General features: G+C 41.4%; 9 protein-coding genes and 5 long non-coding RNA genes across 14 annotated transcripts; 6 read left to right on the plus strand and 8 right to left on the minus strand.

Moving 5' to 3' along the window:
* Positions 1-6992: 6992 nt before the first annotated feature.
* On the minus strand, positions 6993-7268 carry LOC124282567. Its single transcript, XR_006900190.1, has 2 exons — positions 7153-7268; positions 6993-7110 (listed from the first exon to the last, which is right to left on the minus strand). It is a non-coding gene; the product is annotated as an uncharacterized LOC124282567 (long non-coding RNA).
* A 38403-nt stretch (positions 7269-45671) lies between these two features.
* On the minus strand, positions 45672-47425 carry LOC124282624. The gene is made up of 2 exons (XM_046718654.1): positions 46304-47425; positions 45672-45680 (listed from the first exon to the last, which is right to left on the minus strand). Exons 1-2 carry the CDS (start codon positions 47423-47425, stop codon positions 45672-45674), a joined length of 1131 nt encoding a protein of 376 aa, XP_046574610.1.
* Positions 47426-63186: 15761 nt separating this feature from the next.
* Positions 63187-79752, plus strand: LOC124282568 (40S ribosomal protein SA-like). Its single transcript, XM_046718578.1, has 6 exons — positions 63187-63331; positions 67275-67440; positions 69048-69253; positions 69635-69793; positions 79081-79209; positions 79353-79752. Exons 2-6 carry the CDS (start codon positions 67308-67310, stop codon positions 79701-79703), a joined length of 978 nt encoding a protein of 325 aa, XP_046574534.1. The 5' UTR covers positions 63187-63331; positions 67275-67307; the 3' UTR covers positions 79704-79752.
* A 132744-nt stretch (positions 79753-212496) lies between these two features.
* LOC124282638 lies at positions 212497-213355 on the minus strand. The gene is made up of 2 exons (XR_006900207.1): positions 213252-213355; positions 212497-212651 (listed from the first exon to the last, which is right to left on the minus strand). It is a non-coding gene; the product is annotated as an uncharacterized LOC124282638 (long non-coding RNA).
* Positions 213356-230415: 17060 nt separating this feature from the next.
* LOC124282625 lies at positions 230416-232006 on the minus strand. Its single transcript, XM_046718656.1, has one exon. The coding sequence runs from the start codon at positions 232004-232006 to the stop codon at positions 230678-230680; it is 1329 nt and encodes a 442-aa protein (XP_046574612.1). The 3' UTR covers positions 230416-230677.
* Positions 232007-233427: 1421 nt separating this feature from the next.
* Positions 233428-234207, minus strand: LOC124282626 (tigger transposable element-derived protein 6-like). The gene has a single exon (XM_046718657.1). The coding sequence runs from the start codon at positions 234205-234207 to the stop codon at positions 233428-233430; it is 780 nt and encodes a 259-aa protein (XP_046574613.1).
* Positions 234208-286407: 52200 nt separating this feature from the next.
* Positions 286408-942188, plus strand: LOC124282570 (protein N-terminal asparagine amidohydrolase-like). The gene is made up of 11 exons (XM_046718580.1): positions 286408-286530; positions 383846-383947; positions 421070-421172; positions 481814-481879; positions 541561-541669; positions 628742-628815; positions 709718-709771; positions 797787-797840; positions 862731-862831; positions 895257-895370; positions 941686-942188. The coding sequence occupies exons 2-11, from the start codon at positions 383864-383866 to the stop codon at positions 941851-941853; spliced, it is 927 nt and encodes a 308-aa protein (XP_046574536.1). The 5' UTR covers positions 286408-286530; positions 383846-383863; the 3' UTR covers positions 941854-942188.
* Positions 289029-289834, minus strand: LOC124282571. Its single transcript, XM_046718581.1, has one exon. The coding sequence runs from the start codon at positions 289688-289690 to the stop codon at positions 289067-289069; it is 624 nt and encodes a 207-aa protein (XP_046574537.1). The 5' UTR covers positions 289691-289834; the 3' UTR covers positions 289029-289066.
* LOC124282573 lies at positions 297613-305958 on the plus strand. Its single transcript, XR_006900191.1, has 3 exons — positions 297613-298228; positions 299640-299642; positions 305947-305958. It is a non-coding gene; the product is annotated as an uncharacterized LOC124282573 (long non-coding RNA).
* LOC124282572 (myb/SANT-like DNA-binding domain-containing protein 3) lies at positions 324994-326490 on the minus strand. Its single transcript, XM_046718582.1, has 4 exons — positions 326443-326490; positions 325915-325980; positions 325562-325661; positions 324994-325333 (listed from the first exon to the last, which is right to left on the minus strand). The coding sequence occupies exons 1-4, from the start codon at positions 326487-326489 to the stop codon at positions 325292-325294; spliced, it is 255 nt and encodes an 84-aa protein (XP_046574538.1). The 5' UTR covers position 326490; the 3' UTR covers positions 324994-325291.
* LOC124282574 lies at positions 335003-335572 on the plus strand. Its single transcript, XR_006900192.1, has 3 exons — positions 335003-335107; positions 335154-335165; positions 335358-335572. It is a non-coding gene; the product is annotated as an uncharacterized LOC124282574 (long non-coding RNA).
* On the plus strand, positions 833583-835153 carry LOC124282569. Its single transcript, XM_046718579.1, has 3 exons — positions 833583-833730; positions 833895-834084; positions 834331-835153. The coding sequence occupies exons 1-3, from the start codon at positions 833602-833604 to the stop codon at positions 834954-834956; spliced, it is 945 nt and encodes a 314-aa protein (XP_046574535.1). The 5' UTR covers positions 833583-833601; the 3' UTR covers positions 834957-835153.
* On the minus strand, positions 856770-857566 carry LOC124282576. The gene is made up of 2 exons (XR_006900193.1): positions 857352-857566; positions 856770-856855 (listed from the first exon to the last, which is right to left on the minus strand). It is a non-coding gene; the product is annotated as an uncharacterized LOC124282576 (long non-coding RNA).
* A 19922-nt stretch (positions 942189-962110) lies between the features above and the next one.
* LOC124282577 (zinc finger protein 862-like) lies at positions 962111-969642 on the plus strand. The gene is made up of 2 exons (XM_046718583.1): positions 962111-962666; positions 967860-969642. Exons 1-2 carry the CDS (start codon positions 962291-962293, stop codon positions 968729-968731), a joined length of 1248 nt encoding a protein of 415 aa, XP_046574539.1. The 5' UTR covers positions 962111-962290; the 3' UTR covers positions 968732-969642.
* Positions 969643-984564: the final 14922 nt, after the last annotated feature.

The raw sequence follows: 984564 nt of genomic DNA on the forward strand, positions 1-984564 counted from the left end.
GCTGGCAACCGTGTAACCGGAAGTCGAATACTTCTCTGACAGCTCCTGATAGTGGGGTTTCAAATGCCATATTCAACGTTATTTAAAACTCTCAACATTACCATTGTAAGCAAAGAGCGAATCCTACGTAGTGAATAAAAGCAATAGCAGCCACACACGATGTGAGCGGCTTGAATCGTCAGCACAATAACTCGGTTGTCCCGTGAATCGCTACACGATTAAGAGGCTCTAAAGTTAACTCAATCATAAGATACATTGCCCTTTTTTCTTCTTTTTTTTTCTCTCTTTTTTCTTTTCTTTTTTTTTGAAACTGGCAGAAACATACAATACCAGGTGTGACGAGGAAAGTCAATGGCCCCGCTGAAAGTCGCACTTGTCTAGACTTACATGAATCGGCGGTCATCCAAAGAAAGCACAAAACACAATAATCCGAGAAAGGCTCAAAAACAGAATCACTCGCCTCTCCATGAATTTAACGGTGAAAGTTTTCATCCAGACCGATAGGTTGCCATTGTGACTCTATCGAGAGGCGGTACTGTAGAGTCACTTCGATCCCCCTCTCAAGTATGCGGGTCTGTACCTGGTGTGTATTACGTAGTTCTTTGCCTTTGGCGACGAATTTTCTTCTCAATTTTTTCAGTTTGACGGGTAGGTCTGTGCGGATGGATTTCTGGAGACTTCTGAGCACTCCGCCTTGTTTAAAGCTCGCGTTGTAGACCTCCTGTCTGTCTGTCATCCTTACAAACTTTACGATAACTGGGCCCGGTCCGGACGACGGCCATGATGGATCCGTACCCAGCCGGGGTAGTCTGTGAACATTCACAAATAACATGTCGTTTGCGTTGTTTATTCCTATGGCATTGAACAGGTCTCTGACAGACTCTTCTGGGTCTTCTGATGTCAGTATTCCGTAAATAAGCAGGTTTAACTTCCTACTGTATAGCTCCTGAGTCATGAATCTCTTCTCGACGCCGTCGCGAAAACTCGCTCCCTCGTCACGCACTCGCTGTATCGCCAATTTGTTCGTTTCAATTTGCACAGAATTGAATTCTACAGTTGTCAGAATTTCCTGAGTTTTGTTTTTTTATTTCTGTGAAGTCACTTTTCAGGTCGTTCAGCTGGCGTGTAATGTCTTCAGACTGGCTACGGAACGAGGCCGCGACGAACTGCTTGATTTCGGTAGCCATGTTGTCGGGTTGGCCGGCAGGGTAGACAAGATTTTCGCTGGCAGGTTCTTCAAAATTGTGCGTTCTATTTATGTTGCTGTCGACGTTCTGCTGTGTGTCATATGCCGTATCTTCTGTTTGCTTACTTCGGCTTCCCCCACGTCTTCTGTTTACTGACATTTTGTAGGTTTTTTCGCAGCTTGCCGAGAGCACGAAAAATCACCCGCCTCTCACCATGAGGCCTCAACCGGAAGTGGTTGGCCCATGGTTGTCAAACTGACGATGGGCCAACTTGGATATGCTCATCGGCTCCACAGTGGCCCATCATGTTGGTTCATTGTTGGGCCAACGAATGAAAATTCACACAAAACCTTGGCCCATAGTTGGCCCAACGTAGTGATTTTGTTGGCCTTATGTTGGCACCACCGTGTGACAACATTTAGCTCTTTCTTGACCTTTGTACTAAACTATGGCCCATACTTGGCCCAACCATGTGACTTAGTTGGCCTTATGTTGGCACAACTGTATTTCAACATTTAGCTCTTTCCTGACCTCTGCAATCAGAAACATATATAAACAACAAAACAAGTTAATATAGTGAATTATTTAATTCTTTTTTTTTCATTGTTATTTGAACATTATTGTATTTCTGGAAAATATTCTCGTCTTAGGTCTTTTGGCTGTCGCCGCTGACAGGTTTTTCGAACTTCTCCTGGAAAAAACAACCAAAAAAATTTCATGAAACTGTCAGATATCATAATTTTAGACATGAGATCTATCGTAAAAGGACATAGTATTTGACCTTATGTTTTATTTGAAACATACAACTTAATGATTGAAAACTTCTTGTTCATTGCACAGAGTGATGTTCGGATGTAGATTCTTACACTGTTATCAAACTAAAACCAAATGATGAGAAGTATATATGCGTAGTATGTTTTGACAATCAGCACATTGACATTAACAACAGCATGTAATTGAATAACAACTAGTACATTATTGGGAGAGGCCAGATCAGGACTAAGAACAACAAATGGAACTGGTGATGAAGCCAATAAACAAGGGGGGATTCAGTTGTAACAACAAGCTGATAGGGTGCTTTGATAGAGTCTATCGTTTGATTAGTTCTTCATTGGTCTGTCGTTTTCATGTGACTGCAAAATTTGGTTTTGTTGCAATTATTAGATTTTGTGTTAGTGAGCAATTCATTGGTCTCAAATGAAATCAAACGTACTATGAGTTGGTGGGTTACTGGTTGAGGCTTGTGAAGACATGTTGTAGGTGGTTCCGCTCATGTTCTAGGTCATTGCTGCTGGAGCAATGTTCTTAGCGTGCTTGATCAGGGTTGAGATGACGCCAAACTTAGTTTTAGGGGGCTGGTTTGACAAATTCGAAATCTTATCCACCAAGAATCAGGACTTCACAAAAAGAAAACTTTTGGAAGCCATCAAAATCAGCCGCCACAAACCTTTCATCAATAGAGACCAAGGATACTACATACCATTGGGATATGAAGAACTAATCAAACTATAGACTCTATCAAGGACATGCTTGTTAGATGAACAAATGCTGTAGTAGAATACATGATTTCAGATGATGACTGTAGTCGGATTAACTACTGGCAAAGTGGGAGTAAATCAAGAATGCTGATCAAACAAGCATTGGATCACTTAGCATATATAAATTAAAATATAAAACACATAAAATACAGAGAAGGCATAATCCACGAGTGGTAACGGGAGACTGTATAGACGGATTTTATCATCTAATTGGTTGTTGTCGGTGCAATAAAGCAATCTGATAAACTTGGTATCCAAATCGGATAACTATGCAAATTGCGTCAATCCACGAACTACTTTCACAAAACTCCATACATGCCATGCGAATTCCAAAACGTTAACATTTCATTGATAACGTCGTCACGAGTTTACATTGTTTGTAAACAAACATTGCTGCCCCCATTTTCAAAATTGGTGATTCTGTAAGAATTGATGACTGAGGTTCTGGAGTCGTTACTGCAGTAATTAACTTTGGAAAACATGAAACGGTGTACTTCGTTCACATTGAAGGTACGGATTATGAGGCACGACTGAAAAGCAATCATCTAAGAAAGGTACCAACCAAGGATTTCGATCTAACGATCACAATGCAGATGACGAATCGATTCCGTCAGGTATCAGAAACTGATATTGATGAGGTGATTACCCGCAAGGAAAATAGAAACACTGCCAGGAAATCCCTGCCAGGTTTTGTTGTTCCTTTCAGACAGAAAGATCTCATTTTAAGCATGAGTTTTGTTTGCACTGTATTAGCAACTAGTCACAACCATATGCCGCTGTCATGAACGACCTTCACCTTGGTGTACCGCTAAGTATTCTTATGCGAATGCTCGATTCTTTTCATATAAATTCATGTACGATTTGCTTCTTTTTTTAGAGTAATTTTAAGAATGACATTATATGATAAAGAGATTATTAACCTCGTGTGTTTCCGTATCATTAATATCATATATTAGGAATACAAATTGTATTATGCGAGCCCTTAGCGAGCATAATACATATTTTTTTATTCCTAATATATGATATTAATGATACGGAAACTCATGAGGTTAATAATCTCTATTTATTTGACCATGCTACAACATGCTACATTTTAGTTTATTCCCAAATTTGACAGTGAAATGTTTCTAAAATGCCACTCAAACAAGTTATCCGCCGTCTACATGGAGACATGGCAGCTCATACCATCAACTCCCTGTCTCGTCTTGAGAAGAACCACATCCTCTCAAAATCAAAATCAAAATCAAACTGACAGTATCGCACCCCCAGCCACCTTATGCCAGAGCAACAGTCAAAATCTACAAGAACCCCGTTAAAACTCGTCTACTAGTCTGTTCCCATGACACTGTGTTCTACAGTACTGTCCAGCAGCTTACCCAAGTACTCTCCCTGTTAGGTAAATCTGCCAACTGCTTCATCAACGATTCAACTGACTTCTGCTGCAAGATCCGTGACATCACCAACCCAGGTCCCATCATCAACTACGACGTTGTGGACCTATTCACCAATGTACCTTGGGAAGAAGCCCTTCGAGCACTACGCCACAGAATTGACAACCTTCAACAACCCCTCAACTCTAGTCTCTCTACCGACTCTATCATCAGTCGAACCTCCGCCTGCATCAACTTCACCTGGGGCGATGCTATCTATGAGCAAATCCACGGACTTCCTATGGGCTCCCCGCTATCCCCCATCCTAACAGAAATTTACATGACCGACCTGAAAGATAAGGCTCTAGAAACTGCACCCTTCAAACCTTCCTGCTGGTACCGCAAAGTGGATGACACCTTCGTCATCCTCCAACCTCAGCAAAATCCAATGCAGCTCCTCGCCCATCTCAACAACCAACATCCCCGCATCAAATTCACCATTGAAATAGAGCAGAACAACCAACTACCTTTCCTCGACGTCCTTGTATCTGGTACCTCCTGCAACCAACTCCAGACCTCTGTGTACAGAAAACCTACCCATACGGATCAATACATCCACTACAACTCCAACCATCCCCCTAAAGTCAAGACCGGCGTCATCTCTACATTGACCAGAAGGGCCAAAAACATCTGCTCAACAAATCTACAAGAAGAAATTGAACACCTAAGGAAAGTTTTTGTAGAACGTAACCACTACCCGCCTGAAATAGTCAACAGAACCATCGAAGCAACGCTGTCCATTCCTACCAAAAGATCTAAACCAGAATCAGCCCCCATCAAGATATCCATTCCCTAAATTGGTAAACTATCACATCAAATCAGCCGACTCCTGAAACAACAAGCAGGCATAGACACAACTTCCTCCATGCCAACGGAAGAAAACAACCCACCAACAACAACAACAACCAGAAATGAGTTATTTATAAAATATACTGTGATTGTGGACAAAGCTACATAGGTGAAACATCGCGACCCATGAACGCCCGAGTCAAAGAACATCGCACCTCCGTTACTAATTCCGACAGCAAATCAGCCATCTCTGACCACATCAAAGCAAACCCCAATCATCAAATAGAGTGGCCTGACATCACCATTCTCGCCAACATTAAACGCAAACTCACCGAAGCCATTCACATCAAACGCCATAAGCCGACCATCAACCGTGACCAAGGACACCTCATTCCCTCCGCTTATGATGTATTCCTCCACCAAGCCCGATCTATTGTATAAACATCTCACCTATTGTATAAACATCTCCTTCATTGTAACTACTCCTGTATTTGTACATCTCTGGCTTTCATTCACTACCCTTTGTGTACTCACTGGCTTCATCAGCTTACTGCTTAACCAATTATGGCAATTATATTGTTTTCTTTGTCAATTATGTTGTATATATATATACTGAATATAACAATGAGACATCTCATCCACTTCATGTATCACTCTTGCTTGACAACGGTACAAGAATCTGTATCGAAACGTCGCACTCACGAAATGAAGAAGTTGTTATCCATAAAAAATTGTACGTCTCAACTTCTAAAATGCCACTCAAACAAGTTATACAAAGTATGAACACGGGTGGTAGATAATCCGTAAGCTGGAAGAATACATTGTTATTGTATTTTATGTGAAGAGGTTATGGCAAGATGACCAAAAGGTGAAGAATTTACCATAGTTACAGTGCGAAAAGGCAGTACATTTGTCAATTTCATACAGGGTGTGTAGGTAATTTTTTAATCCAACAAACTACGGATGCGAGTCAGAACATCTCTTTGCATATATATAGTATTTTGTTGCGATGTTATAATCAAGGTTAATACATCATTTCGTTTTTCGTTATATCCAAAGATGATATGTTTTGCATCCAGAATTAATCTTGTGCCTGTATCTTGTTCAATCCAGGCTTTCAGTTGTTGCCACAAAATATGTGGATAATTGATTCGATTGTAACGTTACAAAATGTACAAGAAGCAGATTGTGTCAGTTTATAGTTAAATAAATCTTTGTTTGTTGCAATGATTCTTTGTACAATTTTATATTGAAGCCATCTGAATTGTGTATTACAAGTTGTTCTGAAAGGTACATAGTTAAAAACTTTCCAGAGGTGTTCTGATATATCTACGTTGATATCCCTTTCCCATTTAAGCTGGCTGTTTAGCTTTTCTTTTAATGTATGGCTCCTGAACAAGACAGAGTAGAAAATCTTGCATCCTTTACGTTCTTTGTAAAGAATATGTATATTATTAGGAATAAATGGCTCCTCTACTTTACAAAGAGTTAGTTTTTTCGAAAGTAAGTATGATTTGATAGGGTTGATGATACCCCTATATTCTAAAAAATGTGTCGTGATATTGCATAGGGAAATAAACTCCTCATAGGTAAGAAAATTACTATCTTTGTTCAGTAGATCATTAATGAATTTAATATTTCCCTTCAAGTAATGTTTATAAATAATTGGTTTTTGACCTATGGTGATATTGTCGTTTGCCCATATATATTGTTGTGAGGTATCATTATCAGTGTCATCATTTGTTTGTAAAGATTGCATATTTTCCCACGCTTCGTAAACATCTTTCCAAAAATATCCCTGATATTTGGGATAATAGTGTGTTTTAAATAGTTTGCTCCCATCTCTGTTGGATGAAGACTTTTTTGTTGGAATAGCAAAATGTCAGAATGTTTAACTAATGTTCTGTGCAGCCATGAGAGTTTTTGACCGTGTATTGTTTCAAGAATTAAAGGTACATTTAGCCCCCCATCTTTGTACGATTGAATAATTGTGTTTCGCTTGATCTTGTCAGGTTTTCCGTTCCAAACAAATTTAAAGCATCTTTTTCTGTAGACTTTGAATGATATCACTTCTTGGATTTGGCAACATGGTAAAAAGATGGTTTAGGGAAGGTAATATAAGGCTTTTAAGGACAGTAATTCTCTTCTTAACCACGTCGTCATTGTCTTATCAACTTGTTTTATTTTGTCTTTATAATTCCTTTCAACCATTTCAGCCTGGTTGTGTTGAAACTGAATTCCGAGTAAAGTAAAGGGTCTTTGGGACCAATCTAGTTTGAAGGTCTTACAGTATTGAATGCTTGAGTATTGCATAGAACCAATCCATATTATTTTAGTTATTTCTATGGTTTTTTTAAGGCCAGAAAATTCAGCATATTTATTAAGTATACCAAAGGTTGCTTGAAAGCATTTTTCCATTCCATCAAGAATAAGTGTTGTGTCGTCTGCAAATTGCGTTAATAAATATTCGATCTCAAGAACTTTAATACCCTTGACATTTTTATTTTCCTGAGTTGACGTCGAGCGAAATACGACCCCAATTCACCGTAACGGGTTCGAAATTACCAAGCCTCGTTACCTATCATGAGCTGTTCATTCATCTTGATCGGGTAAGCACGACCAATAATATTTAAGGTGAACGCCCTTTGACTCTGCTGAGAGCTTGGGCTGTGAAACACGAAAAGTGCAACGACAGTAGAACGGAATCGTTCCCGTTCTTACAGTACAAAAAGTTAAGGCAGGGCATGATCACAGAACTCCAAGTCTCCGTTTTAGATATAAAACATCAAGCAGTGAATATAGGCGCGACGCTGCACATCAGGAATGCAGCGCCTGATAAAATGTCCTACCATCGCGACCTCCGATCTTGGGGACATGCGAGGACTCAATGAACCTGGTGTCGAAGGCAAGTTATACGCCTTAGAATTAAGAAGCAACATTTACAGGTGAACAGAAGTGAGCGGTGGTGGTGGTGGAAACCTAGGAGATTTAGACGATGTCGAGACTAGAGGTCTCTTATAAACATGCAGTACAATCTCATCCGCAACAACAATCACAAATGGGTGATGGTTCCGGCTTTCGATGGTAATCTAGGCCATTTAGACAATGTCAAGACCAGAGGTCACTTGAAAAACACATTGTACCAGTTCATCCTTACCGATGATAACCAATGGACGTTGATCTCCCCCAAAATCGACTGGTTACTCAATAGCACCCTCGTTTTTCCCTATTTGTTTGCGGAGACAAAGGATCATTATTTAACGAAAGATTCGTTTATTCGAGATAAAGAATTACTACCATGAAGTTGCCATTGACAGCGGGGTACATTGAAATGTTACTCGCTTGTAAGCGGGGTACATTGAAAATAATAGAAGAGCGCTCAGCCAATCATAAAAAGGCATTTGTGTGTGAAGTAATATAAAAGCATATATATATACATTGCATTACTGATACTAAATTTGTGTTATATATATATAAGAAGAAGTTTCTGAAGTTTCTTCTGGAGAAGATCCGTGTCGTCTGATTATTTCAGAAACTTCTTCTTATATATGTACTACTGTACGCTCGGTATTCTTATCACTTTCTTTATATATATATATATATATTTATATATATATATATATATATATATTTGCCAAAAGATTTAACCAAAATATATATTTCTGCACAAAGTCTTTCGCCGTTCAACGGCTCTTCAAGTGTACAATGAAAGCTGAGTGTCGTCATAGGTGACACATAACGGTAATAGCTATGTCGTCATCATGCGTATGACGTTATTAAGCAGTTAGTGACAATAGCGGGAGTCATAGGTGACAGTAAGGTTTCGTTTGTGACGTCATCGTGTTTTTGATGTCATATTTAGAAACAATAGTGGTGGACGTGTATGCATTATGGTTTCAGTGCACACATACATACTGAGTTACATTGAAAAAGTGACAAAAATATACTTTTGAATTAAGCTTAGGTTTAAACAGCCTTATTAGTCCAGTCAAAATGTGACAAAACCTCCAAATAATTGGTACCGAAGTGATTTGAGTGTTTTCAACATGTTTAAGTAATAACTAATGAGTATTAAAAAGTCCTCCCTTGAAATATGATGCTGAGTCCTATTTTTGGGGGTTAAAAAGTTTTAAAATTGAACTCTTCAGTAAATATTTTTTAAAATGTCATACTTAGACACAAATATATATTTTTCAAAGAGTACACATGGGCACTATCAATGGAAGAATAAGAAAAGTTAAATAATGTTATCCGAAAAAAACAATTGAAATTTTCAGAGAATATGTTTTAAAATTTCATACTGAGACACAAATGTACTTTTTATGGATATTTTCAAAGATAGCATAAGGTACTACTAAAACATGGGTTACAAAAGTCAAATAGATGTATGCTAAATATTATTATGGGGTAAAAACGAAAAGTTAAAATTTTCAGAGAATAAATTTTATAATCTCAACCTGAGACCCAAGAGTACTTTTATATGCATATTTTCAAAGAGGACCTAAAGGGCGTCAGTTTCAGCATAGGAAGAGGGCCCTGGCCATCCACTGGAACCGGATCTTGCTGAGGTTGGAGGATGACGAAGGTGTCATCCACTTTGCGATACCAACATGTGGGTTTGAAGGGTGCAGTATCCAGTGCTTTATCTTCCAGGTCCGTCACTGGATACTGCACCCTTCAAACCCATATGTTGGTATCGCAAAGTGGATGACACCTTCGTCATCCTCCAACCTCAGCAAGATCCCACTCAGCTTCTCACCCATCTCAACAACCAACATCCCCGCATCAAGTTCACCATGGAAACCGAGCAGAACCAGCAACTACCTTTCCTTGACGTCCTTGTGTCCCGCACCTCCAGCAACCAACTCCAGACCACTGTATACAGAAAACCCACCCATACGGATCAGTATATTCACTACAACTCCAATCATCCACCTAAAGTTAAGACCGGCATCATCTCCACACTAACCAGAAGGGCCAAAAACATCTGCTCAACTAAACTACAAGATGAAATCGAACACCTCAAGAAAGTCTTTGTAGAACGCAACCACTTTCCATCCCAAATAGTCAACAGAACCATCGCTGCCACCCTGTCACCCCCTACCAAAAGACCCAAACAAGATTTAGCCCCCATCAAGATATCCATCCCCTACATTGGCAAACCGTCACATCAAATCAGCCGCCTCCTGAAAGATCAAGCTGGCATAGATACCACCTTCTCCGCGTCCTCCAACCTTAACAACATTCTCCATGCCAATGGAAGAAAACCCAACACCATAAAGAACAACAACCCAAAATGTGTCATCTACAAAATAAACTGTGATTGTGGGCAGAGCTACATAGGCGAAACTTTCCGACCCATCAACACCCGAGTGAAAGAACATCAGACCTCTGTTACCAATTCCGACAGCAAATCAGCCATTTTCGACCACATCAAAGCAAGCCCCAATCATCAAATAGAGTGGTCTGACATCACCATTCTCTCTAACAACCAAACAGACTTCACTAAACGCAAGCTCACCGAAGCCATCCACATCAAACGCCAAAAGCCCACCATCAACCGAGACCAAGGATACTTCATTCCATCCGCTTATGATGCACTCATCCACCAAGCCCAATCCACTGTATAAACTCACTGCTGTATAATCATGTCATTATCATTTGTACATCATTGGCTTCTACGCCTGTCCTTTGTCTACTCTCTGGCTTCATCAGCCTTCTGCCTAGCCAATTATGTTAATTATGTTGTTTTCTTTGTCACATTGTCACATCCAGTATATATACACTTTCCCCCTCTTCATGTCCCATTATGCTTGACAACGGTACAAGAATCTGTATCGAAACGTCGCACTCACGAATAAAAAGAAGTTGTTATCCATAAAGTTTGTTCTATATTATAAATATCTAGGTGTTGTTTTTACCACAAAATTGATATGGTCGAGGACATGTGAAACACTAAGTCTTCAAGCCAAAAAAGCCTCTTTCCCTATATTTAAAATGTTTAAAGATCTTCCACATATATCTTTGAAAGTTTCTTCAGCAATATTTGATAGTAAGATATCCCCAATATTATTGTACGGTAGTGAAATCTGGGGGAATTCATATCGTCCTCACATTGAGAAAACCCAATGTTTCTTTTTCAAACGTTTTCTGTGTGTTAATAAAAATGTTTCTTCCAATGCTGTACTTGGTGAAATTGGCAGGACCCAATTATGCGTTAAATATTACGGCAGATGTATCAAATATTGGTGCAGAATATTACATATGGACAATAATCGACATCCCAAATCATGTTATGAAATGTTAAAGTTGCAAGACGATAGTGGCAGCTGCAACTGGGTTACGCATGTGCGTCTACTTTTATTCCCAACTGGATTTTCTTACGTTTGGATTACACAGGAATGTGGGAATATAGAAACGTTTATAAGTGAATTTAGACAAAGATGTCAAGATATTGAAATTCAAAATTGGCAAAAATACATATTGGAACTTTGTCATAACAAGGACCTTATACGCATTTTATGCAAATTCCGCTGTTTAAGCCATAAGTTAAATGTTCAACAACAACGTTATGATAATAATATAGATTTCAATGTGTTGATATGTGACAAATGTGATTTTAATGTTACACAGGATGAATTTCTTTTTTTACTTGTGTGTCCATTCTATTCTGTACAAAGAAAACTGTACTTACCTAGTTATTACCATACGTTCCCATCAAGATTAAAATTTAAACAACTTCTTACAACAACAAATGCACATCTATTGAAGTCAATAGCATTATTTCTAAAGCGTAACTTGCCTGTATGAAAATGAACTAATTACATTGTTTTTGTCTGTCTATCCGCACAATACTGTTCTTATATGTTTGTACTCTTGGCCATGTGACCTCAAATACTGAATAAACTTCTTCTTCTTCTTCTTCTTCTTCTTCTTCTTCTTCTTCATAGAACTACTAAGACATGGACTGGAAAAGTCATAATTTGAATAAAACCATACATAGAAGACTTTTCAGAGCATATATTTTCTATTTTAAAGGGTAAAATAAACACAACTTCAGGAACACGCAATTTAGTTCCTCTTTTTGCCTCATCAAAGTTATGATTAATCTATCCTCTATCAATATGGAGAAGCTGTTATATCTCTAAAACTAACACATATTAGTAGTATAGGGAATGGGGAGAAAAAGACGTATAGGTACACCTTGATTAGAAGCTTCCATACGGGCTAATGCTGCTACCAGCCTAGTATAAAATGAGTGGTTGCACAAAACTTCAACAAGACCACTTTCGGCGGCTCCCAACGCAAGTGCACTCCCAATTAGAGCTATGTGAGTGCATGGATATAGAAACATGCCAGGAACCAAGCTATGGCGCAAAGCCTATGCCGAGATCCGATCTGGTCGTTTGTCCCTTTGGGAAGTGGAAGTACCACATATCGCAAGCCCGATACACGTGAATCCGAGGTGGTATAGACCCTGAGCCACAGACGACGACAACTCCCGACATGGCCGAAGTCTTCGAGGGTCTGCTGGAGAAGTGTCCCAACGTATTGCTTTCGAACTGAGAGAAACAAATCCTGGAGCAATCGGGGCACACCTTCTGCGAGCGCTACCAGATCCCTCACCAGTTTCTCGAACTCTATTTGCTGTGCTTTCGCCCACTAGTAGAAGCCAGCAAAATAATCGTTTTCGTCTACATCTACCCACCCCACCAATTTCAACCCTCGGCGGGCAAACTCCAAATCATTCTTGCCGACGAATACCTAAGGACAGGCACAACCGATGCCGTTCTATCAGAACTGCCTGCTCTCTTCGGACCTGACAACTCTACGTGCAAGTGCGGCGCAATTGACCACTGCGTCGACAGCAAGAAATGCATTCTCTGGGAAAAGAAAGCGATAGACTACACACCCCAAGAGCGACTCCCACTCAAGGTTCCAGAAGAAATCATGGTCGACAGCTGTTTCATGAATGTAGAGAACCTGTACGACAGAGCCTGCGCTTTTTGGAGCATACGGTACGCACTCCTTATCAGCAAATTGGTGGACCATTGTCCATGCAAGGAGAAAGAGTCTTGTATCTTCCGGCAGCTATCGGGGGAAGCAGAGGTACCACAGGGACGGGGCAATATTTGGCATACCCCATTGCTCAAGTATGGGGGGTCCAAGGATATGGAAGTGGCACCCCCTCCATGCAGCGAACACCGAAAAGCTGCGGACGTCCCAGAAGGAGTCTACACGTGCAAAAAGTTTGCCATAGCGAGATACGAAGGGAAGAACCGGCTGTTGCTGCTACTCGATTCACCGACTGGGGAAACGATTCCAGTCTACGGCTACAGTATACGAGAAACGATTCGGGTCGCTGGTGGAATAGAACGCCTACGGTTGGTGCGGGAACCGTTTCTGTGCAGGCTCGGTAAAATCTGCCGATCACCCATATCGAAAAAGAAAGACGATAGAGAAGTCGAGTTGCTGCTTCCAGACCTTGGGCGAGAATAGGTTCTATGGGTCCTTCCAAGCACCGCAGGGCTAGGGAGAGTACTACTCCTACTCCAACATGGACCAGGCTGCTGTGGAGGACCTTCCAGGCCCCCCAGGGCTAGGGAGAGTACTACTCCTACTCTGACATGGACCGGGGTGCTGTGGAGGACCTTCCAGGCACCGCAGGGCTAGGGAGAGTACTACTCCTACTCCAACATGGACCGGGGTTCTATGGGTCCTTCCAGGCCCAACAGCGCTAGGGAGAGTACTACTCCTACTCCAACATGGACCAGGGTTCTATGGATCCTTCCAAGCACCGCAGGGCTAGGGAGAGTACTACTCCTACTCTGACATGGACCTGGGTTCTATGGGTCCTTCCAGGCCCTGCAGGACTAGGGGAGTCCTACCCCTACTCCAACATGGACCGGGGTGCTGTGGAGGACCTTCCAGGCCCCCCAGGGCTAGGGAGAGTACTACTCCTACTCTGACATGGACCGGGATGCTGTGGAGGACATTCCAGGCCCTGCAGGGCTAGGGAGAGTACTACTCCTACTCCAACATTGACCGGGGTGTTGTGGGGGACATTCCAGGAACCGCAGGGCTAGGGAGAGTACTACTCCTACTCCAGCATGGACCGGGGTGCTGTGGGGGTCCTTCCAAGCACCGCAGGGCTAGGGAGAGTACTACTCCTACTCCAACATGGACTGGGGTGCTGTGGAGGACCTTCCAGGCACCCACAAGAAAAAAAATGGTGATTTCCAAAAATTTCCAATTTGGAAACATCGTATTTCCAAAAATTTCCAAAATTGGAAAGATGATGTTTCCAAGGCTTGGAAATTTTTGGAAATTTAGGAAGGATTTTACCACTACTTCTTTCAATTTCTCCTTTTCCCCAAGGATCCCCGGCCCATGAGTGTATGGCATTGTGTAATCATAGCTTTCGGCCGTGGGAGCCGTGCCAATTAACATTTATCAGAGGGGTACACAAAGCCCGCAGTCTAGATTACCAGTTGTCCGACTTCCATTTTTTGTGGAAGTCGCGGTAACTGAGTTGGTTAGGAGGCTGATTTTGTGTGCTGGCGATAGGGTGCCTGACTGAGGGTGTGAGTTCGTATCCCGGATGGTGCTCAACTCAAAAAGTACTAGAATTTACTAAGAAAGTGTAATCCCAAATATAACACATGTTCCATGAGTGTATAGACTGAACTATTTGACGAATCTTTTGATCTGTTAGAGTTCTTATTGTTGATAATGTATCTTGCATGTGACATATTTATTCATGAAAACTGCAGGAATACGCCATATATTCATATTATCCCTTTGTGCTTGATATCAATGCAACTGTGTTTCACGCGTGAAGTGATAATTTTTTTTAAAGTTGGGATATAGAGTAGGTGTTTACTATTCGCCGTCCTATGCAACCAACTAGGAACCAATTCTATATATTAGTTTAACTTCACTCATCTGCATTCTTCTTGTTCTATGTGTCAAAAAATTGATGTTGACTGTTCTATTTACCGCTAGTATGGCGAGCATTTTCAAAAGTCAGTTTCAAGTGTATGTTTTAGTTGTTATCCACAAACGCGCAAATATGTTTAATTTCAACTCTCCCACCCCAGCCCTTTCAATGTTCGTATGAATACAAATTCCATACACCTAAGCTATATGGACTATATGACAGTGACTGACTGAGTGTATTACATGCCATGAAAGTGAACCCGTGCCATGGCGTAATGGGGTATTCCCGTGAAGTAGGATTTTGTTATTACAGTATAATCTCGTTCATGTTGCGTCGGTGTTGTTATACGGGAATAAGAGACTGGGTGCTATGAAAATCTGAACTTGTTTTGAAATGTGATCGAATTTACTGAGTTTAGCTCACTGAGATTATAATGATACTGATTCATGTGTTCACTCAACGTCTACGGGGATGATACGGTCTACTTCTCGCGAGAGTTATTGATTAATCTACTAATATCTAACAAAGTGCTAGAGTTTTGGGTGACCTTCGTAGGGTCAGTAATAAGTTGAAATAGGTCATACATGATTTGAAAATTATGTATCTTATTATTACTTGGGGTGTTGGCATGGCAGATTTAAGAAGATTGCTAAAGGCCCTCCAAATGATAGTTGAGATATATTTCACATGATATGTTTCATCTTCTGATGATTAATTGTGGCAACACCAAATATATTATGTCATGAAAATGTCAAATTCAGTTTAGGCTTATTTCATTTCTTTACCCCTTCAACTTTTGTATCAACCTTGTGCCTGTTTAAACAATAACTGGCCTTTGTTCGAGATCACCAGGTCTTGGAGGTAATCACTCTATATATTTACAAGTCTACTTCATGGGAACTAATCGTAGTAGAATACATTCTCCAATTAACACCTGTCACAAGGGAGAGGCCATTTGAGTTTGTGCTCAATAACGGTGTTATGCAATGGGCGTATTCACGAAAATCTCATTAACTGGTCAATAGAAAATTGGTTGTGTTGTCCAAACATGTGCGGATTGAAGCAGATACTCAAATTAATTCCCTTTTTACTGAATCATAAGTCTATCTAGATTAATGTGATCATTTACAAGCAAAACGTTACAGAAAATTTTAATAAAACATTCATTTTAGATCAAGGTAATCAGCCCACAGGCTCACAGATATGATTCCAGAGACAAATATACATTTGAAAGATTCCAGTTTATACAAGAGATTAATTTCATAATAAGCCAACCAATGGAATTTATGTTAATATCCCAGTTACAGTTATTTTGAAGGGTCAAGTCTAGATGCTTGTGATTATCTATGTCTTGAATTATCACACCGCTCATTGTAAGGTCAGGTTGGATGCATTCTACTCAACTGTAAAATAGGTTTGTCGCTGTGGTGACAATTATATACGTTTGAAAATGTTAAAACCTGCAATGAGAACACGACGCCACGCCAATAGCAACTCCATGCTTGTTTGACAGGTATTCTTGTCGATGCATAGAGTAAGGGTTCCCATATTCATTATTGTATTATTATCGAGGTTAATGGTACGTTAGACATTTGGGTCAAGGTAAAAAGCGTTTGATGTTTTGACTACGGTGTTGTTTTAAGGGATTCTACAAGATGAAAAAACGTGTTCACTCAAGGAAAGAAATAAGACATGTATACCAGACTACCAGTATGAGATTGAATCCATGTTAGTGACTTCACACAGTCACTTTGATTTATAAATTAGTTCACTCAAGTTGTGAGGTATTCATTTTATTGCAGAAACTTGCTATAAGAACTTTGGAAATGACAGTTTTCACCATTATTTCCACAAATTCAGTTGTGCTAAATGCACAGTTAGATGAAGTTTCTTCCTACTTTTCGTGGTTGACGATATCTATGTGTAAACGGTTACCGGTATATGTTCATTCTGAACAAGAGGGAAGGAGAGAATGGATCTCATGGAGATGCAGTCAGAAAGACTGCAGAGCAACAGTCTCAACATTGAACGACATAATCTCTACAACGAAGCCAAGGAAAATCAAATCTCAAATAGATTGTAACAAAAATAACATTTTTTTTTTTTTAAATGTAAGTAGTGTTCCTAGCGTTATGTTAAAGGTCACATGCAACGTAAAACACAACTTTGCAGATTCTGATACCTTTCGGTATGGATTTACCGAAACAAATCATCAAAAATGCAAATTCAACTTATAAAGTTGAAAAATAATGCGATGACAAAAACGATAGGTTCGCGCAGCGAGTTGTCCGGTGAATACTCGGTGAAGGCTTTGGTGTGAGCTATTTTTTAAAATGTTTCGTTGATATTTCACAGGCGCGAGCTTTTTATGTTATGACAGTATATTACCAATTTAACTGTTTATATAATTTCATTTGTCTATTTCACCACGTTCTTCTTACCGAGTCACTTTCTCAGTTCGATACTTAAAAGCAATGTCATTATTTAGCGTTGACAGAATAGCTAACTGTGACACAGATATGTCGTTATCGCAGACAAGTGTCTGTTTTATTGACGCCTATGTGTCTGCCTGCCTTTCTGTAATGACAATGTTCAATACACAGCTTCGATCACTGACCACATGCAATTTGAACTTAACACCTATCAGGCTATACACCATTAACAAAACGTATTGATTAATGGCGTTCGGTCTCTGTCACATTATGTAATTACACAGACAGGCAGGTGTGATACTTGTACACATGACATGTTATGATGTCTGTTGATTGCAAAATGTTATACACAAAAAATGAGGATGTATTTACAAAATCCAACATCTCGGTATATACACACATAATGAACCGTGAGGGGCGTCTGCAAATGAACCAGCCGTTACACTTGAGTGCACACCCACTCGCTCTGACTGGGTTCGGTATCCCGGCTGCTTCGTTTCTTGGGAAGTAAACCCAAGTACAAAATATTGCACTTTTGATTTTGCGATTGTACGCTTATAATTTTGTTTATATGTTTTTTCATAATCAGCAATGTATATATTATCATGAATAAGTGATAATTGTATTTTAATTATGTTTGATTTTTTGGTTGCATGTGACCTTTAACAATATGATTTATCAAGAACGTTCAAAACAAATTTGCTTGTGTTAGTGCTATAAACTTCTTATAAGTTTGTATATATTATGTTTTATATATTTGTATCATTTATCATGTAGATAATAGAAAACACCCTTGCCAAAAATGAGCAATCAATCTATTGGCAGTTAACCCTTTGAAAGAAGGACATATTTAATTGTTTACAGCTGAAGGTCATTAATAAGATATGTTAAATATTATACAAGAGAATACATGTCATGTCGAAACTAAGACATCTTCTTCAGAAATACAATGTACAAGATTAGCAATCTTTTTAACAAATTTAATTTCTGAGTCACAGGTAACACAGGATTTCTGAATCACAGGTATCACAGATCGTTTCATTTAAACCATCACGTATCTGTCCCTCGGCAACACAAACATCACATCTTTCTTTCGGCACTCTCCGATTATCTTGATGAATTTACTTTTGATTCGTTGAATCGGCATGAACGACGAGGGACCATTGCCAATAAACATATGACGTATAATATTAAAAAAATGACATTTGATCCATTTGAATCTGTAAACTAAACAACCCCACTTTGCCATTGCTAGAAGGCTCTGAAAATTTACTTAGGTAAATAGGTACATACAGTTATAGCACACAGCAAATGCTTATATGTATTTCTTATGCAACAATGAAGTTCTGTCCGTTTTCTCAAAATAGTGTCGGCCCATAGGTTTACACATGCAATACAGCAATTAATACTCCCATGTTTTAACCCGTGTTAGGTGGTATAAACCTACACATGTTATTTGTCATCATTCACTTGATGGTCAGTTAATGAATTTAAAACAGGTAACACCACTTAGATAACCCGACAAAGGTTCCCATTTTGCATTTCTTGTGTCTGGAGTAAATACCCAATATAATATACATCGATCAAAGGATTAACGGATAACACGCTGATTGATTAATTACTTTTATCTTACACAGCGGATTTGTCAATAGGTATTGTTTATGTATGTAGATTAACTAATCAATACTGAATACACTCTGTCGTGTTTGTGTCTGCGTAAAACAACTTCCTTCTTTCGAAGGATTAACCGCCAAGACATTGATTGATTGCTCATTATTGGCTAACTAAATTACTTTTTTTTTTAAAGAATGGCGGACATTATGCAATTAGTGGCCAGGTGTGCTATCTTGGGTGACCAATGAGACTATATACCTATGTAAAATACCTGAAACGATATATCACTTTTCGTGAACATGTATTAGACTGTTAAAAGACACATCATTTGGAACAGCTGCAGGTGAATGGCATACGGCTCGTTTTTGTGGATATTGATGGATACATTCCTCGAACAAAGTAATAGCCTGACATCATTATAACTACCTGTTTTAGTTTTAATAATTGCATTTTGTTTTTATTCATTTGTCGCAGCATTCCACAGAATCCATGATTTCGTCGTGAAGTAATGAGACAGACAACATACACTAGGGCGTGTGTGCGAATTATGATTTACAATGTCTAGATATTCAAGTTATAAGTAAAGGCAGATCGCCTAATTTTTATTTAGTTTCAAAATGCACATAAGTATGATAATAAACTAATTAGGATTATAAGACCAAATAGAAAGACGCACGTTGACTAGTATCTACATACTGGTGAGTGGAATTAACCATGGGAATGTAGCAAGATATTTATTGCGCAGTATGTCACTTCGACCCCCACCTCGCTTCCGAGGAAGAAATCGTTATGTTATAAGTTGTGTCATGCCAAATCCTGTTGGCCATGATTCCAATACATATTTAACTACGAGTAGAAAGTAGTTTTGCTTTTCTAACTTGATGAAAACAAACCATAATCTCATTAATTCTTTAACAGACTTTAGCCCGTCATGTTACGATTATTAAAAATGGCAGCGCCCTGTCGCGAACATCCGCGAGTCTGACAATAAATGCTATTTAGGTTTGTTTTCACCGAGTTACAAAATCAAAACTACTTTCTACTGGTAGTACAATATGTATTTGATTGATGTCCAATAGGATTTTGCGTGACATATCTTACATCATAACAATTTCTCTCGAGGAAGCGAGGTGGGTGTCAATATAACACTACTTACAATATTATTGTCACTTCCACCACGACCTCGCTTCCGAGAAAGAAATCTTTATGCTTCAAGTTGTGTCATGGAAAATATTTTTGGTCATCAATCATATATATATTGTACTACAAGTAGTAAGTAGTTTGATTCTTTAACTTTCGCGAAGCGATCTGGACAAATTTAAGATATCGTTCCAAGCTTCCACAACGCTCGCTTCGCACTCACAAACATAACCCATTTACTAAATGATTTAGCACGAACTGCGGGGTCCGGTGGAAATTAGTGCATGGTGACACCATCACTCGACCCCCCAGGACGGCAACGCAACGATTGACAGCAACGCAACGATTCGTTTTGCTTTGAGTAAGTTTCGTTGTTCAGACCATCCTTTAATGTTGGAATAAGGGCGAAAAGTAAATATAAAACAACATGAGTGATTCTACCCTCTGTGTATTGTACTTACCATTGAATCAGAGCACCAATTCTTTATTGAATGTTCATTTTACTGTGATCTGAGAAACAGCCTTCTCCCACAATACTACATAAATAATCTATGTGAAACATTGACAAAAAGAGCGAAGTTTTTGAATATTGAGTATAAGATTAAATGAGACATTGTACACGTTAGCATACAGCTTAATATTATATATGGCGCTGGATTGTATTTTCATCTTTATAATTGTAAAATGGGTCGGTGGCCCTTGTACGAAATTAACTCTCACTGACTAGATATAAGCTTATGATGATACATATTTAAACTCAACGTGACAAATTCACTTTTCACCCACACCATTGAACACTTAAAATGTGTTCACTGCAATTTCGACTAGTCAAGTCGATAATCCTTTCGTTAACCCCTTAAACAATCATTACTAAAACAACACCAAACATCAAAGACTACCGCCACTCGCCTTAACGACCCCATGAAACACTCATGCCGCTCCATGCCACTATTGCAATTAGCCCATGCAGAACAATAATTTACCATCACCCACCAGTTATCTCCCCTTGCGGATATTTCCAAGATTGGAAATTTTTGGAAACATCTTTCCAAAATTGGAAAGTCTTGGAAACATCATCTTTCCAAAATTGGAAATGTCTTGGAAACATCATCTTTCCAAGACATTTCCAAGCTTGGAAAGATGGATTTTTTTTCCAGTGACCGCAGGGCTAGAGAGAGTACTACTCCTACTCTGACATGGACCGGGGTTCTATGGGTCCTTCCAGGCCCCGCAGGGCTAGGGGAGTCCTACTCCTACTCCAACATGGACCGGGGTGCTGTGGAGGACCTTCCAGGCCCCCCAGGGCTAGGGAGAGTACTACTCCTACTCTGACATGGACCGGGATGCTGTGGAGGACCTTCCAGGCCCTGTAGGGCTAGGGAGAGTACTACTCCTACTCTGACATCGACCGGGGTTCTATGGGTCCTTCCAGGCCCTGCAGGGCTAGGGGAGTCCTACTCCTACTCCAACATGGACCGGGGTGCTGTGGGGGACATTCCAGGAACCGCAGGGCTAGGCAGAGTACTACTCCTACTCTGACATGGACCGGGGTGCTGTGGAGGACCTTCCAGGCATCGCAGGGCTAGGGAGAGTACTACTCCTACTCCAACATGGACCGGTGTGCATACCTGGGTGGGGGGAAAAAACAACGCATTGTTCGTATAGGCTGCATTCCACACATCTCTACTCCATGTTGAAGGTATCCCCATGTTTGGTCTTGGGTGTTTCTACCTTCTCATCGGCCGGTTTGTGTAAGGGGTGCACGAATGGGGAAACTGGTCTGCTGTGCTTCCAGGTCTTGTCGAGGACCTTCCAGAGAAAAACAGCGACTAGTGAAATGTAGGCCCATCTTTGGATCGATTCCACCATCTGCCCTACCTTCTGTATATTGAAATGGGTCTCTTCTTGTTCCTCCTCCTCTATTTCCTCGCGGAGTTCTTCCTCGTTGTCGTCGTTGATGTCCAGCCTAGACAAGACGTCAACCAACATATTTGTCGTTTGCCTCGCACGAGTTTCAATGTTCCCCAGGCGGTTGTAGATGGTTGGCAACATACTATCGGGTATTGCTACTTTCGATCTATCTCGAGTCACCTTTTGTGGTAATAGTTCAGTGACCGGCAACGATACTTCTGGTGGTGGTACTTCTTCTTCGACATGCGGTGTTGGTATGGTTTCCTCGATCGGATCTCACCATATGTCGTAGAGTCTTGTGGATCCAATACCGAAGCGTTTTTTGACCTCGCTTGCTGGGAGCACCCTGCGAAGGGAGCGTATTTCTTGGATCTTAGCATTTGCTAAGCATTGTTAGAAGTTTACGAGGGTGGATTGGGGTTCCTGGGGAGGATTGGGATTCCTGGGGAGATTGGGATTCCTGGGAGAGGACTGGGATTCCTGGGACAGGATTGGGATTCCCATATAGACATATAGGAAGTATGGGTGTATATATGCCCAGGAAAAACCAACCATGCCACCAAGAAGAGATTTGTCTTCAGACAAGATCCAAGAAATACGCTCCCTTCAATTTTGAACTGAGAGAGAGATCAAGTTATGAACTTGAGCCCTGTGCTATTTTAAGATGTTGAAATGTGTATTTATTGTTTCCTTGTCCATGGTAGCATACTTGCAACGGCTATATTCAAAGCCAATAGGAGTTCAATTAAGAAACTAAGTGGAGCCTTTGCTGTCCAGGTATTTGTCCATGACACTAGGTTTAGGTTTACTAAAAGAAGAGTGCATTTATTGCTAAAGACTGAAATCCATATCAATATTTTTCTGCTGTAACCTCATGGAACCAACTGATGTACAGGGGACCAGATCATGCATGATGGAGCTTCATATGGGTGACAAATTCTCACAGTAAATCCATTATAGTGTCCAGTGTGAGATATTATCTGTCAAATACAACCAGCTGACTTCCACGTGAATATGAATCAGTGTAGATTACTTGATTCTGGTTAACCTAATATATGTGGCTTGTCGAAATGTGTATCGACATTGTACGTCTTTGTCTTGGCAAACAGTCACCTAATTGGCAAAAACGTCATCGGTATGCGTTAATCCATGTTCTCAGATTGATCTACACTATCTGCTGCAAATTGAATGAACTGACCCTCTGTACACCCATTTTCGGAAGCGCTGCACTTAGCTCCTTCTTCTGTAACTAGAGATTGTAATAATGAACAAGATATTAATTAACATATCGGTTGGCTTGAACTATAGTGATGGTGACCCTGAGCACCAAGGGCTTGACAGAGATACCCTTGGTCTCATAGTCTGTATATTTGAATTAATTTTGAGTATCATGCTTGGTGACAATGCTATTCCAAGCAAAACTTAACAGTAACAGAAGATATTCTGAGCAAAGGAAGTCCAATAATTTGAAGGGTTGTGTCCAGGCTAACTTGAATATTTGAGATGTGGTTGGGTGAGGTGATTTGATTCAACGGTGCTTATAATAGTTTTTCACTTAATGGTACTTCGAATTGTACATGATTCCATGACAGTTACCCCCAACGACATGTAATACCATGGGATATACAGTCATCCCTGTGTCAGTCAGAAATCATTTCTTTTCCTGAGCAAAATTTAAAGATGGTTGATAAACAAGCATGCACCACGTACTATTTAAGTATTTGAAATACTTAAAGTATTTGTAGATTAGTTATTTTAGTTTCAAAAATACCAATATTATTTTAAAAAATTCTATTAGTAAAAAGGACAATACTGGTTGTGCTTTCAAAACCTTTCTAGAGCTTTGATCAAGTAGCCCAGGACCCGTGAAGATCCAGTTTAGAATTGATCTTCAGTAACCCATGCTTGTCGTAAGAGGCGACAAATGGGACCCATAGGTTAGGCTCGCTGACGTGTCATCGTATTCCATTTGCGTAGATCGATGCTCATGCTGTTGATCACTGGATTGTCTGGTCCAGACTTGATTTTTTGCAGACCGCCGCCATAGCTGGAATATTGCTGAGTGCGGCGTAAAACTGTACTCACCAGCTACAAGGAGCCTAAATTAATGATTTTTCCAATTTGAAGAAAAAGATGTTTTTTCAGTAAAAATATGTGTTATATATTTCTAATTTATGTGAATCAGTTTCAAGTTTTTCATGAAGATTTCAGACCGTTTTTTAAATGTTGCTGAGATTTCAAATCAGATAAAAACAATACCAGTTATACTATAAATATTTGCAAGGGTTCACTCAATTCTGCTCACATAAGAGGGGCGGTGGGGTAGCCTAGTGGTTAAAATGTTCGCTCATCATGCCGAAGACCCGGTTCGATTCCCCACATGGGTACAATGTGTGAAGCCCATTTCTATTGTCCCCCGCCGTGATATTGCTGGAATGTTGCTAAAAGCAGCGTAAAAACATATTCACTCACTCTGCTCGTATAATAATATGTAGTTGCCAGTTACAGTTAAAAGAGAACAAACTTATCCTTCAATCACCTTTTGAATTAATAGCATAGAAAATATAAATGGTATCATATTTTCCTAATCTATCATTCTGGCATATGTTTCTTCTTTGTTAAATTTTGATACAGAATGTCCCATTTCCCACCAAGGTGCGTAGTCTTACACAACCGCAGTGCATATAGTTCTGTGGGCTAATTATGGGAGCAGAATCACCTCAGTCCTCCTCCTCATCTCTTTTAATTGTAGCCTTTAGCTGTCTTTTTAATCCTTTATCTATTTGGCTAACTATAGCCTCATCTAGTTAGAGTTTTACAAAAGATATCATATAACCTTTCCTTTCCATTCTGCTACTTCAATCTATTGTAAACAAAGGGAAGATAACTCTCATTTACTTGTTTAAAGTGTGCTAGAGTGTCCAAAATCCAAGGTCAAACCTCATGTCATAAAATTGTTTCAGTATTAATTTTCATTATTTGCTATTTTGTACACTTCCGTTGAATGTTTTGAAAGACTTTATACCATTATTTGGACTTATTTTCAGATGTACAAAAAGAATTGAAAAATACCATTTTTCATAGTTTTTGCCCCCAAAAAGCCACTTAGCATCAACATCCAAGGGAGGACTTTTTATATATTGTTTACATAACTATTGTATACAATATTAACACAAAACCATTTCTGTAGCAATTTTTGGGAGGTTCAGTGATTTTTTCCACAAATTTTACTGGACGATATGAACATTTGTTCTTTTTCCATCCGCAATTGTCACAAATGTTTTCTTTAACAGTTTATGAATGAATACGTATTAGGGAACTGACATATTTGCAACTTACTGTATCTTGTATCACAACATTGACCCAATGTATATGTATAAACATTATATAAAATATAAGTATTGGGACATTTTTCCGAAGTTTATTGGGTTTTTCCGAAGATTTATTGGGAGATTTATTACGTGATTAATTTCGTTTTGTTTAGTTCACGGTAATACTTTAGAGAACTGAGAGTTGTCTCCCTTGGTAAAACAGCGCGCCAAGACATATGGCGAATGTAACTTGGTTTTGAAGATTAAACGTTTAAGTTTAATGGACATTCACGTCATCTTTTTGACCAAGGACCAAACATACCACACAGGTTTAAGAATATTTTGATTTTTAAGTGGTTATAAGTGAAATATATTATTGATCTGAAAGTATATAAAGCATTCCACGACTGTGCTCTGTACATTGAGAAATGAATTAAAACTCTATCTCTGCTCCTTCATGGTGAACCCAATATTGAGGTGTAATCTGCAAGACCCAGTATTGCACCATTTTTAAGTATATAAATATATATATAGAGTTTTAATTCATTTCTCAATGTACATATATTTCTCATATATATATATATATATATATATATGTGTGTGTGTGTGTGTGCGTGTGTATCTATATATCTTGCCTCGCTCTTCTATTATTTCCAATGTACCCGCTTACAAGCGAGTAACATTCACGTAATCTTTTTGACCAAGGACCAAAAATAACATGGTCTCAGAACAAGCGAAGCCACACGCATTTGTTAGGACGGGGCGGCAACCCACCTTTTTGACAATATAAAGTGCCCTGCCCGCGCCGGGTGAATGGACTTTCACGTGGTGTGTGTGACAAATGACAGAAAGCGAGAATGGACATTCTCAAGCTTTCACGACGCTTCCGACGTGTTTGATGATTGAAAAAGTGATTATTGACATTACAAGTGACATAAACTCAGCCGATTCCTCATCTTGAGAGACGAGAATAGTGAATTTCAACTTTCTCTCGCTGTCGACATCGGATGTATGGTGAACCATATGGGACATAATTTGTAAATCATGGCAGAACTCACAGGTATTCCAATTCCGAGTTTAGACTTAAAATGCAGTAATTTACCAGAAGCATTTCGTAAATTTAAACAAACATGTCAATTTATTTTTGATGGACCATTGGCTGACAAAACAGAAGTTGTCAAAATTCAATATTTCATGCTATGGATTGGTGAAGAAGGTATGGATATTCGAGAAGGATGGAATCTTTCGGAGGAAGATAAAGAGTTAGATGTGCATTGGACTAAATTCGAAAGATATGTGAACCCCAAATGAAACTTCAGAGTAGCTAGATTTCAGCTGAGAGTTCTTAAACAAGAATCTTCAGAGACAGTGGATGCATTTATCACCAGGGCGAAAATCATTGCAGCCGCATGTACACAGACACATACGATCAGTTGCTTGACACTCTCATTGCAGAAGTGAATAATGAAAGCATTCAACGAAAACTAATTGCCAAAGATAACACTCTTACCTTAGATCAAGCCATATGACAATTGTACGAACGTACGAAGCAACAAGAACTCAAATGAACGACATCCGAGACACCAAAAGTGTTCACACAGTGACAAAGGACAGTGAACAAAAGGACAATAGACAGTTATACACACGTTACAAGAAAACTTCTTTCAAAGCGGCACAATGTTGGAATTGTGGACTAGATCATGGACGTGATGCTAAATGTCCAGCACAAGGCTCGATCTGTTCTTTCTGTACAAAACAGGATCACTGGGCCAGTATGTGCATTTCCAAGCAAAAGTTTAACACAGACAGTAACAAAACGAGGACGAAAGACAACAAACACAAGATCTCGGTCAAGAGGACGATCACATTTACGCAGAAGACAAGTTCAAACCAGAGACAATAAGAAGGTGCATGAACTGACAAACAATGACAATGGAGACACAAATGTGAATGACATGACAGACGATTTCAAGGATTTTGTGTTGGACACTATAGACATAGAACATGAGAAAGGTGATACAGATGAACGTGTTTGTGTCAGTATAATCATTGAATCAATCTACAATGATGGTCCTAGGGATCAAGCTTTTGCGAACGTTATCATTAAGTTCAATGACATCAGTCATACAGTCCGATGTAAAATTGACACTGGTGCTCAGTCAAATGTAATTCCTCTCAGAGTCTACAAGGAATCTGTGCCAGAGCAACACTCTAAATGTGACTATGAGAAGCATCTCAAACCGACAAACATAAAGCTGAAAGCTTATGGAGGTTACCCCATCAAACAGTTGGGAACATGTGACTGAACTGGAGCCATAGGGATAAGTCATCAAAGTGTGAATTCCATGTGACAGAAGCCAACGGAAATTCAATGCTTGGACTAAGAACATGCATCGACCTTGGGATTGTGAAACTGAACTGTGAACATTCTCATTGCAACACATGTCATAAAACTAGTGACATTTCAGAACTTCATACGACACAAGGTGCGATAAAAAATGCTCATCATTTGGTAGCAAGACAGGAGATCCAAGACAGGATATGTTAGATCAATTTGCAAAATGCTTTCAATGGGTTATTTCCAGGTGACTACCACATTGAGTTGCGAGCTGATGCAGAACCAGTTATTCATCCTCCACGGCGCGTCCCAGAATCACTCAAAATTCCCTTGAAGAAAGAACCGGAACGAATTGAGAAAGTAGACTGCCCTACCGACTGGGTTAACAGTCTAGTTTATGTCAAAAAACCTAATTGAGATCTCAGAATTTGCCTGGATGCACACGATCTAAACAAATGGATCAAGAGAGAACATCATTACACGAGGACTCTAGATGATTTTTACCCTCTCTATCCAAAACGAAAGTATTCAGTAAGCTTGACGTATATGTGTGTGTGTGTGTGTGTGTGTGTGTGTGTGTGTGTGTGTGTGTGTGTGTGTGTGTGTGTGTGTGTGTGTGTGTGTGTGTGTGTGTGTGTGTGTGTGTGTGTGTGTGTGTGTGTGTGTGTGTGTGTGTGTGTGTGTGTATCTTGCCTCACACATAAATGTCGTTTTGAGATTGGCTGAGCGCTCTTCTATTATTTTCAATGTACCCCACTTACAAGCGAGTAACATTTTCTATGTAACCCGCTGGGAATGCCGAACTCATTTGGTACTTCGTAGTAGTAATTCTTTATCTCGAATAACATTTGTATCACGTACGGAAATTACCGATATTTTGCGAATGTAAATTGATCGAAGGGAGATAACTCTAAATGTGTTTTTCTTGCCGTCTGGTACTCCATGCTATGATCCGATACCCGTACTTCAAGCAGTTAAAAAAACCATTGAGGTGTTCGGTAAGATAAATACGTTGTTCGTTGGTCCATCGGGGCACATGGGTTGATGTACTCTCTATATTTTGTATTTTCCCCTCGAAATTAAACAAACGATGCTTTTCTAAACTACAAATCACCGCACATCTGTCAGTTAAAGGTTTTTCGTCGCAAACGATCTTTTTCTACAATGAAGGTGGAGCAGGGCCACGCGTATGCTGGGTCTTTACATGTAGTAAGTTGTCGCAGCGCACATGAGTCGGGAACCAGACCGGAAGCTAAGCTGGTTCCCGGCTTCCTTTATGCGCGCCACCCTGCGCCAAAGATAGGAGCCGGTCAAGGCTGCCATGCAAAACGCACTGTCCGTTTATTTGACGTTACATCAGGATTGGTACATATCTCTGCTTTTGATCGTGTACCGATAAAAGCACTGTGCTATGATTTTTCTTATTTGGCATATTTCCGGAAAGTGTGAGCAAAGACAATACAGCCTGATATCTGAACGACATAAGTATAGTATGACCAGAAATTATTGAGATTTTTAGGAATATGTTTAATTGGATTTCTAGTATAAACAACCTTGACCAGCTATCAAGTGCTTGGTTTCATTCAAGAGAGACAACTCCGTTTATCCTTTTTCATTAGTTTGTGAAGATTTATCCCCCTTTGTTTACTTGCTAGCAGACGACATTTTCAGTGATCCTCAGTATGGATGATTTAGAGAAGAGGAAGTTGATTTTAGAGTATTATAACAAAGACATCAGATCAGTTAAAGTGATTTCAAGTAGAACCGGCATCCCTTTGTCCACTGTTTATCGTGTTTTGAAAAATATTGCAAATGGATATGGCACTGAGCACAAGGGAGGCGCAGGTAGGCCCAGAAAATTGACTGTCAGTGACAGGAGGCGGCTTGGTATTTTTGTTTCTAAAAATGGGTTGGCAGAAAAGTCGAGGAATTCCATCACTGATCATGAAACCTGAACAAAAGGAGCGAAGGTTGAACTGGTGCTTACAGCATAGAAATTTTAGCTGGGACAATGTGATTTTCTCAGATGAAAGTTCTGTGTGGCTGTTTCCTAATACACTGAAATTCTGGACCAAACAAACTGAAAATCCTTTGTATCAGCGCTCAAAGTACAGTCCGTGTGGGGTGGCATATCTGTGTTAGGGGCAACGCCCCTCTGTGTATTTGAAGGGAATATGAAAAGTGAGCGGTACACAGATATTCTCGAGGGACATTTACTTCCATCTGCTCACATGTTCTATGGAAATGTTTTGATTTTCCAGCAGGACAACGACCCAAAATATCGTTCAAAGCATTCACAGGCCTGGTTTCGGACCCAAAATATGACATTATTAGATTGGCCAAGCTATAGCCCTGACCTAAATCCAATAGAAAATGTTTGGGGACTTATGAAGGAAAGTGTCAATAAGAAAAATCTGACAAATATTGATGAAATGAAAGAAGAGGTGGTCCGATATTGGGACAGCATGGACCACGACTTTCTAACTTTTTTGATCAGTAGTATGCCCCCGCCGCATTGAAGCCTGCATTGCTGCCCATGGTGACTTGACAAAATACTAACTGTTCACCTGTCTTTGAATCTGGAGTTATGTTCTGCTAATATTCACATTTAATACGTGAGTAATGAGTGAACAAAAAAAAAAATCTTTAAATTCTCAATAATTTCTGGTTGTACTGTATTATATGAAATGGGTTTGTGTGCTTATGCATAACGTTATACGCTCAATCTTAAAAATGACTCGCAATAAATGTCGAATATGAATTTTGTTCTATGACGTCAAACCAAGACAAAGAGTCCATACACGTATAAAGATAAGGGGTCATAACTCCGATATGCTTAACACTAGAGGGACGGTGGGGTAGCCTAGTGGTTGAAGCGTTCGCTCGTCACGCCGAAGACCCGGGTTCGATTCCCCACATGGGTACAATGTGTGAAGCCCATTTCTGGTGTGTGAAGCGCATTTCTGGTGTCCCCCGCCATGAAATTGCTGGAATATTGCTAAAAGCGGCGTAAAACCATTTATTATTTATATATTTATCTTGCCGCACACATACCCGTGCAGTACCATTTTTCCGGGGGAACCATGTTTTCGGGGTATGTCTTTTTCCCGTAATTTCTCGCATACAGAGAGATGACAGCGCCACCTATAAACACCGTCTCCAGTGCAGAAGCTTCCTTGGCAACCGGGACACAAAATGTTTGAAATATCCAGCTTTTAACGTAAGTTGTGACCTCACCACACGTTCTTCTTACCGAGTCACTTTCTCAGTTCGATACTCAAAAGCAAGGTCATTATTTAGCGTTGACAGAATTTCTAAGCGTGATATAGATATGTCGTTGTCACAGACAAAACTCAATGTCTGTTTTATTGACACATATGTGTCTGCCTGCCTGTCTGCTAATGACAATATTCAATACACAACTTCAATCACTGACCACATGCAATTTGAACTTAACACCTATCAGGCTATACACCATAAACAAAACGCATTGATTTATGGCCCGAGTTCGGTCTCTATCGCATTATGTAATTACACAGACAGGCAGGTGTGATACTTGTATACATGACATGTTATGATGTCTGTTGATTGCAAAATGTTATTCACAAAAAATTAGCATGTATTTACAAAACCCAACATCTCACACACACAATGAGCCGTGGGGGCATCTGCAAATGAACCAGCCGTTACACTTGAGTGCACACCCACCCGCTCTGACTGGGTTCGGTATCCCGGCTGCTTCGTTTCTTGGGAAGTAAACCCAAGTACAAAATATTGCACTTTTGATTTGCGATTGTACGCTTATAATTTTGTTTATATGTTTTTTTCATAATCAGCAATGTAAATTATATGTCATGAATAAGTGATAATTGTGTTTTAATTACGTTTGATTTTTTGGTTGCATGTGACCTTTAAAATCACATGAAACTGATATGTCAGTCAATTACGTAATCATTTATAATTGATTATGTTATAACTTATCTTAATAACTTTCCACGATTACTTAAGAACGCAAGATTCTAAAAACATACCTTGTTTTCATTTCAAGTGAATCATAATTAAAATGACAGTTATGTTATACTTCTAAAATGTACCAGTGCACCTCCCCTACATGTAAAAAAAAATATGTTGTAACAAAAATTCAAAAGAAATAATGTTCTCATAGTTAAGAAATAAACTTTTATTTCACTCCGTCCAATATTCCAGAAAGTCACTATTCTTCTCACATAGTTTTCGTCTCTGGTCCACATGAGTAAGGTAATTCATCAGGGTCCCATCGCTTTATAGAAATTCTGAAATATTTAAGGCATGGTTTTATAGACACTAATTGACTTGTGCGCATGGGCGAGAATAGCAATGTTGATGTCATCATAAGCTGGGCCCCGTCTCGCATATCGAACGTTAGCGCGCGCAAAGGGAGTCGGGAACCAGCTTAATGTCATCAAGTCGCATGTCATCAACTCGCAAGTATAAGGAAAACAAGAAAGATAATGCGGCCAAGTCCAAGATGTGCCAACTGCCAGACGACGTCATGGATATGCATTGTGACGTCATCATAACGGCACCGACTGTTCACCAAATGGCGGATCGTTGCACAACTAATTACACCCTGAATAAATCGAACTTACTTTAAAAGAAGCTATCAGCGGCTGGGAGAAGACACAACGTGGTGGTGAACGTACAGATGCTGAAGCCCGTACGATTCTCTCTACAAACCAAAAAGTTGACAAAGCTGGTCTGATTCAATCTGAAACTTTGAGACTATAAGTTCTGGGAGCAGCACACGCTCAGCGTTCACAATTAACTTGTTCAGGACAACTTCAATTAATCAACGGTCCACAGTTAATGCTATTTGTGAAGGAAGACCTACAGTGTTTGAAATCGATCTTGGACAAAAATGTGTCTTTCATTGAAAATGTTAATGACTATGTGAAAAATGTGTGTTCTGACCTAAAAATCCTCCTTGATTGATCCCATTATTGTATCTGATGATTGTTCATACAAAGACGCAGGGGTCGTTGAATTAACATCAGATATTAGTGATCACAAGGGAACCTATGTCTATCTTTCAAACTATGTAAATGTCAACAGTGCATACAAGAAACAAGTTTGGTTGTATAACAACGGTAATTATGATGCTTTAAATAATCTGATTAGGGAAACTAATTCGGAGAGTATTTTTTCTAAAACTTCAAATGTTAACGACGCTTGTGTAATATTTACTTCTCTGCTTAAGGAATATATGGTTAGATCTATCCCAACCCAGACCATTACAGTCAGACCTAAAGACAAACCTTGGTTTGACAGTGAACTTCGGAGAGAAATTAGAAAAAGAGACCGTTTAAGGAAGAGAGCATTTCGAGCACTGAATACTTCTGATGTATCTAAATTCAAAAAGCAGAGGAATAAGAAAGTAAACAATCTTAAAAAATTAGCCAAGGAAATTTATATTCGAATTTAGGTAGTTTTTTATCTTCTCACTATACTCAATCAGCAGATTATTGGAAGGTTTTTAATTATTTGTTGAAAGGTTTTACTTCATCAGGACCCATTCCCCCTCTCGTAACTGATGATTCCGGAATACCTTCAACATTTACAGACATTGACAGAGCCCAAACGTTGAATAAATATTTTGTATCTGTTTCCAGTATCAATGATGAGGGCAAGACTTTGCCACCTTTTAGCCATCGCTGTCCTAACAGCATTACAAGCGTCAGTGTTACTGAAAAGGAAGTATCGGATATGATTAAGACTTTACCAGCAAACAAAGCTAGTGGACCTGATGGTATTAATATGAGAATGTTAAAACGAATTTGTACATCAATAGCTGAGCCTCTTTGTTTACTGTATAATATTTCTCTGAGTCAGTGTGTTTTTCCTTCAGCTTGGAAAACAGGCAATATTATCCCTATTTTCAAAAAAGGAGATAAATCCCTCCCTACTAATTACAGACCCATAAGTTTATTATCTATCCTCGGGAAAAAAATTGAAAAAATAATCTTAAAGCATTTACATAACCATTTCAATAAACATAGCATTTTAAGTAAATTTCAATCAGGTTTTACTACAAACCACTCTACCACATCTCAACTCATTTAAATCTATCACAATATATGTTCAGCTCTAGATACTCATCACCTTTATTGTATGATTTTTGGTGACATTTCAAAGGCATTTGACAGGGTGTGGCATAAAGGGCTATTGCTCAAATTAGAAAATGATGGTGTTCGTGGGCATTTACTTAGTTGGTTAACAAACTATTTATCTGATAGATGACAGAGTATTTCCGTCAAAGGTACATTATCAAAAGAATTAAATGTTACTGCAGGAGTTCCTCAAGGATCTGTCCTTGGTCCATTTTTGTTCTTTGTGTACATCAATGATTTACCTGAAACTCTAACAAATGTCACAAGACTGTTTGCCAACGACACTTCAATTGGTGTTGCAGGAAAAGATGTAAAAACCATAGAAGCTACTCTTAACTATGATTTAGCAAAATTGAATGAATGGGCTGACAAATGGTGAGTTAAGTTTAACCCGAACAAGATCAGATTCATGCTTTTTAAAAATGGAAATTGTCCACAAGTTCCTGACTTGATTTTCAATAATGAACATTTGGAACGTGTACATCAACATAAACACCTCTGTTTGGAATAATATTACATGTTGTCTAAAGGCTAGGTTGCACCTGAATTATTCTGCTATGGTTAGTTTTATTTGTGTGTCAGTATAAAGAGCTTGTCATTTTTATCATGTACATTGGTATTAAGGAATACCATGCAGACAGTCTTATTATGTTGTAACTGTTTTGGTTTTAGAGACTAATAGTGTATATTTAGTGTGGTCATGACTACAATTTGTTTGGTTTTCCCTGATGTAATCATAATATTTTGCAGAATTTTTTCTAGTCAGGAAATGTGCAGCAGTATTTTGCATTTTGTGTACTAGTTTGGAATAATATCTTTATTTGACCAGTAGTTAAGTTCTCTGACTGTAGATACATCGTAGTAGTGGCTTAAGTCGTTGACATTTGATACAATAGATGCTCCCTGGCTGTTGAAAGTTTACTGCGAGCGAGCGCATGAGTGACCCATGATGGTCAAAAGGAGTTTGTTGAGAGCAAGTATATATTGAAGTTTCAGAGATGGTCGAGATGCACTCTTCAGGTACAAATGTCACTCTTATAATATATCCATGTTTGTGGCGGTGTATTATACTATTTTCAGAGTATTTTTGCAATTATAGGAATGTTCAATTATTTGGTCACGTGCAAAACTGTATCCTATTTTCGTGGTAATGGTGCGCTCTGATACATTGTGTTTTGTAACTATATGGCAGATTTCTGTTATAATGTCAGGATTTTAGAGTCAGTTTGTAGTTTTAGAATCAATATTAAGTCAACATGCTCAGTGTTAATTCATGGAATTTACTATCTGTAGTTTTGCTAGACTTTTTCAAAGTTGCGTGAAACTTGGGAGCAGTCATTGCATGACAGTGTCATGTATTGTGAACTTATTGCTGTAGTTTCAATATAATGGGATATTCACAAATGTTGTTTCATGATAATAAGTGCTAAATATAAGCTGCTACATTGTATCATTCTGTTATTTCAGAACCTGGAAGTAAACATCCTTGTTAGAGGAATATCTCGACCAGTGTTTTATGGTTCTTTCTATATGATTCCTACCAATTTTCTGAAGAGTAAAGTACAGTGTTCAGCTTGGTAGCTAGAGAGAATCATGAGTTCACCATCACCTGATGATACTGGCACGGGTGATGATCTACATACCCAAGATATTGAAGGGAGAATCAAGTTGGTGAAGAATAAGAGAAAGAGTATTCGAGGAAAAATAACTAGAACTATCCATAGAGTGCAAGAAGCTATTGCTCAAGAGAATGTGAGTCGACGAAGACTGTTGAAAGAACTGGAGGAGTTACGTGACAGACTATACTAAGGCCTGTGAGATACATGCAGAACTCTATACCTATGTTGATGAAACTCAGGTTGCCAGGTTAGACCAGTGGGAGGCTGATTTAATAAATGACATCTACACCTTTGAGGAAGAGGCTGAAGATTACTTACTTTCACTTAGTGAAAATGGAGAGGAAGATCTATCACACAGTAAATCACAGAAACAGAAGACTACAAAGTCTAATCATGCTAATAAGTCTCATCATTCTACTCCATCGGGTTCAGGGAGCAATGCTGAACAGAATTCATCAGCTGATGGTCATTCTGGTGACACAGGGGCAAATCAACAGAATCTTACAGACACATCCACAGATTCACCGGATCAGTCACAATCTAACACCAGTGAGAAAGATGATATCCCATCAAGTTTGTCTAGTGGCAAAAGCTCACATACTGGACAACAGTCATCGGCAGTTGAGAAGCCAGGCCCTTTACAACAGAACCAGCCATTTGATACATGGATAGGAGGTCTAGTTGAGTTTACAGAGACAGAGTTGCCTTCAAATTTGAATAATATGTCTATTGCTGAGGCTCTATTTAAGTTGGAAGCCAGCAAAGACATTCCAGCTGTTACCTTAGGGAAGTTTGATGGAAACCCTCTGGAGTATGTGAACTTTATTGAGAAGTTCAAAATTCATATTCATAATAAACCTCATCTGTCAGATGATATGAGGATGATGCAGCTGAGAATGCATGTATCAGGTGATGCAGAGAGGGCTATATCTGGACTTGGTTCAAGTGGAACAATGTATGCCACAGCTTTGAAGATTCTACAAGATCAGTTTGGTCAGGCAAGCATTATTACACGTGCACATATTAACAAGCTGACAAAGGGGCCAAAGATTCCTGGAAATAATAGAGATGCCTTGCGTGACTTTTCACTTGACCTAATTAACTGCATTGCAACCCTCCAACGCCATAAATTACTATGCAGATGTGAATGCCAATGATAATCTACGGAAGATTGTGACCCGTCTGCCATCACACCTCATAGAGAAGTGGAAATTTATTGCTACAGATCTTAGAGAGAAGGGTGAAGTGCCTTCAGTGACTCATATTAGTGACTTTGTGAGAAAAAGGGTCAAAGTTGAGTTTGATCCTGATTTTGGTGACATTGAAAAGGGCAAGACAGATTGGAAACCAAATTTTCCAAACCCTAGGGATAGGAAAAGGGGTGTATATTCACAGCAGCAAATAAAGAGAACACCAAAGTGTTACATGTGTGAAGAGGAACACCGAGTTTCTGAGTGTCCCACATTTGTTGATTCATCTATATCAGAACGTGTGCAGAAGGTCAAAGATCTCAGACTATGTTTCAGTTGTCTGGTGAGAGGACACTTAGCTAGAGAGTGCAAGTCAAGGAAACAGTGTGCTACAAATGGCTGCAAAAGGACTCACCATAAACTGCTCCACATGGATCCACCAATAGCAAGCTCAGTCACGACACCTCTGGATTGTGATAGCATATTGCCAGTAGTGAGAGTAATGTTCAAAGCACAGAATGGCAGAACACGAGAAGGGAATGTCTTAGTGGATGGTGGTGCAGGGACCACAGTCATAAGAAAGGATTTTGCAAAGGCTCTTGGACTCCAAGGCAAACAAGAGAGACTTCATTTGTCATTAGTAGGATGTGAAAGGTTGGAAAATGTCAATAGCCGACGAGTAAAGTTTTGGGTTTCACCTCTAGAGAGTGGGGAAGAATTCCAGATAGATGCCTATGAGATTGACAAGACAGTCTTGAGTATGCAGCCCTTGGATAGGCCATGGTTACATTCATTTCCTCACTTGCAGGATATTGACTTCCCACACAAAGCTGGACCGATTGACCTGATATTGGGAGTACACTACAGTCACCTGCATGCGAAAGAAGAGGTACGCCAAGGACTGCCATTTGAACCAATTGGGAAGCCGGATCTAAACTAGGATGGTATGCGATGGGACCAGACAAAACACAACGTCTATCATCCATCTGTTCAGTTAACTTTATTGACAAAGTTAATCTTGAGAAGTTTTATGACTTTGAGACCCTTGGGATTCAGGCTCCCAATTGTGACTGCCCAACTGAAGTTATGTCAGCCGAAGATCGTAAGGCACTTGAATTGATGCAAGCATCTTGTGTCAAGCAGGGAGATAGATATGAGATTGGTCTTCCATGGAAAAGGGATCCATCATCATTGCCAAACAACTACTTTCTTGCCGAGAAGCCTCTGTTCTCTGGAACGCAGTCTCCAGAAAGACGACGCAGGCTTAAGATGTACAATGACGCCATTCATGAATATGAACAGAATGCCTGGGCTGAGAAAGTTGATATGAGTAAATCACATTGTGATCAGGGACCAGTGTATTATCTTCCTCATCACGGAGTCTACCGCCTGATAAACCAAGCACACCCCTTCGTGGTGGTGTTTGACCCAGCGTGTCAGTACCAAGGTGTGTCACTGAACTCCTACTTGTACAAAGGTCCAGGGCTGATAGGAAACCTACTTGGCGTTCTTCTTAGGTTTCGTGAAGAACCTGTTGCCATAGTTGGAGACATTTCCAAGATGTATTTACAGATAAAACTCAAAGATAGTGATACACATGTTCATAGATTCCTCTGGAGAGACATGGAAACAGCCACATGTCCTACTGTCTACAGACTTCTCCGAGTCACATTTGGTGACAAACCATCACCTGACATGGCGAGTTATGTTGTCCTCCTTATGGCAGATCAACATAAGGAAGATTATCCTGATGCATCAAATGTGTTGAAGAGAGACAGATACATGGATGACTTAATACATTCTTGTGAAACTTCTGATGAAGCTTTAAAGAGAATGCATGATCTTGACAGAATCCTAGCCACAGGACAGTTCCAGATAAAGGAATGGTATTGTTCACTGGAGGAGGTTCGCAAACAGCTTGCACTGGAGAAGCGAGGAAAGCTGAATGAAACAGATATTAGTCTTGATGGTGAGGAGGTCAAAACCTTAGGTTTAGGATGGAATCCTGTGATGGATACTATGAGCTTTGTTGTCAGAGATCTGAGCACAGAGAAGTATACCAAGAGGATAGTGCTGTCAAAGATGTCAATGTTATATGACCCCCTAGGTCTGGCAGCAGCAGTCACTATAAAAGCCAAGATGGCAATGCAAGATGTCTGGAGACACAAGTCCTTGGACTGGGATGACCCCCTACCTGACGAGATGTGTGAACTATGGCAAGGATTATTTGCAGAGATGAAAAGGCTTGAACATGTTGAATTTGTAAGATGCCTGAAGCCATGTGACTCTGTCGGTTCTTCCGAGCTACATGTGTTTGGTGATGCAAGTATGGGAGCCTATGGAGCGGCAGCATACCTATTGTGGCCAACTGTGAGAGGTACAGAAGTACAATTGGTGTTTGCCAAGGCGAGAGTGGCTCCACTGCATCAAACAACCATACCAAGGTTGGAACTTATGGCTGCCTTGGTTGCCACAAGGCTTGCCAAGACAATCTGTATTGAATTTAAAGAGAAGCCATCAGATGTAACATTGTGGACTGACTCTCGATTGTGCTCCACTGGATACACTCTGATTCAATATCATTCAAGGCCTTTGTAGGTGTTCAGATTATGGAGATTCAATCTGTTTGGGATGCAAGTCACTGGAAGTATGTGCCAACAGCCTTGAACCCAGCTGATGACTTGAGTCGTGGCATATCTGTCGAGGAGATAAATGGAAGATGGGTTCATGGTCCATCTTTCCTGAAACTGCCAACTGAGCAATGGCCTATACAACCAACAGATGAAGTAGTTGTGAAAGACAGTTCAGAGACGAGGAAATGTAAGCTTGTTGCTTCATGTATCCCAGTGTTACCAGTCATTGAAGCAGAGAATGTGTCGAGCTGGCAGCGTCTCTTGAGGGTTACAGCCTACTGTCTTCGATTCATCCAAAGACTTCGAGACAAAGTAAGAAAGATCTCACAGCAGACTGAGTGTGAAATATCTCTACAGTGTCATGAAGTAGCTGCAGCTGAATTGTTCTGGGTGAAATATGTACAAGCAGGGATGCTTCACTGGGAAACGGATTTCATTGACCTTGCTCCATTTGTTGCGAATGGTATCATCCGAGTGGGAGGCAGATTGCGGCATTCCCCTTTGCAGTATGATCAGATCCATCCTATATTGTTACCTGCAGGTCACCACATTTGCAGACTGATAATGCAAGATGTACATGTGAAAATGGGTCATGCAGGACCAGAGAGGACATTATGCGAATGTCGGAGAACATACTGGATTGTTCGAGGAAGGAGTCTGGCAAAGGCTGTAGTGAGAAATTGTGTTATTTGTCGAAAGCTTCGACAACCTGTTCATACAACCTTGATGTCAGACCTCCCCCCAGAAAGACTGATGCCATTTTCCCCTCCATTCACTGTTACGGGTGTTGATCTGTTTGGACCATTTTTGTTGAAATATGGAAGGAACAAGACAACAAAGGCTTGGGGCTCAATATTTGCATGTGCAAATGTGAGAACAATTCACTTAGAAATTGTTGATGGACTGTCAACACAAGCATTTCTCCAAGCTCTTCGGCGCTTTGCTGCAAATCATGGATGGCCACAGAAAATTATCTCTGATAATGGTACCTCATTTGTAGGGGCAGAGAGAGAACTCAGGGCATTGGTTGAGGAAGGGAAAAAGCAAATCCAGGATTTTGCAGTGCTTCATAGAGTCAAGTGGCAGTTTATAACTCCTTTAAGCCCACATCAAGGAGGACTGTATGAGAGTTTAATTAAACAAGTAAAGCAAGCCTTGAAAGTTGCCATTGGACATCAGGTACTTACCTGGAATGAAATGTCAACAGCATTTGCAGAAGTTAAATGTTTGATCAACAGCAGACCACTGGGTTATTCAAGGTGTGACCCAAATGACCTTCAACCTCTCACCCCAAATCATTTTCTTCTTGGAAGAGCTTCAGCTGAGGTCCCTCAGGGTCCATTTCAGGAAACTAGGAACCTTCATAAGAGATTTGAATATGTTCAAATGCTTGTTCAGCAAGTGTGGAAGCGTTTCCTGAGAGAATACCTACCGACATTAATGGGGAGAAGTAAGTGGCAAGTAAAAGGCCGACAGTTACAAGAAGGAGACATTGTGTTACTTGTTGACTATGGTGCACCCAGAGGTAAATGGGACCTTGCTCGAATTACTGATGTGTATCCGGTAAGGATGGAATCATCAGAAATGTCAAAGTTCGCACCAAGAATGGGGTATACAAGCGTTCTGTGCAGAGATGTTGTCTTATCTTGGAAGCATAAGACCAGTTTGTTATCATGCTCATTTTGTTGCCCCCCGAGGATTGTTTGGAATAATATTACATGTTGTCTAAAGGCTAGGTTGCACCTGAATTATTCTGCTATGGTTAGTTTTATTTGTGTGTCAGTATAAAGAGCTTGTCATTTTTATCATGTACATTGGTATTAAGGAATACCATGCAGACAGTCTTATTATGTTGTAACTGTTTTGGTTTTAGAGACTAATAGTGTATATTTAGTGTGGTCATGACTACAATTTGTTTGGTTTTCCCTGATGTAATCATAATATTTTGCAGAATTTTTTCTAGTCAGGAAATGTGCAGCAGTATTTTGCATTTTGTGTACTAGTTTGGAATAATATCTTTATTTGACCAGTAGTTAAGTTCTCTGACTGTAGATACATCGTAGTAGTGGCTTAAGTCGTTGACATTTGATACAATAGATGCTCCCTGGCTGTTGAAAGTTTACTGCGAAATGAAGCGCATGAGTGACCCGCGATGGTCAAAAAGGAGTTTGTTGAGAGCAAGTATATATTGAAGTTTCAGAGATGGTCGAGATGCACTCTTCAGGTACAAATGTCACCTTATAATATATCCATGTTTGTGGCGGTGTATTATACTATTTTCAGAGTATTTTTGCAATTATAGGAATGTTCAATTATTTGGTCACGTGCAAAACTGTATCCTATTTTCGTGGTAATGGTGCTTCTGATACATTGTGTTTTGTAACTATATGGCAGATTTCTGTTATAATGTCAGGATTTTAGAGTCAGTTTGTAGTTTTAGAATCAATATTAAGTCAACATGCTCAGTGTTAATTCATGGAATTTACTATCTGTAGTTTTGCTAGACTTTTCAAAGTTATGCGTGAAACTTGGGAGCAGTCATTGCATGACAGTGTCATGTATTGTGAACTTATTGCTGTAGTTTCAATATAATGGGATATTCACAAATGTTGTTTCATGATAATAAGTGCTAAATATAAGCTGCTACATTGTATCATTCTGTTATTTCAGAACCTGGAAGTAAACATCCTTGTTAGAGGAATATCTCGACCAGTGTTTTATGGTTCTTTCTATATGATTCCTACCAACCTCGGTGTCATCTTTTCAGATAATACAAAATGGTCTCATCATGTATCTGTTGTAATAGAAAAGGCTGCAAAAATTGTTTCCTCATTACGGACGCTAAAGTACGTATTACCTAGATATATCCTTTCTAGTATGTACGAAATGTATATTAGGCCTATTTTAGAATATGCATCTGAGGTCTGGGATAATTGCCCTAGCTATATTTATGATAAACTTGAAATGTTACAACTTGAAGCAGCAAGAATTGTAACGGATTGCCTAAATTCGCTTCAAGATATAGTTACAGTGATAAGATACAGTGAAACTGGTTGGTTACCATTGAAAGTTAGACGAACACAAAGGAAACTCTGTACATTCTACAAAATTGTTAATATGCAAGCTCCTGATTACCTGATAGATTTACTTCCACCTTTTACTGAAACCATTTCCGGATACAACTTGCGTAACAAATCAGATTTGGCTGTTCCTAAATGTCGCACCTCAATTCTCTAAAAGTCATTTATTTATGATTCTGCAAGTTTATTGAATGCTCCCTCCTCTACAACAAAATGTACAAATTCATTATCATCGTTTAAATCAAAGTTATCTGGAAATAATGACAAGGTTCCAAAATATTTTCTATTTGGTGAAAGAAAGACAAATATACTACACACGAAGTTAAGACATTCGTGTAGTTCATTACAAGCAGATCTGTTTCGTGTTAATCTATCAGAGAGTAGAGCTTGCAATTGTGGTGCTCCGGTGGAAGATGCTAACCATTTCTTCTTAAAATGTCCAAAATTTGTCAGTTGCCGTTTTGATCTGAAGAAAGACTTTGAACTATCAAAAGTTCAATTGGACATTGATACCATTCTTTCTTACCTGCTCTGCCAAACACTATCAATGAAAATATCTTTAGACATGTGCATAAATACATTGTACGAAGTAAGACAGCTTTTCTTTTTGTGTCCGTTAGGACGACCTTTAGCACTAGGTGTGCTAAAGGTGCTGTCAGGCCTCGATTTGGGGAATTAGCTATAGGGAGCAAGCCTTGAAACCTTGAAACAAGAAAGGAGGCAGAGCTGTGAGATCCAGGGTTTATTCAAGCAAGTGTCCTTGCATGACATTCAAAATACATCAATTCATACATAATAATGACATACAATAATAGAAATAGTAATCAATGATATCCTAATACAGTTTATATCTAAGTCCGGTAATATAAGCAATGTGTGGTACAACAGGGTATGTACGGTAACTGCTTACAGAAACATAATACAAATAATACAACATTTTCTTGAGTAACTACGGTACTGATAAATAACATAACCTGACGGATAAATTAATCATCAACAACAATTGCAAAGAACAAGTACTGAGTGGAGCGTCCAACAGTTTAATTACAGCATGTAGTGCCTATAGTTCATTAACTATTGTGCGGATTTATGACTATTACGTTATGTCGCGCCTAATGCGTTAACTACGGTACCGATTTATGACAATTACGGTATGTAGTGCCTATTGCGTTAACTACGGTAGGAATTTATGACTATTACGGTATGTTGCGCTTAGTGTATTGACTACGGTAGGAATTTACTATTATTACGGTATGTCGCGCTTAATGCATTAACTACGGTAACGATTTATGACTGGTGTAAGTAATTTCCGTTATCAACATACATGCCTTGAGCAAATACGGTAAACGGCGCGAAGTGCTCAGATTTGACATATACCATTTAACTCCGGTATTGACTGTACGCATTCTAACTGTAATGTTAACATTTATTTTCTCAATACAATAATTTCGGTAGATACGCTAAGTGGAACTAGAGAGTGATATAAATATGTGTAACTACGGGGACAGACGATATAGTTTTAGCTACAGTACTACTACTTTGTCCCATCCTGAATTATTTGGGTGACTACGGTAAATGTATTTCGACCATGATGTTGCTATTGGCAACGTGTAATTTCGACATATACGGAGTTAAGCCATGACCTAGAATATATGTAATGCTGTAGTGCTACATTTTGTGCTTTACAAAACAAGACAGTAACTTACTTAAATGAATATGTAATAATGTACTAGGACGGCGCTGTTGTCATTGGCTACGCGTATTTCTTAAATTACGGAGCTAAACAAATACGGAACGAAGACTGTAATTGCAAACTACACGGATTTGAATGTATATTTTCTGGTAATATGAAGAGAAGACAATACCATTTTCTACTGATTACGGTAATGTGATTCGCGTATAAACTGTTCTGTACGGTATACAACTGCACGCGGAACGGAACGTTTAATATATCATTATTCAAGTACTTATAGTGTTGGTGAAATATCAAAACACAAATGTTGGCTGTTATACCTATCATGTGAGCGCGTATCTGAGGTAAATCTACACGAATATCATTCGATCGGCGGACTATCAATAAAATACATACAACTTCGTCTTTGCTGGAAATGATTGTATAAACTCTCGGAACTGTTTTTGTGACTAAGCTACTAGAATCTAGGCTACTGAACGGGAATCTAATCTGCATATACAGATCTAACACGCAAATGAATAAAACAAGACAAGGACTGGGAATACACACATGTGTGTCGAAACATAGAAAAGAAATATTCGTTTGTACATGAAAAACATAAACTTGAGGAGCCCACGACGCAATGTGCATAAATAAATATCCCTGGATAGTGCCTAATAATTAATCGGTTATCTAGAACTAGCATTTGCAATGAAAAAGTGCTTCAGTGTTGTAGGAATGTTTCTAACCTAACTCTAACATTTTCTAGACGATAATTACAAAGAAATAACAAGTGAAACATAAACAATAATAAAGTTTAAGTGTTTCTTACCTTGAAACAAGAAAGGAGGCAGAGCTGTGAGATCCAGGGTTTATTCAAGCACGTGTGCCTGAGATGGAAGAACCCAGGATTTTATACCCCACAGCTCTACTCGTTTGTCATTATCAAGTTTCTATAAAGTTGAAGTTTCCATATGCGTTATCTACCCTATGCTGACAAGGTTTACTACACGAGGTAGGTGGTAAGAAGATGATTACCTAACAAGGTTTGATTTTCTTTATGGTGTAGCCACGGTCAGCTTGCGCCAGCTACTTAACAAAATATCTGTCAGCGCTTGACCATGGCATTTACGACAGGACAAAGAGGATGGCATGATGATAATCTCGATCTTGTTCAACAAAAGTTGATTTTCGATTACGACTTAGTTGGTGGTAGACATGCTCCTGCTGGGATGGGACTACTTATCTGTGCTTGACCAAGAGATGTACCAGAGAAGAAAGGCCGGAGCCGACACAGCTCGCTAGCTTCATCTTTGATTAATTAGTTTAAGGTTGGCGTGGACGCGTTTGCTAATTGCCTACTACTGCGCTTGACATGCGGGCCATAAACAAGACAGACTATGCACAGAGACTTGCACCTATACAGATTTCCTTCGTTAAGAATAATTTGTGAAAAATATAAAAATGTATGAAGAAATATATGCACTGTAATAATACCCCTATGCGTCGTGGAGCTTTTGTCCTCAAAAGCTTTTACAAAAACAGAAAAAGGGTTACAAATACAGTGGGTGTACAATGAGAATCAAAGAGGTGCGCATGATAGCGTTTGACAAACGTATACACAATGATCAAAACAAAAAAATAGGATGGACATAAGGTTGGCACGTTTAAAAACATTATGGTACAAGGATTGAAATACAATTATTTAACCTGAAATACAAATACACACTGCAGTAGAAGAAATCAGGTACAATTTAAAAAGATGGACAAGTCAAAAGGAACCTGAAAAAGGTGAAAAGATACATAGTATATAATTGAGACAGGTTGAATGATGAGGGAGTTTTTAGCGTTCCCTAACAACTTGCCCTTTAAAAGACCTTTAAAAGACCATGCCAGTTGGTTCCAAAAACTTGAAAATACCCATGGTGGACTAGTAAAATATATGCGGTAAACGGTTGCTGAAAGAGTTTGCGTAATTTGCGGGAAGTGAGATAGGAGACAGAGATTGATCTGGGGATGTTGAGTGAACGGTCGGTCAGTTTATTGGTGACATGGAAATCAGGCCAGTGGAGTGCGAGGGTGGGAAAGAAATATCCTGAGAGTTGAAGATTTTCTATTACAGAAGGAGGTTGGATGCGCCAGTAGGAAGGACACAGTGTGAGTGGAAAAAATGGAATAGTGACACAATCAGGACCAGTAGTGAGTCCTAGGAATAGACAGTTGTTGGGTCGAGAATATTGTGTGTAAAAGACAAAGATGAGAAGTGCTGTCAGGAGGACAGTCAGGATCCCTAACAGAATGGAGACATGGTAGTCAGTTAAAGTAGTGATTACAAGATCAGAAGGATTAATGGTAGTAGATGTGTAGGCATCGTAGTTAAAGTTTGGAAGTAAAGCAGATTTGACAGGAGCAGCGTGGGATATTAAAACAAGTGCTGCCGAGAGAGTGCGTAGTTTGAAGAACATCCAGATGACCAAACAGATAGAGAGGACCGATATACTGGTGCTGATGAGGACAATAATCGTATTTGTGTCGGGCCAGGAGCTAGGGACAGCAATCTGACCATCTAGGAGGGGTTCCGCTAGATTCTGGAAGATGGTCTGATCATTTTTGGCCCGCTCAGCAATTCGTCTGAGACTTAAATGGGTATTCTTATCTTGAGCAAGTATTTTGGAACTTTTGTGGGAGTAGATATGAAAATCCGGAATTTGAATTTGGATGGCCTTCTTGAAATTAGTGTCACCTGCAATGGTAGCAAGGGTTGAAGGATCAAAGAAATGCTGTAGGAGAGCAAGGTTCACAGGGTGCAAACGTGTCAGCTTTTCAGATGTGTTGTGACAGGTGCCAAAGGCTGCAGGATAATAGAGTGTTTCCGTGGAAAGCGTACAAGAACAGGGAGTGCCCAGAACACAGAAGGTACAGCCAGGTACCATACGACGATGACCTGGGCATGTTAGCGAGAGAAAGGGTATTTGGTAGACCAGGACATGGGAAGAATCAACGGCAATAAGTTGAGATGGTTGTGGCTGGGTTATGTATCTAAAATTGCACATGGATTTGATATCACTTCTTCTATCTTGGAAGAGAGCAATTTCACACGATGGATTGTTCGAAGCTTGAAGAGGAAAGCGAAAGGGACAGTGAAGAAGTGACCGACCTGTGCAAGATGATAACTGAGAAGTTTCAAGTGTAGCATAGTGCTGAGAATCAAATGAGATAGCAAAATATGATGGGAGATCCAGAAGCTGAGTAGAGTGAGAGGATGTTTGATTGACAGGTACAGGGAGTGAAAGAATTTTGTAGAGATGAAAAGGCTTGCTGATAGAGGAAATGGGGAATTTGATGGACACATAGATGTTTAGTTTGGTTCTAGCATATAAGAATTGGGCATGTGCATAATAGTCGAGGGTGTAGGCCTCAGCCCGCCATTTTCCCAATTCCAGTGCAGGCAACATGAGGTCTACACCCTCGACTGCCTCCACTCACCATTCTACCAACTCCAATGCAGGCAACACGAGGTCTACACCCTCGACTGCCTCCACTCAACATTCTACCAACTTCAATGCAGGCAACACGAGGTCTACACCCTCGACTGCCTCCGCCCGCCATTCTCCCAATTCCGCCTCAGGCAACAAGGGCTCTACACGCTCAAAGGCCCCCTCTCATCCACATGCTCATTCAAAACCAGGCAACATAAGGTCTACACCCTCGATAGCCTTATTGCACAAACATCAACAAGGTCGACAATTCATGTCTCGTCCCTCCAGTCAACTAGTGTCTACATGTTCAGACAAATCATCTCTTTCCTCTCAAGAGACCATTCTACAGCACACTCATCACGCCAAGTCCAAAACTACATCACATTCAAATACTGACAATCCACGACTTCATTCACACAATGTTTCTACAGAAGACACCTGCAGAGATGACGTGTCATCCTCTATATCTGTAGACTTTGTCTACAAATCAGGTCCAACCCCCCCCCTGGTCCAATGGTTTTCACTATAGGCACTGATCTAGACGATGAAGGCTTGGCAGAAAAACAACGTAAATCATCGGACCTCCGTCCAATCATTGACTACATTGAGAAAGGTGAAATTCCTTCCACCTATACAGATGCTCAAGTAAAGGGTCTTGCAGGCCTTTCTCAGGAGTATGACATTCGCGACGGTATTCTGTACCATTTCTATCATGCCAAGCATAGAGGTCAGAAAAACAACCATGGTCACACAGCTAGCTGTCCCCGTTTGCTGTCGCAAAGAGCTTCTTTTTTGCTTACCATGATTCCAAAGCTGGTGGTTGCCACTTTGGACGAGACGCCACACGTCAAACAATACTCACTAAGTATTATTGGCCAGGCCTATACCAGGATATTGAGAATTATATGAAGTCCTGTGATGACTGTCAACGCTCCAAAAGAAGGACAAATGCCAAGCCAGCACCAATGGTGCCTATGCCTATTGAGGACACATTCTCTCGTGTCCATGTTGACATCCTTGGTCCACTACCTGAGACTAAAGAAGGCTACAAATATGTTCTCCTTGCCGTTGATTCCTTCTCTCGCTGGACTGAAGGTTTCCCAATGCGCACCCAAGAAGCAACTGAGGTTGCATCAATCCTGTTAAATGAGGTGTTTTCACGATTTGGTGCTCCTCATACACTTCTTACTGACCGAGGTAGGCAGTTCACGTCCAAGTTGGTAAATGCCCTCTGTGAACTCTTGGATATCAAACACTATTACACTTCATCCTATCACCCCCAAACCAATGGCATGTGTGAGAGGAGGAATAGTGTAATAGAACAGGCTCTCCGAACATATGCTGACCCTGATCAAACCAACTGGGCCAAACTCATTCCATGTGTAATGATGGCCATGCGCAATGTACCCTGTCAATCAACTGGGTATTCGCCACACTACCTTCTGTTTGGGAAGGAAATGAATCTCCCTTTTGACACTACCTTGCCGCCCAAATCTACTCTTGGCAAGGATGCACAGGGTCATCTCCAAGACCTCTTGACAAACCTAAGTGTAGCTAAATCACTTGCAAAGGACAACATGTCTGCTGCACAGGACAAAAGCAAGGGTCTTCAGGATATCAGAGCCAAGGAACCTTCCTACTCTGTTGGCGATCAGGTTCTAATGACTGATCCCACAGTCAAAACCGGCCTTTCACCCAAACTATCAAAGAAATGGATAGGGCCTTACAGAATCATTCGCATTGGTCTAAACCACACATACAAACTCATGAATGCAAGCACAAACAAGGAACATAAATCATTCATACATGCCAACAGACTCAAGCCTTATACCCCTCCCACTCCTCGTATGCAAGTGTCACAACCCACCCAGCATCTGGCAACACCTACTCAGTCAACATCCTCTCAGCCTGACAATGCACATAGACAAGGCTCACAAACAGCTACTCCAACTCCGTCAACATCCTCACAGCCAGACAATCCTATCACAACACAGCACATGTCAAGCCAAGAACCAGATAATGAACCAGACAACACACACCCATCATCCTCCCAACAAGATGATCAACTGTATGCGGTAAAACGCATTCACAAAGCCAAAAAGCGATCAGGAGAAACCCATTACTTAATTGAAAGGGAAGGTTACCCACAGCGTACCTGGGAACCAGCCTCTAACCTTAGTCCTGAAATGATAAGTGATTACCACACTTACAGAACCCGATCGGGCCACAGACGAAAACGGAAGCACAAATATTTTGCAAAATCATAGATCATGATCTTCCATGGTATTCCTCCTGTAAACATGTCATCTTTGGTCAAGGTAGATGAGCTCTGACCAACCCTTACAGGTAATCATATTACCTTGTGTTTTATAAGTGCTACGCTGTGAAATGTTGCGGCCACAACTTTCCTGCATTATGGTCATCCCATCTGACTTGTCCCTTGGTTTCTTTTTGTCGTAGGTCCATCATGGGGAGCCACTATCCTATCGTTGCTGCTGCTATTTGTGAATCCTGCCCTGGCTGAAAAACCGACCCAGCGACTAAATTATGGGGTACTGTTTAAGCCATCAACCCCTGTCCATTTTGCAACCGAATATTGGCTTCACACATATGAGATTAGGCTACCATCTAACCCAACCACCCCTTCCTTGTCAACATGCCCCACTTCAAATGCTACATGCCTTCTCATCCAACAAATTCAAACACACCTTCTTTCCCTGCAAACCAAATGTATACCTTGACTCCTCGCTATCCATGGAAGATCACGTGAGCCACTGCTGCAAGGTCAGTCATTACCACCTGAGGAATATCAGTGCCATCAGACATTTGCTGACGAGAGACGCAGCTGCCTCCCTCGTGAGATCTCTGATATTCTCTCGATTAGACTATTGCAACAGTTTGCTCTATGGAATCACCAAACAACAAATCAAACGTCTGCAGCACATCCAAAACTATGCTGCCAGATTGGTCACTCGGACGAACATAAAGGCACACATCAAACCAGTGCTAAACTCGCTTCACTGGCTTCGCATTCCTGAGAGAATCATTTTCAAATTACTCTCACTAACTTACCAAGCTGTCCATGGTACTGGACCTGCCTATCTGAGTGATCTGACTGTCTCATACCTCCCTTCAAGAACTCTACGCTCTAGTCAACAACAGCTCCTTCGGGTGCCTGTCACCAAGCTTAAAACTTTCGGCTCCAGATCCTTTTCTGTCTCAGCCGCTACTCTGTGGAACTCTCTACCCGAATCACTGAAGTTGATTCCATCTCTTGAAACTTTTAAATCCAGTCTTAAATCCTACCTCTTCAAGCACTATACCTAAAAGATACATAACTGATACCACTGTGGAGAACTCAACTGCCTCTGTTTCCATCGTTTGAGGCAATGCGCTTTGAGCATACCTTCATGGCGTGGATATAGCGCAATATAAGTGCCATTATTATTATGTTTTACAGATTAAAGATAATATGCAGCAGAGAGGGTTTGGGTGATCCTGGCACAGTCAGGCTGGTAAGGCTCATCATCAGCTCAGGGCCCTTGCCCCCTCTACACGCAGCCCAGACAGCGAATGGGACTTCTCCCAGGAAACGCTGCCTAGTCGAACCCACCAAGAACTTTCCGGAGAATATGAAGGCTCCCCAACACTGCAGCCTTCTGCATTACCCAGAGTGTCAGAAGAGCTGTACTCCCGGTGGAGAACCCGGGCACTCTCCTGATCTGTGCCAAAAGATCAGGAGGTACCAAACCAAGGGCACCGAGAACAATGGGGAGCCTGACGACAGTGTACTTGGGATGCAAGCGAGACATTTCAAAGGCGAGGTCCGCATATTTATCATGCTTTTCCTTGATCTTGTCAATCACATTCCTGTCAAAAGGGACAGAAAATTCAATGATATATATAAATTCATTGGCTTTATCAAAAAGGACAAGATCAGGTTTGCTGGCAGGAATTCTTCTGAGGCTGTATATGGGCCTATTCCACAGAAGTTTGAAAGCATCATTTTCCATGACGCCCTGGACATGTTCAGGGTCGTACCATGGATCGACCTCGGGAGTCAAAGCCACGGCATGTCGGAGACGGTAGTAAAATATTGTCCCAATGCAGCTTCAGCGACTTGCCATTGATACGTGGATTTTCAGGCCATCCTGTCGCTCTCGCACACTCAAGTAGTGTGGTTTTAAGGTGGTTTGACCAAGATATTCTTGGTCGGGTTCTGTGCCTTCCCCTGGGGCAAGTCCCATCTCCAGTATGGTTGGTTTCACTACCGGAGGAAGGCTGACTGGGCTGCGGAAGTGAATCTAAACTTTCCTTTTGGCTGTCTGTAACCCAGTGAAAAACCAGCTTCGGGGGGGGTCAGCCCTAACTGGGTGATGCACGTTTGGTTCAGGGAATATAATTCCATTATTATTATTATTATTATCACACCTCAACACAACGCGTACACAGATCAAACAGTTGATTCCAGAATCAAAACTGAAATCTCCTTCCAGGTCCAAACGGGCACTTTTAAGCTTTGTTGGGGCCTTTTCTAAGACTCTGTTTGGCACCGCCACTACAGGCGATGTCAACATCCTTGCACAGCACATTAACACACTCACAAAACATGAAATGAATGTTATCAATACACTTCGACAGCACTCCCAACACCTCTCTTCTTTCATGCAACTCATTGACAAACGGTTCACAAATGCACTGCAAGGTATCAAAGCCAACCATGACACCATGCAATATGTTACACAAACCATTAACAGAAATACCAAATCTCTCCAAGCAACGTTTGTTTTACTTTCTACTATCCTAACTGAACAAATACGACATGCTTATGATATTGAGCATCAATTGGATCAACTAAAATCAGGCATTTTAGATTTAGTTCAAGGTCGTCTGTCACCACTTCTTCTTTCTCCTGAAGTCTTAAAACAAACAACCCATCATCTATTGCGTCTCCTATCTGAAAAGTACAGAGGATTCCACCTTCTACAAACTGATCCGTCTTTCTATTATGCACATGCCCAATTCTTATATGCTAGAACCAAACTAAACATCTATGTGTCCATCAAATTCCCCATTTCCTCTATCAGCAAGCCTTTTCATCTCTACAAAATTCTTTCACTCCCTGTACCTGTCAATCAAACATCCTCTCACTCTACTCAGCTTCTGGATCTCCCATCATATTTTGCTATCTCATTTGATTCTCAGCACTATGCTACACTTGAAACTTCTCAGTTATCATCTTGCACAGGTCGGTCACTTCTTCACTGTCCCTTTCGCTTTCCTCTTCAAGCTTCGAACAATCCATCGTGTGAAATTGCTCTCTTCAAGATAGAAGAAGTGATATCAAATCCATGTGCAATTTTAGATACATAACCCAGCCACAACCATCTCAACTTATTGCCGTTGATTCTTCCCATGTCCTGGTCTACCAAATACCCTTTCTCTCGCTAACATGCCCAGGTCATCGTCGTATGGTACCTGGCTGTACCTTCTGTGTTCTGGGCACTCCCTGTTCTTGTACGCTTTCCACGGAAACACTCTATTATTCTGCAGCCTTTGGCACCTGTCACAACACATCTGAAAAGCTGACACGTTTGCACCCTGTGAACCTTGCTCTCCTACAGCATTTCTTTGATCCTTCAACCCTTGCTACCATTGCAGGTGACACTAATTTCAAGAAGGCCATCCAAATTCAAATTCCGGATTTTCATATCTACTCCCACAAAAGTTCCAAAATACTTGCTCAAGATAAGAATACCCATTTAAGTCTCAGACGAATTGCTGAGCGGGCCAAAAATGATCAGACCATCTTCCAGAATCTAGCAGAACCCCTCCTAGATGGTCAGATTGCTGTCCCTAGCTCCTGGCCCGACACAAATACGATTATTGTCCTCATCAGCACCAGTATATCGGTCCTCTCTATCTGTTTGGTCATCTGGATGTTCTTCAAACTACGCACTCTCTCGGCAGCACTTGTTTTAATATCCCACGCTGCTCCTGTCAAATCTGCTTTACTTCCAAACTTTAACTACGATGCCTACACATCTACTACCATTAATCCTTCTGATCTTGTAATCACTACTTTAACTGACTACCATGTCTCCATTCTGTTAGGGATCCTGACTGTCCTCCTGACAGCACTTCTCATCTTTGTCTTTTACACACAATATTCTCGACCCAACAACTGTCTATTCCTAGGACTCACTACTGGTCCTGATTGTGTCACTATTCCATTTTTTCCACTCACACTGTGTCCTTCCTACTGGCGCATCCAACCTCCTTCTGTAATAGAAAATCTTCAACTCTCAGGATATTTCTTTTCCCACCCTCGCACTCCAGTGGCCTGATTTCCATGTCACCAATAAACTGACCGACCGTTCACTCAACATCCCAGATCAATCTCTGTCTCCTATCTCACTTCCCCGCAAATTACGCAAACTCTTTCAGCAACCGTTTACCGCATATATTTTACTAGTCCACCATGGGTATTTTCAAGTTTTTGGAACCAACTGGCATGGTCTTTTAAAGGTCTTTTAAAGGGCAAGTTGTTAGGGAACGCTAAAAACTCCCTCATCATTCAACCTGTCTCAATTATATACTATGTATCTTTTCACCTTTTTCAGGTTCCTTTTGACTTGTCCATCTTTTTAAATTGTACCTGATTTCTTCTACTGCAGTGTGTATTTGTATTTCAGGTTAAATAATTGTATTTCAATCCTTGTACCATAATGTTTTTAAACGTGCCAACCTTATGTCCATCCTATTTTTTTTGTTTTGATCATTGTGTATACGTTTGTCAAACGCTATCATGCGCACCTCTTTGATTCTCATTGTACACCCACTGTATTTGTAACCCTTTTTCTGTTTTTGTAAAAGCTTTTGAGGACAAAAGCTCAACGACGCATAGGGGTATTATTACAGTGCATATATTTCTTCATACATTTTTATATTTTTCACAAATTATTCTTAACGAAGGAAATCTGTATAGGTGCAAGTCTCTGTGCATAGTCTGTCTTGTTTATGGCCCGCATGTCAAGCGCAGTAGTAGGCAATTAGCAAACGCGTCCACGCCAACCTTAAACTAATTAATCAAAGATGAAGCTAGCGAGCTGTGTCGGCTCCGGCCTTTCTTCTCTGGTACATCTCTTGGTCAAGCACAGATAAGTAGTCCCATCCCAGCAGGAGCATGTCTACCACCAACTAAGTCGTAATCGAAAATCAACTTTTGTTGAACAAGATCGAGATTACCATCATGCCATCCTCTTTGTCCTGTCGTAAATGCCATGGTCAAGCGCTGACAGATATTTTGTTAAGTAGCTGGCGCAAGCTGACCGTGGCTACACCATAAAGAAAATCAAACCTTGTTAGGTAATCATCTTCTTACCACCTACCTCGTGTAGTAAACCTTGTCAGCATAGGGTAGATAACGCATATGGAAACTTCAACTTTATAGAAACTTGATAATGACAAACGAGTAGAGCTGTGGGGTATAAAATCCTGGGTTCTTCCATCTCAGGCACACGTGCTTGAATAAACCCTGGATCTCACAGCTCTGCCTCCTTTCTTGTTTCAAGGTAAGAAACACTTAAACTTTATTATTGTTTATGTTTCACTTGTTATTTCTTTGTAATTATCGTCTAGAAAATGTTAGAGTGCTTCCTACAACACTGAAGCACTTTTTCATTGCAAATGCTAGTTCTAGATAACCGATTAATTATTAGGCACTATCCAGGGATATTTATTTATGCACATTGCGTCGTGGGCTCCTCAAGTTTATGTTTTTCATGTACAAACGAATATTTCTTTTCTATGTTTCGACACACATGTGTGTATTCCCAGTCCTTGTCTTGTTTTATTCATTTGCGTGTTAGATCTGTATATGCAGATTAGATTCCCGTTCAGTAGCCTAGATTCTAGTAGCTTAGTCACAAAAACAGTTCCGAGAGTTTATACAATCATTTCCAGCAAAGACGAAGTTGTATGTATTTTATTGATAGTCCGCCGATCGAATGATATTCGTGTAGATTTACCTCAGATACGCGCTCATATGATAGGTATAACAGCCAACATTTGTGTTTTGATATTTCACCAACACTATAAGTATTTGAATAATGATATATTAAACGTTCCGTTCCGCGTGCAGTTGTATACCGTACAGAACAGTTTATACGCGAATCACATTACCGTAATCAGTAGAAAATGGTATTGTCTACTCTTCATATTACCAGAAAATATACATTCAAATCCGTGTAGTTTGCAATTACAGTCTTCGTTCCGTATTGGTTTAGCTCCGTAATTTAAGAAATTCGCGTAGCCAATAACAACAGCGCCGTCCTGGTACATTATTACATATTCATTAAACTAAGTTACTGTCTTGTTTTGTAAAGCACAAAAATGTAGCACTACAGCATTACATATATTCTAGGTCATGGCTTAACTCCGTATATGTCGAAATTACACGTTGCCAATAGCAACATCACCGTCGAAATACATTTAACGTAGTCACCCAAATAATTCAGGATGAGACAAAGTAGTACTGTAGCTAAAACTATATCGTCTGTGCCCGTAGTTACACATATTTATATCACTCTCTAGTTCCACTTACCGTATCTACCGAAATTATTGTATTGAGAAAATAAATGTTAAAGGTCACATGCAACCAAAAAATCAAACATAATTAAAACACAATTATCACTTCTTCATGACATATAATACGCATTGCTGATTATGAAAGAACAAATAAACTAAATTATAAGCGTATAATCGCAAATCAAAAGTGCAATATTTTGTACTTGGGTTTACCTCCCTCGAAACGAAGCAGCCGGGATACCGAACCCAGTCAGAGCGGGTGGGTGTGCACTCAAGTGTAACGGCTGGTTCATTAGCAGATGCCGGCTTCACGGCTCATTGTGTGTGTATATATAGAGATGTTGGGTTTTGTAAATACATGCTCATTTTTGTGTATAATATTTTGCAATCAACAGACATCATAACATGTCATGTGTTCAAGTATCACACGTGCCTGTCCGTGTAATTACATAATGTGACAGAGACCGAACTCGGGCCATAAATCAATGCGTTTTGTTTATGGTGTATAGCCTGATTGGTGTTAAGTTCAAATTGCATGTGGTAAGTGATCGCAGTTGTGTATTGAATATTGTCATTAGCAGACAGGCAGGCAGACACACAGGTGTCAATAAAACAAGACATTGAGTTTTGTCTGTGACAGCGACATATCTATATCACAGTTAGAAATTCTGTCAACGCTAAATAATGACATTGGTTTTAAGTATCGACCTGAAAAAGTGACTCGGTAAGAAGAACGTGTGGTGAAATAGACAAATGAAATTATATAAACAGTTTATTTACTGTCATAACATATAAAAAGCTCGCGCCTGTGAGATATCAACAAAACATTATGAAAATAGCTCACACCAAAGCCTTCACCGAGTATTCACCAGACAGCCCGCTTCCAAGTTACGCGAACCTATTTCACTGCGCACATGCTATGAGCGCAGCCCAGCTGGTGAAACCCGTATTCCCCAGAAAAGTCTGGGGAAAATTAGTGAAACGTTTGAACTCCGATTTCGCGTGTTTTTTTTCATCGCGTTATTTTTCAACTTTATAAGTTGAATTTGCATTTTTGACGCTTTGTTTCGGTAAGTCCATACCGAAAGGTATCAGAATCTGCAAAGTTGTGTTTTACGTTGCATGTGACCTTTAACATTACAGTTAGAATGCGTACAGTCAATACCGGAGTTAAATGGTATATTTCAAATCTGAGCACTTCGCGCCGTTTACCGTATTTGCTCAAGGCATGTATGTTGATAATGGAAATTACTTACACCAGTCATAAATCGTTACCGTAGTTAATGCATTAAGCGCGACATACCGTAATAATAGTAAATTCCTACCGTAGTCAATACACTAAGCGCAACATACCGTAATAGTCATAAATTCCTACCGTAGTTAACGCAATAGGCACTACATACCGTAATTGTCATAAATCGGTACCGTAGTTAACGCATTAGGCGCGACATAACGTAATAGTCATAAATCCGCACAATAGTTAATGAACTATAGGCACTACATGCTGTAATTAAACTGTTGGGCGCTCCACTCAGTACTTGTTCTTTGCAATTGTTGTTGATGATTAATTTATCCGTCAGGTTATGTTATTTATCAGTACCGTAGTTACTCAAGAAAATGTTGTATTATTTGTATTATGTTTCTGTAAGCAGTTACCGTACATACCCTGTTGTACCACACGTTGCTTATATTACCGGACTTAGATATAAACTGTATTAGGATATCATTGATTACTATTTCTATTATTGTATGTCATTATTATGTATGAATTGATGTATTTTGAATGTCATGCAAGGACACTTGCTTGAATAAACCCTGGATCTCACAGCTCTGCCTCCTTTCTTGTTTCAAGGTTTCAAGGCTTGCTCCCTATAGCTAATTCCCCAACTCGAGACCTGACAGCACCTTTAGCACACCTAGTGCTAAAGGTCGTCCTAACGGACACAAAAAGAAAAGCTGTCTTAATTGGTAAGCGCTTCAATTAATCAATAACATGTCTCAATATTATTATGTCCATCCATTACGTCCAATCATTATTGTTCATTATTGTTCATGTTTCTGATGGGAGCGGGCGGTAATAAGTTACATAACTTGTGCCCAATCCATTTCAACACTGAATAAAATATGTTCAAACAAACAATAGACATTAATTTGAATTAATTTTGATATTTGGATGTTGCGTGATAGGCAACTGCTGACACTGACTATGTTTCCGTTTGAATTAAAAAAAATATATATATATTATTCCTGAAATATTTTGCACTAATAACAGATAGTGTACTGTAGGCTTTCAGATTGAGTTTTTGAAAATTAAAACATCCTATAATGTGTGACAAATTTAAGAATATCCAAGTGCGATGGTAACAATATCAAAATTGTTCTTTAATGTAACAAGTTCTGCTATTTCGATCGACCTTAACCGAAATTCTAAGATGCCTAGCGGTTAGAACAATCGAAAAAAAATACATTATCAGACAATAAAGGTATAGTTTTTTGATGACGTAACAATTGAATGACGTTATCCCGTCACTGCGCCATTCTAGTGTCCCCCCTCGTAATCGAACCATTTTACATTACGTCACAATGTAAGCGACGTCACGATGCATGTCAGTTGTCATCGCCTCGTACGGCCTCCTACAGTAAACTACACCGTTGCATCCAGTTTCTTGGTTTGCTGTTGCTTCACGCAGCTAACATCACTGGTAGAAACATTACGTTTATGGTTTACGACGGTTAAAATGTGTCATTTCGACTCACAAGTTTTCAGCGACACCGTAACGTTCGTTATGTTTACATTCCCACAATGCAATTGTGGAATGTCGCTTGACTACTCAACTTCCTCTGGATGTACTGATCTAAACTTATGCTGGTAGTAGAAATGCAATGTTCATATTGCCCCATATGGTTTACGGTAATGACAGATGTAATTAAAATAATTCAGAGAAGATATTTAATCCGAACGTAAACCGTCATCAAACTGTTATCATTTGTTTTTTTTCTGGTAACGTTCGTCTTAACGTAGGGGGGCAGACACATCAATAGAACAGCGCGCCAGTTAGCCCTGTGCGAGGATTCTTAATTTAGGTCACCGACACCGTCGTTTGTTTTCTGCCTTAAATTAATCGTAATTATCTTTAGAAAGTATTAAATTTGGCATCTTAGAAAAGAAATACAGTTCGCCCTACCACCATGTATAGTGTAATAAAACACACTTTCGCCCTGAACTATTATAACGTTAAAGCACTCGGACGCAAGCGTCCTCGTGCTTTAACTATAATAGTTCAGGGCAAAAGTGTGTTTTGTTACACTATACATGGTGGTACATGGTGTATTTCTTAATCAGATCGCTGTCAGATTTGTTTACATTGTGTCACGGCTTTCTCGCCTGTCTCATTTCAGCTTTATGGTGTCCCAACTCAATGCCCAGTATTGACAAAAAACGTTAAGCAAAAACAATTTTGTAGTTACAAGAATTGCCCGTGTTTATAACACTTGCAAAGTCTTAAACTGCTATTTGATGTCACCTATTGGTAATGATTTTGCACATGTGCGAAAGTGTAAAGTCGTGAAAATTCTCACCCTCGAGCAGGCGTAGGTTTCGTGAGCGATGGTGCAGACATTTCACTGATCGTGAGGCCTATCGCACTCCTTGATCCGCCTCAAAACCTTTATCTTGACCGTAATGGTCGTGTTAAAGGTACACATCAAATCGCAGCAATATGTAATATATATAGGGAGTGTGAATGGCATAATACGAGGCACATCTTATCCGAGACATCGTTTGACTCCGGATTAAGTCTGACAAATCCACAAAGCGCGCCCGGCCTGCTGATTGGCCAAAATTGACTCATGCGCCAGTTTTGATTGACAGACTGGATCGGTCTATTAACATACTGTGAATAAGTATTTAACAACACATACTACCAGGGAGACTATATAAGGGGGAGTGGTCACTCCTCGGAAAGCCCCTTAGCGTATGCCTCGGCTCGTCACGTGACTGGTGTAGCCAATATGGCAGCAGCGTAGTTTTTAAGATTGAGCCCGGTTTATTTTCAACAGCTGATTACATACGCTGAGTGTTGTGACAACTGAAAACCTACATTTAGAAGATAAGTTACCTATTCTGTCACTTCATTTTAAGTCAAATAATTGTTATTAGTGTCAGTATTAATACAGTAGATTTGTAGTAAAGTTTCAAGTCGGCATGTTGTAGCTCACTGGCTTCAATTCTCAGTACACAGCGAAGAAAGACTAGATTCTATCGCTAAAAACTTCTTTCACATATTCGTTTAATTTTTAGAAGGGAAATATACCTTTAGTTGAAAGGTGTTTGCAAGTAATAGTGATAGTTTTATAACTAAAATTTTTTTGTTAGGGTGTATTTGAGGTGTGTGCAAAGGGTGTCCTCCCATTACGCTGACAGCCAGTGTGCAGACACCTTAAAACAACAACATTTACGGTTCAGTGAACAGATTATCTACTACCTGTTACCTACACATTATAATGGAATAGTCCAAATAAAAACACAGGAACAAACTGAAGCTATATTATTTATTTTGAAAGATGGATGAAAAGACAGTAATTTGAATTTTTATTGCTGCAATGTATAAACAGTTTATTTTCATAAACATTTCGGTTTAACCTTCTAGTCTAACGGGAGTCGGCATCATCATAAATATTGAAAACATTAGCATAGCTATTAGAAATTGCGACACTGTTGTATCATATAAATCAAATAAAGACAAGTGCGAAACTAAATATTACTCATATGGAATAAAGAAGTTATATGTTTTGCACACAATGTTAAGATATATGACGAGTGCACTTAATTACGATTTATTTAGAATAAATATTTAAGATATGACGCATCATGTGAATGTGGCCATGGACGTGAGAATGTTTTTCATTACTTCCTTGAATGTCCATTGTATCCTACTTTTAGAAAGTATTGTTAACATGATTGGTATTCATCGTATCTTACATGGCAATGCAGATGTCTCATTTACTGCAAATCAGAATGTTTTCAAATATGTACATATCTATATCTCTCCAACAAAACGTTTTCTGAGTTAACTTCTGTTGTACATGTGTTATTATTGAGGGGGGTCTTTTCTATCAATAAACACAATCAAACCTCTCAGTGACAAACCTGTTTTTATATTCGATAGTAATTGATAGTAAAATCAATTTTGAGAGGAGAAATCATTTATAATTTAATCACTACAAAGTTCTATTTACCCACAATCTAACTTCTCAGTAAGGACCCTGTGTCAGGCTCACCCGCTCTAGTCACTGGACAGTGGACTGTTCCATTATACCCGTAGGTGTTACCCTAATAACCCATCTAGTTCAGTGTCTGTCAATTGGGTGTCTGTCAAATGGGTGTCTGTCAATTGGGAGATAACCGTGCAAAGTATGACATATCGCCGATCTGCCATTGAAATACTACAGGGCGTTGTTTGAGTGTTTCTAGTTATTGTTCTAAAACATCTTTCACATACACCTTTGATGTTTATGAGGGGAATATACCATCAGGTGAAAGGTGTTTGCAAGTAATAGTGATAGTATTATAACTAAAAAAAAATTGTTCGGGTGTATTTGAGGTGTGTGAAAAATATGACATATCGCCCATCTGCCATTGAAATACTACAGGGCATTGTTTGAGTGTTTCTAGTTATTGTTCTAAAACATCTTTCACATACACCTTTAATGTTTATGAGGGGAATATACCATCAGGTGAAAGGTGTTTGCAAGTAATAGTGATAGTATTATAAAAAATTTTAAATTGTTTGGGTGTATTTGAGGTGTGTGAAAAATATGACATATCGCCGATCTGATCTGATACGCCATTGATGCTTGTGATGCTTGAGTGTTAGAGTTCTAAAACTTCTTTCTTCCTTGTTAATCTTAGTATATGACAAAACTGGAAAGGTGTTTACAACGCTTTGTGATAGTTCTAAACTTTCTGTTTTTGAGGGGTCTGTGACAGTGTCAGTTAACATTCTGTCAATGCCCATGCCATTCCACACATGCAATAAGATATCTGAATTAGTTACTAAAGAAAACAAATGACTCAAATTAGATTTTAAAAAAAAAGGATAGCTGATGTTAACACATGTTTTTTACCGATAGTTTTGCGTTGCGTGTATCATTTATTCTTTCTTTTCATATATGTATTTCTTTCTTTTGTTCTTTTTCTTTATTTCTTTCATTCATTCACATATAATTCTTGCTCTTAATTCATTCATTCATTGTTAAACGCAGCCGAAGTTGCGCTGGGAACGAACCAAGTCACTGTGTGCGTTGGAGCATGACGAGGCACACGTTAATTAGTACAAATGGTAAAGAAAGCAAGCGAGTGACCTATCCCTGTTGTAGAGCATCCCTGATACTACATAAACGAAAGATTACTTATTATTCGTATTTCCCTGTCATGCTTTTTCCACAACACTCCCATAACCATATCACATTTTCATAGTGCAACAAAATCAATACTTATGGAGTATATTTGTGGTTTTACTCCAACAAAATTCCCCCGGACAGATAATAAAAGAAATAATGGACATTTGTTATGCGCTATAATCCACACACTAGTACATGCTCAACGCGCATATAAACAATGTCTCATTGACAACCAGTGTTAAAATCGCACATGTAGGGGCTATATCATAAGGAAATATTGTTTATTTGTATGGTTTAATTTACATAATTATAAGTCACTAAATCTAGACGCAAATTCATTAAAAAAAATTCGTATTTCAATATTTTCATAAAACATGGGTAGGTATTTTTGTGGTTGCAATATTACATTCTTAGTTCATAAATCATTGGCTTGTCTTCATTGAACAAATCAACTCTAATTTAGGTTGAACCAGGGATAATCTACGTTTTATAGTCTCCCTGGTTGAACTATATACTTGTTCGCGTTCGTTCCAGACATACTAAGCACTGATGGCCGGGTTGGTGCAACGATCCGGGAACCAGTCTAACGTTTTAACGCGCGCAAAGGGAGCCAGAAACCAGTTGATCGTAGCTTTTGCACACGGTTCCCGGCTCCCTTTGCGCGCGCTAACATTCGCCAAAGCGATATGCGAGACGGGGCCCCCAGCTTATGCACTCTCCAACCCAGAGCGATCATTGCGCCGGAGCGTGTCTTTGTCGCTCATCGTCTCTTTTAACTTAAGACAAGACGGAACCCAGCTCACTGGGACCCCGTGAAACCATGTGAGACCCCAAATCCAACACGCGCTGACTTCCTTTTCACGTCGGACTCCATTTGGCATCACAGGCACAGTAAGTTGTCTGATGTAACTTTTTTCTGTTTTGCTATGGTTTTGTTGTAAGTGAAGAAAATGTAAGCTTATGATATAGAGATCGTTATGATAGTCAAAACTAGGAAATTATCGCTTCAATTTTCCAGCTGATAACCAAACATTTATAGAGCTTGGGAGCGAAGTATGTCGCTAGATCTAATGCCTCGTGGTAAAACCAAAATAGACATGAGAAGTCCAATATTCACTTATTTTGAGTTCGGCTGTCCGTCATTGCCTCGTACGAGCAACGAGGGCTGCGCCCGGTAAAGTGCATTGTAGCCCCTCGTACGTTTTCGACATCTTTTCAGTTTCGGAAAGGCCTCTTGGAGCTGAAATTTCTGAATGTATCAATGGATTACCAATATCTCGTGGTTGTTACCCCCTGGATGCCAGAGGACATTTATTTATGTCCCTCCTTTTCCAATGTTCACGTTGAAGTCGAATAAAATTCAAAATGTATCACACACACACATGCACTTCACTGAATTCTGCGTGAAATTTCCTGTTTCTTGATCATCCACTATCATGTTATACTGGGACTCTCTATTATCGCGGCACGCGAAAACACCGGGAAAGCAGACACACCACGCCCCGCATCGGCTGTTTACATATGCAAATTACATAAAATATATTCATCGCTCTTGAAAAAGTCATTTATTTCATTGGAATGTCATGTCTAATCGCAGAAATATTAAAGCATTCATCTTTTCAGTAAGTTCTGGAACATTTTGAAACTAGTATGACCCCTACTGCCATTACATCTAGCATGAATCAAAACTTATTTCGTCAAGAGTAGTCCTGCGACAACTATGAGGTCATTTGCATATTTTCCGTGCTAAAAATATAACAGGAAGTGACGTATTATGCAACTTCACTCTACACACGGCAGCAACTTGTATGGTACGTTTTAAGGCGGAATAACAATATTTTGTAACGTTATTGCTACCTTGTATCCAAATGAATAGAAGTTTCAGATGTTTGGGTTCCGGCTAGAATGCACTTTACGGGGCGCAGCCCTCGCTGCTCTCTTTACGATCCTTAGGGTTAGGGTATGTCTCCCTTTACAATCCTTAGGGTTAGGGTATGCCACCCTTTACGATCCTTAGGGTTAGGCACCCTTTACGATCCTTAGGGTTAGGGATAAGGGTTAGGGAACCCCAGCAACGCTAATTAATCTGAAAAAGTGCGCCCGGTAAAGTGCAGTACTCCCTGGGTTACAAACATGATGACATTACTAATGTGAATGAAATTCCTAAATATTTTTAATGATCAAACTATTTAGATTCGTAACTTGTCTTAGTAAACGTTTCACAGTGTCATCTGCTTGTACGGCGTGCCACAGTAAGAAGATACCAATACAGCGATAATAGAGAGTTGCTTCAATTTCCGTGTCAAACGAGACAATCGGAATTGCCGCAATGGTATTAAACGAGTTGCGATTATGTGTCACATTATTTGTGAAAGAAACGAAGATTATACATCAGTCAGCTGAAAATATAAATAAAATGCTAAATGTCAGTAGCTGTTCATAATCCCGATGACAACAACATTAACTACCGCGATAATAGAGGGTCCCATGATACTATTGTTAGGCAAAGAAAAAGTAGTGAAAATTACCTCTGAAAATTGCTACATCATACTTTTCGCCATTTTTACCATGATGTAACGTGTTTTCGGGGTCATAACGCAAAAGATGATCATGTAAATTATTGCATATCAGTAGATTTTTTGGTGAAATATGTTAAAAATAAAGATATGTACAGGTAAGTTATTCAGTCATGTGCACATTCATTCTTCTTGGCACGCCATGGCAGGGAAAATAAACATGATAAAACACGTAAAACACAACTTTGCAGATTGTGATACCTTTCCGTATGGACTTAATGGACAAAATCGGAGTTCAAACGATTCACTAATTTTCCCCCACGCTTTGGGGAAAAAGTGGTTTCAACAACTGGGCTGCGCTCATAGCACATGCGCAGTGAAATAGGTTCGCGCAGCTTGGAAGCGGGTTGTCCGGTGAATGCTTGGGTGTGAGCTATTGTTTTAATGTTTTGTTGATATATCACAGGCCAGGGTTCGACACTCATGCTTGCCCGTGGCAAGTACTAATTAATCAGGGCAAGTAAAATTGCTAAAAGGCTTGCCCGAGTGGCAAGTACATATTTTTTCAACTTCTAACCTCAATTCATTCATTAAAACTCTTCACTTGCTGTGTTTTGTTTGTCTAGTTCTTTCTATACCATAAGTAACATGGGGCAAGTAGTATCTGTGATGGGCAAGTAGTTTAACTTTTCTACTTGCCCTCTTGGCAAGTGGGAGAAATCAGTGTTTGTCAAACCCTGCAGGCGCGAGCTTTTTATGTTATGACAGTAGATTACCGATTTAACTGTTTATATAATTTCATTTGTCTATTTCACCACACATTCTTCTTACCGAGTCACTTTCTCAGTTTGATACTTAACCCATTCAACACCATAGGCCGGAAAACCGGCCAAAACGTCACGAGTCCCCAGAAACTGTAGGCCGGTAAACCGGCCAGGCAGTAGTAGCATCAAAATGAGCTGTAATTTTAGGAACCTAACTAACATATGATTCTTTCATGAAATCTATCACTTTTCACAATGTCTGAAAACACTTATTATCCCCCTCAACGTGTTTTGGGGGTGGGGCTGGGGGGTGGTATTAAAATGGACTCCATGCGTCCGTCCGTGCACATTTGTCTTTTCCGGAGCAGAACTCTAAAACCGTTCAATATTTCTTAACCAAACTTGGCACATAGATAGATCTGGTGGAGTACTGGTGCCTTTTGGTAGTTTTGGAATTCTGAATAAAATATTTTTGGCTATTCCGTGGCAACAAGTTTTGACTTAGCCTGAAATTGGTGGTAGTGCTCTTTTTCGGAGCAGAACTTTAAAAACCTTTCAGTACTCTCCTTCCACTTTTCTATATACACACCTAAATATTTGACATAATCATAACTCGTAGACATAATCATGAAGAGTATTTTGCCATTGCGGGGGATATTGATGACTTTGTCTTCTTGTTGTCCCCCGCAACGCGTTTTTCGGGGGTATTAAAATGGACTCCGTCCGTCCGTGCACATTTGTCTTTTCCGGAGCAGAACTCTAAAACCGTTCAATATTTCTTTACCAAACTTGGCACATAGATAGATCTGGTGGAGTACTGGTGCCTTTTGGTAGTTTTGGAATTCTGAATAAAACATTTTTGGCGTTTCCGTGGCAACAAGTTTTGACTTAGCCTGAAATTGGTGGTAGTACACTTTTCCGGAGCAGAACTCTAAAACCGTTCAATATTTTTTACCAAACTTGGCACATAGATTGGTCCGGTGGTGTACTGGTGCCTTTGGTAGTTTTGGAATTCTGAATAAAATATTTTTGGCTATTCCATGGCAACAAGTTTGACTTAGCCTGAAATGGGTGGTATGCTCTTTTCCGGAGCAGAACTTAAAAAACCTTTCAATACTCTCCTTCCACTTTTCTATATACACACCTAAATATTTGACATAATCATAACTCGTAGACATAATCATGAAGAGTATTTTGCCATTGCGGGGGATATTGATGACCTTGTCTCCTTGTTTAATTTTGTCACTTCTACAGATGTTTGAACTTAGTTGAATTTGGTTCTATTCATCCTGTAAAAATATTGTTCATACTAAAAAGTGTTTGAGAAAACGTGATCGATTACTTGGTCGTTTTGTCACCATGACAATCTTTGATTATTTCAATTAATCTAATACTTAGATACCTACTTCATAAGGGCTTCAGGATTTGTGCTGAAAATGTAATTTGAAGTAATATAGATGTACATAGGTTCTTTCTAAGTGGTTGGCTTTAATATTTTAGATTGCTGACTGCATATACAAGTGCTGCATGGTCATGGAACTCTTTTTCTCACAGGTTAGTCGCCGTAACTCTCTGACTGACTTCAAGATGTCCGGAGGATTTGACGCCCTAGCTTTGAAGGAAGAAGACATAACCAAATTCTTGGCATGTTCCACTCATCTTGGATCAACTAATGTGGACTTCCAGATGGAATCTTACGTATTCAAACGTAAACCAGATGGCAAGTGTTTTCATTGTAGTTTCGATCTTTACACACAATTAGTGAAAAATTCTAAATCTATTGGAAAAAGCATTTTAAAAAGTGCTGTTACCAGTTTTGGACAACAAAATATAAGAATGCCATATTCAGTTTTGGGTGCAAATATGGGTAGTAGTCAACATCTCTTATGATAATAGAAAATACTTGCATGAAAGTCATTCTTTTCACTTGTATACAGGAATTGACTTCCAAATGTAATTGCTTTTATGGAGCTAATAAGTATTAATGGTGTGCATGCAGATTAAGTTTGCAAATTTGTTTTGATTTGTATATCTCACCCCATGAACATGCAGTTTCTCCTCTCCTTCTTTGTCTTGTTTCCTGAACGAGCCCCGATATTATTTACAGAACTACCAAACAGTTACACCTTTCTGGATAAAAGTTCCTTTACTTGTCAGTCTAGTGGTTAACTTTTATATTTTGATCATTAGTTATTTTGAAATTTCTCATTGACAATTTCTTTATTCTCTTTATCTTCATTGAATTGAATGTATCCAATGGCAATTTACCAAAAGAAGGATATAAGTAACCAACCCATTTTGTACCAGACTGATGAATGTGTCATCTCCAAATGACTATTGTAGTGTTTTTACAGAAAGTATTTTATTATTGATGCTTACAAACTACATGTAATTACTACATATCCAGGTGAGATATAGTTTTGTGGCTCTGTTCAAACATTGAATATTTTGCGCCAACTTTACTTCAGATGTTACAGGTAGAATAGGTCTTCAGCAACCCATGTGCTTGCCATAAAAAGGCGACTATCTTGTCGTAAGAGGCGACTAACGGGATCGGGTGGTCAGTTTCGCTGACTTGGTTGACACATGTCATCGGTTCCCAATTGCGCAGATCGATGCTCATGCTGTTGATCACTGGATTGTCTGGTCCAGACTCGATTATTTACAGACCGCCGCCATATAGCTGGAATATTGCTGAGTGCGGCGTAAAACTAAACTCACTCACTCACTCAGATGTTACATCAAAATTCATCCAGTGAAGACGCAACATCTTATACTAATATTAGTTCATTACAGACGTGTGTATGCACACACAGAACTAACATCAGCAGCTGTTGCCCATATTACATAAATTCCTAGTAAAACCTGTGAAGGTGCGGATTAGAATTTGTCTTCAGCAACCTATGCTTGTTGTAATAGGTGACAAATGAGATTTGGTGTTCAGGCTTACTGATTTGGTTGATGAATGTCATTGTATCCGAGTTTCAAAGATCGATGCTCATATCAATTACTGGTTTGTCTGCTCAAGAATCGATTATTTACAGACAATTGGAATATGGCTGACAGCATTAAACAACAAACTTAGAACTTTGCTTTGACTTTGTATAAAGCGATCCTTCATTTGGGGCATCTTGAATGAAGTATTGCTGTATTTGAATAGTGGTTTAACAACCCACAAGGTAGAGTGTTATGTGACTGTTTCTCCAAAGAAAATATTAGGATCCAGATGATGCCATGTAATTTCTGATGTCAAAATCTTGATGCAAATGATGGTGTTCTGACTATTTCAAGTATTGTGATTTTCATAGACACATTTTGTTATTTTAGGAGTATATATCATCAACTTGAAGAAAACATGGGAGAAGATGCTTCTTGCTGCACGAGCTATTGCTGCAATAGAGAATCCAGCAGATGTGTGCGTAATTTCAGCTCGACCATATGGACAGAGAGCTGTCCTGAAATTTGCCTCTGCAACTGGTGCAACTCCAATTGCTGGTCGTTTCACTCCTGGAACCTTCACAAACCAAATCCAGGTAAAAAATTAGCCTTGCTTTCCATAGTGTTCAGCGTTAAAAAAAACAAAAACATGCTCACATTGGTCCAGGACCAAAGGCTGTGAAATTCTACTGATCCTTAATCTTTTTAGCTTGATCCCAAATATTAAATTGATATAGCTCGTACAGAACAGGTTGGTTTGAATTCCTATTTATCTTTCATTGTCTTATTTTATCCCTTGTGGCTCTCCTGACAATGTCAAGTGAGTGAGCTTACGTGCTTGCCTCTTTGTACATCATGTCAGTACCTCTTCTTTTTATCCCCTGCAACTCGTTTCTGATGACTCTTGTTTAAAATTGATTTAGTGAGTGATTGTCTTTCCATGAGTAATGATGTATTTTGGTATCTTTTTAATTCAGGCAGCATTCAGAGAACCACGTCTCCTGGTTGTAACAGATCCGCGTATAGATCATCAGCCAGTGACAGAAGCTTCCTATGTCAACATTCCTGTCATTGCCCTTTGCAATACAGACTCGCCACTGAGATATGTAGATATTGCTATTCCATGTAACAACAAGGTACGTAGATCAATTTTGAGCTTCAGGTTTTCAATTCATTTGACATTGTAAAGTTTCATAACATAACTTCACAGTGACAATGTTCCACATTATCTTTTGATTATACAGCAACTGCTGTAAATGGTGTTACATTTTGCTTTCAAAACGATTACATTCGAAATACTATGTTAATGAAGCAACAAGTTTTCATTTATTGATATTATATATCCTGTGATCTGTGTTCTCGCTCATGCACCTCACTTCATGTTTACTGTGTATAATTCTAATTAAACATTTTACTTACTGTTTTGAAGCTATACAAATGATACAAGTTCCTCATGAACCTGCATGTACTATATGAATTCATGACTATGTCACAATTTGAATCAATTGCAGTGATATGCCATACATTAAAAGGTTAATCAAATTTGTCAGTGGGCAATGACAACCAAGTACCAGGATGAAAAATAATAATTCATATGCTTTCTTCACTCAATCAAGGAATTGTGAACATGATAGACAAACAAGACAAGCACAATATCATGTAACTCTTGTTACCAAACCGTTGTTTCATAAAAAATGTGGGTGGGGTTGACTGGTCCAATCCCAAGAAGTCAATCAAATGACACAAGAAGCTGACTTTTTATTTGTCTGTTCAATGCCTTCAACATGAGCATTTTTACATACTTTATCGACAGTTTTCTGTAAACAAACTGTAATTCATCTTTGAATCTCAGCCACTGGTCCATGGTAACACATGTTATATTCGGGATCAGTCTAAATAAACTTAGTCTCAGTATTATTCGTTACACTGCTAAATCCTCGTAGAAGGTCGCGTCAGCTAACCTTTGAGCGACCTATGGCCATCAAACCAAACATGAGACAGACGGACGAATGGAATCAACCAATCGGACAGTCGCTGACACTGATCTCTAAACAAACGAAAATCCACATTAAAAAACCCAGATATTTGACCTGCAGTATATAAGCTAAGGGGTTTCTGATGACATTACTATTAGCTTATATTGCCGCAAGATGACATCTTGGAATATTGTCAAAACGCTATTTTCAACGACTTTTTACTCGCTTTCTTCCATGTGTAACACTCGGAAGCGATCGTGCGGAAAATAGCATTTGGAATCGTTCGAGTTTCGAGGTAAAGGTTCAGACGTGTGAATTGATTTGGTAAGCTGTGTTCTGTTTGGTCAATTAAAAAGGCTAGCTGACACGACCACCTACTGGGGTTTGTTAGACTCAGTAAAGCAGTATAACGAATACTGAGTGAGTGACTTTAGTTTAACGCTGCACTCAGCAATATTCCAGCTATATGGCAGCGGTCTGTAAATAATCGACTCGACCCAACAAAAGTATTGAAATTGGAACTTCACTCAGAATGTTTTATCACAAATTTAACATGTTGCATTTGACCACTTTCTAAATGGCACTGTCTATTCAAGACATTGACTTGTACATAAGTAACGTATGTCATATTCATGTCATATTCTTTGGAAAATATAAATGCCTTTTAGAAAGCATACACAACCTTCAGAAAATTGTATTTGTAAACATGTGAAAGTCTCTCAACCCATTCAACACTGGAGGCTGGTTAAGCAGCCAGACAGTAGTCACATCAAAATGATCTATAATTTTATCACCAAAATTGTCAAAGAGCAAAGTAACAATGTTTGAAGGAAATAATTAACTAAATTGAATAAACTAATGAATAAGATCAACAGTACTCGTGAAAGTTGTCAAATGTACATCTAAGTGACTATTTCCATCTTTTCGTGGGAGCAAGTAATGTAATTAAAACGACATTTCGGCTTTTGTCGCCTTGATTTTTACACTCAGACGTGAACATATGTACATGTCACATGTCATAATCTAGCGCGATACGTCGACTAAGTTCCATAATTTACATATAGGTGGCAATTTCTTGCTTAACCCATTCAACACCGCAGGCCGAATAATCGGCCACAACGTTATGAGTCCCCAGACACCGGAGGCCGATTAATCGGCCAGGCAGTAGTCACGTCAAAATGAGACGTAATTTTAGGAACCTACCTGACTTTTGATTCATATATCAAATCTATCACATTTCACAATGTCTGAAAACACTTATTAAATTTCAATTTATCATATATTATCAACAGAATTAAAATTATAAACTATTTTTCGCAATGATTCTCGGACACATGCTTCGGCAGCGGGTCCACAATAACATTGTCAAAGAGCAAAGTAACGATGTTTCGAGGAAATTATTAAATAAATTGAATAAACTAATGAATAAAATCAACAACAGCATTCATAAAAGTTGTCAAACGTACATATAAAATTACTATTTCCATCTTTTTGTGCGATCATGTAATGCAAGTCAAGTCACTGACAAGTGATATCTCGGCTCTCGCCGCCTCAATCTTCACGCTTGGACACGATGTTTAATGCGAAAATACATACATGAAGCAATTTTGTCACAGGTCATAACCTAGCACGATACGTCCAATAAGTTCCATAATTTACGTATATGTAGCGATTTCTTGCTTAATATGTTCAGAATAGCATTATTTTACCCAAAACTTTTGTCCAAATCTAAAAGTTTTCGATTACGAGGACGGTAGCCATTGCCGTAATATGATTGGCTGCCTTAGGTCACGTGTCTGATTTTGACCAATCACGACCCTTATAGCAGACTGTGGCGAGAAAGCGTCATTAGAAACCAATCTTTATCCAATAAAATCGCTTCTTACAACTGTGAAACTACTCTTGGCAAGGGTACAGTGATATTGATGATGTTCAGAGCTTTTCGAACGATGCCCGACATCAAACGATTTGCCGCGCATGTTATTCACACGAAGCTTCGAAAACGGAGGTATTTTCAGTTATGTCATTTTACCGAGCGGAAAGCCACAGATATCGGGAAATAGGCGACCATACATATTGTTTAAGAAATCTTTTTATAATAATTTTCTGATTACGTAAAAATGAAAATATAAAAGAAAAAGGCACTGGCATGTTATGAAATGTCACAAATGGAAAAAATCGCCATAGTTTTTGCTCCTTTCGTGGTTTATCTGGACGTTATAAATGTAAGCTTGCATTTTCATTCAAATATAAATTTATTTAAGTTGTAGTTGTATTATTTGAATAATATTATAAAAATAAACTTCATATTTATCAACAGTAGGATGAAATCTTTTAAATGGTGTATGGGATGTAGTAGCAATAATGTTTTACAAGCTTATAATTTCCTTCATAAACATAGGCTTCATCTATGACCTCAGAGTCTCTGGGAACTCGGTGTCATGGCAGTAAATGCCTCTGGTTGACTGGTGTTGAAAGAGTTAACATTCAAAATAGCATAATTTTACCCAAAAGTTTTTATCTAAAATTTTCGTTTTCAAGGACAATATCCATTGCCGTAATAGGATTGGCTGACTTAGGTCATGTGCATGATTTTAACCAAATCATGATCCTTATAGCAAACTTAAGCAAAAGAGCATTATTAGAAACTAACATTTATAACAAAAATTGCTTTTAAAACTGCAAATATATTCCTGGTACAGTTGCAGTGATATTATTGATGTTCAGAGCTTTTTGAACAATACCCGACATGAAACGAATCAACTTGTGTTATTCATACGGAGCTTTGAAAACTAAGTATTTCCCATTGTTGTCTCAGGTTACCAAGCAGAAAAACACGGACATCAGGAAATAGGCCACCATACATATTATTTAAGAAATCATTTTTAAATAATTTTCTGATTACATACAAATAGAAATATCAAAGAAAAAGGTAAGGAAATATTATGACATGTTACAAATTGTAAAAAATCGCAAATTTCGCTTCCTCCATGGTGTATCTGGACAATAATAATGGGTAAGCTTGCATTTTCATTTTAAAAAATACGTTATTTAAATTGTAGTTGTATTATTTGAATATTACGATGAAAATAACTTCCATATTTATCAACTGTTGGATTGATCATCATATCATGGTGGGCGAACTCTCTAAGGCGCCAGGCTAGTAATCCAGTGAGCTTGAGGTGCCAGGATAGAGCCCACCTGTGACTGGGTGTAAAAACCTTGGAATCAACTTTGCATGCAGACTCTTTCAGTGTTGTCACAACCCCTATAGTTTGGCATGAAATGCATGTGGACCCGTTTTTTTTTGTAAATATCTCTTCATCCAATGACCCCATCGATCTCAAACTGTGCAAGTGGATGTTTTGTCAGACAACCTCATCACATTGTAAATCACCGAGTTTATGCATTTGTATTAAAGAATCTGTCTATGTAACTGTCAACAAAATAAACAGCAGAACGCAGACGGCTTGCAGAGGGAGGGAGCCAATGACCTGTAACAGCGGCAGTGTTGGGTCATAAAGGGAAATGCACGTGCAGTTCATGATAGTTACCTGTGCACTGCACTTTGTTTTTCCCTTGATCATTAGATGTCAATCTCAAATGGCACATTGTATCATCAATCTAAACTCCCTGGTGATCATACAACTATTGCAGCTTCTAGGCGCACGAGTTAATGTAGCTTTTCCCATCCTTACAAAGTACCCATTCACAGCTGGGTGGACTAGGACACATAGTCACATTATTTGTCCAAGTTCTACTGCACGTTGCTGTACACGCAACTAGTTGTTTGCACGTAACTAGTTGTTTGCACGTATTCATGTGGCCACCATCTGGTCATACACCAACGAATTTGTGGGTTCTTTTAAGTGCACAGGGTTGTGTACTGTACACTATAGTTTGGCATGAAATGCATGTGGACCCGTTTTTTTTGTAAATATCTCTTCATCCAGTGATCCAATCGATCTCAAACTGTGCAAGTGGATGTTTTGTCAGACAACCTAATCACATTGCAAATCACCGAGTTTATGCATTTGTATTAAAGAATCTGTCTATGTAACTGTCAACAAAATAAACAGCAGAGGGAGGGAGCCAATGACCTGTAACAGCGGCAGTGTTTGGTAATAAATGTCAACGTTCGTCAATGTAGGTCAGCCTCACACGTGACAGGTATGAAGAGGTGTCACAGGTCGTGAATAGGGTAAGGTGGGTGCCAACTGTTAACCATCATACAGAGTTTGTTTCTCTGAGTTGTGGGTTGGCTGCGGCCCGAGCTCTGGCTCGGAGAACACGCCTCCTCCCAGGCAGCTTGATCCTGGCCTCGGCTCAGGTGATGGTGTGCCTTCAGCACCTTGTGGCGACCTAGCCTCGGGCTCAGGTTCGTCATAGCCGCCTGGCGCCGGCGATGCAGGTTTCACCCTGTCTTCGCCTGGTGCCCTGACTGGCGGTCGCCTCAGCGCGTACCAGCTCGGGGACACCTCGGCGCCTAGTGGTCAGTCGGGGTTGCCCGGGAAACCTGTATCGGCAGGTTCCTCTCGGCGCCCTGTTCTGGGTTCCACCGAGCTGCCGATCACCTCGACGCTCCTAGGTCTACCCGTGTACACCAGGGAAACCCTGCATTGCCAGGCTACTCCCTTGTGTCTCGGGACTGCAGATCGGACTAGCACCGACCTGGGCTTCGGCCCCAGTACGGAGCAGATCCCCGGCGTTGTTAGCTCAGGTCTCGGCCTGATGTCTATCGATGCCCTGGCCAAGAGGCCGTTGAGTGTGACGGAGCTACCTATCACCTCGACGCGCCGAGGTCTACCCTTGTACACCAGGGGAGCCCTGCATGGTCAGGCTACTCCCATGTGTTTCAGGATCGGGGTTCGAACTCGAACCGCCGACCCGAGCACTTACGTATATATATATACACACACATATGTGTATGTATATACATATATGTGTATGTATGGGTATTTATATAGCGCTATAGGCTATGTTTGACTATATGCTCAGTGCGCTTTTGGAGAGTACTTGGGGAAACCTGATTTATCAGGCTACCCCTACGTGTCTCGGGATCAGGGTTCGGTCTAGAACCGCTGAGCTTCGGCTTTGCGGATTCTCTGAACCCCGTGGGTAGCACCGACCCAGGCTTCGGCACTGGTAGGGCGCAGATTCCCGGCGCCGGTAGTTCAGGTCTCGGGCTGATGTCTATCGACGTCTTGACCAAGATTCTATCGAGTGTGCCGGGTGTGTCTGAGTGCTTGTTAAACCTTGATTTGTCAGGCTTCTCACATGTGCCCCGGTACCGGGGTTCAGGCTCGTACAGTGGACAAGTCTATTTGAGGTTCGGCTCATTTCGCTACTTTGACCTTACCACTGAGTAGGTTCGTCCCTGAGGCAAGTGCGAGATAGAATCGTGGCTGTTTTGCCTTGGGTGTTGTCCTCGTCGAATACCCGAACCGTTGGAGTTCGCCTCCCGGAGAGAAGCCTGCTTCCAGCAAGGCATACGGGACAAGGCCTCACATTCTGCCGTCAGTCTGCCGTTCTTTCCCCTTAACAGCTCAACGCTGTATGCTCCACTCGGCGCATCTCTCAGCTCTGCTGAGGGAGCTGGTGGAAAGGGGAGAGAGCGCCGGTGGTATTTTTTCGGCATCTGACGGAGGTCAACTCTCATCTGGCTAGGGACTGCATTGTAGCTGTACCAGCCAAATGGTGAGTGCGGTTATGGGCCTATGACGCCCGGGACTGTTTCGAGGAATGCGGAGGTCTGTCGAGCTTCTCATTAATTCCTCAGGTGCCCAGGCACCGGCGAACATTAAGTTGCCGACTGCTGGGGTTTACTGTATTCTGCCGCAATCCCCGGTCGGAGCGACACACTCCAGTGTCGGCTTCCCGGGCGACGGCGAAAATACTCCGTGCCGAGATCCAGTCTCTGCTGGGCAAGGCAACCAGCGTGGTGGTTTCCAATGGTCAGGAAAATGTGGGGTTTGACTCCATTTATTTCATCGTTGCCATTAAGAACGGAATGTTCCTTGTTCCATTGCACCCTGATTTCAAGATTTACCTTCGGTTCTTGTTTGACGGGACGCGCTACCAGTTCCTTGTGCTCCCCTTAGGCTACTTTACGGCGCCAAGGGTGTTCACCAAATTGAGGTTTATTACAGCTCAGATAGCCAGATCGCAGTGCCGGTGTTATCACCCGTACCTAGGCGACTGGCTCATCGTGGTTTTAGAATAACTATTGAGTCTGGGGACCTCACGATCAGTGTTGGTCAATCTTACAAAACTGGGCAGAATTGTCAACTTCACGCAGTCAGATGGACAGACGTCAGGCGTCTCTCCGAGGGTCTCTTTTCTCTCCAGTACTCCCTTTTCTCTCCAGTACTCCCTATTGAAAATAATGTTGTCAGAAACTATACTGGCCACATAAAGAAACTGCACACAGAAAATATAAAGATAGGCAGACGGTCTTTATGCATAAATAAAGGTGTGAACATAGCAAGTATTGGAGACAATCAAACGCTCATGCAGGTGTCAGGCGACGTGACGTCATTGATGGTGGCCTTTTTACTTGCAATGTGTTACTGCACGTTCAGCTGCACACAACATGTGAAACTCTGAAATTGCTGTCACTGTCGAAAGCTTGATCTTTGGTCATTCAAACGTTCACAAATTCACATGAGAAGTCACATGCACATCATGCCAAGATTAACATCTGCTCAACGTCATGAAGCCATTGGAATGGTTCGAGCAGGCATGAGCCAATAACAGGTGGCAGCACATTTCCAATGCCATCGTAACACGATATCTGCATTGGTCAGGCGTTAGGGAAACAGCAATGACGTGGCCGACCACCCACGTTCTGGGAGTCCCCGAGTAACGATGCCAAGACAGGACAGATGGATTCGGGTGACTCATATCAGACACAGGTTCCAGACGGCAGTGACCACGTCCCAAACCATTCCCCAGGCCTTCATTTGGAAAATTTGGTAGCCTATATGCGTCATCGATGCACTGCTGTGCTTCACGCGCATGATGGTCATACCCGTAACTGACTTTGTGACTTCGACGTGTGCCCCCCAACTAAATTTTGAACTTCTGACGTCATCGTTACGGATATTGTTCATGTTCTTTTGACATGTTGTTGAGGCCCGATACTTCAGCTTATAAAGTGTCTACATCATGTCGTCTTTTCTGTGTTGTATTCCAATTCTGAAGGAATTTTCTGTGTGCACAGTTTCTTTATGTGGCTAGTATATATATGATAGTTTCTTAAGTAAATTTTTAATAGTTGATATAAATTTTAGCAATTCAACACCCTATTGGGTCGTCATATCATTATTAACCGAGCGAATAAAAGTTGGATACCTTTCGTTGTTCAAACGTAACTTGCAAAGAACCGTGTTCCAAAAGTTAGGTTGATAGGCAACAGGGTTATTATTTAGGACTCTGTCAGTCCGTCCGTCCATGCAAATCCGTTTTTCCATAGAAGAACTTTAAAACCGTTCAGTGTTTCTTCACCAAACTTGTAACAAAGATAGGTATGGTGGTGAATGGGTGCCTTTTGGTAGTTTGGATTTCTGGATAAAGTATTATTTGCTTTTCCATGGCAGCAAGTTTTACTTAGACTGAAACGATACATACTGCAATATTTTTTTCTGAGAACCGGTATATTGGGTAAAGAACATGGTTCCACCCATTTTTTTCTGGGGAACTAGGGGGGTCATCATTTTTGTACGCATCTACTTTGTGGGGGGTCGGCAATTTTGAACATTAGAAAATGTTTTAAATTATGCTTAGAAATTATGGGGAGGGGGGGGGATTCTGTCACATTGTACATGCTTCTCCATACAAATCATCATCCACCCCTTTACCAAACACTTCATCAAAATCTGGAAGTTATCATACAATAGGACAGTATCCATAACTATAATATGATTGTCTGCCTTAAGTCACATGATTGATATTGACCAATCACAATCCTTATAGCAGACGGTGGTAAACTCAGCGTCATTGGAATTTTATCCAATAAAATAGCTTCTTACAACTGCGAAAATACTTCTGGCCAAGTTACGGTGATATTGATGTTACAGAGCTTTCGAACGAAACAAAGTCAAACGAATTTTCTCACGTGTTATTTTTAACTGAAACATTTATAAGCAAAATTAGCTGAACAAAATGATATCTTTTTGCTTGAAAATGTATTGTGAATTCTCACTTCAATTATTTTGTACAATATAAATGACCCAATGTTTTAAAAGATTGGGGCAGTCACTTCCTAATCAAACCCTGCCTGGCACTCCGCATTAAAGGGGATACAACACCGACTGGTTGGTCCTGTTATGTAGGGCATCAGTGTTTAACTGTGGCAAAGCATCTTGTTTGCTGGTATTGTAAACAAGTAGGAACAATTGACCTCACCTTTTTGTGTCTTTCTATTTTAACTCTTTTTTTTCTTCTAGGGAGCTCAGTCAATTGGTCTTATGTGGTGGTTAATGGCGCGTGAAGTACTTCGTTTACGAGGGACCATCAGCAGAGAGCACCAGTGGGATGTGATGGTGGATCTGTATTTTTACAGAGATCCTGAGGAGGTTTGTTCTTTCAAATTTGTGGGGGCTGAGGGAATTTGTTATCTTCTGATGACTCTTATCTAAGCATAGTTACATACCATTTAGTCACATTATACAACAAATTACCATGTGTGATTGAGTTCATTTTTTAATTTATATGTTAGGCTGAAAAGGAAGAACAAGCAGCCAGAGAACGTGACCAGGTAAAAGAGGAGGCTCCAGCACAAGAGCCTTGGACTGGAACCAGCGTTGCTGAGCAACCATTGCCAGCTGAAGTCAGTGATTGGGCTAGTGAGGCAATTAATGTCAATTCCGTGCCAATCCAATCATATGGAGGAGGCACTACATCAGATTGGTCAGCAACAGATGCCAATGACTGGTCAGCGCAAACTCCAGTAGGGGCTGCTGTACCTGCAGGCTCTGCAGTTCCAGCAGTTCCAGCAGTTCCAGCTGCAGCACAAACTCGTGCCCCTGGAGATGAGTGGGGTGGATCTGGAGCTGAAAACTGGAACTAATGTCCTGATAAGTAACAGGAAACATCAAAGAAATAAAATCTTGTCTTTAGGTTGTTTCTTTTTCTTATTCCTCCCAGCATAGTAATGCAGGGGGATATAGTCAACGCTTTCCGGAGCATATGTTAAAAAAAAAAAAGTTCAATATTTTTCATCAAATATTGGTATACATATATATGCTACAAACAAAAAGTTTGGGAACACCCTAAAATTTGATAGTTCATATAAGCTTAAACGTGGTGAGGTCATTTATACCCTCGGGTAAATGCAACTTTTTGTGTGCTTAATAAGCACTTTAAACGACATGTTGGAACATGCAGTGAAGCAACTGATTAAATATTCGTTGAGTTTGAAGTGAAACATTGTCAAAAACAGCGAAAAACAAAGTTGCTTAAACACACCAGCACCGTTTTTAATTCAAACGCCCAAACACAAAAGCCTAGTGCATGTGGAAGACCGACTTCGCATGAAGCTTGTGGCAACGTTTCCTTTACAAGAAGCTACAGACAGTATTGAAGCTTCACAACTTCTTCACCATGCGACCGCCTCCGTGGTGTAGTGGTAAGAGCGTACGTCGCTGGTTCGTTCCCCGACCACGTCATACCAAAAGACGTTAAAATATGGTACGTGTTGGTTCTTGCCTGGCTCTCGGCATTAATGGGTACAACAAGGACTGGTCGGCTCGGAGTCAGTATAATGTGTCTGAGTGGGGTATTCATGCTGAACTGCGTCGTGGTATTTCAGTGGGCTAGCACTATAGAACCAGCTTAAGTCTGGGCTAGTACAAGCAGCCGCACATACACACTCATGCACGTCGTCATATGAGCGAAATATTCTCGAGCACGACGTTAAACCCAATTTCACCTCACCTCACCTCACCTCTTCACCATGCCACAGTGCAGACCATTAAGCGCTGACGACAAGCAGGGCCATTGCATGGTTACAGGATGGTGAATCCTTAAGAAATGTTGCTTGGGTCTTCAGGTGTCTCCCTCTGTCATTCACAAACTGAGGGGGACAGCCTCCGTGGTATAGTGGTTAGAGCGTCCGCCCGGAGAGCAGAAGGTCGTATGTTCGATCCCCGACCGCGTCATACCAAAAGACGTTAAAATATGGTACTTGTTGGTCCCTGCCTGACGCTCAGCGTTAATGGGTACAACAAGGACTGGTCGGCTCGGAGTCAGTATGTGTCTGAGTGGGGTATTGATGCTTCACTGCGGCATGGCATCTGTGGGCTTGACCTATAAAACCAGCTTCAGTCTGGGCTAGTACAAGCAGCCCCATATACATATACACACGCATGCATGTTGTCATATGAGCGAAATATTCTCAAGCACTATGTTAAACCCAATTTCACCTGAGGGACAGATTCCAGGCCACTGGTAGAGTACAGGACAGACCTCGCTCTGGAAAACCCAGAAAAACATCAAGGGCAAATGACCGATATGTTGTGGTGCAAGCCCTTCGGAACCGATTCACAACTGCCAGTGTCCAGTTGCCACAAGCTGCATGGGAAGTCTGTCTTCCACATGCACTGTGCTGTTGTGTTTGGGCGTTTGAAGCAAACATGGTGCTGGTGCGTTTCAGACCCTTGTTTTTTGCTGTTTTTCACAATGTTTCATTTCACTCAAACTCAACTAATATTGAATCAGTTGCTTCACTGCATGTTCCAACATGTCATTTAAAGTACCCATTAAGCACACAAAAAGTTGCATACACCCTACAGTGTAAATGACCACACCACGTTTAAGTGTATATATGACTATATATTTTAGGGTGTTCCCATACTTTTTGTTTGTAGTATATATTAAACAGAACCTAATTTGGTGCCTTTTGCTATTTACACATTTTTGGCATTTCTATTTTTCTGGATTTCCATGGAAACAATTTTGAGTTAGCCTCAAAATTAGGGGTGGACTTCGTTTCAAGAGCCCAACTCGATAAACTCCTGGGCATTTTTTCAGACATTTGTCTGGCATCAGACGTTAATGTCACTTGGCAGGAACTGGCCATAAAAAATGCATATGCGCATAATAACATAATAATACACTTAGTAAATTTCGTAATTACAAAATCTCTATTACTTAAGTGTCATGATTCTTGTACTTGGTCTGTTATCACACAATATGCTGAAACAATTTTCGAATGAAGTTCCCTTCACTGTTGTCTATATAGAAGTTGAGGTACTGCTGGCATCTTGCACCTGAATTCTTAAGTCGAGCCAGGATATCTTTTTTGTGTGTGCACAAATGTCATTCTTGAAAGAAAGAACAAAGTTAATTCAAGTTAATATCCACCCTTTCCGTGTATCCCTTTCAGTGTTGGACACATTCTTGCAAAGTTTTTACTGTTTTGGTTCAAATAGGGTTTATATTACAATACTCCTAATAATATATTTACCCTAATGAGTAATCTGGATAAGTGTGTATAACGGGACAATTGGGGTTTTGTGCCTTCAGTCAGCAGGAAAGTTTGGTACAATATGTGAAGCCCATTTCTGGTGTCCCCCACCGTGATGTTACTGGAATGTTGCTAAAAGCTGCGTACAACCTAACTCAGTCAGTCAGACAGAATGGTATAGTGGTCAAAGGCGTGGCATGTGGCAAAGAGTAATGTCCACAGATTCATCCAGAAGTGTGTAACAAACAAAAAGACAAGGTGGTCATCCACGACAGTGTCCTGTTCCTATTTGGTTCCTGTTTTTTAACTCCACCACGACATTCATGTCTAGAAACACATACCAAATTTGGTTTCCCTATCTATAACCGTTTTTGAGAAAATCTGTCCCCGTTATCATCGGACGGAGCTCAAACCAATATCCCTCTCCAACTTTGTGGATAATAATACACGAAAGAATGGTAAAGCCAAGTTGGAAGTTAAAGCCCAAGCAAGTCAGTCAGAGGTGGGACCTTTGGATTGCACTCCTTTTCGAGACCAACGGAGATGTTGCACATGTACACGATTTGTAGTATTAAATAGGTTACACCAGATAATGGAATTGTAAATTAATCGTGATTTTAAAAAAGTTTGGAATGAGGGGAATGTCGTAAATGTGTGAAGTGGGCATATGATATACAGTCGAGCATGGGACAGAAAAAACCCGGATATCATCACATACCACTTTGAAAGATAACAAAACAAAAAGTAGAGTTCATGTTTTTTCATTTGTAAATACATTTTTATTCACGGGAATGTCAATCACACGATACAGCTCGTGTTACAGTGTCCATCTTGAATGATACCAAAGTTGGATTTATTCAACAAACGTAATTTAGAAACAACAGTCAAGTGATTGCACAAAACCCTCATTGGATTCTCAGTATGTTTTGATTCAAACCTATATGTATACTAGGCACATAAAGAAACTGCATACAAAAATTTGAAATATAAATTTATCAAACCTGTAAAGACACATAAGGATTTAAACTCCGATATTAGTGACATGTATCCAACATGCATGCACGTGCCACGTTCCGTGACGTCAGTGGGTTCTTCCTTGAGACCTGCAATACGTTGTTGCACGTGCATTCCGGGAAAGAGAAACGGAGCAAATGAATGCCACACAATACTGTCATTTTGGAAAGCTGAACCCCTGCCCTTGCGATCGTTCAAAAATTAAACGGCTATTGAAACGCATAGCATGCCAAGGCTCACGTCTGCACAACGTCATGAGGCCACTGGGATGGTCCGTGGGGGAATGTCTCAACGACATGTGGCTGCACATTTCCACTGCCACCGGAACACCATTTCTGCACTGGTGAGACGCTACCAGAACACAAATGACGTCATCGATCGGCCACGTTCTGGACATCCATGTGTTACAACGCCAAGACGGGACAGATGGATAAGGGTGACCCATCTGCGCCACAGGTTTCAGACTGCAGTGATGACTGCCCGAACCATCCCAGGACTTCGCCGTATCCACCCCAACACAGTTCGACAACGTTTACGTCATCACGGGATCAGACCACGGCGTCCCGCCATACAGCCTATCCTGATACGTCATCGACAAGCTCGCCGAATGTGGTGCCGAAATCATGTCCGCAGACCCTTGTTTTGGTGGAGAAATGTTTTTACAGATGAGTCCAGGTTTAACATTTCCCGTAGTGATGGACGTCAAAGTGCCTATAGACGCGTAGAACGTTATGCACAGGCCTGTGTCTTGGAGAGGAATCGCTTTGGTGGTGGTTCCGTGATGATTTGGGGTGGAATAACAGCACGCCAAAGAACTCCTTTAGTGGTTGTTCAGGGCAACTTAACTGGTGTGGGCTACAGGGATCAGATTCTTCGACCTGTGGCAATTCCTTTTCTGCAACGTCATGGCCCTGGGTTAACAATCCAACAGGACAATGCCCGCCCTCATACGGCAAGGGTTGCTATGGATTTCTTGCAACACCACAACGTTGACTTGCTGCCTTGGCCTGCAAATTCACCGCATCTCTCCCCGATAGAGCAGGTTTGGGACGAGATGGATCGACGTCAACGCCGTCTTCCTCATCCGCCAGATAACGTCCTTGAACTTGCAACAGATCTTGAGAGAATCTGGAGTGACATCACACAAGCCTTCCTTGCACGTTTGATAGGCTCTATGCGTCGTCGATGCACTGCTGTTCTCAATGCCGATGGGGGCGGTGGGGTAGCCTAGTGGTTAAAGCGTTGGCTCGTCCCGCCGAAGACCCGGGTTCGATTCCCCACATGGGCACAATGTGTTAAGCTCATTTCTGGTGTCCCCCGCCGTGATATTGCTGGAATATTGCTAAAAGCGGCGTAAAACTAAACTCAGTCAGTCAGTCAATGCCGATGGTGGACATACCTGTTATTGAGCTTGTGACATGGTCGTTTGACCCCTGTCCCGCTTGTGGACTCGTGACGTCATTGTGATTGACTTTTCAATTGAAATTCTCCCTACTTGTTATGGTCTCATGATCCCTCCATTAAAGTTTATATGTACCTTTGACATTGTTATCGTACTTATCAACTGGGATAATATTCTGACAATGCAGTTTCTTTATGTGGCTAGTATATAATGAATTTCCGTGATACAATTACAAATCCCAAGTGTCCTAATATATACTGGCATGAAATGTATTTTGTAAGAAAGTTGATTAGAGGTGTCTTATGATACCAAATACATGGCAATGTCATTATAACATACTCTGCAGTTAAGAAAGATGCGAGTGAGAGAAAAAAAGGAATTTCAAGCAAGAATAGCAACAAATCTGAGACTTTGACAGATGGAACCCTACTTCCATAATTGACGTCGTTGGTGTTAAGAGCAAGTTATTTTAATGGAAGTTCCAAGGTTTACTTTGGACTGCCTTGACCGGCGCAACAGTGGCATTGATATCATTCTCGTTTTCATGTCTTTAGCGTCAGACAATGAGCGTTTTTGAGGCAAACTAATGAGTGGGTTTACTAAAAGAAGTAGTTACCTAATATCATGGTGGGGGACAAGAGATGGACTTCACACATTGTAGCCATTTGGGGAAAGGAACCCGGGTCTTAGGCGCGACGAGCGAATGCCTTAAAGGAGAATCCGAACGAAAAAAAAACTTTTGACATATTGTAAAGGACATTCTTTCGTGATTAAAATTGAACAAAATGTTTGTAAAATAGCAATAAAAACACAAGAAAACGTACTCGTATTTCCGCCTTTTACGGAAACACCCACAGTTAATGAGCAGAGGGGTATCACGTGACATGACGTCATATGTGCCTGTTGCTGATGGCTGCCTGTTTTATTTTACCTCACAAGTGAACATTGTCCATGGATTCTGAAGCTGTAAAAGGTGTTCCTGATGTCATTTCTGAAATGGATGTTAGACCGTATCAATACGATCCGATTTTACATCTTGCAAGACAATCTTCCAGTGAAGATGAAGAAGAAGAATCAAGCGAAACGGAGGCATCGCTTGAGTTCAAAATAATTTTTAAAATATATATACTTACACGCATAAGAAACGCAAGTTTTTTTTATTCAAATAGGAAACAAACTCGGACCCTAAATTGATATAGGTTTTTGGCATATAGTGAAGTCTTATGGTGTTTTCAATCATTTTTGTTGCGTTTTGGAAGGCCCAAGCAAAAACACATCAATAGAAGGAATCACCAAAACGCACCATACCAATGAACATGTGGGTATCATGCACATACTTCTCGTGAAATCCAACATGCACGAATTGTCACCACCATTAGTGGGTATAAGACTGCACAAAAATTAGGTCTATTATTCCTTGTTCAACAATGCCACGCTTAACTCAAATTGAAAGAAACCAGGCTATCAGACGTTCGGAAGCTGGAGTGTCTGCCCAAAATGGTGCCTCTCATTTCGACGTTAACATAACCACTATTTACCGTCTCCAGCATCGATACATCGCCACAAAGACTACCCAGCAGGCACATCAACGTTGTTTCAACATTGAGAATAGGTTGATCCTCAACGTTGAAAATAGATTGAAAATAGGTTGTATATGAAAGTTCTTTTGACGTAGATATCCGACATGGAATCAACGTTGAAGTTTGACCGATTATCAACGTTGAGAATAGGTTGATCCTCAACGTTGAAAATAGATTGAAAATAGGTTGTATATGAAAGTTTTTTTGACGTAGATATCCGACGTGGAATCAATGTTGAAGTCTGACATATTATTAACGTTGAAAATGGGTTGTTCCGTGGTTGTGTCTGGGAGGTATTACGCTTTCTTGTAAATAGACTCGCACTTCATCTTTAAACTACAATAAAGTAGCACCAAACTCCTGCATCCAGCTAAAATGCCCAAAAAGCTACATGTAATAAACAGTGTTCAAACAGAAAATTGCAGTAAAAATATTTACCTGATAAAATACTTGGTTCAAATTCCACATTCAATATAATGTTCATTTAAGTTTTATGTCAGTTGGACGTATAATTCCAGTAAGAAGAAAAGAGTATTCCAAATTAAGAAAAACTATTTACTGTTGTATTGTTACCTTGAAAAGGTGAAAATTGTCCCGAGAAGACATTTTGTCTGAATTTCAGCTGTTAGACAGACCCCTGAATAAACACAATGCAATTACTTTCACCATGAAAGGGATCCAAGATGACCAGGAACTATACCTGAAGACAGCACATAAAACAAGTCACTTTTCATGAAATCTTTATGAACACACACGCACACAGAAAACGTGGTTTAATGCATAATGTAAAACATCACACATGACATAGTCTGTAGGTGATCTCTGTTGTGCTAATAACACAATATCATCTGCACATAGCATCAAAGTGACATTTACGCCACCAATTTCAATACCACAGTCCAGATTTTTCAACACAGTTACAACTCCAAAAACACAATTATCAGCTCCTCTTCGTTTTGCCACTCCCCTGCCTGGCGGTCAGGTGGATACTTCAGAAACGTTCCTAACTCTTTCTTGAAATTTGCTTCGGGATGCATTCCCATCTCATTCCCTTGAGATAGGACACATTCTGAAATTTTATATTTAAATACATGAATAAGTTATATGGAAGATATATTGTCTTAAATGATTCAAGTATTTGTTTAATCAATCACTTGAAAGGTTCATTTCACTGCTGTAACTTGGCATGTGAACATATGAACAGCATCAATACAAAATATGACGAAAAGTGTAAACAATTTATATTTTCAACCGAAGGAATGGAAGTTTTCTTAAACATTTTCAAAGAAAATCCTCAATTTGCAAGTTGATTATTTAATTAGACTATGAATTACCGATAGGATGAATTAGACGATGCTTTACTGTCATATATTATTTGCTATGGTCATGATGAAAATGCTGCACTTGGTAATTAACTTACCAGAGATGATTGAATACAACCTTGTATTCTTAAAAGAAAACTTGCCGTTTTGCCCATCAACATTCATTCTTGACATCAAATTGTTTGACATTGTCCTGCAAAACAATGGAAGATTGTTGTTATTCTGTCAGATTTAGTTTTCTTTAGAGATTCTCGAAATGATTATTTCAAATTAATAGGAGTTGAACTGATGTAGCAATTTTGCTAACAGGAGTCATAGATTGTAACAAAAGCCATTTTACATTAAATGATAAGAAAACAAAATGGGTGGTGGTTCACAGGTCAAAGAACAAGTCTATTGTGGGAGGTCTCCCAACACCATTTGTTCCCAAACACAAGGAAGTATGGATCATGGAGTTCTGAAAACAATAATGAGCTCTCATAAGTATGCAATATATTCTCTATTATCTACTCTCTCTCTTTTGTCATTTGTACTCTCATAAAACTCAGATAAATAACTTTTTTATAATTCATAAATGTTTACACTTAATCTCTTATAGGAACGCTTAGAAAATCTCTCATATAATGAATTATATGTGCGTATTATCTGCGACGTCATAACTATGCTTCTCTGAATCATGAACAATAAAATAATGAGATTAAACTCTACATTGCCAGAAATAATCTATCATACCCTGAATAATAAGACATTGAATAACATCTCTTACAACTCCAATCTACACTCAAAAGACTTAAATGTACTCGTAAACAAACATCGCTGGCACACGCAAATTCTTGGAAACAGTGCATCTCTGACTCTCAATTCCAAGAAATGGAAGTCCTACTCTATTTGACCAAAGGGGTGACAGGTGGCCAAAACATATTGAAATGTAGGTCATACACTGAAAATAACTCTGATTTAAAACACTACAAATATACACCTTCTCTCTAATATACTCGATAGATGATCTTAACAAGGGAACATGTACATAAAATGCTGATATCTAACAACACCTGTACTTTTAAATAATGGACTCTTCAAAATCTCAGTATGTTTCACTGCACACATATTAGATTGCAAATAATGAAAAACCTACCCTTTGACAATAATAAAAAACATCATATTCAAATTCTACAGCTGACCAAATACCTGAAGAGTGTGTTTCCCAGCAATAAACATCTCTATATATCTATAAATGTATGACTTCTGTCCTCTCGCGTGCTATCTTGCATCCAGCTGTTTACGGCGAAAAACAATATGGCGCCAAGCAAGGGAGTGTTCATTAAACTAAACATCTCCGGGAGAAATCATTGTCAATTTTTTCTCTTAAATGATCAACCTTAACCTATAAATGAAAATAAAGACCAACTTTTATCACCAAAAAAGACCAAACATTATCACAAATATTCAAAACAGGTGGTAATGAAAGAGCATTATCATCTTTCTCTTAAACTTTGTGGTGGATATACTGGAAACAAGTGAAATGTTAAAAACGTGTTACCTTAGCCTTGCTCCTTTTATGTGATCCACAAAATTGCTGCCACCCAGTCTTCGAAGATGAGATTTCTGCAAATTCCATTGACATAATCTTATTTCATAATTAAATGTTCCTTACATTAAAATTACTTCTTTTGTATGTAAGATTTTAACCTTTACGAGACATGAATTATCATATCCCTTCCAAACAAGTGTAAGAATGAAATTCTGTGGGTGCAGTTTTGTTAATTGTCCCATCAAAGAATCATTAGTGAAGTTACACTTTTTGTAAATAAATAAAAGTTCAAATAAATTATATACAATTTCATCCTTCAAAGACTTTCACAAGACATTTTAAATGTAACAGTTAACAAAATCCGAAAGGAAAATTGCTCAAGTGAAAATTTTCGTTGACAGGGTTCAGGGCGTGCTCAATGCATCATTTACTGATAGATCTATTCAAACGAACAAATGTTCATAATAATGGGATGCAATATAAAATGTTGATTAATTCTATCCGATTTTGTATAGCCGCCCTTAGGGATCGTTCATAATGTATGGCTTTTGGGTGATGTTGATTTTTATGTACAATGTGAATTACACACACACACCCACCCCCACCCACACCCTTAAGTGTATGAGTATGTACAGAATAAGAGACGGCCCACCCTGCATGTCATGTACATTATCTATGACGCCCTCTCCCTTCCCATAATTTCTAAACATAGTGCGTGTGTACAAAAATGCTGACCCCTTTAGCTCCCTGAACAAAATGGGTGACACCCCACCCCACCCTCCAACCCTTACAATCCTCACCCCCACCCGCAGCCATATATTTAATTATGAACGGTTCCTTATATTGATGTACTTCATTGATTATTTGAAAATGTATATTTGCAAAATTCAAATCAGGTGATGGGTACGAAAGGAAATCTTATTCGATTATATAATAAAATGCCAAATATATGCATGCAAATATATTGAAAAATAACAAAACAAGTTCATGGAAAACACGGGCTTCCACTAAATTTTGAGAAACATGTACTGTGACATACCGGTAACCTTGTGAGATAAAACATGAGCCCTAATTCGGAGTTTCTTGCTACTGCTAGATTTAAACGGCATTCCTACGTTTTCATTATACATGAAGGACTTACTTACCAAATAAACACCAGCATGCCGTAAAGATGGTGAAAATAGAACGATATTGAGTTGAACTTCGCCAAAGTGAACTGACAACGATCAGCTGCCTTTGCGCGCGCGATAATTGTGCGCATGTCCGGATATGGCCAAACGAGGCGATCGAAAGGTCAACATCTGGCTTGTGTTTGAAAGCAAATTGTCGGGAATTATACAATTTTCACAGTTTTGTGGGAAAATATCAAATGTAATGCAATTTGGATAACTGATGACTTTATACCTAAAACTGCGATTTACGTAATATTTCCGTCCGTTGATCGATGCACAATCAAAATAATATATAAGATTATATCTGTCACTAGCTCGATCTTGATCTTTTATGAAAATAATGTTCCGAAATGATAGTTGCTAAGTTGGATACCTATTACCAATATGAATTATGTATCAAATTTGCCAAGGAAACAATTAGTTGACAATTTGTTGGTTCCTTACGTTGAAACAACGTTGACAACTAAACGAATGTCGACTAACTTTCTTTGGTCGCATGATAAACGTTGAATCAACGTTTATGAAAGGTTGATCAACCAAACAACCAAAATTCAACGTTGATTCAACGTTGTGTGCCCGCTGGGTACAGATGATCTTCCTCGGCGCGTCCAAGGGTCACAAACCGTCGACAAGAGCGAAAACAAAACTTTTGACATATTGTAAAGGACATTCTTTCGTGATTAAAATTGAACAAAATGTTTGTAAAATAGCAATAAAAACACAAGAAAACGTACTCGTATTTCCGCCTTTTACGGAAACACCCACAGTTAATGAGCAGAGGGGTATCACGTGACATGACGTCATATGTGCCTGTTGCTGATGGCTGCCTGTTTTATTTTACCTCACAAGTGAACATTGTCCATGGATTCTGAAGCAGTAAAAGGTGTTCCTGATGTCATTTCTGAAATGGATGTTAGACCGTATCAATACGATCCGATTTTACATCTTGCAAGACAATCTTCCAGTGAAGATGAAGAAGAAGAATCAAGCGAAACGGAGGCATCGCTTGAGTTCAAAATAATTTTTAAAATATATATACTTACACGCATAAGAAACGCAAGTTTTTTTTATTCAAATAGGAAACAAACTCGGACCCTAAATTGATATAGGTTTTTGGCATATAGTGAAGTCTTATGGTGTTTTCAATCATTTTTGTTGCGTTTTGGAAGGCCCAAGCAAAAACACATCAATAGAAGGAATCACCAAAACGCACCATACCAATGAACATGTGGGTATCATGCACATACTTCTCGTGAAATCCAACATGCACGAATTGTCACCACCATTAGTGGGTATAAGACTGCACAAAAATTAGGTCTATTATTCCTTGTTCAACAATGCCACGCTTAACTCAAATTGAAAGAAACCAGGCTATCAGACGTTCGGAAGCTGGAGTGTCTGCCCAAAATGGTGCCTCTCTTTCGACGTAAACATAACCACTATTTACCGTCTCCAGCATCGATACATCGCCACAAAGACTACAGATGATCTTCCTCGGCGCGTCCAAGGGTCACAAACCGTCGACAAGATCGGCACATTACCCATAATCACCAGCGAGATCCGCACTTGTCAACCCCTTTACCTTTCGAAAACTTCATGATCTCATCAGTCTTAGTAGCCAATGAAATGTTTTCACTCAATTGTTTTGTCTATCTGACCCTGGTTAATATTGAAAATTACAAAAATATCTGCTTTATACTTGACTTGGGTTACTTTTGCGTGTGAGCATACCATATCATTTAACAAGAATACTATTTGACAGCAAAATGTGATACAGTTCCAACCAGCAAACCAACCCCTATAAGTATATGACCAGTCCCTAAGAATTATAATTTTTGCAATGTGATTGCAGTTCCTTTTGTGTCAAATGGGTATAACTGTAGGGTGTCTGGGATTTAAAAACACAATAATTATGCTTCAGACGGGGGGAAAATAGAAATTATCTGCTACAAAAATTACACTGGAGTTATTTTGTTGAAAACAATTTAGGATCCTAGTTCTCATGAATAACGTAGCAAGTCTCCACACAAAATCGAAGATTAAACGAGACTTACCTGTAAGTTGAAGGTTGATATAGATTATATGAAACTAATCACAAGTAGGAGGGATCACGTGAGATAGCGATAGCGAATCAGGAGTCAGACTTTAAAGTGTTTGAAACCATGTCCACAGTCAGGGCGGGTGAAACTGTCAAGTTTGGGAGGGCACGTGATCCCTCCTACTTGTGATTAGTTTCATATAATCTATACTGAGTCAAAAAAGAAACTTCACAAAATGTAATTTGAAAAATAATGAATAATTTTTCTCTGATGATACATCTATGTCCGAAATGGGATCCCTATCTTTCGACTCGAGAAAAACGTTAGCACAACCCACTCAAACCCATCCATTCGTCGTGCAAATGACGTTAGTGCCAAATCAGGTTTTGCACGTGCAGTCGATCACGTGATCTCCGCATCGAAGTTTTCTTCATATGCACGTGTTTGCATTGGCCTCAAGAATTGAAAAAACACTTTTAAACCACAGTTCTAAGGGTACTTGAAATGCCACGATTGTTGCAAGCGGGAAGATCAGTTATTGACGTCGCAAGAGCAATGGGATGCAGCCGTCGTACTGTGTATGACTTGCGAGGTCGTCTACAACAAACTGGCACCACTTCTGATCGCCCAAGGTCGGGTCGTCCACGTGTGACGTCACGAGCAGAAGACCGTCAAATCGTCCTACGTCACCTACGTGACAGATTTCTGCCGGCTACACGAACCAGGGCTGAGATGTTTAGTGGTCGACTGTCCTCACAGACCATTCGAAATCGGTTGCATGCTGCTAATCTCCATTCTCGACGTCCATATCGTGGGCCAATATTGACGCCGTTTCATCAACGTCAACGTCTGCTGTGGGCCCAACGTCACCTCCGATGGACCCAGAGAGACTAGAATCGAGTCGTCTTTACCCTCAGATTCGCGGACGGCAGGCATAGAGTCTGGAGACGACGTCGTGAACGGTATGCCCAGTGTTGTGTACAGGAAGTCGACAGATTCGGGGGCGGAAGTTGCATGGTGTGGGGTGCTCTCTGTGGGAACAACCGTTCCCGACTTCTGGTCATCCGTGGAAACCTCACAGCTGCTGCTTACCGCGACCAGGTGCTCACCCCTGAACTCGTTCCTTTCATGGCGGCTCATGGCCCAGGTCTACAGTTCCAGCATGGTAATACTCGGCCGCATACCGCGATGTTGACACGAAATTTCCTTCAAAACGCTGGAATCAACGTCATGGACTGGCCATCGAGGTCCCCTCACCTTAATCCAATAGAGCACGTTTGGGATGCACTTGGGAGAAGGCTTCGTGGTCTTAGGAACCAACCTCAGAATTTGCAGGAACTTAGCGCTGCCTTGCAAGAGCAATGGCGCAGAATCCCCACCCACGTGTTCACAAGCATCAGGCAGTCGATGAGGAGACGGTGTTTGGCAGTGGTGAATGCGCGGGGCGGCCATACACGATATTGAACTGAGACATTTCGCATTTTTATTCTTGTGACTTGACATTCTGTATACCCATGTTTTGGAACGGCGGTGTAGCCTAATGGAACTGATCATGGCACTGTCAGTGTATCGAGTACATCACACAGATCTCAGCAATGAAATAATAACAATTTAACCATCTTACCATCTCTTGTTCTTTTATAGTGCCCTGAAGAAAGAATGTGAAGTTTCTTTTTTGACTCAGTATATATCAACCTTCAACTTACAGGTAAGTCTCGTTTAATCTTCGATTATATTTCAACCAATCACGACGTAGGTCGTGATCACGTGAGATGTTCAAAGCACAGGGTTTCAAACAAATGACAGGGAGCTTAAGTAGAATCTAAGAGAATCTTTTATCATCAAACCTCTTGCAAGGTAACAAGTCCAGCATTGGTACACAAAGATAACAATGAGATCACGTGATGTGAGGTATAATACCAACTCAGTTGTTATTAAGTAAGGCTAATGCAAAATTATTGTCAGTCACTGGTTTGTCATAAAACTTAGAGAAAGTTGCAGAACTGCTCCAGCCAGCTGTTTTCAGTATAGTCTGGATCGGTACAGAGTGTCTCAAAGCTGCACTGGTAGACGCCATTCTGGTACTGTGTGGGGTGAAGACAGTCATGTCTACCCCACTCGACTGCAACACCTGCCTAATCCAGCGAGACATAGTGTCTTTACCGACAGCCTTAGTAGTATATACAATGGGGGTTCTGGACCACTTTCAACCAAAGCCTCTGCAAAGCCTTATTTCACAGATAAGGCTTTGGTCGGGCCCTTAGCTCTTGCTACCATTACCCCTACTATGAAAAAGTTTGGGACGATAGCGGGACCTCCTAGCCGCACCGGGGGCATGGCTGGGGTGTGTTGGTATCCAGGGATTGCACCATCCAATACTGGGCTGCGTCTAACGTGCCGCTATGACACTATGCCATGTTTACTTCGAAGAAACAGTTTAATGTGAATCGCCTATGATCTTCTTGGTGTTTGTAATAAAGGCTTGCCGGGCTTTTTTCACCCCTTGTTCTATGTACTTTTTTTTCTCGTCCTCGCTGATAGTAGACTTACGAAACTTGGACCGAATATCTTGTTTCATTTTGTTATATTTTGTGAGTTCAGAGAGGATTGAACTAAACTCCTCCTCTGAGATCTTACTGTCAGTGAGTGCCGTGGAAATACGCTCACTTACCGTGTTCAGCTTTGCTTCGGCCAGAACCCTGATCTCATCGTGTTTCAATGCCTTACGATGCAGTCTGCGTGATGCCAACTTAAGCGCCAACCCTAACACCCCTGTCACCCCAGCTGTTATTTCGATACCTAGTACTATAGGTGCAGCCACGATGGTAGCTAACAACCCAACACCTGCCGCTCCTAGCCCCATGCTGGTTGCCATAAGGGTAGTGTCAGCCCCGTCCACGATATTGAAAGCTCTGTGGTACTTTTTACATAGTGCTTTCCGCGTGTCGCGGTCTTGTTCTAGTTGACGTTTCACATCACATAACTGTCTCAAGCGGAACCCGTCTACGGTTTCCAGGGTCTTCGCTACTTCCTCTATGACTGGGTATAGCCCCATCCTATAATATATATTACAAAAGATATTTTAATTGGGTTTCATTTAGTAGTCGGTCAACGTACCTGAGGTTTATAAAACTGAGATTCTCGTATGTGTAGATAAGGGAAGGGTCAATAGGTAACTTTTGGTATATCTCAACACCAAAGCAGTATATTATTGGGGGTAGTAATCCCTGTTGGGAGCTTCCAAATCGTATAACGAATCTGCAACGTGTAAAACCACTTCCTACAGTTAAGTCACCCCAACGTATTGTTACACCGGGTAAAATCTGCAAGTTTGGGGATGGGTTAAATTCGTCCGAATCAAACTTACCCTTGTGAGCGACTTCTACGATGAGTGTGGAGCCTGGTTCCATAGCCCTAACCCCCTACTATGTTATGATGGTGGGTGGCTATTAACTGGGATTGCCTGGGTGAAATTAACAGGGTGTCCCTAGGTAAATATTCGGAGTTAGAAAGTATCACCTTTCCAGTTGGAATGAAAGACGTGATCAAGGTACCGTTGTTCTTAATTTCAGAGACATAACCATCTTTGTCTAATGAGATATAAGGTGAGGCGAGGGTTAAGTTGAGTAACCATTCAGGCTCTTTAAAATATGATAACGGCACCCGCCTATACACGTTGTCTTTCAAGTGTAGGAGGTATAAGTTGTCCTCACCAGGTTGATCAAATCCCTCCGTGTCCCCTAGGCCCTCGAGTGTGGGCTTGGGTAGATGATCGGTCATTGCTGCCCGCCTATACACATTGTCTTTTAAGTGTAGGACGTATGAGCCTTCCTCACCAGGCTGATCGAATCCCTCCGTGTCCCCTAAGTCATTAATCGTAGTGTTGGGGTGAAGCCAAGACATTGCTATAATACTATTACTATATAATTTCCAACTGGTTTTCTGATAATAGTTCAGGGGTGAACTTCACCCCCATGAAGTGTATGTTGTCAGGTAGGAAGATCTTGGTTAGTGATATCGTGTTTTCCACGATCACGGTGACACCCTGCAGACTGGTGTTGGAGCCGACACCCACCCGCACGTAAACATTGCAAACTTGATACTGGTGTCGTTTCACCCACCCGAGTTTGATCCCCTTCACGATCTCGACATCACCCCGCGATGGTTCCCCTAGGTAGACTTTGATGATCAGTGTTGAGTTTGCCGGTAGACTCTCCAGTATCCTGACCACGCCTTCGAATTCAGACACCAACTGCAATGTCACGTTTTGCATGTTCGGTTTACTCGATAGCATATGGGCTGCCATACTGGCGACTGGGCTGATGGCTACGCTACGTCTCTGAGTCGGGACGTAAGCCACGAGCAGGGTTCCGTTGTTAACGACTTTGTTTAGGTGGTTGTCTTTGTTATCCGTGAACACGTAGGGGGAGCCGAGCCTAATATTGAGAAACCAGTCGTCTTTATCGGGTAACAACACCCACTTGTCATCTTCGGTGAAGACAAGTGTATATGGCTTGTTTCGGGCGACGGTAGTGCTCTCAACATCGTCTAAGTCGAACAGTTTGCCCCCGAACGATGGGTATATTATCCAGTTATCATCACCGGTGTTGACAAGGGTGTACTTAGTGTTGACTGTTGCTCTTGTGGTATCTACTATATCACCTAGGGCTCCACCGAAGGGGACTTCAACGCGTTTGTAAATGTTGTTTTTCAGTTGCAAGGCGTACAATTTACCATCTACTCCGGGAGCGTCGAAACCGCGTGTGTCCCCAAGGTCGGAGATCCCGACATTGATGCATTTTTTCACCCCGGGACCTTGTGCGCTGGTCATTTTATGTGAAGCGTTAAGCTGAGGTATCCTATATTGACGGGATTATGATTTATATCTAACACTGATATTATCAGCTCAGGTATGTTTCCCTGAGTCAACCTCTTATACTGCCGCGGTGAAAACGACTCGGTTCTACCGTCGTTGTATTTCTCTGTTTTCACCGGTACGGCTCTCAGTATAGTGGAAGGGTGACCCCCCTTGAATGTTGTACGTTGTGCTCACCTGACCGAGATGAATGTACAGCTCTCGGTACGGTACTAGGTCGGGTAACTTCGTACCTGTGACGGTTGTTGTTGGTTTTATCTCGTCAGGCGTCATACCGAGTGTCCTCGCCAATGGCCGGCCAAGCCTCAAGGAGTTTCTTCCGTTGTTGATTAACACCACTGTGCCGTTTGAGTCGTTCATCTTGAGTTCGGCTCCCAGGGGTTTGAAGACCTCGTCGCTTAGCGAGCACACACTGTAGTAGCCGTCAGTTATCTGGCTGCGGGCTCCACTAACGAACAGCTTATTGTTGCTGGCGTTGATGTTGGTCCATTGCGGTAGGTAGGTGATATCGCAGAGTGCGACTTCGAGTTGACCGGACGTATTATCGATCGCGTGCGTCAGCTGAACGGCCTCGCCGCTCGTTATTCCTGGAAGTGTTATGTACATGTTAGAGTATATATGCTCATTATATAATAGTTTTAAAATGTATTCCCAAGGAGTGTCTTACTCCCCTGGAGTGTTTTACCCTAAACTGGACGTAGATTTCTTCCCCATGAAGATCGCGGTCGCTGATGGGGTGCATTTCGACTCCCAGCTTTTAGATGTGTTCAGCTTGTATAAGCTTTCGGTGACTAACGTCAAGGCAGTCCACGCTTGGTTCAACAACCCTATGCAGTTCTGGCAGAATCAACTCAACTTTGCCGTGTGGTGTGCTACAACGGGGTGTGGTGTGGCATTAACCAACACTCGGCGTGGACCGCTGAGTCAGTCTGTGTTCATGTTTCACGTGTACTACCAGGTCAGACGTATCCTCAAAGAGATCAGTGCCCCGCTCCCACAGGACAAAGCATGGGACGCAGTAAACAACCAGTACAATAGACGGGCCTACGAACGTATTTGCAATGAATTCGAACTAAACCCGAAGACGGATTGGCGTTTGCCCGGGGCCGAACCATGGGTTGGGTATTCCATATGATGGGGCGCGACCCGTGAAAGAAGTCAGTGATGATTTACTGAAACGAGATGTACTACGCCAGGACTTTGCTTTGTCAAGTAATGAATGGAGGGATGACCGTATGAACTTTAAAGGTGGTGTTGCTTTCACAGTCCAGAAAGTGGAGCAGTCAACCGCAGACGGTTGGAAAATGTTCATGCTGGACACGTCGAGAGGGTTCACTCGTGCCGGGGTAATCAGGTTAAACGACTCGATTAGAACGTACGTGTGGGCGCTGTTGGGTGCGCAGACGCAAACGCGTTCCAACATCCTGGGTAAGGGGACTGCTTACGACGCTCAGAAACAGTTCGTTGTCAACGTTGAGGATGCTATCAATGCTCCAGTTGATCTCCCGAGTGCCATCAAATGCTACCAAGACGTGTTGGAATATGCCAGGTCGAAAGTCGACTACGTGTTCGACGTGGGGTTGTACATGGCTCCGAGCGATATGCAACTGAGAGTAAAAAAAGTGGTGGGCTACAACAACGAAATAGTTATAGCCACGGCGGGCCAAAAGTTGGGCGTCAACCTCGATGTCAACATCCCCCACGTCCCACCACCCACGACCGGTGAAACGGGTATAGTGGCGCCACCCCCGGAACCCAGGGTTCAACATACACCCCCCTGTGGGGTCACCCACTGTGGGGTCACAGCACATCGATCGTAAAACAGCCCTGGTGGTTGGTGGGGTAGCTTTGGGACTTATTTGGTTAAAAATTTCTTAGCCGCTACGTACACCAAACCCACCATGGCGACAATGGCTGCCCACAGGTTTTGACTAAGCCACGTGGCAGTTTTAGCCAGAGCACCCAGCAGCCACGAGACGATGCTACCCAGGATGCCGGGCAGGGCTTCGGCAGCCTTACCAGCCAGTTTAGCCAGGGCTTCCCCGAGGGATTTCAGGTGTTTTTTAATCCAGTCTTTAACATCCCCACCACTTGGTGGTGTGCCACTGCCGCCGGCAGGCATGGTGGTACCCCCACTCAGTGACACCACCAGGGTTGATATGATGAAACCCAATGCAGTCAGAATGCTGACGATGGTGATCCCTTGCTCCCGGAACAGTATCCGAATCCTGTCAGCTAGCGTGGTGTCTTCATTTAGGACTCGATCGATGGTTTCCCGTACGCGACTGATCTGGGATCGGAGGGCTTCCCGGTTAGAGGAAGCGGATTCCAACCGAGTCCGTCTCTCGTCTTCCAAGTTTTTTATTCTCTCCTCGATACGCCGTTTCATATCACCATCCGCTTCGGTGAGTTTTATTTTCTCGCGAGCGATGTGCTCATCGATGTCATTAAGTTTCCCCATGTTGTTCACGAGTTCTCCGCGTACATGTTTCAAGGCTTCGTCTAGGCCTCGCAGTTCCCTCAGGGGAAATTCGAGACCCGGCAAGGGGTTGTCATGGTATGTGGTCAATAGTTTTTCGATACTGTCTGACGTTTCTTTAGCACGTTGGGGTTCATCGCCTTTGGGCCTGGCTGCTTGCAGATCTTGGACGGCCTTCGGGGAAGCTTTGGCCGCGCGCCGCCGTAATCTATGAAGCCTAGTTCATCACGGACCAGGGCGACTGGTGAGTGTTGACAAAGCATACGGCTTCCCGTCTTTTTTTATGATATCGACCCCCGGGTGAGCCTTCAATCGCAGCGTGCCCTTCTTATCGACGGTAAACTTGGCATAGTCCCTTCCCAACGGCTTGATGTTGTCTCTATTTTCAACTGCGTTGTAATAATCGTCGACAGCAGGCTGTACAAGTTCAGTACTTAAGGGGGTAGTGAATGTGGTGTCATCCTCGAATGCCTGGGCACTATCATCCCACATATCATCCATAGGTATGTACTCTGCCATTATTTAGTATTAAAATATATTTCATTTATATAACAATGTACGGTAGAAAACTAGATCCTTTCAGAAGATCAAGAGAGCCTCTAGGCGTCAGAGCCGTGCGCCAGTCGGTGACCATCACCAACAATCCCAGCAAGATAGACCAGAACCAAACTCTGCTGGTTAGATTTCCAAACCTTGGTGAGAATGACCTCATTGTACCAGGCACGGTTCGACTTGCGTTCAACCTCACGTTGACCTCCACCAACGACAAACGCGAGCTAGTGCAGAACGTAGGTCGAGCCATCATCAAGAAAACCACCATCAAGATCAGCGGTAACGAGGTGCTGAGCATCGACGACAGCGACGTGTTTCACTGCTACGGGGATCTCTGGAAAAGCGAGGGAGAACGTGTCAATGCCGTGTACCAGGGTATCAGCAAATCGACCAGGTCGCGCATTGGGTATGCCTTCACGGCAGACCAGTTATCTAAGATCACGGACGGTGAAAAGGCCATCGCCCAAGCGTACGGGAACAGGTTCTGCATGCCGCTCGACTTCGAGTTGCTCACGGGACACGCGCCGTTTTACCAGGCCGCGCTGGGTGATAGGCTTGAATACGAGCTAACGTTTAACGACTACAGCAAAGTAGTGCGTACGCCGAACGGCGATGAGGCCAGTTACGCCATAGACAACATCTCTCTGGAGTTCGACATGGTCACTAGCCCGGAGCTGGCCAGGCAGGTTCGAAGCCAGTACTCTGGGAAGATGGCCATCCTGTACGACCGCATACTGAGGCATAGATCAGTCGTGCGAGATAAGAGCGACACTGTGTGGAATATCAACCTGAACGTGCCGGCGCGATCGATGAAAGGTATCCTGGTCGTCCCAGTGGAGGATTACGAGCCGTTCCGGAGGGACAGCGAGAAGTTTTTCAACCCCGAGATTGAAAAGGTGGAAGTGACCATCGAGGGCGTGCCCAACCAGCTGTTCAGTCATGGTATGAGGGCATACCAGCAGTGGGATGAGATAAATAAGCTACCAGCCAAACAACACCACATAACCAAAGACCTGGACCTATCCTCCGTGAAGATCGGTGAGTACCTGACCACCAAGTACGCCCTATGGTTGGACATGCGATCCACGGATGACGATAAACTGCACGGTAGCGGTCGCCGCATAGATAACGGCAGCGAGGGGATAACTATCCAGATTACCAAGAAGGCTCAACCCACGGGCAAGTTGAAATTATATCTGTACGTGATTATGGACGCGCAACTTAATATAGACAATGGGAGATTCGTGCAAGCCATCTATTGATTTGCCCCGCGACCCACACTGTGCCATAGTGTGCGGGCAGACTGGTTGTGGGAAGACCGTTTTCGTGTTGGATATGTTGGAGGGTTACTACAAGGATGTGTTCGATCACATCGTTATTATGTGCCCTACTCTGAGCATGAATAAAACGTACACGGAAAGACCTTGGGTGATGACGGACCCGGACGTACACAAAGTCGACCCGGGAACACGTCTGCAGGACTGGTTGAAAGCTTACCATATGAAATTTAAAGGGGAGTCAACGTTGTTCATACTGGATGACTGCAGCGCTAATCGCGAGATAACAAAAAAGAGAGATATGCTATCGTACCTGGCCTTCTCTGGCCGGCATGCAAATCACAGCGTCTGGGTGCTAACGCAGAAGTTCAACTCGGTGTTGAAAGACCTCAGGGAGCAGACGCGATGGGTGACCTTATTTCACTGCAAGGACAGGGATTCGTTCGAGGAGTGTTTGAGAGAGAACGATGTGATGAGTAAATTAGAACGGGAACGTGTGAAGAAACAGCTCGCTGAAACTAAACATGCTAAGCTCGTGCTCAAGACCGATCAACCAGTAGCCTATAGGGTGTTTTAGCTCAGCAATGCTTAGCAATGCTTAGTAAATGCTTAGCAATGCTTAGTATAATGCTTAGCATTTAGTTATAGCTATGATATTTGAAGTGTGCGTCGTGTGCAACTTAACCTTCATTTCGCTGTGTTTTGCCTGCATCGGGTATTATATTGTTAAAACTAAAACTTACTTGTTACATTATAAGATGGAGTGTGAGGAATTGCTTGAACAATTGTTGGTACCCCAGTCACCCCAGGTGGATGATGATACGCGAGAGAAACTGGTGGCGTTGGCTGTTGGTGGCAAAGCCAAACATTACTTTGGGGAGTACACTCCCGATAAAATTCACAAAATGTCAGCCGAAGAAATCGATAAACTGTACGCTAGATACGAGGCTAGACTAGGTGCAGAAATGACAAAAACAATAGGATCGGCTATGACCCAGATATACACTAGTATTGCGTCATACTTCCTTCCCATTCCCCAGGAACGCCGATTGTGGGAAGACCTCGAGAACGACCCTTTTATCGAACACGCCTTGAGCTCTATTAGCTGCGAGCTGTACCACAAATATGGTATGTTGTTAGCCCCAGTGACGGCGGCGATTATCACGGCAAAGCATTGTCAATTTGAGAGGAAAAATAATAATAATAGTATAGATGGATGCTGCACAGGAGACACCACAACTGGAGGAAACCCCCACGTTGGGGAAACCCCAACTGGAGGCGACCCCTTCACAGGTGGCGGTGGAGACCCCAAAGTTGGGGGAAACAGTAACCAGGCAGAAGAATCCTAAGAGAGTAGCTGCCGGTAAAAAACGGTGGTGTAACCAACATAAAATTATCAGGGTGACTCACCCGGAGCGACTCTTGTTAGTTGTATGCGCAACTGCTGCCGTGGCTATCTCATGGTTATATACACGACACAGGAATCCCAGGGAGGGAGACCCACACAGTGAGGGAACCCCTCACAGGGAGGGAAACCCTCACCCACAATTAGAGGTCGACCCGCATATCATGTTATAATTTAATATTTTTATATCATATACATAATGTCTGAGGGGAAAACGTTCGTCAACGACGCATACCACGCCACAGTGGTCGCCAGTCTAGCCGTAGGGTACGCTCGGTTGACCAAAATGGTGCTTAAACAACCAACTATCAAGCTAGATTTCAACCTACAGGATATGGGTATGCTCATAATGAACCTTGGTATGGCGATGGCCACAAAAGACATCCTAGTAAAACAAGGGATAATACCTGAAAATATTATGAAGTAAATATAGGATGGCCACGATAGCTATGATGGTCGGTGGTGCGTTAGTGAATGCCCTGGCATTTTCCGGGAGTAATTTCCTCTTCTCGAAACTACGAGAGTCACACGCGGCTGAAATACAGGCAGAGAGGAAGCGGCATGATCTCGCTATTGAGAACTTACAAACAGCACAGGCTGAGTACGCTAAAAAACGCCTCCAGAGGATCGATTACATTAACGAACAACTCAGGCGTGAAAACCATGCCGTTCAAACATTCCACGATGTTGACGACGCAGCGAAAGAATACTACTTATTAACTGGTAAACAGTTGCAACCACTCAATAAACCCACACTCGCTCAGTACTACGCACCATCCAAGGGGCAAATGGACCGTGAACTGGTCTTCATAGCGCTGGGTATAGCAGCGACTGCATTGGTTGCGAAACAATTAGACTAAATACCCATATAAGTATGCTAAACATGAGACCTGCTCCATACCGATGCGAATACATACTTATGGGGAAGACCGAGGCCTGTGGTAGGAAATGCAGGACTCAGGGGTACTGTTGTTTCCACATGGGAAGCCCTAACTACGTGTGTTCTGTGTGCGGTATAGGGGTTAAAGGGCACTACTGTCTATGTAAAGCTCACGGGGCGAACGTAGTCAGACATCACCTCATCTACGAGAATAAAAAGGCCTACATAAAAGAACGTAGGCGACTTCTCAAGATAGCAGTGTAAGGCTGGTCCCTTTGCCAGTGTCCCAATTAGAGATTATACACACCTACGTATAGCTATGTTTGTGGAAATTGAGCCCAGGGAAGGTTGCCTGAGCAGCTGGCAGATGGATGTGGGGAAAAGTATAGATATCAGTGTCCTCAAACCCATGATTATTAGGGAACTATATAAGGGGTGCTCGTTTACAATCATTGTAAAAGTAGGGTTTGATGTGCCATGGGCTGGGCACACTTTGAATTACTTTGATGGTGGGCGAGTAGATGTGCATGGGGATATAGATATACTTGTTGACGACTCGTTGCAAGTAATACAAAACACCCTACTATGCTGCGCATATTCCGGGTGGGTTGAGGGAATAATCGATAAGGTGTATCTTGATTTTTTACCTTACGGTGGGCCAATTAGACATTGGTTCTCTTAGGTGTGTACGCAATTATGACCACTGTTGGTGAACTTAAGCGGGTCGCCAGGCAGAGAGGTGTGATCGGGTATTCTCGAATGCGGAAGCCAGCATTGTTGAGATTACTAGGTTTAGAAGCCCCTCCCACGGTAAAACAATTAAAAGCTCAAGCAAAACAGCTTGGATTCACGGGTTATTCAAACCTGGGGAGAGCCGGGTTAATGGCATTGTTATCACATGCCCCCGTAGCAAAACCTCCCACTGTAAAAGAACTGAAAGTTCAGGCACGTGATTTGGGGTTAGGGGGATATTCCTGAATGAGAAAGCCACAGCTTGTAGAACTGTTACGGCAGAATAGAGCTGTCGACCTACAGTTCGTACCCACTGAGCGCGCTGTAGGTAACTATTTGAAAGGCTGGCGCATGCATGTTGATAGGAACATAGACATTACAGATATCAAGCCTCTGATAGCTGATAAAATAAACCAGGAACTAAACAGTCTGGGAAGTATCAAATTTCAAATCACAGTGAAAATGTCGCTCGATAAGCAAGTGGGAGTGGGGGGAACCCCCACTGGGGTCACTGAGTACGTTCAGCCTTACTTCCGAGGTAAATAAGAGGTTGTCACGCATACAGAGACCATTGACGCATCAATCGATACCAGTTTTCAGCAGATACGGGAATACCTAGAACGCTACACACACTTGGGATCTGGGTGGACTGTAGATAAAATCGATAATGTCTATCTAGACATAGCTAACTACGTGCCGTTCAGAGGCGGGTCATACCTAGACTTGCCCCCCTACTATAGGAAAAAACATGCCATGGTCAATGTCAAGAATAGAGGAGACGATTGCCTGAGGGTAGCTATCAGGTCAGCCTTGTTTCCAGCTGACACTCATTCAGACAGGCTTTCTAGCTATCCCCAAGACGATGGGCTCAACTGGGATGGTATAGATGAACCCACCCCCATATCCCAGATCACTAAAATAGAAAAACAGAATAATCTAGCTATAAATGTCTTTGGGCACGAAGGTAACACAACAATAGTGCACAGAGTCAGTCCGTTGGGGGGGCCCCAAGGGGGGAAACCCCTTATCAATATATTCATGATCCAGCGAGGTGACAAGTACCACTACACATGGATAAAACACTTTAGCAGGCTGTTGTATGACCAATCGGCACACAGAGAAAAGACCCACTTCTGCGAACGGTGCCTACATGGCTTCACACGAGCTGATTTATTAGAATCCCACCGGGAGGATTGCCAAGGTGTGGGGCAGACGGCTATACGAGTCGACATGCCTAAGGAAGGTGACAATATCCTAAAATTCGGCAACCACAAGAACCAAATGTCTGTGCCTTATATCATATACGCCGACTTTGAAGCCTTGGTTAAACCTGTTGAGGCTGTTGGGGGTACCCCAACCACACTCAAAACACAGGAGCATGAAGCCTGTGGGTTTGGATACGTGGTCGTCCGATGTGATGGGGAAACGAAAGCTCCAGTAGTGTATAGGGGCCCCGACGCGGCTGAAAGGTTTCTAAAGTGTTTGCAGGAGGAAGAAAAAATTATTAGGAATGCACTGTATAGAGTCGCTCCAATGCGTATGACCCGAGCCGACAGGCTAGCTCACGCCTGTAGCACTAACTGTCACGTGTGTGACTCACCACTGAATGGTGATTCGGTGAGAGATCACTGCCACGTAACCGGTAAGTATAGAGGCGCCGCTCACAGCAGCGTGTAACCTCAAGCTTAGAATCATCCCTAAGACAATAAACATCCCCGTGGTCTTTCACAACTTGAGAGGGTACGACTCTCACTTAATCATGCAGGCCATCGCGAAAATCGATGGTAATATAACGTGCATCCCCAACAACATGGAGAGATACATCTCCTTCAGCTTAAACGGCCTTAGGTTCATAGATTCAGTACAATTTCTATTGTCTTCATTAGACAGTCTGGTCAAGGCCAACGATACCTTCCCTATCACCGACCGATACACAGACGCCGAGACTAGACCCCTGCTTATGAGGAAGGGTGTGTACCCCTATGAGTACATGGATAGTTGGCCCAAGTTCGCCGAGACCAGACTACCCCCCATCAGAGAATTTTACAGCAATCTGACCGACTCAGCAATATCCCAAGATGATTACTCACACGCTATTAATGTATGGAATAAACTGGGTTGTAAGAACCTGGGGGATTATCACGACCTGTACTTGAGGACAGATGTACTGCTGTTAGCCGACGTGTTTGAGACGTTTAGACGGACATGTTTCAAGCAGTATAAACTCGACCCCGCATGGTATTACACCAGCCCAGGTCTGTCGTGGGATGCCTTGCTTAAAAAGACCGGAGTTAAGTTGGAATTGCTTACAGATTATGACATGCACCTATTCATTGAGAAAGGCTTGCGAGGTGGGATCTCCATGGCAACCAAGCGATACACGAAAGCAAATAATCAATACGTTAAGGGCTACGACCCTAGCAAGCCAACCAATCACATTCTCTACCTCGACGCCAACAACCTGTATGGCTGGGCCATGAGCCAGTATCTACCCACAGGGGGGTTCGAATGGGCGTCACCCATTGATGTTATGAGCATCGCACCAGATTCGAATAAAGGTTATATCCTCGAGGTTGACTTGGAATACCCCAAGGCATTACACACATCACGTAACAGCTACCCCCTGGCCCCCGAACATATGAGGGTTAACCCAGACTGGATGTCTGAGTACCAACATAACTTGTTAGGTGGGCGGGTGGCAGACGTTGAAAAACTCGTGCCCAACTTAATGAATAAGACCAAGTACATCGTTCACTATCGCAACCTACAGCTGTACCTGTCGTTGGGTATGAGGCTGACCAAAATACACAGGGTGCTCATGTTCGACCAGAGCCCATGGATGGAACCCTACATCAGAATGAACACAGACCTTCGAAAGCTTGCCACCAGTGACTTGGAGAAAAACCTCTATAAGCTCATGAACAACTCGGTGTTCGGTAAGACTATGGAGAACCTGAGGAAACGCGTGACCGTGAAGCTGGTTCGGTCGAATGAGGAAGACAAGCTCAGGAGACTGATAGCCAGTCCGGCATTCAACCGTAGCAAGATATTCACCGATGACCTAGTTGCCCTACACATGAAGAAAAGCCACATAAAATTCAACCGGCCTGTTTACGTGGGGATGAGCATCCTCGATTTATCCAAACACCTGATGTACGACTTTCACTACAACGAGCTTAAGAAACAGTACAACGACAGGTGTGAAGTGCTGTACACTGACACGGATTCCCTGCTGATGGAGATTCGAACCGAGGACGTGTACGAGGACATGAAAAAACACCTCGATTTGTATGACACTAGCGACTACCCCAAGGCCCATACCATATACAGTACGGTAAATAAAAAGGTCCTGGGTAAGATGAAGGACGAGTGTGCCGGCACGCCCATAGCCAAGTACATAGGTTTGAGGCCTAAGATGTATTCCATACTGAAGGCCGACAATGGTGAGATCCGGAAGGCTAAGGGTGTTAAGAAGTATGTGGTTAAACAACACATCAAACACGCCAGATTCAAGGAAGCCCTATTCAAGACCCGTACCTTTAGGCATAAAATGAACACACTTAGAAGTGATGGGCATAAGATATACGGACTTACTATAAACAAGACGTCCCTGTCGCCGATGGACACTAAACGTTGGATAGCTATTGATGGGATAAACACGTACGCGTACGGGCATGAGAAAATTGAACCAAGAACATAGGTGTATGTAGGCGACATGTCACGGAACCAGAGAAAGTTTGAGGCTATTTACTATAGCCCACGTGGGTACTGGAAAGGAGCTAGCGCTGTACATAAGCTGGCTAAAATGGCGCGAGTGCCCCCGGAGGAGGCCAAAGCGTGGCTTGAAAAACAAGCCCTATGGCAGATCTATATACCTGCACCACGCTAACGTGCCTAGAAGGAGGTTCGGTATTAACATACCTAATAGCGTTCACCAGGCAGACCTACTGTTCCTACCCCACGACAATAGGTACAAGTATGCCTTAACTGTCGTGGATGTGGCCAGTCGTTACAAGGAAGCCGAACCCTTGACCACGAAAGATTCTGCCCAGGTAGCCAGAGGATTCGAACGCATATACAAACGCAGTCCGCTGACGTGGCCAACAGAGCTGCAAGTTGACCCCGGGCGGGAGTTCATGGGTGCCGTGTCACACCTGTTAGACAAACACGATACAAAGGTCAGGCGTGGCACGGCTGGAGCCCATCGCAGCCAAGCCATAGTTGAGAGATTCAATAGGACTTTGGCTGAGCGCTTATTCGGGCATCAGTATGCTAGGGAGATGGCCACCCCGGGAAAACGATCGACTGAATGGGTATCACGGCTCCCTAAGGTGGTGTCGGCAATCAACCATGAAGTCACCCGGGCTCACTGATAAGAAACCGGCAGACGCTATCAAACTAAAATCAATAGTGGCAGAGTCGGCTGCTCCATTGCGTGGGAAGGAGAAACAGATACCAGATAGGGCCCTAGTAAGGTATCTATACCAGCCGGGGGAACACGAGGGTGATAGCCGTAAGCGAGCCACCGATCCTATATGGTCAATCAAAACTTACAACATAGATAAAGTTGACATGAAAGCCGACGAGCCTAACTTGTACTACTTGAGGGATGGGCCAGGTAGAGGGTTTGTAAGAGCGGAATTATTGATCGTACCGTACGGCACAGTGTTACCTCCGGTCAACACGGCATAGCGGTGCCCCAGGATACCAACACACCCCAGCCATGCCCCCGGCGCGGCTAGGAGGTCCCGCTATCATCCCAAACTTTTTCATAGTAGGGGTAATGGTAGCAAGAGCTAAGGGCCCGACCAAAGCCTTATCTGTGAAATAAGGCTTTGCAGAGGCTTTGGTTGAAAGTGGTCCAGAACCCCCATTGTATATACTACTGCCTTGTATGGTCATGTATAGCTAATAAACAACTGATTGGCACCGTCGCGCAGGGGAGCGGTTTTAACGAGGTATTCCCAATACACAAGTTACTGTCCTGCGAATATGCTGGCAAAGTTAGCTCCGCCTGGTGAACGCCAGGTTTTGACTGCTTGAGAAGACTACCTACTCTTATTCTACAACTATCCGACAAACTAATATCTCTAATGTCTAGCAAGTGAACGGTCTGCAATCTTTGTCCTGTTAAGAGGGCTATCAAAGCAACTGTCTTGAGGGTGAGAACTTTTAAAGACAGTTCTTTCAGGGGCACCAGTGTTTTAAGGTAATTAAGGACCATGCTTGTATCCTAAGTCACAGTGTTTCTGGGAAGCGAGGGGCGAGCCTGGAAAACTCCTTTCATGAATCGGTTGATCAGTGGATGTGAACCGAGGGTTGCACTGTCTACAGTGATGAAGCTTGAGAGAGCCGATCTGGCTGTGTTTAGCGCACTGTATCTCAGGTTATGCAACTCGTACAGCTCGGTAAGGAAGTCCAACACTTCCGTCACAGATGGGCACAGCGTATCAATTTCCCTTTTATAAGAAAACTCAATCCATCTTTTGATGTATGTTGAGTACTGGTCAGTGGTGGATTTTCGCCAGGATTGTAGGATAACACTGGCAGCTCTGTCCGAAACTCCTCTCCGTGTGAGAGATTGCCTGATACAGGAAACACTGCAAGTTTCATTCTGCTGAGAGGGTGTCTTGTAGACTCGTTGTGAGGTAGGCGGAGAATCTGGGAGACAGGCGGAAGAACCACTGGTACTTGGGTGAGGAGTCGTGGGAACCATGGTTGCGTCGGCCACAATGGAGCAACAAGCAGCCCTTTGGCCTGGTCCTCCTCCACTTTCTGAACGACTGTCTTCAGAATGCTGAAAGGCGGAAAAGCACAGAAATACGTATTCCAAGGGATTGTGAATGCGTCAATGGCACATAAATCTGGATCTCGTTTCCAGGAAATGTATCTGGCCAGTCTATTGTTCAGTCTCGATGCAAACAAATCAATGTCAGGTTTACCCAACAATCTACATATTTCATGGAATACATGTTCAACTAAATACCACTCAGTATTGTCCTTCACCAGTCTCGATTCTCTGTCGGCAATCACATTGTCTTTACCGGGGATATCACATGCACTCAACCAAACATCGCGTTGTATACACCATATCCATATGTCTTTAGCAAGCCTGTCGAGTTGTGGTTTCTTGCCACCATGTTGCATATGCAACTGACAGCCGTGGTATTGTCCATCATAACTCTAATGTGACAGTTGCGTTCAGTTGAGCAGAAAGTGTGCAGTGCCAAGAAAGCGGCAAGTAGTTCAAGGTAATTAATGTGTTGAATCGTTTCGACACGTGACCATCGGCCGCCGGTAGACTGAGTTCCGCAGGTGCTACCCCAGCCAATATCGGACGCGTCAGAGGTGAGGGTGATTGACGGGGGCTGCACACTGATTGGTTTACTGGCAATTCACACGTTTGTAACCTACCACTGAAGGTCGGCTCTTTGATCTGCAGTGAGTTCAACAACGCTATCAAAGTTACCGTTTGCTACTCGCAGAGCTCGTGACTTGCTGTTGTCAAGGCGACGAAAGTTCAGTGGACCGTATTGAACTCCGGGAAAGCATGCTACTATATAGCCAATAACCTCCGCTAGATCTCTGATTGAGCACGCACGTTTATTGAGCAATGTTGTACAAGCCTGTTTCACTGACTTAGCTTTAGATGGAGCAGGGGAAACCGTGATGGATGATGAGTTTATCACAAATACAAGGAATGTTAATTCCTGGGTCGGCACGAGTACTGATTTCTCGGAGTGGAAAACAAAGCCAAGATCTGTGAATAACTCTGCAGTTTCAGACACAAACTCAGAACATTACGTTGACTGTCACCGACAATAAACGAGTCGTCGATGTATCCAACGTTAGTATGTCCACGTGATCTGAGATATGAGAACGGCACCCGTAATAACTTCGTAAAGTATCTTGGCGCACAACTTAGTCCATTGGGCATAACTGTAAAGTGATATAACTGACCTAACCAAAAGAATTTCAAATACTTCTGATGATCTCGGTGCACAGGGACCGTGTAATATATCTTTGAGATCTATTGAGGCCATAAAGCAGCCCTTACGCACTAACGACAAGGCGGATGTGAGACTTTCCATTCTGAAATGTACATAGTCGACGCTTTCGTTGAGATGTTTCAGATTCAGAATGACTCTGTAGGATCCGTTTTTCTTGAGTCTAATAAAGATAGTCGATATATATTCACCCTGTTCATGATGAGAAGGTATAATTACACCTTTCGCTAAGAGTTTCACTATTTCAGCGTCAATGATTGAATATTCCTGTTTCGAGAAACTTATTTCTTTAGGAATGTATGACTGGATGGGCAACGAAGCGAAGTCGATGTAGCAACCCGTCACGGTTTGCAAAATGAATGGATCAGATGACAGGCTTTGCCAATGACGGACATGGTAACGTAGTCTGCCGGCAATATAGACATTGTTAGGGATGTTCACCTCAGAAGGAGCACTTGCTAGTGTCGCCACCCCTCGGGCCTCCCGTCGGGTGACTTAATGTCTAACTGTTTAACCGACATCTCCTCATTCTTCACCTTGTGAATTTCACTTGTTATGTATAGCATGGGCACTGTTGCTCTGATGATAGGGTTCTGCAGTTTCTGAACTCTGAGGTCATTGGACCGTTCCTGTGATTTCAGTTTATCCCAAATTTCTGGATTGACTTTGCTAACTTTGATCAGGTCACAATTTTGAGGGGACTTGTAATCGGAAAGTTTCTCCTTCAGCTTTTCCTCAGGCATTCTCTGGAACATCATGTTGTTCATCGCCTCTGCCAGCTTCGGATGTATAGATGGGCCTGGAATGTCTGTGTTGTCGTAATCCCGCAGAAGGGTATCCAAAAAGATCACATGGCTCGCCAACTGAATCCAAGTCAGTGGATGCGGCCCTTGAGTCGGCATCATCAAAGAGTTCTTCCAAGGCCGCGTACTCACTGTTGTTAGACCGCTCGGCTCTCGGCCCCCATGGCCTCCTCCTCCTCCTCCTCCGCGTCGTACTGTGTGCGGGTAATGGTAGCACTGGCTTGGCTAGGTAAACACTTTGGTGTCAACCGAGCTGTCAAAGTAGCTCCAAGAGAGGAAATAGATTGACTCATTTCCGCCATGAGTTGATGTGTATCAGAGTTCTGCTGCATCAACTGTACCAAGGCCGAGTCCTGACCTCCCTCGGGAGGATTGTCCATGGCGGCAATGCTGGACCCCCCCAGGGTTCTCAGCGAGGATGTCACAATGTGAAGCGTAATGTCCAGTATATGCTGGTGCTCCCGTAAGGATAGGGTCCTGATGTTGCCCAAGACATCCCGCGACCTTGGTCACTCTGTTACAGTGTTCAATTCACAGCCTCTGGGAGAGTATTCTGCAGAATCCATGCCATCCGCCATCTTGGCTGACAACCAAGGGGGGTAGTGGTTGAGGCTCGCTGCAACCGCTGCTCTTCCAATATCCGTATTGTCGACCACTCAAACGGTAATTATACGCACTAAGAGTGGATGTTCAAGCTCAAACGGTAATTATACACACTTTGAGCGAAACTGGGCTCAGATCAAGTCACTGAATTGTCAGAGCTTAATCACCCGTGTCTTCTTCTTGGAAGGTTCGTTATCACAAATGACTCCTGATTCGCTATCACTATCTCACGTGATCACGACCTACGTCGTGATTGGCTGAATCATAATCCCAGCCTGGTCGAGCAGAGATCATATTCGCGACGCAGATAAGTTATTCCCCGAAAACTGGTGAATTATAAACTACTTGTCAGGACGATGCATGTTTCCCCAGTGTTTGGTTATGGAAATAGTTATGGTACTCAGCCATAGCCTTAGAATGGCATCTTGTCAGCCAATGTGAACACAGAACAACTTTCACGACACACACTACTGACAAATAGCGAGTCTGATGCCAACGTGCGTAATTGGACAAACTGGAAAACAATGAAAGCAACATGTACTTCATGATTTGCCGTTGTATTCGGCAATGTTTCGGGTAGTTTCGGGCAGCATTTAGGGCTCCAAACCGAAAAGAACGCCATAACGAAACATTTTCAAACTCATGTGAAATCTCTAACTGATTTTGATAATATATATCTCACGGGTACCAGTGGAACTGCCCCAGCTACAAAATGCCCCAGCAAATTTGGTCATTCATTCTAATTTGGTCAAATTTATTTAAAATGATTAAATATATGCCGTAAATGCATAGTTTTTGTCAACTTTGATATTATTTTCCTCATATAAAAGTTATTAAGAAGTAATATTTCTGATAAATGATCCATCAGTAAATTATGTATATACTTTAATATGAAGAACATAATATCAAAGTTGACAAAACTATGCATTTATCGCCTATATTTAATCTTTTTAAATAAATTGGGGCATTTTAACTACCCCCCTGGGGCAATTTGACCAAAACTCAGGGGCAATTTGACCAAATTTGCTTGGGCAATTTGCAGCGGGGGCAATTCGACTGGCAATCGTACTTGATTTGATTTATGTTAAAAATATCACTGACAGTAAGTTGTAACAGGGAATGGTGGTGTATAAATGAATCTCGTGGGTTATTATTCTTCCTTCTTCAGCCTAGCTTGGGATTTGTATGCCCCATGTGTGCTTGTCTCTTTCATATGCGTCAGACTCGGAATGATCGGAGCATTTCTCCTGCCTGAGTCTGTCTCTTTCCTTGGAAAACAGAAGAAATGGTGGTTTTAATTGTTCGATGATTCCGTGCATCCCCAGGCAACAGAATACACCATCGTACCATTTACAAAAACCTCAGAAATTACACGATTTGTACTACTGTAGCGCTTGGTCTTTGGCAATATGGCGGACTCCAGGCACATTTGACCACTCTCCTACCAAGAGTTCCATGCGGCAAGCCAGCATAGTATCTCTGCCAGAGGCCAGAAAAATGTGACGATTCGTCACATCTTGCACCGTCCATTCAATATAATTTACATATTTCTCAACTCTTTTATTTTTGACGAGTCTACACAACTAATTAAACATCTTTGATAGAATGGTTTCGTTTCATTGAGAAAATATCCTAAAACATGTAACACTATTTCGATTTGCGTAGCGATCCTTTGTTTACATAGGTTGTACAGCTCCACGTGCTGTCATCGAAGCTGATGGAGAGCAAACGATGCAGCCAGTTTGATATCTAAATATGTACTGTCATAGACCTTACTGTCGCAGTTGTGGAAGAATATATATGTAACAATGTAAAACATTATGAAGAGAGCGCCGAAAAGCTTTCGTGAGTCCAGTCTCTTCTTATTATGAATATGCGCGTTTGATTACAAACAAGAGAAAAGTCCGGTCACGTGATATGCAAATTAGCCTGTGGCAGTTATGTTATGCTAAGTCATCACTGCGTCGGAGTGTGCTTTGCGATGTTTTCCAAACCAAAATTAAGTCATCGCTGTGCCGGAGTGTGACATTTGACGTCACGAGCGGAAAGGTCACGTGGGTTCCAGCGAAATATGCATAATGGTGGAAACTGAGATTTACAGAAACTGTTTTCGCGATTAAAACATAATTATACATAATTTTTAATTGAAAATTTTGGAATATGTTTCTGATGACTTTATCTTTCACCCAGCAAATTATTGCAATTCACTCGTATTCTCCTTTAACTATTAAGCTACGCCACTGCCTTGACACAGTAATGGTGCGGGTTTGGATCACTGACCGGCAGAAGACCTTTGCATGTTATTCAGTGCTTCTGTTAGCCCTTTAGAATTGACATATATATTTTGGGTAAGTTTAAGCTAAAATTCTGTTGAATTAGGTACCCCCCATATTTTTTGTGAGTGGAACCAACAGACGTTCGTTCAGAATACATAACTGGTTGTGAGGTAATGCGTAGATGTGACATCACTAGCAGATGTGACGTCACCAGCGTCGCACATTGACGCCATCTTTTGAGGTGATTAATAAACTGACGCTGGAACTAAATCACGCTGTTGTCTGTTTTCAGGTATGTATTCAAACTCAACACAAGGCACATTTCCTCGTAAGCCCCTGTAGGTCATGTTTACACTTTTGTTTTGATGTATAAAATCACTAGGAACTGTGCATTTGTTTAGTTCTTTGAATCTGTCATTCGACAAAACTTTGTGACCCATTTGTAGTGCAAGTCGATTGTGATTTTGCTTGATGCTGTGAATATGTCAGTTACAACCATTCGCTTTTGCATTCTGTGACCTAGAAGTTCATTAAATGGATTAAACCTTGTGGGCAGACCAAAATATTATTATTGCTAGAGTAAATTGTAATTGCTGCGAACCGGAAGTAACATGGTCAGTGTCGTAAGGGTTATGCGCATACTGTTTGGGACAGATCGGAAATAAGGTCAAGGGCACTTTATTCCGGTAAGAAGGATGGAACATTACGAAAGTATTTAATTGCTTGAAACTGATGTTTAGATATTGAATGGTTAGATCATAATTTAGTCTGTAACAAATATGTTGAAACAGGGAAAAATATTTGTTGAATGCAAGTATTGGTAAATTATATTGGTTATTATATTGAGATTGTACTGTAAATATTGTGTATTCAACTGAAGTTAACTGTTGAGTTATGATAATTCAAGTTACTGTATTACTCTATTTAGAATATATAGTTTCATGCAGATTATATGTACATGTTGAAGTACCTGTGTAGCATATATAGTCATCCAATATGAGTTATTGTTACTCAGTAATTATGGAGTAAGAACAGAATTATACTTAACCATCAATGCAAAGGTTAATGCTGAGTTGTATGGTATGTGTAAATGATTTCCTCCTAGGTAAGTGAGATAACTGGGTGTGGGTTGTATACCTGTAGTTAATCTGTGGAATACCAGATCATTGAACTTAGGAAGATAACCCGGTATGGTGTACCTGCCTGTAAGTAATCAGTGAGCGTCAGGTATTGAACTAAGGGAAACAATCCACCTATTTCTGTTGTACTGTAAACTTGCTGTAATGTGCGTCGCACATTGACGCCATCTTATTGGGGTGATTAATAAATTGACGCTGGAACTAAATCACGCTGTTGTCTGTTTTCAGCCATTTTGATGGCAACAACCAACACCCTCTTCCAGGGGTGCAACACTACCGTGACAACATCGTGGAGGCACACATGGATTTTGTGTTTCAGGCTACAAGGCTTGTGACGGAGCATGTCCGACAACATAACCATACCCACCATACCAACCAAGGCCGGGGTGCCTATTCTCGAAAGTGTCCCAGCTAAGACGAATCCTTGCTAATTAAGACAGGAGTTATGACATCCTACCGTTAGGATAAGACCCATTCTGGAAACGATCCTATCACTGTCCTAACTTGAGCTACCGGGCCTATAGCAAGAATAGCGAGTTCTTTGGTAGGTGAGAAAAAAAAACTTCATTAAGTAGGGGATTCCCCTAAATATTACCCATGATTTATTGGATGAAAAACACATAAGGGCAACTGCAGTCTCGTTTGCAAGGCAAATGGAAAGACTAGAAATCAAAGAAAAACTCTTGGAAGCGGTGAAATTCAGCTTTTGATGGAAAGAGTTCCTTCCCTTATCAAGCTGGTTTTGACATGAAAGTGCAATTTTGTGAATAAAAAGTGAGTTGCGGGGGATACAGAAACGAGTTCCGTCCGTCCGTCACACTTTGTCCGACGCATATCTCCTAAGCTATTCGTGATAGCTTAACCAAACTTGGTACGCATGTCAACCATGATCCCTAGATGTGCCTTTTGGGGGTTAGACCCAGGTGAGAATTTTATTTTTTGCTGTTTCCATGGAAACATGACTTAGGCTGTGACTATGAGGATGTCATCTTGTCCGGAGCAGATCTCATAAACCATACATGCTAGCTTCATCAAACTTGGTACACATATCAAGCATGATCCCTTGATGTCCCTTTTGGGGGGTTAGACCCAGATATGACTTTTATTTTTCTCTCTGTAACGCCTGCTCAAGTTGATCCAGAGGCTTGGGCGAACATGGAGACCGCAAACACTACTTCCAATAATGTCCCAAGCATGTTGAATATGATCAGGTGACCTTGCAGGCCAATCCATGGACGGGCATTATCATCCATAAAAATGAAGTAAGGACCCGCTTGTTATACCAAAGGGATGGTTACAAGTGGTTTACTGGTAGGTTTTAACCGATCAGAGCGCATGTGTTAAGTGTGGAACACATGCATGCCACAGGTTTTGCATCATGTTCTGAGGGTAGTTATGTTCAGGTGATGTAATCAATGTTATCAGATAAATCAATTTGTTAGTCACTAAAGGTTATGTATTCTTTGAATATTTACCTTTCAGTAACATGTCGGCAAAAATCGTTATCGAGATTGATAAAGATGTTCCACTGAAAATACTTTTGCTTAATTATTTGTGAGGATTATATAAACTCAAAAACTCTTCTTAACTCGTCAAAACTGTGCGCTGTTGTAAATTCAAATGTAATGTAGGCGAGTTATTTTGCTTGACAACGTCAAAATTGGCAAACAAACAAGTACCACACCATGTTGATTTCCACTAAGATAGACTTAGGTAAAGTCAGAACCTATCCTAAAGTACTGTCGGAAATAGATTTTTTTTTCATTTATATCTACAATCCTGGGGCGGGGATAAGTCTTTGTCAAACTCTTCTACACTTGTCAGAGGTTACAGTGTTTACACAAAGTCCCTGATATTGATTACCAGTTGTCCGACTTCCATTTTAGTGGAAGCCGTGGTTGCTGAGTTGGTTAGATGGCTGATTTTGTCTGCTGGCGATTAGATACCTGACCCTGAAAGGAAGGGGAAGTGATTCAAACTCTGGCGGACATTATGGCTTTGATTATGGCTTGGATTGGTCTCGGTTTTTGGACAGCAAAGCAGATAGACTGTTATGATATACTTGACAATTTATTGAATGGAAGATGGGACATCAGATGTGAATAAAGGATTGACAAAGTGGATAGCTAACCGAAGGCACCATGTCTTGAACAAGTCTTGTAAAGGGTGAAAAATAATAAGAGCATCCAAATTGCACAAACCTTTGGCCTCTTCGGGTCAGTGATGCCTGTAATGAGGCCAGATTTTATAAGCAAACAGGAGACGATTCCCATTGTAGAAATGGACACTATTACCTTATCTCCCTCACTTGGGTAACTCCTTGAAAAATGTTAATTTTTACAAAGTTTATGTTTCGGACAGCAGTAGTCTTGTGCACGTTAGTAAAGCTGCTTGGGTTTTTTCTGTAATATGTCTTGACTACAATAAAACACAAGAGTTTCCATCAACGTTTTAATAATGGACACGGCACAATACACAAATCATCTGTTTTGACCTAAAATGATTGCAACAAGCATTGGTACTGGAGAGAGGATCAGGCAACATAGAGTGCATGTGATGATGTTTATTTGTAACCACGGAATATTCACAATCAATATCAAGTGTACCTTCCACTGTCGGTACAATTCCCTACCTCGCAGGTATCCCCTGCAGAGGAAACTCAAAATATTTAGTGCAAAACTACTCCAGTCACTGCATTATTATGAATGAAAGTCTAGCGTTGTCATCCATAAAAACAGGTATTGTAGCAACAGGATGATTATCAAAATGGGGAACAACTAGGCATGATAGACATATTTTGTCGTCTGGCCAGGGACCTTTAATAACGACAGATGTCAGTGTGATGTATAGTTTGGCATGAAATGCATGTGGACCCGTTTTGTTTGTAAATATCTCTTCATCCAATGATCCAATCGATCTCAAACTGTGCAAGTGGATGTTTTGTCAGACAACCTAATCACATTGTAAATCACCGAGTTTATGCATTTGTATTAAAGAATCTGTCTATGTAACTGTCAACAAAATAAACAGAACGCAGACTGTTTGCAGAGGGAGGGAGCCAATGACCTGTAACAGCGGCAGTGTTTGGTAATAAAGGTCAACGTTCGTCAATGTAGGTCAGCTATGCACGTGACAGGTATGAAGAGGTGTCACAGGTCGTGAATAGGGTAAGGTGGGTGCCAACTGTTAACCATCATACGGAGTTTGTTTCTGTGAGTTGTTCAACATTAACCACAAAACCCATTAGTGAGAATTATTCTGTAGGTTAAAATCTTTAAATTTGTAATGTTAATGTCATATTTTGTTTATGCAGTACCTAAGTGGAAATGCATTTAAAGAACACAGAAAGTATATTTACACTAAATCATTAATCGGACCACCTATGGTTAGAACTCAACAACTGTTAAAGCCCCGTTCCCTCGGACACAAGCACACACAATCATGCACACTCATTGAAGAAAAGATAGAATGAAGACAAAAGTGTTATGTTTTGATGTCGTTCACATTCCAAATTAAGCAATGCATTTCTAATAGCTTTAAGCATATAGATAGTTTATATTTATATTTTCATGATAATTTTATGTGAAATGAGTGTTTCATGTTACACTATAAGTCGTTGGAATTAGTCAGTGCTGTCATTGTTAAAAGAAGTTATATTTCTTTGAGCATATCTGGCTGGATACTAGTATTATCTGTAAATATAATAACAGAATTAAACTTCATCAAGTTCACTCCATTCTTCCACAGAGGAGTCATCAGTGTCCAGACGAATGACAACTGGATTAACTGTTTGCTCCTTCAAGCCATCTTTGAGCGAGTACTCTTTCTCCACCTTCTTGACATGTTCAAGACATGGATTCGAGCGTGCAATGTCAATGTCACATAGCAGTGTTGACAATGTGCTTGACATCATTCAACTTGAATGATTGATTTTGTCCGGGCCACTGTACTTTTAAGGTCTCTCCAGATAAGTTCGATTGGGTTGAGATCACAGTGGTACGGTGGTAATCTCAAGACCTCATGTCCGTGTTGGCGTAGCATGTTGTCAATGTTATATGTGGGTGGAGGTTTGTTAGGTTTAATCAAAGAGTACAACTGTGGTTTAGTGGCCTTAATTGAAAATTGTATATTGTTATTTGTTAGCCATTGCTGCATATCTGACTTCTTTGTATTGGAAGTTGGGCACCTATTGTTTGGATCTCCAACACTGTGATAGGGAGCATTGTCCATGACAACAAGACTTTTGTAAGGCAGAGCTGGCAACAATTGTTCCTCAACATTCTGTGTGAAAACCGTTGAGTTCATTTCTGTATGATAGTCCTTACCATCTGTGCTCTTTGACCGAAATACCAGATCACACCCGGGTAGGAATCCACGGTGGGAACCAGCATGAAGAACGATTAAACGTTCACCTTTGCCTGTTGGTACTTTTCTACCATCACTGGGATCAGTGGGTAGCCACTGTCTGGCAGCAGTATGGTTTCCATTGACCCAGGTCTCATCCAGATATATAGGTTCGAACCCATCCTCTCTTGCCTGCTTAATTTCTCTCAGATAGTTAGACCTTATTTTCACAATATCAGATCTCTCACACATTACAAGTTTCTGGTTTGCTACCTTCCTGTACTTGTATCCAAATTTGAGTAGTCGTTTGCATTGCATAAACCTAGAAACATTAATGTCGTGATCCTCTGCAAGGATGTGTTTTAACTTTCTTGTGGACAGGTGTTCATTTCTAGCAAATAGCCGGCGAATGACATCTCTGATGACCCTGATGTCAAAAGAATCTAACTTTGGATGCCTACCATTTTGTACAAGGATTTGTTTCTTGGTTGTTGCTTTATTTTTCACAATTTTTAGCACGATGTTCTTTTTCATGCCAAGAGCAAAAGTTGTACGTTTCATGTAATTCGACACCTTATAAATCGGTTTGCTATGTTTGCTCTCTTTTAAAAAAAAATTCAACACATTTCTAATTAAACGTTTAGCATCATCTGAATAAGCTTTCATGATGACAGCTAGAAGTAGTCAATGTGAATGATCCAAACGGTCTATCACTGTGCAGTGCACAGGTAACTATCATGAACTGCACGCGCATTTCCCTTTATGACCCAACACTGCCGCTGTTACAGGTCATTGGCTCCCTCCCTCTGCAAGCCGTCTGCGTTCTGCTGTTTATTTTGTTGACAGTTACATAGGCAGATTCTTTAATACAAATGCATAAACTCGGTGATTTGCAGTGTGATTAGGTTATCTGACAAAACATCCACTTGCACAGTTTGAGATCGATTGGATCATTGGATGAAGAGATATTTACAAAAAAACGTGTCCACATGCCTTTCATGCCAAACTATAGTTGTAATGACAGTATCATGAACCAGGTCGTCTTGACCTGGATAAGGCTGTCGGAGTGATCTCCCTTGATTGTATGCTGTTATCGCACACGTGAGCCTCGTCCATCACGTGGTGTCAGGAGAAATTAAGGATGGAAAGATTAAATCCACCTCTGGCATTGAATTTGCAAAGCAACCTAGCAGAGAACTGGAAACGTTTCAAACAGCAGCTTGACATTTACAGGGCAGCAAGTGGCCTTGGTGAGAAAGACGAGAAAATTCGAGCAAACACACGTGTTGCATGTGCTCGGACTGGAAACGCTGGACATTTACAATACTTTCATGTTGACTGAGGCGGACGATGCGACAAAGGTAGCAAAGATGTATGAGAAGTTTGAATGTAAATGTACTCCAAGAAAGAATGTTACATATGAAAGACATTTATTCAACACCAGAAACCAAGCGCTGGGTGAGAGTATTGACAATTATGTGACAGACCTATGGAATAAAGCCAAAACTTGTGAGTGTTGTACATTCCATGACTCACTTATCAGGGATCGCATTGTTTGTGGGATTGTCAGTGGCCACGTTAGAGGCAGACTGTTACTGGAAGCTGATTTAACACTAGCCAAAGCAATATACATTTGTAGGACTGCTGAAGAAATCAATACACAGCTGAATCAGAGAAGCCAGTGCATGTAGTATCACAGAGGAAAGGAACAAGTAAACAGAGTGATAAACATGAAAATGAATCTGGACAGAGGAAAACAGGCATTACAGGAAAACACATGAATATAACTGTATATTCTGTGGAAGATGCATGGGAAAGGCGAGTCCCCAGCCTATATGGGAAACTGTGGAAAGAAGAATAATTTTGACAAAGTATGCTGGACTAAAAATGAAGAGAGAAAGAAAAAGGTACACACGTTGGATAAGGAATGTGAGGAATCAGATCAAACAGATGAATCAGATGAAGGGACATTCCTTGTGTTCGGTGTAGGTGAACAGGATGCAGGAAATAAAAAAGAATAGATACTGAGAGTCCTAATCAATGACACACCAGTGAAGCTGAAACTGGATACAGGAGCTCAGGGTAATGTGATGTCCAAGGAGCTGTATATCATATTTTGGACATAAACTGGAAAGTATGGGTAAGGCCTTACTACTAGTGGAACATGACACTCACCTATATACTCAGAGGTTCATCATGGTGACCCAAGACGTGGTACCCATTTTAGGACTAGAAACATGTATGGAAATAATGCTGATCAAACCAATGTTCATGTTATCAACAGAAAAGGATGGGCCAAGTAGTACAGCAGACATAGAGGCCAAACATGAACAGGTATTCATGCGACACGCAATATTCCATTTGCTCTCAGGGACGGTCAAGACGGAACTACAGAGGATGGAAGATGCTGGTGTCATATCAAAAGTTGAGACTCCAACTAAGTGGGTCAATCCAGTAGTTGTGGAGAAGCCAAAGAAAACAATCAGAGTATGTCTGTACCCGCACAGTCTTAAGAAGGCTATTCTCAGGGAACACTATCCTCTAAAGACAGTGGAGGAAGTGGCAGCAACATTGAAGGGGGCAACTGTCTTCAGCAAATTAGATGCTGCATCAGGGTTCTACCAGATTGAATTAGATGGCTCACTGCATTTAATACACACTTTGGAAGATTCAAGTTTTAACGATTACCATTTGGCATATGCTGTGCACCAGAAATCTTTCAGAGAACTTCACCTAGATCTTTGAAGATATTGAAGGATGTGAGGTTATTGCAGATGACCTATTGATATGGGGAAGAGATATTGCAGAACATGATATGAGAATGGAGAAAGTTCTACAGAGATGTGGGAAAGTAAACTTGAGACTGAACAAGGAGAAATGTAAATTCAGACTTAATGAGGTCACATATGCAAGTCACAAGTTTGGATCTTAAGGACTGAAAACGTGTGAGGAGAAAGTGAAAGCAGTGTTGGAGATGCCATTACCAGAGAACAAGAAAGAACAAAGTTCATGGGAATGGTGAATTACCTTGGAAAATTCATCCCAAACATGTCATCCATGAATCAGCCGTTGAGGAAACTTCTAGAGAAAAACATTGTATGGGAATGGACTGATATGCAACAATCGTGTTTTGACACTGAAAGCTGCCATCACTGAAGCACCAGTACTGAAAGCAGCAACTAAGAGAACCATTACTGTAACATGAAGTTCCTCCGAGACCTTGGCAGAAACTAGGGTCAGACATATTTGAGTGAGTGAGTGAGTGAGTTTAGTTTTACGCTGCACACAGCAATATTCCAGCTATATGGCGGCGGTTCATAAATAATTGAGTCTGGACCAGACAATCCAGTGATCAACAGCATGAGCATCGATCTGCGCAATTGGGAACCGATGACATGTGTCAACCAAATCAGCGAGCCTGACCACCCGATCCTGTTAGTCGCCTCTTACGACAAGCATAGTCGCCTTTGGTGGCAAGCATGGGTTGCTGAAGACCAGACATATTTGAACTCAACCAGGAACATTACATTGTTTTGGTAGACTACTATTCAAAATTCTTTGAAGTGCAAAAAATTAGCAGATATGAAAAGTTCTACCACCATAATGGACCACAGTATGCAAACCGTGATTTCAAGAGGTTCACAAAAAACTATGGATTCGAACACAAGACCTCGTCGCTGCAGTAACGGGTTAGCAGACAGAACAGTGCAGACAGTGAAGACACTGTTCAAGAAAGCAAAACTGGAAGGAAGAGACACATATCTAGACTTGCTAGACCTTTGGAATACTCCGGTTGGTAATGTTGGCACACCAACACAACTATTAATGGGAAGACGAACGAAGACAACACTACCCATTAAGCCATCACTTCTGAACCCAGGGCTCAACCATAAGGGAATGAGAGATGAACTAGGACAGAGACAGACAGAACAAATGAAGTACTTTGACAGAGGTACAAAACTACTGTCAGAACTACAGGAAGGAGAGACAGTAAGACAGTGAGTCGTGGGAAATCTTTGGTGGGGATTGAGAAGAGGGACGTTGAAAGTAATGGTGGAGAGATCGGGGGGAGGAGGAGGGGTGTGGCTTGTGGGTGTGGTGGGTGAGTGACATGTACACAACTGATATATATAACAGACAATGAAACATATACTAATCAAACAAAGCGTACGAGTATATACAGTTTATGAATTATGGCAAGCGTCCGATGAGAGGGGGTAACACTTGCGTTTGGTTGAGCTTGGTCGGCCGGGGGAGGGAGGGGTGTGTGGGTGGACTGAGGTGTTCCAGGTGTCCCTTGTACAACCAGCTCCGATGAAGGACCAACGAAAAATGAATGCTACAGGGAGAGTACAGGTCATATATATCTGGTGTGTGTGGCTTCCACGCCTGTCCTTTGTCTACTCTCTGGCTTCATCAGCTTTCTGCCTAGCCAATTTATGTTAATTATGTTGTTTTCCTTGTTACATTGTTACATCCAGTATATATATACTTCCCCCTTCTTCATATTCGATTATGCTTGACAACGGTACAAGAATCTGTATCGAAACGTCGCACTCACGAAATGAAGAAGTTGTTATCCATCAAGTTTGTTCTATATTGTACTTCCCAACTCTAAAATGCCACTCAAAGAAGTCAAAAGTGTATCCTATTTTCGTGGTAATGGTGCGCTCTGATACATTGAGTTTTGTAACTATATGGCAGATTTTTGTTATAATGTCAGGATTTTTGAGTCAGTTTGTAGAATCAATATAAAGTCAACATGCTAAGTGTTAATTCATGGAATTTACTATCTGTAGTTTTGCTAGACGTTTTCGAAGTTTCGTGAAACTTGGGAGCAGTCATTGCATGACAGTGTCATGTATTGTGAACTTATTGCTGTAGTTTCATTATAATGGGATATTCACAAGTGTTGTTTCATGATAATAAGTGCTAAATACAAGTTGATACATTGTATCATTCTGTTATTTCAGAACCTGGAAGTAAACATCCTTGTTTGAGGAATATCTCGACCAGTGTTTTATGGTTCTTTCTATTTGATTCCTACCAATTTTCTGAAGAGTAAAGAACAGTGTTCAGCTTGGTAGCTAGAGAGAATCATGAGTTCACCATCACCTGATGATACTGGCACGGGTGATGATCTACATACACAAGATATTGAAGGGAGAATCAAGTTGGTGAAGAATAAGAGAAAGAGTATTCGAGGAAAAATAACTAGAACTGTCCATAGAGTGCAAGAAGCTATTGCTCAAGAGAATGTGAGTCGACGACGACTGTTGAAAGAACTGGAGGAGTTACGTACAGACTATACTAAGGCCTGTGAGATACATGCAGAACTTTATACTTATGTTGATGAAACTCAGGTTGCCAGGTTAGACCAGTGGGAGGCTCATTTAATAAATGAAATCTACACCTTTGAGGAAGAGGCTGAAGATTACGTACTGTCACTTAGTGAAAATGGAGAGGAAGAGCTATCACACAGTAAATCACAGAAACAGAAGACTACAAAGACTAATCATGCTAATCAGTTTCATCATTCTACTCCATCGGGTTCAGGGAGCAATGCTGAACAGAATTCATCAGCTGATGGTCATTCTGGTGACACAGGGGCAAATCAACAGAATTTTACAGACACATCCACAGATTCACCGGATCAGTCACAATCTAACACCAGTGAGAAAGATGATATCCCATCAAGTTTGCCTAATGGCAAAAGCTCACATACTGAACAACAGTCATCGGCAGTTGAGAAGCCAGGCCTTTTACAACAGAACCAGCCATTTGATACATGGATAGGAGGTCTAGTTGAGTTTACAGAGACAGAGTTGCCTTCAAATTTGAATAATATGTCTATTTAAGTTGGAAGCCAGCAAAGACATTCCAACTGTTACCTTAGGGAAGTTTGATGGAAACCCTCTGGAGTATGTGAACTTTATTGAGAAGTTCAAAATTCATATTCATAATAAACCTCATCTGTCAGATGATATGAGGATGATGCAGCTGAGAATGCATGTATCAGGTGATGCAGAGAGGACTATATCTGGACTTGGTTCAAGTGGAACAATGTATGCCACAGCCTTGAAGATTCTACAAGATCAGTTTGGTCAGGCAAGCATTATTGCACGTGCACATATTAACAAGCTGACAAAGGGGCCAAAGATTCCTGGAATTAACAGAGATGCCTTGCGTGACTTTTCACTTGACCTAATTAACTGCATTGCAACCCTCCAACGCATAAATTACCATGCAGATATGAATGCCAATGATAATCTACGGAAGATTGTGACCCGGCTGCCATCACACCTCATAGAGAAGTGGAAATTTATTGCTACAGATCTTAGAGAGAAGGGTGAAGTGCCTTCAGTGACTCATATTAGTGACTTTGTGAGAAAAAGGGTCAAAGTTGAGTTTGATCCTGATTTTGGTGACATTGAAAAGGGCAAGACAGATTGGAAACCAAATTTTCCAAACCCTAGGGATAGGAAAAGGGGTGTATATTCACAGCAGCAAATAAAGAGAGCACCAAAGTGTTACATGTGTGAAGAGGAACACCGAGTTTCTGAGTGTCCCACATTTGTTGATTCATCTGTATCAGAACGTGTGCAGAAGGTCAAGGATCAGTAGTGTACAACGTCTCCCTGGCGTCTTTTTCAAGATGGCGGCACATCCGGTCCCCATGGGCGCCGCCATCTTGGATAAAGATGGCGGCGCCCACGGTGACCGGATGTACCGCCATTAGGGGGAGATCACTCGGGTTCCGGTTCCGGTTCCGGCGCGTGCGTACGCATCGCGATGACGTCACGTCCGGTTCCGGTGGGTGCGCGCATGACGATGACGTCACCTCCGGGCCAAGATGGCGGACGCGTTTCAATATGGCGGCCCATCCGGTGGGATCGCGTGAGATCTCGCGGGATCTCGTGGATTCTCGCGGGATCTCGTGAGCGTAGACGCATTTCAAGATGGCGGAACGGACGAGCGGCGGACGGGAAGGAGAGGAAGGAAAAGGAGAGGGAGTGAGGGCAGGACGGTGAAGGAGTGAGGGCAGGACGGTGAAGGAGTGAGGCGTGGACGATGGCGTGCATGCGGTGACGATGATGTAGTCCTAAAGTGTGTTTATTGTGGTACCAGCCTCAAAGATACCTATATTTAGCGGTTGACGCATGGATGCAAGTGTGTAGTGAAACGAATACTGGGCTTTCATCCATGCCAATGTATGACCCAGCTGTGGTCCCTGTGAGTAAGGTTCACACCACAAAACGGTCCTTTTCAGGGCCACCCATCTCTCTCTAAAGAAGGGTACATTCAATGCAAACAACAATAATAACAACGATAGACTGGCATTTTTTTCAAACTTTTATTTCCCCCGCTAACAAGACCACTTTGACAAAAGAGGCAGGATTAGGGGCGTCCCTGATCTTTTGTTTACAAACGGTATGAAATGTAACATCATAATTGTAACATATCACAATATATTCACCTAATGATCTTAGCAACGTTGTGATTTCATTGTATCTACTATTAAATGGTTCAAGTGGCTGTAAAGTTTGCAACACAATGCCCAGTAACAGTACGTACTCACACATGTTGTTTTCATTCAATGGGCTTTCCTGTCCACCATACTCTTGATCCATTTGTTTTGGGGAATTGTTTGCACTCCTTCGTAACCCCGTGTCACGATCGTGACTATCACTAAGGCGATCCCGAGATTTAACTGTGAAGAGTGGGCATAAGACCATTCTTTTGAAAGTGACGGTCCCATGGCAAATGGCTACCGCTGTTGTGTTTACGTTAGACATTGCATAACTGTGACGTCATCGATGACTTCACAGCTCATGTGGAATTCCTAGAACTGCGTATTTTCCGAGAACTGCTCATTCTCATTTCTTTAACGTAGGAGCCCTGCACTGCCATTCTAGGCGATAGCATTAAAGTCATCTATGTTTTTCCAGTTTCATCTGTATACCATCCTGGGCACTGGATGTACGTCCTTTTGGCTGCCTCCACATAACTTAGTCACGTTTTCAAATAGGCTCGGTAGGGTAGGTTCCCATAGAGGGAGTCATTTCCAACTGATTGTGTCCCACAGGCACACACACCTCTCGTAAGAGGGAATGCATCATGTCGTTCACCGTGAACATGAGTGGCTCAATGTCATCATGAGTCGCATCCGTGCCATCTGTATTCTTGATTTAAGCCAGATGCGGAGCTAATACTGACTAAAATCTATGTAAGCACTGACAGGGTTAGCAATGTTAAATTGGAGGGGATCCGTGACGTAAGATAGCGCAGGTCTTCCTGTCTACGCCAATGGTACAACAGACTATCATGCCACATTTCAGTGTATCTATTGTGCTACATTATTGAAGGACACTCACACCAGGCGTTTGAGTGATTGGGTGAGTGAGTTTAGTTTTACACCACGCTCAGCAATATACCAGCTATATGGTGGCAGTCTGTAAATAATCGAGTCTGGACCAGACAATCCAGTGATCAACAGCATGAGCATCCATCTACACAACTGGGATACGATGGAATGTGTCAATCAATTCAGCGAGTCTGATCACCCGATCCCGTGAGTCGCCTCTTACGACAAGCATGGGTTGCTGAAGACTAATACTAACTCGGATCTTCATGGGAATCAGGCGTTTGGAAGCAAGTGCCTTGTGAAAACAAAGATGATCATCTATGCCTGTCAGTGTTTAACACACCTGTGGTCACTCCCACTGTGAGTCAATCTCACCCAGCGGTCCTTTTCAGGACCACGCATCTCTCAAAAGAATGTTGCGACCAATGCAAACAATAGGTCAATCGTTTTATATCATTCGACAAAAGATGCAGGAAGTAACACAGACATCGATGTAGGCATTCATAGGGTTAGCAATGTTAAATTGGAGGGGACCCACGACCGAACGGGGTGCCAGAGGACTGTAATGAATCCACTGACCTTCTTGGGCCAAAGTCATCACAGGAGAGACAGGAAAGAGATCCTATTGTGCCTTGGAACATTCGCAGGCATCCTGACGCATCATCTTAACAACTGATCTGCACAACAGGTCTGCACAACAGGTTTGCCCAACAGGTCTTGACCGTACGGTGTCTGGTGTTGAACTGAACCCCTCTTCCATCTGGACGGCCCTTTATGCTGCCTGATCAGGGACATCTCGACCCCAACAACTACAGGTGGTTGGTGGTTTACCGTGTACAAAGCACGTTGCTCTTCCCTTGCATTCTCCTTCTCCTTTGGCCACCAGTTGTCTGTAGTTGTCATTAATTTCTTCCTCAGGACAAAACAGGCACAAGTATTCACAAGGGACTTTGGCATGCTTCAGGTGTTCTCGCCAGGGTTGGTCTGTGGCTTCCCATCGATGAATTTTCAGGCCGCAACAATAACAGATCACACTATCACCTCGTCCATGATAGAAATAGCCAGCCATGGCCAAGTCATAAGGACACTGGGCCATCTGTATAGGCCATGTTCGAAACGACCTCGCACGTTGATAAAACTTGGCATACTCGGCGTGAGTAGGATTCTTCAAGCTGTATCCAGGTTGTGTCCACGAGGATGACAGAGGAGAAGGAATATCCTCTGAGGATGATGACAGAGGAGAAGAAGGAATATCCCCAGATGGTCTCCATGGGATATATCCACATACAACTTCTTGTGCCTGATCTTTTGAGACACCCATTCCGTATCGGGGACATTGAATGCACTCATGCTGATACGTCTGCACTGTCCGACGACTTGAAGCCAAATGACGCCTTCTCTCAAAACAATGCTTTATGTTTCTTGGTGAATCCCACTGCCTGTTTCCGTTTTCTTTCTGCGCTCGTGATCCTGGTGGGTGTTGTCACAAGGTGACGAGTAAGACTTGTTTCCCATGATGTTACGAACTGTTCCCCACACTTCGGTGTCCAGAACTGATATCTTGCACTAATCCCGGCAGCATCTTGACGCCTGCTTTGAGAGCTGATTTTCCCACCATCTTGAGGATGGAAAGTGCTGAACGTCCCATGTGGGTCTTGACCCAGCTTTGACATCCTGCTGCTGCCTGCCACAAGGCAAGCCACCCTCCATAGCCTGCAGGATGTTGAGGATCATAGCAGGTGTGGTGGAGCCATGCAGGAGACATAGATGACGACTCTCTGTTGTTGTTTCTCTTTGGACTTCTCATGTTGACACTGTCGTTGACATCTAAAAGTGAATCCACTGACGAACCCGGTTGAGAGGGGAGGAGGGGGTCTCTGCTGCTGTGGGTGTCGTTGTTGCCTTCTTCTTCTTCTTTTTGGGTTCGAGAGGAAGGTTGGATGGGGCTGGTGTCAAAAACAAGTCAGCTGGGGGGTGTTGACGCTTCACGGGGGTGTCAGGGGGCTGGGTGAATGACCCTTTGGTTTTCATCATCCAGGACCAACGTAGAGGGTTGCCAATCAGTTCATGGGGTACGTTGCTGGAAGCGAGATACTGACCCAGAATATTCCAACCCCGTGGAGGGTCTGATTTGGTACGTTGTCTAACAAGATCATTGATGAGATCCACCATGTGCGTCCCAGGCATGGGTTCCCCTTCCACCACGAATTGACCCGTCTCATTCCAACCCAAGTCAGGATGAGCACGAATACGGGCCATCAACTGCTTGGCCTTGGCTTGTAGCGTTTTGGGAACCGTTTGCACGACTTCATGCAGAATGGCTTTGACATCGGGTTCTGAAGCAAAGAACAAAAAACCATGAGCCACTGCTCTACCATGTGCTTCGCGGACTCATTCTTAGGAAGGCGACCTCTACGCCACTGGAACACGCGTGTGACTCAGTAAGTCAACCCTACTTACGGTGAGCTAGGGGAGTTCCATCCCTGGGTACCCCGTCCCTGGGTGTCTCGTTCCTGGTTCCAACCCTGGGAGTGCCAGTCCTGGGGGTTCCAGTTGCCTCTAAAGGTCGTGGTTTGACCGCTGCTTGGTCTTGAAACGCCAAGGTGTGTTGCAACAAGGTGTTATACTGCTGCTCTCTGTCCCTAAAAGGAACCGTGTCATCACGGACGAGGGTATCCATATCGTGAAGCGTGTGCACATGTTTCTGTTCCAACAGGTTGGACTTGAACAAATGCGGTTGACGTTGTTCTTCTTGCAGACTTTGCAAGAATCCATCTTGTGTACTTGTGATAAATGATTGGATAGTTTTGAAAGTTGTTTTGCAGTACAGCCAGGCACAGGGCAATCTTTCTTGACACGACCCATGTTTTGGCACCTCAGCGTTTCCAGCTCAACTGATAAAACAACTTAGAAGTGCACTTTTATAACCGAGGGGCACAGAGGGACACACGAGAGGACACTTGAGGGACACAGAGGGACACTCGAGAGACACTCGAGGGACTGTGGAGGGACACTTGAGGGACACATGAGGGACACTGTGAGGGGCACAACGAGACAATCGAGGGACACTTGAGGGCAACTAAGTGCACTTTTATAACCGAGGGACACTGGAGGGACACATGACGGACACTGTGAGGGACACAACGAGACAATTGAGGGACACTTGAGGGCAACTAAACCGTGTGGGGATTGAGGGACACTTGAGGGACACTCGAGGGACACTTGAGGGACACAGAGGGACACTCAAGGGACACTCGAGGGACACTCGAGGGACACTTGAGGGACACTCGAGGGACACAACGAGACAATCGAGGGACCCAGAGGGACACTTGAGACAGGCTCTATTTATATGTTTTCACTTGGGAATGTAAAGGGTGGTGAGCTAGCGAAAGAGATTGGACCGTACACGGTGCTCTTTGGCCATGGTAGGTTTCAAGTCCAGAAACAGATAGGAATAAGGAGTCAAAGTGGCATCCTCATAGGCTTCCCGAAGGAAGGCCATCTGTCCTGGAAAGATTTGTCTGGCCAAGTGATCCATTTGCGAGGCATCCCTCGGGTTTTTAAACAGCAGCATGTAGTGGGCATTTAAACTAATGGTGCGATGATGAGGCGATGAAGCAAAGAGGTTTTGTGTCAAGTACAACACGGACGTGTTGCGATGATGACTTTTCTTGGTAAACCATCGCAGGACCTCGGCCTCTTCCTCTTTGGTATTGTCGCCCAGCAAATCATCAATGATCAACCAATGGGGCGTAGGCAAACCCTCCTCTGCCTTACCCCCAGACCCTGCAGATAACTGAGTGTTGGCTTCTCCCATGGTTTGCACAAACGTCAGGGGTATCCCTAACCTCGAGGTAAGAACTTCCAAGTGCTCATGCATGGGTTGCCATTCACTGTACACCCATACGATGCCTTGAGGTGGAAGATCAAAGATCCCCGGTTGAAACACATGTTCCATGAAGGCTTTGACAAACGATGTTTTACCCGACCCTGTAGGGCCTGCAATCAACATGGTAAAGGGATGACGTAACGTGAGTGGGGTGACCATGGCCTCCACCAGGTCTGTCCCTGACAGTGTCCCTGACATAGTGCCTGACATACTGACACACGTCTTACCATCCTGCAGCTTGCACCGGAAATGACCTCAAGGATATAAGATCCCTGAAGATATAGATGACGCAACCCTTTGAAATGGAATTCACATTTTATTGAGGAACAAAAACAGGCTATGAATGAACAATGATGCATCAACACGACATTAACAGATCAACAGATCACCACCAGTTCAGGTGATCCTCAGGATTTTCAATGATTTTCATCGTTAAACATGGGGATGGTGTGAAGTCTCTGGTTCCTTTGGAACCATCACTGAAGCCATCACTGGATCTGTCTGCAGAGTCATCACTGGAGTCGTCTCTGAATCTGTCACAGGAGCCATCTCTAGAGTTCTCTGTGAAGCCGACTGCTCTGCTTCCGTGGTGACAGACATCGGGAGTAGATCATACAGGTGTTGAAGATCTGGAGTTAACTCTTCCTGGGATATCTCTTTGGGGCTAGCAGGACTGATCCCTTGACCCTTCTCGCTCTCTTCAACCCTAGCACGGCTGGCTTGTTGATAGTTCTCCCACAAGTCAGCAATCTCCAAATGTTTCTTGGGAGTCTGGGGTGCTTTGAGACTCTTAGGCTTTGGGGGTGCCTTCTTGGTGGATGTCTTGGGAGGTGACGTCTTCTTGGTGGGTGTCTTGGTGGGGGCCTCCTTCTTTGCCTTCTTCTTCTTTGAGGAAGTCTTGGGAGGAGTGGTCTTGGGAGGTATTCTTTTTCGAGGGACGGGCTTGGGCGTCAGGTCGGTGACCTCTGGATCGTTGGAGAACAAAGGTAGAGTGCAGGTGGCATATCGAAGATCATAGCTGGGTGGGTGAGGCCAGAGTTTCACCTTGAGTTTGTCCAGCAGCTTGTTGTACAGCACACCATGGTCATAGGCCATAGGACGTCCATTCCTCAACTTGAACACGATGTGGAACAGCTTGCTGAGGAAGGTCTCCCCTGCATTTTCCTTGGCATACGCATCGTTGATACCTATGAGTATCAAGCGAACAGAGTTGTTGGCGCTGTCGGAGAGGATCTCTAAGTGGTCTTGGTGATACGCCATCCAGTAATAGTCTTCCTCAGTCAACTCACAGAAGCGACCCATCATTCCATACAGTGTTTCTCTTTTCGGATGAATACCTGCCAGCTTGCGGATGATCGAGGGCAACTTTTGTTCCATCACACGCAGCCGGTCCTGGAGATCCATGTAGTTGGTCTTGTATAACTGGCTTTGAGCCATCATGTTGTTGTGGAGATGGGCCATGTCAGAAGCGAGGTCCTTTGCCTTGACGAAAGAAGTAGGGAGGTTGCCTGGAGATGCCATCTTCAACGACTGAGCTGATGCAACTGATGACCCGCTCGATGGATCCTGCGTTTTTATAGGCAACACCAGCAGTGCGAGCTATGACGTCACTTCAAATGACGTCATGATCGTGTTGTTTCTGCACAGCGTCTTGCACTGCTTCTCTGAACTGTTCTAAAAAGTGTCTCTCTTCTAGATAGGTGGCGAGCACAAAGAGCAGCGTTAACAGCATGATGACGAATAACGATGGGGCCAGAGTCTTTATATAGATACACAGGGTGACGTCACGTGGGTCGTGCATGGATGACGTCACTGAGTCTCGAGACCCAGCAATATCATGGCTTCTGTCTCTCCACATTCCTCCAAAGCTTTGCAGAAGAGGGAGTAAGCTTGGGGTCCACGCCGGGGAAGTATATCTAACAATTCTCTGACATGGTCAAAGGAGGTCCGAGGTTTTTCGACAATCTCTGCCTTCATGAAGATGGTCAGGACTTAAAACGCCATCAGTTTGTCGACCATGGCTTCGAGCTGCTTGATAGCGACAACAAGATTCTGGACACTGTCATTCCTCAAGCTTGGCCAAGAAACGTCTGTTAGTAGTCTATTTCCCTCTCTTAGGCACAATAATCACTCACAGCCTTCCCATCTACTCCGACTCGGAGCAAGTGCTTGATATATTCCTACGTGCAACCAAGCCGGTCACACTTTTTTTCGATCGCGCAATAAACCGTTACGAGAACTGTAGATACCAAAGAGGAAGAGGCCGAGGTCCTGCGATGGTTTACCAAGAAAAGTCATCATCGCAACACGTCCGTGTTGTACTTGACACAAAACCTCTTTGCTTCATCGCCTCATCATCGCACCATTAGTTTAAATGCCCACTTCATGGTGCTGTTTAAAAACCCGAGGGATGCCTCGCAAATGGATCACTTGGCCAGACAAATCTTTCCAGGACAGATGGCCTTCCTTCGGGAAGCCTATGAGGATGCCACTTTGACTCCTTATTCCTATCTGTTTCTGGACTTGAAACCTACCATGGCCAAAGAGCACCGTGTACGGTCCAGTCTCTATCGCTAGCTCACCACCCTTTACATTCCCAAGTGAAAACATAAATAGAGCCTGTCTCAAGTGTCCCTCTGGGTCCCTCGATTGTCTCGTTGTGTCCCTCAAGTGTCCCTCAAGTGTCCCTTGAGTGTCCCTCTGTGTCCCTCGAGTGCCCCTCGAGTGTCCCTTGAGTGTCCCTCTGTGTCCCTCAAGTGTCCCTCGAGTGTCCCTCAAGTGTCCCTCAATCCCCACACGGTTTAGTTGCCCTCAAGTGTCCCTCAATTGTCTCGTTGTGTCCCTCACAGTGTCCGTCATGTGTCCCTCCAGTGTCCCTCCAGTGTCCCTCGGTTATAAAAGTGCACTTAGTTGCCCTCAAGTGTCCCTCGATTGTCTCGTTGTGCCCCTCACAGTGTCCCTCATGTGTCCCTCAAGTGTCCCTCCACAGTCCCTCGAGTGTCTCTCGAGTGTCCCTCTGTGTCCCTCAAGTGTCCTCTCGTGTGTCCCTCTGTGCCCCTCGGTTATAAAAGTGCACTTCTAAGTTGTTTTATCAGTTGAGCTGGAAACGCTGAGGTGCCAAAACATGGGTCGTGTCAAGAAAGATTGCCCTGTGCCTGGCTGTACTGCAAAACAACTTTCAAAACTATCCAATCATTTATCACAAGTACACAAGATGGATTCTGATGGAAAGAAACCCTGGTTGAAAATGAAGAACAGAATGACTGAAGTCAAACCTACTCTTCCCAAGTCGGATCTATCACATCTTCCTCCTCCTCCTGACCCTGCTCCTTCGTCAGCGTTGAAGCATGCACGGAAGATGCTGATGGTCCCAGAAGAGGTATGGCAAAGTCTGCAAGAAGAACAACGTCAACCGCATTTGTTCAAGTCCAACCTGTTGGAACAGAAACATGTGCACACGCTTCACGATATGGATACCCTCGTCCGTGATGACACGGTTCCTTTTAGGGACAGAGAGCAGCAGTATAACACCTTGTTGCAACACACCTTGGCGTTTCAAGACCAAGCAGCGGTCAAACCACGACCTTTAGAGGCAACTGGAACCCCCAGGACTGGCACTCCCAGGGTTGGAACCAGGAACGAGACACCCAGGGACAGGGTACCCAGGGATGGAACTCCCCTAGCTCACCGTAAGTAGGGTTGACTTACTGAGTCACACGCGTGTTCCAGTGGCGTAGAGGTCGCCTTCCTAAGAATGAGTCCGCGAAGCACATGGTAGAGCAGTGGCTCATGGTTTTTTTTGTTCTTTGCTTCAGAACCCGATGTCAAAGCCATTCTGCATGAAGTCGTGCAAACGGTTCCCAAAACGCTACAAGCCAAGGCCAAGCAGTTGATGGCCCGTATTCGTGCTCATCCCGACTTGGGTTGGAATGAGACGGGTCAATTCGTGGTGGAAGGGGAACCCATGCCTGGGACGCACATGGTGGATCTCATCAATGATCTTGTTAGACAACGTACCAAATCAGACCATCCACGGGGTTGGAATATTCTGGGTCAGTATCTCGCTTCCAGCAACGTACCCCATGAACTGATTGGCAACCCTCTACGTTGGTCCTGGATGATGAAAACCAAAGGGTCATTCACCCAGCCCCCTGACACCCCCATGAAGCGTCAACACCCCCCAGCTGACTTGTTTTTGACACCAGCCCCATCCAACCTTTCTCTCGAACCCAAAAAGAAGAAGAAGAAGGCAACAACGACACCCACAACAGCAGAGACCCCCTCCTCCCCTCTCAACCGGGTTCGTCAGTGGATTCACTTTTAGATGTCAACGACAGTGTCAACATGAGAAGTCCAAAGAGAAACAACAACAGAGAGTCGTCATCTATGTCTCCTGCATGGCTCCACCACACCTGCTATGATCCTCAACAACCTGCAGGCTATGGAGGGTGGCTTGCCTTGTGGCAGGCAGCAGCAGGATGTCAAAGCTGTGTCAAGACCCACATGGGACGTTCAGCACTTTCCATCCTCAAGATGGTGGGAAAATCAGCTCTCAAAGCAGGCGTCAAGATGCTGCCGGGATTAGTGCAAGATATCAGTTCTGGACACCGAAGTGTGGGGAACAGTTCGTAACATCATGGGAAACAAGTCTTACTTGTCACCTTGTGACAACACCCACCAGGATCACGAGCGCAGAAAGAAAACGGAAACAGGCAGTGGGATTCACCAAGAAACATAAAGCATTGTTTTGAGAGAAGGCGTCATTTGGCTTCAAGTCGTCGGACAGTGCAGACGTATCAGCATGAGTGCATTCGATGTCCCCGATACGGAATGGGTGTCTCAAAAGATCAGGCACAAGAAGTTGTATGTGGATATATCCCCATGGAGACCATCTGGGGATATTCCTTCTTCTCCTCTGTCATCATCCTCAGAGGATATTCCTTCTCCTCTGTCATCCTCGTGGACACAACCTGGATACAGCTTGAAGAATCCTACTCACGCCGAGTATGCCAAGTTTTATCAACGTGCGAGGTCGTTTCGAACATGGCCTATACAGATGGCCCAGTGTCCTTATGACTTGGCCATGGCTGGCTATTTCTATCATGGACGAGGTGATAGTGTGATCTGTTATTGTTGCGGCCTGAAAATTCATCGATGGGAAGCCACAGACCAACCCTGGCGAGAACACCTGAAGCATGCCAAAGTCCCTTGTGAATACTTGTGCCTGTTTTGTCCTGAGGAAGAAATCAATGACAACTACAGACAACTGGTGGCCAAAGGAGAAGGAGAATGCAAGGGAAGAGCAACGTGCTTTGTACACGGTAAACCACCAACCACCTGTAGTTGTTGGGGTCGAGATGTCCCTGATCAGGCAGCATAAAGGGCCGTCCAGATGGAAGAGGGGTTCAGTTCAACACCAGACACCGTACGGTCAAGACCTGTTGTGCAAACCTGTTGTGCAGACCTGTTGTGCAGATCAGTTGTCAAGATGATGCGCCAGGATGCCTGCGAATGTTCCAAGGCACAATAGGATCTCTTTCCTGTCTCTCCTGTGATGACTTTGGCCCAAGAAGGTCAGTGGATTCATTACAGTCCTCTGGCACCCCGTTCGGTCGCGGGTCCCCTCCAATTTAACATTGCTAACCCTATGAATGCCTACATCGATGTCTGTGTTACTTCCTGCATCTTTTGTCGAATGATATAAAACGATTGACCTATTGTTTGCATTGGTCGCAACATTCTTTTGAGAGATGCATGGTCCTGAAAAGGACCGCTGGGTGAGATTGACTCACAGTGGGAGTGACAACAGGTGTGTTAAACACTGACAGGCATAGATGATCATCTTTGTTTTCACAAGGCACTTGCTTCCAAACGCCTGATTCCCATGAAGATCCGAGTTAGTATTAGTCTTCAGCAACCCATGCTTGTCGTAAGAGGCGACTCACGGGATCGGGTGATCAGACTCGCTGAATTGATTGACACATTCCATCGTATCCCAGTTGTGTAGATGGATGCTCATGCTGTTGATCACTGGATTGTCTGGTCCAGACTCGATTATTTACAGACTGCCACCATATAGCTGGTATATTGCTGAGCGTGGTGTAAAACTAAACTCACTCACCCAATCACTCAAACGCCTGGTGTGAGTGTCCTTCAATAATGTAGCACAATAGATACACTGAAATGTGGCATGATAGTCTGTTGTACCATTGGCGTAGACAGGAAGACCTGCGCTATCTTACGTCACGGATCCCCTCCAATTTAACATTGCTAACCCTGTCAGTGCTTACATAGATTTTAGTCAGTATTAGCTCCGCATCTGGCTTAAATCAAGAATACAGATGGCACGGATGCGACTCATGATGACATTGAGCCACTCATGTTCACGGTGAACGACATGATGCATTCCCTCTTACGAGAGGTGTGTGTGCCTGTGGGACACAATCAGTTGGAAATGACTCCCTCTATGGGAACCTACCCTACCGAGCCTATTTGAAAACGTGACTAAGTTATGTGGAGGCAGCCAAAAGGACGTACATCCAGTGCCCAGGATGGTATACAGATGAAACTGGAAAAACATAGATGACTTTAATGCTATCGCCCAAAATGGCAGCGCAGGGCTCCTACGTTAAAGAAATGAGAATGAGCAGTTCTCGGAAAATACGCAGTTCTAGGAATTCCACATGAGCTGTGAAGTCATCGATGACGTCACAGTTATGCAATGTCTAACGTAAACACAACAGCGGTAGCCATTTGCCATGGGACCGTCACTTTCAAAAGAATGGTCTTATGCCCACTCTTCACAGTTAAATCTCGGGATCGCCTTAGTGATAGTCACGATCGTGACACGGGGTTACGAAGGAGTGCAAACAATTCCCCAAAACAAATGGATCAAGAGTATGGTGGACAGGAAAGCCCATTGAATGAAAACAACATGTGTGAGTACGTACTGTTACTGGGCATTGTGTTGCAAACTTTACAGCCACTTGAACCATTTAATAGTAGATACAATGAAATCACAACGTTGCTAAGATCATTAGGTGAATATATTGTGATATGTTACAATTATGATGTTACATTTCATACCGTTTGTAAACAAAAGATCAGGGACGCCCCTAATCCTGCTTCTTTTGTCAAAGTGGTCTTGTTAGCGGGGGAAATAAAAGTTTGAAAAAAATGTGTTATCGTTGTTATTATTGTTGTTTGCATTGAATGTACCCTTCTTTTGAGAGAGATGGGTGGCCCTGAAAAGGACCGTTTTGTGGTGTGAACCTTACTCACAGGGACCACAGCTGGGTCATACATTGGCATGGATGAAAGCCCAGTATTCGTTTCACTACACACTTGCATCCATGCGTCAACCGCTAAATATAGGTATCTTTGAGGCTGGTACCACAATAAACACACTTTAGGACTACATCATCGTCACCGCATGCACGCCATCGTCCACGCCTCACTCCTTCACCGTCCTGCCCTCACTCCTTCACCGTCCTGCCCTCACTCCCTCTCCTTTTCCTTCCTCTCCTTCCCGTCCGCCGCTCGTCCGTTCCGCCATCTTGAAATGCGTCTACGCTCACGAGATCCCGCGAGAATCCACGAGATCCCGCGAGATCTCACGCGATCCCACCGGATGGGCCGCCATATTGAAACGCGTCCGCCATCTTGGCCCGGAGGTGACGTCATCGTCATGCGCGCACCCACCGGAACCGGACGTGACGTCATCGCGATGCGTACGCACACGCCGGAACCGGAACCGGAACCGGAACCCGAGTGATCTCCCCCTAATGGCGGTACATCCGGTCACCGTGGGCGCCGCCATCTTTATCCAAGATGGCGGCGCCCATGGGGACCGGATGTGCCGCCATCTTGAAAAAGACGCCAGGGAGACGTTGTACACTACTAGGATCTCAGACTATGTTTTAGTTGTCTGTTGAGAGGACACTTAGCTAGAGAGTGCAAGTCAAGGAAACAGTGTGCTACAAATGGCTGCAAAAGGACTCACCATAAACTGCTCCACATGGATCCACCAATAGCAAGCTCAGTCACGACACCTCTGGATTTTGATAGCATATTACCAGTAGTGAGAGTAATGTTCAAAACACAGAATGGCAGAACACGAGAAGGGAATGTCTTAGTGGATGGTGGTGCAGGGACCACAGTCATAAGAAAGGATTTTGCAAAGGCTCTTGGACTCCAAGGCAAACAAGAGAGACTTGTCATTAGTAGGATGTGAAAGGTTGGAAAATGTCAATAGCCGACGAGTAAAGTTTTGGGTATCACCTCTAGAGAGCGGGGAAGAATTCCAGATAGAAGCCTATGAGATTGACGAGACAGTCTTGAGTATGCAGCCCTTGGATAGGCCATGGTTACATTCATTTCCTCACTTGCAGGGTATTGACTTCCCACACAAAGCTGGACCGATTGACCTGATATTGGGAGTACACTACAGTCACCTGCATGCGGAAGAAGAGGTACGCCAAGGACTACCATTTGAACCAATTGGGAAGTGGACGAAACTAGGATGGTATGCGATGGGACCAGACAAAACACAACGTCTATCATCCATCTGTTCAGTTAACTTTGTTGAAAAAGTTAATCTTGAGAAGTTTTATGACTTTGAGACCCTTGGGATTCAGGCTCCCAATTGTGACTGCCCAACTGAAGTTATGTCAGGCGAAGATCGTAAGGCACTTGAATTGATGCAAGCATCTTGTGTCAAGCAGGGAGATAGATATGAGATTGGTCTTCCATGAAAAAGGGATCCATCATCATTGCCAAACAACTACTTTCTTGCCAAGAAGCGCCTCTGTTCTCTTGATGTACAATGACGCCATTCATGAATATGAACAGAATGACTGGGCTGAGAAAGTTGATATGAGTAAATCACATTGTGATCAGGGACCAGTGTATTATCTTCCTCATCACGGAGTCTACCTGCCTGATAAACCAAGCACACCCCTTCGTGTGGTGTTTGACCCAGCGTGTCAGTACCAAGGTGTGTCACTGAACTCCTACTTGTACAAAGGTCCAGGGTTGATAGGAAACCTACTTGGCGTTCTTCTTAGGTTTCGTGAAGAACCTGTTGCCATAGTTGGAGACATTTCCAAGATGTATTTACAGATAAAACTCTGGAGAGACATGGAAACAGCCACATGTCCTACTGTCTACAGACTTCTCCGAGTCACATTTGGTGACAAACCATCACCTGACATGGCGAGTTATGTTGTCCTCCTTATGGCAGATCAACATAAGGAAGATTATCCCGATGCATCAAATGTGTTAAAGAGAGACACATACATGGATGAATTAATACATTCTTGTGAAACTTCTGATGAAGCTTTAAAGAGAATGCATGATCTTGACAGAATCCTAGCCACAGGACAGTTCCAGATAAAGGAATGGTATTGTTCACTGGAGGAGGTTCGCAAACAGCTTGCACTGAAGAAGCGAGGAAAGCTGAATGAAACAGATATTAGTCATAATGGTGAGGAGGTCAAAACCTTAGGTTTAGGATGGAATCCTGTGATGGATACTATGAGCTTTGTTGTCAGAGATCTGAGCACAGAGAAGTATACCAAGAGGATAGTGCTGTCAAATATGTCAATGTTATATGACCCCCTAGGTCTGGCAACAGCAGTCACTATAAAAGCCAAGATGGCAATGCAAGATGTCTGGAGACACAAGTCCTTGGACTGGGATGACCCCCTACCTGACGAGATGTGTGAACTATGGCAAGGGTTATTTGCAGAGATGAAAAGGCTTGAACATGTTGAATTTGTAAGATGTCTGAAGCCATGTGACTCTGTCGGTTCTTCCGAGCTCCATGTGTTTGGTGATGCAAGTATGGGAGCCTATGGAGCGGCAGCATACCCATTGTGGCCAACTGTGAGAGGTACAGAAGTACAATTGGTGTTTGCCAAGGCAAGAGTGGCTCCACTGCATCAAACAACCATACCAAGGTTGGAACTTATGGCTGCCTTGGTTGCCACAAGGCTTGCCAAGACAATCTGTATTGAATTTAAAGAGAAGCCATCAGATGTAACATTGTGGACTGACTCTCGGATTGTGCTCCATTGGATACACTCTGATTCAATATCATTCAAGGTCTTTGTAGGTGTTCGTATTGCGGAGATGCAATCTGTTTGGGATGCAAGTCACTGGAAGTATGTGCCAACAGCCTTGAACCCAGCTGATGACTTGAGTCGTGGCATATCTGTCGAGGAGATAAATGGAAGATGGGTTCATGGTCCATCTTTCCTGAAACTGCCAACTGAGCAATGGCCTACACAACCAACAGATGAAGTAGTTGTGAAAGACAGTTCAGAGATGAGGAAATCTAAACTTGTTGCTTCATGTATCCCAGTGTTACCAGTCACTGAAGCAGAGAATGTGTCAAGCTGGCAGCGTCTTTTGAGGGTTACAGCCTACTGTCTTCGATTCATCCAAAGACTTCGAGACAAAGTAAGAAAGATCTCACAGCAGACTGAGTGTGAAATATCTCTGCAGTGTCATGAAGTAGCTGCAGCTGAATTGTTCTGGGTGAAATATGTACAAGCAGGGATGCTTGACTGGGAAACGGATTTCATTGACCTTGCTCCATTTGTTGCGAATGGTATCATCCGAGTGGGAGGCAGATTGCGGCATTCCCCTTTGCAGTATGATCAGATCCATCATATATTGTTACCTGCAGGTCACCACATTTGCAGACTGATAATGCAAGATGTACATGTGAAAATGGGTCATGCAGGACCAGAGAGGACATTATGCGAATGTCGGAGAACATACTGGATTGTTCGAGGATTGTTGTGTTATTTGTCGAAAGCTTCGAAGACCTGGTCATACAACCTTGATGTCAGACCTCCCCACCAGAAAGACTGATGCCATTTTCTCCTCCATTCACTGTAAGGGGTGTTGATCTGTTTGGACCGTTTTTGTTGAAATATGGAACGAACAAGACAACAAAGGCTTGGGGCTCAATATTTGCATGTGCAAATGTGAGAACAATTCACTTAGAAATTGTTGATGGACTGTCAACACAAGCATTTCTCCAAGCTCTTCGGCGCTTTGCTGCAAATCATGGATGGCCACAGAAAATTATCTCTGATAATGGTACCTCATTTGTAGGGGCAGAGAGAGAACTCAACAGCAGACCACTGGGTTATTCAAGGTGTGACCCAAATGACCTTCAACCTCTCACCCCAAATCATTTTCTTCTTGGAAGAGCTTCAGCTGAGGTCCCTCAGGGTCCATTTCAGGAAACTAGGAACCTTCATAAGAGATTTGAATATGTTCAAATGCTTGTTCAGCAAGTGTGGAAGCGTTTCCTGAGAGAATACCTACCGACATTAATGAGGAGAAGTAAGTGGCAAGTAAAAGGCCGACAGTTACAAGAAGGAGACATTGTGTTACTTGTTGACTATGGTGCACCCAGAGGTAAACGGGACCTTGCTCGAATTACTGATGTGTATCCGGGTAAGGATGGAATCATCAGAAATGTCAAAGTTCGCACCAAGAATGGGGAATACAAGCGATCTGTGGAGAGATGTTGTCTTATCTTGGAAGCATAAGACCAGTTTGTTATCATGCTCATTTTGTTGCCCCCCGAGGATTGTTTGGAATAAGATTACATGTTGTTTAAAGGCTTGGTTGCACCTGAATTATTCTGCTATGGTTAGTTTTCTTTGTGTGTCAGTATAAAGAGCTTGTCATTTTTATCATGTACATTGGTATTATGGAATACAATGCAGACAGTCTTATTATGTTGTAACTGTTTTGGTTTTAGAGACTAATAGTGTATGTTTAGTATGGTCATGACTACAATTTGTATGGTTTTCCCTGATGTAATCATAATATTATGCAGAATTGTTTCTAGTCAGGAAATGTGCAGCAGTATTTTGCATCTTGTGTACTAGTTTGGAATAATATCTTTATTGGACCAGTAGTTTAAGTTCTCTGACTGTAGATACATAGTAGTAGTGGCTTAAGTCCCTGACATTTGATACAATAGATGCTCCCTGGCTGTTGAGAGTTTACTGCGAGCGAGCGCATGAGTGGCCCACGATGATCAAAAGGAGTTTGTCGAGAGCAAGTATATATTGAATGTTGAAGTTTCAGAGACGGTCGAGATGCACTCTTCAGGTACAAATATCAGTCTTATAATATATCCATGTGTGTGGCGGTGTATTATACTATTTTCAGAGTATTTTTGCAATTACAGGAATGTTCAATTATTTGGTCACGTGCAAAAGTGTATCATATAGAACAAACTTTATGGATAACAACTTCTTTTATTTGTGAGTGCGACGTTTCGATACAGATTCGTGTACCGTTGTCAAGCATAATGAAACATGAAGAAGGGGGAAGTATATATATACTGGATGTAACAACGTAACAAAGAAAACAACATAATTAACATAAATTGGCTAGGCAGAAAGCTGATGAAGCCAGAGAGTATTTTTTGCAATTACAGGAATGTTCAATTATTTGGTCACGTGCAAAAGTGTATCCTATTTTCGTGGTAATGGTGCGCTCTGATACATTGAGTTTTGTAACTATATAGCAGATTTCTGTTATAATGTCAGGATTTTAGAGTCAGTTTGTAGTTTTAGAATCAATATAAAGTCAACATGCTAAGTGTTAATTCATGGAATTTACTATCTGTAGTTTTGCTAGACTTTTTCGAAGTTTCGTGAAACTTGGGAGCATGACAGTGTCAGGTATTGTGAACTTATTGCTGTAGTTTCATTATAATGGAATATTCACAAGTGTTGTTTCATGATAATAAGTACTAAATACAAGTTGATACATTGTATCATTCTGTTATTTCAGAACCTGGAAGTAAACATCCTTGTTAGAGGAATATCTCGACCAGTGTTTTATGGTTCTTTCTATATGATATCTACCACAGAGCGTAGAGTGTTGGTTCAGGAGGCTAGGATTGATTGTTGATTCGGAAAAATGAATTGATGAGATCATGAATAGAAATATTTATATCATCATCTGAAGGAAGAGAGTCTAAAACAAGTTTTCCTTCTCCTTGGAAGTCTGCAGAATCAAATCTTGAATAAAAAAAATATTCAACCCATCAGAGAAGGAGAAGTCATCATTGAATTCAATTTCTTGAGGCTTTTTCACAGATCCCATCATAGTTTTAGTCCACTCCATACACTGCGTATGTCATTCTCAGAAAATATGTTTTCTATTTTGGATTTGTATTCATCTTTACACTTTCTTGTCAAACGAACAATTTTCTATTGAATCTCCTTTACTTTAACGTTATCCCCTTCACGAAACTCCCTCTTCTTTGCATTTAACACTTAAATTGCATTGTTACCCAGGGAGTATTACTGGGATAGACTTATAATTGGTTTAGTATACAATGCTCTCCACATACAAATTTATGTAGTCAGTAACAACACCCGTCAACTCAATCAAATCAATGTAAGTATTTTCAAATACATCCCGGATTGTACAATCAAAACCTTCTATCAAAACCTTCTATAAGAAGGAACAACATAATCGCATTAGCGTTAACCGCTAAATTGTTTATAAACATGACCTTGGCACGCACGCAGCTGTAAACATTACGTCAACACATTACGTCAACACACTACGCGACAGATAACGGTGAGTTACCTCACTTCTGGCGTCACCACCGAACTCGCCTGTCGCGCATAGCTATTAACTGACCAGTTCAGTAGAGGAACAGTGCTTTCTATTTCTCCTATTGCCTCAGAACTATGCCCTGTTAGCGCTCTCGCTGTGTATCTCACGTCCAGACCATGCTCTACCACAGAGTCCATTATGATGGCTCTTTATTAACGCGCTATCAATATCAGGCGATTCTCAATAAGTCGTTATCGCATGTCGGTTATGACATGACCCATTATACCTCACATTGTTTCAGAATGAAAAATGCAGCATTATGGTAGATGGTCATCTCGCGCATACCAAGGCTATATTAGGTTCTAATAAAATACCCACAAATATACCTAATCTAGTTAATATTTACTAGTGTGACTTCTTTTAATTACATTGTTGTAGCTTTTTCTGCTGTCCGATCTATATGTTACAGATGTGGCCTGGGTAATGGGGAACATTCCTGGAGTTGCGCCCCCTTGCCCGCTTGGAGCGCTGCGGTAGTTACGGTCCAACAGCAGCTGTCACTCTGATACTGACATATAGGCCTGCCTATCGGCCAAGCCTAAACTTAAATCGACATTAAACTTACTTTTAACTCTGTGGTTCTTATATTCCGAATTACGGAATCTGGAAGTTGTCCCGACTGACGACTGTTGTCAAAGCGTGAAGAACTAGCGTTTCTGGACGAAAAATAATGCTGATAGAACAGTACTGTAGTTATTGTAATATTGCCGTTTCTCGGAATTTCTTATTGAGTAGTTGCTTTGTAAATTCGTCAAACCATTTACTCCCCATTATGTCACATTAAACAGAGCATTAATGGCGTCGTTATAGTTGTTCGAACATAGGATTAGTGTACACTGAAATTAGCGTTACACAAATAACGTTAGCACTGACCTGATTACGCGCACAACATAAGTGCTTCAGTTTTCGTTCACGTAAACAACCTATTCTCATAGCCTATAACGCTTTGGGGTGCAATGGAAAGAGGAAATGGTATGGCAACGGATCGTTTTCGAAAGGATTTGAAACATAAATCATTTTCATCGAATTAACGACTCGCTGACAGTGTGTTCAACAAAATATATTACACCCATTCACACGATAAATAAGCTCACAACTTCCGGTTTATAGTTTATACATACATATTTATGGACCGTTCATAATTAATGGGGTGGGTGTTGGTGATGATTTTTATGGAGAAGCATGTACAATGTGAATGACCTCCCTACAATTCATGTACAAAGTAAGTGACACCCCCTTTGCAGATGTCATATTCAAAATCAATTAAACCCATCCCCAACCCCATAATTTTAAGCATAATCTTTTTTATGTACAAAATTGCTTACCGCCCCTAGTACATGTGTACAAAATTGATGACCTCTACCTTTCCAGAACAAAATAGGTGATCCCCTTAAATTCATCATCACCTCACACCCCCAAAATATATTTAGGACATTATTCAATCCCCCAAAAGTACAGTAAATTGGCATATTGCTTGAACAATATATTTCTAAGTATCATTTGGGACCCCACCCCAATATGTACCATTTTTAAAGGCTGTCTCTTCTCAACACAAATAACCAGTATCTAAATGATAGATCACATTTTGAAAACACAAGAATATTATTTGAAATTGTGTTTCAGGTGTTGTCAAATAATGTAACTAAGCATGAGTGAATTACTGAAATATTATAAACACATTGAACCACTACTGGAGGTCTGAACTATCTGATACCAGAAGCAAGGGGGTATCGGGTTCATTGTCTTTTAAGGTGGGAGCCTTTTAAATTTCATTACAAATATTTTACATTTGTTATTCCAGCATGTGTGAAGGGTTTGCAAATTACACCAAGGCTCATAACAATTATAATGGACTCACAGTGTCAGTGAACACAGTGTGTATTTAAAATACTGAAACAAGGAATAATTTAGCTTTTGAATGGTAGTCTAAATGGTACAATTGAGATTCTACAATACTCACGATTATTCTCATGTGCCAATTATCATCTGACAAAAATCAACAAAGTCTTGGTTGTCATTTCAGTTTATATTGTTCAACATATTATATTCTGCATGTATGGACATTCATAAATATAGACACACATACAGTAAAAAATGATGGTCTCCTTTGAAGAACCTTGATTAACACTTACATCAGATGCATGTTGATGTTTTCCACACTGACAATCATACTGTCAATATTGCTGTACAGATAATTTAGGTGACATGCATATGCACCAAAAATGGAAGTACAACAGTGAAGTCTGAATATTTTGAGAGTCCTGTGTAAATGAAAATTGCTGCAGCACTAAGCATAATAGTTAGTACTGGAAGCACAGCATGTTTGTCTCTGTGTGGATATACAGTTACTTTCATATTTGGCCTGTGCCCAGTCTGGAGAGAAAATGTTTGGCTCAATATTCTTGCCATCAGTATCATCATGGGTGATTTTTTTCCTCCCCAGCGACCTCCCTGATGTTACTTTCAACATCACAAGTATCCACCAGCATTAAGTGGTTCAACTGATACAGTCCAGGGAAAGAATTGGTCATACAACATCTGTTTCTCTCTGTTGCCTCAGACGTGTTCATCCTGGAAAATTACTATCCAAACTGATACAGGGTAATATTATCTCATGACTGCCAGTTATGAGAAAATGTATCATTATCAGATTTAAGTTACTATTGTAGAGAAAGACATGTCACATAATGAACATATTCATTCCGATAGGTCAAAGGTGAAAAACATTATTCTTAACAAATGTTTCAACTATGGAGAAGCATAATTTAAACATACTGACATTTTTTCTTTCTCTGAGTGGCATTTAGAAGTTGGTGTGATGAACAACAAGGCGAGTTCTATGGATATACAACTTCTTTAATATAATATCAGCGACATTGTGGTGTAGCTACTAACACCGTTATCAAGCAAGTAACTCTCCTCGTTAATTTGTTTTCTGATACAAAGAAATGTGTTCAACAAATACACCAGACATTATTCAGACAAATTCATACCAAAAGTAAACAAACACTAACCTGTAGCATGTGTATTCTGGAATCCCCTGGGCCTCATCTTTGTAGACAACAGGCACCTGTAGGGAGATGTAATATGATGCATTAAAGGGAAACAGTCAATTGTGTATTAGCATTCTTAGTAAACTTTAATTCAACAATGAAGGGAGCAAAGGTGTTATTGTCAAACATAAGCAACTTTGCAAACATGTATATTGTGATGCTAACTTGCTTTTAAAAAGCAAGAAGCAAATGAAAGTTAACCCACAGGTTCACATGAAAATTTACTTGTGAAATGCCAGTTACCTTAAAACATTGAAAATAATAAATTGGGGTCTGTTCCAATTTACTTGCCTACTCTACCTGTCATCAGGAGATATAAGCATATGTGAAAATATCACATACCTTAGAATTTTAAGTAAATTACTCAATGTAACTCAGTGTCAAACTGACAACTGTATTTAAGATGCATGACCAGGTGTTGTATGAGAGAAGACAAGCAGGTAAAATCAACAGGCCATACCAAGTGATGAATGCTTTGCTAAGATATAATTGAAATATAGTTGAAAATAAATTCAATAGATTAACCTGAAAATAGAATGCAATAGCTGTGTTCAAGTACGGTGGAAAATTTTGAAACACTCAGTACAATGTTAACAATGAATAAAGCTACTAAATAATAAACTACTACAGAAACTGTTTTATCATGTTTATAGCTTCACTGGGGTGCCGATATCTGACGATAACATCAGTGGCATTCTACAGATGGTGACGCCTTGGGCTGCACCCTTTGTAAAGCGAAAAGATTGTGTACTGTACGTTTTGAGGATTACTACACTGAGAGGCCCCTAATGTTTCGCGTGAAAGGTTTTTCACAGCATGTGTCCCTCTTAAGCAACACATTCTTTCCCCCCTGAATCGATTCAAAACCCCTGCTCGTAATTTCGGTTGGCATGCACGTTAACTAAATTTGGCAAGGAGAATACCCAGCGGGCACACAACGTTGAATCAACGTTGAATCAACGTTGAATTTTGGTTGTTTGGTTGATCAACCTTTCATAAACGTTGATTCAACGTTTATCATGCGACCAAAGAGTGAGTGAGTGAGTGAGTTTAGTTTTACGCCGCACTCAGCAATATTCCAGCTATATGGCGGCGGTCTGTAAATAATCGAGTCTGGACCAGACAATCCAGTGATCAACAGCATGAGTATCGATCTGCGCAATTGGGAACCGATGACATGTGTCAACCAAGTCAGCGAAACTGACCACCCGATCCCGTTAGTCGCCTCTTACGACAAGATAGTCGCCTTTTTTACGGCAAGCACATGGGTTGCTGAAGACCTATTCTACCCCGGATCTTCACGGGTTGCGACCAAAGAAAGTTAGTCGACATTCGTTTAGTTGTCAACGTTGTTTCAACGTAAGGAACCAACAAATTGTCAACTAATTGTTTCCTTGGCAAATTTGATACATAATTCATATTGGTAATAGGTATCCAACTTAGCAACTATCATTTCGGAACATTATTTTCATAAAAGATCAAGATCGAGCTAGTGACAGATATAATCTTATATATTATTTTGATTGTGCATCGATCAACGGACGGAAATATTACGTAAATCGCAGTTTTAGGTATAAAGTCATCAGTTATCCAAATTGCATTACATTTGATATTTTCCCACAAAACTGTGAAAATTGTATAATTCCCGACAATTTGCTTTCAAACACAAGCCAGATGTTGACCTTTCGATCGCCTCGTTTGGCCATATCCGGACATGCGCACAATTATCGCGCGCGCAAAGGCAGCTGATCGTTGTCAGTTCACTTTGGCGAAGTTCAACTCAATATCGTTCTATTTTCACCATCTTTACGGCATGCTGGTGTTTATTTGGTAAGTAAGTCCTTCATGTATAATGAAAACGTAGGAATGCCGTTTAAATCTAGCAGTAGCAAGAAACTCCGAATTAGGGCTCATGTTTTATCTCACAAGGTTACCGGTATGTCACAGTACATGTTTCTCAAAATTTAGTGGAAGCCCGTGTTTTCCATGAACTTGTTTTGTTATTTTTCAATATATTTGCATGCATATATTTGGCATTTTATTATATAATCGAATAAGATTTCCTTTCGTACCCATCACCTGATTTGAATTTTGCAAATATACATTTTCAAATAATCAATGAAGTACATCAATATAAGGAACCGTTCATAATTAAATATATGGCTGCGGGTGGGGTGAGGATTGTAAGGGTTGGAGGGTGGGGTGGGGTGTCACCCATTTTGTTCAGGGGAGCTAAGGGGTCAGCATTTTTGTACACACGCACTATGTTTAGAAATTATGGGAAGGGGAGAGGGCGTCATAGATAATGTACATGACATGCAGGGTGGGCCGTCTCTTATTCTGTACATACTCATACACTTAAGGGTGGGGTGGGGGGTGGGGTGTGTGTGTGTAATTCACATTGTACATAAAAATCAACATCACCCAAAAGCCATACATTATGAACGATCCCTAAGGGCGGCTATACAAAATCGGATAGAATTAATCAACATTTTATATTGCATCCCATTATTATGAACATTTGTTCGTTTGAATAGATCTATCAGTAAATGATGCATTGAGCACGCCCTGAACCCTGTCAACGAAAATTTTCACTTGAGCAATTTTCCTTTCGGATTTTGTTAACTGTTACATTTAAAATGTCTTGTGAAAGTCTTTGAAGGATGAAATTGTATATAATTTATTTGAACTTTTATTTATTTACAAAAAGTGTAACTTCACTAATGATTCTTTGATGGGACAATTAACAAAACTGCACCCACAGAATTTCATTCTTACACTTGTTTGGAAGGGATATGATAATTCATGTCTCGTAAAGGTTAAAATCTTACATACAAAAGAAGTAATTTTAATGTAAGGAACATTTAATTATGAAATAAGATTATGTCAATGGAATTTGCAGATATCTCATCTTCGAAGACTGGGTGGCAGCAATTTTGTGGATCACATAAAAGGAGCAAGGCTAAGGTAACACGTTTTTAACATTTCACTTGTTTCCAGTATATCCACCACAAAGTTTAAGAGAAAGATGATAATGCTCTTTCATTACCACCTGTTTTGAATATTTGTGATAATGTTTGGTCTTTTTTGGTGATAAAAGTTGGTCTTTATTTTCATTTATAGGTTAAGGTTGATCATTTAAGAGAAAAAATTGACAATGATTTCTCCCGGAGATGTTTAGTTTAATGAACACTCCCTTGCTTGGCGCCATATTGTTTTTCGCCGTAAACAGCTGGATGCAAGATAGCACGCGAGAGGACAGAAGTCATACATTTATAGATATATAGAGATGTTTATTGCTGGGAAACACACTCTTCAGGTATTTGGTCAGCTGTAGAATTTGAATATGATGTTTTTTATTATTGTCAAAGGGTAGGTTTTTCATTATTTGCAATCTAATATGTGTGCAGTGAAACATACTGAGATTTTGAAGAGTCCATTATTTAAAGTACAGGTGTTGTTAGATATCAGCATTTTATGTACATGTTCCCTTGTTAAGATCATCTATCGAGTATATTAGAGAGAAGGTGTATATTTGTAGTGTTTTAAATCAGAGTTATTTTCAGTGTATGACCTACATTTCAATATGTTTTGGCCACCTGTCACCCCTTTGATCAAATAGAGTAGGACTTCCATTTCTTGGAATTGAGAGTCAGAGATGCACTGTTTCCAAGAATTTGCGTGTGCCAGCGATGTTTGTTTACGAGTACATTTAAGTCTTTTTGAGTGTAGATTGGAGTTGTAAGAGATGTTATTCAATGTCTTATTATTCAGGGTATGATAGATTATTTCTGGCAATGTAGAGTTTAATCTCATTATTTTATTGTTCATGATTCAGAGAAGCATAGTTATGACGTCGCAGATAATACGCACACATAATTCATTATATGAGAGATTTTCTAAGCGTTCCTATAAGAGATTAAGTGTAAACATTTATGAATTATAAAAAAGTTATTTATCTGAGTTTTATGAGAGTACAAATGACAAAGAGAGAGAGAGTAGATAATAGAGAATATATTGCATACTTATGAGAGCTCATTATTGTTTTCAGAACTCCATGATCCATACTTCCTTGTGTTTGGGAACAAATGGTGTTGGGAGACCTCCCACAATAGACTTGTTCTTTGACCTGTGAACCACCACCCATTTTGTTTTCTTATCATTTAATGTAAAATGGCTTTTGTTACAATCTATGACTCCTGTTAGCAAAATTGCTACATCAGTTCAACTCCTATTAATTTGAAATAATCATTTCCGAGAATCTCTAAAGAAAACTAAATCTGACAGAATAACAACAATCTTCCATTGTTTTGCAGGACAATGTCAAACAATTTGATGTCAAGAATGAATGTTGATGGGCAAAACGGCAAGTTTTCTTTTAAGAATACAAGGTTGTATTCAATCATCTCTGGTAAGTTAATTACCAAGTGCAGCATTTTCATCATGACCATAGCAAATAATATATGACAGTAAAGCATCGTCTAATTCATCCTATCGGTAATTCATAGTCTAATTAAATAATCAACTTGCAAATTGAGGATTTTCTTTGAAAATGTTTAAGAAAACTTCCATTCCTTCGGTTGAAAATATAAATTGTTTACACTTTTCGTCATATTTTGTATTGATGCTGTTCATATGTTCACATGCCAAGTTACAGCAGTGAAATGAACCTTTCAAGTGATTGATTAAACAAATACTTGAATCATTTAAGACAATATATCTTCCATATAACTTATTCATGTATTTAAATATAAAATTTCAGAATGTGTCCTATCTCAAGGGAATGAGATGGGAATGCATCCGAAGCAAATTTCAAGAAAGAGTTAGGAACGTTTCTGAAGTATCCACCTGACCGCCAGGCAGGGAGTGGCAAAACGAAGAGGAGCTGATAATTGTGTTTTTGGAGTTGTAACTGTGTTGAAAAATCTGGACTGTGGTATTGAAATTGGTGGCGTAAATGTCACTTTGATGCTATGTGCAGATGATATTGTGTTATTAGCACAACAGAGATCACCTACAGACTATGTCATGTGTGATGTTTTACATTATGCATTAAACCACGTTTTCTGTGTGCGTGTGTGTTCATAAAGATTTCATGAAAAGTGACTTGTTTTATGTGCTGTCTTCAGGTATAGTTCCTGGTCATCTTGGATCCCTTTCATGGTGAAAGTAATTGCATTGTGTTTATTCAGGGGTCTGTCTAACAGCTGAAATTCAGACAAAATGTCTTCTCGGGACAATTTTCACCTTTTCAAGGTAACAATACAACAGTAAATAGTTTTTCTTAATTTGGAATACTCTTTTCTTCTTACTGGAATTATACGTCCAACTGACATAAAACTTAAATGAACATTATATTGAATGTGGAATTTGAACCAAGTATTTTATCAGGTAAATATTTTTACTGCAATTTTCTGTTTGAACACTGTTTATTACAGGTAGCTTTTTGGGTATTTTAGCTGGATGCAGGAGTTTGGTGCTACTTTATTGTAGTTTAAAGATGAAGTGCGAGTCTATTTACAAGAAAGCGTAATACCTCCCAGACACAACCACGGAACAACCCATTTTCAACGTTAATAATATGTCAGACTTCAACATTGATTCCACGTCGGATATCTACGTCAAAAAAACTTTCATATACAACCTATTTTCAATCTATTTTCAACGTTGAGGATCAACCTATTCTCAACGTTGATAATCGGTCAAACTTCAACGTTGATTCCATGTCGGATATCTACGTCAAAAGAACTTTCATATACAACCTATTTTCAATCTATTTTCAACGTTGAGGATCAACCTATTCTCAACGTTGAAACAACGTTGATGTGCCTGCTGGGTAACAATAACAACGTTTTCTTCAAACTGTAAAAGATACAAAATACGTGGTACTTACCATAATTAGTTACAGTAACGAAATCGCTCGTTAAGAAGTGGAAATGGCACACAACACTGAGAGTGAGACCAGCGAGAGCTGACGGCTACCTCGTCATGCTTTTGTTTAATTCGTCGCTGCTTCGAATGCTAGTCAACCACCACTTCAGCAAGTTTTGACCTCTCTGACACGTCGAACCTCTATTGCACACAGCATCCAGAGGCACGGCAGCACGTTTCAGGCAACGTAATATTGCTGCGCATTTGAAATCGACCGTGCAACAAACTTTGAACGCCATCATTATGCGGGAAGTATACTTAGGACCGTAGTGATTGGCGCCATTTATTGGCGAAGCTGTAAAGGGAGATAACTGAGGAATGTTCCCCACTGGCGACAGCTACATGGCCAGAGCGAGGGGAAGCTTGGAGAAACATTTGCAACGCATTGGCACTACACTATGGCAAGTCCGAGGCGGGAGGCGATGGTGCCACTTCCGATCATCCCTTACAGTCTTTTGGCTTCTGCGGGTAACATCACTCCCAAATAGTTCGTGATTCATTTGGGTTCAAACAACATGTGCCAGACGTCCGCCAGGTGCCTGTACGACGACATCGTATATTCATACGATTTGCTGTATGCTAAGCTGCGTCTGCCGGACATAAGGTTGGTGTGGTCGTTCATGTTGCCACGTGTCGTGTGGCCGTCGGCTGTGAACATTTAAAAAACTTGAACTTTCTCACAAAAAGCTCAATCGGAGACTGGCTAACAGAATTGAAGAGCTACATGGGATCAGCGTCCGCCACGATCAGATTGATCCAGTCAAATGTAGTTCGGAATATTACTTGGCTGACGAGGTGCACCTGTCTCTCATTGCAGTGGGCTGTTTTGTGCACAATATTACCAATGCTTTAACTGCCAACAAACTCTAATAATGCTAAAATAATGGCAATAAGTCAGTACAGGCATTCCATAATTTTCTCGCTAATTTTGGGTTGTTTTACTTTCATGTAAAATACTTTAATTTCATTGGTCAATGACGGTTTAACAAGTTTCCATGGAAAAAATATTACCCGCTGCCACGGTAACCGCCAAGCTCTCCGCCCAGAAGCTGAAGCGCTAACAATCGTATGACGCATGCCGTGCCCGGAGTTCGAAAACCGTTCGATCAGCTGATTTGTGTTCACTTTGTACAGATTTATTTTACCGACTTTCACGGCTATACTTAAGCTATTTTATACATTGAATGGTTTGCACACACAGCTTAACCATAATTAACAATTTCTATAGCAGTTTTATGCTTGTCAGAATATGTTTCACTGATGTTTAAAATCCAGTCGAGAGGCAGACGCCATTTTGCTTGCATGTTGGTAGCGATCTTTAACATAAAATAAAATGATGTTTTGTACATTTAACATGGCGGTAAGATAAATACGTTGTATGCTTCTCCCTCGGGTAATACGGTCTGATGTACGCCTCTTTGTAGCAGTGTCATCCGAGCCGGTCGGCGAGTATTACCCTCTAAATTCTTAGGACTGGTCGGCTCGAAGTCAGTATAATGTGTCTGAGTGGGATATTCATGCTTCACTGCGGCATGGTATCTCAGTGGACTAGCACTATAAAACCATGAAGCTAGTACAAGCAGCCGCACATACACATACACACGCTTGCACGTCGTCATATGAGCGAAATATTCTCAAGCACGACGATAAACCCAGTTTCACCTCACCTCACCATCTAAGATTGGGGCGGTGGGCTAGCCCAGTGGTTAAAGCGTTCGCTCATCACGTCGAAGACCCGGGTTCGATTCCCCACATGGGCAGAATGTGTGAAGCCCATTTCTGGTGTCCCCCGCCGTGATATTGCTGGAATATTGCTAAAAGCGGCGTAAAACCATATTCACTCACTCACTAACTCATTCTAAGATTTAACATACAATATGTACTTATGCTATCATTTCCTTGGGAGTAGCGGGACCCAAATCCAATGACTGTGCTGGATATGAAACTCTGTTTTTATTTAATCGCTATTTCTTGCATGAAAATTTTATTTGAACCCTTTGATTTTTGCAAACCTACGATGACATTACCCCAAACTAATCCAACGTATCCCATTATTGATCTACAAAATGGCTGATTCTGTAAAAATTATTTCACAAAACTGCAGAAGCATTAACGATAAGAATAAACGTAGAGAATTGTTTACCTTCCTAAAACGAAAACGAGCACAGATATATTGTCTACAGGACGTACACCTCACTAAAGATATGGAACACAGTATTCGTGAAGAAGTCCATTCAAAAGTAACTCAAGGGGGGTAGCTATCTTGGGGTCAAAAGACTTTGACTTCCAAATCGAGAAAGAGCAAAGGGATCCTACTGGTAATAAACTGATAATAGAAATGAGGATAGAAGATTATACTTTAGCTATGATAACTGTATACGGACCCAAAAATGACAACCCAACATTTACTGAAGAACTTGATTCGGATGTAAAAACCCTAAAGAGTAATCATATCGTTCTTTGTGGTGACTGGAATATTATCCAAAATTATGCCCCAGATACTTATAACTATACAAATATAAACAATCCAAAAGCTAGCCAACAACTGCTAAAACTAAAGGATGAGATAGACCTAGTCGACCCTTGGCGAGATCAAAACCCCTTTACAAAACGTTTTACTTGGAGACAGCCAACACCTTTGCAGCAGGCAAGACTTGATTACTTTCTCGTTTCACACAATATGATCTCATCTGTAACAAAACCTGAAATTGAACCAAGTTATAGATCTGACCACTCTCTTATATCCATAACCTTTAAACTATCTGAACTACAGCGAGGAAAAGGGTTCTGGAAATGTAATAACTCTCTTTTAAAGGATCCAGATTATGTGCAGTAAGTTAAAATAATCATAAAGGAAACTATAGATCAATACACATGTGGTGATGATGTTAGCATAAACGACCAACTCTTTTATGAAATGATAACGTTGAGTATAAAAGGTAAAACAATCGAGTACTCTGCTAACAAGAAAAGAGAACGCGAAAAACAGGGGAAAGAAATACAAACTAAATTGGAGAATGCCAGTCAAGATTTAGACAAAACTGAAGATAAAAATGAGAAAGCTAATATTCTGACTTATATAAACCAGCTGGAAAAAGAGTCTGAAGATATTGTAAAACTAAGAACACAAGGAATTATTGTTAGGTCAAAGGCAGATTGGTTGGAACATGGGGAGAAACCAACAAAATACTTTCTTAGTTTAGAATCTAGGAACTATTTGAATAAGTCAATTAGTCGGCTAGAAGATAGTCACGGTAATATTCTTAGTGAGCAAGATGGAATCATGGAAGTAAATACATTCTATAGGAAATTATATTCAAACAAGACGTGTCCGACATAAGCTTAGATATATTACTTGATAAGTTTAACGTTCCTAAACTGTCACAAGATACTTCTCAGACATTAGAGGGCGAACTTGTCTATGATGAGGTACTAGCAGCTGTAAACCATCTTAAACATGGTAAAAGCCCGGGATCTGACGGATTTATTGCCGAATTATTTAAGTTTTTTTTAATGACATTGGAAAATACTTGATTAAATCTCTCAACTTTGCATACACAAACGGCCAACTATCAAAATCGCAATATCTCTTCTATCAATCTTTTATATAATTACCTCTATTGCCATTTCCCATAGAATTAAAAACGTACTAGAACTGCTTATAAACGAAGATCAGAAAGGATTTATGTCTGGCCGATACATCGGAGAGATAACTAAGCAGATATATGATATGATTCAACACACGGAAGACTATCAAATCCCTGGCCTATTACTCATGGTAGACTTCGAAAAAGCGTTCGACACAGTTGATTGGAATTATATTGAAAAAAACCAGTCCTTTTTCGGTTTTGGCGACTCAATAAAAAGATGGATAAATACGTTCTATAATGGAATAGAATCATGCATTCTAGTCAACGGTGTAGGATCAAAATTCTTTACCATATCCAGAGGATGTCGTCAGGGAGATCCATTATCTCCTTATATATTTCTTCTTTGTGTAGAAATTTTAGCAATACTTATTCGGAATAATAAAGACATAAAAGCTATTCAAATTGGAAACATGGAATATCTTCTTTCTCTGTATGCAGATGACACAACTTGTACACTCGATTGGTCTGAAAGATGCCTGTACGCAGTACTTCAAACTTTAACTTTGTTTGCTCGTTTCTCTGGCTTAAAAGTAATCACTGATAAAACAAAATTTATATGTTTAGGTTCAAAGAAAAGATCAAAATTGAAACTATGTCAAGAATGGAACCTAGATTGGAAACAAGAACCTTTTAAATGCTTGGTATTAAATTTTACTTGGATTTAAATGAAATAATCGACATGAATTATGAAAGCAAACTTAGACAATGTGAAACATTAATGGCAATATGGTCCGCGCGTAACTTAACTCCTATAGGTAAAAACACCATTCTTAAATAACTGATACTTCCAAAACTTACACAGGAAAAATAACTTAGTTTCCGTTCTGGCGGAAACCTAATGGATACTGGGTAATGTAGGTTTCCGCTAGGTTTCAGTATCCGGAAACAGACAATGCGAGTTTCCGCATAGTTTACAAAACTGAAACTAACAAATCTAGGTTTCCGTCAAGTTTCTACAACTGAAACTATCATTATGCGTTTCCATTTAGTTTCAGTTCGCTGAAACATTCATAGCAAAATGACTTAGTTTCCGCTATTGCGGAAACCTATTGGATACTGGGTAATGTAGGTTTCCGCTAGGTTTCTGTTGGTTTCAGCTTAGATGAAATGGCAAACTTAGCTTTCTGCTGTTCCATTGGGGGACTATAGTTACTTACTGTTACATTTGCAAGATAATTTCTATATACAGAATCCAGCTAGGGTCCATGCAGGAAGCAAAGGTACTGTACGTGCCGTAGTCCCTAGTATGTTGATCAACCTTCAGGTGCTGGCAATCTATAGCCCATTTTTATACTGTACCGTTAAAGTGTTTATGGTTACATGCCAGTTTTTAGTGTACATTTGTGTTATTTTACTGTCTTTCGAAGACAGGTAAGTATATAAGTTTGTTTTTATTTCATGTACACATTTACAAATTTAGACTTTCATAGTCACGATATGGCTGCCGGTGTGACTTTGTAACTCACTCACTACCATTCTGCATAACTTGTGAATGTACCATTTATTATATTTTACACGAAAAACAACAAACACAGTAACACAGTCACTGTTATGATTCATCTGTTTCATTATTTTGAATGTCTCACATTTCAACAGAACTCAACAATGTATGTATGTATGTGTGTGTGTGTGTGTGTGTGTGTGTGTGTGTGTGTGTGTGTGTGTGTGTGTGTGTGTGTGTGTGTGTGTGTGTGTGTGTGTATGTATGTATGTATGTATGTATGTCCACATCAAGAGGGAATCAGCATTGGGGAACAACTTCTGTATGAATATGCAAATACAAATATGTCAAAACCCTACAACATTTTATGCACATGATGAAATGAGGTCTACTAGTGCAGGCATAACATATTTGCTGTGGTATTTATTAAACAGATTTCAAATTAAAATTCAAATGTTTATTGTATGAAAGGTCATGGGCCCATATACATATACATGAAGTGTACATTTGAAGCTGCCTCAATGTATCTTAACATATACACACTAACAATCTCACATAGTAAAGACTTGGCAACTTGCTGACAATCATGAAGCTTCTGTTGCACTCATACTGAGCAGACAGCAATCCTCTGATCTGGTACATATGAAGCAGAGCCTGAGTTGAGACATTTGTTTTGCCACACAGAGAAAGGGGAAATATAACCAAGTTGATAACAACAAGGCTTGAACCAGTCCACAACCGCTAACAGATGATGTATGCTCTACTTAAGATCTGTGGGTGAATATGAAGAGTCCTGGTTGATGTCTGGCACAACATCGTTGCCATCCTCATCATCCCACACAGACTCTGCATCATCCTGCAAATGCAATACATACAATGCTTAGTAAAACTACAAAAACAGCCAAAGTAACACATGTATACATATTCAAAAACATGCACAGTGGTACATCTGATCACAATGAAATTATAAAATTTGAACGACTAATTTGTAGATGTAACCGAAAGATTTTTTTCACAATCACAAAGGAAAGATCCGTAGTATACATGTATATTGTATCTTCCATTGGACATGTCACTTATGTGATTGATTGGTACCAGAAAATAGTAGCCAACCCAGTATTCTGAAGCAAATTGTGGTAATATTTATTGCTGTTACTGTACTCATATTCAAGGTAACATCTACTACCAAATCGCCAATTGAAATCTAATCATAGGTAAAACGGTACATACATATTTTAAATAGATACGAATCATTTTTAAACACTGAATGTAACACCTGATTATATATGTGATCTTATTCAAATTGAAATGACCAACTCAACTGAGAAAAGTATACAATACCTAACATTTCCCATGAATGAAAAATCGTGGGTATTTCTTAGTTTTATCAACCCTCTAAGGAAACATTCCCAGCAATATAATAACATAAAATATTATTTTTTAATGTGACCTTTACTTTAATTTAAAAACTGTAAAATGTGTAACACAACTTATTCACTTTCAGTTACAGTTACATATCTTATATACAATAATTAAATATATTCATTATTGATATATGATTGATAGCAAAGGGACAGATCAAACTGAAATCGTTAAGTGAAACCTGTGAAGTGAAGTATCTTTGACGACTAACCTGATGAGAAACTGCCGTCCATTCCAGACGGATTCCTTGTTTCCTTGAAACAAACGACTAGCAGTGCGGACAGAAAACTGGGTCTTTTTCTTGGAACTGAAAAACATATCAACTTATGATTACACTGGAATCCACGCACTGTTACATTTTGTGTGATTATATTTTTCACAAAGATAAAGCAATTTATTATATGTATCTATTTAGTGTTTACTTGTTTTTGACTAAATGCTGATGAATAACAAATATTGTTTTAAGATTTCCTTTAATGAAATTAGGAGCATGGTATGGTGTAACTATAAATGATTACCAAGCCAAGCCTCTTGTCAATCTCCAACAAGTCAGTGGATCCACAATACGTATCTGTAAATCAAATAATTGAAACAATGATTCTTTTAGAAATGTTATACGTGACTTGTGTCAATGCATTGTAAAGCTAAGAGGTTTAATAATTGATTACACAAATTATTACACAAAGCTATGAGTGTAAAGTAATTGTTTTAATGGTTATAAAATGATAAAAAGATGAACTGGTATAATTGGATAAATACCGCCATATAGCTGGAATATTGATGAATGCGGCGTAATACTAAACTCACTCACTACTGCAAAATTAGATAAGTAAACTTATAATACATGGGAATAGTATACGTAGATCTAGGTGTAGAACTGAAAAGAACGAACATGATATAATCATGTCTAATACACTTGCATGTTTTGAGCTCAATAGGTAAATTACTTACATGCTGAAGTTTTACGTCCAGCAGAAATATTTTCGTATATTGCCTACTCCTGACAGGGTTTTGAAAAATCACCTATTTGCCACTAACACAAGTTCTCATAAGTAGGACTCATGAAGCTCGATCAGGACTTTTAAAGTAACGTGAATATGTTTTCAGATTTATTCACTGTTAATTATCTCTAGGCCTACATGTTGATGCTTGACACTGAGGAGGAGCAATTAGTGCCCATAATGAGATGAAAAGACCCTTAAGCCCATAACAGCCCACTGTTGTCACTTTGGGTACTCACATTCATTACTGCTCATTTCCACCTTTCACGGCCCCCTTTGATGTCGGCAATGTAAACAAATAAAACAATGGCGACCGGATCACGTCCACGCGAGACTACCTAAATCATTATAAAAACACACAGCTGACGTTTTATGTGTATAGTGTATGTTTATTTTGTTGTATAACGCGGAAAGATATTGTCAAACTGTAATGTTAGATTTAGATTAAAAAACAGCAACAAAGTGTTTTTCCCGTGAGTCTTTGCGAGACGCCATTTTCATAGCCGCCTCAGTTACCCTCAAAGCACTGGAAGAGAGAATTCGCTACCTGGAAAAGAAAGATGGAAATGGCTGCGATAAACTCGCAGTACCACGATCTTGTCAGGTAAGACCAATTTATTTTGTTGTCAAATAACGTTTTATGAATTATTTACTTTACGTACAGAAATCCGGATTGGTAAACAAGCTAATCTATCGAATTACAGCCACTGGCCATAGGTACTCGTCACTGTGCATTATTCGACTTACATGTTAATTTGGTGCAGCTAGAAATATGTCTTGAATTTATTTAATATCCGTTTGATATTGTTCATATTTTGCACATGGGTCATGAATCATCTCAGCTACAAAGACATAATTTCCGTTTTATTTTCAATTCAGTGCGTGTCATGGTTATGGCAATTTTTAACATGGCGGTCTATGGGGAAAGAATACGCAATGTTGTATATATGTTGCTCATGTAACTACAATGCGGAAAATTATGTATCTGTGACCAAGATGATTTACCAAATATGGAAAACTGAATTAATGAAAATTACACAGCTACACTTAAATAGCATGCAAGTCTATGAGAATTTTGCCGACTGACGTATATTTATGTCCCAGTTTTGCTCGAACTATTTTCAAAGGTTGGTGAGGTAAAATAAGTGTCTATCTAAAAATATACTACAATTTTGAAAAATATAGCAAATAGATTATATATTAATGGATTTGTTTTATTCATTTAGGCTGTTGTGAGGAAACGTGTCACGACTACTCCTGAAGGAAAAGATCACCCTCTCTTACTGAAGGTATGTGTTTATGGTACTACGAAACATAGACATAATTTCACTTTGAATATTTTATTATTATGCTTCCCTAGATACATTTTCACAAAATGAACCATACTAAAGTTACATTTGCAAATGGATTTGAATAACCGGTAACTTAATCATGATTTCAAATTGGACCAAATAAAGGTCACATGCACAACTTTGCAGATTCCGATACCTTCCGAAACAAATCGTCAAAATGCAAATTCAACTTATAAAGTTGAAAAATAACGCGATGAAAAAAACCGCGCGAAATCGGAGTTCAAACGTTTCATTAATTTTTCCCCGACTTTTCTGGGGAAAAGAGGTTTCAACAGCTGGGCTGCGCTCATAGCACGTGCGCAAGTAAATAGGTTCGCGCAGCTTGGAAGCGGGTTGTCCGGTGAATACTCCGTGAAGGCTTTGGTGTGAGCTATTTTTCTAATGTTTTGTTGATATCTCACAGGCGCGAGCTTTATATGTTATGATAGTAAATTAACTGTTGATATAATTTCATTTGTCTGTTTCACCACACGTTCTTTTTACCGAGACACTTTCTCAGTTCGATACTTAAAAGCAATGTCATTATTTAGCGTTGACAGAATTTCTAACTGTGATATAGATATGTCGTTGTCACAGACAAAACTCAATGTCTTGTTTTATTGACACCTGTGTGTCTGCCTGCCTGTCTGCTAATGACAATATTCAATACACAGCTGCTATCACTGACCACATGCAATTTGAACTTAACACCAATCAGGCTATACACCATAAACAAAGTGCATTGATTTATGGCCCGAGTTCGGTCTCTGTCACATTATGTAATTACACAGACAGGCAGGTGTGATACTGTGATTGCAAAATGTTATACACAAAAAATGATCATGTATTTACAAAACCCAACATCTCTATATATACACACACAATTAGCCGGGAGGGCATCTGCAAATGAACCAGCCGTTACACTTGAGTGCACACCCACCCGCTCTGACTGGGTTCGGTATCCCGGCTGCTTCGTTTCTTGGAAAGTAAACCGAAGTACACAATTTTGCACTTTTGATTTGCGATTGTACGCTTATAATTTTTGTTTATATGTTTTTTCATAACCAGCAATGTATATTATATGTCATGAATAAGTGATAATTGTGTTTTAATTATGATTGATTTTTTGGTCACACCTGTGTGAAATTGGAGTCAAAGTGACCCCTTTATTTTAAAATACCGTAATTACTCCAAGGTTATGTCACATGAGATAACTAAACTTCATTCATCAGGATGTTTGTGTCAGGCCGTTCACTTACTGATTGCATAACCTAAAGTGATAAATCTGTAGTTTGCTTGTTGGTATAAATGTCGCTGCAATTGTTTGGGGTTTTAAAACTCGAATGAATGAATGGGGAAATGCAAAGAAAAGTAACGTGTTATTGTTTATTTTTTTCAGCAAAGCCGATGATGAGTCTGGAGACTGTATAATGAATGACCAAGCATGGTCAGCAGGAACAAGTGAAGGTAATTTTGACCTATCTGTAGTGACTTTCATTATAAATAGTAAATAATTTCCAATTAAAAGTGTAGAGACAAGGTTTATGCATGTCAACTCTTTTATTATGTGAAAACATGTTTCAGAGTGAATGCTTACCCCTTCGTCAGGTGTAAGCATTCACTCTGAAACATTGTGTTTTCACATAAAGACGTTGACATCCGTAAACATTCATGTCTTGTATTATTCACTTCTAAATACACCTCAAAGACTTAATGGTATAAACATACAGTCACTACTGGGTGAATATACTTGTGCCTTCAACAATACGACTGACTGAGTTTGGTTTTACGCCGCTTTTAGCAATATTCCAGCAACATCACGGCGGGGGACACCAGAAATGGGCTCAACAATACGACCTGTAAGAGATTGAATATAGCAATTTGATGAAAATATATTACTAGTACCATTATTACTATATAGAAAATGCAATAAATCTTCAGATATATATATATAACGTATTACTACCTCTGGTCTCGGAAGCATGTAACTTCAGAGCAAATTTTGTATAGATTGTGTGTCCTCTTTAGAAAATAAGATATTTCATTCGGTCAATGAGTTGAGTTGAGTTGAGCTTTACGTCACTTCGGCATTTTTCCAAGCCATATAGTGACGAGAACAAGTTTGCATTAGTAAATATTGTAAGTACATACTCGGAATGAGTTTTGTTTCAAAGAAAAAGCAGAAAAAGTCATAGCATCAAATTTAAAGGCAGGCGGTTTGTTACATTTCATAGTTACAATTTATGGTTGTTACATTTCACAGTTACAATTTATGATACAGATCAACTTCCCTCAGGTAGTTCAGTATCAGATGGGCGCTCACGCGTGAGAACAGATCTTTTAGGTTTGTTGCATCATAATGTGAGTCCCTTGCAGGCGATAAGTCCACGCAGTCAAGCAGAATATGCTTGACGGTGATCACCTCATCGCAAGAGACACACATGGGGGGGTCCATCCCCATCCGTTTTCAGCAGATAGTCATGTGTAAATCGACTGTGGCCAATACGACATCGTCGTAGAATTACCTCATCGCGTCTTGACTGACAACCCAAGTAGGTATAACCGATTGTTGGCTTCAATTCATGGAGTTTGTTTCTTCCTACTTGAGTGTCCCACCTTTTTTGCATCAGGTCCCGAGTATAGCTTTTGATAGTGGGTTTGAAGTCACTGTATGGGATTAGCAGTGGAGATAGGGGCTTTTCGAGAGCTGCTTTTGCTGCAGCATCGGCCTTAGTGTTACCTGCTATGCCGACGTGACCCGGCAACCAGCAGAGGATGATGTCATATTGGCCAGTAGAAAGGTCGTTGTACAGTTCTAATATGTCCAGGATGATTGGGTGACTTGAAGTCACATTTAGAAGTGCTTGAAGGCAGGATAATGAATCTGTAAATACGATGAAGTTTTTGGACTGATTTTGCTGTTGAATGTAGGTCAAAGCTGAGAAGATAGCTTTGGCTTCAGCGGTGAAAATGGAACTGTTGTCGGGGATCCTAGAGGAGACAGTCTTGGCTCCAATGACTGTAGCGCTGGCAACTTGGCCATCGTCCTTGGATCCGTCTGTGAAAATGGATCTGTGAGTGTTATACTTAGAACGTAACTGGTTGTATTCCTGTTGGAACACCAAGGGATTAGTTTCAGACTTTTTGAGTTTGGTGAGGGTGAGATCGACCTGTGGTTTCACCATTTGCCATGGTGGTGAGGATAGAAGTCGGTATGGTGCAATGATGTCGAGATCAATTTTAGCTGCAGTTATGTGTGGTTTGATCCTGATTCCAAGTGGTGGAACCAGGCTTGGCAGTTTAGGAAATAAGTTTTCATAGAGCGGGTTGAAAACACAATGGTATGCTGGATTGGACTCATTTGAACGTAATTTAGTGATATACTGCAGTGAGAGTTTAATGCGGCGTTGTTCAAGGAAGGTTCATTGGCCTCTGCATATAGACTGTCTACCGGAGAGGTCCTAAAAGCTCCCAGGCAGAGCCTCAGTCCTTGGTGGTGGATAGAGTCTAATTTTTCTAAATTGCTTTTGCAGGCTCCACCGTAGACAATGGAGCCATAATCTAGTTTACTGCAAACTAATGATCTGTACAAGTGAAGGAGGGTGGTCTGATCCCCTCCCCACTCTGTATTTGAAACTACTTTTAGCAAGTCTAGAGCCTTCAAGCATTTGGTTTTCAAATATTTTATGTGTGGTAAGAATGTCAGGTGGCGGTCGAATATGAGTCCAAGGAATTTGGCCTCTTCTACTACCTTGATGGGAGTACCATCTAAAGTTAGGTCTGGATCCTTGTGTGGTTTGTATTTACGACAAAAGTGAATACAATTTGTTTTGGATTTTGAAAACTTAAAACCATTTTCATTGGCCCATTTTGGATTTTGTTAAGGCAGAGTTGTAGCTGCCTTTCTATTGCATGCATGTTCTTACCACGACATGAGATATTGAAGTCATCCACGAAAAGGGACCCATCAATGCAACTGTTCAGGACGTTAGTGAGGCTGTTAATTTTGATGCTAAAAGTGTGACAGACAGGATGCTGCCTTGGGGACGCCCTGATCTTGGTGGAAATAGTCAGACAGTGTGGAACCCACCCGAACTTGAAATTGTCTGTTATTTAAAACCGAGATATGAATTGAGGTAGTCTACCCCTCAATCCAAACTCGTGTAAATCTTTTAGGATACCATGTTTCCATGTTGTATCATATGCTTTTCTAAGTCGAAAAAGATAGATACTGCATGTTGTTTGTTGACAATGGAGTCTTTGATGAATGATTCCAGACGCACCAGATGGTCAATGGTACTTCGGTTTTTTCGGAAACCACATTGGAGGTCACTGAGGAGGTTATTGGTCTCCAGGTACCAGATTAATCGATTGTTGACCATGCGCTCCATGGTTTTGCAAACGCAGCTAGTTAGTGATATAGGACGGTAGTTTGAGGGATCAGGATGATCGCGACCGGGTTTTGGTATAGGGATGATAATGGCATTGTGCCATGAAGGGGGAAAGTGTCCGGATGTCCAGATGTCATCAAATATATTTAGGAGTGTTTCCAGGCCTGTGTCAGGGAGGTGTTTCAGAAGCTGATAATGGATTTCATCAGCTCCTGCCGCAGTATCGTGAGCTTGTCCTAGGGCAGTACGTAATTCATGGAGGGAAAACGTTTCGTTGTAATCCTCCCCATTATCAGAGTTAAAATTGACTGGTTTCTTTTCTTGTTGGGTTTGATATTTCTGGAACTGAGGGTTATAGTTTGATGAGGAGGAGTGGTTTACCAAAGTTTCGCCGAGTTTGTTTGCAATTTCAGATTTATTTGTTAGAAGGGAGTCACCATCTTTCAGGTGGTGAACTCCTGATTTTGACCCTTTGCCCTTGATCTTTTGAATCATGTTCCACACCTTGGACATGGGTGTGCGGGAGTTGATTTTGGACACATATTTCCTCCATGACCGGCGTTTAGTTTGTTTGAAGGTACGTTTTGCCCTGGCATTTGTCATTTTAACAGCATTCAGGTTATGCACTGTAGGATGTTGTCGGAAATATTTTTCCGCCTTCTTCCTATTTTTCTAAGCTTGTTTGCAGTTTGTATCAAACCATGGTTTGCGTATGTGCGGGTTTGCAGAGGACTTAGGAATACTTTTGTCTCCGATGGCATTTAGGACGTCTGAAAATAGTTCCATGGGGTCAGGAACATTCCTGAAGTTGTCCGGCTTAAGTTTTTCTGAACATAGGTTTTGGAATAAGGGCCAGTTGGCCTTAGTAAAAATTCCATCTTGTTGATGGTGGTTCATCCGTGGGGTTGATAGGAGTAAGAATTGTTGGGAAGTGGTCGCTTCCACAAAGGTCGTCATGGACCGACCATTCGAACTCATTTAAAAGATTAGAATCTGTAAGTGATAGATCGAGAGCAGAGTATGATCCGGTGGCAGGATGGAGGTAGGTGTTTGATCCATCGTTGAAGATGCATACATCATTATTGGAGAAACTCTTCAAGGATCTTTCCCTTACTATTTGTATCGTTACTCCCCATAGGGGTTATGGCCGTTGAAGTCGCCCATGATTATGCAGGGCTTTGGGAGTTGATCGTATAAGTTCTGAAGATCTGATAGGCGGACAGTTGAGGTGGGAGGGAGATAGAGGAACATAGTGTAAACCCTATGTTCAGAGTTATGCGAACAGCAACAGTTTGTAGGTTGGTGTTAAGTGGAACAGGGCTATGGAGGGTGCCCTGCCTCACCAGGATAGAAGTGCCTCCTGTAGCTTTTACACCGGGAGGAGAAAAGGAGTGATAGGAACTGTACCGACGGATGTCAAATTTATCGGTCCTTTTAGGTAGGTTTCTTGGAGACAAAACGCAGATGGTTTGAAGTCTTGAATCAATAACTGTAATTCATTATAATTATTCTTAAGTCCTCTGCAATTCCATTGGATAATGTTTTGTGGATTCATGGTGCTTCCACTGGTGACATGTCACGTGAACGTGAGAAAGCGTTTGATGAACTCCTATTGGTGTCTGGTGGAGATGGAGTTACCTCCATATCCAGAGGGCCAAAGGAGTTATGGACCTCGATGGGGACCTCTGAGGGAGAGGTGGCCTTTGGTTTTGTGTTTGGCGGTTGTTCGAGTTGCTTTAGTCTCTCTAGCCTCTTTTTTTCCCTTTTTCTGCGCGCAGTTTCTGTCTCTGGTTTTGGCATTTGTTCTGGCGTTTGTGATTCAGAAGTTTTGACTTTTGGCGTTGGAGATGGAGTGGCTGAGATAGGCTGAGTTGTATTGAGTTCAGTTGGCTGAGAAGACGTGACCCATGTCAGGTCGGTCTGACATGAGATGGTTGCAGTAGTGATGGTAGGACGGGAGACCGCAGCAGAGTAGGTGATGGTTGAAGGCGCTGCAGTTAGACTTGCAACCCTCTTCTTTGCTTCGTGAAAGGAGATATTTTCTTTGTGTTTAATCTTCAGTATCTCGGATTCGCGTTTCCATACTGGGTAGAACTTGGAAGAGGCCATATGGTTACCACCGCAGTTTGTGCACTTCACTTCCTTAGTACAGTCGTTGCCCTCATGCTTGTCACCACAGCGGTAACAGACAGCAGAGGAACGACAGGACTTGGATCCATGTCCAAACTTTTGGCAGTTGTAGCACCGGAGTGGATTGGGGACATACACCTCCACACCAATGCTACAATAACCAGCTCTAATCGAGTCAGGAATGTTTGCTCGCGCGAACGTGAAGAGATAGGTGTTCGTTGGTTGAACAACACCATCCTTTTTGAAGGTAAATCGTTTGACGGCTGTGACGGATTGCTGAGATAGTTCCTTGACAATTTGTTCTTCAGTCATGTCAGACAGGCATCGACCTCTGTCCCGTACAATGCCTCTACACGAATTAAGGGTTTTGTGTGCTGAGACAGCGACCTTGATATTTACAAATTCTTGTATTTTGAGAAGATTTAAAGATTGGTGTTTCCGGGTACATTCTATCAGGAGAGAGCCAGATCGGAGCTTTGTGACATTGGCAACCTCTCCGCAGATACCAGCGATACCTTTGGAGATTGCAAAGGGTTCAATTGCAAAGGTTGCTTGTCACAAGCCTCAATAATCAGGAAGCGTGGCCAGTAGTCAGGTCGGGGGGGCGTACTCTCGTCAGACGAGGAATTGTCGGTATCCATGTGTCGTCGTTTTGAACCGGGGTATTGGGAAGCCATGTCGTGGGTAATGTGGTTCGGCATCCCCTCTCCCCACCCACCGTGGAGTGTCAACAAGGACGGTCTTATATTGCAGCGGATCTCCAAGCTGCAAAGACCAGGGATAAGGGGATGTTATACTCCAGCGAATTTGACATGAAATGCTGTAGCTGCCTACCAGATTAAAGGTCAGGATGGTTCTGTCCATGACAATCAATTGGAGACGTACAGAGATCGGAGGTCAGCATCACCAGATTGGCCCATGAGCCACCGCCTTCTGTGCATGGGTCTGCGAGGCTAGTTTGTTTTGGTGGAATATTTGTTAACATTTTGAACATGGTCAAAAGTGTTATGTGATACCACGTTTTGTATAGACATTCCATGCACAGGGCAAGGCGTGACCAGCCGATTGGTAGAATCGGGCCTATTCTACCACCCGTCTAGGCAAAGTTAGGGTCGAAGTGGTGTGTTGGATTAGTGAACACTATTGCCGGTTCCGTCATCCTCAACCACCAGACTCCCTTCCTCTGCCGACACAGGGATGCAACCCACGGCAAACGGGTTGCCCAATTTGGTCGCCTCTTACGACCAGCAATGGGATGCTGTGGACCTATTCGACCCCGGGTCCACACGGGGGCGAAGAGCCATTAGCGTTACCCAGCACCCACCACGAGGAGGTTGCTCTTCAAGGGGTGCCATATTCGGTCAATGAAGTGTGATGAATTGCATAATTTGAGTTTTGAGAAAACTAGTTCAAAGTGTGATTGTTCAATTTAGTTCTTTTATTCAAACTTCCTTTTGGATTACTCATTTTTAATCATCCTTGGTATTGTCAGTTTCTTGTTGATTGATGTTTGTGTAATTTATCAAAATAACCTAGTAATTCGTTATTACCTGCCATTTTCAGAAACTTGCACAACGCCTAAACAGACTTGCATCTATCGATTGGCCAGATAGACGAAAGAAAAAGGTAGCGACAACACTCACCATAGACATGACATCACAAGTCGTGAATGACGAAGATGACGTCAATTATTTGCATTGCGTCCCCTTTGTCTGGGAGTCCAGCAAGCTTAGGGCATACACGACGACAGTTGGAAAGAATCGACACCTCCACTGCTCTCGTCAAGGCCAACATGAGGACGAAGATGAGGCATCCAACCAAAGTAACAGAGGGATCTCCGCCCAAACTATGCGGAAACTATGTCGGATTGTTGGTAACTGAAACTATGCTTAATCTGTGTCGGATTGTTGGTAACTGAAACTATGCGGAAACCTGATGGATTCAAAGTTAACTGAAACTCAACGGAAACTTCTTGGAGTGTGGTAACGGATACCTTGCGGAAACCTGTTGGAGTGTGGGTAACGGAAACCTTGCGGAAACCCTTAGAAAGTGGGTAATTGTAAGTTTCCGTTATTGCGGACACTCAATGTAAAAGAACGGAAACTCACTGGATTCTAGGTGGAAACTTAAGTTTCAGTCCACTTTCCACCAAGTTATTTTTGCTGTGTTAATCACCTGTTTTCTTCACTTCCAAAACCACATGACAGTGTTATTGACAAATTTCAAAGGAAATGTTTTAACTTCGTTTGGAGTAATAAACCTGACAAGATAAAATGGTCTCAAATCATTTGTGATAAAGCCGATGGGGGAATAAAATGCCCTAAAATAAGAGAGACTATATACTCTCAGAAAATAGCTATGTTACGACGCGCCTTTACTACGAAAGCTAAATGGAAACACTTGTTCTTTTTAAAAAACCCTTGTGTCAAAAACCATAGTGTGTATGAAATCATGAGTAAACAACGAAACGAACGTCTCCTTTCAAACATAAATAATCAGTTTTACAAAGGTCTAATACAAGGTTGGTGGTTGTTCATAGAGGGTTTGAACAACAGCACCTTAACTAATACTGATATTATGTCTCAATCAGTTTGGTTTAAAGATAACATACACGTGGGATAGAAAACGATTTTATAGAAAAGTTGTACAATAAAGGCGTAAGATACATAAACGACTGATGAAAAGGGACAATTTTACACCTATAAAGACTTTTGCAAGCTAAACTCCATCGTCATAAACTGCTTCGATTACTTGGGCATTATACAATCTATTAAACAATATTGTAGGAAACAAAATACAATAAAAATGAACAAAATTGCATATCCTCTACTACCGTTTCACATTGCTCATTTATTGAAAACTCAGAAGATTCATAATATTTCTACAAAACACTGATACAAAAGCATCAATGTAAAAACCAAAATTTCGCGAAATGGGAACATATTATCTCATTATATCAATGACAGAGAACGCACAAGCTATAATTTATTAGTGTTTCAATGCACACATTCTACCAAATTTCAATGGTTCCAATGTCAGATTTTGCACAATATCTTACCCACAAATTCTCGCCTTTATAAAATGGGATACGTTGAAAGTGATTTATGCAGCTATTGTTCTATAGAAAGGGAATCTGTATTCCATTTGTTCTGGGGATGCCATTATATACGCTCCATTTGGAATGATTTGAAAAATTGGCTGCTATCAGAAGCTCAGATAAATATAAATATACTAGCCACATAAAGAAACTGTGCACACAGAAAATGCCTTCATAACTGGAATACAACACAGAAAAGACGAAATGATGTAGACACTTTATAAGCTGAAGTATCGGACCACAAGAAAATGTCAAAAGAACATGAACAATATCCGTAACGATGACGTCAGAAGTTCAAAATCGAGTAGGGGGTCATACGACGAAGTCACAAAGTCAATAACGGGTATGAACACCGTGTGCGTGAAGCACAGCAGTGCATCGACGACGCATAGAGGCTACCAAATGAGCATTGAAGGCCTGGGGAATGGTCTGGGGCGTGGTCACTGCTGTCTGGAACCTGTGTCTGAGATTATTCACCCGAATCCATCTGTCCTGTCTTGGCGTCGTTACTCGGGGACGCCCAAAACGTGGGTGGTCGGCGACGTCATAACTGTTTCCATTACAACTGACCAATGCAGATATCGTGTTACGATGGCATTGGAAATGTGCTGCCACCTGTTGTTGGCTCATTCCTGCTCGAACCATTCCAATGGTTTCGTGACGTTGAGCAGATGTTAATTTTGGCATGTCATGATGATGTGCATGTGAATTCCCATGTGAATTTGTGAACGTTTGAATGACCAAAGATCAAGCTTTCGACAGTGACAGCAATTTCTGAGTTTCACATGTTGTGTGCAGCACAGGCTGCACGTGCAGAAACACATTGCAAGGCCATAGGCCACCATCAGTGACGTCATGTCGCCTGGCACCTGCATGAGCGTTTGATTGTCTCCAATACTTGCTATGTTCACACCTTTATTTATGTATAAAGACACTGTCTGTCTATCTTAATATTTTCTGTGTGCACAGTTTCTTTATGTGGCCAGTATATGATAGTCCCTATACTAATATATGATTCAGAAATATGGGGTTTTGAATGTCTATCGATAATAGAGAAAACTCCCTTAAAATTTCTAAAATATGCTTGTGGTCTTGGAAACTCAACTCCCAATGTCATGCTTTATGGGGAATTAGGAAGATATCCTCTATATATTAAGATATAAAAGAATAATATCATTCTGGCATAAACTAGCTACAAACACTTTTAAACCGAAATTATCGACCCTTTTATTCAATTTCATTATATCTTCTTCTCCAAACACTTTACCTAAATTGAAATGGTTTAAATTTGTCAAACAGATCTTAGCTGATTGAGGACTCTCAGAAATGTATGATTACCCGTTCCTATGTTCATCAGAATTTTTGGTTTCAAAAGTAGAAACAATACTCAAAGATCAATATTTACAACAATGGCGATGTGAACTAGCGTCTAGTTCGAAAGGAAAATTTTACCAAAATGTTAAAGACAATCTATGCTTTGAAAACTACCTCTTCCTTCCAAAATCTATACATAATCCAATTCTTAGATTTAAGTTATCAAATCACAATTTACCGATAGAAACAGGACGCTGGTACAACATTCTTAGAGAAAATAGACTCTGTAAACTTTGCGATTCTCCGTCTGTTGGGGACGAATTCCATTACCTTTTTAAATGCGAAGCTCTTCTCCAAGAGCGGATAATGTATAGTCCAAATTATTACTACGAATGGCCTAATCTGTTCAAACTTAAACGGCTATTTTCAATAAAGAAACCAAAACATTTGAAAACCTAGCTAAATTTTTAAATGCCTTGTCAAATGCCCTGAAATTGTAAACGAATTGTGATAATAATACTCTATCTAAGTATTCTATTATCCGCCATCTTGATTGTATATTTATGTTAAATTGTATATCATTATATTCTCATGTACCACCGTGGGTGGGTTTTTAGAGAATAAAATGTTCTGTTCTGTTCTGTTCTGCTAGATACATTGGGTAGGCCACGTGGTTGGCGCTAAATATGTTGGGTAGGCTCTGATTGGCGGAGACGTCCGTCATCAGTAGATGAACTTTGACCCATGTCAGAGGTCGTTCTAGAGCGCAATATGACCTGGCTCTCTGGATTCAGCGATTTTAGCTTTCGGTCATCCGAGCAACATCAGGTAATATCTCCTTACCAAGGTCCTGTTTCAGGATCATTCCCTCCCCGTTAAAGAGTGGAACGTTAGGTCTTATGTAGGGGGATGCAAGGTTCCTTATATTAGTGTTAGGCCGGGTTGGGGAAAAGTAGAAGTAGGAAACGGAGTAGGATTTAGCTTATAGATTCTGGGTAATGGTCAGTTAAAACGTGGTTGGTTTGGGTGGTTTTTAGAATAGGTTTAAAGGTTTCATGTAGCTGAATTGTTGATAAACAATGTGAGCGAGAGAACTGTGTCATTTATAAGTTGTTAAGGTTTTGTTTGTATTTTTCTACCTATTGTTTGTAATAAACTATTGTTATATTTCTTTTTGTCTCTGTTATTTAAGAAATACAGTTCGCTCTACCACCATGTATAGTGTAATAAAACACACTTTTGCCCTGAACTATTATAGTTAAAGCACGAGGACGCCTGCGCCTGCGTCCGAGTGCTTTAACGTTATAATAGTTCAGGGCGAAAGTGTGTTTTATTACACTATACATGGTGGTAGAGCGAACTGTATTTCTTTTCTAAGATGCCAAATTTAATACTTTCTAAAGATAATTACGATTAATTTAAGGCAGAAAACAAACGACGGTGTCGGTGACCTAAATTAAGAATCCTCGCACAGGGCTAACTGGCGCGCTGTTCTATTGATGTGTCTGCCCCCTACGTTAAGACGAACGTTACCAGAAAAAAACAAATGATAACAGTTTGATGACAGTTTACGTTCGGATTAAATATCTTCTCTGAATTATTTTAATTACATCTGTCATTAACGTAAACCATATGGGGCAATATGAACGTAACATTTCTACTACCAGCATAAGTTTAGATCAGTACATCCAGAGGAAGTTGAGTATTCAAGCGACATTCCACAATTACATTGTGGGAATGTAAACATTACGAACGTTACCGTGTCGCTGAAAACTTGTGAGTAGAAATGACACATTTTAACCGTCTTAAAACATAAACTTAATGTTTCCACCGGTGATGTTAGCTGCGTGAAGCAACAGCAAACCAAGAAACTGGATGCAACGGTGTAGTTTACTGTAGGAGGCCGTACGAGGCGATGACAACTGACATGCATCGTGACGTCGCTTACATTGTGACGTAATGTAAAATGGTTCGATTACGAGGGGGCACACTAGAATGGCGCAGTGACGGGATAACGTCATTCAATAATTACGTCATAAAAGCTATACCTTTATTGTCTGATAATGTTGTTTTTTTTCGATTGTTCTAACCGCTAGGCATCTTAGAATTCCCAATAGGCTTTATGCTCGATACTCGATAAAATGAAAGTACACAACGCAAAGTCCAAGAAAGGTTGATTTAACATCATGTTCCTACATACTTCTTAGCTTAACTCAGCTGTCACTGGGCGATAGTAGTTTAGTGAAAACCATGCCTATTATACACTAATGATAATTCTGAAACGTTGCCGATGAACCTTGAATCGGTTGGGATGTTTTCGACAATACACTTATATAATTACACGAACGCCAAAGAGTAGTATATACAATGATGGTATGGGACCTGGTCCCCACAAGGGCTCAATTTAAAAAATTGAGCCCTTGGGGAGGCCCCAATCCCGTACCATCATTGTATATACTACTACTGAGTTGCATGCAAAATGTGACGAAAATCGGTCAAATAGTTTCTGAAATATTGACTTTTAAGTGAGCCTGGGGTCGGTCTTCAAAAATCAAGCACTTTGATTCACACACACACACAATTATGACAATTATCATACAGTGGGCGATCGAAAAGGGACTGTGTCGCGAAGTACGATCATCAACTCCTCTCTGAAGAATGCTCTCGGCAGTCCGTCTTTCAAGTAGTACAAGTTCGGTTCGCTGTCTTTGATGTTGACCAGGTCTACGTTGTACGTTTTCATGGACCATATCGGGTCAGTGCCACGTTTTCTGCTGTCTCCCTCGTATTTTCCCGGCTGGTACAAGTACCTAACGCTGACCCGGTCCGGTAATTTTTTCTCCGTATTATCGTGACATGCTGCTGACGACGACGATTCGACAGATTTCATTTTGATGGCTTCGACGGGTCTCTTGCCCACGAGTCTGGTGACTTTGTTGTTGATGGCAGCCACCACTTGAGGTAAGCATTCGACCCATTCCGTGTTTCTGTTTCCGGGATCCATTAAATCCTGTGAGTATTGGTGTGGGAACAGGCGTTCGGCTAAGGTGCGATTGAATCTCTCGACTATGGCTTGGCTACGGTGAGCTCCTGCCACACCTCGTCTCACTTGGACTTTGTGCTTGGCCAGCAGCTGTGACACGCCTCCCATGAACTCGCGTCCGGGATCGACTTGCAATACGGTAGGCCATGTCAAGCGACTGCGTTTGTATATGCGTTCATAGGCTTTGGCAACTTTGTTCGAATCTTTCGTTGTCAACGGTTCGGCTTCCTTGTAGCGACTGGTGACGTCAAAGACGGTCAAGGCGTACTTGTATGTTTTGCGTCTCACCCTGTCATGAGGGAGAAACAGGAGGTCGGCTTGGTGGACGCGATTCGGCGTTGAAATGTCAAATTTTCTTCTCGGGATGTACCGAGGCGCCGGCAGGTAGACTTGCCAGATGGCTGGATTTTTAAACCAAGCTTTGGCAACGTCTTCCGAGACTCGAGCGGCTTTGGCGAGTTTTGGGATGGCATCCTCGCCTTTCCAGTACCCGCGCAGACTGGAATAAATTTTCTCCATTATGTATTGCCTGCGTGTTACTTATTTAATGTGTGCGTGTGTCCATATGCGTAACTGGTGGCTCCGTCACTGGGCGATGGTAGTTTAGTGAAAACCACGCCTATTATACACTAATGATAATTCTGAAACGCTGCCGATGAACCTTGAATCGGTTGAGATGTTTTCGACAATACACTTATATAATTACACGAACGCCAAAGAGTAGTATATACAATGATGGTACGGGGCCTGGTCCCCCCAAGGGCTCAATTTAAAAAATTGAGCCCTTGGGGAGGCCCCAATCCCGTACCATCATTGTATATACTACTACTGAGTGGCATGCAAAATGTGACGGTCAAATAGTTTCTGAAATATTGACTTTTAAGTGAGCCTGGGGTCAGTCTTGAAAAATCAAGCACTTTGATTCACACACACACACACACAATTATGACAATTATCAAACAGTGGGCTGTGTCACGAAGTACGATCATCAACTCCTCTCTGACGAATGCTCTCGGCAGTCCGTCTTTCAAGTAGTACACGCTCGGTTCGCCGTCTTTGATGTTGACCAGGTCTACCTTGTACGTTTTCATGGACCATATCGGATCAGTGCCGCGTTTTCTGCTGTCTCGTGTCCATGGGAGACAGCGACGTCTTGTTGATTCTCAGTCCGTATATCCTGCGTCCGTCGCTTCTCAGCATGTTCATCTGGTGTTTGAAAGTTTTATTCTTGAACAGGGCTTCCTTGAATCTAGCATGCTTGATGTGTTTTTTCACCACGTGTTTTTTCATGCCTTTCGCCTTTTGGATTTCGTAGTTGTCGGCTTTCTTGGGTCTCAAGCCGACGTACTCGGCGATGGGCGTGTCCGCACATTCGTCCTTCATGTTGCCGAGAACATTTTTGTTGACTTGGCTGTGCATAGGGTGATCTTTAGGGTAGTTGCTGGTGTCGTACGTGTCCGTGTACAGCACTTCGCACCTATCGCCGTACTGCTTTTTCAGCTCGTTGTAGTAGAAATCATGCATCAAGTGTTTAGATAAGTCGAGGATGCTCATCCCCACGTAAACGGGCCGGTGGAATTTGATGTGGTTTTTGTTCATGTGCAGCGCTGCCAAGTCAACGTTGAATATCTTGCTTCAGTTGAACGCCAGGCTGGCTATGAGTTTCCTGAGTTTTTCTTCCTCGCTGGATCAGACTAATTTCACGTTAACGCGTTTTCTCAAATTCTCCATCGTCTTGCCGAGCACCGAGTTGTTCATGAGTTTGTACAAGTTTTCCCCGAAATCGCTGGTGGCCAGCTTTCGCAAGTCCGTGTTCATTCGGATGTAAGGCTCCATCCACGGACTTTGATCGAACTCGAGCGCCCTGTGTATTTTCATGAGTTTCATTCCCAGTGTCGTCACATCTTGCACCGCCCATTCAATATAATCTACATATTTCTTAACTCTTATTTTTGACGAGTCAACACATCTAATTAAACATCTTTGATAGAATGGTTTAGTTTCACTCAGAAAATATCCTAAAACATGTAACAATATTTCGATTTGCGTAGCGATCCTTTGTTTACAAAGGTTGTACGGCTCCACGTGCTGTCATCGAAGCCCACGGAGAGCAAACGATGCAACCAGTTTGATATCTAAATATGTACTGTCATAAATGTTACTGTTGCAGTTTTGAAGAATATATATGTAACAATGTAAAACATTGTGAAGAGCGCGCCGAAAAGCTTGCCTTGTATTATGAATATGCGAGCTTGTTTACAAACAAGAGAAAAGTCCGGTCACGTGATATGCAAATTAGCCTGTGGCAGTGATGTTATGCTAAGTCATCACTGCGTCGGAATGTGCTTTGCGATGTTTTCCAAACCAAAATTACCAGATACAACACTGGAAACGTTTTGAAAACTGTACTTATTCACTTGTTCATGTCACTACTGAAGAGCGCAATCAAAGTTGTTGATTCAAACATCTGTGCAACATTATCTATGTGAATACAACGTATTTTAGCTGAAAGGAAAAGAAACTATTTAAGACGTGACCCGAATGAAAGAAATGAGTGCCAAACAAACTCACCCACAACTCCAGGCACACCACACCAAAACTCACGCAAATAGGATTCCAACAACGTACCAGTCACGATAAACAATGCTAACACTCAAACCCCCTATGTTTTGACAGATGAAGAAACTGGGGACTCCTTTATATCGCCGAAGATCCGGGGTAGAATAGGTCTTCAGCAACCCATGTGCTTGCCATAAAAGGCGACTATGCTTGTCGTAAGAGGCGACTAACGGGATCGGGTGGTCAGTTTCGCTGACTTGGTTGACACATGTCATCAGTTCCTAATTGCGTAGATCGATGCTCATGCTGTTGATCACTGGATTGTCTGGTCCAGACTCGATTATTTACAGACCGCCGCCATATAACTGCGATATTGCTGAGTGCGGCGTAAAACGAAACTCACTCACTCACACTTATATCGCCAACGGCCCAGGGATACATTACCGAATGTGTCATAAGTTTCTCCGACATTTACGACAGGGCAGATTACCCGTGCAAAACATGCGAAAGTCTGAAGGAAAGCGTGGGGACGATATCTCCTATAAAGATACCTTCCACTGCAAAGCGTGGTCCACGTGCAGATATGGGAGACGATGTGAATTTCAACGACAGATTTATTTGACAATGACGAGGAGCTGTCAGTTCTGAGCTGGAAGGTCAGCGGGTTAAAACACAAGCTGGACGATACTGAAGTAACAAATAATTTGTCTAAGTGTATCTTCAATGACAACAGAGGGACAAGTGAAATTCTATTTTCCTCACTGTAGTTGCTCTCTTTATTGGTTCTCTAGAGAGCACAATGAAAATTTGCAGTATGTATCTAAAAAAATTGCTGATCATTTTCTGTTCATGATGAGAGCATAAACATGTGATTCTTTCCGTCGAATGGCACAAGAGTTGTATTTAATGACAGCTAAATGTGAATCACAACTTGTCACCTACATGTAAGGGCATGTAATGCAGATCAAGAGTAAAACAATGTAATGTTTGGCACAGAGCTAATACAAATGTTAATAATAATACAGTAGATCTGTTTTATACCAAAAACCCCATAGCGCTACACAAAATTAAAATACACTGCAGTAGAGGTGCTATTCCTTCATTGTAATTCAATCTTTTGGAAGAGGTATGTCTTTAGGCAGCTTTTAAAAATTGTCAATCATTGGGGTTTCTTTATTCCCAAGGAAAGAGCGTTCCGGTCATAGTAAAAGTTTAGGGAGTAACTGTGGTCTAAGAGGGGTAACTCTGGTCTGAAGCTGTGTTTCAGCGAGCCGCTCGCGTGTCAAATACATGTTCGGGCTCCGTTTTTGGACAATTTCCAGCCCTCAAATATGCTTCAAACAACCGTAACTCTGAAACCAAGCGTGTGATTTCAATTAAACTTTGTAAATTCATTTTAGGCTATAGTGCCGAATAGGCCTATCAATTGCGCCAGTATAGCTCCAACGACAACGGAGGCACAAGTAATTTCTTCACTTGAGCGGCTATCTTCATCGGTTTTGTAAAGAGCACAATGAAAGTTAGCAGTATATATCTCAAAGGTTGCTGATTACTTTCTGTTCTATGGTGTATGTGAAAACTTTCACCGTTTGGTAGATATCGTTTTCATAATTGCTAGCGTTGAGAAAGCGCCAGTAAATAGCGCCAGTGAAATCTACCAACACCTCCAACTCGCTGGCTTTCCAATGCCGACAGAGCAAATCCACTTTGGGTATCAATTGTGGTTTGTCTATGGTTATAATTGACGTGTTTACAGGTGTTATGTGTACTCATAGTATATTTGCTTGCTCTGGAGTTCAGAAGTTCAGTTGCGACAGCGTGATAGTAACAGTGTAATGGATACTGACACTGGCTATAGAAATACCCTACTTGCTGTGGATTCACACGGTCAGTTGTGACATCATGAGACAAACAGTGTAATTGATATGGACATGGGCTATAGAAATACAGCACCCGATCGCCTCGTGTCAACATTTCAACTTTGCAACCGTTGAAATATGAGCTGAAATGGCGTTGAATCGTTGATCATGACTTCTCAGGCACCTCTATCAGCAGACAATGCGATAGAAGGTGGGCATTTTCGACAGTGACGTAATGTCATGACTATCTCAAACCATCGTTTCCCCCAGTAACAGTTTGTTGGTATTGGCGGTTGACTTTAACAACATTTCACTGACATATTAAAGTTGAGAAACACTAATAGTACTTACATTTAAGTAAGCTTTTATTAGGCATTTAAATTACTTTGTGGAAGGATACTTTGAACCAAAATTTCTCACTAGATTTGATACTAGTATTTTAATTTCTAGCACCTGAAGTATCTTTTGCTGATGAAATAGCTCAATCTTTCCATAGAAACAGAAGTAGTTGTTAGTAATGTTGTTAGTGTTAATTCAAGAAATCAATTAACCAATATCATTTGGACTGTAGTGTTACGGTAATGCTGACTGACTGAGTTTATTTTTACGCCGCTTTTCGCAATATTCCAGCAATATCACGGCAGGGGACACCAGAAATGGGCTTCACACATTGTGCCCATGTGGGGAATCGAACCCGGGTCTTCGGCGTGACGAGCCAACGCTTTAACCACTAGGCTACCCCACCGCCCGTTACGGTAATGAATTTCAGCTGGACCTGGCATGAGTATTTTACGTTGATTTTACACCAGTTGAACCACCAAAGTGGATGCAGTAAATGAATCTTACGTGCACTAACGTTCTATATCTAATTCGACTGGGTCCATTGTAATTTTTGTATTAGATCACTGGAAACGTTTGTTTATTTGTTTAAGATAGACTTACTCTTTAAGTACTATATTGTGAATCACAGCGAACTTTGCACCTTTTTTCAGCCAAGGCTACCAAATCTTCTGTTTTCTTGTCAATTTGATCTTTTTGAAGGGGATCTTCTGCCTTGAGATTCCTGTTTTACCCGAGACACCAAATGATATTTATAGATACAGATCCAGATCCAGGAATGCAATTCAATCTTTGCAATAAACTGATCTAATTAATCAGAACGTCCAGTACTTCCAGTTAAAATGTTTTCAGCCAGCACCATAAGCTTGTCAGAACTGGTGGGAATGTCATCAATTCAGTTAATAAAATAAATAATTAGCAATTGAACGTGCAACCATAATTCTTATTTTTCTTAATCAAGCCAACAACTGTTTCCAAAGCCATAACTGCCATTATCCAAACCATACCACACAATCCTTTGTATCTAACCCTCGGCCATAAGAATTCAAAGTTCCTTACTGAAGCATTTCTCATTACTGACAGTGATATGATCCCTATTAACTGTAGCCATTACTACTTTCAACATCTACATCACAGGTACAAATGGCTTGATTGAAATAAAGCCAAGGAGCCCGACATCGCTGCTCGAGGCAATATTTATTATTATTATTATGTTTTACAGATTAAAGATAATATGCAGTAGAGAGGGTTCGGGTGATCCTGGCACAGTCAGGCTGGTAAGGCTCATCATCAGCTCAGGGCCCTCGCCCCCTCTACACGCAGCCCAGACAGCGAATGGAACTTCTCCCAGGAAACGCTGCCTAGTCGAACCCACCAAGAACTTTCCGGAGAATATGAAAGCTCCCCAACACTGCAGCCTTCTGCATTACCCAGAGTGTCAGAAGGGCTGTGCTCCCGGTGGAGAACCCGGGCACTCTCCTAATCTGCGAGTTCAGGAGGTACCAAACCTAGGGCACCGAGAACAATAGGGAGCCTGACGACAGTGTACTTGGGATGCAAGCGAGACATTTCAAAGGCGAGGTCCGCATACTTAGTATGCTTTTCCTGAATCTTGCCAATCACATTTGTGTCAAAAGGGACAGAAAATTCAATGATATATATAAATTCAGTGGCCTTATCAAAAAGGACAAGATCAGGTTTGTTGGCTGGAATTCTCCTCAGGCTGTATATGGGCCTATTCCAGAGAAGTTTGAAAGCATCATTTTCCATGACGCCCTGGACATGTTCAGGGTCGTACCATGGATGGACCTCGGAGTCAAAGCCACAGGCATGTCGGAGACGGTAGTAAAAGCAACGAGCCATGCCATCATGTCGTTTAAGATATGCTGTTTGTGCCAAGGAAGGGCATCCACTGACAAGGTGTTGGGCAGTCTCTGTGAATTCATTGCAAAGCCGACATTTCATGTTAATATTCTCTTTAAGAATCACATTTAGGCGATTACGAGTGGGAAGTGACTGGTCCTGAGCAGCAAAAAGTAAGCCCTCAGTTTCACATTTAAGACCAGCCGACTTCATCCAGGCGAAGGAGTCGGTGGGATTGCTATTGTGTTCAACACACTGCATGTACACACGATGCAATGGCTTCTCAGAAAGCTTCTCCACAAAAGACCGACTCTGGGCAGACTTGGTGAAGGACTTCACCTGGTTTACTCCCATCGCTGTACCGTCCAGCAGTACATCGCCATCAGCAACCTCAACCTCAAATTTTGGATTCTGTCCAACAACCTTGGCACGCTTAAAATAGCTGTGGAATTCCTTGCTTTCATCATGAGTCTTCACATGCATCACCAGAGGATCATCCGATAAATAAATATGTACAAAAGTACACAATAAAATTCTATCATGAAGAACCTCCACATTAATCAAACCCCGACCTCCAGAATTGATTGGCATATATACACGGTTAAGAGAGGAACGAGGGTGGTGGGCTCTGTTATCAGACATGATCCTTCTGGTCAGGCGGTCAAGACTCTGGATGTCTTGTTTCATCCAATCAACTACTCCAAAGGAATAGGAGAGGACTGGCACAGCAAAAGTATTGGTGGCTTTGACCTTGTTTCGAGCATTTAGCTCTGAGCTCCAGATTTTCTTTAAACGAGATTTGTACTCGGCCCGAAGTTTGTCTTGAATCTGGGCATTCTGGAGCTTATCTCGAACTTGCATTCCAAGATAGGTGTAGGCCTGATCTTCCACAAGATGCTCAATAACTCCTCCCCCTTGTAACCTGACCGATCCATCATTAGTTACCTTGCCACGTTTCAAATGAAGAGTATTACATTTGTCGAGTCCAAATGTCATGCCAATATCATTCGAAAAGGACTCGACAAGGAGAACCTGCTCTTTCAAATTGGTATCTCCTTTGGCAAGGAGCTCGATATCATCCATGTAAAGGAGATGAGTAAGAGGTATTATTATGTTTTACAGATTAAAAATTGTATGCAGCAGAGAGGGTTCGGGTGATCCTGGCACAGTCAGGCTGGTAAGGCTCATCATCAGCTCAGGGCCCTTGCCCCCTCTACACGCAGCCCAGACAGCGAATGGGACTTCTCCTAGGAAACGCTGCCTAGTCGAACCCACCAAGAACTTTCCGGAGAATATGAAGGCTCCCCAACACTGCAGCCTTCTGCATTACCCAGAGTGTCAGAAGGGCTGTGCTCCCGGTGGAGAACCCGGGCACTCTCCTGATCTGCGCCAAGAGATCAGGAGGTACCAAACCAAGGGCACCGAGAACAATAGGGAGCCTGGCGACAGTGTACTTGGGATGCAAGCGAGACATTTCAAAGGCGAGGTCTGCATATTTATCATGCTTTTCCTTAATCTTGCCAATCACATTGGTGTCAAAAGGCACAGAAAATTCAATGATATAAATAAATTCATTGGCTTTATCAAAAAGGACAAGATCAGGTTTGTTAGCTGGAATTCTTCTGAGGCTGTATATGGGCCTATTCCACAGAAGTTTGAAAGCATCATTTTCCATGACGCCCTGGACATGTTCAGGGTCGTACCATGGATGGACCTCGAGTCAAAGCCACAGGCATGTCGGAGACGGTAGTAAAAGCAACGAGCCATGCCATCATGTCGTTTAAGATATGCTGTTTGTGCCAAGGAAGGGCATCCACTGACAAGGTGTTGGACAGTCTCTGTGAATTCATTGCAAAGTCGACATTTCATGTTAATATTCTCTTTAAGAATCACATTTAGGCGATTACGAGTGGGAAGTGACTGGTCCTGAGCAGCAAAAAGGAAGCCCTCAGTTTCACATTTAAGACCAGCCGACTTCATCCAGGCGAAGGAGTTGGTGGGATTGCTATTCTGTTCAACACACTGCATGTACACACGATGCAATGGCTTCTCAGAAAGCTTCTCCACAAAAGACCGACTCTGGGCAGACTTGGTGAAGGACTTCACCTGGTTTACTCCCATCGCTGTACCGTCCAGCAGTACATCGCCATCAGCAAAGTCAACCTCAAATTTCAGATTCTGTCCAACAACCTTGGCACGCTTAAAATAGCTGTGGAATTCCTTGCTTTCATCATGAGTCTTCACATGCATCACCAGAGGATCATCCAAAATATAAAAATGTGCAAAAGTACACAATAAAAGTCTGTCATGAAGAGCCTCCACATTAATCAAACCCCGACCTCCAGAATTGATTGGCATGTATAAACGGTTAAGAGAGGAACGAGGGTGGTGGGCTCTGTTATCAGACATGATCCTTCTGGTCAGGCGGTCAAGACTCTGGATGTCTTGTTTTGTCCAATCAACTACTCCAAAGGAATAGGAGAGGACTGGCACAGCAAAAGTATTGGTGGCTTTGACCTTGTTACGAGCATTTAGCTCTGAGCTCCAGATTTTCTTTAAACAAGATTTATACTCGGCCCGAAGTTTTTCTTGAATCTGGGCATTCTGGAGCTTGTCTCGAACTTGCATTCCAAGATAGGTGTAGGCCTGATCTTCCACAAGATGCTCAATAACTCCTCCCCCTTGTAACCTGACCGATCCATCATTAGTTACCTTGCCACGTTTCAAATGAAGAGTATTACATTTGTCAAGAGTCCAAATGTCATGCCAATATCATTCGAAAAGGACTCGACAAGGAGAACCTGCTCTTTCAAATTGGAATCTCCTTTGGCAAGGAGTTCGATGTCATCCATGTAAAGGAGATGAGTAAGAGGTGTTGGGGATCTGTGCTGAGGAGGTCCGGGATGGTAACCCTCCTCTTTATTGAGCAGAAAGCTCAAAGGATTTAGAGAAAGACAAAAAAGCAAAGGACTAAAGGAATCCCCCTGAAATATTCCCCTTCTGATTGGAATAGATTCCGAAGTCTGCACCTGCCCTTGCGAGTACATCTCAAGTTGAGTCGACCAGCAACTCATCAAAGACTTGAGTAAATCAAGTAGTCGCTCAGGGAGGTCAATACAATGAAGAGACTTCAGAATCCATTCGTGAGGGACAGAGTCGTATGCTTTTTTGTAGTCAATCCAGCACATGGAGAGGTTGCGGTGATAAGTTTTAGCCTCTTCCAAAATCATTTTCTGTACAAGAAGTTGATCCTTGCACCCCCAACATCCCTTCCTTGCTCCCTTCTGCTCTCTGTAAATTATATCATTGGAAGAGCAGTAAGATGGTGTTTGGACACTGGGGAACAGTTTCCAATACCGGTTTCGAATGCCATCAGGCCCTGGAGCTGTATTAGATTTGGACTTTTTTATAACACTTTTCAGGCAATCTGGTGAGATGTAACAGACAAACGACCTAGTTACCTTCTCATGCATTGCATGGTCATAATCACGGACCCATGGTGCCTCAAGGTTACAGTTGCCGGGTACAGACCACAACTGTTTCCAGAACCTTTCATTGGCATCCATGGGAGGCCGTTTGTCATGTTCACCATCACCTTTTGTTTTCAGTTGCCTGTAGAAGTGTTTTTCATTGGTTCTAAAAAGTTTATTTTGTTTGATAAATTTGTTTTTATTTTCCCATTTTTTCTTTCTTTCAGTCCAAACCTTTATTTTGGCCTTAAGGGAATCGACAATTTGGAGAAGTACCTTTTCTTTTGTTGTCTTGTATTGTATTTTTAATTTTCTCCAAATTGACTTTTGCCGTTTTGACATTGGACTCCCTGATGATCTTAACTTCAGGCACAGTTCTATCCAGGAAATGTATTTTTTTAGTTTCCGTTAGTTTTACTTGAAACCGGTTTTCTTTGGTGTATTGTTCTTAGTGTTAGATGTTTTTCTTTGGAAACTGTGTGAATTTCCTCCAAGGTTCGAGCGGCAGCATAGACACAACAATTAACTTCATGTAATGAACAGTCTGATGAAAGTTTCATAGAAATAATATCATTTAATAAATTGATTTCATTTTTTGGAAAAGATTCATTTGTTTGTTTAATTGGCCTCCGATTTTCTAAAGGTATGCCAGATATTTCATCATAAATAGAATGAAACAAAATATACACAGGGTTTTCGGAAAGATCTGCAACTGAAGAAGAGGAAGAGTGAGGGTCTGAAATTTCGGGGCCAATTAGCTCTTTGTCGGAAGAGTTTCCATCAGCAAGAGGAAAGAGGTTGACACGGACGTCCATTAGAAGTTTTGGGTCTGCTGCCACTTGAGCATTCTGTTCATGCAAAGGTTCCTGACGGGCACCAGTTGTGGGTTGAACTGGCTCACGGGGCAAGAGATTTTTAAGCCGCCGGAATTGGTCGCGGAGATTTTGCTCCGTCAGGTAAGCATACATGGGCATGGCATTGTCCCAATGCAGCTTCAGCGACTTGCCATTGATTCGTGGATTTTCAGGCCATCCTGTCGCTCTCGCACACTCAAGTAGTGTGGTTTTAAGGTGGTTTGACCAAGATATTCTTGATCGGGTTCTGTGCCTTCCCCTGGGGCAAGTCCCATCTCCAGTGTGGTTGGTTTCACTACCGGAGGAAGGCTGACTGGGCTGCGGAAGTGAATCTAAACTTTCCTTTTGGCTGTCTGTAACCCAGTGAAAAACCAGCTTCGGGGGGTCAGCCCTAACTGGGTGATGCACGTTTGGTTCAGGGAATATAATTCCCCTATCTAGGCCCACCACGGAGAGGCGTACATCATCAGGCCCAGGTATTATTATTATTATTATTATTATTATATTATTATTATATTATTATTATTATTATTATTATTTATTCTTCCGCCGTATTTTGTACCAGACCTACAAAGAGCACCGCTGGACAGAATCGCTTGAAAAAAAATCACCCAAATGCCCATCGAGGTGTAGATATTCCCCAGTAATATCCCAAGGCTGTAGGCCCAATAGCAAAGGGCAGATAATTCAAAATTAATTCAAACATTTCAATTTTTAATGCCAATATGTGCAAAACTAATGTTCCAATGTGTGCCAAAGTTCTTGAGAAGATGCGCAATCAAAATGCCTACAATTTCGCCATGACGGGTCAGGTCGCTAAAATGCACCGTTTGGCCGCTATTTTGGATTGAAGTTTTTGGTGGTGTCTTTCAGCAAAATCCTGACTGCTTTCCTCCCAAAATGTGCTGCACTGAAACTACAAGAGCCACGGCTTTCAAACTTTGCATACTTTGTGTCTATGCACCGTCCTACACAGGGGCATCGTCAAATGTGGCTATGTGTATATGAAGGCCGTCATATTGGACGCTACTTCTGGGCAAAAGTTGTCTTCAAAAACTTCCACGGGCTTCTTTGCCATTTTGTGCCAAACCAAACTTAGCACATACAACACTTGAAACGTTTTGAAAACTTTACTTATTCATTTATTTATGTCACTTCTGAAGTTTCTGATCAAAACATCTGTGCAACATTATCCTTCAAACGCGCTGTTTGTTATCGATTTCCCACAGACGCAGGCAAGTTGTAAATGTTTATTCACCGTGTCAGCATGGAGAGCACTGGTAAAATAATAGGTAAGTATGCAGTCACATGTTCATAACGAATACCCAAGGAATGTTGGATGTATACCAAGTGCATGCTGTATCTACATCTCAACATGTACATTTGGGATGCCTTGGCCACACTTTTCGCCAGAGACTACCGCTGCAAAGCGTGGTCCACGTGCAGATATGGGAGACGATGTCAATTTCAATTGACAATGACGAGAGCTGTCCAGCGTGAGCGGGTTAAACACAAGCTAAACGATACTGAAGTAACAAATTATTTGTCTTAGCAGTGACTAAGCACCCTATCTTTGGCTTATTGGAGATCTGGAATAATCGAAGACAATATCGAATCATTCTTCGCTGATCATACAGTTTATACGAATTATAGAGACTTTAACTACTCTAGGGGGCTTGGCTGTCTGTGCCCACTCCTCATTGATATGCGGCCAACGTGGTGTTATTGTCGATTACACAGATATAATCTTTCTAGTGTTTGACAAGAGGACATTTAATTCTCAACGTGACATCATACTTGGTTTTGTCTATATTCATTCTATGAATATATGCCTTGTGACCGATGATAGACTACATAAAGGAATTGAGTATTTAGAGAGAACACTATATTCTATGATATATGACCACCCTGATTGTGGCACAAGAGTTGTCTTTACTGACAGTTAAATGTGAATCACGTCTTGTCACCTACATGTAACGGCATTTAATGCAGACCAAGAGTATAACAAAGTAATGTTTAGCACAGAGCTAATACCAATGTTAATAATAATAAGTAGATATGTTATGTGCCAAAAAACCCATAGCGCTACACAAAATGAAAATACACTGCAGTAGAGGTGTTATATCTTCATTGTAATTCACTCTTTTGTAAGGGGTATGTCTTTAGGCAGCTTTTAAAGATTGTCAATGATTGAGCGTTCCGGGTCTTGGTAAAAGTTGTAGCTGTGGTCTAAGGGGGGTAACTCTGGTCTAGCTGAAGGAAGCGCCAGTAAAATATTTCAACAACCCCCACTCGCCGGCTTTGCAATGCCCGAAGAGTAATGCGCTTTTGCTAAAAATTCGGTCTTGTGCTGTTTGCATGGATTTTAAAACTTCATAGGTGACCTGTATCGAGCTGTTAGGTGTACTTCCAGTATAAATACTTGCTCTCGATTCACAACTTCAGTTTGCAACTGCCGGAGCGTAACAGTGTAATGGATACTGATACAAGCTACTGAAGGGTTCATTCTCAGGACGTGAACAACCTGAAATTTTGCATTCGGAGGACGTGGACAGACGGTGTACCTGATGATGATGGTTTGAGGTTTAACGTCGGGTTCTGGCTGTAGCCAAGGTCGCCGACGGGGTAGGTGGGAGATAAGATAATAATTAATAAGTTTATAATAAGGAATAAACCACCGTACCCAGAACAATGTAAATGCTGGGGCGTTAACCTAAGTGGAATTTGGAATAAAAAACGTTTAAAACAGATTAAAGGAAATAAAATAATAAAAAGCCGAGTTTATGAAGGAATGGAGAAATAAAAAGGAGTAATGATTGTTAATAGGTAAGAGATGGGATTAAATTAAACATAGATAGTGTAAAAGGGGGCCTAGGATGTGAGTGGGGGGTTGGGGGGAGAGTAAGTTATAAACACGTCTAGCATAGGGGGGCATAGAATGTAAATGCAGTTAAGCTGCATGAGTTAAATAGTGGGGCAATATAAAGAAGGAAAAAGGGGTGAAGTTGGGAGGGGGGAGGGGGGAGCGTAGAAGGCAGTGAGGCAGGGGCCGAAGCTGATAGGCGAGCGCTGGTAGTGAGCTGGCTGTACTGAGTGGCCTTGACCTTGGCAGTGAGGGCTTGCGACAGTTTGTTTACATTAGGGAGAGCGAGCGTGCCGTGTGCAGAGTATGGATAATTGACTTTGAGCGCCGGGTCTGAAAGTGTGGGCTTATTGGTTATATTTAGGACATAGAATGGATAACTGAGGGTTGAACGCCTGATCTGAATGTAACAGTAGGTTGGAGGTGAGAGAGGTAGATGTAATTTATATGAGAGGTTCTAAATCCTTTGTAGTAAGTTTGAGTTTTGTATGTAGGCCGCTAAGGCGTTGAAAATGATTGGGGTGTTAATGAAAATGTCATTCTTTCAGTCAAACGTAACAAGAGTTGTGTTTATAGACAGTTAAATATGAATCACGGCTTGTCAGCTAAATGTAACGGGATGTAATGCCGATTAAGAGTATAACAATGGGCAAGGATCTGGTGAAAAAAAAACAATGTCCTTGGTAATCTTTCATTGATATTAGATCACTGGAAATGTATATTTTGTTGTTAAAGAAAGACGTACATTTAAATTCACATAATGTGAATCACAGTGAGCCTTTCAAATTATTCAGTTCAGGCCACCAAATTTTCTGCTTCTCTGACTGTTTGAACAAAGGGTTCTTCTGTTTTGAGATTCATGATACCCAAGTGATATTGTTTAATCTAAGAAAATAGGTTTTGTGATGAGTTTATCGAAACTTAAAGACCTCCCAGTACTTGCAGTCGAAGAGCATTCGACTAGCAGTGATATGATTCATATTAACTAATACTATTACAACTTTCATCAGATATGTGACAGATGCAATAGGATAGATAGAACTAAAGCCAAGGAGCCCTTATCGCTGCTCGCAGCTATATTTTTGAATATAATATTTACTTTATATCTTTTCCAGTATAATTTCTTGTTTCACGAGAATGTCCTTGGTGGCCATCGCCATCCCTATGTCCATGACGAGCATGCCCATGTCCTGCACGTTGAAATCGAGTTTGATCGTAGGCTGTTTGAGAACCATTTTCGTTAAAGGTCACATGCAACGTAAAACACAACTTTGCAGATTCTGATACCTTTCGGTATGCACTTACCGAAACAAATCATCAAAAATGCAAATTCAACTTATAAAGTTGAACAATAACGCGATGAAAAAAACCGCGCGAAATCGGAGTTCAAACGTTTCACTAATTTTCCCCCGACTTTTCTGGGGAAAACTGGATTCAACAGCTGGGCTGCGCTCATTGCACGTGCGCAGTGAAATTGGTTTGCACAGCTTGGAAGCGGGTTGTCCGGTGAATACTCGGTGAAGGCTTTGGTGTGAGCTATTTTTCGAATGTTTTGTTGATATTTCACAGGCGCGAGCTTTTTATATGTTATGACAGTAAATAAACTGTTTATATAATTTCATTTGTCTATTTCACCACACGTTCTTCTTACCGAGTCACTTTCTCAGTTCGATACTTGAAAGCAATGTCATTATTTAGCGTTGACAGAATTTCTAACTGTGATATAGATATGTCGTTGTCACAGACAAAACTCAATGTCTTGTTTTATTGACAACTGTGTGTCTGCCTGCCTGTCTGCTAATTACAATATTCAATACACAGCTGCTATCACTGACCACATGCAATTTGAACTTAACACCAATCAGGCTATACACCATAAACAAAATGCATTGATTTATGGCCCGAGTTCGGTCTCTGTCACATTACGTAATTAGACAGACAGGCAGGTGTGATACTTGAACACATGACATGTTATGATGTCTGTTGATTGTAAAATGTTATACACAAAAAATGAGCATGTATTTACAAAACCCAACATATCTATATATACACACACAATGAGCCGGGAGGGCATCTGCAAATGAACCAGCCGTTACACTTGAGTGCACACCCACCCGCTCTGACTGGGTTCGGTATCCCGGCTGCTTCGTTTCTTGGGAAGTAAACCCAAGTACACAATATTGCACTTTTGATTTGCGATTGTACGCTTATATTTTTGTTTATATGTTTTTTCATAACCAGCAATGTATATTATATGTCATGAATAAGTGATAATTGTGTTTTAATTATGTTTGATTTTTTGGTTGCATGTGACCTTTAAGCGAGCATAACCTACGGTGAGACCACGGCGGCGTGATATGCATCGTTGACGAATGTTTTTCCTTCGGATGACATCGTGTGTATATATATATTTTTATAACATAACATGAGGATTTATTTCTAATTGCGTCGTCTGCTGTTGCGGTGGTTGTTGCTTGTTATTATTATATAGCAGCATAACGACGACAACGACCACCACGCTTAATCTCGTTGCTGCAACAATCCACGGAGTATTATTTTTTTTTTTGTGGTGCTTGGCTAAACCACCTTTTCTACCGGCGGCGACTTTTTTAGGATTCTTGGTGACTAGTCGTATCGGTGTCGCCGTCGTTGCTTCCTCCTCCATCGGCATTGTCGTTTCCTCCATGTTGTTGTATATTATTATCAGTATTATTTTTTTCATTTTAAATCGACAATGCTTTGCCGTGATGATCGCCGCGGTCACCAGAGCTAAAAACATGCCGTATCTGTGGTACAGCACGCAGCTGACGGCGCTCAAAGCGTGGTCGATGAACGGATCTTTCTCAAGATCTTCCCACAGGTAAAGTCGACGTTCCGGCGGAATGGGAAGGAAGTACGATGCTAAGCCGGTGTAGACTTGCGTTATGACAGACCCTATATGATTTTTGTCTTTTCGGCACCGAGTCTGGCTTCGTATCTCGTGTACAGCTTGTTGATTTCTTTGGCTGGCATTTTGTGAATCTTATCGGGAATGTGGTTAACCCCACCCAAGTATTGTTTGGCTTTGCCGCTGACCGCCAGCGCCTCCAGTTTCTCTCGCTTGTCGTTTTTATTATTATTATCATCATCCAACATTTGTTTGAGAAGTTCGTCGCACTCCATCTTATAATGTAACAAACGATTTTTAAGTCTAATAAAATAAAATGCGATGCACGCGAAACACAGCGAGATGAAAGTCAAGTTGCACACAACGAGTGTTTCAAACATTTGCTTAAGTTATGCTAGAAGTTTGCTGGAGTTTTTGCTAGAATTTTGCTAGCAGACTTTATACACCACGGCTTGGTCGGTTTTCAACAGGAGTTTGGCATGTTTCGTTTTGGCGAGCTGTTTCTTCAGTCGTTCTCGTTCTTGTTTGGTCGGGATCACGTCGTTTTCTCGCAAGCAGTCCTCGAATGAATGCCTGTCCTTGCAGTGAAACAGGGCGACCCATCGCGTCTGTTCCCATAAACCTTTCAGCACCGAGTTGAATTTCTGCGTCAGAACCCAAACGCTGTGCTTCGTGTGTCGACCCGAGAAAGCCAGGTACGACAGCGCGTCTCGTTTTTTAAACATTTCTTTGTTGGCGCTGCAGTCGTCCAGGATGAACAGCGTCAATACTCCTTTCAGCTTGTCGTGGTAAGATCGCAACCAGTCCTGCAGACGAGTTCCAGGATCGATTTTGTGCACGTCCGGGTCCGTCATCACCCACGGTCTCTCCGTGTACATCTTGTTCACCCGTAAAGTCTGGCAGAGAATGACGAACACGTCGCGATAGTATCCTTCCAACAAGTCCAGCACGAATGCTGTCTTGCCGCACCTCGTCTGACAGCACACGATGGCGCAGTGGGGATCGCGAGGCAAATCAATAAATGGCTTGCACGAATCCATAATCATGTACAAATATAATTTAATTTGCCGCCCGGATTTTGTGCTTTTTTGGTGATTTGGATGGTGATCCCCTCGCTGCCGTTGTCGATGCTACGTCTGCTGCCGTGTAGTCTGTCAACGTCCGTGGATCGCATGTCCAGCCACAGCGCGTAATGTTTATCCAGGTAGTCACCGAGCGTCACGTAGGGCAAACCCAGTACTTTGACGACGTCGTTGACTTCAGACGAGTGTCGCTTGATGGCCGGTAGTTTTCTTATCTCGTCCCACTGCTGGTAAGCTCGCATGCCTTGACTGAACAGCTGGTTGGGAATGCCCTCGAAGGTCACTTCCACTTTCGTGATCTCAGGATTCCAAGTGAGTTCGCTGTCTCTTCGAAACGGCTCGTATTCAGCCACAGGAATGATCAAGATGCCTTTCATCGATTTAGGCGGCACATTCAGGTTGATGTTCCACAACGTGTCGCTCTTGTCCTTGATGATCGTCTGGTGTCGCAGCACGCGGTCGTACAGGATGGACAGCTTTCCCGAGTACTGGTTGTGAATCTGCTGGGCCAGTTCCATGCTCATAACCATGTCGAACTCTAGCGAGATGTCGTCGATGACGTAGCTGGCCTCGGTGTCGTCCAGCGTGAATATAACTTTGCCGTAGTCGTTGAACATGAGTTCGTATTCCAGCCTGTCGCCCAGCGCAGCCTGGTAAAACGGCATCAAAGTCGAGCAGTATGCAAAACCGATTCCTGTACGCCTCGGCGGAGGCTTTCTCTCCTTTCGTTATATTTTTGAGCTGATCTGACGTGAAACCGTGCCCCACACGTAGGTCGTTCGATACATCTTTATTCCGTCTAATTCCTTGATACACCATGTCATCGCATTCGTTTGAGGTTCTCCAGAGGTCTGAGTAACAGTAAAACACGTCGCTGTCGTCGATGCTCAGCACCTCTTCCCGCTGATTTTGATGGTGGTTTTCTTGATGATGGCAAGACCCAGGTTGTTCACGATCGTGTGTATGTCATTCGTGGACTCCAACGTGATGTGAAAAGCCAGTCGAATCATGCCGGGGACGATGACGTCATTCGGATTGTTGGTGATGGTCACCGACTGACGCACGGCTTTGACACTGAGCGGCTCTCTCGATTTTCGGAGAGGATCTAACTTTCATCCGTAATGCGACATTGTTTATATTGAAACTATGTATATTTTTAGTTTAATATAAAATTTTAAAAATGGCTAACGATATTCCCATGGCTGATTTAGACGTACACCAGCTGAATGACGACGATGATGTAGCAGACACCTGGTTCATGGGGGACACCATTGGCAACGGGCTTTTAAAGCAGACCGTGGACGAATATAACGATGATTTAAAACGTGATAAAAATTACATCGAACCATCGGATCGCGACTATCCCAAGTTCAAAATCGAAGGGACGCTGCAATTGAAAGCTCATCCGGAGGTCGATCTCATAAACAAACACACGAGAAAACCGCTCGCCCTGTTGACGCTAGCCTGTCGCCATGGCGGTAGTCAGCTGATACGCGACGAACTAAACCTGCGAGATTACGGCGGCGCACGACCAAACAACTTCCATCGAAGGTCTTCCGAGATCTGCAAAATGTAAGGACCGAACTTGTTGGTGGTGCAGAAGTGCCCAAGCACCCAAAGAAGCGTCGGACGAAATCAAAAATATATTGGTCACGTACTCGAATGAACCCTTGCCCGGTTTCCAATTTCCTCTTAGGGAACTTCCGGGTCTAGACAAATCCTTGAAAAACGTGCGCGGAGAACTCGTGAACAACATGGGTAAACTGAACGAAATCAACAAGCACATTGCTCGCGAGAAAAGAAAACTCAAGATCGTCGAGGACGACGAAGCCACGAAAAACATCATCGAGAAAATATTACGCGACCTGGAAGATGCGAGACGGACCAGATTGGAAGATGCGAGACGGACCAGATTGGAAGCTGCTTCCTCCAACCGGGAAGCCCTCCAATCGCATATCAGCCGCGTGCGCGAAACCATCAACTGAGTCTTGAACGAGGACACCACGTTGGCGGACAGGATCCGAATTCTGTTCCGGGAACAAGGGATCACCATCGCCAGCTTTGGGCTTCATCGTATCGACCCTGGTTGTGTCGCTGATGGGCGGTGGTGGTACACCACCAAGCCCAACACCATCAAGCCCATCATCAGGCAATGTCAGAGACTGGATAAAAAAATGTTTGAAATCTCTCGTCGAAGCCCTGGCTAAACTGGCCCGCAAAGCTGCCGAAGCGCTGTCTGGCATCTTGGGTAGCATCGTTTCCTGGTTGTTAGGGTTCTTGTCGAAAACGGTTAAGTGGCTCGGTCAAAACCTGTGGTCTTCGTCGTCACCGTGGCGGGTCTGGTGTATGTTGCGGCTAAGGAATTTTTAACCAAATGAGGCACAGTCCGACCGCTCGGAGCCATGTACAGTCTCGGCCGAACACGTAGTCGACTTTCGACCAGGCTTATTCCAACGCGTTTTCATAGCGTTCGATGGCACTCGGTAGATCGACCGGTCTAGCAATGACATCCTCGACGTTAGCCATGAACTGTTTCTGCGCGTCGTAAGCCCTCCCTTTGCGTGTTTGCGTCTGAGCGCCCTGCACGGCCCACACGTACGTTCGAATCGAATCGTTCAATCTGATGACACCGGCACGAGTAAACCCATTCGAAGTGTCCAGCATGAACATTTTCCAATTGTCCGCGGGTCCCTGCTCAAGCCTCCAAACGTGGTAATCCTTGCTGTCTTCGAAAGCCATGTAATCATTGTTCCACTCGTTCGTCTTGACGTAATGATACGACTTGTAACCCCAATCTTTCACCAGCTGTTTGCTGGCTTCCGCGAGAGACATGTTGTGAACGATGGGAATGCCCAAAACGTGGTTCGGACTCGGCAAACGCCAATCGACCATCTTCGGATCTAGTTCGAATTCACCGCAAACGCGTTTGTACGCACGTCGATCGTGCGGATTGTTTACGGCATTCCACGCCTTGTCCTGTGGAATCGGGGCGCTGATTTCTTTCAGGATACGTCTGATCTGGTACACCCGGTACCAAACCCGGTCGTCGCACACCACACGGGGAATTTGAATTGATTCTGCCAGAACTGAATCAGTTTGTGGAACCAAACGTGTACCGTTTTAACATTCGTGACGGAAAACCCGTAATTTTGAAACGCGTCGATGAACCGAACTATGAAATGTAAACCATCCTTTGCATCGACCACAATACTCGGTTGCGTGAGATCGGTAGCACTTATATTATCACTTTTCGAATAAAACACTTCCGGTTTGTACATATTTGAATTGTTATATAGTATACATATCTACTTATTTTCAATATGTACTTGACGCATCCGGCTGCACGCGATCGATAACACGTCTGGTCAGCTCGAAGTCGCGCTCTGTGCGATATCACCTACTACCCGTGATGGACCAACATCAACAGCAAAAACAACAGGCTGTTCGCTAATAACACCCGCAACTAAATAACGGACGGATACTACAGCGTGTGCTTGCTCAAACGAAGAAATCTTCAAACCTGTGGGAGCCGAACTCAAAATGAATGACTCGAACGGTCTCGCAGGGTCATGTTAGCTAACAACGAAAAAACGACTTGAGACTCAGTCGGCCGTTGGCTAAAACGCTCGGGTTTAAGTCGAACAACATACTACCGGAAACAACCGTGACAGGCACGAAATTACCCGATCTCGTTCCGTATCGTGAACTGTGCATTCATCTCGATCAGCTGAGCATGACCGACAACGTTCAAGGCGAACGACCTTCCACACTGCTGAGAGCCCTGCTGGTGAAAACGGAAAAGTACAACGACGGAAGAACCAAATCGTTTTCGTTGCGGCATTACAAGAAATTAATTCGAGGCAACATCACGGAATTTAAAATATCGGTTTTAGACGTTAAACACGATTCAGTAAGTATAGGATATCTCAGCGTGACGCTGCACATACAACAATGACGGAGTCTCATGGTCCAGGAACACGGGTAAGAAAATGCGCCAACATAGCGATCTCCGACCTCGGGGACACGCACGGATTCGACGAACCCGGAGTCGAGGAAAACTGTACGCCTTGCAACTGAAAAACAGCATTTACAAACGCGTCGAACTGCCGCCCTCTACTGGTGGTGGTGGTGGCAACGACCTAGGCGATTTTGTCGATACCGAAGGAGCGGTCAACAACACTGACCTGATACGCAAAGACGAGGACGAATGGACGATAACCCCAGCCTTCCGCGGTAGGCTGTTCAGCCTGCCCGACGTCGAGACCCACCCGTCTCCAGAAACACGCAGTACACTCTCATATTTAATAACGACAGCAAATTGGTATTAGTGCCATCCCAAATCGACTGGAATCTCAACATCACGCTCGACTCTCCACACGTTTTCACGGACAACAAAGATCACTACCTGACGAAAGTTGTGAACAATGGAACGCTGCTCGTGGCTTACGTCCCTACACAAAGACGCAGCATGATTGTCAGCACGTTGAGGCAAAGAGTAGCCCACATGCTGTCGAGCAAACTCAGGACGCAAAACGTGGGATTGCAGATGGTGTCGGAATTTGACAGCTTGGTATCGGTCCTGGAAAATCTGCCGGCGAAATCCACGCTGTACATCCATGTCTACCTCGGCAAACCACCGTCGGCGCGTTACATCGTTGAAATCGTGAAAGGGATCAAACTCCGCTGGGCCAAACAACAACAATACAAAGTTTGCTCCATTTACGTGCGGGTGAACGTTAACGCCTACACACAAGTCTGCAGGGAGTCACCGTGACCGTGGAAGACACGATATCGCTCACCGAAATTTTCCTACTCAACAACATACATCTCATGGGTTTGAAGTCCGAGGAATTTTCCGATAACCAATTGAAAACTATTTCGTAATACATCATATATAAACGAGATGAACCATCATCATCCCAACGTAACGCTAGCCGATCTTGGAGACACGCGGGGATTTGACGAACCCCGGAGAGGAAAACGCCTTGTACGCCATGCACTTAAAAGACAACGTGTACAAATGAGGAGAAGTCATCATCGAATCTCAGTAAAACGCGATTATTAACCTGGTCCTGACCTACCCCTATCTCATCACGGTTGAGGATTGTACTGTCCTCGAACTAAAAAACGAAGGGGTTCTACTGGACAGTTTTATTCCGATCGAGGAAAATGGAATTTACACAACACCATTACCAGATCAAACGGCTAACATGCTAGTCACCCGTCCGGAATACGGAAATCAATGGATGTATTTAAAAAATATTCTCAAAGACCCAGACTCGTGGGGACGTACGATACAGTGTTCTACCCTTATTATTAAAGTTCTTCTTAGAGATGGCCCCGCACAAAAGATGCAACTTCTGGATGCGTTATAAATACGCTGGTATAAACGCCATGAAAATCAACACTGTCGTATTTACGTACAACCAGGAACAGTCCCCACCACAAACCTCGATAGAGTCAAGGTTATTCAGGATGGATACATCATTACATTCGAGGCCATTTTTTTCATCCGAACATTTTCATTTTATTAGCTTAAAGTATATTCACCGACGATTGACGTAGGAGCAATTGAATACTATTTTATAAAAAAAAGAGAGCATATATACAGAATGGGACTGTACCCGGTCGGGGATGAAGTGGCGAAACCACTGGAAACCATAGACGGGTTTCGTTTGCGACAGATATGCGTGATCAAACAACAACTAAAACAATTACGTGATTTGCGGTCGGCATTACAGAAAAAATATCACAGGGCCGTCAATTCCGTCGACGGTGTTGACAGCGCTCTTGTTTCAGTCGGCATGGGATTAGGCCTAGCAGGTGTCGGGTTATTATCCACCATCGTGGCCGCACCTGTGGTGCTAGGCATCGAAATAACAGCCGGAGTGACAGGGTTGATGGGATTGGCACTTAAGTACATGTCTCACAGACTGCAAGGTAAAGCATTGAAACACAACGAAATTAGAATTCTAGCTGAAGCGAAGTTAAACACGATAGAAGATCATATTTCCACCACGCTCACCGACTCTAAAATCTCTGAAGAAGAGTTTCGTTTGGTGCTATCAGAAATCGCAAAATATCACAGAATGAAACAAGAGATTCGGACCAATTCTCGTGAAAACGCCGTCATTTGCGAAGATTCATAGAACAAGGAAAGCAACAGGCCCGACAAGACTTCCTTACGAAAACCAAACAAATCATAGGAGATTCACAATAAACTGTTTCACAGACATAAACATAACGTAGCCAGCCAGACCGAGGCGACTTCCGGGAGGAATGCCGAGACCTGCGTTTTCATTCCGCTTCACACAGCTGTCGCCTCGCTAGTCAGCCGGTCATGGATCATAGCCGAGCCGAGACACACACACTTATACTCATCCACAGCTCTCGCTCAGAGCAAACTGAGACGGTAGCGAGGCGATGACTGCCGATACCTGCATTTCATTCAAATCGCTACAAGTACATCCTAACGAGATGGTAGCAAGGCAGCTCTGGTGAGGTGAAATTGGGTTTAACGTCGTGCTTGAGAATATTTCGCTCGTATGACGACGTGCATGCGTGTGTATGTGCGGCAGCTTGTACTAGCCCAGACTGAAGCTGGTTTTATAGTGCTAGGCCACTGAGATACCACGCCGCAGTTCAGCATGAATACCCCACTCAGACACATTATACTGACTCCGAGCCGACCAGTCCTTGTTGTACCCATTAATGCCGAGCGCCAGGCAGGGACCAACAAGTACCATATTTTAACGTCTTTTGGTATGACGCGGTCGGGGATCGAACCCGCGACCTTCCACTCTCCGGGCGGATAGCTGTGTTTCATTCAGATAAAAACACCACTCGCCTCGCTAAAATATAACAAGTACGACAATACGTTGGATTGTTAGCCTTTCGCCAGACCGACCCCATGCTCACTAAAAAGTGATTATTTCCTAAACTTTTCCACCGATTTTCGTGAAATTTTGCATGCATCTTGGCAGATGGTTACGCTATAGACAAACGACATTGGGAAAACTTTCGTTGACTTCATTAGATTAATAAAGACTTAATTACAACAAAAAGTTGAACATTTTACCTTTTTCCAACCAACCCCATGCTCACTTAAAAGTCAATATTTCAGAAACTATTAGACCGATTTTCGTCAAATTTTGCATGAAACTCAGTAGTATATACAATGATGGTACGGGATTAGGGCCTCCCTAAGGGCTCATTTTTTTAAATTGAGCCCTTGCGGGGAACCTGGCCCGTACCATCATTGTAAATACTTCTCAAAGTGCGCTTTCCGCCATTGGATAGTGTTTACAAAATCACGTTTCGCAAAGGCCGGTATTGAGACGCCTATTACATCACGTATATATTTCTTATTCAGCTGCGACAAATGCATCACTGAATTCCCTATACATTTTAGAATCAAATTACAACTGGTCTTTGTCACCCATACCAACTGTCTAGATAAAATGAAACGAAAGATATTGGGTGTGAAAACGAAGGCTGTGTTTATTTAACGTCGCACGCACAACTAAGGTATTTCCACGACAGGGTAGTACACTTATTAAGAAATGAGGGGAACAAAAAACAGAAATTTTGAAAGAGTGGTGTTACTACCCAAAAAGGAAAAAAAAAAGAGAGGGTGGGCTTCGTTTCCGGAGCATAACTCAAGAACTGTTCAATATTTTTCAACAAAACTTGGTAGATATATCAAACAGAACCTTAGGTGGTGCCTTTTGCTATTTGCAGATTTTTGGCATTTTTATTTTTCCCGGTTTCCATGGAAACGATTCGGACGTAGTCCCAAAAGGGAAAGGTGGGTTTTCTTAACTTCTTAATATCTTTCAGCAAAACATGGCAGATATGTGAGGCAGATCCCAAAGTAGTGCCTTTTGCTATTTGCAGATTTTTGTGATTTATTATTTTCTAGGTTTCCATGGAAACGATTCGGTCTTAGTCCCAAAAGGGTGTGGTGGACTTCGTTTCCGGAGCATAACTCAAGAACCGTTCAATATTTTTCAACAAAACTTGGTAGATATATCAAGGGAATGTTTCCAGGCTTTTGGTATTTGACCGTTTATCCAAGCTGTATTATAAAGTTTTAGTAGTTGGTTTATTAATGGTTTAGGGGCATTTTCTAACATGATATAGCTGGTATTGTCTTGACCTGGGGCTGTACCTTTTTATCCCCCCGGCATGTAATCCGGGGGGATATAGTCGACGCCTCGTCCGTCCGTCCGTCCGTAATCATTTTGTTTCCAGAGCATAACTCAAAAACCGTTCAATATTTTTCAACAAAACTTGGTAGATATATCAACAGAACCCTACGTGGTGCCTTTTGCTATTTACAGATTTTTGGCATTTTTATTTTCCCGGTTTCCATGGAAACGCTTCAGACTTAGTCCCAAAAGGGAGGGATGGGCTTCGTTTCCGGAGCACAACTCGAAAACTTCTTAATATATTTCAGCAAAACTTGGCAAATATATGAGACAGATCTTGAAGTGGTGCCTTTTGCTATTTACAGATTTTTGTCATTTATAGTTTTTTTGGTTTCCATGGAGACGATTCGGACTTAATCTCAAAAGGGAGGGGTAAGTTTTGTTTCCGGAGCACAACTGGAAAACTTCTTAAATATCTTTCAGCAAAACTTGGCAGATATGTGAGGCAGATGCCAAAGTGGTGCCTTTTGATATTTGGCAGATTTTTGGCATATTTAATTTTCCCGGTTTCCATGGAAACGATTAGGACTTAGTCCCAAAAGGGAGGGGTAGGCTTCGTTTCCGGTACACAACTCGCAAAGCGTTCAGTATCTTTCAACAGAACTTGGCAGATATATTAGGCAAATTTTGAAATGGTGCCTTTTGCTATTTACAGATTTTTGGCATTTATATTTCTCATGATTTCCAAGGAAACGATTTGGACTTAGTTTATAAAAAGTCAAGCTGGACTTTAAGTAACTGTCAGAGGATTTGTTCTTTCAAATATGGGGGGGGGGGAGGTATTTCATCTTCTGATGACTCTTATTTGTGGTTGATTACGTTGTAAAGTTCCACTGCAGTAAAAGGTTTATTGTAGGTCAGATGCGTTTGGGGGTTTTGTTAGTTGTAGGCTGCTGCTTTTTGAGATTTGTTTTGAAATTGTTGACTGTAATTTACAGTTCTGCTAACTGAAGCAAATTGGTTGGCGATTTTTTCAGCTTTGTCTGTTTCTATTGTTTATAGCTGGAATATGTTGTTTTCTATTTTTACCCCTCATTGAGTTTATTTTTTCCCAGACCTTTCTGGAATTTGTTTTGAAGCTTAGGTTACTGCAGAAATTGTGCCAGTCCTGGTCTCTGGCCTTTTGAATTATTTGTTTGACATTTTGTCTAGCTGCCTGTGCCAGAGGAATTTTAATTTTATTTTTGCGTGCTTGTTTTAGTAGTTTTTTTCTGTTGTTTCGAGCTTTATCTATTTCTTTGTTCCACCAGGGTACTGGAATGCTTTAGGTGTATTTACTTAAGAGGATGCTTTGGTCTGCAGCAGTAATTAACATGTCTATTATTTGCTGGTTTAATTTGTCTGCATCTTCAAGAAAGTTGGTTTGTTCAACTTGTGTGCAGAACATTTTGAATTTTTCCCATTTTGCTTTATTAAAATTATATTTGTTTCCTTATTTCTATGTTTGATGTGTGGATAATTGAATTTTCTTTAAGATTGCCATTTATATGTGTAAGAATTGGGAAATGGTCACTACCCCAGGAATCTGTACCGATATCCCATGAGCAGTCCTGGCCTAGTTGAGGGTTTATTAATGAGAGCTCAATTGCTTAGTATTAGCTTTTGGTTAAGCTGTGCCATGTGGCTTGACCCTGGTTTAAAATGACTAAATCATTGTTTTCTATCCATTTTTCTATTATAGTGCCTCTTTTACAGGTGGTGGCAACCTCTCCCCAAAGGCCACTGTGGGCATTGAAGTCTCCTGCTATATAGGTGCTGCTTGTAATGTGTTTGTTGAAAACATTTAAATGTTCAATGGTTGTGTTATGAATCTCAAGGCACTAGGCCCAATAACGCAAAAGTTTCAATTTCCAAAGCAATAATCTCCGCAACTACTGATCCAATGACTACCAAATTGCTCGAGCAAATGCGCAATCAAAATGTCTACTATTTCAACTGCAGCAACCATGTGGTTAAAATGCACCGTTTGGCCGCTGTTTGGGATTTAAATTTTTGGCGATGTTTTTCAGCAAATTCATCACTACTTTTCTCCCAAAATCTTCTCCTCTGAAACTATCAGAGCTACGGCTTTCAAACTTTGCATACTATGCCTCTATGTACCTTACTACAAAGTTTCCTCATTTAATGTAGCTAGGTCTCTTGGCGGCCGCCATATTGAATGCTGCTTCTGGGCAAAAGTTGTCTTCAAAAACTTTCAAACGCTTCTTTGCGATGTTTTTCAAACCAAAATTATCAGATACAACACTGGAAACGTTTTGAAAACTTTACTCATTTGTTTATGTCACTTCTGAAGAGCGCCATCAAAGTTGCTGATTCAAACATCTGTGCAACATTATCACCTTTTTTTAGCTGAAAGGGAAAAAAACCTATTTGAGACGTGCCCCAAATAAAAGAAAAGAGTGCCAAACAAGCTCACACACAACTCCAGGCACACCACGCCAAAAATCACGCAAACAGACTTACAACTTACCAGTCACGATAAATAATATTAACACTCAAAACCCCAAAGTTTGGAGAGGTTTTAAAAAATGGGGACTTCTTTATATCACCTACGGCCCAGGGATACATAACAAAAGGGTCAAAAGTTTCTCCGACATTTACTATACGGCAGATTACCCGTGCAAAACATGCGAGTCTGAAGGACAGCGCGAGGACGAATATGGCCGCTCCTTCAAAACACCCACTCGCGCTGTTTCTTATTGACTCCCCACAGACGCAGGCAAGTTTATTCACCGTGACAGCATAGATATAGTATGCAGTCACATGTTCATAACAAATACCCAAGGCATGTTGGATCTATACCAAGCGCATGCTGTATCTACATCTCAACATGTGTATATGGGATGCCTTGGCGCCACTTTGCCTGCTTAATTTTCCCCTCATGATATCTCCTATAAAGACACTACCACTGCAAAGCATGGTCAACGTGCAGATATGGGAGACGATGTGAATTTCAACGACAGATGTAATTGACAATGACGAGGAGCTGTCAAATTCTGAGCTGGAACGTCAGCGGGTTAAAACACAAGCTAGACGATACTGAAGTAACAAATTATTTGTCCAAGCACCCTATCTTTGGCTTACTGGAGATCTGGAATAATTGTTCGAAAGACAATATCGAATCATTCTTCCCTGATCATACAGTTTATACGAACTATAGAGACTTTAACTACAGAGGGGGCGTGGCTGTCTGTGTCCACTCCTCTTTGATAAGCGGGCAACGTGGTGTTATTGTCTATTACACAGATATGATCTGTATTGTGTTTGACAAGAGGACATTAATTCTCAACGTGATATCATACTTGGTTTTGTCTGTATCCATTCTATGAATACATGCCTTGTGACCGATAATAGACTACATAAAGTAATTGAGTATTTAGAGAGAACTCTATATGCTATGATATCTGACCACCCAGATTGTGACATTATTCTACCAGGTGACTATAACGCGAGCACTGGTACTATGAATGACTACATAATCGATGTAACACATATATTACAAGCTTAGAGGATATGGACTATGTTTCTGATTCATTTAACACTACTCGCAATTCCAGAGATGATTTGTAATGACTATGGAAGAGACTTGATTTATTTGTGTTGTACATTTGCAGTACATATAGTTAATGGACGATTCACAGGTGACGAACATGGGGCATATACATGTTTTAAGGAAAACGGCGCAAGCCTTGTTGACTATGCATTGTGTTCATATAACGTTTTCCATCGTATTACAGACTTTAAGGTCGACACCCGCTCTGAGTCTGACCATTTTCCTATCATAACTACTTTTAATGTTAGGCGTGTAAAGGTATCATTTGAGCATGATGAAGTGAATGTGAAATGTGATTATGATGTTCCTAACTTTGTCTGGAGAAAGGAAAGATGTGACGATTATATGCGTAATGTGTCTGAGTCTCTTACATCCCTTGATGTTGATATGTTCACTAGTATACTGCAGGAAAGTGTTGACTCTGCTGTGGAGGTGCACACTGGGGGTGATGCAGAATGGTGCTGTATCGTGTGGTCTATCGTCTCGTGGTAGCAGGTCTAGCGGTGGATCAGTGGCTAAGTGGTTTGATAAGGAGTGTAGGGATATGACGGCTGATAAGTTTAGTGTACTGGATGATTTTAGATTGACTGGGAATAAGGCTGTTCTACCGGGGTATTGCAAACTGAGGAATAGCTACAGATTGTTATGTCGGAGGAAGCGAGAAGTGTACGAGGAGTCAATTTTGGATATCTGATTTTTAAATGTGGTTTTGCCGACCTGTAACCGTAGAAACAGTAAATAGTCCTGACATTTTATTCTGCGTTTATTAGGCATATAAAATACTTTGTGGACGGATACTTTGAACCAAAATGTCTCTCCAGATTTAATATTTCTAGCACCTGACGTATATTTTTGCTTATGAAATTGCAAAATCTTGTTATTGAAACAGAAATAGTTGCTATTAATTCTGTTGGTCTTATTTTAAGAAATCACAACAAAAATCATTTGGGTTATAGTGCTATGGTAATGAACATTCAGCTGGAACTGGTATGAATATTTGAAGTCAAATTTACACCAGTTGAACCACCAAAGTGAATACAGTCAATGGCGTCTATCCAACTGGACTGGTTCGATGTTTGTGCTGGTGGAGTGGAATTTCCAAGATTCATCACAAGCTCGGCAACAATTTAAGTACGTCAACAAAATTCCAGGGTAATTTTTCCTACATGTTCTTGAAGTGAGATCACTGGAAACGTTTGATCTGGGTTTTTTGAGACAGACTTATGTTTTGATTAATATTATGTGAATCACAGTGTGAATGTTGCATCTTATTTAGCTAAGTTTACCAAATTGTCGGGTTTTGGGGTGGTTTTTTTGGACAGTTTGAACAGGTTGTTCTGTCTGGACATTCCTTTTTTCTCCGAGACACCAATTAATGATATTCTTAACTCCAGATCCAAGTATGGAAGATTTCTATAAACTGATCTAAACTTACCGGACGCTTAGTACTCTCAGTTCAAAAACTTTGAAATAGAAGCAAAACATTGTCACAACTGGCGGTGATGTCATTTATTCAGTTAAAACAAATAAATAATTTGCAACCTGAAACCAGTATGCTTATTCCGTTGAGGTTATATTAAAGTCAGCATCTGTTTCCGAAGCCACAAGTATCATTATCCAAACCATACCACACAATGCTTTGTATCTAACCCTCGATCATAAGAATTTACAGTTAATGAATGAAGTATTTATCATTACTCACAGTGACATGATCCATATTAACTGTAGCCATTAATATTTTCACAATTACGTGACAGATACAAATGGCTAGATTGTATTAAAGCCAAGGAGACCGATATCGCTGCTCATAGCTATATCTATTTATTATGTTCATAGTTTTATTATATGTTATATTTATTTTTATGTTTATGTTTTCTGTTTCTTTTGAATTGATATCGATTAGTTGGTAAACGATGCCTTGTTTAATTAAAGTGATGAGTCCGCCCTTTGGGAGTCCTTTGATGTTTGTGTTTTTCTCTTTTCTGATGATATTGTATTGTGGAAAATATATTGATTTTCTTGTTGATATTCTGTTTTTTTTGTAGAAGAATTATATCAGGTGAAATTACGTTTTTGTTAGCGGAGCTTTGAATTCGTTTTAACGGGCGTTTAGCCCGTTGCAGTTCCACTGTAATACACTTACCGACATGATAAAATATATAAATAAAAACATGAATGGAAGCAAACATTTAAAGTGATGATGTGTATGTATTTGATATACCATTTTCTCGTCTTCGGGAGTAATAACCTGGGGCCGTATTTATCAAACAACTAAGTTTTGACTTAAGAAAAAACTTAAGTTTCTTAAAACTGATTAACTTGGAATTCACAAACGGGCTAAGTCTGAAACTTAGCTAAGTCCGCCGACAAAACTAAGTCGATTTCGCCGAACGCGATCACGTGATCACTAGGGACTATCCCGGTTATTTTTAGCCTACCAGTAGAACTCTTTTTACTGAGAGACATAAAAACATCCTCGGGGGAAATTCCCGGACAGCGCAGACGATACACAAACAACATCGAATAGATACTATGGCGGATGAAATGAAGAGGCGGCCTAATTTCACAAAAGAGGAGTGTCTGCTGCTAGCGGCCAACAGAGTGGTGCTTGAGGGCAAGTTTGTGCCTGGCATCACCTCCGTGAAACGACAGGAGGCGTGGCAGGTACGTGTTCGAAGCTCCGCGATAGATCTAGTGGGTGTTCTGACGATGGATTCGTTTCACATTACCTGACTGATATAATCACACATTTACATACCCATGTCGTGGTCAATTGTTGTTTTGTTGGGTATTAATTCCCCTAGGACCTTCGGTACAAATTGCAAAACCACATACGTCATTTTACTGACATACAGAAATTACGGCAATATTAGGAAAGAATTAAATATTTGAAAATGAATACTGCAGTACACGTCTCGTTTTTCTTTATATTATTGTCTAAATAAGAGCACAAATGCACTTGATAACTAGTTCACGTGTAAAGTTTTTATGCACTGATTAAATATCTAAATGTAAATTGATGGGATTTTTCCCCATTTGATGTATTCTGTTTACATTGTAGATGATTACAGACACCCTAAATTCAAGCATCACCCACAAGAGGACCAGGGATGAGGTGGAAAAAAAAGGAAAAACTTGAAGAGTTCATCCAAGAAGACCTATTCCAAGTTCAGGCAGCAAATCATTGCCACTGGTTAACATGATTATGGTTACAGTATTATTATTAGTTATCAAAATATAAGTGTCATAAAAGGTTACATAAATGGTGTGATAAATGTCAGAAAGTGGAAAAAAGAGTTTCACTCACAATATTTCCAGACCTACATTGTAAGTTCTTGTATATACTGAATATTTTCTACCAACATAAACCTATAATTACACAATGCCATTAAGAAAGTGGTCAAAAGTAACATATGTTACACTTTCATAGTATTAAAGTGAAGTACAAATTCTAGTACTTCTGTTGGCTGGAATCCCATCCGGGACTTGAACCCATGCCCACAGAGTCAGGCACCTATCGCCAGCTGAGCGGGTTAGGCGGCTGACTTTGTGTGCTGGCGATTAGGTGCCTGACTCTGAGGGCATGGGTTCGATTCCCGGATACTCCAGCCAACAAAAGTACTAGAATCTGTACTTTACTAAGAAAGTGTAATGCCAAATATAACATGTTACAACATAAACCTACTCTATTCCAGTGTTTCATCGTAAAGTGAGTACTTACCTCCTGGGTTTGTGATATATTTCCACATAAGGCCAGACCAATTTTATTTCTGGTTTTACAGCTCTGCCTGTCGTATTTTTTTCAAGAATAAGAAAAGAAATAAAAATTAATTTTCCCGCTCAAAAACTAAAATCCTAATGTTTTATTGGCCAAATATATAAACTTTTGAGGACAAAAATCTGTGAAACAAGAAATAAGATTGGTCTGACCTAAGATAATCATATTTAAGCAATTAATCTACTCTTTTTCATTTACAGAAGGCGGACCACCTCCAACTCCGGTCAGTCCGGTCACAGATGCAGTTGTTGAGGTCATTGGGAGGGACAACTTAAGTCTTACGGGTATCTCAGACTCGTGTGATTCCACTGCCCTGCAACTGCTTGATGCCATCACTTCAAGAGAAAGGTACATGCCATATCCATTTTGATATTAATCCGTTTTATACAACACTAAAACCACTGCAATATTTTTTGTCAGGTTTCTCTAACAGCTGAGTCATTGATACCTTAGGCTAGGATTCATCTTGAACATCTGTGAAATGATGCAGCCGTAACATATACTTTTTTCAATAGTATGTCTGTGAGATGAGTTTTACTACTTTTGACTTGAGTCTTTCTCTAACTGATACATGATGAATCTAATATTCTATATTTATATTTTCCTAATATCTGAATCCTAATATATCCCTTGTAGTGGTTATAATTAATAATGAATTTTCATATGAAATATTATTCCATAACAGAAGGTTCAGCTATCTGAAAATACTGAACTTACTCAGGCCTCCACTGTTGTTAAGCAGACAACACTCGACATTTGTCACTTAGTACTTCATCAGTTCATCTTGCCCTGCATGAATTACATGAAGTCCTACAGTTTGGGGGAAATTATAATTTACATTCTTTCCCAATCTGCCTGTCAGGGTCACTTGGTTTGAAATGACTGACATGACTCTGTTTAAACATAAAACACAAGGCTCGGGATATGGAAATATTATGAACATGTATTTCATTCTCTTATGTATTTTACAAATCATGATTTTGTTGTAGCCCAATCATGGTCAGTGACGAGGTCCAGGACATGGTGAACGTTTACCACCTTCCAGAGAAGACAGCCTGTCAGTGCCAGCATCAGCCTTCTGTGGAGGCATTACAGAAAGAAAAACTGGAATTAGAGATTGAATGTTTGAAATTGAAAAGAGAGTATCATAAGAGAAGAATTAATAAACTAGAAGAATAGATTGTACAGGCACTAATGACAGTATAGGGTATATACATTGTAATTATTAGGGACCTTTCAAAATTTAAGTGTGTGTGTGTGTGTGTGTGTGTGTGTGTGTGTGTGTGTGTGTGTGTGTGTGTGTGTGGTTTTTTGATGGTTTTAAGGAGTGGTCACCCATTTTGTTCTTGGGAGGTAGGGGGGGGGTGTGTCAGTAACTGCTCACATGTACTAGGGGGGTCAGAAATTTTGTAAAAAGTGAATATTAATTAATTTATGTTAAAAGACGTGAGTGGGTAAATGACCTTGTGCATGACATGGTGGGGGGTGGCAAGTACTTTGTACTTCAATTTTAGGGGAGTCATTCACATTGTACATGCTTCTCCATGACAATCATCATTTCTTCCCCCCCTAGAGACATAAATTATGAACGGTCCCTTAGAGGTCTTGCATTTAGGAATATGAAATTAATAATCAATGCATTTCTATGACTTTCACGATAGACTTTGGAAATACGTACATTAAAAGAAGCTGATCGCAAATTGTTCCCTGTATCTGGCTCCTGATGCTGTAGGAGCAATGGCTGGCAGACCTTGCATCTGTGCCCTCAGCTCTTCAGGTTGACCGCTGCTCCCACTTGGAGCTGGCATTGGGGCATTCCTGTCCTTGCTGATATTGTGCAGCACTGCACAAGCAATTATTACCTAGGGAGATATTAAAAAAAACATAGTCAAGACACAACAAATGGTCAATAAATTTCTGTCAATTTAATTAAAAAGTAGGATGTAGAGGACTTATTGTATTTGACCAAGATATATTTAGTTTTGATACTCTATTTTAATTGATGTTCATTTCTCATCAAATAATAGCATAATGAAATGTCCCATGGAACTGATTTTAGTTGAATACCTAACCACTGGTATTCAGCAATTAATGTGGCCTTCATCTAAAAAAAAGTTATTTTGTCATAACCAATTTTTCTAGCATCATTATCTTTCCATGAATGCATTTCACATCTAATAATTTCTTGGTAAAATCCCTACCCTTACTAATCTGACACTAAGAGTATTTGATCCTGGCAATCTTTATGCTTTAATTTAGTAGCTATACAGAAAATGCCACGAATTCAGATATTTGAATATATATCTTTTTCATTTCACAAAACATTTCACGTACAATGTTCCTCTCTAAGGGTTCATAAACCTAGGATCACAGTATAAGTATACTCATATTTGATTGTCTAAACATCTTAAATATGATTCTTTTTAAATATGATTATTGAGATAACTAATTTTTATTACAGTTGAACTTTAGATTACAATAATTATCTGTCAATATTGAGTGAGGTGCTATTGACAGTAAGATCACATATATCTGACTTGTCCACCTTGTTTATGTTAGGACGGACTGAAAAAAGTGTAGACATTTTTACATTCTTGTTTGAGATTTGTTAATGTATTCATTAAATAAAAGTTATTGTTTATCTTATTAATTGTGTCGGTTTCTTTATCTACCTAATGCATATTAGGTCCTTAGGGTAGTATTGGGGGACATATATGTGTTAAAATTATGATTTAACTTCAACTTCAATGGAGTCCACAGAAAAACATTCTTATAATGCTATACCTTGCAAGCCTTCTTTGGGGAAAGTCGGATTTCTCCATGTAGTACATGAAACCGCCGCTTTAGTTGTCCAATACCTCTTTCCACACAGTTTCTGGGTTTTATACGTCATCTGAAAATTTGCAATAAATACAACTGGAATCACTAGATGATCATATAATATTTATGGGTGGCATGAAATCAAAATGGAGATATCATGATACACTTTACTTGCCCACACGTATTGTTTCATTGATAAGTCACCCAAGATGCATTTACAACAAAAGAAGTAGACATTACCCAGTGTAGGAAAGATAGCCCGTCCCAACGTCAAAATATCTAGTCCGTCCTCATGTCGGGTCAATTTTAGCAACCCAATGACATATATATAATGATTATAACCTTTTTGAATATTTACTGCCGAAGGTGTTTTATTTATATTTTGAGGACAGGCTAGATTTTGGCAGGACTGGTAAAAAATTTGACCTGCCAGTCCTGTGGACATGCTAGATTTTCTACATCTTTTCTACACTGCATTATGATTGTACGACATGTTGCCCGAATAATGCATTTAGCAAAGATATGGAAGTCTTCCATTTCTTTTTTATGTTGGAGATTGTATTTCACATAACCAAGGGAAATCACTCTATTGGTTAGTACTCGAAGCTGACTCGAAGAAATAGCAATTATACCTGTTGTAGTTTGTCTGTGATCCAGGAAGGGGACGCAAAAATGGTGTTAAAATCCACCTCCGACATGGGTAGCCGCTGTCGCCAAGCAGATGACAACTTACGGGTAACTGGTTCCCCTCAAACATCCGACATAACCTGCTTGTTGTCAAGATGCGGGAGTCATATGTTGAGCCAGGCCAACGTGCTACGATGTCGATGATCCGGTCATCGCTGTCAATCACTATCTGTGTATTAATACTGTGGTAGTGATGCCTGTTAATGAATTCATTCTCATTCACGGATGGGGCCTGAATTTGAACGTGAGTGCCATCAATGACACCTACTACACCGGGGAAGTTTGCAGTCTGATAAAATCGACGCTGGTGTCGTCTTATATCTTGGGCTTGCGTGGGAAAGGTGACAAATCTACGGACCATACGCTGACTTGTGAGTGATTGAGGCGTTTGTTCGATGACTCTTGAGATGGTGGGTTGGCTAGGTCCATGGTCAATGCCATTGCACATCCGAAATTTGCCAGTGGCAAGATAACGCAAAGTGACGAGCACTTCGGTAACGCAGGACACTGCACAACTCAGATGCGTTACGGGACTTAGATGGTGTTCTAATAAATCACAGATGTAAACAATACTGTTTCTGTCAAATCTGTACCTTTGTAACAGTTCATTATCATCTAATGTATGCAGAACTTCTCTTCTTTCATTAAATACTCTTGGAATACGTGTGACAGCCATTTTGTTTCATATGACTTAAGTCAAAAAGAGTTGATTTAAACCTACCAAGATGAGTCTTAATAGTTAAGTAAAAAAATGACAAAACTTAAGTCTAAGTCTGTTGATAAATATGACTTAAGTTTTACCACAAAACTTAAGTCGAAAAAACGTGAAAACTAAGTTTTTTAACTGACTTAAGTTTTTTTAATGACTCAAGTTGTTTGATAAATACGGCCCCTGGGGCCGTATTTATCAAACAACTAAGTTTTGACTTAAGAAAAAACTTAGTTTCTTAAAACTGACTTAGCCAAGTCAAAAACTTAAGTTGGTATTCACAAACGGGCTAAGTCTGAAACTTAGCTAAGTCCGCCGACAAAAACTAAGTCGATTTCGCCGAAAGCGATCACGTGATCACTAGGGACTATCCCGGTTATTTTTAGCCTACCAGTAGAACTCTTTTTACTGAGAGACATAAAAACATCCTCGGGGGAAATTCCCGGACAGCGCAGACGATACACAAACAACATCGAATAGATACTATGGCGGATGAAATGAAGAAGAGGCGGCCTAATTTCACAAAAGAGGAGTGTCTGCTGCTAGCGGAGCTAGTTGCGGCCAACAGAGTGGTGCTTGAGGGCAAGTTTGTGCCTGGCATCACCTCCGTGAAACGACAGGAGGCGTGGCAGGTACGTGTTCGAAGCTCCGCGATAGATCTAGTGGGTGTTCTGACGATGGATTCGTTTCACATTACCTGACTGATATAATCACACATTTACATACCCATGTCGTGGTCAATTGTTGTTTTGTTGGGTATTAATTCCCCTAGGACCTTCGGTACAAATTGCAAAACCACATACGTCATTTTACTGACATACAGAAATTACGGCAATATTAGGAAAGAATTAAATATTTGAAAATGAATACTGCAGTACACGTCTCGTTTTTCTTTATATTATTGTCTAAATAAGAGCACAAATGCACTTGATAACTAGTTCACGTGTAAAGTTTTTATGCACTGATTAAATATCTAAATGTAAATTGATGGGATTTTTCCCCATTTGATGTATTCTGTTTACATTGTAGATGATTACAGACACCCTAAATTCAAGCATCACCCACAAGAGGACCAGGGATGAGGTGGAAAAAAAAGGAAGAACTTGAAGAGTTCATCCAAGAAGACCTATTCCAAGTTCAGGCAGCAAACCATTGCCACTGGTTAACATGATTATGGTTACAGTATTATTATTAGTTATCAAAATATAAGTGTCATAAAAGGTTACATAAATGGTGTGATAAATGTCAGAAAGTGGAAAAAAGAGTTTCACTCACAATATTTCCAGACCTACATTGTAAGTTCTTGTATATACTGAATATTTTCTACCAACATAAACCTATAATTACACAATGCCATTAAGAAAGTGGTCAAAAGTAACATATGTTACACTTTCATAGTATTAAAGTGAAGTACAAATTCTAGTACTTCTGTTGGCTGGAATCCCATCCGGGACTTGAACCCATGCCCACAGAGTCAGGCACCTATCGCCAGCTGAGCGGGTTAGGCGGTTGACTTTGTGTGCTGGCGATTAGGTGCCTGACTCTGAGGGCATGGGTTCGATTCCCGGATACTCCAGCCAACAAAAGTACTAGAATCTGTACTTTACTAAGAAAGTGTAATGCCAAATATAACATGTTACAACATAAACCTACTCTATTCCAGTGTTTCATCGTAAAGTGAATACTTACCTCCTGGGTTTGTGATATATTTCCACATAAGGCCAGACCAATTTTATTTCTGGTTTTACAGCTCTGCCTGTCGTATTTTTTCAAGAATAAGAAAAGAAATAAAAATTAATTTTCCCCGCTCAAAAACTAAAATCCTAATGTTTTTATTGGCCAAATATATAAACTTTTGAGGACAAAAATCTGTGAAACAAGAAATAAGATTGGTCTGACCTAAGATAATCATATTTAAGCAATTAATCTACTTTTTTTTTCATTTACAGAAGGCGGACCACCTCCAACTCCGGTCAGTCCGGTCACAGATGCAGTTGTTGAGGTCATTGGGAGGGACAACTTAAGTCTTACGGGTATCTCAGACTCGTGTGATTCCACTGCCCTGCAACTGCTTGATGCCATCACTTCAAGAGAAAGGTACATGCCATATCCATTTTGATATTAATCCGTTTTATACAACACTAAAACCACTGCAATATTTTTTGTCAGGTTTCTCTAGCAGCTGAGTCATTGATACCTTAGGCTAGGATTCATCTTGAACATCTGTGAAATGATGCAGCCGTAACATATACTTTTTCAATAGTATGTCTGTGAGATGAGTTTTACTACTTTTGACTTGAGTCTTTCTCTAACTGATACATGATGAATCTAATATTCTATATTTATATTTTCCTAATATCTGAATCCTAATATATCCCTTGTAGTGGTTATAATTAATAATGAATTTTCATATGAAATATTATTCCATAACAGAAGGTTCAGCTATCTGAAAATACTGAACTTACTCAGGCCTCCACTGTTGTTAAGCAGACAACACTCGACATTTGTCACTTAGTACTTCATCAGTTCATCTTGCCCTGCATGAATTACATGAAGTCCTACAGTTTGGGGGAAATTATAATTTACATTCTTTCCCAATCTGCCTGTCAGGGTCACTTGGTTTGAAATGACTGACATGACTCTGTTTAAACATAAAACACAAGGCTCGGGATATGGAAATATTATGAACATGTATTTCATTCTCTTATGTATTTTACAAATCATGATTTTGTTGTAGCCCAATCATGGTCAGTGACGAGGTCCAGGACATGGTGAACGTTTACCACCTTCCAGAGAAGACAGCCTGTCAGTGCCAGCATCAGCCTTCTGTGGAGGCATTACAGAAAGAAATACTGGAATTAGAGATTGAATGTTTGAAATTGAAAAGAGAGTATCATAAGAGAAGAATTAATAAACTAGAAGAATAGATTGTACAGGCACTAATGACAGTATAGGGTATATACATTGTAATTATTAGGGACCTTTCAAAATTTAATGGTGTGTGTGTGTGTGTGTGTGTGTGTGTGTGTGTGTGTGTGTGTGTGTGTGTGTGTGTGTGTGTGTGTGTGTGTGTGTGTGTGTGTGTGTGTGTGTGTGTGTGTGGTGTGATGGTTTCAAGGAGTGGTCACCCATTTTGTTCTTGGGAGGTAGGGGGGTCAGTAACTGCTCACATGTACTAGGGGGGTCAGAAATTTTGTAAAAAGTGAATATTAATTAATTTATGTTAAAAGACGTGAGTGGGTAAATGACCTTGTGCATGACATGGTGGGGGGTGGCAAGTACTTTGTACTTCAATTTTAGGGGAGTCATTCACATTGTACATGCTTCTCCATGACAATCATCATTTCTTCCCCCCCCCTAGAGACATAAATTATGAACGGTCCCTTAGAGGTCTTGCATTTAGGAATATGAAATTAATAATCAATGCATTTCTATGACTTTCACGATAGACTTTGGAAATACGTACATTAAAAGAAGCTGATCGCAAATTGTTCCCTGTATCTGGCTCCTGATGCTGTAGGAGCAATGGCTGTCAGACCTTGCATCTGTGCCCTCAGCTGTTCAGGTTGACCGCTGCTCCCACTTGGAGCTGGCATTGGGGCATTCCTGTCCTTGCTGATATTGTGCAGCACTGCACAAGCAATTATTACCTAGGGAGATATTAAAAAAAACATAGTCAAGACACAACAAATGGTCAAAAAATTTCTGTCAATTTAATTAAAAAGTAGGATGTAGAGGACTTATTGTATTTGACCAAGATATATTTAGTTTTGATACTCTATTTTAATTGATGTTCATTTCTCATCAAATAATAGCATAATGAAATGTTAGTGAGAAAATCTCCCATGGAACTGATTTTAGTTGAATACCTAACCACTGGTATTCAGCAATTAATGTGGCCTTCATCTAAAAAAAAGTTATTTTGTCATAACCAATTTTTCTAGCATCATTATCTTTCCATGAATGCATTTCACATCTAATAATTTCTTGGTAAAATCCCTACCCTTACTAATCTGACACTAAGAGTATTTGATCCTGGCAATCTTTATGCTTTAATTTAGTAACTATACAGAAAATGCCACGAATTCAGATATTTGAATATATATCTTTTTCATTTCACAAAATATTTCACGTACAATGTTCCTCTCTAAGGGTTCATAAACCTAGGATCACAGTATAAGTATACTCATATTTGATTGTCTAAACATCTTAAATATGATTCTTTTTAAATATGATTATTGAGATAACTAATTTTTATTACAGTTGAACTTTAGATTACAATAATTATCTGTCAATATTGAGTGAGGTGCTATTGACAGTAAGATCACATATATCTGACTTGTCCACCTTGTTTATGTTAGGACGGACTGAAAAAAGTGTAGACATTTTTACATTCTTGTTTGAGATTTGTTAATGTATTCATTAAATAAAAGTTATTGTTTATCTTATTAATTGTGTCGGTTTCTTTATCTACCTAATGCATATTAGGTCCTTAGGGTAGTATTGGGGGACATATATGTGTTAAAATTATGATTTAACTTCAACTTCAATGGAGTCCACAGAAAAACATTCTTATAATGCTATACCTTGCAAGCCTTCTTTGGGGAAAGTCGGATTTCTCCATGTAGTACATGAAACCGCCGCTTTAGTTGTCCAATACCTCTTTCCACACAGTTTCTGGGTTTTTATACGTCATCTGAAAATTTGCAATAAATACAACTGGAATCACTAGATGATCATATAATATTTATGGGTGGCATGAAATCAAAATGGAGATATCATGATACACTTTACTTGCCCACACGTATTGTTTCATTGATAAGTCACCCAAGATGCATTTACAACAAAAGAAGTAGACATTATCCAGTGTAGGAAAGATAGCCCGTCCCAACGTCAAAATATCTAGTCCGTCCTCATGTCGGGTCAATTTTAGCAACCCAATGACATATATATAATGATTATAACCTTTTTGAATATTTACTGCCGAAGGTGTTTTATTTATATTTGGAGGACAGGCTAGATTTTGGCAGGACTGGTAAAAAATTTGACCTGCCAGTCCTGTGGACATGCTAGATTTTCTACATCTTTTCTACACTGCATTATGATTGTACGACATGTTGCCCGAATAATGCATTTAGCAAAGATATGGAAGTCTTCCATTTCTTTTTTATGTTGGAGATTGTATTTCACATAACCAAGGGAAATCACTCTATTGGTTAGTACTCGAAGCTGACTCGAAGAAATAGCAATTATACCTGTTGTAGTTTGTCTGTGATCCAGGAAGGGGACGCAAAAATGGTGTTAAAATCCACCTCCGACATGGGTAGCCGCTGTCGCCAAGCAGATGACAACTTACGGGTAACTGGTTCCCCTCAAACATCCGACATAACCCGCTTGTTGTCAAGATGCGGGAGTCATATGTTGAGCCAGGCCAACGTGCTACGATGTCGATGATCCGGTCGTCGCTGTCAATCACTATCTGTGTATTAATACTGTGGTAGTGATGCCTGTTAATGAATTCATTCTCATTCACGGATGGGGCCTGAATTTGAACGTGAGTGCCATCAATGACACCTACTACACCGGGGAAGTTTGCAGTCTGATAAAATCGACGCTGGTGTCGTCTTATATCTTGGGCTTGCGTGGGAAAGGTGACAAATCTACGGACCATACGCTGACTTGTGAGTGATTGAGGCGTTTGTTCGATGACTCTTGAGATGGTGGGTTGGCTAGGTCCATGGTCAACGCCATTGCACATCTGAAATTTGCCAGTGACAAGATAACGCAAAGTGACGAGCACTTCGGTAACGCAGGACACTGCACAACTCAGATGCGTTACGGGACTTAGATGGTGTTCTAATAAATCACAGATGTAAACAATACTGTTTCTGTCAAATCTGTACCTTTGTAACAGTTCATTATCATCTAATGTATGCAGAACTTCTCTTCTCTTCTCTTCTTTTGTTTTGTCGTAAAACTTAAGTCGAAAAAACGTGAAAACTAAGTTTTTTAACTGACTTAAGTTTTTTTAATGACTTAAGTTGTTTGATAAATACGGCCCCTGGTCTTTTAGTTCCTTGAAGGTTGGAGTGTGAGACAGTGATAGCTACTGCCTTCTTGAACTGTTTGAGTCTTTTGGTATATATTCTGAGTTTTTTGGCTAGTCTGAAGATTGTAAGGATATTTCCTTCCAAGGTTTGTAGATTTAGACAGGGGTGGAAGTGCCACTTCCGTAATGAATACAACCAAAGTATTGAAGTTGGGTTGGTTTTTAGAGCTGTCATCTATTGTTTGGTAAAGGTCTTTTGACTGATTATTATTATGTTTATTTTTTGTGTGAGTAGTTTAGTCGTCTTGCAGCTTTATATTTGTTTGTGTTTTCCACTTTTTTGTGGGTTTTATTTTGTTTTTCTTTGTAAGCGGTTGAAGCTGAGGTTTGAAATTTAACTGGTTGAGGTTTACCTTTATTTTGTGATTTCTTATGTTGTACCAGAGATTTCTCAAACTCAGAGAGAGGTTTGATGTTTTGTTTTTCCCTGGAATCATTTAGAGAAAGATCCATTTTGGATAGTATCTAGTTAGTGTTTGGAGTTGAGGAGTTTGGTCTTCCCGGTTTAGATCAATAGAGTGATTGTGTCTATCTTGTGTATGGGTTTTATGATAGTTGTTTGCCTGTTTAGTCTATTTGGTTGTCTTGGTTACATGCCTGTTGAGTTCAGCTGTGAGCTGTTGTTTATATCGACACATATTGGAAAGTGTGCTATGGCCTGTTATCCGGCAATGGATGCAGTAAAGACGAGTTTTACATTTATCAAATGTATGATTATTTCTGCCGCATTTAGTACAATGTTGGTTTTCTGTACAAGTTTTTTGAGTATGGTCATATTGGAGACACTTGGACCTTGTGTAGGGTTTTTTAGGTGAGATTCTACCTTGCGGTCAATGATGCCAGCAAATGGTATATTTGTTGGCAGATTAGTGCCTTCGAAGGTAGGAACTACATGGTTGGTTTTCCTTTTGACATGATTCTGTTGGCAGAAAGAATTTTGGTTTGTGGTTTGTTGTTGTTGGCTGTTTTGGACGAGAGAATCTAGTTGTTGTTGTGTTATTGTTGTGTCTAGTTGTATAACCGACAGGCAGACTTAACAGACAACTTAAGGCCTCATGGCCCAGAGTACATCACAATAGCGATAATACGGTGTGGTTGTACAGTGAGATCATTAAAATATTTGGGTTCTCTTTAAAAAAGATAGCAAATTTTTTTTATCAATGATAAGTCTCTGCATGCTAATAACTTACCGAATTTCATCCTTGTGCCTTAATAAATCTTCAGGTAAAATATCTGAAAGAATATGTGATTCAGCTTCTAAAACAGTTTTAATGGATTTATAGAAGGAAAGATAATGTGACTTGTTTAGTCTTGTATACCAGTCTTGAACATTCTATTGGAATCAGTTGTTCAGAGACAGTAAGTTTTATCAAGTTGAGTGCAACTCGCTGCTCACAGTAATTTTGGTATCAAGGAGCATAACTCTAATACGGAGGTTTCGTATTGCGTCCCTTTTGAAGTGTTCTCTTTAGAAAAGGCGAGAAAAGGTCGTTACGTAACCGGAAGCTGGGGCTGTTTCAAGGCCGTCGCTAATGGTAAACATGCAGTCTCATCATTGTTGTGTTCCGGGTTGTACCGCAACGACGCGAAAGCAGCAAAAACTTGACAAGTACCCATGGCTACAGGGGGTGACCTTTTTCTCCTTCCCGAATATGATCAGGGCATCAACTCATCGGAGAAGATGGGTTAAACTCGTACGACGAGAGCCAGCATGGGCACCGAACAAGTAACTCGGATATGTTCAAGACATTTTTTGCCAGGTGGTGACTGTCCGACGCTGCTTCCATACAAAAAGTTAAAAATGCCCTCCACTCTAAGGTAATGACCTCATGGTAGGAGGACGAAAAGCCAACTGTACTGCAGTATGAATATTTTTTTATTTCAAAACTTTTGTAAAAGTATTTGGTACTTCTTGTGAATATAAATCTACAAATTATGAATACTAGAATCTAATTATTTTACATGTTTGTTCTATTTTTGCAAATAAATTATAATCTGTTTCTAAAACACTGCACCTGAAAATTATCTATTATACTATTTTTTTAGATCTACTCAAAACTCATCACTTGACCTGGCCTTGGATGAGAAGAAACCCACCAAAGAGCTCGCAACTGTTATGCCTGATTTACACTCATTCTCAAATTTCGTGCACAATTCTAAATTGAAACTTTCAAAAAAATATTTTTCAAAATTAAGAGTTAAAAATGACATGCTTCTATCGTCGGTTATGGTATCTCATGAAAATTTTAATTTCAGCATTACGCCATTTAGCATCATTGTAATATTTTTGATGAAAGATTACATATCACAAACTCAATGTATTTTACGTTATGTCAACTGAAATTGAAAATAATAATAAAACAAACGTTCATGCAGCCGTTACCAATAAATAGTCAAAGCAATAATATTTCGCAGCAATATAAGTTTCATGTAGATTCGGACATCCATGGTAAAAGAACTTGAGAGTAAACTAAATTCCATTTTCTATTAAAGGTACTTTAAAATAGGTCAAGGTTTCTGTCCAAAATTCTTGAATTTCCTTAAAAGAAACCACCATCTTCATTAATTTGGGTGTTGTCAAATTGATCATTAACCTAATGAGTCTTCTGTTTTAGCTGTATTTCAATCATTCAAAGAGCATAGCCCCAAAATACAACAACCAGAATACATAACGTATTATACTAATTTTAATAACGTAACATACAACTGTGTATTGTGTCACAAAGTGTCCTTCTTTGGTCTGAAGTCATGACAAAATGTTTATAGCAACATTATGTTCCAATGACGTGTAGTCGAACTATTTGAAAACATGAATTCACAATGCTATAACGTAAAATACCAATGTCATAACGTAAGATACCACACGGTTCTCTGGCAGGAATAGAGAACAGTAGTTAAGATTGTAATGAAACGCAACTGGAAACAGTTCTTGGAACATCACCAAATACCATGGTATCAATTTTCGAGGTATTTCTGGTACAAAGTGTTGATTCTCTCGCGATCTTTGGGAGGGAAAATGAACATCCTTTTAGATTTCCCTGTTGGCTCCGGGTCTGATACTTTTTCCAGTACAAATTGCTTGTTCACCCAAATGGTTTCACTGTCCAAACTTCGTGGCCATTTGTAGTTACAGGTTTTTCCAGAGGCCTCCATGAAACAGATTTGATAATCCTGTTCGTCAATATCCAGAACTTTGCCAAAATATACTTTGTTGTCAAATTCATAAATGGCAGCAACAAAATCATCGATTGATATCTCACAGGGTGGATCTGGGACAACGTTTGCTTCTGACTTGGTAGGCAGAACTTCTTCATCAACCTGAACATTCTCTGGCTGTGGAGCGTTCTCCTCACTGTCATCTGGAGCCGGGTTTGTCACAAGAACCTTTCTCTGCCATGGACATGGCTGGACAGACAAGAACCCATCAGAGGCAAAACATCCATCACAGAAACAGGATGTTTCCTTTACCATGAGACAACCCTCTGCTTCATAAACTGTGTGAATTGTCATAGTTCCTTTAACTGGCTTCACACCCCACTGTTCAAGTCTCTTTTTATTGGAATCGCAGTCTTCTTTGCTGCTGAAGATGCACACGACAGAACGTGGTTGCCCAGTTGCCCATACATAGAAGTCGTGGGCACTTTGTATGTTGAATTTCCCTTGTTTCACGGCTGATCGGCCATTCCTTTTGTGGTACCTCAAAGGCCGTCGCAGGGCCCTTTACCGTGACCACACTCAAAATAATGCCACGAAGCCCGAACACCAAACACCTCAGGATGCTGTAGGACATAGTTGAAATCTGTCTTGTTTCTATATTGGCTTGATGGCGAGTCCGTCCAGTAATGAACATACGACAGAGATGGAACCAGTTCTTTAACTTCTAGAAGCAATGACTGCAGAATGGTGTATACGACAACAAAACTATGGGTCATAGTATCAGAGACGAAGATGAAGCATTTGTGATTGAGGACTCCATTGTTCTTGAAGTATACAACAGCTGGATGAAGTGTTACCATCGTGGCATTCCAGTAAGCAGACTGGATCTCGTCAAGACATTGACAGAGAAAATTCTCGGCGAAATCCATTTGGATGATGACATGAGAGTCCGGCAAATTGTCCTTCAAGAATCTAAGCTGAGCGTATTGTGTTTGGACACGAGCCACATGTTCACGGAAATGTGTGAACTGACTCAAAAAGTTGCTGATAAAATCATCTTTGGCCACTTCTTCATCCACAAGCTTCATCTTCGACTTGCCCCTGCTGTCTGTCACCTTCTTCCAGGTCTTATAGGTCACCTTATCAAGTTGAATCTGGGACAGTTGCGTCTCAATCTCTGTCTGAGTATGAGCCTTTATGAAAGCATCTGGGCTTGATGTGGAAACAACATTAAAGCTCTTGAGAGATTTCAACTTTAAGGCCATATTCTGATGTTTACTGCAAAGACAGGTGTTCCTTGCTGTAAATGACACTGGCAAAACGTGAGCAGGTCTCAGTTTGCAAAATGACGATAGCGACAGCTTCACATTCGGGAACTCATCCCTAAACTTTAGGAATAGATTGGCCAGATAATCATTTAAGACTTTTTTTTGAAGCTGTGATTTTCCGACCGAGTCATTTTTCCCGGGCATATAACGAGAGTTGTCATCTCTCTCATAGAACGCAACTAATCTTGCTGAAGAGCCAGTCGAGTCTTCCACTTTATCTTGCGCACATGCATGACATCTTTAGATGATGCCGTGAGTAATGTTCTCCTGTTTATTCCTGTTCTATTTGCAATGTAGTGGACTCCTCTGTACTTCTTGACAACCTTTCCAGAAACAATGTTGACCAGGCTTCTTACATGTTTCTTTGTGTTATGCTTCTTAGCCTCAGATAGTTCATGTTCCAAACAATTAGCCAAAAGTAAACGTCTTTCAACTGCCTTTCTAGATCTTGGCGTTGCAAATTTAAAGTTCTGTAGTTCTTTTTCGGTTTTCCGCTTTGGAGTCATAGTGTCAGAGTCTTCTGTTGTTGTCTCATTGGAAGTGGATTGCTGGCTAGATTCAGATGATTTTGATGTATGTTGTTTGTGTTTACGGAATAAACGTTCATAACGTTTGCTGACTCGTTTCATACCTCTCTGCAGTGTCAGGTTCTTACGTTTCAGACGAGCAATTCTTCTGTTAGCTCTGGAAACTGCATGTCTTATTCTTTTCCTGCTTTTCTTGCCCGATGATGTCATACACGGAAGTTGAACCAACATCGGTGCAGTAGAAGTAGTTGGTCATTCAGTTGTGCTGGATACCATGTTCTTCGTGTCTCCTGGAACTGACTCAATGCTTCTTGCAGGTACAGCTTCTCTCTCACCAAGTCTTCTCAACTTCACTGCTCTCCTGTGTTCCCTGACTTGTTCCCAAACCTTTCTACGACGCTTAGCTTTGTCGTTTCTGCTCAGATCTTCAGTTTTCTTGTAGTACTGCCTCACTCTGTTAGTTTCCCTTTGCAAATATGCGGCACCTTCTTTTCGTTTTTTGCGTTCTCGATATTGTCTCTGCCTTTCAGCTGCAGTTTTAGCCATATCTGAGATGCTGCAAATACAAATGATATATAAGTGAATTCGATTTTTATTATTACCGCATTAAAATGTGCATATTTACCAATATTTATAAACGCAAGAAGTATGTGTTGTATATTTTTGATTAAAATGTTTAATGTAGTTTTACATCAAGTTTACTTTTAAACTTAACCCACACATTTATACAAACACTTTTATGTCTATAAATTTACATGTTTAACTTTATACAAATTATATGTGTTTTGAAATATGTTTTGATGAACATTAAATTGTGTTTGATTTGTCTATTCATAGGGTATTAACTTCCAATTATATATCCTTTAGCCCTTGTATGATGTAATGTATTTTACGTTACAATCATTGTATTTTACGTTATGTATAAACACGTGATTTCTGAGTACAAATTAATGTCGTGTAATTAACATTTAGATTAAAATATGAAGTTGTATAATTAGTCTTCTGAGAAATCAAGAAATTCGCAACGAATTTATAAAGGTATTGTTTATGTGCGTTCAATAAACTTACCTTAGTGAGCAAACAGAAGTCCAACCATGCACACCGTGCTTTCACCGGAAGCTAAACCTCAAAGATGACGTCATAGTTTCTGCGTTTTACGTCATCAACGTTTGTGATGTCTAAGTCCGGGTTTGTGGTCCATTCCCTCACTTACATCTTTGTTACATATGACAAATATTGAAAAGACATTGTAATGCTAGGTAGGGAATTTGTTACTAAATGTAACCTTGATGTTTGTCATTAAGTACCTCTTGGTATTTACAGGAAACTTGTTTCTTTGAAAGATTGTAAACTGTTTACATAACAATTATCTCCATTTAAATAACTTAACAGTACATTTGTTTTGTTTGTCAAATCATCATCACTGATAAGTCTATATACAACAAATGTACAGTACATATTACCTGGAGTAAAAGTAATACATGTACATATTATTACTTTTTCATGTACATGTACTTGCTTTAGATATGGATGTAATAGTGATAGGTACTGAAATCCCAAGTTCTATTATGAATTTTAGCTGAACAAATGTACAGAAATAAATTTCAATTTACGTTCCATAATGTCTTATTTCTCAATTGACATACTATTATGTATGCCAGTAAGTATTACAGTTAATACGAGTCAGTATTTGGCGAGACTCTGAGTTTGTTATGTTTATTGACTTGTGGTGATATATTATATATCGATTGACACTGGGATGAGACTATCTGTATATGCATGTCTTACTAACCTTTTACACTTCTCACATACATTTCATATATCAATAATTTTCAGGACTACAGCTGCAGATCAATTTAAGACAACACTTTAGGGACAATGAATAATTCATAGAAAGAGGTTATTTTCTGAAAATCTTTTTTCCATTCCATTTGGTCCAAAAAAAATCCTATCAATATATATCAAATGCTTTCCAGTTTTTATGGTACCTTCAACATGGAGAACAAAATCACACCACTGCACATTTGCAACTGCCATTTGGCACTGTATTTGCTTGAACCAAGGTGAAGACCTATTCAGCTTTATCACTCCATTTTCATTTTTATACACATTGTAATTCTCAGAACAAATTTTTCCAATACTGCAATGTTTGTATTTGTAAGTACATTTAACTTCCAAAAGGCCCTTACCACAACATTTACAATGTACAACATCATCAGGGCTGGCATCAAGATGAGGCATATTTTCATTTACTAATAATCCTGGAACATAAACATTGTTTACATACAATTGACAGGCAAGGACTTCACGCTCTTTGCCATACAATGCTGGTGCTAATCTTGAAGATGCACAAGTACTACTAACAGCAGATTGACCTCTATACTCAGACATGACTTGCTTTACTATGTAATTGTTACTCTTTTTTTTACTGTAAATTAACACATTTGGAAAGACAGATGCAGTCAGTTGTCCACATCGATACTTAAACCAGTTTTCATTATCTGACTGACCCTGAGAAAGTGAATTAATTTCTTCACAATCACTGTTTGTCATGTTAAACTTAACATAATCAATGAAACTGGAAGGTGAAATTGTCAAAGTTTTATATTCAATACCAAATTCCAGCATTGTTTTTGGAAGTGAAATGCTGCCTTGACTATGCTCATTATCCAAGACTTAATTCATTTGACAATCTGTGTCCTTAACTAATTCATGCAATGCATTCTTATGGTGGCTCATTCGGGCCATCGCTTTATCGCCCTGAAAAAATCTAGGCGATAGTACAAAGGTGCAAACATCACCCCGTGACCACTAGCATTTAACTGTCCAATAACGGCAGCCAAAGTTCTGATTGAGACAGTTTTAGACATGTTAGATTTCAGTAAATCTTGGCACGCTTTCTGAATTTTCTTTCTCTTTTCTTGTGTTACATTTACTGTCATGTTTTCACTGTCAATTACAAACCCCAGGTAAGTAATGGATTTTTTGGGCTGTAACACAGATTTTTCAGGATGGACAGTAAACCCTAATTTGTCTAGGGTGTTAACTGTACATTTCACATTTTCCATGCAAAAGTCTTCCGTCTCCCCCACCAACAGGGAATCATCAATGTAAGCAGTGTTACCAAACCCCTGTTTCCTTAGGCTCGAAAATACCGGTTTCATAACTTTAGTGAACAGCCTAGGGGCAGATGCTAACCCATTTGGTAAACAGGTAAATTGATACAGCTCATTATTCCAGAAAAACGTAGAAATTTCCTGTCTTGAATATGTATTGGGACAGAGTAATACGCATCTTTCAAATCTACCGATGCAAAAAAACAGTCTCTCTGCACCAGATACAGCGCCGATTTGAAAGTGTCCATTTTGAAATGTGATGAGTCAACCTCTTCATTCAAGCTTTTTAAGTTCAAAATTATTCTCAGGGAATTGTCTTTTTTCTTCCTGCAGAAAATGTTAGATATATATTCCCCTGAAACATGGGAACATTTTTCTATCACACTTTTGTCGAACAAACAGGATATTTCTTTATCTACCTGTTCCCACTCATCATGAAGCCGAAAGGGGGTAGGTATGAGGACCTGGTATGGTTGATGCTTTAATTCTATTCTCGCTCCCTGAATGCATTTTAGTGTCCATGTGTCTGATGTAATATTCATCCAATTGTCATAGCACAAACCAACTTTACCTGCCATAAAATTCTGAGGTGTATTTCCAATACCCTCAAGTAGGCGGCTCACCTGAACAATTTCCATGTCACCGTATGGCTCTACTGTTTCCGATGGTCCCCTTTTTTCCATGGTGACCCTGTTGGTCGCTTGCCTAAAAAAGGTGCTTGGTTTTGCCGACTTGTTGATCCATATGTCCCTGCCTGACCTGACTGGCCTCTGCCTTTAGCAAATCCACCTCTCTTATATCCTTTGTACTGTGAATCATAAGGCCTGAATCTGCTTCCATCATGTCCATGGCCATAGCGAGCTCCGCGTGAAAAAGATGAGGCCGTAAAACCCCTGTTGGTTTTGTCAGAGCTGTGCAATTTGTTGCTTAATTCCTTGCTTTCTGTGATGTCCTTTATGTTCTTTGGGAGGTCATCCCCAAACAAGTTTGTTGTAGCCACAGTTTCCCCTGAACATAACCGTTTATAAGGCCCACGAAAGTCAGGCTTAAATGTCTCTCGTCTTGTGGTGTTGATGTCGCTGTGCAGGCCAACAAGCATCCTGACTGCGTCCTTGGTCTTACCCAGAAGTTCTTTGGCATTAAGTTCCTTCTTGTGAACGACAGACGACATCAGTGAATCCATCATCTGGACTACTGGAATAGTAGCCTTGTCAAGTAGACTTTGGATGCGTTGCAGGTTGATGTCTTTTGACCTGGTCATGGCTCTCGCCTCAAGCCAAATGACCGAATTTACGCGAGGTGCCATCAGGTAGTCAAGGTTTTTCGGGCGTTTGTATTTTTCCATAACTGGCTTAAGTTTATCCATATTCGGGCTTTTAGTCAGGCCGTCGTTGATGGACTTTGCTAAGTCACTGTTTATCTCAGGCCCAGTTGCGTCTTCTTCCCCGAAAAAGTCAACCATGTCTTCCATGAGACTATTGAAATCGTCTGTCTCATCATGGTTGTCCTTTTCCTTCCCTTGATCAAGACACCGGTGAATCAACTCGTCCATTTCGTCCTCATCGGATGCTTCACCCTCCTCTGTTTCATGGGCGCCGCCATGTTTGTGATGAATCGAGCCGTCACTCGCATATTCTCGGTCTTTGTCGGTATTCTCCGTACTGTTGCTTAATTTAGCCAACGCTGTGCCGATCTGTGCCATGGTGTGCGACTGAGCCGGCTGGCTAGCAAGTAGCGAGCGCAAGATGGCATCAATGGGGGGCTGTTTTTCCCCCTCGGGGTCAGGTCCTCTCACTGATGTTTTTTTCTTAACCCCCTCAGTTCCGCTCCGGAAACCTTCCGTTGGGTTGGACTTGCCTCCCGTGGAGGTAGTGTCCCGTGGGTTAGTGGTAACCTCCCTGAGATTTTCCACAAAGTCAAAAATATTGTCAGTGTCGGGTGCACGTTGGCCCTTGGCTCCTTGCCCCTCATTATGCGCCATTTTGGCAGACCACGACCCGTGGCCGTATCGGTCTCTGACAAAAGTGCTGGGTATTCTTCCCACGCACACACCTCGAGTCCGTACACAATTCCAGAAACAATCCTGGCACAAACAGTAAATGTCCAGCGGTACTAGAGCGACGAATGCTTCTTCTATCAGGCTGTGTAAATAAAACTTCTAGGAACTTTCATGAAGTTGTTGACTGATGAAGCAACTCACACGAACTGATGTTTCAGCGCATGCGCACATCTCACGGGATTCTGATAGTACGGAATAGGGAGGTGGAATTCAATATTAAAATGATGATAATATAGAAGAACGCTGCCGGGACTCAAAAATACGTAGGAATACACAGATTGTCGGAATAATTCAGATGTCAGATTATACAGAGACCACTGTATAGTAAATCAATCTCAGAGTTTTTGACAATTATCGTTGGCAATTTGGCGGGATGTAGGTTTTAAAGTGGAGTATAGATACGTTTTATATTCCTGAGTTAGGTCACCCGTGAAGGTCCGGGGTAGAATTGATCTTCAGTAACCCAATCTTGTCTTAAGAGGCGACTAACGGGATCGGGTGGTCAGACTCGCTGACTTGGGTGACACATGTCATCGGTTCCCAATTGCGCAGATCGATGCTCATGCTGTTGATCACTGGATTGTCTGGTCCAGACTCGATTATTTACAGACCGCCGCCATATAGCTGGAATAGTGCTGAGTGCGGCGTAAAACGAAACTCACTAAGTTAAGTAACAGTAGTATATCTAAATCTTTACAGTGCAGTTTGACAATTATTATCATGGCCATCAGCAAAGCCATGTGTTGTGGATGAGGTGCTGGATACTGCAGACTGACCATACATGTACTGTACACACGATACAAGGATGCCTGTAAGTGAGAATATATGTAGAATTCTGGTTTTCAACGGGACTCGACCCTCATACAACGCAAAGCAGGTGGACTGATGATCCCCTCTGAGATGCTATCTGTGCGTTGCTGTACTATCATGTAATTGTATATTTGACGCCGAATAAAGTGTTGTGGACCCGCTGAGGAACTTCTGTGTTTAAGGAGACAGATAGCCCAACAAAATAGCCCGGGATACAATATTACACATGTTTGGATTAAAGTATTTGATTTCAAAAGTAGGTCCAATTCATTTATTTTCATCAGATATGTGGAGGCAAGAGGATTAGGATTTCACTAGAAAGATACATGTACTGTCATCTTATATATCAGTTCAGACTGCACATACTGTAATTTGGAACGACCCCAAAATCACATTGGCACAAAACGCACGTTTGTTTTTACCAGTCGGCGCTATTTCACTCTCAGCAGCCATTATGACCCGGATGTTGAATGAGTCACTGTTTACATACAACTAGTTCCACACTAACATATGGATGTCTGGTGAACAATAATTTAAAACTTGAAATAGTCTTTGAGGGTTTTTTGTTGTTCATTTTTTTCTGAGGTCTTCAGCATTTTAGTTTTCAAAGTGTCAATGAAGTCGAGGTCATTCACATCAAACACGTCTAAGTGGTGTGTCACAAATGTCTGCAAAATGTTCAAAGATGTTTTGGCCTCAGATAGCTTGGGAACGACTGGCTCGGTTGTCTGGTCTTCTTCAGTGTTGATTTCTTCTTCGGCAGTAGGTCGGACAATCTCGATTATTTCATCTTCAGTCATGGCTTCCTCACATGGCAGATTTGCGTCATATTCTATGAATTCGCTGACAGGTACGGGTGCATCTGGGTAGAGCTTGTCAAGCGTTTCCTGTAAATCTCGGACGTCTTCAGTCGGTTCATTATCGGGCTCGATCTGGCTGTCAGTATGTGGCAGGATTTTTGTATGACGCCAGCAGTTGATGATTGTCAGCTGCTTCACATCTCTCCACGCTGATCGGATAAACAGTAGGGCTTGCTTGATATCAAGTGGTACTGGCGTGTCTGCGCTGGCGTTGTCAAGATGAAGTTTCATCTGTTGCTTCTTGTAGAGAAGTTTCAAGTTCTTTATTATTCCTGCATCTAGGGGCTGAGTGTGGGATGTTGTATTGGGAGGCAGATAGTGAAGCGTTACGTTGGTGAGATCTACGGAGGCATGGGAAGGGGCGTTGTCAATCAGCAATATCACTTGTCGTCGCTGTGTGCGCATGTGCCTATCAAACTTCACAAGCCAGTCTTTGAAGATCAGTGCTGTCATCCAAGCCTTCTTGTTTGCATACCAGTGACACACAGAATTAGGATCAAAAGTTCTACCAAAACATCTTGGCCTGTTAAATTTCCATATTACCAGTGGTTTAGGTTTGTCAGTGACTGATGCGTTCACCACAAGCATAACAGTAAGACGATCTTTTGCTTGTTTCTTGCCAGACACAGGACAAGTGCTCAGTGTGGTATTGGGTTCAATTTTGTAAAACAAGCCGGTTTCATCACAGTTGTAGACGTCACACGGATTGTATTCAGCCAGGATTTGCTGCAATTCTTCTCTACCTGCGTCTACAGAACTCTGTGGGGCTGAGGCTGATTCATCATGAATTTTGTGCGTCTTAATTCCATGTCGCTGCTTAAATCTGGTTCCCCATCCACTACTGTAGGCACAGTCAGTAACCCCCTAATTTCTCACCTAGAATCTTAGCCTGCTCTCTTAACAGTTCATCATTCACATTTATGGACCTACTTCTAACATCGGTAAACCATAAAAACAAGGCCTTTTCAAGATCCTCCTGCTGGGGTTTTCTAGCTCTTGAAGCATTTGAATCAGTCGTAGAGACGCTCAACCACTTAGCAGACTGCTTCAGGATGTCAGATACGGTCGATCGTCCCAATCTTCATATCAAACTTCTGCGCAGCAAAAGTGTATTTAGTTACAACACGTATACGCGCTGCAGATGTTAATAAGCTGTTTGTCATGGGCCTTAAAAGACGTACATCCCAAGACGGCATGGCAGTTTACCCAATTCTAGAAAAAGCTGAATAGTACACTTTATTTTAGAAAAGCAGGACCTTATCTCTTACATGTAAAGTTAAAATAACACTTTCTCGATTTGGTTGTAGCTCATACGATGGTTTTAAAGATAAGACAATGATAAATTTGTGCAATAACAAACTTTTACTTCGTGTTGTATATTGTGATTTTATTCAATCTTAATAGATTGAATAAAATCAGCTAAATGATATGCTAGTAATGACCATTTAAAGAAAACATTGAAAGTAAATAAGTCAAACATTTTTACATTTAGTGTAATTTTCAACACTTATGGATGGAACAATGATTCCATTCGCTGACGTTGTTCCATTGTGCTTTAATTAGTGGTGATATGACGCCGAAGTTGAACAGCTGCTATAAGAGATCTGGCACCCATGAAGGGCCACCTCCTCGTGGTGGGTGCTGGGTCACGCTAAGCGCCCTTCAAACACCCGTTGTGGACCCGGGGGGATATTAGGTCCACCAACCCGTTTGCCGTGGGTTGCGCCCCTGTGTCGGTGGAGGACGGGAGGCTGGTGGTTGAGGGCACTGGTTCCAGGAACAGTGTTCCTTTGCCCAACACACCACTTCGCCCCTTACTTCACCTAGACGGGTGGTTGAATGGGCCCTGTTCAACTAATCGGCTGGTCATGTCGAGCCCTGTGATTACTTTTTACATGTCCTTATTTAATATACTCAATTTTGAATAGTCTTCTGTTCATAAAGGTGTTTAACATACTTGCCTAGAGCATACACCCAGAAGGCGGTGGCTCATGGGCCAATCTGGTTGATCCTTTGGTTCCACTGGAGTATAACATTCCTGTATCCTTTTGGTGTTAGTTTGTTGGAATACCACTTACGTATGGCATCGCCCTTGTTGGCGCTCCGTGGAGGGCAGGGAGCAGGAATGCTGAACCACAATAAATACAACCATGGGTAAACTAAATCCAAAAAAAACCAAAGCGGCAATTATCAGAATCAGATTCAGAACTAGATTCTTCTGATGATGAAATTGTGAACAAGTTACTCTATTCCGAGAGGGATACTTGGCCACGTTTTCTTGTTATTGAAGCTAAGGGTGAACGTACCCTTACTTCATATTCACCATTTCTTTTGGAAAAAGGACTTCAGGGTAAAGCTGGAGATTTAAAACATGTGACAAAGCTCCGTTCAGGAGGACTTTTGGTTGAATGTGCCAGGAAGTCTCAAGCAATTAATCTCATGACTTCAACTAAACTGGCTGATATTCCAAGTACCTGCTCTGCTCACAAGACCCTAAATTTCTCAAAAGGTCTGATACGAGATAGAGACCGAAGTCTTGCCAATGAATCCATTGAAGATATTGTGTCTGAACTCAGATGTCAAGGTGTCATAGAGGCAAAACGTTTCACTTTTCGAAAAGATGACCGTGTGTTCCCATCGAACACATATCTATTAACTTTTGACACCCCGGTACTACCCAGTTCTCTAAAAGTCGGATGTTTTGCGATGCGAGTGGAACTTTTCATTCCACGACCAACACGTTGTTTTACTTGTCAGAAGTTTGGTCATGGGCAAAATTCTTGCAGGAATAAGCTCACTTGTTACAGATGTGGAGAATCAGATCATGACGGTAAGACATGCACTAACACAATCAAGTGTTTGCATTGTAATGGCAACCACATGGCTTCATCATAGGAATGCTCAGTGTGGAAGTATGAGGCCACTGTTCAAAAACTGAAATGTGAGAAAAGAGTCAGCTATGCTGAGGCCCGAAAACAAGCTCGTTTACTCACACCTGAAACCATCAATCATCCGTCGTATGCTTCTGTAGCCAAAAAAGTAACGGCATCAATTCCTTGCCAAACAGATCTGACTTGGGAAACATCAGAACACCCAAAAACATTATCTGAAGTGGTACCTAGTGCATTATATTCAGACAATAGCTCAAATCAACCATCAGGAAAACAAAGAGAAACATCATCATCGACTCAAACTGATTCAAAGATTAAACCAGCTAAATCTACCAAAGCGGACTCAAAAAAGCAACAAATTCAATCGGATCGTGTGCCAAAGGCACTGAAAGATGTTGTGCAACTCCATAACAGATATGGGTTGCTTGAGGATATGGATATGGAGGTATCCACCCGTGTGAGCACTACCGGCCATACAAATGGTCGCTCACCCAAAAAGAAAGGGAGGGCTTTGTCACCAGTTACTGGCCCTTAAATGACTAATACACCCTTAATTCAATGGAATTGCAGAGGATTACGGACTAACTTCAATGATTTACAGCTGTTAGTACAAGATTTTACACCGTCAGCAATATGTCTACAGGAGACATATTTAAAACTGACTGATGCTTTTGAACTACGCCATTTTAATGCCTATCACCATTTTTCCCCGCCAGGTGAGAGAGCAACTGGAGGTTCTCCCATCCTTGTTAAGCAGACTGTTATTCACAGCCCTGTTACTCTGAGAACTAATCTCCAAGCTGTTGCAGTGCGGCTTACGCTACACGTTTCTTTTACAATATGTTCTCTATATATACCACCCTCTTCAACTCTTCTACTGGCTGATCTTCAAGCTCTTTATGATGAACTTCCTAAACCCTGTATTATTATGGGGGATCTAAATGGCCACTCACCGCTCTGGGGTGGTTCAGCTACAAACACTAAAGGTAAATTGCTGGAGAATTTTCTTTCAAATAATGATTTATGCATTTGTAATGACAGTTCAAATACATATTTTCATCCTAGCACAGGAACATATTCGGCCCTTGATATGTCAATTACAGAGCCAAACCTATTAAACGAATTTGAATGGTCAGTTCACGATGACCTCTGTGGTAGTGACCATTTCCCAACACTACTAAAACCTGTAACCCCATCTGATGTTTCTCCATCATCAAGATGGAATTTCAAAAAGGCTGACTGGCATTTATATGAAGTGCTGTGTGTTGACAAGCTTAAACCTGAACTTTTTGTTAATATTCCTGATGCTGTAAAACGTTTTTCTGATGAAATGAATATCATTGCTGACGAGTGTATACCAAGGTCCTCTGCAATTCCACATATTCGAAAACCATGGTTTAACGATAATTGCAAACAGGCTAGAAAGGAACGGAAAAAGGCAGAGCATTATTTCCGCCGACACCCAATGGTTCATAATTTAAATAAATTTAAGATTTTAAATGCTAAAGCACGGCGTACTTTCAAACAAAGTAAACGCCAATCTTGGCAAAATTATGTATCAAACATTAATTCGCGTACGCCAATGTCTAAAGTCTGGAATATGATCCAAAAAATCAAAGGAAAGGGCTCAAAATCTAGCATTCACCATCTTAAAGATGGAAACCAATTGTTAACTAGTAAAACCGAAATTGCGAATAAACTTGGAGAAACTTTAGCACAACATTCTTCCTCATCAAATTATGACCCTCAATTCCAAACATACCAAAAACAGCAAGAAAAGAAAGCTATTAATTTCAATTCAGATAATGGGGAAGATTACAATGAGATATTTTCTATTCATGAGCTCTATACTGCTCTTGACCAGGCTCACGATACTGTTGATCATATACATTATCAACTCCTGAAGCATTTGCCAGAATCATGTCTAGAGACTCTCTTGCATATTTTTTATGACATCTGGACATCTGGGAAATTTCCTACTTCATGATGCTATCATTGTCCCAATCCCTAAACCTGGACGTGATCATACTGATCCTTCAAATTATCGGCCAATTTCACTTACTAGCTGCGTTTGTAAAACCATGGAACGCATGATCAATAATCGTCTTGTTTGGTACTTAGAAACCAACAATCTTCTAACTGATATACACTGTGGATTCCGTAAAAACCGTAGTACCATTGATCATTTAGTGCGTTTGGAATCTTTTGTTAAAAATGCCATAATTAATAAACAACACGCAGTGTCGGTTTTTTTCGATCTAGAAAAAGCATATGACACTACTTGGAAACATGGTATTTTAAAAGATCTACATGATTTTGGATTACGGGATCGTTTACCTCAATTTATAGCCAATTTTTTAAATGACAGGCAATTTCAAGTCCGCGTGGGCTCTACACTGTCCGATCATTACAATCAGGATCAGGGTGTCCCACAGGGCAGTATATTGTCCGTGACATTGTTTAGCATAAAGATTAATAGCTTATCAAAGGTTTTAAATGTTTCCATCGATGGATCATTATTTGTGGATGATTTTAACATTTCTTGCCGTGGCAAAAACATGCATACTATTGAACGGCAACTGCAGTTGTGTTTAAACAAAATAAGTAAATGGTGTCTTGAAAACGGCTTTAAATTTTCTAAGTCCAAAACTAATTGTATTCATTTCTGCCGTAAATACAAACCGCATAAAGATCCTGAACTATTTCTGAATGGCTCCCCTATCAAAGTTGTCAAGGAGGCCAAGTTCTTGGGTCTTATTTTCGATTCACATTTAACCTTCCTGCCACATATAAAATCCCTTAAAGCTAAATGCCTGAAGGCTCTCGATTTGTTAAAGGTTGTTTCTAATTCCAAATGGGGAGGGGATCAAACTACCCTCCTTCACTTATATAGATCCTTAGTACGATCCAAACTTGATTATGGCTCCATCGTATATGGAGGAGCCTGCGAAAGCAACCTAAAACTATTAGATTCTGTCCACCACCAAGGACTAAGACTTTGTCTTGGGTCCTTTAGAACCTCTCCTATTGATAGTCTATATGTTGAAGCAGATGAGCCTTCTCTTACACAACGTCGTATAAAATTATCTTTTCAATACATTACTAAACTATATTCTAGCGAATCTAGCCCTGCATTTAACTGTGTTTTCAATCCCATCTATGAGGATTTATACAACAAAAAACCTTCTCTTGTTCCGCCTCTTGGGCACAGAATTAAGCCCTTCATTTCTGCTGCCGGCATTGAGCTGGATAATACAGCTCCTTCCCGTCTTCTTTCTTCTCCTCCTTGGCAACTGGTGAGGCCTGAAGTTGACCTAACTCTGACAAAGTTTAAGAAATCTCAAACTAATGAATTACAGTATAAACAAGAATATAATCAGCTAAAAACTAAATATAATACATACAAATCTTTTATCCGCGGTGGGATATTCTTTCTATTGCGATGCCTCTTGTTCCGAGTATGTTCAAGTACAACACAAGTCCGTCTGTGGGTCCACAACAGGGTTTATTTCTTGCACCAGTTACAGCTCTGATCTCAGGTCTCGACCCCCCAGGCTTGCTGGCTCACAAGTATATATACACATACATACATTCCTGATTACATACATACATGATCCTTAAAAGGTTATACCCCTTGACCAGTAGTACCTCATCCGCGATCCTCCATGTTCCTACTGTAGTCGTCATCAGAGTTCTAAGAATACTCGTGTCCAACTCCCCTTTTTTGGACAATCGTCTATGGCCAGTGGTATATTCTGACCAGGTGAAAAGGTGTGTCCCCCCATCAGAGTGTTTGTCTGTGGGGGAGGCATCAGTGCTCTAAGAATACTTGCGTCTCTCACATCCCTTTTTGGACAGCCGTCTCTGGACAGTCTGTCTATTCTGGCCAGGTCAAAAGTGTATTCCCCCTCACCAGGGTGATTGCCTGAGGGGGGGGGAGGGTGTGAGGACTGTTACTGATAAGTGTTTCTTATAACATAGAACGGGCCTGTAAATATTGCCTATGATATACGGCCCCGCTATGCTTAAGGGCGCGACCTCGCGTCCTTAGTGAGATTGCAGATGAGGTACGATGGTTATGGTCATGATAAGTATACATAGGGGTGATATTAACGAATTATATATGTTGGATCGAAGACAGTCTACAATCGATCATGTGTGTGGACCACACTGTTATACATATCTGGCTATCTATACATATATGTTAAAACACATAATATACATCTATAAGGTGAAAAGGAAACAGTAGTAGTGGTGATATAACACATCAATATTATCGGTAGAATGATGGACAATATTTCGACGTCACGTCGGTTTACAATTGATAGTAAGATACACAATTACATAGATATAATTGATAACTAAATATTGGATCGTTGTACGATGGTACAAAGAACAATGTGTGCCCATCTTTACAAAATGATTAATAAACAAATCATAATAAATTGCTATAATGGGTACAATAATGGACAATATTTGACTTCACGTCACCTTTACAATCGTAAGTAAAGCACACATAGATATAAAGCAAAATATTAGGTACAATCGAACCAACTTTGCATAATGTTAGGTAAACAAAATCATAATCCTATACAATTGAGCATTTGACACTGTCGTAATTTGCCGTAGTCGTTATGATTGGAGCGAGGGGTACAAACGTTGGGAATATCTAGGTGGGGGGGGCCTACTTGGTTGGACTGATCTACTGCCCTGATCGAGTAATATACATTGGCGTGTAGTATGTACAGGTTAGTAATGTAATGGGACCGAAGTATTCGTTTTAATTTCCTGGCTACTAGTTTGGAGATCGTGAGGTGGGACGTGAGGGTAAGGCGCGTTTGTGTGACACGGTTAATGAGAGCCAAGTTGTTCTTTGGCCAAGTAATCGTCAGTTGGTCCGAGAACAACCGATGCTTATCATTGATGACGACCGCCGAGGGTGAAAAATCGTGGTCAGAAAGGGAGAGAACAAGAGGTGGCGCACAAATCTCGGCGATTGTTAGGTGGACAGATTCGGTACCGGTTGAAAAACTTATGTGGAGTGTGGACATCACGCTAGTTTTGAGTTTGTATATGTATAAACTCAAAACGAGAACGATTATGAACATAAGAATTAGGACAACTATTTCAAGTTTAAGATAAGATTGAATCTTATCAAGTATGGAGGGGGTGGGATTTGCCGTTGAACCAGGTGTGGAGGGGGTCCATACTAAAATCTCAGGAGTTGTGGATATGGTCATTGCAGTGATACCTCGGGCTAGTAGTTGTACCCGTAGTAGGCCAATTCTACGATGCATAGTAAATAGGAGAAATCCAAATAAAGCTAATATTCGAAGCCATTTGGTGTTGGGAAGTGTTGAACCCAATGTCGCGTGCGTGCATATTTTGTGCTATTAGTCTAATGTGGTCAGTTACTATTTTTAGGTCGCGTTCGGTGGCTAACCCAAAGGCTCCTTTGGCTAGTTGTCCTAGCCATGGTAATAAGCTACGTGTTTTTCTTGTCCTCGAAGTTAATTCTGGGGTATCAGGGATGAGGTCTGTGATTAACTTAATTGTTTTTACCAGGTCAGCGTTGGCGTGTGTGTGAATTGTATTTACAAAACTGAGTATTGTGCTAACATGAAAGCGTGTGTTTCTGCAGGTAGTGTTGAGATGGGACATACAGGCTGGTAATTCATATGACAGGTTTCTTAAGTAAGGCTGTGGTAGGGTTAAGGCAAATGTGTGTGTCCATGACTCGTCAAATGCCGTTAGTTTCCCTTTCTCTGAGAAGAGTACACCGTAGTGTAGGCGGTCATGGTCCCGGCCGTATGTTGTACTGATCACAACGACCAGCAGCAACCAGGAACATATTGGTATATCGGTCATCACCCTGTGTAAAGATAAAGGTCGCTTTGTAAATCTACTAGTATTCTCCGTAATATCATTACTAGCCAAATATTAGGATGACCCTTTCTCTTTGACAACTTTAAAACCTGGGGGTGAATCATGACACATTCGCACTTGTTACTGCTGCGTAAACCACTCTTTCTCAACAATTACATTACATAAATTCCCATGACGTCAATGTACCATATCCATCTTTACTTCACTTCATTGTATTTCTCCACGGGTTGGCTGGCCCTTCACAACTACCGGGACTTGGGGAGGGAGGATGATCGCTCTATCCCCCTCCCATGGGTATCGAGCACGCCTGTGCGTCTGTCCGTGATCAAGGGACAGACAGACGGTGGAATCCATCAGCCACCCTGTCGCATAGCGACATGACACCTGGTGTCCCTCCAGGGCCCCAGACAATGGCGTGATGGCTCTTTTGTCTGCGGGTCGTCCTGTACCTGTTTCTTCACAGTTGACACCTACTCTACTCAACTCTTTGTTATATTATACCTTCAATATAACACCTGGTGTCCCTCCAGGGCCCCAGACAATGGCGTGATGGCTCTTTTGTCTGTGGTTATCCTGTACCTGTTTGTACACAGTTGACACCAACACGAAACACAAACTACACAGCTCTTTCGTCCTGTCAATCATTCATACATGAATAAAATATATATATAATCTACAAAGGTGATGACCGATCTACTAAGAAAATGTGGTGTGGTTTCTGGTTTATATCTGTTTTCTCGTGTCGATGGGTGTCTGTAAATAACGGAGTCTGTACCTAATGTGCCATATCGTGAGTGTGTGATACTTACAGTATAGAATCACGCCTATATAATTGTTAGTTGGGCTGACATCGAAGTGGGGAGAGTCGATGCAAAAGCGTGTCTCTCCTGATTTCTTTTTAACTAACAGGACAGGGGCAGACCATGGGGAAAAGGAAGGCTCAATTATGTCATTGTCCAACATATTTCACCTTGTCTAACATGTCCTTGATGTGTGTGGCCATTGCTTGTCTATGTTTGGGATGAACTGGGTAAGGACGTTTACGAACAGGATGGCTATCTCCGGTGTCTATGGAATGAGAGAACATGTGCGTCCTCCCTAGTTCACTGATGTCTTTAGCGAAGCAGTCACGGTGTCTGCCAATGAATGATAACAAGGTGTGTTTCTGGTCGGTAGATAGGTCAGCTGAAGAAAGGTCAATGTCTAGTTCCAATGCTTGTTGAGTCCAGTCAGTAGTAGTTGAACTGTTAGTCGAAGAAACGTGATTGATTGTCTCTAACTGTTGATATGAGGCCTCTTTAAGTGGGCCCAAGTCAAAGTTTGGGTCAAGTGACTCAAACATAGCAACAGGTGTGTTTGCTGGCAAGGTAATTGTAGAGTTGGTAGGGTTTGAGTAATCTATAGGGAACCTGAGAGTCCATACATTTCACTACACAGTGGATGCCTATGACCTGATGAGTTTGGGTCAAATTACTGACTGGCTGTAATGTACCAGGGGAATCCGTGGGGGTGGTAATTGGCATGTCTAAAACCAAACATACTTCTGACCTTGGAGGAATATTAACATGTGTGGAGCATCTGCCTAGGAGGCTATCTGTCCGGGGACTAAGGAATGGCGCCTCGGCTAGGCCATTGTAAAGGCAAAGTTTGTTGTTTGAATAATCTACTGAAGCTTCATGCTGTTTCAAAAAGTCAAGGCCGAGTAAAACATCTTGCTGTAGGCCATCCACTACATAAAACTTGTGGAGGAGTTTCAGGTGGGCAATGTACAAAACCAAGTCAACTGACCCAGGCACACTAAGCATTTTTCCATCTGGCCCTGCTAATTGGATGTCATCACTCGACGCGAGGGGGAATCTGTCTGACTCTCCCAAAGTGTGGAAATGGGATAGACCGATACAGCTCGCACTCGCCCCAGTATCTACAAGGGCATTGGTACTGAGTGTCTGAGTGTAGTATAGGGAGACGATCATCGGCGTTTAGAGGTCTAAGTTTGTATACAGACATGGTATAAATATGAAAATGATACAAATAATTAACTGAGTAGGATGGAAAGCAAAATGGACACACAAAAATGCTCACCAAGATATATAGCGTTGGAAAGTTCAGTTGATAAGTCAGCTCTTGGTGATCGTGTCACAGTTCACAGAAACAGGCGTTGGTAGTTGCACTGTCGTAGGTAGTAGACAAACAAGTGGTGAAGCGTTGATCTTGATGCTGTGAGGGGGGGGATGGTGATAGCGGAAGGTCGGCACTTCTGGTGGCGAGTAAGGAACTCTGGTCTTGAGATCGCAGGAAGGCACAGTGAACTTGTCCCCGATGACTTGAAGGTTATCACACTGGTCTTGAGCGGCAACGGAGGGCACAAGAGTTCGTTACTGATGATAGGGATAATTTTAGTTCTGCTGAAACACTGTAGAAACATACGATGATGGCCTGATGAGGTCTCCTATGAGGTCGAGCGTTGATGGAAGTAGTGCCAGTTATTGTGAATTGAAAGTTTGACCTAGGGCGCACAGGTAGTAGTATGACTAGAATATAGTGCTCTTGGTTGAAGTTTATAAACAGTCGGCAGGAATTTGAGGTGCTGGTTGTGGACCCCAGACGAAATTAATGAAGTAATAGGCGAACTAACCTCAGTTCTTGTTGCTGCGAGGTACTCTGCTTGTTGCGGCGAGGTACTGGAATCTTTCTCCACCAATATATCCGCGGTGGGATATTCTTTCTATTGCGATGCCTCTTGTTCCGAGTATGTTCAAGTACAACACAAGTCCGTCTGTGGGTCCACAACAGGGTTTATTTCTTGCACCAGTTACAGCTCTGATCTCAGGTCTCGACCCCCCAGGCTTGCTGGCTCACAAGTATATATACACATACATACATTCCTGATTACATACATACATGATCCTTAAAAGGTTATACCCCTTGACCAGTAGTACCTCATCCGCGATCCTCCATGTTCCTACTGTAGTCGTCATCAGAGTTCTAAGAATACTCGTGTCCAACTCCCCTTTTTTGGACAATCGTCTATGGCCAGTGGTATATTCTGACCAGGTGAAAAGGTGTGTCCCCCCATCAGAGTGTTTGTCTGTGGGGGAGGCATCAGTGCTCTAAGAATACTTGCGTCTCTCACATCCCTTTTTGGACAGCCGTCTCTGGACAGTCTGTCTATTCTGGCCAGGTCAAAAGTGTATTCCCCCTCACCAGGGTGATTGCCTGAGGGGGGGGGGAGGGTGTGAGGACTGTTACTGATAAGTGTTTCTTATAACATAGAACGGGCCTGTAAATATTGCCTATGATACTTTGTTTACAGATGGGTCCAAGGACGTTGGCGCGGTTGCATGTGCCACTGTCATTGGATCCCGAACAATATCTTCTCGATTACCAAATAACAGCTCTATTTTCACAGCAGAAGCTAACGCCATCTTAACAGCACTTAAATATATTCATAAACACCGTAAATATGAGCAATACATCATCTTTTCCGATTCTCTTTCTTGTCTTCAGGCTATTAAAATTTTTCTTGCAAACATCCACTTTTATTAGAAATTATTGAATTGTATAATGAGCTTGCTACTGGCCAATGCGACATCGTCTTTTGTTGGTTACCCAGCCACGTTGGCATTTCTGGGAATACAATGGCTGATCTTGCTGCTAAGGCAGCACTCAACAAATCTGTGACACCACTTCTGATCCCATACTCTGATTACAAAGCTGCTATAAGATCTTATATCCGTGATCTGATGCAAAAGAAGTGGGACACCCAAGTAGGTATAAATAAATTACATGAAATAAAACCTTATATCGGTTACACTTACTTGGGTTGTCAGTCCAGATTTGAAGAGGTCATCATGCGACGATGTCGTATTGGCCATACAAGGTACACTCACAAATATTTGTTAAATGGTGAAGATCCTCCGTTTTGTATCCCTTGTGATGAGAGAGTCACAGTCAAGCATGTCCTGCTTGACTGTGTTGAATTCTCCATCATAAGGGATAAATATTTCAATGTTACAACTGTTAAGGATCTTTTTAATTCTGTTCATCTTCATTTAATTCTTGGTTTTTTAAAAGAAATTGATTTCATTAATGAATTTTGATTAATATGTTCTGTATATAGCTGTGTTTTAATGATTGGTAGTTTGATAAGTAACTTAGATTGTTAGTGGCTGTACTCTCAAGGGGGGTTGAAGTATCGTAAAAATATTGTCCCCCTGAGAGGGTACGTAAGTCCCAAAACTTCGAAAGTCAATTTAAACTTACCAGGATTTTTAAACGTAGCATTTTTGTCATTTTAATTGTAGCTAACTTTTCTTACAATCGCCAGCAGCTGAAGGGATGGTGTAAATCCAACTAGGGTCCATGCAGGTAGCCAAGGTACTGTAAGTCCCCATGGTCCCTAGTATGGTGATCGACCTTCAGTTGTTGGCGATCTATAGCCTGTTTTTATCTTGTATTGTCCTAATAGTGCTATTAGTTTTAACCTTCCACACTAGTTTTAAATCTAATTGTGATATTCTTGTTGTTTTACTGTCCTTCGTTGACAGGGTTTTATATATAATATGTCTGTATTACAAAGTTAGAACTAGTTTTAGTCACGATATGGCTGAAATATTGCCGATGTGACTTTAAATCTTAACTCACTCACTCACTCACTATAAGAGATCTAGTCTTAAATAATAATAACCACTCCACCTTTTGGTGCTTCGTCGATCATGTTTGTTCTCTCTGTATGTATTATTCGGTTGTTGCTGCATTTTGATGATTCAGACGATGAGTTCCACAATAGCACCATATTCATGATTCGCATGCATAGAAGATTACTATTGCATAAAATCCATTTGAATAAACGTGATTATTACGTGAAATCCCTAGAAAGTATTTGCTTTCTCACTTAAACTAATACGATACTAATTCAAATACTACATGGACGCAATCACACACACATAGACATACGCACATACCACACACGCACAAACTCATATAAAGATGAATAGATCGTTTTATCGCCATATCGCAGTATCGCTGTTTCGCCATGTCGCGTAACCATTTCGCATTATCGCAATTTCGCTTTATCGCAATATCGCTGTATCGTTATGTCGCACTGTCGCCTTGTCGCCTGTTTATATCGCATTATTGCCGTATCTCTATGTCGCAATATCGCCGTTTCGCCATTTCGTGTCGAGTTATCGCCATGTCGTGTCTTGCTTTCGCCATATCGTTTCTTGCTATCGCCATATCGTATCGTGTTATCGCTATTTCGTTTTTGGGCTGCATCGCAATATCGCTATATCGTGTCGCCATATCGCAATATCGTGTCGTACTATCGCTTTGTCGCAATATCGCCTAGATTTTTCAGGGCGATAAAGCGATGGCCCGAATGAACCACCATAGTATGAAGGCTCATCGGGCCATCGCTTTATAGCCCTGAAGAAATATTGCGATACAGCCTATCGAAACGGAGAGAAACTTCTAAATTAACATTATTTTACAAAATGGTAAACCATATGGTTCCTGACTATCTTTGTGATCTTGCTCCAGGGAATGTTTCTGATAACAGTAACTACAATCTTAGGAATAATGAAAATTATCAGACTATACGATGCAAATCTAATTATGCCAAATCGTTTTGCCTGATACAATTAAACTGTGGAATGACCTACCTACAAATGCTACAAACGCTTCCTCTGTTGGACAGTTTAAGAATTCAATCACACCACAAGTTAATACCAACACAATGTTCGATCTAAATTTTGGTAGTCGATTTTGTCAAATAATACACTGCCGCCTAAGATTGGGATGCAGTGACTTAAACAGTGATAAGTATAATTGTTTCATTTCTGATAATGCTTCTTGTTCCTGCTCACAAGATTATGAGGATGTATTCCACTATTTTTTCATGTGTCCTAAATATAATACCATTCGATACGAATCGTATTTCTATGTGAAAGGTTTCTCCCTGCGGGATGTGCTAAATGGCAATAACTCAGTATCTCATCAGACGAATATGGATTGTAAACCAAAAGTCACTGTGTTCTTTAATCTGATTGGTTGAAAAACGTGATCAAATGGTACTTGATTCCCGGAAATTCTCTGCGTATTAATACATACAAACATCGCTCACACCATTGTATTGTTACGTCGTCAGCTGTGATGACGTCATTAAAATCATATTGTGACGTAAAGTCCGAATGACGTCACAAATGAGCAGTTCTAGATGCTACCATGGGAGACAGCCGAAACGGCCGGCTGATGACATTTCACTGCTGTACCCGTACTCGATGTCAATGAGTGCAGACACCTTTTGGTTTACTTTTGTGTTTACAATGTCGATAAACATCATGTGTTGGCCAATTTCCGGGTGTTATTGAGTATTTGAAGTACGGGAATATTTCATTTCAAACCTCCGGCTGACGCCGTCGGTTCCAAATGAATTCCTGTGCTTCAAATACTCAATAACACCCGGAAATTCGCCAACACATGATGTTTGTCTCCTAAATATTCTACGGTCAGTCCATCAATTCATCATTACATCAAAACGTTTTGATTCATAAAGTTTTGTAGCTTCTCTTATTTTATATTTGTATCAACTGGCCACGAAACAAAACCAAGATAAATTGTTGATATCCATGATTGTTATTATTGAGGTAATTTGAAATAACCACTATAAATATGTACAACATTATACACAAATGTGAACCTTCACATGTATTATGGAGCGGCATTAATATAAGCCACTAAGGCTTGTTTGCCAATCCTTTACTTTCTTCTTGAATAGAATAAAATATGTTTAAACCACATAAATGAAATTGTTATGCAACCTCTCTGGTTAAATCACCAGTTTCGCAACACATATTTGATAATCAATAACTGGTTCAAACAATTGTTCATATTAAAGACATTTTCAATGACTAAGAGTTACTCCCATTTGCAGAACAAAATTTGATATTAAGGGCACAGTATTCCCCCAAAATGGAAAGAAGTCATTCAAACTGCTGGACACCCAAACATAATAAAGGTATCGATAAATTCCCCTTGGAATGATCTTATTAAACCTACTAAAGGATCTAGATCATTTTACGATAGTCTCATATCGAAATCCAATTTTCCAAACGTATGTAATAAATGGGAAAGTGAATTAAACGATCATATCGATTGGAAGACCATATTTGTGCAATATAGACTAACCATTAAAGACACAAAGCTTTTGGATTTTCAATACAAATGTATTCATAGAGTTTTTTATACAAAACGAGAGTAGTTTAAAATGAAACTAGTTGATAATGACATTTGTGATTTAAACATATTTTTATTCATGAAGATGAATTGGGATTAGTGAATAGGCATTACTGCTTATATTAACACCGCTCCCATGCAACATATAATACAACGTGAAAATGGAGGATTTGACGTCATCGATACTGACCATTGCATAAATAAAATATATTTAAAATATGTAAATATATATAGATTACATGAAATACAACTATTCTCTAAGTAGTCATAAGTTAGAGAGTTACAGTTGTGTGTGTCTCACAAGCCATTGTAGAAATATAAATCAATCATGAGAAGGTTGTTGAGTAAATTTAATTATTTTCCTGAGAAAATTTGAAGCGTTGTGTCTTGGTTATATAATCGTGGACGGATTCAACTATTTTCTGGTTTACACAGGGAGTAAGTTCTTTGTTTCCCTTAAGAATGGTATCCAGGTTATAACCGGTAGTGTAAAAATACATATTAAGTCTTATCGGAGTATAGTTACGGCAAGTAAGGAAATAGTGTAGGGCGTTTTCACTCTGATGTCCACAAGAACAACAAGGGCTGTCTATTAAATGTCTGTTATACTTATCGGCGTTTGGGTCGCTACATCAGAGCCTGAGGCGGCAGTGAACGATTTGGCAAAAACGAGTGCCATAATTAAGGTCAAAGTAAATCTTATTTTCAGTTTTTGTAATTAGGTTTTTAAATTCTGTGAGATTACATGACGCTTTGGAATTTGGTAGGGCATTCCATAAATTTATTGTGGCAGGAAAAAAGAACTTAGCATAAGAGGCAGTGCGACTATAAATTCCTTGTATTTCAGAGTTATTCCTCAAGCTGTAGTTTGTAGTTCCGGAGACGGAGTTTGGGATCAGGTCACAAAGATATTTTGGCAATTCGTTGTTGTACATCTTATAGAAAAAAGTTAACTTCTGGCAATACCTTCTATCTTGCAAGGACTGAGATTTGGTTTCATTATAAAGTTTGTTATGACTTGTGCCACGAACGGCACCACATATAGTTCTCAGAGCATCAAAATGTAAATTTTCTAATGTACGCGATTGCTCAGAAGTACAGTTATCCAAAATATGCGAACAATAGTCAAATATTGGCAAGATATAGGATTTATACATAATATCCAACGTTTTACGTGATAATCGGTATTTAAAACTCCTCAGACAATTGATCATAGGGCGAACTTTACGTACAATATCATTAGCGTGATCATTCCACGTACAATCGCTTTGGAGTGTTAATCCTAAATGTTTATGACTTTTGACTTCTTTTATGAGTGTTCCGTCCATGAATAGGTTCGGTTTTAGAGACGGTTTCGTTTTATGTGAGAACTGAGTAGTTTCGTTTTTATTTTGATGAAATGTAACCTGCCACTTACGGGCCCATTGTGAAATTCTACCTAGATCTTTGTTAAGACAGGTAGCAGCAACTGATGGATCGTATATAATAACATATAATGAGGTGTCATCCGCAAAGAGACGAATGTTACTGTCAACATCACATACAATATCATTGACATATGTACATCATGTGGCGTAAGTGAGAACATGTATCATGTATACATTGAATGCCCAACCATTAGATTGTTCTGGAAAGAATTCACCAATTTTGTTAATTGTGTCCTGAACAGAACATTCGTACTCTCAGCTCAAGATATACTATTTTGTGCTAATAGCGACCCCTTACTCAACCACATGATCATACTAGCCAAGCGCCACATTTTTGTCATGAATATCAAGGATGTGAAACCAAGTTTCACCACATATAAAGTATGGTGGCTTATTAGGGCCATCTCTTTCTCGCCTTAAAATTCGGAGGCGAGAAAGCGATAACGCGAGACGAGAAAGCGATAACACGAGACGAGAAAGCGATAGCACGAGACGAGAAAGCGATACCATCACGCGAGAAAGCGATACAGCGAGAAAGTGATATACCAAGGCGAGAAAGCGATAGAGCGAGAAAACGATATAGTGAGAAAGCGATAAAGTGAGAGAGCGATAGAGCGATAAAGCGATTTTTTACATAATTATGCCCTGTCTGCACATGACGTTTTGCCTGCGTATGATTTAATCCGACAGGAGGCTTTATTGTCATTTGGTTTAGTCGTATAGAAACAAAATGAACATGCTTTCAAATTCTGTGGCATTTTTGTAATTAATCCTTTAACTTGTCCAAACAATAATCTAACAATAACTCTAGAAACCGAGTGTGTTTTCGTTGAAATAAATGAGTGCTCTTAAAAAGTCTGAAAAAAAGGATAACAATCATTTAATTTATTGTTACATCATTAATTAGGCTTGGATTAATTCCTGGCTTACATTTCTTTATTGTCATTTCCCTTGTTAAATGCCACCATCGTTATCTCATTATTCATGCCGGGATTTAACAATCCCTGGCTTCCATTTATCTATCCACCCTACCAATTTAGCGTTAATTAAGTACTGGCTTCCCTTGTTATCTTATCACTGTTGTTTCAAATGTACGTCTTTGGCTTTTTGTTTCCTAGTTTCTAGTCTCTTTATTGACCCGATCAAGGATAAAAATATACTCCGTAACACCGTGTTCCAGCTCCACAAAACAGAAGTTGACATCCATAAATTCTCTTAAATACTTTTAGGTATTTTATGAGTCCTGTTTTATGAGGCCTGTTTTTCATGTGTGCCTATTTCACACATATATATTTCTACTATTATGTGAAAAAGGTATTGTTCTAAATGTATGTGCCGTATATTTCTGTCTGTCACCATATCCCAACTATCGACTTGTGACAGTGCCACAGTTCATCGACCGACGTGGTAGGTGTGTTTAACAAAAACGTAATAAAATTATTACTTGGGGAATAAAGCACTATATCGTAAAACACCTGTATATTGAAAATAATTAAGTTTAGATTGGGAGTTGAGAAGTTGGACGTAAGAGGGTTGGGAAGTTGATTGTGCATAAGTTCAACTAAGTAAGTAGTGCAAAGTATATTGTGACTTATTGTGCAGAACAGTTAAACTGTTGCTAATAAGCTAATAAGGAGTCTACTAAATAGATTAATAGGGGTTAAATGTTAAAAAGTAGGGCTGCGGAGGCAGGGTACGGTGTTTGTGTTTTGGTTGTGAAACGTGCGGTGTGTGGCCTTGACATTGTGAGTTAGTCTGGATAATCGAGTTTACACTGTAATGTGTGGCTGGATAGGGATGTTTTAAAGGGTTTATTCTGAATTTAAGGATGCCTTTTTTTTATGGTTGTTTTGATTTATTTTTTTCAGACCCAGCCTGGTAGTTATTGAGTAATTTGGTTTCTTCTAGTAACTACTAGGTAGTAGGTACTAGTCTTGCACCCATGGCTTTTTTTATATACATGTATATTGTAAGGAGTTTAGTTGGGGATAGAGAAGGACGGGAGCGACTCACTCCAGTGTGTACATGATAAATGTTGTGTAGATGTGTAGGAGGGTTTATTTGTCTGCATTCCAGTGAATGTCACCTATTGTTCTCATTCGATTTGAATCGTTTTGACATGAGTTGACCAAATTATAAACAAGATGATACAGGTAGATAGTTCCATATATTGAACGAGTTTCAACTCCTCCTCTGGAAACGAAAATGTTACGAAAGGTTAATTGGATACACCAATCAGCTTTTCAAAAGCTATGCGACCACGTCCAGCTGTAGCCTTTACTTTACTATATTCTCGATAGACCACCCATGGTGGTATAAGAGTACATATCACACACATCAATTACTACATACAGTCAAAATGGCGGCGGAGTCTAACAATATATTGTAGAAAATCAGTTGTTAGTATAACATGTCTATTATCTAACTTTTGTTAGAAGAAAACTTGGGGGAAAAGATGGGTTTTGATAGATATTTTGATGGCAGAATGGGTTTGAAATTGGCGGACCAAAACGTCGCTTACATTATAATAAAGAAGTTGTATATCCATATAACTTTCCCCGTTGTTCAGCACACCAACTTCTAAATGCCATCAAAAGAAGTTCACTATATATGGTTAGACCATTGTTTAACTGCGTACTATTTTCAGCTTTGATTAGACGAACGTTTGACTCCATCCTTTTATTTGCTTAGATTACACCATTGACTGTAGAATGGTTCTGTTACTACATTGAGGTACCAAGTTGCTTTACTGTCACGTGCGTCTCCTCTATCTTTGGGTAGGAGCGATTTAGGTTCATGTAGGTGAAGATCTTCAGTTAATGAATTTCATCGTCTTTATTAATTCAAAGAAACTACAGCTGTATTTTGATCACCCTGAAATACAATAAAGTGACATAAACATAAATGGTTAAGTTCCCATGCCTCATTTCTAATTCCTTCACCTATAACCAAACAGCGAGAACTGATAATTATTATAGAATTGTCTACATACGGCTCATTTATGGTGTCACATACTTTAAAACTCTCTGAATGTGATGTATATGTAATAAACTAAGCTGCAAAAGAAACGCAAGTTCCAATTTGTTTGAAATGTAAGTGCAACATTCCATTTAGTAGGAATTGAACTGATGGCGTACAATATGGCGTCACAAACCTATCAACAATGAACCTAGAACATGAACAGTGTTCTTAGGCGACATATACTGCAATTCACACACTCACTCAGTGATTTTATTTTAGGATGATGGTTTGGATGTGGTTGATTGTCTTAGTGCTGGCCACTCGTCACAATGCCTTATTTGTCATAGGTCCCTCCCTTTCATCTGGCACTTCCGACACATTTGTCACACAATATCATTATTCAAAGAAAACCATAGAAAAGAACCAGTCAGACTACAAAATTCGTTAACTTTTGGAAGCAGTACACATCAAGAAGATAGGATCCGCCCTCAACAGAGATGAAGGATACTACATTCCCAATGCCTACCATCACTTGATAAAGTAATCAATAATATTTCTTGTGTACATTATCTGTTTCAGTTCAACTATGTACACCAACCCCATCCATTGTATATACATCCATCTGGCTTCCTATCAGTTCTAATCCAGTCCTTGTATATCACCCTTCTGGCTTCCAATCAACATACTCAATCTCTTCTACAAGCGTTGTACACCAACCTCTTTTATTGTATAAACAACTCATTCCCTATTTTCTGTAATAACAACTATTGAATATATTCTCTCAATTTGTTACTCATGTATCACTTGCTTTACAACGACATTAGAATCTATGTCGAAACGTCGCCTCCACAGAATAAAAGAAGTTGTATATCTATAATAATTGTCATTATTCTTCATCAACTTAACTTCTAAAATGCCAATCAAAGAAATAATTCAATTGGTTGGTGTGATTAAGTATGTTAAGACAATTCGAATCCAGTCGTGTCATAAAATATGTAATTCCCTTAGTCACATCACAAAATATGGTGGCTCATTCGGGCCATCGCTTTATAGCCCTGAAAAATCTAGGCGATATTGCGACAAAGCGATAGCACGACACGATATTGCGATATGGCGACAAGATATTGCGATATTGCGATACAACCCAAAAACGAAATAGCGGTAACACGACACCATATGGCGATAGCAAGACACGACATTGCGATAACTCGACACGACATTGCGATAACACGACACGACATGGCGATAACACGACACGAAATGGCGAAACAGCGATATAGCGATACGGCGATATAAACAGGCGACACGGCGATAGTGCGACATAACGATATGACGATATAGCGATACTGCGATAAAGCGAAATTGCGATAATGCGAAATGGCGAAACAGCGTGATGCGATATGGCGATAAAGCGATATATTCATCTTTATATGAGTTTGTGTGTATGTGGTATGCACTTATGTGTATTTGTGTGATGCGTCCATGTTGTATTTGAATTAGTATCGTATTAGTTTAAGTGAGAAAGCAAAACACTTTCTAGGGATTTCACGTAATGATAATATTCGGTGTATGCAAATGGATTTTATGCAATAGTAATCTTCTATGCATGCCCATCATGAGTATGGTGCTATTGTGTAACTCATCGTCTGAATCATCAAAATGCAGCAACAACCGAATAATACATACAGAAAGAAACAAACATGATCGACGAAGCACCAAAAGGTGGAGTGGTTATTATTATTTAAGACTAGATCTCTTATAGCAACTTCGGCGTCATATCACCTCTAAATATAGCACACTGGAACAACGTAGGTGAATGGAATCACTGTTCCATCCATAAGTGTTGAAAATTACACTAAATGTAAAAATGTTTGACTTATTTACCGGTTTTCTTTTTTCATTACTAGAATATCATTTGGCTGATTATAAACTGACGAGCAAAAGAAAGTACACAGGTGTAATTGTTGTAGCAATCCCATATATGCGTTCTAACTAATAAAATTATTGAAAAACATTGATTGTATAGAACGCAACCGTCATGTTTCATTTGCCAAAATGCAACCAAAAACATTTGTACGTGTTTTGCACGAATTTTCGCAAAATTGTGATTATTGTCCCATGCACCAGCACTTTTCTGACAGAGAGTATAAAACCTGTTTGTCGTGAAGACTGAACCATCACTTGACAGAAATCTCACGAGGAAATGCCAAGATTGACGTCGGCGCAACGAGAACGGGCCAAATGAATGACACAAATAGGTGCCTTCAACAGCGATATTGCAAGGACATTGGGTTGCACAAGACAAACCATAATTCGGCTGTTTAGCCGTTTCAGTACGACAGGCCAGACACGTGATCGACCCAGAAGTGGACGTTCCAGAGTCACAACACCCCAAGAGGATCGCTATCTGCGGGTTATTCACCTACGCAACTGGATGTTGACGGTCATGTCATCAGCAGCCACATCATTGGGTCATCGCGTAAGCCGATTCACAGTGACAAGACGACTTCGTCCTGCTGGCATGTATGGGCCTACCGACCGTTGCATGGAATGGCCTTGACCTTCCAACATCGTATGAACCGTCTGCAGTGGTCATCACTACATCGCTGTTTATTGTTACAATATCATTTTGCTGATAAAACACGTGTATTGCAGTGTGCTTCAACATACATTTTCCATTTCATCAAAAGGTTTTGTTATTTTTATCTTATTGGAAGAAACACAACCTGTGTACTTTCTTTTGCACATCAGTTTATTCAATCTTAATACATACAACAAGAAGCAAAAGTTCGTTTTTGTACAAATTTATCATTGTCTTATCTTTAAAACCATCGTATGAGCTACAGCCAAATCGAGAAAGTGTTACTCTTACTTTGTAAAAGATAAGTTCTACTTTTTATAAATAAAGTGTACTATTCAGCTTTTTCTAGAATTGGGTAAACTGCCATGCCGTCTTGGGATGTACATGTCTTTTAAGGCCCATGACAAACAGCTTATTAACATCTGCAGCGCGTATACGTGTTGTAACTAAATACACTTTTGCTGCGCAGAAGTTTGATATGAAGATTGGACGATCGACCGTATCTGACATCCTGAAGCAGTCTGTAGCGCGTATACGTGTTGTAACTAAATATACACATGAGCGTTAATTAAGCACAACCTGAAACTAAGGGCAATTTTAAAACTTTTAGCTCAAACAGGCGATCATACTAGAATGCACATGTAAAGCACGTGCTTCACCCAATCTGTAAAATGCAGTGGGTCGCAGGTTCATGTGCTGCGAACGCGCCTAATACATTGGGGTATATATTTCAAAATTGCAGTATGTGCAGTCTGAACTGATATAAAAGATGACAGTACATGTATCTTTCTAGTAAAATCATAATCCTCTTGCCTCCACATATCTGATGAAAATAAATGAATTGGACCTACTTTTGAAATCAAATACTTTAATCCAATCATGTGTAACATTGTATCCCGGGCTGTTTAGTTGGGTTATCTGTCTCCTTAAACACAGAAGTTCCTCAGCGGGTCCACAACACTTTATTCGGCGTCAAATATACAATTACATGATAGTACAGCAACGCACAGATAGCATCTCAGAGGGGATCATCAGTCCACCTGTCTTGCCGTTTTATGAGGGTTGAAAACCAGAATTCTACATATATTCTCACTTTCAGGCATCTTTGTATCGTATGTACAGTACATGTATGGTCAGTCTGCAGTACCCAGTACCTCATCCACAATATTAAGCTTCCGTGGCCAACCGGCCATTTGCTGCTGGCCTGCACGTGGCTTTGCTTTTAACTACACTGTAAAGATTTAGATATACTACTTTTACTTAACTTAATGAGTGAGTTTTGTTTTACGCCGCACTCAGCACTATTCCAGCTATATGGTGGCGGTCTGTAAATAATCGAGTCTGGACCAGACAATCCAGTGATCAACAGCATGAGCATCGATCTGCGCAAATGGAAACCGATGACATGTGTCACCCAAGCCAGCGAGCCTGACCACCCGATCCCGTTAGTCGCCTCTGAAGACAAGATTGGGTTACTGAAGATCAATTCTATCCCGGACCTTCAGGGGTGACTTAACTCGGGAATGAACGAACGTATCTATACTCCACTTTAAAACCTACATCCCGCCAAATTGGCAACGATAATTGTCAAAAACTCTGAGATTGATTTACTATACAGTGGTCTTTGTATAATCCGACATCTGAATTATCCGACAATCTGTGTATTCCGACATATTTTTGGGTCCCGGCAGCGTTCTTCTATATTATCATCATTTTAATATTGAATTCTCTGACATCTGTACATTCCGAATTCCGACACCATTTTCTGGTCACAATGACACTATCACGTTGTACAATCCGACATCCTCTCCCCATATTAGACTAAAATTGCCAATCAACCTGTCAATGGCTACAATGGAGGACTTTTTCATGAAAATGTGAATATGATCGTTATATGTGGTGAAGCTTGGTTTCACACCCTTGATATTCATGACAAAAATGTGGCGCTTGGCTAGTATGATCATGTGGTTGAGCAAAGGGTCGCTATTAGCACAAAATAGTATATCTTGAGCTGAGAGTACGAATGTTTTGTGCAGGACACAATTAACTGGTGAATTCTTTCCAGAATAATCTAATGGTTGGACTTTCAAAATATACATGATCAATATTCTCACTTACGCCACATGATGTACATATGTCATTATCAACTAGTTTCATTTTAAACAACTCTCGCTTTGTATGAGTAACTCTATGAATAAACTTGTATTGAAAATCCAAAAGCTTTGTGTCTTTAATGGTTAGTCTATATTGCACAAATATGGTCTTCCAATCGATATGACCGTCTAATTCACTTTCCCATTTATCGGGCACCCATGAAGGGCCACCTCCTCGTGGTGGGTGCTGGGTCACGCTAAGCGCCCTTCAACCCCCCGTTGTGGACCCGGGGGGGGGGATATTTTGGTCCACCAACCCGTTTGCCGTGGGTTGCGCCCCTGTGTCAGTGGAGGACGGGAGGCTGGTGGTTGAGGGCACTGGTTCCAGGAACAGTGTTCCTTTGCCCAACACACCACTTCGTCCCTTACTTCACCTAGACGGGTGGTAGAACTGGCCCGGTTCTATCAATCGGCTGGTCACGCCAAGCCCTGTGCATGGTATGTATTTTGCACAAATTTGATTTTTCTGACATGTATCAATATTGGTCTTGGTTATTAATGATTGTTGACAACACAAAATTACTCATTTGTTAACTTGCCTAGAGTCCTATGCCAGAAGGCGGTGGCTCATGGGCCAATCCGGTAGGACACGTCTTTTCAAGATTTTCCTACTTGAGTATAGCCTCCTGGTATCCCTGGTGTCGTCTGTTGGAGACCCACAGACATAAGACACCGTCCTTGTTGACGCTCCATGGTGGGTGGGGAGCTAGGAGGGTGAACCACATATATTTCAACCATGGCTCCCCCACTAAAAAAACGCTCACACGAATCTGACGATTCGTTGTCTTCAGAGGATGAAGATCAAAGAACTATCACCAACACTGAAAATTGGCCTCGTTTTATTGTTATGTGTGCCCCTGATGGTGGTTCTATAAAGTTGAATCCCTTTGCCGTTGCAAAGGGCATCGAAGGTTTAGCCGGAGAAGTGAAGGAAATCAAGCGGTTACGATCTGGTTCCTTGTTAATCGAATGCAGGAAACAAGTCCAATCAAACATTCTGTTGAAAACCAAATCATTAGCTAATGTTCCTGTGGAGGTGTCCCCTCACAGGACATTGAATAGCAGCAAAGGCATCGTCCGTGACATTGGACGTTGCCTTTCAGACATGGACGAAATTGACATCGTGACTGAGTTGCACTCTCAAGGAGTAACTCAAGTGAAACGATTCACGGCTAGAAGGAATAATGAATCCTTCAAAACGAACACCTATCTCTTCACGTTTTGTCTGCCAGTTCCCCCACAATCATTGAAAGCAGGATATTGTAACCTTAGGGTGGATACTTATATCCCCAATCCATTAAGGTGTTATACCTGCCAGAAGTATGGCCATGGGTCCAAATCATGCCACAATCCAGCTGCATGCCAACGTTGTGCTGGAACATGCGAGGACAGCAATGTTTGTGATAAAACTCCTGTCCAGGCCTCGAAATCAATACATGTTTCATGTGCTTCAGTAGGTTGTCAAACCGATTATACATGGGCTAAGACTTCTGCTCCTACTTTGATAACTGCTGAAATTCAAGCGAGACCATCAAAGGTAACTTCCAGTGCTCAAACTACGCCTTCTCAAACCATTCAGTCAAAGACATCTTCTGCGAAAAATACATCTGCATCCCAGAAGCAACCATCAGACACAAATGTGAACTTAACTGTGAAAACTAAATCCAAACCAAACAATGAGAACAAACAGAATCACAGTAACAGAGCCCAGAAGGGGTCGAAAAACCAGGTCCAACTTTTTAACAAGTTCGGATCTCTCGAGGACATGGATGTGTCCGACCATAGTCATGGTAGGACACATAGCTTATCACCCTCAAGGAAGGTAAGGGGTAGATCTCCTGTTCATCCGCCGAAGAAGTAATGTCTTCACCTATAATCCAATGGAATTGTAGAGGACTCCGGAATAATTTTAATGATTTACAGCTATTAAATCAAGATTTTAAACCGTCAGCATTCTGTATCCAAGAAAGGTATCTGAAACAGACAGATAACTTTGACGTTCGTCAGTTCAGTGCATATCACTGTTTTTCTCCTCCGGGTGATAGAGCTTCTGGTGGATCATCAATCCTGGTGAGGAGCAATGTCATCCATAGCAGTGTTCCACTTAAAACAAATCTTCAAGTCGTTGCAGTTCGACTTACATTACAGGTTGCTTTTACTTTATGCTCTTTATATATTCCACCTTCATCGGCTGTCCAACTAACTGATCTGCAAACTCTGTATGATCAACTACCTAAACCCTGTTTAATCATGGGTGATTTAAATGGCCATAACCCGCTCTGGGGTGGCACTAATACAAACACCAAAGGTAAATTACTGGAGGATTTTATTTCAAATAACGATTTATGCATTTATAATGACGGTTCAATTACGTATCTTCATCCTGGAACAGGAACATATTCAGCTCTTGATTTGTCTATTACTGACTCCAGCCTACTGAGTGAGTTTGAATGGTCAGTCCACGACGACCTGTGTGGAAGTGACCACTTCCCAACAATCCTAACACCCGTGAATCCATCCGATGTTCCTCCATCATCAAGATGGAATTTTAAAAAGGCTAACTGGCCTTTATATGAAGCTCTCTGTGGTGACAAACTGAAACCTGAACTTTTTAATGACATTCCTGATGCCATAAAATGTTTTTCAGATGAACTAAATAACATAGCTGACGAGTGTATCCCAAAGTCCTCTTCAATTCCACACGTACGAAAACCATGGTTCACCAATGACTGCAAACAGGCTAGGAAGGCACGGAAGAAAGCCGAGCACTATTTCCGTCGCCATCCTATGGTCCACAATTTGGACAAATTTAAAATTTTAAACGCCAAAGCATGACGTACTTTCAAGCAAAGTAAACGTCAATCTTGGCAAAACTATATATCAAAAATTAATTCTCGCACACCTATATCAAAGGTGTGGAATATGATCCAGAAAATGAAGGGTAAGGGTTCTAAATCTAGCATCCACCATCTAAAAGATGGGAACATATTATTGACTAATAAATCAGATATTGCCGATAAACTTGGTGAGACGTTGGCCAAACATTCTTCCTCAGCAAATTATGTACCTGAATTCCAAAAATATCAAAAACAGCAAGAAAAGAAAGCTATTAATTTCAATTCAGATAATGGGGAAGACTACAATGAAACCTTTTCGATACATGAGCTTCATACTGCTCTTGATCAGGCTCACGATACTGCTTCTGGAGCTGATAACATACATTATCAACTCCTGAAGCACTTGCCAGAGTCATGTTTGGAGGCACTGTTACATATTTTTGACGACATTTGGACAACTGGAAATTTCCCTCCGTCGTGGCGTGATGCTATAATTGTGCCTATCCCTAAACCTGGACGTGATCATACGGATCCCTCAAATTATAGGCCGATTTCACTCACTAGCTGCGTTTGCAAGACCATGGAACGCATGATAAATAATCGACTTGTTTGGTACCTGGAAACTAATAACTTAATAACAGATATACAATGTGGTTTCCGTAAAAACAGAAGTACTATCGATCATTTAGTGCGTTTAGAATCTTTTGTGAAGAATGCCATAATTAATAAACAACATGCAGTGTCGATCTTTTTCGATTTAGAAAAAGCATACGACACGACATGGAAACATGGGATTTTAAAAGATTTACATGACTTTGGATTACGAGGCCGTTTGCCTCAATTTATATCTAACTTTTTAAATGACAGGCAATTTCAAGTCCGAGTGGGTTCAACCCTGTCTGACCATTACAATCAGGATCAGGGTGTCCCGCAAGGCAGTATTTTGTCTGTCACATTGTTTAGTATCAAGATAAACAGTTTATCAAAGGTTTTAAACGATTCAATTGATGGATCCCTTTTTGTGGATGATTTTAATATTTCTTGTCGCGGTAAAAATATGCATACTATTGAACGGCAACTGCAGCTGTGTTTAAACAAGATAGATAAATGGTGTCTCGAAAATGGCTTTAAATTTTCTAAATCCAAAACTAATTGTATACATTTCTGCCGTATATACAAACCGCATAAAGACCCGGAACTATCTCTAAATGGCACTTCTATCAAAGTTGTGAAGGAGGCCAAGTTCTTGGGTCTTATTTTTGATTCACACTTAACGTTTCTACCACATATTAAAGCACTTAGAACTAAATGCCTGAAGGCACTTGACTTGTTGAAAGTCGTTTCGAATTCTAAGTGGGGAGGGGATCAAGCTACCCTCCTACATCTATATCGATCACTGGTACGTTCCAAGCTTGATTATGGTTCCATCGTTTATGGTGGAGCCTGCAAGAGCAACCTAAAACTATTAGATTCTGTCCACCACCAAGGTCTCAGACTTTGTCTTGGCTCTTTTAGAACTTCGCCTGTTGACAGCCTCTGCGTAGAGGCTGATGAGCCATCTCTTGCACAACGCCTTATCAAATTATCATTACAATATATTACCAAACTGTTCTCAAACAAATCTAACCCTGCATATAACTGCGTCTTTAATCCCCTCTATGAGGATTTATACAACAAAAAGCCTTCTCTTGTTCCACCTCTTGGCCTCAGAATTAAACCATTTCTTTCTGCTGCCGGCATTGAACTGGATAATATATCTCCTTCACGTCTTCTTTCTTCTCCTCCTTGGCAACTGGTGAGGCCTGAAGTTGACCTAACTCTGACAAAGTTTAAGAAGTCTGAAACTAATGAATTACAGTATAAACAAGAATACAATCAATTAAAAATCAAATATAATACGTATAAATCCTTATTTACAGATGGGTCAAAGGATGATGGCGCTGTAGCTTGTGCCACTGTCATTGGGTCGAAAACAATATCATCTCGATTGCCTGATAACAGTTCTATTTTCACGGCGGAAGCTAACGCAATATTAACAGCTTTAAAATATATTAACTCACACCGTAAATATAAACAATATATAATCTTTTCTGACTCTCTTTCTTGCCTTCAGGCGATTAAAAATCTGTCTTGCAAACATCCACTTTTATTAGAAATTATTGAATTGTATAATGAGCTTGCTACTGGCCAATGCGACATCGTCTTTTGTTGGTTACCCAGCCACGTTGGCATTTCTGGGAACACGATGGCTGATATTGCTGCTAAGGCTGCTCTCAACAAATCTGTGACACCACTTCTTATTCCTTACTCTGATTACAAAGCTTGCATTAGAACTTACATCCGTGATCTGATGCAGAAGAAGTGGGACACCCAAGTAGGTATTAATAAACTACATGAAATAAAACCTTATATTGGTTACACTCACTTGGGTTGTCAGCCCAGATTTGAAGAGGTCATTATGCGACGATGTCGTATTGGCCATACAAGGTATACTCACAACTACTTGTTGAAAGGTGAAGATCCTCCGTTTTGTATCCCTTGTGATGAGAGAGTCACAGTCAAGCATCTCCTGCTTGACTGTGTCGAATTCTCCATCATAAGGGATAAATATTTTAATGTTAAAACTGTTAAGGATCTTTTTAACACTGTTCATGTTCATTTAATTCTTGGTTTTTTAAAAGAAATTGATTTGATCACTGATTTTTGATTAATATGCTCTGTAAGTAGAAGTATTTTAATGATTGGTAGTTTAGATTGTTAACTTAGATTGTTAGTGGCTGTGCCCTCAAAGGGGGTTGAAGTACCGTAAAATTATTGTCCTCCTGAGAGGGTACGTAAGTCCCAAAACATTTCAAGTAAATTTCAGTCTACCAGGTTTTTAATCGTAGTATTTTTGTCATTTTAATGTCTGGCTAAATCTCAGTATAAACGCCAATGGCTGAAGGGATGGTGTAAATCCAGCTAGGGTCCATGCAGGAAGCAAAAGTAATGTGAGTCCCCATGGGCCTTAGTATGGTGATCTACCTTCAGTTGTTGGCGATCTATAGCCCATTTTTACATTGTATTGTCTTCTTTCATTGGAGTATTTTAGCTTTGTATGCTAGTTTTATATTCATGTCTGTGATTGTCTAGTATTTTTACTGTCCTTCGTCGGCAGGTTTTTATAGTTTCTACATATATATTCTATTTCTTAATGTCGAATGTTCTCGTCACGATATGGCTGAAATATTGCCGATGTGACGTTAAATATTAACTCACTCACTCACTCCCATTTATCGCATACGTTTGGAAAATTGGATTTCGACATGAGACTATCGTAAACTGATCTAGATCCTTTAGTAGGTTTAATAAGATCATTCCAAGGGGAACTTATCGATACCTTTGTTATGTTTGGGTGTCCAGCAGTTAGAATGACTTCTTTCCATTTTGGGGGAATACTGATGATGACACGATTTAGGTCAAGTACTGTGCCCTTAATATCAAAAATGTCTTTAATATTAACAATTCCTTGTTTGAACCAGTTATTGATTATCAAATATGTGTTGCGAAACTGGTGGTAACCAGAGAGGTTGCATAACAATTTCGTTTATGTTGATATGATTCATTACATATCCCTTTATATATCTATGGCAGGCATCAAGTGCATCTTTATCTCACATACTTCCCGCTATCTTATTATCGAATCCTAAGAATGAATCAACTTACCCGCTTTTCTACATATCGCCATATCGCAAAGTCGCTGTATCGCCATATCGCGTCAACATATCGCAATATCGCGTTATCGCCATATCGCAATGTCGCGTCTTTTTATCGCCATTTCGTGTCGTCTTATCGCCATTTCGTGTCGTATTATCGCCATTTAATGTCGTGTTATCGCAATGTCGTGTCGCCATATCGCAATATCGTGTCGTACTATCACTTTGTCGCGATATTGCCTAGATTTCTTCAGGGCGATAAAGCGATGGCCCGAATGAGCCACCATAACAACATGAACGTTTCCGTTATTTCACGATATGACTATTGCGTAAGTGCAAATTGTATGCCGAAGGAAAGTCGACATTTGTATTAGGTATTGTCAAAACATACAACGCCATTCATGGGCAAGAACATTACTGAAAACCGTTTAATACTATCCAGAAATTACGAATGGCAACTGAGCTCCCGTTTGTAGTCGATGCTGCAGACAGCATTGAATTGTGGGTTGTATCGCTTTCTCGCTTTCTCGCTCTATCGCTTTCTTGCATTCTTGCTTTCTTGCGCAATGATATCTTTCTCGTCTCGTGCTATCGCTTTCTCGTCTCGTGTTATCACTTTCTCATCTCGAGTTATTTCTTTCTCGTCTCGTGTTATTGCTTTCTCGTCTCGTGATATCTCTTTCTTGTCTCATGTTATCGCTTCGTCTCGTGTTATCGCTTTCTCGTCTCATGATATCGCTTTCTCGGCCCTAATCAGCCACCATAATAAAGGGTTATTAAAAGTTGTATATGACATTGAGAAATATATTGCTAGAAACAATTTCAATATGGATTTATTTGAGAGAAAATGGATTATACTCCAAAATGTTCTGTGATTATGACAATGAAATAGTTCTACTCAAGTGTATCTGAGTTTGTTCCAGTTTTACATATTTATTTCCCAGTGAAATTAAAACAAAGTGGCATGCCACTCCTTATATTATATCATTACAAAACTATGTCCACGGATTGTTTCATACAAAGTGTATACAAGTGAAGTGAATAAAAAAATGTGAAAAAAAAATATGTGAGCTAATCGCATTCGTAAAACCGTCGATTCTACTGAAATAGCTCATCCAAAAGCACAATCAGAGATGACATATTCCAAACTGTTATACTTGTCCATGTTAAGATCATGAGAATTCTGTAATCTGTAAGAGGTCATCAGAATAGATTTGGGCTCTTACGGTGCCTGATCGATCTGCCTAATCATATGGGACATCGATCTCTGAAGTGTCTATTTTTAAGAATAGTGGTTGCTTATCAAGAAAGGAAAATATCATTATTTTCCGAAAAGTTGTAGAATATGTTTCTTCTTCTATCTATAAATAAGTAAGCAATATTGTATGATTGTATGAACCACTACTGGCGACCGCATCTGTCCCTGGTGTTGCCACCCCTAGCACGGATAACATCTGTCAGTCTCCTCCTCATACTGACAATCATGCATCAAGTCTAAGCATCGAAATCCTCTGCCATTCTTCATGGAGTGTATGCGCCAATCCTGCAGATTTTGTACAGGAGGACCTCCTGCTCTATTTTGGCGTCCAAGATAGTCTCTAAGGTGCTTGATGGGGTTCATATCGGGGCTCCTTGTGCGTCATAGTACATGTTTCGATGGCGTTGTTCTCTAAGTGGGCGATGATGGCTCGAGTCTAATCGGACGACGTACCCCTGACCAGCCATTTTCCTTTGCCGGCGCAATTCATCGGAATGGGGCATGTAATGGGATTGCGTCGAATCAACATCAAGGTCATTGGCAATCCTCGATCTTTCAGGTCTTGGACGATCCTTCAGTTCACTGGTGACCACGTGCTTCCTCACAAGTCAACTAACAACCGTTAATGTTCACTTTAGCACCAATGCTGACATGACATGGGGAGTCATCCATGCCAATAACTTAACATTTTCAGAAAGTCTCCGTCTTGCCGTGTCAAGAAAAGTTAATGCTTAGTACTGTCATCTTTTATATCAGTTATATGGTGGCTGATTAGGGCTATGGTGGCTGATTAGGGACATCGCTTTCTCGCCTTAAAATTTGGAGGCGAGAAAGCGATATCACGAGGCGATAACAGGAGACGAGAAAGGGATAACACAAGACGAGAAAGCGATAGCACGAGATGAGAAAGCGATAACGCGAGACGAGAAAGCGATAGTACGAGACAAGAAAGCGATATCATTGCGCAAGAAAGCGATAGAGCAAGAAAGCGAGAAAGCGATATTACCCACAATTCAGTCCTGTCTGCGCATGATCGACTACAAACGGGAGCTCAGTCGCCATTCGTAATTTCTGGATAGTATTAAATGGTTTTCAGTAATGTTCTTGCCCATGAATGGAGTTGTATGACTTGACGTTTAGAGAATATCTAATACAGATGAAGACTTTCCTTCGGCATGCAATTAGCACTTATGCCATAGTTATATCGTGAAATAACGGAAACGTCATTTTGTGATGTGACTAAGGGAATTACATATTTTATGATATGACTGGATTCGAATTGTCTTAACATACTTAATCACACCATTCAATTGAATTATTTCCTTCATGGGCATTTTTGAAGTTGAGTTGATGAGAATAATGACAATTATTATGGATGTACAACTTCTTTTATTCTGTGGAGGCGACGTTTCGGCATAGATTCTAATGTCGTTGTCAAGCAAGTGATACATGAGTAACAAATTGAGAGAATATATACAATAGTTGTTATTACAGTAGATAGGAAATGAGTTGTTTATACAATAAATTAGGTTGGTGTACAACGCTATAAGAGATTGAGTATGTTGATTGGAAGCCAGAAGGGTGATATACAAGGACTGAATATAACTTACACAACTGATAGGAAGCCAGGTGGATGTATATACTGACTGACTGAGTTTGGTTTTACGCCGCTTTTAGCAATATTCCAGCAACATCACGGCGGGGGACACCAGAAATGGGCTTCACACATTGTACCCATGAGGGGATTCGAACCCGGGTCTTCGGCGTGACGAGCCAACGCTTTAACCATTAGGCTAGCCCACCGCCCCGGATGTATATACAATGGATGGGGTTGATGTACATAGTTGAACTGAAACAGATAATGTACACAAGAAATATTATTGATTACTTTATCAAGTGATGGTAGGCATTGGGAATGTAGTATCCTTCATCTCTGTTGAGGGCGGATCCTATCTTCTTGATGTGTACTGCTTCCAAAAGTTAACGAATTTTGTAGTATGACAAATAAGGCATTGTGACGAGTATATTTTCATGGTGATTTCCACCATGAGTGGCCAGCACTAAGACAATCAACCACATCCAAACCATCATCCTATAATAAAATCACTGAGTGAGTGTGTGAATTGCAGTATATGTCGCCTAAGAGCACTATTCATGTTTTAGGTTCATTGTTGATGGTTTTGTGACGCCATATTGTACGCCATCAGTTCAATTTCTACTTAATGGAATGTTACATTTACATTTCAAACAAATTGGAACTTGCGTTTCTTTTGCAGCTTAGTTTATTACATATACATCTCATTCAGAGAGTTTTAAAGTATGTGACACTATAAATGAGCCGTATGTAGACAATTCTGTAATAATTATCAGTTCTCGCTGTTTGGTTATAGGTGAAGGAATTAGAAATGAGGCATGGGAACTTAACCATTTATGTTTATGTCACTTTATTGTATTTCAGGGTGATCAAAATACAGCTGTAGTTTCTTTGAATTAATAAAGACGATGAAATTCATTAACTGAAGATCTTCACCTACATGAACCTAAATCGCTCCTACCCAAAGATAGAGGAGACGCACGTGACAGTAAAGCAACTTGGTACCTCAATGTAGTAACAGAACCATTCTACAGTCAATGGTGTAATCTAAGCAAATAAAAGGATGGAGTCAAACGTTCGTCTAATCAAAGCTGAAAATAGTACGCAATTAAACGCTGGCCTAGCCATATATAGTGAACTTCTTTTGATGGCATTTAGAAGTTGGTGTGCTGAAAAACGGGGAAAGTTATATGGATATACAACTTCTTTATTATGATGTAAGCGACGTTTTGGTCCGTCAACTTCAAACCCGCTCTGCAATCAAAATATCTATCAAAACCCATCTTTTCCCCCAAGTTTTCTTCTAACAAAAGTTAGATAATAGACATGTTATACTAACAACTGATTTTCTACAATATATTGTTAGACTCCGCCGCCATTTTGACTGTATGTAATAATTGATGTGTGTGATATGTACTCTTATACCACCATTTGTGGTCTATCGAGAATAAAAGTAAAGTAAAGGCTACAGCTGGACGTGGTCGCATAGCTTTTGAAAAGCTGATTGGTGTATCCAATTAACCTTTCGTAACATTTTCGTTTCCAGAGGAGGAGTTGAAACTCATTCAATATATGGAACTATCTACCTGTATCACCTTGGTTATAATTTGGTCAACTCATGTCAAAACGTTTCAAATCGAATGAGAGCTATATGTGACATTCACTGGAATGCAGACAAATAAACCCTCCTACACATCTACACAACATTTATCATGTACACACTGGAGTGAGTCGCTCCCGTCCTTCTCTATCCCCAACTAAACTCCTTACAATATATATAAAAAAGCCATAGGTGCAAGACTAGTACCTACTACCTAGTAGTTACTAGAAGAAACCAAATTACTCAATAACTACCAGACTGGGTCTGAAATCAAAATATCAAAACACCCAACAAAAAAAGGCACCCCTAAATTCGGAATAAACCCTTTAAAACATCCCTATCCAGCCACACATTACAGTGTAAACTCGATTATCCAGACTAACTCACAATGTCAAGGCCACACACCGCACGTTTCACAACCAAAACATAAACACCGTACCCTGCCTCCGCAGCCCTACTGAAAAAGTCACAATATACTTTACACTACTTACTTAGTTAAACTTATACACAATCAACTTCCCAACCCTCTTACGTCCAACTTCTCAACTCCCAATCTAAACTAAATTATTTTCAATATACAGGTGTTTTACGATATAGTGCTTTATTCCCCAAGTAATAATTTTATTACGTTTTTGTTAAACACACCTACCACGTCGGTCGATGAACTGTGGCACTGTCTCAAGTCGATAGTTGGGATATGGTGACAGACAGAAATATACGGCACATACATTTAGAACAATACTTTTCTCACATAATAGTAGAAATATATATGTGTGAAATATGCACACATGAAAAGACCAGATGAAAGGCACAGGGTGTATAAAATTCCATCACTGATACAATAAAGCCCGACGGGGAGTTGGTTTAGTTGGTCTGTTGTTTAACACCGCACTAGGCAATATTACAGCTATATGGTGGCGGTCCGTAAATAATCGAGTCTGGACCAGACAATACAGTGATCAACATCATGAGCATCGATCTACGCAGTTGGGTTACGATGACATTGTCAACCAAGTCAGCGAGCCTGACCACCCGATCCCGTTAGACATCTTTTACGACAAGCATGAGTTGCTGAAGACCAATCTAACCCGAATCTTCGCGGGTGACATGGGGAGTAGGCAAATGTGAAGCTTAGCCCAATGGAAAACAGGGCTCATAAAACAGGACTCATAAAATACCTAAAAGAATTTAAGAGAATTTATGGATGTCAACTTCTGCTATTGTGGAACACGATGTTACGGAGTATATTTTTATCCTTCATCGGGTGAATGAAGAGACTAGAAACTAGGAAACAAAAAGCTAAAGACGTACATTTGAAACAACAGTGATAAGAGCACAAGGGAAGCCAATACTTAATTAGCGCTAAATTGGTCGGTCGGATGGACAAATGGATGCCAGGGATTGTTAATCCCGGCATGAATAATGAGATAACAATGGTGGCATTTAACAAGGGAAATGACAATAAAGAAATGTAAGCCAGGAATTAATCCAGTCTTAATTAGTGATGTAACAATAAATTAAATGATTGTTATCCTTTATACAGACTTTTTAAGAGCACTCATTTATTTCAACGAAAAAACAATTATTGGATTATTGTTTGGACAATTTCAAGTTAAAGGATTAATTACAAAAATGCCACAGAATTTGAAAGCATGTTCATTTTGTTTCTATACGACTAAACCAAATGACAATAAAGCCTCCTGTTGGATTAAATCATATGCAGGCAAGACATCATGTGCAACAGGGCAGAATTATGTAAAATATCGCTTTCTCGCTCTATCGCTTTCTTGCTTTATCGCTTTCTCGCTCTATTGCTTTCTCGCCTTGTTATATCACTTTCTCGCTTTCTCGTGCTATCGCTTTCTCATGCAATGATATTGCTTTCTCGTCTTGTGCTATTGCTTTCTCATCTCGCGTTATCGCTTTCTCGTCTCGTGCTATCACTTTCTTATCTCGTGTTATTGCTTTCTCGTCTCGTGTTATCGCTTTGTCGCCTCTGAATTTTAAGGCGAGAAAGCAATGGCCCTAATCAGCCGCCATACAGTTCAGACTGAACATACTGCTTTCTCTAGTCTATCGCTCTATCGCTTTATCGCTTGTTATATTGCTTTCTCGCTCTATCGCTTTCTCGCGCTATCGCTTTCTTGCGCAATGATGACCTGATAATAGGCACGCAGACAGTGAAACTTGGTGGCTGATTCCCTTGGGGTAAGGCGTTCAGGTGTAACAAAAGATTTAGCAGCCACAACCTTCTTTGCGAATACACTGTAACGCACTGCAGCCAGGGAACATGTTCTCTCTTCACCAAATAGGTTCACCATGGTTTGGCGACCGGTTTCCTCTATCTCTGCTTGTTTGACGTCTTTTGCAGTGAAAGTATCTGCAGATAGCTGGAGGACTTGATCACCTTTGACAAGTTTCTGGAACACTGATTTCTTCCCAATGCCATAAATCCGAGACATTGAATCACAGCCTGTGAATGAGTGCAGAAATAACAGTTGGGTGCACAGCTTATTGCCAAGCAGTTGTTTCATCCAGTTGAAGTTGTACACTTTTAGATTGACTTATGAAGAATTGTCTGATCTGAAATAGAGTGATTTCTCATCTGCCATACAGTAATGCAGCAGAAGAATCAATAAGTTAGTGTCCTCTCCGATCAGTGTGGTGGAATGGGTCTTTGCACTGTCTACTGCAGTCTTTGCGATGTCAACATCTGCATCTCCATGTGACTGAATGACATTACATCCAACTACCTTAAGTTTCTCACTTATCGAGGTGATTAGACCTTGTTTCTTTTTGTCTATGGATAAGAACTCTTTCTTCTTCCCTTCAAATTCAGTTTCATGTGTAAAGTTAACAGTCCGGAAGCTGTTTGTTTGTCCCCGCCGCTGGTGTGTGTTATCCTTTATTGATGGGCCAGTCCCATCCCCATCAAAAACAACAGTTGCCATCCCATAGTGCTTAGTTGAGAAATCTGCATATCCCTTGGCAATTTTTCCGTAAGTGTCACCGTTTTTCCACTTTAGCTTGTGTAGCAAGGACCCTTCATCTAGCACACACTTTTCAGTCTGTAGGATGATATCTGATGTGTGATCACATATTACTGTCTTTTTACAGTGATCATTGACAACTTCAGCTAGTTTAGGTTTGTCTGCCTTTCTCATAATCTTATTTTCTTCAAACAGCGATGGTGGGTATGGACTTAACTCATATTTCATGACTTCTTCAAATGCCAAATCTCCTGTTCTTGACACGACCAGGAATCGTTGAAAGAGCAAATTGGGATCCATTGTTCTGTCAGGAGCAACCTAGTCAGCAGTAGAATTTCCCGAGGTCTTGGCTTTCCTTTTGATGGAGAAAGAATAAACAGGCTGTCCAACCATTTTTCAATAAATACTTCATGAACATTTGTATCCACGTTTGCAACGATACCATTCATGGTATTTCTCAATGCAGGGTCTGAGGTGAAAGGAGAGCAAGAAGAGAGTTTGGAATGTATCTGCAACAGATCAGAAGCATCTCTCTCAATCCTGGCATCACTTGCTTCTTTATGTTGCTCACTTGTGGAGTATGTGAGTTCATTGAAGTCTTGCATGGCAATGTTCAGCTCGGAGGTAATGGGTGCTGACATTGTCCATAGTGCTCGCTGTTCTTCTGTCATCTTACTTCCATGGGTCAAGCATCCTGTGCATTTTATTGATCTCATTAGTGTTTGTTCAATGACTAGATCATTACTGAGGCCTGCCCAAAGCTGGTTTGTTCTTCGGATCACATGGAAACCATCTTGAAACTTCTTAAAAACTTCTGGGTTTTTGGTGTCCAGCTCAGCCATATCTTGACTATAGAGGTAATCCGATTTTAGGTAGTTGTAATGTCCTGCTGTAGCAAATATTGGCAGTGCATTAGCTATAGCACAGAGATGGTCATCCCAGGATCCAGTGCGATCAGCTTTGATCAGTTCTCCAGCCATGGCAAGCATCTTCTGATATCCTATCCACAACTGGCTTGTTTTGGAGTCTGCACTTAGTTCGGACTTCTTTTGTCGAGTTCATTGATGACTTGAATGAAGGACACTGATTGTCTGAGTTCTTCAACTTGTATGTCACCCTTTAACAAGGAGGAATATATTTTCTCAACTTCAAGGACATGGTTTGCAAGATCTGGGTTATCTTCCACTGCCGATTTCAAGATCATTTGGTGGAGACATTTGTCTACTAGAAGGTGCCCACGAAATGCCCTTTGAACAGTCTTGCCAGACATCATATGAACCACAGCATTTTCACCATACACTATTTCCAGAATGTTTATCAGACCTGACCCAGTCATCAGAGTGCCTATTGCTCCAAGTAGATTCATGAACATGTGGAAAGTACGAAGCCTAAGTATGATACTCTTCAAAGGGCTATTCCCTGTTGCAGCTCGGATGACCTCAAACGCTTTCCAATACAGGGGCTGGTCGAATGTTACCACTGGAAAGATACTGTGTCTGAAGGATAGGCTGGTCAGGTATTCCAACGTTGACAGAATGCATGACTTGTCACCTGGATACATATCAATCATGGGCAGATAGACTATAGAGGACACACTGGGATGTTTCTGTTTTTGATGAAGGATGTGCATCATCCCCTGCCAATTTGGAACTGTCTGCTTGAAACTGAAGGATAGTTCCCATAAAATGTCAACCATCCTGTCACAGGCCTGAAAACACGGCAGGTGTTTGAACTTAACCATGTGAAGAACATGGCTGGTGAATCTGTATTCTTTAATATAAATTTTTGACATTCTTGCACTGTTCAGTTCTGATGTTCTTTGTCTTGTTACCAGATGACATGATTTTCCACCTGGAGTCATTGCAGCTATCATGCCCATTCCATGAAAGGTACCTTTCCCATCAATGGTAATGGTGTTGTGATCAACATTGTAACAGGCAAACAATACTGATATGTCTGGCACATCCGGCTCTTCAAGCAGCATGTCGGGTGTGACACAACTTGCAGCATTTTTTTCAAAGCGTACTACTTCCCTGCATAATGAACTGTACCCCATGCAAGACAATGTTTCCACAGGGAATTTTGAGCGATAAAGGTGATGAACTTCTACCCCGAGGCCAATCTGGAGTGGTGCAATAACAGCCCTCGGTCTGACTGATTGTATTATGGCTTGGCCAATAGCAGCAATCTTTCTTGATTTGTTTTTTTCCAACAAACAGACAGTTGAGCAAGTTCTGTAGTGTATCTGGAAGGAATGACAGTGCAGAATTAAGTCCAAGTTCTTCCGACTTTGGATAGCAATCAGTAAATGTTGGTACATCTGTTTTAATGTCACTCTTGATCAATCTTGCAGCGGTCTCAATTATGGCATTCTTTTGTGTTTCCTTGTCACCTTCACGTTCTGCATTTTTGTAATATGCCTGGAGGACATTTGATGTTTTCTCCCTGAATGGGATAATGTCACTTAGTCCTTCTCTGTCAGCTATATAGATAGAGTCCTCATAGCGTTCCTTCAGTTTGTTCTTCAAATGGGAGTTGGTGTAGGGGAGAGAATTTTCACCCATCAGATATTTCCTCATTCTTTCCCGAAGGTATGTAATAGTCATCTGTTCCTCATCATTGTCCTCGAGATACAAACACATTTTGGCAAAAGCCTGCTCTTGATCACTGTCTTTAGGACGCCCAGGTGTTTTGGCTCTAGGGTCATCATGACATTTGACTGGTACATCACAGACATTACGGAAGTGTACTCTGCACTGATGATGACAGATGCAATCAGCTGCATGCAGATCTCTACCATAGTATTGAATGTGTCCTTTCACTGCAAGAGACAAATATCACTTTTTTTTCGCAACAATCTAGTATTGATTTAATCTAGTATTTGATGTTACCACAAAATATACAGTCGGAATTACTATTGAAAGTAACCTTTAAAACACGAGAACTTCGCTTCAAGGGGGGTTTTGGTGTCTCTTGTTTCTTTTCTGATTTTCAATATCATGCCGATTGCTATACTGTTTGCGACAGTGCAAGTGCACCTTGCATCCTGCTTCCACACTGATGTCATCACCTCTCTGAGCACTAGCAGCGTTGATACCATCAGCTCCCTTCTGAAGAATTTTCACAATGTCACGGCCATTGTCAAGTCTTTTCAAACATAACTGACACATGAATAAGTGTTCTCCAATTGTGGTCTGAAACAAATGATACAACAGAGGTACAATTCACACTGGCATTTATATAAAGAAAAGTTGATAATATTAATTGCCTGTAATACATTTTTATTCTTCTTCGATTTCAAAGTTTTTTGCTTATGTATTGGAATATCATAAGACAACATTAAACTTATATTTATTATAACAAAAAAATGTAGAGTACCTATTCATATTTCAATGCTTTTGAGATATATTTGTTTGACAAATCCAAATTAAATAGCAAGATCTTAAATTCATTCAATTGAATTTTATTACGCAAAGCCCTTAAATATTTTTGATGGTTTAAGCTGATGTATATTCTAACTCAACAAAATTCATATCTCAATAATTTATTACCATTTCTACAAAATTGGCATTATTAGCTGGAAGAAGACTTCATGTTAATATGCTGGGAAATGGGTTGTCTCCAATGTAAACAAGCAGTGGATAATACTCACCTAACAACTTGTTCTTCATCTGTATCGCTTGCAGTTGGCTGCTGTTTGATTCCATGTTACAGAAAAACGATTTTAACACCTTTTGCACAGTGGGATTTTGGAAGACTTTTTTTTCTGTTGATAACCATACCAAGAAGAAGTGAAAACCACTGAGAAACCTTTTGTTAGAATTTTTCATGGGTAGTGTGGTGTAATGCATATATTCCCCTGTCTATATCGCTTTCTCGTCTCGTGCTATCGCTTTCTCGTCTCGCGTTATCGCTTTCTTGTCTCGTGCTATCGCTTTCTCGTCTCGTGTTATCGCTTTCTCGTCTCGTGTTATCGCTTTCTCGTCTCGTGATATCGCTTTCTCGCCTCCGAATTTTAAGGCGAGAAAGCGATGTCCCTAATCAGCCACTATACAGTTCAGGCTGCACATACTGCATTTTTTAAAGGTCACATGCAACGTAAAACACAACTTTGCAGATTCTGATACCTTTCGGTATGGACTTACCGAAACAAACCATAAAAAATGCAAATTCAGTTTATAAAGTTGAAAAATAACGCGATGAAAACAAACGCGCGAAATCGTAGTTCAAACGATTCACTAACTTTCCCCCAGCGCTTGGGGGAATTGAAGTGGTTTCAACAGCTGGGCTGCGCTCATAGCACATGCCCAGTGAAATAGGTTCGCGCAGCTTGGAAGCGTGTTGTCCGGTGAATATTCTGTGAAGGCTTTGGTGCGAGCTATTTTTCTAATGTTTTGTTGATATTTCACAGGCGCGAGCTTTTTATATGTTATTGCAGTAGATTACCGATTTAACTGTTTATATAATTTCATTTGTCTATTTCACCACACGTTCTTCTTACCGAGTCACTTTCTCAGTTCGATACTTAAAAGCAATGTCATTATTTAGCGTTGACAGAATTTCTGACTGTGACATAGATATGTCGTTGTCACAGACAAAACTCAATGTCTGTTTTATTGGCAGCTATGTGTCTGCCTGCCCGTCTACTAATGACAATATTCAATACACAATTTCAATCACTGACCACATGCAATTAACACCTATCAGGCTATACACCAGAAACGAAACGCATTGATTTATGGCCCGAGTTCGGTCTCTCTCACATTATGTAATTACACAGACAGGCAGGTGTGATACTTGTACACATGACATGTTATGATGTCTGTTGATTGCAAAATGTTATACACAAAAAATGAGCATGTATTTACAAAACCCAACATCTCTAATATACACACACAATGAGCCGTGAGGGCGGCATCTGCAAATGAACCAGCCGTTACACTTGAGTGCACACCCACCCGCTCTGACTGGATTCGGTATCCCGGCTGCTTCGTTTCTTTGGGGAGTAATCCCAAGTACAAAATATTACACTTTTGATTTGCGATTGTACGCTTATAATTTTGTTTTTATGTTTTTTCATAAGCAGCAATGTATATTATATGTCATGAATAAGTGATAATTGTGTTTTTATTATGTTTGATTTTTTGGTTGCATGTGACCCCAATGTATTAGGCGCGTTCGCAGCACATGAACCTGCGACCCACTGCGTTTTATATATTGGGTGAAGCACGTGCTTTACATGTGCATTCTAGTATGATCGCCTGTTTGAACTAAAAGTTTTAAAATTGCCCTTAGTTTCAGGTGGTGCTTAATTAACGCTCATGTGTGTATACTTAGTTACAACGCGTATACGCGCTATAGATGTTAATAAGGCGTTTGTCATGGGCCTTAAAAGACATGTACATCCCAAAACGGCATGGCAGTTTACCCAATTTTAGAAAAAGTTGAATAGTACACTTTATTTTTAAAAAGCAGGACCTTATCTTTTACATGTAAAGTTAAAATAGCACTTTCTCTATTTGGTTGTAGCTCATACGATGGTTTTAAAGATAAGACAATGATAAATTTGTACAATAACAAACTTTTACTTCGTGTTGTATGTATTAAGATTGAATAAAATCAGCCAAATGATATGCCAGTAATGACCATCTGGATGCCACAGGGACATATATGTCCTTCCCCTTCAACCCTCAATTTCAAGTCCAATAAAAATCAAAATATCCCACGCACACAAATACAATTCACAGTTTCGAATTCTGCGGGAAATTTCCTGTTTCTTGATACCATCCACTATTATTTTAGACAAAGCTCAAGTGCTGAAAATGACCTTTCAAAATAGGCTTCATCGAAATTGTCGCCATTTTTAACACAGTACGAAATCGCAATTCACAGCGTTATTTGATGTATGTTTTGAAATGTGAAAATCGGATAATTACTGGGAGTATTGAATTTAAAAAATAACATATTAATGAACACTGATATCACTTTTACATGAAATCGCTAATGATAATTCTGAAACGTTGCCGATGAATCTAGAATCGGTTGGGATGTTTTCGAAAATACACTTACACGAACGCCATAGAGCGCTTTCCGCCATATTGGATAGTGTTTACAAAATCACGTTTCGCGAAGGCCGGTATTGAGACGCCACGTATCACGTATATTTCATATTTAGCTTCGAAAAATGCATCACTGAATTCCCCATACCTTTTAGAATCAAATTACAACTGGTCTTTGTCACCAATACTAACTGTCCAGATAAAATGAGACGAAACACATTGGGTGTGAAAACGAACGCTGTGCTCGAAAGACTGCGCTGGTTCGAAATGTAAACAAAGACAAATTCCGATTTTACACTGCGTAGCATTTTCTGAAATTTTCCAACATTCATCCGTCTATTCATTGCTTGCAATGGCTCAATACATTTGGAATATGCATGTAAAGAGTATCGTAGTAAGAAATAGGAAATTAGAAATAGATACAATGCAATGATTTGATAATTCATAAGAAATTGTCAACGTTTCCGTGCAGCGTGACGCGTGACGCGTGACGCAAATTCACGCAGAACGACAAGTGTAATTATCAGCATTTCTGGCTTCTTCTCTTACTTACGATGAAAACGATAAGAACATATAACAATACACAGATAGTCAGAATCATTCTGATTACTTACATGTCATATTTATGTACAAACGATCACTGAATCAATGGAAGGGTCCTCGCAAAATCCTGTGTATCCTTGTCAGCAAAGCCGCCATTTTGTAAGAAATAGGTCATCGGTAGTGATGGCATACGTCAACATTGTTGTACATATTAGGCAATTTCTTTGAGGTGAAGGTCGGTTGAACAAGAGTAAACACAATCGCCCAATCCTTCCGATTACACTGTCAGTATTATGATGTATATTTTGCGGATAGTTCAGATACTTTTTCATGAAACTGACCTCAGTATCTACATTTAGCCTTGTCCAATATCATATCAGGGATGCATATAGGGTTTACGGTGTTTTATTCTTTGAAAGTTTTTGATTGTTTGAATAATATTTACATAAGAAAATGACACATTTAGTGCAGTGCATTCTATTCTAAACCTTGACACAAGTGTTAAAAGATCGAACGTAGCCATAACTGCAATTACTTTAGTTCCTATGATGTACAATATTCAATGCATTTGTACTAATATTGCAGTTTGACATGAACAGGTTAATGAACGGCGATTTCATTAAACCTTATAAGTAAAACTGATAATTTTTAATGAAAATGATTTATGTATGTTATGAAATGTATATGCAAACACATTTAAAGGAATTGTCTTGTTCTTTACACATTTTTGTGTCGTTTTATAGAGAAAACAATGATGTATATTGATTGGCCAGGTGCGCGTTTGTCGGAAACGTTTTATGATTCACTATCATTGTTTTCGATAATATAATCAATTCATATTCGATTTAAAAATATTGTGATGACAGGATATCAAACTCTAACTATATTTATACGAAAATTGTTTTAAAATATATAAACCATGTCATGTCTTAATTTGGACATGTCTTACATCCATATTCTAATATATAGTACGTACTAGATCCATATATAAAAAGCTATCTTTTTTGCATCTTCCATTGCATACTTATGAAGAGAAATAGCAACATAATCATAAATAAATAAAATTCTTATCCTAAACAAAATATTCGGGTGTTGTGAAATGTTATTTTTCATTTACGTTGAATTGATTCCAAACAGGTGCGCGTGTTGCTCATGATAAGAAGATACACAGTCAAACTGTCTAATTGTTGATATATTCAGGACACTATTTAAATGGAAAAACCAGTCATTTTATGTTTTGTCTAAAGAGTGTTAATTCTGACAAAGGAGCCGAGACCTTTCACACAATTAATGGAAATTAGGTGAGATATATACTAATCAGCATACCAATGTCGTCTTTTTCCGACGTCGCAAAATGCACAAAACAAGCAATGACGTCAACTAAAATGTTGTAATATTTTCAGCAATTTCATTACATTTGAAGATATGGCTAGTACTCTGGTAATAACGATGCAAAATTAGTCAAAATACACCTACACAAACAGGAGAATATGGGAATCTAAGAACTAACTTATGTATCGGATAGGGCCATCCAAATCGTTATTACGTGCTTTCACATGTAGTAGGTTGTCATCTTTTCTTATAATTGTGAAACTACCAAAGCGTATCCGCTCTTATTGGGGAACTTTGAATTGGAATAGTTTGGTTCACCGGAAACAAAAAATAACGAAAATATAGCGTCCGTATCCACAACAAATACTCACTATGTGATCTGAGTTACATTGACCTAGTATTAAGCATTACGGAGTTATGCCCCCTTATCATTATACGGTTGACGTCGTTGAAGAAAATCCATTTTTGACATTTATTGCGAGTCATTTTTAATGTTGAGCGCATAATGTTATGCATAATCCCATAAATCCAATTCATATACAATTATGTCGTTCAGATATCAGGCTGTATTTTCTTCGCTCACACTTTCCGTAAAGATGCCAAAATAAAAAATTCGTAACACAGTGCTTTTATTGGTGCGCGATAAAAAGCGTAGAAATTTACTGTTTTTTAACGCATAACAAAAATTTGGACAACATTTAGAAAGGTCTATTTCTCGAACCGCCGAGGTAGTTGCACTTATATTTATACCAACGATTAGGAAATTTGATATTCTACATTTCTGTGTAATGTTATAGCCTTACGTAGATCCAGGACCACGCGAGCGCAATTCTCGCACAACGTTCACTTTTCAAAGCGTGTGAAAATGTGCCCCTGAAAAAAACTCGGCATCAAGGGGGTTAAGAAAACCGGTAAATAAGTCAAACATGTTTACATTAGTGTAATTTTCAACACTTATGGATGGAACAATGATTCCATTCGCCGACGTTGTTCCATTGTGCTTTAATTAGTGGTGATATGACGCCGAAGTTGAACAGCTCCCATAAGAGATCCAGTCTTAAATAATAATAACCACACTCCACCCTTTGGCGCTTCGTCGATCATGTTTGTTTGTTTCTGTATGTATTATTCGGTTGTTGCTGCATTTTGATGATTCAGACGATGAGTTACACAATAGCACCATATTCATGATGGGCATGCATAGAAGATTACTATTGCATAAAATCCATTTGCATACACCGAATATTATCATTACATGAAATCCCTAGAAAGTATTTGCTTTCTCACTAAAACTAATACGATACTAATTCAAATACTACATGGACGCATCACACACACATACACATAAGTACATACCACATACACACAAACTCATATAAAGATGAATATATCGCTTTATCGCTATATCGCAGTATTGCTGTTTCACCATGTCGCGTAACCATTTCGCATTATCGCAATTTCGCTTTATCGCTATATCGTAATATCGTATATGTCGCACTATCGCCGTATCGCCTGTTTAAATCGCATTGTAAACCAAAAGTCACTGTGTTCTTTAATCTGATTGGTTGAAAAACGTGATCAAATGGTATTTGATTCCCGGAAATTCGCTGCGTATTTAGGAGATAAACATCATGTGTTGGCCAATTTCCGGGTGTTATTGAGTATTTGAAGCACGGGAATATTCCATTTGGAACCGACGGCGTCAGCCGGAGGTTTCAAATGAATTATTCCCGTGCTTCAAATACTCAATAACACCCGGAAATTGGCCAACACATGATGTTTATCGACATTGTAAACACAAAAGTAAACCAAAAGGTCCACACACGTTTTTGTGTCTGCACTCATTGACATGGAGTACGGATACAGCAGTGCAATGTCATCAGCCGGCCGTTTCGGCTGTCTCCCATGGTAGCATCTAGAACTGCTCATTTGTGACGTCATTCGGACTTTACGTCACAATTTGATTTTAATGACGTCATCTCAGCTGACGACGTAACAATACAATGGTGTGAGCGATGTTTGTATGTATTAATACGCAGCGAATTTCCGGGAATCGAATACCATTTGATCACGTTTTTCAACCAATCAGATTAAAGAACACAGTGACTTTTGGTTTACAATTAGGAGATAAACACCGGAGCACCTTTAGAATACAGCACCACAACTTCTCGTGAGGACGATCCCTGCCGTAGGTCACGTGTCATTAAGACAAGCAACCAGTTTGGTGGGAACCCGTCGGACGCGAACCCGCGACCTTCGGATTGTTAGCCCGACAGCTAACCGACTGAGCTACGTCCACACTGTTGCATTATGTGCAAATTTGTCGAGTCATTCCTGTGACGTCACGGAAATGAACGAAAAGAGTCGAATAGGTCACGGACAATTACGAAGGTTACGGGTAGACTTGGTGTCTCGTGATTTTATTCTACGGACAATTGCCGAATGGATCCGATGCCATTTGGCACACTCGTCCCACACAAATTAACGTGTGGCGTGGAATGAGCCGATATGCCTCATAAACTGAAAAGGGTTGTTGACGTCAGGCGTCAGACGTAGATTTCACGGTGCATGCATGAATGACGCGCTTTTATATAAATCGGTGATTTTGTGACAGAAACGTGATGTAGGGAACACTGTAAGGATAATGTGGATCGCACTAAAGAACGAGGGAGACATGAGCATGTGTAGTGACGGCACGAGGGTGAGTTAGCCTTCGAATCATTACTTTACAAAATTTATGTTGCGTGTGAAAGAAGCTTGAGTGCAAATTCCAGGCCAATTTTCATTAGCCCAAAATTTCTACATAAACCCATTTCATAATGTACTTTCGACGTTTTTGGTTTCCCGTTTTTGTGTGAAAAAAAGTATTAAAATGCAAAAAGGAAAAACAACAAATGGTACTCACATTTTACACCGGACATGTACCTGCTATATTGGATTAGGTCCCTAACCCTAACCCTAAACCTAAACCCTCAGCCCAAACCCTAACCCCTTGAAATAATCCTAATAAATAGAATGCATTGACCGAATCACCGGACATGTACCTACTATATTGCATTAGGTCCCCAACCCCAACCCTAACCCTAACCCCTAAACCCTAAGCCCTAAACTTTAACCCTAGCCCTAACCCTAGTTCTAGCCCTAGCCCTAACCCCAATCCCTTGAATTAATCCTAATAAACAGAATGCATTGACCGAACCGGCACAAACACGACTGACATGTCTAGTGTAATGCATTATTACCGCTTCGAAAAATAAAATACTAATAAAACACTTTTCTATGTAATGGTGCAAATTACTGAATGACAAAAATATAAAGGTAAATTAAAAAAAATAAAAAATACACCTCAGCAGTCCGTAATACAAATAAATATGTGCGTATTAGTGAAAAAAGAAAAAATATTTCAAACTGGTGCTTGCAAAATATTGCGCATCCGCCGGTATACAACTACTGGAAACTCTCAACATCGTTGGGCTTATGCAATGACAAAGCTCGTAGAGATGAAACACCAGTGAGCGGAGCTTATACGCACTCGCTGAGCCAGACAACGGTGTTGCCATGGAAACTCTCAACATTGGGCATTGTTTCGAGAACGTGCTTTCGAACAAAATCATATTACATTACGTAAAAGGGTATTATGACGTATTTTTAAAGTTTGTGGTGCTGTATTCTAAAGGTAGGCCTAAACATCATGTGTTGGCCAATTTCCGGGTGTTATTGAGTATTTGAAGCACGGGAATTCATTTGGAACCGACGGCGTTAGCCGGAGGTTTCAAATGAATTATTCCCGTGCTTCAAATACTCAATAACACCCGGAAATTGGCCAACACATGATGTTTATCGACATTGTAAACACAAAAGTAAACCAAAAGGTCCACACACGTTTTTGTGTCTGCCCTCATTTGACATTGAGTACGGGTACAGCAGTGAAATGCCATCAGACGGCCGTTTCGGCTGTTTCCCATGGTAGCATCTGGAACTGCTCATTTGTGACGTCATTCGGACTTTACGTCACAATATGATTTTAATGACGTCATCACAGCTGACGACGTAACAATACAATGGTGTGAGCGATGTTTGCATGTATTAATACGCAGCGATTTTCCGGGAATCGAATACCATTTGATCACGTTTTTCAACCAATCAGATTAAAGAACACAGTGACTTTTGGTTTACAATAATACATACAAACATCGCTCACACCACTGTATTGTTACGTCGTCAGCTGTGATGACGTCATTAAAATCATATTGTGACGTAAAGTCCAGATGCTACCATGGGAGACAGCCGAAACGGCCGGCTGATGACATTTCACTGCTGTACCCGTACTCGATGTCAATGAGAGCAGACACAAAAAACGTGTGTGGACCTTTCGGTTTACTTCTGTGTTTACAATGTCGATAAACATCATGTGTTGGCGAATTTCCGGGTGTTATTGAGTATTTGAAGCACGGGAATTCATTTGGAACCGACATGATGCTTATCTCCTAATTATCGCCGTATCGCTATATCGCCATTTCGTGTCGTGTTATCGCCATATCGTGTCGTGTTATCGCTATTTCGTTTTTGGGCTGTATCGCAATATCGCTATATAGTGTCGCCATATCGCAATATCGTGTCGTACTATCGCTTTGTCGCGATATCGCCTAGATTTTTCAGGGCGATAAAGCGATGGCCCGAATGAGCCATAAGCTGGTCCCCAGCTCCCTTTGCGCGATATGCGAGACGGGGCCCAGCTTAGAATGAGCCACACCTCGCAGGCAATCCCCACAAAAAAAGAAATTCGTTTTACTTGTGAGACGCAAGTGTTTAAATTTTGCATAAATCTTTATATGACATCAAGCTCTATGCTGAGTAAAATCTTCACTAAAATCACCAAGCCGAACAAGATATGGCGTATAATCTAGTGCAGTTTCAAGTGAATGGGTTTTTTTATCCCAGTATAACACAGGGGTGTTAGGTGGTCTGTACGATGCACATAATGATAAACCCTTTTGTGGCAGGAAAGCCTAGGAATACATATTTTCATAGATGTATGACTCTAAATCTTCTCTTCGTTTAACGTACAATTATAAAATATATTCAATGATACATCTACCGTTTCTACAACAAGAATGAAAAAGGTCTAATTTCAAATAATGTGTGCTTACAGAATCATCAAGGTGTGTTTCAGTTGAACACAATAGCCTATATCGTTTTCAGAATTTTGATTAGACATTAGATCGATTCAGTTTGTATGGTAGACTTCTAATATGAAAGTGGGAAATATGGCTAGTTCTTGTATGGAAGCGGGTTCACTGAAATTGGACCAGGAATTTGTTCCACGTTTACCTTTTTTTAGCTGAGTTGTTACAATGCAAACCTAGCTATGCTCCACGCACTCATGATCAGTCATTTCCTTGCGGATTAGCCTATAGTGGTTATAGCGTTTGCTCGTTCCGGGTTCGATTCCCCACATGGGTACAATGTGTGAAGTCCATTTCTGGTGCCCCCTGCCGTGATATTGCTGGAATATTGCTAAAAGAGGGGGGACATCTACAGAGCTACAACTTGCTGGTCATATTGAACACTTCATGTAGCTGGCGTGAGACGAGAGCCGGCAGAAGCAGAGAATTGTCTCCCTTGAAAATTGCACTCGTCGATAAAGCTGACATTCTGTACACACACACGGTATCCGGAACGGACAAGTGCGGACGAGGGAAGACCATTAGACTACACTCGAAGCCGGCAAGGGTAAGAGTAAGACGTTTAGTCAGTGTGCTTTTTAACAGGGAAGCAACACTCCAACTATTTGTCGTCTATCCGGCGAGGTTTCCTTCATTGTCACCAGATACGTGATTAGAGTGAGAGGTAGACTAACAACTAGTCTCTGAAATGAATATATTTTACAGAAAAAAGGCTCACAGTGAAAAAAAAACCCAAAAGATAATAAAAGGAACCCTGAGAAGCGGTGGAAATCTTGACTTGCCACCTTTTCTAGACTTGCATGAGATTTCTTGGATATATTTGCTTCAGGGTCTGTATGACAGACTACGTGAGAGGCGCTAAAGTACATAGGCGCCTGACTCTGATATATCCTTGCGATATATAACTTCGATCACATAAGCAATAAGCTAACATTCGCGGAAAACTAACTGATAAATACCATTCACGGGTATCTTACCTTCATATAGGTTTATTCAAGGTTTCAATGTCCAAAATTGATAGTAATCCTTTGTTCGAATCTCGCATGGCGTGCCCGCCACTGTCGATATCAAAACAGTGTTGCTGGAAGTGATGTCACATAACTTCGATCATCTGATTGGCTGGGCTGCAGCCTTCGCGGATAGCAATGTATGGAAGGCTCTTGTCGTCAGAATTATCAATCACAACGTCCACAGTTATTTCAAGTTAATTAAAAATGTGAAATAACAAAGTTCACCTGATGAAGGGACCTGGAATGGTCTCGAAAACGTCGTGAGAAAATTAAAAAGAAGTTTAATCCATAAAAATATCTTGGACATCAATGTACAACTTCTAAATGCCACTGAAAGACGTGAAATAACAAGTTTTCCACCAGAACGGCAAATAAGTGATGAAAAGTCACAAAGTTACATACATGTTTGAACACTGAGAAAATAGTCACTCTTCGATCTCCTCGTGACAGGGGCACCAAATTCTGAGTGTCTCCGCACAGAACGAATGGGGGTACAGTTACCCAGTGTTGACACGCAGGGTGTGTACACTGTGCCCATGGAGTAAAAACAAGAGAGACACAATCTCGAAGTGCATCGGGTACAAATTTCTTGCATTTACAGCATAAGTCTGTCTCACTGATGTCATTGTCCAATGAACTATTGGAGTCATCATGATACACTCGTGAAGTCACACCCGAAGTGCTTGGCTTTGGAGAATTCGTGACATCAGTAGATTTCCAAACAGACTTCTTAGCACTGGTTTTATATTTGGAAATGCCGACCCTCTTCTTTGGTGCTGGCTTATCAGTTTTGTGGGAAATGATCTTTTCCAAAACGCTGTCTTCTGTAATCGCCTTCCCCCCCACGGCGCTCATTCTCTTCCCACAGAGGTTACTCCTGTCACATCTTCCTACGTAACCTCTGTTCTAATACGGCCATATTTCCCGGTTCTCGTAAAATCCCCTAGCGGCAAAAGATCGCAACACGAATTATCTCCCTTCTTTCTATCCAATCAGAACACCTGTTACATCGACTTAGATTCAACTTGACTAACACAAGCAAATGTGGGGCCACAAATATCCCCCATCTGCCGGGGACTTGTGTTGATGTTACACACAAGACGTTTAATGGCTAGCTTGTCCGTTGTCAATGAGGGCGATGGAGACGCCACTGATCCGCCATAACATGACTGAGTTCTGTCTAGAAGAAACGTTTACGCATCGCGCAGGGGAAGAAGTTTAGTTTTCTCGAAGCATACGGAAATTACCGAGGCCTTGCGAATGATCACTTTTGAAACAACGTCGCTGATTGCACAACTAAATCTGATTGTCTCCAATCACGAGTCTTGAACACTCACACCATGAACAGAGGACAGAACAGAGGTTACGTAGGAAGATATGACAGGAGTAACCTCTGTGGGAAGAGAATGCACGGCGCTCAGAACCTTTCTTTTTTTAGTTGGCACAGATTTCTTTGAGAGTACATTTTCTTTGTCTTTGAAGAATTCCTCTGCAGTTGTCTCATCTCGTGACCTAGATCCCTGCTTGTTGATTCCACTGACTTCATTGGGAGACATCCTAGAATCACTAACTGGCGACTTGAAAACAGTAGACGGCGCAAAGTTGATCGTAGCTGTCGCCGATTTGTCAAAGGGATATATACCACACTTCCTAAATGAAGACTGCAAATTTGCTGGTGCTAGTGCGAGATTATATGCTCTACAACCCAGTTCACACACAGAATGCTTGTCAACAGAGCTTGATGCATGGTCCCGCATATGTTTGTGGCGTAGATTGTTATAAATCTTGGCAAAGGGGCCGAAGAAGCAGCCAACATCCATAGGTTGTAATACATGGGATGTATGTGCCGGCAATACAAACAGGATTATGTGATTATCACGTGCCCAGTTGATCAGAGGAAGAGATACATATGACTTATGGCCATCATACAGTACAAGTAGTGGATAATCTGCAGATGCCGCGACAGCATGTTTCAAGAAATGATTCTGTAGGTACTGCTGGAAAATCTCGCTGTTTGACCAAACAGAATCACTAACAGTGCCGGTTGATCCAGGTGTACATCCTGTCATCAGTTCATCGCGCATCCGTTGCCCCTTGAAGACAAAGTATGGTGGAATGGATTGTCCAGAAAGCACTTCCGCAACCAATAACGGTTGTTGTACTTGATCGAGGGGATACAACTGCAACTGGTGTAGACTGGCTGGATGAAATGACTGATGGAGGAGAGTGGTTCTCGACAAGACCTTTCTCGTCAACATTGTAGATACAATGAGGGCTGTTCTTCAAGTTATATTTATTCATAATGTGTCCAAGCTCATCGAAGTAACGTGTTACAGTTTCTTCAGATGTTGCTTTTGCCCGCTGTAGTTCTAGTGAACGTGGTTTCTTCACACGTAGGTCAGGCCATCTCTTCATGAAACTGTAAAACCACTGAAGTGATAGGGGCTTGTCGTCATGTGACTTCTTTCCCAGATGAATGGCAAGATCTGTAGCTAGAGTGGTAACTTCAGCTCGAGTGTACCCATATCCAAAGTTGGCCATAGCATCAATATGTGACACCAATCCCTTTTCTTCTTCCATAGACAAAAGCTGGTCCCGTCCAACTGTACAACAGTCAATAGAAATCTTGCCACTTATTCGATCATGGAGTGTTGCAAAGGGAACGGAGAATGTACTGGCAGCTTTCCTGATAGCCATGCCATCCAAAACGGCAGTGTAGGCCTTATCAAGTGCTTCAGACAAATATTGCCTATATTGACCTCTATTACAGTTACTTAAATAACAAATATCACTTTAAGAAACATCTACCTTATGTAGACTGAGGGAATAAATTTTGAGACATGCCCTAAAATGTGTTTTTACATATGAAAATATCAAAAACTTAGAAAAATAAGGGGTAATGGAATGTTATTTGATACAAACATTAATTGCCTGTGTTATGTCATCAACATGCACGGTATCAACAGGTGAAATTGAAACCTGAGCACAAGCTCGGGTGAGGGGTCATCTCAATACATTTTATTCTTCATAATGTTGAATATGTGTACGTATAGTATACGTATTGGTTATGTAAGGGATCATGTGATATCCACATTTCGCACACCAACAACACCTATATATATATATATATATGTGTGTGTGTGTGTGTGTTTGTGTGTTATTGTGCATGAGAAAGAATCCCATCACTTGTGTTATTTTATCAATTGATTGTAGACATGTGCAACATTTTAATAAATGTTTTGCATGTCAACAGTATATTTAATTTCTTTGCAAAAATATGGATGTAATTCGGTCAGTTTAATCCAGTTGTGAACATTGGCCAAAGATTTAACGGTATAGCTTCTTTAGAACAGATATATTGTCAGCGATGAGATCTGGCTATGTCGAAGTAGAAACGGATGAGCAATGATAACTTTTTATCTTGCTGTTTGTTTGCTGAAGAGTCTCTGTATGAAAAAAATCAATTAATCAAAGTAAATTTATGATGGCCCAATGTGTATAAAACCAACTGTGTGAATGAGACTTAAATTTGATGCAAGTACAAATTTTATTCAGCTATTGGAATGAAGACCAGTAGAACACTTAATCCAAAATCTGACGAGTCTGAATCCGTGTCCTCATGCACTGGGATCACAACAGGTGTCACAACACTGATGTCCACTCCGTCACGTTAACGGTATTGGCGTTCAATGTCAAGGACGTGGTCCTCTGCCTTATGCCACACTTCAGGGGTTATCCTGCCAAACGATGCATGGATCAACTCCTTCACTTGCAAGAGCTTGAAGGTAGTGTTGTTCCTTGCAACGAACCCTTTACAGTTTGCCCAGATAAGTTCGATTGGGTTCAGTTCACAATGCCTCACAGGTGAACGTAACACAACGTGACCATGTTCAGCAGCCAGCACATCGGCCCTGTACTGAATGGGCTTCCTGTTCATGCAGATCTTCTGCATCAGCTGTATCTTTGTGTCTGCCGGTCTGTAGTGAACACCACACGATGTGAGGAAATCCTGCATCGTCTTCTTCAGGCTACACATCGTCGGTGTGATGCTACATGGTCCCCGCACATTATGGTAGCTGCCATTGTCCATCACTATGACAGTGGGTTGATAAAGATTGGGCAAAAGCTGATGTTCCATCCAATCCATGAAAACATCTACGTTCATCTCCTGATGGTAATCTCCACTTGATTTCTTTGCCTCAAAGACCAACTCACAACCATCGATCAAATCTGTGTCCCGTTTCCTGCATGAAGTACAATCATTCGGTTGCCCTTCCAAGATGGTACCACGGGGGACTCTCTGTTGGTCTGTGGGTAACCACATATAGTCCGTAGAATGGTTCTTGTTTACCCAAGTTTCATCCAGGTAAACTAGCTGGAAGCCAAGGGCACGGTGACCACCTCCGTGGTGTAGTGGTTAGAGCGTCCGCCCGGAGAGCAGAAGGTCGTGGGTTCGATCCCCGACCGCATCATACCAAAAGACGTTAAAATATGGTACTTGTTGGTCCCTGCCTGGCGCTCGGCATTAATGGGTACAACAAGGACTGGTCGGCTCGGAGTCAGTATAATGTGTCTGAGTGAGGTATTCATTCTTCACTGCGGTATGGTATCTCAGTGGGCTAGCACTATAAAACCAGCTTCAGTCTGGGCTAGTACAAGCTGTCGCACATACACATACACACACATGCACGTCGTCATATGAGCAAAATATTCTCCAGCACGACATAAAACCCAATTTCACCTCACCAAGGGCACGGTACTCTGCCACAGTTCTCAAGTAAGAGGATCTCATGGACACAATAGAGTACTTCTCCCTGAAGACAGCTCTGTCATCACCGCGGGCTTTGTACTTGAACCCCATCTCATGGAGGGCAATGATGAGTGTGGTTCTGGAGACGTTGATGCTGTCCTTAATTTCCTCTCAGATACTCCTACATGTAGGTGGAATCTTCTCATAAAGTTTGTAGACCGCTCGTCTAATCACTCCCTTGTCAAAGTTGTCAAGGATGGTTTTACGTCCCGGTTTTGCTTTTGAGACGGTCCCTGTCTTGTCTGATTTGTTTACAATATTGTAAACTTGTTGGTAAGACATACCAACAGCTCCACAAGTTCTGTAATAAACCCTTTCTAAACTAATGAAAGGTTTACCTCTGTCTTTCTCAAGCACAAAAAACTTATAAACCTTTGCAACAATCGACTGCAAATCGTTGGCCATAGTGAATGCTGTGATAAAGATATGCATGCATGATGGGAATAATTTATTAAGATTTAACATTTATATTAATGTTTCTTCAATGAAGAAATGATAATTAAGTCAAGTAACACAAACATTCAACATTTTATTTGTGTAAGAAAAACGTTAATTTATATTTTTGCACCACCTGTATTATTAGCATAAATTTAAAGACTATTTCAGATTTCTCATGTTAAACTGAAAGAATCTTGAGTTGTTCTTTTGGTACCATATTCTCTCCTGTAAACTGCCCTTTAAATGCATGGGAATGTTAAATCGATTGAAATAAAAATTAGGTACACTATAGGTGAGTTGATATGTTGACAACATAGTACATTTATCACCTTTATCAAAGTATTAAAGCTAAAAAGCATTTTTCTAGCATTTCCGATAGTACTTTAGCCCGAACAGCTTTGGAGGACCTCCCAGATAACCATGGCTGGCATGGGTTGTGGAAAGGGGCTGGGGACACAGTGTATGATCTCATACAGTGCAAACCGGATATAGTGCGTTGTACGTTTATGCTTTGGTTGATAGATACCAGTATTCTACTCGTATTTATAATATTTACAATGTATGTGTGAATTTTCATGTTCCAAAGTTGTTTAGTTATGATGTTATCAATGAGTTCACTTGCAACAATGCAGCATCACTGTACTGGATCTCGCCGAAACTGCTTGTTTCTCTGTATGGAATATAGCGCGTAACTGAATAACGTCCTGACTGAGAACTTACCTATTCAAAGGTGAGCTTTATTGACATGTTGGGACACATTCAACGTATGTATGTATTGTACTGGTATATCTTCAAAGTATGTTATCTCAAATTGCGAAGGAATACATGAAATTGCTTAAAGATTGGAAAAAAGTTATTTACTGCAATTTTACAGGATCTTAGTCATCTGTTCTTAGTTTGTTGTCTCAGACACATGTCAACAAACTCGATATTGGAATATTCCAACTTTGGTGAATATCATTATTACATTGTAACTATTGGTTTATATAATCAATGATATATTAATATTCATATCTTACTGGCCTTTAGGATGTCTTCGATGGCACAACTCAGCTGGTACATGCTGGTTTTGAGAGAACTTGTTACGAAAGCATATTTGGACTGTATCTAATCACCAGTTACAGCTTTCAGAAATATGTCATGTGCAAGAGTTTTTCTTGTTCGTCTGTTTCGGTAACCTGTTCTAATTCACAAATTTTCAAACTTTTAAATTCTTCAAAATACGAGTTTCCAAAATACGAGTTTCGTGTGATACTTAACATTCTTCCGATGAGAGTCGGATGCTCCTCAAACCCCCATAAATCAACATCCCCTAACTTTCCACCCGAACAGGTATTGATTTACTTTCCATTAACACACATTTTGTAAGTGTCAACTTGCTCTGGGTCAGTTTTAGCAATCATAATAATAATAATAATAATGTATTTATAAAGCACCTAATATCCACCACAGAGATGCTCAGTGGCGCTGTGACAATATTAGGGAGGGAAATAGTTCATATAACTTTACAGAAAGGCAGCAGTGAATAGATGGGTCTTTAGCAGTGATTTAAAAGTTTCTTTCGATGAAGTGTTCCTGATTTCCTTTGGAAGAGAGATCCACAGTTTAGGGCTGGCAAAGACAAAGGCTTGGTCAGACAATTGGTTTGGAGATCTGTGTTGGGTGAGGAGAGAGTCAGAGGAGGATCGGAGACTTCACTGACGTTCATACACGGAGACAAGATGTTTGAGATAGTCAGGAAAGTTATCGTTGTAGAGGCAGTCATGAGTCAGAATGAGGATTTTGAAGGTAATTCTTGCTGAGATGGGGAGCCAGTGTAGAGACTGTAGTACTGGGGTGATGTGGTCATGACGATGAGTGTGGGTGATACATCTGGCAGCAGAATTTTGGATTCTTTGTAGTTTCTGCAGTGATTAAGTAGAGAGGTTGGCATATAGTGAATTACAGTAGTCGAGTTTGGAAGTGACAAGACAGTGCATCAAAAGTTTACAAGTGTCAGTATCAAGGTAGTGGCAGACTTTGCTGATATTATGGATGTTGTAGTAGCAGGCTCTACTGATGGAGGTGATGTGTGCATCCATGGACATGTTGGAATTGAGGATGACACTAAGATTCCTGGCACTTTCTGATGGTAGGATGTCTGTGTCGCCAATACGAAGTGAAGGTGATGGCAAAGCAGTCTTCAACTTTATAAGCTGATGTTTGGAGCCAATGAGAAGGAACTCTGTCTTCTCCTCATTCAACATCAAATATTTGGAGGTCATCCACGATTTGATTTCATGAATGCAGAGTTCAAGTTTGTTGATACTGAGTGAAACATCGTCTGATTCAAAGGCAATGTAGAGTTGCCTATCATCCACATATATGTGGAAACCAATGAAATGCCTCCTGATAATGTCACCAATGGGGAGAATGTAGACTGTAAACAGAAGGGGGCCGAGAACTGATCCTAGGGGAACACCATACAACATTGGTGACTTGGATGATTGTACATTTCCGATTTTGACAGATTGTGTGCGGCCTCGCAAATATGAAGAGATCCACTTCAGCGCATTTCCTGTTATCCCAATGCGATGTTTAAGTCGATGCAGGAGTAAGGTATGATCTATGGTATCGAATGCGCTGGAAAGATCAAGGAGCACAAGCGCTGTCTCCTTTTTCTGGCCCATATTCAGAAGGATATCATTGTGGATTCGCACCAAAGCTGTCTCCGTACTATGAGATGTCTTGTAGGCCTACTGGAACGATTCTGCAAGGTGGTTTGTCTCAAGATGCGCCTTCAGTTTGCCAGCTACAACTTTCTCTAAACATTTAGATACAAATGTCAGGTTGGAGATTGGATGGAAATTTTTCAAATTGTTTTCATCAGTTCCAGGTTTCTTTAGAACTGTCCAGCATTTGCATAATGCAAGCAGGTACACGTTGGTTGTTTTCAAGAGGACCTTTCATTCTGTCCAGAACAGTCCTATCAGGAACTGCAAAGTATATTTTGGAATCATTAGGAACATACACACCACTAGGGACTTTTCCCTTTGTCACTGTGCCGGTGTTTTTCATGCCTGACATGAATTTCAAAAATTTCCCAATTTTAACCCAATTCTCCAAAAACATTTTGTAACCTCACTGTATCTCATCAGTACAGTGTTGTGGAGTGAATACCACTTCAGAAAACAGCATGAACGCAATATTGTCCAAGGGAAATGAATTTGAAGCAATCGTGTAAAGTTAAGAAACATCATCATGCCCAACGTCCTTTAAGTTATTTTAGACTAGTGGAAGCAATTCTGTCATTTCTTTCATAGAACATCCATCAAAACTCCCACATGCAGGAATAACAATTGTTGATGAGGTCCCAGTGCTAGGTTTGTGCGAGGAAAATGTTTCTGTATTCCTATCTAGTTCCTCTGTTAAATCATGGCTTGACAAGGCTTGCATCTGGCCAAACACACACCCCTTCATATCACAGTTAGACTTTTTCTAAGGAGACTGAATGCTTCATTTTAAATTTTTGGGTTTAAAGATAAGATTTTTGGGTTGTGTCGTCATTAGAATTTGTATTTTAATTCACAGGATGGGTGATTGATAATACAGTGGTCACTGATAATGTTGAAAGAATTTGTCCAAAAATCACAATAATAGCAAACTGAAGTGTTCATTTAGTCGTCCTGTGTTGAATTTAGCAGTACCTTAAGGACATTAAGCAAAATATATAATTTGGAACTTTAATTACTTTGAAATGATAACATGAACTAACTAGAAACCGTACAGTGATTTGTTTTGAAAGCACTATCTACCAACTGTATTAGCTGCTATCAACTTGTACGGTGATGATGCATAGGTGGGTTACGTTTAACTCTCGTGTAAAGAAACGAATACTCTATGTTAGGAATATTATACACCATTTGAAAGCTTATTTATCAAATATTTCAGATGTTGTCAAAATGTAGCAGGGTAAGGGGTGGTTCTGTTCAATGAAGATCAACGCCTGCTGGGGTGTGAGTTGTGACTTGTGCCACTACTTTATTTTTCAAACATATAGATTGTTTTGTTCCACCCTGTAACATAATAACAATAATCAATAAAACAGTCATATCACATCTGTACTAATATAGTAGATTACACATAAAAGTTACAATTACTGATAATAATCATATATACCTGTCACAATATATTCATTGTAATACAAATTACTTGAACTGCATCAAATCCAAGAAAGTAATAAACATAAGTAATAAACACATGCAGTTCACAAAAAGGTATTATATGGATTAATTGCAGCAGCAAAATAATACAATATCAAGGGAACACATAGGGAACACATATCTGTGGCAATGATATATACATGAAATATAAACACATTAAAAGGATAAAATACCTACCAAATATATGGTACTCAGGTGATATTACATTGTCCACCTTAGTGAAACAGCATGTCCATCTATAAGTGATATAACACACAATTAAGTATATTATGCTAACCTATTATTATATCATAATGAAACATATCACTCTTTAAAACAAACCTACTTAATAGACATATACATATACCTTACAGCACAACATTATGTGTACTGTGATATTCTTATAAATATATACAATGAACAATTGTTAAAATAATATGGTATCTCAAGTGGCACAGACATTACATGTACCATCAAGTAGACAACATGGCCAACAAAGATGACCGCTAAGCAGGCACACATGCTTGTGTCACCTGACTTCATAAAAGATTACAATTATTACTAATAAACTTATAATGAAAATGCTGATGCAGTAAACATAAAAATCAGGCCTATCAACACACAATATTTAATAATAATAAATATACACTTGTATAGCGCTTGTTTCCAGTATAATGAACTGCTCAAAAGCGCTTGTGAGCAATGAACTGTCCTGGGAATACACAGTCTAACAGTAGCAGACTTTAAACAAATGTGTTTTCAGTAGTGATTTGAATGATTCAAACTCAGGGGCACTTCTTATTTCAAGTGGGAGGGAGTTCCATAACTGGGGGGCTGAGATTTCGAAACTTCTCTCGCCAAGTGATGTACGAGCTGACGGAAGCTTCAAGAGACACTGGTTACAGGAACGTAGAGTTCTCTCAGGTTTATATTCTTGGATGAGTTCAGAAATGTATGCAGGAGCATCCCGGTCGATAGCACGGAATGTCAGAGTCAGCACTTTAAACTTGATTCTGTCCTCAACTTTGAGCCAGTGGAGATCTTTCAGGATTGGGGTAATGTGTACTGATCTTCTGGTTCTCTTGATCAGTCTTGGCGGCAGAATTCTGGACTTTCTGAAGTTTAAAGACAAGACGCTTTTGGCAGCCCGAGAAAGAAGGGAGTTGCAATAATCCAGATGGGAGATTACACAGGCTTGAACGAGCAAAGTTGTTGTTTTGTTGTTGATGAACTGCCGTATCTGACTGATGTTTCGGATATTCATGTAAGCTTTTTTGCAGACCCGGCTTACATGGCATTCAGCACTGAGTGTGGAGTCAAACATGACACCAAGATTTCTAGCCTCCTGGCTAGGTTCGATGACACAAGATGACAACTTAAGAATGGGAAGTGTTAACTTTGTTCTCATAGCTTTTGATGCAATCACAAGCATCTCAGTCTTTTCCTCATTCAGCTTTAAGAAATTCATGGTCATCCAAGTCTTGATGTCTTCTGTGCACTCTGCAATTCTGGAGAAAGCAGTATTGATTGAGGTTTTATCCTTCGGCTTGAATGATAGATACAGCTGTGTATCATCTGCATATAGATGAAAGCAAAAATTGTGTGCTCTGGCAATATCTCCAAGTGGAGAAGTGTACATCGTGAAAAGTATAGGACCCAGTACCGAACCTTGCGGAACACCATACTTGAGCTCTGTCATGTCAGAGCTATAACCATCCACATACACAGCCTGGTATCGGTTTGACAGATACGAATTAAGCCAGAGTAGCGCTTCTCCGGTAACTCCAAATCTATCCTCTAGAGTACGTACGCAGTAGTATTCCCTGATCGATAGTATCAAAGGCAGAGGAAAGATCAAGGAGTATGAGTACTGCTGCACCATCTTTGTCAACAGCCTGGAGAAGATCGCTCTGAACACCTAACGAGCAGTCTCAGTGCTATGCCCTTTTCTGTAAGCAGACTGTAGCACTTCCAGTTGACCGGTACTCTTCAGATGCTGGTTTAATTGTGAAGCAGCAACTCGTTCGAGTAACTTGGATGCAAACGACAGATTGGATACAGGTCTATAGTTTTTTAAAACCTCTGCATCCAGTTGTGGTTTTTTCAGCAAGGGTGACACAAAAGCTTTCTTAAAATCTGCAGGAACAGAAGATTCGAGAAAGGATTGATTTACAATGTGAGTCATCACAGGAACAACCTCATCCAAACAGTCCTTGAGGAGCCATGTCGGTAACGGGTCCAGGGAGCAAGATTTGTTTGGACATAGAGAGATAAGTCTCCTGGTTTCGCTTCTCATGAATCTGGGAAAATGAGGACAGTGAGTGATGATTATCAGGAACGCCACTGGTGGGGATCAAGGTAACAGGTCTCACAGTTATACTTTCCAGACTGGAACGAAGAATTTCAATCTTTTCCGCGGAAAATACTTGGAGAAAATATTCACCATTTCGAGTTTAGAGTCATAGTTTGGCAGAGGCTTTGAATGCTTCTTGAACAAAAGTCTGCCACACAGCCGATAAAGATCCTTTTGGCCATTAGACTTTTCAATTGCATCATTGTAAAAGGTTTTCTTTTCCTTGTATATAAGGGCATTGACAGCATTGCGCTGGGCAGAATGCATCTCTTTGAAGACTACCAGATCAGACGATCTCATCCGCCTTCTCCAACTGTCGCCGATACTGTTTTGCTGCCCGATTTTGTCATTGTACCAAGGTTCTTTTGAGTGAACTGTTACAATACGTTTGGATATCGGAGCAAGGTCATTAATGACTTTACGGACTTCACTATCATAACGACAGGCACATGCTTCAACACTAAGCTCAGAATACCCTTCAAGTGCTGTGGAAAGAGCTGACTTCAAAACAGGAAGACTGATACAATCCCATTTCCGAAATGATAGTTCTTGTCTTGGTCTTCTGGGTATAGAGAAGCTTGCTCTAGCGAGGATAGCAAAATGATCAGATTGAACTGACTGATCAACGCCAGTGATCTTTAAGTTGAGTTCTTCATCTCTAGTGATGATGAGATCTAGAGTATGTCCTCGGACATGTGTCGGAACAGAGACATGCTGAACGAGTCCATGTGAGGAAAGAATACACAAAAACTTTTCTGTATCTGAGAGATGAACATTGTCAACATGTATGTTGAAGTCACCTAATATCAGAAGTTTACCAGGGACACTGTTAAGGAATTCCAGAAAACAGGCAAACTCAGTAAGAAAGTCTTTTCCATCATGACACGTTCTACACTGTATTCTTAAAACACATTCATACCTTCACTTCACACATTTAATATTATAACCTAAGCAAGAATAATGTTTATGATATAACTATAGTTAACAAATATTACATCCTACATAATGTATTTATAATTAAGTTAACACACCTTAGACAGAGTGAAGTTGTAGACCAAAGAGAAGAAATCAGACATCTGTCAAAAATATCACGTTTGTCATATATAAGATGCTTCTCGTGCGGCTGTATGTGGTAGACTGACTAAAATGTGCTGATGTTAGTAAAGAAGAAATCATGCAACATAAAACTGACCAATCAGAGATCAAGGAAAAGCTTGCCCTCTGAGTTAAGAACAAAAGAACACCCTGCTCTCCCACAATAATACAATAGGAGCCCAGGAGTAGTAGAGGAAATGATTGTCCGGGACCAAGTCCAACAAAAGCCTCTACAAAGCCTTATTTCCCAAATAAGGCTTTGGTCGGACCCTTAGCTCTTGCTGTCATTACCCCTACTATGAAAAATTAGTAAAATGTCCCTGGCAGCCACAATTCCCCAAGGGAGAAATAGAAATGTATTGCGCTTCCTCCCAAGGGGAATTGTGTCTCTCACCGTGAGAGAACCTCACATCACACAAAGTTGCGACGGTGGGATACGAACCCCACATGTACAGCTTGCGCAGACTATACATAATGGGGTCGCACCACTCAACCGACTGAGCTACCGCGGACTTAGCTGAAGTAGGTCAGTTTAACGGGTCTATCCTGAGATCACGTGACACTATACCGTGTTGACAGGAGGTAACACTGTGCCATACGGTACGATCAATAATTCTTCTCTTACAAACCCTCTGCCTGGTCCATCCCTCAAGTAGTACAAGTTAGGCTCGTCGGCTTTCATGTCAATTTTATCTATGTTGTAAGTTTTGATTGACCATATAGGATCGGTGGCTCGCTTACGGCTATCACCCTCGTGTTCCCCAGGCTGGTATAGATACCTAACTAGGGCCCTATCTGGTATCTGTTTCTCCTCCCACGCAATGGAGCAGCCGACTCTGCAACTATTGATTTTAGTTTGATAGCGTCTGCCAGTTTCTTGCCGGTGAGACGGGTGACTTCATGGTTGATTGCCGACACCACCTTAGGTAACCTTGTGACCCATTCAGTCGATCGTTTTCCCGGGGCGGCCAACTCCCTCGCATACTGATGTCCGAATAAGCGCTCAGCCAAAGTCCTATTGAATCTCTCAACTATGGCTTGGCTGCGATGGGCTCCAGCCGTGCCACGCCTGACCTTTGTATCGTGTTTGGCTAGCAGTTGTGACACGGCACCCATGAACTCCCCGCCCGGGTCAACTTGCAGCTCTGTTGGCCACGCCAGCGGACTGCGTTTGTATATGCGTTCGAATCCTCTGGCTACCTGGACCGAATCTTTCGTGGTCAAGGGCTCGGCTTCCTTGTAGCGACTGGCTACATCCACTACGGTTAAGGCATACTTGTACCTCTTATCGTGGGGTAGGAACAGTAGGTCTGCCTGGTGAACGCTATTAGGTATGTTAATACCAAACTTCCTTCTAGGCACGAGCGTGGTGGCGACAAATAGATCTGCCACAGGGCTTGTTTTTCAAGCCACGCTTTGGCTTCCTCCGGGTACTTTCGCCATTTTAGCCAGCTTATCTACAGCGCTAGCTCCTTTCCAGTACCCACGCTGGCTATAGTAAATAGCCTCAAACTTTCTCTGGTTCCTTGACATGTCACCCGACAGGGGGCATTTATTTATACCTATGTTCTTGGTTCAATTTTCTCATGCCCGTGACGCTGCGTGCGTGTTTATCCCATCAATAGCTATCCAACGCTTAGTATCCATAGGCTTACAGGGACGCCTTGTTTATTGTCAGTCCGTATATCTTATGGCCATCACTTCTAAGTGTGTTCATTTTATGTCTAAAGGTACGGGTCTTGAACAGGGCTTCCTTGAATCTGGCGTGTTTGATGTGTTGTTTCACCACGTACTTCTTAACACCCTTAGCCTTCCGGATCTCACTATTGTCGGCTTTCAGTATGGAGTACATCTTAGGCCTCAACCCTATGTACTCAGCTATGGGCATGCCAGCACACTCGTCCTTCATCTTACCTAGGACCTTTTTATTTACCGTGCTGTGTATGGCATGGTCCTTGGGGTAGTCGCTGGTGTCGTACAAATCGAGGTGTTTTTTCATGTCCTCGTACACATCCTCGGTTCGAATCTCCATCAGCAGGGAATCCGTGTCAGTGTATAGCACTTCACACCTGTCGTTGTACTGTTTCTTAAGCTGGTTGTAGTAAAAGTCGTACATCAGGTGTTTGGATAAATCGAGGATGCTCATCCCCACGTAAACAGGCCGGTTGAATTTTATGTGGCTTTTCTTCATGTGTAGGGCAACTAGGTCATCGGTGAATATCTTGCTACGGTTAAATGCCGGACTGGCTATCAGTCTCCTGAGCTTGTCTTCCTCATTCGACCGAACCAGCTTCACGGTCACGCGTTTCCTCAGGTTCTCCATAGTCTTACCAAACACCGAAGTTGTTCATGAGCTTATAGAGATTTTTCTCAAAGTCACTGGTGGCAAGCTTTGGAGGTCTGTGTTCATTCTGATGTAGGGCTCCATCCATGGGCTCTGGTTGAACACGAGCACCCTGTGTATTTTGGTCAGCCTCATACCCAACGACAGGTACAGCTGTAGGTTACGATAGTGAACGATGTACTTGGTCTTATTCATTAAGTTAGGCACGAGTTTTTCAACGTCTGCCACCCGCCCCCCTAATAAGTTATGTTGGTACTCAGACATCCAGTCTGGGTTAACCCTCATACGTTCGGGGGCCAGGGGGTAGCTGTTGTGTGATGTGTGTAATACCTTGGGATACTCCAAGTCAACCTCGAGGATATAACCTTTGTTCGAATCCGGCGCGATGCTCATAACATCAACATGTGACGCCCATTCGAATCCCCCTGTGGGTAGATACTGGCTCATGGCCCAGCCGTACAGGTTGTTGGCGTCGAGGTAGAGAATGTGATTGGTTGGCTTGCTAGGGTCGTAGCCCTTCACGTATTGATTATTTGCTTTCACTGCATATCGTTTGGCTGCCATGGAGATCCCACCTCGCAAGCCTTTCTCAATGAATAGGTGCATGTCGTAATCTGTGAGCAATTCCAACTTAACTCCGGTCTTTTTTAACAATGCATCCCACGACAGACCTGGGCTGGTGTAATACCATGCGGGGTCGAGTTTATACTGCTTGAAACACGTCCGCCTAAACGTCTCAAACACGTCGGCTAACAACAGTACATCTGTCCTCAAGTACAGGTCGTGATAGTCACCCAGGTTCTTACAACCCAGTTTATTCCATACATTAATAGCGTGTGAGTAATCGTCTTGGGATATTTCCGAGTCGGTCAGATTGCTGTAAAATTCTCTGATGGGGGGTAGTCTGGTCTCGGTGAACTTAGGCCAACTATCCATGTACTCATAGGGATACACACCCTTCCTCATAAGCAGGGGTCTAGTCTCGGCGTCTGTGTATCGATCGGTAATAGGGAAGGTATCGTTGGCCTTGACCAGACTGTCTAATGAAGACAATAGAAATTGACACGAGTCAATGAACCTAAGACCGTTTAAGCTGAAGGAGATGTATCTCTCCATGTTGTTGGGAATGCACGTTATATTACCATCGATTTTCGCGATGGCCTGCATGATCAAATGAGAGTCGTACCCTCTCAAGTTGTGAAAGACAACGGGGATGTTTATTATCTTAGGGTTGATTCTAAGCTTGAGATTACACGTGCTGTGAGCGGCGCCTCTATACTTACCGGTTACGTGACAGTGATCTCTCACGGAATCGCCGTTAAGTGGTGAGTCGCACACGTGACAATCAGTGCTACAGGCGTGAGCTAACCGGTCGGCTTGGGTCATACGCATGGGAGCGACTCTATACAACGCGTTCCTAATAATTTTTTCTTCCTCCTGCAAACACTTAAGAAACCTTTCAGCCGCGTCGGGACCCCTGTACACTACCGGAGCTTTCGTTTCCCCGTCACAACGGACGACCACGTATCCAAACCCACAGGCTTCATGCTCCTGTGTTTTGAGTGTGGTTGGGGTACCCCCAACAACCCCGCCGGTAACAGGTTTGACCAAGGCTTCAAAGTCGGCGTATATGATATAAGGCACAGACATTTGGTTCTTGTGGTTGTCGAATTTTAGTATATTGTCACCTTCCTTGGGCATGTCGACGCGTATGGCCGTCTGCCCCACACCTTGGCAATCCTCCTGGTGGGCTTCTAATAAATCAGCTCGGCTGAAACCGTGTAGGCATCGCACACAAAAGTGTTTTTTCCCAACGTGTTTCGACTGGTGGTGCAACAACAACGGCTGAGATGTTTTATCCACGCAGTAGTGATACTTTTCACCTCGTTGGATCATGAATATATTGATAACTTGGTGGGGTTCCCCAAGGGCTGACCCTGTGTACTATTGTTGTGTTACCTTCGTGCCCAAAGACATTTATAGCTAGATTATTCTGTTTTTCTACTTTAGTGATCTGGGATATGGGGTTGGTTCATCTATACCATCCCAGTTGAGCCCATCATCTTGGGGATAGCTAGAAAGCCTGTCTGAATGAGTGTCAGCTGGAAACAAGGCTGACCTGATAGCTACCCTCAGGCAATCGCCTCCTCTATTCTTAACGCTTTACCATGGCCTGTTTTTTCCTATAGTAGGGGGCAAGTCTAGGTATGACCCACCTCTGAACGGCACGTAGTTAGCTATGTCTAGATAGACATTATCGATTTTATCTACAGCCCACCCGGACCCCAAGTGTGTGTAGCGTTCTAGGTATTGCCGTATCTGCTGAAAACTGGCATCGATCGATGCGTCTATGGTCTCTGTATGCGTGACAACCTCTTGCCTACCTCTGAAGTAAGGCTGAACGTACTCAGTGACCCCTCCCCCTACCTGCTTATCGAGCGACATTTTAACTGTGATCTGAAACTTGATACTTCCCAGATTGTGGCTTAATATCTGTAATGTCTATATTCCTATCAACATGCATGCGCCAACCTCTCAAATAGTTACCTACAGCGAGCTCAGTGGGTATGAACTGTAGGTCAATAGCTCTATTCTGCCGTAACAGTTCTACAAGCTGTGGTTTACTCATACGGGAATACCCACCTAACCCCAAATCACGAACTTCAGCTTTCAATTGATTTACAGTGGGAGGTTTTGATACGGGGGCATGTGATAACAATGCGTTTAACCCGGCTCTCCCCAGGTTTGAATAACCTGTGAACCCAAGCTGTTTTGCTTGAGCTTTTAATTGTTTTACTGTGAGAGGGGTTTCTAAACATAGTAATTTCAACAATGCTGGCTTTCGCATTCGAGAATACCCGATAACACCTCTCTGTCTAGCGATATTCTTAAGCTCGCGTATAGTAGTCATAATTGCGTACACACCTAAGAGAATTAATGTCTAATTGGACCACAGTAAAGGGAGGTAACTCATAAAAAATATAGTGAGGCTGTTTCAATCCAGTACTCGCACTGTTGGATATAATATTCCTTGAAGTTGTTTAGGTATTCCTGTATACTTGTAAAACAATTTATCTGATGTTGAGTCGTGATGTCCCCCTCACATGTGAAGGGACGAGTATACTTAACACCCTCTTTAATCCATACCACTTCCAATATTACCTGAAATCTGAAGCGTCCCCATAAGTTAAGTTTCTCTTTGAGTATGTTTTTAACCAGAGATTCGATCTCAGTTTCCACAAACATAGCTATACGTATGTGTGTATAATCTCTAATTGGGTTATAGTCAAAGGGACCAGCCTTACACTGCTATCTTGAGAAGCCGCCTACGTTCTTTTATGTAGGCCTTTTTGTTCTCGTAGATGAGGTGATGTCTGACTACGTTCGCTCCGTGAGCTTTACATAGACAGTAGTGCCCTTTAACCCCGATACCACACACAGAACACGTGTAGTTAGGGCTTCCCATGTGGAAACAACAGTACCCCTCTGTCCTACATCTCTTATCACAGGGTTCTTTCTTCCCCATAAGTATGTATTCGCATCGGTATGGAGCAGGTCTCATGTTTAGCATACTTATATGAGTACTTAGTCTAATTGTTTTGCAACCAACGCAGTCGCTGCTATACCCAGCGCTATGAAGACCAGTTCACGGTCCATTTGTCCCTTGGATGGTGTGTAGTACTGAGCGAGTGTGGGTTTATTGAGTGGTTCCAATCGTTTACCAGTTAATAGGTAGTATTCTCTCGCTGCGTCATCGACTTCGTGGAATGTTTGAACGGCATGGTTTTCACGCCTGAGTTGTTCGTTAGTGTAATCGATCCTCTGGAGGCGTTTTTTAGCGTACTCGGATTGTGCTGTCTGTAATTTTTCAATAGCGAGGTCGTGCCGCTTTCTCTCTACCTGTATTTCAGCCGCGTGTGACTCTCGTAGTTTCGAGAAGAGGAAATTACTCCCGGAAAATGCCAGGGCATTTACTAACGCACCACCGACCATCATGGCCATCCTATATTTATTTCATAATATCTTCAGGTATTATCCCTTGTTTTACTAGGATGTCTTTTGTAGCCATCGCCATACCAAGGTTCATTATTAGCATACCCATATCCTGCAGGTTGAAATCTAGCTTGATAGTCGGTTGTTTAAGCACCATTTTGGTCAACCGAGCGTACCCTACGGCTAGACTGGCGACCACGGTGGCGTGGTATGCATCGTTGACGAACGTTTTCCCCTCAGACATTATGTATATGATATAAAAATATATATTTTATTGCATGATATGCGGGTTGACCTTTAATTGTGGGGGTGTAGGGTTTCCCTCCCCGGAATCCTTGGGATTCCTGTGTCGTATATAACCACGAGATAGCCACGGCAGCAGTTGCGCATACAGCCAACAATAATCGAGACGGGTGGGTCACCTTGATAATTTTATGTTGGTTACACCACCGCTTTTACCGGCAGCTACTCTCTTAGGGATTCTTCTGCCTGGTGACTGTGGGAGGGTTCACCTCCTGGGGGTTCCTCCAGTTGTTGGGGTGGGGTCTGCTCTGGAGGGTTCACCTCCCTGGAGGTTTCCACCGTCTCCTCTGAAGGGGTCTGGGTCTGTGCAGCATCCATCTATACTATTATTATTATTTTTCCTCTCAAATTGACAATGCTTTGCCGTGATAATCGCCGCCGTCACCGGGGCTAATAACATACCGTATTTGTGGTACAGATCGCAGCTAATAGAGCTCAAAGCGTTTTCAATAAAAAGGTCTTTCTCGAGGTCTTCCCACAAGTAAAGTCGGCGCTCCGGGGGGATGGGAAGGAAGTATGACGCAATACCAGTGTATATCTGGGTCATAGCCGATCCTATTGTCTTTGTCATTTCTGCGCCTAGTCTACCCTCGTATCTAGCGTACAGTTTATCGATTTCTTCGGCTGACATTTTGTGAATTTTATCCGGAGTGTACTCCCCAAAGTAATGTTTGGCTTTGCCACCAACAGCCAACGCCACCAGTTTCTCTCGCTTATCATCGTCCACCTGTGGTGATTGGGGTATCAACAATTGTTCAAGCAATTCCTCACACTCCATCTTATAATGTGATAAGTAAGTTTTAGTTTTAACTATATAATATACGATATAAGCGAAACAGAGAGAAATAAAGGTTAAGTTGCACACGACGAACACTTCAAATGCCATAGCTATAACTAAATGCTAAGTATTTATACTAAGCATTGCTAAGCTTTGCTAAGCATTTGCTAAGCATTGCTAAGCATTGCTAAGCTAAAACACCCTATAGGCCACGGGTTGGTCGGTCTTGAGCACGAGCTTAGCGTGTTTAGTTTCAGCGAGCTGTTTCTTCACCCGTTCCCGTTCTAATTTACTCATCACATTGTTCTCTCTCAAACACTCCTCGAACGAATCCCTGTCCTTGCAGTGAAATAAGGCCACCCATCGCGTCTGCTCCCTGAGGTCTTTCAACACCGAGTTGAACTTCTGCGTTAGCACCCAGACGCTGTGATTTGCGTGCCGGCCAGAGAAGGCCAGGTACGATAGCATGTCTCTCTTTTTTGTTATCTCGCGATTAGCGCTGCAGTCGTCCAGTATGAACAGCATCGACTCCCCTTTAAATTTATCGTGAAGAGCTTTCAACCAGTCCTGCAGATGTGTTCCCGGGTCGACTTTGTGTACGTCCGGGTCCGTCATCACCCAAGGTCTTTCCGTGTACTTTTTATTCATGCTCAGAGTAGGACACATGATAACGATGTTGTCGAACACATCCCTGTAGTACCCCTCCAACATATCCAACACGAAAACGGTCTTCCCACAGCCAGTCTGCCCGCACACTATGGCGCAGTGTGGGTCGCGGGGTAAACCAATGCCGCCGGCAGGCAAATAAGTAGGCAACTGCCTACTAGATGATGGCTTGCCGCCATCAGTAGATGGCTTGCACGAATCTCCCATTGTCTATATTAAGTTGCGCGTCCATAATTACGTACAGATATAATTTCAACTTGCCAGCGGGTTGAGCCTTCTTGGTAATCTGGATAGTAATCCCCTCGCTGCCATTGTCTATACGGCGGCCGCTACCGTGTAGTTTATCGTCATCCGTGGATCGCATGTCCAACCACAGCGCGTACTTGTTGGTTAAGTATTCACCGATTTGCACGGATGATAGGTCCAGGTCTTTGGTTATGTATGGGAGTTTGCTCGGCAGCTTTTTTATCTCATCCAAATGCTGGTACGCCCTCATACCATGACTGAACAGCTGGTTGGGCACGCCCTCGATGGTCACTTCCACCTTTTCAATCTCGGGGTTGAAAAACTTCGCTGTCCCTCCGAACGGCTCGTAATCCTCCACGGGATGACCAGGATACCTTTCATCGATCGCTACCGCACGCTCAGGTTGATATTCCACACAGTGTCGCTCTTATCCCGCACGATGGATCTATGCCTCAGTATGCGATCGTACAGGATGGCCACATTCCCCGTACCGGCTTCAACCTGCCTGGCCAGCTCCGGGTTAGTGACCATGTCGAACTCCAGAGAGATGTTGTCTATGGTATAACTGGCCTCATCACCGTTCGGGCGACGCACTACTTTGCTGTAGTCGCAAACGTTAGCTCGTATTCAAGCCTATCACCCAGCTGCCTGGTAAAACGGCGCAGTGTTCCGTGAGCAACTCGAAGTCGAAGCGCACGCAGAACCGTTCCCCGACGCTTTGAGCGATGGCCTTTTCACCGTCCGTGATCTTAGATAACTGGTCTGCCGTGAAGGCATACCCAATCGCGCGACCTGGTCGATTTGCTGATGCCCTGATACACATCATTGACGCGTTCTCCCTCGCTTTTCCAGAGGTCCTTGTAGCAGTGAAAGACGCCGCTGTCGTCGATGCTCAACACCTCGCTTACCGGTGATCTTGATGGTGGTTTTCTTGATGATGGCTCGACCTACGTTCCGCACTAGCTCACGCTTTTCGTTGTCGGAGGTCAACGTGATGTTGAACGCCAGTCTAACAGTGCCTGGTACAATGAGGTCATTCGCGCTTCAGGTTTGGAAATCTAACCAGCAGCGTTTGATTCTGGTCTATCTTGCTGGGATTGTTGGTGATGGTCACCGACTGGCGCACTGCTTTGATGCCTAGAGGCTCTCTCGATCTTCTGAAAGGATCTAGTTTTCTACCGTACATTGTTATATAAATGAAATATATAAGTTTTAATACTAAATAATGGCTGAAGGCGGTCATGAAGAAATACCTATGGATGATATGTGGGATGATAGTGCCCTAACATTCGAGGATGATGAAACCTCATTCTCGAAAGGCGGCGAACTCGTGAAGCAGGCCGTCAACAGGTTTTACGATGGTTTAAAAGAGGATAAAAATTACGTAGAGCCGTGGGGGCGAGACTATACCAAGTTTTTTGTTGATAGCAAGGGCACGCTGCGATTGAGGGCTCGCCCGGAGATCGATCTCATGAATAAGCGCACGAGAGAACCGCTTGCCTTATCAACACTCGGCAGTCGTCATGGGGGTGACTTGATCCGCGATGAACTAGGTTTCATAGATTACGGGGGCTCACGGCCTAAAACCATTCCCCTTCAAGATCTGCAAGACATCAGGGGCGCCACATCGGATCAAGACATGACTGATAACATTGAAAAGCTATTGGCCACATACCATAACAAACCCTTACCCGGGTTCGAATTTACCGTTCGGGAACTACGGGGGCTGGACAAGGCCATGCAAACCATTCGCGGACATCTCGTGAACAACACGGCCAAACTGGACGCGATAGACGACCACATCACCCATGAAAAGGCCAAACTCGGTGAAACTGAGGACGAGTCTCTGAAAGCCACCATCGAGGAACGAATACGTAATTTGGAAGAGGAAAGGAAGACCCGGCTGGAAACGGCATCCTCCTTCCGAGACCAGCTTCGATCCCAGGTCAGCCGTGTGCGGGAAACCGTTGATCGAGTCCTCTACCAGGACACTACGTTAGCTGACAGGATTCGGATCCTGTTCCGGGAGCAAGGCATCACCATCGCCAGCATTCTGACTGCACTGGGCTTCATCATATCAACCCTGGTGGTGTCATTGAGTGGGGGTACCCCCACACCCCTGGCGTGGCGGCACACCACCAAGTGGTGGGGGTGTCAAAGAGTGGATAAAAAAACTAGGGGAAGCCCTGGCTAAACTGGCTGGTAAGGCCGCCGAAGCCCTGCCCGGCATCCTGGGTAGCATCGTCTCGTGGCTGCTGAGCCTGGCTAAAACTGCCACGTGGCTTAGTCAAAACCTGTGGGCAGCCATCGTCGCCGTGGCGGGTCTGGTGTACGTAGCGGCTAAGGAATTTTTAACCAAATAAGTCCCAAAGCTACCCCACCAACCACCATAGCTGTTTTACGATCGATGTGCTGCTGTGTGTGTGACCCCACAGGGGGTGTATGTTGAACCCTAGGCTCCGGGGGTGGCGCCACTATACCCGTTTCACCGGTCGTGGGTGGTGGGACGTGGGGGACGTTGACATCGAGGTTGACGCCAACTTTTGACCCGCCGTGGCTATGACTATTTCGTTGTTGTAGCCCACCACTTTTTACTCTCAGTTGCATATCGCCGAGCCATGTACAGTCCCACGTTGAACACGTGAGTCGACTTTCGACCTGGCGTATTCCAACACGCCTCTTGGTAGCGTTTGATGGCACTCGGGAGATCAACTGGAGCATTGATAGCATCCTCAACGTTGACAACAAACTGTTTCTGAGCGTCGTAAGCAGTCCCCTTACCGAGGATATTGGAACGCGTTTGCGTCTGCGCGCACCTAACAGCCCCACACGCGTGCGTTCGAATCGAGTCGTTCAACCTGATTACCCCGGCACGAGTGAACCCTCTCGACGTGTCCAGCATGAACTTTTTCCAGTCATCCGCTGCCCCCTGCTCGAACCTCCAGACTCTGTAATCCTTGCTGTCGTCGAATGCCATGTAACGGTCATCCCACTCGTTCGTTGTGAGGTGATGATACGACTTGTATCCCCATTCCTTCAACTTCTCGCTGGCTTCCACGAGGGGCATGTTATGAACGATGGGGATACCCAACCCGTGGTTCGGTCCCGGCAAACGCCAATCCGTCTTCGGGTCTAGTTCGAATTTGTTGCAAATACGTTCGTAGGCCCGTCTATCGTACTGGTTGTTTACTGCATTCCACGCCTTTTCCTGTGGGAGCGGGGCGCTGATCTCTTTGAGGATACGCCTGACCTGGTAGTACATGTGGAACGTGAACACAGACTGATTCAGCGGTCCACGCCGAGTGTCGGTCAATATCACACCACACCCCGTTGTAGCGCACCACACGGCGGAGTTGAGTTGATTCTGCCAGAACTGCATAGGGTTGTTGAACCAAGCGTGAACTACCTTAGCGTTAGTCACCGAAAATTTATACTTGTGGAACACATCTATGAACTGGGTGTTGAAATACAACCCATCAGCGACCACGATCTTCATGTGGGGTAAATCTACATTCAGTTTAGGGTAAAACACACCAGGGGAGTACATTTTAAAACTATTATATAATGAGTTTATATACTCTAACATGTACATAACACTTCCAGGAATAACGAGCGGCGAGGCCGTTCAACTAACACACGCGATCGATAACACGTCGGGTCAACTCGAAGTCGCGCTGTGCGATATCACCTACCTACCACGATGGACTAACATCAACGCTAGCAACAATAATCTGTTCGTAGGTGGCGCTCGCAACCAGATAATTGGCGGCTACTACAGCGTATGCTCTCTAAGCGACGAGGTCTTCAAACCCCTGGGAGCCGAACTCAAGATGAACGACTCAAACGGCACAGTGGTGTTAATCAATAATGGAAGAAACTCCTTGAGGCTGGGTCGACCATTGGCGAGGACACTCGGTATATCACCTGACGAGATAAAACCAACGACTACCGCCACAGGCACGAAGTTACCCGACCTAGTACCGCATCGAGCTGTGTATTCATCTCAGCCAGGTTAGCACAACGGACAACATTCAAGGGGGTCACCCTTCCACTATACTGAGAGCCGCACGCGGTGAAACGGAGAAATACAACGACGGTAGAACCGAGTCGTTTTCAACGCGGCAGTATAAGAGGTTAACCCAGGGCAACATCCCTGAGCTGATAATATCGGTGTTAGATATAAATCATAATCTCGTGAATATAGGATACCTTAGCATAACGCTGCACATAAAATGACCAGCGCACAAGGTCCTGGAATGAAGTTGAAAAATGCACCAATGTGGGGATCTCCGACCTCGGGACACACGCGATTCGACGACCCGGAGTAGATGGTAAATTGTACGCCTTGCAACTGAAAAACAGCATTTACAAACGCGTTGAAGTCCCCTCCAATGGTACTAGCAATCTAAGTGATATGGTAGATACCTCAGGAGCGGTCGTCAACACTAAGTACACCCTTGTCAACACCGGTGATGATAACTGGATGATATACCCATCGTTCGGAGGCAAACTGTTCGACTTAGACGATGTTGAGAGCAACGTGACGGCTGTCACCAAAAATAAGCCATATACGCTCGTCTTCACCGATGATGACAAGTGGGTGTTATTACCCGATAAAGCCGACTGGTTTCTCAACATTAGGCTCGGCTCCCCCTACGTGTTCACGGATATCAAAGACAACCACCTAAACAAAGTTGTAAACAACGGAATCCTGCTCGTGGCTTACGTCCCAACTCAGAGACGTAGCGTAGTCATCAGCCCACTCAACAGTATGGCAGCCCACATGCTATCGAGTAAAGCGGGTATGCAAAACGTGGTATTGCAGTTGGTGTCTGAATTCGAAGGCGTGGTCAGCATCCTGGAGAGTCTACCGGCGAACTCAACACTGGTCATCCAAGTCTACCTAGGGGAACCTTCGCAGGATGATGTCGAAATCGTGAAGGGGGTCAAACTGAGGTGGGGGAAACAACAACAGTATCACGTTTGCAACGTTTATGTGCGGGTGGGTGTCGACTCCAAAACCAGTCTGCAGGGTGTCATCGTGATCGTGGAAGACACTATATCACTAACCAAGATCTTCCTACCCGACAACATACACTTCATGGGGTTGAAGTGCACCCCTGAACTATTATCAGAAAACCAGTTGGAAATTATATCGTAATAGTATTATAGCAATGTCTTGGCTTCGTCCCAACACTACACTTAACGACTTAGGGGACACGGAGGGATTCGATCAGCCTGGTGAGGAAGACGCCTTGTACATCCTGCACTTGAAAGACAACGTGTATAGGCGGGTATCGTTATCAGATTTTAAAGAGCCTGAATGGTTAGTCAACTTAACCATCACCTCACCTTATATCTCCCTGAAACAAAATAATACTGCCGAGATCTCCGAGATTAAGAATAGCGGTACCGCACCCTCGTGTTTCATTCCGGACCGCGGATACAAGTATTGGACTAAACTCGTCTTTACCCGGTATGTTAGGGGCACTCCAAAAAAGGTAAGTTAAGGTATGAATGCAACGGGACCATAAAGGTTCCGGCTATGATACCAGGCTCCACACTCATCATAGAAGTCTATCCCTGGACCGCCTTAGTGGAAAACACAAACTTTTACCTGGGGTGACAGTACACTGGAGTTCTCAGTTCAATGATCGACGTTACCGTATCATCATACAAACGGACCCCTCAACGGGTTCTATAACCTCCTCAATAAACCCTCCTATGGGGTTCGTGTGGATGCAGAGTTACCTATTAAATTATCCACTATTTCCCTACCTGAGGATTTATACCTTATAAGCATCAAGTACATTGATCGGCTGTTAACTGAAACCCAATTAAAAATATTTTGTAATATATATTCTAGGATGGGGCTGTACCCAGGCATAGATGAAGTAGCTTAAGACCCTGGAAACCGTGAGACGGGTTCCGCTTTGAGACAGTTATGTGATGTAAAACGTCAACTAGAACAAGACCAGCGACAAGCGGAAAGCACTATATAAGAAGTACCATAGAGCTTTCAATGCCGTGGACGGTGTGTTGATACCACCCTTATGACAACCAGCATGGGGCTAGGGGTGGCAGGTGTTGGGTTGTTAGCTACCATCGTGGCAGCACCTATAGTGATGGGGCTCGAAATAACAGCTGGGGTGACAGGGGTGTTGGGGGTGGTGCTTAAGCTTGTATCCCGCAGACTACATCGTAAAGCATTGAAGCATGATGAGATCAGGGTTTCTAGCTGAAGCAAAGCTTAACACCATAAGCGATCTTATTTCTACCGCACTCACTGACAACAAAATCTCAGAGGAGGAGTTTCGTTTGATCCTCTCTGAACTCACAAAATATGACAAAATGAAACAAGAGATTCGATCCAAGTCTCGTAAGTCTGCTATGTTTGGGATGAGAAAAAAGTACATAGAACAAGGGTGAAAAAAGCCCAGCAAGCCTTCATTACGAACACCAAAGAGATCATAGGCGATTCACATTAAACTGTTTCATCGATGTCAACGTGACATAGCGGCACGTGGAGCTATACAACATAGATAAAATGAAAATAAAATCAGACGAACCTACCTTGTACTACTTGATGGGCCAGACAGAGGACTATTGATCCTGTCAACAGCACGTGATGCGTGGGTGTGTGTGATACAATACCCGTTAAACTGACCTACTTCAGCTAAGTCCGCGGTAGCTCAGTCGGTTGAGTGGTGCGACCCCATTATGTATAGTCTGCGCAAGCTGTACATGTGGGGTTCGTATCCCGCCGTCACAACTTCGTGTGATGTGAGGTTCTCTCACGGTGAGAGACACAATTCCCCTTGGGAGGAATCGCAATACATTTCTATTTCTCCCTTGGGGAATTGTGGCTGCCGGGGACATTTTACTAATTTTTCATGGTAGGGGTAATGGCAGCAAGAGCTAAGGGTCCGACCAAAGCCTTATTTGGGAAATAAGGCTTTGCAGAGGCTTTTGTTGGACTTGGTCCCGGACAATCATTTCCTCTACTACTCCAGGTCCAGCTTGGGGTAATCGAGCTGGAGACAAATACTGGAGACAAACCTAATCCAATAAAACTACCACAACCAAACTGTTTAAAGATGATGCCGTATTTACACAAATAAAATAAATAAAATGTAAAATATGACACTGCCACAAAAATATACCAAGAAACTGCGAAATTAAGGAATATTGTGGCTATATATACGATGTTTTCTTCGGAGCAAAATCTGCAATGCGCTTCGGATATTTGAAAGAATTTAGAGGGTCATTATTCAAATTAGCAGTGAATTATAGTGGATAGAAGTAAGAAGAAGTATTTCGCTCATTTTAGTACTTGAACTATACTCACAGTAATAAAAAAACAGACAAAATGAGCCTGTGACAACATTTCTATCAACCAAAGCAGCGTACAGCGCACTATATCCGGTTTGCACTGTGTGAGATCATACACTGTGGGGGAGGTGAGATCCCATTTGATTGGATGTTGCTTACAAATACCTTTCTCCTTGAAAATTCGTCTGCGCGTGTAAATGTGTAACTTCTTGCAAAAATGAAGTAGTAGTATTAGTAGTGGTGGTACAAATACAGGGGTACCCTAATGGTTTATTTTTTGGGTTAATTCTGTTCCCTCATGCCCCCAAAATTTTATTTTATTTAAAAATAAATAAATTATTTAATTTTTTTTAAATGTAGTCGTACTGGATAGTGATGACTTTATGGATTAGGTCTGTCAGCTAAGGAGTAGGTTGAGTACAGGGCGGTGCATTCTCTGGTCTTAAGGCTATAATCGACTAAAGTATCCATGAGACATTGTAACCGTTCGGTACCCAACAGACCTAAACTATCATACAGGGTCGTGCCCTAGACTTATCACTCGACATAGCGCTGAGTAAATATCGAGTCCATCGACGTCCACCCCGATGCGACTGAACAACCGTTTCTCGATCAATCTCCACATGATGATAAAAAGGGTTCGAATCTTTAATAAGGGGGTAATACCGTATCGCAGGGTACTACGAGCAATTCCTCTCACACAAATCCTCTACCTGTTTCGTCTTTCAAGTAATACAAATGGGGTTTATCTTCTTTGATATCCACCTGATCGATGTGGTATGTTTTCACAGATCATACGGGGTCCGTGGCATGACGTCAATCCCCTCCTTCAAGTTCACTGGGCTGGTACAAATACCTCACACTGATCCGACCCGATAGTTTTTTCTCGTTTTTTTTACCATTTGATGGTGGTGCGTCTGATTCAGCCATCACAGATTTCATTTTAATGGCATCAACAGGTTTTTTATCGATGAGTCGTGTCTCTTCGTCGTTGATCGCCGACACCACTGGTCATCCAATTTGTCTATCGTTTTTCGGGCATCACCATTTCTCGGGCGTACTGGTGTCCGAACATGCTTGGCTAAGGTGCGGTTAAATCTCTCGACGATGGCTTGGCTGCGATGGGCTCCCACCGTCCCGCTCCTCGCTACGACCTCGTGTTTAGATAACAGCTGTGACACAGAAGCCCATGTACTCGCATCCGGGATCGACTTGTAATTCGCTAGGCCACGTCAAAGGCTCTGTTTGTAAATACGTCCCAATGCCTTGGTCACTTGACTCCAATCTTTTGCGATAAGTGGCTCGGCCTCTTTATAGCGACTGGCAACGTCTACCATGGTCAGAGCATACTTGTACGTTTTGCGTCTCACCCTGCCATGTGGGAGAAACAGGAGGTCGGCTTGATGGACTCGATTGGGCGTCGAGACATCAAACTTTCTTCTCGGGGTTATATCGGGGAGCTGGCAAGTAGATTTGCCAGAGGGCTTGTTTCTCGAACCAAGCCTTAGCGGTATCCTCGGAGACCTTGGCGGCTTTGGCGAGCTTAGGGATAGCGCTCGCACCTTTCCAATATCCTCGTGGGCTGTAGTATATCTTCTGCATGGTTTATATATTTATATATGAAGGCGTCCAGGGTGTTCACTTTCACTAAACTGTCGAGCGACGATAGTAGAAACTGAACACTGTCGATGAATCTCAGACCGTCTAAGGAGAACAAGATGTATTTTTCCATGCTATTAGGGATGCACGTTAACTTGCCGTCGATCTTCAAGATTGCCTGCATGACAAGTTGGGCATCGTAACTGCGAAGATTATAAAACTCCAAGGGGATTTGTATCGTTTTGGGATTTATTCTAAGCTTTAAGTTACATGCATGGTGAGCGGCGCCTCAGTATTGACCCGTGACATGACAATGATCTCTCACGACATCACCGTTCGGGGGGATTGGTCACACACGTAGCAACTGTTAGCCTTCTTATGAGCTCTCCAGTCATCCTTCGTCATATGCAAGGGCACGATATTGGATAAGGTTGTCCGAATCGTTTTTTCCTCGCATTGTAGGCAAGTGAGAAATCGTTCAGCCGCATCTGGACCTCGATAAATCACGAGAGCGTTTGTTTGTCAGTCGTATCGGACAACCACGTACCCGAACTCACAAGCTTCGTGTTCCTGCATTTTGTACGTGAAACTTTGTTCAGTCGTGTTGGGCGTGTCGTGGTCGATATTTTTTATGAGGGCGGGTAGATGACATAGGGTACGGACATTTGATGTTTATGATTGATAAATTTTAGCGTGTTTTCATTCTCTTTAGGCATGTCGATTCTGATTGCGGTTTCTCCCACACCTCGACAGTCTTCTTCGTGCACCTCTATTAGTTCGGCGCGACTGTACCCGTGCAGACATCTCTCACAAAAATACTTTATTCGCTTTGTGAGAGGATTGGTCGTGCAACAGCCTGCTCAAACTTTTAATCCATGCATAGTGAAATTTATCATCTTTTTCGATTAGGAATGAATTGATCCTACGCATGGTTTTATCTATCACAGGGCTTATCTTGTGCACAATAACCCTATTCCCCCGAAAACGTTGATGGCTAAATTATTTTGTTTTTCTATCTTAGAGATTTAGGATGGGCAGTGGGTTCGTCTATATACCCTTAAAGTCGAGACCGTCTTCCTCATCCGTGGGATAGCTGGAAAGCCTATGTGGATTACCTTTGGGTTTAAATGAGGCAGCTTTCACCGTTACCCTCATACAACTATCGCCTTTATTTTCGGGGTTAACAAGGGCCTGTTTTTTCTTGAAATGCTCAGGCACAGGGAGGTACGATCCACCTGTGAATGGCATGTAGTTCGCTATATTCACATAGATGGTGTCGATACTACCCACCACCCATCCAGAGCCCATGTGGGTATATTTTTCTAACGATTCTTGTATTTTTGTAATGATGTATCGATGGTCGAAGGGATAGAGTCGGATTGGGTGATGACCTGCTGTTTGCCTCTGAAATAGGGCTCGACGTACTCGGTACTACCATCCGTCTGCTGATATTTGATACTTTTCAAATCGTCCAACTCCTCATCGATCTTGCTAGCGATCGGGGGTTTAACGTTGTTGACATCGATATTAGACTGGACGGTCATCCACCAGCCTCTCAGATACTTACCCATGGCATGCTTTGTGGGCACGAATCGCATTTCGACTGGCTCTGTGTCTTCCAGCAAGGTTAACAGTTGGGCTTTTACCATACGAGTCCGCGACTTTTTGCAAGAGCTTTGAGCTCTTTTATGGTGGGGGGCTTGACATATTTAATGCCCAGCAATGTCAACAATTCAGCTTTCCTGATATGAGAATAACCAATCACAGATTCACACCGCGCTCCTTAGCCAAGGCTTTCAGTTCTCTGACAGTAACCATGATTTGTTATATATCCACATGCAAAGTCAAATGTCTAATTGATTTGCTATATCCACATGCAAAGTCAAATGTCTAATTTATTTGCTATATCCACATGCAAAGTCAAATGTCTAATTGATTTGCTTTATCCATATGCAAAGTCAAATGTCTAATTGATTTGCTATATCCACATGCAAAGTCAAATGTCTAATTTATTTGCTATATCCACATGCAAAGTCAAATGTCTAATTGATTTGCTATATCCACATGCAAAGTCAAATGTCTAATTGATTTGCTATATCCACATGCAAAGTCAAATGTCTAATTGATTTGCTATATCCACATGCAAAGTCCAATGTCTACATTGATTTGCTATATCCACATGCACAAAAAATTTAATTTATGAATAGATATCGAGGAAGCAGTTCATTGTTAATCTTTTATGAGGTCTTTGTTCTTGTTAAGGAAGGCTTGAATGATTTGTTGTCTCCCTTGTTCTATGAAAAAAAAATTCTCCTCTTAGCTGATGTCAGTGGTTTTCCGAGTCTTGGTTTGAATCTCTTCTTTCATCTTGGAGACTTACGACATCACCAAACGAAACTCTTGTTAGGAGATCGGTGTCAAGATACGATCCTTGATCGTATTCAATTTTGATTCGGCCAGAATGCGAATGCTGTCGTGTTTTAATGCCTTCCTTTGCAATCGATGTGAAATATATTTAAGAGCTATTCCCACGAATCCCAAGGCCCCCACTGCACTTTCCATACCAAGCACGATCGGGGTGGCGATGATCGTGGACAATAAACCTATCCCAGCCACACCGAGCCCCATGCTGGCTGTCACGAGCACAGTGTCCTCACCTTCGATACCACTGACGGCTCGGTGGTACTTTTTGTGCAGTCCGATCCGTGTATCCCTTTCTTTTTCGAGATCTTGTTTGATCTCGCTGATTTGCTTCAAATGAAAACCGTCCATGGTTTCCATTGTTTGAGCGACTTCATCCATGGCCGGATACAATCCCATCTCGAGTATAATATAGGTTAGGAAATAAGCTTCAATTGGTCCTCCGACAATATTTCATGAATATACTTGAAGCTGATTAGGTACATATGCTCGGATAAATAAATGTAGTCAAGTGCAATGGTACACTCCTGAAGAATCATGATATCATCGAGGCTTGTAGAGGTGGCTTTTCCTGGTTGTATATAAATACGATAACATTTATATTGATTGTAACCCATCCAGAATTTTCAAATCTTCTGCAGGGGCATATCCAAGAAAGACTTCAATAATAAGTGTAGAACCTTGTATAATTTTGAGCCACGTAGCTGGGTTTTCAGTATTTGTTTTTAAACTTAACCATTAATATTTGTTTTCCGAACGGGTGACTAACATATTACCTGTTTGATCTGGTAATGCTGTTACGTACGTCATGTTTTCTAGAGTTATATAACTTTCTAGTAGAACCCCATTATTTTTTAGTTCGATGACATTACAATCATCATACATGACAAGATAGGGGTAGGTAAGGATAATATTGATTATCCAGTTCAATATAGGTTAGGAAATAAGCTTCAATTGGTCCTCCGACAATATTTCATGAATATACTTGAAGCTGATTAGGTACATATGCTCGGATAAATAAATGTAGTCAAGTGCAGTGGTACACTCCTGAAGAATCATGATATCATCGAGGCTTGTAGAGGTGGCTTTTCCTGGTTGTATATAAATACGACAACATTTATATTGATTGTAACCCATCCAGAATTTTCAAATCTTCTGCAGGGGCATATCCTAGAAAGACTTCAATAATAAGTGTAGAACCTTGTATAATTTTGTGCCACGTAGCTGGGTTTTCAGTATTTGTTTTTAAACTTAACCATTTATATTTGTTTTCCGAACGGGTGACTAACATATTACCTGTTTGATCTGGTAATGCTGTTACGTAGGTAAGGATAATATTGATTATCCAGTTCAATTGAGATTAGATTATCACTTCTTGTCGTTTGTATACATTGTTTTGTAAGTGCAAATACATATAAGGCGTTTTCTGTACCGGGTTGATCAAATCCTCGCGTGTCCCCGAGCACACACCGTGAGTGATTTATCCTAAAAGTGATCACGTAACCGCTACTGATCCCACGCAAATGAAGATTGTGGTGGATGCGGATGGTTCCCATTTTTGAGCTCGATTTATCAATGTACAGTCATCCCTCGCCATAACGCGGGTCTTGGGGTCCATGGATGACCCCACGCGTTATAGTAACTATTACATAACGCGGATCAAAGGCCAAGTAAAATCATATTTTCCATGGGCATAACAAAACTGCTATTTCGTGTATTGTGCCCTGTCGAAACTATATCGTATTGTTGGACGTGAAAAAAACAAACTTTGTAAATGAAAATAGATGTATGTACAGGAACCTTGCAATCAAACATCACTAGACTCCTGTAATGCTACCTGTTATTCAACTAAGCCGGAAATAGCATTCAGCTGTGCACAGATGTTTTGGTCCAATGTACCGGTGATTCAGTTAAAAATGATCCAATAACATAGCATCAAAGAATTTCTATTCCATTATCAGAATAATTTATATCTTAAGCAGTTATTTTTACAGAGATATCATATACGGCTATCGTATAAGTATAATGCATGTTTTCTGCGAACATATTAAACATAATAATTAACATAGGCTAAGCACTTTGGGTTACCTGGCTGGATACATTTTGCGTATGAGACATTTTGACAAGTCACTGCTGACTTCCCGCGGTACGTGCCACTTTGATTGTAAAAACTGGCGGTACGTGCCACTTTGATTGTAAAAACAAAATGTTGGCAATTAATTGTCAAATATGAATTCAATGAGTCCATGGATGACGAGGCTGTAATCCGTTTGTGATTGCTGAGAAAAATGTGAAATTGGTGCTATCGCGGTAGGCTCGAAAAACGGACCCTCACGAATGTGGTAAGCGGAACTTGTATGAAATGAGGTAATTCCATTTCACTCACGGTTTCTTCGTTGTTACTGTAAACAGTTTTAATGAATAAAAATGGGATTGAATTTAATTAAATAAAATGTGATGTTTCGCTGTTCGTCTGATTATTATTGAGAAAACCCTGCATGTTTTAAGCATCTGAAGAACCATGGATATGTATGATAAACACTGTTGATTGCAATCTGCACTGAATTTCACTAGTTTACAACGTGATTAACCAGAGCTCAACAGGGGATTTGTTGATGTGCTATTTTCGATGACGTGAAGATGTGTGATCGCTGGGCAACTTTTTTAATGGGAGCCACATATTACCCCGCGGTTTAACCGAATCCGCGGTATCGCAAAGAGCGTTATTGCGAGGGATGACTGTATTTAAAAAGTATAGGCTTTCGGTCTCAAGTGTTGAGGCAGTACACGCTTGTTTTTCAAACCTGATGCAATTCTGGCAAAATCAAGTCAATTTCGCTGTGTGGTGCGCAACAACGGGGTGCGGTGTGACCTTGAACGACACTCCTCGCGATCCGCTGAGTCAGTCAGTGTTCTCGTTTCACGTGTACTACTAGATCAGGCGCATCCTGAAAGAAATAAGCGTACCGATTCCACAGGACAAGGCGTGGGATGCATCGAACAATCCTACATACACAGATAGACTTCCCATAGAAGCATTACGAAGAGATATAGTGATAAACATTATAACTCACCATATGTTAAGTTCTGGTAATTTTTTCAGGGTATTCTCAAACCTCGTCCCTAAAAATATATACAGTGGACCAGTAACAGTGAAAGAGTTCAGTGATTATTTGCTTAAACGAGGTTATCTTTGACCAGAATTTGCTCTGTCGGGTAATGAATGGCGAGATGATCGTATGGATTTTACAGGCGACATTGCTTTCATCGTCAAAAATGTCGAGCAACCCCTCTACATTGAAGACGATTGGAAAGTATTTATGTTGGTTACGTCGAAAGGGTTTTCTCGTCCTGGTGTTGCCAGACTGAACGATTCCATTCGAACGTGCATATGGGCAATTCTCGGTGCGCAGGCGCAAACGCTTTCCAGTATCATCGGTAAGGGAACGGCTTACGGCGTGCAGAAACAATTTGTGGTGAACGTCGAAGATGCCATAGCATCTCCGGTGGATTTACCGACAACCATCAAGCGTTACCAATACATGTTGCAAGATGCCCGGTCTAAAGTCGACCACGATTTCGGTGTAGGGTTGTACATGGCTCCGAGCAACATGCAACTGAGGCTCCATAAAGTGGTGGGATACAATAACGAAATCGTCATAGCGACCAGCGATCAGACACTAGGCGTCAACCCCGATATCAATGTGAGTCGCGTCACACCACCCACGCTCGGTGGTCGAAAATCAGCAACACATCGATCGTAAAAAAGCGCTCGTGGTTGGTGGAATTGCTGTCGGATTGTGTGTTATTGGATAAAAACGTACAACATCTGGCCACGGCGATGACGAACGCCCACAAGCTTTGACTCAACCATGTGACTGTTTCCGATAAGAATCCTAACAACCTGGGTCTAGATTTTGCGCGTAATTACACCTTATTCAAGATGACAACCTACATTGGTCTTGGGTTTGATTGTGAAGATAATCTTAATGAAGTTTACAGAAAACCCCGGATTTTCCGCGACCGTTCGCGTAAGTTAGACAAGTTGGACGACGATGAACTGATCTCTCGTTATAGAATGCCTCGTCATGCTATCTTTAAATTAGTATCTCTTGTTGAGGCTGGTTTGGTTCGGAAGACCCAGCGTTCGGTGCCCCTCTCACCTGAAATACAGGTGATGGTTACCCTCTGCTTTCTTGCCAAAGGCAGTTTCCAGTCTGAGCTGGCAGATATGCACGGCATTGTGCAATCCAGCGTATCGATTGCGATTAGAAACACTATTGAACAACTTTGTAAAGTCCTTGATTTGATCAAGTTTCCCAAAGACTGGTCTTCGTTGAGACAAATAAAAGAGAAGTTTCACAGGAAATTCGCCTTTCCGAATGTGCTTGGCTGTATCGACGGGACTGTAGTGGCCATCAGACGTCCCCCTGCAAATGAAGAGGTCGCCTACGTGTGTCGGAAGGGCTATCACGCAATCAACATACAGGCCATCTGTGACCCTGACATGCGGTACGACTACATGTTTTCTCAATAAAATTCAATGAAAATCAAATGCAATGAAACGATACTTTTCCCAGCAGCTCATTGAAAATGTATTTGCTAAAAATACATGTCGATGTAAGCTAAGCACAAAGACTATTTGTCATACTCTGTTACCCTATGCCTAAAAAATAGTGTATAATATATAAAGGATCCATAACCCTCTGAATTTAAATCTGAGGGACCTCGTCACTTTTAATATTAAAAACAGTATCCTGTTAAAGATAATATTGAGCTTTAATCATTTAATAAAATTTAATGATTGGCGAGAAATCAGACGGACATGTGTTCATCTGTTTCAGAAGAGCCAGCTTCTCCTCCTCCACTGCCAGTCTCCTCCTCTCCACACTAAGCAGCTCACTCTGAGTGTCAAGAAGGGAAGCCAGCACCTCCAGCTTCTTCTCCTCAATGGAGATGATTTGTCCCTTTGGTGATACTGAAAAATGTATTATATATTGAGATAATATGATTATAAATTCTTCCATATTTTCTAAGTTATGGAAGAATGACATAAGTTAATTGACTTGATCAATTTGATGTGTCAAAACTTTCATTACATGATACTACATTATCAACTCTTATGTTATTCAATGATAATTAAAAGGTAATGAAACATTTTCCCAAATCTGTATTAATTCACTCACAAAATAAAGAATGTGGATCTATATTGACAATGTTTGAAAGCCTATGCAATTATTGAAAAATTATATTTACATGAACAATATTACTCGAATAACCTACCACTCATGGTGGAAGCTGTTTATGTGCCTTTGGTTTCTCAACTGGGGCAGAAACACAGAGAATTGATTTATATGTAACCATTTCATCCTTCATTTTGCTCTATGTTCACAATTAATGTATTCTATCATCCAAAAGTAGATTCCAAAGCAGATAGCAATGCCCTCTGATAGAGTCACACCTGCAAAAACAATAACGGAGATATTGTTAACATCTAATGTTGGTAATGTTAGTACTTAAGCAAAGTCATTTTCAAATCCCTTTTATATTGTAGATGTTGCATGTTATTTTTTTCATAGGACAGTTCCATTTCATTTATAAATGTTAAAAGTGGTTACAATAGATTTCTATCATATCTTTCTATGTTGAGTCTTATACTGTTTAAATTTCATATAATTATAACTTACTGCTATACTGAATTACTGCAACATGAACTTACTCTTCACTCTCCAGGCCTCCCTAACAGCCTTCGAGCTGGCAATTTGGAATAAGAGACGCCACCTAGTAAAGGGAAATAGAGACAAATAATTCAATAATAATTGTTAAATAAATATTATAACATAAATGAAGGGATCACTCTGATTTATATCAAGTCTCATTTGAAATTGTAACTTTGTTTTTGTGTGATATGTTTTGTAACTCTATATCAGACCAATAACTTTAATATAAGAAGTAAATAATTAATATGACATCATTAATGGTTCAACTGTTATTAATGGTTATTATTACCATTTCCTCCAGACTATTCAGCTCCAACACAGAAGCCTGCCCTCCTCCTGTCTTCACTCTCTCCCGCCTACAGTGAGCTGCCCGCTTCCTTGTCTGGCTTCTTTGTTAGAGCGAAATTTAATTTAATCAATTATTCTGAAGTGTCATATTCATAAGTGAAATTTATATGTTATTCAATAATTTATTTTTCCACATTGTAGTATGTGCACAAATCAAAATAACTGAAGCTTTGGCAATCAGTGATTCATCTGACATTTATGTACTTATTAAATTTAATAACAGTAGGCCTACACATTGATTAATCAAGTTCTTATTTCCATTGTCAATTCAATAAACATCATGTTTTCACTTACTTCATGTCAGTCCACTTTTTCTTTATTTCCACCCAGTCTCTCTTTACAGAGCTGTTGGCATTTATTCTAAATGAGAAACAGGACATATTGGTGAAAACTTAGCAGATTAGTAGCATCAACATAATTTCAATAACTACCCAAAAAATGTTACATGAAATACCACTTTTCCGAAAGAGCTACCTTTAAATAATTAATATATAGGAAAACCTTTATAAAATTATATTACTTTTATACTGTGTACGAGTTAAGGTAGGAAAGAAACTCAGCCATATATATACCCTACACTATTTCCTACGGTAAGTTGAAACCAATATCATGAATTTGTCAATATTGTTATTGCCAACTTATTGGGCAGTGTGTTTTACTCATCTATGATATTTTTTTTACTTGTATGTTTCCATCATTACATGTATAGTAACGTGATATTAATTAGCAGTATTTAACTTTATAACACATTACAAACTGTATCTTAATTTAAACCGGATAAATCTAATCATTATCACGGTCGCGGACAATAAAACAACTCACTTCTCGACCACCTCCTCCCAGCATTTTCGTTTGGTCTTTAGATTCATAGTGCTGCTAAAACTTCGAAACTCGAAAAGAGCACGCGCGTGAGACGACCGACCTCGAGACTAAAATCTCCATCTCGAGGAGGCCGTCCAGTTGGCTTTCCTGGCTCTTTTCACGCAGGTGTTTTCGGCCACTTCGGTACGTTTGGTGTCCATGTTGACGTCTGCTATATTTACATAGGGGAATTCAGTGACGTCATCGGGGATTCCCTGGATACGGTTTACGACAGCTGTCGTATCTAGCTTGACCTTACAACGGACTTACGAGCGTTTCGAAAATCTCTCTTATGGTCGCGCTAAGATTATCTTAACTGTTGACATAACTTCTTACGACCTGTCTTAGTTATGAGAGCTTCGAAAATCTAGGCCCAGGAGACGATACTGCCTAGGAAACCCGGAAGGGCTTCTGCGGCTTTCCCCGCCAGTTTCGCGAGGGCTTCCCCAGGGAAATTTTAAGTGTTGTTCGATCCATTCTTTAACACCTTTCTTGCCACTAGGCGGTGTGGGGCTAAGTGTGGGACTCAGAGTCGTACCACCAGTCAGAGAGACAACTAAAGTTGATATGATGAACCTGAGTGCGGTCAATAGGCTAGCAATGGTGATCCCTTGTTCTTTGAATAACGTTTTAAGCCTTTCGGCTAACGTGGTGTCTTCGTGGAGGACTTGTTCGATGGTTTTGCGAATGTGGCTGATTTGGGATCGAAGTGCTTCTCTGTTGTACGACGCCGTTTCTAATCAGGTCGATCTTTCGTCTTGCAATTGACGTAGCCTTTCCTCGATCCGACGTCGGCTGAGCTTGTCATCGTCATCATCCGCTTGTTCGAGTTTTGTTTTCTCGTAAGCGATACGATCGTCGAGTTCTTTCAGTTTGACCATGTTATACACGAGCGATCCACGAAGGGTTCACAAGGCCTTGACTAGCCCTTGCAGTTCCCGAATGGTAAATTCCAGCTCTGGTGTTTCTAATGGGGTATCGTTTAAGGTTGACAATATGTCGTCGTGCCCGTTGGAAGCTTCTTGAGCATGTTGCGGCACGCCACTCAAATCATCGTTTCGGTCAATCGCACTTGCCGTGGCACCCAGTTCGGTCCGCACTGTTTGTAAAACCTTGGCAGTCTTCGCGGAAATATTTTGTCCATAGCTGACTATATTTAATTTGTCGCGGATAAAGTGGGCACCGTGGAGACTGAACAAGGCGAGAGGTTTTCTCGTTCGAGAATTCATGAGATTGAGGTCCGGACCATCTTTCAGTCGCAGTATCCCTCTATCATCGATTTCGAATTTAGTCACGATAAAGAGGAGCAAGATTTTCCTTTCGCCCTATGGTATCATAAGGCCATCCACATTTTTATCCCCCTCAACGCGTTTTGCGGGGGGTATTAAAATGGACTCCGTCCGTCCGTGCGTCCGTCCGTCAGTCCGTCCGTCCGTGCACATTTGTCTTTTCCGGAGCAGAACTCTAAAACCGTTCAATATTTCTTCACCAAACTTGGCACATACATGGATCTGGTGGTGTACTGGTGCCTTTTGGTAGTTTTGGAATTCTGAATTAAATGTTTTTGGCGTTTCCATGGCAACAAGTTCGACTTTGACTGTAATTAGTGGTAGTGCTCTTTTCCGGAGCAGAACTCTGAAACCGTTCAATATTTCTTCACCAAACTTGGTACATGAATAGATCTGGTGGTGTACTGGTGCCTTTTGGTAGTTTTGGAATTCTGAATAAAATATTTTTGGCGTTTCCGTGGCAACAAGTTCGACTTAGACTGAAATTGGTGGTAGTGCTCTTTTCCGGAGCAGAACTCTAAAACCTTTCTATATTTCTTCACCAAACTTGGCACATAGATAGATCTGGTGGTGTACTGGTGCCTTTTGGTAGTTTGGGAATTCTGAATAAAATATTTTTGGCGTTTCCATGGCAACAAGTTTGACTTAGCCTGAAATTGTAGTAGTGCTCTTTTCCGGAGCAGAACTCTAAAACCGTTCAATGTTTCTTCACCAAACTTGGCACATAGATTGGTCTGGTGGTGTACTGGTGCCTTTTGGTAGTTTTGGAATTCTGAATAAAATATTTTTGGTGTTTCCATGGCAACAAGTTTGACTGAAATTGGTGATAGTGCTGCTTTCTGGAGCAGAACTTTAAAAACCTTTCAATACTCTCCTTCCACTTTTCTATATACACACCTAAATATTTCTATAAACACACCTAAATATTTGACATAATCATAACTCGTAGACATAATCATGAAGAGTATTTTGCCATTGCGGGGGATATTGATGACTTTGTCTTCTTGTTTTTTATGTTTCTCATCTCCAAACTGGTGCTGATGAGGGGCGGGCAGGCGAAAAAGAAAAAAAAAAAGAAAAGCAGTTTGCCATCTTCTTTTTAAGCTGGTGACAGAAAATGACCCTACTACAGTACCAAGACCATTAAAAGAGGCTTTTCTTATTGTGAGAATCCTTTTTTTTTTCAATTTTAGACAGTTCATATATTATTCATAAGATATAAGAAAACTATATGAAATTCTGAGAGAATGCATGTATTGACGCTCAATTAAATAAGTTATGATACAAACTTTTAATAGAGCCTCTTTAAATGTCACATTGGATCAGAATACAACAAAGTTAGTTCTTCAAAACTGGCACTTTGTTTATTTTTGGAGAGATGTATCGCATTTGTAATTGGAATATCATTTTTATATGGCGTAGGACATTATTTCAGGGGGAGGAGCCAAAATTGACAGGAATTGTACTTTGTCACTTGTTTGGAAAAGGGTGCACGATTCTGGGCCCCACCGTTGACTTGAGAGGTTCTCTCTCTATATTGAGAGAATGGCTCAGATGAACTTATAGCATTAGGAGTTGTTCAAGGAATCAAGTTCTTCCAGGAAATTCATGAATCAGTGTTGTGTGTAGACCAGGAAAACTAGGCAATATCTGAGGACCTTTGTGTGAGAATTCATTCCAAAATAAATGGACTTGAACAACACACCGGACTTATCTTTGACTATCCATCTTAGTTACATTATCCCCAGAACAAGAGTGGATAGACAGATTGCCTAGGGAGAAGGGTATAACACCCGGACACTCTCAGGTAACACTACCACCAACCTCAATGTAAAAAGAATCGGAGATACACCTCCAACCAATGGACCTGTATCCCCTGGAAGGCCTTTATCGCAAATCTGTAATTATTACACATCCCTGAAGAAATTCCGTGTAGAATGTAACCTTTCATTATAAATATGAATAGTGCGTTTTGATCAGCAGTTCCTCACACATTAGATTTTGTTTTCAAAGTCTGACTCTAATGCATACTTAATGTACCACCAATAATCCGAGTATGATCGATAAAAACCAAACGCAGTTGGTGCACTTTCCTAATCTGGGTGTGAACGACGTCATCATCCCAGGGACGTGGCGAAATCATGGCGAACAATAAAACATATGCGGGAATGAAATCCTGATCATCGACGACAGCGATGTGTTTTTCAGTTACACGGACCTCTGGAGAACTGCGAGCGAATGGGAAAACATGAAATACCATGTCCAGCAAATTGTGTGTCAACTCGGTTGTGCATGGGGTATGCTTTTGAACAAGCCGATCTCACCGCTATGCCGAGCGGGCATAAGGCTATAGCCAAGGCATTCGGGAACTGAATTTGCATTCCACTCGACTTCGAACTACTGGAGGGTCACGCGCTGGGTGATAGGCTGGAATACGAACTCACGTTTAACGATAATAGTAGTATAAACAATGATGGTACGGGAACAGGCCCCTCCCAAGGGCTCAATTTAAAAAATTGAGCCCTTGGGAAGGCCCTGATCCCGTACCATCATTGTCTATACTACTACTGAGTTGCATGCAAAATTTGACGAAAATCGGTCGAATAGTTTCTGAAATATTTGAAGCTGAAGTAGAATTTGTGATAAACTGTTTCTAGAAGTCTGGTGCGCTCAGCTTATAAAACGTTTTCAAGACATCCTTTGCATTTCTATAGACAGAGCCCAGTTTAGGAGGATGATGCAATCTCAGGATAGACCCATTAAACTGACACGCATCTAACAAGTCCCCGGTAGCGTGATCGGTTGAGGTGCTGACTTATGATGTGTAGTTTGAAAGCAATTTATCATGAATCTCCTCGGATAATAATTTGTTTGGTTTTCGTAAGGAAGGCTTGTCAGGCTTGTTGCTTCCCTTGTTCTATGAAATTTTTTTTCTCGTCTTCACAAATGACGGCGTTTTTTCGAGACTTGGTCCGAATCTCTTGTTTCATTCTGTGATATTTTGTGATTTCTGACAGCACCAAACGAAACTCTTCTTCGGAGATTTTTGAGTCGGTGAGCGCGGTGGAAATATGATCGTCTATCATGTTTAACTTCGCTTTGGCTAGAATTCTAATTTCGTTGTGTTTCAATGCTTTACGTTGCAGTCTGCGAGACACGTACCTAAGGTTCAATCCCATCAACCCTACCACTTCGGCTGTTATTTTGATGTCTAGCACCACGGGTGGGGCCACGATGGTGGATAATAACCCGATACCTGCTACGCCTAATCCCATGCTGACTGAAACCAGAACGCTGTCAACACCGTCGACAGAATTGACGGCCCTGTGATATTTTTTCTGTAATGCCGACCGCGTATGGCGTTCACGTTCAAGTTGTTGTTTGATCTCACATATCTGTCGCAAACGAAACCTGTCTAAGGTTTCCAGTGTTTTTAATACTTCATCCACGACTAGGTATAGTCCCATCTTGTGTGTGTGTGTATATATATATATTTTTTATAAAATAATATTTAATTGGTTTTCCGTTAATATCCGATCGATGTTTTTGAGGCTGATAAGGTTTAGATTATCGTACACGTAAATATTCGAGACATGAATCTTTTTTACTTTAAAGAACAAATAAACTTTGTTTTTTTTGTACTCTTTTAACTATTACATATGAAAGATTTGTGGTTAGACTTAAGCGGAACACCAAATTCATTCTTAAAAAACTTGTGGTTAATTAATACCGAGCGATTAAAAGTCGCCCAAAAGTCGCCTGCTTCACTCTCACCCGCCAACGAAACCACAGACAGGTTACGTAACTCTGTCGCCAGAGCACTGCAGTGATGTCATATGAGGAACGATTTTCAGTTAGTTGTATAGAAAGTGTGTAGCACGCTCATCATTTTGATGATTTCTCGACATCAACAACGACATGCCGAATCGTTGCTTTGTCGTCAATTGCTCCTAGGGGTCGGGCGATGGTGTCACCATGCACAGATTTCCACAGGACCCCGCAGTTCGTGCTAAATCGGTTATGTTTATGAGTGCGAAGCGAGCGTTGTGGAAGCCTGAAACGATATCTTACTTGTGTTCAGATCACTTCACGGAAGTTAAAGAATCAAAACTACTTACTAGTTGTAGTAAAATATGTATATGATTGATGACCATAAAGATTTTCCATGACACAACTTGTAACATAACGATTTCTTCTTCGGAAGCGAGGTTGTAGTCGAAGTAACATTAAAATTAAAACTACTTTCTACTCGTAGTTAAATATGTATTGGAATCATAACCAAAAGGATTTTGCATGACACAACTTATAACGATTTCTTCCACGGAAGCGAGGTGGGGGTCGAAGTCACAATACTGCGCGATAAATTTCTTGCTACATTCTCGTGGTTAACGTCCACTCACCAGTATGTAGATACTAGTCAATGTGCGTCTTTATATTTGGTCTTATAATCCTAATTAGTTTATTATCATACTTGTATGCATTTTGAAACTAAATAAAAAGCAGACGATCTGCTGATACGTATAGTGAATTTATAAAAGAACTGTAATATCTAGACATTTTATAGTTTTCCAATGTGAATCATAATTCGCACACACACCCTAGTGTATGTTGTCTGTCTCATTACACTTCACAGCGAAAACAATGATTCTGTTGAATGCTACGACAAATGAATAAAAACAAAATGCAAATATTAAAACTAAAACAGATTCAAGTTATAGGAACAATGTCAGGCTATTACCTTGTTCGATGAATGTATCCATCAATATCCACAAAAACGAGTGATATGCCATTCATCTGCAGCTGTTCCAAGTGATGTGTCTGTCTTTTAAGTTTAATATACGAAAAAGTGATAATCTTTTCAGGTATTTCACATTGGTGTATAGTCTCATTGGTCACCCAAGATAGCACACCTGGCAACTAATTGCATAATGTCCACCTTTCTTTAAAAACAGTAATTTAGTTAGCCAATAATGGGCAATCAATCAATGTATTGCCGGTTAATCCTTTGAAAGAAGGACGTTGTTTTTACGCAGACACCGACACGACAGAGTGTATTCAGTATAGATTAGTAAATCTAGCTACATACATAAATACTACCTTTTGACAAATCCGCTGTGTAAGATAAAAGTAATTAATCAATCAGCGTGTTATCGGTTAATCCTTTGATCGATGTTTATAATGTTGAATATTTACTCCAGACACAAGAAATGCCAAATGGGAACCTTTGTCGGGTAATCTAAGTGTGTTACCACAAATTATACCTGTTATAAATTCATTAGCTGACCATCAAGTGAATGATGACAAATAACATGTGTAGGGTTATACCACCTAACACAGGTTACAACAAGGGAGTATTAATTGCTGTATTGCATGTGAAAACTTATGGGCCGACACTGTTTTGAGAATACAAACAGATTTGTACGTGACATGATTAAATTTCAAGGTAAAAAAACACAGAAATAGGATCAATTTGGATCAGGCCTAACGACACCAAGCGATTTTGACAGAATCGTCTATGAAAACAAGTTGTAACTCGGAAACTAGGCAAAGCAGCAGACAAAATTAAAAGACAGTAGATTGTGAGAACATATAGCTTTCATTTTCCACAACAGTTGTCACGATTTCAGGTTTATACAAACCTGTAAACAAGATAATTTACCCCCTGAAATGTAGATGAATTCTGCATCGGCCCTCATATCTATTCCTCATATGACATCACAGAGACGCCCCCGCTCTCATTGGTTGAAATTTCGTTCGCGGGTGAGAATTGTGCACTGTTGTCAAAAAGGTCGTTTTAAGTTATTTAAAGACCGAAGTCAGTAGTTGTAATGACGGGGTTTCATTTATAGCGATGCCAGTTAGTGATTTATGTATTTGTACCCCCCTAGAGTATATGTGATCTTTAACACGCACTCCATTGAGGTTTATTAAGGGTGTCGATCCTGGTCTTATGACGATACGACACCGTTGGTGATCGTGTCTGTCTAACCAGTGTATTATCAACCCAGTCAAAAGTGTTCGTTCTGACCTCCCATGAGTGTCAGCGAGATAGACATCTACTACGAGCGTGGTGTGTGATTTGATAGTCAAATTTGAATTGAAAAAAATCCCGTTGGTAATCGGGTACGTCAAACCGTAAATATGAGGCCACATCGTTTGAAGCTAACATGTTGCCCGTGTGACCTGGTATTCTTAAAACTTGTACTCAAACTCTGGAGTGAAAATCGTGAGAAGGATCCCGTTGTTTGTAATTTTGGAGACGTAACCATTGTTTTTAAAAGATATGTGGGGTGAGGTGAGGGTCATGTCGATCAACCAGTCTGGCTGTTTGAAGTCTGCTAGTGACACCCGATCGTATATGTTGTCTTTAAAGTGCAGGACGTACAAGGTGTTTTCCACGCCGGGCAGATCAAATCCCCGCGTGTCTCCGAGATCGGCTAGCGTTACGCTGGGATGATGATGGTTCATCTCGTTTATATATGATGTATTACGAAATAGTTTTCAATTGGTTATCGGATAATTCATGGGACGTGCACTTCAAACCCATGAGATGTATGTTGTTGAGTAGGCAAATTTTGGTGAGCGATATTGTGTCTTCCACGGCCACGGTGACTCCCTGCAGACTGGTGTAGGCGTTAACGTTCACCCGCACGTAAACGGAGCAAACTTTGTATTGTTGTTATTTGGCCGAGCGGAGTTTGATCCCTTTCATGATTTCGATGACCTTACGCGCCGAGGTAGACTTGGATGTACAGCTTTGATTTTGCCAGTAGAGTTTCCAGGACCGATACCATGCTGTCAAATTCCGACACCATCTGCAATCCCACGTTTTTCATTCCGGGTTTGCGCAACAGCATGTGGGCTATTCTTTGCCTCAACGTGCTGACAATCACGCTGCGTCTTTGCGTAGGGACGTAAGCCACGAGCAGCATTCTGTTGTTCACGACTTTCGTCAGGTAGTGATCTTTGTTGTTCATGAAAACGTGTGGAGTCGATTCCAGTCGATGAGAGTGTACTGCGTGTTTCTGGAGACAGCCGTGGTCTCAACGTCATCCAGGTGGAACAGCCTGCCGCGGAAGGCTGTGGTAATCGCCCATTTGTCCTTATCGTTGCGTATCAGGTCGTACCGAGTGTTGTTGACCGCTCCTTCGGTATCAACGAAATTGCCTAGGTTGTTGCCACCGCCGTCAGTAAAGGGCGGCAGTTCGACGCGTTTGTAAATGCGCTTTTTCAGTTGCAATGCGTACAGTTTGCCCTCAATTCCGGGCTCGTCGAATCCGTGTGTGTCTCTGAGGTCGGAGAGCTCGATGGTATGACATTTTCCCGGTCGCATGGTCGTTCCCGGACCCGAAGCTTCGGTCATTGTCTTTTGCGTAGGTGCAGCGTCATGCTCAGGTATCCTATATTAACTGGATTATGTTTAATGTCTAAAACCAATTATTTTAATTCCGTGATGGTGCCTTGGCTTAATTTCTTGTACTGCCGCAGCGAAAACGATTCGGTTCTACCAACGTTGTACTTTTCCGTTTTCACCGGCACAGCTCTCAGCAGCGTCGAATGTCGTTCGCCTTGAACGTTGTCGGTCAGCTGATCGAGATGAATGTACAGTTCGCGGTACGGAACTAGTTCGGGTAATTTCATACCGGTCATGGTGGTTTTCGGTTGTATTACGTTGAACGTAAACCCGAGTGTTTTAGTCAACGGCTGGCTGAGTCTCAAAGTGTTTTCTCTGTTGTTGATCAGCACAACCGTGCCGTTTGAGACGTTCATTTTGAGTTCGGCTCCCACGGGTTTGAATATTTCATCGTTGAGCGAGCACACGCTGTAGAAGCCGTATGTTAATTGGTTGCGGTTGGTCCATTGCGGATAGTAGGTGATGTCGCAAAGCGTGACTTCGAGCTGACCTGACGTGTTATCGATGGCGTACAGCAGTTGAACGGGCTCGCTGCTCGTGATCCCGGAAGCGTTGCGTACATATTGAAAAAGTAGAGTTTAGCCAGGACTTCGCCGAGAGATTTCAAATGTTTTTATATCCAGTCTCTGACATTGCCTGATGATGGGCTTGGTGGTGTATCACCACCGCCCGTCAGCGACACGACCAGGGTCGATACAATGAAGCCCAAAGCTGTGAGAACGCTGGCGATGGTGATCTCTTGTTCCCGGAACAGAATTCGGATGCTGTCGGCAAACGTGGTGTCCTCGTTCAAGACTCAATCTATGGTTTCGCGCACGGGGCTGATTTGCGATTGGAGGGCTTCCCGGTTGGAGGAAGCGGCTTCCAATCTGGTCCGTCTCTCGTCTTCCAGGTCGCGCAATCTTTTCTCGATGTTTTTCGTGGCTTCGCCGTCAATGACGATCCTGAGTTTTCTTTTCTCGCGAGCGATGTGCTCGTCGATTTCGTTCAGTTTACCCATGTTGTTCACAAGTTCTCGCGTACGTTTTTCAAGGCTTCGTCTAGACCCCGAAGTTCCCTAAGAGGAAATTCGAAACCGGGGAAGGGTTCATTCGAGTACGTGACCAATATTTTTGTCGATTTCGTCCAACGCTTCTCTGGCGCACTGGGGCGCTTCTGCACCACCACCGAGTTCGGTCCTTATGTTTTGCAGATCTCGGACGACCTTCGATGGAAGTTGTTTTGGTCGTGCGCCCCCATAATCTCGCAGGTTTAGTTCATCGCGTATCAGTCGACTACCACCACGGCGACTGTGTTTGTTAATGAGATCGACCTCTGGATGAGCTTTCAATCGCAGCGTCCCTTCGTTGCCGATTTTGAACTTCGGATAGTCGCGACCCAATGGTTCGACGTAATTTTTATCGCGCTTTAAAGCATCATAATATTCGTCCACGGCCTGCTTTGAAAGCTCGTTGCCCACGGTGTCCCCCATGAACGAGGTGTCTGCTACATCCTCGTCGTCATTCAGCTGGTGTACATCTAAATCAGCCATGGGAATATCGCCAGCCATTTTTAATTTTTTTATATTAAATTAAAAATATACATAGTTTCAATATGAACAATGTCGCATTACATACACACAGACAGACAGACATACATACATACATACATACATACATACATACATACATACATACATACATACATACATACATACATACATACATACATACATACATACATACATACATACATATATCACGCGCACGCGCACGCACACACACACACACACACATTTGAATAGCGCCGATATCCACCTCAGCTCAGCTGCTCAAAGGCGCTTTGTTTTTCCCTCATTCACTGGATGTCAATCTCAACTGCACATCGTATTGTCAATCTCAACTTCCTGGGGAGCATACAACTCTTGCAGCCACTAGGCGCACCAAGTTATTGTGGCTTTCCCATCCTTACGAGGTACCCATTCACAGCTGGCTGTACTGGGACACATAGTCACAGTACTTTGTCCAAGTTTACTGCACGTTGCTGTACCCCCAACTGGGTGTTTGCACGTATTCATGTGGCCACCATCTGGTCATATACCAATGGATTCGTGGGTTCTTTTAAGTGCTCAGGGTTGTGTACTGTACACTAGGGGTTGTGACAACACTGAAGGAGTCTGCACACAAAGTTGACTCCAAGGTTTTTACACCCGGTCACAGGTGGGCTCGATCCCGTCACCTCAAGCTCGCTGGATCACTAGCCTGGCGCTTTAGCCAGTTCGCTCACCGCGAACACTGCTGGTTCGATTCCCCAACCTAGGCGCAAACGACGTCATCGTCCTCGGCATTTTCACGTCAGATCAGCTCGACAATATAACGAAAGGAGAAAAAGCCGTAGCCGAGTCATACGGGAATCGGTTTTGCATACCGCTCGACTGCAAGTTGTTCGACCAGGTCGCACTGGGCAACCGGCTGGAATACGAACTCACTTTCAATGACTACGGCAAAGTTATCTACACGCCGGACGGCACCAAAGCCAGCTACGCCTTCGACAACATCTCGCTTGAGTTCGACATGGTCACGAACATGGAACTGGCCCTGCAGTTTCGCCACCAGTACTCAGGAAAGCTGTCCATCCTGTACGACCGCGTGCTGCGACACCAGACGATCATCAAGGACAAGAGCGACTCGTTGTTGAACATAAACCTGAACGTGCCGGCTAGATCGATGAAAGATCATCTTGATCATTCCTGTGGCTGAATACAAGCCGTTTCGAAGAGACAGCGAACTCACTTGGAATCCCGAGATCACAAAAGTGGAAGTGACCGTCGAGGGCGTGCCCAACCAGCTGTTCAGTCAAGGCATGCAAGCTTACCAGCAGTGGGACGAGATAAAAAAAACTACGGGCCATCAAGCGACACTTGTCTGAAGTCAACGACGTCGTCAAAGACCTGGGTTTGCCCTATGTGACACTCCATAAATACCTGTTCAAGTATTACGCATTGTGGCTGGACATGCGATCCACGGACGATGACAGACTACACGGCAGCGGACGTTGCGAGGGGCAGTGAGGGGATCACCATCCAAATCACCAAGAAAGCTCAAAATCCAGGTGGTAAATTAACTCAGAAATTCAACTCGGTGCTGAAAGACTGACGGGAACAGATGCGATGGGTCGCCCTGTTTCACTGCAAGGACACGGATTCGTTCGAGGAGTGCTTGCGAGAAAATGACGTGATCCCGAACAAACAAGAACGAGAACGAGTGAAGAAACAGCTCGCCGAAACGAAACACGCCAAACTCCTGTTGAAAACCGACCAACCCGTGGAGTCTAAAGTCTGCTAGCTTAATCAAAATTCTAGCAAAATTCAAGCGAATGAATAATTTTGGTTGACGATGTACGAAATTCTGGTCGTGTGCAACTTGACTTTCATCTCGATGTGATTCGCGTACATCAGATTTGATTTTATTAGACTTAAACATTGCTTGACATATTATAAGATGGAGTATGATGAACTTCTCAAACCAATGTCGCTTGACGACAACGACAATAATAAAAACGACAAGCGGGAAAAACTGGTGGCGCTCGTGGTCGACGGCAAAGCCAAACAATATTTGGGTGGGAGCGACCACACTCCCGATTCAAATTCGCAAAATGTCGGCCGAAAAAATCAACAAGCTGTACGCGAGATACGAAGCCAGACTCGGCACCAAAATGACGAAAACCATAGGGTTGGCCATGACGCAGATCTACACCGGCATTGCCTCCTACTTCCTTCCCATTCCACCGGAACGTCGACTTTACCTGTGGGAAGATCTCGAGAAAGATCCGTTCATCGAACACGCTTTGAGCGCCGTCAGCTGTGTGCTGTACCACAGGTACGGCATGTTTTTAGCTCCGTTGACCGCGGCCATCATCACGGCAAAGCATTGCCAATTTAAAGAAGAAAATAACATAGTACAAGATGTCATCGGTGGAGGTTGCCCACGAGCAACGACAGACGACGGCGGCGGAGGAACAATAACAACAACAAGTGATTGATACATTAACCAGAAGAAAAAAGGATCCCCAAAAAGTAGCCACCGGTCGCAAAGGCCAGTTAGCTTAAAAGCGGAAAAAAAACTTGTCAATGGATTTCTTACGCCATAACGACGGCAGCATGCATCACCACCGTCATCACCGTATTGCTGTACAAATTCAACCCGAAGACATCACCACCACCACCACCGACCCGGGCACCGGTACCCGCCCCTCAATTAGAAGTAAACCCTCACATCATGTTATAAAAAAATCTCGTCAACCGATTGAAAAACGTTCGTCAACGACGCTTATCACGCCATCGTGGTCAGTGTACTGGCCATAGGCTACACTCGATTGAGCAAAATGATCACCAAACAACCAGCACCCAAACTCGATTTCAACCTGCAAGACATGGGCATGCTCGTGTTTCGATTTGGGACTGGCGACAGCCACCAAAGACATGCTCGCCAGTGGAGAACTGCAGGCCGCTCAAGCCGAGTACATAAAAAAACGCACACAGAGAATAGATTTCATTAACGACCAACTCGCGAGCGAAAACCACGCTGTGAGAATGTTCAAGAACGTCGACGACGCCATGCAAGAATACTACCTGCTCACTGGCAAACGACTCGAACCTCTCGGCAACGAACCCACCCGCTCGCAGTATTAGACACCTTCCCAGGAACAGAAAGACCAGGAACTGATCTTCGTGGCGCTGGACCTAGCCGCTACCATGTTGATCGCTAAACAATTAGACTAAAAAAATATTTATGTTTATACATAAAGATTGGTGGACGTGCGTTGTATAACTGCAAGTACGTGCTGCTCGGCAAAGCCGAAACCTGAGGCAGGAAATGCTTCGCTGACTATTGCGGCAACCTCATGATGTCCATACGAAAAGGTTTTGTGAATTACACGTGCGAAATGTTCGGCGTGGGCGTGAAATGCCATTATCGCCGTTGCAATATCTCATCTACTTGACGAAAAGAGACTACCTCAACGAACGCAACCGACTGCTCAGAATAAAAATTTAAAAAGTAAAGATTTTACGTGCGCTTCAATATTTTTCAAAAAAGCTTGTCAGAGATAAGGCTGACGTAGTTATCTCTCATTTAGCGAACAACCAATTAGAGATTTGACTTCGCACCTGACTATAGCGAATACCTATTAGAGATGTGACTTCGCATCAGAATATAGTGAAAATCAAACTTATTAGAGATTTGACTTTGCATATGGATATAGCAACAATGCTCATTGCTCGAGAACTGGAAAGGATCGCTAAAGAACGTGGAGTTATTTGTTACGACCGTTTGAAGAAACCTCAGCTGCTGAGATTGCTCAACATTGTCGATGAACAACAACGACCCACGGTGAAACAACTCAAGCTCCGAGCGAAGTAGCATGGGCTCAGAGGTTATTCACACATGAGGAAAGCTGAGCTCATTGAACTGTGGAGGAACACAAACCCGTTGAACTGCGGTTCGCGGACGAAGCACGCCATAGGTAAGTATCTGAGAGGATGGACATTGACAAGATCATGGACGTCGACGACATCAAACCCCTGATCGCTGACAAAGTCGGCAAGGAACTGAACGATCTGGGAAGCCTCAAATTTCAACTCACGGTGAGAATGTCGTTGGAAAAACAGCCGACGGACCGCACCACCGAGCACGTCCAGCCCTACTTCAGAGGCAAACAAGAAGCCGCGACTCAACCCGAGTCTGTCGACGCATCCATCGACACCTCGTTTGCAAAAATACGAGAATCCCTGGAACGCTTTACGAGCATAGGCTCGGGCTGGGTCTACCTGGACATAGCGAACTACGTGCCATTCAAAGGAGGGTCGTACCTGGACCTGCAACCGTACTACAAGAAAAAACAAGCCATGATCAACGTCAAAAACAAAGGTGACGACTGTTTACCGGTGGCGATCATAGCTTTCCAGCTATCCCTCTATCAAGGAATCCAGCCTCGACTTTACGGGGATAGACATGCCTACTCCCATCTCACAAATCGCTCGAGGGGAAAAACAAAACCATCTGGCTATTAACGTCTTCGGACACGAAGGAAACACAACTATTGTGCACAGGATAAGCCCCGTCCTAGATAAAACCATGCGAAGGACCAATTTATTTCTGATCGAAAAAAAGGACAAGTATCACTACGCAAAGATTAAAAGCTTCAGCAGACTGTTGTGCGATCAATCGAAGCACGCGATCGGTGTCTGCACGGCTACGCGTGAGCCGACAAGCTGGAATCGACATGCCCGACGAAAACGACAACGTCTTCATCAACCACAAGCATCAAATGTCCGTGCCTTACGTCATCTACGCCGACTTCGAAGCCCTCATAAAAAACCTCGATACCGTCGCTCCATCGTCCACGGACAAAAGTTTCACGCACACAATGCAAGAGCATGAAGCCTGTGGGTTCGGTTACGTGGTCGTTCGATACGATGGACAAACGAACACTCCCATGGTCTACCGAGGTCCCGACACGGCCGAAACATTTCTCATGTTCTTACAACACGAAGAGAAAAAATCAGGAAAGAGGTGTCAGATCCTGCTCTCATGCGCATGACGTCGAAGGATAAACTCACTCACAAGAAGGCTAAGAATTGCCACGTGTGCGACGAACCCCTGTGCGGGGATTCTGTGAGAGATCACTTCCACATCACCAGCAAGTACAGAGGTGCCGCTCACAACGCGTGCAACCTGAAGCTCAAAATCGACCCCAAAACCATCAAAATCCCTGTCATGTTTCACAACCTTCGCGGGTACGATTCTCCCTTGATCATGCAGGCCATCGCGAAGGTCAACGGCAACATAACGTGCATCCCCAACAACATGGAAAAATACATCTCGTTCTCGTTAGACGGTCTGAGATTTATCGATAGCGTTCAGTTCCTGCTAGCGTCTCTAGACAGTCTGGTGAAGGCCAACGAACCGGACGACTTCGACATCACCAATCAATACACCGACGCCGAGACTCGACCCCTGCTGCTGAGGAAGGGCATCTACCCCTATGAGTACATGGACGATTGGTCCAAGTTCGACGAGACGCGATTACCTCCCATCAACCAATTTTACAGCAACTTGACCGACTCGGCAATCAGCCTGGACGATTATGCGCACGCGTTTAACGTGTGGGACAAACTGGGCTGCAAGACTTTGTGCGACTACCACGACCTGTACTTGAAAACGGAAGTGCTGCTGCTGGCCGACGTGTTCGAGATATTCAGAAAAACAGTACGACCTGGACCCCGCGTGGTATTTTTCATCCCCCGGTCTCTCCTGGGACGCCTTGTTGAAAAAGACTGGAGTTAAATTGGAATTGTTAACGGATTACGGCATGCACTTGTTCGTGGAAAAAGGCTTGCGAGGCGGGATTTCCATGGCCTCCAAATGATACGCCAAAGCCAACAACGAGTACGTTCCCGGTCACGACCCCGGCAAACCGACCAAACACATACTCTATCTTGACGCCAACAACCTGTACGGCTGGGCCATGAGTCAGTATGTCCCCACCAGGGGATTTGAATGGGTCTCTTCACCCGAGATATTCGATGTGAATAGCATTGCGCCAGATTCGAACAAAGGCTACATGCTCGAAGTGGACTTGGACTATCCCGCAAAACTACACGGATCGCTAAACAGCTATCCGCTAGCTCCGGAACGATTGACGGTGAAACCGGACTGGATGTCCAAATATCAACGAAACTTACTGGGAGACAATAAGCCAGCTAACGTTGAAAAACTTGTGCCGAACTTGATGAACAAGTCAAAATACGTCGTTCACTATTGCAATCTGCAGCTGTACTTGTCGCTGGGAATGAAACTCACAAAAATACACAGGGGGCTCGAGTTCGATCAAATTCCGTGGATGGAGCCTTACATACGAATGAACACAGACTTGCGAAAGCTGGCCACCAGCGATTTCGAGAAAAACTTGTACAAACTCATGAACAACTCGGTGTTCGGCAAGACGATGGAGAATTTGAGAAAACGCGTTAACGTAAAGCCATAGTCGAGAGATTCAATCACACCTTAGCCAAACGCCTGTTCTCGCACCAGTACTCGCGGGATTTAATGGATCCCAAAAACAGAAACACGGAATGGGTCGTACGCTTACCTCAAGTGGTGGATGCCATCAACAACGAAGTCACCAGACTCGAGGGCAAGAGACCCGTCGAAGCCATCAAAATGAAATCTGTCGAATCATCGTCGTCAGCGGCACGTCGCAATAAAACAGAGAAAACATTACCGGACCGGGTCAGCGTTAGGTACTTGTACCACCCGGGAGAATACGAGGGAGACAGCAGAAAACGCGCCACCGATCCGATATGGTCCATGAAAACGTACAACGTAGACCTTGTCGACATCAAAGACGGAGAACCGAACTTCTACTACCTGAAAGACGGGCTGCCGAGAGCATTCGTCAGAGAGGAGTTGATGATCATACCTCACGACACAGATCCTTTTTGATCACCCACTGTATGATAATTGTCATCATTGTGTGTGTGTGTGTGAATCAAAGGCCTTGATTTTTTCCCCATGCTCACTTAAAAGTCAATATTTCAGAAACTATTTGACCGATTTTCGTAAGATTTTGCATGCAACTCAGTAGCAGTATATACAATGATGGTACAGGATCAGGGCCTTCCCAAGGGCTCAATTTTTAAAATTGAGCCCTTGGGAGGGGCCTTGTCCCTAACCATCATTGTCTATACTACTATTATAGCAAAATTATTTTTACAGAGAGCGGTGAGGGGGGCAGCTATACCATCGACAATATTTCGTTGGAGTTCGACAAGGTCACAAATCCAGAATTGGCTAGACAAATTCGCAACCAGTATTCGGGAACGTTAGCCATCTTGTACAATCATGTGCTGTATCATCAGAAGATCGTCGTGAATAAAAGCAATACGTTGTGGAATATCAATCTGGACATACCCGCTTGATCGATGAAGGGTATTTTGATCATTCTGGTGGAAGAATTTTCACTGTTTCAAAGAGTAAATGAAAAATATTGGAACCCCGAGATTATCAAAGTGGAAGTGTCCATCCAGTGCCCAATCAATTCTTTAGCCAAGGCATGAGAGCCTACCAACAATGGGACGAGATAAAAAAAATTACCGGGGATCAAGCACCAACCGGAAATCAACGGGATCGTCAAGGATCTCAGTCTCGCCTACGTGACGCTTGGACAATACCTAACGACCATGTACACGTTGTGGTTGGACATGCGATCCACGGACGATAATCAGCTTGTCTATACTACTATTATAACAAAATTATTTTTACAGAGAGCGGTGAGGGGGGCAGCTATACCATCGACAATATTTCGTTGGAATTCGACAAGGTCACAAATCCAGAATTGGCTAGACAAATTCACAACCAGTATTCAGGAACGTTAGCCATCTTGTACAATCATGTGCTGTATCATCAGAAGATCGTCGTGAATAAAAGCAATACGTTGTGGAATATCAATCTGAACGTACCTACTTGATCGATGAAGGGTATTTTGATCATTCCGGTGGAAGAATTTTCACTGTTTCAAAGAGTAAATGAAAAATATTGGAACCCTGAGATTATCAAAGTGGAAGTGACCATCCAGTGCCCAATCAATTCTCAGCCAAGGCATGAGAGCCTACCAACAGTGGGACAAGATAAAAAAATTACCGGGGATCAAGCACCAACCGGAAATCAACGCGATCATCAAGGATCTCAGTCTCGCCTACGTGACGCTAGGACAATACCTAAAGACCATGTACACGTTGTGGTTGGACATGCGATCCACGGACGATAATCAGCTTGTCTATACTACTATTATAGCAAAATTATTTTTACAGAGAGCGGTGAGGGGGGCAGCTATACCATCGACAATATTTCGTTGGAATTCGACAAGGTCACAAATCCAGAATTGGCTAGACAAATTCGCAACCAGTATTCGGGAACGTTAGCCATCTTGTACAATCATGTGCTGTATCATCAGAAGATTGTCGTGAATAAAAGCAATACGTTGTGGAATATCAATCTGAACGTACCCGCTTGATCGATGAAGGGTATTTTGATCAGTCTGGTGGAAGAATTTTCACTGTTTCAAAGAGTAAATGAAAAATATTGGAACCCCGAGATTATCAAAGTGGAAGTGACTATCCAGTGCCCAATCAATTCTTTAGCCAAGGCATGAGAGCCTACCAACAGTGGGACGAGATAAAAAAATTACCGGGGATCAAGCACCAACCGGAAATCAACGGGATCGTCAAGGATCTCAGTCTCGCCTACGTGACGCTAGGACAATACCTAACGACCATGTACACGTTGTGGTTGGACATGCGATCCACGGACGATAATCAGCTTCATGGTAGTGGGCGTCGCATCGATCACGCATCGATCACGATCCGAATCACCAAGAAGGGTCATACCACCGGTAAATTAAACCTATATTTGTGCGTGATTATGGATGCACAACTCTATGAAGATGGAAGATTCGTGCAAGCCATCTATTAAGAATTTTTCAATCAATATTGAGCTGCCACTGGAGCCACATTGCGCCATCATGTGTGGTGAGACGGGTTGCGGCAAGACCGTTTTTGTATTGGATATGCTGGAAGCTTATTATCGGGATGTGTTTGATCATATCGTGATTCTTTGCCCTACTATACGTGTCAATAAAACGTACACAGAGAGAGCGTGGGTGATGAACGACCCGGAGGTGTATAAAATCAACACAGGAGTATGTTAACAGAACTGGTTGCGAGCCTTTCACGAGAAGTTCGAGGGAGAATCGACGGTGTTTATCCTACACCATTGAAGCCGAAATAAAGAGATCACCAAAAAGAGAGATATGTTATCGTATTTAGTATTTTCGGGATGTCATATGAAAAATTTAACTTGGTCCTGAAAGACCTCAAGGAACAGACACGATGGGTGGCCTTATTTCACTGCAAGGATAGGGATTCGTTCGAGGAATGTTTAAGAGAAAACGACGTGATTCCCACCAAACCGTGCTGAAAACAGACCAACCCGTGGCTTATGCGGTGTGCTTGCTGTAAAAATCAAGCAAACTGCTAAGCAAAATCAAGCAAACTGCTAAGCAAAATCAAGCAAACTGATTAGCAAAATCAAACAAACTGCTTAGCAAATTGAAAGTATACCCTTTATATGGAAACCATGACGACGTTTGAAATTCTAGTTCTGTTTTACCTGACATTCATATCGTTCTGTTTGGGTTATGTTGGATTTTATTATATTAGATTTAAAAACCGATCGACTTATTATAAGATGGAGTTGGATGACCTGCTCAAACAAATGATATCCGAGGAGGAGGGTGAAGATGGATAAACGAGAAAGATTCGTGGCCCTCGCCGTGTGGGGGAAGGGGAAACAATACTTGGGTGAAAACTTCTCCACCAATAAAATTTATAAAATGTCCAATGGAGACATCGACAAACTGTACACGAGATAAGAAGCCCGATTCAGTTCTGAAATGACGAAACCCTAGGGTCGGCTATAATGCAATTCTACACCATTATAGCTTCGTCTCTGCTTCCCATTCCACCGGAACATTGACTTTATTTGTGCAAAGATCTCGACGCGAATCCGTTTATCGGTAACGCCTTGAACACCCTCAGTTGTGAGTTCTTAGCTCCCGTCACCATGGCGATCATTACGGGGAAGCATTGTCAATTTAAACATAAATGTCTGACTAATGATATACAAGATGACGGAGGCGAACATCGAAATGACGGATTCGACCTCGACATCTGCGGAGGAGGCCCCCCAAAGTGATTGATACCGTAACGAAGAAACCCAAGAATCTGAAAAACGTAACCGCCGGTAAAAAAGGGGGGTTAGCTAGGCATCATAAACCAATTAATAACCAACCATGGATTCTGTATGCTGTGGCAGCCACTTTCGAGCTGTATGGTTATATAATACCAAACAAAACGAAAAGACTACACCACCGCCAGCGGTGATGGTCAAACCATTGACAAAACAATTAGAGGTAAACCCACACGTTATGTTATAATCATGTCTACCGCCGACAGAAAAACATTTGTCAACGATGCGTATCATCCCGCTGTGGTCAGCGGTGTAGCCATAGGCTACGCGCGTTAAGTAAAATGCTCACGAAACAACAACTCCCAAACTCGATTTCAACGCGTACGACATGGACATGCTCGTCCTAGATTTGGGAATGGTCATGGCCACCAAAGATATGCTCATGAAACAAGGGATCATTCCGGAAAACATATTAAAGTAAGAGTCATCATATAAAATATAATTTTTAAAAATCCAATGCCACCGAAATGAAAGCGGAACGGAAACATCATGATTTAACCACCGAGAAATTACAAGCCGCACAAGCCTACTACGTGAAAAAATGCATGCAGAGAATAGATTTTGTCCACGACCAACTCCAACGAGAAGGTCGCGCCGTTCGAATGTTTAAGGACGTGGACGAAGCCATGCACGTGTGTTATCCCGTCACCAGAAAACGATTAGCACCCCTCAGTAACATGCCAACGATCTCACAGCATTACACACCCTCCAAGGGTCAGAAAGATCATGAGTTGACCTTCGTGGCATTAGGTTTTAGCAGCAACGGTGTTGATCATCAATCAATTAGACTAATGTATATCTAAGTGCAAATAGCAAAGATGAGACCCATATCATTGCAAATACGTGCTTCTGGGAAAAGCCGCGACTTGCGACAAGAAATGCAGGACTGAGTATTGTGGAATACACATGATGTCTATCAGAAAGGGTTTTGTGAACTACACGTCACTACAAAAATAAGTTGGTTTCCGGAACACTAAAACTGAGAAGAAACGACATGGAAACCACCATTTCCAGGTGGTTTCCATGTAGTTTCCTATAGTTTCATTGTGGTTTCCATGAAAACTGAAACTGAATTTTGCACCATTTCCAGCTGCTTTCCAGTGCGATTCATTACCCACTCCTCCAAGCCAGATCCAGCTGGTTTCCGTTTTTTCGTTTATTGTAGGTTTCAACCTGGTTTCCGTTTTTACGTTTATTGTAGGTTTCAACCTGGTTTCCATGTTTTCGTTTATTGTAGGTTTCAACCTGGTTTCCATGTTTCCGTTTATTGTAGGTTTCAACCTGGTTTCCATGTTTTAGTTTGTTGTAGGTTTCAACCTGTTTACATGTTTTAGTTTGTTGTAGGTTTCAACCTGGTTTACATGTTTTAGTTTGTTGTAGGTTTCAACCCAGTTTCCAAGTTATAACCTAGTTTCCATTAACACTGAAACTACATTTTGCACCAGTATCTGGATGGTATCCATGTCGGGACTTTACAAACTCGTCCATGGAGGCTCTTGCTGGTGCTTAGTTTATTGTCGTTTCCAACCAAGTTCCCAGCTTATAACCTGGTTTCCATGAAACTGAATCTGTTGTGCCGGCCCCTCACCCGCTTCTCCAGAAAAGAGGCTGTGTTTCATGCAACACACATACCAAATCAGGTATTTAATACAATTGCACAATGGTACAACCGTCAGGACGACAAATAACAGAATAAAACACAAAGTCATGATAGGTTTATTTACATTCAACAATTTGCTGATAAACAAATGATATTTGGAATGTTCACATTAATAAAACTGAATTTTCAAAATGCATAAATAATTAAAAGCAATAAGGAATTAAATAGCAGTGAGTATGGAATGTTTTCCTAAACTCATCAATGTAGATGAATCCATATCATTTGGTTTTCCAATTTGAGAAATGTTAACTCTTTCCCCAAGAGAGGAAGAACTTTTTGCTTCTTCTTCTCCGGCCAGTCAATCGTTGTCAGGACCTTCTTCCTGCAGCTTTCCAGCTTCTGAAAGTTAAAAAAAACAATAAACAATCAGTACAAACAAGCATTCGTCAACAATAACGCTAGGTGGAGAAAGGAAAACTGTCCAATGTTCCTTAAGCTTGAGGAAAAATAAACTGTAACCACTGTCCAATAAGCACGAAGTTCAATAAATCAAAACTGATCATTTGACCTGAAAAGTGATATAATTTCAATCGCAGAAGAACTTAGTGAAATTTGTAAGAGTAGAGAGACAAGCAAGAGAAGGACATATTTCCTTAGCTTGGGTTGGACATTTGATGAACGACAAAAAAAAGATTTTCTTTCACTAAATAACAATTGTGACTTATAGAAAACATTGACATTGAATTAATAAAATCTCTTAGGAATGCACACTCAATTCATACTATCATTGCCTTTTTTTCCGAGAAATTCTCAGGTGAAAGCTATAACTTATTTTCTGAATGTTACATACATTATGCTTTGATATTATATGTATAGAACTACGAATTATCCATTATTTTGAAAATAATGTGAAAATAAATTTTTGGGTTTAAAAAATAATGTGGGGTCATTCTGGCAGACAAGAAATTGAATGGGGTCATAGGCGGACCTCCATAACTAATATCTCATACTGCTATTGACAATGTGTTTGTTGCTACTATTTAGTGGGGTGTTGTTAATAAATTGTTAATTGATGTGTGCAAGGTGAAATATGTCCAGACCAAAACATAATGTACATTGGCGCTTTACTATGTACTATTTAAAACTCTTTCAGCTGCATATTTCTAATTATACATTGCACGTATTAAACAGTGTTTATTTTGAAAGTTCTTTGGAATATCAGTGTTCATTTTCAAGAAATTACATTAACTTGATTTTTTTTTCAAATAAGGTTTTCCTTAAATTTTAACCTGTGTAACATTAGAATTGAGAACGATTAGAATTTACTTACACGTCTGAATCTTTTGTTGTTCTTTGCGGACAAAGGCCTCTGCTTTCACACTTCTTTGTCTTCTAGGTGAACGAACCCTCTTGTTCGTCCAAAACCGCCAAACTGCTTCTGAAAGGAGATGTGTATAAGTGGAAAATATTTCCAGTTGGAAGTTACGAAATAGTGGTTGTGTAATTTTTATGTATTTTTCTGATTCATAGGATTTACATTATTTGGATAATTTTATGTACATCATTTACTGAAGGGTTTGGATTACACATACCTGTTGCAGGTCAAGACCAGTTAGTCTTCTTCAGTTTTTCCAACACTGCCCCAATGGAATGCTGGAAATGTAGAAATTAAGGGGAAAATCAGGAACTTTCTAAGTGATATTGTACTCTTGATAACAATAAGGCATGAAAATAGAAGAAAAAATATCAATTTGCAAGGTGTAGATATGCTAATATCAAAAGAAGCAAAATTAACAAGTTCATATAATTTTAGGTTGGCAATGTACATCAATGTATCCCCAACATATCCTATTAAACGTTCTATATATCCAACTTTCTTTACAAACTTCTTTTGTGGATCTGACAAAATCCACATATCTTCATTCAGAGTTAAATATCTTGACATTTCTAAGTGTAAAATTGTTTACATCAGATGATTAACTTAAATTACCTCATACATCAATAATCTATCCTATACTGACTTGAAAAACTTTTAAAAAACAGTTTCCAAAAATATTGTGTTGACAATTTATCCACTCAACAGCATTATAGTATCATGATAAATATCGTCTTAAAAGTTGGCTGAAAAATATTGTCGAATTTTTGGTCATAGGCTGTCTTGTAACTCTAATAACTAGACAAAGAATTTTGAAACTTCACTCTAACCATGCACCAAATCTGCTCAGAGAATTCCTATAAATGCAAAGTGACTCACTATCTCCCACTGTATTGTTTTCAGTGGTACAAATATCAAAAGCAATTTTCAGTAACAAACTTTAAAATAGAACTTCCAATCATTGGATTTCTTGCAATAATATTCGAATACTTCTAAATACGTTTGGAAGTTATCTTGAGTCGGGACGTTGCTGGATATATTTGTGGTTCATATTGTTCTTGCAAAGATAATATTTCATACATTACGATAATGAACCATTTAGTCGTATGTGACCTGATCCAAATCACAATCGAGTTCTTGAGTTGACTAAGTAAAGGAAGCCATATCTCTTGCCAACATTTCGACACGCAATTGCTTATCGAGTTCCATCAAGTCTAAAATTGTAATTTCATATTTATTGTCCTAGCTACTTATGTACATTAAACGTTACACATTACATGAGCTATTGCTTAATTCAAGAATATTACACTGTACCTGACATGGTCGTGGAATGTTCCTTTTCTCCCTCCGCGATCGACGACTGCTCCTGTCTTCAAGTTTTCACGTACCCGAGCCTCCAAAGCTTCTAGTGTAACTCGCATTGCCATTTTCTTGATTCAGATAACATGGACAAGCGAAGGAATAATTCATTGTGCTGGGTTCCTTGTTGTGTTAATAACGAGAGGCACTTTGGCCCACTTTCAAAACAACTTCTCATGAGATCAAGTGACAAAATGGCAGCAATTGTGTGTAGGGGCATTGTGGGTAATAACAAATACCTAATCCCTTTTCAATTGGCAGGTATGAAAACATTATCTGACCCAATTTGGTTGTGATTTCAAGACATAAAAGACGAAAATGACCACTTCAGTACATAAAACCATTGCTTTTATAAAATGTCACGAGTTCGCGCGTGCCCACGGATTACCGACTCATTACTTCTACAACAATTTAATTTTGATAACAGGTGCCCGTTAAGATGAGACAACCCCAAGGAAGCCGACACACAGACCGCGACACACAAATGACATGACACTGATTGTTTGTCAAGTACTTGAACTCACTGTCAAAGCTTATGCTAACTTTAAATACTTTTAATGGTAAACATTACTCACAACCTCTATTCATAGTACAATTCCCTTATATTCTAGTTATTGAGAAATCCGTAATGTATGTACCGGATTGACAATTGTTTGAATTACATTATACTAAACTTCCTAATTGCTTATACTCTTTCGCATTCTAAAGCAAACATAATTAATCTGATTTTTCCCTCAAATTTCACTTTTGGACGTTTAAGATTTTTCATTACTACAGTGAAAATTGTTACTCATCGTAGAATATCATCCATCTATTTAGATTTTCAAAATTCCCCATCATATAAAATGCCAGGATGGTCAACTTCATGCCAAATACTTGCAAATTTTAAGTTACTCAGTTCAAAACTGTGCACAGGAAACCAACATGAAACTACATATTCTGGTTTTATGTTGGTTTCCATTTAATGAAACTTCAGTTGCAAATTCCACGAATGGAAACCAACAAGAAACCTCTTACCTTAGTTTTTTGTTGGTTTCCATTTACAGAAATGCAAAAATCAAAGAATCCAAAATGGAATCTAGTTGGAAACTCAGTTACTCAGTTTCAATGAATGGAAACCAACTTGATTCCCAAATTACCTAGTATACGGATGGTTTCCAGGTTTCAGGAAACCAAGTCATTTTTGTAGTGCGTGTTTGGTATGCAGTATTGGAGCGAAATGTCATTATGGTTTGTGCAAAGCCCACGGAGCAGACGTGGTCCGAAACCAACTTATTTATGATAAGAAAAAAGATTATCTCAACGAACGTAACCGACTACTCAAAATATTTTATTTTTTTTAAATTCATTTTTTTGTAAAAGTTGTGTCAGCCAGCGTGATTCGAACTTGAATATACTCATTCTGAGTGCAGTGCTCTACTGACACAGCCAGCGTTCCTATATGAATGCAGTTACCAAGGTAAACAGTGTGACATACATCACTAGCAACCACATTCATGTAGGAACGCTTGTATTAGCTTCACTCACAGTTAGAGGTACTCCGGCATTCCTATATGAACGAGGTTGCTAGTGATGTACCTCACACTGTTTACCTTTGTAACCACGTTCATGTAGGAATGCTAGCTGTGTGGACGCTAACTTGCAAAAGTTTTCTCCGCTATCCTGACTCGAACTCAGGATTCTCAGTCCAGCACTCTACCATTGCACTGTCGGCCACTGCTGTGATTGACACGGTGAATTTAAACTATTTATAGCTAAGGACTGACTGACTGAGTTTAGTTTTACGCCGCTTTTAGCAATATTCCAGCAATATCACGGCGGGGGACACCAGAAATGGGCTTAACACATTGTGCCCATGTGGGGAATCGAACCCGGGTCTTCGGCGTGACGAGCCAACGCTTTAACCACTAGGCTACCCCACCGCCCCTTATAGCTAAGGAATGTCTAAGCTGGCGAGCTGATGAGCTAGGGGGCATGAGGGAACGAAATTAACCCCAAATAAAACCATTAGAGTACCCCTGTATTCGTACCCCCACTACTAATACTACTGAAGTACACTTCATATTCTCAAAACAGCAGCAATGCATATTTTCCCATCAAAATGCAAATAGGGAAGATCCAACAACTACGACTGTCACCCTTGTTATCTGGTTTAAAACCAGCAAGTGTGTATTTGTCAGCATTCACGTGTAATGCCCCTATTCCACACAGACCACGAATCCCACGAATCGCCACGAATTGGTAAATTTGAGAATTCGTGCAGATTCACAGAATTGTGCCAATTTTCTGGTTCAATTCGGGACGCTCTACGATACAGGTACGATAGAGGTGTGACTATTCACGGGATTCGGCTGGAATCGCATGAATATCGTCAAGAATTCATTATAATTACACAAATCTATTATGAATACTACCAGAAGGTTAGGAAACAGTTACGAATCAGTTAAGAATATGCCGAATGCATGATGATCAACATAGAGCAGCTGTAGTATTGGCCTTGGAACTGGAGTATCAACACCAACTGCTGATTGCTAGAGGAGACTACTTCGGAGGAGGAGGAGAGCACGCAGGTGGCGGTTAGACCATGCTGACACCAGGTAGAAGACTAGAATACGATCACTAAAACAGGCAGACCTAGGTTATGAAATGGTCGAAATTTAACCTGATATGAGGTTTCGAAACGTGTACTTCAAAACCTGGGTTTAGAAATGATCGGTGCAAAGAGGTCTACCCGATTCTGGAAGGAACCTACTTTACTGCAGAGAAAATCGGAGATAGGTTTATAAGAGCTATTCAACAGGATCAGCCCAGTCATCCAGAGGAGGGACACCCATATGAGACCAGCCCATGATGCTGGAATGAAGCTAGCCATGACCCTCAGATGCCTGGCTACAGGAGACCGGTATCATACCATCCACTATGACTTCTGATGTCGCTACAGCACAGTGGTATTGTGCAGGAAGTCTGTCAGGCCATCATACAGGAGCTGAAGGATGACATCATGCCACTGCCAAGGACCCAGGACTGGAAGGCCATTGCCCAGCTGTTCCAAGACCAGTGAAATGTTCCTCATGCCCTGGGGACCTTGGATGGCAAGCACATAGCCATCAGGAAACCACACAACTCAGGCAGTGTGTTGTTCAAGTACAAAGCCTTCTTCTCCGTGGTACTATTGGCCCTGGTGGATACAGACTGTAAGTTTATATGGATAGACACTGTTTTTTTGTTTTAAACATATTTTATTCAAGAATGAAATGCATTGGGCACAAGTTATCCAACTCCCATAGACACTGGTGAAGGTGAGAAGGTCACCAATCCGACGCACAGCTGTTTGGTGCTTCAGAACTGAAAGAGTGCATTGATGACAACACCATAAACTTCCCTGACAGCAATGCCCTGCCCAATGGTGACAGAGACACACCATACTACATCCTGGGGGACGATGCTTTTCCCATGAGGACTTCCCTCATGAAACCCTATGGCAGGAGGGGTCTGGACAATGACATGCTGGTGGCCAACTGCAGATTATCCAGGGGCAGACATGTGGAGGAAAATGGTTTCGGAATACGGACCAACAGATGGAGATGCTTCATATGCACCCTGGAACAAGACCTGATGTGGTGTGGTTACTGATGGAGACAGAAGTCATCCTCCACAACTTATTGAGGATCATGTTCCCTACCTTTTTAAATGCAGATGTGGACCGGGAGGATGAGGACCACAACAACATCCCTGTGCCTGGAGGGCAGACCAACAGGTGAGGAGATACTCCAGTTCCAGGCACCCAACAGAGACAATCGTGAGGGCAAAGTGATGAGGGCTTATGTTAAGGCCTGTTTTAACAGTGAAGCAGGTTCAGTTCCGTGGCAAGAAAGACAAGCAGCAGTGAATGTTAACTGAATGATAACTGTTGATATTTGATGTTAAAATGTTTTACTATTTATTTAATAGTGTTATTAATGCTCGTTAGCTTTATTAAAATGTTCCGTTTATTAAAACAAGAGGCCCAAGAGGGCTTGTATCGCTCTACTGACTACTGGCACAACAGCTATAGTCCATTTGGCTCAAAAGCGGACCGATGAATTGCAATCTAACTCGAAAACTAATAAACATATAACACTCAATGAAATGCTGATTATAATCAAAACATCAGACCAACTCTGAGATTTGTTGGCAGAATTTATGTCCTAAAATTAAAAAAGTTGTTTAACAAAATATCATTAAACTATTGACACAGTTCACTATTTGTTACGAGGGAGGAGTGCAGACAAAGGGACAGCCAGGTGTTAGGGAAGCACATGCACAAGTGCCGACAAAGTTATTGATTCATTATCCAGTGCTGTGCCGTCTCCATCCTTTCTCGCACACCTGGCTGTCCCTTTCTCTGCACTCCTCCCTCATAACAAATAGTGAACTGTGTCAATATTTTAATGATAGTTTGTTAAACAACTTTTTTATTTTTAGGACATAAATTCTGCAAAAACCTCACAGAGTTGGTCTGACGTTCTGATTATGATCAGTGTTTCATTGAGTATTTTATGTTTATTAGTTTTTGAGTTAGATTGCAATTCATCGGTCTGCTTTTGAGCCAAACGGACTATACATTGATCACTATGTTAGAATTTCTGCTTTATGCCATGAATGTGTTTTTTTTCAATCTTCACATTGCCCCAATCCATCTGTCAAAATTTCTGACCGAGTAGTGGTAAAGGAAACACAAACAGAAACAAACTTTGGACTTTTTTATCTTTTTTCAAGTTTTATTGGTATTATATAAAACTGAAAGACACAAATACTTATCTAAGTACATTCTTGCTGATACATGGATACGTGACACAATCGTCAGCAGATAATGATCTGGAGTATATACCCAATTTGCCGCCAATCGTAGCTGATTCGTGACAGATTCGTAGCCGATTCGTGGTCAAGCCACAAATTGACTAACCTACGAATCGATTACGATTCGGTTACAATGCCTAAGAATGCACTAAGAATTTGTTACGAATTAACTACGATTATTTTTATTCGGGAGTTCTTGGCCAAAATTTTGAACAGTTCAAAACTTTTGCCACGAACTCCCAATTGGTCAAGAATTGCAAGAACTGACTACGACTACATTACGAATTAGTTAAGAACTTCATGAAATGATTACGATTCAACTACGATTCTTCACATTTGTCAATTCATGGCGATTCATTGGATTCGTGGTCTGTGTGGAATAGGGGCATAAAGGATGCTCAGTGACTTTAAAGGGGTAGTTATACAGAGCGATTAACCATTCAGGCTAACACCCTAATTACGAATCCAAGCTGCAAGCTGGTCAGTCTCTGCTCCCTCAACCGTGACGGACACGGGGACTGGGATGCTGTACAGCTTGACAGAATTTCTTCAACCTAAACAGTGGGACATTAGGCAGGGTGTATGCCCATCAGGAAAAAATATCCCCGTGGTGGTGTAACGATTCTTTGATTGTATCGATGTTTGCATCATCAACTACGCATACAGAACACATTTAGGCAATATATTAGGATATTAATATCGAGAGGGTCCATGATACATTGATGTGTCGCCACAAGAGACGATAATATCCCAAGACTAATTTACAAAGAAATCTAAAAAATGTTTAGAAAGCTTAACAGATCGAATGTAAGCAACTGACATTGTCAATGAGGAAATAAGTATGTACAGAAAATCTTATATCTAACTCTCTTCCAGCTCAATGAGTTTGTGGCAGGAAAATAATATCTACTATCTAACTTAGTCAAACCTTGCTAGGAATACTTGTGCTTCCAGGGACCTCGGTTCCATCAGAAAGAGTCTTCTCCACCTCTGGGGACATTGTGACTGCACAAGCAGTGTACGAAATAGCCACTGGCCCACTAGCCCATGGCTAGTAAAAATCCTGCCGGGCCAGTAAATCTCCACAGTCACTGGCCTGACTGGCTAGTGAATTTTCATGGGTTCATTTTTTTTAAAAATCACTCTTTCCGACTTGTTAAGTTATAATACACATTTAAATCATGCAAGATTATAGTCTGATAAATGATGGTATTTTACCTTTCTGCTATTTTGCTTAGTTTCTACATTCTGATTTCGGGCTTGTGAATTATTTTGTGGGCTAGTAACTTTCAGGCATAGCTAGCCCGACTGGCTTGCAAAATTTGGAAACTATTTCTTACACTGTGCACAAGGAAGTTCCCAGAAAGCTGCTGTTGACAAACTTGACTTTTTGAAGAAAAGTCTTGAGATATATGACTCATAAATGTCATGGTGACTCTTAAATGTCATGTTGAAGTGTTGACTAAGTCAGTTCAATCAAAGTTCTTTTAGTTTACTTTGAGATAATGCTGAAAACATTGTGAACTTAATGAAAATGTTCAACTTAGTTTGACTTTGTTAAATTTTTCATATGAGAGTTAATTAGCTATCAAAGTTAAGTTTTAATTGATTTTTTTTTTATTTATCTGAACTTTTCAGCTGAATTCGAAGTGTGTTTTTATAATTTGACCAATCAAACAATGTCTTATTGTAAATATATATCAATTCACATCCAATACCCAAAGAAGTTTTGATTTTTTCCTATGATCTAATGTTGCTTGGCATGTCATAATGTTGCTTGCAGTTATGTCCATGTTTGAAGCAGAGTGTGCACACATGAGCCATTTCGCAAAATGCCTCCATACAAACTCCATAGTTATAGCTATTTTTACACACCACAGTTTGAGAGGGAATATGGTTGATGCCCGTCACGCAGCCACAAGTAACACCGTCCACCAGCATGTCAAAAAAAAAGTCTCGAGCTTGGTGTTCTTGCATCATCTGAGATAACACAAAACATTTTACTGGCGAGGTTACGACATGAAATCTGCCGCTACTGCTCTCAAGAGGGAGTCATTTCTCTTTGTTGGGACTCACCTTCTTGCAGTTGACCTGGGCATGATGACCGCGACACACCAAGCATACATGTCCAAACAGGCACTGGGCACGAGAACAGCCATTCTCTCCACTGAAATTGTTGCAGATCTCTTGTCCGCCATGGTGTACCATGGGACAACCCCGCACATCCCACATCCCTGTCTGAACATCTCCCTTGTCTGTCGGCTCCGGGGTGGCGACATGGGCAGCTGTCGGCGCTATGCAGCGTACTGGAACAAATGGTACACACCGGAGTTCACCTACCTGCTGTGATGGAGACATATAGGGGTAATTTTTAAACTTATCCTATCTCACGGTATGCACTTCTCTCTCTTGATTCGACACTGAGTGGAACGATGTAAACTTTTTTCCCTAGGCCTCTCTTATCCATCCGCCCAAGCACTCCATGCTACCCAAATTATAATACAGCTTCCTAGCTCTCATGCAAAGCATGCGGCATGCACCACTAGCTGCCCACGTGACTATCTCCGAATCATCATTCTCATTCTCTTTCTTGTTGCACACGAGTGTGGACGTATTTTGCTTTGCTCAAAGTTTTCAACTTAGTCTACAACATGGGGAAAGTTGACCAGCCAAAGAAGAGGAAAAAAATGCTCCCGGTGTAATAAAGTGTTCTCCGCGAGTGATCCACATGGGTATTGTGTTGACTGTATGGGACAGTGTAAATGGGACTCTCATTGCGATAAATGCAAGGTTCTTGCCTTCGAGGCATTTGGTGACTAAACTCAGGCTTGCGCTCGTCGTGTTGCTGACAGGGCTCGTTATGCCGCTTCACTTGACGGACCCAGTCCCTCCAAGTAAGGAAAGTTTAAGCGTCCTACTTTGTCTGCTCGGCGGTCACAGTCCCCTCACTCGAATGAAGAGGATTTCATGAGAGCGTCGTCAGATTCTTACTTATCGGAAGACATTCAGCATTTGTTGCGCTCTCAACATTCCAGCTGGAGTCCTTTGTCTTCGACCACATCCTGGGTAGTGGTTGTTGAGACTGCCACCACCCCTCAGGATACCTCTACACAGCGGGACCTTCGAACTACGCTCTCTGTCTCTCGTTCACCGGACCAGTTATCTCGGCAACCTGGCTTATCTGTTTCGGGACAATAATAAGCTGATCTCTACTCCTGAAGCCGTTCTTGCTCTCGTCATTCATCCAGTAGTGAGAAGAACGAGTCTACCTCGCCTCAACGCCTGTCAGTTGTTATTTCGCCATCTCCTTCCGATTCGGCGAAAAGAAGTATGTCTTGCGTCCAGCTACCTCGATCGTCTGCTCCACTCCATCTCGACTTTCGCCGGACTGTCCACATACCCCCAGAATTACACCGTCTCTCTAAGAAACAGCTTTCGCCGAACCGGTCTTCATCAGGCAAGTCTACACTTTGTCATTCTCCGGATTGATCGTCTTCTAAACAGACTTCACCTAATCGAACTTCGTCGAGTCACCGTTAGCCGAAATGGAAGACTTCACTGAAACGGCATGTAATGAACTGACTTTCGCCGATACGGCTTTCTTCCAAGCGGTATTCAACGGAACGCTCTTCTCTGGATCATCTGTGTACTTCCACGAACTCTGTTGGATCATACAGTCATGTCTCCTCAGCACGGACACGGCTTTCACCGAGTCGTTTGGACCAGGCTCCTATTATTCTTTGGATTTGTTCACCGGATAGACCTGGTTGGTCTACTTCACCGCCGAGATGCCACTCTTCGACCCGTTTGCATTCAACTAAGCAACGCCTCCATCTACTTCGTTGAGATCAGTTCTTCGATCGAAGTCACCTCCTCAGACTTCGTCTTCTCGTCAGCACGGGACTTCCTCTTCTACGCACTTGACCCGTCAACCTAGATCTCCTACACTATCGACTGCTGCCTATCGTTCAAGATCCAGGTATCATCATTCATGATACTTCCCCTCCTTGTTCCCGATCTCATTGGGTCTCCATATGTGCGTCTTCTTCCAGTTCGTCCCTCTCCAGACATCAATATGGTTCTACAGATAGGAGATCTACTCAACGGGGCTCCGATTATAGATGTCAGCATGCTATGACTTCTGACGGGGCTCCTGCCTCCTCACTTGACTCTAGTCTACTCGGATTGTACCAGATTCCTGGACTCCTGCGCAGGAAACTACTCCTCCCCCATATCTGGCTGCGATGTTGAGTGCTATTTACTACTGCTTGGAATCAGCAACAGTCTGCTCCCTCGACAGGGACCGAATGCGCATGCAACGAACTAGCATTCGTCAATGAACCATGGCTGCATCTACTTAATTGGCATTCAACCGAACCGAAATTCGCCAGACCGGCTTTCCTTGAACCGGAGATCGTTGAAGCAGCATTTATCAAATCAGCAGTCACTGAATCAACGTTTTTCGACTAACTAGCCGTCCCATGGTTCACCGAACTCATCCAAGTATCATCGTCGAACCGATTCGGCTGGCCGGTTCGCCGCGACATCGTCAAACTAATTCTTCTGCACAGAATGGCTCATCTTGTCCGAACCACATCGCCGAACTGATTCACTACAACATCCCCGTACTAGTTAACCAGATCGATCTGCTCATCTCCGAACTAGTTCGTCGGGCCAAACTGAATCGCCGCACCAGAGCCGGATCACAGTACCGTTTCAGATCTTACCTCGCCGAGCCAGATCGCTTAACCGATCCTGGTTATCGAACCGTGCCAGATTGCAGATCCAACAGCGTTCGTCGAACCATCAGTATTCACCGAACTGCCAGCATTGCCGAACCATGCCGACTTTAAGTTACAGCAATAATGTTGTTGTTTTTTTATAGTTTTTTATTTTGTTGCATTTTTCAATATTTTATACAAAACAAATAACAGTGAATATCCAGTACACATGATGAAAAATCAAATAGTTTTAGCAGAATAAATCATGGCATGACGACCAGAACGTGTAGAAAGCATTGATATTACAACTAATTATTGACCAACACTTTGTTAACATATAATATTCAAACAGTTTATGTTGAAAAACTTGAAAAGATGGCATAATGTTGTTAAACTTATTTCGAAAAATTAGTTCCTTGAAGAGAATTAAGATGATATTTATTGGATCATTGTTTTTATTTGGGTAACCAATATTTACATGTTTCTTTTCAATTTTGAGTTTTATTTGTGCTTTAGCATGTAGCCAGTTCTCAAGTTTTTTCCATATATGGTTTACCTTGCTGCAAGACCAGAATAAGTGGATAGTTGTTTCTATATCTTCGGAGCAAAAACTACAATTATTAGTGTCTTTATATCCTATCTTTTCTAAAAAAATGATTGTTGGCAAGATATGGTGTAAAAGTCTGTATTGGAACCATTGTATTCTAGTATCTTTCGTACATCTAAAGGGAATAGTATTGTAAAGTGGCCAATCATTAGATATAATGTCGTCGTATAAAATGTTAAGTTCCCATTTCGATGCATGTTGGTTTTTTAAACCTAGACCTGAAATTAGAGTTTTGTACAAGTATTAAGGCCCCTTTTACATTCTTACAGAGATGTTGCATATATCGGGTAGAACAGGGTTTGGTTTTATGTTGTATTGTTTTAAATCTGTATTGATATTTTGAAGATATTGTTTAACGGAGCAAATAAGACCATGATATTTCAGAAAATTTGTTTTTATGTCAAATTGTTTTAGAAACGCTTCAAATTGAAAGAAATTTCCATTATTATCAATCAAGTCATTAATCCAGCGAACCCCGTGTTCATACCATTCTTTGTAGTAAACCGTTTTACATTCTACCATAATATTTTTATTATACCATATACTTTCAGTAAGGATTTCATTATCACTATCTTTTTCAGAGTTTAATTCAAGTTGAGATGTAAAGTCCCACCACGCTGAAACGACATCTTTGTAGTAATTATTTCTTATGAAAGGAAGTATTTTATCTCTCAAATGGTGACACCTATACTCAAATATATTACCATAACCTATCTTCGGGAGATTCAAAATAAAAAGATTACACCATTTAGCAGAGTGTGAAAGAAAGCGTCTTAGCATGGACAATTTTTGCGATTGTATAATATCTTTTATGTTGGGCATATTAAATCCTCCATCTTTTTTATCACTAATTATCTGTTTTCTTTTTATCTTATCAGGTTTACTGTTCCAAATAAATCTGTAACATTTTCGTTGAAATGCGTTTATAACATCATCTCTTGGATTAGGAATAGAGCCAAAGAGGTGATTTAGTTTTGGAATGATTAGTGATTTTAGAACTACATTTCTACCGAGCGGAGTAAGGTTACGGGCGGACCAGATATACATTAATGTTTCACATGCTCTAAGTTTTTCTTTGTAATTCTCTTCAACTATATTGTCAGTATCTAGCGTAAATGATATACCAAGTAGGTTAAAGGACGTTTGGTCCCAGTTTAGATTCTTTTGAGGACAAAGTTTCATTCTCGAGTGCTTTTTTGATCCTATCAATATAAGCCTTGTTTTTTCGATATTAATTTTTAGTCCTGAGAATCTTGCAAAGATATCCAATACATTTAAAACTGCTAAAAGGCAATGTTCAGAGCCATGTAAGGTACAGGTTATGTCATCATCAAACTGATGAAGTAAATATTCTATATTACCAATATTTATACCTTTTATACTTTTATTATTTCTTATCAATACGGCAAGTATTTCTGCACATAGAATAAATATATATGGCGAGAGAGGGTCGCCTTGGCGACATCCTCTAGATATATTAAACATAGCGGAACCATATCCATTGACTAAAACATTTGATTCGATTCCTCCATACAAAGTTTTAAACCATTTTCTAATAGAAGTTCCAAAATTGAAAATTGACAACGTTTTATCTATAAATGCCCAATCCACAGTGTCAAATGCTTTTTCGAAATCTATAAGTAAAAGTAGACCAGGTATTTGATGCGTTTCTGTATATTCCATAAGGTCATATATCATTCTAGTAATTTCCCCAATATACCTACCAGACGTAAAACCTTTCTGGTCTTCATTGATCAGTATATTAAGAACTGTTTTTATCCGTCTGGAAATTGTGAGAGACGCAACTTTATAGAAAATTGATAACAAAGAAATTGGTCGCCAATTCTTTAAATATATTTTTGATTTATTGCTTTTTGGAATGCATGTGATGAGTCCCCTTTTAAGAGATATAGAAAGTTCTCCCTTTTTATAATATAAGTTCAACGATTTGATTAAATATTTGCCTAAATCAATCCAAAAGAATTTCAAGAACTCTGCTGTAAAACCATCTGGTCCTGGACTTTTATCATTTTTCAAACATTTTAAAGCCGAAAGTACTTCTTCATACTCCAATTCACCTTCTAGTGCTGATGATGTAGTTGCACTTAATTTGGTGATATCAAAGTGTCTGAGTAGATTGTCGAGATTAACATCGCTAATATCCTGTTTTCTATATAATTTGGAGTAGAAGTTTTTTACTTCATCTTCTATTTCATGTCGGCTGGATAAAACATCTCCTTTATGATTTTCTAAACGAGTAATTGACTTATTGAGGAAGTTTCGTGATTCCAATCCAAGAAAATATTTAGAAGGTTTTTCTCCTTGTTCAGACCATATCGCTTTAGATCTTATCATAATACCAGACGTTTTTATTGTATTTATTTCTTCCAACCTATGACTTAAAGTATCAAGTTCTTTCATTAATTCAGTTTTAATTTCATGATAGCTTGTTTGGTCCATTTTACCTGTAATTTCTTTTAACTGTTTCGTCACACTATTTTCCTATTTCTGTCTTTCTCTTTTCTTATATGATGAGTATTTAATTGTTTCTCCTCGTATCAATAGCAATAATGTTTCAAAGAACAACTGATCGTCAATAGTAAATTCATTTTCATTCGTATCTGTGTTTTCATATTGTGAACACGTTTCTGAGATTATACGTTTAACCATTGTGACATATTTTTGATCTCTCAAAAGGGAGTTATTAAATTTCCAAAATCCTTTTCCACAGTCTATTTCATTTAGAGTAAAGGTAATTGATATAGGAGAGTGATCCGATTTAAAACTAGCCTCTATTGACGTATCTGTTATGGAGTCAATCATGTTGTGAGAAACCAAGAAATAGTCAAGCCTAGCCTGTTTCAGTGGAGTTGGTTGCCGCCATGTATATCTTTTTTCATGAGGAAATCTTTCTCTCCATGGATCTACAAGATCAATTTCGTCTTTTAATTTAAGTATTCTCTCTCTTGACTTTGGATTATTATTATGTTTGTAGTTATATGTATCAATGGAATAATCTTGAACTATATTCCAGTCTCCACATACAATTACATGATCACTTTTCAGTGAATGTATCATTGTGTCAAGTTTATCGAGGAAGTTTGGACTGTCAACGTTTGGGCCATATAAATTGATTATAGTTAGTTTGTATTTATCTATTGTAATCTCTATGGCAACAGTGTTGCCTTCATTATCTTTCTTCACATTATCAATTTTATAGTCTAGTCGTTTTGAAAATAAAATGGCTACGCCTCTAGAATTACCTTTATGAGAACTAAAATAACAATTCTGACACCCCCAATCTTCTGTGACCTGTTTTTCCATGTCTTCAGTGAAATGTATATCCTGCAAACAATAGATTGAAGAACGTTTCTTTTTTTAAAATCTAAACATTTCCTTACGTTTAACTTTGTCATTTAAGCCTCTACAGTTTAACGATGTAACATTTATGGTATCCATTATAGTATGTTAAAATGGAACATAAAGTTGGCGATGCAGCAAAGTTTTACACTTTCCATAGAAACAATGTTATCTGACAGAACAAGTTTCATTTTGTTACTGGTAACGTCATGTTGAAATGTAATGAAGAGTAGAAAAATATGCAACAAGAAAATTTCAATAAAATAAAATGCCATATTCCTTTGGCTGAGTGGAAGTGTACTCGTGTCGGAGTACCCATGGATGACAACTTTAACGTCAATTGTATACTTAAAATGTGCTTAAATATGATACTTACATTTATATTGCATGAAGTTAATCCATATTAATCCATATACGAAAAAGCAACACAAAAAACAGTCACAAGCAGAGTCATCCCAACTGAACAGAAGACCGACCACGTGTTCATACCAGGCCGGTGAAATCTGCACGAGTCCATGTGTAGCAGATACCTGTAGTCCAACTATTTATATGTGTAAAAAAAATGAAACGTTTGAAACTCAAAATCAAGAAAAGTAACAATTACTTAGGTAAAAAATAAATAAAAAAATATCTTATCAACGCAAAACGCTCTATTTGGCGCGTAAATATTTTGGCGGGAAATCGTATATGATTATATATTAGAGTGTAAGTGGTTTATATCGTCAATAGAAGTTGTAGGAAAGAACATTTCTGTCAACTTTGTTTACATCATGACTTGGGAGTTCATATTAGATGACTGTCACTGTGAGATTTTCAAAGGTTAATCATATTTCTTCCAAGTTGACGTAGGTTTTGTTGGATCTCTCGTTTGCAAGATGACCTCTGTGCCTAACACCCTTACTCTGGTCCAGAGGTTTTGTGATTCCCGAATAGTAGTCGCCATGTCCCAAGGATTGCTTTCGTTGCTTCTTCATGAGAGCTGGTAGGTCGGTCTGAATACTAGAATTAGTACCTTTCAACAGCTTTCTGGCTCCATATACGGCTTCTCTGTCGGACATATGAATGAAAGTAGCAGTCATCGACGGTGGGGCAGAAGGCTTATTCTGGAGTTGATATTCAGATTTTGGTAACCTATGCACGATCTTAAAATACATAGTGTCGGCTCGGTCCTCACTGAACTTAAGCGATTTAGTGATGAACTTTCTCAAAGTTTTCTCAGCATCTTCCTGGGGTTCTTCCGGAATTCCATAAAACAAAAGATTACTTTTCCGGTCATGTATATCTTTTAGAGTCACTTGTTTCTCAAGAATCGACTTTTCTTTCTTGAGTTCAGCTATCTCGTTATGGAGAGAGTTCAAATCATCATCATGTTGTGAGACCACGTGCTCAACCCCACTAACTGTTTGTTTAATGTCAGAAATTTCACTTTTTAGGGAATCTATAGAAGCTTGAAGTTCTGTTTTGGAATTAGAAATTAGCGCAGCCAACCTTTTTATCTGAGTTTTGGACAATTTCTTCCATGTTCGCTGTAGCACGTGTTGCTCTCGCTGTGTCAGACATCCCCACGTGGCCTGTGTATTTCAATTGTTTTATCGCACGGTTTTGAAATTGAAAAGAAGTTTACCTTCAGTACTTTGCCTTCCAACTGTAAGGTTAGTTCATATACATTTGCCTGTTTTTCAGCAGTGTTTAGGCATAGTCATCTGTGGGTAGCGAGAGCACCTCAAACACGCGACCGTCTAGGTTTCATGCGCAACCGGATGCAATAATGTTGGTTCAGTCGACACACATGGTCACTTGGTTACGGCTACAGCTATCCGGCGTAAGATCATACTCACTCACTCACTCACTCATCTACAGCTATCTTGAGCAAGACACCAGATGATCTACTTCAACTTCATGGATCGGAACTTCACATTCAACTTCACGGATCGGAACTTGTCAACACTGGTTTTTTTACATGGTCATCGAGGATCATGACCTTGCATCTAGATACAGTCAATTATACCAGCTGTTAATTAAACTCTACCAGCTTTCAACACGATGTTAATATTTAGGGCATTTGTGATACGCTGAATTCCTCACCACGGAGTGGCATGCTCTTAGCATGACCATTCGACTTGGCTCTAAGGATTACCCTACGGCATGTGAGGCGCTAGAAGATTTTAGTCACATGACTTATCCCACCTCGTACCCCCTTTCTGCTGATTGAACAGATGAAGTAGCTCTGTCAGTAGCGCAGACATCTAGATTACGCCGGCACTTGACGCTCTGATGATCCCCGATCTCCCAAACTTAGACTACGTGACCAGAGCTCATATCATTCCAGATTTATCTACCATCCAATCTTCACCTTGATGAATGATTTGGTTTAGGAATCTACCCCTCAGCGTAGATATCAGCTCCACAACCACACGTCTGTGCGTTACTAAACAGGCTTGCTATCCCGGAATTTTTCAGATGCTTCACGGAGTCCTGTTACTACAAACTACTCGTAACAGCGTTATGGTGTAATCATGGCCTGATTTGTCATCTTCATCACCCTTCCCTTTACATCAGCAAGCTTCTGGACAAATGGGTCAAGTTTCTGCGCAGGGTACCAGTACTGATGTCTTGTCAAGTAGCTATCATCCCTTTGCCGGGATGTTACGGAGCTGTGCCTCGCATGGTTCAACGAAGACCCTGTTGTCCGGATTTTTGTCACTGTTGCATTGTGGGTACCATTTGCAAATGGCGGACTACCCTTGTTTACCGGAGAATTATGATATTTAGAGTCACTATGACAGATCTGTCTAGGTCCTACAAGCAGATAACAATCCCAGCCTTTTATTGCCAGTGACGATGAACAGTGCCATTCCCGGTAAGAGTGATTATGTCGGGATTCGTCAGCCATCCGAGAGAGACAGTTCATCGAGGGTTACTGGGCTTTCAACTTTAGCCCAAGCCCTCAGTTCAGAGGTCACTGCAGTTCTGCTCGCATGGTCCCCAGGCACGTATTTTACTGCCTTTGTCTCCCAGACAAACCTTCCCTGGCGTCGCCGGGCTTTTTTTACCTTCGTCATTACAGCAACTTTACAAATGTTTCGGTAGATCGACGATCTCCATGCGTCGAATCTACTAACTTTATCACTCCATCTGGCGGACCAATACTTCATTTGGCCAACTAGCGTTCCTGAGATCACTGATTTTACAACCTTTATCACTCCGTGCACAGTGTGAACGTTCCTGTAGATTGACTTACAATCTCTATGCACTGACTCTACTACATTCAGCACTCGGTCAGTGCTGCCAGGGTAGCTTGACTATTTACACGTTCCTATCTCAGGAGAGATATCCCTACATCAGTGACAAGAGTTGCTAGGTCTCCTTACCTCAGCACTAGCCTTCACTTACAGAGGTCAACTTTAGGCTCTACTTCACCTTCGAAACTACATTGATGATTGCATCCTTGCACAAAAGGATTCATTTGTACTTCTTCGCCAACTGCATTTCACCACCATGCTGCTCCGGCAGTTAGGGTGGCTATTGTACATTGTGGAATCAAAACTAACATCGATCCAGAGACCCCACTTCATCGATACATTGTTTGACACCAGTCAAGGGATGATGTTCGCCCTTTTCAAGACAGGTGAATGAAGACCTAGCGATGTGTTGCTCCAGTGCTATCTCAGTGGCAGGAGCTACTAGGCTTTCTGACATCAGATCAAGCCCTAACGTACAGAGTTCAGCTTCAGCCGTTACAGCACTTTTTGTGCCCGTACCTTCAGGCCGACAATCCCAAGGAACTGATTCATCTTCCCGAACCCATCACGCCGAAGACCCGGGTTCGAATCCCCACATGGGTACAATGTGTAAAGCCCATTTCTGGTGTTTATGCGTAATACAGAAGCTGTTGACCACCAGCAAAATTCTACTGCTTTTGGTCGTGCACTTCCTGATCAGCGAGAAGTTGGTTTGTTGACCTAAGAATCCTGGCAGAGCCAAACCCAGAACCGCTTCCCATCTGGGGCAACCTGCTTTTTCACCCTCACCCGGAACTACGCCTCTGGTCCCCTCAGACCCTTAATCTACACCTTGGCTACTCTCGTCAAGTAGCCACAGACATCACTTCAGTTCATCGTAATTCGACCCGTTCTTTCTTCGACTATAGTGGAAGAAGTTGAAGGCTGTTGTAACTTTAGGGAAATCCATCTCCCAATCTGCCCCAACTCAGGTCATTTCTGTGTTCCTGCAGTGTCTCCGTGCTACTAGGGAACTCTAGGGTGCTACGTTAGCTACCTAACTGGCTGCTATCAACTCAGTTTTGGCTACTAACACGGGTACGAAGATCTCCACTCTTCCAGAATTGCAGAGTTTTCTTCACTTCTACAACTCAACGACCAGTCCAGGAAGTTCAGACTTCCGGCCTGAGAACTGTCCGTTGTCCTTCGTCATGTGATTCTACAGACTACAACCTTTAGAAGACAGGGACTTCGAGTGAAGTGACATTCTTCTTCCTGGTAGCATGGCTACTGCTGCTCGTATATCTGAAGCTTCACGTGCTTGTGCGTTTTTTCGAGCGGAAGAAGCATGGCAAGGATTTTTCCTGGGTCTCCACTGGGACTTCATCGTTAAAATACTGACAGGGCAACCGGACTGGATGTTTACCACTCCCCATTTTCCATCCTTGGGCCTGATGATACTGAAGATTTGACACTCTGCCCTGTTAGGGCTCTACACCTTTACCTTGCTGCCTCCAAGGATAGTCGATGGCTACGGAAGCGCCTCTTCATACCTTTGTCGGCTGCTTCAAGAGCTGAGGTTGCCAGAGTCACATTGGCCTTCTGAATGCGTGGCGTGGTCCTGTGAGCCTCCACTTTGCAGGGTTGCCGCCGCCAATCCTCATGAGACTCATGCATTCCGTAGCAACTGCTCCTTGACCGCTCTCATGGAAGGTTGTTTCTGGCGTTCAGATATAGTCTTCTCTTCACATTAACTGCGATACCTGTCTGTCACAGATGTCAGATGTCACAGACCTCAGCAGCTTACATCAGCCCACCAACGCAGTTGAGGGACAGTTCCACTTGTGCGTTACTGCTTCTTTCTACATACGGAACAAAGTTGAACAGGATCTCAATCATTGTTCTCAAGTTCTGGGTTTAAGAACTACTTCACTTGGCTTCCATACCAAGGCATCGGAATACGGCGATGCATAGGTGTTCAACATTCACACTTACTGTCCTCTACTCCACGGAGCCATTACGTCAGTGAAGTGTGACACTCCCAAATTCCAGTGGATTTTGTTGCGTTCTGACTCCGAAGTTGCCGGGCACATCCTTTGACTAAGCTTATGCAAAGGAGTGAGGGTCAATTTGATGCTGTCCCGGAACTGAAAGTTAAAACTTGGAGTTCCAGAGTTGTGCTTCTCTTTCACCTGCCCCTGGTCAGTGTCTGTGGGGGTCTTCTCAAAGCAGGGGCTGGCCCGATTATTGTCAACCGACTTTAATTTACAGGGGTACCTTGAAAATCGTGGTGAAGTGACATCCTTTCTCGCTGAGCTGTGTCCTTCTTTGGAGGTGGCGGCCGAACACCACATCGCTCGGGAGCACCCATCTCCCTGGGAGACGTTGTGCTTAGTAAGCCAAGGAGTTCAACAGAACTCAGCACAAGCATGGGAGTTCCTTCTGTTCGCACTGTCAAGACTCAGCGTATCTGTGTGGCACCGTCCGACCGTGGGATAAGTGCATACTGTGAGATAGGATAAGTTTAAAAATTTGAAAATTTTAATATAAATTGTATAATTATATACTTATCCTATCTCATGCAACGGATTCACGCCCATCCTCCCCGCTATGCAGATTCTCCAAGATGGATATTATCCAGTGACTCCAAGAATGAGAATGATGATTCGGAGATAGTCACGTGGGCAGCTAGTGGTGCATGCCGCATGCTTTGCATGAGAGCTAGGAAGCTGTCTTATAATGATGGTAGCATGGAGTGCTTGGTCGGATGGACAAGAGAGGCCTAGGGAAAAAGTTTACATCGTTCCACTCAGTGTCGAATCAAGAGAGAGAAGTGCATACCATGAGATAGGATAAGTATACAAATATACAATTTATATTAAAATTTTCAATATCGAGGATTGACCAGTCCACCTTGGTGCCATACACCCACCATAGGGTAGCCGCTCAGGATGCAAAAGCCTGGTGATAGTCATAAAATACTGTCCCGCCATAGGGGGACGCCATCTCTGCAATGCTGTCTTGATAGGTCTGCCCGTCTGTCAGGGTCTAACTCGCAAAGGACTGACATATATTGTTCAAAAGCAACATGAAATTCATTAACTGTCAGCGATCTCAGTAGCTTGGCTGACTGTGGGCTCATGTTTCAGATTTCATTACCATCCACGTCGGCTACTGTCCAAAATTACGTAAACATACTTTTTTTCGTTTGGTGCAAATTTCACGGAATTGACAGTTTAGACTACATCATGCGGTCAATTATTCGCGCAATCAGTAATTGCCGGAACTGCCAGCTGTCTCTTAGGCCGCCACTAATAGCAATGAAAACAACCAGAGTGGCTTAACCTATCAGGCAGCGTGTATTGCTACCTACCCCCTTCCAGATCCAAATGATTGCAAAGATGACACTGAGGCCGAAGTCAAAATCACATAATTTCAAACAAGCCGGGTTGTTGCGAATGTGATGATTGATGTGTTAATTGACTATCAAGGAAATGAACTTCTACCGTATATGAAGCTTTTTGTGATTTCATTTCATATGCAGGAATAAATATAAATAAAATCTTAATGAATACTAGTAAATAAAATACCCTTATTTTACCCCATTCAATGTGCGTACAACTTACCACGTTCATGATGGTCCGTATAACGTTAGTGTTGATTATATATTTTACATTTATAGAGCAAAAAATGTAATTAAAATTACACAATGCTAGTATATGTTTCGTTGGGTTAAATAATAGTATTCTGTATTATATTTTGCTGCTGACTGCTTCAGAATTCGTCCCGTTATATTATTGTGCATGTTTGAACTTGATCGCCGGGATACGTGTGCAGAGCTGATTGCTATTTCTGGCTCAAATACACACGGTAATCTTAATCCCAGCAAATAATACAATGAATGAATGAAAGGTTTATTCGCTGTGTATAAATTTTCGCTGTAACATATTTTGCGCGAAAATAAAACCTGCGTGATATATAATACGTTTACAACAGTAGTTGTTGTCTTGGAGAGGGTCGTTTAATAAAAGGGCAAGATTAACATAGCACCCCTCCTGAATCTGTTGCCGGAGGGCCTCCGAAACGTTAATTACCAATGGAATGTCATGAGATGCCATGCCAAAATGAAGAAGTTGCCTACCTGGACCGTCTCCGTGGTTGTAGGGGTGACCCCGCACTGATACACATTCCCCCGTTCTGGTAGATGGAAGAATCACTAGTGAGGCTGCTGTCGCGTTAGGGTCTGTGCCTGCTTTGATCCTATCTGCAAACGAGGCTACAGTGGCAGCAAGAGCTGTAACTTGCTCCTGTAAAGCATGTAGCAGTACACTTCCCGATGGCAACGGAGTATGGGCAGCCCAATCTTGGAAGCTCCCGGATTTAGATATACTTGCCGGAAAATTAGGATCCCATGTATTGGAAGATTCTGTGTTTCTCGATGAAGCTCCACACACCGGGAAAATGTCAGAGTCCGCCAGGGTTTGCTGCATTCCATCATGAGGTTGATCTTGTCCATACAAAGAGACTGTTGACGAAGGTCGTGACCATTTGTGCACCTGTTGAATCCTCACAAAATTTGCCTTAATGAGACACAACATCTCCTTGCGAGCGAAAGTACCTGGAAGCAGAATATTGATATGCCGCAGCATATGCCTCATAAACGTTGATGTCCAGTCCTCAGGGTGCGGCGATAAATTTCCTGATAGAGGACCCACCATTGTCCCTGTTGCCTCGCCGGGCTTTGCAATCGCCCCGGTGAACATGATGATCCAGGGACTGTCTGAGATGGGGCAAGCTGTTCTCCAAGTTCGTCTGCGTGTACGAGGATGTTCTGTCTTCACCTTCCATGATTTACCAACAGTCGCAAATAAATCAATATAAAGTGTTGTAGCTGCCGGAGGATATTTGTTAGCTGTGCAATGAAGTAGTGCGCTTAAAGCAAAAAAGAGGTATTACTACGCATGTGCAGTAAAGTGAGTATCCTGCAGTGCATAGCCCAAGTTGCGCAAAGTAGTGTGCTCGTTATTTTTTGCCACTTAAACCAAATTTGTTTGCAACAAACAAATAACATCTAATCAGGTACATCAGGCCGACCTGTTGTTTCCTCCACATGATTAAGTAAAACACTAAAAATTTAAATATGCCTTGACCATAGTTGATGTCGCTAGACGATATAAGGAGGCTGAGCCATTAACAACTAAAGATTCAACCGAAGTGGCTCATGCACTGTTGCGTATATATAAACGTTGTCCTCTTAAATGGCCAAGAAATTGCAAGTCGATCCGGGACGCAAGTTCAATCATGGGATCTATGTCACAGCTGCTAGCTATGCACAAGGTCAGTGTCAGGCGCGGAATAGCGGTGCTCATCGTAGCCAAGCTATTGTTGAGAGATTTAATCGAACATTAGCCGAACACTTGTTTGGGTATCAGTATGTGCGGGAGATGGTAACACCTGATAAACGATCGACGGAATGGGTCACATGTTTACCCGGAGTTGTGTCAGCGATAAATAATGAAGTGACAAGATTAATCGGTAAGAAACCATCCGATGCCATTAAATGAAATCTATGACTTATGAATCATCCGAACCATACAGGGGCAAAGAGGAGAAACTCTCAGACCGGGTCAGCATGAGATATTTATAACAGCCCGGTGAACAGGGAGGCCAGCGCCATGCAACCGACCCAGTTTGGTCCATTTAAACACAGTATTGATCGGGTGGATATGAAAGAAGGCCAACTTTTTGTATTACCTTAAGGACGGGCCAGGCAGGGTATTTGTGCGAGAACAATTACTTATAGTACCCACTGATACAGTATTACCACCTTTGAGTGGTATACACATTGAGAGTCACTCACCCTCATCAAACCTTTTCACCTCAATTTTGCTCTTCAACCTCGCCAAAACAGGACAAATTTAGTGTGATATCATTTGATGTTCCGCTGAATTTGGCCTGTTTTTGTGGCGCTGTGGGGGTGGAATTGCAGCGAAAAGGGCCTGATGAGGGTGAGTGGACCCGTTCTGTCATTGTGTATACTACTAGGATTCGTAATTAGATTGTTGGCGCTAAACATAAATTGCTCTGGAGCAGTGCCCCTTTAATTGGTGAACACATTTCAGCAACCTCCCAGCCCTAATCCCTTAATACCCCCAACCCCCAAATATGTTGAGCTACCTGAGAACACCCCCTTACATCCAAGCCACTTTCACTCACACCATTTGTTCAGAACTGATTCAAAATACCCTTTCATGATATCAATAACAATGCCTCTGTGATCTTGATCCACATACATTATCCTCCCATCTTTTTCTGTCACAAAATAACCCAGCAAATTTTCAAATTTAAAAAAAAAAATTTATCACCTCTCATTTATGTATACCTGTGAATTTAATGTCTAATACCAAGAGCTGTATTCAGTTGGCACCATATAGACATTCCTCACCACTTGGTATCTTGCAGATTACCAAATTTGATGAGTGTACCAAGTGGCATCATGAATATTTGGTAGTTTAGTGTAGGGCTGGGACAGGTCCAAATTTCCTACCCGGGTACCCGGTGCTATAAAGTGTTAGGGCGACCTGGGCCAATAAGAGGTGTATATGCGTCCAACACATTGACTTGATTTAATGAAACATCATAGTTATTCATCGTCAAAAGGAATCGTTTAGTTAACATAAAAAAAACGACAACATTATTAATATTCATTTGGATAGACGTATACATATATCGAATAACCTCTGCTTCGTGTTACGGAATTATAACTTTAAGTAATCACTTCCATTTCTGAAACATGAAATACTTATTCATTAAAAAAGTAGTAGGTTAAGATGACAGAGCGTTAAAATTATTTAAAATCACAGAACTAAATATGTGTAAGCCACTTGAGAACCTGTCTAGATTACATGATATTTTCCAGATGATGAGACAAAATCTAAAACGGACGGACCCGTACATGATATTGGGGCCCAAGACTGTTTCTAAAGAAAATATTTCATCAACCTCAAGTACAGCACTTATGAGATTGTGTCTTATGTTGGCTACCTGTTATAACACTAATTGCAAGTTATTCCCCTTCAATAAAATCAGTTATGGCCGAAATTAAGAGTGGCGTCTGTAAATATTTTGAATACTCACATCAGGAACAAAGACAAAATGCACTTTGTGCCCAGTGCAGCTAAGTCAAAAAGGAGGGAGTAGGTATTTGATGTGGAAACATCTGAACAACAAACATCCCTCCATAACAAACCAGGAGCTACAAACAAAGGCCGTTCCTATCTACAGGCAAAATAAAATTGAAGGTATACATAAAAACTGTATCCCATTAAACTAACACGTAAACAATGTAATGTAAACATAAAGTTTTCAATGTAAATACCTCTCTCCCTCACCCATGGATTCATAATCCAATCACAATAGTCAGACAGACAGATTGCTTATTTACGTCTCACCATATGTACATTAAAATAAATAATAATGCATATAAAAATATACAGTAAATATTATAAATGGAGTTTTGAGAGACAGTTGATAATTAAATATCACAGAGCAATATATTGGAAGCATATGAGTAGATAAAATGACAATTGAACTTAAAATATATACAAAAAATATTAACGTGAAATGTTAAACGTATTTATATAAAATTTGGCGGCGTCTTAAAAGGGTTTTAAAGCAGTTTTTGGCACATACATTTATAAAAGATCTTCAGAGCTGAAAAGAAGTGATGACTTTTCAGGTTCCGATAAGAGGGTAAAACGTGGCATGAAAAACTTTGCTGATTGTAGCAGGGCGTGGAGTCATCCCATAGATGACATCCTTACCTTGTCAGCTTGCTGACGGGGTTAACCTCTTTGGTCATGTGGACAAGGCGTCCGACTTCGGATTAGAAGGTTCGTGGTTCGAATCCCAGCACGGGACTCGGAAATTTTATGGCCGCTACATGATGTTAAAAGGTCTTCTCTTAAAGAACAAATAAACTTTGGTTTTTTTGCACTCTTTTAAGTATTACATATGAAAGATTTGTGGTAAGTCTTATGCGGAACACCAAATTCATTCTTAAAAAACTTGTGGTTAATTAATACCGAGCGATTAAAAGTTGCCAAAAAGTCGCCTGCTTCACTCTCGCCCGCCGACGAAACCACAGACAGGTTAAGTAACTCGCCAGAGCACTGCAGTGACGTCATATGAGGATGGATTTTCAGTTAGTTGTATAGAAAGTGTGTAGCAAGCTCGTCATTTTGATGATTTCTCGACATCAACGGAGACATGCCGAATCATTGCGTTGTCGTCAATTGCTCCTAGGGGTCGGGCGATGGTGTCACCATGCACAGATTTCCACAGGACCCCGCATTTCGTGTTAAATGGGTTATGTTTGTGAGTGCGAAGCGAGCATTGTGGAATCCTGAAACGATATCTTACTTGTGTTCAGATCACTTCACGAAAGTTAAAGAATCAAAACTACTTACTAGTTGTAGTAAAATATGTATATGATTGATGACCATAAAGATTTTCCATGACACAACTTGTAACATAACGATTTCTTCCTCGGAAGTGAGGTTGTGGTCGAAGTAACAATGATACTGTAAGTAGTATTATATTGACACCTACCTCGCTTCCACAAGAGAAATTGTTATGCTATATTCTATGTCATGCAAAATCCTATTGGCCATCAATAAAATACATATTTTACTACATGTAGAAAGTAGGTTTGATTTTGTAACTCGGTGAAAACAAACCTAAATAGCATTTATCCTCAGGCTGGTGGATGTTCGCGAAAGGGCGCCGCCATTTTTGAAAATCGTAAAGATTAAAGTAATTAATCAATCAGCGTGTTATCGGTTAATCCTTTGATCAATGTTTATAATGTTGAGTATTTACTCCAGACACAAGAAATGCCAAATGGGAACCTTTGTCGGGTAATCTAAGTGGTGTTACCACTAATTAGACCTGTTATAAATTCATTAACTGACCATCAAGTGAATGATGACAAATAACATGTGTAGGTTTATACCACCTAACACGGGTTACAACAAGGGAGTATTAATTGCTGTATTGCATAGAATTTTAATTGCATGTGAAAACTTATGGGCCGGCATTGTTTTGAGAATACGAACAGAACTTCATTGTTGCATAAGAAATACATATAAGCATTTGCTGTGTGCTAAAACTGTATGTACCTATTTACCTAAGTAAATTTTCAGATTCTTCTAGCAATGGCAAAGTAGGGTTGTTTAGTTTATGGATTCAAATAAATCAGATGTCAATTTTTTATATCATACGTAATAGACGTCATATTTTTACATGACATGATTAAATATCGAGGTAAAATAACAAACACAGAAATGGGATCAATTTGGATCAGTCATTATACCATCCAGGGCATTAGAAAACCTGAAAAAGCCCACACTGCTTTGATACTTTATTACAATCAGACAAGAACTACCGGGGATATTTTCAAATAACCGCATCTGATGAGCATCCACTCTTCTTAATGTCGCACTGTTTTGACAGAATCGTCTATGAAAACAAGTTGTAACTCGGAAACTAGGCAAAGCAGCAGACAAAATTAAATGACAGTAGATTATGAGAACATGTAGCTTTCATTTTTCACAACAGTTGTCACGATTTCAGGTTTGTACAAACCTGTAAACAAGATAATTTACCCCCTGAAATGTACATGAATTCTGCATCGGCCCATATATCTATTCCTCATATGACGTCACAGAGACGCGACGCTCTGATTGGTTTAAATTTCGTTCGCGGGTGAGAATTGTGCACTGTTGTCAAAAAGGTCGATTTAAGTTAATTAATGATCGAAGTGAGTAGTTTTAATGATGGGGTTTCATTTATAGCGATGCCAGTTAGTGATTTATGCATTTGTACCCCCCTAGAGTATATGTGATCTTTAAATTGTCGTAAAGTGGACATTTCAATAAAATGCTGTTCCCATTCAACTCGATTTGGGCAGTGAAACATCTTCTATCTGTAACTTCAATTCCTTCAATAACTGCCGGTTTCTATACGCGGAGGCTCTTTACCCGTCCTGGGCACCTCTGTGAGACTTTGAGGTGTTAAAACATAGGCCTCTGTTATATCGAATGTTGATTTATGGATTCTGTAGGCCCTCGAGTCTATGCGAGGATTACAGATTTTTCATATATATATATATATACATATATATATATATATATAAAAATTTGACAATGACACCTGTTTGTCTTTCCCCGATACCCGTTTTGCGTTCTCCAGGTGTGATGAATTTTCCCTTGTGTTTATAAAAGCTTGTAACAATAATTCTTCAGAGTCTTTTACAGTGAAAATGTTGTTTAAAAGAGCTTCTTTGGTGATTCCCCATGTGTTCATTCGCCGGTAAAAAGCTAAGTGCCAAGGCTTGTGTCTGTTCCGTGCTTGATTATTTTCTCAATTAAAAACATAGGGCTCTATTCGTTCTTGGTCCATATTCATCATTCTCCTCCAGTAACGAATCAAGCATATATCTTGTCTTACACTTAGTTGCAGGGTTCCATCCCATGTCACCAATAACTTCTTCATTAGCCTCGACTTCAATAGCCCAGACCTAGGTAAAATCTCATTGCATGGTTTTGCTTTGCGTTGATTGATGAATAGTCCTCTGTTCCATAGAATCAAATGCCTTAAGTTACAACTGGCCAAAGTAATGCATCGTACAGTTTGGTAAATGTTTTGAAACCAAGTTACCAAGTCGGTAACAATAGGTCTACCTTTGCGGTTTGTTCAGACTCTATTTGAGGCGGACGTCTACGTTTTTGAGTCTTTTACATGTAAACAATTAACTACTTGGCGTACTTGCAACCTATGTTACACGTGACATGCTTAGTTGTCGACAGTTGATACCTTGTGCTAGTTTAGTCCACAATCTCAAACGTAAGACAACAATCTCGTAAATGTATATAATAATTATAAACACATTCAATTAAGTCTTCATATATTAGTCACATGATAAAACGGGTCCGGGTAACATGATGGGTACCCGGGTTCAACTCATTACTCACCCATCCCCGGGTACCCGTTGTAACAAGCCAAACTTTCCCCCTGGCCAAACCTTTCCCGGGGGAAACTTTAGCCTAGACCAAACTTCTCCCCAACTTATCCTAGGCCAAACTTTCCCCACCCTTGAATCAACTTTAAAGGCTACTTGTTTCCCATCCTTGTTCTTATATCAAAAGTGGGAGATTCTGGCGTAGCTAGGCTATTTCTTCCCCAACCTTGTTTTCATGTTTATGTTCGTCTTGAAAAAGTCAGAAACGAAAACAAGACATAGCTATTCACGTGAACACATTGATAAGATATTCATGTTAATGTCAAGTTCCATTAACAATTTACAGGTCATCTTCATCTTCATATATAACATGTACATGGTTCCCATTTTCTTTCAGTACCCTTCTATAAGGTGAGATTAAATAGAAAAGCAAGCATAAAAGCAAAGATATTATATCAGTGCTATTGTTTTATATTATCATTTTCTTATTTATATATTTCAATAATTTACTTATCCCCACTTACTCAAAATTGGCTTATGTCAAAATCATTACTATATTCGAAACTTTAACTAAATACCCAGTTTTAAACTTGGATGTCCATATCCATCCAAAATTTTATTCCCTCACTCGTGGCTTTAAATATCCCCCTGGATGCCACAGGGACATATATGTCCTTCCCCTTCAACCCTCAATTTGAAGTCGAATAAAAATCAAAATATCCCACGCACACAAGTTCACTTCACAGTTTCGAATTCTGCGGGAAATTTTCTGTTTCTTGATACCATCCACTATTATTTTAGACAAAGCTCAAGTGCTGAAAATGACCTTTCAAAATAGGCTTCATCGAAAATGGCGACATTTTTGACACAATATGAAATCGCGATTCACAGCGTTATTTGCTGTATGTTTTGAAATGTGAAAATCGGATAATTACTGGGAGTACAGAATTTCAAAACTAACCTATTCATGATCACTGATATCAGTTTTACATGAAATCGCTAATTATAATTCTGAAACGTTGCCGATGAATCTAGAATCGGTTGGGATGTTTTCGAAAATGCACTTACACGCTAACGCCGTGAGAGCTTTCCGCCATATTGGATAGTGTTTACAAAATCACGCTTCATGGCGGCCGGTATTGAGACGCCTATTACATCAATTATATTTCATATTCAGCTTCAAAAAATGCATCACTGAATTCCCCATACATTTTAAAATCAAATTGCAACTGGTCTGTGTCACCAATACCAACTGTCTAGATAAAATGAGATCTAAACATATTGGGTGTGAAAATCGAACGCTGTGCTCGAAAAGACTGCGCTGGTTCAAACGTAAACAAAGACAAATTCGATTTTACACTGCGTAGCATTTTCTGAAAGTTTCCAACATTCATCCGTCTATTCATAGCTTGCAATAGCTCAATACCTTTTGAATATGCATGGAAAGAGTATCGTAGTAAGAAATAGGAAATTATAAATAGATACAATGCAATGATTTGATAATTCATAAGAAACTGTCAAAGTTTCCGTTAGCGCGACGCCATGACTGGCGCAAAATCACGCAGAACGACAACTGTAACATATCAGCATTTCTGGCTTCTTCTCTTACTTACAGTGAAAACGATAGAAACATATAACAATAAACAGTTAGTCAGAATCATTCTGATTACTTACATCTCATATTTATCTACAAACGATCCCTGAATCAATGGAAGAGTCCTCACAAAATCCTATCTATCCCTGTCAGCAAAGCTGCCATTTTGTAAGAAATAGGTCATCGGTAGTGATGTCATACGTCAACATTGTTGTACATATTAGGCAATTTCTTTGAGGTGAAGGTCGGTTGAACAAGAGTAAACACAATCGCCCAATCCTTCCGATTACACTGTCAGTATTATAATGTATATTTTGCGGATAGTTCAGATACTTTTTCATGAAACTGACCTCAGTATCTACATTTAGCCTTGTAAAAATATCCTATCATACTTGCATATAGGGTTTACGGTGTTTTATTCTTTGAAAGGTTTTGATTGTTTGAATAATATTTACATAAGAAATTGACACATTTAGTGCAGTACACCATATTCTAAACCTTTACACAAGTGTTAGAAGATCAAACGTAGCCATAACTGCAATATTACCTTAGTTCCTATGATGTACAATATTCAATGCATTTGAACTCATATTGCAGTTTCACATGAACAGGTTAATGAATGGCGATTTGATTAAACCTTATAAGTAAAACTGATAATATTTAATGAAAATGATTTATGTATGTTATGAAATGTATATGCACACACATTTAAAGGAAATGTCTTGTTCATTGCACATTTTTGTGTCGTTTTATAGAGAAAACAATGATGTATATTGATTGGCCAGGTGCGCGTTTGTCGGAAATATTCAGGTGTTGTGAAATGTTATTTTTCATTTACGTTAAATTGATGCCAAACAGGTGCGCGTGTTGCTCATGATAAGATACACAGTCAAACTGTCTAATTGTTGATATATTCAGGACACTATTTAAAATGGAAAAAACAGTCATTTTATGTTTTGTCTAAAGAGTGTTAATTCTGAAAAAGAAGCCGAGACCTTTCACACAATTAATGGAAATTAGGTGAGATATATACTAATCAGAATACCAATGTCGTCACTTTCCGACGTCGCAAAATGCATAAAACAAGCAATGACGTCAACTAAAATGTTGTATTATTTTCAGCAATTTCAATACATTTGAAGATATGGCTAGTATTCTGGTAATAACGATGCAAAATTGGTCAAAATACATCTACACAAACAGGAGAATATGGGAATCTAAGAACTAACTTATATATCGGATAGGGCCATCCAAATCGCCATTACGTGCTTTCAATTGTAGTACGTTGTCATCTTTTCTTATAAATTGTGAAACTACCAAAGCGTGATCCGCTCACATTGGGGAACTTTGAATTGGAATAGTTTGGTTCACCGTGAACAAAAATAACGAAAATATAGCGTCCATATCCAAAACAAATACTCTCCATGTGATTAGAGTTACATTGACCTCGTGTTAAGAATAACGGAGTTATGCCCCTTATCATTATAATGTATGACCTCTCTGTCGCCGCTTTGACGTCGAGAAGAAAATCCATTTTGACATTTATTGCGAGTCATTTTAACGTTGAGCGATAATGTTATGCATAAGCACATAAATCCAATTCATATACATTTATGTCGTTCAGATATCAGGCTGTATTTTCTTCACACTTTCCCGTGAAGATGCCAAAATAAAAAAATTCAGAGTAGCACAGTGCTTTTATGGGTGCTTGATAAAAAGCGGAGAAATTTACTGTTTTTAGCGATAACAAAAATTTGGACAATATTTAGCAAGGTCTGTTTTTCAAACCGCCGAGGTAGTTGCACTTATATTTATACCAACGGATAGGAAGTTTAATATTCTACATTTCTGTGTAATTTTATAGCCGTACGTAGATCCAGGACCACACGAGCCCAATTCTCGCACAACGTTCACTTTTCAAAGTGTATGAAAATGTGCGCCTGAAAAAAAACTCGGCAGCCAGGGGGATATGGCATCCATGTCGGCGACATGAACTAAACAGTTGGAAGCAGATGTAAACATCAACACAACAACAACAACCCAACACAATATCTGTATGAAATGCTGTATCATCTATCATTCCACTATACTGCCTTATTCTGTATTCAAAAGACAAGGCTTTATAAGGGATATACAATGTGCTTTGCCCATGGATATCTGAATCATATTTCATTCACCCAAAGTGATTATGGATTAGTAAACAAGCTTATGTGAATAATGTTCCATTACATTTATACATAAATACAACAAATATTAGATAATAAACAGCATGATAAGAGAGCAAGCAACCTGTGTATATTACATCTTATTTACCCATCAAATGTGCGATTGAATGTTTACATCTTATGGTGGACAGATGAAGAACTAATGTAATGTGTCTTCATAGGAATGGCGGCAGGAGCAGGATGGATTTAGAGATATATGCCATTCAAACATGTATGCATTCAAATCACTACACCCAAGTCAGAGGCAAAAATGGACTATTTAGCAAACATGTGTTCCAAAATATAAGTCAAACCTACTGTCGGTTTATAAGAGCAAGAGTGGGGAAGAAGTAGTCTGGCTAGGGCAGCATCACCCCCTTTTGATGTAAGAGCAATGGTGGGGAAGAAGTAGCCTAGCTAGGCCAGAATCTCCCCCTTTTGATATGAGAACAAGGGCGGAGAAGAAGTGGCCTAGCTTGGCCAGAATCTCCCCCCTTTTCATAGAAAACAGAACAATTTTATGTCCTAGTTTCAACAGGGGGAAAAGTTTGGCCTAGGGGGAGAAAATTTAGCCTAGCCCAAACTTTCCCCGGGGTTAGAATATCCTAGGACAAAACCTCCCCGGGGAAAGTTTAGACCGGGGAAGAAATGGCCTGCTACACCGGGTTACCTGTACCAGCCCTAGTTTAGTGGACACAGCAACTGCCTGGAGAGAGGAAAGACCAGCCATGTCAGACCAAGAAACTTAAAAGATGGTATTTGTTGATGACATAATTGAGCTGTATCTTTCTATAAATGTTCTAAATTATGATGTCTCTTAAATTTACACTCACAATTCAAATCCAAGTATAAACATGGCCTCAACATAGCCATGTTTGGTCAAATATTAAGAATCTCTATATCTCTTCTTTGTAGAGCGAAAAACATCAAATCATGCCTCTTCTTGTTGGTGAGCACTTAGTCGAAGATGATGTGACCAGCATAGATGCTTTCTTAAACAAATTCTGTAACCTTAAGGTAAGAATTCACTGAACTTGGACGTTGGATGGCATGCACTAGAGCCTACAGACATGCAGATGCCATTAATTCTTAAGAACCCTTTACCTACATTATTGCCATAAATCCTGTATTTTTGGTGCAATTACACAAAACTAGTCTTCGCAATTTTCAGCAGAAGACATCTTCTGCCATGTCAGTTCCCACAACCATCTTTCAAGATAATAGTCCAACCAGTGAGCATTCAGCATTTAAAGGGGTACTGATCTGGTGCAATTCCCCATAACTGGTTGTTTCTTTGTTGGTTTATATTTTTTCTGTGGGTACCTGGATGAATTGCACAATCGGGTACCGACCAAAAGCCCCTTGGTACAAAAGCCCCTCGATCAAAAACCCCTCACAAATTTGAGCACCCCTGTCAAAGCCCCTCGATTCATGCATTTCATAAAAAGAATGAACATTTCTCACTGCTTTTATGTCTTTTATACAGTATTTTAAGTAGGAAAAGGTCTTTTATGTTTTATAAAGTATAATTAACATTTCTCATTGCTCTTATATATTTTATAAAGTATTTTATTATATCAATGTAAAGGAAATGGAAAAAATATGATATTTTCTTACTTGGAAAGTCTGCAACCTATAAAGGAAATTGGTATTTTGCAAAACAAACATTTCACAGCCAAACTCAGGCTTTCCAAAGGAGGATGTGGGTATATTGCAAAACAAACACACCATACCTATTACACTGGGATCAATGTATTTTGCAAAATTTTACTTTAATTAAGCTAATTTGCTCAAGTATGAGCCAGGTGTATATACGTTGCTGTGAAAAAAAATTGACTAAAACTGGATCATGGAGTTAGTACACAAGAACAAGGGTGGTGTCCTATGAAGGCTACATGTACACAAAGAAGACTACAAGCAAGTCACACATGTGTTGGGAATGCACCAAACACAGGGCACTGGATTGTAGAAGTAATGGGGGTACGAGATCACTTTCAAGAAAGGTCGCTGTAAAGCTTTATTTCATTAATAAAGCTTTGTCAGGCCCTTAGATCTCGCCCCCATCGTATCTACTACTTTTGAATCCCCAGTTAACTTCCCGACCCCACGTGCCACTTCCTGATCACGTGATAGCTCTATGTCTTGTGAAACAGTTTAATGTTTCGCACCCCTTGTTCTATGTACTTTTTTTTTCTCGTCTTCGCCGATAGCAGACTTACGAGACTTGAGCCGGATTTCTTGTTTCATCTTACGGTACTTGTCGAGTTCAGAGAGGATTGAAGGAGATTCTCCTCTGAGATCTTACTGTCAGTGAGTGCTGTAGAAATACGATCACTTACCGTGTTCAGCTTTGCTTCAGACAGAATCCTGATCTCGTCGTGTTTCAATGCCTTCCAGTGCAGTCTGCGTGACACAAACTTAAACACCAATCCAGCCAACCCTGACACCCCAGCTGTTATTTCGATGCCTAGCACTGCGGCTGCGGCTATGATGGTGGCCAACAACCCCACACCTACTGCCCCTAACCCCATACTGGTGGCCATAAAGGCGGTATCAACACCATCCACAACATTGAAAGCTCTATGGTACTTCTTATACAATGCTGCCCGTGTGTCGCGGTCTTGTTCTAGTTGGCGTTTTATGTCGCATAACTGGCTCAAGCGGAACCCGTCTACGGTTTCCAGGGGCTTCGCTACTTCCTCTGCGACTGGGTACAGACCCATACTGTGCATCTAATATATTCTAAAAAATATCTTTAAAATGTGTGTTATTTACTTTTTGCTCAGTGTATTTGAAGCTTACAAGTCTTAGACCCTTGTACAGGGAAATAGGGTAGAGGGAAATAGGTAACTGTGCGTCCACATGAACCCTATCGAGGGAGCCTTCTAAGGAGTGTATTGAGGGGACTATAGAACCCGTTGAGGGGTCGGTTGTATGGCGATCACGGCAATGTTTGCCAGCTTAGGATGACATAGCGTATTGTCACCCCGGGTAAAAGTTGCTGTTCTACAGGATCACCCCCCATGAAGAAGACTTCTATGGCGAGTGTGGAGCCTGGTTTCACCTTAATAAGGTCCAATTGGGAATTGGGGACGTCAAACTTTAACTCGTCCTCCAAGCCTGAAGTAACTAACACGTTACCTGTGTGATCCCCCATTAGTTGAGTACTTATAGCATACTTCGGAACGAAAGCCCCGAACAAGATACCATTGTTCCTAATTTCGGAGATATGCCTATCTTTGTCAAACAAGATATAAAGTTCGGTGAGGGTCATGTTGAGCAACCATTTGGGTTCTATAAAGTGGTCTGGCAGACGCCGCCGCACATACACGCCGTTTCTTAAGTGTAGGACGTACGAGGTGTCTTCCTCGCCGGGCTGATCGAATCCCTCTATGCCTCCTAGACCCCCGAGTGTGATTTGGGGTAGATGATTGGCCATTGCTGCCCGCCTATACACGTTGTCTTTCAAGTGTAGGACGTACGAGGTGTCTTCCTCGCCGGGCTGATCGAATCCCTCTATGCCTCCTAGACCCCCGAGTGTGATTTGGGGTAGATGATTGGCCATTGCTGCCCGCCTATACACGTTGTCTTTCAAGTGTAGGATGTACGAGGTGTCTTCCTCGCCAAGCTGATCGAATCCCTCCGTGTCTCCTAGATCGTTAAGCGTGGCGTTGGGTCGATGCCGATTGGACATTGCTATAATACTATTACGAGATAGTTTCCAATTGTTTTTCTGATAATTTCTCAGGGGTGCACTTTACCCCCATGAAGTGTATGTTGTCGGGTAGGAAGATCTTGGTTAGTGATATCGTGGCTTCCACGGTCACGGTGACCCCCTGCAGACTGGTGTGGGAGTCGACACCCACCCGAACGTAAACAGTGCAAACATGATACTGGTGTTGTTTCCCCAACCGGAGTTTGATCCCCTTTACGATTTCGACTTCATCCGGCGATGGTTCCCCTAGGTAGACTTTGATGACTAGCGTGGAGTTCGCCGGTAGGCTCGCCAGGATGTTGACCACGCCAGCGAATTCAGATACCAACTGCAATGCTCCGTCTTGCACTCCCTGTTTACTCGATAGCATGTGGGCTGCCATACTGGCGACTGGGCTGAAGACTACGCTACGTCTCTGCGCCGGGACGTAAGCTACGAGCAGGGTTCCGTTGTTCACGACTTTGTTTAGGTAGTTGTCTTTGTTCTCTGTGAACACGTAGGGGGAGCCAAGCTTAATGTTGAGAAACCAGTCGACTTTAGCGGGCAACAACACCCACTTGTCGTCGTCGGTGAAGACGAGCGTATATGGGTTGTTTCGGGCGACGGTCGTGCTATCAACATCTTCTAAGTCGAACAGTTTGCCTCCGAACGATTGGGATACCGCCCATCTATCATCACCGATACGGACTAGGTCGAACCGAGTGTTGAGAGCCGCTCCTGAGACATCTACTATGTCACCTAGGGTTCTACCGATGGAGGGGACTTCAACGTGTTTGTAAATGTTGTTTTTCAGTTGCAAGGCGTACAGTTTACCATCTACTCTGGGGTCGTCGAATCCGCGTGTGTCCCCGAGGTCGGATATCCCCGCATTGATGCATTTTTTCAACTTCATCCCGGGGCCTTGTGCGCTAGTCATTTTATGTGCAGCGTTATGCTGAGGTATCCTATATTCACAGGGTTATGATTTATATCTAACACCGATATTATCAGCTCAGGGATGTTACCCCGGGTTAACCTCTTATACTGACGCGGTGAAAACGCCTTGGTTCTGCCGTCGTTGTATTTCTCCGTTTTCACCGGTACGGCTCTCAGTATCGTGGAAGGGTGACCCCCTTGAATGTTGTCCGTTGTGCTCAGCTGGCCGAGATGAATGCACAGCTCTCGGTACGGTACTAGTTTGGGTAACTTCGTGCCTGTGACGGTAGTTGTTGGTTTTATCTTGTCAGGCGACATACCGAGTGTCCTCGCCAATGGTCGACCGAGCCTCAAGGAGTATGGGTATACCAAAGATGAGACCTGCTCCGTACTGATGCCAATACATACTTATGGGGAAGACAGAGGCCTGCGGTAGGAGATGCAGGACTGAGGGGTACTGTTGTTTTTACATGGGAAGCCCAAACTACACGTGTTCTGTGTGTGGTATCGGGGTGAAAGGGCACTACTGCCTATGCAAAGCTCACGGGGCAAACGTAGTCAGGCATCATCTCATCTACGAGATGAAAAAGGACTACAGAAAAGAACGTAGGCGCCTCCTCAGGATAGCAGTGTAGTGCCCCAATTAGAGACTGTGGACACACCTAGGTATAACAATGTTTGTGGAAATTGAGCCCAGGGAAAGTCGTTGCCTGAGAAGCTGGCAGATGGATGTGGGGGAAAGTATAGATATCAGTGTCCTCAAACCCATGATTGTTAGCGAACTATATAAATGGTGCTCATTTACAATCATGGTGAAAGTAGGGTTTGATGTGCCGTGGGCTGGGCACACTTGGAATTACTTTGATGGTGGCCGAGTAGATGTGCATGGGGAGATAGATATACTTGTTGACGACTCGTTGCAAGTAATACAAAACACCCTACTATGCTGCGCATGTTCCGGGTGGGTCGAGGGTATAATCGATAAGGTCTATCTAGATATTTACTAAGGATTTTATAACGCCTCTATTTTTTATCAAGGTTGGAGGAGTTACCTCCCTTGCCGGCCGATCGATATACTTAGGTGTGTACGCAACTATGTCTACTACTCGCGAGCTCAAGCATATCGCCAAGCGGCGGGGAGTAATTGGTTATTCTAGAATGAGGAAACCACAGTTGTTGAGGTTACTAGGCATACAAGCCCCTCCCACGGTAAAACAACTAAAACTCCGAGCAAAAGAGCTAGGGTTGACGGGTTATTCCCACCTGGGGAGAGCCAGGTTAGTCACATTATTAAACGACCCCGTTCGCGTTCAGCTCCCCTCTGTAAAACAATTAAAAGTTGAGGCACGCGATTTGGGGTTAGCTGGTTATTCCCGTATGAGGAAGCCACAGCTTGTAGAACTATTACGGCAGAATAGAGCTATTGACCTAGAGTTCATGCGCACTGAGCGCGCTGTAGGTAACTATTTGAGAGGCTGGCGCATGCATGTTGATAGGAACATAGACATCGCTGGTATCAAGCTTCTAATCGCTGATAAAGTCAATGAGGAACTCAATGATTTGGGAAGTATAAAGTTTCAAATCACAGTGAAAATGTCACTCGATAAGCAGGTGGGGGGAACCCCCACTGGGGTCACTGAGTACGTTCAGCCTTACTTCCGAGGTAAACAAGAAGTTGTGACTCACACAGAGACTATAGACGCGTCAATCGATACCAGTTTTCAGCAGATACGAGAATACCTAGAACGCTATACACATGGGGTCCGGGTGGGTTGTTGATAAAATCGATAATGTCTATCTAGACATAGCTAACTACGTGCCGTTCAGAGGCGGGTCATACCTAGACTTGCACCCCTACTATAAGAAAAAAACAAGCCATGGTCAACATCAAGAATAGAGGAAACGATTGCCTGAGGTTAGCTATCAGGTCAGCCTTGTTTCCAGCTGACACTAATTCGAACAGGCCTTCTAGTTATCCCCAAGACGATGGGCTCAACTGGGATGGTATAACCGAACCAACCCCCATATCTCAGATCACTAAAATAAAAAAACAGAATAATATAGCCATAAACGTCTTAGGGCACAAAGGTAACACAACAATAGTGCACAGGGTCAGTCCGTTGGGGGAACCCCAACTGGGTCGCCGCGTTATCAATATATTCATGATCCAGCGAGGTGATAGGTACCACTACGCGTGGATAAAACACTTTAGCAGGCTGTTGTACGACCAATCGGCACACCGAGAAAAGAGTCACTTCTGAGAACGGTGCCTACACGGCTTCACACGAGCTGATTTATTAGAATCACACCGGGGGGATTGCCAAGGTGTGGGGCAGACAGCCATATGAGTCGACATGCCCAAGGAAGGCGACAATATCCTAACATTCTCCAACCACAAGAACCAAATGTCTGTGCCTTATGTCATCTACGCCGACTTTGAAGCCTTGGTCAAACCCGTTGAGTCTGCCGGGGGTACCCCAGCCACACAGAAAACACAGGAGCATGAGGCCTGTGGGTTTGGATACGCGGTCGTCCGATGTGATGGGGAAACGAAAGCTCCCGTAGTGTATAGGGGTCCCGACGCGGCTGAAAAGTTTCTAAAGTGTTTGCAGGAGGAAGAGAAAAGTATAAGGAATGCATTGTATACAGTCGCTCCCATGCGTATGACCCAAGCCGACAGGCTAGCTCACACCTGCAGCACTCTATGCCACGTGTGTGATAGCCCACTGAACGGTGATTCGGTGAGAGATCACTGCCACATAACCGGTAAGTATAGAGGCGCCGCTCACAACGCGTGCAACCTCAAACTTAGAATCACCCCCAAGACAATAAACATCCCCGTGGTCTTCCACAACTTGAGAGGGTACGACTCTCACTTAATCATGCAGGCCATCGCGAAAGTCGACGGCAACCTGACGTGCATCCCCAACAACATGGAGAGATACATCTCCTTCAGCTTGAATGGCCTGAGGTTCATCGACACGATTCAGTTCCTCCTGTCGTCACTCGACAGTCTGGTCAAGGCCAACGATACCTTCCCCATCACCGATCGATACACCGATGCCGAGACTCGACCCCTGCTGATGAGGAAGGGTGTGTACCCCTACGAGTACATGGATGGCTGGGCCAAGTTCGCCAAGACCCGACTACCCCCCATCAGAGAATTTAACAGCAACCTGACCGACTCGACAATATCCCAAGACGATTACTCGCACGCGATTAACGTATGGAAAAAACTGGGCTGTAAGAATCTAGGTGACTATCACGACCTGTACTTGAGGACAGATGTACTGCTGCTAGCCGACGTGTTTGAGACGTTTAGGCGGATGTGTTTCAAGCAATATCAACTCGACCCCGCATGGTATTACACCTGCCCAGGTCTGTCATGGGATGCATTGTTGAAAAAGACCGGAATTAAGTTGTAATTGCTCACCGATTATGACATGCACCTATTCATTGAGAAAGGCTTGCGAGGTGGGATTTCCATGGCAACCAAACGATACGCGAAAGCAAATAATCAATACGTGAAGGGCTACGACCCGAGCAAACCAACCAATCATATTCTCTACCTCGACGCCAACAATCTGTACGGCTGGGCCATGAGCCAGTATCTACCCACAGGGGGATTCGAATGGGCATCGCACGAGATCGGCCAGGTATCGTCCGATATCGATGTTATGAGCATCGCGCCAGATTCGAACAAAGGTTATATCCTAGAGGTTGACTTGGAATACCCCAAGGCATTACACACATCACACAACAGCTACCCCCTGGCCCCCGAACGTATGAGGGTTAACCCAGACTGGATGTCTGAGTACCAACATTACTTGTTAGGTGGGCGGGTGGCAGACGTTGAAAAACTCGTGCCCAACTTAATGAATAAGACCAAGTACATCGTTCAGTATCGCAACCTACAGCTGTACCTGTCGTTGGGTATGAGGCTGACCAAAATACATAGGGTACTCGTGTTCAACCAGAGCCCCTGGATGGAGCCTTACATCAGAATGAACACAAACCTGCGAAAGCTTGCCACCAGTGACTTTGAGAAAAACCTCTACAAGCTCATGAACAACTCGGTGTTTGGCAAGACTATGGAGAACCTGAGGAAACGCGTGACCTTGAAGCTGGTTCGGTCGAATGAGGAAGACCAGCTCAGGAAACTGATAGCCAGCCCGGCATTCAACCGGAGCAAGATATTAAATAAAAAGGTCCTAGGTAAGATGAAGGACGAGTGTGCTGGCACGCCCATAGCTGAGTACATAGGTTTGAGGCCTAAGATGTACTCCATCCTGAAGGCCGACAATGGTGAGATCCGAAAGGCGAAGGGTGTTAAGAAGTACGTGGTGAAACAACACATCAAACACGCCAGATTCAAGGAAGCCCTGTTCAAGACCCGTACCTTTAGGCATAAAATGAACACGCTTAGAAGTGATGGGCACAGGATATACGGACTGACGATAAACAAGACGTCCCTGTCGCCGATGGACACTAAGCGTTGGATAGCTATTGATGGGATAAACACGTACGCATACGGGCATGAGAAAATTGAACCAAGAACATAGGTGTATATATATTGGGATGTCATGGAACCAGAGAAAGTTTGAGGCTATTTACTACAGCCCGCGTGGGTACTGGAAAGGAGCTAGCGCCGTACATAAGCTGGCTAAAATGGCGTGAGTACCCCCAGGTGAGGCCAAAGCGTGGCTTGAAAAACAAGCCCTGTGGCAGATCTATTTACCGGCACCACGCTACGTGCCTAGAAGGAAGTTCGGTATTAACATACCCAATAGCGTTCACCAGGCCGACCTCCTGTTCCTACCCCACGATAAGAGGTACAAGTATGCCTTAACCGTCGTGGACGTGGCCAGTCGCTACAAGGAAGCCGAACCATTGACCACGAAAGACTCGGCCCAGGTAGCCCGTGGATTCAACGCGATATACAAAGCGCAGTCCACTGGCGTGGCCCACAGAGCTGCAAGTTGACCCGGGCGGAGTTCATGGGTGTCGTGTCACACCTGCTGGACAAACACGATACCAAGGTCAGGCGTGTCACGGCCGGAGCCCATCGCAGCCAAGCCATAGTTGAGAGATTCAATAGGAATCGGCTGAGCTCTTATTCGGACATCAGTATGCGAGAGAGATGACCAACCCGGGGAAACGATCGACTGAATGGGTAGCGCGGCTACCTCAGGTGGTGTCGGCCATCAACCATGAAGCCACTCGGCTCACTGGCAAGAAACCAGCCGACGCTATCAAACTAAAATCAATAGTGGCAGAGTCGGCTGCACCATTGCGTGGAAAGGAGAATACCAGGTAGGGCCCTCGTGAGGTACCTATACCAGTCGGGGGAGCACGAGGGTGATAGTCGTAAGCGAGCCACCGATCCGATATGGTCAGTCAAAACTTACAATATAGATAAAGTGGACATCAAAGCCGACGAGCCGAACTTGTACTACTTGAGAGATGGGCCAGGGAGAGGGCTCGTTAGAGAGGAATTATTAATCATACCGTACGGCACAATGTTACCTCCTGTCAACGCGACATAGAGCTATCACGTGATCAGGAAGTGGCACGTGGGGTCGGGAAGTTAACTGGGGATTCAAAAGTAGTAGATACGATGGGGGCGAGATCTAAGAGCCTGACAAAGCTTTATTAATGAAATAAAGCTTAACAGCGACCTTTCTTGAAAGTGATCTCGTACCCCCATTACTTCTACTACTGTAGAGGAGCAATGAAAACCAATCTTGAGGTTTGAGGCATTTTTTGTGTATTTCTTCATTATTTATAAATGTACATTGTAAATTGTTCACCTTAAATATGTTTAAAATTTCTTTCTTTGTGTATTTCTTGCTGTCACAATAACCATAGAGTGGAAACACGCTGTTTAAGCAAAGTTGAACACAATTTCTGGCCTTCTTGCAAGAAGCATGCAGCACAACCTCCGGTTGATCATGTGACTCCCCTGTCTTGTTATTCTCTTTCTTGTCGCACTATAGTGCTGTTCCCTTTTTCTGCATTAGAGCAGAAGAGAATGATGATTTCCTTGATGCTCTATCCGACTCCTACCTCAGCAAGAATATCAGATGGTTTTTCAATGCATCATATTCAGTCGGAAGTTTTCTGTCTCCACAACCACAGGTTCAATGACAGTAGTGATTCACCAGATCAGTGACAATCGCTGCTTCCCCATTCTTCACCTTCTACGCAGACTTGCTACATTTATGGGGGATTTCTCCAGGATATTGGTGATCACTACCTCTGCAATCAGCATTCTACAATCAGCAAATCCCTTAGACTAGGTGATCTGTTCAACAACTCGACTATCAGCACGCTCCATTTGATCAACGATCTTCTCTTCAGCGACTCGTCTCAGATCAGCGAGGGCTTCCACTGGATTGGCGATCTTCCCACATTTCACCAATCAATCGGCAATTCCCGCTACATCGGCGAACCCCTCGATCGCCAGTTCTCCGTCTTCAGCTGTTAAGTTTCAGTCGGCAGGTCCTTCTGTTTTCTGTGCATAGAGCTTTCGCCGACCTCGTTCAACAATCCCTGCGGTTATGACTTCATTGACTCTGCCCTCCAGTTCGACGATCCCTGATATTTTTCTCATGCGGCACAATGCAGTGGACCCACATTCTTTATTACAAGATTCGGCAAACTGGCAAGATGTGGCAGTTCCTCACAATTCGACGATCCCCTTGAATTCGGCGAGACATCAGCCATTGGGGAACCTGAAGCGGACGCCTTTAACAGCCCGCCGTTCTGCGATGATCCTTCATGAATTGTGATCTCCAGACCTCTCCAGACGTTCGGCGATCCTATTGACATCAGTGAATTAGTTGCTCTCAGTTTAGCCATCCTTGACAATTACGACTTACCTACCTTCTGTGAACCGACCATTCACCAATCCACGAACCACTTTGATTCAGCTATTGCTTCTGAACCTTTGAACTTATTAGGTTCGGCGAACCTGTCTGCTTCGGTGATTCCTACAGAATTGGTGATCCTGCTCATCTCTACTTATTCACCGCAGGCTGCTTGAGCAACACAGCCGAACCTACTTGTCTTTTGGGATCATTCTCAAGATGCACAACCTCTCCCTGACATGGACTTTGACTTGATGGTATGAGTCTTGGCAATGACTTTGAGGCAAGTACGGCAACTAGATGCGTTTCTGTGTCAGTATTGTCAAGTCCTGCAGCCTAGTTTGTCAATTTTTGACGAATCTCCTCTCCTTCTCCCACAGGGAGACCGCTTCATTTTATCTACACACAGTTGGGGCTACTAACTACCGATTATTACTACTGATGACAAGCGATCCGGTTCGCGGTTCTACCTCCCCCTGAGTACAGATATCAGCTCTACAGACTACTACTAAAGCACTGTCGGAAATAGAAAAAAAACATTTTTTCAAATTGATATGTACAATTTATGTACAGTCCGTTTGAGTCAGAAACGGACCGATGAATTGCAAATTTTATCATTGTACAAAATTGCCACATAAATATAAATAGTACACATGTTTATCATTTACTAATACCCAACAGCTTTCTTATATTTGAAAATTTTCCGGCCTCCACCAAAAAGGTTGTTTAAGAAACTATCATCATTGAAAATGCAAAAGTTGTTATCTGTCGCGGCAGGGTGAAACCGCAGAAACGGAACAGCCAGTCATGGCGGGGGACATCTAAAAATCTTTTCCGGGAGACCTGTCGGTTCCTCGTCTGTCGTAGTGTCATAGTCACGACTGAAAGGGATGACAAGTGGTGCCACAGTTGCCTGTTGTAAGCCATCCCGAGACCAGTAACCTTGTTCAATGACGTTAGCTACCTTGTTGACACAGTTTTGCCAAGTTTCAGTCGTGATTTTGTTAAAGGGTTTCCTTAACCAAAACCTCTATGTCACGTAATCTAAAAGTTGTGTTTGATCTGGCAACATCTCCTTTGACAATACCCAAATCATTTCAATCGGGTTAAGGTCACAGTGATAGGGTGGAAGTCGCAGAATATCGTGACCTTTACTTGTTATGTAACTGTCAACTTTGTAGAAAGGTTCACCTTTGTGTTTTTTTATGATCTCATATAGCTGAGGCTTCGTTGCCGTTGAAGGCCGTGCGATCTGAAATTTGTCGAGCCATGATATCATATCACCTTTTCGACTGTTCGATGTCGGGGCTTTACTGTCGGGATCCTGCACGCTGTGGTATGGGGCATTGCCCATTACAATAAAAGACTTCTCTGGTAGAGCTGGTACCAACTTGTTTTTAACCCAATAGTGGAAAACCGCACCATTCATCTCGGAAAGGTAGTCTCTGTTATCTGTGGACTTTGCCCTGAATAACAAGTCGCAGCCTGGGAGAAAGCCTTTGCTAGAGCAACCAGCATGGAGAATGATTAGTCTCTCTCCTTTCCCTAGAGGCAGCTTTCTACGTGACCCCTTATCACCCCCATTGGGTACCCACTGACTGCTGGCAGTGTGCGAGACATTGACCCAGGCCTCGTCCAAATACACTGGCTCGAACCCTTCCTCGCGCTTCTTCTGTATAACCCTGAGAAAATTATTTCTCAAGCGAACGATATCAGGGTGTTCACAGAGTACTGACCTATTCTCCCCCGAAATTTTCTTATAACGATACCGGAAAGAGTATAAGAGTCGCCAGAGTGTGTACTTTGCTTCAAATGCTTTTTAAAAATTTTCAGCGACATGTATTTGTTTTCAGAATAGAGCTTGTTGATAGACTGCCTTACAAGATTCTTTTGAAAGTTGTCCAAATGTTTTAATTTGTGTGATTTTGACACAACCCCTACCTGCTTCGCATCACCCTCACAATGTTTGTGTTCCTGAACATTTGTCAGTACCCTTGCTGATACTCCTAAAGCTTTTGCTGCCAGCTTACGGAATTAATTAATGGCATAAAATGGTTTGCCCCTTTCGACTTCAGCACGGAAAAAATCGTACACTTTAATCATCAACTGTTTCACGTCAGCATCCACACCTTATTTTTCATCAGGCATGTGTATCCCGTGCACGACGAGATAGTGGCTGTTCCGTTTCTGCGGTTTCACCCCGCCGTGACAGATAACAACTTTTGCGTTTTCAATGATGATAGTTTCTTAAACAACCTTTTTGGTGGAGTCCGGAAAATTTTCAAATATAAGAAAGCTGTTGGGTATTAGTAAATGATAAACATGTGTACTATTTATATTTATGTGGCAATTTTGTACAATGATAAAATTTGCAATTCATCGGTCCGTTTCTGACTCAAACGGACTGTAGTTAATATGTGTAAGTGTGAAATATCTGTTAAACTAAGTTCGGCCTAACTACAGTCTCAGTGGCAGGCAGATAGGAAACGTAGAAAAAGGACTTTACTGAGGAAAGATTAGTGCAGAAATGAGAAATGTGTTTTTTTCATAAGCCCAAAGCGACAGACCATGGCTTTATGGAAATTAGTGTGTAATGATATTATATTACAAAGGACAATTTTTAAATGTCCATTTTGAAATTAAGCTTAGCTTCATTATAAACGATAGCAGACGTAAAAAATAATAACTTCAATACTGAAACTATGAAGGATGTAGCTACCATGGAATCTCACTATCACTATAAAAAGAAACAGGTAGGAGGGGTCATCTCAAAAGCAAATCCAGGACGGGTGTCTCAGACGGTGGTTGGGGTCGGGCTGGGGGATAGAGATATAAGGTGAGATAAGATAATCCTTTAGGGGAATTAAACTGGGAAGCAAACGGCATAACATAACAATTTACAAATAATATCCAGTCCTGTCGATCTTGGGGTGGTCATGCTACCTATATATTTTGAGACATTCAATATGATGGTTGATTTAAGCTTTTCCATGGGTATCATACCCTTTTACTTATCTCAACATAAACTTTATGATCAATAGATGAGACATATTCAACACACATGAAAAAAAGTATAAAATATCTTTGAGATAATAATAATAATAATAATAATAATGATGTACGCCTCTCCGTGGTGGGCCTAGATAGGGGAATTTTATTCCCTGAACCAAATGTACATCACCCAGTTAGGGCTGACCCCCCAAAGCTGTTTTTTCACTGGGTTACAGACAAACAAGGAGCAAACCGTCTTTCAACTCCGCAGCCCAGTCAGCCTTCCTCCGGTAGTCAAAGCAACCACACTGGAGATGGGACTTGCCCCAGGGGAAGGCACAGCACCCGATCAAGAATATCTTGGTCAAACCATCTCAAAACCACACTACTGAGTGTGCAAAAGCGACGCATAAACGGCATAATCCAGGCATAGACGGCAAGTCGCTTAAGCTGCATTGGGACAATGTCATGCCCATGTATGCTTTCCCGGACGGAGCAAAATCTCTGAGATCAATTCTGGTGGCTTAAAAATCTCATGCCCCGTGAGCCAGCTCAACCCACAACTGGTGCCCGTCAGGAACCTTTGCATGAGCAGAATGCTCAAGGGGCAGCAGACGCAAAACTTCTGATGGACGTCCGCTTTAACCTCTCTCCTCTTCCTGGTGTGAACTCTTCTGGCGTAGAGCCAATTGGCCCCAAAATTTCAGACCCTCACTCTTTCTCATCTTCTTCCTCAGTTGCTGATCTTTCCGAAAATCCTGTGTAGATTTTGTTTCATTCTATTTATGATGAAATATCTGATTCACCTTTAGAAAAACAAAGGCCAATTAAACAAACAACTGAATCTTTTCCCAAAAATGAAATTAATTTATTAAATGACATTATTTCTATGGAACTTTCTGCGGACTGTTCGTTACATGAAGTGAATTGTTGTGTGTATGCTGCCGCTCGAACCTTGGAGGAACTTCACACAGTTTCCAAAGAAAACACATCCAATACTAAAAACAATACACCAAAGAAAAACCGGTTCAAGTGAAATTAACAGAAACTAGAAAATACATTTCCTGGATAGAGCTTAGCCTGAAGTTGAGATCATCAGGGAGTCCAATGTCAAAACGTCAAAAGTCAATTTGGAGAAAATTAAAATTACAGTATAAGACAACAAAAGAAAAGATTCTTCTGCAAATTGCCGATTCCCTTAAGGAAAAAATAAAGGTTTGGACTGAAAGAAAGAAAAAATGGGGAAAAAAAAAAAATTCATCAAACAAAATAAACTTTTTAGAAAAACTGAAAAACACTTCTACAGGCAACTTAAAACAAACGGTGATGGTGAGCATGATAAGCGGCCTCCCATGGATGCCAATGAGAGGTTCTGGAAACAGTTGTGGTCTATACCCGGCGACTGTAACCTTGAGGCACCATGGGTCAGTGATTATGATCATGCAATGCATGAGAAAGTAACTAGGTCGTTTGTCTGTTACATCTCACCAGATTGCCTGAAAAGTGTTATCAAAAAGTCCAAATCTAATACAGCTCCAGGGCCTGATGGCATTCAAAACCGGTACTGGAAACTATTTCCCTGTGTCCAAACACCATTACTTCACTGTTTCAATTCTCTCGTGGACACAGGCGTTGTTCCTCCATGGTTCTGCAAAGGTCGCACAATACTCCTTCCCAAAAATGGAGACTTGACTGATCCCAAAAACTTCCGCCCTATCACGTTTGAATACACAATACAAAATCTTCACAGGGTGTTTGACAAACCTCGTGTCATCTTACTGCTCTTCCAATGATATAATTTACAGAGAGCAGAAGGGAGCAAGAAAGGGATGTTGGGGGTGCAAGGATCAACTTCTTGTACAAAAAATGATTTTGAAAGAGGCTAAAACATATCACCACAACCTCTCAATGTGCTGGATTGACTACAAGATAGCATACGACTCTGTCCCTCATGAATGGATTGTGAAATCTCTTCATTGTATTGACCTCCAGGAGCGACTACTTGATTTACTCAAGTCTTTAATGAGTTGCTGGTCGACTCAACTTGAGATGTACTCGCAAGGGCAGGTGCAGACTTCGGAATCTATTCCAATCAGAAGGGGGATTTTCCAGGGGGACTCCTTTAGTCCTTTGCTTTTTGTTTGTCTCTAAATCCTTTGAGCTTTCTGCTCAATAGAGAGGAGGGATACCATCCCGGACCTCCTCAGCACAGATCCCCAACACCGCTTACTCATCTCCTTTACATGGAGGACATCAAGCTCCTTGCCAAAGGAGATACCAATTTAAAAGAGCAGGTTCTCCTTTTCGAGTCCTTTTCTAATGATATTGTCATGACATTTCGACTAGACAAATGTAATACTCTTCATTTGAAATGTGGCAAGGTAGTTAATGGTGGATCGGTCAAGTTACAAAGGGAAGGAGTTATTGAGCATCTTGTGGAAGATCAGGCCTACACCTATCTTGGAATGCACGTTCAAGACAAGCTCCAGAGTGCCCAAATTCAAGAAAAACTTCGGGCCGCATACAAATCTCGCTTGAAGAAAATCTGGAGCTCAGAGTTAAATGCTCCAAACAAGGTCAAAGCTACCAATACTTTTGCTGTGCCAGTCCTCTCCTATTCCTTTGGAGTAGTTGATTGGACGAAACAAGGCATCCAGAGTCTTGACCACCTGACCAGAAGTATCATGTCTGATAACAGAGCCCACCACCCTCGTTCTTCTCTTAACCATTTATATATGCCAATCAATTCTGGAGGTCGGGGTTTGATTAATGTGGAGGCTCTTCATAATAGAATTTTAGTGTGTACTTTTGCACATATTTATTTATTGGATGATCCTCTGGTGATGCATGTCAAGACTCATGATGAAAGCAAGGATCCTTCTGGATGGACGGTCAAGACTCTGGATGTCTTGTTTCATCCAATCAACTACTCCAAAGGAATAGGAGAGGACTGGCACAGCAAAGGTATTGGTGGCTTTGACCTTGTTTCCAGCATTTAGCTCCAGATTTTCTTCAAGCGAGATTTATACTCGGCCCGAAGTTTGTCTTGATAAAAGCAAAGGACTAAAGGAGTCCCCCTGGAAAATTCCCCTTCTGATTGGAATAGATTCTGATATCTGCACCTGCTCTTGCAAGTACATCTTAAGTTGAGTCGACCAGCAACTCATTAAAGACTTGAGTAAATCAAGTAGTCGCTCCTGGAGGTCAATACAATGAAGAGACTTCACAATCCATTCGTGAGGGGCAGAGTCATATGCTTTCATGTATTATTATTATTATCATTAATGATAGATTATACAGCATTTGATATGGATATTATGTTGGGCTGTTGTTGTTGTGTTGATGTTTACGTCTGCTTCCAACTGTTCACTTGATGTCGCCGATGTGGATGCCATATTTAATGTCATGAGTGAAAGAATAAAATTTTGAATGGATATGGACATCCAAGTAAAAACTGGGTATATAGTTGAAGTTTTGAATATAGTAATGATTTTGAGATAAGCCTTTTGTGACTAATGACACCGTTCAATCCCACTTATCACCTCTTCAGACCGCCTCCGTGGTGTAGTGGTTAGAGCGCCCGCCGCCCAGAGAGCGGAAGGTCGCGGGTTCGATCCCTGACCGCGTCATACCAAAAGACGTTTAAATATGGTACTTGTTGGTCCCTGGCTGGCGCTCGGCATTAATGGGTACAACAAGGACTGGTCGGCTCGGAGTCTGAGTGGGGTATTCATGCTTCACTGCGGCCTGGTATCTCAGTGGGCTAGCACTATAAAACCAGCTTCAGTCTGGGCTAGTACAAGCAGCCGCACATACACATACACACACATGCACCTCGTCATATGAGCGAAATATTCTCAAGTATGACGTTAAACCCAATTTCACCTCACCTCACCTCATCACCTCATCATAGATGCATCCCATCTAGGATTAGAGAGATCATCTTCATGATCAACAAGTGGCAGGGCTGTGGTCACTCGTCGAACAGTCCCTCCACATTAACATACTGGAGTTCAAGGCAGTCATCCTAGCCATTGTACATTGGGCTAAGGATCTACAGCCTTCTCATACAATGAGACAACTCGACAGTGGTATGGTTCATAAATAAATCAATGAGGGTCGTTTGGTCATTTTTCATGGAGCTTTTGTACAAAGGGGCTTTTGACCAAGACTCGTGCTATTGAAAGTATGTGGACGAAACCTCACATTCACCAACATAGATGAAACAGATTCTCGTCTTGGAATGAATTGGGAAATTGGATGCTAAATATTTCTATGTACAGTGGAAGCTGTCAAAACTGGCTGCTGTCCAATCCTGCAAGTTGTCAACACGGCATAAAATCCTTGTCCCATCCGTGGCAAGTACATTTATCATAATTCAAAAGCTCTGCAATGCGGCAGTTGTCAGTTCCGGATCTCAACATGAAATGAGCCGCTCGAGTATGTGTTTATGTATGTTTATCAGAGCTGTCTAATCCGGTGCGTGGCGGGGATGTGTATTGTCCTGCATTGAAATAACAAGGGATTATGAGTATGCGGCAACCATCACACGTTAAGTAACTTCATGGTTGCGGATAAAGATAAGTGTTGATTCATCATGTTTATGTTATTAAGTGAATAAAAGTGAATATGAGCTCAGTTCCAGTGGTTGAAAACCGTGTCAGCTTTACAGTCAGGCACGCTGTCTAAACCGGATTATTTCTTCAGTCCCAACAAGTGCCGGTTTAGACTACTTCCACTGTAGTTTATTATGATACAATTCCAAACATTTGGAAGTTTAAGTTCATCTCCCAGTGGCTAAAACTGTTGGAATTGATAGAAAACCCAAGTCTGATTTTTGGGGGGCTTATAGTCCTAGCATAATTAATCATTGTTTTATGCACTTTGGAATTTCATTGAAATAAATTTATCTGTTTGTAGTGAATTTGTAATGATCCCCCGCCGTGCGTTTAGCGTGAAGCGGGGGATATAGTATTAGGCTCCGTCCATCCGTACGTCTGTACGTATCGAATTGGAATATCTTAAGAACTGTTCCCTAATTTCTTTTCATATTTAGTACCTAGGTTCATCACAGTATAAGAAAGGTCCAAGTCAGGTTTGGTGACCTTGACCTTCATTTAAAGGTCACAAGGGGACTTTAACGTTTTACCTGCATGTTAAGCTATCTCAAGAACCATTCACTGGAGTTTCTTCATATTTGACACCAAGCTTCATCCAGGGAAGGCACAGGGCCCAGTCGATTTTGGTGACCTTCACTTATTTGTCAAGGTCACATAGAAACTTTGAAGATTTCAGCATGTTAAATTGCATGTTAAGATAGTCAGCAAGATATCGGAAAAAATATTCACTGGAAATTTCTTCATATTTGACACCAAGCTTCATCTAGGGAAGGCCCAGGGCCCAGTCAATTTTGGTGACCTTCACGTAGTTTTTAGGGTCACAACCACACTTTGAAGATTTCAGCATGTTAAAGGTCACATAAACCCTAGGGGGTACAAATACATAAATCACTAACTGGCATCGTTATAAATGAAACCCCATCATTAAAACTACTCATTTCGACCTTTAATTGACTTAAATCGACCTTTTTGACAACAGTGCACAATTCTCACCCGCGAACGAAATTTCAACCAATCAGAGAGGCGAGCCTCTGTGACGTCATATGAGGAATAGCTTTGAGGGCCGATGCAGAATTCATCTACATTTTAGGGGGTAAATTATCTTGTTTACAGGCTTGTATAAACCTGAAATCGTGACAATTGTTGTGGAAAATGAAAGCTATATGTTCTCACAATCTACTGTCATTTAATTTTGTCTGCTGCTTTGCCTAGTTTCCGAGTTACAACTTGTTTTCATAGACGATTCTGTCAAAATCGATTGGTGTCGTTAGGCCCTATTTGTATAATGACTGATCCAAATTGATCCCATTTCTGTGTTTTTTTACCTCGATATTTAATCATGTCATGTAAAAATCTGTTTGTAATCTCAAAACAGTGTCGGCCCATAAGTTTTCACATGCAATACAGCAATGAATACTCCCTTGTTGTAACCTGTGTTAGGTGGTATAAACCTACACGTTATTTGTCATCATTCACTTGATGGTCAGTTAATGAATTTATAACAGGTATAATTAGTGGTAACACACTTAGATTACCCGACAAAGGTTCCCATTTGGCATTTCTTGTGTCTGGAGTAAATATTCAACATTATAAACATCGATCAAAGGATTAACCGATAACACGCTGATTAATTAATTACTTTTATCTTACACAGCGGAATTGTCAAAAGGTAGTGTTTATGTATGTAGATTTACTAATCTATACTGAATACATTCTGTCGTGTCGGTGTCTGCTAAAAACAACGTCCTTCTTTCAAAGGATTAACCGGCAATACATTGATTGATTGCCCATTATTGGCTAACTAAATTACTGTTTTTAAAGAAAGGCGGACATTATGCAATTAGTTGCCAGGTGTGCTATCTTGGGTGACCAATGAGACTATACACCAATACCTGAAAAGATTTATCACTTTTTCGTATATTAAACTGTTAAAAGACACATCATTTGGAACAGTTTTGTGGATATTGATGGATACATTCCTCGAACAAGGTAATGGCCTGATATTGTTCCTATAACTTTAATCTGTTTTAATTTTAACATTTGCATTTTGATTTTATTCATTTGTCGTAGCATTCAACAGAATCATTGTTTTCGCCGTGAAGTGTAATGAGTCAGACAACATGCACTAGGGTGTGTGTGCGAATTATGATTCACATTGGCAAACTATAAAATGTCTAGATAAGTTCACTATAAGTATCAGCAGATCGTCTGCTTTTTATTTAGTTTCAAAATGCATACAAGTATGATAATAAACTAATTAGGATTATAAAACCAAATATAAAGACGCACATTGACTAGTATCTACATACTGGTGAGTGGACATTAACCATGGGAATGTAGCAAGAAATTTATCGCGCAGTATTGTGACTTCGACCCCCACCTTGCTTCCGTGGAAGAAATCGTTATGTTATAAGTTGTGTTATGCAAAATCCGTTTGGTTATGATTCCAATACATATTTAACTACGAGTAGAAAGTAGTCTTGATTATCTAACTTGATGAAAACAAACTATAATCTCATTAATTCTAACAGATTTTTTTATTTTTAAAAATGGCGGCGCCCTATCGGGAACATCCGCCAGTCTGAGGATAAATGGTGTTTAGGTTTGTTTTCACCGAGTTACAAAATCAAAACTACTTTCTACTGGTAGTAAAATATGTATTTTATTGATGGCCAATAGGATTTTGCATGACATAGCGTATAACATAAAAATTTCTCTCGTGGCAGCGAGGTGGGTGTCAATATAATACTACTTACAATATTATTGTTACTTCGACCACAACCTCACTTCCGAGGAAGAAATCGTTATGTTACAAGTTGTGTCATAGAAAATCTTTATGGTCATCAATCATATGCATATTTTACAACAACTAGTAAGTAGTTTTGATTCTTTAACTTCAGTGAAGCGATCTGAACACAAGTAAGATATCGTTTCAGGCTTCCACAACGCTAAACTTCGCACTCACAAACATAACCCATTTAGCACGAACTGCGGGGTCCTGTGGAAATCTGTGCATGGGGACACCATCGCCCGACCCTAGGAGCAATTGGCGACAAAGCAGCGATTCGGCATGTCATCGTTGATGTCGAAAATCATCAAAATGATGGCGTGCTACACATTTTCTATACAACTAACTGAAAATCGTTCCTCATATGGCGTCACTGCAGTGCTCTGGCGACAGAGTTTAACGTAACTGTGGTCTGTGGTTTAGCAGGCGACTTTTGGCCACTTTTAATCGCCGGTATTAATTAACCACAAGCGACTAAATTTGGTGTTCCACTAACCACATCTTTCATATGTAATAGTTAAAAGAGTAACAAAAACAAAGTTTTGGTTCTTTAACCTGAATTGTCAAATTTTTAAGAATGGTTCACTATTTTCGTCAGACTTTCAACCCTTGACAATTTCTTTAGTCTTTTTGCATATGACATATGTCATGGTTAAAATAGTAACAACTAAAGAGCAAGATTCAAGAGAGGTTGACTGGTCATGTTTTTGTTGACATTTAGCTTCATCTTAGTATTTCATTACTTTATAAGTTTGATTTGATAATTTGCGGAGGGGGATTATGTCACCTTAGTGACAATGCTTGTATCCAGGTATTGTATGCCCGGTGTATTACCATGTATGCCACGTGCACGTCCGTACACCACCCAAGCTGTACGTATCATTTATACCCCTCCCCATGGAAAATGCATGCATCCACGGCAGTCAGTTAATCGTGAACCAGTGGTTTGGATCGACTAGTCGGTACCATGTTAGTAAAATATATGATTGAATTTCAGCTTGTTATAATATCATATTTTGATAAGGCCAGACCAATTTTATTTCTTGTTTTATGGATTTTTGGCCTCAGAAAACCTAAAGGCAGGAGGGAAATAAAATAAAAATACAAATCACTAGTCAAAATAATTTTCATTTTAAATACTACAGTCCATTTGAGTCAGAAACGGACCGATGAATTGCAAATTTTATCATTGTACAAAATTGCCACATAAATAAAATTAGTACACATGTTTATCATTTACTAATACCCAACAGCTTTCTTATATTTGAAAATTTTCCGGACTCCACCAAAAACGTTGTTTAAGAAACTATCATCATTGAAAACGCAAAAGTTGTTATCTGTCGCGGCGGGGTGAAACCGCAGAAACGGAACAGCCAGTCATGGCGGGGGACATCTAAAAATCTATTCCGGGAGACCTGTCGGTTCCTCGTCTGTCGTAGTGTCATAGTCACGACTGAAAGGGATGACAAGTGGTGCCACAGTTGCCTGTTGTAAGCCATCCCGAGACCAGTAACCTTGTTCAATGACGTTAGCTACCTTGTTGACACAGTTTTGCCAAGTTTCAGTCGTGATTTTGTTAAGGGATTCCTTAACCAAAACCTCTACGTCATGTAATCTAAAAGTTGTGTTTGATCTGGCAACATCTCCTTTGACAATACCCCATATCATTTCAATGGGGTTAAGGTCACAGTGATAGGCTGGAAGTCGCAGAATATCGTGACCCTTACTTTTTATGTAACTGTCAACTTTGTAGAAAGGTTCACCACCTTTGTGTTTTTTTATGATCTCATATAGCTGAGGCTTCGTTGCCTTTGAAGGCCGTGCGATCTGAAATTTGTCGAGCCATGATATCATATCACCTTTTCGACTGTTCGATGTCGGGGCTTTACTGTCGGGGTCCTGCACGCTGTGGTATGGGGCATTGTCCATTACAACAAAAGACTTCTCTGGTAGAGCTGGTACCAACTTGTTTTTAACCCAATCGAGGAAAACCGCACCATTCATCTCGGAAAGGTAGTCTCTGTTATCTGTGGACTTTGCCCTGAATACCAAGTCGCAGCCTCGGAGAAAGCCTTTGCTGGAGCAACACGCGTGGAGAATGATTAGTCTCTCTCCTTTCCCTAGAGGCAGCTTTCTACGTGACCCCTTATCACCCCCATTGGGTACCCACTGACTGCTGGCAGTGTGCGAGGCATTGACCCAGGCCTCGTCCAAATAAACTGGCTCGAACCCTTCCTCGCTTTCTTCTGTATAACCCTGAGAAAATTATTTCTCGCTTAACGATATCAGGGTGTTCACAGAGTACTGACCTATTCTCCCCCGAAATTTTCTGATAACGACACCCGAAAGAGTGTAAGAGTCGCCAGAGTGTGTACTTTGATACTCTGAGGTTGTGTTCTTGCTTCAAATGCTTTTTTAAAATTTTCAGCGACATGTATTTGTTTTCAGAATAGAGCTTGTTGATAGACTGCCTTACAAGGTTCTTTTGAAAGTTGTCCAAATGTTTTAATTTGTGTGATTTTGACACGACCCCTACCTGCTTCGCATCACCCTCACAATGTTTGTGTTCCTGAACATTTGTCAGTACCCTTGCTGATACTCGTAAAGCTTTTGCTGCCAGCTTACAGAATTAATTAATGGCATAAAATGGTTTGCCCCTTTCGGTTTCAGCACGGAAAAAATCGTACACTTTTAATCATCAACTGTTTCAACTGTTGCGTTTTCAATGATGATAGTTTCTTAAAGAACTTTTTTGGTGGAGTCCGGAAAATTTTCAAATATAAAAAAGCTGTTGGGTATTAGTAAATGATAAACATTTGTACTATTTATATTTCTGTGGCAATTTTGTACAATGATAAAATTTGCAATTCACCGGTCCGTTTCTGACTCAAACGGACTGTAAAATTATTTTATTTTTGGCAATTTATGAAGTTTATATAGGGCGAAAAACAATCAAAATTTTTAATTTTTTTTGTAAGTTTACATTTTTGGCCAACAAAACATGAGGATTTTATTTTTTGAGCGGGAAAATTAATTTTTTTTTTGTCTTATTCTTGAAAAAATACGACCGGCGGATCTGTAAAACAAGAAATAAAATTGGTCTGGCCTAATGAGAGATTTAAACATTCGGTAAGATAAATTCATTGCAGCATTATGATTTGGGGTATACAGGGTTTTATGCCTCCCTCATTAGGTTTTATAAAGCCTAACAGGCATAAAACCCTGTACACCACAATGCTACAACTTATATTAGTGAATAATATTTTACACATACATGCCTGCAGTGAAAAGACTTGTGAAAACAATGATTTAGTTTTGTCTGGCTCGCATCGAAGAAATTCCCAATGATAACATAAATGAAGTAGGATGATTCTTTTTATGCTACTACTAATGAATGAAAACAAAATGCAAATATTGTGAATTATATCCGACAAAAGTTATATGAATAATATCAAGTAGTTACCTGGTTCGAGGAATGTATCCATTTGTTTCCACATAACTGAACAATATCCCATACATCTGCAGCCAGGGCCGTAGGTAGACCAGGGAGGCAGGGGTGTAGCTGCCCTCCTAGCATTTTTACAGGTTATTTTTTTGTACATCAAAGTATTGACATAACACTCTTTTGAGTTTCATTTACCCTTACCGCAGCCCTGAAATCCACACCTCAACTAATGATGCAAAGATTGTGGGCAGCCCATCTGACAGATGATCGGTACCAGAATAATACACCTAATTAAACCAAATTAGACAAGATAGGATGAAGAATAACATATAAAACAATGAATACACAATCAAACATTGATTGGTAAAAAGGTTAATAGATAGAATTATATACACATGGACCCCCGTTTTTTATCTCGCGCACGCACGGACGGAGTCCATTTTAATACTACCCCCACCCACCCCCCAAACGCGTTGCGGGGGGTATTAAAATGGAGTCTGTCCGTGCGTGCGTCCGTGCACATTTTGACTTTTCCGGAGCATAACTCTAAAACTGTTCAATATTTCTTCACCAAACTTGGCACATAGATAGATCTGATGGTCTACTGGTGCCTTATGGTAGTTTTAGATTTCTGAATAAAATATTTTTTGCGTTTCCATAGCAACAAGTTTGACTGAGACTGAAATTGGTGGTAGTGCTCTTTTCAGGAGCAGAACTTTAAAACCATTCACTATTTCTTCACCAAACTTGGCACATAGATAGATCTGGTGGTGAACTGGTTCCTTTTGGTATTCTTGGATTTCTGAATAAAGTATTTTTGGCATTTCCATGGCAACAAGTTTGACAGACTGAAATTGGTGGTAGTGCTCTTTTCCGGAGCAGAACTTTACAAGCGTTCACTATTCCTTCACCAAACGTGGTACATAGGTAGGTCTGGTGGGGTACTGGTGCCTTTTGGTAGTTTTGGATCTCTGAATAAAGTGTTTTTGGCGTTTCCATGGCAACAAGTTTCACTTTGACTGAAATTGGTGGTAGTACTCTTTTCCGGAGCAGAACTGAATTGTTTTTCACTGTTTCATCATGAAATTTCATACATAGGTAGGTCTAGTGGTGAACTGGTGCCTTTTGCTAGTTTTGGATTTCTGAATAAAATGGGTTTTTTTGCATTTCCATGGCAACAATTTTGGCTTCAACTGAATTGGTGGTAGTGCTCCTTTCTGGAGCAGAACTTTAAAACCTTTCAGTACTCTCCTTCCACTTAGCTATATACACGCCAAAACATTTGACATAATCATAACTAGTAGACATATTCATGAAGAGTATTTTGCCCTTGCGGGGGATGTTGATGTCTTCTTGTTGTTTAAGTTTAAAGACCAACCTATAGATATTCAGTGAATGCAAACTTGTAAATCACACTTTACCATAACCCTTAGACTGCCATATGCATAAGACCATATATACAGTGATAGAATCTATCAGTGGCAAATGGCCACCACTTTTGTCTTTGGGCCACTGTTAGTGGCCACAAAAAGTGGGTATTTTTTAACAGATAAATCACCACTTGGGCCACTTGGAAAATCTCACAAGTTTCTATCACTTTATATATGGTTCCATGATATATGTGTGACAGCAATACTCCAGCTTCAGAGGGGTTAAACATTTCATTTTATGTGTGAGTAATTACATGAGATATAAATACTGATCATGTTCATTAAAAACAAAAACACATATTCATTTCATACTGGTACATTGTATTTAATTTATCAACCTAAAGATGCTGAACATTTTTTATAAATTACTAGTGTGCAAAATAGTATTTGACTTGAACTGTAGTTTTCTTCATAAATTATCAGCAATTCGTAAGACACAACTAAGATTTTATTACTATTTATTTGAGTGTCAGTGAGTGGAGGAAATGTACACATTTACATGCTATATATGAATTCTTTTTAAACATCAACAGTAAGTCAATGACATAGTAGATACATCACATCAAATAGATAGATAGCAGTTTATGGACTCAGCTCTAACAAAACAACAAACTTCACATAAAAATTAGTAACACATCATTTTAGATCAACAGGATATAGCAGTGTAATTTGTGTGTTGATGCTGTTATAGTGTTATTTACTCTACACATACTAAGATGACACACAGAACTGCTTGTATTCCTCACTCAACACAAACCGACCTGCCTTGAAGTCATCACCCAACCGGACCAGCATATGTTTGAAATATAACGCTCTTAATCTAGACAGTGTATTGTCAACAAAGCTGGAATCATATGCAACATTAAGAAGGACTCTGTCATGTTCTTCTGGTCTCCACATAAGAAATGTGCACTGATGTTTTCCTGTACAGAACATACACATTTGCACCTGAGTGAAATATCCATTTCTCCCTTTTGAGTAAAGAACTAGTTCACTGTCAATGTTTCGAACATCACCTTTTCCTGAGTCAATCATTGCATGCACAGATGTTGTAGGACATTTTATTTCTAATATTGCAGAATCTTCAATGATTCCATCAGGACTAGCAGACAGAAATGGTTCATGTGATGATATAACAGTTCCTGTACACATTACTTTCTTCCCAGAAATATCCTGATAATGTGCTCTTGGTATGGGTTCATGGGTCACTCCAAAAGCAGTGTTGTCATTACCCATAAACCTCTCATACAGGTGATTGTTCAGGAATTTCTCAGGGTCGCCTCTACTTGTTTTAGGTACACTGTTGGCCTTTGATGCTGGTATTCTTACGTGCCTGCTGTCTTTCCATAGCTGACTTGATGATGCACCCTGTTTTAATGTTAGTAGTAGATACAATGATAGTCCGGGACCAAGTCCAACAAAAGCCTCTGCAAAGCCTTATTTCACAAATAAAGCGTTTGTTAGGCCCTTAGATATCACCAACCATTGTCTACTACTTTTGAAGCCCCAGTTAACTTCCCTACCCCACGTGGCACTACTGTGCCGCTATGACCGCGAACTAGCACGTGACACTCTTTGTCGCGTTGACCTCGATGAAACAGTTTAATGTGAATCGCCTATGATCTCTTTGGTGTTCGTAATAAAGGCTTGCTGGGCTTTTTGTATCCCCTGTTCTATGTACTTTTTGTTCTCGTCTTCGCTGATAGCAGACTTACGAGACTTGGACCGGATTTCTTGTTTCATCTTACGGTACTTGTCGAGTTCAGAGAGGATTGAACGAAACTCCTCCTCCGAGATCTTACTAGAGCCTTAAAATCTGTAGGACCCCATGAGTTTCGGCAACCCCAATGCAATGGAACCAAAAAGCCCAACGTTTCGAGCTTTTCCAATTAGACATTTGGTGCCGAAGTAGGTATACAGCAACCTACCTATATTTCCAGAAATATGGCAACCGGAGCAACTTTCGAAAATATGGGCTTGCGAGTCGAAAAAGCAGTGGCATACCACCTCCTACTGGCAAATACTGTGGGAAGCAATCTTCTACCGGACATTGCCCGTGTAGACTATCTCGATTGCAATCTAGGCAAAACAAACCTCCAACCACTGGAAGGCCTACCTACATTTGTGGACGATATATACGTATTTGGCTATCTTCGGCGAAAAGACTGTGTCTATAGAAAAGGAGCCGTGTATTGCACCATCGGAGAAAAAGGAACAGCATCTATTGTAGTTTCCAATATAGCGAATGCAGTACGCGAATCTTTCGAGCAAGAGGAAGGCTACGTGCAAACCAAAATCGTACATACGCTACAATATGCCATAGATGCGCTCTCTGCAATGCGGAGCACTGTACGAAGGATCGAGAAAGAAACCAACTGTGCAGCAAAGACACAATGGGAATCTCTACACGTGGACGACCCAATATTCGAAATATTCGTAGCAAAAGTGGATGTCTCGGAAATACCAATAGAGCGAATACAAGCCAATATTTCCAGATTTGAACAATTTCTGTTGGTACATGGCTATGGACTGTATTCTATCGACTATACGAGGGATTTCTCCGGCACCCTAGATAGAAAGTGTCTCGTGGAATACCTCCAAAGGATACACGACTTTCGAAACCAAAGAGATCTTGCAACTGCCATGGACTGCGAGGGCCCCACCATCCTGGACAATACAAGAAGTGTAGGCAACCACGTCTGTACTTGGGTTGGAACCTGGAATGGCTATACCATGCGAACAAAAATCTACAACAAAGTAGTTTCCAATTTCGAAGCAGGAGAAGTACGAGAACACATCGGTGGCCATTTGGCTGACTATGCGGATTGTTCCAACGAACACCTGCGGAAAACCTTTCTCCATCCAGATGTCCAGGCTAGAGGTTGTACTCGCATAGAGGTCTCTTTGTATGCGCATAGAACCAACACCGCAAGGGCCAACGATTTGGTGGACGAGTTGTTCTCGGGGGAAAACCTATTCGTAGTACAACCACCGGCAAAACAGTGGGAGAATCTATCGAAATGTCTAGACAATTGCATGGTGCTTGCGGACAGACCCCAGGGGGCCATCTTCGTTGGTTGGTATGCGCACACAGGCACAGGAAGAGTATCCGGAATCCAAGTACAACCAACCAAAGCCAACGTGGAAGATGATGCTAGACGGAACCACACTGTAGAATGGGCTACAGCCGATTTCGGATTCCGAGCGTGTCCTCTATTCCGAGTAGACATTTTGGCTGCCACAGCTACAGGAGTAGAAATAGGGCCACTACGATGCTACACAAAAGCTCCCCATACGAGAACTATACTATCTCGAAGTCGTAGGCCGACACAGCTACATCCCCAAGGTCTAAATCCAGATACGATGCTACCCCTGAACAAACGTGTTGCTTTCGAATGGCGCGAAAAAAAAGACCAAAAACGCCATCGGCATAGAAACTTCGAAATACGAGATAGAGGAGGTACCGGAAATCGTGGTCGATTGTACTATACTGTGCGGGTCGACGAGAGATCGCGAAAGACGATTGGAAGAGATTTTGCATGCTGCCAATGCAGAAGAATGGCGTAGAGAAGCATGGCATCGTCTAGAGTCGATGCAAGAGAAATACAAACAGAACGAAGAAAAACGAATGGAGGAAGTCCCTGCCAAAAAACGCTATGCAGAGATTTCGAAAAAAGCACAGGAAATGGTCGAAAACGGTCTCTCCCTCCCTAGCACAATCCGCCTGTCTTGCCTTTCAGGGGGAAAAAACTATTCTGTTCTCGGATGGCGCATACAGAAATCCAAATGGGACTCCAGCAAGACTTCCTACAGAGTGCTTGTGGAAAACAACGACGAACCAATAGCAATTTGGGCAAACAAAGGTCTAGAACGAATTCTCTCCGCATGCAACAAGTTTGCGGAAGAAAAATGCAATAGGTGGGGACAAACTACGTAGTGGACTCACAATGGAACAATTTCTTTCTGCGTAGAGCCCAGTAGGAGTTACGAAACAGAAAATTGTGTTCCGATCTATTGGAATCCAGTGTCTGTCGTATCGTTGCCAGATGCTATGGAAGAATCTGTTCGTCGAGCACGTGCTACGGAATCTGCAGTGCAAGATCTCGAAAGACTACACCAAAAGGCAATAGAAGAAACAAATCCTACCAAAGCCAACGAAACAACGCGTATATTCGATATGCTTCCTGGGGAATACATTTGTTGGAAATTTGCTTCTACAACCTATCGCGGAAACCAGAGAACCATACTGTGGCTGGTTCCGACTGCAGATGGAGTGGAGACAACAGACGTTACATGTACCCGTGTGTGGATTCTATCTAGAAAAAGAAATCGAACGGCTCGGAGGACACGATGCTCTTCGAAACAGCGAAACTCCAATTCTCTGCTCCATCGGCAAACCAAAGAGAACCCCACAAAAAAAGAACGATAGACTCTGCACGCTAGAAATTGCAAGGTCTACAAGACAACATGGCCAGTAGAAATGCAGAACGAAATCTTCCCACGATGGGCTACTGGATACAAACTACCGAGAGACCAGTTCTTCCACTCCTTGGCCATTTCGGGAGAAATATGCCCAAGTATGGCAGGAGTTTCTATTTTCTCGGCAATGTGTTCCAGATCTTGCAAGGAATTGTATTCCACACTGGGTTTGTTTGCTAGGGCATTTGGGAACTCCTCGAATGGGAAGCGGCGTGGATTGCCTCTTTTGTATACAATATGCATGCTCGAGATGTATACACAGTACAGTATATACTTCGAATTGTGCACAATATATTTTTTTTTTCTAGTCCATGTGGAAGGGGTCCCTATGTTTAGGCGTTGCTGTTGTCGTCTCGTGGGCCTGCTTGTGGACCGGCGGTGGTGGTGTGCTGTGTTTCCAGGTCTTGTGGACGACCTTCCAGAGAAAAACAGCAGCTAGCGAAAGGTTCTGTCTAGTGTGCCCAGATTGTCTAGTCTGCACCTAGTGTGCCCTAGTTTCCCCATATAGTCAAGTTTTGCGAATGTAGATATACAGTGAAGCCTCGTTAATCCGGACGGTTGCGTTTCTCAGTAAATTCGTCCGGATTGCGAATAGTCCGGACTACTGAATCAAGACCCAAGTTGCTTCCCTAAGAATTACAAAAACGACACGAATCTGGATAAAACAAATAAGCATTTAATGTAAAGCTTAATTCATCACATCAATAATTTTACCGAGTGACATCCGCATGTTGATCCGACGTGTCTGATCACGTCCTTCCTCAGCACAGGTGAGGTAATGGCTAACAAGCGATCTGTTGTAGCATGCCTTGAATGTCCGAATTATTCCTGCATCCATCGGTTGAATATGAGACGTGGTATTTGGTCACATTTCGCAAAGTTAGCGAAGCACACTTGTGACTTGCAGCATTGTCGTAAAGCAAAATCACTTTTAGTCCACGGACCGGATCTGTCTGTCAAAGTACATTAACCAATCACAAAACAGTTCACTTGTCATCCACGCCTTTGTATTGTGGTGTCAATCAAAGTGTAAATGTATAGTATCTTCAGTCGGGAGCTTTTATGTCTAATTAAAACAACAACCCAGTTGGCCAGTTAATTAAGTAAACATCGCCGTGGGGTGTTGTTACGGTTCGTGAACACGACTTACAGCGTCCGGACTGTGAAGCAATTTACTGTTTATTTTACTGATTGGTGACAGCTACTTACCGTCCGGTTCCGGAAACCGAATTTCCGGATTATCGAGGCAAATTATATAGGCATAGATTGGTAACAAGCTGAAATCGCCCGGGAGGCGAGACTTCCGGATTATCGGAGTCCGGACTAACGGGGCTTCACTGTATAGTACAACCAAATGCCTCCAAAAAGACAACTATCGCAAGACAAAGTGGAGGAGATTCGCAAGATGCGTGGAAAAGTTCCACCACAAGAAACGAGAAAACGATTCGGCATCAGTTCCAATTGACTACGCAAAATATGGAATACGGCCACGGAACAGTCTACCAACACCACTGCAGAGAAAGTTCCAAATCCGGCGTCGACCCCCCAGCACAGACGCTTTGCCTGCGGCCATCTCGCCCGCTAGCGCATGGTCTACCGTTTGAATTTGTGTGAGATAAATAAAGAAATATACTAGTACTTTTTAACAACACAAATATGTAGACAAAAAACTAGAAGGTATTTTTAAAAATATATTTTATCAAAATATAGTCAAAACGTTGTCATTTCTGAGCATTTAGTAAGAGATTACCTTTTGTAAATCTTGAAATAATCTTTATAAGACTTAATAAAACAATATTGACGATGGTTCTTGAAATATCAAATCAAAACAAAAACAGACAACATTAGGGGAATATCTTTGAAAATATTTGAAAATACAGGCATGTTCAAGTTCAGAACACAGGCCTTATAAGATACAGGCAGCCTATAGTTACATACAGTTTCACGTTAAATTCAACTTTCGTTAAAAGGCCCTCAGTTTTCGTGCACATTACAATCGTCGAGTTACATCAAAGTGCACATGATTTTGGCATTACCTGGTCATTTCTTTAAACTTTAGTTCTTTAAACGTTTCTTACCTGCAATGTTTGTTTTGGACATGACATCAGAAATCCTAAAAACGAGATCTAATTAGACCAGTAAGGAGACTTTGTTTTTCTGCCGTGTAAGCATTGACTGGGCACTGTGTAGACTTGTTTGCAACGTCATACTTGATTGCCGCGGCTTTACAAATAGTACAGACCAGTTCATCGTTGCAGCTGCTTAATGGCTGCCACAAAATGGCTGTGCCCATTAACTACGCCATGGAAAGGTCTATAGGGAGGCAGCATTAGGCACACAACAATAGGTAGGCAACATTCAACACACTCACATTAAGATACAGGCAGTATCACACTCACACATCAATAGGGAGGCAGCATTCACCACACACATACATTGAGGTAAAGGCAGTATCACACACACACACACACAACAATAGGAAGGCATCCCTGCCCACCCATCAACCAAGTACTCTGGGACTAACATCAAGTCTAAATACATTGTGGGATGCAGCAGTGAGTCAAAGGACGAGAGCCACATACTCAACAGGTTTTCAGGCGTTTATCCAGTTTCTCATCATGTTCCACTTGTTCCTACCATCAGTGAATGGACTACCCCAAATAGATGAGGAATTGCTCATGCAGTTTGTGGCTTATTGTTTCAATACCTTCCATCTGAAGTACACCACAGTGAAAACCTATATAGCAGGCATCAGATATGAGTACATGTCAAAGGGTGTGTATTGTGTTTTTGATCGATCAATTCTAGGGGCCACCAGTAGACTGCAAACAGTACTGAAAGGATACAAGAAATTGCAATCTTCTCCTGCGTTACAGAGGCTTCCCATAACGTACGACATTCTCAAGAACATGGTAGTGACATTGAGGAGTGGCGTGTTCGGACCATACAATGATCTGATGATGGAAACCATGTGTACAGTTGCTTTCTTTGGATTTATGAGAAGTAGTGAATTCACCTGTGTATCTCCTTTTAATCCAGCGGTCAACATGTGCTTGTCAGACGTCACACTAGACAAGAGTGTGCCTTGTGCTAAAGTGTTGTTAAAGGTGTCCAAAACGGATCCCTTTCGAAAAGGTGTTGTAATCACGTTGTGTAGTACAGGAACACCTGTTTGTCCTTACACAGCTCTAAAATATTGGATACAGGTGCGCAGCAACAGGGGTACTTTGCCATCACACCCCCTGTTTATCAATGCAGAAGGGCAACACATTACTAGAGCAAGATTTCTGGGATACCTAAGATGTACGCTTCACAGAATAGGGATCAATGGTGACTTATACAACACACATAGCTTCCGTCGGGGAGCGGCTTCCTCGTGCAGTGCTGCCCGGATAGAAGGGCACCTCATCCAAACGCTTGGACGTTGGAGATCAGACTGCTTTCTCCGATACATTGATGTATCGAATTCTACATTACAAGCAGCTCAACGAGCTATGTGCTTTGTGTAACCTACCCCAGTCATTTTTGGGGGTCATTCACTCATACTCACATTCCTTCTCATGGGCCTCAAAACATTCTCCCACAGGAGAAACTGTTTTGGCCCCCCCAAAAATAGTGTAAGCACCCGACGTGCTAAGGGTAACCCTAGGACACATCCGGCGTGTTACCACTTAGCCATAGGGTCATTTGGCAATCAGCCCCACCAATTCCCCAATCTTGTATATCAATAAATAATGTTTGATATATTTTTGTTATGTCATTATTTGCATAAATATACATAACTTGTTATGAGTTTATGCAACAAGGACATGTCCCATCCTCATTGCTAGTCTAGTCCATATAACATTTATATATTTGCTTGCACCATGCTTCATTACGCACGTCTCTATCACTTGTTTACATCTCTCTACCATGGTCTTTGATACCACCTTACCCCAGTTAGACAGGTACGGCACACCGCGCGTTCCGTCTCATTTATTTCTAACATAGATTCCTTTGATATATGCATATTACTACTTTGCATTACAAGTAGTTATATGTACAGCAACAATATACTACATTTACATTCGTTATCAAATAATCCTACCACATATTTGCCAAGCTACCACAATACTTTGCCAAGCTACCCACGATGCCTTAGGTTCCCGGTTTCTGTGTATTCGCCATTTTGGAAGGAATTCAGATTAGTATTTTGCTTACCCACCCGCCTCCCTTCAACAGGGATCATATCCTATCATGTTTTTATTTCATTTACATCCATTGTTACTTGTACTACGTGGGACTGGTTGCTGATTTGGGCCTCAAAACATTCTCCCACAGGAGAAACTGTTTTGGCCCCCCCAAAAATAGTGTAAGCACCCGGCGTGCTAAGGGTAACCCTAGGACACATCCGGCGTGTCACCACTTAGCCCTAGGGTCATTTGGCAATCAGCCCCACCAATTCCCCAATCTTGTATATCAATAAATAATGTTTGATATATTTTTGTTATGTCATTATTTGCATAAACTATGCCATGGAAAGGTCTATAGGGAGGCAGCATTAGGCACACAACAATAGGTAGGCAACATTCAACACACTCACATTAAGATACAGGCAGTATCACACACACACATCAATAGGGAGGCAGCATTCACCACACACATACATTGAGGTAAAGGCAGTATCACACACACACACACAACAATAGGAAGGCAGCATTGGGCACACAATAATGGGCAGAAAGTGGGTACCTGGTGGGAAAAGTGTGACTATAACCTTCTAGCTTGGGTTATCTGGGTAATAATAGTATAAATATTCTACAGCACTTTGAGCATGCCTTAGGGTGTTGATTAGGCGTTTCATAAATATACATTTATTTTATAGATTAAGATAAATATGCAGCAGAGAGGGTTCGGGTGATCCTTGCACAGTCAGGCCCCTCTACACGCAGCCCAGACAGCGAACGGGATTTCTCACAGGAAATGCTGCCTAGTCGAACCCACCAAGAACTTTTCCAGAGAATATGTAGACTCCCCAACACTGCAGCCTTCTGCATTACCCAGACTGTCAGAAGGGCTGTGCTCCCGGTGGAGAACCCGGGCACTCTCCTGATCTGCACCAAGAGATCAGGAGGTACCAAACTAAGGGCACTGAAAACAATGGGGTGCAAGACGACATTACTTGGGATGCAAGCAAGACATTTCAAAGGCGAGGCCCACATATTTAGCATGCTTTTCCTGAATCTTGCCAATCTCATTGCTGTCAAAAGGGCCAAAAAATTCAATGACATGAATATATTCATTGGCTTTATCAAAAAGGACAAGATCAGGTTTGATGGCTGGAATTTTTCTGTGGCTGTATTGGCCTATTCCAAAGAAGTTTGAAAGCATCATTTTCCATGATGCCCTGGATATGTTCAGGGTCGTACTATGGTTGGGCCTCAGAGTCAAAGCCACAGGCATGGCGGAGACGATAGTAGAAGCAACAAGCCATGCAATTATGTCTTTTATGATATGCTGTTTGTGCCAAGGAAGGGCATCCACTGACAAGTGTTGGACAGTCTCTGTAAATTCATTACACAGTCGACATTGCACATAAATATTTTCTTTAAGAATCACATTTAGGCGATTGTGAATGGAAAGTGACTTGTCCTGAGCAGCAACATCATCCAGGTGACGGAGTCGGTTGGATTGCTATTCTGTTCCACACACTGCATGTACACACGGTTAAATGGTTTCTCAGAAAGCTGCTCCACAAAAGACCGTCTCTGGGCAGACTTGGTGAAGGACTTCATCTTCCAGCAGTACACAGCTATCTACAAAATCAACCTCAAATTTCAGATTCTGTCCAACAACCTTTGCATGCTTAAAATAGCTGTGGTTTTCCTTGCTTTCATCATGAGTCTTGACATGCATCACCAGAGGATCATCTGATAAATATGTGCAAAAGTACACGAAAGAATTCTATCATGAAGAGCCTCCACATTAATCAAACACTGACCTTCCGATTTGATTGGCATATATAAACGATTAACAGAGGAACGAGGATGGTGGGCTCTGTTATCAGACAGGATCCAATCAACTACTCCAAAGGAATAGGAAAGGACTGGCACAGCAAAAGTATTGGTGGATTTGACCTTGTTTTGAGCATTTAGCTCTGAGCTCCCACATTTTCTTTAAGCAAGTTTTTACTCAGCCCTAATTACCATGTTACGTTTCAAATGAAGTGTATTACATTTACCTGATCTTTCAAATTGGTATCTCCTTTGGCAATGAGCTCAATGTCATCCATGTAAAGGAGATGGGTAAGCAGTGTTGGGGATCTGTACTGAGGAGGTCCAGGATGGGAACCCTCCTCTTTATTGAGCAGAAAGCTCAAAGGATTTAAAGACAAACAAAAAAGCTAAGGACTAAAAGAATCCCCTTGGAATATTCCCCTTCTGATTGGAATAGATTCCGAAGTCTGCAACTTTATTATTATCATTATCGTTATAACGATAGAGAGGCAGCATTCAATCCTCTCATGTTAGGATAACGGCAGTAGCACACACACACACATCAAAAGGGAGGCAGCATTAGACGTACAACATTAGGGAGGCAGCATTCAACACACTCACATTAAAATAACGGCAGTAGCACACACACACATCAATAGGGAGGCAGCATTAGACGTACAACATTAGGGAGGCAGCATTCAACACACTCACATTAAATTAACGGCAGTAGCACACACACACACATCAATAGGGAGGCAGCACATTTGCACATCTAGATGAAGATCTAGATCTGTTGTATTATGGAGCAATAGAAGTACAAGAATTAGTTCCAATTTTATTCCCTTTTCTCTTCCAGAAAAAGTGAGTAAATTTCCAACATAGAATTTTATTTGTCTTTGAATTCTTTAAACAGGCATCATCAAAGCTCCTCTGCAATCAAACAACATGTTCTGTTGGACCAAATGAATTACTGTATGTTGGACAACGGGAGATTGGTGGAACTTCACCTTCAGATGGTAAGTATATATTTAGTATGTATTTAATATATATTTAGTATGTTATCATTGACAGCTCACTGTCAATATTGTGTATAAAACACTCTCAGAAAAGTTATGTAGGATTCTAAATTGTGTGACTTCAGAAAGTGTTGCAGAATTTGTATATTTTTACCAGCCTGATAGCCTAAGTTTATCTTATGTTAAAGGTATTGTGGGACCTAGTAAAAACTGTAATAATATGGTCTCTAGTAAGATCGGCACAAGCAGCATAGACAAGAGTCATACAGCAGCTTAGGGAAGCAGTCACTGCAGATCTGCAAGGCTCCATAAACCATATGGGCAGCAGAGAACACATAGGCTACATGGAGCAGGACACTAACAGAGACCACAGCAATAAGACATTAAGCTCTCTGGAGTTCTCTGCAGAACAATTGTTTGAAGACCAGGATTTATGGATTCGACTCAGCTCAATATAACATTTGCAGACAAGCTTGTTGTATTATAAGTGCCAACTCTGTGCCTCCACCACTGGAACAGGACCGAGCCCTTTGCAAAGAACTACTGTGAGGGATATCAGAGAAAGATTGAATGGAAGCTTGGATAGAAGCCAACCTGACTGCACTCAGACTTGTCTAACTTCAGACACATGGACAACAAGTTATGCTATGTGCAACGTTCTTGCTGTGAGGGTGTCAGTCTTTACTATGCTGGTATCTCCAGGTCTAGTGGGCTGCCATCTGATATGGACTAGTGTTGGCATCTATGAAAATTATAGGTGTAACTATTCCCACTGGATTATGGATGCCTAATTCCTGTGGTTACCACAGATACATACAGAAGAAATGGAAAATAAAAATGATGCCTAAGTCATAGTTTCCCTGGTGGTATGCCCTCACTCTGAGGAGTAATCTCCCCTTAATTCGTGATGTCAGAGTGTGCCCACTTATAAACCTCACAATTTTTCTGTATGTGCTACACATAGGACGTATCCAGGAAATTGGAAATGTTTTTGTACTGTGAATCATTGTCATCAAATTAGCTGTGATTTATCAAGATCAAATCAACAGATTGGTCAGTACAATCGCATTGCTTGGTGCAACAATCACATTTAGTAACTTTGTGACTTTTGTGACATTTTGTGAAAGTATCATTGTTTGTTTTTCCTGCACTATGGCTTAAAGCAAATGCTTACAGTGTCAGAAAAATATGTCGGATCTTGATGCTCATGGTGGTAAAGCATTCGCTCGTCACGCCGGACACGCCGAAAGCCTGGGTTCGATTCCCTGCATGGGTACAATGTGTGAAACCCATTTCTTGTGTCCCCCACCGTGATATTGCTGGAAGATTGCTAAAAGCGGAATACAACCCAACTCTCACTCACTACTACTAACACGGACGCAAGCATGCTGCACGGGCAGGGGGTTATTGACTCAGATGTCTTTGATCAGATAGCTGTCACTGGGTCAGCCCAGGGTCAATTTAAGGGTAGTACGTCTGGCTTGGATGGCACGTACACCTCGGCTGAAACTCAGCAGTCATCGACCTTAGCCACGGGCGGCATGTTCGATTGGTCGGCTGGGAAGACTGGGTCACTGGATATTGACAACCCTCCTATTCTTCCGTTAGTCCTGGGTTTTTTTCGGACCAGCACGTATCTAGTGTTTACCCTGTTTAGCATGAAGGCATTGTTATGCGAGACGGTTAGATGACAGTCTCTTCCTTTGATACGGAAGCTGATGATAACGTACCAGGATGGACTTTTAGAGAGAAAATTGAACTCATTTATGAAGTTAATCCGTCTACGGTGCCTTCACCATCTGATCAACCAGTGCTGGAAATTCACGTGGGACTGGGGACATCAGGATGTCTCCCACCTAAACGTGCGTCTAGACTTTCACTACTTCACTCTTCTGTAGTCAAGTCAACCATTAGAGTCTTATTACATGCAATTTGTCAATTCCAAGAACGTATTTAGTTTACCTAGGATCTCTCAAAGACTGGGTTACAGTATTCATGACAGATTATTACCCTCTGCTCCACTTTAGCTGGATGATGATTATTCTCAACTGGACTCTAAGCCTCCAAAGGAACACTTCATTCACCTATCTAGCAAGGATGTGCGTGACGAAGATATTGTAGCTTGAACTCCTGTGGATATTCTATCTTATGTGAACTGGTTTGTGGACGGTGTTAGGGCCTTGTTTCCCCCTGTCTTTCAAGATTACGCGGGGGTAAAGAAGGAAACCTCAGTTGCAATGTCAGCCCATGAAGTTGCTCTAGCGCACTCTTTTCTTGACGTAGTGTACCAGGGGGTCAGTGATGCTACACAAGCCCAAGTTGACACCTTAGGACATTTTACTGCCATGGATCGTCTTCAGTGTTTACGCTCTGTGAGAAACCTCCCAGATACCTTGAAGGACCAACTTTTGTCAGCAACCCATCAACTCCTCTGCCATATTTAGTGGACAGTGCCACCAGGCCATTGCGACTAAGGATGCTGTGACCTCGCGTAATCTTAATCAGCAATTAGCCTCCTTCTCTGCTTGCTCAGAATAGATCCAGGAGTGTTCCTAGAAGTAAGATAGGTACTCCATCAACTACTATGCCTCGCTCCTCCTCTTTGCGCTGTCTGGACTCATTACAAAAATCTGCCTTTGACCGTATGTCGGAATCCAGATCACGCTCATCTTCTGTTCCTTCAAGAGAGCAATCACACAGTTTCAGAGGAAGAAGTAGAGGTATGATACCTCCAAGGGATTTTACTCTCCAGTGTTTCTTGTGCACAAGAAACACACACACGAGATGCGAATGATTATAGACATGAGGGTAGTAAACAAGAACTTCCTAACAGAAGTTATTGGTGACATGGGATGGAACCCTGCAACTAAGTGTAAGACAAGATATATGCTTGGTTCGTTACTGGAGGAGAATGATGAATATGGACTCAAGATCGTATAAAGCCCTATGTTTATAATTGGGAAAATAATCAAGCACGGGACAGACACAAGCCTTGGCACTTAGCTTTTTACCGGCGAATGAACACATTGGGAATCACCAAAGAAGCTCTTTTATGAACATCATCACTGTAAGAGACTGTGAAGAACTATCGTTACAAGCAAGACGAGGGAAAATTTTATATGAATAAGTTTAACATTTCATGTTAATATTTTTGCATATATCTTTTAAGATCAGTTGTCATTTTATCGACTCATATGCTTCCAATATATTGTTCTGTGATATTTAATTATCAACCGTCTCTCATAACTCCATTTATAATATTTACTGAATATTTCTATATGTATTATTATTTATTTGAATGTACATATGGTAAGACGTAAATAAGCAGTCTGTCTGTCTGTCTGCCTGAAGGAGAGAGGTATTTATTTTGAAAACTTTATGTTTTCATTACATTGTTTACTTGTTAGTTTAATGGTATACATTTTTATAGTCGTCGCCTCGTCCGTCTGTCCGTCCGTCCGTCATCATTTTGTTTCCGGAACTCAAAGACCTTTTGATATTTTTCAACGAAAATTGGTAGATATGTCAAACATAACCTAAGGTGGTGCCTTTTGCTATTTACAGATTATTGTCATTTTAATTTTTCTCGGTTTCCATGGAAACGTTTTGGACTTAGTCTTAAAGAAGGGTGGGCTTCGTTTCCGGAGCATAACTCAAAAAACGTTCAATATTTTTCAACAAGACATGGTAGATATATCAAACAGAACCTTAAGTGGTGCCTCTTGCTATTTGCAGATTTTTGGCATTTTTATTTTTCCCGGTTTCCATGGAAACGATTCAGACTTAGTCCCAAAAGTGAGGGGTGGGCTTCGTTTCCGGAGCATAACTCAAGAACCGTTCAATATTTTTCAACAAAACTTGGTAGATATATCAAACAGATCCTAAACTGGGGCCTTTTGCTATTTGCAGATTTTTGTCATTTTTATTTTTCTTGGTTTCCATGGAAACATTTTGGACTTAGTCTCAAAAAGTAAGGAATGCTTTCGTTGCCGGAGCACAACTCAAAAACCGTATAATATTTTTCAACAAAACTGGTTAGATATATCAAACAGATCCTAAAGTTGTGCCTTTTGCTATTTGCCGATTTTGGGCATTTTTATTTTTCCCGGTTTCCATGGAAACGATTCTGACTTAGTCCCAAAAGTGAGGGGTGGGCTTCGTTTCCGGAACACAACTCGAAAACTTCTCTATATCTTTCAGCAAAACTTGGCAGATATGTGAGGCAGATCCCCAAGTGGTGCCTTTTGCTATTTGCAGATATTTGTGATCTATTATTTTCTCGGTTTCCATGGAAATGATTCGGACTTAGTCTCAAAAGGAAGGGGTGGGTTTCGTTTCTGGAGCACAACAGGAAAACTTCTTAAATATCTTTCAGCAAAACTTGACAGATATGTGAGGCAGATGCCAAAGTGGTGCCTTTTGCTATTTGGCAGAATTTGGGCATATTTATTTTTCCTGATTTTCATGGAAACGATTCGGACTTAATCCCAAAAGGAAAAAGGAGGGGTGGGTTTCGTTTCCGGAGTACAACTGGAAAACTTCTTAATATCTTTCAGCAAAACTTGGCAGATATGTGAGGCAGATGCCAAAGTGGTGCCTTTTGCTATTTGGCAGAATTTTGGCATATTTATTTTTCCTGATTTTCATGGAAACGATTCGGACTTAATCCCAAAAGGGAGGGTGGGCTTCACTTCCGGAGTATAACTCAAGAACCGTTCAATATATTTCAACAAAACTTGGTAGATATATCAAACAGAACCTTAAGGGGTGCCTTTTGCTATTTGCCGATTTTTGGCATTTTTATTTTTCCCGGTTTACATGGAAACGATTCGGACTTAGTCCCCAAAGGAGGGGTGGGTTTCGTTTCCGGAGCACAACTCGAAAACTATTCAATATCTTTCAGCAAAACTTGGCAGATATGTGAGGCAGATCCAAAAGTGGTGCCTTTTGCTATTTGCTTTTTGTGATTTATTATTTTCTCAGTTTCCATGGAAACAATTCGGACTTAGTCTCAAAAGGGAGGGGTAGGTTTTGTTTCCGGAGCACAACTCGAAAACTTCTCAATATCTTTCTGCAAAACTTGGCAGATATGTGAGTCAGATCTTGAAGTGGTGCCTTTTGCTATTTGCAGATTTTTGTCATTTATTTTTTCCATGATTTGCACTTAGTCTAAAATCAAGCTGGACTTTAAGTAACTGTCAGATGATTTGTTCTTTCAAAGATGTGGGGGCCGGGGGGATATGTCATCTTCTGATGACTCTTGTTTATTTATATACTGAACCACAAAAGAAACGTCGCTTTGGAAAACCAAATGCAAAATTTTGTGGTGGTGTTTTTATTTTGTTTGTACCGTTTTCTTAACATGCTTTTCAATCCAAATTGACTGTTATTACTAGTGTGTTTTCTGATGAAAAAGCATATTGACCAAACGCACTGAAAAAGGCAGACATGGTAAAATGTTCGGTATGACATTCGTGAAAATGAAAATGCACGTGCATGTTGTGACAACCCTACCAATGAAAGCGGGTCCCAAACTCGCTTGAAATCATTTTTGTTTTGACACAACCATCATGCCACGTCTTACGAGAGATAAGAGGATCCAAGTCGTGGGACGATTGAAAGTTGTCCAGACTGCACGGAGGGTAGTCAATCATTTTGATGTTCATGTTAGGACAGCAGGAGTGGTATCAGGTCACTAAGAACATTCAAGACCGTCAACGCAGTGGGCGACCTTCAGTAACATCACAACGTCAAGAATGACAGGCTGTGCGCAACCATCTGCAGGATTGCTTCCCCAGAGCGACAGAAACAGCATGCCAGACCATTTCTGACTCAAAACAGACCCATCAGTGCCGATACAGTGCATCGCGGAAGAAACCTCTACTGTCACAGATCATATCGTAGTCCTTTCCTCACCGCTCATCACCGCCAAAACCGACTCAAAATTGAGGTTATCGACAATGGAGAATTGTGCTGTTATCTTGTGAAAGCCGATATTGTGTTTCAACAGTCGATGGCAGAGTGAGAGTATGGTGAGGGCTTGGTGCTTCCGATGCTGCTTCCAACTTTGTACAATCTCGTCAGTCAACTGGAATTGAGCCGCTATCACGAGAACCTTCAACTTCAACTGCACTCGTGGAAGTTATCCACAATTCACTGGAACGGCAGGGATTTACAACGGAAACCATGGTGGTTCTCTCTCAATCAATCAGATCTTCCACAGCTTTACTGTAATGGGATCGATTCGTCGAGTGGAGACGACAGCATCAGCTCTTAGATTCTCCAATTACTTGCCAATATTTTACTCTATCTCAGGAAGGAAAGGAATCTTAGACATGGTACCATCAAAGGATACACATCCGGGATTGCTTCAGTTTGTGATATTCAACGCCAGTGCATTAACACTATATTGTATTATGTTAGTTAAAATGTACAAAGTTACGTCACTTTATCCATCTGTGGAGACGTATAGAGTTATGTCCCTTAGTTCACTCTTGTGTACGGTCCTGAATAAAATCTGCAAGGATTAGGTGTTGGATCTAATAACTCCCTCCATAAACTTATCAGCTCATTCCAGATTAAAGATGTGACCACTCCCACCTTGTTTCCAAAGTGGGATCTCTGTTTAGTGCTTGAATCATTGCAATCGTTTTTGCGGATGGCTATAAACTGCAGGACCTTTGGGCCAGAGAGTGTACAAGATCCCTGCTCTTCCAACTACGGCTTCCCGATCAGACAGGTCTAGAATTCTTTGCCCAATTCACGCTTTACACTGGTATATTCAGTGCACGCAGAGTTTTAGACGGAATCGTCGGCAACAATTCCTATCTTGTAAGATGAACAAGGACACCGAGATCTCAAAGAACACCTTATCCTCCTGATTTAGAAAGACAATTACCAATGCACACTAGGACTGTGATCAGGGCTTGGTTAACTTAAAGTTCTCACCACATGAGATCAGAGCGTTAGCTACCTCTTTAGCTGCTTGGAGATCTGTTTCAGTAGGACAGGTTGTGTCAGCTTGCCAGTGGAAGTCGCCTAATACCTTTATCAACATTTACCTCAGAGATGTGGCCTCTTCCATGGACGGGTTGAAGAACCTTGGAGCCCTGGTGGCAGCTCAACACCACTCCTCCGCTTGATCCTTCTTTGGGGGGAAAAAGAGGTGGGGAGGTTTGCTCAGAGATGTCCGCATACAGTGTGATACTGACTGGACCTTGAGGGATGGAGCCTCCCAGGATTGAGGATAGTTCATGGGGTGAAAGTCTTCTTGAAATCATGGAATCTTTAAGCAAGTTTTGGTCACGTGTTATTCAGTGGATTGGTATTCCACTAACGTTAGTTGTTCACACCAATTATGTGACCTGAGGGGAGAATATAACGTCAGGTACCGGAAGTGACGTCATTAGACCTGAAGTGGCGTCATGAGACCGGAAGTGACGTCATAGAATCCCGTTAGCACCTTTTATCATTATCCCTCATGGTTGGATCCTTCCCTTGGTGTCGGGTTAATCTATTAACTTTAGAGTGAATGATCCTAGGTCAGTATTCTTATAATTTACAGTCATAAAGACATTTTCCTCATATAAATTGTCATAGTTCCCTCGTTATCTGAGTATAAGGTTTTTCAGTATTCGTGGAGTATGCCCAAGTTTATCTATTAGTCTTCTGCTCATGTGGGATTCAGGAAACCATAATCCAGAGGGAATGTTTACACCAATAATTAGGAACAATTACAAGTATTGTTAGTAATTGTTAGTAAATTTCTAGATTATGGAGTTTAGCTCCTTCCCTTTTTTTTCTCATCCTCCCCACTACTCATGGCAGAAGATTGTTTTTCATAAAAATTGTGAGCTTTAAAGGGACGTGCTCTAAAGTCATAAATTAAGGGGAGATAACTCCACAGGGTGAAGGCATACCACCAGGGAAACTATGACTTAGGCATCATTTATCTTTTCCATTTTTTCTGTATGTTTCTGTGGTAACCAAAGGAATAAGGCATCCATAATCCAGAGGTAAGTTTACTAACAATTACGAACAATAATTGTAATTGTTCCTTATGGGGCAGGTAGCCAATGGTTGGTTATCAAAATGAGGCACAACAACTTGATCAACAATGTCCATGATGTACCGCTGGCCAAACAAATTCCCCTACAGTCAACAGTGTCAACTTATTCATGGGAGACTCATCCCCACACCATAACTGAACCTCCACCAAAATGTACAGTAGGATAAATGTTCCTGGGCACATAATTAATGTTAGTGTACTTACAAAATCCCTGACGACCATTCATAAACATTAAGCAAGAACCTGCTTTGTCTGACCAATGGGTCCATCTCCAACCTTAACAATTGTACCATAAATTACAACATGCAGCAATGTCATGCAGTTAATGAAACGCTTTGGGCTTCTGCGAATGATAATGCCCTAAAAAATAGCATTACCCTTATATTAGTGACCATAACCCCAGATTTGCAATGGTAGATTTTGATGATGATCTCTTACCAAGACCTTGCACAAGACAGGGAAAGTACCTTTGTGTTTGTTCAAAGGTGTCAGCCTGTTGGCCTGTTGGCCTTTGATATTTGGTAATACTTCACAGCTATAGAGACTATTTTTAAGATCATTCTGAGCCATATTTTAAAGGGGCACTGATCCAGAGTGATTAATGTTTTTAGCCAACAGTCTAATTACGAAACCAAGCTGCAGGCTGGTGGAGTCTACTAATGCCTACAGTGAATGATGCCTACAGTGTTAAATAAACAACTTTACGCACCAGTGCTGCTGATTGCACCTGCCTTCAACCTTTCAATAAAGTGGCATGGTCCTATTTCAAAGTGCACTAATGCCTACAGTATATAGAAAACAGTAACTTTCTATGTTGAGAGACATTTTATTTGGTCATTCATATACATATGTACATTCATATACATATCTTTCACATTGTTGTCATATTTTTCTTAATTTTCTTAAACTTTATTCATATCTTTCACATAGTAGTTTGTTTTGAGATAAATAAATTTACATAAATAAACATAATCATTTATTTGGATTAAAATGTAATTAAAACTTAATTTGATTCATGATCATATATACATATATACATCTTTCACACAGTCAACTACCACATTCATTAATAAAGTCATTGTGGTAACCAAAAGTAATTTACATGTATACACACAGTTTCACACATTCATCAACATAGTCATTTGGTTTTCAAGCTAGCTTGATCAAATATCCTGCAGCAGTCAGGAATTCCAGGGGTGTCTTGATACCAGATGTCAGCTGGGCCTTCAGACGAGTGAGTCTCTGGTCAATTTCTGTGTACGTCCTCTTGCGGGGTGGGGGACAGGCGCCATGAGCCATCTGCACCAGCTTATTTCTCTCCTCTTTCTCCAGCTTCTGCAGAACCTTCACAAGAGCGAAAATGTTCGGGTGGGCTCTCTGGACGGTCTTGTTGAGATATCTGGCCTCCCCTAATCCCTTTGTAGGCAATAGTGCACACTAAGTGGAACAATCTACTTGTGTGCAGGTAAACGTATCGCTGTCACTGCAAACGTTGTAGCTATTATTCCCTGTAGGCATTATTCACTGTAGGCATTAGTAGACCTAACCTGCAGGCTAGTCACTACCTGCTCCATCAACCATGACGGACACGGGGACTGGGCTACTGTCCATCGTGGCAGAATTTCTTTAACCTGAACAGTTGGACGTTAGGAAGGGTGGATGCCCAGCAGATGTCATTATTTGAAAATATCCCCGGTAGTTCTTGTCTCATCGTAGTATCCTAGCAGTGTAGGTTTTTTTCAGTTTTTCTAATACTTGGATGGTATAATGACAATGGTATTTGATCCTATTTCTGGGCTTTTTACCTCGATATTTAATAATGTCATGTAAAAATATGATGTCTATTACCTATGCTATGATATTAAAAATACACATTTGATGTATTTGAATCCGTAAACTAAACAACCCCACTTTGCCATTGCTAGAAAAATCTAAAAATTTACTTTGGTAAATAGGTATATACATTTTTTAACTAAGTACACAGCAAATGCTTATATGTATTTCTTATGCAACAATGAAGTTCGGTTTGCATCCTCAAAACAGTGATGGCCATAAGTTGTTTTTTCAGGCAATCAAACTTGCATGCAATACAGCAACTACTACTCTCGTGCTGTAACCCTTGTTTGATGGTAAACCTACACTTGTTATTTGTCATCATTCACTTGATGGTCAGTTAATGAATATATAACTGGCTTAATTAGTGGTAACACCACTCAGACTACCCGACAAAGGTTCCCATTTGGCATTTCTCGTATCTGGAATAAATACTCAACACTCAAACAACTTTTGACTGAAGTTTTTCTCTAAGCTATTACTGATACATGATGAAACTAATATTCTATATTTATATTGTCCTAATATCTGAATCCTAATATATTGCTTGTTGTGGTAATAATGAATAATGAATTTTGTATGAATAATTATTCCATGATACTACCCCACCCACTACGTAACCTATCGTAATAATTTAAACCCAAATCCCGAACAAGACAGTTAAAAATTAGACCACTGATCGTCCGATCAGGTGCTGAAGAAGAGACTCGTCATCAATGCTACTTAAAGTCACTGTGAATTGAAGTGGGAATCTGTCTGTGATGACTGACCAGAACTTGTCATAATGGTACTTCAGATGGTCACATGATAACATCACCTGTCTCAGTAGGTCAGTGTACACAGTGTTGCACAGGTCACATCGTGTCTCGGTTTGTTGTGGAACTGCTACCCACACTGAAGCCAGGTGAGTCTATTGTCGGATGTACTCTCTGTTTCTGGCTCGGAACCAAACTGATGCAGGTCCTAGAACATCATGCAGCTTCTGAATCATGCAAAGTCTAGGTGATTGCTTGTGCATTCTGTCCATTCAGCACTGTATTTGGTAGTGATTCTGTGGGTAATTAGTCTCTTCCACACATATTTGCTTGGTAGAACGTTGATAGTCAAGTACCGATTCAGATAGTCCAGCAAGTTGTACTTCTGTGGGACATTGATTATATGAGGTATGAAGCCTATCTGTTGATAGTTACGGTTATGAAGATATTGATCGAGTCTTCTGTGTAGGGGCTTCTTTGATAGGTTGTCAGGGAAGAGTGAACACAGTCTGTGAAGAACCACAAGTTGACGCTTTGAGATCTCTTCTGTAATAGGCATCCAGTTGATCATACTGAGACACATATCTGTTCTTTTCTTTTTTTCTTTTTTTTAAAGTATTTTTATTTCCCAAAGTACATTTGTTGTTGTCATAGTACAAAAACATCAAACACAACACATCCTCGTCATCAAACATTGTGCAAGCATCACCATCAATACAATCAATCAATACATCAATACAAAACAATCATCATCGTATGTTCAGGGTGGATTTACTATAATGTATCTGTTATCCTTGCCCAAGGCTAATATGTATACCAGTACTTGTATTCAGATGCACTTGTCAAATTTTATTATACTTGTATAACATCTAGGTTGGTATAGTTAGTGAAAAGTGTATGGAAAGAGGACCAGAAAGCATAAAATTTTGCTGGGTTTGCATTAGAAAATGCTGTATATTTGGTAGCTTTATAATAGTTGAGTATTTCCCTTTGAAGCGCTTTAAAATCTGGCTTAATATTATTTTGACTTGTTTTATATAACATGTATTTCACTATTGGAAACCCCAGATTAAGTGGGTTGTTGTTTTTACCTTTGAAACCAAAGATAATATTTTCGTGCAACAAATCAATATTTCCTTCAGACAGTATATCCAGCCAATCGGATACCTCCTTCCATACTTTCACGGTATATTGGCATTCACACAATAAATGAATGATTGTTTCAGGAGCAGATTCACAGAATGAGCACATTGAAGAGTCTGTGTAATTCATCAAGTGTAACTTATGTTTAGTCGTTAAAATATTGTGAGTAATCTTGAAATGAAACCATCTTAACTGTACACTTTCTGTACATCTATTTGCCATTAAATATATGTTAGACCAGTCTTCTTTGTTATATTGTTTGTTGAGGATGTGTTCCCACTTTTTTTGGCTTGTTGGTCTAGTTTCAACTTGAGGTAAAAATACGTTATAAAAGGATTTACTCCTTTTTGGTTTTGTCCGCAAATGCAAGATATATTAAAGGGTAATGTTGGGTATTTAACCTGATAGGTCCAAGCTGTATCAGGTATTTTTCTGAGTCTGCAATATGCTAAAACAGTACTCTTTATACCTTCTAGTTGTAGGAAGTTTATATTTGCAATTCCATATTTTTTTCTGTCAACTTTATGTAAGAAATTTCCATTCTGATCTAAAATATCACAAACTAACATTATTCCCTTTTTTGCCATATTTTCATAGTAGATTGACTTTCCCTCTATTTTAATGTTATTATTAAACCATAGAGACTGGTTGAAAATATCTGATATTTCTTGCACATTTGTGAAACACCTTTTTAGGTAGTGGCACCATGCCGTTAACACATCACTTCAAGATTGATTTGAGACACTGGGAATAATATTATTGCACACATATTGTGCATCAGCATACCATAATTTATTTGCATTGTCTAGGATTTCATTTGCAATAGAAGTACATTTTGAACTGTTGAGCAACAACCGTTTAATCCACATTATTTTTTGAGCATTTATAGTAGTTCTTACAATGGGTACACTTATTCCTCCATCCTTTGGTTTAAGATGCATAATTTCTCGCTTTACCTTCTTATCTGTTTTCCCTTGCCAAACAAAATTAAAACACTTTTTGAAACTTTTGTAATGTGTCTTCGGATGGACTAGGAATGGATGAAAATAGGTGGTTTAACTTTGGTAAAAGCTAGGATTTCAGGATAACATTTTTGCCCATTGGTGTCAAATATCTCAGAGACCAAATATCCCTTTAATTTAATTTTCTTATTTTTTCTTATTAGAATAGCTAGTATTTCGGCACATAAGATAAAAATGTAAGGTGATATTGGGTCTCCCTGTCGGCAGCCCCTAGTTATCTTGAAGAACTCTCTCGCGAACCCATTTACTAATACACTTGATTCACTATCGTTTAGCAGTACTTGTATCCAATTTTGAATACATGGTCCAAAGTTGAAAAAGTCCATTACATTTTGCATAAATGTTCTGTCAACCGAGTCAAAAGCTTTTTCAAAATCAATGAGCAGTAATAATCCTGGAATTTGATATGATTCACTATAGTCCATTACGTCGTATATCTGCCTTGTGACTTCTCCTATGTATCTTCCTTGAATAAAACCTTTTTTGATCCTCACTGATAATAAGTGGTAATATTGTCTTTATTCTGTTTGCTATAACTGCAGAAGCTAATTTGTAGGAGGTATTTAGTAGTGATATTGGTCTCCAGTTTTTTAGCATTTTTTTTACTTTTACCACTCTTAGGAATACATGTAATAAAACCTTGTTTTTGTGATACGGACATAGAATCATTTTCATATGCATACTTCAAGGAGTTAATTAGAAATTTATTTAAGTCATTCCAAAAAAACTTGAGGAATTCACTGGAGAAGCCATCCGGGCCCGGACTTTTATCATTTTTCATTTTCTTTAAAGCGACAAGTGTTTCTTTGTATGGCAGCTTCTTCTGACAGTTTAGGTATTTCATCTTCTATGAACAATTCTCCTAATTTAATTTGTGTGCTGACTTCACTTAAATAAAGTTTTTTGTAGAATGTTCTAGTATCTTCTAGTATTTCCTTATAATCTTTTATCACTGTACCATCCTTTTTTTCCAATTCCATTATTGATTTATTTTTAAAAATTCTGCTTTCTAATTGTAAGAAGTACTTTGATGGTTTTTCCCCTTGTTCGATCCACTTTGCCTTAGATTTTATGTATAAACCTTTTATCTTTTGTTTGCTAATTTCTTCTAAGTCTTGTTTAACTTCATTTACTCTTTTAAATATTTCTGTCTTTTTTTCAGCTGGTTCTGTATCCAGGTTGATTTCCAATTCTCTTAATTTATTTTCCAAAGCCTTTTATCTGTTCAAAGTCATTTTCTTTTTTGTAGATGAATAATATATAGTCATACCTCTAATTTCTAACAGTAGAATTTCCCATAACAGTTGATCATTTATGGTATATCTTGTTTCTTCAGCTTTTGCTTCCGTTTTAACTTCATATTGTTGTAGGGTATTCTTTATTGTAGTTTTTACTTTTTCAACATATTTTTCATCGTGAAGTAGTAAGTTATTGAACTTCCAAAATCCTTTCCCTCTTATCGTATCTCCTAAAGATATTGATAGTGAGATTATTGAGTGATCTGAATTAATGCTTGGGGATATATCGGTTTGTGTAACTGCCTGCAAAAGATTATGTGATACAAGGAAAAAATCTAACCTAGATTGTTTAAGCGGGGTTGGTTGTCTCCAAGTGAAGCGTTTTTTATACGGGTTTGATTCTCTCCAAGGGTCTTTCAAGTCTAATAGAGTTATAACATTTAATAGTTCTTGTCTGGCTTTTGGGTTATTCGTGTGTTTGTAGTTATAGGTGTCTAAGTCACTGTCTAGTATCATGTTCCAGTCTCCACATATTATAAATTTATCATTTTCTTGTTGTTTTAACATATTTTTGATATTTGTAATGAACTCGGGGCAATCTTTATTAGGTCATTATACATTAATAATTGTGTAGTCACTATCATGTATTTTTACTCTCAGTAGAATATAATTTCCATTATCCATATCAATTTGTTGATCTGTAACCTTAAATTCAAAATTGTTATTAAAAAGAATAGCTGTTCCCCTTGCATTGCTTCGAAAGTGGCTGAAATAAAATTCACTATAGCCCCTTTGCTGTTTAATGAGCTGTTCTTGCTCAGTAGTGAAATGAACGTCTTGAAGACAGAATATGTTAGCCTTTTTTAGCCTTAAGAACCTGAATACCTGTTTTCTTTAAAAAGCATTATTGAGACCTCTGCAGTTAAGAGATAGAATTTTTAGATTTTCCTTATTTACATTTTGTTTCATTATTTACCTTACAATGATTTGTAGTAGAAGGAGATGGTTTGGATGACCTTGCCAGTTCTTGGGATGAGTTAACAAAGCATCTATGGCAACAAACATACATTTGGGAATTTTTTTAGTACAACAAAAGTGAACAAAAGATACAACAGTAAACAATATATATATGTGTACACTTCCGACTTCCGTCCTGTAATGCTGATAAAGCATAGTATAAGTCTTACAGCCTTTTCCGTCTGTTTACTTATAGTTTGTTTTCATTTTTTTATGAATCCACTTTAGTTTGGGCTCTGGTTATGTGATATTACTGGTATTAACGGTAGCATAGCTTTATGGAACATTTTTTCTTCAGTTCCGCAATATCGTGCATATCGCATTTCTACGAAGGGCCCAGGCCATGTGATGGTATCGAATATAATCTATGGTACCTATTATTTATAATTACTAACAATTACATATGTAATTTTTTGTTTATTTCAATTATAATGCCCGCAATTATATTTCTCAGTATAAGTTGTTGAATGTGAAAGGCATAATAATTACTATTATATAATATTTCTATACCAGTTGTGGTACCATGGCAGTTAAATACGTATGTAGTGGAATCGAATATTAAATACTTAATATGGCAGCTACTTTGAATGACATAAAGAAGTGGCAATTTAAAATGTTTACCCTGAGGGTACAATTCTTTTCAATGATTTGCAACTGTATCAATGAGAACAAAGAATATACCTGAATGTCCGATGGTGTATTGGTGTATTCCTCGTTTGTACACAGGTAGGTTTAAATGAGTAAATCGTATTCCCATGGTAAATAAAGATTCATTTTGACAACCGCAATAACAATTGCATTTCGTCATCAAAAATTGGCATTTTCTCACATGCCAGCAGTTGTCCATACTTTTGGACAATAATCGAGCTTAAATATTACAAATTAATAAGCATATTTTTGTAAAAATGAAGCGAATGATTTCCATAGTAGTTTCTTGGATCAATGAATAACCGAATGTACATAAATGTCAAAGATTTTCTTTTAACATAATACTCGCTTGTGTAAAAAGACCAATTTAACCAATCTTTATCGAGAATACTAAAACATACCAAAATTCCCTTGACGTAAAACATAAAATACTAGACTATCCTCATTTTGGCAGGGATAAGGGTTGTATTTCCTCACCAACATATGTTTTTAGCTCAGCGTAAACCAACATACAATTGTTCTTACTTTTGGACAGTAATCGAGCTTAAGTGTTACTAAATAATAAACATATTTCTCATTGCAGTAAAGTCAATCGTCTTTTACAGCTTATATTATCATATATGTAACAAAAATTGAAGGGCAACATGTATTTCTACACTAGTACAAGAGAAGTAGGAGGAAACTTTGGTTTCTGTCAAAAGTATATATGGTATATAATATGACAGTCTATTATATAACTAAACGAGGTAACAAGTTATTGTTTTCCTCAGGGTATTGATGGTTTCTATACGAATTTAATAAACCAGTATAGTATAAATTTCTATAATAGTTTCATGGACCAATGACTAACCGAATGTACAAAATTATCAATCATTTCCTTTTAAAATAGTCAACGAAAATATAGGTATAACACTATCTTATAACCTGGTAAACCCTTGGCGTACTGTATAAGATATGAACTGTCCTCGTTTTGATGAGAATATAAGGTGTATCACATCGCCAAGATATGTTTTTGATTCAGCATAAACCAACATACTATTCCTATCCATACAAAGGTAATGCATTTAACTTTACTGTATTTGCTTTAGAAGGAATATTACTTTCTATACTGCACTGCACATTTAGGGGGACTAGTACACACAAATACACCCATAGACATAAATGTGCATACGTATACATACATACACACACACACACATATATATAGATATAATAAGTAGCTAGGTGTCCCGAGTATCTGTTCTTGTCTTTATTTGGATGCTTGTAGAGATGTTGCCATATAGTGCCATGTTGTGGAGAGCTGCCATATATCCTGCTGAGAGAGCTGTGTCCACAGTTCGCAGCCATACAGCAGACAAGGTAGAACTGTTTTACGGACAGACTTTGACTATGAATAGGGGTGTCATAACTTGCAAACCTAAACAAGGAAAGGATAGAAAATATTTGAAGAACTGGCGCCCTATATCTTTGTTAAATGCCATTTATAAGATTATAAGTACATGCAAACAGGCTTCATCCCTGCTAGATGTATCAGTGAAAATATAAGACTGTTATATGATATCATGTTTGAAACTAGAAAACAAAATAAGAATGGCTTTTTACTATTAATTGATTTTGAAAAAGCATTTGACACAGTTTCAAAAACATTTGTTAGCAAGGTTTTACAAAAGTTTGGGTTTGATCCATACATGCTGAAATGGATATCTATACTAACGAAAAATGCTACCTCCTGCATTATCCAAAATAGACATCTATCCAAATTCTTTCCTAATAATAGAGGCTGTAGGCAGGGGGACCCCATCTCGCCATATCTATTTTTGTTTGTAGCAGAGATCCTAGGTATCATGATTCGTGCAAATGTAAGTATTAAGGGTATTATCTTGAATAGCAAGGAATATAAGCTAGGTCAATATGCTGACGACACCCAGCTCTTTCTGGTGTCCTCCCAGTTGTGAGAACTCCCAGTTGTGAGACACATTAATTAATGGTTCTTTCTGGATGGCTCCGATGTCAGCCTGAAGGCTGCTATGGATATTCTCTCTCTCTTCTATCGCATGTCAGGACTAAAAATAACTATAGACAAGACAAAAGCCCTGTGGATTGGAGCTATGGCTAACAGTAAAGATATAAGATGTGGTGAATATGGCCTGGACTGGCACTTAGGGAACTTTGAGGTTTGGGGTATTGTTTTAAATGCTGATTTGAATGACCTGTGGGTTATCAACACCAGGAAAAGGCTAAAAGTTATATCAAACATTCTTGGGAATTGGCGAAAAAGGAAGTTGACTATTACTGGGAAGATAACTGTAATTAAAACCTTGGCTGTATCTACTTTAGTACACATTTTTACATCACTCCCTAATCCTCCTAAATGTTTCATGCATGATATTGAGAAAATGTTTTTCACTTTTATCTGGAGTGGTAAACCTGATAAGATTAAGAGGAGGAATATGAAAAAGGATTACAGGGAAGGAGGAAATAGGATGATTGATTTAAAATCTTTTATTGCTGCACTGAAACTAGCCACTATTAAGAGGTATTTTAACAATGACGCTAATAACCCTTGCAATGTTCCTATTCGTCAACTTGCTCAGATGGGCTCAAACATTGATCAATTCTGCACTGTGGACAACCCATATTGGAAAGATGTTCTTCTATCATGGAAGAGATACAGGAGCCTATTCATAACTGATGAGAATGATCTGTCTAAAATACTCTCTGAGACCCTCTGGTTTAATTACCAGTTTCATTCAGTCGATTCATCCTTTTTTCTTAAAAATTGGTTTGAGTATGGAATCACTGAAGTTAAAGACCTCTGTAATATTTAGGAGATAAACATCATATTTCATTTTGAACCGACTGCGTCAGCCGGAGGTTTCAAATGAAATATTCACCCGGAAATTGGCCAACACATGATGTTTATCGACATTGTAAACAACAAAAGTAAACCAAAAGGTCCACACACGTTTTTGTGTCTGCACTCATTGACATCGAGTACGGGTACAGCAGTGAAATGTCATCAGACGGCCATTTCGGCTGTCTCCCATGGTAGCATCTGGAACTGCTCATTTGTGACGTCATTCCAACTTTACGTCACAATATGATTTGAATGACGTCATCACAGCTGACGACGTAACAATACAATGGTGTGAGCGATATTTGAATGTATTAATACGCAGCGAATTTCTGGGAATCGTATACCATTTGATCATGTTTTTCAACCAATCAGATTAGAGAACACAGTGACTTTTGGTTTACAATATACCTTCAAAGGTTGTAGAAGGTTCTATGACAACTTGCTTAAAACATGTGAGCTACCTGATGTGTGTAACAAGTGGGAAAGTATGACTCAGATTACATTGCCTTGGAGTATTGTTTTTACAAACTATAGAAAGTGTACTCGGGATGTTAAGTTATTGGATTTCCAATTTTGATTCATCCACAAGATTATATATACTAAAAAAGAATTGATGAAAATGAAATTGATTGACAAAAATATTTGTACATTTTGCAAATCAGAACCAGAAGATATTATCCATGTTTTTGTCTCGTGTGAACATGTACAGATGTTCTGGAGTGAACTAAGGATTTTTATTAAAAACACTTTTAGCATTGACATTGTACTCTCAGATTTCACAATCCTGTTGGGACTTAACACTGGCTATGATTTTATTAACAACATTATTCTCGCTGGGAAACGATTCATATATGTCTCAAGTATAAACAACAGGCGGCTGCAAATGTCAGGATTTCTGAAAATAATACAGAATATTGTATTTGTCGAAAAATACATAGCTAAGAAACACAACAGGACTGACAAATTTCACAAAAACTTGCCTAATAGCTTTGTTTCGAACTTTGAAAATCTGCAAGTCTCTGTGCCAATAAATAATCAGCTCCAACATGCCTATGACCCATGAGTTTGCTGCTATGCTGGAGGTTTGCGCTTAGTCTTTCTATACCCATCCTTTCAAACTTTGAAATTAGTAACTCTTTGTTGTCAATGATAACCAGGTTTTAACATCATATAAATATCCTATAATAAGAAGAAGAAGAAGAAGAAGAAAATTAATTCACAAGAAAAAAATGGTGATTTCCAAAAAATTCCAATTTGGAAATATCATATTTCCAAAAAATTCCAAAATTGGAAACATGATATTTCCAAGGCTTGGAAATTTTGGGAAATTTAGGAAGGATTTTACCACTACTTCTTTCAGTTTCTCCTTTTTCCAAGGATCCCCGTGAGTGTATAGAGTGTGTATTCGTCCTCCTAGGAGTGTATTCGTCCTCCTATGCGCGATCAACTAGGAACCAATTCTATACATGTATATTAGTATAACCAGGGAGACTATAAGACGTTGTAGATTATCCCTGGTATAACTTCACTCGTCTGCATCCTTGTTGTTCTAGGTGTTAAAAATTGATATTGACTGTCATATTTGCCCTGATATGGCTAGCATTTTCGAAAATACCGTTTTAAGTGTATGTTTTACTTATTATCCACAGAAGCGCAAATAGTTTTTGACCTGTCACGGTTTGCATAAACACAAATTACATGGACCTTCGTTACATCATTGATTAAATAAAAGTTTACTGGACCCACTGACTGACTGGACAGGGTTTATTACATGTCATAAAAGTGAACCCTTGCCAGGGAATAATAGGCTTATTGTAGTTGAATACATTCTTTAATGGTACCCTCTAATTAACACCTGTCACAAGGGATGGACCGTTTGGGTGGTTTATCATTGCAAAATCAACAGTCAACAGACCAAGAAATGTTGTTTTAAGACTGTAGGCGAATAGAGAACAACCCGTTTGGGTTTGTGGTCAGAGACGGTGTTATGCAGTTGGTGTATTCACGAAATATCATGAACTTGATAATAGATAATTGGTTATGTTGTCCACACACGGGCGGACTGAGGCAAAAAGAACCCAAATGAATTCCTTCTTAAAAACCTCATAGTGTAACTCATTAATTTGGTCATATACAATAAAAGGTGACTAAATGTTTAATTTTAGATGAAGTTATATACTTTCTAGAGAAATCACTACACAAGTTCATATCACAGATGATTCCAGAGACAAATAGTTTATGAGATTCTAGTTTATGAAAAGCATTAAATTCCAAACAAGCCAATCTGTTGTCTAATGCTCAGGAATTATTACCACTTACATGAAAATAGTTTGAGATGTCGACTCAGGAAGCCAACCTTTCGATTTTTATAAGGCTCAGGACGTTGACGTTTGGGTGTTATTTTAGCACATGTCTAATCTCATGTGACATGTTATTACAAGCTGGTGGTTGATGGAAGTGAACACATCGCACACGGAAGCCGACCGTGTAAAAACATGATTAAAACAATCATATGGTAAACACATTTAAAAGGGCACTGATCCAGAGCAATTTCCGCGCACTGGTTGTTGCTTTTGTTATTGTTTTTCTCCCCTGAGTACCCGGATGATATCCCAGTATTTTTTATGGGTTTGTGACCTTTGCTGCGCCACCCGCATGCGCAATTGATCGTATAGGTATAGATTGATCAACAAAAATGAAATCTTTTTTTACTCGATATTATAACAAGTGAAAACAGTTTGAAGTTTAATCATCTGCCAATAACGAAGTCAATGTATGTCTTTATATTTTGTCTTATAATCCTAATTATTTTATTGTCATATTTGTATGCATTTTGAAACTTAATAAAAAGCATTCAATCTGCTTATACTTATAGCGTATTTATAACATGTCTGTAATATCTAGACATTTTATAGAATGCCAACATGAATAATATTTCACACACGCCCTAGGTATGACCTTGTGTATGTTGTCTGTCTCATTACGCTACACGGCAAAAACAAATGATTCTGTTGACTGCTATCACAAATGAATAAAACCAAATGCAAATATTAAAAATAAAACAGACTAAAGTCTGCGACAATGTCAGGTTATTACCTTGTTTGAGGAATGTATCCATCAATATCCACATAGGTTTAGTCCCCATTTTGACAGCCTCAAATTTGGCAGTGAAATTTCCCACTTCTGTAATTGATCTAGCCAGTTATCCCAATTTTGACAATGAACTTTGGTACACTTGTCAGCTCTTCTCGTGCCCGTTTTTTTACATTACTGGCAAGGATATAGGAACCAATAGAGCTTTGGTCTGGATGTATGTGCTGTTTGTCCCATCAGTCCCATCTGCTGTTGTAGTGACTGAGGCTGTTTTCAGGCACTGACATCTCCATATAATGGTACCATTCCTGTTGGCAATTCATCTCAGATACCTATATCCATCCAGCAACAATTCTCCACCTGGTCTCCTACCATCTAACTTTGTACCTTTCTCAGCCATGATGAAATATGATAAGAAAATGTGGGCATATATACTTTGCAAGTAATTGGTAAAGCTACTTCTCCCGTCCTGCTCATGACGTAACCTTTTTTTAAATATTGCATTCATACATCTCAACGGATAATGCTGCTTCTCGTATCCTTTTCTTTCAGTTGATTGTGGTATTAGTGTTCAAGAATGTTACTTGTTCTGTACTTCTCTCAGGTGATTGCATTTACATAACTACCCTTAATTGGTGCAGCTAGTTATCTCAGGTTTGAGAGCGAAACTTCGCGAATCAGTGACCAAGACGCTGTCAAAAATGGGACACTACCTCCACATAAAAGAACAATATGCCATTGATCTGCAGCTGACAAAGAATCCTGTTCCATGTCAAGTGTCTTTTAACAGTCTAATATGCGAAAAAGGGATACATTGATTCTTTTTTTTTTCACATTGGTGTATAATCTTATTGGTCATCCAAGATCGCACACATGGCAACTAATTGCAAAAGGTAATTCAATTAGCCAATAATGAGCAGTCAATCCACTTGTGTTTTTCTTGGCTTGGTCATCTCCTCCCCCACCCACCTGTACCATTGTCTTGCTAATTAACATGGTCTGGTGATCCTCTTACACCTTAAATAAACAACTTGCCCGACTGGCAAAAGAGGAACACCCCCATCAACTTACTGGCGGTTAATACATTGAAGGAAAGATGTTGTTTTTTACACAGGTACTTTACGACAGTGTGTAATCACTATAGATTAGTAAATCTACATACATAAACACTACCTTTTGACAAATCCGCTGTGCAAGATAAAAGTAATTAATCAATCAGCGTGTTGTTGGTTAATCCTTTGATCAATGTTTGTTTTGTATCTCAGCTGATAATTCGTCTTGCTGCACTTCCATGAGCATATTGCATAACATGTAATACATTTGTCACATCAGACCTTAATTCATAATGCTGAGTATTTACTCAAGACACAAGAAATGCCAAAATGGGAACCTTTGTCGGGTAATCTGAGTGGTATTACCATCATACCTGTTATAAATTCATTAATTGACCATCAAGTGAATGATGACAAATAACCTGTGTAGGTTTATACCACCTAACACTGGTTACAGCAAAGGGGGTAGTAATCGCTGAATTGCATGAAAAAACTTATGTGCCGACACTGTTTGGAGTATACAAACGGAACTTCATTGTTACATAAGAAATACATATAAGCATTTGATGTTTACTGAAGTTAAAATTGTATATACCTAAGTAAATTTTCATTTGTCATAAATATAATATGTAATAGACATCATATGTTTACATGGCATGATTAAATATCGAGGTAAAAAAACACAGAAATAAGATCAAATTGGATCAGTCACTATGCCATCTATGCATTAGAAAATCCGAAAAGCATACACTGCTGGTATACTTTATTGCAATCACACAGGAACTACCGGGGGTATTCTCAAATAACAGCATCTGATGAGCATCAACCCTTTCTAATGTCCCGCTGTTTGGGTTGAAGAAATTTTGTCAAGGTGGCCAAAAGCCCAGTCCCTGTGTCAGTCACGGTCGAGGGAGCAGATACCGACAAGCTTGCAGTTTGGTTGGTGTCCTCCCATTTGTGAGAACTCCCAGTTGTGAGACACATTAATTTATGGTTCAGTGCACACAGGTGGTGCTTCCCCATCCCTACGATGAAAGTGGGAACAGCCCTGTTGCTGAAGAGTACCCACAGGATAGTTCATTAATGAGTTAATTAACCCAGAAGACATTGTTCGTTGAAGAGCATTTATTGTATTCAATAATGAACAAGCTAGATACTGAAATACTGAACAAGATTATCATTTTATTTACACAGAAGAAATAGTTAATGAAATATTTCATTATGATTTATGATTCACACACTTTGATGATTAACACATTTGATTAACTATTATGATGTTTGCGTGTCATTATAAAACACTTTGTACATGGGTCCATATTTGGAGATCTTGACACTTTTCATATTTCCAGCAGTTTGCCGACTGCATCAAGATACTGCATGTGATTTTTCGTTCCATCGGCGAGTTGATCTTTGAGCCTATGTAGGCGATTGTCTATTTCCCTATACACGCGTTTCCTCGATCGAGGGGCGCCTCCCAGGTCGAGTTGGCACAGCTTGGTCTTCAGTCTGCCTTCGGAGGCGATGGAGGATGGTCATGATCGGTCACATTCCGAACAAAGTCGCCGACTTTAGTGCATTTGCCGTTGCACGTTGTTTTGGTACATCTCCAATAGGTACAAGTCTGGCACTGCTTGTTCTTGTAATACAGGCAGGGATACTCTCCCCGTTATATAGTCTCCCTGATACAGGTAACCCTGAAAGAGCACCTGAATACTGCCTCGTGAACTGGTGATATATTCTACTTGTTGAAGGGCTGCCATAATGGTGATCGGAAAGAGTAGTCAAAGGTTAATAAATACATTTGGATTAATTATAGTTACAAGAGTTATTGCTAGATTTTTCAAACACGTAAATCTGAGTAGGTGAATTACTTTCTCTTTCAAATGATCACGAAGTTACCTACACAAAGTGTTTATTTTTATAAAGCCATTTACCTGAGTAGGTTAATTACTTTATCTTTTAGAGTTTCATTAAGTTACCTCCACAACATTCAGTTAAATAGCTAATCCCTAATTAGCTGGGGTTAATCCATTCTATCAGATAGGGGAGTAAGGTGTGTTTTCTTTGCTAATTACCTACTCCACTGTCTCACAACTGGGAGTCTCACAATTGGGAGTTCTCACAAATGGGAGTAGACCGTTTGGTTTGGTAATTAGACTGTTGGCGAGAAACATTAATCGCTCTGGATCAGTTCCCCTCTAATTACATGGGGATATATAATGAGAAGAAGCATGAAAGTGTACATTCGATTTTGAAATGGCTAATGCTCAACTTGAACATAAGTTTATTCCTACACCTCGGTGGTGCAATATGCCGAAGGCCAAAGACAACCCACGAGGAAGAAATACCGATACCTGGAACGTCGTCTTCAAGAACTGAGACACCAGTTTGAAAAAAGGAATGTTAACTGTTAGACAGTTTGCTGATTCAGCATCTCTTCTTTCACATCTTTAATATATTTATAATGTACTTATATATGTGTATGTATATTTAAAATTTTGTGATATTTTGTAACATTTCGTAATATGATGTAATATAACTATTTATAATTCCTGTAAAATGTTGCATGTTGTAACATGGTTAAATAAAATCTGTCCTTATAGTCTCCCGTTACCACTCGTGGCTTACGCCTTCTATGTTTTTTATGTGTTTTATATTTCAATGTATATATGCTAAGTGAACTGAGACTTTATACATATATTTGGCTCGTTTTCTCATTAGGTGTGCTCTCATTCGCATAATCCGGAATATCCTCTTCTATCAACACATAGGCCTATCATTGTCTCTATAATCCAATGTTAATTTGCTAACAGATGGGACATCAACATTTCTCTTAACTCATCCGTTTGGACCAAAGGTCGATAGAGGGAGTTTCCATGTATATTCTCACATCGTTATCAAGATAAAAGTTACTACAACCAGGTGAATAGAAGTATATATGCATAGTGACAAGCAGCAAATTAACAACAGGTAATTCAGCAAGTAGCACATCGTTGGGGCCAACAGGAGAGTAAGATCAACAAGTTTAAATCCACTCCATTGTCCAAGTGATGGAATCAATCAACATTCAATCAGCTTGTTTATTCTGAACGTTGTACATCGAAATGCCGCTCTATGCAATAAACAGGGAGTTGTTATCACGTAAGTTGTATGTTTCGTTGTGTATCCCCATACTGTTTACTGCAGTATAAATGAGATCTGCTTCACTTTGCGAATGACCAATCTTTTGAAGTTGATTTGTTCTACTTTAGTAAGCTGCTACCTAACAGATTGATCTCAGATTAAAACATCTCATTCCAAATTCGTGTTTTCTATTTCAGGTACTAAGAAATACTGAATTTTTACGTATTAGATATAAATCTATCGGTACCAGTTTGATGTGTCTGGTCATGAGTTAACTAACATAGTGATTATATATTTTTGACCATTACATGTGTCATTCACATGTCATTTATAATGTTCTCTGATCCATCATCATACAGCATTTATTTCATTCAATGTTTTGAAGCTCATATGAAAACATGAAAAATGTTACTGTTCCAGTTCCTTTTGAAGAGTGAAATTATTTTTGTTCCTCAAGTGTTCCGACCAATATAGTCATTATGGTTACAAACGGCCTGATTTTTATACCTGTCAAGTTAGATGTTATACACGTGTGCATGCACAAACACACAAACACAAAACATACGTAATTTGTGAATTCTGTTCGGACGATAAAGAAATATCTAATTTGATAAGAATCACTATATAAATTATCTTCCCTTACTCTGAGAGAAGCATGGCATTATTCGTTCATTTTTTAATAATTTTATCTGCATAAAAGAAGGTATTATCAAAAATGTGAAACAAACTTCCGTATACTACCATTTCACTAACATTGCGATATTGACCATGGAATAATGTTAAGTTTAGTCTGTTTTCAATGTCATAATATGTGAGGTTCCTCATTCACACATACATACAAACTGACAGCATAACACAAAACAATATGCAACCAACCCAATGTAATACAATACAATTTTCACCGCCTGTGCATACCACACTGTTGACGAATCTCTCAGGTGTGTTAGAGCGATAATCACATCGCGACATGATTAACAAACCTACAGCTCAGCAGATTTTAATAACTTACCTTTTTAATAAGAAAAGCAAGATTTATGGATGTCAACTTCTTTATTGTGAATAACACGAAGTTTCGGAGCATATGCTTGCTCCTTCATCAGGTGAAAATCAGGTCACAGTAATGCATTCCACTTCTTAATGCCCATCAGAGATTTAACTTACTTCCAGAGGCTTCTTTAAGAGGCATAAAAACTTGTTAATTAACAAGGCAGTAGGCCTTGTAAATTGGTTACTCTTAACTGCCTTGACTCACTCATCAATCAACAAGGGATTAGGTCCTGGGGCGTGCAAAGAACAATAATTTACCATCACCCACCAGTTATCTCCCCTTGTGGACATTTCCAACATTGTAAATTTTTGGAAATCTCATATTTCAAAATTGGAAATGTCTTGGAAACATCATCTTTCCAAGACATTTCCAAGCTTGTAAATGTGGACTTTTTTTCCAGTGTGGTATACAAGTAAAGTTGTGGTGCACTTAGTGCTGATTGCTCTGCTTAATATACTGGGCCCCTATTCTCGAAAGGATCCTAGCCGTAGGATATCCTAAGTTTCATCCTATGGTCTGGTATAGGTGTCCTACCTTATTCTCGAAAAGTATCCAAGCTCTAGGATATCCTAACTTAGGACAAATACTGGGATAGGTTCTGACTTGTCTTAAGTCTATCTTAGTGGAAGTCACCATGGTGGTTTTTTTTGTTTGTTCGCCAATTTTGACGTTGTCAAACAAAAAAACTTGCCCAAATTACATTTGAATTTACAACAGTACATAGTTTTGATGAGTTGAGAAGAGTTTTTTGTGTGTATATTATCAATGTATCGGTAATGAATAGACACACTTAATAAATGCATATATTCTTTAGATCTACAAAAGATATTTGTTCAATTCTTACCTATTCTCGGCCTTTTTAATCACAACATTGCTCTTTACTGTCACACTGCCGTGAAATGTCAATGTCAAGGCCAACTTGATAGGGGAAGTAACTCCTGTTTATTTCCTAGGTGAATTTTCAGTTTGTGAGATGACGCATAATGAGAGTTCAAGTCATGATTTTCATAAAAAAACAAATAAAATGAACATATTTTTTGCACATATCTAATTGCATTTTTGGCAGACTTTCAAACTCTGAAGTAAAAATGTTATCTCCTTGTCATATAAATGAATTTTCAAAAACTTCAAAACTACTATAGTGAGAATATCGAATATATTAACATATGACAATACATTTTTCTGGAAGTATTGTAATTCGAACAAATAGATATTAAAAAATCTCATTAAAAGTTTAAATCTATTCAAGTACTAATTCACTCTATTTTTCTGGATACAAGATGTGTATTGTAATTATAGCTATAATCAATTATAATTTCTTCTCAATCTAAGTGCACCAAAAGCTGAATTTCACTGCTTTCAAGCTTTTTACTTAGATTTCTAGTCTTACCATTTATCTTGTAAATGAGATTGTAGTTGCCCTGTATTCACTGTATGTGTGTTTTGTATGGAATGAATCATGGGTAATATTTAGGGGAATCCCCAACTTAATGAACGTTTTTCTATCTCACCTACTGAAGAGCTCGCTATCCTAGCTAGGATCAGTAGCTCAAGTTAGGACAGGGATAGGATCGTTTCGAGAATGGATCTTATCCTAACTAGTTAGGGTCTTAGCTGGAACACTTTCGAGAATAGGCACCCTGCTCTATGTGTTTGGTAGCTGCTGCTATTGATATGATGACCAGGAAGGTGCGCTTTGTTTGCATGTTGTGAGGGTGTCATCTAACTTAGCCAGATTCTGTCAAAACAGGTCTCTCACATAGCCAGAGTGGGATTTGGCTGACTGGGGTTAGTGTTTTGATAACACTTAGTCCAGATGAGCCATAGTTTGTTTCAACAAAATGTTCAATTAGTGATATTAGTGATATTTGTATTAATTGATATAAGATTTCTCAACCCATTTAGGAAATTGTCTAGAGTCGGTTTTCTGTCATTTATACTAGATAGGTTTATATACCTTTTTTTGAATGTACAGAGGTCATTGTCAATTATTTTCATCTTTACTAATTCTCTCCTTGTGTAAATAGCTTTGTGAATAAATCTGTACTGATTAAAGTCTAAGAGTTTAATGTCTTTTGTACACTTTCTGTAATTTAAGAAAATAGCATCCCAAGGCAGAGCAATATTTGTCAGAAATTCCCATTTTCTGCAAACTTCAGGTAATATATCTGTTTTGATCAATTTATCATAAAATATTCTACAACCTTTAGAGAGTGTAAGAAGTGTTAGTATCACTTCATTAATAATTTTGATTTTCAAGGTTATGATTACTTATTGTAGCTTTCCAAGTAATGGGAATATTACTCAAAACTCTATTATAATCTAAAAAAGTACCTTTAACTGAGTATCTAGTTTTATATTCATTAAAAGATAATAGCCCATCAGTTACATATGTCTTTAATCTCAGTCACACCATTATTGAACCAATTATGGATAATAAGAGAAGGGCTTGCAAAATGATGGTTAGGCCACAAAGGTTCGTGAAGTATTTTCTGAAACTCACGTTGGTCAACCCAGAAGAATGATCTGTACCTCTTCCAAGCTAACATTACATCTTTCCAGTATAGATTATCAACTTTCTTAAAAATAAACGGACGGAAAAAGGCTGTAAGATGTATATTATGCTTTATCAGCATTACAGGACGGAAGTCGGAAATGTACACATATATATATTGTTTATTGTTGTATCTTTTGTTCACTTTTGTTGTACCAAAAAAATTCCCAAATGTATGTTTGTTGCTATAGATGCTTTATTAACTCATCCCAAGAACTTGCAAGGTCATCCAAACCATCTCCTACTGCAAATCATTGTAAGATAAATAATGAAACAAAATGTAAATAAGGAAAATCTAAAAATTCTATCTCTTAACTGCAGAGGTCTCAATAATGCTTTTAAAAGAAAACAGGAATTCAGGTTCTTAAGGCTAAAAAAGGCTAACATATTCTGTCTTCAAGACGTTCATTTCACTACTGAGCAAGAACAGCTCATTAAACAGCAATGGGGCTATAGTGAATGTTATTTCAGCCATTTCCGAAGCAATGCAAGGGGAACAGCTATTCTTTTTAATAACAATTTTGAATTTAAGGTTACAGATCAACAAAATGATATGGATAATGGAAATTATATTCTACTGAGAGTAAAAATACATGATAGTGACTACACAATTATTAATGTATAATGACCTAATAAAGATTGCCCCGAGTTCATTACAAATATCAAAAATATGTTAAAACAACAAGAAAATGATAAATTTATAATATGTGGAGACTGGAACATGATACTAGACAGTGACTTAGACACCTACAACTACAAACACACAAATAACCCAAAAGCCAGACAAGAACTATTAAATGTTATAACTCTATTAGGCTTGAAAGACCCCTGGTGAGAATCAAACCCGTATAAAAAACGTTTCACTTGGAGACAACCAACCCCGCTTAAACAATCTAGGTTAGATTTTTTCCTTGTATCACATAATCTTTTACAGGCAGTTACACAAACTGATATATCCCCAAGCATTAATTCAGACCACTCAATAATCTCACTATCAATATCTTTAGGAGATACGATAAGAGGGAAAGGATTTTGGAAGTTCAATAACTCACTACTTCACGATGAAAAATATGTTGAAAAAGTAAAAACTACAATAAAGAATACCTTACGACAATATGAAGTTAAAACGGAAGCAAAAGCTGAAGAAACAAGATATACCATAAATGATCAACTGTTATGGGAAATTCTACTGTTAGAAATTAGAGGTATGACTATATATTATTCATCTACAAAAAAGAAAATGACTTTAAACAGGGAAAAGGCTTTGGAAAATAAATTAAGAGAATTGGAAAATGACCTGGATACAGAACCAGCCGGAAAAAAGACAGAAATGTTTAAAAAAAGTAAATGAAGTTAAACAAGACTTAGAAGAAATTAGCAAACAAAAGATAAAAGGTTTATACATAAGATCTAAGGCAAAGTGGATCGAACAAGGGGAAAAACCATCAAAGTACTTCTTACAATTAGAAAGCAGAAATTTTTTAAATAAATCAATAATGGAATTGGAAAAAAAGGACGGTACAGTGATAAAAGATTATAAGGAAATACTAGAAGAGACTAGAACATTCTACAAAAAACTTTACTTAAGTGAAGACTGCACACAAATTAGATTAGGAGAATTGTTCATAGAAGAAGAAATACCTAAACTGTCAGAAGAAGCTGCCTCATCTTTAGAGGGAGAAATAACATACAAAGAAACGCTTGTCGCTTTAAAGAAAATGAAAAATGATAAAAGTCCGGGCCCAAATGGCTTCTCCAGTGAATTCCTCAAGTTTTTTTGGAATGACTTAAATAAATTTCTAATTAACTCCTTAAAATATGCATATGAAAATGATTCCATGTCCGTATCACAAAAACAAGGTCTTATTACTTGTATCCCTAAGAGTGGTAAAAGTAAAAAAATGCTAAAAAACTGGAGACCAATATCACTACTAAATACCTCCTACAAACTAGCTTCTGCAGTTATAGCAAATAGAATAAGGACAATATTACCACTTATTATCAGTGAGGATCAAAAAGGTTTTATTCAAGGAAGATACATAGGAGAAGTCTCAAGGCAGATATACGACGTAATGGACTATAGTGAATCATATCAAATTCCAGGATTATTACTGCTTATTGATTTTGAAAAAGCTTTTGACTCGGTTGACAGAAAATTTATGCAAAATGTAATGGACTTTTTCAACTTTGGACCATGTATTCAAAATTGGATACAAGTACTGCTAAACGATAGTGAATCAAGTGTATTAGTAAATGGGTTCGCGAGAGAGTTCTTCAAGATAACTAGGGGCTGCCGACAGGGAGACCCAATATCACCTTACATTTTTATCTTATGTGCCGAAATACTAGCTATTCTAATAAGAAAAAATAAGAAAATTAAAGGGATAAAGATAGGTAATATACAAAGCCTCCTAGCCCAATTTGCAGACGACACTACAGTGACCTTAGACGGATCTGAATCAAGTTTGTATGCAGTCTTGAACACATTAGCCTTCTTTGCAAGATTTTCAGGGTTAAAAGTTAACGCAGAAAAAAACAGGCTAATATGGATAGGGTCAAAAAAAAGATCTAGGTATAAGATGTGCAAGGAATGGAATCTGGATTGGACACAGTCAAATTTCAAACTTTTAGGAATAGTTTTTGATGTTGAATTAAATAATATTGTAGACCTAAATTATAATGATAAATTTGAAAAAATCTACCAAGAAATGAATATTTGGTCTCTGAGATATTTGACACCAATGGGCAAAAATGTTATTCTAAAATCCTTGCTTTTACCAAAGTTAAACCACTTATTTTCATCCATCCCGAGTCCATCTGAAGACACATTACAAAAGTTTCAAAAAAAGTGTTTTAATTTTGTTTGGCAAGGGAAAACAGATAAGGTAAAGCGAGAAATTATGTATCTTAAACCAAAGGATGGAGGAATAAGTGTACCCATTGTAAGAACTACTATAATTGCTCAAAAAATAATGTGGATTAAACGGTTGTTGCTCAACAGTTCAAATTGTACATCTATTGCAAATGAAATCCTAGACAATGCAAATAAATTATGGTATGCTGATGCACAATATGTGTGCAATAATATTATTCCCAGTGTCTCAAATCAATTCTGGAGTAATGTGTTAATGGCGTGGTGCCACTACTTAAAAAGGCGTTACACAAATGTGTAAGAAATATCAGATATTTTCAACCAGTCTCTATGGTTTAGTAATAACATTAAAATAGAGGGAAAGTCAATCTACTATGAAAATATGGCAAAAAAAGGAATAATGTTAGTATGTGATATCTTAGATCAGAATGGAAACTTCTTACATAAAGTTGATATAGAAAAAAAATATGGAATTGCAAACATAAACTTCCTCCATCTAGAAAGTATAAAGTGTACTGTCTTAGCATATTGCAGACTCAGAAAAATACCTGATACAGCTTGAACCTATCAGGTTAAATACCCAACATTACCCTTTAATATATCTTGCATCTGCGGACAAAACCAAAGGAGTAAATCCTTTTATAACGTACTTTTACCTCTAGTTGAAACTAGACCAACAAGCCAAAAAAAGTGGGAACACATCCTCAACAAACAATATAACAAAGAAGACTGGTCTAACATATATTTAATGGCAAATAGATGTACAGAAAGTGTACAGTTAAGATGGTTTCATTTCAAGATTACTCACAATATTTTAACGACTAAACATAAGTTACATTTGATGAATTACACAGACTCTTCAATGTGCACATTCTGTGAATCTGCTCCTGAAACAATTATTCATTTATTGTGTGAATGTCGATATACCGTGAAAGTATGGAAGGAGGTATCCGATTGGCTGGATACACTGTCTGAAGGAAATATTGATTTGTCGCACGAAAATATTATCTTTGGTTTCAAAGGTAAAAACAATAACCCACTTAATCTGGTGTTTCTAATAGTGAAATACATGCTATATAAAACAAGTCAAAATAATATAAAGCCAGATTTTAGAGTGCTTCAAAGGGAAATACTCAACTACTATAAAGCTACCAAATATACAGCATTTTCAAATGCAAATCCAGCAAAATTTTATGCCTTCCGGGGTCTTCCTTCCATACACTTTTTGCTAATTATACCAATCTAGATGTTATACAAGTATAATAAAATTTGACAAGTGCATCTGAATACAAGTACTGGTATACATATTAGCCTTGGGTAAGGATAATAGATACATTATAGTAAATTCACCCTGAACATACGATGATGATTGTTTTGTATTGATGTATTGATTGATTGTATTGATGGTGATGTTTGTACAATGTTTGATGACGAGGATGTGTTGTGTATGATGCTTTTGTACTACAACAACAACAAATGTACTTTGGGAAATAAAAATATTTTTAAAAAAACAAAAAAACTTTCTTAAAATTATCAATATTAGCTCCTAACTGAAGTAATGGTCCAAAAGTAACATTGCAAGGATTGTTTAAAGAAGCTCTTCAGAGGCATCTTTTCAGTGATGCTTTTTTAAGTGAGTCAATAAAAGAATAAATATCTGTCATCCTCATTCCCCCTTCTCGGTAGTCTTTTTTCAATGTTACTCTCTTTATTTTATCAGGCTCCCCATTCCATACAAATGAAAAAATCCTTTGTTCTAAATTGAGTAGAGCGGTAAAGGTATGAACCAAGGTAGAGAGAACTAAAGTTTTTATGACGGTAATTTTTCCAGTAAGGGTCAAATTCCTTTTTCGCCAATTCCTTAGAATGTTTGCTATTATATTCATCTTTTTTCTAGTATTGATAACACAGAGATCGTTCAGATTTACATTCAAAACTATACCCAAGATCTCGAAATTACCAGAAGCCCAATCCAAGATATATTGACTACAAATGATATCTTTACTATTAGTCATAGTCCCTAATCATATTGCTTTGAGAGTATCCACAGCCCCTTTCAACTAGCCTCTTGGCCATCCAAAAAAAGCTGAGTGTCATCCACATATTGACCTAGTTTATATTCCTTACAGTTTAGTACAATACCCTTGATTCTCAGGTATCATAATGCTTAGAATTTCTGCAACAAAAAGAAAAAGGTATGGTGAAATTGGGTCACCTTGACGACAGCCTCTCAAATTAGGGAAGAAATCTGATAGGTGGCCATGACACATGAAGCGGCATTGCATGTTAAAGGTCACATGCAACCAAAAAAACAAACATAATTAAAACACAATTATTACTTATTCATGAAGTGGGTGGGTGTGCACTCAAGTGTAACGAAGCCTTTCATTGGCAGGTTCATTTGCTGATACGCTGAGGGCTCATTGTGTGTGGTTATATAGAGATGTTGGGTTTTGTAAATACAAGCTCATTTTTTCTGCATTTGCGTTCGATCCAATCAACAAATTCTGAGATGGTGAACTACTGCGTGGCTGGAAACTGTCGTTCGTTCAAGTACAAAACATTCTGAGTTTGCACTGGTTTCCGTCCGATCCAGTCATCCGAGAAAAATCTGGATGCTGTTTAAGAAATACAGTTCGCTCTACCACCATGTATATTGTAATAAAGCACACTTTCGCCCTGAACTATTATAGTTAACTCATTAAGCCCGAGAGACACTTCACTACTCAACACCTTGAACCCCTCGCTGATTGCCCGGCTCGCTGTTGCGAGCTAATTAGTGCTATTCACGCCTGATTTCCCTGGCAGGTTTCGGGGATGACAGGAAACTGTCTAGTCGTACAAACAAGCTTTTATTGTTTAATTGTGTCATAAAAATACAAGTTAAAAAGAAAGTCAGGTGTGAATACATATCATGTATGGCAACGTTTATGTAAATTTATTGCAAGTTTCTCTTGTAGACCTTTGGCAGCTTGTACATTTATGTTTTATCAACATATGTATGTATTTTTTGTATGTAAGAGATGAAACATACATAAACAAATTCTTTCTCTTATATCATTGTGTGAGGTTTAATTTTACAAAATATCTATGACAATGACATACTGTAATTTACATACATGCTTTATAATCTTCTACCATCTTAGCGTTTTTGCCGATAGATTTCTACTGTATACTGAATATGTCAAAGAAAGTACTATTACGCTAGTCTGTGACTAACAAAGAGCACATTCATAACTTTTCTTTTTTTTTAATTTGTTCCCATGGTTACAAAGTCAATAACAAGGGTATATGGTAGCAACAAGCGCAGAAAAGGTGAAGATACATTGCTGTAGAGATATAATAATAATTAGTTGCTGAATATTAGGATGAGCGAATTCCATTTAAGATTGAATTTCTCGATTTCATTGTTTCTCTTTGAAATAAATTTTTCTACAGAAAATATCTCTTTTAATACCTTTTTATAATTACTGAATTTTGGAATTGATTTTTTTATATTACATTAATTGATATGTTTTTTGGCAGAGATAACGCTTTGATTTAGTAATGCATCATTATGCAATGAACCAAACCAAATCAAATATTTTGTGATGTTTATTTTTCGTGGTAAATAGTTATTAATCCAGAGTTCTAGATCATTCCAGAATTTCATGCTTTCACAGCATTCCCTATAAACATGACAAATGCTCTCAGAAACATCATTGCAAAAACTACACAAATCATTGTCAATCAGGTTCATTCTCGATAATTCCTTTTTAGTATAAATAACTCTTTGCAAAATCTGTATTGAAAATCAAGAAGTTTAACGTCTTTCAATCCATGTCTATAAAAGTTAAATTTTTTGTACCAATCAAACTCACAATCATTGAATATAATTTCCCATTTAGTACAAATTTCAAGTGTATCATTTTTAGAAATCAGCTTGTCATAAAATATTCTTGAACCTTTGGAGAGCTTTAACATATTTCTTGGGTAAACATTGATGTATAAATTGTAGGAAGGAATGATTCTTGTCCTTTTAATAACATTTTTCCAAATATCAGGTAAGATGTGAAGTAGATAGTTATAGTCTAATAGTGTCCCTCTTATTTTGTATTTTATCTTTAACTTATCAAATGGCATAAATCCATGTTCATCACATAAATCCTTTACTGTCAATAAGCCCTTATCCGCCCAGTGAATAATAACATGGCAAGGGGTTTTATAATTATGATTGAGCCATAATGGTTCTGCAAGAATGTAATCAATATTGTCAGAATCAGCATTGAACTTTTTTGCAATAATTGTTCCATACTTTTAAAACATCTTTCCAATAAGGGTTTTCAATGTTGAGTATTTTGTCAATATTTGCTCCATACTTGAAGATATCATTATAAGGTATATTACAAGGATTATTGTCGGATGATTTTTTACAGTAGAGCCTAAGAGTGGATAATTTTAGAGCTTCAATAAATATTTTTATATCTACCATACCCAGTCCCCCTTCAGTCTTTAATCTTTTCATTGTGGTTCTTTTTATTTTATCATTTTTATCATTCCAAATGAATTTGAAAAATATCTTTTCAAGGGATGTAATAAAGTCATCTGGAGGATTGGGCAATTAACTGAAAATATGTACTAATTTTGAAAGGGCTAATGTTTTTATGACAGTGATTTTTCCTATCAATGTCAAATGTCTTTTTCTCCATACTGCTAATAATCTGTTTATTTCTTCCAGTCTTTTTTCTTGTATTAATCACCCATAGATCAGCAAGGTTTGGGTAAATTTGATTTCCAGAACATCAAACTCTCCATTATACCGTTCAATTTTCAAACTTTTACATAATATTTCTTCACTGCCTGCCTTTGAGCCAATCCAGATAGCTTTAGTCTTATCTATATTTATTTTTAGACCTGACATCTTATAAAAAGTATTGATTGTTTCAATAGCTGCAAAAAGTCTCTCATCTATACCATCAAGAAATAATGTGGTATCATCAGCATATTGGCCTAACTTGTATTCTTTATCATCAATAACAATGCCTTTAATTTTATCATTATTTCTTATCATACATCCCAAGATTTCAGCTACAAGGAGGAATAAATATGGTGATAAGGGATCCCCCTGTCTACAACCCCTTTCATTTACAAAAAAGTCAGATAAGTCGCTGTCTGAATTGATAAAATCTTTTGAAACTGTGTCAAAATCAATTAGAATAAGTAATCCTGTCATATTTCTTTTTTTCGTTTCAAACATGATGTCATATAATAATCTTGTATTTTCACTAATAGTTCTACCTGGAATAAAACCTGTTTGGTTTTCATGTATAAGTAAATCTAAAGTCTTTTTTTACACGGTTTGTTATACATGCACTAAGTATTTTATACAGGGCATTTAAAAGAATGTTGGTCTCCAATTTTTTAATTGAGTTCTATCTTTATTTGCTTTGGGTATGCATGTTATAACCCCTCTCTTCATTGTCAAAGATAATTCATTCTTAACAGAAACGTCATTAACAAATTGGAAAATCCATATTTTAAGGCAATTCCAGAAAAATTTAAAGAAATCAACAGGGAATCCATCAATACCAGGACTTTTATTGTTTTTCATATTTTTCACTGTAAAGGTGATTTCATCCATATCAATATCTTTTTCGAGTTCTTCTTTTAATTCATCATTCAGAGTAGGTGTTTCAACATTCTGTAAATAAACATTTTCTTCCAAGTTGCTGTTTGATGAATAGAGAGTCTTATAAAATGTTCTCAGCTGCTTTAAAGGTCACATAAACCCTAGGGGGTACAAATACATAAATCACTAACTGGCATCGTTATAAATGAAACCCCGTCATTAAAACTACTCATTTCAACCTTTAATTGTCTTAAATCGACCTTTTTGACAACAGTGCACAATTCTCCCCCGCGAACGAAATTTCAACCAATCAGAGCGGCGCGCCTCTGTGACGTCATATGAGGAATAGCTTTGAGGGCCGATGCAGAATTCATCTACATTTTAGGGGGTAAATTATCTTGTTTACAGGCTTGTGTAAACCTGAAATCGTGACAATTGTTGTGGAAAATGAAAGCTATATGTTCTCACAATCTACTGTCATTTAATTTTTTCTCCTGCTTTGCCTAGTTTCGGAGTTACAACTTGTTTTCATAGACGATTCTGTCAAAATCGATTGGTGTCGTTAGGCCCTATTTGTATAATGACTGATCCAAATTGATCCCATTTCTGTGTTTTTTTTACCTCGATATTTAACATGTCATGTAAAAATCTGTTTGTATTCTCAAAACAGTGTCGGCCCATAAGTTTTCACATGCAATACAGCAATTAATACTCCCTTTGTTGTAACCCGTGTTAGGTGGTATAAACCTACACATGTTATTTGTCATCATTCACTTGATGGTCAGTTAATGAATTTATAACAGGTATAATTAGTGGTAACACACTTTAGATTACCGACAAAGGTTCCCATTTGGCATTTCTTGTGTCTGGAGTAAATATTCAACATTATAAACATCGATCAAAGGATTAACCGATAACACGCTGATTGATTAATTACTTTTATCTTACACAGCCGAATTGTCAAAAGGTAGTGTTTATGTATGTAGATTTACTAATCTATACTGAATACACTCTGTCGTCGTGTCGTGTTCATGTAAAACAACATCCTTCTTTCAAAGGATTAACCGCAATACATTGATTGATTGCCCATTATTGGCTAACTAAATTACTGTTTTTAAAGAAAGGCGGACATTATGCAATTAGTTGCCAGGTGTGCTATCTTGGGTGACCAATGAGACTATACACCAATACCTGAAAAGATTTATCACTTTTTCGTATATTAAACTGTTAAAAGACACATCATTTGGAACAGTTTTGTGGATATTGATGGATACATTCCTCGAACAAGGTAATGGCCTGATATTGTTCCTATAACTTTAATCTGTTTTAATTTTAATATTTGCATTTTGTTTTTATTCATTTGTCGTAGCATTCAACAGAATCATTGTTTTCGCCGTGAAGTGTAATGAGACAGACAACATGCACTAGGGTGTGTGTGCGAATTATGATTCACATTGGCAAACTATAAAATGTCTAGATATTACAGTTCTGTTATAAATTCACTATACGTATCAGCAGAAAGCATACAAGTGTGATAATAAACTAATTAGGATTATAAGACCAAATATAAAAACGCACATTGACTAGTATCTACATACTGGTGAGTGGACATTAACCATGGGAATGTAGCAAGAAATTTATCGCGCAGTATTGTGACTTCGACCCCCACCTCGCTTCCGTGGAAGAAATCGTTATGTTATAAGTTGTCATGCAAAATCCGTTTGGTTATGATTCCAATACATATTTAACTACGAGTAGAAAGTAGTCTTGATTTTCTAACTTGATGAAAACAAACTATAATCTCATTAATTCTAACAGATTTTTTTATTTTAAAATGGCGGCGCCTGTCGGGAACATCCGCCAGTCTGAGGATAAATGGTATTTAGGTTTGTTTTCACCGAGTTATAAAATCAAAACTACTTTCTACTGGTAGTAAAATATGTATTTTATTGATGGCCAATAGGATTTTGCATGACATAGCGTATATCATAACAATTTCTCGTGGCAGCGAGGTGGGTGTCAATATAATACTACTTACAATATTATTGTTACTTCGCCGACCACAACCTCACTTCCCGAGGAAGAATCGTTATGTTACAAGTTGTGTCATAGAAAATCTTTATGGTCATCAATCATATGCATATTTTACTACAACTAGTAAGTAGTTTTGATTCTTTAACTTCCGTGAAGCGATCTGAACACAAGTAAGATATCGTTTCAGGCTTCCACAACGCCGCCCGCTCGACTCACAAACATAACCCATTTAGAACGAACTGCGGGGTCCTGTGGAAATCTGTGCATAGACACCCATCGCCCGACCCCTAGGAGCAATTGACGACAAAGCAACGATTCGGCATGTCGCCGTTGATGTCGAGAAATCATCAAAATGATGAAGCGTGCTACACATTTTCTATACAACTAACTGAAAATCGTTCCTCATATGACGTCACTGCAGTGCTCTGGCGACAGAGTTACGTAACCTGTCTGTGGTTTCGTTGGCGGGCGAGAGTGAAGCAGGCGACTTTTTGGCCACTTTTAATCACTCGGTATTAATTAACCACAAGTTTTTAAAGAATAAATTTGGTGTTCCGCATAAGACTAACCACAAATCTTTCATATGTAATGGTTAAAAGAGTAACAAAAAACAAAGTTTAGTGGTTCTTTAAGATTGAGATGCTATCTGTAATCTCCTCATTATTGTCAGTAACAATTTTATTTATAGATTTGCTGACAAAAGTTCTTTTTTCTAGATTACAAAAGTATTTGGTTGGTTTTTCTCCTTCTTCATACCATAAAATTCTATTTCTAATCTGAATACTTTTTACTTCTTCTTCCTTTATTTGTTCAAATTCCATCTTATGTTTAGAAAGTTCTGACAGCATGGCCTCATCTATATTTTGGAAATCTTTCCTTATATTGTCTTCACAGTCTCTTATTTTCATTTCCAATTCAGTAGTCTTATTATTGTTTTGCTTTTTCAAAAAAGATGCAAAAGAGATAGATTTGCCTCTAACTTTCATAAGAAAAGTTTCCATGAATAAACTATCACTTATTTTAAGTTTAACCTTATCGCAGTTCTGATCAATATTGTTAATCTCAGATGTATCATTTTCAGAATATTCTTCAATTGTTTCTTTTGGAATTTTCTTAACCAAATTACTGTATTCGGGATGAAGCAATAACGACGTATTAAATTTCCAATAGCCCTTGCCTCTTTTCTGATTAACAGTGTTTAAGAGGGTTAATGATATAGCTGAATGGTCAGTTTTATAACCTGGTAAAATAGCAGAATCCAAAGTTATATCAAACATATCATGAGAAATCAGGAAAAAATCAAGTCTAGCTTGTTTCCTTGGATTCTTTTTCCACCATGTATATTTTCTAGTATTTGTGTTCAATTCCCTCCAAACATCAAAAAGGTCATAATTTTGCAAGTTTTCTATGACATTTCCCTTGATTTAGGATTATTTAAATGTCTGTAATTTTCTAAATCAAGTGAAGGGTCCAAAACAAGGGATCTCCAACAATTACTAATGAATCATGGTCAAGAGAAAGTATATTTTCAAATAGCTTGATATAGAAGTTAGGATTGTCATTGTTTGGACCATATAAGTTTGTTAATGTAAATCTTTTGTCTTCAACAGTAATGTCTACAATAATGAAATTGCCATTTTCATCTTTGATGGTTCTGTGGATAGTAAGATCTACATCATTATTAAAGAGTATTGCCACTCCCCTGGCGTTAGATCTAAAAGGTGCTATGGTACTTTGAAGTCCCCATTCATTTCTCATAATATTGATGTCATCATTGGCTAAATGGATATCTTGTAAACAGATAATTGAGTAACACTTTTTCTATAAAAATTCATAACTTCCCTTCTCTTGTTTTATCACCTAGTCCTCTACAGTTTGCTGAAATCATTGTTATCTTTTGATATTATCTGTAGACATCTCAGAAAAGTATATAATTAGACATGAAGTAAATCAAAGTATGAACTAGGATGGCAAGGCAGTGTTTTGGTTGATGAGAGTATGCTCAAAGGTGTCCTCCAATTACGCAGACAGCCAGTTCGCACACACCTTAAAACAACAACATTTACGGTTCAGTGAATAGATTATCTACTACCTGTTACCTACACAATATAATGGAATAGTCCAAATAAAAACACAGGAACAAACTGAAGCTTTATTATTTATTTTGAAAGATGGACGAAAAGTAATTTGAATTTGTATTGTTGCAATATAAAAACAGTTTATTTTCATAAACATTTCGGTTTAACCTTTTAGTCTAACGGGAGTCGGCATCATCATATTGAAAACATTAGCTTAGCTATTAGAAATTGCGACACTGTTGTATCATATAAATCAAATGAAGACAAATGTCAACCTAAATATTATTCATATGGAATAAAGAAGTTATATGTTTTGCACACAATATTAAGATATATGACGAGTGCGCTTAATTACGATTTATTTAGAATAAATATTTAAAATATGACGCATCATGTCAATGTGGCCATAGATGTGGGAATGTTTTTCAATACTTCCTTGAATGTCCATTGTATACTACTCAAAGACATAAACTGTTACAATCTTTAGAAAATATTGTTGAAATTAGAACACTTAGTGGTATTAATCGTGTCTTACATGGCAATACAGGTGTCTCATTTACTGCAAATCAGAATGTTTTCAAATATGTACATATCTATATCTCTCCAACAAAACTTTTTCTCAGTTAACTTCGGCTGTACATATGCTATTATTGGGAGGGGTCTTTTCTATCAATAAACACAATCAAATCTGTCAGTGACAAACCTGTTTTTTATATTCGATAGTAATTTACGCACAATCAAACTTCTCAGTAAGGCTCACCTTGCTCTACTCACTAGACAGTGGACTGTTCCGTTATACCCGTAGGTGTTACCCTAATTAACCTTCTAGTTCAGTGTCTGTCAATTGGCTGTCTGTCAAATGGGTGTCTGTCAAATGGGAGATAACCTGCTCAAAGTATACATTTGAAGAAGTTAATTGGATTTTGTTATCACTCAAGCTGAAATTAAAACAATTGAATTGAGAATAAATACAATATGAGAAACCGTGATATACATTCAGTACCTGGGAAAATTTGAAGAACAATGTAATTTGAACCTGATGGGAACAAGTTTTAGTCAGCAACTGAGGAAATGAAATAAATAAAAAAAGAAACATGAAAAATATAAAACAAAAGAAAAACCGAGGCATGCCCTTTGACTGAATACTCCAGATATAGATAAATCGTCCCAAATGTGGAAAATGGATGTCTACTGGCAATCAATATCACTTTCGTGGTGGAGATAAGTGTTATACAGTAGGAACACGGTACTCGGTACTGACGGTAGAACAAGCTAGCAGGCTGCAATGAATAAAGTTCACACTCAGTCAAAGTCTTTGCAATGCAAATACACATCTGCAAAATAGAACAGTTGCACTCTCAATACGTACCTGCTGATATATTTCAACATACTCATCTCATGTACAACAAAAGAGACATACATCAACATCGCACATGTCACTCATGATGGCAAACATCAAAACATCCGGTTTATAGCCTCGGAGTGAATGCATTCTAAAAATAGCAAAGCATGTGTCAATATTTTGTAAACAAAGTCCACTGTGAATATAATATGATCACGGCTATAATCATATTTTGTGAATGTTCAAAGTCGTTGCACATTTGGGATACACAAAATTCATGTCCATTCTTATTATAGTCAACGGTGAAAAAACGAAAGGGGAATTGTCACAAGCCAAGTGAAATTGAGTGACCTAGGGTGTCTCATCAATGTCTACTTTGTTTCATCTAGATTTAATGCAAAAACATACATTATCATACGAACATACATATAAAAGTTGTATAATACACATTCCTTAATAGACATAAAACAAAGAGTCACATGATAGGGCCTCATCAAATTTCCCAAATAGAACATGCGGTATCTCAAACTCTCAATATAGTGGCTGATCATTTGTTGTCTATGACCAATCATATCATGAGATACCTGTCACAGAGGAAGGGACAGGTGATGGGGCGTGGGCGAAATTTCTGAAGACCACGTTTGGTCACTCAACAGCTGGATAGAGATTGATTATTGGCTATACCGTTGACCAGTCGATATGCTGGGTTTCGGCTTTAACAACTCAAGCTATCATGTAACAGTTTGTGTATTGTAAACATACATAATCGTAACGATCTATAAAATATAGACATAGACAAATAGGAGTAGATAGATCTCAGAGATCGAAAACACATTTGAGTGTTTTTCGATAAGTAAAACAAAGTGATTGAAATCCAACCATTGAGTAGAGATAGTATTTATTTTCATATACATTTTACACACACAGCCAGTACATAAAACATAATGGTTTGCTGTACATGTAAATATAATCTTCACCTTGATACGAATGAACATCCAAATTAAAGTACACATATTATAGAATTAAAAAAAGTTATACGATACTGAATTATTATAATGTATAAACATGCAGTTTAATCCCCCCAAATATTTATGAGATGGGCGTGCCTATATTTATACTGAATGTAAACGAGGTTCAGAAGAGGACAGATGTGCATGCATGCATAAACATTACAAAGAGGGGCATGACTCCATAAAGCAAGTTGTCCAATGATATAACATCGCATCTGTATATTTTACACTTGTCATGGGACAAACCTTTCAACAAGGGCATAACTACACATACATTCTACCAGAGGCTGTTATTTCAAGGTCGAAAGAGGTCTTCAATTATCTCATTACTGTAATCTGATTGAATGATTATACGCATGTGTATCGATACCGTAACTGATATACTATCCAGCTTTTATTGACGATGGATCAATAGAGGCTGAGTTCATTGATACACGTGATAATTACATAATCGATTTGATAATTACAGAGATCAAATAGAAATGTTTTACACAATGCTCATGTAAATTGCACAGAAAACTTACCATTCAAATCAACATGAAACTTTTAACAGCTTGAACAAAAATACTTGAAATACCTTTGTATGGTTTACATGTAATAACTTATGATATTACTTCTGTCTATGTCTAAGAAGTTTTTGAATTACCAACTCACTGTGTTTTGTGACAAACGTAGTAAAAGATTTCATTGTTGTAATAACACTGACATGTATTATATTCGACTTATCACTTTATATTCGATTAGGTATTATGTTATACGATATTTCTATAGCGCACATATCCAGGCAACTAGTGCTTGCTCAAGGCGCAGGTAACATTATCAACTTTAGAGTATGGAAAATAACTAGTTACAATTCAGTAAGCTTTAATTAGTAAGTTAAATTATGTCTAATCTATTCGAGCTTGGATGTATAATTATTTGTGTTTATACATTATGTTTCATTATATGAATCATGACAACGTAATAATACCTAAAAAGTAAATTCAAACTATTCTGTTGTGTTTGAATTCTTTGTATGTCCTTGAAATTTCGTATATTGTTTCCTATTTATTAGGAAGTTGAAGAAAATATAATCTTCAGTAACCTCGAAACCATTACATCTAACTCAATCAATGTGCATAAGAAGTATTTTATTATCCATTCCCAATGAAGAGTGGTTTATGGACAAGAAGTCGACCTTTTGAAATTTCGCTATGGACACGAAGTCAACCTGCGGTAAACTTTGATGTTGCTAGAGTCAAGCTAATCCGCTAGTAGGTGTTGTTTTAAGATATTCGATAACATCAGCATCGCGTAAGGCGTGAACATAGCTCACTCACGTCGTTCACTCAAAATGTTATCAATGCCATCATATGAGAGTGAAGTTTACAATGATGAACATATTTCATTCAAATTCGATATATGTAAGGAAAGAACTCGCTGTCGAAATAGCAAATGCACATTTAAATCGGCGATTTCTTCCTACATCTCGTGGTGGTAGATGCCTGTGTGTTGGTGTATTTATGTACCGAGTGAATAAGAGGAAGCGAGATTGGGAGTTCACAGAAAAGAACTGTAACTCTACTGCGTTAACTGTTACATACATTGTGACATCCATAGATCCCAGTGGAACCACCACGATTCCGACGTCCCCATACCAACAACCATCTGGAAGTATAGCACTCTCGTCTGAAGAGACTGGTGGGAAAGACCCATCCCAACATCTTTTTAGATAATCAGTTTTCTTGCTAAGGAGCGGCCTCACACTGAAGTCATGGACAAAACGCCCATGGAAGAAAAGGAAATACAGGGACTTGGAATGTCTTAGGAGTGGATAAATCAGCACCAGAGACCTTGCAGATGTTGTTGTGTTTGGTGCTTTTGAGGTCGCCTTCGCCGGTTGGCATGTCGGCAGACCTACTGCAGATGCTACATCTCACCTACTTCATGTTGGATGATTTTGTGTGGACAAAATATAGCACTTTTCTCCTGTTGTCTGTGCTCTCAACTGCATAATCCGGATTACTGCCTTGCGAAAACACAGGATTATTTCTTGGTCTTTTTTTAATCCTCTGTTAATTGGCATAAAGTCCAATGGACAGGACGTCAACCTTTTTCTTAACTGAACCGTGACATTTCACCCAAGGGTCGACGTCCTGTGCAGACACCTGAAGAGTACCAGACACTTACCTCTGTAAAAACATCATAATCCCCTTTCCCGCTGACATGTGTTCATTAGCCAAACACTGTATAAGCCTATGATAATGATTAGCAATTGCTATCAAAACACTTTAAATACTTCTTCTGATTGACACTAAAGGTTGCATCTCTCGTAAGAAAAGTAATATTTGCTCAGCCCTACTAAATTGGTTGAAATAATAGGTACAGTGCGATTGTTAAAAGTACGACACACATGTGCGTCTCTCGCTGAATAAGAGGTGCTTTCTGTTGACGGATATATGTGGCTCTCGCTGTGAGAAACTGCCAATTACCTGCCCCATAAACACGTCGCCGCTGTGAGGAGCTGATAAATTTGCCCCATATATGCGTCTGTCGGCCTTAATGAGTTAAAGCACGAGGACACCTATTGATGTACAGGCGGTTCAGACAGAACAAGCTTCACACCCCAAGTCTTAATTTTGCTACATACCTTGTGAACGGATTGCAATATGGATTTGATCCTTTAATGTCAGATATCCCCCAATCCATAACAGAATGTAAGAACAACCGTTGTGCTACGTTGGTCCAGTAGTAGTGACAAAGGCAGTGCAGGGAGACCTTTTCATCAGGCACCCTATCCTGTGTACAGAGTTAACCCTTAGGAGTCGCCACCGAAAGAAGAGTTTAATTCTTGATTGGTCAGCTCCTCATGACACAGACCATACTTCCAGTATCAACAATCTTATTAGAAAGGAATCTGCCTCACTTTCTTGTGTCACCATAGACAATGTGATTGCAATTTTAAAACAATTAGGACAAGGGGCGCAAATGTGTAAAGTGGACATTACAGACGCATTTAAGCAGATGACCCTGCACCCCCAAATACTGGCCTTTCTTTGGTTTCCAATGGGATGCAGAGTATTATATCTATACCAGATTGGCTTTCGGGTGCAGATGAAGACCAAAGATCTTCGATACCCTGTCACAAACCTTGTACTGGATGTTGCAATACAACCATGGCGTGGAGAATATTCTGCATCTGTCAGACGACTTTCTGTCAATTGACCCGCTATAAAAGCAGTCCTAGACTTGTTTTGACAAACTAAAAATTCTACTTACGGTACACAACACTGAAGGACCTGTAACTTGTCTAGAGTATTTAGGGATCATCTTGGACTCAGTCTCTATGACGACAAGGTTACCAGAAAACAAGTTGAAGAGAATGTTGCCTATGTTAAAATCATTCTCTACTCGGACTAAGTGCACAAAGAGAGAGAGTTGCTGTCATTGATAGGACATTTAAACTATGCTTGTGGCGTGGTTATCCCTGGCAGATCGTTCCTGTCATACCTGATTCGACTGTCAGCCTCTGTTACCAAGTTGCACCACCATATCAGGCTATCTTGGGAATGCCGGATAGAGATGCATATGTGGGAGAAATTTCTGAACCAGTGAAATGGCATTTCTTTTTTCCATGATGAACATGTTACTTCAGCAGGTGATTTCAACCTGTTCACTGATGCAGCTGGGAGTGTAGGACATGGAGGATATTTCAGTGGGGCATGGTTTGCTCAGGCATGCCCTCTTGATGTACAAAACTTTCCAGATTTGGCACAATCTATGGCCTTTTTAGAGCTTTATCCTATTATGATGTCGGCCATTCTCTGGGGACACAAGTGGTCAAAGAAGAGAGTACTGTTTCACGGGAACAGGTCAAAAGGGCCACATGACAAAAGGGCCCCAAAACGGAAAAGTCAAAAGGGCCACAAGAAAATCAAAAGGGCCCCATATAAAAAAATAATAATATCTTTTTTTACAAGTGTATCATAGTAAACAGTTATACATCTATAATATGTATATTTTATACATACTGGTTCTGTTTTTAAAAAGATGTTTATTCAATGTGATGGTTATTTATTTTGTCTAAGTAACAAAACACTTATCATTTATGATTATGACAAATACTTTGGCAGATAAATAAACAATCTGTATAATATGTCTATATCAGCAAATGCCAAAATCAGGTGGCATGCTTTTTCTTCCTCATTTTATTGATTATGGGAAATCTTATTATATATTAGGACTGACAGAGACATGGCTTCACCAATTTGACTTATCAACATATTTTACAGATTTAAAGATTTTATTAAAATTTTTGTCAGGCAATTAGAAAGGTCAGTATGCAGGTGGTATTACGGCTTTAGTTAGAAATTGTATTGATAGATGTGTAACACCCTTAAATATGTCAATAGATATAGGTATGTTCCTTCAACATAATCAAGAACTATTTGATCATGAAAATGATATCTTATATTTTTGTGTATATATATGTCCTCACAATATTCAAAATATTATGATAATGTAATTGAACATAATGGGACAATTTAGCTTGAGCATCTAATTGTTGAACACCTTGAATGTTTTACTTCAGATCTAGTTATATTGATTGGTGGTGATTTTAATGAAAGATCGGGTGATTTACAGGAGAGTATTCCTGATTTTGATGACAGTAGAAGCAGTGATTTTGAATTTGTTAAAAACACTTGTTACTCAACAACATACAATATTTTGGTATTAAAATGCTCTTATTCAAAAACATTTATTTAAATGGAAAAGTAGATTCTATGTATCATTTATAGATTTCTGTAAAGCCTTCGACTCTGTTGATAGAAAACGTTTAATTATATCACTAAATAAGATAGGGTTATCAGGAAACATTTTGAGTGCTTTATGGGCTACCTGTAAAAAGAGTAATAAAAAAATTTTGGTACTATTGTTAAATGCATTTCTCTGCCAGAGTATCTGTGATAAATTCTCATGATCATAAATGATAAGTGTTTTGTTGCTTAGATGAAATAAATAAACTTCACCCACATCTATTCGTGGTCATCATTTTCTTTCCAATGTTGAAAAATATCTTTTTAAAAACAGAACTAGTATGTATAAAGTATACACGGTATACTTTTAAAAAAAAGATGTTATTTTTTTTACGTGGGGCCCTTTTGACTAGGGGTCTGAGGCCCTTTTGACTTTTTGATGCGGCCCTTTTGACTTTTTGATGCGCCCCTTTTGACTTTTTGATGTGGCCCTTTTGACTAGGGGTTTCCGGCCCTTTTGACTTTCTTCTGGCCCTTTTGACTTTTCCGTTTTGGGGCCCTTTTGTTATGCGTCCCTTTTGACTAGGACCCCTGTTTCACTGTGACAATATCGCTACCATGCATATAATTAAGAAAGGTAGATCAAAATGTATGAACATTATAGCACTGATGTGAACCCTCACATGGCAAGCGGCTACGCATAACTTCATTGTGTTAGCAAAACATGTTCCAGGTGTACAAACTAACATTGCAGAAGCATTTTCTCATTTGCAGTTGCAGAAATTCCAAGCTTTAGCACCACATGCAGTAGGGCTTGGACAGGTCCAAATTTCCTACCCGGGTACCCGTTATAGTTATTCCCCTTCAATAAAATCAGTTATGGCCGAGATTAAGAGTGGCGTCTGGAAATATTTTGAAAACTCGCATCAGGCACAAAGACAAAATGCACTTTGTGCCCAGTGCAGCTAAGTCAGAAAGGAGGGAGTAGGTAATTGATGTGGAAACATCTGAACAACAAACATCCCTCCGTAACAAACCAGGAGCTACAAACAAAGGCCGTTCCTATCTACAGGCAAAATAAAATTGAAGGTATAAATAAAAAGTGTATACCATTAAACTAACAAGTAAATAATGTAATGTAAACCTAAAGTTTTCAAAGTAAATACCTCTGTTACCTGAGGGTGTCGGGGTGTTATACCCTTCTCCCAAGGCAATCTGTCTATCTACTCTTGTTCCAGGGATGATGTAGCTCATATGAATAGTCAAATATAAGTCCAATATGGTGTTCAAGTCCTGTTTATTTTTGAATGAATTCTTGCACAAAGGTCCTCAGATATTGCCTAATTCTCCTGAATTACACACAACATTGGTTCACAAACTTCCTGGAAGAACTTGTTGGTTTCTTGTAGAACTCTTAATACTATCAGTTCATCTGTGCTATTCTCTCACTATACCACTCTAGTCAACGGTGGGGCCCAGAATCGTGCACTTCTCTCTTGACATGTGACAAAATAGAATGTCTGACAATTTTGGCTCCTCCTCCCGAAATAATGTCCTATGTCATACAAAAATGACTCATATCCCATCTTAATAATTAGTTACTTTCATTAGTCCCTTTCCGAGACTTTATTTGGTACCATCAAATTCTTCCAGTCATAAAATTACTTTGCTAGTTAGCTTTAAGCCATCCATCAACCAAACATTGACATATCTAACAAAATTCAAACTAATATTTCAGACTGGTAGGCACCAGAAGATACTTAATCAAATCATTTCAGATCCTATGCGTGCCCCTTTATCGACAACTGACCATCTAGATCCCAAATGTCCATCCACCTAATTGTGTAGAGACACGAGATTGAACCTGTCCACCTCACTTATGTCAATTCAGAGAAATTGTTATTCCCCAGGAAAAGTGAATCAATAAGAATTCGGTTAGCTTGGTCAATGCACTTTCCCAGTACATTGACCCTTCTTAACTTAACTTCAAATTTTCCTTATATATTTATCAAATGTATATAATGTTTTTAACTCTAAATATCCTGGTTATACCTCTCTCCCTCTCCCGTGGACTTATAATCCAATCGCAATAGTCAGACAGACAGACAGATTGCTTATTTACGTCTCACCATATGTTCATTAAAATAAATAATAATACATATGAAAATATACAGTAAATATTATAAATGGAGTTATGAGAGACAGTTGATAATTAAATATCACAGAGCAATATATTGGAAGCATATGAGTAGATAAAATGACAATTGAACGAATATATACAAAAATATTAACATGAACTTATTTATATAAAATTTGGCGGCGGCGTCTTAAAAGGGTTTTAAAGCAGTTTTTGGCATGTACGATTATAAGATTTTGAAAGCTTAAAAGGAGTGATGACTTCTCAGATTCCGATAAAAGGGTAAAATGTGGCATGAAAAACTTTGCTGATGTTAAAAGGTCGTCTCTTAAATCGTTGTAAAGTGGACATTTCAATGAAATGCTGTTCCGATTCAACTCGATATGGGCAGTGAAAACATCTTCTATCTGTAAGTTCGATTCCTTCAAAATGGCCAGTTTCTATACGCGAAGGCGCTGTACCCGTCCTGAACAAAGCAGGGGCACATCTGTGAAACTTGAGGTGTTAAAACATAGGCCTCTGTTATATTGAATATTGATTTATGGATTCTGTGGCACAGGCCCTCATGTCTTTGCGAGGATTAAAGATTAGTTTTTAAATATATAAAAATTTGAGATGACCCCTGACTCGAAATGCTTCACAATACAATACATCATGTATTGTACTGTGAAGCATTTCAAGTTGGGGGTCATCTCAAAAACAATATTTTTTTAAATCATAAATTCTTGCAAAAACATGAGGGCCTGTGTTCTGTAGTCCCAGAGTTTGTTTTTCCCCAATCCCGTTTTGCATTCTCCAGGTGTAATGAATTTTTCCCTTGTTTTTATAAAAGATTGTAACGATAGTTCTTCACAGTCTTTTACAGTGATGATGTTTATAAGAGCTAATTTGGTGATTCCCAATGTGTTCATTCGCCGGTGCCAAGGCTTGTGTCTGTACTTGATTATTTTCCCAATTAAAAACATAGGGCTCTATACCTTCTTGGTCCATATTCATCATTCTCCTCCAGTAACGAATCAAGCATATATCTTGTCTTACACTTAGTTGCAGGGTTCCATCCCACGTCACCAATAACTTCTTCATTAGCCTCGACTTCAATAGCCCAGACCTAGGTAAAATCTCATTGCATGGTTTTGCATTGCGTTGATTGATGAATAGTCCTCTGTTCCATAGATGGAAATGCCTTAAGTTATAACTGACCAAAGTAATGTTCAGTTTGGTAAATGTTTTGAAACCAAGTTACCAAGTCGGTAACAATAGGTCTACCTTTGCGGTTTGTTCAGACTCTATTTGAGGCGGACGTCTACGTTCTTGAGTCTTTTACATGTAAACAATTAACTACTTGGCGTACTTGCAACCTATGTTACACGTGACATGCTTAGTTGTCGACAGTTGATACCTTGTGCTAGTTTAGTCCACAATCTCAAACATAAGACAACAATCTCGTAGATATATATATAATAATTATAAACACATTCAATTAAGGCTTCATTTATTAATCATGTGATCAAAGCGGGTCTAGGGTAACGTGACGGGTACCCGGGTCCAACTCATTACACACCCGTCATGGGTACCCGGGTTACCTGTCCCAGCCTTAACATGCAGATATTCATCCAACACCCTGCCTGCCCAGCTCGCAAGTAATACAGACCTGAACAGACATTTGGATACCTTGTGGTCAGCAGCAATCAGTCAACACACAAGAACAACCTACTTTACAGGTTTCAAGTGTTATCTGAAGTTTATGATGACATTCAGCATGTTTACCACACTGGGTGCTAGCAACATGCTGCCACCTATGAATGAAGCCTAACTTCAGTATGTAATGGGGTGCCATATATACCGGTATTAGAAAAGGATGGGTTAGCGTTAGTTGGGGGATGTAAATTATGAATTATAGTAATACTAAATGGATGTTTCTCAACGTTGTTTGTGGAAGCATGCGGGTCACGGCTATCACAGGATTGTTTTGCACTGCTCGCCATTTTGGCGCAGCAATTGGTTGCACGTGCTGGAAGGTTCGATTTGAAGGGCCACAGTGTGCTCTTTGATTAGTGGGATAGGCCTGCTCTCGGGTATATAAGGAGCGCGCGACAGGTGTTTTATTGTCTGAGTTGGAGACAGCCGAGGATAGGTGAGCCCTTGTTTCAAGATGAAACAGTTTCCCGCTTGCTTTGAGATACAGTAGTATTTGCTCCATGACAGACCAGTCCTTGTTTCGAGACGAAACAGCTGACCCCCTCTCACAGCGAAGCACTTGGGTTAGGAAGTAGTAGGATAGACGTTGGTTTAGGTGGTTGGGGGTAATACAGTATCTAGTTTTAGGGATTTATATATATACAGGGTAAATGCTAGAAGACGTAGTAACAGGCCAAACTTAATCTTCCCCGGGGAAAGTTTGTCCTAGGCCAAAGTTTCCCCACCCTTGAATCAACTTTAAAGGCTACGTCTTTCCCACCCTTGTTCTTATATCAAAAGGGTGAGATTCTGGCCAAGCTAGGCTATTTCTTCCCTAACCCAGTTTTCATGTTTATGTTTGGAACGCAACATTCCTTGTGATAGAGCATGCCATCTTGGGTCGTGAATGCAGTTGCTTGAGATCAGAGTTGTTAAGTCGACAAGTTCACTATTGCGGGTGTCTTCCATTGTGAACAAGGAGGACCATCAACAGTGTGCTTGGGTATATATATTATGGATGATTTCTTTCAATTAAATACCAAACAATTAAGGGGGAAACATCAACCTGATTGTTATGTATGTAGTAGACCCTTTAGCGTAACAGGAAATTAAAGAAAATAGTTTTGTATCAATGCGTATCTCTGTGACATGCGTACTAAAATATAAACAACCACTGGTAAAAGTAATCATGTCTGACCCAACACAGTTCCCTAATATTCTTAAAATGATTTAATATTACAAAGTTTATCTTTACTTTATTATATATTGTATCATTACTATTGTTGTGGTGGCGCGTGGTCCTGTGCTCAAAGCTCAGGTCACAAATCGGTGAAGTCAAGCTCGGGAGAGTCCTTGGATTGGTGACCGTGTTTGGCAGCTTGACTCCTGCCCCACAACGAAGCACATGTGACACATGTGGTCTCACCTTAGGCAAGCGAGTTTGTTCAAAATTGTCTCTGTTCACCCAGCAGGAAAATTGGTACCCGGTGGAAAAAGGTCATATGACTATAACCTTCTAGCGCCAAATTCCAAATTGGCTTACCTCAAAATCATTACCATATCCGAAACTTTAACTAAATCCCCATTTTTTACCTGGATGTCCACATATATTCCAAATTTTATTCCCTCACTCATGACTTTAAATATCGCATCCACGTTGGCGGCATCAACCTAAAAGTTGGAAGCAGACATAAACATCAACACAACAACCCAACACAATATTTATATCAAATGCTGTATCATCTGTCATTCCACAATAGTGAGTTATTCCATATTCAAAAGACAAGGTTTGATAAGGGGTATACTTGGCCAATGGATAGGTGAAACGTACTTCATTTACCAAAAGTGATAATGGATTAGTAAACAAGCTTATGTGAATAATGTTCCATTACATTTATACATAAATACAACAAATATTAGATAATATACAGCATGATAAGAGAGCAAGCACCCTGTGTATATTACATCTTATTCATCGTATATTACCGTAGATAAGCCAAATTTTGAGGCCCAAAAATAGCAGTCTGTAGAATGGGGTCGGGGTACCCATCAAATGTGCAATTGAATGTTTACATCTTATGGTGACACGATTTGGACAGATGAAGATTTGGAAAGAAGTGGCCTAGCTTGACCAGAATCTCCCCCTTTTGATATAAGAACAAGGGTGGAGAAGAAGTAGCCTAGCTAGGCCAGAATCTCTCCCTTTTTGATATAAGAACAAGGGTGGGGAAGAAGTAGCCTAGCTAGGTCAGAATCTCCCCCTTTTGATATAAGAACAAAGGTGGGGAAGAAGTAGCCTAGCTAGGCCAGAAGCTCCAATCTTTTCATAGAAAACAGAACAAAATATCCTAGTTCAGGGCTGGCAATTTTCCGCTGATACGCGGATTTCAGCTGATTTTATTTCATATTGTGAATCTTCTAAATCCATTGAGAAACCCTCAACTCGATGACACAATATTAAGTTTTCAGCTGAAAATACATTTTCCTGTTGCCATCACAGCTAGATTAAACAGGGGTGAAACTTTTGCCCAGGGGGGGGAAACTTTACCCTAACCCAAACTTTCCCTGGGGTAAGAAAATCCAAGGACAAAACTTTCTCGGAGAAAGTTTGGCCTAGGCCAGATTCTCCTCAGGGAAAGTTTAGATCAGGGAAGAAATGGCCTGCTACAACGGGATGGACAGGTGGATTTGAAATCATAAACTACCGCTGAGTTAAGCCAGTGTTAGTATTTTTATCAGATATACACTAGTTTAGGGGTAGGTAGGGATTGTTGTTACTAATTTATTCTTTTCTTTAAATCTTCCCAGACATATATTTTGTATTGTTTATTCTGTTGGGAGTTTGTTTTCTTCTGTTTTGTAAATAAAATGGTGAAATGAAGTTTCTTGTATGTCCTTAATCGTGAGGCTGCATCTCGTAACTGGGAAACAGCGTGAAGGAAAATTCTGCTGTGGATTGACAGGTTTATACCTGAAACATACCCTCTTGTGGCAAACATGCAAGTTAGAATGGAAAACACGCAACGCAAAGTAGAATCATAAACTTAACATGTAGTTTCCTCAAGAGAGAGAGAGAACCACGCCTGTTACAAGTACTTGGCGCGCCATGAAAACTCTAACATGACACTGTTAAAACTTACCTGTCAGTTATCCGATTCAGATCTGCAAGAAGGCATCAGGACAGTATTTGATAACATATCAACAGGTGCACTGAATAGGATTCAAACCAGACTCCCCATTACCTATCACGTGCTGCTCAGCATCATCAAGCAGGTCAAGACTGGTGTATTGGGCCATACAATGATCTTGTGATGGAGTGTATGTGTCTGACAGCATTCTTTGGATTTCTTTGAATGTGGAGAATTCACATCTGCTGGGAACTTTGATCTCGACGTGAACATAACCTTGGATGACATTCACTTTGATCACTACATTAAGAAATGTACCATTACCTCAAAGGTGTCCAAGACTGATCCCTTCTGTCGTGGTGTTTCTATTTCACTCTTCCTAACCAACACCATGACATGTCCATATTCTGCCCTGTCCAGACTGTTCTCAATAAGAATGCAATGCAGTGCTCCACTGTTCATCGATCGGGAGTATCAACCCATATCTAGGACAGTGTTTCTGGCATGGTTGTGTCATGTCCTTGCAAGAGCCGGCTACATTTCAGCAGACTACTTGGGGCATTCATTCTGGATTGGGGCGGCCACAACAGTAGCCACAGTAAACATTGAAGACCACCTGATTAAGACCATGGGAAGGTGGAATTCAGACTGTATTATAAGATATATCAGGACTTTAGACATCCTTTGGCTCCGCCTGCATTCTTATGTCACGTATTCTATTATGTTAGTTAGTACCATACTTCGTGTAGGGTCATATATCATGTATAAGTGTATATATATACATATACCCGGTACACAATTTACAACTTCTGGGGCTGCCTCGGCGCTGCAAGTTACTCCATAGAGCATGGAGGGCTTGTGGCCTCCAAAGAGCATAACTTAAACAGATAGCATCTGGTCAGCACGAACCCAGGACCACCATACCCTAGGGATCATCTGGTTCATCAAACCCCAGGACTGGTATATCCCTCTCACTTAACACAAGTCCGGGTCCCTAAGACCCCAGGACATTCAATCTGCCTGCCTGGGTCAACACGACCCTGGGGTCTCACACTACCCGGGTGACCACAACACAGTAGGCAACCGAGGCAGCCCCCATATTATGCCAAACATTTGTATGTAAATATAGGTTTCTTGTCATGTACTACTTTTCATGTTGTGTGTTGCACAAAACCATGATTATAATGCTAAACTGGATACAATGCCATTTGCCAATGGTTTGGGGAACAAAAGTAATTTTACCTTGGTTATAATGCCAACTGCATGTAGGATACATTCCTTAATTGGTTAATTGACATGATTCAGGTTACTAGTAATTGACCAAACTCATTAATGCTTTTAGTAGTCATGTTCACCCCCAGTTTACCATGAAAGAATCATGGCTACTAAGCGTCAATGTATTTTGCATTTATGTGCAAGAGTACATGTGCTACGTAGCTGAAAAATAAAGAATGATCAACAAAGTACCTTTTTCTATAAGAGTTTAAAAAAAACAACGTTTTTAAACAATCTGAAATTTATACTCAATTCAATAGAACTTATGTATGATATACTCAAAGGCAAAAGTTTTGTGACACACAAACATCCAACAGAATCAGTGTTTAACTTTTATGTTCATGCATTGAATGACAAACGTTTCAAGGTATGGTAACAATCAGTAGTCCATAAGAACAGTTCACTTGGCATATGCAAATGAGCCACAACACAACAGGGGGTTCAGAAGCAGGTTCACATGGTGTGTCCACCTTGTCCATTGATGCAGGTCTGGCACCTTCAGCACATTCAGGCCACAAAGCATTGATGAAAGTCCTGAGGAAGGTTATTCCATACCTGTGGAAGGATTTGGCGGAGTTTCTTAAGTGTTGTAAACGTTGCTTCATTTCATCCCAGACAACATGTTTATGGGGGAAAAATCAAGGGATCTTGCAGGCCATAGTAGCTCATTAACATTGTTCTGATTAATATACTCCCATGACACATGTCATCGTATCCCAATTGCATAGATCAATGCTCATGCTGTTAATCACAGGATTGTCTGGTCAAGACTTGATTATTTACAAACCGCTGCCATATAGCTGGAATATTGCTGAGTGTGGCATAAAACCAAACTCACTCACTGATTAATATACAGATACACCTCTTTTATGGTACAGCTCTGTTATGGTACAGGATATAAGGGTTGCTGGCTGGAACCTCTGTTAGAGTTGCATGGTTTTAAAGGGCCACTGATCCAGAGCGATTAATGTTTCTTGCCAACAGTCAAATTACGAAACTAAGCTGCAGGCTGGTCGGTACCTGCTCACTTGACTGTGATGGACACGGGGACTGGGCTACTGTCCACCTTGGCAGAATTTCTTCTGTGGGACATTAGGAAGGGTGGATGCCCGTTATTTGAAAATATCCCTGGTAGTTCTTGTCTGACTGTAATAAAGAATTCCAGCAGTGTAAACATTTTCAGATTTTCTAATGCCTGGATGGTATAATGACTGATCCAAATTGATCCTAATTCTGTTTTTTTTACCTCGATATTCAATCATCTCATGTAAAAATATGATGTTTATTACCTATGCTATGATATTAAAAACACACAGTTGATGTATTTGAATCCGTAAACTAAAAAACCCCACCTTGCCATTTCTAGAAAAATCTAAAAATTTACTTATGTTAATGGGTATATACAGTAAATGCGTATATGTATTTCTTACACAACAATGCAGTTCCGTTCTTATCCTCAAAACAGTGTCAGCCTATAAGTTTTTGTCAGGCAATAAAATCGCATGCAATACAGTGTACTACTCCCTTTCTGTAACTCGTGTTTGGTGGTAAACCTACACATTATTTGTTATCATTCACTTGATGGTCAGTTAAAGTATTTATAACAGGTATAATTAGTGGTAACACCACTCAGATTACCCAACAAAGGTTCTCATTTGGCATTTCTCGTGTCTGGAGTAAATACTCAACATTATAAATTAAGGTCTGATGTGGCAAATGTATTACATCTTATGTAATATGCGCATGGAAGTGCAGCAAGAGGGATTATCAGCTGAGTTACAAAAACAAACATCGATCAAAGGATTAACCAATAACGTGCTCATTCATTAATTGCTTTTATCTTGCGCAGTGGATTTGTCAAAAGGTAGTGTTTATGTAGCCTATGTAGATTTACTAATCTATACTGAATACACCCTGTCGCAAAGTGCCTGTGTAAAAACAACGACCTCCCTTCAAAGGATTAACTGCCAATACATTGATTGATTGCTCATTATTGGCTATCTAAATTACTTTGTTAAAGAATGGCGGACATCATGCAATTAGTTGCCAGGTGTGCTATCTTGAGTGACCAATCAGTCTCTACACCAATATGAAAAAACCTGAAATGGTGTATCACTTTTTCGCATATTAGACTGTTACAAGACACATGACCTCGAGCAGGATTATTTGTCAGCTGAAAGTGAATGGCACATCGTTCCTTTATCTGGATATTGATGGATACATTCCTCGAACAAGGCAGGATAGCCTGACATTGTTGCTGTAACTCTAGTCTGTTTTAATTTTAATATTTGCATTTTGTTTTTATTCATTTGTTGTAGCATTATACAGAATCATTTTTTTCGCCTTGAAGTGTAATGAGACAGACAACATACACTAGGTCGCACTTGGGGCGTGTGTGTGTGAAATAATACATAATCAACGTTGGCAATCTATAAAATGTCTAGATATTATAGTCATGTTATAAATTCACAATAAGTATAAGCATATCGTGTGCATTTTATTAGGTTTCAAAATGCATACAAATATGATAATAAACTAATGAGGATTATAAGACAAAATATATAGACGTACACTGACTTCGTTACTTTTCAGTCCTAACATTTTTCACCACTGGCAGATGGTTAAACTTCAAAATGTTTTCATTTGTTATCAAATTAATGAAGATGGAAATATTATCGAGTAAAAAAGATTTCATCTTTGTTGATCAGTCTATACTTATACTATCAACTGCGTATGCGAGTAGGGCAACAGTGGTCACGAACCAGTCAAGAATTATGGGATATCATCAGGTACTCACAGAAAAACAACAATAAAAGCAACAACCAGTCCATGGAAATTGCTGTGGATCAGTGACCCTTTAATCCATGTGTTTTACATTGGGTTGTAACGTTTGGGCTGCCACTACTGGGATGGTCTGTAACTGGATTCTTTTGCTGAAAATGTTGAACTATGAACAATGTGAGGTACCAGACTGAAGGATACCTATAGCTCTCCATCTGACATTTTCCCTGAGGGATTACCAAATATAAGCGTTTGGTTGTAGGGCCTTTAGCAGTGAACTTTGCTTTCCATTTTTCTCAAATATGTCATTCTTTTTGTAAATTTCATGCAATTCAAATAACAACCATATTAACACCATTTCTCTGGTTCAAATAAAAACATCATTTACAAGATTACCAATGAAAAACTTTGTGTCCGTGAGTATTAGCTCATTTTGAATGTACAACTAGAACAAATACCTTTCGATCCTGAGTTTATAGTTCTTATGGCTTTCATTGCTTTGCTCTTTGCAGATGTGATATCAGTTCTTGGCAGCGAAGATGCCACAACTTGTCACATTGTTGTGCTACAACATTCTGGTGAGTACATAGCTGCATATATATGTTCTGATAATACAAAAAAGAATTTGTACATAGAGACTGTAAATACTTAAATGTAAGGAAATGAAATGTGATGTGATGTAATGTGATGTGATGTAATGTGTTAAGCATGTGTTTAAAATGAGGACCGCAATTTGACCTTCTCTCTCTCCAAAGACAAAAACATCATTTTTTCTATCTATGGGGATTAGACAGAAAATCAATTTTTCAGAATGCTTTCTTGCCATTAGTTTTCCATTCACCTGGTTTACCGTCATTATTTGACATCAGAGTTTACTTCCAGAGTATAATGTATTCTCGCTCCTGGTTTTTTCTTCATTGACATTGACATTCAAACAACAGCACCTACTCGTATTCATATTTCTCAGCTTTCATTGGTAACCTTTCGCATGTCAGATTACAGACTGGAGTTAGGCACAGTCTTGATTCTCTAAATTGTTTACAAGACATACATGTACTTGATATCATATGTTGCAACTGTTATAGGCTGTGACATGCATTTCCCATTTAACAGCATAATAATAATGATGCGAATACCATTAAATATATTTAGGTGTGGGAAAGCTCTGTAATGGCTAAACTCTGGAGAATGAATGGTGCTCTTGTAGCTCACTATAACCACAAAATTTGTGAATGGATATAAAACTGAAATGGAATATTTCGCCTTATATCACAGTTTATCGTTGTAGAAAACTTGCTTTGTTATACCAGGGGAACATGTACAGATATTGTTTGTTTTGTTTTCGTGCCATCTTTGATGTATACATAATAAGGCCTATTAACATTCCAATGTAATCCTCTCATATGATGTGTATATTAATAGTGTAATCACAGTTTAACTAACAATATCATGAGCTGCAAATACAAGACAAAATGAATGGACTATGTGAAGGGCATCATGATAACTTTAGGGACACAAGTTTCCCCAAATACATTTGGTAAGGCTGATCTGTTAAGTAAGATTACTCACTGGTAAAATATAGACAGCAATGCTGACACATGGATAATTGATTTGAATGTTAAAGTCCAATATATTCAATTTTTCAAATAATATCACAACAATAAGGACTTAACACGTATCATTAGTAACTTTCATCATTTATTTTCACACTTGGTTTTCACATAGCCTTGTATCACTTGCTGGTCTCGTCACGATATGGCTGCGATATTGCCGATGTGACGTTAAATATTAACTCACTCACTCACTCACTTGCTGGTCACCTGACATGACAAGTCTGCCATTCAGATCCAGTTTATGTTTTCAGTTAAGTCAAACAAACTCGTTTGTTTGTTTGTTTTCAATATAAAAGTAAGTTGGTTTTTTTGTTATTCTTTTTCAGAGGCTCAAGTTAAGTCTATGTCAAGCATTTAAGCTACCATGCCTTGACCATATGACCCATAGTGGCTAGCCTTACATGAAAGTGTGGCAAAAGGCACACTCACTCCCTCCCTTACATGAGAAATTAAATATTCATCAAAATTGTTGCAGTGACATAATTATGAGAGGCTTATTATATGAGCTGTAATTATCTTTGAATCTCAAAGAATTATATTTTGCAGATGTTCAACATATCAACCCCACTGAACTGTGGCTGTGGAGCAGTGTGTTCTTCAGTTTAATTTTTTTTCTATACATTTGCAACAAGTGTAACAAACAGCTTCTGAATAGGACTATTATAGTACTGCTTGTTTTGTTTGCTATATTGTATCTCTTTCTAAGTGGTTGATGTGGGGAATTAGTTCAGCCAAGAGTCTGAAGTCACAAGTAGCTAATTACAACTATATTTACAAGAAGGGAATAACATATAACTGGTGTGGCTACAGTGAGTTGGTAAAACCCTCTTATATGAGTGCAAGAGCGACCATGTGTTAGTCTAAACCTACTGCCCAACATTGATGATGATGATGATGATGATGATGATTTGGAGATTTAACCTGAAGTATTATCAACAATGATAATAATCCTTAGAAAACTACCTCTAACACTTAATTGCCTTTTTCCTGAAACTTGTTTCTGAGGTTTAACTTGAATAATAAAGTAGTATAATGGGGATTCTGCATCACTTTCTCCTAGAGGGGTTATTTCTATGTAATGTTGCTCCCAGCATCCACTGAAAATAATGATTTGCAAGTGGAGACATCATTCGATGTCCCGACAATATCGATGGCAAAACAACCCTCCAACCCGTGGAAGGTCTACCTCCATATGTGGACGATATCTACGTATTCGGGTATTTTTGACAAAAAAGAGTAGTTTCCACCATAGCGAGTGCCGTACGTGAATCATTCGGGCAAGAGGAGGGCTATAAGCAAACCAAAATCATACATACGCTACAATATGCCATAGATGCCGGTCTACCTCCATTTGTGGAAGATGGTTTTCGAGTGGAGACATCATTCGATGCCAATCTCGGCAAAACAAAGGTCCAATCCCTGGTTTTCGAGACATAGTTCGATGTACATACCATCTCGATGGCCAACTGACCGCCTCCGTGGTGTAGTGGTTGGAGCGTCCACCCGGAGAGCCGAAGGTCGCGGGTTCGATCCCTGACCGCGTCATACCAAAAGACATTAAAATATGGTACTTGTTGATCCCTGCCTGGCGCTCAGCATTAATGGGTACAACAAGGTCTGGTCGGCTCGGAGTCAGTATAATGTGTCTGAGTGGGGTATTCATGCTTCACTGCGGCATGGTATCTCAGTGGGCTAGCACTATAAAACCAGCTTCAGTCTGGGCTAGTACAAGCAGCCGCACATACACATACACACGCATGCATGTCGTCATATGAGTGAAATATTCTCAAGCACGACGTAAAACCCAATTTCACCTCACCTCACCTCACCTCGATGGCCATCTCGGCCAAACAAACCTCCTCCAACCCCTGGTTTTTGAGAGGAGACATCGTTCGATGTACATAGTATCTCGATGGCAACCCAACTACAGACATAGAAATACCAACATATGGATACTTTCTAGAGAAAGAAATAGAAAAACTTGGTGGGGTAGAAGCCCTGCAGAAAGCAAACAGCTTGCTTCTCTGTAGAGTAGGCCCGGAAAAGACGACACCGCACAAAAACAAAGATAGACTGGTGTCTGTTGTATACAGCTAGAAACAAATAGTCCCACCAGGAATACAGAATAGAATACCACCAGCATATCCAATGATATACAATCTGCTGTGATTTGCAAACCGTTTTTCTGTATCGTTGCCAAAGTGGCCTAGTATACGAACTTGTCTGTCTATTGGGCCTTCTTTAGCCATTTCTCATAGCTTTTGTCCACAGAAGAATACTCCATAGGGTTCTCTTTCCAGTTTGTAGCCTCTGCTTTGTCGAATTCCTCGAATGGGAAGCGGGGTGGATTTCCTCTGTTGTATACAATATGCATGCTGCAAAATATATATTTCTATATCTATATTTCCAATAGCAAGAAAAAGTATCGCATCTCTCTCAATATTTTTTTCTTCTATCCTAGTACATATAGTGGGGGTGTCCGAAGGGGACCATGGAAACTGGTTTGGGTGTTTCTGTCTTCTTCTCATCGGCCTGTCTGTCGACTGGTCTGTCGGTCGGTGTGCTGTGCTTCCTGGTCTTGTAGACGACCTTCCAGAGAAACATGGCGGCTAGCGAAAGGTAGGTCCACTTTTGGGCCGATTCTACCATCTGCTGCACCTCAGGGAGGAACAAGAAGAGACCTGTCTGGATATCGAGAAGGTGCGGCAGATGGTAGAATCGGCCCAAAAGTGGACCTTTCGCTAGCCGCCATGTTTCTCTGGAAGGTCGTCTACAAGACCAGGAAGCACAGCACACCGACCGACAGACCAGTCGACAGACAGGCCGATGAGAAGAAGACAGAAACACCCAAACCAGTTTCCATGGTCCCCTTTGGACACCCCCACTATATGTACTAGGATAGAAGAAAAAAAATATTGAGAGAGATGCGATACTTTTTCTTGCTATTGGAAATATAGATATAGAAATATATATTTTGCAGCATGCATATTGTATACAACAGAGGAAATCCACCCCGCTTCCCATTCGAGGAATTCGACAAAGCAGAGGCTACAAACTGGAAAGAGAACCCTATGGAGTATTCTTCTGTGGACAAAAGCTATGAGAAATGGCTAAAGAAGGCCCAATAGACAGACAAGTTCGTATACTAGGCCACTTTGGCAACGATACAGAAAAACGGTTTGCAAATCACAGCAGATTGTATATCATTGGATATGCTGGTGGTATTCTATTCTGTATTCCTGGTGGGACTATTTGTTTCTAGCTGTATACAACAGACACCAGTCTATCTTTGTTTTTGTGCGGTGTCGTCTTTTCCGGGCCTACTCTACAGAGAAGCAAGCTGTTTGCTTTCTGCAGGGCTTCTACCCTATTTTTCTATTTCTTTCTCTAGAAAGTATCCATATGTTGGTATTTCTATGTCTGTAGTTGGGTTGCCATCGAGATACTATGTACATCGAACGATGTCTCCTCTCAAAAACCAGGGGTTGGAGGAGGTTTGTTTGGCCGAGATGGCCATCAAGATAGTATCTACAGCAAACGATGTCTCTGCTGGTTGGAGGAGGTTTGTTTGGCCTCGATGGCCATCGAGGTGAGGTGAGGTGAAATTGGGTTTTACGTCGTGCTTGAGAATATTTCACTCATATAACGACATGCATGCGTGTGCATGTGTATGTGCGGCTGCTTGTACTAGCCCAGACTGAAGCTGGTTTTATAGTGCTAGCCCACTGAGATACCATGCCGCAGTGAAGCATGAATACCCCACTCAGACACATTATACTGACTCCGAGCCGACCAGACCTTGTTGTACCCACTTTTTTTTACCTCGCTTCCAGGATTGGGATTTCCTGGGAGAGGATTGGGATTTCCTGGGAGAGGATTGATAGAGGATTGGGATTTCCATATAGACATATGGGAAGTATGGGATATATATACCCAGGAAAGCCGAATCCTCTCCCAGAAAGTCCCAATCCTCTCCAGGAAATCCCAGATGGTAGAACGATGTCTCCGCTCGAAAACCATCGTCCACAAATGGAGGTAGACCGGCATCTATGGCATATTGTAACGTATGTATGATTTTTGTTTGCATATAGTCCTCCTCTTGCACAAAAGATTCACGTACGGCACTCGCTATGGTGGAAACTACAACGGCACCTTTTCTACAATCTTTTTCGTCGAAGATACCCGAATACGTAGATATCATCCACACATGGAGGTAGACCTTCCACGGGTTGGAGGGTTGTTTTGCCATCGATATTGTCGGGACATCAAATGATGTCTCCACTCGCAAATCATTATTTTTAGTGGATGCTGGGAGCAACATTACATAGAAATAACCCCTCTAGGAGGAAGTGATGCAGAATTTCCATTATACTACTACTACTTACAACATCATATGTTGTGTTGTCTTACTTCCTAGTGGTCTTCCCAAGTGCTCTACAAAGGAGTTGTCTCCAGTGATTATCACGTGAAAAGTACTCTGGAATTCCAGGGGAATGATGGGCTAGCCTTGACCTCAAGTGTTTGAGGTAGTATTCTAAGAATTATTATCATGTTTGAGGTAGTATTTTAAGAATTATTATCATTGTTGATAATACTTCAGAATTCTCACGAATACGTCCCTCTAAGACTCAATTACCGAATCCCTCACAGGTTTGAAGGGCCCAGAGTACCATGGACTTGGCTAGGAAAACAACCAAATAGCTTAACTGATGGCATCACTTCCATTCTCTTCACCTTTGACACTTCTGGTTAATGGTGCTTTGGATGACATCATGATGCTGTCATGATTACATTACTCCTGGCCCGTATTTGGTTACTCCAAGGCACCAAGTGTTATCCCTGATTGATGCCCACTGACAAGCTGCCATGCAGCTAAAGATGATGCAGTGGCTCGGATCTCATGTGGTCCGAGGGAGGTTGCACGTCAGCCATGGCATCTTTGTGATCCATGCAGCCACTGTACTCTTGGTTATGTCTGTGATGGGCTGATCGTGGCAAGATAACCAAAGCCTGCAACGTCCTTGGTGAAAAGCTGCTGTCTTGTGAAAATACCACTTTAGAGCTCTTACTGGGCATAAATGTCTGTCTGGTTAATCCCAGTCCAGTGTAGAAGCCAGGGAAGGTATAGTAAACACTTATTGTCCTAAAGGTCCCAAGGCAGACTTCTGATTCTTGGCCAAGAACTCGGGCTATTCTCTCAATAGGACTCTGGATGATTTCTTTAGGAATATGATAGATCAGACATCCAGTGCATGTAGCTCTGACACCCTTGAGTCTATAGCCATAAGGAATGCAGTCTTCAAAGCAAGATGGGATAGCCGGCTGTGCTTTGTCGATGGGTTTTAGCGGATGGTGTAAATGCGCCAATAAGACCACTGACAAATCCCATTTTCGCAGTGATTTGCTGTATTAGTATATCCACCAGTTCAAAAGAGTGCAGCAGGCTGTTAAGGATAAGGTATTTCTCAATATGTATTCCTTGCTTGGTGAGAACTGATGCAAGTAATTAATGGTCAATAGCCTTTAATAGTTCCATGCCGAAGATGTTAGTCATTTCTAAGGTGTATTAGAAAGTCGGTAATCATGGGGATAGTTACTAGTATACAGGGCTCCAGATAATGGTTCATGATCAGGAGTACGTACTCCTTATTTTTTCAATATAGGAGTACTGGAAAACAGTAAGAGTACATTTAGAGTACTGAATGGAATTTAATGGAGTATCAGTAATCTTGTGTTTCGTGTCATATATGCACCACAACATGGCTACTCTTTTGTAAACAGGTCAATAAACAATAAAACAATATGTTTTCAGATAAATACGTTTGTAATGATTCTAAGATCCATGGGCAGTTCCTGATCTGACTCTCCACTGCTGGAATCAATCCCACTTGCAGTCATAGAGAGCAGATGTCAAAGATCTGATTGATTGCATAACAGCTGAGGCAACACCCATTGAAAATCCATCTGATGAGAGATGCTGTTGGATAGTTTCCATAGGTTGTGGTGGAAATGTTGTAGATTGCAATGGAACTGGTCTGACTTCAGTTGTCTTACATAGAGATTTTTGTGGGTTACTTCTTCTTTTTATTCTTGACTACAACGTTTCAGGGCTTGTTCTGGCCCCATCATCAGGTAAAACTGAACAGTAACTGTTAACTCTGCCCGTGATGTCACAATGCTATGACGACGCAAAACATGTGGATGTCAATAGATACAGCTAGCAGGGCTAATAGAATACATGTTATAATGAATTCATAAAATGTCGATACTTATTATCCAAAATTGTTGATTGATTTAGAATTGTACAGAGACTTACTTATAAATGTATAGAATGTAAAGTAATAGCAGTGTATACATAGAAATTATGGTTTATACATGGGAACAGTGAAGACCTAAGTACAATAATATCAGATGAACACTCCACAAATGTCTTTCCATACTCATCACACCTGAGTACAATAATATCAGATGAACATTCAACAAATGTCTTTCCATACTCATCACACCTAAGTACAATAATATCAGATGAACATTCAACAAATGTCTTTCCATACACATAACACTGAGTACAATAATATCAGATGAACACTCAACAAATGTCTTTCCATACTCATCACACCTAAGTACAATAATATCAGATGAACATTTAACAAATGTCTTTCCATACTCATCACACCTAAGTACAATAATATCAGATGAACATTCAACAAATATCTTTCCATACTCATCACACCTGAGTACAATAATATCAGATGAACATTCAACAAATGTCTTTCCATACTCATCACACTGAGTACAATAATATCAGATGAACATTCAACAAATGTCTTTCCATACTCATCACACTGAGTACAATAATATCAGATGAACACTCAACAAATGTCTTTCCATACTCATCACACCTAAGTACAATAATATCAGATGAACATTCAACAAATGTCTTTCCATACTCATCACACCTAAGTACAATAATATCAGATGAACATTCAACAAATGTCTTTCCATACTCATCACACTGAGTACAATAATATCAGATGAACATTCAACAAATGTCTTTCCATACTCATCACACCTAAGTACAATAATATCAGATGAACACTCCACAAATGTCTTTCCATACTCATCACACCTGAGTACAATAATATCAGATGAACATTCAACAAATGTCTTTCCATACTCATCACACTGAGTACAATAATATCAGATGAACATTCAACAAATGTCTTTCCATACTCATCACACTGAGTACAATAATATCAGATGAACACTCAACAAATGTCTTTCCATACTCATCACACCTAAGTACAATAATATCAGATGAACACTCCACAAATGTCTTTCCATACTCATCACACCTGAGTACAATAATATCAGATGAACATTCAACAAATGTCTTTCCATACTCATCACACTGAGTACAATAATATCAGATGAACATTCAACAAATGTCTTTCCATACTCATCACACTGAGTACAATAATATCAGATGAACACTCAACAAATGTCTTTCCATACTCATCACACCTAAGTACAATAATATCAGATGAACATTCAACAAATGTCTTTCCATACACATCACACTGAGTACAATAATATCAGATGAACATTCAACAAATGTCTTTCCATACTCATCACACCTGAGTACAATAATATCAGATGAACATTCAACAAATGTCTTTCCATACTCATCACACTGAGTACAATAATATCAGATGAACACTCAACAAATGTCTTTCCATACTCATCACACCTAAGTACAATAATATCAGATGAACACTCAACAAATGTCTTTCCATACTCATCACACCTAAGTACAATAATATCAGATGAACATTCAACAAATGTCTTTCCATACTCATCACACCTAAGTACAATAATATCAGATGAACATTCAACAAATGTCTTTCCATACTCATCACACCTGAGTACAATAATATCAGATGAACATTCAACAAATGTCTTTCCATACTCATCACACTGAGTACAATAATATCAGATGAACATTCAACAAATGTCTTTCCATACTCATCACACTGAGTACAATAATATCAGATGAACATTCAACAAATGTCTTTCCATACTCATCACACTGAGTACAATAATATCAGATGAACACTCAACAAATGTCTTTCCATACTCATCACACCTAAGTACAATAATATCAGATGAACATTCAACAAATGTCTTTCCATACTCATCACACCTGAGTACAATAATATCAGATGAACATTCAACAAATGTCTTTCCATACTCATCACACTGAGTACAATAATATCAGATGAACATTCAACAAATGTCTTTCCATACTCATCACACCTAAGTACAATAATATCAGATGAACACTCCACAAATGTCTTTCCATACTCATCACACCTAAGTACAATAATATCAGATGAACATTCAACAAATGTCTTTCCATACTCATCACACTGAGTACAATAATATCAGATGAACATTCAACAAATGTCTTTCCATACTCATCACACTGAGTACAATAATATCAGATGAACACTCAACAAATGTCTTTCCATACTCATCACACCTAAGTACAATAATATCAGATGAACATTCAACAAATGTCTTTCCATACACATCACACTGAGTACAATAATATCAGATGAACATTCAACAAATGTCTTTCCATACTCATCACACCTAAGTACAATAAAATCACATGAACATTCAACAAATGTCTTTCCATACTCATCACACCTCAGTACAATAATATCAGATGAACACTCAACAAATGTCTTTCCATACTCATCACACCTAAGTACAATAAAATCACATGAACATTCAACAAATGTCTTTCCATACTCATCACACCTGAGTACAATAATATCAGATGAACACTCAACAAATGTCTTTCCATACTCATCACACCTCAGTACAATAAAATCACATGAACATTCAACAAATGTCTTTCCATACTCATCACACCTGAGTACAATAATATCAGATGAACATTCAACAAATGTCTTTCCATACTCATCACACTGAGTACAATAATATCAGATGAACGTTCAACAAATGTCTTTCCATACTTATCACACCTGAGTACAATAATATCAGATTAACACTCAACAAATGTCTTTCCATACTCATCACACTGAGTACAATAATATCAGATGAACATTCAACAAATGTCTTTCCATACTCATCACACCTGAGTACAATAATATCAGATGAACATTCAACAAATGTCTTTCCATACTCATCACACCTGAGTACAATAATATCAGATGAACATTCAACAAATGTCTTTCCATACTCATCACACTGAGTACAATAATATCAGATGAACGTTCAACAAATGTCTTTCCATACTTATCACACCTCAGTACAATAATATCAGATGAACACTCAACAAATGTCTTTCCATACTCATCACACCTAAGTACAATAAAATCACATGAACATTCAACAAATGTCTTTCCACACTCATCACAATGAGTACAATAATATCACTCAACAACTCCAACAATATTCAGCATAGTTTAGCATTTACTCAATCTTGATATGTGTCTCTTCAAAAGTATTTCTTTACTTGGCTTTAGTTTCTTCACAACATTGCGCGCCTTTGCTTCATCCTTCACTTCTCCCTTTTCTTGATTTTTGCGACGCTTCAGAACTTCCATTATCATGTCTTTGAGGTAGGAATAACTCTTGAGCTCTGAAATTGGTTTGATTACCCAGTCACTACAATGCTTACTGTAAGCAACTCTAACTCCATCTGGATTAATGAACGTTACAGCATCAGAAGAGCTTTCCTCAAGAGAAGACGACAAAGCTTGTGTATCAACAATGGTATGCTTGTTATGATCGTGGACAGACAGCTGGGTTCTTCCTGTCATTTGTTTCTTATCAAAATCCTGTCTCTTGGGACAATACTTGTTGAGGAGGGAGTGGTATACCTCTCAACGACCTGTGTGCAAACATTTGCTTAGTCTTCTGATGTCCTACAGAAATTTCCGGTTCATCATGATTTCTTCTAAAACTCGATGGGCAGGAGAGTCTAGAGTCAGCTACTTCTTCCTTGCAACTTGATCTTCTGTAAGAACATCATGACAACATGATGTTACCAATCCTGGCCCACCCCATTGATGAATATTGACAATGTGGTAGCGCAGGGATTCCCATCGGGCAACAAGTAGGTCAGCATCTCCCATACATGAAGCCGCACACCAAAAAAGATGATTACATATTGATTGCACCCATGGAGCAAGAGCTGAATACTTTTTCTAACGACATTTATCTTTCAACTTCTTGCGCAAACTATTTGCCATGTGATAAGCATCAAATTGGTGATCAATGTGCATAGGAGCATACTTTTCATGCATAAGCTTTCTTACAGATACATGCCGGTCAGGGGACACATCAGATAATGAAACATGCATTCCTGACCCAGACTCTGTGCATCCAATCAACCTGTCAAGCACCCTTTCAAATCCAATTTTTTCCATACCACCAGAACTTTTTGCTTCTGTCACCTCTACAACCTCAAAGTGAAGAATCTTGAGTGAGCTGTGATCCATCATGGTATAGTTGCAGTATCTAGCACTATACCCTGGTGAATCACATCTCCCATCACCTGACACTTGAACTGTTGAGTCTTGTAGTGTTGACAGCACGGATGTTTGTTCTGCCTTCCAAAAATCTTCAATAACAGGCAATAGATAATCAATCTGAGTGTCATAAATGGTTCTTTTACCAACAAATTTTAGATTCATCAATGAAGCAACATCAGCAACATGTTTGTATTTCTGTCCAGTGAACAATATACTGACAGTTAGCATCACATTCCCAGCAGACACATGATAATTCAAAAGTGGCTGCGACCTCCAAAACAAAACCTCATGACCACCTGTACAATATATTTTGGCTGTGATCATGCTACCAAAAAAAGATTTCTTGATTTCATCAACAGGACATGAGCAGTATTTACAAGGAATACGGTACAAAATTTCATCAAGTGCATCTGAAAATACTATATACTTATCTTGAGAGAGGATATATGAAATAGGGTCTATTTCAGATTCTTCTTCATTTTCACTTTGTGATTCAGCATCACTTGATGGTTGGTACAATGATGATTCACTTCTAACACTTGAAACATGCGAAGAAAATGATTCGCTCAGAACTGTTGATTTATTCAAATCATCAACAACACTGTCAAATGATTCAGAATCCTGAGATATATATATCGGAAATATCAATATCAGGTGTGGAGTGAACCTCTTCCTTTTGCTCTGACAGTGAACAGTAGGCATGATCCAGCGAGGTGGTGAAAGGAGATGCCTCGGGACCACTGCAGCGGTGATGATTTGTGTGGCCACAATCAACACACCAGTCTTCGGTCTGCATGCCAATACTCTAAAAACAAATTGTTGAAAACATGTTAGAATTTCTCAAGAACCAAATAACTATTAGGCAAGTGAGTTTGTTCAAAATTGCCTCTATTCACCCAGCAGAAAATGGGTACTCGGTAAAATAAGTCTTGAGAATATTAACCTTCTAGTGCCTAACAGGCAGCATGGATTATCCGGGGTAACAATGATCGGATTATATGCTTTGAGCAGGATATCTAGCCTGGAAAAGGCATGTTATAAATATTCTCATTATTATTATAAAACTGGCTCCCACAGTAGATATCGCTTTGCGATATCTTCATTGTAGATATCACAACAATTGAATTGTCATAATGCTATTACATCATCAGTTAATACTTTGACATCACTAAGAACACAGTTGACAATTCTATGACCTTAATGCTCAGGAAGCCTAATGACAGTTTTGTGTTCAGATATGTTCAGTTTTTTACTGATAACTGATTAAGAATGATTTTGGATGATAAAAAAATTAAAAAAATGTCACCATCATGTCTTCTGATATCAAATATATCAAAACTCGTTGATTACAGCAAAAATACCCTCGGATATTGGTATCTTTAATAAAATTGTGTTCATATATTTCATATCAAAAGACTCTTTGGTGAGATTCTCTATATATTCAAGACATTAAACTGGAAATGTAAATGAACCATTTTAGACAAAGTCACATTTTTTCCTTGAATTCAGAAGATGCTTAACAAGTACAAATACTTACAACAGAGCAAACTTCAATGTTTCCATGGTTGGTATTCAAACCTCTCTTCTTGGGTCAATGATCTGATGATTTCTTCTGAAATACATGTGTCAAGAACTTATTTGTTATGCATAATGTTTTTCATATACAGGAATACACTGCTGGCTTTTAATGTAAGAAGTTTGGGCTGTGTTTATGAATGTTATAAGAGTGTAAATAATTATAGATTACCTTGATTATCCCTAAAAAAGGGTTTGGAAATGCATTTACAGATAGTGTGCAGTCTTCCGACACTTGAATTTTGCATGTTAGATTAGCTGTTACATGGGTTAATTGTACTTTTGGTAATTGAAGCAATGCAATAGTTATTAAAAAATAACATATAAATCAATGTGATAAAAACAAATTAGATTCATGATCTTGTAAGAAAATTGAGTACTAGTATTAGTGTGTGGATAAAATCCATAAAAATGTTTCAATCTCAATCACCAATTTAGTTATATGTTTTTTTGTATGATGACTTCCGATGATTAAAAAATACATAACAAATTCTCATAAGAGTCTAATGAATTCATTCTCAGTCTTATTTCGAGGCACTTCTCTAAACGGATTCTATATTTATCAGTGAGACAAATTCCTGTTTGTTTGTCGAAAAGAAATATATGTAACTTTACCAGGGCACTGTTTGTAAACGATGCTATCAAGGCAAACAAGGAGGCATGGTTTCCATAATACTAATGAACAATTAAAAAATTAAGTACCTTAGACTTCCTGCTTTCCGTGGTGGCTGGAGAGCTGATGACACTGCTGATAACCTCAAAAAGAAAAGAATTAAGTAAGTATGCAACCCCAGCAAGGTGTGATATATTCCACTGAATCTGATATAATCACCCTTGCTATATTTTGTAACTTACATTCTAGTCACTGATCAACATATTAAGTCATACAGATGTCAACTCACATATGTACCTTTATTTAAAAAGCTTAGGGGTAGATCATTATAAATTTAAAGTGAAAAATGTCTGTGTTTGAGTTACCTGCTTTCTTTTCCTTTCTATCAGGCGATCCCTTCTCTCATCTCTTCTCCCTGTCTCTTTCTATGAACAAAGAGAGTAGGGACTGCATCTCCCTTCAGTTTCAGATGTTGCGCTACCCCTAAAACTCTTGCCTGTAGATCATACTCGAAACAGTCTGGCTCAAAATGGTCTTCACAAACAACCTGCACTAAAAAATCAAACAATCATAATCAAACCTGTCTAAATCATGTACAATTGAAAACAATTGAAATTGTACATATCTACTCAAAAACAGCTTAACCCCCTGGGACATATATGTCCTTCCCCTTCAACCCTCAATTTCAAGTCCAATAAAAATCAAAATATCCCACGCACACAAATACACTTCACAATTTCGAATTCTGCGGGAAATTACCTGTTTCTTGATACCATCCACTATTATTTTAGACAAAGCTCAAGTGCTGAAAATGACCTTTCAAAATAGGCTTCATAAAAAAATGTCGTCATTTTTGACACAGTACGAAATCGTGATTCACAGCGTTATTTGCTGTATGTTTTGAAATGTGAAAATCGGATAACTCCTGGGAGTATTGAATTTAAAAAATAACATATTAATGAACACTGATATCACTTTTACATGAAATCGCTAATGATAATTCTGAAACGTTGCCGATGAATCTAGAATCGGTTGGGATGTTTTCGAAAATAAACTTACACGAACGCCGTAGAGCGTTTTCCGCCATATTGGATACTGTTTACAAAATCACGTTTCGCGAAGGCCGGTATTGAGACGCCTATTACATCACGTATATTTCATATTCAGCTTCGAAAAATGCATCACTGAATTCCCAATACATTTTAGAATCAAATTGCAACTGGTCTTTGTCAACAATACCAACTGTCCAGATAAAATGAGACGAAACATATTGGGTGTGAAAACGAACGCTGTGCTTGAAAGACTGCGCTGGTTCGTAATGTAAACAAAGACAAATTCCCGATTTTACACTGCGTAGCATTTTCTGAAATTTTCCAACATTCATCCGTCTATTCATTGCTTGCAATGGCTCAATACATTTGGAATATGCATGGAAAGAGTATCGTAGTAAGAAATAGGAAATTATAAATAGATACAATGCAATGAATTGATAATTCATAAGAAATTGTCAAAGTTTCCGTGCAGCGTGACGCCATGACTGACGCAAATTCACGCAGAACGACAAGTGTAATTATGAGCATTTCTGGCTTCTTCTCTTTCTTACAGTGAAAACGATAAAAACATATAACAATACACAGATAGTCAGAATCATTCTGATTACTTACATGTCATATTTATGTACAAACGATCACTGAATCAATGGAATGGTCCTCGCAAAATCCTGTGTATCCTTGTCAGCAAAGCCGCCATTTTGTAAGAAATAGGTCATCGGTAGTGATGGCATACGTCAACATTGTTGTACATATTAGGCAATTTCTTTGAGGTGAAGGTCGGTTGAACAAGAGTAAACACAATCGCCCAATCCTTCCGATCACCCTCTCAGTATTATGATGTTTATTTTGAGTATAGTTCAGATACTTTTTCATGAAACTGACTTCAGTATCTACATTTGTCCAATATCATATCATACGTGCATATAGGGCTTACAGTGTTTTATTCTTTGGACAATCTATGATTGTTTGAATAATATTTACATAAGAAATTGACACATTTAGTGCAGTACATTATATTCTAAACCTTTACACAAGTGTTAGAAGATCAAACGTAGCCATAACTGCAATTACTTTAGTTCCTATGATGTACAATATTCAATACATTTGAACTAATATTGCAGTTTGACATGAACAGGTTAATGAACGGCGATTTCATTAAACCTTATAAGTAAAGCTGATAATATTTAATGAAAAAGATTTATGTATGTTATGAAATGTATATGCACACACATTTAAAGGAATTGTCTTGTTCATTGCACATTTTTGTGTCGTTTCATAGAGAAAACAATGATGTATATTGATTGGCCAGGTGCGCGTTTGTCGGAAACGTGTTATGATTCACTATCATTGTTTTCGATAATATAATCAATTCATATTCGATTTAATAATATTGTGATGAGAGGATATCAAACTCTAACTATATTTATACGAAAATTGTTTAAAAATATATAAACCATGTCATGTCTTAATTTAGACAAATCTTACATCCATATTCTAATATATAGTACGTACTAGATCCATCTATAAAAAAAACCTATCTTTTTTGCATCTTCCATTGCATACTTATGAAGAGAAATAGCTACATAATCATAAATAAAGAAAATTCTTATCCTAAACAAAATATTCGGGTGTTCTGAAATAATATTTTTCATTTACGTTAAATTGATGCCAAACAGGTGCGCGTGTTGCTCATGATAAGATACACAGTCAAACTGTCTAATTGTTGATATATTCAGGACACTATTTAAATGGAAAAACCAGTCATTTTATGTTTTGTCTAAAGAGTGTTAATTCTGACAAAGAAGCCGAGACCTTTCACACAATTAATGAATATTAGGTGAGATATATACTAATCAGCATACCAATGTCATCTTTTTCCGACGTCGCAAAATGCACAAAACAAGCAATGACGTCAACTAAAATGTTGTATTATTTTCAGCAATTTCATTACATTTGAAGATATGGCTAGTACTATGGTAATAACAATGCAAAATTAGTCAAAATACATCTACACAAACAGGACAATATGGGAATCTGAGAACTAACTTATATATCGGATAGGGCCTTGCAAATCGCTATTACGTGCTTTCACATGTAGTACGTTGTCATCTTTTCTTATAAATTGTGAAACTACCAAAGCGCATCTGCTCACATTGGGGAACTTTGAATTGGAATAGTTTGGTTCACCGGGAACAAAAAATAACAAAAATATAGCGTCCCTGTCCACAACAAATACTCTCCATGTGATCTGAGTTACATTGACCTAGTGTTAAGCATAATGGAGTTATGTCCCCTTATCATTATACGTGTATGACCTCTCTGTCGTCGTTTGACGTCATAGAAGAAAATCCATTTTTGACATTTATTGCGAGTCATTTTTAATGTTGAGCGCATAATGTTATGCATAAGCACATAAATCCAATTCATATACACTTATGTCGTTCAGATATCAGGCTGTATTTTCTTCGCTCACACTTTCTGTAAAGATGCCAAAATAAAAAATTCGTAGCACAGTGCTTTTATCGGTGCGCGATAAAAAGCAGAGAAATTTACTGTTTTTTAACGCATAACAAAAATTTGGACAACATTTAGCAAGGTCTATTTCTCAAACCACCGAGGGAGTTGCACTTATATTTATACCAATGGATAGGAAATTTAATATTCTACATTTCTGAGTAATTTTATAGCCTTACGTAGATCCAGGACTACGCGAGCGCAATTCTCGCTCAACGTTCTCTTTTCAAAGCGTATGAAAATGTGCGCCTAAAAAAAACTCGGCATCAAGGGGGTTAAAGGTCACATGCAACCAAAAAATCAAACATAATTAAAACACAATTATCACTTATTCATGACATATAATATACATTGCTGGTTATGAAAAAACATATTATAAACAAAATTATAAGCGTACAATCACAAATCAAAAGTGCAATATTGTGTACTTGGGTTTTCTTCCCAAGAAACGAAGCAGCCGGCATACCGAACCCAGTCAGAGAGGGTGGGTGTGCACTCAAGTGTAACGTCTGGTTCATTTGCAGATGCCCTCTCGGCTCATTGTGTGTGTATATATAGAGATGTTGGGGTTTGTAAATACATGCTCATTTTTTGTGTATAACATTTTGCAATCAACAGACATCATAACATGTCATGTGTTCAAGTATCACTCCTGCCTGTCTTTGTAATTACATAATGTGACAGAGACCGAACTCGGGCCATAAATCAATGCGTTTTGTTTATGGTGTATAGCCTGATTGGTGTTAAGTTCATATTGCATGTGGTCAGTGATAGCAGTTGTGTATTGAATATTGTCATTAGCAGACAGGCAGGCAGACACACAGGTGTCAATAAAACAAGACATTGAGTTTTGTCTTTGACAACGACATATCTATATCACAGTTGGAAATTCTGTCAACGCTAAATAATGACATTGCTTTTAAGTATCGAACTGAGAAAGTTACTTGTGTAACGGGGGATAAGTTTAATAGTTGCTATGGATATTAGGAACGGTTGGGCTGGCATTAGTAATTTAGCTGGGGGTATAAATCATACATTTTTGGGGATATTAAACAGCTTTTTCTTACCGGTGTTTGCGGGGACATGCGGGTTACGGCTGTCGCAGGTTGTTTGGTTTAGCTTGCCGTTTCGGCACAGCGATTGGTTGCACGCACTGGAAGGTTCCATTCCCTGGGTAGGGGTGTGCTCCTCGCTTAGTGGGACAGGCCCGCTATTGCGTATATAAGGAGCGCGCGACAGGTGTTTCATTGTCTGAGTTGGAGACACCCGAGGACAGGTGAGCCCTTGTTTCGAGGCGAAACAGCTTCCCAGTTGCTTTGCGATAAAGCAGAATTTGCTCCGTGACGGACCAGTCCTTGTTTGAGAGATCTAAACAGTTGACCCCCCTCTCACGCTGAAGCACTTAGGAGGGTAGGCATAGGTATAGGTGGGTGGGGAATAAAGGTATTTAGTTTTTAGGGATATATTTATATAGATATACAGGGTAATGGTTAGGAAGTGGGAAGGACGGGTGGTTTTATTAACTAACTACCGCTGTTAAAGACAGTTGTAGTATGCTAGATTTATCTTAGGTCGGGATTAGGTGGGGATCGTGTTTGTTAATTTAATGTAGATTTTTGTTGAAACTTCCCAGAACTATATTTTGTTATGTTTGGAGTTTGTGTTTTGGGGAAAATAAAATGGTGATATAAATTTTGTCTTATGTCCTGAATCGCAAGGCTGCATCTTGTAACTGGGAAACAGCGTGGAGGAGAATTCTGCTCACGGATTTACGGATTTATACCTGGAGCATACCCTCTTGTGGTAAACATGCCAGTTGAAAGGGAAAAACACAACGCAAAGTATAATCTGACATTGAACATGTAGTTTCCACAAGACAGAGCAAACCACGCCTGTTACACTTGGTAAGAAGAACGTGTGGTGATATAGACAAATGAAATTATATAAACAGTTTATTTACTGTCATAACATATAAAAAGCTCGCGCCTGTGAGATGTCAACAAAACATTAGGAAAATAGCTCACACCAAAGCCTTCACCGAGTATTCACCGGACAGCCCGCTTCCAAGTTGCGCGAACCTATTTCACTGCGCACGTGCTATGAGCGCAGACCAGCTGTTGAAACCAGTTTTCCCCCGAAAAGTCAGGGGAAAATTAGTGAATCGTTTGAACTCCGATTTCGCGCGTTTTTTTTCATCGCGTTATTTTTCAACTTTATAAGTTGAATTTGCATTTTTGATGATTTGTTTCGGTAAGTCCATACCGAAAGGTATCAGAATCTGCAAAGTTGTGTTTTACGTTGCATGTGACCTTTAAGATACATATTCATGTAAGTGATGTGATCTATTTATGTACATGATTAACTATTCTTTATTTTAATAATAATAATACTTATTATTATAATGTTTACATGATAATTGATTACAAAAGAGATCAGACTATTCATATTATTTTCTTAAAAATTTTAAAACTAAATTCTATTTACAATAATATGCACATGTGATTATTTGGGGATATGATTTTTCAAAAATAAAGCCTCAATGTGTACATTTGTCAACAACTTCAATATTGTAACATTTGCCAGTTTCTTGATAACGGTGTAAATCCATAACTTTTAAAAAATAATTGATGATGACTGAAAGTGTTATGCCGATAGTCATTATTCATCCATGATTTTCTACTAGATCTTCATGCAGCCCTACAAGTCTACATTTTCCCTTTAATCCCTATCGACATTCGTAATCATATCAATGTCGTACTAATTATAATCGAACACAGATTGCAAGAGCAATTCACGCACAACATTCACTTTTCAAACTGTATGAAAATGTGCGACTCTGAAAAAAAACTCTTGTAGAACATCTATCCACAAATCTGGGACATCATACTGTTTTTTAAAATAAAAAAATAACCATTTATGTATATTTGCCGGACGGATGACTAACATAGTGCTTGTTCCATCTAGAAGTGTTATTGTTGGATACGGGAACCTGTCTGCAGGACTTTTAGTGTGCTTATCATGAAAAGTTTAAAGGAGAGTCGACGCTGTTAATCCTAGACGACTGCAACGCCATCAAAGAAATCGTCAAAAAACGACACATGCTGTCGTATTTAGCCTTCTCGGGTCGTCACATGAAACAAAGCGTTTGGGTTTTAACGCAAAAATTTCAACGCTGCTGAAAGACCCCTGTGAACAGACGCCATGGGTCACTTTATTTCACTGCAAGGACAGGGATTCAATTGAAATAGCTTACGAGAAAACGATATGACTCCCACCAAACAGGAGCGCAAACACATGAAAAAACTGCTGGCTGAAATGAAACATCCCAAACTGAGTCCGTGGCTCTACCATCTACTCCAGAGAGATGTTGCTGGCGGCGGCGACGGCGTTGCTACAGATAACTTTGCCGTAGTCGTTGAACATCAGTTCGTATTCCAGCCTGTTGCCCAGTGCGGCCTGGTAAAAGAGCATGTGCCCCTCGAGCAACTCGAAGTCAAGCGGAATGCAAAACCGGTTTCAGAATGCATAGGCCACGCCATAAGCAGCGAACTCTTAAAAACGACTTTGAATGATTATTATGATGCTTTAAGCTTTATGTCAAACCCACGTATCGCGACTATTCGAAATCGACAACCAGGGCACGCTGCAGGTGAAAACTAATCTGGGGAATTTCCCATCAGGGAACTTAAAGTTCTAAACGAGGCCCTGAGAACGATATGTGGAGAGCTTTTGAACAACATGGCCAAAGTGAGTGCGCTCGAAAGAAGACCAGATATCGTCCCAACTGGAAGCCGCTTCCACCAACCGAGAAGCTGTGTTCTGACAGCCCTCGGCATCATCATATCGGCACCAGCGTCGCCATGGCCGGTCTGGTGGTCATTGTACATATTACGACGCTATGCATCAAAGTATTTCTCGGAGAACCAGCATCTGATGATGTCGAAATCATGACAGGAGTCAAACTCCATTAGGCTAAAAAACATCAACATCACGTTCGCGCATTTTACATACAGAGAAGCTCGACAGCTTATGCGAGTCTTGAGGAGATCAGTGTCACCTTGGAAAATAACATTTCACTCGACAAAATTTTCTTACCGAATAATATACATCTCATCAGCTTAAAGTTCACGCACGAAACACTTTCGGAAAACCAACTATTTCGTAAAATCATCATTAACAATGCAACTTGCAAAATGTGGTACAGTAGCGCTTTCCGATCTCGGGGACACACATGAAATCGATCAACCCGGCAAGGGAAATGCCTTGTATGCCTTTCACTTACAAAATAACGAATACTAATAATAATAAATATAACTTCGAGCAGCGATGTCGGGCTCCTTGGCTTTATTTCAATCAAGCCATTTGTACCTGTGATGTAGATGTTGAAAGTAGTAATGGCTACAGTTAATAGGGATCGTATCACTGTCAGTAATGAGAAATGCTTCAGTAGTGAACTTTGAATTCTTATGACCGAAGTTAGATACAAAGGATTGTGTGGTATGGTTTTGATAATGGCAGTTATGGCTTTGGAAACAGTTGTTGGCTTGATTAAGAAATAAGAATAATGGTTGCACGTTCAATTGCTAATTATTTATTTGTTTTAACTGAATTGATGACATTCCCACCAGTTCTGACAAGCTTATGGTGCTGGCTGGAAGTACTGAACGTTCTGATAAATTAGATCAGTTTATTGCAAAGCTTGAATTGCATTCCTGGATCTGGATCTATGAATATCATTTTGTGTCTGGGTAAAACAGGAATCTCAAGGCAGAAGATCCCGTTGATAAAATTGACAAGAAAACAGAAGATTTGGTAGCTTTGGCTGAAAATGGTGCAAAGTTTGCTGTGATTCACAATATAGTACTTAAAGAGTAAGTCTATCTTAAACAAATAAAAAAACGTTTCCAGTGATCTAATACAAAAATTACAATGGACCCAGTCGAATTAGATATAGAACGTTAGTGCATGTAAGATTCATTTACTGCATCCACTTTGGTGGTTCAACTGGTGTAAAATCAACGTAAAATACTCATACCAGTTCCAGCTGAAATTCATTACTGTAACACAACAGTCCAAATGATATTGGTTAATTGATTTCTTGAATTGGGGCTTGCTTTGATGTGGTCGGATCAACCGAGACCAAGGATACTTCATTCCATCTGCTTATGATGCACTCATCCACCAAGCCCAATCTACTGTATAAACTCTGCTGTATAAACATCTCATTATTATTTGTACATCTCTGGCTTCCACGCCAGTCCTTTGTCTACTCTCTGGCTTCATCAGCTTTCTGCCTAGCCAATTATGTTGATTATGTTGTTTTCTTTGTTACATTGTTACATCCAGCATATATATACTTCCCCCTTCTTCAAGTTCCATTATGCTTGACAATGGTACAAGAATCTGTAACGAAACATCGCACTCACGAATAAAAAGAAGTTGTTATCCATAAAGTGTGTTCTATATTGTTCTATCGCATTGTCTGCTGATAGAGGTGCCTGAGAAGTCATGATCAACATTTAGCTGTTAGTAGACACCACTCTTGCGCCATTTCAGCTCATATTTCAACGGTTGCAAAGTTGAAATGTTGACACGAGGCGATCGGGTGCTGTATTTCTATAGCCCATATCAATATCAATTACACTGTTTGTCTCATGATGTCACCGGTTCATCTGAGTGTTCTAGATCTCTCCATCCGCTGAGATCTTTTAAACGTTTCGGATAACTGAACCGATCCAGATCACAGTCACGATCCAGATCACAACGCCGATCCTGATCACGGACTGATTCAGATCACGTCAACATTCTGGCTCACCACCCTGAACCGATTTACCAGCCCAACAGGGCATCTGTGAGGCGCTGAATTCCTCATTACAAAGTGGCAAGCTCGAAGCTCGACAATTTGATTTGTTTATCCGGTTTACCTTACGGCTTGTGAGGTGCTTAATGTTTTTAGTCACATAACTTATCCCACCTTGTACCCCTTTTTTCGGATGGTTGTACAGAGGTAGTAGCTATGTGCTTCACGATGCCGAATTGATTTACATGTGATGTCAGTAGCACAGTCATCTAGAGAGATCACGCTCGGCACTTGATGGTCTGACGATCCCAGTTCTCAAGAGTCCTCCGTGACCGGGGCTCATCTCATTCCAGATTTAATCTACCATCCGATCTTCACCATTTGATGAATGATTCGGTTCAACGATTCTACCCTTCGGTGTAGATATCAGTTCTACAACCACCCGATATGGCATTACTAGATACGCTTGCTAGCCAGGAATACTTTACGACGCTCCACTGAGTCTTGTTACTACAGACTACTGGTAACAGCGTGTTTGTGTATCGCTGGGTGCAATTGTTGCAGATGGTTCGTCATCTTCAGCTCCCTTTGTTTTACATGATAAGCAAGTTTCTGGACAGATAACAGATGGGTGAAGTTTTTGCGCATGGTACCAGCAGTGATGTTATGTCAAATAGCCAGCATAGCTGAGCCCGGAATTTATGGGTTGTGACTCGCCCGGTTAACCGAAGACAGTGTTGTCCGTTTTTTTGTCACTCGCAAATGGCGGACTACTGTTTGTTTACCGGAATTTGGATGATTAGAGTGACTACGAAGTGCCCTTGCAGACTTGTCTTGGTCCCACGAATCGGATACCAAGTCCAGCCTTTAAATGCTAGTAACAATGAACGCTGCCATTCCCGGTAAGAGTGATCGTGTCGGGGATTTCGACAGCCAGTCGAGAGAGACTGCTTATCGAGGGTGACAGACAGAAACACCCGTGAACGGTTTGACTAGCTCAAGCACTGAGTTCAGAGGTCACTGCAGGTATCCAAGGACTGTCACCAGGCAGCGATCTACTACCTTTATCACTCCACCTGGCGAACCATCATTTTGTTCGGCCAACCGAAATGTTCCTGAGATCACCGATCGTACAAATTTCTTCAATTCATTTACAATATGAACGTTCCTGTAGATTGACTGACAATCTCCATGCGCCGAACATACTACATTGAGCACTCCGTCAGAACTGACATAGTTGCTCAACTTATTGAACGTTGTTATATCAGGAGATATCTTTTTGTCAGAGGCAAGAGTGGTGAGACCTCTCAGTCCCTCGACCTGCGAGATGCCTACCTTCACATCCGGATACATCCAGACTATCGGAAGTATCTTCAATATACTTTCAAGGGGCGTCATTGATACCAATGGAGGGTCCTGCTGTATGGGCATATGTGCGGCCCCGTGGCTATTTACTCAGATACCCAATCCGATAACAAGCTACCTGCATTGTCGAGGCGTGACATTTGAGAACTATATCGACGACTGTGTTCAAGCCCAGCAGGATCCAGTCGTCCTTCCTCTCCACAGGGAGTTCATCATCAAGTCGCTTACGCAATTAGGATGGCTGCTAAATTCGGAGAAATCGGAGGTAACACCGACCCGATGACTTCTTTTTATTGGGACAATATTCAACACGACAGGTCATGATGTTTGTGCCCCAGGAGAGGTGGGACAAGATTCAGTGCAGCGCACCACTAGTGCTGGTCCAACCCACAACTTTTCGCTAGTGGCAGAAGTTACTAGGGTGGTTGGCGTCGGCACAAGCTGACTTACAGGGGCCAGCTGCAGCTCAGCCCTCTTCAGATGTTTCTGTGCCCATACATCGGGGACGACAAACCCAGGGAGTTGATTCGTCTTCCCGCTCAACTATATTCAGTCTTTCGTTGATGGCTCAACAAGTGGAATGTTTGTGTTAGAGTCTCTATGGTGCCCTTCATACCGACTCAACACCTGTTCGTTGACACATCTTTCAAGCTGGGGAGCTCACTTTCTCCATCAAGTGAATTAGCAGTGGTCATCAGGAGAAAGGGCCCTTCATCACAACGAATTGGAATTCAGCACTATCATTCTCGCCGTTTGGCATTGGGCAGTTGAACTACGGTTCACTCATATACTGATTCAATCAGACATTTCAATGGTAATTTTGTACATAAACAATCAGGGGTCGACAGGATCAACAGCTCTGCTTCAGTTGATGTTTCGAATTTATCATCTGACCTATTCACTCCACACAGTGGCCAGAGCCCGACACATTCCCAGGATGAGGAATGTCATTGCTGATGCCCTGTCACTCACAGAGTGGAAACAACTGCCTCTGATCTTCCAATCAAAGATCTACCTGTTATCACGACCAGATGTAGACCTGTTCGGCACTCAGGACAACCATCAGCTTCAGTGCAGATGATCACCAGTTGCGATCGTTTCTGCTTTGTGTACAATCTGAATAAAATTCTGAATTTTATTTCTGATTTATGTCTTCGATTCTTCTGGGACTTGTGAGTTTTTCGATTCAATTACCCTTTCACCCTCCACGGGACAGTGTCTGTGGGGGTTGTTTCGAAGCAGGGGCTGGCCCGATACTGGTCGTCAGACCTTGGAAATCGTGGTAATGCGACTGATTACACTCGCTAAGCTGCGTCCTTTCACTTTCGTGAAGGTAGTGACTGAACACCACATTGCTTGGGAATCCCGGTCCCTGGAGCACTTGTGCTTAGTAAGTGAATGGGTTCAAACTAACCATCGCATGTCTCGCTTTTGAGACGCTGGAGGGTCGCCACCTCACTTACTGTCCTCTGCTCCACGGAGTAATTACGTCAGTGAAGTGAGTCATTCCCGAAGTGTTACACTTCGTAGCGTTCATGCTCCTAAGTACCTATACACATTTATGTGATCTTACTGTGGTAAGTAGTGGAAGTCATAAGATGATGTTGTGGTACTGAACGTTAAAATTGTGAGTTTTTCCGATTCAATTACCCTTTCACCCTCCTCAGGACGGTGTCTGTGGGGGTTGTGTCGAAGCAGGGGCTGGCCCGATACTAGTCGTTAGACTTTTATTACGGGGGTACCTTGGAAATCGTGGCGATGCGACTGATTACACTCGCTAAGCTGCGTCCTTTCACTTTGTGAAGGTAGTGACTGAACACCACATTGCTCGGGACTCCCGGTCCCTGGGAGCACTTGTGCTTAGTAAGTCAATGGGTTCGCACTAACCCCCACACGTAGGGGACATACCTCTTCCATAATATTGAATTACAATGAAGGAATAGCACCTCTCCTGCAGTGTATTTTAATTTTGTGTAGCGCTATGGGGTTTTTGGTACAAAACAGATCTACTGTATTATTATTAACATTAGTATTAGCTCTGTGCCAAACATTACATTGTTTTACTCTTGATCTGCATTACATGCCGTTACATGAAGGTGACAAGTTGTGATTCACATTTAGCTGTCATTAAATACAACTCTTGTGCCATTCGACGGAAAGAATCACATGTTTATGCTCTCATCATGAACAGAAAATGATCAGCAAAGTTTTGAGATACATACTACAAATTTTCATTGTGCTCTCTAGAGAACCAATAAAGATAGCAACTACAGTGAGGAAAATAGAATTTCACTTGTCGCTCTGTTGTCTTTGAAGATACACTTAGACAAATTATTTGTTACTTCAGCTTGTGTTTTAACCCGCTGACCTTCCAGCTCAGAATTGACAGCTCCTCGTCATTGTCAAATAAATCTGTCGTTGAAATTCACATCGTTTCCCATATCTGCACGTGGACCACGCTTTGCAGTGGAAGGTATCTTTATAGGAGATATCGTCCTCACGCTTTCGTTCAGACTGTCGCATGCTTTGCACGGGTAATCTGCCGTGTTGTAAATGTCGGAGAAACTTATGACACATTCGGTAATGTATCCCTGGGCCGTCGGTGATATAAAGGAGTCCCCAGTTTCTTCATCTGTCAAAACATAGGGGGTTTGAGTGTTAGCATTGTTTATCGTGACTGGTACGTTGTTGGAATCCTATTTGCGTGATTTTCTGCGTGGTGTGCCTGGAGTTGTGGGTGAGTTTGTTTGGCACTCTTTTCTTTCATTCGGGGCACGTTTCAAATAGTTTCTTTTCCTTTCAGCTAAAATACGTTGTATTCACATAGATAATGTTGCACAGATGTTTGAATCAGAGACCATATGATAGAGGGACGGTCCTCCCCAACAGTTTATCACTAACCATCAGTGCTATGGCCTGGCATGTAACTGATACACATCGACACCCTGCTGCTAACTTCCCTCTACCGGTACACATGCGTGACAGATGCGCAGACATTTGCAAATGAGCACTCTGGTAACCACATAACAATATTGCGTAATATCCGGGCCGAGAGTTAATTCCCTTAGCGGGATTTCACCGGCTGCGTTTGACAGTTAAACATTACATGGACAGCTCCAATAAACTGATCACAATAATCTTAATTTTTATCTTATCTCTCATTTGCACATGTCAGCCGACAACATCGCAGAACATGTATCATTCGCGAAATGCATGTCGTCATAAGCCTGGAATATTTGTTTCAACATTCGGCATGGCCATCGACGACTTAATTCATTCACTGGGATGTTTTCCGACTTGGACCTCGATCCTTACTTGGAGAATTTACAGACTACGACAGGACAGAGAATACAAAAATACAAAAATCAAACTAACCGAGTCAGGTAAAGGCAGTTTTAACATTACAGTTGCCAGTATCCCCGATGCTCGCTAAACGTATCATCACATGGCTAATCTCAAGATTTACTTGCAAGTATTTGTTGGCACAAAACAGGGGTGTGGTCAAGCAGTCGATGAAAGTCAAAATTCCCGCGAATTTATAAAGAATGTGCAGATTTGCAAGCGTTGGCCAATCAGAGGATTTGCTTCGACCACACCCCTGTTGTGTGCGGACATATCGTCATCCATTTGTGTGAAGATCGTGTAGTTGAGAGTCAAAATCGGTTTTCAATCCACTTGCAGAAATAGCAATAAAGAATTGGTAGGTGTCATGAGTGTTGCTCGATAGGCCAATCATCCATGATTTTGTTTACATAAAGTTTGAATTGATTGCATGCGATTTTAGCGTAGCGAGCGGCAATGCAGTCGGGTAGGCTGCACCCTAGAAGTGTCTGGCCTTGTCATTATGTATTGTACTGTGAAGCATTTCGAGTCGGGGTGTCATCTCAAAAACAATATTTTTAAAATCATGAATCCTCGGAAAGACACGAGGGCCTGTGACTGGCTGGTGTTTCACTAAATGATGCTATTATAGTCTCTGATTTTAATTTTATATTATTTCGCATAATTTTTATAAAGTTTATAGTCCCAACGAAACACGATTTCACATTATCCAAGAGCGTTAATGTTTTTATAATGCCAGTTTAGGGCTAGCAGTGATTATGCTTTGGGCCGTATGGAGACATTTGGGGTTTTTTTCAAAGGGAATACTAAAGTCACTTTCCTCCAAGCCCATGAAATATTCGTGTTAAATGGGCTGTACTACATTACCCTATCAATTAAAAAATTTCAGCAAAGTGTCAACTTTAACTTGTCAGGAAAATGCAACCAATAACATTAATACACAACATCACATGTTCTTATATGTACAATGTATTTATTGTATAATAGGACCATAGATCTATATGTACAATCATGTATTACTAAATTCAACCATTTAGATATTCTTTCATTAAAAACACAGTAAATATGACTTTCAACTGTTGCAAATAAACTCTAAACTGAATTTGAAATTGAGACTTAAGACTAAAGAATATACTAGTTCATTAAAATATTAAAACATGATAACTTATAAACTTGGTGCAACACAAACTGCACAGTTATGTTGTCCATTTAGGATTTAGATTGTGAATGAAAAACAGGAAATCATACAAATCTGTACACTATCTAAAATAAATTCGTAAACTGATGTTCTAAATATCCATGAAGTGAATTATACATTGGATTTTAATTTCCATAACTTCTTCTCATGTCATTTATTATATATTTAATTTGATCATTTGCGACCCTATGATGGATGCATCTCAGTCAGGTTCAATAGTTGGTCAAGATCTGATCCAAATCGCAAAATTTATTTCTCTTGAAATAAAATATGTTTAAAACAAATGACCGAGAGGTTATTTGGAGCAGGTATCAGATGTGCATACAGGAAGATTGTATTTAAAGCATGCACACCTATATAGAAGAAGTCAGCAGCCATCACATCAGACTTATTCACATCTTCACCATGTGTTTGCTAGACGGCATCATTCAAATGCCCTTTCACTTTCTTCCGGAATCAATGAAGACAGCGGATGATAAGCAAGTAAACCATATCAGAGGAAATGACCAAGCTGCGCTATTTTACATTTCTGGATATATTGTCCATGCTCTGCTAAAAATAAGACAATAAGTGGCCAAAACATCTAGGCTCTAATCAATAGCCTCCATACAAGTACAGAGTCCAAAGAAAACTACATTCGGACATTTTCCAGATGGACATTTGTGGCTTCTTCCGGGCATAGGGTATCTGTGGGTTCATCTCTAGAACTGAAAAAATGGAGATGCACAATATTAATATTAAAGAAAAAATAAAATGAAGTGTTCTAAATACTTTTTAAAATTATGCAATAGTTGGTTGCCAATGCTCTTTCAAACAAGGTCTATCTACTTAATCAAGATGGGAATATTGTACTTAATAGTAGGCTCTTTGAGTAGCCCTTCCGATGAGTGCCGATGAAAACTGAACAATAATGGAAAAAAGTACATTTATTTTCAACCGATTAGGTGAATGAGATTTTTGTAGAATGATTTAAATATATATTCGGGTCATATTAACAAACAAAAGAAATGTTATGTCGTCTGCTACAAGGTAATTGAAATGTTCAGTATTCGCGCAAATATGGGTTTACGTCAAAAATCATAAAGAATAAAATACTGATCATAGCCATATAAATTTGGTACCAAGCAAAAGAGGAAATCGCCATAAATGTTGACATATTTATTTAAAAAATGCTAGTAGTAAACTATTCTTGTGAAAGCGTGCGAAAATCAAGTGTTGTGGAGTAAATATTTTGGAAAACATCATATTTCGTCACATTGCAGGAGTCAATTTAAGGACTCACGTGACCTCCACAGACTTATAAATGCCACTAAACCAATCTTTATCTTATCTGCTTTTATTACACCCTGGTAATTAAGGATTTGTATTGAGAATTATACTAGCCACATAAAGAAACTGTGCACACAGAAAATGCCTTCATAACTGGAATACAACACTGCAAAGACGAAATGATGTAGACACTTTATAAGCCGAAGTATCGGACCACAAGAAAATGTCAAAAGAACATGAACAATATCCGTAACGATGACGTCAGAAGTTCAAAATCAAGTAGGGGGTCACACGACGAAGTCACAAAATCAATAACGGGTATGACCACTGTGTGGGTGAAGCACAGCAGTGCATCGGAGAGGCATAGAGGCTACCAAATGAACATTGAAGGCCTTGGAATGGTCTGGGGCATGGTCACTGCTGTCTGGAACCTGTATTTGAGATGAGTCGCCTGAATCCACCTGTCCTGTCTTGGCGTCATTACGTCGAGAACGCCCAGAACGTGGGTGGTTCGGCGACGTCATTACTGTTTTGATAAGGCCTGACCCATGCAGATATCGTGTTACGATGGCATTGGAAATGTGCTGCCACCTGTTGTTGGCTCATTCCTGCTCTAACCATTCCAATGGCTTCATGACGTTGAGCAGATGTTAATCTTGGCATGATGTGCATGTGACTTCTCATGTGGATTTGTGAACTTTTGAATGACCAAAGATCAAGCTTTCGACAGTGACAACAATTTCAGAGTTTCACCTGTTGTGTGCAGCTGTACAGGCTGCATGTGCAGTAACGCATTGAAAGTCCATAGGCCACCGTCAATGACGTCACGTCGCCTGGCACGTGCATGAGCGTTTGATTGTCTCCAATACTTGCTATGTTCACAAATGTATTTATGTATAAATACGCTGTGTGCCTATATTTATATTTTTCTGTGTGCACAGTTTCTTCATGTGGCCAGTATAGTAGCCATTATTGAAAATCAAAACCGGGACTTTTGCCGATTTTACACCTCTGCCATCGTTCTCACAGAACAACGAGCACACATGACAGTATTCATCAAATACAAAGACAAATATATGCTTTAGCACCCTAATAAACCTCAGATGCACTGTTGCAAAAATAAGTATATACATGAGAATAAATGTAAAAAAATTACATCTTACCTTACCAATGAAAATACGGGAAATCGATGACTGAAGTGAACACACGCTTTCGCCAGCTTCCGGATAGGCTGTGCAGTACAAGCCGTAGCGCTGATGGTTTTGCGCATTGGCTCGAGGGCCGTCCCTCTATTATATGGTCTCTGTTTGAATCAACAACTTTGATGGCGCTCTTCAGAAGTGACATAAACAAATGAATGAGTAAAGTTTTCAAAACGTTTCCAGTGTTGTATCTGGTAATTTTGGTTTGAAAAACATCGCCTTTGAAAGTTTTTGAAGACAACTTTTGCCCAAAAGTAGCATTCAATATGGCGGCCGCCAAGAGACCTAGCCACATTAAATGAGGAAACTTTGTAGGAAGGTACATAGAGGCAAAGTATGCAAAATTTGAAAGTCATAGCTCTGATAGTTTCAGAGAAGATTTTGGGAGAAAAGTAGTCATGAATTTGCTGAAAAACATCGCCAAAAATTTAAATCCCAAATAGCGGCCAAACGATGCATTTTAGCCACATGGTTGCTGCAGTTGAAATTGTAGACATTTTGATTGCGCATCTGCTCCAGTTGAAATAGTAATGATGCTGTGATTCTTTAAAGATGCATATAAGTTAAAAAATAAACAACAAAAGCAAAAATCTAGATATCCGTCACTCCAGAAATTTGGTAGTCATTGGACTTGTAGTTTCAAAGATTATTGCTTTGGAAATTGAATTTTGTTAAATTAATTTTGAATTATCTCCCCTTTGCTATTGGGCCTAGAGCCTTGAGATTTTTGCAGAAACAACTTCAGCACTGTCGGCACCTTGGTGATTCTGTCCAGCGGTGCTTTTTGTACGAGTGGTACAAAATACAGCGGAATAATAAATAATAATAACATTAATGATTACAATAGGCCTCCTGCTTTGCAGCAAGGAGCCCTAATTACAAAATCGTTATTTTTGAGTTTTTCGGGGTTTTGGCCCCTGGAACTTGATAGTAAGTCAGAAATGCTTTCTAATGGTCAAGGTAACGGGGTCAAGGTCATTTGACCGGTCCGTCACAAGAAAAAACACTTTTTTTTTGGCGAGCTAAGACGCCATTGTTATTGCATCTAGGGTGAAAGGAATTAGTGTTTCTGCTTTCCCCAGACCCTGTATATCATATGCGCAGGTCAGATTTGGTGACAAATATGTCCGCCGTCTGTCCACATGTCTGTCCGCCAAAGTACGGTCTATCCATTTTCTCCGGAACTATGAAACGTACAGAGTTGAGATTTTGCACACCGCATCCCCTTGACTGTGTCTAATGTTGTATAAATCAAGTCATTTGGATTTCCACTTTTGTTGCTATGGCAACCTGAAAAATGAAAAACTTCAATACAAGATGACCGCCAAACGACCCTTTTTTTTATGAGCATCTAAGACCACAAACTGTCAAGTGTATCATGTTGATGCATAGTACCGATTTTCACGTCTTTCTGTGCAGACCCTGAGCAGCTACGTTGTATGTAAAGTAGTGTCATCAGAATCTGCCGAAATCCAATATGGCCACCAAACGATTCACATTTTGACATGCACCAAAGAACAAAAAATGTTCAGCACATCAAGTTACTGCATGCTGCCAGATTCTAGCTGCGGAGCTGAAATAGTAATGACGCTGTGATTGTTTTTTTGTAAATCCATGTGTGCAAGATTCAATCCAATATGGCCGCCAAACGACACATGTTTTTATAATCATCCAAGAACACAAAATGTTAAGCATTGTACGCTTATGCATAGTACTAATTTTCATGTCTTTCTGTGCAGAATCGGAGCAGCTATGCTGTTTCTAGAGTAGTGTCACCAGAATCTGCTGAAATCCAATATGGCCACCAAACAATTCACATTTTGACATGCACCGAAGAACAAAACATGTTCAGCACATGAAGTTACTGCATGCTGCCAGATTCTAGCTGCTTAGTTGATTCTTTAAAGATACATTTTAGTAAAAAATAAACAACAAAAGCAAAAATCTAGATATCCGTCACTCCAGAAATTTGGTAGTCATTGGACTTGTAGTTTCGGAGATTATTGCTTTGGAATTTGAAATTTTGGAATTACTTTTGAATTATCTCCCCTTTGCTATTGGGCCTAGAGCCTTGAGATTTTTGCAGAAACAACTTTAGCACTGTCGGCACCTTGGTGATTTTTTTCAAGCGATTCTGTCCAGCGGTGCTTTTTGTACGAGTGGTACAAAATACAGCGGAATAATAAATAATAAAAACATTAACGATTACAATAGGTTTCCTGCTTTGCAGCAAGGAGCCCTAATAAATGTAAACTTATAACATGCCTTTTCCATGCACAAGGCCCATGCTAAAAGCGCTAACAAAGTGGGTGGATAGTATACATATATACAATGAGGCACTAGTAGCTAGTCATAATGCAGTGAAAACAGATGAGTCTTGAGAAGTTGTTTGAAGGAATTAAAGTCAACTGGTGACTTAATGGTGATAGGGAGAGAGTTCCAGAGTTGAGGGGCAGAGCAGGTAAAGGATTTCCTTCCAAATGTTTGCAGTTTGAAACGAGGCACAGAGAGAAGGTTCAAATTTTGAGAACGGAGCTGTCTTTCTGGAGTGTATGGGGTAAGAAATTCTTTTAAAGATCACATATACCCTAGGGGGTACAAATACATAAATCACTAACTGGCATCGTTATAAATGAAACCCCGTCATTAAAACTACTCATTTCAACCTTTAATTGACTTAAATCGACCTTTTTGACAACAGTGCACAATTCTCACCCGCGAACGAAATTTCAACCAATCAGAGCGGCGCGTCTCTGTGACGTCATATGAGGAATAGCTTTGAGGGCCGATGCAGAATTCATCTACATTTTAGGGGGTAAATTATCTTGTTTACAGGCTTGTATAAACCTGAAATCGTGACAATTGTTGTGGAAAATGAAAGCTATATGTTCTCACAATCTACTGTCATTTAATTTTGTCCCCTGCTTTGCCTAGTTTCCGAGTTACAACTTGTTTTCATAGACGATTCTGTCAAAATCGATTGGTGTCGTTAGGCCCTATTTGTATAATGACTGATCCAAATTTATCCCATTTCTGTTAATCATGTCATGTAAAAATCTGTTTGTATTCTCAAAACAGTGTCGGCCCATAAGTTTTCACATGCAATACAGCAATTAATACTCCCTTGTTGTAACCCGTGTTAGCTCTAGGTGGTATAAACCTACACATGTTATTTGTCATCATTCACTTGATGGTCAGTTAATGAATTTATAACAGGTATAATTAGTGGTAACACACTTAGATTACCCGACAAAGGTTCCCATTGGGCATTTCTTGTGTCTGGAGTAAATATTCAACATTATAAACATCGATCAAAGGATTAACCGATAACACGCTGATTGATTAATTACTTTTATCTTACACAGCGGAATTGTCAAAAGGTAGTGTTTATGTATGTAGATTTACTAATCTATACTGAATACACTCTGTCGTGTCGGTGTCTTCGTAAAAACAACGTCCTTCTTTCAAAGGATTAACCGGCAATACATTGATTGATTGCCCATTATTGGCTAACTAAATTACTGTTTTTAAAGAAAGGCGGACATTATGCAATTAGTTGCCAGGTGTGCTATCTTGGGTGACCAATGAGACTATATACCAATACCTGAAAAGATTTATCACTTTTTCGTATATTAAACTGTTGAAAGACACATCATTTGGAACAGTTTTGTGGATATTGATGGATACATTCCTCGAACAAGGTAATAGCCTGATATTGTTCCTATAACTTTAATCTGTTTTAATTTTAATATTTGCATTTTGTTTTTATTCATTTGTCGTAGCATTCAACAGAATCATTGTTTTCGCCGGTGAAGTGTAATGAGTCAGACAACATGCACTAGGGTGTGTGTGCGAATTATGATTCACATTGGCAAACTATAAAATGTCTAGATATTACAGTTCTGTTATAAATTCACTATAAGTATCAGCAGATCGTCTGCTTTTTATTTAGTTTCAAAATGCATACAAGTATGATAATAAACTAATTAGGATTATAAGACCAAATATAAAGACGCACATTGACTAGTATCTACATACTGGTGAGTGGACATTAACCATGGGAATGTAGCAAGAAATTTATCGCGCAGTATTGTGACTTCGACCCCCACCTCGCTTCCGTGGAAGAAATCGTTGTGTTACAAGTTGTGTCATGGAAAATCTTTATGGTCATCAATCATATACATATTTTACTACAACTAGTAAGTAGTTTTGATTCTTTAACTTCCGTGAAGCGATCTGAACACAAGTAAGATATCGTTTCAGGCTTCCACAACACTCAGCTTCGCACTCTCACAAACATAACCCATTTAGCACGAACTGCGGGGTCCTGTGGAAATCTGTGCATGGTGACACCATCGCCCGACCCCTAGGAGCAATTGACGACAAAGCAACGATTCGGCATGTCGTCGTTGATGTCGAGAAATCATCAAAATGATGAACGTGCTACACACTTTCTATACAACTAACTGAAAATCGTTCCTCATATGACGTCACTGCAGTGCTCTCGCGACAGAGTTACGTAACCTGTCTGTGGTTTCGTTGGCGGGCGAGAGGGAATCAAGCGACTTTTTAGCCACTTTTAATCGCTCGGTATTAATTAACCACAAGTTTTTAAAGAATAAATTTGGTGTTCCGCATAAGACTAACCACAAATCTTTCATATGTAATGGTTAAAAGAGTAACAAAACACAAAGTTTATTAGTTCTTTAAGTATTCTGGACCTTTGCCATTGAGCCATTTGTACACAAAACACAATATTTTAACGTTGATTCTTGATTTAACAGGCAGCCAGTGCAGGTTTTTCATGACAGGTGTTATGTGGGAGCTCTTAGAAGTTCTGCTTATGATTCGGGAGGCTGTATTTTGGACATTTTGTAATTTTGATAGCAGCTTCTGAGAAATACCAAAGAGGAGGCTATTACAATAATCAATTCTTGATATAACAAGTCCCTGGACCAGACTGTGTGCTGCATCACGAGTGATGACATGACGTATTCTGCCAATGGCTCGTAGATGAAAGAAGCATATTCTGCAGAGTTGATTTACATGAGTGTCCATCGCCAGTTGTGAGTCAAGTGTAACTCCGAGGTCTTTAACAGAGTCCACTGGTTGTATCTCTGCATCTGCTACCAGAACAGTACTGGTGGTAATTTGCATTTGCATTTGAATTGAACTGGATCATCAATATTACCCTCACTCACCCCTATGTCATCATGGATGATGAGGGGAACCGAAATAAAAATAATGGGCTTCTTCTCGGGGTTCTTAGACTGAGTGAAAAGACGTACGTAACAACATGATTTATGCACTATGCACGCAATATGTTAGCCACATGTCCGGAATACACACAATGAATGACAATACAGATATCTAGTACAATGCAATTGAGTCACAAATCTATAATATTGGGTCACAAACATATAATATTAACTCACCAGAGTCTTTACATTTACAGTGTGAGCAGATATGCTGCTTGAAGGTTGTTTACCATGACAGCAGGCAATAGGCAATGTTGATCAACTTGACAAAGGCAGACAGATGTACACAAATCCAGTCATGTCCTGCGCACAACACGACAACCAGCCTTTATATTGCTTTAACACAGTTCTCGAGCATTCTAGCAATGCTGGGCTGTATCATTATCCACTCAGAACTTTATTGAAATCTGTCGAAATTGGTGGAAAACTCCACGGCATGATGAAAGCCGAAAATAAACAAGATTGCCAAGGGAGGCAACTCTGAAGCGCTATCAAAATGGCGTATCACTAAAAATTGTATTGCCATTGAACATATATGATGCGAGATGCAAGCCAAAACCCACTCTCAAAACTTTAAATATTGTGACCCATAATAACTATCACTGAATCAATGATATTACAAATTACAAAAAGCACACTCTCATAACACTCTTCCCCTTAAGGAAAAGAAAGTTTCACAGAGACTTTCTGTGAAATCATAGCAAAATACTAGCATAATAAGATGACATGTAATAATATGAATAACATGAGAAACATCTTGCAGAATTACTATGATATAATGCAGATACAAAAAATACATACAGCATCATCGAGTCATTATGCATTTATAACCTGGAAAGTGCTTCAGCACAAACATTGTCTTTGCCTTTAATGTGCCTAATCACAAGTTTGAACCCTTGAAAGGTCCATCTCCACCTATAAGTCTTTGATTCTTGTTCTTCATTTTGTGAAGAAGAGTCAAGGGATTGTGATCAGTAAACACTTCAATTGGAAAAGTAGTGGTACCTAGGTATACTTCAAAATGCTGCAAAGCTAGCAAAAGACCTTATGTCTCTTTCTCAATGGTAGAATAATTTCTTTGATGCTAATCAAACCTTTTGCAAAAATAACAAACTGGTGTTCAATTCCTGATTCATCCTCTCTCGTTCAGGGAGATTTTTCAAGCCATGACATAAACAGTAAGCATTTGTTTAATATGACCATACTCAAACATCAAGATCACATTGCAGTAAAAAAAAATCATGAAATCAACATCATTTCAGCGCATCTGTCATCATAGTGTCAAAAATGCAGTAAAGGCAGACGAAGTTCACTGTAGTGACCAGACTGATGGTCATATTAAACAAATGCTTACTGTTTATGTCATGGCTTGAAAAATCTCCCTGAACAGACATCAAGCATCAAATCGTTCAGGTCAACTTCTGAAAATTTTGATAAGCAAATGTAAATGGGTTCAGTTTATTTGCATATATCACAGATTATGATTTTATTGACACTGTCATATCTTAGCCAGGTGTTTAGCGATAGCCAATTGTCATGAAATACCTTGTGATTGATTTTGATGTTTTGCACTTGGTTTTAGTGCTCGATTTATTTACAAGTCAAGCAACCACTGTTTCTTAGCAGGACCGACCATGCTTAAATAACCAAAACATAGTCTAAATATAGTGAATGACATACTCAGCTGCTATTGGCTGTCTAAGTATCGTGAATGACGTACTCAAATGCTATTGGATGGTATCTTTACAACATTGCAGCATTTTTAGCCACTCGGTGTTCCCATACTTTCTGTTAATGTCATTGTTTCCTTATCAAACGGGTTTTTAGCGATTTTTTTAAACTGAATTCTGAGGGTCACTCATAAAACTTGTGTCAAGCCTGACTCATATGATAATATTTTGAGCGTCTTTTAGAAAATTGTTGCGTCAAATACGCAGGAATCACGCGTCATGTACCCTGATATGGACCTTGATATGTAGCTCTCAGTGGTTGACCAGGAATGGGAAGAAAGACTAACACTTTCTCACCTTTGACTTTCTGTCATAATTTTGTTTCATTTTTGCTTGTGAAACTTTCAAGTTTTGTCTGGCCAACTCACTTGCTTTTGAAAGTCTGTCCCGAACTGTAGTCCAAAAGATTGATCTGAGGATTGCCATTGAGCCATTGTTCTTTTAGATGTTTGAGTGGCCCGCGCACACTATGACCAAATACAAGCTCAAAGGGGCTAAACCCTAAACTTTCCTGAACTGACTCCCTGACAGCAAACAACAACAAATGCACACCCTCATCCCAATCTTTCTCTGTCTCAAAACAATAAGTCTTGATCATATTCTTTAAAGTTTTATGAAACCTCTCAAAAGCTCCCTGTGACTCCCGGATGATAAGCACTAGACTTAACTTGCTTAATACCCAACTGGTACATAGCTTGTTGAAACACCTTAGACATAAAATTTGACTGACTGACTGAGTTTGGTTTTACGCCACTTTTAGCAATGTTCCAGCAACATCACGGCGGGGGATACCAGAAATGGGCTTCACACATTGTACCCATGTGGGGATTCGAACCCGGGTCTTCGGCGTGACGAGTCAACGCTTTAACCATTAGGCTACCCCACCGCCCCCATAAAATTTGAGCCCTGATCAGACTGAACAACATCTGGCAAACCAACTAAGGTGAAAAACTTGATCAAAACCTTGACAATCACAGGAGCAACAATCCTACGAAGAGGAATTTGCTTCAGGAAATCTGGTAGAAGCACACATGATAGTGAGAAGATACTGATTACTAGACTTAGTCTTAGGTAGTTGACCAACACAATCAATAAGAACTCTACTGAAAGGTTCCTCAAAAGTCGGTATAGGGTTTAAAGGAGTGGAAGGAATTTTCTTATTTGGTTTTCCAACAATTTGGCATGCATAACAGGTCTTACAAAATTCAGCCACATCTTGTCACAAACTGAGCCAAAAGAAATGTGCCAAAATTTTCTCACAAGTTTTGTTTACACCCAGATGACCTGCCATGGGACTTTCATGTGCCAGTGAAAGTACATGCTTTCGAAATAATTTTGATACCACAATTTGATGATACAATTTCCATTCATCCTCCGTGGGAACGTCCGGCGAACTATATTTCCTCATCAGAACGCCAACCTTGAAGTAATAACAAACTGGAACCTCCTCAAAAGAAACAGCCATACTAGCCAACTTCTGTAATTCAACATCCTCACCCTGCGCACTAATAAGCTGCTCCCTGGAAAGAATGTGATCACCACCTGACAAACTATCAGACTTATCAAGAAGACCTGAAGAGTTACTACTCTTTGAAGATAAGTCATCAGCCTCTGCCTCATGAGAAGAATGATCCATGAAAGTTTCTGACAAATCATAAATTGAATCATTCGGCAAAGAAGTCTTCGAAGAAATGCCTTTCGACATTAAACAAGTCACTGCACAAGAAGGAAAAATACCCGGAAATTCATCCTCTAACTTTTCTGTACTAACTGAACTCTCTGGAGAAACAGTGACAATGGGATCAGCACCAACTTTGGCCCCCATAAGATCAGTACCGATCAACAAATCGACACCCGGAACTGAGAGAGAGTCAAGTCAAAGTCAACTCAAAGATATTTATTGTACTTAAGGCCTCCGGCCCATATACAAGTACTACAAGTATATATACAGCACATGTTACAGACATTTCACAAAGAAATTACAGTTCAGATAAGATATTGCTTCTAAGGAAAACAGCATGTTTTACATAAAGCGCAAGATTACGTATTACATTTTCATTTTTGGAGGATAGAATGGAAGCAAAGGCGGATGAAGGATATATTAACAGGTAATTATTTGGGATATATATTTTTCTTAAATCAGCATAATGTGGGCATACAAAAGCGAAGTGAATTTCATCTTCTATAGCCGAGTTACACAATGGACATATCCTTAAACGTCTCTCTATTGAAAATCGTGTGCCCTTATTTACTGATAAGTCTAACAAGCCCAATCGAAAATTGACAAGTGTGCGTCTGATATTTCTAGATGTCAATACAGATAGATATAGTTCTGGTTGAATTAAGCTCTTATGTGATCTATACAACTGGTATCTTGAACTATTGTCTAGACAGGAATGCCATTCTTGATAATACATGCTAACAGATTGTTCTCGAAATTGCTTAAGAAATAGATTAATATTACCAACTGTTTGATTTAGCCACACAAATCCAAAGCCATGAGAAAATAAAATAGTTCTAATATGAGACGCCCATGTTGTCTTACCCCCATCATCTAAATGTACAAGCATGTTATAAGCTAGTTTGGGGATTCTTTGTTCGTGCATTCCAAGGATCTTTAACCAATATTTTAAACATCTGATTTGTGAATTTATATATATCGGATATCTACCGCATTCTCCATAAACCATACAAGTTGGTGCTGCTCGCACTACATTTAAAAATCTTTTACATGCTAAAAGGTGTAGTTTCTCTAGACATTCATGACGTTGAAATCCCCAAATTTCTGACCCATAAAGCATAATCAGTTGGATTTGTGCATCAAACAATTTAAAATATATTTTCGGGGTTAAAATTCCAAAATTCTGGGAAACTTACATAACATTAATTAGAGCCTTCTTAGCACGTGATTTCAGGTCTATAACACTCTTTTTAAAGTTCATGGTATGGTAAAACAATAGTCTGAGATAGGTATACTGATTAACGATAGAAAAATTTTTGCCACTCAAAAAACATTTTTCTTTAGAGGCGACAGGCCCACATCTACTAAAGATAAGTATGTTTGTTTTTTCAAAATTAACAAATAATTTCCATTCATTTGTATAATGTTCCAAAATATTCAGTTGGTTTTGTAGACCGACGATAGTATCTGACACTAAAAGTACATCATCGGCAAAAAGGAGGATAAATATTTCAATCATGTCTGGAAACATTTGCACACCATGTTTACCTGAATTAGAATTATCATAATACAGTTTGTTTATAAAGAAGGAAAACAATGTAGGGCTGAAAATACACCCTTGCCGAACTCCCATGGGACAGTCGAAAAAATCGGTGACATCATCACCACAACGAACACATGATTTAATATTCAAGTACATAGATTTTAAAATAGAATACATTTTTCCTTGTAAACCAGACTTTCGTAAGCAGTGCCATACTTTACAACGATCCACAGAGTCAAAGGCTTTCTTAAAGTCAACAAATGCTACATAAAGTTTGTGTTTATTACGCGATAGACACTTTTGTATTATTGCATATAGTGTAAAGATATGGTCAGTAGTTGAATAATCTTTTCTAAAAGCCGCCTGACATTCAGGAATTAAGTTTCTTAGATTTGACCAGTTTGAGATTCTGTTCTTTAAAACAGTTGTAAATATTTTCCCAATAACACTCATTAAAGATATGCCTCTATAATTATCTGGATTGTCTTGAACACCCTTTTTATGTATAGGGACGATAATTGAACGAGACCAGCTTTCTGGAAACGAATCACTTTCAAATTCAGTATTAAAACACTTATGGAGGAAGGGCATTAACTCGATTTGAGAACATTTAATCATTTCGATTATAATATTGTCAGGACCAGCTGCTTTTCCGCTCTTTAAGTTATTTATAGCATTCTTTATCTCATCTACTTAAATTTGTGTTTCCAAAATCATTTGATCAACAGTGTCATAGTCATTCGAAGAGATAATATCATCATCGAAGGAATAACCATCGCTTGGAAAAACAGCATCATTAGAAAAAACTGTCTTGAAATGTGTCATCCATTCACATTTTGAAATATTTCTTTTAGGATTTCATCTCTTTCTAAATGAACGAATTTGTTTCCAGAACATAGCAGGGTTGTGGATAGAATCATTCAATCTTTTCAATCTTTGATTATGCAGGTTAGATTTGAATTTTCTACATGAAGCTTTGTATTTGTTTCTCATTTTACAAAAATAATTTCTGTTGCTCTCCGAGCGTCTACACCGAAAACTTCTAAGTGCTTTGTGTGCTTCTCGTCGTGCAGATTTACACTCGTCACTTAAGGGTGTTTTATAGTTTTGCTTAAACGGCTTAGTCTTTTTCTTCATACAATCTGCTGAATCTAATATGACATGGAGAAACTCATCTAAAGCTCTGTTTAGATCGAACTCAAGTTTCGATAAGAGGCAATCATTATAAAATGAAGTCTTACTTTTCAAATTATCTAAAAATATTTCGCAACAGGCGTCGTTCCAAACAATCTTTTCTTTATAATCATCAATATGGTTTTTATCACTTGAGTTGTTCATATTTGGAAATTGGAGTCAAGAACACCAACATTCACCTCACAAGAAATCAGATCTGAAGTCAAATTCACAAAATGGAGAGGAGCATAAGAATTGCCACTTATACCCTGAAGCAAAACATCTGAGTTCGCTGAAGACTCATCAGAAAAAGGCAAAATATCCTTCAAAATCAGAGGTTGAAGAGCTCCAGTATCTCTCAAGATGATGAGGCACTGTGGGGTAGAATTATCTCCCATAAGCAACACAGAACCCTTAGAAACAAAGGCCAAAGGGTGTGGGTTCGAATCCCAGAGGGGACTCAACCCGTAAGTACCAGAATTTATACTTTACTAAGAAAGTGAAATCCCAAATATAACATATGTTACATTTGACCACTTTCTAAAATGGCATTGTTTATTTCATAGCTTTCGGCCGTGGGAGCCGTGCCAATTAACACTTATCAGAGGGGTACACAAAGTCCGCAGTCTAGACTACCAGTTGTCCGACTTCCACTTTTGTGGAAGCCACGGTGGCTGAGCGGTCTAGGCATCTGACTTTGTGTGCTGGCGATTTGGTGCCTGACTCTGAGGGTGTGGGTTCGAATCCCGGATGGGACTCAACCCAAAAAGTACCAGAATCTGTACTTTACTAAGAAAGTGTAATCCCAAATATAACATACCAGTGTATGAAATAAGGCCCGTCCGACCACCCAAAACGGGCTAGATTTCTGACAGATGGTCTAGATTTACAGCTAGCCAGCCTGATGGTCTGGTAAAACATTTAGATGTTCCATACATATCTTGGTGTCTGGTCTGGTTAAATCCATTTTGGGCTGGTAACATTTTGAAGTTACACCACTGTAACCTGCATGTCCTGAAGTCTTACCTGGGGAAAAGCCCTTTTGGCCTGAAACTTTTTATTACCCGGAGACCTAAAAGAACTCTTGTGAGTTAAACAATAATCATCTGCCAACATCGCTGCCTCATGTAAGTCATCAACCTAATGTTCATCCAAATAAGTCTTGAGATGAGAATGATCACTCTGCTTGAAATCCTCCATCAAAACTAACTGTCTCAAACCATCAAAATCTGTGACTTCCTAAGACCCACACCACCTATCAAAAAAAGTTTCCTTTTCTCTAGCAAATTCTACAAAAGTCTCATTGTCCCTTTTATGAGCATTTCTGAATTTCTGACGATAAGCTTCAGGCACTAACTCATAAGCTTTTAAAAGTGTCCTTTTGACAAGATCATAGTCTGAGCTTTGCTTATCGACAAGGCCGAATAAGCATCCTGACCTTTACTCCCTAGGCCACTTAAGGTTTTCAGCAACTTGTTCAAAATGTAGAAAGTATTTGTCTACTTCTTTCTCATTAAAAGTGGGTACCAGTCTTGCATGCCTTGCAATGTCAAAAGAGGAAGAATTTGAGGGAGGAAAAGAATATCCTAGGCTTTTCAGTTCAATTTCTCTGTCAATTTCCAATTTTCTCAATTCTATTTCTTTTTCTTTCTCTATTTCAAACTTTCTAAATTCCGTTGCTTCTTTTTCTTTTCTATATTCTATTTCTTCTTTCTGAATTTGCATTTGAATTTCAAGTTTTTTCATCTCCAAATTTTCAGAATTTTCTTCTTTCACCATTTCCAAAACTTCATGTTCACAAACCCCCTCATCAATATAATGATTCAACACAATTTTAAAAATCTGAAATTTCCTCATAGCAGGTTTTGCCTCAATTTTGAAATGTGAAGAAATTTGCAATAAATCTGATTTACACAAGTCACCGACTCTCTCAGGGGTAGGGGATTCAAAAAACTTCTCAAGTTCAAACATTATTTTGCTGGTTTCACAATTACCTTGTTGCAAAATTGCAGAAATTTGAAATACATTTCACAATAGGGCTCAATGTCAAATGAATTCAATCCCGGACGAGCCCCCAATTTTGTTACAGTTAATAATTTTCCATGACAAAAAGTTTAAGAGTCCCCTTTAAACCAGCAAAATAGAACACAGACAAGTCTCTTATATATTTAATAAGTATTTATATAATGATGGTTCTGGACCACTTCCCCTTATAGGCTTATTTTTACGTAATTCCACTCCCAGCGCCTAGTATAAAATAGTGATTTTCGAGTGGAGACATCGTTTGATGTGGAGGTCTAATCAGTGGTTTATGCAAGTGTGTCCGTACGCGTAAGTTGTGACACCGTCGATGGTGATCCATCGTTTGGTATCCATGGGCAACAAGGCGGTTTTATTCAGGGTGATTCCATAAATGTTGTGTTTGTCTCTTGTCAACGCAGTAATTCGGTGTTTGAACGTTTTATTCTTGAACAGAGCTTGTTCAAGGCGTGCTTGGTGTGTTGTTTCACCACATATTTTTTTACCCCTTTCGCCTTTAGGATCTGACCGTTGTCGGCTTTCAGGATAGAATACATCTTGGGTTTTTAACCCGATGTATTCGGCGATGGGAGTGCCCACGCATTCGTCCTTCATCTTGCCAAGGACCTTTTTATTGGTCGTGCTGTGTAGGGTGTGGTCTGGGGGTGTCGTACAAGTGGCTGTGTTTCACTATGTCCTCGTACACGTCCTCGGTGCGTATATTCAACAACAAAAAATTGGTGTCCGTGTACAGCAGCTTGCACCGATCGCCATACTGTTGTTTGAGTCAGTTGTAGTAGAAATCGTACATGAGATGGTTGGAGAGGTCGAGAATGCTCATCCCCACGTAGACGGGCTGGTTGAGTTTGATGTGGCTTTTGTTTATGTGCAGCGCTGCCAAGTCGTTATCGAATAGCTTGCTTCAGTTGAATGCCAGGCTGGCGATCAGTTTTCTGAGTTTTTCCTCCTGGTGCGATCGCACTAGTTTCACGTTGACGCGTTTCCTCAAATTTTCCATGGTTTTGCCGAATACCAAATTGTTCATGAGTTTGTAGAGGTTTTTCTCGAAGTCGCTCGTGGCTCGTTTTCTCAATTCAGTGTTCAACCAAATGTACGGTTCCATCCAGGGTTTTTGAGCACTCGGTGTATTTTGGTCACCTTCATACCCAGTGACAGGTACAGCTGCAGGTTGCGATAGTGCACGACGTACTTGGTTTTGTTCATCAAGTTCGGGATGAGTTTTTCCACCTGAGCCAGTGTGTTCTCGCCCAACAAGTCTCGCTGATAGTCGGACATCCAGTCTCAATCGACCATCAATCGTTCGGGAGCCAGCGGATAACTGTTGTGATCAGCGTGCAATGCCGCGGGATAGTCCAAGTCCACTTCGAACAGGTAGCCTATCTCGAAGTTGTTAACCCACTCGAATCTGCCCGTAGCAAATACTGACTCATAGCTCAGCCGTACAGGTTGTTGGCGTCGAGATAGAGGAGATGGTTGGTGGGCTTGTTCGAATCATAGTTTTTCACGTACGGATTGTTGCCTTTCGCGTACCGTTTCGAGACCTTGGAAATCCCGCCGCGCATGCCTTTCTCGACGAACAGGTGCATGTGGTAATCGGTGAACAATTCCAGTTTGACTCTGGTTTTCTTCAGCAGCAATGAATCTCCGTCGACGGCGTCACAACTTACGTGTACGGACACACGCGCATAAACCACTGATTAGACCTCCACGTGTTGTGAGTTTCCGAGACCCCCAATGAAGGAAACTCCACTCGGCATGTCGAGGTCTAGTCAGTAGTTGCTGAAAAAATGGGTAGCCCTAGCAAAAATGGGTCTAGGCTGGCAAGCTCGGCTGTACATCGAACGATGTCTCTGCTCAATAATCACTATTTTATACTAGGCGCTGGGAGCGGAATTACGTAGAAATAAGCCTATAAGAGGAAGTGGTCCAGAACCATCATTATATAACTACTCAATAAAATATTGAGCAAACAATGAGCAAGCTACAATGAATGACAATACAGATATCTAGTACAATGCAATTGAGTCACAAATCTATAATATTGGGTCACAGATATAAAATATTAACTCACCAGAGTCTTGACATTTATCATGTGAGCAGATATGCAGATTGAAGGTTGTTTACAATGACAGCAGGCAATAGGCAATGTTGATCAACTTGACGAAGGCAGACAGATGTACACAAATTCAGTCATGTAATTAAGCCCCACGCACAACACATAGCTTTTATACAGTTCTGGAGCATTCGAGCAATGCTAGGCTGTATCATTATCCACTCAGAACTTTATAGAAATTAGTGGAAAACCCCATGGCATGATGAAAGCCGTAAATACACAAGATTGCCAAGGGAGGCAACTCTGAAGCGCTATCAAAAAGGTGTTCCACTAAAAATAGTATTGGCATTGAACATATATGATGCGAGATGCAAGCCAAAACCCACACTCAAAACTTTAAATATTGTGACCCATAATAACTATCACTTAATCAATGATATTACAAATTACAAAAAAACACACTCTCATAACAACACATAAATACTTAATTCTCAAATTAAATCAACATTATCAAGTCCAAGATTCGTGGGTGTATGTTATACAAGGTTCTACACTTATTATTGAAGTCTTTTTTCATCCTCAGACTCTTCCTTTTCTTTCTGCGTTTTGTGCAAGTTAGCCATCTTCATCACAATCACATGGTTTGTGTGGCCTCTCTCTGACTGGGTTCCAGCAACACAGTAGCAAGTCAGAGGAAATGTGTCTCTGTCATCACCCAAGTCATCTCGCAAAATGTCAAAACTTAAGCATGGTGCACCTGTAGATATACATTAATCAAAACATTAATAAAGGCATTAACATTACTGGATCCTATAAACATAATAAGCATGTTTTCAACATGTTAACTACATCATGTACATGCAGTAACATAATGGGAGTCAGTATCACTTTGTGTTACAACACAAATTAGATATTGAAATAACATTTTTTTAGTTGTGAGTGAGTGAGTTTAGTTAGTCGATCTCTTCATCCCCTTCCATGTTAAACTTCTGGATGGGTTAAAAATACGTTGGAGTGATAAGAATAAATATCAACCTTGCCGTATTTATGTATGACCCGGAATGAACATCTCTACAAGCCACGAAGGGATCATGATATTTCCAAATTTATCAGTCTCCCATTCAACTAATGCAGTAGTATATACAATGATTGTCCGAGATCAATTCCAAGAAAGGTAGCTGTAAAGCTTTATTTCATAAATAAAGCTTTTGTCAGGCCCTTAGACCTCGCCGCCACTGTATATACTACTTTTGAATCCCCAGTGAACTTCCCGGCCACACGTGACACTATTGTGTCACTATGACCGCGAACTAGCACTTTCCTGATCATGTGATAGCTCTATGTCGTGTTGACAGGATACAATTAAGATTACCCGACAAGGTAAGTGTTAAATATTTTGCTTGGGGGGTAACATTGTGCTGTACGGTATGACTAATAATTCCTCTCTAACGAAACCTCTCCCTGGCCCATCTCTCAAGTAGTACAAGTTCGGCTCATCAGCTTTGATGTCCACTTTATCTATGTTGTAAATCTTGACTGACCATATCGGATCGTTGGCTCGTTTCCCGAGTGTCCCCTTCATGTTCACACGGCTGGTAAAGGTACCTCACGAGGGCCCTATTGGGTATCTGTTTCTCCTTCCCACGCGATGGTGCAGCCAACTCAGCCACCACTGATTTCAGTTTGATAGTGTCGGCTGGTTTCTTGCCGGTGAGCCGAGTGGTTTCGTGGTTGATAGCCGACACCACTTGAGGTAGACGCGCTACCCATTCCGTCGATCGTTTTCCCGGGTTGGCCATCTCTCTCGCATACTGATGCCCGAATAAGCTCTCGGCCAAAGTCCTATTGAATCTCTCAACTATGGCTTGACTGCGATGAGCCCCGGCAGCGTCACGCCGTGCTTGGCTAAGCAGTTGTGACATGGCACCCATGAACTCCCGTCCGGGGGTGACTTGCAGTTCGGTGGGCCATGTCAGCGGACTGCGTTTGTACATGCGTTCGAATCCGCGGGCTACCTGGGCCGAGTCTTTCGCGGTTAAGGGTTCGGCTTCTTTGTAGCGGCTGGCCATGTCCACGACGGTTAGGGCATACTTGTCGTGGGGTAGGAACAGGAGGTCGGCCTGGTGGACGCTATTGGGTATGTTAATGCCGAACTTTCTTCAGGGCACGTAGCATGGTGCCGGTAAATAGATCTGCCACGGGGCTTGTTTTTCAAGCCACGCTTTGGCCTCGTCTGGGGGTACTCGCGCCATTTTGGCCAGCTTATGTACAGCGCTAGCTCCTTTCCAGTACCCACGCGGGCTGTAGTAAATAGCCTCAAACTTTCTTTGGTTCCGTGACATCGTTGTCGCCCCGACAGGGTATTTATATATACACCTGTGTTCTTGGTTCAATTTTCTCATGCCCGTACGCGTACGTGTTGATCCCGTCGATGGCTATCCAACACTTCGTGTCCATCGGTGATAGGGACGTCTTGTTTATCGTCAGTCCGTATATCCTGTGCCCGTCGCTTCTGAGCGTGTTCATTTGATGCCTGCAGGTGCGGGTCTTGAACAGGGCTTCCTTGAATCTGGCGTGTTTGATGTGTTGTTTCACCACGTTCTTCTTGACCCCCTTCGCCTTTCAGATCTCACCATTGTCGGCCTTCAGGATTGAGTACATCTTGGGTCTCAAGCCTATGTACTCAGCTATGGGCGTGCCGGCACACTCGTCCTTCATCTTGCCAAGCACTTTTTTATTTACTGTGCTGTGTATGGCATGGCCCTTGGGGTAGTCGCTGGTGTCGTACAAATCGAGGCGTTTCTTCATGTCCTCGTACACGTCCTCGGTTCGAATCTCCATCAGCAGGGAATCCGTGTCAGTGTACAGCACTTCACACCTGTCGTCGTACTGTTTCTTCAGCTCGTTGTAGTAAAAGTCGTACATCAGGTGTTTGGATAAATCGAGGATGCTCATCCCCACGTAAACAGGCCGGTTGAATTTGATGTGGCTCTTCTTCTTGTGTAGGGCCACCAGGTCGTTGGTGAATATCTTGCTCCGGTTGAATGCCGGGCTGGCTATCAGTTTCCTGAGCTTGTCTTCCTCTTTCGACCGAACCAGCTTCACGGTCACGCATTTCCTCAGGTTCTCCATTGTCTTACCGAACACCGAGTTGTTCATGAGCTTGTAGAGGTTTTCTCAAAGTCACTGGTGGCCAGCTTTTACGCGGGTCCGTGTTCATTCTGATGTAGGGCTCCATCCAGGGGCTCTGGTCGAACACGAGCACCCTATGTATTTTGGTCAGCCTCATACCCAACGACAGGTACAGCTGTAGGTTGCGATAGTGAACGATGTACTTGGTCTTATTCATTAAGTTGGGCACGAGTTTTTTTAACGTCTGCCACCCGCCCACCCAGCAAGTTATGTTGGTACTCGGACATCCAGTCTGGGTTAACCCTCAAACGTTCGGGGCCCGGGGGGTAGCTGTTGTGCGATGTGTGCAATGCCTTGGTGTATTCCAAGTCCACTTCGAGGATATAACCTTTGTTCGAATCCGGCGCGATGCTCATAACATTGATCTCGGGTGATGCCCATTCGAATCCCCCTGTGGGTAGATACTGGCTCATGGCCCAGCTGTACAGGTTGTTGGCATCGAGGTAGAGGATGTGAGTGGTTGGCTTGCTCGAGCTGTAGCCCTTCACGTATTGATTATTGGCTTTTGCGTAGCGTTTGGCAGCCATGGAAATCCTGCCTCGCAAGCCTTTCTCAATGAACAAGTGCATGTCGTGATCGGTGAACAATTCCAGCTTAACTCCTGTTTTCTTCAGCAAGGCATCCCAAGATAGACCTGGGCTGGTGTAGTACCATGCGGGGTCGAGTTGATACTGCTTAAAACACGTCCTCCTAAACGTCTCGAACACGTCGGCTAGCAGGAGTACGTCTGTTCTCAAGTACAGGTCGTGGTAGTCACCCAGATTCTTACAGCCCAGTTTATTCCATACGTTAATCGGGTGCGAGTAATCGTTTGGGGTGATTGCCGAGTCAGTCAGGTTGCTGTAAAATCGGCCGATGGTAGGCAGTCGGGTCTCAGCGAACTTGGCCCAGCCATCAATGTACCCGTAGGGGTACACGCCCTTCCTCATCAGCAGGGGTCGAGTCTCGGCGTCGGTGTATCGATCAGTGATGGGGAAGGTATCGTTGGCCTTGACCAGACTGTCGAGTGACTGGGAGCGACTGTGTACAGTGCATTCCTGATAGTTTTCTCTTCCTCCTGCAAACACTTTTGAAACTTTTCAGCCGCGTTGGGACCCCTATACACTACGGGAGCTTTCGTTTCCCCATCACATCGGACGACCACGTATCCAAACCCACAGGCCTCGTGCTCCTGTGTTTTTTGTGTGGCCCTGCTGGCGGCAGCCTCAACGGGTTTGACCAAGGCTTCGAAGTCGGCGTTGATGATGTAAGGTACAGGCGTCTGGTTCTTGTGGTTGTCAAATTTTAGGATATTGTCGCCTTCCTTGGGCATGTCGACTCCTATGTTTTGTCCCAACGTGTTTCGACTGCTCGTGCAACAGCCTGCTGAGGTGTTTTATCCACGTGTAGTGATACTTATCACCTCGCTGGATCATGAATAAATTGATCACGCGGCGACCCTCCTGTGGGCTAATCCTGTGCACGACCGTTGTGTTGCCTTTGTGCCCTAAGACGTTTATGGCTATGCCATCATTCTGTTTTTCTATTTTAGTGATCTGGGATATGGGGGTGGGTTCGGCTATACCATCCCAGTTGAGCCCATCGTCTTGGGGATAGCTAGAAGGCCTGTTCGAATTAGTGTCAGCTGGAAACAAGGCTGACCTGATAGCTAACCTCATGCAATCGTCTCCTCTATTCTTGATGTTGACTATGGCCTGTTTTGCTTTGTAGTAGGGGGGCAAGTCTAGGTACGACCCCCCTCTGAATGGTACGTAGTTAGCTATGTCTAGATAGACCTTATCGATTTTATCCACGACCCACCCGGAACCCATGTGTGTGTAGCGTTCTAGGTATTCTCGTATCTGCTGAAACCTGATATCGATTGACTCGTCTATAGTCTCTGTATGAGTCACGACTTCTTGTTTACCCCGGAAGTAAGGCTGAACGTAGTCAATGACCCCCCCATTCTGCTGTTTATCGAGTGACATTTTCACTGTGATTTGAAACTTTATACTTCCCAAATCGTTTAGTTCCTCATTAACTTTATCAGCGATTAGAGGCTTGACGTCGGCGATGTCTATGTTCTTATCAACATGCGTGCGCCAGCCTCTCAAATAGTTACCTACAGCGCTCTCAGTGCGCATGAACTCTAGATCAACAGCTTTATTCTGACGCAATAGTTCAATTAGGTCGGCTTTCCTCATACGAGAATAACCTACTAACCCCAGCTCGCGGGCTACCTGTTTGAGTTGTTTCACAGTGTGGGGACGTACGGGGTCGTTCAGCCATTCGATTAGGTCGGCTTTCCCCAGGCGGGAATAACCTGTCAACCCCAGCTCTTTCGCTCGGAGTTTTAGTTGTTTTACCGTGGGAGGGGGTTGTATGTTGAGTAATCTCAACAACTCTGGTTTCCTCATTCGGGAGTAACCCACTACACCTCGTTCTCTCGCAATCTGCTTGAGCTCTCGGAAAGTAGGCCTATGTGTTACAATCTCTAATTGGCTGTCAACAAGGGAGGTAACTCCTCCAGCGCTATATTTAGAATAACCGTATCGATTCTGGGCTCAGGATAGCTTTCCCGTTTTATTATTTCCAGAACGTCGGGGATACACGTATATATATTAGCTGATTCAGTAAATACTTGTTCTCTGAAGACATCCAGCTTTGTAGTAACAATCATTTGAAAGTTGATATGTCCCAATTCGTTTATTTCCTTTTCGAGTTTGCTAATGACCAGAGGTCTGATGTTATCAATACTACATTTACCCGGAAACATCAACCAGCTTCTCAGCTTCTCAGCTTCCCAGGCCAAAAGCCGGGGGTGGAATTATATACCTAAGTGTACACAGTTTCTAATTAGGTAACCATTAAAAAATTACACCTCCATACTAAGGAGGCGCCTACATTCGTTTATGTAGTCCTTTTTCTTCTCGTAGGTAAGCTGGTGCCTGACTACGTTTGCCCCGTGGGCTTTACATAAACAGTAATGACATTTCACTCCAATACCGCACATGGAACACGTGTAGTTTATTAAACATCTCCTATGAAAACAGCAGTACCCCTCCATCCTACATTTCCTACCGCAGGTTTCGGTCTTCCCCCTAAGTATGTACTGGCATCGGTACGGGGCAGGTCTCATCTTTGGTATACTCATGTGGGAACTTAGTCTAATTGCTTTACAACCAACGCAGTCGCTGCTAGACCCAGCGCGATGAAGATCAATTCCCGGTCCTTTTGCCCCGGGGATGGTGTGTAGTACTGAGTGAGTGTGGGCTTATGGAGTGGTTCTTGCTGTTTACCGGTTAGCAGGTATAATTCTCTCGCTGCGTCTTCAACGTTCTCGAATGTTTTAACGGCATGGTTCTCACACTGGAGTTGTTCGTTAATGTCATCGATCCTCTGTATACGTTTCTTCGCATACTCAGCTTGCACGGCTTGTAGTTTCTCCACGGCTATGTCATGACGTTTCCGTTCCGCTTCTATCTCGGCCCCGTTCGACTCCCGTAGTTTCGAGAAGAGGAAATTACTTCCGGAAAATGCCAGGGAGTTTACTAACGCCCCGCCGACCATCATGGCGATCGTAGCCATCCTATATATAGTTACATTTACTTCAAAATATTTTCCGGGATGATCCCTTGTTTTACGAGGATGTCCTTGGTGGCCATCGCCATACCCAGGTTCATTATGAGCATACCCATATCCTGCAGGTTGAAATCTAGCTTGATAGTCTGTTGTTTAAGCACCATTTTGGTCAACCGAGCGTACCCTGGCGACCACGGTGGCGTGGTATGCATCGTTGACGAACGTTTTACCCTCAGACATTATGTATATGATATAAAAATATATATTTATAACATGATATGTGGGTTGACCTCTAATTGTGGTTGTGGTGCTGGGGGTGGTTGTGTATTATATAACAATAATGAGAGAGCCGCGGCAGCAGTTGCGCCTGCAATCCACAGAGTGTAGTTACTCTTGTGCTTGGTTAAACCACCTTTTCTACCGGCGGCGTCTTTCTTAGGGTTCTTCTTCCTGGTGACTGTAGGATTCCCCATTGGGGTTTCCTCTATTGGGGTCTCCCCTATCGGGGTCGGAGTCACTTCTTGATCCATCTTGTATACCATTACTATTATTTTTTCCCTCCTTAAATTGGCAATACTTTGCTGTGATAATCGCCGCCGTCACCGGGGCTAAAAACATACCGTATTTGTGGTACAGCACGCAGCTGACAGAGCTCAAAGCATGTTCAATAAACAGGTCTTTCTCAAGGTCCTCCCACAGGTAAAGTCGACGTTCTTGGGGAATGGGAAGGAAGTACGACGCAATACCAGTGTAGATCTGGGTCATAGCCGATCCTATAGTCTTTGACATCTCGGCCCCGAGTCTAGCCTCGTATCTCGCGTACAGCTTATCGATTTCTTAGGCTGACATTTTGTGAATTTTATCAGGAGCGTAGTCCCCAAAGTATTGTTTGGCTTTACCACCAACAGCCAGCGCTACCAGTCTCTCTCACTTGTCGTCACTCTGATCCTGCGGCACCAACAGTTGTTCGAGCTGTTCATCACACTCCATCTTATAATGTAATAAGCAAGTTTTAGTTTTAATAATATAATACCCGATATAGGTGAAACATAGCGAAATGAAGGTTAAGTTGCACACGATGAACACTTAAAAAAAAGTCATAACTGCTAAACGCTAAGTTTTACTAAGCATTTGCTAAGCTTTGCTAAGCATTTGCTAAGCATTGCTGAGGTAAAACACCCTATACGCTACGGGTTGGTTGGTCTTGAGCACGAGCTTAGAATGCTTAGTTTCAGCGAGCTGTTTCTTCACCCATACTCGTTCTAGTTTGCTCATCACATCGTTCTCTCTCAAGCACTCCTCGAACGAATCCCTGTCCTTGCAGTGGAATAAGGCCACCCATCGCGTCTGCTCCCTGAGGTCTTTCAACACCGAGTTGAACTTCTGCGTCAGCACCCAGACACTGTGCTTTGCGTGCTGGCCGGAGAAGGCTCTGTGTACATCCGGGTCCGTCATCGACCAAGGTCTTTCCGTGTAAGTTCTATTCATGTGCAGAGTAGGGCACATGATAACGATGTTATTGAACACATCCCGGTAGTACCCCTCCAGCATATCCAGCACCAAAACGGTCTTCCCACAGCCCGTCTGCCTGCACACTATGGCGTAGTGCGGGTCACGGGGTAGATCAATAGATGGCTCGCCACGCAAATCAATAGATGGCTTGCACGAATCTCCCATTCTCTATATTAAGTTGTGCGTCCATAATAACTTACAGATATAATTTCAACTTGCCCGCGGGTTGAGCCTTCTTGGTAATCTGGATTGTTATCCCCTCGCTGCCGTTGTCGATGCGGCAACCGCTGCCGTGCAATTGATCATCGTCCGTGGATCGCATGTCCAACCATAGCGCGTACTTGGTGGTCAGGTATTCACCGATCTGCACGGAGGATAGGTCCAGGTCCTTGATGACGTGTTGGTGCCGGGTCGGTAGTTTCGTTATCTCGTCCCACTGCTGGTGTGCCCTCATACCATGACTGAACAGCTGGTTGGGGACGCCCTCGATGGTCACTTCCACCTTTTCAATTGCGGGGTTAAAAACTTCCCGCTGTCCCTTCGGGAACGGCTCGTAATCCTCCACGGGGACAATCAGGATACCTTTCATCAATCGCGCCGGCAAGTTTAGGTTGATGTTCCACAGCATGTTGCTCTTATCCCGCACGACCGCTCTATGCCTCAGTATGCGGTCGTACAGGATGGCCACCTTCCCCGAGTACTGGTTTCGAACCTGCCTGGCCAGCTCCGGGCTAGTGACCATGTTGAACTCCAGAGAGATGTTGTCAATGGCATAACTGGCTTCATCACCGTTCGGCGTACGCACGACTTTGCTGTAGTCGTTAAACGTGAGCTCGTATTCAAGCCTATCCCCCAATGCAGCCTGGTAAAACGGCGCGTGTCCCATGAGCAACTTGAAGTCGAGCGGCACGCAGAACCTGTTCCCGTACGCTTGGGCGATGGCCTTTTCACCCTCTGAGATCTTGTCTAGCTGGTCTGCCGTGAAGCCATACCCCACACGCAACCAAAACGATTTGTTGATGGCTTGGTACACGTCATTGACGTTCTCCCTCGCTTTTCCAGAGGTCCCCGTAGCAGTGAACACGTCGCTGTCGTCAATGATCAGCACCTCGTTACCGCTGATCTTGATTATGGCTCGACCTACGTTCCGCACGAGCTCGCGTTTGTTGTTGTCGGAGGTCAACGTGAGGTTGAACGTCAGTCGAACCGTGCCTGGTACGATGAGGTCATTCTCACCCAGGTTTGGGAATCTAACCAGCAGCGTTTAGTTCTGGTCTGACGCCTAGAGGCTCTCTTGATCTTCGGAAAGGGAGGAGGAAACCTCATTCACGAACAACCCCTTAAGCACTGAACTTGTACAGCCGGCCGTTGACGATTATTACGACGCAGTTGAAAAGAGAGACAACATCAAGCCGTGGGGACGAGACTATATCAAGTTTACCATCGATAAGAAAGGCACGGTGCGATTGAGGGCTCACCCGGGGGTCGATATCATGAAAAAAGACGCGAAAGGACCGTATGCTTTGTCAACACTCACCAGTCGCCCTGGTGGGAGTCAACTGATCCGTGATGAACTAGGCTTCACAGATTACGGTGGTGCACAGCCTAAGCTTCCCCCGAAGGTCGTCCAAGATCTGCAAGCAGCCAGGGTTGAACTCAGCGGTGAAGGTGATATGCCCCAACGTGCTAAAGAAACATCAGACAGTCTCGAAAAAATATTGGCCACGTACTGGAACAAGCCTTTCCCGGGTCTCGAATTTCCCCTGAGGGAACTGTACGGCCTAGACGAAGCCTTGAAGCGTGTACGCGGAGAACTCGTGAACAACATGGGGAAACTGAACGAAATCGATGAGCACAATGCTCGTGAGAAAGGAAAACTGAAGACGAGTCTCTGAAAACCATCATCGAAAAACGATTGCGCAACTTGCAAGACGAGAGACGGACTCGGTTGGAATCCGCTTCCTCGAACCGGGAACAGCTTCGATGCCAGATCAGCCGCGTGCGGGAAACCATCGATCGAGTCCTGAATGAAGACACCACGTTGGCCAACAGGATCCGAATCCTCTTCCGAGAGCAAGGGATTACTATCGCCAGCATTCTGACTGCATTGGGCTTCATCATATCAACCCTGGTCATGTCTCTGACGGGGGGTACACCCACCCCACCAAGTGGGGGTACACCCTCTGGTGACGTCAGAGACTGGATAAAAAAACATCTGAAATCCCTCGGGGAGGCCCTGGCTAAACTCGCTGGTAAGGCCGCCGAAGCCCTGCCCGGCATCCTGGGTAGCATCTTCTCGTGGCTGCTCAGCACGCTGGCTAAAACTGTCACGTGGCTCGGCCAAAACCTGTGGGCAGCCGTCGTCGCCGTGGCGGGCCTGGTGTACGTAGCAGCTAAGGAATTTTTTTACCAAATGAGACCCAAACCGGCCGCGATCCCCCCGACCACCAGCACTGTTTTACGGTCTATGTGCTGCTGATTGGACGCCTGCAGGTGTGGGGGTTGGGGCTGTGTTTGGGTGTGGGTTGAACCCTAGGCTCTGGGTGTGGCGCCACTATACCCGTCTCACCGGTCGTGGGGGGTGACACGTGGGGGACGTTGACATCGGGGGTTGACCCCCAACTTTTGGTCTGCCGTGGCTACGATGATTTTGTTGTTTTAGCCCACCACTTTGTTGATTCTCAGTCGCATGTCGCTCAGAGCCATGTACAGTCCCACGTCGAACACGTAGTCGACTTTAGACCGGGCGTATTCCAATACGTCTTGGTATCGTCAGATGGCACCCAGTAGATCGACTGGGGCGGAGATTGCATCCTCGACGTTGGACATGACGTTCAAGCGTTCGATGCCGGCAAGAGTAAACCCTTTCGACGTGTCCAGCATGAACTTTTTCCAGTCATCCGCGGGCCCCTGCTCGAACCTCCAGACTCGGTAATCCTTGCTGTTGTCGAAAGCCATGTAACGGTCATCCCACTCGTTTGTTGTGATATGATCCGACTTGTAACCCCATTCTTTCATCTTTTCGCTGGCTTCCAAGAGGGGCATATTGTGAACGTTGGGGAGACCCAACCCATGGTTCGGGCCCGCCAAACGCCAATCCGTCTTCGGGTCTAGTTCGAATTCGTTTCAAACGCGTTCGTAGGCCCGTCGACCATACGGGTTGTTTACTGCGTCCCATGCTTTGTCCTGTGGGAGCGGGGCGCTGATCTCATTGAGGATACGCCTGACCTGGTAGTACATGTGGAACATGAACACAGACATATTTCATCAAATTTGTGTGTGAGTAGTTATTTGGAGGTGAGATGTGAAACCTGGGAACTTGCATCGCACCTTGTTTAGTCCTCACAACAAATACATTGAGTAGTTCATTTGGAGGTGAGACGGGACAGTGTCAGGCACAACATGGATGCGAAACCTGGGAACTTGCATCTCACTGCACCTTGTTCAGTCCTCACAACATGTACATTGAACGTTTTCAGTGGTTGAACAATATCTACAACTCTTCCCAATATGCTGCCATCAACCTTCACTTTGTCATTTACTTTTATTGGAGATGGGGAAGATGCCATGTTTGTTCACCAGGTGTGATGTGACATGATTTCTAGCAGACGTATTGTTTTACCTTTTGCAACATTGTGTTGTTTTCATTTTTCAAAAACTGTGCAACTATTTCCAAGACTTTGCAGTGATGTATTCATAAATAAACAAAACTGAATGTTTATTGAGTAATTTACAACAGAGTAAAACAGTGAATGAACTGAAAAGATGAATGAAAAAGTTCCGACATATTGTTTTTAACCAATGAAATTGTTTATTTTCTGAAGCAGCCAATCAATGTTCACCAAAAGGTGTAACCTCCCTTGGGACTTACAGGAAAAATACTACCATATGTCCTCCTTCCCATATGGGTAATAATCTAAGAATACTTCCTCTATTACATCATAAAGTACGGTAGTCCATCCTACCTACCCAATATATCTGCATCCAGTTGATTACTGAAATGAAGTGACATATTCTTGCCTTAAGCATGCACAGTTACATGAGCCTAAGAACTGAATTGATCTCAAAGCCATATGGCTGGAATATTGCTGAGTGCTGCGTAAAAATTAACTCACTATCTCAAAACTTGGCAACAAAAACAATTTTCTCGTGTCATAACATCCAAAGTGTGAAATTTATTTTGTGTGATGTGTTAGAGGTCGTATTCTTGTAATTATACACAATGATAACACTGGTTTCATTTTAAGTGACTAATAGAGGCAAGAAATATTTTGGAGTTTGAAGCAGTTTTGAGTAACTTACTTGTCATTCTAAGTAAGTCAGTAAGAAAAAGAAATACTAGTATGAAGTGATTATTTTGTGACAATGTGTTTGGTTTTGAATGTATGTTATACTATGTCTCCAGGCTCAAGGGCTTCCTGTATTGGTCATTTTGATGGATGTAACAGCAAACAAGGATTAGAGAATATGCTGGAGCTTGTACTAAAGTTGTCCAAGGACAAACCAGAAGGCCAGTATGTACCATGCTTGTTTCATATTGTATGGATGCTAATCCTCTGGGTGCCACAGGGATATATAGTATGACCAGAAATTATTGAGAATTTTAGGAATATATTTAATTGGATTTCTAGTATAAACAACCTTGACCAGCTATCAAGTGCTTGGTTTCATTCAAGAGAGACAACTCCGTTAATCCTTTTTCATTAGTTTGTGAAGAGTTATCCCCCTTTGTTTACTTACTAGCAGACGACATTTTCAGTGATCCTCTCTATGGATGATTTAGAGAAGAGGAAGTTGATTTTAGAGTATTATAACAAGGACATCAGATCAGTTAAAGTGATTTCAAGTAGAACAGGCATCCCTTTGTCCACTGTTTATCGTGTTTTGAAAAATATTGCAAATGGATATAGCACTGAGCACCAGGGAGGCGCAGGTAGGCCCAGAAAATTGTCGTTCAAAGCATTCACAGGCCTGGTTTCGGACCCAAAATATGACATTATTAGATTGGCCAAGCTATAGCCCTGACCTAAATCCAATAGAAAATGTTTGGGGACTTATGAAGTAAAGTGTCAATAAGAAAAATCTGACAAATATGGCTGAAATGTAAGAAGAGGTAGTCCGATATTGAGACAGCATGGACCACGACTTTCTAACTTCTTTGATCAGTAGTATGCCCCGCCGCATTGAAGCCTGCATTGCTGCCCGTGGTGACTTGACAAAATACTAACTGTTCACCTGTCTTTGAATCTGGAGTTTTGTTCTGCTAATATTCACATTTAATACGTGAGTAATGAGTGAAAAAAAATAAAAAATTGCAATCTTTAAATTCTCAATAATTTCTGGTTGTACTGTATATGTCCTTCCTCTTCAATCCTCACTTTGAAGTCCAATATAATTTTAAATATATCACGCACACTTCACAGTTTTAAATTCTGTGGGAAATTCCCAGTTTCTTTGATACCATCCACTATTATCTCAGACAAAGCTAAAGTGCTTAAAATTACCTTTCAAAACATGCTTCATCGTAAATGTTGCCATTTTTTACACAATGCAAAATCGCGATTCACAGCGTTGTTTGCTGTATGTTTTAAAATGTGAAAATCGGATAATGACCAGGAGTATTAAATCTCACAAATAGCATATTAAGGATCACTACTATCAGTTTTACATGAAATCGCTAATGATAATTCTGAAACCTTGCCGATGAACCTCGAATCGGTTAGGATGTTTTTGAAAATACACTTACATGAACGCCGAAGTGCACTTTCGGCCATAGTGGATAGTGTTTACAAAATCACGTTTCGCAAAGGCCGGTATTGAGACACCTATTACATCACGTATATTTCATATTCAGCTGCGACAAACGCATCACTGAATTCCCCATACATTTTAGAATCAAAGTACAACTGGTCTTTGCTACCAATACCAGCTGTCTAGATGAAATGAAATGAAAGATATTGGGTGTGAAAACGAATGCTGTGCTCAAAAGACTGCACTTGTTTGAAATGTAAACCAAGAAAAATTCTGATTTTACACTGCGTAGCATTTTCTGAAATTTTTCCGACATCCAGCCGTTTGTGCATTGCTTGCAATGGCTCAATGCCTTTAGAATATGTATGGAAAGAGTATCGTAGCAAGAAATAGCAATTTAAAATTGGATACAATGCAATGATTTGATAATTCATAAGAAATTGTCAAAGTTTCTGTGCAGCGTAACGCCATGACTGATGCCAAATCACGCTGAACGACAATGGTAATTATCAGCATTTCTGGCTTCTTCTCTTAATTACAATGGAAACGATAAAAACATATAACAATACCAACTTACAGAGTCATTCTGATTACTTACATCTCATATTTATGTACAAATGATCCCTGAATCAAGGGAAGAGTCCTCGCAAAATCCTGTGTACCCTTGTCAGCGAAGCCGCCATTTTGTAAGAAATCGGTCATCGGTAGTGATGTCATACGTCAACATTGTTGTACATATGAGGCAATTTCTTTGAAGTGAAGGTCGGTTGAACAAGAGTAAACACAATCGCCCTATCCTTCTGATTACACTTTCAGTACTATGATGTATATTTTGTGTATCGTTCAGATATTCTTTCTAATTTCAGTATCTACATTTAGCTTTGTTCAATATCATATTATACGTGAATATAGGGTATACGTTTAGATTATAATGCTTTTGATTGTTTGAATAATATTTACATAAGAAATTGACACATTTAGTGTAGTACACCATATTGTAAACCTTTACACAAGTGTTAGAAGATCCCACGTAGCCATAACTGCAACATGTACAAGTAAAACTGATAATATTAATGGAAATGATTCATACATTTTATGAAATGTATATGCATGCATATTTAAAGGAATTGTCTTGTTCACTGAATTTGTTTGTGTCATTTTATAGACAAAACAATGATGTATATTGATTGGCCAGATGCGCGTTTTTCAGAAACGTTTCATGATTCACTATCATTGTTTTCGATAATATAATCAATGACAGGATGTCAAACTCTAACAATATTTATACGAAAATTGTTTTAAAATATACAAACCATGTCTTAATTTGGACAAACCTTACATCCATATTCTAATAGTTCCATACAAAAAAGCTATCTTTTTGCATCTTTCATTGCTGACTTAAGAAGAGAAATAGCTACATAATCATAAACAAAGAAAATTCTTATCCTTAAAAAATATTCAGGTGTTTTTATTTTTCATTTACGTTCAATTAATGCCAAACAGGTGCGTGTGTTGCTCGCACTAAGATACGCAGCCATACCATCTAATTGTTGATGTGTTCAGGACACTATAAAAATGGTAAAATCATTCATTTTGTTTTGTCTAAAGACTGTTAAATTCTGACATAGAAGCCAAGACCTTTTATACAATTAATGGAAATTAGGTGAGATATATAATCAGCATATCAGCATATCTTAATTTGCTGACGTAGCAAAATGCAAAAAACCAAGTAATGATGTCAACTAAAATGTTGTATTATTTTAAGTAATTTCATTACATTTGAAGATATGGCTAGTACCTTGTTAATAATGATGCAACATTAGTCAAAATACATCTACACAAACAGGAGAATATGGAAATCTAAGTACTAACTTATATGTCAGATAGGGCCATCCAAATAGCTATTACGTGCTTTCTCATGTAGTACATTGTCATCTTTTCTTATAAACAATGAAACTACCAAAATGTATCTGCTCACATTGGGGAACTTTGAATTGGAATAGTTTGGTTTATCGTGAATAAAATATAGCGTCCGTATCCACAACAAATTCTCTCCATTTGATCTGAGTTACATTGACCTAGTGTTAAGCATAGCGTCATTTGACGTCATAGAAGAAAATCCATTTTTGACATTTATTGCGTGTCATTTTTAATGTTGTGCGTATAACGTTATGCATAAGCACATAAACCCATTTGAAATAAACTTATGTTTTTTTCCAGGAACCTATCCAGCTAATAGTCCAGTCAAAATGTGACAAAACCTCAAAATGTTTGGTACAGAAATTATTTTAGAGTTTTCACCATGTTTAAGTTATAACTAAGGAGTACTAAAGGCCTCTCCCTCCCCTCCCCTTGAATTATGATGCTAAGTCCTCTTTTGGGGTAAAAAGTTGAAAAATTGAAATTTTCAGTGAATAGTTTTTAAAATCTCATATTGAGACACAATATTACTTAATTATAACGTAACCAATGCCTCTGGATTACGGCAGCCTTTATTCCTGTTACACAGATACAGACAGAAAAATTAAATGCAATTTTAAAACACTAAGTCATAGCTATTCCTATTGGTATGTGTGATTTTGACTACTGAATTATCTCCCCTGATCCTGACGTCACAGCATTGTTGTTTGAAAGCCCTTCATAATTTTTCTGTATGGTCTACCTTCAAGACATATAGAAGTGAAGTGAAGAAATTTTCAATTACAAGTCTCCTTTTCTTCATCAAAGCTACAGAAGATTGGTCAGTTGAATCGCATTAATCAATACAACAATCGCATTCCTATTTCATATCATTCATTGCTGTAAAATTTCACTTGTATAGGACTATTTTTTCCCGCCATTTTCCCGATTGCAGCATAATTTCTAAAAATAAGTGTCTCCAATGTCAAAAGTTCATGGAGGATATAGACCCCCATTCTTTGTGTGCTGGTTGTTCTAAAGGCATTCCCTGCACTCTTTCGGATCGTTGCCTTTTATGTCAAGAGATGTCTGAGGGAGATTGGGTTATTATGGATGAATCCTGATCACAATCCAGAAAACGCAAAAACTCATTGTCATCGGAATGTTCGAAGCCTAAGAAAAGTAATTCGGGTTCTCCCTCATCTTCCATAAAATCAGACTCCAAATCACGATCAAGGTCAAAGTCAAAGTCATCCTCAAGTCAGCTTGATTTATCAGCAATATAGAATTACTAGCTTCCTTTCAATCTGACATCCAGGCGTCGATGGATAAGTCCCTGCGAGACATGGAGATTCGTAACGAAATCAAAATTAACAAGCTGCATAAACAGTTACTCCGGTAAGACGGCAATGACTTGACCGATGGCACGAGCCGGAAGTCAAGGTCATTTCCTACCGATCTAAAGGGTGCTGTGACCGGGAGAGCCGGTCATCATACCCTCACGTACGTAGGAGGCCGGTCCCCTCAAGGGAGAAGCTTAGGGCTTCAGGCGACGGGGATGGTGTTGGCAGTGTCGATATTGGGATTGGCTTGCCTGTGGTTAAGGCTACACATGCCGTGCATGGCGGCTCCCAGTCGCCCACAGCCTGCCAACTTTCCCCACGGAGGGACTGGGCCATCTGGGTCAGGGGCTATGGATACCGATTTACCGGCTCAACAACCCGAGACCCATGTGCCTACACTGCCTAGCGGTTCTGAAGACATGCCTATAGACCCCCTCGGCTTTTATTGACACGAAAAACCCACCGCTCATACTGTTAGTGCCTGATCTATCAGACCCAGATGGCTCCTCTGTTTATCCCTTTTCTCAGCCAGAGTTAACCATGAGGGAGTGGTTGTTAACGGTGCAATCTAGGATTTTACTCCTGGATGGTCATTTAAGGAGAAGCTTGAGCATTTAAATGGACTTTATCATAATACCCTGCCACCTCCGAGGATCATGAAGTTGACATCCCTGTGGAGTTGGGATTATCTGGTTGCCTGCCTCCGGAACGGATGCCTAAATTATCCCTACCTCATTCATCTTCCCTTAAGTCTGCCTTGGATATATAGAGATGTTGGGTTTTGTAAATACATGCTCATTTTTTGTGTATAACATTTTGCAATCAACAGACATCATAACATGTCATGTGTTCAAGTATCACACCTGCCTGTCTGTGTAATTACATGATGTGACAGAGACCGAACTCGGGCCATTAATAAAATGCATTTTGTTTATGGTGTATAGCCTGATTGGTGTTAAGTTCAAATTGCATGTGGTCAGTGATAGCAGCTGTGTATTGAATATTGTCATTAGCAGACAGGCAGGCAGACGCACAGGTGTCAATAAAACAAGACATTGAGTTTAGTCTGTGACAACTACATATCTATATCACAGTTGGAAATTCTGTCAACGCTAAATAATGGCATTGCTTTTAAGTATCGAACTGAGAAAGTGACTCGGTAAGAAGAACGTGTGGTGAAATAGACAAATGAAATTATATAAACAGTTTATTTACTGTCATAACATATAAAAAGCTCGCGCGCCTGTGAAATATCAACAAAACATTAGAAAAATAGCTCACACCAAAGCCTTCACCGAGTATTCACCGGACAACCGCTTCCAAGCTGCGCGAACCTACTTCACTGCGCACGTGCTATAAGCGCAGCCCAGCTGTTGAAACCAGTTTTCCCCAGAAAAGTCAGGGGAAAATTAGTGAAACGGGTTTTTTTCATCGCATTTTTTTTCAACTTTATAAGTTGAATTTGCATTTTTTGACGATTTGTTTCGGTAAGTCCATACCGAAAGGTATCTGAATCTGCAAAGTTGTGTTTTACATTGCATGTGACCTTTAATCCTTTGATCAATGTTTGTTTTGTATCTCAGCTGATCATTCGTCTTGCTGCACTTCCATGAGCATATTACATAACATGTAATACATTTGTCACATCAGACCTTAATTCATAATGCTGAGTATTTACTCCAGACACAAGAAATGCGAAATGGGAACCTTTGTCGGGTAATCTGAGTGGTATTACCATCATACCTGTTATAAATTCATTAACTGACCATCAAGTGAATGATGACAAATAACATGTGTAGGTTTATACCACCAAACACTGGTTACAGCAAAGGGAGTAGTAATCGCTGATTTGCATGCAATGTTAATTGCCTGAAAAAACTTATGGGCCGACACTGTTTGGAGGATACGAACGGAACTTCATTGTTGCATAAGAAATACATATAAGCATTTGATGTGTACTGAAGTTAAAATAGTATCTACCTAAGTAAATTTTCATTTGTCATAAATATAATATGTAATAGACATCATATGTTTACATGGCATGATTAAATATTGAGGTAAAAAACCACAGAAATAAGATCAAATTGGATCAGTTACTATGCCATCCATGCATTAGAAAATCCGAAAAGCATACACTGCTGGGATACTTTATTGCAATCACACAGGAACTACCGGAGGTATTCTCAAATAACAGGCATCTGATTAGCATCCACCCTTCCTAATGTCCCGCTGTTTGGGTTGAAGAAATTTTGTCAAGGTGGCCAGAAGCCCAGTCTTTGTGTTCATCACTGTTGAGAGAGCAGATACCGACCAGCTTGCAGTTTGGTTGGGTAATTAGGCTGTTGGCGAGAAACATTAATCGCTCTGGATCAGTTCCCCTCTAATTACATGGGGATATATAATGAAAAGAAGCATGAAAGTGTACATTCGATTTCGAAATGGCTAATGCTCAACTTGAACATAAGTTTATTCGTACACCTCGTTGGTGCAATATGCCAAAGGCCAAAGACAACCAACGATAAGGAAATACCGATACCTGGAACGTCGTCTTCAAGAACTGAGACACCAGTTTCAAAATGGAATGTTAACTGTTAGACAGTTTGCTGATTCAGCGTCTCTTCTTTCACATCTTTAATATATTTATAATGTACTTATAAATGTGTTTGTATATTTAAAATTTCGTAATATGATGTAATATAACTATTTATGATTCCTGTAAAATGTTGCATGTTGTAACATGATTAAATAAAATCTGTCCATATAGTCTCCCGTTACCACTCGTGGCTTACGCCTTCTATGTATTTTATGTTTCATGTTTCAGTGTATATATGCTAAGTGCACAGAGACTGAAATAACACACTATCTTTATAACATATATTTGGCTTGTTTTCTCATTAGGTGTGCTCTCATCCCCATAATCCGGAATATCCTCTTCTATCAACACGTAGGCCCATCATTGTCTCTATAGTCCAATGTTAATTGCGAACGGACGGGACATCGACCTATTTTCTTAACTCATCCGTTTGAACCAAAGGTCGATAGAGGGGAGTTTCCATGTATATTCTCACACCGTTATCAAGATGAAAGTTACTACAACCAGGTGAATAGAAGTATATATGCATAGTGACAAGCAGCAAATTAACAACAACAGGTACTTCAGCAAGTAACACATCGTTGGGGTCAATGGGAGAGTAAGATCAACAAGTCGAAATCCACTGCATCGTCCAAGTGATGTAATCAATCAATCAGCTTGTTTATCCTGAACGATGTACATCGAAATGCCGCTCTATGCAATAAACAGGGAGTTATCACGTAAGTGGTATGTTTCGTTATGTATTCCCATACTGTTCATTGCAATATAAGTGAGATCTGCTTCAGTTTGCGAATGACCAATCTTTTGAAGTTGATTTAAGTTCAACTTTAGTAAACTGCTACCTAACAGATTGATCTCAGGTTAAAACATCTCATTCCAAATTCGTGTTTTCTATTTCAGGTACTAAGAAATACTGAATTTTTACATATTAGATATAAATATATCGGTACTTGTTTGACGTGTCTGGTCATGAGTTAACTAACATAGTGATTATATATTTTTGACCATTACATGTGTCATTAACACGTCATTTATGCTATTATAATGTTCTCTGATCCATTTCATCATACAGCATTTATTTCATTCAATGTTTTAAAGCTCATATGATAACATGAAAAATGTCACTGTTCCAGTTCCTTTTGAAGTGTGAAATTATTTTTGTTCCTCAAGTGTTCCAACCAATATAGTCATTATGGTTACAAACGGCCTGATTTTTAATGCCTATCAAGTTAGATGTTATACACGAGTGCATGCACACACACCTACACAAAACATACGTAATTTGTGAATTCTGTTCGGACAATAAAGAAATATCTAATTTGATAAGAATCACTATATAAATAATCTTCCCTTACTCAGAGAAGCATGGCATTATTCGTTCATTTTTTAATAATTTCATCTGCAAAAAAAGAAGGTATTATCAACAATGTGAAACAAACTTCGGTATACTACCATTTCACTAACATTGCGACATTGACCATGGAATAATGTTAAGTTTAGTCTGTTTTCAATGTCATAATATGTGAGGTTCCTCATTCACACATACATGCAAACTGACAACATAACACAAAACAATATGCAACCAACCAAATTCAATACAATACAACTTTCACCGCCTGTGCATACCAAACTGTTAACGAATCTCTCAGGTGTGTTAGAGCGATAATCACATCACGACATGATTAACAAACCTACAGCTCAGCAGATTTTAATAACTTACCTTTTTAATGTAATAGGCGTGGTTCTCAGTAGACAATCACGGCCAGTGACAGCTGAGTTAAGTTGCATAGTGTGTAGGAACATGATGTTTAATCAACCTTGTTTGGACTTTGCGTTGTGTACTTTTATTTTTATAGGGGTGCGTTCGGGTTAATCTGTTCTCTACTCAAAACTCAGTGACCAGTTCGTAAATCGGGCATAAAGCCTATTAGGAAATAACAGACACAAGATAACACTGATAATAATTTATTACAAAAGACAACAAAAACTTAACAGTCTGTAAACTACACTTCTCTCTCACATAATTAAAAAGAACAGCTTTGTGAGAAAACAAACACCAAACCTCAATAACCTCTTCAAAATACAACCTCCCGAAACCAACTCCGTCTAACTGGACATTACCCAAAGGCTATAACCTAATTCCTATTCCGTTTCCTACTTCTAATTCTCCCCCAACCCGACCTGACACTAGTTTAACAGGAACCTAACTTCCCCATCTCAACAATCCATAGAGAAACTTCTTCTGAAAAGCCACCCCAAACCAACCCCATGTAACTGGACATTACCCAAAGTCTAAAGCTTAATACCTATTCCGCTTCCTACTTCTACTTTTCCCCCAACCCGACCTAACACGAACTTAGCACCCCCCTACATAAAACCTAACATTCCACTCTGCAAACGGGGAGGGAATGATCCTGAAACAGGACCTCGGGACAGAGATATTACCTGATGCTCGGATGACCGAAAGCTAGACACTGAATCCAGAGAGCCAGGTCACTTATATAGTGCTCTAGAACGACCTCTGACATGGGTCAAAGTTCACCTACTGATGACGGACGTCTCCGCCAATCACAGCCTACCCAACATATTTAGCACCAACCACGTGGCCTACCCAATGTATCTAGCGCTACGATGAACGGTAACCCCGGTCAAGAAGTTGTCCCGTAGTAGAGCAAGTGAAACAATGTGCTACAAGACTATCTGGTAGACAGTTATTCTATATGTGGTACGTATAGTTTGAATGTCCTGTTATGAAGCCCCTGCCCCCATGCTTACGCTATAATTTAACCCAGTTTTCCTACATTAATAAGAAAAGCAAGATTTATGGATGTCAACTTCTTTATTGTGAATAACACGACATTTCGGAGCATATGCTTGCTCCTTCATCAGGTGAAAATCAGGTCACAGTAAAGAAGTTGACATCCATAAATCTTGCTTTTTGTATGCATTCCACTTCTAAATGCCCATCAAAGATTTAACTTACTTCTAGAGGCTTCTTTAAGAGGCATAAAAACTTGCAACTTGGTTTTCCTTCCAGAGGTTGTCTAAACTGACTTGACTCACTCATTAATTAACAAGGGATTAGGTCTTGGGGCGTGCAAAGAACAATCATTTACCATCACCCACCAGTTATCTCCCCTTGTGGACATTTCCAAAATTGTAAATTTTTGGAAATCTCATATTTCCAAAATTGGAAATGTCTTGGAAACATCATCTTTCCAAAATTGGAAATGTCTTGGAAACATCATCTTTCCAAGACATTTCCAAGCTTGTAAATGTGGACTTTTTTTCCAGTGAATGGATTCTTTCTGTCATAGATAGAGGCTACCTTCATCCATGGGACAATCTACCCCATGTGACTTGTTTCCGACGGACCGGCAATTTTTCCTCCAGGGTCAACATTTAGTGGGGGCAAATCTTGCCATAGACCAACTGTTGGAGAAAAAGGCAATTGTTGAACTCCCTCCATCGGACCTAACCTGCGGTTTTTATTCCCCGGTATTTCTCATTCCCAAGAAGGACACGGAGATGCGTATGATCATAGATCTCAAGCTATTAAAAAGAACTTTCTGCAGAAACCTCCTAAGTTCAAAATGGAATCTCTGAAAAATCTACGAACTTTATTCCTTCAAAACTCAAAGTTTATCTGTATAGATCTGAAGGACGCTTATCTACACATACCTATACATCCTCGTTCCCAGAAATACCTAAGGTTTGCTGTGAACGGTCACACGTTCCAGTTCCAAGTTCTACCATTCAGAATCTCACTAGCTCCATGGTTATTTATGATGGTATTAACTGCAGTTCTAGCCTTCTACATCGTCGTCATATATCAATAGACGGGTATTGGGACGATTTTCTACCGAGACATATGGTGACAACTGTACTTATCAGGCAGACAAAGTTCAGTCACACCTGGGTTTGATAGTACATCCGGTAAAGTCAGAATTGAACCCCACCACTTGGATCAAGTTTTTAGAAGCCATTCTGGACTCAAAGTTATGCCGGATTTACACTTCTCAAGAGCGCTGCTTGGAGATCTGTGCAAACATTTGAAGTATTCTGAACCCTCCAGCAGTCTCAATTCGTTTGTGGATGTCCCTCCTGGGCTCCCTCACTTCCATACAGGATTACAAACTAAGGGGAAGGTTACGTTAGAGGATGCCTCAGATCTGGCTCAACCAGTTTCGCTCTCGAGACTTAGGCTCTCTCATGTACGAGAGATACTTTGGTGGACAGTGGACAGCAGTGTTCTTCCAGGAGTTATCTTTCGTCATCAGCCGCCAGATCTAACCTTGTATTTGTATGCCTCGAGATCGGGGTGGGGTGCCCACATGAATCATTTGCAGATTCAGGGTCAATGGAACACTGAGGAGAGCAGTGTACACATCAATTGCTTAGAGATGTTAGCACTTATAAAAGCAATTCGTTGTTGGGCTTAGCATCTACACAGGAAAAGTGTGCTGTTGGTATCTGACAATTCAACAGTTGTAGCCTACTTCAACAAGCAGGGCAGTACAAAATCACGACAACTTCTCAGGATCACTCAGAATATATTCCAAGTAGCCGATGCCATGAGGACTTACATCAGAGCTTGTCACATTCTTGGACGGATAAACATTTTGGCCGACTCTCTCTCTCGCCAGGACATTCCATGGAATGGACACTCAATTGGGAAGCCTTCAAACTCATAAGCCACGCTTGGGAAACACCATCGATAGATCTGTTCGCCACTTCCACGAACAACCGACTTCCAATCTTTGTCAGTCCAGTACCGGATCCGAAGGCTTGGGCAGTCATGGCTCTCTCCATATCTTGGGACAAGATGGTAACCTATGCTTTCCCTCCATTCAAACTAATTCCAGATGTACTAGCAAAGATACACCAGCACGATTGCATTGTATACCTAGTAGCTCCAAACTGGCCTGCCAGACCATGGTATCCGTCGCTTCTGCAACTACTGACAGACAAACCTCTCCGCCTTCCCTTGTGGCACAATCTGATCAGTCAACCCAAGTCTAGCAGGGTTTACGAGAATGTTCATCAACTCAACTTACGAGGGGCGATAAAAAAAGTATGTAGAATCACCAAGGAAACGATACAAATGCAGTTATTTTTATGTTTTATTTTTCTACATATTATCTGTCAAGCTCAAGCAATTTGGTTTTGCTATGTTCCAGTCTCACGATCCCCATTTTGTTTGACCTTTTACCTTGGTACCCTCAAAAAACGCAAAATCTACAATAAATGCATCAAAAACTTCAGGAAACAAAATATGCAAGAAATATTTTGTGTGTTTGAGATTGATAGAAGTCCCCTAGAATCACACTTAGATATCAAAGTTCATAAAAAAGCAATTTGAAATTACAATCGCTTGTTAAAGTGACTCCACCCTTCATGTTGACTGAAAGAGCTTGTTTTGGAGACACTACCCATCCCCCTTTCAGATGACGTAATCATAAGGGCATAGCTTATTCTAATGTTTTCACATATGCATACATGATGCCAAGGGTTCAAACTAGATACTGAATGGTCACACAAGTGTCAGCTCACAATATATTGTAAATAGTGCCAGCTTGAATATCTGGACACATTGGTTTTGAAAGATTAAAACGGGGGTATTAAAAAATAGCTCCCGACTAGATATAAATCAGGCAATCCAAAAACTGTTAATCATGATGGTAAGTCATCCAATACTATACTGAACATATTTTATTTGACATTATCTGAGGGCATACCATTATCCAAGAGGTACCAAACGACAAGTCGTTGTTCATTTTCTGCAATTTTGTTAGAAATATTATACCTCAATGTGTTGTGATGACTAATACCTGGTTAACCACATTACCCACACATGTGAAATTTTGGATATGGCTTTGCTAACGATTCCTTCAAAATAAAATGGAAGCTTTTCAAACATTGGACATCGAGAATATAGTTAGGCTACATACGTTTTTTTATCGACCCTCGTACACGTGTGGAAGCTCTCTTCAGTTCACTCAGAGAACAAGGTTTCACTACGGGAGCTACCAAGGCTATCACAGAGTCCATTAGACCATCAACAGCTGCCATGTATAATGCTAAGTGGCGATGACTCAACCAATGGAGACAAGAGCAAGGAATCATTGACGCCCCGGTCACCATACCAGTTATAGCTGATTTCAATCTGTATCTTACACCACACAAAATGACTGTGTTACCCAAATTTACTAACGTCAGGAAATACTCGAACAATGTGGAATGATATTAGGGTGATTTCGAGAAATAACAATGACTGGCGTCGGAGAAAACTACAGGAAGCTGTCGAGATAAGGAAACATAAACCAGCAATTAATCGTGATCAAGGTGTATACCTGCCAAGTGCGTGGGACCTCTTGATTAACTTTTGATGAACTTTTGATGAACTTTAGATACAAGAAAAAACGAGTCTACTATTCTTTTTGGGAAAGCCTGCTATCAAGTAACCTTTGTGTAATTAGCAGTTGTTGTGTATTGACAATTCAACTTTCAACTCTATTATTTAGCATGAATTTCATCATTATGTAACTAACTCACTTATACAGTACTCTCCCTAGTGTACTGTGATGTCACTTGCATTGTGACGTCATAACTCAGTAATGACGTCATAGTGACGACGTCATAGTCCTAACTGACAGTTCACCTGATGAAGGGACCTGGAATGGTCTCGAAATGTTGTGAGAGAAATTTAAAAAGAAGTTTAATCCATAAAAAATATCTTGGACATCAATGTACAACTTCTAAATGCCACTGAAAGACATGATTCAAATAGCTTAACCTAGATTTCGATATCCTCCGAATGTACATTTGGTTGAAACTGGAAAATATACATTTATCCCGAGAAAAGGATGAATGTTTATATATAATTAAAAAAATGTAACAGCACTAGTATCCATTTCGTCTTTTGTCTTCTATCTGTCAGAACTAGATTAACAACTAGTCTCTGATATGAACATATTTTACAGAAAAAAAGTTCATAGTAAAAAAAATATATAATATAATGAAAAGGAGCCTTGAGACCTTCTCCTGAAGCTGTGGAAATCTAGACTTGCCACATTTTGTAGACTTGCGTGGACTTGGATATATTTGCTTTAGGGCCTGTATGACAGACTACGTCCCAACATACACCCAGTCACATGTGTCTCCAGAGGCGTGTTCAGAACCGCAAGTGCCCGCGAATGCGAGCGAGGTCTCGATCCTGAACGCCTGTGCCCGTTCGAGCGTCCGCGCGCGCACTCGAACCATTCTCACAAGCGAACCAAGATGGCGATCATGTTTAATGTCATTCGTCACCACTTGCCCCTTTCCGTAACCTCCAAAAAGAGTGAGGGATCAGTGAGTGAGTTAAGATTTAAAGTCACATCGGCAATATTTCAGCCATATCGTGACTAAAACTAGTTCTAAATTTATAATACATACATATAATATATAAAACCCTGTCAACGAAGGACAGTAAAACCACTAGATTATCACAGATTGAGTTAAAACTAGCTAGCATATATCTTTAAAAGTAGAAAATTATTTGTGGACAATACAATGTGAAATTGGGCTATATATTGCCAACAACTGAAGGTAGATCACAATACTAGGGACCATGGGTACTTACAGTGCCTTTGCTACCTGCATGGAACCTCCAAAAAGAAGGCATGGAGGATATTTTGTTAATGTTGTCAAATAACATGTATATTTCATCGAGTGGTCTGACAAAGTTGATATGTTCACGAGTGGCGTAACCATTGACAACATTAACAAAATATTCCTTTATTATATTTTGATCATTGTTTATAAATGATCGAGACATCGATTTCAGAGTTCGCTTTTCAGTAGTTCCAGGCAAAAGTGATATTCTACTCAGTGAAAATGAAAATACCATTTTTCTTTTCACCAATATTTACAGTATTTCACCCTTAGGAATATAATAAAAGAAGCTATCTGGCTTGTCCCGAACAACACGAGTTGGTCACGAATGGTTTATTGTAACCAAGCTTCAGCGTCCGTTCAGGGCCGATCTGAAGCCTTCAGCGGGGGCAATCGCTGGCTTCAGCGGTTCTGAACACGCTCAGGTCAAGGAGAATCAGTGGTTTAGAGGCCCGTGATTGCAATTCTCGTCGGCGCTTTGCCAGGCGTAGCAAAGCCAATTGTTTCGTGTCTAAGCCCTATGGGCTGCAAAGCCTTATATTTAGGTGGTATTGAGGGTTTGCCCAACTTTCATTTTTTATGAAACCTGAAGAGTTATCGTTTGACGTTTGATGATTTCAATAGCTTCAAAATATTGTGGAAAGACTTCCGCCTGTATACCCCCTTAAATTTCATTCTAGTCAAATCATATCACCTGAATATATATTCCTCATCTGATAAGGATGAGCCTGAGTTATAATGTGTTTTGTTAATTGTATCTGAACATACTGAAAGACATATTCTACTTCTAAAAATGCCACTCAAAGAAAGTTTTCCTCATCGTTAAAATTTAGGGGGATACTAACGGAAGTCTTACCACCATGTAATTGAAATGTGATTTCCTCATATACAAATATGTTTGGACATAGTTTACACATGTCTGCTGCATTGATACAATACCATACACCGAGTATTTGGTGATTTTTCTAAAATAAATGATAAACAAATGAAAAATAAACATTCACATATAATCATGACAGTAACAAAACATCCACATACATGTCGATGGAAAAACAATCATCACTGAAAGTTATGATATGAAGAATAACCTGTTTACTGTACATGGTAATGCTTTAATCAAAGAATACTGTAGTCAATATGATTCATAGAGGGATTTCCACTTTTTAAATGGAACGTGTTTGTAGGTATTTTTGGCAAGAATCAGAAGAGCTGTTTTTATAATGGTAGGTACGCCCCTGTTTGCATGTGTTGTTGACGCGGCATGGACGCCTTGTAACATCACTATTTGATTATGATTCACAAACACATGCCATGATATGCTCGGAATCGTGCCAAGGTTTAGCAGATATTTATCATGAAAACAGTGTTTTTTGTAGGTGGCTTAAAAATCGCTTTTACAAAGGCCTATAGGTTCGATCACAATACATTTCGTTTTACAGCTTCTTTTTTCATAACATGCTCAAGTCAAAACTGATTTAAATTCTAATCGCAGATTAAAGAATAACACAATAAATAGTATGCCAAATTATCGTTACCATGACAACCCTGTGATATTTCACCTTATGCAAGAGAGTAATGCAGATGATACTGTCGGCCGTAAATGTTTATAAGTTGCTTCATCGCTATCAGTAATCACTGGGTATCTATACAATTATATGTGTGATCAAAGGCCATATGATAGATTATATGGTCTCTGGTGTAATGGAGGAGAACTTGCATCGCTAGTTTTCTCAATAATCTGAACACATGTATGTTGCGTGAAACCGGCAGATACCTTTAGAAGAAAGTGTTTGTCCTACCCGTAACAACGATGTCCCGTGTCTATAAAAGGGATATAATGTTGGGATGAATGACATGTACTTTTATCTTGGCCCGTTAATTATGATACATACTGCGATCTTTCACAATAATCCCTCTGGCTATCAGATTGAGGGTACGTTTTAAACATAACCGGTATTTCTATTATTGTATTTATAAAGTTCTTTGAATGTTCTCCATATACGTCCGTCAGATAGGTCGCGCACTACCCTTTTCTCTTCTCAAACGACTGTTACAAGTTCGAAAACTCCTGGTCAAAGTAGAAAAGTCTTAAGACTATTCCCTACAATTCTGTAACTTACACATTGTACCCTAAATGGGTAGAGCTTCCGTTCGGGGGAATATCAGAAGGACAACGATACAGTTATCTCTAATGTTGTAGAAAGCACTCCACTTACTTAGGAAAACAATAGCCCATGTCGGAATGATATTTTCAGCCCCTGTCAGATCTGAACTTGAACATGCGAGATCTGCGTGTGTGTCAGGCTAAAGGCCTACAAGATGTTTAGCAAAACTGGGGCGTAATAGCCATAGACCTTCTCCTAACAAGGGAATATATATCTTGTGAGAATGACTTCTCCGAGAGGGAAATTTACAGCAATGCGACATCACAATTACTTACGTGATATTTACTCGCAATCTGAGTTTATGGATCGTCAATTTAAACAGGACAATCAAGACGAATTTCACAAAAGGGACAGAGATCCAACATGCCTATGATATACTCAGAGAACGCACCCGCCTGTGCTATCCGGTCATAATTGCTACACGATAAACACAATTTCTCATTTCATGTCTCACAGAATATATAATTTGATATGGCATTGTTTGTTATCGTATACTTTTACGTTAGTGAAACAAATGCGGACAACTTTAAAGTTTATGTATGGCGTTATTACAGCAAAGGCTGAGCGAATGGAGAAATAACATTGTTCAGGTACTGTGAGACTATTAAGGAAGGTCACATGCAGTGCAATATATAATATTCCAATAATGTACTGTCAAAAGGACCGCCTCCGTGGTGTAGTGGTTAGAGCGTCTGCCCGGAGAGCGGAAGGTCGCGGGTTCGACCCCCGATCGCGTCATACCAAAAGACGTTAAAATATGGTACTTGTTGGTCCCTGCCTGGCGCTCCGCATTAATGGGTACAACAAGGTCTGGTCGGCTCGGAGTCAGTATAATGTGTCTGAGTGGGGTATTCCTGCTTCACTGCAGCATGGTATCTCAGTGGGCTAGCGCTATAAAACCAGCTTAAGTCTGGGCTAGTACAAGCAGCCGCACATACACATACACACGCATGCACGTCGTCATATGAGCGAAATATTCTCAAGCACGACGTTAAACCCAATTCCACCACCACTGTCAAAAGAACGTTACAGTAGTGATGCGCGAGCTGAACAGACTTAAGAAATTTCGAGTTGGTACGTGTGGTGTATTTGGCTGTGATCCAAGAGAGATAAAGTGCTATTCTATTGGGACAGCTGGGACACTTGCGAGGACAAAGGGGCAACGCATCGCCCTTTGTTCACCACTGAACCTTTTAATCCCTCGAAACATGCACCTCACAAGATTTGCCAACACCACAGACAAGGCGTAACTGATACTGGTAGCAAGAGCGAGTGCAGCTTAATAAGGCGTGTTAGCTTGCGTAATACAGCTTTCTTTGTCAGGCTCTTTTGGTGATAAGAATATTGAGGTCATGTGAACGTTGATTTCAAACGTAATAAAATGTGTGAAAATGAAATTACATGAACCAAGTAATTCACATGATGGAAACATATGATCATCTTGCTTGAGCACAGGTAACATGAACTTGTATGAACCGTTCATATACATACCCTGAAATCGGTATGATACATAAATATCTAAGGTGTGTAAATATTTGCAAATTTGAAAATTTACATGTATTTCCCCACCTAAGTAAATTCACATGTTTCCAACCCGAGTAAACTTAGAACGAAATCGGAAATTTCAGCACCCATTGAAATTCAAAGGAATGCATTGGAAATACTGTATGATCATGTATTTCCCGTGGTATCTGTTTTGCAAGTCATGTTTGGAAATCCCTGACAATCCGGTCGGGTCATACATGAACGAGGTGCTTGTGCATACGAAAATGTACGATGAGCATATGTTTCAAAGGTATAGATTCATATGAAATATATGCCCGAAGTTAGGAAATATCTGAAAACATACGTAAATCCGGTCATGGCATGTATTTCTTACTGTATTTACGTTTATTTCAATGGTTTACTATCCGGCTTTTGGTCCTGTGTTCGGAACCAGAGGCATCTGAAACAACACGATTGAGGGGTATAGTTCAAGGACTATCAGTGCATGTATGACTCAGATATTTCTAAGAACACTATTTCATCCTGGTTACGGAAAACCTTATCATACGCTTATCGTGACCAGGATCTGGAGTCTGTTAATAAAAAATTATCACCTCATGAAATCAGGGCTCTCGCTACATCGCCAGCTGCTTGGTCATCAGTATCTCTACAGCAGGTGATTTCCAATTGTCAGTGGAAATCTCCAAATACTTCCATCGAAGGCCTCCACTCCTTGGGCGGCACTGCACCTTTCCTCCACCTGACTGTCATGTGTGTGTGTGTGTGTGTGTGTGTGCGTGAATACTAAATGTCAGCAGTAGATTGGCTCAGAGTAGAGGTTGGAAGCTACTGATCTGGATGTGACGGATTACAAACAGAGGGATCACTGGTGGAATGAAATCACAGATTGCCGGAAGAAGCTAAAGTAAGGATCTTATGAGTCCTTGAACCTTACATCTGAACACCATTGTAAGGGTAAGGAAGCCACTAACTTCTCTGCCCCTTTAAGGTTGTCAATGTTCAGGGCTAATTGAGTTATAAGAACAGAATCCAGCAGGAATAAGAGTGGAATTTGTGGGAATGGGTTTATTCGAGTACGATTAAACAACCGGAAGTGACACATAGAACCGAAAGTGATGTCATAGAACCGAAATTAAGTCAAAATATGCCCAAAATTGTCACCCCAAATAGGGAAATAGAAGTTGGGGGTTTCTCCGGAACCTTTTGGGATTTCATCCCTCACTACTACTGACCAATATGGAGATAATCTAAGATATCTCTAGCTAAGTCATAGTTATTCATAGTGGTATGTATGGGAACATCTTCAAGAGGACCCTCCATCCTAATGAGGGATTCAGCCTACCATAATCCAGAGGGAATGTTTACGTTATAATTAGGAACGATTACATGTATTGTTAGTAATTGTTAATAAACTTACCCATGGATTACCGGATCTATTACCCTCCCGTTCCTCCCTGCGATTTTATCCAAGAAGATGTATGGTGTATCACTTTATTTCAGAAAAATTGTAAAGGGCTTTCAAACAACAATGCTGTGACGTCAGTATCAGGGGAGATAATTCAGTAGTCAAAATCGCACATACCACTCAGAATAGCTATGACTTAGTGTTTCAAAATTTCATTTCATTTTCTCTATGTATCTGTGTAACCACAAGAATAAAGGCTACCATAATCCAGAGTTAGGTTTACTAACAATTACGAACAATACATGTAATTGTTCCTTTTTATGCCCCCGCCATATATATGGCTGGGGGCATATAGGGCTACCCTCGGTGTCCGTCCGTCCGTACGAAACAGGGAATGTATTCTATCCACTTCTCCACCATAACCGCTCTGTGGAATTCAATGAACTTATACAAGGGCTTTCTTGGGACTCTAATGGTGTGCATCTCATATTTTTTTTTATTATTTTATTTTGTTTTTTTTGGTAAGTTTAGAGACATTTGAACTTAGGTACATTTTGCTGAATTTCCCTATGATGATAGTGTAATAGGGGATGAAGTCTATCAACTTCTCCACAAAAACTGCTCAACAGAATTGATTGAGCTTCTACGTGTGTTTCATTGGAACTCTAAAGGTGTGCGTCTCATACCTTGTTCATCCAATTTCTTAATTTTGTCACTTCTACAGATGTTTGAACTTAGTTGAATTTTGTTCTATTCATCCTGTTCGTCCCATACAACAGGGGGTGTACTTTATCCACTTCTCCTCAAAAACCACTACTCAAAACTCATTTAGCTCACACATGTCTTTTATAGAGACTCTAAAGGTGTGCATCTCATATTTTGTTTTTGTATTTTATATTTTTTTTGTATGTTTAGAGACATTTGAACTTAGATACATTTTGTTGAATTTCTCTTTGATGATAGTGAATAGGGGATTAAGTCTATCCACTTCTCCACAAAAGCTGCTCAACAGAATTGATTGAGCTTCTACGTGTTTCATTGGAACTCTAAAGGTGTGCATCTCATACCTTGTTCATCCAGTTTCTTAATTTTGTCACTTTTACAGATGTTCGAACTTAGTTGAATTTTGTTCTATTCAGTCTGTTCGTTCCATCCAACAGGGGATGTACATTATCCACTTCTCCTCAAAAACTACTTTATGGAATTCATTTAGATTATACATGTGCTTTATAGGGACTCTAAAGGTGTGCATCTCATATTTTGATTTTGTATTTTATTGATTTTTCCAATTTTAATGCCGTTTAAACTTGCATAAATTTTTTATTTTTTCAATTTTAATGCCGTTTGAACTTACATAAATTTTGTTGAATTTCTCTCTGAATATAATGTTATAGGGGATTAAGTCTATCCGCTTCTACACAAAAGCTGCTCAACAGAATTGATTGAGCTTCTACGTGTTTCATTGGAACTCTAAAGGTGTGCATTTCATACCTTGTTCATCCAATTTCTTAATTTTGTCACTTCTACAGATGTTTGAACTTAGTTGAATTTTGTTCTATTCATCCTGTTCGTCCCATACAACAGGGGGTGTACTTTATCCACTTCTCCTCAAAAACCACTACACAAAACTCATTTAGCTTACACATGTCTTTTATAGAGACTCTAAAGGTGAGCATCTCATATTTTGTTTTTGTATTTTATAGTTTTGTGTATGTTTAGAGTCATTTGAACTTAGATAAATTTTGTTGTATTTTTCTCTTTGATGATAGTGAAATAAGGGATGAAGTCTATCCACTTCTCCACAAAAGCTGCTCAACAGAATGGATTAAGCTTATGCATGTGTTTCATTGGGACTCGAAAGGTGTGCATCTCATAGTTGCATAGATTTTTATTGAACTTGTTCGTGAATTTTGTTCAATTATTGATCTAGGGCATCTGTGTCCCTGGACACAATTTTTTCTTGTTATATATGTTTTCAAAGAGAACACAAGGTACTACCAATAAATGGATTAGAAAAGTCAAATAATGTCATCTGAAGTCCGATTTTGGGGTTGTAACAGGAAAAAAACATGCAATTTAGTTCCTCTTTTTGTCTCATCAAAGTTATGATTTAACTGAAAGGGAACTATCCTCTATCAATATGGAGAAGCTGTTCTCACATATTTGATAGTACAGATATCTATTATTTTTCCTTATCCTGACTCATGCTCTTTTGCTTGTCTTCTTCTTCTTGCGAACATAGTGGAACACTTGTATCTCCTTATTTGAAGCTCCCTTCAAAATAAAATCACTAATTGGTACTCACCACGAGTTGCTCCCCTTTGTCTCCCCTGGCGGGAAAAGGTGTCGCCACCCTCTGGCCATGTGCTTCACTCTCTCCTTCTTCGCCCAGTGAGCAGGATGTGAGAGCGCCTTGTGTCTCCTTACACACATATCCTTTGATAATCTCTTAGTTTTTACCTCTCATAGGTTACTATAGAGGTATAGCTAGTATCCTTTACTATTTGTATTGATTAATTATCGTGATTTCTACTGTTTATTCACGTGTATTCGCGATTGTTCAGCTAGCTTTACGCTCATGAAAATCTGTATGCGATTTGTAGATTACGCTTTTTCTGCCTCCGATCCACATGTAATATGCCCTAGTTGTTCTACATGCGTGCGCGTTTAATTCACGTTGCAGTTACTGCATTAATTTATCTCATTCTGCATTTAATAAATATCATCTTTGCGTCTTAAGGCGTGCTGCAGATAGATCACGCAAACAAGGGCAAAACATGGCAGAGAGTCCAGATATTCCTTCCAGTCAGCTGCTAGCGATCGACCCTCTCCCGCCTGGTGTTCTGCTAGAGACCCCTGCGGCAGAGGAACATGGGACGCAGTCCGTCCTTACTCGAAGAAACGACCGCCTCCCCAGACATCCCGTCCATTGCAGACTAAGTCTAAGAGGGCCTCATCGTTAGCCTCAACGCAGATTGAGGACACTCCAGGGCAGCGCAGACTTCCAAAGGGAAATTCTACGAAGACAGCAAGAACTTTCTCAGCCGAGATCGCTCCAGCAGCAGAGTTGGGCCTCTACGATGATCAGCCGATAATCATCCCCGACTTCTACGGCAGAAGAAGCGACCGGTGTCAGCGACTGTGACTTCTGCAGAGATCTCCATGCAGCCTGATGCCTCTACACCGATCGCCAGACGCCATTGATGTGAACCCCATCGCAGAAAAGACGCCCGGCGACTTCGCTACAGATCATCCCAGAAGACATGATGCGGCAGATTATGAACATCATGGAGGACCACTACAAACTGCTAGAAGCAGGTCCGAGCAGCCAGCGAAGGCTCCAACGTAGACAGCACCCAGAGGCACCCCCTCCGTCAACGTAGCAGCAGCCAAGACGATGTCACCTTCGGCTGAGGAAGTCCCGCAAGACCACCTTGACGAAGGACCTAGATGTACAGCTCGAAGCTAAGGCCTTCGGCGGAGAGATCATCACCATCTTCGATTTCATCTCTAGATATGGACTCAGACCATCAGACATCACGGAAGCCTTCGCGAAGGTCATATCATCGATCCCCGGACCGGACGAAATGAAGCTTCGAAGGCATTCAGCGAAAAGACATATGATTCCAGATCTTCATCGCCTAGAAGAACATCGAGGGACTGCCGAAGAGCTTCGCCGAAGCTATCAACATTCACCTCACAAGTCTCCGGTCGAAGATCATCCCATAGACGATCTCCACTCCTTCATCACCAGGTCGATCACCCATCAGATCTCCACATAGAGCGCGCACAAGTCAACTAGATCGCCACAAACCTCATCAGATATTCAGATAGCTACACGCAGTCCCTAAGAGCATCTACAATTTATTAATGATGATGGTTTTGAGGATGATGGAGGAATCATATTTTCTGATGCAGAGATCGCGGTATTGGATGGTCAATAACCTAGATCTCACATCACCATCTAAAAGTGGCAATACAGCTCAGACGTATTTGATGAAGGAAGATGATCCAGATGCAATCACTCTACCCCCCGATCGACCTCGATTGCGCAGTGCCACAGAATCTAGATGCAGCTTTCCAGAAAGCTACTACGAAAGTTCAGATACCACATCTACCCAACTTTCAAGCCAAGAAGTTCTCCACGATAACATGGACTCCTTCTACAAGGCCCAGGACATCGATGAGAACTATAAGATCATCAGCGATGTAAAGAACAAGATTTACAAGATGGATGATCGCATAAATTGGCTCATATAGAAACCATGACGAGGACGTGATGTTCTTTGGGTTAAATAGATCTAGGACGCATCAATGAGACTCTTATTACTAGATTCGAGATTCCACGACGGAAGATGATAGAATGATTTATTCTGCCTTACTTATGCAAAAGAAAGATCAGCAGTTTTAACGGATCATCTTACATCTGTTTCAGCAGCACTGACCTTAGCTCGTCGTCAAGGCCTCCTCGCCTCCTGTAATTGGGGAGAACTTTACAGCCCCACTTTATACAGCCCCGCGGTCGACAACATCCATCTTTGACGGAGAAATCGACAAGGTTAAGCCAAGGAAGTCTCTAAGGATTCCAGGGAAGTCCTTATGATTAGATCGATGGACACACTAGCCAGCGCCATTCGTCAGACTTCACAAAGATACTCAGGCAGATCTAAGTTCACGGGCCTACAAAGAGCAAGAGACAGGAAGATAGCCAGCTCTAGAGGTAAAGATTCTTTTCGTCGCCCATATGGCAACTATAGAGGAGGATCAGGAAGAGGCAGGACACCCAGAGGTTCCCCTGCAATTATAGACGCTGAAACACAGGTTCGAACGACTGGAGTCTTCCACCCCAGCCGCTCCAGTACAACCAGCTCAAGTGGGTGGACGCCTTCAACTACACTGGGAAAACTGGGGAATACTGCAAGATCCTTACGCCTCCAACATTATTCAACACGGATTTCGTGATCCCTCTACAGGACAAGCCTCCGCTGACAATCAAACCCCCAAGTTCGATTTACAAAGCAACAACTACCAAAGATAAAAGAGGCTGTCTCATCACTCCTATCCAAACAGGCCATAGAAGTAATAGATCAAGCAAACGTCGAACCAGGTTTCTACTCCCCAGTTTTCCTAGTTCCCAAGAAAAACTCCACGGAGAAATACAGACTCATCTACAACATGAGCTTTTTCAACAAGAACTATCTACGCAAACCACCGAAGTTTCGCGATGATACATTTACCTCAGTTACGCCAGATGATTCGGGTCCTATGGACTACATGGGCAGCATAGATCTACAGGATGCCTACTTGCACATCCCCATTCATCCCGATTCCAGGAAATACCTACGATTTACTCTAGAAGGGCTACATTACCAGTGGAAAGTACTCCCATTCGAATATCATCAGCCCCTGGCTATTCACGAGGATAACGAAACCGATTATCAAATTTCTACATCGTCAAAGGGCTCGCGAGTCGCTTTTACCTCGACGACGGGGATACAAGTAGATCAAGATCCACTGGCGTCTCAAACTACAGTTAAATTACATCATAAAGCTACTAACACAACTAGGTTGGTTAGTAAACTTACGCAAAGTCGGACCTAGTACCATCGCAAGACCTACAGTTCCTAGGTATTCGATTCATCACAAATCGCAAACCGTATTATGGTACCAGAAGACCGTTGGCTCAAGATACAACAGACCATTCCACCAGCTCTACTCCGCTACCACTCATGACAATGGCAGAGCCTACTAGGTCTTCTCACATCAGCCCAAGACATGACTGTCACAGGCAGATTACAGTTACGTCCCCTACAGGTCCTCATCAACGACATCTCAACGATGTACAACCATTCAGTCTACGAAACAGCTCAGACCACATCTACTATGGTGGACCAAGAAATCGAATGTCTGCGAAGGGATTTGTTTAGCAGAGCAGGAATACAAAACCCATCTGTATGTAGATCGCCATCACTCCAAGGTTGGGGAGCTCATCTCACCAACCACACGATATCAGGGTTATGGAATCAGCAAGAATGCAAACTCCATATAAACAGTCTAGAAATGAAAGCTGTAATCAACGCCATTCTACATTGGAGCACATTTCTACAAAATGCAGCCCTAATGATCCATACAGACAATTCGACAGTGGCGTTCTACAAACAAAGCAAGGCTCAACGAGATCGATGAACCTTTTAAACCTAAGCTTTCAACTGTTCGATTTAATACAAGATCTAAATCTACATGTCAAAGCAGTGCATTTCCCGAGCCAGAAATATACTAGCAGGCGCTCGGCCTCATCTACCATCACCGACAGAGTGGATGATCAACCGGAAATTTTGCACAGATAATCAAGCAATTAGGGCGCTAATAGACCTATTCGCCCGCGCGATTCAACAATCAGCTACCGACATTCGGTGTCACCAGTCCCAGACCCCAAGCTTGGGCAACGGACGCTCTAAGTCTATCATGGGAAGGCCTCAATGCGTCGCGCGTTCCGCCCGCCAGCAATAATACCTCAAGTATTACAGAAAATCAGACAAACACAGAGCCTACAACTCACTTTGGTCGCCCTACTGGTCGGCCAGAACGTGGTTTCCCATACTAATTCAAGAAATCGGTCAACCAACACTGGAGCTACCCAAGCGGCGCCAAACCTGTTAATTCATCCTCACACCAAACAAGTGCACGAGCCCAGCAATGTTCCAACTACACGTATGGACTGTATACAAATGTGTTTAAACAAGAGAGGATATTCTGCCAGGCGGCAAAAGCAGTCAACGCTTTGCCTTACGTTACTCAACTCGTGGCAATACGGCGACAAGTGGCACAGTTTCAAAATTATGCAACAAAGAAAGGGTTTACAGCAAGAGAGGCTTCACAACCTCAAGTGGCAGACTATTTGTGTTACCTACGCCAAAACAAACATTTAAAAGGTTCAACGATATCAACATATCTTGCCGCTTTTAGCTCTGTAATCACCATGAGAACGGGTGTCAAATTGACAAGATCTCCAGAGTTACTGGCCTTACTACGAGCTTTCGATTGGAGGACCAAAAGCGGAAGTTCCACGCCCCAGCTTGGGATCTGAATGTAGTGTTACAACACCTCACGCGAGTGAGGTCTATGAACCCTTGGAATCGACAAACTTTGAATTTCTCTCACAGAAAACATTGTTTCTGCTATCGCTAGCCACAGCAGCAAGAATGTCTGAAATTCACGCTCTGGATTACGAGGGATACAGTTTGATGACAATCATAACACAGCGCACCTCGGATTAAGATGGGATTTCATTGCAAAGAATCAACTGCCAGGTCAACCAGACAGATTATTCCACATCCCGGTAGCTATCCTCTATTCTCGGATCACAAGATACACAAGACCTATCACTGTGTCCGGTAAGAGCCCTCAAAGTTTATTCACGGCGATCCAAAACAAGGAGAAGATTTCTCAAACGTTTATTCATCCCATTATCGCCCTCACGAATCAAACAGAAGTGTCACGCGGACCACAATATCTATTTGGATAAGGACTGTCATTCTCCGTGCCTACAAGGCAGCAGGCTTGGACCCACCAACAGCATCAAATCCATGAGATCAGGGCACTGGCCTCTACCCTCGCCCTACACGTAACTGTTCCTTGAACACGATTATGGAAGGATGCTATTGGAAATCTAACATGGTATTTGCTAATCACTACCTAAGAGACATCACTACAGAAGATGTCTCTGGCATTCACCATTTCGGACCACTGGTCCTCGCTCAGCAACTGACAGTCCCTAAGTAGGCGTTAAAATATTAGCCTCACAAGATTAATATGTATTTTATACATACTCATCTAGCTTATAACTCTAAGGAGTTTTAGGGCTATGTATATATGTTCAGCTTAAGTATTCTACCTTAAGCATATACTTGGATATAGTCAATTTCAGTGCCTCTATCAGAGTCACCTATATATATATATATAATTTATATGTATTGTTCAATATATTCATAATGTAATTCCCTTTAATGGCTTTATATAACCTATGGTTTTCTTTATACAGGATACATCCTAAATCTAAGACTTCATGAAGTTCCCGTAGGGGATATTACAGTATATCTATACAAAATCACTAATTATAAATCCAAAGTATTCTGTTACCCACCTCCGTTCCGTAGGATGCTACAAGCAAAAGAGCATGAGTCAGGATAAGGAAAAATATGTAATTTTTAGAGTAAAATTGATATTTTATACTTATCCTGACTCATGAGGTTAGCCCTCCCATCCTCCCCACATAACACTTTGGATTTCCCTGTAAATTCAAGTGTTGGGCTCGCTAAATCAGGAGAGAGTGGAGCACATGGCCAGAGGGTGGCGACACCTTTTCCCGCCAGGGGAGACAAAGGGGAGCAACTCGTGGTGAGTACCAATTAGTGATTTTATTTTGAAGGGAGCTTCAAATAAGGAGATACAAGTGTTCCACTATGTTCGCAAGAAGAAGAAGACAAGCAAAAGAGCATGAGTCAGGATAAGTATAAAATATCAATTTTACTCTAAAAATTACATTATTGCATATGTGTGTATATATATTTGACAGCTTGTATGTCCATCGAAGGTAAGTCTCTAATAATTAAAATTTCATTCCAAACTCTAAAACTAACACATATTCATTCATAAACCTTGAAGTGAGTGTACTTTTACGCTGCATTCAGCAATATTCCAGCTATATGGCGGTGGTCTGGAAATAATTGAGTCTGGACCAGATAATCCAGGGATCAGCAGCATGAACATCAATCTACGCAATTGGGATACAATGACATGTGTCAACCCAGTCAGCGAGACTGACCACCCCTTACAACAAGCATGGGTTACTAAAGATCAGTTCTAACCCGGACCTTCACGGGTCATAAACCTTGATCACAGAGAGAGAGGTCAAGTTATGAACTAGAGCTCCGTCCTATTTTAAGATGTTGAAATGTGTATTTATTGTTTCCTTTGCAATAAGTTTGACTTTGTCCATGGTAGTATACTTGCAACTTCTGTGTCCAAAGGCAATAGAAGCTCAATTAAGAAACTAAGTGGTGCCTTTGCTCTCCAGGCATTTGTCCATGACAGTAGGTTTAAGTTTACTAAAAGAAGAGTGTATTTATTGCTACAGACTGAAATCCACATCAATATTTTTCTGCTGTAACCTCATGGAACCAATTGAAGTACACGGGACCAGATAATGCATGACAGAACTTCCGAAGTTCATCAAAAGTTAATCAAGTGCGTGGGACCTCTTGATTAACTTTTGATGAACTTTAGATAAATGGATAAAAAAGCCTACTATTCACTTTTGTGTAATTAGCAGTCGTTGTGATTTGACAATTCAACTTTCAACTCTATAGTGAATTGGCAATTCAACTTTCAACTCTATTATCTAGCATGAATTTATCATCATTATGTAATTAACACCTTATAACTTCACTTACTGTACTCACCCTTGTGTACTGTGATGTCACTTGTGTAGCGGCCATAAAATTTCCGAGTCCGTGCTGGGATTCGAACCACGGACCTTCTGATCAGAAGTCAGACGCCGTGTCCACATGACTAAAGAGGTTAACCCCGTCAGCAAGCTGACAAGGTAAGGATGTCATCTGTGGGATGACTCCACGCCCTGCTACACTTGCATTGTGACATCATAACTCAGTTATGACGTCATAGTCCCAACTGTCAGTTCACCTGATGAAGGGACCTGGAATGGTCTCGAAACGTCGTGAGGGAAATTATAAAGAAGTTTAATCCATAAAAATATCTTGGACAGATATTAATAGATATATCAGGTGGCTTGAACTATAGTGATTGTGACCCAGAACACCAAGGGCTTTTCAATGGGGTGACAGAGATACCCTTGATCTCATAGTCTGTATATTTGAATTAATTTTGAGTATCATGCTTGGTGAGAATGCTATTCCAAGCAAAACTTGACAGAAGATATTCTGAGTAAAGGAAGTCCAATAATTTGAAGGATTGTGTTCAAGCTAACTTGAATATTTGAGAAGTGGTTGGGTGAGGTGATTTGATTCAACGGTGGTTGCAATAGTTTTTCACTTATGGGTACACCAAATTGTACATGATTTCATGACAATTACCCCCAACAACATGTAATACAATGGAATATATAGTCATCCCGGTGTCAGTCAGAAATCTTTTCATTTCCTGAGCAAAACTTTAAGACAGTTGACAAACAAGCATGCACCACCTTCTTTTAAAGCATTTAAAATACTTAAAATAAATTGTTGTCCATTAGTAATTTCAGTTTCAAAATTAGCAATGTTATTAATTTTTGTACTGGCAGTGAAAAGGACAATACTGGTTGTACTTTCAAAACCTTTCTAGAGCTTTTAACAAGTAGCCTAGCACCTGTGAAGATCCAGGTTAGAATTGATTATGAGTAACCCATACTTGTCCTAAGAGGTGGCTAACGGGATCAGGTGGTCAGGCTCGGTGACTTGGTTGACACACGTCATTGTATCCCAATTGCGTAGAAGGATGCTCATGCTGTTGATCACTAGATAGTCTTGTCAAGACTCAATTATTTACAGGCCGCCGCCATATAGCTGGAATATTGCAGAGTGTGGCGTAAAGCTAAACGCACTCACTACAAGGAGCCGGAGTTAATGATTGTTCCAATTTTAAGAAAAGGATTGGTATGTTTTTCATTAAATATATGTGTTGTGCATCCAGTTTATGTGAATCAATTTCAAGTTTTTCATGTAGATTTCAGTCTTTTTTTTAAATGCTGCTGAGATTTTAAATCAGATAAAAAAAAGTACCAGTTATACTATAAATATGTGCATGGGTTCACTCAATTCTGCTCACATAATAATATGTAGTTGCCAGTTAAAATTAAAAGAGATCAGGCTTATCCTTCAATCACCGTTCGAAATTGTTTTTGAAATTAATAGCACAGAAAATATAATTGTATCATATTTTCCTAATCTATCATTCTGGCTTATGTTTCTTCAAGCTCTCTTAAATCTTGATACAGAATGTCCCATTTATCACATAGGTGTGTAGTCTTACACAACTGCAGTGCATATAGTTCTGTGGGCTAATTATGGGAGCTGAATCACCTCAGTCTTCCTCTTCATCTCTTTTAATTGAAGCTTTTAGCGTTGCGAGGGGTATTAAAATGGACTCCGTCTGTCCGTGCACATTTGTCTTTTCCGGAGCTGAACTCTAAAACCGTTCACTATTTCTTCACCAAACTTGGCACATAGATAGATCTGGTGGTGTACTGGTGCCTTTTGGTAGTTTTGGAATTGCGAATAAAATATTGTTGGCGTTTCCGTGGCAACAAGTTTGCCATAGCCTGAAATTGGTGGTTGAGCTCTTTTCCGGAGCTGAACTCTAAAACAGTTCAAAATTTCTTCACCAAACTTGGCACATACATAGATCTGGTGGTGTAATGGTGCCTTTTGGTAGTTTTTGAATTCTGAATAAAACATTTTTAGCATTTCCATGGCAACAAGTTCGACTTAGAATGAAATGGGTGGTAGTACACTTTTCCGGAGCAGAACTCTAAAACCGTTCACTATTTCTTCACCAAACTTGGCACATAGATAGATCTGGTGGTGTACTGGTGCCTTTTGGTAGTTTCGGAATTCTGAATATAATATTTTTGGCATTTCCTTGGCTACAAGTTTGACTTAGCCTGAAATTGGTGGTTGTGCTCTTTTCCGGAGCTGAACTCTAAAACCGTTCACTATTTCTTCACCAAACTTGGCACATAGATTGGTCTGGTGGTGTACTGGTTCCATTTTGGTAGTTTTGGAATTCTGAATAAAATATTTTTAGCATTTCCATGGCAACAAGTTTGACATAGACTGAAATTGGTGATAGTGTTCTTTTCTGGAACAGAACTTTAAAAACCTTTCAATACTCTCCTTCCTTCCACTTTTCTATATACACACCTAAATAACTCGTAGACATAATCATGAAGAGTATTTTGCCATTGCGGGGGATATTGATGACTTTGTCTTCTTGTTAATCCTTTATGTTTTAGGCTAACAATAGCCTCATCTAGTTAGAGTTTTATCAAAGATAGAACATTTTCTTTCCATTCTACCACTTCAATATATTGTAAACAAAGGGGAGATAATTCTCATTTACTCGTTTTCAGTGCACAGGAGTGTCCAAAATCCAAGTTCAAACCTCATGTCATAATTTTTTATCAATTTTAATTTTCATTATTTACAGTTTTGTACAATTCAGTTGTATGTTTTGCAAGATTTTATACCATTTCGTGGACTTAATTTCAGATAGAAAAAAATAATTGAAAAATACCATTTTTAATAATAACAAATAATAATATTAATAATACACAGCACAGCACAACCACAGCTCTTCTGACAATCTTGGTAATGCAGAAGGCTGCAGTGTTGGGGAGCTTTCATATTCTCGAGAAAGTTCTTGGTGGGTTCAACTAGGCAACGTTTCCTGGGAGAAGTCCCATTCACTGTCTGGGCTGTGTGTAGAGGGGGCAAGGGCCCTGAGCTGATGATGAGCCTTACCAGCTTGACTGTGCCAGGTCACCCGAACCCTCTCTGCTGCATACTATCTTTAATCTATAAAACATAATAGTAATGTATTTATAAAGCGGCTAATATTTTCCATAGAGATGCTCAGTGGTGTTGTGACAATAGCGGGGATTTACTGACTGACTGAGTATGGTTTTACGCTGCTTTTAGCAATATTCCAGCAACATCACGCCGAGGGACACCAGAAATGGGCTTAACACATTGTACCCATGTGGGGATTCGAACCCGGGTCTTCGGCGTGACGAGCCAACGCTTTAACCACTAGGCTACCCCACCGCCCCAGCAGGGAAGGAAATAGTTCATATAACTTTACAGAAAGGCAGCAGTGAATAGATAGGTCTTTAGTAGAGATTTAAAAGTTTCTTTCGATGAAGTGTTCCTGATTTCCTTTGGAAGAGAGTTCCACAGTTTAGGGCTGGCAAAGGAGAATGCTCGGACAGACAATTGGTTTGGAGATCTGTGTTGGGTGAGGAGAGAGTCAGAGGAGGTTTGAGATAGCCGGGAAAGTTATCGTTGTAGAGGCAGTCATGAGTCAGAATGAGGATTTTGAAGGTAATTCTTGCAGAGATGGGGAGCCAGTGTAGAGACTGTAGTACTGGGGTGATATGGTCATGACGATGAGTGTGGGTGATACATCTGGCAGCAGAATTTTGGATTCTTTGTACAGTACAACCAGAAATTATTGAGAATTTAAAGACTGTAAATTTTTATATATTTTTTCACTCATTACTCACGTATTAATGTGAATATTAGCAGAACATAACTCCAGATTCAAAGACAGGTGAACAGTTAGTATTTTGTCAAGTCACATGGGCAGCAATGCTGGCTTCAATGCGGCGGGGCATACTACTGATCAAAGAAGTTAGAAAGTCGTGGTCCATGCTATCCCAATATCGGACTACCTCTTCTTTCATTTCAGCCATATTTGTCAGATTTTTCTTATTGACACTTTACTTCATAAGTCCCCAAACATTTTCTATTGGATTTAGGTCAGGGCTATAGCTTGGCCAATCTAAACCAGGCCTGTGAATTCTTTGAACGATGTTTTGGGTCGTTGTCCTGCTGGAAAATCAAAACATTTCCATAGACTCGTGAGCAGATGGAAGTAAATGTCCCTCGAGAATATCTGTGTACCGCTTACTGTTCATATTCCCTTCAAATACGCAGAGGGGCGTTGCCCCAAACACAGATATGCCACCCAACACGCTAATTTTCGGATTGGGCGCTGATACAAAGGTTTTTCAGTTTGTTTGGTCCAGAATTTCAGTGTATTAGGAAACAACCACATAGAACTTTCATCTGAGAAAATCACACTGTCCCAGTCAAAATTTCTATGCTGTAAGCACCAGTTCAACCTTCGCTCCTTTCGTTCAGGTTTAATGATCGGTGATTGAATTCCTCAACTTTTCTGCCAACCCATTGCATGCAGCTCAGTTCTAATTGTCTCCTTACAGACAGCCACAGTTCCTCTATCAATCATATCCAGCCTTAAGTTTTCTAAACTCCTTCATTTCTTTTTAGAAACAAGAATACCAAGCCGCCTCCTGTCTTGACAGTCAATTTTTTGGGCCTACCTGCGCCTCCCTGGTGCTCAATGCCATATCCATTTGCAATATTTTTCAAAACACGATAAACAGTGGACAAAGGGATGCCTGTTCTACTTGAAATCACTTTAGTTGATCTGATGTCCTTGTTATAATACTCTAAAATCTACTTCCTCTTCTCTAAATCATCCATAGAGAGGATCACTGAAAATGTCGTCTGCTAGCAAGTAAACAAAGGGGGATAACTCTTCACAAACTAATGAAAAAGGATTAACGGAGTTGTCTCTCTTGAATGAAACCAAGCACTTGATAGCTGGTCAAGGTTGTTTATACTAGAAATCCAACATATTCCTAAAATTCTCAATAATTTCTGGTCATACTATAGTTTCTGCAGTGATTTAGTAGAGAGGTTGGCGTATAGTGAATTACAGTATTTGAGTTTGGAAGTGACAAGACAGTGCATCGGAAGTTTACAAGTGTCAGTATCAAGGTAGTGGCAGACTTTGCTGATATTATGGATGTTGTAGTAGCAGGCTCTACTGATGGAGGTGATGTGTGCATCCATGGACATGTTGGAATCGAGGATGATACCAAGATTCCTGGCACTTTCTGATGGTAGGATGTCTGTGTCACCAATACGAAATGAAGGTGATGGCAAAGCAGTCTTCAACTTTATAAGCTGATGTTTGGAGCCAATGAGAAGGAACTCTGTCTTCTCCTCATTCAACATCAAATATTTGGAGGTCATCCACGATTTGATTTCATGAATGCAGAGCTCAAGGTTGTTGATACTGAGTGAAACATCCTCTGATTCAAAGGCAATGTAGAGTTGCCTATCATCCACATATATGTGGAAACCAATGAAATGCCTCCTGATAATGTCACCAATGGGGAGAATGTAGTAGTGGTGGTCCGATTAATTGAAATAATCGAAGATTGGTCGCAGTGACTAAACAACCGAACAATCGATCATGTTTTCTCATAATCGAACACAAACAATTTTGGAACACTTGTTTTCATAAACAATATTTTTCACAAGGTTGGTTTTGTCTGTTACATTTCATAAGCACTACAAGCTCGTTTCAAGTTATGATTGAATGTATCTTAAAGACTCCAAGAAATTTATGTTCCTGACATACTAGTCATACACCCCATAAGAACTACATGTTTTTTCCTTATTTTTATGTGCATTAACAAATTTCATTAATGACGCTAACCAATTTTTTTCGATGATTGATCGGTTGTAATAAACCAATCATCAATTATGAGGTTTTAACCAATTCCCAACACTAGAATGTAGACTGTAAACAGAAGGGGGCCGAGAACTGATCCCTGGGGAACACCATATAACAATGGTGACTTTGATGATTGTACATTTCCGATTTTGATTTCATAGTTTTTGCCCCAAAAAAGCCACTTAGCATCAACATCTGAGGGAGGACTTTATAGATATTGTTTACATAAATATTGTAAAATATATAAACACAAAACCATTTCTGTACCAATTTTTTTAGGTGCAGTGATTTTTTCCCACTAATTTTACTGGACTATAAGGGGACCTCAATAATTAAATGTTAGGGTTCTTGCAAAAACCATGAGATTGTTGTAAAAAATAAAATGGATATGGATAACAAACACTACCACTTAAGTAACATGATATTAACAGAATAGTTTTTTCTGATCATTCAACAGAAGACACAAGTAGATCCAGGAGAAATGTTTTTATGTGACAACAGAAGACCTCTGCATCTCTGTATTGTACATTGTAACCACTGCCAGGAGATAAGCGTCAGGGTGTCCCAATGTAATCATTAAAGGGAAAGAAACTCAAACTGTGAGAGCATCAAAATATGGATAAGTTGTTTCCACACAGAATACAAATTTAGTTGTTATGGACAATAATTTCAACAGGGTTTACTAGTAGTATATACAATGGGGGTACGAAATCACTTTCAACAAAAGCCTCTGCAAAGCCTTATTTCACAAATAAGGCTTTTGTCAGGCCCTTAGATCTCGCCCCATTACCCCTACTATAAAAAAGTTTGAGACGCCAGCGGGATGCGAACCCCCGCATGTATACCTCACAGCCGCCCGCCACTCAACCGACTGAGCTACTGGGGAGATGGCTCTATCCTGAGATAGCTCCACGTGGCACTATGTCACGTTTACCTCGATGAAACAGTTTAATGTGAATCGCCTATGATCTCTTTGGTGTTTGTAATAAAGGCTTGCTGGGCTTTTTTCACCCCTTGTTCTATGTACTTTTTTTTCGCGTCCTCACTGATAGCAGACTTACGAGACATGGATCGAATCTCTTGTTTCATTTTGTTATATTTTGTGAGTTCAGATAGAATTGAACGAAACTCCTCCTCTGAGATCTTACTGTCAGTGAGTGCCGTGGAAATACGCTCACTTACCGTGTTCAGCTTTGCTTCGGCCAGAACCCTGATCTCGTCGTGTTTCAACGCCTTACGATGCAGTCTGCGTGATGCAAACTTAAGCACCAACCCTAACACCCCTGCCACCCCAGCTGTTATTTCGATACCTAGCACTATAGGTGCGGCCACGATGGTGGCTAACAACCCAACACCTGCCGCCCCTAGCCCCATGCTGGTTGCCATAAGGGCAGTATCAGCCCCGTCCACGGCATTGAAAGCTCTATGGTACTTCTTACATAGTGCTTTCCGCATGTCACGGTCTTGTTCTAGTTGGCGTTTTACATCACATAACTGTCTCTAGCGGAACCCGTCTGCGGTTTCCAGGGTCTTCGCTACTTCCTCTACGACTGGGTACAGCCCCATCCTGTGTGCCTATAATATATCTTATGAGATATTTTTTAATTGGGCTTCAGTTAACAGTCGATCAACGTACTTGAGGCTTATAAGGAGAATAGGTGAGAAGTCAATAGGTAACTCTGCATCCACACGAGCCCCATAGGAGGGGCTTATTGAGGGGACTATAGAACCCGTTGAGGGGTCCGGTTGTATGATGATACGGTTACGTTGACCATGGGTCCGGGGACTCCAGTGTACTGTCACCCCGGGTAAAAGTTGTTCTTTACTACTATAAGCTCTCAGGAGATAGACTTCTATGATGAGTGTGGAGCCTGGTACCATAGCTGGAATCCCTATGTGCCCGTAGCAGTCATACCTTAACTCACCCCCGTGGAATGCCTGTAACATATTGGGTAAAACCGGTCTTAGTATAATCCTTGTATTAGGGCCCGGAATGAAACACCCGGGCAAGGTACCGCTATTCTTAATTTCAGAGATATGACTTTGTTCCTTTAATGAGATATAAGGTGAGGCGAGGGTTAAGTTGACTGCCCATTCAGGCTCTTTAAAATCTGATAACGACACCCGCCTATACACGTTGTCTTTGAAGTGCAGGATGTATAAGGTGTCTTCCTCACCAGGCTGATCGCATCCCTCGTGTCCCCTGTAGCGTTGGGGTGATGACTGGTCATTGCTATAATACTATTACGATATAGTTTCCAACTGGTTTTCTGATAATAGTTCAGGGGTTAACTTCACCCCCATGAAGTGTATGTTGTCGGGTAGGAATATCTTGGTTAGTGATATAGTGTCTTCCACGATCACGGTGACTCCCTGCAGACTGGTTTTGGAGTCGACACCCACCCGCACGTAAACGGCGCAAACGTGATACTGGTGTCGTTTCGCCCACCCGAGTTTGATCCCCTTCACGATTTTGACATCATCCCCTAGGTAGAGTTTGATGATCAGAGTGGCGTTATCCGGTAGGCTCGTCAGAATGTTGACCACGCCAGCGAATTCAGACACCAACTGCAATGTCACGTCTTGCACTCCCGTTTTACTCGATAGCATGTGGGCTGCCATACTGGCGACTGGACTGATGACTACGCTACGTCTCTGTGTCGGGACGAAAGCCACGAGCAGGGTTCCGTTGTTCACGACTTTGTTTAGGTAGTTGTCTTTGTTATCCGTGAACACGTAGGGGGAGCAGAGACTAATATTGAGAAACCAGTCGCCTTTAGCGGGTAACAACACCCACTTGTCATCTTCGGTGAAGACGAGCGTATATGGTTTGTTTCGGGCGAGGGTAGTGCTCTCAACATCGTCTAAGTCGAACAGTTTGCCCCCGAACGATGGGTATATTACCCATTTATCATCACCGGTGTTGACTAGGGTGTACCGAGTGTTGACGACCGCTCTTGAGGTATCTACTATATCACCTAGGGCTCCACCGGAGGGGACTTCAACGCGTTTGTACATGTTGTTTTTCAGTTGCAAGGCGTACAATTTACCATCTACTCCGGGGTCGTCGAATCCGCGTATGTCCCCGAGGTCGGAGATCCCGCATTGGCACATTTTTTCTCCTTCATTCCGGGGCCTTGTGCGCTGGTCATTTTATGTGCAGCGTTATGCTGAGGTATCCTATATTCACAGGATTATGATTTATATCTAACACCGATATTATCAGCTCAGGGATGTTGCCCTGGGTTAACCTCTTATACTGCCACGGTGAAAACGACTCGGTTCTACCGTCGTTGTATTTCTCCGTTTTCACCGGCACTGCTCTCAGTATCGTGGAAGGGTGGCCATCTTGAATGTTGTCCGTTGTGCTCAACTGACCGAGATGAATGCACAGCTCTCGGTACGGTACTAGGTCAGGTAACTTCGTGCCTGTGACGGTGGTTGTTGGTTTTATCTCGTCAGGCGACATACCGACTGTCCTCGCCAATGGTCGGCCGAGCCTCAAGGAGTTTCTTCCGTTGTTTATTAACACCACTGTGCTGTTTGAGTCGTTCATCTTGAGTTCGGCTCCCAGGGGCTTGAAGACCTCGTCGCTTAGCGAACACACGCTGTAGTAGCCGTCAGTTATCTGGCTGCGGGTGCCACTGACGAATAGCTTGTTGTTGTTGACGTTGATGTTAGTCCATCGCAGTAGGTAGGCGATATCGCAGAGTGCGGCTTCGAGTTGACCCGACGTGTTATCGATCGCGTGCATCAGCTGAACGGCCTCGCCGCTCTTTATTCCTGGAAGTGTTATGTACATGTTAGAGTATATATGCTCATTATATAATAGTTTTAAAATGTACTCCCCTGGAGTGTTTTACCCTAAACTAGACATAGATTTCCCACACAAGATCGTGGTCGCTGATGGGCTGTATTTCAACGCCCAGTTCATAGATGTTGTCGATCGGTATAGGTTTTCGGTGACTAACGCCAAGGTAGTTCATGCTTGGTTCAACAAACCGATGCAGTTCTGGCAGAATCAACTCAACTTCGCCGTGTGGTGCGCTACAACGGGGTGTGGTGTGACATTGACCGACACTCGGCGTGGACCGCTGAGTCAGTCTGTGTTCACGTTCCACGTGTACTACCAGATCAGACGTATCCTCAATGAGATCAGCGCCCCGCTCCCACAGGACAAGGTATGGAACGCAGTAAATAACCAGTACGATAGACGGGCCTACGAACATATTTGCACCGAATTCGAACTAAACCCGAAGACGGATTGGCGTTTGCCGGGGCCGAACCACGGGTTGGGTGTCCCCATCGTTCACAATATGCATATCGCGAAAGCCAGCAAACAGCTGGTGAAAGATTGGGGTTACAAGTCGTATCATATCACAACAAACGAGTGGGATGACCGTTACATGGCTTTCGACAACAGCAAGGATTACCGAGTCGAGCAGGGGGCAGCGGATGACTGGAAAAAGTTCATGTTGGACACGTCGAGAGGGTTTACTCTTGCCGGTGTAATCAGGTTGAACGACTCGATTCGAACGTATGTGTGGGCGCTGTTGGATGCGCAGACGCAAACGGGTTCCAACATCCTCGGTAAGGGGACTGCTTACGACGCTCAGAAACAGTTCGTTGTTAACGTTGAGGATGCTATCAATGCTCCAGTTGATCTCCCGAGTACCATCAAACGCTACCAAGACGTGTTGGAATACGCCAGGTCGAAAGTCGACTACGTCTTCGACGTGGGACTGTACATGGCCCTGAGCGATATGCAACTGAGAGTAAAAAAAGTGGTGGGCTACAACAACGAAATAGTCATAGCCACGGCAGGCCAAAAGTTGGACGTCAACCCCGATGTCAACGTCCCCCACGTCCCACCACCCACGACCGGTGAAACGGGTATAGTAACGCCACCCTCCGAGTCCAGGGCTCAACCAACACCCCCTGTGGGGTCACACACACACCTGCAGCAGCACATCGACCGTAAAACAGCCCTGGTGGTTGGTGGGGTCGCGGCCGGTCTCATTTGGTTAAAAATTCCTTAGCCGCTACGTACACCAAACCCGCCACGGCGACGATGGCTGCCCACAGGTTTTGACTGAGCCACGTGGCAGTTTTAGCCAGAGCGCTCAGCAGCCACGAGACGATGCTACCCAGGATGCCGGGCAGGGCTTCGGCGGCCTTACCAGCCAGTTTAGCCAGGGCTTCCCCGATTTTTTTTATCCAGGCTTTGACGCCCCCACCACTTGGTGGTGTGCCACTGCCGCCAGCAGGCTTGGGGGTACCCCCTGTCAATGACACGACCAGGGTTGATATGATGAAGCCCAATGCCTTCAGAATGCTGGCGATGGTGATGCCTTGCTCCCGGAACAGGATTCGGATCCTGTCAGCTAACGTGGTGTCCTGGTAGAGGACTCGATCAACGGTTTCCCGCGTCCGGCTGATTTGGGATCGAAGCTGGTCTCAGAAGGAGGATGCCGTTTCCAGCCGGGTCTTCCTTTCCTCTTCCAAATTACGTATTTGTTCCTCTATGGTGGTTTTCAGAGACTCGTCCTCCGTTTCACCGAGTTTGACCTTTTCGTCTATCGCGTCCAGTTTGGCCGTGTTGTTCACAAGATGTCCGCGAATGGTTTGCATGGCCTTGTCCAGCCCCAGTAGTTCCCGAACGGTAAATTCAAACCCGGGTAAGGGTTTGTTATGGTAGGTGGCCAACAGCTTTTCAATGTTATCAGTCATGTCTTGATCCGATGTGGCGCCCCTGACGTCTTGCAGATCTTGAACGGCCTCCTGGGGAAGGGCTTTAGGCCGTGCGCCACCGTAATCTATGAATCCTAGTTCATCGCGGATAATGTCCCCCCCATGACGACTGCCGAGTGTTCTCTCGTGCGCTTATTCATGAGATCGATCCCAGGATGAGCCTTCAATCGCAGCGCGCCCTTGCTATCGACAAAAAACTTGGAATAGTCTCGCCCCCACGGCTCGACGTAATTTTTATCCCCTTTTAAGCCATCGTAAAACCCGTTGACGGCCTGCTTCACGAGTTCGTTGCCTTGCGTGAACGAGGTTTCCTCCTCGTCGAATGCCTGGGCACTATCATCCCACATATCATCCATAGGTATGTCCTCATGACCGCCTTCAGCCATTATTTAATATTAAGACTTATATATTTCATTTATATAACAATGTATGGCAGGAAGCTAGATCCGTTTCGAAGATCAAGAGAGCCTCTAGGCGTCAGAGCCGTAGCCAGTCGGTGACCATCACCAACAATCCCAGCAAGAGAGACCAGAATCAAACGCTGCTGGTTAGATTTCCAAACCTAGGCGAGAATGACCTTATTGTACCAGGCACGGTTCGACTGACGTTCAACCTCACGCTGACCTCTGACAACGACAAACGCGAGCTAGTGCGGAATGTAGGTCGAGCCATCATCAAGAAAACCACCATCAAGATCAGCGGTAACGAGGTGCTAAGCATAGACGACAGCGACGTGTTTCACTGCTATGGGGACCTCTGGAAAAGCGAGGGAGAACGCGTCAATGATGTGTACCAAGGCATAAGCAAATCGACTCGGTTGCGCGTGGGATACGGCTTCACGCAAGACCAGTTACACAATATCACGGACGGTGAAAAGGCCATCGCCCACGCGTACGGGAACAGGTTCTGCGTGCCGCTCGACTTCGAGTTGCTCACGGAACACGCGCCGTTTTACCAGGCCGCGCTGGGTGATAGGCTTGAATACGAGCTCACGTTTAACGACTACAGCAAAGTAGTGAGTACGCCGAACGGTGATGAGGCCAGTTACACCATAGACAACATCTCTCTGGAGTTCGACATGGTCACTAGCCCAGAGCTGGCCAGGCAGGTTCAAAGCCAGTACTCAGGGAAGGTGGCCATCCTGTACGATCGCATACTGAGGCATAGATCAGTCTTGCGGGATAAGAGCGACACTGTGTGGAATATCAACCTGAACGTGTCGGCGCGATTGATGAAAGGCATCCTGGTCGTCCCCGTGGAGGATTACGAGCCGTTCCGAAGGGACAGCGGGAAGTTTTTCAACCCCGGGATTGAAAAAGTGGAAGTGACCATCGAGGGCGTCCCCAACCAGCTGTTCAGTCATGGTATGAGGGCATACCAGCAGTGGGATGAGATAAAAAAAGCTACCGGCCATCAAACAACATCCATACATAACCAAAGACTTGGGGCTATCCTCCGTGAAGATCGGTGAATACCTGACCACCAAGTACGCGTTGTGGTTGGAAATGCGATCCACGGATGACGATAAACTGCACGGTAGCGGTCGCCGCATCGACAACGGCAGCGAGGGGATTACTATCCAGATTACCAAGAAGGCTCAATCCGCTGGCAAGTTGAAATTATATCTGTACGTGATTATGGACGCGCAACTTAATATAGAGAATGGGAGATTCGTGCAAGCCATCTACTGATTTGCCTGCCAGTATTGATTTGCCCCGCGACCAACACTGCGCCATAGTGTGCGGGCAGACTGGTTGTGGGAAGACCGTTTTCGTGCTGAATATGTTGGAGGGGTACTACAGGGATGTGTTCAATAACATCGTTATCATGTGCCCTACTCTGAGCATGAATAGAACGTGCACGGAAAGACCTTGGGTACACAGAGTCGACCCCGGGGACACGTCTGCAGGACTGGTTGAACGCTTATCACAACAAATTTAAAGGGGAGTCGACGCTGTTCATACTGGACGACTGCAGCGCTAATCGCGAGATAACAAAAAAAAGAGACATGCTATCGTACCTGGCCTTCTCCGGTCGGCACGCAAAACACAGCGTCTGGGTACTAACGCAGAAGTTCAACTCGGTGTTGAAAGACCTCAGGGAGCAGACGCGATGGGTGGCCTTATTCCACTGCAAGGACAGGGATTCGTTCGAGGAGTGTTTGAGAGAGAACGATGTGATGAGCAAATATGATAGGGAACTTGTGAAGAAACAGCTCGCTGAAACTAAACACGCTAAGCTAGTGCTCAAGGCCGACCAACCCGTGGCCTATAGGGTGTTTTAGCTTAGCAATGCTTAGCAAATGCTTAGCAATGCTTAGCAAATGCTTAGCAAAGCTTAGCAAAGCTTAGCAAAGCTTAGCAAAGCTTAGCAATGCTTAGCAATGCTTAGCAATTAATTGTTACAGTTCTATAGGGAAGACACGTCTTCCCGATGGTTGTTTTTGAAGTGTTCGTCGTGTGCAACTTAACCTTCATTTCTCTGTGTTTCGCCTACACCGTATATTATATTGTTAAAACTAAAACTTGCTTGTTACATTATAAGATGGAGTGTGATGAACTGCTCGAACAACTGTTGTTGCCACAATCGCCACAGGTGAGTGACGACAAGCGAGAGAGACTGGTGGCGTTGGCTGTTGGTGGCAAAGCCAAACATTACTTTGGAGACTACACTCCCGATATAATTCATAAAATGTCAGCCGAAGAAATCGATAAGCTGTACGCTAGATATGAGGCTAGACTCGGGGCAGAAATGACGAAAACTATAGGATCGGCTATGACCCAGATATACACTGGTATTGCATCATACTTCCTTCCCATCCCCCCGGAGCGCCGACTTTACCTGTGGGAGGCCCTTGAGAAAGACCCTTTTACTGAACACGCCTTGAGCTCTATCAGCTGCGTGCTGTACCACAAATACGGTATGTTTTTAGCCCCGGTGACCGCGGCGATTATCACGGCAAAGCATTGCCAATTTAAGGAGGGGAAAAATAATAATAATAGTATAGATGGATACTGCACAGGAGGAGACCCCCAGGGAGGTGAACCCTCCTGAGGTGAACCCTCCTACAGTCACCAGGCAGAAGAATCCTAAGAGAGTAGCTGCCGGTAAAAAAAGGTGGTGTCACCAACATAAAATTATCACGGTGAACCCGACCGACTCTTGTTGGTTGTAGGCGTAACTGCTGCCGTGGCTATCTCATGGTTATATACACAACACAGGGTTCCCCTGGATAAACCCCCGCAATTAGAGGTCAACCCACATATCATGTTATAAAATATATATTTTTATATCATATACATAATGTGTGAGGGGAAAACGTTCATCAACGACGCATACCACGCCACCGTGGTTGCCAGTCTAGCCGTAGGATACGCTCGGTTGACCAAAATGGTGCTTAAACAACCGACTATCAAGCTAGATTTCAACCTGCAGGATATGGGTATGCTCATAATGAACCTTGGTATGGCGATGGCCACAAAGGACATCCTAGTAAAACAAGGGATACTACCTGAAAATATTATGAAGTAAATATAGGATGGCTACGATTGCCATGATGGTCAGTGGGCCGTTAGTAAATGCCCTAGCATTTTCCGGGAGTAATTTCCTCTTCTCGAAACTGCTGAGATTCAGGCAGAGCGTAAGAGGCATGACCTTGCTATTGAGAAATTACAGGCGGCACAATCCGAGTACGCTAAAAAACGTGTTCAGAGGATCGATTACATTAACGAACAACTCAGGCGTGAGAACCTTGCCGTTCAAACATTCCACGATGTCGACGACGCAGCGAGAGAATACTACCTACTAACAGGTAAACAGCTGGAACCACTCAATAAGCCCACACTCGCTCAGTACTACACACCATCCAAGGGGCAAATGGACCGTGAACTGGTCTTCATCACGCTGGGTATAGCAGCGACTGCGTTGGTTGCAAAACAATTAGACTAAATACTCATATAAGTATGCTAAAGATGAGACCTGCTCCGTACAGATGCGAATACATACTGATGGGGAAGAAAGAAGCCTGTGGTAGGAGATGCAGGACCGAGGGGTACTGTTCTTTCCACATGGGAAGCCCTAACTACACGTGTTCTGTGTGTGGTATAGGGGTTAAAGGGAACTACTGCCTATGTAAAGCTCACGGGGCGAACGTAGTCAGACATCACCTCATCTACGAGAATAAAAAGGCCTACATAAAAGAACGTAGGCGCCTTCTTAGGATAGACCCCCAATTAGAGGAGGACACACCTAAGGATAACTATGTTTGTGGAAATTGAGCTTGAATCTCTGGTCAAAAACATACTCAAAGATGAACTGAACTTAAGGGGACGCTTCAGATTTCAGGTCATATCGGAAGTGGCATGGATTTAAAGAGGGTGTTAAGTATACTCTCCCCTTCACATGTGGGCGGGATATCACGACTCAATACCAGATAAATTGTTTTACAAGTATACAGGAATACCTGCACAACTTCAAGGAATACTATATCCACCAGTGTAAGTACTGGATCGAAACGGCCCATCTAAGTATAGCTGATTGGGGTGACGGAGAGGATATATCCCTCTGATTTTATGAGCGCCTCACTATATTTTTTATCAAGGTTGGAGGAGTTACCTCCCTTGCCGGCGGCCCAATTAGAGATTGATATACCTAGGTGTGTACGCAACTATGACTACTGTTAGTGAACTCAAGCAGATCGCGAGCCAGAGGGGTGTGATTGGTTACTCTAGGATGAGGAAATCAACCTTGTTGCGGCTACTAGGCCTGCAAGTCCCTCCTACGGTAAAACAATTAAAAGTCCAAGCAAAACAGCTTGGGTTCACAGGTTATTCCCACCTGGGGAGAGCCAGGTTAGTCGCATTGTTATCACATGACCCTGTAGCAAAACCTCCCACTGTCAAACAATTAAAAGCCGAGGTACTCAATTTGGGTTTAGGTGGATATTCCCGTATGAGGAAACCACAGCTTGTAGAACTATTACGGCAGAATAGAGCTATTGACCTACAGTTCATACCCACTGAGCGCGCTGTAGGTAACTATTTGAGAGGCTGGCACATGCATGTTGATAGGAACATAGACATCACAGATATCAAGCCTCTGGTAGCTGATAAAGTCAACCAGGAACTAAACGATTTGGGAAGTATAAAGTTTCAGATCACAGTGAAAATGTCACTCGATAAGCAGGCGGGGAATGGGGTCACTGAGTACGTTCAGCCTTACTTCCGAGGTAGGCAAGAAGTCGTCACGCATACAGAGACCATAGACGCATCAATTGATACCAGTTTTCAGCAGATACGAGAATACGCCACAACGCTACACACACTTGGGGTCTGGGTGGGTTGTTGATAAAATCGATAATGTCTATCTAGACATAGCTAACTACGTGCCGTTCAGAGGCGGGTCATACCTAGACTTGCCCCCCCCACTTTAGCAGGCTGTTGTATGACCAATCGGCACACAGAGAAAAGAGCCACTTCTGCGAACGGTGCCTACACGGCTTCACACAAGCTGATTTATTAGAATCCCACCGGGAGGATTGCCAAGGTGTGGGGCAGACGGCCATACGAGTCGACATGCCTAAGGAAGGTGACAATATCCTAAAATTCGGCAACCACAAGAACCAAATGTCCGTTCCTTATGTCATCTACGCCGACTTTGAAGCCTTGGTCAAACCTGTTGATATTGGGGGGACCCCAACCACACAGAAAATACAGGAGCATGAGGCTTGTGGGTTTGGATACATTGTCGTCCGATGTGATGGGGAAACGAAAGCTCCCGTAGTGTATAGGGGTCCCGACGCGGCTGAAAAGTTTCTTAAGTGTTTGCAGGAGGAATAAAAAATTATTAGGAATGCACTGTATGCAGTCGCTCCCATGCGTATGACCCAAGCCGACCGGCTAGCCCACGCCTGTAGCACTAACTGCCACATGTGTGACTCACCACTTAACGGTGATTCAGTGAGAGATCACTGCCACATAACCGGTAAGTATAGAGGCGCCGGCCGCTCACAGCACGTGTAACCTCAAGCTCAGAATCAACCCCAAGACAATAAACATCCCCGTGGTCTTTCACAACTTGAGAGGGTACGACTCTCACTTGATCATGCAGGCCATCGCGAAAATCGACAGCAACCTGACGTGCATCCCCAACAACATGGAGAGATACATCTCCTTCAGCTTGAATGGCCTGAGCTTCATCGACTCGGTTCAGTTCCTCCTGTCGTCACTCGACAGTCTGGTCAAGGCCAACGATACCTTCCCTATTACCGATCGATACACAGACGCCGAGACTAGACCCCTGCTGATGAGGAAGGGTGTGTACCCCTATGAGTACATGGATGGTTGGGTCAAGTTCGCAGAGACCAGACTACCCCCCCATCAGAGAATTTTACAGCAATCTGACCGACTCGGCAATATCCCAAGACGATTACTCACACGCTATTAACGTATGGAATAAACTGGGCTGTAAGAATCACGACCTATACTTGTGACTATCACGACCTATACTTGAGGACAGATGTACTGCTGTTAGCCGACGTGTTTGAGACGTTTAGGCGGACATGTTTCAAGCAGTATAAACTCGACCCCGCATGGTATTACACCAGCCCAGGTCTGTCGTGGGATGCCTTGCTGAAAAAGACCGGAGTTAAGTTTGAATTGCTCACAGATTACGACATGCACCTATTCATTGAGAAAGGCTTGCGAGGTGGGATTTCCATGGCAACCAAACGATACACGAAAGCAAATAATCAATACGTGAAGGGCTACGACCCGAGCAAGCCAACCAATCACATTCTCTACCTCGACGCCAACAACCTGTACGGTTGGGCCATGAGCCAGTATCTACCTACAGGGGGATTCGAATGGGAATCGCACGAGGTCGATGTTATGAGCATCGCACCAGATTCGAACAAAGGTTATATCCTAGAGGTTGACTTGGAATACCCCAAGGCATTACACACATCGCACAACAGCTACCCCCTGGCCCCCGAACGTATGAGGGTTAACCCAGACTGGATGTCTGAGTACCAACATAACTTGTTAGGTGGGCGGGTGGCAGACGTTGAAAAACTCGTACCCAACTTAATGAATAAGACCAAGTACATCGTTCACTATCGCAACCAACAGCTGTACCTGTCGTTGGGTATGAGGCTGACCAAAATACACAGGGTGCTCGTGTTCGACCAGAGCCCCTGGATGGAGCCATACATCAGAATGAACACAGACCTCCGAAAGCTGGCCACCAGTGACTTTGAGAAAAACCTCTACAAGCTCATGAACAACTCTGTGTTTAGTAAGACTATGGAGAACCTGAGGAAACGCGTGACCGTGAAGCTGGTTCGGTCGAATGAGGAAGACAAGCTCAGGAGACTGGTAGCCAGTCCGGCATTCAACCGTTGCAAGATATTCACCGATGACCTAGTTGCCCTACACATGAAGAAAAGCCACATAAAATTCAACCGGCCTATCCAAACACCTGATGTACGACTTTTACTACAACGAGCTGAAGAAACAGTACGACGACAGGTGTGAAGTGCTGTACACTGACACGGATTCCCTGCTGATGGAGATTCGAACCGAGGACGTGTACGAGGACATGAAAAAATGCCTTGATTTGTATGACACCAGCGACTACCCCAAGGACCATGCCATACACAGCACGGTAAATAAAAAGGTCCTAGGTAAGATGAAGGACGAGTGTGCTGGCACGCCCATAGCCGAGTACATAGGTTTGAGGCCTAAGATGTACTCCATCCTGAAGGCTGACAATGGTGAGATTCGGAAGGCGAAAGGTGTTAAGAAGTACGTGGTGAAACAACACATCAAACACGCCAGATTCAAGGAAGCCCTGTTCAAGACCTGTACCTTCAGGAATAAAATGAACACACTTAGAAGTTATGGGCATAGGATATACGGACTGACGATAAACAAGACGTCCCTGTCGCTGATGGACACTAAGCGTTGGATAGCTATTGATGGGATAAACACGTACGCATACGGGCATGAGAAAATTGAACCAAGAACATAGGTGTATATATCGGGATGTCATGGAACCAGAGAAAGTTTGAAGCTATTTACTACAGCCCGCGTGGGTACTGGAAAGGAGCTAGCGCTGTACATAAGCTGGCTAAAATGGCGCGAGTACCCCCGGAGGAGGCCAAAGCATGGCTTGAAAAACAAGCCCTGTGGCAGATTTATTTACCTGCACCACGCTACGTGCCTAGAAGGAAGTTCGGTATTAACATACCAAATAGCGTTCACCAGGCCGACCTCCTATTCCTACCCCATGACAAGAGGTACAAGTATGCCTTAACCGTCGTGGATGTGGCCAGTCGCTACAAGGAAGCCGAACCCTTGACCGCGAAAGATTCGGCCCAGGTAGCCCGAGGATTCGAACGCATATACAAGCGCAGTCCGCTGACGTGGCCAACAGAGCTGCAAGTTGACCCTGGGCGGGAGTTCATGGATGTCGTGTCACACCTGCTGGATAAACACGACACCAAGGTCAGGCGTGGCACGGCAGGAGCCCATCGCAGCCAAGCCATAGTTGAGAGATTCAATAGGACTTTGGCTGAGCGCTTATTCGGACATCAGTATGCGAGGGAGATGGCCAACCCGGGGAAGCGATCGACTGAATGGGTCGCGCGGCTACCTAAGGTGGTGTCGGCAATCAACCATGAAGCCACCCGTCTCACCGGCAAGAAACCGGCAGACGCTATCAAACTAAAATCAATAGTGGCAGAGTCGGCTACTCCATTGCGTGGGAAAGAGAAACAGATACCCGATAGGGCCCTAGTGAGGTATCTATACCAGCCGGGGGAACACGAGGGTGATAGCCGTAAGCGAACCACCGATCCGATATGGTCAGTCAAAACTTACAACATAGATAAAGTGGACATGAAAGCCGACGAGCCGAACTTGTACTACTTGAGAGATGGGCCAGGGAGAGGGTTTGTTAGACAGGAATTATTAGTCATACCATACGGCACAATGTTACCCCCTAAGCAAAATATTTAACACTTACCAAGTAATCCCAATATAGTATCCTGTCAACACGACATGTCACATGATCAGGAAAGTGCTAGTTCGCTATCTCAGGATAGACCCGTTAAACCGACACACTTCAGCCATGTCCCTGGTAGCTCAGTCGGTTGAGTGGCGCGGCTGTGAGGTATACATGCGGGGGTTGTATCCCGCTGGCGTCTCAAACTTTTTTAATGGTAGGGGTAATGGGGCGAGATCTAAGGGCCTGACAAAAGCCTTATTTGTGAAATAAGGCTTTGCAGAGGCTTTTGTTGAAAGTGATTTCGTACCCCCATTGTATATACTACTTTACTTATGCTCAACACTATTCTATGAGAAGCTGTCTATCATAACAAAGGATATACTAAATAAGAGATGATATTGTTGTGCAATACATGTTCATTCTATCCATTTTAAGTCAGGATGCACATTTCACTATCATGTAAACCTTTATGATTCATTCTGTCAGTTTTGAGCTTAATGAGAGTAAAATCTATGCCCGGAAATATGCCACAACCTTAAGGTTGTTTGCTTGTATATTTGAAACTACAATTTGAGGAATCTTTGTATATGCATGATCCCTATGGTGGGGTCATATTTTGAAAAGATTCTCTTTTACCTATGATAAATAATCATGGTCACCAAAGACATGGAAAAAGTGGCATTTTTAATTCACAATAATACTTCACACTGACATTCACATTCACTACTGTATATATAAGTCAAGTCAAATAATTGAAAAAATTGTTAACTGTTATTCAGACTGTATTTATAGTATAGTTTATGCTGCATAAAATAGTGCATTTTGACTTTTGCCTTCATGTTTGGAATTGTTTGATTCTATGCCCATAATGGGCGATCTTTTTGTTGCAAGGGGCGATAACTCTCCTTTTGAAATGATGTAAGCAACGGTCGAACTTCTCACTTCCCATTTGGTTCCTGACTCAATGTGCGCTGCGACAGCTTTCAACATGTAAAGACAGAGCCAACCTTACGCGTTGCCCTGCTGCACCTTCACTGACAAAAGGTCGTTTACAATGAAATACCGTAACTGACACATGTTTTGCAGTGATTGTTAGTTTTGAACGGTATCGTTTGTTTAATCTCTAAGTACAATACGAATTGACAAGATAGGATATAATGGGAAAACACCATGAAAATTCTGGTATATTGTCACGGCAATTTCCTATGTCATATGTCAAACACGAGGCAGTGTAAGTCTGGGGTAACTTAGCATCGACGAAATAGTGAAAACTGACTTTATATATCAGCCCTTGTGTTATTTTGAACGATAATTCCTCAGCTATTGTCGTATTCTAACCTAACAAATAATTGTCATACTATCACTGACCTCAATGTAATAAAATCGGAGTCAAGGCAGCCGGGTGACCTTTATTGCCAATATATAATTATCATACATCCCTGACTTTATTGATAATTGAAAAATACCACGCAGAATGTAACAGTTGGATACAATTATAAATAATAACTTTTGATCAGCAGTTCTTCACACATCTAATTATACCCCCGCTACGAAGTAACGGGGGTATATAGCGTTCATTCCGTCCGTCCATCCCGAAACTTTGTCCGGAGCATAACTCTTAAAGTTTACATGCTAGGTTCACCAAACTTCACACACATGTTAATCATTACCCATATATGTGCCTTTCGGTATTTTAATTTTTTTTCAGAATTTTGTTTTATTGCTGTTTCCATGGAAACATGACTTAGTGCCAAATGTGTTTGATGGTTTTGTCCGAAGCATATCTCTTAAAGTTTACATGCTAGGTTCACCAAACTTCACACACATGTTAATCATTACCCATTGATGTGCCTTTTGGTATTTTAAAGTATTTTCAGAATTTTGTTTTTTTGCTCTTTCCATGGAAACATGACTTAGTGCCAAATGTGTTTGGTGGTTTTGTCCGGAGCATATCTCTTAAAGTTTACATGCTAGGTTCACCAAACTTCACATACATGTTAATCATTACCCATTGATGTGCCTTTTGCTATTTTAATTTTTTTTCAGAATTTGTTTTGTTGTTGTTTCCATGGAAACACGACTTGGTGCAAAATGTGTTTGATGGTTACCTGGCACAGCATATCATCGAAACTATACATGCTAGGTTCACCAAGCTTAATACACAAGTTAATCATGACCCACAGATATGCCATGTGCTAAAAAATAACAATCTTCATCTACGTCCACTTCATTGTGTGCAATAAATTCAATTGTATGTCAGGTTTCCACGGAAAAAAAAAAAAAAAAAAAAAAAATGTTTCCATAAATTATTACTGTAATCAGTACATGGCAAAAGTATTATCTAACATGTATATAAAGTTTAGTAGAGTCAAGGAGAAAGTCTTGTGAGCTGCTGATCCTTGTCACATTATATATATCAATATCAGTCATTTCCATGTCCCAAATTGGAAGCGGGGGTATGTGAGCTGTGCTCACATACCCACTTGTTTTATTTTGTTTTAAAATTCTGACACTATATTTTTAAAGAATACTTAATGTACACTACACCTATCATCCAAGTTGCAGCAGAGATACCAGTCATCATTGTTTGAAATAAAAGATTTACCCACAATATTCTAGCCCTTATGAAATGTTGTTATCAGTCAGTGATGTGATGTATTAATATGTGTCAATTTATTTATCTATTTCTTACAAAATATTGTAACCATTTAAAGCTCCTAACATAAGTAGTAAATTACAGAGACTTGTCTGATCAAGCAACAGATTATACTGACTGCCCAAGAGGGTGTGTATGATACTCAATACAATTAATGACAAATTTATTTGTTTTTTGTTTTGGTAAAATTATATTGACAGTATTTTTTCCTTGACAGACCATCTAACTATTTGAAGCTTTATATTCTGATTTTCATTCTCAAAGACAACTTTAGCATTGTGTCTTTTTGTTAGGAATGAACATGTCATAGAAAATGTGTTTAAATCAAATACATGTATTGTTATGATAACATAAATTGGAATGTAACCCCATATGTTTATGCATTTATTTATATTTGTACATATATAACAGATAATACTTATGTATTATGACTCCTTAAAGGTCATGCATGTGTAATGTAATATTAAAGTACATATGCACCATTACGCAAAACTATCAGATACAGTTACAATACTGTACAATACAGATTAAAGTTAGTGGTGTTCCGATTAATTGAAATAATCGAAGATTGGTCGCAGTGACCAAACGACCAAGCAATCGATCACATTTACTCATAATCGAACACTAACGATTTTGGAACTACTGTTTTAGTGTTTGAAACACTTGACGATGGAACACATCTTCGAAGTTGTCAGGGCCTGAAAATGTGTTTAATTCTTAGAAAACTCACTTCCCTAACTGAAAAGTCATGACTGAATATTTCTTAAGGACTCCAGGAAGTTCATGTTCATGATATATTAGTCATCACTTTAAGAAGCGAGTTGCGTCATGTTATACTTATCTGCATTAACAACCTGCATAGGAAAATCTGAAAAATGACGCTAACCAATTTTTTTCGATGATTGTTCGTTGTTAATGAAGCAATCATCAATTGTGAGGTTTCAGCCAATTCCCAACACTAATTAAAGTAGAGAGGAATAAAGATTGACTTTATTGATTTATTTGTGTGAGAATTTGAACAATAAGTTTATAGCAAGGAAACATAAAAAGCAAAGTCTAAAAAATACAATATGAGCTTGACATGAGTGTTATAATCATCATTGAAAATAACCATTATTATGATTATATTGTTTATTTAGGTAATATTGCATAGCCTTACTTGTGAGGCATGCCCTTTGGGCAGTGACCACATCATCTGCTGAAAAAAAGACTCTCTCACTGGATACACTATATCTCAGCTCCAGAACACTGATCATAAATTTGAAACTATCATCTTGAACAGTTGAATATGAGCTCATATTGTGAGCCAGTTAACCACCAATAGCCTTGGTTATCGCCATTTTCCAAGTGTCATTCAATTTAGATTTGTTTACAACATCACTAAGTTTCAGCTGTCCACTAGCACCACACCCACTTGTGCCAGATTTGTCTACTGTCATATCAGTTTTTGACGCAGAGCTGTCAGTGACGTCCACATTATGTTTTCTTTTTAAGTGACTGGCCAAGTTTGCTGTCGATCCTGTTTTATATTTCACATCCACAAAACAAATACAGCTTGTTGCGGCACGCGGATGTCTGACATTGGCTTCCCTGAAGCTGAAATGCTCCCAAACATTTGACTTCAAGTGAGTCAGCTTTTTTACCGTGAAATCCATCATCAAAATTACATTCTGTCTGTGTGGAAATAATTTAAATTGATATTCAAATGTCGAATCGAAATAGCAATAATGGATATCAAAAATCGAAACTATGGTGTCAGATTTGATTTTCAATGAATTGAACCGAATTGTTGCAGCCCTAATGACCACCAGTTTGAGGTGTTCCATACCATATGCTCTAGGAGGTGATAGTTATTTGGGCCATTGGATTGCAATGCCTGTTTCCACTGTGATGTTTTACGAGCTTTCTTCTAGTGGAAACATTTTATTAAATCTTCTAATGCTTGGAAGCATCTTTGCCCACATAATTCAGAAGCACAGGTTGTCATTGGCACGAACAGATGAAAGAAGAAACCATTGTATGGTGCTTTTCCATTGCCTGAAGACTTTCATTAGAACAGCTGTAAGAGGAGTGTGTTGACATTTCTATAGTGTGTACTCCATCGAGTTGAAAGTGACACGAACCGCAATATTTTGAATGAAGCTTTTGTTGTTGTGATTATGTATTGGAAGCTGATTAAAATGATTAAAATGTAAAATGTTGACTCCCCCTCTCTGTCTCTTTCTCTCTGAAAAACAATGTACAATGAATAAATTTAAATGAATGCTCAACACTAGCATAAAACTGTGGTATTTATGAACCTCTTCTGCAAACATCATGGCAGCTAGTTATATTTAAAGGTAATTTTTTAGCCCACTTTGAAAAATGGAAATATCTTCATTCAGTGGACGAGAAACCAACACATGGTAAATATAATACAGACAATTGATTATTTTTGCGGCTTTGCTCCCTTTCGTTGAACTGGTGCACTCCATGTCCAAGATATTTTTATGGATTAAACTTCTTTTTAATTTCTCTCACCACGTTTCGAGACCATTCCAGGTCCCTTCATCAGGTGAACAGGCAGTTAGGACTATGACGTCGTCACTATGATGTCATAACTGAGTTATGACGTCACAATGCAAGTGACATCACAGTACACTAGGGAGAGTACTGTATAAGTGAGTTTGAAAAGTTAATTACATAATGATGAAAATAATTACATAATGATGAAAATTCATGCTAAATAAAGTTGAAAGTTGAATTGTCAATACACAACAACTGCTAATTACACAAAAGTTACTTGATAGCAGGCTTTCCAAAAAGAATAGTATAGTCGTTTTTCTTTTATCTAAAGTTCATCAAAAGTTAATCAAGAGGTCCCACACACTTGACAGGTATACACCTGGATCACGATTCATTGCTGGTTTATGTCTCCTTATCTCCACAGCCTCCTGTAGTTTTCTCCGATGCCAGTCGTTGTTATTTCTCGAAATCACCCTGATGTCATTCCACATGATTACATGACTTGGCTTATTTGCCTTGTGCTCCGATTGCCACATTGGTGCGCTCCAGTTTGAAAAAAAACAACACTGTTCCAATAACTGCATGTTTTTCTCTACCTAATGAGTCAACACTTGTTTGGAAGGACACTGGCTTTTAATCCTCATATCTATTTTCCCTCTCAGCATTTGTCAAGACAAAAGTACATATTTTACTAGTGTAGATTTCAAAGAAAATTATTATTATGGTTGCTGAAACAAAATGCACAGAAAGTGTGTTACATAATGTCTCTAATTAGGGCTCCTTGCTGCAGAGCAGGAGACCTATTGTAATCGTTAATGTTTTTATTATTTATTATTCCGCCGTATTTTGTACCACTCGTACAAAAAGCACCGCTGGACAGAATCGCTTGAAAAAAATCACCAAGGTGCCGACAGTGCTGAAGTTGTTTCTTCAAAAATCTCAAGGCTCTAGGCCCAATAGCAAAGGGGAGATAATCAAAATTAATTCAAAAATTTCAATTTCCAAAGCAATAATCTCCGAAACTACAAGTCCAATGACTACCAAATTTCTGGAGCAGCTCTGGAATTTCGATTACCTTTAATTTCAACTGCAGGACCCATGGGGCTAGGAGGCACCGTTTGGCCACCATATTGGATTTAAAGAAATTTCACGTTTTTGACAGGTAGGCTTTTCAGCAATCCATAACTCTGAATGTATGATGTCTAGAACTTTGCACATTTGCACATACAGAGTATATACCTCAAATATGAATATCCTCAAGCTATGTTGCGATATCTTGATTAGTGACGGATATCTAGATTTTTGCTTTTATTGTATATTTTTTACTTAAATGTATCTTTAAAGAATCGCAGCGTCATTACTATTTCAACTATGCAACTAGAATCTGGCAGCATGCAGTAACTTGATGTGCTGAACATGTTTTGTTCTTCGGTGCATGTCAAAATGTGAATCGTTTAGTGGCCATATTGGATTTCAGCAGATTCTGGTGACACTACTCTAGAAATAGCGTAGCTACTCCGATTCTGCACAGAAAGACATGAAAATTGGTACTATGCATAAGCGTACAATGCCTAACATTTTGTGCTCTTGGATGATTATAAAAAAATGCGTCGTTTGGCGGCCATATTGGATTGAATCTTGCACACAGGGATTTACAAAAACAATCACAGCGTCATTACTATTTCAGCTACGCAGCTAGAATCTGGCAGCATGCAGTAACTTGATGTGCTGAACATTTTTTGTGGTCCATGTCAAAATGTGATTCGTTTGGCAGCCATATTGGATTTCGGCAGATTCTGATGACACTACTTTACATACAACATAGCTGCTCAGGGTCTGCACAGAAAGATGTGAAAATCGGTACTTTGCATCAACATGATACGCTTGACAGTTTGTTTTCTTAGATGCTCCTAAAAAAATGCGTTGTTTGGTGGCCATCTTGGATTGAAAACTGCACAAATGCAATATTGACCCCAAAACGGCATAAAACAGCATATATATCCACTACTATTAACCCAATCGCTTCCATATTTGGTATGTGGCTTGGTCATGAGATGCCGATCATTTTTGGGTGGGTCCGAAATCGATATCTCTAGCCGTTTGGCCGCCATCCTGGATTGAAGTTTTTCATTTTTCAGGTTGCCATAGCAACAAAGTGGAAATCCAAATGACTTGATTTTTACACCATCATTAGACACAGTCAAGGGGATGAGGTGTGCAAAATCTCAACTCTGTATGTTTCATAGTTCCGGAGAAAATGGATAGACCGTACTTTGGCGGACAGAAGGCGGACATATTTGTCACCAAATCTGACCTGCGCATATGATACATCGGGTCTGGGCAAAGCAGAAACACTAATTCCTTTCAGCCTAGATGCAATAACAACAGCGTCTTAGCTCGCCAAAAAAAGTGTTTTTTCTTGTGAGGGACCAGTCAAATGACCTTGACCCCATGGCCTTGACCATTAGAAAGCATTTCTGACTTACTATCAAGTTCTGGGGTCAACACCCTGAAAAACTTAAAAATAACGATTTTGTAAATAGGGCTCCTTTCTGCAAAGCAGGAGACCTATTGTAATCGTTAATGTTTTTATTATTTATTATTCCGCCGTATTTTGTACCACTCGTACAAAAAGCACCGCTAGACAGAATCGCTTGAACAAAATCACCAAGGTGCCGACAGTGCTGAAGTTGTTTCTTCAAAAATCTCAAGGCTCTAGGCCCAATAGCAAAGGGGAGATAATCAAAATTAATTCAAAAATTTCAATTTCCAAAGCAATAATCTCCGAAACTACAAGTCCAATGACTACCAAATTTCTGGAGCAGCTCTGGAATTTCGATTACCTTTAATTTCAACTGCAGGACCCATGGGGCTAGGAGGCACCGTTTGGCCACCATATTGGATTTAAAGAAATTTCACGTTTTTGACAGGTAGGCTTTTCAGCAATCCATAACTCTGAATGTATGATGTCTAGAACTTTGCACATTTGCACATACAGAGTATATACCTCAAATATGAATATCCTCAAGCTATGTTGCGATATCTTGATTAGTGACGGATATCTAGATTTTTGCTTTTATTGTATATTTTTTACTTAAATGTATCTTTAAAGAATCGCAGCGTCATTACTATTTCTACTACGCAACTAGAATCTGGCAGCATGCAGTAACTTGATGTGCTGAACATGTTTTGTTCTTCGGTGCATGTCAAAATGTGAATCGTTTAGTGGCCATATTGGATTTCAGCAGATTCTGGTGACACTACTCTAGAAATAGCGTAGCTACTCCGATTCTGCACAGAAAGACATGAAAATTGGTACTATGCATAAGCGTACAATGCCTAACATTTTGTGCTCTTGGATGATTATAAAAAAATGCGTCGTTTAGCGGCCATATTGGATTGAATCTTGCACACAGGGATTTACAAAAACAATCACAGCGTCATTACTATTTCAGCTACGCAGCTAGAATCTGGCAGCATGCAGTAACTTGATGTGCTGAACATTTTTTGTGGTCCATGTCAAAATCACCAAGGTGCCGACAGTGCTGAAGTTGTTTCTTCAAAAATCTCAAGGCTCTAGGCCCAATAGCAAAGGGGAGATAATCAAAATTAATTCAAAAATTTCAATTTCCAAAGCAATAATCTCCGAAACTACAAGTCCAATGACTACCAAAATTCTGGAGCAGCTCTGGAATTTCGATTACCTTTAATTTCAACTGCAGGACCCATGGGGCTAGGAGGCACCGTTTGGCCACCATATTGGATTTAAGGAAATTTCACGTTTTTGACAGGTAGGCTTTTCAGCAATCCATAACTCTGAATGTATGATGTCTAGAACTTTGCACATTTGCACATACAGAGTATATACCTCAAATATGAATATCCTCAAGCTATGTTGCGATATCTTGATTAGTGACGGATATCTAGATTTTTGCTTTTATTGTATATTTTTTACTTAAATGTATCTTTAAAGAATCGCAGCGTCATTACTATTTCTACTACGCAACTAGAAGCAGGCAGCATGCAGTAACTTGATGTGCTGAACATGTTTTGTTCTTCGGTGCATGTCAAAATGTGAATCGTTTAGTGGCCATATTGGATTTCAGCAGATTCTGGTGACACTACTCTAGAAATAGCGTAGCTACTCCGATTCTGCACAGAAAGACATGAAAATTGGTACTATGCATAAGCGTACAATGCCTAACATTTTGTGCTCTTGGATGATTATAAAAAATTGCGTCGTTTGGCGGCCATATTGGATTGAATCTTGCACACAGGGATTTACAAAAACAATCACAGCGTCATTACTATTTCAGCTACGCAGCTAGAATCTGGCAGCATGCAGTAACTTGATGTGCTGAACATTTTTTGTGGTCCATGTCAAAATGTGATTCGTTTGGCAGCCATATTGGATTTCGGCAGATTCTGATGACACTACTTTACATACAACATAGCTGCTCAGGGTCTGCACAGAAAGACGTGAAAATCGGTACTTTGCATCAACATGATACGCTTGACAGTTTGTTTTCTTAGATGCTCCTAAAAAAATGCGTTGTTTGGTGGCCATCTTGGATTGAAAACTGCACAAATGCAATATTGACCCCAAAACGGCATAAAAAAGCATATATATCCACTACTATTAACCCAATCGCTTCCATATTTGGTATGTGGCTTGGTCATGAGATGCCGATCATTTTTGGGTGGGTCCGAAATCGATATCTCTAGCCGTTTGGCCACCATCTTGGATTGAAGTTTTTCATTTTTCAGGTTGCCATAGCAACAAAGTGGAAATCCAAATGACTTGATTTTTACACCATCATTAGACACAGTCAAGGGGATGCGGTGTGCAAAATCTCAACTCTGTATGTTTCATAGTTCCGGAGAAAATGGATAGACCGTACTTGGCGGACAGACGGCGGACATATTTGTCACCAAATCTGACCTGCGCATATGATACATCGGGTCTGGGCAAAGCAGAAACACTAATTCCTTTCAGCCTAGATGCAATAACAACAGCGTCTTAGCTCACCAAAAAAAGTGTTTTTTCTTGTGAGGGACCAGTCAAATGACCTTGACCCCATGGCCTTGACCATTAGAAAGCATTTCTGACTTACTATCAAGTTCCGGGGTCAACACCCCGAAAAACTTAAAAATAACGATTTTGTAAATAGGGCTCCTTTCTGCAAAGCAGGAGACCTATTGTAATCGTTAATGTTTTTATTATTTATTATTCCGCCGTATTTTGTACCACTCGTACAAAAAGCACCGCTAGACAGAATCGCTTGAACAAAATCACCAAGGTGCCGACAGTGCTGAAGTTGTTTCTGCAAAAATCTCAAGTCTCTAGGCCCAATAGCAAAGGAGAGATAATTCAAAATTAATTCAAAAATTTCAACTTCAACTGCAAATATCTGCAAAACTACAAGTCCAATGACTACCAAATTTCCTGAGCAGATGCGCTATCGGAATGTCTACAATTTCGCCTTGACGGGTCGAGTCTCTAAAATGCACTGTTAGCCACTATTTTGGATTGAATTTTTGGGTGATGTTTTTCAGCAAATTCATCACTACTTTTCTCCCAAAATCTTCTTCTCTGAAACTATCAGAGCTATGGCTTCCAAACTTTGCATACTTTGCCTTTATGTACCTTCCTACAAAGTATCTTCATTTAATGTGGCTAGGTCTCTTGGTGGCCGCCATATTGAATGCGACTTCTGGGCAAAAGTTGTCTTCAAAAACTTTCAAAGGCTTCTTTGCGATGTTTTCCAAACCAAAATTACATGATACAACAGTGTCAAAGTTGTTGATTAAAACATGTCTGCAACATTATCCATGTGAATACAGCGTATGGTAGCTAAAAGGGAAAAAAACTATTTGAGACGTGCCCCGAATGAAAGAAAAGAGTTCCAAACAAACTCACCCACAACTCCAGGCACACCACGCAAAAAGGATTCCAACAACATACCTGTCACGATAAACAATGCTAACACTCAAACCCCCTATGTTTTGACAGATGAAGAAACTGGGGACTCCTTTATATCGCCGACGGCCCAGGGATACATTACCGAATGTGTCATAAGTTTCTCCGACATTTACTATACATCAGATTACCCGTGCAAAACATGCGACAGTCTGAAGGAAAGCACGAGGACGATTATGGCCGCTCCTTCAAACACGCACTCACGCTGTCGATTCCCCACAGACGCAGGCAAGTTTATTCACCGTGACAGCATGGATAGCACTGGAAAACTACTAGGTAAGTATGCAGTCACATGTTCATAACTAATACCCAAGGCATGTTGGATCTATACCAAGCACATGTTGTATCTACATCTCAACATGTGCATTTGGGATGCCTTGGCGCCACTTTGCCTGCTTCATTTCCCCCTCCTGATATCTCCTATAAGTTGAGTTGAGTTGGGCTTTACGTCACATCAGCATTATTCCAGCCATATAGTGACGAGAACAAGTCTGCATTAATAGAAATTGTAAGTACAGAGTCAAAATGAGTTTTATTTCAAAAACATATATTCATTACATTGTCATTTAAAAACAGAAAAAGTCATAGCACTAAATTTCAAAGCAGGCAATATGTTAGTCACATTACACAGTTACAATTTATGATACAGATCAACTTTCCTCAGGTAGTTCACTATCAGATGAGCCCTCACGTGGGAGAACAGATATCTCCTATAAAGAGACAACCACTGCAAAGCGTGGTCCACGTGCAGATATGGGAGACGATGTGAATTTCAACGACAGATGTAATTGACAATGACGAAGAGCTGTCAATTTTGAGCTGGAACAAATAATTTGTCTAAATGTATCTTCAAAGACAACAGAGCGACAAGTGAAATTCTATTTTCCTCACTGTAGCTGCTATCTTCATTGTTTCTCTAGAGAGCACAATGAAAATTTGCAGTATGTATCTCAAAAGTTTGCTGATCATTTTCTGTTCATGATGCATGTTAAAAGTATCACCATTTAGTACATATCTTTTTTATGATTGTTAGCGTTAATTGAGATAGCTGACGGAAGCGCCAGTAAAATCTACCAACAACATCCACTCGCTGGCTTTCTAATGCCCAAAGAGTAGCAATTGGGTCTTCTGCAGTTTGCACGGATTTTCAAACTTAATAGGCGACCTGTATCGAGGAGTTAGGTGTACTTCCAGTATATATACTTGCTCTTGATTCACAAGTTCAGTTTACAACAGCCCGAGCGTAACAGTGTAATGGATTCTGATACAAAGTACTGAAGGGTTCATTCTCAGGACATGGACAACCTGAACTTTTGTATTCACAAGACGTGGACCGAACTGTTATCCGGAATTGTCAAGGTGTCGTGAACTCTGTTCACTCTGGTAAGCGTGGTAAACATGTGACTATGATAGGTGACTGAGTTCACTCAGAAATTGTTTTCAGTGTTTCATAAAATATGTTCACTCCAACAAGTATACACCGCTAGGTGAGTAAATTAATCAGTGTCAGGAAATTGTACTATATAATTCTGACAAAATAAGGTCAATACATTACTTTCACTATGGCAAACGTACAGTTAGATTACAAATTTCTTCCGACATCACGAGGCGGAAGATATTTCGGCGTGAATGGACACACATACAGAATCCTTAAGAGAAGAAGAAATGACTGGTGTTTTTGGCATCAAGGGTTGCAAATCAACTCTATCTACAGACAACGACATCGTCACACAACCACCCCGCTGTTCAAAATGAAATTGAGGTTTATCGATGTTTAATAACCGTGGGGACATCAGCGTCATTGTGTTTGCCGACACAGTGTCTTATAATTTTATTAAAACTGTTAACAAAACCCCTTGTTTCGTTTCCTTATAATTTCACAATCTAGTATTGCCCGAAGTCTTGCAATCACACGCTCTGTTTATTGTCTGGTGTTAATTAGCTTAGTAACCCAAAGTGGACACTTTTTTCTGGACTTTGTTTTTACAGGACACAGGGTGTTTCCTTGTCCCGAGAATACCCCTACTGGAGTACCTTAATTGCTGTGAAATCACAAGTTCACTTGGGTCGTGAAAGAAACAGCGTTATGGATATTGATAAACGCTACAGATATACAGAGCACGAGTGCTTTGTGTCAACATGTCAATTTGGCTGCTGTTAATATTTAGATGGAAATGGTGTCCACAAAAATCTGCATCACAACTGGCCAGGTATCTCTATGAGTAGGCAATGCATCATGATAAAGAGCATAAACATGTAATTCTTTCAGTCGAATGGCACAAGAGTTGTGTTTACAGACAGTTACATGTGAATCACGACTTGTCACCTACATGTAACGGCATGTAATGCAGATCAAGAGTAAAACAATGTAATGTTTGGCACAGAGCTAATACTAATGTTAATAATAATACAGTAGATCTGTTATGTACCAAAAACCCCATAGCGATACACAAAATTAAAATACACTGCAGTAGAGGTGCTATTCCTTCATTGTAATTCAATATTTTGGAAGAGGTATGTCTTTAGGCAGCTTTTAAAAATTGTCAATCATTGGGATTTCTTTATTCCCAAGGAAAGAGCGTTCTGGTCATAGTAAAAGTTAAGGGAGTAACTGTGGTCTAAGAGGGGAAACTCTGGTCTGAAGCTGTGTTTCAGCAAGCCGCTTGCGTGTCAAAAACGTGTTCGGTCTGTTTTGGACGATTTCAAGCCGCCAAATACGCTTCAAACACCCTTAACTCTCAGGCTTTCTGTTCGATTTCGACCAAAATATGTGTACCTAACGGTAGAACAAGAAAAACATTTTGCTCCCTATAGTTGCTGTCTTCATTGGTTCTCTTCAGAGCACAATGAAAGCTGGTAATATGTATCTCAAAAGTTGATCATTTCTTATGCAAAGGTGCATGTTAAAAGTATTACAGTTTGTGGGTTAGATGCATATGTATTTGTGAGTGTTGGCAGTAGTTGCGCTATGCTAGCTGAAAGAAGCGCCAGTAAAATCTTTCGACACCCCCCACTTGCCGGCTTTGTCGTGAAAATAAAGCAATGTCCTTGCTGATTTTTGTATATATCTGTTATTGATAATAGATCAATGGAAAAGTATGTTTTGTTGTTAAAGAAAGATGTACATTCAATTCACATAATGTGAATCACAGTGAGCATTGCAACTTATTCAGTTAAGGCCACCAAATTTTCTGTTTCTCTGACTGTTTGAACAAAGGGTTCTTCTGTTTTGAGATTCATGATACCCAAGTTATATTTCTTAATCTAAGAAAATAATCTAAGATGAATTTATCGACACTCAAAGACCTTCCAGTGGAAAAGCATTTGACTAGCAGTGATGTGATTCATATTAACTAAAACTACTACTACTTTCATCAGATATGTGACAGATACTCTAGGCTAGACAGAACTAAAGCCAAGGAGCCCTCATCGTTGCATGCAACTATATTTCAATTAAATATTTATTAACAGAGCATGTGGAATTCTTACTCAGGACCATTCTTGAGAGAAGAAACAGGTCTCCCTCCTACAGACTTGATTTTCCAGGATTTTCTGCCCGACACTTTGGTTAAAACTAGTAAACAGGAACTGGTGAATTTACTGACATCAAGATATATATTGAAATCAGAAGTGTTTGGGGTGTGAACTGGAATTAGTTGTGCCTTATGTTTTAAGGTCTCTAGTATTTGTCTGTTTGATATTTTGTCGTAAACAGTTTATATGCAAATAAATTATTTGCCTTATTTGCTTTGTGCTAGTTATTTCTTGATTTGATGGCTGGTCTTTTTTGTGACTGATCACACTTTACACATTACTACTATAACACAATGAACAATTGTCTTTTTCACTATGACTAATTCAGGACAGGCATCATCCAAATATTTCTAAAGACCAAAAACTATGTAGCCAAGCCATGTGAGACTTAATTGTAATTATTCAATCTGCAATCCTAATTCTTATCACTACCACAGTGTAAATTGTCTTGTCAGCCACCCTGAACCACTCTGTCTTTGTCATTAATTATTGTATATGACATTTATTGCCCTAATTGGTCATCCCCCTTGGCCGTGTCTGCCATCACATCAACTGGTCAAGGAAGTGCTATTGTTTTTTCTATCTGTCCATTGTTGAGTAGTCACCTGTCCATTGTTGTCAAAAACTGTATATGTATATCTACATGTATATTGGAAAAACAGAGTACGCGGCCAGTATTCCGACTGCCTGTGTAGGATGTCCGCGATCAGGATAATGCCGCTCGTAGAAGACGCCCTGGGGGTTGAGCAGGTACTCCGCTCACCTCATTTATGTCTTGTGTATTTGTTTGTCATGTAACTTATGAAGGTTCAACTCAACTATGCCTTCGTCTTCGCCAACGCTCACTTCATCTTAATTCCGAGCTAGTTCCCCAGTCGACGCATATATCCACGCGTTGACAATTTGGTGGAGAATACGGAACGGAGGGTAGTTGTCATAGCGACTAATTCAGGACAGCCATCGTCCAAATATTTAAAAAGTCCAAAAACTGTGTAGTCAAGAGTAACATATGTTATATTTGGGATTACACTTTCTTAGTAAAGTACAGATTCTAGTACTTTATTTGAAGCCGCGGTGGCTGAGCGGTCTAGGCATCTGACTTTGTGTGCTGGCGATTAGGTGCCTGACTCTGAGGGTGTGGGTTCGAATCCCGGATGGGACTCAACCCAAAATAAAGTATTAGAATCTGTACTTTACTAAGAAAGTGAAATCCCAAATAGAACATGTTACATTTGACCACTTTCTAAAATGGCAGTGTGTATTTCATCTTATGTAGTCAAGACATGTGAGACTTTATTTTAATAATTTATATCACGCTAATCTGTATTCTTAATCACTACTGTAAATCCTTATCACTACTGCATTGTACATTGACTTGTCAGCCAATTAATCACAGTATATGACATTTATAGTGTTAATCGGTCATCCCCCTTGGCCGTGTCTGCCATCACATCAACTGGTCAAGGAAGTGCTATTGTTTCTCTATCTGTCCATTGTTGAGTTGTCGCCTCTCCATTGTTGTCAAAAACTGTATATATATATATACTCACATCTATATTGTAAAGGGTACAAGTCCGGTATTCCGACTGTCTGTAGGGACAATATGCCTGTCCTGAATTAGTCACTATAACAACTAGCTGATAATTGAGGAGAATGATAAATGATATGTCAGTTCTATTTTTAGCAGCTATATTTCTTTATTATATCTATTATCAGCTGTTAAGGAGGTTGTGTGTACACAATAAATGTTCTTTATCATTTTACATTTTACGTATATTTTGCAGATTTATATGATGTAATATCACAACAAATAACTGATGGAAATTGAATTTGTAATAAAAATGTTCGATTCACAATATCTGAGACCATATACTTCTCCGAAAACATACACTTACAAATTTAGGGTACTAGTGAGTGTGTATTTATTGACTTGTTGACTTCCGTAATGGCATTTCATAGAAAAGATTATCACCATACTGGAATCTTTACGGGTGAATTTCATCTGAAGACGCGTTCTATCGCATGTTATGACAAAGCTGAAAGTTACTTATAATTTTCATAAAATCATGAACCTGGAACGTAACTATTTCAGTGTTTACCTTCTCATACCGACATATACACCTAATGACAGGCTCAACACATTGATGGAACATTGCCGTAATCATGACTGCAAATTATACCCAGACTGCTGAAAAAAAATTTCAGTATCTAATCGGTTTACGCCTATTCAAAACATAGCCAGTGTAACAGGCCAAACTTTCCCAAGAGAAAGTTTGGCCTAGGACAAACTTTCCCCCCCTAGGCTTAATCTTCCCCAGGGAAAGTTTGTCCTAGGCCAAACTTTCCCCACCCTTGAATCAACTTTAAAGGCTACTTCTTTCCCACCTTGTTCTCATATCAGGTGTCTCTTGAACGTCTTTCTATCTTCAAGACTTTCTACATCGGCTGATGATGATGGGTACTAACCAATAGAGAGATAATCGACAAGTTCACTATAGCGGGTATCTTCCATTGTGAACAAGGAGGACCATCAACAGAATCTCCCCCTTTTGATATAAGAACAAGGGTGGGGAAGAAGTGGCCTAGCTATGCCAGAATCTCCCCCCTTTTCATAGAAAACAGAACAAATATCCTAGTTTAAAGAGGGGGGAAACTTTGGCCTAGGGGGGAAAACTTTAGCCTAGCCCAAACTTTCCCCAGGGTCAGAATATCCTAGGACAAAACTTCCCTGGGGAAAGTTTAGACTGTGGAAGAAATGGCGTGCTACACCGGGATCGGGATCGTCAGAAGCCTATATCTTGTGAGTTGTTGGAATTGTTGCCAATATTCATGTCGGTCTTGCCGCTCAAAATACTTTCAAACTGAAATGGTTGTATGTATGTGATACTATCTGTATCTGGTATACCATTCAAATCCAGGTTTGACTTCATGGGTTGATTTATTTGCCAAAATAAAAGCAGAACTCAGTAAGTGAACAGGCTCGGTACCACTGCATTTTCCGTGTTTTGATGTTGCGACTGTCTGGTAGGACATCACGCGATCATGTGACCGTCTAGCTCATTATCTTGCAAAATGGTGTACTCCCATAAGTTAGACGTTCAATCAGAATCAATCAGACTGTGATTACAACCAAGTCGAGAAACAGTATATGCTGTATGCTTATATTTGGTGTGGACATTTATAAGACATCACAGATTCAGCCTATCTGATCAGATCTTGAATTTTGTACAAGGATTTGGAGTATTTTGTGACAAGTTTTGGATGAACATTTGTGAAATCGTGGTCATGGTTCACTGACTTCAAGAGATTACACAACCTTCTGTTGGTACATGAGCTTGGCCTATTGTCTCAATGACTGCTCCACGGACCTTGGCTTTTGTCATTGTATGTGCACTGTACTGTGACACAATGGTGAAAACATACTCATCCCATGAACTTGTTTCAATTGATTGTTTTAAGCCCTCCAAGGTGTCATTAAGTACACTGACTACCCTTCGCTCTCTTGGACTTTGTTGTGTGAAGAAAACAAAGAGGGGATGTAGAGCTGGACTAAATAAGAGACAAGTTCACCAAACACAGGGACATAGTACAACCTTTAAGGAACACCAAATAAGGCTCTGTGTACTGAATGCACGATCTGTTAAGACGCATGATGTTCAGACAGACAAATCTCAAACAATTAGAGATTTAATTGTTGATAATAAGTTAGATGTTCTCACAATTACAGAGACATGGCTCTGTAATGATGATTCGGATCAAATGACTATCAGCAAGATGTTACCAGAAGGCTACACCATTTTTCACGTCGCTAGAAATAAGAGACGAGGTGGAGGTGTAGCTGTTATTTGTAGTGATGTCATAAAGTGTTCTACAGTCAGTGTCTGTAACGACCATACTTCTTATGAAACACTTTCTGTGAAATTGAGTTCTGATCGACAATGTACAATACTCACAGTCGTGTATAGACCCCCTAGGCTGCCACAAGGAACTGGACAGTCATGTTTCCTCAGTGAGTTTGACACGCTATTAGATCAATTGACCACTCTGCCAGGAAAGTTGATCATTTGTGGAGACTTTAACTACCATGTCAATGATGCAACTGACAGAGAATCGCAAAAGTTCCTGAAGGTGCTTGAGTCACGTGACCTGATCCAGCACGTAGTGGAGCCTACCCATATTCGAGGTCATACTCTGGACTTGGTTATTTCGCGTGATGACCTTCATGTAAGGAATATAAAAACAGACTTTTCCGTCAAATCTGACCACTTCGCAGTTCTTTTACTGCCAGTGTGTTTGCCCCATGAGGAAGAGAAGGAACTATCCTTCAGAAAATTAAAAGGATAGACAGGACTGACTTTAAGTCTGACCTTGAAGCCTCTTTCACTGGATATCAGGACATGACAGTCAGTGAATCTGTTGACTTGTTTAATCAATCAGTGGCCAGAACCCTAGATTCACATGCTCCTGTAATCAAGCGCCTTGTAACAGTTCACCCACATGAACAATGGTACAACGACCAAATCTGTGATGCAAAGCAAAAGCGTCGGAAGCTTGAGAAGCAGATGCGACAGACTGGACTCACTGTCCACAAGCAGATGCATGCTGCCCAGAGAAACCAAGTGAATGAGCTTATTCACCAGGCTAAGTCCAGCCATTACAATGCTGCTTTGGAAAACGCAGGGTGTCAGAGAGAGATATTTCACATTTCTAATCAACTTCTCTTCAAGCAAAAGACAAGATCTCTGCCAAGCACTAAGTCACTGGATACAATGGTGAATCAATTCTCAGATTTCTTCTCTGAGAAGATTAGGACAATACGTTCATGTCTGCTGAACATTGATGCAAGCAACAGGAACTTTACATCAACAGAAGTGCTATTCAATGGTACTTCATTCCTCACATGCTTTTGCCCCACATCAGCAGAAGAAGTCAGACAACTAATAATGAAGAGTCCATCCAAGTCATGTGCTCTCGATCCAATGTCAACTCACATTCTCAAGGAATGCCAAGAATCTGTCATTTCCATTCTCACTCATGTCATAAATCAATCTTTTGATGAGTGTTTTGTACCACCATTGTTAAAAGAAGCACTTGCAACTCCTTTGCTAAAGAAATCTCAACTCGACCCTGAAGTGATGAAGAACTATCGGCCAGTATCAAACTTGCCCTTCATTTCAAAACTAATCGAGCGATGTGTGGCGAAGAGACTTTATGATCACATGACCCTCAACAGATGTCACGAGGTGATGCAGTCAGCCTATAAACAAGGCCATAGCACCGAGACTGCATTGGTCCGGGTTCAAAACGACATTCTACAATCAGTAGAGAATGATGGAGCTGCCATTCTTGTGTTATTAGATCTTTCCTCGGCATTTGATACCATCGACCACAGAGTGCTTCTTCATACATTGGAAAAGAGACTTGGTATCACCGACAAAGCTATATCTTGGATTGAGTCCTACATCTCTGGACGGCACCAATCCGTTCACATTGATGGTACAACATCAAAGAAAGAAGAACTGCTCTTCGGAGTTTCCACAGGGATCAGTCCTTGGTCCGATCCTGTTCACAATGTACACTTCACCTCTTGGGGATGTCATTCGAAAATATAATCTGCAATTCCATCTGTATGCAGATGACACCCAATTGTACCTATCTTTTAGACCACAAAGTAAACCATCAGTTGAATTCTCCTTTGCTGTCATATCTAAATGTGTTTCTGATATCCGTGAATGGATGGCTATCAACTTTTTGAAGCTTAATGATGACAAGACAGAGCTCCTCATTTTCAGTCAAAAGTCCAATTTAAGACATCTCTCACTGCCGGCTTTCAAAATTGGTGACAGTATCATAGAACCAAGTAAAAAGGCTCGCAATCTGGGAGTAATTCAGGACTCTGTTTTTTCACTTGAAGACCATATCAGCCAAATCTGCAAACAGGCATACTTCCATATCAGGAACATTGCTCTAATAAGGAAGTATATAAACACACGTGTGGCTGCATCACTCATCCAGGCATACGTGTTATCCCGTCTGGATTATTGCAATGCTCTCTTGGTTGGGTTACCAAAACAACGAATTGCAAAGTTACAGCGGGTACAAAATTTAGCTGCTAGAGTTATCTCTCGAACCGGCAAATATGAGCACATAACTCCAAATCTGATGCATCTGCATTGGCTCCCAATAGTCAAACGGATAGAATTTAAGATTCTTGTGCTTGTATACAAAGCTTTTCACGGTATTGGCCCATCATACATCAATGAACTGATCCAGTGACATCAACCCTCCCGTTCCCTACGTTCTAGTAGTGCCCAGTTACTAGTTGTGCCACGTACGAGGACAAAGACATTTGGAGACAGATGTTTCTCAAAAGCAGGTCCTATGCTTTGGAACAACATCCCATTGGGCATTAAAAGTGCAGAGAAAATCTGTGCATTTAAGAGAATGTTGAAAACATTCTTTTTCAAATCATGTTACAGTTCCGAGTGACTCTTTCCTTGTCAGACTCATACGAAAGCGCCTTTGAGCAGGACTCATCTGGATATTGGCGCTATATAAATCTCTATATATTATTATTATTAAGTCTTACCCACTGACATAATAGACCTATCCCATAGACTAGCGAGATGTTTTTACATTAGTGGTTTGTGGTATATTTTAACACTAATTATGAGTTCATTACTTTTTGTGCAGAAATACTTTGATCAGAATACTAATGTTAATTGACTTACCCACCAGCTTCTCCCATTTTGTTTTCATAATGTTCACTTTGATCAAAACAGAATTATAGTGTGGTAGAATTGGTAAAACATAATTGTTAACGGTAGTGTAATTTGGGGGATTGCAGCTTGGGAAATTAACCGTAATAGATTTATCTGTACCTGATAGTCTTGTATCCATTGTCTCACTTATGCGGGGATCTTTTGGAGTTGATTCGTTTGGGAGGATATAGAGTGTCTGACATACGTAGACCACATGGTGAGGGCCTGTGCGGCCATATTGGTGGTAAGGTAGACAGACAGACAGACAGACAGTATTTGAGTCTCACCTCAACATCATACATATGTACATAGAAGGGAATAATAAAACGTTGAGCCAATCTTTACAGACTTATGAGAGACTATATCATATAAAATACAAAACTAAAAGAATATAGGATATATAATATATATTTACAGTACGAAGTTAAGAGTATAAAAGGGCATGTCGATGCCGAATGATAAGAAAGCAGGTTTTGGCTGTATTAAAAGACACCTGTGGATTGGACAGTAAAAATCGGATCTTATTAAAGTCACTAAAAGACAAAAAGCTCACAATAAGCTGCCCACAGTAAAGTAGACAGTGCAGTAAAACATGACATTCATCTTCAATAAAATCATTACAGTAAAAACATGTTCTTTCCTTTAGAGGAGTACAATTATAACGTCCAGTTTCAACTCTTAGAGGAGCAATACCACATCTAAAAAGTGATAAAGCACGTCTATAAGAGCGAGGCATGTGGCTAAATAAATAAAATTCAGGATGATATTCATCCTTAAAGGTAGCATATGTTATGTGACTGAGGCACATGACTTGCTGATTGCCTTGGCTGGTTCAACAGCACGGACTTTCCATGACGATTCCCATTGTTCCACGGTCAAAGGTCAATTCACCGCATGACTATATCAGTGACCTGGCTTTCAGTGTCAGTTGTCTCGTTACGGTGATCCGTACGGGTACCATACACAGGGCTACCATACAAACGGTGAACAAATCATCAAAACTGAACTCATATACTCCAAAACAGAACAAAAATCACCAAAACTGCAACAATATCCTCTAAAACCAAAACAATACATCTGAAATGGAAGACTAATCGTTTGAAATGGAAACAAAACTGCGTATCAGCTACAAGAGCGTGCGAGAACGGTTGCCGAGCGTACAAAACGGCATTCATAGCATCCCAACACAGCAGTCATAGCATCCCGAAACGGCATACAAATCGTCAAAGATGGCGTCGAGGGGAGACGAATAGGCTTTGGTACATAATTCTTTTTCGTCACTATGAGTCTAATCTTGAAAATTTGATATCGGGATGTAGTGCATAAACCCCCTATTGTAGTAAGCTTCAAACCTATGTCCATACTTCTAAGTGTAAGGCTTGCAATTCTGCACAATGTGGTCCCTCGTTCGACCGAATAGGATTTCCTGTCAACATGCCGTGCTACAGTTTCTCTTCAGTTTTGTAAATAAAGTGTTCATAGCGTCACATTCAACATTACTATATTTTAGTGATTTAAAAAGTTTACCAAAATTTTGTTCATTTTCCGTGAATTGCATATATAAGTGATAATTTTTAAAGTGTACGAGTGCAAACTCAATCCACTGATTAGGGCAGGGATTTCTGTTTCAAGTCCACAGGAGGCGACTTCTTGAAACTTACAATAACAAAGATGGACGCATGTTTGTACATCAAGTTAAGCTTTATTTTTTGTTAAATGATGTAAAATGTTTGGGATTGCATGGAATACTTTGAAGTACATGGAAAAGATAAAATTGAAGAATGATAAAATCTTCCTGACACACAATTCACAGTTGAAATTATAAGCAAGTTCATGTTTCCTTCTCTGATCAGAACGCAATGTTACTCGATTTTTGAACTTCTCTTTATGTGGCATACACTAAAACATTGGAATTTTCGGAAGGTTTGGTATCACAGAGATATCTGAAAGAAATATATTAACATAATGATTTCATAAAAGTAAGATGAAACTAGAAGATCTTCGTCTGAGAACATGACCATACATGCAGTGGAATCTGTGAATACAAGTTTGAGAAATTAAAAAAAAGGCAGTTTGGGAAGTCAAAGCGGAAATGATCACTTAGATATGCAATTCACAGAGAATGAACAAAGTTTGTGTAAACTTTTTAAATCACTAAAATATAGTAATGTTGAATGTGATGATATGAATACTTTATTTACAAAACTGAAGAGACACTGTAGCACGACATGTTTACAAGAAATCCTATTCGGTCGAACGAGGGACCACATTGTGCAGAATTGCAAGCCTGACACTGAGAAGTATGGACATAGGTTTGAAGCTTACTACAATAGGGGGTTTATGCACTACATCCCGATATCAAATTTTCAAGATTAGACTCATAGTGACGAAAAACATTATGTACCAAAGCCTATTCGTCTCCCCTCGCCGCCATTTTTAACGATTTGTATGCCGTTTCGGGATGCTATGAATGCCGTTTTGTATGCTCGGCAAACGTTCTCGCACGCTCTCATAGCTGATACGCAGTTTTATTTCCATTTCAAATGATTAGTCTTCCATTACAGATGTATTGTTTCTGTTTTAGAGGATATTGTTGCAGTTTTGATGATTTGTTCACCGTTTGTATGGTAGGCCTGATACATCGACATCAAGACTCCCTCATTGTTACTTGGCCCTTGTAGTTAGAGTGGGAAAACAATGTATTTATGATGAGGTAATATTAGGTTGGGAAGGGAGACAATTAGTGTAGGAATGAATTACTTAGTGTTAGGAATTAAAGGGGCATATCGAGTTTGGCAATTAAAGGGGTAGGTCAGAAGGATAATAGTAGAAGTTTAGAAAGTAAGTTAGGTGTATGAGTGAGTAAAATATTGTTTTGATATGTTTTTGTTTATTTTCAATAACTCTCTTCTGTTAAGATGTTTGTGTTATTTTTCATGTGCTTGAAGTCCAGTTAGAACTGAAACCTGAATTACGAACAATGGGGACAGACAACAATATTCTCACAATCAACAAAATCACACAACGCAAAGTCTAACATTGTCCGTTACCACCTCCCCACACTGTTCCATACTTCAGTTGTCACTGGGTGCTCCCCAGGGGTCGCCTATTACAATAGATTTCCCATGTAACTGATTGAGTTACTCCCTTACTTGCACATTGTTTTTCCAACATAAACAAAATCTGCCATATAAAATGAAGTGCTGCTGGGCTTCCTCTGCTTCCCCTGGGCGATATCCAGGACACATGGGTGGATGTCATGAATGAGACAACTGACGTTCTCCAAGCAGAAGATATAATGACTGCGTTGTAGAAACATGGGTTGACTACGGGCCCAGTTTCCTCTACACCTATGGAACCATCACCTGACTGTCCTCGCACCAGGGCATCCATAGCAGATTGAATAAAGAACTTCCAAGAACTTCCAACTTCACCATCCAAATTATATACAGATTTGTGGAGATCATCCAGAAGATTGAGATTGCAAAGAGAGTCAAACTCCAGCAAAACAACGTTGGTGCTGCTCCCTGACCCAGGAAGGTCTACTGGGAGATTGAGAACAGACTTGTGCGACTGCAAGAGAAACTGCTGGTGACAAGACTCCTATGAAGTTCCTTGACGATGTGGGACATTTGCTTAAACTTGGGTAACTGCCACGAAAATGACTGTGTTGCCTGTCTGAACTACATGTATTATGTGAACTCTAATGTGATTCATTATGAAGCTTAATATATTCTTATACATATATGGCTTAGTGTGCTGAATTAGATCATGTTTGTACTACTAAACATCCTTGTTAAATTATCTTAATTAATGTTGTATATATGAGGTATATAAGTCATTATCCATAACTTTGGATCAGTCCATTACTTAATTAAGGTAACAGGCTTCAAAACTAAAATATTTAATCTCTGATTACCTTAATTGTTTGATCTTTGGTAGACATGTAAAAGAGCTCGACTTTTTCATTTATTGTATTTATAAGAAACAACTCCGATTCAATTAGGCCCCAACTCAGCTTACTCAGGCAACAGGAAACTTCATCTCAGACAGTTAAGAGGCTCAGATCGAGTATTGGGGTTGCGTACTAATCTGAAGTACTGTAATCCGATGTTTTCATTGGAATTCGAAATTTCGCTTTCCTGGGCCAACACTGTGCAGTGTATCTGGGTGCAACCAACCATAACTTTTGTTGTTTTAACGTGTCTGACAAATGGGACGTCTGACTTATGGGAGGACACCTGCAAAATACTTTCGAGGGTGGTTCGTTTTAGATTCCTAATACAAGCTGTATAATGAAATATTACTGTTTATAACTGTATTTTGTGTATATGTGCCTAGGGGTTCATTAAGAATATAAACCATGTATATTGTGACCTTTTTAAAAAGCCCCAATGAGCAATGTTGGAAATCACATAATTTAGGGGAATAACATAGGGCAAGAGAGGTCGAGTGGCTCTTTTAAGAAACATATAAGTAATCAGTGTCGTGGTAATAAGGTCCATGGACTGCAGCATTCATTATCTTATTGATCTCAGGTTTCCCCATCGGGTAGGTTTATCTTAATACAGTGATGTTTCACGCAATCTCTTGATGAGCAAGACGTCTCTTTAGGTATAGAATACGTTCAGGGAGGAAGTAGGGTTAGGACTCAGCCGGCATAGGGGTAGGTTAAAATATGTTATGAATAATGGACAGGCTGTATGATTGTTCAATTTCTCAGTTTGTTAAACATTTAAAATTCCTCATATTTAAGCCTTTTTGTCATTATTCACCTGCCTAATGCATGAACCATGCTACAGAGTGTTCCAGCTGCCCGATTCATTGTTAACTCATTAAGCCTGAGAGCCACTTTACTGCTCAAAACCGGAGTGCTATTCCACGCCTGATGGCATGTTTTGGGGATGACAGGAAACAAACAAGTGCTGATTTTTTTAATTGTGTTATGAAGATCTAAGTGAAAAGAAAGCAGGCGTGAATACATATCATATATTGCAACATTTTATGTCATTTTATTGCAGGTGTCTCTTGTAGACCTTTGGCAGCTTGTACATTTATATTTTATCAACATATGTATGTATTCTTTGTACGTACGAGATGAGACATACATATAAACAAATTTCTAACTGCCCTGGGTGGCTGGACCAACGTGCTCACCAATGGTCTGGTATCTTGCCTCACATTTTCATCTGTCAACTCTTAATTAACAAGCACATTGGGTGACATGAAGCTATAGTGGAGGCCTTGTGTACAGTTTCTGGTCTTGAAGAGACAAATCAAGTAAAATCTTGGGGAAAAGGTTCCCCTTGAATGTTATGTTGTAGAAAGTATTGTTTCATTGCCTGACATGGGTCCACACATAGGTCCAGCCCAATTGTTAATGTGAACTGTAATTAAAACAAGGATTATTTTTTTTATTCCTGGTATAGGATTATTGTGTGAAACTCTGTTGTGTTTTGAGTATCTCACTTTATTTTATTGCTCAACCGTAAAACTGTGTGTCAGCATATGGCAGGGACCTATTTGTGCACAGGTTCAATCTGATTGATTTGATCAAGGCATTACTATCGCTCCTTTGTTCATATGTCAGGATATGTTTCAGAAACAGAACTTCACAAAACGAACGAAGCAACAGTAACTGTTATATCCTAACTCATAGCACTCATGAAGAGTGAGCGAGTTTAGTTTTACACCTCATACAGCAATATTCCACGTATGGCGGTGGTCTGTAAATAATCAATCTGGACCAGACAATTCAGTGATCAACAGCATGAGCATCAATCTACGCAATTGGGATACGATGACATGTGTCAACCAAGTCAGCGAGCCTGACCACCTGACCCCGTTAGTCGCCTACTCTGTTTACCTTCGTGATGTGATTGAGGCATGCAAGGTGATATGAAGTGAGGATGATCTAGTATGTAGAAATATCCTGAACATCTTCAAGCATAAGATAGACTCTGGTCTTTTCACTTCCATTGAACAGTTTGTTTCAAAAAGGGGTTTATCTATATCCTCTTCACATATTATACAAATGGAAACTTTTGAATTTTGAGATAAGTTCAAATTCATAAATAATTTTGTTGGTGTTCCAGATAGATCTTGCACCTTGGTCATCTAGTCTCAAAGTGACATTGTGGGCTGCAACTGTAAAATGTTAGGCAGTAGGGGCTTGACTGGCCCACATGACAGCATAGAGATGGACAGGGCTTAACATGAGGGCCAATAAATATGCCTGTCACTTATCTGATGGTTGTATGATGTGACTTCTAATTGGTAATGATCCCAGCAGGCGCAGCCCCAATGCAGATGTTCTTATTCTCTGAATCTCTGGTCTCCCTAGGGTTCCTTTTCAGTTTAAATGGGGTTGTTTGTTACTATCAAACTTATATATATTCAGAGTTATATTCTAAGCTAATTATAAGTACACAACTAGTAAATAAAACATAATGGTTTGCTGTAATTGTAAATATAATCTGCACCTTGATATAAATGAATATGCAAACTAAAGTACATGTATTATAGAATTCAAAAAGTGACACAATGCTAAATTATTATATTCTATAAACTTGCCGTTGAATCCCCCAAATATTTATGAAGATGGTGGTGCTATATCTATACTGAATGCAAATGAGGTTCATGAGATTGCAGATGTGCATGTATGGATTAACATTACAAATTGGGGCATGACTCCATAAAGCAGGGTTGTGAATTGCCCTCGACTAATCACTCAACATAGGGCTGAGTAAACATCGAGTCCATTGACGTCCACCCGATGCAACTGAACATCCGTTTCTCGATCAATCTCCACATGATGATAAATATAAATATACGAATCTTTAATAAGGGGGTAATACCATATCACGGGGTACGACGAGCAATTCCTCTGGCACGAATCCCCATCCTGGTCCGATGAGCAATTCCTCTGGCACAAATCCCCAACCTGGTCCGTCTTTCAAGTAATACACATGAGGTTCATCTTCTTTGATGTCCACCCGATCGATGTGGTACATTTTCACAGACCATACGAGGTCCATGGCATGACATCTATCCCCTCTCTCGAGTTCACCGGGTTGGTACAAATACCACACGCTGATCCAACCCGATATTTATTTCTCGGGTTTTTGACACTTGGACGGTGGTGCGGCTGAATCAGCCGTCACAGATTTCATTTTAATGTCCTCGACGTTTTTTTTGTCGATGAGTCACATCACTTCGTCGTTGATCTCCAACACCATTCGAGGTAAACGAGTCACCCGTTCCGTTGATTGTTTCTCTGGCATCACCATCTCATGCGCATACTGGTGTCCGAACAAACGCTCAGCTAAGGTGCGGTTAAATCTCTCAACGATGGCTTGGCTGCAATGGGCTCCCACCGTCCCGTGCCTGACTTCGACCTCGACCTCGTGTTTCGACATGAGCCCATGAACTCGCCTCCGGGATCAACTTGTAATTCGGTAGGCCACGTCAAAAGGGCTTCGTTTGTAGATACGTTTCAATGCCTTAGCTACTTGACTCGAATCTTTCGCGATGAGTGGCTCGGTATGTTTTGCGTCTCACCCTGTCGTGTGGGAGAAACAGGAGGTCAGCTTGATGGACTCTATTGGGCATCGAGACATCAAACTTACTTCTCGGGATGTATCGGAGAGCTGGCTGGCGAGCTTGTGGATAGCGCCCATGCCTTTCAAGTATCCCGAGGGCTGTAGTAAATCCTCTCCATGATTTATGTAGTTCACGATATTTCCGTCCAATACAACTGTGCCCGTACACGTAAGTCGTGACACCATTATGGGCAATCCATCATTTCATAACTATGGGTGACAAGGATGTTTTATTCAGGGTGATCCCGTAGATTTTGTATTTGTCACTTCTGAGCGCATTCATTTGGTGTTTGAACGTGTGTTTATCGAAGAGAGCCTGTTTGAAGAGGGTGTGTTTGATTTGCTGTTGGACCACGTATTTTTTTCACATCCTTAGCCTTTCGGATCTCACTGTTGTCGGTTTTCAAGATGGAATACATCTTGGGTCTCAATCCGACGTACTCGGCGATCGGTGTGCCCGCACATTCGTTCTTCATTTTTCCTAGGACCTTTTTATTGGTCGTACTGTGTAAAGCGTGATCTGGTGGATAATTGCTCGTATCGTACAAGTCTATGTTTTCTGCCATGCCCACGTACACGTCCTCAGTATGAGCAATGAGTCGGTGTCGGTATACAACACCTGGCATCGATTACTGTATTGCTTTTCTAACTCGCTGTAGTAGAAATCGTACATCAAATGTTTGGATAGGTTGAGAATGCACATCCCGACATAGACCTGTCGATTGAGTTTGATGTGACTCTGTGTATTTTTCCAGCTTCATCCCCAATGACAGATACAGCTGAAGATTTCTATAATGCACGACGTGCTTGGTCTTATCCGACAAGTTGGGTATAATTTTTTCCACTTGAGCTTCTTGATCGACCATCAACCATTCAGGGGCCAGCGGATAACTGTTGTGGGCAGCGTGGAGTTCTGCAGGATATTCCAAGTCCACTTCGAATATGTATCCCATCTCAAAGTTTTCGGGGATAGCCATAATGTTCTTCGTTTTAATATGGTCGCTATCAATCCACGTGAACCCGCCCATAGGTAAAGGTTAACTCATAGCCCAGCCGTACAAATTATTGGCATCGAGATAGAGGAGATGATTGGTGGGTTTACTCAAATCGTAGCCTTTGACATATTTATTATTGGCTTTTGCATAGCGCTTGGAGAGCATCGTGACCCCCCCTTGACTCTGGTTTTCTTCAAGAACACATCCCAAGACGGCCCGGGGCTGGAGTAATACCAGGCTGGGTCAAGACCAGGCTGGGTCAAGACCGTACTGTTCCAGACATTTTTTTCTGAATATCTCGGAGACATCCGCGAGGAAGAGCACATCCGTTTTCAAGTAGAGATCATGGTAGTTGCCTAAATTCTGACAGCCTAGTTTCTCCCACACGTTAAGGGCATGGGTGTAACCGTCCTCAGTGATATTGGATTCGGTTAAGAGACTATAACAGCAGTCCATGGGAAATAATCGTGTCTCCTTCAACTTAGACCAATCGTCCATGTTCTCATGGGGGTACACACCCTTCCTCAATAGCAAAGACCAAGTCGCCATGTCGGTGTATCAATAGGTGATGGCGAAGGTATCGGGGTCGTTGGCCTTCACAAAACTGTCTTAGGACGACAGAAGAAACTGAATGTTATTGATGAATTTTAGACCGTTTAACAAGAAGGAGATGTATTTCTCCATGTTGTTGGGGATGCACTTGATGTTGCCCTCGATTCTCGAGATGGCCTGCATGATGAGGTGGGCATTGTACCCGCAAAGGTTGTGAAACGCCACAGGGATGGGTATCTTTTGGGGATCGATTCTTAGTTTCAAGTTGCACGCGTTGTGAGCGGCATCTTGGTACCGACCCGTGATGTGACAATGATCTCTCACAGAATCCTCATTCAGGGGTTGCTTACACACGTGGCAATGAGTCGACGTTTTGTGAGTTCTACAGTCATCCTTCGTCATGCACATGGGCACGATTTCAGATAAAGTGTCCCTGATTGCTTTTTCTTCATGTTGTAGATGGGTGAGAAACATTTCAGCTGCATCTGGACCTCGGTAGATCACGGGAGCGTTCGTTTGTCCATCGTATCGGTCGACCACGTATCCAAACCCACAAGCTTTGTGTTCTTGCGTTTTATACGTAAAACTTTGTTCGGTCGTGTCGGGTATGATGTGTTCGACCTGTTTGATGAGAGCTTCAAAGTCGGCGTAAGTCACGTAGGGCACGGGCATTTGTTTGTTATAATGGTTTAATTTGAGAATATTTGTCGATCGAAGGTTTGATGTTGTCGACATCCATGAGTTTGCCTACGGTCATCCGCCAGCCTCTCAGATACTTACCCACCTGCTTCGTCAGCACAAATCACAAGTCGATCGATTTGGTGTCTTCCAGCAATGTCGATAGATGGGCTTTCCTCATGCCAGAATAACCCTTCAACCCACGCTCTTTAGCTTGAACTTTGAGCTCTCGTACAGGAGGGGGCTTGACATATTTAATGTCGAGCAATGTCAGCAATTCGGCTTTCGATTTGCGAGAATAACCAACCAATCAACGCTCTTTCGAAATAGCTTTGAGTTGGCTGACGGTAGTCATGGTTGTTATATCCAATTGCAAAGTCAACTGTCTAATTTATTTACTATATCCACATGCAAAGTCAAATGTCTAATTAATTTGCTATAAATACAATTTGACATCTACAAAACAGTTCCTCGTAATCTTTTATGAGGTCTTTGTTCTTGGTAAGGAAGGTTTGAATGATTTGTTGTCTGCCTTGTTCTATGAACTTTTTTTCCTCGTTTTTGCTGATGTCAGCGGTTTTCAGAGTCTTGGTTCGAATCTCCTGTTTCATTCTGTGGTATTTTGCGAGCTCTGCGAACACCTGACGGAACTCTTCCTTGGAGATTTTACTGTCTGTGAGCGCTTTTGATACGTAATCTTTGATCATGTTTAACTTGGCTTCGGCTAGAACCCTGATCTCATCGTTGCAACTGACGTGAAATGAATTTAAGCGCTATTCCCACCAGCCCCAATACCCCAGCTGCTATATCTAACCCGAGGACGATGGGTGCAGCTACAATGGTCGATAATAAACCAACGCTGGCAGCACCAAGTCCCATGCTGGTTGCTACGAGTGTGGAGTCTATACCGTCAATGGCATTCGTTGCTCTATGGTCCTTTTTATGCATTCCTAGTCGCACGTCCCGTTCTTGTTCCAGTCGATGCTTAATGTCGCTGATTTGTCGCAAACGAAACCCATCCATGGTTTCGAGCGTTTGAGCCACTTCGTCCATGGCTGGATACAATCCCATCTCGAGTATAATATAAATTAGGAAATAAGCTTCAATTGGTCCTCCGACAATCTTTGATTAATATATTTATAGCTAATGAGGTTGAGATTGTCATATAAATATATTATAATGGGTTTTGCGGTATCTGAAGTATAAACAAGAACTCCCCCCCATGTTGGTCTCGGGAACTGTTCCTGGTTGTATATAAATATGACAACGTTGATGTTTATGTTCGTTACCCCAGCGTATGATTAACCCATCCAAAAGAATCATCTCATTTTGGGGGTCATTTCCATGATAGCATTCCATAATCAGTGTCGAATGTAATTTCATACTGAAATCTGTATTTAAAAAATCCAAGTGATATGCAGGAATTCGAAATATTAATGCGGTTTGTTTATTGGTGGGGGCTAACATAGAGCTCGTATGATGTGGTATTTGCAAAAGTTGTATCGAATGAGGTGCTGGAGTGGCAGTCATCCAAAGAATCCCTTTATTTTTTACTTCGATGACATAACCATGATCATCTAAACTTATGTAGGAGTAGATAAATATAATGTTAATAAGCCAGTCAACTCCTAGTATCACCTCTTGTCGTTTATACACGTTGTTTTGTAAAAGCTAGGCATATACCTTGCCTTCCGTACCGGGTTGATTGAATCCTTGCGTGTCCCCAAGATCAGAGGACGCGATGGTAGAGCGTAGACTCAGGTTTGAAACGTCACCCATGGTTATACTTGTATTATGCAATAGTCTACAATTGGTTCTTTGACAATTTCTCGTGCGTAAACTTTAAGCTGATGAGATGAATTTTTGGAGGCAAAAAAGTCTTCGTGAGCGCACCATCTTGAAAATATAAGTTTAGAAAATAATATTTAATTGGTTTTCCGTCAATCTTTGATTGATATTTTTGAGGCTGATAAAGTTTAGATCTTCATACAAGTAAATACTCGGGAGATGAATGGATGACTTTGTTTCAATAACACAAACCCCATCATTAGGCTTGCTAAGGGTGTCGATCCCGGTCGTATGATGATCCGGCAACGTCGGTGCTTGTGTGTGTCGTCCCAGCTTATTGACAGTCCATCCAAAAGTAATCCTCGCAACGGAAGCGTTTACGAGATAGACTTCTATTACAAGCGTGATGTGTAATTTGATGCAATTAATTGAATCAAAAAAAAACATAATGTTGGTAATCAGGTATGTCGTGCATTACAAAAATTGCATAATCGTTGACTGGAGCTAACATGTTGCCCGTGTGACCCGGTATTCGCAAAACTTGTATGGTATTATCTCTTGATGGACTAAAAGACGTGATAATGATCCCGTTGTTCATTATTTCGGAGACGTAATCATTTTTCAAGAACACGTGGGGCGAGGCGATGGTGATGTTGAGCAACCAGTTGGGCTCTTTGAAATCTGCCAGTGACACTCGCCCATACACGTTGTCTTTTAAGAGCAGGACGTACAAGGTATTTTCCTTGCCGGGCAGATCGAATGCCTCCGTGTCCCCGACATTGCCGAGCGTGACGTTGGGGTGGTTCATCGTATATATATGTTACGAAATAGTTTTCAATTGGTTTTCGGATATTTTCTCGGACATGCACTTCAAACCCATGAGATGTATGTTTTCCGGTAGGAAAATTTTAGTGAGCAATATTGTGTCTTCCATGGTCACAATGACTCCCTGCAGTCTCGTGTAGGCATTCACATTCACTCGCACGTAAACGGAGCAAATGTGGTATTGTTGTTGTGGGGTCCATCAGAGTTTGATTCCTTTCACGATTTGTCACGCGATGACGATTGGTTCGCCAAGGTAGACCTGGATGACCAGCATGGAATTCGCCGGCAGATTGTCCAGGATGTCGACCACACTGTCGAATTCCCGACACCATCTGCAAACCCACGTTTTGCATCCAGGGTTTACTTGATAGCGTGTGGGCTATTTTACGCGACAGTGGGCTGACGATCATGCTGCATCTTTGCATTGGGATGTAAGCCTCGAGCAGCGTTCCGTTGTTCAAGACTTTTGTTAGGTAGTGGTCTTTGTTTTCTATGAAAACGTGGGGAGAACCGAGTGTGATGTTGAGATTCCAGTCAATTTGATATGACACGAACACCCATTTGTTGTTGTCGGTGAAGACGAGAGTGTACTGTGTGTTTCGGGGTGATGACCGTGGTCTCGACGTCGTCCAGGTCGAACAGCTTGCCGCCGAACGTTGTGGATATCGTCCATACGTCGTCGTCGTTGTGGACTAGGTCGTACTGCGTGTTCCTGACCGCTCCTCCAGTATCAATGAAATCGCCTAGGGCGCTGCTACCGCCGTTGCCGAATCAACCAGAGGGCACTTCAACACGTTTGTAAATGTTGTATTTCAGTTGCAAGGCGTACAGTTTGCCATCGATTCCAGGCTCGTCGAATCCGCGCGTCTTCATTTTCTCAGTCGCATGGCTGTTCCGGGACCAGAAGCATTCATGATTTGATATGCAGCATTACACTTAGATATCCCATATACACCGGTTTATGTTTTATATCTAAAACGGATATTTTGAGTTCTGTGATCATGCCCTGCATTAACTTTTTGTACTGTAAGAATAGAAACGATTCCGTTCGACCGTCGTTGCACTTTCGTGTTTCACCACCACAGCTCTCCGCAGAGATAAAGGGCGTTCGCCTTGAATATTATCTGTCGTGCTTACCCGATCGAGATGAACGAACAGCTCGTGATAGACAATGAGGCTTGGTAATCTCGAACCCGTATTTCGTTCGTTGGCAACCCGAGAGTTCTCGACAAGGCTGTACCGAGTCTGATGGGTTTTTCCCCAGCCGTTAATGTCAGCATTCCATTCGACTCGTTTAGTTTGAGATTGGCTCCAATGGGTTTGAAAATCATTCAGCATACAAACGGTGTAATAACCGTCGGACAAATCGTGGCAATTTCCATCGATGGATAGCCTGTTGTTACCTTTATATTGATTGATATTCAAACATCGCGGGTAATACTTGAGATCACTGAGAGCAACTTCGAGTTCCCCCGACGTGTTATTGATCGTGTGAAGCAGTTGAATGGACCATTTGTTATTCTTGGGAGCGTGATGAACATGTTACATATACAGTGAGCCTCGGATATCCAGATATCTGGATTTCTGTCATCCAGGTTTACCATATATTACTGTCTATAAGCCGAATTCTGAAGATAAAAAAAAGCAGTGTGTAGAAGGGGGTCGGCTTATCTTCATGAGTTACGCTTTCGTCAAACTTTTTTCCAGGGGTAAGAAAACAACATCATATCACTTCGCGTGAACAAACAACAGAAGACAACTCTGTCAGTAAAGATGTCAAATTTGCAATTAAACATCACTAGACAAGATTATTTACCTTTTAAGTTCTAAGTTGTTTTTTGCTGGGCATTGTATTATTTGCAGGGATTAAGATTACCGTTCGTATTTGAGCCGGAAATAGCAATCAGCTGTGCACACATTTCCCGGCGATCAAGTTCAAACATGCACAATAACATAGTAGGTGTTGAACAGTAGCGAGCATACTCTTCTGGTTTAAAATAACTTCTAAACCGGATGGTCGTTTTGATTTGCCAACTACAATTTTCTCTGTGTCAGACTGGCCTACTAATCACCACCAATACCCTGCTGATCGATCATTAATCCGGATTAGCAGACCTTGTCTCGTGGCAAAACACGTGGGACAATTGCGCTTCACTTCACACGGTCAGCAGAAGATCAAAGCTTCGTGCGGATAAGTGAGTCAATTTTGTGTTGATTTGACCGGTTGGTTTGTAAAATTTACCGTCCGGGAACGGAAACCGCATATCCGTTATAGACAGTCACTTTCATAACGTAAGAGATAGTTTTTTTTATGAAAATTGACCGGAAGGCGAGGTTTCCGGACATTTGGGGTCCGGGTATCTTGGGTCTCACTGTATACAAGACACTACAATATACATTCAACATGAATGACTTGCTAACGAAAATGAAAATCGTGGTGGATGCAGATGGAGTTTTAAAACGAATTTTATTTGGGGTTTTTAAAACTATATCGTGACCGTCAGTAACGCTCAGGTGGTGGTAAACTGAAATAATAACCTGATGCAGTTTTGGCAAAACCAACTCAATTTTGCCTTATGGTGTGTGACGACAGAATCGGGTGTGACACTTGACTATGGAACAGACAAACAGAGTAAGGCAGTCACCTTGTTTCATGTTTATTATCAGACGAGACGGATTTTGAAGGAAATAGGTGCACTTCTTCCACAAGATACAGCGTGGATTATGATCGATAACCCGTATGATCGGCGTGCGTGCGAACGTATTTGCAGTGAATTTATGATTCCCATGAATAGAGATTTTCGCCTTCCCGGCGATACCTTCTCTCTGAATAAGAGGTGCTTTTTCTATTGACTCACGTATGCGTCTCTCACAGTGAGAAACAACTAATTATCTGACGCATATATGCATCACTCGTTGTGAGGAGCTGATTAATTTGTCGTACATATGCAGCTCTCGGTCTTAATGAGTTAATTGCACATATTTACCATGTTACAGAACATAACGCAAAGGGCTGTGTGTGAGCAGTAGAGTTCAATCTACACACTCTGCAGAACCTGTGAACACTGCTGTCACTGGGCATGCCTATTGCACAGTCAACAGGATGTATGTTAATAAAATATTAAGATGTTAATGTATGAATATAGCCAATATACAGGATTGATCACTGGAGGTACGAGTCTTAAAATTATACACAATCATAACTATTATTTTGTACTAATTTCGGGTGGTTTATTTTGTTCTAACTTTACATGTTTGATGGAAATTCATATTTGTTTTCATGTATGTTTTCAGACTCAATCTGCACCTTATTGGAGGGTTTGAAGATGTCAAGGGATTATCTCATCCATTGTCCTTAGAATTACTGAGTAAGTTGTTTTGTTTTGTTATTCCATTAAAAATATATTTTGCTGTAGATAATGCTCAAATATAATTGTCATGTCCTCACTTGATCCAAGGTACATGTTATATGTCTTCCCATTTGGCCTCGAGTCAGTGCCTTCTCCCCTGAAACTACTAGATGGGGAAAGTGGAAAGTTCACTCGAACAGTTCTGATGCAATTTCAGGATACCGGTAATTCTTACGAATACATCCTTCCAACACTTCATAGCCTTATTTCCTGAAACTTGTTTCTGATCCACAGGTTTGACTGGAATAAAACAACAACAAAAAACACAACAAAACATCATCTTGTGTTGTCTTTGTTCCAAGTGGTCTTCCCAAGCACTATCTATTGGAGTTATCTCCCCCTGATGTGTGCACAGGAACGTCATGATTTTGCTTGTGGCACACATGAGCACAAGTCTTTAATTGTTCTCTGTTAAATTTCTCTAAATTTCCCAGGTGTAAAAGTAAATTTCTGATTCAGTTTAAGATGGGTAAATGTAAAGGTAGCAAATATATTTCAGTGCCAAAAATTGTTCAGTTTGCTGTAAGCTTATGTTCCCAGTGTTCCTTTGTTTCCAAATGTGATCTCTGTCACAAGGTCATCAAAGAGAGACACTGTCTTCAGTTCACCAAGAGATTGCCCCTGATGACATGTCCAGTGGGGCTCTGCTATCAGCTTCTGGATACCAAGTTTACAGTGGCGGTGACAGCATTAGACAAGCTTTTAGACATGAAATAGGCTTTTTAGTTGAACCTTTCGGACACCAGGTTATTCTCTCTGGTATGTCTGGTTTCCATGAAGGATTTAACAGAACTCAGATTGATCTTGGTTCTGAAGATCCTCAACTGATAATACCTGAGACGACCACCCACGGAATCTAAGACAGACGATTTCTAAAGGGGACTCAATTATCTTGACATCTAACAGAAAAAAGTAACTGTGCAAAGCATAACATTGCATAAAACAACAGTTATTTGAAAAGTTATAAAATAACCCTAAATAAACATGTAACCAAGCATTTTGCTTGAAATTTGATGTCACATATAGCGCGTGGCATGTGCACTTTGTGCACAATTAACTTACTCACTTTTTGCATGCTTTTTGACACCTGAAGTTCACACACCTGATATTGAAAATTGAAAAATAGTTGAACATTCTCTAGCCTCTGAATATTGTTGACAACATGTTAATTTCAAACTAAATTGTGCTTACATCATACCACAGCTTACAGAAAATCAGCGTCTCCGTGCCATGGGTATGCTGGAGACTGGAATGGCCCAAAATGAAGTGGCCAGACATTTAGGTATCCATTGTAAAACAATCTCATGTCTATGGTTTTCAACATAATGGGAACATGAGATATTTGCCTCGGACCGTCTGTCCACGTGTGACGTCACGTTAGCAAGACAACCACTTTCGGCTGACCCATCTAAGGAATCAATTCCAGACTGCCAGTTTGACTGTTCCGACCATTCCTGGCTTATGTCCAATAAGTTCCAGAATTGTACAAAACCGTCTGAAGGAGCACAGCATTGGTCTGCAATACATCCAATTTTGCTCCAACATCATCGACAGGCACATCTTGCCTGGTGCAAACAGCATGTACGGTACAGGAGACAAGATTGGGATGGTGTTTTGCATAAAAGTGCAGAGATTATGGTCTCTTTGTTCTTCTTGTTCAATACATAGATTTTTTATAACATTTCAATGCACTTAATACACCATAGTATTCCAGATAGGCTGTGGAAATAGAGTATGTTTCTATGTTGTCTTTGTAAGACATGAACAAACTATCAGAATTAACAATATCACATATCTGGGAAACACCTTTTTTTATCCCCCTCAACACATTTGCGGGGGGTATTAAAATGGACTCCTTCTGTCGGTCCATCCATGCGTCCGTACACATTTGTCTTTTCCGGGGCATAACTTTAAAACCATTCAATATTTCTTCTCCAAACTTGGCAACAACTTTGACTTTGACTGAAATTGGTAGTAGTACTCTTTTCTGGAGCTGAACTCTAAAACCATTCAATGTTTCTTCACCAAACATGGCACATAGATAGATCTGGTGGTCTACTGGTGCCTTTTGGTAGTTTTGGATTTCTGAATAAAATATTTTTTGGCGTTTCCATGGCAACAAGTTGGACTTAGACTGAAATTGGTGGTAGTGCTCTTTTCCGGAGCAGAACTTAAAAACTGCACACTGTTTCATCACCAAATTTCATACATAGGTAGGGCCAGTGGTGAACTGGTGCCTTTTGGTAGTTTTGGATTTCTGAATAAAATGTTTGTTTGTTTTGTTGCATTTCCATATCAACAATTTTGGCTTCAACTGAATTTGGTGGCAGTGCTCCTTTCTGGAGCAGAACTTTGAAACCTTTCAGTACTCTCCTACCACTTTGGAGAGGCTTATTTATGGGACTTAAGCCCCCCAGCCCCCATTAAAAACGCCGAGGGTGTAGCGCGAGGCATCCTCCGATGTGACGCCCCTATTAAATATGAGTGATGATAGAGGAATATCATCATGTGGAATATCCCATCGATTCCCGCTGAAAGGATATTGCGCGAATGGTTTGACCCCACCAAAACGCAGTCTATTTTAGATCACGTAGGGTCTACCGATGATGAATTACAATGGCTGATCACGTTGATATGCAAACTGCTTTTAAACAATGATGATGTACTTATTCGCCGCCATTTAGCGATGCATGATATCACCCCGATATCATCGTCAAACTTAAAAATCGGCCAGTTGAAATAACGCATCAGCATGATTGTATTCTTCGATTGTTTTACGACTTAATTCTTCGTGATAAGCAATTTCATCATCAACGAGCTAAGGCTTTCGTGCTGTCGTGTAAAATAGAAACATCGTGTTATTCGGCAACGATCGATCGTTGTAAAAAAAGTACTGCGATGATCATACGCAATTGGGATGCTATTGAGTTCATGCATCGGTATTCATCTACATGCGGCGAGGTGAATGCTAATCTCGATCCCCTGTCCGAAACGTGTCAGTTATGGGGTCCATATTTAATCGATCAATTACTCGATCATCAATTATCCCTGCTAAAAATAGGATTTCTTCCCACGATTCAATTAAATCCACGAGCGAGTTACGAAGAACGACAAGACATTATTTCACGGAATCAACAAAAAATTGTTGAAAAAACGTCTAAAATGTATCGCTGTCCCAGTTGTCATGCTCGAGAATGTGTGTATCGCGAAGTTCAAAGGCGGTCTTTAGATGAGCCCGCTACAATTTTTTGTACGTGTAAAAACTGCGGACAGGAATTTAAGGGCTAAGAAACACATTAGTCAATCAGGACATTTTTTAGGTTATGTTCACATCTACAAAGCAGTTTAACGTGAATCTTTTATGGTATCTTTGTTCTTGGTCAGGAAGGTTTGAATGATTTGTTGTCGACCCTGTTCTATGAGCTTTTTATTCTCGTCTTCGCTGATGCCAGCAGTTATCCAAGTCTTGGTTCGAATCGCTTTTTTCATTCTGTGGTATTTCGCAATTTCCGACATCACCAAACGAAACTCTTCCTCGGAGATTTTGCTATCGGTGATCGCGGTGGAAATGTGATCGTCGATCATGTTTAGCTTGGCTTCGGCTAGAACCCTGATCTCATCGTGTTTTAAGGCCTTCCGTTGCAGACGCGAAATGAATTTCAGGGTTACTCCCCGCCAACCCCGATACTCCGGTGGCTATTTCCATCCCAAGACGATGGGTGCGGCCATGATGGTGGATGATAAGCCAACGCCTGCTACGCCCTATCCCATGCCAGCTGCCATGAGAGATGTGTCCACACCGTCGGTGACATTGACAGCTCGATGGTACTTTTTGTGTAATCCGAGTCGCACGTCGCATTGGTGTTTTATTTCACCAATCTGTCGAAACCGAAATCCATCCACGGTTTCGAGCTTTTGAGCCACGTCTTCCATCGCCGGATACAATCCCATCTCGAGTATATGACGAGTTTAGGAAATTAGCTTCAATTGGTCCGCCGTCAATCTTTGTTTAATATATTTATAGCTAATGAGGTTGAGATTGGCATATAAATAAAGCCTTGATATTATAACGGGTTTCGGGGTATCTGGAATACGAACAAAAAACTCCCACCAGGTTGGTCGTGGGAAATGTTCCAGGTTGTATATAAATACGGCAACTTTGATGGTTATTTTCGCGACCCCAGCGTATGTTTACCCCATCCAAAAGGATCACTTCATTTTCGGGGGCATTTCCAAGATAGCATTCTATAATCAATGTTGAATGTAATTTCATACTGAAATCTGGATTTAAAAAATCAAATTGATATGGGGGAATACCAAATATCAGTGCAGCTTGTTTATGGGTGGGGGCTAACATAGAGCCACTATGATGTGGTATTTGCAAAAGTTGTATCAAATGAGAGTGGAGTGGCAGTTGTCCAAATAATCCCTTTATTTTTTACTTCGATAACGTAACCATTATCATCTAAACTTATGTAGGGGTAGATGAATTTAAGGTTAATAAACCAGTCAACTTTTAGCATCACCTCTCGTCGTCGGTACACATTGCTTTGTAAGTGCAATACGTACAAGGCGTCTTCTGTCCCGGGTTCGTCGAATCCTCGTGTGTCTCCGAGATCGGATAACGCGATGGTAGCCTGGTTTGACACGTTACTCATGGTGGTTATACTCATATTAGGGAAGAGCTTTCAATTGATTCTCTGATAATTTCTCGAGCGTAAACCTTAGGCTGATGAGATGGATTTTTTTAGGTAAAAAAATCTTCGTGAGGGCGATTTTATTATCCTCGGTAATCTCGACTTCTTCGAGACTCGCGTAAGCGTTGCCGTCTTTCTGTACATAAATGGAGCACACTTGATTTTGATGTTTTTGAGGCCAACGGAGGTATACTCCCGTTATAATTTCAATATTTTGGTTGGGTGATGCCTCCCCGAGAAAGAGTTTGATATAGAGCGTTGAATTGGTTGGAATCTCTTCTAGGACATCGGACGCCTCGTCGAATTCAAGCACCAACTGTAAACTCGTATTTCAACTATCCGGTCGACTCGCTAGCATATAACCCACTTTTCTAGGGATGAGGCTCACGAGCACACTCCTTCATTGCGAGGGGATGTAAGCCGCGATGAGAATCCCCTTATTGACGACTTTCATTAAATAATGATCCCTCAACTCCGCAAACACGTAGGGCGAAACGAGGGTGATATCGAGTAGCCAGTCGATTTGGGAGGAGATTAACGTCCATCGGTTATCATCGGTGAGGACGAACTGGTACGACATGTTTTTTAAGAGACCTCTGTTTTCGACATTGTCTAAATCGCCTAGATTGCCATCGAATGCCCGGGACCATCACCCATTTGTTATTGTCCTTGCGGACGAGATTGTACTGGATGTGTTTCCTGAGCCCTCCGGTCTCGACATCGTCTAAATCTCCTAGGTTACCACCACCACCACCGCGGACTTCCGTTCGCCTGTAAGTACCAGCTGGAAGTATTATATTCTAAAAGCTATAATTTAAGTGCTACCGATCTCACGCACCTGAGTGAGTGAGTGAGTGAGTGTGAGTGAGTGAGTTATCATTAATAATTAATGTCACATCGGCAATATTTCAGCCATATCGTGACGATCACGCACCTGAAGATCGTGGTGGATGCCAAGGAGGGTTCCCACTTTCGAGCTTGATTTATCAATGTCTGTGAAAAGTATAGGCTGACGGTCACGAACGTTAAGGCAGTCCACGCATAGTTTAACAACACGATGCAATTCTGGCAGAATCAATTCAATTCCACCGTGTGGTGTGCAACGAAGGGATATGGTGTGTCGTTGAACGACACGCGTCACGATGAACTGAGTGGATCCGTGTTTTATTTTCACGTGTACTATCAGATCAGGCGCATCCTGAAAGAAATCAGCGCCCCGCTTCCACAGGACAAGGCGTGGGATGCATTGAACAATCCGTACGATCGCCGGGCTTACGAACGGATTTGCGGTGAATTCGAAATCGATCCGAAAACGGGTTGGCGTGTACCTGGAGGAGTGAACCACGGGTTGGGTATTCCGTACAGTGGATGGCGATCCGTGCGAAAAATCAGAGAAGATTTACTGAATAATGCCATAGTTTACCATAAGTTGGTTGTTACGGGTAATGAAATGGTATTGCAGGAGTTAGAGCTCTTCCGGAAATGCCAAATGGAGTACGCACTGTGAAAGAAATCAGCGATGCTTTAGTGAAACGAGATATACTTCGACCAGAATTTGCTCTGTCGAATAATGAACGGCGAGATGATAGTATGAATTTTACAGGTGAAGTCAGTGTTACTTTCATCGTTCAAAAGGTGGAGCAGCCCCCTTACGTTGAAGACGATTGGAAAGTATATGTTGGATACATCGAAAGGGCTTACTCGCGCCGGCACCATCCGCTTGAACAACTCGATTCGAACATATGTGTGGGCACTGCTGGGCTCGCAGACGCAGACGCGTTCCGGCATCCTCGGTAAGGGAACCATTTATGATGCACAGAAACAGTTCGTGTCAAATGTCGAGGTTCCCATTGCCAGCCCAGTCAATTTACTGGCAGCCATCAAGCGATACCAGGACACGTAGGAATATGCCCGGTCGAAAGTCGACTACGTGTTCGTTGTGGGACTGTACATGGCTCCGAGCGACATGCGGATCCACAAAGTGGTGGGCTACGACAGCGAAATCGTCATCGCGACCACACGACCACGTGATTCACGTCCCACCACCCACGCATACCGGTGAAACGGGGATTGTGACGCCACCACCAGCACCAAAGCCCAGCGTTCAACCATCGCCACCACGTCTATCACCAAGCGAGGAGGTCGAACATCAGCAACACCTCGATCGTAAAACGGCGCTCGTGGTCGGCGGGATCGCTATGGGGTTGTGCCTCATTTGGTTAAAATACTTTAGCGGCGACGTACGCCTGGCCACGCCGACGACGAACACCCACAGGTTCTGACCGAGCCACGTGATCGTTTTCGACAACAAGCCCAGCAATCAGGACATGATGCTGCCCAAGATGCCGGGCAGGGCCTCGGCCGCTTTGCCCGCCAGTCTTCCCAAGGCTTCCCCGAGCGATTTCAACTGTTTTTTTATCCAGTCTCTGACGTTGCCGCCTTTTTTGGGTGGTGTCGTTGTCGGCATCGTACCTCCACCACGTGTCAGCGCTAAGACGAGGGTCGAGACGATGAAACCCAAAGCCCTCAGAACGCTGGCGATGATGACCCTTGTTCCCAGAACGTTCGGATCCTGTCGGTCAACGTGGTGTCCTCCTTCAACACTCAGTCTCGGTTGTAAGACGCGGCTTCTAATCGGGGCGATCGTTCGTCGCGCAGCTGACGTAACCTTTCCTCAATCTGACGTCGGCGTCCATATCATCCGATTGTTCAAGTTTGGTTGTCTCATAAGCGATATGATCATCGAGTTATTTCAGTTTGGCCATGTTGTCCACGAGCGATCCACGAATCGTTTGCAAGGCCTTGTCTAGCCCTTGCAGTTCCCTGAGGGGAAATTCGAAGTCGGGCAAGGGTTCGTCCGCGTACGTGCGCAATATTTTTTCGATGTCGTATGATGTTTCTTTGGCACGTCTCTCAGATCATCTCTGGCGGTTCAGTCCTCACGTTTTCCAGATCTTGCACGACCTTGGGCGGAAGTTGTTTGGGTCGTGCGCCGCCGTACTCTCTCAGGTTTAATTTGTCGCGAACGAATTGGACGTTTTCTGGCCAGAGTTGACAGAGCGAGCGGTTTTCTCGTGCAGGTGTTCATCAGATCGATTTTTGCATCTGCTCTCAATCGCATCGTACCCTTCGTCGCTCAAGAGGTCGCTCGTTAACGATGTGTCTGCGTAATCATCATCATCATCATTGAGCAAAGGGGTTCCATCGTCCCCGAAATCGTCCATTTCAATATCATCATAACCACCTTCGGCCATGTTTCTATTCAAGATATGAAAGCATACATTCAATTTAAATGGTGTCGTTGCAATACGGCCATAAACTTAACCCTTTCCCCTGGGGGTCAAAGCCGTGTGTCAGTCGGTGACTTTCACTAACAATCCGAGCACCATCGACGAAAACCAAACGCTGTTGGTGCTCTTTCACAACCTGGGTGCGGACGACGTCATCGTTCAAAGAATGGCTCGCCTGTCCTTCCAGATCAGTTTGGAACCCGACGACGATAAACGCGAAGTCGTGGGGAACCTGGGTCGCGCCATCGTGAAGAAAACGACCATCAAAATGAGCGGAAACGAAATTTTGAGCATCGACGACAGCGACGTATGGAGAACCGCGAGCGAACGGGAAAACATGAAGTACCAGGGGATTTGTCCAGCCGCGTGTCCGTCGACTCGGTTGCGCGTGGGGTACGCTTTAGACCAAGCCCAACTCACCGCGATGGCGAAAAAACACAGGGCCTTCGCCGAGGTGTTCGGGAACCGATTTTGCATCCCGCTCGACTTCGATTTGTCATATGCTATTTTATCAAGCAGCGCTGGGTGATAGGCTGGAGTACGAACTCGCGTATAACGATTATAGCCACATGATCGTGACGGAGAACGGTGATGAGGGACAATATTTCGCTGGAGTTCGACAAGGTGACGAATCCAGAATTGGCTCGACACATTCGCAGCCAGTATTCGGGCACGTTAGCCATCCTGTACGATCGTGTGCTGCGTCACCGGAAGATTGTCGCGAACAAGAGCGACACGCTGTGGAACATCAATCTGAATGTGCCCGCGCGATCGATCAAGGGCATTTTGATCCTGCCGGACGGTGGAAGAATTTCAGCCGTTTCGAAGGGTCATTGAAAAGTATTGGAAGCCCGAGATCACGAAAGTCGAGGTGACCGTCGAGGGCGTGCCCAACCAGCTCTTCAGCCAAGGCATGGGAGCTTACCATCAGTTGGACGAGATCCAACACGATCGTCAGGGACCTCGGTCTGGCCTACGTGACGCTAGGAGAGTACCTGACTACCAAGTACGCGCTGTGGCTGGACATGCGATCCACAGACGACGATCAACTGCACAGCAGTGGGCGTCACATCGAGAACGGCAGTGAGGGGATCACCATCTAAATCGCCAAGAAGGCTCAAACCAGCGGTAAATTAAACCTTTATTTGTACGTGATCATGGATGCCCAGCTGAATATACAAAATGGAAGATTCGTGCAAGCCATCTATTGATTTGCCTCGCGATCCTCATTGCGCCATCATGTGTGGTCAGACGGGATGCGGGAAGACCGTGTTCATCTTGGATCTGCTGGAAGGGTACTATCGGAATGTGTTCGATCATATTGTGATTCTATGATAAGCGTCAATAAAACGTACGCGGAGAGAGCATGGGTGATGAACGACGCGGAGGTGCATAAAATCGACCCGGGAGTACGTTTACGTATTTAGCGTTTTCGGGATGCCACATGAACCACAGCGTTTGGGTCCTCACGCAAAAATTCAACTCGGTCCTGAAAGACCTGAGGGAACAGACGCGATGGGTCGCCCTGAAAACAACGTCAATCCCACCAAACTGAGCGAGAACGTGTGAGAACCTTGTTAGCCCAAACGAAACACTCCAAACTCGTGCTGAAAACAGACCAACCAGTGGCTTATGCGGTGTGCTAGTTTAGCAAAATCAAGCAACCTGCTTAGCAAAATCAGCCAACCTGCTTAGCAACACTTAGCAAAATCAAGCAACCTGCTTAGCAATGCTTAGCGACACTTAGCAAATGGCTTAGCAACACTTAGCAAATAGCTTAGCAATGCTTAGCAACACTTAGCAAATAGCTTAGGAAATTAAATGTACACCCCTATAGATTAAAACCATGACGATGTTTGAAATTGCCATGCTGACATTCATCTCGTTCTGTTTAGGCTATGCTGTATTTCATTATATTAGATTTAAAACCCGATTGATGTATTATAAGATGAAGTTGGACCACATGCTTGAACAAATGATATCCGAGGAGGAGAAGGAAGGTGAAGATGCGTCCTCCCAGGTCGATGATAAGCATGAAAGACCTGTGGCCCTCGCCCTGAGTGGGAAGGGGAAACAATACTTGGGCGAAAAAATGACCACCGATAAAATTTATAAAATGTCCGAGGGAGACATCGATAAACTGTACGCGAGATACGAAGCCCGATTCGGGGCCGAAATGACGAAAACCATAGGGTTGACTCGAACGCAATGTTCGTCGCTTCGTCACTGCTGGCCATTCCACCGGCACGTCGACCTTATTTGTGCGAAGATCTCGACAAAGATCCGTTTATCGGTCACGCCTTGAACACCCTCAGTTGTGAGTTGTATCACGGCGTGTTCTTAGCTCCTATCACCGCGGCGATTATTACGACGAAGCACTGCCAATTTAAACATAAATGCCCGATTAATGATATGCAAGATGATGGAGCCCAACACCGAAACGACACCAGTGCCAGAAGAGGAGACAATCCCCCACCAAGTGATTGATACCATCACGAAGAAACCCAAAAATCCGAAAAAAGTAGCCGCCGGTAAAAAAGGAGGGTTAGCTGAGCATAGTAAACCCACCAGCCGTGGATTCCGTACGCCGGGGGTAGCCGCTGTCGTGGGTGTCGCCACCGCCACCGGTGAAGTAAGGAGTCATGATATGATATATAAAAAAATTGCCACGGTCCCGATCATGCTCAGCGGGGCATTAATAAACGCCCTGGCCTTTTCGGAGAGCAATTATCTCTTTTCCCAATTACGCACATCCAATGCCGCCGAGATCGAAGCGGAACGTAAACATCATGATTTGGACGTGGAGCAACTGCAGTCCTCACAAGCCGAGTACGCGAAAAAACGCATGGAAAGAATCGATTTCATCCATGCCCAACTCCAACGCGAAAACCACGCCATTTGAACGTTCAAGGACGTTGACGAGGCCATGCAGCAATACTACCTGCGGCCTTAGGATTAGCCGCCACCGTATTCATTAAATTTTAAAAAATAAAAAATAAAAAAATTAAAAAAAATTTTTATGAGCGCTTCAGTTAATAAAGAGAGAAGGCTGATGGAAGTATCTCCCTTTGAAAACAACAACCTATTAGACTTGTGGATATAGCAAGTCAAATAGACATTTGACTTGCATGTGGATATAGCAATCATGACTACCGTCGGCGAACTCAAAGCTCTCTCTAAAAGTTGTGGATTGGTGGGTTATTCTCGCATGAGGAAACCCCAACTGCTCACCTTGCTCGACATGAAATATGTCAAACCCCCTTACCGTGCGAGACATCAAACTCCGAGTTAAAGAACGGGGATTGAAGGGTTTTTCTCGCATGAGGAAAGCCCAACTGCTCGGCTTGCTGGAAGACACCGAGCCGGTTGAGTTGAGATTCATGCCGACAGACCATGCCGTGGGTAAGTATCTGAGAGGCTGGAAAATTATCGTCCAGTCTAACATCGCCGTCAACAGCGTCAAACCCCTGATCGCCAACAAAGTCGAAAAAGAGTTGGATGATTTAAAACGTATCAAATACCAGTTGACCATCCACATGTCGTTCAACAAACAGCAGATGGATGGCAGTACAGAGTCCATCGAGCCTTATTTCAGAGGCAAGCAGGAAGTCGTACTTCAATCCGACTCTATCCCTTCGACCCTCGATACCTCGCTACAAAAAATACAAGAATCGCTGGAACGATGGACGCACAGGGGCTCCGGGTGGGTGGTGGGAAGTGTCAACACCATCTATTTGGACGTAGCGAACTACGTACTGTTCAAAAGCGGATCGTACCTAGACTTCCCACCTTACTACAGAAATAAAAAAGCCATTAATAACATTGAAAATAAAGACGATGCTTGTGCAGTATATTCGGTGAGAGGTGGCTTATTTCCTGTAGCTACAGAACCTTCGAGCTACCCCGAAGACGATGGGCTTAACTGGGATGGCTTAGTTAAACCCACACCCATTTCCTACTGGACCCGATTTGAAAAACTAAACCATTTAGCCATCAACGTCTTCGGCCATGAAGGCAATACGATCATCGTACACCAAATCAGCTCCATGCCCGATGATGTGCGCAGAATCAATTTATTTATGACAGAAAAAGAGGGCAAGTATCACTATACACATATTGAAAGTCTGAGCAGACTGTTGTACAATCAATCGACGCACAGAGAAAAGAAACATTACTGCAAACGATGTCTGCACGGCTTCATGCGAGCCGACCTGCTGGAAGCGCACTGGGAGGATTGCCGAGGTGTGGGAGAGACGGCGATCAGAATTGACATGCCTCGAGAACATGAAAACATCTTAAATTCATCAACCACAAACATCAAATGCCCGTACCTTACGTCATTTACGCCGACTTCTAAACGCTCATCAAACGGGTCGACCACATCCCGCCATGCCCGGAAAAAAGTTTTACGTACAAAACGCAAGAACACCAAGCCTGCGGGTTCGGGTACGTGGTCGTTCGATCTGACGGTGAAACGGAGACTCCCGTGATCTACCGAAGTCCCGACGCGGCCGAAACGTTTGTCACGTTCTTACAACGTGAAGAGAAAAACATCAGGGAAGCGTTGTCGGATCCTGCTCCCATGAATAAGACGCCGGAGGATGAACTCACTCACAAGCATGCTAAGTGTTGCCTGAACGGGGATGTCGTGAGAGATCATTGTCACATCACCGGCCGGTACCAAGGTGCCGCTCACAACGCGTGCAACTTAAAATTCCGATCCCCACAAAATCCCCATCCCCGTGGTCTTCCATAATTTGAGAGGGTACGATGCTCACTTGATCATGCAGGCCATCTCGAACACCGATGGCGATATCAAGTGCATCCCCAACAACATGGAAAAATACATCTCGTTCTCGCTCAACGGTCTGAGATTTATCGATAGCGCTCAGTTCCTCCTGTCATCTCTAGATAGTTTGGTCAAGGCCAACGATACCTTCGCCATCACCCATCGATACACTGATGAGGCGACTCGACCTCTGCTGCTCAAAAAGGGCATGTACCCGTACAAGTACATAGACGATTGGCCCAAGTTCGACGAGACCCAACTACCTCCCATCGACCGATTTTACAGCAACTTGACCGAATCCCATATCTCCCAGGATGATTACGACCATGCTCATAATGTGTGGAACAAACTGGGTTGCAAGAATCTGGGCGACTACCATGACTTGTACTTGAAAACGGACGTGCTGCTGCTGGCCGACGTGTTCGAGACGTTCAGTTTGAAACAGTATCAATTTGGCCCTGCCTGGTACTACACCAGCCCCGGTCTCTCTTGGGATGCGCTCTTGAAGAAAACCAGAGTCAAACTGGAATTGCTCATGGATTACAACATGCACCTGTTCATCGAGAAAGGCATGCGCGGTGGGATTTCCATGGTCTCCAAACGGTACGAGAAAGCCAACAACACATACGATACATACGTGGAAGGCTACGACCAATCACCTCCTGTATCTCGACACCAACAACCTGTATGGCTTGGCCATGAGCCAGTCTTTGCCTATGGGCAGGTTAGAGTGGTTTGACGATGAGATCGATATCACGAGCACCGCACCGGATTTGAACAAAGGCTACATACTCGAAGTGGATCTGGAGTATCCCGCGTCATTACACGCTGCTCACAACAGCTATCCGCTGGCTCCCAAACAATTGACGGTGAACAGAGACTGGATGTTGGACTATCAACTAACGTTGCTCTGGAAAAATAAGCTGGCCAACGTGGAAAAACTTGTTCCGAACTTGATGCACAAGACCAAGTACGTGGTGCACTATCGGAATCTGCAACTGTACCTGTCGCTGGGCATGATGCTGACCAAAATACATCGGGTGCTGCAATTCCATCAAAGTCCCTGGATGGAACCTTACATTTGGTTGAACACCGAGCTGCAAAAAAAACAGGCCACCAGCGACTTCGAGAAAAACCTCTACAAACTGATGAACAACTCGGTGTTCGGCAAAACCATGGAAAACTTGAGAAAACGGGTGACGGTCAAACTCATGAGATCTCACGAGGAAGAAAAACTCAGGAAACTCCGGCCTTCAACCGGAGCAAGCTATTCGATAAGGACTTGGCGGCGTTGCACATGAACAGAAGCCACATCAAACTCAACCAACCCGTCTACGTGGGCATGAGCATTCTTGACCTCTCCAAACATCTCATGTACGATTTCTACTACAACCGACTCAAACCACAGTACGGCGATCGATGCGAGCTGCTGTACACGGACACCGATTCGTTGTTGTTGAATATACGTACCAAGGACGTGTACGAGGACATGGCGAAACACAGCCACTTGTACGACACAAGCGATTACCCCCCAGACCAAGCCCTACACAGCACGACCAATAAAAAGGTCCTCGGCAAGATGAAGGACGAATGCGCGGGAACACCCATCGCCGAATATGTCGGATTGAGACCAAAGATGTATTCCATCCTGAAAGCCGACAACGGCGAGATCTGAAAGGCGAAAGGGGTCAAGAAATACGTGGTGAAACAACTCATCAAACACACCCTCTTCAAACAGGCTCTCTTCGATAAACGCACGTTCAAACGCCCCATGAACGCGTTGAGAAGCAACAAACACACCATCTACGGCATCACTCTCAACAAGACGTCGCTGTCGCCCATGGATACCAAACGGTGGATTGCGAACGATGGTATCCACACTTATGGCTATGGATACCAACAGTAGACCTCGACGCCGTGTCACAGTTGTTATCGAAGCATAAAGTCCAGGTGAGACGGGGCATGGCCGGAGCTCACTGAAGCCAAGCCATCGTCGAAAGATTCAACAGGAATTTAGCCGAGCGTTTGTTCGGACATCAGTATGCCCGAGGGATGGTCAACCCAGAAAAACGATCGACAGAATGGGTGGTGATCAACAACGAAGTCACTGGACTCCTCGGTAAAAGACCCGTCGAAGCCATTCGAATGAAATCCGTGATGACCGAAGCGGCTGCGCCATCGCCTCACGGCCAAGAGAAAAAACTACTGGACCGGGTCGTTGTGAGGTATCTGTACCAGCCCGTTGAACTCGAAGGAGGGGACAAACGTCACGCCACTGACCCCGTATGGTCCATGAAAACGTACCGCATGGAACGAATGGACATCAAAGACGACAAACCGAATTTGTACTACTTGCAAGACGGACCGGGTAGGGGATTCGCCCGAGAGGAATTACAAATTGTCCCTTATGACACGGTATTGCCCTCTTATTAAAGATTCGTCTTATGTTTCTCATACATGTGGAGATTGAGCGAGAAACGGTTGTTCAGACGCATCGGGGTGGACATCCAGGGCCTCGATATTTACACCTCCCTGCGTTGAGTCATAAGTCGAGGGAAATTCACCAGCCTGTACGATAGTTTAGGTCTCATGGGCACCGAACGGTTACAACGCCTCATGGATACGTTAATTGATTATAGCTTCGAGACCCGAGAATGCAATGTCTCGTACTCCTTAATCCACTTCGAGGAATTCATGGCAGACCCACTCCATAAAGTTGTCGCCGAATATTACGACTACATTTAAATCCCATTCCAAACTCTGTTGCTAAACTCGGTCTAGGCTGGAGGCACATCGACGGATGCCTCGGGCTACACCCTTGCCGTTTTTAAGTGGGGCTGGGAGGATTAAGTCCCATAAATAAGCCTCTAAGCCACATGTGATGCAGAACCCCCATTGTACTACTACTACATTTGACACAGTCATAACTCATAGACATATTCATGAAGAGTATTTTGCCATTGTGGGGGATACTGATGACTTTGTCTTCTTGTTGTAAAGGAAGGACTTTTTATCTTGATACTTGGGTTAAGAATAAAGGTTCAGAAAGGAAATCCTACAAAATTTTGCTTCCAAACTCGTTGAAGTATTGGAGACACTCTTTCCAAAATACATTTCCAATTTTCTGTGACAATGTTTTAATGATGTCAGTACCCAAATTTGAAAAATGATCCATTTTGTACCAGCTTGTTTGAAATATGCTTTCCCAGAATGAATCAGAGCATATAAGTTTTCTAATCCACACAAGTTTGATCGCTCTGACATAGGCAGATATGTTTATCATTCCTAAACCCCCTTCTTTTATGGGTTCACACAAAAGGACCCTCTTTATTATATCTGGTTATTGGTTTGTTATTGCACAAAAAAATGAAAAGAATAATGTTCAGTTGTTTTAAGAAAGATGCAGATGGGATGGGCAAAGTAAGCAAGAGATAATTACGTTTGGATATGAGCAAAGATTTAATAATGGCAATTTTCTGAACAGGGGTGATGATTCTTTTCATCCATTTTGAGATGATCTCTTTGATATCTGCAAGAACCTTCTTATACTTTAAATTGGACATCGTGCTCAAGCTGGTACTAAAGGTAACACCCAGAACCTTGAAAGTAGGGGGATTCTATTTAAACTTATAGTGAAATAGTCTTTGAATGTTAGCAAAATCATAGACAAGTGCAGAAACTTATCCTATCTCACGGTATGCACTTCTCATCCTTACTTTTCGACCGTGGCCATAGAAATATGCTGTACGCAAAAATGAACAAAATCTTCTGGCCTTGCTCCAAATGCTCCTCACCATTCCCATTCTTGGACACGTCAATTATCCCTGTAAAGCATGCTCGGCACTGAGGACGGTCACATGACATCCCACTGCAGTCATTCTCTTTCTTGTCGCTCTCAGGTGTGGATGCGTGAATAGGCTCTGTCTGCCATTTTCTTTTTTTCTCATTATGGGAAGAAATAATCGTTCTGCTTGGACAGGAAACATTGTGACAGGTAAAGAAGAAACATTTGTGATGTGGATTCCCATTCATTATGAGTAGATTGCATTGGTTCGTGTGATTGGTCTCTTACTGTTCTAACTTAGATAATGATGCTTTTGCTGCTTATCCCAAGGCGAGTGGCAGACAGGGATCGGGGAGACCTTCTGAGCGTCCCGCCGCTTCTAAACAATCTAAGTGGGATCATCCTTATGTCTACTCAGCATTCCCCTCAGTTCGGCGGTTCCAATTGGTTCAACAACTCTATTCATTATGGCGCATCAACCTGGTTCGGCGCTCTCACTTGCTTAGGGACTCGAGCATAGTGCACACCTCCCATTCAGTTCTGCGCTTCAGACCAGTGTGCCGCTTCCATTCAGTTTGGCGCTTCAGTCTTATGCACCGCTCCTGAGTGGTTCGGCACTTCAGACCAGTGCACCACTCTCATTTGGTTCAGTCCTACAGACCAGTGTGCTGCTCCCAGTTGGTTCAGCATTCCATACTAATTTGGCGCTTCAGTACAGTGTGGCGCTCTCTCTTAGTTCTACGCTTCCTGCTAGTGTGGTGCCCCCTCACCAGTCTGTTTTGACGTCTCTTCAACAGACTTTGTCTATTTCTACTACGCCTTCTATGTTGGTGATCGCATCTCAGATGACTGTGACGGCTCCCACTACATCTTCCCGACCTCTTCTTCCTGTATCTTAGGATCATACATGGGATCGTTCTGGAGCCCAGGCTTTTGACTCTGATGCTGTAGTTTGAGCAGTAGCCAATGCTCTCGGCCAGGACCCTCCCCACACAATTACTACTCCTCATGCCTTGCGGGATCCTTCGTCTGTTCCCTCTTTGCATGAAGCTCTCCTTTCTGCCACTCCATCCCCCCCTTTGGAGTGCCTTTCTACATCAGAGGGCAGTGTTGATGCTGTAGAGACCCCACAACTTCTTATGTGGATTGCAGATACAGTCGAGCATCGTTGTATCGAACTCTGATAACTGGATATCTCGGTTGTCTCGATATAACATCTCGTTCCCGGCAAAATCCTTCATATTTATCATTATTCAAGCTCTTTTAATTCAATACGGATGTCTTGATATTTTGGATATATCGATATAATCTCATGGTCCCAACAAGCAAAATTACCCCTTTAACTCGATATTTGCAAAGAATCTCGATATCCACCTACCTTTCATGGGCAAGTATCCCTCTGAACTGAGGTTGTTTCCACACGTTTACAAACGGTGTGGCATGAATCAAAGGGATGCGGTAGTGTAAACTAATTAGGGCTAATTGAGTTGAAGGTGTCACTTGTTTGATATTTAATTAGGATTAACTAAGAAGGAATTAATTAGAAAGTACTCGCTGTTATGAATAAACACGACTGATAACGGATTATAGTTTCAAGTCAAAACATACTGAGAATAGTGAAATGTGATGATATGCCCTGGTCGGATGTCTCGAAGTTCGGTTAACTCAATATTTTTTTCTTGGTCCCATGAATATCGAGACAATGGTGCTCGACTGTAATTTGAAACTACCGCGGAGTAGGTCTTCAGAAGATTTGCTCTCTTCCTTTGACATGAAGCTACGATTTCTTTCCTTCCCAGGCCCTGTATCGCACAATTGGCTACGTATTTGGATGAGGCTTTCAACAATTTACGGAAAGTAAAGGATGGGTTCACCGCTCCCCAGTTCAACCTAGCTGCAGTGCATGTTTATGGTTTTGCCCAAGCGCTCACAACTGCAACTTCAGCCTTGACAACAGTTTCTTCATCCACACATCAGAGTCAGCGATCCCCACACGTTGATCTCACTACGAATGGAGCTCCATCCCCATCTTCGATGGTGGCTGGTAGAATCAAATGCCAGTGGAGTGCTCCAGTGCATCACCTGTTCGTAGATGCCTCTCTACACGGGGTGGAGAACCCATCTGCTAGATCTTCAAGTGGCAAGGCTGTGGTCTCCCGTAGATCAAGTTTGTCATATCAACATGTTGGTGTTCAGGGCAGTAATACTGGCAATAACTCATTGGATGCATTTTCTTCAGTCAACCAGTCTACTAGTTCATTCAGACAATGCCACAGTGGTTTGGTACAACAACCAGATGGGATCCATGGGCTCTCTACAGCTACTTCATTGGGCTCAGGAGTTCTTCAGCCTGTAGACTCGTTGAACATCACAGTCAAAGCACATCACATCCCCAGAGTGCAGAGCATCATTGCAGATTCACTGTCCCGATCAGCTCGGCCATCCCCAACAGAGTGGAAGCTGCATCCTCAGATTTTAAAGTCTCACTGCTTCCCGATTTCGAGCCTGACAGTGGACCTCTTTACAACCAGGTTCAATGCTCAGCTTCTGAAGTTGGTGTCCCCAATCCTGGATCCTCTGGCGTGGGAACATGACGCATTGGCGATACCTTGGGAGGGCCTCAATGCATATGCCTTTCCACCTGTGGCGTTACTCCCTCGAGTTCTACTCAAGCTGTGATCAACTCAGAAGATAACATGCTTTTGGTCGGTCCTTGTTGGCCATCCGATACAAACCCAGTTTCGCTTCCCGATTGTGACGATGTCCTGCTACACCCTCAGTAGTATACACAATGGTGGTACGGGACCAGGTCCCCACAAGGGCTCAATTTACAAAAAGTAGCCCTTGGGAAGTTCTTAATCCCATACCACCATTGTGTATACTACTACTGAGTTGCATGCAAAATTTGACGAAAATCGGTCGAATAGTTTCTGAAATATTGACTTTTAAGTGAGCATGGGGTCAGTTGGGAAAAATCAAGGCCTTTGATTCACACACACACACACATACACACAATGATGACAATTATCATACAGTGGGTGATCCAAAAGGGACTGTGTCATGAGGTACGATCATCAACTCCTCTCTGACGAATACCAGGTCGACGTTGTACGTTTTCATGGACCATATCGGATCGGTGGCTCGTTTTCTGCTGTCTCCCTCATATTCGCAGTATCTAACACTGACACGGTCTGGTAATGTTTTCTCCGTTTTATCGCGACGTGCTGCTGCCGATTTGGTGTTGTTAACAGATTTAATTTTGATGGCTTAGACGGGTCTCTTGCCCACGAGTCTGGTGACTTCGTTGTTGATGGCATCCACCACTCGCGGTAAGCGTACGACCCATTCCGTGTTTCTGTTTCCGGGATCCATTAAATCCTGCAAGTATTGGTGTGAGAACAGGCTTTCGGCTAAGGTGCGATTGAATCTCTCCACGATAGCTTGGCTAGGGTGAGCTCCCGCTATACCTTGTCTCACTTGGACTTTGTGCTTGGCCAGCAGCTGCGACACGGCTCCCATGAACTCGCGTCCGGGATCGAATTGCAATACGGTAGGCCATGTCAAGCGACTGCGTTTGTAGATGCGTTCAAAGGCTTTGGCGACTTCGTTCGAATCTTTCGTTGTCAACAGTTCGGCTTCCTTGTAGCGACTGGCGACGTCGACGACGGTCAGGGCGTACTTGTAGGTTTTGCGCCTAACCCTGTCGTGAGAGAGAAACAGGAGGTCGGCTTGGTGGATGCGAATCGGCGTTGAAATGTCGAATTTTCTTCTCAGGATGTATCGAGGCGCCGGCAGGTAGACTTGTCAGATGGCTTGTTTTTTAAGCCAGGTTTTGGCTTTCTCTTCCGAGACTCGGGTTTCGGGGATGGCGTCCGTGACTTTCCAGTACCCTCGCAGGCTGTAATAAATTTTCTCCATGATGTATGTATTGCCTGCGTGTTACTTATTTAATATGTGCGTGTGTCCGTACGCGTAAGTGGTGACTCCATCGATGGCGATCCATCGTTTCATGTCCATGGGAGACAGCGAGGTCTTGTTGATTCTCAGTCCGTATATCCTGTGTCCGTCGCTACTCAGCATGTTCATTTGGTGTTTGAACGTTTTATTCTTGAACAGGACTTCCTTGAATCTGGCGTGCTTGATGTGTTTTTTCACCACATGTTTTTTCACGCCTTTCGCCTTTCTGATTTCGGCGGCTGCGGCTTTCTTGATGGAATACATGTTGGGTCTCAAGCCGACGTACTCGGCGATCGGTGTGCCTGCGCAATCGCCCTTCATCTTGCCGAGCACTTTTTTGTTGACTTGGCTGTGCATAGGGTGATCTTTAGGGTAGTCGCAGGTGTCGTACAGGTGCATGTGTTTCTTCATGTCCTCGTACACCTTCTCGGTGTGAATTTCCATGAGCAGGGAATCCGTGTCTGTGTAAAGCACTTCGCACCTGTCGCCGTACTGCTTTTTCAGCTCGTTGTAGTAGAAATCGTACATCAAGTGTTTGGATAAGTCGAGGATGCTCATCCCCACGTAAACCGGCCGGTTGAATTTGATGTGGCTTTTGTTCATGTGCAGCGCTGCCAAATCGTCGTCGAATATCTTGTTTCGGTTGAAAGCCGGGCTGGCTATAAGTTTCCTGAGTTTTTCTTCCTCGCTGGATCTGACTAATTTCACGTTAACACGTTTTCTTAAATTCTCCATCGTCTTGCCGAACACTGAGTTGTTCATGAGTTTGTACAAGTTTTTCTCAAAATCGCTGGTGGCCAGCTTTCGCAAGTCCGTGTTCATTCGGATGTAAGGCTCCATCCACGGACTTTGATCGAACTCGAGCGCCCTGTGTATTTTTGTGAGTTTCATTCCCAGCGACAAGTACAGCTGCAGATTCGATAGTGAACGACGTATTTTGACTTGTTCCCCAGCAAGTTTCGTTGATATTCGGACATCAAGTCTGGGTTCACCGTCAATCGTTCGGAGCTAGCGGATAACTGTTGTGTGATTCGTGTAGTTCTACGGGATAGTCCAAGTCCACTTCGAGCATGTAGCCTTTGTTCGAATCCGGCGCGATGCTATTCACATTGATTATCTCGGGCGAGGAGACCCATTCGAATACCCCGGTGGGGAGATACTGACTCATGGCCCACCTGTACAGGTTGTCAGCGTCGAGATAGAGTATGCGTTTGGTCTGTTTGCCGGGTTCGTGACCGGGAATGTACTTGTTGTTGGCTTTGGCGTATTGTTTGGAGGCCATGGAAATCCCACCTCTCAAGCCTTTTTCCACGAACAGGTGCATGTCGTAATCCATCAACAATTCCAATTTAACTCTGGTCTTTTTCAACAAGGCGTCCCAAGAGAGACCAGGGGATGAGAAATACCATGCGGAGTCCAGGCCGTACTGTTTCGAGCACATTTTTCTGAATATCTCGAACACGTCAGCCAGCAGCAGCACGTCCGTTTTCAAGTACAGGTTGTGGTAATCGCCCAAATTCTTGCAGCCCAGTTTGTCCCACACGCGTAATCGTCCTGAGAGATATTGGAATCGGTCAAGTTGCTGTAAAAAGCGGTCAATGGGAAGTAATCACATCTCGTCGAACTTGGACCAGTCGTCCATGTACTCGAAGGGGTAGACGCCCTTCCTCAGCAGCAGGGTTTGAGTCTCGACGTCGGTGTATCGATTGGTGATGTAGAAGTCGTCCGGGTCGTTGGCGTTCACCAGAATGTCTAGAGACGACAGCAGGAACTGAACACTATTGATAAATCTCAGACCGTCTAACGAGAATGAGATGTATTTTTCCATGTTGTTGGGGATGCACGTTATTTTGCCGTCGACCTTCGCGATGGCCTGCATGATCAAGTGGGAATCGTACCCGCGAAGGTTGTGAAACACAACGGGGATTTTGATGGTTTGGGGATTGATTTTGAGCTTCAAGTTGCACGCGTTGTGAGGTGTTCGATTCGCACACGTGGCAATTCTTAGCCTTCTTGTGAGTGAGTTTATCCTTCTACGTCATGCGCATGAGAGCAGGATCTGACAACACTTTCCTGATTTTTCTCTCTTCGTGTTGTAAGAACGTGAGAAATGTTTCGGTGCGTCGGGACCTCGGTAGACCACGGGAGTGTTCGTTTGTCCGTCGCATTGTACGACTACATAACCGAACCCGCAAGCTTCGTGCTCTTGCGTTTTGTGCGTGAAACTTTTGTCCGTGGACGATGGAGCAACGGTGTCGACGTTTTTGATGAGGGCTTTGAAGTCGGCGGCGTAGATGATGTAAGGCACAGACATTTGATGCTTGTGGTTGAAGAATTTCAAGACGTTGTCGCTTTCGTCGGGCATGTCGATTCAGACGGCCGTCTGTCCCACGCCTCTGCAATCCTCCTGCTCCAATTCCAGCAGGTCGGCTCACGTGAAGTGAGGCACCGTTCGCAAAAAGTGTTTTTTCCCGGCGTGATTCGATTGATCATACAACAGTCTGCTGAAACTTTTAATCGTTGCGTAGTGATACTTGTCCTCTTTTTCGATCAGAAATAAATTGATCCTTCGCACGGTTTTATAAAGGACGTGGCTTATCCTGTGCACAATAGTTGTGTTCCCTTCGTGTCCGAAGACGTTAATAGCCAGATGGTTTTGTTTTTCCACTCGAGCTATTTGTGAGATGGGAGTAGGCATGTCTATCCCCGTAAAGTCGAGGCCTGATTCCTCGATGGAGGGATAGCTGCAAAGTCTGTCTGTATGATGGGTAGCCGGATGCAAGTCAGCCATGATCGCCACCCGTAAGCAGTCGTCGCCTTTGTTTTTGACGTTGACCATGGCTTGTTTTTTCTTGTAGTACGGTGGCAGGTCCAGGTACGACCCTCATTTGAACGGCACGTAGTTTGCTATGTCCAGGTAGACAGTGTCGATCGTGTCCACGACCAAGCCCGAGCCCATGTACGTGAACCGTTCCAGGGATTCTCGTATTTTTGCAAACAAGGTGTCGATGGACGCGTCGATGGATTCGGGTTGAGTCGTGACTTCTTGCTTGCCTCTGAAGTAAGGCTGGATGTGATCGGTGATGCCGTCCGTCTGCTGTTTTTCCAGCGACATTCTCACCGTGAGTTGAAATTTGAGGCTTCCCAGATCGTTCAGTTCCTCATTGACTTTGTCGGCGATCAGGGGTTTGATGTCCTCCAATGAATCCCTGTCCTTGCCGTGACACAGGGCGACCCATCGCATCTGTTCACGTAAATCTTTCAGCACCGAGTTGAATTTCTGCGTCAAAACCCAAACGCTGTGCTTCGTGTGTCGGCCCGAGAAGGCCAGGTACGACAGCGTGTCTCGTTTTTTAACCATCTCCTTGTTAGCGCTGCAGTCGTCCAGGATGAACAGCGTCGATTGTCCTTCCAGTTTGTCGTGGTAAACGCGCAACCAGTCCTGCAGACGAGTTCCAGGATCGATTTTGTGCACGTCCGGGTCCGTCATCACCCACAGTCTCTCCATGTCCGTCTTGTTCACCCGTAAAGTCGGGCAGATGATGACGATGTGGTCGAACATGTCACCATAGTATCTGTCCAGCATGTCCAGCACGAATGCCGTCTTGCCGCACCCCATCTGACCGCACACGATGGCGCAGTGGGGATCGCGAGGTAAATTAATAAATGGCTTGCACGAATCTTCCATTGTCTATGTTTAGTTGCACGTCCATAATCACGTACAAATATAATTTTAATTTGCCACCTGGATTTTGAGCTTTTTTGGTGATTTGGATGGTGATCCCCTCGCTGCTGTTGTCCATGCGACATCCGCTGCCGTGTTGTGGATCTCATGTCCAGCCACAGCACGTAATACTTAAACAGGTATTTATGGAGCGTTCGTCCGTAATGCAACATTGTTTATATATTGAAACTATGTATATTATAATTTTAATATAAAAATAAATAAACTGGTGGACGATATTCCCATGGACGATTTAGACGTATACCAGCTGAACGATGACAATGATGCAATGGACACCTCGTTCATGGGGGACACCGTGGGCAACGAGCTTTTGAAGCAGGCCGTGGACAAATATTACGATGCTTTAAAGCGCGATAAAAATTACGTCGAACCATTTGGTCGCGACTATCCAAACAAACACACGATAAAACTGATCGCCCTCTCGCTGTGGCAGTAATCAACTGATACGCCGAACTAAACCTGCGAGATTACGGCGTTGCACAACCCAAACAACTTCCACCGGAGGTCGTTGGTGGTGGTGAAGAAATGCCCCAGCGTGCCAAAGAAGCGTCAGACGAAATCGAAAAAATATTGGTCAAGTACTCGAACGAACCCTTGCCCGGTTTCGAATTTCCTCTTAGGGACTTCGTGGTCTAGACAAAGCCTTGAAAAACGTGCGCGGAGAACTTGTGAACAACATGGGTAAACAAGGAATTACCATCGCCAGCGTTCTCACGGCTTTAGGTTTCATCATATCGACCCTGGTCGTATCGCTGACGAGCGGTGGTGGTACACCGAGCCCAACCACTGACGTCAGAGACTGGATAAAAAAACATTTGAAATCTCTCGGCGAAGCCCTGCCTAAACTGTCCGGCAAAGCTGCTGAAGCGCTGCCTGGCATCTTGGGCAGCATCGTTTCCTGGTTGTTAGGCTTCTTGTCAAAAACGGTCACGTGGCTCGGTCAAAACCTGTGGGCTTAAGTCGTCACCGTGGCGGGTCTGGTGTACATCGCGGCTAAGGAATTTTTAACCAAATGAGGCACAGTCCGACCGCGATCCCCCATTGTCGTTTTGCGATCGACGTGCCGCTGATTGTTTGCACATGTGGAGACAGCAGCTGCTGTTGTTGTCGTGGTGCTACTACTTCTTCTTCCGGTGTCGGTGCCACGATGCCCGTACTGAGACATGACTCGACTCACGCTATTGACATCCTGGTTCAAACCCAACTTTTGATCAGCTGTCGCAATGACGATTTCGTTGTTGTAGCCCACCACTCTGTTCACCCTCAGTAGCATATCGCTCGGAGCCATGTACAGTCCCGCGCGAACACGTAGTTTACTTTGAACGGATGTATTCTAGTGCGTTTTCATAGCGTTCGATGGCACTCGGTAGATCGACTGGTCTAGCAATGGCATCCTCGGCGTTAGCCACGAACTGTTTCTGCACGTTGTAAGCCATCCCTTCACAACCAACGATGCTGGAACACGTTTGCGTCTGAGCGCCCAGCATGGCCCACACGTACGTTCGAATCGAATCGTTCAATCTGATGACACCGGCACGAGTAAACACTTTCGAAGTGTCCAGCATGAACATTTTCCAATCATCCGTGGGTCCCTGCTCAAACCTCCAAACGCGGTAATCCTTGCTGTGGTCGCCATGTAATCATCGTTCCACTCATTCCTCTTGATGTAATGATACGACTTGTAACCCCAATCTTTCACTAGCTGTTTGGCTGGCTTCCGCGAGAGACATGTTGTGAACGATGGGAATGCCCAAACTGTGGTTCGGACCCGGCAAACGCCAATCGACCGTCTTCGGATCTAGTTCGAATTCACCGCAAACGCGTTCGTACGCACGCACGTTGATCATATGGATTGTTTACGGCATTCCACGCCTTGTCCTGCGGAATCGGGGCACTGATTTCTTTCAGGATACGTTTTATCTGGTAGTACACGTTAAAATAGAACACAGACCGACTCAGCGCATCACGACGAGTGTCGTTCAAACGTCACACCGGACCCGGTCGTCGCGCACCACACTGCGAAATTGAATCGATTCTGCCAGAACTGCATCGGGTTGTGGAACCAAGCGTGTACCGTTTTCACATTTGTGACCGAAAACCCGTAATTTTTAAACGCGACAATGAACCGAACCATGAAATGTAAACCATCCTTTGCATCGACCACAATACTTGGTTGCGTGAGATAGGTAGCACTTATATTATCACTTTTAGAATAAAACACTCCCCGGTTTGTACATATTTGAATTGTTATATATGTTAGTATACATATCTACTTTTTCGATATGTACGTGATGCTTCTGGGAATCACAAGCGGCAAGTCCGTTCAACTGCTGCGCGCATTCGATAACACGCCTGGTCAGCTCGAAGTCGCGCTCTGCGATATCACCTACTACCCGTTTTGGACCAACATCATCGGCAAAAACAACAGGCTGTTCGTCAATAACGTCCGCAACCAAATAACTGATGGATACTACAGCGGGTGCTCGCTCAACGAAGAAATCTTCAAACCCATGGGAGCCGAACTCAAAATGAATGACTCAAACGGCACAGTCATGTTATCCAACAACGGGAAAAACGACTTGAGACTCAGTAAGCTGTTGGCTAAAACGCTCGGGTTTACGTCGAACGACATACCACCGGAAACCACCATGACAGGTCAGCTGACCTCGATCAGCTGAGCACGACCAACAATGTTCAAGGCGAACGACCTTCCACACTGCTGAGAGCCATGCCGGGTGAAAACAGAAAAGTACAAAGACGGCAGAACCGAATCGTTTTTGTCGCGGCATTACAAGAAATTAATCGGAGGCAACATAACGGAATTGAAAATATCGGCTTTAGACGTTAAACACAATCCCGTAAGTATAGAATATCTCAGCGCAACGCTGCACATACGACAATGACAGAGTTTCATGGTCCACGAACCCGGAGTCGACGGCAAACTGTACGCCTTGCAACTGAAAAACAGCATTTACAAACACGTCGAACTGCTGCCCTCTACTGCCGCTGGTGGTGGTGGCGGCAACAACCTAGGCAATTTCGTCGATACCGAAGGAGCGGTCAACAACACGCGGTACGACCTCATATGCAGCGACGAAGATGAATGGACGATAACCCCAGCCTTCCACGGCAGGCTGTTCCACCTGGACAATGTCCGTCTCCAGAAACACGCAGTACACTCTCATCTTCAACGACGACAACAGATGGGTATTAGTGCCATCCGAAATCGACTGGAATCTCAACATCACGCTCAACTCTCCCCACGTTTTCACGGACAACAACGATCACTACCTGACGAAAGTCATGAACAACGGAACGCTGCTAGTGGCTTACGTCCCAACGCAAAGACGCTGCATGATCGTCAGCACGTTGATGCAAAGAGTAGCCCACATCACTGGAAAAAAAGTCCACATTTACAAGCTTGGAAAGATGATGTTTCCAAGACATTTTCAATTTTGGAAATGAGATTTCCAAAAAATTACAATTTTGGAAATGTCCACAAGGGGAGATAACTGGTGGGTGATGGTAAATTATTGTTATTTGCACTCCCCAGGACCTAATCCCTTGTTGATTGATGAGTGAGTCAAGGCAGTTAAGAGTCACCAATTAACAAGTTTTTATGCCTCTTAAAGAAGCCTCTGGAAGTAAGTTAAATCTTTGATGGGCATTAAGAAGTGGAATGCATTACTGTGACCTGATTTTCACCTGATGAAGGAGCAAGCATATGCTCCGAAACTTTGTGTTATTCACAATAAAGAAGCTGACATCCATAAATCTTGCTTTTCTTATTAAAAAGGTAAGTTATTAAAATCTGCTGAGTTGTAGGTTTGTTAATCATGTCGCGATGTGATTATCGCTCTAACACACCTGAGAGATTCGTCAACAGTGTGGTATGCACAGGCGGTGAAAATTGTATTGTATTACATTGGGTTGGTTGCATATTAATTTGTGTTATGCTGTCAGTTTGTATGTATGTGTGAATGAGGAACCTCACATATTATGACATTGAAAACAGACTAAACTTAACATTATTCCATGGTCAATATCGCAATGTTAGTGAAATGGTAGTATACGGAAGTTTGTTTCACATTTTTTATAATACCTTCTTTTATGCAGATAAAATTATTAAAAAATGAACGAATAATGCCATGCTTGTCTCAGAGTAAGGGAAGATAATTGATATAGTGATTCTTATCAAATTAGATATTTCTTTATCGTCCGAACAGAATTCACAAATTATGGATGTTTTGTGTGTGTGTGTGTGCATGCACGCGTGTATAACATCTAACTTGACAGGTTTTAAAATCAGGCCGTTTGTAACCATAATGACTATATTGGTTGGAACACTTGAGGAACAAAATTAATTTCACTTTTCAAAAGGAACTGGAACAGTAACATTTTTCATGTTTTCATATGAGCTTCAAAACATTGAATGAAATAATATGATGAAATGGATCAGAGAACATTATGGCATAATGGCATAAATGACAAGTGAATCACACATGTAATGATCAAAAATATATAATCACTATGTTAGTTAACTCATGACCAGACACGTCAAACTGGTACTGATAGATTTACAGTCAAATCCTGATGAGTCGAATCGCTGGGGACCAAGTAATAAATTCGACTTATCGATGTATTCGAGACATAGGTATGTCTATGAGGGTAGAAAAAAGATGATCCAGTCCTAATTCCCCGCCTAAGCATTTGTTTATCTAATGATTTCCATATCACTAACAGGGGCACCTTATCAGTTCCAGTCTGATTAGCACAGACAGTGATTTCCGTAAAATCACTTATCTGACTTTTGAACTCACCTGTCAATGGCGGAAAGGTGTGAGTCGCGCTGGTTTGTTAATTGGATCAGTTTGCTACACCAATCAACTTCTCATTGACAGACTTCGGCTTATGTATACAAGATTGCTGTTGTTTGAATCTCATGGGACCAAATTTCCTTCTCGAGTCATCGTGTGTATTTATGAGACGAATTCATGTAACCGGTATTCAAATGATGACAACTATAACAGGGAATGGTCGGGACCGACAGGTACTTTGAGTTATGCATAATATTCGAGACACCGGTATTCGACTCATCAGGATTGGACTGTATATCTAATACGTAAAAATTCAGTATTTCTTAGTACCTGAAATAGAAAACACGAATTTGGAATGAGATGTTTTAATCTGAGATCAATCTGTTAGGTAGCAGTTTACTAAAGTAGAACTTAAATCAACTTCAAAAGATTGGTCATTCGCAAAGTGAAGCAGATCTCACTTTTACTGCAGTAAACAGTATGGAGATGCACAACGAAACATACCACTTACGTGATAACAACTCCCTGTTTATTGCATTGAGTGGCATTTCAATGTGCAACGTTCAGGATATACAAGCTGATTGAATGTTGATTGATTCCATCACTTGGACAATGGAGTGGATTTAGACTTGTTGATCTTACTCTCCTGTTGGCCCCAACGATGTGCTACTTGCTGAATTACCTGTTGTTAATTTGCTGCTTGTCACTATGCATATATACTTCTATTCATCTGGTTGTAGTAACTTTTATCTTGATAACGGCATGAGAATATACATGGAAACTCCCTCTATCGACCTTTGGTCCAAACGGATGAGTTAAGAGAAATGTTGATGTCCCGTCTGTTAGCAAATTAACATTGGATTATAGAGACAATGATAGGCCTACATGTTGATAGAAGAGGATATTCCGGATTATGCGAATGAGAGCACACCTAATGAGAAAACGAGCCAAATATATGTATAAAGATAGTGTTTTATTTCAGTCTCAGTTCACTTAGCATATATACATTGAAATATAAAACACATAAAAAACATAGAAGGCGTAAGCCACGAGTGGTAACGGGAGACTATATGGACAGATTTTATTTTCATGTTACAACATGCTACATTTTACAGGAATTATAAATAGTTATATTACATCATATTATGAAATGTTTCAAAATATTACAAAATTTTAAATATACATACACATTTATAAGTACATTATAAATATATTAAAGATGTGAAAGAAGAGACGCTGAATGAGCAAACTGTCTAACAGTTAACATTCCATTTTGAAACTGGTGTCTCAGTTCTTGAAGATGACATTCCAGGTATCGGTATTTCTTCTTCGTGGGTTGTCTTTGACCTTCGGCATAATGCACCAACGAGGTGTAGGAATAAACTTATGTTCAAGTTGAGCATTAGCCATTTCAAAATCGAATGTACACTTTCATGCTTCTTCTCATTATATATCCCCATGTAATTAGAGGGGAACTGATCCAGAGCGATTAATGTTTCTCACCAACAGTCTAATTACCCAAACCAAACTGCAAGCTTGTCGGTATCTGCTCCCTCGACCGTGACGGACACAGGGACTGGGCTTCTGGCCACCTTGACAAAATTTCTTCAACCCAAACAACATAGGAAGGGTGGATGCTCATCAGATGCTGTTATTTGAGAATACCCCCGGTAGTTCCTGTCTGATTGCAATAAAGTATCCCAGCAGTGTATGCTTTTCGGATTTTCCAATGCATAGATGGCATAGTGACTGATCCAATTTGATCTTATTTCTGTGTTTTTTTCACCTCGATATTTAATCATGCCATGTAAACATATGATGTCTATTACATATTATATTTATGACATATGAAAATTTACTTAGGTATATACAATTTTAACTTCAGTACACATCAAATGCTTATATGTATTTCTTATGCAACAATGAAGTTCCGTTCGTATCCTCCAAACAGTGTCGGCCCATAAGTTTTTTCAGGCAATTAACATTGCATGCAATTCAGCGATTACTACCCCCTTTGCTGTAACCAGTGTTTGGTGGTATAAACCTACACATGTTATTTGTCATCATTCACTTGATGGTCAATTAATGAATTTATAACAGGTATGATGGTAATACCACTCAGATTACCCAACAAAGGTTCCCATTTCGCATTTCTTGTGTCTGGAGTAAATACTCAGCATTATGAATTAAGGTCTGATGTGACAAATGTATTACATGTTATGTAATATGCTCATGGAAGTGCAGCAAGACGAATTATCAGCTGAGATACAAAACAAACATTGATCAAAGGATTAACCGATAACACGCTGGTTGATTAATGACTTTTATCTTGCACAGCGGATTTGTCAAAAGGTAGTGTTTATGTATGTAGATTTACTAATCTATACTGATTACACCCTGTCGTAAAGTACCTGTGTAAAAACAACATCTTTCCTTCAATGTATTAACCGCCAGTAAGTTGATGGGGGTGTTCCTCTTTTGCCAGTTGGGCAAGTTGTTTATTTAAGGTGTAAGAGGATCACCAGACCATGTTAATTAGCAAGACAATGGTATGGGAGGGTAGGGGAGGAGATGACCAAGCCAAGAAAAACACAAGTGGATTGATTGCTCATTATTGGCTAATTAAATTACCTTTTTTAAACAATGGTGGACATCATGCAATTAGTTGCCATGTGTGCGATCTTGGATGACCAATGAGATTATACACCAATGTGAAAAAATAAGAATCGATGTATCCCTTTTTTCACATATTATACTGTTAAAAGACATTTGACATGGAACAGGATTCTTTGTCAGCTGCAGATCAATGGCATATTGTTCTTTTATGTGGAGGTAGTGTCTCATTTTTGACAGCGTTTTGGTCACCAATTCACGAAGTTTCGCTCAAACCTGGGATAACTAGCTGCACCAATTAAGGGTAGTTATGTAAATGCAATCACCTGAGAGAAGTACAGAACAAGTAACATTCTTGAACACTAATACCACAATCAACTGAGAGAAAAGGATACGAGAAGCATCATTATCCGTTGAGATGTATGAATGCAATATTTAAAAAAAGGTTACGTCATGAGCAGGATGGGAGAAGTAGTTTTAACAATTAATTGCAAAGTATATATGCCCACATATGCATCACATTTTCTTATCGTATTTCATCATGGCTGAGAAAGGTACAAAGTTAGATGGTAGGAGACCAGGTGGAGAATTGTTACTGGATGGATATAGGTATCTGAGACGAACTGCCAACAGGAATGGTACCATTATATGGAGATGTCAGTGCCTGAAAACAGCCTCAGTCATTACAACAGCAGATGGGACTGTTGTCAGAAGAGGGGACAAACAGCATACACATCCAGACCAAAGCTCTATTGGTTCCTATATCCTTACCAGTAATGTAAAAAAATGGGCACGAGAAGAGCTGACAAGTGTACCAAAGTTCATTGTCAAAATTGGGATAACTGGCTAGATCAATTACAGAAGTGAGAAATTTCACTGTCAAATATGAGGCTGTCAAAATGGGGACTAAACCTATGTGGATATTGATGGATACATTCCTCGAACAAGGTAATAACCTGACATTGTTGCAGACTTTAGTCTGTTTTATTTCTAATATTTGCATTTTGTTTTTATTCATTTGTGGTAGCATTCAACAGAATAATTTGTTTTTGCCGTGTAGCGTAATGAGACAGACAACATACACTAGGTCATACCTAGGGCGTGTGTGAAATATGGTTCATGTTGGCATTCTATAAAATGTCTAGATATTACAGTCATGTTATAAATACACTATAAGTATAAGCAGATCGTATGCTTTTTATTAAGTTTCAAAATGCTTACAAATATGACAATAAAATAATTAGGATTATAAGACAAAATATAAAGACATACATTGACTTCGTTATTGGCAGATGATTAAACTTCAAACTGTTTTCACTTGTTATAATATCGAGTAAAAAAAGATTTCATTTTTGTTGATCAATCTATACCTATACGATCAATTGCGCATGCGGGTGGCGCAGCAAAGGTCACGAACCCATTGAAAATACTGGGATATCATCCGGGTACTCAGGGGAGAAAAACAATAACAAAAGCAACAACCAGTGCGCGGAAATTGCTCTGGATCAGTGCCCTTTTAAATGCGTTCATCATGTGATTGTTTTAATCATGTTTTTACACGGTCGGCTTCTGTGTGCGATGTGTTCACTTCCATCAACCACCAGCTTGTAATAACACATCACATGAGACTAGCCATGTGCTAAAATAACACCTAAGCTTCAAAGCTTACCCCTAGTCAACGTCCTGAGCCTTATAAAAATCGAAAGGTCGGCTTCCTGAGTCAACATCTCAAACTATTTTCATGTAAGTGGTAATAATTCCTGAGCATTAGAGAACAGATTGGCTTGTTTGGAATTTAATGCTTTTCATAAACTAGAATCTCATAAACTATTTGTCTCTGGAATCATCTGTGATATGAACTTGTGTAGTGATTTCTCTAGAAATTATTTAACGTTATCTAAAATTAAACATTTAGTCTCCTTTTATTGTATATGACCAAATTAATTAGTTACACTATCAAGTTTTTAAGAAGGAATTCATTTGGGTTCTTTTTGCCTCAGTCTGCCCGTGTGTGGACAATATAACCAATTATCTGTTATCAAGTTCATGATATTGTTCACTTTTATGACATGTAATAAACCCTGTCCAGTCAGTCAGTGGGTCCGGTAAACTTCAATGATGTAACGTAGGTCTATGTAATTTGTGTTTATGCAAACCGTGACAGGTCAAAAACTATTTGCGCTTCTTTGGATAATAAGTAAAACATACACTTAAAACGGTATTTTGGAAAATGCTGGCCATATCAGGGCAAATATGACAGTCAATATCAACACCTAGAACAACAAGGATGCAGACGAGTGAAGTTATACCAGGGATAATCTACGTCTTATAGTCTCCCTGGTTATACTAATATATAGAACTGGTTCCTAGTTGATCGCATAGGAGGACGAATACACTCCTAGGAGGACGAATACACAGTCTATACACTCATGGGGATCCTTGGGAAAAGGAGAAACTGAAAGAAGTAGTGGTAAAATCCTAAATTTCCAAAAATTTCCAAGCCTTGGAAATATCATGTTTCCAATTTTGGAAATTTTTGGAAATATGATATTTCCAAATTGGAAATTTTTGGAAATCAACATTTTTTTTCTTGTGCATGCTGTCGAGCAAACCCGGGATGCAAAACGTGGGATTGCAGATGGTGTCGGAATTCGACAGCGTGGTAGACGTCTTGGAAAATCTGCCAGCAAAATCCACGCTGTACATCCAAGTCTACCTCGGCGAACCCCCGTCCGAGCTTGACGTCGAAATCGTGAAAGGGATCAAATTCCGCTGGGCCAAACAACAACAATACCAAGTTTGCTCCGTTTATGTGTGGGTGAATGTTAACGCCTACGCCAGTCTGCAGGGAGTCACCGTTACCGTGGAAGACATGATATCGCTCACCAAAATATTCCTACTCAACAACATACATCTCATGGGTTTGAAGTGCACGTCCGAGGAATTATCCGATTACCAATTGAAAACCATTTCGTAATTTTGTATGAAAACAACCGATGAACAACCATCATCCCAACGTAACGCTAACCGATCTCGGGGACACGCGGGGATTCGATCGGCCCGGCAAGGAAAACACCTTGTACGTCCTGCACTTAAAAGACAACGTATACGAGCGGGTGTCACTAGCAGACTTCAAACAGCCAGACTGGTTGATCGACATGACCCTCACCTCACCCCACAAATCTTTTAAAAACAGTGGTTACGTCTCCAAAATTAGGAACAACGGGATCCTTCTCACGTCTTTCACTCCAGAGTTTGATGTACAAGTTTTACGAATACCAGGTCACACAGGCAACATGTTAGCTTCAAACGACGTGGCTTCATCTTTTTGGTTTGACGTACCTGATTACCAACGGGATTTTTTCGATTCAAATTTGACTATCAAATCGCACACAACCCTCGTAGTAGATGTCTATCAAACTGACGCTCGTGGGAGGTCAGAATGAACACTTGTGCCTGGGTTGATAATACGCTGGTTCGACAGACACAATCACCAATGACACCCTTAATAAGCCTCGATGGAGTGCGTGTTATAGAAAAAAAATTGATTCATGTCTCGAATATTTACGTGTATGATAATCTAAACCTTATCAGCCTCAAATACATCGATCAGACATTATCGGAAAACCAATTAAATATTATTTTATAAAAAAATATATATATATACACACACACACAGGATGGGACTGTACCTAGTCGTGGATGAAGTAGTAAAAACACTGGAAACCGTAGAAGGGTTTTGTTTTTGACAGATATGCCAGATCAAACAACAACTAGAACGTGAACGCGATACGCGGTCGGCATTACAGAAAAAATATCACAGGGACGACAATTTCATTGACGGTGTTGACAGCGCTCTGGTTTCAGTCAGCATGGGATTAGGCGTAGCAGGTATCGGGTTATTATCCACCATCGTGGCCGCACCGATGGTGCTAGGCATCAAAATAACAGCCAGAGTGGTAGGGTTGATAGGATTGACCCTTAAGTATGTGTCTCGCTGACTGCAATGTAAAGCATTGAAACACAACGAAATTAGAATTCTAGCCGAAGTGAAGTTAAACACGATAGACGATCATATTTCCACCGCGCTCACCGACTCTAAAATTTCCGAAGAAGAGTTTCGTTTGGTGCTGTCAGAAATCGCAAAATATCACAGAATGAAACAAGAGATTCGGACCAAGTCTTGTAAAAACGCCGTCATTTGCGAAGACGAGAAAAAAAATTCATAGAACAAGGGAAGCAACAGGCCCGACAAGCCTTCCTTACGAAAACCAAACAAATCATAGGAGATTCACAATAAACTGTTTCACAGACATCAACATAACATAGCCAGCCAGACCGAGGCGACTCCTGGGAGGAATGCCGAGACCTGCGTTTTCATTCAGCTTCACACAGCTGTCGCCCCGCTAGTCAGCCAGGCTGTGCATCATAGCTGAGCCGAGACACACACACACTGCGACTCGCTCAATGCTACCGAGACGGCAGCGAGTCGATCCGGGGGAATTGCCGAGAGAGCCAGCCAGCCAAGCCAGTCGGCTGTACAAGCCGAGCCGAGCCACACACTGCGACTCACCCACAGCGCTCGCTCAGTGATACCCGGATGACGACCCAGGGAGGAAACTGCCGAGAGATGTGTTTCATTCACTTTCAGACATCTGTAGCCTCTCTAGTCAGCCTGCCGTGCATACATTGTCAGCCAGCCAATCGGCTGTACAAGCCGAACTGAGCCACACACTTGCGACTCTCCCACAGCGCTCGCTCAGTGATATCCGGACGACGACCCGTGGAGGAAACTGCCGAGAGATGTGTTTCATTCACTTTCAGACATATGTAGCCTTGCTAGTCAGCCGGCCGTGCATCATCATCATAGCCAAGCTGAGAGATACACACACTTATACTCTTCCAACGCGCTCGCTCAAAGCAACCCCCAAGACCGTAGCGAGGTGATGACTGCCGAGACCTGCGTTTCATTCAGATAAAAACACCTCTCGCCTAGATAATATATAGCAAGTATGACAATACGTTGGATTGTTAGCCTTTTGCCAGACTGACCCCATGCTCACTAAAAAGTGATTATTTCCTAAACTATTTGACCGAAATTTTGATGAAATTTTGCATGCATCTCGGCAGATGGTTACGCTATAGCAAAATGGCATTGGGAACACTCTCGGTGACTTCATTAGATTAATTGAGACTTAATTACGACAATAAGTTGGATATTTTGCCTCTTCCTGACCGACCCCCATGCTCACTAAAAAGTGATTATTTCCTAAACTATTTGACCGATTTTCGTGAAATTTGCATGCATCTTGGCAGATGGTTACGCTATAGCAAAACAGCATTGGGAACACTCTTGATGACTTCATTAGATTAATTAAGACTTAATTACGACAAAAAGTTGCACATTTTACCTTTTCCCTACCGACCCCATGCTCACTTAAAAGTCAAATATTTCCTAAACTATTTGACTGATTTTCGTCATATTTTGCATGCACCTCAGTAGTTGTATAAACAATGGTGGTACGGGACTTCCCAAGGGCTCAATTTTTTTAATTGAGCCCTTGGGGGGACCTGGTCCCGTACCACCATTGTGTATACTGCTCCCTCACTCAGATCAGCTCCATTGGTCACCACTGACGCTCCATCTGCACATTTGGCGCAACTGCATAAATACTCGATTGCTAAGGGTTACTCGAAATGGGTAGCTACAGCTATTGCTGCAGCTCATCGTACTTCTACACAAGCACTTTACAATGATAAGTGGAAGAATTTTGAAGCTTATTGCACGATGAAGGGCATCACTCCCCAATTACAGCATCACCACAGACATGTATGTTGAATATTTGCCACATGTACGTTCTGCCAGGAAGGGCTCCACATTTTTATTGCTGACCAGTCTAAGAAATTCCAGCCTCCTGCTTGCAATCTCGCAGTCATCCTCAGACATCTCACCTCAGGGGAATATGAACCTCTGGGAGAGAAAGATTTCGAGCATATCACCATCAAGACCTTTTTCCTTATGGCTCTTGCGACCACTGCCCGCATCTCGGAACTTCATGCCTTAGATGTCAACCGGGTGCGTGTTGAAAGAAAGAGGCATGGCAACTTCATTGCCAAGAATCAGTTGCCAGGACAGCCAGACAGACTCTTCCTCATTCTGCCACTGTCCACAATCTTGGGGCCTGATGACACTGAGGATCTCTCCCTTTGTCCTGTCAGGGCTTTACGGGTGTACCTTGCTGCATCTAAAGACCTACGTAGGTTACGCAAGATACTCTTTATTCCTTTGTCTCCAGCCTCTTTGTCAAAAGTCTTGCGTACAACCCTTGCGTTTTGGATGTGGTCTACCATCCTACGCACCAATGCCTAGGCTGACCTTCCACCACCTACTACTGCAAACTGGCTTGGCTTCAATGATGGTGCTCGACAGTAACTGTTCTCTTTCTGCCATCATGGAGGGTTGCTTCTGGAAGTCTGACACAGTCTTCGCCTCTCACTATCTACGAGATTTGTCAGTCACTGATGTGGAGGGCCTTCACCAGTTTGGCCCGTTGGTGCTAGCGCCCCGTCACCCCAGATGAAGGTGCAGTCCTTCCTCGCGATGGTTTTGCAACCCTGAAGTTCAATAAAAGATATCGATGTTATCTTTTTGTCTTGTTCTACTTCCCTTGGGCATAGATCACTTCACCTTGCATAGCTGGGTCATGTTCATACTGTCATACCCATGACTCTATAGACTGTGAGGCCAGTCTTGTGCTTCATGCAGAGGGGGTCGACATTCCACTTACTGACCTCTACTCTCTGAGCAATTACGTCAGTGAAGTGTTGATTTCCGAATACCAATGGGGTTTTCGAAGACTTACACTCCTAAGTTCCCTTCTCATCTTTGGATGATCGATTGGTGGTGAATGTTAAACGAGTTGAGCACCGGGCTGTCTTCCCTTTGACCGCCTTCCAACGTGTGACTGAGGGGTGTTGGTTTCGAAGTAGGGACTGTCCAGATTAAGGTTAGACTTTAATTCACTGGAGTCTTCTGAAAAACCATGTGGAGGTGGGGTTTACTTGCCAAACTGCATCCTTTTGTCACATTGATTCGGGACCTCCCACTCCCTAGAGTCTTTGTGCTGTTTAAGCCAAGGGTTTATACATGTGAAGCAACCCATCAAAAGTATTGGAGTATAGCATATCGGGAGTTGGTGCTTTCTCTAGACCTCCTTGTGTTATGGGGCTTCACGATTGTTATACGTTCAACACAGGGTATTCTGCAGCCCACCATCCAACCGTGGGATAAATGCATACCGTGAGATAGGATAGGTTTTTAAAAAATTCACAATAAATTGTATAATTATAATACTTATCCTATCTCATGCGATGGATTCCCACCCGACCTTCCCCACAGATTACTTGGTGCTCCAAGATGAGAATGACTGCAGTGGGATATCATGTGACCATCCTGAGCGCTGAGCATGCTTTACAGGGATGATTGACGTGTCCAAGAATGGGAACGGTGGGGAGCAATTGGGTGGTAGTGACTCCAGAAGATTTTGTTCAACTTTGCCTACAGCACGTTTCCACGACATGGTCGAAGTAAGGAAGAGAAGTGCATACCGTGAGATAGGATAAATATTATAAAATGTAAATTTATATATTTTACGATGACATTACCTCACACATTGTATGCAATTGGCTATATATGGCTTTCATGCTTGTCTGTTCCCTACATATTATGCTCCGCATTCCCTTCACTATATCAAACATTATAGCACTTATGTACATCTCTTATACTATATTAATCATTTCTTAAATCCATTAAATTATCATTTGTATCTATCCAAGTTATATTTCCATCATCCCCCTTGTAACTTCACTCATATATACAGTAGCTACTTCCAGTAACCTTATGTCAATACTTTCTATATATAAATTTTCTTCAAAAATATATTTCACTTTCTTCATCCTCCTTACTTATATCCCTTTCTAACTCTTATATCAACTATATCATATTATTGTTCATAATTCTTACGCAAGCATTAACCATCATGCTCAGTTATTTCCTCTTTGGTAAATAACTCTCGTAACATGTTTCGTAGCTACTTCCGGTAACCTAAGTTTCTTAAATGTTTCAACTTTCATGTATTATATACCTGTGTATCATTTTTTACCAAAGTATTTTCGAACACCCATAATGCACTATTCTTGTATGGGTGACGTCACATGTTTACGCATTTATGCAAATCACGTGAAACCACAGTTTCACATCACGTCCACCCTTGTGCTGCCAAGCTTGAATTGTTACGCTCACCACATCAACTCAGTTATCCTTAAAAAATCTCGGCCATCCCTCATCATCAACATCAGTAACCAAAGTGTCAAGCTTCCTTATGTGTCAGCATAAGATCCTCTACACAGGCAAACAGCACCTCTGGAGTTAATGATGCAAACAATGACGAGAACCAAGATGGTGACCTCCTGTCTTGCAATAACAGGAATCCACTGTATTTGACAACTGCTGAACTCAGAAGTCGTCTTGTCAGTCAAGGGGTCAATGTACCCAGCTCGTGGAGTTGACGCTTGGTACTACAACTCTACAAGGAAAACGACCAGAGGGAATCTGCCATCAACAGTCAACCGAAGATGCCGAGTGCAAGCAGCAGTTCCAGCATGCTACATTCCACCAACGATGTTCCCGAGCCTACCAACGACAACCCCTCCCCATGGCGGGAGAGGGAACAAAAACCTACAAGTGCCAGCCCAACGAAAGCAACTAGCAATTAAATACAGTGTGCTGTCCAAGGTGATATCTACCCTCCGTGCTGGACTCCTTGGACCTATGAGTGACTTCATCATGGAATGTATGTGTATCACAGCCTTTTTCGGGTTCCTTCGGTATGGAGAGATAAGTTGTGCAGACAACTTTGATCCCAGTGCAAAAGTCTGTGTGACGTATCTACAAAGAAGTGTACTCTCCAACTTAAGACATCTAAGACAGACCCCTTTCATAGAGGGGTGCCAATCACGCTATTCTCTAATAGCTCTCTGTGGCCTTATTCTAGTCTCAGGAAACTTATCACATCAGAACTCTCCAACAGCTTCCGGTCGAGATGCTCTCTTCATCAATAGCCACAACCAACCTATCAATAGACTTACCTTCCTCTCGTGGCTAAGCAGAGCACTCTCTCTGGCCGGTTTCAACTTCTCAGATTACTCTGGACACTCTTTCCGCATTGGTATAGCTACTACGGCTGTGCATGCAAGTGTTGAGGATCACGTGATCAAGACCTTGGGTCGTTGACAATCAGACTGTTTTCAGAGATACATAAGGACTCCAGAAGCTACTCTGCTTCAAGCCCAGTGATCCTTGTCCCTGCGATAGTACGTCCCTGTAACCGCTACTATTGCTTTTATATTTTAGCAATGTATATTCCTCAGGTTGTCTACACTGCTGTACACATCACTACAACATTGTTCATGCAGTTTTTATATCATCAGGCTTTGCAACACAATCTTTCATTTACTATCTCATTTTATTAGGGGCACTCAGTTGCACACAATCTCGTTTGGGCTTTCAAACCATTACATGGCTTGCACGTATTGCATGGTTTGTAGCCCCCAAACAATTCCATATCTCACTGGTGGGCGCAGCCTCCAGCGTTATCCAATCCTTACCGGCAGGGTATCCAGCTTTACCCATAAGCAGCTTCCGCACTTGTCTGCAGGTCATCACTAATCACTGCATTGTCCGCAGGACATCACTTATCATTGTATTGTCCGCAGGACACTATTTGTGCATACTCGTGTCCACAGGACACTTTCCATATCAACAGCCTAGAAGCCATATATATGAATGCCAATGTTTTATTAAAGCTTTGTATTTTAAACACCTTTTTGTTGTCTTTGCACAAATATACAATTTATAGTTAAAATTTCCATATACTGTTTCTTTGTATGGTATATAACCTCTTCAGTGTATAGTTTGTCTTTCAGGAGAGAATTATTGAACTTCCAATATGTTGATTTTTTTTTCAATTGGACAAAGACAGAGATCAAGAGTGATTATTGTATGATCAGTTCTGTATCCAGGATCGATATCTGTATTCTTGACAAGGGAATACAGTGAAACCTGCCAACACCGGCACTTGTCTAATCCGGCACACTTTCAAAACCGGCATAAAAGTTTGGTCCTGCCATTTTACAAGGATATTATGATCATTAAAACATTGTCTAATCCGGTACCTGTCTATTCCGTATTCCGGCATGACTTTCCGGTCCCAACAAGCAATTTCAACTGTAGTTAACACTGTCTAAACAGGCATGGGTATGAGCAGTCCAATCAAGAACCCATAATCCAATACACTAATTAATCCTCTTGGCATGCCAGATAATCAGGAAGTAGCGATTGCGCGATGAATCAAACGCTCTAAACCTGCATGGGTATGATCAGTCCAATCAGGGTCCCTTAACCCTTATCCCACCAAGTGGGTCATTTGAGGCCCAAAGTGCACTTTGATGGTATGCCAAAACTTCATTTCTTTATATAAATGTTCAGTATTCAATGTATTCCTGAAAATTACAATACTGATTGCTGTGAAAAAGTTTCAGTTTAATTATTTTGAAATAATTACCATTAATTTTAAAAAGCAAATATTATTGCATTAACTGCTTTACCGGGCCTAAGGCCCGGTCACCCCCCTCAGTTTCCAGTCAACGCCACTTGATAAAGCTTCCTTATGAATACATTGCATAGTAACTGCCAGTCAAAGATGAATCGTCGAGCAAGTTTGAGAAGAGGAACACTTTTTATGAATAGACAAATTCTTTACTGCAGTGGATGCAACGTTTCTGTGTATATCCTTACACCGTTATGAAGCAAATGATACACAACATATGCACAAGGAGAAATAGATACATGAAGGGTATTTGGGTTTATATGTACGAGTTTCCACATTTGCATTGAATGTAGTACATTGAATGTAGTCTTCTTTGTTGCTTGTAGCTGGTTTACTTTTGGCTTGTAGGATATGCTGAATTGATTTTCCTCTCTGGAACACAGCATCTATGTTGGCTTGCTTCTTTAGTAATCTGCGGATATGGTGGCTGGTTGTATCGACATGGTATACTGGAGTAGTATATAGAATGATAAGAAAAAACGGTATAGGTGCACCTTTGCTTAGAAGCTTCCATACGGGCTAATTCTGCTACCAGCCGGAAGCACACTAGACAGAACCTAGAAGTTTGCTTGGTTTGCCAAGCATTTGCTAAGCATTGCTGAGCATTGCTAAGCATTGCTAAGCATTTGGTAAGCAAATGCTTGGCAAACCAAGCAAACTTCTAGGTTCTGTCTAGTGTGCCCAGTTTGTCTAGTTTGGAGCAAACCACGAATTTGTTTCCCCAGTCGGCGAATCGAGTAGCAGCAACAACCGGTTCTTCCCTTCGTATCTCGCTACAGCAAACTTTTTGCACATGTAGACTCCTTCTGGGACGTTCGCGGCTTTTCGGTGTTCGCTGCACGGAGGGGGTGCTACTTCCATATCCCTGGGTCCGCCATAGTTGGGCAATGGGGTATGCCAAATATTGCCCCGTCCCTGTGGTACCTCTGCTTTCCCCAATAGCTGCCGGAAGATACAAGACTCTTTCTCCTTGCACGGACAATGGTCCACCAATTTGCTGGCGAGGAGTACGTACCGTATGCTCCAGAAAGCGCAGGCATTGTCATATAGGTTCTCTACATTCGCGAAACAGCTGTCGACCACGATCTCTTCTGGAACCTCGAGTGGGAGTCGCTCCATGGGTGTGTAGTCTATCGCTTTCTTTTCCCAGTTCCGATAGAGTGGCGAGGCAGTCGGTGCATCGGTTGTGTCTGTCCTTGGAGCCTGGTTAGCAGTCGTCGGCAAGAATGATTCGAAGTTTGTCCGCCGAGGGTCGAAATTGGTGGGGTGGGTGGATGTAGACGAAATCGACTATTTTGCCGGCTTCTACTAGGGGGCGAAAGCACAGCAAATAGAGTTCGAGAAACTGGCGTGGGATCTGGTAGCGTTCGTAGAAGATGTGTCCCGATTGCTCCAGGATTTGTTTCTCTTGGTCGGAAAGCAACATGGGGCGACACTTCTGCAGCAGGGCCTCGAAGTCTTCGGCCATGTCGGGAGTTGTCGTTGTCTGGGGCTCGGGGTCTATACCACCTCGGATTCGCGTGTATCGGGCTTGCGATATGTGGTACTTCCTCTTCGCTTCCCGAAGGGACAAACGACCAGATCGGATCTCGGTATAGGCTTCGCGCGAGAGCTTGGTTCCTGGCATGTTTCTATATCCATGCACCCACATACCTCTATTGGGAGTGCACTTCATTGGGAGCAGCCGAAAACGGTCTTGTCAAAGGGTTTGGGAAAACACTCATTTTTTACTAGGCTGGTAGCAGAATTAGCCCGTATGGAAGCTTCTAAGCAAAGGTGCACCTATACCATTTTTTATTATCATTCTATATACTACTACTGGTGATGAACGGGGATGATTGTTGATGTGGTGGTTTGTCTTTTGGGTTGGGGGTGGTCTTGATGGTTCTGTTGACTAGATTAGCTGGGTACTGATTAAGGTTTATGAAGACATGGCGAAGGTGTTCTAACTCGAATTCAAGGCCTATGGTTGTGGAGCTGATGTTCTTTGCTCTTCTGGCTAGGGTGGCGATTATACCTCACTTGACTTGCAGTGGGTGATTAGATGAGAAGTGAAGATATTGGTCTGAGCGGGTTGGTTTCCTGTAGACAGTTGTTTGCAGTTTGTTGTTGTCTTTTTCTACTTGGACGTCGAATTTCATGCGTGGATGTTGGGCATTAAGGTGTTTGAGAAGGCAGATGGGATCATTGGTAGGGTTGATTATGACAAAAGTGTCGTCTTCTTTCCGGAACCAGCATATTGGTGTTGCGGGTAAGGTGAGGAGGGTCTTGTCTTCGGGTTCTGTCATGTAGATCTCGGTGATGATGGGGGAGAGAGGTGATCCCATAGGTAGACCATGGGTTTGTTGGTAGATTTTATCAGACCGGGTGAAGTATGTTGAACTTATACAGGAATGGATGAGGCGGATGATGCTTTCTACTGTGAGATGGGTGTCTTCAACTTTTCTTCTAATGATGGCTCAAGGGCTTCATCTCTTGGTACATTGGTGAATAGATCAACAACTCATTATTTTGCCTGGCTGGTTGATGGTGCTGATCTTGTTGCAGAATTCGTTGGAGTCTGAGATAAAGGATTTAACTAATTTACCTGGATTGGCGAGAAGGCGGTCGAGATGCTTGGTGGTATTGTAATGGACTGTGTTTCTGGAACAGACTAGGAGACGGGCTTTGATGGGGTCTTTGTGGACCTCGGGCGTAGGGTAGTCTAGGATCGGGAACGTTGAGCTGCTTGTGTAGAGTCGGACCTATCTCGTTTTGTCCCTAATTTCTTACAGGAGGGTTTTGTGGTCTCGTTGAATCAAGGTGGTGGGGTCTTTCTGTGTCATCTACTTTCCGGAAACAGCATATTGGTGTGACGGGTGAGGTGAGGAGGGCCTTGTCTTCTAGTTCTGTCATGTAGATCTCGCTGATGATGGGGGGAGAGATGTGATCCCAGAGGTAGGCCATGGGATAAGAGAACTCTTAGAGGCAATCAACATCAAACGGCTTAACCCGACAATCAACAGAGATCAAGGTTATTACAACCCTACAGCTTACAATCAACTAATCAAGAATAACCCACCCTTTGTCTACTGGCTTCAATCATTTCTTATCACAACAAGCCTCATGTCAACAGACATCAACCTCTTCTGTTGTATAAACCCAAATACCCGTCATGTATATATTTCTCCTTGTGCAGATGCTGTGTAACATTTGCTAGATAACGGTGTTAGGATCTACACTGAAACGTCGCATCTACTGCAATAAAGAAGTTGTCTATCCATAAAAAGTGTTCCTCTTCATCGTACCAGCTTATAACTGTTACTTTAGGAAGTTTGAGAAGCAATTTTCACGATGATTTGCTTCAACCTGCTGCTGCAGATGATGGTAGTGGTGCTGATGCAGTACCTTCTGACAGTGGATCAGATTCTGAGTTCGAACTTCCCTTTGAAGAAAGTGTTAGTGACAGCAGTGACTGTTCTAATAGTGAAGAAGAACGTAATATCCTGTCAGGTCCTTTGATATAAATCAAAAGGGGGTGACCGGGCCTCACAGGCCCACTTGGCGGTAATGGATATGATGAAAGCTTGATGGAATAAGGGTTAATCCAATACACTCCTCTCGGCGCTAGATTGAGAGACTGACGTAAATGGCAGCCATGTTGGAAAATGATCGTCACTGTCTAATCCGGTGTAACAGGCGAAACTTTCCCCCTGGCCAAACCTTCCCCGGGGAAACTTTAGCCTAGGACAAACTTTTCCCCCCCCCTAGGCTTAATCTTTAAGCCTTTCAAGGCTACTTCTTTCCCACCGTTGTTCCTACAGCATCCCTTGTGATAGAGCATGGCATCTTGGGTCGTGATTGCAGTTGTTTGAGATCGGAGTTGTCTCTTGATCTACTTTCTATCTTCAAGACTTTCTTCATCAGTTAATGATGATGGGTGCTGACCAGTAGAGAGATAGTTGATAAGTCGCTATAGTGGGTGTCTTCCATTGTGAACAAGGAGGACCATCAACAGTTTGCTTGGGTACATATACTGAACCGCAAAAGAAATGCCACACCAATAGAGGTTTCTAAAAGCACACACTTTAACTCCCTCTAATGAACAATCAAAACAGAGGATTGAGTTCAAAATTGATAATTATGGTTAACACATTTTCGGGAATCACATTCAGAGTTCACACAAACAAAATCACCAAAAATGGTACCATCAGGATACCTCAAACTCAGTATCGTGTGTAGCCTCAATGGGCATCGATGACAGCATAGCATCATCTGTACATGGAATGAATTAGCTATTTCATGAAGGCCATATGCACTTGGGTCCATACTCTACGAAATGCCTGATTGAGTCCAGCCGCAGTTGTTGGCATTGGTTGGAGGGCATTCAGTCTTCCTTGACATCTCTTCGCAAAGGTGTTTTATTGGACTTAAATACAGACTTAGTGCAGGCCATTGTAGGGTTTGGATGCCATGTTGTCTTAGGAAGTCAAGTGATGCTCTTGCAGTGTGGGCACTAGCGTTGTCTTGCTGGAAGATGTGATTGCTGTGACATCCAACATCCAACATTGTGTCTTATGACTTGTTCAATATAGCGAGCAGCTGTTACGCCATTTCTTCATTCTGGGCCGATATTCTGGAACATCACGGGGCCAACTCTCTGGTTCAGACCGATTGCACCCCACACCATGATGCTTCGACCACACACCCCCACGAATCTCTTTGAACAATACACTCACTGGAAAGCTGTTCCCTACGCCGTCGCCATACTCTCACTCTGCCATCGGCTGTTGAATCACAACATCGACTTTCACCAGAAAAAAGCACAGTTCTTTATTGTTGATATGTCAATTTCGATGCTGAGTTGCCCATTGAAGTCGGATTGGGCGGTGATGAGCGGTGAGGACAGGATCACGATATGGTCTGTGACAGCAGAGATTTCTTCTGCGCAAACGTCGATGCACTGCATTGACAGTAATGGGTCTGTTATGAGTCCCAATTGTCTGGCATGCATTTTTCGTCTCTCTGGTAAAGCGATCCTGCAGATGGTTGCGCACAATCTGTCGGTCTTGACGTTGTGATGTAACTGAAGATTGTCCACTGCATGGATGGTCTTGGATGCTGTTAGTGGCCTGATACCGCTCCTGCAGTTCTGACATGAACATTAAAATGATTGGCAGTCTGATCAACATGAATCGTCCCAAGGCTTGGTTACTCGGATCTCTCGTAAGTCGTGGCATGACGAGTGTGTCAAAACAAGAATGGTTTCAGACGAGTTTAGGACTCGCTTTCATTGGTAGAGTTGTCATGATGTGCACATGCATTTTCATTTTCACGAATGTCATACAGAACCTTCCTACCACGTCTGACTTGCCCAAACTTTCCCCGGGGTAAGACTATCCTAGGACAAAACTTCCCCAGGGAAAGTTTGGCCTAGGACAGATTCTCCCCAGGGGAAAGTTTAGACCGGGGAAGAAATGGCCCGCTACACCGGCATCCTGTCTAAAACGGCATTTTATTTCGGTCCCGCGGGGTGCCGGTTTAGACAGGTTTCACTGTATTTTTATTCAGAAACCAGGAAGAAATCTTGCTTGTTTAAATGGACTTTTCCTTCTCCAGGTAAATTTGCATGACTTGGGGTGATGATCACACCAAACATCCACAAGGCCAAAATCAGTTGGCATGTTTTCCACAACCTCTCTATCCTTCACATTGTTTTCATGCTCATAATTCATTGTATCAATGTCATGATCTATCACAAGGTTCCAGTCACTGACTGGAATGAAATATTCATTGCTAAATGATTTCAGTTGATTTATCATGTTCATACAAAAACTAAGGTTATCTTCATCAGGCGCATATATACTTGCTACTGCTACTTTCAATAGTTACGTCCGGTATTAATAGATTACAATTTGGACATCTCCATAAATGATGTAGTTTGTGCTTGAAGTTGTTATTCAACAGGACTGCTACCCCTATTGATTGTGAATTATACGAGCTAAAGAAACAGTCATTCTGACCGAATGTAAAGTTCTAAGTTTGCAGAAAAATGAGTAAGTAGTATACACAATGGAGATTCTGCATCAGGTCCGCCTATGGTGTTGTTTATGACTAATTAAGCTTCCAGCGGCCCCTTACAAACGGGGGTTGTTGAGGGGGACATAGTTGGATGTCCCGGTATGAAAGAAATTTTTTTAATTACGAATACACATATTGACATCAAGGAAACATTTTTTTGTGAATCTCCTATGATTTTGGTAAGGAATGCTTGACGGGCTAGTTCTCTCCCCAGTTCTATGTATTTGGTGAGTTCTGACGTCACTGAATGGTTATCTTACTGTCGAAGAGCGCTGTCGAGATATGATCCTTGATGCTATTTAACTTTGCTTTGGCCAGAACGCGAATACTATCTTGTTTCAATGCCTTCGTTTGCAATTGACGTGAAATATATTTCAGAGCTAATCCTGTTAACCCCGAGACTCCAGATGCTATTTCCAAGCCAAGTATGACGGGTGTGGCAATGATAGTAGATAATAAACCGACGCCAGCCACACCGAGCCCCATGCTGATTGCTACTAGCGCTGTGTCCGTGCCACCGATAGTATTAACGGCTCTATGGTATTTTTTATGTAACCCGAGTCACACGACATGCTCTTTTTCTAGTTGGTGTTTTATGGCACTTATTTGTCGTAGACGAAAGCCATCCACTGTTTCCAATTTTTCAGCCATTTCATCTATGACAGGGTACAATCCCATCTTATAATGTATGTTGTAAAATAACCTTCAAATGGTCATCTGACAATTTTGTATCAGTATACCTAAACAACCTTGAAATGGTTCTCCGACAATCTATCAGTATACCTAAAGTTGATTTGGTTTATCTGTCAGGAAATATAGATATTTCTGAGTGAAATGACAGACTCTTCAATAACAATGACCCCCTCGAAGATGTTTCTTCCTGGTTATGGTGAGGTGAGGTGAAATTGGGTTTTACGGCGTGCTTGAGAATATTTCGCTCATATGACGACGTGCATGCGTGTGTATGTGTATGTGTGGCTGCTTGTACTAGCCCAGACTTAAGCTGGTTTTATAGTGCTAGCCCATTGAGATACCACGCCGCAGTGAAGCATGAATACCCCACTTAGACACATTATACTGACTCCGAGCCAACCAGTCCTTGTTGTACCCATTAATGCCGAACGCCAGACAGGGACCAACAAGTACCATATTTTAACGTCTTTTGGTATGACGCGGTCGGGGATCAAACCCGCGACCTTCCGCTCTTCGGGCTTACGCTCTAACCACTACACCACCACGGAGGCGGTCTCTTCCTGGTTGTACATAAATACGGCAACATCAATTTTGTTGTATTGACCAAAATATTTTTAACCCATCTAGAAGTTTAATATCTACTGCAGGGGAATTTCCAAGCAAGAGTTCAACAATGAGTGTAGAGCCTTTTATAGTCCTGACCCACGCACCTTCGAAACCATACAAGTTATTAAATTGTAAACTTAACTGGTTATATCCATTTTCCGGATGGGTGGTTAACATATTGCCACTTTTATCCGACATTATTGTTACAAATGTTGTCTTTGATATAGGACGAAAAAAACTGAGAAGTCCACTATTTTATATTTCGGTGACATACCCATCATTATTTATCACAATATATGGATAGGTAAGGTTAATATTGATTAACCAGTCAACATGAGATTCAAGTATAACTTCTTTTCATTTGCAGACATTGTTTTGTAACTGCAAGGCGTATAATGTGTTTTCTGGTACCGGGTTTATCGAATCCTTGCATGTCCCCGAGATCAGAGATCAAGATGGTAGCGCATTTTCTCGGGTGTTGCATTCCGGGACCAGAAGCTTCGACCACAATAATTCTAGTTTACTAGATAGTCTTCAATTGATTTTCAGATATGTCTCGTCCATAAATTTTAAGCTGATGAGATGGATATTCGTGGGTAAGAAAATTTTGGTGAGCGTAATATTTTTCTCCAAGGTCACGATGACCCCCTCAAGGCTCTCTGTATGTAAATCTCGCAAAAGTCATGTTGATGTTTTTGAGCCCAACAGTGTTTAACTCCCATCATGATTTCAACATCGGGGTGATGGCTCTCCAAGAGAATTTGATATATAGTGTTGTATTGGCTGGAATCCCTTGTAATACAGTTGACACGTCTTTGAATTCAGTCACCAACTGTAAACTCGGAGGGATGGTTTACTTGACAGCATGTGACTTGGTTTTCTCGGGATGATGCTCATGAGTACACTCCTTCTTTGTGAGGGAACATATGCTCCCAGAACAATCCCATTATTGACGACTTTCGTCAAGTAATGATCCTTATTCTCTGTAAACATGTATGGAAAAATGATGTTGATATTAAGCAACCAATCGATTTGAACCGAGATTATCATCCATTGGTTATCATCAGTATGGATGAGATGATATAAGGTGGTTCTAGAGATACCACGGGTCTCGACATCATTTAAATCACCTAAACCACCATCAAATGCTGCGACCATCACCCAGTTATCGTTGTTGTTACGGACGAGATTGTATTGAGTTTTGTTTACGAGTATCCTGATCACAACATCATTTAAATCTCCTAGGTTACCACCACTTCCACCAGAGGCTGTCACTTCTTTTCGCTTGTAAATGTTGTTTTTTAATTCTAAGGCATATAACTTACCTTCGACACCGGGGTTCGTCGAATCCTCGCATGTCTTGGAGAGCGCTATGGTAGCGCATTTTCTAATACGATGCGTTCCAGGTCCTGAAGTGTTCATTGTTCTTAATATGTAACCTTATGCTTAGATATCCTATATGTACAGGTTGGTGTTTTATATCATACCCTGCATTAACTTTTTATACTGCAATAACGGGAAAGATTCGGTTCTACCGCTTTGGTACGTTTCATCTTTTACCGCAACGGCTCTCAACAGAGTTGAAGGATGTTCGCCTTGAATATTATCCGTCATGCTTATCTGATGAAGATGAATGCACAGCTCTCCATAGGGAACGATATTAGATAATTTCGAGCCCATCATGGTGGTTTGGGGTTGTAATTCAGTCGACTGTAACCCGAGTGTTCTCGCTAAAGCCTTGGCAAGTCTTACGGATTTTTCTCGATTGGTTAATGCCAGCGTTCCATCTGACTCGTTCAGCTTGAGGCTGGCTCACTGAGGTTTAAATTTGGGTAATGATGATCACATGAGAGCTACTTCGAGTTGTCCTGACGTGTTATCGATAGCGCGAAGCATTTGAATGAATTCACCATTCGTTTTTCCTGTGAGCGTAACGAACATGTTGAATGTATGAAGGTTCTACATTATACTTTGAATATGTAGTGTTTTATCCTAAAAGTAATAATGTAAGCGCTGCCGATCTCACACAACTGAGGATCGTAATCAATGCGGGTGGTTCCTATTTCCAAGCTCGGTTTATCGATGTGTTTAAAAATTATGAGTTTCTCGTAACTAATGTAAAAATTGTACATGCTTGGTTTTTGAACCCGATGCAATTTTGACAAAATCAATTCAACTTTGCCGTGTGGTATGCGACAACAGGGTGAGGCGTGACCTTGACCGACTCTCGTCACGATGAACTAAGTCAGTATGTTTCCTCGTTTCACGTTTAGTACCAGATCAGACGCATCCTGAAAGAAATCAGCGTACCACTTCCGCATGACAAGGCGTAGGATGCAACGAACAATTCGTACGATCCACATGCGTACGAACGTATTTGTGATGAATTTCAAATAAATCTGAATATGGATTGGTGTTTGCCGGGAGTCAATCATGGTTTGGGCATTCCCATTGTTCACAATATGCCCCTAGGAGAAGCCAGCAAACTGCAGAAAGAATGGGGTGTTAAGATGTATGCGTAATAATAAGTCATGAGTAATGAGTGGAGGGATGATCATATGGCCTTTGATAATAGCAAGGATTACTGTGTTTGGAGGTTTCAGCAGGGACCCGTAGACAAATGGAAAAGAATGATGTTGGATATGTCAAAAGGGTTTTCTCGTGTCGCAGGCGCAAACGCTGTCCAGTATTTTAGGTCAGGAGACTGCTTTCGACACGCAGAAACAGTTTATTTCGAATGTCGAGGATTCTGTTGCATCTCCGGTTGATATACCGACAGCCATTGAGCGATACCAAGATGTACTGAAAAATGCCAGGTCTAAAGTAGACTACATTTTCGGTGTAGGTTTGTATATGGCTCTGAGTGACATGCAACTGAGCATTTATAAAGTGGTAGGTTATAATAACGAAATTGTCATCGCGACCAGTGATCAGAAACTAGGCATGAACCCAGATTATTAATGTCAATCATATCACACCACCCAGGAATACCGATGAAATGGGAATAGTAAAACTACCACTAACACCACACCAATCGGCACGTTTGGTTGTTGCAAATCAGCGTCACATCGATCGTAAAACAGCTCTCGTGTTCGGCGGGATCGCTGTTGGTTTGTGTCTTATTTGCTTAAAAATTCCTTAGCGGTGACGTACAACAGGACTGCGACAGAGACGACGAACGCCCACAAATTTTGACTAAGCCGAGTGGCCATTTTCGATAATAGACCTAATAACCAGGATACGATGCTGCCAATGATACCCGGAAGGTCTTCCGCGGCTTAACCAGCCAGTCTCACGAGGGATTCCCCTAAGGATTTCAAATGTTTTTTAATACATTCTTTCACGCCTTTCTTGTCGCTTGGCGGTGTGGGTCTCGGAGTGGTAACATCACCATTCAGAGAGACGGATATAATGAACCCCAGCGCAGTTAAAATGCTAGCTATTGTGATCCCCTGTTCTCTGAATAACGTTCTGATTCTTTTGGCTAATGTAGTGTCTTCGTTGAGAACTCGGTTGATGGTTTCGCGAAAGGCGACTGATTTGAGATTGAAGCGCTTCTCGGTTGGTAGAATGGGGTCAATCTTATGTCTTGTAAGTTACGTAATCTTTCTTTGATGTGACGTCTGCTGATCTCAACATCGTCTTCGTCTGCTTGTTCGAGTGTTGTTCTCTCGTAAGCGATATGATCGTTGATCGCAGGTTTGGTTTAGATATGTTACTCACAAGCGATCCGCGCATGGTTTGCAGGGCTTTGTCTAGACCACGCAGTTGCCGAATGCTATAATTCAGCTCCAGTGTTTCTTATATACAATCGTTGATCGTGGACAATAATGAGCACATTGCGGTACATCCCTCAAATCATCTCAATCTAACGCACTCGCTCGGTTTCCTTTGTAAAGCCTTGGTGACCTTCGCGGAAAGTTTGTGTCGTGTACTGCGGAAATCCACTAGTTTTAATTTATCCCGGAGAAAGTCAACACCATGGAGTCCAGCCAGTGTGGACAAGGCGAGGGGTTTTCCCGTACGGATATTTATGAGAGCGGCATTCGGAGTAGCTTTAAGTCGCAGTTTCCCTCCCTCATCGAGTCGTGTATGCGAGTGACTCGGACAGCAGCTATACCATCGGCAACATTTCATTAGGGTTCGATATTGTCACGAATACGGAACTGCCTTGTACAATCGCGTACTAAGTCATCAGATGATCGTTTGAGGAATGTTTACGAGAAAACAACGTAATGCCCAACAAAACCGAGTGAGAATGAGTAAAAACATTGTTAGCCAAAATGAAACACGCAAAACTCGTGTTAAAAACAGACCAACCCGTGGCATAAATGGTGTGTTAGCAAATGCTTAGCAAAACTTATCAACTGCTTAGCAAAATGCTTAGATTAAAAAAATAAGAACAAAATAAATAAAATTTTTCAGCGGGATTCGAACGTGAAAAATCAGTTTCTGAATTATTTTTTTTCTCCCCAGCAGGATTTGAACACCAAAACTCCATATCACAATATCGCAAGTTGAGCGCTCAACACCACACTTGTTTGCCTGATCTGGTGCATTGAAGCTATAAATAACTCATCCTCACAAACACAGTTGCTGTGCTTAAGCTTGTGTATTGAAGCTATTTATAACTCATATGTCTACTTGCTTCGATCCTCAAAAATTTACTACGACCTCCTGAAATGTATGCTAGACATATTAAGCAGTTAGTTACCACTAGTTGAGACCACCTATGGGTATTGTGTACTATTCAGTCTGTATAATAAGGTAAAGGCTGCTTGACCCACAACAAAGCTGTAAGTGGAGTTATTTTGGGGCGGTGGGGTATCCTAGTGGTTAAAGCGTTGGCTCGTCACGCCGAAGGCCCGGGTTCGATTCCCCACATGGGCACAATGTGTTAAGCCCATTTCTGGTGTCCCCCGCCGTGATATTGCTGGAATATTGCTAAAAGCGGCGTAAAACTAAACTCAGTCAGTCAGTCAGTCAGTGGAGTTATTTATAGAGACAGCATGACTGAGATAAGTGACTGCCGAACAATGCCGATTGGTTGACGGAAACCTAACCCCATATATGACCGTCTATAAGACGACCCCATGGATAAGACAACCCCCAAACTTGACCCTTAAAATCAGTGTCAAAATGGTATGTTTCGTGCATAAGTCAATCCCCCGCGATGGGGTCCTCATCGCAGCAAACACAGACCACAGACAACTGGCAGTTACCAATAATTATAACTTTGGTCCACATTATTCAAAGAATTCACAATCATATATATTGTGTCTACTCACGGATCGAAACTGGCTTGCTTATTTTACCCCATTCAACAATCACGAACTGATTACCGCCTCGTTTTCCGTGACTGCTAGTTTACAGTAACATCGGTAAAAATGTGTGAATTAAATGGCTTCCGTATTTTACCCCATTCCATGTGCGTACAACTTCTGCTTACCACGTTCATGAGGGTCCGTATAACCTTAGTGTTTATTATATATTTTACATAAAAACTGTAATTAAAATTACACAATGCTAGGTTATATTTCTTTGGGTTAAATAATAGTACTCTGTATTATATTTTACTGACTACTACGTCAGAATTCGTCCCGTTATATTATTGTGCATGTTTGAACTTGATCGCTGGGAAACGTGTGCACAGCTGATTGCTATTTCCGGCTCAAATACACACGGTAATCTTAATCTTAATTAATTGATAGAGCAAAAACTGTAACTAAAATTACACAATGCTAGGATATATTTCTTTGGGTTAAATAATAGTATTCTGTATTATATTTTACTGATGACTGCGTCAGAATTCGTCCTGTTATATTATCTGTGCATGTTTGAACTTGATCGTGCACAGCTGATTGCTATTTCCGGCTCAGATACACACGGTAATCTTAATCCCTGCAAATAATACAATGCCCAGCAAAAACAACTTAGAACTTAAAAGGTAAATAATCTTGCCTAGTGATGTTTAATTGTAAATTTGACGTCTCTACTGACAAAGTCGTCTTCTGTTGTTTGTTCACGCGGAGTGATACGATGTTGTTTTCTCACCCCTGGAAAAAAGTTTGACGAAAGCGTAACCCATGGATAAGACGACCCCCTTCTACAGACTGCTTTTTTTGGTCCTCAAAATTCGGCTTATAGATGGTCATATACGGTACTTATCATCTAACTGTCAGAGTGCGAGGGCTCATTCGGTTAAACTGGGGGTGAAGGCTTGCTTGTGGAGCTGCGCAACTTCGCATTGTGAGTTGGGATCCCATCATTCTGCCTCTGAGATTCCTTGCAACTTTCGAAATGTAATGGGTCCCTGATCATGGTAAGGTGCCATGTTATCGTAGTGGAGGATCTAAAAACAAATCGGAATAAAGCCTTTGGAATGGGGTCTCTGATCATGGTAAGGTGTCATGTTATCTGGGTTGGTGATCTACAAAAGCAAATGGTTCCTAATCATGGTAAGGTATCATGTTATGATGGTTAGGAATCTAGTGAATGAAAAAAATACACAGACAAGGGATAAGAGACAGGGCACTCTCTGAGAGAGGACACATGCAGCTGGCACATTTCCTAGGGAGAAAGCAGTGCAACACTATCTTCTACAACTTTCTCCCTATGGGATTGTGGCCACCGCGGACATTTTGCTATTTTTTTATTTTATTTTTTTTTTTTTTTAACGTGTGACCCCAATAAACTTATATGAAACCATGGTATTTGAAATTCTCGCTCTTATTAACTGGACATTCATATCATTATGTTTTGGTTATTTTATATTTTGCAATATTAGACTTAAGGACCAATTCATGTATTGTAAGATGGAGTGTGTTGACTTACTCGAACAAATGTTATCGGATGATAAGAGTACTGAGGATGGTGTGGATAAGCGAGATAGACTAGTGGCAATTGTTGTTGGTGGCAAGGGTTAACAATATCTGGGTGAAAATTTAAGATAAAATTGATAAAATGTCCGCCGAAGAAGTTGATAAACTGTACGCGAGATATGAATCCAGACTCGGCGCCAAAATGACGAAAACCATAGGGTTGGCTATGACACAAATATACACTGGTATTGCTTTGTATTTCCTCCCCATTCCACTGGAACGTCAACCGTACCTGTGCGAAGATCTCGATGCAGATCCGTTCATCGGCCACACCTTGAGTACAATCAGTTGCAAACTTTATCACAACTACGGTATGTTCTTAGCTCCTGTTATCGCGGCAATCATTGCCGCAAAACATTGTCAATTTAAACATAAGTGTCCACCTAACGATATAGAATATGTCGGATGCTGTTGAAACAACCCCGACACCTGCAGAGGAGGAGACCCCCAAAGTGATTGAAATTGTAGTGAAAACCCCCAAGAATCCTAAAAAAGTAGAGGCTGGTGAAAAAGGTGGTTTACCTAGGAATAAACAAATAAATAACCAATGGATTTTATACGTCTTTGCTGCCACCATCGTTATAGTCACATCTGTGTGGTCATATAAACCATGGTTATGTAAAACGAAACCAAACAAAAAGGCACCTTCCCCGCCAGTGGTTGAACAATTAAAGATAAACCCACATATTATGTTATAAAGATGTCTAACACAGATGGAAAAACGTTTGTCAACGATGCATATCACGCCACCGTGGTCAGTGGCTTGGCTATAGGCTATGCTCGTTTAAATAAAATGGTCACCAATTCGCAACCACCAAAACTCGATTTGAATGTCCACGATATGGGTATGCTATTCCTTAATTTGGGATTAGCTATGGCTACAAAAGTATGTTAATCAAACAAGGGATCATCCCAGAAAATATATTAAGTAATAATACTATTAAAAATAAATGACAAGCATCGCCTTAATAGCTGATGGAGCTTTAGTAAACGCTAGGTGATATGCCGACTCTCTCGCAGTACTATACACCTTTCCAGGGTCAGAAAGATTGTGAGTTGACCTTCGTGGTGTTAGGCATAGTCGCTACTGTGCTGCTCGTCAAGCAATTAGAGTAATATGTATTTATGTGTGTATAATAACAAAGATGAGTCCTGCTCCTTATTATTGTAATTAGTGCTTATGGGAAAAACTGTGACTTGCAGCAGGAAATGCACAACCAAGTATTGCGGAATTCATATGATGTCAATTAGACAAGGACACGTGAACTACACGTGCGATGTTTCCGGTGTTAGAGTTAAATGCAGTTATCGTTTGTGTAAAGCCCACAGAGGCGATGACCTCAGGTTTAAGCTTATGTACGAAAATAAGAAAGATTACGTTCGCGAGTGACGTCAACTTCGCAAAATAACAATCAATTAAACATTCGTTCACTCAAACATATATCAATCAATTAGACATTTGTTCACACTAGATTATGATAATGAGTACTGTACGAGAATTCAAGGCTCTGGCCAAAAGTTGTGGTCTGATCGGTTATTCTCGCATGAGAAAGGACAAACTGATGACATTGCTGGACATTAAATATACCAAACCCCCAACCGTACAAGAGCTCAAAGGTCAAGCTCGGAAACGTGGGTTGACCGGTTATTCTCGCATGAAAAAAGCAGAATTGCTGGCATTGCTGGATGACACCGAGCAGGTAGAGTTGAGATTTGTACCTGCAGAACACATGGTAGTGAATTCTAATATCGATGTAAACAGCGTTAAACCCATCGTAGACAGCAAGATCAATGAGGAGTTAAATGATAAAAGTATAAAATACCAATTAACTATCAAAATGTCGCCAAACAAACAGCAAACGGATTGTAGTGCTGAGTACATCGAGCCCTACTTCAGACGTAATCAAGAAGTCATAACCCAACCCGACTCGATCAATATGACCATTGATGCGTTGTTACAAAAAATATAAGAATCGATGGAACGATGGACGCACAGGGGTTCTGGTTGGGTGGTGGGTAGTATCGACTCTTTTGGTTATAGCGAACTACATGCCTTTAAAAGGTGGAACGTACCTAGACTTACCACCTTATTACAAAAATAAAAAGGCCATAAATTACATCCAAAATAAAGATGATGCTTGTGCGGTACATTCGGTGAGAGCTTATTTCCAGTAGATATTGATAAAAATAGGCCTTCGAGCTATCCTGCAGATGATGGACTTAACTGGGATGGCTTAGTTAAACCCATGCCCATCTCCTACTGGACAAGATTTAAAAACTAAAAAATATGGCTGTCAACGTCTTCGGACACAAAGATAATAGAATGATTGTACACAGAATGAGTGATGCTCCAAAAAGGCGTGCGTAGGATCAATTTATTTATGACAGGGAAAAAAAATCAATTTGACTAAACACATATTGAAAACTGAGCAGACTTTTAAGAGATCAATAGAAACATACTGGAGAAAAAACACACTTCTGCGAGCGGTGCCTGCACAGTTACGGTTATGCCGACCTGTTGGAAGCGCACAGAGAGGACTGTCGAGGTGTTGGGCAGACTGCTGTCAGGATCGACATGCCAAAAGAAAGTGGCAACATTCTCGAATTCGTCAACCATAAAAATCAAATGCCAGTGCCCTACGTCAACCACGCTGACTTCAAGGCCCTCATAAAAAAAATCGAACACGACACGCCTACTAAGACCGAACAAAGTTTCACTTACAAAACTCAAGAATACGAGGCTTGCGGATTCGGGTACATGGTGGTCCGATGCGATGGGAAAACGAAGGCTCCGTGATCTACAGAGGCCACGATGCAGCCAAGCTATTACTCACCTGTTTACAAAATGAAGATCAGGGACACCTTGTACAAAATCAAACCTCTCTGTATGACCCCGGAGGACTGAAGAAATTACAAGCTTGCTAAGAGTTGTCACGTATACGACCGACCCCTGAACGGTGATTCAGTGAGAGATCACTGTCACATAATGGGTTGGTACAGAGGTGCCGCCCACAATGAGTGCAGCTTGAAGCTTAGAATAAACCCCAAAACAATACAAATCCATGTTGTGTTTCATAATCTTCGTGGTTATGGGGGCGGTGGGGTAGCCTAATGGTTAAAGTGTTGGCTCGTCACGCCGAAGACCCGGGTTCGAATCCCCTCATGGGTACTATGTGTGAAGCCCATTTCTGGTGTCCCCCGCCGTGATGTTGCTGGAATATTGCTAAAAGCAGCGTACAAAAACAAACTCAGTCAGTCAGGCAGTCGTGGTTATGATTCACACTTAATCATGGAAGCTATCTCGAAAATCGATAGTAAGTTAACGTGTATCCCTAATAACATGGAAAAAGACATCTCGTTCTCGCTGGGTGGACTGAAATTCATAGACAGTGTTCAATTTCTGCTCTCTTCGTTGGACACAGTGAAACCTGTCCAATCCGGCACACTGTCAAAACTGGCATAGAATTTTGGTCCCGCCATTTTACAATGATATTATGATCATGAAAACATTGTCTAATCCGGCACCTGTCTATTCCGTATTCTGGCACAACTTAACGGTCCCAACAAGCAATTTTAACTGTAATTAACACTGTCCAAGTCAGCATGGGTATGAGCAGTCCAATCAAGGATCCATAATCCAATACAATAATTAATCGTCTTGGCACGCTAGATAATCAGGAAGTAGTGATTGCACGGTGAATCAAACGCTTGTAGGATTACCGCTTTACAAACACTAGGGGATTGCATTAACTGTCTTCAAGGCATTGGTTTTATTCATTATTCATTTTCAGTCACTTTGAGTGTCATGATGGCTAGACCAGCTAAGCGGGCACGTTTGGATTTAACACTTGTTAAAAATATTCAGTTTATCAATGACTTTGATACACTTCGTCGGCCCTCCCAAAAGAACTTGCAGTTAAATATCAAATTGGCAGGCAAACTGTTTCGGACATTTTGAAAAAGCGTGATGTTTATCGATACAAATTTTTAAGTCCCACCTTTCTAGTTTGATTTGATGGGTACTGACGACGCTTTTCAATTACTGTGAAACAGGCTTTGTGTTTCCTGCATTACCTGACAAGACTAAGAGGTCAACTCGACCTTTGTTGATAAGGAAGGGCATGTACCCATACGAATATATGGACGATTCGTCTAGATTTGAGGAAACTAAATTACCTCCCATTGAATCATTTTATGGTAACTTAACGGATCAAAAATAACTGATGATGATTACGAGCACACCCTCGAGGTGTGGTATAAACTGGGTTGTAAGAATTTAGGCCTCTTTATATTTTGACAAACCATGTTCTGCCCCATCTTCTGGATACATCTCTCCAGGTCCACCAGGGGTGCTTGAAGTTGGAAGCCCAACAGGGTCACACCCATTTCGCTTGAGCATATGTGCTTCCTCCTCCTCCTCTGGCTCTCTATCTGAGATGTCCCTGCATTTCAATGCTCTATCCTTCACACTGTCATCTTGGGCAGGCTGGGCATGACGGGACCTGGATATAGCTGTCCCTTGGGCGGATGTGGTTTCATGTGTATGAATCCACTGGGCTGAATTAAATGGGCTTGGTTGAGGGGCCATATATACTAGGCACATAAAGAAACTGTGCATACAAAAATTTAAAATCTAAATTGATCAAACCTGTGTAGACACATAAGGATTTAAACTCAGAGATTAGTGACATGTATCCAACATGCATGCACGTGCCACGTTCCGTGACGTCAGTGGGTTCGTCCTTGAGACGTGCAATACGTTGTTGCATGTGCATTCCGGGAAAGAGAAACAGAGCAAATGAATGCCACACAATACTGTCACTTTGGAAAGCTCAACCCTTGCCCTTGCGATCGTTAAAAAAAATTAAACGGCTATTGAAACGCATAGCATGCCAAGGCTCACGTCTGCACAACGTCATGAGGCCATTGGGATGGTCCATGGGGGAATGTCTCAACGACAAGTGGCTGCACATTTCCAATGCCACTGGAACACCATTTCTGCACTGGTGAGACGCTACCAGAACACAATTGACGTCATTGATCGTCCACGTTCTGGACATCCACGTGTAACAACGCCAAGACAGGACATATGGATAAGGGTGACCCATCGTCGCCACAGGTTTCAGACTGCAGTGATGACAGCCCGAACCATCCCAGGACTTCGCCGTATCCACCCCAACACAGTTTGACAATGTTTACGTCATCACGGGATCAGACCACGACGTCCCGCCATGCGGCCTATCCTGACAACGTCATCAACAAGCTCGCCGAATGTGGTGCCGAAGTCATGTCCGCAGACACTTGTTTTGGTGGAGAAATGTTGTTTTTACAGATGAGTCCAGGTTTAACATGGTGATGGACGTCAACGTGCCTATAGACGCGTGGTAGAACGTTATGCACAGGCCTGTGTCTTGGAGAGGAATCGCTTTGGTGGTGGTTCCGTGATGATTTGGGGTGGAATAACAGCACGCCAAAGAACTCCTTTGGTGATTGTTCAGGGCAACTTAACTGGTGTGGGCTACAGGGATCAGATTCTTCGACCTGTGGCAATTCCTTTTCTGCAATGTCATGGCCCTGGGTTAACATTCCAACAGAACAATGCCCGCCCTCATATGGCAAGGGTTGCTATGGATTTCTTGCAACACCACAACGTTGACTTACTGCCTTGGCCTGCAAATTCACCGGATCTCTCTCCCATAGAGCATGTTTGGGACGAGATGGATCGACGTCTACGCCGTCTTCCTCATCCACCAGATAACGTCCTTGACCTTGCAACAGAACTTGAGAGAATCTGGCGTGACATCCCACAAGCCTTCCTTGCACGTTTGATAGGCTCTATGCGTCGTTCAGGCACTGCTGTTCTCAATACCGATGGTGGACATACCCATTATTGAGCTTGTGACATGGTCGTTTGACCCCTGTCCCGCTTGTGGACTCGTGACGTCATTGTGATTGACTTTTCAATTGAAATTCTCCCGACTTGTTATGGTCTCATGATCCCTCCATTAAAGTTTATATTTACCTTTGACATTGTTATCGTACTTACCAACTGGGATAATATTTTGACAATGCACAGTTTCTTTATGTGGCTAGAATATATGCACCTGTTTATGGAGAAAGGCTTGAGAGGTGGAATTTCGATAGCTGCTAAGCGATATGCTAAAGCCAACAATAAATACGAGGAAGGCTATGACTCAAGTAAACCAGCCTCACATATACACATATCTCGACACTAATAACCTATATGGCTGGGCTATGAGTCAGTCTTTACCCACTGGGGGGATTTGGATGGGTTTCCTTCCCCCCCAGCGTTGACATCAATAGTATTACGTCGGACTCGAACAAAGGCTACATACTCGAAGTCGACCTGGAATACCCAGAGAATTACATGAGTCATACAACAGTTATCCGCTCTCTCCCGAACGATTAATGGTTGACAAAGACTGGATGTCTAAATATCAACGAAACTTGTTAGGAAACAATAAACTGGCTAACGTGGAAAAACTCTTACCAAGCTCATCAACAACTCAGTATGCAGTAAAACGATGGAAAATTTAAGAAAGCGCGCGTGAACGTGAAGTTAGTTAGATGTCACGAGGAAGAAAGACTTAGAAAACTGATAGTGAGCCCAGCCTTCAACAAAAGTAAAATATTCAACGATGACTTTGTAGCGTTGCACATGGCTAAGAGTCATCTTAAATTCAACAGACCAGTGTACGTTGGTATGAGTATTCTCAATCTCTCCAAACACTTGATGTACAACTTTTACTACAACGAACTCAAGAAGCAATACGGTAATAGATGTGAGGTGTTGTATACCAACACCGAATCATTGTTGATGGACATTCAAACCGAGGACGTATACGAGGACATGGCGAAGAAAATAAACCTGTACGATACGAGTGACTACCCAAAAGACCACGCCCTACACAGCATGGTGAATAAAAAGGTACTCGGGAAGGAATTTGCCGGGACCCCGATTGTCGAGTACATAGGATTAAGACCTAAAATGTATTCCATCAAGAAAGTCGACAGCGGCAAGATAAGAAAGACTAAAGTTGTGAAGAAATACGTTGTTAAAAATCAAAATCAAACACTAACAATTCAAAGAGGTTCGATAGACAAACCTTCAAACACGAAATGAATACTCTGAGAAGTGACAAGCACAGGATATATGGTTTAAGGTTGAACAAAACATCGTTGTCACCTATGGATACAAAAAGAAAAAAGATGGATTGCCAATGACGAGGTTACAACTTACGCGTATGGACACAGTTGTATTAAAGGGAAATATAATAAAAAAGATAATGGATACAAATTACTACAGCCCATGAGGATACTGGAAAGGCATGGGTGCTATCCGTAAGCTTGCCGAAGCCGTGAAGGTCTCCGAAGAGGTCGCTAAGTATTGGTTGGAGAAACAAGCTCTATGGCAAATCTACTTGCCGGCTCCACGATATATACCGAGAAAAAAGTTTGATATTTCAACTCCCAATCGAGTACATCAAGCCGACCTCTTGTTTCTCCCACATGATAGGGTGAGACACAAAATGTATAAATGTGCCCTGACCATCGTGGATATTGCCAGTCGATACAAAGAGGACGAGCCATTACACGCGTGAAATGATGATACCAGATAAATGATCGACCGAATGGGTCAGGCGTTTACCCAAAGTTTTGTCGGCGATCAACAACGAAGTGACACGACTCACCGACAAGAAACCTTCCGACACCATTAAAATGACTGACTGAGTTTGTTTTAAGCCGCTTTTTGGCAATATTCTAGCAACATCACGGCGGGGGACACCAGAAATGGGCTTCACACATTGTACCCATCTGGGGATTCAAACCCGGGTCTTCGGCGTGACGAGCCAACGCTTTAACCACTAGGCTACCCCATCGCCCCCCATTAAAATGAAATTCGGGACTTCTGAATCATCTGCGCCGCCCAGGGATAAAGAGAAAAAACTATCACGTCGGGTCAGCATGAGGCAGGTCAGGCGTTTACCCAAAACTGTGTCAACGATCAACAACGAAGTGACGCGACTCACCGACAAGAAACCTTCCGACACCATTAAAATGACTGACTGAGTTTGGTTTTAAGCTGCTTTTTGGCAATATTCAAGCAACATCACGGCGGGGGACGCCAGAAATGGGCTTCACACATTGTACCCATCTGGGGATTCAAACCCGGGTCTTCGGCGTGATGAGCCAACGCTTTAACCACTAGGCTACCCCACCGCCCCCCATTAAAATGAAATTCGGGACTTCTGAATCATCTGCGCCGCCCAGGGATAAAGAGAAAAAACTATCACGTCAGGTCAGCATGAGGCAGGTCAGGCGTTTACCCAAAACTGTGTCAACGATCAACAACGAAGTGACGCGACTCACCGACAAGAAACCTTCCGACACCATTAAAATGACTGACTGAGTTTGGTTTTAAGCTGCTTTTTGGCAATATTCAAGCAACATCACGGCGGGGGACGCCAGAAATGGGCTTCACACATTGTACCCATCTGGGGATTCAAACCCGGGTCTTCGGCGTGACGAGCCAACGCTTTAACCACTAGGCTACCCCACTGCCCCCCATTAAAATGAAATTCGGGACTTCTGAATCATCTGCGCCGCCCAGGGGTAAAGAGAAAAAACTATCACGTCTGGTCAGCATGAGGCATTTATACCAGCCCGGCGAACTCGAGGGAGAAAGTCACATGACACCGATCCCGTGTGGTCAATCTAAATGTACCACATCGACCAGGTGGATATTAAAGAAGACGAGGCCTATTTGTAATATCTAAATAAGAAATCACGAATTCGATCACGAATGTTTCTGCATACTGAGAATTCTCTTCCAACTCGAGCTCCAATCTTTTGTTTGCCCAAATAATGATTCCATCTTTGAGCACCACTCTGATGGATTGCCCTCCCTGCTTACTCCAACCTATAATGTCTATCGTTTTTCCTGCTATGATTTTCAGACGGTATGATTTTCAGCGATTCCTTCACTATCTCGAACCACTCAAGGGCCAAAGCAGAGTATTTTGTTTTCTCTTGTGGAATCATTTTTCATAATACCTCTATTAATATAATCTTTCTAAATAGAAAATTTAAGTGTGGATTCATAATTTAAAAATTTCTCTTTCGTCCCTGGACATTGTTTGATGTCCCTTCATCAACCGCTGTTTGTAAGTGGCCGCTGGGAGCTTAATTACCCATAAATAACGCCATAAGCGGACATGGTGCAGAATTTCCATTGTGTATACTACTGAGTATCCTGTAAAAAGTATAGTCCATGTCTTTTAGATCTCAGAAAATTGAAAACATATTTTCTCTTTTTGGAATCAGCAAGGCCCCAGCAATTCATTGAACAACAAGTTACCAATTTTTATCCCCTGCAACACGTTTTGCGGGGGGTATTAAAATAGACTCCGTCCGTCCGTCTGTCCGTGCACATTTGTCTTTTCCGGAGCAGAACTCTAAAACCGTTCAATACTTCTTCACCAAACTTGGCACATAGATAGATCTGGTGGTGTACTGGTGCCTTTTTGTAGTTTTGGAATTCTGAATAAAATATTTTTGGCTTTTCCATGGCAACAAGTTTGACTTAGCCTGAAATTGGTGGTAGTGCTCTTTTCTGGAGCAGAACTCTAAAACCGTTCTCTATTTCTTCACCAAACTTGACACATAGATTGGTCTGGTGGTGTACTGGTTCCTTTTTGGTAGTTTTGGAATTCTGAATAAAATATTTTGGGCATTTCCATGGCAACAAGTTTGACATAGACTGAAATTGGTGATAGTGCTCCTTTGTGGAGCAGAACTTTAAAAACCTTTCAATACTCTCCTTCCACTTTTCTATATACACACCTAAATATTTGACATAATCATAACTCGTAGACATAATCATGAAGAGTATTTTGCCATTGCGGGGGATATTGATGACTTTGTCTTCTTGTTGGTTTTGGTTACTAGCCATACTCAATAACATTCAGGTTAGAAGCAAAGCCCACAGAAGGCACAGACTGAATTGGGGGTATAAAAAGTTCAAAATCTCTCCACTGGTTAAAGCATACAAAAGTAAAATAGAAAATAGTATCCTCTGTCCTGTCACATCCACCCTCCATTCACACTCACAACATAAAACAAGTATGAAATATAGAAAAACACTCGAAATATCTCCTGCATGAAGCTACAAATATGGCAGTATTTAAGTACATACATTGGAAAAAACTAATCATCCTTAGTAAGTGACAAATCCAGGTGACTTCCTGAAATAAGGCCAATTGGCATATTTCGACAATATTCGTTCGAACATGTATGTACCTACAAACTGAACAATGAACACAAATTTCTAATGAAAACAAAAATGTCTTTATCTGGGGATAGCCGGTAATACAGTGGTGTCTTTGCATGTTTCCAAAACAAAAGAATGTCTCTTATCCAGAAACATGCTCGAATGAGTAAGTGTAAACAATACTTGAACCAGAAGACCTCTGGCTAAAATACCAACAGTCATTACCGGAGATACATGACTCTTTGTGTTCAATAGATGCCTTCATTGAGTACTATACACAATGACAGAACAGAATCATTCCCCCTCTCATAATGATGTCCCCTAAAAAATAGTAAATGCTGGTTCTGGTTTCATAAGTTTAATTCATAGGTTCAGGTATCAAATACAGCTTCATGGCATCAAGGTGTCACACACACCCTCACTCAAGAGCACAGGTTGTACAGCTCACATGGCATCAGATACGAAAGTCGGATTCAAGGGTGGAAGGTAATACTCCCTACAGTTACAGGGTGGATTATGAAAGGGTATCATGGAGCAGAATAGGATTCACAAATTACTTCTCTTTAATAGCCGCCTCCAAATTTTGTCACAAAATTTGAAACAATAAACGAAGAAAGTCTTAATATCGAACTACAAGTCTTTCATTTTGAATCAAAAGACAACTGAAAATTTCAGCCATTAGTCTCTGAGCTGATTCTAGAAAAATAAGGAAAATACTTTATAATTACAAGTCATCTTGACATTATTATGAGGTCTTCTCAACTTTGATAGTCTTTCAGCATTTCAGTCACTCATTTTCCAGATCTGGCAGCTTCACCAATCTGGATACTGGTCTCCTATAGTCTTGTTTCCCTACTCTGACGCTGGCAGAGCGCACTCTCCTGTCTGAACCACTGAACGTGCTCAGTGACTCGTCTGACCAACCACTTGACATGTATCTGCTGGTGGTCCATGATCATTACTACATCACTTCTTTTACATTGTCCTGATCTTTCTACCATTTACCACGAGACTGTAGTGATGGCAGATATCTACATATGAAGGTCTTCCAGAACTGATCTGCAAGTATCTGTCAGACTATGCCTCCAGCGCTTCTTCCCAAGCAATTCATCTTCAGGATAAACTATCTGAGGGAGTGACGCATCACATCTTCCAAGCAAGAGTGAATTGGGGGTGACAGGGTCAACATCAGCTATATCACTCGACACGTAGCCTAGAGGTTTTGAGTTCAGGATGGAGGCAATTTCTGCAAGGATTGTTCTAAGCACAGGTTCTGTGACTGTTTACTCCCCTAATATGGCATGCAGTCCCTGTTTCACTGACCTTATCTCCCGCTCCCACAGGCCTCCGAAATATGGAGCATATGGCGGGTTGTGCCTATATCACATTCTCTGTGAGGACAGTTGGCTGATAATCTCAGGATTCATTGCAGTGAACGCATCATGAAGTTTGCTCTCTCCACCTTTAAAGTTTGTGCCACAGTCTGAGAGTAGCTCATATGGTTTACCATGATGTGCGATGAATCTTCTCACTACCATCAGGAAAGCCTCCAAGTCCATACTTTCCAGGAGATCAAGATAAACTGCCCAAGTCATCATACATTTAAAGATGACTCCCCATCTTTTTTATCCTGTCGACGACCCAGCTCACAGGTCCAAAGCAGTCAACTCCAGTGGACTAAAAGGTTGGTTTATGTAGGCAAAGTCTCGCTATTGGCAGATCTGCCATCTTGGGCAACTTTGGGCTTGCTCGTAGCTTCTGGCATTCCATGCACTTCCTGTGGTGTTTCTGGACTGCTTCTCAACCTCGAAGGATCCACACCTTTCTGCATAGTTCTGCAAGTAGTCTTTCAGGCCCATAATGGTGAAGTCTATCATCAAGGTCCTTGATCATAAGCTTTGTGATTGTCTGCTTTGGGTCTAACACAACTGGATTCTTGGCATTTTCCGGTATTTCTTCTGCTAGCCTCAGTCTGCCACCTACTCTGATGATATCATTCTCCGCATCATACTCTGGTACTAATTCTATCAACCTGCTTGTTGAGAGAATAGACTTTCCTGGCCTCAGTGCTACTATAGTTTGGCATGAAATGCATGTGGACCCGGTTTTTTTTGTAAATATCTCTTCATCCAATGACCCAATCGATCTCAAACTGTGCAAGAGGATGTTTTGTCAGACAACCTAATCACATTGTAAATCACCGATTTTATGCATTTGTGTTAAAGAATCTGTCTATGTAACTGTCAACAAAACAAACAGCAGAACGCAGAAGGCTTGCTGAGGGAGGGAGCCAATGACCTGTAACAGTGGTAGTGTTGGGTCATAAAGGTAAATGCACGTGCAGTTCATGAAAGTTACCTGTGCACTGCACAGTGATAGACCGTTTGGATCATTCACATTGACTACTTCTAGCTGTCATCATGAAAGCTTATTCAGATGATGCTAAAAGTTTAATAAGCAATGTGTTGAATTTTTTTTAAAAAGGGAGCAAACGTAGCAAACCGATTTATAAGGTGTCGGATTACATGAAACGTACAACATTTGCTCCTGGCATGAAAGAGAACATCGTGCTAACAATTGTGAAAAATAAACCAACAACCAATAAACAAAACCTTGTACAAAAAGGTAGGCATCCAAAGTTAGATTCTTTTGACATCAGGGTCATCAGCATAGCTGACCTACATTGACGAACGTTGACCTTTATGACCCAACACTACCGCTGTTACAGGTCATTGGATCCCTCCCTCTGCAAGCATTCTGCGTTCTGCTGTTTATTTTGTTGACAGTTACATAGACAGATTCTTTAATACAAATGCATAAAATCGGTGATTTACAATGTGATTAGGTTGTCTGACAAAACATCCACTTGCACAGTTTGAGATTGATTGGGTCATTGGATGAAGAGATATTTACAAAAAAACGGGTCCACATGCATTTCATGCCAAACTTTAGTTCCTGTGGAAAACTCTCTTCCTGTACCTTATGTAATAGCACAGTTTCGGCAAGTTCCATACAGTCTACTGTGACTTGTGTGGTATCAACAGCCGCCCCATCAAGGCAATGTGCAGTTGCTTTGACTAATGACTCAAATGTGGAAAATGACTCAAAGGAGTGCTTTGAAACTTCCAGTAGGTTCACAACTCTTGCTTGACACACAACTGTCTTTCTCAGTTCCGTTTCAGATTTCATGGTGATTTTATCACTTGACGTAGGATGATTTGAGGGCCACTGATCAGAGGGACCAAGGAGGAAGAAGGGACCTCTTCTTCTTCTGGAATCAACGCATAGTTCATGTAGGAATTTACCTCTTGTGATGTCATCGGCTGGGTTTTCTTTTGTGTTGATATAGGACCAATTGTCAACTAGAGTCAGTGACATGAGTACCAACGGACACTTTATAGAGGCAGAAGTCAGACTGTAACCATTTGAGAACTGTTGTAGAATCACTCCAGAAGTAGGTATCACTGATAGGTAGGTTCAGTTCCTTGCTTACGGTATCAGCAAGTTGGGTCAGAGCCACACACAGCTCCAGTCTTGGCATTGAGATCTGCTTCATAGGAGCAACACGGCTTCGTGCAGCTACAAAGCTCAGGCAGGCATCATCATTTTGGTTCACAGTTTTGAGGTAAGCTACCGAGCCATAAACTCGTTCTGACGCATCGCAGAAGATATGAAGTTGCTGGTGGGTTTCAGTGGTATCAAAATCAGGAGGTACATAATAGCATGGCATGTGAACTTCAGAGATTCCACTAAGCTCCGATTCCCATTGTGTGAATTGTTCTCTAAGTTCTCCATTGCTGATCTCATCTTCCCAGGTTCTCATGGATTTCCACATGTCTTAGATCAATACCTTGGCATGGGCAGTGAATGGTGTCAGGTATCCAATGGGATCATATTGGGTGGCAAGTACTTGATATACAGCTTTCATGTTCAGTGTGTCATAGGAGACAGATCGGTATTTGTAGTGAGTGAGTTTGATTTTACTCCACTTTTAGCAGTATTCCAGAAATATCACGGCGGGGGACACCAGAAATGGGTTTCACACATTGTACCCATGTGGGGATTCGAACCCGGGGTCTTCGGCGTTACGAGCAGATGCTTTAACCACTAGGCTACCCCAGCGGCCTTGGTATTTGTAGGACAATGAATCAAGAGTCACACTACCAACAGAGGCCAAGAGCAGCTTCATCTGCATTATCCTGATTCAGGATCGACCAGAGTTCAAAAGAGGTTGATTTAGCCTCGACAGGCAAGTCAGCTATCACTTCAGGTACATTGGATGCCCACTGGCGGATGTTGAATCCACATTCTTGTAAAACACGTCTCTGATTTATGACCAGTTCTTTTGTTTTCACTGGATCTATTAAACTGTCAAGACAGTTGTTGACATAAAAGGCTTCCTTCACACACCTGGTGACTTCTGGGAATTCTCTTGCGGTGATGGCGTGCTTCAGCAGTGCGTATGTTGCACAACATGGACTGCAAGTGGTTCCGAATGGCAAAACTTGCCACTGGTATATGGTAGGTTCAATGTCAGTATTCATGTGTCGCCAAATGAATCTCAGTAATGGCTGGTCTTTAGGCAGGAGTCGAACTTGGTGAAACATAGCTTTTATGTCACCTGAGATAGCAATCTTGTTTCCTCGGAATCTCAACACACCCAGTAGAGAAGATCCAAGAGTGGGGCCTGGGGGTATCAGTTGTTTGTTAAGATGTTCTCCCTTGTACTCATAAGAACAATTGAAACGAGACGAGATTTCCCATTATGCTCCACAATGTGATGTGGAATGAACCATGATTCCTCAGGCTTATTTGCATCGTCCTCACTGATTGCTCTGACATAGCTGGAATTGACAATTTTCTGGATCTCATTGTTATGAATTGTGGACAATTCTGGTTTGCTCAAATGGTGTTTTCTGTTCGTTTCAGGCTTGACATCACAGCTTCTTTGCCTTCATGAAGGGTAGCAGCATTGTTCCGTCGAAGTAGTAGAGTGGCATAGTGGATCTCGTCATCAACTGTCATTTTGACTGTTTCACTATCCAGGATAGACAAGGCCAGTAGTATACACAATGGTTGAACTGGATCAGGTCCTTCCCAAAGCCTTAATTTTCCCAATTAAGGCCTTGGTAAGTCCCTAATCCCATTCCACCATTGTGTATACTACTGGTTGAGATATATGCAAAATTTCACGAAAATCGGTGTAACGGTTTGGGAAATATTGACTGTTAAGTGAGCATGGGGTCTGTCTGGCAAAAGGCTAAATGTTCAAGGTATTGTCGTAATTAAGTCTTAATTAACCTCGAAATCGAAAGTGTCCTAAATACCGTTCTGCTATAGTGTAAACAACTGCTGAGATGCATGCAAAATTTCACGAAAATCTGTCGACTAGTTTAGGAAATAATCACTTTTTAGTGATGGGGTCTGTCTGCCGAAAGGCTAACTATCCAACGTATTTACGTACTTGTTATAAAGTATCGAGGCGAGAGCTGCCTGAAGATAAATCATACCGCAGCTCTCGGCAGCCCCCCTGGGTCGCTTCGCTGCCATCTCAGTAGCATTGAGCGAGCGCTGTGGGCGAGTCGCAGTGTGTGTGTCTTGGCCGGGCTATTCACCTACTGCTCGCTGAGCTGGCTGGCTGGCTGGCTACGTCATGTTGATTTCCGCGAAACAATTTATTGTGAATCTCCTTCTATGATTTTTTTGGTTTTCATAATGAAGGCTTGTCGGGCCTGTTGCTTCCCTTGTTCTATGATTATTATTTTTTCTCGTCTTCGCTGATGACAGTGCTTTCACGAGACTCTGGAGACTCTGGTTCGAATCTGGAGAATCGAGAACGAATGCGCTGACATGTTGTATCAAGAAATTTGTTGGGCTAACTGCTGTGCGAACGACATGCGTGTGGGAATAGCTTTTACGCAAGACAAGCTCGATGGGATAGCGGCAGGGGACAAAGCCATTGCCGAGGCGTAAGGAAACCGGTTTTGCATACCGCTCGACTACGAACTGCTGGAGGGGCACATGCCGTTTTACCAGGCCGCGCTGGGCGACCGGTTGGAATACGAACTGGCGTTCAACGACTACGGCAAAGTTATATTCATGCTCGGACGGCACCGAGACCAGCTACGTCATCGACAACATCTCTCTGGAATTCGACATGGTCACGATCTTGGAACTGGCCCGGCAGATTCGCACTCAGTACTCGGGGAAAGCTGTCCATCCTGTACGATCACGTGCTGCGGCACTGGACAATCGTCAAGGACAAGACTGACACGTTGTGGAACATCAACCTGAACGTGCCGGCTCGATCAATGAAAGGCATCTTGATCATTCCCGTGGCGGAATACGAGCCGTGTCGAAGAGACAGCGAACTCACTTCGAATCCCAAGATCACAAAAGTGGTAGTGACCGTCGAGGATGTGCCAAACCAGCTGTTCAACTAAGGCATGCGAGCTTACCAGCAGTGGGACGGGATAAGAAAACTACCGGCCATCAAGCGACACTCGCCGGAAGTCAACGACGTCGTCAAAGACCTGAGTTTAACCTACATGAGGATTGATGGTTACCTGGATAAACATTACGCACTGTGGCTGGACATGCGGTCCACGGACGACGACAGACTACACGGCAGCGGACGTTGCATGGACAACGGCAGCGAGGGGATCACCATCCAAATCACCAAAAAAGCTCAAAATCCGGGCGGCAAATTAAATTAATATTTGTACGTGATTATGGACGCGCAACTCAATATAGACAATGGAAGATTCGTGCAAGCCATTTAATGATTTACCTCGCGATCCCCACTGCGCCATCGGGTGCGGTCAGACAGGATGCGGCAAGACGGCATTCGTGCTGGACATGCTGGAAGGTTACTATGGTGACGTGTTCGACCACATCATCATTCTCTGCCCGACTTCCCGGTGTACAAGATGTACATGGAGAGACCGTGGGTGATGGCGGACCCGGACGAGCACAAAATCGACCCTGGAACTCGTCTGCAGGACTGGTTGCGCGCTTACCACGACAAGCTGAAATGAGAATCTACGCTGTTCATCCTGGACGACTGCAGCGCCAACAAGGAGATGGTTAAAAAACGAGACACGCTGTCGTACCTGGCGTTCTTGGGCCGACACACGAAACACAGCATTTGGGTTTTGACACAGAAACTCAACTCAGTGCTTAAAGATTTACGTGAACAGACGCGATGGATCGCCCTGTTTCACTGCAAGGACCGGGATTCGTTCGAGGACTGCTTGTGAGAAAACGACTCGATCCCGAGCAAACAAGAACGAGTGAAGAAACAACTCGCCGAAACGAAACACGCCAAACTCCTGTTGAAAACCGACCAACCCGTTGTGTATAAAGTCTGCTAGCTATTAAGCAAAATTCTAGCAAAATTCTAGCATAACTCAAGCAAAAACGATGTTCGAAACTATCGTTGTGTGCAACTTGACTTTCATCTCGCTGTGTTTCGCGTACATCGCATTTTTATTTTATTAGACTTAAAAATCATTTGTTACATTATAAGATAGAACTGCTCAAACAAATGTTGGATGATGATAATAATAAAAAAAACGACAAGCGAGAGAGACTGGTGGCGCTCGCGGTCAGCGGCAAAGCCAAACAATACTTGGGTAGTGGGGGCGGGGCGACCACACTCCCGATAAAATTCACAAAATGCCAGCCAAAGAAATCGACAAGCTGTACGCGAGATACGAAGCCAGACTCGGCGCCGAAATGACGAAAACCATAGGGTCTGTCATAACGCAGGCAGGTCTACACCGGCTTAGCGTTGTACTTCCTTCCCATTCCACCGGAATGTCGACTTTACCTGTAGGAAGATCTCGAGAAAGATCCGTTCATTGACCACGCTTTGAGTGCCGTCAGCTGCGTGCTGTACCACAGATACGGCATGTTTTTAGCACCGATGACCGCGGCAATCATCACGGCAAAGCATTGTCAATTTAAAGAAGAAAAAAATAATAATGATAATAATCGAAAACATGGATGCGCAACTTGACCGATTCCAATATCTCTCAAGACGATTACGCGCATGCGATTAACGTGTGGGACAAACTGGGCTGCAAGAAATTAGGCTATTACCACGACCTGTACTTGAAAACGGATATGCTGCTGCTGGCCGACGTGTTCGAGATATTCAGAAAAACGTGCTCGAAACAGTACGGCCTGGACCCCGCATGGTATTTCTCCTCCCCCAGTCTCTCTTGGGACGCCTTGTTGAAAAAGACCAGCGTGAAGCCTCCAAGCGAAACTTGCTGGGAAACAACAAGCTGCCTAACGTCAAAAACCTCTTGCCGAACTTGATGAACAAGTCAAAATACGTCGTTCACGATCACAATCTGCAGCTGTACTTGTTGCTGGGAATGAAACTCACGAAAATACACAGGGCGCTCCAGTTCGATCAAAGTCCATGGATGGAGCCTTACATTCGGTTGACCTAGAATCTGCGAAAACAAGCCTCGAGCGATTTCGAAAAGATATTGTACAAGCTCATGGACAACTCGGTGTTCGGCAAGAGAATCAACAAGACCTCGCTGTCTCCCATGGACACAAAACGATGGATCGCCATCGACGGAGTCACCACTTACGCGTACGGACACAAACGCATATCAAATAATTGAACGCATAGGCACACATGTGTACATATATCATGGAGAAAATTTATTACAGCCTGCGCGGGTACTGGAAAGGCGCGGACACCATCCCGAAACTCGCCAAAGCAGCTCGAGTGTCGGAAGAGAAAGCCAAAGCTTGGCTTAAAAAACAAGCCATCTGGCAAGTCTACCTACCAGCGCCTCGGTACATCCCGAGAAGAAAATTCGACATTTCAACACCGAATCGCGTTCACCAAGTCGACCTCCTGTTTCTCTCTCGCGCCAGGGCGTAAAACCTACAAGTACGCCCTGACAATCGTCGACGTCGCCAGTCGCTACAAGGAAGCTGAATCGTTGACAACCAAAGATTCAAACGAAGTCGCCAAAGCCTTAGAACGCATATACAAACGCAGTCGCTTGACCTGGCCTGCCATATTGCAAATTGATCCCCGACACGAGTTCATGGGAGCCGTGTCACAACTGCTGGCCAAGCACAACGTCCAGGTGAGACGAGGTGTGGCGGAAGCTCACCGAAGCCAAGCCATAGTCGAGAGATTCAATCGCACCTTAGCCTAACGTCTGTTCTCACATCAGTACTCGCAGGATTTAATAGATCCCCAAAACAGTAACACAGAATGGGTTGTACACTTACCGCGAGTGGTGGATGCCATCAACAACGAAGTCACCAGACTCGTGGGCAAGAGACCCGTCGATGCCATCAAAATTAAATCTGTCGAATCGGCGTCGGCAGCAGCACGTCGCGATAAAACAGAAAACATTACTGGACCAGGTCAGCGTTTGGTACTTGTACCAGCCGGGAGAATAAGAGGGAGACAGCAGAAAACGCGCCACCAATCCGATATGGTCCATGAAAAGGTACAACGTAGACCTTGTCGACATCAAAGACGGCGAACCAAACTTGTACTACTTGAAAGACGGACCGCTGAGAGCATTCGTCAGAGAGGAGTTGATGATCGTACCTCACCAAGTCCCTTTTAGATCTCCCACTGTATGATAATTCTCATGCTATTAGGTTGTGGTATGCTATGTGGCCAGCCAGCTCTACAGGGAACTGCACATGGTGAATAATAGCTGAGCCAAGACACACACACACACACACTGCGACTCGCCTACAGCGCTCGCTCGGTGATACCGAGACGATGACCCGGGGAGGAAACTGCCGAGAGATGAGTTTTATTCACTTTCAGACATCTGTAGCCTCGCTAGTCAGCCGGCCGTGCATCATCATAGCCGAGCCGAGAGACACACGCACGCACACACACACTTATACTCGTCCACGGCGCTCGCTCAAAGCAACCCCTGAGACGGTAGTGAGGTGATGACTTCCGAGACCTGCGTTTCATTCAGATAAAAACACCTCTCGCCTCGCTAATATATAACAAGTACGACAATACGTTGGATTGTTAGCCTTTCGCCAGACCGACCCCATGCTCACTAAAAAGTGATTATTTCCTAAACTATTTGACCGATTTTCGCGAAATTTTGCATGCATCTCGGCAGATGGTTACGACCGACCCCATGCTCACTTAAAAGCTAATATTTCTGAAACTATTCTAACGATTTTCATCAAATTTTGCATGCAACTCAGTAGTAGTATACACAATTGGGCTACAGGATTAGGGACTCCTCAAGGGATCAATTTAAAAATTGAGCCCTTGGGTGGGGGACCTGGTCCCGTAGCACCATTGTGTATACTACTTTCCGAGTTGCCGAAGTTGAACTGTCAAAGACTGGAATATGAAGCACATTGAAGATTTCATGAGCAGAAAGGAAATAGATAGTACATTTATTTAAACCACCAGCAGCATCCCACATGGGTGGAAGTTTGGAAAGGCTTATTCAAACAGTGAGATAGGTGATGGATTCTTTGTTGAAAAGCAGCCAATCTCTAGATGATGACGGTCTGTCAACACTTTTCTGCGAAATAGAATCTATCGTAAATGGAAGGCCAGTTACTACTATTTCAGATGATCCGAGGGATGCCGAGCCATAGACGCCAAATCACCTGCTCTTGCTACGAACGGGCCCAGATGTACCATTTGGAGGCTTCCAAATGGCGGATGCATACAGACAACATTGGAAACATATTCAATGTGTGGCGGATATGTTTTGCAGAAGATGGACCAGGGAATATATGCCGACTCTTCAACTACGACAGAAGTGGTTGAAACTGCAGAAACATTACAGTTGGAGACATAGTCCTAATTGTGAATGAGAATTACCCGAGGAAGCAGTGGCCATTGGGAAGGGTCATTGAAACTCATCCAGCGCAAGATGGACTTGTGAGGAGTGCAGATGTTCGTACCGGGAGTACAACACTAACTAGACCAATAAACAAGCTGTGTTTATTGGAAGGAGTGAAATACTGACATTATTTTCTTTTAGTGCAGTGACTGTACAGAACCAGAAAAAAAAGAGGGACTCTTATTTGATTTATGATGAATTTCTTCAGGGTTAAGTGCTTGAGCAATAGGTCATTTCTCTGTGCATTTAAGGGTCGGGTATATAAGCGTTATTGTTTTGTCTCTTCCAAGTTTGTTTAGCGGTAGGACTAAAGGGAGGTAATAGGATGTCGTGATGACTTGCCGCAAAGTGGTGTGTGTAGGGTGTCATGATAACTTGCCGCAAAGTGGCGTTTGTAGACACAAGGCATTCCAAAAAACCTGCGCATTGCTTGAGCGGGTAGAAACCGATGTACGCATGTGATTCTGCCGCAAAATTTGTAAGTAATTATTCCCTAACATTGTTTTTCTCATAAAAGTGCTCATTTAATTTAATCTATAATTATCACAGTAAGGCTTAAGTGATTAATTCAGTAACAATACTTATGGTAAACTCAGTAAATTTACTTTTGTTTGCCAGATATTATTCTAAGCTGGGGTTTTTGTATTTGAATTTCAGCTTGTAGAACCAGTAAAACATGTAAAGGTTACAATAAACTCATTATACTGTGACAAAAAAGAAACTCAACAAAAAATAAAAATGCAGAGTCTCAGAAATAGCAGAATCATGTGATCGTGTTAGTGATCAGAAGAACCTACAGAGAGATTTTTTGAGGATGTAATCCATGTGACCACCATAAGATAAAAACTGTACATTGAGTGTCACCAAAAGGGGTTTTAAATGAACGGACCTATTCAGTAGTAATAACTTAGTGAAGGAGATGCTCTTCCTTTACACTTTAAATGTTTGGTGGGTGCTGAATGACGTCTGTGTAATCTACATTACTTCATTTCCAAAGGAGCATCATCTTCTACTCGGTTTGCACACAATAGTTATGTACCTTTGGCACTGACCATCCACTGGTTCCAGAAGTAAATATTGGCACGGTCATCCAAGCACCAAAAGCACATGACATGACAGACATTTTTGTTCAGTGGCGTGATTGAAATGTGCACGATTGTCCAGTGACTGTCTTACCTGAGTAGAACTGATCACACACCATCAGGGCTACTCTGGTAAGACAGTTTCATGGATTTGTAGTTATGGCATGAACTCTTGTAAACATTGATAAATTATTTACTTTTTATTGGCTTATCATTGTTGATATTGTCCATCAAACTAAACAGGTAACGGGATTACAGTTTGGATGAATTTTCACTGTGCTTATGTACTGTCTGTACTTTAAATAATGAATAAAACGAAGAAACAGTTAATCTCTTTTGTATCTTTTAATGTAAGTCTGTGTAATAGAATAGCAACATTTCACGAGTAATTTTTCTATATTTCTATATAGATATGGTAGTGTTATCGTAATGTAGATTACAAGACTTGTATTCAAGTTGTGTAATGGCCAAGTTTTGTTGTTTATCACAATATAATACAGATAAAACTTATGTGAAATATATTTCCAGTAACTCTTAGTTTCAAAAATCCTGTAAGTCTGGTGAACAATTTATGCAAATTAGTTTACCCACTCATGGGTACCCAATCATGACTGGCGATCTTCGTTTTCTCCTGTCGACATCTGACTTTTTATAGTTTGAATTTTGTGAACACGTAAAAGCCTGAATACCAAAATTAGTGACCCTCCCCATATCAGAACTCGACAACAGCTCAGAAATAACTGTGTCTTCAACAACGGCATCAGGAGCAGATGATGTGTTGAGCCCTTGTTCAGCAGAAGCAGATGACTGTTCAACTGGGTTGATGAAATTGTTGCACTGCGTGATGTTCCATTCTGTGGAAGATGGAGATGAATCTTGAAATCCATATACGGATCCAACTGTTTCCAACGTAGAATCTCAAGTTTCAGTTACATCTTGCGCTTCAAGTGCATCTCAAGCATGTACTGTGGATACATGGTAGTATTAGGAGTTAGGTTGCTTGGTATTTTGGAGAGTTTTAGGATTTTAGGGTGTTAGGTTATTTAAGTTGATATAAATAAATGATTGAGTTTCTCTTTTCTCTTTGTTATGTGTCTCTGAGCAATGAGATCTGATTCATAGAACCTATACACTTGAAGTTGGCTACTTTACCATCATCATAAAATACACAACTCAAGGTCGTATACTATACACTAGCCAACTTCAGCTGTCACTGGGCATGAAGCCTATTACAATCACAACAAATGCAAAAATGTCCAGTATTCAATATTTGAAATAGTAGTGGTTGCCAGTTTTAAAAAGCAGGGCATCCCAGTGTAAAGTAGTGTAGACAATGTGAGACCAGGAACCACTCACCACTATTAAGTGTTTTCACCCCAGGTCTGCTCCTCAACCCCTACTGAAAAAGGACAAATTTAGTGGGACATCATTTGGTGTTCTGCCAAACTGACCTGTTTTTATGGGAGCTGTCAGAGCAGAATTGAGGTGACACCTCTTTATAACAGGATTGGGGTGGAGCAGTGGGGTAGTGGGGTGTTGTTGTCCCGCCTGTTCTCCCATTGTCTCTTTTCTTTTTCTCTCTCTCTCCAACCACCCCCACCACCCCCCCCTCACTCTCTCTCTCTTTCTCCCATTGTCAATACTACCTCCTCAGAGAAGTGCTTGGGAAACCACTAGTAGGACATTACAACTTACTGATGTTTTAAAATAATCATTTAAGTTAAACCTGTGGATCAGAAACAAGTTTCAGGAAATAAGGCAATCAAATGTTTGAGGTAGTATTCTAAGAATTATTTTCATTGTTGATAATGCTTCAGGTTTCGAGGTTATTACTAGGATTGGAACAAAACAAATCAAACTTGAAATCTGAATACATTAGACCAAAACGGCATTGCAAAAAATCATTTGTGCAAATCTATTGCAAGACTCAATTTAGGGAACCGAAACCTATTTGCACCTAGTCCTACCTGGTGCTGAACATTTTTCAATTTCATATTGTATCTTTCAGATACACTGAGATTGTTCAGGGAAAATATTCATCTTCAGACAGCGTGTATAGCAGGTAAGCATGTCATTGTGTTATGAGAGTGTGGTTTTTGTAAGTTGTAATATCACATTGATTAACTGATAGTTACTATGGGTCACAAAGTTTAAAGTTTTGAGAGTAGGTTTTGGCTCGCATTGTGCATCATGTATGTTCAATGGCAATAGTATTTTTAGCGGCACGCCTTTTTGAGATAGCGCTTTGGAGTCACCTGGCCTTGGCTGACTTCAGGTGTTGGTTCTGGTGGTGTCTTGTGTTTTCAATGGCATTCTATAATGTTCTGAGAGGATAATGATGTAGCCTAGCTTTGCTAGAATGCTCGAGAACATATATTCACTATCACTCAAACCACCATCCCCAAATCAAGAGAGCAATTGTTGCCACACTTGCGAGACGCGCAAAAACGATTTGTAGCCCTGACCTACTGCAACAAGAAACAGACCACCTGATGACAACATTCATCACATACAATGGTTATCCAAAGAACCTAGTAGAAACCACCATAAAGAAAACACTACAAGATCAAGTTCAGCCTCCTCTGAAACCTGAACCATCTCCCATCCGCATCAACATCCCGTATGTTGGGCCCATCAGCCACCAAGTCAGCAGACTCCTAAAGAAAATGGCCAGCATTGACACCACTTTCTCGTCTGGCAAAACCCTTAAAACTTTGCTACGTGCAAATGGTAAGGGGTGCAATCATGCTATATCTAACCCTAAATGCTGTGTGTATAAACTGAAATGTGGCTGTGGTGACATCTACATTGGTGAGACAGGCAGACCAGTAGCTACACGTGTGAAAGAACACAAAACTTCAGTGGACAAATCAGATCTGAAATCTGCAGTTTCCCAACACATTACAAATAATCCCGATCATGAAATTGACTGGGAAACTGAAGTCCTCGCAAAAAACATCAGTGACTGGCGGAAACGCAAGTTGATTGAAGCTATCTTCATCAAACGCACAAAACCAGCAATAAACAGGGATCAGGGTGTCTACCTCCCAAATGCATGGTACATAAAGCAATAAGACAATACCCTACCCTCGTCACTGTTCCCATGTATAAAGCATAATTTCCATGTATAAAGCATAATTTCTATGTATACACTGCTATTACTTTACATTCTATACATTTATAAATACGTCTACGCGGATTCATACAGTTTGCATATTGGTTTTTAGTTTCATACCTCAATGCAACGAAAGAAATACACAGTCAATCCTTATAATTAAATTCAACAACAAATACTATAGGCTTTCAACAATATTTTATTTAAACACAATCAAATTCATCGAAACAGATATCTTTGTTACCACCGATTAACATTTTCGGTGTAAGAATTCGGTAATGGTGTGACCTGACTCAGGTGACTCATTTACATAAAATGACACGCCTACCAAACCATTAGCCAATCAGCATAGAGCACCCCCAAACAGCTGTCAATCAACCAAGCTAACATCGGGTGGCGAATCAGAGCGAACAACACAACGCGTGTAGCGTTCCAGTAACGGCAAAGTTTCAAGTTCAAACATTTGAATTATTACCAGCGAACTGAAAGACACAGTTTGAAAAGTGAGAATTGGAAAAGAAGCCCGATGAGATGAAGTTAGTGGAACTGAGATTGTTAGTGGCAGCAGTATTTGCGCAAGTGGAAAGGGGCTGTGATGTGACTGGGATTGCGATGCCATGAACTGATGTTCCAACGTGCGCACATGCTCTTCTCGAGGCGTTACAATGGCGGAAAGCTTCTCACTAATTCTTAGTTTTTGAGTAGTCGTTGTGTGGCGACTATAACTACGCACAGAACTTTCATTCCTATGGCCACTCATAAACATTATGTGACGAAGTTCAAAGTCAGCGTCACTCATGGCTTGGATTGCTGTGGCGCGAAGGCAATGAGCAGTGTATGACTGACTACATTGGGCATTGCGACATATGTCAGACATGAAACGAGTGAACTGGTATTTTTTGACTGGGGTACTGTATACCAAATATTGTGTGCGTCTGGGGAACAAAGTGCATCTTTATTACAGTGCGAAAAAAGTGATCCGGCATTTGGGTCACTTTTGTCAAGGAGCTGGCGAAATGCATTGACGGGACATTGGTTTATATCATTCGATTCGCATACATTCGTTTGTCGCTTATGCTTTCATCGCTGCTGAGACCACCCTGGATGTTTTTTTTTTCGTTTAGGTGGGACAGTGTGACATATTCAACATTGCTATCATCTATCGCATGAATTCAAAGGATGTGGGGTAAGCTGCTGGTGAAATTCAAGACCACGACTTACAAAATGGATGGCCAAGTCGTACCATACTTTGTACCGGAGGATTACAGGATTGGATGCCGAATGCAGATAAGTGCTAATTTTCATTAGATCACTTGTTTCAATGATTGATTTATGTTGTGTGGGACGTGACAAGCCATGTTGTACATTGTACTTTAATTTAGCATCAAGCATATCATTTGCAGACTTAAACTGCTTATCTCTTACAATGTCAATATCTCTCCCGATGTCATTTAAGTGTCTTTTCAGGGCAGAACGAACATTTTTTAAAGTGTTCTTGTGATACTCGGCAGCATGTGCAGCCGGCATATTTTCACATCTTGTTTCCTGGTTTTAAGGCTGTGCCTCAGTGTAGAAAAATCTCAACTTAGTGTTAAGTTCCTCTGGTGTAATTGTTGAAAAATCCACAGTCCTCCCCTCGCTCTCGAACGACCAATCTAAATAAACAGAACGAAAACAATATCTAGAAACCTGACTATGACAGACCCAACTATGTAAACTTTGAACTAGGTAACTTTATAGCAAATCATTTTTCTCGGTTAGATCTACATAATTTAATCTCATTCTGATAATTGTTCCAGTTTTTAAAATACAACTTTGTGCTGATGAACTGTGTTTTGTTTTGAGAAAATATACGTAGGATGGAATTTGAAAATAATATTTATGTGAATAGTTTAACACCCCATTTTGTGTTTCTTTTTGTGGATGTTGATTGTCTGTAGTCGTCCATTCGAAGTAAATCATTATTTGATAAACGTTTGAAACGATGTGTTTGGGATGGCTTATCATCGACTTGCATTGCACACGTCATCTCGTGATTTGCCGATGTTTTTGTAGATCTTGTTGATGCTGTTATCTCTAACAAACTTTCAATTTCTTCCAGGTCAAAATCATCCGGAAAATCAATGTTATCCGTGCTAAGAGTTGCAACGTTTCCGGTAGATTGATCTTCGAAAATCGACTCAAAATTCCCCAGATCAAAACTTCCGTACTTGGAATCGGCCATCTTATTAATGTAAACAAGACAAGTTGCAGACGACTGTTCGCTGACTGCACGTGGTAACCACTGTAACCAGTCAAGTAATGTATTATGACAAACACTTTTTTATTAAATAAACACTTTATTAACGTTCACGGATAATTTTGAGTTGTTTATGTTAACCACAATGTATCACTTCAATGTTTATCCAAAGTTCATTAAGGTACCCGAGTGCAAGGGAATTCCCTCGCTGTGTAAAGGTATTCCCCGACATTCCTCAGGTCCAAAAGTAGTCCGGTTCGGTGGGCGTGGCTTATTTTTTTAGATTCATTGGGAAATGAAATCAAAAGAAATGTTCCCAGTTAAACAATCAGATTGCCAGAATTTTAATGAACACAATAAAAATTTAATTATTTTGCAGTAAACGACATCTTATATATTCATAATAACATGTATTCTATTAGCCATGTCATCTGTATCTATTGACTACCACATGTATTGCGTCGTCATAGCATTGTGACGTCATACGCATTGTGATGTCACGGCCAGAGTTAACAGTTACTGTTCAGTTTTACCTGATGATGGGGCCAGAACAAGCCCTGAAACGTTGTACTTGAGAATAAAAAGAAGATGTAACCCAGAAAAAATCTCTATGTTCATCAAATATCATCTTCTAAAATGTGCGTGGGATATTTTGATTTTTATTGGACTTCAAATTGAGGGTTGAAGGGGAAGGACATATATGTCCCTGTGGCATCAAGGGGGTTAATCCTATCCCATATGGAAATCACATTTTCGTAGAAAGAAGATGTAACCCAGAAAAAATCTCTATGTTCATCAAATATCATCTTCTAAAATGCCAATCAAGCATCTAACTGTGTTAGAGCTATATAAAGGATGATTGTTGAGTTCTGTGACGGAACTTCGGATTTATGCACATCTGTCTGCCATCAGCAAGTTTATCAACATTTCATGCTTTTCTATTCAACTGTTGTCATTGCCAACAACCTCCAATCAGTACATCTGTTCTCACTGTTAATGTCAAGACTGTGGTGAGTTAATATTTTAGATTTGTGACCCAATATTCTAGATTTGTGACTCAATAACTAATACTCACTGCATGTCTAATTGATTCTGCTCGTTCTAACTTTGACCTCACTCGCCACACTACGAAAATGTGATTTCCATATGGGATAGGATTAACCCCCTTGATGCCACAGGGACATATATGTCCTTCCCCTTCAACCCTCAATTTGAAGTCCAATAAAAATCAAAATATCCCACGCACACAAATACACTTCACAGTTTCGAATTCTGCGGGAAATTTCCTGTTTCTTGATACCATCCACTACTATTTTAGACAAAGCTCAAGTGCTGAAAATGACCTTTCAAAATAGGCTTCATCGAAAATGTCGCCATTTTTGACACAGTACGAAATCGCGATTCATAGCGTTATTTGCTGTATGTTTTGAAATGTGAAAATCGGATAATTACTGGGAGTATTGAATTTAAAAAATAACATATTAATGAACACTGATAACAGTTTTACACGAAATCGCTAATTATAATTCTGAAACGTTGCCGATGAATCTAGAATCGGTTGGGATGTTTTCGAAAATGCACTTACACGAACGCCGTAGAGCGCTTTCCGCCATAATGGATAGTGTTTACAAAATCACGTTTAGCGAAGGCCGGTATTGAGACGCCTATATTACATCAATGTGTATTTCATATTCAGCTTCAAAAATGCATCACTGAATTCCCCATACATTTTAGAATCAATTTGCAACTGGCCTGTGTCACCAATACCAACTGTCTAGATAAAATGAGACGAAACATATTGGGTGTGAAAACGAACGCTGTGCTTGAAAGACTGCTCTGGTTCGAAATGTAAACAAAGACAAATTCCGATTTTACACTGCGTAGCATTTTCTGAAATTTTTCAACATTCATCCGTCTATTCATAGCTTGCAATGGCTCAATACCTTTTGAATATGCATGGAAAGAGTATCGTAGTAAGAAATAGGAAATTATAAATAGATACAATGCAATGATTTGATAATTCATAAGAAATTGTCAAAGTTTCCGTGCAGCGTGACACCATGACTGACGCAAAATCACGCAGAACGACAACTGTAATTATCAGCATTTCTGGCTTTTTCTCATACTTACAGTGAAAACGATAGAAACATATAACAATACACAGTTAGTCAGAATCATTCTGATTACTTACATGTCATATTTATGTACAAACGATCCCTGAATCAGTGGAAGGGTCCTTGCAAAATCCTGTGTATCCTTGTCAGCAAAGCCACCATTTTGTAAGAAATAGGTCATCGGTAGTGATGGCATATGTCAACATTGTTGTACATATTAGGCAATTTCTTTGAGGTGAAGGTCGGTTGAACAAGAGTAAACACAATCGCCCAATCGTTCCGATTACACTGTCAGTATTATGATGTATTATTGCGGATAGTTCAGATTCTTTTTCATGAAACTGACCTCAGTATCTACATTTAGCCTTGTCCAATATCATATCATACATGCATATAAGGTTTACAGTGTTTTATTCTTTGAAAGATTTTGATTGTTTGAATAATATTTACATAAGAAATTGACACATTTAGTGCAGTACACCATATTCTAAACCTTTACACAAGTGTTAGAAGATCAAACGTAGCCATAACTGCAATTACTTTAGTTCCTATGATGTACAATATTCAATGCATTTGAACTAATATTGCAGTTTCACATGAACAGGTTAATGAACGGCGATTTGATTAAACCTTATAAGTAAAACTGATAATATTTAATGAAAATGATTTATGTATGTTATGAAATGTATATGCACACACATTTAAAGGAATTGTCTTGTTCATTGCACATTTTTGTGTTGTTTTATAGAGAAAAACAATGATGTAAATTGATTGGCCAGGTGCGCGTTTGTCGGCAACGTTTTATGATTCACTATCATTGTTTTCGATAATATAATCAATTCATATTCGATTTAAAAATATTGTGATGACAGGATATCAAACTCTAACTATATTTATACGAAAATTGTTTAAAAATGTATAAACCATGTCATGTCTTAATTTGGACAAATCTTACATCCATATTCTAATATATAGTACGTACTAGTTCCATATATAAAAAGCTATCTTTTTTTTTGCATCTTCCATTGCATACTTATGAAGAGAAATAGCTACATAATCATAAATAAAGAAAATTCCTATCCTAAACAAAATATTCAGGTGTTGTGAAATGTTATTTTTCATTTACGTTAAATTGATGCCAAACAGGTGCTCGTGTTGCTCATGATAAGATACACAGTCAAACTGTCTAATTGTTGATATATTCAGGACACTATTTAAAATGAAAAAAAACAGTCATTTTATGTTTTGTCTAAAGAGTGTTAATTCTGACCAAGAAGCCGAGACCTTTCACACAATTAATGGAAATTAGGTGAGATATGTACTAATCAGCATACCAATGTCGTCTTTTTCCGACGTCGCAAAATGCATAAAACAAGCAATGACGTCAACTAAAATGTTGTATTATTTTCAGCAATTTCATTACATTTGAAGATATGGCTAGTATTCTGGTAATAACGATGCAAAATTAGTCAAAATACATCTACACAAACAGGAGTATATGGGAATCTAAGAACTAACTTATATATCGAATAGGGCCATCCAAATCACTATTACGTGCTTTCACATGTAGTACGTTGTCATCTTTTCTTATAAATTGTGAAACTACCAAAGCGTATCCGCTTACATTGGGGAACTTTGAATTGGAATAGTTTGGTTCACGGTGAACAAAAAATAACGAAAAATAGCTTCCGTATCCACAACAAATACTCTCCATGTGATCTGAGTTACATTGACCTAGTCTTAAGCAGAACAGAGTTATGCCCCCTTATCATTATATGTGTATGACCTCTCTGTCGTCGTTTGACGTCGTAGAAGAAAATCCATTTTTGACATTTATTGCGAGTCAATTTTTGATGTTGAGCGTATAATGTTATGCATAAGCACATAAATCCAATTCATATACACTTATGTCGTTCAGATATCAGGTTGTATTTTCTTCGCTCACACTTTCCGTAAAGATGCCAAAATAAAAAAATCGTAGCACAGTGCTTTTATCGGTGCGTGATAAAAAGCGGAGAAATTTACTGTTTTTAAACGCATAACAAAAATTTGGACAACATTTAGCAAGGTCTATTTCTCAAACCGCCGAGGTAGTTGCACTTATATTTATACCAACGGATAGGAAATTTAATATTCTACATTTCTGTGTAATTTTATAGCCATACGTAGATCCAGGACCACGCGAGCACAATTCTCGCACAACGTTCACTTTTCAAACCGTATGAAAATGTGCGCCTGAAAGAAAACTCGGCATCAAGGGGGGTAAATTTGCTTAGCCTAGATAAGGTCAAATCTTTCTTGAGTAGAAGTAAGCAATATCAGTACTCTGAAAAGGAGAAGAATTTGCATTCAAACCTAGCTGGTTACCATGGTTACCTAACATAGAGTTTGTATCACATGTACCCTTAACATGTGTAATGTCATTATTTGGGATAACATAGGTATTCTCTCCTTTAATGTTTGTGACATGAATGTTGGAGACGCTGGGAACGTCGGGTGCTCCAGGAACGCCAGGAACGTCAGGAGCAACATCATCGGGGAGATTATTCACATAATCTTTGGTCCGTTGCCTGGAATATATTATATTATAATCTATTTATATAGCGCTGAGTTTCAGCTAGGAACAGAATCATGGTCAGATGATTCCTCGAGAAAATCATTCACAGCTTGCAACACTTTTACTTCTGCTTCAATGACAGCTGTTTTCTTTTCATGAACTAAAAGTGTTTTCTCAGCTTCCATTTCTGCCTGTTTCTTCAGTAATTCTGCTTCTTTCTTCGCATATTCTAGAGCAACCTTGCTAGATTCCGCTTCTGCCTGTTTCCAAGCGAGAAGTACACACAAACTAGTCGATGCATGTGAAAGTGTGTGACGACTTGATTTAGTCTTATGAGTCCTTTCAGTCTTTTGAGTATGTTCAGACATTTTCTTATTTAATTCCTGAATTTTAGAATTAATATCCTGTGAAATAGTAATCACTTTAGCGTAAACAAGCTGTTCATCACTTATGTGCATTTGTAACTGTTTATCACTCTCAGTAACCCCACATCTTTTCAGAAATGCACTATATTCAGAACCTAGTGTCTTATATTTGTCATAAAGCTTGGTTAATTTCCTTTCACACAGTCTAAGCACACAGTCTAGAATTTTTACTGTAATGTGTCAATCTCAGGCGAGATATAACAGCAAGTTAACCCATATTGCATTTAAATCTTCAACTTTATTCCTTAGAGCGGATAAAAAACTGCAAAACAATATAAAATCTGTAAATAGCTTCTACATAACAAAGCTTTTACATAACAAAGGACATATTTCTCGTGAACTGGATAATAGATAAACCACCTTTGAGCGCTCAAATATATATGTAATAGCCAATGTACAAATCAAACTATTTTATGGACGCTTCAAACCAGTATCTCGAACATATGGAGTTCATACGATGAAGAAATTACTCAGTTGCATTAAATATTACATTCCCTTGTTACTAATACATTTGCCACTGTTTACACCAACCTGATAAATTTGTTAACGTATAATTGCTATGAAACTGAAATGTGATATCAACGCATACTTAACTCATTAAGGCCGAGAGACGCATGCAATTGTCAACGCGTGGTATACGTGTCGATTGGGGAATTAGCTCATATTTTAAGATGAAGTGTGCGTTGATGAAGACGAAGGCATAGTTGAGTTCAAACGTCTTTAGTACATGACAAACAAATACACAAGACATGAGCAAGGTGAGCAGAGTACCTGCTCAACCCCAGGGCGTTTCCTACGAGCGGCATATCCTACTCGTGGTCGTCCCAACAGACAGTCCAAATACCGAACTTGTACTCCTTCACTGTCTAGATGTGAGCATACTAAGTATATATACAGTTTTTGACAACAATGGACAGGCGATGACTCATCAATGGACAGACAGAAAAACAATAGCACTTCCTTGACCAGTTGATGTGATGGCAGACGTGGCCAAGGGGGATTACCAATGAAGGTTATAAATGTCTTATACAATAATTAATGGGCTGACAAGTCAATTTACAATGTGGTAGTGATAAGGATGTACAGTAGTGATTAATAATACAGCTTAGCCTCATATATATGTTACAATAAAGTCTCACATGTCTTGAGTACATAGTTTTGGACTTTTTAAATATTTGGACGATGGCTGTCCTGATTAGTCCCTATAACAACTTCCCTCTGCTCCGTAAAGCTTGGACCCCAAGCTTAATTAAACTGAGTCCAAACTGATAGGAGTGAAGCTATATAAATACCAACAGTTCAGATCGGTAAATAATCACAAATGAACAATTCTTAAAGTCATTGAAATCTCGTGCAACAAATATATCTATGCAATTACGGTATAAATGTGATCATCTTGCCAGTCTGACTTATTAGAAAAATAATCAAATGATCTTTGTAATGTACATTTCACATCCAGGTATTTACTACTTTGGAAAATATCTTTGAAATCGGGAGATGAGGCTCAGTACCAAATAATGACAATAATTGGCGTCATAAAAAAGTACACATTAAACATCTCAGCAAATATTTCACATTAAGAAATTTGAAACCAGGAGTCTAACTTTACCACGCGACTCAGACGGTACTTGTGGGTACTGTTGCCCATGTAAGTACGATGGGTGCTCTTCCCGTGTCTGTGACGGAGCTTGCCCATATAGTGTGGGTGCTATGCCCAATAAAAATAATAATCCTACAATGGGTGCTATTCCTGTGTCGTTGACAGAGCTTGCCCATATATTGCGGCTGCTATTATGATACGGGTCTGGGGTCCAAGTGATTGTTCCGGTGAAACACCTTATCTAACTGGCGTGCTGGTCTGCTTGGGGGGAATTAACTCAGCAAAAGCGTCCGAAGTCACAAGAAGCTAATCACAATTTTATTTACAAGAACGGAGTAACATGGGGTGGCCACAGAGAGTCGGTACAACCCTCTGGGCTGAGGGCTAGAGCTGACCTGTGTTGGGAGTCTAAACCCTACTGATGGACAAATGAACATAGAGACATTTTATCTACAATTAAAACAATAAAGAGATTATGATTGGTTGACTGATACAAAAAATGGGTGTAACCTACATTAGCCTATCAAATACAGAATATACTAAATGGGGTGGGTCCTTCAATGACCAGACAGGGCAATCACTCTTAATCCTTGTTAATCCTAGTTTAACTGGCACTAATCTCGATGGCACTTTTACTGGATGCTTGGATGCTTACCCTGGGCTAGATCTCAATGAGCCTAATCTGATGTGTCAATTACAGGTGCTTGGATTACAATAGATGCATTTAATCGTCTGGTCATAACTCTGAATTATGAAAGGGTTGCTAACAGCTTGAGTCCTCAATACCTTAGGCTAGGATTTTATCTTGGATATCTGTGAAATTGTGTAGCCGTAATTTATACCTTTTCAATAGTATGTCTGTGAGATGAGTTTTACAACTTTTGACTGGAGTCTTTCTCTAAGCTATTACTAATATTCTATATTTATATTTTCCTAATATCTGAATCCTAATATATTGCTTGTAGTGGTAATAATGAATAATGAATTTTGTATGAATTGTTATCCCATGATAACTTCCCCACTGTCTGAAAAAGTTTGGTCCCCAAACTTGGACAAAAAAAATTTCTTAGATGGACAATGGTATAAACTTAGTTGATGGACAATGGTAGAATAGTAAATGGTAATTAGATTGTCTCTTTGGTACTGGGGCACAAGTTCCTTCTGCTGTCATCTGGTCGTCTGGATGTGGAATCGGGCTTGTCATGGCTCTGTGTACTGGTTCTTTATGTTTCCAGGAGGCCTTGTGATGGTTCCACATCCTGATTTTGGAGTTGACTTCTCCATTATCCCATGCAGACAGATGATTTACATGAAAAATTCAAAACAAAAGAGAGTTAACTTGCTGCCAACAATATACATGTAACTATTTTTGTTTGTGCGGAATACGTACATAAAGATACTTTTCCCTGCAAATAAATTGTCTATTAGTGCATTGTAAGAGGTGACTTTTATGTATTGAAGTCATGACCTGGAATAATGCATGGGCAGTTAATACAACGTACATGGGGTGATAAACACATAAATGTCATGTATGAGCAAATATATATACATGTGCTTGTGCTTTTAACAAGTGCATTAGTTCATTAAATCCATACATATACATATTGTGTTAAGAACCATTTGTTAGGTACCTTGTTAATTTGATTGATTGTGTTAGTCTTTTAAACATCTTAATTTGTTTAGGGATTTTTTATTTTGTTTTATTTTATTTGATTTTAGGTTTAGGTTTACCTTGATTTATCAGTCTGAGTTTACTTCACTCAGTTTTGGTTCATTGTAATTCAGCTCAGCCTGTACGGCTTGGCTGAGTTTCGGTTTACAGCATTTTAGCGATTATTGTTTGCGTGCGGCTTATTTTTGCTTCCATTTCGCATTGGTTAAGTTTGTTCCGCCTCGATGCGGTTTATTTAAGCTTTTCGTTTTAGTTGCTTATATTTATTCCGCTTGGTAGCGATTTATTTAGCGTTTGTTTCACGTTAGTTAAGTTTGTATAAGTTCACTTTGCTTTTGAGATTGGTTGATGAGATCAATGCTCAAAAAGTTGTTGTGATGCAAATAACTCAGATGATCAGGCTGATGCCATTTGTTCACAACTAGTGTCATCAGGTAACACAATGTGAAATGACTTGACACAAAATTACCTACCTAGAGCTTAACAGTACAGTTTATTGAGGAGACCTTGTACCTTTTGCAGGTATATGGCTATCTGGCGACCACAGGTAAATATCGGGAGTGAATATTGATATGGTATGTCGGGTCTGTGACATTCGTGTGATACACAGTATTCAAATGTGTACATGCCATTAGGTAATGTTGTACGTCTGGATTCATAGATTGGATATACATCTGGATCAATCTCATCTCCAGGGTCGTTAGTTTCGAACCACTTACAGAGATCATTCCAGCTGTCATTGATGTACTCTTGTATGAGTTGGGGAGGAACAGATTCAAAATAAGTTGTTTGGATACGAGGATCATTTTTGTCGTAGCTATACAAGACCTTGACATAGCAGTCTCCTTGAACTATTTCTATGCCCACAATTCTCTTTACGTCTTTATCGAATTCTCGTAGGTGCCTTGGTACCATTGGATATGGTTCGACGTCTAATTCTGGTTCCGTAGTGGTCGATTGCTGTTTGAAATTCTTTGACAGCACATTGACTGATTGATTGTCTTGTGCTGACTCTCTTTGGTTAAAGAATTTGTGATTTTTCAGTGGCCGTTTTCGTCGTTTTCCCGACATATTTTTCTTGACATGAAATTCTCTTCGAATTGAGTCCGGAATGGTGCTGCCATATTCCCATGTGTTTCCTCTTTCTGGATCTGTCCATTTCACTCTGTAGTAGATTTTGTTGTTTGCTCTCTTGGAAGCAAGAATTGAGTGAATGTCATCAGGATTGAAAACCTTGGCGTCATTGCTTGACGCTGGTTGTTGTGCTGGTTGTTGAACCTGACTTGATTCTGATTGTGGCCTTGACTTTGGCTGATGATGTTTGCTGTTTAGTCCTCTTTTTCCCTTGTTTGTATTTTCTTTCTTCTTGGTGGGGTTACTTGGACCTGGGGGGGCTCTGTTTCTGGTTTGGAACAGTTGTACTTGGTCCTGCTGAGCTTTCCTGAATGCCTTTCTTCTCTTGAGTTGGATTCCTTGGATTTCCTGCCTTAGTTTTTGAATTGACTTCCTTACCTTTAGGTGATTGATCCTGGGTTGAACCTGTTGACTCTGCATTGTTGCTGTCAAGTTGTGGATCACTCATTGGTTCCTCATTGTCATCTATGACGTCTGAATCCATATTGTTGCTGTTGGTGAGGTATGGTTCTGGTGGATACTGTGGACGATCAGCTGGATCGAAATATGGCTTCAGACGGTTGGCATGGACCAATGGTTTGTGCACTTTGTCGTCAGAACTTCGGCGTAGTTTGTAGGTGAAATTTGGACCTAAATGAACAATGTAATAACTGCCATACCACTTTTTGGTTAACTTGTTGCAGAGGCCTTTTTCTACTTTTTGACAATATAGCCAAACTCTTTGACCTGGGGAGAAATCTGGCTCTTTAGCCTTACGATTGTATTGCTCAGAATACACCTCCTTTGCTCGAACAGTGTTTTCAGCTGCAATAGTCCTTGTAATTTCTAGCTCCTCAAGCAAATTTGAAAGATAGCTTTTGTTGTTGTGGCCTAAATTTTTCTTTGGAATTAATGAAACATCTTGTGGAGCTCTCATTTCTCGGCCGAATAGCATAACAAAAAGGGGACTTTTGAGTTGATGAATTTGGAGCCATCCGATAGGCCATCATGATGCCTGGAAGAAACCGGGGCCAATCATTTTGAGTTTTGTTACAATAGGCTCTTAGTGATTGATTGATGTAGGAATTGAGCCTTTCTACACAGCTATTTGTTTGGGGATGGTATGGGCTGGTATGAGTGAATTTGATAGCCAAAAGTTCACAAATAGCCTTGATTAATTTTGACATGAAGTTCTGACCTCTGTCTGAAATTAAGGTCCTTGGAGCGCCATACCGACAAAATATTTCTCTCACGAGAACATCTGCTACCTCTGTGGCTTCTTGGGTTCTCAGGGGAAAGGCTTCACACCATCTAGATGCTGCATCGGTGATGACCAAAATGTGCTTGTACTTGTCTGGTGTTGTTGGCAAGGGACCAAGGATGTCTACATGCCACCTGGTGAAGACCTCTTCCACAGGTAGTGGACGTAGGGGTGCCTTCTTGCTGTGGTAATGCCTCTTGGTCTGTTGACACACTTCACATGTCTGGACATACGTTGCAATTTCGGTGTACATCTTTGGCCAGTAGTATTTTGGTCTCATGGTGTTGTGCATCCTTTCCTTTCCATGGTGACAACCGCCAAACTTCGGAATCGTGGTAGGATCTCAGGACCTGGTTCCTTAGAGTTCTTGGAACTGCCAGCTGTTTAATGAATTTGTCCGCATGACCCTTCTGTCTCTGTGGAACAAATCTGTATAGGATTCCTTCATCTATTTCAAAGTTGCCTGCTTCAATAAGGATCTTTTGGCGGTCCTTTTCATTTTCTGGAAGGACATCATCTTCTTTGTAGTCAAAATTTTTGGTAAAATCTGGACAAATTCTTTGTAGATGACGTAAGTTGGGATGTGCATTAATATTTACCTCAACCATTGTGGCTTGTGTGACATCGTCACTTGTAGCGTGTAATGCTGCAACAACGTTTGCTGGTACTGTTTGGTAGTCCTCTTCATATTCAAATGTGACAGACAAATGAGTTGTCTGTGATTCACTATCTAAGTGATTAATACTTGGGATGCAATCATCCTCAGTCTGAGTTGATTGGGTGACCTGTGAGGATAATTGCGGGCTTGCTGAAATGTTGGTATGGCTTCTTTGCCCAAGTGAAGTTACTGTAAAGACTGTTTTCTCAGCATCTTCTTCTGTTTGACTTTGACAGTTAATATTTTGCTCATATTCCCTGCGTGAGAAGCGCATCAGCATTCCCGTTGGCTTTGCCACTTCGATGAACAATATCAAACGTATAGGTAGACAGTTCTAATGACCATCGCCCTAACCTACCTGTGGCATCCTTGATGGATTTGAGCCATTTTAAGGCGATGTGGTCTGTGTAGACAGTGAATTTGGAATTTGCAAGGTATGGACGAAATGATCTAATGGCTTCAACTAAAGCTAAACCTTCTTTTTCTGTGATGCTCCAATTCTTCTCGCTGCCGTGAAGAGCTCTGCCTCCAAAAGCTATAGGATGTTCATTATTTTTCTCGTCCTTTTGACTTAAGACAAACCCTATGCTCATATCGCTGGCATCAGTTGCGAGAAAAAATTCTTTGTCAAAATCTGGATAAGCCAGAACAGGTGTGTTACACATAGCATCTTTGAGTGTGTTGAAAGCCTGATCACACTCAAGTGACCACTGGAACTTTGGTTTCTTACCAGTTTCTGCCTCTGAATGCTTTTTTAACAATGCATTCAATGGCAGTGTTATTTTCGCATAATCTTTCACATACTTTCTGTAAAAGTTTGTGAGGCCTAAAAATGAGCGAACCTGTTTTTGTGATTTAGGTATCGGGAAGGTTTTAATTGCTTCGACCTTTTTTGTCATCAACTTGAACACCTCCACATGATAAAACATGACCAAGAAATGAAACCTTGTCTGTTGCAAAATTGCATTTTGATGGCTTCAGTGTTAATTTTGCCTGTTTGAGATAGTAAAAGACTTGCTCCAAATGTTGGAGATGTTCTTCAAAGTTTTTGCTGTAGATTATCAAATCATCAATGTAAATCAACGCAACTTTGAAAAGCAATTTTCTTAGCACTTTGCTCATGAGTTGCTGAAAACAAAGTGGAGAATTAGACAAACCCTGGGGCAAACGTTTGAATTGATAAAGGCCTTGATGGGTGACAAAAGCAGTTTTATGCTTTGAGTCTTCGTGTAATGGCACTTGGAAGAAGCCATTGGCAAGATCTAACGTGGAAAAAATTGTAGCTTGGCTATTGCCGATGTGATCAACAACATCGTCAAAAACAGGGAGTGGCCATGACATGGGTAATGTGACAGAATTTAATTTTCTGTAGTCACAAACAAATCTATATGTGCCGTCACGTTTTTAACTAAGATGATGGGGCTGAATACATTGAAGTGGACTCCTCTATTAAATCATATTTGAGAAAATCTTCAACAAGTTCTTCAGTGACTTTTTGGAGATGAGGAGACTGACGATAAGGCCTACACTTAACAGGGGATGGTTGCCCGTGTCAATGACATGCTTTCGTGCATGTCAGTTTTCCCTAAATCTGCAAGGCTTGTGGAAAACATGTCTCTGTTTTGTCCTAAAAACCTGAGTAGTCTTTGTTGTTGGCCTGACGTCAGTTGTGTCTTGGTCAAGTCAAATCCTAAGTCTTGAGCAATTTTGACATAATCCCTAGTGTCATTGTCTGTTGTCTTAATGTCAGTGTTAACTGAATTTATTAAAGGTTGGTCACAGTCAATTTCAAAGATAGAGTGGCTGTCAATGTAACTAAATTTTCCTACAACTGTACCCTTATCTAAAACTTTTTCTTCTTGGGAAGGATTCATAAGCCTAAATGTAGCAGTTTTCTTATGCACTTTCGAGAGGGTCCTACCACCTGCTACTTCTGAATGAGCAGTGAGGGAGGCAATTGGTTCAATGAGGATGAGGGAATCATTGTTAACCTCAGGCAGTCTTACCTTGAAATGAATTTCACTCTGAGGGGGAATATATATCTGATCTATTGTTTTTGCTAATCCACAAATTTCATGATCTGGATTGGCAATGAAATTGATATACTGCCTATCTGAGGTGCTGTTGCCTATTATGAGGGAATGGCAGCTATAATCTAAGACTGCATCGTTGTCATTGAGGAAGTTCTCACCTAGTAGGACTGACTTAGGTAATGAGGGCAGGACATAGAATTTTTGTGAAAATTCTTGATCTTCAATGACAAAATCTAACACAACTGAACCCAACACCTTGTGCAATTCGCCGCCAACACCTTGAATTTGTGGAAAGGGTGAGTTTCCAAGTACAGGGTTGTTGAAAGCTTTGTTTAGAAAAGCAGACGAAATGCAGCAAATGGATGCCCCTGTATCTATTAAACAAGTTGTTGTTTCAGTGCCAAATGTTACCTGAATTACACTTTTGGCAAGGGGGGTAACTAAGGACACAGTTGGAATTTCACTTCCACAGTTACTTTCCATACCAGACTCCATATTGGCCATGACACCTTATAGTATGTACCGTACTATAATTAAGAAATGACAAGAAATCAACAATGTAAAGTAGTACTTACAATTTTTGATGACTTTTTCTTCCTTGGTTGGTGTCTTTACAGGAGTTGGTGGTCCTTAATCCAGTGTTGAGATCAGAAGTGGATGCAGTCGCTTGTTATTCCATGTGTTCTTGTAGCTGGTTGTAGTTAGTTCCTGGGCTCCGAGGTTCCGAAAATCGTTGATTCTCCGCCAACTATTATGATAAGGGTCTGGGGTCCAAGTGATTGTTCCCGGTGAAACACCTTATCTAACTGGCGTGCTGGTCTGCTTGGGGGAATTAACTCAGCAAAAGAGTCCGAAGTCACAAGAAGCTAATCACAATTTTATTTACAAGAACGGAGTAACATGGGGTGGCCACAGAGAGTCGGTACAACCCTCTGGGCTGAGGGCTAGAGCTGACCTGTGTTGGGAGTCTAAACCCTACTGATGGACAAATGAACATAGAGACATTTTATCTACAATTAAAACAATAAAGAGATTATGATTGGTTGACTGATACAAAAAATGGGTGTAACCTACATTAGCCTATCAAATACAGAATATACTAAATGGGGTGGGTCCTTCAATGACCAGACAGGGCAATCACTCTTAATCCTTGTTAATCCTAGTTTAACTGGCACTAATCTCGATGGCACTTTTACTGGATGCTTGGATGCTTACCCTGGGCTAGATCTCAATGAGCCTAATCTGATGTGTCAATTACAGGTGCTTGGATTACAATAGATGCATTTAATCGTCTGGTCATAACTCTGAATTATGAAAGGGTTGCTAACAGCTTGAGTCCTCAATACCTTAGGCTAGGATTTTATCTTGGATATCTGTGAAATTGTGTAGCCGTAATTTATACCTTTTTCAATAGTATGTCTGTGAGATGAGTTTTACAACTTTTGACTGGAGTCTTTCTCTAAGCTATTACTAATATTCTATATTTATATTTTCCTAATATCTGAATCCTAATATATTGCTTGTAGTGGTAATAATGAATAATGAATTTTGTATGAATTGTTATCCCATGATACTGCTATGCCTAAGGAAAAAAATAAATAATCCTACTCTGACTTCAAAACTCTAAAATGCTGAATATTACTTCGCTGTTAATGTCTTCTTAATACTGACACATAATATACATGTGTGTCTGTGGGTGGCTGGGCCCAAGAATATCCCTATTCCGACTTCATTCTTCAGAAGTAATTTGTAGCACATTGTTCACATGCAAAAATACATTGTAGTATAGACATAAGAATAATAATGTACTGGCCTGTGATGAAACATACCTAGTTGCACTTATCAACAGTAACACATTGTATATCCTGAACCGAGTCCATTTAAGAACACACAGATAAGTAAGTCCTGATGACTTCTTTTGTACACAATGTCCATCTTGAAGATGTCCTTGAGGTATCTTTTGTATGAATACAGGATCTCCATATTGATGGCTGTGATCAGATCTCTGTGGGAGAGACACAAGTACTTGCTTGGACTGTGGTATCTGGGTGTTTCATCCTTAACTTGTAGGTTGCCCATCAGGTGGTTGTTGTATGATGCTCCAGTGAAGATGGCGGCGTTGAGGATCCATGTTGATCAAAACGCTTGTAATCTCTTCAAGTAGACGCAGAACTTGGGGAATCATCCTTGATACATCATGTTAATGGTAGGCACATAGAGAGGTTTTCAAGATCGGAGTAAGCTAAAAAGTTACTCCAGCCGGATTCTAACACCAATTTGTCAACGCGTGGTATACGTGTCGATTGGGGAATTAGCTCATATTTTAAGATGAAGTGTGCATTGATGAAGACGAAGGCATAGTTGAGTTCAAACGTCTTTAGTACATGACAAACAAATACACAAGACGTGAGCAAGGTGAGCAGAGTACCTGCTCAACCCCAGGGCGTTTCCTACGAGTGGCATATCCTGCTCGTGGTCGTCCCAACAGACAGTCCAAATACCGAACTTGTACACCTTCACTGTCTAGATGTGAGCATACTAAGTATATATTCAGTTTTTGACAACAATGGACAGGCGACGACTCATCAATGGACAGACAGAAAAACAATAGCACTTCCTTGACCAGTTGATGTGATGGCAGACGTGGCCAAGGGGGATTACCAATGAAGGTTATAAATGTCTTATACAATAATTAATGGGCTGACAAGTCAATTTACAATGCGGTAGTGATAAGGATGTACAGTAGTGATTAATAATACAGCTTAGCCTCATATATATGTTACAATAAAGTCTCACATGTCTTGAGTACATAGTTTTGGACTTTTTAAATATTTGGACGATGGCTGTCCTGATTAGTCCCTATAACACATATATGGGGCAAACTAATCAGCTCCTCACAGCGAGTGACGTGTTTATGGAGTAGGTAATTAGCAGTTTCTCACAGCGAGAGCCACATATATTCGTCAACAGAAAGCACTTCTTATTCAGCGATACGCAAATGTGTGTCTTACTTTTAAAAATCGCACTGTACCTATTATTTCAACCAATTTAGTAGTACTGAGCAAATATTAGCTTTTCTTACGAGATATGCACCTGTAGTGTCAATCAGAAGAAGTATTTAAAGCGTTTTGATAGCAATTGCTAATCATTATCATAGGCTTGTACAGCGTTTGGCAAATGAACACATGTCGGCGAGAAAGGGGATTATGATGTTTTTACAGAGGTAAGTGTCTGGTACTCTTCATTGGGAATGGATACTAAAATACTTCGTATGCACATTGATTGAATTAGATGTAATGGTTTAGAGGTTACTGAAGATTATATTTTTTTTAACTTCCTAATAAATAGGAAACAATATATAAAATTTCAAGGACATACAAAGAATTCAAACACAATAGAATAGTTTGAATTTACTTTTTAGGTATTATTACATTGTCATGTTTCATATAATGAAACATAATGTATAAACACAAATAATTATACATCCAAGCTCGAATAGATTAGGCATAATTTAACTTACTAATTTGAAGCTTACTGAATTGTAACTAGTTATTTTCCATAATCTAAAGTTGATAATGTAACCTAATCGAATATAAAGTGATAAGTTACCCCTTTGCATCGAAATATATATACATGTCAGTGTTATTACAACAATGAAATCTTTTACTACGTTTGTTACAAAACACAGTAAGTTGGTAATTCAAAAAATTCTCATTCCTAAACAGAAGTAATATCATAAGTTATTACATGTAAACCATACAAAGGTATTTCAAGCATTTTTGTTCAAGCTGTTGAAAGTTTCATGTTGATTTGAATTGTCAGTTGTCTATGCAATTTACATGAGCATTGTGTAAAACGTTTGCATTTGATCTCTGTAATTATCATATCAGGTGTAATTATCACGTATATCAATGAACTCAGTCTCTATTGATCCATCGTCAATAAAAGCTGGATAGTATATCAGTTACGGTATCGATACACATACGTATAATCATTCAATCAGATTACAGTAATGAGATAATTGATCACCTCTTTCAACCTTGAAATAACAGCCTCCGGTAGAATGCATATGTAGTTACGTCCTTGTTGAAATGTTTGTCCCGTGACAAGTGTAAAATAAACAGATGCTCTGTTGTATCATTGGACAACTTGCTTTATGGAGTCATGCCCCTCTCTGTAATGTTTATGCATGCATGCACATCTGTAATCTTATGAACCTCGTTTGCATTCAGTATAAATATAGGCACGTCCATCTTCATAAATATTGGGGGGTGGGGTGGGGGTTGAACTGCAAGTATATACACTATAATAATTCAGTATAGTGTCATTTCGTGAATTCTGTAATACATGTACTTTAGTTTGGATACTCATTCATATCAAGGTGAAGATTATATTTACATGTACAGGAAACCATTATGTTTTATGTACTAGTTGTGTGCATAAAATCTATATGAAAGTAAATACTATCTCTACTCAATGGTTGGGTTTCAATCGCTTTGTTTTACTTATCAAAAAACACTAAAATGAGGTCAAATAAAGTGTCTATCTACTCCTATTTGTCTTATTTGTATATTTCATACATCGTTACCAGTGTGTATGTTTACAAGACACAAACTGTTACATGATAGCTTGAGTTGATAAAGCCGAAACCTAGCATATCGACTGGTCAACGACATAGCCAAAAATCAATCTCTATCCCAGCTGTTGAGTGACCAAACGTGCTCTTCAGAAATTTCGCCCACGCCCCATCACCTGTCCTTTCCTCTGTGACAGGTATCTCATGATACGATTGGTCACAGATAACATATAACCAGCCACTATATTGAACAGTTGAGATACCGAACGTTCTATTCGGGAAATTTGATGACGCCCTATCACGTGACTCTTTGTTTTATGTCTGTGCAAGGAATATGTAGTATACATTTTTTATATGTATGTTTGTATGGTCACGTATGTTTTCTGCATTAAATCTAGATGAAACAAAGTGCCAAGCTATGAATGTGCTCTATGTTAGTCACAGACTAGCGTAATAGTACTTTCATTAAAATAATTCATATACACTAGAAATGTATCGGCAAAAACGCTATTTTCATCGAAGCTTATAAAGTATGTAAGTAAATTCTTCTTTACAGTATGTCATTGTCATAGATGTTTTGTAAATTTAAACCTCACACACTGATATGAGAGAAAGAATTTGTTTATGTGCGTGTCATCTCTTACATACAAAGAATACATGCATATTGTGATAAAATATAAATGTACAAGCCGCCAAAGGTCTACAAGAGAATATTGCAATCAAATTACATAAAACTTTGCAATACATGATATGTATTCACACCTGCTTTCCTTCAACATATATTGTTACAACACAATTCAACAATCAGGACTTGTTTGTACGACTAGACAGTTTCCTGTCATCACCGAAACCTGCCAGGGAAATCAGGTTTGATTAGCACTAATTAGTCTCGGCACAGTGATTGGACCATCAGCGAGGGGTTCCAGGTGTTGAGTAGTGAGGTGGCTCTCGGGCTTAATGAGTTAAATCAATACAAGCAAGGGTGAAGGTCACACAATAATAAACCGATAATGAGTATATTTGGTTTACTCCCATAAGAACTGCATCCCATTTGAACTACATCCCAAATTAACTATAGGGATTAATTAGGGATTAATTATCTGAGTAGAGGCACCCCCATGGCATGTAATGAGCACAGCCCATCAGCTCTCCCAGAAGAACTACATGCTTAAACTCCTGTTGACCAGTAATTATGTTGTTGTAGAGGTAATCTGATAACCAGAAAGTACAGAAAAGAGAGAAGGGTATGTTGTAGTTAGTGAATGTTCTTGTATTCATATGATAGGGAAAAAAACACACCAAGCTTAGTATATTGGAGTAAAGGTAAAGGTATATTGTAGTAAAGGCGAAATATAAACGAATGAGTTTATGTTAAAATACTATTGTTGTAGACTGCAACCCAGGACCTCGATGCAGTTGGCTACTTATTGAAGCTGGGTTGACAAGTTCTACATGGATCAGATTGAACACTGAGGATGAAAGTGACACTAAATTATCACACTAAATATTTAAGCCTATCTATAGATGAACTATCTATACATCTACATATAAAACTCCACACTTTATCTGCACAAGATCATTCGGCTGTCAACGGTTCTTCGTGCATACAATGAAAAGTAAGCGTCGTCATGGGTGACACATAACGGTAGTAGTTATGTCATCATCATGCGTATGATGTTACAGTTAGTGACAATATGTAATATGTGATAGATATATAAGACATATCTTCTTAGGGAGTTGAAAATGCTGTTCATAAAGCAGTAAAAATATGTTTTATTTGTTTTGTGTTGGTTCTGCCACACATGCGGCTTAGAGGCTTATTTGTGGGAATTAAGCCTTCCAGTCCCCATTAAAAACGGCGATGGTCTGTCGAGAGACATCCTTCTATGTGCCGCCAGCCTAGACCCAAAGTTCCTAACACTGAGGTATCAGCCGGCTTGCCAGTGTGATGGTTAGAGCGTTGGACTCGTAATCCAGGGTTCACGAAAGGTATCCGTAATATTGAGCGATGACTTTATGGAGTGGGTCTGCCTTGAATTCCTCGAAGTGGATTAAGGAGTACGGGACATCGCATTCTCGGGTTTTGAAGCTATAATCGATTAACGTATGCATGAGGCGTTGTAACAGTTCGGTGCCCACGAGACCTAAACTATCGTACAGGCTAGTGAATTTCCCTCGACTGATGACTCGACGCAGGGCGGCGTAAATGTCGAAGCTATGGACATCCACCCCGATGCGTCTGAACAACCATTTCTCGATCAATCTCCACATGTTGATAATGAGAGACATGAGGCAATACCGTGTTGTGAGGGACGATCTTCAATTCCTTGGACGAATCCCCTACCCGGTCCGTCTTGCAAGTAATACAGATTTGGTTCGTCGTCTTTGATGTCAACTCGGCAGATGCAGTACGTTTTCATGGACCATACGGGGTCTGTGGCACGACGTTTGTCCCCTCCTTCGAGTTCACCGGGCTGGTACAGATACCTCACGACGACCTGGTCCGGTAGTTTTTTTTTCTTTGCCGTGACGCGATGGCGCAGCGGATTTCATTCGAATGGCTTCGACGGGTCTTTTATCGAGTAGTCCAGTGACTTCCGTTGTTGATCACCAACACCACTCGTGGTAAGTGTACGACACATTCCGTCGATCGTTGTTCTGGCTTGGCCATCTCTTGGGCATACTAATGTCCGAACAAACGCTCAGCTAAAGTCCTGTTAAATCTTTCGACGATGGCTTGGCTTCAGTGAGCTCCGACCACGCTTTGTCTCACCTGGACTTCATGTTTCGATAACAGTTGCGAACGGCCCCCATGAACTCGCGTCCAGGATCGACTTGTTATTCGGTCGGCCAGGTCAAGCGACTGCATTTGTAGATACGTTCTAAGGCCTTAGCAACTTGACTCGAATCTTTGGTCGTTAACGGCTCCGCTTTCTTGTAGTGACTGGCAACATCCATGATGGTCAGGGCATACTTGTACGTTTTGTTTCTCACCCTGTCGTGCAGGAGAAACAGGAGGTCGGCTTGATGGGTATGATTGGGTATGGAAATGTCAAACTTTCTTCTTGGGATGTATCGGGGAGCCGGTAGGTACACTTGCCAGATCGCTTGTTTTTTAAGCCAAGCTTTGGCGGTATCCTCGGAGACGCGAGCGGCTTTGGCTAGCTTCGGGATGGCGCCCACATCTTTCCAGTAACTCTGAGGGCTGTAGTAAACCTTCTCCATGATGTATACACGCTATCGTTCATTCAATAGTCTGTCTAGGCCTTGACGCATCGAGTGGAGTTTCCTTTATTGGGGGTCTCAGAAACTCCCAGCGCGTCGAGGCCTAGACAGACTGTTGGTATCCATAGCTATAAGTGTGGATGCCATCGTTCTAAATCCATCGTTTGGTATCCAGGGGCGACAGCGAGGTCTTGTTGAGAGTGATGCCGTAGATGTTGTGTTTGTCGCTTCTCAACGCATTTATGGGGTGTTTGAACATGCGGTTATCGAAGAGAGCCTGTTTGAAGAGGGTGTGTTTGATGAGTTGTTTCACCACATATTTCTTGACCCCTTTCGCCTTTCGGATTTCGTCGTCATCGGCTTTTTAATTGAATACATTTTAGGCCTTAACCCGACATTTCCACGATGGGTGTCCCAGCGCATTCATCCTTCATCTTGCAGAGGACCTTTTTATTGGTTGTCCTGTGTAGGGCGTGGTCTGGGGGTAATCGCTGGTGTCGTACAAATCGATGTGTTTCGCCATGTCCTCGTATACGTCCTCGGTATGTATATTCAACAACAAGGAATCGGTGTCCGTGTACAGCAGCTCGCATCGATCGCCATACTGTTGTTTGAGTCGGTTGTAATAAAAGTCGTAGATCAAATGTTTGGAGAGGTCAAGAATGCTCATCCCCACGTAGACGGGCTGGTTGAGCTTAATGTGGCTTTTGTTCATGTGTAGCGCTGCCAAGTCGTTATCGAATAGCTTGCTCCGGTTGAATGCTGGGCTGGCTATGAGTTTCCTGAGTTTTTCTTCCTCTTGTGATCGCACGAGTTTGACCGTCACCTGTTTTCTCAAGTTTTTGCATGGTTTTGCCGAACACTGAGTTGTTCATCAGTTTGTAGAGGTTTTTCTCGAAGTCGTTGGTGGCCTGTTTTCGCAGCTCAGCGTTCAACCGAATGTAAGGTTCCATCCAGGGACTTTGATCGATTGCAGGACCCGATGTATTTTAGTCAGCTTCATGCCCAGAGACAAGTACAGTTGCAGATTCCGACTTGGTCTTGTACATCAAGTTTGGAAAGGGTTTTTCCACGTTGGCCAGCTTATTTTTCCCGAGCAACGTTAGTTGATAGTCCGACATCCAATCTCGGTTCACCGTCAACTGTTCGGGAGCCAGCGGATAGCTGTTGTGAGCAGCGTGCAATGCCACGGGATACTCCAAATCCACTTCTGAGGATGAAGCCTTTGTTCAAATCCGGCGCTCGTGATATCGATCTCATCGTCCCACCATTCGAACCCCCTGGTGGGTAGAGACTGACTCATAGCCCAGCCGTACAGGTTGTTGGCGTCAAGATAGAGGATGTGGTTGGTGGGTTGACACGAGTCAATGTATTTGTTGTTGGCTTTCGCATACCGTTTGGAGACCATGGAAATCCCACCGCGCATCCCTTTCTCGATGAACAGATGCATGTCGTAATCCGTGAGCAATTCCAGTTTAACTCTGGTTTTCTTCAAGAGCGCATCCCACGAGAGACCGGGGCTGGTGTAATACCAAGCAGGGTCAAGTTGATACTGTTTCAAACACGTTGTTCTAAAGGTCTCGAACACATCGGCCAGCAGCAGGACGTCCGTTTTCAAGTAGAGGTTGTGATATTCGCCTAAATGTTGACAGCCCAGTTTCTCCCACATGTTCTGGGCATGGTCGTAATCGTCCTGCGATATAGGGGACTCGGTCAAATGGCTGTAAATGGGCTTGATGCAGTTGATGGGGGGTAATCGTGGCTCCTCAAATTTAGGCCAATCGTCCATGTACTCGTACGGGTACACACCCTTCCATAGCAGCAGAGGTCAAGTCGCTGCGTAGGTGTATCAATCGGTGATGGGGAAGTTATCGATGGCTTTGACCAAACTATCTAGCGATGACAGGAGAAACTGTGCACTGTTGATAAATCTGAGACCGTTGAGCGAGAAGGAGATGTATTTTTCCATGTTGTTGGGGATGCATTTGATATCGCCATCGATGTTCGAGATGGCTTGCATGATCAAGTGAGCATCGTACCCTCTCAAATTATGGAACACCACGGGGATAGGGAGGGTTTGGGGAATGATTCTAAGCTGGAGGTTGCACGCGTTATGGGTGGCACTTCGGTATCGACCGGTGATGTGGCAATGATCTCTCACGACATCCCCCGTTCAGGGATTGGTCGCACACGTGGCAGCGCTGAGCATTCTTGTGAGCGACTTTATCCTCCGGCGTCATATCCATGGGAGCAGGGTCCGACAAAGCTTCCCTAATTTTTGTTTCTTCGTGTTGTAAGAACGTGAGAAACGTTTCAGCCGTGTCGGGACCTCGGTAAATCACGGGAGTCTCCGTTTCACCGTGGCATCGAACGACCACATACCCGAACCCGCAGGCTTGGTGTTCTTGCGTTTTGTATGTGAAACTGCGTTCGGTCGACCGTTTGATGAGCGCTTTGAAGTTGGCGTAAGGCATGGGCATTTGATGAACGTTAAGAAGTTTTCCTGTTCTCGAGGCATGTCGATTTGGATCGCCGTTTCTCCCACGCCGCGGCAATCCTCCCGGTGCGCTTCCAGCATGTCTTCTCGACTACCCGTGCAGGCATCGTTTGCAGAAGTGTTTCTTTTCCTTGTGGTTCGATTGATCATAAAACAGTCAGCTTAGATTCTTATTCCACGTGTAGTGATACTGGTCGCCTTTTTTGATGAGAAATAAATTGATTCTGCGCACATCATTGGGCCTCGAGCTGATTCGATGCACGATCGTCGTGTCCGAAGACGTTGATGGCTAAACGGTTTTGTTTTTTCATCTTCGTCATTTGAGAGATGGGTGTGGGTGCATCTACACCATCAAAGTTCAGCCTATCGTCTGCGGGATAGCTTGAAGGTCTGTTCGCCTCTTTAGAATCGGCAGCGAATAAGGCAGATCTCAGCGCCCATCTTAAGCAGTGATCGTCTTTTTAACGTTCATGATGGCTTGTTTGTTCTTGTAATACGGAGGCAAGTCTAGGTACAATCCCCCTCTGAACGGTATGTAGTTTGCTATATCCAAATAGATGGTGTTGATACTTCCCACCACCAACCCGGAGCCCCTGTGCATCCATCGTTCAAACGATTCTTCTTTTTTTTTTGTATTGAGGGTCGAAGGGATTGAGTCGGATTGAAGTACGACTTCCTGCTTGCCTCTGAAGTAAGGCTTGATGGACTCGGTACTGCCCTCAGTCTGCTGTTTGTTGAGCGACATGTGAATGGTCAACTGGTATTTGATACTTTTTAAATCATGCAACTCTTCTTAGACTTTGTCGTCGATCAGAGGTTTGCTGGTGACGTCGATGTTAGACTGCACAGTCATTTTCCAGCCTCTCAGATACTTGACCACGGCTTGGTCTGTCAGCACGAATCTCAACTCGACCGGCTCGGTGTCTTTCAACAAGGTGAGCAGTTGGGCTGTCCTCATGCGAGAATAACCCTTCAATCCCTGTGTTTAAGGTCTCGTGCAGTAGGGGGCTTGACATATTTCATGTCGAGCAAGGTGAGCAGTTGGGGTTTCCTCATGCGAGAATAACCCACCAATCCACGACTTTTAGCGAGAGCTTTGAGTTCGCTGATGGTAGTCATGAATGCTATATCCACATGCAAAGTCAAATGTCTAATTGATTTGCTATATCCCCAGCAAAGTCAAATGTCTGATTGATATGATATATCCACATGCAAAGTCAAATGTCTAATTGGTTTTCAAGGGAGATAACTCCATCAGCCTTCTCGTTGACATGTTTTGAAATGAAGCACTCATAAAATCATTTTTTTAATTTTATTCTGAGGAGTCGGTTACGTTCGTGGGCTTTACATAAACCATAATGGCATTTCACTCCAATACCGCATACCGAGCACGTGTAATTCACAAAACCCTTTCGGGTGGACATCATGTGTATGCCGCAATACTCTTCGGTCCTGCATTTCTTGCTGCAAGTCTCGGCTTTTCCCAGAAGCACATATTGACAACGATACGGAGCGGGTCTCATCTTCGCTATATGCCCTTAGATATATTTTAGACTAATTGTTTGGCGTTCCATACGGTCGCGGCTAACCCGAGCACGATGAAGATCAGCTCGCAGTCTTGCTGTGTCTTGGGAGGGATGAAATACTGGGAGAGGTGTGGTTTTCGCGTTGGAGTTGGGCGTTGATGAAATCGATTCTGTACTCGGCTTGCGCGGCCTGCAGTTGCTCCATGGCAAAATGATGACGTTTCCGTTCCGATTCGATCTCGGCGGCATTGGATGTGCCTAATCGTGAAAAGAGATAATTGCTCTATTTTTTTATGAAATTGATTCTTTCCACACGTTTTTTTTATACACCTCCGAGGCGTTCATCACCCACACTCTCTCCGTGTACGATTTATTGACGTGTATCGTAGGGCAAAGAATCACGATATGATCGAAGACATATCCAAGACAAACACGGTCTTCCCGCATCCTGTCTGACCACACACGATGGCGCAATGAGGATCGCGAGGCAAATCAATATTAATAAATGGCTTGCACGAATCTTCCATTGTCTATATTAAGCTGCGTATCCATAATCATGTACAAATAAAGGTTTAATTTACCCGCAGTTTGAGCCTTCTTGGTGATTTGGATGGTGATCCCCTCGTCATGCAGTCGATCGTCGTCCGTGGATCGCATGTCCAACCACAGCGCGTATTTGGTCGTCAGGTACTCTCATAGCGTCATGTAGGTGAGACCGAGGTCCTTGACGATCGTGTTGATTTCCGGCGGGCACTTGATCGCCGGTAATTTTTTGAATCTCATCCCACTGATGGTAAGCACACATGCCTTGGCTGAACAGCTGGTTGGGCACGCCCTCGATGGTCACCTTGACTTTGAGAATCTCGGGGTTCAAAAACTTTTCGTTGACCCTTCGAAAATGACGAAACCAAGTCGACGGACGCTCGGCTGGACAAATCCCCTGGTACTGGCTCAACCCAGGTTCCCCACGACTTCTCGTTTATCATCATTGGATTCCAAACTGATCTGGAAGGACAGGTGAGCCGTCCCCAGAACGATGACGTCGTTCGCACCCAGGTTGGGAAAGCGCACCAACAGCGTTTGGTTTTCGTCGATCGTGCTCGGATTGTTGGTGATCATCACCGATTGACGCATGGCTTTGACCGCCAGGGGTTCTCTCTATTTTTGGAAAGGATTGAGTTTTCGTCCGTAGGCCAAGACAGTGTTTATATTGAAAGTATGTTTTTGTATCTTTAATAGAACCATGGCTGAAGGTGGGTTTGGTGACGATATTCCCATGGACGATTTGGGGGATGATAGAACCCCTTTGCTTGATGATGATGATGATGATGATAACATAGATACTTTGTTAACGGCGACCTCTTGAGCGACAAACTCTTAAAACCATCAACAATTATTACGATGCTTTAAAACGAGATAAAAATTACGTCGAGCCACCGTATCGAGACTATTCCAAGTTTTTGATCGATAGGAAGGGCACGCTGCGATTGAGAGCTGATGCGAAAATCGATCAGATGAAAACCCTCACGAGAAAACCGCTCGCTGTCGACTCTGGCGGGAAAACACAGCATCCAATTCGTTCACGATGAATTAAACCTGCGAGATTACGGCGGCGCATGACCCAAACTTCCACCCAAGGTCGTCCAAGATCTGCAAAACGTAAGGACTGGACTCGACAATATCACCACCGGAGACGTGCCAAAGAAACGTCGGACAACATCGAAAAATATTGCACACGTACGCGGACGAACCCTTGCCCGGGTTCGAATTTGCCTTCCGGGAACTGCGAGGGCTAGACAAGGCCTTGAGAACCATTGGTGGATTGCTCATGGACAACATGGCCAAACTGAAAGAACTCAACGATCGTATCGCTTATGAGACAACCAAACTCGAACAAGCGGATGATATGGACGACAACGTCAGATCAAGGAAAGGCTATGTCAGTTGCACGACAAACAATAGACCTGATTAGAAGTGGTGTCATACAACCAAGAAGCGCTTCGATCGCAGATCGGCCGTGTGCGACAAACCATCGACTGAGTTTTGAACGAGGACACCACGTTGGCCGACAGGATCCGAACATTGTTCCAGGAACAAGGGATCACCATCGCCAGCCTTCTGACGGCTTTGGGCTTCATCTAGACCCTGGTCTTAGTGCTGACGGGAGGTGGAGGTACAACACCACCACCACCACCAAAAAAAGGTGGCGACGTCAGAGACTGGATAAAAATACAGTTGAAATCGATCGGGGAGCCCTGGCGAGACTGGCCGGCAAAGCCACAGAAGCCGTGCCCGGCTTCTTGGGCAGAATCGCGTCCTGGTTGCTGGGCTTCTTGTCGAAAACGGTCACGTGGCTCGGCCAGAACCTGTGGGTGGTCATCATCGGCCCAGCCGGCCTGTTGTAAGTCGCCGCTTAAGAAGTTTTAACCAAATGAGGCACACCCAGACTGCGATTCCGCCGACCACCAGCGCGCTGTTTTACGATCGAGGTGTTGCTGATGTTCGACTGCCGATGTGGGGTGTGGTGGTGGTGCGGGAGAAACGCGGGGCGACTCTGGGGGTGGCATCACGATCCCCGTTTCGCCTGTATGTGTGGGTGGTGGGACTCGACTCACGTTAACATCAGGGTTGACGCCCAACTTTTGATCGGCGGTCGCGATGATGATTTTGTTGTTGTAGCCCACCACTTTGTGGATGCTCAGTCGCATGTCACTCGGAGCCATGTACAGTCCCACGCCGAACACGTAGTCGACTTTCGACCGGGCGTATTCCAACGTGTCTTGGTAACACTTGATGGCCGTTCAGCTGGTCTAGCGATGGCATCCTTGACGTTGGCCACGAACTGTTTCTGCGAGTGGTTAGCCATCCCTTCACCGATGATGCCGGAACACATATGTTCGAATCGAATCGTTCAATCTGACGACACTGGCACGAGTAAACCCTTTCAAAGTGTCCAGCATGAACATTTTCCAATCGTCGCGGGTCCCTGCTCAAGCCTCCAAACGCGGTAATCCTTGCTGTCGTCAAGAGCCATGTAATCGTCAAAAGCCATGCAATCTTTCACCAGCTGTTTGCTGGCTTTCACGAGAGACATGTTGTGAATGATTGGAATGCCCAAACCGTGGTTTGGACCCAGCAAACGCCAATCGACTGTCTTCGGATCTTGATCGAATTCACCACAAACGCGTTCATACGCACGTCTATCGTAAGGATTGTTTACCACTTTCCACGCCTTGTCCTGCGGAATCGGGGCACCGATCTCATTCAAAATACGTCTGATCTGGTAGTACACGTGGAACGAGAACACGGACCGACTCAGTTCATCGCGACGCGTGTCGTTCAACGTCACACTGCCCCCAGTCATCGTGCACCACACGGTGAAATTGAACTGATTCTGCCAGAACTGCATCGGGTTGTGGAACCAAGCGTGTACCGTTTTCACATTCGTGACCGAAAACCAATACTTTTTAAATACATCGATAAATCGAGTTCGGAAATATAACCATCCTTTGCATCCACCACGATCTTCATTTGCATCAAATCAGCAGCACTTATATTATCGCTTTTAGGATAAAACACTCCCGGCATGTACTTAGGTGTAGTAGACATATTGAATGTATATGGTAGTGTCTCGTCTATATCTAACATGTACGTCATGCACGACTGATAATATTCAAGGTGAACGTCCTTCCACGCTGCTGTGAGCCGTTCCGGTGAAAACAGAAAAGTGCAACGACGGCAGAATGGAAACATTACAGTACAGAAAGTTAACATGGGGTTAAAGTTAACATCTCCGAACTCAAACTATCTGGTTTAGATATAAGACATAAACCCATGCATATCAGCTATCTAAGCGCCACGCTTCACATGAACAACGATGACTTGAGCTTCGGGTCCCGGAACGGCAGTGTGACTGAGAAAATGTCCTTCCATCGCAATCTCCGACCTCAGGGACACGCTAGGCGTAGACGAACCCGGGGTCGAATGCAAAATATACGGTTTAGAATTAAGAAGCAATACTTACAGGCGAGCGGAAGTCCGCGGTGGTGGTGGTGGTAACCTAGGAAATTTAGACGATGTCGTAACCGGAGGTCTCTTGAAAAACATGCAGTACAATCTCGTCCTCAAGGACAATAACAAATGGGTGATGGTCCCGGTATTCGATGGCAATCTAGGCGATTTAGAAAATGTCGAGACCCGAGGTCTCTTAAAAAACACGTACCAGTTCGTCCTAACCGATGATAACCAATGGACATTGATCTCCTGCCAAATCGACTGGCTACTCGATATCACCCTCGTTTGTCCCTACGTGTTTGTGGAGTCGAGGGATCATTATTTAACGAAAGTCCACAATAAAGGGATTCTCATCGCGGCTTACGTCCCCTCTCAACGAAGAAGTGTGATCATGAGCCTCATCCCCAATAAAGCAGCGTCATTTGCTAGCGAGTCGACCGGATAGTTGAAATACGAGTTTACAGTTGGTGCTTGAATTCGAAGACATGTCCGATTTTGCACCAGGTATTCCAAACAATTCTATGCTTTATATAGAAGTCTTTCTCGGGGAAGCATCACAGGACCGAGATGTTGAAATTATACTGGGAGTAAACCTCCGTTGGCCTCGAAAACATCAAAATCATGTTTGCTCGATTTACATACAGAAAAATGTGAACGCTTACGCGAGTCTCGATGAAGTCACAATTAACTTGGAGAATAAAATTGCGAAGATTTTTTTACCTCCAAAAATCCATCTCATCAGCATAAAGTTTACGCACGAGAAATTGTCTGAGAATCAATTGAAGACTTTCCATAATACAATCATAACCATGGGCGACGTGTCAAACCCAAACCAAAGCGCCACCATCGCGTTCTCCGATCTCCGATTCGACCAACCCAGTACGGAAAACACCTTGTACGTATTGCACTTACAAAACAGCGTGTACCAACGACGAGAGGTGATACTAAAAGTTGACTGGTTTATTGACCTTATATTCATCTACCCCTACATAAGTTTAGATGATAATGGTTACGTCATTAAATTATAAAATAAGGGGATTATTTGGATGACTGCCACTCCAGCACCTCATTCAATACAACTTTTGCAAATACCAGATCATAGTTGCTCTATGTTAGCCCCCACCCATAAACAAGCCGCATTGATATTTGGTATTCCCCCATATCAAATGGATTTTATATATCCAGATTTCAGTATGAAATTACATTTGTCGCGGATTCTGGTCTTGAGATGTCCCAAGGACAATAATTGATGAGACAGGGAACGTTGCTTACGATATGAACCAGTTTATTGCCTGTGAAATACGAACATTACAACTTGAGAAAGATGTTGTGTGCGTCCGACATGGTCGTATGGTGACATGAAAGTGTCGTATATATCTTATATGAATACATCAGCAATAAACAATACAATTATAGATATAAGATTGGTATATAATAGTTATGCTATAATTGTATAATTGATAAAATATATATGACGTCACGCATAAGCGTTTCGTTCGGGATATGTACAATTGATGTGACGTCACGCATTAGCGATCAGTCAGAATTATATATAATTGATGATTTGGTATACTGTAGATATAAGATCATAATGATTGATCATTCACACACTGTCTTATGTGCAATGCTAGTGCTTTAAGTTAGTAAGTGATCCACGCGAGAGAAAGTTTACATTACGCGGTCGCGATGAATTACTAACTTAAGATATATGTTATTACTCTGTTGATGATGATAATATATATACTAGCAATGATATAGATGTAGAAATAATATATGTAGAGAGAGTGCTTACCTGTGAAATAGAACATTACAACATGAGAAAGATGTTGTGTGCCTTGTTTGAGTGGCATTTTTAGAAGTTGAGACGTACAATATGGAACACGTTTTTATGGATAACAACTTCTATATTTCGTGAGTGCGACGTTTCGATACAGATTCTTGTACCGTTGTCAAGCAAGAGTGATACATGAAGTTGAGGAGCTGCATATATATACTGTATATAACAATGAAACAACATACATTGTAATTGACAAAGGAAACAACATAATTGCCATGATTGGTTAAGCAGTAAGCTGATGAAGCCAGTGAGTACACAAAGGATAGTGAATGGAAGCCAGAGATAAATACAGGAGTAGTTACAATGAAGGAGATGTTTATACAATAGGTGCGATGTTTATACAATAGATTGGGCTTGGTGGAGGAGTGGATCATAAGCTGATGGAATGAAGTATCCTTGGTCACGGTTGATGGTGGGCTTATGGCGTTTGATGTGAATGGCTTCGGTGAGCTTGCGTTTAGTGAAGTCCGTTTGGTTGTTGGTGAGAATGGTGAAGTCGGACCACTCTATTTGATGATTGGTGTTTGCTTTGATGTGGTCAGAGATAGCTGATTTGGTGTCGGAATTAGCAACAGAGGTGCGATGTTCTTTGACTCAGGTGTTGATGGGTCGGGATGTTTCACCTATGTAGCTTTGTCCACAATCACAGTTTATTTTATAAATAACACATTTCGGGTTGTTGTTGTTGTTGACGGTGGGGTGTTTTCTTCCGTTGGCATGGAGGAGGTTGTTGAGGCTGGAGGACGCTGAGAAGGTTGTGTCTATGCCTGCCTGTTGTTTCAGGAGTCGGCTGATTTGATGTGATGGTTTACCTATGTAGGGAATGGATATCTTGTGTGCGTCCGACATGGTCGGATGGTGACATGAACGTGTCACACGTCACAGGCATGAAACACGCGAGATTTGGTGGGTAGCCGAATACAGGTGGCACGTACAACTCTCTACATATAGCCAGTGGAGAAGCAGCCCTCTGGTGAAATAAAAGGGAAAAAGAAGGCTGTCGGCGACATATTCCCCCCCTTTGGAAAATGGTGTCCTCAACATTTATAGAACAAAGGAAATGGCCAATAATGAGAGTGGAAAATAACCAAACAGAGATATTGATGAAAATATCCCCAACTGAATTAGTTAAGCTTTCAATGACAGATATGCTTTTGAAAGGAACACCAAATAACGGAAAACAATACACCTGGTACTCCTATGAAAGCTCGTAAGGTTTCAATGATCAGGAAATCATTGAAAGAAACTGACAAATCAAACTGAACAAACCAACTAAACTATGTACAAGAACTTCAAACAAAAACTTCTTCCGATTCTTTACGAACGACAGCCCCGAAGTTTGTCACCCACTGATCACTCTGCATCCAGGCTGGACGGGTTCTGAGTCGGGTAAGGCCTCCCCGACTCCGGAGCGTTGATCTGGGCAAGTGATGCAGGTTGAACGCTGAAGACGAGAGATTGCAGCATCTTCTGGTTCCACAGGAGTACTTGAGGGCGGCGTTGAAGTCGACCTTTCCGGAACAGAAATGCTGGCAGGGGAGATAACTGTGTCAGCTGCTGGCTCTGTGGTCTCTGGCTGGCTGCCAGAAGATCCTGAGAGTGGACAAGAAGTATTAGCAGCACTTGGAATCAAATCCGTGGCTCTGACTTGACTCCTCAATCTGGGCAGCAGTATGATCTCCTCTTCATCCTGACTGTCTTCTCCGGATCTGTCTGAAGCTTGAAACTCCTTCACTCGAAGTGATACCGATTTCTTGCTTCTTCCAGATTGGTGTCGTTCTGTCCTGGGCGTGTCTTGTTGGAGGGAAACAGATTCCAGTAGCAGGAGCATGTTGCGGTGGATGGTCTTCATCGGCCCCTGGCCACTCTCTTGCTTCAAAGTGTAGACAGGAATGTCCTTGTTGGGGTGTTTCACAATGACATAGACGTTTTTTTCCCCACTTGTTGGCAAGCTTGTTCCTTCCTGTAAGTCCGACAAGTTGCACCAGAACATGATCATTTGGTTGTAGAAAGGACTCTCTCACTTTCTTGTCGTAATGTTGTTTGTGGCGTTGTCCTGCCTTCCTAGATTCCTTGGAGGCTATGTTGTACGCAAACTGTAGCCGCTTCTTGAGGTTGTTAGCGTACTGAGTACAGGTAGCTTGTCCTTGTCCAAGGTCGAATCCAAGAAAGGTGTCCACTGGGAGTCGAGGGTGTCGTCCAAACATGAGGTAGAAGGGAGTGAATCCTGTACTCTTGTGACTCATGGCATTGTAGGAATGGACGAGAGCAGGTACATAATTTTTCCAGTCACTCTTCTTCTCTTCATCCAGGGTACCCAACATGTTCATCAGAGTCTGGTTGAAACATTCCATCATACCATTACCTTGAGGGTGATATGGCGTCGTTCTTGTCTTCTTTATCCCAGTAAGTTGGCAGAGTTCTCTGATGATGTTGCCCTCAAAGTTCCTCCCTTGGTCACTGTGGAGTTTAGCCGCGAATCCATAATGTACTAGAAAATTGTCAAACAGTACTTGCGCTGTGGTCTTGGCTGATTGGTTATGAGTTGGGATGGCAATAGCATAGCGAGTAAAATGATCCGTGATCACAAGGATATTCTCTGATCCCCCTTTGGATTCTTCGAGTTTGAGATAGTCCAAACAGACAAGTTCCATGGGCTGTGAAGTGTGGATGCTTACAAGTGATCCAGCTCTTACAGTGGATTTGGACTTGCGTCGGACACAATTACCACAGTTCTTAACGTACATGACATCCTCAGACATTCCAGTCCAGAAAAACCTTGATCTCACAAGATGGAGAGTTCTGTCATGTCCCTGGTGTCCTGAGTCGTCATGGAGAGACTGAAGTATGTCCTGTATCTTGTTCCTTGGTAGAACTAGCTGATGTTCAATACCTTCGATGTTGTTGATTCGTCTGAACAAGATCCCATCCTTGAGAAACAACTTGTCCCTGTCCTGAAGTAATCTTCTCACTGTAGGATCCTCAAGTGACCGCTGACGTGCTGTGAGCTTAACTCCTTCCTTGATGAGATGGATTACACGTCTAAGATGTTGTTCCTTCTTCCAGGACAGTGATGTAGGGGTCAATGGAATTATGTCATCTGGGCAAACAACTTTTTCATCACAGGATAAGCTTTCTGCAGCAATGCAGGAAGTGCAATGAACTTGGCAGATGGCCTTGATGGATGGGGGTTCGATATGAGACTCCTTGCTGTCTGAGTAATCTGGCCTTCTTGACAATCCATCGACGTCCATGTTGGTGTTGCCTGCACGATAGGTAATGATGAAGCCGTATGCTGAGAGAGCAGCGAGCCACCTGTGACCAGTGGCATCAAGCTTGGCTGATGTCAAGACATAGGTAAGAGGGTTGTTATCTGTCTTGACCTCGAATTTGTTTCCATACAGGTACTCATAAAACTTATCCTTGATGGCCCATTTGAGTGCTAAAAACTCCAGTCAATCAGCGCTGGCATCGGTGTGGACCTCGAAGGGGAGAGCGTAATCAGCATAAGCTAAGATTGGCAGTGAAGTGAGGTGCTGGATCAGGACATCAAAAGCTTTATGTTGCTCATCATTCCACTTCCAGTTAGGATCAGGTTTAGAGCTTTGTCTCTTCTTTGGTTGGTCTGTCAAGAGATCGTTGAGGGGTCTTGCAATCCGAGAGAAATCCGTCACAAAACGGCGGTAATACCCAGTGAAGCCTAGGAATCTTCTAACGTCATGCACATTGGTTGGTACGGGCCAATTCTTGAGTGCTGATACCTTCTCTGGATCCGTCTCTATCTTGCATACAACATGCCCAAGGTATGTTACGCGATCCCTGAATAACTCACACTTGGAAGGCTTTAGCTTGAGGCCATTGTCTTTCAGTTGTTGGAATACTGCTTCAATACGTTCCAAGTGTTTCTCAAATGTAGTTGAGAAGATAATGATGTCATCCAGGTAAGTTAGACACTCTTTGAGGTTGAGATCTCCCATACATTTCTCCATTAGATGCTGGAAGGTGGTAGGTGCATTGGTAAGTCCAAACGGCATTCAATTGCATTCATAAAATCCGAGTGGACTGGCTGAAAAGGCAGTCTTGTGCTTGTCTTCTTCTTTTAGCTCCACTTGCCAGTATCCTGAGCATAAGTCCAACTTAGAAAACATGGATGCTCCTGACAGACAATCTAAGGTTTCATCGATCCTGGGGATGGAATAGGTGTCCTTAACCGTCCACTGGTTAATCCGGCGAAAATCCAGACATAGACGCAGAGACTTGTCTTTCTTCCTCACCAGAACTATGTTAGACGAGAAAGGACTATGAGACTCACGAAATGGCTCCACATGTCAACATCTCATGAAGATGTTCCCTGACTTCCTCAAACATTCCAGGTGGAATTCGTCGGTGAGGTTCCTTGAAAGGAGTATCGTCAATGAGGTTGATCTCATGTTGCACAGCTGCGGTGTGTCCCAAATCAATGAGGCTCTTCGACATGATGCAGTTCCATCTTGAAAGCATAGTCAAGGCTTTGTCCATCGGTGAGACAACTGTCCGAGAGGTCAAAGGCCACTGTAGAGGTATGAGTCTCCTGGTTGGTGTTGGTCTTTGTTGGCAGAGCATCGACAGGTACTTCACTGAGCACTCGAACCTCGTGAAGCTGACAGAGTCTGGTCTTGGCAGGTATAGTGATGGTCCTGGCTGACATGTTGCAAATGCGAACAGGAACCCTGGAGGAGTTACCTCGCTTACCTATCTCAACGAGTCTTGGGCAAACTGAGAGTCCTGTCCGAAGGTCAGAGTCCAAGTCATGGTGTTCGGTGATAGCTGTAGCTCTTCCAGGCTGGTGGCACACAAGTCCATCGATGGTCATCATCTGGTTTGGTTGAAGGTGGATCTGCGTCTTGCTAGTAGATCTTACTTGTCCAAGAATCCTTGTCTTCCTTCTTCGAGTATCCTGGACCTCGACCACGTCCTCTTCTTCCTCTACCTCGAGTCCGTTGTGGCTGAAGGGAGTACTGTTATTCCTGGGTCTCATGGGTTTCCAATGCCTTCAGTCTGTCCAGAATCTGTTGGAGAAGATGACTGTCTGTTGACGGTTTCTTGGATGCCAATTCCAACTTCTCAAGCCTCTTTGTAATGTTAGACAGCTGTCGAGCACTTTGATCCTGAGGAGAGGGAGTAGATCCTTCTAGGGGTTGTGAGAATCCTAATGTCTGAGGTTGGTGCTGACTACGACTGGGTCTTGGCTTGACAGGCTGGCTGTTGTTGATTTCCTGTTCAATCAGTCGGAACGGTCTGTAGTAGTGTGTGGAAATCCATCGACGAGTAAAAAGCATGACGTGTTGCATCCTTCAATGCCAGATTCCTCAACCCTGTCCAGAACCAATTCCGTAGCATGGCCTGTCTTGTTTGTGTATCCAAGTAGGAGCCTCTATCGTTCACACTCTGTAGGATGTCCTCAAGCCTGATTCCCCGTGAAGCCACTGTTTCCAAATCCTTCTGAGTTGCCTGAGAGCTGAAGATGTAATGCTGTCATCCCTCATCAAGCAACGAACCTCAAACTTCCAGTTCTCGAAAGTTGTCTCCCCTTTCTGCACTGGTTCTTCACCTGAGAAGGCTGAAATTCTTGGTAGCGGCTGAAGTGTAGGCCATGGTGCAGGTGGATAGGTTGAAGGAGGGAAAGGAAACAATTCTGGTGTAGGGACATAAGATGGAAAACTAGGTGTGGAGAAGTTTCTTGAGTGTGGTGTAGAAGAAATGGGTACGCAGCGAATGGTGTATTTCCCAGTCCCCTGAAGATAGGTCAACATCCTGGCTTCGTCCTCTTCGGAAATACCCTCGGACTTGATCTCCCAATCTTCACCGCTGTGAGCCATGTTGTCCTCGATCCATGATATAACGAGTGAAATGTAAACACAAATGACCAGCAAAGAAAAGCGTGAACTGTTTACTGGTTTATACAACCACGAGTAGACCCAGCAGGGTAACTACGGTAGTAACATATAAACTATGCTGATACTATTACACTAGGTAAAGTATCTACTGTGCACAAACAGTAAACAAGGAATAGCAAACATAGTGATGCAAGAGCCAAACGCAAGCGCAACTCTAAGAGTTACTACAGTAATAAATGCTAAGGGTATGCAGAGAGTATAAAACTTGCACAAGTGTGCAAATGCAAACTTGAGCATCCAACAGCAACAAACTTACCCAAGGCAAAGGACAAACAACACCATGATAAAGAACAAATGCAACACCAGTTGATACGAAGCAAAGGGAGGCAATCGCCTATAGGATAGGGCGAGGGAAGCAGTATAGGATAGTGAAAATGGAAAAGACCCTAAGTATATTATCCTAACAGTTTATAAGATTAACAAACGCGGACGCGGAAATGTTAATGCGAGTGCATGGCTGTATAATTAGTGCAAATGAAAATGACTGACGCGTACACACAAGCAAACAATAAAATGTAAACAATCAACTATTGCAACACACTAATATAATACTTAAGTATGCAGTGTCGTATTTACAGACAATATAGGTAGCTTGTTTATTTATAAATAGATCTAAACTTGTCTAAACTAATCTAAATTAATCTAACTAAACTAATCTAACTAAATGAACTAATTAAACTAATCTTACTAATTAAACTAATCTAACTAATATGATGAAGCCAAGTTATGTAAATATTGCACAGTTATGCAAAATTCAATGCATTCATGCAATATTATGGCATGTAGACAAATGTCAATAGTATGAATACAGCTGATCCATGAAATCAATGCAGATGTCAATGCTATGAATATAGCAAATTCATGGATATAAATAGAATGTCACATATAAAATGCACATTAGCAGCTGAATGTCTCCCAATGTCTCACTGATGATCACAGATATCACATATCACGTTTATCACAGTCTTGTTTAGAGTGTCACATGTATATATGGATATAGCAGATAAGGTGTAGAATATATAAGATGTAAAGTGTCTTATCACTGTCAAATAGAAGTTGATATATAAACACACGAAATCATTGAGCGCAAATCTCACATATATGACGATCCTTGAAGATGACGTCGAGGTGAGCTGTACCGTGACGGTGTCGTGATGATATCGTGGGGGTGTTCTTGGTTCGTTGGCACTGGTTGACGGCGATGTTATGATGACCCCCGGTCCCTGTTTGGGTGCTAATTGTCGCGGGTTCTGGTCTTGAGATGTCCCAAAGACAATAATTGATGAGATGGGGAACGTCGCTTGCGTTATGAACCAGTTTATTGCCTGTGAAATACGAACATTACAGCTTGAGAAAGATGTTGTGTGCGTCTGACATGGTTGTATGGTGACATGAAAGTGTCATATATATCTTATATGAATACATCAGCAATAAACAATACAATTATAGATACAAGATTGGTATATGATAGCTATGCTATAATTGCATAATTGATAAAATATATATGACGTCACGCATAAGCGTTTCGTTCGGGATATGTACAATTGATGTGACGTCACGCATTAGCGATCAGTCAGAATTATATATAATTGATGATTTGGTATACTGTAGATATAAGATCGTAATGATTGATCATTCACACACTGTCTTACGTGCAATGCTAGTGCTTTAAGTTAGTAAGTGATCCATGCAAGAGAAAGTTTACATTACGCGGTCGCAATTAATTACTAACTTAAGATATATGTTATTACTATGTTGATGATGATAATATATATACTAGCAATGATATAGATGTAGAAATAATATATGTAGAGAGGGTGCTTACCTGTGAAATAGAACATTACAACATGAGAAAGATGTTGTGTGCGTCCGACATGGTCAGATGGTGACATGAAAGTGTCACAGGCATGAAACGCACGAGATTTGGCGGGTAGCCGAATACGGGTGGCACGTACAACTCTCTACATATAGCCAGTGGAGAAGCAGCCCTCTTGTGAAATAAAAGGGAAATAGAAGGCTGTCGGCAACACATTCAACACTCATTATAGAATGCTATCTTGGAAATGCCCCCGAAAATGAGGTGATCCTTTTGGATGGGTTAAACATATGCTGGGGTAGCAAACATAAACATCAACGTTGCCGTATTTATATACAACCTGGAACAGTTCCCACGACCAACCTCGTGGGAGTTTTTGTTTGTATTCCAGATACCACGAAATCCATTATAGTATCAAGGGTTTATTTATATGACAATCTCAACCTCATTAGCTATAAATACATTAATCAAAGATTGTCGGAGGACCAATTGAAGCTTATTTCCTAAAATTATAATATACTCGAGATGGGATTGTATCCGGCCATGGACGAAGTGGCTCAAACGCTCGAAACTGTGGATGGATTTCGTTTGCGACAAATCAGCGAAATCAAAGGTCAGCTGGAACGAGAACGCGACATGTGACTCAGTTTGCACAAAAAATACCACCCTCGTTGCAGCCAGCATGGGATTAGTTGTAGTAGGCATCGGCTTATTATCCACCATCATGGCCGCACCCGTCGTCCTCAGGTTAGAAATAACTGCCGGGGTATCGGGGGGGGGGGGGATAGCCCTTAAATTCATTTCACGTCGTCTGCAAAGGAAAGCGCTGAAGCATGATGAGATCAGGCCAAAGCCAAGTTAAACACGATCAACAATCATATTTCAACCGCGATCACCGATAGCAAAATCTCTGAGGAAAAGTTTCTTTTGGTGATGTCGGAAATCACAAAATACCACCAAATGAAAGAAGAGATTCGAACCAAGACTCAAAAAACAAGGATCTCATCAAAGATTCACTTTAAACTGTTTTGTAGATGTGAACATAGCCTAGTAAAAAAATAATAAACCTTGCAACACAAACTGTTCAAGAAACCCACATTAAACTGTTTTGTAGATTTTAACAATGCTATAGCTAAGTGCTCTAGGTCAACCCGACCCTAGGCAGTCAGGTGAGAGCAGCCAGGCAACAGCTACTGTTTAGATCAATGCACATCATGCAAACTGTTTTTGTAGATTTTAACATTGTTCTAGCTACGTGCTCAAGGTCAACCCGATCCGAGAGCAGCCAGGCGAGAGCAGACTGGCCGTACAGGTGGCTGTGCATTCAAGCTATTTATTACTCATAGGCTTTCCAAGCTTATGTAACCCGATTTTAAAATAATTGATTGTGGCTTCTAAAAATGCGTAACCATCATATTTCGATTTCACCCTTGGGGAATTGTGGCTACTGGGGACATTTTGCTACTTTTTTTAACCTTTCTATCTTTCTATCTTTTTTTTGCACATCGAAGGATGTCTCTCGACAGACCATCACTGTTTTTAATGGGGGCTGGAAGGCTTAATTCCCACAAATAAGCCTCTAAGCCGCATGTGTGGGGAGAACCCCCACTGTACTACTACTTGGGCAAATCCATTAAGCAGATGCAGGTGACAGCATGTAGTTAATCTGTGCACTGGACCATAACGTGTTGTTTTAAGCTGTAGTTCTTATGGGAGGACACCGTATATTTGGATGGCTACATTGCATTTAATACAGTCATGCATAATCAAAAATTATTTGTAATCATTCAAATGTAATCATTGCCAGATCAAACACAACTTTTAGATTACGTGACGTAGAGGTCTTGGTTAAAGAATCCCTTAACAAAATCACGACTGAAACTTGGCAAAACAACAGGCAACTGTGGCACCACTTGTCATCCCTTTCAGTCGTGACTATGACACTACGACAGACGAGGTACCGACAGGTCTCCCGGAATAGATTTTGAGATGTCCCCCGCCATGACTGGCTGTTCCGTTTCTGCGGTTTCACCCTGCCGCGACAGATAACAACTTTTGCGTTTTCAATGATGATAGTCTCTGTAAGAACTTTTTTGGTGGAGTCCGGAAAATTTTCAAATATAAGAAAGCTGTTGGGTATTAGTAAATGATAAACATGTGTACTATTTATATTTATGTGGCAATTTTGGTACAATGATAAAATTTGCAATTCATCGGTCCGTTTCTGACTCAAACGGACTGTACTTATTCTATGCAAGCCATAAGTTTTGCCTCTTTTACATGCATTTGGGAGATCGGCTCCCAAACCGAAACTCGTTTAGACCATGCGGTCTAGCCTATCACCTTATACCTCCTTCCCCGGAGAGTTTCACGAAACTAACATGTTGCCAGGAGTATGGATAAGGAATAGGCCTAAGTAGGTGAGGTAAATTGGTGAGTGACACGTGTCATTTGTATTATAAATTAATTGTCGTGTCTCAGCCTACTCAAAAAGATCTTGCACTTAAGTACCAAATTGGCAGGCAAACATTTTCGAAAATGTTGAAAAAGCGTCAAGTGTATGAAACTAAATTCGAACAAAGCATCAATTCAAAAACAAAACGTGTGAATGAAAACATTAAATTAACAAGATATTTTACGGCACATGGAAGATCATTCTCATGCCCTCTATACCAGCATTTTTTGCCGCTCCCAAAGAATGCCGGTTTAGAGGGCTTCCACTATATGTATGAGATGAGACATAAATATACAAATTCTCTCTCATATTATTGTTTCAGTTTAAATTTTACAAAATATCCATTCACATTACGGGATTATAAATTATTGATAATAACAGATTTTAGAGAAGAAATGATTTACTTGCTTTATAATCTTCTACAAAAGTAACTCTTTTGCGGATACATTGCAGACACCTAATCGCCAGCACACAAAGTCTGCCGCCTTACCCACTCAGCCACTGTCGCTTCCACAAAAATGGAAGTCTGATAACTGGTACTCTAGAATGCAGACTATGTGTACCTCTCTGATAAGTGTAAATTGGCACGGCTCCCAATCAAGCTATGATTATGCAATGCCATTTAGAAAGTGGTCAATTGTAAACCAAAAGTCACTGTGTTCTTTAATCTGATTGGTTGAAAAACGTGATCAAATGGTATTCGATTCCCGGAAATTTGCTGCGTATTAATACATGCAAACATCGCTCATACCTTTGTATTGTTACATCGTCAGCTGTGATGACGTCATTAAAATCATATTGTAGAGTCGGAATGACGTCACAAATGAGCAGCTCCAGAGGCTACAATGGGAAACAGCCGAAACGGCCGGCTGATGACATTTCACTGCTGTACCCGTACTCGATGTCAATGAGTGCAGACACAAAAACGTGTGTGGACCTTTTGGTTTACTTTTGTGTTTACAATGTCGATAAACATCATGTGTTGGCCAATTTCCGGGTGTTATTGAGTATTTGAAGCACGGGAATATTTAATTTGAAACCTCCGGCTGACGCCGTCGGTTCCAAATAAATTCCCGTGCTTCAAATACTCATTGTAAACCAAAAGTCGCTGTGTTCTTTAATCTGATTGGTTGATAAACATGATCAAATGGTATTCGATTCCCGGAAATTCGCTGCGTATTGATACAAAAAACATCGCTCACACCATTGTATTGTTACGTCGTCAGATGTGATGACGTCATTAAAATCATATTGTGACGTAAAGTCGGAATGACGTCACAAATGAATAGTTCCAGATGCTACAATGGGAGACAGCCGAAACGGCCAGCTGATGCATTTCACTGATGTACCCGTACTCGGTGTCAATGAGTGCAGACACAAAAACGTGTGTAGACCTTTTGGTTTTACTTTTGTGTTTACAATGTCAATAAACATCATGTGTTGGCCAATTTCCGGGTGTTACTGAGTATTTGAAGCGCGGGAATATTTAATTTGAAACCTCCGGCAGACGCCGTCGGTTCCAAATGAATTCCCGTGCTTCAAATACTCAATAACACCCGGAAAATTGGCCAACACATGATGTTTATCTCCTAAATAACACCCGGAAATTGGCCAACACATGATGTTTATCTCCTAAATGTAACATATGTTACATTTGGGATTACACTTTCTTAGTAAATTACATATTCTAGTACTTTTGTTGGGTTGAGTCCCATCTGAGATTCAAACCCACACCCTCAGACTCATGTTAGGTGGCTGACTTTGTGTGCTGGCGATTAGGTGCCTTTCTAAATGGCATTGTGTAATCATAGCTGTAAACATGCATTATCATACATATACTGAACAGCCAAAGAAACGCAAGTTTAGGAAAAATGAAATCTCATGAAAGTAAGCATTAATATTTATGGAGCGTTTGTGGTAAAGTGACATAGTGATTCCAGAAGAGATGTTGTCATGCAATTTGATGTCCATATGAAACATTTGCACAACCACAACCACAGTGCAACAAAACCATAATTTTAGCACGTGCATTGACAGTTCTGGATGGAAAGCATGCATTTCACTCTAAGGTGTCCTTTATAAAGGTTTGTGTCAAAAAACAGTTCAGTATTGATGCTAGGAGGTGCACACGCCACCCAAACGTTGCCTAGACTAATGACTGTGCAGAGGGGAATGGCCATTGAAAAGTTGCAAAGAGGTAGCTCTGCAACCACTCTACGCTCTAGCTAGGCAACTGGGCTGTCATCTTACCACCATTGCACGACTTGCTCAATGTCATCAGCAAACCAGGGCTGCTGCTGATTGTCCCCGTACCAGACAGCAACGAGTGACAACTCATGCGCATGATCGGTTCATCCGGGTCACTCATCTAAGGAACCGAACTCAAGCAGCAACAGTAACAGCAGCCTTAGTTCATGGGCCAAGGGGAGTAGTGATACGATTAGGTATTGTCTTCAGGCTGCTGGAATCCACTGCCGACGGCCATATGGGGAGCCAATTTTGACATGTCAACACCGTCAGCGACGTTAACAGTCCTCACACAGCAAGGGTGTCGATGGATTATCAGGCTCAAAACAACATTAATGTTCTTCCATGGCCCCCCTTTCACCGGATATGGCTCCCACTGCACATTCTGGGATGAAATAGGGCATAGGATTGCTGCAGGTAGGCAGCCACTCACACTTGCACAGTTGGAACAGAGATTGGTGTTTGAGTGGAACCACTTGCCTCAGTCATTCTTTCAGACTCTAGTGAACTCAATGAGAAGATGTTGCACGGCCTGTGTGCATGCTCAAGGTGGCCTTACATGCTAATAAAGAGACTGTCACTTTTCGCGTTCAGAGGTATCTCCATTTGACGGACTGTGATCAGTTTGAACTTATTGCAATGCAATGTCAACAACAACTTTCAGCTGTTAAATTGGCAGTGTTTTCTATAGAATAAATTATTACATAAAATTTTGTTTGTCTTTTGTTTAACTCATTAAAGCCGAGAGACGCATATGGGCAACATGTTAATTAGTTCCTCACAGCAAGTGACGCATATGTGCGTCAACAGAAAGCACCTCTTATTCAGTGAGAGACGCACTATACCTATTATTTCAACCAGTTTAGTAGTACAGAGCAAAGATGAGCTTTTCTTACAAGAGATGCTACCTTTAGAGTTAATCAGAAGAAGTATTTAAAGTATTTTGATAGCAGCTGGTAATCATTATCATAGGCTTATACAGCGTTTGGTGAATGAACACATATTGGCGAGCAAGGGGATTATGAGATGTTTTTACAGAGGTAAGTGTCTGGTACTCTTCATTGGGAGTGGATACTAAAATACTTTTTAGGCACATTGATTGAATTATATGTAATGGTTTAGATTTTGCTGAAGATTATATTTTCTTCAACTACCTAATAAATAGGAAACAATATACGAAATTTCAAGGACATACATAGAATTCAAAATACAATAGTTTGAATTTACTTTTTAGGTATTATTACCTTGTCATGTTTCATATAAAGAATCGTAAACACAAATAATTCTAATTATACATCCAAGCTTGAATAGACATTGATTTGAATTATCAGTTTGCTATGCATTTACATCTGTAGTCTGATTAATGGTTATATGCATGTGTATCAATACCGTAACTGATATACTATCCTGCTTTTATTGATGATGGATCAATAGAGGCTGAGTTCATTGATACACATGATAATTACACCGGATAAGATAATTACAGCAAGGTGCCAAGATAACTCAGTAGATTTTTCGATATTTCATGACAACATTTTAACTCATTAAGGCCGAGAGCGGCATATATGGGGCAAATTAATCAGCTCCTCACAGCGAGTGATGTGTTTATGGGGCAGGTAATTGGCAGTTTCTTACAGCGAGAGCCACATATATTCGTCAACAGAAAGCACCTCTTATTCAACGAGAGACGCACATGTGTGTTGTACTTTTAAAAATCGCACTGTACCTATTATTTCAACCAATTTAGTAGTACTGAGCAAATATTAGCTTTTCTTGCGAGAGAAGCTACCTTTAGTGTCAATCAGAAGAAGTATTTAAAGTGTTTTGATAGCAATTGCTAATCATTATCATAGGCTTGTACAGCGTTTGGCAAATGAACACATGTCAGCGAGAAAGGGGATTATGATGTTTTTACAGAGGTAAGTGTGGGGTATTCTTCATACTAAAATACTTCGTATGCACATTGATTGAATTAGATGTAATGGTTTAGAGGTTACTGAAGATTATATTTTCTTCAACTTCCTTATAAATAGGAAACAATATACAAAATTTCAAGGACATACAAAGAATTCAAACACAATAGAATAGTTTGCATTTATATGTTAGGTATTATTACATTGTCATGTTTCATATAATGAAACATAATTTATAAACACAAATAATTATACATCCAAGCTCGAATAGATTAGACATAATTTAACTTACTAATGTGAAGCTTACTGAATTGTAACTAGCTATTTTCCATAATCTAAAGTTGATAATGTTACCTAATCGAATATCGCGCCTTTGCATTGAATATATATACATGTCAGTGTTATTACAACAATGAAATCTTTTACTACGTTTGTTACAAAACACAGTAAGTTGGTAATTCAAAAAATTCTCACACATAGACAGCAGTAATATCATAAGTTATAACATATAAACCATTCAAAGGTATTTCAAGCATTTTTGTTCAAGCTGTTGAAAGTTTCATGTTGATTTGAATGGTAAGTTTTCTATGCAATTTACATGAGCATTATGTAAAACATTTGTATTTGATCTCTGTAATTATCAAATCCGGTGTAATTATCACGTGTATCAATGAACTCAGTCTCTATTTATCCATCGTCAATAAAAGCTGGATAGTATATCAGCTATGGTATCGATACACATGCGTATTATCATTCAATCAGATTACAGTAATGAGACAATTGAAGACCTCTTTCGACCTTGAAATAACAGCCTCCGGTAGAATGCATATGTAGTTACGTCCTTGTTGAAATGTTTGTCCCGTGACAAGTGTAAAATAAACAGATGCGCTGTTGTATCATTGGACAACTTGCTTTATGAAGTCATGCCCCTCTCTGTAATGTTTATGCATGCACATCTGTAATCTTATGAACCTCGTTTGCATTCAGTCTAAATATAGGCACGCCCTCCTTCATAAATATTGGAGGGGGGGTTCAACTGCAAGTATATACACTATAATAATTCAGTATAGTGTCATTTCGTGAATTCTGTAATACATGTACTTTAGTTTGGATATTCATTCATATCAAGGTGAAAATTATATTTACATGTACAGGAAACCATTATGTTTTATGTACTAGTTGTGTGCATAAAATCTATATGAAAATAATTACTATCTCTACTCAATGGTTAGATTTCAATCGCTTTGTTTTACTTATCAAAAAACACTAAAATGAGGACAAATAAACTCGCCAAAATGTCTATCTACTCCTATTTGTGTTATGTGTATATTTCATACATCGTTACCAGTGTGTATGTTTACAATACACAAACTGTGACATGATAGCTTGAGTTGATAAAGCCAAAACCCAGCATATCGACTGGTTAACGGGTTATCTCCCAATTGACAGACACCCATTTGACAGACACCCAATTGGCAGACACTGAACTAGAAGGTTAATTAGGGTAACACCTACGGGTATAATGGAACAGTCCACTGTCTAGTGAGCAGAGCAGGGTGAGCCTGAAACAGGTTCGTTACTGAGAAGTTTGATTGTGGGCAAATAGAACTTTGTTGTGATTAAATGATAAATGATTTCTCTTCTCAAAATTGATTTTACTATCAATTACTGTCGAATATAAAACAGGTTTGTCACTGAGGGGTTTGATTGTGTTTATTGATAGAAAAGACCCCTCCCAATAATAGCATATGTACAACTGAAGTTAACTGAGAATACGTTTTGTTTGAGAGATATAGATATGTACATATTTGAAAACAGTCTGATTTGCAGTAAATTAGACACCTGCATTGCCCAGTAAGATACGATTAATACCAATCAGTGTTCTAATTTTAACAATACTTTCTAAAGATTGTAACAGTTTGTGTTTTTGAGTAGGATACAATGGACATTCAAGGAAGTAAAGAAAAACATTATCACATCCATGGTCACATTCATATGATGCGTCATATTTTAAACAATTATTCTAAATAAATCGTAGTTAAGTGCTTTCGTCATATATCGTAATATTGTGTGCAAAACATATAACTTCTTTATTCCATATGAAAAATATTTAGGTTCATATTTGTCTTTATTTGATTTATACGATACAACAGTGTCGCAATTTCTAATAGCTAAGCTAATGTTTTCAATATGATGATGCCAACTCCCGTTAGACTAGAAGGTTAAACCGAAATGTTTATGAAAATAAACTGTTTTTATATTGCAGCAATAAAAATTCAAATTACTGTCTTTTCGTCCATCTTTCAAAATAAACAATATAGCTTCAGTTTGTTCCTGTGTTTGTATTTGGACTATTCCATTATAATGTGTAGGTAACAGGTAGTAGATAATCTTTTCACTGAACCGTAAATGTTGTTGTTTTAAGGTGTCTGCGAACTGGCTGTCTGCGTAATGGGAGGACACCGGTCAACGATATAGCCAATAATCAATCTCTATCCCAGCTGTTGAGTGACCAAACGTGCTCTTCAGAAATTTCGCCCACGCCCCATCACCTGTCCTTTCCCCTGTGACAGGTATCTCATGATACGATTGGTCACAGATAACATATGACCAGCCACTATATTGAACAGTTGAGATACCGAACGTTCTATTCGGGAAATTTGATGACGCCCTATCACGTGACTCTTTTTTTTATTTCTATGCAAGGAATATGTAGTGTACATTTTTTATATGTATGTTTGTGTGGTCATGTATGTTTTCTGCATTAAATCTAGACGAATTAAAGTGCCAAGCTATTTATGTGCTCTATGTTAGTCACAGATTAGCGTAATAGTACTTTCATTAAAATAATTCGTATACACTAGAAATGTATAGGCAAAAACGCTATTTTCGTCAAAGATGATAAAGTATGTAAGTAAATTCTTCTTTACAATATGTCATTGTGAAAGATGTTTTGTAAAATTAAACCTCACACAATGATATGAGAGGGAGAATTTGTTTATGTGTGTCTCATCTCTTACATACAAAGAATACATGCAAATGGTGATAAAGTATAATGTACAAGCCGCCAAAGGTCTGCAAGAGAAGCGTGCAATCAAATTACATAAAACTTTGCAATACACGATATGTATTCACACCTGCTTTCTTCCAACATATATCTTTACAACACAATTAAACAATCAGGACTTGTTTGTACGACTAGACAGTTTCCTGTCATCCCCGAAACCTGCCAGGGAAATCAGGTGTGATTAGCACTAACTAGTCTCGGCACAGCGAGTGGACAATCAGCAAGGGGTTCCAGGCTAAGTGTTGAGTAGTGAGGTGGCTCTCGGTCTTAATGAGTTAACACATGCTTTTAAAAGATTAAAAAAATACAGCTATCAAATACAAAAGTTTATTACACAATGCTCTTGTAAATTGCATAGAAATATGACAATGCAAATCACTATGAAACTTTCAACTGCCGCTCACAAAATGCTTGAAATACCTTTATATGGTTCACATGTAATAAATCACTTATGACATTACTTCTATCTATGTCTAAGTATTTTGAATTACCAACTGTGTTTTGTAACAAACATAATGAAAGATTTTAGTGTTGTAATGACAATGACATGTACATAGGTGTCCTCCCATTTGTCAGAACTCCCAGTTGTGAGACAAATTAATTAATGGTTGAGTGCACCTTGGTGGTGTTTCCACATCCCGACAATGAAAGTGGGAACAGCCCTGTTGCTGAAGAGTACCCACAGGAGGCATTTTTCATTAAAGAGTTTATTAAAACAGAAGACATTGTTCGTTAAAGAGCATTTATTGTTTTCAATAAAGAACATCAATAGATACAGAAAAAATGAAATAGATTATCAAAGATATGGAGCAGCTAGGTCAACATCGGTACTTACTGATCAAAAAGAGCAGACAACGGTTAATAAATATGTTTATATTAATTATAATTAAAACAGTTATTGTTATTATTATAATTATTTATTATAATCTATTCATATAGTGCTGAGTTCAAGCTAGGCTAGGCAACTCACATGCACCCTGTTTTCTCCTCAATCATAGGATGTCAGTCTCAACGGCACTTCGTATTATCAATCTCAACTCCCTGGGGGAGTTAATTTACATTATTTAAACACGTAAATCTGAGTAGGTAAATCTGTTTCTCTTTCAAATGATCACATTACCTTTTAAAGACATTTACTTGAGTAGGTTAATTAATTTATCTTTTAAAGTTTCATTAAATTACCTTATTAAGTACATTTATTACGTGTCGATGCAAAGGCCGAATTATCACTTGATGTAACATTTTCAACTTCAGATTATGAAAAAGAAATAGTTAAAATTCAGTAAGATAAGACAAGATAAGATTAGATAAAACTTTATTATCCCGGAGGAAGTTCTTTTTGTATAAAAAACTGCCTCAAAATGAATGTATACAAAATTCACAAAAATATACACAATAATTACATGCACAAAATGAATGCTGATGATTCCATACAATTGACCACATAGGTAAAGAGGCTGAGTTAGTAGTTTTCGCATGCATGATGACTATTCAAAAACATTTGTTGCATTAATAACACAAATACTGGATAGTATGAAGTACTGTCGAGCTCTGTTTGTTTTAAGCGAAGGTATTTGAAAAGGTGTGCAGAAAAAAGTACCGGAAAAAAGTCCTAAATTTACCTAGGTAAAAAAGACCTCCGGAAAAAAAGTCCTATTTTGAAAAAGGAGATTTTTGACAAAAGAATCAAAAGTATTTCATAGTTTTTCATAGCGTTTATTGACATATTCAAATAACAAATGTAAAACAGACAGATCCTGTATACATTACAGAGGTTATTATTTAGGAGATAAACCTAGTGTGTTTGAAAATCAGAGACATGCTTTACTGAATTGATGGCGACTAAATATTTCAATTGAAACCGAGCCGAAAGGGTTATCTCCATTCTACCATGACCCATTTAAAATCGAACTTCCTCGCTCTGCGGAAGACACTGCGTAATCCGGCATGGGACGAGAGGCGAATTGAACTCGTCTGTGAAGGGAGCGGTAGGTGCTGTTCGTATTTTTTTAACATTACAACATAACAATATTCTGTCCAAAGAAATCAAACTACTGTTTATTCAATGCAATTATGTAATACCCGAGATCTTGGGGTTTTTTCCATCCCAACTCCACATGACTAAAAGCAGCCTATTGTTTTGTGTGCCGTGAAACTGTACCCCCCTGGCCACACTATAATGGAATCGTCTGACCTACTTATTTTCTTCGAAGTAGACAGTTACGCAACAGTTTGAAATGGCGGACGAGCCAGTGTTTACATTTTGTGAAAGGTTGAAATTTGAAGTGACAGTGGACAATACTTGACTGACTGTTGAATCTGAACCCTGCAGAATCGAAGACTAGATCCTTTTCTGATCAACCTACGACCTGTAACTCATCAAAGACTGTTGATTTTTATGACCGTCCGATCATGATTTCATTGTGACTGCCTCCACCCGTCATGCGACAAAAGAGTCACAGTGCTGCTGCTTAGTGTACATCGACTAACTTGTGATTCCTTGGAACTTTGTTTTCATCGCTTTGGGATTGGACTGTGTCCAAGCGTTTTTGTCAAAGTAGATGAACATAACAGTGACAACCTTCTATGGGAAGCTGGCAGAGAGCAGAATTGTTTTGTGAACGATGCAACGGGATATGATGGAGTATGACTATGAGTGGCATAAATGTGGTGTTTCAGCCAGACCGTTAGATCTATCTTGCAAATTTCCCATTCTAAACGAATTAAATATACCATTTACCAGGTAGGTAAATGTTTACTAATGTTTTGCTGCATATTTTGTATAGATAGGGATGTATTTTTACAAGGCTTTCTGATTTATATGTTAGATATTGTTTTGTTTGTGTTTGGGGCTGTGTATTGTAATTGAGTTTGAATATTTTTATAATAGAAGGTAATATGATAGTGAGGTTCCCTCATAATTGTGGGGGGGAAATCATATAACTGTATTTTTCGAGTTTAATAAATGTTTCATCAGCATTTCCATCACGTCTGTTGTGTTGATATTAGTCATGTTGGTGGTCAAGCTGAAGTAGTGGGGCAGTGTTCTATACGTGCGCAGTGAAGCGCAATGAAATCAAACACATTTTTAATCCAAAAATTTCCAATTGCCTATGTGTAAAATTCGAAAGTCAGCATCAAAATCCATGGAGTTGTTGTTATGATCCGCCATCATTGTGGTCAAACGGAAGTAGTTCTCACAATAAGATTTGTTAATGAGCGGTGAAGCGGACTTACAATCAGATGAGCGTCAATCCACAATTGATGCCGTCTGATTTTTCTGAACAACCAATCAGAATCTAGTATTTTCTTGATTCATGGTAGAATGATGAATATTATAAAATTATAGACTGGTGATGAGGTCAATACCTGTTTTTATGGACCCACGAAAAGCAATACTGAGCGAGGACAAAGATCAATATTGCCTTTCGTGGGTCCATAAAAACAGGTATTGACTGAATTCACCAGTCCAAAATTGTTTTATTATGTAATTACCCACAAAAAAGCTTTTAAAAACCAAAACATGTCAATTTAGTCAAGAAAAGTAATATTATTTTCACTACAAACCAATAGCGTCATGTCAACAATAATGTGACATGTAAACAATAGATTGACGTCATAGCTTGACGCCCTTACATAAACAATATCTATTTTTAGTAACTCAAGTCAACATGACTGTTGGTCGGACCTAGGTTAGAGTCAATATGCTTTTCTGTCGACAGTCATGTGACCACCTCTAGACAATCAGGTAGCCGAAAAAATATGCTTACATAATAATTTGTATACTGACTCGTATTCATTCTCGTATACAGCATAGGTCTGGAATATCTGTTGAGTCTTATTCATTCTAATGTTCACTGCCACGCCATGGAGGAACTCGGGGGACACAGGGATCAAAGATCAATTTGAATATCTAATCTGTGTATTATAATCACAAAATGTAAGTACTTCATGTAAATGTGAGAAACTGACCCTTATAACTCAAGTAGTAGATACAATGATAGTCCGGGACCAAGTCCAACAAAAGCCTCTGCAAAGCCTTATTTCACAAATAAAGCTTTTGTTAGGCCCTTAGATCTCACCAACCATTGTCTACTACTTTTGAACCCCCAGTTAACTTCCCGACCCCACGTGGCACTACTGTGCTGCTATGACGCGTTGACCTCGATGAAACAGTTTAATGTGAATCGCCTATGATCTCTTTGGTGTTCGTAATAAAGGCTTGCTGGGCTTTTTGTATCCCCTGTTCTATGTACTTTTTTTTCTCGTCTTTGCTGATAGCAGACTTACGAGACTTGGACTGGATTTCTTGTTTCATCTTACGGTACTTGTCGAGTTCAGAGAGGATTGAACAACATTCCTCCTCTGAGATCTTACTGTCAGTGAGTGCCGTGGAAGTACGCTCACTTACCGTGTTCAGCTTTGCTTCGGCCAGAACCCTGATCTCGTCGTGTTTCAATGCCTTACGATGCAGTCTGCGGGATACAAACTTAAACACCAACCCTGCCACCCCTACCACCCCAGCTGTTATTTCAATACCTAGCACTATAGGTGCGGCCACGATGGTGGCTAACAACCCAACACCTGCTGCCCCTAGTCCCATGCTGGTTGCCATAAGGGCAGTGTCAGTCCCGTCCATGATATTGAAAGCTCTATGGTACTTCTTATATAGTGCTTTCCAAGTGTCACGGTCTTGTTCTAGTTGGCGTTTTACATCACATAACTGCCTCAAGCGGAACCCGTCTACGGTTTCCAGGGTCTTTGCTACTTCCTCTACGACAGGGTACAACCCCATTCTGTGTGCATATAATATATCTTATCGTATATATTTTAATTGGGCTTCAGTTAATAGTCGATCAATGTACTTGAGGCTTATAAGAGTTAGATCCTTGTGCAGGGAAATAGGCGAGAGGCTAATAGGTAACACTGGGGCCACACGAACCCCCCTGGAGTATGGAGAGTCTATATGACCCGTTAGGGGGTCCGGTTGTATGACGACACGGTGGTGTTGTATCTCGTCTAAAGTGAGGCCCAGGGAATGCCATAATATTATCACCCCAGGTAAAAATTGGTGGTCTATTGTTTCAGGTAGGGATGCCTGTCTTCTGAGATAAAATTCTATGATGAGTGTGGAGCCTGGTTTCACAGTCATAAAGCTCTATTGGGAATCGAGGCCGTCAAACCTTAACTCTCCCTTCACGGGTGAATCTAACATGTTGCTCGTGTAATCCGGTGTTAGCCGAGGAAGTATACCAGGCCCCGGAATGAAAGCCCCAGGCAAGATACCGTTGTTCCTAATTTCGGAGATATGCCCATCTTTGTTTAACGAGATATAAGGTGCGGTGAGGGTCATGTTGATCAACCATTTGGGCTCTCTAAGGACGTCTGCCAGAGGCTGCCGCATGTACACGCCGTTTCTTAAGCGTAGGACGTACAAGGTGCCTTCCTCGCCAGGCTGATCGAATCCCTCTATGCCTCCTAGACCCCCGAGTGTGATTTTGGGTAGATGATCGACCATTGCCGCCCGCCTATACACGTTGTCTTACAAGTGTAGGACGTACGAGGTGCCTTCCTCACCAGGCTGATCGAATCCCTCCGTGTCCCCTAGATCGTTAAGCGTGGCGTTGGGCCGATGATTGGCCATTGATATAATACTATTACGAGATAGTTTCCAATTGTTTTTCTGATAATTTCTCAGGGGTGCACTTTACCCCCATGAAGTGTATGTTGTCGGATAAGAAGATCTTGGTTAGTGATATCGTGGCTTCCACGGTCACGGTGACCCCCTGCAGACTGGTGTGGGAGTCGGCACCCACCCGCACGTAAACAGTGCAAACGGCATACTGATGTTGTTTCCCCAACCGGAGTTTGACCCCCTTCACGATTTCGACTTCATCCGTCGATGGTTCCCCTAGGTAGACTTGGATGATCAGCATGGAGTTCACCGGTAGGCTCGCCAGGATGTTGGCCACGCCAGCGAATTCAGACACCAACTGCAATGCCCCGTCTTGCACTCCGGTTTACTCGATAGCATGTGGGCTGCCATACTGGCGACTGGGCTGATGACTACGCTACGTCTCTGAGCCGGGACGTAAGCCACGAGCAGGGTTCCGTTGTTCACGACTTTGTTTAGGTAGTTGTCTTTGTTCTCCGTGAACACGAAGGGGGAGCCGAGCCTAATATTGAGAAACCAGTCGCCTTTAGCGGGTAACAACACCCACTTGTCATCTTCGGTGAAGACGAGCGTATATGGCTTGTTTCGGGCGATGGCCGTTCTCTCAACATCTTCTAAGTCAAACAGTTTATCATCCATTTATCATCACCGGTGCGGACTAGGGTGTACCGAGTGTTGACGGTCGCTCCTGAGGTATCTACTATATCACTTAGGTTTCTAGTACCACCAATGATGGGGACTTCAACGCGTTTGTACATGTTGTTTTTCAGTTGCAAGGCGTACAATTTATCATCTACTCCGGGGTCGTCGAATCCGCGTGTGTCCCCGAGGTCGGATATCCCCGCATTGATGCATTTTTTCAACCTCATTCCGGGGCCTTGTGCGCTAGTCATTTTATGTGCAGCGTTATGCTGAGGTATCCTATATTCACAGGATTATGATTATATCTAACACCGATATTATCAGCTCAGGGATGTTGCCCCGAGTTAACCTCTTGTACTGCCGCGGTGAAAACGACTCGGTTCTACCGTCGTTGTATTTCTCCGTTTTCACCGGTACGGCTCTCAGTATCGTGGAAGGGTGACCCCCTTGAATGTTGTCCGTTGTGCTCAGCTGACCGGAGATGAACGTTGTCCCTTGTGCTCAGCTAGTTTGGGTAACTTCGTGCCTGTGACGGTAGTTGTTGGTTTTATCTCGTCCGGCGGCATACCGACTGTCCTCGCCAATGGTCGGCCGAGCCTCAAGGGGTTTCTTCCGTTGTTGATTAACACCACTTTGCCGTTTGAGTCGTTCATCTTGAGTTCGGCTCCCAAGGGTTTGAAGACCTCGTCGCTTAGCGAGCACACGCTGTAGTAGCCGTCAGTTATCTGTTTGTGGGCGCCACTGACGAACAGCTTGTTGTTGTTGACATTGATGTTAGTCCATCGCGGTAGGTAGGTGATATCGCAGAGTGCGACTTCGAGTTGACCCGACATGTTATCGATCGCGTGCATCAGCTGAACGGACTCGCCGCTCGTTATTCCTAGAAGGGTTATGTACATGTTAGAGTATATATACTCATTATATAATACTTTAAAAATGGACAAAGGAGTGTTTTACTCCCCAGGAGTGTTTTACCCTAAACTGGACATAGATTTCCCACACATGAAGATTGTGGTCGCTGCTGGGATGTATTTCGGCGCCCAGTTTATAGCTGTGTTCGGCCAGTATAGGTTTTCGGTGACTAACGTTAAGGTAGTCCACGCTTGGTTCAACAACCCGATGCAGTTCACCCCCCAAGTCCCGCCACCCACACATACTGGTGCGATGGGTATAGTGGCGCCACCCCCAGAGCCTAGGGTTCAACCCACACCCCCACAGCCCCAACAGCAGGCGTCCAATCAGCAGCACATCGACCGTAAAACAGCCCTGGTGGTTGGCAGGGTAGCGGTCGGGGTGGGGCTTATTTGGTTAAAAATTCCTTAGCCGCTACGTACACCAGACCCGCCACGGCGACGATGGCTGCCCATAGGTTTTGACCGAGCCACGTGGCAGTTTTAGCCAGAGCGCTCAGCAGCCACGAGACGATGCTACCCAGGATGCCGGGCAGGGCTTCAGCGGCCTTACCAGCCAGTTTAGCCAGGGCCTCCCTGAGGGATTTCAGGTGTTTTTTTATCCAGTCTCTGATGCCACCACCACTTGGGGGTGTTGGTGGGGTGGGTGTGGGGGTACGCCCTGTCAATGACAAGACTAGGGTTGATATGATGAAGCCCAATGCAGTCAGAATGCTGGCGATGGTGATGCCTTGCTCTCGGAAGAGGATTCGGATCCTGTCAGCTAGCGTGGTGTCCTCGTTTAGGACTCGATCGATGGTTTCCCGTACGCGACTTATCTGGGATCGGAGGGCTTCCCGGTTCGAGGAAGTGGAGTCCGTCTATCGTCTTCCAAGTTTTTTATTCTCTCCTCGATACGACGTTTCATATCATCGTCCTCCGTTTCGGTGAGTTTTATTTTCTCGCGAGGGATGTGCTCATCGACTTCGTTCAGTTTCCCCATGTTGTTCACGAGTTCTCCGCGTACATGTTTCAAGGCTTCGTCTAGACCTCGCAGTTCCCTCAGGGTAAATTCGAGGCCCGGCAAGGGGTTGGCATGGTACGTGGCCAATATTTTTTCGACGCTGTCCGACGTTTCTTTAGCACGTTGGGGTATATCACCTTCACCGCTGAGTTCGGCCCTGGCTGCTTGCAGATCTTGGACAACCTTCGGGGGAAGCTTAGGCCGTGTGCCACCGTAATCTATGAAGCCTAGTGCATCACGGATCAGTTGACTCCCACCAGGGCGACTGGTGAGTGTTGACAAAGCATACGGTCCTTTCCCGTCTTTTTTCATGATATCGACCCCCCCGGGTGAGCCTTCAATCGCAGCGTGCCCTTCGTATCGATGGTAAACTTGGCATAGTCTCGTACCAACGGCTTGATGTTGTCTCTCTTTTCAACTGCGGCGTAATAATCGTTGACGGCTGGCTGTACAAGTTCAGCACCCAAGGGGTTGTTCGTGAATGTGGTGTCATCCCACACACTATCATCCCACATATCATCCATCGGGATGTACTCATGACCGCCTTCAGCCATTATTTATATTAAACTTTTATATTTTATCTATATAATAATGTATTGCAGGAAACTAGATCCTTTCCGAGAATCAAGAGAGCCTCTAGGCGTCAGAGCCGTGCGTCAGTCGGTGACCATCACCAACAATCCCAGCAAGATAGACCAGAACCAAACGCTGCTGGTTAGATTCCCAAACCTGGGTGAGAATGACCTTATCGTACCAGGCACGGTTCGACTGACGTTCAACCTCACGTTGACCTCCGACAACGACAAACGTGATCTCTTGCGGGACGTAGGTCGAGCCATCATCAAGAAAACCACTATCAAGATCAGCGGTAACGAGGTGCTGAGCATCGACGACAGCGACGTGTTTTATTGCTATGGGGACCTCTGGAAAAGCGAGGGAGAACGCATCAATGACGTGTACCAAGGTATCAGCAAATCGACTCGGTTGCGTGTGGGGTACGGCTTCACGGCAGACCAGCTAGACAAGATCTCGGACGGTGAAAAGGCCATCGCCCAAGCGTACAGGAACAGGTTCTGCGTGCCGCTCGACTTCGAGTTGCTCAGGGGACACACGCCGTTTTACCAGGCCGCGCTGGGTGATAGGCTTGAATACAAGCTCACGTTTAACGACTACAGCAAAGTCGTGCGTACGCCGAACGGTGATGAAGCCAGTTACACCATCGACAACATCTCTCTGGAGTTCGACATGGTCACTAGCCCGGAGCTGGCCAGGCAGGTTCGAAACCAGTATTCGGGGAAGGTGGCCATCCTGTACGACCGCATACTGAGGCATAGATCGGTCGTCGCGGGGATAAGAGCGACACTGTGTGGAATATCAATCTGAACGTGCCGGCGCGATCGATGAAAGGTATCCTGGTCGTCCCCGTGGAGGATTACGAGGCGTTCCGAAGGGACAGCGAGAAGTTTTTCAACCCCGAGATTGAAAGGGTGGAAGTGACCATCGAGGGCGTACCCACCCAGCTGTTCAGTCATGGTATGAGGGCATACCAGCAGTGGGATGAGATAAAAAAGCTACCGGCTATCAAACAACACCCATACATAACCAAAGACCTGGACCTATCCTCCGTGCAGATCGGTGAATACCTGACCACCAAGTACGCTCTATGGTTGGACATGCGATCCACAGATGACGATAAACTGCACGGTAGCGGTCGCCGCATCGACAACGGCAGCGAGGGGATAACAATCCAGATCACCAAGAAGGCTCAACCCACGGGCAAGTTGAAATTATATCTGTACGTGATTATGGACGCGCAACTTAATATAGAGAATGGGAGATTCGTGCAAGCCATCTATTGATTTGCCCCGCGACCCGCACTGCGCCATAGTGTGCGGGCAGACAGGCTGTGGGAAGACCGTTTTCGTGCTGGATATGTTGGAGGGGTACTACCGGGATGTGTTCGATAACATCGTTATCATGTGCCCTACTCTGCACATGAATAGAACGTACACGGAAAGACCTTGGGTGATGACGGACCCAGACGTACACAAAGTTGACCCGGGAACACGTCTGCAGGACTGGTTGAAAGCTTATCACAACAAATTTAAAGGGGAGTCGACGCTGTTCATACTGGACGACTGCAGCGCTAATCTTGAGATAACAAAAAAAGAGAGACATGCTATCGTACCTGGCCTTCTCCGGCCGGCACGCAAAGCACAGCGTCTGGGTACTAACGCAGAAGTTCAACTCGGTGTTGAAAGACCTCAGGGAGCAGACGCGATGGGTGGCCTTGTTCCACTGCAAGGACAGGGATTCGTTCAAGGAGTGTTTGAGAGAGAACGATGTGATGAGCAAACTAGGACAGGAACGGGTAAAGAAGCAGCTCGCTGAAACTAAACATGCTAAGCTCGTGCTCAAGACTGACCAACCCGTGGCCTATAGGGTGTTTTAGCTTAGCAATGCTTAGCAAAGCTTAGCAATGCTTAGTAAATGCTTAGCGTTTAGCACTTATCAGTTATAGTTATGGTTGTTTTTGAAGTGCTCGTCGTGTGCAACTTAACCTTCATTTTGCTGTGTTTAACCTGCATCGGGTATTATATTATTAAAACTAAAACTTATTACATTATAAGATGGAGTGTGATGAATTGCTAGAACAACTGTTGGAGGGGGACGATGATAAGCGAGAGAGACTGGTGGCGCTGGCTGTTGGTGGCAAAGCCAAACATTACTTTGGGGACTACACTCCCGATAAAATTCACAAAATGTCAACCGAAGAAATCGATAAGCTGTACACTAGATATGAGGCTAGACTCGGGGCCGAGATGACAAAGACTATAGGATCGGCTATGACCCAGATAAACACTGGTATAGCGTCGTACTTCCTTCCCATTCCCCCAGGAACGCCGACTTTACCTATGGGAAGACCTTGAGAAAGACCCTTTTATTGAACACGCCTTGAGCTCTATCAGCTGCGTGCTGTACCACAAATACGGTATGTTTTTAGCCCCAGTGACGGCGGCGATTATCACAGCAAAGCATTGCCAATTTAAGGAGGGGAAAAATAATAATAATAGTATACAAGATGGATGCTGCCCAAGAAATGAGTCCCCAAATGGAGGAGACCCCCATGGAGGTGACCCCTTCAGAGGAAACCCCACCCTAGGTGAACCCTACAGTCACCAGGCAGAAGAACCCTAAGAGAGTCGCCGCCGGTAAAAAAAGGTCGTCTAAGAGTAGCTCCGCTCCACTGTGGAGCCGGGCTCCACTCCTGTTGATTGCAGGCGCAACAGCTGCCGTGGCTATCTCATGGTTATATAATAAACAACCAAGGGAGGGAAACCCTCCCCCACAATTAGAGGTCAACCCACATATCATGTTATAAATATATATAATGTCTGAGGGGAAAACGTTCGTCAACGATGCATACCACGCCACCGTGGTCGCCAGTCTAGCTGTAGGCTACGCTCGGTTGACCAAAATGGTGCTTAAACAACCGACTATCAAGCTAGATTTCAACCTGCAGGATATGGGTATGCTCATAATGAACCTGGGTATGGCGATGGCCACCATGGACATCCTAGTAAAACAAGGGATCCTACCGGAAAATATTTTGAAGTAAATGTAACTATATATAGGATGGCTACGATCGCCATGATGGTTGGTGGGGCGTTAGTAAACACCCTGGCATTTTCCGGGAGTAATTTCCTCTTCTAGAAACTATGGGAGTCACACGCGGCTGAGATACAAGCTGAGCGTAAGCGCCACGACTTCGCTGTTGAGAAGCAGCGCAATCTGAGTACGCGAAAAAACTTGTACAGAGGATCGATTACATTAACGAACAACTCAGGCGTGAGAACCATGCCGTTAAAACATTCCATGATGTCGACGACGCAGCGAGAGAATACTACCTACTAACCGGTAAACAGCTAGAACCACTCCATAAGCCCACACTCGCTCAGTACTACACACCATCCCCGGGGCAAATGGACCGGGAATTGATCTTTATCGCGCTGGGTCTAGCAGTGACTGCGTTGGTTGCGAAACAATTAGACTAAGTGCTCATATAAGTATACCAAAGATGAGACCCGCCCCGTACCAATGCGAATACATACTTATGGGGAAGACCGAGGTCTGTGGTAGGAGCTGCAGGACTGAGGGGTACTGTTGTTTTCATATAAAGAGTATCAACTACACGTGTTCTGTGTGTGGTGTCGGGGTGAAAGGTCACTACTGCCTATGCAAAGCTGACGGAGCAAACGTAGTCAGACATCATCTTATCTACGAGAAGAAAAAAGACTACAGAAAAGAACGTAGGCGCCTCCTCAGGATAGCAGTGTAAGGCTGGTCCCTTTGCCAGTGGCCGAATTAGAAACTGTGCACACCTAGGTATAACAATGTTCGTGGAAGTTGAGCCCAGGGAAAGTCGTTGCCTGAGAAGCTGGCAGATGGATGTGGGGGAAAGTATAGATATCAGTGTCCTCAAACCCATGATTGTCAGCGAACTATATAAGGGGTGCTCATTTACAATCATGGTGAAAGTAGGGTTTGATGTACCGTGGGCTGGGCACACTTGGAATTACTTTGATGGTGGACGAGTAGATGTGCATGGAGAGATAGATATACTTGTTGACGACTCGTTGCAAATAATACAAAACACCCTACTATGCTGCGCATGTTCCGGGTGGGTCGAGGGTATAATCGATAAGGTCTATCTAGATATTTACCAAGGATTTTATAGCGCCTCTATTTTTTATCAAGGTACCTCCCTTGTCGGCGACCCAATTAGAGATTGATATACTTAGGTGTGTACACAATGTCTACTACTCGGGACCTCAAGCAGATCGCGAGACAGCGGGGTGTAATTGGTTATTCTCGAATGACCAAACCCCAGTTGTTGAGATTACTTAACATACAACCCCCACCCATGGTAAAACAACTAAAACTCCGAGCAAAAGAGCTAGGGTTGACGGGTTATTCCCGCCTGGGGAGAGACGGGTTAGTCGCATTATTATTACACGACCCCGTAGCGCTGAACGGTCGCCTTCAGCTCCCCACTGTAAAACAATTGAAACAAGAGGCACGCGATTTGGGTTTAGTAGGTTATTCCAGTATGAGGAAACCACAGCTTGTAGAACTATTACGGCAGAATAGAGCTATTGACCTAGAGTTCATGCGCACACTGAGCACGCTGTAGGTAACTATTTGAGAGGCTGGTGCATGTATGTTGATAGGAACATAGACATCGCCGATGTCAAGCCTCTAATCGCTGATAAAGTCAATGAGGAACTAAACGATTTGGGAAGTATAAAGTTTCAAATCACAGTGAAAATGTCACTCGATAAACAGCAGGGGGAACCACCACTGGGGTCACTGAGTACGTTCAGCCTTACTTCCGAGGTAAACAAGAAGTCGTGACTCATACCGAGACTATAGAAGAGTCAATCGATATCAGTTTTCAGCAGATACGAGAATACCTAGAACGCTACACACACATGGGGTCCGGGTGGGTAGTGGATAAAATCGATAATGTCTATCTAGACATAGCTAACTACGTGCCATTCAGAGGTGGGTCGTACCTAGACTTGCCCCCCTACTACAAAGCAAAACAGGCCATGGTCAACGTCAAGAATAGAGGAGACGATTGTCTGAGGGTAGCTATCAGGTCAGCCTTGTTTCCAGCTGACACTCATTCAGACAGGCTTTCTAGCTATCCCCAAGACGATGGGCTCAACTGGGATGGTATAGATGAACCCACCCCCGTATCCCAGATAACTAAAATAGAAAAACAGAATGATATAGCCAAAAACGTCTTAGGGAACGAAGGCAACAAAACGATTGTGCACAGGGTCAGCCAAGTGTTGGGGGGACCCCACCGCGTTATCAATATATTCATGATCCAGCGAGGTGATAAGTATCACTACACGTGGATGAAACACCTCAGCAGGCTGTTGCACGACCAATCAAAACACGTTGGGAAAGAACACTTTTGTGTACGATGCCTTCACGGTTTCAGCCGAGCTGATTTATTAGAATCCCACCGGGAGGATTGCCAAGGTGTGGGGCAAGGTCTGTCGTGGGATGCATTGCTGAAAAAGACCGGAGTTAAGTTGGAATTGCTCACCGATTACGACAAGCACCTATTCATTGAGAAAGGCTTGCGAGGTGGGATTTCCATGGCTACCAAGCGATACGCGAAAGCAAATAATCTCTACGTGAAGGGCTACGACCTGAGCAAGCTAACCAATCATATTCTCTACCTCGATGCCAACAACCTGTACCGCTGGGCCATGAGCCAGTATCTACCCACAGGGGGGTTCGAATGGGCATCGCACGAGATCGGCTGGGTATCGTCCGATATCGATGTTATGAGCATCGCGGACGATTCGAGCAAAGGCTATATCCTCGAGGTGGACTTAGAACACCCCAAGGCATTAAACACATCACACAACAGCTACCCCCTGGCCCCCGAACGTATGAGGGTTAACCCAGACTGGATGTCTGAGTACCAACATAACTTGTTAGGTGGGCGGGTGGCAGACGTTGAAAAACTCGTGCCCAACTTAATGAATAAGACCAAGTACATCGTTCACTATCGCAACCTACAGCTGTACCTAAGATGTACTCCATCCTGAAGGCCGACAATGGTGAGATCCGGAAGGCGAAGGGTGTTAAGAAGTACGTGGTGAAGCAACACATCAAACACGCTAGATTCAAGGAAGCCCTGTTCAAGACCCGTACCTTTAGACATAAAATGAACACGCTTAGAAGTGATGGGCATAGGATATACGGACTGACGATAAACAAGACGTCCCTGTCGCCGATGGACACTAAGCGTTAGATAGCCATTGATGGGATAAACACGTACGCGTACGGGCATGAGAAAATTGAACCAAGAACATAGGTGTATATATGTCGGGATGTCACGGAACCAGAGAAAGTCTGAGGCTATTTACTACAGCCCGCGTGGGTACTGGAAAGGAGCTAGCGCCGTACATATGCTGGCTAAAATGGCGCAAGTACCCCCAGGTGAGGCCAAAGCATGGCTTGAAAAACAAGCCCTGTGGCAGATCTATTTACCGGCACCACGCTACTTGCCTAGAAGGAAGTTCGGTATTAACATACCCAATAGCGTTCATCAGACCGACCTCCTATTCACACCCCACGACAAGAGGTACAAGTATGCCTTAACCGTCGTGGACGTGGCCAGTCGCTACAAGGAAGCCAAACCCTTAACCACGAAAGACTCGGCCCAGGTAGCCCGCGGATTCGAAGGCATGTACAAACGCAGTCCACTGACGTGGCCCACAGAGCTGCAAGTTGACCCCGGGCGGGAGTTCATGGGTGTCGTGTCACACCTGCTAGACAAACACAATACCAAGGTCAGGCGTGGTGCTGCCGGGGCTCATCGCAGCCAAGCCATAGTTGAGAGATTCAATCGGACTTTGGCAGAGCTCTTATTCGGGCATCAGTATGTGAGAGAGATAGCCAACCCGGGGAAACAATCGACTGAATGGGTAGCGCGGCTACCTCAGGTGGTGTCAGCCATCAACCACGAAATCGACCGTCTCACCGGCAAGAAACCAGCCGACACTATCAAACTAAAATCAATAGTGGCAGAGTCGGCTGCACCATTGCGTGGGAAAGAGAAACAGATACCAGATAGGGCCCTCGTGAGGTACCTATACCAGCCAGGGGAACACGAGGGTGATAGTCGTAAGCGAGCCACCGATCCGATATGGTCAGTTAAAACTTACAACATAGATAAAGTGGACATCAAAGCCGATGAGCCGAACTTGTACTACTTGAGAGATGGGCCAGGGAGAAGGCTCGTTAGACAGGAATTATTGATCATACCGTACGGCACAATGTTACCTCCTGTCAACGCGTCATAGCGGCACAGTAGTGCCACGTGGGGTCGGGAAGTTAACTGGGGGTTCAAAAGTAGTAGACAATGGTTGGTGAGATCTAAGGGCCTAACAAAAGCCTTATTTGTGAAATAAGGCTTTGCAGAGGCTTTTGTTGGACTTGGTCCCAGACTATCATTGTATCTACTACTACTCATACCTTTACCTTTAAAAACACACAAAATATAAGTCCTTCATGTTCATGGAAATTTTATTATATTAGACACCACTTTTGATGGTATAAGGATGACTCTAACAAATATATACAGCCTCAATTCCGATAATCCTCTGTTTTATACATCTTTATTTAAGAAAATAGTAGACATGGGCAATGATTATATTGCAATATGCGGCGACTGGAATCTTGTACTTTATCCATCAATAGACCTTGAAAACTATAAGCACACTAACAATCCTCAAGCCCGTAACACAGTATTAGACAAAATCGAAGAATTGAATCTTATAGATGCTTGGAGAGAAGTAAACCCAGATATAAAGAAATACACATGGTGGAAAAGAAATCCATGACAACAGGTTAGATTGGACTTTTTCTTAATTACAGAAAACTTATTTAACATTACTTCAAAAGCCACAATCCAACCGGGCTATAAATCAGACCATTCAGCTATTACCCTTTTGTATCTACATCTAAAAACAAAGAAAAGGGCCGGGGATATTGGAAATTTAATACCTCTTTATTAAGAAAAGAAGATTACATTAAAGTAGTGTCAGACTTATTTAATGACATGAAACTTGAATACGCAGACACTAAATACACAGCCGTGGAGATAAAAGATATCGATAATGAAAGCATTAATCTCACAATCAGTGATCAACTGTTTCTAGTAACATTTTTAATGAAAGTCAGAGGAAAATCTATATTGTTTGCTTCGTTCTTGAAGAAAGACAGACAAAAAAAATCTTGAACATTTAGAAGAGAGTATCACCAGCTTAGAAGACGAAATAAGAAACGATTGTCAAAATGCCAGTGAACTGACCTTTGCTAAACTATCCAAGACCAAAATAGAACTTGAAAAATAAAAAGAAGAAGAAATAAGAGGAACCCAAGTACAAAATAGAATCCAATGGTACGAAGAAGGCGAGAAACCGACAAATTACTTCTGTAACTTAGAAAATAGAAACTATACTAATAAACTCATTTTCAGTTGTAAAGGATCAAGGCGTAGAAATAACTGATGGAAAAGAAATAATTAACGAACAGAAATTATTCTACAAAAAAATGTATAAATTTGCAGGTGAAGTAAGTCCAGGGTCCCGTTCCTCAAAGCGATCGTAGCGCTACGACAGTCGTAAGTCTATGTTAAAGTATGGGAGTTACGATCACCTTAGCGCTACGATCGCTTTGAGGAACGGGGCCCAGGAAGCAAAAGGTTATTTTGCGACCTTGTTAAACCATGTTTAAATAAAGATTTCTCTGAGGAATTAGATACAGACAAAACCATAAATGAAATTGCTGTTGCCATAAAGTCAATGAAAAATAATAAGAGGCCTGGCCTAGATGGTTTTCCTATAGAGTTTTTCAATTTTTTTGGGAAAGATCTCAAAACATGGGTTTATCATTATATATTAAGGAAACATTCAATAACAATTTCCTTAATACAACAATGAATAGAGGAGCGATTACTTGTATCCCTAAATTAAGCAAAGACCGAAGATTCCTTAAGAATTGGCGACCTATTTCTCTCTTAAACATTCAATAGTAAGCACTTGTATCACAAACAGGCTAGAAAAAACATTAAATCTACTCATCAATGAAAATCAAACAGGTTTCATTCCAGGCCAGTGCATATCAGATAACATAAGACTTCTCTACGATGTTATTTTTGAAACTAAGAGATGAAATAAAAAAGCTTTATTAATACTGATTGATTTTGAAAAAGCATTTGACACAGTGTATGAAATTCTATTTTTTGTTTCGTATAACGCTACCCCCTCTTTTTTTTTCCCCCGCCGCAACACGGAACAGGGGACTATGTATTCAGCGGCGTCCGTACGTCCGTCTGTACATCCGTCCTTACATACGTCCCGATTCTTATTAACGTGATATCTCATGAACTGTTGTACCCAATGTCTTCAAATTTGGTGACAGCCTACATTGGGGGATTACGCAGACACCAGTCTATTTGGGTGACCTTGACCTTATTTTCAAGGTCACAACACTTTCACCACTTTTCAAACTCTTATTAACGCCATATCTCTTGGACTGTTGTACCCAAGGTCTTCAAATTTGGTGACAGCCTACATTGGGGGATTCCGCAGACACCAGTTTATTTGGGTGACCTTGACCTTATCTTCAAGATCACCATGACACTTTTAACACTTTTCAAAGTCTTGTTAACACGACCAAAAATTAAAAAGTTGTAAATATAGATATTCCATTCTTTAGCGGCGGGGGACATTGCCATATCAGTGGCAAACACTTGTTCTTTTTGTTTCTATCATAAAGTACTATAATAGAGTTGTCTCCCTTCCCCTTGAGCACATGTTTGTGAACTGGAGCGAGAAGCTCAGTTGCTGTAAACAATGGCAAGCGACATTAATAAACCAGTAAGAATGATACCGCGTCTTTTTTTTAAGAAAGGAAAGTTACGAAGGGCTCTTACGAACAAAAAGTTTATTAATGGTAGTTTGTGCATGGAAACTCGCCGCGTGTTAATGAACTCTATTTATAGTAACACAACCACGAATGTTACCTCGCCCTGTCACAATCAATACAAGTTATCCGGCACCGAGGTATGAATGTCTTTTATCACATTAGTGAATGCAGAACTCTATAAAGTGGGGTTTCAGTAAACTTTTGACGTGGATGAACAGTTTTGTGCATAATGAGTGGCAGAAAACATAACGACAGTCATGCATTACCGGCACCCGATGTTCAAACCAAACATTCGACGCAAGGGATTCCACCCGTGAGATATAGTTATGATGATGATATTTCCCTTTATAGACCTCGTGTTAGTGCTTAGTCAGATACAGATTTTGCAAGTGCAAGTCTCCATGCTGATCTTGTTAAACAGTATGAGCTACTGAAGACACTCAAAGCAGCAAGCATCAAGTCTATTCCTCAGAGTAAACCTATCAAGAAATCTTGTGCTAACGCTAAATCGGATACAGGTTTTCCAAGTATCCATTCAGAACTTCATAAACTGTTTGAGCTACCAAAGTCATCTAAGCCATCAAGTGTAGAGTCTCACCCTAAAACTAAAAGGTCAGCTGGAAGTGGGTCAAGTATGGAATACAATGACAAACTAATGTTACAAGCAGAAGCAGCAAAGTTGAAAGCTTTACATGCTAAACAAAAGGCACAGGTTGATATTCAGCAAGCTACACTCCAAGCCCAACATGAAACTGATATGGCAGAGATAGAAGCCCAAGTATTGCAGAATATGGTCATAAGTTCTCAACACACAGACAATAACTCTGAAACTGACTTACCTAATAAATCTAAAGCTGTTCATGAAAGAGGTTACAGATATGGAATCACAAATCTCTGAAGCACAATCAGAAGTCAGTGAAGAAAGAAATCAAGCACAAACACAAGTGCAATTCAGAGAAGGAAAACAAGGCGAAGAAACACAGCTCCAGTGGGAAAATACACCAGTCCCAGAACAGATTACTCGTGCACTGATAAAGGTTGAAAGCGAGAAGAGACCTACAGAGAGTTGACATTCTGACATTCCTAGGTTTAATAGAAGTACTTTACAAGTTCATTGAGCAATTCCACTATCAAATACATTCAAGACCAGGAATCAATGACGCACGACGAATGGACATTCTACAATCTCACCTAGAAGGCGAAGCGAAACAGCTAGTTGAAGGTCTTGGGTACAGTGGTAGACATTATGGACTTGCAGTGAAGGAACTTAAATGCTTGTTTGGTCACAGAATGAAAATCACGAGGTTTTATCAAGAAGATAACCAACGGCCCAGTTCTCAACTCTAATGATGCCCAAGCAATGAGAAAACTCTTCATTTCACTGAGGGACTGCATAACCACACTACAGTTGCTGAACTATGAATCCAACTGGTAGAGTTGTGAGATTGTTCTTAAAGTAGCCAGACGTTTCCTGCAGACAAGATGGGCAGATGGAATGAAAATGTCAGAGTACTTGCGGCAACCCTTGATCCTACTTTGATTGACTTGCTTGATTGGATGCGAGACAGAGTTGAAGCAGATTCCAATCCATTCGCCATTTCTCAAAGAAAGCAAAGCAGACTGCAGCAGTCGAGGCATGAAGATAAACTAGACACAGTTTACAACATAAACGAAAATACTCAAAGCAAGAAAACTCCAAACTATGGAATGCCATACATCACAAAATCACCAGTAAGTCAAGTTCAACAGAACACCAACGTCAAGTCTCCTTCATATCCAGACAACAGTAAGGTGCCATATCACATGTGCTCTGAAGGTCACTATCTCCATAGGCGTCCCTTATCTACCAACAAGACAGAGAGAAAAAGACATTGTCAGAACAAACAAGTTGTGCTATAATTGCCTCAAGCCAAATCATGGTGTCGAGAAGTGCTTTTATTCCATCAGTTGTCAGGTACCTGGGTGGGAAAGATGCCATCACACAATGCTGCATCAAGAGTACAGAAAAACAGTGACAAACCATGTGACAAATAGAAAAGTAATTTCTCAAAATGACATTTCAGTCCTATTTCAGATAGTGCCGGTCCATGTTATGGGACAGACTGGAAGAATTAAAGAGACATTTGCGTTGTTGGATTCTGGTAGCGATGTAACTCTCATTCAGAGCTCATTGGCAGATGAACTGTGTTTGAAAGGGAAGAAACAAACCCCAAATATGACTACACTTAGTGGAAACTCAAAGCACAGCTTTCAAAATTGACAGATCAAGGGTGTTGCACCGGAATCCAAGACAGTTCAAGTCAAGGGCTCTAGGAGTTACAATGGAGCATTTAAATGTAAATCACAACATATTGATCCCAAGTGGAAACACATTGCTCATCTCAACTTGCCTGATGTTGATTCATCACAGGTCCAACTTCTCATAGGCCTGGATATTCCTCAAGCACACCTACAAGAAGATACTATCTCAGGCGACGGCAGACAACCTTATGCAATGAATACGCCACTCGGTTGGCTGCTGATGGGTACATCAATGTATGACAACCAGATCACACACAACACAAGCACAGGTTAACTTCATCATATCACAGGATCAGAATTTTCAGGGTCAAATAGAACACTTCTGGAAAACAGAATCATTTGGGACGAAACACAACATGGAGGAAGCCATCTTGGTTGAAGACAGAAAAGCAAGGACAATATTAGATGACACGACAACAGTAGTTGAGGGTCACTACCAAATCGACATGCTTTGGAAAAGCAACAACACTCAACTACCAAACAACTATCCCTACACACGCAAGAGATACAACCTGCTCATGAAAAAGCTTGAACGTAGTGACCAATTTGAACAAATGTACAGAAAGACCCTAAACCAGTACATTGACAAGGGTTATGCTTCCAAAGTGACTGACAGTGTATACTCTGATGATCTACACGAGGGCAATCCGCGCACATGGTACATTCCACACCATGGTGTACAAAACCAGAACAAGCCTGGTAAGGTACGTGTTGACTTCGATGCCGCTGCTTCCAATAAAGGGACCTCATTGAACGACAACTTGATGTGTGAACAGTTTCTTCGGCATATTACAGAGATTTTGCCTGTATGGCATTGTGATTGCTGCCGACATCGAAGCGATGTATCACCAAGTTAAAGTGCCCGAACATGACTCTCACAGTCTGCAATTCTTGTGGAAATCTGACAGACATGAACCAGGCCCCCCATCCTCGATAATCTCCAGGGTATACGTTACGATCACTCTCCACTATACCCTGGATGCATTCATGGCTTGGCCCGATGATTTTATTACCTCCCTTGGCTGGCTTTTTACCCAATCAGGTGTGTACACTGGGAAGTTGAGCGAACCAGGCACCTCCACAACTCACTTTTGCTTCTTAAATTATCTAACCGTTTAAACTTGCCAACACAATTGATGCAGAGGTACTCTGAAAGATGTAGAAGGAGTTCTTTCCTATATTTTATTAGAAAGTTTCAGATCTGTCAATTTGTCTGTCCCCGAAAATCTGAGTGGTACTGCAATCAAACCTTCGCGACTGCAACCACTATTGTTGTTGACACTGGCAAGCTCAGATGTAACAGCGGCTTAGCTGATTGGCTACTGTGAGAATGCGGAGCCAGCAAAGGGAGGTAATATAATTATCGGGCCAAGCTGTGGATGCATCCAGGGTATAGTGGAGAGTGATCGTAATGTATACCCTGGAGATTATCGAGGATGCAGACCCCCAGATATCTACAAAATGGGCGTCCACATATTTGGAGCAACAGATTCATCCGCTTGTACCAACTATGCCGTTATGCGAACTGCACTTGACAATGCTGACCAGTTCTCACCCGTAGTATTTCACACAGTGCTTCATGATTTGTATGTCGATGACTTATTGAAATCTGTCGAACTGCCATCTCAAGCAACTGAATTCTCAAGGAAGCTGACAACATTAATGGAGAAAGGAGGCTTCCATCTCCATAAATGGATAAGCAATTCATCAGAAGTTTTATCTTCCATTCCAGAGACAGAGAGGGCTATTAAAACATTGGATCTTGATCTGAACAAATTTCCTGTACAACGCGCACTCGGTCTCAGGTGGGACGTAAATCAAGACTGTTTTGTTTATAACACCATTCCAGGATTGATGCCAAGCACCAAGCGAAGTATCGTGAGTACAGTGTCTTCCATCTTTGATCCATGTGGCTACCTATCACCATTCACCGTGCGAGCTAAAGTCATCATTCAAGAGCTATGGAGACAGAATGTCGACTGGGATTGCAAATTACCAACAATGATACAGGGAAAGTGGGAAGAATGGTTAGATGAGCTTGCCAACCTCACATTATTCAAGCTACAGCGACATCACCAAAACTTCTCATCACAAGTCAACAACCTTCAACTCAAACCGACTTCCGATAATGCATTGTGCGGGGTAGGACGTGTTGGTGCCAGCTCCGTCTGAATCGTCTTGAATCCGAGTGATGGCAGCTACACGTAGTCAAAAGAAGCAGCTAATACACTAAATATCACTAACCTGGACAGATTTACGTCAGAAAACGAACACAGACAGAAATCTCGACCAGATAAACCGGCCGACAAAAAGGCGGGAAACGAAGACAGCATGGCAGAGGATACGGACATGAAAGTCTTTTTCACAACAGACCTCAACAAACACTTGGATAAATGAACAGAACAAAATGGACAAAATACACGGAGAACTGGAAAACACGAACACTAAACTACAAGAAATAATGACGTCAATTAGTTTCAATGCGAATTCAATTGATGAAAAACGCAAGGAGATAGAAACATTATACTCCGTGGTGGTCGAACTACGAGAAGAGATGGAAAGGAAAGATATGATATTCAAAATGTATTCCCGTAAGCAAAACTTACTTGTGTATGGAATACCGGACAACAAAAAACGCAGAGACTGGAATCCGAGAACTACTAGCGGAAATGAATTTTGAAGATTTCGACAAGATGGACTTTGTTAATATCAACCGTCTCCCCCAATTCTCGACAACAGAGCAGTCCGCCCATGTGCCACTACCTATTGTGGTAAAATGTATTCGTATAACAGACAGACAGACAGTCCGTTTTCAAAGCCATAAGCCCAAACTGACAAATGCTCTTAGAGAAGCGCATTTCAATCCGCACAGATTTGCCTGTCAAGCTGAAGAAGTACCTTGGGAAACTTGCCACACGTGCCTATCAACTTCGAAAGGAGTACGGTGTACAAACTAAGATCGTTGAAAAGGGAGTGGACATTAAACTGCTCTACAGACAGAATAAAAACTGAGTGGAAAAACATTTGGCTCGAGGAATCCCCAGTTGTCGGATAGTCTGTAAGGGAAGTGCTGACACCATGAAGACTTCGAAAAACCAAGATGATCATGTTTACATGTGTTTCACCCCAGTGACCACTGGAAAATATGGCTACCCATTAGGTTAGACGAGCACCGACGAAGAGATGCAATTCCGACCCATGATCGGACAGCGAGACTGACATCACCAAACCAAAATAGGAAGTACAATGAAGGTTCAAAGTGTTAAATTACTTTCTTTTGACGAGAGTGTGCCATATACACCTTTGTCTGGACAAAGGAGGACGGTGTCAAAACGTAACTTCGAAAAATTCCTGTTTAATATTAACTTACCCAACCACGGTTATGTGCCTATTAAGGACATGTCGAAATGTAACTGCGACGGGACTCCCGCATACATTTCTTTTAGTAAATGTCAAACTGCATTTTATAATGTGTGTTTCGCTTATACTTTGGGTTATTTTGGAAAGCCATCATTCTACCATCTATCTAGAGCTTGCCATATAGAATATCATGTAATTTTGTCATCAATAAGATCCATTATCTACTGCCTTTTACAGTAATACTTTGTGTAGAAATATGTGATGCAACAGTATTTACCCTTGACAGTTAGCTATTTGTTTTATATATATTCTGGTCCATTGGAACGCTACAGTATAGAAAGCAATATCCCTTCTTAGGCAAATATTGTAAATGTAAACGTATTACCTTTGTCAGGATAGGATATCTCTGTCCATTCAAATCGGTTGTCCAAATCCAGAAAGAGTAGCTTTAAATTAGTAACTTAATTTATGTCTAATCTATTCAAGCTTGGATGTATAGTTATTTTTGTTTGCAATTCATTGTATAAAATATGACAAAGTAATATTATCTAAAAAGTAAATTCAAATTATTCTATTTTGTTTGAATTCTTTGTATATCCTTGAAATTTTGTGTCTTGTTTTGTATTTATTAGGTTGATGAAGAAAATAGTCTTTAGTGACCTCTAAAACATTACATCTATTTCCATCAATGTGCATAAATAGTATATTTTTAAACACATGATTTGATTGTCAATATGGGAAATAATCGAATCGAAGTTCTTTTAAGAATGGTGAGATAAAATATGTAAACTATCAATTCTAATTTTAGTTGCCTTTTTGACAATCTGGCACTCATAGATAAAGGGAATATACTCGAAAGACACTCCAGTAATTTTGCTGGCAGTATTAACAATTTTGAAAAGTTTGTTTTGTTGCTAGCAGACAGACCCCCATACCAACATAAAAAGTTGTAGGTCACCACACTTTGAATAAAGGTTTAATAAAAAATGATTTTGTCTATGGCGAAGAAAACAAAGTCACTGTTGGCCTTTTTTGTAAATGTGATTGATGTGTTTGAAAACAAAAGTTTTGAATCAAAAGTAACACCAAGATATATTTGTAATGGTCCACTCTTTCAATTTTGGCATTATTAATTGTAAGAGGATGTAGAGGATCATTATTTCTCCAAAAATCAACCACCATTTCCTTAGCTTTCTTTACATTCAGAAATAGAAAATTGTCTTTACACCAAGATAGAAATTTTTCAATGCCTTGACGATAATTATGTTCAGAATCAGAAATTAGGCCAGTAACAGCGGCGTCATCTGTGAATTTCACAGTAAACACGTCATTTAATGACAAGTAACAGTCATTGGTATACAAAATGAAGAGTAAGGGTGAAAGAACACAGCCCTGTGGAGCTCCAGTAGAGGTTGAGAGAAAAGAAGATTGATAGCCATTGACACTGACATACTGAGTTCTATGTACCATGAACTCCTTAACCCATTTGATAATGTTGCTATTAAGGCCTAGATTAAATAGTTTACTCATCAAAAGGTGTGGTTGGATGGTATTGAAGGCGGAAGAAAAATCAATAAAGAGGATCCTTACATAGTCATCAGATGAGGATAAAGATGAATACATGTACATCTTATCAATATTGTTGATAAAATCATGATAGTCAAATCTGGCAGAAAACGAATTGAATTCATTAGCATATCTTGAACATCAATACACTGCTGTTTTTTGTTCATCCCAATTACAGACTTAAGTCCTTGCCAAGCATGTTTCAAATCACTTGTGGTAAACATTTTTTCAATTTTAACTTCATATTCATCTTTACATTTTGCTGTTTGACATGAAATATCCCTTTGTATTTCTTTAACTTTGTGAATATTACCTTACAAAATTACCGTTTCTTTTCATTCAATAAAGATTTAAACTCCTTTGTGGCCCACAGTTTATTATTAGGGTAAACTTTGATTGTCCTAAGAGGAAAAATAGTATAAACACAAAACTTAATGTAGTCTGTGACTGTGTTGGTTAGATCGTCCAGAGTATTACATGCTCCTTCAAAAATATCCCAATTGGTACACTCAAAACACCCTCTCAGCTGATCCAGTGACTCAGTGGTCCATGATTTAACTTGCTTGATAACAGGTTTTTCCGACTTCAGCTTCTGTTTTTAGATTGGCACAAGATGAATAGTGTTCCGATAGGCGGTTTTACTTAGGATTTGTAAGCGTCACGAATATTGCTGCAAAGAAGATCCAATTTCTTGTTTCGCCTGGATGGACACGTCACATATTGAAAATAGTGTGGAAGTACATCTTTTAAAGAACATTTATTAAAATCACCCATAATGAAGTTGGGAGCATTCAGTGAAAGTTCTTGCAATTTTTCCGTAATTGTCTGAATTGAATCAGCGGCTTTGCTTGAATATATACAAGAGTTACAAATACCTGTCCAAATTCTCTTGGTAAGTAAAATGGTCTGAATGAAACTGATAATATTTCCATGTCCTTTGTGCACAAACTTTCACGTAAGACATAGTTTTTACACCATTTTTGGTTCATTTTAACACACAGTCCCCCACCCGTTACCTTCTCCGTTATCTGAATATCTCTGTCCATGCAAATCTGTTGTCCAAATCCAGAAAGAGTAGCTTTAAATTAGTAACTTAATTTATGTCTAATCTATTCAAGCTTGGATGTATAGTTATTTTTGTTTGCAATTCATTGTATAAAATATGACAAAGTAATATTATCTAAAAAGTAAATTCAAATTATTCTATTTTGTTTGAATTCTTTGTATATCCTTGAAATTTTGTGTCTTGTTTTGTATTTATTAGGTTGATGAAGAAAATAGTCTTTAGTGACCTCTAAAACATTACATCTATTTCCATCAATGTGCATAAATAGTATATTTTTAAACTTATCCTATCGCACGGTATGTACCTCTCTTCTTCTTCTACAACCATGTGTGGAAACATGCTGTAGGCTAAGTTGAATCAAAACTTCCTGGACTCTGACCACTTGACCTCTGCCCCCACTCGGATAGCAGACCTGTTAATCATCTCAATAAGCATACCGATCGCTCAGATGATCACGTGACGTTCTGTGCCTGTCATTCTCTTTCTTGTCGCTACAGCGTGTGGACGTGTGTTGTTCTCTCAGTTAGACATTATTTGATTGTCAATATGGGAAATAATCGAATCGAAGTTCTTTTAAGAAACACAAACTGTGTGGTCAGTGCAACAGCAACTTTTCCGCTGCTGATTCACACTTTGTGTGTGGATTGTATAGGCTGTTGTAGTTGGTCACATCGGTGTTCTGTTTGTTCACACTTGAATGATGATGTTTTTTCTGAATATCGACGGGTTGCATCTAGACATAGATCAGACAGAGATTGGCTTACAACTGCTGAAGGCCCTTCAACTTTTAAGTGTGCTAAATCAGAACGCTGTTCGATGAGAGCAGTTCGTCGATCTAATCTCCATTCCCAGACGAAGATTTTTTAGAGGTGGCCTCAGACTCCTACTTGAGCGAGTATCTCCGTCGTCTCTTTCGTCGTCAACATCTAGTCCCGTCTCCAGACAAGTTTTATCTCCTCCGAGAGTGGTAGTGCTAACAACCTCTGTTGCACAGTCTCGGCCTTCTACCTTGGCAGGTGGTTGTTTCCAGTGCGCCGCTTTGGTTGAGTGCTCCACCCCCTCTGCTATGGTGGGTGCGCTTGGTGAAAGCGTTCACTCTCCTGTGGCGAGTGCAGTCAGTTCGGTGCTTTCAACCACAGGGATCAGTTCGGTGCTTCAACCTATGCGCTGCTTGCTTCCAATGTGGCACTTTGTTCCAGTTTGCCGCTCTCATATCTTTCTGTGGTGACGTCAGGCATGAGGGCAGTATCCAGTGCGGCGCTTTCAACACCTTTCCCGTACCTTGCACCACCTGTCTCTGAACCACCGACGAGTTCCAGTACTCCACTTACCACCAGAGCGGCACTTGCTGTCCAGTCATCACTTTGTACCAATGCGTCACTCTCACAAGGGAAGAAGAGTTCAGTTCACCGCTCTCGTTCGGTCCAACTCATTAGCCCTGTGTGGCGCATTCAATTGGATCAACACTTCAGCCCAGTGTGCCTTTTCGATTAGATCAACGCTTCAGACCAGTGTTCAGTTTTCGATTGGAACAACGATTCAACGTAGCGAACTGTTTTTTTATTGGAACACCTATCAGTCCAGTACACCATTACTAGTGAACTGTTTTTTTTATTGGAACACCTTTCAGTCCAGTACACCATTACTGTATGGTACGACGTTTGAGACAAATGCACTCAGCGCTTTAGAAGCAGATCACTTGACCGAACCAGATCACAGTACCAAATCACATCACCTAATCCATCCAGAGCGCCGCTTTCTTATGTATCAACGCTTCCATCCAGAGCGCCTCTTTCTTATGTATCGACGCTTCCATCCAGAGCACCGCTTCCAGTTAGTGCATCGTTTCGGCTGGTTGTATAGAGGTTATGTCAGTAGCGCAGGCCTCTACATTACGGCGGTGATTGATGATCCCGGATTTTTAAGATTCCTCCGTCATCTACCATCCGATCTTCACCTTTGATGAATGATTCGATTCACCGAATCTCCCCTTCGACGTAGATATCAGCTCTGCAATCACCCGGTTTAACATATTGTCCAGAAACTTGACGATGATGTGAAAGGAAGGGTGCTGAGGTTGATGAAACAGACCATGAAACGCCTTAACCACTAGGCTACCCCACCGCCCCTCTGTATACAGTAACAAGACTCAGTGAAGTATCGTACAATATTCCTGAATGTCAAGCTGGTCTATTTATGCACAATTTCTGCATGTGGTACCAGCAGTGATGTTTGGTCAAGTAGCTAGCGTCACTTTACCCAGATTTTATGGGTTGGGACTCGCCTGGTTGATTGACATCCACGTTGTCCGGTTTTTGTCATTATTGCATTGTGGGTAGCATTTGCAATGGCGGCCTACTGTTTGTTTACCGGAGACTTTTGATGATACAGTGACTATAAAGTACCCTGACAGACTTGTCTTGGTCCCACAAAGCGGATACCTATCCCAGCCTTTAATTGCCAGTGATGATGAACGGTGCCATTCCCGGTAGGAGTGATTATGTCGAGTTTCATCAGTCATCCGAGAGAAGCAGTTTACCGAGGGTGTCAGACAGAATCGCTCGAGAACGCTTTCACTTGGCTAGGGTTACTCGGTTTTTAGCTTAAGCCCTCAATTCAGAGGTCACTGCAGCTATGTCTGGACTGTCCGCAAGCATCGATTTTACTACCTTCCTTTCCCTTACGAACGTTCCTGGGGTCACTGGTCTTTTTACCTCTGCCATACCATCAACTTTACGAATGTTCTGGTAGATTGACAATCCCATGCTTCGCATCTACTAACTTTTCACTCCATCTGGCGGACCAACACTTCGTTTAGTGAACCCGTACGTTCCTGCGATCACTGATTATACAGCCTGCATCACTATGTGTACAATGTGAACATTCCTGTAGATTGACTTGACATGCCACGAACCTACTACATTCAGCACTTCTTCAGTACTATCATGCTGGCTTGACTAATCAAATGTATCCTATCTCAGGAGAGATTCCTTCTTCAGTGGCAGTAGTTGCTAGGCCTTCTGATATCAGCTCAAGCCCCAACTTACAGAGGCCATCTCCTACTTCAGCCGATACAGCAAGTTCTACGCCCGTATCTCGAGGCCGTCAACTGAACCCAAAGGAACTGAGTCGCCTTCCAGAACTGCTTCATCCAGTCCTTCAGTGATGGCTCGACGAACTGAATGTCTGCGATGGAGTTTCTATGGTACCTCTAGCACTTTCGCAACCCAAGATTCTTCGTCAGGTACAAGACCTTTTTCTGTTGACATCAGCTCAAGGGGATAGCTTCAACTACGGCCTCTCCAATTTTTTCTGTGTCCGCACATCAGGATCGCCGACCCTCACGCATTGATCTTTCTTTCTCCAGTGCTCCATCACCATCTCCAGTGGTGTTTGGACGTGTTGAATGTTTACGGCAAAGTCTCTTTAAGGCTGTTTGCTCCAGTACATCACCTGTACGTATACGCCTCTCTACACGGGTGGGGAGCTCACTTTCTCGATGAGCAGGTGGCAGGGCTGTGGTCTCCCGCAGACTGCGCATGTCACATCAACGTTTTGGAGCTCAGGGCAGTGATTCTTGCAGTTACTCATTGAATCAACCTAGCTTTTGATTCGATCGGACTATGCTGCAGTCGTGTGGCACATTAATCGAATGGGATCCATGGGGTCTCCTCAGCTTCTTCAGTGGACACAACAGTTTTTGCACTTAGTGGACTCTCTCATCATCATCGTCCAGGCCAATCACATCTCAAGGGTGAAGTACGTCATTGCAGATTCTTTGTCCCGTCCATTTCGACCATACCCGATGGAGTGGAAACTGCATCCGCATGTTCCAGACTTTGTGCCTTCCGATGTTTAACTTGACAGTGGATCTGTTTGCTACCCACTTCCATCACCAGCTTCCAATATTTGTGTCCCGGATCCTTTGGCCTGGGAACACGACGCTCTAGCCATCCCCTGGAGACCGCCTCCGTGGTGTAGTGGTTAGAGCTTCCGCCCGGAGAGCAGAAGGTCGCGGGTTTGATCCCCGACCGAGTCATACCAAAAGACATTAAAATATGGTACTTGTTGGTCCCTGCCTGGCTCTCGGCATTAATGGGTACAACAAGGACTGGTCGGCTCGGAGTCAGTATAATGTTTCTGAGTGGGGTATTCATGCTTCACTGCGGCATGGTATCTTAGTGGGCTAGCACTATAAAACCAGCGTAAGTCTGGGCTAGTACAAGCAGCCGCATATACACATACACACGCATGCACGTCGTCATATGAGTGAAATATTCTCAAGCACGACGTAAAAACTAAATTTCACCTCACCTCACCATCCCCTGGGATGACTTGAATGCGTAAGCGTTTTCACCAGTGGCGCTCCTTCCCCGCGTACTGCTCAAGTTACGCACAACGCAGAGGATGACACTGTTTGGGTCGCACCCTTTTGGCCTGTCAGAAGTTTGTTCCTAGACCTGCAAGACTTGACCGACCCATTCCAGTACCACTTCCCGATCATGCCGATCTTCTGGTTCATCTTCACTCCGATCAGCTGCATTGGTCTCCGCTCACACTTAATCTTCACGCCTGGTGCATTTACATGAATAGCTAACTGCAAAGAGATATTCCAAGCGAGTCACTACGGCGATTACCACGGCGCACCAAACTTCTAGCAGGCCACTTTATGATGACTATGGAAGGATTTTGAAGTGTACAGCAAGACGAAGGGTAATATATCTCCTACCACAGTATCGACCTCAGATGGTCGCGGAGTACCCCCAGCATCCTAGAACTTCCAAGGAATTGAAGTGTTCTAAATTGTCTACATGCCTGGCCATGCGTAACACAGTTATTGCGCCGGCTACGGGTGCAAAGGTGTCAAATGTCCCTGAGCTCCAGTCTCTCCTTAGATCTTACAAGTTGCTGATCAATCCCGGAAGTTCCGGCCACCAGCTTTCAACCTTTCCGTGGTTTTTAATCATCTCACGTCAGAGAGTATGAACCTCTAGCAGAGAAGGATTTCAAGCATGTCACGTTTAAGACTTTCTTCCTCCTGGCTCTTGCGACTGCTGCCTGCATCTCCGAGCTTTATGCACTGGATGTCACCCGGTTGTGCATCGAGAGGACCAGACATGCCGAAGCCCTCCCTGGTTTGAGGTGGGATCTCGTCACTGAAACCAGTTGCCTGGACAGCCGGACAGACTATTCAACTTCCCGCCGCTGTCTAATATTCTGGGCCTTGACGACACCAAGGATCTCTCCCTATGTCCTGTCCGGACTTTACGGGTCTTTTAACTGCCTCCAAGGACCGTCGTAGGTTATGCAAGAGACTGTTTATTTCTCTGTCATCTGCCTCATCTACAGAAGTCACTCATACTACACTGGACACGGTCTTCGTCTCACCCTACCTCCGGGATCTGTCTGTTACTGACGTGGAATGTCTTCACCAACTGGGTCCATTGGTTTTGGCGCAGCAGTTGTTGTCGGCTCACAAACGCAGATAAGATGCAGTTCCTACCTTCATGTAGGTTTTGCATTCTCTATATCATGAAAGATATCGGTCCTATCTTTCTTATTGGTATGGATTATATTTGGGCATAGACCACCACACCTAGGGAGCCAGGGCGTGTCTGCACTGTCATAGATATTACTCGATAGACTGAGAGGCCAGTCTTGTGCTACATGCAGGGGTGGTCTACACTCCGCTTACTGACCTCTACTCTCTGAGCAATTACGTCAGTGAAGTGTAGATTTCCGATTACCTGCGTGGTTTTCTTTCTTCCTTTGGTATGTTAGGGGGATTGATACTGAACGTTAAACCAGTTGAGCAACCGGGCTATTCCCTCTTTCACCGCCTTCCAGCGTGTATCTGTGGGGGGTATTTTCGAAGCAGGGACTGTCCAGATTAAGGTCTTTGGCTTTAATTCACTGGTGTCACTTGATAAATCGCGGGGAGGCGGGGTCCACTTGCCAAACTGCGTCCTTTTGCTTGTCAAAAACCACATTAATTCGGGACCGCCCACTCCCTTGAGTTTTTGTGCTGTGTAAGCTAAGGGGTTATCAGAAGCAACCCATCACAAGTTCGGAGTTAGCATATCGGGAGTTGGTGCTTTCTCCTGGCCTCCTTGTGTTATGCGACCTCACGGTTGTAGAGCTGACACAGGGTAATCTGCAGCCCACCAGCCAACCGTGGGATAATGCATACCGTGAGATAGGATAAATTTAAAAATTTGGAAATTTTATTGTAAATTGTATATTTATATACTTATCCTATCTCACGCGATGGATACCCACCCAACCTGCCCCACATCACAGATTACTGGATGCTCCAAGACAAGAATGACAGGCACAGAATGTCACGTGATCTGAGCGATCAGCATGCTTATTGAGATGATTGACAGGTCTGCTATCAGAGTGGGGGCAGAGGTCAGGTGGTCAGAGTCCAGGAAGTTTTGATTCAACTTAGACTACAGCACGTTTCCACACATGGTCGTAGAAGAAGAGAGGTGCATACCGTGAGATAGGATAAGTATATAAAGATACAATTTATAATAAAATTTCCAATTTAGAATCCACTCCCAACGAAGACTACCAAACACTTACCTCTGTAAAAACATCTCATAATCCCCTTTCTCGCCCACATGTGTAAATAAACAATAATGATTAATAATTGCTATCAAAACACTCTCAATACTTCCTGTGATCAACACTAAAGGTAATAAATGCTGATCTTTGCTGAGTACTTCTAAATTTGTTGAAATAATACGTATATTGCGATGAAAAAGGTAAGGATGAACATGTGTGTCACTCACTAAATAAGAGGTGCTTTCTGTTGACGCGTTAATGTCTACTAATGCCTACAGGGAAAAATAGCTACAGGGAATAATAGCTACAAAGTTTGTTGTGACAGCGATATGCTTACCTTCACACATGTGGACTGTTCCAATTAGTATGCACTAATGCCTACAATGAGATTAGGGGAATAAAGAGTAAGTCCAGTTATGTTTTGAAAACTTACATGCATTTAATTTTAGAAGAACCTTTTCACTCGAGAGCGAAACTAAAGATTAGAATGAGTGAGAATATTCAAAGTGAGAAGGAAATGTATTGCTATAAAATGCTTGTAACCAAACTTTTAGTTGCAAATCATGGCAAGTTTGCGCCTTGAGCATGCTGCAAGCATGGAAATGATTGCATGATAAGTGTGCACAATTATTATTAAATCCAAAATTATTTTCACAATAGTGTGAAATAGGTTACAGAATTGGTGTACGAAAAATGAATGAAAACAAAAAATGAACACTAATGAATGACGAATAAATGGTTCATCAACATAGAAAGTCTTTGTTTTGTATTTACTGTAGGCAAAAGTGCACACTCAAATGAGACATACCACTTTAAAGAAAGGTTGAAAGCAGTAAAATTGAAAACCATTGGTGCGTAGAGTTGTTTATAGACTGTAGGCGTTATTCCCTGTAGGCATTAGTAAACTCCGCCGTTGATGCACATGTGTCTCTCTCTGTGAGAAACTGCTAATTACCCGACACATATACGTGTCACTCACTGTGAGGAGCTAATTAATTTGTCACACATATGCATCTCACGGCCTTAATGAGTTAAGGGAAATGAACTTCTAAGCAGTAGTGTGTGTCATCTCAAATCTGACTTTGATTACATTTGGCGTGTGAACTTATCACTTAGACTTTAGTCTTGAGTTTTGGTAAAGAACAGTTATTGACAAGAATTAATTACAGTAAAAACAGAAAGATTAACCTCTGATGTCTGATCGGTTCATTCTCAGGACGTGGACAACCTGAAATTTTGCATTCGCAGGACATGGACAGACGGTGCACATTTGATGTCGTCTGTTGTTTTTGTAAGGGACTAACTGATCGGGAAGTGTTAAAATGTGAACTTTATCCGGAACTAACTCTATTCACTCTGGTAAGCATGTGACTATGATAGGTGAGTGAGTTCACTCAGAAATTGTTTCATTTAAACATATTTTTATTCCTGAAGAATCTGGTTTGGTAAACGAGCAGAACTTTGCTTATATCTATACCTCACCAGCACATACATCATTTAAACAAAATACACAAGAACTGGATACACAAAACGACAAATTAAATCATATATGTGCATTGTAGGTGCTTATAAACCTTGAGCCTGCAGTTACACTTCATTGATTGTTTACATATATTAGTCTAGAATAATTTATCAAATCGTTTAGACTTAAAGATGTATTGATGCAGGGACTCTATTATGTTCTTATTGACATCGTTGTTTGCCGGAGGTATTCCGTATAACACAGTTTGGAGATTGTGGTCATTTACATAGAAGTAGGTATTATTTCTAATAGCAGTGTATAACTTATATGTAAAAAGATAATGAACAGTATCTTCATTGTGGTATTCTCAAGCGCATTCAGGGTTGTTAGAAATGTGTGTATTTACTTTATCTGCATTCAATCAGCCGATAAAGCCGAGCTTAAGTCGACAGTGTACAATCTGACAGAATCGACTGCCATAATTCAGATCTAGATAATTCTTTGATTCATCATTTTTAAGCAGAGATTTGAATTCACCGATTGAATTAGCGAATATGAAATTATCAGGTAATTAATTCCAAATCTTAATTGTGTCAGGTAGGAACGATTGTTCATATATTTTCGTCCTACAATTTATTGTTTGCAGCTTAGATTTATTACGGAGATTATATTGATTGTATTCAGAGACAAAGTTAGGAACAAGGTCACAGAGGTAGTCAGACTGGACCGTGGGGACATCAGCATCATTGTGTTTGCTGACACAGTGTTTTTTTTATTAAAATTGAAAAAAAAGAAACTTGTTTCGTTTCCTTATAATTTCACAATCTAGTATTGCCCAAAGTCTTGCAATCACACACTCTGTCTATTGTCTGGCGTTAATTAGCTCAGTAACCCATTCGCACAAAGTGGACACTTTTTTCTGGACTTTGTTTTTACACGACACAGGGTGTCCACGTTCCGAGAATACCCCATCTGATCTATTTGTCCTTTGGATATATTTTAAACTATTCAATTTTCATTCTCCCACTTGATTATCAAAGAGTTATTTCTCTTGATGAAAATGCAAGAGTTTAAATATTGTGTATTTGAATATTTGTTTTTGCAGAAATCAACACTAGACAAGTGAATGGAGTGCCCTTTCCAGTTGTGTATGGAGTAGGTGAGTGAGGAATATTGCTGAGTATGACATTAAACAGCTAACTAACATATGTAAAAATACATGTGCGAGCAGCATATGTCAGGGAAGTCATAGTTCATTTATTCCAAAGGTAATTTTCTTAGATTTAAGAATATCATTTGAGACATTAATCTCAAAGCAGAAAAATCTTTGTTCAAAATGTTGTGGCCTTAGCTGGAAAAGGTTCAAAGTTCACTGTGATTTACATATGAATTTAAACATATCTCTATCTTAAAGAACAAATAAACTTTTTTTTTTTACTCTTTTAACTATTACATATGAAAGATGTGTGGTCAGTCTTATGCGGAACATCAAATTCATTCTTTAAAAACTTGTGGTTAATTAGTACAGAGCGATTAAAAGTTGCCAAAAAGTCGCCTGCTTCACTCTCACCCGCCAACGAAACCACAGACAGGTTATGTAACTCTGTCGCCAGAGCACTGCAGTGACGTCATATGAGGAAGGCTTTTCAGTTAGTTGTATAGAAAGTGTGTAGCAAGCTCGTCATTTTGATGGTTTCTCGACATCAACAAAGACATGCCAAATCGTTGCGTTGTCGTCAATTGCTCCTAGAGGTCGGGCGATGGTGTCCCCATGCACAGATTTCCACAGGACCCCCGCAGTTTGTGCAAAATGGGTTATGTTTGTAAGTGCGAAGCGAGCGTGTGTGGAAGCCTGAAACGATATCTTACTTGTGTTCAGATCGCTTCACAGAAGTTAAAGAATCAAAACTACTTACTAGTCGTAGTAAAATATGTGTATGATTGATGACCATAAAGATTTTCAATGACACAACTTGTAACATAACGATTTCTTCCTCGGAAGCGAGGTCGAAGTAACAATAATACTGTAAGTAGTATTATATTGACACCCACCTCGCTTCCACGAGAGAAATTGTTATGTTATACGCTATGTCATGCAAAATCCTATTGGCCATCAATCAAATACATATTTTACTACCAGTAGAAAGTAGTTTTGATTTTGTAACTCTGTGAAAACAAACCTAAATAGCATTTATACTCAGACTGGCAGATGTTCGCGACAGGGCGCCGCCATTTTTTAAAATCGTGATGTCACGGGCTCAAGTCTGTTAGAATTAATGAGATTATGGTTTGTTTTCATCAAGTAAAAAATCAAAACTACTTTCTACTCGTAGTTAAATATGTTTTTGAATCATAACCAAAAGCATTTTGCATGACACAACTTATAACATAACGATTTCTTCCATGGAAGCGAGGTGGGGGGTCGAAGTGACAATACTGCGCAATAAATTTCTTGCTACATTCACGTGGTTAACGTCCACTCACCAGTATGTAGATACTAGTCAATGTACGTCTTTATATTTGGTCTTATGATCCTAATTAGTTTATTATCATACTTGTATGCATTTTGAAACTAAATAAAAAGCAGACGATCTGCTGATACTTATAGTGCATTTATAACAGGACTGTAATATCTAGACATTTTATAGTTTGCCAATGTGAATCATAATTCGCACACACGCCCTAGTGTATGTCTCATTACACTTCACGGCGAAGACAGCGATTCTGTTGAATGCTACGACAAATGAATAAAAACAAAATGCAAATATTAAAATTAAAACAGATTAAATTTATAGGAACAATGTCAGGCTATTACCTTGTTCGAGGAATGTATCCATCAATATCCACAAAAACGAGTGATATGCCATTCATCTGCAGCTGTTCCAAGTAATGTGTCTTTTAATTGTCTAGTATTACGAGTAGTATATACAATGATAGTCCGAGATCACTTCCAAGAAAGGTCGCTGTAAAGCTTTATTTCATAAATAAAGCTTTTGTCAGGCCCTTAGATCTCGCCGCCATTGTATATACTACTTTTGAATCCTCAGTTAACTTCCCGGTCACTATGACCGCGAACTAGCACTTTCCTCATCATGTGATAGCTCTATGTCGTGTTGACAGGATACCATTAAGATTACTAGTCAAGGTAAGTGTTAAATATTTTGCTTGGGGGGTAACATTGTGCCGTATGGTATGACCAATCATTCCTCTCTGACGAAACCTCTCCCTGGCCCATCTTTCAAGTAGTACAAGTTCGGCTCGTCGGCTTTGATGTCTACTTTATCTATGTTGTAAGTTTTGACTGACCATATCAGATCGATGGCTCGTTTCCGAGTGTCCCCTTCGTGTTCCCCCGGCTGGTAGAGGTACCTCACGAGGGCCCTATCGGGTATCTGTTTCTCCTTCCCACGCGATGGTGCAGCCGGTTCGGCTATCACTGATTTCAGTTTGATAGCGTCTGCTGGTTTCTTGCCTGTGAGACGGGTGGTTTCGTGGTTGATAGCCGACACCACCTGAGGTAGCCGCGCTACCTATTCCGTCGATCGTTTTTCTGGGTTGACCATCTCTCTCGCATACTGGTGCCCGAATAAGCTCTCGGCCAAAGTCCGATTGAATCTCTTGACTATGGCTTGGCTGCGATGAACCCCAGCCGTGCCACGCCTGACCTTGGTATCGTGTTTGGCTAGCAGTTGTGACACTTGCAGCTCTGTTGGCCATGTCAGCGGACTGCGTTTGTATATGCGTTCGAATCCGCGGGCTACTTGGGCCGCATCCTTCGCGGTCAAGGGTTCGGCTTCCTTGTAGCGGCTGGCAACGTCAACGACGGTTAGGGCAGATGGTAACGGAGTAGATGGTAAATTGTACGCCTTGCAGCTTAAAAACAGCATTTACAAACGCGTTGAAGTCCCCATCCTTGGTGGTGGTGGTAGAAACCTAAGTGATATAGTCGATACCTCAGGATCGACCCTCAACACTAGGTTCGACCTAGTCCGCATCGGTGATGATAGGTGGACGGTATACCCATTGTTCGGTGGCAAACTGTTCGACTTAGAAGATGTTGAGAGAACGGCCGTTGCTCGAAACAAGCAGTATTCCCTCGTATTCACCGACGCCGATAAGTGGGTGTTGTTACCCGCTCAAGTCGACTGGTTTCTCAACATTAGTCTCGGCTCCCCCTACGTGTTCACGGAGAACAAAGACAACTACCTAAACAAAGTCGTGAACAACAGAACCCTGCTCGTGGCTTACGTCCCGACGCAGAGGCATAGCATAGTCATCAGCCCACTCTCGAGTATGGCAGCCCACATGCTATCGAGTAAACCGGGAGTGCAAGACATGGCATTGCAGTTGGTGTCTGAATTCGCCGGCGTGGTCAACATCCTGGCGAGCCTACCGGCGAACTCCACGCTGGTCATCCAAGTCTACCTAGGGGAACCATCGCAGGATGAAGTCGAAATCGTGAAGGGAATCAAACTCCGGTGGGTGAAACGGCACCAGTATCAGGTTTGCACTGTTTACGTGCGGGTGGGTGTCGACTCCCCCACCAATCTGCAGGGGGTCACCGTGACCATGGAAGACACGATATCCCTCACCAAGATCTTCTTACCCGACAACATACACTTCATGGGGGTGAAGTGCACCCCTTAGAAATTATCAGAAAAACAGTTGGAAACTATCTTATGATAGTAATATAACAATGACTAGTCATCGACCCAACGCAACACTTAACGATCTAGGAGACACGGAGGGATTCGATCTGCCCGGCGAGGAAGACGCCTTGTACGTCCTACACTTGAAAGACAACGTGTATAGGCGGGTGTCCCTGGCAGACTTTAAAGAACCCGAATGGTTGATCAACATGACCCTCACCTCACCTTATATCTCATTAAACAAAGATGGGTATATCTCCTAAATTAGGAACAACGGTATCTTGCCCGGGGCTTTCATTCCGGGGGTTGGTATACATGCTCAGCTAACACTGGATCACACGAGCAACATGTTAGTTTCACCCTTGAGGGGTGAGTTAAGATTTGACGTCCTCGATCCCCAATTGAGGCGTATAACTGTGAGACCAGGCTCCACACTCATCATAGAATTCCATCTCACAACAACCCCTCATAGTAATACAGAACTACAACTTTTACTCGGGGTGATAATATACTGGAGTCTCCCGACCAGTAGGGACCAACGTCACCGTGCCTTCATACAATCGGACCCCTCAACGGGTTATATAGGCCCCTTAATAATCCCCGGGGGGGTTCTTGTGGGCGCAAAGTTACCTATTAGCCTCTCACCTATTTCCCTGCACGAGGATTCAAACCTTATAAGCCTCAAGTACATTGATCACCTATTAAATGAAGCCCAATTAAAAAATATCTCATAAGATATATTATATGCACACAGGATGGGGTTGTACCCTGTCGTAGAAGTTGCGAAGACCCTGGAAACTGTAGACGGGTTCCGCTTGAGGCAGTTATGTGATGTAAAACGCCAACTAGAACAAGACCGCGACACACGGAAAGCACTATGTAAGAAGTACCATAGAGCTTTCAATATCGTGGACGGGGCTGATACTGTCCTTACGACAACCAGCATGGGATTAGGGGCGGCAGGTGTTGGGTTGTTAGCCACCATAGTGGCCGCACCTATAGTGCTAGGCATTGAAATAACAGCTGGGGTGGCAGGGGTGTTAGGGTTGGTGCTTAAGTTTGCATCCCGCAGACTGCATCGTAAAGCGTTGAAACACGACAAGATCAGGGTTCTGGCCGAAGCAAAGCTGAACACGGTAAGTGAGCGTATTTCCACGGCACTCACTGACAGTAAGATCTCAGAGGAGGAATTTCGTTCAATCCTCTCTGAAGTCGACAAGTACTGTAAGATGAAACAAGAAATCCGGTCCAAGTCTCGTAAGTCTGCTATCAGCGAAGACGAGAAAAAAAAGTACATAGGACAAGGGGTACGAAAAGCCCAGCAAGCCTTCATTACGAACACCAAAGAGATCATAGGCAATTCACATTAAACTGTTTCATTGAGGTCAACACGACATAGGGCGGGCACAATAGTGCCATGTGATCAGGAAAGTGCTAGTTCACGGTCATAGTGACCGGGAAGTTAACTGGGGATTCAAAAGTAGTATATACAATGGCAGCGAGATCTAAGGGCCTGACAAAAGCTTTATTTATGAAATAAAGCTTTACAGCGACCTTTCTTGGAAGTGATCTCGGACTATCATTGTATATACTACTATTCGAAAAAGTTATATATCGTTTCAGGTATGTCACATTGGTGTATAGTCTCATTGGTCACCAAGGTAGCACACCTGGCAACTGATTGCATAATGTCCGCCATTTTATAAAAACGGTAATTTAGTTAGCCAATAATGTGCAATCAATCACTGTATTGGCGGTTAATCCTTTGAAGGAAGGACATTGTTTTTATGCAGACACAGACACGACAGAGCGTATTCAGTATAGATTAGTAAATCTACATACATAAACACTACCTTTTGACAAATCTGCTGTGTAAGATAAAAGTAATTAATCAATCAGCGTGTTATCGGTTAATCCTTTGATCGATGTTTATAATGTTGAATATTTACTCCAGACACAAGAAATGACAAATGGGAACCTTTGTTGGGTAATCTAAGTGGTGTTACCATTAATTATACCTGTTATAAATTCATTAACTGACCATCAAGTGAATGATGACAAATAACATGTGTAGGTTTATACCAACTAACACGGGTTACAACGAGGGAGTATTAATTGCTGTTGTAACAGGAGGATGCTGTTTCCGGTCCTCAGGTCCGCAGGATTCAGGGGTTTAAAGTCATAATGACAACCAAACACAAGATTTTGCAAACCAAATAAATTTATTTCCAACTCAACTAATATATATCATAAAATCAATCAATAAACTAAGTTAAATAAACAACAAAAATAATAATGCCTCCAAAGATCTTTTGAAAAGTGAAAACCCTATTAAATATACCTATACTATTGCCCCTTGTCCCAACTTAATTCCCCCAAATAATGTTCCCTGCAAAATAAAACAAAAATTAACTACCTAACATTATCTAACCAAAACTTAATTTCTTCTTTAAACTAAAACTGAAGAAACTTAAAACTCTGTTTGCCTAGTCTACAGAAACAATAGTGAATTTCTCACCTTTCTTGCCTCTGTAAGACCCCAGAGTGCAGAGGAAAAAATAATCTGCCCTTTTATACCCCTAACCTATAACTATTACCCAATAAAAACCATGCTCTGAAAATTACCCAATAAATGCCTACAAAAGAAAAGTTAAGTGGACTGATCCCTCTGCTCATGAGATGCTCATGCACTGGCCCATCCTATTGCATAACAATGGGGAAGAAGCATACTAGGCACTTGCCTAGCGGGTCCTTACCCCTCAAGAGCTAAATGGACCAGCCCACTGAAGGCTAAGCCTGGTGTGTTATTTTTAGCCCAGCCTATGCCTAACCTGTCCCCACCCAAAAACAAGCCTAATTTCTACTAAAAAAAATAACCCTACCATTACACTGTATTGCATGCAATTTTAATTGCATGTGAAAACTTATGGGCCGACACTGTTTTGAGAATACAAACAGAACTTCATTGTTGCATAAGAAATACATATAAGCATTTGCTGTGTGCTTAAACTGTATGTACCTATTCACCTAAGTAAAATTTCAGATTCTTCTAGCAATGGCAAAATAGGGTTGTTTAGTTTACCGATTCAAATAAATCAAATGTCAATTTTTTAATATCATACGTAATAGACATCATAGTTTTACATGACATGATTAAATATCGAGGTAAAAAAAACACTGAAATGGGATCAATTTGGATCAGTCATTATACAAATAAGGCCTAACGACACCAAGCGATTTTGACAAAATCGTCTATGAAAACAAGTTGTAACTCGGAAACTAGGGAAAGCAGGAGACAAAATTATATGACAGTAGATTGTGAGAACATATAGCTTTCATTTTCCACAACAGTTGTCACGATTTCAGGTTTATACAAACCTGTAAACAAGATAATTTACCCCCCTCATATGACGTCACAGAGACGCCCCGCTCTGATTGGTTGAAATTTCGTTCGCAGGTGAGAATTGTGCACTGTTGTCAAGAAGGTCGATTTAAGTTGATTAAAGATCGAAGTGAGTAGTTTTAATGACTGGGTTTCATTTATAGCGATGCCAGTTAGTGATTTATGTATTTGTACCCCCCCTAGAGTATATGTGATCTTTAAACAACAAAACAAAGGTTTCCAGTCATCTAAGAAAAATGACCGAGGACATTGTTTTATTTTACACCAGACCCTCATCCATTTAAATGCAGTCAATGGGAGCATTTCAGCAATTTTATGGATGCTTCCTTATGTCAAATATAGAACATCAGTGCTTCAAAAAACCCAATCTTGACTGTCCTCAGAAACAGATTCTATTTGGTGTAAAGGGAAAATAGATGACTGAAAATGAGCTGTGAACATGTCCTGCCCTACCATGGCTCCGGCCATTCACAAAATGTGTCTAAAACTGGAAATATATTTTGCCTGACGTCGCACAGCAGTATTTCTGCTATGCGATGGTGGCTTGAAAATAAACCAGACAGTCAAGTGGTCAATGGACTAGAAAAAAATCTGTGCATAATTTGGAATTATGACTGTTCAGAGATGTTGATGCTTAAAGGTTAAGAAAAACTGTGGGTCAGTTTTGATGTCTCTTATCATGCATTTCCTTTGCTGTTGACCCAGCATACTTAATTATGTTACTGAGCTTATGATGTATCAGCAGAAACATCGATCCAGTTGAATTCGATAGAGAATGTTAGTGCATTCACTTCAGCATGAACTGGTGTAAAATCCACCTAAATATTCATACCAGTTTTACCTTAATATTGATGACCGTAGCACTACAGTTGAAATGATATTGGTCAATTGATTTCTTAAATTAAGGCTGACAAAATTAATAACAAATATTTCGGTATCAATGTCACAAAGTAGCTATTTCATCAACAAAAGATATGAAAGGTGCTTGAAATCTTAAATCTGTTGAGAAATTTTGGTTCACAGTATCCATCAACAAAGTAAATATAAATTCCTTGCATAATAAAATGTAACAACTGTTTATTGTTTTTTACACTTTAAGATGTCAGGGGGATGTTGTTAAGGGAGGTAATTCTATTTGCCTGTTTGACAAATGGTGCAAACTCAACTGCCACTATTGACAGCTGTTGCTGGAGAAGCGATTGTGTGAGACAGTCATAACATGACCTTACGTCGCTGCCAAGGAAGCCCATCTTCATAAACCCTATGCAGATTGTTGAGACAATTGTCTTGTGATTGAAAAGAACATTTTAATCAAATCCAAGCTGCGAGCTGGTCAGTCTCTGCTCCCTCGACCGTGACGGACACGGGGAATGGGCTACTGTCCACCTTGGCAGAATTTCTTCAACCTAAATAGTGGGGCATTAGGAAGGGTGGATGCCCATCATATCCTCTGCAGTTCTTGTCTGATTGTTGTACCCCCTGCAGTGTAGGCTTTGTCAGATTTTCTAATGCATGGAGGGTATAATGACTGATCCAATTTGATCCTATTTTTGATCTGTAGGATCATTGGAGACACAAGTGACTGGGTGATTGTTCATGACTTCTCAGAATAACGTTTGTAGAGCCTCGTCATCAAGATGTACAAACTGTTCGTTCAACAGAGAATACAGAATTTTCCTCACCGATCTGATTAGGCATTCCCATACTCCTATTATGATAAGGGTCTTGGGTCCTGGTGAGGGTTCCGGTGAAACACCTTTTCTAACTGGCGTGCTGGTCTGCTTGGGAGAATTAACTCAGCAAAGAGTCCGAAGTCACAAGAAGCTAATCACAATTTTATTTACAAGAATGGAATAACATGGGGTGGCCATGGGGAGTCGGTACAACCCTCTGGGCTGAGGGCTAGAGCTGACTTGTGTTGGGAGTCTAAACCCTACTGATAAATAATTGGAATTGGTGACTATTTATCTAAAATTGAAACAATAAAGAGATTATGATTCGTTGACTAATACAAATGAAATGACTAGACAGGGGGAGTACTTAATCCCGCTAATCCTATTTCATCTGGCACTAATTGTGTTGACACATTTCCTGGATGCTTCCTAATCTAACTGGCACTAATTGTGTTGACACATTTCCTAATTTATCTGGCACTAATTGTTTTGACATGTTGCATGGATGAGTATGGTATTACAATAGATGTGCCATGGCTTAACGGCCCTAATTTCTAATATAGGTGATGACATGTTTACTTTATCAAAGCAGTTCATTAAATCATCTAGTCATAGCTTTTGTAGCTGTGTCTTATTGAAAGGTTTGTCTAGCAGTTGAGTCCTTAATACCTTAAGCTCGGACTTATCTAGAAATCTGTGAAATTGTGCAGTCGTAAATCATACCTTTTTCAGTAGTATGTGAGTGAGATGAGTATTACTACTTTTGACTGGAGTCTTTCTCTAAGCTATTACTGATCATGATGAAACTAATATTCTATATTTATATTTTCCTAATATCTGAATCCTAATATATTGCTTGTAGGGTTAATAATGAATAATGAATTTTGTTTGAATTATTATTCCTTGATATTTCTCCAAAATGGGAACTTGATGGGCGTTTAAACAATGAAAACCTTTCTTCTGAAGAGTTTTCTGAATTTCAGCATGATTCAATTTGTCAATTTCTTGTCTCAATTTTTTTTCACTGCCTACTAGATTAGTACCGTTATCCGAATGGATAATTTTGATTGGTGCTTGCCTCAATATATATCAACAAATAGCATTGATGCAAGATGATGTATCTGACGATGACACTACTTCAATATGAATGGCTGATATTGCTTGGCAGGTCAATATCACGCCATACGTTTTCTGTGTCCCTTGACCTTGTTTGATGCGAAAGGATAAAAAAAAAGTCCATTCCTACAGGCAAACAGTGGTTCATCTGGAGTTAAACAGTCTCTGGGTGGATCAGACATCTTTTGGCTTGCCGCTCGAACTTGATACTTCCGACATGCTACACATTGTGAAACTTGTTTCTTGATAAGCTGACTTGCTCCCAATATCCAATAATTCTGTCTCAGTGAATTCAGCATGGTGTTCTTTCCCTGATGGCCTGATACTCTCATCACTCCCACCATAAGTATGGGATCTAACTTTCTGATTTTGTTCAAAACACCTGCTGACTTAACTTTCCCCTTATTCCTCAAAGCCTTCAATTCTTGAAAGTAGCTAGCCTGGGTGTAGCGGATATGTGCTGCTTCTGCTTTCTGTAAGATATTTACAGTGGGTGATGTACATTTCTTTGTTCCTCCATTTTTGGTTTCCTTCAGATCTTGTAAGTCCTGTATTTTCCTCCTTTTTTTGGTATTTGGTCTGAGTTGTTGACATTTCTTTCTCTTCTGTGCTAATCCTTGAAGTTTCATCATCACTAGAAGAATCCAGCCCACAGCTCTCTTCGATTTTGTCCAGTCAGAATAATGTGATAAAAACGTTTTTATCATCTAATGGAGGGTGTTATGGGTGCAATAAAGCAATCTGATATACTCGGTGTCCAAATCTGAAAACTATGCAAATTACGTCAATCCACGACCTACTTTCTCAAAACTCCATACATGCCATGCGAATCCTAAAATGTTTAACATTTCATTGATGACGTCGTCGCGAGTATAAATTCTGTGGACGAGTTTGTAAACAAACATATGGTTTCCCCCATTATCATGATTGATAATTCTGTAAGAACAGATGACAGGGGTTCTGGAGTCGTTACTGCAGTAATTTACTTTGGAAAACATGAAACGAAGAACTTCTTTCAAATTGAAAATACGGATTATTAGGCATGAGTGACAGGCGATCGTCTAAGAAAGGTAGCAAACAAGGATTTCGATCTAGCGATCACAACAAAGAAGATGACGAATCGATTCCGTCAGGTATCAGAAACTGATATTGATGAGGTTTCTACCCGCAATGAAAATAGAAACACTACCAAGAAAACCCTGCCTGATTTTGTTGTTCTTTTTAGACACAAAGATCTTATTTTAGGAATGAGTTATGTTTGCACTGTGTAAGCGTCAAATCATGTTTTTGGTGATATTGTACGTTTGCTTCACTGGGTATGTGTAGGAACTGTTCTGTAGGGGAAGGGAGGTCACTCTAATCCAACTACGTTTTCCCAGTGAATTCAAGTCAAGCCATGCGAGTGCCTAAAACTTCGGTAAATATTGATTTTATTAATTAACCAGCTCCTATTCCCTTCATGGTTCAATGCACATCCTATCTATCTATCTTTCATTCACAGACCTGTGAAGGTCCGGGTTAGAATATTGATCTTCAGTAACCCAAGCTTGTCGTTAGAGGCGACTAACGGGATCGGTTGGTCAGGCTCGCTGACTTGGTTGACATGTCATCGGTTCCCCATTGCGTAGATCGATGCTCATGTTGTTGATTACTGGATTGTCTGGTTCAGACTTTATTATTTACAGACTGCCACCATATAGTTGGAATATTGCTGGGTGCGGCGTAAAACTAAACTCACTCACTCTCATTCACATAAGTTTAAAGCTGGTAGTATTTCATTTAATATTGCAAATTGTAATTTCTCTCAGCTACATGGTTTTTCATGCTTCGCTCTTGCAAGTGACCTTCACTTGCAAGTTGTTTTGTTTATGTTTCAGTCAATCAGACAAAGTCTAGAAGTAAGTCAGACACATGTATACAAGTCGTTGAGATGTAAACCAAGTCACATGTACAAGAAATAATTAAGTCACATGGAATAAAGTGAATGAAGACCAAAAGAAGACGTTTGTGCTTATGAAGTTATATCTGCATTGACGAAGTAAGGTGCGTCTGCATAGAAACTAGACATGAGTGAGAAGCAAGGACTGTTCACTGAAGGTGCAGTAAGTAAGGACACAGAAGTTAGAAGTGAGTCTGGTATTTCTGTACTTAGAAGAAGTAAAAGAAAGACAGAAATGTCAGAAAAGGGAAAGAATTATTGGTAAAATGTGCTTCTAGACAGTATCTAGAGAATTATAAGAACTATGAACACTCTTCAGAACTAAATTAAGAAAGGGACAAGTATGTCAGGATGTTGACAGAAGATGAACTGACAGTGTTTGAAGTAGGGTTGTGGAGTGAAACAGTAAGCAGTGCATCATATTTCAAGTCACAAGTTGAAGATTGGTCCTCTATGAAGTCGAGTAAACATCTTCCTTCTGTATCTGGAAAATCAAGGGGTTCATCTATGATGAGTGCACTTTCTTCTGCTAAGATGAAGGAAAGACAAGCTAAAGTAAGGCCAGAAATGCTTGGAAAATGCTTTTTGACAATTTTTTATAATGGTTGATATTTCAGATTCAAAACTCATACATGAGTATATGAATATATATGAGTAATCGCGATGTACCATTTCCTAATCATAATGATTACTCGTAAAATATTGAAAAACTTAGAGAGAAAAATCCATTTTAGAAACAAACTACCGGTATACTGTGACCCACCTGGCAGGCAGACAGGGTGACAGCATTATGTAACACACGGGCAGTACATGTCAGGGACCATCTCAAAATATCAAGTGTCAGTATCACTGCTGGTCGAAGACTATAGCGGAATTACAACAGGTGCAACAGACGGTATTCGTCCTCGATTTTGAGAACAGAGTCTTCAGCCTTTTGCCACATTTCTGGGGTAATTCTCGCAAAAGAAGCATACACAAGCTCTTTAACGTCTGAAAGCGTGAATGTGGTATTATTGCGAGCAATAAAATGCTTACAGTTACCCCAGATCAGCTCGATTGGATTGAGCTCACAGTTCTGTACTGGTGTACACAGAACTATGTGGCCTTGTTTTGCAGCTAGTACGTCAGTGACGTACTGGAATGGCTTTTTGTGCTACCGTTTTTTTTCCATGAGCTGGGGCTTTGTTTCTGATTGCCTGTAAGGCACGTTACAGGAAGTGAGAAAATCCTGCAACTGATCCTTGAGATTGTTCATGGTGGGTGTGATGGTACCAGGGACAGGCAGGTTATGGTAACTGCCGTTATCCAAAATGATAACGTTTGGTTCGTCCAGCTGCGGTAAAAGCTGATGTTCGAACCAATCTAAAAATACCTGCTATGGTAATCACCATCAGAGTTCTTGGCCTCAAAAACAAAGTCCCAACCCCCAATCAGTCCCTTGCTACGGGTACCAGCATGCAAGATGATCAGGTGTCTACCTTTGCCTGACGGTAACACTGGTGCCTTAGAACAATCTGAAGGAAGCCACATCCGATCGGTTGAGTGATTTTTATTACACCAGGTTTCATCAAGGTATATAATTTGAAACCCCAAATTGCGGTATTCTTCAACTGTTCTAAGGTAAGCTGATCGCATGGACATAACTGAGTACTTTTCTCTGCCATCTTCCCTTTTAGAGTACTTGAATCCTATTTCTACCAGAGCTACAATAAGTGTTGTTTTCGAGACGTTTATTGTATCTTTGATCTCATCTTGTATTTCAACACACGTCGGTGGGATTTTGCGTTCATACAGTTTATAAACTGCAAGGCGTATGACACCCTTATCAAAGCTATCCAGTTTGTGTTTCCTACCTAGTTTTGATTTTGACACGACCCCTGAGGTAACTGATTTGTTTACAACTTTGTAAGCCTGACTATATGTCAAATTAAGGGCTTTACACATTCTATAGTAAACCCTGTCATAGCTGACGAGAGGTTTCCCCCCCTTTGTTTCTCCAGTATGAAACACTGGTATAAATTTGAAATTGATTGTTCTGCAGAGATATCAAGTTGCATGTTGCCAGTTCAATGCTCATACACGAAGTGAAACTTCTATGGGTGAACAAGATTATCTATGCGATTTGAATTAAGACTTTTTTTACGTAATTATTTGGAATATATAACTACTACAAGAGTTCCATCTTTTTCACATATAGATGTTAAAAAAAAAAACAACTTTTCACAATCATTTATGTAATTTAATTAGTTGAGGCTATATGAATAATTATAGTCTGTATTTCAAAACTACAGTTTGTACTTAGAATATTTAAAACTGTTGTTAAAACGTCAAAATTTCCTCCTGTGAAGTCACCCCTAAAGTGCATTTTTTCATCTGAGCTTTAATATCGAACTAGGTAGAGTCGTACATGTATCATATATGTGCTTTTATCTTGTGTCAAATTCATCATATTGATATTGAAGCCAAAAAGTATTTTCCAAGCATTTCTGGCCTTACTTTAGAGCAGAGCTAGAAGCGCAAGAGGAATCACTTAAGAAAAAAACATGAACTCTAGATGGCACAATTGAAGTTAAAGTTGCAAGAAGAAGAATTAGATTTACAAACTAAAATTGCAATTGTTGAAGCCAAGACAAAGATAATAGAGGAAGAAATGGCGAATGCAGAATTAAGGGAGAAAGGGTCAAGCTGTCATTCAGAAATACAAGGTAAAATGAACAAAGATTTAAATCTTACTTCACAAGTATTCACGCAGACTGATCACAAGAGTCATGATGTCCCAATTTCAAGACAAGATTTGATGAAAAATGTTCAGGACTGGACCTTTGGGGGAATTCCTACAGCATGGTATGATGAACATTTGCAAGGTCAAAGCTCAGTTGAAGTTATTCTGCAAATGGTGAAACAAATGCGGAAACCTCCTCCGGATATAATAAGCCATTCGATGGTGATCCCCTGCAATACAGGAAGTTTTTGAGGCAGTTCAAGTCAAAGATAGTTATCAATTCTGAAGATGATGATGAAAGAATGAACTACCTTGAACAGTTCACTGTTGGTCCAGCTCACCAGATTGTCAGTGGCTACAGCTATTTGGACTCTCAACATGGGTACCCTGCTGCACTACAGGAACTCGAGGAGCGATATGGGAATGATGAGGTCATAGCCAATTGCAATGCTTTTATAGAATGGGCTGCCAATTGGAAACCAATCAAGCCATTAGCACTGGACCAGTTTTCCATTTTCTTAACAGAATGTGAAAATGCTGTGAAGACTATCCGTGCAGTACAGATATTAGAAAACTCTCACCACCTCAAGCAATTCATAATGAAGGTGTGCCAGTTGCATGTGTGAAATTGAAATTTCACTGCACACGCTTATTGATTACCTGGCTGTTCTACCAGCAAGTGGTCCCCCCCTCATACAAAATAGCGAAAAGTGACAACGAAATTATGATCGTTTGTTAAACAACTTTTTTATTCGGGTGTCCAAAATTATGTGACAAATCATCGGAGTTGGTCTGTCGATTTCATGTGACTGTGCAAAATTTGGTTTTGTTGCATTTATTAGATTTTGTTTTAGTGAGCAATTCGTCAGTCTCAAATGAAGTCAAACGGACTGTAGTAGAGACTTATGCATTCATGGACCCGGGTAGTTCAGCTTTGTTTTGTTCCGAGAAAGGTGCGGAAGGTATGAAGAAATGCATTACATTGGAGACAATGGGCAACACTCACATCATGAACACATATGAAGTCAAGAACATTGAAGTTAAAGACCTGGAAATGAATAGCACAGTTTTGTTGAAGAGTGTTTTTTACCAAAGACAAAATGCCTGTTTCAACCAGTCACATTCCTACCAATCAAGACATCAAGAAGTGGGATCATCTCCAAGATATCAACTTGCCCCAGATTGACACAGATATTGGACTCCTGATAGGTAACAACATTCCAGAAGCCTATTCTCCCTTAGCAGTCAGGTGTGGTCCCTAATGCGACACAGACAGCGCTTGGCTGGATTGTATGGAACGTGTTGCGCGAACATGATGGAAGCCAAGTTCAAGGGCATGCAGTGACAATTGAGTTCAGCGACGGACACTACTCTATGGATCCACCGTTCTGCCAGGACACTGTCAACTTCCCTGATGCTTCAATGTTCCAGGGGGTGTCATTAAACAGTCAGCTACTGAGCAGACCCAATCTGACTAATAATTTACTAGGAGTCCTTATGCTCTTTCGCCAGGAGAACTTCGCTATAATGGGAGACATAAAAGTCATGTTCTTACAAGTCTGTTCCTGTCCATAGTAGAGATTTCCTGCAGTTCTACTGGTGGGTGGATTCTGACAAGACAAAGGACCCAGCTGTATTCAGAATGACTGTGCACCTCTTTGGATCTGTATCATCTCCTGCATGTGCCAATTCAGCATTACTGCACCCAGCCAAAGACAATCAGGTATCATCAACTGCAGACGCCAAAGAGGTTGTTCGTCAAAACTTCTATTTTGATGACTGTCTGAAAAGCATGAAATCTGAGGAAGCAGCTGTTGAACTCATTCAGGATGTAAATGACTTATGTCCAGCAAAAGTCCAGCAGTTATGAACAGTGTTCCACAAGAAGACAGGGCTAATGGTCTAATCTTGATCTGGAAGAAAGCAAAATGCCAAGTGAGAGAGCACTCAGAATATACTGGGAGGTTGAAACAGACACGGTAGGATTCCGGGTTTGCTTGAGAGAAGAAGTGGAGAACAGGAGGAAGATTCTCTCTGTTGTTTCCTCTGTATTTGACCCCCTAGGATTCTTATCTCCCCTTGTACTCAAGGCCAAGATGTTGTTGCAGGGCTTATGCAGAAGGAATCACGGTTGGGATCAGGTGGTAGTGGATAAAGACCTGCAACAGTGGAAACAGTGGGCAGCTGAACTGCTGCTGATTGAAGATTTTCAGGTCCCAAGATGCCACAAACCAGCTAACTTTGGTGGTGTGACAGATTATCAAATTCACCTTTTCGCAGATGCAAGTCAAGATGCTATGGCGTTGTGGCATACATCAGGTTGAAGAATGAAGTCAGTCAAGTTCACTGCAGCTTCCCGATGTCGAAAGCAAGGGTAGTTCCCTTAAAGAACGTGACAATACCCAGGTTGGAACTCACAGCTGCTACAGTCGCTGCTCGTCTCAGTAGAGTCATCTTGAAGGAACTTGATTATCCAATAGACAATGTAACCTTTTGGACTGATATCATGTCGGTCCTTAGATACCTGTGGAATGAGAGAACTAGATTTCAGACTTTCGTGGCAAATCGCATAGCGAAGATCCGAGCAGCCTTCTGAGATAGGACGATGGCGATAAGTCAGCTCCCAAAGACAATCCTGCAGACAATGCCTCCAGAGGAAAGAATGTAAGTCAACTCCTAACATCAGAAATTTGGTTAAAGGGACCTTCCTTTTTGTGGGAAGATGAAAGTTGTTGGCCACAAGTACCAAATTCCAAATTCTGTTCATTCCAGCTTAGATGTTGACCCAGAAGTGAAGTGTGTAAGTTCTGCCATTGTGTGTGAGGTTCTATCTGTGATGGAGAAGTTAGTGACTCACTACTCAAACTGGAGTCGACAGAAACGGGGTGTTGCCTGGATCATGCTCGCCTTCCAGACACTGAGAAGTAAGAAGAAACATGCATGTCAATCAGAAACTGACACAGCCACACCTAAACTAACAGTTGAATGTCTTGAGAAAGCTGAAATGAAGTTGATCCAGTTAGTACAACAAGAGCATTTCAAGAATGAGTTCAAAGATTTGAAGTTTTCAGGTGAAAGTTTTTCATTAATATCATGTATTAGGAATAAAATATATGCATTACAATTTTTATTCCTAATATATGATATTAATGATACGGAAACACACTCGGTTAATAATCTCTATGTCCATACTGCCACTTTCTTGAGACACAACTGCTGAATTCACCACTTTCTTTACTTCAGGATCTCAGGAAGTCCTGTGAACATCTGGGTTAGAATATTGATCTTCAGTAACCCATGCTTGTCATAAGAAGGGACTAACGGGATTGGGTGGTCAGGCTCGCTGACTTGGTTGACACATGTCATCGGTTCCCAATTACGCAGATCGATGCTCATGCTGTTGGTCACTGGATTGTCTGGTCCAGACTCGATTATTTATGAACTGCCGCCATATAGCTGGAATATTGTTGAGTGCGGCATAAAACTAACCTCACTCACTCACCCCCATCAGGAAGTGATAAATTATCAATTTGTTGCTGTGGCCACTCTGTCACTGATTTCCAAAGGAATTCTCGTCCGTATAGCCAAATCTTGGTCTGTAGAATCTTATCTTTTCCAATCCCTCTGGATGCTGCATCTGCTGGATTATTCTTACTGTTGACATACCTCCACTGTTTCAATTCAGATAAATCTCAAATAACGGCAAAGCGATTTGCGATGAATGTATCAAAGTGTGTGGTTTCATTTTAGATATAGTGAATCACTGCCATGCTGTCAGTCCAGTAGTACACAGTCAAAATGGGGAATTCTACTTCTTTGAGGATCAGAGCACTAGTTCAGTAGTAGTACAATGGGGATTCTGCATCACTTTGTGTTGTAAGGGTTATTGATGTCTGAATCCTGTCCCATCGATGATAAAAAAAGGGTGTGTAGTCTGTGTGACCATCGTTGGATGCGTCCTTGTTTTTAAAAAAATAAAATAAAAAATTGTTTTCTACAGGGATGCGAACGCCAAAACTCAATATCATAAGTCCAGCATGTCCCCTTTACACCGACAGAGCCAGTCTGCCAGTGTCAGTGCATTAAAGCTATAAATAGCTAATGCACCTTCCAAGCTGATGAAAGCCAATTCTAATATCATGGATTGTGGCTGCCGGGGACGTTTTGCTACTTTTTTAACCTTTCTATCTTTCTATGTTAATATCTACAAAACAGTTCAACGTTAATCTTTGATGAGATCTTTGTTCTTGGTAAGGAAGGTTTGAATGATCTGTTGTCGCCCTTGTTCTATCAACTTTTTTTTCTCCTCTTCGCTGATGTCAGCGGTTTTCCTAGACTTAGTTCGCATCTCCTGTTTCATTCGGTGATATTTGGCGATTTCTGACATCACCAGACGAAACTCTTCATATACAGTGGACTCTGTCAATACCGGCCTCTGTAAACACCGGCACTCTGTCTACATCGGCACAAAGTTTCAGTCCCGGCAGAAATGCACGTAATTATCATTTAGAAACATCTGTAAACATCGGCATCTGTCTATTCAGGATATCGGCATTGTTTTTCAGTCCCAACGAACAAGTTGTTATGAAAATGAATCTGTAAAAACCGGCACATGAAAGGCGGTAACCCTTTGATGAGATTAGGTCCAAATGATGTAACAACACAATTAAGCTGTGACTCGAGATTATTCAGAAGCGGGAAGTGTTAATCAGCATCCTGTTAATCAGTGAGTGAGTGCGTAACACTTACCTAGAGTAATTAATACATGTAGTGGGCAGTGTGACTATAAAACAAGCAAGTGTTTACATTTTGTTGATTCGCGGTATTGACTCGAGATTATTCAGAAGCGGGAAGTGTCAATCAGTTTCTTGTTAATTAGTGAGTGGCGTGTCACTTACATAGAGGCGAATCGTTTGATGGCGGTATCGTTCGAAAGCTCTGAACATCAACAATATCACTGTACTCTTGCGAGTATTTTCACATTTGTAAGAAGCGATTTTATTGGATAAAGATTGGTTTCTTACGGCGGCTTTTCACTACAGTCTGCTTATAAGGGTCGTGATTGGTCAAAATCAGACCGTGACCTAAGCAACCAATCATATTATGGAAATGGATACCGTCAGCGAAAACTTTTAGACGAAGGTTTTGGGTAAAATAATTCTACATGTATTCTGAACATATTAAGCAAGACATCGCTACCTATCGTAAATTATGGAACTTACTGGACATATCGTGCTAGGTTATGGCCTAAGACAAAAATGCTTCATGTATATATTTTTCGCATTAAGCATCGTGTCGAGGCGTCAAGGCGGAGGCGGCGAAAGCCGAGATGTAACTTGTCAGTGACTTGACTTACATTACATGATCGCACAAAAGATGGAAATAGTAATTTTATATATGCGTTTGACAACTTTTATGAATGTTATTGTTGATTTCAATTTATTTAATGATTTCCTCGATGTTTGAAACATCGTTACTTTGCTCTTTGACAATGCTATTGTAGACCCGCTGCCGAAGCATAAACAAGAATCGTTGTTTTCAATAACATTGCGAAAAATAGTTTATAATTTTAATTCTGCCGATAATATATGATCAGTTGAAATTTAATAAGAGTTTTCAGACATTTTTATTTGAATGAATCAACATGAACGTGCATTCAGACACTGCCTTGTTTCTTATTCAAACATCTTGTTAATGCTGAACTTCCGTGTGTGCAGGCGTCATAAGCGAACCTAGCTAAACCGGCACTCTGTCAAAACCGGCATTTTTATTTGGTCCCGACTGATGCCGGTATTGACAGAGTACACTGTAAGTTAGGAAATAAGCTGCGGGGGCATCTCCAAGAAAAACTTCAATAATAAGGGTAGAACCTTGTATCACAGTGATCCACAACTCTGGCCTTTAATCATATTTTTTTAAATATGTCCTTTTATCTTGAAATTCTGCACGGGCGACTATCATATTACCCGTTTGGTAATGTTGATACGTACATCCCCTTTTCTTCAACCGGAATATAACTATCCAGTACAACCCCCTTGTTTTTTAGTTCGATGACATTACGATCCTTATCCATGACAAGATAGGGGTAGATCAGGACAAGATTAATAATCCAGTTCAGTTGAGATTAGATGATCACTTCTCGTCATTGGTACACATTGTTTGTAAGTGCAATACGTATAACGCAATGGTGGCCTGTGAATTGAGGTTTGAAGCGTCACCCATGGTTATACTCGTATTATGGAAGAGCCTTCAACTGGTTTTCCGACAATTTCTCGTGCGTAAACTTTAAGCTAATGAGATGCATTTTTGGAGGTAATTTTTTTTGTAAGCGCAATTTTTTCTCCAAATCAATCGTCACCCTATTGAGTCTTTCTGTATATAAATCGCAGAAACATGATTTTGATGTTTTCGAGGCCAACAGAGTTTGACTCCCTGTAATAGGTCAACATCTTGGTCGGGGGAGGCCTCCCCGAGAAGGACTTTAATATAAAGCGTCGAATTGGGTGGAATCTCTTGTAAAACATTGAACGCATCTTCGAATTCAAGCACCAACTGTAAACTCGTATTTTGGCTATCCGGTCAACTCGCTAGCAAATGACCCACTTTTCTAGGGATGAGGTTCACGAGCACACTCCTTCTTTGTGAGGGGACGTAAGCCGTGATGAGAATCCCCTTATTGAGGGCTTTCTTTAAATAATGATCTTTTGCCTCCGCAAACACGTAAGGTGAAATGAGGGTGATATCGAGTAGCCAGTTGATTTGGGAAGAGATCAACCTCCATTGGTTATCATCGGTCAGGATGAACTGGTACAACGTGTTTCTTGAGAGACCTCGGGTTTCGACATTGTCTAAATCGCCTAGATTGCCATCGACTGCCGGGACCATCACCCATTTGTTATTGTCGTTGAGGACGAGATTGTACTGCGTGTTTTTTAAGAGCCCTCCGGTTATGACATCGTCTAAATCTCCTAGATTACCACCAATGCTCACTTCTGTTCGTCTGTAAATGCTGTTTCTTAATTCTAAGGCGTATAACTTGCCTTCGATACCGGGTTCATCGAATCCTCGCGTGTCCCCAAGATCAGAGATCGCGATGGTAGGACATTTTCTCAGGCGCATGGTAGTTCAGGGACCAGAAGCTTGAGTCTTTGTTTTACGTGCAGCGTGACGCTAAGATATTCCATATACACCGGTTTATGTTTTATATCTAACATGGATAGTTTCAATTCTGTGATCATGCCATGCGTTAACTTTTACTGCAGGGTAGAAAACGATTCAGTTCGACCATTGTTACACTTTTCTGTTTTCACCGGCACAGCTCTTAGCAGCGTGGAAGGGCACTCGCCTTGAATATTATCGGTCGTGCTTACCCGATCGAGATGAACGAACACCTCGTGATAGAGGCTCAGTAATTTCGAACCCGTGACGGTGTCTTGAGGTTGTATTTTGTTCGATGACAACTCGGGAGTTCTCGCCAAGGATCTACCAAGCTGAATGGGTTTTTCCCCTGCCGTTCAGGTGAGTGTGCCATTCGATTCGTTGAGTTTGAGATTGGCTCCAATGGGTTTGAAAATTTCATTGTTCAGCATACAAAAGCTGTAATAACTGTCAGACAAATTGTGGCATTTGCTATCGATGAATAGCCTGTTGTTCCCTCTAGATTAACTGATGTTCGACCATCGCGGGTAATACACGAGATCGCAGAGAGCGACTTCGAGTCGTCCCGACGTGTTATCGATCGCATGCAGCAGTTGAATAGATTCACCATTCGTGATTCCCGGGAGCGTAATAGACATGTTACACATATACAAGACACTATAATATACATTCAACATGAGTGACGTGCTAACGAAAATGGAAATCGTGGTGGATGCGGATGGAACGAGTTTTGTAACGAAGTTTATCGATATTTTCAAAAACTACCGTCAGTTACGCTCAGGTGATGGTAAACTGGAATCAAAACCCAATGCAGTTTTGGCAAAACCAACTCAATTTTGCCGTGTGGTGTGCGTCGACAGGATCAGGTGTGACACTCGACTATGGCAAGGACAAACTGAGTCAGGCAGTCACCTTGTTTCATGTTTATTATCAGACGAGACGAATTTTGAAGGAAATAGGTGCACCTCTTCCCCAAGATACAGCGTGGAGTATGATCGATAACCCGTACGATCGGCGTGCGTACGAATGTATTGGTGGGAATTTATGATTCCCACGAATAAAGATTTTCGCCTTCCCCGGTGTGAACCACGGTCTCGGTAAACTCTAAACTTATTTTTATAAATCCAGAACATTTAGAATCGCTTATACGGGCGGTGAGTACATACCCAGGTACCATGCGTTTACGGGGCCCATGACGAATGACCAAATTCATGTTTCGTACATCAAACAAACCGACCCAGGAGCGGCCACTGCCTGGATGAAAATGATATCAAAAACATCACAGAGGTTTTTCCATCACGGGTACCATCTGCTTGAACGATTCGATTCAAACGTACGTGTGGGCCGTGCTAGGCGCACGAAACAATTTGTGGTGAACTTCAAGGATGCCATCGCCAGACCGGTGGATTTACCGACGGCCATCAAGCGTTACCAAGACACATTGCAAAACGCCCGGTCGAAAGTCGACTACGTGTTCGGCGTGGGGTTGTTTATGGCTCCGAGCGACATGCAACTGAGGATCCACAAAGTGGTGGGCTACAATAACGAAATCGTCATCGCGACCAGTGATCAAAAGTTGGATGTCAACCCCGATATCCACGTCACACCACCCACGAATACCGGTGAAACGGGGATCGTGACGCCAGAGCCCAGCGTGCAACCCGCACCACACCCATCGGTATGGGCGGTGGTAAAAAATCAGCAACACATCAATCGTAAATCAGCGCTTGTAATCGATGGAATCGCGGTCAGACTGTGCCTTATCGGATTAAAAATTCTTTAGCGGCGATGGTCACCAGACCGACCACGGCGACGACGAACGCCCACAGGTTTTGACTTAATTACGTGACCATTTTCGACAAGAGGTCTAACAACCAGGAAAAGATACCAGGCAGTGCTTCGGCGGCTTTGTCAGCCAGTTTAGCCAAGGCTTCCCCGAGCGATTTCAAATGTTTTTTGATCCAGTCTCTGATGTCGCTGCCACCTCCTGATGGGGCTGGGGTTCTTGTGCTTCCACCGCCTCCACCACCGCATGTCAGCGAGACGACCAGGGTCGATATGATAAAGCCCAAAGCGGTCAGAATGCTGGCGATGGTGATTCCTTGTTCTCTGAATAACGTTCTAAGCCTTTCGGCTAACGTGGTGTCTTCTTAGAAGACTCGGTTGATAGTATCATTGTCTTATCTAGCCCTCGCAGTTCCAGAAGGGGAAATTCGAAACCGGGCAAGGGATCATTCATGTACGTGGCCATTTTTTTTTTCGATATCGTTCGAGGCATCATGCGCGCGTTGCGGCACGTCTTGTAAATCATCATCGATCGCGTTCGCTGTGGCACGCAGCTCTGTCCACACCATGTGTAAAGCCTGGACGGTCTTCAGGGGAGGTTTGGGTAATGCACCACCGTACCCTCGCAAGTTTAATTGATCGCGGACAAAGTGGGCACCATGGCGACAAGGCGAGGGTTTTTCTCGTGTGTTTGTTCATGAGATCGACCTCCGGAGCTTCTTTTAGTCGCAGTATCCCTCGATTATTGAGTTCGAACTTAGAATAATCGCGATAAAGATGAGCAAGATTTTCCTTTTGCGCTATGGTATCGTAATAATCATCCACTGCCGTATATAACATGGCATCGCCTATACTTTTACTCGTAAATGAGGTGTCATCATCATCGAGCAATTGGGTTCTCTCACCCTCCAAATTGTCCATGGGAATATCTTCACCACCTTCAGCCATGATTCTGTTATATTAAAGATATGAAAACATACTTTAAATATAAACGATGGCATACGGACGAAAACTGGATCCTTTCCGAAGATTGAGGGAACCCTGGGGTGAAAGCCGTGCGTCTGTCGGTGACGATCACCAACAACCCGAGCACGATTGACGAAAACCAAACGCTGTTGGTGCGATTCCCCAACCTGGGCGAGAACGACGTCATTGTCCCCGGGACGGTTCGCCTGTCTTTTCAGATCAGTTTGGAATCTGATAATAACAAAAGAGAAATCATGGCGAACCTGGGTTGTGCCATCGTGAAAAAAACGACGATTAAAATCAGCAGGCCTTTCACGAGAAGTTCGAGGGAGAATCGACGCTGTTTATCCTAGACGATTGCAGCGCGATTAAAGAGATCACTAAAAAGAGAGATATGTTATCGTATTTAGCGTTTTCGGGAGGTCATATGAAACACAGTGTTTGGGTGCTGACGCAAAACTTCAACTTGGTCCCGAAAGAGCTCAGGGAACAGACGCGATGGGTCGCCATATTTCACTGCAAGGACAGGGATTAGTTCAAGGGATGTTTAAGAGAAAACGACGTGATTCCCACCAAACCCAAGCGAGAACATGTGAGAACCTTGTTAGCCAAAACAAAACATGCCAAAGTCGTGCTGAAAACAGCCAACCCGTGGCTTAGGCGGTGTGCTAGCTTAGCAAACTGCTTAGCAATGCTTAGCAAAACTTAGCAAACTGCTTAGCAATGCTTAGCAAAACTTAGCAAACTGCTTAGCAATGCTTAGCAAATTACATATATAGCCTTAATATATGTATAAAACCATGACGATGTTTGAAATTCTCGTATTGTTTTACCTGACATTCATCTCGTTCTATTTGGGTTATGCTGGATTTTATTGTATTAGATTTAAAAACCGATTGATGTAATATAAGATGGAGTTGGACGACATGCTCGAACAAATGATAAGCGAGGAGGAGAAGGAGGGTGAAGATACGTCTTCCCGCATCGGGGATAAGCGAGAAAGACTCGTAGCCCTTGTCGTGGGTGGGAAAGGGAAACAATACTTGGGTGAAAACATCACCACCGATAAAATTTATAAAATGTCCGAGGGAGACGTCGATAAACTGTACACAAGATACGAAGCCCGATTCGGTGCTGAAATGACGAAAACAAAAGGGTCGACTATAACGCAATTCTACACCATTATAGCTTTGTCTCTGCGTTCCATCCCACCAGAACGTCGACCTTATTTGTGCGAAGATCTCGACAAAGATCCGTTTTCGGGCACGCCTTGAACACCCTCAGTTGTGAGTTGTACCACCGATTCGGTGTGTTCTTAGCTCCCGTCACCGCAGCGATCATTACGGCGAAGCACTGTCAATTTAAACACAAATGCCCGACTAATGATGTACAAGATGACGGAGCCGAACATCGAAACAACTTCAACACCTGTGGAAGAGACCGTACCTCAACAAGTGATTGATACTGTCACAAAGGAACCCAAGAATCCGAAAAAGTAGCTGCCGGTATAAAGGGGCATTAGCTAGGCATCATAAATCAATTCCTACCCCACCGTGGATTCTGTACGCCGTGGCAGTCACTGTCATGGGTATCACCGCAGGTGTATGGTTATATCAGCAAAACAAAAAGATCACATCACCGGCGATGGTCCAACCCTTAACAAAACAATTAGAGGTAAACCCACACGTTATGTTATAATCATGTCTACCACCAACGGAAAAACATTTATCAACGATGCGTATCACGCCGCCGTGATCAAGGGACTGGCCATAGGCTACGCCTGATTGAGCAAAATGATGACCAAACAACCGGCACCCAAACTCGATTTCAACCTGCAAGACATGGGTATGCTCGTGTTCGATTTGGGACTGGCTATGGACACTAAAGATATGCTTATTAAGCAAGGGATTATTCCGGAAAACTTATTAAAGTAAGAAAGTATAAAAGACGTATAAAATGGCTAGGATTGCCTTGATGGTCGGTGGGGCATTAGTCAATGCCCTGGGTTTTTCAGGGAGCAATTACCTTTTTTCTTACCTACAAACGTCGAACGCAGCCGAAATCGTAGCGGAACGGAAACGTCACAATTTAACCATCGAGAAATTACAAGCCACACAAGCCTACTACACCGACAAAAACACATGCAGAGAATCGATTTTATCCACGACCAACTCCAGCAGGAAGGTCACGCCATTCCTTCGTTTAAGGATGTGGACGAAGCCATGCAAGTGTATTATCCCGTCACCGGCAAACGGCTCGAACCCACCCTATCTCAGTATTACACGCCTTCCCCGTAACAGAAAGACCCGGAGCTAATCTTTGTCGCGCTCGGCTTAGCCGCGACCGTGTTGATCGTTCATCAATTAGACTAATGTATATCTAAGTGCATATAGCGAAGATGAGAACCTCTTCGTATTGTTGTCAATACGTGCTTCTGGGAAAAGCTGAGACTTGCGGTAAGAAATGCAGGACCGAGGAGTACTGCAGCATACACATGATGTCTATCAGAAAAGGTTTCATGAATGACACGTGCTCTGTATGCGGTATTGGGGTGAAATGTCATTATGGTTTGTGCAAAGCTCACAGGGCAGGCAGGACTCGAAACCAACTTATTTACGACAAGAAGAAAGATTATCTCAACGAACATAAACGACTACTAAAAATTTTTAAAAGATTTTATGTGCGCTTCATTTCAAAACTCGTCAAAGAGAAGGCTGACAGAGTTATCTGCCCAAATTCCATCAATTATACATTTGACTTGCATGTGGATATAGCAATCAATTAGATTTTTGACTTGCATATGGATATAGCAATCATGACTACCGTCAGCGAACTCAAAGCTATTGCGAGAGAGAACGTGGATTGGTTGGTTATTCTCGCATGGGGATAGCCGAACTGTTGACCTTGCTCGACATGAAATATGTCAAGCCCCCTACTGTACGAGAACTCAAAGTTCGAGCTAAAGAACGTGGGTTGAAGGGTTATTCTGGCATGAGGAAAGCCCAACTGGCGGCATTGCTGGAAGACACCCAGCAGTTATAGACATTGACGTCAACAGCATCAAACCCCTGATTGCCGACAAAGTCGAAGAAGAGTTGGATGATTTAAAAAGTATCAGATACCAGCTCACGATCAAAATGTCACTCAACAAACAGCAGACTGATGGCAGTACTGAGAACATCGAGCCCTACTTCAGAGGCAAGCAGGAAGTCGTACTTCAATCCGACTCGATCCCTTTGACCATCGATACCTCGTTACAAAAAATACAAGAATCGTTGGAACGATGGATGCACAGGGACTCTGGATGGGTGGTGGGAAGTATGGATACCATCTATGTCGATATAGCAAACTACATACCATTCAAAGGCGGAACGTACCTAGACTTGCCACCTTACTACAAAAATAAAAAGGCCATTAATAACATTAAAAATAAAGACGATGCTTGTGCAGTATATTCGGTGAGAGCTGCCTTATTTCCAGTAGCTATTAATAGGCCTTCAAGCTATCCTAAAGACGATGGACTTAACTGGGATAGCTTACTGGACCAGATTTGAAAAAAAACAACATTTAGCCATCAACGTCAACGATTGTACACAGAATAAGCGAGGCTCCAGAAAACATACCAAGAATCAATTTATTTATGACCGAAAAAGAGGGTAAGTATCACTATACACATATTGAAAGTCTGAGCAGACTATTCAACGATCAATCAAACCAAAGGAAAAGAAACATTTCTGCGAACGGTGCCTGCACGGTTACAGTAGACTAGATCTTCTTGAATCGCATAAGGAGGACTGTCGAGGTGTGGGAGAGACAGCGATCAGAATCGACATGCCTCAAGAAAATAAAAACATCTTAAAATTTATCAATCACAAACATCAAATGTCCGTGATTTACGTCATCTATGCCAACTTCAAGCCCTCATCAAACAGGTCGATCACATCACGCCCGACACAACCGAACACAGTTTCACGCGTACAAAATGCAGGAACACGAAGCTTGTGGGTTCGGATACATGGTCGTCCGATGCGACGGACAAACGGACGCTACCCGTGATCTACCGAGGTCCCAACGCAACCGAAACATTTCTCATGCTCTTACAACGCGAAAGAGAGAAAAATCAGGAAGCTTTGTCAGACCCTGCCCCCATGGATATGACACCAGAGGATTAGTTCGCTCATCAACAAGCTAGATAGGGGACCCCTGAATGGGGATGCCGTGAGAGATCATTGCCACATCACCGGTCGATACTGAGGTGCCGCTCACAACGCGTGTAACCTAAAACTCAAAATTGATCCTAAAGCCATCACCATCACCGTGGTGATTTGAGAGGTTACGATGCCCACCTGATCATGGCCATCTCGAAGATTGAGGGCAAGTTAACGTGCATCCCAACAACATGGAAAAATACGGTCTGAGATTTATCGATAGCGCTCAGTTTCTCCTGTCATCGCTAGACAGTTTGGTCAAGGCCAACGACACCTTCGTCATCACCCATCGATACACCGATGCAGCGACTCGACATCTGCTGTTAAACAAGGGTGTGTACCAGTATGAGTACATGGACGATTGGTCTAAGTTCGAGGAGACGAGGTTACCACCCATCGACCGATTTTACAGCAACTTAACCGACTTAACCGACTCGACCATCTCCCAGAACGATTACGACCACGCTCAGAAGGTGTGGGAGAAACTAGGCTGTCAACATTTAGGTGATTATCACGATCTCTACTTGAAAACAGATGTACTGCTGTTGGCCGACGTGTTTGAGACTTTTAGAAAAATGTGTTTGAAACAGTATCAACTTAACCCCATGTGGTACTACCCCAGCCCTGGTCTCTCGTGGGACACCTAGTTGAAAAAAACTAAATTGGAATTGTTAACGGATTACGACATGCACCTGTTTATGAGCGGCTGGATCTTGATTTTCTCCAAACGCTACACTAAAGCCAACAACCCATACGTTGAAGGCTACGACTCGAGTAAACGCTCCAATCATCTCCTCTATCTCGATGCCAACAATTTGTATGGCTATGAGTCAGTATCTACCCACCGGGGGGTTCGAGTGGGTTAACAGAGAAAATTTTAATGCGAAAAACATTATGGCTATCCCCAAAAACTTCGAGATAGGATACCTGTTCGAAGTGGATTTGGACTATCCTGCGAAACTCCACGCTGCCCACAACAGTTTTCCGCTGGCTCCCGAACGGTTGATGGTCGATAAAAAATGGATGTCGGACTATCAGCGAGAATTGTTGGGAGATAACAAACAAACTGGCTGACGTGGAAAAACTCGTTCCAAATTTCATGGATAAAACCAAGTATGTCGTGCACTATCGAAATCTGCAACTGTACTTATCGCTGGGCATGAAGCTGAAAAAAATACATCGGGTGCTCAAATTTAATCAAAGTCCCTGGATGGAACCGTACATCCGGTTGAACACGGATCTGAGAAAAAAGGCCACGAGCGACTTTGAGAAAAACCTGTACAAGATCATGAACAACTCGGTGTTAGGCAAAACCATGGAAAATTTAAGGAAATGGGTGAAAGTAAAACTAGTGAGATCCCACGAAGAGGAAAAACTCAGGAAACTGATAGCCAGCCCGGCATTCAATCGAAGTAAAATATTCGATAACGACTTGGCAGCACTACACATGACAAAAAGCCATATCAAACTGAACAGGCTGGTCTATGTTGGGATGAGCATCCTCGACTTATCCAAACACTTGATGTATGATTTCTACTACAACGAGTTAAAAAAGCAATACAGTGATCGATGTGAGCTGTTGTACACCGACATGGATTCCTTGTTGTTAGAAATGCGTACCGAGGACATGGCAAAACACATCCACCTGTACGATACGAGCAATTACACCCAAGACCACGTCCTACACAGTACGACCAATAAAAAGGTCCTCAGCAGGATGAAAAACGAATGAGCTGGGACACCCATCGCGGAATACATCGGGTTAAGACCTTAAATATATTCGATCAAGAAAGCCAACAACGACGAAATAAAAAAAGCCAAAGGGGTCAAGAAATATGTGGTGAAACAGCACATCAAGCACACCCTCTTCAAACAGGCTCTCTTCGATAAACGCACGTTCAAACACCAAATGAATGCGTTGAGAAGTAATAAACACAAAATCTACGGAATCACTCTAAACAAGACGTCGCTGTCGCCCATGGATAGCAAACAATGGATTTCAAACAATGGTATCCACACTTATGGCTATGGATACCAACAGTCTGTCTAGACCTCGACTCGTTGGCAGTTTCTAAGACCCCCTATAAAGGAAACTCCACTCGGAACATTGAGGACTAGACAGTCTAATATGTCCCTAGCGAATAAACAACAATTGAACGGACAATAGCGTGAACTACATAAATCATGGAGAAGGTTTACTACAGCCCTCGGGGTTACTGGAAAGGTGTGGGTGCCATCCCGAAGCTAGCCTAAGCCGCTCGAGTCTCCGAGGATACCGCCAAAGCTTGGCTTAAAAAACATGCTATCTGGCAAGTTTACCTGCCGGCTCCCTGATACATCCCAAGAAGAAAGTGACATTTCAATACCCAATCATACCCATCAAGCCAACATCCTGTTTCTACCGCATGATAGGGTGAGAAACAAAAGGTATAAGTATGCTTTGACCATCGTGGACGTTGCCAGTCGATATAAGGAAGCGGAGCTGTTAACGACCAAAGATTCGAGTCAAGTCGCTAAGGCCTTAGAACGCATCTATAAACGCAGTCGCTTGACCTGTCCGACCAAATTACAAGTCGATCCTGGATTTAATTAAAAAATCGTCGAAAGATTTAACAGGACTTTAGCTGAGCGTTTGTTCGGACATCAGTATGCCAAAGAGATGGTAAACCCCGGAAGCAGAAATATGGAATGGGTTGTGCGCTTACCGCAAGTGGTGTTGGCGATCAACAACGAAGTCACTAGACTCATCAATAAAAGACCTGTTGAAGCCATTAAAATGAAATCCGAGACGACTAAATCAGCTGCACCATCGCGTCACGGAAAAGAGAAAAAACTACCAGACCGGGTCGTCGCGAGGTATCAGTACCAGCCCATTGAACTCGAAGGAGGGGATAAACGTTGTGCCACGGACCCCGTATGGTCCGTTAAAAAGTATCTTAGCAATTGGGTGGATATCAAAGAAGATGAACCCCATTTGTACTACTTGAAAGACGGGCCAGGTAGGGGATTCGTGTGAGTGGAATTGCAAATTGTCCCTTACCGCCTTATTAAAGATTCGTCTATTTATAGGTATCATCATGTGGACATTGATCGAGAAACAGTTGTTCAGGCATGTCAGGGTGGACATCAATGGACTCGATATTTACTCAGCCCTACGTCGAGTAATAAGTCAAGGGAAATTCACCACCCTGTATGATAGTTTAGGTCTCGTGGGCTCCAAAAGGTTACAACTTCTCATGGATACTTTAGTCGATTATAGCCTCAAAACCCGAGATCGCTCCGCCCCGTACTCGACCTACTCCATAGCCTACTTCGACGAGTTTATGGCAGACCCCATCCAGAAATTCGTCACTCAATATTATGACTACATGTAAAACAAGCACGCATCCAACGATGGTCACAATGTCGCTGCCATCAATTCCATTCTGGGTACTGTTATCTTTTTCAGTGGAGCTACTCTTGCTTTTCCGCATACGAGTGAACAGTGTACTTCATTTCAATCATTCTGAATTCTGATGTAAGCAGCAACGCTATAGCCATGGTCACTTGCGTCCGAGAACATGTGGAGCTCTGAAGTAACTATTTGTCCAAAGTTTGATGGTTTGTAACACCTGGGTACTTTCAACTCTTCCAGATTGGTTTGATTGGCTCCATGGCCTAAAGTTCACCGAAATCCATTTCTGTCATATTTTCAGGTCAAGTTCCTCAATTTCTTCATCCTAATCCACTTTCTGTTTACATAGCTCTTGTAAAAGCATTTTCACAGGTAAGATAAACAGTGACGCTGGTCCTAATGGATCGTAAACAGAATTCACTGTGGACAGTGTGCCTCTTCTTGTACAAGGTTTACCTTTAGTTATAGTTCTGAAATCTATCACATCTGCTTATACATCCCACTGTACGCATAACGCTCTCTCTCTGTTGGAAGTTGATCATGATAAAGTTTCAAACATTTGACACCTTCAGCTTGCTCTTCCTTGGGAATACTTTCCATGACCAGGTGACTGTTTGTAATCCACTTAGTAAGGTGGAAACCTCCCTGAAAACATAATTCACTCACATTTCTGATAAGTTCTATGGCTCCTTCTTCAGTAGTCAGAGATTTCAAACAGTCATCCACGTAAAAGCTTTTTCTGATCGCTGAGATGGTTTCAAGAGGAAAACTTTCTTTGTTGTCATCTGCAGGTTGTCGTAACACTGAGTTGGAGAAACTAGGGGATGAAGCTGTACATACATGCACACTGGTCTGACCTAGAATGTTGTGTGAGTGTTAGTACATGAACGCCGGTCTGACCTAGAATGTTGTGTGAGTGTTAGTTACGCTGAGGCTAACCCCAGTTACTGACACAGGCTACGAACGAGAACATCCCCACACATAAGCCTGCATGGGGAGCTTGTATTCCAACAAGTAAAAATGAGTTCTTTTAATTTGCGTTCATTTAGTAGTCTTTGAGTTTGTTGATACAAAACAACAGGCACTGAGCAAAAACTTCAACTGGGTTAAAAACATCAAACTACACATAGCATTGTAATACAAAAAAAAAAACTCAGCATTCATGATTGAGTGATATTTGTTGTTTATAACTCTGCTGCCTGGCTTTCATGCAGCACTGGTATTACCGCCAGTACTGAGCCACTCTGTTGTCTGTTATCAACATGCCTTTAATTTGTTTTCTACGACTAGAAACCTCTGAAAAGGAGAGACCAAGTTTCTTAAAACGGGTATATTTTCCTAGCAATTTTGAAATTTCTAGAAGCTTTCTGGCATAAGAATCATTAATACCAACTTCTTTATCCAACCATTCTTTCCACGTACGGGTTGGCTTTTCAATATTATAAAGTTCAAAAGCTATTTTCAACCAATCCCCATAATCGAGAGAGAGATTGAATTACATTTTTTCAATAACTTATAGCCTGATCTGAGTGGTTCTAAAACGTCATGTAAACTGGTAAACACGCCTACCTGGGGCACTGTAGGGCAGTCCACTTGATCCTCTGTACTTAATTTTTTTATCAAAAATAGGTGCAGATTTTGACCGGTTAGTAGGGGTTTTGACTGCTTTATCAACATATGTATGCATTCTTTGTATGTAAGAGATGAAACATACATAAACAAATTCTTTCTCTTATATCATTGTCTGAGGTTTAATTTTACAAAATATCTATGACAATGACATACTGTAATTTACATACATGCTTTATAATCTTCTACGATATTTGCGTTTTTGCCGATAGATTTCTACTGTATACTGAATATTTCAAGGAAAGTACTATTACGCTAGTCTCTGACTAACATAGAGCACATTCATAACTTTCTTTCATCTAGATTTAATGCAAAAAACATACGTTATCATACGAACATACATATAAAAATTGTATAATACAGATTCCTTGTATAGACATGAAACAAAGAGTCACGTGATAGGGCGTCATCAAATTTCCCCAATAGAACATGCGGTATCTCAATTGCTCAATATAGTGGCTGATCATTTGTTGTCTATGACCAATCGTATCATGAGATACCTGTCACAGAGGAAGTGACAGGTGATGGGACGTGGGGTGAAATTTCTGAAGACCACGTTTGGTCACTCAACAGCTGGATAGAGATTGATTATTGGCTATACCGTTGACCAGTCGATATGCTGGGTTTCGGCTTTAACAACTCAAGCTATCATGTAACAGTTTGTGTATTGTAAACATACATAATCGTAACGATCTATGAAATATACACATAAGACAAATAGGAGTAGATAGATCTCAGAGATTGAAAACACATTTGAGTGTTTTTCAATAAGTAAAACAAAGTGATTGAAATCCAACCATTGAGTAGAGATAGTATTTATTTTCATATACATTTTACGCACACAGCCAGTACATAAAACATAATGGTTTGCTGTACATGTAAATATAATCTACACCTTGATATGAATGAATATCCAAATTAAAGTACACGTATTATAGAATTAAAAAAGAGACACGATACTGAATTATTATAATGTATAAACTTGCAGTTTAATCCCCCAAAATGTTTATGAAGATGGGCGTGCCTATATTTATACTGAATGTTAACGAGGTTCATAAGATTACAGATGTGCATGCATGCATAAACATTACAAAGAGGGGCGTGACTCCATAAAGCAGGTTGTCCAATGATATAACATCGCATCTGTTTATTTTACACTTGTCACGGGACAAACCTTTCAACAAGGGCGTAACTACACATGCATTCTACCGGAGGCTATTATTTCAAGGTCGAAAGAGGTCTTCAATTATCTCATTACTGTAATATGATTGATTATACGCATGTGTATCGATACCGTAACTGATATACTATCCAGCTATTATTGACGATTGATCAATAGAGACTGAGTTCATTGATACACGTGATACTTACACCGGATTTGATAATTACAGAGATCAAATAGAAATGTTTTACACAATGCTCATGTAAATTGCACAGAAAACTGACTAATTCAAATCAACATGAAACTTTTAACAGCTTGAACAAAAATACTTGAAATACCTTTGAATGGTTTATATGTAATAACTTATGATATTACTTCTGTCTATGTCTAAGAAGTTTTTGAATTACCAACTTACTGTGTTTTGTGACAAACGTAGTAAAAGATTTCATTGTTGTAATAACACTGACATGTATTATATTCGATGCAAAGGTGCGACTTATCACTTTATATTCGATTAGGTATTTTATTATATAGGTAGTTTTTTCCTGTATCACGATTGGTCAAAATACCGTCACGTGATTGTCTACAAAACGCGATATTGACTTGAGTTTTCTGATAAATTACGATATTGACTTGAGTTACTAACAATAGACGAGGAATCCCGTACGAAGGGGCTTCCCCTGCTTTTCAACCAATCAGATCACTCGGTTTGACGTCATTCCCTCACGCGCTATTTTTAGCCGTTCAGCTATGGCTTCACCGTTCGTCAATAGAAATCAGCGTTTTGCTGATATTACAGATGACAAACAGAAGGAGATCTTGGAAAATATCGATTCAAAGAACACTAAAAGGTCAACTAACACTGCTGTGAAGGTTTTCAGAGAATATCTACAACAAAGGGGTAAATCAGCTGATTTTGAGAACTGTAGCGAAGATGAACTTGATTCATCACTGGCTAAATTTTACCTGGAAGCCAGGTCAGAGAAAGGAGAACACTACAAGAAAGTAACTTTAATGTCTTACCGACATAGCATCCAAAGACACTTGGAAAAAACAAGAAGAGGAATAGATATCATCAGAGCCAATTTCAAAGAATCCACGACAGCGTTCAAGGCTATGGGAAAGGAACTAAAAAGAATCGGTTTCGCTGAGATCAAACACTACCCACCTGTTGCAGAAGCTGATATGGCGAGGCTTTACGACTATGTGTGCAGCTCAGATTCCCCACTACTTCTACAGTATAAGGTGAATATATAAAACTAGTTTTTAACACAGACATTGAGTTTCGTAAAATCATCAAGGCAACTAGATCTAGACAATTGATTCATGAATAAACATAGATACAAATAAAATATTGAATATCAATTTACAGATTTCCCAAATAAGATAGGCATGTTTTTATATTACAGGTATTCGTTGAAATCATGCTTCATTTCGGAAGACGGGGAAGAGAAAATCTCTCAGTTTTGAGAATAAGCGATCTGGCCGTAACCACGGACGCTGATGGGGACATGTATGTTTACATGACCCGAGATGAACAAACCAAAAATCATCAGGAGGACGGCGGTCGGGCTCAAGGGCGAATGTATGAGAAGAAAGGTATGTTGTTATGTTATCAAATAGTGACATTCAATTCCAAATATTAGGCTTACTGTACATTATATCGACACTCTGGAAAGATACGTAACCGGAAACCATGACCTGTCACCCATTTTGCTTTGTAACGGAAAGGGAGGCAGCATAATTTTAGCCAACCTTACGTCCCGAGTTCGAATGAAATATATGTATGATCACTTTTATCATTTATTATTATTATTTTTTATTTTTGGGGTTTATATCTTACAGACGATCCCAGATGTCCAGTGAGGACTTTCATCAAGTACATTCGTCGCTTGAATAAAGATTGTCCAAAACTTTTCCAGCAACCAAATTCAGAAATGGAAAATGGAAATTTATATCATGGGGTTCCCCTTGGACACAACCGGCTTGGTTCTATGATGGCGACGCTTAGCACAAAGGCAGGTCTTTCACAAAAATATACAAACCACTCCCTGCGAGCTACAACAGTCCATGTATTGGATTCTGCACAGGTGCCATCGCGGCATATTATGACAGTCACAGGACATAAAGCAGAAACCAGTCTGAAAACTTACACTGGTTTCACTGATGACAAGACCAAGAAGATGATGTCCACCGCCATCAGTGATATGACCTGTGCTCAACTTATTAGGGAGAAGGAGAACTCTTTGCCTATCCTCGGTGATCATGATCTAACAAATTGTTTGACTGACTGTGAGATTGATGAAATCCTCAAAACTCTCCCTGTACCTGAGTCATCTGTTTCTGTGTCTGATAACAATATGCATGTACTTAATCACAGCATGACAAATAGACTGATGTTTCAGATGCCAGGACCAGTTATTAATAACTGTAATGTGACCATCAATTATAACTTCAACTCTAAGCAGTAATAAAGTAGCTAGATGAACAATCATCTGTATATTCAGACTGATATCGTCTCTTTAAAGATTTGTTATTTAAAAGTTGTCTTTGATGTTTCTGGTACATTTAATGAATTATTTTGATTGTGAAGATGTGTTACGTAATGATGAGCTGTATCCCGGAGATGACACAGTGTGTGCATTAAAACAATTCATTAAGCTTTAAATTAGTAAGTTCAATTATGTCTAATCTATTCGAGCTTGGATGTATAATTATTTGGGTTTATACATTATGTTTCATTATATGAAACATGAAAACGTAATAATACCTAAAAAGTAAATTCAAACTATTCTATTGTGTTTGAATTTTTTGTATGTCCTTGAAATTTCGTTATTGTTTCCTATTTATTAGGAAGTTGAAGAAAATATAATCTTCAGTAACCTCGAAACCATTACATCTATTTCAATCAATGTGCATAAGGAGTATTTTATTATCCATTCCCAATGAAGAGTACCAGACACTTACCTCTGCAAAAACGTCATAATCCCCTTTCTTGCCGACATGTGTTCATTTGCCAAACGCTGTATAAGCCTATGATAATGATTAGCAATTGCTATCAAAACACTTTAAATACTTCTTCTGATTGACACTAAAGATAGCATCTCTCGTAAGAAAAGCTAATACTTGCTCAGCCCTACTAAATTGGTTGAAATAATAGGTACAGTGCGATTTTTAAAAGTACGACACATATGTGCGTCTCTCGCCGAATAAGAGGTGCTTTCTGTTGACGGATATATGTGGCTCTTGCTGTGAGAAACTGCCAATTACCTGCCCCATAAACACGTCACTCGCTGTGAGGAGCTGAATAATTTGCCCCATATATGCATCTTTCGGCCTTAATGAATTAACCGAAATATTCCACTGAATGCCACAATATTAAAAAGAACTCACCTTCGTCGCTGGCATACACGCTCCAAAATGGTGTCTAAGGCCTGTGGAATGTTCAGGCAAACACCCTGTGGCCAGGGAAATTGTAAACACATGACTGACACTGATTGGTTGGCTTGCTCACGTGGTGTACCGCAACTTGGCTGGCTGCCAAGATATCTCAACACAACTTTTCACTGTAATGCCAATCAAAGAAAACAATGGTTTGGTAATAAATAAATGAACTTAAACCCTGGACTCTTATCTTATGAATGTCTTGAGAGGTCGACAGTTTCTATAAAATGAGTATATCTAAGAATATACAGTTACCAAAGTACTGTGTTTTATCGAGGTGGCACCTTCAAGCCAGTCAGCTATGTAAGTGTCAGGTCGAGGAGATCTCAGCAAATTGTATTTGCTGTCAATGGGGGAAGATGGCAGCCCCACTTCAGACATAGAAATACCGACTGGTGTCTGTGAGTAGTATATACACTGGGGGTACGAGATCAAGTCCAACAAAAGACTCTGTAAAGCTTCATTTATGAAATAAAGCTTTTGCCAGGCCCTTATCTCTCTCCGCTATTGTATATACCAGGTTTGAACCCCCAGTTAACTTCCTGGTCACTATGACCGCGAACCAACACTTTCCTGATCACGTGCCACGATAGCTCTATGTCGTGTTGACCTCAAGGAAACAGTTTAATGTGATAGGATACTATTGGGATCACTCGACAAGGAAAGTGTTAAATATTTTGCTTGGGGGGTAACATTGTGCCGTATGTTATGATCAATAATTCCTCTCTGACGAAACCTCTCTCTGGCCCATCTTTCAAGTAGTACAAGTTTGGCTAGTCAGCTTTGATGTCCACTTTATCTATGTTGTAAGTTTTGACTGACCATGTCGGATCGGTGGCTCGTTTCCGAGTGTCCCCTTCGTGTTCCCCCGGCTGGTAGAGGTACCTCACGAGGGCCCTATCGGGTATCTGTTTCTCCTTCCCACACGATGGTGCAGCCGGTTCGGCTATCACTGATTTCAGTTTGATAGCGTCGGCCGGTTTCTTGCCGGTGAGACGGTTGGTTACGTGGTTGATAGCCCACACCACCTGAGGTAGCTGCGCTACCCATTCCGTCGATCGTTTTTCTGGGTTGACTATCTCTCTCGCATACTGGTGTCCGAATAAGCTCTCGGCCAAAGTCCTATTGAATCTCTCGACTATGGCTTGGCTGCGATGAGCCCTGGCAGCGCCACGCCTGACTTGGACGTCGTGCTGGGCTAGCAGTTGTGACACGGCACCGATGAAATCCCGCCCGGGGTCGACTTGCAGCTCTGTGGGCCATGTCAGCGGACTGCGTTTGTATATGCGCTCGAATCCGCGGGCTACTTGGGCTGCATCTTTCGTGGTTAAGGGCTCCGCTTCCTTGTAGTGGCTGGCCACGTCAAGGACGGTTAGGGCATACTTGTACCTCCTGTCGTGGGGTAAGACAGGAGGTCGACCTGGTGGACGCTATTGGGTACGGCAATGCCGAACTTTCTTCGAGGCACGTAGTGTGGTGCCGGTAAATAGATCTGCCACAGGGCTTGTTTTTCAAGCCACGCTTTGGTCTCGTCTGGGGGTAGTCGCGCCATTTTGGCAAGCTTGTGTATGACGCTAGCTCCTTTCAAGTACCCTAGCGGGCTGTAGTAAATAGCCTCAAACATTCTTTGGTTTCGTGACATCGTATATATACACCTATGTTCTTGGTTCAATTTTCTCATGCCAGTACGCGTACGTGTTGATCCCGTCGATGGCTATCCAGTGCTTGTCCGTGTCCAGCACTTCGCACCTGTCGCCGTACTGCTTCTTGAGCTCGTTGTAGTAAAAGTCGTACATCAGGTGCTTGGAGAGCTCGAGGATGCTCATCCCCACGTAGACGGGCCCGGTTGAATTTGATGTGGCTTTTCCTCATGTGAATATCTTGCTCCGGTTGAATGTCGGGCTGGCTATCAGTTTCCTGAGCTTGTCTTCCTCTTTCGACCGAACCAGCTTCACAGTCACGCGTTTTCGTAATTCTCCATCGTCTTACCGAACACTGAGTGGTTCATGAGCTTGCAGAGGTTCTTCTCGAAGTCACTGGTGGCCAGCTTTCGCAGGTCTGTGTTCATTCTGATGTAGGGCTCCATCCAGGGGCTTTGGTTGAACTTGAGCACCCTATGAATTTTAGTCAGCCTCATACCCAGCGACAGGTACAGCTGCAGGTTGCGGTAGTGAACGATGTACTTGGTTTTCGTCATCAAGTTGGGTACGAGTATTTCAACATTGGCCACCCGTCCACCCAGCAGGTTCCGTTGGTAGTAAGACATCCAGTCCGGGTCTACTGTCAAACGTTCTGGAGCCAGGGGGTAGCTGTTGTGTGACTTGTGTAATGCTGTTGGATACTCCAAGTCCACTTCGAGTATGTAACCCTTCTCCGAATCCGGCAGTATGCTCATGACATCTACCTCAGGCACCCACTCGAATCCCCCGGTGGGTAGATACTGGCTCATGGCCCAGCTGTACAGGTTGTTGGCGTCAAGGTAGAGGATGTGGGTGGTGGGCTCGCTAGAGTCGTAGCCCTTCACATACTCATTGTTGGCTTTCACGTAGCATTTGGCAGCCATGGAGATCCCACCTCGCAATCCTTTCTCGATGAACAGGTGCATGTCGTGATCGGTGAGCAATTCCAGCTTAACTCCGGTTTTCTTCAGCAAGGCATCCCAAGAGAGACCGGGGCTGGTGTAGTACCATGCGGGGTCGAGTTGATACTGCTTGAAACACGTCCTCCTAAACGTCTCGAACACGTCAGCCAGCAGGAGCACGTTCGTTCTCAAGTACAGGTCGTGGTAATTGCCCAGATTCTTGCAGTCCAGTTTATTCCATACGTTAATCGCGTGCGAGTAATCATCTGGGGTGATTGTCGAGTCGGTCAGGTTACTGTAAACCCGGTCGATGGGGGGTAGTCGGGTCTCGGCGAACTTGGCCCAGCCATCCATGTACTCGTAGGGGTAAACACCCTTCCTCATCAGCAGGGGCCGAGTCTCGGCGTCGGTGTATCGATCAGTGATGGGGAAGGTATCGTTGGCCTTGACCAAACTTTCAAGAGACGACAGCAGGAACTGAACTGAATCGATGAACCTCAGGTTGTTCAGGGAGAAGGAGATGTATCTCTCCATGTTGTTGGGGATGCATGTCAGGCTGCCGTCGACCCTCGCGATGGCCTGCATGATCAAGTGAGTGTTGTACCCTCTCAAGTTGTGGAAGACCACGGGGATGTTGATTGTTTTGGGGTTGATTCTGAGCTTGAGGTTGCACGCGCTGTGAGCGGCGCCTCTGTAGTCACAAGTGACATGGCAGTGATCTCTCACCGAATCGCCGTTCAGCGGGCCGTTGCACACGTGGCAGTGAGTGCAGCAGCCGTGAGCTCGCCGGTTGGCTTGGGTCATACGCATGGGAACGACGGTGTACAACCTCTTCCTGATGGTTTTCTCGTTGTGCTGCAAGCACTTTAGAAACTTTTCAGCCGCGTAGGGACCCCTGTACACCACAGGAACGTTCGTTTCCCCATCACATCGGACGACCATGTATCCGAACCCACAGGCCTCGTGCTCCTGCGTTTTGTGCGTGTTGGGGGTCGGGCCGATGTCAACGGGTTTGACGAGGGCTTCGAAGTCGGCGTAGATGATGTAAGGTACGGACATCTGGTTCTTGTGGTTGTCGAATTTTAGGATATTGTCACCTTCCTTGGGCATGTCGATTCATATGGCCATCTGCCCCACACCTAGGCAATCCTCCCGGTGTGATTCCAGCAGGTCGGGTCGGGTGAAGACGTGCAGGCACCGTTCGCAGAAGTGACTCTTTTCTCTGTGTGCCGATTGGTCGTACAACAGCCTGCTGAAGTGTTTTATCCTACCGTAGTGGTACTTGTCACCTCGCTTGATCATGAATATATTGATCACGCGGCGACCCTCCATTGGGCCTATCCTGTGCACGATCGTTTTGTTGCCTTCGTGAACAAAGACGTTGACGGCTATATCATTCTGTTTCTCGATTTTGGTGACCTGGGATATGGGGGTGGGTTCGTCTATACCAGCCCAGTTCAGCCCGTCGTCTTGGGGATAGCTAGAAGGCCTGTTCGAATTAACATCGGCTGGAAACAAGGCTGACCTGATCGCTAACCTCATGCAATCGTCCCCTCTGTTTTTTATGTTGACCATGGCTTGTTTCTTCTTGTAGTAGGAGGGTAAGTCTAGGTACGATCCGCCTCTGAACGGTACGTAGTTAGCTATGTCTAGATAGAGTTTATCGATATTATCCTCGGCCCACCCCGGAACCCCTGTGCGTGAAGTGTTCTAAATATTCCCGTATTTGTTGAAGACTGGTATCGATTGACTCGTCTATAGTCTCGGCATGAGTCACGACTTCTTGTTTACCCCGGAAGTAAGGCTGAACATACTCAATGGCACCATTCTGCTGTTTATCGAGCAACATTTTTGCCGTTATTTGAAACGTTCAGTTCCTCATTAACTTTGTCAGCGATCAACGGCTTGACGTGGGCGATGTCTATGTTCTTATCCACATGCATGCGCCAGCCTCTCAGATAGTTACCTACAGCGCGTTCAGTGCGCACAAACTCTAGATCAATGACTCTATGCTGATGCAACAGTTCGACAAGCTTGGGCTTCCTCATACGGGAATAACCTACTAACCCCAGCTCTCGGGCTTCCCGTTTGAGTTGTTTCACAGTGTGGGGAGGTTGTACGGGGTCGTGCAACAGTGTGACTAGCCCGGCTTTCCTCATACGGAATAACCAGTGAACCCCAGCTCTCTGGCTTGGCGTTTGAGTTGTTTCACCGTGGGAGGGGGGTGTATGTCGAGTAATCTAAACAATTGGGGTCTCCTCATTCGGGAGTAACCCACTACACCTCGTTCTCTCGCAATCTGCTTGAGCTCTCGGACAGTAGGTATTGTTATACCCAGGTGTATACAATCTCTAATTGGGCCACCAGCAAGGGGGGTAACTCCTCCAACCATAAAAAAAGGAGGCGCCATAAAATCCTTAGTAAATATCTAGATAGACCTCATCGACCCACCCGGAACATGCGCAGCATGGTAGGGTGTTTTGTATTATTTGCAAGCATATCTATCTCCCGGTGATGATATACATCTGCTCATCCACCATCAAAGTAATTCCAAGTGTGCCCATCAAACCCTATTTTCACCGTGATTGCAAATGAGCACCCCTTATAGAGTTCGCCAACAATTACTGGTTTGAGGGCACCAACCTCTATACTTCTGCCAGCTTCTCAGGCATTCCCTGGGTTCAACATCCACGAACTGTAGACTATTCATTATTATACCTAGGTGTACACAGTCTCTAATTAGGTCTCCATACTAAGGAGGCGCCTACATTCGTTTATGTAGTCCTTTTTCTTCTCGTAGATAAGCTGGTGCCTGACTACGTTTGCCCCGTGGGCTTTACATAAACAGTAGTGACATTTCACTCCAATACCGCTCACGGAACATGTGTAGTTCGCGAAACACCTCCTATGAAAACAGCAGTACCCCTCAGTCCTACATCTCCTACCGCAGGTCTCGGTCTTCCCCCTAAGTATGTACTGGCATAGGTACGGGGCAGGTCTCATCTTTGGTATACTCATATGGGGACCTAGTTTAATTGCTTTACGATCAACGCAGTCGCTGCTAGACCCAGCACGGCGAAGGTCAGTTCTCGGTCCTTTTGCCCGGGGATGGTGTGTAGTACTGAGCAAGTGTGGGCTCATGGAGTGGTTCGAGCTGTTTGCCGGTTAGTAGGTAGTATTCTCTCGCTGCGTCGTCGACGTCATGGAACGTTTTAACGGCATGGTTCTCACGCTGGAGTCGTTCTTTAATGTAATCGAGCCTCTGCATACGTTTCTTCGCGGACTCAGCTTGCGCGGCTTGCAGTTTCTCCACGGCTATGTTGTGCCGTTTTCGTTCCGCTTCTACCTCAGCCGCGTGCGACTCCCGTAATTTCGAGAACAGGTAATTACTCCTGGAAAATGCCAGGGCGTTGACTAAAGCCCCGCCGACCATCATAGCAATTGTAGCCATCCTATATATGTCTATATTTACTTCAAAATATTCCCCGGTATGATCCCTTGCTTCACGAGGATATCCTTGGTGGCCATCGCCATACCCAAATTCATGATGAGCATGCCCATATCCTGCAGGTCGAAGTCGAGCTTGATAGTCGGTTGTTTGAGGACCATCTTGGTCAACCGAGCGTACCCTACAGCTATGCCGGCGACCACGGTGGCGTGGTATGCTTCGTTAACGAACTTTTTTCCCTCAGACCTGATGTATATGATATAGAAACATATATTTAATTACAACATAATATGGGGGTTTACCTCTACTCGTGCCGGTGGGGTTGGTGTTCGTGGCCTATTATAAAGCATGAAAACCGCTGCAACCGCAGCAGTTGCGCCTACAATCCATATACAGTTACTCTTATGTTGCTTGGCTAGACCACCTTTTCTACCGGCGGCGACCCTTTTAGGGTTCTTCTGCTTGGTGACTTGTAGAGGATTCCCCCCTATCGGTGTTTCCTCTATCGTCACTGGCAATATCTCCTGACAACGGGGTTGTCTGGGCAGCATCCATCTTGTATACTATTATGATTATTATTCCCCTCTTTAAATTGACAATGCTTTGCCGTGATGATCGCCGCTGTCACCGGGACTAAGAACATGCCTTATTTATGGTACAGCAGGCAGCTGACGGCGCTCAAAACGTGTTCGATAAAGGGGTCTTTCTCGAGGTCCTCCCACAGGTAAAGTCGACGTTCCGGGGGAATGGGGAGGACATATACGATGCCAAACCGGTGTAGATCTGCGCCATGGTCAATTTTATAGTCTTCATCATCTCAGCCCTGAGCCGGGACTCATATCTCGCGTACAGCTTATCGACCTCATCGACGGGTAGTTTCTGAATCTTATCGGGAGTGATATTGTCCCCAAAGTATTGTTTGGCCTTGCCGCCGACCGCCAGCGCCATTAGTTTCTCTCGCTTGTCGTCTCAGGCATCACTCGCTTATCGCCCTCCACCAACAGTTGTTCGAGCAGGTCGTCGCACTCCATCCTATAATATAACAAGCGATTCTTAACTCTAATGATATAATAACCGAAACACAGTGAGATGAAGGTTAAATTGCACACGATGAGCACTTCACAAGCCATATAGAATAGTAACTTTTAATTGCTAAGACTTTGCTTAGCATTGCTAAGACTTTGCTTAACATTGCTTGGCATTGCTAAGCTAGAACACCCTATAGTCCACGGGTTGGTCGGTCTTGAGCACGAGCTTAACATGCTTCATTTCGGCTAGCTCTCTTCATCCGTTCCCGTTCTAGTTTGCTCATCACATCGTTCTCTCTCAAGCACTCCTCGAACGAATCCCTGTCCTTGCAGTGGAATAAGGCCACCCATCGCGTCTGCTCCCCTGAGGTCTTTCAACACCGAGTCGAACTTCTGCGTCAGCACCCAGACGCTGTGCTTTGCGTGCCGGCCGGAGAAGGCCAGGTACGATAGCATGTCTCTCTTTTTTGTTATCTCCTTGTTAGCGCTGCAGTCGTCCAGGATGAACAGCGTCGACTCCCCTTTAAATTTCCCGTGATAAGCCTTCAACCAGTCCTGCAGACGTGTTCCCTGGTCGACTCTGTGTACGTCCGGGTCCGTCATCACCCATGATCTTTCCGTGTACGTTTTGTTGATATGCAGAGTAGGGCACATGATAACGATATTGTCGAAGACGTCCCGGTAGTAATTCTCCAGCATATCCAGCACGAAAACTGTCTTCCCACACCCTGTCTGCCCGCACACTATGGCGCAGTGCGGGTCGCGGGGTAGATCAATAGATGGCTTGCACGAATCTCCCATTCTCTATATTAAGTTGCGCGTCCATAATCACGTACAGATATAATTTCAACTTGCCCGTGGGTTGAGCCTTCTTGGTAATCTGGATGGTTATCCCCCGCTGCCGTTGTCGATGCGGCGACCGCTGCCATGTAATTGATCATCGTCCGTGGATCGCATGTCCAACCATATCGCGTACTTGGTGGTCAGGTATTCACCGATCTGCATGGAGCTTAGGTCCAGGTCCTTGATGACGTGTTGGTGCCGGGTCGGTAGCTTCGTTATCTCATCCCACTCCTGGTGTGTCCTCATACCGGCTGAACAGCTGGTTGGGTACACCCTCGATGGTCACTTCCACCTTTTCAATCTCGGGTTTGAAAAACTTCTCGCTGTCCCTTCGGGACGGCTCGTAATCCTCCACGGGGACGATCAGGATGCCTTTCATCGATCGTGCCGGCACGTTTAGGTTGATATTCCACAGCGTGTCGCTCTTATCCCGTACTATCGTTCTATGCCGCAGAACCCTATCGTACAGGATGGCCACCTTCCCCGAGTACTGGTTTCGAACCTGACGGGCCAGCTCCGGGCTAGTGACCATATCGAACTCCAGAGAGATGTTGTCGATGGCATAACTATCCTCATCACCGTTCGGCGTACGCACAACTTTGCTGTAGTCATTAAATGTGAGCTCGTATTCAAGCCTATCACCCAATGCAGCCTTGTAAAACGGCGCGTGTTCCGTGAGCAACTCAAAGTCGAGCGGCACGCAGAACCGGCTCCCGTACACTTGGGCGATGACCGTTTCACCCACTGAGATCTTGTCTAGCTGGTCTTGCGTGAAGCCGTACCCCACGTGCAACTGAGTCGATTTGCTGATACCTTGGTACACGTCATTGACGCGTTCTCCCTCGCTTTTCCAGAGGTCCCCGTATCAGTGAAACACGTCGCTGTCGTCGATGCTCAGCACCTCGTTGCCGCTGATCTTGATGGTGGTTTTTTGGATGATGGCTCGACCTACGTTCCCTACAGCTCGCGTTTGTCGTTGGCGGAGGTCAACGTGAGGTTGAACGTCAGTCGAACCGTGCCTGGTACGATGAGGTCATTCTCACCCAGGTTGGGGAATCTAACCAGCAGCGTTTGGTTCTGGTCTATCTTGCTGGGATTGTTGGTGATGGTCACCGACTGGCGCACGGCTCTGATGCCTAGAGGCTCTCATGATCTTGGGAAAGGATCTAGTTTCCTACCGTACATTGTTATACCATCAATCTAGTCCTGAATGAGGACACAACGTTGGCTGACAGGATCCGAATCCTCTTCCGAGAGCAAGGGATCACCATCACCAGCATTCTGACTGCATTGGGCTTCATCATATCAACCCTGGTCATATCGCTGAGTGGGGGTACCCCCACACCACCAAGTGGTGGTACACCCACCCCACTAAGCCCATCAGGCGACGTCAGAGACTGGATAAAAAAACATCTGAAATCACTCAGAGAAGCCCTGGCTAAACTCGCGGGTAAGGCCGCCAAAGCCCTGCCCGGCATCCTGGGTAGCATCGTCTTGTGGCTGCTGAGCACGCTGTCAAAAACAGTCACGTGGCTCGGTCAAAACCTGTGGGCAGCCATCGTTGCCGTGGCTGGGCTGGTGTACGTCGCGGCTAAGGAATTTTTAACCAAATGAGACCAGCCGCGATCCTGCCAACCACCAGCGCTGTTTTACGATCGATGTGTTCCTTGTTTTCAGCCACCCGGTGTGGTGGCAGGGGCTGTGGTGGTGTGGGTTGAACCCTGGGCTTCGGGGGTGGTACAACTATACCTGTTTCACCCGTGGGAGGTGGGACGTGACTCACGTTGATGCCTGCATTGACACCAAACTTCTGGTCGGCCGTGGCTATGACTATTTCGTTGTTGTAACCCACCACTTTTTTTACTCTCAGTTGCATTTCGCTCGGAGCCATGTACAATCCCACGTCGAACACGTAGTCGACTTTCGACCGGGCATCTTCCAATACGTTTTGGTAGCGTCGGAAAAGCACTCGGTAGATCAACTGGAGCATTGATAGCATCCTCGACGTTAACAACAAACTGTTTCTGAACGTCGTAAGCAGTCCCCTTACCGAAGATGTTGGAAAGCGTTTGCCACTGCGCACCCAACAGCGCCCACACGTACGTTCAAATCGAGTCGTTCAATCAGGTTACACCGGCACGAGTGAACCCGCCTGACGTGTCCAGCATGGACCGCGGGACCCTGCTCGAACCTCCAGACTCGGTAATCCTTGCTGTCATCGAAAGCCATGTAACGGTCATCCCACTCGTTTTCGCCGTGATGTGATGATACGACTTGTACCCCCATTCTTTCATCTTTTCGCTGGCTTCCACGAGGGGCATGTTGTGAACGATGGGGATACCCAACCCGTGGTTCGGCCCCAGCAAACGCCAATCCATCTTCGGGTCTAGTTCGAATTCATTGCAAACGCGTTCGTAGGCCCGTCTATCGTACGGGTTGTTTACTGCATCCCATGCTTTGTCTTGTGGGATTGGAGCGCTGATCTCTTTGAGGATACGCCTGACCTGGTAGTACACGTGGAACGTGAACACAGACCGACCCAGCGGGCCCCGCCGAGTATCGGTCAACGTCAAGCCGAACCCAGTCCATCGCACACCACACGGCGAAGTTGAGTTGATTCTGCCAGAACTGCATAGGGTTGTTGAACCAGGCGTGGACTACCTTGGCGTTAGTCACCGAAAACCTATACCTGTCAAACACATCTATGAACTGGGCTCCGAAATACAACCCAGCCGCGACCACGATCTTCATCTGTGGGAAATCTATGTCCAGTTTAGGGTAAAACACTCCCGGTTTGTACATTTTTAAAGTATTATATAATGGGTATATATACTCTAACATGTACGTAACACTTCCAGGAATAATGAGCGGTGAGTCCGTTCAGCTGATGCACGCGATCGATAACACGTCGGGCCAACTCGAAGTCGCAGTCTGCGATATCACCTACCTACCGCGATGGACCAACATCAACGCCAGCAACAATAAGCTGTTTGTCAGTGGCGCCCGCAACCAGATAATCGACGGCTACTACAGCGTGTGCTCGCTAAGTGATGAGGTCTTCAAACCCTTGGGAGCCGAACTCAAGATCAACGACTCAAACGGCACAGTGGTGTTAACCAACAACGGAATAAAGCCCTTGAGGCTCGGCCGACCATTGGCGAGGACACTCGGGATGTCGCCGGACGAGATAAAACCCACAACTACCATCACAGGCACGAAGTTACCCGACCTAGTACTGTACCGACAGCTGTGCATTCATCTCGGTCAGCTGAGCACAACAGACAACAGTCAAGGTGGCCACCCTTCCACAATACTGAGAGCCGTACCGGTGAAAACGGAGAAGTACAACGACGGCAGTAATGTACATTTCACATCCAGGTATTTACTACATTTGACAGATTCAATAAACATTTCAGGAAAAGATCTTTGAAATCAGCATTCTGGCCTTGCGAAGAGACTCAGTACCAAATAATAATAATAATTAGCGTCGTAAAAAGTACACATTAATCATCTCAGCAAATATTTCGCATTAAGAAATTTGAACCCAGGAGTCTCACTTTACTGCGTGACTCAAACGGTACTAAATATATTTATGTGTATATGCATAAAGATGGGAAGGCGTGCAAGGACGTGCTGCTTGGAAAAGCCGAAACCTGCGGCAGGAAATGCACCACCGAATATTGCGGCATACACATGACGTCTATACGAAAGGGTTTCGTGAATTACACATGTGAAGTGTTCGGCGTGGGTGTGAAATGCCATTATCGTCGTTACAAAGCCCACAGAGCGGACGTGGTACGAGGCCATCTCATCTACTTGACGAAAAGAGACTACCTCAACGAACGCAACCGACTGCTCAGAATAAAAATCTAACTTGCATGCTGAAAATCGCTTTTTAAAAATTTGGTTGAAAGTTTAACTATCCAACGTATTGGCGGGGTTGCTAACATTTAACAGCGAGACATAATTCGCACACCAACAAACTACTAGAGATTTTGACTCGCAGCCGAACATAGCAATGAAAATCCTATTAGAGTTTTGACTTCACACCTGACTATAGCGAACAACCTATTAGATATTTGATTTTGCATCTGACTATAGCAAACAACCTATTAGAGATTTGAATCCATCGACGCGTCTATCTACACCTCATTTGCAAAAATACGAGAATCCCTGGAATGCTACACGCACATGGGCTCGGGCTGGGTCGTGGATACGATCGACACAGTCTATCTGGACGTAGCGAACTACGTGCCGTTCAAAGGAGGGTCGTACCTAGACTTGCCACCGTACTACAAGAAAAAGCAAGCCATGATCAACGTCAAAAACAAAGGCGATCATTGCATGAGGGTTGCGATCAGATCCGCGAAGTTTCCGGCCAAAGCACATTCAGACAGACTTTCGAGCTATCCCGAAGACAATGGGATTAACTGGGACGGCATAGAAGAACCCACCCCCCATCTCCCAGGTCACCAAAATCGAAAAACAGAATGACGACATAGCCATCAATATCTTCGGACACAAAGGGAATAAAACAATCGTGCACAGGATCAGCTCCCTCACAAACGAACACTGCAAGACAATCAATATATTCATGTTCCAGCAAGGCGACAAGTATCACTACACGTGGATAAAATATTTCAACAGACTGTACAATCAATCGAAGCATAAGGAAAAGAAACACTTCTGCGAAAGGTGCCTGCACGGCTTCACGCGGGCTGACCTGCTGGAATCCCACTGGGTGGATTGTCGAGGCGTGGGAGAGTCGGCCATCCAAATAGACGAAAAGAAAATTCATCAACCACAAACATCAAATGCCCGTGCCCTAACGTCATCTACGCCGACTTCGAAGCCTCGAAGTGCCATCCCGAAACTCGCCGAAGCCGCTCGAGTCTCGGAAGAGAAAGCCAAAGCCTGGCTTAAAAAACAAGCCATCTGGCAAGTCTACCTGCCAGCGCCTCGATACATCCTGAGAAGAAAATTCGACATTTCAACGCCGAATCGTGTCCACCAAGCCAACCTCCTGTTTCTCCCTCACAACAGGGTGAGGCACAAAACCTACAAGTACACCCTGACCGCTGTCGACGTCGCCACTCGCTACAAGAAAGCCGAACCGTTGACAACCAACGATTCGAATGAAGTCGCCAAAGCCTTTGAACGCATATACAAACACAGTTGCTTGACCTGGCATGTCGCGAGTTCATGGGAGCCGTGTCGCAGCTGCTGGCCAAGCACGATGTCCAGGTGAGACGAGGTATAGCGGGAGCTCACTGTAGCCAAGCCATCGTTGAGAGATTCAATCGCACCCTAGCCGAACGCCTGTTCTCACACCAATACTCGCAGGATTTAACCGATCACGGAAACAGAAACATGGAATGGGTTGTACCCTTGCCACGAGTGGTGGATGTCATCAACAACAAAGTCACCAGACTCGTGGGCAAAAGACCCGTCGAAGCCATCAAAATGAAATCAGTCGAATCGTCACCAGCGGCAGCAGCACGTCGCGATAAAACAGAGAAAACATTACCGGACCATGTCAGCGTTAGGTACTTATACCAGCCGGGCGAATACGAGGGAGACAGCAGAAAACGCGCCACCGATCCGATATGGTCCATGAAAACTTACAACATCGACCTGGTCAACATCAAAGACGGCGAACCGACTTGTTCTACTTGAAAGACAGGCCGCGAGAGCATTCGTCCGAGAGGAGTTGATGATCGTACCCACCGTGTGATGATAGTTTCTTGTCATGAGTTTTTATTACTATTGCATGCCTATTTTTCTACTTAATGTAGCCAGCCAGCCACCCACCCATACATCAAGCCGAGAGAGACACACGCACACCCACTGCGACTCTTCCGCCCACAGCACTCGGAGGAGCAACCACCCCTGAAGCAACCCAAGCCTTTTTGCCGACCGACCCCATGCACACTTAAAAGTCAATATTTCAGAAACTAACCGATTTTCATCCAATTTTGCATGCACATCAGTAGTAGTATACACAATGGGGCTACGGGATTAGGGACTTCCCAAGTGGGGACCTGGTCCCGTAGCCCCATTGTGTATACTACTTACTTGAAATCCCGAGATGACCATCGAGGGCATGTCCAACCAGCTGTTCAGCCATGGCGTGAGGGCTTACCAGCAGTTGGATGAAATAAAAAAACTTCCGGCAATCAAGCGACACGTGCCAAAAGTCAACAACGTCTTCAAAGAAATGGGTTTCTCCTACATGATGCTTGCTCGGTACCTGGAAGATGAGTACGCCGCTGTGGCTGGACATGCGATCCACGGGCGACGACGCTGCATCGATAACGGTAGGGAGGGGATCACCATCCAAATCACCAAAAAAGCTCAAATCCCACCCGGCAAATTAAATTTATATTTGTACGTGATTATGGACATGCAACTCAATATAGACAATGGAAGATTCGTACTAGCCATTTATTACGAAATTTTCAAATGAAAACTTTGATATTAAATCCCTCGCGATCCGCACTGCGCAACCTTGTGTGGCCAGACCGGGTGCGGCAAGACCGCTTTCGCGCTGGAAGGTTATTATCGGGACGAGTTCAATCAAATCGTTATTATTTGCCCTACATTACCTGTCAACAAAACGTACACAGAGAGAGCATGGGTGATGACGGACCTGGATGTGCATAAAATCGATCCGGGAATTCGTCTGCAAGACAACAAGTGTAAAGGAGACTTGATGCTGTTCATCCTGGACGACTGCAGCGCCCAACAAGGAAATCGTGAAAAAAGAGAGACATGCTGTCGTACCTGGCCTTCTCGGGTCGCCACATGAAACACAGCGTTTGGGTGTTGACGCAGAAAAAAATGGTGTCTGGTGACGGTGTGCGGAGGAGGCACTTGGATCAACGTTTCGAAGCCTTTCGATAATAGTGTCTGAAAGTGGTAAACGCACGATAATACCACTGAATCGACTAGCAAACTGCCTCTTAGATACCTTGGCAACTTTTGAAAACAGATGCCTTTGCTAAGGTGTCTGATGAGATAAAAAGGGGTACTCTCAGAGAGAACCAACTGCAGTCGACTACAAACCACTAGGGGAAAACAAATAACCTGGGCGCGGACAACGTCATCGTTCCGGGGACGGCTCGCCTGTCCTTCCAGATCAGTTTGGAATCCGACAATGATAAGCGAGAAGTCGTGGGGAACCTGGGTCGCGCCATCATGAAGAAAACGACCATCAAAATCAGCGGATACAAAAATTTTAGCATCGAAGACAGTGACGTGTTCTTCAGCTGAAAATTTTGAAAACACTTCCACTCTGTAAACATGTCTTCCGTGTTGTCCATACAGAAAAATTATGAGCGGTTTTCAACAACTATGTTGTGACGTCACAGCCAAGGGATAACTGCATAACTCTTTTAAGCATACCACTAGGGATAGCTGTGACTTAGTTAAAAAAATTTCATTTCCATTCTGTATGTGTCTGTGGAATCCACAGGAATAAGGCAACCATAATCCAGAGGTAAGTTTACCAATAATTACTAACAATACATGTAATTGTTCCTGATGGATTGCGAACGATGGCATCCACACTTATAGCTATGGGTACCAACAGTTGACCTCGACCCCCAATAAAGGAAACTCCACTCGATGTGTCAAGACAATTGAATGAACGATAGCGTGTATACATCATGGAGAAGGTTTACTACAGCCCTCGGGGTTACTGGAAAGGTGTGAGCGCCATCCCGAAGCTAGCCAAAGCCGCTCGCGTCTCCGAAGATACCGCCAAAGCTTGGCTTAAAAAACAAGCCATCTGGCAAGTGTACCTGCCGGCTCCCCGATACATCCCGAGAAGAAAGTTTGACATGTCCATACCCAATCGTACCCATCAAGCCGACCTCCTGTTTCTCCCGCATGGCAGGGTGAGAAACAAAACGTACAAGTACGCCCTGACTGTCGTGGATGTTGCCAGTCGCTACAATGAAGTGGAGCCGTTAACGACCAAAGATTCGAGTCATGTCGCTAAGGCCTTAGAAAACGTCCATGAAAACATACCGCATCAACCGAGCGGATATCAAAGACGACGAACCGAATCTGTATTACTTGCAAGACGGACCGGGTAGGGGATTCGTCCGAGAGGAATTGATGATTGTCCCTCACGACATGGTATTGCCCCCTTCTTATTAAAGATTCGTCTTATGTCTCTCATTATCAACATGTGGAGATTGATCAAGAAACGGTTGTTCAGACACGTTGGGGTGGATATTTACGAGTCATAAGTCGAGGGAAATTTATCAGCCTGTACGATAGTTTAGGTCTCATGGGCATCAAACGGTTACAACGTCTCATGGATATGTTAATCGATTATAGCCTGACAACCAGGGAACGCACCACCCCGTACTCCACCTACTCTGTAGCTTACTTGGACGAGTTTATGGCAGACCCACTCCATAAAGTTGTCGCCGAATATTACGGCTACATTTAAATCCAGTCCAAACCCCGTTTGCTTTCCAAGTTTATGTAAACCGATTTTAAAATAATTGTTTTCAGCTATAGACTGGTTCTCTTGAAACTTTTAACAGTGACCGGTTTTAAAACTGGTTTCAAACATCCTTTTCGCTACAACCAGCCAACAGCCCTTATAAGGCTGTGTGCCTTGCTTTTTATTCAATACCCGCGTGACAGGCCACAGCCAGAGAAATACTCTGACGTCAGGTCTAGATGGCATTGCTAAGCTCGGCCGCCACCTTTGTTTGGCTTAGCAGCGACGGGTCTGGCAGGCCCGGCGTTACTAGGCTGGAAGGCCATCTTTGTTTAGCCTAGCAATTACGGGTCTGGCAGGCCCGGCATTACTAGGCTGGATAGCCATCTTTGTTTGGCTTACCAACAACGGTCCTATCTTGGTTCACTTGCAAAAGTTTCCGCCGATACCCCGTCTCGAACTCGCGTGGCTTGATACGAGTCCTACGCTCTACCATCACACCACCGGAACTCCTGATCAGTCAATATTCGGAACTTTGGGTCTACGCTGGAGGTACATCTAAGGATGCCTCTCGCTAGACCATCGCCGTTTTTAAGGGGGCTGGGGAATTTATTTCATAAAAATAAGCCTCTAAGCCGCATCTGCGGCAAAACCCACCCCTACTACTACTACAGTAAACTACTGTTTAAAGCGTTTGACAGATACGATACCATATGATTGCATCTTTGCTGTTCAAGGTTAGGAGTATATGAATTTACCATGTTTCAAATTCATTTTATAAGTAAAATTATGTATATTAACATCAATTCCTAACTTCATAATGATAGATTTTTCAACATCATAAAGCACTGTCGATTATATTATTATTATTTAATGCAGGTCTCGGCTGTTTTGTCACATGCCTTCACTTAGTTGTACCGCTGACAGGTTGACAAATCAAGAGTTGTGTTTCACATGGAGTTGCCTTTTCATCCAATCAGAGCCAAGGTTACATGTCAGCTTCGTGCACAATACGAGCCTTCGTTTTGTATAACAGCTTGCTAAGTAACTCGTAGAATGCAGATTGAAGTTCACCACAGGTAAATAAAAACTAATTATTTGCACATTTGACAGGCATTGAGATAGCGAATGGCATTCTGAACACATTTATTGAATTTAGTTGGACCGCTTTCATTTTCTGATTGTCTCAGCATGGCATCAAATCGATAATTGAAATGTAGGTCTAATGAACATTCTCGAAAAACAAGCAACACACAGCACACTTTTTAACACATTTATTAACAGTATATCGTTATGAATACTGATTACTTTCTCTCTCCGGATAAAAACGAGTTCAGACGGAATTTTCAGACCCTGTCAGCATAAGCCGCTGGTAATTATCAAAACAACCGGGAACACTTTATTACAATCAAACAAGAACTACCGGGGATATTTTCAAACAATCAGTGTTCCCGGTTGTTTTGAAAATTATTGCAAGATAAAGAATATGCTAATATAGTGAATGAAACCATTCTGAAGATTAAGGCTCAATATGCTGAAAGTGATTGTATATTACAAGACATCAAAGATATTCCTGACAGTGAAATTAAATTTAAGATTAACGATCAGTTATTTTTTTGAGGTCTTGTTGATGGAAATAAGAGTTAAATCTATATCTTATGCTTCTTACAAGAAAAGAGAAAGAGTTAAAAAAGAGCTAGAATTAATTGACAAAATTAATGATATTGAATTTTGTTCTAATATTAACTTTCAAGATCTTGAAGAAAAGAGAAAGGAGTTAGAAGAAATAAGGAAAGTAAAGATGGATGGTATTGCTGTACTGTCAAGAGCTAGATGGATTACAGAGGGTGAAAAAATTAGCAAATACCCAGTTTTTACTTGGATGTCCATATCCATTCAAAATTTTATTCCCTCACTCATGGCTTTAAATATGGCATCCACGTCAGCGACATCAACTTAACAGTTGGAAGCTGACGTACACATCAACACATCAACAACAACCCAACACAATATCTATATCAAATGCTGTATCATCTATCATTCCACTATAGTGACTTATTCTATTTTTAAAAGACTAGGTTTGATAAGGGGTATACTTGGCCCATGGATATCTGAATCATATTTCATTTACCAAAAGTGATTATGGATTAGTAAACAAGCTTATGTGAATAATGTTCCATTGCATTTATACATAAATACAACAAATATTTGAATAGAATAGAATAGAATAATATTTTAATGCCTTTCCAGGAATCTGTGTTACATCAGCAGAGCTACTGACACATTAGAGAGATTCAAAACATTTACATAAATTCATTGATTTAGTTATCTTCACATTTGTTTCAAAGAGATATGGTACTTGGAATAAAGGATGTACGGGCTCTCTTAGTTTTCACAATTGGAACTTTGTAGTGGCGGCCTGAAGGGAGGAGGTTGTATTTCGATTTTAATTTGATTCACGTTTTGCCGCTCATATATTGATGATAAACATTCAAATCTGACTCCAGCCATTTTACTTGCAGTGTTAATAATTTTGTCTATTTTAGATTTGAGATGAACTGAGAGAGACCCGTACCAACAATGGAAGGAAAATGTTAAAATACTCTGGATAAATTCTGCATAAAAAGATGACATCACAGATGGGTTAACATTAAAAGATCTCAGTTTACGCATGAGATGAAGACGTTGTTGACACTTTTTGTATAGGGCTTCAGTGTTGAGAGTTCCAGTTCAGCTTAGAGTCAATGAAGGTTCCAAGATAATAAGATTAGATAATAAACAGCATGATAAGAGAGCAAGCAACTTGTGTATATTACATCTTATTTACCCATCAAATGGGTTTACGTCTAATGGTGACATAATTTGGACAGATGAAGAACTAATGCAGAGTTTCTTCATAGGAATGGTGACAGGAGTAGGATGGATTTAGAGATGCATGCGGTTCAAACATGTATGCATTCAAATCACTACACCCAAGCCCAACCTTTCCCCAGGGTAATAATATCCTAGGACAAAACCTCTTCGGGGAAAATTTGGCCTAGGCCAGATTCTCCCCGGGGAAAGTTTATACTGGGGAAGAAATGTCCTGCTACACCGGTACCATGGTGCTCTTTGAGTGGGAATTGGAGTCTTCTTCACATAAGCTGAACATGATTTACACCACACCTCCACATCTTCAGAATGAACAAAGTTTTTGTTAACTTTTTAAATCACTAAAATATATCAATGTTGAATGTGATGCTATGAATACTTTATTTACAAAACTGAAGAGAAACATTAGCATGGCATGTTGACAAGAAATCCTATTCGGTCGAACGAGGGACCACATTGTGCAGAATTGCAAGCCTGACACTGAGAAGTATGGACAAAGGTTTGAAGCCTACTACAATAGGGGGTTGATGCGCTACTTCCCGATATCAAATTTTCAAGATTAGACTCATAGTGATGAAAAACATTATGTACCAAAGCCTATTCGTCTCCCCTCTCTGCCTTCTTTGACAATTTGTATGCCGATTCGGGATGCTATGACTGCCGTGTTGGGATGCTATGACTGCCGTTTTGTACGCTGGGCGACCGTTCCTGCACGCTCTTGTAGCTGATATGCGAGTTTTGTTTCCATTTCAAACGATTAGTCTTCCATTACAGGTATATTGTTTCTGTTTTAGAGGATATTCTTGCAATTTGGGAAGTTTATTTTCCTAGTTTGGTGATTTAATTTTTGTTCTGTTTTGGTGTATATGAGTTCAGTTTTGATGATTTGTTCACCGTTTGTATGGTAGGCCTGTATTTAGGGATTTCCAGAATTTTTATTTTCCATTTCCATGGCAACAAGTTTGACTTTGACTCTGTTCATAGAAGTGTCCTTGTCTGGACCATATTTCTGAAACTGATAAGTATTCATTTACAAAACTTTGCACACAATTTTATCAGGATGTCAGCCATTGCCTTTTGATATTTAGGACTTTTTAGAATATAAATGTTTCCTGCAACCATGGCAGCGAGCTTGACTTTGACTCTGTTCATAGTAGTGTTTTTGTCCATATCATATCTATTTACACAAAACTTTTCACACGCATTGATCAGGTTGTCAACTGGTGCCTTTTGATATTTAGGGATTTTCAGAACAAATGTTTCCTGTTACCAGGAGCTTTGTAACATGTATATAATAAGCCATCTGCCATTTCTGCCATTCACTTGATCATCTAAACACAATAAAACCTGAATTGCATGTTTAAAGTACCTTATCCCTCTTCCTTTTTTTCAATAGCTCAATAACCTGTATACAGACACATGGATGCATGCATATGCTCTCATGAAGTTGGACATGTGACTCGTGTAGGACTTGATGATTATCTCTATCAAATTTTTGGGAGACTCAGACTTAATCTCTTAATCTTCTTGTTACAGAAGTAAGCAACACACTTTACTATCCATTGCAAGGTATAAGTGGTAGGATAATTCAATTAAAAAAAAGCAAGAAGATTCGAGCTGGGTCAAGTTTATTAACCCCCAAACATACATAAGTAAGAATCTGTCCAGGTTAATAAACTACACAGTGACAAGAGAGACTCCCCACAAAGAGGGGTAATCCTCTGCTATGAACATAAAACTTAATTGGTACATGACAATACAAATTGGTTAAATTGCTAAAGTATAAGAGAAGTGCTTATTAACTTGCTTGATGTCGATTAAGTGAGCGTAGGAGATAATGCAAAGCATAGCGAGCCAACAACAACTGACCAGTAAAACTACTGGGTGTGGTGGGAGGGTACGAATCTTTGCTGCACAACACGGCTGCGGCCATGATAAAAAAACATGTAAAATGCGGAATGCAACAAAAAGGTGGATTGTGCAATAAGTGGAAAATTACTGACACAAACGAACTACGTAAAATATAATTTATCACAAAATTAAAATTTTACTATCCATTGCAAGGTATAAGTGGTAGGATAATTCAATAAAAAAAAAGCAAGAAGATTCGAGCTGGGTCTAGTTTATTAACCCCCAAACATACATAAGTAAGAATCTGTCCAGGTTAATAAACTACACAGTGACAAGAGAGACCCCCCAACCCCATTAGGGAAGGCCCGATGAGAAAAGATGAAGAGACTGGAATCTCTGTGAAACTGTGGGGTCCAGATAACGCAAATAGGCATTACTGCGCCAAAAACCCAACTCCTGAATGTTGGCATGAGAAAGGCCCATATGGGCTGCCCACTGGGCCCGGCCCCTGCAAAAAGAATGTCCAGTTAACTTGACAGAGGCATGGCCAGCTCTATGTAAACAAGAGTTCTCAAAATCAAGAAACACAGAATATAACAAAGGTCTGTCATATTCATCTCTCAGCAAAGCACTCTTCTGTTGCGATTTCAGCTGTAAATGAAAATAAAACAGTTTGGTCAGAGCTGTGACTGGGCACAGAACAGACTTCTCCAGTGACAGAAGCGTAACATACACTTTCCTCTGACGGAACTGAATAGTCTTTGTCCAGTGTAACGTTATAACCGCTCCTTGCGGGTGACACGACACATCCCCGACACAACAGCTTCCCTTTTCCTGCCTCTGAAAGGGATCTGCACAGGAAATTAGCCGAACGCAATAAACCATAAAAGGCAATCATACATCCTGCCCAAACTGAGCAGTGAAACATATTGTCCCAAGACAATGTACTATGTAGGGCCAATAACAAGTCTGGGGTAACAGGTGTAGCACCATGTTGCTCCTCACCAAGCTCCCTTCTCATACCCTGCAGAACATGGTGGGGTGTCCACAATGCAAAGGGATCCCCTAAATTATGTTGCTTGTGAAGGGTTCTAACAAATACATATATAACTCCGTATAGAGGCAAAACACAACCCCTTGAAATCGGCTAAATATGCAAGGTAGAGACTGGAGTGTTCACTCGACAATGGCACAGGTTCAATGTTCAATAAGTGGCAGAAATCTAGGTAGCATTGCAAATGCTGTCTGTATGTCCGTTTGGTAGATTCAGCCCATCCCTTGCTTGATGTAAGTGATCACCGACTGTTCCAACATCTCCCGCATCTCTTGTCGCCGACCACCTGGAAACGATAAACTGCATTGACATATGCTGTGAAAGCTTGGAAATATTAAAAGGCACATAACCCAAAGCATATACCAAAAGCAGATGGTAAAACTGAGATAATCTTTCCGGTTCATGCAGACGAGACAAATTATCTGCTACTACATTGTTCCTACCGGGAATATATACAGCTTTAACTAAGAAGTTGTAGCAGGCACTAAGCCAAAACAGATGACGTAAGCCTGGCATGACACCATGAATACATGAAGAGCCCTTATTAATTGCAAACTTCGCCATATATTGTCAGTGAAGACTACCACAGTCTTATTTGCAAAGTGGGGGCCCAACGATCAACCGCGGCAATAATAGACAAAGTCTCTTTCAAGTTTATGTAATGCGAATCTCTAACATCAGGTCTATCTTCCTGCCAACTGATGTAGAAATAGTCCCCACAGTAATAGCCTGCACCCCCTTGGTCACAGGCATCAGTCTGCAGGGATGTGATGGGCCTATTGTCAATGAATGGTACACAACCATTGAAAACAGACATAAATGAAATCCACCAATCTATGTCCTTCTTAAAATCACATGATAGTTTGATTTTGTGTCCAGGCTTTTCAGGGCAGTACTACAATCAATTATCTGGCCGCAAGAAAGTTTGCCCCCCTTTAACAACTCTAAATGCCCAATTCAGTTTCCCTATCAATTGCTGTAATTCCCGCTTAGAGGCTCTTGATTTTGTGCTAAAGTTTTTGATCACATTCATGAAGTCCTGTAGTTTTGCTGTTGGTAGCGACAGGGTAAGAGCTCAGGTGTCTACCAAAATGCCAAGGTAAATCAATTTTTGGGAAGGTCCAACCACTTTTTTCCAATTAATGTAAAATCCAAGCTCTCTGAGAACCCTCAATAACACATTAAGTCCTATCAAACACATGTCAAAACTCTTTTCAATCACCAAAAAATCATCAAGGTATGATATCACAGTGAATCCATATCTATAGTGCATGATGCGGCACACTGCACTAGACAATCTTTGAAACATTTGAGGGGCCTTGGCACTGCCAAAAGGTAGATGTTTGTCATACAGGAATGTATTGTTCTTGTCACCTGAAAATTTCCAAGAGAGACCAGTCAACTTGTAGTTTGATTTATGAAGCTTAACTGATCTATACGCACTCTTCAAATCAACTTTTGCCAGATAATCACCTGGCTTTAAATATTTGCAGGCATCGTCCAAATCCATGTATGAGCATGTAGTATCCTCCACATACGAGTTCAAACCTCCATTCACCGGCAGACTTGCATCGTGAATTAGACGCACAGAACCATCCTCTTTTGGTATCGCACCAAGAGCTGAAACAATTAGAGGTTTCTCAGCACAAATTCCATAATGTCCCTGTTGAATTCCAAGGATAAGCTGCTCCTCAACTTTGTCTCTGTGCTCAAAAGCCGAGCGGTGGTTATGTTGATACACAGATTTTACACTGGAAATATCCTTGTCCACTAAATTAAAACCATTACTCACACCATTCAAAATATAACACCTGTCCACGTCACTCTCAGGTAGGAGCCTAAACCATGCTTCTGGCTGAAGGCACCCATGGAGATGTGCATCACTATCTACTCGTGTCTGTCTACTTTCATTCCCTCGTTTTTTGCAAACTGAGTGCTACGCTGTTGAAAAGAGTGGTCTGATGGAGATCCAGTGACAGACGGTGCTGCTGAGCGATGACGTGCAGCACCATGAGAGAATGATTAGCACAGGGCACAACTATGGACAAGCTTGCATTTCGTCTCCAGACGGTTACAGTTATCCACGTTATAACGCCGGCAGATTTCCCTTCCATCTGGCATGAATGGACCTTTGTGAGATGCATAACGTTTGTTACAAACATTCGAGTTCTGGCCCACCTCTTTCATCATGTGCATAGCAGTGCCAGTGGCACTAGTGGCTTTAGGAATCAGGTAGAAATTGCGGACGTCCGGTTGGGGAGATCCCCAAGGGAATCCCTCGGCTGCCTGCCGCTCGCGATATTCTTTGTCGAATAGTAGTACGCTGTGCCAGACATTATTAGAAGCCAGACGCATAATTGTTTGCATATATTTTATGTACCCAGGATGCTCAGATGAAGGCAATTCCTTCATAATGCCTAGACTGGCGAATGTCCATTGTTCCATAGAAATCTTGCCCAACGACAATTTTCGTGATCCACCCAATCGCACTATAGCTCCACCTCCAATGTCAATTATACTCCCCTCTTCCAAAATATCTAGGGGGTTTGTCCATATATAATCTGTTATAGTCTTAGCTTTTTTACCTCTTCCCATTAGACCATCCACTGAGTCCTGGTGTATCCTTGTGTATTCGGTTTTCGGTCATGTAAGGATTGTCGACCAACGTAACATTAAGTGCATAAATAAATCGATAATAAACAAACCTACCTCGTTTGTTTGTTTGTTATTTATTTATGATATTCAAATATCTGACGGATTAACCTCGTGTTTCACCCGCACAGCAGGCCTCATAGTTCGCTATGCAAAGATCGTGAATGCGGAAGTGACGTCATCTGTTTTCGTTCACTTCATTGGTTCTCCGTAAAACAGAAATCTAATAGCAGTATTCGTGCTATGCTGATATTTTTATAATATAAAGTAGATAAACATCCAGTCCAAAAAGAATATTTGTAATAGTTCCAATAATAATTATTAGAAACTATGGTCGTAATAATTTTATGTCAGAGTTAATCATGATAAGACTTTGCTAGTTACATCACATGTCCAGGCATGTTTCACTCCTCCGGTTCGCGTTGACAAGGGCACCAAAACTCATCAGATGATCTCACTACACATACGGGGGTGCACAGCTCGAGGTGGACCCAATGACAGCATGCAGGATGAGTACACTGGGCCCATGACACAGAAATGTTCATTGCAGTTTCGAAAATTAAATGAGTATTTTGGAAAATCGTAATAAGAGATGACCCTATCCAGTTTCCATATATTTTTTTTACGACAGCAACGCCACGTGATATGTCATGTGATAATGATACGTCATACCATAAACAAGCAGACGACGCTATACTGAAAAGGTGGAGCTGACGATATTTTAGATATAGCATTTTGATTACATGAAAATTTATGCATTAGTAAACTCGGTTCTAAAACGTAACATCAGAGCTGAAGCAGTCGACCTCCGGCTAAAAATAACCTGTCTGATGACGTAATATCTCGCTAATAATCGCGAGAAATGAACACGCAAATGGCCGACGAAAACAGATGTTGAACGAAAGCAGATGACTCGAGGATACTGCATCCTCGTGTGCATGTTAACCACCCTCCTGTTCAGTTCCCGATGATTTCTCTGACTCAATCTGTTTTAGTAGGTCATCTCTTTTCTTATTCAGTTGCAGAGCTTTTAATTCCCTCTTGAGGTCATTCACCGACAATTCTAACTCTCCCGAATCCTCAGGGCCGCAAGCCAGTGATACTTTACGGTTTTTCCCGCCCAATAACCTCGGGGTCGACACCCCCGCAGCTCCACGTGGCTCGTCATCCATGTCGAAGTCGTCCTCCTCCTTTAGAGCGGCCAACATGTCCCCAAGCTTACTACCCGCGTTTTGACGTCTGTCCCGCGACATCATGTAACTATAGAGTTACAACGCACCAAAACACGCTTGGAATTAGAGTTACTTCCTTACGAATCTTTGCTGCACAACACGGTTGCGGCCATGATAAAAAACATGTAAAATGCGGAATGCAACAAAAAGGTGGATTGTGCAATAAGTGGAAAATTGCTGACACAAACGAACTACGTAAAACATAATTTATCACAAAATTAAAATAATACTATATCTAAAGTGGTGTGTCCTAATAGGATGCCAATATTGCAATACTTCTGTTTCACTTATGCCCTGCCTTTATGGCAAAATCTTGCCACTTGTGTGTTATAGCACCATTTTTCAAGTGATTGCTTCCTGATAAAAGGGAAGGTACCTTTGAAATTTGCAAAACAATAACAAAACTTTATTAATTAGGTTTTCTGTTGAATAAAGATATTAAATGTATTATTCACTGTTTCTGATATAATATCATGTTGTTGTTGTTTCTTTTCAATAAATTGTAAAACAAAGCTAACACCAAACAATGGTGCCTGTAATTTTCATCAAGTTTCACTTTTCTTTTGTCAGTCTTGAAAGATAACTGAATTATAAGGTATCATTGTTTACAAAATGTTAACATTTGCAACTATAAAAGTTTCAAAGCTAGCAAAGTTTTCAAAATATTAACCTTTTTATGATGTACATGTACCTATTGTAGACACTTGTGAACTATGATCATTTTTAATTGTTATGAAAACCATAAATGAGATTGTTCACATTGAATTTTCTATGTTTGTGCAGGTGTTGATATCAAATCAGGCGAGATCTATAAGGCCACATTTTTGGACAAGGGTCCTGATTTGCCTCTGCGTGGGGCACGAACTTTTACTGGGACAAAAGAGGTAGGCTTAGCTGCACATACATGGCATCATGACAGATGCTTCAATTACATGATGTCCTTTGAAGGTTAAAGGTCACATGCAACCAAAAAATCAAACATAATTAAAACACAATTATCACTTATTCATGACATATAATATACATTGCTGGTTATGAAAAAAATATATAAACAAAATTATAAGCGTACGATCTCAAATCAAAAGTGCAATATTGTGTACTTGGGTTTACTTCCCAAGAAATGAAGCAGCCGGGATACCGAACCCAGTCAGAGCGGGTGGGTGTGCACTCAAGTGTAACGGCTGGTTCATTTGCAGATGCCCTCACGGCTCATTGTGTGTGTATACATAGAGATGTTGGGTTTTGTAAATACATGCTCATTTTTTGTGTATAACATTTTGCAATCAACAGACATCATAACATGTCATGTGTACAAGTATCACACCTGCCTGTCTGTGTAATTACATAATGTGACAGAGACCGAACTCGGGCCATAAATCAATGCATTTTGTTTATGGTGTATAGCCTGATTGGTGTTAAGTTCAAATTGCATGTGGTCAGTGATAGCAGCTGTGTATTGAATATTGTCACTAGCAGACAGGCAGGCAGACACATAGGTGTCAATAAAACAGACATTGAGTTTTGTCTGTGACAATGACATATCTATATCACAGTTAGAAATTCTGTCAACGCTAAATAATGACATTGCTTTTAAGTATCGAATTGAGAAAGTGACTCGTTAAGAAGAACGTGTGGTGAAATAGACAAATGAAATTATATTAACAGTTAATCTACTGTCATAACATATAAAAAGCTCGTGCCTGTGAAATATCAACAAAACATTAGAAAAATAGCTCACACCAAAGCCTTCACCGAACATTCACCGGACAACCCGCTTCCAAGCTGCGTGAACCTATTTCACTGCGCACGTGCTACGAGCACAGCCCAGCTGTTGAAACCACTTCAATTCCCCCAAGCGCTGGGGGAAAATTAGTGAATCGTTTGAACTACGATTTCACGCGGGGTTTTTCATCGCGTTATTTTTCAACTTTATAAGTTGAATTTGCATTTTTGATGATTTGTTTTGGTAAGTCCATACCGAAAGGTATCAGAATCTGCAAAGTTGTGTTTTACGTTGCATGTGACCTTTAACAAACATGTGGAAACAAATATTAAACTGAGCTAGAATAGCCTTCACTCAGCCATGGTTTTGATAAGAAGTATCCTATTTGAGTCGGGTTAACAGGCTCTCACTTGACTGATTACATGTCCGTGTTGAGTCATGTCATTTGTTCTTGCTCATGTATTCAATTTCTGGTTTGGCTGGTCCACACAGTGTTATTGGCAGACCATTTATACAATCTGGAACAGAATAATAACTGAAGAGGATGCTAATCTTTGGATACAAAAGTCCTAGTTGTGGAAGGCTGTGACAGATGCTGGATCAAGCAAAGGGAGATAACTCTCAGCAAGCTACACATCCACAACATATTAAATATATTTGAGAACTAAGCAAGGAAATACCAAATTTAAAAATTACCTTGAATTCAATTTCAAAATTTATTAGTGAAAAAGATCAGCATTTCTTTCATCCAAAGTATATATCCATGAAAAAGAAAGGAAAGGAGGGAAGGAAGGTTCTGGCTTATGCATAGAATAGTCAGATAATATGTGATATCTTCTCTGAATACTAGTAACTGCCATATTTCTGATATTCTTGAAATGATGCCCTCTCTTAACACCCTGGATGCCAGAGGGACATATATGTCCATCCTCTACAACCTTCTCTTTATTTATTATTTGCTTGTGTTTTGAAATGTCAAAATTGAATATTTACTTGGAGGTTTGAATTTCAATAATAGCATATTAGTGATCACGGACATCTGTAATTCTTATGAATATGTCCCCCAAACACTTGATTGCCTTATTTCCTGAAAGTTGTTTCTGATCCACAGGTTTAACTTGAATGCATTTTTTAAAACAGCTGTATGTCGTGTTGTCTTACTTCCTAGTGGTCTTCCCTTGTACTCTCCAAAGCAGTTGTTTCCCCTGACAGGCATAGAAAACTTCATAATTTTTCTTGTGTTGTCTTCCTCAATTGTTCTCTCCAAAGCAGTTGTTTTTCTCGTTGTTTTTCTATTTCAATCATATTCTAAGATGGGTACTTCATAATTACATTTTCTTCACCTTCAGAAACCAAACATTGCAGCAAATGTTGAAAACTTATGTCCCACCACAACCCTTGTTCTCTGAAAATTTGTCTCCATGCTTATCACCATTGTGATACTGCTCTTCTTTCTCCTTCTATTTCAATCGATATTGGCTAAGGGCATGAAACCACCCAAATTCAAGTATCATAACATCTGAGGAGCTGGACAGACTGACAGAGGTTCTGGTCGACATGGAGGAGCTTGGCTTCCTCCCTGTTCAGCCTGTTCTAAATACAACTTTTGTAGTTCCCCAGTGCCTACCATTAACATGATCTATCAAGGATGACTCTCCAAGTTCTACCTCTACCTGAAGAGATTGCAACACCACCATCTTCAATGGAGCATCATACAGCAACCACCTAATGGACAACCTACAAGTTAAAGATGAAACAGTGAATTACCACAGACCAAGCAAGTACATGTGTCTCCCCACAGAGATCTGATCACAGCCATCAATATGGAGATCCTGTATTCATACAGAAACCACCTCATGGACATCTTCAAGATGGACACTGTGTACAAAATAACTCATCAGGACTTACTTATCTGTGTGTACTTAAATGGACTCTGTTCAGGATAACAATGTGTTATTGTTGATAAGTGCAACCAGGTATGTTTGATCACAGGCCAGTACATTACCTTCTTATTCCGTGATATTGCAGTAAGAGCCCACCTTCCTGAGAAGAGGACTATATTGAAGAAAAACAGAGGTGCAACTGTGGATTTAATGGCCGAGGCTGTGGATGTTCTTGTGGGCTACCCCAATTTAGGAGATAAACGTATTGTGGTTTGAAATTAGATGAATGTTAGACCGTATTGATAGTCTCTAAATTTCATTTGAAGCCGAGCGCATAGCGTGAGGTTTCAAATGATTAATTTAGAGACTATCAATTCGGTCTAACATTCATCTAATTTCCAAACAAAGTATGTTTATCTCCATTCTACCTTAACCGATTTAAAATCGAACTTCCTTGTCCTGCGGAAGACACTGCATAATCCCGCATGGGACGAGAGGCAAATTGAACTCATCTTTGAAGGGAGTGGTAGGTGCTGTTCGTATTTTTTTTAACATTGCCTCCGTGAAAAATATTCTATCCAAAGAAAACAAACTACTGTTTATTCAATGCAATAATGTAACACCTAAGAGCTTGGTTTTTATAATCATAACTCCACACAACCGAAACCAGCCTATTGTTTTGTGTGCTGTGTTACTGTACCCCCCTGGCCACACTATAATGGAATCGTCTGACCTACTCATTTTCTTGGATGCAGACAGTTACGCAACAGTTTGAAATGGCGGAAATCGTATAATTGTATTTTTCGAGTTTAAATAAATGTTTTATCAGCATTTCCATCACGTCTGTTGTGTTGATATTAGTCATGTTGGTGGCCAAGCTGAAGTAGTGCGGCAGTGATGTATACGTGCGCAGTTAAGCGCCGTGAAATCAGACGCATTGTCAATCCAAAATTGATACCGTCTGATTTTATTGATTGACCAATCAGATTCGAGCATTTCACGTAGCCATGTTAAATTTCGCAATGGAATGCTAATAATAAGCCTAAAAGATTTTAGCTATGTGGCAACTTGTGTCACCAACATAGTTGTTACTAGCCAAAGAATGCTGAGGCCCAAATGATGAAAACGTCGCAACCCAACCAACGCTAGGGGTCAAAATTGGCAGCGAACGCTGCCAGGCCCAGCTGTGTAATTGCTAATCTCTAAATAATGCTAAGGCCCAAATGACGGAAACGTCGCAGGTCTAAATGGGAGTGAACGCCGCCAGGCCCCGATACTTAACTTAACTGTTTCTAGAAAACCCAAGAAAGACTGGGTTCCAACTGGTAAGAAGGTAACCCAGCCGAGGTTCCCGCTGGAAAAAAGCAGGTAACCGGAAACCCTAATTAACATATACATATTCTTATGAGTTATGTTGAAAGGAGGTAGCCCACAAGAACCATGCCACTCCACGACATGATTTATTCAGGAACTAATAACATATATACAATACTTAGAGCTTAACTGTTACTAGATTCCCTGAGTGAAAACCCGGGAAAGACTGGGTTCCAATTGGTAAGAAGCTGGAAAGCAGGTAACCAGAAACCCTAATTAACATATACATATTCTTATGAGTTATGTTGAAAGGAGGTAGCCCACAAGAACCACGCCACCTAGCACAACAGTGCTACCCCACACCATACGGCTAAGGTTGAATATATATGTACCCGCCATGATTGCCTCATATAAGAATTGACATACCTCTTAAATCTGCACTTACTTGAAAATATGTACCAAGGCATCGTTTATGTCCCTGATGAATTGGTGAACCCCTTTACTGCAAAGGTGAGTCCCATCCCACTGGAACCAGGATGGGTCCGCGGCCACTATACGTGGTTGGGGGATTACTGCAAAGTTCGGGATTTGGCTAAAATGGTTGGCTAGATGCCTGTTTAGTTTGGACCTACTGCGGTCCACCTTACGTGGGTCCCGCACATTTTGCCAATAACGACGTGGCAAGATGTGCGAGTATAGCACCTTGGTGTTTGGCAGGTGAACCTGTAGCCACTTTATTGAAGCCTCCATGTCGCTCAGCAGCTGGCACAAAGTCATTAGATCCCAGGTGAATTACCATGGCCATTGGGGGTCGCCGCATCACTTGGACTTGGGCATCGATCAGCTGGTCGAGTTCCGCCAAACGCAAGCCCCCCTCGCAAGCCACAGGATCGTTCTGTGGTGAGCCAAATCCATCTGATGCAGTGGGAGCTCTCATCTGGTCCTTGCCACGTAGCTCGATCCTACGATCCATACTGTAAAGAAAATACTGTAAAAGCGTCGGAAGTCATTGAAAGGATATAGAATGTCAGTGCCCTTTTATAGGTCGTTTGAATGTATGAATATTTAAAGAGCGTTCTTGAAATGATTTGATGACATTTACAAGAGTAACTGATGTGCTAAATTGTTTTGTTGGTAGTCGAATATAGGACTGAAAGCATTGTGACTTCCACCTGCCGTACTGCTGGATGAGATGTGGGGTTACCCCATTCATGGCTGCTGTAGTTGCTGCTCCAATACAGAATGAATGGGAAGAATAGCTTTCGGTATTCATGGAGCTTAGGGCCAAGGCTTTTTTGAGAACAGCTTGGAATTGATACCTGGTTAGCGTAGTATGGTCGAAATGAATAAATGCTGGAGAAGGGCCAAGTGGGCGGACCTGTAAATAGGCCTTAAGGGCTGCTACTGGGCACGTGGATTTACCTGGTGTTGCCTCAATAACCACAGAAACACCGAACCCTCGTGGGTCACCTTTGGTATGTGGGAGATGGATAGTAACTGTCTCTGGTTGATCCGATATACTTATGTCCTGGATGGTGCAGCCTGGCTGTGATGTCTTTGTTTGAACTAGATCACTTACCCTGGGGAAACCAAAGAAGGCTACGCAATATACTGCTTTGAAGAGGATTGACTGACTGACTGAGTTTGGTTTTACGCCGCTTTTAGCAATATTCAAGCAACATCACGGCGGGGGACACCAGAAATGGGCTTCATACAATGCACACATGTGGGTATTCAAACCCAGTGTAACAGGCCAAATTTCCCCCCTGGCCAAACTTTCCCCCCTAGGCTTAATCTTCCCTGGGGAAAGTTTGTCCTAGGCCAAACTTTCCCCACCCTTGAATCAACTTTAAAGGCTACTTCTTTCCCATCCTTGTTCGTATATCAAAAGGGGGAGATTCTGGCCTAGCTAAGCTATTTCTTCCCCAACCTTGTTTTCATGTTTATGATTGTCATGAAAAAGTCAGAAATGAAAAACAAGACATAGCTATTCAGGTGAACACATTGATAAGATATTCATGTTGATGTCAAGTTCCATTAACAATTTACATGTCATCTTCATCTTCATATATAACATGCACATGGTTCACAACTTGTTTTCTCAAATCATGTTTGACCCAACACAATTCCCTAATTCCAAATTATTAAACATAATTTAATATTACAAAATTTATCTTTACTTTATTATATATTATATCATTACTATTGTTTTATATTATCGTTTACATATTTTTATATTTCCATAATTTACTTATCCCCGCTTATTCCAAATTGGCTGATCTCAAAATCATTACTATATTTGAAACTGTAACTAAATACCCAGTCATTACTTGGATGTCCATATCCATTCAAAATTTTATTCCCTCACTCATGGCTTTAAATATGGCTTCCATGTCTGCGACATCAACTTAGTAGTTGGAAGCAGATGTAAACATCAACACAACAACAACAACCCAACACAATATCTACATCAAATGCTGTATCATCTATCATTCCACTATAGTGCCTTATTCTAAATTCAAAAGACAAGGTTTGATAAGGGGTATACTGGGCTCATGGATATCTGAAACATATTTCATTCACCAAAAGTGAGTATGGATTAGTAAACAAGCTTATGTGAACCTCCCCTGGGAAAGTTTGGCCTAGGCCAGATTCTCCCCGGGGAAAGTTTAGACCGGGGAAGAAATGGCCTGCTACACCGGGTTCGATTTCCGCATGGGTACAATGTGTGAAGCCTATTTCTGGTGTCCCCCACCATGATATTGCTGGAATATTGCTAAAAGCAGCGTAAAACTAAAAACACTCACTCACTCACTCACTCTAAAGCATGTTATTATTGTTGTTATTATTATTATTATTATTATGTTTTTTACAGATTAAAGATAGTATGCAGCAGAGAGGGTTCGGGTGATCCTGGCACAGTCAGGCTGGTAAGGCTCATCATCAGCTCAGGGCCCTTGCCCCCTCTACACACAGCCCAGACAGTGAATGGGACTTCTCCCAGGAAACGCTGCCTAGACGAACCCACCAAGAACTTTCCGGAAGGCTCCCCAACACTGCAGCCTTCTGCATTACCCAGAGTGTCAGAAGGGCTGTACTCCCGGTGGAGAACCCGGGCACTCTCCTGATCTGCGCCAAGAGATCAGGAGGTACCAAACCAAGGCCACCAAGAACAATGGGGAGCCTGGCAACAGTGTACTTGGTATGCAAGCAAGACATTTCAAAGGCAAGGTCCACATATTTATCATGCTTTTCCTTAATCTTGCCAATCACATTGGTGTCAAAAGGGACAGAAAATTCAATGATGTAAATAAATTCATTGGCTTTATCAAAAAGGACAAGATCAGGTTTGTTGGCAGGAATTCTTCTGAGGCTGTATATGGGCCTATTCCACAGAAGTTTGAAAGCATCATTTTCCATGACGCCCTGGACATGTTCAGGGTCGTACCATTGATGGACCTCGGAGTCAAAGCCACAGGCATGTCGGAGATGGTAGTAAAAGCAACGAGCCATGCCATCATGTCGATTAAAATCCATGATGAGCATGCCCATGTCCTGAACGTTGAAATCGAGTTTAATCGTAGGCTGTTTGAGAACCATTTCCGTTAAGCGAGCGTAACCCGGCGACTACGGCGGCGTGATATGCATCGTGTGTGTATATATAAAATATATATATATTTTTTTTTTATAACATAACATGCAGATTTATTTCTAATTGCGTCGTCTGCTGTTGTGGTTGTTGCTTGTTATTATTATATAGCAGCATAACGACGACGACGACTACCACGCTTAATCCCGTTGCTGCTGCAACAATCCACGGAGTATTATTATTATTTTTGTGGTGCTTGGCTAAAAACCACCTTTTCTACTGGCGGCGATTTTTTTAGGATTCTTTGTGGTGGTGACTTGTTGTATCGTTGCTTCCTCCTCCATCGGCGGGTGTGCACAACCATGTTGTTGTATATTATTATCATTACTTTTTTTCATCTTTACATCGACAATGCTTTGCCGTGATGATCGCCGCGGTCACCGGAGCTAAAAACATTCCGTATCTGTGGTATAGCACGCAGCTGACGGCGCTCAAAGTGTGTTCGATGAACAGATCTTTCTCGAGATCTTCCCACAGGTAAAGTCGACGTTCCGGCTTACTGGGAAGGAAGTACGACACTAAGCCGGCGTAGACTTGCGTTATGACAGACCCTATGGTCTTTGTCATTTTCGGCGCCGAATCTGGCTTCGTATCTCGCGTACAGCTTGTCGATTTCTTAGGCTGACATTTTGTGAATGTCATTTTTATTATTATCATCATCCAACATTTGTTTGAACAGTTCGTCACACTCCATCTTATAATGTAACAGCGATTTCTAAGTCTACTAAAATCAAATGCGATGCACGCGAAACACAGCGAGATGAAAGTCAAGTTGCACACAACCAGAATTTCGAACATTTGCTAGAATTTTGCTTAGCAGACTTTATACGCCACGGGTTTGTCGGTTTTCAACGGGAGTTTGGCGTTTCGTTTTGGCGAGCTGTTTCTTCAGTCGTTCTCATTCTTGTTTGGTCGGGATCACGTCATTTTCTCGCAAGCAGTCCTCGAGCGAATCCCTGTCCATGCAGTGAAACAGGGCGACCCATCGCGTCTGTTCCCGTAAATCTTTCAGCACCGAGTTGAATTTCTGCGTCAGAACCCAAACGCTGTGTTTCATATGTAGGCCCAAGAAGGCCAGGTACGACAGCGCGTCTCGTTTTTTAACCATCTCCTTATTGGCGCTGCAGTTGTCCAGGATGAACAGCATCGATTCTCCTTTCAGTTTGTCGTGGTAAGCGCGCAACCAGTCCTGCAGACGAGTTCCCGGATCAATCAACGTCCGGGTCCGTCATCACCCACGCTCTCTCCGCATACGTCTTGTTCACCTGGAAAGTGGGGCAGAGAATGACGATGTGGTCGGACACATCGCGATAGTAACCTTCCAGCATGTACACCACGAATGCTGTCTTGCCGAACCCCGTCTGACTGCACACGACGGCGCAGTGGGGATCGTGAGGTAAATCAATAAATGGCTTGCACGAATCTTCCATTGTCTATATTTAGTTGCACGTCCATAATCACGTACAAATATAAATTTAACTTGCCACCTGGATTTTGAGCTTTTTGGGTGATTTGGATGGTGATCCCCTTGCTGCCGTTGTCGATTCGACGCCCGCTGCCATGTAGTCTGTCGTCGTCCGTGGATCGCATGTCCAGCCACAGCGCGTAATGCTTATCCAGGTACATACCAACGTCACGTAGGCGAAACCCAGATCTTTGACGACGTTGTTGACTTCTGGCGAGTGTCGCTTGATAGCCGGTAGTTTTGTTTATCTCGTCCCACTGCTGGTAAGCTTGCATGCCTTGGCTGAACAGTTGGTTGGGCACACCCTCGACGGTCACTTCCATTTTCTTGATCTCGGGATTCCTAGCGAGTTTTCTGTCTCTTGGAAACAGCTCGTATTCCGCCACGGGAACGATCAAGATGCCTCTCATCGATTGGGCTGGAACGTTCAGGTTGATGTTCCACATGTTGTCGACGGCGTAGCTGGCTTCGGTGCCGTAACTTTGCCGTAGTCATTGAATGTGAGTTCGTGTTCTAGCCGGTCGCCCAGCGGGGCCTGGTAAAACGGCATGTGCCCCTCGAGCAGCTCGAAGTCGAGCGGTATGCAAAACCGATTCCCGTACGCCTCGGCCACGGCTTTTTCTCCTGCCGTTATATTGTCGAGCTGGTCTTGCGTGAAAATGTACCTCACACAGATTTCGTTTGATATGTCGTTATTCCGACAAAGTCCTTGATACACCATGTCATCACGTTCGTTCGAGGTTCTCCAGTGGTCCGCGTAACAGTAAAATACTCAGAACCTCGTTCCTGCTGATTTTGATGGTGGTTTTCTTGACGATGGCGCGACCCAGGTTGTTCACGATCATGTGTTTATCGTTCGATGACTCCAACGTGATGTGAAAAGCCAGTCGAGGCGTGCCGGGGATGATGACGTCGTTCGTGCCTAGGTTGGGGAATCGAACCAGCAGCGTTTGGTTTTGATCGATCGTGCTCGGATTGTTGGCGATGGTCACCGACTGACGCATGGCTTTGACACCGAGCGGCTCTCTCGATCTTCGGAAAGGATCTAGTTTTCATCAGTAGGTCAGTGACATTGGTTTTTTTATATATAAATACTATGTATACTATAAGTTCAATGTAAAAAAAATAATGGCTGACAATATTCCGATGGACGATTTCGATGTCCAGCCTCTGCTGAACGATGATGCAGCAGAGGACACCTCGTTTTTGGGGGACACCATGGGCAACGAGCTTTTAAAGCAGGCCATGGACGAATATTACGATGCTTTAAAGCACGATAAAAATTATGTCGAACCATTTGGTCGCGACTATCCGAAATTCAAAATCGACAACGAAGGGATGCTGCGATTGAAAGCTCAAAACAAAACTTCCACCGAAGGTCGTCCAAGATCTGCACAACGTAAGGACCAAACTCTGTGGTTTTGCCGATCCGAGAGAAGTGCCCCAGCGTGCCAAAGAAGCGTCAGACTAAATCGAAAATTATTGACCACGTACTCGAACGAACCCTTGCCCGGTTTCAAATTTTCTCTTAGGGAACTTCGAGGTCTAGACGATGCCTTGAAAAACGTGCGCAGAGAACTCCTGAACAATATGGGTAAACTGAACGAAATCGACGAGCACATCGCTGGCGAGAAAAGAAAACTCAGGATCGTGGACAACAACGAAGCCATGAAAACAATCATCGAGAAAAGATTGCACGACCTGGAAGACGAGAGACGGACCCGATTGGAAGCCGCTTCCTCCAACCGGGAAGCCCTCCGATCACAAATCAGCAGCATGCGCAAAAACGTTCTGACAGCTTTGGGCTTCATCATATCAACCCTGGTCGTGTCGCTGACGGGCGGAGTTCGTACACTAAGCCCAACACCAACAAGCCCATCATCAGGCAACGACGTCAGAGACTGGATAAAAAAAACATTTGAAATCTGTCGGCGAAGCCCTGGCTAAACTGGCCGAGAAAGCTGCCGAAGCGCTGCCTGGCATCTTGGGCAGCATCGTTTCCTGGTTGTTGGCTTCTTGTCGAAAACCGTCACGTGGCTCGGTCAAAACCTGTGTACATCGCAGCTAAGGAATTTTTAACCAAATGAGACACAGACCACCAGAGCCGTTTTACGATCAACATGCCGCTGATTGTTTGCCTGCACATGCGGAACCAGCAGCTGCTGCTGTTGTTGTGGTGCTACTTTTACGTCCGGTGGTGATGCCACGATGCCCGTTTCGTACTGTGGCACAACTCGACTCGCGTTATTGACGTCCTGATTCAAACCTAACTTTTTATCAGCTGTCGCAATGACGATTTCGTTGTTGTAGCCCACCACTTTGTTCACCCTCAGTCGTATGTCGCTCGGAGCCATGTACAGTCTCGCACCGAACACATATGTTGGAACGCGTTTGCGTCTGAGCGCCCAGCACGGCCCACACGTACGTTCGAATCGAATCGTTCAATCTGATGACACCAGCACGTGTAAACCCTTTCGAAGTGTCCAGCATGAGCATTTTCCAATCGTCTGCGGGTCCCTGCTCAAACCTCCAAACGCAGTAATCCTTGCTGTCGTCGAAAGCCATGTAATCGTCGTTCCACTCGTTTGTCTTGATAACACTTGTAACCCCAATCTTTCACCAGCTGTTTGCTGGATTCCACGAGAGACATGTAGTGAACGATGGGAATGCCCAAACCGTGGTTCGGACCCGGCAAACGCCAATCAACCATCTTCGGATCTAGTTTGAATTCACCACAAACGTGTTCATGTGCACGTCGATCGTATGGATTGTTTACAGCATTCCACTCTTTGTCCTGCAGAATTGGGGCGCTGATTTCTTTCAGGATACGTCTGAAATGGTAGTACACGTGAAACAAGAATACAGACCGACTCAGCCCATCACGACGCATGTCGATCAACGTCATGCCGCACCCGGTCGTCGCGCACCACACTGCGAAATTGAATTGATTCTGCCAGAACTGCATCAGGTTGTGGAACCAAGCGTGTACCGTTTTCACGTTTGGGACCGAAAACCCGTAATTTTTAAACGCTTCTATGAACCGAATCATGAAATTTTAACCATCCTTTGCATCCACCACAATACTCGGTTGCGTGAGATAGGTATCACTTATATAATCACTTTTAAAATAAAACACTCCTGGTTTGTACATATTTGAATTTGTATATATAGTATACATATCTACTTTTTTCAATATGTTAGGGACGGTTCCGGGAATAACGAGCGGTGAGTCCGTTCAACTGCTGCACACGATCGATAACACGTCTGGTCAGCTCGAAGTCGCGCTCTGCAATATCACCTACTACCCGTGATGGACCAACATCAATGGCAAAAACAACAGGCTGTTCGTCAATAACACCTGCAACCAAATAACGGATGGATACTACAGCGTGTGCTCGCTCAACAAAGAAATCTTCAAACCCGTGGGAGCCGAACTCAAAATGAACGACTTGAACGGCATGGTCGTGGAAAAAACGACTCAGTAAGCAGTTGGCTAAAACGCTCGGATTTACGTCGTTGAACGACATACCACCGTGACAGGCACGAAATTACCCGATCTCGTTCCGTAACGCGAACTGTGCATTCTTCTCGATCAGCTGAGCACGACCGACAAAGTTTAAGGCGAACGTCCTTCCATACTGCTGAGAGCCGTGCTGGTGAAAACGGAAAAGTACAACGACGGCAGAACCAAATCGTTTCGTCGCAGCATTTTTAGAAATTAATCCGAGGCAACATCACGGAATTGAAAATATCGGTTTTAGATGTTAAACACTATCCCGTAAGTAAAGGATATCTCAGCATGATGCGGCACATAAGACAATGACGGAGTCTCATGGTCCAGGAACACGCGTTAGAAAATGCGCAAACATAGCGATCTCTGACCTCGGAGACACGCGTGGATTCGACGAACCCGGAGTCGACAGAAAACTGTACGCCTTGCAACTGAAAAACAGCATTTACAAACGCGTCGAACTGCCGCCCTCTACTGCTGCTGGTGGTGGTGGCAATGACCTAGGCGATTTCGCGATACTGAAGGAGCGGTCAACAACATGCAGTACAACCTGATACGCAACGACGAGGACAAATGGACGATATCCCTGGCCTTCCGTGGGATTGCAGTTGGTGTCGGAATTCGACAGTGTGGTAGATGTCCTGGAAAATCTGCCGGCGAAATCTACGCTGTACATCCAAGTATACCTCAGCGAACCACGTGTCGATGTTGTCGAAATCATGAAAGGGATCAAACTCCGCTGGGCCAAACAACAACAATACCAAGTTTGCTCCGTTTACGTGCGGGTGAACGTTAACGCCTACACCAGTCTGCAGGGAGTCACCGTGACCGTGGAAGACACGATTATATTTACATGTATATACAACCAGGAAGAATCCCCACCACAAGCCTCGAGGGGGTCATGTTTTTTTCAGATCCTAACATTTTACTTCGGGCCATTTTTTTATCCGAGCACTTGTACCTCATCAGTTTAAAGTATATTCATCAAAGATTGTCGAAAAACCAATTCAATATTATTTTATAAAGTAGCAAAAACACTGGAAACCATAGACGGGTTTTGTTTGCGACAGATATGCGAGATCAAACAACAACTAGAACGTGAACGCATTACGCGGTCGGCATTACAGAAAAAATACCTGTGGGCGTCAATTCCGTGGACGGTGTTGACAGCGCTCTTGTTTCAGTCAGAATGGGATTAGGCGTAGAAGGTATCGGGTTATTATCCACCATCGTGGCCGCACCCGTGGTGCTAGGCATCGAAATAACAGCTGGAGTGGTAGGGTTGATGGGATTAACCCTTAAGCACATGTCTCGCAGACTGCAACGTAAAGCATTAAGACAGCAACGTAACACATTAAGACAGCTCTCACATCGCTACAAGTACATCCTAACGAGATGGTACCAAGGCAGCTCGGGGGAACTACAGATAGCTGTGTTTCATTCAGATAAAAACACCTCTCGCCTCACTAAAATATAACAAGTACGACAATACGTTGGATTGTTAAACGTCACATGCAACGTAAAACACAACTTTGCAGATTCTGATACCTTTCGGTATGGACTTACAAATCATCAAAAATGCAAATTCAACTTATAAAGTTGAAAAATAACGCGATGAAAAAAACCCGCGCGAAATCGTAGTTCAAATGATTCACCAACTTTCCCCCAGTGCTTTGGGGAATTGAAGTGGTTTCAACAGCTGGGCTGCACTCATAGCACGTGCGCAGTGAAATAGGTTCGCAGAGCTTGGAAGCGGGTTGTCAGGTGAATGTTCGGTGAAGGCTTTGGTGTGAGCTATTTTTCTAATGTTTTGTTGATATTTCACAGGCACGAGCTTTTTATATGTTATGACAGTAGATTACCGATTTAACTGTTTATATAATTTCATTTGTCTATTTCACCACACGTTCTTCTTACCGAGTCACTTTCTCTGTTCGATACTTAAAAGCAATGTCATTATTTAGCATCGACAGAATTTCTAACTGTGATATAGATATGTCGTTGTCACAGACAAAACTCAATGTCTGTTTTATTGGCACCTATGTGTCTGCCTGCCTGTCTGCTAATGACAATATTCAATACACAATTTCAATCACTGACCACATGCAATTTGAACTTAACACCTATCAAGCTATACACCATAAACAAAACGCATTGATTTATGGCCCGAGTTCGGTCTCTGTCACATTATGTAATTACACAGACAGGCAGGTGTTATACTTGTACACATGACATGTTATGATGTCTGTTGATTGCAAAATGTTATACACAAATAATGAGCATGTATTTACAAAACCCAACATCTCCATATATATACACACATAATGAGCCGTGAGGGCATCTGCAAATGAACCAGACGTTACATTTGAGTGCACACTCACCCGCTCTGACTGGGTTCGGTATCCCGGCTGCTCCGTTTCTTGGGAAGTAAACCCAAGTACAAAATATTGCACTTTTGATTTGCGATTGTATGCTTATAATTTTGTTTTTATGTTTTTTCATAACCAGCAATGTATATTATATGTCATGAATAAGTGATAATTGTGTTTTAATTATGTTTGATTTTTTGGTTGCATGTGACCTTTAAGTGCTTTAAGTAGTCTTGTAATCCCAGGTTGGATAACACATGTGACAATACACTTCCTGCCACCTACAACAGGAAGTCATGTGAAAAATAGTAAATGCTGGTTCTGGTTTCATAAGTTTAATTCATAGGTTCAGGTATCAAATACAGCTTCATGGCATCAAGGTGTCACACACACCCTAACTTAAGAGCACATGTTGTACAGCTCACATGGCATCAGATGCAAAAGTCGGATTCAAGGGTGAAAGGTAATATTCCCTACAGTTACTGGGTGGATTATGAAAGGGTATCATGGAGCAGAATCAGATTCACAAATTACTTCTCTTTAATAGCCACCCCAAAATTTTGTCACAAAATTTGAAATAATAGACGAAGAAATTCTTAATATCAAACTACAAGTCTTTCATATTGAATCAAAAGACAACTGAAAATTTCAGTTTTTAGTCTCTGAGCTGATTCTAGAAAAAATGAAAACTCTTTAGTCACCTATGTCATCTTGACATTATTATGAAGTCATCTCAACATTGATAGTCTTTCAGCATTTCGGTCACTCATTGTCCAGATCTGGCAGCATTACCAATCTGGATACTGCTCTCTGATAGTCTTGTTTCCCTACTCTGACGCTGGCAGAGTGTACTCTCCTGTCTGAACCACTAAACGCGTCAGTGACTCGTCCGACCAACCACTTGGCATGTATCTGCTGGGGGTCCATGATCATAACGACATCACCTTTTTTTACATTGTCCTGATCTTTCTACCATTTACCACGAGACTGTAGTGATGGCAGATATCTACATATGAAGGTCTTCCAGAACTGATCTGCAAGTATCTGACTACGCCTCCAGCACTTCTTCCCAAGCAATTCATCTTCAGGATAAACTACCTGAGGGATTGACACATCACATCTTCCAAGCAAGAGTGAATTGGGGGTGACAGGGTCAACATCAGCTATATTACTCGACACGTAGCCTAGAGGTTTTGAGTTCAGGATGGAGGCAATTTCTGCAAAGACTGTTCTAAGCACAGGTTCTGTGACGATTTACTCCCCTAATATGGCATGCAGTCCCTATTTCGCTGACCTTATCTCCCGCTCCCACAGGCCTCCGAAATGTGGAGCATATGGCGGGTTGTACCTATATCACATTCTCTGTGAGGACCGCTGGCTGGTAATCTCAGGATTCATTGCAGTGAATGCATCGTGAAGTTTGCTCTCTCCACCTTTAAAGTTTGTGCCACAGTCTGAGAGTTAGCTCATATGGTTTACCATGATGTGCGATGAATCTTCTTACTGCCATCAGGAAAGCGTCCGAGTCCATACTTTCCAGGAGATCAAGATAAACTGCCCTAGTCGTCATACATTTAAAGATTACTCCCCATCTTTTATCCTGTCGACGACCCAGTTTTATCCTCATAGGCCCAAAGCAGTCGACTCCAGTGGAGTGAAAAGCTGGTTTATGTAGGCGGATCTGCCATCTTGGGCAACTTTAAGCTTGCTCGTAGCTTCTGGCATTCCATGCAGATCTGCCATCTTGGGCAACTTTAGGCTTGCTCGTAGCTTCTGGCATTCCATGCACTTCCTGTGGTGTTTCCGGACTGCTTCTCAACCTCGAAGGATCCACACCTTTCTTCGTAGTTCTGCAAGTAGTCCTTCAGGCCAATAATGGTGAAGTCTATCATCAAAGTCCTTGATCATAAGCTTCGTGATTGTGTGATTTGGGTCTAACACAACTGGATGCTTGGCATTTTCCGGTATTTCTTCTGCTAGTCTCAGTCTGCCACCTACTCTGATGATATCATTCTCCGCATCATACTCTGGTACTAATTCTATCAACCTGCTTGTTGAGAGAATAGACTTTCCTGGCCTCAGTGCTACTAGTTCCTGTGGAAAACTCTCTTCCTGTACCTTATGTAATAGCACAGTTTCGGCAAGTTCCATACAGTCTACTGTGACTTGTTTGGTATCAACAGCCGCCTCATCAAGGCAATGTGCAGTTGCTTTGACTAATGACTCAAATGTAGAGTACTTCGAAACGTCTGGTAGGTTCACAACTCTTGCTTGACACACAGCTGTCTTTCTCAGTTCTGTTTCAGACTTCATGGTGATTTTATCACTTGACGTAGGAGGATATGAGGGCCACTGATCAGAGTGACCAAGGAGGAAGAACAGACCACTTCTCCATCTGGAATCAACGCACAGTTCATGTAGGAATTTACCTCTTGTGATGTCATCGGGGTTTTTTTGTGCTGATATAGGACCAATTGTCAACTGGAGTCAATGACTGGATCTCGGTGACATGAGTACCAACATACACTTTATAGCGGTAGGAGTCAGACTGTAACCATTTGAGAACTGTTGTAGAATCACTCCAGAAGTAGGTATCACTGATAGGTAGGTTCAGTTCCTTGCTTACGGTATCAGCAAGTTGGGTCAGAGCCACACACAGCTCCAGTCTTGGCATTGAGATCTGCTTCATAGGAGCAACACGGCTTCGTGCAGCTACAAAGCTCAGGCAGGCATCATCATTTTGGTTCACAGTTTTGAGGTAAGCTACCGAGCCATAAACTCGTTCTGACACATCACAGAAGACATGAAGTTGTTGGTGGGTTTCAGTGGTATCAAAATCAGGAGGTACATAGCAGCGTGGCATGTGAACTTCAGAGATTCTGCTAAGCTCCAATTCCCATTGTGTGAATTGTTCTCTAAGTTCTCCATTGCTGATCTCATCTTCCCAGGTTCTCTTGGATTTCCACTTGCCTTGGATCAATACCTTGGCATGGGCAGTGAATGGTGTCAGGTATCCAATGGGATCATATTGGGTGGCAAGTACTTGATATACAGCTTTCATGTTCAGTGTGTCATAGGGGGCAGATCGGTATTTGTAGGACAGTGAATCAGAGTCACACTGCCAACAGAGGCCAAGAGCAGCTTCATCTGCATTATCCTGATTCAGGGTTGACCAGAGTTCAAAAGAGGTTGATTTAGCCTCAACAGGCAAGTCAGCTATCACTTCAGGTACATTGGATGCCCATTGGCAGATGTTGAATCCACATTCTTGTAAAACACGTCTCAGATTTGTGACCAGTTCTTTTGCTTTCACTGGATCTGTTAAACTGTCAAGACAGTTGTCGACATAAAAGCCTTCCTTCACACACCTGGTGACTTCTGGGAATTGTTCTTGTGCGGTGATGGCGAGTGGACTGCAAGTGGTACCGAATTGCAAAACTTGCCACTGGTATATGGTAGGTTCAATGTCAGTATTCATGTGTCGTCAAATAAATCTGAGTATTCCTCCTTTGGCCTAATGACCTGCATGCTTGAATAGGGTAATGTGTCCATTTTCCACAGGTTCTCGCTACTTCTTCCTAAACTGGGCACTTCTACCCCATGAGGTGTATGTTGTTGGGTAGGAATATCTTGGTGAGTGATATCGTGTCAACACCCACCCGGACGTAAACAGTGTAAAAGTGATACTGATGTTGTTTGACCCATCAGAGTTTGACTCCTTTCACGACTTCGACTTCGCGCTGCGATGGTTCACCTAGGTAGACTTGGATGACCAGCGTGAAATTTGCTGGTAGACTTTCCAGGATGTTGGCCACGCCTTCGAATTCAGACACCACCTGCAACCCCACGTTTTGCACCCTGGGTTTACTCGATAGCATGTGGGCTGCCATACTTGAGAGTGGGCTGATGACTACACTATGCCTCTGCGTCGGGACGTAAGCCACGAGCAGGGTTCTGTTGTTCACGACTTTGTTTAGGTAGTTGTCTTTGTTCTCCGTGAACACGTAGGGGGAGCCGAGCATGATGTTGAGAAACCAGTTGACTTTAGAGGGTAACAACACGCACTTGTCGTTGTCGGTGAAGACGAGGGCATACTGCTTGTTTCGAGCAATGGTCGTGCTCTCGACATCTAGGTCGAACAGTTTGCCACCGAACAATGGGTATACCAACCATCTATTATCACCAATGCGGACTAGGTCGAACCGAGTGTTGAGGGCCGCTCCTGAGGTATCGACTATATCACCTAAGTTACTACCGCTGGAGGGGACTTCGACGCGTTTGTAAATGCTGTTTTTAAGCTGCAAGGCGTATAGTTTACCCTCTACTCCGGGGTCGTCAAACCCGCGTGTGTCCCCGAGGTCGGAGATCCCTACATTGACGCATTTTTTCAACCTCATAGCTGTCCCGGGTCCTTGTGCACTAGTCATTATCGTATGTGCATACATTGTGTATGTCGGGAAGGGCTGAACCTTGGAGATGAGGGTACTCTCTTTGAATCGAATCAACATCATAGGAGTATTCAGACAGGGCAATATGGTCAGAAGTAAAAGCATCTGGAATTGTGAATTTCTTATTTGGCTGATCAATTAGGGAAATGTCAAAACTCACAGAATGGCCATGGCAGTGAAAATTTCCACACCAGATTGTAGACAGAAGAATGCTGGCTGGTGTCCTCAATAACTCAAGCTGATTTGCTATAGACGAAATAATCATTGTCCTCATGGACCCATCGTCGAGAATAGCGTAAGTCTGAAAACTGCAGGTAGGACCATGGAGAATGACAGGTAATATTTTCAGTAGGATGCTTGCTGGATTGGTAGGCTGATTGACAAAAAGTTGCTTGACTTTGGTATGCTGGAAACTCCCTTTGATGTGATCGTTTGCATCATGTAGTATGGTGAGGTAAGGTTTTGTTACATTTCATGCACAACTTCTTCAGGTTACACTGTTTAGCAGTATGAGCTCGTCCACAGATCCAACATCTGCCCTTATCTCTCATCCAGTTGACAACTTCACTCACGGACAGTTTCTGGAATTCTGTGATGCTGTTTGTTGCAGTAAGCACAATATCCTGTTCATTGGTTCCCTCTTGCTCCATCACTGTTATGGCTAGCCTGTTGATCTGACTTGGAGGTATTTGAGTTGAAGACTGAGGTGGACATTTGTGGTAAACTCCTCTTCATTACTGGAGTCAATGTATCTCGTACAGGCTGTGGGACTTGATACAAATTGGCTGCTTTATGAGAAATTTTCTTGGACTGAGCTTTCAGCTTCAACCAATCCGAGAAGTGAAGAAGATTGTAGGTCCTGTCTTTATCCAGACTCAGAATACCTTTGTTCAGGCAGTACTCAATAAACCCATCCCGGTTGGTTTGTGGGAGTTTACTCAAAAGACGATCTACATGCGACCCACATCTAAGTTCAGAACCGTTGTCACCCTCAAGGGAACGAAGCAACAAGTGTATGAACAGAAAGTGCGAGATTTTCAAATGTGTCAAAGTCATTGTATCTCACAGTAGGAAGATTCATGATCATGGCTAGTTCACTTTGGATCAACTGTCTTGGCTGACCATATGTTTCTTGTAGAGCTTGCATAGCACTAGTGTAGGGCTTCAAGTCATACAAGAAAGCCTCCGCAAGGTGCTTTGGAGAACCACCCAGTCTATCCAGCAACACCTGAAACTTAAACTGCTCTGACAAATGGACAAGGCTATCTACAATACTGTCAAAGGCAATCTTGAGGATAGCGAGGTCTCTCTCCTTACCATTAAGAAACAATGGAAGGGTAGGCTCGGGGATTCCGTTGGATGAGGCAACCAATCGTTCTGTCATGTAATGTTGATTAGGAGGCTGCTCTTGGTGAGACAGAAAGCTTTGTTGAGTATTGGACCGCCTCCGTGGTGTAGTGGTTAGAGCATCCGCCCGCGTCATACCAAAATACGTTAAAATATGGTACTTGTTGGTCCCTGCCTGGTGTTTGGCATTAATGGGTACAAGGACTGGTCGGCTCGGAGTCAGTATAATGTGTCTGAGTGGGGTATTCATGCTTCACTGCGGCGTGAGTAGTATATGCAATGGGGGTACGGGCTCAAGTCTGGCATAAGCTTCTTTTTATCCAGTAAAGCCTTTGTTAGACCCTTTCTCCTACCCTCCATTTCACCGACCACTTTTCGTTCGCACCTCAAATTTACTGACCACATGGTCCTATCATGTCGTGGGGGTATGGCTTACTGGTTACTCGGTTATGTTGATCTCAGCGTAACAATTTAACGTGTATCTCCTATGAGTTCTCTGGTCTTCGTGATGATTTGTTGTCGGCCTTGTTCTATGTACTTTTTTTCTCGTCTTCACTGATGGTGGTGCTTTTACGAGACTTGGACCGGATCTCCTGTTTCATGCTGTGGTATTTGGCAATTTCCGACATCACCAAACGAAACTCATCCTCTGAGATTTTACTGTCCGTGAGTGCGGTGGAAATATGATCGGCTATTGTGTTCAACTTCGCTTCGGCTAGAACTCTAATTTCATCGTGTTTCAACGCTTTACGTTGCAGTCTGCGAGATACGTACTTAAGCATCAATCCCTCTAACCCTACCACTCCTGCCGTTATTTCAATACACATCACCGCGGGCGCGGCCGCGATGGTGGTCAACAACCCGGCACCCGCCGTGCCTAACCCCATACCGGTTGCTACCAGGGCAGTGTTGACGCCGTCCACGTAATTGCCGACCCTGTGATATTTTTTATACAATGCTCTATGCGCATCGTGGTCTTGTTCTAGCTGGCGCTTTATGTCATATAACTGTTTCAACCGGAATCTGTCTACGTTTTCCAGTGTTTTCGCTACTTCTTCCTAAACTGGGTACAGCCCCATCCTGTGCGTATAATACATATTATGAGATATATATTTTAATTGGGTCTTCGTTAACTTTCGGTTGATAGTCCCATAAAGTGCAGATTTTCGTGCATGAAGATAGGTGAGATCTTAACAGGTGCGTTCATTCTTACATCATAGTTACTTACCAAGGGTTCCGATCCCAGCTGTACGACGATACGGTGTACTGCGAACACGTCTTTGTTTTGCCAGTGCACTGTCAACCCAGGTAAGATTTGCATTCCTTTACTAACATTATGAGCGGACTCGAGAAAGACTGTTATGATGATCGTGGATTCTCGCTCTGGATATACATCTACAAGGCTCGATAGATCATCGGGTAAGTCGAGCCTTAAACTTGCATCCTTGCCCCACCCCATGAAATAGTTATATCATTAGAATCCGGAAGGTAAGATGTGAGGAAGATACTGTTGTTCTTAATTTCCGTGATATGACCATCCTTGGTCAAAGAGACGTAAGGTGCGGTGAGGGTTATGTTGATCAACCATTCGGGCTCCTTAAAGTCTGCCAGCGACACCCTCTCGTACACATTGTCTTTCAAGTGTAGGAGGTACAAGGTGTCTTCCTCACCAGGCAGATCGAACCCCTCCGTGTCTCCTAGATCGTTAAGCGTGACGTTGGGACGATGACTGGCCATTGCTATACTACTATCACAAGATAGTTTCCAACTGTTTTTCTGATAACTTCTAAGGGGTGCACTTCTACCCCATGAGGTGTATGTTGTTGGGTAGGAATATCTTGGTAAACAGTGTAAAAGTGATACTGATGTTGTTTGACCCATCGGAGTTTGACTCCTTTCACGACTTCGACTTCGCGCTGCGATGGTTCACCTAGGTAGATTTGGATGACCAGCGTGAAATTTGCTGGTAGACTTTCCAGGATGTTGGCCACGCCTTCGAATTCAGACACCACCTGCAACCCCACGTTTTGGACCCTGGGTTTACTCGATAGCATGTGGGCTGCCATACTCAATAGTGGGCTGATGACTACACTATGCCTCTGCGTCGGGACATAAGCCACGAGCAGGGTCCTGTTGTTCACGACGTTGTTTAGGTAGTTGTCTTTGTTCTCCGTGAACACGCAGGGGGAGCCGAGCGTGATGTTGAGAAACCAGTTGACTTTAGAGGGTAACAACATGCACTTGTCGTCGTCGGTGAAGACGAGGGCATACTGCTTGTTTCGAGCAATGGTCGTGCTCTCGACATCTAGGTCGAACAGTTTGCCGCCGAACGATGGGTATACCAACCATCTATTATCACCGATGCGGACTAGGTCGAACCGAGTGTTGAGTCCGCTCCTGAGGTATCGACTATATCACCTAGGTTACTACCGCTGGAGGGGACTTCGACGCGTTTGTAAATGCTGTTTTTAAGCTGCAAGGCGTATAGTTTACCCTCTACTCCGGGGTCGTCAAAGCCACGTGTGTCCCCGAGGTCGGAGATCCCTACATTGACGCATTTTTTCAACCTCATAGCCGTCCCGGGTCCTTGTGCACTAGTCATTATCGTATGTGCAGTGTCACGCTGAGGTATCCTATATTCACAGGATTATGTTCTATATCTAAAATTGATATATTGCCAACTCCAGGATGGTACCCCGTGTTAACCTCTTGTACTGCCGCGATGAAAACGACTCTGTTCTGCCGTCGTTGTACTTCTCCGTTCTCGACGGTACGGCTCTCAGCAGCGTGGAAGGGCCTTCAGCTTGAATGTTGTCCGTCGTGCTCAGCTGATCGAGATGAATGCACAGCTCACTAGGTCTGGTAACTTCGTATCCGTGACTGTGGTTCTGGGTTTTATCTCGTCCGGCGGCAGCCCGAGTATCCTCGCCAATGGTCGGTCGAGCCTCAAGGTGTTTATTCCGTTGTTGGTTAACACCACTGTGCCGTTTGAGTCGTTCATCTTGAGCTTGGCTCCCACGGTCTTGAAGACTTCGTCGCTTAGCGAGCACATAATGTAGTAGCCGTTGGTTATGTGGTTGCGGACGTCACTGACGAACAGCTTGTTGTTGCTGTCGTCGATGTTGGTCCATCTCGAGGAAGCTAGACCCTTTCCGGAGATTAAGAGAGCCTCTTGGCGTTAGAGCCGTGCGTCAGTCGGTGACCATCACCAACAATCCCAGCAAGATAGACCAGAACCAAACGCTGCTGGTTTGATTCCCCAACCTGGGTGAGAATGACCTCATCTTACCCAGCACAGATCGACTGGCGTTCAACCTCACGTTGACCTCCGACAACGACAAACGCGAGCTCGTGCGAAACGTAGGTCGTGCTATCTTCAAGAAGACCACCATCAAAATCAGCGGTAACGAGGTGTTGAGAATCGACGACAGCGACGTGTTTCATTGCTACGGGGACCTCTGGAAAAGCGAGGGTGAACGCGTCAACAACGTGTACCAAGGCATCAGTAAGTCGACTCGGTTGCGCGTGGGGTACGGCTTCACGTCAGACCAGCTCGACAAGGTCCCAGCGGGTGAAAAAGAAAGTCTCTCTGGAGTTTGACATGGTCACTAGCCCGGAGCTGGCCCAGCAGGTTCGAAACCAGTACTCGGGGAAGGTGGCCATCCTGTACAACCGGGTCCTGCGACATAGAATGGTAGTATGGGACAAGAGCGACATGGTGTGGAACATCAACCTGAACGTGCCGGCACGATCGATGAAAGGCATCCTGATCGTCCCCGTGGAGGATTACGAGCCTACCGAAGGGACAGCGAGAAGTTTTTCAACCCCGAGATCACGAAGGTGGAAGTGACCATTGAGGGCGTGCCCAACCATGGTATGAGGGCACACCAGCAGTGGGACGAGATAAAAAAGCTACCGACCCGGCACCCACACATCGCCAAAGAACTGGATCTATCCTCCGTGCAGATCAGGGAATACCTGACCACCAAGTACTCGCTGTGGTTGGACATGCGGTCCACGGACAACGGCAGGCTACACAGCAGCGGGCACCGCATCGACAAAGGCAGCGAGGGGATAACCATCCATATCGCCAAGAAGGCTCGACCCGCAGGCAAGTTGAAATTATATCTGTACGTGATTATGGACGTGCAGCTTAATATAGAGAATGGGAGATTCGTGCAGATCTATTGATCTACCCTGCGACCCGCACTGCGCCATAGTGTGTGGGCAGACGGGCTGCGGGAAGACTGTTTTCATGCTGGAGGGGTACTACCGGGATGTGTTCGATAACATCGTTATCATGTGCCCTACTCTGTACATAAACAGGACGTACACGGAGAGGTCTTGGGTGATGACGGACCCGGCCATACACAAATTCGACCCGGGAACACGCCTACAGGACTGGTTGAAGGCTTATCACAAGAAATTCAAGGGGGAGCCTATGCTGTTCATCCTGGACGACTGCAGCGCCAACAAAGAGATAACAAAAAAGAGAGACATGCTATCGTACCTGGCCTTCTCCGGCCGGCACGCAAAGCACAGCGTCTGGGTGCTGACATAGAAATTCAACTCGGTCCTGAAAGACCGCAGGGAACAGACGCGATGGGTAGCCTTATTCCACTGCAAGGACAGGGATTCTTTCGAGGAGTGCTTGAGAGAGAAGGATGTGATTCCTATCAAACTAGAACGAGAACGGGTGAAGAGGCAGCTAGCCGAAACTAAGCACGCCAAGCTCGTGCTGAAAACCGACCAACCCGTGGCTTACCGGGTGCTTAGCAATGCTTTATTTTTTGGGTGGAAACATGGTGCCGTGGGGTATGATCAGCAACTCCTCCCTGACGAACCCCCTCGTTCGGGTCGTCGGTTTTGATGTCCACTTTATCTATGCTGTAAGCTTAGACCGACCATGTCGGGTCGGTGGCTCGTTTACGAGTTTCTCCTTCGCTTTCCCCCGGCTGGTAGAAGTACCTCACAAGGACCCTGTCGGGTATCTGTTTCTCCTTCCCACGCAATGCTGCAGCCAGTTCGGCCATCACTGATTTCAGTTTGATAGCATTGGCGGGTTTCTTGCCGGTGAGACGAGTGGTTTCATGGTTGATAGCCGACACCACTTTGGGTAGCTGCGCTACCCATTCCGTCAATCGTCTCCCCTGGTTGACCATCTCTCATGCATACTGGTGCCCGAATAAGCGCCCGGCCAAAGTCCTATTGAATCTCTCGACGATGGCTTGGCTGTGATAAGCCCCGGCCGCGCCTTGACGCCGTGCTTGGCTAGCAGTTGTGTCACGGCACCCATGAACTCCCGTCCGGGGTCGACTTGCAGCTCTGTGGGCCATGCCAGCGGACTGCACTTGTATATGCGCTCGAATCCGCGGGCTACTTGGGCTGAATCTTTCGCGGTTAAGGGCTCGGCTTCTTTGTAGCGGCTGGCCACGTCAACGACGGTTAGGGCATACTTGTACCTCCTGTCGTGGGGTAGGAACAGGAGGCCGGCCTGGTGGACGCTATTGGGTGTCGACACACCGAACTTTCTTCTAGGCACGTAGCGTGGTGCCGGTAGGCAGATTTGCCACAGGGCTTGTTTTTCAAGCCATGCTTTGGCCTCGTCTTGTGATACTCTCGCCATTTTGGCAAGTTTATGTAAGGCGCTAGCGCCTTTCCAGTACCCACGCAGGCTGTAGTAAATGGCCTCAAGGCGTCGTGATATTGTATACATACGTCTATGTTTTTGGTTCAATTTTCTCATGCCCGTACGCGTACATGTTGATCCCGTCAATGGCTATCCAACGCTTCGTGTCCATCGGCAACAGGGACGTCTTGTTTATCGTCAGTCCGTATATCCTGTGTCCGTCGCTTCTCAAAGTATTCATCTGATGCTTGAAGGTGCGGGTCCTGAACAGGGCTTCCTTGAACCTGGCGTGTTTGATGTGTTGTTTCACCACGTATTTCTTAACCCCCTTCGCCTTTCGGATCTCGCCGTTGTCGGCTTTCAGGATGGAGTACATCTTGGGCCTCAAGCCTTTGACTCGGCGATCGGCGTGCAGGCACACTCGTCCTTCATCTTGCCGAGCACTTTTTTGTTGACTTGGCTGTGTATGGGGTGGTCCTTAGGGTAGTCGCTGGTGTCGTACAGGTGCATGTGTTTCTTCATGTCCTCGTACACGTCCTTGGTTGGAATCTCCATCAGCAGGGAATCCGTGTCCATGTACAGCATTTCACACCTGGCGCCGTACTGCTTCTTGAGCTTATTGTAGTAAAAGTCGTACATCAGGTGCTTGGAGAGATCAAGGATGCTCATACCCTACGTAGACGGGCCGGTTGAATTTGATGTGGCTTTTCCTCATGTGCAGGGCCACCAGATCGTCAGTGAATATCTTGCTCCAGTTGAATGCTGTGCTGGCTATCAGTTTCCTGAGCTTGTCTTCCTCTTTCGACCGGACTAGCTTCACGGTCACACGTTTTCGCAAATTCTCCATCGTCTTGGTCATCAAGCTGGGTACGAGTTTTTCGACGTTGACCGGTTTATTGTTCCCCAGCAAGTTCCGTTGGTAGTCAGACATCCAGTCTCAATTGACCATTAACCGTTCGGAAGCCAGGGGGTAGCCGCTGTGTGCAGCTTCGAGGATGTAACCCTTCCCCGAATCTGGTGGTATGCTCATGACGTCTATCTCGGGCACCCACTCGAACCCCCCGGTAGGTAGATACTGGCTCATGGCCCAGCCGTACAGGTTGTTGGCATCAAGGTAGAGGATGTGGGTGGTGAGCTTGCTAGAGTCGTAGCCCTTTACGTACTCTTTGGCTTTTGTGTAGTGTTTGGAGGCCATGGAAATCCTGCCTCGTAATCCTTTCTCGATGAACAGGTGCATGTCGTAATCGGTGAGGAGTTTGAGTTTGACTCCAGTCTTTTTCAGCAGTGCATCCCAAGAGAGACCGGGGCTGGTGTAGTACCACGCGGGATCGAGTTGATACTGCTTAAAACACATCCTCCTGAACGTCTCGAACACGTCAGCCAGCAGGAGTACGTCCGTGCTCAAGTACAGGTTGTGGTAATCACCCAGGTTCCAGCAGCCCAGTTTCTCCCACACTTTCTGGGCGTGGTCGTAATCGTCCTGGGTGATGGTCGAGTCGGTCAAGTTGCTGTAAAATCGGTCGATGGGAGGCAGTAGTGTCTCGTCAAACTTGGACCAGCTGTCCATGTACTCGTACGCGCCCTTCCTCATCAGCAGGGGTCGAGTCTCGGCGTCGGTGTATCGATGGGTGATGTGGAAGGTATCGTTGGCCTTGACCAAACTGTCGAGATACGACAGCAGGAACTGAACTGAGTCGATGAACCTCAGGCCGTTCAGGGAGAAGGAGATGTATCTCTCCATGTTGTTGGGGATGCACGTCAGGTTGCCGTCGACTTTCGCGATGGCCTGCATGATCAAGTGAGAGTCATACCCTCTCAAGTTGTGGAAGACCACGGGGATGTTGATTGTTTTGGGGTTGATTTTGAGCTTGAGGTTGCACGCGTTGTGGGCTGCACCTCTGTACTCACCGGTGACAATATCCTAAAATTCGACAACCACAAGAACCAGATGCCTGTACCTTACATCATCTACGCCGACTTCGAAGCCTTGGTCAAACCCGTTGAGGCTGCCGCCGGCAGGGCCACTCAAAAAACACAGGAGCACGAGGCCTGTGGGTTTGAATATGTGGTCGTCCGATGTGATGGGGAAACGAAAGCTCCCGTAGTGTACAAGGGTCCCAACGCGGCTGAAAAGTTTCTAAAGTGTTTGCAGGAGGAAGAGAAAACTATCAGGAATGCACTGTACACAGTCGCTCCCATGCGTATGACTCAAGCCGACCGACTAGCTCACGGCTGCAGCACTCACTGTCATGTGTGTGATAAACCGCTGAACGGCGATTCGGTGAGAGATCACTGCCATGTCACCGGTAAGTATAGAGGCGCCGTTCACAACGCGTGCAACCTCAAGCTCAGAATCAACCCCAAGACAATAAACATCCTCGTGGTCTTCCACAACTTGAGAGGGTACGGTACATGGATGGCTGGGCCAAATTCGCTGAGACCCGACTGCCTCCCATCGGCCGATTTTACAGCAACCTGACCGACTCGACAATCACCCAAGACGATTACTCGCACGTGATTAACGTATGGAATAAACTGGGCTGTAAGAATCTGGGTGACTACCACGACCTGAACTTGAGAACAGACGTACTCCTGCTAGCCGACGTGTTCGAGACGTTTAGGAGGACATGTTTTAAGCAGTATCAACTCGACCCCGCATGGTACTACACCAGCCCAGGTCTATCTTGGGATGCCTTGCTGAAGAAAACCGGAGTTAAGCTGGAATTGCTCACCGATTACGACATGCACTTGTTCATTGAGAAAGGATTGCGAGGCGGGATCTCCATGGCTGCCAAACGCTACGCAAAAGCCAATAATCAATACGTGAAGGGCTACGACTCTAGCAAGCCAACCACTCACATCCTCTACCTCGATGCCAACAACCTGTACGGCTGGGCCATGAGCCAGTATCTACCCACAGGGGGATTCGAATGGGCATCACCCGAGATCGATGTTATGAGCATCGCGCCGGATTCGAACAAAGGCTATATCCTCGAAGTGGACTTGGAATACATCGCACAACAGCTACCCCCTGGTCCCCGAACGTTTGAGGGTTAACCCAGACTGGATGTCCGAGTACCAACATAACTTGCTGGGTGGGCGGGTGGGTTGAAAAACTCGTGCCCAACTTAATGAATAAGACCAAGTACATCGTTCACTATCACAACCTACAGCTGTACCTGTCATTGGGTATGAGGCTGACCAAAATACACAGGGTGCTCATGTTCGACCAGAGCCCCTGGATGGAGCCCTACATCAGAATGAACACGGACCTGCGAAAGCTGGCCACCAGTGACTTTGAAAAAAACCTCTACAAGCTCATGAACAATTCGGTGTTCGGTAAGAGAATGGAGAACCTGAGGAAACGCGTGACTGTGAAGCTGGTTCGGTCGAAAGAGGAAGACAAGCTCAGGAAACTGATAGCCAGCCAGGCATTCAACCGGAGCAAGATATTCACCGACGACCTGGTGGCCCTACACATGAAGAAGAGCCACATCAAATTCAACCGGCCTGTTTACGTGGGGATGAGCATCCTCGATTTATCCAAACACCTGATGTACGACTTTTACTACAACGAGCTCAAGAAACAGTACGGCCCAGGTGTGAAGTGCTGTACACGGAACACTGATTCCCTGCTGATGGAGATTCGAACCGAGGACGGTAATGCGAGGACATGAAGAAACGCGCGATTTTAACGACACCAGTGACTACCCCAAGGACCATGCCATACACAGCACAGTAAATAAAAAGTGCTCGGCAAGATGAAGGACGAGTGTGCCGGCACGCCCATAGCTGAGTACATAGGCTTGAGACCTAAGATGTACTCCATCCTGAAGGCTGACAATGGTGAGATCCGAAGGCGAAGGGGTCAAGAAGTACGTGGTGAAACAACACATCAAACACGCCAGATTCAAGGAAGCCCTGTTCAAGACCCGCACCTTCAGGCATCAAATGAACACGCTTTAGAAGCGACGGGCACAGGATATCGGACTGACGATAAACAAGACGCCCCTATCACCGATGGACACGGCGTTGGATAGCCATCGACGGGATCAACACGCGCGCGTGCATCGGGCATGAGAAAAAATTGAACCAAGAACATAGGTGTATATATAAATACCCTGTCGGGCGACAACGATGTCACGGAACCAAAGAAAGTTTGAGGCTATTTACTACAGCCCGCGTGGGTACTGGAAAGGAGCTAGCGCCGCACATAAGCTGGCCAAAATGGCGCGAGTACCCCCGGATGAGGCCAAAGCGTGGCTTGAAAAACAAGCCCTGTGGCAGATCTATTTACCGGCACCACGCTACGTGCCCCGAAGAAAGTTCAGCATTAACATACCCAATAGCGTCCACCAGGCCGACCTCCTGTTCCTACCCCACAACAAGAGGTACAAGTATGCCTTAACCGTCGTGGACGTGGCTAGCCGCTACAAAGAAGCTGAACCCTTAACCGCGAAAGACTCGGCCCAGGTAGCCCGCGGATTCGAACGCATGTACAAACGCAGTCCGCTGACATGGCCCACCGAACTGCAAGTCGATCCCGGACGGGAGTTCATGGGTGCCATGTCACAACTGCTAGCCAAGCACGGCGTCCAGGTCAGGCGTGGCGCTGCCGGGGCTCATCGCAGTCAAGCCATAGTTGAGAGATTCAATAGGACTTTGGTCGAACGCTTATTCGGGCATCAGTATGCAAGAGAGATGGCCAACCCGGGAAAACGATCGACGGAATAGGTAGCGCGGCTACCTCAAGTGGTGTCGGCTATCAACCACAAAACCACTCGGCTCACCGGCAAGAAACCAGCCGAGTTATCAAACTGAAATCAGTGGTGGCTGAGTCGGCTGCACCATCGCGTGGGAAGGAGAAACAGATACCCGATAGGGCCCTCGTGAGGTACCTCTACCAGCCGGGGGAACACGAAGGGGACACTCGGAAACGAGCCACCGATCCGATATGGTCAGTCAAAACTTACAACATAGATAAAGTGGACATCAAAGCTGACGAGCCGAACTTGTACTACTTGAGAGATGGGCCAGGGAGAGGTTTCGTTAGAGAGGAATTATTAGCCATACCGTACAGCACAATGTTACCCCCCAAGCAAAATATTTAACACTTACCTTGTCGGGTAATCTTAATGGTATCCTGTCAACACGACATAGAGCTATCACATGATCAGGAAAGTGCTAGTTCGCGGTCATAGTGACACAATAGTGTCAAGTGTGGCCGGGAAGTTAACTGGGGATTCAAAAGTAGTATATACAATGGCGGCGAGGTCTAAGGGCCTGACAAAAGCTTTATTTATGAAATAAAGCTTTACAGCGACCTTTCTTGGAATTGATCTCGGACAATCATTGTATATACTACTTAGGGATAGGCAAAGTCTCACACACATAGTCCTGAAGATAGGTTGGTGGCCGTCTCTACCTTTCTCTCTCTTTTACTGACCATAAGTCCAATATTTCACAAAGTTCAAAATATCCAGCTATCCTGTTCGCGGGACCATGAAAAATAGTAAATGCTGGTTCTGGTTTCATAAGTTTAATTCATAGGTTCAGGTATCAAATACCGCTTCATATGGCATCAAGGTGTCACACACATCCTCTATATATACTCACTCACGAGCACATGTTGTACGGCTCACATGGCATCAGATACAAAAGTCGGATTCAAGGGTGGAAGGTAATACTCCCTACAGTTACAGGGTGAATTATGAAAGGGTATCATGGAGCAGAATCGGATTCACAAATTACTTCTCTTTAATATCATGGGCAGCCCCTAGATGCTGGAATTATCCATTCAAGGGTTCATTACAGGAGTCATCAGCTCAGTTACCTTGTTGATTGAATAGGGCCTCTAACTGTCCTACCTGGTTATAATGCCACCCTGGATATAATGCCATATTTTTTTCCTGGACAAATGATGGAATCATACATTATTTTGTAATTAATTACTTTTAATGTATGTTTGCAGATGATGATCATATATGACCCAATGACACAACTGATGTCAATAGAACCATTTTCATACCAACAGATGTCGAATATGGACTACTGGTGTAATGCCACTGATCACACCATCAGACAGGTTGGTGAAATATTTTGTCATTATATGTACAATTACTATTTGTCACACCTTGTAATTAGAACTGAGGAAAACACATGAACATGAAGAAGCATAAACCTAACAACATGATGAGTACAAATATGTGTTGACATATGTGCTGGAAATATAACTTAAACTTCTTTGCTAGACAGGTGCTGTAAGTGAAGTCCTGTATCTGCAAGTGCAAGATGAATGTTGGTACATATAAGCACATTATGGCAGCTGGTGGTCAAATTCAGAAGATGGCAATTTAAGGATATCAAATTTGAACAAAAGGCAGTATAGTTTGGGAATTGTTTTGCAATAATTTACACAACTTTATTATGTAAATCACAATGTTGTATTTGTTTAACATTTCCTGCATTACTCATTAATGCATTTACTGCTTGAATTTCGAAAGAAAGAACAATGCTGTGAGAAGGTCCAGCTGAAGTAAGACATTGCTCCAAACAGTTGTGAGGCAGACTAACTCACAGCTCACATGACCATGATGTCACATGTCTTCACATTTCTGCTTGTCAACCTGTGTTTTCCTCAATGTTCGAGCAGTGGGGTAGCCTAGTGGTTAAAGCGTTGGCTCGTCATGCCGAAGACCCGGGTTCGAATCCCCACATGGGTACAGTGTGTGAAGCCCATTTCTGGTGTCCCCCGCCGTGATATTGCTGGAATATTGCTAAATGCGGCGTAAAACCAAACTCAGTCAGTCCTCAATGTTCTTGTTTGTGTTTATTCTTCAAGAACTCTTGGTACCTCTTCAATTCTTAGTCCAAGTTGGTAGGGCTGTGCAATATTATCGGTAAACCGGTATATACCGGTATTGTATCTCGCAATACGATTATCGTGATATGGTTCAGATTCTGCAATATATTGTGTCATCCAGAGTTAGCTCCCTTTGAATTATCTGCCCTTGATTTCCATAGCAACAAAATGTGCTCTAAAAGTGCCAAATATACTTTTGTTTCTTTTCTGTTTCATGTAACATTGTACAAGTGGAAGTGTCTTTATAAGTGGCTCCAAAAGTGCCAAATATTCTACCAAATGTTTTCAGTTTTGGGGTTTGAATGGTTTCATATGTGACGTTTTGGAGGAATTAAGTGGCCTCAAATGGAGCAATCTTTTAAGAAAAGCAAGAGTAATGGATATCAACTTCTTGTTGTGAATAACACAACGTTTTGGAGTGTAAACTCGCTCCTTCATCAGGTCATGAATATTCACAATAAAGAAGTTGACATCCATAAGTTTTGCTTTTCTTATGCATTCCACTTCTAATTGCCCTTCAAAGATTTGACCAATCTTTTATTTGGACTTATAAGTAGAGCTGTTGGCTCTGAGTGACCATTTCACAATTCACATTATTTTGTTATTTTTGGGGGGGGTTCATAATGGGACATATGTTATCAATTTACGATAAAGGCCAAAGTCTTATAAATTTTATAGGACTGTATAATGACATACTAGTCACGGATCTTAGTTATTGGAGGTCACATGAGATTTTAAGCTCAAGTAGTTCACCTAAATCATGTTTTTGCTTCATTTTACAACAGTTCATGTTAACACATGTTTATATTGGAGTTGAATCTGAATGAATCACTGACAAACAGTAACAATAATTACACACTGCATTGAAGTGCATTCTGTTTAAGCAAACAACACTGACCATGAAAACCATGTTATACCATTACCTTTATCATTATGTTTGCAAATCTTTGTTGCAATACAGTTACTTCAATGAAACATTCCACATTTAGGCTCTATATCATTTATCTGTACACCACTGGCATACACCCACACGTATGTGGACAGGGAGCCTGAAAATATGGTGTAACAGCAACTAAGAAGACGATGTCGCACACATAGAGCTATTATGAATTTATGATGTACGCACTTGGACAGAAACCTTCCAGTCAATATATCACAATATGTATTGCATTATCTCTTGAATTATTGCAATAAATCGCAATATGAGAATCAGAGCCTCCTTTCACAAAGCACTAAGGTGATCGTGAGTCACTAAGGTAACCTTAGTGCAATGTTAAAGAATAGGAGTTAAGGTTAACCTTAGTAAAGGTTGCTTCGTGAAAGGAGCCCCAGGGCAATATCCAGCCCTACAAGTTGGACAAGGTGAGGTAGTTCAGGCAATTAGTGGCAGCCTGGTTACCATGAAAACACACCCAAATGACATGTTGGCCGATACATTCATGACTGGTAACAATGGTTTGGGAAAACTAGAGATTCCAAGCCTCCCAATGATTCCAAATACATCTCGCTTTACCTCTGGTAGATGTGTTTTAATTTTTAACACCAGAAACCATTAATCTGTATGACCTAGAGGCTTGAGTGTCCTTCAGGATACTCATCCACTTATCTACATAACTAGACAGCCGGACTGGTAACCTAAAAAAAATTACCAGTCCAGATACCAACTTGCCTGTCCGGTTTTCAACAATAAGAAACAAACAAAATCAGGTTAGTCAGGTTACTGTTTGTAGACATCTCAATGAACTACATAGCACTAACAGGCAATGCACCGAGTTTAGGTAAACTGAAAGTACACGTGTTGTGAATGGTTATCGTAGCATGAACTGTCCAATCATAAGTACAGCGGGTGGCCATATTATTACGTACAAACATGGCGGACCGATTGTTGACAACACATTTACGCAGGAGTTCAAAGTGTCGTAACTCATTGAATATATACAGTCTTTCCTCAATATTTTGTGATGTGTACCTTGTACCTTATTATTTTCAACATCCTCCTTGGAATCGATAAAGATTTCTGATGAAATCGAGGGGAATATTTTCCCAGATGTCCCACACTTCTATTCCAAGTCGGCAGCCGACTGAATGTTTCTTCGGCGTCCCTGCAGTCTGTTCTTCAGGTAGAGTCAACAGTTCTCAATATTTGCGTCTGGAGTCTGTGCAGGCCACAACATTCCAGTAATGTCATTTTGTCGCTTGTAATCTTGAACGACACGGGCCTGATGTACAGGGGCATTGTCATCTTGGAAGATGAAGCGTTTTCCCGAAACATGTCTGGCTATAACGAGCCAAAGCATATCAACAAGGATTTCTGTGTATTTCTGAGCATGTATGTTGCCATTAACAACACAAATGGTACCAACACCATGCCAGGTGATACAACCCCACACCATCAAACTGACGCATGGTTGTCCCGGACAAAGACATTGCTGGAGGTATTCTTCACCGGGCTGTCTCCAAACAAAAACATGATTGTTTTCCCCAATGATAATTTTACACTCGTCAGAGAAGATTACTCGATTCCAGTAATTATTCACTGTACGATATCGTTGCCCCCATGCCCAGGCCAAACGATTTCTGACGTTATAGTCACGAATTCGGATTTTCTTTCTAACAAGACATCTGTGAAATTTATTTTCATATAATCGTCTCCTTACAGTCCTCACTGATACACGTGTAGCCCTATTGTTGTTCAAATTCTCAGTTATTTCACCCAAAGGTGAAATCCTATTGTCTCTGACCAACCTCAAAAGTTGTTGATTGTCCCGAAGAGTCAGTTTCCTCATACAGCCTGTTCTGAGAGCATTCTCGACTTATCCATGTTGATCAAACCGCTTTACCACCGAATATACACTGCTATGAGGCATTCCAAAGAATCTTGCAATGTGAGAACATTTTTCGTCACTTTGAAACTTTTTTTACAATTAATTTCATAAGTGACTCCAACAAATCAGCCGATTTCCCCCATTGTTGCTGGAAATAGCCAGAATATTTAGCAGACAACAAGTGGATTAAAAATAGAGCCTTGTGACAGACACGTGACATCATGGTCGAGCATGTGACAAGATATTACGACGATACGCAGTGTCGTTTTTGAGTAACAGTAGTTTGAAAAAGGGCATTGCTATACACGATATCAACACTGTTACAATTGTACATAATAATATGGCGACACGCTGTAGTTTAACATAATCATCATAATACCGTAAACACCACAAACTGACGACAAGTGAACCTGTCTGATATTATGAAATATTTACTGTTAGGGGTCAAAATATCTACCAGACCACCGGACAGGCTACTTTTGAAATTTGATCGTCTGAGATGAAAATAGACCGTTCCGGGACGGTCAGGCAGGCGGGATTTTTAAACGCTGCATATACCTATCAACCCATGTGTCCAGCACTTCCTCTGGTTACAATTCCTCTGTATCCACTCATCTGGAGACTTGTAACAACTATGTAAGAATCCTTTTTATTGATTTTTCTTCCGCCTTCAATACCATCCAACCACACCTTATGGTTAGTAAACTGTTTAATCTAGGCATTAATAGCAACATTATCAAATGGGTTTAAGAGTTCATGGTACATAGAACTCAATATGTCCGTGTCAATGGCTATCAATCTTCTTTTCTCTCAACCTCTACTGGAGCTCCACATGGCTGTGTTCTTTCACCCTTACTCTTGATTTTGTATACCAGTGACTGTTGCTTGTTATTAAATGACGTGTTTACTGTGAAATTTGCAGATTACACCACTGTTACTGGCCTAATTTCTGATTCTGAACATAATTATCGTCAAGGCAAAGACAATTTTCTATTTCTGAATGTAAAGAAAACTAAGGAATTGGTGGTTGATTTTTGGAGAAATAAGGAACCTCTACATCCTCTTATTATTGATAATGCAGAAATTGAAAGAGTGGACCATTACAAATATCTTGGTGTTATTTTAAATTCTAAACTTTCTTCTTTGGTACAAAACCATGACATCAAAATAACAGTCAAATATAGACATGTGTCTGTATACAGAGTTTGGCAAGCATATTATAACAAATGACACTGTAGGAAAATGGGTCGGTTGTACATTAGTATCAATCAAACAATTGGTGACAATCAGACCAAAATCCAACAAATTAAGTAAAATTACAAGAAGAGATGGCATGTGTTCTCTCGATATTGTAAACTTTACTTATTTCATTTCTGATCATATCAAAACTTGGTGTACAAGAATATACTCGTATTTTAAAAAGAGTAAATTTGACAACTGTTATCAGGAGATTAAGGACATCGTTCATTTTATCAGAGAATACAAATATGATTTTCTTCTTATCGATATTCAATGTGATATCTGTTTTTGTTCTTATCCAATTGGAAAATTGATTCCATATGTTTTTAGATTTTTGACAGTCGTAAAAGAGATGAATTCTGCTTTCTGGTGCATTTTTACAAAATGAGCATAACTTACTCTCTACATACCCCATCTTAAACAAAAGTAGGTTTATTGACAAGATTCTATGCACTAAAGAATATTGAAACCATCTAAACTCTGAGTTTGTATGAGCTCGAAATATAATCTTTTGATAGGATTTCCATTCTTTTTCACTTATGTCTGTTTCAAGTTCATTTTCCCATTTGTTTTTATAGCTATACATAGCAGAGTCTGAAATTGGAATAAGTATATCATAATATGTCCGACAGCCTTTCTTAGTTTTAAAGATGTCTTGTATGTAATAAGGAATAAATGGTAATTCAAATTTTTCTCCAAATGGTCTGTTGTATGTTTTATAATATTGTTTGACAGCTCTTACTAGGCTTGCATATTCTAAGAAGTTTGTTTTTAAGTATTTTCTAGTTTGCTCATGAAACTTTTGATATGTATAGATTGTTCCATCAGTATCTATCAAGTCATTTACATATGTTATGCCTATTTTAGCATAGTGTTGGTACACAAATGTTTTTTTATCCAAGAGAATTTGTTCATTGTGCCATAAACATTAGGATAAAATATCATTGCCCTGAACAACTTTTTTATTTTTTAATGACGTATAGAAACCCCATGCTAAAAGTGCGTCTTTCCAAAAACAGGGGTTTTTTTTATTTATAACTCTTTGTTTTATAAATGTTTCTCCCTTCAGCTGGACATCTTGTATGTTTTGTGAAACATTGTAGGAAAAGATGGCAGTCAATTTAGAGTCTTTTAAAAATATTCTTTTAAACCATGCAATTTTTTAGCATTGATAGTCTGTTTTATGTTCGGCATTCTTAAACCGCCCTCCTCATATTTTTGTTTTATGATATCACGTTTAATCTTATCAGGTTTGTTATACTATACAAAGAAGAAACATAGTTTTTCTAGGTCATTAATAATGTCATTTGATGGGTTGGGTATGGCAGAAAATAAGTGGTTTATTATTGGCAGAATTAATTATTTCAGGATTGTAATCCTACTGAGGGGTGTAAGGTTTCGAGCTGTCCATATTTGCATTTTTATTTTTATTTTTTTAAGTTTGTCTTTATAGTTCTTTTCAACCATCTCAGCAAGGTTTAGAGAGAATACAATACCAAGAATAGCAAAATCAGCTTGGGACCAGTTAAGTTTCCATTTTTTGCACAAAATATTGGTTGATCCTCTGAGAGATCCTATCCAAATAATTCTTGTTATGCTTACATTCATTCTCAGACCGGAAAAGGAAGCTTAGTCATCCAATATTTGTAAGGCATTTTGTAGACACGAAGACAAGTTATACCTTTTACTTTTGGATTGTTTCGAATCATTGCAGATAAAATCTCAGCACATATAATGAAGATATAAAGCGAAAGGGGATCTCCTTGTCTACAGCCTCTAGTTATATTAAAGAAGTCAGAACCAAACCCATTTTCTAATACTGATGAACTTATATTACAATATAATGTCTTGATCCATTTTCTTATAGATTCCCCAAAATTAAAAAACGCAGAAAAACTCTTCAATGAAGTTCCAGTCTACGGAGTCAAATGCTTTTTCAAAATCGATCAGTAGTAACATTCCAGGAATTTCCATAGTTTCTGTATAATCCATTATGTCATACATCAGTCTTGTGCATTCTCCAATATATCTATTAGCAAGGAATCCTGTTTGATCTTCATTAATAATTGATGCCAATACCCTTTTAATTCTATTTTGCTACTGTTGCCAAACCGATCTTGTATGACACATTTAGTAACGATATCGGTCTCCAGTTTGATAAATATTGTTTTGGCTTGTCTTTTTTTAAGTATACAAGTAATAAGACCTTGTTTTTGGCTAGTCGATAGTTCACCATTTTGGTATGCGTAATTTAAAGATCTAAGTAGAAACGGATATATATTATTCCAGAAGAATTTGTAAAACTCAGTTGTGAATCCTGATGGGCCATGACTTTTCCCATTTTTCATTTTTTTAATTCATCATACGTTAATTCCCCTTCTAGGCTTTGCTTTTGGTTATCATTAAGTTTGGGAATTGCAGCATCCTTAAAAAGCTTATGTAAGTTAACCTGTTTGGTATCTTTTATGTGTATAACACTTTTTGTAAAATGTTTTTGCTTTGTAAATTGTTTCAAATAACAATTGGGCATTAATCATGAAAGTCGTTTCTACATCATTAGTATTATTTTGATACTGTTTTGTAGTATCTTTGATTATTGCCTTCACTTTGTCAACATAAATTTTATCTCGTAAAAGAGAGTTATTAAATTTCCAAAATCCACGGCCTTTTTCTACATCATTGAATTTCAAAGCGATCCAGTGTAATGAGTGATCTGACCTATAGCTTGGATCTATACCTGCGTTTGTGACAGAATTCTCAAGACTTCTTGATAAAAGGAAATACTCCAGTCTAGATTGTTTTATCAGGTTTTGTTGGCACCACGTATATCACTTTTGTAAAGGGTTATTATCTTTCAACGGATCAATAAGATTCAATTCTTCAATATATTCTAGCAATACATCTCTCGCCTTAGTGTTATTTACATGTTTGTAGTTATAAAGATCAAGTTCAATATCTTGGATAATGTTCCAATCTCCACAAATAATAAAATACTTTGAGTCGATGCGTTTGATGATATCAATATGTTATGGATAAATTCTGGAGTATCTCTATTGGGACCATACACCGATATCAAAGTAATTGTTATTTCTTCAATTTCTATTTTTAATGCTAAGTAGTTTCCAAATTCTTCATCCTTAATTTCTTCTTTGATTTTGAATTCATAGTTCTTATTGAATAAAATTGCTACTCCTCTGGAGTTACTTCTATAGGAACTGAATTTACAATGTTTTGATCCCCATTTCTGTTTGATATTACGTTCCAAATCTGATATAAAGTGGGTGTTTTGTAGACAGTATGTATGTGCTTTTTTTACTTTTCAAATATTCAAACACATCACTTCTTTTGTTTACATTGTTTAGGCCTTGACAGTTATTACAATATATTCTTACACTGTCTAACATGTTTGTTTTTTTCTATGCTTACCCAAGTAGATGAAATGTGTGCCAAACATAGGTAATTCAGTATTCTTGATGGGCAATGTTTAGTACCTGTTTTTTTACAATAACATGAAATAGTGGTAAACTTGGTATAATAATAATTCATTAGTAACTTCCCAAAACCTCCGAAGGCTCCAACCACCTATGACTAGGAATATAGAAAACTCATTTCTAAACAAACTTCACCGAAATTTGTCCTCTGTAAATATAGCTCAACAATAACAACATGTTTACTACCTGTTTTTTTACAATAACATGAAATAAAGGTAAACTTGGTATAATAACAATTCATTAGTAGCTTCTGAAAAACCTCCGAAGGCTCCAACCACCTATGGCTGGGAATATAGAAACATCGTTTCTAAACAAACTGCACCAAAAATTGTTGTTTGTAAATTTAGCTCAACAATAACAACATGTATATATCTACATCTGGTTTAAAGACGGAGTATCAAATATTAATATCAAGAACGATACTTACTAGTTTTCTGAATTTCCGGCAACACAGATGTTGTTCCATACTTCCATGAATGCCTGTTCATGATACTTCATAATTGTAGAAACAAAACAATACCTCAATAATGTATGAATACATAAATAGTCCATGAATGTCATTCCATGTAAGTGAAAATGTTCAACTAACACTTGTCTCCACACCACGTATCGGGCAATCACAGTCATGTATTGCACGTGCAGCATGCGCCACATCACGTTGCAGTAGTGGGATTTGTTTACAAAACATGAGTGACACATAAAAATACAATTATTGCATATCAGATTTTGTAATTGTATGTATATGTTGTGACATATCAATTTTGATAGAGCATCAATTAGAATTTTATACAAATTGGCATATTGAGGCTCGTATGAAATAAAAGAGCATTGGAATGCATTATTTTATGTTCACTGAATGTTGTCTTTAGGAGTTATTATAATATATTTCTACATTATCTAGCTGGTTGGGTTTTTCCTATGTTATCTAAGTGGATGTATTGTGTGCCGAGCATAAGTAATTTAATATTTGATGGGTAATGTTTAGTATCTAATTTTTTCTCAAACACAAAAATTGAAGCTAAACTAGGTAAACTAACAATTCATTATTAGCTTCCGAAAAACCTTGGAAGACCACAACCACCTTTAACTAGGGATATAGGAAGCTTGTTTTTAAACAAACTTCACCGAAATTTGTCCTCTATAAATATAACCCAAATAGTACCAACATGTTTATATCTACGTCTGACAAAGCCAGAGTATAAAATATTAATGTCATGACCGTTGCTTACTAGTTTTCTGCGAATAAGACTCATCTTTACCGATTTTCCGGCATCACAGATATTGTTTCATACGTCCATGCATGTCTTTCATGATAATCCATAATTGTAGACATGAAATACCTCAATAATGTTTAAATACATAAGTAGTCCATGAATGTCCTTCCATGTAAGTACGTCGTCATATGAGCGAAATATTCTCAAGTACGACGTTAAACCCAATTTCACCTCACCTCACCTTCCATGTAAGTGAAATTACTCAACTCACACTCGTCTCCACACCATGTATCGGGCAATCACAGTCACGTATTGCATGTGCATCACGCACCGCATCACGTTGCAGTAGTGGGATTTGTTTACAAAACATGAGTGGTGTATGAAAATACAATTATTGCATATCAAATGTTGTAATTGTATATATATGTATATATTTTGATATATCAGTTTTGGTGGAGCGTCAAATTAGAATTTAAACAAAATGGCATATTGAGGCTCATATGAAATAAAAGAGCATTGGAATGCATTATTTTATGTTCACTGAATGTTGTCTTTGGGAGTTATTACAATATATGTTTACATTGTCAAACATGTTGGGTATTTCATATGTTATCTAAGTATATGGAATGTGTGCCGAGCATAAGTAATTCAATATATGATTGGAAATGTTTAGTATCTGATTTTGTTTACAAACACAAAAATTGAAGGTAGGCTAGGTAAAGTAACAATTCATTATTTGCTTCCGAAAAACCTCGGAAGACTCCAACCACCTATGAGTAGGAATATAGGAAGTTTGTTTCTAAACAACCTTCACCGAAATTTGTTCTCTATAAATAATAACTCAACTAGTAATAACATGTATGCATCTATGTCTAGTTTAAAGCCAGAGTTTTCCAACATTAATATCAAGAGCGTTACTTACTACTTTTCTGCATCTAAGTCTCATCCTTACCGAATGTCCGTATTTTGAACAAGATCACATTCGATATATACTAGTTTCCATTATTGAAGGGTCAAGGTTATATACAGCAATATTTAGGAATACATTTTGTATATGTTAAAATATTGTCATTTCTGAAGATAATGATAAATTTCTTTTTTATTGATGCAAACAATTGTTCACCAAACACACATATAAAAGATTTTGAAATGTTTACTCAATTAAGGTTAGGATAAATGAAAAAAAAAACATTGTTCGCAAAAACGCCATAAAATCATTAGCCCAAACACAACACCATTCCATGTTTTGCACGTGAAAAGTGTCGTCAGATTTTCATAAACGGAGCCAGTTACTGATGTGTTTGGTCACAGACCTACGATCTTGCGAGACGTTAAACATGAGGTGTTTTTTGACGATAGCAGAAAGAGGTCAGGCAGTTGGGCTGATGCAAGCCGGATGGACGCAGCGGGCAACTGCTAATCACTTCAACGTGAGTCAAAGCGTGATAGGGAGACTGTGGCAGAGATTCCAGGCCACAGGAACAGTTGAATATGCACGAAGACCTGGCAGACCAAGGGTGACTACTGTGAGGCAGGATAGACACTTGGTGAATGTCGCCCTACGTAACAGATTCTTGACAACAGTGGATCTCCAAGCTGAACACTTGAATGTCAACAACATCAGGATCAGTGGGAATACTGTTCGTCGCCGCTTGCTGTCTGCAGGGCTTTGTTCACATCGACCTGCTGTTCGTCCACCATTGACACAACGTCACCAACAGGCCCGTATGGCATGGACTAGGCATCATTCTCGGTGGAATCAATGCCAGTGGTCAGCCGTGTTGTTTACAGATGAAAGCAGGTTTAATCTGTCCTTTATTGATGGTCGTCACAGGGTTTTCCGTCGTCGAGGTGAATGTATCACAGATGCAACTGTTGCTACCCACAACCGATTTGGTGGAGGCTCCGTAATGGTTTGGGCCGATTTTTTCAGCAACTGGACGCAGTGACCTTTACATTATCAATGGTAATCTCAATGGTCAGCGATATCGTGATGAGATTTTGAGTGTCATCGCGGTTCCATACCTCCAGGCTATGCATGGGTTTTACGGCCGTATTCCTATTTTGCAGGATGATAATGCAAGACCACACCGGGCAAGAATAGTCACTGCTTACCGGTATCTGCAACAGTAAGGTGTTGACCACATGGACTGGCCAGCATGTTCTCCTGACCTCAATCCATGTGACCTCTGCCCTGACATCCAATCATGCATGGGACGAGTTGGGTAGGAGAGTGTACAGGCTACATCATCAACCATGGACTGTCCAGGAGCTGTCCAGGAGCTCTTAATGCATGAATGGCAGCAGACTCCACAAGCCTTTTTCATGAACTTGATACGAAGCATGAGGTCACGGTGTAACAGTGTCATTGACCAAAGGGGTGGCTACACAAGATACTGATCATCTTAAGACTCTATGATTTGCTATTCTGATATCTAAGGGTGCCTCTCTTTAATGCTCTGTAAAATCATAAATCCTTCATTTAATGTGAGGAATATTGCTTTAAACAGGTTTTCCATACATTAAAGATGTTATTTAAGTTGAAAGGGGTTGTTTATTAATACAACGTGTCTGTTAGCAGCCTTAAGAAAACTTGACCCTTCAATATTGGAAGTGAGTATATATCCATTTTATGCACGAATCTCTTTTCATGAATGCTGGATATATGTATTTCACTGCTTCGCACAGTTCTGATGTCCCGTGTACAAGTTGTGGTCCATGTCCAAGCATCATGTTTTAAACCACAATGGTGTTGTTCCATACATCCATGAATGTCTTTTCATGATAATCCATAATTGTAGAAAGGAAATACCTCAATAATGTTTAAATACATAAGTAGTCCATGAATGTCCTTCCATGTAAGTGAAATTACTCAACTCACACTCGTCTCCACACCACGTATCGGGCAATCACAGTCATGTATTGCATGTGCAGCATGCGCCGCATCACGTTGCAGTAGTGGGATTTGTTTACAAAATATGAGTGGCGTATAAAAATACAATTATTGTATATCAAATTTTGTAATTGTATATATACTGAAAGGCAAAAGAAATGTCGTAATATTGGAAATGACATTTAAGTATCAATGGAACATATGAACCTATTTTTTTTAAATAATACTCCACTGAAATGCAGTACCGACTTTCATCAGAGAAGATAACCCCTCTCCATTGTCCCCCACGACAGTTTTGCTGCTGTTGTGTCCACTTGGATACGTTCCCGGTGGTGATGTTGGGTGAATATGGGTCTCCTGGCAGGACATCGACAAAACAGGTTCCTGGCTTGGAGAGGTCACCGAATGATAGGTCACTGACTGGTCGCTGGTGGTTTCCTATGGTCACCCAAGCTGTTTCTCTGGCCCTTGCAAATAGGTCTTGCACGTGTTGATGGGCGATATGGCGGTCCTGGCGGCGTGTTGTTACATCGAAGTCGACCACTCGTGGGCGGGTCATCAGTGCTGCTGGTGGCGTTATGTATCGCACTCTAAGGCGTTCTATCGTTAAATGCGCTGCAACTGAAGTCATTAGCAATGACTTCGAGCATGTTGACCAGCGTGCAGACGTCCAATAGCTTGTTGTGGTTGATCTCTCGTTAACCTAGTCATAGCTGCTGTGTTCAGAAAACAAGTGAACGATTGCCATTCAAGCCAGCAATTTATGCATGAATGCATTTATGAAGCACGTGCATCTCGATTTCAATGTTGTGTTTGTGGGAACTTTTCCCTCTCCAAAAAACAAAAACATTTCTAACTTCAATCTCAAACAATACTTTATTGGGCAATGCAGGCTATACGACCACGATTCATGTTTCCTCAAACTTGACTTCTGGTGTATATTTAAAAAAATAGGTTCAAATACTCCATTGATACTCAAATGTCATTTCTAATATTACGACGTTTCTTTTGCCTTTCAGTATATATGTATATATTTTGACATAATTTAGCGCATCAAATTAAAATTTATGCAACTTCGCATGTTGGGGCTCATGTGAGTTATGAGAGCTTTGGTATGAATTATTTTGCGTTCAGTGTATGTTGTTTGTATTGATTCATCCTGGTGTTTAACTGACTGAGTGAGTTTGGTTTTACGCCGCTTTTTAGCAGTATTCCAGCAACATCACGGCGGGGGACACCAGAAATGGGCTTCACACATTGTGCCCATGTGGGGATTCGAACCCGGGTTTTCGGCGTGACGAGTCAACGCTTTAACCATTAGGCTACCCCACCGCCCTCCTGGTGTTTAAATAGTATAAACACATTATAATTGTAACATATCAACATGATTAATATTGATTTTATTGACCTTTTGCTGGTGGACGTTCATTATTCATATTTCTCCCATGGTGATTTGGGAATCTTCGGATCCCTGGTCTCGATGAAAATGTCTGTTCCCTGCACCTTGACCCTGCTCCGGGTCCACAGTCCAGTTTTTTTTCTGTATCCCCTGACTTTGGCGCCCCAGGAGCGCCCTCTTCTTCTTCATGAGAGAGGGAAGATCCGTCTGAATGCTACATTTTGTCCCCTTCAACAGTTTCCTCGCCTCGAACACTGCTTCTCTGTCCGGCATATAAATAAAGGTTGCGATTATGCTTTTGATAGGTGATTCTGTGTTTTTTCTCTGATATTCTGAGAGAGGGAGTTGGTGTACCGGTAAATGAAAAAAATGTCAAAAGAATCCTGTTTTTATGTCACTGCTGGGTAGCAACGGATTGACATGAATGATGATGTGAATACTGATCTATATATCACAACTTTCTTCTACAGACAGACATGAATGATGATGTGAATACTGTTCTATATATCACAACTGGGTACATTCATTAAAAGAAATGGCCTACCATTAGAATACAGCACCACAAACTTACGTCATAATACCCTTTTACGTAATGTAATGTGATTTTGTTCGAAAGCACGTTCTCGAAACAATGCCCTATGACGCCTGCATGGCAACACGGTTGTCTGGCTCAGCGAGTGGCGTATAAGCTCCGCTCACTGGTGTTTCATCTCTACGAGCTATGTCATTGCATAAGCCCAACGATGTTGAGAGTTTCCAGTAGTTGTATACCAGCGGATGCGCAACGTTTTGCAAGCACCAGTTTGAAATATTTTTCTTTTTTCACTAATACACTCATATTTACTTGTATTACGGGGTGCTGAGATGTTATGTTTTGTGTATTATTGTATTTTGCATTTTTTAAATTTACATATATATTTTTGTCATTCAGTAATTTGCACCATTATAGAAAGTTTTTTTATTAGTATTTTATTTTTCGAAGCGGTAATAATGCATTACACTGGACACGTCAGTCATGTTTGTGCTGGTTCGGTCAATGCATTCTATTTAGTTGGATTAATTCAAGGGGTTAGGGTTGGGTTAGGGCTAGGGTTAGGGTTAGGTACATGTCCGGTGTAATAAGTGAGTACCATTTGTTGTTTTTCCTTCTGCATTTTAATACTGCGTGTTCGGTCAATGCATTCTATTTATTAGGATAATTTCAAGGGATTAGGGTTACGGTTAGGGCTGAGGGTTTAGGGTTAGGGTTAGGGACCTAATCCAATATAATAGGTACATGTCCGGTGTAATACGTAAATACCATTTGTTGTTTTTCCTTTTGCATTTTAATACTTTTTTTTCACACAAAAATGGGAAACCAAAAATGTCAAAAGTACACTATGAAATGGTTTAATGTAGAAATTTTGGGCTAATGGAAAATTGGCCTGGAATTTGCACTGAAGACTCTTTCACACGCAACATTTGTTCAGTAATGATTCGAAGGCTAACTCACCCTCGTGCCGTCACTACACATGCTCATGTCTCCCTCGTTCCTTAGTGTGATCCACATTGGCAAGGACCATCGTTCGATGTCCCCCTATTTTTTTATGCATTTACAAAAATTTTATCCCCTATTTTTCATTGGAGGTAACACCATGTCCTGAGGTACAATTCATAATTCTTCTCTCATGAATCCCCTGCCTGCCCCATCCTTCAGGTAATATGGGGTTGGTCTTCTTTGATATCAGCCCAATCGATACTGTACGTTTTAATGGACCACACGAGAACCGTAGCATGACATCTATCCCCTCCTTCAAGTTCACTGGGCTGGTACAGATATCTTACTACAGCAGAAAATTCGTCAGGACTACCAAGATTGGTACTACCTTTTGGACGCATAGCATTTGTTTTCGACAACTTTGACAATCAATTAGAGATATGGTAGTACAAAAGTATAGCACTACGAAAAGTAGTATAAAAAAATTGCAACATATGGCAATTGAAATCATTTTCCAAAAAGTGGGCCTGCAAGTCGAGAAGTCGGTCGAACACTGGAAAACACCATGGAAAGCAACCTCGTCCCGGATATCGCAAAAGTCGACTATCTGGCAGACAATCTCGGAAGAACGGACCTACAACCTTTGGAAGGACTACCTACATTCATGGATGACATATACATCTTTGGCTATCTACATAGCAAAGACTGTGTTTTGGAAAAAGGCAGAGAATCCTGAACAATCAGCAAAGGAGGTTTTGCACAACTTGTGGTTTTATGAATTTCAACCGCGGTACAAGATTCTTTGCCGAAACAAAAATACATGCAAACGAACATCCTACACACGGTGGAAAGACAAGAAGACAACTGCAGATCGATACGAAGCACCATTGCGAGAATAGGCAGAAACTGGAGAGAAAGCGAAGAGACCATCGCAAAAAATACACCATGAGAAGATCTACGCCAGCAAAGATAGATGTTTCTGAAATACAAATCGACGTGCTGCAGGCTGCGATTCCAAAACTGGAATGGCAACTGCTAGCATACGGCTACAGTTTGTATTCCATTAACCACACAAGAGATTTCTCTGGCATGCTGGACTGCAAGGGGCTCATCGAATTTCTCTGCTTGCACTGCGACTTCCGAGAGCAAAGCAACTTCTCTTCTGCCATGGAATCAGATGTTCCAACGATCCTAGACAACACCAGCAGTGTTGGAGAGCACATGTGTACATGGGTCGAAACCTGTAAAGGCTACACGATAAGCACACACACAACAAGGTCATGTCCAATTTTGAAGCTGGCAAAGTCCGAGAGCAAATCGGGGGACATCTGGCAGACTATGCAGATTGCCTGAACGAACACCTTTGCAAGACTTTCCTCCATCCGGACATCCAAGCAAGAGGCTGCACTTGCATCAAGGTGCATCCACACAAGCTTTACCGCACTCATCGTCACTGAAGAAAGTGTTGGAGAATTACAACTTAGCCTTCTCCAAGGCTTTGAACTTGAGCTCTTTGCCCAGGGTTTCTCGTAAACCTATTTATTCCATCCTTGATCATTTTATCCCGGCCAGTCAACCGAATCTACACAAGGACTTTAAGCATTTACAGGATGCTAGAGGCTTTCGGGAGCAAGTACCTGTTTATACTTACAAGGATTTTAAGGAATTGGACACAGTGACTCGTTCGGCTATTGATACTCTGTCTTATTGAAACTGGTTTTCTTCAGGAGTTCGAGCCTTGCTTCCTCCAGTGTTTCAAGATTATACAGGGGTTAAGAAGGACACTTTGGTTTCCATGACTGCTCAGGAGGTGGTGTTAGTGCATTCATTTCTTGATGTAGTTTATCAGTCCTTAGCCGATGCTATGGCCACTCAGGTTAATATTTTGGGACGCCTTACAGCTGTTGAACGTATCCAGCAGCTGGAGTCAGTGAGGAATTTGCCGGATGTTTCAAAGGAGACTTTGTTTCAACAACCTTTGAACCTTCAACAATCTGAGAGCACATTTAATGGACAATATCAACAGGCTATTGAGGCTTGTGATGCGTTGACTTCGAGGAACTTGAATCAGCGGTGTCGGCGTTCATACTCCAGAATAGAGGGAGGTCTGAGTCTAAGCCTAGAAGGGGTCCAGTGTTACGTCTTGATCTACCCCATCTTCATCGCGTTGTAATCAGAATTTTCAAAGATCTGCATTTGAACCTGCCTCGGACTCTAGAGCTTGTCCCCCAAGCGTCTCCTTTACTAGAGGCTCAACCTCATCTTGGGGTAGAGGTAGGGGTGGTAGGTCTTTTCGAGGATCAAGATCAGCCTCCAAGAAATATTGACTCAGGTCTCACTGTGCAGCATTCTCCTCCTTACGAATCGGAAACGTCCCTTGATGCGAATTTGATTTTGGATTTTGTACGTATACAGACAATTGGAAGTTAATAACGTCAGACGAGTGTATACTGTCAGTCATGAGCAGAGGATTTATACTTCCCTGGGACAAGTGGCCTCTAGTGACTTGTTTTCCAGAGGGTCGTCGTTTTTTTTCTTCAAGGCCAACGATTAGCGGGAGCAAACTTAGCAATAAATCAGCTACTGGAGAAATGGGCGATCTCGTGGAACGGGATGATAGCCTATGCATTCCCTCCATTCAAGTTAATTCCAGAGGTCCTACTAAAAGTTCAACAGCACGACTGTCTAGTGTACCTAGTTGCTCCAGCATGGCCTGCCAGACCTTGGTTCCCCACACTACTACAACTTCTGATAGACAGACCTCTACGTCTCCTGTTTTGGCACAATCTGATCAGTCAGCCCAAGTCCAACAGATTTCACAAGAATGTCAGTCAACTTGCGTTATACGTGTTGAAGCTATCTCAAGTTCACTCAAGAAACAAGGGTTTACAGTGGGAGCTACCAAAGCTATCTCAGAATCCATTAGACCTTCCACAGTTGCCTTGTATGACGCTAAGTGGCGACGATTCATCCAGTGGAGATGAGAGCGTGGAATCTTGGACGAGCCTGTCACCATCCCGATTATAGCGGATTTTATCATGTACTTAAGAGAGTAGAAGCATTTGAAGCATAATATTTTTTAGGGGTATCGTTCGGCTATTGCCTCAGTCATGGATGTTCATGAACTATCTGTAGGCTCTGATGCGTCTCTTCACAAGATTATTAGATCATTTCAGATTAAGGATATATCGTCTCCTACGATATTTCTTAAGTGGGATTTAACTTTGGTGCTTCAATCCCTCCAGAAGTCTCCTTATGAACCTATGCAGGATGCTTCTCTAAAGTTTCTTGCATTTAAGACAGCATTTCTCTTGGCATTTGCCATGGTTTTCAGAGTTTCTGAATTACATGCGATCGGCTTTAAATCCATTACCTTTTCGGAGGGATACAAACAGATAACATTTCGAACTGTGCTGGAATTCACTGCCAAGAATCAGACTTCTGCTTGTGGTCTGTTGGGGCATAGGATATATTGTATACCTCAGCTCCCTATATTGGTATATTCAGTGTACTTCAACGTTTAGACGTAATCGTCGTAGATTGTTTATTTCATGCAAGACTAATGTAGACTCTGAGATATCCAAGAATACCATCTCCTCCTGGCTCAGAAAGACTATATCTTATGCTTATCGGGATCAGAATCAAGACTTAATTAATCTCAAATTCTCTCCCCATGCCTTGGCTTCATCTTTGGCGGCTTGGTCGTCTGTCCCGTTAGAACAAGTAGTTGCAAGTTGCCAGTGGAAATCTTCTAACACCTTTATCCTTTTCTACCCATATGTCTATATGGAAATCCCATTTTTCGAACTAGGAAACTTAGTTTTTCCACATGTCTGTACTAGGAAACCTAGTTTTTCCAAATGTCTAGGACGAGGTCCTAGGAAACCCAGGAAAATACCGTACAGAACTGGGAAACTCAAAGCAAACTCCAAGCAAATCCAAGTAAACTCCAAAATTATCAAGCGTAATCCTGACGAATTTTCCGCTCTAGTAACCTCCAATGATAAATAGGGCATAATATTTGAAAAAATACATAAAAAATAGGGGAACATCGAACTATGGTCAACGCCGTTTTCTCTATTTTTATACCATTATTTGACGTAAACAATGCCATAGGAGGAAATGATGTCATACCCGTATTACGTCCACTACTAACACTGTTGGCACATCAACAACCTCGAATTGGAGAATCTCATTCTGTTGATTGCACATTGATAGCAAAGTTTGAAGTATGCGCAAGTAGTCATTTCCATACACAAAACTACAGAATCAAGGGACCACTCACTGCTTCAACAGATGTTTCAATTGATTAATGGACAGTCAGAACCTTCAGATCCCTGGTAACCGGCACATCCTGGCAGTCCTGGGGTTACAGATGCAACCTGCCATTATTAAGCGTTTTCACCCCAAATCAACTTCTACACCCCCCACTGAAACAACGAAAATTTGGTGGAACATCATTTCATGTCATTCAACCAAATTTGGAATAGGATTGTATTATACAGACACCGTTATCAATTGATATTGGATAAAATTTATTACAGCTCACAGGAATATTGGAAAGGTAAAGCAGCAATGCAAAAACTAGCTACAGCAAGTAAGGAATCTGAGGACATTGCTAAGGATTGGTTAAAGAAACAAGCAATATGGGAAATATACTTGTAAGCTCCATGATATATGATTAGCAGAATGTTTGTTTGAGTATCACTTTGCTCAGTAGATGGCGATGCCTGATAAAAGATCAGTGGAATAGGTGGCAAGATTATCGGATGTTCTATCAGCACTAAGTAATGACCTAACAAGGTTAATAATGTCGTAAATTTTCCCTCTGGATTATGGTTGCCTTTATCCTGTGGGTACCACTGAGACATACAGAAATGGAAATGAAAATTAACTAATTCATAGCTATCCCTAGTGGTATGCCAATGGAGTACACAGTTTTCTCCCTTGTCTGTGACATCACAGCATTGTTGTTTGAAAGCCTTCATAATTCATTCTAGTGCTCTGCATTGATGGGTACAACAAAGATTGGTCGGCTTGGAGTCAGTATAATGCGTCTGAGTGGGGTATTCATATTTAACTGATCCATGGTATCTCAGTGAGCTAAAGTACTGTCGGAAATGCTAGAAAAATGCTTTTTGACTCATATTTAAAATTCAGAGGTATAACAGTTACTTAAATAACAAATATCACTTTAAGAAACATCTACCTAATGTAGACCGAGGGAATAAATTTTGACATGCCCTAAAATGTGTTTTTACTGATGAAAATACAAAAACTTAGCAAAATAAGCGGTAGTGGGACGTTATTTGATACAAACTTTAACTGCCTGTGTTACGTCATCAGCATGCACGGTATCGACAGGTGAAACTGACACCTGAGCACAAGCTCGGGTGAGGGGTCATCTCAATAGATGTTTTCTTCAAAAGTTGAATATGTGTACGTATAGTACGTGTTGGTTATGTAAGGGATCATGTGATATCCACATTTCGCATATATATATATATTTATATATATGTGTGTGTGTGTGTGTGTTTGTTTTGAAATAAAAATACGAATTACTGTACATTGGAAAGAAGCCTATCACTTGTGTTATCTTATCGATTGATTGTAGAAATGTGCAACGTTTTAATAAATGTTTTGCATGTCAACAGTATATTTCATTGCAAAAATATGGATGTAATTCGGTCAGTTTAATCTAGTTGTGAACATTGGCCAAAGATTTAACGAAGTCACTGGTGTAGCTTCTTTGGAATATATATATTCTTCTTCTCATAAAGTTTGTAGACCGCCGGTCTTTGTACTCTCTTGTCAAAGTTGTCAAGGATGGCTTTACATCCCGGTTTTGCTCTTGAGACGGTCCCTGTCTTATCTGATTTGTTTACAACATTGTAAACTTGTTGGTAAGACACACCAACAGCTCTACAAGTTCTGTAATATACCCTTTCTAAACTAATGAAAGGTATACCTCTGTCTTTTTCACGCACAAAAAACTTATAAACCTTTGCAACAATCGACTGCAAATAGTTGGCCATAGTGAACGCTGTGATAAAGATGTGCATGCATGACGGGAAACTTATTTATCAAGACTTAACATTTATATTAATATTTCTTCAATAAAGAAACGATAATAAATTAAAGTAACAGAAACATTCAACATTTATTTGTTTAAGAAAAACGCTAATTCATATTTTTACACCGCCTGTATTATTAGCATTAATGTAAAGACTATTTCAGATTTCTGTTGTTAAACTCTGAAAAAATCTTGAGTTGTTGTTTTGGTACCAAATTCTCTCCTGTAAACTTCCCTTTAAATGCATGGGAATGTTAAATCGATTGAACTAAGAATTAGGTACACTATAGGCGATTTGATATATTGACAACATCGTACATTTATCACCTTTATAAAGATATTAAGGCTGAAATGCATTTTTCTAGCATTTCCGACAGTACTTTAGCTATAAAACCAGCTTAGGTCTAAGCTAGTACATGCAGCCACATATACACACTCATGCACCTCGTCATATGAGCGAAATATTCTCAAGTGCAACGTTAAACCCCATTTCACCTCACCTCACCTCACCTCAACAATCTTCAACAATCTTGGTCAGAAGTGACGCATTGGTTGATGTTCTGACAATTGCATTCTTATATTTTGTGCATATTTTGTGTTTATGCTGCTATATATTATTGGACTCTAAATTTTCCAGCCAAAATTCAATATGTCGCAAAGCAAGTATTTCCAATGCCAGAAGTTCATGGCATACTGGAACCCCCATTCGCTATCTGCTTCATGTCTCGCTGGACCTCCTTGTCCTATTCAAAATTGGTGCCTGTTGTGTCAAGAACTTTCCAAAGAACAATGTCTTAAGATGGATGCCTCTCATTCCTCGGCCAAGAAAAGAAAACTGTCTTCCTCTAAGGAGCCAGTAAAATCCTCATCTCAATAGCGCTCTACATCGGTTGTCTGAACCAAAGCCAAAACCTAAGACAAAATCAAGATCTTCTTCCAATCAATTGCATCTCGCCGCCATTATGGACTTATTTTCATCTCTCAAAGAGGATGTACACATTCAGTCATTTCAAGATTTCGAAATTTGGAACGAGGCAAAACTGTCAATCATTGACCAATCTGAGTGTCTTAGCCAGTCTGCCATGAGCCAGTCAGGTCTTGAGTCAGTATCCGTGAGTTATTATGGTGCTATGCCTGGGGAAGCCAAGTATCACCAGAAGCTGGGGGCCAATCTCCACGGGGGAGCTATGTTGACGGTTACGACATTAGGCAGGATCATGCCCCACACAGGCCCTCTCTTCATTCCCGGATTACCAACCGTTAGCGGTTAAACCCATAAGTAAAAAGCCTGTTTGGCCGGCATCCCTTTCCAGCACATGAGGATTAGCGCCGCACGAGCTTAACAGGTATGATCCAGTGGTCAGTGGTCAGTCCACGTGCACAGGATCAACCCAGTCAAATGTAGCGGCAAGGCACAGGTTTGGCAGCTGGTCACAGGTGATTTGTCAGCTGGTATAATGGGGTCTATGCCTCACGACCACATTGACATAAGCAATCCGCCGATTATCCGAATGGTCCAGGAATTTTCAGATTTGGAGGGTTACAGCGTGTACCCTGTATCTAACCCAGCTTTTGTGATGAAAGAAGAACTTTTAACTGTGCCATCTATGGATTCCTCTACAGAGGATTACTCTCCGGGATGGTCATTCAGGGATAAGATGGACTTCATCCACGGACTATATCCCAGCACACTACCTCCTCCTTCGGCTGAACTGGAGTATCAGATACCAATCGAGCTCAGTTCCTTGGTATGCCTACCGCCGGAACGGACCTCCAAGTTATCTCTGCCTCATTCCTCGGTTGTTAAGACGGCTTTGGATTCCTATAATAACCACCTGTCGAAGGCTACTTTCTTGGCTAACATACCCAAGATTACACACTTGCCAGTCTATGCCTTACATGAACGGGCTATTCCTGCGCATCAGCCAAAACTGGTCATGGACTTCTCTCAATAGGGCTATGAGGGACACCTACATTACTTGTCATTCAAGAGAGCTTAAGGAGTTACATATGATTCCACTGATATCCTGTCTTATATCAATTGGTTGCTGCCGGGGTTCATGCACTGTTACCACCCGCATTTCGGTACTATTCAGGAGTGAAAATGTCTGTTCATGAGGCTGTCTTAGGCCATGTCTGTCCATGAGGCTGCCTTAGGCCATTCACTCCTTGATGTGGTTTATCAGGCCGTGTCAGACACTATTCAGAACCAAGACACCTACATTACTTGTCATTCAAGAGAGCTTAAGGAGTTACATTCTGCAGCGTATGCTTCCACTGATATTCTGTCTTATATCAATTGGTTCTCTGCTGGGGTTAGTGCACTGTTACCACCTGCATTTCAGGACTATTCAGGAGTGAAAATGTCTGTCCATGAGGCTGCCTTAGGCCAATCATTCCTTGATGTGATTTATCAGGCTGTGTCAGACACTACTCAGAACCAAGTCAATACGCTGAGCCATTTAACTGCCATGGATCAGACTAACAAGTTAACCTCAGTCAGGAATTTGCCAGAAGCTACTATGGAGGAGTTATTTCAGGAACCCTTAGATTCCGACTCTACATTCAATGGGCAGTGCCAACAAGCCATTGAAACCAAGGATGCTCTTACCACCAGGAACCTTAATCAAAAGCTTGCCTTGGCCCTACAGGCTCAGAACAGGGGTAGGAGTACTACTAGGGGTAGAAGAAATTCTAACCCTTCGGCTATTGTCTCTCGTCCTCCAGACCTGGATGTAGGAAGAACTGACTCAGATCTTCTAACAAGTTTTACTCTTCCTTGCGACTTGTATTTGCCTATGGACTTGGAAACAGATTATGATTTCACACTACCAGTAATTTCATCGCCAGTAGGAGATCAACTCACACAGTTTCTTGGGAATTGGAGACAGATTGCATCAGACTGCTGGATTTTGTCAGTGGTGGAAATAGGTTACATCTTACCTTGGGACACTCTACCGCCAGTGACTTGCCATCCCACGGGGCATAGATTCTTCTTGTAAGGCCAACAGCTATCAGCGGCATATCTAGCCATAGAAAAACTGCTGGAGAAGAGGGCTATTATCGAACTATCAAGTCAGGACTCTGTTGCCCCGTCTTTCTGGTTCCCAAGGACACATAAGAGGTGAGAATGATAAAAGACCTCAAGATACTAAACAAGAATTACCTCAAGAAGCCTCCCAAGTTCAAGATGGAATACTTATCCAATCTATTTTCCCTTATCTGACAGAACTCCAAATTCAAAAGCCTAGACCTGAAGAATGCGTATCTGCATGTCCCTATTCATCCACAAACTCAGTTGTATCTGCGGTTCGCTGTCAAGTCAAAGTCAAGTCAAAGATATTTATTATACTTAAGGCCTCCGGCCCATACACAAGTAATACAAGTATATATACAGCACATGTTACAGACATTTCACAAAAGAAATTACAGTTCAGATAAGATATTGCTTCTAAGGATAATAGCATGTTTTACATAAAGCGCAAGATTACGTATTACATTTTCATTTTTGGAGGATAGAATGGAAGCAAAGGCAGATGAAGGATATTTTAACAGGTAATATTTGGGATATATTTTTTCTTTAATCAGCATAATGTGGGCATACAAAAGCAAAGTGAATTTCATCTTCTATAGCTGAGTTACATAATGGACATATCCTTAAACGTCTCTCTATTGAAAATCGTGTGCCCTTATTTACTGATAAGTCTAACAAGCCCAATCGAAAATTGACAAGTGTGCGTCTGATATTTCTAGATGTCAATACAGATAGATATAGTTCTGGTTGAATTAAGCTCTTATGTGATCTATACACCATTCTTGATAATACATGCTAACAGATTGTTCCCGAAATTGCTTAAGAAATAGATTAATATTACCAACTGTTTGATTTAGCCACACAAATCCAAAGCCATGAGAAAATAAAAGAGTTCTAATATTAGACGCCCATATAGTCTTACCCCTATCATCTAAATGTACAAGCAAGTAGTATAGACAATGATGGTAGGGGACCAGGCCCCTCCCAAAGGGCTCAATTTTTTAGATTGAGCCCTTGGGAGGGGCCTGGTCCCGTACCATCATTGTCTATACTACTACTGAGTTGCATGCAAAATTTGACGGAAATCTGTCGAATACTTTCTGAAATATCCTTTGCGTTTCTATAGACGGAGCCCAGTTTAGGAGGATGATGCAATCTCAGGATAGACCTGTTAAACTGACATGCATCTAATAAGTCCCCGGTAGCGTGATCGGTTGAGGTGCTGACTTATGATGTGTAGTTTGCGCGGCTATGCATTATTCGTTCGTATCCCACCGTTGCCTCAGTGGGTTCCTTGCAACTTTCGTGTGTTTTGTTGGTGGTAGCAAGGAATCAGGATCACATCAGCTGCGCTCAGCTGAATTGGGGGCACTCTCATAGTGAGAGAAAGGTAGCCGACACATAAGTCCCGTAGGGAGAAGTTGCGCAACCTCCATCTTTCTACTTCACCCTAGGGGAATTGTGGCTACCAGAGACGTTTTGCTACTTTTTTTAAAAACCTTTCTATCTTTACCTATTGTTACAACCACCACGACATCATCAAGGGTGCTTACTAATCCTCGGCTGTCTACTCGGCTGTGATGTTGATGTCTGTGAAGCAATTTATCATGAATCTTCTCCGATAATAATTTGTTTGGTTTTCGTAATGAAGGCTTGTCGGACTTGTTCCCTTGTTCTATGTAAAAAAAATTCTCGTCTTCACAAATGATGCCGTTTTTACGAGACTTGGTCCGAATTTCTTGTTTCATTCTGTGATATTTTGCTATTTCTGACAGCATTAAACGAAAATTTTCTTTCGGACATTTTAGAATCGGTGAGCGCGGTGGAAATATGATCGTCTATCGTGTTTAACTTCGCTTCGGCTAGAATTCTAATTTTGTCGTATTTCAATGCTTTACATTGCAGTCTGCGAGACACGTATTTAAGATCTTGAACGACCTTCGGTGGAAGTTGTTTTGGTTGTAGCCGCCGTAATCTCGCAGGGTTAGTTCGTTGCGTATCTGTTGACTACTACCACTGCGACTGCCTAGCATTGACAGGGCGAGCGGTTTTCTTGTGTGTTTGTTCATGAGATCAACCTCTGGATGAGCTTTCAATCGCAGCGTCCCTTCGTTGTCGATTTTGAACTTTGGATAGTTGCGACCCAATGGTTTGACGTAATTTTTAAAGCATCGTAATATTCGTCCACGGCCTGCTTTAAAAGCTTGTTGCCCACGGTGTCCCCCATGAACGAGGTATCTGCTACATCATCGTCGTCGTTCAGCTGGTGTACGTCTAAATCGGCCATGGGAATATCGTCAGCCATTTTTTATATTAAACTAAAAATATACATAGTTTCAATATAAACAAATGTTGCATTACGGACGAAAGTTAGATCCTTTCCGAAAATCGAGAGAGACACTTGGTGTCAAAGACGTGCGTCAGTCAGTGACCATCACCAACAATCTGAGCACGATCGATCAAAACCAAACGCTGCTGGTTCGATTCCCCAACCTAGGCGCAGACGACGTCATCGTCCCCGGGCACGACTCGACTGGCTTTTCACATCACGTTGGAGTCCACAGATGACAAACGCACGATCATGAACAACCTGGGTTGTGCCATCATCAAGAAAACCACCATCAAAATGAGCAGGAACGAGGTGCTGAGCATCGACAACAGCGATGTGTTTTACTGTTACGCGGACCTCTGGAGAACCTCGAACGAACGCGATGACATGGTGTATCAAGGAATTAGACGGATTAACGACGTATCGAACGACCGACGTGTGGGGAAAGTTTACATGACAGACCAGCTCAGCCAAATAGTGAAAGGAGAAAAAGCCGCCGCCGAGGCGTACGGGAATTGGTTTTGCATACCGCTTCGACTTCTGGCTGCTCGAGGGGCACATGCCGTTTTACCAGGCCGCTCTGGGCGACAGGCTGGAATATGAACTCACGTTCAATGACTACGACAAAGTTATCTACACGCCGGATGGCACCGAAGCCAGCTACGTCGTCGACAACATCTCGCTAGAGTTCGACATGGTCACGAGCACGGAACTGGCCCGGCAGATTCGTCACCAGTACTCGGGAAACTGTCCATCCTGTACGACCGCGTGCTGCAACACCAGACGATCTTCAAAGGACAAGAGCGACACGTTGTGGAACATCAACCTGAACGTGCCAGCTAGATCGATGAAAGGCATCTTGATCATTCCCGTGGCTGAATACGAGCCGTTTCAAAGAGACAGCGAACTCACTTGGAATCCCGAGATCACGAAAGTGGAAGTGACCATCAAGGGCGTGCCCAACCAGCTGTTCAGTCAAGGCATGCGAGCTTACCAGCAGTGGGACGAGATAAAAAAACTATCGGCCATCAAGTGACACTCGTCTGAAGTCAACGACGTCGTCAAAGACCTGGGTTTGCCCTACGTGACGCTCCATAAATACCTGTTTAAGTATTACGCGCTGTGGCTGGACATGCGGTCCACGGATGATGGTAGACCACACGGCAGCAAACGTCGCATCGAAAACGGCAGCGAGGGCATCACCATCAAAATCACCAAGAAAGCTCAAAATCCGGGCGGTAAATTATAATTATATTTGTACGTGATTATGAAAGCGCAACTAAATATAGACAATGGAAGATTTGTGCAAGCCATTTATTGATTTACCTCACGATCCCCACTGCGCCATCGTGTGCAGTCAGACGGGGTGCGGCAAGATGGCATTCGTGTTGGACATGTTGGAAGGATACTATCACGACGTGTTCGACCACATCGTCATTCTCTGCCCGACTTTATGGGTGAACAAGACGTATCCGGAGAGAGCGTGGGTGATGACGGACCCGAACGTGCACAAAATCGATCCTGGAATCGATCAGGACTGGTTGCGCGCTTACCACGACAAGCTGAAAGGAGAATCGACGCTGTTCATCCTGGACGACTGCAGAGCCAACAAGGAGATTGTAAAAAGACGAGATGCGCTGTTGTACCTGGCCTACTCGGGCCGACACAGGAAGCACAGCGTTTGGGTTCTGACGCAGAAATTCAACTCGTTGCTGAAAGATTTATGGGAACAGACGCGATGGGCCGGACTGTTTCACTGCATCTGCAGCAGAACCCCCACTGTACTCCTACTCATTATAATAATTCAGTACTGTGTCACTTTTTGAATTCTATAATATGTGTACTTTAATTTGGATATTCATTCGTATCAAGGTGAAGATTATATTTACATGTCCAGCAAACCATTATGTTTTATGTACTAGTTGTGTGCGTAAAATGTATATGAAAATAATGGTTACTCAACGGTTGGATTTCAATCACTTTGTTTTACTTACGATATAGCCAATAATCAATCTCTATCCAAGCTGTTGAGTTACCAAACGTGCTCTTCAGAAATTTCGCCCACGCCCCATCACCTGTCCCTTCCTCTGTGACAGGTATCTCATGATACGATTGGTCACAGATAACAAATGATCAGCCACTATATTGAACAGTTGAGATACTGAAAGTTCTATTCGGGAAATTTGATGATGCCCTATCACGTGTCTCTTTGTTTTATGTCTATACAAGGAATATGTATTATACAATTTTTATATGTATGTTTGTATTGATAACGTATGTTTTCTGCATTAAATCTAGATGAAACAAAGTGCCAAGCTATGAATGTGCTCTATGTTAGTCACAGACTAGTGTAATAGTACTTTCCTTAAAATATTCAGTATACACTAGAAATGTATCAGCAAAAACGCTAATATCGTAGAAGATTATAAAGCATGTAAGTAAATTCTTCTTTACAGTCTGTCATTGTCATAGACGTTTTGTAAAATTTAACCTCACACAATGTCTCATCTCTTACATACAAAGAATACATACATATGTTGATAAAATATAAATGTACAAACCGCCAAAGGTCTACAAGAGAAACTTGCAATAAAATTACATAAAACATTGCAATGCATGATATGTATTCACACCTGCTTTCTTTTAACTAACATCTTTACGACACAATTAAACAATTGGGGCTTGATTGTACGACTAGACAGTTTCCTGTCATCCCCGAAACCTGCCAGGGAAATCAGTTGTGAATAGCACTAATTAGCTTCTCAACAGCGAGTGGGGCAATCAGCGAGGGGTTCCAGGTGTTGAGTAGTGAAGTGTCTCTCGGGCTTAATGAGTTAAAATGAAACTAGTTGATAATGACATATGTACATCATGTGGCGTAAGTGAGAATATTTATCATGTATACTGTAAATCATGAAATTAAAGCAAGCATTTTATTAATGCAAAAAATGTGTCTGTACTCTTCTCGCATTCAAAAATGCTTTTCCCCAGTTTCTCCAAGAGAAACAGAAGGTTTGTGTCATTGATTAAATCTTTTCGAAGATGGGTGTTCATGGTGCAGTCATTACCTGGGTCAGCATAGCACCAGAGCTGCATATGACTCATATGCTTATAAGAAGTTTGATTTGCTTCATGATCTGCATACATGCATCCATTAACTCCATATTTTACCTAGCTATAGATCTTTCTCAAATATTGAATAACGCTTATCCGGCACTTGAACCAAGCTTTCAGAATGGTCAGCTTGATTAATGTTACAAAAATTTACAGGTTTCAAAGGTAACTAATCTCATTTTCCTGGGACCTTTTACCATGATACTCAACATGGACAGTGAAGGATCCCATCTAGATGTTCACCAATGAACATGTAGCAGGGTGGTGGTTATAACTCTGAGTTATAACAACTAAAGTGCCCCCCTCTCATAACCCCCCACAGCCTTTATCGTCTATACATATACATTTTCATCAATCATCATCATTTCATGCTGTTTTCATTATATCTTGTCCTTGTCTCCAGTTGAATGTCAGCCCACTAACATTTTCAATCTTGATACCCTCAGCAGCCTCATATTTCTCCAGCTCCACCTGGACTTCCCCTTTCTATTTTTAGACACTTGCATCTGACTTCCTTTGACACCTGTCAGATGCTACCTGTCTTCGCCTTTTGGTCCTCTTCTCTAAACTTCCTTTCTCTGATAGATTATATAATTATACTATTCTGCATGAACTCTATTGGGGGGAGTTTCTATCTTTTTTCAACCTTCCTCCCATCCTTGAAACTAAATAAAATTCATCTTCATCAAAGAACTACCTTGTTCTGACTAGCAGCCCAGTGGCTAGACATTTGCTTGCCACACCCGCCTACAAAATGGCAGCCAAAGTGGGAGTGCTAGTCCCAACAACATCATCACTTTCACAGTGAGAAGAGGCAGTTCATCATTCATCATATTTCAAGAGTTGATGCAGTTTCATAGGATCTTCTCAAACCTTCCTGGATGGACTTTCATGTCATTCTGACTGATTCTGTGAAGTGTTTGGGACTCACAAGTTGTCTTTTCTTCAGCTTGTGACATTTTCTGTTTGTGTATCACATTCAGGACTTGTGAACTGTTTTGCCAGAGCCTGAAATCAGACATTTTGATTGTGATACCAAAGATATGATATTGTAGTTTTATTTTCATATGCAATATGTTCTACTAATTACAATAGCATATTTGCAATATCATCCCGTGATATATATTATATGTTCACATTATTTTGAAATTTATAATCTCTGATTTTACAGATTATTGACTTTTGTACAAATTCTATTTCACATATGTTGTATTTTGGATTACACTTTCTTAGTAAAGTACAGATTCTAGTACTTTTGTTGGGTTGAGTCTCATCTGGTGGTTGAGTCAGGCAGCACAAAAGTCAGCCGCCTAACCCGCTCAGCCACCACGGCTTCCATCTGAAATATAACATATGTTACATTTGACCACTTTCTAAATGGTATTGTGTATTCATAAATTCTATTTCTACAACATTTCTATGTCTACCATGTTTATCTAAATCATATATCTTGTTTATATCTTGTTTATTGTCCCTTGCCGCAACACGGAAAGGGGGGACTATGTATTCAGCAGCATCAGTCCGTACGTATGTCCGGATTCTTGTTAACACGATATCTCATGAAATGTTGTACCCAATGTCTTCACATTTGGTGACAGCCCCCATTTGGGGATTACACAGACACCAGTTGAGTTTGGGTGACCGTGACATTATTTTCAAGGTCACCACGATACTTTTACCACTTTTCAAACTCCTGTTACACAATATCTCATGAAGTCTAGTAACTCTCAGGAGTCAAGCTGCCAAACAAGGTCACCCATTCAAGGACTCTCCGCGCCCAACGTTGCTTAACTTCACCTGACTTGTGACATGTGCTCTACACACAGGACCACACACCACCACACATAATCTATGGCCAACTGTCCAAAGTGCGATAATTACAGAACGTGAGATAGGATAAGTTTAAAAATTTGAAAGTTTTAACTATAAATTGTATACTATAAGGGTAATGCTATATTTGAGGGCATTATCATTTGCAGAAGCTCTAGGTTTTCCATTATCTGCCCGACGAAGGAGTGCAGTTGACAAAGACCGAGGGCTTCTGCAAATGATAATTCCCCTTAAAAAATAGCAATACCGTTATTATTGCTAAAATACATGGACTTTGTGTTGAAAAGAAAAAGGAAACAATGAAGGAATTTGTAAGTTTACTCAAAACCAACTTCTGACGGGGCTGACTAACTGAATAGAGAATACTACACTCGGTCTCATTACATACGAATTATACGAAACTCGTGTCCTTCCTATGGTATCTGACCAAGCCAAAGCGAGGTCAGATAACATAGGAAGGTCACGAGTTTCGTATAATTCGTATGTAATGAGACCGAGTGTGGTATTTTTTTTAATACCCACGTCTTACATGCATTAAATTGACAAAATAGCGTATTTTGGTTATGATTTTGGTTTCAAACCGAAACCGGTTTCATAAAGAGGTTGCGGAAGAGTTTTGTACTGTAGTACAATATTTGCATGACGTCACACTGTAATGACGTCACTGCCTTGGTGACTGACGTCGCGATGCATGTCAGTTGTCATGGCCTCGTACAGCCTCCTACAGTAAACTACTCCGTAGCACCTCGTTTCTTGGTTTCCAGTTGCTTCATTCGGCTAACATCACTGGTGGAAACATTGCGTTTATGTTTTTCGACGGACATAATGTCTCAGTTCGACTCACAATTGAACAGCGACACGGCAACGTTCGCAATGTTTACATTCCCACAATGCATTTAAGTTGTAGAATGAATGAATTCACGTGTTTGTTATGAATGAAAAAATAGTTACGTCAGAATGTGACCTAATTGAGAGGTCATCGGTTATCCAATCAAATCGTTAGAATCTCAGGTCAAGTCGTTACGACACAGGTCAACACGATACGACACTTGTGTGACGTACGAGATTAGTATGCAACTACCAATACGTTGACCTCGTGGGTAATAAATGCAATTACGTCATCGAACAATTCAAGTGACATCACAACAGAACGTGACGATATTCGACCTTGGCCTTCACCAAGACCATGGCCTGCAACCTATCAAACTATGGCCGCCATTATGTCAGACATAACGTCAGTTTTCAGTGTTCGGTTTTGGTCCAACAACAACGTTAATAGTGCAATTGTTAAGGTCAGCACCAGCAAGAAAGCCAACATTACCGCTAAAGCAGGAATTCGGGTTGCTTTGACTTGTTTGCCCCTGAATATCTGCCAGTCCAAAGCCAATGTCGAATGAACCATAAGTCATTTCAACATTTTCTTGAACCGAAACTCTGCGTTCACGTGAGCAGGTTGGTCTATTCCTATTCGACACTTGCCTGAAACAGGTATGTGATGGTGGAAGCTCTGACTGAATGACAAGTGTATACCTGTGATAAACCGGCCTTTTTGGAATTCTTCTGCATAATGATGCCGAAGGTGTTCTTTCCCAAAAGAGCATTATTGTACCAAACTCCTGATTTCTCAAAATCCTTCAGAGGAAACATGTGACATCTGAACAGTCCTAATTAGAGGGATTACTGCCTTGCCAGTTTTTTGTTTGCTCAGCTTTCAGGTAAGAAAGTGTTTGCCATTGTCGTCACGCTTCAGTTGAAGTGTCGATTTGGTGAAACTTCTCCAACCCTCAGGTCCCCGTCGTCCCAGAAAGCACAGATTGAACTAAACCTTTTTTTGAAGCCTGGTTGGGTCAGTATTCTCTAAATCCCCAAAATATCCTGACAGTTTGTCCATATCTCCTCACACAATGCAAGGTTTGTGTTGTAGAGATCTTCCCCCTCTGCAAAGTAGGCTTTACAACGAGATTCGAACATGCTGTTTGCACTTGCAAACTCTTTATCGGCCATTATGTTTATGTTACGCGAGAAAGGTGGATCTTTTAGAGTACAATGAACTGCAGCTCTCAGTGATCACAATGTGCAAGGGGTGGGACGCTCAGCCTTCTTTGTGCTGTACTCAGCATAGAATCGGTAGGTTCATGAAGCGCTCGTTCAATCTCCCGAACCGACGCTGCCTTACCAACACAATCAGACGCCATCTTGTATTGTCAGCGTTCGGTGCATCAAAGCTGCCTACACACATACTATGACATCACTTGACAACAGACCTGATATTGGCCCGTCGTTAAGGTTGAGCAGTCCATAATCCCAGCCTTTCAAAATTCTCCTGGTGACGAAAATCTCCATTAAAAAAAGCTATAGAACGTTATAGAACGGATCATTCTGTTGTTGACATTAATATCAGATTTACTGAAGAAGAATGAAAGAATACTTACTGGAAATGTTTTAAGAGACAAAGTATATGTTGATGCAGTAAAAGAGGTAATCACCAATGTTGTCAATCAGTATAAGGTCAATGTTGCCAATATAGATGATGTGAATGAATATGACCTAAAACACTCAGACCCAGAAGTTACATTTAAAATCAATCATCAATTATTTTTTGAAATTTTACTTATGGAAATTCACTGTACGACGATTTCATACTCTTCTTATGTTAATCGCAACAGAAATAAAACAGAAAAAGATCTTGAGACTGAAATTGCAGATTTAGAACATAGCGATACTTCTGTTGACTTTGAATTGCTAGATTCTAAGAGAAAAGAGCTAGGAGAGATTAGGACAAAAAGCATGGAAGGTGTCATTATTCGGTCTAGAGCGAGATGGATTGACGAAGGAGAGAATGTTTCTAAATATTTCTGCAATTTAGAAAATAGAAACTATGTCAGTAATCAACGACATTTATTGAAAGTAGTGATGGATTAGTGTTGACTAGTACCCAAGATATTGCTCAAGAAGCTAAGCTATTTTATGAAAATCTTTATCAATCCAGGGAACCCTCAATTGTAGAAAAGGACTTGGATGATCTTTTGTGTGAGGATGATCTACAGAAACTGGGTGATGATGAGAGTAAGCTGTTAGATGGTCCAATTACCTCCAAAGAATTACTTGTGTCTTTGAAAAAATCATCCAACACTAAAAGCCCAGATTCAGATGGGTTCCTCTATGAATTCTACAAGGTTTTTTTAAATGATATTTCAGAGTTCCTTTTACTTTCGCTGAACTACAGCTTCTCAAAAGGCAGACTTTCAATTTCTCAAAAGCAAGGTATTATCACTTGCATACCTAAAGGAGATAAAACCTAAAAGATTCTTCAAAAACTGGAGACCTATATCACTCCTTAATTGTTCTTACAAACACTTATCCTCCGTTCTTGCAGAAAGGTTAAAGAAAGTTCTTCCTAAATTGATAAGTACTGATCAAAGTGGATTCATGTCAGGACGATATTGTCTTGTCTTGTCATAAATGGTTCATTGTCACCTTGGTTCTACATTCAAAGAGGTTGTAGACAGGGTGATCCCTTAACGCCATATATCTATATTCTTTGTGTTGAAATCTTGGCTGGGTTAGTAAGAACATCAGAGGTATCACAGTTGGTAATGAGGAATATCTTCTCACTCAGTATGCAGATGACACAGAATTCATCTTAGATGGCTCAAGGACTTCATTTGAATCTACTGTTGATACTCTAAATCTTTTTGCAGACATTTCAGGTTTAAATATCAATTATGACAAATCTGAAGTTGTATGGATTGGCTCAAAGAAAAACTGTTCCGTAAAATATCAACCCGACCTAAAAATCCTCATGGTTTGACAGAGGCTTTAGCAGAATATCAGATTTCATGAATGATGATGGAAGCTATGTGTCACTAAGGGATTTTGAAGAAAAATTTCATTTAAAGGTCAATTTTGTGACATACCATGTTGTTCTTTGTGCAATCAAAAGCTACTTTAAGAGTCTTTCAATTGATCCAGCCTGCTTCATATGAACTTTTGGATCATATCCCAGTTGTCAGAAGTATACTCTCTGTTAAAAAGGGAGCAAAATTTTATTACTACATCCTATCTGCTTCAAAAGAGGTCTTCAAGACTAAAGTTACAGTTCGTTTGAGTCAGAAACGGACTGATGAATTGCAAATTTTATCATTGTTTAAAATTGCCACATAAATATAAATAGTACACATGTTTATCATTTACTAATACCCAACAGTTTTCTTATATTTGAAAATTTTCTGGGCTCCACCAAAAAAGTTCTTTAAGAAACTATCATCATTGAAAATGCAAAAGTTGTTATCTGTTGCGGCGGGGTGAAACCGCAGAAACGGAACAGCCACTATCTCGTCGTGCACTGGATACACATGCCTGATGAAAAATGAAGTTGAATGCTGACGTGAAACAGTTGATGATTAAAGTGTACGATTTTTTTCCGTGCTGAAGCTGAAAGGGGCAAACCATTTTATGCCATTAATAAATTCCGTGAGCGGGCAGCAAAAGCTTTAGGAGTATTAGCAAGGGTACTGACAAATGTTCTGGAACACAAACATTGTGAGTGTGATGCGAAGCAGGTAGGGGTCGTGTCAAAATCACACAAATTAAAACATTTGGACAACTTTCAAAAGAACCTTGTAAGGCAGTCTATCAACAAGCTCTATTCTGAAAACAAATACATGTCGTTGATAATTTAAAACAAGAGTCATCAGAAGATGACATATCCCCCTGGCCCCCACATCTTTGAAAGAACAAATCATCTGACAGTTACTTAAAGTCCAGCTTGACTTCAAACTACCTAAGTGTAAATCGTTTCCATGGAAATCATGAAAAAAATAAATGACAAAAATCTGCAAATAGCAAAAGGCACCACTTCAAGATCTGACTCACATATCTGCCAAGTTTCGCTGAAAGATATTAAGAAGTTTTCCAGTTGTGCTCCGGAAACGAAACCTACCCCGCCCTTTTGAGTCTAAGTCTGAATCGTTTCCATGGAAACCAAGAAAAATAAAAATGACAAAAATCTGCAAATAGCAAAGGTTAAGGTTCTGTTTGATGTATCTACCAAGTTTTGTTGAAAAATATTGAACGGTTCTTGAGTTATGCTCCGGAAACGAAGACCACCCTCCCTTTTGGGATTAAGTCTGAATCGTTTCCATGAAAATCGGGAAAAATAAATATGCCAAATTCTGCCAGATGGCAAAAGGCACCACTTTAGGATCTGTTTGATATATCTACCAAGTTTTGTTGAAAAATATTGAACGGTTCTTGAGTTATACTCCGGAAACGAAGACCACCCTCCCTTTGGGGATTAAGTCCGAATCGTTTCCATGAAAATCAGGAAAAATAAATATGCCAAATTCTGCCAGATGGCAAAAGGCACCACTTTAGGATCTGTTTGATATATCTACCAAGTTTTGTTGAAAAATATTGAACGGTTCTTGAGTTATACTCCGGAAACGAAGACCACCCTCCCTTTGGGGATTAAGTCCGAATCGTTTCCATGAAAATCAGGAAAAATAAATATGCCAAATTCTGCCAGATGGCAAAAGGCACCACTTTAGGATCTGTTTGATATATCTACCAAGTTTTGTTGAAAAATATTGAACGGTTCTTGAGTTATGCTCCGGAAACGAAGCCCACCCCTCACTTTTGGGACTAAGTCCGAATCGTTTCCATGAAAACCGGGAAAAATAAAAATGCCAAAAATCTGCAGATAGCAAAAGGCACTACTCAAGGTTCTGTTTGATATATCTACCAAGTCTTGTTGAAAAATATTGAACGGTTCTTGAGTTATGTTCCGGAAACGAAGCCCACCCCTCACTTTTGGGACTAAGTCCGAATCGTTTCCATGAAAACCGGGAAAAATAAAAATGCCAAAAATCTGCAAATAGCAAAAGGCACTACTCAAGGTTCTGTTTGATATATCTACCAAGTCTTGTTGAAAAATATTGAACGGTTCTTGAGTTATGCTCCGGAAACGAAGCCCACCCTTCTTTAAGACTAAGTCCAAAATGTTTCCATGGAAACCGAGAAAAATAAAAACAACAATAATCTGTAAATAGCAAAAGGCATCCACCATTTTTTGTTGAAAAATATTGAACGGTCTTTGAGTTATGCTCCGGAAACAAAATGATTACGGACGGACAGACGGACGAGGCGACGACTATATCCCACCGCATTACACGCCGGTGGGATAAAAAGCATTTGAAGCAAGAACACAACCTCAGAGTATCAAAGTACACACTCTGGCGACTCTTACACTCTTTCGGGTATTGTTATAAGAAAATTTCGGGGGAGAATAGGTCAGTACTCTGTGAACGCCCTGATATCGTTCGCTTGAGAAATAATTTTCTCAGGGTGATAAAGAAGAAGCGCGAGGAAGGGTTCGAGCCAGTGGACTTGGACGAGACCTGGGTCAATGCCTCGCACACTGCCAGCAGTCAGTGGGTACCCGATGGGGGTGATAAGGGGTCACGTAGAAAGCTGCCTCTAGGGAAAGGAGAGAGACTAATCATTCTCCATGCTGGTTGCTCCAGCAAAGGCTTTTTCCCAGGCTGCAACTTGGTATTCAGGGCAAAGTCCACAGATAACAGAGACTACCATTCCGAGATGAATGGTGCGGTTTTCCTCGATTGGGTTAAAAACAAGTTGGTACCAGCTCTACCAGAGAGTCTTTTATCGTAATGGACAATGCCCCATACCACAGCGTGCAGGACCCGACAGTAAAGCCCGACATCGAACAGTCGAAAAGGTGATATGATATCATGGCTCGACAAATTTCAGATCGCACGGCCTTCAAAGGCAACGAAGCCTCAGCTATATAAAATCATAAAAACCCACAAAGGTGAACCTTTCTACAAAGTTGACAGTTACATAAAAAGTAAGGGTCACAATATTCTGCGACTTCCAGCCTATCACTGTGACCTTAACCCCATTGAAATGATATGGGGTATTGTCAAAGGAGATGTTGCCAGAACAAACACAACTTTTAGATTACGTGACGTAGAGGTTTTTGTTAAGGAATCCCTTAACAAAATCACGACTGAAACTTGGCAAAACTGTATCAACCAAGGTAGCTAACATCATTGAACAAGGTTACTGGTCTCGGGATGGCTTACAACAGGCAACTGTGGCACCACTTGTCATCCCTTTCAGTCGTGACTATGACACTACGACAGACGAGGAACCGACAGGTCTCCCGGAATAGATTTTGAGATGTCCCCCGCCATGACTGGCTGTTCCGTTTCTGCGGTTTCACTCCACCGCGACAGATAACAACTTTTGCGTTTTCAATGATGATAGTTTCTTAAAGAACTTTTTTGGTGGAGTCCGGAAAATTTTCAAATATCAGAAAGCTGTTGAGTATTAATAAATGATAAACATGTGTACTATTTATATTTATGTGGCAATTTTGTACAATGATAACATTTGCAATTTATTGGTCCGTTTCTGACTCAAACGGACTGTAAATGGGAGAACATATACTAGCCACATAAATAAACTGTGCACACTGAAAATTCCTTCAGAATTGGAATACAACACAGAAAAGACGAAATGATGTAGACACTTTATAAGCTGAAGTATCGGACCACAAGAAAATGTCAAAAGAGCAAGAACGATGACGTCAGAAGTTCAAAATCGAGTACGGCGTCACACGACAAAGTCACAAAGTCAATAACGGGTATGACCACCATGTGCGTGAACACAGCAGTGCATCGACGACACATAGAGGCTACTGAATGAGCACTGAAGGCCTGGGGAGTGGTCTTGGACGTGGTCACTGCCGTCTTGAACCTGTGTCTGAGATGAGTCACCCGAATCCATCTGTCCTGTCTTGGCGTTGTTACGTCGGGGACGCCCATACCGTGGGTGGTCGGCGACGTCATTAGTGTTTCCATAACGCCTGACCAATGCAGATATCGTGTTACGATGGCATTGGAAATGTGCTGCCACCTGTTGTTGGCTCATTCCTGCTTGAACCATTCCATTGGCTTCATGATGTTGAGCAGATGTTAATCTTGGCATGATGTGCATGTGACTTCTCATGTGAATTTGTGAACGTTTGAATGACCAAAGATCAAGCTTTCGACAGTGACAGCAATTTCTGAGTTTCACATGTTGTGTGCAGCTGCACGGGCTGCACGTGCAGTAACACATTGCAAGTCCATAGGCCACTATCAATGACGTCATGTCGCCTGACACATGCATGAGCGTTTGATTGTCTCCAATACTTGCTATGTTCACACCTGTATTTATGTATAAAGACACTGTGTGCCTATATCTACATTTTCTGTGTGCACAGTTTCTTTATGTGGCCAGTATATTTTCAGTAGACTTCAACTGGGAAGAGATATTCTTAAAACCAATAAAGACAACACCTGACACAAAGCTTAGGTGGTTTAAATTAAAGATACTGCATAGATTGCTGTCAGCCAATTCCTATTTGGCCAAGATTAATATGGCATCTAGTAACAAGTGCTCTGTTTGTGGGGATTGTGCTGAAACTCTTGTTCATTTATTTTGGGAATGCAGTTATGTCCAAACTTTCTGGAGGTCACTCTCAGACTTGTTCCTTGAAAAATGGTCTCATGTGCGTAACTTAACCTTTACTTCAGAGCTTGATGAGGTGCTTGATCTCATTTATTACTAGCAAAGTTCCATGTTTATAAATGTGAACTTGCTTCTTCCACTCCAAATATTACTTATTTAAGAGACTGTTGAGTGATAGATACAAGATTGAGAAAACAAGATATTTCTCTAAAAGTGAAAACATTAAATTCTATCAAAAATGGATGTTGTATCATGACCAGTAGTACACTCCAAGCCATCGGTATAGCACCATATTAAACTTCTCAGCCAAATCTATATCACATTATATAACATCAAAGTGTCATTTCATCCATTATGTGCTAGTCATTTTTTCCTTATATACTATATACTTTATGTTATTTGCTACCTATTCTGTCAGTATGAATGTGTGAGTGAATGCAATGTGCTTGTCTGATGTCTTTAAAAAACCATTAAAAAAAGACCAGAAGCCTGTTGCTTCAATCTCTTTCCCCTTTAATGATGGGTTTCTGCTTCCCTGGGCTGGAGCCTCAATTTGTAACAGGGGTTTCTGAACTAAAAAGATAATTAAAAAAAAAAAAGAGGTTCCAATATCATTTGCAGCGGCCTGCAAATTTCTGATGATACGAGAATTACTACATAGAGGGGTCACATGATCAACCGGAGGATGTGCTGCATGCTTCTCAGGAGCTGTAAGGCTGTCCAGATATGGGGGCAGCAGGGGTGCTTTGGGGCAAGCATTTCAGAGAGGCCAAACACTTCAGTTACAGTTCGTTTTAGGGCTGGGACGGGTAGGAAAAATTGGAATTGAGTACCCGCATGTACTTACCCGAATCGGAATCGCGTACCCGGAAATGTAAGAAATGCTTCTGTCAACTTTCTGAATATCATAGAAAACTTATAAGGGTGGCAATAAGACATTAAAATGATCTCCAACTATATAAATTACGTCTGTTTAACCAATATAAAGAGTAACACCATTACTTACATTGATTTGTTTGAGTGGCATTTTAGAAGTTGCTGGTACAGAGATGACACAACTTTATGGATGATCAACTTCTTTATTTTAACAATAGCGACGTATCGGTATAAGTTCATATACCGTTTTCAAGCATATGGGGGAATGATGGGGTACACCAGTTTATATACAAGATAAGATAATGAGATAACAATAACAAGGGTTGGGAAACAAAGCATCAAAGAAAGTTACATGATGAGCTACAATGACATGATGATGAGCTGAAGATAACAAAATGAGATGAGTGGGATTACCATGAGAATTAGCGAATGTAAGTTAATTAGGCAGAAGCCAAGGTGGTGGTGGGGGTATTTATTATTGAGAAGCCGGTGGTGAGGAATGTGAGTATGAAGGTTGATGAGAAGCCAGAGTGGGTTGAGTGGTTAATTATTTGTGGATTAGGTGGTTGTAAGCTGAGGGGATATAATAGCCTTGATCTCTGTTAATAGAGGGATTAAAACGTGTCATCTCATTACTTACATTGCTCGTTAAAATAAACTTTTCGTTCCTACTGTTACTGTAACTTGACTACTCACTGCACATGCGCAGATAAATTACAAGTTCAAGTTCAATTTATTTCGGTAATAGGGGCCCATTGGCCCAGAGTACAAACAATATATAGCTTTTTGTTTTGGTGGCTCTTACATAAGAGCGTGAATGGCATAATTATCCAAGCAGATACATTGTACAATTGAACAATAATAATTATAGGTTGACAATATAATAATGCAAAAGTTGATAGGGTTTAACTCCCTTGCAGTTTGGTACAATTTCTGTAAAAGAGCATATCAAGTCATAGCAAATTGTATATGTATATAGTGATGAATGAGCACAATAATTTGTAATGGTTATAAGTCAAACAATTAAACCATAGTTGTAGGTAGACAAGATGTTACGCGGAATATGATTGAGTTGTCTCGCTTGCATCAGGTATTGAGGAACTTCTGTCTCACAGCTGAGACCTTGAATATGTATTCTGCTAATAGTGACTGATTCTCGCACTTCATGATGTGGATAAATTTCTTTTCGTTGGAGAGATAATGGAGAATATTCAACAGTTGGGATCGAAGATCATGATATTGAGAGCAAGTAATGAGAAAATGAATTTCGTCCTCAAGTACACAACTTTTGGACATAGACAAACAGTATTTACACACTCTCTCATCTCTAATAATTCCTAACCATCTCCCTGTTTCAATAGCAATATCATGATTTGTACATCTAAATCTGGTTAGAGCCATTCTATATCTGTCTATTTGCACCACATTAAAATATGACTCCATTTCAAGTGGAGATTTATACTGGCAATAAAGAGACAACTTGTTACTTTCCTTAATGTTTACTGACCAATTTTGTCTCCAACAGTCAATAACTCTCTGCTTGAAAATGGTTAAAAAAAAAGTGACTTGCCTCCTACTCCTTGGTTTTCCCACACCATACCAAAACCATAAGAAAAGAGCAAACATCTAATAGAAGGGGCCCATGATCTTCTCCCTGCACTGTCCAGACCACAAATAATAACATGAATAACATGCTTTTGAATATCTATTACTGGGCATAGCTTGTAGTTTAAACCAAAAGATAAATTACAGTCGTTAATAATAACCTCCATTAATCCGACAATACCATTGATGTAAATGTGTTACGTTATAATGAAAAAGACAAGTTATTATCTGCCCTTGTCATTAAAGAGTTCTCTTCCTTTCCGGGTACTCGATTCCGAGAAATAGGACTCGATTCAAGCTGTACCCGACCTGAATTCGAGTACCCGAGTACCCGTCCCAGCCCTAGTTCGTTGCCACTGTGTCGAACCTAAGAGAAAGAGTACAAAGATAGGATAAGTATTATAAATCTACAGTTTATAGAGTTAAATTTTCAATTTGACCTGTCACGATGAGGTTTTGCGTGATCCCGCTATTTCCACCACGCAAAAAGTTTGTTGACATGTGATCATCCAACTTCAACAAATATGAATTTTAGCGAAACCAAATATGTATACGTATACATTTTCTGTCAACTGAACTTCATTTCGAGGCGTGAGTAGACGCAATATGATTGTGATTTCACTGCAGTAATATATGCATGCATTTTTGACATTTTGAGTAAAATTAATAAACTATATTGCAGTCCAGAATAGATTGCATGCAACGAACATGTTTTATTATGAGATAGTGTAATTACAGGATTAACTTGCGTAATTCAATATGGATTTGATGACACTCTATTCCCGATGACTGATCATGCAGAAAAGAAGAGCGAAAGTTTCGGGGTCAGCTTATTTATGGAACACACCATTTTGATACTGATTTTAAGGGTCTAGTTTGGGGATCGGCTTATATGTGGTAATACACAGTAATAGTGACAGTAATTCACCTTGCATTCTTATGCCAAAGCCTGATGTTTTAGTTACAGATGCTGTCATAACATTAAATGGATGAACACTCTTTGTGAAACTGACTCTTATTCAAGAATCAATCATAGCATCTAGCAAAGTAGGTGGCGTGGTGGGCGAGCTGTCGAAGGTGTCAGGCTTGGGATCCAGCGAGCTTGAGGTGCTGGAATCGAGCCCATCTGTGACTGGGTGTAAAAACCTTGGAGTCAACTTTGTGTGCAGACTCTTTCAGTGTTGCCACAACCTATAGTGTACAGTACACAACCCTATACACTTAAAAGAGCCCACGAATCCATTAGTATATGACCAGATGATCGCCACATGAATATGTTCAAACACCTGGTTGCGGTCACGGCTACGTGCAGTAAACTTGGACAAAGTACTGTGACTATGTGTCCCTGTCCACCCAGCTGTGAATGGTAGGGCTGTGCAGTATAACTGATTTACCGAAATTTACCGGTTCAGACATGAAAACGATACGTATTGCGATATGCTGATCGAAAACCGGTATTTTGACATGACAAAACTTTGTAACACTCTGAAATCTTCAGATATTTCCATTTTTCACACCGGAAGTCATGCGTTTGTTGTAAAATGGCTATCCCCAACAGCGAGCAATTTATTGTGGTGCCAAATACTAGGGCAAAGGCTTCAGTATGACAGCATTTGGGGTTGAAAAAGTTCACGGTAAATGGAACTATTGATAAGAGGAACGTGGTATGTAAAATATGCAATGGTAAAGTGAAATTCTCAGGCGGGATGATTAATATTTTTATTAAAGTTTATTCAAGCATAGTGATTTTGTTGTGTTTTTGCTTAAAAAATCAAGCATTGACTCGACTATAAGTAGTTTTTTTTTATATAAAACTTCTTGCAATATATTGCAATATGAAAATTCTCTGCAATACCCACGCCTAGTGAATGGGTACCTGTAAGGATGGGAAAGCCACATTAACTAGGTGCACCGAGTGGCTGCAAGACTTGTATACTCCCCAGGGAGTTGAGATTGATAATACAAAGTGCCGTTGAGATTGATATCCAGTGATCAAGGGAAAAAACAAAGCGCCTGTGGGTAGCCTAGCTGGAACTTGGTGCTGTATAAATAGATTATAATAATAATAAATAAGTACATCAGTAAGTTTGACCTATTTAGTGGGTATTCGCAGATTCCACTGACTGAGCTTGCCAAGTCGGCCTTTGCTTTTGTTACACCAGATGGATTTTAGCAAAGCAAAGTTATGCCATTTTGGCTCAAGAATGCTCAAGGTACCTTCCAGCATCTCATCAATGAGCTTACAGCCAATCTTGATTTTTGTCAAAACCTACATAAATGATATCATGACTCATTCCTTGGAGTGGGAGGAATACCTGAAGGTCAGTGCCTTCTTCGAGATACCTACTAAAGGCAGATTGACTGAAATCTTGAAGCTCAATCACAAGCTACAATATTTACAGGTCATGTTATATTGTAAAGGTTCAAGCAAAGTTGGAAGATATTTCAAAATTTCATGTTCCAAAAATCAAAACAGAACTATTTCTTGGTATGGCTTGTTACTACATTACTTTTTGTCATAGTTTCTCACATGTAACCTCTTGGCAAAGGGAGAAATTTGTTTTGGACAGCCATTCCCAGGGTGTTTTGAGCAGAAGACAGAGGCTGGTTATTCCACCAGAGATAAAGAAACTCTTGCAATTTGAAGTGTATTTGGCTTCTACTTCGGATCCTGTTGAATTGTACACTGATCCAATCCACTGACTTATCAAATAAAGAACAACAAGAAGTTAAAGTCATCAATATCCCCTGCAATGGCAAAATACTCTTCATGATTATGTCTTCGAGTTATGATTATGTCAAATTTTTAGTGTGTGTATATAGAAAAGTGGAAGGAGAGTATCGAAAGGTTTTTAAAGTTCTGCTCCAGAAAGGAGCACCATCACCAATTTCAGTCTAAGTCAAACTTGTTGCCATGGAAATGCCAAAAATATTTTATTCAGAATTCCAAAACTACCAAAAGGCACCAGTACACCACCAGATCTATGTATGTGCCAAGTTTGGTGAAGAAATATTGAACGGTTTTAGAGTTCTGCTCCGGAAAAGAGCACTACCACTAATTTCTGTTTTAGTCAAACTTGTTGCCATGGAAACGCCAAAAATGTTTTAGTCAGAATTCCAAAACTACCAAAAAGGCACCAGTACACCACCAGATATATCTATGTGCCCGGTTTGGTGAAGAAAAATTGAACGGTTTTAGAGTTCTGCTCCGGAAAAGACAAATGTGCACGCACGGGCGGAGTTCGTTTTAATACCCCCCGCAAAACGCGTTGCGGGGGATAAAAAAGTGCCTAATGCTTAGGAGCTTCCTTTTGCAGGAATTTGATTTAGACATTAAGCACATTAAAAGTGAAAAACAACTTTATTGCTGATGCCTCATCACAAACTGGTTGGGTGTGATAAGTTTTGATTGCAGTCATGATTCACATTTTGCAAATATTTCACATATTTATCATGCATGAAGTTGATTGTATTCAACAAGTTTGACTCATTATTGGTAAAAAATTTACTGCTACATAACAGTTGTTGCTGAAGAATCTATTTGATTATTTTTGATTTTTGTATGAAGAAATAAGCATGAAAATAAATGTTGTCTTTTCAGAATCTATCAACATCTCCTGATCAGGAGCCAAAGAACTTTGCAATTCATGTGAGAGAGTGTCTACAACAGATACGAGACCATCCTCATCCACTCTTGACTATGTTCAAAAATGGAAAACCACGATGTTACAAGAAAGATGTGTCAGGCATCTGGACTTTCATATGCTGAAATCTATTGGCAGAATTACAAACTGCCTGTTGAACATACTGACTGATTCAGGAGATAGTATTTTGTGAATTATCGCATGTTTTATGACTAAGTGAATTCAAGCAAATTAATTACCTAATCATTAGAACTGAGAGGGAATACTTTTATACATATAGCGAAGTAGAAAATCCTTTTTCAAAATGTTTCCGTGGATATGTGTACCACATTCTTAATATGAGTAGACCATTGATTGGGTTGTTGACATCAATGAGAAAATGAAGAGATGATATTAGTATTTTCTATACCATTTCTCAGGCAATACACAGATGAAAAATAAAAACATCAATCATTTTATAGACTGGTGCTTTCAGCATTTCTTTGTGTGACATCATGACACCACATAATAATGGCATCCCTAACAGAGCCAACGAAACAAGGAAGATAATCACAATGGTTCATAATATGGAAGTTAGCCTGAAATGTGATTATTTTTTTCCAAATTCCCCTAAATTAACATTATGATTTGTTTTTTTGTTTAATTAGCAGCAGTTAGCAATATTCCAGTAGCAGTCTATAAATAAACGTATCTGGACCAGACAATCCTGTGATCCTAATGTTTTTATTTCTCCAAAAATGTAAACTTACAAGAAAAAAACATTTTAGATTTTTTTTTTTATCCATATACACTTCATAAATTGCCAAAAGTAAAATACTTTGAGTATTTAGAAGGAATATTACTTTGACTGGTGTTTTTTTTTTTATATTTTTTTCTTCCCCTCCTGCCTTTAGGTTTTCTGAGGACAACAATCCATAAAACAAGAAACATAATTGGTCTGGCCTTATTATGCGATATTCTGCCTGATGATAACAGGCAAAGTCACAGGGTCATTACAGAATCAACTCTTGTTGAAACAGCTTATGTCATTTTGTACAGGTTTGTCCTTCATCAACATAATATGTACATAAGGACATTAGATAAGCAAAACCCCTATTTTCTCTGACTGAGCTACTTTAATGAACTTCTGCATAAAATGTGTCAGTGATTTCCATACCATATGAATTTTGTAGCGAAAAGAAAGGGTGGAGGAGAAACATAGCCAAGTTTACCATGACACAATCTGGTTTAATTGAAGACTGTACAGATTTGGAAAATGATGTCATTTCATGCAAAAACATTACAAATTTGACTCAACTGTCAGTACTGTGCACAACTTATTCACGGAATAGTGTCTCACAAGTCCAAATACTGACTTGCCATCAGTATCTTGTGTAAGCTCACTGCACACGAACAACTGATTCAAGAAGCCTCCTTATTCCTTGGATTTTATTCTGAGGAATCCTGTTCCATTCCTCATGCTAAGCAGCAGTCAATTCATTAAAAATATGGACAGATGGTTCTATCTGTCAAACACGATGGCCTAAAATGTCCCACAGATGCTCAATGAGATTGAGATTTGGACTTATCTCTGCCATGAGATGCTCTCAAGAGCATTCTGTTGTAAGAACTGGGTAACAGCACCTGCTGTCTGAGGCCTGGCATTGTCATCCACAAATATGGGTGTTGTGGCTTGAGGATAGTTATCAAAATGTGGGACAACGTCCTTCTCAAGGATCTCCTGTTGATACCAAGGCCCATACGGGTTACCACAAATAGGGTCCATCATTCAACCCAATGAAATGCATCCGCATACCATGATTGATCATCACTCAAAACAATCGTCTCCTGGATATTGTGGAGAACCATAGCTGTGTTCCTTTGACTCCAAACACGTGTACGACTATCCACCATATGCAATAAGAAATGACTCATCAGAAAAGCGAACCCTCTGACTGTTCCAGCGAACACATTTGATTTACACTAGGCAAGTCATGCTGCATTGTGAGCTGGCTACAGTTTTGTGGGTCTGCTGGTCCTGTATCCTGCTGCTTTCAGCCAATTCCTGAAGGTTCCCCAGCAGGCACATGAACGTTTAATAGACGTTTAAATGATGTCTACATTCAACATTGAAATGACATCTTATTGTAGTTTAAAGTGGAAGTCTAGAAGACGTTGAAGCATAAACGTTGTTTATGGTCTAAAGGTAGACCTCATCTAAACGTTTAAAATATGTTTAAAAGATGTGTAATATCATATGGGTTTGATGATGCTGCATGCCTATCGTTTGCATAATATGCTGCAGTCTAGATGTGTTAGATATATGAGATAGAGAGAACTGGGACCAGTGTGCGAAGTAGTTTCCAAATTTTACTAGCCAGTCAGGCTAGCTATGCCTGAAAGTTTCTAGCCCACAAAATATTTCACTAACCCGAAATTCAAATGTAGAAACTAAGCAAAATATTAGACAAAGGTAAAATACCATCATTCATCAGGCCATGATCTTGCATGATTTAAAAGTGTATTATAAGTTAACAAAGTCGGAGAGAGTGATATATAGTGATAAAAAATGACCCCATGAAACTTCAATAGCCAGTCGGGCCAGTGACTGTGGAGATTTTCTGGCCCAACTGGATTTTTACTAGCCTCGGGCTAGCAGGCCAGCCGCTATTTCGCACACTGATTGGAACTCAGATTTATTTAATGACAACAATAATAAGTTAAATGGTAATAAAGTAAGAACCTACAGACTGTTTAAAAAGGAAATATCTACTTCAGCATATGTGAAAATGCCAATTTCAAGACAACAAAGAACATTAGAAGCATCACTGAGGTGCGGTTAAACCTGCCTCTCAACATTGAAAGAGGTAGATACACCAAGCCTATTAAAGCTCTTAAATTAGAGAAACATACTTCTTACTTCATGCAACAAAATTACAGACTCTTTTACAAAGCTGTACAATCTGGGGAAATTAATTTGGCTTATGAGCACAGAAGAAATACAATATGGGCTGGCACTGAGCGTACAACAGATGTGATTGTAAAAGTGTGTAAAGTATTATGTACATTGGGATGTGTCGGTGTGTTTGAGTAAGTCGCTGTGTCTGTTTGAGTGAGTCGGTGTGTCTGTCAGTGTAAGTTGATGTGTCGGTTTGAATGAGTCAGTGTGTCTGTTCGAATGAGTCGGTGTGTCTCTCCAAGTAAGGTGGGGTGTCTGTTCTAGCGAGTCGACGTGTCTGTCCGAGTGAACCAGTGTCTGTTTGAGTGAGTCGGTGTGTCTGTCCGAGTGAGTCGGTGTGTCTGTTCGAATGAGTAAGTGTGTCTGTCCGATTGAGTTGATGTGTCAGTATCAATGATTTAGTGTGTTTGTCCGAGTGAGTTGGTGTGCCAGTTTCAATGAGTTAGTGTCTTTGTCCGAGTGAGTTGGTGTGTCTCTCCAAGTAAGTTGGTGTGCCTGTCCGAGTAAGTTGGGGTGTCTGTCCGAGGTAGTTGGTGTGTCTGTTTGAATGAATCAGTGTGTTGTTCTAACGAGTGGACGTGTCTGTCCGAGTGAGTCAGTCTGTTTGAGTGAGTCGGTGTGTCTGTCCCAGTGAGTCGGTGTGTCTGTCCGAGTGAGTTGGTGTGTCTGTCCGAGTGAGTTAGTGTGTCTGTTCGAATTAGTCGGTGTGTCTGTCCGAGTGTGTCGGTGTGTCTGTCCGAGTGTGTCGGTGTGTCTGTCCGAGTGAGTCGGTGTGCCTGTTTGAATGAGTCAGAGTGTGTCTGTCAGATTAAGTTGATGTTTCAGTTTGACTGAGTCGATGTGTTTTTATCCAAGTGAGTTGGTGTATCTGTCCAAGTGAGTCGGTGTCCTTGTTCGAGTGATTCGTTGGGTCTGTCAAAGTAAGTTGATGTGTCAGTTTGACTGAGTGGGTGTGTTTGTCCAAGTGAGTTGGTGTGTCTGTCCAAGTGAGTCGGTGTGCCTGTTTGACTGAGTCGGTGTGGTTGTTCGAATGAGTCGGTGTATTTGTCAGTGTAAGTTGATGTGTCGGTTCAAATGAGTCGGTGTGTCTGTCCGAGTGTGTCGGTGTGTCTGTCCGAATGAGTCGGTGTGTTTGTCCCAGTGAGTCAGTGTGTCTGTCTGAATGAGTCGGTGTGTTTGTTCGAGTGAGTCTGTGTGTCTGTAAGACGAAGTGGATGTGTCTGTTTTAATGAGTCGGTGTGTCTGTCCGAGTGAGTTGGTGTGGCTGTCTGAGTGAGTCGGTGTGTCTGTTTGAATGAGTCGGTGTGTCTGTCCGAGTGAGTTGGTGTGTTTGTTCGAGTGAGTCGGTGTGTGTCCCAGTGAGTCAGTGTCTGTTCGAGTTAGTCCTTGTGTCTGTCGGAGTTAATCAGTGTGTCTGTCCGAATGAGTCGGTGTGTTTGTCCCAGTGAGTCAGTGTGTCTGTCTGAATGAGTCGGTGTGTTTGTTCGAGTGAGTCTGTGTGTCTAAGTGTGTGTCTGTTTTAATGAGTCGGTGTGTCTGTCCGATGTGTCTGTGTGGCTGTCTGAGTGAGTCGGTGTGTCTGTTTGAATGAGTCGGTGTGTTTGTCCGAGTGAGTTGGTGTGTGTCTGTTCGAGTGAGTCGGTGTGTGTCTGTTTGAATGTGTCTGTTCGAGTTAGTCCTTGTGTCTGTCGGAGTTAATCAGTGTGTCTGTCCGAATGAGTCGGTGTGTTTGTTCGAGTGAGTTGGTATGTCAGTGCCAGTGAGTTGGTGTGTCTGTCAGGGTTAATTGGTGTGTCTGTCTTAGTGAGTCGGTGTGTTTGTTCGAATGAGTCTTTGTGTCTGTAAGAGTAAGTCGATGTGTCTGTTTTAATGAGTCAGTGTGTTTGTCCGAGTGAGTTGGTGTGTCTGTCCGAGTGAGTCGGTGTGCCTGTTTGAATGAGTCAGAGTGTGTCTGTCAGATTAAGTTGATGTTTCAGTTTGACTGAGTCGATGTGTTTTTATCCAAGTGAGTTGGTGTATCTGTCCAAGTGAGTCGGTGTCCTTGTTCGAGTGATTCGTTGGGTCTGTCAAAGTAAGTTGATGTGTCAGTTTGACTGAGTGGGTGTGTTTGTCCAAGTGAGTTGGTGTGTCTGTCCAAGTGAGTCGGTGTGCCTGTTTGACTGAGTCGGTGTGGTTGTTCGAATGAGTCGGTGTATTTGTCAGTGTAAGTTGATGTGTCGGAGTCTGTTCAAATGAGTCGGTGTGTCTGTCCGAGTGTGTCGGTGTGTCTGTCCGAATGAGTCGGTGTGTTTGTCCCAGTGAGTCAGTGTGTCTGTCTGAATGAGTCGGTGTGTTTGTTCGAGTGAGTCTGTGTGTCTGTAAGACGAAGTGGATGTGTCTGTTTTAATGAGTCGGTGTGTCTGTCCGAGTGAGTTGGTGTGGCTGTCTGAGTGAGTCGGTGTGTCTGTTTGAATGAGTCGGTGTGTCTGTCAGAGTAAGTTGATGTGTCGGTTTGAATGAGTCAGTGTGTCTGTTCGAATGAGTCGGTGTGTCTCTCCAAGTAAGGTGGGGTGTCTGTTCTAGCGAGTCGACGTGTCTGTCCGAGTGAACCAGTGTCTGTTTGAGTGAGTCGGTGTGTCTGTTCGAATGAGTAAGTGTGTCTGTCCGATTGAGTTGATGTGTCAGTATCAATGATTTAGTGTGTTTGTCCGAGTGAGTTGGTGTGCCAGTTTCAATGAGTTAGTGTCTTTGTCCGAGTGAGTTGGTGTGTCTCTCCAAGTAAGTTGGTGTGCCTGTCCGAGTAAGTTGGGGTGTCTGTCCGAGGTAGTTGGTGTGTCTGTTTGAATGAATCAGTGTGTTGTTCTAACGAGTGGACGTGTCTGTCCGAGTGAGTCAGTCTGTTTGAGTGAGTGGGTGTGTCTGTCCCAGTGAGTCGGTGTGTCTGTCCGAGTGAGTCGGTGTGTCTGTTCAAATGAGTCGGTGTGTCTGCTCGAGTGAGTCCGTGTGTCTGTCCGAGTGAGTCCGTGTGTCTATCCGAGTGAGTTGGGGTGTCTGTCAGAGGTAGTCGGTGTGTCTATTCGAATGAGTCAGTGTGTTGTTCTAGCGAGTTGGTATGTCTGTACAAGTGATTCGGTATGTTTGTTCGAGTGAGTCAGTGTGTCTGTCAGAGTAAGTGGATGTGTCTGTTCTAATGAGTCGGTGTGTTTGTTCGGGGGCGTCGGTGTGGTTGTTCGAATGAGTCAGTGTATTTGTCAGAGTAAGTTGATGTGTCGGTTCAAATGAGTTGGTGTGTCTTTTCGAGTGAGTCGATGTTTCAGTCAAATTAAGTTGATGTCTCTGTCCGAATGAGTCGGTGTGCCTGTTTGAGTGAGTCGGTGTGTCTGTCCGAGTGAGTCGGTGTGTCTGTTCGAATGAGTAAGTGTGTCTGTCCGATTGAGTTGATGTGTCAGTATCAATGATTTAGTGTGTTTGTCCGAGTGAGTTGGTGTGCCAGTTTCAATGAGTTAGTGTCTTTGTCCGAGTGAGTTGGTGTGTCTCTCCAAGTAAGTTGGTGTGCCTGTCCGAGTGAGTTGGGGTGTCTGTCCGAGGTAGTTGGTGTGTCTGTTTGAATGAATCAGTGTGTTGTTCTAACGAGTGGACGTGTCTGTCCGAGTGAGTCAGTCTGTTTGAGTGAGTGGGTGTGTCTGTCCCAGTGAGTCGGTGTGTCTGTCCGATTGAGTTGATGTGTCAGTTTCAATGATTTAGTGTGTTTGTCCGAGTGAGTTGGTGTGTCAGTTCCAATGAGTTAGTGTCTTTGTCCGAGTGAGTTGGTGTGTCTCTCCAAGTAAGTTGGTGTGTCTGTCCGAGTGAGTTGGGGTGTCTGTCCGAGGTAGTTGGTGTGTCTGTTTGAATTAATCAGTGTGTTGTTCTAGCGAGTGGACGTGTCTGTCCGAGTGAGTCAGTGTCTGTTTGAGTGAGTTGGTGTGTCTGTCCGAGTGAGTCCGTGTGTCTGTTCTAATGAGTCAGTGTGTTAGTCCGAATGAGTCGGTGTGTCTCTCCAAGTAAGTTGGGGTGTCTGTTCTAGCGAGTCGACGTGTCTGTCCGAGTGAGCCAGTGTCTGTTTGACTGAGTGGGTGTGTTTGTCCAAGTGAGTTGGTGTGTCTGTCCGAGTGAGTCGGTGTGCCTGTTTGAATGAGTCGGTGTGGTTGTTCGAATGAGTCGGTGTATTTGTCAGTGTAAGTTGATGTGTCGGTTCAAATGAGTCGGTGTGTCTGTCCGAGTGTGTCGGTGTGTCTGTCCGAGTGAGTCCGTGTGTCTATCCGAGTGAATTGGGGTGTCTGTCAGAGGTAGTCGGTGTGTCTATTCGAATGAGTCAGTGTGTTGTTCTAGCGAGTTGGTATGTCTGTACAAGTGATTCGGTATGTTTGTTCGAGTGAATCAGTGTGTCTGTCAGAGTAAGTGGATGTGTCTGTTCTAATGAGTCGGTGTGTCTGTTCGAGGGCGTCGGTGTGGTTGTTCGAATGAGTCAGTGTATTTGTCAGAGTAAGTTGATGTGTCGGTTCAAATGAGTTGGTGTGTCTTTTCGAGTGAGTCGATGTTTCAGTCAAATTAAGTTGATGTCTCTGTCCGAATGAGTCGGTGTGCCTGTTTGAATGAGTCAGTGTGTCTGTCAGAGTAAGTTGATGTGTCAGTTTGACTGAGTCGATGTGTTTGTCCAAGTGAGTTGGTGTATCTGTCCAAGTGAGTCGGTGTCCTTGTTCAAGTGATTCGTTGTGTCTGTCAAAGTAAGTTGAGTGGGTGTGTTTGTCCAAGTGAGTTGGTGTGTCTGTCCGAGTGAGTCGGTGTGCCTGTTTGAATGAGTCAGAGTGTGTCTGTCAGATTAAGTTGATGTTTCAGTTTGACTGAGTCGATGTGTTTGTCCAAGTGAGTTGGTGTATCTGTCCAAGTGAGTCGGTGTCCTTGTTCGAGTGATTCGTTGGGTCTGTCAAAGTAAGTTGATGTGTCAGTTTGACTGAGTGGGTGTGTTTGTCCAAGTGAGTTGGTGTGTCTGTCCAAGTGAGTTGGTGTGTTTGTTCGAGTGAGTCGGTGTGTGTCCCAGGGAGTCAGTGTCTGTTCAAGTTAGTCCTTGTGTCTGTCGGAGTTAATCAGTGTGTCTGTCCGAATGAGTCGGTGTGTTTGTTCGAGTGAGTTGGTATGTCAGTGCCAGTGAGTTGGTGTGTCTGTCAGGGTTAATTGGTGTGTCTGTCTTAGTGAGTCGGTGTGTTTGTTCGAGTGAGTCTTTGTGTCTGTAAGAGTAAGTGGATGTGTCTGTTTTAATGAGTCAGTGTGTTTGTCCGAGTGAGTTGGTGTGTCTGTCCGAGTGAGTTAGTGTGTCTGTTCGAATTAGTCGGTGTGTCTGTCCGAGTGTGTCGGTGTGTCTGTCCGAGTGTGTCGGTGTGTCTGTCCGAGTGAGTCGGTGTGCCTGTTTGAATGAGTCAGAGTGTGTCTGTCAGATTAAGTTGATGTTTCAGTTTGACTGAGTCGATGTGTTTTTATCCAAGTGAGTTGGTGTATCTGTCCAAGTGAGTCGGTGTCCTTGTTCAGTTTGACTGAGTCTGTCAAAAGTAAGTTGATGTGTCAGTCCAAGACTGAGTGGGTGTGCCTGTCCAAGTGTGTTGGTGTGTCCTTGTCCGAGTGAGTCGGTGTGCCTGTTTGAATGAGTCAGAGTGTGTCTGTCAAATTAAGTTGATGTTTCAGTTTGACTGAGTCGATGTGTTTTTATCCAAGTGAGTTGGTGTATCTGTCCAAGTGTCGTGGTGTCCGTAGTGATTCGCTGTCCAAAGTGAGTTGATGTGTCTGTTTGACTGAGTGGGTGTGTTTGTCCAAGTGAGTTGGTGTGTCTGTCCAAGTGAGTCGGTGTGCCTGTTTGACTGAGTCGGTGTGGTTTGTTCGAATGAGTCGCGTGTATTTGTCAGTGTAAGTTGATGTAATGAGTTCAAATGTGTCGGTGTGTCCGTCCGAGTGTGTCGGTGTGTCTGTCCGAATGAGTCGGTGTGTGTGTCCCAGTGAGTCAGTGTGTCTGTCTGAATGAGTCGGTGTGTTTGTTCGAGTGAGTCTGTGTGTCTGTAAGACAGAAGTGGATGTGTCTGTTTTAATGAGTCGGTGTGTCTGTCCGGTGAGTTGGTGTGGCTGTCTGAGTGAGTCGGTGTGTCTGTTTGAATGAGTCGGTGTGTCTGTCCGAGTGAGTTGGTGTGTTTGTTCGAGTGAGTCGGTGTGTGTCCCAGTGAGTCAGTGTCTGTTCGAGTTAGTCCTTGTGTCTGTCGGAGTTAATCAGTGTGTCTGTCCGAATGAGTCGGTGTGTTTGTCCCAGTGAGTCAGTGTGTCTGTCTGAATGAGTCGGTGTGTTTGTTCGAGTGAGTCTGTGTGTCTGTAAGACAAGTGGATGTGTCTGTTTTAATGAGTCGGTGTGTCTGTCCGAGTGAGTTGGTGTGGCTGTCTGAGGTGAGTCGGTGTGTCTGTTTGAATGAGTCGGTGTGTCTGTCCGAGAGTGAGTTGGTGTGTTTGTTCGAGTGAGTCGGTGTGTGTCCCAGTGAGTCAGTGTCTGTTCGAGTTAGTCCTTGTGTCTGTCGGAGTTAATCAGTGTGTCTGTCCAAATGAGTCGTGTGTTTGTTCGAGTGAGTTGGTGTGTATGTCAGTGCCAGTGAGTTGGTGTGTCTGTCAGGGTTAATTGGTGTGTCTGTCTTAGTGAGTCGGTGTGTTTGTCCAGTGAGTTGGTGTGTCTGTAAGAGTAAGTGGATGTGTCTGTTTTAATGAGTCAGTGTGTTTGTCCGAGTGAGTTGGTGAGTCTGTTCAATGTCGGTGTGTCTGTCCGAGTGTGTCGGTGTGTCTGTCCGAAAGTGTTGTTGTGTGTCTGTCCGAATAAGTGGATGTGTCTCAAGTAAGTTGGGTGTCTGTTTGAATGAATGAGTCAGTGTGTCTGTCGAGTGAGCCAGTGTCTGTTTGACTGTGGGTGTCGTCCGAAAGTGTGGGTGTGTCTGTCCGATTGAGTTGATGTGTCAGTTTCAATGATTTAGTGTCTTTGTCCGAGTGAGTTGGTGTGTCTCTCCAAGTAAGTTGGTGTGTCTGTCCGAGTGAGTCGGTGTCCTTGTTCGAGTGATTCGTTGGGTCTGTCAAAGTAAGTTGATGTGTCAGTTTGACTGAGTGGGTGTGTTTGTCCAAGTGTGTTGGTGTGTCTGTCCAAGTGAGTCGGTGTGCCTGTTTGAATGAGTCAGAGTGTGTCTGTCAGATTAAGTTGATGTTTCAGTTTGACTGAGTCGATGTGTTTTTATCCAAGTGAGTTGGTGTATCTGTCCAAGTGAGTCGGTGTCCTTGTTCGAGTGATTCGTTGGGTCTGTCAAAGTAAGTTGATGTGTCAGTTTGACTGAGTGGGTGTGTTTGTCCAAGTGAGTTGGTGTGTCTGTCCAAGTGAGTCGGTGTGCCTGTTTGACTGAGTCGGTGTGGTTGTTCGAATGAGTCGGTGTATTTGTCAGTGTAAGTTGATGTGTCGGTTCAAATGAGTCGGTGTGTCTGTCCGAGTGTGTCGGTGTGTCTGTCCGAATGAGTCGGTGTGTTTGTCCCAGTGAGTCAGTGTGTCTGTCTGAATGAGTCGGTGTGTTTGTTCGAGTGAGTCTGTGTGTCTGTAAGACGGCAGAAGTGGATGTGTCTGTTTTAATGAGTCGGTGTGTCTGTCCGAGTGAGTTGGTGTGGCTGTCTGAGTGAGTCGGTGTGTCTGTTTGAATGAGTCGGTGTGTCTGTCCGAGTGAGTTGGTGTGTTTGTTCGAGTGAGTCGGTGTGTGTCCCAGTGAGTCAGTGTCTGTTCGAGTTAGTCCTTGTGTCTGTCGGAGTTAATCAGTGTGTCTGTCCGAATGAGTCGGTGTGTTTGTCCCAGTGAGTCAGTGTGTCTGTCTGAATGAGTCGGTGTGTTTGTTCGAGTGAGTCTGTGTGTCTGTAAGACGAAGTGGATGTGTCTGTTTTAATGAGTCGGTGTGTCTGTCCGAGTGAGTTGGTGTGGCTGTCTGAGTGAGTCGGTGTGTCTGTTTGAATGAGTCGGTGTGTCTGTCAGAGTGAGTTGGTGTGTTTGTTCGAGTGAGTCGGTGTGTGTCCCAGTGAGTCAGTGTCTGTTCGAGTTAGTCCTTGTGTCTGTCGGAGTTAATCAGTGTGTCTGTCCAAATGAGTCGGTGTGTTTGTTCGAGTGAGTTGGTATGTCAGTGCCAGTGAGTTGGTGTGTCTGTCAGGGTTAATTGGTGTGTCTGTCTTAGTGAGTCGGTGTGTTTGTTCGAGTGAGTCTGTGTGTCTGTAAGAGTAAGTGGATGTGTCTGTTTTAATGAGTCAGTGTGTTTGTCCGAGTGAGTTGGTGTGTCTGTTCGAATTAGTCGGTGTGTCTGTCCGAGTGTGTCGGTGTGTCTGTCCGAGTGTGTTGGTGTGTCTGTCCGAATGAGTCGGTGTGTCTCTCCAAGTAAGTTGGGGTGTCTGTTCTAGCGAGTCGACGTGTCTGTCCGAGTGAGCCAGTGTCTGTTTGACTGAGTGGGTGTGTCTGTCCGAGTGAGTGGGTGTGTCTGTCCGATTGAGTTGATGTGTCAGTTTCAATGATTTAGTGTCTTTGTCCGAGTGAGTTGGTGTGTCTCTCCAAGTAAGTTGGTGTGTCTGTCCGAGTGAGTTGGGGTGTCTGTCTGAGGTAGTTGGTGTGTCTGTTTGAATGAATCAGTGTGTTGTTCTAGCGAGTGGACGTGTCTGTACGAGTGAGTCAGTGTCTGTTTGAGTGAGTCGGTGTGTCTGTCCCAGTGAGTCGGTGTGTCTGTCCCAGTGAGTCGGTGTGTCTGTTCAAATGAGTTAGTGTCTGCTCGAGTGAGTCCGTGTGTCTGTCCGAGTGAGTCCGTGTGTCTGTCCGAGTGAGTCAGTGTGTCTATCCGAGTGAGTTGGGGTGTCTGTCAGAGGTAGTCGGTGTGTCTGTTCGAATGAGTCTGTGTGTTGTTCTAGCGAGTTGGTATGTCTGTACAAGTGATTTGGTATGTTTGTTCGAGTGAGTTGGTGTGTCTGTCAGAGTAAGTTGATGTGTCTGTTCTAATGAGTCGGTGTGTTTGTTCGAGTGAGTCGATGTGTCTGTCCCAGTGAGTCGGTGTTTCAGTAATATTAAGTTGATGTGTCTGCTCGAATGAGTCGGTGTGTCTGCTCGAGCGAATCAGTCAGAGTAAGTTGATGTGTCGGTGTGTCTGTCCAAGTGAGTAGGTGTATGTCCCAGTGAGTCAGTGTGTCTGTCCGAATTAGTCGGTGTGTCTGTCCGAGTGAGTCGGTGTACCTGTCCGAATGAGTCGGTGTGTTTGTTCGAGTGAGTCTGTGTGTCTGTAAGAGTAAGTGGATGTGTCTGTTTTAATGAGTCGGTGTGTTTGTCCGAGTGAGTTGGTGTGTCTGTCCGAGTGAGTTGGTGTGTCTGTTTGAATGAGTCGTTGTGTCTGTTCGTGTGAGTCAGTGTGTCTGTCAGATTAAGTTGATGTTTCAGTTTGACTGAGTCGATGTGTTTGTCCAAGTGAGTTGGTGTATCTGTCCAAGTGAGTCGGTGTCTTTGTTCGAGTGATTCGTTGGGTCTGTCAAAGTAAGTTGATGTGTCAGTTTGACTGAGTGGGTGTGTTTGTCCAAGTGAGTTGGTGTGTCTGTCCGAGCGAGTCGGTGTGCCTGTTTGAATGAGTTGGTTCGTCTTTTCGAGTGAGTCGGTGTTTCAGTCAAATTTAGTTGATGTGTCTGTCCGAGTGAGTCGGTGTGTCTGTTCACATTTTGGCGATTACAAGTGGGAAGTGACTGGTCCTGAGCAGCAAAAAGGAAGCCCTCAGTTTCACATTTAAGACCAGCCGACTTCATCCAGGGGAAGGAGTCGGTGGGATTGCTATTCTGTTCCACACTGCATGTATACACGATGCAATGGCTTCTCAGAAAGCTTCTCCACAAAAGACCGACTCTGGGCAGACTTGGTGAATAACTTCACTTGGTTTACTCCCATCGCTGTACCGTCCAGCAGTACAACGCCATCAGCAAAATCAACCTCAAATTTCAGATTTTGTCCAACAATTATTCTATTAATATTATCATTATTATTAATCGTAGTAGCACTACCATAAATGGAAGTCGTTTGTACTGACTCATGGAGTATGGAATGTCTTCGTTCCATTGAACGTCCACCCTTTGCAAACAAACCTGACCTACTGAATAATGATGGGTTGCACTTGTGTAAATATACAGTCTCGCTGCACAATGACTGTTTCTTTTAAAACAAGGTCAAACTTGAGAATAAAAAGCGAATAATTTGAAACGAGTGTTTAATTCTACACGAAGCTGTTACATTGAAGCCGTGTCACATAGAGAATGTTATGTAGACATATCCCTCTGAACTGAGGGAGATGCTTAATTGTGAGTGCTGGTTACTTTAAAATCAGCTTTCAGTGTTAGAAATCACACGCAGAGGGAGAGTGAGTGCTGCCATTTTTAAAGTGCTGATTACTTTGCAGTGAGGGTTACTTTCAAATTTCCAAATTGAAAAGCACTGTCTAATCGAACATTTGAAAATGTGCATAATGTTTAAAAACCTTAACAGCTAATGAATCCATGTAAAGTAAACATGAGATGTTTCATTTCACTTCAACCTTTGCTTTATTTCGCTTCAACCTTAATTAATTTAGGTCGGGTCGACACAGGTAGTAATCCTCACTACACAATTTTATACAGACCATAGATACACATTTTAATAATGATTTAATGCATAATGCATTACTTTTGTGTACTTTCATAGATGTTTTCATCAAATGCTACTGGTTGCCATGTTGTGTTTTCATGAAGTGAGGGACAGTTTCCAATCCTCAGGTTGGCTGGTTGTTTCAGACAATCCAGTGATCAACTGAATGAACATTAATCTACGCAATTGGGATACAATGACATGTGTCAACTAAGTTAGCGAGCCTGACCACCCGATACGGTTAGTCGCCTCTTATGAGAAGGATGGGTTGTTGATGACCAATTCTAACCCGGATCTTCACGGGCTTCGATCCTGAGGGTTAGGGATCCTTTCCAATCGTTAGGGATCCGGGATCTGACACGTCTGAGGCAAACAACCCTTTCCAATCTGTAACTGTAGAGTTTAGACCTTACCTTAGGGCAGTGTCATCCGAGTATACCCATTCGGGACTCATCAGTACAGGGTTAGGGTTAATCCGGTGAAGCACTTTACAGGGTGCACTTTTTTAGATTAATTAGTGCTGCTGAGGATCTTAAGACGCTTTTCCGGATTACTGACTTCGCTAACATAAGTCACGCAGTGGCATAGTGAGGTGCATGCGCAAGAATACTTAGAAGCAGGTAGAAGCGCAATGGCACAGCAAAAATAACAAGGTTGCCAGTTTTCCGGAAACCTACCTGAAACTGGGTAGTGTGAGAATCATGTTGGTTTCCGCTCGCGGAAACTATGATTGTTGGTTTCTGGCTGTTTCCTTTTTCTCAGCGACTGGAAACTACCGGAAACCAACAAGGTTAGTTTCAGCGACTGGAAACTGCCGGAAACCAACAAAGTTAATTTCCAGAAATGGAAACTTACAGTAAAGTATAATTGGTAGTTTCCATTGCATGAAGCAACTGGAAACCATCATTGATGGAAACTTGAATGAAACGAACGTAGAGGAAATTACTTTGACTCAATATATACCAGTATATGCAGCATATATCCAGAAACCTACATTAACCTACGTTAAACTGTCTATGTATTACATGTATATAGGTTTCAGTTTAGTGATCTCAGTGTTTCTGTACACCAGAATTCAAATAAAAGATATTGTCACATGAAACAAGATTAATTTCAGCAAAAGTTAAACCTAATTGAAAGAATATGGAAACTTAACATTCTACTTTGTCTGCTTTACGTTTTGTTAGGTAAACTTACAGATACCTTAAACTTATAAATTACTGAGGAACTGGTAAGGCTCCATTAGGTTTCAGTTACCCATTGGCTTTCCGTTTGTAATGTTTCTCAAAGTGATGCATACTAATACAACTAACTAGGAGTGGTTATGCACATTACACATAACTGTACTAAAAAGGACAATATGTTCGTAAATGTTCAATAAGGAACATAATACAGGCCACAACAAATTATACAGTAGACTCATAGACATAAAATTGTTTAAGTTTAACTTCATCTGCCAGTAGTGAATACTGTTAGGATTGAAAGAAAATTACGTCAATGAACGTTTTGCCTTTTAATTATAGTATTATCATTATTAATCCATTATTATATTTATAAGCACTTTGGAACCTCATAAATTTATAAAATGACTGTAATTTCTAGATATGTTATAGAGTACCTAAAATATAAGGGAATCATATTTCACACACATTTGCCCTAAGTGTGACTTAGTACATGTTGTCTGTCTCGCCTAGAAGAACTTCAGGGCGAAAAAATTGAAGTGGAATGATTTTGTTGAATGCTACAAGAAAAATAAAAACAAAATACAGATATCAAACTTAAAAACAACTAACGTTATAACAAACTAATGGGCTATTACCTTGTTCGAGAAATGTATCCATCAGTATCCACATAATGGAACAATATGCCATTCATCTGCAGCTGCCCAAAAACCTGTCCCATGTCATGTGACCGTGTTTCATTGGACACCAAAGATAATACACCTGACAATTTTTTACATGTCCACAATTCTGTTAAAAAATCAAATATTATCGGTTAATCCTCGAAGGAAGGTGGCTGTGTTTACACGACAGAATGTGGGTGTATTCAGTGATGTCTTACCTGGAAGTAGACCTTTGTTATTACAGTGAAAATCCTTTGATGTTGGAGGGTTGACGGTGCATGTTGTTTTAAGTGATTAGCTTTCTGAACTACCTAACGAAATACGTGACACGAACTCACCCCTTGTTCACTTACATAATGAAAATCAATGAATTTGAACTCACTTAGCTTGTTTTGACAATCATTGTTGAGACGTACAATAACAACGAAATAAAGAAGTTGTTATCCATAAAACTTGTTCTATAATGATATAAAGGTATAAATATCCGCTGTGACAATAAATACAACATATACTAGGCACATCAGTGTTCACAAATGGTGTTTCAAAGTCACAGAACATTGGGTCCTGTAAGTTTCAGATGTCTGTCTGACCCATTGAAAATGCACAGGACCCATGGAATAAAATTAAACACACATTTCAGATTTAATATTTCTTATAATTGACATTGAAATTATTAACAAACATAAGATTTATAAACAGCAAACAAGTGTCTCATGTCACATAAAACAACTTCAGTCAAAGTCATTGTGAAATATACAGTCAGACACTGTGGCCGGCGGGTTGTAGACTTCTGTCTGACCGTTGGCGAATCTGCCGGATTTGTCAGAGGGTCAGACGCTATTCGTGAACACTGCACATAAAGAAACTGTGCATACAAAAAATTTAAAATCTAAATTTCCCCTGCCCTTGCGATCGTTAAAAAAATTAAACGGCTATTGAATATTGAAACGCATAGCATGCAAAGGCTCACGTCTGCACAACATCATGAGGCCATTGAGATGGTCCGAGGGGGAATGTCTCAATGACAAGTGGCTGCACATTTCCACTACCACCGGAACACCATTTCTGCACTGGTGAGATGCTACCAGAACACAAATGATGTCATCGATCGGCCACGTTCTGGACGTCCACGTGTAACAACGCCAAGGCAGGACATATGGATAAGGGTGACCCATCTTCGCCACAGGTTTCAGACTGCAGTGATGACTGCCCGAACCATCCCAGGACTTCGCCGTATCTACCCCAACACAGTTCGACAACGTTTACGTCATCACAGGATCAGACCATGACGTCCCGCCATACGGCCTATCATGACACAACGTCATCGACAAGCTCGCCGAAATCATGTCCGCAGACCCTTGTTTTAGTGGAGAAATGTTGTTTTTACAGATGAGTCCAAGTTTAACATTTCCCATAGTGATGGACGTCAACGTGCCTATATACGCGTGGGAGAACGTTATGCACAGGCCTTCTTGGAGAGGAATCGCTTTGGTGGTGGTTCTGTGACGATTTGGGGTGGAATAACAGCATGCCAAAGAACTCCTTTGGTGATTGTTCAGGGCAACATAACTGGTGTGGGCTACAGGGATCAGATTCTTTGACCTGTGGCAATTCCTTTTCTGCAACATCATGGCCCTGGGTTAACATTCCAACAGGACAATGCCCGCCCTCATACGGCAAGGGTTGCTATGGATTTCTTGCAACACCACAACGTTGACTTACTGCCTTGGCCAGCAAATTCACCGGATCTCTCCCCGATAGAGCATGTTTGGGACAAGATGGATCGACGTCTACGCCGTCTTCCTCATCCGCCAGATAACATCCTTGACCTTGCAACAGAACTTGAAAGAATCTGGCGTAACATCCCACAAGCCTTCCTTGCACGTTTGATAGGCTCTATTCGTTGTCGATGCACTGCTGTTCTCAATGCCGATGGTGGACATACCCGTTATTGAGCTTGTGACATGGTCGTTTGACCCCTGTCCCGCTTGTGGACTCGTGACATCATTGTGATTGACTTTTCAATTGAAATTCTCCCAACTTGTTATGGTCTCATGATCCCTCCATTAAAGTTTATATGTACCTTTGACATTGTTATCGTACTTATCACCTGGGATCATATTTTGACATTGCACAGTTTCTTTATGTGGCTAGTATACAACATAAATATATGTTACAATGCCACTGATGATTTGTCTGCAGGCAGAATAAGTGTAATTGTGTTCGCAGACGCAGTTTCATACTTAATGAAACTACAGTGTAGACTGGATGCGTACTATGTACATGTATTATGAAATTGTTTTATCATGATGATGATTAAAATAATTTGTGCTAAGATGTCACTTTAATTAATTTTATTGTTGTTGCCATATCATGAATTAAGTAAAATATTCTCTAAAATCTGGTATTTTCTACGTTATATCACTTCGTTGTACAATTTATTTTATTTTCAATTTGGGAATTTAGTGTTACCTGCATGCTTATCATCACAGATTATGTCTGTTCTCCAAATGCGGTCGGCCTGAAAATCCCTGCGTGCCGCCCTTATTGTTGTTATAAACATCACAAATGTCTACTTCACGTTAATAAACCTCTTCAGTATACGTTAGTAACTCTTCAAACATAAACCCTACCTTTTGACAGGGCCCTTTTGACAAATACGTCGTGCCTCAGGCTCGGATGTAGCGACCTAAACGACAATAAGTATAACAGACATTTAATAGACAGCCCATGTTCTTGTGGACATCAGAGTGAAAACGCCCTACACTATTTCCTCACTTGCAGTAACTATACTCGGATAAGACTTAATATGTATTTTTACACTACCGGTTATAACCTGGATACCATTCTTAAGGAAAACAAAGAACTTACTTCCTGTGTAAACCAGAAAATAGTTGAATCCGTCACGATTATATAACCAAGACACAACGCTTCAAAGTTTCTCAGGAAAATAATTAAATTTACTCAACAACCTTCTCATGATTGATTTATATTTCTACAATGGCTTGTTAGACACACACAACTGTAACTCTCTAACGTTATTAGAGAATAGTTGTATTTCATGTAATCTGTATATATTTATATATATTTAAAAATATTATATTTATGCAATGGTCAGTATCGATGACGTCAAATCTTCCATTTCATGTTGTATTATATGTTGCATGGGAGCAGTGTTAATATAAGCAGTAATGCTTGTTCACCAATCCATCTTCATGAATAAAAATATGTTTAAATCAAATACGTCATGCAAGATAAAAGTGCTAAATCAATTAGCGTGTTATCGGTTAATCCTTTTATCTGTGTTTTTTTTTTTTGCTCAGCTGATAATTCCTTTTGCTGCACCTCCATGCATATATTACATAACATGTAGTACATAAGACCTTAATTTAAAATGTTGAATATTTAGTGCAGACATGAGAAATGCTAAATGGGAATCTTTGTCGGGTAATCTGAGTGATGTTACCACTAATTATCCCTGTTATAAATTCACCAACTGACCATCAACTGAATGATGACAAAAAAACAGGTGTACGTTTATATCACCAAACACGGTTACAGCAAGGGAGTTGTAATCGCTGTATTGCATGCAGTGTTAATTGCGTATAAAATCTTAGGGATATACGCTGTGTGGTTTTAAAATAATAGGTTATCAAACATCACATTGTTTCTTAATATGATTAAATATCGAGGTAAAAAACACAGAAATAGGATCAAATTGGATCGGTCATCATACGATCAACGCATCGGAAAATCTGAAAAAAGTTTACACTGCTGGAGTACTTTATTACGGGAAATACATCCACCGTTCTTATTGTTTCATTGTTTAGGTTGAAGAAATTCTGCCCACCTGGCAGTCAGACCACGTACTAAAATTGTTGTCCCGAAACCGGAAGCGCTTGATTTGGAATGAATGAGGAGAGTAATGCACTTTACCGGGCGCACTTTTTCTGATTAATTAGCGCTGCTGAAAGGGTAAGCCGACTATTGGCATGTTTACAACAGAATTGAAAAAAATATAATTGAGTACCCATAAGTCTTTGTTTGAAATGCCGCCATCTTTGTTCAAACGTTTGTTGTTGTTTTGAAGTAAAGTCTATGAGAGTAAGGTAGAAGAAATGGCAGTCTGTATACTTGCTACAGTTTTTTGACACATGGGAACATATTTGATAATCGAAGCTTTGGAACCAAAGATCCGTGAACTTGAGCGATCTCAACGGAAACCCAGGACAGGAATTAGCAGTACCCCGTCCTTGTCAGGTAGGTTTCAGATGAAATTCACAAACATATTCTCAAATGTATCTAGTGTTACAAAAAGTAAGATTATAGTTTTCTCTATTCATGTAAACATACCATTGCATGTTCATAAATGCATCCAGGTGATAATGATGAATAAACCCCAATTTTCTGTTTCAGTTTTACTTGTTAAAATATTTGATGAGTGTTGACATAGACTTCAGGGATCGAAATTCCCCTTATTTGCGTGCCGAGGGCACGGGTAATTTGAAAATGGCACGGATACAATTACTCAGATGTGCCATAATGGCACGCTTACAATTCACCCTACCGTCTTCATTTTTTAATAAAACTGACAAAATGTTTACTTTTGACATTCTGACATTCAAAACGTATCCCATAATGAAATCTTGCAACGTCTGTTATTTGTCATTCTCATGGGCGCCGCCATTTTGATTTCAATTGCGCATGACAGGACGTCATTCTTTGCATTCTGGGACAGGATGTTTACACCATGCGACGAAGCAGACGATAGATCTAGCTAAAATGTCCGAGAAGAAATACAAAACAATTTTAAATTTCTTCAAGCCCAGGCAGACCAAAATAAATGAAACCTCTGAAAGTGTTAACTGGCCTTCAACAGAGCCGACAGGCACTTGTAGTAAGTGTAACGTATCTGCCACTAATGAAACTGAAACTGCCGATAGCGATGCTGAATGTGTCCAAACATGTAAGACTGAAGATGACAAGAAACAGACACGAGGCATTCCCCAAAGCTGGCCCCCGCCAAAATACAGTAAATGGCTTATTTGTGACAGGGAAAGGAATCTGCTATTTTGCAAAGTTTGTATGGAGTTTGGCCGTCCGGTTGGAAGAGATGGAAAGCCTAATCACTTTGTGACAGGTTCACTAGGTGCCCAGTATGCTTCAGAAATTAAACCAGGCCAGTCAGAAATTGAAAAGGGGATGATACATCTTAATGAAAGAGAGACAGCAAAATTAAGCAAACTATTTGTAACAGCTTTCCACCTCGCACAACGTGAAATGCCCTTTACAGAGTTTGTTGAATTTTTGAGACTTCAGACTGTGAATTTTGATGTACATCTTATGAAAAACCATTGTAGCGATAAACAGGCAAGAACATTTGTGAAGTTTATTGCACAAAACATTACAGCCACAATTATGAATGATGTGAAAGGGGGCTGCTTTACAATTTTGTGTGATGGTAGTGTTATGTGTCTGTGTGCCGTTTCGACGGTCGTACTCGTGGTAAGGAAGGGACAACCAAAGCAGATGATACTTCTAGTTTAATCCGCCATGATGAAGTGCAGGAATACATATTCCTATGCCACACGGCGTGCTTGACGATGATAGGATATAGTTCCTACTCGATGTACATTGATGGTATATTATATTATCACATCCCTCTCATTCAATTAACGATTAGAGTCCATGTGATTTGTGAGAGAGATTGTTATAGTCCTGGCAGAGATCGGCGCTTAGGGTTATATTTGTTAAGTTGAGTAATCGTCATTTGGAAATTAACTTGAAACATAATATGAGGATTACCTTGAATCCGCTATCAGATGAGTAAGACATTTCAGTCGTCATAGTGTTTTGGCGGTCTCACAATCCGGCCTGACCTGGTGCGGGTCACTTCTGGTGCTGGGACATCATGTTGGTGGAGTGGCTGCCTGTCTGTTGTTGGAGGAGGACTGGCAGATTCGGCTGGTCCAACATTAGCTGGGGTATGTGCCTCTCGGGGGTGCAGCCTATTCCTCCGTAACAATCTACCTTCTGGGGTGGACACCACGTATGATCGCGTCTCCTTAGCTTTTTGCACCACGATGCCTGGTTTCCAGTTACCAGACAGCTGGTCCTGAATTCGGATGTGTTGATCTTGTACCAGGGGAAGTAACTCACTGCCAGCATGTTGGTCATGGTAGTACTTCTGCTTCATTTGGCGAGTTTCTAGATGTTCTGTTAGTTTGTCTCTGTTGTAATCTTCATTCCTGACTCTAACAGGTAGATTTGTTTTCATTCTCCGTGCATTGAGGAGTTCTGAGGGTGATGGAATATGGTGATCGATCAGGGTTGTCCGTAGTACCAACAGTGCTTTGTCGTAGTCAACATGAGAAACTTTTGCCTTCTGTAATGTGTTCTTGACAGTTTGTATCTGTCTCTCTATAAACCCGTTGGAACGAGGGTAATGTGGGCTAGATGTTCCATTCTTTGGCAAAGTTGGCAGATGTGTAGTGTGGGCCGTTGTCACTTACTAGTTTTTCAGGGATGCCTTGTTCTGAAAATATGGCCTTCAGTGCCTTGATGATGGCATGACTTTCTCCAGTCCCAGTTATTTTCCAGACAATCGGGAACTTGGAATAATAGTCACACAGCATAAGGTATTCATCTCCTGAGAAGTAGAACAGATCCGTACCTAGGACTTGCCAGGGTCGTGTAGGTAATTCATGCTGCAACAGGGGGTTCAGCTGTCTGAGAATATTGAAATTCTTGGCAAACGTGACAAGATTTCACAATCTCATCAATATCATGGTTTATTCCTGACCAGAATACACTGTACTTACCTCTCAGTTTTGTTTTTTCTTTGCCCTGGTGAGCCTCGTGGAGTTTGTGCAGAATTTCTTTCCTCATAGTCGTCGGGGATAACAACACAATCTCCCTTAAGGAGTATGCCATCTTCTATCGTCAGTTCATCTCTGAAAGACCAGTAGGGTCTCATTGGGACAGGCAGTGATTTCTGGCGTTCTGGCCATCCTGCCAGAACAGTGTTCACGAATGGTGTTTCAAAGTAACAGGACATTGGGTCCTGTAAGTTTAAGATGTCTGTCTGACCCATTGAAAATTCACAGGACCTATGGAATAAAATTAAACACATTTCAGATTTAACATTTCTTGTAATTGGCATTGAAGTTAATAACAAACATAAGAAAAATTAAGATAAAATAAACAGCAAACAAGTGTCACATGTCACAGATAACAACTTCAGTCAAAGTCAGTGTGAAATATACAGTCGGACACTGGGGCCGTTGGGTTGTAGACTTCTATCGGACCGTTGGCGTATCTGCCAGATTTGTCAGAGGGTCAGACACTATTCGCGAACACTGCCAGAATAGTTTCTTTCAGGGCTTGTAGCTCAGCGTCACGTCGAGTTTCTTCTTTGAGGGATTTCAGTTTCTGTTCTGAAAACTGGACAATGTCTACACGAGTGTCCAAGTCTATGGTCACACTGTTTGGTGTAGGAGATCTCGAGAGGGCATCTGCGAGTTCCATGTCCTTACCAGGACGATACTTGATTTTCATGTCATATGGTTGAACTCTTAATAGCATGCGTTGGAGCCTCTGTGGAGCTGCTGATAGATTCTTGTGATAAATCATCTCAAGGGGTTTGTGGTCGGATTCAACAGTAAATTGCTTCCCATACAAGAAGGTATGGAATCTCTCATCCGTACACCACTGCCAACATCTCACGTTCGATATTTGCATACCTCTGCTCCGTTCCACTGAGTGATTTGGAGGCAAATGCTACAGGTTTATCCTTCTGAAGGAGAACAGCTCCAAGTCCTTTTGTAGATGCATCGACTCTCACAACTGAATCGACTTGTGGGTTGAAATAGGTTAGAGTTACTTCGCTGCACACACTCTCCTTTATCTTGTCAAATGCAGCTTGGTGGGACTGATTCCATGTGAATTCTGTGTCTTTCTTGATGAGTTCTCTCAGAGGAGCTGAGTGTTCAGAGAGATTTGGGATGAATGGTCCCATGTAGGTTGCGATGCCGAGAAACTCTTGTACCTTCTTTGCATCACATTGTGGTGGAATGTCTCTGATGGCGTTTACCTTTTCAGGATCGGGATGGACACCTTCAGCGTCAAATACAAGTCCGAAGAACTTAATCTTGTCGCACTTGATTTCACATTTGTCTGGGTTGAACACGAGACCATGTTCTCTTGCTGATTTTTCATCAGTATGTTCATGTTTTTGTCATGCTCCTGTTCCGTCTTGCCGAATACTGCAACGTCATCAGCGATACATATTGTACCTGGGCAGTTGGTGAGTATGTGGTCCATTTTTTCTTGGAACACATCTTGACTCAGACTGAGACCAAATGGCAGTTTGAGAAATTGGTAACGACCAAATGGGCTGTTAAAAGTAGTGAGCTTGCTTGACTCTTCATCTAGAGAGACAGACCAATAGCCATGTCGGGCGTCCAGCTTGGAGAAGACTCTGGCTCCCGAGAAACGGTATGTGAATTCCTCCAATGTAGGGGTCTTGTAATGTGGTCGCTTTATGGCCTGGTTAAGATCTTTGGGATCTAAACAAACTCGTAGTTGTCCACTGGCCTTGCGGCTGTAGGCCAGGTCGAAACCCAATCTGTCGGTTCGTTAACCTTTGTGATAACTCCCATCTTCACCATCCCATCCAATTCAGCTTGAATTTCCTCCTTGAGATGTATAGGACATCGTCTTGGAGTATGGACTACAGGGGTGACTGTAGGGTCAATGGTGATATGGAACTTTCCTTTGAAGTCTCCTATACCTTGGAAACGGTCTGGGTACATACGTAAAAGTCCATCTTTATCTGGTATTGAGTTCACAGGAGTCTGTTTAACTTCGCAGTGGAGGGTAACTAGGCTTAGTTTACGCGAGGTAGGAAGTCCACAGATAATAGGGCCTTCTGAGTCAGCAACATAAAATACTGCTCTACTATCCTTACCCTTGTAATGACAGGGTATGGTTATCTTGCCATACTGCGGTATCCTGGTACCATTATATGCACTCAGTATTGTTGTGGCGTCACCTTGAGATGAGCAGGGCTGTTATTATCCAAAGAGATATCAATAGTTGTGAATACTTCGTCTCTGTCGTCCTCAGTGCAATCTGATTTGATGACGTCAATGGTCTGGAAAGTAAGGGTCTCGAAGTGTTGTTCGAAATCCTCAGGGTTTTCGCCTGTTGAAGAGTGGATATTCCTTTCTCGATGAGGCCTGGAACGACCTCTTACCCTCAAGTGACTTCGGCCTCTTCTGTGGCCACGCTGACGTGCTCGTCCTCGATGGTTTGATATGTTACTTCTACACATACTCTTCCAGTGATTCAGCCCTCCACACCTTTCACAAAATGTCCCATGAGCAGGGCAGGGCTGGCGCTGTGTGTGTGACCTCCCACACTGTTCACTTGCAGGTACACGCGGGTGTTGTTCCCGTCTTATGGCATTTACACTGGACTCCTGAGCACCTTGTAGCTGGGCCATGTGTTTAATTGAAGCTTCCTGAACTCGTGCTGAGTCCATTGCTTGTTCTAACGTTAATTTGTCATCTTTGCCCAGTAACTCTTTTTGAAGTTCTGGCATCTTTGTTCCTAATATCAATTGTTCTATCAATCTCTCATTCATCTCATCTTGTTTGAATTTACACCTAAGCGCTTGAAGCCTTAATCTTGACATATAATTGTCTACTGTTTCATCCACATTTTGCTTGAATTTTTGAAGGTATAGGCATTGCAATCTGTAATTCACACTTGGTTCAATCTGTGATTCAAATTTTTCAAAAATATATTTGGAGTCTTTCCTTTGTGTTTCTGTCAACGTCCAAGAGTTGAATGCTTTTATTCCCTCGTCACCGGCGAATAGTAAGATATGGTCGACACGTTTGTCGTCTTTGATATTTTTCAAAGAAAAATAAAGTTCACATCTTTGGCGAAAAAATCAAAATGCCTCCGCTAAATCCGGGCTTGACCAGTCTAACTTTGGTGTAGTTATGTTATCCATGCTTGTTTGCGTAAGGAATGTTCAGTTCCAGTAAGTGCTATTTCACCGTTTATCGAGTAGCGATAACAGGATGTTTATCCATGGGCGCGGCCATCTTATCACGTGGTTGCTATTAGTGAGCTCCTTGCAGCGACGACAGTTCTAAAAATAGTAAAAGTTCCAATCTCTTGATAAAGTTCACAATATATATTTTCGGATGTTTCCTTATGTTTGAACGTACTTGATACCGACACTTTAGACCTAAACAGAGGTACAGGGTGACGAAATCAGTTCAAATCAATCAAATTCGAAGTCCGTTACTGACCGCTCTTTCTGCAAGCACTAGCGCCAGTCGGCTTATACCGCACAAATCTTCGTTTCATTGACAAAGAAACCGTCATCATGACACAAACCATAGTTCATAGGTTCGAGTCGAGGTTCGTTTCTTACGCTGCCACCATGTTATGTTTCTGTGTGCAGTTTCGACGGTCGTACTCGTGGTAAGGAAGGGACAACCAAAGCAGACGATACTTCTAGTTTAATCCGCCATGATGAAGTGCAGGGATACATATTCCTACGCCACACGGCGTGCTTGACGATGATAGGATATAGTTTCTACTCGATGTACATTGATGGTATATTATATTATCACAGGTAGTACTGACAGTTCAGTGACTGAAGAGGAAATAATATATGTGAGATACATTGAGCAGGTTGAATGTAAACCAGTTACAAAGTTCTTGTGTGTTTGGGGGTTAGAAAAAGCAGATGCAGCAGGGATATATGAAGCTATTGACAAAGCTTTGACAGAGATTGGAGATTTTCCTAACTGGAAAGAAAAAGTTGTCTCTTTTACGTCAGATGGAGCACCAGTAATGATGGGCAGAAAAGGAGGGGTGGCGGCAAAATTAAGAAATGATGTCCCACATGTGATACCCATTCCATGTATCGCACACAGATTGGAGCTGGCCATGAAGAATGCTGGGAAAGATCTGTCCTTGTTGAGTTCTCTTGACAAGCTCATGGAGGACGTCTATAAGTTCTACCATTATTCTCCACTAAACTGGACTGGACTACAGGAAACAGGAGAAGCCCTTAGCATTAAGGTGGTTAGGCCAGTGAACATATATGGGACAAGGTGGGCAGGGCATAGACGCAGAGCCCTGATGGCACTGAACACTGACTTTATAGATATCTACACACACTGTACTCAAGTGAGCATGACCAACAGAGGTGACTCCGGAGCCAAAGCAAGGCACATATTGGATCGTTTGAAGTTACTAGAGTTTGTCCTATTCATGCACATGATGCTGTTTTACTTTGCTGCATGTGCCATGTTATCAGATGTTTTCCAGGACAATGACACCTCCATTGATCTCATCCCAGTCAGGATGCATGCTGCCTGTGCCAAGATGACAGAAACTGATGTGGATAAGATGGCTGTAGATTTTCTCAATGAGGAGGTAGTTGATGGTAAATACAAGACTGTACAACTTGAAAAGAAAAAGAGGGGCTGTTCCACTTAAGCTACTGTCATAAAAAAGCCAAGACAAGAGTTCAAAACACGAACCAAAAACACAGCTGAATCCTTGTATGGTAGGATTGCAGAGTTTGAAGGCAATAGTGGTGTGATGGAGGCCTTCCACATCTTCACTCCTGTAAGTTGGCCACAGAATAAAGATGGGTTTGCTTCGTTTGGGAAGGAAGAAGTAAAACAAATCACAAACCACTTCACAGAATACCTCATGAAAAATGATATATCCAAGGAGTCATGCCTCACTGAAATGCCAGATGTTCTCATGGAGGGCTCAGATCTCTTCAAGAGAACTCCAGACATTTCCTACATAGATCTTTGGTCTAAAGTGATGAGACAAGACAAAGTGTACAAGAGGTACAGTAACATACTGTCCCTTGTACAGATATCTCTTGTTCTAGCTGTGTCCTCTGCTGAGTGTGAGAGAGGGTTCTCCATGATGAGCAGAGTAAAAACAGACTGGAGATCCAGGTTGAAGCCCTCCACCCTCTCTCAACTCATGAAAGGTTGCCCAGTGCCAGACCCCATTTGCAGACTACAACCCCAGAGGGGCTATAGCAAGATGGATGAAGGGGGCTAAAGGTCCAAGGAGATGGACCCCTGCTTATGGCCCTAGGCTAGAACTGTCAGCTTAAGTAATAGCTCTAGTATTGATGTTGAAGAGTCAAGTCAGTGAGTAACTAAAGTTTTCTTGATGCAAAATTAACAATCCCTGTAGAGTAAAAAAGCTTTATGTGACAGTGTTTAATTAAAAAGAACATCAAAGTCATTTTCTGTATTGTTTATATTGATAAATATTTATTACAGTGTCATCATGATCCTTGGCACACTTCAATGTGTTAGGGCACACCTGAATTTTACATTGGGTGCCCTAAGGCACCCTTGGAAAAAAATACATTTCTATCCCTGGACTTGTATCGTCAGAGAATTGGGGTGTTTCATGGTAAAATCTATAGTTCTTCAAAGGGCAAGATTGAGCTTAATACATATTACCGTGTATATTGTTCCGTATCCCGACGCATTGCTTATTGCTTGTCTCCCTTTTCTTCCAAATGCTAGTGGAACACTTGAATCCCCTTTTTGAAGCTCCCTTCAAAAAAAGCAGACGTAAAATCACTTACCAGGAGTCATCTCCCTTCCCAAGGTTTTGGCAGGAAACGGCGCCACCTGTCACCATGCTCCCCACTCTCTCCTGATTCGCCCGAGTGGGCGGTTGTGAGAGCACCTGGTCCCCTATACAGCATTATATCCTTTTATTATTTAGGCCTTTCTTCTAAATTAGCTGTATAAGGCTTTAGTTAACATTTACCTACAATATCGTTTGAAATTATTTCTCATTTTTTTCTGTTTTATCACGTTTTTACGTGATTGTTCAGATTGTTTACAATTGATAAAATCTTGTTTTGTTGTAGGTAGAGATTGTCTGCTGTTGATCCACATAACCTATGTCCTAATTGCAAGCCCACATGTTTATCTGACTTTCGTTGTCAGTTGTGTTTTCACCTGTCTGATATTGCATTTTATAAATATTCATTTTATCTGTCTAGACATGCAAAGGACAGGTTCAGACGAGATTTACACGACATGTCTAAACCGGCTAATCTTGCAGAGGACCGGCAGTTGGTGTTTACGCAGATTCACCATCCCAGTGGTCTACCGGGGTCGTCAACGGAGGATGTTGCTGTCGTAGACTACTCTGGCTCGAGGAAGAGGTCATCTACATCTGATAATTCCTCATCGCAGTCCAAGAAGACTAGGGCATCATCTTCCCAGAGGAAGAAGTCAACTGCAGCTAAGACTTCGTCGAAGTCTCCACATGGGGCAACGCAGAAAAAGAGGTCTTTTTCAGCTGAGATCGTCCCTCTGGATGAAGTAGATGTCTACGATGAGCCACCCATCCTCATCCCTGAGATCACGCCTAAGAAGAAGACGAAGGCATCTTCTACCGTGACCACGCAGGACAACCTATCAATGCAGACGTTGGGGTCATGAGAGGTACAACGCCCTTCGGAAGAAGCCTCATCCATCTCAGATGCGTTGTCACTGCAGCAGACAACACAGACCTTCAACCAGGGCACCTTTATGCAGCAATTTACCCAACAGATGTTGGATCTGATGGAACAATGGTTCGCACGCGAGAGAGCTGCGACAAAGACGACGACGTCTGCTACGAACCCGAGTGAAGGACAACTGAGCTTGGGAACCAACAACCTGCGAAGCTTACATGAAGATTCCAGCAGTCCTACCAACGTAGAGCCTACACCAGTTAGGTTCGGCGAACCCTCAAGGACAAGATGTTCGCCGAACCCACTCAGATCGTCATCTACCTTAGACGCGGACATTCGTCATGAACCTGCACACAAGCGTGACTACAACGTCCGCACGAAGGTCTGGCAGTCCTACCAACCTAGAGCCTACACCAGTTACGTTCGGCGAACCCTCAAGGATAAGACGTTCGCCGAACCCACGCAGATTGTCATCTACCTCAGATGCGGACATTCGTCACGAACCTGCACGCAAGGGTTCGTTACCAAGGAGAAGAGAATCTACACCCGTGCGAAGGCACAGAGATTCGTCACAAGACTCCAACCCTCGACAGAGCCGTTCACGTACACACAGGTTCGCGCGAACGTATAGTTCGCCATGAAGGTCACCACGCAGGTCTCCATACAGATCACCACGCAGGTCACCACATAGATCTTCATACAGATCGCCTTACAGATCTCCAGACACTTGAAGACATCAATCCTCAGAGCATGATACTGCTAAATCGGAAGATGACGGCGGAATTATTTTTTTCTGACTCTGAAAACAAGTCATGGATGACCAACGGTTTGGAACTCGCATCACCCTCTAAGGAGGCCAATGAAGCACTCTCGTACTTGATGTTGAATGATAATATAGACACACTCACAATTCCACCTATCGACCCTGTCTCACAGTTAGATACAGTAACCAGACGAACCTTCTTCGGCCTAGCCAGGTCAAGAGCTATCAACGAGACCCTCATCTCGATCATGCAGATCTTCAGACTGATCTCCAGAAAGGATTCAGGATCTTCAAAAAGATATATCTACATCAGAAGAGGGTAGCGGGATTAACTGCACAAAAACACTCCTCGACGCTGAGAACCTACACATTCACGAAGGTTAAAGATGCTTCTTAAGAATCCAGGAGGGACTCATGTCCATATACAGATCATTCACCTGCGTGTAGATCTTCAGGCAGTCACGTCATCGCGGATCAGAGATAACGACTTGATAGCTAATACCTGAGAATTTCAGCGCAACGTTGGTAAGGCTATGAAGTTCCACAGTCAACATATCCCCGACGTCCAAGCCAGGGAATTTCCACTACTCCACATGGAACCCTTCATGAAGGCTTCAGAGATTGATGTGAACTACAAGATCATCAACAACTACCGGGGTAGAACTTACACTGAAGTTGCAAGTATCAACTCTACAAAAACCTTTGTGTATTCAACACAAAGGGTTTTTTTTACGACACTTCATTGAGACCGATGAATACAGTCTACAAGTAACAGCGTTAAGCAAGTATGGAATTTCAACTGATCATCTGTATAAGATGACGACTGCATTATCTTCAGGAATGAAAGAACAGTCACAGCAGCCAGGGAGACAGTCTACCTACATCTGTATTACGCAGCGGAATCTTTCGCGCGTTTACCATTCTGCCCTCTATACACGTGGTCACTCGTGTAACTTCGGGAGGTTACGGACTAGGCCGAGTGTTAATGAAGAAATCAACGACTGCACAAGATTTTACAAGGATCTTTTTCCTGCAACACCGATGACGTCACATCGCGGGAATCTGAAAGGAATCAAAATGCTGCATTTTGATTGGTCCATGAGAGACGACGCCCTGCGCAGAAGTCGGACATCGCTCACATGTCAGGAAGTTGTCGCCAGATTGTAAACATTTCAACGTGGGAGGAGGACTCCATTTACAGTCCAGTTAGCAGGGTACAGCGTGATTTGACGGTCTTACGGGATTTAGAGACCTTCCCTGTCAGCGGATTGAAGACTGTTTATCCGGCGAATTGCAACAACATACGTTTGACGAATTTTGCTCGCGGCAGCCAGTCTACTATATATAGCCTTCACAACGAGGGCAGTCCCAGATCCGGATGTTGCTTCGCTTCCTTACGAACATGGCAAGGGTTCCACTGTCTTCTTACTTACAACATAGAACTTGAGCAGATTCTGGGAAGATGTTTTCATCTCACTACAGAATGACAAGGTCGTCTCAGAGGATCGTTGGGTCTAGAAACAAGTCATGGTATCTCAAGCACTACTCTCTCCGTTACCACTACGAAGTTGACAGAGCCTACTCAGTCTTCTCACGTCAGCACAAGACATGACTCACAGAGGAAGACTACAATTGTGCCCACTACAGGTGTTCGTAAACGCCCATTTCAATAGTCTGGACTCCTTCGGACTACCGGACGGATTGAAACCATGTTTTCTATGGTGGACTCGGAAGTCGAATATTCGCGGAGGAATCTACTTATCAGAGTGGAGTGCAACACTCATCTCTACGTAGATGCATCACTTCAAGGCTGGGAAGCTCACCTCGATAACGAAGTGGCAGCCGGGAAATGGTCGAAACAAGAATCTGCATATCAACATGCTCGAGATGAAAGCAGTAGTAAATGCCCTTCTACATTGGTCCAACATACTAAGAAACGCAAAATTGATGATCCATACGGACAACTCAACAGTGGCATTCTACATAAACAAACAAGGATCAACAAGATCTTGGAATCTTCTAGACCTCAGCTTTCAACTCTTCAACATAATAGACAAGCTAAACATCTATATAAAAGCATGCCACATTCCGGGAGCCAAGAATGTAATAGCAGATACGCTATCTCGACCACTTCAACCATCCCCAACAGAATGGATGTTACATCCAGAAGCATTCAGATGCGTCATACAGACGATAGGATCTCCACTCATAGATCTATTCGCCACAAGATTCAACAATCAACTGGCAACATTCGTCTCTCCAATTCCCGATCCGCAAGCATGGGCGACAGAAGCTTTAGCATCCCATGGGAAGGACTAAACGAGTACGTGTTCCCTCCTCCAGTGCTAATACCACTAGTATTACAGAAAATCAGGCAGACGAGGAACCTGCAACTGATTTTGGTCACGCCCTACTGGCTGGCAAGAACGTGGCTTCCTGTTCTCTTACAAGAACTCGGAAAACCAAAAATACAACCTCCAGTTTGGTCGAACCTACTAATTCATCCTCACACCAAGCAAGTTCACAAGTATCCAAGGTCATTCCACCTACACGCATGGAACGTATCACGACTTGCTTGTCGAAAAGAGGATACTCCGCCAGAGCAGCGAAAGCAGTTACACTAGCTTTACGCAGATCTACTCGTAACTTGTATGACGACAAGTGGCAAAGTTTTGAGAAATATGCTTCGAGGAAAGGCTTCACAGCAATGAAAGCAACACATCCTCAAGTGGCGGAATATCTTTGTCATCTCAGACAAATAAAGAGATTAAAAGGTTCTACATTATCTACATACCTAGCGGCTCTCAGCTCAGTTATCGCCATGAAGACAGGTGTTAAACTGACGAAAGTGCCAGAGTTACTGGCCTTGCTACGCTCTTTTAAGCTGGAAGACCAACAAAAGAAATTTAAAGCGCCGGCTTGGGATCTAAAGGTAGTGTTACAGCATCTCACCAGTGATGCGTACGAACCACTAGAAAGAACATCTTACGAATTTCTTACACAGAAAACGCTATTTCTGATCGCCTTGGCAACAGCAGCGCGGATGTCAGAAATACATGCTCTGGACTTCGAACGAATACGTTTTGACACACATCACAACATAGTTCATCTAGGATTGAGATGGGATTTCATAGCTAAGAATCAACTGCCAGGTCAACCGGACAGACAATTCCACATCCCAGCATTATCTACAATCCTTGGACCACAGGATATACAAAACTTATCCTTATATCCAGTCAGAGCACTGAAAATCTATCTACAAAAGTCTAAAACCAGGAGACGAAAATTCAAACACCTTTTCATCCCCATATCGTCGGAGACACCCACAGAGATCTCACGTACTACGATATCAGTTTGGATGAGAGCAATCATACTACGAGCCTACAAGGCAGCAGGACTTGAGCCTCCACGAGCCTCCAATCCGCATGAAGTTAGAGCTTTGGCATCTACACTCGCTCTACATGGAAACTGCTCAATATCCACGATCATGGAAGGGTGTTTTTGGAAAGCGGAGACAGTATTTGCTAACCACTACCTCAGAGATATCGCTACCGAGGACTTCTCCGGTATTCAACAGTTTGGGCCTCTGGTTGTAGCACAACAACTGACGGTCCATAAAAGGCGCTGAGATGTATCTCGCCCTTTTATCGCATGTCATGCAAAGCTCATACTCCAAGGAATAAAGCTTATAGTCCATGTACACGTCTAGAACAGACTAGCATGAATATTAGACCCTGTACTTGTAAGGAATTACTGGTACACGGATAGGGTCACTGCTCCACTTGATACGAACATCAAGAGTTGGAGTTATTGAAATCCACATGTATGTCTACAGAAGACAGTTTGATAAATTGTGGTCCCCCCAAATTTACCAGAAAAAGTTCGACATATGGATCAACAGCAGCAGCAGTGCCATCAGAAGTTCCCATGGGGGGTAAATAGGACGTAAATTCATCAGTAGGAATCCAGAAGTGGCTTGACCCACCACCAACTATGTCGGATTCTACAAGCAATAAGCATGAGTCAGGATAAGGAAAAATATGTAATTTTCTGAATAAAATTGATATTTTATACTTATCCTGACTCATGAGGTGAGCCCTCCCAACCTCCCCTCAAGGCACTCTGGATTTCCCAGTAAATCAGTGTGTCGGGCTGTAAAATCGGAGAGAGTGGGGAGCATGGTGACAGGTGGCGCCGTTTCCCGCCAAAACCTGGGGAAGGGAGATGACTCCTGGTAAGTGATTTTACGTCCGCTTTTTTGAAGGGAGCTTCAAAAGGGGATTCAAGTGTTCCACTAGCATTTGGAAGAAAAGGGAGACAAGCAATAAACATGAGTCAGGGTAAGTATAAAATATCAATTTTATTCAGAAAATTACATTATTTTTCTTTACCCTGGATCTCAGGGGTATACAGTTGTTTCTTATGTTGTTGATTTGCTGTGGGGATGTCCATCCAAACCCTGGACCCATTATACCAAACAATAGATCTAATTTGAATATAGTCCATATAAATGTGCGTAGCTTAAGGGATAAAATTGACATCATCAGTTTTGAACTTAAGATTATGATATCATCTGCATAACAGAAACATGGTTACATCCTGATATCTTAGACAATGATATTATGATAACTGGATTTCAGACAAGATAGACTTACTCGAGTAGGAGGGGTAGCAGTTTATGTACGTGAAAATATCTACGTTAAACGTATGGAAGATCTCTCAATAATGGGCTTAGAATCAGTATGGGTAAAAGTTACTTGTAGAAATCATCATACCTTGATCGGCACTTTCTACCGTGCTGATAAGAGTAATCGTAACTTGGATCTTATTTCTTTGAGTGGCATTTTAGAAGTTGGGAAGTACAATATAGAACAAACTTTATGGATAACAACTTCTTTTTATTCGTGAGTGCGACGTTTCGATACAGATTCTTGTACCGTTGTCAAGCATAATGGAACATGAAGAAGAGGGAAGTATATATATACTGGTTGTAACAATGTAACAAAGAAAACAACATAATTAACATAATAGGCTAGGCAGAAAGCTGATGAAGCCAGAGAGTAGACAAAGGACAGGCGTAGAAGCCAATGATGTACAAATAATAATGAGATGTTTATACAGCAGAGTTTATACAGTAGATTGGGCTTGGTGGATGAGTGCATCATAAGTGGATGGAATGAAGTATCCTTGGTCTCGGTTGATGGTGGGCTTTTGGCGTTTGATGTGGATGGCTTCGGTGAGCTTGCGTTTAGTGAAGTCTGTTTGTTTGTTAGAGAGAATGGTGATGTCAGACCACTCTATTTGATGATTGGGGCTTGCTTTGATGTGGTCGGAAATGGCTGATTTGCTGTCGGAATTGGTAACAGAGGTCTGGTGTTCTTTCACTCAGGTGTTGATGGGTCGGGACGTTTTGCCTATGTAGCTCTGCCCACAATCACAGTTTATTTTGTAGATGACACATATTGATATGTCAATTGGAAACGCATCTGATTAAGACATAGATATGGTAATTACGGGGGATTTTAATATTGATTATCTTAGTAATAAAAAACAGCGTCTAGATGAACTTCAAGCACGATATTGCCTCAGACAGATTATAAGTAAACCTATAAGAATTACCGAGTATTCTCGGACACTGATAGATCTGATACTTGTTTCCAATTATGTAAGTGTAAGTTCATCGGGAGTCCTTAATCCTGTGTGTAGTGACCTCTGTCCAGTCTTTCTTAGCATGAACTATCCCAAGCCTAGCAATCATACCTATAGAGGAAAGATATATAATTATTCCCTGTTAGACATTGAAAGTCTAATTTTATATCTCCACGATTTTAATTGGGATTCACTTTTAGATATCGATGATTTGGATTCACTTGTTGATGGTTTTACGGACATCCTTGTAAGTGTATGTGATAAGTTTATTCCAAACAAGATCATTACGGTTAGAAATGAAGACAAGCCATGGATGAATTCCGAAATACGTAGACTTATCAGAAAACGTAACCTTAAACACAGACTTGCAAAAAGACGTAATTTACCCTCTGACTGGGAGGTTTTTAGAACCACAAGGAATAAGGTAGTGTCAGAAATTAAAAAAGCGAATGAAAGGTACTTTTTTAAATTAGATAGTATGATAAACGAACAGAGTCATAATAAGAAATGGTGGCAGCTAATTAAATACTATCTGAAGAAAAAAGAGAAATCCTTTCCTTCCTTTTCCCATGAACATGTAATTTATGCTGATCCTATATCTATAGCTAATATCTTTAACGATTTTTTCGTTGCCCAATCTACGGTTGAAGATCCAGAACATTCCCTCCCACCCCTATGTAGTAGATCATTGAACTGTTTAGCAAACATTGAACTAACCCAGAGAGATGTTGAAGATATACTTCTTTCTCTAGACGTTCGCGAAGCGGGTTTACGAAGCGACGGGCCCTGATGGTATTGGTAATAAATTCCTTAGGCTTACTGCCAAAGTGCTGTCTTACCCCCTCACTTCAATATTAAATAAGTCTTTAGATATAGCAAATTTTCCCAGTACATGGAAACGTAATATACCCATTCATAAGAAAGAAAGTGTTAATGAATGAGGCAATTATAGACCAGTGTCTCTCACATGTTGTTTATCTAAAGTCTTTGAAAAATGTGTTCGCAAATACGTCTTTAATGTTTTTAAAGACAATGGTATTATAAATAAATTACAGTCTGGTTTTGTTCCTGGTAATTCAACAACTTATCAATTATTAGATTTGTATACCTTCATTTCAAGTGCCATGGATAAGGTAAAGAAGTAAGAGCTGTCTTTTGTGATATAAGCAAGGTCTTTGATAATAATGGCATAAGGGACTTCTATACAAATTACAATCATATGGAATATGTGGTAAATTACTTGATTGGTTTGATAGTTATCTTCATGAAAGAGTTCAGAAAGTTGTTATAAACGGTTACAATTCCGAGTATAGATCTGTATTAGCCGGTTTCCCCCAAGGATCTGTGCTTGGGCCATTGTTATTTCTTGTGTATGTAAATGATCTTGTTGAAAATATAGATTGCCATAAAAGACTCTTTGCTGATGACACTTCACTTTATGTTATAATAGAAGATCCTACCGATGATGCTATGCGCCTCAATAAAGATTTAGAAAGGATTTCTCAGTGGGCAGTGCGGTGGCAAGTTAAATTCAATCCTTCTAAGACTGAAAGTATACAGTTTAGTAAAAGACGTTCCATAGTGATCAGTCCGAGATTATTTATGCAAAATATTCCTATAAACGAAGTTTCCGAGCACAAACATCTAGGCCTCTGGTTTCAAAAAGACGCAAATTGGACTGCACAGATAAATTCTCTATTTGATAAAGTTTCACCAATGATAAGCAGAAAGAAGGCGCATTCAGAAACTGACCCTATTCCATGAAATGATACATAACAAAACACCAGATTACTTAAACAGTCTCATGCCAGAATCTGTTTCTGTTGCAAACCCATATCACTTAAGAAACTCTTCAAATTTGCAAAAAATTCCCTATAAGAACTACTTCGTATACCCAGTACTATTGAACTTTGGAATTCTTTACCTGAAGAACTCAGACTTATACAGTCACCAAGTGAATTTAAAAACAAGATTACACTATATTGTAATACTTCATTCAGATTTGATATCAACATTGGAAACAGGTTCTGTCAAATAATCCACTGTAGACTCCGATTAGAATGCAGCGATTTAAATGCCCATAAAGTAAGTAGATTTATATCCGATAACCCATCATGTATTTGTGGTGCCGCCTTTTGAGGACACCCTTCATTATCTTTTTATATGTCCCAATTATGATGCCATAAGAAACGATTTATTTTATTTCAAACATGGATATAACATAAATGATGCTCTGTATGGTAACTTAGAATTACCTAGATCTATAAATCATGATATTATCAAATCTGTACATACCTTTATTACCAGGTCAAAAAGAATTGAATCTGTCTTAAGTTTTCATCTGTCCCTTTGCAGAACTAAAAGTATTTGTGGATGTTTACATTCATGTATATTGTGTGCTTATTGTTATTTATGATACCATGTATTTTTGTAATATTGTTATGAAATGTAAGTCGCATAAATGTTGTTTTGTCTGGAGAGGCATTAATATAAGCGTTTTGCTTGTTTGCCGATCCAGTTTCTGAACAATGTATCAGAAATAAATATGTTTAAACCAGATGAAATTCATTATTTTCTTATCATAGCAGTCACTTTGCATCGAATTAAACGTTTTCGGTAGCAACCTCTATCTTACAGTAACGGTGCGGTCGCATTTCGACTTCGCTCACGGTTATTAATGTGGACATTGCATTTTGGTGTGAAATCTGTAAAAAACAAACATTATTGTTGATACCAGCTGATCATTCCGTTAAAATATAACCATAAGACAAGTATGCCTCTGTGTTCCTGTACGTTGAGTCTGATATGGTTATATGCAGCAAGGCAACAAATATAGATAAAACAAGTAATTCATGATAATTAGGTGGAAAATGTTGCCAATCGACACATGTTCATGTTCCAAGTGTGTGTCTCTTTTTGTTTTAGGCTGTTGTGAGAAGAATCATGGAAAAGTCTGTGGAGTCCCTTGAAAATCCATTAATAGTTACTTACTTATGATAAAATAACTTTCTCCAAGTGTTATTATTGCTCGACATCAAAATCAATATATATGTTGGGTTTTATAAGATTAGAGATGTCATTGACACATAAATGCAAACTAAAATTAAAATTGTCATCAACTCGTTTTTTGTTCACAATTGGGTAAATCTAGCATCTAATTATTTCATTCTGTCAGTTATCTATTAGAATTGACAAAGCATACCATACCATTATGTAGTGCATAATTTCTACATAACCATGTCGAACATGTTAATAGAAAACTTCTCATACCCTCTCAGTAATGCATATACCACAATTACTTATTACTTTGTTTGATACATGGTGAATATGATAATGATCAAAATAATGCATGTTTGTAGGATTGTAATAATCTATTATTGGACGAATCAGAATGAACTCATTTGCTTTTCTTAATAGAAGCCTTTTGGATAATCTAGAGGAGCAAGAGGGATGGTCGACGTCGGCAGATTACAGGAAAGGAAGAAAAACACAGGAAAGATGCTATAAGAAACAAAAGAATACGATCTGTAAGTTCCTGAAACTGGATTATATAATATCATTTGTACCGGTTTATAAACTTCCTGACACCAGTTTGAAACACCCTGAGTCACTTAACTGACATGATGTGCTACATATTATCACATCGCTATATACCTCTAATAGAATAGCTTTCCTTATCTCATGTCATTACCCATCACCGTAATGTGCCATTATCTAATTAGACCAAGTTCCGCTCTCAAAAATAAATGTTGGACATAACTTTCGCATTGCAAGAATTTCATTTTTTTCCCCAGAAACTCCAACAGCGCCTGAAGAATCTAGCTACTATTAACTGGACAGAGAAAAGAACACAGATGGTGGCTGCAGTCCTAACCCCAAAATTGACATCGCCAGTGGTGTCTGACGCTCCAGAGGCAAAAATTAAGAACTTGCGACACCATCCAACAAGATGCATTCCAACCACCTAAAGGTCTTCCACCCTGGTCACTGAGAATATGATTCATGATAGTTAGGGATAGGATGGAATGTCTAAATGTACATTCAATTATTTCCTGTATTCACCCTGTTTAGGAAAAAAACTGACTGACTGACTGAGTTTGGTTTTATGCTGCTTTTAGCAATATTCCAGCAACATCACGGCGGGGGACACCAGCAATGGGCTTCACACATTGTACCCATGTGGGGATTTGAACCCGGGTCTTCGGCGTGACGAGCCAACGCTTTAACCACTAGGCTACCCCACCGCCCCTTAGGAAAAAAAACACTAAATTTGTTGATTCTGAGTCTAAGATTAAAAAGAAATTAATGTCCTTCATATTAAAAAAAAGCCAACTCCTCCATAATATTTATTTGAACAAACTACTACTCAGACAAAATTTCAAATCCATATCGCCTGTGATGACACCATTCTCTCTCTCTCTCTCACACACACACACAGACAGACAGACACACACTTAGGTTTTGAATACCCTTAAACCTGTCTTAGCATAATAATATTAATATAAAATAATAAATATAAATGTACATACATGTTAGTGTGCAAGTGGTTTGTGTGTTTTTAGTGTGCATTCCTCTCTGAATAAGGAGAAATCAACTGACAGGATTTTGTGATTTGTGACAATGTATAATTGTAACATTGAAACATAGACATGATATGTTTATGATGAATAAAATCCGATTATGTATAGGTGAGACCACTCGGGCCGCGTGTTTAACTGTTGAAATGCTGAGTTAAACTACCTTTAGATGGTATTAACTTCATTGATTATTCTTGTAAATTTAAGTTAAATTAGCAATCTGCATTTTGTGTGTAGGTGTTTTGCGTTCATGGTTGTGAACAGGCTTTCCCATCGAAGCCACTGACGTCAGACGCTGACTAGCATGTGTTGCATGACCTGCACGTGCATTTCGAACTACTTCAAATTAACGATTAATTATACTTGTTTCGGGCTGCTATTGGTTTCGCTTGGGCCATTTGATATGAGTGATTATTTGTTTTCTGAATACCTCAAGGCACGCGCATGCGTATTGCCACTTTGATCAGAGCACATGTACAGTCTGGACGCACACGTATTTGACAGTGACATCGACTCCATCTTCACTAATAGGACTGGATATGCACGTTATGATGAATTCAAGCAGTGGTGAAGATTATAGCCAGTACCTGTGAGTACCTTGAGAATACTTGTGCAGGGTGTCCCGGCAAAATGTCCGAAAACTGTTACAATCGACATGTTAACTCCATCGTCCACAGTGGCTACTCCGCCTGACAACAGTGTTCACCTCGTGTTAATATCTCCCTCAATATCCACTTCAAGTGAAAAAAAAACTCGCGAAAATGTAAATTATCCCGAATAAAACTTTATCGCAAATTCCTTGTTTGTTGTTTGGAAAGTAGTCCAATTATTCTGGACCACTTTCTCTCTCACAGTCCCATTGTTCTGGACCACTTTCTCTCTCACTGTGTAATTGTTCTGGACCACTTTCTCTCTCACTGTCCCATTGTTCTGGACCACTTTCTGTCTCGATGTCCAATTGTTCTGGACCACTTTCTCTCTCACTGTCCCATTGTTCTCGACCACTTTCTCTCTCACTGTCCCATTGTTCTCAACCACTTTCTCTCTCACTGTCCAATTGTTCTGGACAACTTTCTCTCTCACTCTCCCATTGTTCTGGACCACTTTCTCTCTCACTGTCCAATTATTCTGGACAACTTTCTCTCTCACTCTCCCATTGATCTGGACCACTTTCTCTCTCACTGTCCAATTGTTCTCGACCACTTTCTCTCTCACTGTCCCACTGTTCTGGACCACTTTCTCTCGCTGTCTAATTGTTCTGGACCACTTTCTCTCTCACTGTTCCATTGTTCTGGACCACTTTCTCACTGTTCCATTATTCTTGACCACTTTCTTTCTCGAAGATCCCATTGTTCTTGACCACTCTTTCTCACTGTCCCATTTTTCTGGACAACTTTCTGTCTCACTGTCCCATTGTTCTGGACCACTTTCTCTCTCACTGTCCCATTGTTCTGGACCACTTTCTCTCTCACTGTCCCATTGTTCTGGACTACTTTCTTTCTTGAAGATCCCATTGTTCTTGACCACTTTCTCTCTCGCTGTCCCATTTTTCTGGACAACTTTCTTTCTTAATAGTCCCATTGTTCTGGACCACTTTCTCTTTCACTGTACAATTGTTCTTGACCACTTTCCCTCTCACTGTCCCATTGTTCTGCACAACTTTCTCTTTCACTGTCCCATTGTTCTGGGCAACTTTCTATCTCACTGTTCCACCTTTCTGGACAACTTTCTTTCTTAATAGTCCCATTGTTCTGGACCACTTTCTCTCTCACTGTCCAATTGTTCTTGACCACTTTCTCTCACTGTCCCATTCTTTTGGACCACTTTCTCTTTCACCGTCCAATTGTTCTGCTCAACTGTCTCTCTCACTGTTCCATTGTTCTGGACCACTTTCTTTCTCGAAGATCCCATTGTACACACACACAAACACACATACATTGCATAAATACATTCCACACATACATACGTACATACATATATACATACAATACACACACGTATACATATATACATACATACAATACAAACATATACATACTTTACATACACATATATACATACATACAATACACACACATATACATACATACAATCTACATACACACATACATACATACATCAGACATGGGGTAATTGTAATTTGTAATTGTAATTGAATGTAATTAATTACAAAAATCTATGTAATTGCATGTAATTTGTAATTGAATGTTTAAAATGTAATTTGTAATTGTAATTTAGTTAATTAATATCTCAATGTAATTGAATTTTTCAATTACTTTTTCAATTACATCAAATTACATCTCACTTGTTTATTTTGGTGGTCATCAGGCAACCCTTGCAATTATATTCTGTACAATAAGGAGGACAAAGCAGTGTTTTTCAATAAGATGCTTGTTGTCGGTATATACTCTAGCAGGTGTTAAGTTTTGAAAGCGATTTGAATGTCTAAGCCTTTGTAACTATCACCATCTGCACATTTGTGAAACAAAGGGAATCAGTAACGCATGACTGAATGTAGGTTGGTATTTGAGGAAATGGGGGATTAACAGTACTATTAGTCAAGTTCCTATCAAAATGACCTCTTTGTTTATTTCTCATAGGATATGATATTCAAAATCTTACTGAACTGTAGTCCTATTTGTATAATCATGAAAGGTAATAAGCCATAAATCCAAGTTGACAAATCCTTTAGTATGTTAATGTGGATTATGTCAGATAGAGAGACCGGCTGATTATATATTGTAATGTAGGCCTGTAATGATGTCATGATACAGTACACCTAAGGTAACAGTGGTGGACAAAGTGTTTTTTTGCAACAAGAGATGATAGA

The sequence above is a fragment of the Haliotis rubra genome, unplaced genomic scaffold (genome assembly GCF_003918875.1).
Source record: "Haliotis rubra isolate DU_JTF1 unplaced genomic scaffold, ASM391887v1 Scf30, whole genome shotgun sequence".
Taxonomy (NCBI): domain Eukaryota; kingdom Metazoa; phylum Mollusca; class Gastropoda; order Lepetellida; family Haliotidae; genus Haliotis; species Haliotis rubra.

Excerpts from the sequence above, each read along its gene's own strand:
- LOC124282570 (XM_046718580.1), top strand. The coding sequence starts at position 383,864 with ATGCCTCTTCTTGTTGGTGAGCACTTAGTCGAAGATGATGTGACCAGC. Across the intron at positions 383,948-421,069 it reads ACAAATTCTGTAACCTTAAG|GCATCATCAAAGCTCCTCTG; the intron begins GTAAGAATTCAC and ends TTCTTTAAACAG. Across the intron at positions 421,173-481,813 it reads TGGAACTTCACCTTCAGATG|ATGTGATATCAGTTCTTGGC; the intron begins GTAAGTATATAT and ends TGCTCTTTGCAG.
- LOC124282625 (XM_046718656.1), bottom strand. The coding sequence starts at position 232,006 with ATGGCGCATAATGAGGGGCAAGGAGCCAAGGGCCAACGTGCACCCGAC.
- LOC124282568 (XM_046718578.1), top strand. The coding sequence starts at position 67,308 with ATGTCCGGAGGATTTGACGCCCTAGCTTTGAAGGAAGAAGACATAACC. Across the intron at positions 69,254-69,634 it reads CCTTCACAAACCAAATCCAG|GCAGCATTCAGAGAACCACG; the intron begins GTAAAAAATTAG and ends TTTTTAATTCAG. Across the intron at positions 69,794-79,080 it reads CTATTCCATGTAACAACAAG|GGAGCTCAGTCAATTGGTCT; the intron begins GTACGTAGATCA and ends TTTTTCTTCTAG.
- LOC124282624 (XM_046718654.1), bottom strand. The coding sequence starts at position 47,425 with ATGTTGCCTGCACTGGAATTGGGAAAATGGCGGGCTGAGGCCTACACC.
- LOC124282626 (XM_046718657.1), bottom strand. The coding sequence starts at position 234,207 with ATGACAGCACTGATCTTCAAAGACTGGCTTGTGAAGTTTGATAGGCAC.
- LOC124282572 (XM_046718582.1), bottom strand. The coding sequence starts at position 326,489 with ATGAATCTAAAGACCAAACGAAAATGCTGGGAGGAGGTGGTCGAGAA. Across the intron at positions 325,981-326,442 it reads TGGGAGGAGGTGGTCGAGAA|AATAAATGCCAACAGCTCTG; the intron begins GTGAGTTGTTTT and ends TTTCTCATTTAG. Across the intron at positions 325,334-325,561 it reads TGAATAGTCTGGAGGAAATG|GTGGCGTCTCTTATTCCAAA; the intron begins GTAATAATAACC and ends TCCCTTTACTAG.
- LOC124282569 (XM_046718579.1), top strand. The coding sequence starts at position 833,602 with ATGGGAAAGGAACTAAAAAGAATCGGTTTCGCTGAGATCAAACACTAC. Across the intron at positions 833,731-833,894 it reads CACTACTTCTACAGTATAAG|GTATTCGTTGAAATCATGCT; the intron begins GTGAATATATAA and ends TTTATATTACAG. Across the intron at positions 834,085-834,330 it reads GCGAATGTATGAGAAGAAAG|ACGATCCCAGATGTCCAGTG; the intron begins GTATGTTGTTAT and ends TATATCTTACAG.
- LOC124282571 (XM_046718581.1), bottom strand. The coding sequence starts at position 289,690 with ATGGCTATCAGGAAAGCTGCCAGTACATTCTCCGTTCCCTTTGCAACA.
- LOC124282577 (XM_046718583.1), top strand. The coding sequence starts at position 962,291 with ATGGAGTTTGGCCGTCCGGTTGGAAGAGATGGAAAGCCTAATCACTTT. Across the intron at positions 962,667-967,859 it reads CTTTACAATTTTGTGTGATG|GTAGTACTGACAGTTCAGTG; the intron begins GTAGTGTTATGT and ends ATATTATCACAG.